The following is a 936897-nucleotide window of genomic DNA, read 5'->3' on the forward strand; positions in this document are numbered from 1 at the left end:
CACCTGTTGAGCTGTGGAAGTCACCCAGCCTCAAACCACCACATTCCCGTGTCCTGCTGAAGGGAGTGATGGGGGCACCGTGGCCTCTGCTCACCCCGCAGGCACCTCTGTGCCCCTCTGAGTGGCAGCAGAGGCTGTCCCAGCCGCCCTCCCCTTGTGGGGAGCACTCGAGGTACCAAGCCAGGGCTGGAGGGGACAGAGAGGACCCCGGGACCCTCGCTGTGATCCTCCCCATCAAACCACACCGTGCCTGACCTCGGGGCACGCGGAGGATGCCGGGGTGACGGCGTCCTCCCTGTGGCCACCTCTCCCGGGGCCTCCCCGGCAGCGGGGCCGCTTGCAGCCGCTCAGCACCCCGCGGGTGCGGCCCCGGGGAAGGCAGGTGTCCGGCACAGCGACCTTCTCGCCGCCGCATCCAGGAAGGAAGCAGTTTAGGAAGCCGGGGGCTGAGGCCGTGACCGCCTCCAACACCTGCCGGGGCCCGGAGGGAGGATGTGACCCCTGCCGTGGCCCCAGCCGTGCTGGGGAGCTTCCAGGGCCGTGGGACGAGTCAGGGATGGTTTCGTCACTCGGGGGAGCTGGGGGGGCTGCTTCCAAGTGGGTGACAGGTCTGACGGACACCAGGGGTGGCCTCCTGCCAGCACCGGCGGGACACTGCGGAGGCGACTGCCTCCCGGGAGCACGGCTACAAGTTACGGAGCCCCAGTTGGAGCGGGGAGCGACTGGAGCTGCTCAGACCCCTCTTCTCCACGCTCCTTTTCCAGACCCTGACAGAGCAGAGCCACCGCTGCCACCCCCGCACGTGGCATGGACCTGAGCCGGGGAGCAGGGCACGCGGGGACAGCCACGTTAGCAGGAGCAGACGCTTGGTTCTGGTAGCAGATGTCCCCAAAGGAATCACGTCGCCACCAGGACAGGGACAGCGCAGCCGGCCTGTCTGCGTCACAGCTCTGCTGCTCCCCACGTGCTTGGTGGCGAGCTCCGTGCTCCAGGGCAGAGACAGAGCCAGGGCCCCCGGGTTTATGGGGTGTCAGCCACAAAGGGGGCACCCCCCAGGACGGGACAGAGGGCAGGCTGTGCACAGCCACCCCGGTACAGGACCGGGGGCACCGTGGGCACCACAAGGGGTCCCCTGGACACCCCGCTGTGCCATGCCCACCCCCAGCATCGCACCCAGGGCCAGCTCCCAGCTGAGCTGGGACACGAGGGGACACAAGGACCAGCCCAGCAGTGTGCAGGGAAGGTGGGAAGGGACGGGGCACCCTGCCTGGGGCACCTTTGGCTGTCACCAAGCCCCACAGGCACGGCCAGGGGTCCCGGGGCATGACGTGCCACCCATGGGGAGGCTGTCCAAGCAGGCAGCCCCCTTACCTCAGCCTGCTGCCCTGCGAAGCAGAGTCCCATTCCCCAACCCCACCCCTGCCAATTCCCCACCCCAGGGCCACCCCTGTGCCCCCAAACCTCAGGAGCAGTCCCAGGCCACAGCAGCGGGGCAGCGAGACCCCCACACCCCATGCTCAGTCCTCTTAGGGCAGGAACGGTGCCTCTGGACCCTCTGCCACCCCGCTAGCAGCACCGGGGACAGCTTGGCCACCACCCCCCGGGCCAGCACATTCCCCGGCAGGTGCTGCCACGGGAGGGATGCGGGAGCTGTCATCCTGCGAGGGATAATCCGGCGAGACGAGGCCAGGCCAGGCCAGGCAGCCTCGTCTCGTCTCAGCTCACACGCTCCTCCAGCCCTTCCAGACAGGGTCTGGGCAGCGGGGAAGCCGTCAACGCCGCTTTGGGATCGGGGAGCAAGGAAGGAGCCCAGGCCAAAACCCCAGGGGCTCCCTGGGGCCGGCGTGCAGCCACGGCGTGGCCGCTGGCCCTGCTCCAGCCAGGGAGAGTTATATAAGCCCGGGGAGGCTGCGAGGAGCTGCCCGGGCAGATGACACGGCCGGCAGCATCCCGGGGCGCACAGCCCGGCCGGACGCCTCCGGCCACCGCTGTGGGCAGGGCCCGGGGGGCCAGCGAGCCATGAGGGCTGGCCCCGGGGGGCTCGGCCGGGCTGGGCTGTGCCCCCACCGCCAGCTCCGGCCAGGGGAGCACGTGTGAAGCGAGGCCGAGCAGAGGCGGCCCTGGGATTTTGGCACGTTCGCCAGGAGCACTCGAGAGCCCCACGATGGACGTGGAGGGCCCTGGGCGGTGACGCAGGGACTCGCACGGGCTCGGCTCGGCTCGGCTCGGCTCGCCAGCCGGCCCCCATGTCCCCGGGGCCTGCGACGGCCCCGGCGGAGGGAGGCAGGGAGGCGGCGGAGGTAAGGAGACCGCCGGAGGGTGGCCGAGCCCGGGGTGGCCTCGGGGGCGCAGGGGCGGGCGGGGAGGCAGGGCGGGGAGCCCGGACTCCTCCTCCGGAGAGGCGCACGGGTGGCCCGAGGGGGGCTCGGGTGCGTGGGGACGGGCCCCGCTGCGCCCACGCCGAGCCGCGGGGGCCCCCACGGGGCCGCAGGGGGGGCTCCCCCCGACGCCACGCGTGAGGGTGCTCCGTGGGGCCGTGTCCCCCACCCCAAACCCTCCCTCGCCCTCCAGGGGATCCGTCCCGTTCGGGAAGGGCTGAGCGTGGCCCCGCACGGGGGGGCCCCGTGTCCGTCCTGCCTGTGCTGCGACCGCGCTGTCGGGGCAGCGAGCCGCCCGGGGAGCCGAGCCGCGGGGCGTCCGTCCGTCGGTCCGTCCGGGAGGGCTGTCCGGCGGCTGTCCGGCCGCCCGGTGCCGGTGGAGGTCCCGGTGCCGCTGCGGGTCCCGGTGCCGGCGGGGTCCCGGGGCCGGCGCCCTCCTGCTCCCGGGGCGGTGCCGGCTGCGGGGCGGGCCGGGGGGTCCCGGTGGCGCTCGGGGCGCGGTGCCGGTGCCGGTGCCCGCCCCGCCGGTCAGGTGACGGCGGCTGGAATTTGACACCGGCGGCGGCGGCGGGAGCGGGATGGAGCCGCCGCTGCCCCGCACTGCGCGCCCGCCCGCCGGCACCGGCACCGGCACCGCACCCCGGGGCGCACCGGGACCCGCACCACCGACCCCCGAGGCGCAGCGGGAGCGGCACCGGGAGCAGCACCGGCGGCGGTACCGGGAGCGGCAGCGGCGGCGGCGGGAGCCGGTACCGGTGCCGGCGGGGCAGCGCCGGCCCCCGCCCGCGCCCCGCCCCGGCGCGGCGGCGGGGGGCGGCGGGGAGCGGAGGCGATGCGGGGCGGCGGCGGCCCGGGGGATGCTCCCCGCCGCGGGCACGGTGAGTGCGGGCCGGGGCGGCGGGCGGCGGCAGCGGCCGTCCCAGCCCGCCGGCAGCCTACGGGGAACCGGGGCCGGGGGTAGGGGGGGAGAAATAAGGGGGGTCCGCTCCGCCGCCCGCCCCGCCGGCAAAAGCCGCGGGGCGGCGAGGGGGGCCCGGACCACCCCCGCCACCCCGGGCAGGTCCCGGCCCGGCGGCTCCCGGGGCTGCCCGAGCCCGGCCCCGCGGTGGGAAGCGCTCGGGAGCCGCGGCGGGGAACGGGGCTGCCCCCGCTCGGGCCGGGGAGAGGCGGGGACCCCGCGGGGGTGCCCGGGGGCACGGGGCCGGGCTCGCCCGCCCCTTCTCGGGCTCACCCCTTCAGGCACGTCGGGGGAGTCCCTGTCCCGGCTGCCCGGGGCCGGCCGGTGAGCGGGGCAGGCAGCTCCCTCCGGGAAGGGCCGCCTCTGGGGAGAGCCCCGGGACCGGGGCGCGGGGACCGGAGCTGCCCCCGGTGCCCCCGGGAGGCCGCGGCTGCTTCCACGCGGCGGCAGCTCCTCGTTCGTGGGCCCCACGTGTCCGGTACTGGCCTCCCCCGGCCCTGTGGGGCAGGTGGCAGCCCCGTGTCACCCACGGGCTTCCTTGGCGACCCCCTCGCAAGTCCTCCAGCGCGGTGGGACGCCGGCCCCGCGCCGGTTCCCGGTGCCCGCAGGTGCCCGGGGAGGTCTCCGGGCTTCGCTCCACGCCGCCAGCGAGGCCCGGCCTTATCCCCGGCCCCAAAGCGGCCCCCCCGGGATGCTGGGACCCTCGTCCTGGGGCTGGGGCTCCGCAGCGGCCGCCGCGCAGTGTCTGTAGGCTGCGCACCGGGGCCGTCCCCGCACCGTCCCCCCGTGCCCCGGGACGCGCCCCAGGGGCACGGCGCTGCTCAGCCCCGGGGGAGACGCGTGGGTTGTGGGGGGGCTGACCCGAGCGAGGGCAGCTCCTCGCGTGGACCGGCCCGATCCCGACCTGGGAAGAGCTCCGGAGCCTGGTAGTGGCCGGCTGGGGCTCTCCCAGCCGGGACAGGAGCAGATCCCACCCGGACCCCCTCCAGGAGCCGGGGCTGCGGCTCTGGCATCCCCGCGGGGCGCTCGGGAGCGGGCCCGGCTGTTCCTCGTTCCCCCAGCCCACGGGGGTGCGCGGCCAGCGCGGGGCCGTGCCGCCGGGGGGAGGCTCCCTTCTCCCTCCCGCTTCTCTCGGCGGATCCCGGGGCCGTGCTGCCGCCGGCTGGGCGAAGCCCGCAGTGCAGCTCGGCCCCGCCGCCCGTTCACCGGCTCCCGGGGCAGCTGCGCACCGCTGGGGCCGGGGCCGCAGCGCCCGGTGCCCCGCCGCCGCCCGACGGGGCGGGCAGGGCGGCCTCGCCGCTGATGCCCCCGCCGGGACGGGGCTGGAGGAGCGGCAGCCCCGCAGCGTGGGCCCCCGGCCGCTGTGTCACCGCCTGGCCGCTGGCCCGCAGCCGGCGAGGGCCCCCGTCCCGTCCCGCTGTGCTGCTGGGGCCGGGGGGCCGCGGCGGGGCAGTGGGAGCGGGGCCGGGGGGCCCGGCTCCTGCTGGAGGGGGCCACGGGACCCTCGCCGGGCCCCTCCGGGGGTGCCGGCCTGGGAAAACGGTGACCTGGCGGCAGCGGCTGGCGCGGGGCCACGGGCTGCCACGGGAGCCATGCGCTGCGTGGGCCGTGCTTGGCCAAGCTGCGGCGGCTGGCGGGGCTGGGGGGCCTGGTGCCAGCCCTGCCTGCCGTGGGGATGCATCCTGCCCGGCACACGGCGTGCAGAGGGGGTTTGTGCGCCTGGTGGTGCCTGTCACAGCCCCTTGGTGTGGCACGGCTGGGTGCCACCCACGCAAGGTGGCGGTGGATGCAGCAAGCGGGGCTTGGGGCCTGGGGAGCATCCCCTGAGATGATGCTGGGGGTGTGCGGGGACTGGTTTTGGCTCCCCATGCCAGCAGTGCCCCGCTGCTTCCCCTCACTTTTTGGCCAGCAGCGTTCTCCTCAGCATATCCCAGCTTTGCTCCATGGCAGGAGCACCTGGGATTTGCTGGGGTAAAGCCATGGAGGGGACAGGGGGAACCCCCCCGCTGTGGGATGCCACTGAGCTCGAAGGTGACAGTCACATCCTGAGCAATGGGGATGCAGCAGCAGGCCAAGAGCTGGGAGCCACCTCTGGGGAATCCAGGCTTCCCCACTCCATGCTTGGGGCATTGAGGAGCGGGGGCTTCCCCGCACCCCACACATGTGTGGGTGCAAACTGGAGCTGTCCCTGCACCTCCCAGGGGCCCACAGCACGAATTCCCCTGTGCGGCGGGGACACTGAGCACTGAGCGGTGGCCTTGGGGTGAATGGCTTTGGAGAGCCCAGCGTGGTGTGCTGCTGTGTCCCCATGGGACCTGCCTGTCCCACCCCTCGCGGCCCCATTTGCCTGTCCACGGGCTGCCCAGGGGCCGCACGCCCCAGCTCCCAGCGCTGCACAGGCAGCGTGCCGGGGAGCCAGCACGGGGCCGGGGGGTGGCCGCACCGGGGGACCCTGCGCTAATGGATTTGGAGTTTCCAAGGTCAGGCTCCCACCGCGAGCAAGAAAAACATTCCCAGGGAAGGGCCATGGGAAAGGGCCCCCCCCGTGGCGCTCCCAGTCCCAGCAGCTGCCTTACGGCACAGCCTGGCATCCCGCGCCACTCGCGCGAGGAGGCGGCTGCGTCCCCCCAAGGAGAGGTGCTGGGCAAAGTCCCTTCTGCCAACATCTCCGGGGAGGGAGACGTGGGGTGTGTGGGGGCCTGGCTGTGCAGGGAGGGGATGGGAGGCATTGTGGGGTGCTGGGGGTGAGGACGGCATGTTTGGCAGGGGAGAGGTGTGCCAGCTCCCAGCCGGTTTGATGGCCTCTCCTGTTTGCCACTGGTGTCTGGGTGGGCAGGGCCGGGTGCTGCCAGCACCAGCTGCGGGTGCCCACCCTGTGTGTGCACGGGCACTGACCCACACCCCTGTGCTTGCAGCCAGCATGGAGCAGCGAGCGGGGCCACCAGAGCCAAGACCTGCAGGACCCAGCACGCATCCGCAGCCCAAGGTGAGCCCAGGCCTGGCCACCCATGATGGCCAGGACCCCCAGTTCCTATCCCCATCCCCACCCCTGAGCCCGGTGCTCACCCCGCTGTGCCGTGCTGTGTTGCAGGAGGGGACGCTGTGGGGTGTCCTCGCCATCCTCTCGCTGCTGGCCGGGCTGGCCACGGGCACGCTGCGAACCCCGCACTGCAACGAGACGCTGGATGCGGCCCCCACGCCGCGGGACGTGGCCACCGCCAGCCCCAGCGCGGAGGACGGCGTGGAGATGCCGCTCGCCTGGAGCCAGCTGCACGGTGCGTGTTGGGGCAGGGGGACACCCCGGGGCTGGGGGGACGCTGTCACATGTGGGATGCACAGCCCGGGCACGGTGGCCCCAAGCAAGGGGGAGGCGGCTGGGTGCTGCAGTGGGTGTCAGGTGGGTCACCGCAGGGGACAGTGCGCTTGGTGGTCCTGGGAGGACAAGGATGACGGTGCCATCTCGCTTGCCCGCAGGAGACAACGTGACGACGGGGGCCCTGGGTGCAACGGAGCTGGCGGAGGACCTGCTGCTGCGCGCTGAGCGCTCGCCGCCGGGCACCAGCAAAGCCAAGGGCACCAGCAAAGGGATGAGGAAACACTCGCGGGGGGCCCGCGGGCGCAACTGCCACATCCGCAACCTGATGGTGAAGGTGCGCGACCTGGGCCTGGGCTTCAACTCGGACGAGATCGTGCTCTTCAAGTACTGCAGCGGCTCCTGCCACCGGGCGCGCAGCAACTACGACCTGACGCTGGGCAGCCTCCTGCGGCAGCAGCTCATCGTCCCGGGCCCGCAGGAGCGCATCCTCAGCCACCCCTGCTGCCGGCCCACCCGCTACGAGGCCGTGTCCTTCATGGACGTGCAGAACACGTGGCAGACGGTGGAGAAGCTCTCGGCGGCCGAGTGCAGCTGCATCGGCTGAGGGGGGGCTGCCGGCTCAGCCCCGGCTCGACGCACGCTGGCAGCCCCCAGCACGTGGCGCTGGCACTCGGAGGAACCAGGAGGGGCCGGTGCCCCCGGTTTTACGTGGCCACGAGGGACCGAGGCAAGCTGGAGTCGTGACAGAGGGGGTCGGCAGCAGAGCCCCCGCCCGCTCAGTGCCAAGCAGCCGGTGCCACCGGCTCCGTGGGGTCCTGCCCGGGTGCGCCCCTACCTGGCTCGGCCCTGGGAGAGGAGCCGCAGGGGAACGGAGCGTCCCCACCACCCCGTGCCCTGCCTGGACTGGTGCTCCCACACCCCTGCCAAGCATCGCCTGGGATTTGGAGGGGGTCAGGAAGGGGCACCCCGGGACTGGGGGTGGCCGGAGCCACCCTGTGGGGAGGGGGTGTCCCCAGGGGCAGGGGTGCAGCGGGGCCAAGCCGCACCGGCATGGGGCAGTGCCCGGTGCTCCGCAGGGCACGGGCACCCCCGGGACCCCTGCCCGGCTCCGAGAGGGGGCTGCAGGGTCCCTCCCCGCGGTGCTGCGGCACTAAACTATTTATTACTCTAAATTATTTATTTATTGTTCTCGAGCGGCAGCTCCTATTTATGACTTTGGGCCCGCGGGGGCCGGGTGTAATTTAACCCCAGCGCTGATGTGAAGCCCTGGGGCTGCGGCCAGCAGCGCCCCGTCCCCATCCTCGGGCTCCTCGTGCCCCCAACCCCCTTTTTTTTTTTTTGTTTTTGGTCTTTTTTTTTTTTTTTGGTTGTTTTTCTATTATTTGTAAGATTCGAGGATAAACTCTATTTTTGTACAGCCGCCTTTTCCCGTAGCAATAAAGCGATGGGCCGCGCGTCCGACCCCGCTGCCGGGTGCTGGCTTTTGGAGACGGGGAGGGGGCTCCGGGTGCATGGAGAGGGCGGGGGGGGGACCTCGCTCCGAGGGCCGGGGCGGGGCGCGGGGCCGGGACTACGGCTCCCGGCGGTCGGTGCGGCCGAGCCCGGCCCCCGGTCCGCCCGGTGGGGGCGGTGCGAGCCGAGCCGAGCCGTGCGGAGCCGAGCGGGGCGGGAGGGAGGCGGAGGCGGGTCCCGGCGCCGTCCTGCGCCCGCCGCCGCCGCCGCCGCCGCCCAGCGCCGCCGCAGCCATGGAGCGGAGGGCGGAGGCGCCGCCGCAGGGCCTCGACTTCACCGTGGAGAACGTGGAGAAGGTGAGCGGGGCTCGGCACGGCTCGGGGTGGCACGGCACGGCTCGGCACGGCCCGTTCCGGTGCTGCGCGGAGCGGGGTTTCGGTGCCCGGCACAGCTCGGCTTGGCACGGCTTGGCACGGCTCTGCGCGGTGCCCTCCGTGCCCAGCGGAGCCGCTCCGTGCGCCGGGGAGAAGCCGGCGGGGGGAGGAGGATGATGAGGCAGAAATGGGAGCGGGAGGAAGGGGGCGCGCAGCCCGCGGGGCGCGGGGGGCGAGCGGCGCCGCACCGGCAGCGTCCCCAGCAGGCGGGGAGGGCCCTGCTCGGGAGAGCTTCCTCGCCCCGCAGCGCCTTCCTCACCCCCAGCGTCTTCCTCACCCCCCCCGGGCCTTGTTTCAGCCCTCAGTGCCTTCCTCACCCCGTGCCCATCGCCCCCCGATGCTCCCCCGGGGTCCCCAAGAGGGCTGCGGAGCGAGGGGGCAGCCTCTGGGATGCTGAGGATTGGGGTGCTGGGGAGAACTGGGGTCTGGTGGTGGCATGCTGCTGGGGATGGGTTCCTGCTAGCCTCCAAAGAACCCAAAATCCATCGTGGAGAAGGACCCGAAATCCATCGTGGAGACCGAGCGGGGTACCCGAGGGGCAAACGCTTCCCCTGGGTGATGGTGGAGGTGCTGGGGCAGGTGAGGGGCGAGCAGCGAGGGAGCGCAGCCTCCTGCAGCCGCCCGTCTCATCAAGCATCCGACACCTCGATCCGCAGCCGGGTCCCCAGACAGCCAGCGGGAATCCCAGCGCCCTCGTTTTTCCTGGATAAGAATAGCCCCAGCTGCCTGCCAAAGCGGTGCCCACGGGCGTGCTGGTGGGCGCATCGCCGGCGTCCTGCACCCCTGCCTGGCCTGGGGAGGTGTCAGAGCACGAGCCCCAGGTCTACGGCCAGGCACTGGTTCCTTTGTGGCCACAGGTGACACAGCCCGCTGGTGACACCAGGATGGAGCATGGCCCTGAGGATTACCCCACGTCTGCAAAAATGCTCCATTAACGCTACCTTCCACAGCTTAACCCTCATACAGTCAGGGCCACTGGATAATTTTCCCTTGATTTCCCTCTCCGGCAGGCACAAACCACCTCTTTGTCTGCACCAGCCACGAAGCTGGCTCGGGGAGGGTGGGCAGTGCCCGGGGGGCAGCCTGGCGCGGGCAGCGCAGAAGCGTGGCGCTCCCTCCCCGCGCTGCGCTGCATTCGGTCTCCCGATGCCGGGGAGGAGGCAGATCTGCCCTCTAGGATGCTTCGGCTCCCATCCCCCTGCCCGCCCGAGCTCTCGCAGTCGCAGGCTTTGCCATCGTTGGTTGACGTCCCCAGGAGATGCAGCTGCAGGCCGCGGGGGGGGCAGCGCGGGCTGGGGACAGGGAGGGAGAAACGTGGGGTGGGACCAGAAGGAGCCCAGAGGCTGAGCATCTCGGCCCCCCTCCTCCCCGTGTTGCCTTTCAGAGGGGGGTGGCGGGGTGTTTCTGACACAAATCCCGCAGAATTCGGCTCTGGCTGGGGGCTGGGCAGGTGGGAGGGCGGTGGGCAGAGCCGCCTTGTCAGAGTTGGTACTGACAAATAAATGATGTTCCGCCGGCCTGGGCTTTTCTGCCTGTCAGGTTTTGTGCACGGCTCTATTAATAACGTTGAAGGCTGATTAAAGCCAGGGTTTGGCTCCGCGCTGAGTCAGTCGGTGCGAGCGCTGGGGCTGGAGGCAGGAGGAGGGCCGGTTAGCGCTTAGGGCAGGGGGTCAGGGCATCTCCGGGTCCCCACGGTGGAAGCCGTCCTGTGGCCATCATACCCAGTCTCTGGCCAGGCAGTGCCCGTCCGATGGTTTTAGAGGCCAGGCAGTGCCCATCACGCTCTCCTGATGGTTTTGGAGTAGACAATTCCTATTTTTGGAAGGCCTGTCCATACCCCCTTGTTATTTTTTATGCAGATATTGGTGTTTTTTGCCGTGTTTTCCTCCCGGAGCTCCCCCTCGACATGGAGGAGCAAGGCTGTGCGGCAGCGGAGCCGTTCTGCTCCGGTTGCTGTGTCAGGGCGCGCAGGGCTCTGGCCCGCGGCCGCTTCTTGTTTGCTGCCAAGCCTGACCTAGATGCTGCTCTGGCTTAAGCACAAGGAGAGCAGGCTGCGGCCGTGCTGCGCCGACCCGCTGGGCACCCGGGGGCTCCGGGCTGGCACCGCTTCCACATGCACCTGCCGCTGAGCTGGAGGGGCCTGAGACAAGGCGAGGCTGAGAGATCCAAGGGCTTTGGGCTTCAAGGGTGGTTTGCCTCCCCAGGCCTAAACGGTGCAATCTGGCTCTTGAACTGTGTGTGCTTTTCGGTGCCCAGGGCTGTCTCGGACTTGGCTGACAGCCTGGTGATGGGTCACAATACCATGGGGAGGGGAAACTCCTGCTGCGGCCCCAGCTCTGCTCCGTTCAGGATGGGTTGCAAAGGCTCCGTCTCTGCTGTCTCTATCTGTCCCACAGGAGCAGGGTGAGGCTGTGTTGAAGGACTTGTGCCTTGTGGTTTGGTCTGCCTTGGGTCAACATTGGTAGCACCTTCCACTGCAGTGTGGTGGTAGAGGCAGGAGGAGGTAGAAGAGGCCCTCCTCACCCACTTTCAGTGCAGCTGAATTTGCTGTAGCAGAATCCCCCTTTTTGAAATAAGAGGCAACCCAGGGCCTTTCTGGGGGAATTTCCCAATTGCAAGCTCCAAGCTCTCCTTTTTTTTTTTCTTTAAGCCTTCCAGGTTTTTCCTCCTTTGGCCTACCTCTCATCCTCTGGGGTGCCGCTAATACCCACTGACATCTTCTCCCTAGCACATTAGCAGCGTGGCATCTCTGAGCCTTCCAGATTGCTGTGCATCTCTCTGGAGGCGCCTGATGAATGCATGGCATCTCCAGCAGGACAAGGAGGTGGCGTGTGGGGAGCTGGTGTCCAAGTCAGTGGTGGCTGTGGGGTGGCTTTGGGGGCTGCTCGTGGGAGATGCTGAAGCTGGGTGAGGTGACCTCTGCCAGGGCTGCCTTCAGCCCAGGAGAAGGGGGAAGAGAAACCCAAGTGCACCTGGTTTCTTTGGAAAAATGTTGTTGACTGTGTTGTGATACATGATAACAACAATTATGGACCGTTTGGGGTGAGGGAATGGTGCTCCCTGTCCGCTGTACTGCTAGCAGCAGCTTGCCCGGCTGTTCCTCAGGAGCAGCCTGTCTATGCCTGATGGAGCATCAGTGCCTGTGATGGTGAGTTAGGGACCTTGGGGGGGGATGTTCTTGCAAAATCGAAGGAAGCTAGGAGTCATCTCGTTTGCCATGTAAGCAGAACCACCCTTGGCTGAGCACCTAGCTCCTTCCCGTGTCATGACGGCGGTCAGGTGGGAGGCCGGCACGTTGCTGTGGCTGCCAGGCCTCCGCTGTGCTCTGTAACACCATCATGACAGCCCCTGGTCAGCAGTGAGCTCTTGTGCAGGGGGAATCGGTGGGACAGGAGCCTGGGGGCCTCAGAATGATTCTGAGGTGAGAAGAAGGAGTGAGACGTGGTGGGCAGGGGTGCTCCTGTCCTGGGCTCCGCGCTCCCAGCTCTCCTCTCAAGTCCTGCTCACCCATCACTTGTGCAGTGGGCCCAGGGGGGTGGCAGGTGCCCTGGGGTCCTTTCCAAGCCTGGAGCACGCCTGTCCCTTGCAGCCTGCCTGTGCCAGGGACCACGCTGTCCTCTGAGAGGATTTATCCACAGCCGAGCTGCTCGGGGGCTGCAGCATCGTCCCCACAGCCAGCAGGCCGCGTGGGCAGGCTGGGGGTGAGGAGCGGACGAAGCAGCGGCGCATTTATTCAGAGAGGGAAGCGTACATGGCTTTATGTCACCTTCCTCATCCTCCGTGCATCGGCAGGAGGCTGCTTTCTGCCCGGCTCCCCTGCCATTTCGGAGGGAGGCTGGCAGGCGTGCGGGGGGGGAGGCGGGATGACGTTCCCTGCGCTCGGCAGAGGCCGGGTAATGGCTGTGCCGCTGCAGGCCCGGAGCGCTGGCGCGGCGAGCGTGCGCTCAGCTGGAAGGGAGGGCGAGAGGCTGCAGCAGGAGGCTGGAGGCCGTCCCGGAGGAGACGTGTCGCTGCTGCCCTCGGCCCGGGGTGCCAGGCACGGAGCAGAACCGGAGTGTGTTTGCACAGGCTGGTTTCCCTGCCCGGGTACCTTTGTCGGCTGCAGAGCTGCCCCTGGAGACGTGTGTCCCTGCTGGGAAGCAGCAGGCAGCTTGTTCGGTGCGTGAGGCTCCTGTCACCCCTCAAACGGAGCTGGCAGTGCCACACTGCTAGGCACCAGCCCCTGGGAAGCTGACAGGCCCCGTGTTCATCAGGCACCCTGCAGTCAGGGGGACAAATTGCCGCGGCTGTGCTCTGCGGGAGCTGCAGGGATGAGGGCTGCAGAGGTGCTGAGCTGAGAGCAGCTGCTGCAGCTCCTTCTCCCTGCTGGAGCCACACTGTGAGCTGATATCCACGATCCCCGGGCTGCTCCCCCTCCTGCCTTCCAGAGGGAACAGAGCGGGAGCTCTGACCTTGTGGTCAAGCTTCTTCTGGAGCTCGAGTGGCTGACACCACCCTGGTAGCTGAAGCCCAAAGGCTCTGACCACAGCTTTTTAGAGCAGGGAAGGCCTATAATAACAAGCTTGAATTATTTTCAGCCATGCAGAGATGATGTTGGAGAAAGCTCGTTCCCTGGCCAAAGGGCATAGCTGACAGCCCGGCTGTTTACCAGGTCTCATGTTACAGGTCTAATTGCAGAGGAGGCAGGTCTGGTGTCAGCCACGCTTTTAAATCAGAATGCACAAAGCCTTCCTATTAGATGTCGCTGCCCAATTTCATGCCTTCTGCTTCTCCCTCCTGGCACTGGTGAGTTCCCCTCATCATCTCCAGCACTTCCTTCTGGGCCTGAGAGCGCTGGCTGGCACGGCGATGTCTGGAGTGAAAGTCAAGCAGCAGCTGGTGCCAAAACCTGCCTGCAGAATGAAGACTCTGCCTTTTCTTGCTAGGGATGAGTGCGCTGTACGTTCAGGTACCCTCCTGCAGAGCACGCTGCCTTGCAGCCTCGTGTCCTGCACTCCTGGCAAAGGATGGTAGGTGGCTTGTGTAAGTGGTAGGCAAGGGAGACAACCCAGCATTCTCCTTAGGGTTTCATCTGCTGCTTTGTGACGAACTGGGATGGTCAGCACTGACAGCCATCCTTGAAGGTCCCCCAGGAGCTTTCTTGTGTTGTGCAGAGCACTACAATGGGTACAGGTGGGGCATCGCTAGCTGGTGTCCAGCTGTGCTCAGGCCTGTCCCCAGCAGGATGCTCAGGGACAAGAAGAGGAAGTGAGAAAGCCAGCAGGGATGTTTTTCCAGAATATTGCCCCCCAGCAGCTTGCAGCATGACTTCTAGGTGCATAGACCTTGTCACCTCACCACTCACCCTCCCAGGTCACTGTGGAGGTGCTGAGCAGCTCCAGTGCTCGTCCCTGGGGCCTCCGCTGGAGATGTCCCCGAGCTCCTGCAGGTTGCACCTCCTTACACAGGGTCTCTCTGAACCTCAGGCGAGTTTTGTTTTGCTAAGAACACAGGAAGCAAGCTCTGACGAGAGCAAACAAGATGAAGACAGTAAGAGGAGGAGATGGTTGAGAGCCCCAGCCCTGCTGCAGGATGACTCAGTCTGCAGCAGGAGAGCAGGACGCTGGCTTACGTGCAGGTGAGGGCCAGGTTCCCAGCCCCGAGAGTAGCTCAGAGCAGCACGTCCACATCTCCTGCTCAGTAACGAGGTAAATTATGTCTCTGATGGGGCGGGTAGTGCCTCTGCCCCAACAACTGAGTGCTGCTTCAGGCAAGAGTCCAAAATAACTGAGAGCAGAGGAAGGTTTCAGATGTCTGTTGGTAACTCATGTGTTCATCTTGGCCACTTCTCTCTCAGGACAGATTTTTCCCTCCCCATGGTTAACCTTTTTGTGTCGGGGTGCATCTTTCAGTGGCACAGAGCTTGCTCCTCTGCAGTCCGTCGGCTTACTGTGTCTCCTGCCATGTATTTCATAACCTCCTCATTTCTCATAAAGAGGTTATCCTCATTTCTCCCTGCATCTAAGTCTTTAAGAAAGAGACATTTCACCTTCCCTTTAATGTTCCTGCCATTTTGTTGTGCTCTTTGCTCTTGTGCTGGGAATCAGCCCAAGGTACGAGCGCTTGCTTAGGAAGCATGTTCTTGTGCCCTAGGCTGCCAGTCTTGCGTGCTTAAAAATAGGGCTTAAATCCCCTCCTGGGTACAAGAACCATACAAGAATTTCAGGGAGCTTTCAAGGGGAGGAGGAGGAGGAGGATATTTGAGACCCAGAGCCAGGATGGGGCCACAAAAAGTCCTCTGCACCTGCTGGAACCATCCTCCAGCTTGATAGCAGGGCACAGCAGGTATGTGGTAGCCTCATGAATGCCATCACCACTCCTTGCTCCTGGGACACACAGTCAGTGGTCTGAAATAAGTCGTGCTGTGCAAGGCTGAAGAGCTCGCTGCTGGAAGATGGAGTATGGTTTTTTCCCATCTCATGCACTGGGGCATCACCAGCTGTGACCCCGCGGTGGCTCTGCCTGACCCTTGTAGGCTTGTCCCTTCAGTCCCAGGGGCTGTGCTGTGCTGGTGCTGGCAGGCAGAGACTTTTCTTCCTGGTTTTTGCAGCCCTGTGTAGAGGAATGCATTTCTGCCACAAGCCACGTGCTATGCCTGTGCCCCTTTGTGCCCACCTCGCCCACTCTATTAACATTAAGCTTAAGCACTGTAGGATGTTCCTCTGCAAATAAAGCCCCGCAGCCGGTGTAGGGCCTTGCATGCTGATCCGTGAGCTCTGCAAAGCAGTAACTAGATCTCTCGCAGCCTGCGGGAGCAGGTAAGTGATGTTCTCCTCTTCTGGAAGGGGAAACTGAGCGAGCAGCCCGACTGTCCCGGGAGGCGGCGGTGGGGGCAGAGTTCGAGGCCAGCTCCACGGCTCAGCTGTGGCTGGGCAGGCTTGGGAGCACTTCAAAGGGACTCACTCGGTGCAGAGATTAAGGGCTTAGCGACTGTGGTTTTCCAGAGCTGCCTAAAACCTGACAGACGGAAACATCTGCAGTGGCACTAACGTGCTGGCGGCGGCAGGGAGGACCCGCCTTGCTGCAGGCGAGGCCGTGCCACCAAGCCTGGTGCAGGCGCCCCTGTGGCAGCCGCCGACAGGTCTGGTCTGGGCGAAGGAGAGGACGGGAGGTGACTCAGGAAGAGAAATTTCCAGAGTGGAAAGGAGGGGAGGACAGGTTTGTGGGGCCCTCTGCTGCTGCCAGGTCTCTCGCCTCAGCGGGAGCCTGGTGAGGGAGCACCAGGACTTGTGGTGGTGCCTGGGCTTGTGCCCAGGGACAGGATGGGGCCACGTTCAGCAGTCCTGAGGCATTTCTCTGTCTCTTCCAGGCTCTCCACCAGCTGTACTACGACCCCAACATCGAGAACAAGAACCTGGCTCAGAAATGGCTGATGCAGGCTCAGGTGTCCCCGCAGGCGTGGCACTTCAGCTGGCTGCTCCTCAACATGGACAAGGTGCCCGAGATCCAGTACTTCGGCGCCAGCGCCCTCCACATCAAAATCTCCCGCTACTGGAACGACATCCCGGCCGACCAGTACGAGAGCCTCAAGTCTCAGCTCTTCACCCAGATCACCCGCTTCGCCGGCGGCTCCAAGATCGTGCTCACCAGGCTGTGCGTGGCGCTGGCCTCGCTGGCGCTCAGCATGATGCCGGAGGCCTGGCCCTGCGCCGTGGCGGACATGGTGCGCATGTTTCAGGCCGAGGACTCCAACGTGGACGGCCGGGCGCGCTGCCTGGCGCTGCTGGAGCTGCTGACGGTGCTGCCCGAGGAGTTCCAGACCAGCCGCCTGCCCCAGTACCGCAAGGGCCAGGTGCGCAGCGTCCTGGCGCAGGAGTGCGGCTCCGTCTTCCCCTTGTTGGAGCAGCTGCTGCAGCAGCAGGACTCCCCGGGCTTCATCAAGCAGAAGGTGTTGAAGTGTTTCTCCAGCTGGGTGCAGCTGGAGATCCCCCTGATGGACTGCGAGAACCTGATCCAAGCAGCCTTCACCTCCCTGCAGGACCCGGAGCTCTTCGACACGGCGGTGGAGGCGGTTGTCAACGCCATTTCCCAGCCAGATGCCCAGAGGTAAGGGCAGCCTCTCCTGTGCTCTGCAGGCTGCTGCTCCCGGGCATCTTCAGGGGAACGGGGTGGGCAGGAGAAACCTCAGGCTTTTTTCTAGCTCCTGTTTGGCCTGGAGATGGTGGCGGCAGGGTCTGGAAGTGGGAGAGAAGATGCAAGCAGCTGGGTTCTGGCCTCACCTGGTTGGTGCTGGAAGGCTTTGCACCGCAGTTTGTGTTGTGTATGTTGCCTCTCCTGCCCACCCTGCTAGAGGGCTTTCCCAGCGTGTGGGCTGGGCTGGCATGGAGGTGCTGTTCGCTGTCTGCCTGCTGCACCCTGGGGACCAGGACGTGGAAATTGAGCCCTGCTGTTGGTGCTCCTGCACTGTGCTGGCCCCTGCTTCTGTTCCCTGCCTTTTGGCCTCCTCCTTGTGCTGGGTGCCACGTTTGAGCAGCAGCACTCAGGACACCCAGGACACATCGCAGCAGTGAGGATGCAGCCACAGCCCCTTTCATCCTCCTCCTCTCTTTCCCCTGGCTCCTCATGCCAAACCCTGCAGCCTGACCGGGGAGCATGCCCAGGATCTGGCCAGAGATGTTCCTCTGCCTTCTGCTTCAGGTCCGGCCAAGGAGTGTATTTGATACAGAGATAATAAACCCAGACCTGGCTGCCTCCTCCATCCTGACTCCAGCAGCGTGGCCCAGCAGAGGATTCATCCTTTGTTTGTGGCTGTGGCTGCCCGGAGCCGGGAGCCAAGGCTGGGGAAGGTCCCGCAGGGCTGCGCCGCGGGGCTCCAAGCTCCTTGTCTTGGCAGCGTCGTCTGAGCTGCTGTCAGCTCCTGGGACCGATGCCTGCAGAAGGGAAAGTGCATCTCCTCTGGATCCCTGGGCCACATCTCCTGGCTGCTTAGCAACCTCTGCATCCCCGCCAGGAGGAGGGTTTAGCTGAAGCTGGGCTGAGCCGTGCAGCACGCAGGCTCCGACCCTCTGCGGCGGTGCTGCTGCTGTGCTGTCAGCACCGGTCCCTGGGTCCCTGCCTCAGCTGCCGACAGCCCCGGGGCTGCCCTCTGCAACGGCAGAGGTGCTGTGGCTGCAGACCACGAGTTCTTGGGCCGGCACAGCCACCTTGTAGCAGGATTAGTGCAGGAAATGGGGTGTTGGAGAGGGTGACTTGCAGGTCTCGAATTTCTGACATTTTGCCTTCCTCCCTTCCCTTTCCCTCGACACTCACAAGTCCTTCAGATGTGATTCCATCTGTGTGCAGGAGCCTGGCCCTGCAGTGCTCTTCCCCAGTCGCTTGAGCTTTCTGGGGGGCCTGCAAAGCACGTTGTGGTGAGAAGAGCGAGGAGATCACAGGGGTTTGCTCTCTGCTCCTGTGCAGGGACCGCACTGCAGCTCCCGCATCACCGGGTCCCACTGCTCTGGATGCTTCCTCGCAGCCTCTCCCCATCCTCCTCCCAGCGCTGTCACCCGTGGCCGAGCTCCCCCCTCTCTGTACGCCTCCCGGAGCGCGGGGACAGCGGGGCCATTGTCACCGAGCTGCCCTGCCAGGCGGCGTGTGTCGCAGCCGGCCGCGGCGGGGGCACCAGCTGCTGGTGGGGGCTGGCTGCAGCGGGGTTTTGCTCCACACTGAGGGCCTGGAAGTCTTCTCAAGCGGGAGCCACTGCTGCTGTGACACTCCACAGAGGGGGCAGGGACCCTCTGTTTCTCCTAGCCATGTCCCCCCCAGCCTTCCCAGTGCCAGCAGGTCCCGCCCTCTGCCTTTGTTGCTCAGCCACAGCAGATCCAGCTCCTCCTGAAGCCCCCCGGGAGGCTCCCGACCTTTCTCTGTGTTTTCTTGCCTGTCTCGGAGGTTCCTGCTGCTTTTCAGCTGCTCTCTTCCTCCCTGGTCTTCACCAGGGCCTGCCCGCGTGCTCCCTGCTGCCTGCGGCATCCCTCTGCAGAGCAGCCCGAGCTGTGCAGAGCATCTCTCTGTGCTGGGGCTTGCCCCTGGGCTCCCCTGATGTGCTCCAATTCCCATAGCTGCTTCCTCCTCGCCTCCTCCCAGCTGGCCTCATTGAAATTCCTGCAGAGGGGATCCTGCAGGGATATTTTTAATGTCAGGAAAAGGCTTGGTGGTGAGCTGCATAAAAATACTCAATGGGAGGACCGTCCCTTTTTATTGCCTGGTGGGATCAGGGCAGGAGGGATGCTCCTGTAGGCACGATGCCTGCCCATGCTGTGGTGGCCATGACACTGGCTGCTGTACCCGTGGGTAAGTCAGTCCCTTGTGCTGGTGGCTTGTCTGCCTGTTTTCCCTTGCAAAAGGAGAGCACGGTTTGCTTTCCTGCTTCTGGGTGCTGTTCCAAGGCTGGACGCTGCTCTTTTTGGGGATGCACCATGAGCTGGCAGCTGCGGCGCCTCGCCACAGCCTCGCTGTCGGGAGCAGCCTGAGTCACAGAAGGGCAGGCACCAAGATTTTGTTGCATCTGTTTGGCAGAGGAGGCTTGGGCTGGATTTTCTGTCTCGTTTGAAGATTATCCCCTGGCTAAGCAGGTCAAAGAGCCGGGCTGCATGTGCCGGAGCGGAGCTGCGTGCTCCTCCGTTGGGCAGCGGTGTTGGAGAGCAGGGAGGGGGCTGTAGGGGGGGGTTTGTGGTGGGCACCAGGCACTGAGGAGCCTCTGAAGGAAGCAGGGTGCTGCTTGGCACCTGGTGCTCAACCTCTGAAGAGGAATTTTGCTAGAAGAGTTTTCCAAGAGCTTCGTTAGAAGCAGGTTTTTAATAGGTTGGGGTTTGTTGTTGGGTTTTTTGTTATTTTTGTTAGGATGTGGTGCAGGTTTTGGATCAGAAAGGATCAAAGATTGTCCCATGTGAGCTGCCTGTCTCTGGTCTCAGGGGTTGTCCTCCAGACCGTGCTGTGGTCTCCCTTTGCTAAGAGCACGGGGGGTTGTGGGGTGAGCAGGAGGTGCTGGTCCTGTGGGGGGAGCTGTGGGTGCTGGAGTTCACTGGGGTTTGAGAAACAACCCTACCCCTGGAAGGAAAATGTGTTCAGCTGCTGAATAGACAGCAAATCTCTGTCAGGAGAGCTACCACAAGTGGCTGGAGGGAAATACCGAAGGAGATGCCACCACCTGCATCTCCTGCTGGTCCACGCCTTGGCGGGGCTGCCACCAGCCTGCCTTTCTCCCCGTGCCCGTGGCCGATGGCTCCGTAGCCACTAACGAGCGGGCAGAGCAGGGCCAGCGGGGCAGTGTGCTGCAGCTGGGGGACGTGTGGCTCTCTGCCCCTTCCCCAGGGGAGAGCTGGCACGGGGAGCACCTCCTGCTCCCCACAGCCCCGGCCCCTGCGCGGCAGGGCAGGCGGGGAGGCTGCGGAGGAGCTGCGGCTGCCGATAACACGCCTGGCTGGGCAGGTAAGTGACAGGCGGCTGCTGAGCCTCCAGCACAGCCTCTCTCCAGGGGCCCAGGGCTGCGTTTCACCTTCCCTGCCTCCTTGCTCGTTGCCTTGGTTACAATCACTTACCGGCGAGGGGAGGCTGATGTGTGTGTGGTGTGTGTGCGAGGCTGATGAGGCTGACGGGGAGGAGGAGGGAGCGCAGGGGAGCTCTGCGGGGCTGCAGCCAGCCCCGGGGGCTGTGGGGACAGGAGATGGGGCTCCTCGAGATGGTGTCCTCGTGGTTGTGCAACAGGAGGGGCCCCTGCTGGCATGGGGCAGGTTCCCACTGACAGCGCTGGCTGTAAGCACAGGGGCGATGGACCCAAAGGGCTGCCCTGGGAGCTGGCTGTGGCAGTGACAAAGTGCTGCTGGTGCCAGGCAGGTCGGGGTGGTCGCAGGCAGAGGTATTCCTCTGGCGTGATGGAGGATTTGCACGGGGCTAACAATGACAGGAGCTGGTCCAGCCCCTCGCTTTGCTTGCAGAGGCTCCACTGCAGGAGATTCAGCACATCTTCCATTTAGCCTTCTCACAGCCTTGCCTCTGGCTGGAAGGAGAGGTCGTGGAGCAATAAAGGCTGGTGGAAGCATCCTGCTCCACAGCACTGCTTTTTGGCAGGGAAAGCTGGGTGGGAGCCGTGGGAAGTGGTAGGGCTCTGCGGGAAGCCCGTGCTGGTGCAGACAGTGCCCGGTGCTGACCCCGGCTGTGCCTGCAGGTACGTGAACACCCTCCTGAAGCTCATCCCCCCGGTGCTGGGGCTGCAGGAGCAGCTGCGCCAGGCAGTGCAGAGCGGGGACATGGAGACGTCGCATGGGATCTGCCGCATCGCCGTGGCCCTGGGGGAGAACCACTCGCGGTGAGTGCTGTCACCTCGCTGCGGGCCTCACCTCCGAGCAGCCAGACCCGCGGCGCTGGTGCCAGCCTGACCATGGCGTGCTCTGCTCCCCAGGGCCCTGCTGGACCAGGTGGAGCACTGGCAGAGCTTCCTGGCCCTGGTCAACATGATCATGTTCTGCACGGGCATCCCCGGGCACTATCCTGTCAACGAAACCACCAGTTCCTTGACGCTCACCTTCTGGTACACGCTGCAGGTCAGTGGCTGTCGTGGGGCAGGCAGCCTGGGGCTCCCGTGCTCACAGCAGGGCCTGAGACCATGATGGCACTGGGTAGGGGCAAGCTTTTGTATTAAAATGTCCCTTTTTGAGGAGAAGCTTGTGGCAGCATTCAGTTTCTGGGCAAAATGAGGCAATAAGGCCACACTGGATGCCTCGGTGGCCCAGTGGGTCTTATGTAAATGTGCAGGTTGGAGCAGGAGGAAGCTCAAAAAGCCTTGGGGCTCAATTTTTCCACCCCCAGTGTCCCTTGGAAAGTCTGAGCCAGCTTGAAGTGCCTTGTTAACATAATTAAAATGTCAGGCTGATTTTTTTCCCACCAGCAAACCCAACAGTTTAGCTCCTTGCTGTGCACAGAGGAGCACACACAGTGTCTCACCGCACACCAGGCCCTGACACGGGGCTCATGGTTGGGGTCCCTTGGGGGAAGGCAAGAGCTGGAGGCTGTGGGCTGCTGCCCATCGTGTGGGCTCGGAGCCCTGTGTGTTTTTAGACCCCAGACCACGGCTGTTCTCTCCACACCTCCCACCTGCAGAAGGGCTGGGCATGGGGCAGACCCTCTATGAGCTGGAAAGGCGTCTCCACACCGAGCCAGCCCTGCGGGATGCACCTCGGCCCCATCCAGCATGCAGACTGGCTCCGTCTTCTTTCCGTGCCACTCCTAACTTCTCCCCCTCCTGCCACCAGGACGACATCCTCTCCTTTGAGCCCGACAAGCAGGCGGTGTACCAGCAGGTCTACAGGCCCGTCTACTTCCAGCTGGTGGACGTGCTGCTGCACAAAGCCCAGTTCCCCTCCGACGAGGAGTACGGCTTCTGGTCTTCGGATGAGAAGGAGCAGTTTCGGATATACAGGTGTGGCTGCAGCCGAGGTCTTTCTTTGCCTGGGGAGCAGAAGCTAGGCACAGATGTGGCTTTGGGTGCGAATGGGACCTGTTGGGTAGGCAGGAGAGGATGCTGGCAGCATCCTGCCTCTCAGAGCTGTGGGGAGACCCGAGGAAGGACACAGAGGAGATTCCTTTTGCCAAGAGCTGTTCTGGCTGGGGTGGTGGCTTGGAGACAAGCTGGTGTTTGGACCAGCTTGGACACTTGTGGTGGCGTGGTTGTCACCCTGCCAGGGAGCAGGAGGGGAAGCAGCACGTCTGTGCGGTGCTCTGCAGGGGATGGGGCAGCATTTGGAGACCCCTTTGTGTCTCTGCAGGGTGGACATCTCCGACACGCTGATGTACGTGTACGAGATGCTGGGTGCTGAGCTCCTGAGCAGCCTCTATGACAAACTGGGTCGTCTCCTGACCAACACAGAGCAGCCGTCCACGTGGCAGGTGAGCAAGGGGAGCTGGGCACTGGGCTGTGGGGTGCCAGCCCCATGGGGGAGCACCAGAGGGGGCTGTTCGTGCCGTGGGAGAGCAAAGGGGTGTGATGGATGCAAAGAACGTGATCACCCTGACATGTGGGCTCTCAGAGATCTGTTGGAATAACTTTCCTCCCGCCTCTCTGTCCTTAGCACTGACCAGAGTCCAGCTGGGGTTGGACCTTGGTCCTTTGTGGTTCTGTCTTGTCCCAGCGCTGTGCTGCTGTGGCACAGCACAAACACTGGAGGCCTTCCCTCTCCTTTCTGCATCGCCACCCTGCTGAGTGCCCTTGGCTGACTTTGTGGGGTGAAGCTCTGCGAGGCTTGGGGGACCCAGGTTTGACCCAGCAGAGCGCTGCAGGCAGAGCAGCGGGGCGATGCAGAGCCCGGAGCAGTGTGAGTGCAGGGGAAGCACAGGGTCCTCTGCCCTGCAGCTAGTTGGCATCTATCTGCTCGTCTTTTGGATAGACCTGTGCGGTGTCAAGAGTTGGACTTGATGATCCTTAAGGGTCCCTTCCAACTCAGGATATTCTATGATTCTATGATCTCAGCATCCCCGCTGGGCAGCCATCACTATCAGATTCTGGTCACTAAAATGCTGCCTTGTAATCCCCTGGGGCCATCTTGGGTGAACAAATCCTGCCCCCTCAAGCCTGGTGTGCCTGGGGACTGTGACTGTGCAGCTGTCCCCCTTTACCAGCATCCATGACCTCTGCTGCTGGGTCTGAGTGATTGTTGGGGCAGGGGCTGGGGGTGGCAGTGGGCACGTGGCTCTGACTGTCCCCTCTCCCTTGCCTGCAGCACACAGAGGCCTTACTGTACGGGTTCCAGTCCATCGCCGAGACCATTGACGTGAATTACTCCGATGTGGTGCCAGGGCTGATTGGCCTCATCCCCCGGATCAGCATCAGCAACGTGCAGCTGGCTGACACGGTCATGTTCACGATCGGTGAGGCCCTTGGCTGGGGTGGGAGACCCACCTGAGTCACTGTGAGCAGCTCCTGCCTCCCCTGTGCCCACCCAGAGCTGCCCTTGGGGCTTTGAGCCATTTGTGGGCTCTCCTCTGCCTGCCATCGTCCTGCTGCTGCCACCTGCTTCTGAGTTAGCCCAGGCTCTCCTTGGCCACAGAGCCATCCTTCCTGGGGATGCTGGATAATAACAGTGGGAGGCAAAGCTGAGCAGCTCAGGGTGTAGGGACCGAGGGTCTGGCTGTCGTGGCGTGGTCTGACCCTGTCTGTGTGCGCAGGAGCCCTCTCCGAGTGGCTGGCCGACCACCCCGTCATGATTAACAACGTGCTGCCGCTGGTGCTGCAGGCCTTGGGCAACCCGGAGCTCTCCATCTCCAGCGTCTCCACCCTGAAGAAGATCTGCCGGGAGTGCAAGTACGACCTGCCGCCCTACGCTGCCAACATCGTGGCTGTGTCACAGGTGAGAGCTGGGTGCGGAGCAACAAGGCTGGGGTGTGCAGAGGATGTGAAGCAGCAGCTCAGGGCGGCTTGCTTCCTCTGGGGCAGTTGTCCTACTGCTCCCAGGGCAGTAACAACCCAGTGTCCTCTTGTACCTGCAGAAACAGCAGGCAGTGGCATCTCGGCCTTCCCATCAGGGGCTTGCTGAGGTTGCACGCGGACATCCCTCCTTTTTTCCCTCAGGATAACTCAATTTGTTGTTGCTTGTCTTAACTCTCTGCTTCAGTCATGCCCCCTGGAAGCAGGAGGCTTTCTGCAGCACTCACTCTCTTCTCTCTCTCTCCCGTTCTGTTTTGTAGGAGGTGTTGATGAAGCAGATTCACAAGGTAAGAGGCACTTGCTCACACCTCTGGCTGTTCTGCTCGCCCCCATGCCCCTAAGTTGTGCTCACCGTGAGCACGAGGGTTCCCACTATGGGTTAGGCTGTCCTGGGGGAGAGCTCAGTACTGCAGCAGCTTGGTGTGGCTAGGAATATCTGACATCTGCCACACTCTGCATGGCTAATCCTAGGGCTCCCGCTGCAGCAGGGGCTGTTCTGGGGGGTATTTCTTCAAAGAGAGGGAAGCTCCCAGGGAGATGTAACTCTAGCAGTTCCCAGCAAGGATGTGGGGACACCTCAATGCAGCTGCAGGCACGTTTTGGGGAGGAAAAGGAAGAGAGAGAAAGCATGGGAAAAGAGCCCAAGCTGCCCCTGCAAACAGGAGGGGGGAATCTTGACCCCACAGGGGCTGGGACAGCTCTGTGCAAAGAGCCAAGTGCCAAGGCAGGGTGGGTGGTGCAGGCAGGGACACCTCGGGGCAGCGCCTGTGGCTGGCAGTGACCCGCCTGCTTGTGTCTCCTCTCCGACCCAGACAAGCCAGTGCATGTGGCTGATGCAGGCTCTCGGCTTCCTGCTGTCTGCGCTGCAGGTGGAGGAGATCCTGAAGAACCTGCACTCCCTCATCACCCCCTACATCCAGCAGCTGGAAAAGCTGGCTGACGAAACGGTGAGTGCCTTCGTGCTGCTGCCTCCCTCCGGAGGGGTTTCTCCTGCCGGCTGTGTCCCAGGGTGGTGTGTTGAAGCAGCTCTCCTGAACATTATGAGTTGTCTTTCCCCTCACCCCACGGCAGGCAGAGCAGAGATGAGCACAGACCCACCAGCCAGCTGGGTTGTAGGCTTTTTACCCTTTGCAGCTACTCGTCATTAGGAGCAGAGCTCCTTGGCTCTTGTGAGCTGTGTGTTGTCTGGATCAGCATCTGCTACCCCAGGGTGGAGCCCACGCTTCGGTCGTGTGTCATCCTCCCTCATGTGATGTTCCACACGCCGCCCTGGTGGGAGCTGTCTCAGTTTGCTCTGGGTTGGAGCAAGCCACGGTGCTCTTGTGCATCCTCCAGGATTCCTCTACAATAAGGGTGGGTGGAAGGCCTCGTGGCTCAGCCAACAGATAGAGAGGGAAGACAGTGTGAGGAACCCCTCTCTGGCACTTCACCTCTCCAGTCCCAGCTCTTCTGCATCCCAGAGGCCTCACCAGGACTGAGCAGTGCAGCCTGGGTCACGCTCTACCTTTATTTTTCCCTGGCAGCCTAACCCCTCCAATAAGCTGGCCATCATCCACATCCTGGGGCTGCTCTCCAACCTCTTCACCACCCTAGACATCAGCCACCACGATGACGACCACGAAAGCAATGAAGTCAAGAAGCTGCCAGTGCAGCAAGGACCCAACCCAGTGAGTACAGCGGCAGCTCGATGCTGGTGGCCACAGCCTGGCCAAGCACCCCGTTAGACGTGGCTGGAGCAAGAAGGAGAGACTGTGAGGGGAGTGGGTGGAGGATGCAGTGTGTGCCATGAAGGTGGGAGATGGTGTGCTCCGGCTAAAGCAGTTCCTTCGGCTCTTTCAACCTCTCTGCAGTGGGCAGAGGTTGATCTCAGGATCCCTCCTGGCTGTCTGGAGGACAGTCCCAGTGCTACCTGCCAGCCACAAGCTGTGCCAGGCTGCTTCAGCACGGAAGAAAGCCCAGCTGCAGGGAGGGGACAAGGCAGGGGGTGCCTGAAGGGTTGAATCCAGGCCATGCTTAGCACCAAACCTCCTGTCTGCAGTGCTTTGGGGCTAATTCTCTTCATCCTTCTCCTTCCTTGCAGGTGGTAGTTGTTCTGCAGCAAGTCTTCCAGCTCATACAGAAGGTCCTCAGCAAGTGGCTGAACGATGCCCAGGTGGTGGAGGTAACCAGGAGCCTTGTGTTAGTGCCTGCTGCTTTGCTTCTGTCCTTGCTGGGCTGCACAGGGGACAGCAACGGATGGATGTTGGGTGATGCTGCCAACCTGTTGTGGGCAATTGCATCCCCTTGTAACAGGGGTGTCTTTCTGGGTTGCCCAGCACTGCTGCAACCACCAGCATCTGGCCATTCTTGTCCATTGTTTGCCCCAGTCAGCTCTGCTCCTTTCATTACAGGAGCTGTGCCATCAGCAGGGAGATGAGAGCTGGGGCTACCAAATGCTTGTGTCCCCTAAGGGGAGAGCTCTGCTCTGTCCTAGACCCGTGTCACCTCTGTTTCCTGGTGTCTGGGAAGAGCAGTGAAGCATCCCAGCAACCTGCTTGATCAGGGTCCCTGCTTGATCAGGGGCGTTGGACCAGATGACCTCCAGAGGTCCCTTCCAATCTCAACCCTTCCACGATCCTGTGCTGCAGAGCTCTCCCACCACCGCTGCTCACATTGTCTCTCTCTCTCTCCCCCCACAGTCTGTCTGTGCCATCTTTGAGAAGTCGGTGAAGACCCTCCTGGATGACTTTGCCCCCATGGTGCCCCAGCTGTGCGAGATGCTGGGGCAGATGTACAGCACCATCCCCCAGGCCTCTGCCATCGACCTGACACGGCAGGTAGGGACCCGCGTGGGCACGGCTGGGGCTGCCGCTCCTGGGGAGGCTGGGAGGGTGCAGGACAGCTTCAGTCCTTCTCCGTTGTCTCTTGCAGCTGGTTCACATCTTTGCTCACGAGCCTGCCCACTTCCCTCCCATCAAGGCCCTCTTCTTGCTCGTCACCTCCGTCACGCTGACCCTCTTCCAGCAAGGTATGTGCGATGAGCTCCTCGTCGTGCTGGGGCTGTTGTCAGGCTGTTGCATGCATGGAGTCTGGAGGCGTCTTTCCAGGAATGGCTGTTTTCACTCCTAGCTAAGCTAACGGGGCCATCTCTGTGTCTCGGATTCATCCCAACCCCTGGACGGTGGGTACCTTCCCTGCGGGACAGCAGAAGCAGGGAACCCCAGCGCAGGGCTCGGAGCTCAGGTGGCGGCCCCGCTCCCGTGTCAGGGCTGGGCACCTCGTGCCAGGCTAGAGCAGGAGCCCCAGGCCCGCTTGGCTGCATATTCACCAGGAGATCCTGGGGTTTGCCTGCAGGCCAGTGGCGTTTGTGGTGGCTGGGAGCCAAGCCCTTGCAGAAGCAGGAAGATGTGTGTGAACACCTGTGAAAGCACCTTTCCAGTCCCTGCTGTGTCCAGCATCCTCGCTTAGGGCAGGGCCCCGTGTTTGGCTTGCTGCCTGCATTACCTCCTCGCTACAAAAGGCAGACGGGGTTAGGACAGGCCCCTGCACACCACAGCTCCCCTCAGCCTCGTGGTGACTTGCCCCACGACAAGGACAAGCGTCCCTTGGAGCCGCTGGCCCAGGTCCTTCAACAACCCAGTTCTTCCATGTCAGAGGGTTACGTGATGCCTTCCCCAGCCCGAGGCTCAGAGCTAGAGAGGTGGGGGATGCGGGGAGCCCGTGCTTCCTCGGGACACCACGGTCCGAGCACGTCCTGCTGTGCTCCGGTGTCACTTGGGTCGGTGACGAGCGAGCTGGGCTCACCCAGAGGTCAGGTCCCCGCTTCCACCTGTGGCTCGTGGGTGTGCGTGCACTCGGGTCCTCCTGCTCGGAGCCAGGCAGGCACGTCGGCACGAGGAGAGGGAGGGGAGGGCAGCAGGGGGCAGAGCCCACGTGTGCCAGCGCTCGGAGCAAGCCTCGCTCCAGCAAGCAGCCACCCAGCTCGCTGCGTGCCCAGGGCTGCGCTCCCACCCCGGGGTCCTCTCCGGGCAGCAGGAGAGGGGGGGGACGTGCGACCCTGCGGGGGCCGAGACGTGTCCGTGCAGGGAAGCAGATGGCAAGGTAGGGTGAGTGGTGCTGGCACGGACACCTCTGGGCACCGGCTGGTCTCTCTGGGGGGCACTGGACTCAGGGACTTTTGGGGAGCATCTGGGAACGGGGCGGGAGGGCGACTGTGCCAGGGGCTCCCGAGCAGCTGATGCTGGTGACGAGCATGTGCACGCCTGAGCCCGGCTGGGCCTGCGGAGCGTTTGCTGAGGTGTTGTCGTTCACTTGCAGTTATCTTCCAGGACCAAACGGTGCTCTGAAGACACCCGCTCAGCCCCCACAATGCAAAAGCTCTAATTCTCCTTGTGGAGATGGTGCCCAGCTAGCCCCTGCTCCTCCTCCTCTCCCTCCCCAAGGACACGAAGATCTCCTCCTTGGCTCTGCAGCACCCAGGCGCTAGCTAGAGACCTTGGGGCTTCAGACCCTTCCCTTTGCAGTTTCTTTCTGTTCTTGGGTTCTCCAAGTTTCATGATTTTTTGTATGTTTTGTTTCTTTAACTTGCTTCAAGCTGCTCATGTTGCCCATCCCCTTCCCCACACACCCCTCCTCCCTTACACTCCTGTTTTCACTTGTAAATTCTTTCTGTATCACATAACTATATGATGTTGAGTTGCTGTTTGTATGATTTTTCTCTTAAGTTACATCTTTATTATATTTTAGGGCCCAGGGATCATCCTGATATTGTTGATTCATTTATGCAACTCCTGGCACAGGTGTGTTTTAGTTTCTTATTCATTCACTTTCTGTTCTCTCTCTTTCTCTTTTTAATTCAATTTAAACCTATTTTTAGCTTTCTGTTGACAACGTTTTTTTCCTTTTAGTTGAATATCGAGTTTCTCCATCTGTTTCCGTGGAAGTTGAAAACAAAACATTCTCCTTTAGTTCTGGGTTCGCACCATCCCCAGGGCAGCCCCAAGCTGCCACCCCCTCGCCTGGCCTTGGGGGCACAGCTCCGGGGGCTTTGGGCTGCTGCCACAGCCATGCTCCGGCGACAGAAAATTAGAGCATTAAGGGGTTGTGGTCCTCCTCATCTGCCTGCCCCGTGATGGGTCCTGCAGAGCCGGGACAGGCAGAGCTGGCCGTGGTGGCAGGCAGCCTTGCCTAAGCCTGGCGCTGGGCTGCGTGGCCACCAGCTCCGAACCATCTCGCCTGCTGGGGCGAGCAACCTGCTTGTGGTGGTACCAGGACCCCGGGTGCCACCGGGCTCTCTGCCTGGCCAGTTTGCCACGCTGCACTGCCACTGAGCCCCGGCAGCGTTTGGGGACACTGGCTGGGAGGTGGCGGCTGCAGCTCCCGTGGCACTGGCTCGATGGCACGCGGCTGGGGTTGTGTCGGGAGGAGCCGCCTGCCTGTCCCCCTTGGAACAAGGGTGACAGCAAGAGTCTGCCATCAGAGTGTCCATGGGCTTGTGTGCATGCAGCTCTGTGCTGGGGCTCTTCGTGGTGCCACCGGGCGGTGTGATGTCCTGCTTGCTTGGCCAGGGACTTCTGTCACTGCTGGCAGCGGGTAGGCAGGGCCCGCGCTGTGCTGTGTGTGTATATACAGCAGCCCGGTGTGCTCCACAGCCTGCCGTGGCTGCAGGGGGAGAAGCCCTGATGTCCTGGGTGCAAGGAAATGGCTGGGGGTGGCAGGGAGTCGATCTGCTGGTGCCTCCCTGGGTGTCTGCTTTTGGGCACTGTGCCGGGTCCGGCTTGTCCTGAGCGTTCAGCTGTTGGGCAGCCCCCTCTGACGGCTGCTCGGCCCATCTGCAGGTCTTGTGGGATGGAGCTGGCATGGAGCAGGTGAGGAAGCTGCTTGTCACCCCCCTGGCTACATCCGTGTGTTGTGCTTTGAAGTCCAGGTCCTGCTGAGACGAGTCCCATCTTACAAACCACACGACAGCACTTTCTTCCCCACTCTGCCTGTTGAGAGATGTGAAATAATTGAGGTTTCTGGAAAGCGTTTGCAGGTGGTGGTGCCAATCTCAAAAGTTATGATCTCTAACAAGGTTTTCACACGAGATTTGAGGATGGAGATTTGAGATTTAAGTGGGATGTGAGGTTCACAAAGGTGTCCTTCCCTGCTGTGCAGACAGGCGAGACCTCAGCTAGAGCACTGCAGCTGAAGCGGGGCATGGTGTTTCTGTAGATACAGACCACAGAGCTCAGGGAAAGCCATCCAGCGAGATCATCACCTCGTAAACGTGAGGAGAGCCTGAGGAGTTGAATGAGTCTTGAGGCGTGTAAAAGGTAATGCCAAAGATGTAGGTAATTTTTATTCACTTGGAATGGAAGTGATGGGAGGAAATCATGGAAAAGGAGTCAGGCTAGGCAGTAAGAGACGTTTCTGACAGCATGGGGAAGCACTGAAAGGTCACTTGGGGAGGTGCTGTCACTTGAAGTAATTCTCAGCAAGCCTTTTGCTCCTGCAGGGTGGCCCTGCCATGGGGGGAAGGCACTAGGCAGCCCTGAGAGACTCTCCCGAGGCTGTTTGCTGTTTCTTTGGGAAGTACTGAGTTCCTCTCTAGCTTGGGGTCCTCCTCGATGCCTGGAGGTGATTAACATTGTGCTACCAGCCAGCCATCTCTGACAGCCACCTGACCCCGTATTTCCTTGGGCTTTTTATGCCAGCAACCCCACGGAGCCCGGAGGGCCCCATCCCCTTCCTCTGTGCTCACATGTGGGATTGTTTCAAGGTTTCCTCCTCTCCCAGGGCTGACCGTCTGGCAGGGTGCTGTGAAACTCGTCAGGAAAGGGCCCTGCATCCCTCCTGGCTCAGGACTTCAGGCACTGCCTGCCAGCAGAGGTGTGTCCAGCCTCGCCAGCACGGCCTGTCCTCCTCCAGAGGAGCACGCTCTGCTTTCATAGAGCTCTTTCTGGAGCCTGTCCTCCCTAGCTCTTAAATTATGCCATGTTTGTGCTTTTCCTGTGGGTTTACAACATGGATACTGGAGCTCCAGCCAGTTCCTTCCTTCTCACCAGCCTCGTGAAGAGAGGTGACAGGCCCGGCTTGCTCCTGCCTCCTGGTACCTGCACTCAGCCCTCGGTCACAAGCGTTGAGGGAGCTGTCTCTGAGTCACACAGGATTTCGGCTGGCTTTGAGGCTGCCCAGTTCGTGCAGCTGATGGCTCTGCCAGCATGTTAATGCTCAGCCCTCACGTGATGATGGCTCGCCGATCACAAGACCATGCTGGCTTCAAACAAATGTCTTATTAATGCTGTTGTTGCAAATCAAAGCTAAATACGAATTAATCGGTGTGCTGTAAGCCTGCACTGAGCAGTGCTGGCACCTCCTGCAGGTAGATCTGCCCCAGCCTCGGGTGGCACTGACCAGGCCAGGTGCTGGAGGAGGTGAGGAGGGTCTGGTCCTGTGTTTGGAGCCCTTGCCTGCTCTCTGGCCAGCAGGTACCACTCACATGTGTGCTCCTGGGTGCACCGTGGTTGTTCTGAGTCAGGATTTAGGGGAGCACAGACCCCAGCCTGAGCTCTGTTCGTGCAGTTTCCAACCCAAGATGTCTCATGCTGGTTTCTGCAGTTTCTGCATCCAGCAGGAGCTGCTGGCTGAGGGCCATGCCCCAGGCCATGGGGCCAGCACTCCAGTTTGCCTCCCCAATGAGCCTTCCACCACTTCCACCCAGCCTTGTGGACTTCTCCACACCAGCATGGACCTCCAGAGCACCCTGTCTACATCCCCAGGGGCAGACTGTGCACGTGGGCCTTGATGGGCAGAAGATTTGGGACCTTCTGTGCCAAAGAGCCACCACCACTGTCCTCTTCTTCCTCCCTTCTTGAGCTGGGACAGACTGCATGGTTGTCACCTCCGGCAGTGCCGAGGCTGGGTGACAGTGTGAGCTATGCCCCTCTGGAGGGGAGCACAGCCCTTCCCTAGGGGCAGCAGAGCCCTCGAGCTCTCCACCACACCTGCAGCCCTGCAGTGGGCACGGGCAGGGGCTCGCTGCTGCGCCGCCCCTGCTGTCCCTTGGCTGCTGGAGAAATGGGGTTGGTTTGGTGGCCTCACATCCCCTCCGTGCCTGCCGGCCTCAGAAGAGCCGGGTGTAGAAGATCCTGCTCTGAAGACCTGCCCGGAGGGTGTCCCAGCTGCCCCAGAGGAGAGCCCCCTGGCCTTTCTCTGCCAGCCTACAGGACAGCACTTGGGAGAGCCAGCGCCTGCTGCAGCAGAGGATGGGGAGCACTGCCAGGTGGAACCTGAGGAGCTGAGCACATCCCAGAACACGGGAGCAGAGCAGCTCTGGCAGGAGACACGAAGACAGACAGACAGACAGGCGAGGAGAGGCCCCAGGGCTGGAGCAGGGCTCCCTGGTGCTGGGAAGAAGCAGCCGGACCCACCTGGTGCAGCTCCCTAACAGAGCAGGGCCCCACGGCCCCATCTCACAGGGGTAAAAAGCTTCTCTGCACGTCAGATGTGTGTACGTGTGCCTGGATTGGGCTTGCACGCTGCTCTGCGCTGGTGGAGGAAGGAGCCCTCCCGAAATCGCAGCGTGCTTTCACCCGTGGCACTGGCTGAGCGAGAAGTGGGCGCTGCAGGGGGCCTGCAGGAGAGCCCGGGTGCCTCTGCCTCCCGCAGGCTGGTTTGGCTGGGGGGAGCTTCGTGCAGGTAGGTGGCTTTCGTAACCTGATTTTGTGACCTGAGCGTCTTGGGAGACTTGTGCCAGCTGGAGGGGTTTGCGGGGCAGAGGAACCAACGGCTGAGCGGTGTCCCCAGGGCCAGGTGCCCTTGGCAGGGTGCAGCTGGGGGGAGCAGGGGGGATCCAGGACCAGAATGACAATGTGCCTTGCATGAGTGTGTCCAGGACGGGGCTGAGCAGACCGCGGCGGCTGCAGTGAGTGGATATTTCCGAACCATGGCCCATCTGCTGGCTGTCCTTGCTGTGAGCGTGTCAGGAGGCAGGAGCACAGCCTGTATATACACACACACACAGGCATAACGCAGCCACGGCTCGTACCTAGCAGAGAAGCAGGTCTCTGGCAGTGCCACCTCTGCCAGGAGCAGCAGTGCCAAATCCGTGTCCTCTTGCAGCGTGATACAAAGCGTCAGGAAGGAGATGGGGTAACCCCGAAACCTGCCAGGCTCCCTGCTCTCCAGCACGTTCCCTGCACTGGGCTGACGGCCGGGGGCTTTCCCTGGAAGGGAAGCAAGAAGGAGAGGGAGGGAAATCAGTTCTGCTCCAGGTGGGGACGGTGGCTGCGGGCAGTCCCTGCTGTCACCCCAGGGAGCGGGCTCAGGGCAGCACGCAGCTCAGCCCAGCGTGGAGAGGAGCCAGGCTCCTGCCGTGGTGTCCTGCTCTCAGATCTCCGGGGACAGGCTGTGGCTGCTGTCCCCAAGGTCGTGGTGACAGCGGGACAGGGTGCGTGGCTGCTGTCCCCAGTGCCAGCCCACAGCAGTGGGCATGGTGTTGGGGGGGCACAGACGTGGCCGCCTTGTGTAGCAGGGCAGAAACCCTCCTGTGGAGCAGCAAGTGGGGGGCGAAACGTTTCTGTCCTGTGACTGCCAGCACAGGGGGGACAAAGCCACAGCAGTGGCCCCATCGTGCCATGGCTCAGGGTGTCCCCAGCGGTGGTGGAGCAGTAAACTGAGCCCCACAGTGGCTGGTGGGGTCACTGAGCGGCAGAGTAAAACCACAGCTTTTTTGATCTCGTACTGGCTGCCAGGAATTGCCAAGTGATTTTGGCATCTTGTCACCTCCTCTGCCTTGCAGCCGGAGCAGAGCGAGGTGTTGGTTCAAGCTGGGGGCAACCAAAACACGGGTCACTGCACGGACCGGTGGCTGTGACCCCAGAAACACCAGCATCTTCAGGAGGAGAGGACTGAGCCAGAGGTATCCTCTGCTGGGCCTGGCGTGGCTGCCAGCGTCCAGGAGTGCTGCCTCTGGGACAGGAATCCTGTCCTCTGTGTCTGGAGCATTTGTGCGTACACCACCTTGGCATCTATCCTCAGGTCTTGGGGTCAGAGCTCCCCGGGTGTTGCGAACGGCCTGGCTGTTTGGTTGATGCTTTTTTGGGGGGAAAAGCGATGGTTTCCTTCTGTACTGTGTGAATCTGCTGTTTGCTGTCTGTGCCCAGGTAAGTGTGCGTCCAGGCAGAGGCTGCCTGGGGCGCCGGCTTCCTAGGAGTCTTCCTGGCTGCCTCTGCAGGGTTGTGTTTATTCGGCCTGTCTGTGTGCCTTGCAGGCTCTGAAGAGGAAGCCAGACCTCTTCCTGTGCAGCAACCTGGACGTCAAGGCGGTGTTTCAGTGTGGTGAGTACCATGGGCAGGGGCACCGGCTTTGTGCACGCAGGCAGGGACCTGCTGCCAGCCCTCTGCTGGGAGCCCGGGCTGCTCCTGCAGCTCTGGGAGCAAAGCAGCCAGGGGCTGGTGCTGCTGCTGGTTTGGGATGGTGCCGGAAGGTTCTGGCCGCTCACCTCAGCGATTTCCACCTGCAGGTGTCCTTTCCCTCAAGTTCCCTGAGGCCCCGACGGTGAAAGCATCCTGTGGCTTCTTTGTGAGTATCGTGGCTTCCTCAGCTGCATCCCTAGAGCCCCGAGGGGCTGTGCTGCAGCCTGCCGGGAGGGCAGGAGTGGAGCTACGGGACGGGCAGGGGAGCTCACGGTGCTGAGCCTTGGTGCTGAGCGGGCCGGCCGCTGTGTTGCAGACAGAGCTGCTGCCCCGCTGCGGAGAGATCGCCCCGGTGGGACAGGTGGTGCACGAGAACGGCAAAGTGCTGCTGCAGGCAGTGCTGGAGGTGAGTGGCACGTGTGTGAGGGGACAGGCGGGGTGGCAGCGGGGCTGGGAGAGGCAGCGTGGCTCTCTGTCTGTCTGCTCCATCACAGGGCGTCGGCGGCCAGGCCTCCCGCAGCCTCATGGATCACTTTGCAGAAATCCTCTTTGCCTTGAACAAGCACTGCTTCAGCTACCTGAGCATCTGGATCAAGGAGGCCATGCAGCAGGACGGCTTCCCCTCGGCCCGCGTCAGCCCCGAGCAGAAGGAGACCTTCAGCCAGCAGATCCTCAGGTTTGTGCGCTCCCCGCTGCCGTGGCAATCGCAGCGCCGCCTGTCCCTGCTGCCCGCCTCACCTCTGTCCCTCCCTCTGTGTTAGCAGAGAGCGTGTGAACAAGCGGCGAGTGAAGGAGATGGTGAAGGAGTTCACCCTGCTGTGCCGAGGGCTGCACGGCACGGAGTACACCGCAGACTACTGAGCGCACGCCCGGGACCGCGGACAATTTAACCCAGACCAGCTCTGCCCCGCCAGGAAGCCCCCGTCCTCCCCGCCCTGCTGCAGTACGGCTCGTAGAATAACCCTCCACCTAGAATTAACCCACTCGGGACGCTCCTCAGCTAGACTTGGTGGCCGCATCTCGGTGTCAGCATCTTTTCTTCCCCCAGCATGCTCCCCCCTTGCAGGGGACGGGAGTGCCGGCTGCAGGAGGCGGGAGGGGGGCCAGGGCAGGACCCCCCCGGCACGGGCTGCCCACCCTGCCCCAGCACGGCCCCGCGCAGGGGGGGCTGCCCCTGTGCCCGCGGCAGGGACTGGCTGTGCAGGGGGGCTGCCCCCTGCTCGTTTGTACGCGTGTGGTTGGGAGGGGGGAGGCCCTGCACCTAATTATATTAAGGATATTTCTACGTCCCGGCTGTCGTCACTGCAGTGCTCGCACCGGGCCTGTTTCCCCCTGGGGGAAAGCCCAGCCTGAGGGATCGGGGTTGGGGTGCCTGTGATCTGTGTGTCTGCTCCAGGGCCCCCTGTGTGTACTCTTCAGCCCGCGTTTGATCCTAGAAGACAATTTACTTCACGCACAACTCCTTTTCAGTTGAGCTTTAGTTAACAGCAGGAACCCGCACAAGCCCAAAGTCCTGGCTCTGTCAGCTCCCATAAAGCTGTGATCTTCCCTTGTAGGGCCACAGTTTCCCTGGACCAGGCACTTCAGGGAGCCCTGGGTGGCCAGGGTCAGGCCAAGGGCCTTGTCCTGGCCCTGCTGCTGCCCCAGCCCAGGGGTGCTGTGGGCACTGAGCAGCACCCACACACCGTGCGCCCTACCTGGGGCCGGCTCTGGCCCCTTGTGAGCCCCTCCCAGGTCTAACACCCGCTGAGAGGTGATGTCCAGTGCTGCTCCTGGCTGGGTGCTGCTGCCCCATCAGGACTGCTCGCGGCCCTCCTCCTCGTAGGCAATGGCAATCCCTCGCCGGCCCTGCACGGCCTTGGAGACAGGCGTCTTCCCCAGCTGCTGCTCCAGCCCCCGCCAGCTGCGGGACTCCAGGAAGGAGGCTGGGAGGGGAGAGAAAAGGGGGAGCTGTTACCGGGGAGCAGGGAGGAGGCACTGCCCGACGCTAGGGCTCAGCCCCACTGTGAGACCAAATCACGAACCAGCAGGGCTGATTTCTGCGAGGGCCCGAGTCTGGTCCCTGCAGGCCAGGGAGGTGCTGGGGGGCAGCTGGGTGGCTGGGGGGTCGCCGAGGTGGGCGGCACGCATCTCCCCTGTGATCAGCGAGACGTCGGGCACAGCTTCTGCTTCAGGCACGGCTGGGGGCAGCTCAACATAAGCGCAGGCACCTGATGGGAAACAGCAACGTTAGCCCCGTGGTGGTGTCTTTCCACCCTCCCCGCTGAGCACAGAGGCAAGGGCAGCCTCCATGCAGGGCGTGACGCTCCCCAGCAGGGTGCTCGTGGCTGATTTTCAGCTATCACCTGGCAGCAGGTCTCGGAAGTCAGTGAGGTAGTTCCCCGTCCACTCCCGGGCCGGGTTGCAGGCGAGTTCCAGCTCATAGGGGGTGACTACGGGCCGGTAGAAGTCGCTGGAGTCCAGCAAGGAGTTCTGAGCGCAGGCCACCAGGACGAAGATGTCCACCTCGGGGAAGTTGGCCAGCTTGGCAGGGTTGGGCTTCCCCACGGCCAGCGTGTAGCTGCGCTTGCCAGCCCGGCGCAGAAGCTGGCGGAGGTGCTGCAGCACCTCCAGGTAGCCCGCCACGCCGAGGGTGCCCACCAGGATGCCCACCACGCGGGCGTCCCGCGCCCGTTCCACCAGGTAGAGGCGCCGCATCAGGGCCCGGTTGACGTTGAGGGTCTCCCGGCGGCCCTGGCCGGTGGCGGGGTCGAAGGAGCTGAAGGGGCAGCGGTTCCAGGTCAGCATGAAGTTGGTGAGGGCCAGGCCCTCGGCTCCCACATAGAACATGGCCCAGTCCTGCAGCCCTCCCCCTGCCTCCACGCGGAACCGGCGGCCGAGCTGCCGCACCTCCCCGGGCAGCGCGGGGCCGGGGGGCTCCCCACACACCAGCTGGGAGAAGACGACGTTGGGGTACTCGGGGCACAGCTGCTGCTCCAGCTCACCTGAAATGAGAATGAAATAGGGGTGCAGAGCAAAAATCAGGGCTCTGCCTGGTGCTCTGCGCCCAGCAGCTCTGCAGAGCCCAGAGCACTGCCAGCGTTTCCACTCACCCATGGCGTAGGCATAGACCACGTCGCTCAGCACCACCACGCGGCTCTGCCGCTCGGGGTAGAGCTCCCGGAAGACCTCCGTGCAACGCCCGACATCCAGGGGCTGCTGCCCGAAGATGTGCAGCACCGGGAGCTTTCTGCAGGGGCTGAGGCAGGCAGGGCCATAGTGCAGCACCGCCTCGGCACCCACGTGCTCCGCGGCCACTTCATCCACACAGCAGCTGTGGGGAGAGCCAGAATTAACAGACTGGGGGGGGGCTCCCAGCATTATTGGGGGAGGACACCCAGCATTATCAGCCTATGGGGGTACACCCAGCATTACTGGGGGGAGAACCAGCATTATCAGCCTGGGGAGGGGACACCCAGCATTATTGGGGGGAGAACCAGCATTATCAACCCGGGGAGGGGACACCCAGCATTATCAGCCTGGGGGGGCCCAGCACCTACCGTGAGGCACACAGGCCGTGTGTCCCAGCCCTCCTGTTGTTACCCCTGCCCTCCCAAGCCCCCACCCCTCCCAGGCAGGCCACGAGCAGCCCCACAGCCCCGTGGGCGCCCCGTGGAGGCGGGCAGGACCCCCCACCCCCCCCATTAACCCCCCACCCCAGCCCCACACCCACCTGCCGTACGTGGTGTCCCCCAGCACGGACACCTCGGCCCCGCTCTCGGCCTCCAGCCGGGCCGCCACCGCCACCGAGTCCTGCAGCAGCTGGTCGGGGAACTGCAGGGCCACCTGAGGGGACGGGGAGGCCGTGAGGCACCGGGGAGCGGCCACAGACCCCCCGTAACCCCCCGGGGACCCCCTCCCGGACCTTCCTGAAGCCGCCCCCTCGCACGAAGGCCGCCGCCCGGCCCGTCTCGTAGCAGCCGTCGATGTCCCCCCGCGGGGCCGGGGCCGGGCCTAGCGCCCTGCGCAGCGCGGCCTGCCCGTCGGGGCTGAAGGCCGTCGCCATGGCAACCGGGGGGTGCCGCACGCGGGACCCCCGCCTCTGAGCCCGCTTCCAGGGCGGGGCCAATAGGAGCCCGTCCCCGGGAGGCAGCCAGCCAATGGGGCGGAGCGCTCGCCGCGGGGCATTCTGGTCTTTGTAGTTCTCGCGGGGGGGAGCTGCCTGGCGGCGCAGCCAATAGGTGTTAAGGGACGGAGGAGGAGGAGGAGGGGGGGGTCACGTGCCTTCCGGCGGGGCGCGAGCAGCGTCACGTGACCCCGCCGGTGCCGCTCGGTGCCGCCGCCGCCGCCATGACGGGGCTCGCGCTGCTCTACTCGGGGCTCGGCCTCGCCTTCTGGGCAACCCTGCTCGGCGTCGGTCAGCACCGGGGGGGGGCTGGGGGGGGGGACACGGGGGGCTCCGGGCACGGAGGGGGCTCTGGGGGGGGTCTGGGGGGGCTCTGAGGGGGGCCCGGGGCCGTGAGGGGGCCGTGAGGGGGGTCTGGGGAGCTCCGGGCCGTGAGGGAGACCTGGGGTGGGGTGGGGGGAGCATGAGAGGGCCCTGAGGGGTCCTGGGGGGTCCCGGGGCTGTAGGGGGGATGGGAACGGGGCTGTGAGGGGGCTGCCGGTGAGGTGAGAGCAGGGTGGTGGGGAGCTGGCTCCCAGCTCAGCCTGAGGGGACACGGGGTGAGAGACTGCCCCATCCCGGTGTCCCCCAGCTCTCAAAATCACACAGGGGTTATTAGCCAGAGATCCCACAAAAAGGATCTTTCATGTCTTTTGCCCCTTTTCCCTTGTGCCATGATCCTGAGGCTGTGCCTGCTGCTGGGGAGACAGAAGGTGCCCCCCGCAGCTGCCCCGAGCTGGATGCAGCTCCTCTGTGCCACCCCTCAGGGCAGGAGGCGGCTGGGGCTGGCTGGGCTCTGTTCCTTGCTTCTCCAGCAGCGAACCCACAACACAAACCGGTGCCAGCCTGGCGGGCCCGGCCCTGGCAGTGCTGAGGCTGTCAGCCCTGAAGGTTGCAGGCGTGCGGGAGGGGTGCGGCCTCGCTCCGTGGCTGCAGCGCTGTTCCTCATTTCTGTGTGGGCTCCTGGGGGCCCCTCTTGTTCCTCAGAGGGGAGCAGTGACCAGTGTTACTGCTTCCCGAAGTTACTGCTTCCCGTTTTGGGGTGGTGGCGGCACTCGTGTGTCCTCCTGGTGCCTTTTAACCCTCTATCTGGCATGGCACAGGCAGCGTGACACTGCCTGCCTTTATCTCTTCAGCAGAGCCAGGTCATGGGCTCTTTTCTAGCTGCGAGTCATGTACAGAGCAAATCTCCTGGTCTGCAGCTGTGTTCCCATTCACTGCTCGTGGGCTCAGAGCATGGCGAGGTTTGGGTGCAGACACCTCGGGGCTGCGGGGTTCCCTGCCACAGTTCAGCACGGGAGATGGGCTTGTGTTAGAGCCCGTGCCTTGATATCTGCTGCCTGCGTTGGAGTGCAAATCTCTGGAAATGGTTAGTCTTGGAGGAAGCTCTGAGCTCAGCAGATGCGTCTCCAACATCTCCAGCCTTGGAAAAACGAGGGCAGGGGGTCAACTGCAGCTGCTGGCACTTATGGGCTCCTCGGGAGTGGAACGGACCTGGCTGGCTGGTGACAGAGCAGCATGTGATGATGGGTCAGGGCACAGCCTCATTCCTCATCCCTGCTGTGAGACAGAGAGGAGCTCACTGCCCGGCGCTGGGGCTCTCCAGCTGGGCTGAGCCGTGGGGGATGCAGATGGAGAAGGTGCTGGGGTGTGGGGCTGCTCTGGGGGGGCACCTTGCCCCTCGGCACCACGCACCCGGTCCTGCCAGAAACCCTCCTGCGTGCCGTGCTCCTCGCCTCTGCCTGGCAGCGTGGCTGGTGCCTGTCTGAAGGTTTTCCTGTCGCTCTTGCATTCCAGGGATCTGCTACACAATATTTGACCTGGGCTTCCGCTTCGATGTGGCCTGGTGAGTTCCCCGAAAATCCTGGCATCCCCCTGCCGGGCTGCGTGCTGAACTGCCCAGTGCCTGTTGTGGGGCCGTGCCTGTGTGCCAATTTGGGGTGTTCCTTCCCGCCCAGGTTCCTGACGGAGACCTCTCCCTACATGTGGTCCAACCTGGGCATCGGCCTGGCCATCTCCCTGTCCGTGGTGGGCGCTGCCTGGTGAGTGGGGCCGGCTCTGCAGCATCTCCTGCTGTCCCATCCGGGTAGCTGCGCGTACGCTGCGGGGTCCTGCAGCAGGGCAGGGGAAGCACAGCGTGTGTGCAAAGCCATGGGGCTGAGTGTCTGGGCAGACTACCTTGCAGGCTGCAAGGGTGTGCAGAGGCAGGGACGCCCCGTGATCTCTGGGGGCAATGCTGTGGTTGTCCTTGTGCCCCAGCTGTTGTGCTGGTGCACCTGGCAGTGCTCAGGAGCACCGGGGCCCTGGGGCTGAGCCCGCAGCGTCCCCCAGCTGCGTGCCCCATTCTTTGCTCAGCTGGAAGCTCACGGTTTTCCTCCTGAGCCCTTCCGCGAGTGCCAGGCCCCCCTCCAACCACCCTTGTCTGCCACAGGGGGATTTACATCACAGGCTCCAGCATCATCGGTGGCGGAGTCAAAGCCCCTCGGATCAAAACCAAGAACCTGGTCAGGTAAGCGTGGATCCGGGGTTAGTGCCTCACCTGGGCAGGGCAGTCCCAGCACCCCACATCTCACTGGGTGCTGCTGGCAGGCCCTTCCTTGCTGAGCTGCTGCTGCTGTTTGCTTTCAAAACAAAGAGCCCTAAAGGAGGCAGAGTACCGCTTCGGAGGAGGGTCACAAGTGGTGTGATATCACGCACTGAATGAGCCCAGTGTGTTCAAAACAAACACCCACGGCTCACGCATCCTGCCCAGGCCTTGCACCGCCCTTCCCAGAAGGGGCTGGCAGAGGGGAGGGCTCCCAAAATCTGCTTCCCACGGGGCTCTCGCAGGTTTCTGGGGTGGCACAGCACAACCAGCACCCAGCCTCAGTGCTTAGCAGCTCTCCTTTATAGGGGAGGTGGTCAGGGCTGCCCTTCCGCCCCTGGCAGCAGTGGGGCAGGCTCCGAGAGGGCTGTGGAGGGGTCTGGCTGGGCGTGAAGTGAAATGTGCTGCTTGGGGTGGGGGTTCAGAGCCTGGGACGCTGTGGTCAGACTTTGCCTTTCTCCCCCAGCATCATTTTCTGCGAGGCCGTGGCCATCTACGGGATTATCATGGCAATCGTCATCAGTAACATGGCCGAGGTATGGGAGGGCTTGGGCTGGCCCCAGGGTTATGGGGGGGACGGGCAGCTGGGTGTGGGTCTGTGATGGGGTCTTGGGGTGCTGCCATGGCCCTGGGAGCCCCTGGGCTGGCGGTTTGTGGGGTGGTCGCTGTTCAGACTGAAGGGTGGGACGGGGCAGCACGCAGGTAACCCAGGCCCTGTCCTTCCTCTCAGCCTTTCTCTGCGGTCACCCCAGAGACGATTGGAGCCAGGAACTACCATGCAGGTAAGGACTGCTCGGCCCCTGCTGATGCTGCTGTGAGCTTTGCCTCCCTCTCAGCACAGCCTCCTGCTGCTCCCTCTGCCCTCGCTGTGGGACTGCAGGGCCCAGCTCACCTTCTCCATGACCTTCAGGCCAACAGGCTGCATCCAAACCGAGCCTGTCAGCCCTGTGCGAACGATGTCAGGGTTCTTCCTGCTGCCCTGGACAGCTGGCATGTCCGTTCTGCCCCAAAGTGGCTGCTTGGTTACCTTCTCTAGCCACTTCTCAGCTTTGGTTCTCCCTCTGTCTGTGGCCAGAGCTGCTGCTGCTTCTGCATGCCCCGGCTGCAGGAGGAAGGGAGTTATCCCCTGCTCTTGCAGTGTCCGTCTCTCACAGGTTTCTCCATGTTCGGGGCTGGCCTGACCGTGGGGTTGTCCAATCTCTTCTGCGGAGTGTGCGTGGGCATCGTGGGCAGCGGGGCTGCCCTGGCTGATGCCCAGAATGCCAGCCTCTTTGTCAAGATCCTGATCGTGGAGATCTTTGGCAGTGCCATAGGGCTGTTCGGGGTCATCGTTGCTATCCTGCAGGTACCTGCCTCCTGGGGCCTTGGGGCTTACGTGAGCACAAGGTGCTTGTCACCCTGGGTGACAAACAAACACCTGGGCTCCAGCACAGCCCTCTGCACTGTGAAGCTGAAGCTGCTCGAGAAGTTTGGGGTGACGGCTGTCCCCACGGGGTGCTGTGCCTCTGGGTGGCAGTGAAACTCTTCAGATGGCCCGAAGAGCAACTGTCACCAAGGGTGTCACCTTGGGTGCACCCTGTGTGATGCTCATGGCTTAGTGGTGGGGCCAGTTAGTTGCCTGCAGCCTCGGGGCGGTCCTGGGGTGGTTGGGTGGGATTAGGGTGCTAGGTTGGGGTTTGTAGGGCACGGTCTAACATCTCTCCTTTCTTTCCAGACTTCTAAAGTAAAAATGGGCAACTGAGTCCTGTCCCACCCAGCCTGTTCCAGCCCGCCCCAAGAGGTGCTGTATATACTTATTTAATGTTTCTATCCTTGATTGGGGCGGGAGCTGCCCCGCAGCAGGAGCAGGAGCCTGGCTGTGGAGCCCCATCCCGCCGACCGGCCCCTCGGAAGAAACAAATCTCTGTGTGAATTCTGCCCCGGCGGCCTGGCCCCGCGGGGCCGTGCTGCTGCCTGTCCCCGGTGTGCGTAGAATCGATCACCAGTGCAATTCTGTGTCCGTGAAATAAATATGGTTCTCGTTCAAGGACGCGGCTCCTCCTGTGCTTTGTGCCTGCCTGGGGAGGCTCACGGGGAGCCGAGCCCGTGCTCCGAGGCTCCCTGCTGCGTGTGCTGCTGGCAAAGTCCCTGCTCTGCTCCAGGAGCCCGGCAGCACCACCCCGCACGGGGAAAAGGCCACCTGTCCCCACGTTCACCATGCTGCCTCCCTTGCTGGGCTGTGGGAACACATTGCTCTGCCGTGCTGCGAGTAGGAGGCTGCTGGAGCAGGCAGCTCTGTGCTGGCTCTGCCAGGCTTCTGCCAGTGCTGCCCCGTGCTGGAGGCACAGGCACCAGCTGGGCCGGGCCTTTCGGCTCCCATCCAGGTAGTTCAGCACGGAAAGGGAGCATAACGCTGCTGCCTGCAGTGTCCTTACCCCCACCGTGCAGCTGAGGGGCACCAGAAGGGCAGAGGAACAAAGCTTTTGCCACCTCAAGGCCACCTTGCAGCCTGTTGCCTTGTGCTTGCTGCGTGCTGGGGCTCTCCACCCTGCTCCTGCCCCACAGGGCTCGGTCCCAGGGGGCCTGGTGGAGGTCCCGGGGTGGGGGCGCACTGTGCTGGCTCTGCTCCCCTCTCCCTGGATGTGGTGTGGGGAAGCCGGCTGTGGACAGCTGGGCCTGCAGCTCTTGCGCTGCCTGGGGGAAGGGAAGAACCAGGTCTTCCTGCTTCTGCTCTGCGGAGCCGCTGCTTCTGCAGTCTGCTGCATCCGGCACGAGGGCCTCGTCCCGCTGCACCGTGAGCACACCTGTGTAGGGGCAGCATCTCCCCCAGCACTCAGCACTGCTCTGCGGGAGTGAAAATGTACTCGGGGAGCTGCCCGTCTCTCCTCACCTGGGTACAACAGGCTGGGGCAGGGCTGCTGGAGCTGGGAAGCATTCCTACCTGCTGCTTTTTTTGCCCTTGGAGTAGGGCAGCTGCCTCTGCGCAGCCTCCCTGAGGTCTGCTGCTGTCCTGGCTCTGCTCCACGCTGTCCGGTGTGCTCTGGGACCTTGGGCTCACCTGGGCTCTCCGTGCTGTGGGCAGATGGTGGGACTGGTCCTGCTGTGGCCGGCTCTGCAATCTGTCCTGGTCGCTGTAATCCTCTCCAGCCTGTTTATGCTGCGCTATGGAGGGGTGGCCCTGGGGCTGAGCTACCCCATGGACCAGTAAGACTGTTGGGGTGAACCCAGCTGAGCCCTGCACCCCCTGTGCCCCGCTCCAAACACCACAGCAGCTCGCCCTAGGGCTGGTTGTGCTGTGGGGCTGCCCTGTGCTCGTGTGGGGCAGGGTGCAGCCGGAGGGAGCCAGCAGGAGGTGCGAAGCGAGAGGCTCTTACTGCACGCTCACCCTGCTCCCACCGGCCCTGGTGGTCACCCTGTGGGGCTGGGGGCTGCGCATCAAGCCCATGGGCCCTGGCAGAGCTGCCTCCAGGAAGGTGCTGGGGGAAAGCAGCCTGTGCTGGCCTCAGAGGAGCTGTTCTGGGAGTCGATCGCCTTCCTTGTTGAAGAATCATCCGCTTGGGCTTTAGCGATGGGCCTTGCCCTGGTTTGGCTTCTCTTGCTAGGAATCCACCAGCTGTGGGAAGCCTCCCGCTGCAGGATGCTTTCCTGCTGTCCCAATCACACCCGTGTGCACCATGGCTGTGACGGGGCTGTGCTGCAGGCTCCCCAAACCTTTATTAGGGGTCCCTTTGGGGTTGGGGCATCTCGTGGCCCCCTCCTGCAGCCGGCGGGGCGAGGCGAGCACACCCTGCGGTGCGCTGCCCCAGGTACGGTGTCACACTTTGTGTGCTGAACTCCTGCTGCTTGGGGTGGAGAAAAAGCCCCAAAAGGGCCCCCGACCCCTTGCACCTTAACTGGGTGGGGAAATATTTCAAGGGGAAAACACCCCATGCTGTGCAACCAGGCCGGGAGCTGGAGCCAGCAGCAGCACGGCTGGATGGGGGTGGGCGCACGGGGCAGCAGCAGGGCCGTGAGGTGCCCCTTAGGGGTGCGGAGCGCAGGACCCCCCACGGGGCGCCCCCAGCCCCGTTCCCCGGTGGAGGCCCGGCCCCGGCGGGGCGGAGCGGGGCGGCCCCTGTTGGTGCGGCGGCGGCGGGCGGAGCCGGGTGCGGGCGCGGCCCGTGGCCCTGCGGCTCTCGGCGGAGCGGCTCCGGCGGCCGGCGGGGCTCCCCCGACCCCCCCCCGACCCCCTCGGCCCCCCGACCCCCCGACCCCAGCCCCGGCGATGGGCGCCCGCGGGCCGGCGGCCGGGGCAGGCGGCGGAGGAGGAGGAAGAGGAGGAGGAGGCGGCGGGGGCCGCTGACCGCGCCGGGCCGCCGGGGCTGGAGCTGGAGCCGGAGCTGGAGCTGGAGAGAGGCCCCGGGCCCGGCCGCCGTGGGTGGGTGAGCGAGCGGCGGGGCCTGGCCGGGGAGGGGAGGGGAGGGGGCGGCGGAGCCGGGCTCCGGGAGGGTCCCGGGGGGGCCCCCGGAGCCGCGCTGGGGCCGGGGGGGGGCGCACGGGGGGGCGCGCACCAGGCCCGGGCGCCCCGCGGGGGTGGGCGCAGCGGGGCCGTGAGCTCTGCCCGGCCCCCAAAGCCGCCCCCGAGCCCCTCCAGGAGGATTTGGGGTGCGGAGGGCTTGGGGCCGGCTGCACCGGGGGTTCTGGGGGGTTTGGGGTTGGGGGGGCGCAGCGGGATCGCCCTCTGGGCTGTCCCCGTGGATAGGGGTGGGTGGCAGCAGGGACATCGGGTCCTGCTTTGCCTCCATCCCCTGCAGGGTGTCCCTTGGGGGCTGGGAGGAGAGGACAGAGCCCCCCGTGCCCCCCTGTGCACCCCCATGGATCAGGCACAGCCGGCCCCATGGCTGCGGGGTGACAGCGGGGTGGGTGCTCGAGGGGAGGCGTGAGGGCAGGGCGCTCGGCCTCGCGCCACGGCGGGGTCACATCGCCCGTAACAGCCCCAACGGGCCTCCCTGACAGGGACCCGCTTCTGTTTCGAGTCCGCTTTGTGCCCTCGGCCTCCCCAGCTCCCCGTGGCAGCGGTTTAACGGCGGGCTCCGCTTTTGTCCACGCCAGCCTCCAGCCCGCGCGGCGTGGGGAGCGTCGCGCTGCCCGCTGGAGGAGAGGCCTGGTGCCGAAAACCTGCCCTTCATCCTCCCCGGCGCTGCCTCTTCCTCCCCATCTGCCTGTCGAGATGCTGCTCCATGTGCTGCCTCCATAGACCAGCCTCCCGCAGGGGCTGTGCCTCGGGGAGCTTTCCAGCAAGCAGCCCGCCCCCGGGGCTGGGGAGCGGGTTTGGGAGACGCCGCCACGCTCTCAGCCCCCCTCACGCCCTGAGCACGGAGGGCAGCTTCCTAGCAAGCATCCAGCTGTAAGGTCGGGGTCCTGGCACATCTCACAGCGGGGACAACTTCGCACCTCGGCCCTGCTCCTCCTGCCCACCCCGTGTCCCCTGCCGCTCCCCGCGAGGCCCCGCAGCCAGCCGGGGCTGGCAGCTGCTGCAGGGCTGGCCCTGAGGCCCCGGGCCGGGTGCCAGCACCCTCGGGTCCTAACTGCGCTCCTGCTGGGGGGCCCTGCTGCAGCTCCCCGCCTGCTGTGGCCCTCCCGGGGTCCCTGTGGTGGCCTGGGGTCCCCAGGGCTTTGCTACCCGCTCCGCGTGCCCCCGTCCTAGCAGCTTGCTGGGAGCTGGGGGGCTCGGAGGGGTTGCGGCGTCCCCCTCCGAGGCGTGCCACGGGGCTGGAAGGGGCAGGAGGGTTTGGGGCTCGGCCAGGGAGCTCTGGTGCCTCTCCCGGCCACCTTCCCAGCAAAGCCCTGGCCTGGCTCCAGGTGTCATGTGTGAGATAAGGGCGCCCTGGCAGCTCCCGTGGGCACGGTGTCCTGGGGGGCCCCGGCAGCAGGAGCAGAGGGGAGAGGAGCCACGCTGCTGTGAGTTGGACTCCCCCGGAGGCAGCAGGAACCCCTCGGGGCTGCCTGCCCGGGACGTGCTCCCTCCTGGCTCGGTGTCTGCCTGCAGCTGCTGGCTCATCTCAGCACCCTGACAGCACGGCGCTTGCTGCCGGCCCTATTTCGGAACCGGTGCTGGGCCAGTTGGGGATGGGGAGCAGGGGAATGCGGTGCCTCGGGCAGGAGTGGCTGCTGGGGGCACCCGCAGTGCTTTGGGACACTAAAAACTGACTGCATTTTGGCGTGTGACCTTCTGCAGGGTCCCTGCCTTGGTGGGGCTCTTGGCAGCTCCTTTTGGGGTATCCCCATCATCTGTTGGGGGGCTGGGAGTGGGTCTGGGAATGGGGCAGGGGAGCTGCTGCCAGGGGACACCTCCCTGTGCTCTGCTGTCCCGGTGGGAACGTGCTGGGTGCTGTGGGTACGGGAAGGTGAGGAGGGACAGCACGGAGAGGGGACACGAGGTGGGAGCAGCCAAGGGCACGGGGTGTCCCATTTGGCCAGAGGATGGAGCTGGGGTCTGTTCCTGCTCTGCTGGGTGGCGCTGACCCCGCTGCCCTCCAGACTTGTGCTTGTCCCTAGTCCCTCTCGTGCGTTCGAGGCTGTGCCTTCAGGGCAGGGGCTCCAAGTCCCTGTTGGGCACCGGGGCTGGGTTTGGGTGGTGCTGGCAGAGAGGGGCTGTTCCCGACCCCATCCTGAGCACGGGGTGTCTCGGCAGGATCGGGACCGTGGCTGGAGCCGCCCCCCTGCCCCGCTGAGCGCACATGTCCGCCTGCCCGTGCCCGGAAGATGACCAGGCTGCTCTTGGGGGTGACCCTGGAAAGGATTTGCAAGGCCGTGCTGCTGCTCTGCCTGCTCCACTTTGTCATCATCATGATCCTCTACTTCGACGTCTACGCGCAGCACCTGGACTTCTTCAGCCGCTTCAACGCCAGGAACGCCTCGCGCGCGCACCCCTTCTCCAACTCCTCCCGGCCCAACAGCACCGCCCCCAGCTACGGGCCGGCCGGCGCTGAGCCCCCGTCGCCCAGCGCCAAGCCCAGCACCAACCGCTCCGTCACCGAGAAGCCCTTGCAGCCCTGCCAGGAGACGCCCCCCGGCTTAGGTGAGGTGTGCGGGGCCAGAGCGGGGCAGCCGGGTGCTGGCGGGGGGGTGTCCCCATCCCTGGGCGCTCCGCGTGGCTTCCCGGTGGTCCCAGGCTGGGGAAACCCAAGTTTGGTAGCGGGCAGCTGGTCCCTGCTGGTGTGGGGAGAGGTTTTGGGAGTCCCTTGTCCTCGGCAGTGCCGCTCCCCCTTGTGGGTCCCCCTCGCTGTTTGCTCCGAGCAGCGGGGTGACCGTGACCTGTCCTGTGTCCCGTGCTGTGCCACTGCCATCGCCCTGCCCTCGTGCAGTCGGACGCCTGCTCATCGAGTTCAGCTCCCCCATGAGCATGGAGCGGGTGCAGCGGGAGAACCCCGACGTGCGCCAGGGGGGCAAGTACACCCCCCCGGACTGCTTGCCCCGGCAGAAGGTGGCCATCCTCATCCCCTTCCGGCACCGCGAGCACCACCTCAAGTACTGGCTGCACTACCTGCACCCCATCCTGCGCCGGCAGAAGGTGGCCTACGGCATCTACATCATCAACCAGGTCTGTAGGGTGGGGCGAGGCGGGCGGCGGGGCCGCGGCGGGCGCGCGGGCGTCGCTGAGCTCTGTGGCCACGCGCCCTGCTCCGCAGTACGGCGAGGACACCTTCAACCGGGCCAAGCTGCTCAACGTGGGCTTCCTGGAGGCGCTCAAGGACGACGAGGAGTACGACTGCTTCATCTTCAGCGACGTGGACCTCATCCCCATGGATGACCGCAACCTGTACCGCTGCTACGAGCAGCCGCGGCACTTTGCCGTCGGCATGGACAAGTTTGGGTTCAGGTGGGTGCCTGCGGGGCTGCGGTGTTTTGGGGGCGGGGGCTGGGGGGCTTTGGGATGAAGCCGGGGCTGCCCGTGTGGTTATTGCCTGGGGCAGGCATGGGGGCAGTGGCTCAAACTGGACATGGGATGGCAGAGGGTGCAGAGCCCTGCATGAGAGGGTGGCACTGGGAGGGCTGGTGCTTGTCCCTGCTTCTGGGGGACCCTGTGGGGCTGGCCCTGTTCCCTGATCTCTTTACTCTCACCCTGCAGGCTGCCCTACGCTGGCTACTTCGGTGGTGTCTCTGGGCTGAGCAAATCCCAGTTCCTGAAGATCAATGGCTTTCCCAACGAGTACTGGGGCTGGGGAGGGGAGGACGACGACATCTTTAACCGGTAGGTGCCAACCCCTCACCCAGCCTCAGCTCACGACTTAGTGGTGTGTGCTGGGACATACATGACGTGCAAGAAGGGTCCCTGCCACGCCACAGGGAGGAGTTTAATTACCCTCCAGGCTGGCAGGGCTGCGAGTTGTCACGCTGGTGCCACAGCTCGGACTGTTGGACAGCCCTTGGGGGTCATCCTACGTAGCGCGGGGGGGCCCAACCTCCTCCTCCTCCCGCTCTTTGTGGGCAGCGAGCTGCAGTTCCAAGCCAGCTGAGACATGTGAGCGGGGAAGCCCGCCTGCGGGCTCTGTTCCAGGCTGGGATCAGGACGCAAAACTTGGAAGTGGCTCTGCAGAGGCAGCCCAGCACCACAGCGGGCACTTCTGCCGGCAGCCGGCAGGCCGCAGCAGATCCGCGTGCAGGAGCGCGGCTCCCCGCGCGCACCCTCTGTTGGGCGCAGGAGCTGGAGAGCTCCAGCGTGGCTTCAGCACATCCCACGGCGCTGCCTGGCCGTGCTGGAAGTGGAGCAGCGTGTGGAGATGGTGCACAGCAGCCTCTGAGCTGGAAACCCCTCGCAGGTGCTGTGCGCACGGGCAGCGGGCACAGTTCCCTTCCGAAAGTAACCGGCCCAGACATTGGTCCCAGGGGAGATGAGGTGCAGCGTGCTGAGCTCTTGGGGAGATTTAGGCAGCCCTAAAAATGTGCAGGGGGCCCTCAGGGGGCCGTGCCACCGCTCAGCTGCCCTAGCTGCTGGATTTCAGCTTGCTGGCTCATCAGGCCCGAGCGCAGTTGTGTTGCTGGGAGGAGGGGAGGCTTCTCTCCGTGAGCTGGGATCTCTCCAGCTTTCCTGCTCCCACTTGGCCTCTCAACTTTAAATGAACTATTCTAGGAGAAGAAAATCTCTCCCCACCTGCTGGCTGCGCAGACAGAAAAAGCAATTGAGGCCAGAGTCATGCTGCATGAAGGGAAGGGCAGGGCCACCGGCATCTGGAGAATGTAAACAGCAGTGGCTTTGGAGCCGTGGGGGAATAGCAGTGTTTGCTCAACCCGGCTGAGCACAGCGAGTGCCTGCAGCGCTGGGGGTCACCTGGAGCTGGCGGTGCTTGCTCTGGGCATGCCCTGCTGTGGAGCAAACAGCATCCTTGGTTGTGGGCGCTGTTCCCAGCTGTGGCCTGGCTCTGCTCCCCTCTGGCTGGCGGGGAGCAGGCTTAGCGCAGCCTTGTTTCTTGCTTAGCTAGGGACGGGGTTATTTTTGGTGAGGGCTGGCCCCGGGGATCTCTGGCCTGGGAGGATGTCCTGCCCTGGGGTCCGGGCGTGCGCTGATCCCCTTCTGCTGCTGTCCCTCAGGATCTCCCTGAACGGCATGAAGGTGTCGAGGCCCGACATCCGCATCGGGAGGTACCGCATGATCAAGCACGAACGCGACAAACACAACGAGCCCAACCCGCAGAGGTGAGCTGTGAGCAGGGGGCTGTGGCTCTCACCTCGCCCTGCCCACCCCGCCGAGGTCCTGCTGCGGGCTCACCGGCATCGCCACCCCCTACAGCAGGCGGTTCCCCTTTTTCCCCAGCCTCATCCCGCTCCTGTCCCCTCCAGGTTCACCAAGATCCAGAACACCAAGATGACCATGAAGCGGGACGGGATCAGCTCGCTGCAGTACCGCCTGGTGGAGGTGTCGCGCGCCCCCATGTACACCAACATCACGGTGGAGATCGGCCGGCCGCCCCCACGCCTGGCCCGGGGCTAGCGCTTGCCCAGCAGGCAGAGCTGTGTGGGGCCGGTGCTCGCACCCTTGGGTGGCCGGCGGCTCCGCGCCGGGGCTGGCTGGACGCTGTGGATGTTGCCCCAGCCCCAGGGCGAGGACCGGAGGGGGATGTTTTCTGCCTACTCTGCTGCCTTTCGGAGACGGCTGTGCCCCAGCCCCACCCGTTGGTCCTGAGAATTCCTGCAACCTTTTGTCCCCCCCGTCCCCACCAGTGTGTTTCCAAGCCCCCTGCCCCATACTCGGTGTGTTGGCTGAAGCGCCCGCCTGCCCCGCGCGCAGCTCCCGGCACAGAAGGAGGGGACGGCCCCGTGCCCACGCCAGCTCCTGCCTGCACCCCAGGAAGGGAGGAGATGAGCCCCCCGGGGCAGCCCAGCGCCCAGTCCCCACCGGTGCTGCGAGAAGCGGGGTGCAGGCTTCCCCCTTCACCAGCGCCGGAGCTGCCCCGGCTGGAGGGGGGAGCAGCCCCGGCCCCCCCAGCGGGCAGGACGGGGGCACCGGTGCGCAGCTCGGCGCGCAGACCTGGCTCGCTGTCTTCCTCCGCTTCAGTCTGGTGCTCAGAGCCGGCTCTCAGCTCTGCCAAACAGCCACCTCTGGTTATGATCAGAAGCCCCTCGCCGTGCCTCAGTTGTCCCTGGGGCTGGTGGCCGTGTCCCCTGCCCTGTCCCTGAAGGCAGATGCTGTGCGCCTCCCCGTTAAGCCCTGCCTGCTCTGGGGGACGGGTTGACACGAAGCCCCACGGCCCCTCTTGGCCCCATGGCTCCCTCCATCCGTTTGTAGGTGACGGGGACTGGCTCTGCCCTTGCTGCTCTCCAGCTTTACCCCCTCCAGCCCCGGGGCAGGGAGGAGAGGACGGGGCCGTGTGGGGCAGGTGCCCTGTCCCTCCCCACGTCCTTGCGTGGGGCTGGGGGCACTGCCACCTCCCCGCAGCCGGCCGGGCGCAGCGGGGCAGCGGGGGCACCGGTGACTTTTGTACATTTGAATGTCTGACCCTTTTTTTGAGCGTACGTTGAATGCAGCATTCGGTCGTAGAGACCTGGGTTTTTGTATTTAATAAAAGTTTCAAAAGTTCGCAGGGTTCCTGGGGAGGGAGGGGGCAGTTGAAGGCACCCCTGGAGCTGCTGCAGCCAGTAGGGTTGGGGCACAATTTGGGGCCAATGGGGCTGAATGTGGGGTGGAGGGACCCAACTTGTAGGGTAAGGACAGTGTGAGGGTATCTGGGGACAGCACAAGCCCTGGCACAATATTACCCTGGGGACACAGTAGCGCTCCTTACCCTGGAGCTGAAGCCAGGGGTTGTCCTGGGCCCCTCCAGCCTTACCTTGCAGGCCTCCCCTGTGCCTCAGCAGCCCCTTGGTGGCTGCAGGGGGGCTCCACGTGCTGTCCCTGCTGTCCCTCGTTGTGACAGAGCCCTATGGAGGGTGCAGGTCCTCGTGCAAAGGGATTGACCAAGCAGCCACACTGCCCCTCACGATAAAGCCACCATGTCGTCCCCCTGCGCTCCCCACCCTGGGAGCTGCCCCCTCCTCAGCCAGCCCTGGGCCAGTGCAGGCAGCTCCTGCCCTACAAAGGGCCCAGCACAAGGGTGAGGAGCACCCCCAGGGCCCATCCTGGCTGCTCAGAGCCAGTGCTGGGCATCCACGGGGGAAAGGATGCACCCCGGGGGGAAACTGTCCCTTAATGTCCCCCCTCCCCAGCTCCCACAAAAAAAGGGCACAGCGGGACACGGGCTCAGGAATATAAATCTCATTAAAATCTAGGATACTTTAGAAGTCTACACCGGGAGAGACACTGGCACAGGCAGCGCTGCCCAGGGACGCGCGCGTTATTGCTAACAATTAGAGGTGAACAGTAGCGGCGTGACACATGGGGCAGGGCACGGGCACCATGCGGGAAACTGCGCCTCTCCGCCGCGTCGCACGGGGGGCTCGGGATGGGGCCAGGGGAGCTGGAACGTCCTTGCCGGGGCTCAGCACCCTGCTGCCCCTCAGCCTGTCCCCGCCGCGCCGCCCCGCGTCCCTGCGCGAGCCTCGGGGCTCCGGCACAGGGAGCGCGGTGCTGGCTGGCAGGGGAGCCTCGGGGTGGGAAGGGTCCCGTCCTCCCCACCCCAAAACCGAGAGCTACGGCCCCTCGGCTGTAGCTGGAAGACAGATTGAAAACCGCCCGGCCTTGCCAGTGCATCCTGCTCCACTAATACTGCTTGGGGACAAAACGTACCCAGATGGCTCGGAGCGAGCGGGCTGCCTCCGCCCTCCCATCTCCTCCGGTACCTCTTGCTAGCAGCAGCTGGGGGCCAGTCCTTCCTGCTCCCCCTTAGCACCATGGAAGGTTCCCCCCCTGCCCGTGCCAGGCCGTCGGGGACACCAGGCGCCCGTGCCACCACCCAGGTGGCCCCCCCAAGGTGCGGGGACGCTGCACGTAGCGGGGCTGTGGGTACGAGTGCACGCACAGCGCGCCCGTGGGTACCGAGCGTGTGTGCCCGCGTGCGTGGGGGTGCGTGCGCCCAGGTGCACGCGTGCCTAAGTGCTTGTGCTTGTGCCTTGTGCTGGCGCGGGCAGCGCCCTCGCCCCGTTGCCCACCCCGTGCCCCAGGTGCTGTCTCTGCACGTGGCCACCCAACCGAGGCCGGGGGCTCCCTGCAGCGTCACCTCTTGCCACCACGGCCCCGTGGGACCGAGCCCGGGAGGGTTGTGCCGTGTCCCGGGGCGGGCAGCACCCCAAAAAGTGCCCCGGTGCCCTCTCCATCCGCGCGGCCTGAGGGTGCCAGTCCCCACGGGGCAGGTCCCCTGCAAAGTGCCTCTGGCTCCTGGCCCTCCCGGGGCTGTGCCCCCCCCTCCTCTCGTGTCCCAGCGTCGCGCACGGAAGGTTACCGTAAACTTGAGGGTTAACAAACGCCACGGGGGGGGACGGGGTTAACCGGAGAGGAGGTCGGGGGTCTCGGGGACGGGCGCTGAGAGCCCCCCGCCGTCCGGTGCGGCCCGGAGCCAGGCTCCGCCAGCGGAAGGTGCGAAAGTGTCACCGCGCGGGAGGGGTTAGAGGGGGTGCGGGGACGGCAGGGGGGTCACAGTCTGGAGTCCTGGCTGTGGGCCAAGCCGTTGCTGCCCTGCACGGGGGACGCGGCCGCGGCCTCGCTCTGCGCCTTCTCCGGGTGCAGGGGCTGCACCTCCAGGTGGGACTCGGTGGAGGGGCTGAACGCCGGGGCGTAGCGCCCGCTGCGGTGCTCTGGCAGCGCCGGGCCCCAGTCCTTGCTCGCCTTGGTAGCGTTTTTCAAGCGCTAGAGAGAGGGAGATGGTAGGGGACAGGGTCAGCTCCCGCCCTCACACCCTGCCCCGGCCACCCCACCACGCCAGGACGCCCCGTGGCTGCTGCCTGCAGGTGTCTCCGACCGCCCCGGGGTAGGGGACAGCCTCGTGGCAACCCCCAGCGGGGACGTGGGGGCTGTCCCCGACCACCCACCTCCAGCAGCGTGTCCCCCTCGGAGCGGCACACTTTGTAGATGGCGTAGATGGGGATGCAGATGACGGAGGAGAGCGCCATGAGGAAACCGATGCTGATGGCCCAGGTGGGGTAGACGTAGTCGTTGTAGGAGATGGGCCGGTACTGGATCACTGTGAAGACCAGGATGAACTGGGGAGGGACAGGCAGGATCAGCCGGCGGGGAGCAGCCACCCTGCTCTGTCCCCTGCCCACAGCTGCCCCCACCGCCCCCGGCCCCGTGCCCCCTGCCCGCGATGCTCACAAAGATGATGGCGGGCGAGATGAAGCGCCAGCAGATCTGGAAGAAGAACGGGGGCGGGAAGCCCAGCATCATCTCAATGTCCTTGAAGTAGTTGCGGTGCCCTGTGGGGACAGGTGGCTGTCAGCCCCAGCAGGACCCCAAGCCCCTGTAGTGGGACCTTTGAGCCCCTTGGTCGTTGGCCAACGACCTTGCCAGCCTCCGGCAGCCAGCCACCAACTGGCCACGAGTCCCCAAGCCCCCACCCCACCGCGGGGGCACCTACCGTAGATGTACATGATGGCGACGCACATGATGCAGGAGATGATGACCAGGGAGAAGCTGGCGGCGTAGTTGTCCATCAGCAGGAGCCAGTAGATGCCCGCCTGCGAGAGGGACCCTTGTTGACAGTGGCAATGACAGTGGCACAGGTCCCCCCACCCCCATCAGCACCCTGGGGTGCCCCACCTGGGTGGTGAGCGGGATGCCCAGCAGGAAGCCTGCCACGGCCACCCCCAGCGTCACGAAGGTCTTCCTGCGGATGATCCACTCGTTGCCCACCTCGTCCACGATGGCCGTGACCAGCGTCTCCAGCAGGCAGAACTGCACGTGGGGTGGAAGGGGCAGCATATCAACCTCAACCCCATTGTGTCACCCCCCTGTCCTCACCCCACCGTGCCCTACCTGCGTGCCCAGCCCCAGGAGGATGAGCATGAAGAAGAAGAGGATGGACCAGAGTGGGGAGATGGGCAGCAGGGTGAGGGCCTCCGGGTAGGCGACGAAGGCCAGGCCGGGGCCGTGGTCGGCCACCTTGGAGATATCCACGCCCAGGTGGTTGGCCATGAAGCCCAGGATGGAGAAGATGACGAAGCCGGCGTAGACGCTGGTGGCGCAGTTGGTGATGCTGATGATGATGCTGTCCCTGCGGGGAGAGGCGGGTCAGGGCCGGCGGCGGGGCCGGGGGGCGGCGTGGGGGCACGGGCGGGCACTCACCGGTAGCAGTTGTTGTGGAACTTGTTGTAGGAGGCCATGGTGATGAGGCCACCCCAGGCACAGCCCAGCGAGTAGAAGATCTGCGAGGCGGCATCACCCCACACCTGCACCACGGACGGGGTCAGCGCCATGTGCCGTGTCCCCCTTGATCCCCCCCGTCCCCCCGTTGTCCCCGCTCACCTTGGCGTCCAGGATCTTGTCCCACTGGGGCGTCAGGTAGTACATGATGCCGGTGAGGGCCCCCTCCAGCGTGATGCCGCGCACGAAGAGGATGGTGAGCACCACGTAGGGGAAGGTGGCCGTGAAGTACACCACCTGCGGGGAGGGGGCGCGGTGGGCGGGGACACGGGGTGAGGGGGCGGGGCTATCGGGGCGAGGGGCGGGGCTACAGCCAGGGGGAGGCATGGCCATGGCCATGTGGGAGGGGCATCACCGATAGGGGAGGGGCTATGTCTAAAGGGGGCGTGGTTATAGGCAGGAGGGGCGTGGCTATACACAGAAGGGGTATGGCAGATATACAACGGGCGTGGCCACATAGAAGGGGGCGTGGCCACACAGAAATGGGGCGTGGCCACCCAAAAGGGGGCGTGTCCTGGAGCCGGGGCACGCGGGTACCTTCCCCGAGGACTTGACGCCCTTGATGAGGCAGAGGAAGACGACGACCCAGGAGACGCCGAGGCAGCCCAGCAGGGGCAGGCGCACCTCGCCCAGGTTCCCGATGTCATCCGAGAGGTTCAGCACGTACCTCCTGCATCAGGGGGACAGCAAACATCAGCGGGGCCCCGCCACCGCCGCCCCCCATACCTCCCAGTCCCCTCCCCAGTACCTCCAGTACTCCTTGCTGGGGCTGGTGCGCTTCTGGGTGGCGTTGAGGAGGTGGGTGAGGTTGACGGCGGCGTGGCTGGAGAGGTTCCCGTCCAGCACCCCCACGCAGTCAGGCGTGTTCCAGGCGTTGCTGCAGTACGTCCAGGGCAGCACGCGCGTCATGGACACAAAGAAGTAGTAGAAGGCAATACAGATCACCACGTTGTAGTAGATCCCGATGTACGTGGACACCACCATCATCCCGTAGCCCACGCCTGGGAACAGCACCGGGGAGGGGTGAGCGGCGCGGCACGGGCAGTGTGGGGCTCGCGGCTCGGGGGCGGGCGGCACCGGGGCGAGGAGCATGCAGGGCTCAGCCCCCTGCCGGGCACGGGGAACTCCTTAGGGCACAGGGGGTGCGTGGCTGGCAGGACTGCGGGTGAGCCCTTGGGGTCTGCAAGCCTGGAGGACCACAGGGCTGGGGGCTCTCCTTGCATGGCCATGGGGACTTTGGAGCTGCAAGCACCTGGTGACACAGGGCACCCAAGGACAGGGAAATACACCTAGGATGAACGCACCATGGTGGCCTGAATAACCTCTGTGGGGGACACATGTGGCAGTGCAGGGATGCGTGTGTAATGCAAGCACTGGATGCCGGGGCTGGAGTGTACGTCGTGCTGCAGGAGGGGACCGTGCAGGGCACGTGTGGGGTGTGCGGGGATGTGTGCGGTGTGAGCAGTGTGTGCGTGCACAGGCAGTGCGTGTGCAAGGCATGCAGGGCTGTGCAAGCAGCACATGCCTGTGCAGGGCTGCACAACGTGCCGGAGGCGTGTGCAAGGGACACACCGGGAGCGTGGGTGTGCGCCCCGTGCCGCTGTGGGGACGGGCAGCCCCTTACCTTTGAACATGGGGCTGACCCTCCAGACGCCAAGGCAGCCCTGGCTGGCGAACTGCCCGAAGGAGAGCTCCATGAAGAAGAGGGGGATGCCGCAGAACACCAGCATGATGAAGTAGGGGAACATGAAGGCACCTGGCGGGCAGGAACCACAGGGTGTGAGCGGGCAGCAGCCCCACACACGGCCGTGCCCCCCGGCACAGCTCAGGAGCAGGGCGCACGCCCCCATCCCCACCCCGGGCCCCCCTCGCCCCCATCCCAATGACACCCACCTCCCCCATTGCGGTAGCAGAGGTACGGGAAGCGCCAGACGTTGCCCAGCCCCACGGCGTAGCCCACGCTGGTCAGCACGAACTCGATCTGGTTGCCCCAGTTGCCGCGCTTGACGCTCTTGTCCTGCTTGCCCCGCTCCCCGGGCACGGCGCCGTTCTGCGGAGAGATGCGTTGGGGTGCCTCAGCCGGGGGGGACACCCCCGCCGGGCCCATCGGAGGGGTGACAGCCACCGAGAGGGGCCAGGAGGTCCCCTGCATCCTTGCCCCATCCCTCCCCAGGCTGGGCCGCCCCGTGCCAACACCCCCCCCCCACCGTGCACGCGCAGTGCCAAGGAGAGGGGAGGATGCGCTGGCAGCCCCCCCGCCCCACGCCGGCCCCGATGAATAGCTCTCCCCGGAGCCCGGCTGCAGAGAAGGAAGAGCCTGCAAGTCATACAAAGCAGGCTCGGGCGCCCGAGCACAAAGGGGCCTCTGTTCCTTCTCCCCCACCCCTTGCGCCCAGCAAAAAGGGGCCCCGCTGGGTGGCCACTGCCCGCAGCTGGGGGGGAACCGCCGGACCCCTGGCCCCACAGGCTGTGGGTGCCCTGGGATGGGGAGTGGGGTGCAGTGATGGGGTCAAGCTGGGGTCCCCCAACCCCAAGAAAGGTGTCCTGCGGTGGCAGGGGTGCTGACCCTTCCCGCGCAGGTGGGACCCCCCCGGGGGACAGCCCCGGTGCCCATCAGCCCTGAACACGGGGAGGGGTGGGGGCAAGAATGGGCGCTTTGTGCAGGCCGCGGCACAATGCGCGCTCACACCGGGGATGACAACAAAGGGGACGGGTGCCCGTCACCCCCGGCGGAGATGGCACCCGCCACCCCGCGGCCCTGTCCCAGCGTGGCCCCGAGCTCACGCCGAGCTCCCCGAGACGCTGCCCAGCTCCGGGCCGGGGGTTGGTGATATTTTTTGGGGAGCTGCTGGCATTGCCCGCGCCCCCCGCGCCGGGCCAGGACGGGGAGCCGTCGCTGCGGATCTGCTGACGCCGGCGGGGCGCGGGCAGCAGGCGCGGTGCACCAAACCGTGTCATTCGATTAGGGCCGGCGCAGCCGGGACGTGATGCCCGGCGACTCCGGCACCGCGCTGCCAAACAAAGCCATCTGCTGCGGAGCGGGGCCCGCACGCGCCGGGGGCGGCGAGGGGGGCGGCGGGGGCAGCGGGATGCACAGCAGGGGGCTTGGGGAGGATTTGGAGTGGGCTATAGGGGTTGTAAGGGCAATAGGTGGCAATACGCTGGCCATACTCAGCTGGGGTACTGGGGTGCCCGTGTCAGGCCCCACAGGAAAACGGTGTGTGGAAAACGCGCCCACAGCATCCCGACTCTCCCAGCACCCATGGGTGCTCCTGCCCAGCCCCCAGGACCCCAAGACCACCCCTAATCCACCTCGCATGTCCCCACATCCCCCGCAGGCACAAGGTGGGGGATCCTGGTCTGCCCCAGGGCACAGCCTCTGCTTGTGGGGTCCTGCGTGGGGTGGGGTGGAGGGGTCCCCAGGGCGTGGGGGTGATGCTGGCGATGTCCCCACATTGGGGTGCGCTCATGTGGGATGATCCCATTGGGAAGCCCCTGATAAAGCTTGGGCATTATATGAGATGCTTGCACTGATGAGGCTCCCGCTCAGCACGGCTGGCAGGTGGGGGAACACTGCTCCAGCCTCCCCGAGATGTTTTTTTTGGGGGCACCGCATGACCCCAACACAGCCTGAAGCCCCAAGAGCCCAGAGGGGACCCCAACCCTGTCCCGAAGCCGGGGGCCACCCTGCTCCCTCTGCTCGGGTGACCCCAGAGGCATCACGGCCCACTCGCTGCCTCCACGGGGCACCCCAATTTTGAGGCACCTGGCAGAAGTGCACCAAGAGAGCGCCAGCCCTCTGCCATCCCACGCTGCAGCACAGGGCTAAGGCACGCTTGTCCCCAATAAGGGGACAGCCACATGTGTGCCCAAGCACGCACACGTGCGCACACGCTTGCATGCTCACCCATCAGCCCGCTACAATCCCCCCCCCCCCAATCCGGGAAGGTCGCCCCGTCCTTTCCACTCATTAACCACCCAGCTGCATGGCAAAAAAAAAAAAAGGGGGGGGGGACCCAAGGGCCTGCGAGACGAGCCCCTCACCCCGCTTCGTGTTGTGGGGCCAGGATTTAACACAGGGGCAGCACCCTGCTCCAATTCCCCTAAATTTTCCACGCACAGGTGCACACATAGCGGGGAGGAAGGGTGCCCCGTGCGCCCCAAACGTCCCCTTTGGGGACGTTTGGGGCGCACGGGGCACCCTTCCTCACCGGGACCCTACCAGACAGCCAAAGCATCCCCGGGTCCCGCAGCGCAGGCACCATCCATCACGGCGCCTGGCACCGGAGCCTTTCTCATGCTAAGCAGCGCTGCCTCGCACAATGGCAGCTTGGCCGGGGTGCCCGGATGCCCCCCACTTCCCCAAGGGACCGTCCCCTCCCCCTGATTTATGCCTGGGAAGCTGATGGCTGCGGGGGGGGGGGGGACACTTCCCCGTGGGGTGAGTGGAGGCAGAAGCACCTGGGGACCCCCAGTGTGTCTCCAGAGTGGATCCCCCCCTTCTTAAATTGCCCCCCTGGGGATATTCCAGCCCCGCAGAGGCACCCTATGGGACATCAGCCTTATCCATTTTGTGGGGGGGCCCCGTTCTTGTTTACTCCCCCAAAAAATAGATGCCACGGCAGGGTGACAGTCACCCCGGTGAGCTGCGGCACCGCGCACCCCCCTGGCCATCAGTAGGTCTTGGAGTGAACAGCCCCAAAACACAGCCCCTTGCTCGAGCAAACCCTTCCTGCTCCCAATGCAGCTGGGGTCCCGGGGGGGCTGGAGGTAGAGGCGGGCAGAGGGGGCCACATTTGGGTACCTCCAGAGCCACCCTCCTCCCCTGCAGCACCCCACGTCCCTGCTGGATAGGGGGGGCTCAGGGGGCCCTACAGAGCCGTGGCCGTGCTCCAGCCCCCCAGAGCTGGCACAGAGCACCCTGGAGAGCCCCAGCGGCAGGGGACAGCGCTGGCACGGCCACCGCCACCCCGTCCCCGTGCCGCAGCCGCCCGGACCCTGCTCTCAGCACCCCACTGACCTGCTGGCGGGGCCGGGGGGGGCCCGGCTGCCCGTGGCTGCACCCCGGGGGGCCAGGCTGGCCGGCTCCGTGCGTCCCCGGCTTCATTGGCACCGCTGGGTCCCGCGCGGTGGCAGCTGCCCGCCCGCCTCCCCCCGCCCGCTGCCTGCAGGGCTTGGCACCGCGCCCCACTCGCCTCCCGGCCCGGCCCCTTCGCCCCACAGCCAGCAAGGTGTGTGTGTGTGTGTGTGTGTGTGTGTGTGTGTGTGTCCCCTCCCAGCAGGGACAGGAGACGGGGGCTGCGCGGTGCTGAGCCCTGGCACAGCTCACATCCCACTTAATGAGGCCTCATTAGCGGGGTCCAGCTGTTTGCAGCCCCGCACGCTCCGGCGGGCAGCGCTGCCCTCCCTGCGGGGCTCATCCTGCCCCCGCAGCCCCTGGCTCCTTCCCACACCGCAGCCTGGCAGAGGGCAGCGTCCCCTCGCTGTTCCCCATGTGCTGTCCCATTCCCATGCCCCCCGCCCCACACACATCTTCCTGCCCCACTCCCATCGCCGTGACGCTGCCCAGCCTCGCACATCCGACCCCGACCTAGGTTTGGGCACTGCTGGGACCTGGCACGGCCCGATATGGGGACGGGGGCGCTGGGACGAGCCTGCCCGGTGGCACATCCCCAGCCTGGTCCCATGCCACCTCTCCCTGACGTCAGCCGAGCCGCTGGGCATCACAGGGATCCACGGCAGCCACCACAAGGTCACAGCCCCGCGGGGGGACCATCTGCCTGGCAGGAGGGCCGCGCTGCCAGCCCCCCACCGCCCCGACACCCCCAGCCTCGCCGCTCTCACCCCTATCCCCCTGCCCAACGCGGGCTGGGACCCCCGGTAGGGTGCCGCGTCCCGTGGGAGGGCAGAGGCAGGGAGCCCCCCAGCAAGGCTCGGGGTGCCCCAGCTGCTCCCAGCCCCGCGCCCCGGCTGGGGAGCGCGGCCAAAGCGCCAGCCAGGCGTGATGGAGCACCGAGGGCGGGGGGACGGGCCGGCGCTTTCGGGAGACCATCTGGGGTCCGGGCAGCGGCGCTGCGGGCGCACACGTGTGCCGTTCACATGTGCGGGGCGGGCGCTCGGCTTCCCACACCGGCACCCAGCGCTCGTCCCCATCCCTGTCCTCTCCTGAGCCGGCCGCCCGGGATGCTCCCAGGGCGCGGGGAGCAGCACCCAGCTGTGCCCCCCTGGGACACGCAGCCTCCCCCTCATGCCAGCCCCAGTGGCAGGGACAGGGGTATGGAGCCAAGCCCTCCAGCCCTGTTCCACGTGCAGCCCTGCGCCCCGACACCCTACAAGGTGCCCACATGCATCCCTCAACGGCCTGGCTCGCTGCACCGCCTTGCTTGGGCCACCAACACGCCACCACCAGATGTCCTTCCCCAGGCACAGGGCCCTGAGCTCTCCCAGCTCCCCAGTCCCTGCGTGCTCTGGCTCTGGGAGCATCATTCCTGCCCCTGCAGCCCCCATCACCCCGTCCCCAAGCAGGGCTGCAGGGTGCCCAGGGCAGGGACACCGCCTGGGGACCTACCAGGTGCCACCAGCCCCTAGCTGGGCGCTTCCCGCCGGGGCTGCCTCTCTCCGGCCCCATTCTCACGGCGCGGGCACGATTCTCCTGGAGCGCTCAGGCAGAAAAATCCCCCGCCGGCCCCCCCAGCACTGCCCCTTGTTATTCCGGGAAGGGCTCCCGCAGCCAAGAGCCGCTTCCGCAGCTCCTGCTCGCGCTGCTGGCCCCCCTGCCCGGGGCCGGCGGCACCGCGCTGCTGGGGGTGTCTGGGACAGGGCAGGGCCCCCCCCAAGCTTTGTAATCCCTGCGAGCACGGTGCCAGCGGTGCCCGCCCGGGCTGGGACAGGCGATGGCAGGAGCCCACCTGAGCCATGCGCCCCCCCGGCCGAGCGCTGCCCGGCTGTGCCAGCAAAGCAAGGCTGGGAGTCAGGAGCCGCTGGCACGGCTGGAGCCCAAACAAAGCCCGCTGCCGGGGACAAAACAAAATGTCCTGAAAGGACAGGGAGGGAGAGGCTGTCGGATCCCCCTGCTCGGCCACACAGGGACTGAACCAGCCCCTGGAGCTCCCCAGCATCCCAGCGCCTGCTGCGCACCCGCTGCCACGGCCTCTGCTGGGTTTGGGAGGGGAAGGGGCACCGAGCCCCCCCCTCCTGCCTGCGGTTTGGAGCCAGCAGGCACAGAATTACACGGGCATCCACACGCATGGCATTCCTGTCGCACCAGCAGGGTGCAGACCCCAGCCCGCAGGCGGGGAAATCGAGGCACAGCCACACACCACAGCCAGGGGATGGAGAGCCTCAGCCGTCACCCCTGTCCTCCCCAAAATGGGCACCCTGAGCCCCGCCACCAACCCCCCCCGGGCACAGGGACTGTGCCACGGGACCTCGGTCGGGCTTGGGAACTGCACCTGCTGGCAGGGATTAGAGGGCAGGGCAGGGGCCACGCTTTGCCAGGCTGTTTGCGCGGCGCTGGAGGCAGGCCAAGGAGATTAGCTGCCTTCCCCAATGACCCAGAAAGCTAAGCAGCCAAGGTCCTGTCCCGCGACACCTCGTCCCAGGGCACTTGCAGCTGGCCCGGCGCAGGGATGCTCCTGTGAGGGATGCTGCCGTGCTCCCTGCCAGCTCCCAGCACCGCCGTGCCCTGCGCCCACCCTGCTCAGGGTGCCCCTCACCCTACAAACGGGGAGCAGAGGGCTGTGGGACGGAGTTACCGGCGCACCGGGTGCCAGACCCCCGTGGTTTCCCTTCCTCCCCAGCTCCCCATGTGCCGTGGGCTGGGCAGGGCCTTCGGAGAGGCGAGTTAAAGATTGACCAGGAGCAGGTGGGCGCTGGGTGCCTGGCTCCCCGCTGTCGGTGCTGCGGCCACGGCAAGGACACGGCAGCAGCGTGGAGGCGCGGGGCTCGTGGCAAGCATGACGCACACGCAGGGGCACCGGCACAGCACGCACGGGGATGGCAGAGCTCCAGCCGAGCCTGGCAACGTCCCCAGCACCTCACCGAGCCCAACCGTGGGGAAATTTGCCTTCCCACCCCTGCCACGGGCAGGAGGGGAGCCCGGTGCCGCCGCGGGCACCGCCGGCAGGGCCATGCTGGGCCAGGCAGCGAGGGAGCCGTGCACACATGTGCTGGGAGCACCCGCTGGAGCACACCGCTCCCCTGGCTCCCGGCTTCCCAGGGAAGTGCTGGCTCCAGGCCCTCTGGCTGGAGCGTGCAGCTATTTCGGGAAGCCCCCTGGGAAGGGGAGGGGGGCGAGCATGTCAGCCCCGGAGCTCAGTTCCCACCTATAGGGGAAAAGGCAGAAGCCCAGCCCAGCCTGCGCTCACCTGCGGGACACGGGCGGCTGCTCGGGGCAGCAGGGCTCCGGGTTCCCAAATCCCTCATCTGCGAGGGTACAGCAGTGACCAGCACGGGGTCAGTGCAGCCCTCCCAGGAGGACACCGCACACGCCTGTGCCAGGGGGTGAGGGCAGCACACCCCACAACACAGCGCTGGTGGGGATGTGGGGTCGGTGCCTGCCTCTGCCTCCATCCCGTTACTCCTGCTGTCAGGGAGAGCTGGCAGGGGTGGATGCAGAGGGTGACAGCCCCGTCCCCTGCCCCTGCAGGAGCTTGTACCCGGCACAGAGGGGTGCCTGTGCCCAGTAAAGGTGGAGGAGCTGCGCGGCTTTCCCGCCTTCCCCTGGAGAGCTGGGGCGGGCGATAAAGCAGGCAGCGTGCCTGAGCGGGGCGATAGCATCTGCAGGCGGTGAGACACCACACCCGGAGCCTCGCAGGCAGCGGGCTGGGAGCGAGAAACCACTGGCGGCTCCATCAAGGGGCCCCCCAGGCGCCGTGCTGGGGGCACAACCCTGGCAGGGCATCCCGGTGGCCATCTGGAGCCCCTTAGGAGCCCCGGCATCTCACTCCCTCGCCCTGCATCGGGTGCTCCGGGTCCACCGCAGGGTTTCCCCCAGGTCAGCCCGCTCCCTGCGCCCCAGCACTCACCAGCAGCCCCTCGCTGCACTTATCGGCCATCCCTGGAGGCTGGAGCACGTTCCCGGCTGCCCGCCGTGGGGTTCCTGGCTCTCCGTCGCGCTGGCTGCGGCACCGGCACCCGCACGCTTCAATCCACGGGCAGAGCGAGCTGGGCAGAGAAACCAAGAGGGACGTGACTGGTGGGGTGGGCACGTCCCCGCCCCAGGCCTCCCCCTCCATCCGGGCAGCAGGGGGACGTGCCAGGCGGGTGGCTGCCCCGTACCTGGCCGCAGGGTGGGTGGGAACGGGGCCGGGGGTCCCCCTGAGGGTCTCCTCCTCGCTCCCACCCCCTCAGCATCTCCGAAGCCCCGGCACGGCCACGATCGGTGGCTCCCAGGTGTTTCCCAAGAAGCAGTTAAAGATTTACCCGCTGCGGACAGGCGACCTTGCGGGCAGCTGGCTCCCAGCCGCCCGGCGGGTGGGCGTCGGGGGGCCCCATGCGTCCCCCAGCCAGAGCTGGAGCCGAAGTGGCCACGGCGGGCGGCAGCGCCGGGACTGGGCGCAGCGCGGGGCCAGCTCAGGGCTCAGCTGCCACGGAGGACACAGATGGGAACCGATTGCCTTCTGCCCCGGTGCATCGCGTGCACGTGCAGCGCAGGGGGGGCGAGCCAGCGGGCTCTGCCACGGCCAGGTGCTGCTGCATCAGGCACGGGAGGGGGGTGCGGCCCCCCCTGACCATTGCTCCTGCCCCATCCTGGGGCTGCTGGGGCCAGGGGGGCGCCTGGGCTTGACCTTCCTCCCTGCCGGGAGGGATGGGGGCTGTTGCAAAACAGCGGGGCGCGGGGCTGTGCAAGCAGCGGTGTTTGCAGATCCCACACCAGCTCCTGGCGCCCTTGCTGGCCAGGAAAGGACCCCTGCCCCCAGCCAAGGGTCCCCGACGGAGGCCCAGCGCCCCGGGCTGCCGTGGGTCTGGAGCAATCAGCAGAGGGGCACGAGGCCCCGAACGCATCGGGAGGGAGCATGGGTGGTGGAGATAAAGGGCAGGAGGCCGGGGGATGTGGGCAAGCCCCCAGCCCTGGCTGCAGCCCCCCGGCACAGGCAGGCTGCTGCCCGCAGATACCGCGTCCCACTGCCAAGCCCCTCCCTGGGAGCGGCTGCATTTCCAGGGGGGGACGAGGTGTCGTCACCACACAGGGAGGGAGGACAACAAGCCCCGGGAACCTGTCAGAGGGGGCAGGCGTGGGGCCAGCGGCCAGACCTCTTCCCCGCCGCACACCTATTGCCAACAAGCCGAACGCCGCCCTCCCCACGGCCCTGAATTTGGCCTGGGAACTCATCACCTGCCCGTCCTGGGAGGGGAAAGCGCCCACGGGAGGGCCTGCCGCACACCCAGGGCTCTGCCAGGCAGCGATAAGGCCACGCGTGTGCATGGCAGCTGCTGGCTGAGGCTCCCTGCCCAGCACAAAGGCGAGCACCACGGGCCCAGGAGGGATGCAGGGCTCCAGGGATGCCCAAATCCGCAGCATCCCCCGGGGCAGCCGGGCACAGGCTCTGTGGGATGCCCTTCCTGGTGTCACAGCGTGCCGGGACCGCTCGGAGCACCCCGTCCCTGACAGGTGACGGGTGGCACCGCCGCCGTGCCACACCTCGGCACGGCACGGCACGGCACGGCACGGCACGGCAGCGCCCAGGAGGAGGAGGCAGCGGGTGCCTTCCCGCAGGATGTGGCACCGGGGGGTGCCCGGCACGGCCGATGCCACCTGCGGAGCCATTTCCTCCGCCAGCATCCCCGCGGGCACAGCGGGGGGGGCGCAGGGAGCCGAGCCCGGCTTCGCCCCCTCCATCCCCGCGATGCGCCCGGTGCGGCACGGCGGCGGGGGGGGCCCGGGTTACATCAGCCGCCACGTGGTGGCTGCTCCGCCGCCCCGCCCCAGCACATGCCCGTGGAAAATTACCGCCGGCCCCCCCTCTACAGCACCGGGCCGGGCCTCCCCGGGCCCCACCGCCCCCGGCCCCGCCGCCGGGCACGGCACCGGGCGGCCCCGCTCGGCCCCCGCGCCCGGAGCGCAACAGATGCGGGAGCGCCGCGCATCCCGGCCCCGCCGCCAGCGCCACCCCGCCGCGTCCCCCCCCCCCCGCTGTCCCCTTCCCGGTGCCCCCTCCCCGGTGCCGGGCCGAGCCGGGCAGCCGGTGGAGGTGCTCGCCCTTACCGTGCCCATGCCGCCGCCCCCCGGCCCCTCCCGCGGCTCCCAGCGGGTCCCCGGTGGCTCCGCGCCCCCCGGGCCGCCGGCGGTACCGGTGAGCGCCGGGCCCGGTGCCGTGCCGCCGCTGCCGGTGCTGCCGAGTTAAATGAAAGTTTGGAGGTCGGTGGGGGCTGGCACCGCCTCTCGCCCCCGCCGCGCTCCGCCTCCCGAGCTCCCCAGCGCCCCGCTCCGGTACCGGCACCGGGGGCGGCGGAGTACCCGAGGCACCCCCGTCCCCGCAGTACGCACAGCGGGAGGGCACGCCGGGCACGCGGGGGAGCTTGCACACGCGTGCACACGCGTGCACATGCATCCACACGCATGCACATGCGTGCACACGGATGTACAGGCGTCTACATGCAACCCACACGCATCCACATACAGCCCACACACATCCACATGCAGCCACACACATCCACGGGTATGCACATGCAGCCACACACCTCCACATGCGTACACACGCATGCACACACACCCACATGCATGCACACACACCCACACGCATGCACACACATGCACCCCCATGCACATGCATGCCCGTGGGCACCCACGCCCTGTGCAGGCTCACGCAGGCCCTGGGCACGCGTGGGCACGTGTGGGCTGTGCGGTCACAGCCAGCCTCACGCAGGGCACACACAGGGATTTGCACACGCATGGGGAGTGCCACACACAGCGCACGCACAGCTCACGTGCCGCCAGGGCACAGCACCACGAGGGGATGGCCGCAGGATCCGGCCAGGATGTGTGCAATGAGTGTGACCGTGGTGCAGGCGTGTGTGTGTGCACATATGTGTGGCTGCTGCATGTGTGCTCATGCACATGTGTGCTGCAGCATGTGACGGTGTATGCACACGTGTGTGCACATCTGCACATGTCTATTTACACGTGTGTGTTCCCATGTGCACACGTCAGCGCCATGTCCGTGCCCCAGCCACACGTGTGCTCCCACGCACGTATGCAACCCCCCGAGCCCACACGTATGAGCACACATGTACGGGCACGCGTGTGCAGAGGCACGTGAGCGCGCACCCATGCCCACAGACCAACCTCTGCCCGTGGGTCCTGCGCCCGTGTGCGTGTGTGCACATGCGTGAGCAGCCAGCGCTCGCCCCCGCAGCCCCGCCAGATGTTTCCAGTAAGGCATGACGGGTGCGCCTGGGGCCGCCCCTCGCCTGGCCCCTTGCCGAGGCCCCCCCTTCCCTCCTCTCCCTGCCGGGCTCCCTGCGTGCCGGGACGGGTGCCTGCACCCCCAGCACCCTGCCCTGCTGCCTGCATCAGGCCCATTTCGCCGGGCCCCAAGGCAACCACAGGGAGCGTGCTTCCCCCTTCACCCCAAAACCGTCTCCCCGAGCACACCGACGTGTGCCCAGCACCCCGTGTGTCTGTCCCCACCCCAGGCTCTGTGCCGACCCGCTCTGTCCCCATGGGTCACATCCTGCTGGAGGAAATCCTCTGCATGGGATGGCGGTGGGGGGGAGCAGCGATGGGGTGGGAGTCTCGGGGCGTGTGGTGGCTACCTCAGGCCCATGTTGGGCTACGAGGATGGGGAGCTGGTGGCAGCACCATCACTTTGTCACTGCTTTTGTTTTGCAAGCGCAGCGGAGGCAGAGCCACGACACCCCTAGCAGGAAGGGGAAGGTGGCAGCGAAACCCGCGGGTGCTCAGGTCCTCCCACACTCCTGCGGCGCCTGCTGATGTTTGCTCTGCCCCAGAGCCCGGGGAGCCCGCTAGCACCTCGCTCCCGGCCCTGCAGGGCTTCACGCCCTGCCCTGCAGCCCAAATCCAGCATCCCACATCTGGCAGCCCACATCCCCAACGCAGCAAACTCCTGCAGCCCGCGCCCCTGCCGCAGGGTCTGGCAGCGGGCGGGGAGCTGCCTGCCGTGGAGCTGCAGACCTGCCGCAGGGCTGGATTCCCAGGGATGAAGCTCATGCTTTCAAACCCCAGCACGGCTTTGTGCAGGCAGGGCTGGCTCCAGAGCTCCTGCAGCCAGCCTCTGAATCCTTGCACAGACCAAAGGCAAGGATGGGGTTTGGGGCACGCCAGGCGGGGTGGGCTGTGCGAGCCCCATGGGGATCGGGGGTCTCTGTGCTCCAACCCACAGGGCTCCTCGGGGTCTCGGTCCATTTCTGAGCACCTCCTCTGTGCTCTCTTGGACATTTTGACCTCTACAAAGATGACGAGGGGCCCTGCAGCCCTCAGCCAGGGGCAGTCCCTGGAGTGCAAGGCTGCGGTGCCAGAGGGATGTGGGATGTGTGTGAGCACCAGGCTGTTCCCATGCCCCCTTCACCCATCTCTCTGCACCTGGAAGAAATCACCCCCCAATTCCTCCCTCCCTGGGGGCACCCATCTCTCTCCCACCTTGCCATCCATCCTCTGAGCTGGCTGGCATCACAGCATCCCCAAAGTGCAGTGGGATGGTGAGGGTGACACCACAAACCCCCTCTTTGGTGCCATTCAGATCTGTGGGGCTGGCAGTGACCCACCGTGGGCAGCCCGTGGGATCCCTGCAGCGGGCTCCTGTCCTGTCCTGTCCTGCCCTGTCCTGTCCTGCCCTGTCCTGTCCTCTCCTCCCCTCCCCTCTCTTCTCTTTTCTTCTCCTCGCCCATCTCCATGGGTGCTGTTTCCTGGGAAACTGCGGGCAAACGCGGGCAGGGAGCCAGAGGGGTGAAGGGTGGGGAGGAAATGCCAGCTCCCAGCACCTGAGGCAGGGATGGGATGGCCCAAACAGCAGCGAGAGCTGGAGGTTTCCACAGCACCGTGGCAATCCCCCAGTGCTCGGAGCTGGGGACCAGCAGGGACTGGGGGACCACACTCTCATCCCGGTCCCCCAGCTCCCTGCTGGATCCAGGAGGGGGACTGGGCTGGCAGGGGATGCGTTATCAGGAAGGACCCTGCCAGAGGGGCAGGGGAAGCTCGAGGGAAGACCCTCCACCTCGCGCCTTGCCCTTTCTGCTGGCTCATCTTTTGTTTTTGTTTTTGTTTTTCTTTTTCTTTTTGTTTTTCTTTTTGTTTTTGTTTTCTCCCTTGTGCTCTCCCCATCCTGCGCAGCATGTGGGGAAGAGGAACTGGCCCATGACGGCACGGCATCTGCCCCACGGCTCCGGCGATGGTATCAGAGCTGATGGAAAGCACCCAGAATTGTTCCTGGTCTGCCAACAGCCTGAAGCCACCTGGTGGGAACGCTCACGGCGAGGACCTGGCGTGTTGGCAGCACCGTGGGGACAGTGCCACCCTCCTGCTGTGGCGCTCCCTCACACCCAGCCCCGTGTCCCCACTGTGCCGAGAGCTGCCCCGTGCCCAGCTCCAGGCTCAGCTCCCCCAGCCCTTCCCCAGGCTTTGCCAGCAACTCACCCCCTCAGGCTGCAGGATTTGGCCAACTTCTGAGGTCTGGAGGAGCGCCAGGGCAGGCGAGTGCTGCCGGGGCTGGGAGGAGCGCAGCGGGCACCGCTGCTCCCGGCTGCGGGGAGCCGACGTCGCCAGCGACTCAGCCACAGCTCCCGGGGACTTTCCACTCAGCTACCTGCTGCTGACCTGGAAAAATACCCTTGGTGGAGCGCCCAGCCCGGCCCTGCAGGCAGGGAGATGGGTGGGAAAATCCCCACGGCATCCTTGGGCTGGTGGCTGCGAGGGAAGGCGCCGTCCCCCTGTGCTGCCCCACGCTGCCCTCCCCGCCGGCCGCCTTGGCAGCACGCAGCGCCCGGCTTGTGTTTCACACCGCGGACACGTGCACCCAGCAGGGACAGCCCCGGGCACACACACGGGCTGCATTGCTGGGAGCTAATGCTTTGGCTGCAGGTCCCCAGGCTGTTGTTCCTCCTCGTGCTCTGCTCGCACCCGGCTGGGAGGAACAGAGCCGCTCGGATGGGCTGAGCATTGCCACATCGCCTGGAGATGTTTGCTGGGCGCAGGGCGCAGCAGGGTGCTGGGGACCCCATGGGAAGCGTGTGCCTCCCCTAACGCTACCCAGGGCAGCACCCGGGTCCCTGCTGCAGCCCGGGCTCTGTGCTGCAGCGAGCACGACAGCTGGGGCGCCTGGGGCTGCCCAAAATAGCTGTCCCCACTCCCCCCCTCTGCCTGGCCGCAGGCAGCTCTCCCATGATAGCGTCCTGCGACCCAGAGCAGCTGGAGGCAGCTGCCACCCTGCTGCAGCGCTCAGCCCTCTGCCCGTGGGCTGCTGGCTGTGGGGCACCCCGGGCTGGGATCAGCACCACCCCCAGGACTGTGTCCCCTTGTGCCCCCAGATGGGGAGAGCTGTCCCTGTCCCCATCCTCACCGTGCCACCAGCCAGCAGCACACGGGGACCATGCTCACGCCTCTCTGCCACCTCCCCTTGTCCAGCCTGGCAAAGGGGCAGCTTTTCTTGGGGTCTGTGCACCCTGTGCAGGTCCCTGGGGACAGTCCCCAGCCCCATCTCCTCTGCACCTCGAGGCAGCGAGGAGGAACGCGGTGCTGCCCACCCTGCTGGTGCCGCGTGCTCCATCCTGCCCTGCGTGACACAGGGCTTTCGGTTCCCCATGGGGCACGCACACAGGGCAAACAGCCACACAGCCCCTCCGCCACATCACGCCTCTGAGCCCTGCTGAAATTCCCTGCGGGGAATTCGGCTGAGTGTGCCCTGGGCTGGAGCGTGGCACCGGGCAGTGACAGCAGCCCTTGGTGGCTCTAACAGACTGCTCCAGCAAGGGTGCTGGTGTGATGCTGGCCACGACACCCTCCTGTGCTGTGCAGCCGGAGAGCTGTGCAACAGTTGGCCCTGTGCAAGCTCAGCCCCGTGCTGTGGTTTTCCCTTGGCCGTGGGACAAGCCCTGGTGTCTGCGGGGAGCTCCCACTTGGTGCCCGCCCCATACAGATCTGTGCCTCTGTCCCAAAGCAGCTCTCACGTGAGCCTCCTGTCCCTTTAGCAGTAGAAATAATGAACTGGCTTTTATTTTTATTTTATTTTATTTTATTTTACTTCTAAGAAGCTGTTGTAACGGATCAGATGACCAAGCCGGGCTAACCCTCCCCACCGCCAGGCTTTGCTCGGTGTGCTGAGGTCTGCCCAGTGCCGTGCGCCTTGGGCTTCCCAAGGGGGGCACACGGCGGGGCCAGGGGAGCTGGGCAGGAGGATGCTGGGCTGGGTGCCCTGCTGGCCCCAGGGTGCCGGGAGGCTGCGAAGGAGCCGGGCTCCCTCTGCGGACAGTTACTGCTCACTGCACCCTCCGCCAGAGCTGCTGGGGGGGCCGGAGCTGCCCGGCTCCTTCCCGGTCCCCTGCGCCCTCGCTGCGTCTGGGGGGTTTGGCACAGCGGTGTGCAGGGTTTAGTCTCCAGATCCCAACCACCAGCTGTGCTTCCAGGGCTTTTTTTTGGGAGGGATCCGGCTCTTGCTGCTGCCACTGCTGGGGCCAAGTTGTCTCCTCCTGGGGTGCCCCATGAGGCAGCATGGTGCTGTGCGTGGCTCAGCTGGGTGCTGGTGGTGTCCCCCCAGGGGCTGGGCACTGCTCATCCCAGCATGACCCATATCCCTGGGGAGAGCTGGCTTTTTTTCTCCCTCCAGCGCCAGTCACAGCAGATAAAATCCAAATATCCCTGCCCGCATGCAAATGATCTCTGGGGCACCTCTGCATTGTGCCCAGGGACAGGCATCCTCTGGGACACGGCCAGGCTGTGCTGCACACAGCTCCCAGTCCCCAGGACACGCACCCAGTCCTGACCTGCTGGTCGGCCTCACAGCTCCGCATGTGACTTGGCAGCAGTAAGGAAGCAGGGGACAGAGGGGACAGTGGGGCTGGAAGGGGTGGCCCAGGCCATGGGAGCACCCAGGTGCATGGGGTGGGGTCCCGGAGTGAAAGCATCAGTTAGGAGGTTTTGGGTTGGGAGGCAGGGATTTTAGGGCCAGCAGCAGGTGGAAGGCTTGGTGGCAGGGTGGGATGAGGGGCAGGATCTTTATGGGAGGACGTGGGGGTGCCTCAGATGTCAGGGGCTGCTGAGTGTCACATCTGTCCTGGAGAAACAGGGACAGGTGGGATGGGCTCCGGTTAACCCAGACTGAAAGGATGGGGATCCCAAAGCCCGCTGCCTTTGCCTCGTGGGAACCAGACCTCGCCTGTCCAAACCTTCTGGGTCCCTTGGGGGACCAGAAAGCCGCTCGCTAAGCCCAGCAGGGGGCTGTCCCCGCGGGGCCACCTCCAGCCAGCCAGGGGCGCACCCAGCGCCGCGTCCAGCAGAGGGAGGCAGACACCGGGCGGGACGGCAGCGGGGCGGGGATGCTCCGGCACGGCTCGGCACGGCAAGGCACGGCAAGGCACGGCAAGGCACGGCAAGGCACGGCAAGGCACGGCAAGGCACGGCACGGCCTCGCCCCACGCTGCATCGCCCCAGGACGAGCAGCTGGAGGGGGGCGCAAAGCTTGGCCATGGGTGGGTTGGGGTCAGTGGAGACGCAGCCCTGCAGTCCCCTGTCCCAGCCCTGGTGGCACCAGTGTCCCCGCTGCCCCAGGGAGCTCTGTCCCGCTGTGTGCTGGCCTCATCCTGCCCTCCCCGAGTGCCACCATCCCGCTGAGCCTCGCACCCCGCTGTGCGCAGCGGTCCCGGTGAGCGCCCTGTGCCCATGGAGACGCGCGGGAGCCCCGGCCACCAGCTCTGGATGGTGCTGGGTGTGTCCCCTGCTAAATTTAAAGGACTTTGCGGTATAAATATCCCTGTCTGTAAATAAACACAGAGGCTAGATGTTTATCAGGGTCTTCCTGGCGGCCTTGCTCCAGCGTGCTGGGCACCCCATGCCGTCACTGCCGTCCTCCCTGGGCTGTCCCCTCCGCTGGCAGCATGGCCACGTCCTGCAGGGCCTGATGGGGACATGGAACAAGGTCCTGCCCCATACCATGGCCCTGCCCCACACCACAGCCCTGCCCTGATCCCACTGGGCTCTCAAGGGGACGACCACGAGCTGTTGACTCTGGTGATGGGGAGCGGGGAGGTGTGCTACTTGCCCAGGTTTCCCTGGGGACAGGGGCACGTGGGGCTGGCACCCTGGCACCTGCTGTGGCTGCTCTGGGGCAGAGCCCAGCCCCAAGGACCCCATGGCATTGCCACCCTTGGGGATTTGTGCCACCACCCTGGGGACCCGAAGGCACCGCTGGCCCAGCAGTGGGGCTGCCCCCTGGGGACAGTGGGGTCAATGTGGGGCAGGGCCAAAATGCGGGGCAGGGCCAGGACCACAATAGGGGGAGGAGCCAAAGCACAATGTGGGGTGGAACCTGCGCCCCTGGGGTGGAGCCAGGGCCACATGAACAGGAGGTGAGAACCAGCCCGGTGCTGCAGGAGGATGCGCAGCCTCGAGGCAGCCCACGGCAGGTAACGGGGCCAGCAGCAGCTCCGTGCCCCCACCCCACTCCCCTGCTGTGCTGTGCTGCCCATGCCCTGCACATTTTGGGGTCTCCCGTTGCTCAGTTCCCAGCCTGGCGCCTCTCCAACCCTCGTGCCACACGCGGAGCCCCCACATCCTTCTGCGAGAGCCCGCAGCTCCTGTCTGAGCCCGTGAGCCCGGGCAGAGCTGCGGGGGATGCTCTGATGGGGATGCCTCCAGCAGCACCCCGCCGTGCCGTGCCGCGGGGGGGCAGGCAGCAGGTCGGCCGCACCTTGCAGAGGTGTGAAGGAAAACCTCCGGCACGTCAGCACCTGGTAAAAGGTCACCAGAATTTGCCTAGAGCCGGTCCCCAACGCCGGCAAGTCGTTCCTGGCTGGCTCGGTGCTGTCCTCCTCGCCATCTGCAGCCCGGGGTTAATGAGTAGCTGCAGGGTACACAACTGGAGGGTCATTAAACAGCAGTTGAACAAGACGGGGCTGCCAGCAGCACTCGAACAAAGGGGGCTGATTCACTGTTTGCCCTGCAACAATATTTACCGTGGACGGGAGTGAGGGAATGTTTGTGCGGGGCAGGACGGCAGGGTGACATGGGGACCGGCAGGAGCGGATGGCCGCGATGGGGACAGGACCACGGGCAGTGTCCTGGCCCCGTTGGCCCCACAGACCCCATCGGTTCCCCAGGCGGAGAATGGGGGGACAGGGATGGGGGGACCTGGATGAGGTGGAGGCCACTGCTTGCAGCTGGGTGAGCAGCGTGGGGGGCATCCAGCCCCCGTGTCCCCGTGCCCCGTGCCGCTGTGTCAGGGGCTGCTGCAGGATGGAGCCTGCTGCCCTGGCGCCTGTCCTGTGCTGGGCACTGGGCTCCTGCGGGAACACGGTGTCCCACGGTGGGACCTGGTGGCTGGATGGCTTGGGACAGTGCTGGGGACATCCCCGCTGGTGGGGCTGAGCCCAGGCATCCCCTTAGCACAGCACCATGGGGGGGTGGGAACGGCGTGGAGCTGAGCTCAGCCCTTTGGCTCCCGCTGGTAGCCCCCGGCGAGCTCATCCACCTGCCTCTGTTGGGGGCAGGAGCCCAGGGGATAAGTGCCTGTCATTACCCGTGCCCAGAGCCGCCCCCTGCCCTAATTGCACGGCCCCGCTCATTCAGCCCCCATAAAGGGGAACAGCGGGGGATCCGATTAGAGCGAGCACAGCTCACCGGGGTGAGGACCCCGGGGGGGTAACGTGGGGGGCAGCAGGGACAAAAGGGGGGACTCCAGGGGCAACGTGGGCTTGTTGGGACCCTTGTGCCACGCTCTGGGACCGGGTGATGCAGGGAGCAGAGCCATGGGGGTGAGGGATGTCCCTGGGCAGAGGCTGCTGGTTTGGGATCCATCCCATCCTGGCTCCCCCAAGGCACATGGGCTCAGCATCAGCCCCAAAATCTTGGTTCCTATGGGGGGTGCATCCTCACCCCCTTGGTACCAGCAAGGAGGGGGTGCTGGGCAGGCTGGGGGAGCCCGGGCAGGGAAGGGTTACGGCTGCAGGGGGATGCAGTTCCCAGGGCCTTCCCAGCAGGAGCCAGGGGCTCATTAACCCCATGGCACAGAGGGGATGGGAGGGGTGTCATTAGGGCCGGACAGCCCCGCTCACCTGGGTGCAGCCTCCAGGCACGGAGGGGCTCTATCCCTCCCGGCCAGGATCCCTCCTCAAGGACCCCCTGGGGCAGCGGTGGCCAGGAGGAGGGCAGGGAGGCAAAACCTGGGAGGGGACGTCCCCAGGGCAGCTGGCCTGGCTGCCGGGGACACTGCGAAGGGTCCGGCATCGCCGTGCTCAGCCAGCCTCCTGCTCTCCGCACAGGATGCTCTGAGCCCACACGGGCTGGGCAGGGCTGCTGGCTTGGTGCCTGCGGCTTCTGCTGGCCTTCACCCAGCAGGTTTCTTCCGCCGCGTGCTCTGCCTCGGTTTCCCCACCTGGAGGAGGAGCAGCGGGCGAGTGGGGCGTGAGCTGTCCCGCTGCCGGGGCAGGAGTGGTGGCATGGCCTGAGCTGCCCCGGGCACACACAGGGACAGGGCTCAGCACTGCAAACAGGCTCCTGTGCAGCACCTGTGCTCGAAAACACAGCCCCTGTGTGATGCTGAGGGTCAGGGACAGGCTTATCCATGAGCGCACGAATTTGGCCAAAAGCCCAGCATCCCCACGAGGCCGAGCATCCTTTTGCAGCCTGCCTCACCCTCAGCCATCCCAGCCCAACTCCCAGCCCCGGGCAGCCCCTGCCCACCCGCTGGGCTCCGCTCCCAGCCTCCAGCAGCGGGCGATGCCCATCCCAGAGCAGCACCGATGCTGCTGGCACGTCCTCCAGCTGCGGCGCTGAGCAAACGGCGCCCGTGCTGCCCGCCCGGGCCTGACTCGCCGAGCCAGTCTGGCTGCCCCAACCACCCCACGGAGCAGCAGCGGGTTTCTCCCCACACCTCCTGGCCCTGCCGTGACTCAGAGCTTGCCCGGGGCCCGCGCTCGCAGCCCCATTTCACCGCTGCCTGCCCCAGCATCCCCCCAGCCGTGGCACCGTGCCGTGCCGGGGGGCGCAGCCCGGGTACCGGGGCGAGATGCTGGAGATGGGGCATGGGGTTGGGGAGCGGGGCAGGGGCCGAGGTGATGCATCACCCCAACACGGTGCTCCAGGAACTTGCCCATCCGGATGGGGAAGAGGCAGGTGCCAAGCAGCCATCCGGGAAATCGCAGCAAGACCCAACACGACTGGCCTGACAGGCTGGGAAACAGCCGGAAAAAAAAGGCAACCCGGCCCCTGTGTCACGGCTTGGGGCCACCGCTGCTGGGAGAGGCACCAGGAACGACTCGGGGCTGCACCCAAGCCACCTGCTCGCACGAGAGCCCGCCAGCTGCTGCGGGGTGCTGAGCTGGTGGCACCCCACTGCCGCACACGCCGTGCCGTGACACTTGTCCCTGTGCGCACCCGGTGCGGGTGGGCATGCTCAGGCAGCATGGGCACCTCGCACTGTGTGCACCCCCCGTGGTCCTTCCAAGTGCACTCCTGCACGCCCCACACGCGTGCACAGGAGGCTGGGAGCACCCCCAGCTCCCTGTGACCCCCAGCAGGCGCCAACTGCCCCCTCTGTCTGCGCCCCCTCTTTGGGGCCACGCACGGTCAGGGCCGCTTTTGCCAACACCCAGTGCCGGGGGGGCTGAGGCTCCTGGCGTGCCCGGTGGGGATGTGGGGCAGCGCAGGTGGCCCCGAGCAGGGGCCGGGCGGGCTCCCAGCAGGGTGAGGTTGCTGGCAGCACTGCTGCGCTCTTCGAAAGAGTCGGGCGCTGGGAGCCAAGGCAGGAAGCGGCAGGAGGTGAGCGAGGCTGCACGCAGCGCCGGTGGCGGAGGATGCAAACCCCATCCCCAGGCTGCTCGGGGCCAAATGAGCTCCCTGCCGGGTCTTGGGTGCTCGGTGTGGCTGTGCCGGGGGTGCTCACTGCATGGCTGCGGGCCCAGCTCTGCCCCACGGGGCAGCAGGAATTCCACCCCAACCCCAAATTTCCCCGGCACTGGGGGATGCCACCCTGCACGGAGCCACGCGGGGCCTCTGGCACGGCCCGGGCTGGGGTGAAGGCTTTGGCAGGGGACGTCCCGGTGACTCAGGAGCGGGAAGAATGTGGAAAATGCAGCCGGGCTGCCGGGGCCACGTGAGCGGCGGGCAGGGCCAGGCCTGCCAGTGCCGTGCGGCTCCAGCGCCGCGTGCGCCCGGCCGCGCAGCGACGCTCGGCGGGGCAGCGAGTGTGCCCTGCTGACGAGGCACCACAAGGCCCTAATTAAGTGCGTGGGTCGCCGGGACGGGTTGAGCTCGCCCTCCTCCGCAGCGTTGAGCAAGCGAGTGGCAGAAGGGCTGCCCGCATGGTTTGGCTCTTGGGGACCAGGGGGGCCGCAGGTTCTGCCCCTGGGTGCGCGTGGGGTGCTGGTGGCAGCTCCATCGGGGGACCCCTGGGGTGAATCAAAGCCTCTTTTTAGAGGGGAGACCCCCAACTCTACGATGTGCCAAAGTACCCCAGAGCTCTGCATGTCCCCACCAGCCTCAGCCATCCCCGTGTGCCTTTACTCCCTCGTGCTGCTGGAGGAAGCTGCCCAGGGACCACCCAACCCCAAGGTGTTGGGCTTCCCTGCTTCCCTGCTTCCAGCTGCCCCAGGACGGGCACAGGATGGCCCAGCTATTTTCTGGGAGGACCTGAAGCACCGACATCCACAGGCAATGTTGCCTTCAGCTAGGGATGGAGAAGCCCCCCAGGAGCAGCTCCCCTCTCCTCGTGCAGTGAGCGCACCTGGGCAGATCTCACGAGTCCCTCTGGGCAGGGTCCGCACGCACCCTGGAGGGAACAGCTGAGGGATTTAATGCTTCGTGGAGAGCAAAAGGCTGCAGAGAGGTGGGTCCCAGCCTGCGTCTTTCCTGGAGTGTCCCAGGAGCGTGGGGCAGGACCTGGGGAGGCTGCAGAGGCGGTAGCAGGGCAGCTGCAATCCAATTATCCACGGCGTTCAGTCACCGGGGCAAAGCCAGGCTGCTGAAAGCCAGCAACAGGGTGACCAGCAGAGGCCAGATCCAGGCTGCGAAACAGAAAGGGGTCTGTTGGCATCCTCTGTTCCCCATGGGGGCTCGGATGGGGTGGTGTGGGGGAAGTAATCACACGATGCTTGCCTGTTCGCCCCCGTCCTACCAAGAGGGGACTCGGAGAGGTGAAAAATGGGGGGACAGAGGGGTTTGGGCCATGGGGAACCCCCCAGCTGGCAGCAGGGAGCTGCAGAGCACCCGCAGTGCCGTGGTGCTGGGGCAGCACCCACAGGCAGGGCCGGCTAGCGGCAGAGCCCCCGCTCACCTTCTGGTTCAGACGCCTGCAAACGGGGGTGAGGACTGCGAGGCGAAACCACGGCAGGGGAGCAGGCACCCCGCACCCTGCACGCCCCGAGCAGTGAAAGCCGGGAGTGCAGGAAGCTGCGGGGTCAGAGTGAGTCAGGTGCGAGTCACCGAGACCAGAGGCGAGGTGCCGGGATAAGGAGGGCGCTGACTCAGAGTTTCCCCATCTCCCATGGGGGGGACACCGGGGGCCGCCGGGACCCCCCTGCACCTGCAGCCAGCACGGGCAGGAGGCAGCACAGGCACCCCAAAGCCTCAGGGACCCAGGAGCTTGGGATTGCCAAATGGGATCTGCGTCCCATAGCCCCCACCCAGGGCTGCATCGTGTGTGGGGGGACCAAGGGGCACCCCAGCATCCAGCCTGGGAAGCTGGGCTGCGAGCCCAAGCCTTCCTGGAGAGCCCGGGCAGAGTCTGTTTGAATTAAACAGGGAGAGAGATTTCCCCCTTATTAGCGGGCTATTAATCACTTTTTTTTTTTTTTTCTCTCTTTTTTTTTTTTTTTTTTTCTCTCTTTTTTTTTTTTTTTTTTTAATTGAGCTGTTGCACAACAGGTTGAGTAACAGCCTAATAACAGGCTGTAAATCTCAGTTTGCTCTCCGGGAGATTACAGATGTTAATGGCAGATAATGACCCGCAGCTCACGAGTGGCTCCGCTCAGCCCTCCCCCTTTGATCCCTCTGTTCTGCCCCTCGCTGTACCCAGCCCCGGGAGGGAACGGGGCTGCAGGGAACCCCCCCCCCAAAATGTAATCCCTGCCAGCCCCAAGCCTGCTGCTGGGGGAGTCCCCTGCTCGCTGCTCCATTCATTGTATTTGCTTTTAGGATTTCTGCAGCCACCCTGTGGGGTTTGCAGCCCCGCATCTCCCTGCCCAAGTTTACCAAGGTGTCCCCTCCCTGGATGAGGGATTCCCTGGAAATGCCCCCAACGTGGGAGCCCCCCCAGAGCAAACATTCACACCGCTCCATCGCAGGCTGGGGAGGAGCATCCTTGTGATGGGACCAAGGGAGCACTCCTTTAAGGACACGTCCCATCACCGTGCCTGGCACCACAAACGGGGCTGGCCACCTGGGTGCATCCCCATGGGATTTCCCCCCCCAGCTACGTACACCTGCTGCCCACATCCCTCCTGCAGGATGCACGCAGCCCCAGGAGCCACGAGGAGGATGGGGAGACCTTCAGGAGGGCTTTAGGGGTGAAGAGGGGCATTTTCTCTTGCCCCCTATCCGAGGCACCACCAAGCCATGGGCACAGCCTCTCCTGCAGGGCACGGGGTTCCCCCATCCCTAGGTCCCCCAGCTGACCCCATCACCCACCCCATGGCCATGGAGGGGACGTGGGGGCTGTCAGGAGCTGGGATTGGGGTGCGGGAGGAGCTGCCCAGCGGGCAGGGCTGGTGATGGCCGTGAGTCACAGGCAGCTTTCCCTGCCAGGGTGGGACCGTCCTGGCCACCCAGCACCCCGCTGTGCCTGCTGTTCACATGGGGCAGCACCCAGCAGCCACAAAACACTGACCCTAAAGGCTCTTTCCCCAGTTTATGGGGTCTCCTGGCTGTGGCAAGAGCCCGGATCCCTCTCCAGGAGGCCAGATGAGGCAGCACGGGGCACTCGGTTTCCCCCACCCTGCTCCCCGCAGGAGGCTGGGGGGCGCTGGGTCCCTCAGGGCGCTCCGGCAGCGCCGTGCATTCCCACAGGCTGTGTACACACCGGTGCCATATGACAACAGGCACGCAGAGGGATGGATGGGGACGGGGAGGAGCTGTGTTTGCCGGGAGAGGCGACTGCCGGCCGGGCGCCGCGGGCCAGCGCCCTGGATGGCGCCGAGACAGCGCAGCCAGCACCCCTGTGCCACCCATAGGTGCCCTGGTGGGACACCCAGCTGTCCCTACAGCCCAGCTGGGACACGGCTACAGGTGGGCACTGGGAGAGATGAACCAGAAAGCCAAAAAGGTGGAGGCTGGTTTCCATCCAAACCCTATGGCAAGGGTTATATGGTGACCCAACGAGGGTCTAGGGTCTGTAGGGCCACCAGCCCGCGGTGTGAGGGCACCCAGCCCTGATGTGGACGTGGCTCAGCTCCGTCCTGCTCACAGGTGTGGTGTGATGTGAACTCGGGCCATGGGGCAGTGTCCTTCCTCTCCCTGCTCAGTGCTCAGAGAGGCCCTGGGGGTGCGCAGAGAGGATGAGCAAGGAGGAACGCACTTTCCCCAGAGGAGGAGATGCCGGCTGGTCCCCGAGCATGCCTTGGGGATGCAGCAGCCACAGCCTGGCCACCCTGGCATGCCGGCCATCCCGTCCAGCCCAGCCCAGCACCCCGTTAGGTGGCTCTCCCTGCCGGTACGTGGCACTGGGGCACCAGTCCTTTCCCTAGGGACACCCCGCGCAGGGCTGAGCACGGTGCCACTCCCCGGCACGGGGAATGTGGGCCAGCGCTGCCCAGGCCGGTTCTATTTTCGGATGCAGCTATTAACCCCGCACGTTAATCACAGGTGCTCCATCCCCGCAGCGACCCCACAGGCTGTGGGCACCTATAGGGCGAGGACCCCTCGGCCCCAAGATGCCCGGGACGCGGGTGATGGATGGAGAGGGGAGCACCCCCAGGAGCTGCCAGCCCCTGGATGCCACCTCCACCTGGGCGCTGATGAAAGGTGGCCGAGGGGACGTTTGGGGCCGGGAGGCTGCTATAAGGGAGCCCAGGACCTTTGATGTGCACAGCCCCCCCCCCGGCCCCGCTGATTGCGTTAGCGGGTTTAGTGCCCGCTGCTCCCCTGAGCAGGCTGCCGGGCCGGGCTATCAGGCGCAGACGAGCTGCTAAAGGGCCCGGCTCCCATTTTAGATGCAAATGACCCTGCAATTGTGGACTGCGAGGGAGGAGAATCCCCAAATCACCCTCGGTGGAAGCAGACCTGGCCGCAGACAAAAAGGTTCCCAGGCCGCTTGAGCGGCCCCTTAATCTGCCCATTGATGCCTCAAGTGCAGGGCATCAGCAGCCTCGGCATTCCCGCAAACGAGCCCATTTTTTGGAAAGCCCCATTCCCGGAGGCGCCTCCCGCCGCCCCCCCCGGCCGCATGTCCCCCTGCCTGACACTAATGGCCCCGGGGCAGGCGGCTTTGAAGTGCATCAGATTGGGCTAACGGGGAGGTGCCGCCGCTCAAGCTGCTCCCGGAGGGGTTTGGGGAGGCAAAAACCCCACCGAAGGCTGAGTGGGGCACGGATGGAGCCCCCCAAGTCCCGGTGTGCCCCAAATCCCCATGCCTGCCCGGCCCTCTTTTGGCAAACTGGAGCGGATTCAGCGTGCCAAACCCCAATTTGAGTCACTGGACTCAGCTGGGAGTCACGAGCTCACTCAGGCAATGAGGTTTTAGGGCCACCCGCCCAGGGATTGTCCCCCAGACCCCCTGCACCCCACAGTGTGTAGGGAAGGCAGGAGGGAGGCAGGAGCCCCCAGTGCCCCGCACGGTCACTCACGGTCACGGCCACTTTCCAAAACAAGGAGGCACACGGGCAGGTGCACGGGGCACGGTGTCCGTCCTGGCAAAACCACCTTGTTGTGCTTTGATGTCGGTGGAAAATTCCCTGTTTGGCTGGAAATCTGGGGGGGACGAGGAACCCAACGCCAGTTACGCTCGGCGAGGAACTAAACGTGTGTTTGGCTGGAAAGAATTTTCCTCTCCCGACTGGGGAGGTGACATCCGAACCTTATTTTCCTTTCCACGCCGGGACACGTGCCAGCGGCACCGAGCGGTCCCCAGGGCCCGGAGGAGCCACGGGATGGGGCGGCTGCTCCAAGCCCCTCGCCACCGGTGGCCCCAGCCTGTAGCAGGGAAAATGGAAGCAACTGGAGGCGGTGTCAGGGCTTGGGGCTGTTTGCCTGTAGCCCGAACACGTGCCGAGAGCAGGCCTGGAGCCGGCTCAGCTGTGGGTTTTAAAACAGCACCTCGTCTGCCAAGGACCCTCCTCTCCTCCTCCTCCGGCACGGGCTGGGTGGATCCTGGCCCTGCCATGCACCTTGTGCTGCTGGCGAGGCGCTGCCTACCTGTCCGGCTCAGCTCCAGCACCCGGCGCTGTGGGGCTGGGAGGCAGGGAGGGGTGTGCTACCCGCACCCGCTGCACGCCTGGCCGCGGGGACAAGGAGCCCGCGGCCACCCCTGGGTGCCATCCGGCCAGGGGACACCGCTCCCCGGGAAGCTGCTTCCTCCTGGCATCTCCTGGCATTGTCCCCAGCTGGAGGGGTCCCAGGAACCCTTGTCCCCAGCGTGGTGGTCTCCAATTTGGGACCACGTTGGAGAGATGTTTTCGGTTCCCCCCTGTGCCTGCTTCCTGCAGGGCACGAGCTGAGGGCAGGAGCGAGTGGGTGTAGCTGCGCCAGGGCCACACACGGAGCGAGGAGCAGAGCCGGGTGTGCGGGCTGGGGGTGGGAAGGCTCCTGCTTCCCCCGATCCCCCGCCACGGGGACTGCCCTGCTCCCACACGGCTTGTGGCCAAAACCCTCACAGCTGGTGCAGAGCCTGAGGACAGCACCCGGTGCCCACCAGGGCTGGGATGTCAGCGGGAGGCTGCACAGAGACCCCTTTTCTCCATCCCTCTCCTGCCCAGACTCGTCCCTGTCTGTTCTTGGACCCGGAGCACCAGAGGTCCCCTCCGTCCCCAGTGCGCACCAGCACCAGCGGTGCGAGCAGGGTAGGTCAGGCAGCCGGTTCTCCTCGGGTGACTCATTCTGCCAAGCAAGGCATTCACCATATTTCAGGGCTTTTGGTTTGTATGAGAAAAAAGCCAGGGTGCACGAAAGTTTCTTTGTGAGCTGGTCTGCAGGCACTGGAGGGGATCCCCTGCTTGCTCACGCTCTATTTTGGCACGTAAAAAAAAAAAAGAAAGAAAGCTGAGAGAAAAATATTTTTAATTAAAAAAAATATATATATGTTTGTATGGTGGAAAACAGGCAATTAAACAAAATATTTTGTCATGGTTTAAAGACAAAAAACTGAAGACCCCCCTGGTCCATCCCACCCACCCCTGGCTGCCCGCAGCGAGCTGGCAGTGCCTGGGCCCTGCAGGAGGCAGCTCCCCCCGCTTCGCCTCCTCCTTCGCCCCCAGTGCCTTCGGCCAGGCGTTGGGGATGGGGACGGGGGACACATGGGGCCACCGTGCCCACGTGCCGCTGGCCCCATGGGGCCGTGCCCGCCCCAGCACCGCTGCCTGGCCCGTCCTGGCTCTGGCCGTGGCTCCGGCGTGGTTTTGCTGCTGCGTTTGCTCACAGGGTTATCTGCTCCGGAGCTCGTGTTGGTTTTGGCATGCAGCGCCGGGACCACACCTACTATTTAAATACCACAGCCAAGGGCTCTGAGGGAGGAAAAAAAAAAAAAAAAGAAAGAAAACGACTATGAAATATTTGTTGCGGTTTGGAGATACATACACGCACACACAACACAAACACAGCAGCCCGGCACCAGATCGCTGGCAGCCGAGGAAGGAAGACTTGGGCTATGATTGTCTTCAAAACCACCCTGGCGGCAGAGTTTGCTGAAGGGAAACCCTTTGGGCCAAAATTAGCCCCTGCCACATGCCAAGCCAGAGCCTGCTCTCACCCGGGCTGGGGAAGCCGGGGCCAGGGAGCTGCGCCAGCCCTTCCCGGGTGGCTGCCGGGGGCCGGGGAGCGGGTGGATGGAAATCCCCGTGGAGGCAGCCCTCCTGGGGACAGGGGAGGGGTCCCTCCACCGTGCCTTGGAAGAGCAGGTCCTGTCCTGGATGTGCCCATGGGGGAGGCTGTGTCACCTCCAGCATGTTCCTGCTGGGGGATGGGGATGGCTTGGGGCTGGTGGGGACAAAACGGGCACTGAGCGGCCCAGGGAGGGCTGGCAATGCAGAGGATGGGTGCCCCATGGGATCGGGTGGGGAGGGGACAGAAACCAGCCTGGCTTTGGGACTGGGGACCCCAAGGGCACCTGGGACAAGGCTGGGTGGTCCTGGCAATGTGGTGGTGGATGGGATGAGGTGCTGCTTACAGCTCGCCCCTGCTCGGCTCACCCTGTGTGGCTGTGCCGCTGCGGGCAGCCGGGCCGGCCGGAGCAGGTGGATTACCGCCACCTTCCTTTCCCTGGGCTCCTTCCCGGAGAAGTTTTCCTGATGATCTCACTGGATGCACATTTCTAAATTGTTTGCTAGATTGTTTCATCATCGGAGGTCAATTAAAGAGAAGGCGAGTTCCTGTCGCTCCGCTCCTAACCCCTTCGCTGCCAGAGCCCCAGAACAAAAGGAGGAATTGGGCTTGGGCTCGGGCAGCTTGTATTCCCATTCGATTGCTTCCAGTGAGAGCAGGTCAATTTTGGAGCCAGCCTTCCCAGGGGACCAGCTCGCCGGCGCAGCAGCGTGAGCGAAAAAAAAAATAAATAAAAAAATCCACCCTTTTGTCACTGCAAACCTATTTACTAACAGGGAGGCTGGGTAATTAAACACCACTTCCCGAAGCACAGCCACACAGCTTTACGAGCAGCGCTGGCCGAGGATGCGCTTTCGCTCCTTTGTCCCCCGGGGCTGTCCTGTCCCCGTGTCCGTGTATCCGTGTGTCTGTCCCTGGTCCCTGATGCTCCCCCGTGTCTGGCGGCGGTGCCGGTGACTCCGGGCGGTGCCCGTTCGCTCAGCCCCGTGCCACACCTCCCGTCGGAAAGTTATTGCCGTGCCGCCGCCGCGGAGCCCCGCGTGGCGCAGCCACACCTGCGCTGTGCCGGGGTGGCGCTGGGCTGGGGAACGCCGTGTCCCCACACCGGGCAGGAGGGGCGAGCACCGGGATCCTCTCCTGCACTTTCCCTGGCTTGGCGTGTGCATGGGAAAGGGAGGTTAGAAGGAAAGCACGGGGTAGTTGGAGGCTGAATCCCTTACAGCATCGCCGGGGATGAGGGATGGAGGCTGGGCAGAATAGAGTGGCTGAGATTGGGTTATTCAAAAATGTGAAATTATTTGGAAATGGTCTGAAATTGCTCATACGTGATGTGTAGCTATCAGAGCCCAGCCTGAGAGGTCACAGCACGCAACCCCTGAGCCACGCGGCCGTGCCCTTCCCACAACCAGCAATGCCCGTGGCAAAACTCCCAGCACAACCTGCTGGCACTGCGTGCTGGGGCTTCTTCTTGGAGATTAAAACAGAGAAGTCGGGGAAAAATATCCTCCCTTCCTCCCGGCCTTCCCTGTTTATCACCAAGAAGCAGAAAACGGCAATCCCCCCTTTTCCCCCAGGCACTGCTGGGGTGCCACAGCTCCTCTTTGCCACTCTTTTTGATGGCAGCCCCAAGGAATGGCTCCTTGTGGCGGTGCTGGGAGGCAGGATGTGGCCCTGTGAGCACCCCAGCTCACACGTGAGGATGTCACTGGGAGGTGTGAGGATGTCACTGCGAGGGCTGGCTGGATGTCTCGAGCTTGTCCTGTCGACATCGTGGTGCCTCGTGGCTCGGGACATCTCCCGGCACCCTCCAGGTGTGACGTCCCCTCCGAGCACCCAGCGGCCAGGGGAAGACCCCGTCCATCGCTGGCCCCCGTGGCTCCACGCGGGGCCTGGTGCTCTCAGCTTTCCTGTACCAGTGAAAGTTAAGCCGTGGAGGAAAAACGTTGCTGTATGTTATAGAGGAAGAGAGGTAAAAAGGGCAGGAAATTTGCACCATGTCCATTTCCCCTTGGCCCTGGGCCGCTGCTCATTCCGGATTTGGGATTTGCGTAGGCAGAGTTAAAAATAACAGGGGTATATAAAGAAAGGCTCACAAGGCTGTGCTGGCCCCATAACAGCCAGCCCAGCAGCCCCAGCCGCCAGGGCACGGCCAGGGCTCGGGCCGGGAGCGGGCGGAGATCAAAGCGGGATGCGGGATGCGGGATGCGGGATGCGGGGTGTGGGATGCGGGGTTTGGGATGTGATCTGTGGTTCAGTGGGGCAGGAGCGTGTGCTGAGAGCAGTGGGCACCCAGCTCTGGCAGCTGCAGGACCTGGCGATCTGTAGGGCTGGTGGCTCTGCCCCCATACCTGCCGGGTCACCCCTGGGGTGCGCTGGCACTCGGGGAGCACCCAAGGGAGATGGGGACGTGAGTGCTCCTGCGGACAGACATCTCCCCCGAGCCCTGTCCCCCCACAACATCAGCTTTGTGGTGACACTGGGAGGGACCTGAACCAGCTGCCCCAGCCGGGGGGGCACAGAGGGGGGGCCCGCAGTGGTGCTGAGGCACTGACACCCCCCAGACCCCCAGTCCTGGTCGTGTGCCCCGGTGCTCCCCGGGCCGGGGCAGGCAGGGCGGACACGGCAGCTCGCTGGGCCGGTGCAAACGAATCTGCCCTCTGTGCCCTGATAACATTGTGTTTGTTGTGGAGCGGGAAGAGCCTGCCAGCGCACGATAAGAGCAGATGACTTTATTCTGGACCTGCTCCGGATTGAATTATGCTTTAATTTCATTTTCGGTTCCTCTTTTCTTTCCAGGAGGGGAAGGGGGCTTGGGGGAGATGGGGGGCAGGTCTGGGGGCTCCCGGACCCTTCCCCAGGCAGCCCAGCCCCAGGCAGGGGGGAGGACAGGCAGCAACACCCAGCCAGGTCCGCGTTGTGCTCTCAGGAAGCCTCCACATGTCCCACCAGCCCGGGGTGCTCCGCTGCGTGCGTCCCCACGGCACCTCCCCACGGGACCCCTCCTGTGCCCTGGGGGCTCCGGGTTTGCCTCCCACCGAGACAGAAGCTCCCTGGGCTGTGACGCTGGGGCCGGTGCTATAGGGGCTCCGGGGTTCCCCATAGGAGAGGGGGCACTTTGGATGCCCCAAATGTCCCTGGGTTTGCCCCAGCCCCCAGCCCCAGCTGGCGGGCACTAGGGGGGACGCAGTGCCGCTGTCATCCAGCACCGGGTGTTTTCTCTGGTAGGGGACTCCCCTGCGTCTCCCGAGGTCTCTCACGGCAATCTGGGCACCGATGCCATCTCTGGCAGTGCCACCAGCCCCCTGTGCCCGCCAGCACCCCCCCGCTGCCATCCATCCCGCTGGGACTTGCCAGGAGCAGGGATAACCCTTAACCCTTTCTTCCTGGGCCATCGCCTCGGCGCGCAGCCCTCCCCACCCGCTGTTTGCTCTCCCGCTGAGCTGCTGTTTGATCTTGTCTGATGCCATCTACTTTTACAGCCTGCTGCAGCGGCGCGAGAGATAATTCGCGTTTCCTAAACGGGCTTCTGTCAACAGCGGGCTGCGCGCACGCCGTCTGCCTCCGGCCGAGCCCGTTCGCCTCCGACCAGCCCCAGCAGAGGCTCCCGGCACACAAAGCCCTCCCGTGCCCTTGTCCTTGCTCCCCGTGCCGTCAGTCCCCGTGGTGTTGGTTTTTGGGCATGCTGCTGCTCCCCTCCATGCTGTCCCTCCTGCCAGAGCATAAGCACCGAGGGTTTCCTGGGGAATACCTCACATTTGGAAGAAATATTGGCTGTAAAAATGAGCCCGACCTGCTGGCGACACCTCTCTCAAAATACGCCAGCGCTGCACGGATGCAGCCAGCAAAACTGCCTGGAAAGGGGGAAAACCAAGTGGACCTGGTGCCCGTCTGCTCTCACTTATCTGTAAAAGTCTGGGGCAGGAACTGCCTCGCTATTAATTATTATTTGGGCAAGAAACAAATAATGGGATTAGCTGGCAACTTAAATAAGCTGCTCTGGGGGCCAGGCTAGCAGGGATTTCAGGTGATGCCCACACACTTCTTGGCTTCCCCAGTTCAGAGGCAGCTTTTTCGGAGGAAGAGCTGCGCAGCCCGTGCGTTTCGACCCGCTGGGTGGCATTGCCAAACCTGCTGCCTCGCCAGGCTGAGCCCCAGCGCGTGCTCTGGAAATGAGGGCAGGGATTCTTGGTAAAAGGGGGAAGATTTAAATCGTTGTTGTTCCACTGGATTACTGAAATAATTTATTGCAACGCTCCACCCTTATAATTAAAGCGCGGTGATGAAAGCAACTGGTAGGGTGGCTTTGGATCCAGCAGCAGAGCGTGTGTGTGTGTGTGTGTGCGCGCCTCACCTTCGGTGTTTATATTTGTTTTTTTTTAAATCGACTCCTCGCTTCTGAATAGCGAAGGGCAGCAGCCTGAGTTCTTAGAAAGGTATCTGGGGATGGAAAGCCCCAGAAAGCAGGGAGACGGGCTCAGGGAGATAAGGGCTATTGCTTCTGGACAAACGCAACAGTAACCGGGCCATTCCTGGTACTGCCTGGAGGGAGGCCAAGCGGAGGAGGTCTCCCAGTGGGACCGGGACGGCACAGAGCCCCCCGAGGAGGCTGCCTGGTGCCCGGTTTCCCCGTGCTGTGTGTCCGTGTGCCCGCTCGATGTCAGGGAGGGGGGACCCCCTGCTCCCTGAGCAGCCCCCGCTGTGGGAAGCTCTCAGGTGGACAGCACCGTGCGGGGGCTCCATGGGGTGGGCAGGGTGGCACCGCAGCCCCCTGCCCTCCGTGGCAGGGCACAGGGGGCTCGGCTGTGCTGCGGGTCCCTAGGCAAGGCAGGCAAACGTCCCGTGGGGGCTGCGGGGCGAGATGAAGCGAGGCAGGCAGGGTGCCAGCCCCCCGCTGGTTATCTCTGCTCGCACACGCACCCTGCGCGCGGCCAGATGGGAGCTGCTGCGCTCTGGGCTGCTGATTGCCCCGCCGACGGCACCGGCACGGGGGGACACGGCCTCACCGACGCCGTTACACGAAGCGGGCGGCACGGGGGGCACAGCACCCCGCAGCGCTGCCTCCCACCCCAGCGCCGGCACCCATCGTGGTGGCTCCTTTGCTTGGTGTTTTTTGGCACAACCACTGTGCCCAGCTCGCCGGCCCGGGCACCCGCTCGTGTCCACGCACAGCAGCTTGGAACAGCCCCAGGGGTGTGGGTACCTCCTGTGGGGCAGGGACACCCCAGCCTTTGCGCTCCCTGCTCACCCCATGGGCAGCACATGGAGAGCCCCCAGGGACCCAAACCAGCACCCTGCTGGCCCGCACTGTCCTGGGACCCCCACCCCGGGACCCCCCTGTTCCCACAGCGGGGCAGAGACCCCCCCACCTCGCCGTGCTCTCCGGGCACCGGCAACCGGGCAGGGATCGGGGCATGGATAGGGACCGGGACTGGGGACACGGGCACGGATAGGGACCGGGTCTGGGACCCCCTACCCGGTCCCGTCGGGGCACCCCCACGGGGAGGCGTGGCTAAACATGAGGGGGGCGTGCCCACAGCCCTGCCCAAGCCAATGGGGAGGCCAGGCGGTGAATATCAATGCGCGGCGGGCCAATGGGGGCGCAGCCATGCTGTTAACAGCTTAGGGGCGCGGGGCGGCGCAGAGCAGCGCTGCCGCCGCCGCGGGGAGCGGAGCCGGGCCCCGCGCACCGCGCTGCCCCCAGCCCGCTCCGGCCCCCTCCCGGTGCCCGGTCCCGGCCCGCCATGGCGGCGGCCGTGGACGAGAGCGCCCTGCCCTCCATCTCCACCTTCGCCAACCTGCTGCCGCTGGAGGAGCGCCCGGCCGATATGCTCCACGTAAGCACCGGGGAAAGGGGCGGGGGGTGGGTGGGGGGCACCGGGTGGGTGGGGGGCACCGGGCTCGGTGCTCAGCCCCACCGCCGAGCCCCCTTCCAGCCGTCGGAGGGCGCCCCGGGGGTGGCGGTGCCGCCCCGTCGGAGGGGTTTGGGGTCCCGGTGCACCGGGCAGGGGGGGGCTGCAGCCGGCCCTGACGCCCCTCTCCCCGCAGAGGATGCTGCAGCAGGACGGCCCCGCCGCCGTGAAGCGGGAGGAGGACGACTTGGGGAAGTTCGTGGATTTGGATTTCATCCTGGCGCACACCAGCAGCGGCGGGCAGGGACCGCCCGGCCCCAACTACCCCCTGCCCGAGACCCCGGAGAGCTGCGGCACCACGTACGATAGCGACGGCTCCTACCCGACTCCGGGCAAGTTCCCGGCTCCTTACCCCGAGGGCCAGGGCCACAGCTACGTGGCCGAGCTGCTCACCCCGGACCTGCCCGGCCACTGCGACCTGCAGCGGAGGGAGTACACGGAGCTGCGGGTGCCCGGCGGCCCCCACCACCATCACCACCACCACCACCCGCCCCTCCACCCGGCCCTGAGCCGCCCGCTGCCCCTGGACCCCTCGCAGCCCTTCGGACCCCGCATCAAGAAGGAGCAGCCCGAGGAGCGAGCCTGCATGCTGGGGATGCCCGGTGGCGACTACCTGGGGCCGGGCGGCGGCGAGCACAAGCCCCCCCGCATGGCGCCGGGCCCGGTGCCGGGGCCACCGCTGCCTTACCCGGGCTTCGCCCACGGCCGTCTGGCTCCCCCCGAGGAGCCTCTGCCCGGCACCGACCCCCACCTCCTGGCCGACCTGCCGCCCCACTACGCCGTGGCCCCGCACCGCTACGCGCCCCACTTCGCCCCCCAGCCGCCGCCGCAGTTTCATGGACACTTCAGTGTTTTCAGGGAGCCCCTCAAGGGGCCGGGGCCGGGCCCGGGGGGGCTGCCGGGGTTGCTGGTCACACCGCCCAACTCTCCGGTGCTGGAGTATTTCCCAGCCGGGGCCCCCCCCGAGGACTGCAAGCCCAAGCGCGGCCGCCGCTCCTGGGCGCGCAAGCGGACGGCGACCCACAACTGTGAATACCCGGGCTGCGGCAAGACCTACACCAAGAGCTCCCACCTCAAGGCGCACATGCGGACACACACGGGTAAGGAAAGCCCCGAGGGGGCGGCAGGGGTCGGGGCGGGCTCGGGATGCGCGTGGAGAGGGGCCGGGGGACCGCGGTGCGGGGCGGGCGCAGCCCCGGAGCAGTGCGGTGGGAGCGGGGTTGGAGGCACCGGGGACGCCCGCGGGGTCCCTGCTGTAGGGGAGCTCCGAGGGGGCGTCCTGCTGTCGGTTTGGGTGTGTTTGAGGGAGCCCCCAGCCCAGTGAGGTGTTTGTGGGGTCCCAGCGGTGGGGCCGGGCTGTGGTGGGCAGTGAAGATCAGGGAGACCCCGCAGCCTGCACTGGGGGCAGGGGTGCTCAGGACCCCGTGTTGGGGCAGGGCAGGAGTGCACAGGGATCAGGGCACGCAGTGAGATGTCCCCCGGGGTATAGGGTTCCCTGAACGACCGCATGGCCAAGCCCCGCAGCTGGGCTGAGGACGAACGGGGAGGGGGCCCCAGGGTGGGCTGGGGGTACTGGTGCGGCCCCCCAGCGGAGCTGGGCTGCGGTACACGGTGAGGATCCGCAGCAGGGACAGGCAGGGGAGCAGCCACAGCTTGAAGCCGGGCAGAGACACATGGAGAGGGGGTGCGCAGGGCCCCATGGTGGCACGGGGGCACGCAGGGTAGCAGTGGGGAAAGCGACAAGATGGGGGACAAAAGGGGGTCAGGTGAAAATGGGAGTCAGGGGAAGGTGCGTGGCATAGGAGTGGTGGGCAGGGATCCCCTCAAAAAGCAGGGGAGGGCAGGGGGACACGGGTGAAGGCCTGTGGAGGGTCGGGACCCCTCCTCCATGTGCCCGCTGACCCCCCTCTCTCCCCCGCAGGCGAGAAGCCCTACCACTGCACCTGGGAAGGCTGTGGCTGGAAGTTCGCCCGCTCCGACGAGCTGACCCGCCACTACCGCAAGCACACGGGGCACCGGCCCTTCCAGTGCCACCTCTGCGAGCGGGCTTTCTCCCGCTCCGACCACCTCGCCCTCCACATGAAGCGGCACATGTGAGCCGTGCTCGGCCTCCCCCCTGCCCCAGGAGCAGCTCCTCACGGTGTAAATAGCGTTGGGCCGGTGCTGGGGAGCAGCCCAGCCCCTCTCCGCTTGTAGCTGATAACTCCTCTTCTCCTCCTGCCCCCGCTGTTGGAGCTGGGCTCGGCTGCGTGCTGGGGAAGGAAGGGCTGCTTTTTGGGGTGGAGGTGTGGGGAGCAGGGCTGCGGGGAGCGTCTCCTGCCCGGGAGCCACTGGAAGGTCTGGTGCAGCAGGGGTCTGTCCCCAGAGCTCCTAGCTTGTATTTGGCAACAGCTTTAAAAATTAAAAAACAAAAAAATCCTCCCTGATCCTGGCACCGGGGACTGTGGTGGCTGACAGTGGCCGAGCTCCTGCTGGGGACCTGTGTCCCGTGGCTCTGCTCTGCTTGGTTGTGGCCTTCAGAACAAACCTCCTGGCCCCAAAGCCCCGAGAGGATAAGGTGAGGGTGGGATCTGATCATGGCTCATGGGTGGAAAGGTTTGCAGGGGTCGGCAGCACGGTGTCACCTTGCACAGGGAGAGAGGGATGCTCCCGATGCCAGCTTGGGACCCTGCTGGGTGGTCCCGTCCCGGCTGATCCCACAGTTCTGTGCCTGGGAGCCCAAAGTGGCTCTCATCTCATGGTCTGCTTTAATTTGTTTTGTTCTTCCCCTCAGGATGACACCAGGTACTGCTGCAGCTGCCTTCCCCATGCTGCTTTTTTTTAAACTTAGTGTGTAAAGGACAGTGAGTCCAGCTATGAATGCCCAGGTCTCTGCTATACTTGAAACTTTCTTAGAGGGAAAAAAGAGAAAACTCAAAAGAAAATGAGTCTTTTTATGTGCAGCTTCTGCAAAGCGAGTTGTAAATTAAACAAAGCAGTAATATATAATGTTTCTGTTTTTTAATATATTTTTTTTCTTCCGGCTGGGAACACAGGAGAGTCTCGGCTTTGGGAAGTGCACTGTTCCCGTCTGTGTATATTGTTAATTAACATTTCTCTGCTTGGGCACGTTAGGTCTCTCGCACTCCGAAATGTTACTTTTCTTTATATGCAAACTGTTGAAATATTGTGATCTGCTGTATAATAAATAAACAAGATGTAAACTTGAAAGAGCCAGGAGAGTTTACTTTAAAGCTTTCTTCTAAGAGGAGTGGGTGAGGCTGGGCTCGCTTGTCAGTAAATATTTACATCGATGTTCATTTCTGCTTAAGTTAGCTGCGGAGGATCGATGGGGGAACGCCCAAGCCTCGGCATCCGAGCGGCATCTCCTGTGCAACAGCTCTTGAGTCACCCCACTTCCCCGTGCCTCAGTTTCCCTAATCTGCAGATGGGGCAATTGCGGCACAGGGATGGCGTGACCGGTCCTGCGGTGAGTCACTGCCGAGGGGAATGGCAGCCGAAACCTTACGGCAGCCTCACCGGCTCCGGCACCTTCCCTCTGTGCTCTGTCCCGCTGTCCCCAGCAGCAGGAGCCGTGTGGCACCGGCCGTGCTGTCCCCAGCAGAAGGTGGGTGCTGGCCACCCGGCCCCGTGCGCTGTCCCTGCTGTCCCCCCCTTGGTGCTCAGGTGCTGAGGCTTCCCGGCGCTAATGGGGGTGACTCAGCAGCAGCGTGCTGGCAGGTCCCGAGCTCAGCGAGCAGGTCTGGCTCCATCCCGGCCTCCCTCCCTCCCACGGCTGATTACCCGTGATGCACGCAGCCCTCCGAAGGCCGGGGCTTGCCCGGACCTGATGCCGTGTTGGGAGCGCACGCTGCGGGCTGCGCGGTGCCCTGGCCCCCAGCATCACCCTGCCCGGGGTGGTGGCATCCTCCTGGGGCTCCTGGAAATTGGTTGGGGCTGGGCTGTGGTCCTGGAATAGGGCTGGGCTCATCCCGCTCCTTCCCCGTTTCCCGCTGGCGGCTGCGGTGAGCTGGGCTGGAGGAAAGCGGAGAATGGCAGAGCGGGGAGCGGCTCTCCTGGGGTCTGCCCCGGGCTGGTGGGGTGCCACCAGGAGGGTGGCAGCCAGTTTTTAGGGCTTTGCATCTTGCCCGCAGGCATGGGACCACGGGGCTCCATATGCAGGTGTCACCAATCCACTTGTCCTTTCTGCAGCCGCCTCCACCCTCGGCTTGCCCCAGTTTCTGAGGGGTGTGCGCGTGGACGTGACTGTGCCGGGACACCGGGGACACACCATGGGGCACTGGGCACATCTTGCTGCTGGGACCCCTGTGCCCAAGGGCAAGGGCCTGACACCAGCGGGACACCCGGAGCAAAGTGCCAGGGCTGCTGCCTCTTCCCCAGAGACTTGTTTGAAATGTCACATGGAGGGAGAGGGAAAGGTGTGGGCTGTTTGAATTAGCGATGAGTCAGGCTGGCAAAGCCAGATGGGGAGAGAGTGCGTGCCTGCGTGTTTGTGTGCATATAAGTAATCTCTGGCTTTGTGTTTTTATTATGATTATTATTTTTATTTCCAGGGGAACGATGAATTTCTCCAACCATCCTGTCCCACTGGAAAGGCTGGCTCTGCTGTCCTGTCCTCCCCGAGCATCCTGGGAGCCGGAGTGACAGTCCGCGGCTGTTTTGAGGCTGGGCTGTGAGATCAGAGCACAAACCAGTTCTTCCTCGCCTTTCATCATCGCTGCACTGGGGCGGGAGCGGGGCCTGGCTCCGTGCTCACTGCTGCTGCCTCGCACGGGGCCGAGAATGGGGCTGGGGGTGCTGGGGCTCCCGTGCCGTGGGTGAGCTCCTACGGGCACCGGTATGGCCGGGAGCCTCACCGGGGCGAGGAGTGGCCGCAGTGGAAACGGCAATTACACCTAATTTGTTGTTAATAAAAAACACCCTCTCCCAATTGCCTGGCCAAGATGCACTGACCGTTGGAGAAGGGAGTCCGGTCCTTTCCCTGGCAATACCTGCCCTGCAAAGTGATGAGGGCAGCAAGAAAACAGCCTCGGGAGCGCTGAGAAACGCTTTTTTTGGCAGGCGGGTGCTGGGGAAGGCAGGGTTGGGGCACGATTCTTGCCAGGTGAGCTGGAGAGCGCTTTGCCCTGGCCTGGCAGGGGCACGTGGGTCCCAAAACACTCCGGTAAAGCAGGTGGGAGCCTGCTTTGCAGGAGACGTGGCACCAACACTGCATCCTGCTGCCCCAGGATGGTCCTGAGAGGGGCAGGGTGCTGGGGTGAAGGTGGCTGGCAGGGCAACACCACAGTGCCCATGCTGGGCCATTATACCCCCCCAACATCCAGCCTGGGCTCCCTTTCTCCCAAACCTGGGCTCAGGCTGGCCGAGGCCCCCAGGACTGTGGTAGAAGGCAAAACTGAGGTCCCTGACCCTCCTGCCCCAACCTTATGGCCCAGCCAAGCTGGGGCAGCCCAGCGGGGAAGGAAGCAGTGAGACATGGAGCAACAGGGCCCAGCACAAGGCTGAGTCACGGCCACAGCGTGGCCAGCTCCGTGCAGTCACCTGCTGGCAGGATTGGGCCCCAGGGAGGGTCATGGCTGTAGGGGGGAGCTCCTTCATCAGGAGAAGGGGTCACGGGTCTGGGGAGATGGGACAGGGATGCTGCATGTGGGATGGGGCCCAGGTGCTTCAGGATCAGGGGGGATGCTGTGGGCAGCGAGGTGATGCAGACCCATGGTGGTTTTACTCTTATTTCACCTCCTGGGAATGGAGCAAAGGAAAGACACTCCCGGGGCTGGCGTCCCGTCCCCACCATGGGGGAAAATCCAGCAGCCAGCCCCCGCATCCCCGCTGCCGGGCCGTGGGGTGGGCCAGGCGCCGCGATAGCGGGGCCGTGGCTGTCACCGCACCCTTAGGAAACATTTGGCTTCAGGCACCTGAATCCACGGGGAAGCGATAACTCCCCAGTTCGCTCGCCCTGCCTGGACCCACACCTGGTGCTATCGTGCCTTAGTCACACACCGAGAGTTTTTCCACTGCTGGGCCCCAGATAACCTCCTCCGCTGGCCGCAGTGTTTGCACTTGTCCTCCTCCGCTGGTGCCAGCCTGGGGGACACGCACACCTCGAGCTGCAGTGTGCAGACACGCACACCTCTGGCCTGGGGCCACCGCGGCCGTGCCCCGAGCCAGGCATGGGCAGAGCATCCTGCACCAGGACCAGGTGCCTGAGGGTGACCGAGCTCTCCAGCTGTGCCCCTTTGCTCGGTGAAGGCTGTGAAAGCTCCTGGATGCAGCGATTGCTGCCCAGAAACCACATCTCCGGGTTCCTGTGAAAGCTGTGCTAATTGCCTGGCAGCTGATCAGGTCAGCAGAAGCTCCGTCCTGATGAGTTTCACTTGCAGGTCCCTACAGCTCCTGGTGGGACACAGCCCCGCGGTGACACCCACGCACGTGGAGGTGAGATCTGTCCTCCACGGCTGTGCTTTGTGAGGTTAAGATGGTTCTGCCACAGAGAGAAGAGCTCAAAATGTGCTGCTGGCAGTTTATTGAGGGGAGTGAGCAGACTGCAGCACCCCGCGGCAGGGTAGGGCTGAGAGTGCTGGGGATCCAGCAGAGAAAGGCAAGGCTGGAAGCTGGGCTTGAGTAGTTCAGGCATAAAAGCAGGGGTTAAAATTAAAACTCAAGGACAGGAATGGCCATCTGTCTCTGGATTTTATATGAGAATTGGCTGTGTTTTTTAGAAGTGCTGCTGAATAGCTTCGTGAATAAACTGTGAATGACCTGCAAGCGAGGGGCTAAGAGAGATGCTCCTCCTCTGATGGTGAGGAGCTCTTCAAGGTGAGGAGCTCCCTGAGGCAACTGCCAAGCTCTGCAGGGAGAGCAGGGGTGAGATGGGGCCGGCAGCCTTCCTCTGAACACAGTGCTGGAGTCTTGTCTCCCTCTGCAGACCCACCTTGGGGAAGAGGGGACACCACCTCTGGGCCAGACTCATTAACAGAGAAAGGAACGATTAAAAAAGGACCAGGAAATGAAGTGGAAAGTTGTATGACATCCCAGGCCAAACCCAGCATGCCACATCTGGGCAGTGCACGTGGGACTGGTCCCGGCGAGCAGGAGCATCGCGGCACGGCTGGAGGAAAGAGGCACCTCGGGCAGGTTGTTATGGTGGAGATCCCAAAAAGGCTGACGAGTGGCACCCTGTTACACGGGACTGCTGACAGCCTGCAGCCAGAGGCAGCCTCTGGCTCGGGAGGTTCCTAAACCACAGGCTGCTGGAGCCGCGAGCAGCCACACACGCTGGCACGGGCAGGACTTGGATGGACACAGCAGAGCTGAGAGCAAACGGGCCAGGCGGGAGCAGCCTTGGGACCGGCTCTGTCCTTGCCAGGCTGCTGTGGGAAGAAGGGCCGAGGTGCTGAAAGCCACCCTCATTAGGGGTGGCAGCAGGGCGGGGAGGGATAAATGAGTCCTGGGGACAACAGGCAGTGCTCCAGAGGTGCTGAGAGCTCCTGGTGGGGTGCACTGATGTGGTCCCAGTGGATGGTGCTGGCTGGGTGCTGGTGCAGAGCTGAGATGGCAGTCTCCGTGGGGAGGGACTGCCAGCAGGATTGGGATGGTGGATGGCGCTGGGAAGCTGTGTTCTAGAACCCCTGCAGCACAGCAGGCTTCAGCTCGTCCTGCTGAAACCTTGTGCTTGGGACAAATTACCACTGGGCAGCCTTGCTCCTGCCTCAGTGCAGAGAGAAGGAGACTTGTGGAGATCCCTCACAGCCCCGTACTGCTGCTTCCTCCTCTCCTCCCACTCCCCCCTTTTCCTTCTGCGTGGAAGAGGAAGCAAGGCAGCCCCGTTATTAAAACTTTCACTTCTGCCCGCAGACTCAGGTACGAGCTGCTGCTCCGCAGCTCTGCGGGACGGTTCCTTGCCAAGGGTGACGGCGAGGAACGCGTGCTCCGTCAGGCGACGCCAGGAGCTGCGGCCCCAGCGTGCGATGTGGGGCAGCGCCCGCCTGGCTCCCAGCCACCTGGCACGGCCACCAGGTCTCTGTTGGGTGTGACGGCCACGCTCAAACACCGGGGACAGGACCAGGGGATGGAAACGCTCCTTGGGAGCCCCGTGGAGCCCTGAGCAGCCCCGGGACACCATGGAGAGCGGGAGGGCTGAGTGCTTGGTGGGACATGGTGGGACATGGTGGGACATGGGTGGGCTGCCCTCTGCCATCGCTGGGGGCCTGCCCCAGCCCTGCTCCGTGGTCCCTGAGCCCAGCCAGGCCCCATGGTGCTGCCAGGCAGCAGTGCCCTGCCTTTGGGCACCGCCACCCCGAGGTTTTTGGGGTGTCCTGGAGGAAGGAGCCCGGTGCGGGTGCAGCCTGGACATGGCTGTGCTGCCACCTCCTGGCGCAGCACCGAGCCGGCCGGCAGCGTGCTGCCCACCCCGAGCCGGGAATGAAGGATGAGGGCTCCGGGGGGCTCCGGGCACGGCTTTGGGGCCGCAGCACGGGGGGCTCAGCACCACCTCCCCGGGGCCGGCTGCGAGCCGCCGGGAGCGGGATTCGAACCCGCGACCTTCCGCACTCCCCCCCACCCCCCCCCTTCTATTAACCCAGTGGGTGCGCCCCTAAAATCCTTCCGGGCTCTTCCGGGCGCCTCTCGGCGGGACCGGAAGCGGCGGTGCCCGGAGCGCCGTGAGGGACGCACCGTGCCGCTGGCCGCCCAGCCGGCGCGGGTGAGAGCGGCGCCGGGAGCGGGCCCGGGGCGGCCTGCGGGGGCCTGCGGGCACCGGGGGCGGCGGGAGGGGCTCTGCGGCACCCCCGGGCCTCCCCCTGAGCGGCTGGGGTCGCGGTGTGCCGGCATCCCGGGGCTGGCTGGGTCCCGGGACCCAGTATTGGGCCTGGGGGGGGGGGGAGGCGGCCGGTGGGGGGGGGCAGGAGGAGGCCTAAGAGGGGGCCCGGGGTGGGGGGCGTGTGTATGTACGTGTATATACATAACTATGTGTATATAGGTGCATTATACGTGTATATATATGTATATATGTGTATGCAGGTGTGTGCACACGTGTACCTCCATGTGTATGTGTGTATGTGTGTCTCTGGGGGTGTGCACGCGCCCAGCTGTGTGTGTATCTATGGGTTTATCTATGGGTTTTATGGTGCCAGCCCACACCCAGGGTGTCCCCGCTAACCCCGGCTCCTCGGTTTTCCCCCCCCAGAGCTGGACAGGACGGCGGTGGTCGAGGCGAGCGGGCAGCCGGCGCGATGGCGACGGGCGCGGACGTGCGGGACATCCTGGAGCTGGGGGGAGTGGAGTCGGAGAACACGGGCACCATCAACAAGAAGGACATCATCAACTCAGATAAGGTAAAACGCGGTGCTCCAACAGCTGTGGCTCCTCTGCTAGGTGGTGGCTGGTCTTGCTTGTGGTGGGTGCTTGAAGAAAGGTGGAAAAAAGCACGTTCTGTCATAGTCTGTTTATTTTCACGCTCTCTAGGCATACCCAGAAATGCCTGTAGGGTCCCGCTTCTGTGCTCCCAGTGTTCTTAGGATAGGGGTGTTTAGGATATTTAAGCTGTAGCTGTACAAATGGTGCTCTTGTGAGCTGTGCCTGGCCCCAGAATGTTTTCTGCTGTCTCTAAAATTCCTGTCTTTTGGGGTAAGTAGGAAGTGTGTTTACTATCTAGCCCCCAAGCATATGTAAATAATAAAAAGCAGACCTTTTAGAAGGGCAGAACATTGTCTGATATGGTTAAGTGGTAAATGTCCTATAACGAAGTGCTTAGACCTTGCGTGGGCAAGCTGTTTGGGCACTGGGAAAGCTGTTGCCTATAGGAACGTGGGCAAGTTGGTAAACTGGAAGTTTGCTTAAGGAAGGATGCAGTCACATGCTGCATTATCTGTGGTAATACGCTACGGGATGTTGTTGCCTTCTGTGTTGAGAAGGCAAGGTCTTAGCTGTTCCATGCTTTGCAACACGCTGGGAATGCCAGTTCATAGCTGATTATGAGGCCTGGAGGTGTTTGGAAATGAGGTGGGGGAGATGAAGTCGCCAGGTCTCTGGTACAGAGATGGTCTCATCTGAAGTAAAGCCTGTGCGTTGGTTTTAAAAACAAAACCATGCCCTCATCACCCAAAGTGCTGCTCGACTGTCCTTCCTTGCTTCCACTGAGGTGTTTGTTTCTGAAAAGAAGCATAATGGTTTCACGGCTGCCTGGCTGGGAATAGAGTACGCAGTATATAATTGGTTTAGTGGAAAACTGATGAGTTTCAGTAATTGAAAGGTTGAAGTGTTAAAGTTGCCAGGTATCAGCTGTTTTGATGTCTAGTGAGCCACTCTCTGGCAGGATTCAGCCTGCGATGTGGTGCCACTGAGCGTTCAGAGTTGTGAGTTCTTTGATTTAGATGTGCTTGTCTGTTAGCTGGCAGGGAGCTGAAGGAGTGCTGGTGGATGTCTGTGTCTTTTGAAGAGAGAACCAGATGGGTTTCTTCTCAGATTTGCCTGGCTAATGGTAAAAGAGAGGAAGGGGAGGTGCAGCGAGATGTTTCAGGAGTGTTGCAAGAGGCTGCATGCAGCTGTGAGCGAAACATTTGGAATTTCTACAAAGTACAGAAGCTAAATCACACCAAAGGCATAAATACCCCGTTATCAGATGGAGAGGTAAATGTTGCTAGTAACAGTGCAGCATTTGCTCAGGAAATAGTTCTGTTCTCAATTAGAAAAGGACCAGATTGATGCCTTTAAATCACGGGAGAATGATGAAGTGCTTTCCAGTCCATTAGTGACTGAGAATGTTTTAAAAAAAATTACTAGGCATAAAAACGTTGAAATCAGCAGGATCAGGTAATTTGTTCTCAACTCCTAAAAGAGCTGGCTGAGCTGATCTCTGGCCTGCTGACATTAACTTTTAATAAATCTGGGAACTTTGGGGGAATTCCAGAAGCTGGCATTCAAACAGGGCATGTGGTGACCCACGGGTAACTGCCTTGGTTGGCCTTACATTGCTCCTGGGCAAAGTGATTGACAAGCTGGGAGAAAGGTATTTGATTAGGAGTGAAAAGGTGCTAATGTAATGGATGTCTGCAGTGAAGTTTTATGGGAAATACTTGTAGTACAGGCTGTTAGATTTTTTTCTTTAATAGGGATTTTGAATTTGCTTGGTGAAGGATTTAATATAATTTATGTTACGGTGCTAGTTTTTACTGTTGCAAAATACTCTGATTTCAAAGTCGTTAGTGATATGGTAAACAAGTACATTAAAAAGGAGTCACATGGTAAGGGTAAGGAGTTAGAAAGATGGTACAATTAGACCAAATGCTCTGCATTACTCAGTAAACCCAGCCCACTCAAAGTGTACCTTGATAATGCAGCTCCTAATGTGTCCACTGGAATCCAAAGCTGATTACGTATTTACATGTGGTATGAGGAGGAAAGTGGCTTAGAAACCATCAACTCTGATGAAGTTTTAAGGGCAAGATTGAGTTGTCTACCCCGAATTCTCAGTGTGAAAATGGTATGTCAAAAACCATCTTTGCTGTGTAAATGTGACGCTTGAGGCAGGAATGAGGGGTGACTTCTGTAGGTGATTCTGGTAGTTCTGTCATGGGGCTGCTCTATGAGCTTGATCTGTTGCTGCAGAGCAAGGTGACAGAAACTAAAAGAGAGTAGGAAGACGTTTCTTAATATCTTTAAACGTTTGAGAAGTCACTTAATTAAATTGTTTAATATTTTCATACAGAGACAGTACTTGCCTAGTGCAGAAAGTCTTAGGGTACCAGCCCCTGAAAACTGCAGCCAGCTTTCAACTTGCAACTGAAGTGCATATTTTCTACAACATAGGTGTCCGAGTAGTGGTGAATGCTATCGCTGAAAGCAGGCGTGCTTTGTCTGCTGATGTCTTCCACCAGGAACAGGCACTCTCCTGGAGACACTCAAGGTGTCTGAAAACAGATAGAAGTGAAAACCGGAACAGGGCACCAGACTGTGTGGTTTTGTGTGTTCCCTCGGGGATTGCCATGTCTGAAACTAAAATTCAAATCTTCTGTTTCAGAAAAAATCCAAGAAATCTTCAGAGACGTTGACGTTTAAGAGGCCAGAAGGAATGCACCGAGAAGTTTACGCACTCCTCTACTCTGACAAAAAGTAAGAAAGTGAGAGCTTGTGCTCATCTGTGCAGGTTGGGGGGTAGCCTGGGCTTTTGGTGGCAGGGCAGCATCCACTTGAAATTATGGACAGTCTTGGTTCCAGATTCATTGCCCTTTGTTCTTGGCCCGCTTGTGTTTCTCTCTTAGACTTTGATGTCCAGTGCCTTTCCTCTCTCCTCTGAATTTGAGGAATTTACTTTGTGTATGAGATGAATCGGGTACGGGCACAATAGGCTAGTGCAGACGAGGTAGTGTTGTTATCCTTCTCTATCTAATCCTATTTTTTGGGGGGACTGGGTATAGCACCTGATTATTTTTTTTTTCTCATCAGAGATTCTGCTGCAGCCTGTATTTGGCTTGCTATGAATTCTGCTCTTGCCCCAGAGGACTCTTGCATGGCTTTCCTCGTGATTCTGTTCATCCATGCCGTGTGTTCTGTCCTCCGATGCATGTGACTTCAAATTTATGCAGTGAAAATTATTTCTCTGCCAGTATCTAACAGTCTGCTCATCCTTTCTACCTTAGTGGCTTTGGGCTGTGCTTTAGGTTATATCAGAGGTGATCTAGAGTTGGCTTAGAGGAGTTTGGAGGTAGGTGTTCTTATGCGACCCAGGACTGAAGCATCTTGGAGGAGCTGAGCATATTAGCATTGCAGTCTGGGAAGTGCAAAACCTGGCAGAAAGCTCAGGTTTTCCCACCCTAGACGTTTTGGTGGCAAATCCCACTCCAGAGTGGGAGTCTGAACTCTCTCTGGGTTTGCCCTGGGCTGCTTCCTGCTTCTCTTCAGCCAGTGCTTGTTTCCACCACAGGGATGCGCCTCCGCTGCTGCCAAGCGACACAACTCAGGGTTATCGAACTGTCAAAGCAAAACTGGGGTCCAAGAAAGTCCGGCCTTGGAAGTGGATGCCCTTCACCAACCCGGCGAGAAAAGATGGGGCGATGTTCTACCACTGGAGGAGAGCAGCGGAGGAGGGGAAGGACTACCCGTTTGCCAGGTTCAATAAAGTAAGTGGGAGCACTTCCAAACAGCAGCCTATAAACAGCAGCAGGGAGCTCTCCTTTGTCAGCCTCTTGAATGCCCAGACGGGAAGTTGGTTCTTTTAACGTGTGAAGGCTGAATTCGGTTTGGTAACTGCGTTTTAAATAGCAGTGTGGCCTACAGCTGTGCGACCTCAGACTCTGGAGCCTCCAAATCCTTCAAGCTAAGCGGGCTCAGCGTGTGGTCAGAGCTTGCCAGAGTACCTCTGTGTCTCGGGTGCAGTAACTGATACGGCGAGGAGGCACTGTACCATTTAATTAACTTCTTAACCAACGTCCTCTCCCTGATTACAGGCTCTGGGTAGTAAAAGATATTCTATTCTGAGCGAGACATTGAAGTCAGAAGTCTTGTTATCTTGCCCAGGATGAAAAAATTCACTTGTAGCTTGTTGGCCAAAAAGCTGGTTTGCAGCTTCTTGGCCAAATTCCAGCACAGATACTGAATTACACTGCGTTCCTCTGAAATTGCTCCTGTGGTATCGGCGTGGTGCAGTCCCCTGTTCCTTGCATCTTATGTTAAATTAGCGCAATGTGTTGTTATAATCTCCTGCTGTCTTTTGTCCCAGATGTATCTGCTTTGAGTGGTTAGTGCTTTTGTGTGTATGCACAAAGGAAGCTACATCAAGATTTGTATTTCAAAGTCAGGACCTCAGAAATTAGGAAGGGACAGAGTTAGGGTGCCTCCATAACATAATTTAACCCTCTTCGTGATGCAAACCTGAAGAGGAAAAGGGGGAAAAAAAAAAAAAGCATGTGATCACATGATTCCACAAAAGCTCTGCTTGTGTATAACTGTATACAACATTTCAAGTTTGCAACCCACAGAGCGTCAGCACTAACAAAGCCCGGCTTCCTGCGGAGTTAAGTGCTTGGTTGACCTTGTATGTTAGAAGGCTCCAGCTCTGACTGATGCTTTCTCTTTTGTTGGGACGTTGGTAAGAGCCTCCTGTGGTATCTGTTCTCTGATGTCTAGGGTGGAAGTCTGAAACAGGACTCGCTTAGTCAAGGCACCTACCTAGCTGTCTGTGTGAGACTTTAGGAGTGTAATTGTCTCCAGGACTCTGCCTCTGTAACAGTTTTTGGCTGAGTTCAGCCAAGTTTATCAGAGGGGGCCATGCGTGGTGTTGAATTACATGATTCTTGTTTCCTTAACTTTATCACATACGGTGAACTTACAGGCAGAGAAGTCTTCAGCAAGGCTGCAGCCTTTAGATTAGTGCTGCAGCGTGCTGCCAGCTGCACAGGCACCATTATATAACATTAGCAGCAAGTTGTTACCCTTGCTGTGGATCTGTGGTTGAGAAGGTAGAAGGCACTTGTGGAGTTTTGCAGATATTTGCTGTGTCAGGGGAATTTTATTTTCTTTTCCAGGCTCTTCTGCTGGTTCCTTCATGCATATTTGATACCTCTGCCTGTGTCACTCGCTCCCCTTGATACGAGCTCATTTTCCTGTATAGTCACAGAGTTGTTCTGTGTGACTGTGTAGTCTTATTGGTCACTCAAGCTCTTTAACTTGGCTCCTGCAGCACTGCTCAGTTGCTTTGCCTTTTCTCTGTGCCCCCCATCTCCCACCCAGAATCCCTCCTATCTGTTGTGAAATAAGAGCGCAAAAGCAGCCTCACTGGTGTTGGAGCACAGGCTTGTCTCAGCCAACTTTCTCTTCTTGAGTACTGTTGGTAAAGGCTTAGAGAAAGAATATGAGAATACAGCAGAGGAGCGTTTCTTGCTAGCTTCTGGTGGCGTTTAACTTGGGGCTTTCTGAACTTGGAATCTGTGTTTAATAATAGGTGCGTTCAGGGCAGCAATCTGCTGTGTGAATATTCTATGGCAACGAGTTCTGCAGGTTAATTTTGTGTGGTGTGAAAAGGTGCTTTCACTTTGTTTTAAACTGCTACCTAGGTGTTTCATTTCGTGCCTGTGAGCTCTTGTGTTACAAGATGTAGTAAATTGTCCTTGCTATGTGCTGGGCTCCCCGTACTGCGACACGCATCTGCCCTTTGTTGTTCTCAATTATCCTTTCTGTAGAAATGGCAGGACTATGAGTGCATACTTCAGTTCTAGAAGCACGGCGGGTTTGTGCTTTGGCTATGTTTCTCTTTTTCTAATCATTTTTACCGTTCAGTTTGTCTTTTCACCACTGCTTAGCATTGTGCTGGTGTTTTCACAGAGCTGTCTCATGGCTCCACGATCTTTCCTGAGCAGTTTCAGCTAATTTAAAGCCCATCATTGTGTGAGTTTACAGTGTGAAATGTAGGTCTGAGAGGGGTTTTCTGCACCATTGAATCTTCGTCTCGGCTCTTTCAGGCCCTGCACCATCCTGTCCCTTTCATAAAGCGATCAAGTTCTATTTGTCAAGCGGTTGGATTTTTCTTGCCCCCGTGCTTCCTTGGGAAGCTGTTTGTTCCAGACCCTCTTTGCTCCATTTCTCGCTTCCAGGTTAAATTTTCCATGCTAAATTGGCATTTTTTTTACAAGCCAATTTCTTTGTCTGTATTTCAGCTCTTCTTTTCTTCCCATGGGTATTCTCTTAATTCCACCCAGTGTACTTGAAGCTTGCAGTCAGATCCCCTTTCAGGCTTCCTTTGCTAGGTTCCTTTCTCTTCCAATCTGCCGAGGGAGGGCACGTTCCCCACCCCATTACTCATCCTCGGTGCTCGTCTCTGTACTTGTTCCTATTTCAGTTCATCTTCCCTGAGCATGGGTCAGCAGAGTTCGAGTTGGTATTCCAGACGAGGTCTTGGTGTGCAGCTGACACCCTGCCAGCTTCTGCTGGAAATCCTTCCTGGGAAGAGGGGGGTCATACTTGCATTTTCATGGCTGCGTTGCATTTGAACTGCGAGCTGTCTCGTGGTTGGCTCAGGCTTTGTGTCTTACAAGTGCTCACCTTCTCACAGGAGACTTGTTCCCAGTTGCATGGCCACAAGGTGCTAAAACCTTAAGTGACTTGGACGAGCAACCAAGTAACTCCTAGAAGTTGCAGCTTTGAAGGGTACTGCACTGTGTGAACTGTCTGTGGCTGGGGAAGTGTTTGGGGAACTGCTTTTTGCTCATCTCATTCCCTTCTATAACCAGGCAACCGCCATCCTCCTTTCCATCCACTGCAGAGGGCTGTGCTGGCTCTTGTCATTTATGTATGCTTCTCTAGAAAATATGTTTATCTTGAAGTACCCAGGGCATCCTTACAGTGTCTGATAGGATGGCTCTTCTCCTGGTGGAAGCGGTACTTGAAGGCTGAGGTACAGCTTGTCTCCAAGGGCTGTTCTTCACCTTTATGCTTCTGTGTGAAGCATAAAGATGGGAGAATGGGCCTAACGATGCTGTTTGGGATTCACAAGGATGAGATTTCTGGTGTAGGACTCAGGAGGGCACAGAAGTGTTGAAGAGTGCGTGCTGCTTGTGTGCACACAGTTTTTTCTTGTGGAGGCAGGACCTGGTCAGGCAGACCAAGGTTCTGCTGCGGGAGTGGTGGGAGGGGTAAGGGAGAAAAGCACAGGCTTGTTTGAGCTGCTGCTTCACCGTGTGCTAGGGCTCACAGTAAGCTCTTGTATTGTTTCTTTAGTACTCATGTGTCACTGGTGTGCTTTTCAGAGCCTTTGTAGGCTGGAGGATGTGGTGTGGGTTTGGCACCTGGGATGGACAGTTTGTAGCTCTGCTGGGGAAAGGGTGGATGAGGAAGGGAAGGGCAAAGATTTTGCTGAGTTTACAGGCCTGGGTTGTACAGCACCCAGCCTTTCAATCTTCATGCTTGGTGTGGACAGTGCTGCAGAAGCAGTAGGTTGTGTATCAAAGCAGGGGGTATGCTAAAGGCTAGGAACCACCACTTCTTGTTTGTCCCATTCCTCTCGAGCAGTGAACGTGTCCCAGCCCAGGCAGAGTGGGCTGTCAGAGCGGTTGATGTCAAGGTCTTGGTGCTGCTGTACGGGAAGAATGGAGGGAAGCTGGCCCAGCCTTGGTTTCACTGTCACATTAGCCTGATAGTTGTGAAACCTGTTGTCAGGATGTGGGCTGGTGACTGCCTGTGTCTGCCACCTGAAATAGGTTTCAGCTTACCAGGCGGTAGTTCCTGAATGTCGTGTTTGTAGAGATCCCATATTGTTCCTTATCAATTCCTCTGCCTGTTCTGTTACCCTTCCTATCAGGGTCCTGGCAGTGCCTGCCTGATACTTCTCCCTTTCCTGTCAGTGTGCAGCTCTTGCTCTTGGCTGCAGGCTTTTGGCCCCTACCAGCTGGCCACGAGGCAGTGCTGTAATGAGCTGCCACGTTTCTCTCTTCCCTGCTTAGACGGTGCAGGTTCCCGTCTACTCGGAGCAGGAGTACCAGATGTATCTCCACGACGATGCATGGACCAAAGCCGAGACAGACCACCTCTTCGACCTGGCTCGGCGTTTCGACCTGCGCTTCGTGGTGATTCATGACCGCTATGATCACCAGCAGTTCAAGGTGAGTCCCAGGGGCCAAGGTGCTGCTAGCAACCTGCTGTTACGGCACGTGCGGGGCTTGCTGCACTGCAGAGAGCAAATTACCCTTTATATCAACTTAATTAGGGGAAAATAATGAATTATTGGCAGCAAGGAATATTGAATTTCCAGCACAGGGCATTGCTGCTTGTTTTGTTTGTAATTAAATCCACTGTGACTTGTGCTCATTCCCTGTTGCATTTTATTAGAAAGTTAGCTTTGTCCCTGCCAGGAGAACACTCGTTATTCCCTGAAGATGAGGCAGATGGGGAGTTTGTTTAACTGATTAAATAAGGGTCCTGTGTCCCAGTCCTGGCCCTGGCAGAAAGATCTTCTCCTGGTCCCCGGGGGACTGGGATTTTTCTCTTATACTATTCCTGACTTGTGATCTGACCAGCTGCAGGCTTCTGCTATTTCTCTGAAGTAGGGATCATTAGTAGGCTGAAGATGCAGCCCTAGTGTTGTGATCCCAAATCTCCTGTTTCCCTGCCTCTTGGAGACACAGGGGAATGATATGGTTCCCATGGAACAGCTCCAAAAGCTGGAAGCTCAGGTGAAGAGCATGTAGCAAAATGGAACAACAAGAGTCCGCCCAGCTGGCCAGTCCAAACACCTTCAGTGCTTGCAGTGAGGGAACACAGCTCAGGCTCTGTGTAACGAGGGGTAATGAATGGTTGCAGCTGATACCTTCTTGGTTATGGCTTAAATAGCCATTGTCTGTAGCAGCTCGGAGGAGGCCTCTGGTGTGCTTTTCAGAGTTTCTTGGCCACAGATTTCCTTCTCTTGAGGCAATTACTCTTCTTACATCCTTTTATCTGGAGCAGTTCACTTCTGTAGTCTCCCTAACCCTCAGCTGTAATGTTGGACCCTCTGGTGGGAGTTTTTAAAGCAGTGGCTTTGAACTCCTGGCAGTTAATATGCATGGTTCAGAGGAACTCCCCCTTCCCTCTGGCTCCACAGGCTCTGACAAGGCTCCTTGCTGATCCACCACGTAGGTGTTGTTTCTTACATCCAACCTGACATCCTTCATCCACTGGGTCCTTAGCTGGATCCTGTACAAGGTTTTGCTTGGTTCTTTCATAATGTTGTCCTCTTGTGACGTCTTCCACAGAAACGGTCAGTGGAGGACCTGAAGGAGCGCTATTACCATATCTGTGCCAAGCTGGCTAACATCCGCGCAGCTCCGGGCACAGACCTGAAAATCCCGGTCTTCGATGCTGGCCATGAGAGGAGGAGGAAGGAACAACTGGAAAGGCTGTACAACAGGACACCAGAACAGGTATCTGGGGGAAGAGAGCACCACTGCCACACAAGAACTATGCCAGCCTTGAGTCAGTAGATGGGTGACGTAGGTGGGAAAGAGAAAGGTGATGCTGTTTTCTTGTCCAGTCTAAGTTCTGCTTAGAGATTAAGGAGCTGTGTGTTCCTCAGAGTTTGGGAGGGAGAATTATTTTCTGTCATTCATTCACTCTAATGACAAGTTCACATGTGTAATGACTACTGGTCTTTCTCACCTTTATTGGCGTGCTGATACTAGATATAACGACATGTTATGTCTGGGGCGGAGAGCCAGCTTTTCATAGCACTGCATTTGCAACTACACCATAAATGAGTTTTTTTTTTTTTTTTTCTCTCTCTCTATGCTCAGTCTCCTTGTCTGAAGGTGGGATTAATCAGTCATGGTTGCTGCTAAAGGGTGGACCATGGATGTTGCTGTACCTGCTAGTTTGTAGACTGACACTGCCATGGATGCAGGGCGAGGCTGTGGAGCATAATGTGCTCTGCAATTCACATTGTCTTCAGGACATTAGGCAGGGGAGTTTAAAGGCATTTCCAGGCTGGTCCAGAGCAGAGCTGTTATCAGTAGATGGCCCCCTTGCATTGCTAGGCCTCCTTTGCTGCTCTCATTGCCTTTCTGTGCTCTGTCTGCAGGTGGCAGAAGAAGAATACCTCATTCAGGAGCTCCGCAAAATTGAAACCAGGAAGAAAGAGAGAGAGAAGAGAACACAAGATCTGCAAAAACTCATCACAGCTGCTGACACCACCACTGAACAGAGACGTGCCGAACGCAAGGCTCCCAAGAAGAAGCTTCCACAGAAGAAGGAGACAGAGAAGCCTGTAAACATTTTTCTTTTTTTCTCCCCATTTTGTGCTCTGTCTGGGTGGCATGTGCTTGCTTCAGCAATTATAGCAGGATCAGGCTTCCAGCTTTTTAGGGGAGAGTGGCTGGTGGATGCCTTCTGGCAGATCTGTTTTTGGATGATTTTTTGGAAGGCAGAATGGTCTGTCCAGCCATTGTCAAAGAACTCTGATGCGCTCTCTGTCTCCCTCCCACTTGAAAAGTGCCAGTTTAAGTCACGTTTTCCTTTCCCTACCTGAGAAATGGGATGAAATGGTGTCAGACAGCCATTTCATGCCTCATGGCAGAGAGAAACATCTGTCTCTGCTTCTCCAAAGGGTATTTTGGTACTGCCGTGCAGGGTTGTCACACAGACCTGTTGTCTGTCACCTGCTTCCTTTTCTTGGTCTGTGTTTCTCCTCCCTTCCCTATTCCTGGGTCTCAGGAGCATCTCCCCAAGCTCAGTATGTGTACCTCAGCTGTGAACAGAGCAACCCTGTTAGGTTACTGTGTCCAGTTCTGGGCTCCCCAGTACAAGGGAGAGACATGAACGTACTGGAAAGCATCCAGTGGAGGGCCAACAAGATGACCAAGGGACGGGAGCACCTGTCCTATGAGGGGAGGCTGAAAGAGTTGGGACTGCTCAGCTTGGAGAACTAAACTCAGCACCTTTGGTAGAAAGGAGCTGTTGCAGCATGTCAGATATTTCCAGCTAGTCCCTAGAAATTCCTGTCCATCCACACTGTCAGCAGAAAGCACTTGTCATCTTCCTCCAAAAGGGTCTGTGCAGAGAAGGGAGAAAATTAGTGAATACTGGACAGTTACTGCCAAACTAAGCGTGCCTAATAGCCACCGCTTCCTTAAAGCTCCCCCCTCACCTCCGCCTTACCCCAGCCCACATTATGAATACAGTGGCACTGGGGACATTGCACATGGAATTTCTGTGAGGGCTGATCAATTAAAGCTCACCCGTTGCTGGCTTATTTCCCTCTGAATAAAGGAGCTTTTCATTGGTGGTAATAGGGGGGGAAAAAAAGGTGGTGATAGAGAATGGAACTGGGAGGATGCTGAGGATGCCAAGGTGAGGGAGGCTAGCCCGAAATACTGCCTGTGGGGCTGGTGCCTGTCTGTAGGCTTGCACTGGATAGGCACGCCAGGGTGGGCAGAGAAGCAGTTTCTGTTGTTGCACTAGCATCATTTCAACCATGACAGAGTCCATTAGGAGTCAATTACCAACCATAGCCGGGAAATGTTAAGAAAAAAATTGCATTTTAACTAAGAATTTGAATCGGGAGCTGCATCAGCATCATTTCAACAAAGGAAAATCATTTACCAAAGAGTCAATTGAGGTTGAAGCGTTTACAGCATGTACAGGCACGCAAGGCAAAAGAACCCATTTAATTGCTTCTATGCTGAGTGCAGTCAGAGTTGTCTCAGCTAAGCCAGCCATCCTGATTTACCCTCACTGCTTCTGTCAGGGTGTTCAGCAACAGGCTGGGGGAGCAGAGTTCAGGGCATCTGAAAGCCAACCTTCATCCCCAGGAAGCAGGCAGGATTGGTTTTGGATTGCAGCCCTCTCCCTCTATTATATTATTTTATATCCTCTATACAGGGAGAGAGGCTGCTACCTCCAAAGCTGAAAGAGAACCCTTAAGATTTCATGAGCCCTGTTGGTAGTTAAGAGATTTACTTTTCCCACCGTGGGCATGCTTAGAAAACTCTTCCTGGTACCTCTGTTGACTGGGCTGACCACAGATTATAATTTTTTTTATGCCCAGCTGTGCACAGAGGTTTCTCAGCTTGTTTCACAGAGGATTTACAATTGGAAGCCCAGATTTAGAGAATTCGAGCTGTTTCAGTCAATGAAATGGGCATAAGGTAAGGATGGCACTGTGCGAATATGCGGATGTTAGTGCCACCATTTAGGGTTAGGATTTATGCTTGTTGGATGGGTGCAAGGCTTTGTGCAGAGCAGTGTATTTAAAACAAACCAGCAAAGTGCTTAAGCTTTCTGAAGATATCTATAATTGGAGTACTTTTCTCAGTGAGTTTGCTTGGGATTTTCCTCTTTCCTCAGCTCTGACATGTGGCCACGGCAGGTGGTTCTCTGTCATAGGAAACAGTGTTTCCCCTTCAGATAGCGTCTCTATCAAGTCTTGTGTTTTTTGTTTCCTCCATCAACACATCCTGTTTCGATCTCTTTCAGGCCGTTCCTGAGACTGCTGGCATCAAGTTTCCTGACTTCAAATCTGCAGGTGTCACGCTGCGAAGCCAGAGGGTAGGCTGTTGTTCTGGTCCCCTGGGACCTCTGTTAATATCTTTCAGTCTGCCTGTTCTCCTTTTATAGCTAAAGAAAGTCAAGATCTTGCCTCTAAAATAAGAAAGGAATTCTGTAAATGTGGAGACTCAGAAACATGGAATGCGGGCTCTGTGAAAGCCAGCACATCGCCTTGCAGAGGCACCTGAGCTTGTTGTGTTTGTTGCTGGTGTGCCCGCTCTGCTGTTAGGCACACGTGACAGACCCAAACGGAGCTGTCTGCTCCAAGCACAGCTTGCAGCCAAACGTAAAAGGGCTTGTAGAGCACACGCGTTAATAGATGAGAAGGCGAATTTAAGAACTACATGTTCAGGTTGTGACTTGAAAAAGGGAGAGATGTAAACGCATCTGACTTTTAGTCTTTTTATTACCATTGTTTAGCTTTGGAAAATATTTGTGGGAAAAGCCCCTTTGTTCATCCTGTCATACAGATATCCGTGAGAGCAGAACTTGCTGTTCTATCTGCAAGACTTGAGGTCTGTATCTTAGCGACAGCTTTTGGGATACAGAGTCAGTTAAACCTGCCTGCGTGGCTGCATGTTTTTAGAGGGGTTTTAACAGTAAAATCTTGTTTGCGTAGTACAAATGTTTTTTTTTTTTTTTTCCTAGTAAAAAAATAATAATCCTTAGTTACATTATTGCAGCAAAGGTGGAGAAGTAAGTTCCGTGCCCTCACTTCTTCGATTGCTTTTAAAGAACATTTTATGGGATGTTGTTTTGATGTCAGAACAGTTTTAGATCTTGCTGGGGATGCCCTGGGGCTGTTCATAAAAACGTGTTGGGGATCATGCTGCTTTGACTTGCAGGTGCACATGCGTGTTAGAGGTGGTTTGCACCTGCAAAGCCACTGCTGCGGGACCTCTTCAGTATGGAAGTGCCACCACCTGCAGGTTATCTGTGTAAGCAAGGGGCTACAGCCTTGAGAAACTGGAGAGACAAAAAAAAAAAAAAAAAAAAGCAAGTGATGGGCAAGACTGCAGTGCCTGTGTTGAGATTTATGGAGATGTGGCAGATGTGTTCTCCGGCACTAAGATAAATAGAGTAATTTATGGAGATTGATTTGGATTTTGAAAACTAATAACTGATGGTTGATTTTTCCTTTTTTTTTTTTTTTTTTTCTCCTGCAAAAGAAGCTGAGCAATAACCTGTCAGTGGTGGAACCATATGGCCAAGTCAGCAGCCTTTTTGTGTGCTGAACAGGCCAATTCAAATCCCAGCCTTTGCAAAAATGGGTGCTGCATGCTTCTCCCTGTTCTCTGTAATAGTTACAAAATGCAGCGATATGCTGAGGCATGGCAGTCTGATTCAGCAACATTCAGTCTGCAGTATCCAAGCTCCTGGGATGATCTAGGGCAGCTTCCTGAGCTCTGCTTGAAAATTTCAAGCAGGTAAATCCTGCTGTTAGAAATACCAGTGGTTTGCAAATTTAAAAAGACTGCAAATCACTGATCTAGGTGAAAAAAACAATACTTCCATGCTTGGAAATGGGAGTCCTGCCTCCCGCCCAGCCAAATGAATTCGTTTGTGGTCATTAGTCAATCACGTGGGTTGCTTATTCAATTCTTCTCCTTTTTTTTAAAAATGGGAGCTAATAGATTTGTTTGCTTCACATATGGGCGATGGGGAGAATTAATTACATGAGGTCAGGACAGGCCTTTTGAACTGGAGAGAGATGCTGAAGTGCTAAGTGGTATAAAGTGGAGTTGACTATCCGTGCTAATATGAATATTTTACTTGTGGGTTTTCTGTGACAAACCCTCTACACAACAGTGATATTGCAGTGATAAGAGTGGAAGCTGGCTAGGACTAGGTGAGGAAATGGGGTGCTGTGCTGGAAACCTGTGCTCTGGCAGCATTCAGCATGAGATATTTTGCCCTGAACACATTGGAAAATGATTTCTAAAGGCTTGCGATATCCTGCAGTAAGTTCTTTTGCCTGAGGACCTGAAGGGTTCCTCACCAAAAGGCTTCTATTGTCCTCTTTTATTTTGTACTTTGCTACCGTGCTTTACGCCTTCACAGTTAGGTGAAGTTGGATTTTGCACTGAGATCAGGGACTCAACCTCTGTCAGGTGTGAAAAATGTATCACACCATCCCAAGGATAATAGCAATTGCTCTTTGATTAAAGAGATTCTTTTCTTTCCCAAGGATTTACAATTAGTCTGATAAGTTAAAATTAATATATAGAAATTAGTCTTTGAAGAAAAAGTTAGCAGTCTGTATTCTGCTAAATTTGTTCCCAGTAGCTTTTATGACAATAGCCCAGGCTTTTCAAATTCCCCCTGTTGTTAAAGCTTACAAAAATCTTATGCGCAGGCTGAATTTGAAGACTTTTATTTTTTCTAGGATTAATGGTCACTTACAGCCATTATTCTTCATAACTGAAAGTTTCTCCTTCAGCAGATGCTGAAGAGTAATCTCTTCTCCAGTGAGTTCGACAAGCTGCCTTCTATCACAATGGCTTCAGTCTCCTATTGTTCTCCATAGGGCTGTGGCCACAGGCAAAGAAGGCCACAGCCCCTGTGCCCTTGCTCTGCATGGGATTTCCCCTCTGCCTCCTGACAGCACAGATTGCAAGGCTCTCTAATGGCAGGAGGAAGCTGGGCATTATGAAAAGCTTCATCTTAATGCAAGTCAGTGCATTGCCTTGGTGCCACGGAGAACAGGAGGCAGCAGCAGATGTTTGGGAAGGGGGTAAGCTTTTCATGAGTTTCCTGAAAAGGAATTTTTACACCTTTGCCATTGCTGTTAGTAAAACTGTGTTATGAAAATAACACCAGGAATGTATTATTAATTCTAAATGCTGCTTCTAGAAAACTTCCTGTTATACCAGATCGGCTCAGCTGGGAGGGCAGAAAGCCAAAGAGCCAGAGGAAATGAGAGATGAGTAGGGAATGTGTAGAGGGAAAGGAGAGGAAGAGACTAAAGGGAAAGCAGGGAGCTACGAGAAAAGCTTTGCTGAAGGCCTGCCTAAGGGAAAGGAAAATGGGAGCTATTAATCTTGAATCTTTTCCAGGACTCAAACAAACCAACAGTAACCGCACATTTGTGATCTGGGCGATGCTGTGCTTCTGTAGGGCAGAGCTGAGTTTGTTTTGAACTCACCACAGTGTTTCTGTACCACGTCGTGTTCAGCTTTCAGTTTAACCTTTGACTGCATTGTGTTCAGAGCACTTAGCTTTCGCATACTTAACATCTCCTCAGAGTGTTTTACCTCGGGTTGCTCATTTTCTCTCACAGCTTTAGCTGTGAGGTTTAGGTTATAATTAGCTACTGTCATTGAATAACCACGTCAGGGTTTTTAAGAAGGAAGATGATGGATGGAAAAGGGTAGACGTTTCTCCTTATTCCTGCATGTTTGGGGTATTGGTCTGTGTCCTCGCCCTATTGTCACAGGTTTGGAAACTGAGCAGCTGGAAGAGAATTGATTGAGTGATGTCTCATCCAGTAACAAAACAAAACTTGAGGGTAAAAAGGCGTTTGTAGAGATCTCAGCCCACAGCAGGGACTGAGGGATGCTCCAGCTCAGTCATTCAGAGCTGGCCACCGTCTCTCAGAAAAGGCTTTCAGCCAGCAGCCTGACCCTTTCTGCTAACTAGCATCTTGTAGACAAATTGCCTGTTGAACCAATTAAAAAAAGTAGAGGAAGGAAAATTTCAAGTACAGCTTTAGTACCCATTGATTCAAATTTTCACACTCACCAGCTTTTAAATATTTATTAGCCAGCTGAGCATTTTTGTTTTTTAGCACTGATTAACGAATAATAATTTACTGTGGTAGTGGGGGGCAATGCATACGTGTGATTTCTTTTCCTCTTTTTTTTTTTTTCTCCTTTTCCCTTGGAGTATGAACTGAGTGCTTACTACGGCTCCAGGATGAATGATGCTTGAGGGGAAGATGGGGTTGTATGTGTGTTTATTCTCTGTATTTGATCTGACCCACAATTAAATGGCCAAGCACACTGCCTGTTTACTCTGCGTCGCAGGCTGTTGGCTCTGCTCCTTGCCTGTCATTAATGCAAACCCAGACCTCATCGGCTGCGAACATGTGAAACATCTGTCTGTCCTCCTGTGATCAATACCGTCCCTTCAGAGGCTTAGCTTTGGAAGCAGTTCCATAAAATATCAGTTATTTTTATTTGGATTTGATAAATTTAATTACTTGCAGCAATTAATAATGTATTTGTTTTGTATCGATTGCGGTCCAAGGCATCCTGGTAGGACAGTCTGATGGAGATCAGCATTCCCTTATTAGTTAGGAAAGTTTATGTTGCCAGATCCGACCTTCCCATGGATTAGTTAGCTGAAATGTGCTTGTTGCTTCTGCTAGCAGTTTTTCAAGAGTGGAGTTGTAAATTTTGCACTCTTTGCAAGAGTGGGAGAGAGTAATTTCCATGGGGAGCCTGACAGAGGCATGAGAGGAAGGTAGTGTCCTCATTTCTGTGAATAAAGTTATCAACAAATGATGCAAGCTGGATCAAATTAATGTTGAGGCATTGCCATCTCTATGTTGTATTGCATGCCCTTTAATTAGGGTTAAGTGAGTGCTGGTGCGTTTTCTAATTAAATGCATGTCTGTAAAGAGTGAAACGAGATGAAAATATCGGAGTATTTATAAAGAACAACAAAAGGATACAAAATCTTAAATGAAGTAGGGAAGGTGAATCCAGCACCCTTCCTTTGCTCTCGTTCTTAGCTGAGCTGCAGGGCAGTTAATGTTAAATTGCTGGAAGAAAAATTCATCTGTCACCTCTTTGGAAATCTGCTGTGGGAAAGCATCTGGACCAAAGCCTTAGTAGGCTCTCAGGTAAAAAGAACACACTCTGGATGCGGTAATGGGGTCTGCTAAAATAAATTATAGTTCTGGAAAGGACAGTCTTCTCAGGAGGTGGACAGGCTGTAGCTAACAAAGAAGAGGCGTGTTGCTTCTGTGTTGGATCATCAGCTACCAAACACTGGGCAGCACCAGGACTTGGGGACCTTTGTCTGCCAGTCCTGGATGGATTTGAAATGCCTTTATTTTGTCACCTTTGTGTGCACATAGTGACAGTCTGGGTGTCATTTGTCAGGCACCCTGATTGTATGTAACTCATGCGAAGCAACTTCTACATTTCTTTCTTCTTTCATTAGCTTAACCAGTATAATGATTGGAGCGTAATCAGTCACTGTGTTTTGTTTTTTTTTTTGTATTTGTGTGAGTGTAGTTTCAGTTAAATTATTTAAAGGAAAAGCATCATAAATTCAAGACTAAGTGCATGTTTTGCTAGTTTCTTGGGTGTGTGTCTGATGTGGGAGTTCTCACAATATCCTTGTGCTTTGTGAGGCTGTCATCACAGTGCCACCTCCTTTCTTAGGGCCCTCCCTGTAACCACAGCACACGTGTCTGTGCTTTTTATTTGGTTAGGGACCATGCAGCCATTCCTGGGAGTCACCTTTACAGGCTTCAACTTGATTTTACACCTGTACAGAGCGGCAGGGCAGGGTTACCTGGGAATCTGCAGGTCTGTAGTGTGGTACTGCTAATGTGCTTTTAATGTAAAACACCATCCAGTAAAAATGTCCTTTGCATTTCTTTCTTCTGCACCATGTATTTTACTGTTTTTTCCCTATGCAAACACTTCCTGTAGCCCTTTTATTTTCACCAGACTTGTACTGTATTTACTTAAGGCACAAGGCTTTTAAGGGGAAGGATCGCCATCTCCTAAATGACAGGCAGCCCTTTCACGGTGTGAGTTCTTTGTCTTCTCAGGTGCCTTGTTTCTTGTCACAACCTGGATGCCAAACTGGGAGAAAACTGACTCTGTTTCCAGGTTATTCATGTTGATTCCAAGTTATTCTCCTTGTAGAATCATAGAACGGTTTGAGTTGGAAGGGACTTTAAATCATTTTGTTCTGACCCACCTGCCATGGGCAGGCACGCCTTGCACTAGAGCAGCCGCTTGTGCTGGATCAGAGCGTCCTGGGGGGAAAGGGTAAGATGGTACAGAAACCTTGAAGACCTTTTTACCCGCATGGGTAAAAGCTCATCGTGTTGAGCCATTGATGCTTCAGGACCTTTGGCCCCTTCGGGAAGTCTCTCAGCTTTACCCCTGAGTCAGTGCTATAGATGCATAACGGTGCAATAATGTTTCTAGGATCAATGAGCTGATTCCTTGCCATGTGCCTGAGTGTTCTGTGCTTCTCTGGGACCTGTTGGCCTCCATCATCCTTGACAAAGCTATTACTAGGTATATTTCTCTAACAAGTAAAACTGGTTTAATTTACTAGGAGGATTCAGGTACAGAATTTATGTTTATGCACAATTGGTTTGGGAATTTGTGAGGTATGTCTTACTTCAGTCTAAAAAAAAACCACCCTGAAATAACCATTTACATAAGTTAATATAGACATGTTTTCTTCTTAAAAGGTTGGTTTATTTAGCATTAAGCCTCACTGATGGAGCAAGTCGATGGTCACGTGCCATCCCAAAGTGATCATTGTGCTTAATGTGTTACATAGCATAGTAGGGATGGCAGAGCAGTACGATTTTTTTTAATCCTAAATCTTAGTTTGGCAGATCAGCAGGCACTGACGTAAGGCATGGGGTCTATGGCTGTAAGCTTGGGCAGGGGGTAGCTTATATGCTCATTGAGGCAGGGAATACCTGTATAATTTCAAACTTTTCTTAGTTTTGCATATATCCGTTGCAATTACCCATCCACTTTTCATTGTAGGACTTTAGTTCTGAGCAGTTAAGCACTTCAAATTTCCAGAAATGTGCACATTCATACCTGAAATTGAATTTCTCTGTTGGTTTTTTTTTAAATTCTGGAGCTCTAAGGCGAGAATACTTAATATGGTTCTTCCCTGAGTCTTAAAACTGTGCAGAAGTGGAGAGGCTCTCTGCTCCTGCAGAGTAGAGCCATGCAGACGGGAAAAGGTTGACCTTCTTTCCCCATCTTCAGCCAGAAAATGCAAAAAGCATTATTCATCTGAAACTTCAGCGCTCCTTCTTCCTGGAAACCCACTAAGCAATTCAGTACTCTAAAGACATCCATGAAGAAAGTGCCTAATGAGAAAGTTTTCTTGAATTGCTGCTGAAATCCATGAAGAAGGTGGTTTTCAATGTCAGTGAGCTGTATTATAATGCTGAACAACGGTACTGGTGCATAAAACCACAGTTTATAGCTGTACAGACACAGGTCAGAAGTGTGGAGTTGTTAGGATTAACGGTTTTAGGACAGTCATATTGTTTAGGGGTGGGGAATGGTGAGTTTAAGGAAAAGACTGACTTGAAATTGAATTAAAATGGATTGAAGTGCAGCGTCAGGGAGCGTGCATATAAAATGTCTGAGTAACTGCTGATAAATCATTTTGGTGAGAGACCAAACAAAAAGTTTCGGCACCAAAGTGGGACTTTTTGGATGCTGTGAGCACCAAAAATGGAGCATTTACGAGGAAAGCAGTAAACTGAGAGCAGAACGTTTAAGATGACCACAGAGATGGAATCACGTGTGGGATCCAGCTGAATCTGTCCTTGTAGATCGTGCAAACCCGTCCCATTCCTAATGCAGATGCCCATGGCAATCTGTACCTGCCAGGTGGTGGTGCTGGCCAGGAGAGGAAGGCACACCAGGGCAGTGTGCTGCAAGCTCTGCTGTTGTGTAGGCTTCATTACTCTTCCAAAATATGCTCAAATACATTTATGACTACGCTTAGAAGTATTACCATAAATCATGAAAATTGAACGACAAACACAAACAAATGAAGCCAGTCTATTTGGGGAGGCTGTATCTTCAGTTATTTCTTACCATGTTTGTTCATCTAATGAATTTGGCCAATTAACAATTAATTTGCAGTAGGTCTCCCAGTCATTAGTGTGAATTAGCGAGGTTTTGTTGGCAGAACGTTAAGTAAAGGCGTAGAAAATCCTGCATCACTGAGAAGCTCGAGGGGACTCGGCCGTGAGAGCGTTCTGCAGAAATCTGGCCAACCCCAGGTCTGCCCAGCCCTGCGCTGAAGTGAGGTGGGTGCTGTGCTCATCTGTTCAAGCTGCACGACCCAAATTCCTGAGCAGTGCCCTCCTCCTTCAGGGGAGACTCTGCACAGGGGGGCTCTGACGCCGGGGCTCCGTGCTGTTGATTCACGCAATTTTCTGTAGCCCTTTATTTATTTTTCTCTTGATACACACAGTTCATGTGTTTAGTGCAGGTTGTTTATAGCCAGGACAAAAGATTGCAGTCCTTAAATCAAAAGCGACGTTGGTGTAATTATAAGCGCGGGCTGGTGGAGCAAACAGGGCTGTAGGGAGAGGCTGTCAGAGGAGAAGAGCATCCGAAATATAGTAACCTCAAAAATCCCAGCTAATCAGTTTTCTGACTAGAGCAATCCGTTTCCCGGGTATTATTATTACATGGGGACTTTAAAGATAATAAATAACAATAATAGTCCTGTGTAAGGAAGGAAAGAAAAGGGCAAATGCCATTCACCTCGGAAGCTGTGGTTGCTTGCTGGAGTTCTCCGAGGAACATCTTTTTCCTCAGCCCCTGCAGAGGGCTGGATCCGTGACAATGCCAAGATCATCCCAGGAGCTGTGGTGTGAGCAATGAGACTGCCCTGGGCGGTGTTTTCAGTAAGGCAGAGACGGGGCCTTCACAAACCACACGTCCAGGCTCACACATCCATAGCCAGAGAGCTGTTCTGTGCGCTGTGGTCCTCGAGGGCAGCTGAGGCATCGCTTCCAGCACGCTGCTGCATCTGTGGCCACCTGCTGCAAACACCAGCACAAAGAAGGGCTTGCCGAAGTCAGCCTGGGCCTGCCTGAGCCTCACGGGACACAAAGAGTTCTCCCCTGCAACACGGCAGCCCAGCTAACGGACCCTGGCTAACAGATTATCAGCAGCGTTTGAGTAATAGACTGCTCATTTAGTTTTAATACATTTTGCATAGAGAGCAATCAGCCTTCATCAGTCTTAGAGATGAATTGGCTTAGCCAGCTAAATTCTAAAGATATTAGTCTGACAGCAGCCACATAAATCATAACATTTTCTTAATGATGGTAAAATTAAAATATACTCTTGCTTTGAGAAACCAATGAAGCCTTCCTGTTGGCAGGCCGGATCCTCCTGCCTGAATTAAAAGGAAGCTTAATTGATGTGTTTTTAAACTAAACAAACAGCCCCGCTCCTCAGCATCCCCAGTGTTCCTTTCTTTGCAGTTAAATTACCTTGTCCTGCCTCTCCCTGCCCCATCCTCTGATCTGCAGGAGCGTGAGTAAAGACCTTGGCTCAGTGTTTGTTGACCAGGCTCCCATCAGACGTGAGCAGGACACACATGATGTTCCACCCGAAGGCTTTGCTGGAGCAGTCGTGTGTATTGCTAATAGTTCCTTGAGCTCGTGAGAGCCTCCTAGGGGAGCAGCTTGTGCTCTTCCTACAGCCAACAAACCCAGACCTCCTGTCTATCATCTCCAGCCCCAGTTCTCTGCGCTTCCTTTTTCCTCTCCATAAAGATTTGGTCTCTGAAGTATGAAATTCAGTGCTGTGCAGAAACCCCAACGCTGAGCCAGAGACCCTTGGGGTATAAAAATAGGACAGAGGTGGCCTCCAGTCTTTACTCTGGCGGCTGTTTGCACAGGGGTAGATTTTCTTCTTTCCCTAATGCTCCTTTTGCATCCCTTGGAGCAGGCATTTTTCTTTGAAATTCTCCCCTGGTGGTAGACCTTGTCCTTTGCTGGAGTCTATTGTGGTGATAATATCCAGCAAAAGGATGAGATGCTTTCTAGAGCAGACTGTGAAAGGCCTGTTCCCCGGGGTGCTGTGTAGCAGCTGTACTCTGGGTTTTTATCTGAAAAGATGGGATGGAGAAGGCAGGTTTTCCAGCCTTGCACTGGGTTGTGGAGCTGCGATGGGCCATATCCAGCTGTGGCAGGGTTAAGGTTGGTGTTCTCACCCCTTGGGTGTGCAGGTGCAGCATTCCTGCTGTCTGAGGAACTCAGAAGGTGCAGGTGGTGTCTGTTTTTATTTTAGGGCTTGCTCTGGGGCAGCACTGCAGGAAGGGTGTGTAATTTGGGAAACTGATACTGGGCTGTCTGTTTTGGGGAACTTTAACCAGTGGCTTACGGGATGTAAGGCGACCATCACATCCAGTTTGAAGGTGCTGTAAAGAGTGGCTCCTTCCTAGGCCCGTGATGCAGGCTCATGGTTGGCTTGGCAGATGCTGGGGCTACTGATCCATAAGCAGGGTGGCTGCGGGCAGCTTTCACCTCTTGGCTGCTGAAAGGGCAGCTGGAGGCTTTGTTAGGGTGGTGCTGCAGCTGTGGGGTCACCTTGCAGGGGCTGGATGCGGAGGGGCAGCCCGTGGAGGTGTTGCAGCGAGGTGTTGGAGGCTGCTGTGCTGTGACTCAGCTCTCCCCTGCTCTGCCTTTTAGTATCATCGAGGAAAGGATGTGCTTTTGTTCGTTCTCGGCTGTATCCGCGGGGCTCGGAGCCCTGTTCTCCCTGCCATATTGTGCCAGCTGTGTTCGTGCAGCTTGTAATCTATTAAATGCTTGGTCTGAGCAGCCAGCACTCCTGCCAGAGCCCAAATGAATGCAGAGGAAGGACCCTGCTAAGTGTATGCATTCTTCCTCTCCTGGCCAGCTCCGCTTGCCTTTCATAGCTCACATCTGATGCTTCCTCTCTCACCTAGCCCCTTAGCTCCGATGTAAATGTGTGTTCACACTTCCGCCAGTCAAGTAACTGTGCTCTCTCTGTCTCTCCCCTTTGTTATAAAGCCTGCTCTGTAAATGAATCCCACAGGTCTGGGGCTCAGCAGGTAAAAGGAGAAGTGAGTCTGTTAGCGCATGAGTCTAATCAGGCCGGCTAAAGCGAATAAAGTAGGGCAGCGTTGCACATTAGCCACTGTGTAAATGAGCCCTTTGATGGGCTGGGCACCGCGGGAGAGGTTTTGAAGCCAAGAAGAACTTTTGTTGTTAATTCAGTGACACATGGAAACTGTAAAACAGCGTGTCTTGCACACACACGAGAGAGAAAATAAAAGCCCTCGCGACCAGGCTTTTCAATACCTGCCCTCGGACCTAGTCTGAAAACTTTCAGCCCCTGTCTCCTTCTCTTACCACTTGATTTTCCTTTCTCTCCCTTTCTTTTTTTGTTCCCCCTGCACTATAAAAAGAAAAGCTCTCTTGCCTTTTGAACTAGACGGCTGTGAGTGAGGGCTATCTCTGAGCTGTGTGGCTCTGTTACCTTTGTGTTCCAGATGAAACTGCCAAGCTCGGTGGGACAGAAGAAGATTAAAGCCCTGGAGCAGATGCTGATGGAACTCGGAGTAGGTGAGTAAAGGGGGCACGCGAGAGAGAAAGAGACACACAGAGCTAGCCTTTGTTCTTGAGATGGGCTATTTTTTCCCCTAGTAATACAGCCAGTTTCTTGAATAACAGTATGTGAATGGTTTTTAAAATATTTTATGTGTTTAAAAAAAAAAAAAGAAAGAGAGAGGGTAAAAGCCAGAACAAGATGCACAGGGTTTTTTTCTTTCCTCCCAGTAGAAAAATGTTTTAAAAGACCCTTTGTTTCTCTCTTGTTTGGGCCTTTTTAACCATCAAGAGAGGCAGCACAGTATTAGGAAGGCAAATCTCAGCCTTGCCGGGAGAGGTACTTCTAAGTGTGTTAGTGACCATGGCACGCGCATTGTTCAGGGCTGCCCTGTCTTGCTTTCAAGCTTCGTTTCCTCTTAATTTACTGCTCACGGTGGCAAGTCCAAAATGCGTCTGGGACTGTTCATCCCCCCTTTATAGGCTGCATGCTGTGTGAAAATCTGGAGCACCTCTGCTGAAAGGCAAGTAAACACACATCCCTCACTCTTGAACTCTAGTGTCTTAGCAGCAGCAAGAAGGGTTTGCTTGCCACGTACAATACCCACTCGTAGTCAGAGGGGAAGCGGTGCAGCCCATGGTCAGCTGCTGCCCTCCATGCAGCAAGTGTGGTTCGCAGGTACTACAGGTCCCAGCATGCAGTGCCCCTTGATTAGACACCTGAGGTCCTTTTTCCCCTGCATTGTGTCTGCAGGAATTAAAAAAAAAAAAAAAAAAAAAAAAAGCCTTACGGTGATTTATAAGAGCTGACTGAACCCGCTCCCAGCCCTGACTTCTTTCTGTTAGCTCTTGTTAGTTTTTTGGGCCAACTGGTCTGTGGCTTGATACGTTGCCTCAGAGACTGTGTGCAGTTTCGAAAGCCTCCTGTAGCTGGTAAAAGCAGCTCAACCCGGGTGATTTCCCCTCTCTGCTTTAAAACTAAGGGAGTTACTGTCATTTTTTTTCCCGTTAAAAGCAGTCCGTAGCCCAGGGAAAAATAGGTAGATCTTTTGACTGACAATAAAGGAGAGAGAGATGGAAGGAGATTAATTGGAGTGTAAAAGTGTTTAGTGGAATGGCAGGATTGAAGCTGAAAGAGTGCCAGCTGAGCTTGCTAGGGAAGCCTTTGGAAGGATCTGAGTGCCTCTTAAAGCCCACTTCCCATGAGGGTGAGGAGGGGTTTCTGACTCCCCACTCCAGCTTTATAAAATGCACACATCTCAAGGGTTTCCTGGAGCTCCAGCCCTGTTGTGCCGCAGAGTGCAGAAAAACCACCTGGGCTTTGTGTGGGTGAACACATCGCTAGTGGTTTGGGGTCATGAGGCCAGGGCCCTGCTGCAGCAGGACACATACACAGAGCTTCATCCTTTTCCAGAACATGCAGCTCTTCCTGGCTGTGTGTGTGTGATTGCAGCAGAACACGAGGTGCAGGGTGGTCTGCCAGCCCCTGCCACCAGACGTTTGGGTGCCTCAGTCCTGCTCTGGAAGGAGCAGTGGTGAGAGAGCTCAGCCCATCTGCTCCTTGTTGGTGCGTGCACAGGGGACACCAGGAGCTCTTCTGTCTTCGGCAACAGTGTCTAAGGGCTTGCTCCCATTATATGAGCCCCTAGGGAGCAAGGTTCTGCCTTCTGGGCTGATCTGATCTCAGTCTTTCTTCACCCTTCGCTTGGTGAGTCCTGGACTTAGCAGGTTCACCCTTAGTCCTTGGCCAGAGCCAAAGGACAGCCTGGAAATTCCAGGTGTTCAGCTGTTCTGGATGCCAGTTGCTAAAGAACCCCATGATGGGAGTGAGGCTCCTGGCACATCTTTGTGGGAGTGAACTGGGCAGCCAGGACCTTTCTGGGGATCTTCTGACACGGGATTGCTGCTCTGGGTATTTAACAGGACTCCTTTTTCTCCCTAGATCTCAACCCGATGCCCACGGAGGAGATCGTGCAGATGTTCAACGAGCTGCGGAGTGACCTGGTGCTGCTGTACGAGCTGAAGCAAGCCTTTGCCAACTGTGAATACGAGCTGCAGATGTTACGGCACCGCTATGAGGCGCTGGCCAAAGCTGGCAGTATTGGCCCCCTCAGCGCCGAAGGTGCCCACCCAGATGGCCAGGCAGGGCTCGGCATGGAGGAGGGCAAGGGAGATGCCAAGGACCAGATCATTGATGTAGTAGGAGCACCACTGACCCCCAACTCGGTGAGGAGGAAGGTCGGGGGGGCAGAACAGGGAGCACTCAGGTCTCCGACGCAGATGCCCTGACGAGCGCTGGGGATGCTGCCCTGCTCTCCCTCCAGGCGTGCGCGTCCAAGGGAGCACAGCACGCCCGTTTCCCCAAGTCCCAGTGCTCTCTGGGCTCGTCTCCTGTGCTGGACAGTGTTCTTGGTGCTATAGGTGGGGTCAGCAGGTCTTTCTACATCCTGCATGCAGGCAGATGGCTTGATGCGGGTGCCACCGTGGACCAAAGCAGCGAGGCTTTGGGTGACGAGAGCTTGCACCGGGGCAGCCACAGTGAAGCCGGTACAGCTGCAGGCCTGAGGCATTTTCCTTCTAGACACAGCCCCATAAGGGCTGCTCAGCAGAGGGAAGCAAGTGGGAAAAGCAGCCTTGATATGATGAGCCATGACTTGCCCAAGTCCCTGGAGCTGAGGGGTAGCCCTACCTGGGGCAGGAGGCTGGGGAAGGAGAGAGGTATCTGAAGAGCAACGGGGTGTTTCTCTGCCCCACCTCCAGTGCCGAGGAAGGAAAGCCAGACCCAGGGGTTCTGGAAGCCACTGAAGCTTCAACCACGAGCCCTGCGCCAGTGTCCTGTGCATGCTGTAAATCCATCACCAGCTCTCTCCTCCCCACCTCCCCGAGGGTGGGCTGCCAGCCCCTCAGCACTGCCTCAGGGCCGAGGGTCCGCCTGGGGTCAGCCAAGGTTGCTTTCCCCTCCCTGTGGTCCCCTGGCACGGCTGAGCTGAACTGCCTGCTACAAGCTGCCCCTCCCCACGCAGTGGCATCCCCGACGCCTCAGCCAACCTGCCCCGGTAGCGTCACAGCCCTTTACTTTCTCAAATGTATGATGTATTATTGCAGGATACTGAGAACACCTTATCTGTCAACGGCAGAGGTGACACATTAATCTGGACTTGAGTAATGTCCTCTTCAATTGTCACAATATGGAGTCATAAGGAAGCGTTCTGCCGAGACAGGTTCATGTTTGCAAAGGAGTCTTCTGAATCTTTTTTTTTCCACTGCATTCCACCCGAAATCTCACCCCTCCGTGCGGTCCAGGGTATGTCCCGGTTTGGAAACCTCCTGGGCTGGTTCACAACTCGCCTCCTCTTCCCAAGGAGCAGGCTCAAGGGAAAGGGAGAGCGGTGGTGGTGGTGGCCGTGGCTGCAGGAGGAGGGAGCCCCCAGCGTGTTCCTGACCACGTCCCTCCTCAGCGCCACCTCCTGGAGCTGGAAACAAAGAGGTGGGCCCGGGCAGCGCAGAGGGGGTTAAACTGACCTGGTCTCTGACATATTTGAAAGAAATATAATCAAGTTAATTCACTGCAAGGCAAATTCAGTACCTAAAGGGCCTCCATGTTAAATACAGCACTGACCTTTACCGGCTGATTACACAAAGACGACACAATTAGATTAGTCCAAGACAAAAGGTCAAGCACATTCACACTGTGACCATTTTATGTTACCTTTTGAGGGGGGAAAAAATTACATCCCAGCTGGAGGGGTATCTTGGAGAGAAGGGGAACGGGGCTGCTGTGCCATGTTCTGCCTGGCTTGGGCATGCTTGGAGAGTTGGGCAGGGCCTAGCACAGCACTTGCCTTGTACCTTCCTGCAGCTCTGGGTGCTCAGGCAGCGTGAGGGACTGGCAGCTCGTGGCCCACAACCACCTTTTCCCAAGGATGGGCTGAGCTGCTTGGAGGCCGTGCACTGCTGGTGTTCCCTGCCCTGCCCCGGTGCCTCTCGCTGGGTGTCATGGTTAGAATCAGCACCTGGAAGGCCGGGGGTGGCTGGGGCAGTCCTGGTGGGGTGCATGGCAGTGCCCTCACCCTGTGGTGCTGTTGGGTGGGTGTGCTGGGGCACAGCCTGCCCGCTCAGCAGCGTGCCAGGCTGCTCTGCCTCCTGGAGCCCTTGCTGTGGGTGTTTTTGGGCTGCAGCCTGCCCTGCACCTCGCCAAGGCTGCTTCCGTGGCTTAGCCCAGCCACGCCAGCCTTGAACTTGGAGTTCAAGCCTGTGCTTTGCCCCTGAGCTGCCAGGGGACTCATTTAATCCCCCTGCTTCCAATTCCTCTGAGTTAGAGAATGAGGCCCTTTGTGCTGTGTATCGCTGCCCGTCCGTGGCACTCCACATGTTGGTTTGAGCACGGATTAGTTGAGCCTCCGAGCCAGCTGCTCCCCTGAAGCCAGATTTGTTTCCCTGGAGAGAGGTATCCTGCTCCAGATGTTGGGAGAGAGTGAGTGGCAAAGCCAGGAATGGGACTGAGCCCTGACTCCCGTGTTCTTCTCTGCAAGCCTGGATTCCTTTCCAGGATTCAGCATGCTGGGATGAACGCACGCAGCTAACAGCTGTGCCAACAGCTGCCTGTGCTCCCAGCATGGGGCTGTCCCCAGGGCTTCCTCCAGCTCAGCCCTTCCCCTGGGCACAGGCAGGAGCTGACATCCCCGGGGGTCCCCAGCAGCGCTGCCCCTCGGTGATGCCAGCCCCTGGGCCTTGCTGCCCCCCCTGGAAGCCCCTCCTGCGTGCGCTGCGCTCCGTGCAGCAGGGTGAGCACCGTGAGCCCGGGCAGGAGCGGTGCCTGCGAGCTGCAGCCGCTGTGGGCAGCAGAAAGCCCAGCACTGCGCTGCCCTCCTGCATCCCCTGCGTCCCTCCTCCTGGGGCTGCCATCCATCGTCTCCCAGGGGCTGCGGTGCCGTCGCTGACCATTAAAGCTGAGCTGGGATCCCCCCGGCGCCGTCTGCCGCTGACCCCGGTAGGGACCGTGCTCGGGGCCTTCGGGAGGTGAAAGGTGAGCCGAACTCGGAACAAATTAGTTCCAAGCAGAAGTTCAGCCAGTTACTCCAGATTGGATCCTTTGATTTCCGCAACTCAGACTCCACTCAGTGATCTGTAATGAGTGACTCTCAGAAATCCTCACATTGCAGCACTTTGTTCCTGAGCTCACAAGTCAGCCCATTAATGGGTAAAGGAAAAGACCTTGAGTCTAAGAAGTCTCGGGTTCAGAGTCAGAATTATTTGACTTTTAAGCTTCCTTTATCTGAACTCCTGCTGACTTCTTGTTTTCTGAGCCTGTTTGAAAGCTAGAAGTTACATTGTTAAGATCAAACATTCTCTCTTTCCAGATGGAGTTACAATATCTGTCTTTTATATATATATATATTTTAATATATATATATAGTGTATATATACCAGGGTGTATATATATTCCACGCTTTTTTTTTTTTTTTAATCGTTCTTTCCATTAAAAGAAACTAGACTTGTAGGCTCTTGTAAATTATAATGTAAAACATTTTTTTTAACCAGACAGTTCCCAATTTTGCCCAAGGCAACTGGAATAGCTACGCCACAGAAGGCAATAGGAAGGTGATTAATATGAATTTGTGACATATTTGAAAGATGGGTCTTTTGCCATATAAAGATTATCAAACACATGTGCTCTTCCCCATTAATTCCGCAGCCCTCCCAGGAAAGCCACAAAGCCCCGTTCCTTTGTTTCCAGGGTGGGTTTTTGTTTTTTTAAATGTACCTTTCGGTCCCCTTGATTACCACGTATTTGATTTTTATAGGGCATCTGTTCGCGCTGCTGCGTGGGTTCTCTGGCCCTTTTATTTCCCCGTTAATCGGATCCCGCGAAGGCAGCCGTGCCAGGCCCTCTGACGAAATCCGTCTGTGTGTTGTATTTAACTTGTAGCCGTGCAAATTCCATGCTCTGTTTGCCGTCTGCCGGGCGCGCAGCGGGGACCGGGGCCGCCTTCCCGCTGGGGTGGGCAGCAGGGCCTCCCACCACGCTGCGCCCAGCACACGGAGCAGTGCACGAGGGACCTGCAGGAGGGGTGGGCAGGCCGGGAGTGTTTTGGGGAGCCCTGCTGGAGATGGGGTTTGCTGGTGGGGCTGCAGGCACCGTGTCTGCACAGCCCTTCCTTCCCCACCACCTGCAGTGGTGAAGGGCAAAGGGGATCTGATCGCACGCCGCTGGGGCCCTGGTGCTGCGTGTGCCCTGCACAGGGTGCCCGGTGTGCCTGGAGCTGTGGGTGCTGACCCCACAGTGATGGAGGCAGCCGTGGCCGTGGTGTCTGTGCAGCGCCGGGCACAGACAGCACAGTGCAGGGGTATGCAAGGGTCGTGATCCTATGCAGTGTGAGTGGCCCCATCTTACCCCACATGTGTGCCCACATTCAGTCCTAAAAGTTACCTCATGAAAGGTGAGGCTCACCAGAGTCCTGCTCGGTCATGTTGGTGGAGAGGTGATTTTTTTTGAGAAGCTGTGGTTCTCCAGCTCCTGCTGTGCACCTGGGCAATTTTCACTGCAGCTCCTGGGCAGCAGGGTTGTTTCCAGGCTCTGCCCGTTCCTGCTCCAAGCAGCCCCGGCACAGCTGGACACAGTGTGAGCTGCTCTGCCCCTCTCCATAGGGCTTGTGGGGTGCAAGTGTGCTCCGTCAGGGCTGGGTTGCGGAGCTCAGCCCCGTTCTGGTCACACCCAGACCCCCACCCCAAAGATACTTGTCCCAAAGCCGTACCCATGCTGGGGAGGTGCCATCCCCTCCAAGGTGCCAGCCCAGCCCCTTGGCAGTGCCGGGTTAGCTCCGTCACACCGGGACTGGCTCTGCCTCCAGCCAGGTGGGTGGCAGCGTGGCTCAGAGCAGCTCGGGCACCGCTGGCCCTGCAGCCCAACACCCTGTGGCCAGATGTGGGACAGGCTCCAGAGTGGTCGTCAGCCCTGCCAGGCTGAGCAGAGCAGGAGGAGGTGATGAGGAACATCCTGGCTCCACCCCGGGCGGGTCGGGTTTTTGTTCTGTAGGGTCCTGGAGGGGCTGTGGCATCGCTGAGGGCAGTGATGGCAGCCTGGGTTCGTGCACTGCAGGCACTGTTGGCCCTGGTTGTGTGCCCGTGTCGTGCAGAGCTGGGCACCCACCCGGCCTGCCCACCCCCTCGTCCCCTCTGCGCTGCCTTTCAAGCGTAGCCGGCGATCGATCCGCCGTGACAACGTCCTCTGAGTCACATTCTCGCCTGCAGGAGTAAAGGGCAAAGGCCAAGTTCTTAGTTTTCATAGAAAACTAATTAGACGACTCCATCGAAAATAGGTCAATAAAGCTGATCGGGGGCTGCACGGAGGGAGCCATTAAAACCCCTGTGACCTTTGCTTGGAGCAAGGGGGCTGAGGCTGCCCCTGCTTTCCGGGAGCTGCCCGCTTCGTGCCAGCCCTGTGGCTGTGCCCCTGCTCCCTGCAGCACTGCGGTGCTGGGCAGGTCCTGGGGGTCCCTGCGCTGCTGGGTGCCTGCTCCCAGGTGCTGGACAGGGCCAGGAGCTGCCTGGCATCCTCCTGAACGTGGCTTCACCCTGCGCTGCGTGCCAGGCTGCAGGGCAGGGGGTGGTGACAGCCACCGGTGGGACTTGCTGTGGGCTCAAGGCTGTGCACACCCAGCCCGCTCTCCCTTTCACAGCCCAAAAGCTTGTGTTTGCACGTGGCACTTGGGGTGCACGGATGTGCTGGGGTGCTGCACCCCCCGGGAGGGCAGCCCCGCTCGCCAGGCACCGTGCTGCCGCGCACCCGCCCGGCTCAGCCCCCTCCGTCCCCGCACACACTCGCACATGCAGGGGCACAGCCCGGGCTCCTTTACCCCCAAACTTTATTCATGTGGCACATTTACAGCAAGGATTGGAATAACTAGACAATGAAAATGCTGGGTTTGCATTATCGGTTGGTTTAACTGGAACACCACACACCATGCAGTCATGTACCGCCAAGTTCAGTGCCTGTATTGCCCTTCTGGCTGCCGTCACCGGCTTCGCTCCAGGCCATGCACGCACGGGCCCGGGGCTGCAGCCTCCCTGCAGGTCAGCACCCGGACGAGGGCTCCATTCAGCAGGGCCCCGGGGCTGGGTGACACTGGGGGACGCGTGCCCTCAGCCTGCCCCACGGCTGCCCCCCGACCGCCCTGGCCGGCCGGGAGCCCACCCAGCCGGAGGGGATGTGCTCGGCAAGGCTCTCAGGCAACAAGCCAGCTGCTGCTGAGCATCCGCGGGGACCCGCGAGGGGCACGGCACGGCCCGCGGCGTGCGGGGACCGTGGGCACGCGGGGGCTGAGCCTCAGCTCGGGAACCGGGGGAGGCCGGAGGGGGGGGGTGGGAGGGGAGCGGGGTCGGGGACCCGGGCCGATTTGCAGCTCCCCTGCTCAGGTACCTGTGGGTCGGGGGGGGGGCCAGCGCGCGCTGGCACGTCCACCGCCGGCAATGGACGCGGTGCTGCGGCGCGCCTGGCCCCGGTGGGAGCTGGAATCGGTCGGCGGGGCTGGGGCAGGGCCGGGCATCCCACCCGTCCCCGCAAGAGGCACGAGCAGACGGGACGGGGACGGGATGGGACGCGATGGGACGCGATGGGACGGGGTGGGGGGAGCTCCGCGCGGGCGCTGTCACCTCCCTCCTGCCGCCCGCCCGCCCGCCCGCCCGCCGGGCCCCTGCCCCACTGAAGGGAGCCCTCCGGGGCCCCGCAGCCCGCGGTGGGGCTGCCGGGGGCTCTGCAGCGGAGAATACAGGCACTTCACCTTGAACATAAAGAGACGGATTGCGTTTGTCACATACAGGAGTCAGAGAGGGGTTAGTGTTGACTCAAAAAGAGGGGAAAAAGGCGCTCGGGGAAGAGGCCGGGGCTGGGTGGGGAGGGTCGGGGCCGTCTCGACACTGCTGAGCCTCTACGAGCGCAGCCCGGGCGCGGGCACGCGCCGGCGTCGCTGCAACAGCCGTCAAGGCCTGAAAACATAAAACCAGAGAAAAGAAAGAAGAGGGGAAGGCGGGGACGGCCCATGCCGGGGGGACGCTGTGGCTACGGGGCGGGAGAGGGAGGACGGGGAGGGACGTGGAGGGAGGGACGGAAATTGGGAGCCAAAGAAAAGAACAAACTACGAGTCTAAAATGTGGTGCAAGCGCCCTACGCGGCTGTCCGCTAGCATGGCATAATGTCCGGAGCAGCCCAGAGAGGGAGTCACATCAGGTCTACACAGATTTGCCTTCCCATATATACAACCTCTACTGGAGTAACAGCTGAATTGAGATTTGTGTCGGTTCCTCTGGCCTCGGTTGCCGTTTGAATGCTAGAGCCCGTCCTCCCCGCCTCGCCGGCGCCGGGCGCATGCAGCCCTGCCTGGCCTGCCCTGGGGATCAAAAGGGTTTGGAGGTCTGCTTGAAGATGAAGCCTCTATGGGCCAGTGTCTTCATGATGTTGGCGATGTTCTTACAGTCGTCTGCGGAGAGAGCACAGAGGCGCTGCGTTAGAACCGCGCTCCGGCCCCGGGCTGCCCTGGGGCACAGCCGGGACCTCGGTCAGCCCCGAGGCCAGGTGCCAGCCCCGTGTCCCCTCCAGCCCAGCCAAGGGGACAAATTGACCTTGACCCCCTACAGCCACTGCTCCTCAGGGCGTCCAGCCCCATGGGGGCACTGCCTCTGCCCCAGTGCTCCCCAGCAGCGTGGGGTGAGTGCAGGGCCCCCAGCTCCCCGTCACCACCTCTCGGTACGGCCCCGCTGCACGGGGACGGCCCCACGGCCAGGACTGGAGGCAGCACTGCCCAGGCCATGCCCTGCTGCCGTGTCCCTGTGTCCCCCAGCCCAGTGCTCGCTGTGGGGCGCTGCCACAGGGATGGATAGGAACAGCAGCGTTCCCACAGGCCGGATCCATGCTGGCCCCCCAGCTCTGGGCCAGCAGCCTCCTCCCTGCGAGCCCAGCACCAGCCACTCAGTTTATGGATGTCTGACACCGTGCCCACGGAGGAGCTGTCCCCGCAGCTCAGCCAGGGCTGGGGCTGCCTGGTGACACCGCAGCTGCCCTCCACCAGCCACGCACGTTCCCCTTCCCCTTGCTCTCCTTGGGCAGGGGCTGTTGGCACCCGGCTCTCCCTGCCGCAGCACCGAGGCACCGTGCTTTGGGGCCGGCCCTGTCCCAGCCAGGGCTGTCCCTCGGTGCCACCCCGTGCCCGCTGGCCCCAGGACGCCGTGCCACCAGGCTGCAGGGCCACAGACGGCCCCGGCGCTGGGGGACAGCCCACGGCACCGAGGTGGCCAGAGCGAGGGGCTGCGAGGCGGGGAGGGGGCAGGCGCTCCTGGCGTTATTTACCTGGGACTAAACGCAGGCACCGTTTGCTAAAATAGAAGCCGGGCTTAAATTGATTCCTGGTGTCTATATTTCATGTTGAAAATTGGCTTGTAAATCCATGTTTTGATCTATGAGGGCCGTCTCCTTAAGAAAAAGCAAGAGTAAATGTGTAATTTCTCCCTTGACAGCACACGGCACAGAGGCGATCCTTCTTCCCGCTCCCCTCCGTTTCGGGACAGCTCCACTCGTTCCGATTACCACTCTTTCTTCCTCGCCCCACGCCTTGATGTCTCCATTTCATTACCGCGCGCCCATTTATCAAGCTGTTACCGTAAGGGTGACTTTGCCCACTTGTGTGTGGCAGCGGGGCCCGGCTGACACGGGGAGAGGGCGCCCCGGGAGGGGGCGCAGCCCGGGCCCCCCTCTCGCCGCCGCCGCTGGATGGATGTTGTGGTGGAGGGAAGGCTGCATCATTACTGATGTGTAAATGATAAAGAAGCCTCCACATCCATCTCCCAACTGTAAATCCAGGGAGTGCTTTATAATCAAGCTACAGCGATAATAATGTGAAATTAGGTCTCTCTATCAACGGGAGGAGGCCTTTTAATCACGGCTTAAAGGGTGCAAACGCTGTTTATCATAATTGAACTGTATCCGGGCTAATTGTGGCCATATTTCACTGTCTAGGAGACAGCAGGCTGCCTGCTGACAGTGCCGCGTGCCGGATTGAGGGCCCTGCTCAGACGGGCAGCACTACCCCGCTGCTGGGTGCCCGTGGCAGGGCCGGTGCCACCGCGCTGCCCTGCCCGGCCCCAGCACCCGGCCGGGGGCAGATCCATGCCTGGGGGGGCACTGAAGGGGCCTGGCACACGAAGCGTGTCCCGACCAGCGCCAGCTCCCATCGCCACTTGTCCCTGTTCCTCATGGAGTTGGGGAGCTGCTCAGGGCACTACCGGGACCCCACAGTCCCAGGGCAAGGCTCGCTCTCGGCTCCCCCTCCACTGCACCCCCAGCTCCTGCCCACAGACCCCATCCCCTCCATCTCGCACCGCAGCTTCCCCGGGAGCTGGCTCCCCGCGGGACATCACGGCCGAGGAATTGTGGTGTCGCCCTCGCCACCCCAAACGCCGGCACGGCCCCCTGGCAGCGGGAGCGCCGAGCTCGTCGTAAGTCATTTAGTGAGACTCATTCCAAATCAGCGCTAAGGTAAACACGCTTATTATAATTATCCATGTAAAAAAAAATCAACAACAGCAGAACAACTTTCTAATATGCAATTACAGCCATCTATTGATTTTACAATGTAATCCGCTCCGATTGATTTAATAACACAATTATAGGCTGGCTCTCGGGATATTAGAGTGGGAGATTTTCATAAACTCCAAAGCAAAAAACTAAGCGGCTTTTAAAACAACACCGTCAGATGGCTGTTTGGGGAATTATTAGCAATATGAAATCCTCTAAATCTGGCCGTTGTTACCTTGTGAAAGGAATTTCTATTACAAAAATGGCAATTGACAACCTAAGAGGGCGCGAACGGGATTGCTTTTCTGCTCTTTCAGTGCTTAATCCATCGCAAAGGTGACCACGGGGCTGGGGGCCGAGGACGCCGGGCAGCCTGGTGCTTCCCAGGGGGACGCTGCCGCAGGGGGTCCCGCAGCCGCCGCGGCCCCCGCTGGCACCGCCAGCCCCGTGTCCCGCCAGGAGACCGCACTGGGGGTGCCACGGGCTGAGCCCCGACCTTCCCCACCCCAGCACAGCCGTGCTGCCCCGGCCCCGGGCACCTCGCAGGGCAGCGGGCTGCCCGCCCGTGTCCCCGTGCTGGCAGCAGGGTGACGGTGGCCCCGCGCCGCTGACACCGCGCTGCCGCGGCCGCGCGCCCCTGCTCTCCCTCGCGCTCGCTCCCTCAATGTATTCCCGACTTTATGGGCACATTTTTCTTGTCAAGCTGACAGGGTTGCTAAGTGGATTTCTCCCTGATATGCGGACGGATTATCACATTACTCCAATGTCCTACACAAACATATTACTTTATATTCAATAGCCCTAATGAATATAAACTGCTTTTTCTTTTTTGGGGTGGGGGGTAATCTATAGATTTTTAATGAGGGCACTATTAACTCCCTCCTCTTTAAAACAGACTTAGGTGCAGCCTCTGAGTAGAAAATCAATGGTGTTATTGTAGGAATATTGTATATTGATATTGTAATAATAAGATGCAATTGATTTAGGGGTGTTGCGCGGTGTGTATGAGAGGGGTCAGCGTGGGGTTACGCTGCCTTCTGCAAACGGAGCAGCGGCTCCGCGGTGCCTCCCTGCCCCTCACCGTGTCGTGTTGCTTCGGAGCATCACCTGTGTCCCGCACAGCTCCCTCCGTGCTCACGGGGTGGCTGGGGCCGAGCCTGCCCCAATGGCTCCTCGCCAGCTCCGTGCCCACGTCCCAGCCCGCTCCACGTCTTTGCCGAGCTCTGTGCCGCGGGGACAGGCAGGCAGAGCGAGCTCACGCCGGGGCCTTTTAATTAGGGCTGGAGTTTGGCAGCGTTCAGCACCGCTGCCTGTCCTTGTCCTTGTGCTGGCACAGCGACACCGCTCCTGCTGCGCTGCTCGGCAGGGCTGGAGGCAGCAGCCTGTGCCGCTTGCTGTGCCGGCACGGCACCTCCTGAGCAGCACTGCCATGAGCCCAGGAGGAGCTGGAAGATTTCGGCAGCAGGACATCATCCCGCAGCCCCACGGGCTGGCAGGATGTGGCCATGCCATGCAACGGGGCTGTGGGAAGGAGCGAGGCTCATGCTGCAGGTGCAGCGATGCCCCTGTGCCCTCCCCAGCCCCAGGCAGCAGGAGGGAAGGACGGGGCTCCCGCCTCTCCTGGCGTGGCCACCAGGCCACCCCGGGGACTGGCAGGGACAAGAGCCAAGCAGGAGGAGCAAGGAGCCAGCTTCTCCATCCCGGTGGGGCCCAGGGCCGCCCCGAGGGGCTGCGGGAGCAGAGAGCCCCCCCTGACCGCGCTCATTTGGAGCCAGCCCCGGCGCACCTGTGCTGCGGCTGGGAAGACGGATCGCCCCCCGGCCCGAGCAGAGCAGGTCCATATTTAAACTGTCCCCATGCTTTATGGGCTGTACGAGAACTGATGCTCAGGCGACCAGGGGCCATTTGTCAATGTTCTAATGGCAGATTACTGTTAATGAATAATATCACCGCTCCCTTCCTACGATGGCTCCCTGCCAGCGGAAGCGGGGACGCCCGGCCACAGCCTCCCTGCACCTCCCCTCCCCTCGCCACGGGGCCAGGCAGCAGCCTCGTGACCTGCAGGAGCCCTGCGGGCCCCACGCTGCTGCCGGTGTTCCCTGCAATCCCGAAGGGGAGCCATGGGATGTGTCGATGTGTCCCCACCGTGCCCTGAGCTGCGCTGCTCTCCCTGCGCGGGCACGTCCCAGGAGGGGACAGAGCCATCGGCTCTGGTGGCTGCTCGCCTCGTGTGCCGAAGCAGGGAGGGAGCAGTGCTCAGCCTCCACCCATCCCCACCACGGCATGACCCATCCAGTCTGTGTCTCGGCTCAAAAGCAGCCCCAGGAGAGTCCCACTGTGGGGGTGACGTTGAGAAACCAGAGGGGTTTTGGCCTTCCCGTGCTCCCACGGCACCCCCGGGGGACACCAATACTTGTCCCCACTCACGCTGTGGCAGGAAGCTGTGGCTGTGCACAGGCAATGGGATTTTCACCCAAAAGGGACCAGACACCCCCACGGCCACAGCAGCTTTGGGGACAAGAGGGCCACAGGTCCCCACCCCACCATCGGGGTGACCCCGGTGGTAAACGTCACAGCCCGGCTCTGGGGATCTGGTGCTGGGCAAGGGTGGGATGGGGCCGGGGACACCCGGCTGCAGCAGTGACAAGGACACGTCAGGGAGCCACGGGGAGCTCGGGGCCCGTCCTGAGGCTCCCAAATGAATGGGCTCATAACCCTGCGCGGTGCGGGGGGCTCTGCGCGCCCCGGACAGCCGGCAGGTACATTAGGTGGAGCTGACAGCGAGGCTGGGAATATTAAGAATAACTTACCTCATTATCTGCAATTACGTTACTGCCACACACCTCATTTCTTCACGAAGAAAAGAAAATTAGTTTTATATTGACTTCATCCCGGTGCCTCCCCTGACTGCCCCGCCGGAGAGCCGGCAAGCGCTCTGCGGCGGATCTGGAGCCCGGTTGTGCTCTCCTACTTGCTCTGTCCCCTACCTGTTGCTGCTCTTCCCAGCCCCTGCACACAGGGCTCAGGCTCCAAAGCTGCTGTGCTTGGGACCCCAAACCCCTGCCAGAGCCCCCCGGGACACCGAGGTGGCCCCGTGAGCGTCCCCGGGCAGACAAAGCGAGCGGCGCCGGTGCCCCGGCCGGGAGGGAAGGGGAGCAGCACGCTCAGCAGCACAGGGAAAAAGCCAATTTCATCTTTATTAGGAGGAGATTTCTCTTTTAGTAATAAGCACACTTCAAATAATTAGCGTGTTTTACGTAATAATGAAATTATGGAAATGCAGGCCACTTATTCAAACAAGTCACCATTACCATATTTTTAAATATTAGACTTAATTAGAGTTTATCACTTCAGAGAAGTACGAGGAGTGGAGATTTTTTTTCCTTCACAAAAAAAAAATCCTCATAAAGTGTTTATTAAGAGCGGGTAAGAAGGGGATAATGATCTGTTTGGAAATTAAGGCAATCAAACATTTAATGCTCTGCACTCCTGTAGGCAAAAGCATTCAAATGAGTCAATTATACATCCATTATCCAGGCACGATTAAACAAGGCAGGACGGGGAATCTGTCCTCCTCATCACGCCATTGTCGCCAGGACTTATGTCCACTGCCAGGCAGCTCAAAAAGCCCCGAATTGGGGCAGGGAGCGAGGGATGGGGCGAGGGAAGGGACCGGGAGGGAGGAGAGGAGGGAAGGAGCGGGCCGGGGGGAGCGCCCAGGGGCCGGGGGGAGCCGCGCGGTGGCGGGGCCGTGTCTGCGCCGCAGCCCGTCATAAATCAAAGTAATTAAGTTAACATGAAAATCAACTTCACCATCCCGTTAAATTACGGCATTTGCATATTCGGGCTCAAACGAAGGAGGCGGCGGGCGAGGGGGGAAGTGGGGGGCGGTCGGAGGAGGAAGACGGGGGTGGGGGGGTGGACGGCGCACCAAAAAGGGCCCCATTTATTACGGTGAATAACTAATTCCAGAATTTATAGCGCTGGATTTTCGTTCCCGTGCCATTTATATTACAGAAGGAAATTAAGGGGCGGGCAGGAGGCTGGCTGGACATCTTTCTGCGTTATTGCTTGTCTGCCATTTGCAAATCATTATTAATTGTGGCCTGTGTCGCTGGTGCAGCAGGGCAGGGTGCCTGGACAGCCGGAGCAGACACACATATCTCTTCATCAGGACCCCAGCCGCTAGCCCTGGAGAGCCAATTACCCCTCCCTGATTGGTATCAGATAAGGAGGGAATTTTTACAAATTAGGGAATAAATAGAATTTCCACACGTGGAGCAGGGAGGGCTTGAGAGGCAGTAATGAAAAACGATACATCACCATCAGCCAGACAACCCTATTCATACGCCGATGCATTACGCTCACTACTCATAATCCCGCCGAGTGACAGACAGCCCGACGGGGTGGCCACATCCAGCCCGAGCTGGGGACAGGGCCCTGGGCTCGTCCCCGGGCTCGGTGGCCGCGTTTCCAGCCCCGTGTCCCCCCCATGCCATCGCCATCCCCGCCGCAGGATGCGCTCTCGCCCGTCGCTGCTCCGCTGCCCACCCCGCAGCCGTGCCCCGGGGCCAGCAGCCCCAGGACAGCCCCAGCTGGATGTGTCCCAAACCCCATTCATACACTTTTGGGCCCCATATCACTCCCTGCAGCAGTGCTGGGCCCCATACAACCAAGCCCTGAGGAGGACCCCCTGGCACATCCATCACCCCGTGATGTGACCGAGCCCGGTGGCACAGGGACACGGCCCGGCTAGCGGGACCCTGGCACGTGGCTGGCCTCGGGAACAGCAAATCCTACAAGTGCAGGACCCTCACCAACGCTCAGGGCACCCGGCCTGCACCATGTTCCCATTGCCGGAGCCGAGCTGGTAATTAGCTCTCCCTTATGACAAGCACGTCACCAAACAAAATGCTCGGCAGGAGATCAATCTCGCCTGTAAGTCACGCAGCCTTTAATTTATTCAGCATACAATGTCGCTCCACCACTGGCTTCCTGTAATTTATACCGTACACTGTCGTGTATTATTTAACTCGTCCCAGTGTTTTACAGCTTGCCTCAAAGTCGCTCCACAGAAGAAAGTCACGGCTGGGGCACAAGAGGTGCAGCGAGGGTGAGGTGGGCTCCCGTGCTCCGGGGCTGGCTTGGGGACAAGGTGACAGTGAGCTCCCGAAGTTGGTGGCTCCAGAGCCGCTCGCTGGGGCTCTGCAGGTGGGATTGGGAACGGGGACAGGAGGTTGGTCCCGACAGGAGCCCAGTGAGCTGCGTCCTGGAGCATCCAGCCCCGCCAGTGTCAGAGCCAGAGGAAATCCAGGGGATTTTCTCCAGCGGTACCAAACCTGGGCAGGCAGCCCTGCCTCGGGGTGGGGTTTCATCCCCACAGACCCGTTCCCTGTGCACGCCCAGAGCAGGGCATGGGGATGGAGGTATAAGGATGGCTCTTCCTGCAGGACACAGGGGACAGCAGGACAGTCACATCCCAAAGCAGCCCGGGGCAGTAGTGGGATCCTTGCTGCTCCCACAGCTCACCTGGAGCTTCGGCCGCGCAGCCGAATGGGAGCAGTCGGTGATATAGAGCTGGATACTCTCCGCAGGGAAGGTTAAAACCTCTGTTCGGTGTAAAGTTGCCATACCCAAGCACTTATGATCGGGATATTTATGGCCAGTTTATTCCAGGCTGTTAGAGGCAGCAGCAGCTACCCGCAGATACAGCCAGCGGGGCTGCCCGGTGCCTTCTCTCCGTGCACCAAAGGTGAAACCCAGCTGGAGCCGGGTGCCCACGGAGCAAAACTCACCCCATGGGGGCTGGGTGCGTGCGTGCTCCCTGGGAGCTGCGGGGCCAGGGCTGGGAGATGCCCCCGATGTGTCCCTGCCCCTGGCTGCTGCTGTCCTTGTCACCCTACCTGTCCCACACCGCTGCCACCAGTCCCTCTCCGTGTCCGGCTGTCGGCACCCGGTGCCACCGCCGGGACTGGGGCCCTAATTAGGGAGAGATTTCAAGGGAGAAACGAGCGAGTTGATAAAGCCGAGCCTCTCCTGCCTGTGAGTGACACGAGATGTCAGAGAGAGGAAATAAAAGGCGAGGATGCAATTCCAGGGCTGCCGAGACTGTGTGGTGAGTCCTAATGGAAAGTTCTCCTGCGCTTTCAAGCTCGGTCAGATGGCCTAGTTATTGCTTGAAAAGGGCCCAGAATCAAACCCAGCGCCGCACTCGAAGCCTTCAAATAAAGCGAGCTGTGTTTCTGCAGGTCCGGCGAGGCAGAGGCATGCGATTACACAGAGAAGGGCAGGTCTCTTTATCTTGGAGGGAGACCTACCTATTTTTAAACATTAGCTCCAAATCACCAGCTCACCTCTTTGTCTCTCGCAAACCCTCTCTCGCCTTCTGGAGGAGAGATCAAACGCCGGCCCTGCTGCCATTGTTTCTCTCCCAGCGAGATGGATGCGGGACTGTAATCTTCCCACAAAGCCGCACGCTTCAAAGGCATCAAAAGTGCTTATTAAAAGTCCTAGGAAACTAATTTAATAACATCCCAAAGGGCTGGAAGAATCGGCAGCTCCAAACCCAGCCTGGCGAGGGAGAGGGGGCCCCGCCGGACACGGCTCTGGCTGCGGCCGCTGCGCCCGGGCCCCGCGCTACGGCGATGGGTGCGTGAGACCCGCGGGGATGGGACAGCTCGCGTGCCCTCCAGGGGCTGCCCCAAACCCATAGGGATGTGGCCCTGCTCCCCTGGGTGTCCCGCAGCCGGTCCCTGCTCCCCGCTGCTCCCCGCCGGCCGGGTGACACGCGGGACCCCGGGGCCACCATGCCCCGTGTGAGGCTCCCGCAGAAAGGGGCAGGGGATGGAAATTAACGCTCCAGCCTTCGTCTCCTCCTGCCCATTAGCGGGGCTGTTTTACTCCGGATCATTAAATATGTATATCTTATTACACGCCTTGTTACAGTATTGAGCTCTATTGACTGATAATAAATTCCAAGCATCATCCTGGTCATAAATTTATCTGGAGATGATGAAGACTCAATAATCTAGTCATGCAGATAATATGATAGGGCCTTAAAAAAGATCATTACATTATATGTCAAAATTAAAAGTGAAATACACTTTATTAACAGTGTTTCCACACTCGGGGCCATTACTTGTTATGTCCCCTCCTGCCCTCCCAGCCCCCCGTCCCCGCTGCCCCTCGGGAAGCTCTCGCTGGGGTGAGCCCAGAGCAGGGCCTGGGGCCGGCCGTGGCGCTGCCGGCACACGGGGACCTTGTGGCTCCCCAAAGGGACGCGGGGCACCTGCTCTGGGAATGGCCTTTGGGGATCTCCGAGCTCAACACAAGCTCCTGTGTTCGGTGCAACTTGGCCACGTGCACGCAGGCTCCAGACGTGGCAATCCTGGCTTCCTCCAGGGGGAAGAAGCAAGCCCCCCAGCCCCCAGCTGGGGTTACCCCTGTCCCCACGACGCCGTGCTCAGCCCCTGCTCCCGTCCCTCGGCTCACCACGAAGGTCACGGCCATTTAAACTCCTCTGATGAGGGCCGCTGGCTCGCGCCCCTCCTGCGCCGCGGGGCTGGCCTCCGCGCGCTGCAGCGCGGCGATCGATGGCACGCAGCAGGTCTGAAGTGGCTCCAAGGGCTGCGGCGCTGAGCCCGGCCCCCCGCCCGGCACCCCCGGCCCCCCCCAGGCTCCCTCTCCAGACAAACAAGGTGACGAGCGCCGGGGGCACGCGGATCGATGCCGCGACACAGATCAGCTGCCGGGAAAACCAATCGCGGATCAGATTGAAAGCGACTTCTCCGTGTATCTGCCCGGCTCTCGCTACAATAGATTGGCTGGAGAAATCCGATGGAGAGAGGAGACAAAGGGGGAGGAGATGGGGAGAGGAGGAAAGGGCTGATAATGCTCCCTGCCGCGGCCGCTCTAATCTGTGACAGCCCGAGGATTTGCTGAAAACCATTATCACATTTCTCTCCCTTCTCTTGTCCCTGATAAAGCCCCGGCTAATCTGTTTGTTGCAGGTATTGAACAAACGCGTTTAGCGAAACGAGGGGTGTGTGCGCGCCTCTCCGCGTGCCCAGCCGAGATTTGCCCTGTGTCCCTCCGGGAGGCGAGGGAGGGGAGCAGGCAGCGGGCTCCTGCCACGGGCAGAGGTGCTGTGCCCGGCCTGTTCTCAGCCTTTGGGCACCACGTTTCAGCATCGAGCCACGTTTTATCCCCGCGGTGTGGCCGGCATCAAAACGCCTGCGGCAAAGCCCCGGGATGCACGTCCCAGCCCGGGCAGCCTTGCGCCCCGCTGCGTGCCCATGGGGTCCCAGGGGACATGGGGCTGCCCTGGGCACCCCATCTCCTGCTGCCCGTCCCAGCACCGACCTCGCCCCCCTTCCCGCAGGATGCTGTCTCAGGGGAGCAGAGGTAATTCAGCCGCTGTGAAAACCCAGAGCCAGGGCTCCCGCAGCCGCCTGTTACAAACAGTCCTAGTGGAACATTAATTATAGTAATTTAGCCGTGGAACACTAACTGCAGCCAGTGCAATAGCATTCAGTACATTAGTGGCTATAACCCACTCCTTAAAAAAGACATTTGGCTCCTGACAGCTGATAAAATGAGTTGTGAAGCATAACCAAAGGGAAGGGGGGGGGGAAAAAAAGCGCGCTGGGAACAACCCGCGCGGCGCTGCGGCGGCAGGACGGGGACGGCACCCGTCGGGGCTGGGCTGCAGAGAGCTGGAGGTCTGGGCACCCTGCGAGAAAGAAGGACTTGCAGGGAGCGATGTGCCAGGGAGCTGGAGTGAGGCTGAGCCCTGCTGCTGGTGGTGCGGGGCTGCTGGGGGAGGAGGGCAGCACCCGTCACCCTTGGGACCCTTGGTTTGGTGCACCACGGGCCAGCGCAGCACCCCCATGGGTCTGGCGCTGCCTCCATCCCTGCTGTAGGGCTGCCTGGTGCTGGGATGTGCCCATTGGGGCAGCGCAGGATGGGGACGTGCCCGTTGGGGCAGCGCAGGATGGGGATGTGCCCGCGGGGCCGTGTGGGGCCGGCAGCCCACCCGTGCCACACGCAGGGCTCGGCACGGCGGGGCCGCGTCTCGGCGGAGTGTCACACAGAAGGACACTGCCTTCTATCTCTCAGCCGCCGCCCCGGGGCACAATCCACCTCCATTCAATCTTTACTCCACTACACATGTTTCCTTTCCAGCCTCGGATTATTTTTTATCATCAAATTACCGCGGCGATAAGATGGAGTAGATGTGATAGCGAGCAGAGCTCCCGACCTCCCCTCTTCCCCCCCCCGGCCCTGCTCGCCTCCCCCCCGTTCCCCCCCAGCCTCCTGGCTGCGCACAGGCAGGGGGTTATTCAAATGTCAGGGGGCTCGGAGACCCCCGGCGGGCGGATTTGTTGGCTGAGAACAAACCTCAGCCGACAGCGAGCGCCTGGGTGCGCGGCGGCTCCGCCGGGAAGCTTGCAGGGTGCCCCGCTGCTGCGCCACCACAGACCCGCACCCGGGGACCCCGCGCAGGTGACATTGGTGAGGTGGCAGGGGACACGGGGACACGGGCAGGGGGCCCTGGTGCAGAGGTGGCTGGGAAGAGTGTGGCTGTGCTGTTAGAGCCCGAGCAGCGCCGTGAGGCCCTGCCGAGCCGGCGTGATGGATCCTCCCCTGCTCCTTGTTTACTCCAGTCCTCAACAAATGAGTCCCTTCCCGGCCGGGGATAGCTCATCCGGAGGAATGCTCTTTCAGGCCTCTCCCTCTAATCCCTATTAATTTAAATAATGCTCGGCCACTCTTCTCAAACTATTTATTATTTATCAGGTTTGTTTATTTGTAGCTAACAGGTAGCGCTCAGCATGCGTCCCCGGTGCGGGGACAGGGGCCGTTCATCACGCCGGCTCCCCCGCCATCCACCATCCGTCAATTACTCCTGCTTCCTTTAATTAGTAATGAGGACTAATATCTCTGCCTGGGATGGTGGCTGGAGCGGAACTTCCCTCCGGTGCCATCGGAGCAGCACAGGGGAGGGAATGAAAAATAAATACCTGAGCCAGCGCTGCCGCTGCGGGAGGAGGGGGTGCCCGGCACGCAGGGGGCGAGCCCTGAATCCCCCTGGGGGGCTCGGTCCCTGGCAGCTCTGCAAGGTTCCCTGCTCAGCACAGGATCTGGAGTGGATACGAAGGTCCCAGCCCATGGGTTCCCCTTCCTGCAGGGCACGGCCAGCCCGGAGCACGGCGGATCCGTGGTGTCGGCGCGGGGAAGCCTGAATTAAACGCCCATTAGAGGCTCCAGCCTCGCCGCGCGGACCCGGGGAGCTCTGTATCAGAGCGTGCCAGCCAGGGCCGCCTAATAGCGAAGGCAGCGCATGATATAAATGGAGCCCCTTTGATTTATTGACTGGGAGAAGTTTTTACACGATAGCCCATTAAGACGGACGGCTCTGTTTACAGCCAGGCCATCTAGCTATAGGGACCCTGAACTGGCTGGTGTGTTTTGCTATTGCTCTTCAGGCAGACATCTCATTAAGGGGAACAGCATATGGAGCTCTCTGGATCTATACTTCACGAGTCCTGAGGGAGGCTTTTACCATTTTTAATAAGCGGGCAAGGTTAGCAAACCTGCGACGCGGTGACCTCCCCTCCCCGTGCCATGGATCTGGGAGAAACACCGAGAGCTGGGCTCACCGCCTGCGCTCGGGACTCCATCAATCACCTCCCCACCGCCCGCCGGGAAAACCAGGGGGCGTTTGGGCTCCCAAAATACAGCGGCAGAGGTAGCGGAGCCAGGCCCCGTGTGCCGTGCCCCATCCCACCCCGGCTGGAGGCGTCCTGGGCAGCGCGTGGGGGGCTTGGCTGGCAAAGGTGCTTTAAGGAGAGGGCTGCAGTGCAGGAAGGACCCCCCCAGCTGGCTGTTGAGGTGGGATTATTCCATATTCAGTAACACAGCGATTCGGGAGAATAAGTTATCACCAGCTCTCCTCCGAGCTGATAAAGCCCGTGGGAGAGCCGGCTCTGTGGGGGCTGCCAGGGCTGGGCCTGGGCACGTGGGGCGAGCTGCTGAGGGCAGTGGTGGCCACTGCTGTGGGGGCACATCCAGGGAGCTTTCTGAAGCCCAAAGGCTCGTGCAAGGTTTGGGTGCCCTGCTTGGGGCACCACTGACACACCCAGACACAGCAGCACGGACGGAGAGCCTCAAGGCAGTGGTACCGCATCCTCCCATGCAGAGCTCCCAGCATCTCCTCCTAGCCCTGAAATAACCTGACATAAATTCAGGAGCCTGAAAACGTGATTGCTTCCTTCAGAAAAATCTGCCTGGGTCTGGGAAGGGAAGAGGAAAGGGAGAGGAGGGCAAGCGGGCAGACACTGGCGCATTTGGGGCTCTTTCGAGCAATTCTCTCACAAACAGTCTGAGCATCTTTGAAATGAAATTTTGTAGGCGATTAGCTCACAATGTGAACTTAATTGCTTTTGGTATTTAAAAAACCCCATTAAATTAAATGGCTGAGATATTGAGGCTTAGGCAATGGCTGCTTCCCATGCACGGTAGCTACCAGCCTCATTACCGGGCCGCCAACCCCAGCGGCGCAAGGCGCAGACCCGTGCGACGTGACCGCTGCGGCTCCCCTGCTGCCTCCCAGCCCGCAGGAGCAGACCCAGCCCTGAGATCCACAGCCTGCCTATGCTGAAGACCCCAAAAAGTGAGCTGGCCCTCGCTAAAAAGGCACCACGCAGCCCTGATGAAGCCAGGAACACGATATAAACGGGATGTGTTCGGCAAGGCTCAGCTTTGCTCACCGCGGGAGGAGGCAGCCCCAGCTCGGAGAGCCACGGGTGCACAGCACTGAGCGGTACGGGGCCCAGCACCGGCTCGCTTGGGACTGGGTTTTCACAGGGACAGCCCCGATCTGTCGCCCAGCACCTCCTGCCTGCCGCACTGCACACAGGAGCTCCCCTCCAACACACACCTGGCCCCGGGAGCGCTGCCCCGCTCCGCATGTAGCGCCGTGACACCACGTTGCGGCACACAGCGGTGCCTTCACCTGACTTTACTTGTTTGTTTAAATTATTTACACTCCTCAGATGCAAGATTGCTCTCCAAAAGGAGCATCCTTTTGGCTGCTGCGGCTTTAAAATGACTTGCATCCATCACTCAATCGCTTTCAGGTCAAACACGCGCTCCTGACTTAATGACCACATTTCCGCAGCAACAAATCTGTCACCGCTGTTTGTTTAAAGCCAACAATCTGTGGGAGCACTGTGTGCAAGGATTGAATTAACTCGGCATCTGAACGACTGCGGCGCCGGATCAGTCAAATTGCACCTTGCCTCAGATCTTCCCGCAATGTTAATTAACGCTCCTCGGGCGCGGGGCACCTCGCCGCACCGCGGAGCTCCCCGCGGGCACACGAGCAGGGTCCTGGCCCCCCTAGCGTGGTGGGGAAGTGTTGGGGTGGCTCCCCCCTTGTTCTGACACGACCTGCCCTGCTGTGCCCAGAGCTCAGAGCTGACGGAGATGTTCCACCTTGGACGCTTGACTCCCGGTGATTTTTTTTTTTCCCCTGGAAATTCCAGCCCAAACTGTTAAGGCAACGCCATGAACAAGAACGAAAAATATGTTGCTATTTCCCTCAAATTTCAGCTACGTGTTGCTTGGAGGGTTTTTTTTTTTTGTGTGTGTGTGTTTGTGCCCAGCTGCTTTGGAACAAAGCCTTGAAACCTGTCGGAAGGGTGATTTTGGGGCCGGGGAGGCTTTGGGATGAATTTCCCACCGGAATCTCGCCAGCTCTGGGCAACACAGACCCAGCCTGCAGCCCCACGTGCGCTGCTGACACCCAGCCCCACGGCCCCAGCAGCTGCAGCCCTGCTGGCACCCGGTCCCAGCACCTGCACGGGGAGCAGGGACCCGGCCCTCGGGGCGCCCGATGACTTCCCCAGGAAGCTTGAGGGAGGAAAGCGCTGCATTGAAATGCTGCGGGGCTGAGAGCTGGAGTCGGGAGGCAGGAGAAGCTGGAGGAAACCGTGACAGGGAGATAGTGGGGCTGCTGGTGGAGCTGAGAGGGTACCGGAGGAATGGGGGAAGGGAGCAGGACATGGAAACGAGGACAAAGAGCTGGGACGCAGCTGGGGAGGGAGGCTGAGCCTGGAAAGAAGTGCAGAGAAGGAGGGAGCGGGGTTCCTCCAGCCCCAAAACGCCCCGCTCTGCTGCTGCCACCAGCTGCCCACGTGGCAGCAACATCCTCGCTGTGGTCCTGCATGTCCCTGGGCCAGCCGCAGCAATCACAGCCCCGCAGAGATGCGGGCTGAGGTGGGGGGTCCCAACCTGGGGAGCTGCAGCCCCCCCCCCAGCCTCACCCCAGCGCGCTGCAGTTAATTGGGGCACCGCTCTAATCTCTACCTGCCATTGATTTCAATTCAGCTCCAATTTTCTTCTTTGACCTTCTCTCCTCCAGACCCTGCTCGCAAACAGAGAACAAATCCTCAAACATCCCCTTCATTCTGCCCTGAAAAATTCCAGCCTGCCCCCCCGTCAGAGGCTGGGGGTGGCGGTGACCAAAGCCTGTTCGTGCACCCGCTCGTGCCCGGGGACGAAGGCGCCCTCCCCACGTGCACCCACCTTGGCCCTGGCACGGGGAGGGAAGCGGTGATGCTCTGACAGCACCCAAACCTCCCGCTCCTCTCCTTTCACATCAAGGTGCTGCCACGCAGGGCTGGAAACAGGTTGAGATGTTACCAACTCCCCACATTGCTTCCTGCTGGCCCCACGGTGACAACGGGGGTGGCAGCCTCAGCCCCAAAGGCAAGCCGAGGGAGATGAGCCAGGGGAAGATCTCTCCTTCCCTGTCCCCGGGGCCACAGCTGGGGACACCGGCAGCACCCAGCCCCCTGGTGCCCCTCTCTGTGCCGTGATCTGGAAGGGGAGCAGCCATTCGGAAGCGGTTAGGATCAGGCTGCGACGTGCTGGCACAAACAGGCTGCAAAAGCAAAGTGCCGGCGAGATGGCCCCCAGCCACAGGCAGCAGGCACCACGGGCAAGGGGGGGAGAGATGCTGGGGGGCACGGGATGGCCGAGGCACGATCCCTCAGTGCCCATCCCTTCCTGGCACCCCGAAAAGGGGGGATGAATGTCAGCCAAGGAGCTTTTCTCAAGAAAGCGTGGATGGCAGCATTTCAGCCCTCACGGGGCCCTTCTTTTCCTGGCAGCAATTCACTATGTAAAGAGGCTGGATATTTATAATTATGCTCAAAGTGGCCACTTTGAAAATCTATATGTCTCTAGGCTCCCTGTACATCATAATGTCAAGGCTGTGAATGGAGGCATCCATCAGAGGCCTCACATCACAGACCTCGGAGCTGTGATAAACACTCGGGAAATGCTCGCTGCAGCCCGGGTCCCGCTGCTGCCTGCTGGGGACCCAACGAGGGCTTTGTAGGGTGCCCCCATGGGGACTGCTCCAGCAGGGACCATGCTGGGTGCTCGTGAGTTGCTGGTGAGAGATGGGGATGGGATCCTGCGGCCACAGCCTGCCTTCCCTGCTGCCCCTCGCCTGGCCCTGGGAAAGGATTTGCTTAGGTGGGAGCCAGCATCTCATCCCCATGCCCCAGTGCTGGGGAGGGTGTGAGCTACGGGGGCAGGACGCCCCCCTCGAACAGCAGCTCTTCTCTTGGCCTTCAGATCCTCCCTCGGCCTCAGCAGCTCCCCGATCTCTTCCGCCTGACTGAGAAAAACCAGCCCAGCGCTGGAGAGGTGGGGCCGGGGCTGTTCGAGGCAGGGAAACCGAGGCAGGGAGCTGGGGGCTCTTCTCCAGGACAGCAAACAGCAGAGCCGACCCCAAAGGCGTGATCCAGCCCCCATCGAGGTACCTGGGCTCCCAGGCTGGGGACACAAAGGGCTGTTGGTGTCACCCCCCTGCGATGCCCGCGGGAGGACGGGCTCGCTGCTCCCTGCCGGCGGCACGGAGCGCAGACGCGCAGGCTTCCCTACCGCTGCGCCCGGGCTGTTCTTAAAAATTTATTACTCCGTTGCAACATGAAAAATAAGACAGAGAAGTAATCATTAGTATAACTATAACTCCCCGTGCAATAGTCCCACTTGTAAATTGAGATTTATGATTGCAGCTGCCGATATTTTAGAGGCCGGTGCAGGCGGCGGTGGCAGTAGAGCCCAGCTCCGCGCTGCCCCGCCGCAGTTACAGTTTATCACAATCTGCAGAGATTATTGCAATGAATAATACACAACAGGCTGGCAGTGAAGAACTATTCCCGATCAAACGCTTCTGTAAACAACTGAATAAATAATATTGCTCAGCCCCTCTTTAGAGGCCTCGGAGGCCCAGGGAAATCTCTCATTACTCAGCAGGAGAGGCGGCGGGGGGCTCGGAGGGGCCACAGGGGAGGGACACGGCGACTCTGGGCAGGCACTGGGCATCCCGGGACTGGCACTTTCAGCTCAGACAGCTCCCCGTGACATTTTGTGGCAGGAAGGGAGGCTGAGACACAGGAGACCTGCTCAGGGTCCAGCTGCTGCCTCAATATGCACTGCCAGGGACAGCCACCGTGCTCGGACAGACAGCTGCCAGCCCAGGGATTAAAAGCCGGGCAGGTATTGCTGTCCTTGCTTCTGCTTGGCAAGATGTTCGGCGGCTCCTGATGTACCTGGGAGCCTGCAGGTGAGATGGCAGCAGGTACAGTGCGGTTCCCAGACGGACGCAGGGCATTCGGTGCTGTAACGGGAGCGGGGCCGCCGTAAATGTCAGTAAGTAATGCAACACGATCGGGAGGGTGCCAGCGGCTGCCGAAAGGGCACTTCTTCCACAGCTTGAAAGGATAAAGTTCAGCTCTGCAACCTTGGGTTCCCCCAGCTGTGGAAAGCCCTGACTGTGCCCTGCTGGCACCACACGTGGCCGGGCACGCTGCCCCTGGGGTGCTGGGTCTGCAGAGCCCCCTGCCCAGAGGATGCGCGGGGCGCTCAGCCCCGTGCCCGCCGACCATCACGCAGAGATGCTCCATCTGCTACCCGGACCCCGTGGTGTTTGTGCTCAATATCCTCACCGTGGGGCTGAGGACAGCCCATGGCAGGACTGTCCCCACCCTGGGGACAGCTGATGGGTGCTGCTGGTCCCTGCCTGGCTGGGGAAGGACAGGGGAAGCAAAGCGGAGAAGTTTGCCTCGCCGCGCCGGCTGCTCTGCCCACGCCTGTGTGCGCGCAGGAATCGGCTCCAATTAATCCCCCCTCAGCTCGGCCCGCCCGCTTCATTACCTCCCCTTGATGAGAACCATCAGTGGGGCCTGTATGATTTTGCTAATTAGCCTCACTTCGTTTATCATTTCCATTTTCTCCCAGAGACGCTCGGCTTGCTGGGCGACAGCTTCATCTCCCGCTGAAACAATGCGGCCCCTTCTGTGCCCGTCTCACTTAGCGCTGTCACCGCAGCCATTATGAAATTGGGGTTTCATTTACACACTAATTAAACATTACAGCTTGTTCACAATTACAACACGGGGATGAGGAGGTAACTAATTACTTAAGAAATGAGCTAACATTTATCTCCGGTTCCTCCCCCCAGCCCGCCGCCCTCCTCTCCAATGGAGATTAGAAATTGTTGTTCGGCGGCAGCCCAGCCTCTGCGCCTGCCGTGTCCCCTTTGGGGCCGTACCCATTACCTGGCCTCGGGACAATCCATCAGCCCCGAAATGGAGCTGGAAGGATGGGGCTGGGGCAACGTGGATCCTGCTCCGGGCTGGAGAGGGAAGGAGCTGGGGCTGGGGCTGGAGGCTGGCTCGGCACGGCGCTGAGGACACCAGCACGCCCTCCACGCTCTCTCCGGTGATGGGCAACTCATCTCGAAAAGACATTTTCTTCAGGGAGGAATTAACATTTAAAAATGAGAGCCATTAGAGTAAATACAGAGGGCTGTCAGTCGGCTCAAGAGGCAACATGGAGCGTGGGCTCAGGACTCAGGCGTGAGCGGGGGCAGACAGCCCTTCCTTGGCTGCTCGGGGTCGGGTGGCTGGCACGGGCAGCTTGATACCTGTTTGGCCTTACCAGGCTGGGTGACCTCGTCTCTGCTGAGCAAGTGACAGCCTCCTGAACAGGGCTGCCCCGTGCTTGGAAGAAAGGGGAGAAGAAAAAGGAGGTGGTGACCTGCAAGCCAGGAAGCGGGATGGTGGCAGAGAGAGGCTGGGAGAGAGGCCAGGGACTGGCGGTCAGGGACACCAGGGGCCAGGGACACCACCCGTGCAGTGCCTGGATGCTTCTGCAGGCTCGGGGAAAAAGCTGTGCTGCTGCAGGTCTTTGGAAACACAAGAGACTCCCCCCCATAAACAGCCCGAAGCAGTGGAAATGCAGCAAAAAATACCTCGTTCAGCACCCGGCAATTAAGGTTCTTTTGCAACTCTTAACCTGTGATTTTGAGACAAAGAATTTGGCCTCGGCATAATTTGAACTGCTAATTGCTTTCCTGATCCTCAGTCAGGGAACTGAGCTGAAGTCTGGGCATGAAAAAAAATATATAAAAAATCACCTTCCCCGAGAGGGAGAACATTCAGAGCCGCTCTCCGGGGGGAAGGGGATGCTCTCTTCTTCTCTTGAAGCAGCTTAAAAAATAATGATCAGGAAACAGTTAAGCAAAAGGGGGGTGAGCTGGTAGTTAAAAAAAAAAAAAAGTCGCACCACTTTATAATAATAGTAACAACTCATTCCCATAGTTTTTATCCTTCCTGTCTTTAGCCCACAAAAAAAAAAAAAAAAAAAAAAAAAAAAAAGAAACCCTAAGCTAAACTACTGACACTGGCTGGGAGCTTAGAACTGCCGCATCAAACAGAGCCCTTGAATCTCCTGAACATAATTGTGCTGCCCTCTAACCTCAACCTTCAATCAGTGCAGTTTAACTATCTCATTTTAGCCTACAGGACACACCCCTCTGCTAACTAGCAGCCATATTCTTCTCATTAGGAGGCTGCTCTGTACAGGAGCATGGAGGCAAATCCGTTGTCTCGCTTTTTCTCTCCCTCTCTGCCTCTTTTCGGTTGTTATCCGTGTGCTTCTGCAGGGGAAGAACAGGAGCACAGGGCTGTGCGGGTGCCGGCGATGGCCCAGCGGCCAAACTCCGAGTCCCCTGGCTGTGAAAATAAAGCCAGATCTCTTCTCCTTGGGTGGAAATGCACAGCGGGCGAGAGGAGGGCCCCCGTGACCCTCTGGTGGCTCTTGGAGAGGAGTCCTGGGGTCCTGGTCCTGCTGGGGACAGGAGGTGGCTGATGGGGACGTGTGGGGCCAGCACCGTTCCTGGGCAGGCAAGGAGCACGGGGCAACGCGGAGCCAGACGGGGTTTGGGTGCTGCAGAGCTGTTCCCATCCAGCAGGAAGGCTCACCACGGGCTGCCACGTGCTCTCCATCGCCGGGGAGCTCTGCATCCAGTCTCTGGTCACGGTTTCCTTCAGGCTTGAAGGGCAGCTCGAAGCCAGGGGAATGCCATGGGACGCTGCCTGTGCCAGCAGCTGAGCCGGCTGCATCCCTGGGCCACCTCCTGGCCAAAAAGGGACGGGAACTCTCTCCTGTGGGGTCACACACGCCCCGCTACCTGCCAGGACGGGGCACGGGATGCGGTAGTTTCGGGCCGAAGTGCCCACCTGCTAGCCTCCAGAGGATTGAGTCCTTCTGGAGCCCTTTGCTGTGGGGTTTTGTTGTGTTAGCAGCCCGCAGCAGGGCGTTACGGTGCTTTTTGTGCCCACACAGAGGGGTAAAGCACAGCCCCGGACGGATCCGTGACGGCTCGGTGCCCGTCGTCCCCGCACAGCGGCACCCTCCCCGTGCGGGCCCTGTCCCCAGGCCCTCTGCTGTTATTAACACGCCGGCGATTAACACCCTCCAAGTTCGTTATCTTCAGCAGGCCGCTCGGGACGCGGGGCGGCGATCCTTAAACCAATTAACGCCATCCTCGGCTTCCAGGGGAGCAGGAAGGAGCCGGCCGCGCGGAGGGGACTGTCAGCGCCGCAGCGAGGAGCGAGTCACGGGTCAGAGCGCGGCAGCGCCGAGGTGCCCGTTAGCTCTTAACGAGGCACGGGGGCAGCTGCCGGAGCTGCCTTCTGTCAGAGCCCTCCTCTCCATCCTCCCCCGGCCCCAGGAAGGGGAGAGGAGAGGCAAGGAGCGCCCTGAGGGGCCGAGCACCGGCACGGCCCGTGGGGAGGGCAGCGGTGCCCGTGCTCCGGGGCCTGCCCTGCCTGTGGTACGTCTCCCGCCCTCGTGCCAAGCCCACGGGGAGCACAAAACCGAGTGCGAGGCTCAAATGAGAGCCACAGAGCATGGTGCCATCAGCCCCAAAGCCCACAGGAGCTGAGCCCCAAGCCCGCTGTGCCATCACCCCCTTGCTGGGCAGTGCCGGGCTTGGGGCTGCTGCCTGGCGCTGTGCGGGGTGCGGTGGCACCCCCCAAAAGCCCTGGATTTACCCCTCCATGGCAGACTGAGGTTTTACATCTAGGACTGAGCTTCCTCCTGGCCACCACGGCCCAGGACAGCCTCGGTGCCCAGCCTGAGACCCCCAGGACCCCCAGGCACCATCACCCCGCTGCGCCCGCCGAAGGCACCAAACTTTCCTCTCTTTCTTTCTTTCTTTGCTCCCTCTTTTTTTTTTTTTTTCCAGCAGAAGTTCTCTCTGAGCGAAGTCTTTCGGGGGAGGTGGAGAGAGAGTAGGAAGCCAAAGAGAATCATCTTGCTAGTCAAAGCCTTTAACAACTATTTTTAATATCAGGCAGAGGAACAGGATTTTGAAATGAAACAGCCGGTGCCTCTTTGATGGGCGAGCTACAGATCTTGAAACAAGGTCCATTCCCTCCTCCTTCACTAACTAACAGCCATATTTCTCTCATTAAAGACAATCTGGCCGTATTTTCAAACTTCTTAACAAGGCGATCACCGTAATTTGAGATTTCTATTATCCATGCTCCTATTACAGCAGTCTTTTAAGCAGCTGGCTTTTTTTTTTCTTGCTTTCTTTCCCCGACTTTGTCTCTCCCCTCAAACTGCCATCAGTGGTAATGACGTGCAGGAAACAAGAGCACCAAGAACCAGCTTTTTTTTTTTTTTTTCCTTTTTTTTTTTCCTTTTTCCTTTCTGGTACTAGCTTGTGCAGGGGTAGCGAGAAGGAATAAAATCAAAAGCCAGATGAAGTTTGGTTATCTCTTATCGCGAGTTTGGGTTTTAATCCGCCCAGGAGCGCAAACGAAGCCCCGGAGCCGCCGTATCTCCCCCGTCCATCGCAGAGCCCCCTCCCCAAAGCCCCCCAGCTCTGTCCCCTTCCCGGCCGCAGCCCCCTCCCTGCCCCATTAGTCCTTGGCCGGGCGCTGCCAGATGGATGCAATTTGCATAATATCACCGGCGGAGGCTGGCGGATCAGCCGGGGTCAGGCTCTGACATCTCCAGCACAGTCTATCTCCAAGTGCTAATTTGGACTGCATTGATCTCTCTTTCTGATTTCTTTGTCATTTACGTCTGCGACGGTTTGACAGGAGATACAGAGACAGACAAGGGGGGAAAAGGAGAGGAGGGGGGGGGGAGAAGGGGAGAGAAACAAAGATTGTAGTTACAGATGTCTTTAAGGGAAAAAACAGATTAATCCAAGGACTCCTCTGAGGGTCGCAGCTTTGAAACATCCTAATTATCCTATTCTTATGAATTCCTGTACAGACTCGGAGGGGGGTCTTGTCAGGGAACTCGGGGGAATGGAAACTTGTTAAATTGCGGCGGAGCCTCTCCGGCTGCCTGCTGCCCCTTCCCCTCCCGCACCTCGCAATGGCTTCTTGTTAGGGGCACCCCATGCCCACCTCCGACGCAGCTCTCCTTAGAGGCACATCTGCACAGCCTGGGGAAGGAGCCCAGCCCGGGGCAAGATGTTTGCAGACAGGAGGAGCCGGGGCACAAACCTGCTGGAGCCTCCTGACGCAGCCTCCAGCGTCCTGGCAAACCACAGCCGCCAGCTCCATGCTGTCTGGAGGGATTGGGGAGGCTGGAGAAGGGCTGAGGAGGATGATGAAGACCTGGAGAGCAGGGCTTGATGAGAAGGTGCCACCACGGAGGGGCAAGAGCTGCTGGCCTGTCCCCAGGGTGCAGGTGCGCAAGGGCAGCCTGGGGACACTCTCCAAAGACACCCTCCAAAGAGCCCTTCCACGGGAGCCCCACACAGAGAGGGGCTGGCAGTGTATGCTCTTAATTAAAACATTTATGTTCGTTAGGAGGAAGCTCTCCCCTCCCACAGGTAGGAGAAGACAAGCCACCATTTAGCTTCGTCTGGGACGCGTCACAGAGAGACACCACGGCACCAAAAGGATCCACGGGGAAATCAAAATGTCACTCGGTGTTTTACGCCGCTCCTTCCCATCGAAAAAGCTCTCTGCAAAGTTAATGATCTTCCCGGGCCTCCCACCTGTCACGTGTGTCTCTGTCTGAGGCCGCACCGTGGTGCATGGAAATGCTGCTTGTTCCAGGGGACGGGTCCGAGGCGGCGCACGGGGTTCTCTGTGCTGCAGGTCGGTTTGGGTCTGCAAGCTCCTGGGTTTGGGGCTGGCTGATTTGTACCACGGAGCAGCTATAAACGCACCCTCCATCAACGCCTTGCTCCCCGCACACCAACAAGGGCTTGGGGTGATACAGAAAATGTATCTGAGAGGTTTTCCATCTGCCACTGGGGAGAGGAGCCGGGCCAGAGGCCGTGCAGACCTGCTCTCCTCCCCAAGGGGGACAGTCCCCACCGCTGGTCGGATGTGTCTGGGGACAGCCAGAAGTGAGAGGGGACAGGAGCTGGGGGACAGCAGCAGCCCTGCCAGCCCAGACACGCCAGACATCCCTCTTCAGCCTGACACTGGCACTGCACACACCTGCTTCCAGCCTGAAGCTGGGGGCTTGTGCCTGCCTCTTGCAAATCCTGCACGAGCAGCAACCTCCGCTGCCTCTCCCTTGGTTGGGAGGAGCGCACGGCATCGCGTGGCATCGTGTGGCATGGCACGGCATCGCCGAGCCACACCAGGGCTTGTCCCAGGCAGCAGAAGCCCCGCAGCCCGTCCCAGCCCCGCCAGCACACCGGGGAGATGTGGGCCGGCTCCTGCAACCACCCCTGGCTCAGCGGGGCCGGGCGAGCGCGCGATCAACTTTCGGCTGGGTAGGACGGAGGGGTGAGTGCAGTCAACACAAACACTCAATCATCCTTCCTTTCTTTCTTCTGTGCCTCCTTTGTTAACTGCAGGAAACAGCTGAAAGACCTTGAGTTTCCCATTGTAGCGTGTATGGGAACAGAGCTGCAGTGATCAGAACATACCCCCCGCTGCTCCCAGGGAAAAAGGGAGAGCTGAATCTTTTCTAAAAAGGGTTTACGATTAGAAGAGTGTTCTGTCACTCTGGCGCGCAGTAATCCACTGCGCCACCAAGTCCCTTCAGAGAGATGTCGAAAACTTAAATGACTGAAAGCAAAAGAGCCCTGGCTCAGGTTCCCAGGCAGCCAGACATCCTAATTATCTTTAGATCCACTCCCACATGGAGGGGAGAGAGCACACAAGAGTAAAAAAAAAAAAAAAAAAAGGAAAAAAAAAAGAAATAGAAAGAAAAAGAAAAGGAAAAAAAAAAAAAGACTGTCACATTGCTTTTTTCTTTTTTTAAAAGCTTGTCTCTGCTCACTGCTTTTCCAGCTGTGACACCTCTCACGGCAGTTAATTAGAATCATGTCACCGCGTTAATGTGCTCTGACTGGACTCTGACAGACGCGCGTCCTCCAACCGGCCTCCCCGCTCCTCCTGCAGGATGTAGGGCCCGGCACTCGCAGCGGGACCCTGCCACCTGTGTGCCACCCCATTCCTGGTCCCGTGGTCCCACGGTGCAGCCGGCCGGGTCCTTTTGTCGGGTCCCATCCTGCCAGGACACTGAGCCTCGCCGCGGCACCCACGTCCGCTCCACCTGCTCGGGATCCGCCTGACCTTTAGCAGCGCTAATTCGGAGTGACACCACTCATTTGGTGACATTTCTGTTGCTTTTTACTTAAGTCTCTTTTAATTATTTAACTCGGGGTCTTTCCCCTTTTGTCTCGGGCTGCTTGGGAGCGGAAGCCCCAGGGTGTCCGGGGCAGTGGCCCCGAGGCAGGTCCCTGCTCCGGAGCGAGCCCTGTGCCCTCCAGCTCTTGGCACCATGGCACAAGGACGGTGCTGAGCACGTGGCACCGCTCCTGGTAAGAGCGTCACCTCCTCTGAGAGCCAGAAGTGGGCTCTGCATGCTCCATCCCCCATTGTGACAGAGGGGAGAGTCACAAAATGCTGCGCCCATCCCCTGGGTCCACCTGGCACAGAGGGTGGGTGGGCACGGGGGGCTCGCAGCACCCCCGCAGCAGGAGAGCCAGGAAGAGGGGGAAGGAAATCAAGCCAACAAGAGGAGGCTGAAAGAAAGCCGGCGAGCTCCGAGGACCTCTCAGGGCGAGGAGAAGTCTCGTGGGCCACCCTCCCGAGCCGGAGCTGAGAGCCAAAGGCCCCCATTAGGGGTGCCCGCCACCGCACTTAGCGCGCGCAGCCCCCGCGGGCGGGCAGGGCAGGGCAGCAGCACCCCGCAGGCGCCCGCCCGGCTCCCCGCGGCGCTGGCAGCCCACGGCAGTTAATTAGAATCGTGTCACTAAGTAAATGCGCTCTGACTGGACTCTGACAGCCGCTCACCTATGACACCGGGGGCCAGGAGACAATCCACATCAAACTAGCGCAGTGTGACCCTTTTAACACAAAGAGTAAACTCACTGCGCATCGAGTTGAAGCTCATTAAAACTGTCTACTCTGCGAGCATCCCATTAACCTCGCCGTTAAAAACACGCAATTCCTCTTCTTCTTTCCGAGGCCTAATTAATGCTCCGGATCAGGAACAATATCACACCCTAACCTTCCGAGATTTCCAATCAGGAAACGAAAAGAGAGAGACGGGGCCGGGAAGGCGCCGGGTGCTTGCTGGGTCTCTCACCGCAGGGGCCGCTGACCTGCCCAGGCAGGAGGCTTCTCCCTTCTCCCTCGGCCCCATGGCACAGGGAAGCGGTGAAGCCCCGTACCGAAGCTGTGAGCAGGACCAAGCTGGCACCATCCCGAGCCCGTGGGCTCCTCCTGGCCAGGACCCTCCTGCTGTGCCTGGCAGGACCGAGCCCCCTGGCCTGGGTATAATAAGGCTTGGATGTGTGCTCCTGGTCCGTCAGCAAGAGGCACAGCAGCCTGGGTGACCTTGTTCCTGAAGAAGTAAAAAGAAAAAAACCCAAACTTGACATTTAGAGCTAAATGGGAAATCCTAATAATCTGCACGTCGAAGTCTAAACTTTGAAGGATCAGTTAAATTTCATTAGATTCGAAAGAGACCAAGAGCAAGGGCTTTAGATGCTGCTCCAACCCACTGCAGGTGGAACTGGAGAGGAGAAATGAGGAACAAACTTTCCCAGCAGCGGCTTCTTCTGCAGATTTGGAAACTTCTCCCTTGTCTCGGTGTGTTTGCCCTGCAATAACTGGCTCGTTCGGAGCCAAGAAACAACAAAGGCCCGAACAAAACCAAGGTGTGCCTTTTATCTCTTCCACAATCAGAAAAACAAGCAAATGTAGGAGACGAGGAGACTAACTCTAAGCTCTTGAAGGGGTGGTTTCCAGAAGCACTTGTTCAACTCACAGCCACTGTTCTTACTTTTGTTTCACGCATCTGGAATCGTTAACAAAAAATATGAAATGCACTTTTCCTTCTAGGCTGAGCGTATGCAAGGGAAGCAGTATTTCACTAATAAACATCATTTAAACGACCTCACGGGTACTTGAGATACTTGGCATTCCAATTTCCATCCAAAAGCGCAACAAATCACATCATGAATAATAATTTAATCCCCACCTCTTGAATAACAAACAGTAACTCACTGTTTTTCTAATGCAACAATGATCTAAAAACCCGGACTAAAGGCACGTTATGTAACAGCACTGATCAAAATAAATGCAAATACGATATTTGATGTGTAAAAGGACAACGAGACTTAACACCTGGGCAATGGTAGGGAGAGCTGAATGTGGTTTGATAGGTGCTGGTCAGTAAAACTTGACCTTTCTGCAGGAAAACGGATTAAAAAAAAGTGCAAAACCAGAAGAAAATCAATTACCGAAAGCAGGTGCCCTGCTGGCTGATTTAAATCACAATTAAAAGCTGTGATTTCAATCATTCTGATTTGTATCAGTCCCTGCAACTCCACAGAGAGGCCCCGATGTGAGAACACGGCCGTGTCGGTGTCACCGCACGGACCCGGTGCCCTAACCCTCCCCTGTGCCTTGTCCTTCCCAAACCCTGCCACCCGAGCCCTGCTCAGCAGCTTGCTGTTGCACTCTCACAGCCTATTTCCCATGGGATGTGGCCCCAGATTTCAGCAGGGTACACCACGAGCCCTGCCCGCACACGGCAGCTGGGCAAGGTGAGGTTTCCCTACGGGATCTGGCAGGGCACGAAGCAGAGGAGAGGAAGCACAGAGTTAGGAGAGGTCCCAGAGGCTGCGAAGAGCCCAGGTTTGGAGCAGGTATCTGCAGAGCCAGTGAATCGGGGAGCGAGGTGAAAATAAAGCAATGCACAGCCCGTCAGGCGAGACCGCAAATTTACATCTTGCTTAGAACAAAAAAGTGGCCACCCACGGCAATTTTTCTACCGGATTTGAAAGGAAAAGCCCATGTTGCACATCCCTGAGTCGGGAAGTGATGTGGCCAGGAGGCCGGTGTCCCTATAAAACGCCAGGCACGGCAGGTCCCCAGCCACCAGCATCACCCCGGGCCCTGTCCCAGGAGGGATGCTGAGCTCAGCCTCTGCTAAAGCCACCAGGCACAGGAGGCCAGCGGCTGCTGCCTCCGCCACAGGCAGAAGATTGCAGACAGCTGGGGCAGAGCTGCAGACAGTCTGCCCGTGGCTCACCCCATAGCAGCCAGGAGAGCTCCCCCATAGAGGAAGCCTGGCAGAAACGAAGCAGCAAAACCTTCCTAAAGGGCTGGAGCGGGGAGGGACACGAGCAGCATCTTCTCAGCTCCATCAGGCAGCGACACCTGAGCAAGACCACGGCGCTGAGATAAACGCGGGCAGAACCGAACGGCGGACAGATGATACTCCAGAGCTGGGGACAGTTTGTCAGGGAAGGGGATGACAGCAACAGAGCGCTCTTGCCATAAATAAAACAAGGAAAGATGAGACACAACACAACCCTACATCCCCCAGAGGGACCTTAGGGAAGGTCCAAGCCCCGAAGCAGGACGGAGCACCCAGCTCCTGCAGTCCGGGCTCCCTCTCCGTCATCCCCCCCGACGTGGCACACAAACAAGGCAGATCTGCTCCCAGGCAAGGAAGCAAATTTTAATGCTACCTCCGTCAATAATGCAACCAGATCCATAGTTCAAAAGGAGCTTGCTAATTAAAAGCTGGTGAGCTTTAAATAATTCATCTCCGTAACTTGGATTGATTGGAGAGTTTAATGGTTGGAGTCTTGAAACAATATTAAACAGCCTCCTCGAGGCCCAGGTAGCAGGTGACTTTTCCAAGTAAATCTCACCTCCTTGCAAACTTTGACGCTCTGAAGTCAGAGCGGATGAAGGGCCGGGAGGCAGAGGGAACGGAGACATGAGAGGGGCGAGAGCGATGCCGCCCTCTGGGGTGCAGCCCAACGGAGCTGCTCTAGCCCCCCGTGCCCCGTGCACGGAGCTCCTGCTGGCCCTGCAGCCTGCTGCCTGCTACAGCCCCTGCTCCGAGGACCACAGCACCCAGAGGAGCTGGAGCACCAGCCCGTTGGGGACAGCCCCTGCCCAGCCCACACCTCCAGCACCCCTGGAGGAACCGAGAGCCACGATGTGCCCCCCATCCATCCCCTGATGGGTGTGGGTACAGCAGGGACACCGCGGGCACGTGCACACCAGTGTTCCCCCTGGCACATCTTCTTCCCTCCCAGCAGCTGAGACCCTTCGGCTGGCTCTCCCCACCCCTCCTGGAGCAGCTCTGGGAGCTGAGGTGCCCCCCGAGCCGCAGCTGCGGGGCCGGGCAGGGCGCAGGGCCCGGTCACTCACCTATCCCGCTGTGAGGCCTCCCTATGTGCTGTAGGTTCAGTCCTTTGTTCATGTCTAAGAGCCCGTTCTTTGGCCAGCTCCCCATGGCAAAGCTGTACGCCTGCAAGAGAGAAGCAGAGGGTCAGACGGCGGCACAGGGAGCACACAGGGACGTTTTGGGGAGCACCCCGCTGCCGGCAGCTGCCTGTGTTCAGCAGCTCCTGGGGCAGGAACGGGTCTGTGACCCCGATATTCAACACAGACCCATCCTGTGTAGGATCAGCAGCCCCCATGGTCACCTCCATCACGCTGGGGGCTTGTCCTGCCCGTCCCTGGGCTGCTCCACCGTCCTTCCACCCTCCCTGCTGCACCACGGGTGGGCTGCCCAGGGCTGAGCTCAGGACTCAGAGGCTTTTGGAAAGGGGTGGCCGAGCCCGGGCTGACCCAACCTGCAGCCCCCTTACCCCCCAGCCTCCCCTTTCCTTTCCATCCATCCTTGGGTCCCCCACACCGGGAAAAACCCCACCAGGCCCCCGTGCTGCTCACCCCAAGGCACAGAGACACAGCCTGGCTGGAGAGAGGGAGCCGGGAGCGCGGGCAGCACAACCCCAGCGGACAATGCAAACGGGGGAAGCAGCCAGGCCCCTGCACTGCCCCCACACCTGTAATTAGGGGCTGCCAGCCCAGTATCTTCTCCATTGTGAGGAATTAAGCTCATGGCCACATTGTGAGCCTTAAGAATGGCATGCGACCTGTGCCACCATGAGGGCCATTGTCCCCTGATGGGCTCAGGGTGACCCCGCAGCGGGCAGGGGCAGTGCCACCACCTCTGCAGGCTGAGCGTGCCCGGTGAGAGGCTCAGCAGCAGGAACAGGGCCAAGCAGGGCGAGCAGGAGCCCAATTTGGGGGGCTCGGCTGGAGAGGAGCTGCGTGGGACCCCCTGTGCACCCCAGGGACCCTCGCATGCAGCAGCGATGGGGGGGAAAAGGGGACAGGGGGCTGCCACCTGGGGCCGTGCCCTGCTACCTGCTGCTGTCCCCAGCGTGGGCACGGCCACCCCGCAGCCCCTGCTGCCTGCCCTCCCCCGGGAACCCCGACTCGGGGGTAGCGGGTTTAGTGCTGGCCCCCGTAAGTGCTCGCGCCGCCGTGCTCCGCCCGCCTTAGCAAAACAGAGGGCTCCACGGGTAATTAATAGACAGCATCGCTAATCCTGCGGGGAGATGATTAGCAATTAAAACTCCTAATTAAGTCTGTGCATAATTCACTGAAATTACACTGTGTGTACACAACGGGGAGGGTTCCCTCGCCTTCACCCAACGGGCTCTGATGTCTTCATCGCTGACGCTTCCCGTGGCTGGGATGCCGGGATGCTGAGCGGGGTGCTGGGGTGCTGGGGGGCCCCCACTTGCCGGGGGCTGGTGGCCTGGGTGCTGGCTGTGGCGGCTCTGCCTGTGGCTCCCTCTCCTGGGCTGCAGCAGGCGGATGCAGAGAGGCAGGCTCCCGGCTCGGAGAGCTCCCACCCCAACCAGGAGCGAGCCACGGAGCACAGAGGGAGGGTGGCAGTGTCCCAGCAGGGCCAGCAAGGGGCAAAGCCGCTCTAACACCCATCAGCCGAGCACCTCGGGCCATTTGCACCCTCTCCCCATGCCCCTGCCCAGTTTGGGCATGGGGAGAGGGTGAGAAGCAGCCCCCAGGCTGCTTAAAATCCCAATTCATTGCTGTGAACGGGGCTCCTGAGTACCGCAGCCCCCCCTGGCTGAGCACCAGCCCCTCTTTTGCACCGCATTTTGCTCGGCTACCCAAGGTCAGCGGGTACAGCCGCCGTACCTGAGCAAACTAGCTAAGCAGCCGGGCTGCAGGTTGGCCTGACCACTGAAGGTCAAGTGTGCACTTCTGCATATTCAAAGCCGTCTGCAGGATCGATCGGCTTTTAATTGTTTTTTCCCGGGCTTTGGGAGGGAAGTGCCAGGGGCATTGATCAGCCCCAGCCGAGGCCGCTCGCAGCCCCGTGTCCCTTCGGTGTGGGCAGGCGGCGACGCGGGCACGGAGGGGCTGGAAGGGAGCCGGGCCAGGGGTGGAGGCCGCCGAGCTCTGCCAGCGGTGGAATTGTATTCGAAAATAAAGTTTTTTAATTAAAATTGGCAATTCTGAGCTGCCTGCCGGCAGCAGCCACACAATCAAGAGCGAGGAGCTTTGCTGTTTAATATTTAAAGACGACGTTTAATCTTTAAACAGGAAAGTTCTGCTGCTGACTGTTAAAGACGCGGGGTCCCCAGCCCGACGCCGGCACCGCTGCAGCCCCAAAACTGAGCCCCTGAACTTACTCACGAGTCTACAAAATGCCAGGAAACCCTCTCGGCCGGGAAACCACCCTAATTTGTCCCTCCCTCTGGCTGCAGCCCAGTGCTGCAGGGACTGGGCTGCCCCCTTCGAGGTCAGGCACCGAAGTGACAGCAGGACCCCACGCATTTTATTTTCACCTACGTTTTTATTAAAAAAAAGACACAGGCATCTTTTTAAAAAGCCATCAGGAAATATTTTGGGTCAGAATCATCATTCAAAACCAAACTTAGCCACTCCGATCTGCTACGAAGCACCGACCTGGTGTTTGCAGGCTGATTTCTGAGCAGCTGTTACACAGTTATTTCCATGCGCACCAGCTCTCCGAAAGGTCTCCCTTTTTTCCTGATTTTGTTTGTAATTCCGTGAAGGCTCCATTTACCTCCCTGCCAACGCTCCTCCGAAGTCGGGTGATTATTAATTATATTTATTTACTTAAAGCATCCCCTAGGCACATGCGGCGGCTCGCAAACACCTCCCTGGCTCCCCAATGCAGGGATCTCAAACCCGAGGCAAGCAGATATCCCTGTGAGAAATGCGAGATTAGGAACGGGCTGTGTCTCCTCACGTGTGGGCAGCACGGCAGATAACCCACGCCCTGTTACAAGGGGAGGTAAGTCCTCAGGTAACCTGTACCTCGTCTCACCTGCGGGAAACCCAAGACGGGGGAACCGAAGCTGGGGGATCTGATTTGGGGCACAGCGCCCTGCGGCACGGAGATGCTGTGGGTCAGCGGGGCAGCAGAAATGCTCTGGGATGAAGCAGAAAGGGTCTGAGGGCACGCTGCTGGTGCACCGGGTCACCAAACCTCCCTGTGGCCACCATGTGCCTGCCTCAGTTTGTACAGATCCCCAAAAAAGAGCGCTGTGGCTCGTCCTGGAGGTCAAAGCCGGTCCTCCGAGCTGGGAGAGGTGCACGTGAGTGGGGTGGGCAGCACGACGGCACTGACTGCAGGGGAAGACCATGGGCAGGATTTGCCTAGTTCTCGTAAAAATGCAGCCCAGTTTGGCACCGGGTTCCCCTGCCTGCCTCTGCCAAAAGCTGAAGGCAAACCGGCCCCGGCCCCAGCACTGCTGGCAGCTCCAGCACGGCCGGGCTCCTTCTGCGGCGCAGCCTCGGAGAAGATGTTCCAGGGGGGTCAGAAAATTCCCAGAACTGGAACTTGTCAGGCTGATGTATTGATCTAAGTGGACTGAATAATGCTCCATCATTTATTTATGGGGAAGTGCCTGGCGCGCTTCACAAAAACCGGCGGTCGGCAGTCACATTAAGGCAAGATTTAACACCAGGAGAACGGGGCACCCGGGCGCAGGTCAGGACGCTCGGGGAGCCTCACAAACCCTTCCTGCGCTCACGGAGCTGCTGGGGCTCTGCTGCTGCACCCTGAGGCTCCCCCGGCCTCTCTGCAGCCCCAGCGAGTGTTTCACACGCTGATTGCAATTTTAATATTGCAATTTTAATATTAATATGCACACTTTCGGGCAGGGAGGAAGCGTTTCCTTTCGGGAAAATCCCCCCAGGAGCAAAGGTGCTCAGCGGTTTGTGTGGATGGGGATGAAGGAATAAAAGACACCGGCGGTGCTTTTGGCTGAAAGTTTCTGTCAAAGAAAGTGATGCCCGTGAAAAAACATGGGCTTGGAGAGCGAGCAAGCAGCGGTGAGATGTCCCCAGCTGCTCCTCCCTCGCTGGCTTGGGGAAGCAGGGGGGCAGGGGGTGCTCCCCAAGGACCCCTCCTGGCGCGGCAGCCTGCGGATTGCGGCTGACCCCCCTGACACCGGCGCAGTGGAGAAAATGACTTGGCGACAGCAAAAGTGGCGTCTTCCTCCCGGCCCCAAAACAAGCATTTCCCTCTCACTCACCTCAACGCGCGGTGTCAGGGCTTTGTGTCACTTTGGGTGTTGGGAAGGAAAAGGAGGGCGCGTCTACGGCTAAGCGGGCTTTTAGACAGAGCTTAAAGTGTTCTCGGAGCCCCCCAGCATCCTCAGCTTCGGGGGCTGGGGGTGTCTTTGAGGCAGGCCCCCAGGACAGCAGGTCCCTCGCCATCCCATTATTTAATTGCACGCAAGCTAAGGGAAGGAGGGGAACGGGGAATGTCTGCTGGGATTCCTCGCCACGCCAACTTCCCAGCACCACGGAGCAAAAGGGGCAAATTGCCACCACCTCGGGGCAGCATTTAAAGCGGGCAGGGAAGGAAGGAGCAGAGCAGAAAGCGGAGGTATGGAGGGTGAGGAACAAAACTCGTCCCCCGTGGGCTGGCTGCCCTCCTGGCTGCCAGGAGGCAGGAATTTCCCCCGCTCACACGAGCCCAGGTGAAGCTCGTCCCTTTTTAAGCAGTTTAGTCAGAAGCGCTGCCACATCCGCGGCTTTTCAAGTGTTTTTAAATCACTTACAAAAGCGGGATTAAACGATCAGGAATTCCATTTAATAGGACAAATAAAGAAATAACAATCTGCTCCATCGGCCCTGCGAGAGGCAGGTTTGATTTAAGGAAAAAAAAAAAAAAAAAAAAAGGGGAAAAAAAAGTATAAAAGAGGGAGAGAAAAAAAGGAAAGGGAGGTGGAAAAAAAGGATAATGTGTGTTTACTCAAGCAAAGAAAAAAATATTTAAGTGATGTAGGGGAGAAGATTGCGGTAACTAGTGAAGAATAACATCGTCTGCTTTGCTGTCAAATCACACAAGAATTTCAGTAATAGATTCTCATTCTGACACTCAATTCAATTCGAAGGTGATCCTGCTTTATCCCAACACATCAAATATTAAACACTCGTATTAGCCGGGGTGCCGTCGCCTTTCCCGGCTTAGAGGCGGCAGGAAGCTTTTCCCCCTGCCTTCTCCCCCCCGCCGTAATATTCTCAATGTTATCTAAACATGCCTTCATACACTGGGGTTCCTTATCAAGCCCATTCGGGGAGGGAGGGGGGGGGGTACTTAAAACGGTATTAGTTTGGGGGGCTTTTATTATTCTTATTTCCAAAGCTTTTCAATTTGGTGCGGAAACAGCTTAGAAAAAAAAAAAAAAAAAAAAAAAAAAAGGAGGAGGAGGAGGGAGGGGAGGCGGCGAGAGGGGGAGACGGAGCGCGGGAGCGAGGGAAAGTCGAAGAAAGGGAGAAGCAGCCGGCAGCTCTTGTTTGACTGATGCCTTTCAACAAGGGCAGTCTAGCTTGTCAAAGCCCGGGCTCGAGATGAATTGGCATATCTATTCAGCCTGCCTCTGGATGTCATGCAATACAGTTTCATATTCCCAGATAAGGCACGATAAGCAATTGCTGCCCTGACACCGGCTCCATCCATCCCTGCCTTTCTCTGCGCGCACCCGGCCGCCTCGCAGAGCTCCGCTGGCGTTCGTGCCGGCGCGGCGCCCAAAGGGGCCCCCGAAATGAGCAGGTAAAGCCCCCCAACAGCCCCCCAACAGCCCCCAGGAGGCCAGGCCAGGCTGAAGGGAGAGCTGCAGAGGATGCGCCCTACCTGTGTGCGCTCTCCCCTCGCTGGGCAGGCAGCCCCCGGCAGCACGCCGCTGGCTGTAGGGTCCCTGCGCAGCGCACGCGTGCCCTAAAACTCCCCAAACAAGCAGATAAAGGGAAACTGAGGCACAGGACGGTGCCTGGCCTTTCGGTGCACCCAGAGATACCCCAGAGCAGCCTGGCTGCCCACATCCCAGCCATAAAACACAAACACCCAGCCATAACCCCTCTCAGCCCCAATAGGGACCCTACGAGCAGCAGCAGCCCCATGGGCAGGGTGCCCGCGGCCCCACGGGATCAGCAGGAGCTGAGGTTTATGCAACGACGGCAGCGCCCGTGAGGCCGGAGTGTCAGAGTGCCAAGCAGTTTAGGCTTCCCGTTCCCGTGTGTTTGAACAAGACCAGCCTCTGCTCTGCTCCCAGGCTGTGGATTATCCCAGATAAAATGTTCTCGACCGCTGTGTGCTCTGCGGCTGGTGGCACGCTAGGTGAATGCCTCGGGGACCTGGGTCCGAGCCCTGGGTTTGGGCGCAAGGAAAACAAAGCCCCAGGGCTGCAGGGCTGGGAAATAGGGCCGGGTGGGCAGTGCTGGCATGGGAGAGGGGAGAAGCAGGGCACCCACAGGAGCAGCTCCAGCATCGGGCAGCAGGAGCGGGGGTCCAGCAGCTGAGCAGCACAACCCGGTGGGAACCAGGGGATGAGATTTACCGGGGGCGTTTTTCTGTGCCTCCCACGGTCCTCGCCCTGCCCTCGGGCTAGGGGCAGGCTGTTTAAGCAGGGCTCTGCCATCCCAGTGATTCTGGCTGAGAGCCGGGCTGGGTTATGCTGGTTTCTGGAAGCAGCTCCAAACACTGCTTCCAGCACGGAGATGCACAGGCAGCTCCCCGTTAGCACCTGGAGGGCACAGACCCAGCCGGGTGGCAGGCAGCAACCTCCTGCGCCTCCTTCACCCCTCCTGTCCTGGCTCACACCCTGCGGTGCCACCCCTGGCCCTGCGGGACCCCGCTGGCCGAGGAAGCCGGGGGTAACACGAAGACAAGCCCACGGACACGCTGCGTGGACGTCCACCCACTGCCACGTTCCCTGTCCAGGCAGCTGAGCGTGGGCCAGGCGAATGAATCCTCTGCGGCTGCTTCTGGGGAAAGTCAGGGCCAAGGAAAGGACGGTGCCGCCAGCAGTGCTGGGGAACAGGCAGAGGTTGGTGCTGCCTCAAAATCGGACCCAACGTCAGCCCCTGGAGACGTGGACATGGAGAAAAGCGTGACACCGCAGGCATCTCCCCGGCGTGGATTTAGCTGGAGCTTGCAGAGCACCGAAGAGCTGCCGTTTTGCTGCATTACACGAAGCCACAGCGTCCACTCATCTCCTCCTCCCCTTCCCGGGGCCACTCGGCTGTGCCCACACCCCCCCAGCCACGCACCCCACAACCCAACCCCGCACCTTTCCAAAGCAAAGCCGGTGCCTTTTTTTCAGTCACAACACCGCAGCCCTCCGGAAGGGGGTATTTCCCCCCCTCCACTTCTATTTTTACACACGCACACGCTCGCCTCTCCCTCGCTCGCTGTTTAATTTCCGTGTGAGAGGGAAGCAGGTGCCCGTGCTCCCGTGAGCTCTCCCTTCGCTAGTTTTTTTTCCCCTTCTTGGATCCTGCCCCATTAGTTTAGTGCCCAGCCATCTGCGACGTCTCCTGTAATGCTGTCCCCCTTGTGTACCAGGGAGCTTTTCCATTAGCGCCTTTAATATTCTGACACCTTAGCACAGGCTGCTATTACATTCAAACACTGATCGCCCTGTGAAATTACATCGCAGGGCTTGCTAAAATGGAATTGTGTATAATCAGGCTCCTCCATGCACTGTCAGTCCCATCACAAATACAACGTAAAGCAGGCTTATGGATGGGCTTAGCAGCTGCTACAAGTGTATTTTTTTTTAATAGATGAAGTATCCCTTATTTAAAGCATTTCCTTAAGAAAAAAAAAAACAACAGTGAAAGACAAATCAACAGCTGCCGCGCTGTGTTAACCATACCAGCGGTCTCTTAAAAACATGTTATTTACCAAGGTAGCTATCTGTTTATCTATAACTGTATCAAACAGAGAAGGAGGGTGAGATAAAGATAGTTAAACAGACAGCCGAGGAGATATCTGCCACTGGGAAATAATAGCTAAATAAAAAGTGCCATTATTTACTCCGCCGAGGGGAGGAGGGGGACCCGGCGCCCTCCTCCCGGCGCCGCGCAGCCGCTCGCGTGTGGCACGGGGCTGCTTTGGAGGCTCCAGTTTATAGGGGCGGCCACACCGCGGCCCCAAACACGCCCCTCAACATCCCCGTAATCATATCAGAGAAATCTGGGGAAAAAAATCTCAGGATCCTGGTGCTGCATCTCTCCGGTGAGGCTGCAGACGTGGGGGAGGCGAGAGAGGGCATGGACGCACGGTGCTGTGCTGGAGGCTTGCTCAGCAGGGCAGCCTTGCACCTGTGCATAGGATGAACGTGGCTTGAATTAAGGCAAAATCAGCTAAATGCTGCCACAAATCCATCAGCCCGACCCTCCAAGGCTGTGGATCTCCCTCTGCCATGCAAAAGGGCCTGGGTGCATTCTGCAGGTGAGGCTGGTCCCACACAAGGGACCAGCTCCCCAGCCTTTTTTCCATTCCAGCTGAGGGTTATGACAGAGGTATTTCGGGTGGATGCAGGAATGATGTGTCAGAGAAACGAGCTCTCGAGCTCCCTGGCTCCAGAGTTGAAAATGCTGCCCCTTACCATGCCCTAAAGGTTATTCTGTCTGTCTGCTGGGAAATGCGGCGGTACGCTGCCTGCAGGGAGATTTCCTGAGGCGCCGTGACCCTTCTGCTATCTCCTCCGAGGAGCCTCGGCAGCGGCGATGAGATTGCAGCTCATTTCCACACACCTTGAAAGAGCCCGTCTGGATCAAACACGCCGGGAGCAGGGGGAGCACGGCGCTGCGACTCGTCCTCGCCGCCTAGCAGAGAGCCTGCTCCGGCTGAGACAGGCTGGGAAACAGCCCGACCCCAACACCAGGGCCCTCACGCTCCCCTTCACCCTAAACCCCGACGGAAAAGCCAAAATATTGTATCGTTTCCCTGCGTGGGATCGGTTCTGCTTGGGAAGCACCAAGTAAAAGCCAGCGGCAGAAAGGCTGCCCTCTGCAAAGGAGCAATCTGTTGTGTGCGAGCACCGACACGACATTTTGACTCCGGTTTTTGCAGTGCAAAACAAAGCCATTTGTCCAGGGCAGGCACACACACACATCTCGGCGCACGGAGCTCTGGACGTGTTCAGAGGGGACACGTCTGGTGATGCCCAACATCCCCAAAATGGGGTCGGTGGGGCTGTGGAGGGCACAGACCCATGGAGAAGGAGCCAGGAGAAAAGCCGAGGGGAGGTGCAGGATGACTGCACCTTCATTGCCATCGCAGGGGCAAGACGAGGCAATGCACCCCTGTTAGTTGTGCCTGGTATTTTCAAGGGCAGGTGCCTGCATGCTGTCAGGAGGGCTGCTGGGCAACCAGCAGGTTTATGTCAGTGTTACAACCTGTTCTTGCAACCCAGGTCCTGATGGATGGGAAAGAAATAAGCGAGTGCTCCTGTAGGATCCCCCTCACCGCATTTTCTGTTCGCCCCTTACCGCACAGCTCCGTGCGCTCACATCCGACAGCTCCTGCACTCACAGCCACCAGCCCTTCCTGGGATGGAGCCACGACCTTCCCCAAAACCCACAGTGCTGGGACAGCCCAGAGGGGCATGGAAACGTGCGCCCTGCAGCCTCCCACCTCCTCCCCCCAGCCCGCAGACTGGCAGGAGCAGAAAACAAGCTTTCACGTTTGGCACAGCACCAGCCCCCGACTGCTCCTGCTCCGCAAGAAGTGCATGGAAGCGAGTTTCTCAGCCCGCCCATAAGATGCGAAGCCGCTCAGAGGAGACGGAGCTGGAAAAGCAGGAGAATACAATGCACAAGGCATCGGGGGAAAAGATCAATAAAGATTACGAGGGCAGCGGCCGCGTCCCTTGCCCACGCCGGAGGGCCCCATGGTGGCAGGGAGGGAACACCAAGGCGAGGTAACGAGGTGCCGGCGCCCGGGGACGATACCTGTCTCATCAAAGGCAGAGTTTACACTGGATCATCTCGGCAGCAGCTCTTCCTCGGGACTGTTGACTCAGGTCGGGGTTAAGGCCGAGGAGGTGAAAGCAGAGGCGCCGCCAAGAGCCCTGCTGGATGCAGACGGCAGGCAGGCAGCGCGCCTTGGGCAGCAGGAGCAGGGCACAAAATCGAGGCTCCCCGATTTCGATAGAAGAGCAAACAAATGGGGGCAATGCAGGGTTTGGGGAGTAGAAGAATTGATTTGGAGAAAGGTTGGGAAAGCAGAGAATGAAAGGGCCCAAGAGCAGGACGTGGCGGGGCCCGCAGAACGGAGGTGTGAGGGGATGAACTGGGAGGAGTCGGGGGCACCAGCACTGCGTTATGGTGCGGGTCACGGAGGAGACCGTGACACTACCGACAGATAATTCAGGACTTTGGGTCCCCCAGGCCTCAGCTGACACCTCCCCGGGGAGCACAGAGCAGCCACCTCCATCCTGCACCAGCCGGGGCCACCTCACCAAGCGTCCCCATCCCGTGCAGCTGCCGAAGCTCCGGCTGCAGCTGGAGGGGCACGGGGATGCAGAGGCAATGTGGGGACAGGGCACAGATGGGTCCCCCAGCCCCACGGAGTGCCAGAGAGCCAGCCGAGTGCTCCTGCCCTCCCCGCAGCACCCCAGAGAGCCGGCAAACGAGCTCCCAGCCGGCCCGCTGCCTGTAATCGGAGTCAGTCGGCCTGTGTGTTACGCTTGAGTTGATGGCTGGTGTTAAATTCAATGCCTTGAGTATCGATTTCCTCGCACATCCAGGACTTTGTTAAAGGGTTAGCCGTGAACCGAGATCAAAGGGAGGTTAACTCGTTTCTCCTAAGTGGGAAAGCAGACCTCCAGCAAAACCAGGCTCCGGGTCCCCTCCGCAGAGGATGCTCTCTGCATGTTGTTAGCTACCCCGGCTGTCTCGAAAGCCAGATAAAGCCACAAAGCTGCCTCAAAGCGGGGAGATAAAATGATCCTGACAACTTCCCACGGACCCCAAAGCCATTACGAGCGCACACCAGGGGCTGGCAGCACGGGGCCAGCACAGGACCCGTCCTCTCTCCATGGGGTCCCCTCGCTCAACCCAGGAGGGGAGGGTGAGCCACGTCACCGCCACCGCACCCCAAGCAAGGGGATTGAGAGGGGGGGACCCCCATCAAGAAGCCCTGGGGCTGTCCCACAGCTTGGGTCATGCCACACAAGGTGACGAGGACACCTCCCCTGGAGCTGACACTGCCATAGGCACCACCTCAACCTCTGGGGCTCTCTCTCTTCCTCCGTTTCACCTCGCTCCTTTCCTTCCCTGCCCGACATGAAGTGATTTTGGCACTGACGGCACCCCCCTCAGCAGGTTCTGCCAAGGCAGTAAGAGCTAAGCGCACGAACAGCAGGACACTTGGCTTTACCTTCTGCATTTTTAAGGGACGGAGGCAGGGAAAGAGGCAGGGGAGGCAATCAGGAATGGTTATCACTAGTATTAATGAACGCCCGGAGGCGCCGGGGAAGAAGCATCCATTTCAGACGCACATCTGTCAGCACTCAGAGGTAACGCTGCTGAAGTAGCAAGGAACTCAGGAGCCTGCACTGCGCCGTCCTGGGAGGCTTCGGCACCCACGTAGGTGATTTCTGACAACAGCCCCCTTGTCCCCCAAGCCATCAGGGCACCAACCCCATTTCTCAACCCCTCTCCTCCTCCCCAGGAGCTGTTTGCAGCCCAGCCCAGCCTTCCAGCAGCCCCGTTCAGGGGTTTTCACAGCACCAAATCTTCCGCTCCGTGGTGGCTCCATGACCTGTCCCCACCTCCCCAAGGAGCCACCTGCAGACAACGCAGCACATTCTGCCACCCAAAATTACACCCAAACCCCAAACCAGCAGTGCTGCAGCACCTGTAGGGCCCAGAAACCCATCACAGCCCATCTTGGTGGCCAAACCCCATGTGCAAAGAGGGATCTCCACGTGTGATGCACAGGCACTCCCCCACCCCAAGCTCCTGCCACCCAGCAGCTGATTTGTCTTGAAGTGAGAGGTTTACGCCAAAGTGCTCGGGGAATATCAGTGCCCGGCATACCAAGCGCTGAAGATTTCACTTAAACTCTCAGCATCTGTGTATCTCAACTAAATTAAGCTATTTGCTATAAAAGAGCACAATGACAGTAATGGAATAATAACAGCATTAATAAAACACAACAATCCTCGAATGAGAAGCGGACGCATCAGCTAGCTGCAACCAAGAGAGGAAGGCTATTTTAAAATCACACACAAAAACCATCTGGGGGTGGAGAAAACCAACAAAAGCTCCGAAACTCAGAGGTCAGACTGAAATGATGTTTTTAACCTCGAAAGAAAGATGCCAGGCAGAGCGCTCCCACACCGGCTGGAAATGAATTTCCGCAGCCCCCAGCACGACGAGGGCTTAAAATGGGAAGGCTGAAAATTTCCAGGGGGGCTCCACGAAACGGGGGTGGGAGCAGGCTCGACAGGGAGGAAACAGAATCAAAAGGCTGTCGAGGAAGGGCTGCCTGATAGAGAAACGCCCCCCTGAAGGATCAGCAAGGTGTGTAACCCGCTCCTGGGACTGACCCCAGGGAGCTGAGCCAGCGCCGGGGGCCAGATGCTGGGACATCGTTATGTGGACATCCAGATGTCCGGGGCTCACCACGCTGCCATTTCCCTCTTGGTTGGAAACCTCGCCTTCAGTTCAGCCACACATTCTTCCTCCTTGCTTCGTTTTGGGTGAGGTTGAGGTTAAACCTTCAGTCTCGTGCTGACCTGCGCCCTGTTTTTGCAGGGGAGCTGCAGCAGGAGCGGGGCTGGGGGTGCACAAGTCCTAACTGCAGCTCTCTGGGAGGCCACTTCCCCTCGCCAGACCCCTTGGCAGGAGGAGACCTTAGCACTAAGTGGTGATCAGAGCAATTAATGCACACGGAGCCTGCCCAAGGTCTCCCATCCCACCCAGAGGGAACACCCCACCCTGACTGGCCTTGATGGGCGAGCATCATTTCCCTGGAAGGGACGGAGGGGAGGGGATGAAAAGAAAGGACACCTCTGTGCTCACCACTGTTCAGTGTTCAACACTGGCAGCTGAGCGACCCAAGGCTCCAAAACAGCCAGAATTAGGCAGAAAGCAGAGAGCAGCACCCGGGGCACCATCTTCAGGTCTACCTGCCTTTTAAAGGGGAGCGATGTGGGGCTGGCAGGTCGCTTGGCAAGCAGTCCGAATGCCCAGGCTCACGTGCAGCCTTCCGGGCACAGGACCCTAACACCAGCCCTCCTTCTTGAACCCAAAGCAGAGGGTTTCAACTTGGCTGACCCACCGGCCAGCACTCCTGACGTGACCCTTTCCAAATTCCTACAGAGAAAAAGCCAAAGCAGCAGCTGCCCCAGACTCGAGCAGGCTGCAAGTTTCTTTGTTTTCATTACAATTTTCTCTGCTTTTTTTTTTTTTTTTTTTTTTAGCCATTTCTGCTCTGCCCCCCGGAGGTGCTCCTGTGATTGAATGAAACACGACCCCAGGCTCCAATAAGTGTATTTCAATTACATCTGTCACCATGTAACAATGTAATGATATATCATGTGATATTAAATCCATGGTAATCATATCAGCGATTTTTTTAATAGTGCACTAATCACATTATTACATCTCAATAATTAACAACAGAAGGCCTAAAAACCTGGATACAAAGAGGAAAAGCTCAACGGGTCTTCAGCTCTTGCCCGGGAGAGGCCCAGAGCGGAGCAGGATGGTGCAGGAGGTGCTGCCAGAGCACAGCGTGGCGAGGGGCAAATCTCTGTGCAAGGGCGCAGGAGTTTTGCACCAGCAGCACTGTGCAGTGCAGCCAAGAGTAGGCTCCCCCCAAGCCTCAGACTAAAGGAGAAGCAGGTATTTTGGAGCCAGAAACAGGCACTTTGCACGTCCCACCTCGCCTGGCAGTGCTCTCTTCTGTCCTGTTGCTCCTGCTCCTGCACCTTTCCTCCAGCAAACCAGCCCCTCTGGTCCAGAAGGTGTCCTGCAAAGCGTGCCCACCTGCAGCTCTCAGCGGTCACCTCCGAGGCTGTACAAAAGCACTACAGAACGAAAGAAGCATTTTCCAGGCACCCTGAAAACGAGACACCGCTCCTCCCAACCCGTCCTCCCCAGGCTGCAGGAAGAACGATGCTTCTCCTCTCCCCTTGCACCTGGAAACCAAGCTCACCGAGCGCCCCTACCTCGTGGGGAGGCTGCGAGGCTGATTTCTGCAGCAAAACCCGTCTCAGCTTGGAGCTGAAAAATGGTGAGGATGCCTCGGAGGGACAGGGATCCTCTGGGATCACTCACCGAGGTGCAGCACGCAGCCTTGTGCCAGCAGCTCGCTCCCCGCAGCCACTGCAGCCTGCCCCAGTTAAATCGAGGCTTGCAGGGGTCTGGAAAGCAAAATGCAACGTGCCTGAGTCCTCGCCCCTCTCCCTCCGCACGGTGAGGATGAGGAACAGGGCAGGTGGCAGGGAGCTGCCCCCAGGCAGAGTGCTTGGGCGTGGGGATCCTGTGGTGTCCGTCCCCAGCCGTGCTGGAGTTTCCCTCCAGGTGCAGCCCGGTCAATCTGGCAGTTTCCACATCACAGGCTGATCTGAAGAGAGCCTCATTACCTTGCCTTCAAGTTCCAGCCAAGCACTTAGCTCTTAAAGACGGGATTTAAGAAATATTTGACTGATCATTTCTCTCCTCATTTAGTTTGGCTGCTCTGAACCAATTCAACCTGTGAAGTTGAAATAGTGGGAACGGGAGGCAATGGGAGTGCGGGCAGCCACACCACCTCCCCGCTCCCCCTCCGGCTCTTCCCAAAGGGCCGGATCCTTCCCAAAGGGCTGCCACGAGCGCCCACAGGGCATCTCCCAGCCCCGAAGGGCAGCCAGCTCTTCCTTCCCACCGCAGGACAGGCATTTGGGAGCATCATTTGCTCTCTGTGTGGCATCCACACAAGCTTCTGCTGTGCTGGAAGCACAGTGCAGCATCCCCCAGCTACGAACAAGGGATGGAGACAGGGATGAGCCAGCCAGGATTAACAGCACCAACATCTCCACCAGACCCAGTATGGGATGTCCCCGTGTCCTCTTCCTTGCACACCTTTCTCCTGTCGAGTGATCCTGCCGAGGGCAGGCAGGACAGACGGATGGCTGGCTGGCCGAGGCAGCGCAGTTGGACTTTCTCTCCTTCCCCCCCTCCCTTCTTTCCTTCCTTCCTTTTTTTTTTTTTTAATTTTGTCTCGGGAGCCACGATCCTTTAAAGATGTGCACGTCTCATTAGCTCTACCTTGACAATCATTACCGTTCCCGCAAATGCAGGAGGAGAGCTCAGCCCGAGCGTGGGGGAGTCCATTACCTCCTAGTTAAAGGGACACCGACAACTCCGGGCTGCCCGCGGTCCCACTCCGCCTTCCAAGCAGGCTCTCCCCGGCACGCCGCTGCTCCCCGTCCTGCACTAATCCCCTGCTTAACCTGGGTGAGAAACAAATCTGGTGGGGATGCGTGGTCCTGCAGCCACTGCCCCAAAAGGGTCCCATGGCAGGGCACGGTCCCTGTGCCTGGTGGCACAGCTGCAGCGGGGACAGCAGGAGGGTGGCGAGCTGTGTGGCCACGAACCAGCTGCTGGGGCCAGCTCTGCCTGCCCGTTCTGCTTTGCTCCCCACGGAGCTCGGACCTGGTTTATGTCGTGCAAGCACAGCACCCCTCATTTAGGAGCTTTCAGGGCAAAGCGCCCCATGCAACTTTCAATCCACTACCCCCTGGCCTCCTTCCAGCCCTTCTGGGGCTGCCTTTCAAGCCCGGTACAACCTCAGGAGGCAAATGCAGCCCGGAGCAGCCTTCCAGAGAGGATCCTGCTCCTCTGCGGCCGGCAGGACGGGAGCATCTCCCTGCTGCTCTCCGCAGAGCCGCGGCAGGAGGCACCACCACAGGGCTGCGCTTCCCAGCCGCGCTGCCAGGAAGGCTCCCACCTCCACACGAGGCTGTCCAAGGAGTTGACAGGCCTCCGTTGGAAAAAGATGTTGAAAGAAATGATCTCTTTAAGTGCAATGGGAGATATTTGTCTCTGATTTACCCTTGGCTTTTTGCTCTGGTTCAGGTAGGAGCGGTGTGGGATGGCTGGCAGATCTGAGAGCATGGCACGCCCCAGCGGGCAAAGCGAGCAGTGCGGAGGAAGGCGCGAGTCAGTTTGGAGTGCTCCCCATTTATCAAACTCACGCAGCCCGCCAGCAGAGCGAGTCTTTCTATCATTACAGCTCTCAAAATCCGATTCATACCACTAATCCTGCCTTCATTCTCCCAGATTAATAACATCTCTTTCAACCTTCACAGTGTGATAAATAGACAAAGAGAGAACAAAAGGAGAAACAGAAGTGAGAGAAAGAGCCAGAGCAACTCCACATAATAAAGAGAACCAAGAAAGGGGAAAGAAAAAAAAAAAAAAGGGAAAAGAAAAGGGAAAGAAAGAAGCCGGCACACTTGACTCTGCCATTTACTTGAGCAGATTCTCACCAAGAGCTCCCTGCGATCTTGAAAGAATGTAAAACATTGCTCAGAGGAAAGGCTCGTTAGCCACTCCGACCAGCCCGGCTTTGCTGGAAATCTTTTCACTCGCAGCCTCGGCTCAGGCCAGCACTGCCTTTGGTGCTTCCTTGTCCTGCCCCTTCCCAGGAGCAGAGGCAAAGCCCCCAGCCCGTGCCCGTGGCTTCTCGGAGGGGACAGAGGGGGCACGGCCGGCGTTGCCCCAGGGGTGCCCCAGCAGCACCGTGAGTCCAAGGCACCCCGACACCTCCTGCAGGCGAGCGGTGCCCCCTCCCCGCAGCCTTCCTCCGGTCGGCTCTCCCACTTTGCCACGCTCTGTGCCACTGCTGGCTTATTTTACTAATTAAATGTTTATCGGCACACCCTCCCCACATCGCTCCCAGGCCTGCCCAATTTTCTTTCCGCCGGGTGCCTTCCCTCGGCTCGCTCTTTCCGTAGGATGCGCACCTGCGAAGCGTCCCCTGCACACCTCCGCTCCCCCCGCCAGCACAATCCCCCCGGAGCCCACGGGCAGCAAGGACGCTGCTCTCATGGCTCTGCATCCACAGCCCCCGTGCAGAGGCTGGGCTGTGTTTCTTTTTTTTTTTTTTTTTCCCTTTTTTTCCCCCTCTTTTCTTTTAAACTGTTCCATATTACTCCAGGCTTTGAAGTACAGAGAAAGGCAACACTCAGTGTGCCTTTTTTTTTCAAGCCACCTTTATCAGAGCAAATCTTTTCCTTCTCCGCTGTGTTGCTGGAGATAGATATCAAGCAGAAAGAAAGTCTCCTCTTCTAACAATGGATTTCCCTTCCCTTCTGAACTTCAAATAGAAAACTCTTATCTACAGCCACAGTTGACCAGAAGAAGAAAAGAAAAGAAAACAGACATATGAACTGAACCCGGGCTCTCTTTCTATTTACTCAAAAAGGCTGTGCTGGGTTCTTCACAGGGAGATGCTCTCCCCGTGTTTATAGCACACATATTTACTCTCTTCACTCGCTACCCCACCGCCACGGCCGTGCACCCTCTTCTCCCCCAGGACGACTCCCCGGTGCTCCACGCACCCTCCAAAATCTGGTCTTTGCTCAGGCACCGGGCACAACAAAGCCTGCACCTGAAGCTGGGGGCTGCAGGAGCTCTTCCAGCTCGGCTAAGGGTAACGGCAGCGCTGCCCCTGGCCCTATAAAGCATCGCTTCCACCTAGCGAGAGCTCCCTACGATGGCAGGACGGATTGCAGGTCCGGCCTCGCTGGCTCTTGGTGCACAGGACAGCAGCCTGAGCCCAGCCACGTTCACGCCTGGCACCAACCAGCTCCTCTGAACGTTTCCTGAGGTCTCCAAAAAGGGCAGCAGCTTGATCCACCTCAAGTCTGGGTCTCTCTTCAGAGCAGCCCAGGCCAGCAGCCTCTCCTCCAGGTCCCCCGCAGATTTTTCCATCATTCCCTTAAGGTTAAGGTGGCGAAGCACCGCCGAAGCGCTTTATAATTCCTGCTCCTCTCCTCCCTCCTCGACAGCTCCCGGGAGAGGCGTGATGATGGACGGTGCCGTAAGTGACTGTTCCCAATCGAGGGAATGTGAGCAATGACAGCTGACGGCATTCCTGGAACGTGGGGGTGCCGCCAGCCACCGTGCCTGGCCGCAAGGGAGAGGAGCTGGGACGGGGAGGCTGGGCTAGGGGTGAGGAGCCCCAAGAGGCTGTCCCCAAACCGGCTGCAAATAATTCGTCCCATCAGTTTGTGAACTGAGCAGGAGCCAAGGAGAGGTGGGCAGCGTGCATCTCGTGGAGAAAATCCTCCTGAGCTGCGCACAGCACCAGGGCTGGACACCACCCTGCTGCTGGCTAGTGTCAGTCGGGACCCTTGTGCACCTGGTCCTTGGGCAGTGGGGTCTTGCCTGGTCCCTCAAGGTCTGGGAAGACTTTTGTCACCCCTTCCTCCCCCAAACCAGCACAGACTGCCATGAAATGGGAGCACGAAGTCAGTCAGCTGGAGCTGGCTTTGCACCGGCAGCACGCGGGCGGGTGTACGGGGACACAGAGGGATGCCACCGCGCAAGCCCATCGCTGCGTTCCTCTTCCACAGCCTCTAAATTAGCAGGCAAATTTAACATGCAGAGAAGCGACCGATTAATAACCCAGCATTGACTTAAGAAGACCTTGAATAATACATAGTGCTTGTACACGGAAGGGGAAAAAGTCAAGTCCTTCTGCTTGTCAAGTGTATCCGCCTCCCGAGCGCCGACACTCCACGAGAAAACCTCTCCGCAAGGCAGCCACGGCTTCAAGCAGCTCTTCAGCAGTGCCTTTTGCAAAGATTAATGGTAAAACTTCGTGCCAAGGGAGGCTGGCAGCTGGACAGTTCCAAGCATGGTGTTGTTTTAAATGCAATTAGCGCTGCTCGTTAATGAGTCCCTAAAGCTGCCAAGGAGAAGAGGCTGAGCCCTTGCGGCCCACAGCGAGGTGCCGCGTTCAGGCAGATGACCACGTTGGCCACGCTGATGGGTGAGAGGAAAGGTCTTACCACGAGGCAACCAACCCCTTCTCCACCCTGCAGTCCTCCCAGCAGCTCGGTCAAGGAGAAATCAGCCCCGAGCAGACCAAAGACTGAGAGAAGCTCAGCTGCAGGCGCTGGGCTCCATGGCACACCGACAGCAGAAGCTAGGAGCAGCCCATTCCCTTCCCCAGCCTGATTTCGGCCTCTATTGTTTGGTGCTGGTTTCGGTGCCAGCATCCCTGAGCGGGGCTCTCTGCTAAAGAAAGATGGCTGGAGAAAAAAAGTGTCCCCTTTTGGGAATAGTCCCAAAAAGAGCGAGAGGAAAGCCGGCGTTTGCCTGGACAACAGCCACCATTTATGTGCGGGGGCTACACACACAATGCCCATTGTGAGAGAAGGGGGGGCTGTGTAAGATCAGTGGAATCGCGTGGATCAAAAATGCCTTCATTTTGGAGCCAGGGCGAAGAGCTCTGAATAGCATCAAGGGCATGGGCTGCCACCACTGATCTGACTCCGGTGGCTGGGTCCCCTTTTGGTGCCGCCAGCCCACAAGGATTCAGTTCAGCCATGTGTTTGAAGAGCTTCAGCACCTCGTGGCTGAGGACCGAAGGCCCATTGCTACCTGTGGTGTGTCAGATACGAGGTTGGAAGGCATTTGAAGAAGCAGCCACCCCGTGTAAAACACAAGGGAGATGCGGGAAGGAAACACGATTTGTCTTTTGGAGATGCAAATGAGTGCCAGCCAGAAGCAGAGCTCCAAACGCACACTTTGAGCAGTGAAAAGTGCTTCTGCAAAGGGGACTGAGAGAAATAACGTGATAAACAGGCTCCGAGTTTGATTTCCAGAGTAATAAGCGCAGAAACTGAGCCCAAAGAAGAAGATCCGTATTAGCAAGCAAATCCAATCATTCAAATACTAACGAAGGGACACCCAGACGGGTGCAGAGCTATTTCCGGAGCGAAGTTTGTCTCCCCAGCCCTTTCACCCCCTGCAGTGGCTCAGTGGAAGAATACTTAAGAAGTTGCAACTTTGGTTATAATGTGCAAAAAGCCCCTGAAATGCGACATCATTTACTCTTCTGTGCTATTGCTCAGCAGAGCTAATAAATCTTGCATGAGCAGAGCTGATTCTAATTTTCTAATATGAAAAGGCATTTGGATAGAGAGAGAGGGGGAGATAAAAGTGATTGAATCTCCAATAGCCCGGCGTCGGTGACAGGAAACATCCTGACGCGGACCCCAAGGAAGAATGGCTCCCCCTCCTCCCCGCCCCACATCCCATTCTCCCTGCTTGCTGCTCGCCGTGCCTCCGTCTCCCCTATCGACGGGCCGCGGCTTTCACCGCGGCGAAACAAGTTATCATTTCTGCCTTCTGATCAATCTGAATTTTCAGGACGATTACCCCCTTAAGCAGCGATCGCTCGCCGCAGCCCCGAGGGTCCCCGGCGGAGGCCGCGCTGCTTCCCCTGCCACCACCACCTCCAAGGGTGCGGGGCTGGGAAGGCCACCTGGAGGAAAAAATCAGTGGGGGAGGATTCAAAAAGGGGCCTTGTGCTTGGTAGCCGTGGCCCAGCTCAGCCAGAGGGAGCAGGGACCTGCTGGAGGTGGCACCAAAATGTGAAGGGATCCAGCAGCACCAAGGGATCTGCCACCCCACAACGCCACCTAAGAGCCATCCGCTCCCAGAACGGAGCTAATCAAGCCCGTTTCCAATTAGAGACTGAAACGATTAGAAGGAGGAGAGGCAGGTTCTAGCAACCCCTAATGGTGTGGGGTTTAGATTTTGGGGACTTATGCATTTTCCTATCAGGAAATATTTAGCATCACCCCGGCACTGATGCAAAGCAAGCCCCTCTCCCCAGGGAGGAGTAACTGCTGCTGGCTCTCCGAGGACGTGGCTCCCCTGAGGCCCCTCTGACCACCACGGAAACGTGGCCCCAGGTAGTTAGAAGCCCTGAGGACAGAGGTTTGGCTGGCAGAGGAGGCTCAGCACCTCTGCTCTTGCAGGAGCACCGCTAGGTTGTCCTCAAGGTCATGGTGCACGCGCAGCCCCTCAGGGCAAGGAGCACACGGCTCCCACCTGCACATCTCTCCCTTCTCTATCTTACAGGCTTCCCCAGGGCACAGGAATCCTAAAAACATGGCTCTGGCCATATTACAGCTCGGCCATATCCTCACACCCCTTTCCTTGGGGCGTCCAGGCACCGTTGGCTCTTCCTGACCAGCAGCTGCAGGCGGAGGCTGCGCCCCGGCTCGGCACCTCCGCGCCAGCAGCAGGGAGCTTCGGGAGAGCAAAACCCCTGCTGTGGAGCAGCTGAGGCCCCACAAGGCAGGCAGTAGGGTGGCAGCGGGGTGTTTTCACCATCCTGACTGGCAGCGAGAAGCAGGGGCAGTGCCAGGTGAGGCTGGTGGGCTGGCTGCCCCCGCAGGCTGCTGGCTGGGGGAGCTCTGCGAGCGGCACGGTGTTGCAGCGGCTATTTTACGTGGAGAACTGCCGATCAAAGCTATCCCCACTGTGTACTCCAGAGCAATAAAAATAAAATAAAATAAAAAAAAAACCCACAGGAAGAATTCTTTAGGCGGGTAATGGGCATTTTATTCCTTTTTATGACACTAAACATAGGCAGCTGGCATAATTACACCACAATAAAGGCATAATGTGCACCTAGCAGAACAAACTCATACTTTTGATAATTAGGCAGAGCAAACACAGTCTGGGATTCAATCAAACAGCTTCACCGTCTCCTGGATCTGTCGGAGCCCCCATGCCCGTGGCGTGGTGGCTCTGTGCTGGACTTTGGAGGGTCCCATGGGGAAGGCTGAGCGAGCAGAGCATTACCCGAGAGCTCTCCTGCATGGCAGTGATGGACACGGAGCTCCACTGCTTGCAGCAGAGGCGCAGGGTGGGTGCACGCAGCCCCTGGGAGGCAGCTGGAGATGGTGTGGGGCAGAGCACCCCAGCAGGACACCAGTCACCTTCCTGGTTGGCACTGGGGATGGATCCAGGACTGCTCACCTTCAGGCCAGCCTCCTACAAACCCCGGCAGCAGGCAGCAAGCGAGCTCCTCCGGCAGCTGCAGGCATCCACGTGGGACAGCTCCTCCCCGAGCGAGGAGCCCAGCCAAGGCGGAGATCCTAAATGATCTCTAAAATATTAATAGCATCAATCAGAGCCAGGCTGACAGAGGTTACAGCGCCGGGAAGGCAGAGAGAGCAGCCTTTCCTCAAGTTGGCACAAATCCACACGCTAAATATCCAGAGTTTGTTTAAAAAAAATAAAATGGATGTCCCGTGCCTGCTCCTTCCAACGTCACGTGAAGTCTTCCAACGGCCCAGAGGGAGCCTCAGCCTGGCCGCAGGTCCTCTGCACGTCACCAGAAGACACCACTACCTCCTGATGGGGCCCCACCTCCTCCTTTGGGGAAAAACGGGCTTCAATCTCCCACCTCTCAGTGTGAAGGAGAAAAATTCTTGCCGTGACGCTCCTTCAGGACATTATAGTTTGTTTTGCAGCACTGAAGGTGTAGCGTGGAGACACAGACCTCCTGTTTTGCAGCGTGCATCGCCGTACTGCTGGGCTCCAGGGGGTGCAGGATGTGCTGCAGCCTGCTGGCAGGTCCCAAGCAGGGAGAGACCCCCACGGCTGCTGCAGCAAGCAGCCCCAAGCACCCGGTATGGGCTGGGATGAATGGGGGAGAGCAGGGCAAGGAGAAAACGGCAGAAGGTTGCAGCAGGCAGAGCCCACGTGGAAACATCTTCAGAAAGGCGCCAGCTGCCCGGACACGGGATGTGGTGTGCTCCAAGCTGTACTGAGTCTTGGGCCAAATCAGCCCTGAGGCACTGAGATTTCATCTCTGCTCTCCACCAAAACCCCCTGGGGATGCTGTGGGATGGCTCCTGGCGATGCTCACACTTCGGGGTGATCAGAGCTTCCCTCCCCAGCAGGCCACAGAATAGGAGAAGGGGTTTATGCCTAGCTGGGGGCCACAGATCAGGCTGTGTCCTCACCAAAAGCAGGTCATACCTACAGCCTTGCCCATCAAGCCCCCGCGACAGATCCAATCCACGGGCTGCCCGAAAGAGCTCGAGCAAGGAAACCTGCAAGCAGCAGGGTGAAAGCCAGGCTGCAGCCAGAAGTGCTGTGCCAGCATGGGGGAAGGGAGGCGGGAGATTCTTAATCCCAACTGTGAAAGCAACTTGCTTAGTAGCCTTGGGACTCCGAGAGATTTAATTAATTAATTTAATGAGTGTGAAGCACTGTACGTTATTAATATACGAATTCCACTACTCCCATCTCCCAGTTCAGCATCTCTCGCTGCTTTGCATCAAGCCCACAGGGTGCAAATCCCAGCTGGGGCACGGCTCCGTGCTAATGGGGCCCAGGCTGCGTACCCACACTTCTCTGTCCCTTTCAGCAGAACAGGGCATCACGCTCAGCACAGGGCCCCAGGAATACCTACACGCTATTTCTACTTGCCTGCAAGCCCTTGGCATTCGCCAGCACTTCCATGCCAAGCAGCAGAGGGAGGAGGGCGCAGGAGCAGGTTGGTGCTGCCTCTCCCTGCTCCCATGTTAAGGAATCCTGTTTGGATCAAGCAAGGACAGCTGGATGGGATGAGGCAAGGCAGGCTCCACCAGGCTCTGGCCAGCAAGGAGAAGGGGAAACACACCTCCCTGGAAGACTAACACACGCCAGGAGCTACCAAAGGCATGCCAGCCCAAGGGAAAAGCATCCTGTGCAGCAGAGAGCGTGTGCAGCACCTGGAATGCAGCACCTGTTGCAGGATTATTGTAAAACATGCCCTGCCTGTAATCCCTCCTCCTCCTGCCTTGCTCCAGCACTGACTGTGCCAGGCTGGGGTTCACGCTGCCTCCTGCAACACCAGGGCACGCAGAAGGCTCCAGTGTCTCCACCTGACCCCAGAACCCACGCACAGCCGATGGTTTAACCTCCACAGCAGCGCACACGGAGCCAGATGGGAAGCAGGCGGCTGCTGGGTGCGGCAGGCAGATGTTCAGAGCCCGGCAGTACGGCACGCAGCAGGACGAGCGGCACGCCGGGGCTCGGCAGCTGCCTCTCCCTCTCCGCCTTTCGCCCGCAGGCTGCCACCGACCTGCCTCCAGCTGCCTGCACGGGGGTGCTTGGGGCAAACCAGCCAGCAAACCGCTGCTTACAGTACCACCTAGCAGATAAAACTCTAGCCCTGGTTAAAAAAAAAAAAACAAACAACAAAACAACAAATAAACACAAAATCAACAAATTCTGCTTTAGTTTTGTGCAGTACCTGCAGGCTGATGGAGGCCAAGCAATGTAATCGTTTCAGTTCCTCCTGAATCATCGGTTTCCTGCCTTATCTGAGAGCTCTCTGTATCAGGGGAGGAGAGGAGGCCATAGCCAGCACCCAACAGCCATCCCTGCCCTGAATTCCTTGGGTGAGACCCCTCCAAGGGCCAGCGATGAGGCAGGGCAGTCCCAAGGCGAGCAGACAGCCTGTGTCCAAGTGCCAGGGAGCAGGAAGGGACAAGCCATCACCCACACCGCCTGCCTGCCTCAAGGCAGGACCAGCTCCACCCAAAGCAGCCCCATCAGATACTGGAAAGGCTATTTTTCCACTCCAGAAGCAGCCCTGGAAATCTTTAACATAGATTTGAAGACAGAGGCCAAACCATGCTGGGACATCCACGACTTCTCCTCCGAGGACCGAAAGCTGTGCCCACTGTGCACTGCAGCAAGAGACCCGCCGCACAAATCCCCACCTCCAGTCTAAAGGCTGGAACTAGGCTCCAAGAAATTGCCTGGGAAAAAAGTGAGCTATATCATAGCTTTAATACCAAGGGGGAGTTTTAATATCATAGGAGAATCCCTAATGGTGAGACACTGCGAAATGAACGCAAACTAAACCATATGCAGGTATGGGAAGGAAGGGTGGAAGGAAGGATGGTCCAGGAAGAGCTTCCCATTAACAGGGCTGAAATGCTGAAACGTCCCCTTGGCGCTGGAGCAGCTCTGAATGGCCTCCACACAACAGGACCCTGCCTGAGGTTGTCTTTAGGCACCCAGGGGTCTAAAAGGCAGCACGTGCCCAGCTCACAGCCCTCTGCTAGGCAGGAGTTTGGCAGCGAGAAGGGCGCTCTTTCATACAGTTGCAGATTTTCTGGCCAAAAGGAATTATTAAACTAATCCTCTATTTTGCAAGCCAGGAAACTTAGCTCCTTTCTGGGGAGCCAAGCCCAAGAAACGGCATTAACCCTCCTGGGATCACTGCTTGCCCGTCCACTCCCTGAGAAGTTCATGCAGACACATGCTCCACCGAAAATTGCTGCTGTGCTTTTAGGATGCAAAAGGTAAAAAGAAACTAAATACAAACGAAAAAAAGGGAAAGCCAAAGCCATTCTGATTTAGTCGAAGATGAACATTGCTCTTTCCTGCCCTCCTGGGACGGGCGCGCACGTTGCCGTGCGAGTCATCCAAAACCAGTGAAGCCTCCAGGCTGCATCCCGAGCCTGTCTGAACTGCAGCAAGCCCAGCTCCTGAGACCGCGAGGAAAGGCAATGAAATGCGAGGCTGGGATCATTACTTTGAGCCTATAAGCTCGTGCCACTGAGCCAAAGCCTGTTATACTGCCATGGGTCCGTGCCACCCCAGCGGCAGAGATCATTCTCCATCTCCACTCGCCCAGCCCCAGCCTCCCGGGACGGCTGCCCGTGACTGCTCCACAAAGCCCTGGGAAGAGCCAGAGGGTTACGGGCACAGGGCTGAGCTGCTGCAACAGCCCCCTGCTCACCACGACCCGCAGCTGCCAGCACAAGGCATCACTCGCAGAGGAGCACAGAGCAAAAACCCCGAATCTCCTTCCCTGGGGCGGACAGCCTGGCGGAGGAGACTCTCCCCCCTTCCCAGCACAGCCCCCAGCATTTCGGTTTCCTTAGGAGAGGGGTTTTCCTGTGCACCCCTCGCTGCACAACAAAGGGAGGAGATGTCCTCCTGCAGCGGGACAAAGGGCTGCTCCTTGCAGGCCTCTCCTGGGTGCCCTTTCCCTCTCCTCGCTCCCTCCTCGGCTCCCTCCCTGTGATTTAAGAGTTCCTCTCCTGGCCCTGACAGTAAGGTATTTCTGTCCCACAGATTATAACTCACTCTGGGCTATTATTCAACTCCCAAGCCCTGGCCCTGCTGCATTTAGTCCAAACATAATATCCTTCATGCATATATTATCTGTCTCCCTATTATCTGGAATCATTTCGGAATTAAATTTCAGTCCTGCAATATTGGCTTGAAGAGCGGCTCGCTTTATGGGCTAGTCAAAGGTTAGAATACCAATCAAAATAACACTGCCGATGCAGAGAGACATTTTAATATTCCAAAACCCGGTAATTGTAAAAGGACATAATATTTTTTCCCTGATTACCCCAAAGGCAACACATGTTAACAAGGCGAGGGAGAGAGTGAAAGAAATTTCAGAGTTCAGACAGCCGCACGACGGATTTAAAGGAGAAGCCGCGTGCGGCGCCCGCGCACCAGTCCCGGGAGCAGGAGGCTCCCTGCCCGCCCCGTGCCTCTGCCGCCCTCCTGGGACCCGTGCCCTCCGCCCCGAGCCCCCTGTGCAGCCCCAAGGCATTTAGGGCACCCTCACAGGGCACAGGAGGGAGACAGAGAGAGTTACACACAGACAGACACAGCCCAGGCTCAGCACGGAGGAGAAACCGCCCGGCCTGACCTTCTGCTCGGGCACCGAGGCTGCCCCACATTCATTTCTGGCTGAAGCAGAGCTGAGGTTTTTAGGGAAAACCTTCCCCCCTGAGTGTGAGAACCCACCACAGTCCTCGGTGAGTTGTTCCAATGGTTAATTACCCTCCCTTTAAATACCCACACCTGAATTACCTAGCTTTGGCTTCCAGGCACTGGAACTGCTGCTGCTTTACCCTGCTGGACGAAAGGAGCCTCTCAGCACCTTATGACTCCCTGTTTAATGCTCGCGAGCTACAGCCAAGTAGCTACACCCTTCCGCCCAGTACCCTACACAGCTCCCAGGGTATTTAAAGCACGGCAAGTGTCCTCGTGGGTCGTGCAGTTGTCATCAAGCCTTCACGTTTCCAGGATCCTTACCCGTGCCGAGATGACGGAGAGGGACCCAGGGCTCCCCCTGTGTCAGAGCTGTCCCAGACACGATGATCCAGCCCCTCTGCTCCTCCTCACCACGCCTCGCTCATAAATCCAACAGCACCAGCCTCCTGGATGCAGTATCCGAGTATCCACACGCTTTATCAAAAATGATTTTTTATGTTTTCTTTCAGGGCATTGATAAAAGCGCAAAATCCACGAGGTCTGAGCAATAGCTCCCTGTGGGACCCCACCAGGAAGACATGCACTCCATGATGATTACCCATGTACAATTAAATGCTGGGAGCTGTCAGTTTGCTCCTTCTTAATCAATGTAATGTGTGCCATGTTGATTTTGTATCACTCTTGTTTCTTAATCAAAATGTCATAAGGTACCAAGTCAAATGCCTTCCAGAAGTATATTACATTGACATGGTTACCTTTATCAACCAAACATGTAGCCTCATAAAAAATATCAAGTTAGTTTGAAAAAGATCTAGTTTCCATAAATCCACATTGATTGGCATTATATTACCCTCTTTTCATTCTTTATTAATCAACTATGATATCTGGCTTTTCATTACTTTGCCCAGAATTAATGTCAAGCTGATAGGGCTATAATTACTTCATCGGTCATCCCATTTGCCCTTCGAAATTACTGGTACAACATTAGCTTTCTTCGAGTCCTCTAGAACTTCCCCCATGTTCTAAGACTTATTAAAAGCCACCCGAACAGCCAACAGCTTCTCAGCCAGCGCTTTTTAAACTCTTGTCAACCAGCTACACACAACGCCAACCTCAAGCTACCACTTCACTTCTATCACAAAACTGCACCGTAAGAGCATCCTGCTCAGCGACACGGCATCCTCTGCCTTTCCATAAATACAAAGTATAATTAAAAATGGTAATTTTGCTGTTATAGGCAGTTCTTCCATTTCCTTCCAGCTAAGAACCAATGCCACTGCACACTTTTCTATTCTGATTTCCATGGAGAAGACACCCGTACTCCCTTTAACACCGGAGTCACGTTTTGGCTTCTGTTCCTTTGCCCAGCCTCTATCACTCCTGCCTTCTGAGGGACTGACTGACCACCGCCAGGGATGAGGAGCCCAAAAGAGCACTGCTGCCACGAAGGAAGGGTCTTGGAGCGCTCAGCCATGCAGCAAACCAGCACGGTGCTGAGTACCAGGTGCCTGATCCAACCGAGGACATAAGCAGCTCTTCGCAGACAAGTGACACCTGCTCACGTGTTGGATGTTTCAGCCGTGAAGCACTCTTCCTAAGGAATCCTCCTCTGTCATTTCAGACCTTATTGGGCATTTTGCACTCCCTATAGCCAGTAGCTCAATACACAGGCAGTTGATGGCCATCGCACTAAGTCCTCAAGAGGTTAAACTTAGGAAAGCAGCTTTCAGGCACATGGGCCAAAAACGCAAACCATTTCTCAACAGCATCCATTTCAATGATCTTTGCGCAAAGCACCCGAGACACTTTAGCACCAAGTGCCTGCGAAGTCCTCCTCCCATCCCAAAGGCACAAGGAATTGTTCGTTCAGCGGAGAGACAACAAGCTGTTAGCAAACCCTTGTTTGTTCAGGATGCGTTTATTTTGAGTTGCCAAATATTAACGAAAACATTCTGTTACCTGCTTCCTCTGCTGGATCTCACACAGCAGGGAGGTGACCTTAAAACATTTGTGCCCGTGTATTAACAGGTGGCTTCTGAGCACCTACGGATCAGCAGAAGCTGGGCCAGGAAAGGGCCAGCTCCACACACAGCCACATGCTCCCCACGGCTCCGTCAGCTCTGCCTCATGGTGTCCAGAGGAGGAACGGTTCCCAGTCCTGCAACAGAGCCACTTGCAAACGGCCCTGAGGACACAGGGCATGGCACTGCCCATGTGTGAACTGAGCTGAATCGTCACCTTCCTCAGAGCAAACCAAACTGCCTCGAGGGCAAAGCATTCAGACTGCCAGGGGAACGCAGGCAGGGCTATCTTGGATGTCAGGAGGACGTCTGCTTGGGCTGGTTCTCTGTCCTTCCTAAAGCAACCACTATCATGTGCCTACAGGCGAGCTGCCCTCTGTGAACAGGAAGAAAAGGTGGCCAAACACAGCCAGGATGGCTGTCCTGAGGAACGTGCAGCTCTGTGATGCTATGGAGATGGCCTTTTTTCTTTTACATAAATACCACTTGAGAAACAAGAAATAAAACAAAGCCCTAGTGGTTACATGAAATACTGCTCCGTTAGCCTGTAACTGAATAACGTCCAGAGAAGACACAGATCAGGATACCAAACCCAGCGTTAAAAATAGCTTCCACAGCCCAATTCTGGAGCCACAGAAGCAGCAAGTGGCTTGGTGCCAGCTCTGCAACACTTGGGCTGAGCTGGAAAAGAGACTGCTAAGCGAGAACATGGCAGAGGTCTCGAGTCAGGAATAACACGAGAGAAGAACTGGCAACGCTTCTTTGCTCTTCCACAGAAGGCAAGACTGAGGCCCAAGAAAAGGTTTAAAAGAAACAAAAGGACATGCATCTTCCCACAACATAGGAATAAACAGTATAATTAATGCATAATTAAACAGCCAAACTCCTTGCTGTGGGATGCTGGAGAAAACTGAAAGTGTCAGCAGATTCAGGAAGAGAAACGTACAGCAGGCAGACACCCGAAGGGCAGTGGGTGGCGGGCAGAGCGCTCCGGGGAGAGCCGCCAGAAGAGGATTGCAGGGAAGGAGAGAGAGCTGACCTGCCCCACGCTCTCCTTGGTGCACCCCGACAGCACCAGCTGCTGCCCTCTGGCAGAGGAGCTGGGCTGCACAGCCCTCGGGTCCGCCTGTTTTGACACCTTCCTCCTCCTCCCCATGTTTTTCTTGCGCTCCTGAAAGAGCAAAGGCAGCAGGAACGTGAGCTGATCCTTGTGCTGGAGTCAGCATTAATGAGTTTATCCACACTACCTGATGGTGCTCACGGGGCAGCCACCCTCTTCAGGTCAATCCTCCTGCTCTATTTCAGCCCCGAGCAGCCGGCCGTGCAGCTCAGTCCTGTAGCACAGCCCTAACCCAGGGCTTTACGGGGCAGGGACACGAGGGAACGTGGCCAGCAGGGTAGTGACTCTCCGCCGGGCTGGTCTGGGGGCTATCTGAAATGTTGTGGCATTCAGAGGCAGCCTCCTGTGCCTCCCGCCGCGCTTGGCTGGTCGAAGGGAAGAACATGATCAACTCTCTGCCCCGAGTCAGCTCTACCCTGACAGCTCAGCACAGATACGCGATCGCTCAGTGACATTACAAATGTCAGCAAACACCGATCAGGCTTGACGGAAGGGATGTGCTAGCAGGCCGGGGGGGCGCAGGGCAAGGTAAAACTTCAGCAAACTCGGTCAAGTGCATGAGCAGCTCTTCTCCTTTCGTGTTCCACGGGAGGCTTTCGCACAGCTCCAGGACACTGAGGCCAACCAGGACAGCAGTCGGGGGTGCTGCTCCCCACCGCCTGCATGCAGAGGTCAACCCAAACCTGGTGCAAGTGTGGTGGCCAGCAGGGCCCTGTTCCTGTCTTCACCTTGCCAGAATTTATCTTGGACAGAATTATTTATTTGAGGCGAATCTTGGGAACTCTGCAGGAGGACCCAAGACACAGGGCGCTTGCCTGAACTGCTCCTGCAGCACAGAAGTGACAACTGCTCGCCAGCACAGACCCACAGGACAGAGAACAGGATGCAGGTGGGGCAGTGCTGCAGGAAGCTGCGCTCAGTCACACACGCCATTCACACTCAGATGAGCTCTTTTCTCGACATCGGAAGGATCCAGGTCTCCGCATTACCCATGACCTAGAAATTAGCAGTTTCGCGCCACCCCCAACATCTTCACTTCGTGGATCAGGTCGGAGGCAGGCTCAACCTAGGAGGTGTTTCTAAGTCAGGAACTTGCCAGAGGGAGGGGAAAAGGGGATGCCTGAGCTAGGAATAGAAGAGCAGGGGGGGCAGTCACCCGTCTGTCCTTATTTGTCTCATGCTGGGAGCTCAGTCAAAAGAAACTGAGGCCCCACAGCGTCCTGACGCTTGGACAGAATTATTTATTTGGGCTGGGAATCCTCCCCTGTAAAAACACACAGGCAGTTTCCCCACACACCCACATACAGCAGGGCAGCGGTAGCATAGGAAGATCCTCACCCCAGGCTAAGAGCAAGCACCAGGGGAGGCAGCACTCAGCCCCAGGACAGGAGAGGTCCCAGCTCTCCTGCTCCAGCTGGGGCACTTCCCAGAGGGGCTCGGGGACCCTGGAACCACCCTGTGTGCAACAGGGCATCAGGTATGAAAGAGCCAGAAAAAAAATGAAGATTTTTAAGGGATTAGATGGGTTGGAGAGAGATGAACATACCTCGAGCGACGGGCAAGAACCCTAAGTCATTCCTCCAGAGGCCCAGAGGAGGAGCACAGCTGGACCAACCTACTTCTGAGCAAACATCAGGGGACGCGGGGATGTTTTTTTTATTATTATTATTATTCTGAAGCCATCAACCTGCTGGTTACAGAGCCGCTATCCATTCACCGCAAGTTTAGTGAACTTCAAATGGCGATCATTAATGGTCACTGAACTGCACAATGCCCCAACGTGCTTTCAGATTTCATTTACCAAGGACCAGCAATCAGCCAAAAGATTTGCTCTGACAGCAGGGAAATACAAGACCCCTTGACAAGTTCAGCTGGGAATGTGCTGCCAGCATCCCTTGTTAAGTTCATGTTCTACCCTATTTGACGGAACAGATCATGCAAATTGTCCTTCTGCGGCCGCTCAGCCTGTCACTCACGCTTCCATTTAAAACAATAAATAAAGAAAAGAACAAAAGAAAAGCCCCTAAGTACAACAAGCTGTTTACAAGCAAATTCCACTTACTAAGACCCCTTATTATCAGGAAAAGGCACCAAAACCCAAATAAAACCTGAAATGGGATGGGGGAAGGGAATCTTACTCATTGCAAGGTTTAACCAGAAGGACCACCCCAGTTACTCGTGTTAGACCTACCCCAGCCTCCCCTCGCCCTGCCAGTGCTCGGTATCACACTATTTTATCTTCCTTCCACTCCAATTTGCTGCTCGTGGCACCGTTTTGTCTTTCCATGAGGATGGAGCAGCTGTGCCAGGAGACCCCATGGATGCGTGGCGGGCTGCTCCTCGGCCAGCTGGAGAAGGTGTGGAGCAGCAGAAGATGGCCCACAGCAAAGTACCCGGCATTTGGTTTTGCAAAATGCTCACAAGGTCTCTTAGGTGGACGTGCTGCTGGGACAGCTCCCCGCTCCCAAAGCACAAAGGGAAATGGAGATTTTTGGCCCGGAGTATTTACACGTTTATCAACCAGGATTTGATCTGATGGTTCCTCGTAGCCTTACGCATCAAACCGAAACAGAGTGAGCAGCACTGGGACCGACAAAACCTCTGCTGAAGAGGCACCTTGCGGCGTCCCACTATTACACGGAGACACCACAATGGGATTCTCCCCAGCTGCAGAGCACATCCCATCAAGTACAGTAAGACTCTATTAGAGGGGATACAATGGGAGCCAGAGGACTCGCTCAGCCCAGCCTCTGAGAAAATAACTCATTTCAATGCAAAACAGCAGTAGTTATTAGACACCTCCTTAAAGAGGAAAGGAGAAGGAGAAAGGGAAGGCGAAGGGAGGGAGAAAGGGACCATGGCAGCTCGCACAAAAGTACCTTTTTCAGATTAATCCACTGTTTGAAGTAATCAGCAACCGGCAGCCCTAAGTACTGGCATTGTCCTGGTAACCTGTAAGAGAGAAGAGAGAGTAGGTTTGATTCAATTACTGTCCTGACAACACAAACTCTGTTTTATTAAGCGCATTTCGCTCCGAGATGGAAGAGCCCCTCAAGTCTGCTCTAACATGCTGCACATCAGAAGGACGGTAGCTCTTGGCAAAAAAAAAAAAAAAGAATCTCATGGGAGCACGACTTGGCTGAAGCCTGACACACAGCCAGCCACGTCCAGGCTGCCGACACCTCTCGGGCTCAGCATTTTGAAGGAGGGCTGCGTGCGGCTCTCCTCCCAGCAGCTAAAACACAAACACAACTGGAGCACTTGGGCTGGCCTTAACCAAGGGAACTCATCGCAAATCCCTGCAAAACCAGGCTGAAAACCAGCAGAAATGACAGAAAATGTGATGGAGAAATTCACCTGTCATGCCCCGGTGCTTTTTTACATGGCCCTTATGGTTAAAAGGCTGAGTGAGTGACCCCAAAACCTGCCCTGGGGAGGCAGTAGGGCTGCCCGAAGGGACAACGGGAGCCAGGGCTTTGGCAAGCAGCTTGTCCCACCCGGCACCAGCTAGGAACTGCCCCTCTCCACCGGCACACGGGGAAGGCTGAGCCGCAAAGCCCCACGACTCCAGCCGAGATGAGTTATGGGAGGCTTCCCCGGCCGCTTTGATCCGATCAGGAGTAATTGATGGATCTTGTTCATTCACGTACTGCCGAGCACGCCTGGGGCACCGGTCACAGGATCCTTAACTGAAGCAAAGGAACATCCCAAATAAATATGTCAACTAAATAAATGACTAAATTAGACCCGTTTGTGCATGTTAAAAGCCACAACCCCAGAAATCGGCTTTTGCAAACAGAGGGGGTGGGGAAGTCTTACAACTTCCTTGGCCATGTGGGGACTGTAGGGGGAGGCTGTAGGGAAGGAGGGAAGAGCGGCAAGTGCCAGCATCTGCTGCTTGAACATCCCAGCACGGACATTGTCTAGGGCAAAGAATTCTCTCTCTCTGCACAGGGCAAAGCCTGGATACTCCAGGCTTCAGCTTCTAGGCTGAAATTCAGGAATGAGCTCTGCTCAGATGAAAGCACAAGCTGGGTACACACCACCTTGACCCCAAACAATCACTGAGAGCTCAGCCCAGCCCCAAACCCTCTGAGCACCTCTTCAGACCTACAGCACTGCACTGGTAAGGAGAGGAGGGAGGGCTGCGCTTGTGGATAATGTCAGTGGTACTGGAGGAGCAGTTTGGTCTGGGTTGCCTCCACTTAGATGGGAAGAAAAGGCTGGAAGCTGGCAAACATACCCAGGGGAACCTCCCAGGAATACGTGGCCATATATTCCCGTGGCCGTAACACACCAGCTTTGCAAGCCCTGCTTTGACTACAGAATAGATTGTGTGTGCCCAACCCAAATGCCTGGTCCTGTAGAGATGCAGAGGGCATCATTTAGGAGCAGTAATTTATGTCACACAAGCACATTTGAATAAGGAAGTCCAGAGGAATCTATGAAAGCAGGAGCCTGTCACAGGAATGAGCCTGCAAGCAGCAGGACGGAGGCGATTTGCAGGGTAAGCAATGTGACCTGACAGCACGCTCTCATCTCCGGGCACGGCTCATCTGATGCTAGCACCATCGCTCTGAAATCAACCACCTGGAGTCACTCCTCGCAATTGCACAGCCGTCACATAACAAGCAGCCCGGCCCATGCATTTTACAGCCTTTACGCACACGTCCATGACATCCCCGAGTGGAACAGACCCCGCCGAGCCCAACCAGCATCCTAAGAAAGCTGCTTTCTATAGGGTTTTGGTTTTGATTTCCAAATCAAAACACTAAGAAGGAAAGGAACCACGGGTTCATACAGGCAGCTGATCAGCTCAACCTCTTTGACTGCTCGCATTTAGCTAGAAGGATCGTGCCAGCAGCTAGCACGAGCTGTATTACCAAAAGCTAGGTTTCTCCTCCCAGCCCAAGAGATTTTCATTAATACAGCTCTCAGCCCTGCTCCGCTCAGAGGAATAATTATTGTCTTGCCCAACATTTGGATGGGGCCCAGGATGAGCGAGTACATCGAACATCGCTGCTGTTAGCCACAGGACTTGACAGCTACCCGCCCAGCGCAATGAATGACATCTGAAGGGTTTCCTTCCCCGGGGGACCAAAAGGCCCACGGAGCTGGACAGCCTGGTCCTTCCTCCACCCTGAGACTGATGGCAGTCCGCCCTGGGCGCTGGACAGTGGGTCTTTAATTGGAGAAAATAAATGTCCCAAATAAATATGTCAACTAAATAAATGACCCCTTTTTGCAAACAAGGAACAACCCCAGAAACTGCCTACGGAGCTGCGTGACCTAAGGACGTTCCCCATCCCCCCCTCCGTGCCTCTGCTCCCCTCATTTCACACCAGCACCAGAGAGACCTCACGAAGTTTTCAAAGCACTGCGAGCTCCACACTCGTGCTGAAAGCTGGGCAGGCTGGCAGCAGCATGGATCAAAGCCTCCGTCTGCCTCCTGAGCTGAAAGATGCAGGTCTGGTGGCTCCAGGCCAGCAGGGATATGGCCATCAAGTGGCTTGTCCACAGCAAAGGGTCATCCTGGTGCATCCTGGTCAGTCTGGGTACACAGTGCTCCCAGCAGAGGACCGGGGAGCTGGGGGCTCTCCCTGCACAGAAAGCAGGGCCCCAAAAGATCACCCCTGCAGGGTCTCTTCCCTTCCTGTCATCTGCAGCGGTCCCACGCTCCCCAGCATCTTCTCCAGGTTGGAGTGAACAGGGCACACCTGTGGCTCTCCTGGGGAATGAAACTGCCTGTAAGGAAGTGCATCTATTTATTAGGATCTATTTATTAAGACTGCTGTTGACTTGGGCAGCTCATTTGGCAGACAAGCTTCCCACTACAGCAAAACTCAACCTCCATCACTGGGAGAGCTGCGTTTGAGCAAAGAGCTCAGGATACAGAATCACAGAGTCATCTAGGCTAGAAAAGGCCTCCAAGATCACCAAGAGCAACCCACCAAGCCCCATCACAAAACCACGGCCCTTAGCACCACATCCACGTGTCTCTGAGATACCCCCAGGGATGGGGACTTCCCTGGGCAGCAGAGGAGAAGCACCCCATTTCCCTTCATCAGCATCCGTGATGCCTCCAGCTTCTGAATGAAGCCTTGTTCCCCCCTAAACATTGAAGTTCTCGCTCCCTGGGAAGGAAGCTGCCTCTCCAAACCTTCCCATCAGCCAAACACCGTACTTCGGGTACGGCTGGACTTGAGGATCCTTGCGGGTCCCTTCCAGCTCGGGATATTCTGATTTTATGACTGCAAGTGATAAAGAGAAACCTGAAAAAGAAAAACCTGAAAATGACTGAGGGCTTTTCCACCCCGGGCTCTATTTTCCACCCAGCCCTGCTCCTCCGTCCCCATGCTGCAGGGTAAATGGGGCCTGGAGATGCAAAGGGGAGGGGAGGCGAGGTCAGACGGCTGCATCCCTCCTGCTTTAGCTGGCTCTCTGCGAGGCGGCGAGATGCGCGCGGCTCGGCGGTGATAAACGGCCTTGCTTTAGTTATCACTTTCCTTAAGTTAAGGAGAGCAGCCCAGTGATGGATGGGCTGGAATTCGGTTATCGGGGAAGGCTGTCAGCCAGAGGTGCCTATCTCCACACACATTTAGCAGGGCATCATTATGCGATGGCATGGAGTTAAAATATGACCAAGGGTATTGAGAGAAAGAAAGAATGGGATTAAAAAAAAAAAAAAAAAGGCAAATTGAGCAACAAAAAGGAGTGTGAGGCAAGAACGTTATCGTACTAGTGACACCTTTTATCTCGGTCTGGTTAGCTAGAGCAGGGCACAAATTGGTCCTTCCTCCACTATTGTATCCTCTTGTACAAACAGAGGCAGATAAAATGTGTCACCAGCGCGATAGCATATCAATTTAACCCTAATTATCTGGGGGGTCAAACCAAGAAATAGGGGTTTCTCATTTCAACAGGTCCCTCCGCCTCTGCTCGGAGCCACCACATTAATATGGAAGGGGGAGGGCCAGCCGTAATTGATTTCCGTCACTCAGGTGGTCCTGGCGTATAAAAAATTAATGCTCGCTTCTCCCACCTCATCAGAGCTGGTTAACGTCCATCTGCTTCTGGGTTCAGGATGTCAGGAGACAAAGAAATTGGGCCACTTTCTACACACTGGGTGTATTGATATTGAGCCAGTTAAAAGCACAAGTCCCTCTTTGGGAAAGATAAAGGGACATTAAATCTTGATATTTATAGACCTGGTCGCAGCCTTCAAAAATAAAATATGAATCCACGCCCCGGAGACCTTGAGTCGTAAGAGATGTTAAGAGATGCAGAACATTTTAATTGTGTCCTGGCCAACCCTGCTGCACCGGGCTGCAAAGGAGAGGGCAGGGACACTCCTGCCCTGGGAATCCTCCACTGCAGGAGGGCTGCAAAGCCCGAACGGAGCTGCGTGGAGGCAGCAGCACAGAACAGCAACAAGGTGGTACTGAAGAGAGGAAAGCTGCCAAGACACCTTGCCCTGGCTCCACAATTCAGAGAGAGGATGGTCAAGGCATGAAGGGACATGGACCTGGTGCAGAGGTGCTGCTCTCCTTTGGCACAGGCTGGGATCTCTGCCTTGGAGGGGGTCTGAAAAGCCCCGGGTTTGCACAGAAGCCTTGAGACAGGTCCCTTCTCCTTCCCTCCTGCCTCTCTGTGCTTCCCTTCCACCCTCAGCTCTCTCAGCCACCCCCAAACTTGTCACAGCGCAGCAAGCCTACGAGCCGCACATCAGCTTTAAATATCAGCCTGCGTGAAGCAGGGACATGAGAGCAGGGAAGTGGGAACAGACAGAGCGAGCCTCCATCGCCTGTCAGGGAACACTAATGAATTTCAACTCCAGCAGCCATTGCCTCAGATGGGCTGGCGAGAGGAGGAGATGGAGGGAGAGCGAGGAGCCTTTGCAGGAGCAGCCTGCCTTGTTTCAAAGCCCCCTCTGTTAATAAATGTCACTGCCGAGCTGCTGCACAGCCCCTGCGCTGGCATGGGGTGGGTCGGGGGGAGACAGGCAGCTGACAGCGTGAGGGGTACCGGGGCAGTGCAGCCTTTTCTCCTGCTTCATCCCCAGGAAGGAGCCAGGAAAAGGAAGCAGAGAGGATATCGCTGCTGCATGCCATGGCCCAGCACCCAGATGGCACAGCGCCGCCGTGGGGAACCAGTAACAACCAGTAACAACCCCCAGAGAAGTGAGGACTGTGAGCCCAGCACCGCCCGGTCCCATCACTGGGATGGAGGCTCCCTGGGGACGGGCAGAGGGACGTGGAGCCATCCGGGCACCCTGCTCTGCGCACAGAGAGCTGCCCTCTGCCAACACAACCGTGCTCCCGAGGCTGTGTGGGGAGAAGCACCCGGCACGGGGCAGCACGCGGCAACCGCAGCGCTGCACAACATGAAGGTCAAGGCGAGCCTGCTCTACAAATGTCAACCTGTCAGCTGCGGATATTAATGAGGGCTGACCAGCAGCTAAAATGCATCCATGCTCCATTAGTAATAAGAGAGGCACGATGCAGGAGAAGAGCACGCGCCGAGGCACCGGTGGCTCTGCAGGGCCCGGGGAGGTGTGGTGATGCACGAGATGAGCGGGGCCGCTCCAGCTGCCCAGGCAGTTGCCACACAACCCACTTCACTGGAGTGTGTTGTTATCTCCTTCCATCAATCTTTAATTGGATTAGGGTAATGAGGCCAAAAAACCCCAGCTAAGCAGCGAGGCTAATACCTGGCACTCACAGACCTTCCTTTTTTTTTTCCTGTGATGCCCGTTGTGGCCAGCACTGCTTTATGGCTGTACCAGGCGTATTTCTGCCCAGGAAGCTTAGAAGGCATGCTGCAAGTCAGAAATGCCAGGACACCCACCTCCCTGCAGATCCACCCACGTGCTACAGCCACATCCCTCCTCCCTAAAGTTTTAGTTAGAAATTTGGGGGGGAATCCCAACCCCCAGGTTTTCCACGCTTGTGAACAGCAGAGTCTGGTACCCCAGGATGCAGCCGGAGCACTGCAATACGCTGGGAAAATAATCCTGCCACAAAAAGTACACGGGGCAAGTGGCTCATTGGCACTCGGTCCTGCAAAGCACCGCGTGCCTTCCACTGCCATCAACCTTAATGAAACATGAAGGCATTTAGCACCGTGTGAGATCTGGCCCTTTTATGGGTATCTGTCTGTGCATCAGCCAGGTGCTGGCAGAGATGCTATCTCAACATTAAAAGCGAGGCTGTAACACAGCAGGTATTCAGCTTCCAACAGAAAATGTTCATCAACAATTGCACACACATGATGCTACAATAAATCTGTGTGCTACCGCTTAACAGGTTCTCTTAAAATGATTCATAGCTCTATTTACTGGGCCTGATTCTGCTATTATGCATGCGGTAGTAAATCTGGAGTAACTCTACCTGCTGTTAGCAAGTAGCCAGCGAGAGCAAGATCGGGATTGAGCCGTTCCAGTTTTAAACAAGCACCTAATTACCATGCAGCAAACCAGGGCTTGCCGGCTCCTCGGTTCAGCTGAGGTTAGGAGTGCAGCAGGCAGGAGCTCTGTACTCCTCCAGATCAGCAAAGGAGCGCTCAGGGGTAGAGCTAATGCTCTTGCAAGCCCTTCCAGACAGGGAGGAGGACTGGGAGGACTTGCCTTTGACAGCATGAGTGCACCAAGTTGCTCCCAAGGAAAGAGAAGCTGGAAAGTCTCCAAGGCTGAGGTCACCCCCTCAGCCCTGGGAATGTGACACTACCAAAAAAAAACAAACTTAAAAATGGATTTCTACACAGAAGCTTGCTGTGACAGTTCAGCTGCTTACTAAATATAACATCACAGAGCATCTTATTAATAGCAGTGCACAGTGTTAGCAGTCTGTGTGCACCTACGGTGTGGGCATGTTCTCGATGGAAGTCACCAGCGTGACCGGGAGCTGCAGCTGGTGGATTTCCAGTCGAGCATCAGGAAAAGCTCTTCACCGTGCAGGAAACAAAGCACCAGGACAGAGAGCCGGGGAATCTCCTCCCCTGGAGATGTTCAGACTCACCTGGAGAAGACCCTGAACAAGCTGCTCCAGGTTGAAATTAGCCCTGCTTTGAGCAGGGGGTGGAAGAGAGATCTCTATGGAAATTGTTCTGTGATTCATGCTGCAGCGGAGCCTAATTACAAAGGCAGAGCGTGTCCTTCCTCTGGCTATACGGCCCCTTATGAAGTCTTTCATACAGACCCTCATCCAGTAACCGCCTGGTCCTCTGCACACGAGCAGTTTTAAGAGGTGGCGTTCAGACTCCTGCCTCAGAATCCTCTGATTACCTCCTGAGTGCAACTGATGCCCCCACAGCACATCGTGTCTGCGCCCCCTCAAAGCCAAAACCCGCACAGGAATTACACTAAAATGAAACACCCTTCTCCTCCCACTGGGGAAGCGTTATTCCTCCGCAGGAAACTGGATCATTTCGAGACCTAGAGCAAGGTGGTGCTCGCAGCCTGACGTGGCCTGCCCCGGTTCCTCAGACTCGCTGTGCGACGTGCAGGAGGAAACCTCGCCTCTCCCCCGCCTCGCCTGTCCTGCCCAGTTAGCTCCCACACCCTTCAGGAGCAGGGCTTCTCTGCTATGAGTCATAAACTGCTTAGTGCCTAATGGTAAAGCCTATAGACGCTTAACATAATGCAATCATGTCACTTAAAGGCCATTAGTCTCCAGCCTAAGCAGCATTTTTCCAGTCACAAAGGAGACCCGCGCGCTTTGGAAGGCAGGGGAAGGACGTGGGCGGCCGCGCGGGTCACTGGGCTCGCAGCGATGCGAAGCCCCAAGCAGGATGGAGCCCAGCAGAACGGCACGGGGAAGGTTGTGGCAGCTCTAGTGACCAGACGGCTTCATTGTGGGGGCTTTCTTGTGCCGCTGCATACAGCTGAAATCAGCAGAAAGCCCTTCTTGCTAGAAGGAAAACCTCTCCAGCACCAGACGTGGATGTACTGCTTGTAAAGGGGGCACGAGTCCCTCACCCCACAAAGAGACTGGGGCCTTTGGCATTGCATCTCCTCCCTCCCCACCAACTAAAGCAGATCATTTATCTACAAGGAACTACACCATTCTGCTTTGCAAGGCTGTATGGCCAGGGACACCCCCCTCCAGCACTGTCCCTGCCCTCCTTTGCCACCCCACCACCCAGTCCCCTCTCCCAAACAGCTCCTGGGATCGCCTCCTGCTCCTCTGCCCACTAAGGGGAAGAGAAACCCGGTGGGATAACAGCTCCCCGGGCTCTCAGCACAGCCTGCGGGCCTGTTCCTCAGGGTGCTGAGCTCCTCAGGGCGCTGAGCACAGCTTTCTGTGCTGCTACTGATCCGCCCTGCGCGAGGGGAACCAAGTTCAGCCTCCCCTTGCTCCCCCGCTCCAAGCCCGAGCTGCCATTAGTATTTGCTTCGGCGCAGAGAAGGAGCGGCGAATCCTCCAGAGCAAAGGACAAGTGCAGCAATTAGGATGCAGGGGCTGCGGGAGCTGTTTAACAGCCCGACCCGCAGGTCAGTGCCGCCGACTCCCAGCCCCTGCATAAATATTGTATGAGGAGGGGAGAGGGGCTGCTCCGAGCCACCCTCAGCGCCAGCCCTCCCCCCTCCGTCGCCACGCCGCAGCTCGCTAGATGCGCCGGCACCATTATTTACAGATGTGACAGTCGGGGAAAATCACTCCCAGTAACTAGGGGAATGGCAAGGGGGCTGCTCGGCAGAGCAGGAGTCCACGGGGCCGGAGACCGTGCCCACCTCCTGCTCCCCACTGTAGGGACTCTGAACAGGACCATGAAATGCCACCAGAGCAGGGAGCAGGGGCTGCAAGCAGCCTTTGCAGAGGTTGAGCAGGGGGCTGATTGCCAGCGCTGCTGAAGGACACTCCAGCCAGCTTTATGGTTCCCTATCAGCATCGCTCCTACAGCCTCCCTTTGGAGGGAGCTTCCCAGCAACATGAAAGGCTTTAGGGCAACAGCCCCAGCAGCCTCCCTCTCCTGGAGCAGATGCAGAAGGGACTGCAGCAACCTTCCTTTTAACACATCCGATTTCAGCCTCCTCGCTCCCCTCTGGAAGCAGAGGTTTTGCCAGATGATCACACTACCATTCAGATCTCCACCAGCACAGCCCTGCTGCCAGCCACCCCTCTACACTGGATGCCAAAGCCACAGCAGGCAACGTGGTTTAGACGTGGCCCCCACCTGAGCAGCTCCTCTGCTGTACGCTCAGCTTGCTCTTGTCCTCTCCTTCCTCTGCCCACTCTTGCTGCACACTCGCTGTGCTGCTCTGCACAAAGGCAAGCCTAGGTTCAGAATCGCTGAGGCTGGGGGCTGCCAGGGACAAGCAGCAGCGTCCCCACACATCCCGAGGGCACGCAGCTCACCAGCAGTCCTGCCCAGGGCTGCGAGATGGGGAACGCAGCTTGGACACGCTGCTGTCCCCGACACCCCTCCAGAAATGCCTCCGCTGCTTTGCGGCTGGCTGCTGAATCCCAGGCAGGCAGAAGCCCGGCCTTGCCATTCTCAGCTTTCCTCAGCTCCCTGTGCAATTAATGGGCTTAATTATTGATGGCAAAGGCAGGGATGGGAGGAAAGAAAGAAAAAGCCAACGAGAAGGGAATGATGTGGGGGTGGCAGGCGCCAAAGGTCTCCGAAGAGCTTCCCTCAGCCTAGAGCAGAGAAAGAGCCCCTAGCCGCTCCGCAGCTCCCACGGCCCTGCTCTAATGCTCCCTGACATGCCTCTGAAGACAGCGAGCTGTTTGCAGTCACCACCGTGATTTGTTAGTAATTATTTTCACGGTGTCACATTGCTGTCACTCTCTTAACAAAGAGACAGGCAGCCCGAGGCTGCCTGCGAGAAAGAACCAGCAGAGAAAAGGAAGTGTCAGGCACCCAGGGATCCTCTTTGCTTCCCGGGTTTCACAACCAGAGTCCTTAGCAGCTTCTGAAGGAACTTCTGAGGAGAAGTGGCAAGTCAGAATCATCTCCCATCCTCGTCACAGCAAGAGGAGTTAATTACTTAGCCCCCTCTTAATTTCATCTTACCTGGATAACCCGTGCAAGACCCAGGTGCTCAGAGCCCCTTAAGCCACCAATTTGCTTCAGGTCTGCAGCAACCACAAAAACTTTGGCAATCGGTGACTTTTAGCATTCTCCTTGCAAGCTCCAATTTCTTTTCATGTGGCCTTGCCATCAGACTGCGCTTCCGAGGCCCAGCAATCCTGATGGCCAAATCCCGCCTCTGCCCATCACCCCTGCACACGTTAACCCCTGCACACCAGCCCCATCCATTCCATCACGCTGCTGGGCTCCACGGGGCAGCAACGTTTCACTTGGCATTTTGCAACGCCAGGCATCTCGGCAGCTTCCTCCCACCTGAAACACACAGCCTCATGGCTTGCCACCTCTGGTTTCTTACAGACCTCCCCCTTGCAACTCCCAGCAACCATGGAGCTGGCTTGGGCCCCCAAGGAATGGGAGCTATTTTGGCACCTGATGTGTCACACAACGTAAGGACAGAGAGATGAAAGGCTGAGACACTTGGCCAGCCAGCCCTTAGAGCACCCCTGATCTGTGTGCAGAAAGCAAGCGGGCTTCCTCCGGAGCAATTCCAAGTTTGACTTGCAGCAGACGAGCGCTCTTCCCCTGCCTGCTTACTGACAATGCACAAGGGTCATTCCCCGCAGCCACGGGGAGACTGGGGTTTTAATTCACCCTCTGAGCACAGGGAGTTTGGAAATCTGAAGCCTCACCACCTAAGCAAAACCCTCCCGCAATTACCTGCATGGAAGAGCACCGACTCAGAGGGCAGCTCCTTTTCAGGGGTCCTTTTAATAACCCAGAAACAGCACATGCATGCTGTGAAGAATTAGGATCGCCACTGGGAAGCTAAATGGTCCATAAAACGTAACGGCTCTCTGGCACAGGGAGCACAGCGAGCTGGAGGAGAGGTCTCGGCAGCTTCCCATTGCCTGGTCTGCAGGGGACATGCAGGACCCCACACGGGGACAGTGTTGAACCCAGGAGGATGCTGGCACTGAGAGCAACCCAACACCCAGAGGGGAAAGGGAAGCAAGGATGAGCAAGGGGCACCTATGGAGAGAAGACCAAGGACGTCCTGGGATGTAGGTGCTGGGCAGATGGGAGGAGAAAAGCCCTGCTCAAAGAAAAGCAAAGCTGGTGGGACCCAGTTAGGACAAAGTCCTAGGCTGCAAGAGCTTCCTGCACGTGGCCCCGCTGGCACAGCGCACTGCATCCTCCTTCTTCTTCCCACCACCTCCTCCATCCTGCTCTGCTGCGTGTACCACCTCCACCTGCCTTGCTCCAACGCCTGGTCCAGAGCAACCTCTGGCCAAACACAGAAAAGGCGACTGCAGCGTGGGACAGACTTAGCCCAAAAGGTTATGTCTGCAGCTCGGGTGTCCTGCACGCACCCCGACATCCACTCCTTGGGAGTCAGTGGCCGGACAACGCGCGGGAGAATACGCTGGAGGGAAAATACCAGGGCTGACCTCAAGATGGCCCAGTAGGTCTTTGCCAGCCAGGAGCTTCAGGAGGAGAGGGACCGAACCCATCCAGGAAAATGGCTCCCACCAGGACACAAACACGCAAACAAACAAAATGCTTTCCATAAACCCACTGAATTACACAAAGCTTGACTAGAAGACGCAGCTCCCAGGCTGGCAGTGCTTTCAAGCAGAGCCCTCTACCCAGAGCAGCCCCAAGAGTGCTGCTCCCAGCTCAGGCTCTGGGCAGGCAGCGCTGGTGCCAAGCCACGACCACTCTGCCTCCGCTTGGAAGTCAGAAGAGCTGAGATCCAAAGTGGGAGAGCTGATGTTAGCCCCAGCATGGGACACTACAGCTGTCCAGAACTAGGAGAATTAAGCTTTTTGAGTAATAAAGAAGAGTTGTGCTTTATGAAGCTACTCCTCTTGCCACAGACAAGAAAACCCAGATGACAGAGTCTTCCAGTGGTTTATCCTCTACTGCCCTACAGTCAGCCAGCTTTTCACCTCCCCAGGCCACAGGTAACCACAACGCTGATTGCTATTAGAGGCCTCTCCTACAAGCACAGAGGGCCAGGGGTGTGCTTTTTACCAAACGCCCATTATAAATCCACTGGTTTTGGAGCCATTTTGACTGAATTCATTATGACACTGGACCCAGAATTCACCTGAGATCCTGCTGCAGAGGGTTTATTCTTCCTTACAGTATAGGCAGACAATGCTGGGACAGATGGCTTTGCATTCATCAGTGCAATTGTCCAAATATAGCCTGAGTTACTTTGCCCAGGAATGGAAACATTCACCTCCTGCATTCATTACCCCACCTCGATGGCTCGTTGCTGGAAACGGAGCATTTCATGCAATGCCCATCTCATTTCCCCTACTCTAAAAATTTATTCCACGTTTCTCCACCACCCTTCACCCTTGTTTCCAACTCCTTTGCTCCTAATTCCCAAGCAGCAGAATCCAAGCTCCTCAGAGCACGTCAGGCATCATGGCCCAATAGATCTGTGCCAACCACAGCCCTGACGGTGACAAACATCTTTGCTGTGATGCCCCAGCCAAGAAGCAGACCCGAAGGTGACAGTCACTTGCACGATGATCCCCGTGCAAAGATTTCACGTCCAAAGCTTAATGCAAAGGCACCCGCAGAGCCACACGTTGCGGAAGGGCTCGTGCAACCAGCACGTTTCAGACAAAGCCAGGAATGGAAGGCAGCTGGGGACCCACTGCAGGAGGACAAGGAAAATAAGCGTGCTGTACTCATTTTAAGTAGGTGTTGCACACTCTTCTTTTTGAGGGGGGGAGACCTTAAAAATAAAACATTTATTTTGCATTACTGATATCATTTCCTTTCAAAACAAAAAGCCGGCCTGCGGGGTCACAGAAGTGAATGGGGTCAGTGCTACTCCCTGTAAGTGCTAGAGAAGAGCATGCTCGTAAGGCTGCCTTGCTTAGCTCCAGCAATGCACTTTAGGATGTAATTACATGAACAACTCCATCAGCAAAGCTGACTCAAAAGGTTCCTGACCCTGGATATTCAGTCCCATCCCTGCGCCGTAGTTCACCACCCTCTTCTTGAGCCAACGTAACCATGTGAAAGGGTACACCACGGGCTCGCTCAGCAAAATGATCCCCACTAAAAGCGATGACAAAAATAAGCTAACCCAAAGATTTTGGGTTGGAAAGGAATTCTTTTCCTATTTTTAAATCAGATTACTGTGTTATATCTCTGTTACCAGCTCCTCCCTGTTACTCTCGAAGCCACGTCCTGCCCTGCTGCCACCCGACCAGCCCACCCTAAGGCTTCTCCTGCCTGTCCCCACAGCTCCCCGGGCAGCTCCGCTCCCTCGCTGCAGGCTGCCTGCATTTCCCTCCCAGGAAACGACTGCTGATGCCCTCCTGGCCCTGAGATAAAGAACAGCACGCAGGAGGGACACCGACACCATCAATCCTTCCCTCGTGACCTAAGGCCGATTCCAACCCGATCCTCCAGGACAGAAGACCAGAAGCAGCAACCCGCTGACACTCAGCAGCCTGGGGAGGCAGGTGTCCTCCAGCTGGCAAAACTTGTGCAGGAAAATCCAGACAGAGAGATAAAATTAAGCAGTGGTATAATTCATTGCCCAGAATTTACTAATATGCAACCTAGGAAGAGCACCAAGGGCCATAAACATTTCAAGGCACTTCGCAGTGTTTTATCACTGTATTAGAGTACTTGCCTTTTAACATTTATTTAAGAAAATAAACTTCTGCGCAGTAGTTTCCTGGGAAGAAATAAATTAGCATGTTCTGACCAGCCACAGCACAAGCACCTTCGTGTTGGAGGTACGCAGAGCAAAGCCTACGCACATTTTTACCCATCTGATGCATGTGCAGAATGATCCGAACATGGAAGGGGAAGGATGAACTTGATGCTAAGGTGTCGGTCTGAGATTCAGACGTGGCTCAGCTCCTCTCTCTGCCTCTGCCTGCGTGACCACAGGCCCCTCACTTAACCTCGCAGCGTCTCAGCTCTGTGGCTACGAACACGCAGCAAAACCGCTCCCCTCGGCTGCCCGGATTAATTCCCATTGTGCTTAAAAAGCAGGCAAAATGGTTCCACGCACAGAGGGAGGCAATTTGACATTTCCGAAGAGATAAAACCACACTAAAGAGCTTACAATGCAAGGGCTCAACCCCGGCAGACTCCGAGTACCCTCTCTATCCACTAAACCCATCTCCTGCAGTCAGCAGCACGTTACCCTCGCCACCCAATGGCACATCAACGCGATTTGCTTAATCACCGGTGGCACTTGTGTCCTGGGTGCAGGATGAGGTCCCAGCAGCCGAGCAGACTACGTCGGGGCTGAATCCGGCCCTGGAGCTTTTCAACTTGGAGGAGAACTTGCAACAGGCTGAAGGAATCCTCCCGCTGGGCCTGAGGACCGTGTGCTAACGAGGCTGTATCCCCACTCATATTTTAGCTTGGCAGGTCTGGTGCTCCTTTCATCTTTTGCTTCAGGTAGCTCTCTTTAATTAATAACATTTCTGTGCCGGCGCAGGGAACTTTCCACCCAGAATGAATGGCCCTCTCTCATTAGAACCACGACTGTCATGATGTATTCAGGAGCAGGAGCGTGATTCATTCCCCTGTCTGGGAACGCGGGGTGCTGCTGGGGGGTGGCGGGGAGAAGAGTCTCTGTAATGAGTGACGGAGGTTTGCTGAAGTTGATGTGCGACTCTGGCGGCTTGAACTGCCTTGTCAGGACAAGCCTTCAGAAAGGTGATGTTCCTACTCAAGAGGTTTTCCTCATTAAAGAAATTGCATCTTAACAAGAGGGAAGAAGGGGAGGGGCGGCAGGAGAGCTGCTGTCTCCCCGACTCCAGCCTGGTTCATGCGAAGCCGGAGCTGAAAGCTGGCTGATGGGAGCGCAGCCGGCAGAGATCAGCACTCCTTTTCTGAGCCCTCGTGCAGCAGCCAAATCCCCCACCAGTGATTTTCTCTCTTGCATTGCACCAGACCCATGAAGAAGTCACTGGTGGCAGGGCCGACGACCTCAACTCATGCCTCCATGAGCCCTTCCCAGGTGCTTGTGTCCCCTTCCCTGCACCCAGCTCTGTGTGCTCCCTGCTGCCAGAGGGAACCCAGGCAGACACAGCTCTGTGATCTTCCACAAAAGCTCCAATGTTCAACAAAAATCAAGTCTGCAGCCACAGTGCCATGATCCCTGAGGATCCTTGAGCCAAGCAAAGGCTTCACAGGTCCTTTAGCAGCTGAGTGTCCATCCTGAACGCTGCAGACCCAGACACTGCTAGAGACCATCAGCAGAGAGCAGTACCTTGACAGTCACTGTTTCTCTTGTGCTTTTCTTTGAACTAAAAGTGCTACGCACGTTGCAGTGGGGTTATGTCCTCACTTCCAGCACTGACAGGCTGGAAGGTTCCTCCTGTGTTCCAGCCCATACTCCCCATCCAGCTTGCTCACCCCGCTGTGCTTCCCAGTGCCCTGGCACCTGCTGGTAACACCCACAGTAGACAGACCTGTCCAAAAACCACCGTTTCCAGCTCCTGAAGAGCACATGCAGACTGAAGCCAACCTGCCCAGGTCTCTGCTGGAGAAGCCAGGAACAAGGCTGCACGGTTTGCCACCAGCAGCCAAGCTGAAGACAATGAAGAACAGGAGCTACAAACCACAGGAGCCTCTGGTAAGAGGAGCACAGGTTGCTTCGCGGACAGCTACGCAAGCAGCTGTCACTGCGAAGGGAAGGAAGCTGAGAAAAAGAGCAGAGTCAGGAACAGACCTGCCCCAAATCACCGCTCCCCAGGCCAGGAAGCACTGCAGCAACACACAGACCTTTGTAGGCAGCAGTTCTTCAGCACGGGGCAGCATCGTGCTGTGGAGGAAGCACCAGTGCCATGACTTCAGCCTCGGAGTGCTGAGGACAGCACATGGACCCTGAAACCTCACACGAGGGGCAGATGGATTGCATTGCAGTGTCCCACTCCCCAGAACACTGTGGGCAAGCACACAGAGCAGATGCCAGAGGTGTATCTTCACCCCAGAGCAATGGCCTTACCATTCTGGGTGCATTTCACCTCGTTTTCCAGAATTCTTCTGGAACCCAGAGGGGTTTTTATTGTGCAACACTTCCAAGGACACACTTGGGCAGGCAGCATCGCCTCCCCGCTCGCTGCCCCAGCGCCTTCAGTGCCAAGCGTGTGGTCTCCATGCAGCAGAAGAAGGCACCAGCCACAAGTCTTTTAGGGAAGTCCAGGGTAATTCCCTGGAATACTTCCTAGATGTTCCACCTCTCTGCGGATGTATCTATCTCCCTGTCTGAGCAGCCTCGTTTCAGCTCCGTGCCTTCCCTCTTTCAAAAGAGATGCTCAGTTCTGCTTTGCTAAACCCTATTTGGCAATGTGTCTAAACACACGCAAACTTAATTAGTTCAGGAGGGAGACTCGGCATTTGTGGTGACGGATAAAAGTAATGGGAAATGAGACAAGTCAGAGCTGGCAGGGAGTCCTCACTCAAGCCTCGTTCGCTGGCACGGCGCTAATCAGATGTGACGCTACACGCTGCTGCACCCAATCGGCGGCGGAGCGGCGCGATGAGCTCCTCTCCGAGCGGCTGCAGCCAGGCTCCCTGCATCCGTCTGGTTGGAAACATGAAATTTATTTTCTGCTCTGCCCTGGAGACGCTTCCGGATTGAATCCTGGAGTTAATGGTTTAAAAAAAATTTTTTAAAAGGAAGAGGGAGAAACGAACCGCTCACTGCAGCCTCGTGGCCAGGAGTGGAGTCTTCTTTTCCAGCTGACTAGTGAGGCACAATCCATGCGAGAGACCACTGAAAATGGTGAATCAAGTATCTTGGGCCCAGATCTGCGTGTCCTGCTGGGCCAGCTCACCCCACAACCTCTACAGCTCACCAGAAAGAGGACCCAGCTTCACTTCTGTTTTCCCTACTACACAGCTCTGAAGCAGAAAAAAAAAAGAAGGTTGCCCATCCCATGCAGACACTGAGTTAGGACGTCATTACCTGGGAACCTCGTTATCCCACTGTGAAAGGGATGGAAAGATGGGCTTTGAGCAGATGCAAATTACAACCCTGTTCCTCACAACCCTCACTGAAAGCAGTAATTTGGACTCTCAGAACAGCGATACAACAGTAAAGAGCTGAGAAAAGAGAACAGGTGAGAAACAGAAGTGTAGCACATCCTTGCAGCTGTTTTTGTGTTGGTCTCTAACAAGAGTTAGAGTACAATATACAAAGAAAAATATGTATTAATTCAAAGCAGAGACAAAGGAATTGGCAATATAACTCAGACACAGGTTCTGGTCATGGCCTCAGCAGAGACCCAGTAAATTCTGACTCAAAAGAGCATGGCAAATTTCTCATCTCCACTAGCGCTTGTGCTGCTGCTCCCATCCTTGTATCTCATGTCTCACTAATCACACCAAGAAGAAGTAAGGAGCTGCCACTCTACAAAGACCACTCTGCAGGGAGAAAACCAGTGCTGATTGCTCCCAGGCTGTGTGCAGTTTATTTAGGCTTCCAAGCTGGGGAAACCAATGTCACAGGGAACACCAAGTAACACTACTAACGAGTTGTGGATGTCAGCTTAGCATTGTACGTGTCAAGTCCATGCTTTACCAGGGTGATAACAACAGGGGTCTTTACCCGGCACGGTGAGGAAATGAAAAGCTGAAGCGAGATTATAGCAGTCCAGGTGAATTCAGCACAGTATGACACTGATCTGCAAATATCTTACAGATTAGATTAATTTAATTCTTAAACACAATTCCACTTTATTTTTAATCCCATTTTCAGGATGCTGGTCTAGCTGTTTTGGTAATTAAACATGCGCATTCACCAAGACTTGTAGATCCCAGTCCCCACCTGGTACTCTCTCGATCCCAGTCACCCAGCTGATGGACATGACCTTAACGACAAGAACACCAATGAAGCGTGCCAGGCTTGGCTCAGGCTCTTTCCAAAGGCTACTCTGATTCACATCCAGTTAACGTGCCAAGATGACAGAGAGAAGGCCTTGCATGTCAAAGTCAGGTAAGGGCCACTGCTTGATTTGGGCGTACAGTAATGGTGTTCATTCATGCGCTCAGATACCCATCCCTTTGGAAAATACATTGGATAAAACCAGAAAACATTACAAAGCCCCGGTTTAAACCTTTCTTGGGGTTATGAAAGGATTCATTTGCTAGAGGGATTATCCTAGGCAGTGATCTGGCACTATGCCTAGCACCTACCTGTCTTCTTAAACAACCCTCCACTCCCAATTATGCACGGCAAACAACGATTTCCCTGAAAAACAAAGACTAGGGACAGTCGGAGGCTTGCAAGAACAAAGACATCCACACTACAGGCAAGCATGGAGCAGGAAAGCCCAGAAAAATCTCCCTCCCCTTCCATACTCACATCACTTTCAAATCCCAGTCTCCACAGGTCACAAAAATCGACTTGACGCTGGGATCTAAGAGGCCTTCCTTCGCCATCCACTCGTCAACCCTCTGAAAGGAAGGCAAGAAAAGGGGATGAGTTTTGCAGAGACAGGCCGAGCCACAACAGTTAAACTCAGATAAGCTGCTTGCAATCAAGAGAGAAGAAAATTGTGATCTTATCCACCCCTCTCCCTCTCTCTCTCTCCTCTCTTTGCTTGCCATCTGAACAACAGCACGTTTGGACCTTTGAAGATTTCTGATAGGAGACATCAGGCAACCAGAGCGGAGATGATCTTATCAGACATCGCAGCCGCGCTGCTCGCAGAGGGATGGGAGTTGTGCAGCGTTACCGGGATGATACAGCCCTGCTGTTACTTGCCATACCTCTGCTTCAGCTCTCCCTGGACCAAATGGGCTTGTGCTAAGTAGAACCTGTGTCCTCTCCAGCCAAGAGGAGCACACTCATTTCTTGAAGCTCTCCAGCGTGGCCTGGGGGAGGGAAGCCAAAGCAAGAGGCTCCACCGTGGCTCTCCAAGCATCAGGCTGGGAACTGAGAGGAATCAGGCAGCAAAACAGAATTGAGAGATTCTGACTACCTGCTTTGATAGCCACTGGAAGCAGGTGACAGGCTGCAACTCTGCAGCCTCGCCAGCAGCATTTCCAGTGCTTCAGCAGGAGAAATCTCTCCTCTTCCCATCACTCGACACCTTCAGCTCCTGAACAAACAAGCACGCCCCAGAAACTGTCTGACCCAGATCAGATTTTAACCTAGAAATGTGCAGCTGTGCTAACACCTTCTCGGTCCAAATAAATCCACAGAGGTGTTTCCACGCTCTGTGAAACTCCTGTGGGATCGGAGGGGGCCATTTCCTGCCATACCCCAGTGGCGGTGTGCATTCAGCCATCCAGGCAAAGGTGTGTCCTCCTGGGGCAGGTAACAGGCACGGCCACGGGTGCTTAGGGCCCCGTGCCGCTGTCACAGGCTCTCTGCAGGGCAGGAAGGGCTGCCCCAAAAGTAGAGCCCAGCCTGCTGCCCCCAAGCCCTGTGCCTCCCTCCAGCCGCCGGGATCTCGTGGCCAGGCTCCTGCTGCGACCTTCCTGAAGTCCCTGATGTGAGCGCCCGCGAAGCGCCGTCTCCATGGAGGATTTTCAAGCCTTTGATTTGATTTCCGCACATAAGCAATTGTCGCAATTATTCTGATTAGGAACAATTAGGTAACACAGCAGTGGAAATCCTGACAGAGACAATGCATCGAACGGCAACCTGCAGCCCAAGCGGGCTCTGCTTGAGGAGGTTTCCTTCCCTATCTGACTACCAACAAAAGCTATTGATGGAGAAATACTCCCAAGCTAATTAAGCCCTAAATGCTGTAGGAATTCAGCATTAAGCAGATGGCATTATTAGGGCTCTATCTGCATTCGCACATCCTCCAGATTAGATTTCAGAGGCATTTTCCTTCTATACCACGTGTATTATCGAGCGTTTAAACAGGTAGAAAAAATTAATTTAATAAAGTGCTGAGGGAGGGAAAGAAAAAAAGAAGGCAGAGCTCCCAGAGCAGTGATCTCGAGCAGCGTCGTGGTGCTTTAAAACTGGCTCAAGAGAGAATCGCCTCTTCTCCTATCTACTGGCAGGAGTTTGGATATCTTGTCAGTACCCTTGACATGAACAGCTGGAGATGACAGATCAATGGTTCAATACTCTCAGCAGCGTGTCACTGACGTGACAGCAAATGTTATTCTAATGAAGCTGTAATCATAGTCAAATTACGCGGTTCGATTCTCAGCAAGGGGAGGGTGCAGGGAGCGAGCTGAAGGGAGGACGACAGGAGCAGAGGTCAGAGGTGAGGAAATAAAGGTTACTCTGCTTACCTCAAGCACTTGCTGGAGGCTGGGCTGCCCATCCACCATGCCTTGAATAATCCCAGTCAGCTGAAACGAGAGACAAACAGAGAGCAGGCGTCACAGCGGCACTCAAAAGATCATTAGAAAGGGCTCCTCTCCTGTCCATCTCCCTGCGACCAAACCACGCTCCCCTGACCCCAGTGGGCACATTGCTGAGGGGCCAGCGCAGCAGAGCCACGGGCAAGGGCAGAGCTCCATCCCAAAAGCAGGACACAGGGGGGCTTCTGCCCGCACCACAAAGCGGTGAAATCCCACAAGGCAGGGCACGATGGAGCCGTGGTGCGGCTGCACACACCGACACGATGCCCCAAATGCTGCCCCCTTCCAGATCTCCAGTTCTGAAGTTGTCCCGAATTACCCAAGCAGGGCAGCTACTGGGGGCTCTGGGCATGCCCCTGCTACCAGCGAGACACCAAAATTGTGGTGTCAGACAAATGGCACAGGCCACTGCTGGTAAGGCAGAACCACAGCGGCTCCATCCATCCTCCCCTGTGCTGGGCAGCAAAAATCACAGCTGGACAGCCTGGCTGCCCGAAGGTAGGGCACACGCACAAAAAGATGCGGTCTCACGGGCCTTTGCCTGCATTGCCCAGGCTTGCTCGAGGCACACAGAAAACAGATAATTTTTCTGTCTGCCTTCCAAGTGACAAAACTGTCTTTTCCCATATTGAATATCGGAGGTCAGTAGCTTGCCATCAATGCACCCAAGTAATTAAAAAAATCATTATCAAACCGAGCGCACGCCACGGGATTTCGCTTCATCTGGCGCCTTCCTCAAGCTACCCACACCTCGCACGTTTTCATAACGTGGAGCTCAGCCGCAGCCCGGCCGCACACCCTGCGACCTGCACGTGGTGCCACAGCATCCGCCCGAGAGCATCCTCCGGGCACTTTCCCTGCAGGGCAGAGCTCACCGATGTGCACACCACAAACCCTGCCCCAAACTGTAGGGCTAAGCTTCATGAAAAGCACAGCAGCCGAAAGCAGCTCAGCTGCTTCCACCTCTCTGTTTCGCTGGCGCCTCGGCTTACAGCACTGAACTCGGAAGGAAGGAGAAAAAAAAAAGAAAAAAAAAAAAAGAAGAGATTAAACTCCAATTAAACTGTAATTACATTTAATGAATACCAAATACCTGACTCACTGAATAAACTGTAAGTGGAAAGATTATTTTCTCATCGTGACTTCCATGGAATGGTAATATATACCTTTTAGGGAAAGGATTTTAATTTTAAGGATGTAGAGTTCCTCTAGGTGGGTTTCTCAAGTTCATCAAGCCATTATGAGGTGGAATTTTAAGGAAGTGGAGAGACACACACACTCTCATATTCCAGAAACTGTTTTTATATTAATCTGTATTTTAATTGGGTAACAGCTGCTGCCTACAGACTTCCTGTATTCTAGGAGGCAAATAGATTTAGGAGATTAATGCGTGGCTCTTGCGAGCATTTTTCAAAGCTCCCTGGCTTGTTTCTTCCTCCCCTCGCTGTCCTCCTCTCCAGGTATTTGCCTGGCAGATGTGGGCAGCTCACCTCCCCACAAGGGGCTGCCTCTGGCTCTCAGGGCAGCTCAGACCAAACCCCTGGGAGCAGATGACAGGCGAGCATCTGGGGAGATGTCCGGCACCTCCTGCACCAACGTTAGTGGCTTCTGCTGCTCCTGCTACCTTCAGGACCGCATCGCTCAGCACCACAGCTCCGGTACAAACCGGTGCCCAAAAGGGACCAGATTTCTCCCCTCTCACACTTTCTGATCCTTTCTGCTCTCAGCTGTGTAAGTCACCTCTAACACCCACCCCAGTGCCTTGGGTTGCTGCGGTGCTGTTTGCTCGCGCAGTTTTGATAAAATATAAAAACATAAAATGGCACAATTGTAAAGTTTCACTGGCGATCCCAAGAAGCACATGGTGCTTGGGAACATAAACAAGCCATAAGGCATTTATCCTGCTGTACTTTTATTGTCTGTTCCTTCAGCAAAAAATCAATGAAAATTTATCATAAAAAGAGAGCAAAGTACCATGAAAAAGCCCGTACCAGCACCCTGTGTGTGGAAGGAACCTCTCACTTTAGCTCCTGGCATGAGCTTTTTGGGCATTGGACAAACCACCTGCATCTTCCCAAAGGGTGCGAGGAGCTTTTTGTACTTAGCAGCAGCTTCCGACCACCTGCGACTGCTTTCCACTGTCTCTGCCGAAACATTTGGCACCCCTCTAACTGTAACCAAGCCTTAGGACTCATGTTTTAAAGTCAGGTGAGGAGAGAAGGGACCAGACCCACAGAACGATCCAGCACGGAAGGTGTGCTCTTAGCCACCGGTGTGGGAGGTCAGAGGGACCTCCTGCAGCTCGGGTACAGCACAGACACACCGAAACCTAACCCAAGAGATGCCCCCAAGGGTGATCATGAGCTCTCCACCTCGCAGACACCCTTCCCATGCGGTGCTGTCTTCGAGAAGTGGAAGGTGAGAAAGGCTCCAGGCTGGAGGAGGAACATCAAGTGACCCCAGTAATCCTTCCACCCCAAACAGCCCGACTGCTTCCTGCCAAAGCGAGGAGCAGAGAGGGGAAAGCAGCAGCACAGCAGCCAGGCTCTCGTGCAATGTCAACACCGCTGCTTTGCTGCAGAGTTTATCTGGGAAACCATTGTATTTCTACTCCAAGACAGTTTGCTGATTACCTAAGCACTTGTCTCTGGTGTACAATCTGATAATCAGGCCCGGTCTTTCTTTGTAGACAAAGAGGCCAATAAATCTCACCCTTTGTAAGTAGAGGTGCACAGACAAAGCCCTTTACTGGCATTTAGCAAAATAGGTATTTTTCAGGAAACAGAAAGCAGCTGAAAGCTGAAGGCAAGTGCTGGAGGCGGGCAGGCAGTGGCTGCTGGGGAGCTGGATGTAGGGCAGAGCCAGCAGTGTTGGGGCGCTGCCTGGCCACACCACAGCACCCCTGGGTCCCCCCAGCACTACAGCCTCTGCAAAAAGCAGCTGCAAGTGACGGAGGGATAAAGAAACAGCAGGAGGAAGGATGCAGCTGAAACGGTATGTCAGTGTGAGTTCATTAGTGAGATGACTTCTCTGGAAATCAGATGTACAAAACTTACATTTGGGGCCTTTCTCTAGAAGGTAACATTGCTCCTGGCAGAGATCAGGTGCAACTGGGAGATTTAGCACAGCACACATTGTGCAAGCGTGTAGCCAGCGAGTCTCATGCGGGTAGGGCCAGCCCAAGTAGTTGTCCAGCCTTCCAGTACTATGCTTGCAAAAATGTCTCCGTTATAGCTATAAATGAGTGAGAACGGAGGGCTTTCGGAAAGCCCCTCTCCTGAGAGTAATGTTTTCTGGGCTTACTCTTTTTTTTTCTTTTCCTTTTAGTTTAAATAAAATACCTTTGGCTGGGTTTTAGTTACAGGAGAAGGAAAAAAAAGAGAAGTGTGTGTGTATATAAATATAGGTTTTATTTTCTTATTTATTTTTACAATGTGCAGATACAGAAGGGGCTAGCTGGTCCTGGAAGATGTTTCACTTAACACACAGGAGCCATTTTTCATCCAACTCGTACGTGGAGGACAAGCATGTCAAAGGCCAAAACCTGCAGCTGCGGAGGCTGCAGCAAACACACCGTGGTGTCAAGGAGCCTGGATGAGACCAGGCCTGAACAAAAGACTCGGATGCCCTGATCCCACAGTCAGTGCTTTAGTTACGGAGCTGGCCAACATCCGAACAGTGCGGTAACAGGAAAAAAAAACAAAGCAAACAGGACTTATAAACTCTGTGCTGATGGCTGCAGCAGGGGGGGAGTGCTCACTTGCAGAAACAGTTAACTTTGTGTTGAATGAAATAAATAAATAAAAATAAATCAAGCCCCTTTCCTTTGAACCATCAGGGCTCACATTTACCCAGTTCCTCGCATGCTGCCTTCATCCTCTCATCCCTGTCTCGGGAAAGGTGGCTGCAGCTCCAGAGCAGCTGTCCTTGGCAATGAGGAACCAAGGAACAAGATGCCACTTCTCCAGCAAGTGCTTCAGGTACCCCACAAGCACGTCATCAGTCTTAAAAATCCTGATGTTGGTTATCTTACCACTCTGAGGGGCTCATCAAACCACACTGGAGAGTCACAGCTCCGAACCACGGAGCAACACGACGTGTCCTCCCCCTGAGCCACGCTCTCTTTTTTAACCCTCCCCACCAACGAGCACGTGGCACAATCACAGAGCTCACAGAGAGGCTGCAGCATTCTGCACGTCAGCTAACACCCAGCAGTGCTTTCATTTTGTGGTCACCCAGCAATATCTTCGTTAGTTGTGAATAGAACTGATCTTAGCTAGCAGATCATAACCAGGAACACTGATTATGAACCCAAACGGAGGCCTTTGCATTCTATGACAATGACAAAATGATCCCCGTGTCCTTAACGTGAGGCTGGCATGCCACCCTGCCTTGCAGCTGCACTGTGAAGAGGCAGCCCCGACCCCGGTGCAATGGAAACCTGCTCCCCAGGGAGACTCTCGGAGCACCAGGGAACCTTTGCACTTTACCTCTGTGCAGAAGGGCGTAAGCTGGGGATGCACCACAGGCTGAACATACATGTGAAAGGTGGATTCGATCTCCATCGTCCTGCCATTCAGCTTCAGGATTGGGAATTCGATGATCTCCTGCATAGGACACAAAGGAAAGCAGCTGTTCACTTAAACCAAACAAAAAAGGAAGCAGGATACGATCCAGCTTCTGTCTGTCCAGCAAGGACATCCCAGGGGCTGCCTGACGCCCAGTGCCACCCTCTCCATCCACCTCACGCTGCTTTTGGATGCCACCAGGAGCTCTTTCACACTTGCAGGCTCCTGCACGAAGCAGCTCCTTCCCTGGAGAGGCTGAAAACAGAGGCACACAGAGCATGGCCACAGAGGGAGGAGAACTGGGAGCCCCCCCAAACCACCCCTCTGCAATATAGCACAGCAGCGAGCCCTGCTTCATTCTCCTCTTTGTAGCCGATTTATGCTGATAGGGAAATAAAAACGTTCTTCATCAGAAGAATGTTCGGTTATTTGAATAATCAGCAATCAAAAATTTACACGGACCTGTTAATAAAAAGTTTAAACAAATTCGGTTACGATGGATTTCACAATTATTAAAAAATACGCGTGGAATTAAAAAAGCCGACCGCTGAATAAAAGCGATAAAATCCTTTGTGCTCGCGCCCCTCCTTCCCCGCTCCCTCTCCTCCTTCCAGTTTAATGTAAGAGGAGAAGTGACAATTTGTTTGGTGTCTTTAAAGAATAATTTGTCTATGTTATTTAATAGAGATGCATGGCACCAAGGTTCTGGAGTGCAAATGAGCCCGCTGAGTGATATCCATGCAACAAGCCTCTCAAATCACTTCTGGAGAGAAACGGGGAGAGGGAGAGAGAATAAAAAAAAATATTGCTTTTTAATATTCAAAAACAGTTTGCAAAATTTAATCAAAGCAGAGCAAAAGCTAACATTTTTACCACTTTGACATTTTTATTAGCGCTTTCATAAATTTTTAAAACATGAATGGAATTAGTTTAACAACAAAAAAAACTGCCTGAAAACATCTGGAAGAGACAAATAAGAAATAAAAAAAAGGACAAAAAAAAAACCCTAACTCCTGCGAGTAAAATTAGCATGTAGAAAAGGCAGTCGCTGCAGAGGAGCTGACACAGTTTTTGCACCCTGGCTGCGACCCCCGTGACCCGCAGGCGGAAATTATCGTGAGGTCACGTATGGGAGCTGCTGACATCACCTCCCCAGCAGGCAGGGGGACGGCGAGAGGATGGGTGGGGAGATGGAAATAACAAATAATTCAAATAGCCGGGGGAAACACCCTGCAGCCCTGCTGGGGACAGCCCATGGGTGCATGTACCTGGCCCTGACCACGGTGTGATGCAAGGGGCACGTGCTTACTGTGATGGGAAGCTGGAAAAGTAAAGGAAATAAATGTTAGTAAGTGTCCAGGTGGAGACACCGAGAAGTCAAATGGTTTCCCCAGGGCCAGCTATGCTGCACGCAGTGCTCATGTACACCAAGAGAAGAGGTTTGGGAGCATCCTTCCCCACTGACAGCCACCAGGAACAACCATGTTTCCCGCTGCTGGGAAGGGGCAGGGAGGAGGATGCAGAGGCAAAATGCCTGCACATGGCCTGGGTGGCTTGTGGTGCAGCCCAAGTCCCCAGCTTTGGCCACGCAGCATCTCCCGTGCAAACAGGAGAGCCTGACTCTGAACAAGGACACAGCTGCACGGGGCGCTCCCTGCAAAACAACCATCACGGATGGACACTGATCAAAGAAAACATCTGTTCAGAAAGCAAATGGACTGTGAAGTTCAGATCCAGTGACAGGACGGTGTAACAGAGCCAGCTTTAACCCAGCACAGCACCACCATGCCACCAAATAGCGCACCCAGTCCCAAAAGGGGCTGGGGAAGCTGCCCTGGAGGTCTGCACAGGGTGAATACCACACCAGGTGAGCCCACGGCGGGGCGAGGAGAGGGCTCAGCCCCCCGAGAAGGGCAGGCGCAGGCTGCATTTCCCAGCAGGGCTGCGTTGCAATGCAGAGCTCGGTCCCACGGGACCAGCGATGTCCTCAGGGGCCATCAAGCGGCTGGATGCGAAGCCGGGCTGAAAGACGGCCCCGCCGCTATCCCAGGCACAAAAGCATCGCCTGCCTCCGAGAACCACAGGCAAAAAAAAAAAAAAAAGCACTTCCAGGAGGGTCAGATTAAAACAGACGGAGGAAATAAAAGAAATAAAAAGCTCTACTTAAAAAAAACGTGGAAAATTTAACAATATCCAGCGTTACGGCAGGGCTGGGGGGAGCGTGCAGCCAGGCAGCTGGGGTGGGACCCACGGAGCAATTCGAAGGGCTCAGGAGAAGGAGCGGCAGCTCTTTTGGGCTTATTTGGTCAGTTTTTTTTTAAGCGAGCGGTAAAGGAGCTTTCCCAAAAGGCTGTTTATCTGCACGCTTCCTCTGGCGGAGATTTTTCCAGTCTCTGGCAATGTTTGCTCCACTGGTATCTAAGGCAACAGATACCAGCCCCATGAAATCAGCCCCACTCCTCACTAACGACGTTAGCCAGTCCTGCAATGAAATTTAACCTGTGACACTGCTGTACTTTTCATTTAAACTTTCATTTGGAGAGAAGCAGTGTTTGGAGACCCTGCAGTTTGTCCTGCTAATAAAGACAAGTGTTGGGACCTTTAAAGGTGCCATTCATCTTTTGCCTTTATTAAATTCAATTTTCTTAAGCCCATGATACATCATGAAATTAAGAGTTGACATTCCTGCAGAAACAAAAATATCTATCAAACATAAACAGAAAGGGGGAAAAAAAAGAGCCCTCTATTACCATGAATTTATGGCTCAAAGTTGATCTGTTTCCACTTTTTTTTTTTTATTTTAACAAGCATATGGTTTGTTTTAGATATCCGAAATGTTATTACGGATCTAGAATTTCATTAGTAATTATTACGAAATGGTGAGCACTCAGACACACACGCACACCCCCAACAGCCCGCCTCTCCGACAGGCAGCCGGGCGCTCGCTCACGTTTCACGACAGCCCCTGGCGAGCTTAAAATACTCAGCTCCCTCCACCACGGGCTTTCTTTGCTTTCCTCCAGGTGGGGAAAGGTAGAGGAGAGCGGGGGAATTAACAGCAGCTCGCTGTCGTCTCCTTTCTTCCAGCAGCCTGATGGTTCTTACATGCTGCCCGGAGATCTCCACGCGCTCCCAGGCGCTGCGACGTCGCCTGCTGCCAGCAGCACTGGGGGCTTTGAGGTCTTGCCCCCCTGCAGCTGCTCCTGGCAGCACAGCCAGAAGTTCGGGACGTGCTCCAACGATGCTGCGGAGGTCCAGAGCCTGCAAAGAGCCACGAGCTCCCAGAAGAACAAATGCCCCCGCTCGAGTTTTGTAAGCGCCGCAATTAGGTGCTTTATTTACCGCTGCAAAGCGACTTGAAAGGAAATCCAGGAGTCAAAGCAGCAGCAATAAATAAGCGGCTTTTTATTTTTTCCCTTCCCTCGCCCGGGAAAAGTTGAGGGTGTTTTGTGTTGAGACATTCTGCGCGCGGCTCCCAATTACAGGCATTTGCATTTATATTGTTGGAGCACAGCGCTCCTAAAATCAATATTAACACGCTTAGAGGAAGAGGCAGCGGCACCCTGCCCTCCCCTGCGCTGCTCCCCCAAACCCCTGAACAATAGGAACCCGCAGAGCCCTGGGCTTATCCAGATCCATTACGGGGCCACTCTCCGTACAACCACCTTGCCTGCATGATTTCAGGGCATTTCGCACAAGTCCACGTGTCACCTTGCCCAGATTTTTTTGCCTTTCTTGTTTCTTTAAAATATTTTCCCAAAAAGAGGTACCTGATGCAAGCCCTCTGTGCAACCTGGCTGTCCCACGGCGGGCAGGCTGCAGGGCGCTGCACAACGGCTACAGATTTCCCCTTAAAAAGCATTTGAAAAATTCCTAAGGGTGTGTGAAATCACGCCTATAAAGGCAGCTTTTCCCTGCACGACCATCCTAAACGCAGCTCCCCTCCCTGCAACACCCGAGCGGGGATGCAAGAAGTCAGCTGCCTTGGTTTTCCTGATAATAACAGCGATGACCAAGCAGACAACCACTCGTACTAAACGCTCTCCTGTACCAGCACAGACCTCTGGTTCAGAAGGGCAAGCAGCTGAAACTGCACTAATGTCCACAGCGCAATCTTTTTGCTCATCAGTTTGGGTCCGGGAGCACTGGCATTACGAGGCTAAAGGAATACGATGCCCTGCAGGACTTCCCGGCCCTCAAAACCTTTCAGTCCAGAAGCCGGCGTGAGAAGAGGACAGGGCACACTTCGGGAGACTGATTTATATATTTGAGGAAGGCCGTGTGGCCTACTCAGTTCAAAAACTACCAGGGAATAATTTATCCCTTACTCCCACCCCCATTTGAAGAAGTTTAATAAACACGAGAATAAAAGATGCCCATAAAAATCAGAGCTGACTGTTCAAAACGCAATAAAAACAAGCAGATGCCTTTGAGAGAAAGGGATATTTTTTTTTTCCTGATAGGGAAAAGCATAAAACTTCCTACCCAAAGACTGCTTTACATCTTCAAAAAAGGTAAGGGGGGGAGAGGCAGGGGAGTCTGACGGAGGGGACAGGCTCAGCACCAGCTCGTTTTGTTCAGTTTGTGTTTTTTTTGTCCCGTCTTTCAAGAAAAAAAGTCATTTTATGCACAAGGAGCTTATTTCTTAAACAAACACTCGTGTTTTTGATTTACACCACGGGCTGCTCCTAAATAATTTATGGCGGGTTAAATTTATTGCACAGCCCTGGCCGGCTGCAAATTCGAATTGCCAAATAATTAGATTTTAGGGCAATGCTTATAAATTATCCGCCGATTTGTCCGGACTTGTTTGTCAGTTGCTTTGTGCTTCGGGTCATCTTTGGCATTTCGCTGTTTGTGTTTTAATTGCTGATTTACACTTTGACAGATGAGAGTTGATGCCTCCAAGATCCGGGAGGGGACGGGGGGGGGTGGTGGTGAAGAGCAGGAAGAATCTGAGCTTTTAAAGGCTTGTGATTCTCCTTTTTTTTTCCAAGGCAATTAAAATGGAAAAGGGACACAGTAAGGACAGCCTAGCCTAACAGGTCTGCCTCCCCTGCTTCCATTCAGAGCCTTAATTATTATTTTAACTAAAGCTGCTTCCAAGTGAGCAGCCTCGCACCGGCCCTCAGGGGCAGGAGCCAGGATGACCTCAGAGGTCTTTTCCCCGGTTCTAAATTTTTATTAAACTAACCCAAACTGGGACCACGAAGGCAACACCTCTGTGACGAGGGGCAGCAGGACTCCCGAATCAGGGCTGTCCCTTCCCAAAGGCTGCCTACCTGCACGCAGAGGAGCCTCACGATGCTTCTGTCCACGGGAAGTCACTCTGTGTGCTGATTAACACCGGTAAAAGGTCTTTGGGGAAGCAGCTGCCCCCCAAATTGCTTTTTCCCATCGCTACCTATTTAAAGTACCCATTTGCGCATACCCAACAATTTAATACGTTCAAACCATTGCCATATCTTGGAAAAGCACGGCAGGAAACGTGCACCAAAATCTGAACAGGAGGGGACAGGCAGGAAAATGAAAAGATCATGAAACAACGAGGAAAAGATGACACGAAGACAGCAACTGCTCCTTGATCGCTGAGTACCCAAGGGCTTTTCCTTCCCCCCTGCTCTTAGCTTAACCTCACCTTCTATCCCCAACGTTCAGGGGCTGAAACCTAATGCCAAAATCTGGATTTCCTTAGTTTTGAGCCGTCCTTGGGGTTCTGCACTGACATCAAACCTGGCTCATGGTTTCAGGTGCTTCCTTACAACCATGAGGGTGAGGGACCATTCTTCTTTCTTTAATAGGAGCTGAAACTCCCATCTAATCACATGCCCCCGGGAGCTGGAGCTTTAAGAGAGCCGTCTAGTCCATGCACCTGCCCGAAGGCATCACCACCTGCCCCTAAATCATTTCCGACTTTGTCTAGGCTGTTTTTACAGACTCCAATAAGAGAGACTCACGCTCCCCAGGCGCTCTGTCCTAGTGTTTCATTAGTCTTATCATTGGAAAGTTTTTCCTAATGCCTCATCTGAATTTCCCTCGCTGTTGTTTAAATTCATGACTGCTCTTCCTATCCACAGCAGACGCAGGCCGGAGCATTTCTCTTTCAGATCCTCTTGAAATGGTCTTAAAAATTTTTTTTGAGGTATGGAGTCCTAAGTGAACCCCTTCTCCAGCTCAGATCCCTCCTTGAAGGGCACGAACAGGAGCATCCACATCTTGCACATGACATTTTCCCCCTGAACTTCTCACTGTGAACATGAGGACTTCTTTCTGCCATTTGTACCTGATGTTTAAAGAGCAGGCTCACAACCTTTGTCCTTCCACCCCAAACAAAACCTTTGGTAGGCATCTGCTCGCAACCTGGATCCTGCCTCTCACCATCAGAGTCATCTTATTCCCCAAAAAAGCACAAAGCTGTTTTGACCTTCCCAGCAGCACGCAGCCATCAAGAATAAAGGAGAACCTCCCTCCTCGTTCCACACCTGGGATGAGAAATGTACACACCAACATTTCAACTCACCTCCTCAAGCGCTACAGGCACGTATTTAACCACCCAGAAAATCTCCACTGACGCAGACAACGATGTAAACCCAACGTTTTTAAGGGAGACTTCACACTCGAACCAGGTTAAAAGCAGCACACGCAAATTTTCAGATATTACCTACTACAAGACACCTACACTATAGCCTTAAGTCCACTCCCTTGAACCACAAGCAGCTGGCCTGTGCAGTCCCCACTGCAGAATCATCAAATCACTTCCAGATCCAACCTCTTCACCTGCTATTGAGCAGCACGAACGATCGATGTTCCCAGCAGCGCTAAAACATCTGGACCGGGCAGAAAGGGCATGTTAGTGCATGTAAATGAACAGCCAAGGGTTTTACAAACATCACAGCTAACCGCTGGTGACAGCACGTTCCTGCCTGGCACTGAGAGCTAAAGGACACGGCCAAGAGCTATGCTGCCAGCCAGCAAGTGCCCAGACTGAGAGACAACGCAAGGAGGGAACAAAGGGGAAGAAAGTGTGAGGCCTGGGCACATCCTGTGTCCTGCTCACCAAAAGGAGCTGAGCTGCACCTTCTCTTTGTGGGGAAGGCTTTGTTGTAATCTACGAGAAGACCAGCTGAATGCACTTCGGAATAGACAGCCTGAGAAGTGGCCTCCAGAGAGGTGATGTGCAAGGGAGGAAGAAGCCGTGGCACCGTTCCTTACCTTCAGAAAGGCACACGTCACCCTCAGCTGCTTCACGGCGAGGCGAAGCAACCTTTAACCACAGCACAGCCGACTGCTGGTTCAGGAATGCGCACAGATCTTTTCTTTTCAGGGTGACTGAAGCTCAACTACTTGTCTGCTGCAACAACAAGCCCGCCTAACTCTGCAACTCGTCACCTGAACGACGTGCAATGTTTGCACAGCTAAGGATACAGCGCTCAAACGGCGCAGGTGGGGAGCTGCCCGCTGCCACGCACGGCTGCTGGGGGGCTCGGCAGGCTGCGAGGGCAACGTGACTGATGGCTGAAGGCAGTCGTCTCATCGGCCTGTCAAGGGCAGCCCAACGCCGGGCAGGTTGGGTCAGGTTAGGGCTGCGGCAATTGGCCCCTCAAGCAGCTGGTATTTTAGGTTTGTTGATATACTAACACCGGGTTTGTGTCTGTAGGTAAGAGATTGCTTTGTATTTTGGCATGTCAGGTGTCTTGCCCGGTGGTCTCGTGGCTGCGCTCTCCAGGTTTGGGTTCGGTGGCTGTTCAGGTTACCGAGCTCGTCAGGTTTGAAATAAACACAGCTAATTCCACTGCCTGGAGCCACAGCCCGTCCCGTCAGCTCCACGTGGGGCACGGCGAGGTTGGCCCCACTCACTGCAAGAGCGAGGGAGGTCTGCAAGGCAAAGCCACTGCTCCAGAGAAGGCGGCTTTCGTGGGCTGCACCGCAGCTGGTGCCACCGACATCGCAGCACCAATTCTGAAACGCTGGCTGCTCCCTCCCAGCCCCACATCTTCCAAAATAAAGACATTATTCTCAACAGCGGTCAAGCTATTTCACAACAGTCCAGTGGAATTGCAATGAAGTGCATGACATACGGAAAACACAATAAAAAAGAACTGCATTTCTTTAATTTCAGACGCCCCTCATAGTACATTAGATTACCAATATTTACTTGCTCTCGGAAGAATTTGTAACAGCTCAGATGAACCAGCTCCAAGGCCTCAAAAAGTTTTTTTTCCCCAAACAATTGTTCCAAAAATTAATGTGAACAGAAAAGCCATCTAAAATAGCTTTTATATGAACTATTTCCTGACACTTTAAGAACTTAAAGCATTACAACATAAGAAGAATGGCGTAACCGCAGCCATGTAGCTTCATTAAACACAGGGTATAAAGTAAGCCCTAATTGGCAAAGAGATGATAAATACGTATTTTTTACTTACTTTTAGTAAGAAAAAAAAAGGAAAAGGCTTTAAGCGACTGTGTTACATGCATCTTTAATGACATTCCTCTAGAAACAACACTGTAAGAAGCTGAATTGAGAGCTATGTATTTAGAACTACACCCAAGCCTAAGCTGCATGAAGACAGGTAATTGCAGATTAATATTCCACTGTAATACTTACACACAAGAGTGCTGAGTTAAAGTTGCCATGGGAAACAAGCCTGAATTTCTTCACTTTCCAGCAATTCATGATCAGCCTTAATAAAGGTTTTGGCAGGTGATTTCTAATGCACTGAGCTGAACAGCTACACAAAACCCGTGCTGGCAGAGAGCTGCTACGCAGGGATATGTGGATAGGACACGTAGATTGGCACATATCCCTTGTCTGCTCCTGGATGGGACAGTGACGATCTGCTACCTCGTGAGCCACCTCCTCTATTCCCTCTCAGGACCTCAGCTAGGATTGCCCCAGCAGCTTTCATGGAGCACTGCCTGAAGAGCACGCAGAAGACACCTCGCAGCCTGCCGGTCCCTCCTGTAGCCTCCTCCCACGTTTGTAATTGCAGGGACAGAGCCCTCCTAGATGTCCAACTTGCTACCAACTTGCCCACCCCTACCACTTCCCCTGAGCACGGAGCTCAGCACACGTGTTGCTAAGCCCTAAAGGTGGTAGAAATCAACATCCATTCACATCACAAGCTCAGTCTGCAAATCACAGCAGCTCAGGGGCAGAGAGGCATCGTGCAGTTGTCCCTACCACGGGACCAACACCACAGGTAGAGGAGTATGGAGATGGAGAAGCAGCGATCGCTGTGGCCACTCCAGCTGTACCTGCCTGAGACTGAGAGCCAGGACAGGGAAAATGCATTTAATGCTCACTTACACCAGCTCTCGAGGAAACGCAGCCTGAAACCAATTTAAACTTGTCTTCATTTGCACTTAGTGTTACCTTAAGGAAAGGCTGGCTCTCATTTGTTAATGGGATTTTGCCAATCAGGAAAATGTACCATGACCATACAGGTTTATCTGCACTATTACTATTCCACTTCAAATTATTATTACCCTTAAATCATTACTGTTATATTTAAAAATAAATCAGTAATTGAACATATGCTTATTTGCAGTCTCAATGTTTACAGTTCCATGTTGAAGTGTTGAGTAATGTTCTGTATTTGTTCAATTACAAAGTATGTCCAGCTTCATGTGACAGAAGCAATTAAGACGCACATAGTAACAGTCAAAATGCACGTTAAACAAACTTGAAACAAGTAGGACACACTGAACAAAACGATCAAAAGAATTTCATATTTAAAACACGCTGCTTAAGAGAGCAAGGAAGGTATCACCTGTAATTAATCTCTCTGCCTCTGGTGACAGCCTCCTTTAGCAATGAGAAGACCTGAACATTTCAAACCTTCCTTTCACAGAGAGTGGAAGAGGCAGCTTTCTAATTCCCAACTGATTATCAAATTTGAGCGAACCCAAGACACTGAAGTCAAGTACCTGAAAAATTGACACAAGAAACCGGTAACTTCATCGCTACCAAAAGCTCAGCGAGCAATCCTAGGTCCAGCTCCTGGATTCTGCCAGCCCAGGGGTCTGATGCTCTTTTACACATCCATCCAGCAGGTGTACAAGCCTGAGCAGCATTTGTTTTTCATGGAAGTGCTTTTAATGGATTACACTAGAGACTGACACCCTACGTAGAGACAATTTCATACTCAGCTTTGAACAGCTCTGATTTCTCTCATCAGACTTCTTTACGTTTAAGAAAATCATTGCTTTTTGCCCACTCTGCTGAAGTTGAAGGTGAGATGCACATGATTACACCAAGTGGGGCACTGCCCCTCGCTGCAATAATAAAGCAGGGATGCAGGCAGCTGCAGATCTGAGCTCCTGAACAGCCACTGAAAGCACCGGCCACCATAAACACGGTGTACACAAGGACGAAGGGACAGAAGAACAATTCCCACCTATTAATGCATCTTCTCCTGTGCATCTGAACCACCACATGTACCACCCTCTACATGCTGACAGAGCACAAAAGAGGCAGGCACTTGCAAACTCTCAGCAGCCAGCAAAGGGAAAAGAGCAAGCGACGAGCTAGAGCTGACAACTGAAGCACGCTACCACTGCCGTGGCCCCAGGACCACCGACCTGCACGATGCGATGGCTCCTGCCTGACCCCACCAGGCTTTGGATCAAATTCCAAACACACAGGCAAGCTTTAAAGAGATGCGCGGGGGCAGCCATAGCCATCCCTTCCTGCCAATCCCCTACTGACCTTTGGCTGGTTAAAGCACTCCGTGTCACAGACCGTGCCTCCAGTCTTCAGGTTTTCCCACCTACACGTTTGGGGCAGTGCCCTTAAACCCTCCGCTTCCTTTTGTGCCTGGGACGTCCCATCGCTCCTAAATACACCCACAAAACCTGCACGCCAGGCTGCCTCTTGGTGCGTTTAAACGCGTGCTTTGATTTGGGGGCATATCTCTGGCAAGCTGGGAGGAATCGGGGAGGTGACAGCAACCCGCGAGGACGCAGGGTGGCTGGAGCACACTCCTGGTGCTACTGCTCCTCTGTGGACGTAGGGCAGGGACCAGGACGGAGCAGAAATGGTAATGCAAAGGGCAGCTGCCATACAGCACTCTAGGGCCACAACACAGATGGCTTCCTGGGGGAATGCTGCTGTCCTTGACCCTCCCTGATCCCCATTATGGAGGCCGTGCCGTGAGACCTTAGAGGGGACAGCACAGCATGAAAGGGGATGGAAAGGCAGGAGTCTTTGGGGCTCCCCAAAGAGCCTTTCCATGAAGGACTTCCCCAGGGACAATGTCAGTGAGGCTGCTGGAGAGCACAAGGAAACACTGCGGGAGGGGGAGCAGATGTGGCAGGCACACACCTTGGTGTAAATAAAAAGACAGCTCCTTCTGCTGAGAAGCCGGAACATTTTGAAGAGCAGTTAGTGAGAAATGTGAAGTGCACTGCACAGTGGCAAGTGCACTCTGCCAGACTTCGAGGCCGAGATGGCTAAATTTACAGCTATGACTACCCACCGAAAGTAACTTGGATCACGGCTCAGCTCTGTGTGCAGCCTCCTCATCACATTCCAGCGCATTCGAATTTCATTGCATCACCTACTAGGCTTCCATTCTGCAAGCAACGTAACAAAGGCAGAAAAAGAACTGGGACCGCAGTTAAAACCAGCACCTGACCACGTCTGGCTCCCAGGTCTGTCCTCAGACCACAGCTACAAAACCTGCCTGGCACTGCTCCACTGAAAGATCCCGCTAGGAAGACCTTGCACGAACCATTCCTGAACATCCACAGCAGTTTGCTCCCCACGACACAAAACCTCAACAGCAAACAGAGCTAAAGCCACGCTGGTCAGCAGACAGGGAAGGTGTAGGTAGGGGCACAAGCTGACAAATCCCTTTTCTGTAAAGTTGCCTGATTGCAGCAGGCAACTTCAGCCTTTTCAGAAAGCGGTACTGATTTCCATGCAGCAGGAGCCGTCCCCTTATTTGCCAAACTCATTTGTTTGCGAGGACGTGAGGGACTGACAGGCCTCACACCACACGAGATACGACACGGACGCTGCACACAGCAGACGGGAAAAACCACCAGCAATGAACATCTCCACCTTAAAGGTGCAACAAAATATATAGCAGAACTGCGTTGGCCCAGGCCATTACTTTCCCCGGCAAGGACTTGGGGACAAAGCTCCTTAAAACAGTAGTAATCATATTCCACTCATGCTCCTTTTTACTGCCAGCTGTAAACCAGCTCCCCATGCATCATGGTTTTGCATCAAAATGCGTGCAGACCAAGCCCATATCCAAAGGGACAAGGGAGAGCCGATTTACAGCTTTGACAGGGCTGTGCACCCGAGGCTGAGCGGGCAGGAAATATCCTGACATCGCACTCGGAGAGCGCTTAAAGCTGCTGCCAGAGCTGGACGAGCAGCCACAACAGCCTCCCACAAAGACCCAGCAAAAGGGCAGCAAATTTGCGGTCCTTTTTTCAGGCACCACTGGAGACCGGTGGCACCGCTGGGGAAGAGAGGAGACAGGTTTGATCCCAGCCTGCAGCACGCCTCTGACAGGAGCCCGAAGGAAACCACAGCCACACTGGGAAATGAACACACTGCACTGAACCATCTCAGTAATGAGATACCCCGTTGATTACTGTCCAGCCCTCAGTACAGTTGAAGCAAAGCAAAGAGAATTTATTCTCAGAGCCAACGCGCCAGCAATAGCAGCAAGAGGCCAGTTGCTCAATGCACAGGAGGGCGTGAAGTCCAAGCTCCATTTCGAGACTCGGAAATTCTGCCGGTTTGTCACTAACCCAATATTATACTTTGTCTTCTTAGCATGTTTTTCCAATCGAAATGGAAACCCTAGCCCCATCCTGCTGACAACTGAGAATATATTTACTACGTTGCTCTGCACTATTACGGGAGGACTGCCTGCAGAAAACCATCTGAGCCTCAGGTGGATCTCTGCACGTCTCAGGAGGTAAAGCACTGAAAAATCGCCCCGAAGCTGACCAGTTCATATCTCATTACACTCCAGAGTTAACAACCACACAAAATAACTTCAGTAACAGCCTTTTTCCTTGCAGAATCAAGCAGGGTTGTCGGGAGTACTCTACCAATGCAGGTTCCCAGCCTGCAATTTTTAAACCCTCTCCACTTCAGGCAGCTGACAGGCATGCATGGCTTTAAGTAGCATTTCTGATATTGTATTGTCGCTTCCCTGATGGAAATCATGCTCCTCCTGTTTGTTCCTCACAGTGCTCCTGACAGAGCGGGTGATGGCTAGGAGCTTTGGAGGACCAATGACAGGAAGAAGGTGGCAGAAACCAAGGGAAATGAGCAAGCGAGCACCGTGTCTTTGCCTTCCCTCTCTCACAAAGGGCAGCAGCAACTCACGAGGGGAAAATTAACAGGCTCAGCTATTTACCTGAGGATGAATCTGTGGTTTGTCACACGTGGCCTCAAAATCCAGCACTAAGAAGTAGTGATATCTCTGTGGAGGGAAGGACGACATTGCTGCCATGGAAGCTCCGAAGCCGTGGGACGCCAGTTTCCTGCTTACGATGGAGCCGTACCCTTTGAGAACACCAGGCGGGCGGAGGGAGCACACAGCTTGTCTTGTCCTTGGAAGTAAGTTTTGGGGAAACTTTGCTGCTCCAGTATGGAGGAGTGCTATCATTGAACATCCAGAGGCATCTGAAACTGAAGAGAGACTCGTGTTACTTAGGCACATCTCATCTCTGCCAGCATTGCTCCACCGCACTTCTCCGTTGGGGGTTTTCTCCGTGCTTCCCGGTGGAGCTTCCAGCACTGCAACCTGGAATAACAGCAACCTGCCCTCAGCACCACACCTGCCATCTGGACTGAGCTCACGGCATCCAGAATCACAGGTAACTGGAAATTAACCTCTGCAAACAGCTCTAAATGAAAAGCCATGAGACACGTGACACAGATTACACCTCCCCGTTGGACCTTATCCTCGCAGAACACAACACAAACCACGACGCGTGAAACGTCTGACCTAAACCTACCGAAATTTCAGAGCCCTTTCATCTGTTCATACACAACACAACTTCTGATACACGGCAGGAGTTCAACACCAACACTACCACCCATCGGAACAGCCTGGCCCTGAAAACGCCTGTCAGGCACACCACAACCTCCCCATTGCACCACAAACACACACATCTGGGGGCCAGAGGAGCCCTCCCTGGGGAAGTTCTCACTTGCCCCAAGTACCAGGTTTCCCTGCGATGCGATTCCAGTGCTGCACTGGATTTCTCACTTCAGGGATTTCTCTGAGGAAGATCCTGGTACAACAAACTCAAGCTGTCCTTCCAGCTAAACACAAGCCAGGCTTTATAGGTTATGATCTTCCTCCCCCCTCCCCAGAAATACCTCGCGTAGCCATCCCCTTCTCATGCTTGTATTGAGTAAGGGGTATTTAATAAATTGCCCCACCCACAAGAGACTGTCTGGATTTCCCCCCTACCCTTTTTCTTTTCAAATGTTGCAGGAAAAACCTGCTCCCAGGTTTGCATTTATGGAGATGAGAGCAAGCCCTGCTCGTGGAGCTGGCACTCAGCAGTGGCAAAACAGGGGAATTTAGGCAACCCCATCCTCCCAAGCAAGGATACAGCAGGGCGTAATTCCCCACAGACATCACATGCGAGGCTGGGGACAACGGGCATGGCCCGGGCACAGCCCCATCGCTGCCCAAGCCCAGCCACGCGTGCGCTTGCTTCTCCTCCCTGAAATGGGAGAGAGGAAGCAGAGGACTCGCAGCCCGCGCCCAAAGTCGCTATTTGCACAGAAGACAGCATTTGCTCTTCCCCATCCGTTAGTCCGTCAGGTAAATAAGGCACGTGCCAAAACACACACTTAATGAGGTAAATAACACGCCTCCAACAGCGGCTAAATCTGTATTTACCTGCGAGCCCGGCGAAACTCGGAAGGCCCAGATTAGGAGCTAATTGCGGCTGAGCAGGCTGCGTGCTCTGAGCAAACACACCATGTGCACCCTGCCCTTCGGAGGGCGGCGGGGCAAGGAGCACCTGGGCACTGCATGGCTGGAAACAAGAGGAGCTGGGGGGGGGTTCAGGTGGAGCCACTGCCCACGGTGTGAACATGGCTGCACCTCGTGGCCCTCCTGTTGGGGGGGAGCCCTTGCTGTACCGACACAGCGTGCCTGGTACCTGGAAAACTGCTGACACAAGTCACAAAACCACAATAACCAGAGCCACGCTGCAAGCACAACACCGCTTTTATCCTGAAGGGGCTCAGCTCTGCCTACTGCTTCTCCATCTACGGCTTTCCCTGTCATTAACAAACGCGTTACCACCCGACAGAAGTTACATTCGCTTCTAACCTGCCCCAAAAAAGAGGTATTTGAGGTGTCCGTGCTTACAGTCTTTAACTTTACAGTTGGTGAGTCTGGGCTCACCAACGTGGCGTGCACCCAGTGCCATCAGGCATCCCATCGTCAACGTGGGGAGCAGAGGGAGCCATGCCCTGAACAAAGGTGTGCCAGTGGGGGATTTTCTGCAATTCCCCTCTGCAGGCTGCGTACAGAGAGGAGCAGCCCCCCTGCAAGCCCCGCACTGCAAGCCAAATGAAGTTTTAACTGCGTGTTTACCCAGCCACTGCTCCAGGTGCCCTGGGAAGACCTTACATCATCTGCTCCAGCAGGGTCAGAGTGCCTCGGAGCACAAGATAGCTGGTGAGCAAACACACTTTATTAGAAGTCACGGAAAGCATTTATAACTGCTATGACAATGCAAGGCACTAGTAATTATCCTCCACTTTTTTTTTCCAAAGGAACAACAATGCAGGCAGCATGGCTTCAAAAATCAGAAGCCCTGCTCCATCCTGACAAACCCACATGTTGCACGAGCCCACTGCCACACCTAAGTGAGAAAACACACTGCCTATGCACACAGGGTCAGATCATAACCTCAGATAGTGCAAACTGCCACATCTGGCTTCCAACCCGCCTAGGTTAATATTTCATATCACAGAGCTCCAATTCCTCACAGATATATGTAACGGGACCATGCGCAGAGGCTGGACTTGAGGAATTATTTTGACAGACTCTACACAGACCTAGGAAAACGTGACAGCATTTTACACCTGCAACACCCAGGAACAGGGAAACAGCCACGTGGGCTGGGTTGCAGCTGGAAGATCAAGTCGGCACTAGGTGCTGTGTAAGTGCACCACACATGACATCACCAGCTATCATCAGCAACTGGCTCTTCAAATTAAAAAATATAAATAAGTGGCTGTGTCAAAGTCAGCAGGGCACTGCAAGGGCTCAACCTGCAGGGCAGCCCCAAAGCCAGGGCACAAATCCATCAACAGCAAGACTCATCAGCCTATGATCTTGAGCTCAACGGGCTCTTCGCACTTAACATAAATACTTATTTTTACAACCACACCTATTTAAAGTCACCTGACAGTGAAAGGTGGCATAACTTTAACTGCTTGCCTTTAACCCAAAAATATTCCTTCACCACTTGGTTTGATACTCTGATGCAGGAGAGAAGACAAATGTTTCTTGGGTTGCCCCTCCAACCTTAAAGGATTTCTTTTATGAGAGCCTCCATTTACATGCTAAATTACTTTATGTTATGGTAAAATGGCCTTACCACAGTATTTCTATAAAAAAAAAAAAAGAAAAACAACCTAAATAACAATGCAAACTAAAATTAAAAAAAAAAAAAAAGCAAGAAATAAAAAAAAATAAAAGCAAGCAAGCTTTGGGAGTAGCACAGCTCAGTTTATTCCCTAAGCAAAGCCTGAGCAGAGGCAACTACAACTCCTGGTCTCTGGCAGACAGCTAAACTCAAGGCTAGAGCAACCAAAAACAATCCAAAATGTAAATCAAGTTTGTCTCATTTTATTGAGTTTGATTCATAAATATAGAGGATAAAAAGAGAGGGCAATAAAGATGCATTTTGTGGAATAAAATTGCATACATTCAGCAACTCCTGGAACAGGGTATGGCCAAAAGAAGGCAGGACTTCCAATTTGGGAGCTGTTCAAATGCGTACTCAGGAGGTCAAATGTGAGCCCATATTTCAGTTGTGTGTAGATATAACTGAAGAACAATAGAGAGATCTTAGTTTTTTTTTAAACCAACATTAACCTAAAACAAAATATTTCATGACAGAGACTACAGTCCAAGAGATGACAGCACCTGGCTAGCCTGGGAGACGGGAAACAAGAGACTTAAGGACAAACCCAGCTGATCCGAACTGGCACTCTCCAAACTTACAAAAAATACTACATAAAGTAAACCAAACAGAACACAAAGCTTTGATAACTGCTTTAATGATGTGACAGGATTTTAGACAGGTAAATTTGCTTCTTGAAGTTGTTAACTGCACCGCATCACCTCCTGAGCGTTAATCCAGAACACCCCCATGACAGCACTCCGCTTCTGGCTGGGTTTGGCTGCGGCACTGCTACACAACCAAGACCAAATTTTGGGAGATTTGTACAGTAACCTCCCCTGAGCACTGCCACGGGATGCCTACGTGTTGTCCCCTCATTCCTCATCACAGATACACCTCAGCCTCAATCATTCGGTTCTTACAGCGCTCCAGAATCGCTCACAGCTTCTTCCCACTACAGAAGAAGAGGCCCCTGCTCGCAGGAACTTACAGGCTGAAGTTAGACCCAGTGCAGTACGGGAGGGTAACAGCAGAGAAAGGGGTTCCAGGGGCAACTTTTTTTTTTTTTTTTTTTTTAAAAAAAAGCAAGAAAAAAAAAACAAAAAAAAAAAACAAGCAAGCTTTGGGAGTAGCACGGCTCAGTTCCTTCCCTGAGCAAAGCCTGAGCAGAGGCAACTACAACTCCTGGTCTCTGGCAGACAGCTAAACTCAAGGCTAGAGCAACCAAAACCAATCCAAAATGTACATCAGGTTTGTCTCATTTTATTGAGTTTGATTCATAAATATAGAGGATAAAAAGAGAGGGGGCATGACGGGAGAGATGAGTGAACGCGGGAAGGGCTGGCTACAGGACGCAGGGCACTGCTGGGTTCAGTTCTCACCCGTTCCTCGAGCTCATCCTTCCCGCTGCGTTCCTCGGCTGCTATCTCAGAGGCACGGGCTCTGTCCCAGCACCAGCATCTCCTCCATTGTGACGCCACAGACGCGAAGGCTTGTGAGATCACAATGAGCGAGGCGGTTTTTGGGGCTACCGCTCCCTACGAGGCTGGGAAACAAACACAGCTCAGTTGACGTGCCGCACAGCGCCGCCCGCGCCCACCACCCAGGAGCACTCCCAAAGACGAGCCGAGCAATTCTGCTCCCGTTTTATTAGGCCACCTCCGCGAGGCAACCCACTTTCGGCACCTCCTTGGCTGGTCTCTTAAGAGAGGCTTCGCTGGGTATTTTTAAACCTCCTCCACGAGGAAGCGCGGATCAGCACACGGACCTAAGCTGAAGTTGGAAGAAGCTCCACGCAGCAAAGGACTGGTCACTTAGAGAAGAGGCAGGAGGGAAACGACAAAAAGTAAAACAAAGAAGTAGGAGGAGGTGTATACAACAACAGGTCGGAAAGCTGCAGGGGAAGAGCAGGTTGAGTACTGCAGCAAAGTTACTGGGTCCAGACAGGAACCCTCTGGTCCAGTCTCCCACCTCTGTATGGGAGCCATACAAAAGGCCCTGGGATGAAGCTACACAAAATGGGTTAACCACCCCAAGAGCTCTCAAGGGCCAGGAGCAGGCAGGCCCATCCTTCCCTCTCGGCCTGATTCTCCTGCCAGTTATCTCACACCCAGTCCTGCGCTTGTCAGGCCTTGCCATGAGCCAATTCAACCACAGGAACCCATACAAGGGCTAACGCAGCCAGAGTAAAACACCATTGAAGCAAGATAGTTTCCTATCTTGATAGTTCCCAGAGAAGGTACCCTGGCTCTAGCAGCACAAACACATGAAAACTGAAGTCAGCAAGCCCATCGGGCCATCTTGCCTGAACCTTGTGTAATGCTGGCCGTAAAGTTTCCACTTCATCACTCCTGAATCAAGCCCAAAGGCTCACACACCTTTCAGAAAAGTTTCTGGCCTCGAGCTGCAGCACCAAACACGGGGGCTCCCAACTACCTGCAGCCCGCTCGTTCCAGTGGTCAACCACTTCACTGTCAAAAAATAACACAGTTTTAATTCAAACCTCCCCAGCCCTGGTCTTTGGAAAGAGCTCTGAAATGTATGGCACCGCGATGCTCTCAACCCGCAGAGCTCCCTGCTCCAAAAGTAAGAGATCTGTAGCTACCACGCTTCCAGGCAGGGCAAGCTACTGCTGCACATGGGCCTACTTCTGTGAAAGGAGAAACACCAGCCAGCCTCTCGTTTAATGGGATGCAGCACGCACAACCACTTGGTTTTCATACACGAGGGCCACAGTTGCTCTGAGCACTCACACAGCTGCACACCTTCGTTATCTCAAACTTGAAGGTTAATGCCTAAGAGTGCCAAATGAATCTTAGTATACTTCTCGCATTTGATCTTCACATATGAAAACTGGAAATGTTTAAAAAAAAAAAAGTTTGTACTCTGCCAAAGGTCTGTCCTGCTGGACAGGGAAATACACACTGCAAGCAGGGCAGCAGCTGCAACAGGGCACGGGTTCCACACAACCCACTCTCAGCAACCCTGAGAAACCATCACAGATGTTACCTCTAATATCCAACCAGTCAAGGAAAAAAAGTAAACTTCAACAAGTACAACTGATATTATGAAAAAAAAGTTGGTTAGGAGTGAGGTATCACCTGTCCAACCGATCTGGAGGGAACACAACCGCTCAGCTGGCACCTGCCCAACACAGGTGACCGCTCCCAGGGGGGAGAAAAGTTGCCACGTGGTAGCTGGCAGCAACAGCTACCGCTGCTGCTCCAGCACACGCTGTGAGCAACAGGTTGTCCTCTTCCTTGTGAGAGAGGCACAGCCACTTTACAGCCTCCCGTGTTCTCCTGGGGAGACGACACCACCAGCCAGCCGCACCCCTGCACATCGCCAGCCCTGCGCCCCACAGCCCTGCTGCCCTGTACCCAGAGGTGGCTGCTGGGCCCACACAGGAGCAGAACCACGTGTAAAAACGTCACATACTTAAGCCTCTTCCAGAGCTTTATTTCCAAAATTAAAAGGAGGGAAATAATAATAGTAAAAAAAAAAAACAAAAAAAAACAAATTGAAATACCTCCCAGCTGCAAAGCAGAACCTTAAGGTCACATCAAACCATTTCAGTGTACACTCAATCCAAGAGTTTCTTTATTTAGCACCAAGCACATTAGCGTGTTTGCTTTTTAATGCTTTAACGGGTTCCTTCTTCTTCTGGGTTTTGGTAACACTCAAATCTGTCTGGCAATAACACTTTTTTTTTTTTTTTTTAAGAAACAAAACTACGCCATTCACGTAAAGCCACCCAAAGTTTGATAGAAACAAGAACTGTAAGAGGGACACTCTTTGAAACGAGACAAGCGTTTAGTCCACGCAATAAATTAACATCAAAGTTCAGCTGCAAAGACCAAAATTCAGTACTTGAAAGGGAACAAAAATATCAAAAATATCTGAAATCCAACTTCCCAAGCCCACACACTGAAGAGTAACCAACTGGACCTCTAGCACGTTATTTATTTTAAGAACAATTAATTCTTGGAATAAAAAACTCATTCACCAACTTTACCACAAAGCGAAGAGATCCACAACTGAATGCCAAAATTAATCCCAGCTACCTTTAGAAAAACAAAGCCTCCAACAACTCTCCGTTAACACCTGATGGGACGAGCCTCACGGAGCTGCACCTGCTCAGAGCCCCGCACACCTCACCCTTCCCGAGGCTTGGTGCAAGCTTCAACCGAATGGAAAACTCCCCGGTCCCTTCCACTGAAAGGGCATTATGAGCTCCGAGCAAGCAGCAGCCAGCCAGCCACCCACCCACCGCCAGAACCCAGAGCTCAGCGAGGAGGAGGATGAAGCAGAGAGGAGGCACACCAAGAGTTCGGCTCACAACGAGCACACAAACCCACCGGACACAGACTTTAAGAGACAGAGCGCCAGGGGCGAGCGCCAACACCCCCCCCACACACACATCCCAGCCGAGAAAAAATAAAAATAAAAAGGGGGGAAAATAACAAGAAGGGGGGGGGGGGAAGGCCCCCAACCTCCTCCTCCCCCACACCCCCAGGGGCCCTCCCCGGCGCTGCCACCCCCCTCCCTCCCTCCCCTCCCTCCCCTCCCGTTACCGGGGTGCAGCCCCCGCCCCCCCCCGGTACCGGGTCCCCCCCAGCCCCCAGCCCCTCTCCCCGTGGGCCCAGCCCCGCTGCGGCCCGTGCGGCCCCGCGCAGCCCCGAGCCGCGGCCGGGCCCCGAGCGGCCCAGGCCCCGCCACGCCCCCCCCGCGGCCTCCCCCCCCCCGGCAAGGCCTCACCGGGCCCCGGGGCCTCGCCCCCCCCCCCCCCTCCTCCCCAACCGCCCCGCTCCGGGCCTCCCCCTTCCCCGGGCCGGCCCCACGCCTCCTCCCGGCCCCCCCCGGCCCGGCCTCGCCGCCTCCCGAGGCCCGGCGGCGCCGCTCCCCCCCCGCCGGTTCCCCGGGGCCCCCCCCGGGCCGCGGCCGCTCCGCACCACGAGTCCCCGGCACCGCCGCTCACCTCCGCGCACTCTGACCTCTGACCCCGCTCTGAGCGGCAGCGCCGCCAGCCAATCGCAGCGCCTCCTGCCGCCGCCGGGGGCGGGGCTTCCTCGCCGCGGTTGGCCTCCCGGCGTAAGCGCCCGGCCGGAAGCGACGCGCGGGGCATGCTGGGGGTTGTAGTTCTGAGGGTGAGGGGGGGGGCCGCGCCTCCGTGGTGCTGTGCCCGCCTCTTGGTGGCCCCCGGGGCAGGGCCTCATGGCCCTGGGGCGAGGCTGTGTGGGGTCAGGAGCCCCTCTGCCCCACTGGTGTCCCCAAGTGTCCCCCTCATCACTACTGATGTCCTCCTGTCACCCTCGGCCACCCCTCGTGTCCCCAAGCACCACACTCCATGTCCCCAAGCACCACATCCACGTCCCCCACAGCGCCCACCCCTCCATCTCCCCACACATCTCCCCATCTTGTCTCCACAACCCACCCGCTGTGTCCCACAGCCCATACCGTCACGTCCCCCAATGCCACGTCCCATGCGCCTTGAGGCCAGCCCTCCATGTGCCACACAGAGCCTGCAAAATAAATACCAAATGCTATGAAGATGTCCACATCAGTCACTGGCTTCCAGGCTCCTCTGCATTCGTGCAGCTCTCTGATCCTAAAACCTGTGTCTGGACCTTGCCCTAACTTTGCTGGACATCCCTAAGCTAGCATCGCCTCCCCATTCCACAGATGGCACCTTCAGCTAGGATACATGCAGCTTACCTGCAAAGATGCCTGTCTATAACCCCTGAACAACACAGCTGTTATGCCAACCATACCTTGAGAATGCCATTGCTTGCATTTTGCCTTCTTTCTCGCTCCCCTCGTTGATTCACACCTCTGCACCTAAGGCATTTCAAGCAAGCAGCTCCTCTGCACTGTCCCTGATGCTCCTCGCACGTGTGAAGAGTAAACTCCGAGTCACTGACTCGTGGCAAATAGGACTGCAAGGGATCTTAGAGGTCAACTCATCCATCCTCCGTCCGCAGACAGCAGCAGCCCTACCTCTCTGTCATCTTGCTGCCCCCTTTCAAATCATCCCTGAAGCCTTCCTCTGGCTCTGTGCCTAAAAATATTTGACAAAGGTAAGCGCCGGGGTGCAGAGAGCACTGGCTGCCACTCTGTGAAGTGCAGTCTGCTAGCACAATCCTGGCTGCCTGGCCATATCTGCCTGCTGCCCATCTTACATCAGCTTGCTGGCTCTTCAGGCTGAATTCATCCTTTTTGCTCTGTTTGTATGCAGCCTTGAACTTTGGAGGCCTGAATCATGAAAGTAGCATGTCAGAACTGTAATATACCAACTGCAAGCCATTTAATAATAGAAAGAGTTCCTTTAAGTCCTCTTAGATTTGGCATCTCTCAGCCTCCCACCCACACAAGCAAGTTTTACTTCTAAGCTCAGCCGTACTGATGTGATTTGTCAAGCCTTTGGTGACTGATGTATGGCTTGCCAAGGAGCACGGGAGAGTGAATATAGGGCTTTTCCGGCGTGGCGTTCCGTGAGCAATCTGTAAGTGCCCTCTGCCAGCCCCTCCTCATCAGGGATAGCAGAGACGTGCTGGAAATGACACAGCAGCCCCAAAGCTTAAAATTTAGGACTCGCAGCCTGCCTGTGAGTGTTTCTAGTAGGATGAGAGAGGAAGCCTTTTCACTGCTGACCTCTGGATGTAGCAGTAAAAAATAATCTTTTTCTCCGTCTAGACAAACAATCAATGGCTCAAAGATGCGTGCATGTCTCTTTTTCATCAGCCAAGCCTGGTGCTGTTTCCCAGGCTTGTAGGCACCGCAGCAAGCAGGAGATTTCCTCCTGACCCTTTTTTGTGGCAGGGAACTCCTTTCCCAAGCTGAGCATATGCAATAATGCAATAATGGAGGGCCATATCCTGGCCCATGCTAGCCTCAGTGTCCCCTATGAGGTCTATGAGGTCTATATGAGTTTTCTTCCAAAGGCTGTGGGACAGCAATACAATTACTGTCAGCAAATGTACTACCAAAGAGATACTTTTTCTTTTTTTCTTTTTTTCTTTTTTTTCTTTTTTTCTTTTTTTCTTTTTTTCTTTTTTTCTTTTTTCTTTTTTCTTTTTTCTTTTTTCTTTTTTCTTTTTTTCTTTTTTTTCTTTTTTTCTTTTTGTTCTTTTGTTCTTTTTTTCTTTTTTTCTTTTTTCTTTGTAACAGAGCTCTCAGATGCTGGAGAAGGATCCTCAACCAGCTAGAGGAGAACCACATCTTATAAATATCACCACTGTTTCTACAGTGTTAGTATCTAAGGCTGTCTTATGTGAGTGTACATGCCTCAAAAGAACGCTGTGGGCCACTGAAAATGTCACCTCAGATTAATCCAGCTCACTCCAGGGTTCTGGAGAATGAAAGAAGGTGATCAATAGATATCCTGTGGCTGGCCCAACGCCGGCCCTCCCAGCTGATATGCATGGCTTCTGCAGCACGTTCACTGGGAACTGCTCCCCTCCCCAAGTGACACCATCTGTGGCAGAGCTATGAAATGCGGAGGTGAACAACTGCTATGGGGCCCTGGGCCAGCAGTACAGAGAAACTGGGATGTGCAGATGGGGAAATATGGGCAAAAGGGCTGACAGTTGCTGATCAGGGTTACCTTATTTAGTTTGTGTGGCATGACCATGCCAATCCCATGGCCGCACAGCCTCAGGACCAACAAAACAAGCCCTCTGTCAGCCCAAGAGCAAGCAAGAGTGTTTCAGCAGCAGGCCTGGTGTCTTAATTGCTTGTCCTACTTTAGAGACCTGGGGATGGCTATAAGCAGTGCAGAGGAAAGACTGTCCAGACTGGAGCGGTGTTGGGGCTGTCCTGATTAAATCTTCAAACATCATCTGGAAAGGTCAGCCTGAAGCTTCCAGCAGTGCCCCCCTCTCACAGCTGGATCTCTGGTGCTGCCACCAGCAGACACAGCAGCCTGGACCACAGCTATAACTTTAATTTGTTTTAAAAAACTCATAGTTCCTTAACACAGCATCGCTTCACTCTGCACAAATGTGCGTCCACCTTGGGGCTGATGGATGGGCAGGGCTTTAAGGGGAGGCAGCAAAGTGGTGGGGCAGGGCAAGGCAGGAAAACAAATAAATCCCACTGACTGCACATCGCAGCTCTAGGGAATTCTTGTGTTAATGAAGAGCTGAGCACACCTTAGCCCAAGATGGGAATCACGCCATAGTTCAGCACAAACAAGGAGGGAGGCTGTCACTGACTGCCTCCCCAGCCCTGCCCACAGTGCCTTCTGGCTGAGGAGTTATGGAGCACAGAGCCTTTTAACGCAGCGGGATTTTACAAGATTATGGCACAAAAAGCATCACCTCATTTTAAAGGCAACTCCTTTAGTTCTGTTCAGCTGCTTATGCTGAATGCAACTTTTAAATGTCTTATAATACACATGACAAGTAGTCTTGTATCACTGTTTTCTACTTAACAAGTTAATAATGTGCCAACTCAAATCCTTCAGTTACTAACGCCACCGGTGGGACTCATTAAGCAACGTGAACACATATTTAAGGGAATACTAATATTCACAATGTACATTTTTATATTCATGTTGTCATTCTTGAAACCACAGCTCAGTTCATGTGTTCTGCTGAAACATTTGTTTGCAGAGGATTTCTCTCTCCTCTTTTCTCCAAACACATACACTATCACTGGGGTATCATTCTCATGAATGATATTAATGACAGCTTGTCATCATGGAAAGCTATTCCTAGCTGTCAATTAAAGGGTGTTTTGAAAGGAAGCAGCTCGTTCAGCCCCGTGGGAGCAAGTGTGTCTCATTGTTTGACAGTGACCCCCTGATGGATTTGGGAGCGGCAGCAACAGCAGCTTGGTGGGGCCAAGAGGTTCGCAGATGCAGCACTCGGCTCGTGGGTGATAAAGACCGGAGATTTTAAAGGTGCTGAGGTCCTTAATCTAGGAAAGGCAAAAGGGGATTTCAGATCATAAAAGGACTCCACATGTAAGAGTGTCAGCCAGCCAAGGAGTCCCAGGGATACTGAGCACACTGCTCCATCACATAATATAATTTCCCATTCAGCATCCTAGTCAATTTATCAACCTCCATCTTCAAATATGTTCTTTTACTTGTCCATGCTAACCCGTCTGGAAGGCTCCTTCAGGTCTTCTCTGCCTGACAGATGGGAAACTTCCTCTAATTCCCAGATAACATGTATTCACAGCTAGTTTACACTCAATTGCTCTGGCAGGATGGTCCTTGGCTTTAACTTGTTTTTGTTTTTAACTCCCCTGGTGTATTTCTAGGCAGCTCTCAGATTCCAGTCATCTTTGTCATCTTTGTTTTGCTGGGCTAACAAAACCCCGTTATTCTCTCCTTGCCACTTTGGCTTTCCGTGTCCCACACCACCTTAGCAGACCTCCTCTGCACCTGCTCCAGTTTCAATTAAATTTTCTTGAGCACGAGTGCCCAGACTGGTATGTGGTATTCCCGAGCCAGGCTCCAAGGCCTCGCACCATATTTGTCACTTGACCCTATAAATATCACTCATACAAACAAGCTTGATTTCTATATTTCCCCCCTCAACAGGGTGGTCCACTCTCAGGGCTTTCTTGTTCCTTTTATTTTCCTAAGCACTCCTTGCACAGTAATAAAAATGTACAGACTCAGTGGGGATCTGTTTTAACTTCAAATGTGCTGATTCAGTTCAAAAACCATTAATTCAGCCGGAATCAGGGCCATGGGGTGGAAATCCTTTTCCAGTTAAAACAGAGGTGAGAGGGACAGCCTGTGGCAAGCTAGGAAATAAAGCGTGTTAGAAAAACATAGCAGGACATCAGAAAGTGGTGACTGGACTGTGCTAGAAGAGCTGCAGGGCATCCCAGACATCTCAAACCACCACTGGACACCTCTGCAGAAGATCTGCTGTAGACAAGGCCTGCTTTTCTCCAGCCCACGCTATGCTGGGTTGGATGAGGTGACCACAGAGGTCCCTGCCAGTCAACCTGACAGTCCCTGACAGTCAACCTCAGTCAACCTCACGTTGACTGAGCAGTCAAGGCGCTGCACAAAACTGCCCGGACAAGCTGACAACTCCAAAACATCCCCTATTATTCACAAGCACGAGAGGATGCAATGAAATATGAAGGAACATGGAGTTGTGCAGTCTGTGATCTTTGTGGATTACAAGGGTTAGAGGGCAGTGAGATGACACAAGCCACACGCTTTGCTTCCCCAGCTGTAGCCTGGTGCACATTGCCCCCACGTGCGGTGAAGTCATGGCGTGGAGCCATCGTGCTGGCACGAGGTGTTACAGAGGTGCTGATGAAGCGTGCGAAGGTGGGCTGCAGGTGGCTCAGGGCCGAGGCCATGGCGTATGGCCCTGAGGTGATCACCACAGGTACACGGCACATGGCGCTGGGCCTGAAACCACCGGCGTGTGCCAGGTGCCGGCCCCAACGCTCAGCGTAAAATGGCCGCGCTGCAGAGCGCCGCCACAGGGCCTCTGAGCAAGGGAAGCCACGGCTCTGCATCAGGAGAAGTTTCCTCGGGCTGTGGTGCATTACGTTGTGGGATCGCCTCCCAGGAGGAGCAGTGGGCACCATAAAACATCCCCTCAGTGCCAGCCCCATTGAGGGAGCCGCGCTGAATGATCTAACATGCCGCTTCCAACCACGCTCCTAAAAAATCAGACCCAAGAAGTACAAAGAGAGAAGGACAAGCAGTGATGTCAATTTACTAAAGAAATAAAACCTTTTTACATCATTACTGTGTACCATAAAAACCTTGCGCTCACGCTGTATACTTAATCTTGATATTCCAATGCCATCCACAAAAAAATTCAGGCTTAACCCTCACAGTTTATATTGTCACCATAAATGCTGGTAAAAAAATATTGTACAGTTGGGTGCAGTTTATTCTTTATATTTTAATGGCTATAGCAAAACTCCATTGCTAACTAGTAAAAAAAATTAAAAAAATAAAAAGTTGAATGTGTTTTACAGCTATGTCGTCATGGGAAAGCTGTATTTCAAAGTGAGGGCATCTACAGCCATGAAATGGGACATTTTTAAACATTTTAAACATTTTTAATGGGACATTAAAAAAAATAAAAAACACTTCACCAAAATCTCTTTGCCAGTATTTTAGCTAATAGGGTTGCAGTGTATGAAGGAAGGGGGCTGACGCCTGCACAGGCCACCCAATACTGAGCCGCTGCTCGAGTGTCTTGAACTCTAAGTGCAAATGGAAAAAACATCTAAAATTAAGCGTTTCTCCTGGAGGAACAAATTGCTGATAAAGCAAATCTTCCCATAGGACAAGCACACCTGCTGGAAGGTAGAGAGACATTTTTATGTGTAGGATTTTAACTTGAGATAAAATACTTTTCACGGGCCGTCATATGGAAGACAGCTGGCCAAAAATAATAATAAAGGAATTCCTGTCCCTTGGGAAATTCTGCGGTTTCAAAAATTATGATTTTTGACCTGAGCTGGGACAAAAAGGTTAGATCTCAGATTTTTCTCATTTAATGACATATGCCAAATTAAAATAGTATATTTCTTTTCACTTTACCACTCCAACGTTTCTTTTCTTTTATTATTACATAACTCTGGAAGTCCCAACCATCCATTACACCACACCGTAACGTTTCATTATACTCCACATTACAGTGGCAGGCAGAATCTCCACCCTTTTTAAGACCCTTGTGAAAATGGCTAAGTTTCTTCACGAAAGTGGACATCGGGAGCAAGGAGGTTCCCTGCCCTGCTCCCCCGGCATGGCACAAAGAAATCTGTGTTGCATGGCTGTCACCAGGCGCTGCTGGCAGGAGAAGGGCTGGCACTGGCACATTGTCACTGGCACTTGCTGTGAGCAGGGAAGCGAAACTCTGCAAAGAAAGAAATATTGGACCAAAAGAGTGCCTGGCTCTCCCTTGGCTCTGGAGAGCTCATGTTTTTGGCCAAGCACTTGGACCAAAAGGGGTATAAATATGTAACAAAGAGGTGAAACAATGCTGTCAGAAGGAGATGAGAAAAAAAAACAAAACCAAAAACAAACACGTGAGCATTTGGGATAATTTCTCAATAACTCTTGGATAATATTGACTCATCCCAGGAAATGCTTCCAGATACTCCAATCAACATTTTCAAGTAGAAAACTGGTCTGCCAGAAATAAATAAATAAATAAGTAAATAAATAAATTAAGAATTAACCTGCTCTACCACGTTCATTATTTGTTTGGACTCAGGCATGGTGTTCAGTGCTATGCAAAACCTCCTGACTCTAAACATCCTCCAAACAGCCCTATAGAAATTAAATAATTACCCAGCTAACCCTTGCTGCTGCTGTTCCAGCTGTGCCAGATCTGAGGTTATTTCCTAAATTCCTGGCCAAGCCTGAGGTGTCCCCCCTCTCTCCTGTCACCCTCACCTCCAAAGCACGGCTGAATTCAGCAAGAGGCGGGTATGCACAGGGCTTGCTCTCACATGCCTTGCTCTCACACACCTTCTGTCCACACTGCTTTGATTTCCCCATCGCCTCCCCTCTGTTTATTCTATTTTCTGCCTCTTTGTCTTTCCTCTCCAGCGTTTGGCGTCCCTCTTTCCTTTTCCAGCCTCTCTCTTCCTCTCCTCGTTTCCCCACACTCGCTCCGTCCTTCCTTGCTTTCTTCTTTCCTTCCTTCCCGGCCCGGGCGCTGGGGTTTCTATTCTCTCCTCTCTCCTCCCTCTCTTCCTCTGCTGTCACCGGAGGCTCCTGCTCTGCCGGGGTAGGAAGGACGATGTGCACAGAGGTGGGAACACACAGAGAGGCTCTGAGAACAGCTGGGACCACCGACACTCATCACACATGTGGCCTGTGTTGGAGGTGAGGGCAAGCTCCTCACAGCCAAAGAGGCCGGTGTATAACGTGCTACCTCATCTCCAGCGCTACCGACTTCAGTCTATTTAATTTTCCCTTTGATTTTAATATAGATTTATTGAAAACAACAGTTATCAAAACAAACTGCACTGGCAAATTGGTGTTCGTCTGTAGCTGTACAAGCACCTATAAAGCTGCCAGCGTATGAAATAAATGGTGCTATATGGGAGGTCAGTTATTGCAATAGAAGTTCCCCAAGGATTTGCACTGGGCAGTTTAATATTTTTCTTACTACCCTCTTTTCTTTTCTACTATTTATGCCACTCTGTTTAAATTTAAAACACACAGCCATCTGCCAAGACAAGCCTCTCTGATAGAATCATCTCTGGTAAACGTTTTCATGAGCAGTCTCCCCTCCACGTGCTGGCAAACGCTGATGTGTCCTGTTCAAAGGCAGGCAAATGGGGACAGGGAAGCCAAGTTTTCTTTCCAAAATGCTTCACCACCTAGGCAAGCTCTTTTTATTCTTTGCTTTTGAAAGGACTTGTCCTTACCACATGCTCCTTGGAAAAAGAAAAGAAAACAAACAAACAAAAAAAACAAACAAACACAGCAACAACAACCAAAAAAAAAAAAAAAAAAAAACACAAAAAACACAACACTGGTTAAAACCCTGCTTCTTGCCATGTTATTTAACCCCCATTCAAGTTCTGCAGCAGTATTGCGCCTTAGGCAAATTGTACCTGCCTATCCATGGGCTCCTCCCCACACACTTCTAAAAAAAATCAAATCCAATCATAGTCTAAACTCCTTCATCAAGAGAGATAAAAGGGTTTCTGTACCGCTCTCCACATCAGGAGCACACAAATCAAATAACATAACTGTCAAATGAGGAGACGAGGTGTTTAAATGCCTATAGAAATAAGAACTCTAATTACAGAAACATCTATAATGTAACTAATATTATTTACATTAGAGCGATGCTAATCCAGACGAGGGTTAATGTCCCTGCTCCTAAAACATTACAGTTTAAATAGACGAGAGGCAGTGAGAGGGTGGAGGGAAACATCAGTATGCTTGTTCCTGCTTAAAGACGAGGGATGGAGGCAAACTCCTTGCTGGAGAAGATGACAGTATGAGTATAAACCAAAAAGGGCAATAAAAATGTGAATTTAGATGTAGCCAGAGAGAGCAATGACTTGCTCAGTCTCACACAAGCTGCCTGGCGTGGTGGTGGACAGTGAATGGAAGCCATGGGTGTCCTATATGAGTCTCATACTTACAAAAACATTACTCTGAGGTGGGCAGTGCTTGGATCTCACTGAATCAACATGGGCAGTCTTAAATCGTGCTCTGCAAGCAGCCAGCTTGCCAGAAACGAGCTCCTCCTGCCACTTCTTAAAGCCAGGCTGGCAGGTTTTCTGGACCTTTGGCTCCACATGAGATACACCAGCCATCATGCGGGGGCTCCAGGGAGCACGGCATCTTGCTTTGGTTGGCTGGGCCAAGCTGATGGAGAGCAAGCAAAGCCCTCTGTCTTCTGAACTTCACTGCTCAGTCCAGGCAATATGCAGACAGCCTTGGGAGCGACTCACTCTCAGAAGCTCACAGGCACCTTGGAAGCTGTAGGATTCAAAGGTGAGAAGTCAGGGGTCTGCATCTCCCACAGTGGCAAGCTCTGCTACAGAGCAATTAGCCATTGGAATAATTTAACCCAGGGCAATGTGAATTTAACTCAAGAACGGCAGTTTTGGACCATGTTCTATCGCTCAATCTTTGCTAAGTGTTTTGTTCAGCTCTGTGCTTTGCTGCACAGCACATGCAGCCCATGCTCACATTTTGGGCTTGAAGTCTGCTCCCTGGAGGACCTCACCCAGCTTCCTGGGCCAAAACCCCCTCCACCTTCTGAGTCTGTACAAATCTGGCTGAAAACATCAAAGCAAGTACTTTGTCCTTTATCCACTGTGGTCTCCAGCACTGACAGCTCTTTCCCAGCATCGCAGAGCACTGAGGAGAGGGCACCTTCCCCTCCTCCTCTGTCCTGCCCTTTCCACTCCCTTCTTGCTCACCCCTTGCAGCCACCAGTCCTTTACAGACCACTTGATGTTCTTCCCCTCTGACCAAGCTACCCCAGTACAACCTGGGGTTGGACATGCCCTGTTTAGACCATTTTCTATCCGATGTGAATTGCTGAAGTAGAGGCAGAAAAAGCAAGCATCAACTTCTATAGCTAAAGCTACTGAAATGTGTAATGTGGCTCTGATATCTTTTTAGGGGACATTGGGCATTCTCAGCCCCTTCAGAAACTTGCTGTAATGAAAACCAATCCCATGCACCTAAAATGAGATGAAAATCTCTTGTATTTGGAGGCAAAGCATCCACACAATTTGGCGCTGGACCCAGCAGATTTTCCAGGTCTCTGGTAACAGTTCAGCACAAAAGGGAAAGCCGGCAGACAAGAAGCAGAGCATTAACAAGTCTGAATGACACGTGCAGCCAGATTGTCTGCTTCGCTGACAATTGATGCCATCCCCATTACCGGGAAAATATTGTAAGCATGCTTCCATAGCTCTCTGCAGCTTATTACTACAGATAGCCAGTGTTTCTTGTCATGGCTTCTGGCTTTTGTGAGCTGGTAGAAAATGGCTTGCTGTTCCCATGCCTGAATTTACTGGTGGAGAAAGCTGATGCACAGCCAGCGCGTGCCTCGCCAAGCATCCTTTGTGCTTTTGGATGCTGCAAAGTAGCGACTGTGTTATAAATACCATTCAGACAGTTCAGCTACCTCAGATCTACACTCTGGCACTGCTAAAAAGACAGTCCTCGCTGGAGAAGCTCACTGTTACATCTCACTGCTGAGGATGAAGTGCATGACGAGGGAAGGGAGTCCCAAGATCTGAATTTGCACGAGGAGGGTGCCAGGAGCTCTGCAGTCACTCCTCTAAGTGGACCCACGGGGCAGCCCAAAGCAGAGGTCGCTAAGCCAATTTATTCTCTCCATCTCAGCAGTGTTGAATGAACAGCAAGTGGTTTGGGGGGCAAGGCAAGAGGGCAGCAACCCACGGCAGAGGGAAGGTAGAAATGAGCACCCCACGGTCCCTGTGGGGCAGGAAGAGGAGGGCTGAAGGACTGGGTCCAGGGTGATGCTCTCAGGTAAGGCTCTGCTGTGAAAATGGTTGAGAAGCAGAGTGCTGGAGCACTCCCCTCCTTTTTGTTAACATTTCCTCTTCCTCCAGCTTTCTGTTTCTTTTTTTCTTTCAGTCCTGAAGCTGCTCCTAAGGAAACGACCAGTTTGCCTCCCCTGGCAGCAGGGATATGACACAGGCATGTGGCTGCACACCTTCACATCCCTCTTACATCCTCCACCTGCAGTCAGAAGTGCCCTGTAAGGAAAGCAGCTGCGGTGGGTGGGCAGAGCAGGGATTGGGGAGAGGAAGGAACAAGCAGAATCGGAGGCGAAGGGAGGGCATCGCTGTGAATCACAGCAATTTCCTCTGATCCTGTTTTATCATTGGGGGTGGGAATGTAAAAGATGCAGAACCTGTGTGAACAAGGTCAAATTAAATCACATTTCCAGGCTGGGGAAATTACTTTTGCCTGCAGCAAGAGAGGTGCACAGCACCAATGAAGGAGGGGAGGCTCATGCCACCAGGCATGCTGCATCCAGCTAATGCGAGACAGGGGGAATTTATAATTAGCCCGCTGAAATATATCCCTGTAGGATCTCAGGGGAGGGGGTGGTCACACCAACTGAATGAGTAAGAGAAAGACCAACTGGGATCTGATTTCAAGCCTGCTCCTTATGGAAGACAGCTCATCCTTGTCTCAATGGACATGTATTTCTGTCTCATGGGATGACACTACCGGTGGTGTCAGCTACCCACACACTCTGAGGACTTAAGAGAGAATCGGGATGTCTCCAGGGCAATTCTAACCTGACTCAGCTTCAAGAACATCAATGGGAGGACTCAGATGCTACTGAAGCTCAAGATTTCCTACAACAGTGTCCAAATTTTCAGGTTTATTTAACATCTTTTGATCAAACCCTGCGTTTCTCCGTGGCACAGCCTTAGGGGAGGGAGAACAATGCTGTGCACATGTGGCTCAGTGGACTGATGGAAGAACGGGTGGAAAACCAGCATAAGAATTGTTGAAAATTGGGACATCAGCCTTAGCAAACCCACTGTCTCAGCTAACAAAGGAAAGGGAGTGAGATAAAGTGTGTGGGTGATGGTTCTCAAGTCTGGGATGCCTAATTTGGGCTGAGGTGGTTGAATTTTCATATCATGAGTCCCCCTCACTCTCTCCAGTTTTGACTTAGAGTTGGAGGCAGCACAGGAGTTTGGAGGTGGAGCAGACCTAGGGCTCACCCGCCTGATGGTGGCACCACCACAAGGCACAGAGGCAGTGCAAGAAACCTTGCAAGGCAAAACTGCACTGACAGGGTAAGATATTTTGTGAATCATATTGTGAATTCCAGTAAACTCGGTGCCCTCCTGATCCCCTGGGGGGTTGAGGTCCACAGGAACGCTGCAGGTGTGGTGAGTGCCCAACAAGGGCTGTGAGATGTGGGGTGCTGGGACTGGATGATGGGACATGGGGCACTGGAGCTGGATGACAGCAAAAAGCTGGCTAAAGATTCAGCTGGGCCAAGATAAAGAAATTGTGAGTGTATCAGTTCCTGAGCAGGCTTGTGTCTGACAGAAAGCTAGCTTGTTGCACGTATTTGCCTGCTTTAAATAATTTACTGCTAGAGTAATGTGAGCTGGATTAAAGGACAAGAGAGGGGCAAGAAAAGGGGATTGGAAACGCAGGTGAGAAGTGACTCGTGAAAAAGACTGGCAGAAAGAAGACATGCATTTCTTGGAGGAGACGGGTAATTTCCCAGGAGGAAAACAGTGAGAACCAGGCACTGAGACCTGGAGATCAGCAGCAGGAGCCTACCTTGGGTAGGAAAGCAAAAATTGCCTGATTTTGTTGGAAGAGAATGTGGCACTGGCCTCTGCAGCCGGGTCTGGGAAGCGAGGCAGAGCTGGAGCTCTGCACATCACCCCTCGGAGGGAAGGAGGGTCCGAAGGAGCAGAGGGGCTCAGCACCTCCCTTCTGTGGGTGCTTCAGAGCCATGAACTCATTAGCACCCCTGGGTAAGGCACATTTTCCTCTGAGAACAGCCAGTTTCTATTGCTACACATGTGCAGGGCTCTCGGAGCAGCTCTGGATCGGCTTCTCAGGTGGTGTGTTCTTGGGCAAGAGCAACTTGTCTTTCTTTCTACTGTACAGCACCATTTCAGCTCGTGTATCTGTAGCAGATATTAATAACAATCATGCTGCACTTGGCTGCTGCAAACTCTGACTGATGAGCACAGCCTTAACTCACACAAGTTTCCCATTGATTTTATCTCATGTTAGGCTCTAACTAATCACATGAGAGAGCTGCCTTAAAAGCTCCCTAGATCTGTCCTGCTCTGGTTTGGTCACCAGGCTAGGAGGGAAGGTGGGGGTCATCTCCAGCTCCCTGCTGAACGGAGGAGCCCCACGTCTCAGGAAGGCTCAGCCCCATGTTCCCCCCCTGCCCCACGCTGCACAGCCTGTTTGGGTCCCCAGAACAAGCCTGATGTTGCCCTTGATGTGCACTCACAACAAGCACAAACAAACACCTGGGAGCAAAGCGTTGCTCTGCCTGCACACTTCCTTGGAAGTGGTCAAAGCAGGAGCCATGCTCTGAGCTGTTCTGGACGTGGCTCCAGTTTCCTGCAGCTCCCGAGGCACAGTTCAATGGCTTTGGCTTAGTTTTACTTGATCCCATTAATGACAAAGATGACAAACACATATGCTTTGCCTTTATAGCTATTTCACGCTTTGACATGATCCCGGGCAACTTACCTATGCTGTCAGCGTGATGGATGGTGCACAGAAGGGGGCTTGGACAGGTGTAGCTCCTGTCAGAGGAAAATATTTTTCCACACCATTAGCCTGTGGAACTCATAGCAACAGGATATTGCTCAGATAGGGATTCAGAAAAGCCATGAAAAAGGAGTGGATGCTCATACAGAAAACAAGTGTCCAGTGCTGTGACAGCAACCAGCAGAAATAACCCATAGGGAAGGGCATTGCATGCCACACGGTACAAATCACACAGCCTCAGCTGCTGGGGTTTTAGGGAGAACTTCCCTAATCAAAATTAAGTGTCCCAGAAGTGTCTCATGTAGGGCTCTGTACGTCTTCTCCCAAGCAGCTGGGTCTGACCTGAGCTTTGGAAATTATAATAATTTTGGTGGGTCACTTGTGGACAGCGATGTAGGTGGTGGTCAGATGTCTGCCATCCAGTCTGCAAGGTCTTCTTTGAACAAGGAGTTTTCCAAGGGGAAGGTACAGCAGAGAGCACCACGGGGCAATGGTTTATCATGGACACACAGCTCTCATTCACAAAATCCTGGCCGGGGTCTCCCCTCCTGCTGTAGAGCTTTAGTGACAAGCAGGATTTAAAACAGAAGTGGCATCCCAGGAGGGCCTCCTGTGTTACCCAGCAGACTTTGTAAGAGGTCTAGGTGGTGATGCTGATGATGAGCAAGGGACCTGCTTCTCTGTCAGCCACAGAAAATTTTCTTAGACTGAAAGAGGTTTTCTCACTACTAGTCCTGTGGGTCAACCAGTCATATAAAGGGCTGTTTGCTTGTACTGGGAGGAATGGTGATGGGGAGCATGCCAGCTCTACGTATCACACTGCAGGATTTCAGCCCAGGTTCATGATCTGCGAGAGAGATGGGACCAGGGGAGCAGCTGCAAGGGGAACAAGGGGATCCCACAGCAGCCCTGCGGGGCCTCAGGGCGATCCTTACACCAGTCACAGGAGCTGCTCAGATCCGAATGATGCTCCCAGACCCAGAGGTCCATCTTCACCTTGACATCCTTGCTAGGAGGACCAGAGCGAGCTGTGCCTCGCTGCAGAGCCTTCAAGCTCCTGTCCCACCATTCACAGCCACAAACCTATCGATGCTCGGATGGAACAAGAGGGCAAAGCCACCTGGACGTGAGCAGCTGCCACCGCTGGCATCCCGTGCCCCCATCTCCTCCCGGGAGGGGACGAGTGGCCAGGTCCCACGGTGAGGGCAGGGCCGGTGGCACGCTGCTGAGACAGGCTGGCTGTAGCCAGCAGAGGGCATGGAGATTACACAGGCAGCCGGGCGTCACTGCAAGCCATGGGTGCGTTGAAGCATGACCGCGATAAAACAGTTCATTTCGATTAATTAATTCATTTTCCCCTTTCCCTTCCTCTGCCCATACTTCAGGTGAAAGGATGCAAGGGAGAGCCTGGCTCTGGCTCAATGGCAGTGCCAGGGACTTCAGGACACGGTCACAGAGCTGCCAAATTCCAGCACTTTCTCCCCATGTCACCTTCTGTAGGACCCAGGACTTTACAGCAGGCAATTGCCAGCAGATGCACCGCATCACCGCGGGACCCCGCTGCGCTGCCAGTACATGGGTGATGCAGCCTTGCCCCAGGCTTTCCATGGTTGCTGCTAGAATCTGTCGTATTCATCTGTGTGATTTTATAAAATAGCAGCTGGAGAACGTAATGACAAACGAGGCATCTTGCTTTACAGTTTGTACACTGGTGTTGTACGAATGCGGCAGGCTTACAGTCAGAAGCAGCGTTCTGGGTGTAATTTGCACATACACTTGACTTTCTGTATTATAGGTAATCCTATTGAAATCTGCATGCATAAAGTTAAGTGCATCTAATCAACTCTGCAGGTTCAGGTTTGTACGTATTAATTTCGTTTCGACTCCAGCATTCAGAGCAGCATTTGCAGCGAGCAGTCACAGCACTGCGACGGTCCGGAACAGCCTCAGATTTTGTTTTTGCATTGAGGGCAAACAAACATGAGATCGAGGTGTCCCCTATTGCTCTTAGAGATGAACAATACACACAAAGTTAAATCAGATGCTCAAAGTTATTCTAGGGTCCAAACTATCAGCACAGAATATATTTCAGTGGAAATTTTTCCTATGGGCCTCTGCGCATATCGCAGCTCCATGCTGGCGCGTGAGTCCATGTTTATGGATCCATTTGCAGGATCAAGCCCTCATTAGCAATACAGATTAATGGTAATTACAAATATAAATAACTTGAGTGTATCTTCTCATTTTTCTCTGAAGACATTTCTCAGGGAAGCTAGCTAAATGCCAGACTTATTCCTTAAATCCAAAGTGTATTAAGTTCCTGTGTAACAGTGCAGTAACATAAAGTTAAATAAAGCTGCATTATTTTTTTTTCAGGCCTCCGAACATGCGGCTTGGTTCTCAGCTAGCGTAAATTGGACACCAGCTCTGGATTCAAATCCTTTTTTCCATACTAAGGAACTGAAAAAGTGAAAAATAAAATAAAATTGCTTTTTGGCTAAGAACAAAAGTAAGCTAAAATCTGAGGGATCGTTTTTCACAGTGTTGTAAGTACTGAAAATACAGCCTTATAATAAAAGCACTTTCTTAACCAGAATTCTGTAATTGCTACTGTGAAGTTGGGCTGCAAATGTTCACAAACTGAACGTTTTCCCCAGGACCTGAGGAGATAGGGGCTGCTTTTAATGTGTTTCCCTGACACGTGTCAAAACACTGATGTTATTTAAAATGTGGCTTATCCGGACCAACCTATGGAACATTTACCTAAATCCTCTGCTGTTTGGCCCTGCCGGTGTGCAGCACATTGCAGGATGAGTGCCTTGGCAGTGTGTGCAGTGCCCATCAGCACAACTGGTTGTGTCTGGGCACGGCTGTGCCACAGCCCAGGTGGCAGCTACGTCTCCAAAGCCGAGCCAGAAAGGCCCAAACCAATGAATCACAACTTCTGTATATGAAGTAGCTTTGGCTTGAGCAACCAGGCTGTAAGCAGGGGAAACTGGAAGATGTCAGCAGTGAGTGGAATCTGTGCACAGAGAAGTTTACTCACAATTTGGCTGAACTTCAGAGCAGGGAAAGGAGCTATGATGGGCACATTTAAAACGGGCATGAAGCTCCTTCACTCGGGTGCTTTCCTGAGTTGGGGAGCTTGAAAAGCCACATTTATTTTGAAATTTAAATGTGAGAAGAAACAAAACTTATGTATTTATTTATTTATTGCTACATTTACTACCATTCCCAAAGACTTTATCATTCTGGAGGCGTGCAAGCAGCCTGACTGCATCAGACCTGCCCCTGAAGTGCCGTAGGAAGGATGGATCAGGGTCAGCCCATTGGAGGAGCAGCCCCCTGTGGCTGCACCAGGTCCCAGGCTAAGGCCTGGGGCTGCAGTTCTGACTGTGCCTGTGGACACCTTTGAACGGGTGGAGCATTCACGCTCCAGCAGAGTTTTGGGCAAAAACAACCTCTATACTTCAGTGATGAGTCACTGCTCACACCGAAGCCGTGGGATGACATCAGCACACAAACCTTCTCTTGCACACGCACACACACAGGACAGCCCAAGAGGTTGATGGTGTTGGTGGAGAGGACTTTTTTTTCAGTGTGTGTAGTGTCATGTTTTGAAAATGCTGGTGCAGAGTTAAGTAAGAGTCCAAAGTGCTCACCATATTCTGTTTTTTTTAAGAACAACCTGAAATTATTGAGCAGCTGAAGAAAAAGCCAAACCAGTTCCCTCCTGGGTGGGATAAATGAATCTCTTGGACCAGCCCTTGCTTTTCATGAGGAACAATAAGGCAGGTCTTCCATCTGATCCCCCAGCTGAAGCTCTCTCTTCCATCCCATCCAGTGGGCAGCTTTGGCTCTGGACAGCACCGGGGCTGGCCGAGGTGGAGCGTGTGTGCAGGAGGGCTCGTGCAGAGCTGCGACGTGCATCCAGGATGCATTAAAACAGCGATGTGTGTGCTGAGCATGTGGGCTGCAACAGGGAAAACACCACCAGTGTCAAGTCCCTTGTTTGTTGTCTGGCTCTGCTGGGGATATCCAAGGCGAATTTGGGGATGGCATTACATCTGCCCGTCCCTGGGCACCCCTGGGTGCCAGGACGAGTATGGAGAGGCTGTGTGCCTGCCAGCACCCTGGGGGGCCATCTGTGTCACCTGCCCCAGGGCTGGAGGGTTCTGGGGTGCCCCGTGGGGTGAACGCTCCAGTTTGGGAAGGAAAAATACAGCGGGTGCCAGCACCTAGCAGCGGGTGGGCAAGGGTGGCATGGAAGGGCTGGGCGGTCCACGGCACCCCGGGAAAGCAGCAGCCCCCCCTTTGGCTCCCCATTTGGGCAACTTGGGGGGCTGCGGCCGGGCTGCGGGTGGGCTCCCAGTGCTGGACTGCATTTCCCAGACTGCCCGAGCGCCCTAATGTATGCAGTGCCGAGCCGGGCTCCGTGTGCGAGAGTGTGTGTGTGTGTGTGTGTGTGTGTGCGCGCGTGTGTGTGTGTGTGCGCGCGTGTGTGTGCGCGGGTGTGCGCGCGTGTGTGCGCAGCCGGGAGCCCCTGCGAGAGTGGAGGGCTCATTCACTGATGAGAGCCGGCACCGAGAGGCAGCACCGCTCCTTCCCTCGCACCCCCGGCGCCTCTCGCCCTGCTACATGCGAGCCGCGGGGCGCAGCGGGGCCAGCACGCCCGGGACCCCCCCGCTCCGCGCCCGCCTCCAGCTCCGCGCAGCGCCCGCCGCCAGCCGCACCGTGAGTACCGGGCTCCCCCCCCGCTCCCTCCCCACAGCCACGCGCAAACTTTGCGGGGCAACTTTCCCCCCCACCGCACACCCCCTTCCCCTCCCAGCCGCCGGCCCCCCCCCAACCTTCGCCCTTTTTCCCCTTTTTTTTCCCCCTCCCTGGTCGCGGAGGAGCGGGCGGCTCGGCTGCAAGGAGCCGCGCTGGCCGCGGGGAGGGCCGGCTGGGTGGGGATCGGCATGGTAATGCCGAGGGGAAAGGCAGATAAAAGGGGGCCCCCCCCGCACCCTCGGCGAGCCCCGAGCTGCCCGGATCCCCCCCCCTTTCCCGGTGCTTTCCGGGGGGACCGGGAGCCAGCAGGGGGATCAGGTGCCGGGGACGCCGCCGAAGCCCGGCTGGGGACGGCGCACGGCAAGGAGAGGGGGGGGGGACCCGGCACGGAGCCCTCGCTCCGAAATATTTGCATTTTGAACTCTTTTTTTTTTTTTTTTTTTTTTTTTTTCGGAGGGGCAGCCGGGGGAGTTGTTTCCTCGCTTCCCTTCGCTGAGCCCGGGATCTCGCTCGCTCCGCGGTTGCTCTGGGCAGCAACGATTTCATTTCCCAGCGGCTGCAAAACAAAAACTTTTTCAAAGGAAATAAGCAGATCGGCTGCCCGTGCCACGCACAGACCCACCGGGGGCTTTTCCTTTCTTTCTTTCCCTCCCTCTCCTTCTTTTTGAAAAGAAAAAAAAAAAAAAACAAAAAAAACAAACACACGCTAACCTTTTTATATTTTACGCTTAAAAAAAAAAAAAAAAAAAAAAAAAAAAAGTATTTGCAAACCCGCCAGGCTCTCCGTGCGCTCAAAACCCCCGGAGCAGCCGGGAAATTTATTGACTCCGGAGCTTTCATTTTTGCAACGCTGCGGCGCCCGTGTGAACTTTAGTTCGAAGCCGTCCCCAAAATGCGCCCGAAGACCGAATCCGATTTTCGCCCGCACTTCGCAGGCGGCCTCTGAGCCTTAATTTCGGCCGGGGCTGAAGTTGGCAGCGCATCCTCGGCTCTTCCATCCATTCATTCATCCATCCATCCCTTGCCCCCCGGCCGCCCGCAGGTAGGAACCCCCCGCGGGGCTCCCCCCACGCGTGGTTTTTTCTTTTTTTTTTTTCTTTTTTTTTTTTTTTCCCCCTGCTCCCCTTACCGCAGAGCTGGCGGCGGAATTCAACGAAAGGAGCAAAAGTCGCTCCCAGGCGGGGGTCGCGGAGCTCGGGGGCGAAGGAAATTCCGCGGGGTTTCGCTTAGGTCCTTTAGGAAACTTTGCGGCTCATCCAGCGGCTCGAGAAATCGCGGGGGTTTGTCTTTCTTTTAACCAACATCCCCGGCTCTAGCCCAGGGAAGTCTGTAAATAGGGTGGAAGCACGGGAAAAAAAAAAAAAAATAAAAAAAAAATAAATTCTTCACCTTCAGATCTGAATACATAAAAACCATCTGGTTGACCACAATGAAATCATTAGGAACTGTCTACTCAAAGAGTTGTGCTCAATGCTTATCCTTCCACACAGGAAACGTGGACGGTAAGTGATTGTTGCAATAAATTCAAACGACTCCGGGCATCTTCGCGTTTGATGAGCTTTGCGACCCGCTGGGTGAGGAGGAAAAAAAAAAAAAAAGGAAAAGGGGAGAAAAAAGGGCACCCGGGGGCTGCTCCAAGCGAGCCGTGCCGTGCCGAGCCGTGCCACCAAACACCTGTTTAATTTACCGGCGGGGACGAGCGGAGCCGCGGGGCTTTAGCGGGGCGTCGGGAGGCTGCAACGTGGGCTTGGCCCCTTGGCTTTTTTCCTTTTTTTTTTTTTTTTTTTTTTTTTTTCCATTCGCTTTTCTCCAGCACCCCTCGGAGGGGGGATCGGAGGTGCCGGTGCCGGTGTCCGAGCGCGGTTTTCGGTCGGGTTTCGCCGCGCCGGGTGCGGGACGGGGGGGGCGAGGCGGCGGGCACGGCCGTAGGTAGGTGCCTTTTTTTTGTCCCCCCCCGCCTTTTTTTTTTTTTTTTTAATTTTCTTTTGCAAAACCCCAGGCGCTTCCTCCCTGCAGCCCGCCGCGGGGCATCCCCCTCACCCCCCGGGGGCTTTTTTTTTTTTTTTTTTTTTTTTTTTTCTTTTTTTCCCTTTTTCCTTTCTTTCGTTTTTCCTTTTTTCTTTTTTTTTTTTTTTCTTTCTTTTTTTTTTTTTTTTAGAAGTTTGCAGCAAAACAAAACCCGCGGCCAGCACCGGCCGGGGGGCAGGGGCCGGGCCGCGGTGCCCACCGGAGCCGGGACCGGGACCGGGACCGGGACCCAGGGTGCCCGCCCCGGCCGCCGGCTCCCCCGCTCCCCGTTCTCCTTTTTTTCGTCTTTTCCCCCTAAACCGGTTTTCACCGCAGCTGCCCGTGTGCGCGGCTGCAGTTGGCATATTTCACGCGTTGGAAAAAATTAACTGTTTTTCCTTTGTATCTTAATCCAGTGATGAGAGCTCTCCTTTGTTGGCTTTCGAGCTTGCATTTGTTTTATTTATTATAAGGAAATCCAGTTTGGTTCAAATATATAATCCATTTGAGCACTTAAATCCCCAAACAGCTGGCATTATTTTGTTTTATAATCTTTGGCTTTTCTACGCAGAGCATATTTCTAAATTCCTACTTGACATTTATGGGGAAAAAACTTTTTAATGTAAATGGATATTGTGATTTTTTTCTGGGTCTTTCCTAATTTACATGCATCATCAATTTTCCTGGGTTTCCTTTTGTTTTAACCTTTTTTATTTTTTTCACCATAGGTTGTTAACTAATTTTTTTTTTTCCCTAAGAAAACTTTGTTTCTGGAGGTAGAAAAATGTTAATTTGCCCCATTATTTTAATCTCTGGCATTTGGAAATGGTTGAGAGACCACAAAAATGCAACCTGTTGTAGAAACCAGAGTGGTGTGCTTTATTTATTTTAATCGATAGCAGAGAAGTGATTTAGCAATAGGAACTCCGAGTAACGTTTTAGTAAAAGATTTGCAGATCCGGTGGCTGTGTACGCGGCGTGCATGTGCTTGCATATGTGTGTGTTTCTCCGCAGGCTGATTAGCAAGTGGGTTTTGTGCTCCCAACCAGGGCTCACTCCTGTTTTCCTCACTCGCTGGGTGTGTGTGATGCCTGCTAAATCCGCCTCTGTCATGGTTTCTCCTACTTTTATCAGACTTTCCTCTGAACTAATTCAGAGCAGCGTTACAATCTTCATGCACAGAGGAACTAAAACTGAGCCAGAGATAACTGATTACAACTTGTTCTTGGTGAGAGATTTTTTTTTTTTTATGGTTCAGAGCTAAGGCTGTTGATTCGATTTGTCTTGGTTGTGGCACGTTCAGCCTTGTTATTAGCAACATACACATTTACACAGGTAATTTGTCTACACCTTAAACAGGGTAGCTTTAGAAACCATTAACTATGAAGATAGGTAGCATTAAAAATAATAATTAAAAAAAAAAAAAGAGTATGTTTTCAGTCTGTGCGTCTAACCTTGAGACTTGGTGGACAGTTTATGTAGCTTCATAGATTGATCTTCACCCCCCCTCCCTCTGCTCCTTGTTTAGTTAATTCAACAAAGACTTTTTGCAATCTGTTTGGAGTTTGTCTGATGCCGTGGAAAAGTAGCTGCTGATTTATTTGGTTGCTTTTCGATTTCTGTCTCTAGCCCGTCTTTTCTCCTCCTTTCAGCGGGGATGTCAGCTGTTATTACTTCCTATTGATCCCTTTGCAAAGTGAGAAGTGAACTAAAATTAATGTCAATTCCACTGCTCGGATCAATAGCTGGAGTTATTTTAATCTGGATTTGCGCGAGGTGCTAAATTAAAAAAAATCAGCATAGAGGCAGAAAAGTAGCAGTTACTTACTTCGCCTGTGCCCGCTGCCTTCCCATCACCCAAATGTTCTGTCCAGCTGATTATCCTGCAATCCATATTTTTTTAATTAAGAAGGTCAGTTAGTTTTCTTATTTGGGGTTCTGTATTTAAACCTATGACATTTTGACATTGGGAGTGTATTAACGACAGATTTTCATAATGACTGGTCCGCCGCAGCCTAATCTGTACATGTTGCTGGGGGGGGGGAGGTGCTGAGCGGGAAGGAGAGCAAGAGAGAACGAAAAAGGAAGTGGGAGTTGAAAAAAAATGAAATTTGGCTGGGTGAGATATTATAATGTGTTGATTTATTCCCTGTGTAATGAAGTTTGCAAACGAATAAACGGCCGTAGTGATTCACAGTATCCTACAGGAGTGTCAAGTGTTGCGGCCAGATTACTAATTTCTGAAATACATTCAACGTAATGGGGTGACAGCACAAGTAAAAATAGAAAAGGAGGCAGAGGTGGCTGCTTTTTTTTTTTTTTTTTTTTTTTTTTTTCCTGGAAATCCATATTTTTTGTGATTGCTCGGTTTCACTTCCACGTTAATGATTGTTTATTTCTGAGAGCGGTGGTTTGTTTGAAAGCATGCCTTTAAATATAGGATTATGTGCACGCATATATATATTTCCATGGTTGCGTAAGCCCCCAACAATGCCAAATTTGCCAGGGGATGCAGTTCCCTGGCCACCAGTTTCTGAGCAGCCTTGCATAAAGCAGCAGAGCTGGCGCACCAGGACTGCAGCACTAAGCAGGATGCCCTTGGCATCGGCCACAATCCCTCTCCCCCATGCTCAAGAATTGGACAGGAAAGTTATTTAAAATTTGGAAGAGAGCAGATCCGTTAACGTGAGATACTTCATCTGGTAATTTAGCAACGCTGTCTGTAAGGAGGGGTGCCAAATGAGGAAGCAGAGAGATGATGCCCACTCATCTTCGCAATTAATAACAGTCGCTGGAGTGCCTGGGTACAGGATGGGGGAGAGGAAATGTTATCACTGCACTGCATTAAAGCCACCGGCTGGATTTCATACACTTTGTTAACCTAGGCTCCCTCATTCATGGAGTACAAAAGGCACTCCATTAGGGAGACACTCTTTCAGTAAGTTTTATTTGAGATGTTTGACCCTCTGGATTTAAGAGGCACAATTTGTAACAGCTTTTTATTATTATATGATTTTTCTGGCCCTTTGAGCTCCAGCGGCTAGTATATTGTTTCAAAGTTATAGTCCTTGTATTTTAAGCTGGGCTGTGGGGCCTGAATGGCAGGCAGCGGAAACTTGAAAGAAAAGACACTAGATTGATTGGGGGAGAAAATAACAAAGCAAAAAGCCCAAGCCAACTCGGAGAGATGCAGAAAGGAGCGGCTTTTCCTCCTTTTGCTCTGGGAGGGGGTGGTGGCTGGCTGGTGGGCTGTAGCCAGCCTAGGAGGCTCAGCAAGATGCAAGTCAGAAATTTTGTTAACATTTTCCTCTAAATGTTAATGGCACATCCAGGGCAGTTTACAAATCTACTTAAGAGTGAGTGCATTAGGAACTAAAATTACTGATCCATTCTCTCTTGTCCCCGACCCGAAAGGCAGACGTTTGCAGAGATCAGATGGCAGAAGCACCCATTATGATTTTAAATATTGTCAGAGACGCCAGGCATTTTATTGGTGAAGTCTCTTCTCCTTTTGCTAAAAGGGAGAGTGCGTGCGTGTGTGTTTGTGATGATGTATGGCACACACGCATCCACACAGCCCCGTTCGTACATCCCCGCGGTCTATGGGATTGTGGCAAGTGCTGTGGGTGCCAGCATTACCCACAGATGTATACCGTGAGAGGGAGAGGAAATACACGGCTGCGATGCGTGTCTTAGGCATCGTGTGCAGTATGACACATCTGGTGGCTTTTTTTGGTAACTGTACAATAGGTATTTTTGTGCTGGTTGCACACACGCACAAGCAAATTAGGGTTGTGTATGTGTGGGCAATAAGCTGATTGCAATTACATTTACATGCCTCTTTTGCCACTATCAAATTCCAATTTCAGTTTGGAGCTACTATCTTAATTTTAGACCGAACCTTGTTTAGTAGGGGGTTATTAAATCCGAGTGTTCCTCTCTTTGGTTTGCCTTTCATCCGTCTGCACTGGATGACAGCCTTTAACCTGGAGGGCCAGAGCTGATCCCACCAGTGTGTGAAGTTGTCTATTGATTTTCTTGAATGAGAAGAGCAGCGCATCTCTGGCCGCTTGGTTGTAACACAAGTGGCCACCCTGCTGCCGGAGCTTCCCAGGGAGACGAGTGCAGAAGCCTAACCAGTCTTTTTTTTTTTTTCTTTTCTTTTCTCTTTCTTTGCAGCGTTCGGAGGGTGATGATGCTCCACTAGGTTTCCCTGCTCCAGCCCCGGGCCTCGCTTTGCTTTCCTTCCAGGGAAGACTGTTCCGCCTGCGATCCTGCTGAGGAAAGAGACTCCGATGGACTTACACCGGGCAGCGTTCAAGATGGAGAACTCACCCTACCTCCCCAACCCGCTGGCCTCCCCGGCGCTGATGGTGCTCGCCTCCACCGCCGAAGCCAGCCGTGACGCTTCCATTCCGTGCCAGCAGCCGAGGCCTTTTGGGGTCCCCGTGTCAGCAGACAAGGACGTGCACATTCCCTTTACCAACGGCTCCTACACGTTTGCCTCCATGTACCACCGGCAAGGCGGGGTGCCGGGAGCGTTCGCGAACCGTGACTTTCCCCCGTCCTTGCTTCACCTCCACCCCCAGTTCGCGCCCCCCAACCTGGACTGCACCCCGATCAGCATGCTGAACCACAGCGGGGTCGGGGCCTTCCGCCCCTTCGCGTCTACCGAGGACCGGGAGAGCTACCAGTCGGCCTTCACGCCGGCCAAGCGCCTCAAGAACTGCCACGACACCGACTCGCCCCACCTGCGCTTCTCAGACGCTGACGGCAAGGAGTACGAGTTTGGCACCCAGCTCCCCTCCAGCTCCCCCGGCTCGCTCAAGGTCGATGACACGGGGAAGAAGATCTTTGCGGTTTCTGGCCTCATTTCTGACCGGGAGACCTCATCCAGTCCCGAGGACCGAAGTGACAGATGTAAGTACCTCCGTTGACTTGTTGGTTTTCCTCTAGTCGTGCCTCGTTGAGATGCTCGACAGGTGGCTGTCCTGCAGTGCTGCGGACAGCAGAGGAAAGGCAGCCTTTCCTCCCTGCCGGGCTAAACCACGCAGTGTTGCCTCGTGTCTTATAAATGGACAACGACAGGTCTTAAGGGGAGGTGCTCTGGAAGGGAACTTGTCTTCCAGCATGCAGCTGGGGACAAGGTTGACCTGACTTTACGTGCAGACAGATGGCTGTGTCCCAGTGCAGGGATACAGATGCTGTACGTGCATGTGTGTGAGCAGGGGGCCAGCTGGAGCAGGTAGCCACAGACATTCCCAGAGCTTGTAGCAAGTGTGTACACCCCGCTTCTTCAGGTATCTTATCCTGACCTTGTCTTCACACCCACCTTTCTTGTAGCAAATGGATTTGTGCCTTGGGCTCAGACGCTGGTTAACTCGAGAATATTTTTGGCCACCGAGCACCCTCTGCAAGACACAAACCCCAACCTGCTCCTATGGTTCAGCGAGCGGTTTCCCAAAATATGCCATGTGCTTTCCCTGCCTGCTTCCCCCCTTTGGAGGCTGCTGAAAGGCGAGGCATCCTTTCACGGGCAGGTGGCTGGGCTGAGGCAAAGCAGCCCACACGTCCATGGCTGTTGCTCCCCACTCCCCTGTCACCTTTCCCTGATGGTGTGGCAGCACAGAGGGGCACTGTCCTCCCTGATGGCTTCCAGGGGTGCTGAACAGGGTGCTGACCCCTCCGGGGGCTGCTCGGAGGGAAGTGGAGTGTCATACCCCAAAGAGAAATGCCAAGTTACGCTCAGTTTGCCTCTAAACCCATACATGAGCAAGGGGTTTGCTTTTAACGTAGGCTCCTTTGTTCTGTTGAATTTTCTTCCTAGAAAACAATTCTGTTATTGCCGTCGTTATTATTATTACTATATATATTTTTTTTGCGATGAAAATCCACTGCGCCGCTTCTTCCTCTCCCTTCCCGACGTGATTTTTCCTCTCCCGTTTATGATGCCGAGGAGAGTAATAGAGACATTGTGGCTCTCTCTCCCCTGTCGGCGCTGCTTCCTCAGGCTGTCTCCTTGAATTAGGCGCTGTGCTAACTTACCGGCGCTAAAAGGCATCTGCCTAAACCCAGCGTACCTTTTCAATAAAAGTCATCATAAAATCAACCTGCCTTGTAAATCCATCGCTCTTTGGTTTTGAAATATGCTGCGAGTGTGTCTTTTATGTCAGCGTCTGCGAGGGTAGGGCGATTCCCACTCAAGGCAGAAGCTGTGTGCTCCTTGCACCACAGACGTGATCTCTTCCTTCTCCCCCTGCTCCCAATCCACCCCTGGCCGTGGCACTTTGTGTGCCACAAGCTCCTTGCATGGCTCAGCACCTCCCGGCCATCCTCGTGGGGCTGTGGGGCCGCAGCCGTAGGTGGGAGCGCATGTGGACGGGTGCATCTGCGTAACCGCTAGAATAATTATTTTGCTGGGGGGAGGCGAGTGAGGTTTCAAGGCTTGGGGACATTTTTCTTCTGTGCCCTTTCCCTTTCCCATACCACCTGGCTGTGGGAAGGGAGCTTGCTCAAAAAATACTCCGGGAGATCGCGGTGGAGGAGCGGGTCTGCTTGCTAAATGAATTTCGAGCGCATCAGCTGCCGTGTATCTTGCTGGCCACCCCCTGTCAGACACCCCGTTTGGAGAAGTAAATCTGTTAAACGAATTAGGCGGCACGGCGCGCAGCTGCGGACCAAGGTGCCGTGTCCTTGCCAGCACCGAGCACGGTGCCGCGTCACCGGGGCTGGGCACAAGCACCCGGCACCGCGCTGCCGCAGGGGCTCGCCGGGAGGGGAGGAGGAACAACGACAACTTCACCCAGCTTCGACAACTCGCCCAGAGGTGGAAGGTGGTTCGGGCTGCTTTTCCTTCCCCGTATCACCACTTTTCTTTAAGACGCTCGGCTGCACGGTGGAGCAGAGCACAGGCGACGTCCCTGATGTTTTACTGACATTAAAATTCTTGCGTAACTACCGGGACAGTTTACACTAAACATGTCTGTTGGCTCTGTATCATATTCCCATCATATATAGATGCTGCACCATGGAAACTTAGCTCCATTAGCACCGTGGGTTTATCTGGCGTGTGCATACGCGCGGATGGGAGTGTTTGCCGGAGGCCGAGCGAGTGAGCAGCTGGGCTTTTTAGTGGATCCTAATGATCTTTTATGCTCACCATTAGAAAAGAAAAACTTCCGCAAAGAGGAATTCAAGAGGCTGCGCTTTGCAGATCTAATTGCGATCCCATTTTATATTGACACTTACATACACATTTTTGGAGTTTCTGTACAAATGAGTGCTTCGGGGGGTTCTTGTTTCTGGGTTTTGGCTCCTGAGAAGTTTTGGGCATTCCGGGTGTGCCTGTTTGATATGTCAAGGCTGCGTGCTTTTGCTCCTGATGGAGAAGCTGCTGCAGGTAGGTGACTGTAGCTTTGAGGCAAAACGCTTCCACAAGAGCTGGCAAAAATCGAGACATTTTCTTCAATCAGCAACACCTTCATGTGTCTAAGGGGTGCTCTCCAGATGTGCAGAGCCCAGCCGTTTAGTTGTCTTTTTCAGATTCCTGAAAGGGTTTGTGTTATGTGGAAGGTGAAGCACAGTAATTGCACTGCAGAGTCTTCTGTGCTACTGCATGAGAACCCTTTTTGATTAGCTCATTAAAATGTTTGTTTTACCCCATAACTTAAAGGGTGATTTTCTGATTTTTTTTTTTTTTAAAGGAATTTATTGCACTGTTTTAATATTCCTGAAAAATAACTTCACACTCGAGGTACTTTGCAACACAATGAGAACCCAGGCAGGCATTTTCATCCTGGGCAGTGTTTGGAAGTTACACTGGGCATCAAGGGAGCGAAGTCTCATCCTGTCTTCACCAACATAGAAAATTTGCTAAATTCAGTAACATTTTTTAGGATTTGTGCTGGTGTAACCATGATTATCACCTGGCCCTGTGAGATCTGTTTGTATGGAGGCAATAGCTTGGTCTTTGGATGAATGGAGATCAGAGGCAGGGGGCTGCTCCCCAGGGGTGCTGGACCTGTGCTGGGGTCTGTGCCACCTCTTGCAAAACGGGATGGCTGCTGTGAGTGCCTCATGTCAAATCAGGCTGAAATTGATGTTCTTGGACACGGTGTCCCTTGTTTCAAAGCACAGGCACCGAGGACGTCCGGGGTGATGTTGTGACCAGGGAGTGTGTACGGCAGTGCAGCCTTTCCAGGGAGGGCAGACGTAAGGCGTGCTGGATGGGGCCCTTCGGCGGGGCCTTGCTGAGAAACATAATGCCATTTGTTGGAGGTTGGGGGCTTCTTGTAAAGCGTGTGTTAAAGACACTGGGCGATGTGTTTTATGGGTTTCCTTTAATAAGCATACAATAGTTGAGATTCCTAGAAGGAGTGGAAATAAATGGCGTGTTCCTTTCTGCAAAAGAGATCTATAGCCCCATTTTAAAATCTGAAAAAAAAAAAAAAAAAAAAAAAAAAAAAAAAGGCCCTTGTTTTTATTCTTTGCTTCCAATAAAATTTATCCCAGTGGCCTTCTGTACCCAGTCACCACGGCGTCACTTCCCCACAGAGTGACGGGCAGAAGTCCATCCCAGGACCAGGATCTCTGGGCAAAGAGCCGGACCTCATCCCAACCAATATCTCAGCCACATCTCTGAGGCTTTCTTGCTGGTTCCACAGGAGATGGCTTCCCCTTGCAGTCTTCTCCTCACATCATGTGTTGTCTGTGACTTGCTGTGGAGCTCGGCCTGCTGTGCCAAGGACCTGCCACCTCTTTGTCCTTGCTCAGCTTCCAGCTTCTTGTCACAGCCCGGCTCCTGCAGCCTCGGTTTCCCTGCTGGTGCTGGTGGCTCTCACCCTTCTCCTGGCCTGTTGGTGGGCACACCGTGGTCCTCACTGTGTTCTTGGGACTGCTGTGTGTGGGGTTATTAACATTGCTTTTACTATTTCTTTTTGATAATAATATTTATCCGTGGTTCTTTGCACATGGTCACTTTGTCCTGTAGCCAGTTGCTCCCCTGCAAGTGAAGCTGTGCGCTGTATCAGTTTGCTCCTTGTTCCAGTTTGGGGTTTCAAAGCCCATCTGCAGCATGGAGGTAGCTCAGCTTTGGAAACAACTGTTTTGTTATTGATCAAGCACTGCAAAAATGTAAATTGTGCTTCAGGCGGTGGACACCAGGGCTGTGATGACCACAGCTTGAATTCCCAAAATCCACAACACTGCGGGCATCAGACCTGGGCTATCTGGGCACAGCCCCCTGCCGCGCACACACACACACACACACAGACACGCACCCCGTGTAGAGCTGCCACCCTTCCTGAAGCACTTCACCACGTCCGAGGCAGGTAAAATTTGGGGTCTAACGCGGAGCGACGCTTTGCTGCTAATAATAATCGGCCGCAACCACGGGAAATTGCAAGCTTAAAATTGCTTACGAAATAATGAAATAAATCAAGTGGAACATTTGCTTTCCGCCTTTCCGCCTTGGGTGGAGGTGCAGCAGTGGGTGCTCAGGAGGGGTGGGCAGGCAGAGGGATGGGATGGGATGAAGGTCCCCATTGCATGGTCCCCATCTCACGGCTGGCACTGTCCTTGTGGAGCCTGGATGGAGCTCAGAGCCCGTCCATCCCTTCTTTTTTTCTGCTTCTCTGGCAGCAGCCTTCATGTTCCCCCTGCAAACTGTTGCCCAGACTCCTTTCCAGGCTGCTTGCCTTAATTGTCTTATTGGGATAAAGAAATGTTTGAACAGTAAAAGTGGGGACGGGCTGGGTGGGAGCAGCCCCTGCCGGCTGCGGGGCCATCTGGCATGGCTCGCCTCTGCCCATCTCCAGTTTATATTTCTCTCTCTGCTCTGTGGGGCTCTCCGGCACACTCGGAATACCTAATGACCACGGGGGGACACACCACTGCCTGGCCGTGCCCTCCCACCAGTGTGGGTGGCTGTGCTGCTGCTGCCCCCCTCCCTGCCTGCACCCGGCTCTCGGCAGAGGGATGGAGAATTGTTTTGGGGAAGGGCTCGATCTGTTTTCCCCTCCAAAATGTGTCCCCACGCAGCCACCGCCACCTGGCTGTCTTTCCTGTTGGCTTGGTGATGCCAGTGGCTCCTGGGGCCATTCCTGTTAATGTAGTCTGCAACTCTGGAGCAAAAGGGCTGAGCAAAACGTCAATGTCCTATTCATCCACCTCCTCCTGCACAGGTGGGCACACGTGCAGGAAATACGTGACGTCCCTCTTCTGCTCCGTGTGTCTGACCACTCACAGGAGAGCACTTGCAGGGCAAACCCCGCATCTCACCCGGTTAATTCAACCACCTGTCCATCCCACCAAAAGCACAGCCCCAAACCACCAGCCCAACCCTGCTTCTCCAGAAGGATTTCATCACATCAAGCCTCCAGCCCCATTGATCAGGCCCAGCTGCTGCCACCAAGTCCCAGCGGAATAGTGGGGGTGGGCTTTGTGCTGGGCTGGGACCCCAAATCCGCAGCGGGGCAGTCTGGGGGGCACGGCTGCCCCTCTGCAGCGTGGGGCTGGCACGAGCTGCCCCATAGCTTTTGACAGAAGGCGCTGTGCAAGGGCAAAGTATTAGTATTATTAATATAGTACAGTCAGTAGAATATTATGAACTATTATAAATCATTACCACTAAACTACAGTTATTAAAGGAAATGACCAAAGTGCACTTTGAGAGCCAGGATCTCCGACAGTTAAAACATGGTTTTATTATTTCACTTGCTAACTTGCAAAATTCGAGAGTTAGCGACAGTTTCCTGGTTGATCTGCGAGGGCTGCAGTTTGGGAGAGGCGAGGAGGAGTGGGCATGCCTTGCAGGGAGGAGGGAGACAGAAAGCACCGATCCCTTCGTGATTTCTTTTCTCCTTCTGTAATAATCTGAAAGTCTCGAAGGAAAGGGACATTCCCAGGCGTGCAGGTGCCCTGGGCCCAGCCCTGCTCCGTGGGGCTGAAGCAGTTGGAGCCAACGTGGTTGTAGAGTTTCCAGAATTCCCCCCTGGAAAATCCAGGCGTGAGGGCTTCTGTGAATTGTTGGCGGTTGTTATTTGTTTGATACCGTTTAGACAAGTCCCATTAAATGCTAGCAGCAGATTCATTTTCCCCTCTTTGTTTGCCTTCCAAGGAGCAGAAAACAGACGTAATTATATTTTACGTGAGACTCTAAGATTTCCTCTCATCTCTTCCTCTGCTTAATATCTGCAGCCATAAAATAAATTCCATTTGTGCATACATGGTGTTAGACTGAGGTAAATAACTGTCATCTGAAATCTGTCTAACCTTAATCTGCATCAGGAGCACTATAGAGAACCGTACCCATTTGTATAATATTAGGCTTTATTTTTATTATGGATTTCTGATGCAAATTCATAGCGGGGGCAAAGTTGTTTTCTGCTAATGCTGTGTTCCAAGGAAAGCAGCCACTGCCAGCGAATTGTGACAATTTCCACCCGGCGGCTCATGTCAATGGTGGCCCTGGATCGTGTCTGTTTGCTTGATAGCCTACGGATTTTCCGCCCCTGTCCTTCAGGAGAGAATAGCAAATCTGGGGACTTCTGAGGATGTTTTTTTGGCTATGCAAAGCAATTGGAATTCCTTGGGAGCGATGAATTTCTAACTGGGAAATTGTCTTCTGTAATGTGGTATCGAATTCCTGAGCAGCGTCCTTTGCAGCAGGGCACGTCTGTTTGCACCCTGCGTGTCCAACCCCCGTGCACGCCTCTCTCCCCTTTATGCACCCTCTCTGTTTGCCTGTTTTGCTCTGCTGGCCTGCGTGATTGCTGTGTTTGCAATCACCGGCACGCATGCAGACTTGCAGGTTGTAGGCATTCTGGGCAAATTCCCTGCCCTGAATTCAGTTTTCTTTCCGTCTTCACGCTGAAGCGATTTCCCACTGCCTTTAGGATATTTTTTTGGCTGAACCTTGCAGAATGCTAGCCAGGACTGGGTGCGTGTCTCCTGGTGCATGGTGGCTGATGTGGCCTTGCTCACTTTTTCTGCTGGGAGTCAAGAACCACCATAGGTAATCCAGCCTTATTTTTCCCACCAATTTGGCACAGGATTACACACAAGAAGCATCTCTGGGACTCATCCCCGGAGTCACCGAGAGCTCTGCCTGAACACGGGCTGTGGGGTTTGGTGCTATCTGTGTCTGTCATCTTGTTCTTTGTCTTTTATTTTGAAAACATTGATGGTGGCTGTGATAAGCCAGGTGCCCCTTAGCCATCAGCATTACTTTCTCCTTCAACTGCTTGCTGGCATCTTGAATTACAGAAGTCCCTGGCACAGCAGAAGAGGGGAGAAAGAAAATCTGGGAAAAGAAAGATTTATTGTCTTAAATGCTGATAAGGTGGGGAAGGAGTCCTGGTGACAGTGCAAATGTTCCTTGAGCTCAGGTCCGGGACACTTCCATGGTGCTTTTCCTCACATTGTCTCTAATCAGAGTTGTTTTGAAACCATCCTTGTTTGGTAGCAGATGAGAGCTGCTTTCTCATCACCGTTTCAGGGCAAGACCGTGTTTTGTACTTTTTCTCGTCAGTACCGGGCTCCCGGCACACGGCTGCTCTGCAGAGGGAAAAGGAAGGCGCTGCGTGTCTCTGGATACCCGTAAGAGGAAGAGCTGGAAGCCGTGTCCTTGTTTTCCTGCAGTAGCACGGATTCTTGGTAACTGGCTCTAGACAGAGTAACAAAGTCCAGGTTTTAATTTGGAAAGACACAAGGGCTTTTAGGCATTGGCTTTGTTCTGGTACAGTCCTGCAGACCCGCCTCTGCTCTGTGAAAGTGTGATACTGCTGCATGGAGCGGGGGCCAGGTGCTGGGACGCGTCCCTCTGCTGATGCTGTGCCCCCCAAAAGTGTTGGGGGACAGTCAGCAGTGAGCTGGGGGATGAAGGCTGCATGTGCCAGCCTCACCAGAGTGCACTGGGGTTTGTGGGCAGAGCAAAAAGTGCAGCTCAGGGGACTGCCCTAATGGGCCCGTGTCTTTCTGTCGGGATTTTCAGTACAAATCACCTTGTTTCTAATGAAGTTATTTTAAATTAAAAACGTCTCAACCTTTTCATCTGATTCTAGTGTTGTTTCCCTTTATGAACCGACTTGCAAAGCCATTTAGTATGTGCAACTGTCTGTCCTGTAGCATCCCTCACTATAAGGGGGCATAGGATAGCAATCCTTCATCATAGAGAGCCTGTGCTGACAGCTGCGCTGGCATGCGAGCAGGCTCGGTACCAGATCACAGCTCAGCCTTCTCCTCCAGCCTTGTTTCCAACAGCAGAATTGTTATAGAGAGGTTTTCCCTCCCGAGCACTTCTCTTCTCCCTCCCCAGTTTGACCCCTGGGGCACTGGAATGGGACCGGGGTGGAGGAGGCTGAGCATCGGGGCCAGCATTTTTTGGGGACGGCTGCGTGGAGGGAGCCTGGAGATTAAGTGTGGGGGGAGGCAGGGAGTCTGTAGACCAGAAGTCAAACGTCAGCAAGCTCTGCAGAGATCTTTGAGGGAGTGTGAAGCAGAAAGGGGCTACAAGTTATTTCTGTCCCAATTTGGCCAATGTTTTGCGCCCAGGACTGAAATAAGTGTGATACTATTTGGATCAGGACGGGGATATATTGGAAAAACTCAGCAGTGAAAGTCTGCAGATCTCCGTCTCCATTAGCCAGAAGTAATGTTCCCACCATCTCATTATTTTCCCTCTTAAAATGAAAACAACGCGTTGACTGTGGAAACAGAGGGAGATCCTGTTAGGGGAAGGCAGAGCCGGGGAGAGAGAACTTGAACTGGTCTCACTTGAATGTGTCTCAGATGTTGCTGCCGTCTGGGGAAGCTGTGCATGGATCAGGCCCCGGGTTTGCAGCACATTTCAAGGAAGAAGGGGCCTTCAGCTGGGGAAATGCTTCCCCTCGGGTTGTCTCTTTGGGAACACTGCGAGGATCCAAGCCTCCTGAGTCCACACGCCCACCCCCTGTGAGCAGGGTGCCCTGGGGGGTTATGGTGTCAATGAAACCCAGGCGGGACCCTGCTGTCCTGGACGTTGCCTGTTGTGTCTGGGCTGTTAGCTGCACCTGGGCAAAGAGGCAGAGGAAATCCCGGTGTGGTGTGATGGGTTTTGCAGAAAGGGCCCCGAGAGGAGAGGCAGTTCGACACCGCTCGCTGATGGCCCCTCCGCTGTGTACTCAGGTGGCTCGCTGGCGTCCAGGTGACCCCAGACCCACGCTAAGGAGATGTGCTGCCAGTTCTTCAGACGCCGGGTATTTCACTTTTGCTGCACGTTTCCAGCTTGACCAACATTGGGATAGCAGAGGTGGAGGGCACATCGGTCGGCACAAAGCAGCGCGCCCGCTCCTCCCAGCCCGCAGAGCAGGAAGAGGGAAGGGCTGCCTGGGCAAAGCCCCGAGCGCAGCTCGTGTTGTGCTGTGGGCTCTGTTGACCTTGGACAAGCAGAGCCCTTTCTCGGGGCACATCTCTAAAGCAGGGCTTACACCGTTCCCGCAGCACAGCTGAGGGCATTGGATCCACGTCTCCAAGGGGCTCAGGACCTGGGCGGCAGCAGGAGCCCTGGTACCCGCAGCGCAGTGACATGGCTGGCTGGAGGGGCTGGGGGAGGGCTGGGGGCCTGCTTAATAAACAGTAGCATCGTCATTGATTCTGAAGAAACTGTCACCGGGTTTTATTTTTCAGTGGTGGAACTTGGATGAACTGCTGAAAACAGTGGCTAGGAACAGCAGAGAAAAAAGAAAAGGGGGAAAAAATTTGGAGTAAGGTAGATAAAAGTGAGAGATAAAAGAAATAATGCAGGGAAGGATGAGTAATCGACATTCTTGGAGTTGAAGCACAGGCTCTGGCTTCCTTCCTGAGCAGTAAAATAAAATTAAAAAAAAGTCTTTAGAACAACAAAACTCTGGACGCGCTGGTTTCCTTCCTGACAGGCCCAGCCTCGTGGTGTTTCGATGAGTCCTCATTGGCAACCAGGGCTGATCTAAAGGCCAAAGGCAGAAAGATTGGGGGGAAGGGAGGCGGATTTAACTCTTTGAGCTCTGCTGCAGAACCGGAGATCTCCTGCTTTGTGCGGGTGCCGGAGCACAAACAACATTCGATGTCGCCCCGGTGGCCGAGAGCCGGGCAGCACATCCACCCAGGTGCCCGGCTGCCATCGGAGCGAGTGTCCCTGTTAGGAAACAACAGCAGGCATTTTTAATCCCCGTGCAAGTGGATGAAATTCCTCGGACAGCCCGGAACAATAGCAGCGATGAGCACCGCAGGAGTGGGCTGGCAGCCCTGTCGGCAGCCCCGCCACCGCTCCGTTGCTGTCTCGGGGATGCTCCTTTCGCTCCCAGCATCCATAAAACATTATCCTAGGGTCTCTCCCCAGAACCCTGCCCAGACGGGAAGGTTGGGGTGCAGCAGAGCCCGTCGTGCCCCCCAGGGCTGTGGGTGCTGAGCGGCAGGGAGGATGTGTGCGCCAGGCAGGTCGGATGGCTCGGGCAGAGCTTGTTTTGCAGCTAACTCTCTGAGGCTCGCCGCTCTCCGCAGGGTTCCCCTCTCTGAAAGGTCGAAGCTACTTCTTAATTCTCAGCAGCTGACAAAATATTTATTTTCAGGTACTTAAAATATTATAATTTGAAGTGGAGTCCAGGGCCCTGGCTGGAGCTGAGCTTTTGTACTAACAGCTTCAGCGAAATGACTTTTTCCTCCTCCAACTTGCCAACAAATGCTTGGAAAATAATTGTGGGACAGTCATCCCTTTAGTGAGCAGATCAAGAAGACTTGAGACTTGCCAGAGACTTTCAAAGGACAGGCCAAAGGTTCAAGTTGTTGCCAGTTCTATTTGTCTTAGCCTTTATACTTAGTTTTGTGTCATTAATTTCATCAAACGCTTGTGGGTAAAAGGCGCCCAGCGGGCTGCTGCTTGTACTGAGTTCTTTGGGTGTGCTCGGACACCTCTCGGGAAAGAAGCCCACCTTTTTGTGTAGAGAGCGAGATTAAAAACACTGCAGCTGGAGAAGAAACAGCCTTACCCACCAGCACGCCTGCGATAACCCGAAATGGAGAAGGCCACCCTGGGGGAGCCGTAGCAGTGAGCTATTTATTTCCTTTCTGCAGCCCTTTCTAAGTGGGTTTTGCAGGGAGATGCGCATACGAATGGTGAGCGGTGCCTCTGTGCCTACAGGACCCATAGGGACCGACAGAAATAAGGTGCCTGGTGGGGTTGTGTCAAAGCCACTGAAAGGAGGGCTGAGCACGGAGTGGTGAACAGAGCATCTCTGCTAGCTGTTAGCAAGGAGGTGATCGGGCTGGAGCACCAGCGCTGCTGGCACTTCCCTGTCCTGGGGGCCATGAAGCAGAAAAAACAGGGAGAAAACAGCCTCGATTTCTCAGCACGATGCCGATGCCCTTTCCTCGAGCCGCAAACCTCCTTTCCTGGTGCTCCCATCGCTGCCTGCATCCTGACAGCTGCTTTCCTACCCTTTCTGCCCCAGTGCAGCCGGCCAAGCACGTTAATTTTTCAGCAGAAGTGTTGTAATAATTAGGCAGCTCGTCGGAGGGTTTAGCAGTACTTAACCAGATGTGAAAAGACTCGTCCCACGGTCCCCGCTCTCTCGCTGGGCTCCAGCCAGCTGCCTTTTCGCGCCTGCTCAGGTTGCCTCCAAGGGGCTGCAGGAGCTCTCCCGGCTGCCCTGGCTCCCCGCGCCCCCCTTCCTATGCTAAGCACTCGGTTGTAAAGGAGAAGGAGGGAGGGCGAAAACCCCGGTGCTGTTTGGGAGAAGAGCGGCAGAGAATTAAAAGCAGACACCTGCAGCGCTCGGGCTCGCCACCTCCACCATTAACTCTTCCCAGAGCAGCCTCCGGGCTGGTGGCCCCTCTGCGGGGCAGGATGCGGTGCTGGAGGGGGCAGCGGGGGCTCCTGGTGGCTCCTCTCCCTCTCCTCTGCCTCAGTTTCCCTCCCTGCAGGGTTGATGTTGGTGCCCCGTCTGCTGTGCTCTGTAGGCATCCATAGGCAGCGCTGCCCCTGCTAACACGGCTGTAAAAGGAGGGGTGCTGTGGTAAACCCTTTTGTCTGCCTCGTCCATATTAACCTGAAAGGCTGCTGGAAGCAGGATACTGGCCTGGATGGACCTTGGACTGAGTCATTCTGACAATTCTTATATTTCAATGGCAAAGTTTTATAAATACACACTTGCAGAGTATGTTATGCTTAAAAAAAAATCTATATACAAGGTATAGGTTTATGGTTACAGAGAGAAAAAACGTATTAAACCTGCAAGACCAAGGGAGCAGACGAGATATAAAAATGATACTGTATTATGCCAGATCTTATTGAAAATCCCAACGCATCTTTTTTTGTGTAAATGGTAAATTCTTTTCTATGTTCTGGGTTTGTTTCTTAATGTGCGTCACGTACCAGAATAGTAGCGTGGACACAGTTGCAAATATGGTATGTGTTTTATTGTGGGTATTATACTGCATAGCAAAGGGTGTTGAACATCGCAGTCAGTTATATTCAGCTGTAAATGGGAGCTACCCGCTGTTCTGTATACAGCGAGCTGCATATTTATTAGTAAATACCAGCCTAGGTAAAATAAAAATAAAACAGGAAGTTGTATTAAAGACTTCAATGTTTAAAACTAGTTTGCTCAAAGCTCCTGGGACACCACTGCAGGGAATGGTCCTGCATTTTTTGGCATTAAGTCTTTTCCATCTGATTTTTCTAGTTCTGCGAATTTAAAAGCCTCTGCTGAACCCCACCGTGCACCGGCGTGTGGAATAATTCATACGTGTTTCGGGTCGGGGTAAAGATCGGGGTTTTGGCTGGAGGAGCCGTGGGTGGACTCAGTCCCTGGTGTGGCTCTAGGGGCTGAACGTGCCTGAGCAGCTCTGCCGAAACGCTGAGGGCAGGTATGGGGGCACGAGCACACACACGGGTGTGCACATAGCAGGGTGTGCGCACGCACATGTGTGTGGCTGTGGGACAGAGGGGACATCGGTCCCCAGAGGCTGCTTGCTGCTGTAGATCCTCAGGAGGAATGAAATCATGCCACTTTGCTCTCGACAAATCGTGCGTTTGTTCCTCTGCACGGCATGGGCACCCAGGCTCCTTTGGAGACAGGCAGCGGGGCAGAATGAGGACTCCAAAAATGAGCAATGGCTTCTGAAATACCGGCGTGTTTAACCTAGAGGGAGCTCTCCTACATGCAGAATGCGACCGTTGGCACAGCAGCTCGAGCAGCTTTCATCCTGAGCATCTTCAGCAAACTCCTGCCACCCCTGTGCTCACCTGGCACCCGGGTGCCTCCTGGCCCTGTGCCGGCACACGATGTGATGGCAAGGGGCTGCCATGGGGCCAGGCCGGCTGCCTCGCTCGGTCTCCGGAGGTTGTTACTCATGGAAGTTGATGTAGATTTCTTCTGGAGATAAGGTTTCATCTATTTTTCCTGCTCCTGGTGACGCCGCAGCTCCGTGGGGATGCGTCAGGGCGGTCAGGGCGCCAGGCACCTGCTGCTGCTTTGCAGATGGGGATGAGTGAGGCGGGACAGTGGGCTCCGGCCAGCCCCGAGTGGGAAGGGAAGGGAAGGGCTCCTCCTTGGGAAACAGTCTTTGTTGGCTGCTGAGCGTGTTGTTAACAGGCGGATTTGCTAAGGAGAGATTTACGTGCTGGTCCTGGGCGGCTCACATGCTCCCTTGGGGTCACTCCTTTTAAATGGCTTCATATCCATTCATCCCTCTGGGGTAGCTGCGTGAATTCAAAGCCATGGTGTTTTGGGGTTGGCTGTGCTGGTATTTCATTTTCTGGAAGCTGGGTGATGCTGGAGGTGACAAGGACAGGTGATGTGAGGGTGATTCCCCAGTCCCAACCTCATGGAAGGCTCCTGTGGCCCTGCTCCCAGCTGGTGTAGGAGCACACAGCGAGGGATGGAGGAAAGCCCTGTAGACAGCCTGCCTGGGGACACTGTGACATGTCGGTGAGAGGCTGCAGGAGCTGGCAGGGAGTCTGCAGTCCGGGTGACACGGCAGCAGGGCAGGGCGATGGGGCTATCCATGGGCAGTCATAGCTCTGTATCCCCAGCCCACCCCCAGTTGCAACAGAGCAAAGGAGATACTCACTGGAGTAGCAGGGCAGGGGTCTTGGAGAGCTAATGGTGTCTGAGATATCGTTTAAAGGCACTGGATAAAAGGAGCACCAAGAAATTCTTTTTTTTGGCTCCAGAAAGCTCCTTTCTGGGGCTGGTTCATTCAAAGATGGTGGAGGAGACAAGAGAGGTGATGGGGTCCTTGTCTTCTTCACAACCCCGGTGGTCTGTGTCCCCATGGGGACACATGGACACACGGTGGCTGTGTCTGCCCCAGCAAGCGGCAGCCTCCCTGTGTTTTGCAGCGTGCTGGCCTGGATGGACAGAGAGTCCCCCAAAAAAAGCAGAAAGGGGAGGGCTGTCCAGCTGAAGCCTTCCTCCATGGGGCACTGCTGAAGCCCACCTGTGGGTCAGAGCAGCCTTTCCCAACCACAGACGAAGCCTCAGCTTGGACATTTTCAACATGGCTTGAACTGAAGCTGCTGTTGCCGCTGTTCTTGTCCTACCTCCACCACCTCTCCGTGCCTTTCCAAGCCGCTTGACACAGTGTCTGTCTGTCCGTCTTCATGTGGTGGCTTCTAAGAGGCTGGGCATGGAGGGGGCTTCTGTCTCTTTTGCAGCCCCTGCATTAGGTTTACTTTATTAAGGTGGATTTAGGCACACCAGCTGTAAACCCGGGCTGTGGGTGAGCCCTCTGCAGCCCCACTGTGCAGCCTTTGGGGTGCTTGGAAAAAGGGCTTGAAGAGAGGCAAGACTGGGAGGGACATCAAGGATGGATGGAGTAGGACAGGGCATGAGGGTGCTTTTCTTTGTGTAGGTCTTTTGAGTTTGGGGAAGGAAAGGGCGTGCATGAGGGTAGGAAGCTGAACAGGGAAGATAGTTGGAGAGAAGAGACAGAAATAAAGCACCTTCTTTATCTGGTTTTTAAAGAAAGGTTTCACACTAACTTTATGTGTTTCAGTTTGCAGTACGCTCTCTATTTTTCCATGGAGGGCAGGGAGAAGCAGAGACAGCGGAGGCAGGAGAAGTTGCTTACATTCAAGCCCCCAGTTTGGCTTGAAAAATGCCAGAGGAAATTAGCTGGGAACGGAAGAAGCACTTTCCCTGTGGACTTGTGCTTCTCCCTGTGTTGGATGGTGCCCGTTCCTTCCCCCTGCCTTGTGGCTTTGGTTTGCTCCCTAGGGCCTCACACCTGAGTCCCCAGCCCCAACTCTTTTCTGAGGCGGCATGGGGAGGTCCTGGGGAGCAGCTGATGGCAGATACCCTGCCTGGGCTTTTGGAGAGGCAGGGGGATGTGGGAGAGAGAGCAGGGAGAGGAGGCACACCCGCCTTTGGGGTTTCGGCACATTTCTCTGCATGTTAACAGCGCCCCAGCCCCACCCCAGCCCATTTCTTCCTTTGAGGCAGGAGGAAGCCGCACGGCTGAGTACAGCTCTCATGAAATTCAACTCTGCGAGGGCTTGTCCAAGTGTGGTTAGAGAAAACAACTCTAATGGTTAGCTGTAACGAAGTCTGTTAGCTGTGGGAAGCAGCGAGGCAGCTCCATGTGCTGCCTTCCAGGGCTGCTCCCCAAATGCCAGAGTGGCAGGGCAGTCCTTGCGGGTCCCGAGGTGGCAGACATTAAAATGTAAACTCTTGCAGTGAGGGGTGCACCCGAGATACTCAAATTGTGCCTTAAAAACTGGTGCTGGCCCCAGTTTGATACTAATTCCCAACAGGCTGCAAAGGAAGCATTCAGAGCCCTACAGGAAGGTTTTTTGCTGTGTGTCCCTGAATAAAGCCATAACCACGAGTGAGGAGGCAGGTAGGGGATGGTGAGAGTGTTCTGGTAGGAGCAGGCCAAAGCAGGATCACTTCTCCTACTGTGCCCTGTGTCAGCCTCTCTCGTGCTCTCACAAGGGCTTTACCCCATGGAAATTCCTCCTTTAAGAACAAACCCTTCTTCCCTAGGATACACCCAGGCAGGGTGTGCTCAGCACTGCCTCGGTGCTCTGGTTTGAGGAGACGGTTTTGTCCAAAGCCACCCCTCCACAGGAGCCTATAATTGGCAATTAAAGCATAAAAAATATTTCCAGCGAGTGAGTCCTAAATAAATGCTTGTCACTGCTGATCAGAGTTGGTTTATTTCCATGTGTGTTTTCCTTCCTTCTTTTTTTGTATAACTTACGGCCCTGTAAATGCTCAGCAGCTGTTAATATGATTCTGTCGATACGTTTACCATGGTGATTTGGCTATATTTGGCGAGCGTGTGAAGAAATCACTCACCGGTTAGAAGGAGGAAAGACAAGCTGTCGATACCAAGGGAGAAATGCTAATAACCCCGGTGACAAATCATTCCTGGGAATCTCGAAGGGTTAAAAAAAAACGCCGCCGAGCTTCCCAGGGAGAGGGGCCACGGCGAGTGAAGGTGACTCATCAGGAGCTGCAGACACCAGCTGTCATCTCCAGCTCCTCCTGCGCTTAATCACTTCACTTTTCTAAAGAAATATTTTGTTCTAATTCAAACAGACCCGGGCTTGTTTGTTTTTTATGAATTATTTACTGGTGAGGAGAACCTCTCGAGGTATCCATCTTCACTCGGAAATAAGTGGACTCTCCGAGCCTGCTGCAGCACCTTGAAGCACGCAGTCCCCTCCGCCACGAGCCTTTTTTTTTCCAGATACCCACTTAAATGCAGGATAAACCCCCAAAAGTCAGCTCTGGAGTTGGGTCCATGCTGGGGGGAGTGAGAACAGGCTTTGACCTCATAAAGCTGCTGGCACATGTGGGGCTGGGATACCCCAGGGGACACGTGCCTTGGGGGCGGAAGGGTCCCAAAGGACCTGCTTGGTGTGTCCTGTAGCAAGCACAGGCTCACGGTGCACAAAACAAGCGTCTGTAAGTGCCACCTTCCAGCCCTGGGTGATGTTCCTGCTGCTTGGTAAAGCCAGGACCAGATTCCTCCCAGCAGCTCCGGACTCCTGCTCCTCGCCCACGTACAGCTGCTCCAGCGGCAACGGGAGCTCGTGCGATATCTCGCAGTCCCCAAAGGTCTGATCTGGTGGCCATGGAAGTAAATAAATGGAAAAATTCACGCTGACTGGATTGGGCATCAGATTAGTCCCTAAATGTTAGTTGATCTGCTTTGGGGTTATGACAGACAAATATTGCCCCAAGGTTACTGCTACAGGAATAATCGATCTACCTGTCTTAGCCACGTCTCTGCTGCCTGTCATCGCTGCAATATCTAAGCCTGCGTTACCTCCCAGGAAGATTGTGCCTGACCAAATAAGTTGCCTTTTCTTTGTGTAGTCTGAGACCAGGCAATGCCATTTTCAGCATATTTAAGATCATTTCTGTTTAGCACTTATCTGCTCCACAGGATATTGCTACTTGACTGCAATGTCCTTATTACCTACTACTTACATTTCATTTATAATTTTTTTTTCTTTTTTTTTTTTTTTTTTTTTTTACTAAATAAATAACACGATCTGCAAATAAATGACTTGGTCCTCAAAACAATTTAGACAGACAAAGTGCTTCGAGTGTGATTTAGCTTGAGTGGTGTAAGTCGCACGCTTCTACAAGCTTCAAAATGACAGGAAAGATAATCCCATCAGGCAGTCTGTAAAACAGAACAAGCCTGGAGAGTGGTTTTCTTGTATACAATTACACTTAGAGACACAGAATTAGACAGAAGGGGATTCGGGAGCTGGAGAGGCTGAGAAAGGCAGCTGGTTGTGTCCTCGGCTCTGATTTTTTCACCGAGGCACCTTCCTGCAGGACAGCACGGCGCTGGTGGGGAAGGAGATGCTGCAGCCCTGCACAGGGGGTTGTCTCTGGCAAAAGGGCTTGGCTCAATTTTTGTTTGGGGAATGGGAATGTCCCCTGGAAAATAGGGTGCGTGAAACTGAGTCCTTATATTATATTTGCTTTTGTTTTTTTGCGCCTCATTCGTTCTCTCAGAAGATCCTTTCTAAGGGTCACTCCTGACACTCTGACACCCAGACCTCTTCCTCCTGCCTCCCTGCACCCACACCTCCCTCCCATCCATATTCTCCTCTGCTTCCCTGCCTGTGTACAGCTGAGAAGTCTGGGGCAAGAAGCTTGTCATGTTCACTCGTAATATTTGAATTGGCATAGCCGAGGAATTCCTTGAGATTTCTGTCTCTCACTGCCTACTCTGGGACCCTGTACTTCACAAAGCAGCTGCTGGCAGAAGGCACGAAATACAACTTAGGCTCACTTCTTGCCTTTATTCTTGTGCAAAAAGTTCCTGACTCAGTGTTGATTTTCTTGAGATGGTGTTTATTTAAATCAAGATAATAATCTTCCAAATATACCCTAAAATTATATAGCCATATAAATCCTGTCATAATATATTCAGTAAAACTGTCAGGTGATCATTCTTAATGTAAAATGAGACCTTTTCATTTCCATCCAGTCAGTTAGCACTAAATTAACTCCTTGGAACAGGCTCAGAGTCATTCATTTGAGTAAATACCCTGGTTATTTATTGAATATACAGAATTGTTGTCTGTCTCAGGGCTGGGAGATGGGACTCCTGTTCTTATCCCAGCACCAACACTGGTCGGTCAGATTCCCAGAGCCAATTGCTTAACTTTTATTTAGCGGAGCTACCAAAGGAATCTGCTGTAGGATTGCTGGACGCACCCAAAAAACCTTGTGTTTGTACCTCCAGTGGTGCCTGAGCCCTGGCATCCTGCCCGCGGCACGGCATCACCCAGCCTCGGGGAACACCTTCCTCCTCCTGGGCCTAAGGAAGGAGCCTTGCTTGGAGCCCTGCATTCAGCTTGCCAAACACAAATGCCAAATAAAAATAAATGAATCAATGAATCAAAATCCTGACTGTCCGGAACCGGGCTGCAAGGAGACACACTCACCCTGCTCTTCTGGGAGATCAAATTCACTACACAGATCAAAGACAGAAGAGGAAAAGCTCTTCACAAGTCAGGAAACAAAATCGCCTTGGCCTTCCTTTAAAGAAGGAAAGTTACTGGACCGCAGCCTGAAAGAACCAGAGCAGAAAGCATCAAAGGGGAGCTCTCGGTCGGACGTGGCTCTGCAAAAGGTGAGGTCTGCCAGGTACGAGGTGTCCAGCTTGAGCTGGAGAAAGCGCTCACAAACCATAGCTCCCAGACAGCATCCTGCCTACAGGAGCTCCATGTCCCCATCCCCTAGAAGAAATGAGATTAGAGTAAGGGAAAAAAATAATTAAAAGTCTCTAAAGGTTTATTCACAAATTCTTTGCAGTCCTGCAGAAAATGGAGGGTTTATACCTTTCTTATTTCTGTTGTGGTTGGGCACTGCAGGCTGAGTGGCAGAGAGTTGTGTTCCTCACAAGTGAGGCAGCAAGTTCAGAGCTCAAACCAAAGCCTCCCTGCTGGCGTTTGTTTCCTGACACAGGGGTAACTGAGAAGTGCACCAAACTGTCCAGGGACCAGGGAGAACTGGTAGGCTTCAGCAGTGAGTTAAGCAGAATTATTTCAGGAATGTGTTAAATTTTGCTGTTTCCACTTTGGGGCAGAAAGAAGCAGATAACCTCTTCTTCACCTTTCCATTTCTGCTTGGTTTCATGGTGCTCCAGGGATGGGGTTCCCACTGCTGTGCAGACACAAGATGTGGAGCACAGGGTCCTAGAAATACACTCCAGTGTCTGTGGGAACCCCATAGTAAGGTAACCTGTTGGGTGGGGAGATGCTTTAATAGACAAGAGACAGAGGGGATTAAAGTGGGGGATCAGCTGCCGGCAGTAAAAGTGGTGCCATGTGAATTTATCAGCACGTGGAAAAAGGGAGCAGCAACTGGAGGAAGGGAGAAAGCAGCTCCCTACCTAGAAGAAAAGGAAAGGTGCAAAGGGAAAGGATGTGAACAAACTGCACAGCATGGAGGCAGGGAGAAAGACCTTATATCTTTCAAGTCTGGGGGCTGCAGAAGTATGGTGACCCAGCCATCCCATGGGGTGACCTGCCCAGGACTCACAACACCAGGGCTGTGGTGTGTGCCCGAGGAGGACCACAAGATTGTAGGTACCCAGACCTCAGCAGGAAGGGCACCAGGGCTCAGCATGACAGAGCTGGAGCTGTTCATCTCTGTTTTTGCAGTCTGGTTGACCTGGGGCTATTTCGATGCCTAACTGGGATTTCTTGTAGTTTGTTTTATTTTAGTATGACATCGTTTAGTGTTTAAAGGTTACCTGGGTTAGAAATTTTACTGTTGTATTGATTGACTGGTCTTTTCTGTCTTGTTGCTGGAGATGAGAAGGAATTGAGAAAAATGCTCCTGATTCCCTCTCCAAACGAGAGAACTCTTCCCTACAGATGGCTGGGCAGCTCCTGCCAGCATTTTCTTCTCCTACCATCTTGCTATGTGCAAGCACACACGAAGGACATGGGCTTCTTTCATTGCTACATTATATGCTTGGAACTCACATTTGCATGATGTTTAATGTTTCTGCTGGTGCAACTTCTGCTTCTGGATATGGGCAGCATGATTTAAAACAAAACAAAATAAAACAAAACACCAATAACCAGAGCGATTCTTTGGAGCAAGGAGTTTGGGTGGGGAAAGCATGTTGGGGACCACAGGAGGATGCTCCCTGTGGTGCAGCCTGTGTGTAGCCTTGCAAGCACCACTCCTGCTCTTACTAAGAGCAGAGCTGGGAACACGTGTTGGCAGGCAGAACATGCACGTTCATCCCCTGAAAGGTGGTGTAACTTGGAGACTGCCACATGCTGAATCCACGAGAGCAGCGGTTGCAGATTTGGTCCTTTTCTACTCTTTGAACAAGTCACGGTCCCTCATTGACCTGGATACTTTCCACTAGCAGTGGACGTGTGTGATCCTCCCAGGGAGGATGCATTGACCCCACAAAGTGCAGCTGGGATGCTGCTGCCATATCCACCATCCCCTCCGCTGTGTTTATCGGTATCCGCATTGCTCCGTTAGCATTTTAGTGTTTCTGCAATCACGGTGATAAACAGCAGCCTGCAGGCACCTCTGTCCCTCTGCTGCACGGTGCCATTTAATTCCTGTGCTGCAGAGCATCTCCAGGTGGGAGCTGGGCTGAGCCCCTGCAGCACCCACGGGGCGAGGAGGCAGGTGGGCAGCAGGCACGAGGGCCTGCCCCTTGCCTTTCTCTCTTTCCCTTTCTCACAGCACTGGAAAGCACAAATTCTGCTGAGATTAAGTTATAATTTAAGGCAGTGAACATGTGCTCTGCTGGCGGCTATAAAGATTCAAATCATAAAGTTTTACAGTGGAACGGTTTCTGTAAAAGCATCGTTAGAAAGGGGGAATCGTGCCTTTAATTCTTACGACTTATGGGGCTGCCTGGTTTGTTTGGGTTTTAGTGGTGCTCGGAGTGACATGGGGTGGAGTCCCAACCCCACCTTGCCGTTTAGTCAGGCCTTCCTTCCTGGCTCTGCTGTAACATTCAAGTGCCTTGAGAAGACCTGGAGATGTTGCAGAGCTTTTGCTGTTTATGGGCGAGTTTAGGGACCCCTTGTGTGGAGTCAGCATAGCTCGTTGTAACATGATGTCCATGTTATCTCATCAGACTTGTATGGATCTCACCTCCCTAGGGTGCAGAATGCTGACCCTTTGGCTCTTTTGGGTAGTGGGGAGGAGGATGGCTCTGTGTGTGATGAGCAGTCATGGTGTGGGGACTGGGGAAATCTAGATACAAGTATCGTGAGCATGTCATAAATGTGATGCCAAACCTTCAGGCAGGGTTAGGGGCAAGTTGGTGAGCTCTGTCCTCCAAAGGATGGATTGATTACCTCCCTCCATCTTTCAGACCATGAAACCAAGCTACCCCCCAACACTTGCTAGTACCCAAAAGGAGACAGCACCACATGTTGCCGCAGGTTTCAGCGCCTTTGCTTGGGGAGTGGTTCGAGAGGAGACCCTTCAGCAGGAATGGGCTGCCAGGGCTGGGCTTCGGTCCCACGCAGCAACCAAAAATCTGCAGCCTCTGCATAAGAGGCGAATGAATTAAAACATAATATGAATAATACAGTCAATACAGCAGCCATGAGTTGTTTATTTTTACGTTAAATTCAATGTGTTTTTGTTGCCCTCATATTTTGAGTGATCAATAGCGCAAAGATTTTCATATTAACAGCACTCGGCTGCATTGTGGAGGTGGGGGAAGCGGGCGGTTTTGGCAGCTGGGCAGACTTGTAAGCTTTTTGTCATCTCTTTGGGACGTGTGACGAGCAGTCTGAGATTATGGCTGAGCATCGCAGGTATATGCATTTGGTGAAAGATCAGCAGTGAAATTGTTTCCAGTATTCCCAAGCCAGCTGTAATCTCCAGCCTTCTGAGTTAGCACCCCGCTGGGGCGAGGGGGCTGCAGCACACCTCTCCGTGCTGGTGTCCCACAGCGCTTCAGGAAGAGGAACATGCTGCTGCTGGGATGACTCTTGGTTCATCTTTCAGTTTTATTTATAAATTAAAGCACTTAAGGAACTTAGTGACAATGAAGACCTGTAGTGCAGATGGCCTGCATGTGATATTTCGGGCTCCGGCCCTCGATGCAGGGCTGGATGCTGCTGGGTTTTGCAGCTGCTGGGTTACTGTGGGTGAAACCAAGAGGGGAATTCAGCTCTGCTGTACGTGGGGTTGGAAACAGGGGGATGTTACAGCCCACAGCGGGGCTTTGTGTGATATTGGCAATGAGCTGGAGCAGGACATGGGGAAATAGGAACCTCCTGGCCTTCTCCTGCAGGACGGAGGGACAGATGGGTCGCTGGGGTCCTCTCCGTGCCCGGTGCATGGGGTGCAGGCACTTCACCTGCTGCACTGCACCGTGCCACTGACGTCCCAGCTGGCTGCCAACAGCACTTTTCAAGCTGCCTGTCCTGGGACCGGGCTTTATATGGCCAAATCTTGTCCCAGTGCCGAATCCTGCCCTCGCTGAGCCCACAGACCGGCAGGGTCAGTGGCAGTGACCCGGCGCTGTTGAACCCGTCCTCGTGCGCCTGGCCAGATCCGCAGGGCTCAGCAAGGGACAGCCCCGGCCCCGCTCACTCAGAGCAGTGGATCGATAGCAGAGGCGGGTGATAGATGAGGAGGGTTAGGGATGGATAATCTGCTGAATTTACATGACCCAGGGTGGTCCAGGGGAGGCTGGGAGACTTTCAATAGGAGACAGAAGTTGCCTTAGTTTCCAGCTGCTGACTGCATTTTAAAAACATTGCGGGGCCTGTTTGGGTGGGTGGAGGAAGCTGCCAATTGTGAGCAGAAATGAAAAGAGGCATGTTTGCTGCCGGCCACCACGGCCCATGCTCCCGACGGGGCTGGCTGGACGTAGCTCATGCTTCTGGGAGTGCAGGCAGGATGGGGAGGAAAGCCCTTGGGGTACCGCCGAAGAGCATCCTGTAGAGGTGTTGGCACACTCTGCTGGAAGCACAGGGTTTCAGGCCAAAAGCCTCCTGTTTCCATGGCTGTATTAGCAAGCACATTATAAAAATAAACACCAGCAGCAAGTAAAAAAGCAGAATCAAAAGGCTGCACTTTAAAATTTAAAACAAATAAATAAATAAGTTCAGCTTTCCAGCCCCCTTGATACTGGAGAGTGGAGTTTTAGGGCTTAATCCCATAAGATGCTGCTAAATGCCTTCTGCCAGGAGAAGAGAGCATATGCCAGCAGCCAGCTTTCTGGGAGCACACTTCCCCTGAATTGAGGCTGCCCTGTAACTGTTTACAGCAGTGTCTTCCCTTTGTCTTTCTTCGTTTGATCTTTCACTGAAGCATCTGGTCCGGCCTGTGCTGGAGACACCACACTGGGCTGGAAGGACTGCAGGTCAGTTCTGCTGCCCACCAGTGACAGCTCTGGTGCCCATAAACTGCAGCCTCCCTGCTAGCCGAAGCACACTGCTGATGGAGTTGCCCGCTTTGATTTGAGCCTTTTAGCTTTTTCTGTAATGCGTCCATGTCATTTGGTCTCGGATTCATTTTTTTTCGTAAAAGCAATGTTTACAAAACCTGAAAGGAAAAAAATAAACAAAGAGTAATTTGAAACAAATATCTTCCCAAAGCCTTTAAAAATCAACCTTTCTCTTCCCCTTTCATCCACTCATCTTGGAGTTGAGGCCTTGCAGTACTCAGCAGTCTCAAAGATAAGGCACTACAGAGTGGCTGGAGGCAGAAGCGAGGGCAGCAAAGCTGTTTTCCATATGCAGACTAAACGCCTGATAGGAGAAAGCAAAATAAATTTTCATGGTTCTTTCTGCTGCCACAATCGCACAAGTTTCCAGAAACAAATATAGAGAGATAATTTTTAAAAATATATGATTTTCATCAAAGTGTGTTTCTTTATTATTTTACTGAATTTGACCCTGATCCTACAGCCAGATCTATTTTGGCTGCAGCTGATTGAGGAAAATCTGGCTGCTTCTGACTCCAGGCAGCCTTTGCTATCTGCAGAGTCTCCTCTCAGTGTCTAGATGGAGAGCTGATGCCTTGGGGCAAAATGGTCGTCTCCTGCTTGAGGATGCCTGCCCGTGGGTAGAGCAGGCATTGCAGAGTGACCCAGAGCCAGAGCCCCTGTGTGGGTGGGCACGGGGCTGGCTTGGATGTAAAGGTGTGAATCAGTTTTGTTTGTGTTTGCTGACCTAATGGGAAGGGACCATTCGGCGGTGATGGCCACGAGGAGAATGTGCCCTCAGGAGCCCCTCTCCTGCTCCCACCAGAGGTGCCCAGCTCATCAGGGCGTCATATTTAAGCAGAGAAATGTTGGGAAGGCAAAACTTCCTGGTTTTCTGGGTAGTGGTGAAGACGAGATGCCCTCCTGCTCCCTGTGCATACAGCGTGCGTACACACTGGCATACCTGTGTACAGGCACAGCATGTGTGTCTCCCATAAAAACATCACCAGACACACGTCCGGACACACATGTGCCTCAACCAGGCCCTTTGTACATTTGTGTTTATCAAATGGGATTAATACAGGGCAAAGTTCCCTTTGCTTTCTACTTCCTGACATTTCAGGGAGAAAAATGTCCTGCTGTAGCCTCAGTAAAATAACTGAGCGAATAACTTAAAGGAAAAATAAAAAAATAATAATAATAATAAAAAAAAAAAAAACAAACCCACAGCCCAGTTTTGCTCCAGTTAAGGAATTAGCCTGGCTCGCCTTTGCAATAAAGCTCCTCTCCCTCGCTCGCTGTCAGTCCTGTGGCACCCTCCATGCTCTGCGTTTTAATTCTAGTCTCTAATCTCAGCCGCTCCTGTGATAAATTAATTGTAATGATAGAGGCCCCAGTTACGAGGTCTGCACCGTTTGCTTGTAATCTGAGCGACAGGTTTAGGGCCTGCTTTATTTAAGATGCGAGGGTAATTACATGGGAGTTAGCATATGCAGGCAGGGAGATATGATTCATTCTCCCAGCGACGGCCATGACACAGCTGTTTGTCGGATAAAATAGAGGAACCGTGTTGTTACAAAATGTTCCCCTTATTATACCTCATTAAAAACAAGGCTGCGATAAGTCAGACCTGGCAATGAATAAAATGTATTGCCCCCTGTAAAAGCTGATAGGGGAGAAAGAGGGTCTTCGAAGCAGCCTCGGGTCATTTATTTATTTTTTGTTCTCTTTCAGTCTCCCTTGTTCTTTCTTTCCCTCCGTAGTCCTGCCTTGCACAAGCTGCTGGAAAAAAAAATAAAAAAGGAATGTTTTCTCTTTCTTTCTTTCTTTCTCTCTTTTTTTTTTTTTCCTCTTCCTTTCTTTCTTTCTTTGAACCTGCCTGTGCCCTCCCCTTCTGGGAGCAATAGCAGATAAGGCAGAGTAGGGCCAACGGCAATTAGCAGAGGCTTTTGCACGGAACAAAAGGGGAGATTTGTTCCCACCGGCCCAACACGAGCTGTGCCTCTTCACCTTGCCCGAACGAATGCAACAGGCTGGGAGAGATCGCTCTGCATCGGGGCCTGCCAAGGCAGGTTGTTAAAAAAAATAAAAATCAAAAAAATTCAAAATAATACCAAACCATTCCCTGCAGGAGAGGAAAAAAAAAAATGTTTTTCTTTTCCTTTCCTTTTAAATCACCCCAGAAGAGCGAGGTGATTCTCTCCCTCTTTCCCTTTTTCATCCGCAGAGAAGCAGTGAAAGTTTAAACAATAAAAGCAAAAAAGTGGGGGAAAAGGCCAGGAGTGACTTCTGAGAGCCCCATCGTGGTGAGATGCATAGAAAAGGTCTCTCTGAGCTGGCATGCCGGAGCAGATGCATAAATCCGTCGCCTCTGAGAGTGCTTGGGCGCGGGAGTTCAAAGGCTGGCTTTCACTCTTTCACCAGGGTTTTTTTTTTCTCTGCGCACACTTTAAGCTGTCAGACTTTGTGGGCTGCAGGCATTCCTGCTTATTTATTTATTTATTATCCTGGTGCCCTAAGGATGCAGCCGTGACTTTCGTTTTATTATTTTATTTCATTTTTTTATTCCGACGGAGACGGAGGAGTTCTGAAGCTGCAGCAGCGACAGCTCCTGTGTGCTCTGCAGGGCTCTTGGTTGGGCGAAAGTCACCGACCAGCTCCAGCAAAAAGTGCACGCCGGCAGCTGTGGCCTTTTGGAGCTGTTTGTATGGGCTGCATTAAACCAAATGACGTGTGTCTTGTTTTTTTTTTTTTTTTTTTTTTCTGGCAATTTTTTTTTTTTGAACTCTGATCAATACGTTCAGCTGCCTCCTCTCAGACCATTTGCTTCTCTCTTGCGTATGTTGCTTTTTCTCTTCTCACAATGGCTGAGATGAATGAATAAGGCTGATTGATAGATTGGCTAGTTTATTTTTAACTTAAGCTATTAAAGGAGATTTATAAAAGCATCATATTTTCTCTCCGGATGGATATTTAACTTATAAACACTGCAACATTTGACTAACAAGATATTGAACTGTGTTCGATTTGAAAATTGTATCTTAGAAATAACTTTCTGAGGTACCAGGCAGTAAATTAGCTGCTGGTGCCCAGTGCAGAGAAGATCAGATCCTGGTGTATATCCTGGGTTCTCCTGGTGTATACCCTTTGCCTCTCATGGCTTTTCCATTTTTTTTCCATGTCCAGGGGAAGTTTATCATTGGAAAAGTGAGTGCTGGGTTAGGGGCAGGATCAGCTGGTGCCAGTGATGATAGGAGCAGTGGTGTTGTGGAGCTGCCTGCATTTCCTGCAGACACTGGAAGGCGACTGTTTTAGCAGTGGGGAAGTTGGTGCTGGGCACTTGCAAAGAGTTCATGTCCTCTTCGCATCGCCTGGCTGCATGGGCATTGGGTGTAAGGACAAGGATGCCTCAGGAGACAAAATGCCCCAGGATGTGCCCCCATGCAAAAGTCTATAGACTGGATCTGTGGCTGGCAATGGTGCTGCAAGTTTTGAGATGAAACCAGTGCATTTTGAAGGCCACAGGCAGAAGGCGAGTGCAGCATGGCAGCCCTTGGACAGCTTTTCCTGAATTTAAGTTAACCCAATTTTTAAATTAATTAAAATTAAATTAGCTAACGTTACTATTTTAACTGAAGTTGGGTTAACCACACTTTGCAGACCTGCTGACTTGTCTCCTCCCTTCCCCTTCCCACTTCTGTATCGATCCTCTGTGCCAGTTCTCCTTTCCCGAGTAGATCTTGTTTACGGAGATGTAATGAAGTGTCCTATTTCCAAATAAAATCCAAAACAAGCAGGAGTAATGGTTCGCAGACTCAACCACTCCCCCACGTAATTTACTAAAATTAAAACTTAATCAAGCCAGGTTCACTCAGAGGTTTTGCATAATTTAGTAGTCTGTCTTGGACAGCCGAGGCGCTGCACAGGCAGGCGGCTGACTCAGGAGCTGGCTCTGCAGGCAGAGCTATCACTCGGCACCACGAGCACCTATTGCTTTTCACTCAGGGGATCTCAGAGCTGCTTAAAGGAGTGAGCTGGAATCACTGCCTCCCTTTTTCCTGCTGGCGAGAAAAGCATCAGCTGCCCAGGCTGATGCTGTGAGTCGCAGAGGAGAACCTGGTGTCTGCACTGCCCCGTCCCTCATTATGCATCACATCAGCTGTTCCCAAGATTTTTAAAAGTGGATTATCACACCATAGAGGCATCTGGAGGAGGATATGTCTCTGCTGAGGGAAGCAACTTGCATTTTGCAGTCACATCTCCAGGGAACTTGCCACTTTGGAGCCCAGGAGCACTCAGTGTCACACAGGGACCACAGACTGGGGGTGTGTGGCCAGGTCGTGCTGGTGGCACCCACCCATATGACCTGGGCTCCTTTGCAGGAGGACACGGAGCAGGGAGGAGTGCTACCACCAAAGGTCTTGCAGCCTAGGATGGGAGGCTAGGTGCAGGGGCAGTGTTGAAGGGAAAGTGAAAAGGCTCGCTGTGTCCTGCTGGCCACATGGGGACTTCCCTGCTGGCACAGCTGACGAGGACTGCCCAGGTGGATGAGGCTCTGAAGCCCAAGAGGAGCATCGTTGCCTTTCTGAAGCCTTTGAGGGATGCTGCCATGGCGTAAAGGGATGGGTTGAGCTGGTGGGGTTGTCTTTCTACCCAACCATGCAGGAGCAGGGCTTGTACAGGGGACATCTGTCCCCTGCTAGGGGAACACCAAACAAGGGAGGTGTCTGGGGAGGGGGCACAGTGATCATTTAGCCAAAGAGCCCGAAGGGAGCTCACCTCCATGGGAGGACCCTGAAGGCATTCAAGGTCTCCATGCCAAACCATCAACACTCACAGGGCACCCAGGACCGTGCTGGAAGCCAGAGATATCATCTGGCATCGAGCTTAAGGATCACCCACAAGATGCCGGCTCCGAGACAGAGGGGCACAGCAACAAAAGCTGGGGGTGTAAAACCAAATCCCCCCCTGGCTCTCTCCCATCAAAATTCGGGAAGGGAGGGGTGCCCTCGGCCAGCCGAGAGAGGCAGGTGAGTAAATCACCAGCCCCAGCTCCATCGGCGGCGGGCCTTGCTTTGTGCGGCGCACAAAGGCCGGGAGTGTTTTATTTTTGGTGCGTGCGGGTGTGTTTTGGCGCGCGGGCCCCCCCGGCTGTGGGCGCAGGGCCCAGGGCCCCCGCGGGGCTGGTGCCCCTTGTCACAGCCCCCCGGCAGACAATGCTGGGGGTGGGCGGGGGGAGGCCTTTGTCTCCCTGTTTTATACACTCTCTTTTCAAGGTGGGGAGGAGGGAGAGGGGCTGAAAAGTTTTTGAATTTCAATCAGGTTGGGCTTTGAAAGCCTTTGGCTTTTGTTGCGGGGAGAGGAGGGGAGGTTTACATTTCAGCTGAGCCTGGTGGATGGGCGCTGGGGAGGGGGCGGTGGGGTGGCGGTGGTGTGTGTGGGGGGGGAGCAGTCGCTTTGGTGACATCAGTTTGGCTTTGGGGCTAGTCATCCAAAAAAAAGTGTCATCCCGGAGCTGGCAGGCGTCGCAGGGGGACGACGGGACGGTGCTGAGGCTGCTTTCCCAGTCTCTCCAAGAGGGGCACGTCCATCTGAAGTGCTGGGTGTGAAGCTGAATGGTGTCCCCGCGCAGCACCGGCCACCCCCCTGCCTGAGCCCCCCCTCGGTGGCAGCTTTGACTTGCGTAAGCTGGTGAAGAATGGACCCACCCATGCCTAGAAATCCGCCTCCTCCCTCCCTCCCTGCCCACCCCTTCTCCCCTTTTCTGAGCGGTGAAATGGAGCAGATCTCACAGGGAGCAGCTGCTCCTGCCCCGCTGGCTGCCTGCCCCGTGCTCTGCGGGGTGACCCGGGGTGCCCGGTGCCCCAAGAGGTGCAGAGCTGGGGTCTGGGCTTCCCGAGGTGGGAGCAGTTTTTGGAAAGGCTCGGTTGACACCCCTAGTTGGGTGACACGAGATCTCCAAGCCCATGGCCCCTTGATGGAGTGACTCCCCTGGGCACCCCATCACCCCCTTCCCAGCACAGAGAAGATGGGGTTACCCTCGTTGTGTGGTCTGGGTGAGAGGAGATGGATGCACTGCACCTTGTGGTCACCTCACCTTCATGTCACCTTCCTGCACATGGCAAAGCCCTGGTCTGCCCAGGACCTGTTCCAGCTCCCAGGGTCGCACCAGGTGGGGCAGACGGCCTCTGCTCTCTTCTCTGTGGCTGCCCATGACTCCCCCATTCAGCTGCCAAAGAGCTTATTCTCCTTTGTTTTGAGGAGGCTCGTTTAAGAAAAATGCAGCTCTGTGCTTCCAAGAGCAGATCTCAGCTCTCCCAACGCAGGCTGTTTGGGTGCACACCTCTATATTGAAAACCAAACACTGCCCTCTTCTTCCAGTTTCCACAGCTCTTACTGGGATGAACTTTCAGTTAACAATGTGGAAGAGCTCACAGAGAAGAGAAAGAAGATGGTTTCAGATTACTATTTTCCATATTTGAGACAAATCCTTAATTTTGGATCAGACATCTCAATTCTCAGGTCATATCAGGAGTGGGACATTCCTGGTCTAAAGAAAACAGAACTGGCATCCCTTGGGTTTTGATCAGAAATGTGTTACAGTTTGGAGGTGCACAGGCAGCCTGTGTGTGCTGCCAGACCTGCAAGCCCATGGCAGCAAATAAATTCTTCCCCTCATGGAGCTGCAGGAAGCAGCAGAGCAGTGGGATGAGAGGGTGTCAGGAGCAGGCTCACCTCTCCTCCTCCCAGCCCCGAGCCTTCCCCGCCAGCATTTGGAGGGCTCAGATCTCAGAAGGGAAGAAAAAAAATAACAAAGGTCAGAAATGTCTCCATGTGACCCCGTTTCATACATAGTGCCAGAATAGAGGACATCTCTTAGCTCTTGTAAATGGAGATGTCTGATATTCAAAAAATACAAAGATCCCATCTACTTTCCTCAAAAGTCAGAAGAACCACGACTTCAGTCCCGCCCCAGGACCTTTTCCCGAGCCTTATTTCTGTATAATTTGGGAGGAATTTCCACAACACAAAGAAGGGTTTGAAATGAATCGCATTTCATCCTGGTTTTTTCTTTTGAAGCTACTTGAGTCTATTCACAAATATGTGCAGCCGAACAAATCCCCAGGGGGCAGAGCCCAGGGGAGCTCACCAGCAGCCCCCCACAGCGGTGTGAGGGTGCAGGCAGTGTGAGGGGACTTGTCCATCTGTCCTTCCAGATTGCATTTGTACACTTCTAAGAACACTTCTGTCTCACCCCGGATCAGTCCTTGCCATGCAGTGATGTGCAGTATAAATCATATTTCTTAGAGTAGTTTTGCCATATGCCCTTGCTACCTAGTGCAGAGTTTTCTTGATCTGTAAAGCTACCAAAATTTGCATCAACTGTCTTCAGAGACTTAAAGTGGCTTCTTGGTGCTGCTGTGATGCTTGGTGCAGGACATGATTAAGTTTTTCCTGCTTCCCATCTCTGATGTAAGCCCAACACCTTCAGCTGGTGTCTGATCTGGAGGTGTCCGTGCTCACCGTGCCCATACTGAGCTGTAAGGGTAAGTTTTAGAAATCAGTCTGAAGAAGAAAGTGTTGGTGGACACCAAATCGTTAGTGGACAGGGAGGGCTCTCTGGAACTTCGCTGTAGCCCAGGGACGTGCCTGCAAAGAAAGCAGTCTTCTACCTCAGGCAGATGTATCCCTGACCATGAGCAACTTGGGAGTGATTTGGGGTTCTTGGGATGATCACAAAGTGCCCGGCTTTCCAGCCAGATATTGTCACTGCCTGCAGGACCACGAGGCGAGGAGCCCCACTTTGCACTGATCCAGGTAGGATCCGCGGCACTGGAGGTGCCTGCACCTTCCCTGGTGGCACAGGGTGGCACAGCCAGGGCGTGAGCCGGCATTGCTCAGAGAAGGGAGGTTGTCAGGATGGATGGGTTCAAAAGAGCAACAGGTTGCAGAGAAAGCAGCTAAACCTTGAAAACAAAGATGTTTGTGCATGGAAGCAGTCCTCGCACCTTTGGGGGCAGGTGTTGGCTCCTGCTAGGGCGGTGTGGGCGCAGTGGGGAGAGGTGGAGGTGGAGGAGAATGCGTTCCCTTTGTGCATTCACCTGAGCCATGGCTGGGAGAGCTCCTACCACCACCCGTATTTACGTTCCTCTTTGATTTTTATCTATTTATGTCTCAATTTAAGGGAGGAGGGAGGGGATGTCTCCTCATCACTTCTTCTGGTGGGGCCTTTTTGGTTCGGGGCTTGCCTGCGAGTCCCGTGCAACTCCGTGTTGCTTTTCTCTGCTTTGAAAAAAACCCCACGCCTAATTTTTTCCTTTCCAACTGATCCCGGGGCCTGAGGTACCACCCAAAAATAAAAACGCCTCCTCCCTTCCTCGGGTCCAGCAAAGTCCTTTTCCCCTGTCTCCTGCAGCGCAGGTTAAGCCAGTGCCAGCTCTGGTCCCGGGAGATTCCCCTGCAACCCCCTCTTGCCTCGCTCCGTCGCCGGCAGCTTTTTCATTATTTATTTAATGTCTTGTACCGTAAATAATGGTGACTTTATGGTTATTAGGAACGGGTTAAGGTACATGCGGGCAGCACCAGGCTGCCTTCAAAAGGAACAGGCCCGGCATAAAATGTTGCGATAATTGCTTTACTGCTGAGTGCTTGGTCTTTATTTTGTGTCCGATTTGTCTCTTAAGCCAGCGTAACATTCTCCCCGCTGCAGGAGAATGCAGAGAGCAAATTGAAGGTCTGAGCGTGAACAATGCAACATGGTGCACTGCTGGGTTTTTCTTTTCTCTCCTCTTTCTTCGTTCCTCTCTCGACCTCCCTCCCGTCATCCCTGCTCCCCTCCCCCTCCAGCCTCCTCTCCCTCCTGGCCTCTCCGGCTGCCCGGCCTCCCCGCACCCAGTTCGCCGCAGGTGAGATCGCGGGCAGCAAGGTGCCACATCCTCTGGGAAAGCAAAGAAAAAAATTATATATAACGTTGGAAGGCACCTTCTTACACGAAGCCAGGCGTGCCCTTCAGGCTCCAACCCCTGCACGTGTCCCAGCCCAAACTAATGACCTCCACTGGTGGTGCCCACGCGCACAGCAGCCAAGGATGCTCCTGGGTGCCAAGGGGGAGGCAGCAGGGAATAGGGCACAGAGGCAGGTGTGGTTTTAAACAAGGTGCTTGGGCTGGTGAGTGTTTGTGTCATCCCACCATATGTGTTAATTGCCTTGTCAGGAGTAATTAAATGTAGAGGTGTGATCCTGCTGAGGTGGAGGTTCCCCTTCCCTGGTGAGGTGTACTTTTGGCAGCGGGGCTGCACCCAGAGAGGAGGGGACACCCCGTGCCAGCCCGTGTGGCACTGCAGGTTGGTGCTGGGCTGCTCCTGCGTGCTCCTGGACCTCATTTCTCCAGCCTGTGAAAGGGCACCATGGTCCCCACCCGCCTGGTGCTACCAGTCTCCATCTAGCTATCCATGAAGACCTTTCCTGGAGGAGATCTGCTTGGAGTCTCCTGCCTGCCCTCTGTCCAGACGTTGCAGTTTCTCATCTGATGTTACGGGCATAGAGAAATCTCTGTGTATTGACACGGCCTCACGGGCTCCTCTGGGGGCCTCAGGTCTCCTTCCTGGTGGTACAACCCCCTCTGCTTGGGAAATCAGCAGTGTCCTGGCCATGGGGCATGTGCTGGCGTGGTGGGATGGGTGATGGGACCAGCCTGGTGCAGAGAGGGTGAACAGCCCCTTCCCTGCCCACTGCTGGTGCTTTGGGGGGTGAGGCAGCATTTGTTCAAAAGGAGAAAACAGAGCAATGGGGCTGATCGTAAAGGAGCCCACAGCCTCCTCCTGGGTGCCCAGCCAGCAGTCCTCAAAGATGCACAAAATCTCCTTTGTTTGAGCTCGGACCTTTCTGCTTTGGCTTTTCTACACCTTATCCACCTGGTAGATGGCAGTCAAAAATATCCCCCAGACACACGTCATCTTTGAAAAAGATTAGGTTTGAATTTTGGTCAGGAGTTGAGATTTGGCCATTATATCAAGTGCTGAGAAGTTGATACCTGCAAAACTTAAACTCTTTGCTTTGCTCCCTCTCCTCACCTTAGTTAGAGATACGATGCTTAGCAGGAATTAAAAATGAGACAGCTTTGCCTTCCCCAGGCCTCTGGAAAATAGCTTGATTAGTAGAACAAATTATTACACAAAAGCAGGTTGTTTTTTTTCTCTCTGCGAGGAGCAAGGAGTTATTTTAATCAGAAAGTGCTAATCATCAATTTGAGCTTAAGAATCAATGGGTTGTAGCCCTGGCAAAAAAGAAATCAATGCTGAAAATCTGACCCGTGGATGGGCTGGGTCCCCTTTCTCACACTCCCACCTGCCTCCTGCCCCCCGCCCTCCCCGCAGCGCGGCCGGGTAATTAATAAGGCATAAGGGGAAATACGAATGAAGCGGGCTGGGCGAGAGAAGGGCGAGCGGGAGGAAGGATTTGCTCCGTGTGTCTGAACAGCTTTAATTAGCTGTGTCTTAGTCTCTTTAGCTTGGTTGCTTGTTAGGGTAATCCAGTTAAAGAGGCTGCCTTTCATCTGGGCGCAGAGGACGGGCGAGCTGCTGAGCGCGGGGTGGTGCAGGCGGCCAGGAGCCGAGGCCACCCCAAACCCCAAATGCGATTGTTCCTACAGGCTGCCGCCTTTAGAAACAACTAAAACAACCCAACTCCAGCGCAGACCTCTCGCTAGCCGTGAAGTCAGCGGTAAAATGGCCAATGTGCTTCTCCGGGCTTAATGTGTCCTGTTTTCTGACCCCGAAACGTTTTCTTTATGAAAGGATCAAGTTGGGAGCATTGTCCCAGCGCCTTGAAAAGAGCTGCACAGAATGCTCTTTTGTGTTAAGTTGCCTTTTTTTTTTTTTTTTTTTTTTTTTGAGCCACTGCCTGCTGTGTTTTTTTTCCTCCCCCTCCCTTCTGCGTGCTGGGGGGAGAGGCTGGGACGGACAGTGATACAGACAGAGACTGTCTTGATGAACCATCTGTGCCACAGTGTAATCCAGTGGAGCTGAAAAATTAAACAGCATTTTCAATTAACTTTCTCGCTCTGGCTCTTTTTTTTTTTTTTTTTTCCTTCTTCTTCTTCTTCTTGGGTACAAGTTTTATTTTAACCCCTTGAAAGCCATTGGGGTGGGGAGGGCAGCGGACGAGGGGGCAGCCAGGGCAGGGCGCATGGAAAACCTCACACCTGGAATAAAAAGAGGGGTGTCTGTGAAACACTGGGACTGGCTGGGGACTGGGCAGAAAAGCGTGTAATTTTGGAGTGAAGGGGCCACAGGGGAACTTCTTCTTCCTCGGTTAAAAGAGTGTGTACTCCTTTAAAAAATGACAATGGCAGCTTTTGCTTACTCTTGTTGATATAACCTAGGATGTTTTCATTATCCTGTTTAAGTGGGGTTTTTCCCTCCCTTTGACTGTAGCCTCAGCGCTATCTTGTGGCAAGGAGTCCTGGGGTTAGCTCTGCACTGCCCATAATTATCACCTCTTGATCAGCTTTAAGTGTTTGTTTTTTTTTTTTTTTTTTCCATTCATCTTCATTTCTTCATTTCATTTCCTTCCTCCAAGTAGGGGTTGTTTTATTAAAACTACTGTTTTGCACATGTCCTTCATGCCCATTTTTACTTGTCCTCTACCAAAATGGGACGGTTTGGGAAGCAAGTCGTGCCGGGTGGTGGCGTGGGACCCCATGTCCCTGCTGCAGGGGACACGTGTGTCATTCCCCATCGGTGGTTAACCCAGACCCTAGAGGCCCATTTGCTCCCTCCAACACCCAATGCTTTGCATTGCTCAACCCGAGTCGTGCCTCGTGATGCCCCCAGCTTGTTCAGTTACCTCTGAACAATTTCTGTGGGGTTTCGGGGAGCAGCTCGCTGTCAGCCGTCTGTCCTGATTACAGCTGACCCCATATTTTGTGCTGCTAAGCTTTTTGGGGAAGAACACTGCCTTTTTCCCACTGATGGCTCCAGCTATTTTAGGCGCTCAGTACTTCACAAGGTGAACTTCATCGTTACTTGATTTTGAAGGGAAAATGAAGCACGAGGAAGAAAAAGGGACCTACCAAAGGTATCTCCAGGTGTCATAGCTGAGTCCACCGGCTGCCCCCTGTTTGCAGCGGAGCCAAGCTGCTGGTTTGTGGGAGGGGATCCAGCCTTTGGGGTCTCACATCCCCTCTTTTGGGTCTCCTCTGGGCCTGGCAGCCTCAGTTATGGGCCTGGGGTATCACTGCTCCAGCTCTTCTCTTGCTGGTGTCCCTGCAAAGCTCTGCCCTGCCTGCAGCGGGAGCAGGCTCAGGACCTGATGGCTGGGGATGAACAAGGGACAGAGCTGCCTGCAGCAGCATCCCTGTGCCCACCAGGGATGAATGCAACCCCCCTGGCCCCCAACCACCCCCTGGTCCCCTCTGGTGGGCAGGCAGCCCCCCAGTTACCAGGGGCTGCCTCTGGCACGGCTTGCGGGGTGGGGGGAAGGATGCTGGGCAAATTGCTTCGCCGCGCATCTCGGAGCAGCCCTTGATTCGATTTAAACAAAAACAAAAGGGGGCTTGGTGGAAAGCGGGGGGCGGTTGGCGGGCGCAGGCCCTCCTCTGTGCCCTGCACACACAGGCTCGCATAAGTGACAGCTCAGTGGGCTGCTGCTGGGGGCTTTCATTGCACTGGCCCAGCCTTTCGCTGGGGGAAGCCAAAGTGTCTGTCACTGCTCCCCCCCTCCCCGCCTTTTCTTTTGCTTCCCCCTTTTCTTTCTCTCCCTCTCTCTGCAGAGGAATGGGCGAGACCTTTGCATTCAAAGGGAGGATGGCTCTGTGAGGTCTCACCGAGGGTGGAAATCGCTTTAGCAGAGATGATGTTTCTTTGTTTAGGGGCAAATCGCGCCCCGCCGCTGCCACTGCGGAGCTGCCAGATGCTGTCAGCTGCAGGGGGTCCCCAGGGACGAGGAAGGGCTCGGGCCTGGGAGGGGAGCTGCTGGGTTAGCACTTTTAAATGGGACACAAAAGGGATGCAGGGGGGAGCAGAGGAAGGTTTGGGAGATTTGTAGCCGGTGCCTGGGGAACTGCGTGCGAGCAAGGGCCCAGAGAGGTGCAGTGGGGCGGAAGGGACGTGAGCTCCTTCCTCACATCTCCACGTTACTGCCCAGCGGGGCCTTGTCCTGGATGCTTCGGGCTGAGCTTCTGCTCTTACTTGATACCACATAAGATTCTCAGGCTGTTTCCACCTCTGGTCTTGACCAAAGTGGAGCCCTAGGACTGAATTAGCTGGCAGCAGGGGATGGTATTTCAGCGTCTCAGCATCATTCATTTTACCAGAGCTACTCCAAGCGTGTCCAGCTCTTACAGCAGGCTGGGGTAGACCCTTGGCTTTTACATGGGCCTCGCACAACATGTGAGAGGGTGGGATCATGGAAGAGCAGTGAATGGCGTCAGGGTAGATATAGGGTGCTGGGACATGTGGCGATGAGTGTGATGGGGCAGAGCCTCCCATTGCTCTCCCCAGCAGTGTGAGCACTGATTAAGCTGCAGGCAACAGCAGGCACTGCTCCCTGTGCCAGCATCCCATGGGGAAGCAGGTCTAGAGAGCACCAGTGGGGCTTGAGAGCATGCCTAGTGTCCCTCTTCTGATATCCAGGCGTGTGTCTTGGCCAGCTGAGGCCAACTGGGGCTGTGTTTGTGGTGATACATTCTCCTGAGCATCCAGGACGAGGGTTGGTTCCAGATCACAGCTCTTCCTCTGGCAAAAGAGCAGCCTCAGGACTCAGAGTGTGGTCTTCTCAGCCCTCCACAGCCACTCATCCTTTCCGGGCATGGTCCTGCACAGCAATCAGGTCCTCATGTGCCCAAGGTGCTTTCACATCACGCCCAGGCTCCCTTTGGGTGAAGAGGCTGGTCAGTATTTGGGATCAGAAGGAGCAGTTGCTTTAGCAGCAGGTCACTGTTATCCACACCAGAAGGAGCATGATGTGCAAGATGAATTTTGGGGGGTGTTCTACTCCCAGTGGTTTTTCTCCCTTTCTCTATTCCCAGTGGCAGAGTCAGGCTCATCACGGGTCTGCATGGGCAGAGGGCAAGGGGAGCAAATACCTGGCTGAGGGGTGAGGGGAACCACCCACTGGGGTAACCCACGGGGTCCTTCATGCCCCTCAGCTGTGCTGAACGCTTCCTCTCGGTCCCTTTGGCAACCTCAGAGTTAAAAACTTTACCAGTTTCTTTCTCTCTCTTTTTCCCTTCCTTCCTTTTCAGAGTTGACAGGGGCAAAATAAAGGCTTTATTTTTTTTAAACAATTTTGTTCCTTCTGGGAGTGATGGAGCGAGAGTGAGTGAAGATTATAGCTCTGTGTGCCGAAGACCTTCATAATGGGGGGAGAAGCAGTGACATAATGGGAACCTAATGGCAGTAATTGGCCCTGGTTTTGACAGGGCCTATATCACAGCTCAGGAAAAAAAGAGATGTTTAAAGTAAAAATTTACACAAAATTATACGGTTTGGGGGGTGAAAACGGCTGTTTGGTTTTTATCTCTCTTTTTTTTCCCATTCCTCCGGGGACGTTGCCTCGCGCTGTGTTTGTGTCTGTGTGTGTTTTCGTGTCCATCACTTAATCAAAGTCAGGCTGCGGGTCCCTGGACAAGAGCCCTCCGCGCGGCGCCCCGCTTTGCCGAGTGCTGGGTCAGGCGCTGCAAGCCGGGGCTGCCGGGGCCTCCTGCAGCAGAACTGGGATGGGGGCACCCAGGGAGAGCCCTCCCAGGCCCGGCTGTGCCATAGGAAAGCGAGAAGCTGATCAGCAGAGGGGCTACAGCTCTCCTTCCCTTGCTGGCCTGGATCTGTGCACGCTCAGGTCCTCCCCAATGTCCCCATCATCTCCCAGGTCTTTTCTCCAGCCTCCCTTGCACATTCCCTTGCTTGTATCGAGTCAGTCAGGTTGTTTTCCTATTTGTGCTAACAAATCCCATGTGCTGAAGGACAGCACCCTGCAGTATTTTAGCCAAAAACTGACCCCAGGCTTGGAGATGTGGCTGGCAGCAGAAGCTTGGAGCTGCTGCACCACGAGCACTTGTGTCTCTGTGCAGTTTTACATACACTGTGTGGGGTAGGGGTTCAAACCTGTACAAGACCCTGCACAAGCCCTCAAAAAGTGCATACAGATTGTGGTGTAAGCAGGCTGAGATTAGATTTCTTTTCATTTGGATCACAACGCTCTTTTAGAAGATATTTAGATGTTTCTAGAGTTGTAATTTTGTCTTAGAGCTGCTTGAGGCTGGATTTAGCACAAAGAGCTGCTCGAAGTGTTGAATTGGGATGTGTGCCCGTGTGCTGGTTTGTTGCTTAAATAGGTTCTGGTTATTCCTCTTTCTCCTGATGCTAGGACCTTTAAGTACATCCAGTAAATAAGCTCAAGGCTCCCCAGGCCCATCCCCCAGTAGAAGTGGAGCAATATTCTTCAAGGACTGACTCTGAGAAGGCAACTTGGATGCATGAGTGTACATTTGTCCCACAGGAGTGGCCAAAGGGGGCTTGCACAGACGCTGTGCCCCCATTCTGACCAGAACGAAACCAGTAGATTTGCAGCAGTACAGTCAGAAAGAGACAAGGAGCTTAGAGCAGGATCTCAGTGAAGACGCCCGAGGGCTGCTGTTACACCTCTGTGTTAAGGGATCAATAGTCATTTGGACCAGCAGAGAACTGACTAGTGTCAGAAGATGTCAGAAGTAGCTGGGTGGGGAGCTGTGCGCCACGAGCTGGGCAGGTGAGCAGGGCTTGGCAAGCCTGCAGGTCCCAGGTGCCTGCTCTGGTGTGATGTTTTAGGAATAAATAAGTGCATCTCCTCCAAGCTGCGAGCAGTTGCCTGTTCTTCAACACAAGCAGTCACAACACAGAAGCTGTGCCTTGCCCACGGAGCCCAAGCAGCTGTTTTCTGTTTCGATGCATCGCCTCCTGCAGAGGTCTGGTCTTCCCTTGGCCCCACATCTCCCTGGGGAGGAGGACGTGCTTACCTCCGGTTTGGAGCTGGAAACGCGATGCCCCAGCACCTGTGCTGGCTGCAGGAGGAGCTGCCAGCCTAAAGGCAGAGCCCTGCCACAACCCTCCCTGCACTTGCTGTGCGTTCCTGCGGGGTGCCTCTCTGCGCGCCCCTCTGGGGGCGTGCGGACGTGTGTGCTTGTGCACGTGCACCTGACTGACCTTAAACAAGTGTGCAAAACTCGTTTGCCTCCCCGGCTCAAAAGCAGCAGAGCCACTCAGGACCTTGGGGGCAGGGGGAAGGCAACATCTGTTCAAAAACCAAACAGTGCCTCCTGCTAAATGGCCTAGAAAGCTCCTGCGAGCGGGGTCCTGGGTGGAGACTCCAGCGCTGGGAATGTTTTGTCTGGAGGAGCTGGGATCGGAGGTGGGTGTCCGTGGGGGCTCCCACATCCTGAGAACGAGCCACATCTGGGGAAGTCGTTTGGCTGGTGCTGATGGCTCCCCGAGCGCTCTTGGCTTTAATGACTCGTGGTGCCGCAAGAAGTGGCCCTGTAATGGCCATTCCATGCCTGGCCACGGGGCGCGTGCGCTGCCCCCACACCCGTCTGTTTTTAACCCCCCCACCAGGGACCAGCACCTTCCTCTCCCCCACCGCCCCGGGCAGGGCCACCTGGAGCCCCCAGCGCCTTGGGGAAGGGCCTGGGGGATTTGCAGGTTGCAGCAAGGGGTGCTTCTGGTGGGCAGCCTGGCGCTTGTTCTGCTCCTGCTGCACCCATCGCCAGCACGGGGTCAGCGTGGGTTGTCCCTGCCTGAGGCGGGGTGGGGGGATTCGTAAATCAGACCCGCTGTGTGTAATGGCAGGGGGAAGGAGAGGGAAGGAGGGCACCCTGACCTCAGAGCAACAGTCCTGCCAGTTTCACTGCCGGAGCTGCATTTTCAGAGGATGTTTTTCAGCACGATGCTGTGCTGCATTGCCTGCAGGAGGGGTGGCTGAGCCCCAGCACACCAGCACTGGGCTTGCCTGCTGGGATTCACCTAGAACTGAACACCCCAAGCATGGTCCTGAGCTCGCAACCCTTTTGCCCATGTAACAGAGAGGCAGGGATAGCATTTGTCCTCCCTGTCCCCACCAGACCGCTGCAGGTCTCTGTTCAGAAAGCCCCCACGTTGGATCTTGCAGACATCAGGACCATCCTGGCAGTGCAGCACTGGCCTGGACCTGTCCCTTTGGCCGTTCCCAGCTCTGTTCAGAAAGGTGAATGGGTGGGAAATCTGCCCCTTGGACTCGTCCTGCAAACTAGCAATAAATTTAATCCAGCACCTCCCCTGTGATGGTGAGTGGAGCTCAGTACTCCAGCAAGAGTTCAGGTTCTCTGCAGTTGGTGTTCTGTCCCCTCCATTCCTGGCCCCACTCACTAACAGGCTTTGATTTAAATCCTGTCTGCTATGGCAAATCTAAGCCAAAACTTCCTTGACTGACCGCTGTCTCCTGCTGACTGGTGGTGCCCAGTAGCCGTGGTACTCACGTGGCTTTTTTACTGCCCAAGCACCATCATTAATCCTCCATGGGAGGGCTTTGGTGGGCCCCAACCCACTTTCTAGTGCCACAGAGTGGAGGGACTCTGCTCTCCCCCCTGTTTCAGCCTTGGCACGGAGGCTGAAGCCCCAGAGGAACCAAGGAGAGTGAAGCTGGCACCATGCAAGGTGTGCATCCTGCTGGTCCTGCTGCCTTGGAGACTGCTGCTGTCCCCACCAGGTTCATGGGACCGGTGGCGGGGTGTCCCTTATGGTCTCCCAACCCCAGAGAGCAGAGATTGTGGCAGCTGAGCACCCACAAGTCATGCCATGGGTGTGCACTGCATTCTCCAGGCACCATCTGCAAGGCAGAGGGATGGAGATGGGGTCAGGGCTCTGCTCCCTCGGTGCCTCCATGAACCTTCTCCTCGGTTGTGCTGATGTGAGGGTCAGCAGCAACCTGTCCCCACCCTTACCATGGTGAGAATGGCACGTAGGACGGTGGTCATCAGAGTACAGATGCATTTCTGGAGATCAAACCAACCCCTGTTGTCTATCCCTCTTCCTCTCCTCCCTCCCCAGTGAGGACCCCATCCCTTGGTGCCTTCTGGCGCTCCCAGCTTCCCCCCCAGCCCCCGGAGGAAGGCTGCACATCCCAGCAAACCCACCCCAGAGCCCATCTCCAAACCGTGAGGTTCCTGCTTGGGCTCTGGCATCCGGTGCCCGGCGCTGGCAGCAGGCTGTGCCGCTGGGGAGTGCCCCCCCGGCCGCCCCCGCCGCCCGCGCTCATAAAGCCGCAGGTGTGGGATGTTTGTTATTTAGTCTGCAGCCTGGTATGTGACAGCTTCTTTTCTACTCGGAGTGGTTTCAGATAATTAGTACATTACGATTCCCCCACCTTGAGTGGGGGAGAGGGGAGGGGGGCAGCCCACCCTCAGACTACTTGTAATTTCACATCCTGTGTTTTATGGACCCGAACTGTTCGGGGCGGGGAGCGGGATGGGGGGGGGATCAGAGAGCAAGCAGCGAGTCCTTCCCCCACCGTCACCATCCACCAAACCCCGGGGTTGTTAGGGTGGCCAAATGTTATTTTGCACTGTTGAGACCAACTTCATTCAGCGATGTTTGTTTTCTTTTTTTTTTTTTTTCCCTCTCTTTTTTTTTTTTTTCTTCCTTCTTTTAAGCCTCGGATGCCTTAAAAAGGGAAGAATGAAAAACAAGATGCTCTTTCTCCCAGCCTGTCCATACTCCCCTCTCTCCCTTTTTATTACACGCTTATCGCTTCTTTCCCTCCTGCTTTTGAAATTGATTTCCTTTCCTTTCTCCCCTATTCAGGGCCTAAACGCTGAATGTTCGATATTTCATTTGAGGCCGCTAATCGCATTACCACCCTTGACGTTTTACAGATATCATATTATGGGCGCAAATTTGGCAAATTATTAGCGTTGTAATGTATAGCTTGTCAAAGGTATTTAAGACACTAAGAGCCCTGGGCTTATCGGGGTTAGCAGAGAGCTCTCGTTGAGCTTTTGAAATGCAGAGAGCCGGTTATAAAACACACTGTGACTCTCTTTTCAGCTTGTAAAAAAAAAAAAAAAAGAGAGTGTGAGAGAGAGAGAAAGGAGGGGGAAAAATATCATCCGTCTATCAGGGGCTTCCAGGGCTGATAACAAGCAAAATTCTTCTCTGTGGGTTTCACTGGAAATGTGAGAAGCTTTTAAAACATTTCACAAGCTGTCTGGGAAAGAGGAAAAAATCTTTATTGAAAGGATGTAGCAATCTTTTTACCGAGGTCTATTTATCTCCTGGGAACAAGCTGTAAGTAGGAGTTCCCCTCCCGGTCACTGGAGGGGTTCGGGGAGGGATGCAGAGCGGGGTCCCCTGGTGCTGCCCCACTCCCTGCGGGGTTCCTGCTGGGACACTGGGGACAGCGGGGTCTGGAAGAGGGTCCCCGGACCCTTCTGCACTGGGATGCTCACTGCCACGTCCTGGTGCCCATCGGGGACATCAGCGGGCACCAGCTGGGGCGGAGAGGGGATGCTGATGGGACAGAGCAAGTGCTGGCATTCACATGGTGGCCTTCTCCCAACGGGAGCTGCTGCCTCTCCCATCAGTTTATTAAAAAGGTTTGAAGCCCCCTTCGTGCCCTGTGGGGGATCTGTGCCTTCCCTCCCTGCCGAGGTGGAGACGGGAGCGTGTGTGCGCTCTTCGCCCTCTCCTTTCAGCCCGGAGGAGGAGGAGGGGGCCCGGCAGCGCTGGGTCACATCTTGCTCCCAATATTGTGATGCTAACAAGCTGCGGGGTTCGTCGAGGCGAAGAGGGGCTCTGGCAGGCCCAGGGAGCGCTGGGGCTGGCGTGATTCACTCCCCGCTGGCAGCAGAATGGATATCATGGGCTTGTTACGGAGGGAGCCCACCGCCGAGAGCTGTCAGTCCTGCCTCCGCTTGACAAAAACAAGCCATAAATAAGCAAATGCTTCACAGCGAGGGGCTTGTGTGTGTGTGTGTGTGTGTGTGTGTGTGTGTGTGAAAGGGAGGGAGAATGGCTGCGTGTGAAATCCCCCGGTGGGGGCTGCGTTTGTAACCCCTGCTTGCAAGAGGGAAAAAGCGCCTGATTTATGCCACCGAGCCCCGGTGGAAGAGGACGTGTGCCTCCCCATCACCTCTGCTAAGTGTCAGGAGACACGGCCGGGTGTGTGCCAGACAGTGCACGCCTGGGCAGAGCTGTGCCAGCACCGGGCTGTGCAGGAGTGCTCCAGCCCTTTGTGCTGGCGAGGCTGCGGGAGAGGTTGCTGGGGGTCCTGCTGCAGGGGGGCTTCACTGGGAGGGCAGGGTGGGATGCTGAGGTTGGCAGGAGATTTAGAAGTGCCTGGTGCATACACTTCTGGGCCTGGCTGCAAGGCACGTGTGTGGGGAAGATGCAAAAGTGGCAGGTTGGAGAGGTGTCAGCGCTTTGCTGTGCATGCAGCATCTCGGAGCAGGGTGAAGTGCCCATCAGGTGGAGTGAGCTCCACCAGCACCTGCCAAGGCAGGAGGATGTGCAGCCCTCAGGGACAAGGAGCAGGAGTGCCCGGGGCAGGAAGGGTCTGTGGTCTTGTCACAGCTTTGCTGGGAGGGCGTCAATGGAGGACCCCAAGCCTGCGCTCCTGCACATGCCCTGGGGTGGCTGCGGCACAGATCTGGGGCAGAAATATCGGCCACAGCAATGCCTAGCTCTGAGAGGTGCTTGCAGGCTTCCACAGCAGTACTGGGGAAGAGGAGAGGCAGCAGGATTTGGGTAGGGCTCTGGGCTGGCTTTGGCTCCTCCAACAGATTTGCCTCATTGCAGGCAAATGTGCTGGGTGAGCCCTTTCCAAGTCAAACGGAGCTGCTCATCTACCTCACAGCACCGGCCATGGTCCTTCTGCCTTAGGCACTGCCCTGTCCTCGGTTGGCTTCTCTGGTTTGAATTCCTTCCTGCTGCTAGGTCTAGGGCTGTGGGAGATCCCTGGTGGCTCCTGGGACTCACTGGGAACTAATTATTCCTGCTTATCCAGATATTTAAGTGTAATCCATCTGCTGGTGAGCAAGAGCTGCCCCCAGGCATCGGCACAGCGAGGAAAGAGGGAGAAGGTGATGTTGGTGTGCAGGTGAAGATGAGGGTATCAGGCAGGGTTTGGGAAGGGGCTGGACTGTGGGTCCCACACAGCCCTTCTAACCCCCAATCCATCCACAGAGTTTTGGTAATGGGTGGCTCAGTTATACCACCCCTGAGGGAGCGAGGAAAGGTGTGTTCCCACCTGCTGCATGCTCACCACGTGCTTCCACAGGGACAGATCCTGCTAGGGAGGAAATATTTTAATACTGATGTTAATGTAGCTGTCCGGGAGGCATTGTGACACCTCATACATGTTCTTGGACAGGGCTATGTATGAGTCAGGCTAGACCACACCAGCACCACTGGTGGCACTGGTGGAGGCAAATCATCCAGTGGTCCCCGTGGTGCAGAAGCCCATGGGGAGGCTGGGACCACCGTGTCCTTTCCTCCCCATCCAACCCCAGGTGTTGAGAGCCATCAGGGGTCCAGTGCCCCAGGGAAAAGCGGAGCCCAGGCTGAGCAACGATGTCTCAGCATTGGTTTGGGAATCAGAACTGCTGCTACTCCAGATTTACTGCTGGGTTACTCCCAATTGTCCCTGCTCCGAGTGGCAGGAGGAGCTGGCTGCAGCTGCAGGGCTCTGGTCCCATTTCCCTGACGGGCAGAAGTTTGTTCGATTTGAGCGTGGAGCCCTGGGCTCCCCTTGCCTCCCAGCCTCCGAGGGATGCAGCATTCTCCCTCTCTCGTGCGAAATGGCGCATCGGTAAGTGCTACTTAAGAAAACACATGTTCTCCCCCTTGAAAGCAGCCCCCCCACTCCCCCCTCACACCAACACCTTTCTTTATTCGACCCAAACCTCACCAAGGGGAATTTGCAACAACTGCGGTGATAAATCCGCCCGCAGATAATTGGCAAGAAAACAACACTTGTGCAGTATATAACGTTTTATGGTTGTTTCATGTACTTTATTATAATACTAATGAGCAGTTATATATCAGGAGCTAACTGCACGCCGGATTAGCTTGTTAGCATGATATGAAATGGCAGAGCAAATAGTCCAGTCCCCCTCACCCGCGCGCCCTCCCCCTACCTCTCGTTCCCATTTGCACTGAGTAATTAGTATGCAAATTAGACCCCGGGACCACACAAGTTCTAGTATATTACAAGGGCTTTATTATGCTCTTGTGAGTAGATGATGGAAGCGGCCCATGACAGTGTTTATCTCACTACCTCTCTCTCTTTTTCTCTCTCGCACACATTGGCAGAGAGTAAACACACACTGAGCTGGGCCCTGTACCATTACGGCTCCCTGAAGATGCCACCAGCTTGCCTTTATCCCGATGACCGGAGTTAAGAGCCTCCTCTGGAAACACCATAACAATGATGTTAATAATAATAATAACCCCGATGATGATGCTGGAGCTAAGAGCAGCCTTGGCTCCAGCAGTCATGGTGATGATTGCAGGAGCAAGGAGAAGGATCAGAGCGAGACAGAGTGAGCTCTTCATCACCTGGGGCACGCTGCAGAGGAGTGGGGTTTGGCGTTGGTTTCCAGCCCTGTGGGGATATCCTGCTTTCCTCTAGCACAGGATGCGCTGTGCTCATTGCTCTCAGTGTGTGATGCTCATAGCGAAGGTTCATCAAAGTCTTTGGTGGATTCCAAGCTAATGAGAGAAGAGATCTCAGCTCAAGTTTGTTTCTGGGCTCTTTTCTTCTTCTCTGCTTTGTATAGCAGACTTTGTGTCCCCTTTTCTCTTCTTCCCATTATTTCTCACTGCACCTACCTCTGTCTTCCATGTATCTGATGGTGGACAGACCATCCTGGAGATAGGAGCCATCCATTTAAATACGGGTATAAAACACTGGCAGCATCCCCTGTCCATCCTGCCAGCATGCCTGGGACATGCCCCAAGCCTGAAGTCAGCCTCACAAGTCATAGTCCATTGGTGCTCTGCTGGGATGGGAGCAGGAGGCCATGGGGCCACAGCAGCAGAACTCACCTGCATGGGTGCTCAGCACCCTGATGAGCTGTAATGCCTGGTTGTCATGAGCAGGGCTGACACCAGCTTGTCCACCTGGGGGTGAACACATGCAGTCTTGTTCCCATCCCTGCCCCAGCTCTGAGATCCCCTGGCGCTGAGTTTGCTCCTTGGGTTGGAGCAGTGGGCACTGCACAGCCGGTCGGGGCAGAGGACTGGAAGGGATCTCGGTGAGATCCCACCTCCATGGGACACAGACAGCTCAGAGGCACGCTGAGCTCCTGCCTTCTGCCAGTCTTCCTTGGGGGGCTCACTGCCAGGGGTCTCCTTGGTTGGTTCCCATTCACACCTGGCTTTTTCTCACCCCAAGAGCCAAACGTCCTGGGTGCTGAGGGACAAAGGGGAAAGGGAAAACCAGAGGGAACTGGGGGAAAAAAACAAAAAAACAAACAAACACAGAAATGGGAAGGGCAAAGACAGGGGGTGCCTTTCCATTGCTCCGTGCTGAAGAACACAGTGCCAGAGCAGAGAGATCCCCAAATCCCAGAGCAAAAAAATTGGCTGCATTCGTCCTGAGCGTGAGCGCGCGGGGGGGAAGTCTGCCGAGGCGGCGGTTTTTGTAAAGCGCTGAAGTGCCCCACACATCACGCCCTGACAGGCCCTGATGTTAGCTCCCGGAATGGATCACAGGAGACTCATTAGAAAAAACAAATATTATCACACGCTGAAATGATTTATGGAGAAAAATGAAAAATTTTGTGTTGTTGCGTCCTCGCTCTCCCGCTCTCCTCTGCTTTCGCTCGGGGAAGTTATTTATGGCAGCGGGCCCTTAACAAGAGAAAGGCGAAGCGCCGAGCCGCTCGCTCCTGCAAACTGCCTGCATTTGATTTTTATTAGCGAGTTAAAACTTCCTTCTTTTCACCTCCCCCCTTCCCCTCGCTCTCCTTTATTATCCCGGACTAACTGAAATGCATTTTAATGCCTTCTACTTGTGCTTTTAATAGCGATCCCATCACCACCCCGGCAGCAAATAAAGTGACATTGACAGGGGGAGGAAGGCCTGACAGACAGCCCGGCAGACAGGAAGGAGTTACTGGAGTTACTGGCCGCGTGCGCTGCCGCCTGGTCTGCGCGGCGCCGCTGCCTTCCCAGGAACCAGAGAGGAGGTTCATTGTCCGAGGAGAGAAGGCAAAAGGAACCTGGGGCTCCCGTTTAGTCTCAGCAAGTGGGCACTGGGATGGACGGGGTCCCTACAGCCAGGAGAAGGGGTGCCCATGATCCCGTCAGCAGCTGGTGTTTGCTCAGGGTGCAAAGGGGGCTTCTGGGTGCACTGGGGGTGCTCATGGGACCCCACGTGCTTTATCAAGGTGACCTCTTCATATTCACCCAACAGGGACAGGGAGGTGTCCCCGATGCTGTTCTCGTGATCTCAAGGGTCTGTGCTGTCTCTTGGGGCTTTTGCCCAGACTTGGGGCTGGGGGACATCCCAGCCACATCCCCGTGCCACATCCCCTGCAAATCCTTGGGCTGGTGAGCACCCAGCACCTGGAGGCCCTGTCCTGGCCACGTATGGTGGCACAGAGCACATTTGTGGTGCCTACGTGAACATGACTTCCTTCCCTCCTCGCACCTTGGTTCCCCCACCTCGCAAGCAGGAGGAGATGCTGCCCTGCTGCTGGTGCTCCCCGAAATCCCCTGAGTCCTGGTGGTTTCGTGCCAGCCTGGAGGTTGGCGCCTGCCTGAGGGAGAGCCCAAGAAGATGCAGGGATAGAGCATGTCTAGGAGCCTTCTCCAGGCTTCTCAAGTATCTGTCCCACAGCAGGGTTTCTGTACCTTGGCCACACAGGACAGAGCACTACAGCTTCCCAAGGGGCCCCAAGCTCTGGGCTGCTTGAGCTGCCCACAGCCTGCCCCAGAGCAGAGCTGAGCTCTCACAAGGCTTGGATGGTGCAGAGCAACCTGCTCCGAACCCACCCTGCCGTTCTCCTCCTCTCCACCCAGGGCACAGCCACAGCCGGACCACTTCACCCTCCTCTGAAGCATTTATTCCTTGCCCCAACCCACCCCCAGCACTGCTGCAGAGAACAGGGTAACCCTGGGTGGGGAAAACCCCTCGAGCATCCCCTGTCTGGGTGTTGACCAGGCTTACCCAAGCCAGGAGGCACGACCCTCCTGCCTCTCCCGCAGCCTCCCCGTCCCCTTGCCCGCGTTGCTAAGTGTCCCCAGGGCTGCAGTGGCTATGCCCCCCCCGGAGGCTCTCTGGGTGGCTGGACGGCCCCATTCTTCCCCTGGCTGCTCCCCGACTAAGCGTCCCCAAAGCAGCGCAATAAGCTTTCCGGAGCGATGGTTATCGGCTGGCCTTTTCCTCCGCTTCCTCTTTGTGCACAGCCTTCCACGTGCGTCAAGCCCTGGGGACCCCCCAGCCCCGGCGTCCCTCGCCGGCTGCCTCCCCGGCGGGGCCCTTTTTCAATGGGGCCGGGAGCGAGGCACGGGTTAATGCCCGCTGACACCTGCAGCTCGGCTGGTGCTGCTGGCTGCAGGGGGAGCGCGGGGGGGAGAGGGGATCGTTGGTGGCTTTATTATGAAGAGCTCAGCAGGCCTGGGGCCTTCCATTGTCCAAGTGGCAAATAAATAAATAGAAGAAAGCAAGTCTTCCCTATGGCTCGGCAACGGGAGGTTAACAGCTGGACATGACATGACAAATTGGGCGTTTTTTTTCTCTCTCTTTTTTTTTTTTTTTTCTCTTCCGCGGGGGCCGATCCCAACAGCTCAGTGTGAGGGGGAGGGATGGGGATGGAGGATTGCAGGGACGAGGGTCCGCTCGCCTGGTGGAAGGGCTTTGTCCGGGGCTGGGTCCCCAGCCTGGGGGTCGGGAGGGGTCCATCCTTCGGGAAGAGCATCCCCAACGCACCTGATTCCCCACAGCCAGCCCCCGTCCCCCCGGCGCTGCTCGGCCGCCGCCGGCCCCGCTCCGAAATCAGGCAACGCGGTGCCTTTTAACGGCCAATAAAACCGGGAATTCTCCAGCAGGAAAAGCAGGGAAATTAATCAAATCGTGGATCTGCTGTGAATTACGCGCTCACCTCCCATCTGCCCGTTGTGCCGGCTCACCTTCCCCTCCCTGCCTGCAGCCCCTTCGGCTTGCGGCAGGAGGGAGCCTTTATGGCTACGCCTGGAGCCCTCGCCATTTGTCGTGGGCTTAATAGAAAATGTGTTAAACATACAGGAAATGGCCCAAATGTTACCAACGGGCCTAGCTCGCTTGATTTGTTTCTCCTTTTTGGGGGTGGCTGCTTTGGTTTCAGAATCAAGGGATGTGATGGCAGCTGCCTTGTCCCCGAGCTGGTGCTTCATGTGTTGAGAAGGGGCTCATGAACTCCCTGCCTCTGCTCAGACACTGCCCGTGGCTGAGCATGGTGCTGGATTTATCCGTGGATTTATCCACCTCCCTGGTGCCCCCCAGGAGCTGCCAGACCACCTCGCACCAGTCAGCGTGCCCAGAAGGGGCTGTGGCAGCACCCTGGAGGACCTCCTTGTGCAAGCACTGTGCAGCCCAGAGCTGCTCTGCAGCACTTTTGGGGAACCTCTGCAGTGCAGTGACATACAGAAGGCTTTGGGAAGGATTTTTTTGGCAGGATTTTTCTTGGTGTGGCTCAAGGACCTGATGTCACTGAGGCTCAGCTTGCGCTGAGCTCCCATCACCACATGGATGTGGCCATGGAGGAGCAGCTCGCTCTCTCCCATCCCATCTGACATGCTTGGGACCAAAGGGAGATCCTCTGGAGCTGCAGGCGTCTCCCAGTAGATGTACCCAGGCTGTTTTTTTTTCTGTATGGTGGACACTGGAGAGCCATCACCATGACTGTGGTGTGGAAAGGCCCAAGGAAGTTGGGACCATGGTGGGTGGTCAGGAGGGAGACTCTACAAACCCCATCAATCTCCTCCTCCGGCTCCCAACGCTTCTGCCTGCGAAGGGAAGGGGGAGGCAATAACCTGGCCGTCCGCTCCCCATTGGTGCCGTGGGAGGCAGGAGGGGGAGGAAGGGGGGGAAACGCCAGCCCCGATCCCTTGGCAACTGCGGGCTGGAATATTAACTGGAAGAATGCGCCCAAAGCCTCGGCCCCCAGGCCGGCCTGCTCCTGCGCGGCCTCCTGGGGGGCGCGGGGAGGGGGCAGCCTGTTTGCACAGCCCGAGTGTCAGCTAATTAATAGGAGTTTATAGGAACATTTCCAGGGCAGCTGGCTCAGGGGGGCTGGGGAAGTGCCCCACGTTTCCTGAATCCCCCGTGCTCTTCCCCATGGGCCAGGGGGCCAGGGGGTGCTTTGGGTTGCGCCGGTCACTGCCTGTGCTGACACCACACCAAGTGGTGCCCCTGTTCCCCCCTTTCAGGGACGTCTCCATCATGGGAAACTGCTTTTCCCAGGGCTTTGAAGGCCAGTTGGGTGGACTTGGTGACATGTGTCCTACACCCTGAGCGACCACGCTCAGCTGAGTTTCACATCCTGCTCTCCGTCCTTCAAGGTGTGGGTATGGACGAGTCCCTTCCAGCCCATGGTTACCTCAGATAACTGGGAAAATGCTTCCAGGGAACTGAACCCACTCCCAATGGGACGTCTACTGGATGGTCCCCTCCCCATATTCCTCGGGGCCAGCTGCCCTCCTGTGCATCACCCCAGCTGTGGCAGGAGGCATCCTCCAATGTGGGTGTGTAGGGGCCATCCTGGGACCACGAAGGGCTGCGTGGAGAAGGGGACCCCTGCTCCGAGCATCCCTGGACTCAGGGCCTACCTGGCTGTGATCTTTGAACAAACCAATAAATGAAGTGTAATAACCAGAGCGGTGATTGTTTTCCTCGCGGTAGCGGTGGAAATCTCTCCCCGGGGAGTGCAGAGCTGCCAGCCTCAGGTTTTAGATCACAATCCCACTAACCTTCCTGTCCCCTGGGCAATAGTTTACCGCTGCTGCCCTCAGAGCTAGGCACTATTTATTATATATACTGGCCTCCGTGTGTGGCGGTGTGTTCGTAAAGCCTGATTGAGCTGTAAGGAAAAGTGCACTCGAGGGGAAGGAGGAGACAAATGCCTGCTTTGGCCTGCCCTAAATACGGGCTGATAACCTTGGTGGGTGCTGCCGGAGGGTGCCAGGCAGTCATGCAGACGTGGTCCCAGCCACATAGGGCTGGTCGGTGATAGCTGCAGGGCCTGTGGTCCTCCTGCCCTCGTCACCAGCACGTGGAGATGCTGAGCCTGGAGCAGCGGCTGTCAGGTGCTCACAGAGCATCGTGGGCTTGTCAAAACGATGGAGCCTGAACCACAGCCATCACCTTCAGATGGTGGGTGGGTGGCCAGGTCACCGTGGGAAGGATGGTGCTCTGATCCTGCCAGCAGAGATGAGCAGGCACTCTTGTCCCGTGCTGTTCAGTCTTGATGAGGTTCCTATCATGATGCCTGCTCTGGGTGCCCAGCACAGACTGGCAGGCTGGCAGCGGGTGGCACAGTGGTGTGGCACAGACGTAGTTATCCTTCGTCAGGGTACAGGAGTGCTGTAAGATCTTTCATTTTCCAGGAATCTGCTCCCTCCCCCTGCTTTTTGCTTTCCTATATAATATTCCATGCTGTAGCCTATAAATGCTGCTCTGAGCCCACAGCCTGATTGAATTTGGAAGCCTTTGTTTACAGATGTCTGGCTGTACAGGGGTATTTATTGAATTTTCCATGAAATGTTGCTCCTCTAATGCTGTAAAGCACAAGCTGCCCACATCAGAGGAGCTGCGTGTTAACGGATCGGGTTACTCAGAGATGCACTGCTCGCCCCGCTTCCCCTGCCACGGGAGCAAGGTGGGTGCTGGAGCCCATGCAGGGGGACCCCTGTGGCCACCAAGGCTTTTTGGGGACCTCCAGCCCTTAAGAAGAGGAGGGCTGGCTGTCCTGCAGCCAGAGACCAGGACATATGCTTGGTCCTGCAGCAGAGCAACTCGGTGTGGATGATGGCAGCACCGGGTCTGCCGTTGGGGCTGGAGATGTGCCCGGCATTGGGCTGTTGTATTTGCTGCTGGACGGCTCAGAAGACAGCAGGCATATGTCCTCAGGAGTCTTTTGCGCCTTCCTTTGAGGCTCATGATGTTGGGGCACAGCCAGAACAGCGGATAATCTTGTAACGTGCCCTTTTGGTTGCTGCGTAACCAGGCTCCGCGTTGCCTCGCTCATCTGATCTATCCATCTGACCGACCGGGGCCCCACAAGCAGAAGACTGCCGCCAACAAAAGGATTTTTTATTTTTTTTTCCTGGGACACTTTGAAGGAGCCCCTCAGAGCATCCCCTGACCTCAGGGTGTCACGTTTAACCTCTGTCCTGGGAGGGAAGTGAGGGAGAGGCCGGTCTGCGGAGGACACGTCCGGGACCTGCCGCTCTTGCCGCGGTAGCTGCAGGAATGCGTCTTCCTTCCTCGTGGGGGAAGAGTACAAAACCATCTTGCAAGGCTCTGTGTCAGGAGCCCCAGGATCTCTGATGTAAAATAAATGATTCTCGGGAGAGAGCATGTGTTCACCATGTTAGAAAAACAAGCCCCCTGCAAACAGCACATACCAAACTCTGCCCGGAGGAAGGGACTTCAAGGGTGGACGGAGGGAGCAGTCCGAGCATCAGAGCCCAGCCTGCCCCCCTCTCCTGGTCCGGACCTGCACACCGGCCCGGGAAGGAGGCAGGAGGCTTGGGGGCTTGTTTTCCCAGATTCGATTGGTTTATTTATCCTTGGTCCAGGCTCCCATCTGGTCCGACTTCAAACAGGGGCTGCCGCAAAGTGTGGAAGCCACCAAGAGAGATTCTGCAAACAACGGTTGTGCAAAGTATATAAATATTTCGGGACATAAAAATGACTGTGTCTGAGGAGGGGTCGGTTTGGGCTGGGATGGAGGTTCCACGTCCTGCTTGAGATAAGTCCTGGAGAGCAGCTGGGGCGAGGAGAAAAACATGTTATCAGAAGTTTACGTGTGCACATGCAAGGGCAGAACAAAGCGTCGCTGCCACATGAAGCTGCAAGGTGAAAAGAGGGCAGTGGGAAAGTCTGTCTGTGCTGGCCTACACCCCCAGGATGCAGGGATTTTAACCGTGCCCTTTTCCCCCATACTGAGGCTCCCCCAAACTGCTGACAAGCTGGAGGGCAGGGGGAAGTTGGCCAGAAAGATTTCCCCAGGGTAGATCTCCTCCATTTGGGATAGAGACGCCCTAAAAAACCGCCCTGCAAGCGTGAAGCCCAGCCTCCAGCCGCCGCTCCCGGCAGCAGCCCTCAGTTAAACCTGATCCCTCGCTTTAAGGGCCTGCCTGGCACTTTGTGGAGACCCGTAAATAGCGATTTATAAACGATCTTCACGCCGATGCCCCTGCCGCTGCTCAGACATCAAAGTCTATAATTCACGCCCTCCCGCGTCCCGAGCCTCGCAAAACCAGCGCCTTTGATGTGTCCCCCCCCCCTCCGCTACCTGCGCGGGGGCAAGCCGGGCTGGGCTGCGGGCATCTGTGCGGCGAGGCGCCAGGCGTGCTCTGCGAGGCATTTTATAAGGTGTCTGCTGTCCTTCAGCCCCTTCCCCAGCCTGCTCTCCCCTTCGGCGGGACGGCTGCGGAACAATGGGGGCTGGCTGGGGGCAGCTCGCTGGGGGCAGCGTCCAGAAAAGCACCTGGCTTCTCCTTCCCCCCTCCTTCCTTTCCCCCAGCACCTGCAAATTAATGGAAACTTCGCCCTCCAGTCGCGCTGCCTGTGCTGTTTAACAAGGCTGAGGGCGAGGAGCCGGCCTCGCTTCTCACCGTGGAGCCGGCTCCCAGCCCGGCTGCTCCTAGGGTGCTGCTTGTTTGGTGCAAACCAGCCATGGGGAGCTTTGAGGTGGCATTAAGGGAAGTTTCCTGCCTCTCCAGGCATTTCCTTGGCCTCTCTCAACATCTTCCTCATGCGTTGTGCAGTCTGGCTCGGGAGCTGTCCCTGTTGTCCCTGTCTCACCTTTCTATCTGGCAGTGCACATGAGGGTGCAGGAGCCCCTCTGCAGTGCCGCAGTGCTCCCCGTGCTGCTCCAGCTCCCTCGTGTTTCCCTGACACCTTCTGAAGCCTCGAGCCAGGTGTCTCACCTGCCTTCTGTAACAAGGGCAGTTTTCTCTTCCTGCTACACATGGAATTGCAAAATAAAGGCTCCACACGGATCACCCTGAGGGCTGGGGGAGCTGCGCAGGGCGGGCGTCCTTGGGCACATCTCTCCAGCTTCACAAGCTCTTCCTCTTTCTCCTGCCTCTGTTTTTTAGCCCTCGTGGCTGTGGAGAGTGCTTTCAAGATGTGAAACCACTGCAGGATTGTTTGTCTGCATGCACAGGCTCTGGGGAAGGCACACACCACCGGTCACATCCCTCTAAAAAAAATAATTGTCAAGGGTGCATGATGGTGGTACCAAACACTGCGACAAGGCACAGTCTGCTCGCTGGGTTTGAAGGCTCCCACCTTCATCCCTTCCACTTCAGCCCCTTGTTCCCCCAACGGGGGCTGCAGGTCAGGCACCAGAGCTGGATATAGGTCGCATGTAAAGCACAAATTAAACTCTGTCCATAAGAAAAAACCTGCCTGGTGTGGTGTGAAATATTTTGTCGTACAAAGTTGACAGAGGCGTTTGAGGTGTTGGGAGGATTTCAATGCATTTTGCAGCTGGGATGGTTGTGGATATATTTTAATTTTTTTCTTAAGTGAATGTCTTGTAGAAGCGTGCCGAGAAAGTCTTGCTTGTGCTACAGGCTGGTGAAGAAGGGGCATGAATCATGTCACTTGGCTCTGTATTTAATCATATCAAACTGGTTTGGTTCTCCAACAAGTCAACATATATTATCTGTGTAAAAAAGGCATTTTACAGGGCTGAGAGTCTAAATATCATTTATAAATATTTAATTCTACAAGTGATCTTTGCAAAAGAAGGATAGCTCTTCATTATCATACCTGTGTCTATTGAAATATCACCATTATTTATCATCCACTGTTGGTGCAGCGTCCCGCCTGGGACTGGAGGAGTTATTTGGTACCAAAGGCCACCATGGGGCTGGTCCTGTCCCCCGTGAGACATGGTCCCAGCACAGCTGGCCCCTGGCCCCTCATGGCAGGAGATGCCTGGGGACGCTGTGCCTAAGCCTGGGGCAGTATCATGCCACCAGGCTCCTTCTCCTCCAGAGCCACCAGAGCCACCCAAATACTCTCTGTTGGAGGTTTTGTGGAGTGCTCATCACCGATCTTACTGTGAAGGTGCCCCATAACCCAGCTCCTCTTATAGCTGCTGAAGTGACCCACGAAAAGCAGTGGCTGCCTCCTGTCCCCATCCCCATCCCCGTGGCTTTCTGGCTGTTTAATCTCTCTGACATTCAGCCCAGCTTTGCCCTGCTCTGTTTTGACTCCTGACAAGCCTTTCAATTTGCTCTCCTCTCTGAAGAGCTGAGAAGCCATTGATAGCTCTCCCCCTGAATTATTGAATCTCAGCGTCGGGTTTCGGGCCCGGGGGAGCAGCCCCACACGCACGGGGCTCGGAGGCACGCCATCGATCAGCAGGGCTCAGCGTCAGCCTGCTGCTGGCACACGTCTGTCCCTGGGCCCCTGGGTCCCCAGGCTGCTCCCTGTGCAGTGGTGAGACCCATTGGGGTGGGATGCGTGAGTGCACCCTCCTAAGGAGAGGTACGGCATCCCCTGAGGGTGCTAGAGAGGGATACGTGTAGGGGAGCCACCTGCAGAGGTGGGCAGAGCTGAGAAGTCCTGATCAGGGCTGGGAGACACAGAATTGTGCCTTTGGGTTGGTGGAGACGTGCCAAGCACCGAGATCTGCTGGTGGAGCAGAGGCAGGACAAAGGGTTGCCCTGGAGAGAGAGCAGGAGCCTCTGCCTTTGGGGTTCTTGGAGAAATGAAACTTGTTCCCCTTGGAGAAGATGGTGACAGGGGGTGTCCCATTTAACCCCCCCGACTAGCTATCACTTTGCTCTTGTCACCATGGCACGGGCTGCTCACAGAAGATACCCATCTGTGCATCAAGTACCCTTGGTGTTTTCAGAGGTGATTGTGAATCCTTTTCCTGAATTCTTTTCAAAGACCACTGAAATGTGTGCGAACAGGATAGAGAAAACCAATCCCACTTTCCACCATGTTTTCAGGAGGAACATTTTACCTTCCTTCTTGTCACTGCCACCCCTACAGACGATGAGAGGCAGGAGGGAGCAGGTATCCCTCACACACCAGCCCCAGCCCAGGGCCCCAGGAGCATCCCCTGGCACTGCCGGGCAGCACTAATTACCCAGGAGAGGCCGGATGACTTCTCCATCCCTCCCTTTCCCACTTAGGGCACGCAGAGCCCCTCCGTGCCCCTTCCAGGATGCAGGGGCATGACAGGAGCTGGCCTGGGAGCCAGAGTGCAAATGCGTTTCAGAGCCGAGCCGGGGGGGAGAGGAAGGGCAAGTGCGGATTTTATTAAGCGATAACACATCTGCAAATGAGATTAGGGCAGATTTTCGGGGGCACCACGGCATTGATTGGCTGGGCAGCACTGGAGTGGCTGTGTGGGAGCACGGCGGAGCACGTGCAACCGGATCCCTTCCATTAGCCTGATCAATAGCCACCGCATGGCGGGGCGGGGGTGTTGGCAAAACTGCATAAATACTTATGGGAGTGCCAAGAAATCACATTACGGCCAGGGGATCTGAGCACAACACGGGTAACCCTTTCACCCCAGCACCCAGGGCACGGGGAGCATTAACCCTTTCGGGGCAGGCCGCTGACTGGGGCGCCGGGGTGGTGGTTGAGCCGTGTGTGGCTTGGCACGGCAGTGGGAACCACTTCCCCATGCCCGGCTTGCTGCAGGCCAGGTGTTTCTTCAGCTGCAGGGTCCCCACCACATGGCAGCATGATGTGTGCCTTGGGATGGGGATGTGGTCGGGCAGCAGGGGTGTGAGCAGTGCATGCACGGTGTCACCCCAGCAGTGTGGTGTTTGTGGCACGCCGTGCGGGTGGGCTGGTGTCAGACATCACACCCGGGTGATGCACGAGCAGAAAAAGCTGGCAGAGGGCTGGAAAAATGATGAACCAAGGCCAGTGTGCCGGCCAGGTGCTCCTCCATGACATCCCACTGGTAATTTGCTGTGCAACATCAGGGGACAGAGCTGTGGGACTCTCTTCTGCTTTTCCAGGATCTTGGGAGGGATGCATTCCAGTCCAAAAATACATGCATGGGGAAGAAAGATAGGGGAGGTCTCCAGGAGAGGAGGGAAGGGAAAATGCACCCCAGCAGTGGATGGCAATGGGGTGGCAGGGACAGATTTAGATTAGAGGTGAGGAAATTCTTCACTCAGCGGGTGGTGAGGCACTGAACAGGTTGCCCAGAGGTTGTGGGTGCCCCATCCTGGGCAGTGTTCAAGGCCAGGCTGGACGAGGCCCTGGGCAACCTGTGCATGGCAGGGGTTGGAACTGGATGGTCTTTGAGGTCCCTTCCACCCCAAACCATTCTGTGCTTCTATGACAGGACAGCATGAAGCAGAGCAGGCTGATGGCTGACCACAGTGTCCTCAGAGCACGTCTCCTCAGAGCACAGCTGGACCAAAAAATGCCATTTGAAGCCCATGTTCCCCACTGCAGTGGCACTCACCCATGGCATGGTCTGGGGACTGCGCGCCTCTCCCCGCCAAGCCCCTCTTATCATGTTTCCAGGCCCTCCCCCAGCCTTCTCAGTCCTGTTTTGACACTTCTAATTAGTGGATATTTAACACCTTGTTTTGCTTGGACCCAGCCTTTGGCCAGACAACACATCGATGGCCTCTGACTTCTCGCCTGACCCCGGCTAGCCTGGCAGCTCGGGGCTCCTGGTGCTGCTCCACGGGTGCCCTGCCACGCTCCCCCCGCCGCCCCTCGCCCACCCCAGTGGTCTGGGGTGCAGGCAGCATGGGCCAGGACACAGCATTTCCCTTGGTAAGCGCTTTCCTGGACATGATTTAGAGCGCCGAAGCCAGTAGAGGGGAAAAAAAAAAAACCTGTAATAAAGTCAGCACTCTGCTTATTAAGGGGAAAAGGCTGTGCTTTACTTATACTAACATTAATTAGAGAGATATATAGGGAGCAAAGAGGCCTCTAGGAGATTTATACAGAGGCCCTGAAGATGGATGTGAGGACTGACAGACAGACAGACAGCAGCTCCTGGAGTGCCAGGAGCCTGGGAAGCTCCTGGGGAGCCATGGGGGATCAGGGATGCTTCAGTGCAGCAAGGGTGAGGGCAAGAGGGGATCGACCTGCCAAAAACACCTGGGGTGGCGTAAAGCTGGAGGGAGGAGAGATGGAAGCTTTTCTTTTCACTACAGGACTTTTCTTCCCCTGTTCCCTTCTCACTGCACCAGTCGAATACTTTCCTACTGCTCCCAGCACCTGGCCAAGAGGAGAAATCACCCTCACTTCTCCACCACCCCAGAGCAGATCTTTTTGCTAGCAGCAGATCAGGGCTGGTCCCCCTGCTCGGTGCATCACACAGGGGTGTGGAGCAGTGCCTGCCCCGGTGGGACCTTGTGTGTCCCCCTGGCATGGCAGGAGAGGTGGTAACTTTCTGGGTCCTTCTGGGCCAGCCCTGGTGCCATCTGGGCCATCCTTTTCTCATTCTTCCTTCTGGTGTGTGTCTGGGCCTGTCACCCCAGGGCTGTCCTGCACTCGATGCTGGTGGCAGTCCCCTGCTCTGGAGAGCTGGCTGTCCCCTGAGATCTGGTTCTCAGCAGCTGTGCACGGGAGGAGCCTCCAGGCAGAGCCAGGCAGTGGGAGGTCAGCCGAGGTCTCGGATTCCCAGTGCACCACCACGAGCCCGTCCTGCTCCAGCCTTGTTACTGGGCTGTGGCTGCTGCGGACAGTCAGAAGCTGGGGGGATTTTAAGTGCTGCTCTTCCTGCAGACCCCTCCCCGTGTCCATGGGTTGTGTCCCTGCCACTTGTCACCTTGTCCCCCTGACACTTTCTGGTCTTGATTTCTTCATCCAGCCCAGGCAGAGCCCCCTCTGCTCTCCCTCCACCCCCAACCTGGGTTAAATACAGCAGCTGACTTTGGAGGTGATTAGTAATAAAATTTTAACAAGCATCCATATGAACGTCTTTCTGTCACTTTTACGAGGCCATTTACAGCGGGGAGATATAAGAGCACCTTAAATCTCCCCCGAAGAGGAAGGGTCACATCAGGGGGGCGGCAGGCAGAAAGTCCGGTGTGTCCCATGTCACCGGCCCACCGGTGCTGGAGGTGTCCCTGTCACCACGAAGGGACAGGTGGCTCCACTCGGTTTCTTTCCTGATGGAGTGGGGTTGCCCGACTGCTCCTGGGGTGGGAAAAGCAAGGAAGATGCTCAGGCTGCAGCATTGCTTAGACAAATAAACCCTGTTTGGAAACAGTGCTCGCTCGGACCAGTTCCCATTCACCTCTCAAACGGGCTCACTGCAAAATGGGGAGTGTTTGTTTCCTGTTGCTTTGCCAGAGCCTAAATTTTGCGCTTGGACCTACCCATACACTGAAGATTTTCTTTAAGAAAGACTCATGAAAGTCACACACCCTCCCTGTTTCTGGCACGCTTGGCTGCACACCACGGGCAGGGGCTGCTCCTGCTTGTGGGACACCCAGCAGGAGTGGGAGCAGGAGGGGTCCCAGGTCAGCAGTGAGCAGGAGCAGCCAGAGGGATGCTCCGAGGGGCTGAGACCATGTGGGATTGTGCTCAGTGATGCTTCACAGTGCCAAGAGCTGCCTTCTGCACCAGGCAGGACGTAGTGCAGATGGTGCCCAGCCAGAGGGGACAAGGGACTGAGTGAAGCCATGTCCCCAGGTCACCCGCTGTCTCGGTGGCAGTGCCCAGAATAGAGCCCCACTGTCCCCACAGCCCCCAAACCGCACTGCTCCACAACTGCTCTGCGACACCCCTTTCGTGTGGGCTCCCTGCTTCCTGTGCCGGGGGGGCAGGATCAAGCACAACCTCGCCAAATCTTTTAATACTAAGAAAAAAAAACCCGCGGCTTGAAGTCTGAGCCCTGAACGGAAGCTTAGGTTCGTTCCTTTTTCTAGTTTTAGTTCTTCAAAAGGAGGAAACACACCTTTGGATGGTGAAATCGGAAAATAAGGAAGCGAGATGAGTCTCCTCTGCGTGTAAAACCGAGTGCTCGGTTGTTGTGAGCAGTGCCTGAGTGCCCAGCCCACACCAAAGCACTGGGCAGCCCCTTCGCAGGCAGCACAAGCTCTGCAGGAGGAGCTGCTTTGACATACCCGACATGCATCACAGCCCTCGTGCGTTAGCTGGGTAAATGTGCGAGACTTGTTTCCCACCTTGATATGCGCTACCTGAGCACTGGCTGTGCAAAGAAAGTGCAAATGCGACCTGTGCAAAGGCAGGGGGGGAGATGCAGGGAGCTGACACTTTGTTTTAGGTCTAGAGCCAGAATTAAAATGCCTTCTTGCAAACTTTCTTCTTTCCGAGGAGGCGAGACAGAGCTGCCAGTGGGCAGAGCAGGCAGCGAGGTGGGCTCAAACATCTTGGGTAAAAATACGGAGTGTGGCCAACAATAAATTAAGAGGAAAAGAGCAGTATGGAGCCCAGGCTCCGGGCCATACTGGTATTTGGGTGTTTTTCTTCCCCATGTGCACCACCAGCTGCTGGGAGTGGCACAGCCCGGGTACCCCCGGGGTGGCCGGAGGGGACAGCGGCTGTGGGGGCAGCCCCGCTTCTGGGGTTCGAGCCTGCTCCGGCAGGAGGTCAAAAAGGCAAAGTTTCCTGGGAGGTGAATTATCAGAGGGAGCAATATTGGCAGGTCAAGCACATCGGTGCTGGGGTAATACAGTTAAGGTGCAGAGCCTTGGAGGGAGCCCGGCCGAGGAGTGCAGCATTAAAGCAATGAGCCCGGCTTAATCTGCCCCAAGTGAGGGCAGTGGGGTCTTTAATATTGTGTCAGGCTTGCAGGCCCGTGTTGGCGGGTTATTCTTCACGGCAGCTAATGCCACTGGGCTAACTGAATTAGCCCCTCCTTCCGCGGGGTGAGCGTGGGGTTGCCGGGAGGGCGATCGTGCCTCGCAGCTGCAGGGAGAGCGAGTGATGGCCTGGAAATTCAATCAGGTGAGGAGCTGCCGCCGTCCCCAAAGGACAGGGAGCTGCCGGATTGGGGACGAGAGCCCGGGACGGGGACGCCGGTGTCTGGCTCCACGCTGTCCCTGGGCAGGGAGTCCTCTGGGGGTCGGTGCCTGCTTGGGATGGGACCGAGCGCTGCTTGCGTCCCTCAGCTCACCATCCACCAGCCCTCCGTGAGCACCACCAGGCCTCCAGGCCTCGGTTTGGACACGTGTTTGGTCCCATCTTGCTCACCACGGGGAGCATCGGGTGTGCCCACGGGGTGCTGCGACCTGCAGGGTGTCTCCAGCTGAGCTGGGCAGCCCAGGTGCCAGCCTCCAGCACACCTGCAGCACCTTCAATTAGTCAGGTTGATCTGAAAGTTCATCAGTGAGGGCCGGGCAGGCCCGAGATACTCACAAGCAGGACTTCTGCCTGGCTTTGCTGTTGGGACGAGCTGCCAAAGGACATCCTCTTTGTGGATGCCCCATGGGACCACACAGCAATGGCTCAGCATCATTCCCAGCGGTCATTTTCTGTCTGTTACATTAAATAATAAGAATAATAATAATCAAAACTTTGCAAGCATGTGGTTGTTGTCCTCCAAACCTGCCATTGCTGTTTACCTCTCCCAGCCTCACCTTTTTTTTTTTTCCCCTTTACATCTAGTTGAAGGTATCCCGGTGAATAGTGCAGCACCCCGAGCAGGCACCTCTGTCCGTGCACTGTCTGCAGTGCCGGATCCAGAGCCCCTCACCTGGGCTTTGGGGCTGGGGACAGCCTGGACCCATGCAGGGGCACTTTGGCAGCTCCAAAGGCAGGATCCGTGCCACATCTGGGGGATGCTGCGGTGTTGGGGTGCTCGCTGCTCCCCCCGTGGGCACAGCCCCCTCCCACCAGCCCTGCCTCGAGCTGAAGCCACCGTCCCTTTGTCCCTGCAGGTCCCCTTTCCTTTCCAGGTGCCCCTTTGATCTTCAAACCTGCCCCAGCTCCCTCCGCCCCCTCCCTCGCATTGTTATAAATGGAGGCTTTGGCTGCCTTTAAATAGTCATATCTATCAGACAAGCTCATGTCAGCCATAAATCCTGCAGTAATGATGATTTTCTAAGTGGGTCGACCAGAGCTATTTCCGCTCCAGCCTCAAGTTACCGCACATGTCCCCCCCCCAGGGGCCGGCGGCTTCATTTGTTGTCCCCCTAATTGTCATTTCTCCTCTAACGTGCTCGGGCAGAAGCTGGAAGGCAAAGAGCTGGGGGTCCCCTCTGCCCCCACGTGTCCCTGCCTGGGAGGGGATTTGAAGGGGGGGTGGGACTGCAGGCAGGGGACTGGCAGCAGGAGCCCACCATATGGATGCCCTTACACCTCGTCCCACACCGCCCCCTCCCCAGCTGTGCCCGACGTGTGAAAGCTGTAATTGCAGGTAATCCCCCCGCGCCGCGCATGGTTTGAATTTGGCAAGAGCAGGAATGTGGAAGGGAGAAGGGGAAATAATGCTGACCAGGCGCTCTGCGGGGCCAACATCTGCACGAGCCATCAGTGCACATCTGGCCACAGCTGCCTGCACTTGGTAGCCCGGCCAGTCGCTGTGGTAGCCTTTGGGGTCTGCCTGCTGCCCCACGAAGGGCAAGGCACAGACACCCCGTAGGCTGACATTGCTGCTGATATTTTGTCAGTCGCGCAGACTTTCTGTGCCTTGTAACACAGAGAAGGGCTGCCAGGGTGCCCTTCACTGTCTCTTCTGCAGAGCAGAGCCCTGGCACGCTCCTCCAGGCTTCCTAGGGCTGGCACTGCTGTCAGCATCCCCCAGGGAGATGTCTCCAGGGAGGCGAGGCGAGGTGGCACCAGCAGTGCCAGAGGGGCTTTGTTGCCTCCAGGTACCACAGACTGGTCTGTTTGCACTGGATAGGGATGGAAAGCCTGGATGTCCTCTAGGTAAAAGTCCTGCTGGACATTCTCATCCTGACCCTTTAACTCCAAGATTTCTTTGGGAACATGTGTAGTCGAGGTGCAAATCCTTACTTCTGGTGAGCTCCGGCGTGCTGGGAGGGGATGCTTTAAGCAGCAGGCTCTGCTGTCACACCTCCTAACTGTGGCTGGTGCCTGCCTGGGGCTGACCCAGGAGCACGAGCACCCCCTGCCCAGTGGCTGACATCCCCTCCTGCCCTCCCAGCCCTGAGAAAAACAGCCTGAGCTTGCACAGCGAGACATCAGATGCAATCGCCTCCCAAGGCTTCAGCTAACCCCCCAGCTTTCCGAGGGCAGTGCAGGTGTCATAGGCATTGTCTCTTTGGAAATTAATTTTCCTGTCGATTTCCTTATTTCTCCTAATTGATGAGGGGCAAGTCTTAGGCGTGTTGCCAGCGGCACCAGCCACAGCCTCCCGTAGGCATCAGTGGAGCCAAAAGCGCGAGCGCTGAGGGCTGGGGAGTGTAATGAACTCTCAGAGGACTCGTTGCAGCTCAGCCCGTGCTCTAGATTAGCTGAGGAATCATCTGGCCCAGCTATTAACTGTCCCATTTAACATCATAAATTATTAACCTAATTTTGAGGAGGGTCGGTGACGGATCACGCTGATTTTGTCGGCCTCGCCACAGCCTCCCCGTGCGGGCAGAGCCTCCGGCAGCGCCTGGGAGCAATGCCTGCAGGAGGATGGAGATGGGGACAGCACATCCTTGCTGCTGGGAGGCTTCCAGCCCAGCAGAGGGGCCAGCAGAGGAACAGCCAGGGCAGGGCAGCACCTGGGGGGATGCTTGGGTGAGGTGAATATAAGAGAAGTCCCTTGGGGAGGAGTAAAGCAATCCCCTCCCTGGCTTTTGAGGAGCCGTGGCGATGCTGAGAAATGCATCCAGACCACTTTGTGCCCCATAACACGCTGCTCCAGGGCTGTGTCACGGGCACCTTGTCCTAGAGCTGTTCCCTGTCACCTCTGCCTGGCTGACCAGGTCGCCTGCCCCTAGAGGAGCTGGGTTAAGCATCTCTCAGGATGCTCTTTAGTCTGGACAGCAGAGGGTTGGGAGCATCTGCTTCTCTGCTTACCCTCACAGAGTAGATCTTGTTTTGAATGTGGCAGCACTTCCTGGGAGAAGTTAATAAAATAGGGGGAAAAGCAAATCCTTTGGTCTAAAAGTTTTATACCGTTCAGAGATTTTTTCAGCTAATGTGGAAATTTCAGTGGAAATTTTAGGGATATCATCTTTTCTTTCCTCTTCACCTTCACAAAGAGAGATGCACGCAGAGGGCAGGGGCTAGGAAACACCCTCCAACCAGCATTATTCCCTAACCGCGTGGAAAAATTTTGAAGTCGTTTGGCTTGTCAAAAACCATACAGCCCTCAAGGAGAGCAAGCTCTGAAAACCCTTGTAAAACGCCTCTTTCATTCTGGCATCACAGAAAGGACTTTTTGTTTCCCGGCGAGCAGCTGCGCGGCTCGGCGCTGCCTGTCCGCGCGTGTGTCCCAGCCACTAACCCAAAGTACCCGGAGCTCGTGCTGCCACTGCTGCCCCTCTCCTGCAAAACATGAGGTTGGAAGAGTCCAGCATGTGCAGACGCAGGGCTTCCACATGCCCCTGGCCTGCAGTGAACCCTTAGATATCAGCAGGATGGAGAAGACGCGAGGAAATCGCGGTGCGCACGCAGCGCAGCCCGGCACGGGGCTGGTGCCCAGCACACGGATATAAAATACAGCGCCCTGCCATAAAACATGCACTGCTAGTCTATATATTTTGCAATCCCTTTAAAGATTTTTTTTTTCTTTAAACCCCTCACCCCAGCTCCCTCCCCGCTCTCCCCCCAAAAAAATTATTATAAAGAATTATTGCCATTAGTACGTCTTTCCCAGTGAAAGGAGAAAATCGCCTCATTCATAATTTATACCCTCAATTACTATTAATAAAGAAATATTTCAGCAGAAAATCGCCTGGGAAAATTACACGTAACATTGCATTAACATTCTATTTGAACATTTTCATCACATTTGTTATAGAGTTAATAAGAGGGATATGCTCCCCTGACTTCTTCATGAAATTATGGGCTGCCTATGATAGTTTAATCTTTTAGACTTTATATAATATATTCACTTTACTAATTGAGCTATCCAAGGAGCAGTTAGGGATGTTCTTAAACGTGGAAGACAAAGTAATCAGGGCCGTGACTTCCTGACTAGCAGATCTTCTTCCGGAGATGAGGAGCCACACGTGTGAGGAGCACAGTGCTGTGTGTGTGCTGGGTGCTGCTCCACCAGCCCTTCCCGTCACGCCCTGCCTGCCATGGAAAGTGAGTGGGAGTGCAGGGTTTTGGTGATTTTCAGGCAGGAGAAGGATTCCCCGAAAGCTCCGTTTGTATTTCAGAGAGTGGGTCTGGTGGGTATGACCGAGATCTTCGCCCTGTAATAAGAAATGCCCAGTGTGGGGGGTTTCTCAGGAGCAGTGCTTCGTCTGGACAAGCCTTTAGGGTCAAATTCACTGCTGGGCCCAGTAGGGTACCCCATTTGACCAGTAGGGTACCCCATGGGGATTGCTCTTGCCCAGCGTGAGCTCATCCGTAGGTGAGCACCTGCAGTCACCCCCAAACTGTTCTTACGACTTCAGATCCTTGCAGACTGCTGGCAAATCCTGACGGCGAGCCAAAGGGTTAACAAAAAGCTTTCATGCCCTGGGATTCATTATCTGGAACTCATTAAACAGCAAATAAGAGCCCGGATGTTGCCAACTGAGCCCTGCTGAAGGCACCTCCTGGGGGTGAGGCAGCCTGGGATGGCAGGAGGACTCCTGCAGGAGACCAGAGACGGGACCCAAAGCTGTAGGTTGGTCTCCTCGGGGCTGAGCTCCATCTTCCCAACCCATGTGAGCCCATGGGGGGACGAGGACAAGTGTGTGACAGTCCAATCCCACTGTTCCCCATGCAGCAGAGCACCCCGTATGGGTGCAAAGGGACATGGGGCTCCACCGAGGTTTTAATAGTGGAGCCTGGTCCTCCTGGGGTGCTCAGCACCCTCCCTGCCGAGCCTACAACCAGCATTTTCCTGAGTGACACGAGCCTTGGCCACCACTGAGCCACGCTGGGCAAGCAGCAGCCCAGGGAGCCCACAACGGGCAGGGGGCCACGAGCTGCCCCCTCTGCCAGCACAGGGGGGGAAATTTCCAGGGCTGAAGGAGCAGAGACCAGGGAAGGTGAAGCCTGGGCTGTCAGCCCCGGGGAAGGGCAGGATGGGCCACGCTGCAAACAGGACGAGGCTTGTAAACAGGGCTCCAGCTGGGATAAATTTAGTCCGTTGGGGCTGCAGCTCCAGCGCGGCAGGACACAGTGTCAGGGCATTGTCGAAAGGAGAAGGGGGGAAAGAAGCTGAATAAACAAACACAGCTTGTCCTTTTTTTTTCTCTTTTTTTTTTTTTTTTTTTTTTTTTTTTTGTGTGTGTGTCCCAGCGTTGTTATTTCAGCCGGACAATTGCCCTGCAGATTGAGGGAACAGGCTGGAGTTCTCCCAGCCTGTTCCCTCATTTTTTATTTTATTTTTTTGCTTTGTGTTTCCCCGTGGGAATGTGTCATGGCATTGCTGTGCCCCGTACCTGTGTGCTCGGACAGCCTACAGACGCTGGTCCCAGGGTCACTGCTTCACAGCCCCACGGGGACCATGCAGCTTGGCTTTAGCAGTCATGTAAATTTTACTTTCTGTGCATACTCAGCCCAAGCTGCCACCCATGGGTGTCCAGGGGCATTTATATATGGGACAGAACAGCTCCGGAGGCGTCCTCCTCTGTGGAGGAGCTGAATGTCTCTGCAGGACTTGAGAAATGGGGATCAGGGCTCCCGAGCGTTTTCCCTAGTTCTGTCGTGGGTTTTGGACAGGCCTTATTTCCCTGACAAAATCACCCGTGATCCAAGGAGCAAAGGGCATGGAGTTCTCTGTCAGCGCTGCTCTGCCAGGACCGAAGTCTTCTCTAAAGGCCATGTTTAGAGGCAGCCCAATTTTCACATCTTAATTTTATTTTTCTCACATCTCTCCCTGACACACACATGCACGCACACACACACTCCTATTGGAAAAACGATTTTAATACCCATGGCACATTGTCCTGGTGTGATATAAAATCCAATGACATGTGGCATTTGGAAAAGGTCACTTCCCCCATCAGGATTCATTATCCTGCCTCAGCCCGGGAAGCCATGGGGTTGCCCCCGCCTCTGCGGACCCCTTGCCCCTCGCCGGCTGCGGTGGGCGAGCAGGACGAGGGGACGAGGCAGGGCAGCTGCAGAGTGAGGGCTCTGCTTGCTCGTGCTCATGTCCCTGCTTATGGGAAGGCTCAGGACGTGCAAACCAACTCCTCTGGTCAATTTTGGGTGCACAAGGCTCGGGCTGGCTGTCTGCTGCCTCCCCCTGCCCCGTCTCTGTTCCCGTTCGAGCAGGAGCCGGCTCTTGTGGTGCCCTCGCTCCGCACGGTTGCAGAAGGGAAACGTTCCCCTTCCCTGTTTCACTTGTTCAATTTTCAGCCGGGTGGGTTTGGGAAGTGCCCTTCTGGGTCGGTGTGCTCACCACCGGCTAGGCAGAACCGAGAAGAGAAAGCAGAGGAGACCAGGACAGCCCGGCTGCTTCCCCAGGACCCCCTTGGCCCAAGCACACCCACCTCCCCGCGCTGCTTCCAGCTCCCCACAGCCTGCAGGTGCCCGGTGGCACCTCCCAGAGAATTGTCCCATGGGGAGGGCAGGGGGACTGGCACTGAGGACTTCTCCCCTTTGCCACAAGCGACCTGGGGCCACCCTGTCTCCTCCAGGGGCCAGTTCCCCACCCGTGGCAGAGGGGAGGTGTGAGGGTGGGTGTGGGGAGAGCAGAGGCTGGGGCAGGGCAGGGGATGAGGGCAGCAGAAAGGTGGTTGTTTTTTTTTTTTCCCCATAAAGAGGAGGATTTGCATTATTTTTGCATCAGGGAGTGGGGTTTGATGCCTGCTGAAGATGACTTTTCTGAGTGCTGAGGGTGATGCGAGTGTAGCCCCTTCCACCGTATAAACACCAGTGAGTTATGGGTACCCCAGCCTCTAATTATGCAGTCAGCCCCAAATAGGCTGTGTCTAACGAGGCTGACAGACTAATATCTCAAGAGCCTTTAATGCGTTATCATCTCCTGCTGTATGACCTCATATTTATAACTGCTCTGGTGGGAGGTTGAGAAATGTCCTTCTCTTCCCCCAGCCCCCTCCCCAACTTCCCCCCCCCCCCCCAGCAGCAGCTCTTCAGCCTCATCTGTTAGGATCAGGAGGAGAGAGGCGACTTCTCTCCATCCATCACCAGCCGAGTTCGCGCTATTAGATGATTAAAGACATTTTTTATAATATTTGGAAGAGGCTCTGAAACGTCTCTCAAACAGAGTGATTTATGCCCGCTTAACCCTTGCCTGGCCGGGCCGGGGGCCGGGGGTGGCAGCAGCCCAAGCCGTTGGGCAGCCCGGTGACAAGGTGTGATTCATGAGCGCGCGGCACCTGCAGGAAGCTCCGGGCAGCTCCCAACGCAACGGGGACTTGGTGGTTTCTGAGGCTGCAACGGCTCGAGCAGGAGGAAACGGCGCCTGCCCCCTCCCCAGCGCTTACACAAGAGGCGCCGGGGGGGCCGTGCCCCACCACACGCATGTGGCACCTCCTGCTCACACCCAGGAGCAGGAATATCCCATCCCATCCCATCCCATCCCATCCCATCCCATCCCAACTCCATCCCAAACCATCCCATCCCCACTGACATGAGCCACTTGTGCTCCCACTCCACGTTTCCCTTTCCCTTTTCCCCATCCCTCCCCTGCCCTGTGCACGCCGTGCTCCCAGGTGCACGGTCTCACTCCCATAAAGAGCCACGGGCATCTAGATCCATCTTTAGGGCATCGCAGCCTTGCTCAGAGTCGCTCAGTAAGACTTGTGGGGATGATGGCCGTGCTCGTGTTAAAAACCTGCCGGAGGCCAAATCGCTGATGTTCTCCGTGGTTTGTCCCAGTGGGGAGTGGAGGCTTGCCCGCAGGTTGGGGAAGGAAGCCCGCCTCCTCTGCTCACAGACGTAATATTTCATAATCCCAATTTCTTGTCAATTGATTGCCAGATAGAAGCGACAACCAAAGAGGGCCCCAGGCGTCTGCAACTGCCACTCATCGTATGATTTTAACTCTCCCCCTCTGTAAGTTTGCATTCTTTTCTTCTTGTTGTTGTTGTGTCCTAAAGAAACATTTTCCCCCCCCTTCCCTCCCCAAAAAGACTCTGGGAATCCCGCTGCCCTCGTCAGTTCGGTGCTGAATGTCCGAATAGGCGAGGAGGGTTAATGCATGACGAATAGGTGTTTCATTAAAATGGTTCATCTGGCATTACAGAGTCCAAGAGATCAATAGATTTCTTATAATCACAGCCTAAAATCATCTTCAGCGCCACTGCTTGCGGGCGTCAGACCCTGGGCAGCATGTGTAGGGGACCTGGGCATCTCCTGCCACCCCCTTGTGCCCCCTGTGCCGTGCCCCCAGTGCTCCCACAGCCAGGGAACTGCGTGGCCCGGCCACCCCCCATCCCCAGCCCCTGTCCCAGGTGTGCAGATCCCCCCGGTGCCGATGGGCTGGCTGTCACACCCCCTAATTCCCCACGGGGTGCCACCTCCCGGCTCCCTCCTCCATCTGCCTGCCCTGAGCTGCTCCTGGCCAGCTCTGGAGACACCGTGACAAACCCCACAGCCACGGGACCCCAACCACCCACACTGACCCTGCAGCTCCTGCAGGGGACAAGAGGGTCCATATAAAATGAAGGCGAGCCCATCCCATCACTTTCCACGTCTCTTTCCTGCACTCACCCAGCTACACATGGCTTGAGCAACCTGGGGAGAAATCCCCATGCTCCTGTCTGCCCCACGGGTGGGTGCCCACTGCTCATCCCCTCCCACGTCCTCTCCATGGGGCTGGGAGGAGATTTTCCAGCCCCCCTGGGTCCAGCCCTCTCCTTCCCTGCCTCATTGCTTATTTTGGGGCCGTTATGTTAGACAGGGAGAATTTGTTTCTGTCCAGAGCCGATGCCCGGACAGTCTCACGCCTCAGGGGATTTATCATCCTGAGCTTTTGTTTGTGGGTCTCCGGGACCCTCTGCCCCACAGCCAGATGCTTCCCCGTCTCCTCCAGGGAGCCTGGAAGCCCTGACCCCACTCCTTCTGTGTGGCTGCCCAGGTGGATGCAGGATCCCCACACCCTCACACACCAGGCACGTTCATGCCCCACTCCACAGCCCCATGGCTGGGTGCCAAGGAGGGGTAAAAGCATCGGGTGGCAATTTGGGGGCTCAGGAAGCACCAGAATCTGCTCATGTTCGTGCTGCCATCCTGCACCACGTGGCAGCGGGGCGGTGGAGACGCCTGCACCCATGGGTGCGCTGCCCGTCTACGTGCATGGTCAGTGTGATCATATTGGGGTTGTGGAGAGGATTTGGGGTCCTTCAGGCTCAGGTTTACAGAGCTGTAGTGGGATTGCGTTTCCAAATCGCCACCACTGCTGTGTCAGATGGGGAGCAGCACGGACACCCCCTTTGCCACCAGCCCCTCTCTTGCTCTCCTCCTGCCCCAGGGACATCCTGGCCACCTGGGTGAGGTGACCAAGGGTTGCTCTGGATGCCAGCAGGGCCCGAAGAGAAGGAACGGGGTGCAGGGCCCCTCCACCAAGCACCACCCGTCCCTGCAGCCCAGTCCCCTCCCCGGCTGCCCGCATTCCTCCGCAGCGCCGGGGAGGGGGCCAACCTTTGGCACGTTTATTGACACTCCCTGAGTTCATACTGCGACTCTACAATCTTTCCCCGAGATTATTAAGAATTAATTGATCACTTTTATATTCCCCCCGATACTCAGTGCTGCTCCGCGACAGGCAGCGGGAGAAGGAAGGGAGACGGGAGGAGGGCGGGGTGTGTGTAAAAAACACACTGATAAATGTTAATTACTCTTTTACAGCCCTTGTCAAATTCCAAAGCAAGTCGTAAATTCATTAAACTCTAACGGATTAAGCACATGCAGCTTATTTAGTCGCCATAAACAAGATCATTTGGATGTTGATTTTCCCCTTTTTATTGCTCCAGCAGAAAAGGGGAAAAATCAGATCAGGGAAGCAGTTGGTGGTTACCAGGGCGTCAGAAAAGTTTGGATTTATTTTATATCTTGTTTTGGTGCTCCGTGGCAGCTCTCCGGAGCCCATCAGTCCCCTGGCAGGGAGCATGGGGCTGCCAGGAGCCGAGTCCTTGCCCCAGGTGGCTGAGCCTGAGCGGGCAAGCAGGGGAGGAGAGGGGCTGTGGGACGTGGCCACCATGGTGCTAAAAGGGTCTCAGGGCTGCCTCCTCAGTGCTGAGGCTCTTAAAGACCTGAGACAGATGGGATGCTTTTCCCATTTAGCATACCTGCTCACCGTGGGACACGTTTCTGTGCCCACTCTGGTGCTGTCCCCAGGGTGCTGAATGTGTCCCCAGCAGATCCTGGTGACGGAGGAGAGGAGCAGGGGAGGGATGCCGTGCTGCCACCAGCACCGAACGGGGAGGGACAAGGTGCCCGTGGCTGCTCTGAACACGGGGACGGGCCCCGGGGTCCGGGCCCTACATCGCTGCCGACCCGCGCGGCGTGCTCGCCATCCTGCACTTGCACGTGTTAATAATCCAGGCTGACCTCCTGAGCTGCACGAGCAGGGGAAGGAGAACGAGAGGAGGGTCACGGAGATTAATTAATACTCAGGGCTCTAATTATGAGTTTCTTCAACACCGGGCTTCTAATGAGGAACAGGCGCTGAGACAGCTCCGAGTCCCGCTGCCCCCCAGCTGGCCCTGCTGAGACGTCTCCTGCCTCCTGGCAGGGCCAGTTGTTTGGGGAGAGGGATGGGAGCCAGCCCCCGGCCCCCTGCATCCCCCCCACTGCTGCACAGAGAGCACTGGAGACCTCCCACCACCCCCAGCACACCGGGGGGACAGGGGCAGGAGGTGGCCATGGGGACCAGAGGACCTTGGTGGGAGCATCCCCTTGTCCCCATGGGGTGGAGGATACTTTCCAGGTGCCATGCTGGTGGCCAGCCCTGCTGATGCTGTGGGGTTGGCCGTGTCCCACTGAGCTGCTGGTGGCTGTGTGGCTTCTCCAGCACCCAGGAGCCTCTGGTGAGGCTGTGCTGATGGGAGCAGGCGGCAGCCGTGCGCTGCAGGCAGCAGAGGGAACTCTAAACACCTTGCCAGCACTCACTGCTTCACAGCTACTGGGAAAAAATTAGGGCTTTTGCTTCAGCACTTCTAAAAAAGATGTTCTGAGCAGTGGAGGGGTGACCTCCTTCCTCCAGCCCTGCCTGAGCCTGAAACCAGTAGATCCCAGAGGGTCTGTGCCATGAGGATGCACACCACCCTCTGTGCTTGCCCCCCGGGGGGCACAGGGGAGGAGAGGAGGGGTCTCAAACACCAGGGTGTCATCCTTCAGAGCCCCGCTCCTGGCCAACATCTCCCTCCTGCAGGCTCCAGCCCTTTCCTCGCGGTGGGTGCAAAGGGCACTGATAAGCACTGCAGAGCCAGCAGTGCCTGCAGGGTCGCCCCTGCACAGCCCGGGGCTCGGCTGCCATCACCCCACATGGGGACGTGCCCCGGGCTCTGCTCCCGAGGTCCCCCCATGGTGATGGGCACCGAGGGGGCGGCGAGGGGTTAACGGCAGGAGCGTGGCCCACACTAAGCAGTAGCTAACAGCCACCAGCTAATAACTTTATGGCTTCAAAGCAGAGCATTTATCATGCTGAAGTTTGTTTATGCACTAGTTATATGGCGCATTATACCAGATCTGTGTTTGGCTGATAAATTCCCGGTGACAAGCGAGGCTACCAATGGGGACTTGCTGAGTCCAAAAGACCAGTAGCTTTTTCCTGAACTCTGCTTTCTGAGATAAGCATGGTTTTTCCTTCTTTTACTTTGTAACTAGGTAAAAAAAAAAAAAAAGGCAACCAGTAAAGTAAAGAGGGGGATTCCTGTCCCAGACAAGTTGCCCAACACCATGGTCCCCACTATGGAGCAGAGGAGGAGGAGGAGGGAGGCTGCCTGGGGAGGACCTGCCCGGAGGCTGTGTGGCAGCACCTCCGTGATGGCAAGTGATGCACATGGGCCCGCACCAGGAGATCTGTGCATGTGCAGAGCAGGCACTGATAAGCCCTTATGGGATCTGGGAAGTTCCCACGACCAGCAAAGCTCGGTTCCTGCTGCCTGCAGGGAGTGTATTTCGGGGGTGGAAGGATTAGAGGGCAGCGTGGCGACCTTCTAGTCCTGCCTAAAGTTTCTGAAATGATATATGATCATAGTATTTGTCATTATCTCTCACTGTTTTTATTGTACTTGTCATTATTTTGAGGTTGCGTGAGCGTGCAATTTGTTGCTGAGCACAGCACAGCTGCTGCGCTCACCTGTACCCCCTCACTGCTGGGCTAAATCGCTTTAATCCTGCTAATAATAATGACCTTCACATTTCTGACTAGCTCTATCACTGGAGCCAAACCCACTTTGCAAACATTAACGAGCTCGGCCTCCCGACTCCGTGCAAACAGGATGGGTCAGGATTAGCTCTGCTGCTGCGGCAGTGGGGAAACTGAGGCAGAAAGCAAGGAGCGGGCTGGTCCGAGCCGACCCCAAGCGGCTGCACGCGGAGCCTCTCAACCCTGTGCCCTTTGCTTTAAGACACACGGCCGTGCACCTCTCTGCATGCAAGCGTGCCCCCATGAACATGCTTGTTACGTGTGCTCCCCGGGGAGGGCATCTCGGCATGTTTATCCGTGCGTGTTTGGCCGTGCATAAACAGCTTCTTAAGTGCAATGTGTGCATAGGTACAAAATGTGTGTCTCCACCTCTGCCTGCTGCGTTAGCATCCCTCGGGGCCGCCCACCTGCACGGCCATCCCTATCATAGGGTGTCCCTGGTGGGGCCGGGTACCTGTGGCATCCCCGGCCCCGTACCTGTGCCCGTCCCGGGTCTGCATCCGTGCCTGCGCGTACCGGCCCCTGCAGGCTGTAAATACTGCCAGTGTGTCGGGGAGGTTGAGCGGTTTATGGCTCAAGGTCAGGCCCATGAATCATAAAAAGGTGTCGGAAGGAGCATTAACTCCTAGCCTTCGCTCGGTCGCTGTGTGGTTTCAGGCGGGGCCCCGGAGGCAGTGATTAAAGGGTGCACCTTCCCCTTTCAGTTTTACGGTAAAAGGAAAGCAGTAAATTAGAAGCCCGCGGGCTGGGGCAGGCCGAGTCCCGCCAGCACAGTGCCTACACAAGGACCGACCACAAACCCAGCACCGCTCCCAGGGCAGGATCCGGCCCCTCCGTGTCCCGGAGCCGTTTGTCACCGCTGGGCCTCGGGTGGCCGCTGGCACGGGGTGGCCACGGGTGCTCAGCCCCGCAGAGAGGCAGCGTCCCCTTGCTCTGCACTTTTCTTTATGACTCCAGCTATCGTTAACTCGAGTAATAAAATTTTTTGAATCCAAATAGATATAATTAACATTTAATGCCCCTGTTTTCTTGAGAATTGTCAGGACTATTAAAAGCTGCGCGTTGACTGAGGGGGGGAGGCAGATGTTTCTGCTGCCGAGGTGGAAGTGGGGGACAAAGCTCCCTGTGCCAGGTCTGCAGTGCTGGGGGGCAGCAGGGGAGACATCCAGCCCCGTGAGGAGCAGGGGATGAAGGCTGTCCCCAAATCCCACTCTTTCCTATCGCTCAGCTCTGGCAGCAAGCCTGGTGACACCCAGCCGTGCGCATGGCCAGGGGTGAGCCACCAGCATCACCAGTGCCCACCTGCCCCCAGAAGCAGCAGAAAGGGCTGCGGGGAAGGCGGTGAGGTCCCTTGGGTGCCCCGCAGCACCTGCCAGCCTGGCAGCACCCCAGCCCTGCCCGCTGCCTGCGGGGCAGGCTGCCACCGCCTGCCTGCTGCCGGTAATAGCAGGGGCCTCGGGGCAAGCCGGCAGAGCACATCTGGCCGGGGATGCTGCAGGGACCCTGCTCGCCCCGGGCAGCTGGGAGCACGGCTCTGCTGCTGGGGAGATGGAGGTGGCTGGAGGAAAAGCCCGGTGTCCTGAGGCTGGGGCAAAGCAGAGCCTTGCATGGCTCTGAGGAGGGAAGGAGGGAGCCCAGCAAGTTGCCAGGAGGGAAAGTGCTGCTCCTCGCCCTAAAAAAAATGTGCTTTATCCCCCCCCCACTGAGGAATGGCATCGCGGAGGCCTGGAATTGACGGGGCTGCCAGAGCTGATGGATGGCGCGACAGGGAGAGCAAAGCGGGTCAGCAGAGCAGAAACCAGCGCAGACAAAGAGACAACGTCCCCGCTCACAAACGCAGGCGGTGACACCCTGTGCCGGGGCTGGGCCCCGAACAGCCCCGTCTCTGTTGTGCTGCAGTGCTGGCACAGCTGGGGTACCTGGGGTGCCACCCGGCGACGCGGGGCTCACCCCAACAAGAGCGCCCTTTCTTCGTCCCCGCACAGGCTCCGATTGTTCGGGTGTTTCCCCTGCCACCACCCCGTGGGGCTGCTCTTCCCAGAGGCTGTGCCGGGAGGATTTTCAGCAGAGATGCTGGGGCTTCACTGGTTTTGAGAAAGGGACCAGGTTTCCTGAAGCAGCTCCAGATCAGGACACCTCTTGGCAGTGCTGCTGTGTGAGCCTAGAGCCTTCCCGTGCCTCAGTTTCCCCACCTGAGGTCCTGCTCTTCACATGCACTGGTGCATTCATCCAGAGTGGATGTGCCCAGTGCACAGGGCAGTCCTGGTGCAGGCAGACTTCTTTGCTGGGCACACAGCACCCTGCTGGCCATCCTGGAGCAAAGAGGGAAGCTGAAAGGTGGAAGTCTGGGCTGGTGGGCGTTTTTGGAGGCCAGCTCCAGGGACCTGGTCATGTATAGGGGCCAACAATGGGAGGAACTGAGTTTTTGCACATCATGGAGGTGGTGGCTGCAAGGGGAGCTCGAGAGACTGGGCATCTCTGTTAGCTCCAGCCCTAACCTCAGTGAAACTTGTGGGCAGTTTCTGTACCTCTCCAGTTTTTTGTGCCTCTCCAGCCCCAGATGGATCTGAACCTCCTGCCCTTAGCTTGGCTCTCAAGCAGCTGCCGAGCGTGCCCGCAGCCACGAGGAGGAGGAGGAGAGCGGGAAAGGGGCTCAGCTTCAAATCGATGTCAAGCACTGTGATAAGAATCTCTTATCGCCGTTGTCATTGTAATGGCTGGGACTGAAATGTGGGCTGAGCGAGGCCGGATCTCGGCACAGCCAGGCGTAGGGAGGAAGAGACAGGGGCGCAGCAGGGAGGCAGTGGTGGCTCTGTGGTGGGGTTCCAGCTCTTCCAGCACCCCCTTGTTCTCTCCAGTGATGACCAGAACCAGCTCCCCTGTCCCTTCCCAGCTCTGGGTGCTGTGTGCGGTGTTACAGCAGGCAGCAGCAGCCCCCAGTGCCCTCAGCTGCAACGCCATCCCTCAGAGCCGTGCTCGGCGTCTAACCCCTCACACTCGTCCCCTATGTTTTATTAACAACTGTTGATTGGGATCCCAAGGTCATCTGGCCGTGCAGAGCCACAGATAAAATCTAACACTGCTGCAATCCCCTGCATCTCCAGACCCACCAATCTCCCCACCTAGCTGCAATCTCTCTTCCACGGAGCTTCCTTCCAGCCGACAAGCCCCAGGAGGTTAAACCCGGTCCTGCAGCAAGGCCACTGCTCTGTCCTCCCGTGACACCCCCAGGGGCACTGCTGGGAGATGCGACATCTCCCTGCCTGCTCCCCAGGGGCTCTCCCCCTTCGCTGCCCTGTGTGGGGAGGGTGCTGCCCCTCACCCCCAGTCCTGCTGCCAACATGGGGATAAAATCAGCAGTGGGGACTCGCACAGCTTCATCCAGCCCTGCTCTTGTTCTGCTGGAGAGGGCGGCTCTGAATGTATGGACTGCTTTTTCCAGCCCTTCTGGATGCAGGTCTCATGGATGCTCCCAGCTTGGTGTCGAGGAGCAGGCGGCTGGGGTGCCGCTCCGGAGAGGTGCCTGGGGGCTTGCCCAGTTAATTCCAGGAGGAGCAGCGTGTCAGGTCGAGTGAAATTGGCCCGCCGCAGGATTTATTAACGTTTCCTTCCTTCTGCCTTCTGCTAGGTGCTGTGCTAAGATCCCACACCGTGCAGTCATCTCGCTAAAGCCGAGGGGGGCTTAGTGCTTAAATGGTTTTCTCGCCGCTGTGGAGTTTAGTGCTTGTCAACAAGCCTGAGACCTGGCTGAAGTGCCTTGACAAGCAGGGCAGGGGGGGTGGAAGAAGCAGGTATCGGTGCTGGGGGAGCAGGGAGCACACAGACTGGGTGTCCAGACTGCCCCATGTACATGGGGTTGTCACGTACCCAGCTCTGTGCATCCCCTCCAGCAAGGAGACAAATTCGGCTGCCCCCTGCTCCAAGGAGAGGTGCATCTGGCCCAGCTCTGCATGAGTTTAAACCTCTCGGAAACATCTTCATTAAACACCACTAATGTGAAAAAGCAGAGCTTGCCCATATATTTTTAGCCCTTGCTTTTTAGGCTCTACCAGGAATAGATCTGTGCATGCGAACTCATTTTGTGCTCGGCATTAATCTGCCTGCCTCAGCTGCCTGTGCTCCTGGGGCGAGCCCGAAGCGGGGCCGAGCGCCGTTGCAGTAACAAGCTGGCTCTGCAGATGGGGATAGCAGAGCTCGGAAACCAAACCCAGCTCCAGATGCCACTTGGAAAGGTGGCCCTGCCTGGGGAGGCCAGGAGGGGACCCTCGCCTCCCCCTGCGCCCCAGCCTGCCCTGCCCCAGGAGTGCTGCAGGAGCAGCAGCCTTGGGTGCCCCATTTGCTGCTGCTCGTGGGTCGCCCGAGTCAAGCGTTTGAGCAGGATTCGGAGGAGGGCTGGGTGGTTTTATGGGCAGTAATTGCATTTACAGCCCTGCTGGCTGAGGCACTGATCGAGCAGTGAGCCCACTCCCTGCTGAAAGCTGGGTTGCAGCACCGTCCCGAGGGCAGCCCCATCCTTTGAAGCATCCTTGGCTGGCCACTACCCCATGAACTCACGGGTTGGTGAGGTCCTCAGCTGGTGTAAGCTGGCATTTCTGCATGGATTAAGCCTTTCGCTTCATGGGAAGTGCCAGAGATTTTGTTTCTTTGCCCCGCTCCTTGGCTTTGCCCTGCCACCCGCGGTAGCTGCAGGCAGCCCACGGCACACCCCACATTGTTTCCCCATCACCTGCCGCAGGCCCCGCATGTTTCCATTTAGTCGACATGGTGGAAAGCTGTAAAACATATGTCTGCTTCCCGAGGAGAGAGGAAAAATGACTTCAACAGCTTGGTCCAGTTAACAGCTTGGGCTCTCGACTGCACTGCTGGCTTGGCAGGGACTCTGTCCAGCTCTGCATTAGCCGGACCAAGGCGCGTGTCCAGAGAGAGGGAAGGGTGCTTGGGGGAAGGATGTTTTTGGGAAGGGTGTCCCCAGCAGCACTGGGGCTGGGCTGTCCCCAAAGAGCGGGCAGCAGCAGCACTTTCCACCCCACCCGCCACGGGCTCCTCCCAGCACAGCTCCCCATCCATCCCATACATTTACCTAACGCTAATGAGACGTATTGATTGGAATGATGGGATTTGTAAAGGTCGCGGGGTTAAAGTACATAAAACCAGCCTTTCTGGAGCTGCAATATCAGGGCCGATGGGTCTGGTGGGAGAGATTAAAGGCCTCGTGCTGCAAGAATGGAGAGAGCTGACAGCAATTACATTTCAGATGTGTGCATAGTTATAACCCCCCCCCAACACCCACAAGACAGGCTGCCATGTCCCCACCATCACAGAGCGGGTCTCCAGCCTGAGCAGATCGGGGAATGAAAAGGGAAAGGGAAAAGGAAAGGAGAGACTGGTGGTCCCGTTGGAGAGATGGTGCTCAGCCCTGTCCCTGTGGCCAGGCTCATGCCCCTCTTTTCAGATTCTTTTCAGCATCTCTGCACTAAAACCACATCGATGGCATGAAACTTCGAAAGCGCTGCAGCCCCTTTTGTGAGAGCAGGACTCCCACTGCTGGTAACGAGCTGGCAGGTCATTAGAGCCGCGCTGTCCCCCGGGAAGGACCCTCCATTTGCAGCACTGCCTGCCCAAGGGTTGCTCCAGACCCCAGAACCCAAACACCGTGGGTGAATGGGGATTTGTCCCAGGACGTGGTTAACAGGTCTCTCTACAGGAGGAACAGATCCAGACGTGACTTTCCCCAGAGGTTTTTCTCAGCCGTGGCCAGGGATGCTCAGTGCTCAGCCCTAGGTTTTCTCCCACTGAAGATGTCTCTCCTGGAGCTGCAAGACCAGCTCTGGTGGAACCACCTCACCCTGTCCTTGCTGGACACGGTCTGTCTGGTTCTGGGTGCAAACCAAAGAAAGCCCACGCACAGCCACAACACCTGGAGGTGACCTGCTTTAAGCACTGGGGGCTCCCTTGCTGGCTGCGGGTTTCTGAGGGTGCAGGGCGATAAATATCTGCCCCTCGTTCCCTGGCTCTGCAGAGGGAGGGATGGGTGAGATAAGGGCTAGGCTGAGGAAGGTGTTGTCCTAAGGGAGGCTCTGTCACAGCACAGGGACACAGCTGAATTAGCCCCACAACCAAACTCACTTCAGGCAGGAGCTTTCCAGCCCCTGCTCATCTCAGCTTAACCTTGCCCACTGCCCCTTCCCCTCTCATGGCAGGATTAACACCGCAGGTGCCTGGGACTCAGGAAGCCTGCATCACACTAAGCCCACGACACCAGCATGGGCTGTGCTTTCCCCAGGGCTCAGTCCTGGGATGAAATGCAGGAAAAAAAAGGATCCATCTGCCATGCAGGGCAAGAAGCATGTTGCTCACCTGCAACTGTAGCTGTCAAGGGCTTAGCCTGTGGCATGAAGCACCAGCAGCCCAACCAGCCCCAGCAGAGCAGTTGTGCTTGGGTTTTTTCCCCTTCTGCACATGCTGGAGCCCTAAATCCTACCCCTGAGTGCTGCTGAAGGGGCTGGGCTGGGTGGTAGCAGTGGGAACACCCCCCAGCACCTCACAGCCCAGGCACCTGCCCATCTCCCTCTGCCTTTATTTATCCCTCCCACGCGCTCTCCTTCCCTCTCTCCGATGGTAATGAGTGGTTTGCACTGGGAACTAAATGAAGTTGATTGCCCACTGGTGTCTGCCATTAGTGGTAATTAGTTAAAACATCAGAGTATAAACAGTAAATTGGCTCTAATAATTAATACTAGCACTCAAGCATATGAGAGACACAGAGACTGGGAGAGAAGCAGCGGCAAGCTTGTAAAATCAGCTGGGGCTGTTTTAATTAAAAAAGAAGGAATGTAAGTAACACGGTATTGGAAAAAGGACAAAAGCCATCAGGATCTTGCTTGTTAGGAGCGTGGTCCTGTCTCCCCTGGAACAGTGTTTGCCTCCAGCCTGGGCTCTCCGGCACCCGCGGCGCGGAGGCTGCGGCATCCCCGAGGAGCTGCTAGAGTGATGGTTTTCCTCCAGATCTGACCTCTGCTTTCCTTTGGGAAGAAGGGAGGCAGCAAGGGGCTGCCGGGGTGGGCGGCTCCTGCAGGGGAAGGTTGGGTTTTCTCCTAGAATAATAATTTTTTCTCGCAGGTTTTGCCAACTTGCCCTGAGCGCGTCTGCCCTTCTTCCAGCTGGTGGCGGGGAGGAGGGGAACCCAGTCCTGGGAGAAAACCCTCTGTCCCCTGAGTGCCTGAAACCCTTCATCTTTTTTAAAAAAGAATAATAATATTAATAAAACGCAGCTTGCAGCAGGAACCCCGCCAGCGCCGGGGCTGGTGCTGAGCCTCAGGGCGGCGGCAGGGAGCAGGATCGCGGGGCAGGGCGTTTGGGGAGGAGGGGAGGCTGCATGCATATTGCTATTAATCATCCCCGCGTGCGTTAACCATGCTAATGTCCTAAGTGACAATAGCCCATCTCGGCTCTTGATTTAGGGTCTGTGAACGGAAGCTGGGCTCCTGGGAGTAAATGCGTGAATCCTCCACTGATACTAAACCTTCTAATAAATCTAACGCACACCAAAAAGCCTTGGGCACTAAATCCCAGAATCCGGTAATTGAAACCCTTACGGCTCTCAGAAAAAAAAAAAAAAAAAAAAAAAAAAAAGGAAAAAAAAAAGGTAACCGGTGAGTGGAAGCGAGCATGTGTTTTTACAGAATATCCACCCTATCTGCACCTGATTATCTCTAGTGGAGACAAAGGAAAGCCAGTGCCTCCTCGTGAAGTGCTTCGTTCCACGGGCTTGAAATAATCCCTGGGGAAACAGCAGCCTCAGTGCTTGGGGTGCTCGGGCCCTGGCCACATCCCATTGCTGCCAAATGCCACCAAATGGGGTCTCTGTCTCCTGGAGGGGGGCATTTGTAGGAATAAGTACGTTTGGGTTGGGGCTGTGAAGAATTTGGTGTCGTTCCCACAGCCTGCATGTTTCTAGTAGCCAGTGCTGAGGCTGTTTATGGGTTTGTTTGCTTCAGAAAGGATTACGATGGTGTTTTCTTCTGCTTTTAATCTCTGTTACAGACTGTTCTGTAATGCCTTGGCAGGGGACTTAATAAATATAGTCATTGGGTAATGGACGGTGATGATACAGGCAGGCTCGGGGGAGGTTGCAGAGGGGGTTGCTGGGGGGCACCTGTCTGATTTTTGGGGCAGGGGGACCGTGTCTGCCCTGGGATCACCCCCACGCAGGGGCTGCCCAGACCTCTCCCAACTGAGCATCCTTCATCACCGGGACTGCCCTGTGCCCAGGGGGCCTGGGACATCCTGCCCATGCTCTCAGAAATCAGAGAGAATTGGGTTTTTATTCCTCCTCTCCCAACCTTTCCTGGTACCTCTGTCTGGATGATTAGCACAGATCTTCGCCATCTCCTTTGCCATCAGGTCACTCTCCCAGTCCTCGGGAGCCCCGCTGCTGCACACTACACACCACAAAGTCATCACAGCTTTTTTTTTGGGTGGCCCCGTGCCCTGCAGGTGATGGACACCAAGCAGTCACCTGCCTGCCACATCTCCCAGTCCGGGATGGGGACAACCACAGGGACCGCGGGATTCCCAGCGCCTCCCCGGCCCCCCCAAACCTGGAGGGAGCCCGAGCACCCTCGTTTCTCAGGTCACCGCTTGGCTAATGGTCTATTAATTTGTTCAATTGTCCCCTGTGAGGCAAACTCAATTTCTGCCCGAGATTCCTCCCTGCCTGTCAACGCGGTGATGGATAGGACGAGCGGCTGTCACCGCCGGCCCCAGCGCCCGCTCGGCTCGCCGGGCTCCGCGCCTGCACCTCCGCCTGCCTCGCGCCCAAGGATCTGTCCCCAGCAATGAAAAATGACAGAAATATTTAAGGACAAATAAGGTTTACAAACCCAATTTAAAATTATTACGGGAGGCCCTGGCTGCAGATGGGCACAAGCTGATTCGCGGCGGCAATCAAATCGAATTTCCTTATCGTTGTATTATTTTAGGGCGTTATCTGGCCCCATAATGCAGTTATAAATTCAATTTCATCTGCAAGCGTTCATTGTTTACTGTCGCCTGTTTGCCGGGGAAAATGTAAACACTTCGCGGCCCTTGGCTGCAAAATTAATTTCTGGCTGAAAACAGGAAAGGGGAGAAAAAGTGGAAGGTGTGAAGGGAAAAAAAAAAAAAAAAAAAAAAAAAAGAGAGAGAGAGAAAACAGAGCCCGCTGTGGGATGGACAGACGGACAGACAGACGGACAGACAGACGGACAGACAGACGTCCCTGCCCGCTGCTCTCCCTGCAAAAGGAGGAAAAATACGCAGTGACCTGCTGGGGCTGCCAAGGGAAAGTTGAAGGTCTCCCATTAATTCCAGACTAAAAATGACAAATTCATCTTCTACGACAATTAAATGAAGTCAGTAATTGATGCTAATTGATCTTCAGCCGAGACGGCTCTTACTGCTTCGCCGGGCTCTCCCCGGCGCTCCAGCACCTTCCCTGTGTCCTCTCCTCCCCGTGGGTGCTGTCCCCTGTCCCTGCCACCCATGGCCACGGTCCCTCCATGGGGATGTCCCCAACTCCCTGGTGGCCGTTCCCCACCCCGCACGTCCCTCTCTGCCCCTCGCTTTGGGGGCTTTGCCTTTCTCTTTTTCTTTTTGAAGGCAGGTACCAGGCCTGGCTGCGTTAGCGACAAAGGATTTATAGCCTACAGCTGTGTAGGTTTCCACTTAATTTTTATAAGCCCAGCATAAGAGCCAGCGGGGGGTAAAGCACACTTGGATTTTCTCTACTTAAAATATTACAATGTTAGCACTTTTGCTTGAGCCCTGAAAAGGGGGCGGTGGGGGGGCTGGATGCATGCGTGTGTTTGGGTTTTTTGGTGTTTTTTTCTTTTTTCTTTTTTTTTTTTTTTTTTTTTTTATGAGAGCCCTTTAATCTCAAGCCAATATGTCAAAATCAAATTAAGCCTTGGAAGGGGAACGGGCTCAGCGTGCCAAGCTCGCTCGCTCAGTTGTAATGTACAATTGTTTCTGGGAGCTGTTATTAAAGCGCCGGGGCTGCTGCCCATTAAGGGACTGCAACATCACGTCCTCCAGCCACGAGGGGAGCAGGGGACAGACCCACTGCATCCCCTGCGCCACGGCACGGGGACAGTGGCACCAGCCCTGGCCTGGGTGGGCTTCATTACAAGCAAAAACAGCAACGACAGCAGTGTGGGCATCCCCAATTTTCTCTGCAGCCTGTGTTTGATGATCTGTAGGCTCATGGCGAGCTGGCTGGGACAAGAGGGGACCTTGTGCCTCGTCCCCACGGTGGTTTTGCTCCGGACACGGGTGGGTGGGAGCAGGGGGAGCCGGTGTGCGGTAGCTGCTGGGAAGCAATGGCACGGTTAGATCTGTTCTGCGGTCTTTATGGGTCCCACTAAATCCTGTGTAATGTACTGTAAATAAAGTTTATAGCTGGAATCGGTGTTTTACAGGGGCAAAGCAAAGTCCAGCTGCAGAGCTACAAACAAACGTGCTGCATGCGGGGGGGAGGCGGCCATGGTGCCCCCAGCTGAGCCCCCTGTTCCTGGGGCAGGTTTCGCTGGGTGCTGGTAGCAGCATGGCTCCGGCCTCCATCCTTCCCTTGCACCAATGCCTCTGGACACTCTTCTCACTGCAAATGGCTCCCAGCATCTCCTCCCCATCAGCCATTTAGACCGAAGTCATTTGCAAAGTGAAAATAAAAGGGTTTCTGCAAGCCCTGGGGGGGGGTCAGTGGTGAGGGGACGGGTAGGTGTTGCACACAGGGAAACTGAGGCAAGGAGCCTTGCTCCAGGGTCATGTATCAGCGCTCTGGCAGAGCCAGAAGTAAGCCCTGTATCTCCCTCCTCGCATCTCTGGCAGGGACCTGACCCTGGGCACGGGGCTGGGAAGCTCAGGGGTGTCGGGGGCACCCAAAACACCACCCTCACCTCCTTCCCCACGGCTCTGCAGGGCTGTGCCCGCCCATGCTCTGGGCTGCTCGGCGATTCCCAGACATGCTGCGCTTGCTGTTTTCCGGGAACCAAGAGGCCTGAGCAGAGATAAATAAGTGATACAGACATCAGCGCACTAAACACACATGACGCGCTCCCTCCGGCTCCCCCCGCACCCACATAGTTCTATTAATCCTGACAAATTATGACGTACAGACGTGTAATGCAAACTGATTCATCATACATTCAAATCTGCTGTGCGGGAGCAGCGGGAGGGCAGAGGCAGACAAGTGTATTACACGGATAATGTATTTGACGTATTAATAAAACCAGCCGCATTGCTCAATCTGGGGAGAGGGGGGGGATGCCGATACATCATGACAGATCGCATATTGATGGAATCCAGATGTTGGGAATCATAGTCTTGGGGCCTTTCTTGTATTGACTAAAGGTAAAAAATGCAGGCTGTCAGCACATTAAATCTCCACTCCGCTCACCGGGGCTGGGGCAGCGGTTATTTATTTCTGGAGCACGGGGAAGCTGCTGCCCACGTCCCCCGTCCTGCCAGCCCAGGCACCCAGCACGCTGCATGCAGGAGGGGACAAAGAGCCCTTCCATGACCAGCCTGAGCACATCATCAGCTTGAAATCCTCGCATCAACCCTTCTGCTGACAGCCCAGCCGTCCCCATCCAGCCCCTGGCACTGCTTTTTGGCCAGTGCTTGCACGACACAGACCCAAAGGTGCGGTTTGGAAGCGGCCCCCCGGTGTTGCTGCTGCTGCTTCCCATGGTTTGCGCCTTCAGCACAGCTCTGTCTCCCTTTTTATGCTCACTCCGAGCCAATTGTGAGCAGTCTGAGTGAGTGCTGCAGGGGAACGGGAGCGTTAAACATGTGCTTTTCTGTAAGGGTGCATCCCCCTGCTATCTGTAGTGTTTTCAGGGAATGGTATCCTGTTACTCTTGTTTTCACAGGTAAAGGTCATTGCGCCAGTAGTAACTTCAACTTTTATTTTACCTGACAGAGGCCTTTTAAAATGAAATCATCTTGTTTCGGGTCTGTTTGGGCTGGATAATTTTTAAGGGCATTCTTGAAGCCCGTTTGCCTCTGGTGTGTGCGTGACGCAGTGCTGGGTACGCAGTAACCGACGGTGCATAGAGCAGCAGGGCACCTCTATGAGCCACCTTGCGTGGTGCTCCTCTGGCTCAGCAGCATCTCTCTGCAGTGTGTCCAGCCCAGTTTTCGACTTGCAGCAGGTAGCGAGGGATGTCTGACCCCAAGGGAGAGCTTAAATGATCACTGGAATTCAGACCACGGGGGTTCCTGCGCATAGGATCCCATACAACTATTTGCGTGGCATTTTCCCCCTGTCAAAATGGATCAAAAAGCAGGAAACAAGGAACGGAGGGAAATACAGAGCAGATGTTGATGTGCTGGTGTTTGCCTGAGGGCTGCCTGCTGGTTACAAGGGTGAGCAGGATGTGGCAGCCCCACGAGCTGATGCCTTTGGGGTGCCCAGTGGTGTCGCCATGCCCTACACCAGCACTGTATGGCCACACCATGCAGACATTTCAGCAGCTCTGTGCTTTTAGCACTCCTTTAACCTCCAGGAGCCTCAGCTGCCTTGAATGTGCAATGGAGACCACGAACAGCTGAGGCAAGAGGGCAGTTTTGCTCAGGTACAGGCTTGGTCTTTCCCCTGGCTCATTCTGCCACAGGACATTTGGGGACTGGACCAGTCAAAGGGCGTGAGCCCCGGGAAGGAGCAAGGTCATTTTTCAGCGTGGAGAAACGCAGCTTGGAGGAAATATAAATTGCACCGAGTGAGCAGGACTTGAAAGCAGGGAGGGCTCCTCAGATGGGGAGCTGGGGGAAGATGATGGAGGGAACGTAAGAATGACAAAGCATGTCGTTCCAGTGGAGTGCAAGACGATTTGCTTTAGCTCATTAAATACTGCAATAAAATATTAATAGTTATTGTCCCTCTATTTTTTGTAATTATCCTTGCAAAGAAGGATCTGCTGCAAGTCACTAATGTATTCCCAGCAGCGGGTTGCTTTTTAATACGGCGGTGGCAGTCAGGGGTGAGGAGGGGGGTTGGAATGAAAGCGTTTATGTGTGGCCAGAAAATAGTTGTATGATCAGGGTCATTAAGGAGCCGGTGCTGTCTGCAGGGGGAAGGTGACATGAGGAGGGGCAGAGGAGGCTGCGGGAGAGGACGAGGGTGTGGGGACACCATCAGCCTCGCCAAGAGGGGTCTCAGGGATACAGCCTCAGGGTTGCACTGGATCCGGCACCTTGTCCCAAGGGAAGCTAGGGGCAGTAACAACCTCTCCCCACCTTGCTGCTCCTCCTCCCAGCACACTCCTTCTCGTGCACAGTCGTGGCAGGCTGTCCTGGTGATCTGCCCCTCTGTTCAGGCGAGGTGCCACCGAGGTCTGCGGTGCCACCTGCCTCGTTGAGATGCTCCTGCATCCTCTGCCAGAGGGACGGGCTCTGGCCCTGCTCAGGTCCCATCAGCTGGCCCTCGGAAGTGAAACGGTGCTGACAGGTATCTAAGCGAGGCAGAATTAAGGGAAATGATAATAAATGTAGATGGTCAGGCAGGGGAATGAAATGATCCATCTTTTGCATGTTAGTCAAGAGGTGCTCGCAGCCCTCCCCCCCCGCCCCGCTCCTATTCAATCAGGTCCTGTCAGACCTCCAGCAGGCTGGCATTTTTGTGAAGAATCTCTCGGCTAAAAATTGTTGTCATTCCTATTTCCTTGTTATCAGTCGGCGGCACCTCGGCGGAGCCCGGAGATTAACGCGGAATCGCCGGGCGAGCATCCATTCCCGAGGAGCCCTATCCATTACGGCGAGCTCGGCGGGTCCCTCCCGCCTCACCTCCCACATTCATCATCTTTAACGCTGACAGCCCGGCGCAGGCCTTTCAAATTTATCTCGCCGCGTCCCGGGCAGGCTCTATCCGTCAAACTGCGCGAGAGGGAGCGAGCGGAGCGCGGTCTCCTCTCCCCGGTTTGTCGGGGAGGGAGAGGGGGGGAACCAACCTGCCCGTGTGAGGGACTCGGTAAAAGATTGGTCCGAGATACACAATTAATCATGGCTCGCATCAATTTGCTTGATTTACTCCCCAGAGGGAGAAGGGGCGTAAACACGGCGTGTGCAGAGGCAGTGTGGAAACATAATGTGTCTGTCTATAGGAAAAACATTAACACATCATCCCCGTTGTGGGTGATTGATGGGGGAATGGGAGAGGGACAGCCCGGAGCTGGCAGGGTGACAGAGAGCCAGGAGCTCGCCAGAGACACAGACCCGGTGGGGATGAACCGCAGGGGGCCCTGCCCGGGGCCGTGAGCCCCTGGTGGGCCGGGGCGGCAGCAGCCCGGCTGGGCAGCCCCCAGCTCACCCAGATCCCCCAGGAGGAGAAGGGGGACCCTCTGCAGTGCTGGGGGTGCACCTCTGGGTCGGGATGGGCCACACATCCCATCCCGAGAGTGATGCAGAATGCGGAGCAAGACTGCTTTTGCTCATCCAAACCTTCAAGGCTCACTTTGCGTTCACCACGATGTCCTGAACGGGCGGCAGCACAGCTCGCTCGGCTCCCCAGCATTCCTGCTTCCCAAAAATTCTTCCTGCTCCTCTGATAGCAATGCTGAGGTGCGTTTCAGGGTGAGACCTGGCTGTGGGTAGTGCACTTGCGATGCCCTTTGGTAGCCATCAAGGCAGGTGCTGCCATAGCCATGAAAGCTGCAGTAACGCTGGGCCACGAGCACCGGGCTGCACCTTCCCCTGGCGGCTCCGGCGAAGAGAAGAGGCTGACTTTTATGGAGAAAGTTACTGCTGTATTTACAATCCAAACATCCTCGTAAGCAGCCGCAGGGTGGAGAAGGAAATGCGGAGAGAGTGTGGGATGATTTAACGTGTCCTTCTCTCATGACTTGCAGCTCAGGAGCCTCCTCCCTCCCTCCCTCCTTCCCTCCCCTGCGCACACTCAGCCGGGCTCCTCGCCCTGCTGCAGCAGCATCCCACATCACACCCCATGGACACAGGGAGTGGGCGGGGGGACTTAACCCAGGTCAAAATGAGGGAGCAGGACCCTGGAGACCAACGTCCCAGCCCTGTGTCTTCCTCAGTAAAGTCTTTGTTGAAATAAATGATGCCCAGGATGGGTGTGAGCTGCATTACGTGGAAGGTGAGGAGCACCCAAAGAGGCTGCCCATCGGCTGTCCCCATGAGCTGGTACTGGGGCTCAAGCCTGCTCTGCCCCTTTTTGCCATCTTTCTGTCTTGCTATCTACCAGTGCAGCAGTTCAGGCTATTCATATTTCTGATTCATAGAGTAAAATTTATGTTTATCCATGGAGCAAAATATTTGGGAAGAAAAAAGAAATGATAAAGTGAATGCATGCAAGGAGCCCCAAGATAGGGGAATGGGGAGTCTCTTCAGAGACTGGCAGTGTCACCACCAGCATTTCTCCTTGTCCAGCAAGCTCAAGGTGGTTCCTTTGGAGATTCTCATGGCTCTAACAAGTCAGGATCCATCCCCAGGGAGCAAGGGAGCAGCTGCTGCCACCAGGAGCCCTCCCCGGCACACGCTGCTCCCCACCATGGGGGCACCCAGGGCTTGGGGTTCCTGCTGCTGACAAGCACTGGGCTCATTGCATTTATCCATTTTATTTCATTTTGTTCTCCCCTGAATGAGCTGCGTCTGAGGAAGTTTTTTTGTTTCGTCTTATCTTGTGGAAATTACCCATAATTTTGTAGTGGCTGTTTAATATATATATATGTATGTATATGCTGGGTTTTACAGCCCATTTTTATCACCTTTTTATTATCTCGGGTCAAAAGCTTTACTGGGTTGCATTCAGGGAATTATGCAAACTAAGAGAAAATACCATAGCAAAACTATAGATTTTCTCATTAAACTCTGCTTGGACATGTAGTTATTGTAGTAAAACTCTAGTAACTATTACAGGCCCTAATATAAAATTATAGTTTGACACCTCGGCGTGATTGGCCTTGCACTGCGGTTAAATTAACCCCTTCCACCCCACTCCTGCTTAGGCTAGAGGCTTTTGCTGGAAGTGGCAAGCTGGGCAGAGCGCAGCTGCCCTTGGGTTTAGGCACAGGGAGGGAAAATAGGGTGCCAAGCTAGAAGCAGTTCATCTGACTGCTGTGACACAGCACATCACAGCCCCAGGAGATTTTGTTCCCCACCCTATGAAATTCATGGGGTTTTCTTCCCCATAGCTCCCTCCAGCTCTGCAAGCATTGAGGGGCACAGCGAATTTCAAGCAGGGTCCTCCAGCTCCGGGTGGACAAAGCCAAGCGAGGAAGCAGGAGTTTGCTGGAGGGGGTCTTAGCGCCCAATCGAGCAGCCTCCCTGCTTCGTCCATAAATTGCTCAGCTCCCACAGACTGTGTAATTCTCCCAGTCCTGCTTCGTGAACAGTGGATTTAAGGAGCGGTAAGCATATTCAGCGACTTAATTATCTCAGACCAGATTTTATTCTCAATTACACTCAAGTAAATCTTCAGCGATTCCATTCAAGTGGATGGCGTTAGCCCACCCTTGTAAAAAATAAAGCCAGGTAAAATATCACCCATGCGTACCAGCAGATCTCCACGCCTCTGCTGTTCGTGCTGCAGCGATGGTTGGAGATTTCTGGGGCTTTCTGGCACTGCGTGGGGACGGGGAGCTTTTCCTCCCAGTGCTCGATGAACATCGCAAAGCCCTGTTGGTAATAACCTGGGGTAGCGTGACACTTCAGCAACTTCATTCGAGGGAAACACTTAATCATATTTATTATGTAAACACAGCTTGCCATGCCCCCATTAAATTATTAATAGTGCCATTAACATATTTACATATAAATCTTATAGCAATTGATGGAAATGGCTTCAAGAACCTTGCGGTAGCTCCCTTTTTATAATGGATTCTCTCTCGCAAATACCCATTTATTAAAGAGACAAAATATTAATTTTTTGTTAAATGTTCATGTCAAAAATGTCACCTTTTCAGTTTTGCAAATTGCCATTTATGCAAAACCTACTGACTTTGTGTTTTCCCATCTTAAAGAATGGCCTGTTTAAACATATCGCTTCGGCAGGAGCAATTAAGGAGAACCAGAGTACGGGTATTTCAGTGATCTGGGTTGGTTTTTGCATTTTCATTAGCAATCAGGTTGATGAGCTGGGAGTCTTGTTGTGTCATTTCGCCCAGGGAGGTGTCCTACAGTGGATCCCATCCTGCTGCCTGAGGGCTAATGCTGATCAAAACATGTACCATTTTTCTGTATTTGTAGGTTTTTTTGCTCTCACAGGGGGAGGAGGAGAAGGCAAAAGGGATGAGGTCTGCACACAGTGTTTGGAGATGTTGGGGACCAAGGGACAGCAACCCCCCTCCTTTTTCTGTATTTCCTATGAGAGGGGATGAGGTCTCCCTTCAAAAACAGAGTGGGACACTCAGGGAAATCGGCAGCATCGTGGGGGCATGGGAGCAAGAGAAGAAAGAGGGCAGGAAACAAGAAGGATTTACAAGAGGAGGCACATGGCAGGAAGGAGAAATGGAGGTTCTGCTTCTCATTCTTCTGCAAATTCTGTGTGTTTCCCAACCAGCCCAGCCCACACTACCCCTCGATGAGGCCGTATACTATAATTCCTTAATACCTTCCAGGTAGCAGTATCCCAGGGTGGTTCGTTCTCAGGACTGCCAATTTTCACAAGTTTATCACAAGGCTCTCAGGGTTTTTTCTCCTAAAGTTTCAGCCCCTGCAGTCAAGTGGTGATATAAGAATCTCGGTTTTCATTTAAATAAATAGAAACGGCACGCTTCGAGCTCAAATGTGTGCTGCGAGCCCTTAAAGTGCAGAAACCAGAAGGCAGCTGTGATGATGGCAAAGTTGGGGAGCCAAAGGATAATTTAGGTTGAAAGGGACCTCGGGAGGTCGCTTTGCACTTACATCCGATGCGTCTCATGCTTAAATGGCAGTTTTCATTAGGATTTTTAGTAATAAAAATAATAAAACATAGCTCAGAGCTACGTAGCCAGCTCAGAGCCAGTAGCCTGGGAGGATGAAAACCAGTTTGAGGGGGAGGTTGGGATAACTGCCTGTACTGGGACCCGCCTGGCACCAGCACGTGGCTCCCAGCCCATCCCCATGCCATGTGCCTGTCTTCCATCCCAAATACGGGGCTGAATATCCCGGAGAAGTGCTTAAAAATTATCCCTTCTTGTGGTGAGACTGAAGCCACTGAAAGAAGGAGGAGGCACAAAATGGGATTCTTTTTCCTTCGTCAATTAAACGAACGTCCCCCTAGCCCATCACACCCAGCCCTCATGTGTGCTGTTACAATTGTCTCTAAAAACCCCGTCTGATTTTTCAAGCAATTTCTCATGAAACAGGCACTTTCAGAAAAATCATAAGAAAGCAATCGTTTCAAATTGGTCATTTGGGACTCAAATTACTAATCTAATACATTTTTTATTGAGGGTTCCTGAAAGGTTCCATAAAACACAGTCGGTGAAGCTGCCCAAACTTGCCAGCCTAAGAGTTTGACAAATCGAACCCAACAATCTCCTTTGCAGCTCAGGTTTAGGGCCCACGAAGCCGCCACCGAAATAGCAGCGTTTATATTTCTACATCAATAGTGCCTATCTGGTCGGATTTTTAAATTCCCTTGGGCGGTGTATTTTTTTTTATTTATTTATTTGCTCGTGCTGGGTTTTTATTTGGGTAGGATGGGAGAGGGTGGTAAGGAGGAGCCCATTGAGCTTGAGGTCTGAAGGGAGAAGGCAGCCAGAAGAGGGGACAGCCAAGGGATTATTGTATTCTTTTGAGAAACGAGGGCTCAAAGCATGGGGAAAGGAGTGAGATCAAACAGGAGGTTCTGGCAGAGTTGGGCTGTAAGATGCCCCGTGTCCCCATCTCATGCCATAGCCACAAACCTTTCCTTGCAGTTATTTTTTGGGAAATAGGGACAGAGCTGCCCAGGGAGCGGGCAGTGGCCATTCCTGTTTACGAAGCGCATTGGTCTCTAATCAAATGCATATTAATTATTATTTTGGCAGATGCTGAGGCCGGCTGAGTGCCGCCTTGAGGTAGGACCAAAAAAGCCAACGCCTTTCCAGTCATGTTTAATAAAATACAGAATAAAGCCTGTGGGTTGACAGCCAGCTCCTTCCTGAGCCCGGGGAGGGAACAGGGAGGCAGCACCAAGAAGGGAAAATCCAAACGCCAGCTCAGCGTGCCAGGAGCCCGACCAAAATTGCTTTTTCCCTTCAACGTCTGCTGGCAGCTTTTCTCCTGCGAGCCGTGCCTGCGGGGAGCAAGGCAGAAATGTGGTTTGGGGCTGGGTTTTCCAGCAGTGCCTGGCTGCCCCATGCCCCCTGGCCGCCCCCAGCCCCTGTCCCATGGCTGCGTGCTTTGCTCGCTTTTATTTGTTTTCTGTCCTTTTCCAGAGCCACGAACAGACAGGAGTTTATTTTTCTGCACCTTTATAAAACACCCACTTATTAAAATTAGCAAGCGATGGGATGTTTAAGAGTACAAAAACAATGTGTTTCAAAGAAAACTTCCAAGCCAGACTCAAAGCAGGTTCAAAGGGAGGGTTTGCAAGCCAAGGGAAAGGAAGGTGGGGCGGGAGGTGCCCTGTAATCCTGGCCAGCATCCCCTGCCCGTGCAGCCAGGCTGGGCACGATGAGGTTGGCTCATCCCCATGGTCCCCAGCTCCAGCACCCGCTGCCCAGCCCTGGGCCATCCCTTATGACCCCACCGAGCTCTGCCAAATCCACGCTGCCCCTTCTCCTTCCCGTGGGCTGCTTTGAACCCCCTCCAGCCGCTCGGGTGAGCGCGCAGGCTGTTGTCTTTGCTTTCATGCTTCGCCCCGATTCTCCCCCTCCGGGGCCGCTCCCTCCCTTTCTGTGTGCCGTGGCCGCCTGCCACCTCGCAGCCCCCCAGGACAGCGTCTGGCGAACTGTTTGTGTTAGCCGGGGGGGTGTGAGCCCCGCCGGCAGCGTGGGGCCGTGACGGCACGTCTCCCGGCCGAGCGCTCGGCGGGCTTGGATGCCAAGAGGCGCGGCGGAGCCAAGCGCTGAGCTGGCTCTCACGCCGGCCAACTCCGTGGAGCCGCTTCGGATTCACACCCGTGGAAAGGAAGGAGGGGAACCCAGACCGAGGCCTTGGTGCCATCATAAACATCCACTGCCAGGTGCTTAATGGGGTCGGGGATGGGGTGGAGGAGAGTGGGGGGTGCTTGGGGTTGAGGAAGGCACCCAGGTGAAAGGGGACAGGTACAGTGACATCGTGAGAGGCAGCAGCAGAGGACTAGTGCAGGTTCCCCATGCTCATCCACACCCCTCGGCACAGCAAGGGGACATTATCCCTTATGCTGTAGCCAAGACACCCAGAGGCACAGGGACGAGGTTGTTCCCATCCCCAGGAGCTGCCCCTGAGCACAGAAAGTGCCAGATCCTGGCAGCAACAGAACAGGAGTCAGGATGTGTCCCTGCCTTGTGCTGAGCATCGCTCTCCGGGGAGGGCAGGCTCTCAGGGTAGATTTCACCTTGTGCAGAGGGGTCAGCGAAAGACTCGCGCGCCACTTAAATCCCACTTAAGCACTCTGCACCGGGGTGAAATTAACTCCCTCCGCAGAATGAGCCATCAAGAAAAACTGATCTGAAACCCACGCCTGGGCCACAGCCGAGCCACGCTTCTATTAGCAACTAAAAAAATATTTCCCGTCCTTAGAGTTAAATGAGCCAATAGTTCAATCATGGAGCGAAAAGCAGCAATAGAGACGGGGATGCTGAGTGCCTCAGGTATTGGCAATCTATGCGAGGAATCACAATAAGCAGGGCTTGCCTGTTTTCCCTGTGTTTAGCAGCAGCGTTATTCAACAACCTATTTGCAAATGCCATCTTCCAAAGTCCTTCTTCCCCCTCGTTAAAGTTGCAGCGATAATAGGGCGATTACAGTGCAATAAGCTAAGCGCAATCCATTAGTGGCATCATGGCTGTTTTTAGATCTTAAAAAAAAAAAAAAAAAAAAAAAAAGGCTGTTTAAGTTTTCTTATTATGCACATTAAAGGCAGGCAGTTCAGTCTGATCAAAGCCAACACCACCCCTGCGCTCCCCCCCGCCTCCCGTCCCTGCATCTTGTCCCCCTCTATTCATTAGTGGTCACAGCTGTGCAGGCGGCCAATTACTTGGGAATAATAAGTACATTTTGCAGTAAATTAAATATTAATTAGTCCTTGGCAGGTTGTTTTTTTTTTTTTCTTTTCCCCCTTATTTCCCTCCCTCCACATGAAAACAGCGGGAGGGATGTGACACTGTCATTGCCTGCGTTGGCATGTAGCTGGAGAAGACCCCCAGGGGGATGATCCCTTGATCCCACGGCCAGGGGCTGTGGGGACAGAGTGACCTGGTGTGGCTGTGCCAATTTCTGTGGACAACAGGCCACCCTGAAAGAGGACAGCCCTGGGGACAGCAGAATGAGCCCTGTGGATGGGGCTCTATGGTCAGCTGGAGCTCACAGCAGGTCCCAGGAGAGCACACACCAGTCTCTGCTGGCCACTTCAGTCCCTATCACCAGGGTTGTGCTCACCTACATAGGGGGAGGCTGCTCCCTGTCACCAGAAAGGAGCCTGGCATCAAGGAAATGGGGTCCCAGCATCGCACCCACCCTTCCTCCCTGCCACCAAAGTCAGCATGAGCACAGACAGCTCTCTGTGCTGCTGTCTGCTCTTGCTAAGCCTTCACCAGAAGTTTGGGGAGCAGGAGTGAGCTACATTAGTGAGGCCGAATAGTCTGTGCCTGTCAGCAGATCCCAAGGTAAAAAGCTCCACTTGTCCAGCTCTTGGATTTACACTTTACTAACAGCTCTGCGGGCTGCCTTGTGATGCACCGCGCACCAATTCTCCCCTCAGTGTTCTTGAGTGCAATTAAGCACTTTTTTTTTTAAATGTAGTTTGACAATATGCAGGTTAGGTTTGTATTTTATTTACAGCTTTTACTTGGGGACCAATAAAACCACAGCTGGCTAATGTGAGATCTAAAACTTGCATCTCACTCTTTGCCTTGGATATCTTTTATATGGTAAACTATTTATTTGTGTTTCATCTTGTACAAACTCCTCTTTCCATGCTGAGAAGCCGAGAGCTCCAGGGGCTCTTTGAAGACTATTTGCTATAGGATAGCAACTGGAATTCTCTTTAAACATACGCGCTGGCTTTGTCCTACAACTGGCCTCTCGGTGTCAACATGCAGTTTTGTGCGCGTTTCCTGAGCAAAGCTAACATTTGCACGCTCCCCTGGCAATTGCACTCACAGATCCCTCTTGTTCAAGCATATCCCATCATTTATTCCTGCAAGCAAGCGTGAGCAGCAGTCGTTCCACGTGCCAAATTAGAGGCAGCATCAAAGCCTCTTTTAAAAGGAGGGTTTCATCCGGAGCTGGGGGTTGTGGAGAAGTGTGCTCAGGTATGGGGAGCGCACGGCATGGCAGGTCAAAACCATCCACATCTGAATTGCAAGTACATGGCCAACCCATCTCTGTGCCCTCGGGTTCTTAAAAAGCGACAAACTCTTCCTGGAAAGGGTTATTCACCAGCAGGACGAGACGAACACATGTAAAACCCCAGCGCATTGCAATGTCGTGCCATCAGAAGCCCCCACCCATGAGCATCCCCCGGCCGCCGACCCCGGCGTGCCAGCAGAGCGGGTGTGAAGGGTGAGGTGGCATCAGGCTGGCAAGATAAATCACGCTGAAGCGCCAAATAGCTGCCTTACACGCTTTCACAACCCGAGGGTCGCGCTCTTGCCATAAAAAGGAAGATGAGCCCCGGCGAGATGGGAGCGATGTTCCCAAGGATGCCTCTGGGAGGGAAAGATCAAGAACCGCTGCTCGTAATGGCCTCGGCTGCTGAAACAGTCAAAGTAATGACGGGGTGGGGAGGATGCTGGAGGGGCTGGATGGGAGCCATGTGATGGGTGCTGGTGTGTGGCACCCCGACCTGCCGCTCCCCTCGGAGCCAGGACATCTGGCTCTCTTTTAAATCCCAGCGGTGATTTCTTTCATCTGCTGGAAATGGCCGGGACAAGCTCTAGGAGGAGAGAGGAGGGAAAATATTTTCTTTCTCTCTGGAGTTATTTTTCTGCTCTCTCTGTTTTCCATTTGGCCCTTCCCTGGCTGCCTCGTGGCTCTCTCAATTCGCCAAGCTCTTCCTCAAGGTGAAACGAAGGCTCCGGGCGGCGGAGCTGGCGGGGAGGGGGTGGGGGTCAGGGGGGGCTAAGCTGGGAGGGGGCAGCGCAACAAGGCGGCCTGATCTAGTGATTAAACAAAGGGATTCAGCCAACATGTGTAAAATTAAGTGATCAAGAGTTGATTACAGAGTGCATTGATTGTGTACTGATGGATTAAACAGAGTCGTGCTCGGGATGCGATTTTCCGAGCTGGGCACGGAGAGTGCAGGCAATTGACGTGTTGGCCAGAAGGACCCGCTTCTCCCAAGCCCTGGCTTTTATACATTCTCCGGATAAATCTGCAGAGAGGCCCGTGGAATTATAATCGATTATCCATTTCTCAAAGTCACTTAAGGGCCCTGAGCTACAAGCTAAAGTGCCGGTGCTGCGAAGAGGCATTGGGTATGCGCCGGCATGTGCAGGTGCTGGCGCGAGGGGAAAATGTGGCAATGACCCTGCGTGCTGCAAGCTGATGAATCTATTTTCTTGTAGGAAATAGTTTTGACAGTTCAATATCTGTGTTTTCGATATGTGCCCCACACACCCCCGAGGGAGGAGAGGAGCTGGAAGCTGGGGGGAGGGAGCGGGTGGGAGGCAGGGAAAGGCTCTGCCCCATCGGCCCTTCAGTTTGCGGGTGCAGTTCGGTGTAACCCCAACAGAATGGGTTGTCCCCACATCAAGGGCATGGGAACTGCTCCACCGGGGATAGGGAGGAGCAGGAGGATGCAGGAGTGCTCTGCACAGGGTGCGTGGGGCCTGCGGGTACCCAGAGGAGCCCCTCCAGTGCTTCCCAGCCCCGGTGCAGGGCTGCTGCTGCCCCTCACCTCTGCACCCTGGTTTGGGGTACATAGGAAGCAATCGGGGCATGGAGCAGGCCCTGTATAGTGCCTGGGGCAGCAGACCACAGCTCTTCTGTGGGCTCCCAGCCAGACAGCGAGATGTTCCTGCGAAACTCCCACCTTCTCCAGTTCCCACTGTCGTCACTTTTTGGCAGCCAGCAGAAGGTGCTTTGCTGCAGGTCTTTCCATCCCAGGAACTGACGCAGAGCGCCGATTATCGAGGCACGCTTTGGCGATGCAGCTGAGCATCTCCTCCTCCCCATCCTGTCCCACCGGGCCAGCAGCTACCCCAGCTCAGTGGGCTGGGACAAAAAGCGCCCCTTGTACCAGCAAACGGGTTCAGAGGCCAGGTGGATGTCACCAGGCTGCCACTCCTGGACGCGCAGCCCCAAAGCTCCTCATTCTGCAAGCACTTGGACCCTTCTGAAGCGGCCCCAGCCCTCCTCTTCCTCTCACCCTCCCAGGACCCTGTCACCGTCTCCCTTCCCGGCCCGCGCTCCTCTCATCGAGGATTCATTGTCTTGTCAGCCTCTAGTTAGCCAGCATGCGTGCGAATCATAAATTACCCCGCCCGGGCCTCTGCTATGCTTCAGCACAGACAAAAAAATTGCACTCCATCACCGTGTCTCCCGGCTTTTAGTGGTATTGATCAATGCTGCTCCCTTCCCGCCCCCCCCCGCTTTTCATTTTAACCGAGCCGGTTAAGTGCAGTATCTTATTTTGTGCTGGGACAAATGAAAAGAATATTAGCAAGGGCTGAAATATATCTCTTTTTTATCTCTCTGCTACTTTTTTATTGAATCTTTCTGAGTAGGTGGCTTTCCGCAGGATGACAGCCTCATGACAGGCTCCTCATTAGAGCTGAGACAGTAATTGTGATGCATTTCCCTGCGCGGCCTTTTCACTTCCCCCCCCCCCTCCTTCCTTTCCTCCTCTCTCCTTTTCCCCTGATTTGTAAAGTGATTGGATGTACAGACTCACTCAGTTTCTTAAATTATTGCCCAGCTCAATCCATCTTCCTCCATCCTGCGGTGGGCAGCCGCGATCTCCGCGGACAGAGAGCCCGGCCGGGGAGGTGGCTCTGGGAGGGGACCCTGGGGTCCTGGGCTTTGGGAGGGTTCCCAGCAACCCATCAGAAATGTGGTGCCAGAACGGGACGGGACCGTGCCTGCCTTCCAAGGAGTGTCCCCGGCAGTGTCCCCCAGGGCCCCAGGGGGACACACGGAGCTGGTCCCCAGGGGCCACCTTGCACAACTTCACGCCCAGAGAGGCAGATGGTAGAGCAACTCTTTTCTTTGGAAGGAAGTCAAGATTTTAGCATTTGCTGCCTTGGATCCCACTGTAGATGTTTTTTTAGCCTCGGGAGAAGCAGGTGTATTTGCTAAGCTGCTTGGCAGCCCAGCAGCTTGCCGGAGATCGGGCTCCTTGAGGGGACGCAGGGGCTGAGTTTGGCTCTTTGCTGTGTCCCACTTTGCTCAGAGGGTCACAGAGGTCCCTCTGTCCGTCTGTCCTCCCCGATCACAGCTGTACAAACCCCTGCCCCTTACTTGGATTCAAGGCAGGGGTGGCCCCATTCCACGTGCTGGCCTGGGCACTGTCAAACAAACACCCGTCCAGCTTCTGCTGGTGGCATGGAGAGGTGACTCCTCCAAAGCTTTAGCTTGCAAAAAAGGCCTCTCTTCAGGACCCCTGCTCCCTTCCTGCATCCACAGCCCTCCAAAATACACCTGCTCTGGAGAACTGCAGCTCTGCTCAGTGAAAGGTGACTCCATAGCGATCCCTTTTTTGCCCCAACCGTAGCCAGCAGGACCCCAGGAGGCACCCAGCAGGCAGGATGCGTCCCCATGAGCACACCATTAAACCACCCTGCGTGGCGGGGAGATGGGACAGCGATGAGCAACGCTACCACGCTCTCTCCCCATAACACCAAGTAGTTTTTGTCCCTCAAGGAGACTCTGCTGCTGCGGGGACAGGTGCCCTGTGCTGCCCAGAGCCACCACCACCTTCATCACCCGTTGTCATCCTCCCCTGGCCGTGGAAGCCCCTTCCCCAGCACTCACTGTCGGGGCTGCGCAGCGCCAGCCTCCTGGGATGCTGCGCGGGCTCGCGGGGAGAGGAGCGAGCGCCTGGCTATTTCCAAGCTAATATGGGGCTTTCTTTGAATTATTGTTTTTTGAGCTGGAAGGAAAGGAAGCTTGTCACACGAGATATCTGCTATCAGTACACAAATAACAGCAGGCCCATCACCGAATGGAAAATAATCGCCGCAGAAGCCGAGCCGAGGGGGAGCCAGGAGGGATTATTACAGGCGCTGGCAGCGGCGCTGCTGTCAAGGAGCCGGTGTCAGCACTTCCATTACCACCCACCTGGCTCCGGCACGGCCCCAGGAGCGGCGCGCGGGGCCCCGGCACGGGGTCATTGCTATTCAGGAGGGTTTCAGATCAACCGGCTGTGATGGGTGTTAAATGATGGAGTGTTTAAGAGGGAGAGAGAGAAAATGGGAGGATGAAATGGAGGGAGGCGTCTCGGAGAAGGGGGGGTTTCTGGACTCAGACAAGTGGAAAACAGTTTGAGATGCTGGAAAATTAGGAGTTGGGAGAGCAGTGCTGGTCCTCCCGGGGGCAAGATGAAAAAAGGGAGAGTTTCTAATGGCCCTGAGGAAGAACAGTGTGGTGAGAAGATGCTCTGAGACCCGGGTGGGTGCCCTGGAGTCTGCCCAGTGAACGTCCTTTAGGAAAGATGAAGCAGATCCTCAGCAGGGAACACGTCCCCGTGAGCATTCCCCACACGTGCCACCCACGGTGGCACCCGGCGAGCCGTGCTGGCTGTGCTATAAGCCCTCAGCAGAGCTGAGCAACGAATTTAATTACAAACAATTTATTCCATTAACTTGGCAACTTGCTGGGCTCCTGGGCAGGGCGAGCCCTCATGCCTTGTAAACTTTGCTCACACAGAGTGACTTGGGAGCTTTAGTGCCATGTGGCGATGGAGGTCTGCGTACACCACATGCTGTTGGGGCCGTTGGTGGGCTGGGTCCCTTTTTTTCCACTTTAATTCTCCAAAATAGCTTTTCCAATCTTTGTTGTGGGCAGGTTCTGCGAGCAGGGCTTTGGGGTGGATCAGGCTGGCTCAGGACCCAGTGGCATTACCCTGGATTCGTGTCAGCATGGCTGAGGCTGGGATCTGTCCCTCCATCCCCAGCAGGATCGGGAGGGTTTGGGGTCATTCCCACCTGGGCTGGGATCTGCTTGCAGACGCCCTCTGACGGGGCCCGTGGACAAATTCCTCCGCGCAGGGGTGCGTCTGCGCATCGGGCGCTCGGCTGTCGGAGCAGGAAATATTCCGTTTCAACACTTGGAGTTCAACATTTCCGCGGAGCCCAGGAGCCCAGGCAAACAGCGGGAGCTCCACGGCTCTGCCTTTTCATCTCTCTGGCACCGGCGAGCAGGGGGTCGGCGGGGGGGAGCGCGGCAGAGCCGAGGAGGGTAAACACTGGAGCCGAGCGGCGGCGAGAGAGAGAGGGGCAAGGAAAACAAAAACACAGCTGCCAAAAAAACAAAAGGCTGAAAAGAGCCATTCAGGGTCTCCCAGGAGCTGGTTTGGCACAGGGCAGGACGGGGAGCACTTGCTGCTGGTGCAGGCATGGGGCCAGCCTGCTCGGGGATCTGGCCCCCGTGTTTCACCCTGGTCCAGCCACATGCAGCATGGGTGCTCCAGCTCCAGAGAGGAGATAAAAAATAAATACTGAAGATTTCCAAATGCTGGAGATTGCTGTGCTCACCCTCCCTGCCACCCAGCACCGCATGGCACAGAGCTGGGTGCCGTGGCACGCGGCAGCGTGGGCGAGCGTGGGGCCCTTGGGCATGCTGCAGATGCGGCCCTGCTGATTTGGGGAGACACACAGGGAGCCTGGCAGAGCTGGGGAGGCTGGCGTAGGTGTCCTGCTGGCACCAGGACCATCCCCTGCCCTCTGTCTGTCACTGTCACTTAGCCCAGCGCCTGCCAAAGCGCAGATGTCAGCCCCTTGGGCCAGGAGCAGGGGCTCCTCTGCCCCCTGCTTTCACCAGGGGCTTGGTGGCACGGTGTGGGCCCTGCTCTCCTGCCCCTCTTGAAGCCCTTGCTGTAGCCTGAGCCACAGCCCACCACGCTCTCTGGGGCCAGGGGACCTTGCCCTGATGTCACAGCACCTCCTGAGCAGATGCAGGGTGACGGCTGTGTCCTTCCCCAACACAGAGTCATGGCGATTATCCATCACCCCCTCAACAAACACCCCCCAACCCCCGGATCACCCTCCGTGAGTGTCCCCATCCCAGGCTGAGGGTGGCAGCCAGGGGCTGGCAGGTCCCACGGCAGTGGCCGAGGCAGGAGGGCGGAGGGCAGCCCGCTCCCCCGTCCATCTGCACGCCCCGCAGCGGGGATCCAGCAGGATTTCCCGTCCGCTCAAAGGCCGCCTGTTTATTTTGGGAAGGAGACTCAGACAGCTCCATTGTTTTGCTGCGAAGCTGGGGTTATAAATAGCAGGTGGTCGGGGACGCTCCTGGGCTATTTTGGGCCCCCGCTACACAAAAGTGGAAAGGCTCCAGCAGGAAGGTGGAATTGCTGAAATGCCGACCTTTCCCGCAAGGGTCAGCGGGAGCTGCTTCTTTGGGCTTGGTTTCTGGGTGTTATTAAAGATGAGGGCAGGAGCAGGAAAGAGAGGGGTGATCCCAGCCATGTGGCAGCACCCCTCGTACTCCCCTTTGCTGCGGCATGGGGGGACAAGGACCCGAGGGACGTGCCCAGGGCTCCTCAAGGAGCTGTTGGGAGCAACTCAAGTCCAGCTTGGGCTCTCCACTGGGTCTGCATGTGGGAGAGTTCCCAATGGATGGAGATGCAGGGGAAGCCCCATAGTGCTGCCCCGTGTCTCACTTTCCCTTCTCTTGTGTCAGGAGGCTGAAGAAGAGGGCAGGTGATGTCCTGGTGGCAGCCCCACTCCACCAGGCACGTATCATGTCCTGCTGGAAGGCAGTGATGGGCCAAGGTGACTCTGACTTCTTTCAGACCCTTCCTCTCATTAAATGCCTGCGCCAGGCACCTACACTGAGCAGCAGGGCCCCAGTAAAGCTGCCCGTGCCGATGCTTTATACTTGGAGAAGGTCTATTCCTTTAACGGGGATGCATTTAACTGGGCTCTGCCATCGTTAGGAGCCATAAAATGGCACCTTTTGGCTTCCGATTGGAAGGCCACGCCGCACGTCGCCCCCTCGTATCCAGCACTGCCTGCTTTATTGTGCATTACTGCCTCTCGCTCGGGTTTAACCAATTTGATCCATGTCTAATACATAAATAAATAATCCAGCAGGAGGGTTGGCGTTGGATGACAACAGGCGGCTATAAAGCATGTTCCTCCCCAACGCAGCCAGCTGAGCCGGGCTCCGCACGCCCTCTCATGAGCAGAGCTGCTAATACAGCTGGGAGAGAGGGGCCCGGGCACCCCCTGGGCTTTTCCCTTTTATTGAAACTTCACTGTTTGCTTTAGAGTTTTATTTTAGGTTAAATAGGCACTGTATATTCCTTACAGAGGGGGCAATAAAGTTTCCGAGCTGGAGGAAATTGGCTTCGGAGCGGGGAAAGCTGGCAGGGCTGGGGATGTGGAGGGGTGGCGTTTGGGGACAAGGAGGGGATCAGCAGCACCCACATCCAGGGGCAAACGGCTCTGCCCTTTGGGGTCCTGACCACCTGGCTCCAGGCGCACCGAGGAACATTAAGTTGGTTCTTCTTAATTTGCTGTTTAGTTAATAGGAACGGAGAGAAACACTGTGACATCCATCTCTGAGCCGTGTTGTCTGCTCTGGAAATGGGGAAAACTGGGGTTATGGAGGGGCACCCCAGAAATGGGGCTCTTTCCCCCCACTCTGTATCATTGGGATGCTCTTGTGCCTGTGTGCAGGACAGGGCCAGTCCCTGTCACTAGGAATGTGAGAAAGGAGGAGAAATGGGGATATACTAGAAAAAAACTTGCTGGTTTCTAGACTCCACCAGACTCCCTCTGTGCCTGCTGCTCAGGAGCAGGGGTGATGAGAAAATCTGTCCTAAAGCTGCTGTACCCAAACCAAACTGCTGGGGGACGGGGCTCAGAGCAGGGTGCAGGTGATGCTGCTTTCGGCCACCTCCCCAGGACTGAGGCTGCACAGGAGCTAAAGCTTTCCCCCCTCTTCTCCTTCCCTGCAGGCAAAAAGAAAGCAACGTTGTTTGACAGCCAGGCTCCCATCTGCCCCATCTGCCAGGTCCTCCTTCGCCCTGGGGAACTGCAGGAGCACATGGAGCAGGAGCTGGAGAAGCTGACCCAGCTGAACATCAGGTAAGCAGCCACCCACGGCACCTCCAGCCTGGGGTGCCAGAGGAAATGTAGGTACGGCCACGAGCAGAGCTTTGCAAGAGTCCTGGTACCCTCAGCCTGGTCCCATCCTGGCCACATGGAATGCTGCCATGGCCAGGACATGTCCTATGATGGAGCAGGACTGCAGCATGCATGCACGCTGCCCCTCAGCTGCCTTCAGCTCCTGCCGCTTTCCCCAGCACAGCAAAATCCTCTTTTTTTAAAAAAATAAAATAATAATAATTGCATTTTAACTGCTAGCAGTTATTTAGGAAATGGCTGCAGCCAAGGGTTGGCAGATCCCTGCCCCTGCCTTAATAAAACTCAGCAGCCTTGGAAAAGAGCGTGTTTATTTCAATTATTAATGAATTCCCCGGTCATTAAAAGGTGAGGAAAGGAATCAAACGGAGGGCTAGAAGCTGAGTTACATCACCAGGTGGTAGGAGGGGAGGGAGAGCACCTGCACCAGCGTGTGCATGTGTGCCATGGCAAGGGGCTCCACGCGGCTGCGGTGAGCGCAGAGGTAGCCGGATCCATCCCTGCCCCAGCTTGGCTGGGATCTTCTTTGCCACCGAGCAATAAACGTTACAGAGGGAAGGGAAAAGAGGGGGAGAACCAGAGAGGTCCCCAGGTGGGCTGGGAGTTGTTAGAGGGAGCACCCGCACAGCGTCGGGCCGGATCCTGCGCTCCCCGGCGGTGCGCAGGGAAGGAGGGCGCAGGGAAGAGCCAGCCCATTTATCCCCCCCGCCACCCGCTCCCCTCGCCAGCGTAATTTATGGCGTAATTTGGGCTGCATCCAACTTAATAAAGGGCCACTGCAAATTAGTGAACAGGTTTAAATGAACAGAAGCAATTAGCGCTCCGAGGAGCCCATCAAAGAAGTTGGGCCAATATCAGAGCGAAACTGAAACCGCGAGCCAGGCGCGGAGGACGGCTGGCGCGAGGCGGTGATGGGAAGGTGGCGTTTAATGGGAAAGGAAAGGAAACTCTAAATCATAAAGCGTGACAAGGGCCATTGTGGGCCAGCTGACAAATGAAAAAGAATGGCATTATTCCTTTAAATAACAGCAGCAGTTAGAGAGGAGACAGCTCTCCCCGGCTTGCCCTCGCTTCCCTCGCCCGCTCTGCTCGGCCACGCAGGCGGCGAAGAAGAAGCAGAGGTCTTGATTAATTATTAAATAACGACTCCCTCCGCTCCGTGATAGATAACGCTCAATCTAGGCTGCGGGTTGGGGTGAAGCAGGCTGAGCTGCAGGCAGCGGCCGTGCACAGTGCCGGTGTGCCCGCTGCAGAGGGCAGGATAGGGGCTCCGTCCCTCGGGTGGCCCCTTCTCCCATTCCCCCACCCTCCTTGCCCACAGGAGCCGGGAGCGAGAACACATCAACAAGAGGAGAGAGAAACTAATAATGATCTCAAATAACCCAATAAACATAAAAATAAAATGTAGGCCTATAAACATGACGGGCACCGGCAGCCCTGGCCGCTCCCTGCCAACGCCGACTCGTTACCGAAATGGCTGAGCAGCTGTTCCTGATCAGCCTGATGGGGAGAAGTGAACCGGGGGGCTGCTTTCCAAGGGCCTCTTTTTTTCTTTTTTCTTTTTTCTTTTTTCTTTTTTCTTTTTTCTTTTTTTTTTTTTTTCTTAATTTAAAGAGGATGTAGCCAATCATGGCTTGCACTGTTAAGTTTTAATAAACCTTAATGATTTGCAACAAAATCATAAATTTCCAGCACGGGGGGTTAGGAAGGCAGATCCCCTCCTGCCTGCTGAGCCGGCAGCACCGGGGATGCTGCAGGGAGGCAGCACGTTGGTAGCAGCCCCAAATTCCCCTGAGACAGCACAACCCACGAGGCTGCCCTGGGGCCCGATGGAGAGGGGAGAGGCTGGCAGTGAAGCCATTTGTGGGGCTGCCCTGTGCTGTTGCCTTCAACAGGGTTTTTTGGGCATCACCGGCGCAGAGCTCAGCAGCACGCGGTGGAGGCAGTGGAAGGGAAGGAGGAAAAGGGATTCCTCCAGGCTACCTCAGGAGCTGGGACAGGAGGGAGCTGGAAGAGCCACCCAAATGCTGCTGCCCACCCAGCCAACATGCCCCTTGCTCAGCTCTGGGGCCGGGTTTGCTGTCCCCAATGGACAGGGACAGCCCTTCCCCACGGGCAGCACCAGCACGGTGGGCACCACCCGGCTGAGCCCCGCACGCAGCTCCGCACGGCGAGGCCAGGCTCTCTGAATGCAAATTTCATTTCTGAGCCACTGGCGCTGTTTCAAGAGCCGGCAGCCTCCGAGCCCTTCTCGGTGTTACATATGTAACAGCCTCATTGAACTTGACATGTCAAATTCAGGCCATTTGTGCAAAATCTCCCTTTAATAATACCGTTTCATTTCGCTCAAATGAGACTTGAATGCATGTAAAATGGAAAAGGATATTTAAGCGCTAACATTAGGCAGATGTCTTGCCAGAGGCCGATTGAATATATGAGATTTTGAAGTGCTTAACACGTTTTCGGTGCTCCCTCTTAGAATATGTCACCTGGCTTTCTTTTTTCTCTCCCTCCTTTCTTCCCCCCCCCCCCCCACCTCTTTAAGCGAAGGGTATAAATTGAAAGAAAACAAAACTACAAACCTCGCTTTTATGGGGTTTAACTCTTGCAAGGCAGGACTGGTGGTGTTCCTCCTCCGAAGAGGAATTACCTCCCAGCTCACCTTGGCGGAGCACGAGCACGGCAGCAGGAAGGATGCTCTGCATGAAGCCTACCTGAGCACGACACGTGCGTCTCCTCGATTCACATTCACCTGCTTTACACCTTGTTCGAGCTGGCACGAGCAGCACCCATGGGTGTTCCTGCAGGCAGGTACACGCGTGCCTGCACATACAGGTGTACTTCTGCCTGTGCTCCTGCAGGTTGATACGAGCAGAGCTGGTGAGGCACAGAGGGCACGTTCAGCAGTGCTTTTCTCTGATGGCACTGCTGATATCGCTGCCCTCCGGCACCTCTGCCACCTCAATGCTCGGTGTCTGCTCCAGCTCAAGTGTCACAGAGTGACTGTTCCTCAGAATTAGGGTCAGGACAGTTTTGTTCTTGTTTATAACAGCTGGGTCCTGCACCGCACACAGCTCCTGTGGATGGGGATGCTTAAACCTTACCCATTGCTCCCTGGGAAGAGACTGAATAGGGACATGGGAGAGGCAGGGTGGAGAAAAACCCTTAGGAAGTCACATTACCAATATTACATTTGCTGAGTCAAGCACTTGAAGGTTGGGAAACATCCCTTTGGATGCACTGGTTTTTAATAACATGATGCTCTGTTCTTGAAAATGCAGTGCTCTTCTTAAAGATATATTTGGCAGAGGTGTTTTATTTCCCTGCGTGACACCTAGCAGATCCCTCCCTGTGTGACCAGCAGCAAAGTTGTGCTTCAGAGCTGGGATCTCCACTCCCCAAAGAATCATTTTTATCATTACAGCCGGGGAATGGCCCAGAGGGGGGAGCGGGGACAGACCACAGCAGCTCTGTTCCCACTTTTGGGACTGACGGATGGTGTGAGCTCAGGCATGGCAGCTCAGGAGAGAGTTAGTCTGACTCCTGGAGTCAGCTTTGATCCGTGTGAGAGGGGAAGAGCCAAACACAGGGCTGAGGCAGCTCCAGCTCCTACAGCACCTCCCACTGCATCTCTGCCAAGGCTTAAATCTCGCTTCAGCATCGCTCTGAAGCTTTCTCTCCCTCATTTGCACATCAGCTCTTTTCCTCTTGCCCTTTTTACCCCTCTGTCCCCTGGCAGCCCAGCTGGAAGCACGACGTGCAGCCTCAGAGCCTGGCACTGCACCGAGCTGAGTGGCTCTCCTGGGGGTTAGAGGCAGCTCCAGGCATGGGGGGTAACAAATAACAGGGATGCTGGCAATATAGAAGGAAAAAGTGAAGGCTACAGGACCTTGAGAGATGGCCTGGTCACTCCACCTCCACCCAGGTGATGGTGACTGTCCTTGAAAGGTGTCTCCAGGTGTGTGGAGAGGCATCCTGGATTTCATATCCTCTCATGGTTTGCTTTCTCAGTGTTTGGTGGCCTTTTGGGTTAAAGTCATGCTAATGTCTTAAAGTCATAATTTTAGTCTTAATGTCTTGAAGTCATGCTAAAGTCAGCTAACCACCCAGAGCCCTTGGGCTGATGGACAAGGTGAGGGCACACCAGCTCCATGGTCCCTGTGTGCCCACGTGCTGTGGGCTTTCAGAGTTACTCCTGGCAGGGCACAGCAGGTAGGACCCCCAGCAAGTTATTAAACCTGGATCTGCCCCTTCTCCTGCTTGGGAAACCTGGTGTTTAAATACAGCTGCTCCTCAAAGTGCCCGGGGTGAGGGGCTGCTTCATCCCTGGGGGTTGTGCCGAGCCCTGAGCCTCCCCAAAGATCCCTTGGAGAAGCCCTTCCCCGAGTGGGAGCGGGCTGAGCAGGGAGGGAGAGCGGCCAGGCTGCCAGGCCCAGCAGGATAAATAGAGAGCGTAAAACCCAAATTAGCTCTGTTGTCATGTGTCACAGCGGGGTCATGGCTCTCACCTCAGGGCTCCTCGATTTATGCCTGGGGACTTTAACCTGACAGCCAGGTACTTCCCAGGCTTCTCGTGCAGCGAGCATTGCAGGTCCCCCAGCCTCTGGGCGAGGGAGGTTGGAGGCATTTGGGGATGAGAGGGGCTTTTGGTCCAGAGCCCTACTAAAACACATGCTGCTTCCCTCCCTTAAATATGCACCAGCCACCTGGGAGCACCCAGAGAGGGCGAGGAGCCCAGACCAACACGAGATGGCAGCCAGGGAAAGCAGGCGTTGACCCTACTCAACATCTCCCTCCCACTCCTCGACTTCTGTCACTCTTCTTGCTTTTCCCCTCTTCTTTCTTTCCACCTCCTTCTTCTCCTTTCCTCCCCTGCTCCCCCTCTCCGTCCCCCTCCCTCCCTCCCCACCCCCCGGTATCAAGGCGACATCTCCAAGCCAAGTACTTTTAATTTCGCCCGTGGCCCTTGCTGACACGGTGGATATGCACAGCAAGTTAAATTCCCGCCTGATCAATAAAGCAGAAGCAGTGTGTCCGACTGGTCGATATTTTTTTATCTGTCTTCAGCCCAGTCCTGCTGATGACAGCCCCCTGCGCTTCAGCAAAGGCACTCAAGGGCATCGGGCTTTGGCAACACAGCTCTTTTTTTTTTTTATTTAAATTAAAAAAAAAAAAAAACAGATGCCTACAAAAAAAAAAAAGTTCACGGAGTTTGGCCTTTGCTTAATAACGTTTTATGATTTATCTTAATTTTTAATTGAAAAAAATTTGCGAATTAATTGATTTCTGGGACTTGCCAATTAACATTGTAATTGGGTGCATGATAAATTTCGAGGGAGCATCATTTTTCTCCCTCTCCCCCTTGTCACCGAGAAGGGGAAGCGCGAGGGCAGCCGCTTCCCACCCGTGCACCCCCCTCTTCCTCGCGAGGTGCCGCTGCCCTCCTCCCCCCGTGCTCCTGTATCTTAAAAGAAGGAACAAGAAAGCTAATAAAGTCGTGTTATTAGAGTCTCACCAGAGGTGACCCCTCGAGGCATAAATCCACGCTTGGAGATGGTGGGGACAGGTGCTATTAAGTGCCTGACCGTACTTTGTGCGGTGACGGGACTGGGTGCCTCCAGGCTTGGCCCTGCAGCCGTCATCCCCCAGCAAAACCCATGCTGCTGGGACAGGGACGGTGCTGGGGAGCTGCTGTTTCCCCCTGTGATGGAGCAGGGAAGGTTTTTGCATCCTGCCCTGCCCCGCAGAGCTGCTCAGCATCTGGGAGGCTGGATTCAGGATGTGTGGGAAGGGGCAGCGTGGCTCCTACCAGATTTAAATTAACACCAGAGAAACCCACCCGGCAGTGTCAGCATTCGTAGGACATTTGGGTAGGGCACAGGGCCACCTGCAGTGCTGCCACCACCCACCCCACGTGCTGGTGTCACCCGACAAACGCCCTGAGCACCACATAAAGCCCGTGACCTTGGATGGGATTTCACTGTGCCACCCCAAAGCTGTCCCGTCTGTCCCCACTGCACCCAGGTGTGTGTATGGGGTGAAGGATTCCTGCCCAGACCAGAGTCCCCATCTTCTCCCCACCATCTGGGACACCAGGAAGGCTCGGAGGAGCCCAGGTCCACACCTGCTGGTGTCACTGGTGGGGAACCATGGGGGAAAGGAGGAAAATTTATGAGGAGAGGAGTCTGTTTATTATCTAGCCAATGTGGTGCTGCTGATACCGTGGATTTATCCTCTTTCATCCCCCTCTGATTTGTGTCCCTGCCCCTCGCAGTGGCAGATTAATTGCAGACAGAAAGGGCAGAGCGCACCCTGCGGCCCCCCCGTGCGCACAGAGCACAGCCCCGACCCTACATCCCGCTGCAGCCCCTACGGGATGCTGAGCAGCCCCACGACCTGGGGCTGAGGGCATTTCCCATCCATTTGTAGGGCAGGTAAGAAAACTTAGGTACATCTTCACTCAACAGCACCCTAAGGTGCTAGAAGTGCTCCTGGCAGCGCCTGCAGACTGGCAGCGCCCAAAGCCGATGCCCTAACCCCATGGCACAGGTCCACGGGGAAAAGGAGGCAGGCAGGAGGGTGCAGAGGTGCATGGGGGGCCAGCACTGGATGGGTACACACAGAGAGCAGGGGTGAGAAATAAATCCTTGGTCGGTTATTTTCCCTTGAGCGACGCATGCCTCTTCTGCGGAGCCTGCTCTGAACCGCCACGTGAGCTGGGAATAATTAAACACTCATTACAGCCGCGGTAGCAAAGAGCCCCCCGGATCAATCTCAAGCATGACCTTTCCCTCCGACTTCCCTCTTGATTTCTCCAGCCACCTCCTTTTCAAAGAGTGACACATTTTTTCCATCCCACCCTCGCCCCACGCACCCACACCGCCTTTTCGCCACCCAGACCCCGCAGAAACCTGTCGCCCACCCTGAGCAGGGGCACAGGGCACCCTGAAAACGATGGGAGAAAAGCTCAGCAGAGAAAAAAGGAGCCGTGAGCATGAAGGGGACAGGGCATGCAGGGGCCTGGGGTCCCTCGCTCGGGGTGCTTGGTGGTCCTGCTGCATTTCTGCTGCTCTGGGCTGGGCACAGCTGCCTGCGTGCTGGGCACTGGGAGCCTGCAAATATTGACTGGGAGAGCACTTGGGGAGCACAGATGGGACCAGGGGTGCTGCTGGGCCCCACTCCAGGATCTTTGGTGATTTTTACCATCACTCAGCCCTTTTCGCCATCGGATGCAGGGGGTGTTTAAATCAGTGCTTGGAGCAGGTTAAAAATCCCGACGTGCCTCCCCTGCCAGCACGGATCACGTCCAGCTGCTCCGGGGAGCTGTCACCCGCGGCTGGGTGAGGATTTGGCCTTGTGTAGTTAAAAAAAAAAATAATCAAACCCTCATTTCCTTATTTAGGCTTCAAGTGACACTTCCACTTATTTAAACTGGCGTCCACAAAAATCCAATTCCCTCTCTGCCCGGCTGCTGCTTATTCCCTGCCGGCGTTCGCTCCGTGCGGCTCCGCTGCGGCTGCTCCGTCCCGAGGCTGGGCTCCCGAGCCGCTAAAAATAAATTGTGTCCACCGGATTGTTTTTAAAGAAATAAATCAGCAGCTTTCTGGCCACGGCATGCAGAAAGCTGCTGGCTTTGTGGGATGCTGGGCAGGAGCTGGGCGTGCTCTGGCTGGTGCCGTCACATCCCGGGGGCTGATGAGGTTGTTCTGCAGGGCTGGAAAATAGCAGCAGCAGCGTGGCAATGCAGCAGCACTAAGGGCTGAGCACAAACACATGTTAACTGCCCAGGCTCGAGGAATTTGTTCTCGTGCTGGTGTTATTAATTACATGGGGAGGTGCTGAGCGCAGCCCGTCCCTGAAGGATGCTCCTCCTAACCCTGAATGGGGGCTCTGTGGGATTAAATCCCACTTGACCATGCCTGGGGAGCTCAGGTGGCTGTGTGGAGCCTCCAGGCTTCTTCTGGCGCTGACACTGTAATTTTAGGCAAGTGCTGCCACTGCTCTGTGCCCAGGTGTCCCCTTGGAGCACCCTCAGTCTCCTTTTGTTGCTACAACATCCCCAGCTTGCAAGAGCTTCAAGAAAAAGGACAAGCACTGCTCTGCTCGTGATAAAGCACAACTGGATGATCTAACCTCCAGCTCACGCCCTGGGCTCTCAGGATGGGAAGCAGCAGCTTCCATCCATGGGGATGGGAAGGGCACCACTCCCTGCATGTGACTCTTTTTTTTCCCTAGCAAGCACACCCCAAAAGGCAGGAGCCATAAAAAATAAATAAATCTGGAGCCCTCCAGCGAGGGGGCCCATTGGGTGCCACTCCAGGCCAGCAGCACCGGGGCAGGGACCTCGTGTTGTCCCCAGCAGTGGCACCAAACATCCACATGTGCAGGGATGCCGCAGCCCCCGTGGTTCCCATCTGGAAACTCAAAGCCTTCGGGGGACAGAGCGAGGCTGCCCAAGCTTCTGGGTCTCTCCAGGACCTTTCCTTTCTTATGTGGTAGTTTGGGGGGGATTGCCTAAAAGGCGAAGAAGTTGTTTTGCTGTATTGAACTAGATAAACAATTCCCCAAATAGATTAAAACTAACTGTAACTTATAAAAGCGGGTAGTAATTATATTTTATTAGCTAGCAAAACACCATTTTTTTATTTCGTAGGATAATTCTGTGTAAATCACCTTAATTAGAAGTGTCAGACGAGCCTGTGAATATCGTACTTAGTAACTAATTTCCTATGTACAGGTTATAATTTAAAACACATGGATCACTCTCCGAGTGGAAATATGCTAGCCATGAAATAATGTGGGGAGTGTTGGGGTTATTACTATGTAAATGTGTAATCATTTCAGACCACTGCAGCCTGGCTGGGTGATTAAAGAGAATCCCAAGGTCTCCAAAGATTGTGCTCTCTGCAAGGGCCTTGAGCAAAAAACTTTAAAAGGCACCGAAAAGTGTTTGAACTTTAAAGGTCTTTATTTCCCTTTTACCATTTTTAATTTGTCGATGGTGTTTATGGACAGGAAGGCTTCTCTTTGCTGACGGCCCCTCCGTTCCCAGCCCCTTCCCGGCATCCTTAGGAAGCAGGGAGGGTGGCGTGGGTAGCACGGGGTCATTTAATGGGATGGAGGAGAGCAGCCAGGCAGAGCCAGGGCTATTTCAGGGGCAGTCGGGATGGGATGTGTTGGAGGAAGGCTCAGGAACCTCAAAGAGAGGGATCTGGGCAATAACCTGCTCTGACCACCCTTACATCACAGGGGCTTGGGGCCGGAGCTTGTGCCCATCCCGGGAAATAAATAAAAATGAACAACTGCTGTAGAACAGGGCTGAACTACAAGGGAGTAGCTGACAGCGATCCTCCAAATGGAGAACAATATAAACTCTTCCAAGTTATTTAAATCAAGCCCTTCCCTCTTGGTCCCGGTGGTAACCTTTCAGAGGAACTCTCATCCTGGGAACTCCAGTTTCCTGGTGCTACAGCCATTTCTGGGAGGAATTAATGAGATTCTTCCTCTTGCCCTCTAAAAGGAATAATTTTAAACACCCTGAACAAGAAAAGGGAGGAAATGAGTTGTTTTTTTTTAACCCAATGTTTGGATTATAAAAGAAAAAAAGCGTTGTTTCACACTTTGGGCAATTCAGAACGTCAAGGTATTGAGGGAGGTGCTCAAATCCCCAGCTGCTCGTGGCAGGGAGCCAGGTGGGAGGTGGTGGCAGGGCTGGGGGACCAGGGAGGTGGCAGAGCAGTGGGATGGGGCGCGGTGACATCCTGCACCCCCACCAGCATCCAGCAGCGCATCCCTCGCTCTGTGGGCTGCAGCCAGTGAAGATGTTGGCTGTGATGTCCCCAAAATGCTCTGCACGTGTCCGCATCGAGCAGCACACCCTGGGAACACCTGGGAACACCGTCTGTTTGCTGCAGATTCATGTTAAAGCGCCTCGTTGACCTCGAGGGCAGGAGCAGTGCTCCGGCATTTGGGGTGACCCAGCGGTGACAGATAAGCATGAGCATCCCCCCGTTTTGGGGCAAGGGCAAGGATGGTGGCACTGGGGAAGGAGGGAGCCATAGCCCCGGGAGAAAACACCTTCCTCCATCCCTTCTCATTTCATAACACCCAGCCATCTGCCAAATCAAGGCAGATTAAAGCCAGCCAAATTCAATTTCTCCCCGCTGCCACTGCAGCTCGGCATCTGGGGCTAAAGTGTCCCCGACAAAGCGAACATGACAGGCACATTGCTTTTTTGTCACATCTAGTACCATGTTGATCTTCTAAAAGTCTCATAAAAATTTATTGATGTCTCCCATATTGCTGTGATTGAGAAGAAAGGAGCGTGTGTGTGCGGCGTGCGCGCGCGCGGGGCGGGGGGGGGCGCGTGTGTGTATTAATGCTCCTGAAGTAGATCTGATTTGATATGTCTTGTTCTATTGTCAGCATCTGTTTAGCGAGGCTTTTTAATACTTTCTGGCTGCCGATCACTCATCCTTAGCCTGGGATGCGGGCTTGCATACAAATTTTGTTATTAAACACAATTCCATCCTCTCCCCCCCCCTCCAGCCCCCGCAGCCCCCCCGCCACCCACCCATCCATCACCTCCCCGGGGCTATGGGCAGCCAGCCGCCCCGCCAGCCCGCGCCTGCGAGCTCCGGCACTGGGGCTGGCAGCATATTTCAAGAGCCTTTTTGCCTGCTGCAGGTGCTTTGCATTGACAAATCGAATCACGGGGAAATAATTTATTTCCTAATGCTGTTTGCAGCATGTTAGCAGGAGAATTTACATGAGAGAGATTACTTTAATAACCAAAAAATTACAGTGCAGGCCTCCCCGCCATGTCGGCTTTGATACGTAATTGTTTCAAGTTTAACCTGTCTGGAGGGGGGAAGGTGTTATTAAATCTATAGCATCTCCCGCTGGTGAGGGCAGGCAAGGAGGAGCACCGTGACGGGGACCTCCTTCACTGCTAAACAGGGAGCAAGCTGAATTAACAAATCACTCCAGCCTCCGGCAGCGGCTGGAGCAGCGGGGATCTTCTTTCCCTTGCTCTTTACACTGATTTAATCTCCCTCTGTTTCCCTTCCTCCTGTTTTATCACGCCTGACCCCATGCTGGGCTCACCACCCCACATTCCTCTTGCTGTGGGTTTCTTCCCGTTGCCCCCACAGGCTCGCTCCCTGCTTTTCCCCAGGGTGGGAGAGGAGCTGTGCAAATCCCGGGGACAGGGATGGATCCTGCATCATGCCAGCAACAGCACCTGGGTTTGGGTGGCTCCATTCTTGGACTCTGTTCCTTGGAGCATTTTTTCCTGCAGGCTGGGCTGGCACTGCCCTCCGTTCTGTGCCCTCCTCAGCCAGGATAAGGAGTCCCCCGTTGCTCCAGGGATGGGGAGCTCTGTGCTCTGCTGTTTGAGCTCCCCACACTGCCCATCACAGAGGTTTCGTGGCTCTGACCCCCTTCTCTTCTCTCTTGGCAGTAAGAACTCCATCCTGAAGGATGCCATGGCAGCGGGCACCCCCAAGGTAAGTGAGCACAGCTCGGCACGCTTTACCCCAGAGGAATGCTCCCTACTCCCCATCGCCTTCCCAGCCCAATCCCTGCCCCGCCACTCACTGTTCCCAAGGGAAGTGACTGTCCTGGGCTGTCCCCAGCAGTGCCATGCTCTGGGGCCAGGCCAGCAAAGGGGATGTTGTCCCCATACCCCCACTGTGCTGGAGCGGCCAGGTCCCCGTGTAGCTCGGGGACAGTGAAGCTGAAGGACCCAGCGGGCTCCAAGACTCCAGATTGTGTCTAATGACAGCTAATGAGAGCTGATCACACGCACACTGAGCTCAGGCTGTGAAATCATGCACGGAAGCTGCGGAGCCAGAGCCATATGCCAGTTCTGGAAGAGGGGAATGAGGCTGCCTCGGGGGGACCAAAGCACACCTGAGGAGGAGCCCAAATCACTGAAAAAACCCTCCTCAGCTGGATCCCCATCCCCTCAGTACCCACCTCCCATCCCCTTGGCTCAGAAAGTCCTGAAAAAAATGCACCAAGCACCGCAGCATCACTGCAAAGGGCATCATTCACTAATTAGCTGCCCTTAATATGACGTTGCCATGGGAAGGACCAGAGCTTGGGCAGGCACATGGGTGGCCAGGAGCATGGCTGGGCACTCGTAGTCCCCTTGCACAGCCACCAAAAACCATGCTGTTTGGCCCAGGCTCTGTTTTGTTTGTGGTGCCAGCAGCCTGGGGAGGGCACATGCACCCTGACACAGCCACCCAGGGAGCTTTAGTGCTGGGAACTTCAGCTTTTGATCACTTTTTTTTTTTTTTTTTTTTTTTTTTTTCTGGATATTTTGGGTAATATTTTGAACCACTTGGAATGCAACATCAGAACCAGGGGTAGAAATTGCAGCTCCAGGCTTTCCCCATGAGGGCCGGTGCCTCGGCAAGCACATAAACACCCTGCCTGCCCCCCCGGGCCAGCAGGCGGAGATAGCTCCCAGGTAAACCCGTCCATTTTCCAAACCTGTGAGGGAAAATAAAGACCCACAGGGCCTGTGGTTGCCTTCGGGTGTCCCAAAGGAGCTGGAAAGGGCACCTGCGAAATAACGCCTGAGAGGGAGAGGGACGGGTGGGAAGACGGATGAGCTGTTTGGAGGGACACGCAGCAAGTGACTGACAGACAGCAGATAAAGCACAAGGTCCATCTCTCGGCAGGGACGGGCTTTTGAAGTTTCCATTGACAAAGAATCCCATTTGCCTTGAGCAAGGGGATTAAACTGGGACTGGAGAGTCGTTCTATGTAAAGGAGATCAATCGTCCCCTGTCACCACATGGATCTTTTCCCTTTGCCCGTCACGTCTGGGCCTAAGAACATTAACTTCAAGAAGCCACGAGAGCAGGGAGGGAGAGGGTGAAATCAGGAAATCTTTCATTCCCTTCTCAGAGAGCTTGAAAGCCTCTCAGCCCAGGAGGATTCATTATTTCTAGGTGGCTTTTGCTGGGAGACAAGGCCTGTGTGGCACGGGCAGGCCGGGCGCTTCCCCGCCGGGTGGGCTTGGTATTAAAGCCCCCTTTGTAACCACACAGGGCTCAGGAGGAGGAGGTGGCAGCCAGGGCCGCTGCTTTCCTCTGTGCCCACTGAAATTCAGCAATGTTAAGATGTGAAGACCCTCTGGGAAAGTCCATTTCTTCCCCACATTTACCCCTGCGGATCCCTCTCCTGGCAGCAGGAGCCCAGGCGTAAGCGTGCTCCTCGCTCCCCGCTCTCCTGCCCCTCAAGAGCTGTCAGTCACCAGGCTGGGTCAATTTTCATGGCAATATGTCAAAGAAAATCCAATCACTCAACAGGGGATGCAATGAACGCAGGATTATTGTATCAGGTTCTTCTATTATCGGGGCTGACCGAGGCCGTGACGGCCAAGCGAGGCCTGTAAACTGGGGGCTGCGGCCATCGCATCTGCCCGGGTCTGGGCTCATTGGAGAGGCGAGGAGGGTGGCACGGAGGTGGTGCTCAGCACCACGGTGCTCAGCATCCTCGGGGCTTCCTTCTGGAGCTTCACGCCCATGGGAAGGGATGGAGGCTGTCCTTGCTCTTGCTGAACTTGACACGACGGCTCCACCGTGCCATTCTCCAGCGTGAGCTGGTCAATGATGGAAAATCCTTCATGCCATCCCGGGTCCCTGTGGGGAATTCTGACACCAGAGTCACTTGGGAGGGCACTTTCTGAAGACGTGTCCCAGCCAGCCATGCCCCAGACCTCCCTGAGCCCAGAGTATGTCCTCCTAGCTACCTAAGGGTGTTTTTTTCCACTGTCAGGCTGTGGAAGTGAAGCTCCCCAGTGCTCGCTGTGGGTTCGTCATTCCTCCTCCACTTCTCCTGCACATTCCCTTTCCCACCAATGGCCCAGCTGCCAGAAAATATTGGAGCAAGGGGCCAGGGCCAAGGCCCCTCCCTTACACCCAGCAGATGCCAGCGGTCGCTTTGCTGAGGTTTGCACCTTGGGTGCCCCCAGACCTCCACTGTGCCGCAGCACCACGATCCCCCACCCGCCCCGCGGTTTTACAGCCTCGCAGAGCAGTTTGAGAGAGAATTACAGCACCTAGAGGGAAATTTGACCACTAAAGCCCTCCAAGGAAAAAGAGCTTTGAAGCAAGCAAGATTTGGAGCCTGAAACCTTGATGGAATGGCTGTGCTAAGCCCTTGCCAGCCGCCTGGCTCAAGATGAAATTTCCAGCGCGATCATTCAACTTCTGCATATCATGTCTGGTGCTAGGAGCAGGGGCTGGTGGCAGGGCCCCAGGGCTTTGACTCCTTCTCTTGTGTCAGGGACTCACTGGGGGGGCTCGGGGATGTCACACTCCTCCCTCTAACTCTGATTTATGAGAAAAGATTAAAAAGCCAAATATGAACACTGGGGCAAGGCTACAGCCGAGCTGGGGACACAAGAACAGCCCACAGATATGCGAAGGAGGGGAAATTACTTCGGATGCGTGTCGGCTGCCAGCTCGGGCTGATGAATACCAGAGCCACTCCAACAAATATCTCCGCCAGATTTTATTCCATAAAGCAAATTACCCCGTGAACAAAGCCCCTCGCTCCCCTTGGGCCAAACAGCTGTGCCCTCCCCTTGGTCCGAGGGATGCTGCGTCCAGCAGGAGGAGCACACAGGGATGTGGTGAGGGGTTTCTGTCCACCAGGACAAGGGCTCCATCCCCTCCATCCTGATGCCTCCATGGTCAGATCGGCTGGAGGGGGCTCTCTTCTCCTCCATGCCTTGCCCCAGGGGGCTCAGAGCTCGACTGCAGTCCCAGGTGCAAGTGTAGCATGCACGGAAATAAATCAGCAGCCCACTGCTGACACCGTTATTTCTGCTCACTATTCACACCCTTCCTACGTTTAAGCTTTTCATCCCCGGCTCCATCCCACCTTTATATCTGCCAGCTAAAAGCCACTGGACAATTTTGCCTCTCGCTTTCCCAGGAGCAAATGCAGACCCTCCGAAAGCTTCTAGGAAAGTCAGCTCTAATAGTGGCATCTTTTTGTCAGGGATCCTCCAGCAGCAGCGTAACAAATGGCTAGCAGAGAGAAGGGGGAAAATCGCAGCCAGGCCTGGTATCACTCATTGCTTTCGGGTTACAGTTCCCAAGTGATAACAGCTATTAGCAACACTTTGACGGCTTCCCTACCGTGGAGGGGAGGGCAGGAGACAGAAAACATGTCAAGCCATCACCTCCATGTTAAGTGATAAGTACCTATTTAGGCGGCAGAGTTAAAGCTGAATGCATCAAGCAGGGAACACTTTGTGCCAAAAAAAAAAAAAAAAAAAAAGGAAAAAAAAGAAAAGGACCATATAGATATATAAAAAGCAGAGTTGGGATATTTGTTCTGCTGACAGCAGCTGTGATGGATCGTTTAAGAAAAATAGACTCCCTGTGTTTTTCCAGGGCTATCAGAAAGCTGGAGTCCAGCACTTTAACACTCTCAAATGACCGGCCTTGAGAGGAAGCAGGATGTCAGCAGTGCCAATGCTGCCCCAGCGAGCTGCTGGGTTTGGGGCTGGTGGTTTCCATCCATCCCTCGCTCCAGCAGCTGTATCCAGAAACATGTCCCCTCCTCGTGCAGCTCCAACCCCACGCTGCACGGGGAGCGATGGAGGTAACGCTGTGCACGTCTGGCTCATGCCAAACCTGCCGAGCACCCAAACGGGGAGGATGGAAATGCCGAGCGGGGCCGTGGCTGCCCAGCACGGCAGGAGGGGCAGGAGGAAGGAGCGAGCACACGGCTCGGACAAGATTGATGGCCTCGTTGCCATTAAGAAAAAAATTAGCCGGTGGCGGCTATCATATTAAAGGGTGAAGAAGCCGTGAATTATTTTCTTAAAGATCTTATCACTTACAATGATAATTTTACCTTCCAAAAGGCCACTTTTAATGAGGCAAGCCAGGCAAAAAGTCATGATTTAATGCCAGATTTTTTTTTCCAAACACATTTTACTGCTTTTTTGTCCATGTTTAAAAAGCGCCGGTGACCTTTTTTTATTTAGTTTGCCCCAGGTGTAATGCTCAGGCTGATCCTCTCAGGGTTTATAACCTCCGCGGAGAGTGCCTTTACCCAATGGAGAGATGATTTAAAGGGGAGGGAGAAATATGAGGCTGCACGGTGGCTCACACGAGTGTATTTGACACTGGGAGCTGTGGTTTGCCAGGGGAGGGGACACCAGGGAGAGGAGGATGCTCTCACCCCGGTAGCTCAAACGCTTCCCAAACAGGTAGCCAAGGCAGTGAGCGTGGCACAGATTTCTGCATGCCATGCCTCACTTTTGAGGTGGAAAGACAGGATTTGGGTCTGCCCAGCAGCTTAGGGGTACATGAGGGCTGGGAGGGCAGGTGCAACGCTGCCCTTTTCCCCTGCAGCCATCTTCCCAGATGCTGGCGATGAGATGGAGCACCTAGCCTCTGGGAAACAGCCCCAATATGACGATTTGGGGAAAAAGAGGCCAAAATCAGGAAGGCGGACAGCCTGGCCCGATGCAGTAATGGAAGTCACCCTGCTCTCCAGCACCTTTCCCAATCCCTCAGCCCCTGAGCCTGCTTCCCCACGTGCCCCGTGGCCATCCCACCAGCACGGGCTGCAAGGCAAAGTGTGCCACATCTCAGGAAAATGAGAAAAACAAATGAAGTCGAGTTTCCTAACAGCAGAGGGGAAGTGTGACTTGGCATCTCTAACGCCGTGCTCAACATGCCGGCAAGGTATTTAAAATTGAAGTGCTTGCACACAATTTAAAAATAGACAGTTTATTAATCTAAACTGCAAGTGTATGTAGAAGAGGCCTCGAGATTGACATCTTTGGGATTAGTTTAGCCCTGCGTTTTTCCAGAGGTCATCGCCATGGTGCTCAGGAGGTTTGTGGAATAAATGGGGCCGGCGTTCTTCCCGGGACCACACGCTAAAAACTAATACATAACGTTTAATTTACTGTCTCCATAGCTAGCCCAACCATTTTTCACATAATAATATTGGATTAGAGCTACCAGAGGCTGAGGGGGGAGCTGGAGGCGGGGAGGGTTTGTCTGTCTGTCGAAGGGGAATAGGGAGATGGGTATTTTTTCCCCTTTTCTAGAATACATTGGAAAACGGAACGCATTTAACCCTCCCAGCTCCAGAGCACTCCGCTTATTAGGGGAGAAGGGGCATTAACACTGCTGCCATCAGGATGTTGTTCCGAGTCCCACTTGAAGGCTTTGAGTCCCTCCAATTTATGGGATATGTGCAGTCTTCCTTCAAAAATGATCTTCGTTCTCCTCTTAGAAAATAAAACCCCTAAATTATAGCAGGAGCTGGGGTCTGCATTCTGCAGAAGTTCTCCTGGTAGCTCCTCACAGCTGATTAGCTGATAACTGAGCACCCCAGCGGGGCAATTCCCCCGTGACCCCTCTCACCCAGCACCCCAAATCCTGCTCCCTGCCTGCACCCCTCGCCGCTTTGCTTCCCTTGCCAGGCAGGCTGTCGGAGCCCGGGGATCACATCCTGCTGACTGAACGGATTTGTATGCTGAGTCATTCTTCCCCTTGCTTGTATCTTTCCAAAAAATGCACATTTTTTCACGTTTCATTTCAGCCCAGAGGCAAATGTTTCTGGAATGCTTGCCTTTCTCCAAGGTATTATGCTTTTTAATAATGTTGTCACCACACTTGACCTGTCCAATTCAGATGATATCTACACTTCCCTTTGCAAACATACACATCTCCGAGCAGTCATTTATTGTTGGATCTTGCCAGCTGATTCTCGGAAACAAACATCTGGAGAGCTGTGCTTACAGTGTATATTTTTTACAACGCAGCGTGCCATATTTAACCTAGTTTAGCTAATTTATATTTTAAATTAGAATTTTAAATTGGATTTCCCCTTCAAATTCTTCTAATAATAAACTTCGCTTACAACTCAGCGTACATTTTTTTAAATGCTGTCAAACTCCTGCAGGAATTTTCCCGCTCAGGTTCATTGCCTGTAGAATTTAGACTTACCCACTATTGACTTGAAGTTTATCAGCGATTTCTTAGGTCTCAAACACCACTGATCTTTTTAACCTTCTAAAAGGCCCTTTTTTTCTGCGCCGCTTATTAAAATAAATAGCATCATTACAGAATGAAGAGGTGGTTGTGCTGCTGAGAGCTTTAGCGTGGTGTACAAGGCTAGGGAGAGATGTAGTGGAACTTGCAGTGGTGGATGAGCGTGCGCTGGCGTTGCTCCGTGCCAGCACACCCCCGCGTCGCTGTATGGTTTTTGTAGATTTCTGGGGGGTTTTATTCCTCAGGGGACTCTCCTGGACCCCCTATGGCATCTGCAGGGCAGTGTGTGTCTGTGCAGTGCTGTACAACCAGAGATAAATTAACGGGCACCTGGGAAGCCTCGTGTGCAAGATGCTCGCCCAGCACAGGAGGGGCACACGCAGAGCAGCGTTTGCTGCCGTGGCTGTTTCATTGCCTCCCCCAGCCCATGAGTGCTGGGCAGCCTTTACGGCCCAGGGATGCGTGCTCATGCTTCCCTGTAAATAGTTCATCCGTCAGATGGGGTAGGGGAGGGCTGATAGGAGAGAAAGCAAATTTAAGATGGTTCTCACCAGCTGAATCACTTTAAATCGCACGTCCCTTGGGCTCTGGGCTGGTGTCTGCTTCTAAAACTGGCAGCGCGTGCTGAAAGCAGCATCAGCCTGACCTCCCTTCCCAAGCCAGCAAACCTGATGGCCTCTGCCCGGCATGGATTGCGGGGTGTCCCTGCTGCCCCTCCTCGCACATCGCTTTGAGCAGATGTGTTTGCACTGGGCTGGAGCAGGCAGCAGCCCCTGCAGCCCATCCCGTCACAGGGCAGGTGATCAAATCCCTTCAAGGTGAAGTGTGAAGCCACTTCACACCCCCACATTGCAGCAGTCTGTCCCCACGCCAGGTGGACGTGTTCCCCGCACCTTGAGGGCAGCTTAGCACGGGGCAGAGAGCCCGGCCATGCTCACAGCATGAATTTCTCCTTTCTCTCGCAGTCAATTTTGTTGTCGGCCTCAATCAAGCGGGAAGGAGACTCCCCGACAGCATCGCCCCACTCCTCGGATGACATCCATCACTCGGACAGATACCAGGTAAGCAGGCAGACACCAGCGCTGCTCTCGCCATAGCCGGGGAGCCAGCTCGCTCCAGCACCCGCAGCTCTCCAGGAGCTCCCCAGCTCTGTACCAGTGCCCACCGGCCTGCAGACTGGGGACACAATCACTTTGTCCTCACATGGCCACAAAGGCAGATTTTTGCCTGCAGGGTCCTCCCAGCTCTGGCTTTGAAGCACAGCTGTGCAGAACTGCTTGAAATCGTTGTAAAGGTTTCTGTTGCATTATATTCATCACCCTTGCCGTTGCTATGGCTGTGTTTGTCATTACTTACCCCATGCCACCGTGAAACTTCCAGAGAAGTGATTTTATTATTTTTTTTTGTCTAAGAGTGAATGATGTCAGCCTGCAGCAGGCCAAAATTCTCCGTTTGGCTGGTGTGCCGCTGCCCAGCAAACCGACTCGTGACTCCCACCCAAATTTTGGACCATCCACAACCATGCCAGCGTGTTTTGTAACCCTGCTCTGCCCAGAGAAGTAGCGGGTCTTGACTCGTTGCGACACACTGAGTAAACGTTCAGGGAGATGGAACAGCAAAGGATGAGGAAGGCAGCAGCCAGAGTACAGCTCTGCTTGTAGGAAGTCTGTGTTTTGGGGGCAGGCTAGCAACCTGGACTCCAGTTCGAGACAGCTCCGAACAGTTTGGCTGCAAGCCTGTGCTCAGCCACTGGCTTCAAAACTCCGAAAGGCAGCTGTTAAAATAGCTGTAGCCTTTAGCACAGACCCAAGCATTCCTCTGCCTGCCATGAGGACAGGCTGGGTGGGCCATAGCTGTACCAGCCTGGCATAAAACCATGACCCTACAGGCATCCCTATATCCCTATATCCTCTCCTATATCCATGGCCCTATGTCCTTGGCAGTGACACCCTGTGCCCAATGTCAGGGGATCCTATATAGGCCACTTCACATGTGCCAGGTCTGCATTTGGAGCTGCAGGAGAGGCTGATGGCCACCATTTGGGGTCTAGCCCAGCAGCCCCAACTAACGCACCCGTTCCTGGAGATAGGCCCTATTAGTAGCAGAAAACTGCCTTTGTTGCCCATTATCCTGCCCTCTGCCCTATTATTAGTGATATTATCAAACAAGGGCCAAGTCCTCTGGGTTTTGCTACATATTCCAACGTAGCTGTGGGTTCTAATTTGGTGTCACATCACGGTTGCTTTGCCCTTGTATGAATGATGAGACCTGGTGCAAAGTAAGAGAAGCAAAACCCACAGAAGATGCAGAAACGCCTCGTTCAGGTAATTCATCTCTCTTTCCCGCCTACTTAATAAGTAGGCTAATAAATAAATTATGCTCCTTCCAAGAGGGTGTGGAAAAGACTTTTGCAATGGCCCCCTTTGTTCGAGAACACCCCTCCCTTCCCGTTCCTCCAGATTTCAGTCTCGGTGAAATTGGCGGTCCCTTGCAGTCCTCTGTTCCTATAAATTTTTATTATGTCATACTTGAGGACAAATATTCTCAGCAGAAGCCCCCTCTCTGTGCTGAGCCTAGCTGGTCTCTAATGTGTTTTAAGTTTGTGAGTGTCTTTTATGGAGGGTTGCAGCCCTTAATGCAAATGCGTAATGGGAGCTGTAAGCCCGCACTGCAGGGAGAAAAGACCTCTGGGGCCTGATTTTCATTTACGCTTACGCTGGCTGCTTTATGCCGCTCTGGCAGCGTAAAGGGACCTCGGAGTGGGTGCCAGGGTTGTGTAAAGCCTCTGCGTATCCTTAATAAAGCCACACCATCCATGAGGATTCAGTCTTCCTGGCTTACTGAGTGAAATGCTCAGGAACCAGAGCTGAAGGCTCTCGGTGACTTTAAAGGCTGCGAAATTTAGCTTTCCATATGCAGCGGTGTGCTGGGACTATGCCTGTCCCTTGTGCTTTGTGTGATCTAATGGCAAATATGCACTGTATTAGTAACACGCTAGGGTGGGAGTTATTGGCGTACAGCTTTTCAGAACTCCTGTGACTCGTTTTCCTTAGTCCTCCTGCTTATTTACCATGGGGATATTTAGGGAAGAAAGAGATTTGTGAAAGGGAGTGCTGCAGGAACACCGGCTTGCACAGTGCTCGGGCTGTCCGCATTGCTTAATTAATTAATCAACTAATTAATTAAATTAATTAACTAATTAATTGAAACCAGCGACGAGCAGCGTGAGGGGATGCTGCCGGGGGGCACAGGGCCGGTCATGGCGGCAGGGAAGGCCCCGGCCTGGCTGAGGCACCCCGAGGCCCTGGGGCTGCCTGGCCCTGAGGGAGAAGGCGCAGGGCAGCAGCTGATTGGCCGGCACCACTGGGTTCCAGTCGATCCCAAGGCCCTGATTGGCTGCCGCCGTCGGGCCTGAAGCGCTCCCTCTTCCTATTGGCCAAAGCGCAAGGCCTGCAGCCTCTCCTAGTCCTCCATTGGCTGCGTGGCCCTGCAGGCCGATTACCCCCGCCCTCTGATTGGCCAATCCCTCCCGCCGCAGGGCGCTGATTGGCCGGGGGGGTGCGAGGAGGGGCTTTGACGGGAGGGGGGGGGCCGTGCTGCCGCCTGCCGGTTGCCATGGGAACTCCCTCCTCCGCCGCCTGACCTTTCACCCCCCCCAGCTCGGCGGCGGGTCACATGACCGGGGCCAACATGGCGGCGGCCGCCGGGGGCTGAGCGGCGGCTCCTGCCGGGCCGGGCCGGGCCGCGCCGCATCCGCCCGCATCCCGGGCCGCGGGGGGGGGGCCGCCGCTCCTCCGCCTCGCCGCCAGCCCGCGGCTATGCAGAGCGGCACCAGGGGGCCCGGCGCAGGCGGCCGGGAAGAGGTGGGGGCGTGTGGGAGGCGGGGGAAGGCCCCGGGGGGGGTTTGGAGGGGGTTGGGGGGGGCGTTGTGGGGGGGGGGGCGGCCGGGCCTGGGCCTCGTTGACTGAGGGGGGGGTGCTGATGGTTCTCCGCTCTTGTGTCCCCTCTGCAGACCTTCCTGCGGGTGCGAGCCAACCGGCAGACGCGGCTGAACGGTGAGTGCGGCGCCACGGCTCTCCTCCAGCCCCGCCGGGCCCCAAAATCCCCCCCCCGAGGGGTCCGGATCCCCCCCCCCCCCCCAACATCCCGGCCTGGCCGCCTCCGCTGTGGCAGCCCCCGGGCTGGGATCGCTGCACGCCGGGCCCCCGACACGAGCCGAGCCGTGCACAGGGCCTGGGCCCACTGCTGTGAGGCCCCGCGGCCGCTGCTGGGTTTTCGCGGCTCGCCCGGCCGCACCGAGGTCTCGCAGTGAACTTTTAAAGCAGCGGTCGCCCAGTCTCTGAGCGGGCTTGCGTCTGACGTCACGGTTGTTGTGATTTTTTTTTTTTTTTCCTTTCAGACCCGCAGATGCTGGCGCGTTGCTTTTAATCCCGTGTTTCTGGGTGTTGATAACAACAAGAGGGCAAATGCGCTTAGTGAGAAGTCCTTTAGTGTTCAAAAACTAAACCAGAGCTCGTTTTCTTTCAGAGAGATCCATCCCTATCTTTTCTTTACTTAAGTTTCAACTTCTTCAGCTCTTTCCCCAAACTTCAGAGAAGTTAGATCTTAACCACTTAAATAATACCAATATTCTGCCATCTGATCTTATAGATGACCTTATAGCTGGTCTAATAGGTACCACTTGGCTTAGTTGCTCAAGCCACCAGGCTTGCCAATTTTGAGCTTCCTGCTGTGATAGTTTGGGACAAACGGGTGACGTGATGATGCTGGTTAGTTAGGAAAAGGTAAAGATATCTTTGCAAAACAGCAAAAAGCTTTAGATGGTGCTGATGCTAAAATAGCGTGCTTAAAGTTGAAGTGCTACGCTTGGTATAATCTTAAATGGAAGTTTTATGAAGTTACTGACCCAATGTCTTCACAAGGAGTGCATACCTGAGTTCAGAGATGGCTCCGAGACTCTGAAATACCCACCCCAAGGGCCAGAACCTGTGAACTCTTGAAGGTCTGTCGAGTCCTACATCAAAGAGATGAGTTACCGTGCATCAATTTGGGGTAATTGTTGGCATGTGCACGCTACTAGATGAGCGCAGTGAGCTGCCAGCGTTTGCAGGCAGTCCCCTTTCCTGACACAGGCTTCAGATGAGTGCGATGCACTCGGGGGTTACCCTGCAGTGACTTGTTTTGTGTGACAAAGGTCTCTGGAGTCAGTGATGTCAAACTGTTTCTTTATCGTTTTGGATAGTTCAGTCTAAGCTCACACCTTCCGCCTTTTTTCAGGCCAGTAATTTTAAATAATAAAAAAAGTCAGAGCCAGGCTGCAGAGGTACTTGGCATTGTGGAGTCCTTCAGGATGAATGAAAGCTCTTGATGACAGCGTGCTCTGCTGAACTGGCGCAGCAGTGCTTTCTGCTTTTGACTTCAGCCTGACAAGGCTGCAGCGCTGTCAGTGTGGGCTACAATCAAGGAACACCTCTTGGGCCCTGTTTTGGGATGTTTTGGTCAACCTGGGCTTGTCAACTAACGGGAGCCTCAAGTTTGCTCAGCATTTGCATTGCTTTTGCTGAACCCTTTACTCTTTGTATATGCATTGTGGGGTACAGTGAGCAGAACTAGCAGACGTGTTCCAGGTGAGGGCATTTGGTTAATTTGTTTAATCCACTTTGAATTGTGATGTTTCCTGGCTGTTCTGCTCTACACCCTAACAGTACCAGGTCCAGAAGTTAGGAAGCTGAATGCAGAACTACTAGCTGAAATGCTTTGGATCACAAAGAAAGTCAAGCCGGATCAAAATTGGTTCCTCCTGACCTTAGCTTTTCATGATTCTTGGTTATTATTCACAGAACGTCCCCGTAGTGATGCCTGATTCACTCCTATGCTGTCAGATTTGTGTCCAGCCGGGTGGTCGGATAGGTGTGCAGCTCCTTTCAGTGCTTGTGACCACCAGACTCTGCCTGCTTTCTTCTTTCCTCCTCACCAGTTGTTTGCTCTAAAATAACTCGTGGTATCCATAAGCTTTGCCACGTTATTGTTAAACAGTTACTTAAGCACTGTTGCTCCAGATGGAGAACGCTTGAGCGCTGTGGGGAAAAAAAAATGCTTATTTGTCTGTATCTTGTGTTTTAATGAGCATCTAATCAATCACACAATTTTTTAGCTTGCTCTGTGAGATTGGTTTCCTTATCCCTGTCAGTTTACATTGTCAGAAATTTTGTAGGACTTGTCCAAAGGCATCTGGCTCTTTGTTGAATGTTCTTATTGACACACTGAAGAAACTTAGCATATAGAAAACTCTGTCAATGAAGAATGTACCATTTTGTTTGCTTCTGTTACATTCCAAAGGTATTTTTCAGTATCGATGCTACCAGTTTGTTTTGGTATCTGTGAAGTTTCTTACCAGCTGAGCTCCAATATCACTTTGGGAAACTCCTGTAGAAGGAGGCCCGTGGCGTTCGCTCTTCTCCCACGTTGTCCTTGACTCAAATCTCAGCTGCCCTGGCTTTTTGTGCCTGAGTCCCGTCAGATCTCCTGGATTTGTTTCATCCCGTTGTGGTTGCTTCAGGCAGAACAACAAGAGCTAAGAGAAGGTAGAGAGAGGGGCATCTTCTGGGAGCTGCTGTTGGCCTGGCTGCCAGGTGATTAGGTCCTGATAGTTACGTGGTTTATGGGCACCTGGCAGTTCAGAATTTTAATTCTGGAAGTCAAGCTTTTAACTTAAATTGAGCTGTAAGTAAGGTGAACGCATTTGCAAGCCTTGAAGCAGCAGATTAATGTTCTGTCTTCCAGGCTCTTGACGGAGTGTTGGTATCTGAAGCTCCCCGTCAGGCTCAGTGAGCTAATCCAGCACCTTTCACCTGTGCTAAACTCACTTTGCAGAGGTTGTGTCCTCGTGAACCCAGGAGTATGAGATGCTGATTCCCTACAAACCCGTGTGGGGAAGAAGGCATTTCTTTCATTTGCCTTGTTTCCAGTGTCACCCAAGTCAGAACTTTTTAGCCACCCTGCAAATTGATGCTTACGGAATTTAACCTGCTTAGGTGCTCGTTCAGAATCAGAAGCACAAAGTTACACGGGTCTATCGGGACGTGGATTCTGCAGGTCTGTGCCGCCCTCAGAGAATAGTGTCAGATTGCTGAAATCATCTGCGTGGAAGTTTGGCCGTGCAAATGTGAAAGCCCCATTGAGACCCTTCTGTGAATTTGGCCCTTAATGTTCTCTCTCAGGCAGATGAGCAGCAAATTACACACAAGGTCTGAAACAGATTTATTCTTGACCATCTGTTTTCCTGCTCTAGCATGTTCTTGAGGTGGCTTTTTGTACTCCACCGTTGCTGCCTTTGTTCCTCTGATCAGAATCTCTTCGATAGGCTGCTCAGCCCCAGAAGCTTTTTGTCCTAAGTCCAACAAAGCGTAAGTTCTTGCAGTAGATTTGTAGAGAGGAGGTGCTGGGATATCTTCGAATGAAACTCCTTTGGCAGCTGCCTGGGAAACCGGTTCCAGGACCAGTGGTGCCCCTGATGGAATGCTGAGGGGATTGGAGTTGGACTCAAACCAGCACCAGCACATCGTGGGCTTCTGCAGCTGGCGATGGGTGGGGGAGGGATAAAGCTAGATGGTTTTCACCGGAAAGGAGACAAAAATGTTTCCATTTAATTTGATTGGCCTGCCATTGCAGGAGCTGCTAATGATGTCTGCATGGGGCTCGGGGGACCACTCAACCTGGTGGAAGGAATCATGAGAGGTATTGCTAGTAACTTAATCATCCCCTTCGATGCTGCAGGAGAGCTTTGTGTAGTGTCCACTGCTGGATGCTCTGTAAGAGCACTCCTGAGGGAATTAGGCTGCCCTGTGCTGAAGGTGAGTTTTTGTTTACAGGGGAGGTGGCAGTGAATACTGAAACCCATTAGGTTTTTTCCCAGGACACTTTTCTGGGCACTGGTAGGGCTCAAAGAGGCTGTGTCCTGCTCCTTGCTGGTGTTATCAGCAGAGTGATGCTACAAGGGGATGTGAGAGGACAAAGTGCTCGAGGCTTTAGTGCAACCTCAGGGAGAACACACCCAGCAAGAGCACTGCGTAAAGGATGTCTGTGAGGAGGGGACCTTCAAGGTGCTAGAAGCCCTCAGATGGCCTAATAATAATTATTAATGTTAATAAAAATTAGTGAACTCCTCACCTCCTGCAAGAAGGCTGCAATAATAACTACAGAGTCTTTGTTCAGGTGGAGATAAGAAGGGGTCAGCCCCTTGCAAAGCCCTTTTTCCCTGAGCTCAGTCCTTTGCAGCCAGTCCTCTGCTGGCTGTGTTTTTATCTCCCTGAATTACAAGAGGGAATGGCTTTTTTTTTCTTTCCTTTCCCTCTCCCAAGCTCCCACGACAGGAGCGTGGGGGAGAGGGATTAGTGAGCTAATTAGAAATGATTGCATCTATCAACACTAATTAACAATCCTGTGGTCTCACTCCCGTGTTCTTTTGAGCTGTTCCCCGTCGGGACAGCGCCACAATCACCCCGTGCCTTTGGGGCTGCTCTGTCCCTGCTGCGCTGATTGGAAGTGATAGCCGGGCATGGAGAGCGCTGCTCGGGACGGCCTTCGCTTCCTTTCCTTTCCTGCTGTCACCAGGGGCACCCCGAGCCTCCACGGGATGAAAATGGCAGGGGGATTCGCTTTCAACACCTCTTCTGTCCAGTGGCTTTCTCACTCGTGGCACTGGAGCTGGAAGGGCTGCAAGAAGCTAAAGGAGCCGAGAGGAGCTGTCTGCTGGGTCTGGCACGGAGCTGAAAGAGCTCGGTTCTGTTCCCAGCACTTGGGCAAAGCAGGTGCTTGTTGTGGCAAAAGGACCCCAGGAATTTATCAGCGCAAGACCTAAAACATGACGCTTTCCTTTTGTTACTGTGGGAGCACATGGGTTGGAGGAGTCTGGCAGTAAAAAATCCAAAATACTGATACACTCGTCAGACAGACTGGCTGACCTGGATTCATTGGCCACAGAGACTCCTACCCAAATATTTTCCCTGCTTCTTCCCTCCATGTTTAAAACCAGGACGAGGTGAGGGAAAGAAGTCTGTGACCAGGAGCGAGAAGGCTTTGTTTCCATCTTCGTGCGTTTTTCTCTGGTCAGATAGGTGTTTACTGGGGTATGGTCGAGTCAGATTCCAGCCTCCTCTCCTGTTTTGTGCTGGCTCTGCAGAGCTAATGAGGCAAGGAAGGAGCATCTGAAACTTGTGTGGAAGAGCCGAGCAGGAGGCTGCAGGTAGTCACTAAACCAGAACTCCAGAAGTCTCTCATGCACTGAAGTACAAAGCAGACAGAGCTTGGATTAACTGAGGCTGCTGCTGGTAACAGGGCTGCGTGACCTTGGCGGAGGAAGAGGAGGAGGGAAGGCTTTGGGGGCTTCAGGAAGGGAAAATAGAGAAGCTGAGGGGGTCGTTGTTTTATTTAAAAGTGGAACGTAATTTATCTGGGCACACTGAAATCAGAAATAACACTTTTTAATTAATGTTTGCTTCTGTTTTGACTGGAAGCCGAGCAGTTTACCTTCTGGAGTAAAGGTTGGCAATATGAGGAAAATAACTGGCTTAAGCAGATGGAATAGGAGGGAAACTAGCAGAAACATCCTTCTAGGAGTACTGAACTACCTGAGGTGTGAGGAGAGGCAGGTGGGTGTCTGCCTAGCGCGAGAGAGGAATGTGGAACTGCAGCAAACAAAATCAGACAATTGCTGAAAGCCGTGTGCATTGACTCAAGAGGGTCGCTCAGAAACACTCCTGGTGTAGTCTTAAGCTGTCTCTTACTGTAGGAATGTTACACTTGCAGAGTCATTTTCATGAAACCAGGAACACAGGTTTGTTGTGGAGGGGGTTTTCTTGCAAATCTGCTCTCTTTTGGTGCAGAAAATTATTGTCCAGGGAAGAATTTGCTGCTGTGTTAATCCTAGAGCATCATGGAGTGTATGGGATGGTGAATACTCCTAATTCTGGGTTGTGGGGAAGCATGTCCTAACCCAGAGAGTCCCACGTGCAGGGAAGCCAACAGGAAAGCCTTGAAAGAAGCCTTTCAGGTCTGTGGTGGTGCGCTCAGCTAAATCGTGACAAATCACTCGGTGATGTGAATGCACTAAACTGACATTTTAGAAAACAATTGACAGAAACTTTCCCCGTACCCTGGTAGGGTCCTGGCGTTCCAGCACCTTTCTCCTCGCTGGCTGCAGGGAGCTGTTGATCTTCCAGTCTGCAGGCACAAAGGCCCAGAGCGCGCCGCGGCGCTCGCCACGTCAGGAATGATTTCTGGCTAACGCAGCTCTTTGGTGGTGTCATCTCTCATTATCACTTGGGCTTTCCTTGGGCTTTTCCTTGTCTCTCATTCAGAATTTTGACCTTCCTTATTAATTAAACAGGAACTTTCCTGCAGCCAGTGATTGAGTTATTCAGTAATACCTGCCTAAAGCCATCATCATAAGGGACAGAAGTTCTTTTTAATGCAAATGATTTGGTTCCAGATGTTTTGATCACATTAAACGATGGCTCAAATTAACCAGAGATTGGATTAAGCAACAGGCTACCTTGGCTGCTTTTTCTAATCATCGTGATTCCCAACGTGTTTGTTTCCCAGCACGTGCCCTCAGGAAGGCAGCATAGCCCCAGTTCCTCTGCACATGAAAATAGGGAAATAATAGAGACAGAAGCTATCCAGGATAGGTGCTGCATTTGTACCAGCAAGGATCTTCCCATAAATGTTACCTGCTGCTAAGGTGCTCCTCTGACTTGTTAGTGACTGTCTGGGAAGGAACTATTCAGGGTTTGCAGGTCCTGAAAGTGGTCATAACTTGACTTGTCCAAGGCTTATGGAGCACTGCACCAGCTCTCTGTGGTCTGAGCTAGTTTCTGTGTAGGGAGTGGGTGAGTCTCCCACTTAGAGACATCATCCAGAAGAGGGTTCAGTGGCTTGATTTGAAAATCTCACCGAGATTTGAAAACAATTTGGGCTTCCAAGAGAAAGTATGTGAATAACTTACATAGGGTTGTGCAGTAGGTATTTGCTCTCCTGGCTCTTCAGCTGTGAGCAGCTGCCTTTCTGAAATCAGGTTATGCTGAGCCCCAGGTTGCAGGTTTCACGTGGAAAGCACTAAATACAATTCTCCATGCTGTTTAGGGGGTCAGAAAAAGGAGTTGTGATGGGGTTTTCTGGTGTGAAACCTTGCCATTTCTGCCCAAGGCTTGTTCTTTGGAGCTGAGCACCCAGGGAAAAGTGGAACTGCAAACTTGACATGTCTTCCTCTTTTGTTTTCTTTCCTTGGTTTCTCCATGCAGCTCGGATTGGAAAAATGAAACGGAGGAAGCAAGACGAAGGGCAGGTATGTCCCCTCTGCAGCCGACCTCTGTCAGGATCCGAGGAGGAGATGAGTAGGCATGTGGAACAATGCCTTGCAAAGGTAGAGGCGCAGCAGGATCGCCAGCTGCCATTCCCTTCTCCCTACTCCCAGCTTTGTCTGCAACTGACCTAATGTGGGGCAAAAACTAACATTGCTGAGCTCGCAGGCAACGCTAACTATGTCTCCCTGAGATCTGTAGTCACTTGCCTTTGTCTTGGAAGATGGATTCTTCTGGATTTTCTCTTGTGTCGCATTAGTGACTTTTTTATTTCATGCACCCTTTCACCGTTATTGAAGTTGAAGTTGTAGACTGTAAAGGCAGAGCTATTGAAGTTTATGAAGCCTTTTGTAGGACTTTATGCTTCCCGTGGAGCACAGCAAGAGGAGTTCTTTTTGATCTCTGCCTTTGACAACATTAGAATTATTTTTTGTTGGCTTCTTTTGTAAGACTGGCACCTGTAAATGTTGCATGACCACCTTACTGTAGGAAGTGCGTTTGAGCAGAACCATTCTCTTGCTGTTCTTCCCAAAGACGGGAATAACGAGGAACAAGCCCTAGGGGAAAGAGAGTTGCCACAGGGCTTTTCATGCTTGTTTTGCAGAAAAGCCCACAGCAGAAAACAAATTCCTTCTTGTTGCATCAAGGGGTGCATGATGTAAGGAGGGGTGCCTTTTGATCAGCACACCCAAATAACGTGCTCTGGGAGAAAATTCCGTGCTAGTTCCTGTAGCTTGGGAGCTTCTCCGTGCTGGGGATCAAAGGAATCTGTTGCTTCTATGGTAGAGAGGGAAATCGTGCATGCAAAGTAAGGGAACGCATGTGAAATGCACGTGTGTCATTGTAGGAATCAGAGCTTAAATTTCTGTGCGCAAAAATGATGACCCCTTGCCACTTCTGATCTTAAGGTCATCGCGTTTGTCTAGTGCTGATTTACTTCTAGGTGCCTGGGGATGGGGGAGGGAAGCAGATGCTGCCCTGGGAACAGTCCGGCTTTCCTTCTCCATCCCACCCTGAGCTGTTAGCCTCAATGAGCTATTTCGTGCATCTCAACGCTCTGCCCCTGCTTTACCCCGTGCAGAGAGAAGGTTCCTGCATGACTGAGGATGACTCTGTGGACATCGAGAACGAGAACGGCAACCGCTTCGAAGAGTACGAATGGTGTGGGCAGAAGAGGATACGGGCTACCACTCTCCTGGAGGGAGGATTTCGAGGTGCGCCAATGTGTTGGGGTCACTCGTGAATCATTCTGCTGTTGAAGTTGATTGTTGCTTGTCTTTGGAAGGAGGGACCTGGAAATCTCTTTCACCAAGGGTGGGACCTAAGCCCTTTGCAAGCAAGTAAAGCAGTTCCAGCTTTCTGCCCCTCTGGAATTGCAAGAGTCAAAATTTCTGCAAGGCTTGAACAAAAGCATGGCATTATTTCGTGCTCGAGAAATGTGGCTAAAGAGGGAATGAGTAGGAATGGGCAGAATGGGGAGATCATTTGGGGAAAATAGCTTCTTATGTGTTACACATAGTAAGATATACGTGGAAATATGTGAAGAGAGGGAAATAGAAATGAAATTGTAAAAATTCCCAGCCTGGAGTGACGAAAGCTGGTGTATCAGCCTCTGGTGATGTATTGAAGGTGACAGCTAAGTCGCTTTAGCACCTGCATAAAATATTAAAGGCCCGGTTGTGCATTTATCACTCCATCCCTTTTAAGGTTGATAAATGAGAATCCAGGAACCTGCTCTGCACCTCCAGCGCTGCAAGCCCTTAGGGCTCCCAGACAAACACATTTTATTTTTCCTTCTTCTTCTGCTCCTTCCCCAGTGACGGGGAAATCAGTTACTGAGGAGAGAGTGAGTTATGGCAAAATTTGACCTCCCGTGAGCTTTATTGGTGAATGTAATTTTAGCTGGAAACCTGGCCCCTTTCTTACACTCAGCCCTTTGGCCTCGAAGAGGAGGATTTACTAAACTGTTCTTTGGCACGAACCTCTGGCACTAAGGGGAGCCTCTCGCAAGCAATCCACGTAGTGCATGCCTAATGAGGGGAGGAAAGCTGGCTCCCTCCGTTCAATAAAGAGGATGGGATGTGATCTCTTCCTATATCAGCTTGGATTTTAATTTAAAGTATCTCCAGGGGAAAGGCTACTAAGTAAGGGACTTGAACTTAAAAGCCAGTCATGTGCTCAGTGGCAACCTGGCACTCCTGCTCTGCTCTTACCTTCCTCTGAAATTAAATTGTAGCAGAGCAGATGATCAGGAGCACAGAGGTGAAGGAACAACTTCTTCAGGTTTTAACGGCTACCCAGCAAAGCTCACGTTGTTTACTTCCCATGTCTGTGGCCTTCATTTTTGTAACTTTTTTTTTTCCCCCAATGTGGAGAGCTGAGTGTGTGTGTGTGATTCGAGGTAGGGTTCTGATGAGACCTTGCAGGGCCTTAGGCTTTTCTTTAGTACAGTTATTACAATCAGTAGCAGGGAAGCGTGGGATGCCTCTGTCACTGTCACTACTAGTCCTGATGAGAAACGCTACTCAGTTCATTTCTGCAGTTTTCTCCTTCACCCTCACCAAACAACTGAGTTTTTGAGAACAGTCTTCCAGTTCCTTTGGTCCTGACATTGTGGTTTCTTCACCTGGCTAATATTCCCAGGCTGTATAAATGCAGAGTACTTACTCCTTGGTACTTCTTCCTTATTTTAACTGGAACTCTTAGAAGTGCTATCTGTCATTATATAAACTATTATTATGGTATAACCCAGGATTATACCCCTTCACTTCTTGGTGCAGGATGCTCCTCCCTAATCAGGGAACTTTTTGCCACTGACTTTCTACCACATGTTTTGAGATGACCATATAGTATCTGCAGGGTACCTGCCTGCCCTGCACAAGAAGTTTCCATAAAAATTTGGGATGCAAAGCTGGAATGATCTCACTTGTTAGACAATTGTACTTCTTTTTAAGCAAGTTAAACTCTTTCATGCTCCTGTTAGTGGTTCTCATGTTTTCTCTGGCTGCTGGCATTGAGGTCTTCATCAGTCAGGCCTGCTTTGTGCGCTCTCGAGTAAACTTAAGGTGACTGTCTCTTTCCATTCTCTGCCAGTGCCGGTTCTTCCCTTGGTTTAGGGACAGAATCCCTAATGTTCAACCCTGAAGCACAGCATGACGTTTTAGAGATGCCCTCCAATGCTTAAACCTGCTTTGTCTGGAGTTGGCAAGGCCCTCGTTAACCCTCCTCACCCGAGGCTCTGTGTTTGGCTCCGTTCCCTTTGCTGAGAAGTAGCAGCGATGTGGAAATCAAAGGCCTTTCACAACGCCAGACAGCCTTTGCCAGGCTTCACGGATGTCACCAACGTCTAAAGAGTTGACGTGGGGAAATACATAAAACCAGAGGGGAGAAGAGATGGCCGTGTGTCTCATCAATTTCAGTTTTAATGGTGTGTTGCTGTGAGGAGATGTCACAGCCGGGCGGTGGGGGGAGCAGGTCGCTGCAGCCATCTCAGTCATCTCAGAGCACTGGGCAGCCTCACAAAACTGGCTCAAACTTAGCACCTGGCTTCTGTTTTTTATCGTTTTTTGGTTAATGGACAAAGCTTGTCGCTCTTGAGATGAAAAAACTTGGTTAATTTTATGAAAGATCCCCTCAGGTTCTCAGGTGAGAGGAGGTTGGGGGATCTCGGGGTTTTCATTTTGAAAACAGAAGTCAGGGAAACAAACAGCCCTGCTCAGGTTATCTGTAAGACGATCTAATGCTTGAGAGCAATCACAGTCTGAGGGGCTCGCCTGTGTGGTTCTTAGGATGAAGGTTTCTTGCTCCCAAAGCTGTTGCAGGGAAGACTTGCTCCTCTCTGCTAAGGGCTGTCTTAGGAGGTGGAAATTCTTTGTCTTCTGCACTGGTGTTGCAGCTACAAATCCACAATGGGCTCTCATGCAGCAGAGCCAAATGTGCTTACCCCAAATTGCAAGAATGTGGAATGTAAATGAAGGTTGTTGTCAATTATATAGGGTTTGGAACCACTTTGTTTCAGCAGAGGCCCTCTTTAAGGTAGGAATTTGTATCTGGAGAAGTTTCTTCTGTTTGGGATGGGTGCAGAAGGCTACCAGCATGAAATGCTGCTGTTCTAATCAGGCTCTTGCTTGGAAGCAAAAAGCTATACAGAAGTATTAATAAAATCTATTCCTATCTCAGAACTGTTACAAGACCAAAATGTCTTTTGAAATACCTGAACACTTGGTAGCCATCTGTCCCCATGTCTCAGGATCATCCCTCTCCGATGGGCTTTGTTGCAGGAGATTATTTCATGCAATCTTTGTCTAATGAGTTTCTCTGTTTAGGAAGCCAACGAGGCTTCACAAGTGAAAGCATCAAGTGGCTCCCTCTCTGTTGTTTTTTTATTTTTTTACCACTCAACGTATTTGTAGCAGCTCCTCTGTTCCTCTCCAGAATGGATGCACGTTACCCTCAGTGTTTACACTGTAAGGTTATCCCTTTAAAGAATTCCTGAGGGAAGTTCAAAAGGTTTTTTTTCTTTTTCTTTGAAAGATTCAGTGTCTCTTTTTGTGTGTATGTCTCTTACTTGAAAGAAGGAAAAGGGAGGGGGGGAGCAGGGAAAAAAAAAGTGCTTTATCTGAAAAGAATCGCATCAGCTTCGTGCTGATAGAAGCCGCTGTCATCTCTTAAACGGCTTAGCACAGTCAAAAGGCAAGAGGACTTAAAACAGTGTCTTACACAGGGATCGATGGGTGGAACACACAACTCCTAACTGCAAAAAAAAAAAAAAAAAAAAGTGCAGGGGGGAGAGATAACGGTAATGATTGCATTGAGGGAAGCTTGAGGGTGGCTTGTTCTTTGTAAGGCGGCTTCAAAGGTGTCTGGAGCAGAGCCTGAGCAAACTGTCCTGTGAAGTCGCTGCCTCTGTAGGGCTGCGGGAGGAGGGAGGGGGCCGCTGCACCCTTCTGTTCCTTAGCAGATGGGACAAAGTGGATTAGTAAATGCCAGGGTAGCAGCTCCCTTCTGCCACCCGCGCGTTCGAGGAGGGGTTTTTGGCACTCAATCTCTCTCTCTCTCTCTCACCCTCCCTGCGAAGGGGGTTTGCCCAGGAGAGGGGCAGGAGGCGAGCTGCGGCCGGGGCTGTCGGCAGGGGACGGGATGTCAGTTTATCGATCGCACCTCAGTCAGGAGAGCTGCAGGCGCAGCGCTCTGAGCACGAGCGGCAGCGTGCTTAATGTGATTGAAAGGCAGTTAAAATGGCGGTGACCTTTTCAGGGGGAATTAGATTGCCTGCCAAGAGTGGTTAGAGGGAGTGATAACGCCAGCTTGAGGAAGCTGTCCAGTCTGCTTCAAAGGGAGGGAGACAGAGACAGGGAAAGCAAACTAGCAGCAAGTACCATTTAAAGCACGAGCCACGCGGTCTGATAGAACAGAGATTGCTGTCCTCTTTAGATATGAAAAGATTGAAGAATTGTAGCTAAGTTCTCCCCGTCCGTGCTGTCCTCCTCTTCTCCCTTCCGTCTCCCCCGCTGCAAAGCCTTCCTCTGGGCACAGCACCAGAGTCATCACCATTGCTCTCCTGGGCTTCTCTACTTCAGCGGATCAATTGCCTTGAAAATAAGACAGAAGAGGGAAAGACTTTGAAAGCGTTAAAATGGTAAGCAGGGCATTTTCAGGGAAGGATGCTTTCTAAGAAAGATCAACACGATGACAAGGATCCAACTGATGGATTGCAAATACTGCGAAAGAAGAAATGGGGATTACTTGACTCAAGTTTCTCTTTATTTCTCCGTTCTGCCCTCCTCCCAAGATAGCAAAGGGCTTGTTATCCGTTCATTAATGTCTTTAACTGGTGCTGCTCTTTTCTCTTGCTAACGTATGCAAAGAGAGACTCGGTAAAGCCCTATAAGCTGTAACAAACTACAGTTATCCCAGGGTGCCCATTTGCATTGGATCTCATGTCATGTGCAATTAGGGCAGCTGCGTGGAAAGTGGGACTGTATTAAAATGTCTGAAAGTTTACAGCAGATGGCTGTAGTCCCACAGTCAGCTTTACCTCTGCAGAATCAAGATGTGTGTCAGTTTGAGCAGCAAGAGTTACAGCCTAGCCTTCTTCCTCCGTAGGCTACTTGTCCAGGAAAGAGCTCTATGGCAATAGCTATGCTCTCCTCCAATTTATTCTCCTTCTAAATACCTGTAACATTAGAAGGCGTGAGTATTATCGTAAGCGTGAGGTCCTGTCTTCAGGATCTAAGTAGATGCATTTCATTTCCTCTGCCCCAGCAGCAGGTGTTTGTGAACGCGAGTTTGCTTGTGTCTGATAGCTGCCTGGGCAGAAAGCTCCAAATAGAGGCACAGCTGAGTTTTCCCTCTTCCCAGTGCAGTGTAATGAACGTGAAAATCTTGGAACAAACCTCTACAAACTGTACGTATGTGGGGAAACTGAAGCATGAGGAAGCAAGCTATGCTTCTCTAATGTTATGAAGGTAGTGGCGAAGCTTGCAACAGAGCTTGTAACAGCCAGAACCCCACCTAGTAGTCAGCTGTGCTCTCTTTTTCAGGTGAAATACAGTGGGGCATGCAGGAAAGCTTCTGTAGATGGGGGGATTTTGCATGTTTCAATGTGAGCAGCTTCATACTGCATTTAGGGTCATACCAATAAGAGGGTATAAACTGATCTTCTCAAATCCAGCAAATGAATTTGATCTGAGAAGTAAGAATGTGGCTTCTCCTAAGAGACCACATGGGAAATAGAATATGTCGCTGGCATATTTAGGTCGTTTTTAGAAGAATGATCAAGTAACCAGAATCATCTTCCCCATTTCTGTGGAGATGAGTCAGAATTCATTCATTTCACCCTGGCAGGCTAAAGCAGACTTCAACTTGGATGCAAGAGGAGTCTGTGGTAAGAGCACAGGAAGTCTTTGCCATAATGAAATTCTTAATCTTCCTCCCACTTAGCAAGAGCTCAGTTCATTGCCTTTCTCTGTCACACTTCCAGCATCAGCTTTCATCATGGCTCATTCCGTAAGGTGAATGCAATTCTGCAGCTACACCTCTGAACATCCTTCCCAGCACCTCATTGTTCACATTTTTGCTTTCCCGTGTTTGGTTTGTTACCTTCTGCTGGTCACTTCTACCTGTTGTAAGCTTCAAAGTGCATGAGATGTATGAATTCAGTGTTTTTCAAGTGATTATTTTATGCCTTAACCCCTCTTTAGGGGGCTGCTCAGTCCCAGAACACTTGTATGCCTTACCTCAGCCCTTGTGTAAAATGGTGGTAATCCTGGTAATCCCTCCGTCGCTGAAGGACAGTACCTTGTACTTGTCTGATGGAGTAGCCCAAGCATTTCTTAACGTGTGCACCTCTCTCCGTTGAGAGGAAGTACTTGTCTGTAAGGTAATGCTTGAGCTAAAAATGCTACAGATCTATTTACACAGTGAATATACATATAGATGAGAATCAAATGGGCTCTACCTGGCTTCCTCCACAGTTTGTGTTGATGTATAGAACTTGAGGGATTATGTAGCTAATAAATGTCTCTTGGGTACTGTACTGTACGTTAATATCAGAAGCTGACTGTAGAGAGTAGCACTAAAAGATGAGAATAATCCATGTTTAAAAAAATAATACCAGAATTCCTACCTCACATCGTGAGCCACCAAGTAAGTGATGCTCAGTGTCTTGTGTGTTTAAAGTTCACATGATGCTTCAAGCAACTGTGTTTTCATTATTGTGGAACATGATGTAATCACCGGGACTCAGCAAAGTAAAAATCACTTTAAAAAAAAAAAAAAAAATACTTTATAGGCAGTAACAGTCATGATTGCTGATATTACATTTTCATTAACTTTAATACATGCAAAAATCTAAGAACCTAATTTTTGTGCTCAAACTGCCAGAACGCGTTAGCTGAAAGGGGCACGATGAGCTAAATCTTGCTGTTTGATTTACGTAACACCGACAGTCATTCTCACCAGAAAGAGTTTCTGAGGGAGGAAGGGGAATTCTCTCCATTTGACAGCATTATGTATAATACCTGGGGGAGGAAAAGGGATGTCTGTCACCCAGCAACAGAGGAAGAAGAAAAAAAATTAAAAAGAAAACAGCAAATACTGCTGTAAAACCATGAAAATTGGCAGGGGGAGTAAGGGAGCAGGTAGAGCACCTGAAACTACTCAATTTTTTGAAATTGACTGGATTTCAAGTTGACAGCATCCCTTTAAACTTCAATTTTCCTAGATCTCAGACATGTAGTAGAAGATCTTCCAGTCCCATCTGCTGTTCTTGCTTAGCTGCTCTCTCCAATCCATTTTTCTAGTGGCCTGTCTGCTTTAGTTTTGAGGGTCCGAGGCTTGAAGACAGTCATTTGATAATTTTTATTTTTTTCCCAAGCGCCTGCAGTTTTGCTCGCACCGCAGCCTACTTCTGGGAGCCTCGGGTCAAACTTCAGCCGTGAGCACCGAACGCGTGATTGACGTGATTTTAATAGCATTTTAGAATACAGTTGTTAAGTCATGGGCAGTGAGATTTTTCTAAAGGAAAAGGGAGCACGGGTCTCAATGGCTTTAAACAGCTCCTGTCTCCGCATGTCGTCTCTTACACTCGGCGGTGAAATGCATTATCGAGTAGTGCCCGGAAAGTGGCTAACTGCGTTTGACACACGCCAACTCCCTGCCTCCACACTGGATAATTGCATTGTCAACTGTTCAGCAAAGTGGCAGGTGACACTGCAGCCGGATTGATTGTCCTAGCATGGAGGCTCCGAAGACTGTCAGCTACCCAATCGATAGAGTTTACACAAGACACCGTGACTGCATCTGTAACTAATTTCAGTTTGAAACTCGCAGGATGCGGCGGTCCCTGTTTCCTGGCCGGTTGTTCTTGGTTGCTCGCATCCTCTCCCTGCCCTGGAAAGTTGCTTTCCCGCTGCAAGCACGGCTTTATTTCTTGTTTTGGGGCTGGAAGTGAAGAAATCAATGGCGTGTTTTGTGGTTTCAGAGTTGAGGGCATTGCAGCACATGGCTAACTAGCAGCTCCAGTTTTCCAATCAATAGGCTGATCAATTGATTAAATTAACACTGATTTTTCTTTCTTCTTTCCAGCTTAGAAAAGAATTAGTTTGGGAGAAGAGCATCTGGGCTTGGCCTGTGAAATTTAGGCCTTTTTTCCTGTCTTTCCCCTACGAACACAATCTCTGTGCTCATCATTATTTAAAGCAAAGCACACCGAGGCCCGCCGCTGGCAGCGGCCCACCGTAAGCCAGGGTGTTGCTTTCAGCTGTTCGCCAGCCTCACTGCTTCATGCTTGGCTGCTTTAGAAAAGTCATCCTCCAAGCTCTGCCGTGCTGCTTTATTATTGGCAAAGTTGCGACATTCCTGTGATCCCTGTCAGTGGTGCTTATTGATCCGGCGATGTGAATCTGCTTAGCGATTCAAGATTACTTTAATTCTCCCTCTTCCTTTTTTGTTTGTTTCCACCCTCTCCCCAGGGGAACAAAAGCTTTCAGATCCACCTTTCTCTGGCTGTGGAAAACCAGCCGTAGCCACGAGGACTGTGGCTGTTGCTGCTGCTTTTGTGCTGCTTCAGCTCCAGGTTTTTGAAGAGCAGCCTTTGAGATCGAGGCGAGGCTGTTCTCACCTTAAAGCATCGTGCTGGCACGGAGCTCTGGGAGGCAGCTCCGTGTGAGTTGCCGTGCCAGATCAGCCCTTTGGTCCAAGTGCATCTTCCCCGTCTGTAGCCCTGATGGGTACAGGGAGGTATAAAAGAAAACTGCTGCTGGGCAGCTCTTTGGTGCTGTGCAGGGTGGAGAAGTCTCTTCCCCGAGCCTTGCAGCAGCTGGCTCTTGTCCGTGTGGCAGAACTTGCCTGCCCTTTGTTCAGCACGCTGCTGCAAAATGATGTTAATGGTCATAAAATTATACGGCCCTTTCTTTAAAGGCAGCTGTTCCTCTGATCTGTTAGCAGGGACTGCTGTAAGCGTCCAAGATGCTGCTGAGCAGTCAGCTCCGTGGGAGCTGACAGACGGCCTCAGATGGATGCATCTGCTGTTTCAGGGGTGCGCTGGGATGCTGCAGGCGGTGTCAGTTTCCCAGGTAAATCATAGTTTCCCTCAAAATGGATCTGGCTCCAGAGAAATGAAACCCTTGTCCCGCAAGCAGCTTTTCATGGCTTCTGAATGTCATTTTTCCTGCAGCCGGCTGTGAAAGTTGCTGGAAGAAGAATTCTATCCCTGTTTGTGTTAGAAAAGATGGGGGAACAATTTGACTGCCCAGAAATATGGCTGGGGAAGTGTTATGAATCTGGAGGGCTGCTGTTCAGGTTGGCCTCATTCTCTGCCTTGCTCTTGCTTTCAAGAACCCCTAATGGCTGTTTCTTTCTTCCCAAATGCCTTTTAAAATAAAACAGCATCCGTGCCATCTTGTCCTCTTAGTACTAGTTTGGGATACTTCAGCAGCTGATGAAATAAACCCAGTTTAGAGCCATTCTTGGGAAGTGTGTGTGAGGCCTGGCCGTGTGTCTGCATAAACTACTTTTATTGCCCTCATTGTTTTTGCTCTGCAAGAAGCCAGCAAGTGACATTTCGTTAAGAAAATAGAGTGAACGTGCTGGAAAGGGAGGTTGTGCAGAAGGGGGTTACTGCAAGGAGTGTAATTAGCAAAGGCTACAGTTCTGGAGATTTATAGGAGGCTTTTTCTCTTCTTTCCTCAACATGTGCAAATTACCTGTGAGCAGAATGAATGTCTCTTCCCAGCCAATACAGGCCCCAGTAGAGCTGCATGCCGAGATGGATTTGGATTTAGACCCACTTACAGAATTTGTTCTAGAAATCCGGAATTTTGTATATTCCCAATACAAATTCGAACCTTTTCTTCCTGGGAGCCAAACAGGAGAAACACTATTCAGATGAGCTTGGTCCCCTGCACGAGCAGCATCTAGTAGCTGCTGTCATAGCAGTGGTGCAATTAATACTGCTACTAACACTTCCGTTTTGTTCCTTGGTCTTGTTTGGAGTGAGGGTTTTGGGACCAGCTGCTCTCCTCATGTTTAATTGACTTATCTGCCCAGGTAGGAGTTAAGGAGCAGCGATGGGGCGCAGTAGGTCTGTGCTTTCCCAGCTGCACTGATGAAATCTGGCTGAGGGTTTGGCTCTGGCTGTGTTACCTTGCTGCTCCTGAGACTGCTGCTCACCGTGTGAGCTCGTGTCTGCGCGAGAGCCAGCAGTGCTGCCAACACCTGAAGCAGCATATGTTGTCACTTGGGCCATCTGCTGCCGAGCCTGATGGAGAAAAGGAGGGACTTCAATGCGAGGCCCTCTCCTCTGTTCTGTTCTGCGGATCTGCTTATATATCATGTTAATGACTCTCGATCTTAGCTCGAGCTGCCATTCACTGAGGATGTGTTGAGACGACCTGTCAGCTGGGGGATTGCACAAAGGAGGCGAGATTTGAGAAGCAGTGCAGAGGTCAGCGAGGATGCTTATGCATAGGGGACAGCTTAGGGGAAAGCAAAGTGCTCTGAAAACTTAACGCAAAGGGGAAGAAAAGGATTGCAGGTGAGATTTATCTGCAGCCATTATTAATCTGTGCATGGAAGGAAGTGGGAAGCGTTTCTCTGTCTCCTTCAAGCTCAGCTGACTCCTGTAGCCTGTGGGTGTCTGCAGCCTGGTGGTGGTGAAGAGGGGATTTTTTTCTGTTTCTCAGAGCTCAGCCTCTGTATTTGAGAAACCCTGGTGCTTGTGTAGAGCACCTAAAATTTTCAGAAACTGACTTGAGTCAGAGCTCAGGCAGACTGCTCCGAGGCCAGCCCAAGCAAAGCTGTGTACACAGTGCTGCAGGGTGGCGGGCGCTGTAGGTAAGTGATCTTGATAGGTACATTCTGATTGATGGGGGAGTTTGTCTCCCAAACTGTCACAGGGTTTATAGAGGTGCCACTCAATACCAGTGCTGGAATTGCTTGTCAGAGCACCTGGCTGCAAGAGCAATGGGGATTGGAGACAGAGCTGTAACTTTGTTTTTTCTCTGCTTAATGGCCCCAGCGTCTGACCTGCCTGCTCACTCCTGTTTGTCTGGACCTTAAGGAGGCAGCAGGGATTAAGACTGTCAGAGAATTGTGCTGCTTTCGCATCGGGAGGCTAATTGCATCGGGGCTGGCAGCGTATGACAAGCGGTTGCCTCCTACCAAACGCACAGCAAGGAAGAAAAAAAAAAAAAAGCTCTTTCAACAAGGAAATGAAAGATATGGGAAAAATATTTGCATTTTTTTGTTCTAATCTGAAAGTAGTATTTTCAAATTCACGTGTGGAATTGTGTTCTTTAGGCCTTAGGTGAGTCTCTGTGTAAGACTTGCAGCTGCTTCTATGAATAACAGCCTCAGGATCGCATCTCCCGTGAATTCCTAGGTCAAGCTTACAACTTAACATTCAGTTGTCAGATTTCACTTTATTAACACGTCGGGATAAAGTTCTAGTCCTGAGCATTGACCTCTGGATAGAGGCATTGGTTTTAGAGGTCTGCTCTAGGCAGCACTGCAGAAGGCGGTGAATTACTGCGTGTCCTTCAGAGGCCGAGCCCTGCCGAGGAGCCCAGAGCACGCTGCTGAATTGCAAATCACCCGGGTGTGGTGGTAGAGGGTCTTCTGGAAGCTCCTATTCTCCTCTGGTGGGTCTGAAATAAGGCCGTCACGAAGGCTGTTTAATTCTTTGACACTTCCTATGCTCTATTTCGCATTTTCCTCACTCCTGGATGGTGCCGTAGAGCTGCCGGCGTGAGCTGAAGTTCTGAGCCCTCCTTACACTTGAGCTGAGTTAGTGAGAAGCAGGTGTGATCCTATCAGGCCTTCCTTGCATTTAGTGGCCCTCTTAATCCATTTATAACAGCACTTGTCCAGAAATCTGGTTTGAATGAGCCTGAGATGAATGAATAATGTCAAGCAGTTCAGACGTCAAATATTTGAACAGCTGCGTGGGTGTTTTCACTGGCTTTGTGCATGGAAGCAACCCCAGGAAGTCAGACAAGGAGGGTCAGGTTGAAACTGTGGCACCAAACCCCTGCCCCTTGGAACTGGCCTCAAAATCCATCCCTGCTTCAGGTGATGGTGCAAGAACAACCAGCCTGCCACCAGCCCTCATACAGGTGATGCTGGACCGAGCTTGGCATCCTCTTCTTCCATGTTCCCTTGCATGCAGTGGCAGTACTGGGACTTAGAGACCTTTAATTCACATTGGAATCATATTTGGTGAATATTTTTTCCTTTTTTTAAAGCAGCCTCTAAAGTCCTAAAACCAACAGCACAGCTTATGTTCAAAGTCTCTAGGTACACAGAGGTTACTTTGTTTAGCACACAGTTTCTGAATCAGTTTTCTATCATCTTGCAATAAATCACACTTGGGGTCGTGTTCAAAAAAAAAAAAAAGTCCATATTTGATATAAAGATAAGTGTTGGATCACCTTATTGTGACTTCCTTAGGCCCTGGCCTAGGAGTGCCTGTTTGGTCAGAGAAGAATTTGCCCTTTTCCTGCAGCTCATCTTAACCTACGAACTTCTCTGTTATGCCCTCCTCTCTGCAGGAAGCACTGTATCGGATCAGCCCCGTGTGTACCTGTCATCGCAGCGTGTCCTGCCCAAACCCTTCCCCTGTGCTGGGGAGGAGGGATGCACCCTGCTGGGAATGCAGTCATTTCTGTTTCAGAGCTAGATTCAGCAAAAGCTCTGTGGAGTATCACCGTTACAGACCCATAAGGGATTTTCTTAAGTACAAAGGTTTTGAGAGCAAGGACAGTGGGATTCTGAAGGCAAGGTGCCGGAATATTTGTAAATTGTGTCTCAGTAAGCAGCTCGTCTTTCCTTAAGCTCTGACCATAAACCACTAGTTGGCTTGGGTCACTTGGGAACGAAATTGATGGAAAGATGCCTGATTTCTGAGTGCTTGGCGTTCTTGCAGGGAGATGCAGGCAGGTAGCAGTCCCATTTACATTCAGCCTTTTGGACCCCCTTCCTCCCAGCGGGCTCCAAGTGTTCATTGTCTGGCTAACATTCAGATCACCTCTGGGACCGGCCAAGTCACAGCTCCAGCTTTGCATGATTTGTGTTTCCCACAGCTACAAAAGAAAAATGAAGACCCGTGTGTCCAAAGTTTATGGCCTTTGAGAAGTGATGGGCTAAAGTAATGCCAGGTGCAGGGGATGGTGTTACAGCAGGTTAAATGCCAGGCCTGTAAATTACCACCCCGGCGCCCCCTGCGACTTCTCGGGCAGCTTTGAAAGACTATCCAGCTTCTTTGACAGGTCTCTCTTAGTACTCTAAATCTTCTCCCAAGCGTTGTGATGAACTGAAGGCTTCGAGATTTACTGGATGAGCCATCGCAGCAGGAGAAGGCAGCTCGTGACATATGTTGGCCGGCCGTGTGCAGCCAGCGGGCTCGCGAGGGCTCTGATGGGAGAAGGCTGCCCCACTGCTGGCCTGTGAGCACAGCTCCTCTGCTGCCTGACGCAGAGGCTGGATGCTGCATTGTCGATGCTGGTTGTGTTACCTCTGCTGAAAAGTAAAGGCTGGCAATTACTTGGAAGGAAAAGGTGGTTTATGCTTCTAGGAAAGGTTAGTCTTAAAATCGTTGTCATGCCGTGGTTATCACTCGTTAAGGACCTTCTTTATATTCAGGGAAGAGAAATATCAAATCCATATAAACAAATTTTATTGGGCGCTTAATGAATCAGTGAGAGCATCCCTTCCTAGAGAGCGCCAGTAAAGAGCTCTGTCTGCGTGGTGTCCTTGGAAATCAGACCTTCGCCTTGCCGTGCTCTCTGCACAGATGCAGACTGTTAGAAATACAGCTTGGTTTTCTGGGCTGGGAAAGTGTGAGTCTGCTGCTGACAGTGTGAGGTTGTGTAAGCATGCTGGTGGGAGCCCAGTGGGGTGAACAAGCTCAGCCATCGCTCCTAAGGTCTGGGAACATCCTATTTCTTCAGCTGTGCACCTTGTATTCATTGTTCTGTGTTAACAGGAGTCTGTCTTCTGCACTTAGAACCAGGTTTGCAGTACATAAACCTACCGAAGCTAGGGCTACCTCTGCCTTTCTCATTGAGTGTTTGCAGTAGGATGTGCTCCCTGTTCTAGCCACAGATTTAGGTCACCAACTGTCTGGATGTCCCAAGTCCTTCACGCTCCAGTAGGTGCCCTCTGTCTGTCCAGGTCTGCTGTCCAGAGAGCAGGATATGAAACGAAGGAGTATACCAGAGGCAGCCAGAGTGAGCAAGTTTTTGTCTACATAGCTAATGTCCCTAAACAGAATTAAATTGCAAATGAGGACCTTGTACCACCCTCAGATTCAGGACACTTTTGCTTAATTTTCAGTCTTACAGGAGAAAGCAAGTCCAATGTTAAATCACATAAAGAGCAAGTATATGTGTTTCCCTCCAATTACTATATATTGGGAAGTAAATACAAAGTGAAGGTTCATCTCTGTAGGTGCTTGCACTCTGATTCAGTTAAAGGAAATCTGATTACAGTTGGTAATAACACAGCAAACAATATGTGTGAGAACCAAAATAAGTGTATATATTGTTAGAAAGTGGCACATATTGCACATTTCTGTCTTGGGTGGAACTGTTTGCTCTTGCTTACTGCTGGAGTTGTGACTGGACTCGTACCTGATCCGCCCTTGTTAGAAGTGCAGGACTCCTGTTGACTTGCACTGGAATTTGTTCACAAGAAGTGTTTGTAAGGGGCTGGTAATGATTGTGCAGCCTGATCTTAAAAACAGGTTTGCTTTTTTTAAAACATTTTCAATAGCTAAAAAAAAAAAGTCTGAGGTTTTTTAATGGTATTTCTGATCATACCTTAGCTTCTGCCTGCCCTCTGCATCTGAAGGAAGGACTAATTCAGAACATCCTTGTGGCCTTCTTTTACATACTAGTAGTGTAGCTTTTGTGTTAACCACTTCTGTGAAAAATCAGCCTTTTTTTGCTTCTATTCTTTTTCTGTCTTTGAGTGAAAAGACTTACAGTGCCTTCAACTTACAGGTAACTTGCATGGACAACAAAGGGTTACAAATCTTTCATTTTCATTGTTGAGGGGCATTTTAGAGCATAAAATATAGGAAATTAGCATATCTGTGTTTTCTGTGCAGTCTTCAGAAAATAGTCCTTGTGCGGACTTTGGAGATGGTGCTTTTTGTGAGCGTGTTCAAAGTAAAGGGTGGCCTGCAGGCTGGTGCTGTCCTCAGGAGAGCCCCTTCACTTGTCTCCAGTTCAAATACTCACCCACATATTCTTTTTTTTTTTTTTTTTTCCAGGTTCTGGGTTTATCATGTGCAGTGGCAAGGAGAATCCAGACAGCGACGCTGACCTGGACGTGGATGGGGACGACACACTTGAATACGGGAAACCACAGTATCGTTTTTTGAAAGGCTCTTACTGAGAGGGAACCTAGAGGTGCACCTTCAGCTAGCTCTCATACGGTGCTGCTCTGAGTAGTGTTGGACAATGTGTCCAGCTGTACTGGAAATGGCACCACCTTCCCCAGTTACCATGTTATTTGAACTAATGGGGATTCCCAGTTGCTCCCTTTGAGAGCTTTCTGTTGAAGCAGCACAAATTCAGACCCAGTTGGTGAAGTCTGTATGAGACTTTGCAGGAGATCAAAATTACTTTTTCCTCTGATATCTGTTTCATACGCAATACTCATTACCAATCTCTTGTCTCCATCCAAACTTCTTCCATATAGATAGCTTTTCTTGCTCTGTGGGTAGGAATTTAGTTTATTTTCCAAGCCACCCACTTGATTTCAGGGGCTTTGTGCAGTAAATATTTCAAGCATTATTCACCTGCCACTGTAACTGAGAGACTGAGTTTTTATTCCTTTCATTAGACACTTCATGTGCAGAACTGGCATTAAGGGCAGTTTTCTGGAACTTCTCCGTCTAGGAGCTAGACTCTTCAGACACAGCTTCATGAATTCTGCCCTACAGCAGCTGTGTAGCCATCAAGGAGGAATTCCTGCAAGGATATTAGGCAGACATTGACTTAGCTGTGATGAGAGGGAATGTGTAGCTGTGAAATCAGATTGTGTTGAAATCTCTACCAGCCTTTAACACTGAAGCCCGAAGCCTTATCCAGTAGAAAATGTCTGCACCCCTAACAGAAATAATGGAGTTGTGTAAATTACACTTGCAGAGCTTGAGGAATTGTTTTTTTCTTCTAAGAGGCTGCAGCATCATGTTATTGTCTAAGGACTTGTCTGTATCTTTTCACCTAAAACATTGTCCAGAATCTAAAAGCGAGCCCCTCCGTGGATGCCAGCACCTCTTCTTGTTACATATTTGTTTCCAGTTGCTATGAATCTGTTCTGTGTCCTAACCACTTTAGAAGCCCTTCCACTGTCTGCAGCAAGCCTGTGTGTTCCTTAACCACTTGTGCTCAGGTACACAGAGGCAGACGTTATCCCTTGCACTGGGGAAGAGCCAGGTGAAGCCAAAGAGAGGGAGGCGCTGCGAGGTGCTGTTTTAAAGTAAGTGCTGTGCCTTTCTAATTCACTTTCATTACATTTGGGGAATCTTAATTAGCAGAAGGGATCCATTCACTTGAATGCAAAGGTCATAATGAGGGAGGCTTGCAAAGAAGCAAGTGTAATGGGTGGGTCTCCATCTCTACCCACGCAGCCTCATAAAGCCTACCTGCACACCCTCCCTCACCCTAGCCACTGCACCACCCAGCCACTGCTGTCATTTCCATGCGAAGTGCTGGACAGAAGATAAATTCTGCTTATGGGGAAGCTGCTGTACCGGGCTTTGTGCATCATCATGCTTCACGATGAAAAGTATCCATTCAGTAGTAGTAGTAGTGTAATGTGATGCCACGTGAATAAGATCTGAATCTTGTTCAGTGCTACAGGAGTCTGGCACCTAGGGTGTGATTTCATTGCATCACGTTGGTGTTGCAAAGGTACACAAACTAATCCTGCATGCAGGTCTGGACAGGGTGTGTGCTCTGGCCACTAATGTTTGTGGAGAATGTAGGCAGACAGCATTCAGTGCACTTGGGGAAGCATTTCAGGCAAATAAAATGAGTCTTAACAGGGAGCTAGGATTGCTTTCTAAGCCCTCTGCCCTGCATAAAACAGGGCTTAAATTACCCCTCTATCTCTTTCACCAAGTGATCCTATGAGGTCAAGGTTGAAGTGATTGATAGAGCAGTGAAATGAAGTTTTCTTACTGCTTAGCCTGTCACAAACACTAGTTCAAAATTAGGTTCCACTCCATAGAAATGTGTATTTGCCACTCTGGATCCAAACCATTGATCCATTCGATACTTTGCCAACAGTGTTAGTCCATAGGCAGTGCCTCAAAAATGCTAAAGCTCCTTCAAGTTAAGAAAAGGGGTATTGTAGCAGGAGGGTATCTGCTGTAGACACCTAATGCTTAGAGAGACAACCGAAGACATGAAGCCAGGAGACCTAGTTCCTTTGTGTGATTGGACCTAAGACTTTTTTGCTGTTTGCACAAAGTGCTTGAACATCTTCTGGACTTGTGATGTTGCTTGTAAAAGTGCATTGAAATTCTGGCAACTTTCTGTAGAAATGCAGTAGGTTAGCTGATGTCCTGAAGCATGAGCCTAGGTTACGTTTTGATTGCAACTGTCACAGCTCATAGAGCTGAAATGTCATACGGCCACAAGTAGGCAGGCTGCTGGGAAGGTTCCTTTCCGTTACTGCTTGCAAGTGAGTGCACAAGGTTAGGAGTGGTCTGCACTTCAATACTGGTGTTCTTCAAATGGGAAAATGGAAAAGATGGGACCTATGGTGGCATACAGTTACTCCTAAAGCAAGAAGCTGTTGGAAAGTGGAGGATTTCTGTTTGCCAGTAAGGTTTTCATCTTTGAAGTTGTGTATTCAGGAATGATCCTTAGGTCATAGGTGTTATTTGAATCCTAGGCCTTCAGTCAGCATCACACCCCCCGTGTGATTCAGCAGAGGCCCCAGCTAGAAGAAGAGCAGGACTAGCACACAAACACCTCCTGCAGCAGGCCAACTGCTCACGTTTGATGCCTAGACTGATGATTGGAAGTACTGGGAGAGATGTGTGTGGATTGGGGATGGAAGGCTGGCTTTTCCCAAGCAGCAAAATCTTCGTATTTAACCTTTAGCATTCTGCCTTTTTCTCTTTTAGTGGTGGCACACCCAGTACTCGAATAACACCGGAGTTTTCTAAATGGGCCAGCGATGGTGAGTGTTAAATATGTACATTATTCTATATGCTACAGGAGGGCAGACATTCCATATCTTCTGGTGGTCAGTAATTAGGTAAATTACAGTTACAAATGCTCTTGTGCAGTACCAGCAGATACATATTCACTTACTGTCACACTATCTTTCTTGTAAATTTATAGCACAGCTAACTGTAGTCAGTGGATGGATCTGGGGAAGATCCCAAAAATGCAATTGTAAGCGGTACGGTGATAGAGATAGGGGTTGGATTGACTTGCTTGTCACTAAAAGACAAACTACTGTATCACAGAGGGAGCCATCAGAGCTTGACTATGTAATGTTGTTCAGCTGCTGGGCGTTTAAGCTATGTAGGCACCTGTTAATTTTTTTTTTCCAGTTGCTTTATCATCTTCCTTTCTTTAAAAGGGGATGCTAGAGGTTCTGGGATTTATCCTACCTCTTGACCTGTAATAGAGACTCCAAAGCAAACAAGTAAATGTGAAATTTGTAATTCATGTTATTTGTAATTCAAATTATTTGAAAGCTTGTAGAATTAATTGGGAGGTGGGGGTTAAACCCATTCAACTGTTGCTTTGTTTTTATTTAATGCCAGTAGCACTGGAAATGTAAACAGCAACCCAGTGGAAATATGAGAATAATAAAACCTGGCGCTTTCCAGCTGTAGATGCCAAATCCATTTCCAGAGCTGGGCAGTGCTGTTCTAGCTCCCTTAGGAAGGGAACTGAAGCTCAGCGACCTGAAGAGACTTGTCCCAATGATTCTGTTCCCTGTTCTGTTACTGTAATGCTTTGGGCATTTGATTCCCAGCCTTTAAAGTATCTACAAGACGTAACTGACTGCCAGTGGAAGGGAGGGGGGATAGAACCAGTTTTGCCAAGGGCATGATGATTAAATGAGGAGCATAGGATATCTATTGCAGGCATTTCCTTCTGTGGGGTAGGCAATCACATCTATTTTCTGTGATGTAGGAGCACTTGCTTGTAGGTGTGTTCAGCTTCAGTAACTCCAGCGACAGCAGCGATGAGGAAGCAGCCCTCATGGCGCTCGCTATGAGCTCTCTTTCCTTCATACCTTTTACATGAGGCAATGGTGCTGAACCTACAGCCCAGAGGCTGGCCCCAGGACTTCTCATCTGGCTCATTTCTGACTGTTATCTTTGCTGAAGGCTCACATCCCCTCCAGTGTTGGGAGGAGCCATGGGACTGCTGGTAAAGAATAGAGCTATGAGCAGACTGTTCTGTCGTACTAGTTACCTGGCATATATATTTTTCTCTGTCTGTGTCTAAAAGGTCTTGGAAAAAGGGAGAAGCTGAGAGCAGGGTCTGGGCTGGATAAATTTGCCCCATACCCACCTTTCTGGAAGAACACTTTGGCGTGGCAGCTGCATCAAACCTTTCTGATTTAAATCCTGGCTTATGAAGCTGATGCATCTGCAGGGGTCAGTCAGTATGAAGTGAAGAGAGGTTGGGTGTTGTATCTTCAGCCCCAAATCTTAGAATTATGCTGTCCAGATAGGGGGCCTGCCTGCCAGACAGGGGCAGGTGGTATTGGTCTCCTCTCTTTCCAAAAAGTGACATGAAACTGACTCAGTGGGGTCCTCTGCTTCTGAAACTGTAACTCTCTCAGACTGTTTCATCTCGGTGATCAAATGTTCTGTTACTAATTCATCTGTTTTTCCCCCAACAGAAATGCCCTCAACGAGTAATGGTGAAAGCAGTAAACAGGAGACCATGCAGAAGACCTGTAAGAACAGTGACATTGAAAAGTGAGTGTCAAGTTGGATAGCTTTCATTTTTTCTTGGTTTAAGAACCATAGGGTGCCATCTGTCATTCCCAGAAGCAGTGCTAGCCTGAGGGCAGGCATATTTGAAGCTTTTATCAGTGAGGGGAAGTTTTGCTCTAACATGAAGCCTGGTCTCTGAGCTGTTGTTGTCCTGGCTTATCATTGCTATGTTCACACAGGGCCAGTGGGGAATTTTCCCACAGATATCTGCATGGGCAGGTACCCAGTGACCAGGGATTAAGAGCAGCTTTGAAATGGCTTCTCCACTGTAAGCTTACAATCTGTGTAAATAGATATACCCATGCTTCCCACCATATGTTAGGTGTGGTGGGTTTTCATATGTTGTATGGTGCCTAACAGTGCAGATTAGAGCTGAGACTTTGGACAGGGGGTAAAGATTCAAACCTAGTTTAACCTGACAAAAGCAATTAGCTTGTCAAGCTGTACTTTGATTTTTCGATTCTTCCTGCAAGGTTTCTGCTATCAATGTATCCATGGAATCCTGCTCTTGCTTTTGCTGGAGAACTGACTGTATCATTTACCACAGTTTTTGTGAGGAGTCCTTCACATTGTCTCTATTCTGTCTTTTCCATGGTACTTGCTTGTTCCACCCTCCATCTCTCCAGCAAAGGGGATCCCAGCAGTCCCATAACTTGGCAGGAGCTTCGCTGAGAGAATTTCTTTTCCCTTAAGATGCAGATTGCATCTCTCTATGACTGCTCATGAAAATATGTCTCAGTTCCTGAGTTTGTTCTACCTGCAAACCTTCCAGCTGAATTACAAGTTTTGAGTCTCAGTGTTTGAATGTTTGATAAAGCAGGTGCTCCTCTTCTCCTTTCCTTTCTCTGCTAGCTGGATATCCTGCAGCCTAGCCTGGGATAGAAAAAATTGTTTTATCTGCACTGTGTACTTGAGTAACAACCTCTCTCCTCAGCCTCCTTCTACAGGCTGCTTGACAGACTTCCTACTCTGGCAGCTTTTGACAATCCAAGCACAAAACTACAAGCTCTTCACTGTTGTCATGGACTGTGTTAACTAGGGGATTTTTTGAGTCAATAGTGCCCAAAATAAAATGTTGCCCCACGATCATTTACATTTTGTGGGGTGAGGTACACTGATAATTTGGGACGGGGAAAAATCTCATAGTGAAATTAAGCTGAGTTTACAGAAGGTTATTTTGCTAATGTAATTTGTTCTTTTCCTGTCACTGGTCCTGATGCAAGACATTGTGCCCCTTGTAGGTTGCAGGGTATCGGACAGTTCAGGCAGCCTGGCAAAGTGTTTGTTCACAGTCAGGGGTTAACTGAGGAGACTCCCTGCTGCAGAGGAAACTGCTTTGTGGTCTCGGCACTTTGCTTTTACAAGACGTTTTATTGGCATGTCCCAAACACGGGCTGTCTGCCGTTTGATACTTCTCAGTGAGCAGACTTTGGCTGCGGACTACGGAGCTGGAGAGCACAAAGGTCGGTGCAGAAGCAGCTTTGTCCTTAAAGCGAGCCAGCTGCTGCATGTGTCCTGGTGGCAGGGTCTTGAGGATACATGCATCCCTTCTGCCCTGATCTGTCAGCTTTTGTCTCAGCCACTGCTCGGCTTCCCTTTGGGCCTCCTGCCTGTCAGACCAGCGGCCCTCACCCTCCCAGATCCACTCCTATTGAAAATCTTTAAACTGCAGGAGCTGAAAGGATTTGACATTTTCCAGAACACTTGAGCTCAAGTGATAAAATTGACATAGCTTTAATAATCTGATCAAAGAGGCTTTAGCTAGCACCTTTTGAAGGATCCCAGAGTCCTTTCCAAACAACGCTCTTGCCAACTCTGCTGTGAAGTGGAGGAGTGTGTGTGTGCTTGCACGTGTGCACGCACATGTGTATGTGCATGCACCTTATCCCACAATAACCTTGGCCTGCTGAAGCTTCAGTGCCGCAAAAGGTGCGAAAGGTCAGCAAAACCCAATAGAAATGACAGGAAGAGCCTTAGTGTCTTGCTGAGTCTTCCCGATAATGCTGATTTTTAAAGTAGCAGGGAGAGCTTTTTGTTTTAAGGCCCTTTATTTCACCGAGATTCAGAAAGCAAGATGGTGTTTCAGGTGGAGAATTCCTAACTGCTATTTTTTTTTCCTTCTTCCCTTTGAGATTCGTGTGTGATAAATAGTTTCTGTCCTGCCATTTAAGGAGTCTGAATGCTCTGTGTGCTTGTCGGTGTAGAGGGGTTCTGTTAAATTAATTGATAACAGGGATCAGAGCTAGAAGCCTACAGAAAAGGAGGGGGAAGGGTTTCATACTGTCTTGCTGTTTCCCACTCTACTGCTGAGCCATGATATATGGCGACCCAGCCCAACAGGCTAAATTGATTCATCTCTAGTTCCTGTTTCTTAATCTGGAGCTAAATTGGTTTCATTTTTCTTGTTTTGGGTGGCGCTTGCAGGAAGTTTTTGGCAGCTTCACTTTACACCATTGTTTGTAACTTTAATTTTTTGCTTTTAAATCTCAACGTTATTGATTGGCGTGTTAAGCCCTGCGTAGCAGCTGATTAGCATTTTTGAAAATGTTCAGAAGCACGTGGTTTGCCAGCGGGGTCAGCCGTGCTCCCCCTTCAGAGCAGTGCCTAATAGATTTAGCAGGGGTCTGTGTAGTGATCCTTACCTCGTAAGAATGCTTTTCCTTCCCCTTTCCCTCTTCCAAAAATAAGCCTAGGTGAGGAGAATGCTATGTTTGTGTTTTGTTCGGCTTTAATTCATTAGTACTGTACAGCAAACCATCCTCCCTATGGCATGCTGCTGAAATTCTTTGCAAGTTACTTCAATCTAAACCCTGGTTTTCTTAGAAGTGTCTGGCCTGCCAAATGACCAGATGGGGCTCGGCTCCCCCTGCCCTGGTGGGTCTTTAGCTCAGGAAGGTTTCTTGCCATTGACCTCAGCTGTGTTAGGTTTGAACTTTGGGTGGCAACCACAGGTAAGGAGAGGCCTGGTGCTGGGCCCAGCTCTCCTCAGCTAATCTTGCACATCCATGGCGATGTCGGGTGTGTGGGCACCACAGGGTGCTGAAGGCTGCTAGGGAGAGACAGGTCGTGTGTGGTGGGGTGGCCCTCAGCAGATGGCCAGAGCTCAGCTGCTGAAAACTTCCTCATCTCAACGTGAGATGCAGCTTTGCTCGGCGAGAGTGGCCTGCCCCTAATTGCCCAGATTCCATGCCCCAACTCCTCCACGAACACTGTGCCCAGCTGAAGGCCGGCTGCACACTCAGGGCCACCAGAGTGCCGTCCCCACACAAGTCTTCCTCCCTCCTCCCTCCGAGGTGCTGCCCGCAGGGGCGCCGGCGCCATTTTGAAGCTGAGGTTCCCCGGGGTTAAAAGCCAGCATCTTAATTCAGAGTGCCAATGTTCAATTTTGCTTTCTGCCACCAGACTAGATTGCAGGCCAGCGAAAGAGTCTGGGTTAGTGGCCCACTGGGTCACCTCCCATTTGTTTTCCTCAATTTTGTGTTGTCATAAATTCATTCCAGCCCGTTGTGGTTGATCAGTTTATCTCCGCCGGGGCAGGGAGCGCTGCGAGCATGATATATGACACAGAGCATTGTAGCCAGCCTCTCCATGAATCACTCCAGCTGTTTGGTGTCAGCCCCAAAGCAAACAGGGCCCGGCCGCTGAGCGTTGACTACGATGAGCTCAGTATGGGAAGAGACATGACGTATGAATGTTTATTTAATAATTCTCTAATATTTCCAGTGAAGTGTGGCTGTGCCTTCTGAGGGGGGGGGGAGTTAGCGGGAGGGGAGGAGGTTGAAGAGGGAAACTCTAATCTGTTGGGGTGGGTCATAAATCAGGCAGACAACATCATTAATCAGGGATGGGACAGAACTGGAAGGAGGTGGGACTGGAGCTGCCATCCTCGGTGGGAAAGGGGCTGCACTCTTTATTTTATTTTATTTTTTTCTGTAAAACAAATCTTGTTTCTGATTCCGCTTGGCCCCAGCAGCACTGCCCGCATAATAGCAAACCCGGACGCACGGCTGTTTAAGTGAGTACGCTACCTCTGCCATAAAGCTCGCGATGCAAGCCTGCCAAGCATTAAATCCCTTTATAATTATCTTCTTTATATAACACTTCATGCTCATCATGCTTCATTGGATGAGATGCTTGTTGGGTTAAAAAGAGGGTCTGGGAGACAAAAAGCAATTGTGTGTGTTCTATTTTTCTCATCTTCTCTCCCCCCACCCTCCCTCCCACACCTCTTTCCAAAGCAGCTATTTGGAAAGCGTTGGCTCCGGAGGAGAGCTGGTGAGGGATCATGTGAGGAAGCATCACTTAAAATTAGTTCAGGGTGGATTCCTTGTGCAAAGAGTGAAACGTGTGAGAGGAGTAGGTGAGGTTTGGGTCTCAGGGTCTCTGCTCCTGGGGAGATGGGTTGAGACTGGAGCCTCTGCTCCAGCGTGAAGCCAGAGGATTAGCTCAGGCCTCAAAGGGAAGGAGCCATGCTTAAGCCACTATGTCACGGGGAAACAGAAGCCGTTGTGCATTCACACCAGAGGATAAGCATTCCCAGCCCTTCGCTGTAATGTCACACCATTAATAGGCTTTGGCGGTAGACAAGAAAATCGTAGAGCAAGGATAAAATTTTAAAATTACTTGGAGTCATTAAATGACCTAGCCCTTTGTGCTCCAAGGGCGAACATGATGCTGCTGGTGAGGATCTGCAGCTGGAGGGTCTGCTCTGAGACCAGCCTGTGCAAACCTGAGACAAGGTCCAGGAAGCTGAACTGAAGCGTGGGGTTGTTGAAGCCAGGTCGAGGAGGCACGGCTGGGCTGTGGGTGCTGCTTGTGTCTCAGGGCTCGTGTCCAGATTTACTGTGTATTTTGTAGGTTTAAGTTCTTCCTTTCACTAATTCAGTAGAATGTAATACGTACTGGTGGTCACAGTTGGAAGAGCGTGTGGGCAGATGTTGAGGTTTTTTTACGAAGTGAGACATTCACATTACATCATCCTCCAGGTTGGGTGTTCAGGCTCTGGCGGTAGAGAGCTGGGCTGGGTTTCTTGATTCTGCTCCCTCTTTTAACTGTTCCATAGAAACTGGGTATGCCAGTGATGGCCTCAAACCTTATTCCCACTGTGCCAACTGAAATTCTGTCACAGCTCGCCACAGGCTAGTGGTTAACAAAGCCCAGCAAGGCAGGCTAATGGTAAGAGCTGAGACCTGGGGTGAAGATGGCATCTCTGTTCAGCACAGCTGTGTCCAGAGTTTTTGGTCTAATTCTCATGCCTTGGTGGAGTTCTTTATAGACATGTATTTGACAACTTTCTGTAGTTTGCCTGTAATGTTTCAGAGCTGAAGTGTCTGCTAACCCAGGGTGGCTGCCGGCAGTGGTGGCAGTAGCATCCCTGTCCTGCAACAAGTTCAAACCCAGGAAGGAATTTTCTTCCGATCTTGGAGGCATGGTTTAGGCATCTTGCCCTTCGTGTCTCTTTGCCCTCCCCTGCTCTTCTTTTTTTTGCCTTTTTTTTTTTGCCTTTTTTTCTTAGTTTCAGAAATGCTGTTAACTTTAATTTGTGGAGTTGCTTCCTGGGAGTGAAAAATCGATGGGGGGCTATCGCAGTGTGAAATTCGACTGTCACTATTGAGCTATAGAGTTAGCAAGATGTCTCGGAAGGTAAAAAATAAATCGTGGCCCAGCAAGTGCTCAGCTGTGCTATTTCAAAGGGGATATGAGGCTGATGGTCCGTTAGAGGGTACTTCAGTTAGATGGATGATGATTCCCTGTGAAATATTGGAGTTATTCCATAGGTAAGAGAAACTTTAGCTTATAAAACACAAAGCAGCTGCCTTCTAACAGATGAATTCTGCCCTTAGATGTGTGAGCAGCTTGTCAGAGAGAGGACTTGTCCCTAAAATTAGCCTGTCGTGTTTAACAATGTCTCTGATGGAGCATTTTGGATCCCACTGTGTTCCTTCTGAAAATATTTTGAGGATGTGACTGTTTATTCACATCCCTTACCTACGCTGTAAGAATTAACAGGCAGGGATGGATTATTTTTTTTAATTTTTTTTTTTTAGGAAATATTTGTATGGTGCCCAGAGGCTCTCAAGAGAAAAGTAACAATTATTTTTAATGTCGGCTGTGTTCCCTGTTTGGATGGGAATGTTCCTTTGAAAAGCAGAAAGGGGGTCATCTTGTGCCCCTTCCAGTGCCAGTTTGCTGTTGCTCCTGTGCATCTGTTGGAGGGCAGCCCTGGCCGTGCAGGCTGTCTGCGTACTGGCATTAATAGGGCTGCTGCTTTCTTTGGCACTTGCTGGCTATTATCACAGAACTCAGTAAGTGTTTGTGCTGTGCCAGCTGCTGTGTGACAACAGGGCGTTGGATTACAGCTCTCAGTAGTTTATGCATTTCTTAGATTATAGTTGGTAAATATAAATATGAAAGAGTGAAAAAAATGAGTTTGTGTTACTTCTCAGCTAAACCATGTCTGGGACAACTGTAGAGCGTGTAATTTTCTCTTACGCTCATATGCACAGTTGTGATACAACTGAGGGGAGCTTACTGTTGTAGGAAGGAGTCTTAAGCTGTATTCCGCTTGGTGGAGATTTCCCAAAGAATGTAATGACAGCAGAATTCATTATGCTTTCATATCTCCTCTGCCTCTGTAACACAACCCAACAGTCTCACTCCCCACAGTGTAATACCAAGTGATGTAATTAACGTTGTTTGATAACCTTGTTGATTTTTGCCCTCGCTTCACTGTCAGTGCTCGTCTTTACTCACTCCCCACCACCGTGGCCAGTTCATCCTATTTATCCAGTCACTTCTCCTCCTTTCTTCCTTGTTTTGGACGGTTTCTATCCCCCCAAAGCTGCTGTTTCCCACTCGGTTGCATAAGCGTTCCAGCCCTTCCCTTGGATGGCCAGCTCATGACCTGTCCTTCCTCTCCATTGCTTGTTTCCTTTTCCAGCTATGGGACCACAGTTGGTTATGTGATACTAAAGTGCATTGGCCTCTTTTAATGGCCTCATGTTTCTTTTTGAAGGCACGATTACCTTAAATGATGCTAATTCTGAGCCTTTCTTTCCCCGTGAAAGGAAACAGCCGCGGTGTAAAAGTTCTAGGCCGGGCAGCACAAGTTGTAGGAAGTTGTCTGGAGGATGTGTTATCGCGCTGCCCTTGTGCACCTCCAATCAGTGCTCATGAATGGAGCTTCTGGAAAGCAGATCACCTCGACGGTAAAGCCCTTAAAAGGCTGCAGAGGAATCCAAGTGCTGCTGTAGTAGCAGAGATATTTCCTGTTTATTTCGGCCGTTTGGAGGCAGGCCATGGGAGTAGAAAGCATTTCATTGTGCACAGGGGCTGGCCGCAAGACTCTGCCACATGTCCAATTTCTGAAGACTTTTTCAGTTAGGAATCTGCTATTCCTCTTTCACCTCAGGGATATTTTGTAAATTTAATGCCCTGTTTGTCCAGCCAAAGCTACCGATGATCCCAGACTACCTCCAGGCCGCAGGGAGATGTTGGGCTGCCACAGATGTAAGTCTTCCAGGAGAGAAACAGTCTTGCCTGGCTCTACAAGGAGCTTGGTCACAATCCAAACTTGTTTGCTTGTGGATCAAGACAAGTCTTGGTAGGCTGGAACCTCCAACCCATGTGTTTCACTGGGGAGAGGGGCTGCATTTTTTTTTAATCTCCATTGCCAGAAAAATGGCCCTGATTTATGTTCAGAAAGGATCTCTGGAGGTGCATCGTGCTTTCTGTTTGGAGTACACCTGGGATCACCAGGTTGAGGGTTGTATTTGGAAGGTGAATGGACACGTTAATGCATTAGATATGCATTTATTTATATTTAGGCATTCTGTTTTGAGGATTATTTTCTAATTCAGCCAGCGCTGCCTCAATAAAGCCTTGCTGCAGCAAAATACACTTTGGTAGCCTGGCTTTTTCCTTTATCGCCAGTAAAGCAATGGGATTGCATTTATTTCCTCTTTGGAACAGGGGACATGGTCTCTAAATCGAAATCAGAATGACCCATGCATTCTTTCTCCCAGCTTTCATGTCGAACCATAATTGCTCAAATGGCACAGTTAAAATTTTGGCGCGAGCTCAGACTTTCACTAGCCGTCTTTTTAAATCAGTCCCAGTGGCCAGCAGATACTGTGTAGCCCTACAAATGCATCTAAACATGCTGACTCCGAGGCTCCTTCCATTCTGAATGATCAGCGGTGCCATCTGTCTCTGTTTTGATTGGGGCTGGGCACATGTGTCCCAGCGAAATGTGGGCCAAAAAAAAGAGAGAGAGAGAAAGAGCCAGTGCCTGAATTTACTTCCTGCTCCTGTAAAGACATTGTTGGGCTCTGTGTTGTAGAGGCGGAGGAGAGATGAAAGCATAATGAATTCTTCTGTCATTAAATTCTTTGGGGAATCTTTACCCAAGTCCCAGCTAAATGCGGCTTAAAACGCCTCCTTGCAGCGGTAAGCTCCCCTCAGTGGTATTGCGACGGTGCATGCAAGTGTAAGAGAAATAATTCTTCTGTGGGGAAGAAAAAAAAAAAAAGACAACAGTTTTGGTTTGCATCGAGATGAAATTAGTCAGAAGCAAACTCTGGATTTGGCAAGCAGATGATGGTATTAACAAGTTGTGCAAGCAAGTATAAAATAGAGGCGCTCATGACGGAGGGAGCCGCGGCGGCTGTGTGTGTGTGTGCCCTTGCATGCACCCCGCTCCAAATGCACAACTTAGAACACGGAAATTAGAATGGGGAACATTGCATTATTCATAACTTGGCAACCAGAAGCCAGGGCACTTTGCCAAAATAAACTATTCTCTATAATTACAGGTGAAGCAACATTCTTTAATATCTTACAATACAAAAACATACATTAATCAAGGAAAGAGGGCTTTTTTTTTCCTAGAGGACAATAAATTAGCATCCTTGCCAATTTCCTCAATACATGTGACAATGTTTTACAGGATTATAAGTCAGCCTTTTTAAAGGAGGTTAGTCTAAAAACAAATAAACCCAATAAATGAGATTTTTAGCTAAATAAAGGGGAAGCCAGCTCCTAAAGTGTTGATGGCTTGCCAGATGATTTGCTTTTAGTGCTGGCATCCTCATAGACGGAGGGTCTAAACTTCAGTTGGTGTGATTTGACCTGGCTCTACTGATTACAGCTTTGCTGGGCAGTTTTCTGCTGCTAGGGATGCGGCCCCTTCTGCTGTAGCCAGCTCATCTAGCGAAATAAAATCGCGGCACATCGTGCCAGTGCTGTAGGCTGCACCTTCTGGGGCAGTTAGCACTCAGTCTGCCACCAGCGACTGACGCTCGGGTTCTTTCAGACTTACAATACTTAAAATTTCTGGGCTGTGTCTGTTTCCCTTAAAAGCCACCTGTGACTTTCTGTTAAAATGGATTCTTTCACCAGGTTGAAAACAACAAATGTTCTTCTCCCTGCAGACTTAGGGCTCCTTGCAGGTGGTGTTTGATACGCAGGTAACGAGGAAGTTTTGTTGAAGATTACGTATGGCGAGGTGGTGCCAAGACAGCACCATCATGCTCTGCCGACCCTCAGTGTTAAATGACTCGGCGCCCTTGTCACCAGCATCACAGCAGCTCTGCCCACCGTGTTGCAGTCTGATGAAACCTGGTCACTGGGCGGAAAAGGTTGCTCTCACTCAAATATATTGAAGAATTGTTGCAGTGAAGTGGTTGCACAGTGATGTTGGGGTCTCTTTTGGATCATTTTTATCAGGTCTTAAAGGTGAGTGCCCCCCGAGGCAAGCTGTGCACAGTAAGCTTCCTCTTCTGCAGTGCAGCCGTGGTTATGGTAATTGTCATCCGTGGCTGTGGCTGGATGTGGCCAGGAGCAATTTCTTTGCTCCTGGAATCTTCCTTCAGCTCGACTCTGCCTTCAGAGCATCGACCAGCCTGTTTCTAATATTTATGATATGTAAGCTGCTGGTGACCTGACCTCTGCCCCCGGTGCGGGGAAATGGCAGGTGTGTTCTGCTGGGATCAGGTCCTCCACCTTGCACAAGGGGAGATAAAGTCTTTGTTTAAAAATAAAGATGTCACGCTCGGATTTGTCGGGGGACTGTACGTTCTTCCTTCTGCCACTCTGTGTTTACAGGCTTATGAAAACAAAAATAAATGCATGAGGAGAAGAAGGTCAGAATATCAAGTGTCAAAAGTAGCCCATGAAATTTTATTAGTGGTGCGTTTAATCAGTGCTAAGCATTTTTTACAAGGTACATACAAACAGTGGAATTGTAAAAATTTATGGAATGCTGTGTACAGTGTGGCCGTTTATGAAGAAAGGAAAATTTATATCCAGTAGAAATAAACCAAAGGGGAATGTTTTACGGAGACTCGTCAACAGCAGGGTACGTCAAGTGGGATCTGGGTAAGGGGAGGATAGGGTATTCACAGGGGCATACTGATCTTTGGGGTGGTTTTCTACCTCTTCAGCAGTTGTTTGCATCTTTCTGTGGCTCTCACATAGGATGCTGGATGCAGTGATGTGTTACTTTTTTTTCCTGTGTGATGGAAAGGAAACAGAAGTGAGCAGCTGCTGCCGGTGTCTGGTACGGAGCTCTTGCTCGTGGGCTCATTCCGGTGCAGCAGCTTCTTGAGCAGCACTTAATATCCAACTGGGAAGGGTTAACTGAAGCCAATCACTTTGACATCAGCATCTTTTTGTTTCCTTTTTGGTCCGGTATTTTGTTGATGATAAAGCACAGACTTAGTCAATTGAGAGATTCCAGAGCTGCAGAATCAGAGATAATTTAATTAACGGAATTGCTTGTGATTGCCCACTGGGACAGCGGGTAGGAATTGCTCGATTTAATTTGGAGAAACAAAGATCACATGCATGCTAATGTTTGACAAATAACCAGTGTTTGGGTTAAAGTTTTTTGCAAAGAGGAGGCAACCACTTCCCATGGGAGATTTCCCGGGACGTGATCACTGAGTAATGGCTCAAACCTACAGCTAGGTCCTTGTTCTCTCAGATGGTATTTTTCTGCCTTTCTTCTGGCCCCTTACACGAACAAAGCAAGGATGTGCTCAAAGGAGGAAAGTTTGTTCTTATTTTTGGTGCTGACAGGAGGGGAAAAAATGCTATGAACAGTAGAAAAACGTATTGGGCACACAAACTGGAAACTATCGAGTGCTTTCTTCCCAGTCCCATAGACTTGCTCCCTGGTGCCCAGCATCCACAACCATGACTGCCGAGTTGCTGAAGAGTTAAACACAAAGTCCAGAGAGAGCTGCAGGACCCAGCTTCTTCTGCAAGGAGCCCTTCCTTCAGGTTTTTGCTCATGTGCGAGGAGGTATCGGCGAGGCTGCTCACACCTGTGTGGCCGGAGAAGCAGCAGCCCGGGGCTGGAGGCAGAGCTCTTTGCAGCGGTTGTGCTCAGCAGGTCTCTCCCAAGGCTGACAAATGACGTTATCCAAACACGTCAAATCAGAGCAGCGAGGCGCAAAATTGCTAAACTAGTCCTGCATCTAGCACGAGGTCAAGGCAAAGCAGGGAGCAGGGCTGTGGAGCCGAATTCCTCCTACGTCTTAATCCCCTCTGCCTTCCTTGGCAGGGTGACTTGTGCTTGGCTTTCTGACCCTTGCTCCACCCTGGCCTTACTCACCCCGTAAAAATACCCCACAGGCTGCTCCCCGCTGCCTCCTGGAGAGCTCAAATAAGGTGTGCACGCAAGAGGGAAGCCTGAGGGAGTTCCCAAGATTGCTGCTGCAGGAAGAGTCGCTCCTGAGCGATACTTATCTTTAGGATACAAGCAGCAGGTTGACGGTAAAATGTCACTAAAGGGAATGGCATGTGTCCCAAGTGTGCTGGCCACCACGGGAGCCAGACACATGGGAAGTGACTCTCGTCTTTATTCCATCCCTGGAGGTAGTTCCAGTTTCCTTTATTTACTAATGTTCTCCCTATTTCCCTTGACCTCATTTCCTCCGGCTTTTCGGAAGCAACCATGCAATTATCGCTCACTTTGGGTTGACCCTTGGCCCCCGTGTCCCTGCTCGCTGCTGCTCCGGGAGGCTTTCCTGAAAGCTCAAGTGCAAAATGCTCGCTGGTGGCCAAAAACCTCTCTTGTTGAGATAGAAGCTGGCTCTCGAGCACCACGCCGTGCATCAGGGTTTGTCCTGAGAGCACGCTTGGCACGGAGAACATGGGGTTTAAAGACGGTCACAGCTGAGCTTTGATCAGCTCCGGGAGATACTGCTGTGGCTAATGTTCCCTCTCTTACCAATGCACCCCAGTCTTGTTAATAAATGTATATTTAACAATGTCTGGAGCGTATGAAGTGATAATAACTAAATCAATACCTCCCACATTGATTGTCCAGGATCCCTACAGCGTGACGCACGCAGCGGTGCGGTAATTTTCCAGCTAACTAGCACCCTGATCTACAGCCCTCCTATTGATTGGCCATTGTATCAGGCAGCCTCTGAGCGTTATTGCTTATCCCTCTATTCAGCCTCCTTTTCTGATTCATTCGTTTATTACTGGACAGGTGCGATTATCTCAGAGGCTTTCCGAAATTGGCTGATGGGGGTCAGCCATTTAGGCTTCCATAAACAAGCCATTTTGTATCTCCTCTAGCTGGTGCAGTGGCAAATTTTTCCTTTTCAGGCTTTGACTGTTCCTGGGCTAGGACGGGGGATGAATTGGCCTTTGCCTGAATCTGCTCAAGCAACCCTTCAAAGGAGGAAGCATCCTTCCACAGACAGTAATGGGAGAATTTATTAGGGGTTGAGGTTCCCGCTTGCCACCTGCTTCAGGCAAGAGCCGCACTCGCTGCCTTTAAAGTTTGGGTACCCTCATGCATGCAGAAAGGAGAAATAGATTCCAGAAAGTCAAATTCAACGGCAGCCTTCATCCAGCATCAGCTTGTTGACAGGCCAGACTGGAAGGGAAATGATTTTCTCATCCCGCAATAATCTTCAAGCTATAAATAAATAATTCTGTTTCTCCCTCAGACAAAACTAACAGCTTTCTGCACTTTCTTTGAAAATACTGACAACTCTCCCTGGAGGGTCAGAACCCAAACTGGGATCTGATGATAATTTATACCAACAAGTAGGAGCAAGTGGATGTTTCACAGCAGGGAGCTCTGTTTCCTACAGAAGCTCTTTTGTTTTGCTCCAAGGAGTATTTATTGATACCAAGATTTGAGTGCAGCGTCCCTGTGCCCACCCACGAGGCTATCATGGGACCTGTATTTCTTGGCCTTTTTTTTTTGCCGTTTTAAATTTTTTACTATTTCCTAGTAACTCATTTGCAAGGAATCTCCATCTGATTAAGGTCTCTGCTCTGAATTCCCAGTTAGCTCGTGCAGCGTGTGATCTGCACAAAGGTAGGAGTGAAGCTGGAGGAGCTTTACGGCGCTGCTACTTAACCACAGGCACCCCTGCAACTCCACTTTCTTCTCAAGTGTCATAATTAGAACAACCATTCAAGATCTTTTTGACTAGCTCCATTCCCAGTGTGGTACGTGGCCGCTTGCTTTACTCACAAGACCAGGAATTTGGTCTGTTCAGGCTGTGTGGGAGACACCCCAGGTCCCTCCCTGAGTGCTGGGGACAAGCGACTTACCGAACAAAGGAGCGGGTGAGTGCATGCAGTGCGAGTGCTGAGGTTGCAGCTCGCTTCATTGTTTGTAATAATTCCCCTAAAGCCAGGTTTAGTTACCTATTGATGAATTATCCTCTAAAAAGGTGCAACAGATGGGTGCTACTGGGGTTTATGTTGTGATTGACGCAATTTCTGGTGGCGAGGTATTCTTCAGGTTCTTCCAGTGTCAGCTTGGACTGGCCTGAAATTCACTTACGTAAATGCAAATTGCTGTTTTCTTTTGTGTTTTTGTTTTTCCACTAGGGTGACAGCCTTAATGTCAATGCAATGCTCTTAAAACCTTTCCTGGGGAATGCTTCAGGGCCCGTCCCTGTATCTGCACTGTGTAGGAATCAGATTTTGCAGCATGCTGGAGTGACACATCCTTGTCCCTAACGTTCCCCGCATCTCATTTGCTAAGCGCTCCTGTCTGCCCTTGCTTTTAGGTTGGCAACTCGCTTTTTTTCACCAGCCTTGCAGAACCATGAAAATACACTTGCCTGCCCTCAGCACGGTGCCTCTATGACAAAAGAGATAATGCTGCCCATCAAAACTGACCCTAGAAAATGGGAAAGCAGAGGTTGTAAAGCTGCGTTTATAGCTGCCTGTTGGTACAGCGTCTTTTGCTTTTGGCTTCTCCTTCTTTTCAGTATTAGAAACCAATGAGCTAGGAGGTTGTTTGATGCGAAAGCACTGTGTTGATCCTCTGTAATGAGCTGATTTTGTGTTTCTCAAGGTTGATGGTCAGCAGAGGCATCTGTTCTCTAAGGGGAAGAGCAGCTCCTATTGCCCACACAGAATTAGCTCACCAGCTTGGGGCAGCACACGAAGCCTTGTCCAAAGCATTTGGCCCCAAAGAATCTCTTACAGGAGACAGGAAAGGAGGCAGAAAATAAAAATAAACAAACAAACCAAAAAATCCATTATTTAAGTGTCCGCGTCCTGCAGAAACTTGCTTTCTGTGATGTTGGCAGCCCCAGCCCCGTTGTGTTCTGTCGTGACGTGTTTGCAGCTGTATAGTAGCAAACCTCAAAGAATTCACACTGGGCTTTTCAGCAGCTCGTTTTCAATGCGAGTTTAAATGTTGCAATCTCCTGTGCAATACCCGCTGTGAGATCCTTTTTCCCCAAACTCTCAGCAATCTCGTGTGTGCAGTGATGCTCACGCTCCATCATCTTTTGCAGAATTACAGAAGACTCCGCAGTGACAACATTCGAAGCGTTAAAGGCTCGTGTCCGTGAGTTAGAAAGGCAGCTCTCCCGTGGGGACCGCTATAAATGTCTCATTTGCATGGTGAGTAGCACTCCAGTTGTGGTAATGAATCAGAAATGTTTTGGTATCTCTGCTGAGGAGGAGAAAGCTTTTTCCTTTTTCTTTTTTTTGGGGGGTGGGAGAACTCACCTTCTTCCCTATACACCAAGAACAGTCTCTCTTTCCTTTTGAATATAGGTGCCAGGTATTAGCAATTGCCATTTCCATATGTATTAGATGGCTCTTCAGTTTTGTAGCCATCCATCTGTATCAGAGGCCACAAAAACCTCAACCTAGTAAGACTTTCAAGCTAACTCTAGCAAACTCCCAGATATTGGTGTTCTCTTCCTGCACGTTCAAATTTGTATGCATAAAGGAGTAGAATCCATATGAAGCCCACTGTATGATTTGAGACCAGGAACGTTGCCTGTGTATTTAAAAGTTGTCCGTGTCCTGCTTGCTCTGTGGTGAATCTGTGGCCTCCCTAAAGAAAGGCAGCAGCTCCCTCTGATGGTCTGAGCGTGCAAAGCTTTGCATCTCCTGCTAGATTTTTATTCTGCTGAGAGCAGGAGAAAATTCTGCTTGGCAGAGGGCTCCCTCTGCAACTTCAGCTTGATGCATGGGGCTGTCTCTCCCACTCACGACTTGTAGGCATGGGGATAGCAGTTCCCATATCTCATCCCATGGAAGGCACAACAGTTTGCTGCTCATTTCCAGAGGTTTAGTAGCAATCATGGAAAACACTTGAGAGTGCGTGTCTGCTGAAATAACATCAGCCTTCTTGGGATATAGTTAAGCTGTTGCTGCAGAGTAGGGAGTTGTGATAAGGGTTAATCTTACCCTGTCGCTGTTTGTTGTTTTTTTTTTAATATGATCTGGTGACCTTTCTGATGGGAATAATGGCAGGTGGCCACAACAACTTCAGATGCTCTTGTGATAACTGTGCTGAGCCAGGTCACCACTTGAGTGGATTATGGGCTTCCGACAGGAGTTCTTGGAAGCTGGTAAAATGGACTGCAGGAGACTTCTGCGTCTGCTACACAAACATTGCTGTCTCTGCTCTGTTCTTACGTGCAAAGTCAGCAGAAGTTCGTTAATGCAAGACCCTCTTAATTCTGCTTTGTTTTTCTTTTGTCTCACACCTCATGGTAGGCCAAGATAAGATGTATGCTCTCTTGTTATGCTGTTAAGTTGCCTGTAGTCTGATGGCATACCCACAAAGGAGGGTGTTGTGGTGGGGTTGGGAACAAAGAATCAGTAGATTCCTGCTTTGGAAGTAACCTGTTTGCTTCTTTTCCTTCAGGACTCTTACACAATGCCCCTGACTTCCATTCAGTGCTGGCATGTGCACTGTGAAGAATGCTGGCTGCGGACTCTGGTGAGGCTCTTGGCTACTTTCTAATTGACTTATACACTTCTCCCTCTCTTCTGGGATACTTTATTTTAAATCACCATGGGGAAAGATGCCTTTTGCTTTATTCTAAACAATTTGAGTGCTGTGCATGCAAACTTCCCGGTCTTTGCCACTTAACACCCCATCCCAGCTTTGACTTCAGTGAGTTTAGTTTGAGTCAGCCTTACCAAAGTACAGTCCTGCTCATTGCTTGCTCCTCTGCTGCTGTGGGGAGGTGTAAGAGCTCTGTGCTGGGTACAACCTTGCCTTACAGTAAGGCCCTGTGAGGCATCCATGCAGAGGTAAGGCTGTGGGACCAGAGGCCAAATTCACAGAGATTTCATGGCATGGATGGCTTCTGGGAAGCCTAATACTCACCTGAAGCAAAGGGGATCATCTTCAGGAAACACAGCACAGACAGGAGCTTTTACAAATACAAATCTGTGTTTCTCAGGTTATTTGAAACAGCACTGTGCAGTTTCCAAGCATATCCCATACTGTTTGGAAGATTGGGGATTACCTTGAATGCTGAATAGGTGACCCAATGCAGTAGTAATTTATATATGTGCTGAAGGACATCAGGTTGAAATTTAAGGTGTTATTAAATAAAGTGTTTTCCTTTCCTTTGTTAAAACCATGGGCTTTATAATCAGCCTTTCATTTCCCTTGCGCAGCTGATTTTCAGGCTCTCGTTTCACTCAGGTTGGGGAGTGGAAAACAGTCAGTGGTGCTTTCCAGTTCTCTTGTTAGCAAGATGATACAGTGTTGGGTTGCAAAAAATGTAAGGGAATGCCACTCCTAAAAACTGTTCCTGTAAGGCATTACAAAATCTGCTTTATGGAACACGTTGTGTGCTTGGAATTACGATTAAGCCGATCATGCTCCTTTAAATCCTGCCTATTAAAAGTCTTGTCCAAGAAAAGTTACCAGGATGGTGAAGTGCCTGTGGGCTTGAGTACTAATAGCAACTCAATAACTTGGCCATCCCTTGGGCTGTATTTTATAGGTCTTCAGCTACACCCCATCACTCCTTAGATTATACAAGCCTTTGTAAACATTTTAGCAGCATGTTATAAAAGACACATATGTGGCTACGTAGCTGTGAGGTGTTTGGGTGAATGTGTGCTCTGCCACCTTTGCTAAGTGACGAGTAATCTTGTTCTTCTGCGGTGCTACAAGCAGAGGACAAAACAATAATTTCTTTTTCGTTTTCTTTTTTTTTTTTTTCTAAAGCCTTTGCTGTCTCTTCTTCCCAGCAGCCTTAAGTGATGTTTTAAATCTGTCACAACAATTTCCAATTGTTCTTAGGCTCAGCAGCAACTTAGTTCAACTTCAGCCAGGCCCCTTTGTTCCGTGTAGGGTGGTCACCGCTGCCAGTAAGAACTGGAAAACCTCGCTCCAGGTGCTGAGAGGTTGGCATTTACCCTTGCAAAGGGGAGCGACCTCCCCTCTAGGTACCTGTGAAAGGTGGGGGGATTGAGCTGGCTCCCTGCTACCCACACAGGGCTCTTCTGCCGACCACTCGGGCGGGATGGGAGCAGTCCAGCACAGCGTCGTATTAGGACTTGGCACTTGCATAGGGGAAGCAATTAATAAGTGGCTACTCATGTGTTCCCCAGTCCTAGCCTCTCCCTGCAGCCCCCAATTTATTAAACCAGGCCTTTTCACAAGGCGTGCTTGCACTCTTTTTCCCGTCTCAAAAAAAAAAAAAAAAAAAAATCTCCCAGCCTGGGTTCGCATGTTTCTAATGTAACCATTAAAATGTAGCCCGAAGACAGCAATAAAAACCCTGGAACGCCTTGGTGCTTTTGTGTCTTGATCAAAGTCAATGTGTGTAATCTCGTTAAGACTGCCCTCCTTCCCCCCTCCTTTTTTATGAATTTAATGGCATACAGCAGCTGGGCTCGGTGTTTAATGCTCACCAACCTGCATTGTTCTAATTAAGGTATCTCCTTTTATTTCGGGCACAAAAGAGACTCTTGTTTTTTTTTAACAAGCGAGGAGCTGTGGGATAGTGTGTGTAATAATCGCTGCCGTTACCTTTCCCTGGGTATAAAGCTGGCTCCCCGGCGGGGGCAGGAGGGGGGATCGGAGGGAGCCTGCGCGTGCAGCACACATTGCGAGGCTTGGCTGGGGGGAGAGGGGCAGCGTTTTTCTTCTGCTGTGCAATAAACAATTTGTTGGAGTTAATAGGACTGGGGGCGGGCGGGCGGTGGCGGGCTTCCGGCCGCTTTTGAACATTCTGGAGACCTGCCATCCCCACTGCTGCAACGTCCCGGTCCTCCCGTGAGCCTGTTTTATACACGCAGCCCAGATCTGATACGGAATTAGGGAAGGAGTGTGGTTGGGGGGGAGAGGAGGAGAGCTGCACTGAGCATCTTGGGGCTGGAGGCTCACAGCGCCTTGTAACAGGGTGTTGGAGATGGGCTGGAATTCGATGCTCACGTCTGTCTGCAGAGCAGGGGAGGTAAAATGGGTTTTAAAAGGTTTAGGGTTTAAGTATTTCCTAGGATATAATACTGCAGTGATCTGAGTATCTCTGTCACCCTCTGACTTCCGTGGTGTCTCAGGGCACTGATGAGGATTAGATCTTTCAAGTGGCTTTCTGAAAACAATTTTTGGACTTCTGGCTCTTGGCATCCAGTCCCAGATTAGTCCTGCTCTGTTGCTCAGGGAGAGGAGGAGACGCTTTTAACCGCTGACTCTACCGATAGCTGCTGGGCTCCCTACCTTCCTACCTTAGGTACCGTTACAGCACTCCCCCTCTCTCTCCTATTGCTCCGCTGGATTAACGTGGAGAAAAGGCTGGGGTCAGGGCACAGCTCAGGCCTGCACAGCAGAAAGGGCCCTGGAGATGGTTTAGGAGAACAGATCGTGGTGCTGGTTGGGTCAGCCAGCAGTGCTAATAGCTGAGTGCAGACAGCCCTCGTCAGGGTGGCCTCAGAGAAAGGGAGGAAACATCTCTTCATCCAGCATCAGGACACGACAAATTAAGGGGTTTTCTCCTTCCACTTGCTCCATGAGCAGAACCAGTGTGCCTGAGGGCTGTGGGCCAGGGCACACACAGGCTTAGGGTGTGCCACGTGCGCTGAGCAGCTCACCAGGCTGAACCAGGACACAAAGCTTGAGCAACTGCTACAATCCCTTTTGGGAACCCCCAAAAACATGCAAGTTTTTCAAAAGCAGGATAGGAAATGGTGTGGCAGGAGGGAGGGCTCGTTTCCCTGAGGTGGGTGCCTGTTCTCAGCTGGCTGTTGGACTGCTTCCAGGTGTGTGGGATGAACCCCCCTCTGGGAGAGGTTTGTCTGCCCCTTCTCTATCCTTTCCCATTAAGCGAGAGGGACCCTACAGCTATCCGTGGGTGAGATTCCTATTTTCCTGCTCTCGGGAAAAACGTTCTGACAGCAAAGATTGGCAGCCTGCTGCGGTGCTTTTCTGGGGAGGGTTGGAGCCGCCGTCCTTGGAGGTTTGGGAGAACAGGTTTGATGCACGTCTGTCAAAAGTAATTCACGTTGAGGTGATCTTGCCAGGGGAACGGGTTGGTGAGGCTTGAAGCCCCTCTGAGCTGTGATTCTGTGACCTCCCAAACCCCGGCATCTTCCCTTATGGAGTAAATGGAATTAAAGTGAAGTCAGACTGCTGTTTGTCAGTGGTTGGAGCTGTTGTTAGTGGGTGCAGGCATTCAGGGGCAGGTTTATTTGAGCAGGGGTTTGCTGATTTCCCCTCTTGCCCGTGCAGCCAGGTCCAGCACTTCCTCTGTGCGTGTGCTGCCCCCAGGCTTGTACTTGCCTGTCTCGGGCTTATTTGAAAATGACAACTGCAAGAGCAGGACAAAATCCCTTTTAAAAAGCCTTCATCATGGAACGTGCTTCCAGGGGATCCATCAATAGACACGTATCCTCCGCAGCTGACACATTTATACCTGTGGCAGATCACACGGCTAGTTTTTTAGCCTTTTAGCTTTTTCGAGGCTCTAACACCGTGCGTCCCATGCGGGCTGCGGTATTTTCGTAAGAAACGATGCAGACAGAGAGCAATCCTTCTAGGTAGGTGATTCCTCAGCACTTCCAGCAACGTGGGGACTTCCTGAGTCAGCACTCACGGAGGGGAGAAGGGCCTTGACTGAGAGCTGGATCCTGGAGTTCAGCTCCTCTCCTGGCAGAAGCTGGCCCCTCCTGTCATCTCCCTGCCTTGGTTCTCCTCCCCACAGAACAGCTCTGAGCCAGGCTCGGTGGTGGCACCGCGTAGGCGAAGTTGCTCTGTGTGCGTGCTTCTTTCTTCTCTGTGCCTGGTAGCACGTTCTGCTGGGAAATTGCCCATTTTTAGGCCCACAGGACAGCGGGAAGTGCCTAAGCCCTTCCTTTTGAGTCTTGTTGCTTTAGCCAATTTATAGCAGACGTCACGCAAGTTTTTTTGTGTTTTTTTTTTTTTTTAAGAGGCAACTTTTAAGACAAAATACTCCCAATCCTTCCTGGCACCATGCGAGCCCTAATGACTTCTCAACATCTCAGCTCTCGTTAATGTATTTTTCAAACCACTACCCCAAGTGATTAGCCTGTATTGTGGATCAATCACTTGCCAAATTTTAATTAAGAAAGGAGGAGAAAAAATAAACTCCAGCCTGGTTCCAGCCCCTTTGCCTTGCTTTGTAACAGCCCCGGAGCAAACTTCTTGCAGCAGAGTTTTATAAACCCCTCAAAACTGGGGTTTATAATGGAAAAGCTGAGGTGGCCTTTACTCTAGCACACGCAGCTATAACACATCAAGGCTTTTCCATGAAGCGATGATGAAAGGAGCAGAAGGACCTGGAAAAAAAAAAAAAAAAGAAAGAAAGAAAAGAAAGAAAGAAATGGCCGACAGGTGGGACTTATTATTGCACAGCATTTTTATTTCAAGGGAAAAGTTTAGTAACCCCAGCTGGCAGGTGAGCAGTGGGGGAGCAAATGCTTTTTCATTGTGCCTGTGCCAGCATGTGTGTATGTACAAGCTTACGTGCCTTTCTGCAAGGGAGAGGAGCTTAAATGCTGGTGCCAATAAATGTTGTACACCTCCACTGAAAGTCAGATGTAAGGAGCAGGGTTCTAAGCAATTTCAACCTGAAAAGGAAAAATCAGGACTTAGCTCTGAATTTAACACACACGCTGATGTGTGCAGAGGATGACAGTTCCATTTTAAAAAATAAAAAAAAATTTAAAAAAAAAAGGAAAAGGTTTCCCCCCGGGGTCCGAAGTCATTATTTTTGCTTGAACTATTTAATACCAAGCGTAAGTACCAGGGAGACCTGGGGACCTGGGCCTCGTTGTGCCGCACGCAGCCAGCCCGCTGCTCCCTCCGAGGTCCCCGGGCTTCAGAGCTCGAGATGAGCCCTCCCCGTGTGCAGGGGGAACACCACCCGCTGTGGTCCTACACGGCTGTGGTCGAGTCAAGTAGTTTTTAGAGGAATTACTGCAGTGGGTCGGGCTGCCTGTGGTTGGGTCCTGCCTTCTGGCGTGGCTGAGATCCTGGGGGCTGGCGGGGTGAATCCACCCGTCTTCCCTTTCCCCAGGGTGTGAAGGAATCGTGTATCTGATCCTGCTTTGCTAATGAAGACTGAGACCTGGGCAGGGTGGCTTACCAGGGAATCTGTCCTTAATTTTCTGATGTTGGGCTGCTTCGCCTGTGCCAGGGAGGTTACCCCAGGCAGAAGGACCACAGGTCAGCCTGCAGCTCTTCCAGCCCACCTCCAGATCCCAGAATGGGGTGCAAGATGCAAGGCAGGGAGACGACAGCACCTGAGGTTTGCTTTTAGCCAAAATGAATGTCAGGGGGCTCAGTGCTCCTCCCCACCCACCTACAGCCAAACATCCCCAGGAATGTTTGATTCGGCTGCTCTGGGGGAGCTTTTTGGTGCTACCAGGCTGCAGAGCAAACCTGACTGGCACCTCTTTGGAGCTGCATCGCCCTGAATTACTCGCACCTGTGTAAATTGTCCCCACCTGGGCCTCTTTCCTCTGCATTCCCCTTAGTCCATGGAGCTTTGGGGGGAAAAAGCCGATGTCCTCACTGTGCAGCCGTTGTCACAGAGCCGAGGGGACCCTTTCTGGAGGATCCTTTTTGTAAGCAACAGCAACAGCTCTTCGGGTCGGGCTGTCCCCAGGCTGCGGGTTGTGGTCATACCCTACTGCAAACCCCAAGGAGGTTGATCTGGCAGGGGCTGTGCTCAGCCCCGAGCAGCACGAGGCCGTGCTGGGGCTGCGGTGGGTGCTGGAAGCCAGGGCATCCCCATCTCCTGCGCTGCTGGTGCTGCAGGTGGGAGGCTGCCTCGCGGCACAGACGTCTTTCTGTCATTTTTCCCCTCACCCGCCTGCCACGGCTGCCAATCTAACGGTGACCAGCTTCGGCTGACCCCGGTCCTGAGGCTTGTTACCACCCTCTTGCTGTCAGGCTGGGTGACAGATGGCACATCCACCGCTGGTTTACTCCGTGTAGTGCTCGTGGCAGCCTCCCATCACCACAGAGTTTGCCGCTTCCAGTTCACCTGGGCAGAACAGACTCGGTTTTCCTTCACGCCAGCATCCAAGGGGCTTTCTCAGGATGGCAGAGGCGCTCCCTGAGATGAGCAATGCGACCTCACCGGGACTGCTTCCATCTCCTGAACGCCGTGCTGGGGGTGGCCCTGCTCTCACCAGCATCCCAGGCCGAGGGTAGGGTGCTTTGTGTTGTCCCCCGCTGCCTATCTGCTCTCACTCTGTCTCGTCTGCTGGTTGCAGGGTGCCAAGAAGCTCTGTCCCCAGTGCAACACCATCACGTCTCCTGGAGACCTTCGGCGCATCTACTTATGAAGGACCCAGCGGGAGGGCGGGACCCAGCTACTCGGCTCAGCTCATCACACCAAGGGGGAGAAGAACGACGGCAACAACAACAACAAAAAAAAGACGTTTTAAAAATTAACGAAACGAAACAAAAAAAAAAAAAAACAGAGACTCCAGACATGGACTTGAGGACACAGGAGCAGCGGGGAGCCTCGGCTCCCAGGTCCCGCGTGTGGAGGTCTCCTTCAGCATCTGCAGCGGGCGAAACCAAACCCTTTGTTGTGAAGCCCCCTTTTTTAAACCAGTATTCCCCACCCACCCGTTCCCTGGAGCTGGCTTTGCATCGCGGATGGCTCGTGAGCCCTCCTTTGGACTGTGTTGTGACCACTCTGACCCCAGGAGGCTGGGGAAGGGACCCTTGACAGAAAGATGTTAAATAACCTGTAACTTGTGTTCTTTGTTCAGTTTTTGGTTGTTTTTTTGTTTGTTTTTTTTTTTTCATTTGTTTTGGTTTGGTTTTTGGTTTGGTTCTGTTCTGTTTTGTTTTTTCTTTTTGTGGTGTTCTAGTGATAAAAAAAAAAAAAAGGTTTAAAGAAAAAACCACACCCAGGCAGAAATGAAGCACATGTAATATAGATTATATATGTTTACAATGTTGTGTATAAATGGGATAGACTCAAACATTACATACTAATAAGTTTCCCTTTCTTTTTTTTGGGTTGTATTTTTTTTAAAGAAGAAAAAAAAAATGAGCAGAGAACATTAAACCCATATTTTTCTTGGTTCAGCAAAGTTTTGGCATTAAAGTCATTAGTTTAAAAAAAGTATATATATACATATATATAATATAAATGGTTTAATGTTCTGTGGTGTATATTTCCTCATTCAGATATGAAGTTAACAGCTTTTAGTAATGGCTGTAGCATTGCCCATAACTTACAGAACTTATGGGGAGTAGAGGAGGTGGATTTTTGTCATTAGTTGTAGCTAATGGGGCTATTTATAATAGAATCATTATCCCCGGAACGACACGGCTTTTAACTCCTTGCCGGGGGCCAGGGCAGGCCGGGGGGCTGCGGCTCGGCCCCCTTCACCCTCCCCAGGCGGGGAAGGGGCGAGCAGAGCGGGGCAGCCTGGCGGGACGCTGCCCACCCTCCTGGCCATGAATCCCTGCCCGAGGCTCCGGTTTAACCCCCTTTCTCTCCTCCAGGGCCAGCGGCTCAGCTTTGCTTTGCTTTCCTCCCCTCCGGCCGAGGACTCCGCTCGCTGCGGGTGCCACGAGGCAGGACCGCGGGCACGCTGCCACGGGGCTCCCCGTGAGTCTGCCTCCTGCAGAAGAGCAGAGAGGGTTTGGGGCTGGGGCACAGAGCCCGGCCAGCCCCGGCTCCTCGCCCCCACAGGCACCCCAAGGCTCGCCCACGGAGCGAGAGGACGGTGGCAAGCAGAGATGCTGCCGGAGCTTCCCCGCAGCCCCGGCTTCTTCCACGTGGTCACGCTTGTCCCCATCACCCACATCCTCAGCCTTAACCAAAGCTGCCATCTGGCCTCTTCTGTTGTTTATTTTTGGTTTTCAGGACCCAAGAAACAGATGCCAAGCCGCTTCCCAAGGCGAACGCGTGCCCGCAGCGCGGAGTGCTCCCAGCGCAGCCCTGCCCCAGCTCACTGCGGGGTCCTTGGGGCTCCCTGAAACAGGAGGACGGGGAGCTGGGGACGTTCATCTCCCCCTGATCCCGCAGGGTGACCCCACAACATGAGGCAGAGCAAGGGGCATTTCAAGGCACCGCTGGATGCCGGGGGCTGGAGGATGGAGAGGGCTTGGCTGGGGCACAGCACGAAGGTGCCACCGCCACTCCATGCCATCAGCTTGATGCTTTTTTTATAGAGCAGCCGTTTCCCTCAGTGTCTCCTCAGTGACCCCGGGTGGATCCCACTGCATCCCCCCAAACCCAAACCAACCGAAGGAGCTGTATTTTAGAAACATCTTGGCAAAAAAACGCTTCCCAACTCAGCTTCCCGGGGCTCAGCCATGTGGCAGCTGCTGGGGGGCCCTTGGGGGACCGGGGGAAGCTGAGCCGTGGTGGGGGGACCCCTGCCCTCCCCAGGGTGCTGAGGGCTCGGAAGGGGCTGTGGTGCAGGGCTGATATTGCCAGTGAGCCCCCAGGGCCAGGAAGAAAGTGGAGAAAAACGGTGCGGGAACAAATTTGGGGTGGCCTGAAGGGCTGGGGAGGGAGAGGGCAGGGCCCCCACCTGGCCCTGCTTTGGAGGCAGGGTTTCTGGTGGATGTCGTGGACCAGCCGCGTGCTCTGTGTACCTGTGTGTAAAACCATGTGTAACTAGTCATTGTTTCTTTGTTTTGGTTCTTTTTTTTTTTTTTTCTTTTTTTCTTTTTTTTTTAATTCTTGTTTTGTTTTTTTTATTGTAAAGCCATCCCCTGTTTTCAAGGGGGGGCCTGAGGGGGGGGGAAGGATTGGGGGGGAGACGTCTCGTTTTGTATCAGGCACCCGCCGCTTCCCCTCTTCTGTAACGAGTTTAAACCATTTAAAAAAAAGAAAAGAAAAAAAAAAAAAAAGAAAAAAAAAAAGAAGATTGGAGTTACCTATCTTTGCCCAAAGAATCCCAGTTGCACAAAGCGCTATTCCGGTGTGTCGATGATTGTGTGTCGGTGTATATTATACAAAGAGGTACTTGTCACTCCCGTTTGTAAACTACATTTGACATTAATTAAACAAGTATAAATCTTCTCGGGTGCGCCCGCCGTGCTCTCGTGTCTTTCCCTTCGCAGGCAAGTGGGACTGGAGAACCCCGGGAGGTGCTGGTGACAGCTCTGCACCCCAAAGGCGTGCCCGGACCCTTTTTGGGGTGCAGGACCCAAGGGATGGACGCAGGGGGATACCAGGGTGACCCAACCCCAAACCCTTTTGGGACCCAACATTCCCCCATGGTGCCCACCATGGCCGGGCCCCCAGCTTGTCCCCCACCCCGGACCGGGGGTGCAGGGCGAAGGGCACGGCCCTTGGGGTCCCCAATAACGGAGGCTGGGCAGCTGTGCATTATTTGGCCGGGGGAATTTGGGACATGCTGGAGGCGCCCAGCCCCAACAGATCTATACGTCCTGCATTAGGGACCAGCGGCGCCGTGTAGGGTTACCCTGACAGCAGGGAGAGCGGGTAATGGGGGGGGGGGAGGTCGCCCCCAACCCTCATTGCGGGGCTGGCGCCGATGCTTTCGGTGTACAAACGGGTCAGAGGGGGGCTTCCAACCCCCAACCCATGGTTTATTCCCCTGGGACAGGGTGCTGAGCAGAGGAGGGGGGTTACAGCGGGGGTCCCCAGGCTGACAGCCCCCACTCCCCATCTGCCTGGGCAGCGGGGGGGGGTTTGGCCCCTCTCCACACCCAAAAGAGGCTTTGAGGGCAGGGTGAGGGGCAGGAACCCCCCCCATACCCACCTCGCCCCCTCCCCAGCAGGCTGCTAATATTTTATTTAAAATATCTTTAGGAAGCGGAGGGCCGTGATGTATCGGGTGTATTGAGAAAATGCTAATGTGTAATAGCGTGTGTCAGGGGCCTCGTTCATCACCCCGCGCCGCCTTCTGGGGGATCCATATCTAATTAACAGTAATGAATGAGGGAGCCCACCTAATGACAGCCCGCCAGTTTGTTATGGAAATGAGGCAATCCCATTAGGCAAAACACTTAATTAAACAAACTGCTCCGAGTGGCGGCCGGGGCAGGGCTGGCCCAGGCCCTTTGGGGGGCCTTGGTGCCTGCCCCCACCCTGCAACATGGGGCTGGGGCTCGGCAGGAGCCAGGAGGGACCCCGGGCACCCCCATCGCAGTGAGGGGCTGCGACCAGGCCTGGGGGGGGCTTCACAGCTCCCCGTGTCCTCCCTGGGGCTGGGGGCACCGTCACGGCTCCCCCCACATCGATGGGTGCAGAGGCAGCGGGGGCCGAGCAGAGATTTCCGATCAAAGCTGTGTACTTGGCTCCTGCTCTATCGACACCGAAGCGAGCAGGGCTCAAGGTTAATTCCTTATCAATACCCTATTGTCAGCTCATCCATCACCCGGGGAGGGCAGGGGCTGCCCGAGCCCCGGTGGGTCTGGGGAGGGTGACCAAAGGGAGCTGTGTGCGTCACCCCCCCACCCCATGCCTGGATGCGGAAAGGAGGGGAAGGGGGCCCCAAGTTCATGGGAAGGGGATGGAGAACACAGGGGGGGCAGTGCCACCATCGCCGGGTCACAGCCACAGCCCCCCCTGCACCGCGTTGTTCCTAACTGCTGAATTTTGCCCTTGCTGGTTTCCCTTTCCCAGCCTGGGATTCGTGTCAGGAGATGCTCTCAGGCAGGCGGGATGTGCTGGGCTGAGTCACGCCACTGCTGTCCCAGCTTATTTTAATCCCCTCAGGGCATAAAACTTCCCCCTGTGGTTCCCCACACCCTCCTTTCTGTGCATCCTGCTCAATTCCAGCTCCCACCAGCATTTGTGCTTCCCCAGGGGGAGCTTAGGGCAGAGCCTCAGCACCCCCAGACCTCAGCGAGCTTTTTCCCTTCTCCTCCTGACAGCTCCCAGAAAAAGCAGCCGAAGTCCCCCTACTCGGAGGACTGAGGGGAGCTGCTGCCACCTGCTGGGGCTCCCCCAGCCACCAAAGCAGGTTTTTCCTCGAAATAAACCACATTTCTGGAACATCTCCGCTCAGCACCCACAGCAATAAACATGAGCAGCAGATTCCCAGCCCAGCACCACTGCGTTAATTCAGAGGTGTCTATTATGAAGTGTTTAACTGTTCCATAAATACCAGACTCACAGAAAGCAGTGTGAGGGCAACCACTAGTTAAACAGCCTTTCCCACCTCTGCCCCCTACAATCTCTCAGTCCCCCAAACAGGCTGGATGCTCGGAAGGAAGATAAAGCAGAGATCAGCTCTCCAGGAAGGCAGGAGCACAGATCACAGCTCAGCACAGACAGCACAAACCACTTTAATGATGGGCTTTCTGGGATAAGGGACCACAGCTGAATTTTACAGGTCCAAACCCCAGAAACTATTTTTTTTCTCCCCAAGAGAAAGAGCACACTGGAGGCTCCTACCACAAAGTAGCCCCAAGCAGCAAGGATCCTGTGCTTGCAGCCAGTTTTCACTTCAAAAAGTGAAGACTTGCCAGGCTATCAGATCCTTCTCGGTTAATTCTCACACGTCCTGTACACCCCAGACCTCACCTAACACGGGGTTACTCTGAATACGCACAGCCACACTGGCCTGCTAAAAACAGTTGTTCCAGCCACTGACCACAGCTCACCCTGTGTAATTTCCACGTGTCATGGTTCTGGTTCCAAACTTCCAAACGATCCTGGTGCTTCTCCAGAGCTCTCTCCCTGCCTGTGTTTCAATTAAGAACAGTGAGTGCTTGCTAATTGTCAGGTGACGGCACCCAAAGGTGGGTGAGTCAGGCACAGCAGGCGCAGCAGCCCACAGGCAGTGAATGTCTTCTGTAGAAATCCTCTGTAGAATCCTTTTTTCCACATTCCTGCCTCACAAGGGCAGACCCTTGTTCAAACAGGCCATACCAGAGCCCTCCAGGGCCTGCCCTGCCGATTTCTGACTAAGGATTTAAAGCTGGTTAATCCTGTCCACCACATCTGTAATTAGCTTGCAGTGCTGTGGCATGAGGTAAACATGTTATTAGCAGGATATTCTCTGCCTTTATCCCCTCTTCTCCCCCAAATGAGCAACAAAACTCAAGCATGGCTGAAGTGCAGCGCAGCGAGCTGCCTTTTCGCTAGGTGGAGGGAATTCATTTCTTGTATTACCAGTACACGCTGCAGGGACAGCAAAGACTGATCATCCGGAGAGAATGTTATGGGGGAAAACATTGAATTTCATGGTCATTTGTGGGTTAGCTGGATGGAAGTGATTTAAGAAACACGCAGTATAAATCACAGCTCCAAAAGACACTTTCATTTTTCTCTGCAGTTCCACCTTTCCATTTCTGAGGTCTTCTGGGTTACAGCTGTGCCAGTTTCCCGGCATTTCTAGATGCACAATCCTGGCTGCTCAAAGAAACGCAGTAATAGATGAGCACTAATCCAAGAAAACAAAGATTACCTGGGAGAACACACAACAGACAAGAAAGAGGAGAAACAAGACAACACGTATCCAAAAAAAAGGCTAACAGAGTTTTTGGTTGAAGAACACAAAAGTTATCACAAACATTTGAGCTCCACCCCGGGGCCAGGGAATCAGAGCTCTGGCTGCCCTCTCAGCCCTTTAACAGAACCAAGCAGTGCTGAGAGAAGAGGGAAACCTTGCAGCTGCAAGATAAAAGAAATAGCAGAGAGGGAAACCACAGAGACATTGAAGAGCTGTATTGCTGTATCAGTACAAGGCAACAGAACGTGTACATTGGACACCTGGAACAAGGACACATGGAAAGCAGGGAACACCACGAGACAGGAAGAAACAACACTCCTCGTGAAATTCTGGTCAGTGACACCTCAACTACCACACCATGCTAGAATTTCACTTTCAGTTCTTTAAATTACTCCAAATCAACTTTTTGCCGTGAGGTGGCTGGCTCAAAGACAGACTGGAGGCTTTCAGCTTTGCAGCAGAAGCCAAAAAAAAAAAAAAAAAAAAAGTGCCTAAGAAATCTCTACACTTTCCTCCCCTCAAAGACATAAAGGGAGAGGGGGTGGCATTTCCCGTGTAATTTGAGGTCATCACGCTAACGAGGTGAGCCCCTGACACAGTCAGAGAGGAAAGTCACGCAGAGGTTGCTGTAGTAGGTGGGATATGACCGCATGTGGCTGACGTGAGCCGAATCTGAGAAGTCCACGGCTCTCACGGGGACGCCGAGCCGCTGCCGGGCGTCTGCCATGTGCTTCACCTCGCGGGCGCTGATGACGGCGTCCGCCTGGGAGTAGAGGTACAGCTCGGGCCACCGCGAGGGCGCCTTCAGCAGGGCGTCGTAATGGCTCTCGTGGATGAAGCGGGTGAGGGGGTACAGCAGGATCCGCAGCACGACGACCGTGGTAGCAAAAGCGAAGATGAGGAAGTACCTGAGCAGCACGTTCGTGGATACCAGGACAGCCGCCAAGGCGCGAAGGCTTCCTCTCAAGTTTCTTCTGCCGGGGGCGCTGTCAAAAATGGTGCCCAGGACTTTGAGGTGCTGAAAGGGCCGCTGAGTGTGCAGCGCCTCGAGGATGTAGCGGTACAGCATGACGCCGCCGTTGCTGAAGACGTGGAACAGCACCGGCCTGTGGTCGATGCTGTGGGCAAAGAGCAGCTCCAGGAGCCTCCTGGCCGGGGTCCGGAGGGATCGGATGCCAAAGCTCTCGGAGAAGAACACCGTCCTCCACGGAGCCGTGTAGCGGATGACGGTGCACCCCTAGGCAGAACAAAAAGAGACCACCCAACACGTTTGGGCTGGGCTGTAAATTACAGAGTAGGCAAGCAGCAGTAGAGCAAAACATGAACATTTGAGGTAGATTTCCAACAGAAACCACAGGGCCAGGAGAAACTCGTCAGTGTTATTCACAAATCACCAGTATGAAAGGAGCTGGGCCCTGATAATCCTTGTGGGTCCCTTCCAACTCGGGATATTCTATGAATAGGATTCCATAAATCATAACAGTACAAAGACTAATGAAAAGGCTTCTGCAACAGCAGCAGGCCTGGGTTTGATGACGTTCCAGATCCTTGCAAATCCTGTGCTAACTGGTACAGCCCCTGGGGGTGACCACCCACACTTAGCATCAGTCCTCACCCAGGAAGAGAAAACAGGCCCTCTCCCCGACTCACAAGCCTCGCAGCATCAATCATTTTGGCAAGAACAGCCTGCTCTGATACACATCTAGTTCATGACACCAAAACGAACATAAGAAGGAAGTGGAACTTCTCCCTTTTCTTAGGTAGCACTCATTTGCAGCCGTCTTTTAAGACTCCACCGTGATCAACACTGAGATGATTTTCACAAGCCTTTCTGAAACTCCCTAGCTGTGCAACTGAGAAGCGTTGCTTCAAAGGAGACTCAGATCTGCTGAGCAGTCTGCCTTTACAGTTCAGACCTTACATTTTGGTGTAGATCAGGAAACAGAATCTCAGAGGAGTTCCTATATGGAGCAGGTGGAATTGCACTGATAAATGCTTTGGATCTTCCCTGTCACCTAAACACATTGACACTACACTCTGACAAACACGAGGTAAAAGCACGAAGACAGCCCTTCCTCCCAGAGCTCCCCGGGCAGCAAACTAAGCAGAAGAGAGGCTATCGAGTCCTTTAATCAAAGTTCTCTACACTGTCTTTCCGTGGTTGCAGCCACTTCCTCACTAGGGAGCTAAGAGAAGCTCTTCTGCCCTTTCCCACTACCAACACCTTTCTGATAGAGAAGTACTTCCACAGCAGCTGGCACGCTGCCACGTAACGCGCTCCTCACCTGATCGGCAGCATGTTTTACTTACAGTAATTGCTTAACAATTAATTTTTTGCTAGAACAAGCCAATTCATGACTCTTATGCTGGATTACACATTAACAATACGCTTGTTAATGTATAAACTTCGCCATCTATAGCTGAAACAGATGTAGATAAATACAAGATTTCTGTATGCTGACAGACAAAAAAAGTCTAGTGTTTTACTGGGCCCCAATACCACAAGCTGGGGTCACCCAGGTAAAATACAGCATTAGTGAGGAGGAGCCCATAACTTAGGGAACTGCCATGTGGACAGACCTCTATAGTTCAAAAACAAGGAGCCACCAGTGGGCAGGTATTTCTATCACAGGGCACCTGTTTCACAGATGGGATATAACAAATTGGAGCTGTGACATTTTTATGGATTAATTTTACAGAAGGGAAGAGCTGGCGGGATGACAGATGCTGATATGCTGTCACTCCTCAGCCTGGCTTTGCTGAGCCTGTGCTGTGCCCTGTCAGCTGCCAGTAAAGGTGTTTTTCCCCTAAAACAGCTAATGCAGTTCACATCCTTCACAAATAATCTCCCAGCTTTAACACCCTATTTCAAGGCCGGCCCAGTGGTTTGCAGAACAGCAGAAAGCCTCTCCCAGAAGTGTTTTTATGTTGTGTGCACAAAGGTGACACCAGCAGCTACCAGATAACACCCCCTCGGCTCCTGGACGCTGGGAGCTCTCAGTGACACCCAGAACCCACCCGCAGCTCCCAGCGACCCCAGACAGGGCCGTTCAGAGCCGTTTCACCACGGGAACACGAAGCAGGGATTCTCCCGGGATGCGAGCAGAGACGAGGAGGAGAGCCGCTCACCCTCTGGCTGTAGATCGCGCTGTACTTGGCCAGGTACCTGTCCTGGCAGCCCGCCCAGCCCAGCAGGATCACCACGGGCTGGCAGCCGGGCTCCGCGGCGCTCCCTGGAACACAGAACGGCACCGTCAGCTCCCCCCGCTCACCGCACGGCCCCCACAGGCCCCCATAGGCCTGCACAGGCCCCCATAGGCCCGCACAGGCCCCCCACAGGCCCCGTAGGCCCCTCACAGCCCCCCACAGGCCCCTCACCCCCTGAGGCTCCCCCCTGCCCTTGGGGTCCCCCCCTCCATGCCCAGCACCCCCAGACCCCGCTCCTCTTCCCCTCCCATCCCTCCCGGTGCCCACCGCAGGCCTCCCCCGCCGCCAGCTCCACCACGGCCGCCTCCAGCCCGCGCGCCCCCATGGCCGCCGCCGCCTCCTCCTCCTCCTCCTCCTCCTCCTCCTCCTCCTCCTCCCTCCCTCCGCTTCCGCTCTCCCCACCGGAAGCCCCGCCCTCCCCGCGCCTCCCGTAGCCAATAGGAAGGGAGAGCGGCCGCCCCAGCCTCGTTCTCCCTCCCTCCGCCCCGCCTCCCGTTTCCTTAGCGACGCGGCCTTAGCAACCGCCGGCGGCCGGGCGCCCCGCCCACCGGGAGGGAAAGCGGGCCGCCCATTGGGCCGAGGGGAGAGGGAGGCGGCTCGCGATTGGCTGTGGGGAGGTGTCCATCATCCTGAGGGGAAGGGGGCGCCCCCTCAGGGTCGGGGGCGGTGGGGCCGGGGGCGGAGGTGGTCGGAGGGGGCCCGGCGGGGTCTGAGGGGACGGGGAGGGACGGGAGGGGGCGCAGGGGGTGAGGGAGGGGCCCGGGGTGAGCGTTTGGGGCTGGGGGGGCGGAGGGGGAGGGGTTTGGGGGGGAGGGGGAAGGGCAGGGTGAGGGGCGAGGGGCTGAGGCCTAGGGGGTGAGGCCTAGGGGGTGGGTGAGGGGTGGGTGAGGGGCTGGGGGGGGTGGACACGGCTGTCAGAGGGGGTTGGGGGGGGTGGCGGGCACTGGGGGGCACTGGGGAGAGTGGAGGGGCCGTGGGGAGGGGCAGGGTGCCCGGGTGAGGGGAGGACCCTCCAGGGCAGCAGGCTTCGGGTTTTGCCCAGGGCCTGTGGGGCCTGGCGGTGCGGGATCCAAAGGTAGCTCCACATCACCCGGCCTGCCCGCGGGTCCAAGGCTGCGCCTCACGCCTGGCAGCGCCAGCCTGCCTTTGGGTCTGGTTTAGCAGTAGGTGGCATGCAAACAAGCGCCGAGCTGCCCCGCCGCCCCTAAAATCGCTCGTGTTTTTCTTGGCAGGAGAAAGGAACTGCCCTGACCCCAGCCCTGGTGTGATTGTTAGGTCCAGTGGGCTGGGGAGGCAGCCCAGCGCCGGTGAGGGCAGAGTTTGGAGCTAGTAAAGAGGAGTTATGTGTCGTTTTTAGCGCTAACAAACGACTCAGGCAAGTCATTTAACTGCCCTGTATGTATCTGTGTGTTCCCATATGTAAAGTGGCAGTAATAAAAATACTCGGGTACGTTTTCAGGATGCTTTGCAATGTCAGCTTAAAGAGCACTATGTCAGCAGATGCTGTCGTTATAGCAGCCAGGGACTGATACCACCGTATCCTCAGAAGTCTCGTGATCATTTTTTCAAGCTCATTTTTCTTCGCCGTTGATTCATGGGCAAGCTCTTTGTATCAATAAAATCCTCATGTCTTAAAGCTGGTGCTGGTTTTTCTGAACAGTGGAAGCTACTGTAGCTTTAAAATAAAAATAGGGCAGCATTACACCACCAGCATCTCAAACATAAATATGGAAACATTAATTTAGAATCAATTTTAGGATGTTTCAGACTGTAAAGTTCTTTTAACAAGATCTCTGTTGAGGACAGAGGAGCACTTTATGGGACTGTAAATTTCATGCAAACAGTCTCAGTGAAATACAGATTCCCCCTACATACTAGCTGTTCTCTCAATATCAATCATACGCCTTTGCAAGTAATGTTTCACAAATATTCTGTAAATCACGGGAAAATGCTCGCAATAATGTGAAATATGACTTTCACTTGACTGTTTCACCAGAGGCCCCTAACAGGCCATTCTCCTGTCAGCACTAACATTTGTTATGGCTAATAACACTTTCAATCACAACTATTTTGGGAAAATGGATTTATTTTAAACCTGCTTCCCCGCAAAGGAGATCCTGAAAACGCCCTGCCAAGGACACAGGCTCCTTTCAGAGCACAGACCGTTAATTCCCAAATGAAATTTCATCTCATCTTAAGTCTCAATCCTTGTGTCTTGGCCAACTTTTTGAAGTCTTTGTTTGTTTGTTTTCCGTCACTGAGATACTTTTCACCTCTTGGTCATTGTTTTCAGCAGGGTTCAGATAATAGCAATAGAAAATTATTTTGAGCATACGTCCTGGGGATATTTTGGAGCTTTTTTGGTACTTCGCTCCAAATTCTTGAGGAACAGGCTTAAGAACTTTGCAGATAGCTAATTGTTAATCTTGGTGACTTGGATTATATTGAAAGAAACTTCTTATTCTGAAACCTGGGAATTTTCTGTCATTTTAACTTTTTGGCAGATAAACCATACTTTAAATAAAACCTGAAATGGTGCTTTTCTTAGGTAGCACATACACGTCAGCGGAATTCTTGACTACACGCATGAAGGGAGGGTTTAGTCCTCTGGTGTTTCATCCCTCTACAAAGTGCACGTTGCCGTTTGTCAGGGTGGAATAGGGGGAGATCCTACTGAGGTAAAAGCGTGGCAAAGTAATTTGGTAAAATACAGGTTGCTTTGTGGGATTGAAGGAAGTGCAGACAAGGGATGTTTGTGGAGCTTTGTCTTCTTGCCTATAGTTCTTATTGTTTCAATCCTTAGATTTTTTAATGGTGGACCACTGAAAACTCAGAATGTGCACATAGAAATTAGAAAAGGGAAAAAAAAATAGCAATTTTTCCACCATGCCAAAGGGTCCCAAGCCATTTTGCCACTGCCCAGGCCAAACCTCCTCCTGGAATGGATGTGGGCCCAGCCCCAGTGACTCGCTGCACCCTGTGGGTGAGAGCAGGCTGCACCGCTGCACGCTAACAGGCATTTACAGCCCCCTTGACCCTGTCACTCCCCATAAATCCATACCTATTTGTGCTCTCATTTCACTCTATTTACTCTCTGGTAGGTCAGATATGAGATGCAGTGTTCATATCATGAACCTAGCAAGAAACCAAAGTGGGGGGAATGAGTAACATCAAAATGACTTTATTAACACAGCGGAGAAGAGAGTTCCTGTGGTGAAGCCAGCTGCCCTTGGAAAATAATCTCAAGTCTATTGCGGATTCTCTGTGCAGCTTCAGGCTTACCAGAAACTCTCCTGTTAGCTCAGTTTTGCTATCTATGAAACGAGTGTAAAGGAAAAAGATGTAATAAATGGCTAGTAAGTGCTTTTATATTAATATTTAATTTGTCAGAAAACATTTTAAATGTGATTCTGGTGGTAATTCCTCAATACAGACTTTTTCTGTCTTTACGGCCTTTTTTTACCTTCTCACTTTTCTCTAGGCAGAAGAGATCATGGCTTCTGTCAAAGAGCAGGAGGCCATCAGGAAGCTCATGGTTTTCCTGCAAGAATGGGACAGTGGTCACAAAGTTGCTCGAAGCCGCGTCCTGGACAGCTTCATCAAAAGCAATAACGGCAAGACAGAACCAGAGCTGGAGCTGGAGTTCTCCCAGGGAGCCAGCTTGTTTCTGGCTCGCCTGACAGCGTGGCTCAGGATGACGTATCTGTTTCCTTGGAAAGCTGAGGGTGGCGCGTGGTAGTGGGCTGGAGAGGAAGGGGATGTTCTCTAACAAAAAAATGTTCAAAGAATAAGTAGAGAGATCCATATCCAGCTGCAGGGGAAAAAAAATAGCTATCTGAAGATGGAACTGAGGGAAAAGTCATGTAGTTTGACTCTCAGGAACCTAGAATTAGTGGTTTTTCTCCTGTTGGGGTGAGCGTGCTGCCTCTGCACACCTTTGAGAGGAAGCTCCACGCTCTCTAACAGAGAGGGTACCCAGGTTCAGAGCTCCACATTGCCAGAGTTGCCGGGGGCACCAGGATGGTCTGTCATTCCCTCCTTAGCCTTATCGAACAGCTACATGCACAGCACGTGCCTTGACAAGCTGCTCAAGTCTATTGGCATCTTCTTATCTGCTGCAGGCGGGTGAGTAGAGAACGTAGCTGCATGAGAGGTGCACATGAGGGTGGCAGGGTTCAGGAGAGAAAGAAAATAACAGGTCCTGGGCAGGCTTTTGGAAGGGCTGTTTAAGCATTTCATGCAGGGCAGGCCCCAGCAAGGGCTGTGGCTTACTGTAAGTTGGATTTTCAGATGTCCCCAAAACCCAATCCACTGCTTGCCCATCACCAGAGCCACAGGGTCACTGGCATGGTGTGGGAGGAATGTGTTGGGAGCACAAGTGCAGCAATGGGGCTTTCTGTGCCTGCCGTTCAGTGTCTGAAATGAGCACAAGGGAAAAACAGGAGCTGGTGACCTGCTGCAGACCGTGCTGCTGGTGGGCATCTGCTGCAGCCGTCCCAGCTCAGCCCCAGGCACCTCGTGTTGGGTGTCTGGGCACCAGGGCCCTGCTACAGCGAGGCAGGAGGTGACAGATCCCAGGAGCACAGAGTGCTCGGTCGGGAAGATGGGCTGCAGGGCTGGTGACATTTTGGGCTTTGTTCCCCCATCCCTGCAGGCGCAGATACCTTATTGAATTTCTGGAGATCGGAGGTGTCATGACTCTCCTGGAAATACTAGGGCTGAACCACCTGAAAGAAGAGGACAAAAGGGAGTCTGTCAAGCTGCTCCAGCTCATCGCAAACGCTGGCAGGAAGTATAAGGAGCTCATTTGTGAGAGCTACGGTAGGCGGTGTGTCCATCTGCGCTTTTTCCTAATTCAGCCGAGGATGTTCTCCGTGACCTCTGGCCCCCAGGGCTGCTCGCAGCGCTACGCCCCTCCTTCCCCTCCACCTGCCGATGGCAGATTGCCGCGGCGTTCATCTTGCTGGAGGGAGTTCAGAGTCCTGGCTATTGTGGAGTGGTTGCATTTCATCCCCTCTCTGGTTTTAATGAGCTCGCTTTCTTTACAGTGATTTCTTCTGATGTGATATTGCTGTCCTGCTGGTTGCAACTGCTACAGTGAAACTCACAAAACAGTTTCTATTCTTACCTGCAGCGTCTGCCCACCTCTAGAGGTGGGAGGGTTTCTTGCTTTTGAAAGAACCTTAACAATATTTTTTTCCTATTATTTTTTTTTTCTCCTGGACATCAGAAGCGAAATGCCATTCATTGCTCTGTAGTTCAGATTATGCCTCAGGTTGTCAGTGACTGTGGGGTGATACCTGCTGCCACAGCTTCCTCCCAGAGAAATGAAGCTGCAGGAGCAGCAGGAGGATCCTTAACAGCACTGTTGGCATCTCAGTGCCAGGTTTGCTCCTTGTGTAAATGCCTGCAGAAGGGCTTTGGCCCTCTACTCCAGCTGACAGCCTGGCTGTCTCTTTTTCCAGCTGGTGTCATGGCTCTTGATAAGAACAAAGAACTTTTTTCCTGGCTTCTGTTCCTCAAGCCGCACTTTGAGTGGGACATGATGCTGTGCTTTTGGGGGGTGTGAGCAAAACCGCCAAGAAGTGTGACCTGCAGACTCACCCAGACATAATTTGCCCTCTCTTTCTCCACACAGGGGTGCAATGCCTCGCCGAGTTGTTGGCCACCTCCACCTCAGCAGAGGCTCAAGAGGACGCACAGGTTCTGCTGGACACCCTGGGCCGCGGCAACCCCAAATACCAGCACCAAGTCTACAAAGGCCTCATCGCGGTGCTGCCCTGCGCCTCCCCCCAAGCCCAGCAGCTGGCTCTGCAGACCCTGGGGGCGATGCAGGTGGGTGGCAGGGCTCAACGGGCAGCATCACCTTTCCTTGGGGCTCCCCCGGGGCTCCCCCTGCCTCAGCCCATTTCCCCACGGGATCAGGGGGCAGCAGGGAGCCACCCCGGTGCCCTCAGGGCGCCAGCTGCCCCCTCACCCTGCCCCTGTCCCCACAGGAGCTGGTGGGAGAGGCGCCCCCCGCGCTGCTGGAGCCCCTGCTGGCACTGCTGGGCTCGGCGCACCTGGAGGTGCAGCACGAAGGTAGGACCCGGCCGGGGTGGGGCTCAGCGGGGCCGTTTCCCGCGCGCGCGCCTCATTAGCATGCGCCTCATTTGCATACCCGTGGTGCGCCGCGCGGCACCGCGCGCTCCCGCCCGCTCCGGTCTCCGCCGCTGCTGCCTCGGGCCGGGAACGGGGCCGGGAGCGGGGCCGTGGGGTGGGGAGGGGATGGGGGGAGCGGGGCCGGGGCTGACCGGAGTTTGGAGGGAGCGGCGCCGTGAGCTCGGGGGCGGCGGGCGGCGCTGGGGTCGGGCCGGGTGGGGAAGGGTGTTATACTCTGGTTTCTCTTCAGATCGTATAAATCTTTCGCCTTTTACTAAAGATTTCCGTGGAGAGGAACAAGCACGAGTGTCGTGGAATTTTTTGAGGCTCTGCTTCGGCAGAGCTACCCATACCTGGTTAAAAATAGAACGATTTTAGGCTCTGTAGGTACTTAGTACCGGCTTTTTAAGCAGTTTCTTAGCTTAGTGTTGGCCGGTGCAGATCCAAACTGTTCCTGCGGGTTCTGTTGCTGGTTATCTGCAGTCAGAGGCCGCCCCCCAGCTTCCTTTCAGGCGGTTGCAGAGAGCACTGAGGTCTCCCTGAGGCCCCCCCTGGGGATCACCACCGGTCACCAGTCACCAGCCGGTTCCACTCCATTTGCCATCACTCTCCGGGCCCGGCCGCCCCGCCAGTTAACCCAGCCCAGCTGTACCTGCCCAGGCCACGCACTGCCAGCTGCTCCAGGAGCATTCTATGGCAGATGGTGCCACAGGCCTTGCTGGAGGCTCGGCAGCCCACCTCAGCAGCCGTTCCCCCGTCCCCCAAGCGGGTCACCCAGTCACAAGGAGATGAGGCAGGTCAGGCAGGACGTGCCTTTCATGAACCCATGCTGGCTGGGCCTGATCCCACACACACTTGGTCCCACACACACTGCATGATTGCACTGATTGCAGTACAGATGAGCTGTCCCAGCCCCTCTCCTGGCAGCGAGGTCAGGCTGGCAGCCCTGCAGCCCCCAGGCCCTCCAAAGGACCCTTGTTACGGGATGGGCACCACACCGGCTGATGAGACACAGGGGAGGCACGGGGAGCCTCGGCCTTCCCTTACCCCTAGCAGTCGCGTGCCCCCTGCGGCCAGCAAAGGCGGAACGGGCTCGAGAGGCGCGGGGTGTTTGGGGGAGCTGCCCCGGCTCAGTCACCGGCAGAGGGGGTGGGTCGCGCTGGGGGCACCTCCGCGCCATGCGGCCCCAGGCCCCGCCCCCAGCCCTTCGGCCCCGCCCCTCAGCCCCTGCTCATTTGCATACCCGGCGCGCACCGCGGTACCGTGGCGCTTCCCGGCTCGGTTCCAGCGGCGCTCCCGGCACCGTGCCGAGCCCGAGGGCTGCGGGGGGACGGGGCAGGGGGAGCAGGGAGCGGGGCCGGGGCTGGTCGGAGCTCTGCGGGGGTCAGTCACCGTGAGCTAGGGGGCGGCGGGCGGCGCTGGGCCTGGGCCGGGTGGGGGAGGGCGTTATACTCTGGTTTCTCTTCAGATCGTATAAATCTTTCGCCTTTTACTAAAGATTTCCGTGGAGAGGAACAAGCACGAGTGTCGTGGAATTTTTTGAGGCTCTGCTTCGGCAGAGCTACCCATGCTTGGTCAAAAATAGAGCTCAGGTGTTCGCTTGCATCTTTGGCACGCACCCGGGGCTTGACTGATGTGCGCTGCTTTCCCCGCAGCCCTGCAGCTGCTGCCGGCCCTGCTGCCCCTCCGTGTCCGCCCGGCCCTGCTGGCGGCGCTGGTGGCCGCGCTGACGCCTCCCGGGCACCCAGCGCTCGCCTCCCGCAGCGAGAGCACCGCAGGTAACAGTGCCCCCGGCTGGGGCTGCCCGCACCTGCAGAGATCTGCTGAGGGTGGCAGCTCCGGCCTGGCCCCCAGCGGGCTGCAGCGGGCTCTGCGGGTGTGCCCTACACAGCCACAGGCCTTCCCTGAGGAGAAATCCTCTTTTTCGTGTTACCCCGTCCCCTCCCTTCTCACACCTCAGGACTGTTCCCAAGCAGCCTTCTCACTTGGTTCATTTTCCTCCTGCAGACCCAAACGCGCTGTGCCCGAGGGAGCCGATGCTGGCATACATTCAGCAGGCAGCTGCTGCAAAAGCAATTGGGTAAGAGACTTTGCAGCAAACCCCACAGGAGCATGAAAAAGACTTTAGGGAAGCATCTTCCTTTGAATAGGAATGGACTGGGACACGTTCCTCCAGGGAGCATTCCCCTCTGGCACTGCTCTCTGGCTGGACACCCCAGCTCTGCCAAGCCCTGTTCTAGGCTGTTTGGAGATGAGTGTGTTCAGGGCAGAGCCGCTGCCTGAAGGTAGCAGTGCTCAGACCCTCCCTGCTACTGACACTGGACTGGGTTTTATTTTTTATTTTTTTATAGGGAGATGTGGAGTCCTTTCAGCTCTGGCCCTGTCTGCTGTCACAATGTCCCCTTTATGGCTGGGCCTGGATGCAATGTGTGTGTGTCCTTCCACAGCACAGGGCTGAGGGGTGCTGTATTGCTCAAGACCACCATATTCTCCACATAGCTGTGAGCCACGAGTAATTAAATGTTATTTAACATCAGCTGCCCAGTGGAAGAATCTAGTGCTTATGAGTGACTGCAGAATCCTTAAATTCAGCCATTTGTGCTAAAGTTTGTGCATTCACTGTGAATTTCTTGCGGTGTCCACAAGATAGTGCTATAAGAACACTTTTTCTGCAAAAGTAGATGACGGGGGAAAAAAAGGTTTTCCTGCATAGGCAGGTGAACTTAGTGGGTACAGAGACACACTGGAGCATCTTCCGGGGTCATGCTCACAGAAGCAATAACATTGGTGGTATTTCTGCTTTGAGTCCTGGGTTCTTTATGGTCATGCAGGAAACGTTCTAGAATTTAATACACACTAGGAAGCTCCTGACAATAATTAAACAGCTGGTTTGTAGCAAGAATATGTTAAATGATTGACAATCTATGTAGAGCCAACTGTTTATTTTTATTTTGCTTGTTTGTTTTCCTGTCTTCTGCCCATCATTGCCTCTAGGGCAGGGTAGAAACAGGAACATGTCAGTTTTCCATTGGGGTCACACCAGGTCTGCACCAAGAGGGCCAGACCCAATTTGTTGTGTGCCCCTTCCCCTGTACAGGGTAGGGGCTGACGGCCTGTCTTATTGCAGCATATTAGCCAAGGAGTCAATAGAAGTGGCTGAAGAGCTGATCCAGCTGAACGTGGTGCATGGCCTGATGGTCGCTGTGGGGAACATGGAACATATGCCCAGCCAGAGACACGGCAGCATCTCCCTGAAGGTGAGCGTGATGGTGTGTAGTGGAGGCCAGTGTAACACCAAGTCTCTCCCCTGACCACTTGAACAGAAAGGCTCCCTGCATCGTGGGCTTTCTTTTTTTTTCTGAGTACAGCAGACACAGTCTTATTCACAAAGGCAGGAGTGGCACTTCCTTCAGGCAGTAGCAGTGCTTCCTGTCCCATATGCCAACCACCAAAAAGAGGGTGCTGAGAAGCCAGCATTGGCCCTCACACCTCTGTTCTAAGCAGCAGCTTGCCCTGAGTAGCAAGCACAGAGCTCACAGGCTAAACAAGGCAGTTTGCTTAGAGCTAGACACTAGCACAGAAGTATAAGCAGGATATTTTGTCCTGTTGGTGCTGCATAAAGAGCCACCTCAGCACAACCCTGCCTACATAACAGTCACAGGTGATGGCTGGGAAGAAGAAGGAGCATGCTGCCAGTAGACAGCAAGGGGCTAAATGAGGGACAACTGAGAATCAGGCTACTCAGGATGAAAAGGGGGTTACAAACCACCTAAGTTCATGAAGTGCTGCTAAAGGAGGTGGCTCAGGGAATAACTGTCACGTAACATAGTGATCTAGAGCTGCATCATACATGTACCAACTCTAACTCTGTTCTGTTGCAGTACTTTGTCCATACATTTCCCTTTGCGGAGGAGCACATGAAGAAGGCAGTAGGGGACACACTTTTCCAGCTCTTTATGGTAAGCATGCCTTTCTTACAGGTTTCAATGGCCCTTAGAGCTCAGTCTGTTTTCCATGGGTGTAGAGACTGGACTTTTTTAAAAGAATCCAGTCTTCAATAATATTTCAGAAAAGCCTACCCTTTGGAAAGTGTTTACCTTCAGGCTGTGTTCAGGAAGATAATTGCTCTGACTCCTTGCTCTCTCAGACTTGTAACAGTGGGAATTTGGTGTCAGAATGAGGCATGAGGTGACTTGAGCTCCTCCCAACCAGGTCACTCCTGAGTTCGGCTCCTGGGGTGCAGTACATAGCACTTGGGCTCTGCCTGCATCATACTACAAGTCATCATAACACTATCATGACCTCTTCCAGGACAGTCCTGAGACCTGGTACACAAAAATGGATCGAGCCCAGGCTGAAGAACTGGCCTCCAGTATACTGGACATCCCCAAAGACATGGGAAGGAAGCAGTCCACAGAAGGTATGTACAAGGCTGGGGGCACAGTCACTTCTCCAGCAACACCCCCCCCTTACACTAACATCTATCACAGATTACTCACATTGTTGGAAAGCTGCTGAACATGTTATTTTATGTGGCATGTTAACTATTTCCCACATGGAAGATACATGTGAAGTAAAAGCCTGGGGCTACCTTTGAAGCCTAACTGAACTCCATAGGTACAGAGGAGGCACAGGGCCCTTCCCATTTTCCTGCTACCAAAAGGGCAGAGCCACACACTACAACCTGTTGGGCTTTGCTAAGTACAGGAGACTGGTTTAGAGGCTCCCCCCCCCCCGCCACACTAGGCAAGATCTACCCAGCAGGATCTCTATTAAGAAATAACATTTATTTTAAATGATTTTTATGCAAACATTACAAGAGTAAAGACTTTAAAAAGAAGGCTGATTTCTTGGAGGAAGCTTTCTCCACAACACCAACAAGTCTTTAGGAACAATTAGACTTTAGCAAAAAATCAGTAAGAAATATTTTATAAGATAGAAGTTAATTAAATACAGGAACATTTATTTATCAAGTTTCTTAAAATACTGATTTTTTACAATCACATAGTCGGTTTTCTTCCTAGAAGAGACTTGTAAAAGTTTCAAACACATCTGGACCAAAAGTTATATGTACACCAGAAAGTTATACATTTATCTAGTTCTATCAGAGGAGACCATTGTCACTAACAAAGGACCAGATGTCAGACATATCTAACACACTCTCAGGCCCCCCTCCCCAAGCCTTGCAGGCACGGTTTCTAGCAGGGTCTCTGCAGAGTCCCCTGATACCAGGCCATGAAGAGAGGCTGCCACATTCACTGCCCTCAGGCACACCAGACCTGCAGACACCCTACTGCATTTGAAATAGGAGTTACTCAAACCACTGACAAACATGCAAGACATACGGAAGACTGCTTGTGAACCAGGTTTTGCTGTATTTACTGAGGCCTCTGCTTGTTCATCTGCTTGCTGGCTTGCTCCTCCAGCTGCATGGCGACCACCAGGGCATCCAATGTTTCTGTAATGGAAGACAGCATTAGCAGGGGGACTGACCTGAGGGCTGAATTCTCCAGCCCAGCTGTTCTTTTCAGCTCAGCTGCTGCCATCTGCAAGGGCTACAGAGGCAAGTGCACTGTGCAAAAACAGCTCAGCCAACATCAGATCCCCAGCATCACATCCTGCTGGATCTCACAAAGCTTGTCAGCTGATAGATATTGGATAGATATTAAGGCCCAATATCCGTCAAAACAAAAGTGGAAATAGTAGACATACCCCTGCAAATGCCTATGGTATTGGCATCTATTTCTCAGGTGCCTGTTTTTTGGGCAAGGCAAGAGATAAGCTATGTCTGTTTTATTCATTGGTTACATCAACTCTTCTTAGTGGGTATAGCATTATTCTCAAGAGAGGGCAGTTTTATAGGGCATTGAAAAAGTGGAAGATATTTTCAAAGTAAGTTTTGGCTAGTACAGACAATAGGACATTTCAGGTCTGATGCTGTGATCTCCTAGCAAAGTGCTCAGAACTATCAGCAGTGCAGAAGGACTGAGTGCTCAACACCACCACCACTCCCAGATAAGCAAGCTGATGTTATTTCAGATCTTCAAGAGAAAAAAAAAAGATTAGTGACAGTGCCTACTCAAGAGTTTCTGAATAGCACTATCTCAAGAAGCACTAACATACCTCTGACACTAAGGAAATTTCTTGAGCTCTCCTCTACGAAGTACTTTGCTCTGCTCACAAAGGTCTCAAGATCATAGTCTGGTTGCTCTGTGATTCCCAAGAGGTAGTCAAGTTCAGTCGTCATTTTCTGTATTTACAAGAAAGACCATGAAGAGAAATCAGAGAAGTCAGCTTTCTGAAAATTCAATGAGTTGCTTTGAATATGGCACACCAGAGCAGAGCTGAGCTTTGACAGCCCAGTATCGGTTGGTGCAAGCAGAGCTTGCTAGCTGGAGGGGAGGGGGACTGGCTGGCCACAAGCACTGGAATTCCACAGTTAAACCAGTTGAGCAGGAAACCAGAGGGAAAAGCTGGCACTGAGGAAAAGGTAACATCACTGACAGCATCTTTCATTACAGCCCACAGCCTGCCCAGTAGCACTAGGCGCAGACAAGGCAAGTTCTTGTCAACATAGAGAAGGCAGCTTAGGCTGGGCTTGCCTCTTCCACCTACCTGTCTCAGTTCTCTAAGCTGTTCTATAACCTTCTCCTCCCGTTCACCAATCTGAGTGATAGCCTCACGGAAATGGAACATGTGGGGAGACATATCTTCCTCCTCATCCTTGGAGAGCTGCAAGAAACAGCTCAAGTAAGAACAGCAGGTTGTTTTCAACAACTTCAAGCTTCGAGATTTGTTCAGCCCACTGCCCACACGTACATTGTGTTGAAGAGCTGAGCTTTCTCCACTGATCTCTGTTTCCTCGTCCTCAATCTCCATGTGATTCTGTGTTTCACCACCTCCATTATGAGGGCTGAGCTCTTTCACTCTGCAACAAGATTTACCACTCAGTCTTTCAGCAATTTCAGAGCTACAGCATCACAAAACAGCTACTGCAATCCGTTTGTGCTCAGCACTGACTTAATTGGTTAAAAAAAATCCACATTACCACACCTGGAGCAAGCTTTCATGGACAAACTCCAGAGGGCTGTGGGAAGCAAAGCCAAGAGATGTGTCTTTACGTCCAGCCTAGCCACATCAATTTAGGACTTCTCCACAAGAGAAGCATTCCAAGTACACGATACTAATTGCCAGCAAAGCCTTTCACACATACACAGGCTATCTTCCACATGTCGGCTTGGTTTGTTGTGACCAATTATGAGGACTTTGTATGGAAAGAAAAGGAATAAGGCTGATCCCCACCCCTCCCATAGAGACCCTCCATGCCAGAATAGGCCTATAAGGATAAAAATCATATCTGAGGACACAGAGCTAGAGGTAGAGGTCAGGCATCAGCTAGGTACTTTTTCTAGTTACTAATGTCAGCTTCATATTTCCAGTTCCAGCTTACACACCCCCTTTATAGCTTGAATTTGCCTTGTGCACTAACTAAGAATCCAGTGCGTACAACTGAAGACTAGCATCTTACTGAAGCACACCATAAGTCAGATGTTGCATTTTGTCGTGTACTTTCAGGTGATTAGGAATGACTGTCCACCAGAAAAAGAACTTCAATCCAGAACAAAATCTGGAAACCTGTCAAGATCCCTAGTGCTCCTGAATGCTTGTGGCTTGAATTAGCAGACACCTTTCAGAGGCTGGAAAGGAAAGAACCAAGCAGCCTTTTGCAAACCAAACAATGGAAAGCTACCAAATCTGAAGTGTGGAAGTGTCATCTTGTTAACGTACGACAGAAGTCATAGGCTCTGCAGCCACAGCACACAGATCCACACAACACAGCATCAGCAACAAAAAATTCAAGCACCACTGACCCTGGTGAAAAAGGGAAAAGCTTAGCTGTTTCCTTAGCTGTTGAGCTTAGACTTAATACAGGCTGCTCTCCCTGTAGCTGTAGAGTCTGTCTGTCCTTTTTTGCTTGTCACCCACCAGAGAGGTGTAAGGGCACATAAAGGCTCTCTGCTCTGCACAGCAGTTCCAGGTTTCAGCAAGACCCCCTTGTGAATCTTAAGTCTCAGTGCTTATAAATCTGTTGTGCACTGCAGGTACCCAAAGCCCAACCACGGAGCATTCAAAATCCACGTTCACACCATTTGCTGCAAGGCACATGAGTTCTCCAGATTCTTTAGATTTCACCCAAAATCTCCTTAGTGTCATACCCTATTAGTTTCTATTAAAATCTATCAAACACACCTACTGTCCTTCTGCATCATGTGTAGGGTCATGTCAGGGAAACATTCTTAGCACACACATAGGGGACCCTGCATAGAATACTGCAAGAAGCAAAATCATGGAGGTAACCATTCAGGATGTGCTGCTAACAGGGTAAACTCCCTACAAAAAACAAGGTGGTCTGAAGTCTTACATAAAACACTCCTCTGAGTAAAAGAGAGTTATGGTTTTATACAACCTCTATTATCCCCCCCATGATAGTTTCTGAAGACAGCTTTAAGATTATTCATTCCCAGCAAATGTAACCTCCAAATTGTCATCACAGGTAATGACACCAAGAGAACTTTTGATCAGTGTGAAATCAGCCAAAACACATTCCACAACAAGAGTAGAATCCCCAGGCCAGGAAGGCCATTACCTGTCAGCGTATCTCAGTGTGTTTAAGGTGTACTCGCATGAACTCATGCCTGGAGAAATCATTGCTATCTGCAAACAGAACAGAAAGCCACAGTGAGTCCCACGTCTCAGAGCTCACCAGTTGTTGGTCTCAGTTGCTGTGGGTGAAAAACTGCAAGATTTTTTTTGCAGAGAACTGAAGCTTTGTGACTTCCAACTCCCCTCCCCTTAGAAAGGGAGCATGCAGCTATCTGGACACACTGCAGAGATCACAAGCAGTGAGTGGGTTCAGCTGTGCCACGCACATACTCACCATACAGGTTCTTGAGTTAGTTCCTATGAAGGAGTCTCTCAGCACCTGGGTCAGCTTGCTTTCCCGGAAGGGGGTATGAGATTTGTTCTGGCCTAGAGCTCGGATACATTCCTAAGAAAAGACAAATCATGAATGCAGTCGCTGCATCTCTTCTCAAACAGCTCTGCAAGCTACAGCCACCAACTGCTAGTAAACCCAACAGGCTGGACAATGGTCATCTCCATTGCTCTGTATGTGCTTCATAGCCTTTTAAATAGACTCAACATACTTGACTGTCAAAAAGATACGTGGTATATCCACCATACATTCAATAAAAACTTGAACGAAGCTTGAAATGGGTGTCTGACAAAACTACACTGCCTTCCTGGAAACATTATAAATGGAAGTATACACATGTTCATGGTTATTAAAATACAAAGCTGGGGTTCCTTTAGCTGTTCTTTTCCCTTGCACTAGAAAGAAACAGCAGATAACCCCAGAGGAAAACAGAATCCATGCGCTGAATAGTACCATTTGCTCCTTGAGTTGTAGCTCACCTTCAAAGCTAGCAGGCTTTTATTGATTTCTGCCCCTTCCATTCGTGTCTGCCTGTCAGCACTAGATGTGTCCGCACCCCTCTCATTTCCTGCCAGATCCACCAAGGAAAATTTGCCAAGCATCTTCCCTCTTCGGCGCAGTATGATTTGGAAGCAGGCATGTGACCGTGAAGAGCTAGCATTTGCAAAAGTTTGTCCCGATGTCCTACAACAAAGAAGCAAACCAGTGTTAGAACTGTGTCACAGAAGACTCTGAGGTCCCGACAGCACTAGACCTGCAGCCAGTTCGGTTGTTTAACCCACATATTAATACCTCAAGATTGCATGAAAAAGAATCACTTCTCATATCAAGCTGCCTGGCTCAACTTAACCAGCCTGCACTAGAATATTTTTCTGACTGCTAATACCTTGTATACATTTGAAGCTAGAAGAAATACCTTGAGCACAGCATCTTCCTGCCACAGAGCAGACCACATGTCATTCTCCTAATGCTATCACACGGTAAGCTCCACCAAGCTTCCCCCACTAAACAGCATTAGCTGTGCTAGCACATTACAGGCATGGTAAATCTCTTTCCCCAGCCAAGCTGGCTTGCTGGTTAACCTCTGCACCTGCTCTGTCACTGCAAGAGATTGGAGTCTGATGTACCATAAACCTCACTGTGACCTTCATCATCATTTATACCCTGCAAGGGCTGGCAGGTTTGCTGTCCCACCTACATCCCTGCTCCTAGGGGAAAATATAAGGAGGATGTCCTTAAAAATTGCTGGGGGAGGCAGGAGTCTGAAATGTTAGTTCTTGGCTGAAATGTCATTCTGCTGTGCATGCTTCTTTAGCTAAATGAGCTTTCAGGATGCACGTGCAACGTAATACTGCAGCCAAGGAGTTCTCATTTGCCAAGTAATATTTCCCTAACAGCTGCACCTTATTAGATAGGTAAGACTTGCCGATACAGAATTCAGCCCCGATTAAAGACAAGCCAGTACAACAGCAGAGATACCCCAACTGCAGCTGGCCTGCCAAGATGAGCAGCCAAGCCTACAGCTGTCCCTCAGCACCTTCTCTCAGGGACTCTTTAAAGATCCCCAAATGACATGAAGCATTTTTGTTGTTACAGGAACAACTCATCTGGCCTGCAGTTAAGACCAAGTATTTTTGCAGCTATAGCTTGATGCCATCTGGTCTTCCTCGATCTTACAAGCCCACAGGGAACTACATATGTTCCTGTAAACTACTTCTAGGAAATAGGCATTGGCACCAGGCAGCCATCTCAGCTGAGCTGTTTCTCTCTTCAGAAGAGATGTGAGGACATGTGGCCAACTATGCAAGGAAGGCTAAACCCATCCCTGCCAGTCCTTTATTCTGTAACCCTCTTGTTTTCACACAGAGGTGTGGATCAGTGCCTGTCTGTTAGTGGATACAGCAGCCTCCTCTTTGAAATCTCCAAGCCCTGGGCTACAGTCACATTTTTTTGCAGATACAGAGGTACAACAGGACATGGACTTTTCTTATTGTTTTAAGGCATCAAACCTGCATGCACTGCCCATCTCAATCATTCTAATGACATCTTCAGCACAGCTGACTTGTCTCTCTTGAAGGCCAACCACCTGGACCTGCTGCTTGCCATCCTCCAGGACTCGAAGCTTTGCCTTCTTATTCAAGAGATCAAACACCTATATTCAGGCAACAAAACCAAGACAAGTCTGAATAACTCTCCTTGAGAAAGAGATTTGAGACTATAAAGACAGCACAGAGTAAGTAGAGAACTATGTAGGAACAGCACATTTAACGTAGTCTTCCAATTCAATTCCAAACATGCCAAGAAGAGTAGAGTACATAGAACTATTGAAACTATAAAGTTTCATTCCTCTGTTTTATCAAATATGCAGTCACAGAAGTCATGCTAGGATTTATTTATTTTTTTAATATAAAAAGTCTTACCTTTCCATTGTATATTTCAAAGAAAGTCACATAGACTTCCAGGTCCTGACTTCTGTACCTGGGCTGGTTTAGAAGAAGGAAGACATCTTGTGCTAGTGAGGAAAGACAGGAGTTTACTTAGCTACATTAAAACATACCCTAGCTGCTACTTGAATTGCTTTTGAATATTGCTTAGCCATAATGTAGTGCTCCTGGCAGCTGAATGATGGCTATCCCAAGAAAATGCTTGGTTTCTACTGTTAATATTACTTGCAGACAGCAATGCTAACTGATCCAGTAAGATCAGTAAAAGCAAATACTGTCCCCCTTGCTGGTCTGGGAGAAAATTATGATCTGCTATTGCTTTGGACAAGTTTGCAAGAGTCAAGCATTTGTTTGAAGCTCTTCCTGTGGAGAATCTAGAAGACACCTCTCTGAGCATCAGCATTGCTGCTGGAGACAATTTAGCAGATTAGTTGGGCCTTTGTTTGAATCGAGTTCAGTCTCTCACAAACAGACTTCACACTTTGATCTGAAAAGCAGACTTTCCTTCAGAGACAGTCATAATTGATTCAGGGACTAGCAAAGAGTTGCTTGTTTCAACTGCTTTGCTACACAGATAGTTTCACAAAATGCTCTTCTGTAGGGAAAGTACAAGAGATCAGGGTTCATGGTGCTTTCTAGGGATTGTATCGAGGGGTTTACAAGATAGTCTCAGAAACAGGTGCTTTATGTGTGCTTTTTTTTTTTTTTTAACACACCTAGTGCTTAAATGAAAAAAATCAGATTTGTATGCTTTCTGTATAAAAAGCTTTATATCAGAAATGGATAGTGTTCTGTTGCATTCAAGTCAGGCTATTTCCAAGCACCATCCTTAGGCTGATACAAAAGCAAAGCAGAACTAATCAAAATTAGATGTTTCAGCCCAGCAAGTGTCGAACTAGAAGATACGTCACCTATCTCAAAAGCAAATCTTTTCTGACAAGTGATAAAAAGCAGGTGGATCTAGAAAACTAGATGTTGGATGGAAAATACAGTTTGTGAAACGGAAAAACTAATCCCACCTCCTGCAACAAACACCGCCACTTACTAATGAAAACTTATGTATCTTTTCCCAGAAAAAAAAAGTATCCATACAAAAACAAGCCTTATCTATTTAAGGAAAGCATGCACTAATTTAATTTTCATATCTAAAGAATCAACTTACATGCAAAAGCATATATGCCCTTCGAGGCATTCTGTGCTCTCCCCGAAAAGTCTCCACCCATAGTCTGTGAAGAGAAAAGGCCATCAAAAGTGAGATATGGCACAAGAGCCAGTCAGGCTACCTGATTATAGTACTGAGAACATACTTGGAAGTTATCATGTATATGATAACTGATGTCAGTGAGGTGATTGCAGCAGTACAATTAAAGTCGGTTTTCTACTTCCCTATCAGTTCAGAGAAGAGATTTGGACTATGCAAAGTGTCAGCTAAACGCCTGTAAGGCTCTGCAGTGCTAACTACTTCACAGGAATTCGGTGCAGTTATTCCTCCTAGGGGAAATGCAAGTGCAACTGGATAGCCTCTGGCCAGAGCAGAGACTCATTTGTTTGGAAATAAGTTTAGTACCATTTTCACCATGACTTGCAAAAACTCATGTGTGATATCAAAATGAATCAACCCTGTGCACCAAGCTTCTTCCTTTACCTTCTTTGACGGGTACCTTTAATCCTCACAGAATTTTTACTTGGTCCTATCTCAGTGAATCATTTAAAACACATCTCAATCCCATAATATATTCTCAATCTACTAGAGTTTAATATGCAACATTCCAGTCTCAAGGTGCAGCTATTGTCCTTGCACTACTTATGTGCCCTAGGATCAGGAAGGGGAAGTAATTAAGAAATGGAAGTAATTAGGAAATTTGAATGCCTTACAGTTGAATGATGCTCAGATGAGCAGGTTTGTGCGTGCATTTTAATGCGATGAAGACAGCCATATCCAAATCTCTACAGTGCTTCCTTTTGGGTTAATGGAGGAGATAAATAGTTGACTAAGTAATAGTGATAGGAGAACCTAGCCTAAAAACTTTGCCTCTAACACTTGAATGACAGCACCTGTCTTTATCATTGAAGCTGGTTAGCTAGCAAAGTCCAGTCCACATCACCTTGGTCTGACCTAAAGGCTTACTTGCAGAGCAAGAAGACCATGGATTTGGCTCCACTATCATAGTGTAAAGGCAGAGAATTTCCATTTTCCTTCCCTTTAGTTTATAGAAGAGGAAAAAGACAACCCAGTTGCTGAAAATTCTGAGGCAGAATACACAATTGCCAGTTCTCTTGAAACTGCAGGTGGTGGGCTGGAAGGAGTGGTTAGAAAGTGAACACAGTAATTTCCACCACTTCACAATACCAGATCATTTAAGCATTCATGTGCAACAAATAAGCAGCATTTTCTTACATAACCACTAAGGTCTTTGGAATGTCTCCAAACTCAAAATACAATACAGACAATAGCCTTTGTCTCAGATGTAGGCTAATAGCCCTAATTTGCAAAGTTGGGGCAGCAACAGCAGTTCAAGGCAAGGAATAGCTATGGCTCTGTCACTAATACGTCAGGATATCATCCTTGGGTCTTTAAAAAAGAACTATGGGATAAATTTAGCATGACTTTACTCACAACTTCAGAGGAAAGCCACTAATACTTCTAACTACAGAAATACAGAAAAAGAGGATTAACAACTGAAACTGTTATCTTTTTAAGAAAATAAAGCAAGATTTGAGCTCCTTTTACAATCCTGCAACATCAAGGAACTTCAACATTATCTAAAGCTAGAAGATTGGATACTTTGGAGAAAAACTTACATGTGTCTTGCCACTGCCTGTCTGGCCATATGCGAAACATGTCGCTCTTCCACCCTCAAAGATGGTCTGTACAAGAGGCCTAGCAGTGAACCTGGATATTCAGAAGGTAAAAAACAGTTAAGGCAAGCAGTTCACATCCTGCTCTATTAATTTTCCTACAGAAGCTATTTTATTTTTTTTTGCAAGGCCACGCCAAAACTAAACTTTTCAGTCTTTTGGATTCCTCCAAAAATAATTTTCATATTTATTGCAGGCAGCAGTTTCTTTAAACTAGGCTGTCATCTAGCCATAGCTCTGTGCTATCTTGAAAGTCATTCCAGCAAGAGGAAAGCATTACCTGTACACCATTTCATTAGAAGCCAGTTCATCAAATGAGAAGTCAAATCTGAATGCTTGGGTTTCAAGGTATTTTGTTAGATCCACTTTCTGCTTTGGCTCATGGACCAGCAGGACACATTTGCTTGGAACAGTAATCACATCACATTCCTTCTTCAGAATTTCTGTTGGTGGAAGAGACCCTCATATTTAACATGAATAATCAATGTCAAACTGCTCCAAAGTCAGATCTGCTTTGTCAGAACACTCACCTTGTTTATTTAGAGGGCGCTTCCTGACACAGACACAAATCCTGTGTTCTTCTATCTAAAAGAAAGTTAAGAAAACAAATAATAATTACTTCCTAATTACACCTACTGAGTGTCACTGAGAAAGGTTCCATGCTCCCTCACATTGACTTTTCAAAACACTGAGTTTCCTCTGGTACTGGTCAGGAGGAGACCCACTCACGGAGGAGTGTAAGTCATAAAGTCCATTGAATGCACAAGCAACACTATGAACAATTTACTCCTGGGTAGCATTCTCAACGTATTGCACAGAAATGCTCCTATGCTAAAAACAGTGTCCCAAATATTCTTTTTTTTTTAGGATCAATAACATGTTCAGTTCTTGGCCAGCTGTCCAGCACAATCTGTGACATTACTATTGCAACTAGAGTCAAATCCAGGTAAATTATCATTTTAATTTACCTCTAGAGGGTTTTTTGACCTGAAGTTCTTCACTGATGCAGTAAGTTTAGCTATTTGTGCAGCACAGCTGCACATCAGTTGGGTTTGAAAAGTGCCCGTTCCATTGGATGAAGCAGGAGGTAGGAGATGACAAGCTCAGCCCTGTCATGCAGGGACCTCTACACAAGCAGCTGGTTCTCAGCTCTGTCAGATGCAAGTACACAAACTACCTCGTGTTCTATGCTAGCCAGCACCTACTCATGCTTGAACTTAAATGCTGTCATTTTTTCCACTGACTATAGCAAGGCTTTTGCTAGACAAAGACTACTTGTTCTCAGGAATTAACCAATGCCACCTCCGTAACTGCTGAGGTGAACCTGCTTTTTGTAGTTTGACCTCTACTTTTGCTCTTTCACTTTTTGACCTACTCTAAAATTACTCAATATACAACTTAGATATCTAACACATAGGGCAACTAGTCTGGTTTAACTTACTTATACCTATACCTACAAACCAAACTGCTATGTAATAGGCTCTGCCCTTTACAAGCTCTGAGAACTACTAATGTTACACACAAAGCATTGCATGATCATTTTCAAAGTGTAAACTCTTCACTAGTGCCATACACAAAGCAATGCGAGGCAGCTTAGCCCTAAATAGGAGAGGTAAGTGACCTTGCATTTACCACTGGGCGCCCTCAGGATCACAATATGCTCAGAGGATTTCCCAAGAGCTGTGATGCACTGATTTGCTCATCTGCTAAAACCATCAGTACAAAATAAAGAAGTCGAAGTGTCTGTGTGCTGCACTCTGCAGCCTCAGTATTTACGTACTGGGTCAGTTATAGATAGTGGCTGGCAGTCTAAAGTTGCTCTGAATTCCTTGATCATCCGTGCAAACTCTGAGTTTGGACAACTGCTGTCAAATTCCTGCATAAGAAAACAGACATGAAGGTAATTAACCTGTAGCAGAAAAAAAGCCCCAGAGAACACCAAACACAACCAAGAGTTAGAGAAGTATTCACTTGAAGACCACAAGATTCAGAACATTCTGAAACTAGAATCAATCCATCTTTTGGCACAAATTGAAGAACAAAGAACAAGGTCTGTCCAAAATACATTTTGGTTTTAACTACCAGGTTGCATTACCTTATAGAATTTTCTCTTATTGGCATAGAGTACTCTACCTGTGCACGTTTTGTCCTGATTTCACTGATTTGAGCTCTCTTTTCTTCTCTCTTGTTTTTCATTTTCTCCATCTCTTTCACAATGTTAGATCTTCTCCGAACTAGATAAAATGAAAACACTTCCTTGGATTAAGTTTTCACCTTGTTTTAAGCATGATGTTTTACAAAAATGTCAAGGTTACTGACAGACTAGCCTAAGTTGTATAGGAAATAGTCATCTTCAGAAGAATGGTCGTTGATTTTTCAGGGCTTCTTTCCCAAAGCTGATCTACCTACCAGAAGCTGGTTAGCATGTCACACCATCACTCTAAGGGCAGCATTTCTGAGGAGACAACCACTATAACAGAATGATATATTTATAATAAAAATACTTAGGCAGCAGAACTGAGTTTCTTAAGCCACCCTTTCAAAGCATTCGTCTAGGACTACACAAAGCAGCAGTCGCAGTGATGCACTTCTGACTGGTGAGCCAGTTCTTACCCACTGCTGCCAGGTACCTGGGCTCACTGGAGGGTTCATTCTAGCAGAAAGCAGATGATCCTCTGAATTTCCGTTTGTCAGTGTGGGTTCTGGAGCATAGCTCAGCCTGCTAGTCTTGGTACGGCCACCTGCGGAAAGAAGCCACACCAAAGACAATAACTGGAACCCAAAGATCAAGAACATTTCGTAATTTGCAAATCCTCACAGACCACAGCTATTCCTCAACTCCAATTCCGGATCAGGAAGGAGAACTTGCTAAAATATATGTGCGAATTTTTTAAATTCTTCACTGATCACAAACTTTATTCAAAGCTACAAATCGATGCCACACCAACCAGGCAAGAAGTTAATATCAAACCTCTTATTTGAATGCCTTTGCAAAACTTAATACGCAAGGAATGCCCACAGCTATTCATGGGGTAGGTCTGGTAAAGATAAATAACTACAGATTCATTATTCAGGCAGGCTAAAGTCCTTACTTTACTCAACTGGTATAGGTAGAACTACAACCAGTGTAGCTGGAGCCTGTTGTCAGCACTATTAAGGCACTTGGCTTCCCACTCTAGCCCTGTAAATGCCACTTTATGCTGGTATGCAGATACCACATGCACCACAAGCACAGCTGCAGCTCTCGTTAATAAAGTACACCATCCTTCAACAACATAGTTTTCAGAGTCCTTTGAGAACCCCTTCAGGCAGAAGCCCTGGATGTTTACATTGTGGCCGAACTCCCCCTCTCTCATTTAATATATGAAGGGGTAGGGGTTGCTCCTCCCCCTAGATTTGCAGTTTACCTAATTAAATACATACAAAGCATGTTGCTTCTTATTAAGAATTCTCTGGGCTCTTTTTCCACTCACCAGGAACTGACAAATTGTTTCTTGTTTGTGTAGAAGTGGAGGGATCCACCATCTCATTTTCCTGGAGGCTGCACTGAGGTTCCGTGATGACAGACATCCTGGAGCGGCCACGCATAGCTTTGGAAAAACGAATTCAAGTTCAGCATCATGCAGACACTCCGACATTTGTAAGTAATCACTTACTCCAAGAAGTGCAGGTTGTACTTAAAAGAACCATTTTCAGACCTCTGGTGCATTACCAAAGCCTAGGATAAAGCACTACTGGAAAGGTAGGTGGGTGAGAAGTGACCACTACAGAAAAGCACACAGTTCATTCCAGATTTGCAGTTTCAATGAATTTCTTTCCAGATACCACTAAGGATTCACTAATATGGCAGTTCTGGAACCTTGATACCTAGGAAGGAGGCAGTTACAACTCAGGGGACTGAGAAATCCTCTGAAGTTTCACACTCACAGGGCTACGAATTAATTGTGATGGTGACAGTATGAAAAGCAAGGCTAATTTTGCTATACAGACTACAGAGTGGGTTATCTAGGGAAGCTCTAAGGAAAAGTCAGGATAAAAAAAATTTCTTTCGCCTTCCACATCCAAAGGGAAAACTGGTCATGAGCCGGATCATGCCCACCATTACAACATCCAAACACAGATGGTGTGTGTAGCAGAGCGGCAGTTTGATGACACTAAATTCAGCTACAAGACAGACTATCTATAGCAAACCTTCAAAAAGGGCCTTTCTGTAGGCAGTCTCCATTGCCTCATACCTAGTTACAGTTCTTTCACTGAGACAAATCACTCACCCAGGAAGCTTAACAGGTGACAGGAACATACACCTCAACAGATTTGTAAAGAAAGCAAATCTGATACGAAAAGATAGAAGTGTGGTATGAAAGCTAGAGCTACTCTCACCTCCACCTCCAGCAATCACAAGAATTTATCCAGAATTAATCACTCTGATTTGAAAGGAAATCAGGTTTGTTTCACATCAAGGGTGAATTTCAATTCTGGATCAAATTCCTTACAACTGCGCCCACAAAATTCAGTGCTCATGTGTTAACTTTTTACCTGGATTCTTCTGCTCAGGTGCAGAGACTTTAGGTGCCATTGTCGCAACTTTAGGAACAAAAAGAATCCATTTCATTATACACAGACATGGTATTTCATTCCTTTTGCCACACATGCCCAGACACCTGATCTCATCATAAACTCAACAGCACTTTCTGCAAACAATAGTGGTCCTAGACAAGAATATTAGCTGCAGGATTTGCTGCATCTAAATGGGTTTGATTCAGATTGTTCTTGTGCACAAGAATATACAAAAACCTCTAAAGCTCTTACTGCTTCAGAGAACTTAGTATCTGTTTCTGAATTCATTCTGAAAGCACTGCTTTTGCTTTTTTTACTTCCCTGAGAGATGGAGACAGACACCTCCTGATCTTCTTTAATTTGCTTTGCCTAAGAACTGAAACCTGAAGCCAACATTACCTTTTTGATTGGTGCAGCACAGAGTTTGCTACAGGACACGCATAGCCCGTGAGTGTCAAGGACTAACTGCAATAATAGGTATTATCTGATGAATACTGAAGTCACTGCTTCCCTCTTGTACTGTGAGCAAGTCTTCAGGGACAAGACTCTGCTAGTAGCAAAGGCAACAGGCATGTCAGATTTGCCATTAGACTCCGTACTTAAGGGAAGCAGCAGCCTCTGCGAGGACATTTCTCCATCAGCCACTGACTGGATTAAAACACCTTTATTCTTCCATCTGGCTATCCAGCTCCATTAATCAGGTCTGTCTAGAGACAATCAGCACTTTACCACATCATTTTTCTTGCTGATTCACAAAATCTGTGGAGAGTTCTCTGCATTTGAAGATGATCAGAAAAACTTTTGACACATTAAGCTTCTCAGACTGTTCCTGCCTCTCAGATACAAGGGGATTTGTACTGTTGTCTTTTGATTCCAGTTTCCCTGTCTTGCATCACGTACAACAAAAAAGGCCAGAAAAATGCAGCCATTCACAGCTCACGTAAAAGGGCAGCTATGTACATTAAGAGTTAATAAATCTGCAACCCTTTGACCTCAGCATCACTCAAGTACATTACAAATAGACCTTTAATGCTGTCAACTCAAAAACAAGAGTCAACTAAAGAGATAAAGTAAGAAAATATGGGAGTTTCCCAATTCCCAGCACCTCAAAAAAAACCAATTCCTTAGCAATCCCACACTTCCACACCTGTCTCCTCTTCTGGCTGTGCTCAAAACACTGTACTGACACTAAGTCACTGAGCTGTGGCACACCAGCTAGCATTTTGGCTGCCTAGTCTGAAATGTCTCCAGGAATAAAGCTCAAGTTATTGTCTAGAGGGACTATTTGAAGAGGAGACATCCATTTGACACTATTTCTTCCTTGCCCTTTCCATTCTCATTTTGACACCTTTTTGTCTTAATAACTGTCACTTACCTTTTGTTTTTTTGTGGCATTTGCAAAATCCCATACAAAACTTTAAACCTCACTGCAGCAGGAACTTCCTAGTGACATTTAAAGCAGCGTCAAGGAATAACTACAGCAATACTGAAGAAAAGGGCAACGTGTCAACAAACCTGAGCTCACAGGAACAGGAGGGCAATTTGCTGGCAGAAGTTCTGCACTCAGGAGTCCAAAGTGTTGATATGAAGGGGTATGCTCTTACTAGCATTGCCTGAGCAAGCAGCGTTATGAGGCACTAAACTGGAATAATATGGCTACAATGGAGGATCAGCACTGTTTTGAAGAGGAAAAGAAATATTTTCTCACCTTCCCGCGGAGCAGGAATTTTTGACAGGGTTGTTCTACGCTTCTGTTTCTGGAAAACAATGAGTGCCGTTAGTCATCACAGTAAGCCATGAATACCTAGCACAGCACTACACAAAACAACATTAATACAACAAGAATTTCTGACCAAAGCCTAACGGTGAGACAGAACGCAAAGCATGAGGTCTCTGACTTGTAAGGCTGCCAGTATCGTTTATAAACAGATCTGGTCTAAAGCATGCTGCTGCTGACATGTTAGCACCTTCGGAGAGACTAAAATGCTTACCTGTACAGTCACATTCTCTTGCAAAGGAAGGTTCTCTTTCACATCTGCAGCACGTAGTTCCTCTGTTAACTCAGGATTTATTGTTATCACATCATCAATATCAATCTGCAAGAGCAAAGGTAAAATATTGCTGCTACCACCTACAGCATTTTTTTACATGTTGCTTTTCAGTACAGGCAAACAAACCTGACTGACTGCCTGCCAAATGTTAAGTTAAAGAAGCCTTCTAGCTTCAAGGTGCTATGCAATAGTTCATACTCCATTTGAAGAGTCTCATAACGTGCAAGTTATGCCATTTACCCTCATCTGCCAAACACCACGCAGCTCTGCAGGTGCCATAGAACACGTCTGAGGAGATAGGCAAAGCACATTTGGCATCAACTGCTTTAATCTCTTACAGCTAATCTTAGTAAATCTCCGTGACTTCTGTGCTAGGAGAGCATTAAGAGTTTACTGCGTGACTGCGCTTACTGAAATAAACTTCAGAGAGCTACTTAGACCTCGGGAAACAAGGGATTCAGCATCTAATCCAAAAGTCAGTTCACCTGCATTTTCTCTGGCAACTGCAAGTGATTTTACCTAGGACCAGCTGCCACCTCCTGCCTGACCTTCCAGTGAAGTCATAATCCTGCCTCCGCAGCATTCCGCAGCGCCCAGACGCAGGGCAGCGACCATGGGGCAGGCAGCCAAGGGCAGGCACGAGCACAAAAGGCACCGCCTCGCTCGTTTCAGTTTTTCCAAACCTAACCCTGCAGAAGAGCTTGAAAGCACGTGGACACAAAAATAACTCCGGTGCCACAGCAGCTTGCACTAGAACTCACCTAGCGTCAAAGCAGTAATACAAGCACCACTTGAGGAAGCTATCCAGCTCTCAGTTAAATCTTAATTTACTTTGATAAAATAAGGGTCCATATAAAAAGAGCAAAAACACTTGTGTGATCCCATGGAGATACCACATTCTAACATAGGAGAAAAAAAACTTCAAAATTTGATTTATATAAAATCTGTATGCATCTAATCAGATAAACTAATTCCCTCAGAAGCAAGTGTATGTGGATGGTATGATACACACTAGCAGCACGTAAGAAATGCTGCTTTTTGAACAGCCTCTTCAGAGGCCCTGCAGTACCTAAGTTCCCAGAGAAACTGCCAAGAACAGCGTGTTTGCTCATTCACCAAAGGAGAATTTAAGTGCCAGGCTTTCAGCTACAACCTCAATCCCCCCAGGGAAACACGGCGGTTCCACCAGCAGGGCCCCACGGCCTTTTCTCTACAGTAACTGGGACATTTCAGACTGGCACTGGCCAAGAGTGATTCAAATCCAGCAGCGCCGTTGTCACTTGGACTCTAGCCCAAAACCGTGGTTTGCTCCCTGTCTGTTCTGAGACATTTCTCTGTGCAAGGTTCTCGTTGCAGAGAAAGAAAACTCAGTAGCTCTAAGGAAGAGATAACGTTCCCTGAAAAGTAAAGTGCAGAGGAATCAGAGAGCAGGGCACTAAAAACACAGCTGGAGGCCTCTCAGCACGCTGTGCCCCAGAGAAAGGGGGATGAAGCTGCGTCACAGTTCAGACTTTGAGGGCTGTATCCTGGGTGTTACAAATCCCTCTGGGTCCACCAGGGCTGGCGTTATAACACCAGGCTGTAAGCAATACACCTGAAAGCATCAAACAGCGCTGCATTTATTGCACAGCTACAAAGTCCTAAGGAAAGCTGGAAAGGCATTGCCAGAGGCACCAAAAACCAGCAGATAACAGCAGAGCTGGGGCTGTGGGAGCACAGGAAGCCACCCAGCAGGGGCACAGACGCACACACTGCATCCTACCTGGTGGCTGTAGGGCCAGGAGCCCTCTTGGCACCACTCAGGTGTGGTCACAACCCCCCCACGCCTTACCTGGGGACGTTTATTTACAGATAACCCCTGCGATCAGCACAGCGGGGTTATCTGCGCCAGCCTGGACGAAGCATTGATCCACCTGAGGGCAGACCCAGCACGGCAGGAGCCGGCTGAGGCACAGACGGGACCGTTTTTGATTTTTTTTGAGGAAAAACCCCACACAGCCTCACCTCCTTGCCCTTGACGGCGCCGCCCTCGGACCACTCCACGGCCACCAGGGACCTCTCCGCGTTCACCGTCCGCACCGTCGCCTTGTGGATCAGGCCTGCAAGGCAGCTCCGTGAGCCGGGGACCCCCGGGGACCCCCCCAACCCGTTCCCGGTGCCCCCCACGCCCCGCCGAGCCCCCTCGCACCGTTGCTGCGCTGGATGTTGAGGACGCGGCCGGGGCAGACGCGCTGGTACAGCCGGGGGTCCATGGCGGCGGCGGGGGCAGCGCCAGGCTGGGCCCGCCCAACCGACAACGATTTAAACGCCGCGCGCCCGGCGTGCCGCGGGGCCTCCCGGGAGGCGGAGTGCCGCGGGACTACAACTCCCGGCGTGCTCCGCGCGCGGCGGGGGCGGGGCAGGGCATGATGGGAGGTGTAGTTCGGTGGGGGCATGGAGGCGCTGTGCGCATGCGCGGTGAGGCCGCTAGGGCGCTGAGGCAAGAGCTGAGATAGCGTGAGGGAGAGCGGGACGCTTAAAGGGTAGTGGAAAGAAGTAAGAGAAGATTGGGCTTAAAAAGCGGGTTTTTGTTCTATTTTTGACCAAGTATGGGTAGCTCTGCCGAAGCAGAGCCTCAAAAAATTCCACGACACTCGTGCTTGTTCCTCTCCACGGAAATCTTTAGTAAAAGGCGAAAGATTTATACGATCTGAAGAGAAACCAGAGTATAACGCCCTTCCCCACCCCGCCCGGCCCCAACGCCGCCCGCCGCCCCCCAGCTCACGGCGCCCCTGCTCTGCCCCGCCTCCCCCCGGCCCTGCTCCCCCCCACCTCCTTCCCGCCCGTCAGCCCCGGTCCCGGCCCCAAGCGGCCCCGGGGAGCGGCGGAAACGGCACCGGAGCGGGAGGGGGCGGGCGGCGCCGCGCGGTGCAACATGGGCATGCAAATGAGCAGGGGCTGGGGGCGGGGCCTGCAGTGCTGGGTACCGGCCGTGCCTGTGCTGGGGGCTGGGGCAGGGGCTGGGAGTAGAGGGCCCCTGATTTTTGTTTTTACTGATTTCGCACTGCTCGTCCTGTTTTCCTTATCCATCCGCCCTATTTCGGACAGCGGGACCTCCCCCTTACCTGCTTAACATACTCCCCACTGCCATGCTGTACAGTGAATTTTGAACATGCAAGGTTACAGAAACTTCCCACTGCAAAACCACCCTCTATTGCAAAAACATGTTGTTTCTCATGGAGGTGTCCATCTGTTGTAGGGCAGGACGGCCCCGGGAGGGAAGTGTTGGATGGCGAGGATGTCGTGCAGAGGGACCTGGGCAGGGTGGGCCAATGGGACTGGGCTTGACAAGGCTCAGCACTGGGTGCTGCGCCTGGGGGCAACAACACCATGCAGCGATACGGGCTTGGGGCAGGGTAATTAAATCACAGAATCACAGAATTTCTAGGTTGGAAGAGACCTCAAGATCATCGAGTCCAACCTCTACCTAACGCTAGCAGTCCCCACTAAACCATATCCCTAAGCTCTACATCTAAACGTCTTTTGAAGACTTCCAGGGATGGTGACTCCACCACTTCCCTGGGCAGCCTGTTCCAGTGCCTCACAACCCTTTCAGTGAAGAAGTTCTTCCTAACATCTAACCTAAAACTCCCCTGGCTCAACTTAAGCCCATTCCCCCTCGTCCTGTCACCAGGCACGTGGGAGAACAGGCCAACCCCCACCTCGCTACAGCCTCCCTTGAGGTACCCATAGAGAGCGATAAGGTCGCCCCTGAGCCTCCTCTTCTCCAGGCTGAACAAGCCCAGCTCCCTCAGCCGCTCCTCGTAGGACTTGTTCTCCAGGCCCCTCACCAGCTTTGTCACCCTTCTCTGAACCCGCTCAAGCATCTCCATGTCCTTCTTGTAGCGAGGGACCCAAAACTGAACACAGTACTCGAGGTGCGGCCTCACCAGAGCCAAGTACAGGGGGACAATCACCTCGCTAGCCCTGCTGGTCACACTGATTCTTATGCAATCCAGGATGCTGTTGGCCTTCTTGGCCACCTGAGCACACTGCTGGCTCATATCCAGCTGACATAAAGAAATACACCTAAAGACACTGAGTAAAACACACTCACTCACTTCGCTCTATTTTTGACCAGGTATGGGTAGCTCTGCCGAAGCAGAGCCTCAAAAAATTCCACGACACTCGTACTTGTTCCTCTCCACGGAAATCTTTAGTAAAAGGCGAAAGATTTATACGATCTGAAGAGAAACCAGAGTATAACGCTCCCTTCCACCCGGCCCAACCCCATCACCGCTCTCCTCTCTCGAGCTCACGGCGACTCCGGTCTCTCTCATTCCCTCCCCAATTCCGCTCTCCCCATCTTTTCTCCATCTTATATCCCCACTCTCGGCCCAAACAACCCCAAAAATCGTCGAAAACCGGACGGAATCCCGCAAAACCGTGCGGCGCCGCGCGGTGCACCACGGGTATGCAAATCACCCCCCTGCCCTCTTCCATCCCAGCCGCCTCGTCGCCTAGCAACGCTGCCCGGCCGCGGCGCGATGACGTCACCTCCTCTCGCGAGAGCTCGCCGCGCCAAACCGTCCCGTGAGCCTCTGCGCCGCCTCTTTGCGCCGGGGCCGCACCATGGGTGAGTGGCGCCGCCGCCGGGCCCGGCCGCCATCCGCCGCCATCCGCCCGCCGCGCTGCCGCCGCCCGCCGCCATCCGTGCCGGGGGACAGCCGGGGGTGCCGCCGAGCCCCGCTGACCGCCATCGGGGGCGGCCGCGGCGGCGCCGAGGGGATGGCGGGGGGAGGAGGGGAGGGAGGCCGGGCCCAACATGGCGGTGGGGAGGGGGGGGGGGGTGGCTGGTGGAGGGGGCCCTGTGGGTGAGGGGGTGGTGGGGAAGGGGCGGTAACCGGCAGGCAGCGACTTTTGGGGGTCAGTTGGGGAAAAGGGTGTTGAGTGGGGGTGAACTCCGTAGGGTCCGTCAGTCAGGTGGGGTGGGGATCGCTTCCCAGGGAGAGCCTGCAAGATCTTAGCATGAGGTACGTGTCACGGGGGGCTTAGCAGCGTGAGGTGGGCCCTGCCCACGGGGTCCTGCAAATTAATTCACGAGGTTGCTTCCCGCAGAGGGCTGGGGTGGTCCCTGCAGTGCTGCTGGGGGTAGGGAGGATTCTGCAGATGTGCTGGGGGAGAACGTGTCGAGGTGGCTCTGAGTTTCAATGATGAAGCATCTCTAACTGCTGCATAAGGCTGAGTGCTCTGTGCGGATACCAACCTTGGAGAGCTGAGGACTCAGACCCTCGCCCAGCCATGGCTGGGTGGAATCCGTGCCATCTTCTGACCGTGCTGCTCTCCATTCAGGTATCTCCCGGGACAACTGGCATAAGCGTCGCAAGACTGGGGGCAAGAGGAAGCCCTACCACAAGAAGAGGAAGTATGAATTGGGACGGCCTCCGGCCAACACTAAGGTGGGTGATTTGGGGAGGATAGGCAGTTATTTTTATTAATTTTGTTTGATGATCGTGTACTCTTAGAGGCTTAAAAATATATTGTTCTTTGTGAGTGATTAAATATAAGTCACTACTTCTATGAAAGATGGCATTTTTCTTTATGCTTGTGGGAAGCAGTGATAGGTTTTTGCAGTAAGAGGCAATTGGAGTGATGAAATTCTCACCTTAGGTGGATGCAGCAGACCGTTTTGGTTGCTTCCTGTATCTGCCGATGCTGGGGTTTGTCATAGTTACACTGACCACATTGCCTTTGGTTCGGAGTTTGGCTGGGCTCCTGTGTGCGTGCCGTGCAGCGCGCCAGCACCACCCTCACTGGGGTTTGTTTCTGATGTAGATCGGTCCGCGCCGAATTCACACAGTGAGGGTTCGTGGTGGCAACAAGAAATACCGTGCCCTTCGCCTGGACGTCGGCAACTTCTCCTGGGGATCCGAATGTAAGTACACTGTAACCCTGGTGTGTTCAAAAAACCTTCCACACGTGTTGATCTCCGGTACAGCTACAGAGTAGAGGGGTGATGCGTGGCTTTCTAGGCTGATTTTGGGCACTCTGAACTTGGCAGAAGTGGATCTGAGGCTGCCTGCGTGGTGATGATAACTTTGACCTTATGTGGCCTTGGGAGACTTAAACATCTGCTGGGTCCACGGTGATTGGAGTGTCATAGTTACACTGAGTGACACGCTCGTGCTGCCTGCCTGCTGGGCTTTGGGGGTTACAGAGGGGCGAAAATGCAAAATATCTGCAGGTTCAGTCTTCACAAATGCAGCTTGTGTGCTGCCCAGTTTATTGATGAACATCTGCTAAAAGGTAGTCCTGTGCAAGACAGAAGGCTGAGGATTCTGACAAAGAGCAGTCCCTGGCAATGTTACATGAGCACGTGCTTTTTAATTCCTCCTGCTTTGCTAAGCAAAAGCAGGCAGTGCAGAAATGAGAGAGCAGCCTGCAGTAATTCCACTGAACGAGGTGGGTTTTGTTCTAGGAATTACAAATCAAAAACCACTCAGCTCAAGCTCAGGCCCCATCACTGTTACCCTGTAAGCTTGCAGTAAGGGTTTCAGCGAGCAGTGTGGCACAAGGCAGAAGACCCGTGCTTTCTTCTCACTCACTGATCATCCCAGCTGGAAGAGAGCTGTCAGTTGTAGGCAATAACAGAAAAGTGAAGGGACTGAGCACACGTTGCAGAACAAGCATGAGGTACACAAGTAAAGGGAATAAAACCCCTCCTGTACCTGGCCTTTGTGTGCAGTGAGGGCTCTGTCTGCAGGGTTGGCAGCTGCTAAACGCTCAAATCTGGTAGCTGATACCAAATGCTTCAGGCGGGCCACGAAGGGCGAAAGCATCAGTGTCCTCTCTGTTTGCTCATCGCCCCTCATCCTATGGAAATGGTTTCTGCTAAGTGTTGCAGAGCAATCCTGTTCAAGGAGGCTTACTCAATAATTCTAGGAGCTATGTTCAGCATCGAGCCCTCTGTACGGTGTTAGTTGGCATCTGCTGAGGTATCCTCAGGCCCAGGAATGTGGTTTTCTGCATTATTCAGTCGTCTTAGGGATGAGTTTCAGCGAGGCCGCAGTTTTTCATCTAGGTTGACTCTTTCCCCAGGTACAGGCTTCTGTCCTGGCAGCAGAAAGTTGGACTGCTGAGAGCTAGCTGCATCGTGCAGTTAAATTTAAGTCAGTGCCGGGGAAGCTGGAGGACTGATCGGGTGACGAGTGAGGTGATTTTAGGGTATGTGTGGGATGCTGCCGACTGCGTTCTCAGTTGTCTGATCCCCGGGGCTTTGAGTTCATTCTCTTCTTTTTGAAAGGCTGCACCCGCAAGACCAGGATCATCGATGTTGTCTACAACGCTTCCAACAACGAGCTGGTGCGGACGAAGACCCTGGTGAAGAACTGCATCGTTCTCGTCGACAGCACCCCGTACCGGCAGTGGTATGAAGCCCACTACGCCTTGCCCCTCGGACGCAAGAAGGGTGCCAAGCTGGTATGTGGGGGGCTGCTTGCAAGAGGGGAGGCTGCCCTGCGGGAGGAGTCTGGCTCTGTTTGGGAGCACGGGGTTGTCTCTGAGGCATTGCACAAGGGCCTGCCCGTGGCTGCCTTCTAATGATGATATTTCTGTCCAGTTCTGCTGCTGAAGGAAGGGCGATGACACTTTGTGATGCTGAGGGAGGCTTTGCAGGCAGGCCCTGGTGCTGGGACAGCGCTGTCCCCTGATTAGAAGCTCGTGGATTGATGACTAAACTTTGCTTAAAGCATCTTCATCCAGACTCGCCGCCTCTAATTTTAAGATCCAAACCCCAGATTAAGCTATTTAAACACCTGTGTGCAGCGTTCAGCTTGGGGTTGTCTCCTTGCCTTACAAAATTAAGCACTCGTGAGCAGATCACCGTCAAGTTCAGAAGCGTGGGGAGAGCTCCTAACCTGTTTGCCAGGACTTGTGCCACACCCAAGTGCTCTCCTGTCTGGAGAAGAAACAAGTACTCAATTTTTTTTGGAGGAGGGGCAATTCATTAGGGAAAGCTTTGCAGCTGCTGCTGTCTAGAGCACATTCCCTGAGGGCGCCGTGCTGCGTTGTCACGGGTGACTGCAGTCAGCAGTGCTGGGTTGGTTGGCCTCAGAAGTGACAAGCAGCACCCGGTTCTGTTAGGCGGAGGCGTTTGTAGCTCTGGAAGATGTGAGCTGGGAAGCACAACGCAGCACTGGGTTTTCTTTGATGCTACTGGGGCCTGCTCTTGCGGGAGGTGGCTGTGTGTTTAACCTTTCCCTCGCTTAATGCTACCTTTGCCTACCGTCTGGTTTCAGACTCCTGAAGAGGAGGAAATCCTGAACAAGAAGCGCTCAAAGAAGATCCAGAAGAAATACGACGAGCGAAAGAAGAATGCCAAGATAGCGAGTATCCTGGAGGAGCAGTTCCAGCAGGGAAAGCTGCTCGGTGAGTCCCTGGGGCCGTGGTGTGGGTGGGTGTAAGGGAGTCGGGGTGTGAGCAGGTTCCAGAGCAGGTATCTTAATTCTTGGGACCATTTCCCTGCAAGCTGTGATAAAGCAAACTGCGAGGGGAAAGCAGCGGGGCTGTTTCCCCGTTCTATTTGCAGGGGTGCCTTCTGGGTGTAGGGTAACTCCTATTTTACCTTCGCTGGGGATAGCCCGGGCCTGGCAGGAGCAGGAGATCTGTTTCTGAGGCTTGAGTTGCTTCATGTCCCAGCTAGCGATGAGACTGGTGAATGAGCAGAGTCCTGCGGGTGTGCTGTGTGTCAGAGAAAGCCCAGCCGTGCACACGGTATTGCCAGTTGTGCTGTGAGCAGCTGAGTGTTCTGAAGTCTTCTGGTGATGAGACCTTTGTCCAGTTCTGCTACTGAATTTGAGCGATGACAGTTTGGAGATCTGAAGAGGACTTCATTGTGGGCGCAGCCCAGCAGAGCGGGGTGGAGGGCAAGGTCTCCTGGGGAGGAACTCGGGCCAGCACAGACACTGGTGTCTGCTACGGAGCCTTGCTCCTTCGTGCTCCAGCAGAGACTGCAGGCAGTGCTCCTTCCACGTGCACGTACCGGGGTAACAAATTACTTAATGTAACCGAGTGACTTCTCCTTGCAGCTTGCATTGCCTCCAGACCCGGACAGTGTGGCCGAGCTGATGGCTACGTGTTGGAAGGCAAGGAGTTAGAGTTCTACTTGAGGAAGATCAAGGCCAGAAAAGGCAAATGAAAACAAACTGTTCAGCTGACAGAACCAATAAAACAACATCTACCAAAACGAGTGGGTGGCGTGCTTATTTGTGCCTGCAGGGGAGAGGGGGCTTGTGTAGCACCCCCAAAATGGGAAAGCAAGAAGGAGCTGCTGGAACCCACTGGGTGGAATCCACTTTTGTGCCTTTGGGCTGACGGAGCTCCCTGCCTTGTCCCAGAGCTGCTGGCTGTGGCTGTGGCTGCACTGCAAAGTGACCGGCTGGCCTCCCCCTGGCCTCCCTGGTCTCATCCCAGTGCAAGAGAAACCCCTTCTAGCAGAAGGGCCGGGCTCTCCCCGTGGCCTGCCCCTTTCGAAGGCTGGGAACAAGTCCCAGCTTCCTGCCCTGCTACTCATGGGACTGCAAAACGTGGTGAACAAAAAGAGCCTCTCAGATGTTTTGGAGCACTTGATGATGACTAATTAAAATTAAATCAACGTAGCATCTAGTTCCTGAGTGCTCTGTGCTCTAAAGGCTGGTCTTGGAGTGGGGGCCACCCCAATGCTCGCCCACCCGGTGCCCGGTGTACGCCCCTTGTACCCAACCTCGTTTTTGGCCCTGGTGGCAGCGCTGCCTGCAGGGTGCAACCAGGCACTCCTGGAGTCTCGAGGTGGGACCTGGCGGGGCGTGACGTTAGCACCAGCGTGTTCCTCTCCATGGTGATCCCGGGTAAACTTTCCCTGCTTTCTAGCAACGCCTGTTTCCAGAGAGGCAGGGCGGGCGCGATAAAGGGTGTTGGGGAGGGATGTGTCACGGCTGCTTCCTCCAGGCTTGTTTCTCCTCTGCTTGCCCTCTGCGGAGAGCAAACAGGATTCAGGGTGTTCCTGGGGGACTTTGTACGGAGGGAGAAACACAAATCTGCCACGCTGGGGTAAGGGCAGGGGCTGTAAAGCCCTGACGAGCAGGATTGTGCCCAATTCATCAACGCATGGCGCTTATAAATTGCGCTGGTGTCATTGCTTCGAAACCACGGCAGCCAAGGGCAACAGCCCGTGGGAACGGAGCTGGCGCTGTCACCCTGCCGGAGGTGTGACATGGGAACGGGACGGGGTGGCAGCTGGCCAGGGGCGTGTGTGCCCTTCTGCTTAGCAGCAGCTGGCTCTGCCGCCTGGTCTAACACCCCGCGACTCCAAGAAAGAGCAAGCCTGAAAGCTGGAGCTGGCAGCAGCTTTATTGATACTGCGGGGACATCAGCACCATGCTGGATGCTGTTGTCCTGTCCCTTGCTGGGTGTCTGGGCTGTCCCTGTCCCCTCTTGGTTCCTGGTAGCAGGGAGGGAGCGTGGCCGTGCCAGTCAGTGGCATCACCACACACACGAGCTGAATCCTGCAGTTTTGGGGCTAACAGCTGGCTTTGAATGCTGCCTGCCCAACCCCAAAACCACTGGGATCTCCCCACCAACCGGGCGTGGGGCTGGGTGGAAAAAAAACATGCAGGGGGCACAAGGGGGTGTCTGGGGACAGGGTTGGGGGTGCCGTCGGGGCACCCTCAGGGCTCCCAGCCCCCCGGCCGCTCAGCCCCGACGCTCTCGCTGGATGGAGCCTTCACCAGGACCATCGGTGGCTCCTTCCTCCGAATTTTGGAGGCCTTTGGCGACCAGGGTCCCCCCAGGGGGCCACCCGGCGTGGGGGGCCCGCTGCCCCGGCTCTCCTCATCCTCCGTCTCCTCCTCCTCGATGCGATCCACAGCCTCGGGGTCCTCGGGGTGCGGGGAGGGGAAGGCTCTCCGCAGGTGGGGGGTGGCTCGGCCGCCCCGGCCGAAATTTTTGATGCTGATGGCGGGGGAGGCGGCGGCGAGGAAGCGGCCGAGCAGGGGCGTCTGCATGCGCGGCATGCTCGGCGAGGCCTCCACCAGCTGGCTCTGCTCCGCGTCCTCGCACATGCTGGGGGAGCACAGCGGGGCGATGGGGACAGCCACACGTCCCCAAGGCCCCCCTGATGGCTTGGGGGCACCCAGGGTGCGCAGTGCGGGCAGAGACCCCCCCAAATCTCCAGCTGGGGGCTCCCGGCCGCGCCGTGCACTCACCGCATGTCGAAGGTGGAGCCCAGGAAGGAGGGCTTCAGGGTCTCGGCGGCGGTGGCCATGGTGTAGGGGGGCTGAGCCGTGGACTCGTTCCAGTACTTGTCCTTGGTGGCTGGCGGAAGGTTCTGGTACATGTCATCCACCGAGAGCAGGGACACCTGGGGACGGGGGTGAGGACCCGGTGTCTGCAGGTCCTGCTGCCAGAACCAGCCTTAAAGGGGTTGGAAGGAGCCAGGGAGGCTCCGGGCTCATATCCTGGCTGCATTTGGGGTTTTCCTCATTTAAATGCTTTCCTGGTGGTGGGAACGAGCAGCGGTGCCAGGCTGCTGAGTGTCCCTGGGGGGATGCTGACCCTGCCGGGGGGAGCAGCCACACGGGTGGGCAGGGGTGGAGGGATGGGGTGCGCCTAGATGGGAATCTGCTTTGGACAAAGGGCAGGAGCAGGGCTGGGAGGGGACAGTCCCCATGGCCACGTTGCGGGGACGTCCCGATGCCCACCCAACGCACGAGCAGCTGGGGGCAGCCCCCACCTGCAGGTTCCTGTCGATCAGCTTGTTGGTCTCGAAGTCGTCGTCGTCCTCCCCAAAGGGGTTAATGATCTGCTCGGCAACCTGCGGAGGGAGGGGACAGGTGGCACGGGGTCGGGGACAGGGACACCTTCATGGGACACCTTCATGGGACACCTTCATGGGACACCCACGGGGCACCCGAATTGGGCAGTGCCCTGCAGCGAGCAGCCTCCATCTGCTCGGTGGCCACCGTGACACGTCCCCAAGTGCCACCAGCCGCGACGTGTCCGGTGCCGTGCCAGGGACCGGGGACCCCCGGGCACCCCCCCGGCCGTGCCTCACCTTCAGCCAGCCGGCGTAGAAGAAGAACTGCAGCAGGGTGGGGAGGGGCACGAACATGTCCAGATCCCCCTCCTGCCCCGGCTCCAGCGGCTCCAGGAACTGCCGCCCGATGAGGCAGAAGGCGAAGAAGGAGTACACGGCGATGGTGACCACCTGCGGGGACAGCGGTGGCAGCGAGGGGGGACGTGAGGCTGATAGAGCTCTGGCTGCTCAATGATGCTCTCGGGTGCTCCAGCCTAAATCCCAAAGCCCCCCTGGAGGGGCGATCCCCCCTGTGCCACGCTCCCCATCCACCCTGAGCTCCTGCGCCGGTGGCACCGGGTGCAGGGCGGGCATAAAGCTCTTTTTCGGGGGGTCGGGTCACCCACCTGCGTGTACACCAGCGGGATGCTGATCCAGTCGTAGTGGAACAGCATGCTGCACTTGGCCCGGTAGGCGTTCAGCTCCTGGCAGGGAGGACAAGGACAGGTTTTTCCCCGGGTGTCGTCCCCCCCCCGCCGCGGTGCCGTGCCCCCCGCGCTCCCGGCACCACTCACGTCCATCAGCAGGCGCAGGGCCACGTCGTCGCGGATGCGGCCGTCCCGCCGGGCCTGCGCCGCCAGGTTGGTGAACCACACGCAGGGCACCCAGTACTTGTTGAAGTCCGAGTGCAGGCTCTCGAACTTCTTGCGCTCGTCCTGCGTCATGAAGCCTGCGGCGGGGCGGGGGGCGAGCGGCAGGGGCTCAGCGCCGCGGACCCCCGGTGATGGGAAAGGGAGGTTTTGGGGACCCTCCCCAGGAGGAACGTGGGGTTTTGCAGGGTTTGGGGGGGCAGAAGGGTCATGGGTTTCTTTAGGGACACATGCAATGTCCCTGCAAGGTAATAAGCCCTCCACATCGGGGCTGGATGACACATATAGGTCCAGGATGCTTGTGAGGGGACCCAGGGGCTGCCCCACTGCCACCCCTTAGCCCACCCCGGGGTGACGGGGACACCGCCGAGCTTCCCGGCTCTCTCGCCCCATATTTCAAGCCGTGTCCCCCCCCCAGGGTTTGCCCCCCTCACCCGCTTCCACCACGTGGTCCATGGTGGGGAAGCGCTTGAGCACCCTGGTGCTGACGGAGCGCAGGATGAGGACGGCCGAGAGGTTGGCGTAGCGGATCAGGGTGCGCCGCAGGATCCGACCCCGCTCGTCCTTGCCGTGGACGTTGCTGGAGATGACGCACATCAGCTGGTCGGGGAGGGGGATGCTGGTGTACTGCGCCCACCACCGGTTCACGATCAGGGTGACGTAAAAACCTGTGTGGAGGTGGCACAGGGGGCTCTGAGCGGGGATGAGCCCTCACCAGGGGGACCTGATGGCTTCCCAGGGGGACAGGTTGGGGGTAAAGAGCACGTTGTCCTTCCCCCTGGACTGCTGTCCGCAGGGATGGAGGTGGGGACATCCCCAGTCCTGGAAGAGGGCCAGGGAGCTGTGCTTGGTGGTTTTGGGAGCTGAGTGCCACCCAGCCCCAGGCAATGGGGCAGTTTGGGCACGGGGGCAGGATGGGGCATCCCCGAGCTGTGAGGGAGCAGGAGAGGGACCCGTACCTAGGACGAAGGAGATGGGGATGAGGTCCGTGGAGCGGTTGCAGTACTGAGCCACTTTGGTGTAGAGACGCTTCTGCTCCTCGGTCAGCAGCCGCCTGCAGCGGGCACGCAGCGGGGTCAGGGGCGAGCAGCGGGGCTGGGGAGCTGCCTCAGACCCCCCCCCCAAAAAAAAAAGCCATTCCCCGGGTCCCCTTCTCCTTGTGGGGTCCCAGCCGCTCCCCCACTCACCGGTAGACGACGCTGAGCAGCGCGTACAGCACCACGAAGACGACGAACTCCTTGTACAGCAGCTTGTAGATGCTGCCCTTCCAGCGGAACAGCAGCTTGGAGAAGCCCCCGAAACGGGAGTCGGCGACTTTGAGCGTGTAGGAGACGGTCATCGTGGCACGGATGACAATCTCACTGCCGGGGGAGCAGCGGGGTACAGGCTGCCGGCCGGGATGTGTCCTCGGTGTCACGCCAGGCACCAGTGCCCATGGGCTGGCTCGCCCCACGCCCTCCCCACGCTGCTCTGCACGTCCCTATCAGCACCTGGTGCCTTCGCCCCTAAATACCCCGGTGTGAACCCATCGGCCGAGCCCTCCAGGTGATGGATTGGAGCTGTCACGGGCGGGGAAGAGGGAGTTGCGGGTCGGTCACACCTCCCTGCCACAGGAGATTTCAGTGGGAGCTGCTGGCTCAGCCCTGGGGATGCACAGGAGCCAGCGGGGTGGTTTGGGCCGTTCCCCCTTGCAGGCTGAATTTAGGCTCCATGAGGAGGAGGGGAAAGGATGGAGGATGTCACCCCTCCTGGCAGCCCTGGGAACGTGACTGTGGGGTGAGCTGGCTGTGGGGGGCTGTGGAGTGTTTCTGGGGTGCCCATGAGCGCCCCTCACTCCCAGCGGGACACGAACCAGTGGGAAACATCCCCGAGGAGCAGTGGGACATGCAGCAAACCCATCCTGTCCTCGTCCCCAGCCCGTGCTGGTGCTCGTGCCCCCCAGCCCAAGCTAGGAATGAGCCAGACCAGGGGCTGTGGCTCCATCGCCCCGCGGGCTGCGAGGCTGCGCCGGGCAGGAAACGCCGCTTCCTTTGCCGGCCATAGCGCCGCGTCCCGCCCTGCCCGGCTCCCTTCCTGCCGGGCACGGGGCCCAGCACGGCCTGCCACGGCTCCGACCCATGGAGCTGGGGGCTCCCAGCCTGGGAAATGCCCTCGGTGCATCCCCCGATGCCCCCGCTCCGTGTCCTGCTGGGGAACGCGGTGTGGGTATGGGGCACCTGGCTCCCTGCAGGTACCCGTGGGTGGATGCGACCCACGGGGCTGTGCAGGGAGATAATTTACAGCACCCCCAGCCCGTCCTGCCCCGGCTGGTGAGCATGGTGCCCATGGCAGGCTGGCAGCTTCCTTCTCCAGGCTGTAAATCTGTAAATCACGGGCTGCAGCTCGCTCAGCCCCGAGGGCCGGCACCCACCGCAGCAGAGACGGGGCGCAGCCACGGTGCCAGGAGTAAAATGATTTATTTATTTCGCAGCAGGAGCTGGCTCCGGCAGGGCTGGGCAGCACATCGGGGAGGGAAGGCTGCAAGGGGCACCCCCCTGCTCCGGCGGCACCCTATGGACACCCCGCAAACAAAAGCCTTTTGCTGAGCGGGGCGCGGCACAAGCAGGGCTGTCCGTGCCCAGTCCTTGCACACGCGTGTGCACAAGCACTCGTGCAAACAGCAGACGTGCAAAGATCCTAGCAATCCCACTCAGGACCCCACACACAGACCACGTTTCTCATCCCCAGACCCCGATGTCTGCGGGTTGGGGGCAGCGGGTCCGTGCCCGGTGCCAGCGGGCTGCAGAGGGGACAGAGCCCTGGTCAGCAGCCCTGGCACGCACACTGTTGTCACCTGGCCCTAAAAATCAAACGGGGCAGCCCCCACCTCCTCTCCACGTCCTTCCTGTGCCCCAAAAAACCTCGTGCAGAGAGCCCCCCCATGCCCAGAGCCGCTTGCAGCCCTGCCCAGCCGCAGCACGTGGCAAGCGAAGGGCGCACATGGGATTGCAGGGGAAAGGGGGGGAATTTTGGGGTGCAGCTTCACAACCACACACTGCAAGCCACGGCAGGATGGCTCGTGGCCTCTCCCAGCCACAGCCACCTCCCGTTGCCCCCTGAGTCCCGCATCCCACCCCCCTTTCAGTGCAGGTCGATGTTCTCGTACTCCAGGTTGTCCGAGTCCTCCAGCTCGATGCCGGGCACCAGGTTGTAGTAGTTGGTCGCCTGGTTCATGTAGATCTTCTCCCGGTCGGCCGAGTCCTTCAGGACGTCGCTCACACTCACCGTGTCCCCCTCGGCCCCGCTGCCCCCCAGTTCCTCCCCCCCAGCTCCCGGGGCTCCCCGCTGGGTGCCCGGCCCCGCGCCCCGCTGCGCCTCGTGGGGCGGCACCTGGGATCCCACCCGGATCTCCACCTCCTCGTACAGGTCCCTGCTGCTCTCCAGAGGGTCCTGGGAGGGCTGGGGCAGCGCCGCCCCCCCCAGCAGCACCTTCTTCTCCTTCTCGGAGGGGGCAGCGGGCAGCTCGTAGGGGATGTAGCGGTGGGATTCGGGGGGCACCGGCGCGCTGCCCCTCTCCGCGGTGGCGGCGACGGGGGGGCGTCTGCCCCCAAAGCTGTAGTTGGTTTTCCTCTTCCTCCTGCAGAAGCAGCAGGCGATGCTGGCGAGGAGGAGGAGGGGGGGCAGGCAGATGAAGAGGGCGGTGAGGCCGTGCGAGCGGCACAGCTCGTCCCGGGGGATGCTGAGGAGCTCGGCGCCGCGGTGCCGCTGCGGCGTGTGGCAGGTGAGCTCGGTGGCCAGGCCGGGCCGGCCCTGCAGGGCGCTGAGCAGGGCGCAGCTGCAGTCCCAGCTGTTGTTGGACACCTGCAGCTGCCGCAGGGACGGCTGCAGGAGGCTGCTGGGGAGGAAGGTCAGGGCGTTGTAGCCCAGGTAGACCTCCTGCACCCGCCTGGAGGCTTTCAGGAAGGACTGGGGAAGCTCCCGGAGCCGGTTCCAGTCCAGGTAGAGGATCCTCAAGTTGGGGGCGTCTTCCAAAAAGCCCCCCGGGAGGGTTTCCAGCTGGTTGTGGCTCAAGTGCAAGACCTCCAGGGTGATGGGGACGCCCTGCGCGTTGCGGATGGCCGCGATGCCGCAGCGCGAGAGGTCGAGCTCCCGCAGCCCCCGCACCCCCAGCAGAGCCCCCCAGTCCAGCAGGGAGACGTTGGAGCTGCTGAAGTTGAGGCAGCAGCTCTCGGTGAGGGGGGCAGCCAAAAAAGCCTCGAAGTCCAGGGGCTGGCTGCAGTTGCAGCTCTCCGGTGCCGCGTCCCGGGCGAGGCTGGCGGCGAGCAGGAGGCACAGGGACAGGGACAGGGGCAGCAGCGCCGTGCCTGCGGGACAGCCGAAGGGATGAGCACCCCGCTGCGGGTCCCGACACCCAGACCCCACAGCCGGGGGGCTTCTCCCCCCACCCCATCCCCAACAACGCCCCCGCTCCCTCCCTTCGCCCCGCACCCTGGAGATGCCACCCACGGGGCCGTCCCGCTGCTCCCCAAGGGTTTCGCCCGTGTCCCCCCCGTTTTTTTTCCTCGTGTCCCCCCCGTCCCATCCCCGTCCCCCCGCCGCTCACCTGCCGCCGCCCGCCCCATGCTCCCCGGGGCCGCTCCGCGCTCCCCCCGCCGCCGCCGCCGCCGCCCGGCTCCGCCTCGCTGCCGGGGGGGCCCCGCCGGAACCCGGCCGCCCCGGGGCCCGCCTCGCCCCGCACCTCCGGCCCCCGCCCCCAGCTCGGCCCCCCCCTTGCCCCGACCCCTCTCCGGGCTCCCCCCCGCCCCGCTGTGCCCCCAAAAAGTAGGGCACCCCACTGCCCCCAACCCCAGGCACCCCTCCCTCACCATCCCCTCTCCATCCCCCAAAGCCCAGAGCCCCCTGCAACCCCCCCAGGTCCCCCTTTAACCCCCTCAAGCCCCCCCACAAGCCTCCAGCTCCTCGCCCCCCGACCCAAAATCATGGCAGAGGGGCCGGGCTGGGGTCTGCCCCATTCCCCACTCTCCTAGGGGGAGAGGTCCCAGCCCCCTGCTCCCCACCTGGGGGGGCGATGTGCCCCCCAGCCCCGTTGGGGCGAGGATGTGGGGTGGTTATGGTGGCAGGATGGGGACCAAAAGGGCCACAACGGGGCAGCTGCCCTCTGCAGCGCTATGGGGCCCCTTCTGACTTCCTTCCACCCCACACCCGGCTGGGAAGGAGGATGTGGGGTCGGGCTCAGCACCACAACCTGCAGGGGAAGCAGCACTGGAGAGGGGAGCTGCGTTTCCACACCCCAAAAGCATGGGCATGGGCTCACGGCAGTGTGCACCCTGCCCCGAGGAGCCGGGTAAACTGAGGCACGGGGCTGGGGAGCAGCGGCTTGGCCATGGGCAATGCTCAGCGCGGTGACCACAGCGGGGTTGGGATCCGCTGGCTGCTCTCCTGCCCAGCCCAGGCTGCCTCCCACACCCCCAAACCCAAGTGCTGCCTTAACCCGAGGGGATCGGGATCCTTTTATCTCTCCCTCCAGGCGGCTCTGCCTGGATTTGCAGCTTCCCCTCAGCGCTTCCCCAGCCGGTGCTGCCGCTTCCTCCCCCGGATCCGTCGCCCTCCCCTCCTCATCATCACCTTTTGCAGGGTGAGAGTGCTGAGCGAGGGGGAAAACCCCACTCCTGATGGGTTCAGGGCTGTCACCTCCTCCTGGGCAGCTCTCCCATCCCAGGGCCCTTTCTGTGCTCTTCCTGTGCCCTTTCTGTGCTCCTGCTGCCACCGAGCAGCACCAGGGGGGTCACGGGGGGATCAGGCTGGGTCTGGGTTTCATGTAGGACGCAGGTCCCACAGCCTCTCTGGGCTCCTGCGGTGTTTCACCACGCTCGAGGGGAAAAAAAACATTTCCTAACATCTAGGTGGAATTTTCCTCGATGCAACTTGCAGCGGGCGCCTGTCCTCGTTCCGCTGGGCACCTCCCCAAAGAGGTGGCTCCGTTCTCCTTGCAGCTCCTTCTCCTTGCTGCTCCCTTCTCCGTGCAGCTCCAGCCCGCTAGGCGCGGGCAGCAGTGGGATCGCCCCAGAGCCTCCCCTTCTGCAGGCTCGGCATGCTGCTGACATTAAACCGCGCTCTCCTCCTCCCCTCCCGAGCTCGCTGCGTGGGCAAACTCCTTTCTGCGATGCTCTGATGCTCTCCTGCATCACGGCAGGGCTGAGCAGCAGGTGGGGGGAGCTGCTCCTGGGCCCCATCCCTCTGGGTGAGGTGCCCCAGCCCTGGAGGGGGGGACGTGGGCACCCACCAGAGCCCAACCCGAGCCAGGAGAGCAGCAGAGCTGCTGGCTCCCGGCAGGAGGCCCCAGGATGAGCCCCCGCAGGTTGTCCCGCTGCCCCCAGCACCTCCCTGGGGCCTCCCTGCACCCTTGGGTGCCTCCACCCCCGCGCTGCCTCCAGCAGCTGACTCAGCTCTGCCCGGGGAGCCCTGCGCCGGGGCCTCCGTCGGAAAGGCAGAGGTGCACCGTGACGCCACCCCTGCCCAGGGGAGCCCTGGGGCCCCGGTGGAAACCGGGGCAGCTTTCCCCGAAGGGGGAACCCGGGCGTGCTGCCGGGCAGAGGGTTTGCACACACTTCCTCCGCTGAAGGTTGAAAGCCAAGAGGAAAGTAAACAGAGCCGGATCCTTTCATCTCTCCCTCCGGGCAGGTCTGTTCAGTTCCCATCCCGGGGGATGTGCTGCGAAATGTGGGGCCGGTCGGCCAGGGGTGCTCATGCAAAACCCTCGGGGTGTTCAGGAGCACATCAGGCATCGGTGAGCAGAGCCCCGAGCTTGCCCTGGGGGAGCAGAGGGGAAATTGGCACAGAGCGAGGGACTTGCACACGGTCCTGCTATCCTGAAGGGCACCAGGATCTGCTTTCGGGGGGCTTTTGCAACGCTGCTGATCCCGGAGAGCAGGGTGCCGTGGTTTTCTGGCCCGTCCTGCTGGCCTACATCCATCCATGGCCTATTTTGGGTGACACTGAGACGTTTCTCCCCCACGGCCATTAGAGAGCAGCACCGCGGTGGCACAGCACCCTACAGACACCGCTGTACCCTGCGGACACCCCTGCACATTGGGGCCAGCACGGCCCGACCCAGCAAAGCGTGGCACAAGGGCAGGGACCCAGGGGACAGCGTGGCCGGGCAGCCCACCTGCATCTCCTGTCACCCCCCATGTCCCCAGCGCCCCACCTGGGGTGGGCTGGGACCCCACTGGGGGCTTTGTGGGGGCTCCTGGCTGCCTCCAGGGCGGGTGCATGGGGGACAGGGTCTGCAGCATACGGGTGGGCTTCAAAATCCCCCCTGGATGTGCATGGAGGGGGGGGTCTGCGGGTCTTGGGAGAGACAGAAGGGACTTGAGGAGGGGTCTCTGCGTGCCCCTGGGGGTCTCTGAGCGTCTGGGGGGGGGATCCCTATGCTTGGGGGGGGGGTTGTGCCTAGAGGGGAGCCTGTGCATGGGGGTCTCAGTGCCTGGGGGGGGCCATATATGTGGTGGGTGTGCATTTACCGCCCCCCCGCGTAGGGGCAGGGCTGTCTCCTTCCCCCAAACCACTGCAGAGAGGTGGCAGCGGCCGGCTGCCCTCACACGGCCCCCTTTTACCCCCTTTTACCCCCTTTTACCCCCCTCCCATCCCCACCCCCTTTATCCGCGCTTCTGCCCCTTTAAGAGCGCGGCGGGGCCGCCCGGCGAGGGGGCGTGGCCCCGCGGGTGACGTCACCGCGCCCATTGATAAAACCGGCGGGATCCCCGGCGCGCCAGCGCCAAGCGTGGGGGGCGGCGGCGGGGCCACGTGCGCGGGGCCGCCGGTGGCGGAGGAGCCGCGGCAGCAGCACCGGGAACCGGGATCGGACCGGGAACGGGGACAGGAACCGGGACAGCCGCCATGGCCATGGAGCACGCCGGCCTTTTTCCCCCGTTCCCCGCCGCCACCGCCGCCTGCCTGCCCGCCCAGCCCGCGCCCTCCCCGCCGCCACCGCCGCCCAACCGGGCAGCCGAGAGCAGCCGGCTCATCACCGACCCGCTCTCCGGTCGCTCCTACTGCAAGGGCCGCCTGCTCGGGAAGGTACCGGGGGATAACGGGGGGGTGGCAGCGGGGTGAACGGGGAGCGCCCTGCTTCTGTGGGGTGAGGGGGGAGCTGGGAGGGGGCTGGGGGCCTTGCTGCTGGCTCCCCCCCCGTCCCTCCGTGCCTCCTCCTCGGGGCCGGGAGCCGTGAATCAGCCGGGCTGGCTCCCGGCCCCGCCGCCTTATCGGAGGCGCGATCGGTTTCGGGGCGCCCCGCGGGGTGTGCGTGGGCCGGAGGCTGCCCCGGTTCCCAGGGGTGCCGGCCCGGCCGCTGGGGCTGCGGCACACGCAACTTTTCCTCCCGCTGCGAGCGCTGTGTAGGAGGAGGCTGCTTGTTCCCAGCCCGGCCCGGGCGGGCTCGGCAGCTGAGTGTGCAGATTGGAGGCTGACATCACGGCAGGAAAAACCTGTCTCCATCCAGCGCTGCCTTTCGGTGGTGGCCTCCGGTCCCCCCTGCTTTGCGCAGGGCTTTCCGGGCGAGCTGGCATCTGGAAAGCTGCCAGAGGAGTCCGGTAGTGGTGGGAGGGAAAAACGCCCGGGAGGCTTTATGAGAACAGGGTGAAGAAAATCCCGGCTTGAGAGCATCGTGGTTCAGATCTCAGTGGGCGACGCAGCAGCCGGCAGCGTGTGACGCTCCCTGGGCTGCGCAGCGAGGAGCTGGCAGGGGCGGAGAGCTGCCTGTCAGCCTCCCCAACCACCTCTTCTCCCCCTCGCAGGGCGGCTTCGCACGATGCTACGAGATGACGGACCTCTCCAGCAACAAAACCTACGCCGTGAAGGTCATTCCTCACAGCCGGGTGGCTAAACCCCACCAGCGGGAGAAGGTAGGTGCTTGGGGAGTCGGGGGGGTGCTGGGGTTCCAGCAGGCACCTTGTGCTCACCCGTGGCCTCGGCGTCCTTTCAGATCACCAACGAGATCGAGCTGCACCGCGACTTGCACCACAAGCACATCGTCAAGTTCTCCCACCACTTTGAGGACGCGGAGAGCATCTACATCTTCCTGGAGCACTGCAGCAGGAAGGTGAGGGCTCCATGTCCCCGAGCGGAGCAGTGGACGCTTTGTTTGAGGTGCTGGTTTTGCACAGCACTGGGGACACCGTGGGTTTCAAGTCCTCTATAAAAAGCCTGCCCGTGCTGGCAGCCCGTAGCCCCCGTTGCCACCACCAAAAGCCCAGTGGTTCCTTGGTTGTGCCGAGCAGGGAGCCTGCTGAGCTTCCAGCCACGGCAGGCCAATTGTTTGTGCAACTCCTGGAAGAACGGGCTCTGACCCTGCCTGCCCCTTGCCTAGTCAGCAGGGCTGCCTGCCCTCCCTGCCCGCCGTCACCGAGCTGCCTTCTCTCCCTCTGCAGTCACTGGCCCACATCTGGAAGGCCCGCCATACCCTGCTGGAGCCTGAAGTGCGCTATTACCTCAAACAAATCATCTCCGGCTTGAAATACCTTCACCTCAAGGGCATCCTGCACCGGGACCTCAAGCTGGGTGAGTGTCACGTTTGGGGACGGAGCCACGCGGGGAGCGGCGAGCCGAAGGGACGGGCGGTGACGTGTCACCATCGTCTTGCAGGCAACTTCTTCATCAACGAAAACATGGAGCTGAAAGTGGGGGACTTCGGTCTAGCTGCTTGCCAGGACGCCTCTGAGCAGAAGAAAAAGTGAGTCTGAGCTTCCCCTTCTCTTCTCATAGCAACTCCTGCCCCAGCTGCAGGCGAGGAGAGGGGGCTGGGGGCTTTGTGGCTCCCCCAGGAGCGTGCCCGCAGCCCTCGGGGAGAACAATGCGCTCGCTATGGCTATTGTGCCCGGCCGGGTGCGCAGGCTGGGACACAAAGGCTCCGTTCCCGGCTGTGTCTAGGACGAGCTCTTCCCGACGGCTCGCCACGAGCAGCTGCTGCTGCCCCCCAGGAGTTGGGGGGGGGCTCCTTGTGGATGGAGGGAGCCTGTGGGGCTCAAATTAGGGGAGGGGAATCAGCTGCAGGGTGAATTATGGGCGGGGAGAGGTGGGGGATGCAAAGCAGGCTCTGAGCTGGCCATCTGCCCCGCAGGACGATTTGTGGGACCCCCAACTACCTGGCCCCCGAAGTGCTGCTGCGGCAGGGCCACGGCCCGGAGTCAGACGTGTGGTCGCTGGGCTGTGTCATGTAAGTGCACGGGGTGGGGTGGGGGCTGTGGGGAGCCCCGTGGGGGAGTCCTGTTGTGCTTTGTGTCCCTGGTATGCTGAAGGGTAGGGGAAGAGGGGCTGTGAGTGGATGAATCCTGCTCAGAGGTGCCCCCGGGCACCCCAGGGTGCTGCGAGCAGCAGGCCCTGGTGTCACACCGAGCTCTGCTTCAAAGCTCAGCCACCCCACCAGCGAGATAAACAATGGAAAATATCAGTGGCTGGCGGCTTGTTTGCACGGGGAGCGATCGCTGCGCCGCCTCGGTGACTCGAGCCCTTGCCGGTCGCTGCCGCAAGCTTCCTGCTGTGGTTTTCTGCTGTGGGGCAGGGCCGTGGGGCAGGGCCGTGGGGCCGCTGCCTCCTGCCAGCCCCGTCCCGGTCCCCGGGGCTCTTTGCCTGCTGCTGTCGGCAGTCGCGAGGAGGAAGCGTGGCCGGATGTGTGCGCAGCCTGGCGGGCTGGAAGCGGTGCTCCCGGCCAGGTGTGGCCGGCCCAACGCCACCAGCTTCCTCGCTCCAAGTGCTGCTGAGTCACAGACCCGGCGGGGATGTGACCGTGGCACGTGCCTCGCCTCCCAGGTACACCCTGCTGTGTGGGAACCCTCCCTTCGAGACCTCGGACCTCAAGGAGACCTACAGGTGCATCAAGCAGGTGGAGTACACCCTGCCCGCCTTCCTCTCCCTGCCTGCCAAGCACCTCATCGCCGGCATCCTCAGGCGCAACCCCCAGGACCGCCTCACGCTCGAGGAGATCTTGGACCATGAGTTCTTCAAGGTGAGCGGGCTGGAGTCCTGCCTTCACCCTCAGCAGGGTGGGATGAGGCTTTTGGGGTCACGCAGGGTGCTGTCCTTGCCTGTGGAGGGACCGAGGGATCTGGTGTGCTCCCTGCTGCCCTGACCCCACAGCAGGGGCTGCTTCCCGTGCCGCTGATCCCCAAATACCCAAATGCCAGGCCCGGAGCCAAGGGCTGACGGAAATGCAAGCTGGCTGTCAGGAGGGCTGCGAGTGACTGCGGTCAGCCCGGGGCAGCTCTGCGTGAAGCACGTGGGCGGTGGAAACCAAACCTCTGCCTTCACCCCTGCACAGGGCTACACGCCGGAGAAGCTCCCTCCCAGCAGCTGCGTGATGGCTCCGGAGCTCAGCCCCCCCAACCCAGCAAAAAGTCTCTTTGCTAAAGTCACCAAGACGCTCTTCGGGAAGAAGAAACCCAAGGGTGAGTCCACGTGCTTGCACGGGAACCTCCCGGTGATCCTTTCTCTGGGGAGAAGTGGGTTCTGCAGAGCACTGCTGGGGGGTCCCCTGCTTTTGGGGACAGCGCTCGCTGCCTTGTCCCTGCCCTTCCGCTGCTGGTGGCAGGCATGGGCGTGCGCCTGGGGAGCGGATGCTGCCCCGTAACCCATGGGGACAGTTCCTCCTGGAAACCCTCTGCTGCTGCCTGAGAACTGGGAAGTGAAAGCGGGAGGCAGCCGCTTGCCACCCTGAGCTGAGCCTGCTGGGGGGGGGGGTGGCCCCCGTGTCCCTGTCCCCTGTGCTCACGGCTCGCTGCCTCCCCAGCCAAAAAGGGTCCTTCGGAGGACAAGGACGACATCTCCAAGCTGGTCACCGGGCTGATGAAGACCTCGATCTGCCGGCAGATAAGCTACAAGACGGTGGAAGGGAACGAGGTGAGAGCAGCCCCGAGTCCGTGCGCACCCCTCCTGGGGACAGCACGCGGGACGGTGCTGACATCGTGTCCCCCCCCAGGCCACCCCCGGGTCCTGCCGTAGCACCGGCTCCAGCCCCGTGGAGACGCTGGTGGAGGAGACCTCTCACAAATCCGTGTCCCCGTCCATCCGGGGGACGATGGCCAGCAGCTGTGAAGGTGAGCAACGCCTGCCCTGGCCACCCCACCTGCCCCGAGCTTCCTGCCCTGCCCCGGCTGATAGCGGGGCCGGCTGACTCAGGGCCTGTCATCTTCCCTCCGCAGCCTTTGAAGACTGCATCACCGCCTCTGCCATCATCGAGTCGGCTGTCCGGCTCCTGCGGACCTGCCTCTCCTGCATGCCCCCAGGTAAACCAGCCGGGAGAGGGCGTAGAGGCACGGGTGCCGCTTTGGGAACCCCAAATGGAACCCCAAATACCGCCTGACCCCGCAGCGGGGAGCAGAGCGGGGGGTGCCTGCTCTGCTCACCCCTTTCCCTTCCCCACCAGCGAACAGAAACCCGGCTTCCCTGGCCCGGCACGAGCAGTTTGTCTGGGTGAGCAAGTGGGTGGACTACTCCAACAAGTACGGCTTTGGCTACCAGCTCTCCAACCGCAGCATCGGGGTGCTCTTCAACAACGGCACGCACATGGCGCTCTCCCCCAACCACAAGTGAGCGCCGGGGAAGGGGCTGCAGTCCTTGGGGTGGGAAAAGGGGCGAGGGGAGGCCGTGCAGGGGGTGGCTAACACTGTGCCCCCCCGCCAGGACGGTGCATTACAACCAGACCAACAGCAAGCACTTCGCCTTCCCCGTGTCCGCTGTCCCCGAGCAGCTGCAGGGGCAGATGAGCGTGCTGCGCTACTTCGCGTCCTACATGGAGCAGCACCTGATGAAGGTAGGTGCTGGGACAACATTTGGGCTGTGGTTTGGCCGTGTCACCTGGGTGGCACTCCCTGGTCGCAGGCTGTGGCTGGGTGGAGCCCCTGGGGCTGTGTCCTGCTGGCAGGGCAATACCCACGGGTATGGGACCGGGGGCTTACGCGGTCCTTTCTCCCCAAGGGAGGTGACTTGCCGAGCATAGATGACCTTGGGCAGCCAGCCCTGCTCCTCCTGCAGTGGGTGAAGACGGACCAGGCCTTGTTGATGCTCTTCAGCAGTGGCACCCTGCAGGTATGTGTGGGGTGCTGTGGGGGTGCCACTTTGGGGAAGCCACCATGGGACTCGTGGCCCGGGTTAGTCCTTGCCCGCCACGACCCAAATGCAAAGGCCAGCTGTGGGTGCAGGGAGCTGCTCTGGTGCCCCAGCTGCTGGTGGCAGGCACCTCGGATCGGTGCGTTCCTGCCGTGGGGCTGTTCCCAGGCAGGTTGGGGAGGAGGAACGGGTTGAGGCAGGAAGCCTGGCTCCATCCCCGCTGCTGCTGCGCTGCGGGAGGCCAAGCCAAGCCCCACCTGTCTCCTAGGTGAACTTCTACAATGACCACACCAAGGTGATCATCAGCAAGCCTGACCACTCCTGCCTTGTCACCTACATCAACCGGGAGCGCAACTCCTACACCTACAAGCTGGGCAGCATCCAGGAGCTGGGCTGCTCGCCGGAGCTCCAGCAGCGCCTCCGATACATCCTCAAGCTCCTCCAGGAGCGGGCCGATGCCTAGCGCGGTGCTTTGGAGAGACCCTCTCTGGACGTAGAGGTCTCCTCCTGCCTTCCCGTGGGACGGGGGGCGCGTTGTGGTGCTCAGCTGGACTCCGGACCTCAGCGGCCACCCGCTGAACACACGTGGCTGTGATCACGGCAGCAGGTCTGCACACCCGTGCTGCTCCCTGGCTGTGGGCAATCGCTGCCTTTTCCCCCCTCTGCATGGCCGTGAGCTCAAGGCTTGGTGCTGTGGGGTGGAGAAGACCCCCCCCCAGGGGACGGACAGGGGTGTGGGGCGCTGTGTGGGGTGGCTTGTGCCTCTCCATGTCTGCTACACTAAGGGGGGGCTGAGCTGGACCCCAGCTGCTCCCGAATTGGGACTTGTCTGGTACAACTTGAGGTTTGGTAGAGGGCAGGGGAAAGGGATCCGTGGGCTTTTGCCTGGAAAAGCCCCTGTGTGGCTGTGACCTAGGGCAGGTTTCTTGTTTCGCGGCAGTCTCTGCCAGGTTGGGACTATTTATGCATCTTATTTATATGGAATTATTTATTTTCTCTCGGTCTGTCCATGTGCAGCTCCCCTGTCCCTGACTTACCTCAATAAAACTTTATTTGTGTAAGGGCAAGCTGTCTCTGCTGTGTTTGGAGCTGGGGCTGGGGTCACAAAGTGGGGCAGGGCAATCCCCATCTTCATCCCTGCTCTGGGGCTGCTCCTGGTGATGTTTGGGGTCAGGAGTTAAAGAGAGGAGGCTGGTGGGGGACCTGAGTGCCTTATGCAGACCCTAAGACCCTGAGGACCAGATCCAGGATGGGTTTACCTTCTGTGCCCCTGGGGCTGGCAGGAGGAGCAGGATTTGCATCCTGTTGATAGCTGCAGAGCCCTGGATCTGCCTCAGCCTCTCCTCTCTTGTACCAACCCCATCCCCTGCTGTCAGCACCAGCTGCTCCAGGGCTTGTGCTGGGGGAATTGGGGGCTGTGGCTCCTGCCCCAGGGACAGGGCTGTGGGGTGCCCTGCACTGCCTGGTGTCACGGGATGTGAGCTGGGCACGGAGCCAGCCACGAGGAGGGACTTAATGGGCTTCATCCTGCTCTGCAGGCTCGCTTGGAACAAGATCCCTCACCTCCTGCCCTGCCTGGGAGCAGCCTGGGCTGTGGGAAAGGGGCTGGACTGCTCCGTGTCCTCCAGGGTATGGCCCTCGACTGCTGCCTGCTCCTGGCCTTGGGGGAAATGCAGCTTTTTGGGTTGGATTTCCTGCAGCTTGGGACTTCTTGCAAGCCACTAAAGTATGTGCATCAACCAGGGGCACCGTTGGCCATCCCCTTGGCTCCCCACGTGCACCACAGCTCATCCACCCAGGGCTGGTGCAAATCCTTTTATTTCCACCTGCTCTCCCCCTGCCAGACTGTCTGAAGGGAGGCAGCCCCTACTCAAAATAGACCCCGTGCACTGTGGCCACAGCAAAGAGGGAAGCATTGGAGAAGGTGGCCGAGGCGAAGCTGTCACTTTGGGGGTCCCAGAGCGCCCGGCTGGCCACCAGCAGGCTCTGCTGGCCGTGCTGGCCCAGCAGCACGTGGCACACCAGTTTGTAGCGGGGCGGCACCACCTCCTTCACCCGGCCCCGCAGCAGCTCGGCCAGGCTGTGCACCAGCGGGGCGCCGCCCTGGGGGCTGTAGGACGTGCCCCCCAGGGCCCCCGCCAGGACCCTCTCCAGCACCCGCTGCACCCGCCCCGCGTTGAACCCACAGCCTTCGTCTGGCCCCATCCTGTAGGTGTTTTCCAGGCGGATTTCAGGGATGGGCTGGAAAAGGGGGAGCCCCGAGAAGCTCACGCGGCTGTGGAGCATCCAGGGGCCGATGGAGGGGCGCTTGCCCCCCGGGGCTGCCCCCAGCGAGCTGCGGCGGCTGGCCAGGGGTGCTGGGAGGGTGCTGAGGACGGAGCTGCGGCGGGACAGCAGCTGTGGTGCTCTGCCCTCCTCCGTGCTCCGTGCTGGGGCTGTGGGATTGGAGCCTCGGCGGGCGGTCCGGGGCTGAGGGGCTTCGGTGCCATCCACGGCCATCACCTGGGTGGACGGGGCCAGCTCTGGGGCTGGCTGCTCGGCCATATGGGCAGGCTGGAGGGGAGAGGTGGCTCTGAGCACTGCTGTGGGACCCCAATCCAGCTGGGGCTGACCCGTTGCACCTACACACGTGCCATATCCCTGCACCCCATCCCACCCGTGCCCCCAGCCCCGCTCCCTGCGTGACCCAGCTCCAGCCACCGTGCCCGTGGCTGCCCAGCACCGACCTCTTCCCCTCGGTCCCCTGGGTCCAAGCTCGGGGAGCTCCTGGAGCGTGAAGTGTTGCTACGTGACACTGCACCTCCCCATCCACGGCTGCGTAACTCCTTGCTTCCCGGTCCCTGCACAGCCCCGTTGTCCTCTTTTGCCCCCAGTTCCCTGAGAGCCGTGCCAGCTGCAGCCTGGGCCGCAGCCAGCTTGGGGACAGCAGCTCTGGGCATGTCCTCTATGTCCTCAGCATCTCCTGGCAGCCCCAAAAACGCTTTGTGGGTGTCAAAAGTGAAGGAAAAGCTTGCACCCCCCCAAAAAAAAAAAAAAAATCACATCCTTTGGGTACCTATCCCCCTGCGATGCCTTTCCCTATGGGATGGTGAGCACCCACAGAGCACAGCCTGGTGCTGGGGAGCTGAGCCCCACAATGTGCCAGGGGTCCCTGCTGCTGTGATGCCCCAAATCGGGGCAGGTCTGGCCAGGACCCCCGCTCTGAGAGGGGTTTTCTCCCCGCTGCCGGAGCCCAGCCCAGCTGGTACATCCCGGCCGCCCCATCAATGCGCCTTTGTCTGGCCGTGCTGCGATCTATTTGGGGAAAGCGGGGCCGGCCTTTGTGTTCCTATCTGCCGCCGAGGTATTTATAGCCTGCTGCCGGCTCGCGCTGCCAAGCACGCTGGCAGCTGGACCCCGCTCCCTTGGGTGCTGGCGAGGAAAGCTGGGCCCCTCCGGGGGCACCCCACCGCGTCCCTCACCCCCGGGACTTAGCAGGAAGGGGAATGAGCACCCCCCTCACGTCACTTCTGGGTTTGGGCAAGGCAGGGAGTGCTTTCACCCCGCTGCTATCCTAAAACCCAAAGGACGCAGGGCTGAGGGTGGGCTCCCCCTCTCACCACCCCATTTTCCCCCTTTGCTCATCCCGTGTCCCCCCTAAACCACGTTCCCTCCTGCCAGCTTTCCCTGGCGATGGGCCGTGCTGTGGCGGCCTCCTCCCCGTGCCGGCCAGCCTCCCTCCGTCCCTCCGTCCCTCCCTCCTTCCCTCCTTCCCTCCCTCGCCGCCTTCCTCCTCCGCCTGCCCCCATGGCCCGCTCCTGCTCGGCGCGGCTGCAGGGCGAGGCGGCCGCCTTCACCGCCGCCCTCCGCACCCTGGTCAACAACCCCCAGTTCAGGTGAGGGGCCGCCGCCTCCCCACACCCTCCCTGCCCGCCAGGCCGAGCTCCTCGTGGCCCTCAGCCCCTCTCTTTGGGCTCCAGGGGCCTAAATCTGCGATCTGGCAGCCCTTCTCCCACATCCTTTGCCCTGCGAGCTCCATCCCACAGCCCACAATGTGCACCCCGCAGCCTCCATCCTGCCCCCTGCGCCTCATGTTCCGCACCCCGCATCCTACAGCCTTCAGCCTCAACCTCATTCCCCTTTTCTTGCCCCACTGACCACGGCCACGGAGCCATTTATTCAGTTATTTATGTATAACTTTGCTGTTAACATTGCAGAGATCCCTGCTTTCACCCCACACACCCTTCTGGTCCCCACAAGCGCTGGGCCGTGCCTTAGTGCACCCCTCCTAAATCATCACCCCGCTGCGATGGGGGCTCCTGCTCATCACCCTCTCCCTTTCCCAGAACAAAGGGGCTGTGATGGGGCTGGGGGGGCCACCCTGTGCCCTGTCCCAGCCCCTGGGGGTCCCACTTTGGTCCCCTCTCCTCGGCAGCGACGTGACCTTCGTGGTGGGCCGGGAGCAGCAGCGGGTGTTCGCGCACCGCTGCGTGCTGGCGTGCCGCTGCCAGGCTTTTCGGGGGATGCTGGGGGGCTGTGGCGAGGACCCCCCCGGCAGCATCCCCCCCCAAGGCCCCTTCATCCTGGGCAACGTGCAGCCTGACGTCTTCCTGGCCGTCATCGAGTTCCTCTACACCAACAGCGTCAGCCTCAACAGCCACATCGTGAGTGGGGAAGGGGGCGGAAGAATTTGGGGTGGGTTGATTTTTTTTTTTGGGGTGGTGCTGCATGGAGAAAGGGACAGGGTTTGGGCTCGATGGGCCTCGTGGGTGCCTTCCAGCTCGGGATTTTCTGTTTCTGTAGGCTCTGGAGGTGCTGACCTCATCGGTGGAGTACGGCCTGCAGGACCTGTGCAAGGTATGGCCCTGCTGCACCCGGGGTGGCATGTCCCCCCCGTGCCCCTATGCTGGGGGGCACCCGAGGATGACCCTAAGGATGACCCAAGGTGGCCCTGAGGATGGCACCACCCATGTGCACAGGCTCAGCCCTGTTCCCTGACCCCAGAGGTGTCCCTAGGGGAACTGGTCCCCACCGGGTTCAGCAGCAGCCCCTATGGGGGTTCAGGTGGGAGCCCCCCACCCCCGGAGCTGGGGAATCCCTGCGGCATGTCCCCTGCACAAAGGGCAGCAGGAAAGCCCCAACGCCATCCCCCACGGTGCCTCCGGCCATGTCAGGAGGCTGCTGTCGGGAAATCCCCAATCTGGGGAGCAGGGAGCGAAAGGGAGAGGTGGGAACACACCACCAGGACGGACAGACAGACGGACAGACAGACAGGGAGTGGGCCAGGGTGAGGAAGAGGAGGGAGCTGAAACGTCCCCGTGGGGACACGTCACCAGACCCATTCCCCAGTTACGGCCGGGCGCGTGGTGTGACCCAGCACTTCCCCTCCCTCCACACCGCACCGTGCCACGAACCGAGCTGCCCCGTGTCCCTTGGGGGGAGCTGTAATGACTTGGGGGGGGGTCAAGTGACCAAGTGGCAGCCGGGGAAGCCCGTGGTTCTGTCCCCAGCTGCAGGGTGACTTCATCTCCCTGTCCCCGCCGGTGACTCAGGGCCCTTCTGCTCCAGCTGGCGGCTCCTCCCCGCACATCACGTCATTTCGGGTTTCCCAGGGACCCTGACCCTGGCTCAGCCCCCGCGTTCCTCCCCCCAAACACCACGGCTCAGGTCCCCTTTGTGTGGGAGGCAGCTGGGGTGGGCAGCGGGGAGCCCGTCAGGCTGCGTCCCACCTGCTTTTGGGGCTGCAGCCCATTTTTTTGTCCTCTCCGAGCAGGCGCGGGCAGAGCTGGGGTCACCCGGCAGCTGCTGCTGTCACCAGGGCTGTGACCATGGCTAAGTGACCTGCCCCGGGCTGTGAGCTTGGTGGCGTTTGGTCACCCCAGGCTCGCTCCCCAGCTGAATCACTGCCTGCACGCCGTGCTGCAAGCCCTCATCCCCCAGCCCAGCCCTGCCTTACAAAACGCTGCAGGGCTGGAGGCACCTCCGCCCCATATCCCTTGTCCCATGTCCCTTTGTTCCTTTGTCCCGTGTCCTGGGGGCTCAGGGGGTGCTGAGCATCACGGAGGGGGGTGCTGGGTCCCCGCTGCGCCCTCCCAGCCTCTCCTTTCTGCTTCCAGCTCTGCGTGGAGTTCATCAAGGACACGCTGAGCGTGGAGCAGGTCTGCGAGGCGCTGCAGGTGAGCAGTCCAGGGCACCTGGTGTAGGGGAAAGGACGGTGCCTGGGTCCCTCACCTGGGCAACAGGGCATATTTGGGGGCGGGGGGGGGACACCAGTCTGGGGAAAACCCAGTGACAGCTTCCCAAGCAGCGTCACGGAGGGTAAAAATAACCTTGTCTATTTTGGGGCATGAGCTGGCCTGGCCCCTCTGCCCTTTGCTGCGTGCTGGGGCTGGGTTTCCCTCCCCTGCCAGCCCAGCAGCCCTCCTGTCCCCTGGGGATGTCCCTTTGGGGCTGCAAGGGCCACCAAGGCCATCAGAGCAAGGCAGGGCATTGTCCCCAGGACATCATCCCCAACACAGGGCCAGCCAGAGCTCCCCAGTGCAGGGATATTGCCACCGTTTGTGTGAAACTGGGAGGCACTGGGATTTTGGAAATCCGCAAGGTTTTCGGGGCCAGTTCCCAAAACCCTGCTGAGATATGGAGAAATGCTCCCAGGACCGGCCCCACGCTCGTGATCCTGCAGATCCCTGCCACCTCCCGAGGCCCGAAGCGATGCCCCTGGGGCGAGACGCTGGCCCTGGCGTGCAGAAGCTCTCGGCGCACGTGGTACCTGACCACTGTGGCGTAAACAGAGCTAAAACGGGCTCGGAGGAAACAAACAGAAAACCCCAAAACCCCAGAACAAAACAAACCTGAAGAAAACAACACGCTCTGCCCACCCCCAGCTTGCGTCAGCGCTGGTCCCAACTGCAGCAGCGGGGCTGGCGATGCTGCACAGCACCCCAAATACCCCACACACGTGGGCAGACACCACGGGGGGGGGACAAGGATGTGTCCTGGTGCCCCGAGAAGGGCACAGCAACGGGCAGAGCCAGCCCAGGGACGAGCATTGTTCCTGGACGAGGAGACAAGCACCCCAAATTCCTGTTGCAGTGGGGAATAGAGATATAGGGCAGGCTGGGGGGGTGGCACCAGGGTGTTGATGCACTCTGGGGGGGCTCTGTGCCAACCCTGTGCCCCAGTCGGGAAAGCTGGGGCCAGGCAGCCCCATATCCACATCCCCACGTGGTGGCACCCATGCATGGGGTTGCTTCCCTTACCTGTGTGCCTGAGAACGCCTCAGGGCTGGTGGCATACGAGGACTCTCTGTAGGGTGTTTTTTTTTGGGGGGGGGGTGTCTCCTTCCTGCCCTGGGCCCCCTTGCAGGTGCCCGTGTTGTCCCACAGGCTGCGGTGACCTACGGGCAGGCGGACCTCCAGCAGCACTGCCTGGCCTTCATCGAGAGCTGCACCGCGGTACAGCCATGGGGGGACCCGAAATGGGGGCACCGCAGGGCATGGGGAGCAAACGGGGACACGGCACGGGGGAACAGGGCCGTGAGGATGGGGCGGCTGGGGGAAAAAAGCGACCAAATGGTGTTTGGGGAGGGGATGCTGAGAGACGAGTAGGGGATGGTGGAAAGGATTGGGGTGCTGGGGTGCGGGATGGTGTGAAGGAGGGGGACGGGGTGGGTGCTGGTGCCAGAACGATCCTGGTGCTGGTGCCAGAAGTGATCTTGCAGGCGGTGGTGAGGACGCGGGGCTTCCACGAGCTGTCTGACACGGTGCTGGCGCGGGTGCTGCGCAGCGACCGGCTGGCCGTGGACGAGCTGGACCTGGTGCAAGCCGTGCGGGAGTGGGCGCACGTCAGCTCGGTGAGTGCAGCACAGCGGGGCCGAGGGGGTTCCCAAAACACCCCCCCGGTGCCTGATGCATTGCTGGCTGTCCTACAGGCCGTCCTGGGGCGCCCGGTGCCCGAGGTGGCCGCCCTGCCCGTGCGGGAGCTGCGCCTGCCCCTGCTGGCACCCAGCGAGCTGGCGACGCTGGAGAGCCACAACCAGCGGGACCTGCTCATCCCGGTGAGCTGCTTGGATTTTGGGGGGCTGGATTTGGGATTGGGGGCAAAGTTGGGGCCACGCTCATGTCCCCACCCCAGGTGGAGAGCATCGCAGCAGCCTGGAGGTCCCACGCGTTGCGGCGTGGCAGCGGGGTGCCCCCCCAGCTCTGCCGGCCCCGGCGCGGCACGCGGCCCCGCGACCACCACCGGCACCTGGACCCGCACGCCAAGTAGGGGCTGTGCCCCCCCCAGCCCCACCGGGGGGCTCAGGGAGAGGCTGTGCCCCCCCAGCTGGGTGCTCTGCGATGGGGCAGGCTGTGGGGTGTGGGGCTGGGCGTCAATAAAGTGCTTTTTTCCCCACTTCACAGCTTTGGGATCGGGGCGGATATAGGGTCACCCCAAGGTGGGGGCCGTGGTGCAGCTTCAAAAAGCAATGTGGGCTCTGTGGGGCTGAAGCTGGGTTACGGGGTGGGTGTACGGATGCTGGAGCACCCACACAGGGTGTGTGGTGACCCCAGGGGCTGCAGGGTGACCCTTTATAATCCCAGCCACCCTGGCAGGTCCCATCCTTCCCGGGGCCGTGCTGCCCTCCCCCGGCAGTGGGGCTGCGCTGCAGCAGCAGGCGAGCAATGGCACCAGGACCAAACCCCCCTTGTGGTGTTCAGGATGCCAGGAATCCCCTGGGCTGCAAAATTCCCCCCCCCTAATGCTGTTGCACCCCCCACCCCTTTGCCCAAGCAGCTGTGTCTACCCCAATCCCCCCCCCAGGAGAGAGGGTCAGACCCGGCGGGTAATTTATATATAATATATATATTTACTCTTTAAAAATAAACCTTCAGTTCCCCACTACCGCCTGTACAAACTACAAAAATAAACCTTTGCTCTCTTTGATATAAATAACTTAGATGGCATTGGGGGGGGGGGGGGGATAAAGGGAATGGGGAGGGGGCTGGGCTGCCCGCCGTGCCCACGCCTGGCACGGGGACGGGGACCCCGGGGCCACCCCAGCTCAGCGGCAGTGTCCGGGGGGGGCCAGGGCGGTGGGCACGGTGAACACCGCTGGAGTTAAAGTGCTGGGTGACGGCGCGGACGGTGCCCGGGATGGGGACAAGGACGGGATTTTTTTTTTTTGGGGGGGTTGGCAGGAAGGGGTGGCCCCGTTTTGCATGGGAACGGGGCGAGGAATTAGGTTTCCCAGCTGGATGTGCCCGGTGGCAGTGTGGGTGCCCTTTGAGGGGGCAGAGCACGTGGGACCATGGCCGTGGGACATCCCGGGGGCTTGGCACAGCAAGGACCCCCCCCCCCAAAAAAAAAACCAACCCTGCCTGTGCGGTGGCAGCAACAGCCCCCCCGGCACATCCCCTGTCTCCATCCCTCCCGTGCTCAACAGTGGGGAAACTGAGGCACGGAGGGGGCGACGTGGCCGCTCAGCACCCTGCAGAGAGGAGGGGGGGGCACGACCCAGGTCTGCGCCCTTTGCCCCGGGGGGGGGACAGCCCTGCACTGGCAAAGGGTCTGCCCCCTCCGGGCAGCCAGGCGAGGCCGTCGGCTGAGAAATAAATCTTTTAAAATAAGCTTAAAAATATATATCTCTCTATAGATAAGTTTCCCTTTGCAATAAATAAAGGTGGGGGGGGTGCCCACCCTGGGCTCTGGGGCTGCCCCCCCCCTTATCGGGGCAGGGCACCCTGGCTGGGGGTCCCAGGAGGTGAGGGGGGGGCAGGCAGTGACCCCCACATAGGGGAGGGTGGCAGGGCAGAGGGCTGGGCGCCGAGCCCGCCGTGCCAGCAGCTCCAGAAACAGAGGGGGGGGTTAGTGCTTCCATTTCTGGGGGGGGGCACAGGGTGACCCCAAGCCCTGGAGGTGTGTTGGGGGGGGACACGCAGCGCTGTCGGCGCAGCCCCCGGGCAGGGGGACGGGTGGCAGGGCACGGCCTGCACACAGCTTGCATAGAAATGCCAGCCTGCCCTGCCAAGCCCATTTTCGGGGTGGGGGGAGCCGCGGGGGGAGGGGGCCGGTCCTCCTCGGCCGAGACCGGGGCATCGCCGCTGGGGCGATTAGCAGCACGACGCGGGCGACCCCGCTCTGCACCCTCTGTGCCCCTCCGGGCGCCGGGAGACGCCAGCAGCCCACGAGCCGGTGCCATCCACGGGACCGGTGACCTGCGGAGAGACAGCGGGGGCTCGGTTAGGTCCCCAAAAAAACACCCTGTGCCCCACCCTACCCATTCAGGGTCCCCATTCGGTCCCCAGTTCAGGGGACAGAGGGGACAGGGGTGTCCCCAGCTCACCTAGCGCCGGGTGCCCGCCCCGTGGCCTCCCAGGCTCTGCATCTCGAAGGCTTCGGGCACGGCGCTGGGCACGCCGGGCTCCTCCAGGCTGTCCACCTCCGTGCCAAAAACCGGGTAGGAGCCGGGCAGCGTGGGGTGCAGGGCCACTGTCACCGAGGCGGTGGCCGTGACGGTGGTGTAGCTGCCGGCGGGGCCCTGCAGGTGGGTGCTGTAGGAGGGCAGGGTGGCCCGCGGGGCCGGCCGGGTGTTGGGTGCGCAGGGCTGGCCCGGCCGTGGGGGTGCCGTAGGGCGCGGGTAGTCTCTGGGTGGCGCGGGGCACGGCTCCCCGAAAGGCAGAGGGGGTGCGGGTTGGGGTGGCTCCTTCTTCCCCTGGAGCTCCGGGCTGTCCTTATAGGGCTTCAGCACCTGGGGAGGAGAGAAGCAGGGTGTGTAGGGGGGCTGAGCATCCCCAGAGACCCCCCCAGCACCACCCTGCCACCCCACACAGTGTCCTCGTTCCCCCCTCCAAGCAGCTGCCAGCCCCCTGCTGGATTCACTCACGGTGATGCGGGGGAAGCTGGGGTCCTTGCCGGCCTCCAGCAGGATGTGTGCCGGGGCGGGGGGCACGATGAAGGGTCCCCGGGGGCTGCCCGGCCCCAGGCCGTCCCCGTAGCCCTCCGTGTCCGAGGTGTCGGTGAAGGCAGCGGGCCAGGCTGGGGCACGGCGGATGTACAGCCCCCCGGGGCCGAGGCACGGGGACACCGGCTCCGGAGGGGGCAGGCGGGGGCCGTTATCCAGGGGGGATGCCTGGGGGGAGAGGGGACGGTCAGAGGGGACACGCAAGCGTGGGGTGATGGAAGGATGGGGTAAGGGGTTTGTGGGGTGAAGCAGGCACGGGGAGATGGGATGAAACTGGGATAGGGGGCAAATGGGGATGGGGTAATTGGGTATGGGGCAAAGAAGAGGGGGGGCAAAGCACGGGTGATGGTAAAGAGTGAGGGATGGGGACAAGGGGTGTGTGGGGTGGATTTAGGACTGGGCAAGGTGGAGGGTGAAGGTAAGGGGTGAGGCAATAAGGGGAAGAGAAAAGATGGGGGTCTCCTACCTCGGGGGGTGGCCCGATGACGGAGAGCAGGACGGGCAGCAGCACCAGCCCGTTGAGCAGCCCCAGCAGCGTCAGGATGGTGAGCACCGCAAAGAAGTACCTGGGGGGGTGGGCAGGGGGCTGAGCGAGCAGCACCCCAACCCCAAAACACTGCACACCCCAAAACACTGCACACCCCAACCCCGTGTTCCCCGTTCCCTCTGGGACCCCCACGTCCCACATGTCCTCCCCACCTGCCCCATGTGCCCACCACCACCAGCTGGAGGGGGGAGGCTGCCACGCTCCCCAGCCCCCATCGCCACAGCTTTTTGGGGGGGCAGCAAGCGGCCGTCCCCGCACCCAACGGGGCACCTGGAGCTCACCTCATGATGAAATCAAACTCAGAGCCGGCCAACATGAGGACGCCCAGGAGGGTGGAGACGGCGCCGTCCATCACGGGGGCGAAGGTGTGCTCCAGCGCCGCGGCCGAGCGCACGTTCCTGCTCCCCGCCGCCGTCAGGAAGCCCTGCAGAGGGTGGGAGGGGGTCACGGGGGGGGCTCGTCCCCATGTGCTTATGGGGCAAGGGGGGGACAGAAAGCCTTGGGGTGGGAATTGGGGCGCCCCGTAAGCAGGCTGGGGTCTGCTGCCACTCACCAAGGCCACGTGGACGGTGAACTCCACGCCGATGCCCACCGAGGCGATGAGGATGACCACGGGGATGGCGCTCAGCTTGATGCCCATCAGCCCCATGATGCCAAACAGCTCCACTGCCATCATGGCCAGGATGGAGACCTGGAGGGACAGCGGGGTCAGTGGGGGGTGGCTCTGACCTGTGCGTGGCGTGCCCGACCCTACAGCCTCTATATAGGGCGTCCTCACCTGGGGGTTTCTCTCTGTCTTATCTACTGGGGGAAGCCCTCACCCTCGAGTGCAGTGCTGTCCCCAAACCCCCGCTCCACCCACCCGCTGTCCCCGATTCCTCCTGAGGGGCGTCCCCCACCCCACCCCGGCACCACCTCGGCGCGGCGGGGCGCACACTCACGATGATGCCGGCCGTCCAGGGGTTGAGCAGCAGCAGGGCGCAGACGAGGAAGGTGCAGGCCAGCAGGATGCTGATGGCCAGCAGGAACCAGTGGCGCAGGCCGATGTACTGCTCCCAGAAGAGGAAGGGGTAGCCGCTGGGGTAGCTCAGCACCCCGTGGCGCTGGGCGGCCTCCCGGCAGATGGCCCGCACGCTCTCGATCGCCTCCACGAAATCGGCCGTGCGACGCAGCCCGCTCAGGTAGAAGGGGAACTGGGCGAACTCCAGGGGCTGGGCTGCTGGGACTGGGGAGGGAGGAGAGCACGGGGTGGGCACGGGCAGCACGGCAGCCCCGAGAGGCCCACCCCAGCCTGGGTGCAGCCAGGATGCGTGCCTGGGCACCATGGGGTTGGGGAGCCCTTGAGGAGGAGCGGGAGATGCTCAGGGTGTACGGGGTGAGCGGGGAGCAAAAGGGGATGTGTCCCTATCAGGGGATGCTCGTGGGATGAGTGGAGGAGCAGGGAAAGTGCCCCATGTTTCTCGTGGGGCAGGAAAGGTGCAGGGATTGGGCTCTTCTGCTTGGGGAGGATTCTGGGGGCCGCAGGGATGCCGCCGGGCGCTCACTCACTTCGCAGGTTCTCGCCCGTGGTGTCGTACTTGTCATGGATCCACTCGGGGGGCGGCGGGTAGAAGTTGGCCTGCGAGGCAGCGAAGCCCAGGGGGTCGTTGCTGGCCCACACCGTCAGGCAGATGTAGAAGGTGTCCGGGGGGATGATGCCGTTTTCGTCCACCAGCCGCCGCGTGGTCAGCTACAGGGGGGAGAGCAGGACAGGCCGTGAGCAGGGCACCGGGCACAGGACATGGCACAGCCCCGTGGCTCCGTCCCCAGCCCTGTGGCTCCGTCCCCAGCCCCGTGGCCACCCACCTGGTTGAAGTTGAAGGGCTCCTTCTTGTTGCCCGTCTGGATGAGGAGCTTGTACGCCAGCGCCCCGTCCTCGGAGCCGTTGCGGTAGCTGTCGTGGGTGATGCGCCCGGCTTGCCAGTCCCTGTCAAAGGTGGCCTGGAGCCCTGGGGACACAGCGTGGGGTGTGAGCATCCCTCGGGGCATCCCTGGCATTGCTGGGCACCTGGGGGCTCCCAGAGGATGCCGGGCACCCGGGAAGGCGCGCAGGCCGGGGAGGGGGTCTTTGGGCAGGGGAGGGCATGGGGAGGAGGGCAAGGGATGCCCCTCACCTCGCAGCCAGTCCTGGAAGTAGTGGAGCCACATCTTGGGCAGGTCGTGGTTGCCCTCGCGCACCACGTACTTGACGGTGCTGAAGGCCTGGTGCAGGCTGAGCAGGGCGGCCTGGGCGCCCGGGTAGTGGAAGCCGCCCTTGGTGACGATGAACATGTTGTAGAAGGAGAAGTACTTGAACTGCGCCGAGATGAAGGCGTGCGCCTTGGTGTCCCGCGGCACGATGTCCGTCAGGTAGAGCCCATCGTGCACCATGGTGGTGCCGTAGAGGCTCAGCCCCAGCAGCGCCAGGAAGAGCACCACCACCACCGCCTGCGGGGACAGCGGGGTCAAACCAACGTCCCCCCACCACCCGTGTCCCCATCCCGGGGTGGCCGTCCCCTCCCCGCCTCACCTTGGTCTGGGTGCGCAGCAGGAGCGGGGCGTACTTCTCGCGGGCGAAGTCGGAGAGGCTCCAGCGGCAGAAGGGCAGGGGCACGCACTCGCGCCCGCCCTTGGCCTCGTCCAGCTGGGCCAGGAGGTCCCGCGTGGAGCTGGAGGGGGTGAAGACCTGCGAGCCCAGCGGGTCGGCGGGCGGCAGGAGCACGGCGGGCGAGGTGCACACCTGGGAGGTGGGCGGCAGGACGGTGACGATGTGGTGGCCCGAGGGGTCGCACTGGGTGAAGGCCTGCACGGTGGTGGTGATCTGGGTGCTGGTGGCCACGCCGGGGTGCCCGTAGGGGGACGGGTGGGAGGCGTGGTTGTCGTTGGCATCCGCGAACTCCTGGGGTTGGATCTGGATGACCCGTGAGGAGCAAGGGCTGCGGGGAAGAGAGAAGGGGACGGTGATGGCAGGGCTGGCCATGTAATCACGGTGGGGAGGACACGAGGCCAGCCCCATCCTCTGTGGTGCCAGCAGAGGTGGTACCTGTAGAAGCAGCAGAGGATGTCGAGCCGGCGCTTCTCCCGCCGGTGCAGGTCCATGCTCAGGATGGCGGGGAAGATGAACAGCACCATGGCGAAGTTGAACACCACGACCACCGCCGCCTGCGGGCAGAGGGGACACGTCAGAGCCGGGCCCTTCCCACCCCACAGACGGGGTCACTGCTCCCCCCAGGTGGGCGCCGGGGCCGTACCTGGATGGAGAAGGCGCGCAGGGCGGGGATGGGCACCAGGGCTGCCATGAAGAAGGCGATCATGTTGCTGACGGAGGTGAGAGCCACGCTGGTCCCCGTGCGCCTCAGGCACTCGCCCGTCCGCTCCTGCGGGGCACAGAGGGACATGGTGACGAGGGAGCGCGGGGAGCAGCCGGGGAGCCCCAGGGAGCAGGGCTTGGTGCTCACCTTGAAGGGGACGTGCTGGCTGGTCTCGGTGAAGGCGTGAGCCAGGAGGAACATGTCGTCCACGCCGATGCCGAGGGCCAGGAAGGGCAGGACCTGCCGGAGAGCAGTGTCAGCAAGGGGACGTTGTTGGCACGGGGACGTGGCCACCACCTGGGAGGAGGGGACCCAGGGCTCTTCCCCCAGCACCTACCTGCGTGGTGGCCGCGTTGAAGGAGATGCCGAGCAGCGAGCAAAGCCCCAAGCCAGAGGCCACGGAGAGGGCCACCAGCAGGACCCCAGCCAGGCCCACGGCGCCCTGGGACTTGGAGCAGTCCCACCGCAGCATGGTGACGCAGGCGTAGGCCAGCTGGAGGAGCACAGCGGGTTAGCAGGGACAGAGAGGGGAAGGAGGGACAGGGCTGGCAGGGGATGGAGAGAGAGGGACGTACGCACCATGAGGAGGTAACCCCCGGCCACCCGGATGGCGCTGACGTCGGAGAAGGACTTCATGATGTCGTTGAGGGTGGTGGTGGAGAAAGCATGGACACTCTGCGTGGCGTTGGGCGGGATGGAGTCCTGCGCCAGCTGCAGGGCATGCCCCCCGTTAGACAAGACCCACGTTCCCCCACAAGAGGGCCCAGGGGCTGAGCATCGCCTCCAAGGGTGCTGGGGACCCGCAGGACCATGACAGCACGGTGCCAGGACCCATGGCCACGTGAATCCCGGGCAGAGGGGGAAATGCTGTGCCACACAGGGGTTGGGGGCTGTGCCCAGTACCCACCTCCACAAATTTCCTCTGCCAGGCCTCCAGGATGGCACCCGCCTTCTCCTCGCTCCAGCTGATGTCGTGGATCTCGTAGTCGTCCTTGAAGTGCTCGAACAGCTGCCGGGGGCTCATGAGGAGGAACATGGTCTGCAGGGCCTCGGCGCTGGGGGACACGCACATACACATCCCGCTGGGACCAGCTGCAGCACCCCCAGCCCCACAGGAACACCTGGACCCTGTCCCCTTTGTCCCCAGCCTTGCTCCAAAGCACTGTCCCCCTCACCAGACGCGCTCCCAGACAACCCCTCTTATACTGGGTGCCCTTGGGTGCTGGATGAGGCCACCGTGCCCCAAACCATCCCATGGGCACCATGGCAAGGACCCCGCACCGTGCCCAGGGACCCGCGTGCCGTGAGAGCTCATACCTCAGCAGCTTGCCCTGGGAGTCTTTGGTTGTGCCACCTAAGATCAGCTCCTCCTGCCAGCGCATGAATTTCCTGGAGAAGCCGTGGCAGCCCCCCGAGAGCTCTGCAGGGATGTCAGGGCTCTGCCAGCAGAGGGGAGGTGGCATCAGAGGTGTGGGACAGGCAGGAGAGCAGCGAGCCCCCTGTCCCCACGGGACGTCACCTACCTGCTGGCTCTGCTTGTTGGGGGCGCTGGGGGGGCACTGGGGGTCCCGGGGGTCCAGGCAGGGCCGCTCCATGTAAGCCTGCCCCACCTCTGCCTTGTCCAGCAGCTCCTTGAAGCCTTCCAAGGACGTGAACTGCCCCAGCTCCTCCATCAGCTGCAGAGGGTCCAGGTTGCTCCACTGGATGTCGGGGCGGCCCCTGCGGAGAGAGCAGCACGGGGGATGCTGAAACCCCCACCCCGAGACCCCAGCCCACACGTGGAGCGGGGCTGGCACCCCAAAATCCCTGCGGGGCGCCCCAAAGGCAGAGGGAAAGGATGTCAGGAGGCCTGCCCGCGGCGGCCCCGCGCCCCAGCGCAGCGGGCCGTGCCCCGAGTCAAGTAGCGTGCCTGATCCTGTTAGGCTGGGACAAAGGGGGGCAGCCGGCCCCGCGCGCCCCGCTCCCTGCGAGCAGTCAGGGCGATTACTGCCCGCGGGCTAACGTCTTGATAGCGGGGAGGGGATGCTGCAGCCCGGCTGGCCCTAAAGCTGCTGGCTTTGGGGCTTTGCTGAGCGGGGCAGGATGGAGAGCAAGGCTGTGCCGGGTGCTTGGGTACCCACAAAAAGGGTTTTTTTTTCCAGATGCTCTGCTCCAGACCCGCTCTGTCCCAGCTCCAGTGGCCACGCTGCCCAGGGCCGGCTCCCTGCCTCACCCCGCTTCTCTCTGAGACAGAAAGGCCGCCAAAAAAAAAAAAAAAAAAAGCCAACAAACCCAGCCCAGCGCTGCGAAGAGGGGAGGAAAAAGCCCCAAGCAAGTGTGGGCTCTGGGGAGAAATGCAGCCTAATAATTCATGAAGGCTGGCTGGGCCGGAGCCGGGCGCTCGAGATTCCCACATACCAACCCGAGCTGCTGCCGCTTCCAAAGAGAGCCCCTTTTATCTGCTTTCGCTTGCTTCACTGAGCCAGGGCAAATCCTTTTGTCTTTCCATAGATTGCCGCTCTTTGTTCTCCCAGCTCCCGCCCCGCTCACCCCTCGGAGCCTTAAAAAGGGGGAAGAGTCCCCGGGGCTGCCCGGCCGGGTACCGCTGCGGGGAGAGGTGGCTCCTGCCCCTCCGAGGTGCCACCCTACAGCCGGGCACCCGAGCATGGGGACGTGCTGCAGACCCCAATGGATGAAGCCAGCATCGCCCCACCCGCTCCTGGTGCGCTTCGCTCCCTGCTCTGGCCAGGCTGGGGTGGAGATGCAGGGTCTGGGGGGGTGAGGGGACAGCCGGTGTCCCCCCCCCCCAAGCGCTGGCTGGGCACGCTGAGGCCCCTTTCCCCTCCTCCCGTCCCGCAGCAGGCTGAATAAGGCCACTATTTCATCTGTTTGGCAACGGGCAGCTTTCAGAGCAGCATTAGCATGAGAAAGCGCGGGGCTGCGTTTGCTGACAATGCACAAGTCTGCCCGGGCTCTCCCGGACAAACACGCCTGTAAACAGAAGGAATGCAGCCCCCCCTGGGCCCCCCCACCCTCCTGGGCTTGGAGGGGGGGACCTGAGCACAGAGGGAGCAGCCCCAGGCACCTGTGTGTGGTGCCCGCACCTCTCCGTCCCCGCATCCCCATCCCCGGTGGGGTGGCAGCGCCTGCTGCGGGGACGCACCGAGGTCTGTCCCCGGTGTCACAGCCCCGTGGTGTCCCCCCCAGGCCCCCCGCACACTCACGGGAGGTAGGCTGAGCCTCCCTGCAGCTTGGCCCCTTCCCAGAAGCAGTCCAGCGGCGTCAGGATCACACAGGGGAACAGCTTCTCAATCATCTGCGGGAGGGAGAGAGGCGTCAGGGGTCAGCGGGGACGCCTCGTGCCCCCCGCTACCTCCCCAAATCCGTGTGGAGATGGAGGTTTGGGGGCTGTTTGCAGCATCTTGGAGCTGGAAACCCCCTGTGGCCCGGTTCTCGGGGGGGTTTTACCCCACCGATGAGCCGCGGGGTGCCCGGTGCCACGCGCGGCCAGGACTCACCCTCTCGATCATGCCGTTCTCGATGATGGGGACGCCCGACTTGTAGCAGATCTTGTTCAAATCCCATGATCTGCAAAGGCAGGGGGAGGCCGTGAGGACAGGCTCCAGCCCACGGGAGGCCGAGGGGGCACGGCAAGGTTGTAGGGGGGGGGGACACGGGGGCACGGCAGGGGGGTCCCCATCCCTGTCCGGAGCCGGACTCACTTTCCGTACAGCGAGACTTGCACTTTGCTGGCAGCCAGGGCCGCCTCGAGGTGGAGCTGCAGGGCCTCCTGCGTCAGGATGTTCTCCCCTTCCCGCTTCGGGGTCTGGATCAGCATCTGGGACGTGTAGACGGACTCCTCGCCCAGCTTCTCCTTCGTGTAGCGGAGCTCCTGGCTGACGCGGCTGCCCGCTGCGGGGGGAAGCAGGGGCGCCCCGTCAGCACCGAGGCCACCCCAAAGCCCTGTCCCCACCCCAAACCTTGCCCATAAGGGATGCCCGGGGAAGCGAGCTGGCCCCGCAGCGTTAATTAGGAGGTGCCACCAAAATCCAGGGGGCTTCTCGCCATGGGAGTCCCCAACGTCTCCATCCTCCGTGCGCCTGCACCCCAGGGACCCCAGGGCTGGTGGCCTCGGGGGCCTGCACCCAGCACCCATGTGGACGCTTCCAGCTGGGTTGGCTTTGCTCTCCCTAAAAACCCCCACACTGCTGGAGAGGCGGACACCACGCATCCATCCCATCCACTCTAGGTGCCCCAAAACCACCAGTCTCTGCAGGGGTAGGGCTGCTCTGGGAGCACCTGGGGACAGAAAGGCGCTGGGGGGGCTCCCCAGCCCTTCAGCACATCCAGCAAGCGGGACCCCAGCACCCCAGGACCCCCAGCACCCACCAGGGCCCTGCAAGCAGTGGGGCCGACGTTCCCCCAGAAGGCACTGACTTCATTTGCAGTCACACACGTTTATTTACAGCACCACCAGCACCCGGCCGCCCTGCTCCCAGCACCCTCCATCAGGGGGAGGACTCCGGATGAAGCCCCCACCCCGCTGCCACCCACGGAGGACACCCCACGTGCCCCCGGGCACATCCCGGGGTGGCTCCGCTCGCAGGGGGGGCCGGATCCTGCCCAGCACCGGGGCAGGATTCGTCCTCGCCGGGACGCTCCCTCGGCAAGAGGCCGGGGCCCCGGAGGGCCTGGCCCCCCGCCAGCACCGAGGAGGCCAGAGCAAGACCGCAAATAAGCAGCAGAATCTTCCCTTTTAATGACTTATTATATGGGTTGGTGGTTTCTTTTTTTTTTTTTTTATATTATTATTATTATTTATTTTTGATTTTTTTTCTTCTTCTTCTTTTTTTTTTTTTTTAATATATTTTCCTTGCTTTTTGGGCGGCGGGGTGGGGTAGGGGGGGTGGGGGGACGCCTTTATTGTTCCTGGCTGGGCTGGGGAGCAGCTGGTGTCCATCAGATGCCAGTTGCGATGGAGGTCGTGCCAGGGCTGGGGAGTAAGGCGGGGGGGGGGGACACACGGACACAGCCTTTGTGTGCGTGTGACAGAGGGGACGGCGGCGCCTGGGGGGCTGGGGACAGGAGGAGGGTGGGTGCCGGGGGGGGACAGTCCCCTTCCTTTTCCCTTCCCTTCCCAGCAGGCTGGGAGGTCGGGCGGGAGGTGCACCGAGCTGCTCTGATCTCGGCCGTGCCACCCACGCCGAACCCGCATGGATGGGTGGGGGGGCTTGGGGCTAAGGGAGAGGAGGGGAGGGGGGGGGGAACCTGGCCCCATGGCCGCATCCTGGGGGCCGCATCCTGCTGCGCCCCGCGGGCAGCGCCGCACATCTGCGACCCCCCCATCCAAGTAAAAAAAAATAAAAAAAAATTAAGAAAGAGAGAGAGAGAGAAAATAAAAAGCCGTCCCTTGTAATTAGTGTTAATTTGGAACAGGGCACTGCGAGCCGTCAGCAAGCTTCAAAGGCAGTGAGGAAGCCTCAAATTCCAACACCCTAATTAACCAAAGAGCAACATGAAAAGACAAGGCAGCGCGCGCGGGGCTGCCAAGGACACTTCAAACGGGCGCGCGCCCGCCGGACGGCACGGCCGGGCCCGGGGCTGGGAAAGGGGCGAGACGCCCCACGCGGCACGGAGAGGGCCTGTGCGGCCCCCCCCTGCATCAGGGGGGCTTGGGGAGGGGGCCGGGGAGCGCCCCGATAGCGACAATGAGCACGTTAATGAGGGACTGTATGCAAATTGCAAAATAAAAAATTAAAAACCAAAAAAAATGTCCAATTAACAAAGGGAGCCCTCGGGTTTTTCATGCAAAGGGCGCTCTGGTTCCAATCAGAGGCCCGGTGCTGCTTGTTCACAGCACCCCCTGCACCCATGGGGGGGCCATGAGCCCCCCCACTTCCCAAAGCGATGTTGCCCAGCCTCCCACGAGCATCCCCATGGGGTGGAGGTGCAGGGTGCCACGTAGCTCGCCCCGGGGGGTGATGGAGGTTGGCTGCACCCCAAAAACCCCCAGGGTGTGTGTGGGGGACACCCACGGTGCCCAAGCTGGTGCCAGGAAGGGGACGGGGTCCTGGCAGCATGGGAGGCCTTGGGCACAGCGTCCTCCCACTGTGTGGGAGCCCACCCCGTAATTGGGAGCCCACCCCATAATTACGGCGTCCGCTGCAAAATTACAGAGTGGGGCAGGAGCCTCCCTGCCCCCTGCCCGGCCACCCTGCCTGTGCTGCCTGCCCCCACAGCACCTTCCTCCAGCCCCCCACTTTTTGGGGACAGGGTGCTCAGCCCCACTACAAGCACCCCAGGCACACAGCATGGAGGGTTTGGGGTCAGAGGGCCCTAGCTCACGGCCTGGTGTGAGCACCGGGCCTGGCACGTCAGTGTGGGGACAGTGGGATGGGGCAAGCTGCCCACCCCACAGCGAGCTGTCCCCACTGGGTACAGCCAAAAGGGATGGAGGCAAGGAAGATGGGCCATGGAAAGGCTCAGAAAGCAGGGAGATGTCCCGCTGGGAGGGCCACTGTGTCCCCCAGGGGCGGGTGGAGGCTCGGTCACAGCAGTGCCACCACGCTGGGGATGGGCCCTGGGCACTGCCAGCTGCTGTCACCGCTCTGGAGAGCCGGGACCGAGCATGCCCTGTGCTCGGCCTCCAAAAGAAGTCAGGCCCTGCCCGGTGTAACGGGTGGTGGGACACAGCAAGCAGCGGGGACAGCCCCAAATGGGGCCTAGTCCTGCTCCTGTCACCATCCCAGTGCTGCCGCCCCAGCAAAGGGGGAGGAGAGGGTCCCATGGGGGCAAGATCCGGGATGCCAGCCTTCAAAAGCCCACGGATGGTGGGAGAGGCCACACCGAGCCCCTCCTGAAAGTGACACCCCTATAGGGACACCCCCCGACCCCCCCAGCACCCATGTGGCCACCTGGCCACAACAAGGGGCACCCACAGGTGCTGACACCAGAGCACAAAGCACAGCCAAAACTCCTCACCCACAGGGATCCACACACCCCCAACACAATTAAACCCCCATGGGGACACCCACCGGGGCCAGCACCACCCCACAGCCCCAGCACCACCCCACAGCCCGGGGTGGGGGTCCTGAGGCACTGCGGGGGGGGACACGGACGCCCCGCCACCGGCTGCTTCCCCGTGCCGACCGGCGTGCAAGCCGGAGGCCACCTTCAAAGTGTTGTGGGGCGGATTAGCTGGATTAGGGAGCCTGTGAAAGGACCCATGCTGCTCCGGAGGAAGTCTCGCCGAGGGCATGCTGAAAGAGCCATTTTTACCTGTCCCGGCCTCCCGAAAAGCCCCGCGGCCCCGTCCTGTCAAAACACGGCCGTGCACCGCACCGGGGCCGTCCCCGTCCCCATGGGGTGGCAGTGGGGTGTCCCTGGGCATGGGGACCAAGGGGGGCTAATGGCTCCGCTCCCAGCCCCACAAAAGCTCTCCCGACACTTCCCTAAATAAATATGGCAAAAAAAGGGTTCTGCCTTCAAAAAGCCAGCAGAGTGGGGACCAAATAATAATAATAAATAAATAAACGGCCCATTTGGGGCCAGCTCCCCATCCGCCGGCCCTGGCCAGCCTTTGTTTATGGCCGGACCTAAATTAATGTCTTTATTACCCCAAATCCCTGCGTGGCCGTTCCCAGCGAGGCTGAGGGGGGGGGTGAGGAGCCGGCAGCGGCGCGGCCGGGACCGAGGGGACAGCGCGACCCCCGAAAAAGGGGGAGAGGGGATTCAGTTGGGAACCATTCACCGCTAAGACTCCTGTCAGCATTGACATAAATTTCCACTGGTGTTGGCATTTAGGCATTTGCCATTTCCATATGTATAGGGCTGCCTGTACTAATTATGCTAATCACCCCCTCTGTTGGCTGCTGTGAAAAATGGCCACATTAGGCACTCCACTGCTTGCTAATGTCACTTAATGTGTGGTTGAAACATACATTCATCCCGCTCTGAATGGTGAAATTTTTCCACATTGCTGGCTTCATTCAGGCAAGAAATGAATTTTTTGAACTCAGACCACTTTTCCAGGCCCGAGGGAGAGGCAGATAATAAAACCCTCTTCTCAGTCCCTCGCGCTGCCCCCTCCCAGCCGCCCAACAACACTTAAAACGCAGGGAGAGCCCCCTCCCTAAAGCCGGGGATATGTCTAAGTTTAAAGGGAAGGAAAAGAAAAAAACAAAAAAACAACCCCCCCCCCCCCAAAAAAAAAGCTTCCTAGGAAAAACAAAAATGTATAAGTTGAAAAGCGAAGCAAAATGGATACGCGCAGATAAGCCACAGCCATCTGAAAAGAGTCTCCCAGACTTTTTTGGTTAATTAGCAAAATTTTCCAGCCCGAAAAGCTGACCGAGCTGTCAAGGAAGGGAAAAAGCAAGAGATTTCTCGGTGGCCTCCCAAAGATAAATAAGCGGAGGCAGCCCCCGCCTGCGCCCCGTCTTCGGGCAAGTCCCCGGAACGGTGCTTGTGGGGCCGGCGGGGCTGCGGGAGGGGGGCTTCAGAGCAAGTGTCAGAGCCCAGCAAGCCAACAAAACCCACTTTTATGTTTTTAGGATAATGGGGTGCAGGCACCCCGGCACCCCACAGCAGCAGCACAGCACTGCCCCTTGCTGCCCTGAGCCCCAAGTCCCAAGGATGCCCCCAGGCCGTGCCCAAGCCCACAACCAGGAGGGGCCGCAGGATCCCAAAGCCAGGCCAGGAGGGGCCCTGTGGCAGCACCGGGGACCCCTTCCCAACCCTGTGGGGTGACACCAGTGCCACCACACGCACGGAGGAGCAGGGGGACCCTGTCCCCACAGCACACCGCCTGGGGGACAGAGCAGGGACGTGGCAGCCGGGGCGCGGGGCCGAGCCACCCTGCAGCCCCCCACGCAGCCAGCTCCTGCCCCACGCCGCCGTCTCGCCCCTCCAAACCCACCCGCTGCCGGCGGCCAGACCACCCACCTCTCCGTGTGCCCACCCAGAAAGGGCCGGGGCACCCCCTCCCCGCACAGCTGCTGCCCCACACGCATCCCCCCCCTTTCCTCCGGGGGTCCCACGCGTGGTGGGGAGCAGCGTGGGAAGGGGGGACACGGGGACAGCCTCCCCCAGGGCAGAAACGGGGTGGGGAGGGTGCTTAATCCCACCCTCAGCTCTTGCTGGGGGATTTCTGCAGCGAGAGGGGCACCGGGGAGCAGAGAGGGAGGGAGCCAGCCCCCTCCATGCATCCTATCTCCCGTCAGCCCCCACTATGGGGACACCCCCAGGGCTGCACCCCGGCTGTGCGCAGGGTGCCAGGAGTGGGTGTGCGGGGGGGACACCCCGTGCCAAACCCCGTGGCAGAGGTCAGGGAAGGATAAAAGCCAGCAGGGAGAAATCTCAGCTTCATGCCCCAAGCTGGGAACGGGGAGGAAAACCCCCTCGCCCCCACGCCGTGCGCCCATCTCCATCCCTCACCCCCACGCCCCGGCACATTCGGGGTACCCCTGACCCCTCCGGGAGAGGGACGGGGGCTTCTCCGGGGGGATTCGGCAGCTCTTTGAGAGCGCCGGGGCTGCGCGGGGTGCTCGGCTGTTCCGGTTAGGAATTAACCCGGCCTTCCTTTGAACCAGCCCTCGGCGCTATAAATCAGGCAGGGCCATTCACCACCCAGGGCTCTGCCTCCCCGGAGCTCGCCGCCCCGGCCCCTTGGCCCTACAAACGCCCTGGGAGAGCCGGGAACAGCTGCCAGGTGTCTCGAGGTAACTCAACACTCGCCGCGAGCCGGGGGTTTCAAAGCCTGCGAGTGGCTAATTGCTTCGGAGGAGCCTAATTGAACATTTCCACAGTCGGGTCCAATTTATGGGGTGACACTGCCTCCCTCCCATCTCCCAGGCAGGGCCATGGGGCAGGCGGTGACCCCAGGGCATCGCCAGCACCCCCCAGCCAGACCCCATCCATCCCACGGGGGCTGGGTAGGCTCACAGGGCTGGGGACCCTACCCTGGAGCCAGGAACAGGGGACCCCACAATTTCCCTCATTGGCCACAGTTGAGAAATGCCCCTATGGGGTGGAGTGGGGGCTGCCCATCCTCTTCCCCCAGGTGGGGAGAGCAACACCGTGCCCCTACCACCAGGCTCCCGTGGCCTCTGCTCTGCCCATGGAGGGGCCAGCCCAAAACGGGGTCGATCCCTCTCCTGTGTGAGGTGGTTTGGGATGGAGCATCACCGAGCTGCACCCCGCAGCCTGTCCATAAACAGGTGAGCAGGGAGGGACCAGAGGCTTCCCGCGAGCCTCCGCCACCCCACTGCCTGCGAGCAGGGGCATGGGATGGGACCGGGACTGCCTGCCCCTTCAGCACCGCCTCGGGGCCGGGAGGGACCACGTTCCTACAAACATCTCCCCACCCGGACAGGGCAGGAGCCTTGGGGGGCTCCCAAGGCTTTGGGGACACCCAGGTTTTGCCAACCCTGAGCTGCCTCCACCCGGCACCGGCCTCACACGCACCAACAACCCCGCTGCACACCCAGGGATGGGATGAAGGGGTGGCCGAGAAAATCCACAGGATTTTCACATCCTAAAAGGCTCAGGATCCAAACACCCGGCCCGGGAAACCGTCCTGCTGCCCCCCATAACGCCCACCCCACACCAGCGGGATGGGGAACGGGGCTCAGGGAGGGCTGGGGACAGCCGAGGACAGCGGGGATGCTTTGATCTCGCCGGAGCATGCAGAGGGAGGCCGGGAAGAGGCGAGCACCCGCGGGATGGGTCCGGGGCAGGGAGGCAGCCCCAGGGTTGACACGCGAAGCTGAGGGAGAGCAGCAGCACGTCTGTCCTTCCGTCCGTCCGTCCACGCCTCGAAACCACCCCGGCGGCTCCATCCCGAGCCAGCACCACCCCGCAGAGCACCACCAGCACCCCCCTGCTCAGCAGCGTTTGAGCACGGGGGGAAAAATCCCGCTGAAAACACCGGGAGGATGCCCTGGCCGGGAGCCCCCTCGCTGTCCCTACACCAGCAGGGTGGCACAGCGGGGTGCATGTGCCAGCAAGGACAACTTTGGGGACACCTCCAGCTGCCCCACACGCAGCCTTGTCCCCTTCCACATCCCCCTCTCCACCCCAACACGCCACGAGCCCTGCTCCCTCCGCAGCAGGCGCAGCCACCTCCCCGGCTCCGGTTGCAGACGCACCAAACGCTCACCCCAAAAAAGCGCAGTAAAACCCCACAGAGCCCAAGCCACAACCCAGACCGAGAAAACCACTTTAGGATCACGTCCCCAGCTCCAGCAGCCCCCACCCGGACCGGGAGGCACCGCCGGGCTCCTCTGCTACGTGGTGCAGGGGAACGGGGCGATGGGAACGGGAACGGGGCCAAGCACCCCACGGGAGTGGGGAGCAGGTGGGGGGGCCGCAGGGTGCGAGCAGCGAGGGGCCCTTTTTTTTTTTAAAAAAATATATATATTTATATATTTAAAAAAAAAAAAAAAAAAGGGGGTGGGAGAGCAAAGTTGCTTCTATTGTTGAACCAAATCCAAGAGTAGCTGAGGACCACACAGGGAGCGGGGCGTGGGGGAGGAGGCAGCGCTCCCGCACAAAGATGGCTGACACCCCTCGGCTCAGCAACATCTGCCCCGGCACGGCACCCGGCACGGCACCCGGCACCCTGCACGGCACCCGGCACCCATGGGGCACCCCCGGGCCACCCGCCGGGCACCCCCGGGCCACCCACCCCGGCCGGTGGGCGAGCGGCCGGGCAGGGTGCCGGAGGGAACAGGGGGGGGCGAGAAAAATCCGTGCTCGCGCTTATTAATAACAAAGGGCCGGGTTTTAGCCAGGGTTTCCCCTCGGAAATGGGGATTTGCTCCCGGCCTGACCCTAACCCCGCTCCCCGCTCCCCTCCTGGATGCGCTCCGGGAGCCGCGGTCGGGATCGGCCCCGGGGGATGCTCCCGGGCGGGCAGCGGGCGCAGTGCCGGGAGAAGGGGATGTGTGGATGGGGATAAGGGGGGGGGAAAAACACGCGTGGGGGGCCCCGCGTGGGCAGCCCCGGTGCGCACAGCACCGCCGGTGGCACCCCATGTGCGGGGACCCCACGGGGCAGCCGGGGAGCATCACCCCGCGGGTGTCCCGCGTGGCCGTGGGGACAAAACCGGGGGGATTGGGGACAGCAGGAGCCACGGGGACGGTGCCGGGGCCGTTCCCACGGGGGGGGGTCACGCTTACCTTCCACCCAGAGGTGCTCGATGTCGGTCTCGACGGAGGCCACCCGCAGCCCTACAGCCAGCGCCCCGAAGAGCAGCAGCCCCACGAAGAGCACCTTCCCGCAGTGCCGCTGGATCCGGCAGCCCAGGGCGAAGAGCAGCGCCTGCAAGCGGGCCCGCAGCCACAGCGGGGCCCTCCGGCCACCCACCCTGCCCTGCGGAGGGGAGCGGGGGGGGGGGGACCGTGAGGATTTGGGGAGGGGGCCGAGGAGGGCTCAGCATCCCCAGCCCACGCACACTGAGGGGGAAGGGGGGGGTTGGAGGGCAGGGGGTGCAGAGCCCTGCAGTGGAGGGCTGGGGTGAGGATGCTCGGCGAGGGTAATCCCCCCACCCCCCCCACAAAGGGGAAAAATAATGGGAAAATTGAAAAATTGTGGCGTGGTCGGAAACGATTTGGGATTATTAAGATGTAAAAATTATAAAAATATCAAGAATTACGAAAAATACGGGGATGATAGGAAATGTAAAGAGCTATCAAAAGATATAAAAAACAAAAGTAAGAATTATAAGAATATAAAGGGTTATAAAAATATAAAGAGTTATAAAAATATAAAAAATACGAAAGCATAAAGGGTGATAAAAAACACGCAGAATTATAAAATTATAAAGAATTAGCGAAATTATACAAAAATATAAAAAAAAATATTTAAAAATTACACGAAACCTGCACAATGCTTTCAGATGCCTTAAAACGCTTCGGAACAGCTCAAAACGCTTTAAAATGGTTTCAGGCGGTGGGGATGCTGTCGGCGCGGCTGGGTGCCGCTGGGGCAGGGGGGCAGCTCCGTGCCTTACCTCGGGGGCCGGCTTGCGGCGGGCGGCTCGCAGCGGTGCTGGCGGTGGCGGTGCCGGTGTCGGTGCCGGTGCGGGGGGCTGCGTCGGCATGGCGGGGGGCTCGCGGCCGGGCGGGGGGCGACCCCCGGCGCCTTAAGTGGGGCCGAGCGCGGCCCCCATGGAGCTCGGCGGCGGCGCTGGCGGGGCCGGGGCGCGGGGCTCTGCGCCGCCCGCCGCCCGCCGCGCCTCTAAAGGGGGAGGCGGGGGCGGGGGGCGCCGGGGCCGCGCCGCCGCCGCCGCTCCCATTGGCCGCCGCCGCCGCGGCAGCGCCCAGCGCCCCGCTGCCAGGCAACGCTGCGCCCGCCGCCGCCGGCCACACACGGCGGGGCCCCCCCCGCGCACACACGCACACACACACACACATATACACACATATACACGGCCCTGCCCCCCCCCCCACACACACATACACACACATACACACGGCCCGGGGGGGGGGTGGAGCATCCCTGCCCTTCTTTTTTGTTGGTTTGTATTTTTTGTGGTTTTTTTTTTTTTTTTTTTTTTGGGGGGGGGGGTGCATCCCTTTTTTCTTTTTTTTTTTTCTTTTTTTTTTTTTTTTCCCATTTTATTTTGGAAGGGGAGCAGCCCTGCCCTTCCTTTTTTAGCAGGGGGAGCAGCCCTGCCCCTTATTTTTTTGGGGGGAGCATCCCTGCCCTTTAATATTTTGGGGGGAGCAGCCCTGCCCTTTATTTTTTTGGGGGGGGAGCATCCCTTCCTTTAATTTTTTTGGGGGGGAGCATCCCTGCCCTTTAATTTTCAGAGGGGGAACATCCCTTTTTTTCTTTTTTTTAGAGGGGGAGCATCCCTTCCCCTTTTTACTTTGGAAGGGGAGCATCCCTGCCCTTTAATTTTTTTGGGGGGGGCATCCCTTTTTTATTTTTTTTTTAGAGGGGGAGCATCCCTTCCCTTCCCTTTTGGCAGGGGGAGCACCCCCTCCCTTTCGATTTTGCAGGGGGAGCACCCCTCCCCTCCCCTTCTTTTTTTGGGGGGGTGGGAGCATCCCTTTTTTAATTTTTTTTGGAGGGGGAGCACCCCTTCCCCTTTATTTTCAGAGTGGGACCATCCCTTCCCTATTTCATTTTGGAGCACAGCATCCCTTCCCCATACATGCCCCCCACTCCAAGGGTGAGGACTTACCCCACAGGTCCCCCTCCCCAAATAATGGGCAGCCCCCAAATGCTACCCCAAATGTACCCCCCTCCATTTCTCCCTTCCCCCACCCCATATGGCCAACCATCTTCCCATAACCAGTCCCCATAACCAGGTGCCCCCCCACACCCCATACCCACCCACCATACCCACAGGGTGTCCCTCCTGAGGGCTGGGGGCCCCCTCTGCACCCCTCCCCACCCCCAAGAGGTGTGCATCCCCTCCTTCCACCCCACAAACTCCCCCAGGGGTTTGGGGGGGCCCACAGGGACCGGCCCCACTTTTTGGGGTGCCCACATCCCCTGCCACGAGCAGCCAAGCCGGGGGGACGCGGACACACGGGCACCCCACATCCAGAGGGCAGGGGGGCAAAGGGTAAACAGCAGCACTAATTTGTGGGGTAATTAGGATTTCGCCCCAGCTTTATGGGACCTCTCCTCATCCCACACCCTCCTCGGGTCTTTGCTGGGCAGACCCAGTGCTGCTCCCACCCATCACCCCCCAGCCCTCCTTGGGGTTGCTGGCAACCATCCCCTAAAATCCTGCCATCCCCTAAAATAGGGTGAAACCCCCCCAAAAAATAACCCGTGTTCCTCGGGCAGCCCCCGGCCGCAGCCCCACTGAGCTCCCCGGGCGGTGCGTGAAGGGTTTCTGCCCCATCCTGCGACAGGCCCGGAGCATCTGGCGTCACCCCAAATCCAGAAGGGAAGCGGCCATTCAGCACTTCTGGGGCCTGATTGCTGTTAGCAGCCCCGCCATAAACCTCGTCTGAAACAGCTCCTCCGGCCCCATGGCACCGCCGCGTCCCCCCGAGCTCCGCTCCCTGCCACCCTCCTGGTTGTATCTGGTGGCTTCCACCCGGGGCTCTGCAGGTTGTGAAATGGGGTGGAGGTGGTCGGGGAGCCTCGGGACGCCCCCCGAGCCCCCCGGGATGCTGTCCCAACCCCGTCCCGGCTCGCCCGTGCCAATGCCAACCTCCCCTGCCTGGCCCCCAGCCCCCGAGCATCACGGTGTGGGGCCGGTGTGGGCACCCCAAAAACGCCCCTGGGATTGGGGACGCCAACCCCAAGCACAAGGCCGCCAGCGGGATTGAAAACGCCCATGGGTGGGATGGCGCTGAGCCACGCCGAGCTCCGGGGCAGCCCCAGGGCTCCAGGTCCCCCTCGTGTCCCCCAGGGCCACCCTGGGAGGGGATTTGGGGCCGGGCACGGAGCCCCCGTGGGACAGCGGCCCCGGGGGAGCGGGAGGGCGCGTGGGGAAAGGCTGGCGCTTGGGGAGGCTTCGCCTGCCGCTCGGTGCTGACCGGCTGTTTTATATCAAGGCGGGAGGGGGGATTTGCTGTTCTAGATGGTATTTTAATGGGCAGCCAGGCAGCTGGAGCCTGGGAGAAGCCTGCTTTACATTGTTTGGGGTTGTAACAAATAAATTCAATTAAAGGCAAATGGCTCCGCGCAGCCCCCACCCTGCGCGGTGGCTCCGCGGCACCAGCGGCTGGGGGAGCCCCAACCCGGGGTGGGGGCCCAGGGCTTCGTCCCCCCGCCTTGGGGACACCCCCCAGGCCTGCCCCAAGGAGATGTGGGGATGCGTCGGGAGCTTTTTGGGGTGCAGGGATGGGATTGGGGGCACCACGCCACCCAGCCAGCACCCAGAGAGGAGGAAACGGGTTGGGGACCCCACGCGGCCCCCATATTGCGCATCCCACCCCATCACGCGGACGGGACGGGAAAAGCCCCGAGGACACCCCGGGGATGGGCAGCCCTGGCTCAACAACGGGGCCCTGGGGGAAACGGAGGTCGGGCAGGGGCAGGGGCGCGGAGCCGGGGCTTTGCACGGCCGTGCAGCTGGGGGAAAAGCCGAAGGGGACTCAGCGGGGCCGTGCCAGAGCCTCGGCACGCTGTAAACAGCCGCGGCAGCAGCAGCAGCAGCAAGTCCTCTGCCGGGAGCCAGCGCCGGGCGTTTGTTAGTTGGAAACCAGATGGTGCTCGGAGAACCGCCGGCACAGCACGCCTGGCCGCCGGCCCCAGCCGGGAGCAGGGTCCCGGGGGCCCCGGGGCTTTGCTGCCCTCGGGTAGGGTGGCCGGGGGGTGGAGGAGGTGTTGGGGAGCCCCTGGATTGCTCCACGTGGCACCCGGTGCCGTGATGGGGTGTCCCCAAGGGATGGTGTGTCCCAAAAGGGTGCCGTGTTCCCAAAGGGATGTCGTGTTCCCAAAGGGATGCTATGTCCCAAAAGGATCCCATATTCCCAAAGGGTTGCCATGTCCCCAAGGGATGCCATGTGTCCCAAAGAGATGCCATGTTCCCAAGGGATGCCATGGCCCCAAGGGATGCCATGTCCCAAAAGGGGATGCAGAAGGAACAGTGGGGTTAGAGGTGGGGCACTCATAGCCCCTAAACCCCCGGGCACCTCTGTGTGCCATGCCATGCCTCGGTTTCCCCCAGGCAGCATTGGTGGGGGACCCCAGGGCAAAGAGGAGGGGGACAGAGGTGGGTCCTCAAGTCAGAGGCCCCCAGGTCCCCACAAACAGGGCTGTGGTGTCAGTGGGGAGGGGATGGAGCCCCATCCTCGAGGGAAAGCCCCGGGGTGGGAGCGAGGGGGTCCCAGCCACATGCCACGGCACAGGGTGACGGGGACAGGGCCAGCGCAGCCAGCGGGACCCAAGCTTTTCCCAAATCCCCGCTGTCCCAGGGGCAGGTGCACCTCACCCCAAGGTTTTGGGGGAGCACAGCAAGTGGGCAGGCGGCCCTGGCCGGGGAGGGGACAGGCCGGGGGACACACGGCATCCCTGGCACCCCCGGGGGGGTCCCGCGGTGTTTACAGAGCTTAACCCCCCCCGGAGCCCCGCGAGGCCACGGCGCACAATAGCGTGTGGACGTGGTGACACCGGCCGTCCCCACACCACCTTGGAAGACAGAGGGCCCTGCCACCCACCGCCAGCACCGGGATTAATTATGATAATGTAGTTCTTTCCCCCTTTGTCACCCTAATGAATGGGCCCCTTTAGGATTTTAAGGCCTTTGTTTGGTGCCTCTTTACTGCGGTATTGTAGGATGGGGACTAGCAGGTGGCAGGTCCCCAAACAGCCCCTTTTGTCTCCTTTGGGGGCTGTTTTGTGCTGGGGTTGGGGAGGGGGTGCGAGGATGCGGGCTGGGAAAGGATGGGGGGGGGGGCTGCAAGGGGGCTCCCGGCCGGGGCCGCAGCGCTCGCCCCATCGGGTCCCCGCGCCCCAACGCCTGCGCCCGTCCCCGCGCGGCGGGCAGATGCCGGGAGCCACCGCCTGAGCGCCGGCCTTGATCTTTTACTGCCTGGGCAAATCAATTACCCGGCAGAAAAGTCCCTAAATCCCACCATAAAACCCGTTTAGCAGCCGACGTGGCGCGGCGGCCGCTGGTAGCGCTGCCTGGGCCCTGGGCAAGCCTCGAGCCCCGCTGCCGGCACCAAGTCCCCATCTCATCGCCGCGGGGAGGGCAACTGGGGGAGGCTGGGGGCTACTGGGGGTGACTGGGAGCTGCTGGGAGCCACTGGGAGAGGCTGGGGGTGGCTGAGGGTTGCTGGAGAGGATTGGGCATGAAGCGCAGCTCCTGCATGCTCCTGGGCCATTAAAGGGGGGCTCCCAGGGGGTCCCAGGACCCCCAGGACACCCTCCCCTCTCCACCGGCCCTCCGTCACCCCCGGGGTGCAGGCAGGAATGTTCCAGTGCCAGCGGTGGCACCAGGGACCTGGGGAGGGCACAGAGGGACAGGGAGAGGGGACAGGGACGGACATGGAGGCGCCTGGAGGGTGAGGGGCCGTGCACCCTACAGCCACGTCGGGGTGAGGACACGGCTGTGCCTGCTCAGCCCCAGGGGAGCGAGCCCAAAGCCCCTGCATGCCCCGGGGGGGGGGGATTTTGGGGCCCTGCTGCTTTCCATGCAGCCACACAGGAGCATCCCTAATGCCACAGGGACACCAGGGTGGGGACCAAGAGGTGACATGGCCCCGATCACAGGCTGGGCTGGGAAATGCCTCCAGGAGCACTACAGACACAGGGCACCTCTGCCTGGGGACACCACCAGGTGCCAGGCACCATGGATCCTCGTGCCCCGTGGCACCTCCTCCCCATGGCACAGGGGACCCCGGCTGTCCCCGTGTCCCCACGCAGGGGGCAGAGGGATGCTGTGGAGGGGGGGGGACACAGATCCTGGCCGGGCACCGCCGGGGGCTGCGAACCGGTGAGCAGCGGGGTGGTAAAACGGTGACAAGTAATTGGTGTCCCGGCCGGTCCTTTCATGCCGACGCCGTTTTATGGGTGAGGAAATTGCTTGTGAGTCAGGAACACAGGAGACAAATTTAGGAAGTGCTCTCTGAATGTGCCGGGGTCAGGCGCCGAGGCCGAGCGCTTGAAACCTGGGTGGCCTCGGCGCTCGCCCCGCGCTCCCCCCCCAACCCCCCCGGGCTCCTCGGCATGGGAACGCAGACCTTTTATCTTATCACTGCTCTTCCGCCCGCCCCGGCCTCCCCCCGGCCCCCTCCCGGCACAGCCGCTCGCGCCGCAGACACAATGCGAGCCCTGCGCCCTCCGGCAGCGCCTCGACCCACCCCTGTGCCAGCCCCGGGCGTCGCGGGGTCCCCAGCATCCACCCCAATGAGCCGCAGTGGGGCAGGGGATGTGGGGATCCCCCTTGGGGACCTGCCTGGGGCAAGTGGGGGTGCACGGCTCCGGCCCCGTGGAGGTGGTGATGGGGAAAATCTGGTGGAAAGCGCTGGGATGTGGGCGCACCGTGGATGAGCCTGTCCTAACGCAGCCCAGGCAGGAGCCATTTGGCCCCAAACCCCACCAGCAAAGGCAGCGGGGTTGGGGCGAGCAGACCCCGGCCTTCCCCGCATCCCCTGCACGCCGGGGAACAGGTTCTCCCTTTTTGTTTGTTTGCTGTGGTTTTAATTGGGAGGAAAGGCCGCGGCCCCATTAAAGCGCGTCCGAAAGCAGCTGACGGCTACCTTGAGAGCGCAGCCCCCTTCCCCGGCCACCTCCGAACGCACCGAACCAGGCGGGTTGGATGTATTTTTCTTGATCGCTGGCCAAGCGCTCTCTCCTGCAAAGCAGCATGTTTCTCATTTTCTGTAGGTTTAACTCCAAATTAATTTGTAAGTGATCTCGGTTTCTTGTTCCCCGAAAGATACCTAATAGCGCGGGGGAGTTCCTGCCAACCGAAACGTCGCAGCAGGGGCGAAGGGAAAAAAAAGCAGGAAAAAGAAACCCAGGAACTGTGACCCCTGGTGGGTATTTAACAAGGTGTCAGCTCCAGGCATTTTCGGAGCCCTCTAAGTGGATGTGACACCGGCCCCGCGCCCCGAGCTGGGGCACAGGAGGGTCGGGCGGCGGGGATGCGCCCACGGCCACCAGGTCTCGTCCTGCCCCAGCTGGAAAGGGGCCGGGGACCCCCCGTGAGCGGTGCCAGCCGCCGGCTGTGGGGTCCCGCAGCGGCGGGGAGGACGGGGCAGGGGTCCCGGGGCCGTCCAGCCTGCCCGGCGCCCCCGCCGCATGGGAAGCGGGCACGGTTTAATAGGGCGGGCGGCCGCCCGGCTGCTGGCAGGAGGACACAAGAGCTTTTGTCTCCGCTCCCGGCACCGGCTGGGGCTGGCAGGGCCCGGGGAGGTTCAGCCACCGAGAGCCGAGCTCGCCACCGGGGCGAGCGGCCAAACCCACCCCGGTTTCTCGGGGTTTAGCGGGCACTCGGTGCATGTGAGGAAGCGCCCAGGTGGCTGGAGAGGCCGGGTAGGGGTTGGGGAACGGAGCAGTCCCTGTTCGGAGCCCCACGGCCCTGCCTCTGCCCCCTTTTTGCCAGCGGGGCCAGCAGCAGCAGCAGGAGAGACCCTGCCCTTCCCCAGCTTAGGCACCGGGGCAGCAGGGATGTGAAAGCAGCCGGGTTTCTGCTAGCTGAAAAAAAAATCAGCCACCACTTTTGGGTCCCTGCTCCTCTCGCTCCCCTTGTTCTGCCGTCCCCAGGTGATGGGGAGCTGTCCTGATTGTCCCCTCCAGGGACACGTCCCAAACTGCAGCTCGGCCCCTCGAAGCCCCCCGTGGCTCAGAGGCCGCGGTGAGCAAAGGCAGCCGGCTGCCTTCCTGCAGGCCCCGGCACCGAAGGGCCGCAGCGGGGAGGAGATGCTGCTCTTGCTCAATTACCCCGCGAGGGCCCAGGCCCTGGCTCCGTCCCACCGCCACCAGCAGCGGCTGCGTGACACAGCCGGGCAGTGTCACCGCGCTGGGGACATCCCGGGGGCAGCACAGCCTGGATGGATTCAGCTCCCCGGGTCCCCCCCTGGCCACCCCCGATAAACCATTTGGGGAGACCCTGGCGTGAAAACAAGGCACGAGGGAGGAACTGCCGGGGTTTTTGCAAGGCGTGTGGCCACGTTTCACCAGCTGGCCACCCCAAAAGTGCCCTTCCCCGTGCAGCAGCACCGCTGTCCCCTCCGTCCCCTCCGTCCCCTTGGTGCCCGAGGTCTCCGCACCCTGGCCCTGTGCAGGTGCCACCACCGGCCCCACAGGGACCACGGCGCTTGCCTCGGTTCCTGCCCCCGGCCCCCCGGGTCCCGCCGCAGGGTGAAACTCCCCGAGGAAAGGCCGGAGGAAGATAGGAAAAACAATCACAAGAATTTGTTTCATGCTGCCTGGATCCCTCCCCGCACGCAGCAGTGTTTTTGGACGGCCAATTTATAATCAGCAGTGTGGAATGTTGTAAATTAAATATTTTTAAACAACTTTGCTCTCTCTCTGGTTAAACATTTCAGAGATCGCTCTTTCTTGTCTGTCTCTTGCTGGGTGGTCCCTCCATTCGCCCGTACATCTTCCTCAAACACAATTAACCATTTAGATGGTGCACAAAGGAATAGCTTATGCATACAACACCAGTCGCTCGCTGCTCCGGCGGTGGGGGAGGGAGGCAAATAAGAAGGCAGCTTCTTTTATTTTCCACTAAAAACAAAAACAAGAAAATCCCTTTTTCCTCCCCAAACTATCCCATTTTCCTTGAATTGTAAAGGCGCCGATCCAAGCTCATCAGCTGTCTCGGTGCTCGGTCCAACAACCCCCTTGCTTTCCACCCCCCCCCCCCCCCACACAACTCCCCTGAAATTCAACATTAGCATTTTAAAAGCCTTAAACATACAAGTTTATTTAGACTCGAGCTCTCCCATACCCTCGCTTTCCCTATTTATATACAGGCGCATTTTAACGTATATAAAATGTCTGTCCATAGGGCCCGGGAGGAAGTTCTCGTCTGCCGGCCCCGTCTGGGCGGCACGGCCGCGTCTGTGGACCTTGGCTCCCGGGGGACGGAGTGAAAATGGACGGGACCCAGCGAGCCTTGGCCACGGCACGGCTCCTGGGGTGTTTGGTGTGGGCTGGAGCCTCGGGGAACTTCCACACCCCTGAATTAACCCCCTGAGAATGGCCCCGCTCAGCTCCCAGGGGGTTTCGCCCTCGGTTGAGGGGCCAGCAGAGCCCCGGGCGTTGTGCTCGGAGGGCTGGGGCAGGGCACGGCAGTGCCAAGCAGCCTGCAATGCCACCAGAGCTGCCTCTGGTCGCCCACTGTGATCTTCAGCCCTTTAAAACAAGTGGCTGGAGGGCACTGGAGTGATCGCAGGGGATGGGACAGCGCTGGTGGCCTCTGCGGTGTCCCAGGAGCTGCGGTACCCGGCAGCAGGTCACCAAACCCCGCTGAGAGGGAGCAAAAGCCCTGCACAGCCAGGCCAGTGGGGAGGAGGGGATGAAACCCTCAGCCATGACAGCCGGGGACAGAAACCTCCCCGCACAGAGGACAGGCAGGGACCGGAGCCAGCCGCCAGCCCTCACTGCAGGTGTGGGCCAGCTCTGAGGCCGCAAGGCTCCTCCCGAAAATCCTGATGTTTGCAGGACCTGCAGGATTTTATACAGAAATTTGCGGCCTCCCGGGATGAGAAGGTCCCACCGGGAAAATCGGAGGGGTGGTGATGTACCCCAGCCGTCCATCTGCCAGGGAGCTTTCAGGACAGCACCTGAAAAGCTCCATCTTTTAGGGTGCAGGAGCTGCAGCGTTCTCCTGGTGGGGTTTGGCAGAGCAGCGGGGTGAGGAGATGAAGGATCCTCCAGGCTGGTGGGCAGCGAGCAAAGCCAGAGCTTCAGGAAGGCCTGCGTGACTTAGGACCCACGTCACGTCCTCAGCTACCCGGGAACAGACAGGGATTTCCGAGATCACCCCAAATCCCCGTGGGTTTGTAGGGCTTCCTGGCCCATCCCCTGCTCACCTGAGGATGGCAGCGGCCCGGAGCCCAGCTGAGGTGAGGAAGGGTTAACCCAGTGCCCGCCTTGGGATTCCTGAAGGCCCTATTATCCCGAATTATTTTTCATAATTACTGCCACACACGTAGACTACATCAAGAGTGAATCTTCACTTTGATAATTTGTGCTGTGAAATCTCACTTTGGGATCTACTTTTATCTCACACCAAACACCTGCAGGTCGTAAAAGGCAAAAAGGAAAAGAAAACGCCTCAAATCCCGGCCAGGTTTTCAAGTGTCAGGGAACACTAAATTAATGCTAAATTCTAACCGACAGAGAGAAGAGCCCCCCCCCCGCCCTCCTCTTAAATGAGCTGAACAAAAGGAGCAAGGCGAGACGTTAACTCATAATTAAGGCACAAGGAGGTAAAGCTGTAGCTGTTATGGGATGCCGACTTCCCAGAAGTTAGGATGGGTCTTGAAAAAGAAAAAGGGTTGTGTGTAAGCAAAAGGATCAGGAGTCAAAGCATCCGTGTGCTGCTCTTGCTGGCTTGGCCACCAAATGAAATGCTGAGCGAGGTGGCCGAGCTGCACTCTGCTCTGTCCCTGCACAGCCGAGATGGATGCTGTGCTCCCTTCCCTCGCAGAGACACAACAACTCTCTCTTCATGAACCTTTGTAAGGCCTCCACGATCCTTGGATGAAAAAGGGTTTGTAGCTGAGGAACATGTTTGCACACATATGCGAGGTAAAACCTTTAGCACAAAGCCTGAGCTGAACTGCACGGTTCTTTTTTTTTTTTTTTTTCCTGCAGCTTGTAAAAGGCCTCGAAGCCAGCAGCTCATCCCCAGCCACGCTTTCCATTCCAATCTGGTCCTTTAAAGTAGGGCTTTTTGTTTATGAAACGCCGGGAACGTCTGGATTATAATCTCTCTTCTGTCAAATTAGCTAGGAAACTGTAATTTTCCTCAGGGGACAGCGGTGCCCACGAAGCACACGTTTTAAATTTATCACTGCAGTTAATGAAATCTCATTCCAGCCAGTGGCTGTAAGCACCTCTGGATGTCAAGCTGCCAGCCTCAGATAAATGTCCCGTTGAATCCTACCAGGTTCCAATAAACAGCTTTTAGGTAGGAACTCGTGTCCAATTCCTAAACGTTAAAGAACAGCTTGTGTTTCAATCCCATCCAGGTGCTTTACAATCCTGGCACAACCCCTGACCACAGGGCTGTGCGTTTCGCATTAGTGCTCTCGACTCATCTCACATACCCCTGGCCATCCCCAGATCATCCAGACGTGGGAACACACCTCCTGGGGTCCAAAAACCACCAGGATAACACAGATGGCACCCACTGCTCCTGCCCTGCTCCCTGTTCTTCCATCCCTCCGGCCCCCTCGCAATGCTTTTGGGCAGGATTTCCAGCTCAGCCCCGGAGGAAACGAGTGCCAAACTCCTCAGCTACATCACCGACGGGGCTTAAACATCTCTGAGCTTTGGGCCGTGAGAGAGGAGGAGGAGGAGGAGGCATCCCCAGCAGCTCCTGCGTGGCACAGGGGACAGTGTGGGGCCGTGGGGACTCGGTGTGGGCACGGGCTGTGTGGTCCCCGCTCGCCCTTCTGCAGGGAAAGTACAGGGCGTCCGCGGGGCCCGAGCGGACCCGGCACAAACCCGCGTGCATCTCAATGAGGGGGGAGGGCCGGGCGCACACACGGCTCTGTAAATACTTCTTTATTAAGACATAAATACAAAGCCCAACGGGGAAGGAGCAGCGACGGGGCGAGCCGTGCCAGCAGGGATCCGTACGGATGATCTTACGACGCTGAACATCTGGTTCTGCTGCTCGCTTCCATAAAAATCATCTTTAAAACCTACTTGGGTTATATCTCCATCAGCTGCTCGGTGCCCACAATGACTTCATTAACATGTTTGGCTGAAAAGAGAGAGGGAGGAAAAGAAGAGGAATTGAGTTTTAGAGCAGCGCTTCAGACTCCGCATTTTTCAAATCTGCATCTTTAAAACAAATGAGAAAAGCAGATTCTAGGGAACTCGAACACAGATTTGCTGCCCTTTTTTGGTCTCCAGCGTCTCGCAGACACGATCCCACACACATGGCAGAAGCCTAAACAACTGACTAAACATCAGGAGGTTTCTCTGATGAGACTTTCCGCGTGTGTGTGTCACCACCAAGCAGCAGAGGCCCGACAGAAGTCCCAGCTGCCGCTGACAGGTGTACCTCCAGGTCCAAGCAAAGAGCCATCACCATCCAGCACGGAGACCTGACACAGAATTAAAACCCAGCAATCCTCCCTGGCCCTAAAGAGTGCGGTGTGCCCCCAAATTGCCCCCGGGGCTGGAAGGAGAGGGGCTGCTCAGCATCAGAGGGGCCACCACCGGGACGGGACAAAACCCTCTCTCAGCAATCCCAACGTAAATTTTATTTTAACTTGATTTCTCCCTCTTGGGTTCAAAAAATCCAGACGGACCCTCTCCCTGAGTGCTGAGATGAAGCAAGGTCTCCGAGCGCCGCTGTCACCTCAGGCTCCCACGGGGCACATTTGGTGGCGGGGCAGCTTGGACAAGGTCACTCCTGCCTGTTCCCAGGAGCTCGGCACAGGCTCGGAGGACACATTAACGTGCCAGTCCCTGCCCCAGCGCTGTTAATGCCCTGTACTGAAAGAGCCTCCCGTTTAAAATGCAAAAGCAGCTTGTCAGGGAAGGACTGCGAATAAGGGATCTCAAGCCAAAATAATAAAAACACAAAACTCAAAGCCCAGTGCTTAAAAAACCAAGTATGTGGCCTCAGCGCCTGACACAATGCCTGTGTGCTCCAAGTGGGTGTCCTCGGGGCACCGCCCCTGAGGGGGGAATCCAAATCGCTCTGGGTTGGCCACCGATTCAGGAGGAGTTCAGGTGGTTTGAACCGTGCCCCGAGGCTCTCTTCACACCCTCTCTCCCCTTTCTCCCCAGGAATAACAACAGGCTCGCATATCCGGGGTGCCTGGCATAACCCACCAGGCGTGCGAGGCGCTCGAAGGAGGCTGTGCTGTCTCCAGCACCCTCCACGGCAGCGGGGGGGAGGCAGCCAAGGGTGATGGAAAGAAGTGGTTGTGTTTTATTTACCCACCTAAAACTCCTCCCCTCGGGGGAGCAGATTTTGCAAGACGGCTGCAAAACAACAGCCATGCTACCCTCGGCTACATAAAGAAATTCCTGGCAATCCCCGAAGTGGCCGAGCCAACGCGAGGCTTCTCTTGGTTTTAAGGCATTACCTTTGCACCACGCAAACCATCACGCCAGAAGAGGTCTGATTAAACACTGCTCTGTCAGCTTCAAGGTGCATTTGGACTGTGGCAAGGTAATTTCCTGCTCCAGCCCTGGCCCCACAACCATGCAGATCCTCCTCAGCCTGGAGGATGGAGCAGGGCAAGCTGTGTCACCGCCTTTCAGAGACCCTTCGTGGAGGCAGAAAGTAAGAACGAGGAGCTGCTCCTCACTGCCAGCATCAGGTGGAGTAATTTATTCCCTGCTCAGGGTATTTAGTGACAACTGACAGCCCCGCAGCCTCAAGTAAACGTCTCGGAGCTCGAGGCTGGAGCTTGGAGCCTGATCTCCAGCCCTTGGAGCAGGACGAGCAGAGGTGGATGCAGCGCGCAGGGGAACGAGGGACTGAGTGTGCGTGTGCCAGGTGCAAGCGTGATGTAGGTAGCACCACACAGCATCTCCAGCACAGCCCTGCCAATAGCCCCAAGTCCAGCCTTCAGCTCCTCTCTCCTCCCGTCCTGGACCTCACACAGCTTTGCCAAGGTACCTCCAATCCAACCTGCAGCGCTTCTTGCCGTAACATTCCTCACCCCCAACAACTTTCCCAATATATCTCAAACAGGCCCTGTAGCAACTCCTGTGACTCCATTCCTGAACCTCCTCCAAGCAGACTACCTATCGTGTTGATTTCTGTGATGTGAATAAGACTCTGGCCAGCATCCAGCGGGAGTAATTACGTTATGCCTCCGCAGATGAAACATGCCTTCATCTGGGCCTGTGAAGCGCCGTGTCGATTCACGGTTCTATATATAGGTGATCTGTAGCAATACCTTTTAATAAGGAGCTCCTCGCTTCGTGTCAGACAGCATCCTGCACCGTGCTGCGTGCGGGGCTGGGCCGGGCCCCGTCACATTCTTTGTTGCAGAGCGGGTTCGAACTATTTGTATTTTGCACTGACACGCTCGCAGCCTCCTTCCGATATCTCGTGTTTTCCATCTGATTAGCTAAAAATGCTTTTCAAGAGCGGGTGAGTAAGAGCATTCCCGTGTTCCAGGCGGGGAAACTGAGGCAGCAAGGAGCTTCGAGAGTTTACGCAGCCTGCCAAAGCCCCAGGGGAAAGCAGAGCCTGCGCTCCCTGATCTCCCATCCCATCCCATCCCATCCCATCCCATCCCATCCCATCCCATCCCATCCCATCCATCCTGCCTTGATCCCCGCCGCCAGCACACCCAGCACGCCCGGCGTGTCGCTGCTGCCTGGCAGAACGAAATCCCCAAACTCCCTTCTCCTCGTACGGGCCGCAAGGAAACGCATGAATGTGCCTGCCTCGAATCCACAAGAAAGGTGTTTTTTTTTTTTTAAGCGATAAAGGGAATGGTTTTGCTAGAAACAAAGCCTGATTCCGCAGCCCAGGGGGATGCGATGGGGAGATAGGGATTCACCCCGCTTCCCTCTTCCCTTCCCGGAGCCCTCCTCGCGGAGGGAAGGGAGTTCAGACTCCGCCGGGTGTGCCAAAGGGAGCCGGGCTGCGGGGAGCGTTTCATTATCAGCCGTGGCTGCCAGTTGCCGGTGGCTCTGGCTGGTAGCAGCAAGCTCAGTTCATGCAGAAACTCTGCCTGAAACTCCGGGGGGAGGAGGGAGAAGTACCTCACATGCTTCGCCGTTCAGCTCCCTTCTCCTTCCCCAGCTCCCCATTAGGGATTTCTTACCAGGCTGCCTTTTATCTGACACTGGCAGGGTTACAGATGCATTCAGCCCGCAGAGAAAGAAGAGGGATTAGAGAAAGGACTTTGAGAAAGCCTCCGAGTTGGACCCTGCAACCTTAAATCATGTTCAACGAGATCTTCTCAGATTGGGAGCATCTGGCGCTAAGCGAATCCAGAGCTGATCAACACATCCAGCCTCCTGATTAGCACTTTGATTCAACTTGCTGACGCAGCCCGGCCCGAAGTCAGCCCGGGTGCTTGAACCGAGCGGCCGCCGAGCTTTTCCTGAGCGTAAATCAAAAAGCTGTCAGGCGTTGTGTGCGCGTCCCTGCTCGGGAGGACGTGTGTTTACACATACCGGCCGCGAGCCCCTTCGGAGCCGTCCGCAGGGCCGCGGGGAGAGCCGGGGAGCAGCGGCAGAGCCCTCGGCGCTCTCGGCTAAACCCAAATTGCAAGGCAAATAAACAGCGGGGCGGAAATGACTGCAGAGCCCAGCGCAAACCCTAGCACCGGGCCTGGGGGCCGCGGGCCCTCCCCAGCCCGGCTGGCAGGTTCCTGCCAGGCCGCTCGCAGCGAGGGGATGCCGGAGCATTCCTTGAAAAGCCCCGTGAAAGCATCTCCTTGTTGTTTGCTCAATTAGCCCCAGACAGATCGCTGCTGCTGCTGCTGGTGGCAACGCCGGGTTGTAAAGGAGGAGGGGAAGGAGGGGAAAGGGAGGGAAAAAAAAAAAAAAAAAAGGAAAAAAAAAAAAAAAAAAAAGGTTAGGGCCTAGGCCCAGGACCACCACGAAGTTCCAGCCCTCAGGGGCTCCAGAAAACGTTCAGTTTACTCACTCAATTACATACACTGTTTTATAAACCCTTTAAAATAAAATAGAAAACAGTCCCTGGCACAGAATTACTGCTCTATTATACAGCAGTGATGAAAGCCACTGCTGTGTATTTGCTCTCTTTAAAGCAAGAGATAGTTTAACTTAAAAAACGAGGTGGGGGGGGGGTTGGGGGGGGCGGGGTGGCTGCACAAACGCATGCACGAAAACACGCCGTGGGTGGCTCCTACCACACTCACCCAGGACAGAAAGGATCAGAGAAGTGGGAGAGAAGAGCAACTTGTCTCTGCAGTGATGCTTGGCCCGGGAAAAGCGGCCAGGTTGCGGGGGGAGAGGAACTGGAGGGGCTTCAGGGGATGGGAAGCAGCTGAAGCTCGGCTCTGGGAGGCTGGAGGGTGTTTTAAATTACACGTAGAGATAAAGAAGGGAAGCAGGTGATGGGGGCCGAGCTGTTGGTGTTTAGGGAGCACTGGGGCTTTCCAGTCAAGGCCTGCTCTCTCCCCAGCCACGCTGAACTTAGGGGATCGCCAGAGATTGGGGTGCCGAAAGGCCAGGGGTGTCTCAGAGCCCTCCCGGGGGCCAGCAGATGGACAGGGGGGAAGGAAGGAATGGGAAAGAAATTACTCCTTCAGTGGAGAAGTGATTGCTCAGGGAGTTAGGAGAAACATTAAACATTAGTCAAGGGAAAACGAGGTGAAGAGCTAGGGATGTGCACAGCAGCAAGTTCCTTGGGGGACAGGGAGACAGCATCCTAATACTGTGGCAGAGTCCCAGCAGCCCTTTAAGAAGAGGCCTGGGTTATAGTGATGGACGTGATCCCTGGGGATCTCAGAAATGTCAATCTGACAGACTCCATCCACACTTCCCCCCAGGACGGCAGTAATTTCATATCTGCCTGGAGACTGCTGCCCGCTGTGCAGGACACAAGTCGAGGTCCCCTTCCTTTCTCGGGCACCCATTGGGGTGCTCTTCCTGGCTCTTTCATGTGGCCGAGCTCTAGCAGAGCACAAGCGGTTATTTTCTCTGCGTGGAGCATGTACAAATATTTCCACAAGGTTACGAACTGCTGCCTTCTGGGGAGGCCTCGCAGCGTGTGCGAGTGTGGCAGTTCCTTTAACCCGCTGGCTCGGGAAGCCTCAACCTCCCCGGCCGAGGGGAGGACGAAGCGCCGCTGGATGGATGTTCCAGGGAAGTTTCCTGCCACCGCTAAGGCCAGAACTCATAAACCATTTTTATACAGCTTGGAAAGGAGGCTCGAAATGTGTCGCTGATGCAAAAGACTCCTTCAGGGAACTACCTGCCAGCTGATATCTCTGTCAGGGACGTTCAGCAGTTAAAGTGCTTTAGGGAATGAGTCACACGGACCTCCTGGTTTCCCTACGGATTTACACCATTCCTCCTTTCCAGCTCGTCTTGCACCCCAGTGCACGATACACGTGTGCACTGTTTAGTCTGCGTCTGTTCTTCGCAAGCTTTCGTAACTCCCATCCGCACCGCAGCATGCGTTCTGCTCCCGACCTTGTGTCGTGTTAAGGGTTTTCAGTTCCCCAAGACTTCACCAGGAGGTACTCAGCATCCTGCAATAGCGGATCCTGCTCGTTCAGGTCCTGCCTGAATGCAGCAAGAGCATCAGAAAGCCCTTTGCTTCCTCCCTGGCCCTGTCCTGCTCAGTCTCAGCTGGGCTGAGGCATCCCCGCAAGCAGCCGCCCATTCATGTGTAGAGGCTTCGTAAGCCGTACCTGCCTTCCGAGGATGACATTAGAGAAAAATGTGCTCTTTGGCCCTCATTAAAATGAAACAATCTCACTCTGTTTCATTGAGAAGTCCTAGGGCTCCAAGCTTGGAACGGGATTTGGAAAATGATCGGAAACGGGAGCCAGTCCTTACTGGATATGTGCCTTTTTCTGTTCTTGTGAGAAACCACACGCTTTTGGCTACGTGATAAGCCTCTGGAAAAAATCTCCATTTGCACATGTTCTCAGGAGGGCAGCTAAAAGCTCCAGAGAGTTTGCACCAAGTGCCTGTGGAAGTGCAGGCAAGAGACAGGGCTTCCCCCGCTCGTGGCCCTGCTCCCTGGACCAGCGCAGTGCTCAGCACCGAACCGCTTCCCTCTGGTACCCAGAGGGATCCTGCATGGGCATGAGAGAGGTCGAAAAAGGATGCAGGCAGACTGCAAGCAGTCAGGGGGCGAGTGCCAGGTGGGAAATGGAGCATGGGACTGCTAGGGAAGGGAACTGGGAATGGCATCCACGGTCAGACCAGAGGAGGAGGCAGGTGGGTGTCCGGGTATAACAAAGTGAAAGACGAGAATAAAAATCTCTGTGGGATTAAGGCTAGAGGGAAAAAAACAAAGAGAAGACTGGGAATGGGATGAGAGTAGTGCTCAGACAAAGCCCTAGCAGGGAGCTGTGGCACAGGAGTCAGGATCGGATAGGAAAGAGGTGATGTAGTCCAAGGGCTGACGCTGGGGGCAGGAGCAGTAAAGCCTGCAGTAACTACAGCCTTCTCCCCCCAGCATCAGGAGTGAATCTCAGGGCTGTCGACACCCCCTGGGCATTTGTGAAACCTCCTGGCAAAGTTCCTCTTGCCCTGCTCCGGACCCAGCTCAGGATGACCCACTACTGTCAGTTCCCATCAGCTGGAGCAGCTGAAGCTGTATAATGGAGTTCAAGTTCCTGGCGCTGCTAACGATCCATGCAAGGGCCAACATGATCCCATATAACATTTTTTTTTTTTCTTTTCAGTGGATTGAACCCTCCCTCCAAACATTTACAAAGCAAACATTAAGGCTAAAATATCCAGTCTGCAGCAGTTAGGGAACGCCACACGTAACGTGCAACGTTAGCACTAAGTTGGGCAGTCAGAACGAACAGGCACACGATCAGCATCTCCCCGCCTCTCAGGTCTCTGCAAAATAGGAGGAAAACGCAACCACACTCATGCTGAGGAGATGAAAATGAGGTTGTTAACAGCTGCGAAGCACTAAGATGACAAATGTTGCAGAAAGGCCACAGAAAGGATCTTATTTCTTGCATAGTGTACAGTAATTAAGGTTTCAGACTCACACTGAAAAAAGACAGGAAAATGAAAAATATGGAACAACCCCACGCTCAGCATGCACTCAGCAGTACGTTCTGCGTGCTGTCTGTGTCAGGGCACCACAGAAAATAAAAATATATGGTTGCATTAAAAATGTATAGCAACAGGCACAGCGAAGCCTTAGCCTACATCCCGGTCACGGAGGTAATGCTCCTCCTAAGTATGTACCAGGATGCCAAGCTAAGATTACATCAGCAGCCCGAATCCTGGTGATTTTTCCTTCTCTGAAAATACACTTTGTGGCAACAACACTGCTGTAATGCCCTTTTTGGGTGTGTAATGACTCAAGCTGTCCCCAGATGACACTGGCTCCTTAATATCCAATGCACATAAAATATCCCAGCCCCACGGACAACAGAGATGACGGTGAGGGATGAGGCGGGGAGCTCTGCGTCGGTTTTGCTGGTTACATCCTATGTGTGTGTCTTTACCATCTCTGTTCTCCGTGTGCCTTTGAAGAAAGGTTAGGCCAATTTATTGGGTACGCCTCTTCCTGACTAACCTATACCAGATGTACAACATGCTCCCTGCTGGATCTGCCCTAATGACTCCTTTGGGAATTGTACTCCCTGACTCTGGGGCTCGTCTGACTCCTCGGCTGGCCCATCACCAGCACTCCCTCTCCCTAGCCCTTTCCAACGAGGGCATGCTGCTTTTGAGCTCCTCTTTAAAAACAGCTTCATCAGGAAGGCTGGAGCATAATCGTAATAACTGTCTCAGAGGCAGTGATTGAATGCTTTGTGCAATTAAGCTCTTTCAGAACTGCTGCCTGTCATTTCCTATCCCTTTAATAATTACCTCCTTATTCCTAGGTACCAACATGTTTTTCTAACTGTTACCTGGGTGAAGGAGCTTTCACAAAGCCTGTCTGTTAATTCTCCGCTAGCAAATTTCTTAAATTGAAGTATCAAAGAGGAAGTAAAGTGGATGCTTCCTTCGCATGGCAATAAAAGCAGTAGGAAGAGAATAGCATGACTCTCGGGAGGCACCGGTTGCAAACACAGAAATTTTATAAAACTCCCTAACACGATTTTAGCAGAGGCACTTAAAAAGTACCGTGTCTGGCCAATGCTGTGACGGGGCCTGAAGTCACTGCTGACAGCTACCTGGCCCCTCTCTGTCTCTAACTTTCTTTTTGGTTTGAAACAAGCTGCATCTGATCTACCCCAAAAACCAGGGCTGGAGCGCTCCTTCTATTTAGGTGTCCAGAGCTTTGCCAAGCCCGTTATTGAGTGATGAGGTCTCCCACCAGGTCCCCAGGGAGATTATCCCACAGCCGACCAGACCACATCGTTAGGAACATGTTCCAGATATCCAACCTAAATTGTGCTTAATTCAATCCCATTACTCCCAGCTGCACCATTTGGACCACCCTAAACATGCCCCTGCCTCTTCCGCAGAAGGAAAAGGATGAGAGCTGGTTTGAGTTACGTTTGCCTACCATTTGTGGTAGCTGTTCTTCTGCCATCCTCCTTCCGTGGAACTGGAGTTTCGCTTTCTGAAAGGAGGTCAGTGGCTCAAAGAGCTCTTGTACCCTGACCAGGGCTCACTGGGAGCAAACAGCCGCTCCTGCGGCAAACTCAGCTCCGGGCTGTGCAGGATGGTGCGGGGAGCTCTGTACCTTTGATAAATCCTGGCCGATGCTCTGGAATAAGGAACTGCATTTTTTTTTTCCTTCTTTAATGTTTCTGGGAAGGTGTGTGCAGCTTTGCTGAGGTGGTTTCTAGCGTGTAACTCCCAGACTGGGGTCAACAGCCAGCTGCTACCGCTTACGTCTGCCGAGGTGCGATCAGCTCGCAACAAAAGGTGGCTGCGACCCAAGAGAAGTAGTTTTTTTGTAACCTGGCTGTGAAGGCTAGAGCTTGAAGAAGGAAAAGTTACCAAACAGAACAACACAGCCAAAGTCTTGATGAAAGGGGGAATATGGAAACAGACTTCCAGGGCCACACCAAAAGCTTGGCACGAGATACGGGAAGTCTTGGGCAGGGGAAAGGAAGTCATGGCATGCTTTCACAGCAAAAAAGAGGGCCCAGTTTACTGCGGGACCAGGCAAGGTCAGAAGAGACATGCTGGGCTGGAAAAACTCCACAGTTCAGGAAATAAGTCATGAACTTCACAGACAAATCCCAGACCACCGAGGAGAACCTGACCCCCAGCCCAAAGAAATTCCAGACCGGTTAGGAAACTGAGGCAGGGAAACGAACTGAGGCTGCATTATTTTTTCTTGCTCAGCATAGTGGTGTATTCATAATCCACCCCAACGTCTCTGCTAACGTCAATCAGACGCTCCTGGACAGTTTAACTGGAGGGGCCACAGACTCACTGAGGAGTGGATTTAAGCTTTGGAGAGGTGAGCACGTGGCCCTACAAGAAAAGGCAAATGAACCACAGCTTCCAGCACCGTTCTTCTCCCTCCTAAGATGTTGACAGACCCTGGGAACTGTTCAGACGAGGATGATCAAGAAAGGGTGATTTCCATACCAAGATCAACCAGACCAGGGTCTGCACCCTGGAAGAAACTACCAAAATAGACGTGAGTGAGGCCAAAGTGTGATGCTTCTGTCTAAAATGATCTACTAAAGAAATTGAGCACAGTCTTACTTCCTGAGATATTCGCTAAATCTGCACCCTGTTTCCTCATAGTTCAAACTGGAGGGTTACAACCAAGCGTGACCTGATCCAGCTCTCCTGTTGGCTCATGCTCAGGGGAAGGCACAGATGGAGCACCACGAATAGTGCAAATCTTCAGGGGTAGGCGGGCAACGAACCCACAAAACCCACTGATTCAGAGCGATGTGCTGGGCAAAGATATGGGCAGGCAGAGATCGTGGTACATAGGGACCAAGACCACAGAGCAAAGCACACTTGCTGGGTATTTCCTACAGTATGTGACCCAATTCCAGGATCACAGCTTTGTTTCTGTGGGTCTCTTTTACTTCTAGTTTCAAATTAAAGGACAAATTTCCATATGGACAGCTGACAATAGGTTATGGCATACGACATTAAGAGCAAACCCTGCTCCGTGTGAGGACACTTACAATTGGGAAACCACCCATATACTATAAAGACAAAGCAAGCAAACAAACCCTGATCTGACTGAACAGCTTCACATGGAGCCTGCAAAGGAACTCACTTTTGTCCTCAGTCCACACCCTAGAGCAGGGATCTGCCAAACCCCAACCATAAATATTCATTAAAAAGCCCTCTGCTTGGGATGCAGTCACTGAGACAGCCATTTCCTGCCCATTATCTCTTCGGGCAGGAAATCAACAGTTCCACTCAGGCGGTTACCAAGCCCTCACCACTCACAGCTTGATTGGACGGCCTAAGTTTGCCCAAAATTAGGGCCACATAGTTGTAACCTCTCTGAAACCCCAAAATAACATTTCATTTCACTAAGGCAGAGCTGAGCGCAGCCGCCCTTGTTTTTAGTACTGAGCAGAGCAGCTCCCAGTGTGCTGCTGCACCTTGAGCTGCTGCTTGGAGCAGGGTGAATGGGAGCACGCTGACAGCCAGCCCGGGTTGCCAGCACAAAGAGAAGGGTGTCTTTCTGATCAATAATTCGACTGCGCCACCCCTTTCACTCACACAGAGGATTAGTCAAAATAACAGCTCCTTCTGCTGAGGACAACTTCGAGATGATCTAATTGTGGTCTCTGGGAAAAGACTGCCTCAGCACCCAATCTTGTTCTTCATAATAACAACAAAGTTCTCCTGCCAACTCCTGAGGAGCAAGTCCCTGAACTGTTCTTGTGCCAAGAAACTGTACTTTCCATGAAAAAACAATATTATAGGACAGCACTCTGTAGAGCTGCCACTGTTCGCTGGCACTTTATGAAGAAACAGGAAGAAAATCTGGATGAGGAAATTCTAAAAAGTAATTATAAATGTACTGTAAATACAGCTCGTCTACTTACCTTTGGTTTCCAGTCTCTGATCGCTTCCAATTAAACAGTCTTTGATGTCTGCACCCTTCTCTATCACGGCATTATGACAAATAACACTGCCCTGAAGACAGCACCTATAATGCAAGCACAAGGTAAAGCAAGAATATGGTTAAAAATGACAGGTACAAAACAAAGGAATCCAACAGAACATCTAAAAAGCCTATGACACAATTCTGTAAGTAGGTTCAGTTATGCTCTTTTCTCAAAAACTCCACTACTCTTATCCTGATCCTCACACCTGGCTGCCAGAGCAGGTTTGCAAAAAAAGGGTTTCCAGCTTTACCTCCTGTTAGAACAGTTTTCCTGTATGTTTCCTTAGCAGAGGAAGTCCTGCCAGAGGATTTCACAGGCAGGACACTGGCCTGGGAACTGGGACGTGGATCTCATACTTTCCACGGACAGTATGAGTGACTGCACAGGTCACTTTTCTCTCAGTTCCCCAGTTAAAAAGAGGAGAAGCAGCCCAGTCCTTCCCTGTGAATTCTGCTGAGAAGTTTCATACGTTCCAAATTGCCAGGCACTAAGAAGGGATGGTCAGAAAGGGCAGAAGATCAATACCTTAACTGGATGGCTTTATTCATTTCACGTTCAAGCAAGCAAACACAATTACTCAGCAGTACCAAACCCATGAGACCCACACTGCAGCTCTGGAACTGCTCTGCCAATTGACACCAAAGTCTGAAATTTACATAGGCTGGAGCTTTAGCTAAAGTAACCTTCTTCCAAAATGTTTTTGAATTGGTGGTAACCAGCTTTCAAATCTGCTGATCTGATCATCTCGTTAGGAAAGAAGTTCAGAGTTCAAGTGTTAGCTCCATAACTCCTCTACTGAGATGCTGAGTGAGTTACTACACGTTGGTCTGTGCCTGCAGATGATTTGTTTCCTCATTTTTACATGTGCAGGGAAAGGTAGAAATCACTGGAGGACACACAGTGTGAAGGCATCCAGCTAAGAAACGCCTAAATACACCGAGTCTAACACGCATCCAAACCAGCTGCTTGGGAGGAAGGTGTAAGAGAAATACACAACACGCCGAGATGGAGGGAGTCTGTGCCCCCATGTTCATTCTGTGCTGAACCATGGTATTTTATCTAACATTTCCGTTAATGATAGTTAGAACTGTGGATATTCTCACCATCCTCATTGAAATAGCCGATCTCTTTCTGAAGTTTTTGGTTTCAGTGACGTTCTGCATGGTGGGTCCCACAGCTTAACCTCTCTGTGACACCCGCAGCCGTTCCCTGCCTCACCCCAGGTCTCCCCGCTGCTCACTGCACCAGTGAAACACCATCAGGCTGGCTCGGGAACAGAAGAGGCATCTCGGAGCTTGAACTAAGAGCACAGAAGGGTTTTGGTGCCAGGTCAAAGCCCTCAGCCTCCATTTTGCAATGAACGGAGAGCCAGCCAGCCAGCCATGGTCCTCAGGAGAGAAGGGAAGCTTCCATCCTCACTCCACTCTGCCAATCCTGAAATTAGTTCCTAGTATTTTCCTGCTTACACATCCCCCTTATCTAGTACGGAGAGCTTGCCATTAAACATCTAACAATCCTGTCGCTCATGTGAGCCAGAGCAGAAACCATCTGCCTCACAAACACGGCATTAATTCTGCAGGAGTAAAAGCAATAAAAACGGACCTCAGCCACGGTGGTTAGCAGTTACGACTCCCCTTGAGCAGACTGTCCCCTCTGAACAATCATTCTTTTAACTCGCTTCAAACTCCCCCTCCTCCGACCTACAAGGAGGCAACGCGAGCAATTATGCTACAAGCAACCAGCTCAGGTTGCCTTGGCAAGGTTTTTACTAACATGTTAATAAGATAAAAAGCGGCAAAGATACACAGCAGACCCCTGCCTGCCTTTGCTCTCACACTGTCATGAGCTGCTTCCTTCCCAATGGCCCCGGGTACCCGTGCAGGGGCTCAGGCCATCGTCTCGTGCAGCAGCATGTGCTGGGGGAACACGGCGCTGGAAATCGGGCTGGAAGATGAAATCGGTGGAGGGAGGGCTGCCCACCACCGCTGCCATCCCCAGCTGGCTTTCAAGACCAGCAAAGGGGATGGGAGGGACCGAAATTTGCCCACCGAAATGGCTCCCATCCAACAGGGTGCTCCCAAACACCTCCTCCTCCATCACTCTCCCCAGCGGCTTTGGTTCCCAGTATCTATCACTTCTCCCAGGCACAAGAAGAGCCGTGGGTAGGCTGAGACCCTCGCCCCCCGTGGCATCAGCAGAGGGGGGATCTGAGCTCCTGTTGTGGTCGGAGGGTGTCGGACGTGTGTTCAGAGCCTGCCTGGGGAGAGCGTTTCAACTGCTGGGCAATGAACAGCACCGTAAGCAAGAAAGTGCTGATGACATTAACATCAAAGATAAGGGGGGGGGTCCTGCCAAGCCCTTTGTTGGAAGGGCAGCCCAGGGAACCAGGGCGAGCACGTCTGTGCCAGGTGCTTGCAAACCTTCCCCAGTGCCAGGGGGAAACAAAACCAACCCCCCCCGCCACCCCGGGAGCTTCTCAAACCTCACCAACCCCACCGAGGGAAGGAGCTTTAAAACCGTGCTCAGCCCTAAGATTAGCCCAGTCACACAACCCAGCAGCGAATCCGGCTTTTATTGCTCAAGTGGAACAAAACTTCAGGAGATAAAAACACAATTTGTGGGTGTTCCCTTCACCCGCTGACAGATGTAACACAGCCATTTTGAAACCACTTGTAAATGCCTTTTTTTCTAAAAAGTATGCTCGAAAGCCTGCCAAGAGAAGTATTTTGTGTGTTTATTTAATTTTTACTATTTTTTTTTTTTTTTAAATTGAAGAGTGAGGAATAAACTTTTATTCTCTTACCGGGTAAATATCACATCTCGGGGCAACGTGCTGTATTCTCCTCGGATAAATAGCCACCGGCTTTCCTGCCCTGCTTAACAATTAGGTGCCATTAGTCCTCAAAGGTGCTCCGACAGCATTCGGCTTCATCGAAGCTGTTGTGTGTGTGTGCATATGCACATATTTGATGTAAAGCTTTATAATGCAAACCATATTTATTTTTTTTGCCCTTAAAATGTAGTATATTTTTAAACTTTTCAGCACTGTGAAAACGGATATCTCCTGACCTTAAAATCCAAAGAGCATGTTCAAACCCACAAGAGGAACTAATTTGGGGCATTTGATTTATGGCTGAAATTTCAATTTGAATTTGTTTTAAGTGCAATCACAAACTGCGAGTCTGGCAGCCGAGCGTTTTTGCGGAAAATAAATAAAAATATTCCGTGCGCGTCTGCGTTTGAGAGAGAGCATTTTTACAAGCCTGGTCCTGTAGTGGTAACAGATGGAGATGTCGGCGAGCTAAGGCATTAATTTCTTCCACAGGTACGATGTGCGAAGGAAAGCACGGGAGAGTGAGTGTGTGCACGGGTGCATGTGGGTACGCTACACGCCTCCATCTGAGACAGCGAGGCTGGCTCTGGCTTTTTTTTTTCCTCCTGAAAGTGAGAGAACAAGAGCAAAAGGAGTAGTGGCCAAGGAGGCATGGGGGGATTACAAGGATTTAGGTCTTTAAACTGCAGACCACCTAACAAGATCACTCTGAAATGCCACTAATTTCAGCTAAGGCCACAGACCTCCCTTCCTCTGCCCTCCCTCTCCCCCCCATTGTAAACAACTAATCCCAGCAGAAAACAACAGAGAGCAAAATGTACACACATTCTGCAACATTCCAGGTCCGGCTTTATCTTTTATTTATTTTTCCAAAAGGTCAGCGTATGTATGGAGGGAGGGTGGGGGGGGGGGGAGGGGAAGAAAGCCAAAAAAACCTCAAGTCCATCTCTTGTGTGGGCTCGAAGGAAGCCGGGAGAAAGCAAAGTCCAAGAGCACACAATATGGAGCTTTTATAGCGCGGCGATTCCTGGCCTCGGCTCGCTTTCCCCTCCCTCTATTTGTGGCAAAGCCACATAGCTTTAAACCAAAGGACAGGGTGGTCGATTACATCTGAAAGAAATGTAAAGAATTGAGAAAGAATTCCATCTCCTGTCGAAATTATAAATAAGGAAGTATTAGTCCCCGAGACAGGCTGATTTATGCAGCCCTGGAACTGCTGACTTTCAGCCCGAGTATCAGTCTATAAATCAAACCCTTAAATCAAGTGTGTCAATTGCTGCAGCGCTGAGACACTTCAGAACAGAAAGGCACCTACCACCGAAAGCAGGAAGCCTGCCAGGGGACCGAGGTGCTGTACCCTTCGTAATTTTCCAACGTGTAAATCTGAGATCAAACGTCCTTGGGGGGAATGGGAAATCCAAATACGCCGCGCTCAGCACACCGGGAGCTGGCTGCAGGAGTCCAAGACACAACCCCCTAATTACAGGCTACCCACTGATTATTTAGGACTCTGTGATTAAAGTGATGAACGCTCCTGGGAGAAAGGGGCTTAAGTAACCGAGGTCAAGACCTCAGCTGCAGCTCTCGCCCGCGTTGTGCAAGCTGAGGAAGGTATGAATGTCACAGGTTTGCCTTACAGCAAAGCTCCTGAAACGCCCGTGGAAGCTATCCAGGTCTGCCGGTTTAATCCAATTGTGCCAAAAAACCGACGCGACCTCCGTTGGGAAGCAAAGCAAATGAGGTGTCTAAAATGCAACGCTTCAAACTAGAGGCTCGAGCTGAAGAAAAGAGCTCGAAGCGTAACGCTTAGGACGGCCCGTGGGCAACGCGCCGCCGTGCCAAGAAGTCAGGGCTCTTGCTCCTCCGGATGAGCTAGGAAGCAGAGACTGATTCGGGAGTTAAAAGCCAAGGGTGACATGCCTCGGCAGCTACTTTGCTGACGGAGGGGTAACAGCTGTGGATTCCCCTGGGAGCAACATCCCATTCTGCCCTGACCAAGGAGATAACAGCCCCGGCACGCACCTTAACGGTGGGGAGAGGTGGCAAGGAGGCGGGCAGCGAGCTCTCAACCCCACCAGCAGCCCCTCAAGGAATCCCCCTTCAGCCTGTGTGTCACTGGCTGGGCCACGCAGTCACAGGGACAAAGCACAAAGACCATGGGAAGCAGGGAAGAGGCAAAAACACCATTAGGAAACTTGAGGACCCAAATGTTGTCTTCACCAACATTTAGTTTTGCACACTTAGGAGCCAACTCAGGGTACTGCGGATCTCACGTTATGCACTCAAGTAAATACCAAAGACTACAATAGATGCCAGCAGTACGTGCTATAATTTATAGATACATTTCAAAGAAAGCATTCTTAAGTGAATTTGGGCTTTGATCTCCTGTTTTTCCCCTTGGGGGTAACAAAAACATTCTACCAACCCCCTAAATTCTTAACCCGTCTCTGAGGGTGTTTTCACTAAGGAACTTGTTTTATGTCTCTTTTCTAGCCAAGCTCATCACTGTGGTATGGCTCCTTTACACTTCTTCCCCACACCCTAAACATTTTGCATTACATATTGCGTATACTTGCCAGCACTCGTATTTTCCAGTGAAAGTTCAACTGACCTTAAAGGGTTGCCTCAAACCTACCTTAACTTGTTTTATTAAGTGAAACTTCGGCTGCTGGGGGAGGTCGCCTGGAAGGTTGTGCCTCACCTCTGAAACTTCAGATAAATCCAGCTGATCTCGGAACAAACAAATTGGTGGCCTTTTATGTAGCTGAAAGCCCGGTTTTGCACACTTCAGCAAAAGCACACGCTGAAACCAGTTTCACACCAGGAAACCCTATGCGGGAAAACTGACCTCCCTCTGGATTCGCTCTTACAGAGTGGAAGGGCCACATCTTGCACGGCTTTACACACGCACAGCTGATGCCCAGGAGAAGCTATCTATGTCTATTTTAAGGTAACAGAGCAGAAAAGCTGTATCTTCACTCCCATCACAGAGTTTGCTTTGCTTGCTCCCCAGCTGGCCCAGTCAGACTGACAGGGATAACTGACACGTGTTTTCCCTGGGGTTTTCAAGAGCAGTTCGGGACCGAGCACTGTAGCCCTCCGTCGGACATTACTGGTTAAATCAACTTCCATATCGTACAGGCTAGGTTTACAAGTAAAAGAGGACTTGCTAAACGTTGCCCTTAAAAACAGACTGGCTTCCTGGAGCTACTCTGAACTTGTTCAACTCCACAGTCCCCTCAAGAACTCAGAGGAAAAAATCTGGCACTGGGAGAATTTCTTCCTTCTCCATACCCAGGCTGGGAAAATTTTCAACAGCACTGATGGCACTTACACAGAGATTCCCACCAAAACCCGCGAGCAATCAGACGCTTTGAAAACGCGCATACCCCTCTTCAATTAGAGCCATGTGGCTAGCAGGAGGCAGAAGCTTATTTATAGCTCTGAAGTCAGACATAACTCTGGCCACCTGAAGAAGAAGATCAGCAGAACGAGAGGAGCTGTTTTAAAATGCCACTTTTCAGAGCTGACCTGTGCTTTAAGTTCAACATTTGGCATACAAGATGTTTGTAAAACGGGGAAGAGCTCCCTGCGCTATCAGGGAAACATCTGTATCTGAGTTTAAAGAGCAGGTGATTTATTTGAGATAGATTGATGTACCAGGAAGCTAGCCAGAAGAAAATGTTTTTTGAGGAGCTGATAGTAATAATGGTTCAGAGATTCACAAGATAACAGGTACTATATGAGAAATATCCTAAATACAATACAACAGAATTCAATTGCTGTTGAAAGTAACTGAAAACTGGCCCTGCAAGGAGCTTACCTGCTTTCTGCTCGCTGCTTGCCTGGTTTGTCCTCTCTTCTTCAATTGACTTTCCTGAAAGCAAACTGTTGACCTTAGGTTGTCTCTATCCAGTATCTCATGAAGCACGTGCATTGAATTAAATAGGAGGATTAAAATTATGGTTCCTGACCAAAAGAGTTTACAATATAAAACCAAAAGGTGGGAGAGAAAGGACAGAACATAACTGCTACATAACCAAGAGAAATAAGAGCCCTTTTTATAGGCAAGGACCGTATGCAGCTTTATTTATATATTTGTACCTATCTACATCCATGATATATTTTATATTTATATATGCTTTATCCATATTTAAGCTGAGCATATGCTTTTTCTGAGTTAAGTACTCAGTTTTCATGTGCCTTCTGCAAAACCTATTCTAGCCTTATTCTTTCCAAGGTTAGCATAGTGCAGGGATGCAATTAGTATTGTGAGACCGAGCATCCAGAAGACAACAGCTGAGGATACAACAAGTTTGGGAATCCCTGCATAAGCACAACTTAATTCCCAGCTTTGCAAGCTATGGTGCTGGAAACGACTTCATCTCCTCACTCTTTCTCATGAGGGAACGCACTGTAAAATATATTTTACAATTTCAACAGAACGTTGCTTTGGCAATGGGATCATTCCTTTGTACTGCTATTATCCAACGGGAAAAAGACCACTTATGTGCTGAACCCCTATAAATGCTCGATTCCATCCTGGTTTTAATTACAACTTTCTTCAAACCGCTCGCTGCTTCTACATCAGGTGCTGATTTGGCACTATTGAGGAAACAACCAATAAACTTCACAATCAATCTGCAGTTAGTAGTCAATCCAGCTCAGCTTGCTTGTTGTTTTCTTCCTTTGTACATTTTCTCAAAGAAAAGTAGCAATAAATTGGAGCCATGTGGTACACGAGAGCAGCGGTTAACTAGTCGCACGTGGTCTCGCTCCAGTCCACTCACCGAGTAACGTTACGGCGTCTGCGCCTCCCACTTCAACACGAGTAGCCAGAGCCTGATGAACGCCATCCAACCCATAACTTACTGTCTTCGAGTGACTGAACGAGTTAGACGCCAGTTTCAGCCAGCATAACGTTAATTGGTGTCAGTCCTTCCTCCACAAATGTGGGTACTTGAGTCCTCCATGCACGTTTTTCATCCAGCCTATCCTTTCTGCCTAGATATCAGAGCTCCCAAAGGTTTACCCCATTTCCAGGCGAGACTCATCTAACTTTCCCCAACAGCAAATATTCACCCCACCCCCCAGCACTTTTCACAGCTCACCGTGTCACCTCCTTTGCCTGCCAAGCCCCCAGGCTGCCAGTGTTACAGCGGAGGCGAGCGGGCTGCAAGGAGAGCACCCCTACATCAAAGACCTGGGGCTGGAGGGGCCCTGCTGCACGGCACCACATCTAACCCACACAACAAACAAAAGGGTCAGCCCCAAATCCAACCCAGACTCGGGACATGCACAGCTACCGCGGGAGCATTCAGACGCACGGAGTTTTCGCGTGCCCTGTAATTTCAGCTCGATGAGTAAATTCTCTCCGGCCACGTAACTCAGTGCAGCCATTTGTCACCGAGCTCTGGGGAGCCGTGCAGAGGGAAACAAGAAGCCTTTCCCCGCTGCAGCCTGTCACCTGGGCAGTCAGCATCTCTCAGCACTTGTGCTGTTGTATAAATTACGTCCCTCCCAGCTTGGTCAAGGATGGCCATCATTCAGCACGTATGTAATCTTCGCTATTTTATTGTCTCATTGATGGAAGAATTAGCTCACAGCGGGAAACACATTAAGAAAGGACTAGCAATTATTTTGCCCGTGTTGCTAACTTCTTTAATCCCCAGTAATCTCTTCTAAGGGGGATTCATATCTACTCAAATCACTTCACAGGAGACATACATAGCTTAACAGAAGCCCCTACACGCCAGGGCTGGGAAAATCAAAACCCCTGCTACTGCTCCTGCAGAATATCAGACACTTCAGCCATCACTGGAGAAGGGATCGTAACTTGAAAACAGCACGCAAGGGTGAAATCAAATTTCTCGATCCATTCCATTTTGAAGGAACTGTTTCAAAGGGCATCATCTAGGTCATAACCTCTGTTTCTACAATAACAAGCCAACCACAGCTGAACAATAAGAACCTAGTTTTGTAGTAAACCTCTTGTGGTGTTCCCATCTGCCCAGAAAGAATCTATTTACCCATTCCAGAAGCTGGTATCAAATGCAGCAAATCTTTCTGGTCTGGAGACATAATTTGTGGGTCCCAAAGCTCCAGAAACTATGGCATGTCCAACAGCATCCTCAATTCACAACACTACAGAGAACCACTGTGAGATAAAAACATCGTCACGTATTCCTTTGTATTGATGCCATTAAGTGAAGCTGCTGAGCACTTTTCCATCTAAGATGTGGCAAAAAAACAAAGGTGAGATTCAACCCAGAGAAGCTCGAGGTGATGTAAGTGGTAAAAAATTATCAAGGCAGCGTCATGAATAATGACAGCTCTTGATAAATGAGCTCAGAACGGAATGCTGAGCAATTTTTGCACTTTGTTGTTCCCAGACTCCTGACTTTCACAAATTATTTACCTGATCTTTCTTTCTTCTCTGGGTTATCTAAACAGCTTTGTCTTTTCCATAATATCTGCCCTACGGCGGTCTTCTCAGCCTACTGCTTCAGGTTGGTATTCCTGCAATGAACAGAGCTGGGACTGGCCTTCAGTTATCGCTCACGTGTGACTAGGATACAACACAGTAGCCCATTAGTTTGCTGGAGCTGCTCATGCCAGCATTAGAACGTATATTTGTTAGATGATACAGCTTTATCCACTTCTCAGTGCAATTCCAGAAGTTTCTAATATGCAACGCATTAGATGGTGCTAAAGCTGGCTTACATCAGAACATTTGCTATGCAAAAAAGAAAAAAAAAAAAAGATCTGCTAAGGCACTTTATGAGCTCATTTGCTCATTTTGATTCATATCAGCCAACATATCCTGACTTTCCAACTAAAGTGGAAGACATTTTCTTAGTCGGTGGTTAGGTAAAGCCCGAGTTACTTAGAATTGCTTGGGAGAAGAGATGTTTGTAAAGCAAAGCTGTCCACTGTGGGCAGTTTAAAGCAAAACCACATATAATTTATCCAACTGTTGCAAATGGGTCCATCAACATGTTTCAGACTCATTAACGTTTTAACAAAAATCCATCAGATTAAATCAAATACATGAAAGAAGATCAAAATACACAGAAACTGTTTTCACTGAGTTACAAGCAAGACCTCTTTCAACAAAAGTTAGCAGCTAGGATAGTTCTGTATCTCACCACCTGTGTATGCATGACTTCATCCCTCTCTAATCTCAAAGATTACAATGATGCAATAAAAAATACTTTATCAGCGCTGTACCCGTGCAGATCTACGCAATATGAATTACAAGATGCTTTTAAATGAAGCTCCACAGTCTACGATCTTATTTCTGGCTGGAGATGAATGATTACAAATCTGACTCCAGTGTATCAGTGGAACTACTCAAAGGGAAAACTCCAGGGACTGCAAGATTTTTCATTCATTGGTGATGACATTGTTTTCACTTAGAGTGACCAGGGAATAAACTGTTTTCCAGAAATTTACTAAATTTGACCCAAAAAGTTAGCTTTAGTATCTTATCATATTTATAATGCCTGTGGAATTTTGTTGAATGCTTATGATAATGACTCTTGAGCTTGATTTGGGATTTAGAAAACAGTATTACTACGTAACAGTGAAGACAAACACAAGCTAATTTGGGACTCTTCATAAAAATACCACTATTTATACACTCAGCTGCCTCTGTGGTAGAGCTGCTCACCTCATATGCAGAACCATACTATTAGGACTGTGGCATCAATTCATTAATCAAAGTGACAGAGGGTCCCATGATCAAACGAGAGAGCTTCTGGTACTTCTTATGACAGCAGCACTTGTGATACAGCCATACTGGATCCATTTGCAATTGCACTGGAAACCAGCTATTTTCTATACTCAAAGGAATTCTGATTTATGATGTGCTTGAAATTACTGTGGATTTCTATTAAAGACAAACACTTGGCAGCAAGGTACCATACTTACCTGTAATTTAGTTATGTAACAGTAGTATCCTCCATAGACCCCACATCCTTTGGGTTTTTTGTTTTTCAGATATGCAGGTTCCAGAGCCAACTTGGCGTTTTTTAAGAGTTTGGCCTTTTTCCTGAGGCCCTAAGCAAACCTCAAGCCATGAAGGAGGAGGGAATTTATACAGGCCTGCACAGACTCAATCAGCAGTTTCCTTTCCGCTGACATCCACAGGAAGCCAGCTTGTATGGAAAGATGGGGGCATGCAGACATCAACAATTACATATATGCCACTTTTCCCACATTTAGAAATGAACGGTTCAAGGCTACCTATGTAATTAGTGTCTTTAATGCATAGGAAACCTCTACTGGCTGGCAGATTTTCTCTTTGAAAAACGTATTCATTCATTCTATTACTCAGCATACACAATAGTAAACTAAAGCTTGCAAGATGACAAAAAAGGGTCAAAGAAAACGTTAGGGAAAGTTGTAATATTCAAAGGTGATAACATCATTTCCAGTTGGTAAGCGTACCACTTTAAAATATATCTCCTGACCCAAATATTCTAGGTATACTCATAGACCCAGCTACTAAAATAAAGCTTGGAGAGATGGCACACAAATTTATAGAGTCATACATCCTCTTAACTTACTTCCACATTCTGAAGATGGTATGATCGCCTCTAAAAAGAGCAAACTATGTTTCAAGCCTGCAACACTCATTAAATCATTTCACTTATGCATTTTTAGCCTGTTTTCAGAGACATTTCTGACATGTGCCTTAGAAACATCTCCCCTGTGATCTACTGTTACTTACAGGACAAAAATTACAGACTCGGAATCTATCTAGAAAAGTGAACGGAAAATTTAGTGGCCTGAAGTACAAAGAGGTAACATACCCTTCCTCGATTGTAACAGAATTCATGATGATGCAGTTTGTTATCTTAACTTTGTCCTTTATGGTACACATGCTGCCAATGATGGAGTGTTTAATTGATGTCTTCTCCCCCACTTGCGTAGACGACCCAATGATGCTGTCTGATCCAACCTAGGGAGGAAAAAAATGGAAACTGGCAAAAGCACCAGTATGTGTTCTCCATACATGTGTTCCAACCAGCATGTCTCAAGCACTCATCCACAGAGCACACGCTGCTCTCGCCTCAGGGATTCTTGGCAGAGGAAAGACCAAAAATTTGGGGCCCATCCCGTAGATTGGACAGTCTTCCCAAGCTTTATTAGCTCAGTAAAATTCCATTTTAAAATTTATCAAATTAAATTAAAATTTACCAAACATGTTCAAAGACAGAAACTGAAAGGCAGGAACTCAAGAGAGAGCCTACAAGCAGGCACTGGGCTGTACCACTCACACTGCAGTTCTGTACATCAGAACTCATCCAACAGCGGACTGAATTTTAGGAAGCAGTTCTCGAAGCAAAGGGCATGCAGACTGTATTGAAAGAGCAGAGACGAACAAAGGGAACACTTACCATGCCTCTGTCAGTGATCTGTGCAGACCCGTGAACCAGTGGCTCTTCCAGACCCAGATTAAGCAATAGTTTGGGAACCTGAATAAAGAAAGCAGCACTGGAATTTAACACGACTAGGCTGTATCTGTATGGTACATAAACTGCTCAAAGATGGCTTTGGTTTCCATTGCACTTATGTCATAAACTTACTAACTTAAAGGAAAATGTAGGTTCCTGAATTTTAAATCTCCAACTGGATATGTGGGGTTTATTGTCCTCCCATTTGTAAAGGAGGCAGGTGTGTTTCCACTGCAATGTACTGCATGTCTCCCTTTAAACTCAGTTTGCCACCAGCAGCAAGCATGCTGCAGGTTCCAGCAGGACACAGCGGCATCCCATATACTACTTTACAGGTTTGCCCATCATCTGCCATTTTAAACGCACTTCAGAATGTTTTATCATTCGGTAATGCAGCAGAGAGATGCAAGTAGGATCAAATATAAAAGAAACTGGCTTAAAAAGATGACTGTGTTTAGCCCACTCAATAAGGCAGCATGCTGAGATGCAGGCAAAAAAAAAAAAAAGTATTTCAGATGTGTAAGAAGAAAGAAACTACAGTTGATCAAGTAGCTATTCCAGATGGCAGAAAGCTGCAGAAGAAAAGGCTCTTGACAGAGAGAAGACAGGTGTTTGATAAGCAGACAAAGTAGCAACGGTAATAGAGAGAGACACGGTCCATTAGGTAGCCAAGAACAAATCCATCGAGAGCAATTCTGAGCTGGCTCCCAAAAAGAAAGGGGAGCCAGTGCAGCAGGAGGATGGGATATCACGCTACCATTCCCCCTTTTCTAGGTGAAAGAGCAGCCTGAGGCACTCTGCTTCTCCTGGCGTCAGGCTGGGGCCAAGGTCACACACCACAGGAGAGGCGATGACAGCAGGGATGAGGATCCCAGGCGAGGCAGGAGCCTTGCAGACACGGTGCTGCACAGACACGGGGCTGCACAGAGCTGCTTGCAGCGGTGAGGCAATGTCAGATGCACCTTGGTGTGACAGAGGTGGCAGGCAAGGAAACACAGAAGGTGACAAACCGATGCGTGAGTGCAAAGAGGCCTGTGCCAAGGCAGACCACGTGCCTGAGTGAGAGGCAGGGCATGCTGTGGATGTGCAGAGCTCTGCTTGTGCTGCTTGGCCAGCTGACTGCCCATCGGGGAGGGCAGCTTGTGTCTCAGCACGGGGATGGTTTAACTGGGATTGCCCAAACGCAGAGGAAAGGCCACTCATTAAGCCTCTCTCTTCCCTACCTGGGCACCTATTTTGACAAAACTCTTCGGAAAGCTGTATCTTCCAGATCTCTCTTGCTGTTAAATTTGGCTGAGAGTCGGCAGCAATTTCCACACTTGTCAGGAAGGAGCTGCCATCCAGTGCGATACGGTAAAATGGCTTCCTTGGAAAGCTGGGGTAATGAGAGCTGATAGCTAGGGAGGGAACCTCAAGCAGATCCTACAGATCTGAAGGAGTTGGGATCAGATCAGAAAAAAATATCTCAAGATCTCAAATGAGATGATACTTGCAGGAAATTGTTCAGATATTCATAATATGACCAGCCCGTTTCCCTTCCAGCGTGCAAGGATGGGCAAATAGTGCTGTTTTTCATATGATAAGAATTTTCACAGTTGATACTTCATTCAGATGAATAAGATGAGCTCAGATGAGCTCACATCTCTGAGCTACCTCTTCAGGTTGCCTGCTGTCCCCAGTAGACATTTCTACACCTGTAACTCTTCACCTCTTGGAGATGTCTTCCTACTAGACTTACGTTTTCTCTGTGTTTTTTTTTTTTTTATTATTATTTTTTAAAAGCAACAAGGTAGGTTATATCCTTCAGTCCAAGCCGCAGGCATTACAGAAAACCACCAGCTTACCAAAACACCACAAGCTAGGCCAACCCAGCTGGATTACACACAGGCTTGGTGAAGGGACATTGTCCTCACCTGCCACAGGGCAGCCACGCCAGATAGCTCCAGGACACGCCAAGGCGTTACCTACAGCGTAGGCTGGAAGGATTCCTGCTGTCCAGTGCTGCTCTGTGGGAAGGGAAAGAAACAAGGAAAGGCTCCTGGCCTCCCTCAGTAGAAAGGTGGTGTGTTAAAATAAATAAAGGATTTTACCGGCCAGAGCAAAACCCTTATTAGAATCAGTCGGTGGTAGTGCAGCCTGAGGGGTGACCCAAGAAAGCTACCAGCTCAAGCATTTTACTCTGAAAAGGAAGGTTAGATAGGGGGCAGGAGTCAGAGGGAGTGCCTGGGTCAAGGGAAGGTTTAAGATGTGTTTGGATTTAATTCATCTTACAAAGAAACTATTTCCTGCTATTGAAGATAACTCCCTCCTGAACCCACCTGCCCACACACAGGCTGCAGGCATCCAGAAACCCAGCTGGAAGTGAAATGATGTGAGTAAAGTGTTTCCTCACCAGAAGGGCAATGGGTTAGGATGCCATTCCTTCCCACGGCTACTGGACTGGACTGCTACTGCTCTGCGAGTCTGTCCTCTAGGACAGCAAAATTATAGGTGCAGGCTTTGCTCGGAATCAGAATCTGGTCTGTGAAGACCACGAGCAAACAAGAAACCAGAAGTCTTCACGAGAGGCCAACAAAACAAGGAAAGAAAAAAAAAAAGGACGTAAAACTATATGTGTATCTTTTATCAGGATTAACGAGAAAAACAAAATACAGGGGCACCGAAGAACTCCTTTCTCACAACCCATCATTAAGCTCCGTTTTATGCTTTACCTCTGCATAGTTTCCTTGGAAATTTTACCATTCTGGAAAAGTTAAAAATTCAAAGAAAATCCTTTCTGACGTTGAAGGCCCCAGTGTGATTTCAAAACACTAATTCTATGTACCACCCAGGAGCAAACACATTTCCTGAACTGACCAAAATGTAGAATATTTAGGTTAAAAAAAAACAAAAAAAACAAAAAAAAACAAGCACCACCAAAACCCACATGGAGTCTGACTGGCTCAACTCAATAACTTTTTACTGAAGTGGCTGCTGCCAAATGTACACGCACACTTCCCCTAGCAAGCGGTATTCTCCCTTAACCCTTTGGGCACACTTGTTCCTGATGTTCCTGGGGAAATTTTTCCCTTTCTTACAGCAGTGCTGCCTCCCTCCTCACTTTCTCACATCCCTAGCTTTAAAACAAATAACTTCATTTCTGTGCTCCTCTGCAGGCACCGAAGAGAAAAAGCTCCAGTGTGTGAAATCACTCTGCCATGCTGCAATTCTAATTTGCATAAATTCATTCATTAATTTTAGTAAAAAGAAATCAACTCAGTCTGAGAGCAAAGGCAAGGAAATGACCACTTCCAGGACTCCCATTACAACATACTGCTCTCCCAGCCCTGCTTCCAGAAACCCTGAGTCCCTAAGAAACCTCAGAAACCCTGAGAATCCCCCTGTTGCACACCCTTACAATCTTGCAAAACTAGAGGAAATTGTCCACCCTCACAGCATTAAGTTCATCACTTGGAGAGTAAAGTGAGAACTTGTAAGTTGCATCAGCCAGTGTAGTTAAAAAAATAATTCATGTTAGGAGTAAAAGCTTTTAATCATCATCTCATTAGCTAGGATTTTTATAATCCTCCCCTACGACCTTTTATTTTATGAATTCTCAGTAGTGTGAAAGTAAACGAAAGCTGCAACAGATCAACACATCACCTCTGTATTTACCTGGAGTGCCAATGTACTGAAACCTGTTTAAAAAATAATTCTTTCATAATGGAAAGTATTAGGCGTTCTGAATGTATGGGTAGTTTTAAGACTTCCTGCAAAACATTAATAATCTTTGCCATTATCACTTAGATAAACATTTGCTAAGAGTCCAGTCAGAACTGATCTTGCCTTTAGGACATGGAGGACACTGACTGGATGATCTATTAAAGCTACTTCCAGCCTTATTTTCCACACTTCTTGACTCTCTTGTCACCGACAAATCCCAGAAAGAGTATCTGGGGTGGGGATTTTCTTGGCTAAATCAAGGCTACGGAGGAAATTAGTGACAGAACTGTTTCCTTGTCTCACGTCCCTATCCAGCAACCAGGAGGGTGATGTGCGCAGATAACGTGGCACTGGTTCAGTTCCCACACACTGCTCGGCTGTATCACAGGGAGACATTCTTGGAGACCAAAATATCCCTTAAACTGCTGTATTCCCAAGTGCCCATTCTTCATTTTTCTCACCTGTCGGTTAGCTTCAATATACAACCCCAGAGTATTCACTCGGAAGCACAGTCCCTCTTTCATTATATGGACGTAGCAGCGCACTTTTCCTTCGTGGAGCGTTTCGTTCATATCTCCTCTATGATCATTCCAACAAGAGTTATCTGGAGCAGGTTTCAGCAAGCTATTATCTTCCTTTATGAAACTATAAATGTCTGGAGAACACACACATGCATGAAGTTAGACAGGATTTAATGAAATGCTTTCTGAAGAGGAGTACTATTAAAATACTGTTGGTGAAGGGAAATCTTTGCCCCACATCATCTGAATGGCTAGATACTTAGCAATCATTAACAGATTTTATCACATCTAGTGAGTAAGTGCTTATTTTTATTCTGCAGGTGGGAATCAAGGGATCAAGACAAATGCAATGTTTTGCCCAAGGTCAGACAAGGAGACTGTGGAAATGCTAAAAATAAATTCCACCATCTGAGATCCTGTCCAGTTCCCAATGCAAGGTGGTTAAGGCTTTGTCTGTTGCCCTACACAATGGAATTGCCTCCTAAAATTACATTTTCAAAGGTGCATTTATCTATACTGGATTCTGGAAAAAAAGAGCACCTAGCTGATTTGTTCTTGATTTACACCAAAATAAACGAGGACAAAAACATTCGTAAAATGCATAATACTATTTAAAAGAGAAATTTACTAGAACCTTGTTATCAAAAAGTGAAAGAGAAAACAAAACAAAACAAAAAAAAACAAATATTTCAAGCTAATTCTGTTCTCTTTCCAACACTTCAGCTGCAGTATAAGGGATTTAAAACCTTCACTGAATTTCTGATAGTCATACTGACCTAGGGATGCTTGTTCCTTTTTCTTTTGGTCCTCTTCTTTGTTGTTGAGTCCCTTCTGCAATGATGTAGGAGAAGAGAACTGTTTCCTAACCAGATGTGGAATCAGTTCACTCCGGAGAGATGTGATTGACCTGGGGAAGGAGATGCACACCTGAAGTCCATGAACTTTAAAACTCACGTACCTTCATTTTTTTGCATAACATTAGCATTTTGCAGTTTTTCATGAGGACAAATCCAAATGCCAGATAGCCCAAGACATGTGGCACTAAGGCAATGTCCAGCAGTCATGTGCTTTCTTAATACATTAATTTATAAAGGAAGGTTCAAAACAGGGAAAAAGCTTCATCTTCAGAACCAGTTCCCCTATATCATAACAGAAATGCCTATAATTTAATAAAGCATCACCCTGCAATTCATGGTGGTGTGCAGATGGAATGCAGAACAGTGCCAACACCACAATGGCAACAACTGAAATCCATTTTACATGGCTTAAAAATGGCATCTGTTTACAGGAAAAGAGAGAATAAAGTGTGTATAGGGGAAACCCCAAAGAAGTTCCTTCTCTTTATGACAAAAGTATGGAAATGCTCAAGGATATCTGAAATATCTGATTCTTAAATGAAGATATTTCTAATATAGACATTAACGATGTCCTCCTGCACACGCGAACCATCAAGAGCACTTTAAAGTCTCAGCCCTTTAACCAACAGAAATCAGCAAGTTTAGGTCCCAAGAGTTTCATATTCTTTAGGCACACCGGTCCAAAATACATCAAATTCAATAGAAAAGCTTCCAAAGATTTCAGCATTTTCCCCATGTACAGATTTCAATTTTTGCTATATTAATTTTGACACCTCAACAGCAGGAGTCAGAGAAGTTGTGAGAGGTTTGTGATAAAGCAGGGACTTGAACCTAAGCCACCAATGCTTTAAACAATGACCACAATCACTGGATTATCTCCCCTCTTGCATCGATTTATACATTACAATGAATCAAGAAGAAACCTTCCCAATAGACAAATATCAGTGTAGAAAGTCTACTGTACAATGAGATTATAACCCCGTAACTTAATTTTGACTACTAGAAGGTAATTCTATTTTTCAATAAAGTATTTGGAAAAAAAAAACACCAACAAATGAATCATTGTTACAGTTGCAGAGCATGAGCTGCAGTCTTAAAAGAGCTTTATTGTTGTTGTTTCATTATTTTAACAATCTGCATTTAGTTACTGAATTGTGGATTATTGAAAGTAGCGCTTGGGAAAATCATGCGGAAAATAAACTGCAAGTTGGCACGTGTAGCAGGAAGTGCTAAACTTCAGAGGAAGGACTGGGAAAACTAAACACAGAGAGCTTGACTAAATGAACTCATCAGATGATAACTTGCAAAAGAAGGGGAGTTATTCAGAATGGAAAATAGCAAGGCTAGGAACAAATAATAGGTGAAATTAAAAGAGGAAAGTGCTGGAATGAGTTTGCTGAAAGTAATTTTAAGTTGGCAAACCCTCTAGCTAAGTGGGATCTTAAACAGCTCACGCTTTATCAAACACAGGTCACAACCCTTGCAGGTCCCTGTTCAGGTGAACACCACAGACAGAACTAAAGGCCTGAACAAACCTTCCTATCTCGGACTTTGACAGGAGGATTCAGATGTGATCACCAGTGCAGCCCTAAGAAGAAACATGGTGTTTTCCTTTTCCTCGACAAGCTTTTCCTCCAGTCCTTCACTGTAGGTCGTGCCACATCCTCAATCTGGCAGCGGGGTCATCTCGCCCATCCCACATCTGAAATTCTGCTTTTATTTCTTTAAAGAAAATGGAAAGCTCTGGTCTACAATCTCCGTTCTTTAAAATAACATCATAACCATCTTCAGATAGCTGTATTTCAGGAACTAACGAAGCAAACCACTTCACCCGTTGATCACAAACCCTCTCCGTGCTAACCGTCTGCAGGCGCGCCCTGCCACTGCCACCCCACGTGTGGCTGTGCAGATGGGCACTTTACTAGCCTAAAATGTTTGCCTGCAGCTGTGCCATTCAGCAATGATTTCCTGCTCGGGTTTTATACTCCATCCAAAACCGACAATCCTGTGTTTCCCTCAGAGGCTGGCCATGGCATTTATAAGATATATTACCTATAAAATAGCCAAGTATTTGGCAGCCTTAAATAGTCTGATGCAGAGGACAACACAACACGGTAGGAAATGAAAGCAGCGGAAAGGTGGAAAGACAAAATTTTTCCCGGTTTTCGCTGTTTTACTCTTTCTTGGCAAAGTTCCTGCAGTTTTCCTGCAATTCTCTGAAGTGTTAGCCACATTCCTTCGGCAAACGTGGAGAAAGTCTCTGGGTCATCTATAAGATGTGGCCCAGGAACACACCCTTCTTACTGGAAAAGGAAAAAGGGGAAAGTTTGCCTTTGCTTGCTGTTTAAGCAGAACTTATTTGTAACATTAAAGGAATTTTCCTTTGGAAAGAATTAAAACATTTGCAGCAAGGCTCACAGTGACAAAAATTGGGGAATTTTTTGTGACAGATCTTGCAAGCGTGGATATATGAAGTGATAGCGTGAGAATATTATCTGACTGTCAACAACTGGGGAAAGCAAACATCTGGCTGGGACTAGAAAAGGAACTCAAATCAAAGGAGGGATAGGAGTGAAGAACCTTCGTCAAAAGAAAAAAATCAGTTATCAAGAGTTTGGAAGTACCAACCAGCCTGTAACCCCAGTTCAGGAGAAAAACTGAATAGGTTTCTGGTCCAATGTGATAAAAATTCTTATAATAACATTCTGAACGACTCGTGTATATTAAGAATTAGAAAGTGTAAGATGCTAATTTTAAAGAAAGCTTTTTTTTTTTTTTTATTCTCTTCAAATTGTAAAACTTGGCAGCACCCTGGTTTCTAAGCATGTTATTTCCTCCAGCACCAAGGAGTAGGAATGAAACACCCGGTGAAATCAACGTAAAGAAAAATCTACTATATCCAGGGGAAAGAAAGTGGAGGGGTAGGTAGAAGGAGAGAAGGGCATAGAAAATTTTGGCAAAAACCCAGCAATAAGCCAAATTTGAGTAACCATGGTCTGACACCTCACAGGCTAATCCAGTCGGTAGAGACGATAAAAATGAACCTGCTTTTGAGAAGCATTTGCCAAAATAAACATGCTTTTGTAAATTCCAGCCAAAGTGACAAGCCTTTTTCGTGGTTTTTCATTCCCCAGAATTTTATTTTTGAAGTGATATCTGTCTGTTTTCACCTCAGCAGAAAGTAGCAGATTTTCAATTAAACTGACAAGTAGCAGGTTTTCAATTAACCCAAGATTGACAGTGCCAATAAACTGCTTCTTGTAAAGGAAGGGGTACCCTGGAGCACCTAACGTGGCTTCAGTCTCTAGAGAAAAACGAGAAATGGCAGCAGTTCTGGAATGTGTTGATTTTGATAACATTTCAAGCATATAAATGAATAAATATATCCGGGATGGAATCCTCTGTTCAGGCAGTAGGTCACAACAGAAGAGGAAATCAGCAAGTGTATCAAGAGACAGTGCGTACACAGGGGAAATGAAGGCAACGGGGCAGCTGAAATTCATGGTGTGTGTGCAAGAAACAGCTGGAAATTCAAGATGAGATTAAAACAACAACAAAAACCAACAACACAACAGCAAAGGAATTCCTGGGAAAAGTCATATGCTTAATGTTAGCTCAGAGGACACATCACTCCTCTACAGTCAGCTATCCTGCCCTGACCTGGTAATTCTTCTCAGACTTAGGCATTACAAATCTAGGATATTCAAGAATAAATTTATTTAAAACCTAAAATACTCAGATACAAGAATGGATACTTGGCCAAACAACTGTAACTTTACTGAATACTGTCACCATGGGAGAAAGAAGTACTACATGTATGCTTTTAGAATCCCTTTATCCCTGGTCCTGCTCATGGTGATGTCTTCCCACTATTCCTGGCATTTCTGTATGACAGAAAGGACAGAGTTAAAATTTTGACTTCCACCCAAACCTTAACTCGTTAAGGACAGTAGGTGAAAATATCCTGCATCTTAAAATTTCATATTTAAACATAGCTAAGCAGAAGTTAGAGCAGTCTGTGATATTGCAGAGGTAAGTCTCTTTGGATATTTAAAGTCTGTATCTCTTTATTATTATATTATATTATGGATCACAGAGGGCCAGCTCAAATACAGCTGTCTCTGGGATGAAGACAAGCTTATTGAAACTTTTGTGAGAAATGAAGAACAATGGAGCCAACTGAAATGCAAGACGGGTTTGGGAAAAACAACCCATCAACCAACCAAAGACAAAGATGACCAGCTAAACTTAAAAACAAATATATTTCACAATCTTTCAGTGGATTGTGATTTCTGCTCCTTAGATGTACATATGGCCGGAGGCTCTCTTTCAGACAACACAAAGAATAACGGTTCTGACCAATGCTGGTAAAGAAAAAAATCTCATTGAGTATTTTCCAGCAACAGAACAGCCTACCTAAGTCTAACTTTAAGTCATCTTGCAAACGGCTGGGTACTAGGAGGTGCTGCTTGGCAAGACCCGCTGCAGGATGGGAGCATCCCCAGCTTTTCTTTCCTGCAGCTATTCCTTACAAGCCTGAACAGGACTGTCAGTTCCATTTACCAGCTGTCATTCATTTTCATTTTCCATGTTTAATGTTAAACACCATAAAACAGTATTAATGAGTATTAGCATTTTAATATCCTTCCTTTTTTTATTAATCTGTGATGAAGCGTGAAATGTACCATTGCTGTCAGCACCCACCTGTGAAATCTGCTATTGCCCTCCCTGGACTGGTTACAGGGGGGTCTCACTTGCTATCATTATTAGCACAAGCAGCTATTTCTACAGGCACAGATAGCGTCTGCGATTCCTAAAGCAAGCAGATTAATTAGCCCTTTTCTTACCCAGTTTTGTCTTTTTTTTTTTTTTTTAATAGTCTAATGTTAGCTTTTGTATGACTCTGTGCATACAGTGGGTTGGGTTCTGATCTCTGCTCTGTGGCCTTGCACAGAGATTCTTCAGATCACATCAAAAGGAGAACATGAGGCTGTATTTCAGACTGGTGCTCATAATTAACGTTAGAAATGTATACATAAATACAACTAAACAAATCCTAAGGCACTTATAGTTTTGGCCAAAAGAAGTTGCGTGTTTGCTCAGAACAATAAAGATGTAAGAAACGGGGAGAGAGAAAGAAAAAAAAAAAAAAGGGTGTGTTGGAAGAAAGAGAAAAGTTAATTCTGAACCCTGTAGGTACATAGTTCATGGTTCTCATCGCTTAAAGGATAAAGCCAAATAACATTTAAAAATTCCATGTAAGCTGGGAGCTCTCTTGTTGAATCTCAACGTTATTTTCTCCTGATCCTTTGATGGAGATTAAAAATTTCCATGTGAATACAAAGAAAGAAACAACAGTTACTCGGAGATTTTTTCCCCAGCGTTTAATGCTCCAAACTAGAGCAGCCAGCCACCATTCCCATCTCCTCCCCCCTCCTTCAGGAAAAAAAAAAAAAAAAAAAAAAAAAAAAAAAAAAAAAAAGTCAACTCACTTTGAAGAAAAGACAAAACAGGGTCAGGGCAAGGGGGATTAGGGAAATGATATTTATATCATGGACCAAATTAAAATGTCAATGCGAGAGGCAGGCAAACAGCCCTTGCCACATATATACACCAGGCATGTTTCCTCAAGGAAACAGGAAAGAGATTTGAAAAGAGTTAATGCAGTCCCGAGTTAATACCACCTGCCTCAGACTCAACACCACTTAAAAGACAGTGTTTGGGTCCATTTCCCACAATGCGGTTTTAACAAGCACAATGGAAAAAGCAATTACGGGCCTTTTCCCCTTCTTCTCACTGATTCACTGCTAAAAATGCTGGAATTTCTGAGACATGCTAAGAATGCGGAGAAAGCAGGCAAGGACTTTGTACAAAAGGAAAAAATATCAAATGATAAATTTGGAGGGCGTTCCACAGCCCTGCAGAAGGCTAATCTGCCCCTCTATCTTTCAATAATATATATATATATATATATTTTTTTTTTTTTGGTGTATCCAAACCTAATTATAATAAAGGAAAACTCTACAGCAACCAGGCAAGCCCATAAACTACCAGGCAATCACTTGTGCCTAATGCAATAATCCCCAGCACCACTCATGGCATCAAACAGATGTTATTTCTTGCTACACCCTATTTGTCATGTTCTACTCTCAACAATTTTTACTACAAAAAGAGTAAGTTTCTCACACAGCCCCAATTTGATATTAATTAACATATTTATCAATGCCTTTCATTATTTTTGGAGCTAAAAGCCTACAGAGAACAGAAGGAAACTTTGAGAAACTTTCTGCTAAAAGGCAATTCCACATGACTGCATTTGTGCTTCATTTGTCTTTCCATACTATTTTCGACCCCAAACCTTCAAATCTGACAGCAGCCTTCTCCCACATCCATAATGGCTGGAGAAAGCACTTGAAAAGCCATCGCAGAGCAAGCCTGGATGACTGCACAGCTTTGCTTTGGAGGCTCAGGGTGATGAACGACTTCCTAAAATTGCAGGACCACCGTCAGCATCCTGCGCTCTGGTCGCTGGGGGCAAGCAGGAGGCAGCACACAAGTGACAGTCGCGGGCATCACAACGCAGAGAGGATCCAGATCAAAGAATGCAAGGGATGGTAGGGCTGCAAACCACATAAAAGCTGTTCTCGAGCTCTCCCAAGTCTGGATGCACTTGAAGGAGCAGGGATCTGCTCCCGCTTCTGCCAAGAAACCCTTTGGGAAACGAGGCAGCTTTCCCAAAAACTGACCGCAGCAATTAAAACTCCTTAGCTACACACTCAATGCCTTTGAAAGCGTGCGCGCAACTCAGCCCAGGTCATCCGAGCAACCTTAACTCTGCCCACTCACAAAGCAGCCTGGGACACCAGACTAATGCATCTTTTGCCTGGGAATGCCAGCAGGTTTAGACGTTTTTAGAGCTTCTCTCTGACCAAAATCTCGGAGGCCGTCGGAGGCCACCCAGGGTGTTTGGCAGGTCGTAGGAGCTGCTGAGGAATGGATCTCATTCATTCCCAGACAGCATCCCATTCTTCTAAAACAAGCGCACCTGCACCAAGTGCGTTTCCTTGCCAGAACTCATCTTCCCCCATTCTCTCCCACCTCCGCCTTTGCAACCATCTGTGTCTGAGTTACCAACTCTTTTCTAAATGCCTTTGAAATCAGGCTCCTTTTCTGAAAAGTGCATCAAACAGAGGCATTCTCATAAAATGCCTAAGCAAACACACGCATGCGATGCATTTGTCAGGTTGACACATATCCATAAAACTGTGTAAACTTTAGGTGTGGAAGTACATGTTTAGATAGACTTATGCACTTCAGAATTTGTCCATATAAAACACCTCAGTGTCAAAAAATATTGATATATCTGCAGCTTTATGTGGGTAAGTTCTTTCACCCTGCTCCACTGAGGCTGCACTACAGGCACTGAAGATTTGTGTCAATTTGCTCCACTCCATGCAAGCACTGCTCTTGCTTTTCTGCAACCAAATGGATGCGTTCCCAGTTGGTCTCAACAACACGCCCCAGTTTTCAGCAGCCTGGGAGATAACCTGGAAGCTCTGATGTTTAATTCTTCCAGTTCTGCTTTCACCTGTACCATTTCCATATCCTTCTCTCCAATAATCATTCTTACCTTAAATCTCATCCTAACTGTTGATCACTAGTGCTTGCTCCAGCCCTTGGGGAAGTCAACTCCCATGTTCTACTGTGATACAACTAACTTGTTTTTTTGTTTGTGTGTCAGTTGTCACTGTCCTTTCTTGAAGAACTCCAAGACGAAGCTTTTTGGCCAATGCATTCTATCTCCTCCTCTTTACTCACTGTTCTTTCAGGGTGGTATGCATCTGGAAAAGACTGGTGTAAAACGTTCCATGTCCTACATTTCATCTTTGATTTAGGGAAATATCACATCTTGTCTAAATCCAGGACTTTGACTTCTACAAAACTGGTAACTGAACTAGACAGCACCCAACATTTCTTATAGACTGGCCTGTAGCTCTTTAAAATGTTTTACTTTTTTGTTTTTTAATTATCATTTCTCTTTATTGTAATTCCCTGACTTACTCTATTCAGGCACGTGTGTCCGGGTAGTGCTTATTCTCCCTTCCATACGCAGGAAGGGAGTTTCCCACCATGACAATCCAATGCAATGATGAAGTCAGCAACAGCATTATGGGTATCTTTATCGCTTTTCACATTTCACTGGACTGGGCTAAGGCGTGATGAAATTTGGTTTTGAACTGACATCCAGAATACAATAACTATGAAAAGTAGAAGAGTAGGGAAATAATTACTATTTTATATAACAATTACTCTCTTTTCCAAAAGGTCATTCAACCCCTGAGTAAAAGGTGATGTTCTGTATTTCAGAAGGTGGTAGGGAAGAAAAGAGATTTAGAAACAAACCAGGGAGGAGAAGAACAGAAAACATTATCTTGAAAAATTCTTTAAAGCTGCAAAATCTTGGTGAGAAATTCAGGTCATATGAACAGAAATACAGGTGAATTGTGTCCTCCACCACAAGTGAAATAAGCCATGACAGCACAGGTAAGGACTGCATCCTCACAGGAAAATGTCTAGCAAGAGAAGATAATCCATTCACCCCAAGTATTATCCAACATGCAAGCAGTGCTGTGGGGAAGAGACAGTACTGCACTGAAGAAAGAATGCTTAAGATGATACTTTCCAAGTGGCAATGACTTAACAAAATTAAAAAAAAAAAAAAAAAGAGAGAGAGAGAAAAGCACACACAGATGGATAGACGAATTCTCATTCACCACTGGTTCAAAATCCCTGTCTCATATGAAGACAAACATCAGTTTGACTAAAGACTACCCAAGGAAACTGCAACTGCATGAAACAGTGGAAAAAAATAGTTAATTTTTAATGTTTATTATCAGATCAGAGCAAGCCCAGCTGAGGCCACCAAGAGGGCCAGGAGCACATGATGCACGAGGAGAAGCTGGGGGAGCGGGGTTTGCGCAGCCTGCAGAAGGGAAGGCTGCAGGGGGATCTGATTACAGTTTTCCACTACCAAAAGCGGAGCGATATAGAGGACAGCCAGACTTTTCTCAGACTTGCACAGTGAAAGGGCAAGAGGCAATGGACATAAGCTGCAACAAGGGAAATTCCAGTTGGGACATAAAGAAAACAACTTTCCAGTGAGTGGTACAGTCCTGGGACAAGGCCCAGTCTCCATCCTTTGAGATTTTCGAAACAACTGCAAAAAAAAAAAAAACCCTGAGCAACACATAAATTAGCTCTACTTTGAGCAGGAGGACAGTTTAGAGACTGCAAGAGGTCCCTCCCCAACCTAAATTTTTCTATAATATTTGCATTGCTGGTTGAAAAGCCTTTTTCACATCTTTTATATGTTCACTTTTCAGAGGAAACCCAAAGGGTCATTATCCAATTCTGCAAGTCATGGTTAGAGGACAAATTAACAACTTTTAACATTTACTTCACAGAATTTTGCACTAGGAGCTGCTTGCACTGACAGAATACCGTGCAAACTGTGACCAAGTATGCTTAAGCATCTCAGGCACATGAATAATAAAGCATACCATGGTCTCAAAGACAGATTTGCAGTTAGTCATGAAGATAATCAGCTCCAGTTCAGCACATCCAAAGATCTGTCTGCTCCCTGCTAGTGCACTAACAGGAAGAGTAATTATATTTATTACAGAAATGATTTGGAGAAGAATCATAATTTGTTTAAATCTAGTTGGGATCATTACGTTTTCTTCCCCTGAGGTTTCAGGAGAGAGCACAACTGGTATCATGGAAGGATGATAAAAGCAGCAATACTCCGGAGGAGGACAGCATCAACAAATTCAAGTCCTGGCATTTCTAGTAAGGAACAGAGAAAGCTCCAACAGCTGTATATGTTTGACAAGGAAAGGAAATGGGAAAGATAAATTGCTATTTCACATTCTAATAGATTAAATGCACTGAGGAGGAGCTTGGTGGTTTTTTTTTTTTTCCCCTTTTTTTTTTCCCCTCTCCCTTTCCTTGTTTGGAGAGCTACAATCTATTTGCCCTGTCTTCACACAGTATACTTCCTGTAGGAGCTATTTGTTTATCTACCCATTTTAATCACAAGGAAAGTATTCATTATAAAAATCTCTCTTTACAGCAGAGGAGAAACCTTCCAGCCACACGGCTGACACATGTTAACTCGCAGGTATTCACAGAGCAGGTTCTGTTTTAAGCCATCTTTCAGGCAGCCACACAAAGACCACCAAGCTGGGCGTTCAGCTCTGCCAGACCTCCCCCAGCCAGCAGCCTTTGCCAGGAAACACAGGTGACAGCCTGAATGATAAAAAGGCATTTAGAGGGGGAAAAAGAAAAAAAATGCACTGGTTTAGTCTGGGCAGCACCTTAATATAAACCTGCGGGGGCCTTTGTGTACAGCACAGCACGCAGCCGGCCAAGCAGGAGCTGCAGCACAAGTCACTCGCACCTCCAGTCTGCACAGACCCTCTGCCTGCCCCAGACTGCCCCGTCATTTATCGGGGAAAAGAAGGGTGGCTGCACTGCAGCTCTTCTCCCAGCCGCCGATTTCAGAAGACAGAGCACAGAGGCAGCAAACCTTCCTCTCCCCGGGCTGGCCCAGAGGAGGTTTTCTGGACAGGGTCGAGGGGAGCTGAGAAGCGAAGCTGCTCTGGGAGCGCAGCTGAAGCAGCTTGGAAAGGCAGAGCTCTATGACCTCACACGATTTGCTCTTATTTATTTCAGCAGTTCAGAAAAAGCAGTGTTTAACTTTGCAAACAAATCATACTGACTTTGGCTATGAAGTCTCCTGCAGCTTTGCTCAGTTCAGAGAAGAGTTTCTCTACACCAGCAAATGCTGGCAGGCAGCTCTGTGCTGGGAGAGCTGCAGAAGAGCCGCCCTGGTGCCTTACCTCCAGCTCTGCCTCCTCCGGCTGCACCCCCAGGGAAGGCTCCCCGGGGGGAAAAGTGGATTCCCAGGCGGCAGGTGAAGTGTTAGCATTCAGCACTCCCAGGACGAGGCACTGCAAATGCTTACTCAGGCCTTTCAAAGTGACCGCAGGGCTGCTGTTTGTCATTCTTGCCTTTCCAGCACCGCACATCATTCCTTCACCATTCCTTCTGGCCACAAAACAGAGCTGCCCAATTCCCAGGTGACCCAACACTGGAAACAGTGGCTTTTTCTACGCCCAGCAATTCAAAAGTACTCGATTCAGGACAAAATGGTGATTTGCAAAATACATTAATATATTACAGAATGCAATTTTTACTTTGCTCTTAGTATGGAGTGAAAGGAAAAAAGGGAAAGGACACCACAAAAGCATGTGAAGAGGTCTAATGTCTAAGAGAAAGATGTGTGCTAAAAATCCCCTATTTTTTAATATATACAACATATAGAGACTTTTGAAATGAAGTTCAAATGTCTCCTTAGTTTAGAAAATGCAGCTGCTACCCTTGTGCATAATGGAGCAGCCATAACATCTGAGCAAACACAAAATGGCATCTGCTTTTCGAAAAAAAATTGATAGTTTTCAGAGGTGGCACAACTGGGGTGCCTGTAGATAAATTGCCCAGCATTTCCTATTGTAAGTTTCTGTTTTCATCTGTTTATAAACTTTGCCAAAGTTTAACTGTTTTGGCTGAAATTACCCATGCCAGGTGTTTGCCTCAAGCTGATTTTTTTTGGATAGCTTCATCAAAAAAGAGTCTCAGTTATTTCCAAGAACAAAATTATGGAAAAATACTTTGTTTTGTCCATGTTAAAAATATTTCAACTGCTCTGCTGAAAAGCTCTCGCATTTTCATGCTTGCAATTTGGCACACAGTCATTTTTTTCGTCAGGGCGTTACATTTGTAAACATAAAAAGTGCCCATACTACATCAAGCTAAGTCTGAAAAACCACTGTTTGCACATGCTTGGAAAAGATCTGCTTTGCAGCTACATTTTTTTCAGTCATTCTACGCTGGGCATGCTCCATTCTCTCTCTCTTCCTGCAAGGTAATTGGGCTGCTTATGCTTTACTCCATGGAGTACCAGAGTACGCTCCAGGCCAAGGTTACAAAGGCTGAGCTGGATATTCTTTGAAGCTCAGAGCATCACATCTCGTTCTGCTGGCTGACCTAGCAGGTGATAAATCTGTGCTGATAACAGCTACTCCATTAGCACGAGTCACAGTAGCCTGACTGAATTTGAATGACACTCTTAGAATTAATATATATTCATACATACACACATACCATTCTACATGAACATCAGGTAACAGTTTGGGCACTCAAATTAAGAAAAGCCAGACCTAATTAAGGTTGTATAAGTAAAATAAGACCTTGTGCGTACACATTTTGACACAATCCTTCAAAAACACATTCACCTACTTTTCCTCTCTCGCCAGTCTCGATCTCTTCTTCGCCCGATGTAAAGATGGACTATACCCTGGGGATGAATCGAGGCTGTGTAATGAGGCAGAAGAATGACTGCCTCATTTGTTAGAACATGTGTGTTAAATACACAAGGCAGAGGGCTGCGAGAGGAGAACTGCTAATATTTAAGGTAAATGAATGATGCCAGAAGAATCTTTTTTTTTTTTTTTTTTTTTCCAACTCCCTTCTGTCAGAGGAAGTTTAGAGATGCTGCTGAATGCAGAACACAAATCTAATTTCTGCAGGTTGCCTCTGATTAAGTACTTTTCATTTGATCAGCACCAACTTGTGGCAACCATCACGATGGAAAAGATTCTTCCATCATTTTAAGAGCTGTGCATAATACTAAGGACTGAAAAACAGCATACTTAAGACAAAGATGCTTCGAATTTCAACCGTTTTGTGCCTTAGTTTCCTCCCCCTTTCAGAATGGAGACAGACCCCTACTTTGCTAATAGAGGTGCTTGAAAGATAGTTAACGATATGCATGCAGGGCATTCTAGTGTCAGTGAGGAGCATCAAGAATCTGAAAGGAAAGTATTTAGGCTGTCTTCAGAACTGGGTTTTAACAGTAAGCAGGTGGGTGGCCTTCATCTGAACTACAGAAATTACATACCATCTTAAACAGCATCTCCTTCACCGAGCATCAGGTGCCAAATGAAGCAATAGTGAGAGAGAAAAAGAACAGAGCCATGTAACTGGGGACTGTACCATAACACGTGGCACATAAAGAACCAAAAACTGCACAGGAAGCCTCAGCTGTGGCACTTCCTAACTGCCAGGTACTTAACTTTGTGAACTCGGCATTGAATAACAATGATTTGGGGAAGTAACTTAGTACGTATGACCGCATACTTCCTTGTTTTAAGCAGCATCAGTCTGGCTTGCTGATTTTCTGGTATTCCTCAATGAGAGGTGGAAGTGGCAGGCTTCACATATCTACAGGTTTCAGCTGTGAGCAGGATGAAATCCTGACACATCTAACAGATTTCAGCTGTACCTGCACAACCGACTGTTGGTGCAACATAATTCATGTAGATATGTATTATAAATGCATATTACATATATATTTTTCAACATATAGACAAAATATAAAAAGAGACACACACTTTCAATATTTAAATACTCAAAACAAGTTTGAATTTACCATGTTAAAATTTTGTGGGAGAAGGGGTTGCTTTATATTTACTCTTTCTTCCCCTCAAATCAGCTAACTTATTTCATGAGGTTAGAGCTTTAGAAAGAACCTGGAAAAAACAGAGCGCAGACAACAATACAATTTCCCTTTGATCACATCTCTTCTGCTAGCAGCTTTGCAGGAATTATTAGCAAGCAAACTGTGAGCATGTAGTAAAGAAATGTCTGCGCTGGGCTGGAAGCGCAGGCCCAGATCCTGCCCTCCGCTCCAGATGAAGTTCACAAGGAAAAAGGGAATAAGGACTCTCTTCTTCCATCTGCCCTGAATGCAGCAACAAGGCAGGATTCCAACCTAGCACTCAGGAGAGTGCCAAAAAGGGGACTGGCTACTGTGCTGGCTGCCACCCCAGGGCCCCAGGGGTGTGAGGCCCGCCAGCTGTGGGGTGGAGCCGTGCCCCCAGCCAGCTCCAGCCTCGGCTGCTGTCTAGCCTGCTGACTCGGCCCGCCTAATGATCTTCTGAAGAAAAGCAATATTGTGCAGTTCATCGTGCAGTGCAGGTGTTCACCTTCAACTATCGCTGCCCTGTGCTGGCAGCGCAGCTCCGGCAGCCAGCATGCGGCCAGCACTTGTCCGCCTTTCCGGCTCCACGCAGCACAGCACCTACGGCTGACTGAAAGCACCTCGGCGCTGCTTTATTCTGAAAAGGGAAACGTTTAGAAAGGAAAAATGACAAGTTTAGAAAGAAAAGCTGTTGCCTGAATACAGGGAAATCGGGGTTTTAACCACCCCCCCCCCCCCCAACACACACGGAGCTCTGTGTGAAGCTGGGCTACAATTTGGCGGACTCGGTACCACTGCCAAAGCAAAAACCTCAGTAAGGCTCACTGCAGGGATGCAGAGGGGAGCCTGGGGAAGAACCAAAGGTCCCTTCAGAGAAAAACCCCACGGACAGCTATAACCAGCAGAAAACTCAGCCCGAACAAGCTGCTGCTTGTTCACGCTGAGGCCCCAGCCCCTGCTTGGAAGGGATAAATGTGTTTGGTAGCAGGGAATGGCCCACCACCTCCTGAATCCAGCAGGTACCGTCAGTGCCAGGGATCCACGGGGACACAGGGATGAAGCTGCCTGTCCCAGAGCAGAGCTGGGACACCTCTGGCCTCCGGTGCACGCAGCTCAGCCTGGCTCTGCCCTGAGCTGCTGAAAAAGAGCCTCCAGATGCTCAGTCCTCCCTGGCGATGCAGGGGTACGGAGAGGAGGGAAGGAGGAACTCCCAGCTGTGGGGGAAGAATAAACTGCTTGGGGCAATAATTTCTGCTGCTGTTCCCCAAGAACTACGTGCGTTTGACTTGGGCAGACTCAGGACAGGACTGCCACACGTGTGAAGATTTCACTAAGACTCGCTGTTAAACTAGGGGCTGAGAGATAAACGGAGATGGGGGTTTTAACTGCCCAAATGCATTTTGTTCCTCCTAGGCAAGGAGAGAAAAAGCAGTTTCATCCCCTGAAAAATAATCTCCCCAGGTTTAAACAACGTTAGGGACGTGATATTTTCGATTTCTGTCAGTACATACATAGTTGAGGGGGTTCTCATAAACAGACCATTTCCTCTTCTATTCAAAGGCACCACAGATTTTTGCTTTTTAAAACTCAGGAAGCTGTTTGGTTTCCTATAGCGCAATAAAACTTCAGGCAGGAGAATCTACTATTCAGTCCTTTCTAAAAAGTTCATAAAAACACATTAAAGGACTATGAACTGAATATGCAACTACTAAACAGTATTTTGACCTCTTCTAATACCCCCCAAACTAGAAACTCAGCGTTGCCAAACAAAACCAGGTTATTCTCCAAGCAGTCACAACCAGAAGAGGAAACAAGTGCACAGAAAAAAAATGAGCAGTTTGTCCAGTACCAGAAAGCAAGGCAGTGGCCAAGCTATCATGACTCCATTTTGGAGCTGAATAATCAATTGAGCCTCTTTTCAGAGGTGGCGTGTAACAAAGTTGTCCCAAATCCATTCAATGCCAAGATTCATATACTTGGACAAAACAAAATTTCAGCCATTTCACATTTTTTTTTCCCTATTTTCATAGTAGTTGCTAGCGATTTCAGACTTCGCATACACATAATACAAGTATTAAGCTGATCAAAGTGGAGGAATCAATTTACTCTTACAGGTGCAGCTATATGCAAACTACATTCACCGTGGGAGAGCTTGTTGCCATTTTAACCACATCTCTGCAGCTAAACTGGGACTACACTGGGCTTTTATCCCACTAGGAGCAACAGATCCCACACACAGCTAGTTTTCATGCAATTCTTTGACCTGGAAGTAATCATAATTTTCCTCTGCAAAACGGTGAGCTATAGCCTGTTGTAGGGTCTGATGTTTTTATTGCTGGGCAACATCTTTTCTGCTCTTGTACATGTATGTCAAAATAAAATTTGGAAAAAAAAATATGTAAATGCTTCACTGAGCTATAGACAATAAAAAAAAAAGGTGTTCTGCCTGCCATCAAGCCCCGTGTTAAAATATTAACACAATGTAAATATTGTAATATTGAGGAAGTACACTGTGTCAGTACTTCCTGGCACCACACAAGAGCTTCACTGTTCACTTTAGTCCCTGCTGTTAGTTTTAAACACGCACAACTTAAACAAGGCATCTGAGCTTCTCCAGTCCTGGTGCAAAATTGCAGAGAGGCTAAGTCTTACCATAGGTTCTCTCTAGGCTAAAAAACAAGGTATTAAAAAGAATCCCTAAAGCCAAACAATCATGTGAATGTCAGGACTTTTGAGGCAAAAATATTCTACAGAGTCTTTCAAAAGCCCTGGCATACTGCTGCCAAACATGGGAAGATCTCAGGGTACGCACCATCCTCCCCTTCCTCAGAGAAGAAAAACAAGCTGCAAGTGCCCACCAGTGCCAGAAGCCTGAAAGCCCAAGTTATTCATCATGGCACAAGGCCCACTCTCCAAATTTGCCAGTGAAGCACATTACTAGCAAGCGACTCTCTCCCAGTTCAGGGAATAAGCAGCACATACTCTCTCCAAAGAGAATGAGGCAGTTAGGTAAGGCAAATGTGATCGGATCTCAGAAACACTGTCTAGCTGCTATGATCATGTATTTGTAATGGAAGCCTCATGCAAAATAAGCACAGGTTCATGAAAATAGCAAAGACAGAGAATGATTTCTGTAAAAAAGAAAAATCCTTGGTCAAACCTTCAAGGAGCCAGTGGACTTGTTCTAAGCACACTTGGGGGCAACTAGAGGAGTGCAGAGCAGAATTTCACTCTGCTGGCTTGGGTTAATACAAGGTAAAATCCTACCACTGACAAAAACAAAGATTTTACCAAGGCATAAAGCCTAGAAATCTGAAATGACCGCAGTTTATATTTAGAGGCCTCATTGTGTCATACACGGTGACAAGTCTGACAAAGACCGTCCTTGTCCCACAGACCTAATGATCTAAATTCAAAACAGAATGAGGTACCAAGGAAAAAAGAACTGAACGTGTGAAATGTTTAATATTCAAGAAATGTCTAACCCCAGCAAAACTAGATGGCTGGGATTTCCAGAAATGAACTCTACACGTATTATGACAAAACAGAGGCATAAACACTGTAGATCCTGTGGTAGCATGAAGCAAAGTGTCCAAAACGTCAGCAACTGTTTAAAATACAGGTAATAAAGGGCTCATTCCTGATTCAAAATACCTGTTGCTTCTGAAGCCTTCTCACCTTTCAGACATTCCCGTACACAAATAGGATCTAAAATGACTTGCACAATGCCCCCACGTGCCAGTCACAGCATCGGATAAGCTTTATTCTTATGCATGGCAAGAAATTGCCCTGGGGGTTAACACAGATTTTCCACTTAATTTTAACTCACTCACAGAGCCGTAGTCTGGAAGAGCTCCTTTAATCACGCATACAACTGCATCACCACGTTTCTATATGGTCAAGACTACCACAAATCCCCCTACTCACCCACCCACAATGTTTTCTCACATGTCAGTTTATCTGCTAAGAAAAGCACTACGAACATAACACTTACCCAACCCCTTTATCTTTCATCTTACTTAAAAGGGAGAAAAACTCTTGAGAACTCAGTGAGCATTCAATATATGTAACATACATGAGAGCACTGTAAAAATTCTAGGAACAAGACATCAATTCCAAAAGAGAACTACTTACTGTGAGGGGGGTTGTTCATTTGTTTGTTTTTTTAAAGATAAACAGTTGGGCTTTTTTTTTTTTTTTTTTTTTTTTGTCTATTTCATGAAATATTATAGCTAAGAACCTACTCCACTTCCATAAATGGATGTTTTTCTTACTCTCAGTGGGTGGTCTCAGAGTTTTGACAGAGGAACATCACAAGCTAAAAACATAGGATGCTACAGAGATAGCCCACCTGCAGTGGTGGTGGATGCGAAGGGGGAGAGAAAAGGTGATTCCAAAGGCCAAAACAGACTGTGGTGGGGGAAATCAGAGGTCAGAAATGTATTCACAGCCCTAACAATGGGGGAGCCCTGGTGAAATGAGCAGCCAAGAAGCACAGTTACATTGGGAAAACAAGAGATGCAGAAATGAGGCAAAACTTTTAGCTTTCACTTTTGCTGTTATTAGATTAAAAAGAATAACAGACATAACTCTTGGTATTGTTTTTATTGTAAAGTGTTTTTTTTTCTTTTTTTTTTTTTTAACTGGCTTCTTTTACATTTCTGTTGTACGTCAGCCAATTTAATGAAACAAATCTTCCTTTAAAAGCTCTGGTATGAGCCACATGTCAATGCCAACACCTGCTACTACCTCACGTTGTGCTTGGTTTCTTACCTGTTTTCTACGAGGAAGTCTACCACATATTTCTTCAGACAGTAGAGATGGGCATCCATCAGCCCTGTTCTGATGTGCATTCTAGGGTGCCTGGAAGACAAAAAAGGAAAATCATTTAGTTTTGCATGGCTATTTGCAAGAGTTTGACTTTGCAATCAAGTCAGTGGACTGTGAGAAGTTTGCAAAGGCAGATCTGCTCCTTTCCATCTTCTGCTGGATTGAGAGACAGGAGAAGAGACGGGAGAATTGTGCAGACTGCCATTACTGGACTGTGTCTATAAACTTACACCTGCTGGCCCTGGGCTGATTTGCTGCGAAAGAAAATACCTCCTCCAAGGAGTCATTACTCTTGCTACATCTTCTTATGTAAGTGGAAATTGCACATTACTGGGCAGGAAGCCAAAGTAATGGGCCCAGAGTGCTAAAAGTTACAGTGGGTAATGTCAGGGTACAATAATTCAAAGCTCCTGGCTAAGTGCCTGCCTTAATATGCAAGGCTGTGCATGTTCCGCTAGCAAACACAACACTACTGTATTTTTTCCAGCTCTTCCTGGAGGCAAATAGGAGCAGGAGATGGGGTCTGCTCGTCTTCCCTGTGCTACACATTACAAATGACTTCCACAGCTCAATTACAAAGTGTTTGCCTCTCCAGCCCAATAAGATGGAAAAGATCAGTAAAACTCCCTCTCATCGCTGGCCAAACAATGGCAAACAGGGAAGTCTTACCTTTCAGACCAGTGGCAGGTTAATATTTCAGTAACTTAGAAGTCTTTTAACAGCTTCACTATTTTAAGAACAAAGCCTTAAAGCAGAAAGACTCATCTATTACTCCTCTTTATGCATTTTCTGATCTTAGATAGTGGAACCCCTTCATGTAACCTGTCTCAAAGCAGCTAGATATTTTCTGCCAATATTACCTTCCTTTCCACACACCTGCAACTCCATTTAAGAGTGTTTTGGATGCCTGAACACTCTCTACTATTTCTCAGGACAGAGAAGCCACAACAATAATCAGCTTGTAGATTTTAAAAAAAAAAAAAAAAAGGACAAAACCCACCAACAGCCTAACTGCACTGGACTGCTTCCAAATATCCATAACTGGACTCTCAGTCCTGAGGCTAACGAACGCATCTTACTAGTGCCTTCCATCCAACCTTTGTTTTCTTATTCCAGGACACACTGAAGTCAGATGTTTGTGATCAGGATCAGTTATTACTTCGTTAGCTCAGTAGAGGGATCACTCACAACTTGGGCCAGTAGATATATATATATTTAGTAAACCAGTACTAACACACTCAATCCTTATTAACACCTAAGGTACCAGAAGTATCAGGTGTCCTAATAAGCCTTTTGTTTTTTTTTTTCTTTTTTCAGTGTAATGCTCTATTAATGCATTAAACTACTGAAGTATTTGAGTCTTAACATTTTATGAATGTAGATGGCATTTCTCAAGCGTGTCACTCAATTCAAGACAGGCGTATTAACGACTAGAAAGGCTTTCTCTAAGTCCCACTCGTAAAGAAAAGCTCCTATAAGAGTAGTATGGCACTTTGGAGTAAAGTATGTGATACTGAAGAATGATATACACACTTTCAGCAGATTACTTCATTAACAAAACATGAGCTCACCTAGCAATGCTCCAGTACTGATGTTATCAGTGGCCCAGATGTTCCTGTGGAAGTCAGCCCAAATAGCAATGTTCCTTATGCAAAAAGAATCCACTGACTTTAATGAGGTCTTGCATTTGGAAATTTGCAGACTCGCTACTGCTCTGCATCCTGATGATGATTTCCACATTTTGTGGATTTATGGGATGGAGAATTTTCATATCTTGTCTGAGAAAAAGTGCTCCCTTGTACTTATAAACCGAGTATGTTAATTTATTGAAATGAGGGAGAGACAAACGACAAGAAGTAAATCAGGGAAGAAAGCAGGTAAGATGAACAAACCAATAAAAGAAGGCAAGAAACAAACAAAAAAATAGAAATGATGCAATGCAGGAAGGAGGGAAAAGAGGAAAAAACAATTCTTAACTTGAAGATGACAAACAGGACACAGTTTCAGTGCCAGAATGCCACTTTTTTCTCTCCCTATTCAAGACCCCCCTTAAACACAAGGCAGGGGAAGGCTACAGGGGCTAGACATCAAGCAGAGGAGCGTAAAACAGCACCTCCTCAATAAATACTAGTGCTGCTGCCAGTGTCTGAGCAGCTTTCACACATCCAGTCTCCCCACCTGCAAACTGGAATAACACTATTTAGCTACACCGCAGGGTACCGAGGATTTGTGGGCTGAAGTTTGTATCTCCCTGCAAGCATTGTACTAAGTTTCACTGTAGCTAAGCAACTTTATAACAACGTTATATAAAATCTGTGTAAATGGACAGACAGTAGCACAGTGCTATCTTTGCTGCAGCTCCAACACACTCCCCCCCCCTCCAAAAAAAAAAACCCAAAACATAAAACAGCCAGACAAGATGTACCGAAACGCCACTCTGAGTTGGCTTTCAATGGAGAATATACTAACAATAATGGAACATCCTGCTGGACAAGAGGGAGGTCCCACAATGAAAATCCGCTGAAATACAGACCACCTAAGTGATTTGCAACAGAATAGTCCCATAGATTAATATTATAATCACAGCTTCAAAGGTCAAACAGGCAAGTTTAGGCACATGCATAAACAAAGCTGTGATTTCTGTAAACCAGACTCGAGGAGGGAACAGCCGCACTAAACCAGACTGATAAGCACACTCTATCTATAACAAGCCACTAAAGATGATGCTCATTTTCATTGACTAATGCTCAAACCAGTTTATCTCCAGGTAGGAGAACAGGAGCCAAATAAATAATCTAACAGATAACAGCAAAGCTCCATCACCATTTCAAATGAGCATCTGGTTACTAATATCGAAAGCCATACTCCCTGCTCATGCCTCTCATCTCCCACTCCATCAGCTAATCTTTACAGCGTATGAAAAACGAGCCGGTCGCAAGGAACAGCTGATACAGGGGGAACCGAACAACAAACACTGCGTGTGCTGCGAGCTGACGCACCTCGCCTTATCGGTCCGCAGGAGATAATGAAGAATGCTCTTAATTATACCATCAAAGCAAGGGAGAAGGTGCTAGGAGGGGCCGGCTGCAGATGGCTAAGTGTTAATGAACGCTGGGTTGGGTGGTTTATCAAAAGCAAGAGACTGGATACGTATCGGAGAGGGTCACCGTAGAGATGAAAGTTGCACCAGCCATTGTTGGAGCTCTTTAATGAGCGAGGAATGGCAAATGTGAGCCCTCGAAGAATCATACCAATTACTAAATGAACTTCAGTTCAATCTAGCAAATGTAATCAAGCACGAGTCATTAAAATACATGGTAAAACTCCCATTGGCGCTGCCACTATAGCGGCTATTATTGTCTGTACTCCCGTGCGAGGGAGGGGGCTGCTCCCAGTTGTAAGCTGTGTGTGTTATGTTAAGTGATGGCAGATTTTAGCCCTAATGATGAGGCACGGAGGGCTCCCTGGCAGAAAGTCGACAATGAGGAGGCTCAGCGAGATCTGTTGAGGAGTCAGGGAAAAGATCGGCAATTAAAAGAGCAATTTCAAAGAATGCAATTTAATGTGTAAAATTAGCTTTTATTAGCACTTAATTCCCCAAAATCCTGACTCGGGACGAGAGCGCATAAAGGTCTGCGAGAGTCCTTAAAAAGGTCCGCGCCCATAATTCCTCACACGCCATTGTGAAATAATAAGCAGTACTAACAGGATTGATGCATGCTTCCTACATGGCATCGCTTTGAAAGCCGAGCCCGAGCTTTTTTCTTCCTGATAACCTCTCTCAGGATTTCCTCCCTCAGGGAAATCAACCACCGATAGAGCAAACTTCCCTTGGTTAAAGGCAGAAAGACGGACAATTGTTTCAACTGTAAACTAATTAAGAGAGATTACCACCAAGAGCTGGAGGTTCAAACCGGCCCTGCACTCCCACTGACAGTGTGATAATGCCAGGCTGGGGTCAAAATCATAAATCTGAAGGGAGCACACACAATGCTTAAAGCCAAAAAGCCTCTCTACTAAGCATGGGATATTGCCACATTAACCTCACCACCTCACAAATAAACTAGCTGAGAAAGAGAAATCCCATGGCCTCCTTCCCTTTAACTCCATACAGCTGTTGATGGAAAATATGAAGGTCTTTAAATCTCAGGGACCTGGGGCTATCTGTACTGCAGCACTAATCTGAGCAACGATACAATAAAAAGCCAATCATGACTACTATTAACCTGCCTTCTGATCTGATGGGTGAATTATGTCCGCTGTGGGCTTACGGAGTACTAGTTCACCTTCCTGCCAGCCCACCTTCCCCAAAATACAAAAATTAGAAGTATGAACAATGGATTTCATAAATTTATTTCCTAATTAATTGCAAGTAGCTCACAAAGTCAGTGTAGTTGAAGTCTGTCCCCTTCTCCCTTACTCCTGCACGAAGGGTACCACCCTGGTCAAACGCACAGGGCTGACCCTTGCCTGGTGCTGCTCTCACGTTGATGTGAAGCCAGCGCACAGATCAACACCACGAGAAGTCTTACAGCAAAAGCTGCCAGGCCACCTTTCATGTCTCGAGCATTCCTGCTTCTAAAAGGAAAAAAAATAAAAAGCCCGAAATCGCATTGCTCATTTACGGGACAGCTCTTGGCTGTAAACTCCCTAATCATAAAAGGCCACTGTTACGTTGGCTCTTCGAAAATCCCAGACACCTTATGACCTTAATTTTACACACCGCTTTTGGCCGAAAAGCTCCCAAAGCACTTAGCAAAATGAATGTCCCCACTGTATCCCAGGCCCTCCTTTGCCCACCAGTGAAATGCTGCCACCTCTGGGCTGAACTGCAGCAGCTGTAGGCAGCGCACGGCTCAGCCTCGCCGGGGCCCTCCTGCAAAATTGGGCCCAGGCGCCCGCTCGCCAGGCTCCAAAGGAGGGGCGAGGGAGGTTTAATTAGATGCTGCTGCTCCTCGGGTGGAAAAACTGGTTCAGTTCGTGCTGGGAAGAATACCTCGGTGATGTAAGACAGCTGGCACGGCGAGGAAATGCCCTCCCCAAGCTGGATGTGAAGGTGGTATCGGGTCCTGCTGGCTGGCGGATGACACGTGCAGTGGGCCCCGGTGACCCTGACCTCCATCTCCCAGCTCTGAGTCACCCCAAGCTCTCACTTTCTCTTCCTTCGCTTTGTTAAAACCTTACTTACAAAACCACGAGGCTAAGACGCGCTCTGGTCCCCTGAGGACGTGGCACATTTGCAGCTCACCTCCCACATCAGCCACCCCATCGCCAGCCCCAGTACCTACCCAGGGAGCACAAGACTCCAGCAGCCTCTCAGTTGCTGTTTCTGGAGAGGCCCAGCATCGGGAATGGCAAGTAGTTTCAAAATCTAAATGTTTTATTGATCTAATGACCTAAGTTGCTCGAAAGCCTGCTGAATAATAAATATTTTTCATTTAAAACCTTCACCACGTGCCATTTTTCTTTGTTTTTTATATTATTAATATACCCAGGAGAGTATAATACAAATTATGAACCTACTTCTGACACAAAGATGTTGAAAAGTTTTTGGTAAAGGAACCTGCTTTCATCGAAAGCCAAAGATTAAATCATTTTCTCTTACACAGAGAGTATAGGTTAGCAGTCAGAGCTCAGGATTAATATTTGTTCAAGGTCAGGAGTGGTTTACAATAGGTCAGCGTGACCTGAAAAAGAAAGTTGTTGTCTTGGCACCAACGCCGTGATTTAACATTAATGCCTCTGACTTCTGCATTAAACAGCCAGGGTGCTGATGGCTACGTGACCAGCTCATCCCATAGACCCCTAGAAGAAGTTTTTCTTTGCTCTGCTTCGGCTTCCTCTTAGGAAAACAAGAGGAACAGCAATTTCTCACCCAGCCCAAGCCAGAGGAACGCTCCCTGGGTGCACGGCCACATCGCTGCATGCACGTGCATCCCCCCGGGAGCACGCCGACACAGCTGCCGGGGTCAGCACTTTCCCTAAACTTGGTTCCAGGGGGCTCCTCTGCCACACCGAGAGCTAACAGCTGGAAGATATAATACAACAGGGGCCGGGGCTCCCCACAGCCACCCTACCCCCTTCTCTTTCTCTGTCCTCCACGGAAAACCAGGGTTTGTGCACATCTTTTATACTAGATGCACGTCTGCTAGGGCACCCCAAGTGCTAAGCAGAAACTTGGAAAGCAAAAGAGAGACTGAAATGATAATAACGTAGAGAGTTTGGTATGAGCAGAAGAGAATACACTCTGAAGGAGGGCAGGGACTGCCAGAGAGACATTATTAATAGGTTTTACCCTTGAGCTCTGGCAGCTACTTGTTCTATACACAGAGGAAAAGGATTAATCAAGCCTCGCACGTAAAGGTTCTTTCTGTGGTGTGCCAAAATATTTAAAGCAGTATATACAAAGTGTAAGCCTTATTATTATGCACATTCAATGTAATCATCTTATGCTACAGTTAAGGCCGGGATGACAATGAAGTAGATTACCGTGCACTACAACCAATTCAATTCCAACACAACGGGACGTGGCTTAGTCACTTGGTTCAGATCTGGTATTTGAGCTTATTTTTCTTATGCCGGGCTAAACTGTGATTTAAGAGATTTAATCAAGCTTTGGGAAATGCTTTCTTTGCGAAAGGAAGAGAAAGAACTAAAAGTCTGCACCTGGCAACCCTAATGATTCCCAATTTTCAGCTCATTCTGCTTCCTGCTTAGTGGAAATTCACCTTAGCAAGTAATTGTTCGCTGAAATCACCAGGGCTGAAAGGATGACAACACGTAAGAGGAACAAGTTTTAAGCAAACAACTGAAGCTGGAGGCTTGTACAGAGGCTACCGAAGAACAGCAGCTCCTGCTGATCCCTCCTACGCCAGTTCCCAATGGGCTAAGCAGAAGACATATGATATATTTTCTTAAATCAAATAATTACAGTAAATGCATGGGAAACAGTGAAACCTAATACTGGGTCAAAGCTGTAGGTCACCAGCAATATATAGCTTAAACACAGGAAGGCTGCCACCATTTCTTTATGTCACTGCCCTAGACTCGAAGGCAAACAAACCCGTGCTCAGCACCGCAACCCGCGGATCGCAGCCTTGCTCACGGAGCCTCAGCACTTGGTGCCCCTCAGGTGAGGCGGATTTTACTCGTGGCTAGAATTTAAGAGGCAGGATCTGCAAAAATTTGTGGATTTGAGGTAATTACATATATTTGGAATAATAAAACAAGCAAATTCCCCCATCCCCTTCAAATTTCAAGTAAAATCAGAAGCAGAAAAAACAATGGAAAGAGGCTGTCCTGCATACCTCTGGATATCCCCTCATGAGAAGCCTCCCAGGTACCTTGTGAAACCCATCTACACCACTGGTTCCTTAAAATGAAAAATACCCTTTAGAAAAACTCTGTTACTGTGCATAGGCCATACTTTATCACTTCCTTTCCAGGATCTTCACTGGCAGGGGCTCCAATGGCAGAAGGTGCATGTCTGCGGGTCTTTCCTGAGAAGATACTTGCATTCAAAACAGCCACATTTCATGGATGTTTCATGGGATGGAGAACAACCCAACAAGAGTCAGGTGGCAAGTCAGGAGGGTGAGAAGGAAGAACAGCGGGAGAGAAGTGAGCAGTACCTGCTTTGTGCTGGACAAAGCAGTGCCTGGCTCCCTCCAGCACTTACCATCCAGAAGGGAAGAAGACATGAGCTTTGAATCCACAGAAGGGAAAAATTCAAGCGCTACAATTTAAATTACTGAAAACTACCGAAATCCAGCCTATATAGGAGGCCCTCTGCAGTAAATCTGGCAACGCTCATTTCTTTCATCTACAGCAAGTGAGTTATACTTAGCTCCTGCTCTTTGAGGGTCTGAAGTTTCCCTGGCTGGCGCTTTGACCTGGGCTTCCTTTTCATCTCCCCCTGCAACCTACTGCTGCTGCCTCACTTTTGCTTCGTGACAAGGTTTTGCAGCCATACCACACACATCTCAACTCCACCGAAATGTGAGCATTTTAGCATTTGATAGCACAGTAAGCATTTTCATACTGACAAGATCCCAATTAAAAATGTCATATAATTTATTAGTTAACTAAAATAGCTTCACCTCAGGCAGAAATTAAAGGATAATGAGCATGAAAGTTGGCTCTGATGCCACTGCAGAGGAAACCTGGCTGTGACAACCAGGACACGGGTTGTTCCACATACATCACAACACTGAATAGGTACATGTAAGAAAAACACATTTTAGGAAAAACTAGGCGAGGTGTCAGCAGTCAGACTTGATGAATCCTGCTTCCCTGAATTAAGGCAGAGGGGTTTCCTGACTTAGCTAAGCTCAAGTCATGACTCAGCCCACGTGTTCAGATGCATCCTCAGACACACGGCAGCCTGGAGGCAGGGCAACATCAACCTCGAGCCAGGAGCTTTCGGGACACAGAAAGCCATCAGGGCTCAGGATGACATCAGTATTAGAACACTGCCCAGTTCTGCACTGAAGAGATTCACCAAGCAACAGAAACACCACGCATGCAATACAGATACTTGCATACTTGTCCAGTTCAAAAGAAACCATATTTGTTAGCAGATATTTTGAAAGCATCAGATAAGACTGTCACTCAAATAAAGCCTTAAAATTAGAGAGTGCATCATTCTTGTTGCACGGTGACAAGAGAATTCAAAACCAAAGGAAAGTTGAAGTCAGGCTGAAGCCAATTGCAGACATCTCTTCATTTTTCAGACAAAAATAGCTCTGAGTAATTCTTTTAATAGGTAACTGGTGTTTTACAAAACACCATCAGAAATACCAGGGGATGATTAACATAAATATCAAGGGGGGGGGTGGAAGGACACAGGAACATTTGTTACCACAAGAAGAATTTAACATCCACCCAAAGTCCAAATTTGCATTTTTTTAAGCAAGTAATTACAGCAGTTACAACCACACTGCATTAGCTTCTGGTTAGACCAGATTACTCATGATTTCAAATTTCCAGATTTGTTAATAGCCATAGCAGGAGCTGCCGCATGACACTACTCCGAGCTGACACCTCAAATGCTTTCAGGATGACACTGAGCTTGGAGTACTACAGCTTGGAGCCCAGCTGGACATAAACATGCACTGCACTGAGGACAGAGTTGGATTTCCAACTTTTTTCCTCATCTTTCACCCGCTACTAGGACCTGGATAACAGCTTGAGGTTAAGTGAAAGGAATTTTGCTCCTTTTACGCAATGGTAACGTGACGATTAGAACACTGCAGTGGGCAAGAATAAATTCTGGCAAATTCAATGTAGTGAGATGATATTTTGAGGATAACTTCCTGCCTTGGATAATTATTGCTGAATTAAAAGCTTCATGCACTGTTCTGCACAGCTCAGCGTGTGCTACCTCAGTACAGTGGGTGGGAACTGCCTTTAATTATGAGACAGTCACTGCTCTTTTAAAACAAGTCTTGAAGGAAAAGCTGTCTTGACAGCTATTAAGACACTGCTCAGTGTATTTGCACAATTTAAATACTGATATTATATATATATATATATATATATTTTTTTTTTTTCAGCTGTAATTACAAAGTCCAGCTCTTTGCTAAAATTAGCAATCGTTTTATGGCTGTGATGCAGAGACATTGGCACGCCCTCTCGTCAGGAGACAGCTTGGCTTCAGTAATTAAGTAGGAGAAATATCATTAATCTAGACTTAAGTAGTCCCTAATGCAAAAAGCAGTAGCACAGAGCCATTTTCACCACGGATCACAAGCCAGGACTGAAAAAGCAAGAAGAGAAGACAGCAACTGAACTCTCTCCCAAGCGTGCCAGCTGTGGTAGTGACCTAAACCGCACAGACTAGAAGCAATAATCTGGCCACGGTGGGTAAGAGAGTTCAGATGCCTCCATAATTTGCTCGGTACAAAGACCAGAGTGGCAACAAATCCAACCCTTTTCCTTTACAAGGCTAAACCCATGGTAGGGCAATTGCCTCATCTTGAAACACTTAGCCTAACGAAAAGAAAAAGAAAATGTATGGTGGATGACCTGAAGATTATCATTTACAGTTTTATGGCAACCTCAAATACTATTAAAACAAAACAACTTCTATTCCCTTCTTGCTTGGAAGAGACTGGGACTATTCCATCTGTGGTTGTGGACTGCTTCAGCCTTATCCAACTGCATAAACGAAACTAGTGTCAAAATTAAGTTTTAAATGGCTTGAGGTTTATAGGAATTAAAGAAGGAAAAATTAAATTTGAAACTCTGCTTGTTTACTAGCACTAATTAAATATGCCAGATTTCTGGGCAAGCTTCCTAGCCTGTGGCTACTACGTTACTGGCTTGTAAAACAGTCAACAAGTACATGAGTACAAAGCACAAATACAATAACAGAGATTTCGTGTACAGTCCTGCCCTTAGTTTGTAAGGAAAAAATGTATTAGAAGCAAGCTTTGACTATAAAGACCTGTGCTGAGCCTCTAGACTGCATTAGCAATACGAAAAAAGGGCCAAGTCTACAAAGGTTGCTTTTGCAGAGAAAAGTATTAAAAAAAAAATCAGAAAGGTAAGAAGCAGTAAGCAGAACCAAAACGAAGAGGAAGCTTTAAAAGAGTAGTGTTACGCTTCCTTCTTCAAATCTGAACTTCTGGGCTCTGCTCTCAAAATACTTTGCTATTAGAAATAAAAGGGAGCTCTTGCACTTCAGCAGAAGTAGTGGGTCTGATCATTCGCACCCAGATCAACTCCTTGGAAATGGTAGGTTTTATGAGTATCTCAGAATTAATTAGAAAATAGATTGATATCAAAAAGCCAGAATTTCACATCTAATGCCAATGATGGTGATGATGATATCCATAATCGTAGGGTCCATTTGCATTCTAAACTCTTACAACAGGTATTATCTTTGCATTCCACATTTTAAAGGAACTAACACAATGAGTTCAGTCTACAAGGATGCTGCAAACCCACTAAAAAAGAACAAACTAAAATCAGCTTAAACACGGCCTCCAGAGACTGCTCAGGCATGCAGGTGGAATGCAAGAGAAGAAAATGAACTGGTACCTGCATCACCCACAGGTAGGGCAGGAGAAGGAGGGACAGGAAGATCCCATGGCCTACGTGCTGCTCTTTGTGCACCCTTCTTTCAGGAAAAGCTTCCAAGGTACTTTCACTGGCTGAAGCTGCAATTTCTACAGAAGCGGCAAACAACTTTTAATGAAGAAACACTGGAGAACAATGTGCTGCCTTAACAGCTTCGAAATGAACAGCCTTGCATGGTGACTCAAATTAATGTATGTTCCCACTGTACAGTAGTCTTGCTCAACTTTAAGGAAACCAGGAATTATGCTTCAATAAAAATTCAGCCACGCAAATATTCTGCTATAAAAACAGGCATAAACATATAACTCTCCAACTTCCAAAATCACGTACATGAGGCAGAGGAAAACGATATAAAAGTAACTAGGTTTTTGTTTATATCTCAGATTTACAAGAGCAATTCCAGAACCAAAATTCTTCCACAGAGGCATTGATTTAATTAGCCCGCATAGCACACTTTATTTGTATTTAGAACTCTGACGTACATTGATAAAAAAAATTAAAGAAATAAATATACAACGGATACACACAAAACCACTTGCTAAACTTTTTCTGTGCCCAGGTGCAGATAAGAACTTTCAAACACCCTCTCACGGGCTCTTCCTTACACGCAAATGATACTTCTTAGTGTATACAAGCTATGTATGCTTTCAATTAAAAATATGACTGGATCGATTGGATCATATAATCTTGCAAACCAGCCAAAAATCAAATACAAACTGAAGCCCTGAAGGAATTTCTGGAAGTACAAACCATACAGTACAGCAGTTCTATTTCTGGCGAGGAGAATCACCTCTCCTTTCAAAGTGCTGCTAGAAGCGATAGCAGTGCTTAAAAACCTGCTGTCATTCAGCAGTGAAATCACTACATTAATAAAAAACACTCCGAAAGCATACAAAATGTACTCTGGGGAAAATCTCAGCTTCGCAAGTCAGCACAAAATGGTCAAGTAACAGAAGAACACTTGCTCTTGTACTTTTTGGAACTCTTAACTTCAATTTTGAGTCTTTCTCAACTATCCAAGTGGCTGACAGAATCAGTTCCTCAGAGATGTGAATGCAGGATTCTCTTCAGGACAAACAGTGGCAGTGAAGGGGATGTTTTTGCTTAAGGTAACGTACCAGACTTCTAAAGAATGGGTTCTCCTCCACTTTTTTTCACTGTATTTTGTTCCATGTCAGCGCAAATTGTCTCTAGCACTCCTTCCTCCCATTGGATTTAAAAGCCAAAACATTCCAGAATTTGGGGAGTAAGTATCAACTGTAAGTGTAAACAAGAAAACATCTACTTTTGGAGACAATGCTGAAGTCAGTGGCTATATTAAATGAATGCTTTGGAGGCTCGATAATTTCTCTCCTCTCAATAACTTCATCTTATCCTCCATACCCGCACTGTACCTGGCCTGCAGCAAGCAGGGGTCAACTATTTTGACAAGTAAAGTTGCTCTTAGAAATCAGCTCAGCCTCTCCAAAGATACGGCCCCATATCTTGCACCTGCACGCACTGCAATTGTCCTCAAGTCCCCGACATGCACAGCACATGTTTACTTGTGGCCTCAAAGCACGAATGTGCAGAACGCCTTCCCATAATCCCCATTCACTGCAACTGTTTTTACCCTGAAGAGCTCTATTCAGATTTTACCTCTTCACCATCCAGTAACTTTGCAGGCAGTGCCCACAGACAAACACTCACTCACCAGCTACGTGTCAGCTTCCCTAGAAATCTGAGGAAACTGCAGTAGCCTAAGACTCTGGATACTGGCATTGAGACTTGGAGTAAATCTTACAGCCAGTTCTTGTCGCTGAAATAAGCACAATTTCATATCCTGGCATCAGGAGCTACCTACTGCCTTCAAGATGGTGAAACAATCTTCCATGACTTCAAAAATGAAAATGAAGAAACAGGTCAAGTGACAAAGCTGCTTTGCAGCAGGTTACTCACCTGTGCTTCAGCCCTGGTGTTTGGCGCTTCTGTTGTTCATCGTATTCTTGACTTACATGTTCATTAGAAACACAGAATTGTTTATGTTGGAAAAGACCTTCAAGATCAAAGTTCAACCATCACCCTGACCTGCCAAGTCCCACCACTAAAGCACGTCCCCCAGTACCACATCCATAGGCCTCTGAAATACCTCCAGGAATGGGACCTCCACCACGTCCCTGGGCAGCCCGTTCCAATGCTTCACCATCCCCTCCATGAAGAAATTCTTCCTAATATCCAATCTAAGCCCCTGGCACAAGTTGGGATTGTTTCCTCACATCCTAGATCTTCATTTATGCACACAATCTTTGAGGCATTTAGCAGAGCAGTATCACTGTTTATCACCACAATCCATGATTCAGAAAGTATTAACTCGTCATGCATAAAACCTTCATTAAAAAAGTAGGTAAGCAGGTCACACATGGATGTCCAAATCACCTGGAAAGACTTTTTTAAAGCAGATCGCCCATCGGAAATTGTTGGCATGCTTTAAAAACATTCAGAGGAAATGAAAGCAGTTAGTCTTTGGAGTGATAGCCTTCAACACAGAATTACTTTCCTACTGTAGGAAGCAAGCTATTTGATGAAATTTGATGAAATAAAAGATGAAATCGTTTGATATTTGCATTTCAGTGGAACTTGAAAGTGATGACCAAAGCTGCACATGAGGGTAACAAAATTGCAATTCTTATCTCAGAATAATCATCATCACATGGCCAAACTGCAAGCGGTCATCAGCAAAACGAATGCAAGGATTAAAAAGTATAAGCATCACCTTTTCTCCTCTATCCAGAGAGACATGGAGCTGAGCAAACCTACGCGCTACTATTGCTTTGGTTCCAAAGCTGGCTGGGAAAGTTCCCTGGCTGGCCCTGGCAGCGCTACAGCCGCGTGTTAGCTCAGGTGCACCACTCCGAGCTGTGCCAGACTCGAGCTGGTATTCATAAAACCAGAGCACGTGTACGCAAGGAACCAGCTATCTAAAAAGTCCATAGCGTACACTCAGGAGTAGCGGCTTGTTGATTTGAGACAAAACACATTTCATTTTTCACCATATGTCCAATGCTTTTCTATGAAAAACTGGAGAATGAGTACTATTGTACACAGTGATGCATTTCAATATTCCTGGGGTCTGACAGACGCAGCAATGTGAGTGGCTGGAACTGGAAAGCGAGGTATAAACATGACCCGTAGCTCATGCTGTATGTATGTTACATCAGCTGCTTCCTGCAGATTGTTTCAACAAGCACTGCTCTGATTCGAAATGCAGGAAAGACAGCAGCTAACACTCTGCACTCAGAGCAGCATTTCACATTTACAGTACTGACATAAACATTCATGAGTTATGCTCCTACGAGGCAGGAAAAGTAATACTGTGTTCATTTGGAAAAGCGAAGAAATTATGAGAGACAAACATTAAGGGGACTTCTCCAGGCCGTAAAGCCCTGTAGAGAAGTGAGATCTCTTTGTACATTATTTCCAAGGCATTCTCAATGCAAACAGCTAACAATTCACGTGTTAGTTTTTTATCTTTTCCATCACCAAATCACCTAAAGAACAAGAGTACTCTACTGCTGTGAACATAAAGGTTGATTATTTTCGTGGTTTTATATAACAAACATATATACTTTTTTAGACTTCAGCAAAAAATGCCGTAGTTTTTAAATTATTTTTTATTTTTCAGATTGCTTCCTTCACCTACCAATACAAACCAGAACACACACACAATCCTGCATTCTAGAGCTCCCCTATCATGGCACACATCTAAAACCAACAGATGAAGGAGGCATATTCCTCAAACCTTACACATATACTATTTTCCCAAACAGTAAGATACAGAAAAACATACCAGCAAGCATTAATTTGGCTCAGTGATCCATTCCCTCAATTACCAGAGGCTACCTTTAACTACACTGACTTAACAAAGGAATCTAAATTGTATAAATCAACGTCTCAATTAACATTTTGTTTAGGAAGAGTTACGGAAGAGAAGCAGAATGTAATCATTTGCTAGCACAGTGGCTCCGGAGGTCTGCGAGTGAGCACATGAAGAATGGAGTTGAATGTGGGAAGGGTCCATTATTCTTTCAATAGCGTCTGGTGCTGCAAAATGTGTGCGCGCATACTTTCCTACTTGAAAAGCTTAAGTCCTCAGTAGCTTCTTGCTCTGGGAAAATGGCAGGCACCCAAATGCTAACACAGGGATCTCAGAAAGGGATCTACCTGAAGAACAATATTTTTCGAGTGGCCTTAGAAGTGAAAAATAGCCACAGAGAGAAGGCTCATTCTCCAGGGATTTTATTCCTTCTGTCTGACTGCTGTTCATCAGGTGCCATTCCCTGCACACATCCCCAGAACATTCTAATGCAAGAATGGAGAGAGGGCCTCTCTGAAAATAATCACACTTGCTGAAAGACCTGCCCTGCATAAATATCTCTAACAACAGTACAAACAGAAATCAGCCTTCTTACCCGATACTTCAGCTGAAATTTATGGCACTGCTGGCCGTGATTCTGTTATTACTATTCTACCTGGCGAAGGCTCAAAGTCACAGAAGTGGGAATTTCAGAGGTATTTTCAGCAACGCTGAAGCTCATTTGGGAAAAAAAGAAACAACACACCTAGTTCTGTAACTGCTGTACCAATGCAGTAGTGAACAAAGCTATATATTACACATATATGCATACATGTGTGAAAACATGTACCATAGAGGTGGAACAGAGAGAAGTTTGGGACAAGCATGGCCTCTGAAATGATATTTAATGCTACAGCTTGGGAATAATAAAGCAAAGAAAAATCAAAGGGAATACTGAAAGACAGTCTCCTGAGCTCTTGCAAATATCACCAGCTGCTGGAGGATTTATATGCAGAAAAAATAGAAGTTCAGCTTTAACTTGAATTTCCCTTGCTTTCTTACTGGTTTGCTTCCAACCTTTGGAGTTTAATTAAAGTCCATCAGCCAAAATTTTTCTGTCTGAACGCCTTAAATTATTCCATTTTAAAATCTGTACCTTTTGACTGAGTCAGGTTTTTCCAAATCTTGAGCTTCCACTAATCTGAATTACGAATACTCCTCAGCACTGTCCGCTCCCTACCCCCAGTTTTTAATTTTTAAAGGTTAAAGGAATACAAAATTATCAACCAAAGCAATACCAGCAGCTATCGCTGGCCAATACAGAGGTATGCAGGTACATGCAAGTTATACTTGAAACGTGTAATTGTGCTAGGAATAGCGTTCTGCATTGACAGTTTGGATATCAAGGTCCAATGGGCATTTTCTCTTTATTCCTACCAGGGTACCGCACATTTGGTGACTGGGGAAGGAGAAAGTCTTATAAGAAATCTCTAAAGCAACTGGCTAAGTAGTTTTGCTGCTTGTAAAAGGAATCTCAATCTAATCTTCTTTAGCTGGAGAAATGGCGCAATAAATTTGTTGAAGAGAAAGGAAGGATTTAAAGCCAGAGAAAATTAGGATTTCTCAAAGCAGAACTGTAGAGGACATGGTGCCCTTAGGAATAGATCTCTGCTATTTACTCGATCTACTGGAAGAACTCCCGGGGAGTTTGTCTTAGCAAGAGAAAGGAAAGTTTGCTATGCTCTTCATTTCCTGTGTAATTCCAGAAACTGCCAGCACAATGCTGTTTGGGGAGAACCACACAACAGCTATTCAAGAGGGAATTCAGCATTGTATTCTGAATGAATGGAAACATTTTGAAAGATATATATTTGCTGTGAGTAAAGTCGAATGCGAACCCAATAAGGGATCCTGGGCACACATACCTTCAACCAGCTAGTTGTATGTTCTGACTCTTTCCATTATGACTTCAACACTATCCTTAGCAGTGCTAAACATTACAATAAATCATCCTGGTTAGAGTTCACAGTAGCCATGAGATAAGTGTAGCAGATCAGCATTAAGAAAAACTAGGCAACTACAGGTCAGTTGCTACTGAGTGTAGCTAATGTTCACGGAGAGACTATCACTTTTAGGTATCCACCGCTTTTAGGTATCCTTGCAAGTTAGCAGTTTGGGATCTCGACACCCATGATGAAGAAAACGCTCTTCAAAGTCCGGGTTTCTTAGCGTGAGCTAGATGAATAGTTCCTTACAAAATTCCCAAGGGTGTTTTGCCTCCAGAACACTGCAGAAAACTTCTGCTAAGCATGACAATTTAAGGGATTAAAACCCAAGAAAAGAGGACTGGAGAATGGTAGGCAAACCGCAAGAGTAAGCTTCGGTTGAGCTCAGGAATCAGGACCTCAGCCCCAAGCAGAATCAGACCTTTTTAACTGAAGAGGAACAGTCACATGCCTCATTTCACCCTTACTTTGCTTTAAACTAGGCTGTTTCCTCCCCCCTGTATTCCACATTGGCTGATAAATTCCCCAACGGCGGGTGTTAACTAACTCCGCATTCCAGTCTGCTCTGCGTCATGGAGTTCCACATCCCGCTGATGAGGAACACATGGCTGACATGTGGTAGGGGAGAGCCTGACAGCACTCACACAAGTAGGGATAACTCCTCTGACCTTTGGCTTTTTCCCTCTGTACCATCCCAAGCACACAATAAGGAGTCTGTGCCCCTCTGTTGCTTACCGGTCGTTCTGGGGGTGCTGGACACAAGGCGAACCCCTAAGATTTCAACAATACCTCTCCAAATACACCCGATGGCTGCAAACATATGTTGAGAGCAAAACACTGATTATTCTGTGCCTCTCCCCTAACCAGACCATTCAGAGAAACTTCCGTATCATACAGGTTACATCTAGATCAACATGGGTAAATATGGGATATAAACAACCAGTGATGCAGTTTCCTGCCTACTTTGTGAAATGAACTCAATGCATCGATAAAAATTGCACGGTGGCAGCTGTATTAAAATATTGAGACATCTTTTTAAAAAATGAACGGGTCATTTGACATCTTTTCAAGAGCCAGCCTTCTTTTAGACTAACATTGAGATTCAGCTTCAGTATTATCCAACCTGGTGACTCATTCAGAGCATTACGTTTACACACGTACTCTACAGCATCCAAACAACAGTCATCTCTTCCTGCTTTGAAACCTTCAAAAAGTAAAACCAAGTCATGGACTAAATGCCAATTTGAGACCGCAGCATCAGACAAGTGAGTAATGACGATCAATGTCAGTAAATGTGTGTTGCAATTAGAAACCAAATGCTGAGCCTCAAACTTTCTGCTTTTAGTCTTACGGTTACTGTAATGCTGGCAAGGATCTTGCAGTAAAATAAAATCAATTGTTAATAAATCTTTCTATAGCTAAATTTAATAGAAGTCCTTGCTAATATTTCCCGATTCCAAGATTCATGACCTCTTACCTGTATAAGCTGTCAAGACATGGCACGACCTCTCTTTTATAAACAGGACATGAACACGTTGTACATTCTTTCCAACCTCTCACTCAATCAATAAAATATTATGGCAGGAGCAAAACACAATAAAATCCAGTAGAAGCAACAGTATTACAATAAGTAATAGCAGCTCTTTAAAATATAACGTCCAATGTCTCGTGAACTGCTTTGATAGTGCATTCATGTTTGCTGTACAAGCACAACATATAAAAGCACCAAATTAATGTCTTCCTTATATTTGGCTAAATCTGTCTTCTAAACAATGAATAATTTAAAAATACTCCATCTCTGAAGTTGAAGGCTACACTCATCCCCAACATATTTACAGAAAAAGCAGAGCAAGGCTTAAATGCATAACAGAAATGCAAACTTTCTAAGAAAACGAATGCCTCTTAGGCTACAGCAGTTACTCCTAGGGAAATGAGAAACTTCTAAACAGGCAAGTAAGACCTCCAAAAGCATCTTATGAGCATCTATTCCCTACTCATGCCTCAAAAACTCATAGGCCAATATCTTTTCTGAAGCATTTAGCAAAATCCTCTTCCGTACAGAAATATGATTAAAGCTACACCTAGATTTTTAGAGTGTGGTTATAGTCTGAGAAGTTAGTGTATAAAAATCACACCCTCTTATTCAATAGACCTAGTTTCCCTGTTTTGATTCAGAGTCAGATCCGCTTGCTTTACTGGCTAAAATAACTTTTTACAACTTTTTAAATTCCTACTAGTACTGTGAAACTAATTCAGTTCTGGGAAGGCGAACCAGATTCTTCTCTGGCTTGTGCATCTGCAAGAGGATTATTACCTAAATCTACACATACAATTCCTGGTTTTGTGTTGGAGGAGCCAAAAATGAACCTGACTTATTTTCTGGATGTTAGTCAGAAAATTTTATTGTTATTTATGAAATGCGCAGATCTGAAATAACAGCAAGAAAAGATCTGGACCAGCAGCAAAACTATGAAGTTCTACACATCATTTTCAAAAAGCCATATTTCAGAGAAAAGAAACATCCAACATCTTCCCACAATATTCCTCAAAAAATCACTTGAATACAAAGAAAGCTTAGTAACAAAAGTTTGCTAATACTAAAACTATCATTATTCCCCACGTGGGAGCAACACAAAGCTAACATATGTATATTAATCCTGTAGACAGCTGAGCCCAAATAAAAGTTTTTGCTCCCTGGTCTGTCCCGAGCTGTTCCTCAGGGTTCCCCTACCGAGCGGGTTATCACATCCCTCCTTTCCGATGTGCCAGTGGTCTTGCTTGTGGAACCACTCACTAAAGCACAAGGAAAAACGAACCAAGTTATCAAAGTCTTGCAGTTTATCTATGAGAAGTAATCCAACTTATTTTGATACATGCAACTAATGAAGTACTCAGCCATACATCCAGCTGGGGGCAAGGTGGAGGGGGGTAACCCTAAAAGAGGGCATCTTGCCCATGATCTAGTTCAGGCTGCTTTACCCAGTGGAGCATCTGCCTGGATGTGTGTCGCTCTCATCCTTCATCATAGGAACTCTGTTTTAAAAGACAAAACAAACGAGCCACCACAGGAGTAGTGGAGTATTTCAGAGATGCCAATTTCCCAGGGAGAGCAGTGGCAAAGAACAGCAAAGCTAAGGAAGCTGCAGTGTTTATATACGATCCACTTATTTAAGACAAATTATCAGCAGAAAAAAAGGCAATATCCCAAGGCGATAGAAAGGAAATCAAGTGTATCAAAGCTATTTCTGAACTCCCATTACCTACCCACTTGGCAATGTGGACTTTGAAAATTACACTACACCAGTCATTTTTATTCTCATGATGCAAGGGGAAAGGGAAGAAAAGACTCCCCCGTCTTACCCTCTCTCCCCCTCTTTTTATTAAAATATCTTAAAAACAGATCTGCATTGTTTCTGCAAGGTTCCTAACATTAGTCCTGCATATATTTATAGATGAGGTATTCCTTTCTGTCTGAAGCACATGAGGTAATAAGTAGCTGGAATTGTCATGGTGATTTATTAACATATTCTCTGGGAGAAGCCCTGCACCTGCGTCTGTGCAGATGGAACACCCACGAAGGCTGAACTCACCCTTACACAGCCCACAATATCTTGAAAGGAAATGCTCCAAATTTAGACCTGCTCCAACAGGTGTCTTTTACTGTCTCACTTTGCATGACCATAAATATCTGAGGTGGAGCAAAAAGTTCCCCGTCCATTGTAATTGTGCTTTGAAAACAAATACCTTTGCCCCATCTCTCTCTGAAAACAAAAAAGGCAGCTATGGAATTCTCATCATTTCCTCACTCCTTCATGCTGCCAAGCCCTAAGTCAGAGAGATGTCACTGGCAAAACCAGGCTCCAGGGATGAGCACAGATTTATTTTTTTTCCTCTTCAAAGAGCCCTAAACTGGCTCTGAAACTTCCCCAAACTGTATTTCTTTCGTTCTAGTATCTCATCTTGCAGCTATTTGCCAGAGTGAATGACATGCACAGGCTGTTCATGGCTTTTTATAAGCTCTCATTACCCAAACAGGGAACCATTTCCTTGAAAAGCCTTTCCCCAGCAGCATTAGTCTCTCTAGGCCCTACCAATAAATTTGTTTCCCAGCCCATCCTGATGGGCACCAAAATATAGCCGAATGGATATATCCGATCCTGTTTTGCACTGGTTTACTCCAGGGAGCGTGCTACCTGTGTGACTTGTCATCAGCGTGATTAACAGCACAGAAAGGAAAAAAAAAAAAATAGCTTTTGAGAGATTTGCTCTGGTAATCAAAGAAGAAAAATCAAGACTCCTTGTTGTGGTGTATCAAGGAGAGGTATTTCTCAGAAACAATGCAGCTATCCACAACTCACAAAAACAAACAAACAAACAAATAAAAAACCAACAAAGCCACCCACAAACAAATCAAAGCAACAAGTCCTGAAAATAAATTTCAACCAAGCTGAGAAAAAGAGCTGCGTACACCATGAACGTAGAAATCCTATTAAAATGTTTCTTTCTGTAACACTTTTCATTATTACAAAAATACTTGAGTCAAGAGCAAACAAACATTTAATGCTCAATAGGTACTCAGGAGAATGTGTATTTTCCCCTGTCCCTCCCCGCCAGCTGCTCCTTTATGGCAGGAAAGCGAAGAGTGTGAAATCCAATGATAGGAAAAAGGCAAAGGTCAGGAAAAAGGTTTTTCTTCAAGGAGTTAAATTTGCATTCTACAGCTTTGTGTGTTTTGTCAACAGAACTTCCCTCCTGAGAGAAGGGGAAGCCAAAGGTTCTTTGAACCATTTCTATAGGGGATCTAGATTTTTACCAGTAACAAGATTCTTAGCTCTAGTGAAAAGCTCATCTTCCCTCTTCGCATTCTCTCCACCACTCCCTCCCTGTCCCCATTTCCACCCCCCTCCTTAAAAGCAGGAGGGGTTGGGGGAAAAAAAAGAAAATGAAAAAGATCTGAAAAGCAAACCAAGCACTGAAAGAGTTCTAGAGTTCATGTAACAAGACCACCATAACCCTTCAAAGGGCCCATTAAAAGCAAAACAAACAAAAGCAACACCCTCAAGATGTCTATTGTATTTTGCAGAGGAACAAATGAGTGTACTGGAAATTCTCCCATCTTGCCACAACGCCTGCTATTTCATTAAAACAAAGTCCAGAGATCAAGAAACAGCCAACATGGTAGCTGAAAGTCAGTCACTTCAAGTGATCCACGAAGAAAAACGAGATTGGGCTTGCTCCTTTTTTTCTCGCTTTACTATGATGTATAAAAAAAGACTTCAAAGATAGTTTTAGGCATTGCTTTTGTTTCTCACATGAGAAAGTCGGGGCTTGAGCAGGTCTAGACAACGCAGTGGTTAGAACTTCATCAGCTGCCAACACTTTGTCTTCCTAGAGCTCCCACAGTTGTTGCTACCCTGGAATTGCCTCATATGAAAATATTTGACAATTTCCATATAGTTTGTTTCTTCCCTCACAGCTTCTCCAAGATGGCAGCTGTAAAACAGCACGCACCAGCGTCCGCAGCAGGCAGCTTCGGAGAACAGCAACACCAGAGCCTCACCCAAGCAGATACTGGCCCAAATCCTCAGCCTGATACTTCAAACTGCCAGGCTGTTTGAGGTGTTATCCTTTGAATCTCAAAATAAAATCAGTCTTGGCTACTTGTATGCTCCACCTGAAAATGTTTCAAGTGTAGTCATACACTGTAAAATGTCTTTTTTTTTTTAAATAAATAAACTTACCAGATCTTCTCTCTTTCTGCTCCTAGACTGTCAGCTGTAGGCTTTACTTGGAAGGTAATTAACACTTTCTATTTACGTATGCACAGCTCTCAAAGCTAGGATAGACACACATAGATTTTGCCCCGTCTGTGTATTACCAACACTACATTTACCAGTTCCCAAACAGTTACATTCAGGAAGGTCTGCTGAAGACAATGTAACTGAACAGGTGTTCCTGAAGGCAAAGTTTGGCCCGGAGGATAAAGCCTGATTAATTTAGCTATAGGGTAACAGGAATGAGAAACCTCTGGTTAGATGAACCTGTAAAATCGGAGGTCAAATAAGCTCACATATGTTACAGCAATTTTGAAGTTGTTATATCGTAGCTCCCCGCTAGCGCAAGCCATAAAGACAAGCCCATCACTAACAGTAGATAAAATATTCCTCCTTAGCTCAAAATAGACATATTAGCCTTTGTTCGCTCAAAACCACAGAATGCAACCAGTGCTCTACTTCCCATATTATGCTGGTAAGTGCTGCATATGGACAGAACGCACGCCTGCAGCTCCGTCCGTGCCATAACCAAGTAAAAAAAAAAAGAAAAAAAGAAAGGAGAGACAGTGGCGACACCCTGGGACAGGCTCTTTCCATCACAGCAGTTAATATGGCTCGCTTTTGGCCACCATCATTTAGGGTAATCCTTCAACTTTGGCAGAGGACGAGTCATCTTTCCGCAGGCATACAGCACCTCCCTCGCATCTGGTAGCAGGATGTTCGAGGAAAGATTACAACTAGCAGAGGATTGTTAAAGCTCAGATATTTCATGTGGCCTACAGCAGAGGCATTTTCACAGAGGGATTATCTGGGAGCAGACCCCAGATGTCCTCATCCTTGACTTACAGGGTCCACATGGACGAATTTCCCAGCTCTCAGATGGCTGCCCCGCAGGTGTCTAACCTCACAGAGGTGACAGCCTGACTGTCAGCCTGGGACAGACTACAAAGGCTGCTCTCTGAAGGAGCCAGCAGAGCTTCCACAGAAGATGTCAGACAATACGCATCTTAGAAAACTGAAGCCACTTCACAGAAGAGCATACAGAACAACAAACCATCCTTCATTCTTCTACTAAAGCAGATGGATTATGCTGCATGGAAAGCTCAGCTATGTCTGGCATATTTAATATATTTATCCAAATCCTCAGTGCAATTTAACGGTGGATATAATAAAATTTTTCTAATTAACTTCTTTCGTCCAGGAAACAAAGCTAGGGTTTTGTGCCTTATATGCACAAAGAGTGTGTGAAATTCTAAGAGCTTTTCTCAGATACAGTATGACTGGAGTTTCATTCATGGACCTAGGTCTACCACTTCCGAATATCTGAATCTAAGTTGTATCTGAACTGTACTGACACTGGCTTCATTTCATGGAGAGTTACCTTTCCACCCATTCATTCTCTTTCCTGTCTTTAACCATCACTCCTACTCCACCATTATTCCCCCCCCATTCCAAGTGCAGTTTCTATTATTAAGCTTACTTCTGAAGGATGGATCTTTTAATGACAAGTTCTTCATCCAGGTCAGCTTCATTAGCCATGAAGAGCAATCTTTTTCCTGTATCATCCACTCCAATGAAGTCACGCTGCTCCACTGAAGTTAAAAATAAAAAAAATAAAATTATATAACCCTGTCTTAACGTATGCTGGGAAGACAAATGGGACCACCACCAAGCCCTGAAATATAAAATACTAGGTTTCACACTGACCCTGTAAATCAATGAATTTTCAATAAAGCTAAAAAAAATCCACAATATTTACTTATTTTTTTAAATACTTTTTTTACATAATATTTATGGACTGCTTTTCAGTCAGGGTAACTGATACACATGTATTTGAAACACTGTCCCTGCAGCTTTTTGCATCCTTTTTATGAAGGTGCCAACTACAGGTCCCAGCACGTAACACTCCATCGTGAGCCATGCTAAGAGTGCTTTCCTTCTCTCTCTCTCTCCCCCTCAACTGCAAGCAGAGAGCTCTCCAAAATCCAGCTGCTTCTTCCTCATCATAAATCACTCCACATTAGAATCAGGCGGTCTGGAGAGTTAAGAGAGTTAAGACATAACTACTTTGCAGCTGATCTCCCATTTCAGACAAATACAGAGAGCAATAGAAATATTAGATCACACACAAACATAAAGGTATAGATTCTGAGACTTCTGCCACTGATGCTTCTGGGTGGGTTAACTTCTTTCAAGTATCTGTTCATAAAACTGCCAAGCAAGTGAATACTTAACAGTCCCATATATTATTATGGCAACTCCCATCTGCTGCAATCAGTGACAGCACATCAACAGTGACTTTGGTCTACTGAAATATAAATCATTTATTTGTGAACAGGTTTTTACACCTTCTGAATACAGTGGTGGCAGCTGACTCGCACTTAGTATGTAACACAACTCCGGTGGCATCCATAAATGGCTTTTTACATGAACACAGGCTGTACAAGAATGCCATGCTACAGTTTTAACAAAAAAACACGAACTTTTCCTCCCACTAAATACTACTATTTTGGGCCAAATTTGCAGATTTAAATCTCCTAGATTCTAAGCCTTTAACCACATAGAAGTAACAGCACGTTCAACAAGTAGTTAATTCTTTAAGATCTTTTCACAGCCAAACTGCATTTTTAACCCCATTTTCCCCAGTTCAGCCCTGTACCTTATTTTCTTCATATTTATTCCTTCAGAGTTACCATAGTAATAGCCATTATCAAAATAAAGTCAAATCTACACAGCTGTTCAAAGCTCTCCTACTGGCAGCCTTTGATCCAAGTGATCAGGCAAACCCTCTTCTCAGAAATTAATCATACAGCAAAGAAATACAAAAATAGGCCTGGACATGTAAGGCTGACAAATCAAGTACCATCAGGATAAAGCTCACTTTGCTAGAGAGCACCAGTTGGTTTGGAGCAGATGCCAGATGAAGGGAAGTTTTCGCCTGCATTTCTACATAGGCAACTAGCAGCTTTACTTTCATAATTAAAAAAAAAAAAAAAAAAAAAAAGTTATGATTAAAATCAATGAATAAATTAAAATCAATGAATAAAATCAATTTCCTCTGTGAGGAAAGTATGAGAGAAGTGTTAAACCTGCAGTGATATTAACTAAAAAAATGGTTTAGCATATGAAAATAGAATATGGGATGCATTTTGCCTCCTCATAACAGATACATGTAAATAAGGACTTGACACAGCTATTGTAATTTATTAATTACCCCAGAAATTACATCCCATCAGTTCCGAGAGCTTTGATGACCTAAAGAAACCACATCGCAAGAGAATGGGAGTTGAGCAATTCAGTAGGGAAAAGAAATAATTTCCAGTCAGATTTTCTAAAATGCTCTTTAATCAAGCATAATTAATTGACACTTGGGAAAAAGACACCTTTGTTAAAGATTCAGTATCCCCACCCTCTCAATTAAGGGGAGAGAATTCACACGATGCAGCCTGCAAGACCACCAAGAGGTCTTCTGGCAAACACAGGGAATACCAGTGATGACATGCCTGCTGCTTTCAAGACAAGAAAAACAAGCAGAAGAGTCACCATCCCCATCTTTTCTGCTTTTCTTTATACACAGAAAGGTTCAGACAGACACTTTTTCACCCCAATCCCTTGCACATCACCTTTAAGCACATGGCTCCACTCTGGGTGCCTGAATTCCTGACACGCTTTCTTTATCTGGGTTAGTACCATTCACCAGCTCTCTACTCTATTTTTTTTTATTGCCATGCCTCTTCTTAATCAATTTGAAAAGCCAATGAGATGATTATCACCAACAGTTGATCCTCTAAGTACAGAAGCCAATGGACTTCACCCTGTAACTTGCAATTGAATTATGTCAAGCATTTCAGAGAATCATCAGTATGAATCAATGCTGATTAATACAGCAATTCATGCTAATTAAAAAACTGTTCCTTGTATCACAGTTCTTGAATGCTTAACGATATTCTAAAAGAAATGACTTTGCATCAGACACTATGAGCCATGGGAGGTAAGTCTTGCTGTTCCTTCTCAAAAATTAATGAATTTGTAAGAAAAGACAGACAATAAATAAAGCCCCAGATATATTTAGTGGCTTGTCAGGACTCGGGATCCATGTCCTAGTAATAATGCTTCCAACAGTACAGTGCAAGTGTGTACAGAGCCACGTACGTGCCATGAATTAGAGAAGGAGCCAACAGAGCCACCTACTACGAAAAGCTGCCTGACACACTCCTTGTTAACGTCTTGTCTTCAGTCGCTTGCAAGCTTTCTCAAATTTTAACTGGTAGAAAATTTCTAATGCTAGGTGCCTGCCTTAAGAGCAACACTGGGAAAACTTCAGAGAAAACAGCTCAGCTGCTTCTAAGGCTAAAGAAGAAAAAGTGGCTAGCCTGAGCTTAAACAGTTGGGTGGCCCCTCCCTTGAAAAGCTCTGGTGTTCCAGTTCTTTGGAGAAGAAACAAGGCATTCAGTAAGGGCTGCTGAGTTGTGTCTCAAGAGTGTACTTTTTACTATCTCACTCCACTATAAGTCTTTGAAAAACTGCAGCTTCACATAATTGTTCAAGACTTCTATTTTTGCTGCAAAACGTTTGGCAGGTTTTATTCTTAAGGAAAGGTTGTTTTGATGGCTCAGCTCCTAGAACTGATCAAATAGCAGGTGACATCTAAGGTCTTCTGTATCATCAAGAGGTACAAGCAAGACACACCAGCCATGATGTCCACAGCCATACTGTCACAACTGATCCCGGAAGAAGAGCTTGATCTGTTGTGGTTTGGCAACTTTTTAAAAAAAAATATTTAAAAGTATAAAAGTAAGAGCTCTCAACGGTGCATAACTCTCAAGAAAAGCATAAAATTGAGGACTCTACAAGTTGGGCTGGGAGGGGAGAAAGGAGTTCTGAAAACTGGTGGGAACAGGGTTCTTTCGCTGCTTGTGAAAGAACACTGGGCCACAGAGAAAGGTTTTGCTCACAAGCAAATTAAGAATGCATGCACAACCTGGTGTGTTTACACACTTGTTAAGTCTTCAAAGTCTTGTTTGTCCTCATGTACCTAATCGTCCCCACCACATGTGTTCAGAGCTTATGTTCTATGCTATGATGTTTAAACATAGATCCATCCATCTCTAACTTCTGAATGCTCATCTTCGTGGCTATAGTAACGCTCTTGAAAATGCTTTACATGTATGTGCCATTATCGCTTGGATTGCCTTTTCAAGAAGAGGGAGGTTTACAGCTGTACAAAAGTCTAAGTGCAAAATGCTTTTGGTTCTGTTATCCTTATTCTTTGCTCCAGAAAATCTTTGTCTAAGCAGCTTTCTTTTAAAAACACATTTCCTCCACTTTCAGACACACACGTAGTCCAACTGTTGGCTTGAGTTTCACTCCTCTCAAACAGTTTGAAGCTATGCTTTCTTATTCGTATTGCTGTAATGCCTCTGAGCTTTAATCAGAGACCAGGACCCACTAAGCTGGCAATAATCAAGCTTCAGCAATTTAACAGATACCATTAAAATAAAATGAGAGGCATGGTATGGGAGCAACTGCATGGCATTTAGTACTTAGCAAAGGAGTAAAATGGGGATAATAGCTCTGCCCTGCCTTACAGCAGTGTTGTGAGAATAGATGCATTAAAGATCACAAAGCACTAAGATATTATAGTAAGGAGGACAAGATAAGCATCTAACCAAATCCTTGAAATCAGTGGGAGTTTTGCCTACTGAAAGGCTTCTGGATGTGATCTCAGAAGGCTAATTCGGTACATAGCACAAGAGGGAAGAATTTCTAGAAGTATTTGTTATCCATCTAAATCAGGTCCGACAGCCAATTGTGAAATTCCCAGCTACAATCTGACTGATGCTGAGTGCCCTTGAAAAAAAACTGGCAGTTTTAATGTTCATATGTAACAAAAATTTAGGGATTGATCCAAAACTCACTGCAGTCACCTGGAGCTTTTCCCTTAACTCTTGTGAGCTTTGGATCGGAGCCTGCACGATTACACGAGTCTAATACTTAATTCTGAGCTGGAAAAAAGCAAGTCACACCCCCACCAGGGAATGTGAGGAAAAACAGAGCATCTGTACCTTTTTGTTTCTTTCACTTTCTGACTGATAATTATACATATATGATATATATATACATATATATATATATATATACACACACACACACATTTCACATGATGGTGGTTTCACTAATGTTTATAAATAAATAAATATTCCCATCTACATACCTGGCTTTTTTTTCCCTTTCTGTCCTGGTACCACTTCTGCAGGCTCATGAGTTTTCTTCATCAACATGGACAGAGTAGCATCGTGTGTCCGGAAGAGATCCACAACTTTATATAAATCGACATCTGTGATCAGATCGCAGCTCAATACTAGCACATCAGTCTGTCAAAGAAAAAAATAAACCCTTCAGAAATACAAATGACCACATACGGATTAACATTTGATGACTTAGCAATAAATATACCCATAACTTTTTTATTTTTTTAAAAAAACTTGCGGTCTGCCATACTCTGCCAGAAATAGTTACTGGCTTTTACCAGTTCACATTGCTCGAGTCCTGCTGTTACTGAATTAGTTATTTGATTAATGCTTATTTAGCTCTGGGTCATAAAGAATATGTGATCATCTAAATTGCCATCATCTGCTCCTAATGGAAGGAACTGGGACACAGAAGCCATGGCTTTCAAGACTGCCATGAAATTCTGCAGTATTTACGATAGCTACTTTCAGTTATATGATGAAGTAGAAAAGAAATCCTTCTGAAGAAGTCTTTTTAGCTGACTTAGCATCTGACTACAAATCACTGGAAAAGATATTTAAACTATGTTATTTTATCAGGGGAAAAAAATCAAAGAGTATCTAGGATGTGATTTACTCAGTAATTGCGCAACGATGGTGGGCTAAGTTTAGAAATACATTTCCTAAAACCAGCAATACCCCATATTAAAAAAAAAAAAAAAAAAAAAAGGAAGTTAGGTTCTATTTAATAACAGGCTTTTATTTAAATTTGATCTCACAGGATTCCAAAGTGCCTTACAAAGTAAATAAGGGAACTGCTGCACGTATCACAGAAATGTGGTCACATAGTGAGTGAGACACATCAGCTTCATTAACCACGCACACTTCCAATACAGTCTGGCTAAAAACGCTCACTTTGAAACAATTTTCTGCATTTCCTGTGGGTTGTAGAGTGTACTGCCAAGAATCTACTAGTTTGGTAATTAGCTTCATTTGAATTAATCCTAACATAATATCTCAGCTGTGTGGCCTACAAATAACTAGCAAGTTTCAGCTGTATTTTTGTTAATAATCAGCCTTCTAGATATGTCTCAAGAAGACTGTTTCTTTCTTGACATTGAACATTTCCACATCCTGTGCTACCATTTCCTATGGTAAACCTCCTTGCAAAGAGGAACATGGCTTCCTAGTTCTGTCTTTTTTTTTTTTTTTTTAAGACATTATTTAATAAGAAGGGCGTTAGAATAAGACTTGGTAGAATCTGAGTTGCTTTTCTCATGGAGGATCAAGAATTCTACTTTTACTTTGAAAGTGTCTTGGTTCAAAAAGCAATAGCTCAGCATTGACCTCTTATTACAAAAAAAGGTTCGCTTTACAGATTTTAATCAAATATCAGGAGATTCCACAATGCAGGTAAAAATAACCAAGGCCTGGTATTTACTGTATTTGTCAGGGTCAGCTACAAATGCTAGGCCCTTTCACGTGTTTACCAATAAGTCAGTGGAATTCACCATGTCACCAACTATTAGCACTGTTGACCTGGCACGCTGCACAAAAGGTCAAGCTCTTCAGTCCTCATCTGATTTCTCCCCACTTTACAGAGAAACACCTGGTTTATTTACTGGAGGGAACAACGTGCAGGTTAAGATATTTTACACGTCCAAAACCTACGTTGCATCTCCCCTTTTAACATATTTTCAGAGTGTGTATTTTATATTACGGTTTTGCCCAGGAGAAGTGCTTTAATTAACACTTCTCTAAACCAAACAACATGTGCACGTTGGGAAAAAAAACAACAAACCACTAACGCAAGCAGCCTCGCACTCTGGAACAGATCTGCACCGACATTCCAGCGTGTACAAAGAAAGGAAGAAAAAAATCAACTTGGTATGGAAGTAAGTCTTCCATTTCAAAACTGTACAGAGTGAAGAAATACATATTAAATACCCTGGAAAAGCCTGCAAATTCTTCAGGAATTCCATTTTTATACGAGCACCAATGAGTTAAAGTACTTGCAGAAAAAGCCAAGATGTATCCAGGACCCACATAAAGAGAGCTGTACTTTGCAAACCCAGTTTGTAGAAGGAATAGATCTCTGACTTGGCATCTAAATGCATTCACTCTAATGGTGAAAACAGCAACAACAACAAAAGAGACAGACACACCGATGGCCTTATCTTAAAGAGCTATTAGCTGGACTTGTAAAATAAACCTGGTAATTATTTCACGTGTTGCTAAATGCTTGAATCTGTCACTACAGCAAAATCCCAACCAGCCTTTCATAGCCGTGAACAGGCTCCTGGTTTTTTTCTCCTCGCTATAGGACAAGCTTTTTGCAAAAACTGAATGCAAGACCCCTGAGGAGCATACGGGAACAGAACCACCAAATGTCTGGTTGCCATCTGTTCTACCCATTTACTCTCCCAATATGTAAATAAACGTCAGTGAGCGCAGGGACCAGTGAAACACACAGTTGCTCTGTAAAGCCCACATTTCTGCCTCTCCTCCTGATGAGCAGAGCAGTGGCCTCAGAAGCACGCTGAGAATACACCATGAAAGGCTCTTTTGGGACTTGACAGCCTCCCCTTTGAAACACCACCACCCTCATAAATAAAGCCCTCACTGTCTAATGGATGCACTTTTTTTTCCAGTGTACAACTCCTGAACGAATAAACTAATGGCTGAATGAAAAAATAAACCATCCTAGAACCCACGCAGGAGTGTGTGTTTTTCTTTACTTTTTTAGGGTGGGTGTAGAAGAAAGAAAATAAATGGTAGGACTTGTGGGTTTTTTAAAGTATATACTTCTATACATACCATATAAATACAGGGCACCTTCCCAAGGAGCCACCGATACAAAGAGGTAGGCACTCACTGCGTGCACTCCTGTGCTAACAAGGGATATGTGAACATACTTGACTTCATGAATTATGCAAACACCTAAGTACACACACACACACGCACACCTCTTAATGAAATACATGTAACAATGATTACATCAACCCCAAACTATTATACAAACACACGATAAGAATCAACATGAAGTGATTAAAAAACCCAGCGAGTCCACACCCCGAGCAGAACCACTGCAAAGGAAGCAAAACGCACGCACACATCCTTACAAACAGCACGCTCAGCGCTCCTTCCAGCTGCGGGGAGGGCAAGGCGGGGGTCCTAAATCAAGGAGGACCATCTAACGGATAGGGCACGAAACAAATGCTTGAAATTTCTGTCATTTTCCAGCTCTGTTGAGGTCCGTGTGTGCTATTTTGTTTGCTGCTTCCATGGCAGAGAGGAGCCCTCGTCACAGAGCAGGGCTCTTCCGCAGTAGCTGCCATGCAGAGCACGTGGAAATACCAGGCAAGTGCAATAGGAGGGAACAGCAAGGAATCTGTGGGATGGGGAATGCAAGGAAACGCTGCAATACTGCTCAGGTCTAGGGAAAGCAGCTCCAGCACGCTGGCATCACGCTTTTTGTGGGCATTAGAACAGCCACAGGAAATAGGAGGAGAATGTGCCACTGTCCTGGGAAGTCACCCTGGCCTCAGTAGCCCCACTGAACCTCAGATTTGGGATTTACGCATTCAGTTTGGAATTCAGACTCAGCTTCTCATCGACGGAGAGAAAGGAGCTACTGCGGAGGTGAGTTCATCCCACCCACGCTGTGAGCTCTGCGGAGGCGTTTCACCGCCCCTGCTGACCGCCGTGGGAGCCCTGGGCTTCCAGCTGAGCCTCTGCTGAACACCCACTGCTCGGCCAAGTACGGAATCGCTCCAAGCTCCAGGTCTCAGCTCTGCCTCTCTGGGTAACAGCGCTGCACCGTCAGACACGTGCTCCAGAGCTGCGAGGTGAGATAACTTGCATGCTCAGCCTGGCTACATGCAACGCTAACAGAAAACATCAAGGGACTCGTATATAAAACAGAAAAGCTGCAGAGAGAAAGAACTCAAACCCAACATGTCAACAATTACGCTAAGCCCAGCACAATATGGAACATCTAAAAACAAAAACAAAACCAAAAAGCAGAATGTTTCAAGAGCTCAGTTCAAGACAGCCGATTTAAAAATAGAAAACATGTTTTCAATGGAACTAATTCATACCATAGATCAAAAGATGGAGGCAATTATATGGTATAATATACCAGCATAAATAAAAAGCCTTGGACTTTCTCACACCCTGCATACAAAGGCAACGCTAAAAACTCTTTTATATTCAGCAACGACTGCTAGATCCCTTCTGTTCAAACAGGAGATATCAAGGTTACCACAGATAGCTGGCAGCAAACGCTGACTTTTTAATGGTATTCACTATGCCTTTTCTGTCAAGTATAGACAAGGGCAGGACCTTGTAGCCTAAACTGCTGAGGGCCTCAAAAACTGCAGACTAGAAAAATGAGAAAACATGTGTTGCAAGGAAATCTCTAATTTGAACAAAATCAGCCTCAAGAGTTAGAGGAAAACAAATGTCAGATTGCATTATAAACAGAAGAGAGGCAACGTATCCACGAGCAGAACCAGCTTCTAACAGACCCCAAGACAGGCACAACATTGAGGTGAAATGCTCAGAGTTTCCAATGGCGCAGCATTACAGCTGAGGCTTTGACAGGAAAAGGAGAAAAATCAAGAGATCAGACAGACTTTGTCCCTCCGCTCAGCCGACGTTAACACATGCACAAACAGGGAACTTTGCATCACTTCCTGTGGCGCTCACCATACAACAAGGGGGAGAGGAACAAGTTATAATTACTGCTGGAATTAGGACTGAGAGTTTTAAACACAATAGCCTGGAACTTCACCCATATGTTGCATTAACAGCGGGGTTTGTGCGTAATACTTTTATTATTCTAAAGAGTGGAAAGGGGAAGAACAGTTTGGCTGTGGGCAAACATTCTGCCTGCTTGCTCGCATGCTCCAGGCCAAGCCAGAGGTACCTCCCAGCAATCGCATTACTCACCACTCTTCAGATCAGAAAAAACTTACATCCAAGCCTTTAGAGAACCCCTTTTTATCTCAGCTTCCATGAAGAGTCCTCCAATTTCCACACCTGTGACCTCTTTGAAGCTCTATGGCTGTTGATGTAACTGGAGCAGGGAACCTCTTTTTTTTGTTGTTGTTCTTTTTTTTTTGATGTCTGGAGGATCTTGTTAACCACCAACTCAGATGACCGCCTTTGGCTGGGAATTCCCACTCTGCTTTTGTAATGTCCTTGATAGCAAGATTCAGAAGAAAAGCATGATTTAGTGCTTTGTTAGCACACACGAAGCATTTACCTGCTGTGTGTTTACCCAGCAAGCTTGCTGTAGGCTAGCACCTTCATAACCCTAAGGATCTAGGGCAGGGGAAGCACAGTGTCCTTCAGTCTGAAACCCGGCAGCAAAAGAAGGAAGGACTTTTTTAATTATTTTTTTTAAAGAAAGTAGTAAAGTGGAAGAGACTTAAAACACACACACACCAAAAAAAAATCAAAACCAAAAAACAACACACAACATAAACCAACCAACCAAAAAACCAACAGATAAGTCTAATGCAGGAGCCAAGGGAGTCTCTTCTCATTTCTTGGATGGCCCCAAATTCATCAGGTGAGGATACCTAAAGGCAATGTGAATGCCTTCACACACACAACCTGTCAGCATCACTGTTTATCTTCCCAAGGAAAGCTGGAAGAAAGATGCCAGGAGCTGGGGAGGAGCCTTCACCCCAGTCCTATCACACGGCTCATCCAGCACGCTGTATCTGATGGGATCCTACAACAAAAACACCATTTTATGTTATCTCTCTATCTCAAGAGCTGCCATCCAAAATCAATATTTTTTTAATTTACATATATATAAGCTAGGAACAGGAAAGATATTCAAGCCCTGAAGGCATCCTGTCTCCTCCCAGGAGGAAGTCTCCTTACCTATTGCTGAAACTGACACGTGGGGTGGAAGAGGGTAATTTACAGTTATCAGCAACTAAAAGCACAAGTTAAGCTCATGAACTTGTGTTCATCTCTAATTAAGAAAGTTTTCAAAGCAGGGACACTTAGGGAACAGTAAACCTTCTGTTCTAGACACAAACTATGCAATCCATCTTCCCTTCTGGTTCCAACTGTTACAATTTTTTGCTACTCACACAGAACTCCCAAAATCATTTCTCCAGCTCCCACCTGCAACCACACCGTCCTTTCCACCAGTCGCCCTTTTTCTGTCACACAAAGCAGGGTTTGTTTACCTGCTTTTTAACAGCCTGCCTCTTTCACCCCTGTTCATTTACCAAATCTTCTGCCTTAGAACAATGGAGGGTGCCAGCTCTATCACCTACTTGTGTTTTCCAGGAGAGGTAGGTTTATGCTCTGCCAGGCTAACCTCTTACCCAAGACGTGTTCTGCATTCACCTGCAAGCTACCAGAGCATTTGGCATTAAGATCTCTTGTGAGAAGCCTCCTACTGCTACAGAAAATTGACAGCCGCCAGGCAATCAGTATGCTGGGACACCAGATTTCAGACACTGGCGCACAAACTCCTCTTTATAATCCCTCATTTGTCTGAAGCCAACCATCATCTCCTGTGTTTATGTCCAAATTCTAAGCATGCCACAGAAGAAACTGCTTTCTGCCACCAAAAGCAAGGCATCCAGAGTATGTGCTCTGCCACTCATGAGAACCATGTGTGCTAAAGCTCAGGGAGGCATCCCATAACTCAGGCCTTCCAGTTCATGAAGGGTGAGCCTGGCAAGCTGGATTCTCTCCTCAATATGCTGCACCAACAGATCCCTTCTTCACAGGCAGAACTTCCAAAACTGATGGTGTTCTCCTCGTCACTCCTGTTCCTGGAAGGAAGGTTTCCAGCACTACCCGGATGGCAGCACTGTCAGACCCGCTGCACGGCTGCTCTTGGACTCTGCCTCCCACGAACAGCAAGGAGAACGCCGCAGCCGGGCTCCAAGCTCCACAGCAGCGGCGCAGCAGGCTTGCTGCCAAAGCCCAGAGCTCAAGCCCAGGCTTAACACTTAATGCAAGCAGAGCCTTAGGCAGTCAGGTGCTGTAGTCATCCAAACAATAATAATAAAAAGTAGTCCTAATGGAGCTCAACTGGCTCAACTTATTGAGGAGAAAGACAGCCCTTGCCCACAGCCCGCAGTTAGCTAAGCAGCAGAAGATCCCGGCAGCACAACAAAAAGCAGGCACGACTGGTTTAAGGGCTCGAAAGCAGCGTCCAGCTTGGAACTAAAAGGCAAGGTGACAATAAATGCCATCTGGAATAAGTTACCAAGGAGTGTAACAGACTCTTCAGCAACAAGAAGGTGTGAATGAAGGCTTGCTATCTTTCAGAAACACACCAAGTCATCCATACGTTTTGGGGCTAACAGCCCTACTTATGGTGTGCAAAGTCCTTTATAGACTAGGGGATCAAAACAGATCCTTGCAGTCTCAAAACCAGATTACAAATGAAAACCAAGACACATACAGCACACGTCCTCAGGAATCATTCTGCCATCCCATGGCTAGTATCAGCATGAGCTTAAAAATGGTACATAACACTCTTTCCAAGGCCCAGCCAACTCAGTACACAACACTCAGCATCAAGTCTGCTCTACGAGAAAACCCAAATGCTAATCTGCTTTGCAAAAGACAGGCTCAGCAGAACCAGCCCCTTTGAAACCCAGCTCAGTGGCACTGTCACTCCTTCCAGCCTGCAAGGAGCTGAATGTCCACATGCAGTGAAACCTTTTTAGCTTTGTTGAAACGCTTTCTTTTTTTCCCACAAAAACTGGTCACAGAATGTTATGTAAAAATGCTATGCTTTGAATCCTAGATTTCTATATAACCTCCTATCCAGTACCATTTTCTCCTCTAGCACCTCTGCAATTATGGGTCTGCAGCACCTGGTGTGAGAAACACATTATGAAAACTTGAAAATCTCCACTTTTAGCATCCAGAATTTTAACCACCTTCCCAAAGGAGCTAACAGAAGTTCTATTACAGAAGAATGCCTAAACTTTCTTGAAGCAAGTCTGAATACATGATTGTTATTCCCTTTTCAGAAAGAAAAAAAAAAAAAAAGAAGAAGAAGAAAACCTACTTAACTTACATGGGTTTCCCAGTTAACATAACATGACAAAAATGCAGAATCAAGTTCTAGGCATCCTACAAGTCCACCGATCTTCACCATGGCTTTCAACAACATAAACAGTGCTGAGCATTTTTTTTTCTGCCAAAGCGACAGCCTCTGGGGAAGGAGGTACTGCTCCTGTTACCAAGATTACACTACTGTACCAGGCTGCAAAAACAGACACAGGAAAAAGCCCTCTGACTGTGACTCAATGGGTTGACATTTGGCATCTCTTCCCTCCCACACTTGCCAATAACTGGAACTACACACTTGGGTTAACACGTGAAATTGTGTTTGATCTAAACAATTCCATTTTTGTCTTCCCAGGGATGAATACTCACTAATGAATGTCACCTTCAACAGAGTAACTGTGACAGCTGTAGAGCCCACAGCTGCCACGAAAGGCTCCATGCTTTTATGAGGGAAGGGCTGGTTAAGATCCCAAACCTCTCCAAGATGATTCCACACAACTCGAAATCATCCAGGCTCAAAACAAAGGAAAAAGGCTGCAGACAATAAGGAAGGAATGACATTCCAGAGAAGTGTGTAAACGGTAAGTGAATGTCTCCTTGGAGGTATCACCCTACCTGAAGCTGGAGCTGCCTTCTCATGGGGATGGGCCAAGGAGAGTGGAAATAAGCCAAAAATTAATAAGAGCATCAGACCAGATGGTGACCTAACATTCAACACAAGACCAGCACTGAGGAACACCAACCAGAGCCCTACACATCTCACTCTCTCTTTGGAGTCCAAGGCAATGTCTTCATGCCCCCATCCAGGCACGGGGCACAGTTTGTGTCTTCAGGGCTCAGACTTGGAGGGGATTTGGCTTTTCCTCTGACAGCACCAAGGAAAGACAGCAGCTGAAGGATACAGACTCCCCACTGTATAATAACACGTTATTCTCTCTTTGGACATAAGATGCACAAATCCATTTCACAGGGACTCAGCATTTCTTTGATTATTCATCACAGAACAACTCCTGAAAACTATAAACCTGAGTATGACTTACCAATATAAAAGGCTTCCTATGCCTGACGAGTTGATAATGAAGAACCATTTGCCTTCATGTGTCCATCTCTAATGGGCACATGAAGACAAAGAAAAGCATTAAAAAGTGCACACTGGTGTTTCGCACTATGTATACTCTAGCTATAATTTTCCTTCAACACATAGCACATTGAATTATTTACACAAGACTGTATATACTTTAAATAGTGGAAAATGAAGGATGATTTACGAAAAAAAAAAAAGAACACTGACTTCTATTTACTGCCACAAAACGAGAACTAGCGGTAGCAGCTCATACAGAACAGGGAAAGATATTTAGCAGAATGCTTTTAAAGAAATTATTTCAGTTATACACACGTGCAAAGAGCTTACTGTGCCTGTAACTAAAACACACTGAGTTTGTGTGATTCATCAGAAACCACGTAGGGTCTAACTGAAGATGTACACTGCAATAAGGGAGAAATTCCGACAAACTTCCACAGGGAAACAGGAGGCATCGGTCGACAGAAGGAGCACAGGCCTAGAGGACAGGACACGCAGTGAGAGATGCAACAAATAAAACTGAGAGGCATCTCAGGCCTGTCAGCAGCTCTTCTTGCAAAACATCTAAGGTCTTCGCCTCTTTTCTTCTGCCTGCGTGTACAATGGCAGGCATCCTCCTTAGCTGACAATGCGCAGAACAGAAAACGCCCTAATAACCACTCTTGATGCTAACCTTCAGAGCTAATTGCCTCATTCAAACTTCTGGTGTTTTAACCCCAATCCATTGTAAACCCTGGCAGCAAAATAATTAATTTAATTAGCTACATACTTCTAAAGCTGAGTAACTTTAAAAAAAAAAAACACCCAAAAACCCAACAACTGTTGAACCCTTTAACTCTCATCCTGCCAGGAAAAATAAAGATCAGAGCAAAGGCCCGAACCCATTCATCAAGCACGCAGTCAGGCTGTGCTATATCATTCCCCCCAGCAACACTGCCAGCCTGAGCACCTGCCAGTATAGCTGTATTTTTTTTTCCCCCACTAAAACAATCAGCTGTGCTTTGGGAATGGGACTTGGGCGTGCAATCCATAATTAATTTTGCCTAGCACTTCAGTGGTGGTAGCTTTCAATCACGCTCAATGACTGAAAGAGAGGTAGAAATGGGAACAAGATGCCGCGTACCCAGCGAGCTGCCATCTGATTCAGCTGCTTTTCCCACCCAGCGCTAAGGCCATTGTGAAAGGGAGAATCAAAAAAGCATCAAGAGAGCAACTTTTATTTGTGTTTGAGACACTCAAGTAAACAGCATTTTCTGTCCAGCCTGCTGAAAAAAAATGATGAAATTCTTTTTACTATTTTGAAATAGATGAACAGAATAGTTAGTTAAGTCACGGGGAGAGAGATTAATTCCTTTTCTTTTCTTTTTTTTTTTAATTTCCACTGACAGTACAAAAAAATGCATAACTATATATTATGGGGACTGAGGTTTTTCTTTCCACGCTCACCAAACTCTGCTTGGCCGTACCAAAAGGATTCAGATTCCACCTTCCAGCCGTTACAGCGAGCTTACTTACATCATGTGTTTGGAAAGGAGATTTTTCAACAGAGGAAGTGAAGCGCTTAGCCATGCCGTCCAAGACTACACGGATCAGTGACCCTCAGCAGCATACAGACCACCACCGTGACATCACACTTTCCACAACATGGCTCCCAAAGATGCGCATACCAGGAGAATCTGGAGTTTCAGCCTTTGTTTATTTGTTCAAAGAAAGTTGGTTTTTCGTCTTCTTTTTGGTAGCTTTTTCGGGTTTGTTTTGCTTTGCTTTTTAAGAGCTGTATTACTTTCAAATCTTCCTTTTTGAAGCTGGGAAAACCAGGTGGACCACCTGAGATGAAACATTTCACATGCAAGCACTCACCAGCGACAGTAGCAGAAGCCACGCTGATTAGTTCCCAGCATATTAGTCAGGGCTTCCATTAACACAACTAAGGACTCATCAAGGAAGGAAAATGTGAACTTGTTCCATTGCTGCTACTCTGCTGGAACACCGCATTTTAATCATTGGCTGGAGCATAGCTGAGTGACAGGAGGGAGAAAAATGCTTAACAGAAGATGAAAATAATATAGACTCGCTGCAGACAAACGCTCGATCCAGGCACACCCAATCCACAGTTTGAAATATTCAGGATTTAACCAGGTTTCCCAACCTGAAGAGGCCCCAGGCTGAGCGGCGGCACCAGACAGCTGCTGCGTGGGTCTGGTAAAATTTGGCAGACCAGTAAAAAGGCCAAATATTAAAGAGGCCGAAATTTCAGAGGAACTGACCTGTGAACTACAGCAACAACCCACGCTTTTTTTTTTCTTTTTTGGTCAACAGTAACCTGCAAGCCACAGAAAGGTCTGCAGCAGTTTGAAGAATGTTCCAAGCAGAAGGTCACAGAAATACAGTTCTCAAAAAGGTTTTCTGAGTCAGAGTTTAGCCTCCTGCCATTCCAGGTATCACATTACTTAGTTTATTTAACAAAAAGAAAAAAAAGCTTCTCATTCCAGTATAAAAGCAGGGGGATTTTTTTGTCTTGATTACCCGCCCTGGCAGACTGTTCCATAATCCCATTCTGCTCTGATTGACGAAAACCTTCCCACAATGTTCAGCCTTCTCGCACAGCCATTTTAAACTCAATTATATTCCACTTTAAATACCTTATCTCCTTCTCTAGTTTGTTCCGTGTTTGATGCTTTTGAGTTCCACACTTCCACAGTATTCCAGGCAAAAATCTTCCCCACACCTTAAGCAATTAATTTCTCTTTGTTATCACAAAATACCTTACCTGATACATTCTATTCTTGCATTTACTCTTCCCTCCTCCACCACAGTGGCTGCTCACCATCATCTTATTTCAACTAGCTCATTCTGAGATGTCATGACTTATTTTTGGGCTCCTCGTTGAATTTCTCATTAGTAATCCCCAAAATCCTGAGTTGTGTGTCACCAACCAGAGTCTTGACACTATTAGTGTGCTGCAGGCCATGAGCCATGTATTTTTCATACTCATCCTGTGTATCATCCAAAGGGGGTCTACTGAACTGTGAGAGAAGCCTTTCATGGAGCCAAACAGATGGAGACTTAAAACTGGACTGAAGAATTCACAGAGCAATGTTCTAGAGAGAATGGTTCCACAAAAAAAAAAAAAAAAAGCCTTGACGGACACACCAGAAGCCCTTAACATTAGGACTTGGAAAAAAGAAGTGTGTTCACCAACACCAGCTACACAGGAGAAGCCTTCCTAAGAGAGCTAGGGGATTACGTCACATAAAATGTCAAGAGACATCAAAAGAAGTTAACTTTTTAGAAGGCAGCCTACTGCCCCCAATTACAAAAAAAATCACAACTGAAAGATGAGCTGCCTACAAAACAAAACTGCATCATCATCTACTGCGTGCAGCAGACAGCACTTGCATCTCTTCTCTTGGTAGAAAGCCTATCAGGTAACACCACTGAAACCATAAGGACTTTTACTAATTTCCCTGTTACTCAGATTGAACTCATCTGAATGCTCCAGCCAGCGTTGCCTACCAATGAAAATCATAAATGAGGACTGGAGATAGTTACTGAAGAGAAAGCAATTATACCTGATTAAAAAACACACACAAAACCCACGCTTCTTTACAGAGACATCCCCGCCCCCCCACCAGCACACTGCTCCTGGCAGTTAGCAAGACTTGGATGCTAAATAAAAACAAATAACAACAGGAAGATGGAAGTTATCAAATTACACCTTAGCACCTGCTCTGTCACACCTGTAACATCATTCTTAGTTTACAGCAGCGTGTTGACAAAAGAGTAAGAGAGGTGGAAAACCCTACTTCCTGAAGGAGGGAGGTTGATTTCCATTTCAGACAAAAATAGCTTCTTTTACACCTATGTTAACTCAAGTTTTGATGTCAAGCACTCACTAACAGGTCAAGAATATTCTTTAATGCAAATAACAGATTAAGACAAGGCTCCAACCAAAGCAGGAGACTACAACATTTGCCTTTCAGAGACAGAGGAAAGCACAGATTTGGAACCTAAGGGTACAATTGCTTTATTTGTTGCTTGTACAATCAATCTACCAGAGTTGCTTGGTTCAACGTAGCTCTCCATTACCCTCAAAATGATCAAATCAAGGGTGTTTTCCACTACTTAACACAGCTTTACAAAACCAGACGGGCACACAGCAGAAGACATCCATGGTATTGTCTCTTTCTGTGTCCTGTAAGCCTTGCTGGATTTGTCTCACTTCCATGTTGGGGGTGAGGCAATAACTCAGGGTACTGAATTTTTCACTATGTAAATGACCTCAGAATTACTCTGGTGTAACTGCATGTGTGAACAATCGAGAGAAAAATGGAAGTCAGAAGACATAGAAATCAATGTTCCTGTAGTGAAGTTCCTCAGCTACACAGGCTCATCTTCCAGAAGATGAGATCTCCCTAGGTACCACCCTTTTGCCGAGGCCCCACCTGGGACAGGAGAGCTCCCTTCACTGTTCCTGACCAGGGAAGGTCATCCATCTTTCATCCCAACCTGGAGGCATGGAAAGCTGGTTTGTTTCTCTGTTTAACCCGTTTAAGCTCTCCCATTGGCATAGATCATGAGGTGACAGAGACCTGTAAACACCCCTATGGTGGTAAAACTGCAGTTTCAACAAAAGCATTACTATAGTACCATCAACTGTCCGTCTCCAGATTGTGTACCACTATTTCCAACCCCGTATATAAACAAGAAAATAATTAAGCCTTTACTTTACAGTTTTACCATCATTTTCGTATTTCAAACGGCTACCCACTGTCAGTCCTGTAAAAGATTAGCAGTGAACTAGGAGCTTAAAGGGTAAAGGAAATGAAAGTGGCAGTGAAATCAAACGTATCAAAAAAAGAGAGGAAATTGAAACAGTAGCTCTGGAAGCTGCCAGCAGGTACAGTTACTGTAGCAGGATCCTGAAGCCAAGGGCATCATAAGGAAACACTTGGATTGTCAACAGAAAAAGCAATGAAAAGATATGAACATAAACTGTTGTCATATCCTTACATAAAAGGAAACACATTATATATACATGAGAAACTCTCCTCTGCACAGTTTCAATTTGTATTTAACCTCTTGTCCTGCTGGCCTCTGCAAGGTGGGGAAACTGAGCATGCAATATGCACACAGGAAAGAAAGATGGCCTTGCACACAAAGCCATGAGAGATTTGAGAAAGATGTCCAGCTTACAGCGCTGTTATGAATTTCTTTGCTTATCCTAGGTAAGTTATTTCATCTCTTTAATCCTCAGTTCTCAGTCCTAGAGTTGTGCAGACAAACTTATTAGTGGTGTTCATTATTCAGACACCAGAATTGAGTAATTCAAAATAACACCAACAAAAAAACACCACCACACAAGTCAGATAAAGAACTCCTGGTAAAGAACAGGCCAGTCTGACACCCAGGCCTAGTAACCCAACGAGCGGAACTTACTGAACCAGGTTCTCTGATGTTCATTACTTTTCCAAAAAAAAAAAGTGGCTTTAGGAATCAAGTTCAGCACATTATCTTTATTGTGGGAAGGATCCAAGAAAAAGGTACATTCAGAAATGTAATCAATATCAAACACCTAATGAAGCTGGTACCTCATCAATCCGGTGTAGGCTGAGACAGCCAAAGATAACAGGAAGAGTTCCAGTAGAGCAAAGAGCACACATCTACTGTATCAGCTCTGGAAGTTAAGATGTCCAAAAAAGCCTCTGTGTGTAGAGTGGGTGAACTGCAACCAAAAAACTTGATCAGGTTTCCTGTGCTCTTATGCAATTCCCGAGCAACAGGAAAGAGTGAGACTGCCGGAGTCAACTGCTTGTTACCACACACCAAGACGGTTTTACCTGCCCCCAAAAATGCCAGCACCAAAAAGGGATAAAACAAAGGAATCCACCTTCTTTCAGCCTGTACAGACTTCACACACGTGTGTTCTTATAGAGCTACTGAATGCAAGTCTGTAAATCTAATCTTGCCATCTTATCTTTACAGTATCAAACTTTATTAATGAAGGTGCAACACTGCAAAAAGATCTGCTACTGCAGGCCCAGCAAGCAGCAGTGCTACCACGGCAGAACTCAAAGGCCAGACAAGGCAGCAACTCATGAGATTTCAGCCTTCAGAGTGGTCCCACGTTTCTCCACGTTTCAGGATTTGCGATCAGCAGTTCTGCTAGCCTTACACACACTTCATACAGCGCATTTATAACCTTGGCATTATTCCATGTCGCTTGCACTGCACACTGGCGAGTTGTCCACGTTGTGCCGTGGTACCTCATTTTTATTGAGCATACTCGCTCTTCTGTCTGTGGGCAATTAACTCAATTTGTGACAAATAAAAGTTTCAGCAACCGGTTTAAAACTCCTCATCAGGCCTTTGGCATGGGCTGCAAAAGGCCTGCCAGCAAACTATGGCCACAAGCAGCAGTTGTTTTCACCGGGGAAACTCATTCTGCAGCTTTTCAGCTACTCGTGCTGCTTAGTTCTCTCACCTCTATCGCACAGGAGAGGGCATATCCTGTAAGAGGCATGCGAGTGGTATGCATTTACTTGAGAAATGACTCCAAAACACACAATGCAGCAATCTGTTCAAGAACTTAATATAGGCTAATTTCAAATAAGAGACTGCTATGTCCCTCTCTGGCCAGAGGAGCAAGGCATGGAATAAAAGAGGGAAGCAATTACTGCCACTCAGACACACACACAAGTTTACTGAAGAAAAGTTGTGTGGTTTTGAACGTTGCCTCATATCATCTTTAAGTCCTTTTCTGAGGGGAAATAAACAAAAAACCACAACACTGCCTCCTCTAAAGACACAGTCTATTTTCTTAACCCCACACACTTTGCTGTGGTCTTTCAGACCTCCCCTACGCAAAATAGCCTGGATTGCCATAAAAGCTGGACAACTAGACAGCTGGACTGATCACTCTGGACAGACAATAAAACTGTAAGGCCTGGGTCAAAATTTGCAGTACAGAGAGATTTCCTTACTGCATACACATTTAAAAAATACTAGCAAACATGTATTACAGAGGACAGTTTTGCACACAACAAAATATTCAGTTAATTTAGCTGTGATTTTGTTGATTTTGCTTTTTGCCTTTGTATCTTCTCTTTGCTCTCTGATTTATTCTAGCCTGTGCATTAATCCCTTGCCAAATCTTTCTCACTGTACCACCTGGACACCCACATTTGCCTGGAAATTTTCACCATGTCTTGATTGTCGTCTTTATCTTGGAAGTGCACAGCCTCTTAGACTGCAGTTTATTACCTTCAATAAGAGCCTGAAGACAAAAGACACCTCAGGACTTTAAATGGTCCATTGATGTTCTGTTGCAACCTTTATTTAAACAGCCAATTTGGCTAAGAAGGCCTAAACAGACAGGGAACAAATCAGAAAGATTAAGTATACGGCAACCACAAAAACAAAATTCCATCCTAGATCTTGGTAAGAGCTCCGAGAAGCATTTCTACCTTATACTGGAATGCTTTTGTTTGTCCAGCTAGAAACTAAAACTCAAGAAACTATTATTTTTATTAAAACAGCATCTGACTACAATAAGCAGCCCCTTATCATATCTGGGCACTGTTTATCTAAGAGCTTGTCATGGGACTAAGCCAGCAAAAGCAGAAAACTGATGCCTCATGGCAAGAAGCAAACCCAAGCTCACTCATCTATCAGTGTATTGCCTAAGACACGATGACAAAGAACATTTCTACAGAAATGCTTCCCCGAGCACCAACTGCACAACAGCTGTCACACATTATGATATTGTATGAACGCTGCCTGAACAAATACAGCCTTTTAATTTACCTTCCAGAAAGGTAACTCTGGCTAAAAAGCAGCTAGTGCCCAGCCTGGATTTGCTCCAGCCTTCCTAGCTGTCCTCTGTGGTCATTCCGAGTCCTTGCCTGAGCTCCCCCACAAGATGACCTATACAAAAGTCAGGTCTTCTGCAGAGCAGGAAATCCAGTTACCTGCAACAGTATTGCATGGTACAGCTCTTAAACTATTAAAGCACAATGAAAAAAAAGATTAAACAAATGTCTTCCAGTCAAGTGCAATAAAAGTCAATAATAATACCTTAATTTTCTGGTGAATATGCCTCAGTGAATCTGCCGTACCCATGTCTGCGTTGTCACTGATGCACACAAAGTCCAGCTTCATTTTTGTGTCCAAGTTTAACATTTTTTGGATTTCCTTCCTTGTAATCACAATGACCTCTAGGACAGAGGAAAGTGGGATGAAATCAAGCAAAAAACATATATGTTTATTACAACAATTGAATGTATCTGTATAACCCCCTGTGGGCAACACCACCAAGCACAGTATTATAGCACAACAGTTAAGCTATTGCCGAGCACCAGCTTGGCAGGGGAGTGGAGTTGTTTGTAAACAACAAACTCATTCTACCTACAAAAGAAAAAAAGGGAAAAGCTTATTTGAAGCACATCAATGGTGGCATGAAAGCATATTTTCCAAAATGAAGACAAAAATGAAGACTTCACCATTCCAAGATGAAGCACTTGCAGTTGGGACAAAAGGGAAGCAGCGAATCAGCCCGTGGAACACCGACTTATTCACATAAACAAGCAGGAAGAACCCAAACACCACACGATAATAAAAACTGTGATTCAGAGAGAATTGATGCCATCAGAGTATTAGCACAAAAGTGTCAGCTCGGTCGGAAGGCAGAAGCAAGAGAAAAGCAAAAAGGTGTCTGACAGCCTATAGCTGCATATCCAACCTTGCATGTCCAAATTTTTACGGGATGTAGAAGAGTTCTTAAGAATTTCTTAATGAAACAAAACGAAGGCACGGGTTTACATTTATTTTTCCCTTTGTTTAACACTGACTATGCGAGTGGCATGAATCAGCGAGATGAAAGAGAAACGTCTTACATCACTAACAAGCGACCTCAAACTACACATCCCTAAATGGTATGACATATGGGAAGGACAACGCATGTTAATCATGAGCTGATCCCGACAACTTCAAAGAGGAGAGCAGCAGCTAGAAAAAGAAGTCACTTTCTCAAGAGGGAGCACAGAAGAACAGCACAGTCACCCAGAAGAAACAGAAAAAGAAGCAGAAAGGCAAAGACAAATATAGGCATGAAAATCAGAGATGTAAATGGTACCAGGAAGTTTTATGAGTTATGGGGAATGCTTGGGGCATCACTGAAAAGCTAAACAGAAATTTAATGCCAGAGAATGCCAAAGAACCTCACCAAACATTTATCACTTGAGCCCTCTTGTGAAACAAGGCCCAGAAAACTGCTACCAGGCTGCCAGCTCCCCCTGCCCTGCTCTGTCTAAAGGCCAGCGCTCAGCTCCGTGCTGCAACAAGGACTAAACGCCTCAAGCAGAGCACGTAACCCTGAACTTCAGGCCAGACTGGAACAACAAACTGAGAGACATCCCAAGAGAGCCGACACGCTTCTCATGCCATTCTCATTAGCAATTCAGGGAAAGAAACAAGGGAGAGACTCCAGGTTAACTACGCTGAGAAAGACCCCAAACTTAAGCAGAGCACGTAGGTAAGAAAACCTTTGGTGAGGGGGGCAGCAGGAAGGCAGCACGCACAGATGTGGCGTAGAGTTAAAAGTAAAGGACGTAGTGTGGGTGAGGAGCAGTCAGCATCTGGTCTGGTGTGGAGAGGAGGCCTCCGTAAGGCAGCTGCCCTGACGAGCAGCGACAAGACAAGGTGTGACAAGGATGAGAGGCTGACAGCTGGCAGAGGTGGCTGCAGGACACCGAGCGGGTCCCCCCTTGCCCCTCCTCACCTTCGAAGCCGGCACGCTCCAGCAGGTTGAGCGGGTACCACAGCAGGGGCCGGTTGCCCACGGGCAGCAGCGGCTTGGGGATGCTGGCCGTCAGGTCCGTCATGCGGGAGCCGCCGCCCGCCGCCATCAGCACGGCCTGGAACTCCATCCTGCAACGGCACCCGCGGGGCGCGTCACGGCCGGCACGGGCCCAGCCGGGCCCAACCCGGCCCCCGGCCCCCCAGAACCCGCTGTGAGGCACCGGCAGCACCGGTGCGTTGCGTTAAGCCGCGTCACGTCACGTTAGGTTACCTTAAATCACGTTAAATTGCGTTAAATTGTGTTAAATTGTGTTAAATTTTGTTACCGGCCCGTTACCTGCGCGCCGCTCCCCGCCGGCTCCCAGCGCCTCCCTGACAGCACCGCAATGGCGGCGCCGGCGCGCAGCGCGCATGCGCGGGGGCTGCCGAGCGGCTCGAGGAGCGCCGAGAGCATCGATGCCTCCCTCCCACCGGCAGGGAGGAGAGAGGAGCGCCGAGTCATCGATCGGCTGGGGGGGGGGGGCGAGGGGACAGCGCCCCCTGGGGGGGGGCATGGGGGGGGGTAGAGGACATTGGGGGGTGCAGGGGGGTTATAGGGTGAGCTGCATAAAGGGGGGTTATGGGGTGCACTGTGGGGCAGCAGCTCGCAGGGTGCCTCGCAGGGGGGTATTTTATGGGGTGCGTTGTGTGGGGGCACATTGTGGGGTCATTTATGGGGGTATTTTATAGGGTGTCTTGTATGGGGGCACTTTTTGGGGTGCATCCCCCACCAGGCACGTCCCAGGAAGCTCAGCCCATCACTCAAGTGCTTTGAGACCACAGAAGGCACCAGACTCCTGGGATAAGGGGATGGGGGTGCAGGGCGGAGAGGGGGTGGCGCTGAGCACCCCACCCTCCCCATTGCCGTCCCATGTCCCGAGGAGAGGCAGGGCACGGCCTTCGGGATGGGGGCAGCAGGGCAGGGCGCACCCCTCTGACAAAGGACATGCAGCACAAGCACGTCCCCATCACTTCATGGCTGGAGGTGGCACTTGGTGGCCCCCAACCCCTGCACCTAAATCCAGGGAGGGGATGGGACACGCAGCCCCCCCCCCCACACTCCCGTACTCTCCACACCACAGCCACGAGCACAACCCCGTGTTTTTATTGCACAAAAAGTCCCCACTGCTCGGGGGAGCTGACGGCCAGCTCCAGGCCCGCGGGCTCGTCGGTGTCGGTGTCGATGGACATGCAGTTGTACACGGCGTAGCGCAGCAACGCCTCGCAGGCCTGGGCCCTGCAGGCGAGACACCAGGTTATAGGGTTACATCGGGGACAGGCACCAGACCCCCCCCAAACGTCCCCACAGAAGGCAGGACGAGCGTCCCAGTCCCCGGCTGCACTCACGAGGAGTAGTTGGGCAAGTACAAGGTGCAGGAGCACGTGGAGGCTTGGGGCATCATGTCCAGCTGCTCCGTTCTTGGAGGGAGAAAGGAGAAAAGGGTCAGGCCCTGCACTGCGGGGACACGGCCGGGCAGGACGCCGAGACTCACCCCGACCTGTCTGGGTAGACGAGGATCTGCACCGGGAGGCGGCTGCGGCCCGTCACGAACTTGAGGAAGCGGCTGAGGTCCTCTGGGGAAGGACAGGGGACAGGTTTGGGGTCACCCCCAGGTGAGATGCTGTGAGGGGAAGGGATATCCTGGCCTGGCGGTGAGGAGCGGGGAAAGCACGCGGTCGCTCACCGCTGGTGAAGTTGCTGAGCGCCTCCAAGAACGTCTGGATGCGGGGGTCGTCGGAGTTCATGTCCTCAAACGTGACTGCAGCAAGGAGCAAACGCCTCGTTAGGGGCTCCCAGCAAAGGAAATTCACGCGGGATGCCCTGTGCAAAGGGCGGCCGCTCGCCCCCGCTGCTCAGCACAGGACAGGATGCGTGCAGCCTCACGCCATCCCTGGCACTTACTGAACGCCTTCACGTCGTCCACTGTCAGCTCGGGGTTCCCACAAACCTTCCTCTCCAGCTGCTGCCAGGTGAGCAGGTCCAGCACAGCCTGAGGCACCACACGGAGCAGCCCAGCCCGCAGAGCTGCCACCTGAGGGACACCATGTCACCGTGCAGCCCCTGACCCACCATTACAGACCACACCAGCCACAGGACAGCCAGAGGGCCAGCCCAGGGTCTCCTTGCAGCCTCACGGGCTGGGGACACGGCGTTACCTGCTCCTTGCTCTCCTCCAGCCGAGCCCGCTGCACCAGGCGGATGAAGTCCTTGCGGTCCTCGTAGCGCACCACGGTGCTGCTGCCGTTGGGGATCAGCTCCACCACGCGCTGGTCGCTCCGCACCGTGGTGTAGGTCAGCTCTCTGCCAAACATGAAGTCGAAGGCCTCCCTGTCCACCCCCTCCAGCACTTCCAGCAGCTTCACCTGCCACCCAAAGGGACAACGCGGTCACGGCAGAGCCGGAGCAGCTGTGGGAGCGCACAGCATGGCCCCAGCAGCGCTCACCAGCTCTGCATCCACAGCAGCAAAGTCCTTGCTCCAGATGACCTCCTCCCCTGCCAGCTGCTTCCACACCAGGCCGGGCAGAGACAGGACCTGCAGAGGCAGAGGAGATGTGTCCTCCCCACAGCCCTCCCGCACCCACTGCTGGACGAGGACAGAGCCCTGACGTGGTGGCAGGGGGACTGGTGGCATGAGTTTGACCGTGCTCACCAGGATCTCCTTGCTCCTCAGGGCTGCTCCCATCAGCTGCCCGATCCACTCGTACTTGGCAAAGTCCTTGCAGGAGGGGTTGGGGACGTACATGTCCCTGGTGTCACTGCTGCTGTTACCCTGCAGGAAGGAGAAGGAGAAGCGAGGCGGCCGCTGGGACCGGCTCAGCCCAGCCTCTCCTGCCAGCCTCCCTTCTCCATCCTCCACAGCCTTTCCTGACCTACACAACCCCCCCGGGAGGTCTCCATCGCCTGGACCCAAGCACAGACCCCAGTCAATGGCCCTACAAGCGTTAAAACAGGACACCCCAAAATATTGCAGCCAAGGGATGAGCCCCCAGGCAGTACCGGTCTCTGTTATCCCCCCACACAGCCCTCTGCAGAAGGGGTCTCTCAGCCTGCAGGACCCCATCAATCCCAAATTCAATTGCACCAACCCCTGCCCAGAGCCCGCTGGGTATGGGGTGTCCCCGGGGTGCCAGACCTGGTTGGGTGTGCGCACGAAGAAGGGCAGGGGCACGGGGACATCACCCGAGCTGGGACACAGCTCCTCCGCGATGTCTGACAGGCTGTCCCGAAAACCACCACCTGCAAGGGGGGCAGAGGCTGCTTGGTGTGGGACAACAGGGCGGCAGGATCCCCCCACCCAATCCCAGGAGCAAGGGGGTGCAGGGACCCCCAAGCTGCCCTGGAGAGGGCCAGGAGAGCTCTCACCATTGTCGACGATGCCCTCCATGGTGAAGTCGCACTCCCACCACTGGATGTAGTTTCGGGGCCACCTGTGGGGAAGCAACAACCCCGTGGCAAAGCCCCTCTTGCAGCACTTGCACTCCCTTTCGGGGAGGTGACCCCCTGAAAGGCAAAGCTGAAAACCCACCTGTAGTCCAAGGGCTGCTTGATCTTCTCGGAGTGTGCCAGGCTTTCGTACACCTGCAGGAGAGCACCAGGAGGGAAGGGGACCGGGATGCAGCGAGGCCGAGCGGTGCCGACGTGGCAAACGCCCAGCCGGGTGCCACCATACCTGGGTGAAGACGGTGTTCTTGCCGCTGGGGTCCAGCTGCGGGCGGGCGCGGTGGTCGCGGGCCAGCTGCCGGTTGATGTAGAGCTTGGGCATGGAGGAAGGCGGGCTGCTCTCCGAGCTCTGCAGGCACTGCGTGATGAGGGCAGGGCCCTGCTTGGACAGCAGCAGGAACGGCTTCATGCTCTAGCAGGAGATGTGCAGTTAGAGGCCTGATCCTGCTCCGCGTGCCTTCTTTCTTCTCCCTCCCTCTCCCATTGGGGCAGGGGATGCTCAGCTCCTCCGTCCCCCGCACCACAGGGCTGTCCACCCCAGCTCCAGGGGGAACGCGGGGACAACGGGGACGTGCTGCAGCCCCCGGGCACCCAGCCCAGCCCGCAACAACCCGTCCCACCAGCAGCAGCCCAGAGGAGCCCAGCGAACGCTCACCCTGAGCACATTGAAGGTGCCGATGCTCTCCTCGGAGATGGGGATCAGGTACCACAGGACGCTGTCCAGGAGCTGGACGAACCTGGGGAGCGGTAGGAGCAGGGTGAGGATGCCACGGGGGGTTCCCCCTCCCAAACCAAAGCCTGGTGCTGGCACTGCGCCCCCCGGGCACTGACAGCAGCCGTGCTTAGACGGGGAGCCCCAATCTCCAGTTGATGCCACACATGGGAAAGGAGCTGGAGGACTTTAGGAGGGGTGTAACCCCTGCTGGAGGCCAGGGCACTGTCCTTCCCTGTCCCTGTCCCCGTGCTGTACCTCTGGATGAGCACGGCCCGCCGGTACAGCACGTCTGCGTCCATCCCCTCCAGGAGGGGGTAGCGCACCAGGCGCTCCGGCTGGAACATGTCCGCATTGAGGTTCAGCTCCCACTCCCAGAAGGACTTGATCTTAATCCCTCGCAGGCGGACGTCGCACCCTTGGTCTGCCAAGAAAGCACCGAGATGCTGCCGGTGTGGCTCGGCGAGGAGCCCCCAGCATCTGCAGCAGCCCAGCTGAGCTCCTTCCTCAGTTTCTCCTCTGACAGGCCCCCGAAAGCAGCCGGTGCAGCAGGAAAAGCTGGGGGGGCACCTGTAGGGGCTGCAGAATTAGGGTCAGGCGGGGCTGGCAGCCCCGATCCCACAGCACGGGCTCACCCCGGCACTCCAGGATGCGGATCTCCAGCACCGGCAGGTGGGTCTTCATGTCGCGGAGGATGCAGACGTCCTGGTAGCTGCTCCTGCAGGCAGCACAAGCAGGGGCTGTTGGCAGGGCCGTGGGGCACGGCACCAGCAAGAGCCAGGCTGGGTCCCTGCCCAGGACGTGCCCCCACCCGAGCGCAAAGCCCCCGCGCCTCACCGGGGCTGCGGCAGGAGGGAATCAAGCGAAGAAGAGCGGCCGCCCACAGCACAGAGACGTCCTGAAGGAGGTGGAAGCTGCGTCCAGAGAAGAGCCAGGAAAGAGCCCAGAGTCAGCGAGGACAAAGCGAGGCAGAAAGGTGAGATGGCTGCGAGCACATCGCCGCTCCCGGGGGTCCTGCGGGAGCCCCTGCAAGAAGCTGCCCCGGCACAAACGTTCAGGCAGAGCTGGCCACACCAACGAGAGCGCTCCTGCGCGAGGGCGGTGTGTTTTCAGGGAGGCAGAGATTTGGGGAGATGAGTGGTTTGGCACAGGATTCACTTGTGCTTCCAAAGCCTTTGCCAAGGTCCCCTCAAAGACCGATGGGCACGCAGGGAAACAACTGCGGCTGCACAGACACAGCGTGGAGACGTCTCCTGCCATCAGGAGAGGGACCTCGGTGGTCTCACAAGTTGTTCTTCAAAGACGATTCAGCCAAAAAAGGCAAGGTTTGGGGAAGGTGGAGGTAGATCTTTGTGCTTCTGCATAAACCCCCAGCACCCGGTGGTGGGTGCAGGCTGGCGGCCTCGAGAAGGGTGCTCCAGAGCCAGGAAGGGTGCAGGGAAGACGGAGTGGCGAGGCACTGCAGGACAGCTCAGCAGAGATGCTCAGAAAGAAGCCGGCGGTGGTGCCATGCCCCAGAAGTGAGGATGAGGAAGAGAAGGAGAGACCCCAAAGTCACCAGCCAGGAGGAAGCACGCCACAGGTTAGCTGCTGCAGCCCAGGCGAGGATCAGAAGCAGAGACGAAGGCGCTTGGCTGGCACACGGAGTTTGGCCCAAGCCTGACCCAGGCTGCTCCTCTCTCATTACTCACTCGTTAATTAAGACGGTTCTCAAGTGCTGCAGGCTGTTTGGTGTCCCACCATACACAGCCACCCTCCTGGGGATGTAGGAGTGGATCTGCGTGTTCAGTGTCAGCCACAGCTTCCTGGGGACGAGAAGAATAAAGGGCAGCGACGCCCTCCCCTCACCAGCTGCCTGGGCACGGCGATGCCCCTGAGATGTCCCAGGGCTGGGGACAGGGCTGTGTCCTCCCGGGGCTCGGACCTCGACCCAGAGCTCCAGACCACAGCTCAGGGAAAGCTGCATTTAAGAGGAAGACAGCGCTTTGCCCCACACAACCGCCACCAGGGAGGGGACGCCCCGCGGTCTCACTTGATGATGGCGCCTTTCTTCATGTTGAGCCGCACCCAGTGCTGCCCGACCGAGCCGTTGCTCTCCCAGAAGGTCTCTGCCTGGTTGTCTGTCAGGTAACAAGCTTTGTAGTCCTCCTGGAAAAGCGCAGTGAGCGGAGAGGGGAAGCTGAGCATCCTTGGGCATGCCATGGTCCCCCCAGGATGGATCTCCCGGTGCCAGGACTGGGCCAGCCCCACACTTTGCTAGGCTGTGGGTGGCTCCTGCTCAGAGCAAGCTGGACACAGACACTGTCCCCTTGAGGGCTGGTGGTACCCCAAAAACACAATGGGGTTTGCCTGCATAGATCTGACTCTTGAAGGCTTCGCTAAAGCAGCAAAGCCGACCCCTACCCCTGTCCCCTGTGGAGGTGACAGCCACCTCCACTGCCACCTGCAGCTACGGGGTGCCCGCGCACCTTGTGCCGCAGATTTGGGGGCAGGGAGGAGCTACGCACCGCCTGCGAGGAGACCTCCACGCTGTAGATGTGCTCCTTGATGCAGTCCCTGCCCTGCGGGCTCCTCTCACTGTGGTCGTACAGGAAGCGGCCCAGCTCCATGTCATGCTCGTAGCTCCAGGAGGGGGGCACTGACCTAAGGGGGGCTCCGTGTTAATGGGATGGGGGGACCCACCTGCACCCCAAACCCACCCATTTACCACGTGCAGCTGAGGGCAGCCCCAGCATCCTGCTGCCAGCACGTGAGATGGCCACTCGCAGGTTTTATCTCCACCACCACCAGGCATTTATGGCCACCCCAGCCCATTAGGAACGGTGCCACGCTCCGACAGTCCCCGGAGCAAAGGCCGTCTCTGCCTGAATGGCATCGAGAGGCGGCGATGCAGAAGGCACCAGGCTGCAGCCATCCTCCCCGCTGCTGGTGGATCACCCACCCCTCCGGGTGCTGTGGTACTGCTCCAGGAGATGTGCTCCTACCGAAATTTTCGCACCGCAGCCTCATCCTGCTCGATGGGTCTGGGCTTCTCGCCAAGCCGCATGGAGTACGTCAGGTCCACCACTTGTTCCCAGCTGGAGAGGTGTTGATGGAGGGGTGGCATGAAGGAAAGGAAGGGTCAGTGCTTGCTGTGCCCGAGGGACTCCTGCCTCAGCCTGGAGCCGAGGCAGCAGCAGCACCCTGGGGCTGCAGGAACAGCGTTGGGAGGGATGAAAGCATCTCAGGTGCAAGTCAAACACGAGCCTCTCATCACAGCAATGCATCCACAGCATCGCTCAGCCCAACCCCGGGTGCCTCAGAAACACCCTGGCATTATGTTTGTCCTCCATGAGCGTGGCCACAAGCACGCATAGTTGGCCTATGAGGTGGCAATGTCCCGCAGGCAAGTGGCCTGGGAGGCTAACGGGACGGCAGGGACGTGTCTGGAGGAGCTGTGCTGGACGTGCCCAAGGGGTTTGGGACAGTCGGGTTGCGCTTCGATGGGTACCTGGCTGCGGGTTTGTAATCCACGCCGAACGTCTGGTGCTGCCACTGGATCTTCTCGGCGGGCTCCACCGGCACCAACTTATCTCCTCCTTCCCCAAACCTCCGCGCCAGCAGCCAGCCCTCATCCAGCTCCTGGCTGCACCGGCACTCCTCCAGGTGCTCCTGCAAGCACACCTCCGCTCACCGGGGGCGCACGGAGCGCGCCCCTTCCCCAAACCAAAACCGGCGACCACCGTGAAGAGAACACCGCAGAGGGGACCCGCTGCGCTCCCCGTTACCTTGCTGAGCTTCACCCAGAGCCCGGCGCCGTTGCAGTACTCCTCGCCGGTGGCTCGGAGGCAGCCGCCCTTGCGCACCTCGATGGTGGCCCGCGCCGCCCGCTTGCCGCCCCGCGCCGGCCCCGGGCTGTCCCAGACGCTGAGCAGGCTGCGGGCGGCGGCGGCGGCGGTGGCGGCGGCGGGGTCCTTGCAGATCTTGTACTGCACCTCCCGGGGCACGTAGCACAGCGCGGCGGGCAGCGCCCGGGCGCGGCGGAAGCACTCGCTGCACTGCAGCAGGAACCGCAGCCGGCCCAGCACCTGGTGCGGAGCCTCCCCGCCCGCACGCATCGCGCTGCGCCCACCGGGATGCCCCCCGCGGTGCCGCTGCTGCCGCCGGTGCCGAGGAGCTCCCCCCCTTTCCACCCCCGTTCCCCGGTTCCCCTTCCCGGTGCCGCTTCCCCCGGCTCCGCCTCCGGCCGCGCCCGGCCCCGCGGGGCCGCCCCGGGGCTGCCGCCTCCGCCCTGGCTCCGCGCTCCGCTCCCGGAGGGTCCCCGGGGTCCTGTCCCCTTTCGGGTCCCCGCGAGCACACGGGGGTGGCTACGGCCAGGGAAAAGCAGGAGCTGGGGGCGTGCTGCTGCCCCGGGAGGCTCGCAGGGGATGGGGAGGCTCCGAGCACCCGGCACCCGCTGGGGATGGTGAGATGCCCCCTGCCCCGGAGCAGCTTTAAGCCAGGTGCCCACGGAGCACCTGGACAAGCAGCAGCACCCACGCAGCCCCTCGCAGTGGCAGTGCATCACACCTGTCACATAACGCGGTGAGAGCAACTCAGCTCCACCCCACGCTACCTGGCTTGCCCTGGGTTGGGCACAGAGATAGGCATTTCGGGAGCAGGAGCAGCAAAAAGGGAGGCTGGCACAGCTCAAAGGTCCCCACGCCTTCTCCTGTGCTTGCGAGCCCTGGCAGTGGGGCATAGTCCAGCTCCATCCCTGCCTGCGGAGGCACGGTGCAGCCCCAGGGGACAGCTGGCACCCAGGCACTGATACCAAACAGGAGCTTCCCTTAGGGCCAGGCTCTTTTCCCCCCAGGGCCAATTTCTGCTTCACTTCCAGCTGCCTCCGGTGACATCCGTCTCCAGCACCGCTTAACGTGGCCGAAACACGCAGAAGCCCCAGCCCCGGCAGACAAATTGTCAGGAACACCAGGAGTTAACAGTTAGTTCGCTTTATTTTAGAGCCTACGTGAGGTAGGGGCAGACAGATCCTGCCAAACTATTTATAACTTGTCATACTCCAGGGTATTAGTGGAATAACAAGAAGAGCTAGTCTACACGTGCGTATTCATCACCTGAAGCTAGTCTATGACAACAGCAAGCTGAAAGCAGGGGGGGGGAGAGAGAGAAAGAACTGTTACTCCGAGCTGCCACAGCACAAATCCTTCCCCAGCCCTTCCCTGCACACCCCTAAAACCAGCAGCCCTGGCACCAGCCGCTGTCACCTCTTCCCAGCTCTGCCTCACCCCGGCTCCGAGGCGTCAGCACCCTTCTCACGACAGCACTGGCTTGAAAATCCATCTCAACCTACTTGAAACTCGGCGACGGAGTGAGGACATGCAGCCTCTGGCTCCTGCTCCCAGCTCCCTGTGCTAGCCAGGAGGGCTCCCTCATCCTGGCCACACACAGCAGGAGTCCCTGGTGTCAAACACGGTAGCAGACAGCTATTACCCACAGCTTAAGAGATCAGAGAAGGAGGAGTGTAAGCCAGGACTGAAATAACACCTAATTTTGCCTCCTGACATTGGCCAGAAGAGGGCCAGGCTGACCTTTTCTGCAATTTGCTGGGCTGTCACAGCAGAAGTTTTTATTTGTGATTGGCTTTAAAACACCACCTACAAGGCTGGGGAGGACAGCCAGGTGAGTCACCAGCTCCCCGTTCCTTGCTAACCTTTGCACATCATGATCTATTTTTTTTTTTTTTGGAATCCTTACTCAGCAGCCATGTTTGTCCTCTGACCTCACTGCAGGGATCAGCTCTTCCTACAAGCGGAAGGGCTTTCACAGGTCTCTACAGCACAGAATAACAACATGGCAACAACTGCTGTTGTCATTCCCCAACACGTTGCCATAACACACAGCCTGTCCGTCCTCACAGATGATGTCAGCTCACCCTCTGCCTCTGGAGGAGGTGACCAGAGCTATTTTATCCATCTTCTCTGTGCTGCCCATCAACCACCTGTCTGTCTGTCCCCTGCCCTGCAGTAAAGCACCCGAGAGGAGCCCATTTGTCCTCCTACTTCTGTAGTTGGCTCAGTAAATGACTTGAGCTTCTGGTTAGAGTCAAATGAGCAAAGCTGGAGAAAGCAGGATCGATTCCAACCTGTTGGTGGCCAGAAAGGATGCCCACTTAAATCCCATCTTACCCCGCTGCTTTCTGGGCTCCCCAGCTTGATGCTGAAGATCCTTCAGTGGCACTCCTGACCCAAGGCCAAGCCAGCAGGTCAGAGCCCTTTCACCAGCTCACTCCCGACCTTTAAAAACAAACACCCTACAGCCACAAGAGCAGAGAGGTCTCACACCCAGGCCCTGCTCCCGTACGCACTGCTTGCTGAAATCAGCCCCAACGTCATGGGCTCAATTCTGAGATAAGCAGTATTTGCAGAAAACCTCCTCCAGCAGACTGGGCTTAACACCCACCATGTCATATGGAAGGCTCTGCTGCAGGAAATGGCTGCCAAAAAAAAAAAAACCCAAACAAACCCATAAACAACTTCCTTGCTCACTCCACTTCCTACTCCTTCCACTTACTGCAGTGCAGGAGACCTCAGCCTATGCCCTCTGCTGATCCTACGCTCCTTTCAGTACGGCCCCTCAACAGGACTGGGAATACGGCAGTTTCCAAGGAAAGCGGTGAAGGGAAGGACTTCATTTACAACTGGAAGCAAGTTCTGGATGACAGATGCCTTCAATAGAGCAAAGAAAGGCAGGAAGTGTTAAAACGAGATAAACCTTAATTCACAGCATGAGCCAGCGAAGCCAGAGACAGTGACTCAGTGGCTGCTACCAGCGATGGTCCAACAGACCACGTGGACTGGAGATGCAGCTGGGGTATAAAAGCAGACTGACACTGGGAGCTCACAGTGCCAGGCAGTGACTAATCCTGCTCAGGGCTGGAAAGTTCCAGAAACATTCCCGATAGTCTTGAAGCTGTAAAGCTTTCGTTGCCCACTCCTGGGTCACACACTGACCTGCTAGCACGTCAAGGAGCTCCAGCCTCTGATACCCACAGTCTCTCCTCTCCCCTGGGGCAAACCTTTCCCTGCCCACCTCCACCTCCCTCCCCGGGGCAGAGAGGAGCCCGCTGCTGCCTTGCCTGCCACTGCTCCTACCCTCGCTGTCTGGGCGGAGAGCTTGGCCCTGCCTGCACATCTCCATGAGAACCGTAACAGATTAATTGTAACACAGGCTTTTAGGGGAAAACCGCAGCTCAAAGAGCCCGGGAGAACAGCTGCTAGGCTACCAGCATGCCCTGGGCAGAATGCAGAACCAGAAGCTTACAGAGCAGGAGGGAGCAGATAGTTCCCACCTCCCGAAGGGCGAAGGGGAGCAGCTTCCCCAGCAGTTGCTGCTGTGCAAGGAACCACGGGTGGCCACAGGAACGGGGATTCTGTGGGATGTAACAGCACGGGAGTCCTTTCCCGACAGCACCCAGTATTGCTGTTAAGGTCTGTCGTGACACCTGGTGGTCAGAGGCACCCCTGCAGCACCTGTCACCAGCCTGCTCCATTTCTCCCTAAGCTTAGATGAATCATCACGTTTCCATGACCTCACACAAAGCAGGAACAAGGCAAAGGAATGTGGTCAGGACACTCAGACTAGGGCAGCGAGCTTCTCTGCGCACCCCCATGGTCTCAGCAGCAGCTCCCAGTTCTTTGTCCTGCACTGTAAGCTGCTGTGCAGATCAGGGCCCTACCCACTTCTCTTTGGAGCAGAGCACAGCCTGGAAAGAGTGAGAGTAAGTTATGAGGCTGCAACGGGGACGCCTGGAGAAGAAACTCATTGCAGAAGTCTACCAGACCTTTTTTGATGTGTGAGGGCTGGGAACGAGGTTTCATGACTACAGTCACACACTTATACTCCAAGCTAGCTCCCACCCTGCTGAAGTTCCAAACCTCCGTGTCCAAAGCAGTGCTGGTTCCCACTGCAGGGAGCCGGGCTTCACACCTACACGTTTATTATATACACATCCTGCGGGGACAAGGCAGCTCTTCCCACCGCATGGTTTTGTCGAGTGATTGTCCGTGCTTCTTGGTCAGGCTGCAACATCACTCTTCCCACGGACTCATATCCGTGTCAATGGCCACGCAGTTATAGGCCGCGTAGCGTAACTTCTCTTCGCACACCTTGGCTCTAGGGATGGTAGGAGGGGGAAAAAAAAAAAAAAAAGACAAGTAATTGCCACTGCTACATCTGCCAGCTGAGCTGAAACGTGGAGGCTATGCTTGAAGAGCTGCTCACAGATTAAATCACAGCAGCCACAAGGCACAGTTTGGGGAACATTCGTGTGGGAAAGCAACAGGAGCTCTGTAGGTCAGCATCAAGACTAAGAGCCCAGACAGAATATCCCAGAAGCAGGGAAGCAACAAAACTTACGTGGCATAGTTGGGCAAGAAGAGGGTACTGGAGCAGGTGGACGACTCTGGCAATGCATCTGTCGTTTCAGAGCTTAGGGAAGATGACAAATTGGTCAGAACCAACAAACCAACGAGGCAGGAAAAAGCAGACCACAGATCCCTTTGATCTGTTAGTCTTACAGTCTACAAAAAAAAAAAAAAAAAAAAAAAAAATACTTACCCTAGTTTGTCTGGATAGATGTAGATCCGTGCTGGAAGGCGGCTTCTGCCAGTGACAAATCTGAGGAAGCGGCTACGATCCTCTGTGAAGGGAGAGCAGAGACATCAGCAGGTTCCAGGGAGGTGTGAGATCAAGTACAGCCACTTCCAGGTATCCCCAGCGTTACTGAGCTGTTCCCTTGGCCCAACAGCTTGCTCTATTTGGTTCCCACCTGCTCCCCAGGCAGCAGTGAGGGTGGTTTCACTCTCCCTGTTCCCACCAGCATGCAGGGGTAGATGTGCAGGGGCAGAACAAGTCACTCACCATTGGTGAAGTTGTTGAGTGCTTCCCAGAAGTACTGAACACGGGTGTCCAGTGGCTCAAAGTCCTCAAACCGGGCTGGCAAAAAGGATACAGAAAAGGATTTTATTAGAGATTCCAGCTCCTTTTGGATAAATAAGAGCAGGGCCTCACTTGCTCAGCCACGGGTCCTCTACAAGCACAGGAAGAAACTCTGATGTACTTGTAGGGTCTGAGCACAAAGATCTAGGGTGTGAGGAACACACATACTCAGGCTTCCCCCACAAAACACATCCAGATCCATGTCTCAGCTCCACAGCAGCTCAGATACTGGCATCCCATAGATGTCCCACCTCTCCTCTGAAGCCCAGCATGGGGACTGGGGAATCCCTGCCCCTGTCAGCATCCAGCTAGGGGCAAAAAGTGGCCCACATTCTTACTGTAATAAAAGCTAATAGCTGCCTCCCACACCTCTCCCTGTCCCAGCATGAATAAAATGTTTTCAGGGAAAGAATTTTCAGCAGAGCCCTTCACTTACTGAGCTTCTTCAGGGCATCAACTGTGACTTCAGGGTCTCCACAGATTTTCTTTTCCAGCTCCTGCCAGGTGAGGAGGTCAAGAACAGCTTGGGGCACCACCTTCAGCAGCCCAGCCTGCATGGCCATGATCTGGAAAGGAGACGAGGCAGGTGAGCAGCTCGTCGTGCCTACTGTTCTGCCTCAGGGTTGAGCCCCGAGACCGCTGCACTGAAGCCACGTGACTGCTCAGCAAATGCTCCAAGGCACCTAGAAAGGGGAACAGGATCCCACGGAGATGCACTCCAGTTCAAGCAGGAAGCCTGAATCATAGCTGGGAATAAAATCCCACGTCTCTCACGCTGTCACAAGTCACCACGAAGGACTTCCTGCTATTACACTAATGAACACAGGGATATTAACTGCAATGCCTTCCATCAGAGACAGACTGGAAAGGATGTCTCTGGGAATCAATGGCAACTTAAGCTATGGGGCAGCGTTACCTGCTCCTTGCTCTCCTCCAGCCGAGCCTTCTGCACCAGGCGGATGAACTCCTTGCGGTCCTCGTAGCGCACCACGGTGCTGCTGCCGTTGGGGATCAGCTCCACCATGCGCTGGTCACTCAGCACCGTCGTGTAGGTCAGCTCATTCCCAAATTTGAACTCAAAGGTGTCTTTGTCCATCACTTCCATCACCTCCAGGAGCTTCACCTGCCCAGGTGAGTGCTTGTTAGAGAGATGTCCAGCGGGCAGGGGTGTGTCTGAGCCCCCATCTCCTCCCTTCCCAGACAAGGGCTGGAGTGACTGAGAGCAGCACAGCACGGGATATGCTGACCTGCAGCTGCACTGGCTGTTTAGCAGCCCCTGGGGCACTGCGTGCTGGAAGCAATAGTCAGCACAACTACATCTTTGTATTAGCTGAGGGATGTATGAAATGCTAATGGTGCTCTTTTTGCACGTTTTTTTTTTTTTTTTTTTTAAATACATCTTTGGAAGGGGCAAGTACAACATGGGGGCAGGGAAGCAAATCTGCCTTGCTGAGCATTACAAGGAATAGCACAGGCACAGCCCCCCAGCCCCTCTCACCAGCACAGAGTCGACAGCAGGGAAGTCTTTGCTCCAGCTGACCTCCTCCCCTGTTAATTGTTTCCATACAAAGCCAGGAAGAGCCAGGACCTGAAGGAGAACAATAATTTTGCTGAGTCTGTGAGAAAGGAGGTGTCCCCAGAGATGGAGATGGGGCTCAACCACAAAGGAGGTTCCTCACTCCCCCTGTCCTCATGCAGGGCTCATCAGGTACCTCGGCCTACTCAGAAGTTAGCAGAGACCAGACACCCTCTCCCAGGCTCCCAGCAGCATCCCCCAAACCTCATACTGTGAGCTCCCCTAATACTTCAGCCCCAAATCCTGATAAACACCTTTTTCCACAGTGTGTGGCAGGGCCTGCCTGTGCTCCCATTGAATAGGCTGCAGAAGACAATTAACAATCCCCTTTGTGGGGAACCTCCAAGCACAGACAGGATTGAAGACTTACCAGAAACTCCTTGCCCCTCAGAGCTGCTCCCATGATCTGCCCAATCCATTCATACTTCGGGAAGTCTTTACAGGAGGGGTTGGGGACATACATGTCCCTAGCTTCTCCAGTGCTGTTGCCCTGCAGGAGCAAGAGTCAAAACTCCGAGTCACAATCTCAGCCCAGCACGAAGCACCACAAAGGTTTTGTAGTGACCCTGGGGATTTCTCACAGTGGAAGAGGGCTAAACCCCTCCCAACATCCTCAGCAATATTCCTAGCGAGAGAAGCATCCAGGCACTGATCAACTTATCCTAAAACTAAACATCACAAAGCAACCTGTCCAGCCCTTCGGGGCTCACAATGAAAGGCTTTTGCCTAGCAAAGACAGGTGTATCCCAGGCACGTGAGGGGACAGGGCACAGCACTGCACTAGACACTGCCTCAAGCACCCCAACCCACAGCACCTGGTTGGACGTGCGCACGAAGAAGGGCAGGGGCACAGGGGTGTCTGCTGAGCTGGGGCACAGCTCCTCTGACATGTCCGCCAAGCTGTCCCGAAAACCGCCACCTGCAATCCCAAAAGAATGGCATTTTTAGTGATGGCAACTCCTCCTGTGCTGATTCCCAGATCTATGAAGCAAAGATGAGGAATTCTGGTTCAACCTGGCCCGCAGCTGAGCAGGAGGCTCCTGCCACAGCCTTGCAGCACCAGAGGAAATAAGACAATAAAATTAACATCCCTGGTCTGGCCTGAGAATGATAGCCAGTGTGTCTGGCTACTGACACTGGCACTGTCAAAGTTGCTGCTAACGACTAACAGAGGTCTGATACCTGTGCCAGCACAGCACTCCTTACCCAGCACATCACAGGGAACAGCAGGACAAGGTGGCCTGCCCGCCCTCTCTCCTCCAGCAGCAGTAATGCTGGAAGTTAAGGAGAATCCCCACAGCAACAGAGTCACCCCACCAACCCCCAGTGCTGCCCCAGAGGAGCCCCTTCCCCCCGCAGCCCCTACCTTGGTCAATGATGCCCTCTGCGATGAATTTGCACTCCCACCACTGGTCGTAACGCAGCGGCCACCTGTGGAGAACCAGGCACTGCCTGAGCTCAGCCCCTGGGTGCTCAGTGCACCCAGACCCAAGGAGAAGCTGGAGAGGCAGCAGGGACACCAGGAGTCTGTGGCAGACCTGCCCGGGCTTAACAGACAAAACCTCGATCTCCAGAGTCAGCTGCATCCTCAGCAGGGAGGAAACATCTTGGGGAACAGGCCCTGACCCCATGGCTGAGCTGGCTCCCGCCCTAGCAAACCCTCTCCAGAGCACAGGACACAAAGGTGCTTCCCAAACACCCCACTGTGACAGAGGACCCAGACGCTGCTCACCTGTAATCTAGAGGCTTTTCAAACTTGTCAGAGGGCTTCAGGCCTTCATATACCTGCAAGAGAGAAGATCGAGGCTGGTATCCCCTTTCCAGGAGAACCAGTGCCAAGTGAAGGCTGGAAATTGGAAGGAATCTGGTTTGTGTCAACACCCTAAATACTGACTGAAGCTGATCCCTAACTGGTATGGGAGCCCAACCACTGCTTGGAGCTTTCTAGTCTCAGAGGTACACCAAACACAAAGTCTAGTACAGAGCAAAGACTTCAGCTCACATATCCCAGATCCCCCCCAGAAGATATTGCTGGACCATCAGCAATACGTAACCGCAGAGTCTAGGAGCCACGTGAAGAAGCCTTGAAGTCACCAGGCTACTCCAGCTCCCAAGCTGCCCCCTCCACCCACCTCCATGTGGTTCATTTTGGTTTTAGGGTGCTCTGCTCTCCTCAGAGCAGCAGGGACTTCTCCAGGAGGGGCAGTACCTGGGTGAAGACAGCGTTCTTGCAGCTGGGGTCCAGGGCAGGGTTGTCTCGGTGCTCCATAGCCAGGCGTCGGTTAATGTAGAGGCGTGGCATGAAGTTGGGCTTGCTCGTCTCTGAATCCTTCAGACACTGGGTAATGAGAGCCGTGCGCCTCTTGGACAGCAACAGGAACTGCTTGATATGCTGCCAACAGGGAAGTTCAAAATGTCAGAGGTGCCCAGTGCCCAAAACATCACCTACTTCCTACTGAAGCCGCTGCGCTGCCAGGTCTTCTCCCTTCCCAGCAGCTCTGCCTTCCACACACAGCCATGTTCTCCTCGACAGCATTTGCTCCATCTGATCTACTGTCTCTGAAAGAATTTGCTTTCTGGCTTAATGGAGATACCAAGCTCAATCCTCTCTCCCATCAGCAGTCATCTGATACTCTCGCTCCAGCGCTGCTTGGACTCTCCCTCCCCAGAACATAAGTCTTACCATTCCTCCTATTTGTAATCAAACCAAGCTTTGCTAGACAAACAAGAATCCTCAAATGCTTTGGGCCTTAAGCTAAGCTGGCACAGGAACTGCAGTGCTCTCTAGCACTAGAGAGAGCTGTCTGGAAACGCACAGAATTGGCCTACCCTAGCACTGCCAGGCATATGCATTCTGGGAAAGGATGTGAGGAAAACAGACAACTGGAGGGACAAGCTGAGTCTTATGAGAAAGACACAAATCAAAGGCCAGAAAATAGTCACTGGTAAGAAGCCTTGCCATTTGGACACAGCCAGCTCAATACTGCTGGCAGCAAATGCAGTACAGAGTGTCCTGGGCTGCGATCTCAGAGGGGATGTGTGCCCAGCTCACACACCCGGTTCTGCTATGGTCTGGGTCCTTTTGTGGATGCAGTGCTCTCACCCCGGAGTCCTGTTTTCATTCTACTTGTTACTGCATAGCTACACGTTTCCACACCAGTGTTCTAGCAGGAAGCGAGTCTCTAAAACAATATCGCCTTTCAGAGCTTTAATGAATGGATCTCAGCCAGGTATTTCCCTCGAGCTGCTCTAAAGGCAACAAGGACTGACTGTCTCCCTTGCCGCAGCCCAAGTTCAATCACCCTGCCAGGCTGAGGCCCCGTAAGGCACAGAGGGAATCGCTCACCTTGAGTTTGCTGAACGTGCCAATAGTGTGATCCCAGGCTGGCACCAAGTGATGCAGGACGCTATCCAGGAGCTTGATGAACCTAAATCCCAAAGACAGAACTGCGACACCCTGGAGGGACAGGCATCTGCGTAAGCCTATTCCGGGCCAGGCACTCCAGGCACAAGCAGAAAAGCAGCAACAGATCCACACATAGCCCAGCTTGGCCTTTTAAATCACGGGGCCTTTGGCAACAAATTCCCACTCCCTCAGCACCGCAGGGACCGTGCACTTCTCACAAGGGACTCCGCATTCACCTGCTCCCTCTCCCTTTCCCCCCTCAGCAGGGATATGCTGCACCTGCAACATGCAAGACGCTGAATTTGAGCTGCAGGATTCCTCTTAAAACGCAGGGAAGATACCCCAGAAAACCCACTCTGTTCCCAGAAGCCTCTGCTATTTCCTCCAGGGTTCAGGATGCCTGTCTCAAGGGCAGACAGGCAACTTTACAGCTTCTAGCCCTACTTGGGCTAGAGAGGGCACCAATCCCTGCAGACAGCACCCCACAGTGTGCCCCCTCCGTGCAGTACCTCTGAATGAGCACAGCCCTCCGGTACAGCAGGTCAGGGTCCGTCCCCTCCAGGCGCGGGTAGCGCACTAAATTGGCCATCTGGAACATGTCGGCACTGAGCCCCAGGTCCCTCTGTCGGGAGGACTTGATTTTGATGCCCCGGAGGCGAACATCAATCCCATCATCTGCCAAAGGAAGACCACCAGATGATACGCGAAGCCCGTGAGAAAGCCCCCCAGCCGCAGCAAGCCCGTTGTGTGAGAGAGGAAAGCAAAAGCACCAGGAACATGACCATCTTCATCAGCTCTGGGGCTAAGCACCGAGAGCCTGAAATACCTTTGTTCAGAAATATTCTTTGCTTAGAAGAATAAAACCACCACCACAAGAATCAGAGGTAGGGAAAAACAGGCTGATAAACACACTGCTTATGCGTGCGGCCATAACACCCAGCCCTACCTCTGCACTCCACAATCCGGATCTCGATGACAGGCAGGTGCGTTGTCATGTCCTCAAGGACGCACACATCCCCAATGTAACTCCTGCAAGCACAGGACAGACGGGGGCTGCAGAGCTGTTCCCTTGTTCATCCTGCCAAAATCCGCTTGGCTGCTTGTACAGAAAGAGGGCTTGCATCCTTGAAATTGGAGGCTGAAGGAGAAACCCCAACCCAGTCACCTGGCTCCATCACTACCACAACATGGTCTACATGAACATCTGAACCTCCTGGTGCCCCAGGCCTAGGCAACGTGCTCCTGTCTGGTCCCACAAGACAGCACAGCTGCCTGAAATAACCCAGCAGCTATAGGGCTGCATTGGCACTTCTGTGCTAACCATCAAGGCCAGGCTTGCAGGAGCTGGGAACGGGGTTTCACAGTGCCTGCTGGACTGCAGAGATGCAGAATGCCTCCCCAAGGCCCTGGGCCTCTTAAGCAAGGCTGGTGCTAGCATGACTGCTTATGGCTTGGGTGCCCAGTGCCTCAGGCCCCTGGAAGGGCCACGCTACGTTCCCCACCTCCATCCACTCACTCATCAATGCCGACATCATTCAGTTTCTTCAGATTGTCCCCCTCACCCCCGTACACAGCGACCCGCTTGGGCATGAAGTTCTCATCCGTGGTGTCAACGGTCAGCAGGAGCTTCCTGCAAAAGGAAGCATGAAATGAGAAGACAGCTCTGCATCTCAACACCCACCACTGCTCCCCCCTCATGGCCTGGTCACGCTGGTACCACGCACAGCCTGGGACCCCGCGTACCGGTGACTGTGCTGGCTTAGTGCCTTTCAAGCCCAGAGCCAGAGCAGGGGACGAGGGGCAGGGAGAGCAGGGCAACCACCTAGGAAAGTGATGGACTCATGCACAGAGCAGGGGCTGCAGTGCCTGCCCCAGCCCTGAGCCAGTGGAGAGGAGAAATGCCTCACTTGACAATGGTGCCTTTCTTCATGTTGAGCCGCACCCAGTGCTGGCCCTGGGACCCGTCACTCTCCCAATACGTGTCGGCATGGCTGTCGGTCAAACACGACACATTGAAGTCTTCCTAGAAAAGGGCAGCGAACAGAAGGGAGGATCAGATAGGGGTAGAATTAACTTCCCCTGAGTGGCTACTTTCATCATGAATCCTAGAGCCAGAGGGCTCATTCCCATTTGCTGGGCTGTGGGCAGACACAAGCAGTACAGCACGGGAAGCTGGGGCTGACTCGCCAACGTGCTCTGGAATCACACGCAGAGTGCAGAGTATGAAACTCTCCCTAAAACCAGCTTAGCAGCTAGTATTAGCATTTGCTTCTGGGATCACAGCTTGTACAGTTCCTCCAGAGGCCGCATTACACAACACGCTGCGTGACACTCCCCTCTGGGACTACGCCGTCCCTCCCATGTCCTCAAACACAGACCAGACCAACTCGGAGCAGGGCAGAACACCCTGCACGCTCCCTACCCCCATGGCACAGCAGGGCTGATGCAGCCTTGCTCCTATACCCCTCACGCTACTCACCGTGTAGGATGAGACATCGATGCTGTCCACATACTGCTTGACGCTGCCCAAGTTCTCGTCCTCTTTCCCAATGTGATCATACAAGAAATGCACCAGGTCTTCATCGCACTCGTAAGTCCATGTCGGGGGCACAAACCTACCAGGGCAGAGGGGTCAGCAGTCTGGAGACACAGGGACAGCAAGGCTGCACTGCCTCCTGCCAGGTGAATAGGTCAGGGAACGCAGGTCCACGTCCTGCTTGCCACGGTCTCACCCTGCTTTCTGGCTCAGTAGTAGGAACTGTGCTGAGCCCTGCTCCCCTTTGCTTTGCCACTGCCTGTTTTCCCCCCACTCCCCAGCTGTCAAGGGCTGAGCAGCCAGGGACAGACAGTGGCTTGCACCCACCCACAGTGAAACAGCTCGTACCGAAGCCTCTCTACTGCAGCCTCATCCTGCTCCATGGGCTTGGGTTTCGCTCCCAGGCGCAGGGAGTATGTCAGATCCACCACTTGCTCCCATCTGAAAGGAGATGGAAAACGAGTGAGAGAATCCCAGGGGAAAGGAGCAGATGGTTGAGAAGTAGCTGGAAGGAGAAGACATGGATTTAAAGCCCCACCACACTCCTTCCTCCACCATATCAGGTCTCATCAGATGCCATTTCTGTTCAGAGCATCTTTCCTTCTTCCAGTCCACACCCAGCTGTGTGGGTAACAAGCATTCTGACCAAGCGAAATTGGGTAACTCCATATCTGGATTCCCTATTACCTCATTTTAATGCAAGAAGTGGCCAAGTGGGCTGGGGCTTTATAATCCAGAGCAGAAAGGGCTGAGGGACAATACAACAAGATCTCAAGCAGCAGGACATAGGTGGATGAAAACCTCACTGCTCTCTTCCATGCAAGGAAAAGGAGACATCAAATGAAGGCAGCAGGTTCAGATTATTAACAAGCTAAAGACACGAAAACACAGAGACCTAAGGTTTGACGCCTCTCCAGCTCCTCACTGTGGGCAGCAAAATTGTGATTTCTTTTCTAAGTCAGGGTCTGCAGGGGGATTTTGACATTTCCTGCATGCTGCACCCATCCAAGACGCCAGGAAAGCAAGATGCTGTATGTATGCCTCTGAAGCAGCCCGGGGAGCCATGTCAGTTATCGTGACATGCAGAGAAGAGAGGATGTGAGCCACAGCTCCGTACCTGATCACAGGTTTGTAATCAACCCCAAACAGCTGCTGCTGCCTCTGGATCCTCTCCGTGGACTCGACCGGGACCAGCCTGTCCCCTCCTTCTGCGTGCTTGCACACCAGGACCCAGCCTTCCTCCAGGTCACAGCCACTCTTGTACTCTTCCAGCTGCTCCTGCATGGAAAAAACATATATTGTGGGGATGTGCACCTAGGGCTCCACCACGGCAGAGGGGAAGACAGGCAATGCACACCAAGACACCGTGAACCCCAAGGGATGGGGAACGTGTTGGGGGTTATATACACTCCTGAGCCTGCCCTGCGCCGAAACACTGCCTGTGATGGGACGGGCAGGCTGGGGGGGGGACACACACAGAGGGGACCCGCTGCGCTCCCCGTTACCTTGCTGAGCTTCACCCAGAGCCCGGCGCCGTTGCAGTACTCCTCGCCGGTGGCTCGGAGGCAGCCGCCCTTGCGCACCTCGATGGTGGCCCGCGCCGCCCGCTTGCCGCCCCGCGCCGGCCCCGGGCTGTCCCAGACGCTGAGCAGGCTGCGGGCGGCGGCGGCGGCGGTGGCGGCGGCGGGGTCCTTGCAGATCTTGTACTGCACCTCCCGGGGCACGTAGCACAGCGCGGCGGGCAGCGCCCGGGCGCGGCGGAAGCACTCGCTGCACTGCAGCAGGAACCGCAGCCGGCCCAGCACCTGGTGCGGAGCCTCCCCGCCCGCACGCATCGCGCTGCGCCCACCGGAGAACCGGGAAGGGGACGGGGGGGGTGTCGGGGCTCGGGGCTCGAGGGTTTACGGCAAACCCCGCCCGCCGCCGGGGCAAGATGGCGGCGCCCGAGGGGGAGGACGGAAGCAAGATGGCGGCGCCCGTGCGGCGTACGGAGGGGCGGGGAGCGGGGCAAGATGGCGGCGTACGGATGGGGATAGGGTGGGGCAAGATGGCGGCGCTCGTGCCGGAGGGGAGGGGGTGGTGTTAAGATGGCGGCGGCCGTGAGGCGGGGCGGGGGTGGGACAGCGCCGAGCGGGGCGGGCCGGGAAGCGGCGCAGGATGGAGGGCGGCGAGAGGCTCGTGTGAGTAGTGGGGACCCGCGGGGCTGACCCTGCCACCGCGATGGGGCGCGGGAGGGGGTCGCCGGTGTGGCCCGGGGGTCTCTTGTGGGGGATACTGGTGCGAGCCCAGTGGGGAACTGGGGACACTGGTGTGTGGTGCTGGGATCCTGCACTGGGGTGGCACTGGGGTGGCGCTGGGGTGGCACTGGGGACACTGGGGTGGCACTGGGAACACTGTTAAGGTGTTGGGTAACCATGCGAATACTGGTGTGGCACTAGGGACACTGGTGTGGCACTGGGGTTACTGGTGTGGCACTGGGGACAGTGCTGTGGCACTGGGGTGATACGAACTTGGGGACACAGGTGTGGCACTGGGGACACTGCTGAGGTGTTGGTTGACCCTGGGGACAGTGCTGTGGCACTGGGGACAAATACTGTGGCACTAGGGGACATCAGTATGGCACTGGGGTGCTATGACCCTGGGGACACTGGTGTGGCACTGGTGTGGGAGGCTGATCCCGCCCTCGCATGGCTCACTGGGGACACTGGAGTGGCCCTGGATCCACATGGAGGTTCTGGGGATCCGTCCCTGTGGCCCCCACCCCTCAGAGCAGTGAGGTCCTGCGGGGTCCCCATCCCACCCCATGTGTGTGCACACCAGGCTGCAGCTCCGGAGCGGTGACACCACTGGAAGGGTACTGGGGATGTGGGGTGACCAGCTCTGTGGGCACCTGGAGCTCTGGGGACCCTGCCCCACACCACCATCCCCGTGCTGCACAGTGCTGATAGGGGCTGGGGACAGCTGGTGGCAGGGCTGCCTGTCCCCTGGGTCCTGCTGGTCCCAAATCTCCCCAGGCGGGAGCAACTGCTGCCCCTGATAACGTAATCTCACGGACCCGGGGCTGGGCATCGCCTGTCCCCAGGGAGGGCCCCGCTGTCCCCCTCAAAGAGGCCCTGGGAGGTGACAAGGAGGGAGCATTTGTCACCATGGACCCAGCTGGGTGCAAACCCCTACCCTGCGGTCACCGGCCGGGGAGCAGGGACGAGCCGCCAGCCCTGCACCTGCAGCCCTAGGGGCCTGGCGGGACACCCGGTCCCCGTTTTGGTGCTAACACCCCTCTGATTTTCCTCCTGCAGCCCCAAGGGCTTCCCCAAGCTGAAGAATGACACGTTCCTGCGTGCGGCGCGCGGCGAGGAGACGGAGCACACCCCGGTGTGGTGCATGCGGCAGGCAGGGCGCTACCTGCCCGGTGAGAGCCGGTGGCGGCGTGAGGGATGGGGGGCGGCGATGGCGGGGTACAGCGAGCACCTCGTCACAGCTGCAGGTTCCTTGCAGAGTTTCGGGAGACCCGAGCTGCACAGGATTTCTTTGCCACTTGCCGGAGCCCCAAGCTGTGCTGTGAGCTGACGCTACAGGTGAGCGTCCCCCGGGGAGGCTGTGTGTGTCCCCCATCCCCTCTGGAATGGGGATGGGGAGAAACCTTAGGTCGGGCCCTTACCTCCAGGTGGCCCCAGTAGGTTGTGCAGCCCAAATCTTAGCTCAGGAGTCCTTGGTTATCAGACAGGGACCCCACTGCCCTACGTGTGTGTCCCAGATCTTGTGCCAGCCCCTCACTCATGCTGCCTCTTCCCCTCTGCTGTCTGCAGCCCCTCAGACGATTCCCCCTGGATGCTGCTATCATTTTCTCTGACATCTTGGTGGTGCCCCAGGTGAGAGCCGTGGCTGGTGGCTGGGAACAGGGCTGGGTTTGGGACCGTTATTCCATTCTCCCCCATTCCCAGGCGCTGGGCATGGAGGTTGTCATGGTCCCTGGCAAAGGACCCACGTTCCCAGAGCCCCTGAAGGAGGTGGAGGACCTGCTCAAACTGCGGCAGAAGGTGGACGTGACCGCGGAGCTGGGTTACGTCTTCCAGGCCATCACGCTGACGCGGCACAGCCTGGAGGGCAAAGTGCCCCTCATTGGCTTCTCCGGGGCGCCTGTAAGTGAAAAGGCCCTGCAGGGTGGGGTTCCCTGCTCTTCCCTCTGGGGTGACTCTGCTCCTGGCACCCCCAGAGCTGCGGGGAGCCCTCCTACATGTGTAGGGGACATTAAATGCAGCGCTGCTGCTGCTGCTTAGGGGTCTATCTTCAGCACTGACCCCTTTACCAGCCCCTTGCACGTTTTCCATCTTAGTCACCTCCTCACTCCGCTCCTCTCCTTCCTGCAGTGGACGCTGATGTCCTACATGATTGAAGGGGGCGGCTCCACTACAATGTCCAAGGCCAAGAGCTGGCTCTACCGTCACCCCGAAGCCAGCCACCAACTGCTGCGGCTGCTGGCTGATGTTGTCACCGACTACCTGGTGGGGCAGGTGGCTGCTGGAGCGCAGGTACAGCCTGGGGCACAGGGACAGGTCCAGGCAGAGGGGCAGGGACTGTGGACAGGGAGCAGAGAGGGTTTGGGGACCAAGGCACTGCACGGTGCCCGCAGCTCTCCCAGCTCAATGTATTTGCCAGGCGCTCCAACTGTTCGAGTCGCACGCAGGGCACCTGGGCCCAGAGCAGTTCCAGGAGTTCGCCTTGCCGTACATCCGAGACATCGCCCGGGGGGTGAAGAGCAAGCTGAAAGCAGAGGCGCTGCCGCTGGTGCCCATGGTGAGTCACAACTGCCTGAGGTGTCCCTGGTGTGAGAGCACGGCCAGGGGAGGGAGAGGAACCAGCACAAAGGGCTGCACCCATCCCGTGACAACCCCCACAGCAGTCCCAGTGCAGGGACTCAGCTCTAGGAACCTGTCAGCCATATAGCAGTGCATCTGTCCCTGGCATCCTGCACTCCAGCTGTTGGGGGCTGACCCTTTTACTGCCATCTCCTTCCCCAGATCGTCTTTGCGAAGGACGCACACTACGCCCTGAGCGACCTGGCCCAAGCTGGCTACGAGGTGGTGGGTCTCGACTGGACCATCCGGCCCCAGGAAGCTCGGTAAGAGTCCAGCACAGCACCCGAGTGCCCACGCTGCACCCCAGGGTGGTTACCCTCACCACTTCGCCTGTCCTGGTGCCCTGCTGAATCCCAGGACTGGAAATTTCTGGTTCAGAGAAGCCAGAGGTGGGGATAGCCAGGACTTGGTACCACCTGGAGCTCACAGCAGCCAGGAGCTGCACTGAGGGGTCCTGCGTGCCCTGTGGTGGGGGCTGCAGGCCCTGTGTGCCCCCTGGTCGCTGCACCACACGTAGCAATTCACCTCCTTCCTTCTTACTGCAGTGCCCAGACAGGGAAAAACATCACCCTGCAAGGGAACCTGGACCCCTGCGCGCTGTACGCACCCAAGGTGAGCTGCAGGCCTCCAGCCTCAGTTTCCCCACTTGTGCCCCCATCTCACGTCCCAGGCTGGATGTGGGACTGACGGGGATGGGGTGCCCTGGGCTGACACGTGGTTTCCCACCGTGTCCGCAGGAGAAGATTGGGGAGCTGGTGAAGAAGATGCTGGAAGGTTTCGGGACCCAACGCTACATTGCCAACCTGGGCCACGGCCTTTACCCCGACATGAACCCCGAGCACGTGGGTGCCTTTGTGGAGGCCGTGCACGCTCATTCCCGCCACATCAACAAGCACAGCTGAGCCCCGGGGTTTTAGGGACAGGACTGCACTGCGGGCACAGCCACCCTGAGCACGGTGTTGTCACGGGGCTCGCTCCGGGCTGGGATGCAGCATTAAACCAGCACCTTTCCGTGGCAGCTGCGTGGCTCTGGCTGTGGGGACGGGGATCTCTGCAGGAGTACGGAGGGCACCTCCTGGCACTAAGGATGCGTTCAGGCCTGCCAGGGAAGGGGTCCCCGAGGCTGGCAGCATCACAGACGAGGAGCTTGGGGCTCACACATGCCACCACTGTCCCAAGCTCAGCTCTGCTCAGGTGAAAACGGGCAGCATGACGCTGATCCAGGGTGTCCCAGAGTGGGTGGGAGACCCAGCAGGAGTCACCTGGAGGGCAGCACCCTCCAGGCACCAGCACCACCAGCACGCTACTGCACTGACTGGGACAGCAGCAGACACAGCACAGCCCTAGAACAGCCACCACCCTCCTACAGCCTCTCTGGGACTGTCCCACTGACCCTTCATTCTGCCCAGACCCACGTTTCCCCATCTCGTCTGATCCCCAGGGGCCAATTCTGCCCCCGGGGGCTCAGCAAATCATGCAGAAAGCACCCCGGGGTGCTGGGGACACAGCACTGCGCCACCACCTCCCACACCGCAGCATGCTCAGTGCACTGCAGGGTGAAGCAAGGCCCAGCTGCCGCTTGCTCCAGCTGGTTCATTGCCTCACCGCTGCTCTGTGCCCCAAATTGGGGTGCAGGAGCCGGGTGCCACGGGGAGCTGAGATGCCTCATACCCCGGGGATGTGCCCTCCTTGCATTAACCAAACTGCCTGGAGCCCCTCCAGCTTCAGAAGAACAGAGCGGTTACACGCAGTAACGTTCATCCCTTTTATTATTAAACATCAGATGAAGAGGTCGCACACACACATACACGCACGCACACAAAAAAAAAAAAAAAAAAGGAAAAAAAGGAAAAAAGAGAAACAGACTGGTTGAAGAATGCTATTTCGGTGGCGACAGATACCGAGTACAATTGGTTTCCTGGCCGGAGCGCGGACAAAAGTCACTTTCCAAAAATCAAAGTCAAACCAGACAGCAGATAACTAGCCCACATTCTCTAACTACAAGTCACCGTCCAGACTGGCCCCGGCCCCCCCAGCCCTCCCGACCCGTCGGAAATAAATGAAGCAAAACCCAAGAGCCGCCGGCCAGGGGCCGAAGGCTCTGCTGCGGGCTTGGCGCAGCCGGGACGGGGCTGAGCATCCCCGCGGGGTGGGATGGCAGAGGGAATCCAGCCGCCCCTCGGCAGCGTGTGGCTGCCCCGTCCCCGCTCCCTCCCAGGAGAAAGGCACCCCTTGGCGCGCACGCACCCACGCACCTCGCACACTCACACGGGCGCCCGCGGGGAGAAGGCAAAAAACCGGGCGCCGTCCAAGGGGGCTCACGCCGCTCCTGCGCCGTCCTCTGCCCGCGTCCGTGTGCGTCCCAGAAAGCGCTGCCGAGTCCCTTCCTTCGCTGTCCTCAAGCGCTGGGCTGCTGCTCCTCCCTCCGTCCATCCGTCTTGTCCATCCGTCCATCCATCCGTCCCGGGGCTCCGAGTTGAGCAGACATTTGCCTCCCCCCGTACCCTTTTCCTCGCTGCCGACAATGCCGTGGAAACCTGAGAATGTTCGTGTGCCTCCTCCTCTTTTTGTCTGTGGTTGTGTTTGTTTTGTTTTTTTTTTTTGTCTTTAAATAATAGTTATAATAATAATAATAATAATAGCAATAATAAAAATAATCGCCCCAGCCCACGACAATTTCAAGTATCCCCCAAATAAAAGACAGAATTATAAATAATTATAACTTTACAATTTAATAATTGACACATATACTATAGTATTTACAGTATCATAAATGCTTTTTTTTTTTTTTGTGTTACTTTTAGTAAGCAATCCCTGAGAACAGTTACTTTAACTTGTTTTATTGAAGTATCTTCACAAATAGAGGAGTTTGCATGTCTCGGGCGGGCGGGAGAAGCGCTCTGCAAAGCCATCGCTTTTGGTGACGCATGAGGTTCTAGTGTTGCGGGTTTCTTTGCTTGCTCTTTTTCTTTTTTTTTTTTTTTTTTTTATTCCCCCAACAGAATTTTTAAAGATTTTTGCACTTTGCAACCTTCGGATCCCTCCAGCGACCACTTCCTTCAGGAAAGAGGTATTGGATTTCCAGGTGAGCTTTTGGTATTGGCAAGGGAGGGCAGGGGCTGAGCAAACCATCCTTTTTCCCGTGGTCGCCTTTTGGTTTGTGCCCAAGGAATCTGTGGATCCTCTCAGCGTGTGAAATGGTTAAATCCAGGAAAGAAAATAAAATTAAAAAAAAAGAAGAAGAAGAAGAAAGAAAATTAAAAAAAAAAAAGAATCAGAAGAACAGAACAGAGCAGCCTCTGCCGATGGGGGGAAGGTCTTCTCCGCTCTCCTTCCTTCTTCTCTCCCGAGTCCCCGTGCCACGGCCGGACCCTGCCGTGAGAGTGGCGGCAGCCGGGGCTCACCCAAACCGTTCCCGCACCAGCAGCATCAGTTTTTTCTTGCCTTTGTAGATTTGTTTGAGATTGTCAATGAACTGGGCGAACTGTATGTGCCCGTCCTGCGCCAGGAGGAAGGTCTCCCTGGCCTTGCTGAGGAACTCGATGAACTCCCCGTAGTGCCGCGGGCTGATGTGGGTGAGCCGGGAGTGGGTGGTGTTGATGTACGCGCTTATCGTGGCGTCCAGCAGCTGCCGCAGGGGGGCTTTGTCGGTGGACATCAGCTTCCCCGAGTTCCTGCGGCCGGGGATGCCGGCCAGGCCTGGGGCCGTCATGGTGCAGCGGCGGAGGATGTCCGACAGCACCGTGGCGCAGTGCACGCTCTTCACCACCAGCGGGATGATGGCCGCCAGCTCGTTTTTGCCCAGGGAGTGGCTCAAGGCGCAGGCCCAGAGCACGTCGTTGATGGCCGGGTGAGTGTCCTGGTTGTAGGCCAGGTTGAGATGCGTCATGGCCAGCGAGGCCAGCTTGAAGGCCCGCAGCGGGTAGCCCCGGTGCTCCATGTAGCGGGCGATGGTGAAGAGCTGGGTGTAGGTCATGCCGGTGGAGGCGGCGTCGATGACGATCTGGTAGGCGGTCTCGAAGGCGATGTGGTCCTTCTCGCAGAGGGTGAGGGCGGACAGGGCGCAGTTCTGCGGGTCCTTCATGGCGCACTGCAGGGCCAGGGTGCGGGCGCAGCTGGCCAGCTCCTCCCGCTGCGGGTAGTCCAGGCTGAGGCGCAGGATGGTGTTGTGGGACATCACCGTGGCCGCCACGATGCTGGTGGCTTCCGTGGGGGTGAACAGCGAGTACCAGCTCTGCAGGATGCTCACCAGGGCCCGCACCCCTGCAAGAGACGTGAAGGTCAGGGAAGAGCCGGGAGAGCTCGAAACCCAAGCCTAGGGTTTCGCTCTAGGCACTCACCCACTTCCGTCGCGCACGTCACCAGCCACCTCACCATCTCCCGCCGCCGCCAGTTGAGGGTGGACAGGGTCATGCGCATCACCTGCAAGGCAAATGTGGGGCAATCAGCTATTTTATGGGGCTCCACCGAGACCACCAACACCACAGTGCTCCCCAAATTCCCCACGCTCACTTATCAGCTCCCCGTGAAGTTCTCAGGGGCTGCCTCATCCAAAATCTCCTCTAAACCACTGCAGGGGCCTGGCGGGGCTGAGCTTACCCACTCCAGGCCACATGATGATGAATTTACCCCTTCCACGTGAGTCCTATGTGCCATGGGGGACCATCTACTTGGCAGAAGACCAGGGCCGGTCCCACCATTAGAGGGGCAGAATTGCCACCGCCATCCCCCGCGTTATCCCGTACCTGGAGCCCCAGCTCCAGCGCCACGTTGAGGAGTGTCGTGTCCGAGTTGCTGTCGGCTGGTGTGGCAATCTTGAACGCGTCCTGGGCCAGCTTGAAGATCAAGGAGGAGGAGTGGATGTTCTTCTGAATGGCCTCCAGCACCGTGCGCAGGCGCAGCATGTCCCCTGAGCGCAGGTAAAGGATGGTCAGGCAGCTGAGCCTCCCCCCACGCTTCCCCCAGCCCCATCTCCTGCCTGCACCGGGTGCTGAACCAGCCCCTTCAGCATGGCCAGCCCCTCTAGACGCGCACACGAAGGGATGCTGATCAGGCCCTGAGGTACAACAGCACATGGGGTGTCTTCCCCACCGCAATACTGCACTGCAAACCACCTTCCTGCTCCCTGGGCAGCCACACTCACTCACCCCCAAACCTGTCCCCATATCTCAGAGCCTTGCAGGGGACATCAGCACCTCCTACCAGCCCCTGTGGGACACAGGGTGGGGAGAGGGACCTTTGGTGTGGGCACAGAGCAGATGCTGCCACGTCACATCAGCCCCTCTGCCTTGCTCCAGGCTCATGTTTCTACTCCCATAGTCACCAGCTGAGCAGATGAGCCTCGAGCAAAGAAAATAATAAAAAAAAAAAAACGCACAGCAATGTGAAAACCCTGGAGCTGCACCTGGGCACACACAGACATCTCAGATGACTAATAGCTAAATATATCGCCTGCCACCCACAGCAGCCGCTTGCACCGCCACCAAAATCCAAACCTCCCTAAAACGGCTAGCGGGGGCGTGGGTGAGAAATGCTGCGAGGACACAGGATCGCATCGGGACATGCTGCAGCCGGGGAACACCCAGGGAAAGGCACGGGGGGAGCAGCAGATGCAATCCACCAGCCCTACAACCCCAGCATAAAACCCTCATCCTCACGAGGGGCTACAAAACTCAGCCACTTCCATCCAGGAAACAAATCTCCATCAGGTCCCCGCGAGGGGGGAGCATGGCAGCAGCAGCCCTGGACAAGCAGAGAGGTGGAGGAGGCTGCAGGGACAGCGAGGCTGGAGCTCTCTGATGGCACAGCCACCACCACCTTCCTGGCCAGGGGTTTGCTGCCCTGAAGTGGTGGGGTTGGCATCTGGACAAATGGAAGTTTGGTGAAAATCTTGTGCTTGCCTCATCACTGTGGGTCAGGGGATGCTCCCTGCTACAGGGCAGGCATGGTCCAGTGTCACCCAGGGGGTTGGGGTGACGTCCTGGGGTTCCCCGAGCTCTGGTCACTATCCCCAGAGGTATGCCCACACCTCCTGGGGGACCTCTTGTCCAGCTGAGGCTGAAGACGCCCCATGCTTGAGAGAAGGGAAACAGAAGCTCCCAATTTTCTCCAGGTAAATACTTTCAGTGCAGCTACATCTCATCACCCACATCCTAGAGGACCAAGCACCACAAGGACAGGGTTCCCATTTCTGGAGGGGCTGATGAGTGCTCCCCATCCCAGCTCTCCCAGGTCCCCTTCCCATCACTCCCACAACATCGCTCCCCGTTCCTTGAGCTCCCCAGCCCTTGGGATTCTCCGGCTCCCCTCGACCTCCCCCATCTCCCCCGTGTCCAGAGGCACAGCGTGGCCAGCACCAACCTTTGGCCGCCGTGAGCATGGTGGAGGCCAGCTCGCACTGCTGCGACTCCAGGTGCCCCAGGGTGAACCAGCGCGGGTACCTGCTGGGGACCACCGACACCAGGTGGTGCGGGTGGCTCACGTCGCCGGACGGTGCCGTGGTCTCCAGCACGGGCAACCTGAAGGGCAAACGGGAGGAGGCAACGTCAGAGCCGCCCTGGCTCCCGTCCCGCTCCCAAGGCGGCGGTGGGGCGAGGAGGGGGCTGCATCCAGGCGGCCGCCCCCCCACGCTGCCTTTGAAAGCCTCCTGCTGCTGTGCACGTGCGGGGGTTCGCGGGCTGTGTGCGCAGCACATGGGCACGGGGATCAATCTCTCAGCCCCACTTGAAAGGAAGGGAATGATCCGTGAAGTGATTTATAAACTTGTAAGGAAAAACACGAGCCTCGGGGAAAAATAAATAAATAAATAAATAAATAAAGAGAAAGCCCGCCCTCCTCTCCGCGCCTTTCATGTCAAAGTGCCCGGCAGAACTCCTGGCTTTATCATCTGGTTCTTCTTAAAATGCCCGGCTGTGATCAGAAGCAGCAGCACATTTCCCCAGGGCCTCTGCAGCGGGTTTTGGTTACCTGCCCGCGTGGTGATACTGCAAAACCTGAAACGCTCAGCAAACCCAGGGAAGGGGAGCAGGAGCCTCGCTTCACCCGCCATGGTGACAAAAATCACGTCAGCCCTTCCACACCTCCACTTCCTGACGTGAGTCAGTGCTGGTGTCGCTGACTCCATGCCCAGCCAGGGCTTGCAAGAAGGAAACTGTCCCCCTGGACACAGAGAGCGTCAGACTTCTCTGCTTTCCCTGCTCACAGGCTTGGGGCACCCCCGGGGAGAGGTCTGGCTGTCCTCCTGAGCAGCTCCTGCCAGGGATTTCAGAATTTTCCCTGGCACATCCTGGAGCAAATCATCCCCCTGTCTGTGCTGGAGCCTGCCAGCGGGTAACAGCCTTCCCTGAGGGCACGGAGGGCTGCAGGGTGCCTGGGGAGAAAGCTGCTACAAGGGGCTGGGCAACAGCAGTGCGAGGCTGGATGGTGACCCACAGACATCACCAGACCCACACAAATCCCTACAGCTAGGGCTTGAACACCAGGAATCACCCAAATAACAGGGGAACTGGGGGGGCAGGAACAGAACAAAACGTGCACCAACCTCATGGCCCGCAAAGCCAGCTTGTACGCCAGGTCCGCGTCGTGGGGCAGCAGGGCAGAGAACAGGTATTTGGCAAAGGTGTGCATGGGGACGCTCTCGCGGTGGATCACTTCTCCCAGGCCACTGAAGGGACCACCTAGGTGCAAGCAGAACCCATCAGCCATCGCTGTGGTATCTGTGGCTGGGGTTTGTGCCACCCCAAAGCTTTAGGCGTCTGCTCAACAGCTCCCTGGTGCATTAGTCGGGGCAAACGGCTGCTCAAACCTTTCTTAAAAAGCATTTCAATTACAGAATGCCTCAGAAACAGAGGTGATATGGTTCTCCATAAAGCCTTTATATGGTTCTCCATAAAGCCTTTGAGGCGGTTTCACCCTGGGGAGCTCAGCAAACCCTTGCTTTGCCTGATCAGGGCTCTGCGTTGGAGCAGCCAGCCTGCAGACTCAGCTCCACGCGCCAGGAAGAAGCCAGGAGCGGGTCAGAGAGGAATAAACCTTGGAAGGGGCGCCCTTGGGAGATGTCATCACATCTGAACCTGAGCCGTGCGCCAAGCCCCCACCTTCCAGCAGCAGGATGCACTGCTTCCGAAGGGTCTGCACCAGCACCGGGTCCAGCTCCAGGTCCTGCAGCCGGGCGATGATCTGCTCCTCGTTGCGGCACACCTTGTCCTGGGCGTAGAGGCCTTCGGGCATCACCCTCTGCTGGCCCATGCCCATCAGGGCCACCTCTAAGGCCAGGGACAGGTAGGACTCGCCGCTGTCCTGGCTGCCGGTTGCGACGGGCACATGTTGGTAGACTGGGGGTTTGGAGTCCCCGGTGTCTGGGAGAAGGGGGAGAGAAGCAGCAGGGTTAGGGGAGTCTCCCTAGGTGGGGGAACAGCAGCAGAGGGAACAACTCTCCAATTCAGAAGCGAGACCCAGTGCTTCCCTTTGGTAACCCAGGGATGATGGATAAAAGCTCCCTGTGGGAGATATGGGGCTTCACCCCTTTCTTGTTCTCAGGTAGGAGCCACAGGAGACCTGAGACACGTGCAACAGGACCACAGCTGCCACCAGAGCCTTCCCATGGGCTGGCACTCCCTGGCCTGGCTCTGTTTGCAGCTTTCCTGCTCTGCTGCAAACCCCAGGGCTGGAGACAGGGGAGGTTTGAAGCCCAGGAGTGCTGAGACTGGGCTTCAAACCACCCTGGGGCTGCCGCTTGGGCTTGGCTCAGCTGGAGTTGGCTGGCAGAGAGCAAGGGGAGCACCCGATACCTGAGATTTCAAGGCAATTTTCCTCTTCTAATCTACAAGCTTCGGTCAGGGTGAGAAAGAGGCAGCCGATGGGGTTCAGAGGGTGGCCGACCCAGCCCTCCAGGTTGGTGATGGTTGTTGCTCCTCGTTGCAGCAGCTCTGCAAAATAAGGAGGGGAAAAAAAAAAAAGTTAAGAGTGAGGAATTTAAAGATGAGTTCTGCACCCAGAGAGGACTCCAAGACCAGAGGCCTCTTCTTATCCCATGGGACACAGGGACCTCCAGGGAGCAGGGGCCGCGGGAAGTTTGCAAGAGCCACAAAGCTCAGAGCAGCCACCACACAGGCTGCCACAGACAACAGGGGGAGCAGGCACCCAACAAAAAGGTGTCCTTAAGGCTGCATGAGGTGCAGCAGCTCACCCTCAGCTCCAGGAGGACACAGGAGTGGCCACAAAGCCAGACCTGCAGCTTACAGAGTCATTTGGGATGAGTCTGTAATGGGAAGGCTCATTTGCCCTGGATGGGGCAGCAGCGCTCTGTGAGAAAGTCTCCTCCACCACTGGGACACCCCAACCAGACCCGGTGGGACCCTTCTCCAGCACCTCAGCTCCTTACCTTTCTTCTGATGCTTATATATTTCCAGCTGCCTCTGCTGCTGCAGTCGCAGGGTGTTGATGATGGCAACAGTCAGCCGGAGAGCTTCCCGGGGGTAGCCGTGGGAGCGCAGGGCGTCCACCCGAGCGCAGGCTGTCGGGACGTGCTCTGCAAGGCAAGGCCATACACATCGGGTGGCTGAGCACAGGCATTCGGGGGTGTTATTGAGGTGGGGAGAGAATCTGGCAGCAGCAGGCTTCAGGGCATCCTCTTCTCATCTTCCCCACTCCCCAGCTCAACGCCTGCTCGCTGCGTTGAAGTCCTGCCTTTCTCCTTGCTCCTGGCAGGGCTGCCCACGGGGAATGCTCACGGCACTGTCACCACGGCCAGCTGGCAGCAGCCATTTCAGTTCCTAAATCCTGACTTCCACCAACCTTACCTAGTGGAAGCGTTTCCAACACGCCACTGCTGCAGTATGACAGCTCCAAATACAACCCTGCCTCTCCTTTCTCCTAAAGCCTGCATGTTTTAGGGCGATTTCTTTCACTGCTGCTCACCCAAACGCTTCTTACCGTCTCCTGAAACAATTCTCTCAGCTCTCACTACACAGGAGACACATGGGAGGAGGCAGCGAGCACTCAGCTCTGCGCTGGGGGCACTGGCAGATTTTGGCTGACATTTGAACTGCCTCCTTGATGAGTGCATGGAGCGCTCTCTGCAGAGACCCTGTCTCTTCTGCAGCTCTCCTGCCTGGTGTTTTATTATTAGGAACAGTTGCATGAACCCCCCGCAAGACTCACAGTTGCTTAGAAATTCATCTGCTCCTGCTGCTCGCTGCTCACCTGAAATCACAAGCAACTGTGGAGAGGATTATGACTGAGTGAGAAATTAGCGGGAGCAGATGACATGCCATGCTGCATAACAAGCAGCGAAAATCCCATTTTCTTGCAAAATGTCCTACCAAGGGGGAAAAAAAAAAAAAAGGCAAACACAGAAGATCTGAAGTTTTAGCAGAGGGATCGTTCTATTCCTGGAAGAGATCAGAGAGCTCTGGAAACGCAGACAGCCACCTCCACAAATGGGGTTTCCATGTCCCAGAGGTCACCAGAAAGGAACAGGAGGAAGGTTTAAGAACAAACACGTCTACAAAAGAGCTTCTTGTTGCTCCCTCTATTCATTTGCTAAGTGGATGAAATATTCAGCTGCGAGCTGCTGCAAGCTGCTGACAAATCACGCTCCTCTCCCAGCACAGGGTCCCTGAAGGGGTGCCAAGAAAGCCAAAGCGCAAAACCCAAAATCAAGGCAACTGCACCAGAAAAACCAGGCACACAAACCAGCTTGGCCCTAGGGCTCACCAGAGCCCAGGCTGTACCCGGGGAAGGGGAGCTGTGGCCATCGTGACCCTGCTAGATTTACCGAGTCCCAGGAGGCACCAGCGCCACACCACCAGCTACAGCTGCTTGGGGAGAAGACCTGCTGCTGTGGAAAATCCTTCCCAGAGGAGAAATGCCCTCTCCTGCTTCATCTAAGACAGCACAGGTCAGGGTCTGACCGTCAGTATCTGTATATTCACCTCCCTTGCTGTGGGGATGAGGCAGCCACGCTCCCAGCAGCAGGGGGCTTGCTCGGTGCCAGCCTGACAAACCCATTTTGGGGTCAGTCTGAGCCACCAGGAACCCCCCAAGCCCTGTCTCACCCCATCTCCTCCTGAGACACGTGGCTGTTGAGGGTTTGCAGTTTAGGACGTGGAATTTTTTTCACGTTAGGATGTTGAAGCTTGAACAGATGCGTGGTAACAAAGCTTCTTTGATGCCTCAGGTGGGTCTCCATGAGCACCCTACCCACCCCGGCCAGCCGAGGGCTGCGGTTTTGGATGCTTACCGAGCCACAGGGGCTGCCCCTGGGAGTTGAAGAGGAGGCTCTCGCCCTCCCGCTGGTAGGACGGGGACACGTAGAAGTCGCTGCTAATGATGCGCTGCAGGTGGCTGTCCTGCCAGTGCAGGTCACAGCCCTCGATGGCCCGGGTGAACACGGTTCGGCGGGGCCTGGCCAGCGAGTCTGCGAAGAGAAAAAAAAAAAACATCAGCAGGAGGGCTGGGAAGAAGGGGGGCATCATTTTAAACCCCACTGCTTGGCTGCAGCAACTGCCTGTGCTCCTGCTCACAGCTGCTCTGCAACTGAAATGACATTTTCAAAGGTATTGAATGCTAGCGTGCAACCCAAAACAACACGGCTCGTTATGTATTAATGCATTAATGAGGCTCGTGGTGTATTAACAGCAGAAAAAAACAGAGCAGCCTGCTTGCTAGGCTTGTGCCCATCCGCGTGGTCCTTCTCCCTCCCTACACGGGGTGTTTGCCCACACAACAGGGCTGATGGTTTCAACAAATCCGACTGCTGCTTATTGCTCTGAGATGAATCTAGAACTGCCTGCTCTGGCTCATCCAGGCTGAAATTTCCAAGAGGCTTTTGTTTTGTGCAGACAGTGCTGCTGGGCAGCAGGTAACTGCTCGCCTCCCGTCTGGGACCTGCGGGGCGAGGAGGAGAATTTCAGCCCGGCCACAACAGGCAGGCAGCGTCGGGAGGAGGAGGAGGGCCGCCTGCAGCCCCCCTGCTATCGCCCCGGCCACGCTGGAAGCAGGAGGGCAAAAAGCAGGTTGCAAAACAGGGAGCCCCCAACACGGCGCAGCGCTGGTCCTGCGATCTGCAAACCGGCTGAGCTCAACGCCTTCGGGAGGGGAAAACAAAGGGCTGTGCTCAGGGCTGAGCCGCCAGGCTGGGTAAACACGCTCTGGAAACGATGGCAACAAGCAATTAGCCCGAGCGCTGCAGGCACCCCGAGGTGGCTAGAAATTAAACAGGTGTTCGTGCGTACGGAACCAAGCCCTCGCCCGCCGGCAGGTTTATTTCAACGGGAAGGATTTGGGGAGCCAGCCCTTATCCCTCACTAACAAAGGAGGCTGGCGAGGTGTTTGCATACCCACCACCAGCAGCCCTAGGACACCTCCGGGCTCTGCTTTCTGCCTGCTCGGGGTGCTCGGCGAGCTGCGATGCCCTCGGCACAGGCGGAGCGAGGCGCTTTGGGAGCAGCCCGCGTGTGTCTGACAGCGTGACCTGCCCCAAATACCGAGCGAGTCCCCGGCAGCGGGGCCGGGAGCACCAGGGAGTCCCGGCCACGAGGGACCTGGAGCGGGGCCAGGTGTAAACCAAGCTGCTCCCGACGGGCGATGTGCACGTGGGATGGGACGGGGTGGCGCAGCGAGCTGCTGGTGGCACCGGGGCAGTTGGCTCCACAGAATGCACCATGGGCCTGTTAGGGTGCAGCAGATGGAGGCACTGCAAGAGCAGTGGGTCTCAATCCATGGCTATCTCGGGAAAGTGCTTAAACGTGAAGTCTTTTGCAAAGCAAAAATTGCTTCGTCTTTTTTTTTCATTTTAGCACTAAAGAATAACCTCACAACTAAGCTGTGCTGGGTATGCTCTGCACTTGAATGGCATTTAACAGCCCTGGCTTGTTGCTTCTCCGCTGCAGTCTGCACCCAAGGCCTGCAGGTGAGACTCGGGAGCCAGGGAAGGGGCTCTGCTCCACCTCCAGCTCCCCACCTTCACATCTCAGGGCTTCAGGGCTCAGCTCCGCACCAATTCAGGCAGCATCAGTTTTCTACAAAACTTCTGCATGCCTGTTCATATAAGTCCAAATTTCCCCACGGTCAACTGGCTTAAAAGGGGCCTTTGGAAGTGATTTTGTGCTCAAAACACACATAACTTCACCGCAGCCGCAGCCCATAACCAAACATTTTCAGGCATCTAAAATCAGTGTCCATAAACAGAACCCTTTTGGTTTTCTCCATCTCCCAGAGACATCGCCTGTGGGATGAGAGCAGAAAAACATGGGAAACCAACTCACTGGGTGCTGACACCCTCACAGCCAGCAGCGCCGGGGGCCCCCTGTGTTTCCCCAAGCTCTGCATCAGAACGGGGGTCCCACCTGGCAGCCCTGGGGGCCCCCAAAGCTCCACGCTGCGCTTGGGGCTCGCTCTGCAGGGTTTGGTTTGAGGGGGATCTTTAAAAGTGCTCGGCACGGTGTGGCTCAGCTCCCCGCACAGCCCCGGGTAAGCTTCCCATTGACGTCAGCGGGAGCAGCTCGGAGCCAGGGCTCAGCGTCCGCTGCAGCCCCGTGCCAGGACCCAGCGAGGTGCTGATTTTCGTCTGCCTGACCGAGGTGCTGAGCACGAGCTGCCTTCCTTTCCCCCCGAACCAAAGAACGTGTCGTTTTTGGAAACACGCTTTTTTTTGGTGAATTTTCACAGCAGCCCGTGGCCACGGGCATGATTCCCTTTCCCCCAACCTTGACCTCACCTTGGTTGTGGCTGGAGCTCTGCGTGAGCGCGTTGGTGATGTTGGGAAGCTCGTTGCCGTAATTGCCATCTTCCAGGGGACACACGTCCATCTCGCCCCACTTCCGCAGCTGCCGGAGCCAGCAGGATTTCTCCTCCAGCTTGCAGTGGGGGTTCAGCACGACGCACACCCACAGCGCCCCTAAACAAAGCCGAGAGATAAAGGACGTGCCAAGCCGGACCCGTGCGGCAGAGCTCCCCGGCACCACCCGGCCTCTGCCTTTCCGCCGCCACGCTCGTCATGAAAGCCTGCAACATTTCCATCGGCGTCCGTAAACTCATTTCAGCATAATGCACAGACCCAGGAGGGGGATTTAGCCAGCTTTTAAATAAAAGTAAAACTCCTCTGTAATGAAGCTAAATTATAATCTCATGAGATGGGGGACAGTGGGGAGGAGGGAAGAAGAGACCGGCTGTATATGAATTTGTGAGTGCTTCTGTCTGCCAGGACAAATCTAGTGTTTGAACTACACATCAAAGCATGCTTAAAAACATCCTGGCAAGCTGCAGAGTCTGTATCTCTAAAGACTAACCTGATTTTGATCCTACCCACGTTCCCAGCGCTTTAAAGCCCGCTCAGAATGCTATTTCATCTGCCATTGTTCTTCAGGCCATTTGCATTCAACTATTTAAAAAGGAGATTTAGTGTATTTTCTTCCTTTCTTCTTTTTTTCCTCCTCTTCTTTTTTTTAAATCCCCAGTAGCCCCCAGACTGCAGCAGAGGAACCCGGAGCTCGGCTTGATGTCTCGCAGCGAGAGCCCTCCCAGGCGCACGCCCTGCGCATCCCGCAGGCAGGGGTGCCCCTCAGCTCCAGGACCACCGCGGCACCACTGAGCTCAGCCGTGACTCCCAGACGCTGCCCTGCCCTTCCCTCTCCTCAAAGCAGAGCTTTGGTGGTGTTTTGGGGGCGTGTTGGAAAATGAGCAGCATCTCGGAGGCCTCCTGCCAGCAGAGCCACAAGCTGGGATGCAGGGAAGGAGCTGGCAGCCGCTGAAGGCTGTACATTAAGCTGCACGTGGGGCCGAAGCGTTGGGGCTGAAGGGCAGCTGTTGGTTGTACATGGAAAAAAAAGACATTATCTTTTGGCTAACGCCAGCACCCTGGGCAGCAAGAGCAGGGAACACAACGAGAGGTGACAACAACTCCATCCCCTACCTCCCCATCACCCCCAGACCCCAAACACCCCCAAGCTCACGAACGAATTTCACCCCACAAAAATCTCCGCCGATTTTGGCTTTCACCTCCAACAGCGGAGAGCACAGCTCCGCCTGCCTCCCCCTGCCCGTGCCGCAGGGTGCAGCCTTAAATTGCCACCGGGGATTCCTCAGGCTCAGTTTTCAGCCCGGGGTGGCCACGGGCGCACGCGGCGGTGACGAGGCTCCGTGCCCCCGCTCCGCCGTGGCCAAGAACGTGATGAGCCCGCTGGATTGTTGGCTCCTGCAGCTCCACGAAGATGTGATCCCAGGGATCCTCATGACTTCGCGGGCTATTTTTGGGAAACCCTCAGAGGCGCCCTTTGACTGCCAAAATACCTTGCCCCTGGGTTCCCCTGTAGCAGGGAAGATGGGGTGGGGAGGTGAGGACAGGGAGGGGAGGGGGATTCGCGTCTGCCTAGATGTGAAGAGTTGTCTGGGGAAGGGAAAAGTTGGGTTTTCTGAGCCCTTTGGCCAAGTGACATCAGCTGACAACACGGCTGACTCCTGTCCCGAGCCGATATGCTGCGCTGGGTCAGACTTTGTGTCTGCTCACACGCTGCAGAAACCTTCATCTGAACTTTCCGACAGCAGAAGGTTAAGTGGGGAACAAAACGGCGGATCACGATTAAGCTAAGCCTCTGAACAAAAATGCTTTTTGATTACAGGGCCGGGTGGAGGAGGGGGGGGTCACAAGAGCCTTCCCACCCCGGCGTCCCCAGCTCCGGCCCCAGGGAGGGCAGGCACTCAGATCCTGCGCTGAAGTTTCCAAACCATCAAAGAAATTCTCCCGTTTCCCACAGGGTCGCTCCCCAGCTTAATCTGCTGAAATTCCCCACTGTAAACAAGTGGCCGAGATAAATAAACCCGTCTCCAGGCAGATTAAGGTCAGGCTGCACTTCAGCTGTTTTTTTTTTTTCGTCTATTTTTTGTAATTAGGTTTTAATCATAAGTACTAATGCGCCGGGGCAAATACTCCCACGCCACGCAGCTCCCTCCCCAGCAGGTCTTTCCCTTGGCTCCCCAGCAGACGGGGCAGTAGATGTTCAGTTGGCAGCAGACACACACATGCAAATGATGCCTTTTTTTTTTTTCTTTTTTTTTCTTTTTTTTTTTAACTCCAAAATCCTGCAAAATCCTTTACATTTTACCCAGTATAAATCCGCAATCTTCTTTAAGGCTGATCTTCTTCCAATCCCACGCAAGTCGGTGATGCAGTCTTTGTTAAAATCGACGATTAATTATTAAACGCTTGCCCAAAATAACGTCCGGGGCTGGCTACAGCAGCTGCCAGGGGGGCTCTTTCCCCTCCTGCCCCTCTCCATTTGGCAACGCTCAGCAGTGCTGGTGCAGGGCAGCTTTGGCACCCCCAAAACAGAGCTGCCCACTTCTCCCCAAGCGTGACGCCGGGCGAGCTGCTCCCTCTGACGTGTGCTGGCCAGCAGCACGTCTCACCTGCTGTCACAACAACCCTGCCTCATCATGGCCCTGATGTTCCCCGGCCACCGTGCCATCTGCTGATGGGGACGTGCTGTTGCTTCCTCCTGCTTTGCTGACCAAAAAAATGAAGTGCACCGACCCGGTCCTTGCAAGGTTAGGCCAGGACCCGAACCTGACCATTTACCCTTCGGGTGTGCTGGGAAGAGAGGGAGAGCTCTGGGCTTCGCTGTCTGGTTTGAAGGCAGACCAAATCATCCGTAGCTCTGGGCAAACTGCTGCTCTCCAGGCCTGCCTAGACACCCATCCAGCCACATTTCGCAGATGTGTTTGCTTTCTTCCATGTGGAAATTCTGGCGTGGTGGATTTGGCCACCTCTCCGGGATTCTTGCACATCCAACCCTTCCAAATCCTGGAAATATCTTTTTGGCAGGCGAGCAGGGATCGGCTCTGCAGAGCCCGCGTGCTTATTTCCATCCAGGGAACCGCAGGCAGGAGCGAGGCATCCCGTCCTGCCTGGCCGTGCTCACGGCTGCCCCTGGGTTTGTTTGGCACCTGGGCTGTGCTCCTGGATGAGTTCCTGCCATGCTGCCCTGAGACAGCTCCATGGGGGGCTTCTGCCCCCAGCCCACTGCACAGACAGACTGTGTCGAGGATGTTTTGCAAGCAGCCTGGCAACAGACTGCTGGTTATCGAGCATTTTGCAGACAAGACCACTTAGGGCAGTGTGATTTCGTGGAGGGGGTCCTCAAGGTGGTCAGAAACCAGCCATTCACTGCGCTGCCGCTCCAGATGCTGATGGCATGGGAATTAAATTGGGCAACTTCACAAATTCATGCCCCAAGACCTGCTCCAGTGGCTCGGACCACAGATCCTCCTACCTGGTATCCCGTCTCCCGTGGCAGGGACAGGCACTTAAGGGAAGCTGTAAGAGCAGGGCAAATGTGGAGAGATACTTCACCGGGAAAGCCGTCCACCCTCCCACAATCTGTGATTCAAGGACTTCTTGAAAGAGAAGTGGCACCTGTGCTCAGCAGCCCATTTCTCCTCCTCTTTCTAAGTGATTTTCATCCTCCTTCACGCTTTCAGCCTCAGAGGGTCCCATGGCAGGGAGTTCACAGTGCAGTTTGGTAGGAACACCTTTAGTTTGCCCTCTGCTCACCTCCTGGCAACTTCACGAGCCATTCCTGATTTTACAAGTGTATTACACCTTCCCCAAGCCTCTCCTCCACACCAAAGCCCGTGCAGCCACAGCTCTTCCCCATACAGACGGGGCTCCAGATTTTGGACCATCCAACCTCATCCTTCTTCTAGCTCTACAACGTCCCTTTGGTCCCAGGCCATGAGCCCCTGCCCTTCCACAGCACCTCTCCTGCTACCAGGCTGCAGAACAGCTCAGACTCATGGTGAAACCATGGCACAAGCCAAACTACTCACCCATGATCCCAGATGTCCAGGAGAGCCCAGGAGGGCTGGGTAAACACTACCACACAACCAGCCCCGCTGGGCTCACGTCATCTAAATGCTTTATTCTAATGATATTACGGTGTCAGCCAGCTGAGCTGGTGCCTAAGGTGCTTACCTAGAATTACCCAGAGTTGTATTTCTATTAAAGCCGGGCTCTGCAGTGCCCATCCTTCACCTCTCACCCTGGAAACCTGCACCAGCGCTGGCAGAAACTTGTTAGATGGGACAAGACTTATGCAGCTGCCTCTCTCCCTTGCGATTGTGGTTCCTGCAGGAATGGCACTTCTACATCTGGGTTAATCCAGCCCCCAGGATGGCCTCACCAAGGCTTTGGGGCAGCACACCAAACACAGACACTGGACAGACAGAAGCCTCATTCCCCCAAAATACAGTCCCCAAAAAAACTGAGCAGCAGGCAGACAGACCAGACAGAGGCCTCATCCCTTCCTCCCTCCGAGGCACAGCAGGGCACAGAGCAAACTTCTGGCACCAGTCAGAGTCTCTGCCCACAGGCTGGCTGAGGATGCAGGGTGAGCTCTGGTAGAGCCCCAAAAGCCCACGGGACGAGGTCTGATGTCCCAGCAGCCCAGGCCACCCCGCTGGTGCTCATGGTGACCCTTACCCAGCTCGTCCCAGAGCTGCCGGCACTTCTCCGTTATGCCCGTTCCCTGCTGCCTCCAGAGGGAGAGCCGAGGGTCGGCCATGAACTGCTCCGTGATCAGCGTCAGCATCCTGGCCCCGTTGGAGTCCCTCATGCGCAGCATCTCCCGGACCTGGGAAGGGCAGAGAGGAGGTTTTTGTGAGACAAACCGTGGTCCCCCAGATGTGTTTAAGACCTGGATGCCAATCGCTGTCTCCCTCCCAGTCTGGGTGTCCAGACTACACGTTACGATGCTGCGACCTGGCTGGTTTGAGTCCAGCTGAGCAAAGAGGACCAAGCAATAAGGAACCCGAAAACAAAGTCCTAATGCAAAGAAAGAGTAGAACCCATAGGCTGGTGCCACCTCTCCATGGTCTTGGTAGGGTCTGCAAGTGGCCAGGTTGGATTTCCTTCTGCAGAGCCAATGGGGAGATGGGGGAAAATCCCCAATTCACGCAGGATCCACTGCGTGGGAGGCAGGGACCTGCCTGGAGAGAGGTTGGGACAACCCAAAGCTGACCCAAAGCCTGGATTACAACCGCCAGCTCAGCGACCGGGCGAGAAGGCACCGGAGCAGAGATTCCCAGCTGTGACGGGCGCCGTGCCAGGGCGGGCAGCGAGCTGCCGGCTACGTGACACGTCGAGCGGAGCGCGGCGAAAAAGAGAGCAGCCAGCTCCTCCTCACCTTGGCAAACATGGAGTTGAGCTGCTTCCCCGAGCCGTAGTACCCTCCCTGAGATAGGAACAGCTTCACCTGCTCTCGGACCTGCTCTTCGTCCAGGTGCCAGCAGTTCTCGTCATCGATGCTGGCTCCAGCAGTGGGGTCAGGAGCACCTGGGGGACAAGGAGGGAGGAAAAAGAGACAACGGGGTTTGTAGCACCAGAGCCAGTTTGCAACAATCAAGATAAAATAAAAAACACAGCTATTTTATCCCTAAAAAAGAACTTTTCAGATTTCTCAGTGGGGGCTCTGCAGGAGCACTGTGGCTAGAAGATGCTCGGCTCAGCTTTAGCCATCCTCTCCCACCGTCTCCTTCCTGAGCGAGGAAGGGAGCCAGCGTGGGAAATGCAGAGGGCTGCACGGACAGCCAGGGGAAGCTGTAGCCGTATTTCCAATTAATTCTTAACGATGTCTTCCCCACTTGACTGGGCTCCGGCCAGGGAATGGACATCTCCTCTCCCACTGCTCCCTGCTCCCACGTGGGGTGCCAAGCACGCCCCAGCACTGACCAGGAACTGATTCATGGAAAGGCAGCTCCGGGCTGTCTGCTCAGCAAGGCGACTCTCTCTCCTTAGCTTATAAACAGAAGGACATCAACCCGAGGGCTTTTGCTCCTCCGGCAAAGGCTGAGGATGCCTCCTGACCTGATAAGATCCAGCTATTTGTATTTAACATCCTTTACAAAATTCCTTTAATTTCCGCTAATAATTGTTGCCCAGGAGCAAGCCCCGGGCACTGCCTGCACCGCGCTGACGGGAGAGGATGCTGCTGCTCCCTCTGCAAATAATTTATAGTTGACAGAACAACGTAATTAGGACAGGATCTCAAGCAGCAGAAAGGAGAACACAGCCCCTGGCTGAGTGCAGGGGCTCTCACCCACGGCCCCGTGTTGGGAGGAAGGCAACCAGCACCGCACGCGACCCAGTCGTGCTCCCTGTGCCATCACAAACCAGCACGCTGAGCACCGCTCACCCCGCCTGCAGCGTGTTTCAGTTTTCGGTGCCTCTTCCTTCCCTCCCCCAAGCCTGTCCTTATCTCCGCTCCCCCTCGCAGATAAAGAGCAGACAAGCCAGCGATTATCCCGTATCAGGAACCGATGACTAATCTGTCTGCCACGAGCGCTTATCCCGCACCCATCACCGAGGCTTCCCAGACGCTTGCACTCCTCACATCCCCCTCCGAGCACGCTGCCCTCTCCTCCCAGCTGCGGCTTTCCACATCAGCCAGGTCGCCTCTGTAGGATCATTTGGCTGCCTCTGTAGGGACCGGGAAGGCACGGATGCCTGGTGACCCATCCCAAAGCTCAGCCCATCCTCAGTCCCTCACCGAGGCCCCCGGGATGGCTCAAAGGAGAGGAAGAGGCGAGGTGCAGGAAGCGGCTGCGTTTTTGCGGGGTTCCCAGGGCTGCCCCAACACGGGCTGCTCGCACGTAAGCACCAGCAGGCAGCGGGGAAAGCGGCGTGCAGCTAAATAAAACCTCCTCCTCCCACACACCACACGGAGCACTTCTCACGTTTGGGCTCTGACCGCAGCCGAATTAGCGAGGCAGCGCCCGCCGCTCCAAACAAAACCCGCGTTGACTCCTACATTTATTTTGCTCTCGTATCACAGCTTCATACGGGGGGGCTGTAACAGCAGATTCCCACACACGCCACGCAGACGGGCGGCTAATGGGCTGCCCAATTACACCGGGGAGCTGGATAAACATTTAAGAGCAAACAAAGAGGATTTGCGCGGTGTTTAAATATTCATGGCAGGATTCGTCCACTTCCCATTGCCAACGCTCACGCCGTGGTGGCATCGCCAGTGGCATGCCGTGACGTAGCTGACGAGTGATTCCATGTCTCTGCTCCAAACTAGCAGGGAACGGCATGTAAAACAGCCCCAAGCCTGCGTAACACGTCTCTCATATAGCAGCATTCCTGATCCAAAGAGCCTGTTTCAGATGTGCTTGATCTTTGTCCTGCGGGATCCAGATTTAAGGAAACACCAGCATGCGTCTCGAGTGGAAAGAGTGTTTCACAAGCCCATTTACACTGGCTGTAGAAACAGAGATAAAAACACCATCAATCACTCCAGCGGGGACCCCTCCCTCACCGCGGGCTTGGTGCTTAACTATTTGGCACCCAGGAGAGACCTCGCCGGAGAGGATGTGAAGGCTGAGAAATAAGGAATGGGAAAAAAAAAATCCTGGGTGAGAAAACAGAACAAAGCCAGGCACAGAAAACCTAACAGCTCGCTCAGCCAGTAGCTGCTGAAGGTGAGGAGAAGCAAAGCCTCTCCTGGAGCAGAAAGCAGCAGGTTTGGGGGGCTGGGGAGGCACTGGGACCCTCGTGGCTCGCACCGAGGCACCGGAGCATCCCAGTACCCGCTGCAGGTCTGGAGGAGAAGAGCAAAACGTGCTGGTAAGTGGCCCTGGGCGAGCTCCTGAACCGCGGAACGGTTCACAAAGGCCATCTCATGACTGCACGCAGCGCTGCCAAAAGCCTCTGGGCTGCATCTCCAGCGGTTGGAAAGAAACCAGGAGTGAAGGAAGAGCCACCCAGATCGGAGAGGGAGCGGGGGCAGGATACGGACAAATAAACAAACAACAGAAAACCTCAAAGAGAAAATAACCACGCACCAGAAAGGAAATGAACTCTAGCAAGGGATAAAAATAGCGGCAACGCGAGGGAGTGAGGCACCAACCTCCGCCGAGCCTCCCAAGCCTCCCATCGCATTTTTAAGTGGAGGCAGATTGGAGGGAGCCTCTGGAGGCAGCCTGAAGAGTCAGAGACATCTGACAGCAATCGAGGGAGTGAAACCCTTCGGCTCCTGTGCGTGACCAAAGGAGCTGCTGGCAGCAGTCCCATGCCCACCACGGGCACCTCGAGAACCAGGGCGGGCTGTGGTGACGGGGACAAAGATGGCACGGCCACACGATGGCACGTGGACCCCCCTACCGGGATCAGGGCCACCCATTTCTGGGAAGCCCTTTGCCAGGCACCACTCTGGAGGGGATTCGGCAACCCCAGAGGCTCTGCAAGGCCTGGGGGAAGAGTCGCTTGGCAGAGCCCTTCTCTCGAGCACTCCGGTGGATCATTTTCCCTCGAATTTCTATCAGCTCAGCAACCAGGAAGACAAATCCTCTGGAGACCTGACCTTCTCCTCCTCCCCAGCAGGAAGGCAGAATTTCGAATGGATTTCCCAGTGCCTTATTCAGCCCTCCAGACACTGTTGTGGGATGACCTGGAAGTTAAAGACCACCCGAGGGCTCGTCAGGCACCAGCTGTGGCTCAGTGTGACGGGACGGGTGGGCAGGTATCTCCTACCCAGCCAGCGTGCTGGGTACAAGAAGCGAGGCTGGACAGCAGGTAAAGGACCCTGAGGGACCAGAGAGGTCAGCTGGCTGTTGGAGCTGACTCTCAGCAAGATTATCCTCGGAGGGAGCTGCCTCGCAGTGCAGAGGTTTTGTGGCTTTTCCCCCTTCTGGCTGGGAAGAGCACAAAAAGCCTTTATGGCTGGGACCGGCTGAGCACCACGGACACCCTGTCATCGGCCGGCATCTCCACGGGGCAGACAGACCGCCCTCACCACATCTCCTGAGGGCAGCAGCTCTCCCGGCCGTGCCCAAGCACAGCGAGGATGGTGTGAGCACTGAGACAGGAACAGCGGGGCTGGCAGAGCCCCCTCCTTGCGAGGGGGACAAGGTGGCCACCACCAGACGCTCCGCTGGACCCAAGCTGTCCAGCTGCAGGTCCTGGCTGTCCCCAGGCAGCAGCAAGTCACGTTGCCTGGCGTAACGACCACCTTCAGCTTCGCTCCGTGCCGGACAGTCAGGCTGAATGTTTCCACCAGCAGCAGGAACGCGCTCAGCGAGGGGAAACCGAAAGCCTCTGCGGTCTCCCCGTTCGAGCTGCCACTTCAGACGCCGAGCAGCGAGGAGCGAGACACACGAGACGCTGGCTACGAGCGCACTGCCCTTTGCAGCGATCTGCCGGAGCAGAAACGTGACCTACTTCAGCACACAGAGGTCAAGTGGGAAGCAGGCAGCCCGGCACACCTAGGCTCTCCGCGCTGATTGAGCCCTCAGAGAGCGAGCGAGTGCCTTGGCTGCGCTCCGAGGCCGCGGCGTTACTGGAGAGTTTGCATTTCCTTCTAGGAAGGCAGGCGGGGAGCGCAGCACGCGGCGCAGCCTCCTGCAAGGAGCAGAGAGGTCTGAAGCCCTAACGCGAGCCCTCCTGAGGACTGCCTGCAATCTCTGCTGTTCGGGCTCTGCAGAGGGGGGAAGAGCAGCCCTAATTTCCAAAGCAGACGTTCCCACTGCACAAGGGACATTCCCGGAGATGCTCCCAAGCTGCAGCACTGGCTCCTCCACCACCGACACAGAAGGAGCAGCCCTTTGGTGACCAGATTCCATGCTAACCTGAAGCTAAACAGACCTCTCCTTGGAAGAAATGAAAAAAATAAAATAAAAATTATAGTTTCTGGAGAGGCTGTTCTCGCTTCACGGTGTAATAACCTCTGTGTGCTGCCGGGCACACACTGGGTTACTGTTTGGGCTGCAGAGGCCAAGAAACACGCACGTAAGCACATGAAGTGCTATTTAAAGCTTACCTTAAAGGATTTAAAAACCCAGCATCGGGGACCCTCCATAAATGCCTGAACTGCAGCTGGGAAGAGCAAAGTGTGGGGGAAGTTTGGATCCCTGACAGCTGGAGCCCCAGCGGAGCTGCCGGATTGCTGTGACACCCAGAGCCCCGCAGCATCTTTTAGCTTCACATCATCTCAATGCCCATCTTCCACATCCTTCCCCGGGATGGGATCGGGCTATAGGTCTGCTCGCAGAGGAGCTCACTCGCTGCTGGGGCTGCCAGACGGGTGTCAGATGGGATGGGCAGCTCCTCCGGTGGGACAGGGCAACGTGCTCAAAACCTCACACTGGAGGGCACGAAGTTGCATGACTCTGAATGGGCAGCGAATTTTGGCTTTGTTTTTTAAAGCCACTTGTAAAAACAAGAGGCAGATACTGAACCGGAGCCAACAGCTGTATCTTTGTAAGAGTCTCAATCACCAAGCCTTTTGCTGACTCTAGAGCAATAAATACTCAGGGCCTTGAAAGCTTTTCTTCAGTCTGCTCAGGAGAACGCAGCCTCAAGGAACGGCACAAATGAGATCTTGCCCAATCTCTACTTCAGTGAATCAGTTCAGGTGGTGAGAGGACCTCGTCAGATTCTTGCTCTTCATTCCTTTCCAACACCCAAAAATGAGGAAATGCCCCCAAACCAGGAATTTCCGAGCACAACCACTCACACAGCAGATGTGGAAGAGACAAAAGCCTCTCCCAAGGTAGAAGCAAGAGGGAGGGGAGGGGAAAACATCTGAGATCAGAGCTGCCATCACCACTAGGATGGAGGTGGACCCCTGGCCCCGCTGCTACATGTGGATGCAACCAGTTCAGATCCTATTTTAGGCTGCATATGGGGCTTTTCATCTTCAGAGCAGCTAAGAGGCATGTGTTAATCCCCGCAACGCCCTTCCGTGGCAGATAAGTGTTTATTATCTCCGCTTTCCAGCTGCAGGGCCAGGCGTGGTGCGGAGCGGTTCGTTACCGGAGGCCCTGGGCAACCTCAGCTCCTGGGCAGGATGCAGCAGGAGCACCGAATGGTGCTGCAAAGGGAACTCCAGGGGCCTGACCACGTCCCGGTCAGCAGGGCTGGGACAGGCACCAACCCCCAGCTGGCGCCTTCTGGGGGAGGAAGTCAAAAGCATCTTCTAAACACAAAGCCCCATGACACATCCCCTCTGCCGCCTTTGTGGAGTAGGTCAGGACAGCAACGCTCATTTATTATGGGCAAATTAGCACCCACGGAGATTAAAGCTTTATCTCCTGCTGGCTCAGTCACATCTGACTTAGCACCATGCAGGGCTGGGCTGGCACCGCATCACTGCGGGCTAGAGGAGCCGCGTCCCCACTGCGCCTCCCGGTCCCCAGTGTCCCAGCATCGTGTCCCCAAAACAGCCCTCTGTGCTGGGGAGCAAACCGGCTTCCTTCCTCCATGCCTGGCTTTTCCATGCTCATCTCAGCTGTTCCTCATGTACCACTAGCCTGCCTGCTCTGTTCTTTCTTGCCTGTTGAAGTCGGTGTTTGATGGATAAACATACAAGGAAAAACAGAGGACAGAATGGGGGCACATGGCCAACACCCAAGTGGTACCAATATTGACACTGTGCAGCAATGAATATGGCAAAACCAAGGCCAGCACCATCCCTGTGAAACCCAGCCCCCCAAAAACTGGATTAGCACTGGGCCAGCAAGGTAGGAACAAGAAATTACCATGCACTTGGTTGATTTCCGAGTTGGAGGACAGAATCTCATCAGCCAGCTTCTGGGCAGTGGGCAACACCTCAGTGTGGTGTGCTGTGATCAAATACTGAACAAACTTCTGGAGCTGGTCCCTGTTCATCTGGAAAAGGGTCTCTGAAATGGGAAGACGGAGTTTGACCTGGTCCGGTTTGCGGATCCTGTACAGCGAAAGCGCCACAACATGGGCGCAGTAAAAAATGTCCTTGTTCCCACAGCCACACGTCACGGAGGTGATTTTGCAGCGGTCGAAGCTGATGGCCACCTTGTAGGTCATCTCTGGTTCTGTCGCGGTTGCTGGCTCGGTCACCGTCCCACTGAGGTGGAACCCTGGAGAGGAGAAAGGAGAAGAGGGAAAGATGACATCAGTTTTGTTCTCTCCACGACCACCCATGCAAGCTCTGGAAGGTGGACACGGCCAGCAAAGGCCACTGCTGCATCTCTGTTTTGAGTAGTGCATCACCCAAGGACAAAATCCCTGCACTGGGGAAGGGATTTTCTCAGTCTCCCTCCTTCCCAAGTACAGCCAACAAGTCGGTTCACCTTGAATTCGCTGACTTCAGCCCAAATAACCCAGACAGACACCCAAGAAGCAACACCCACTGCCAGAGGAGCACGTGCGTGTGCGCGCAATGGACTCGAGAGCCGCGCCGCACCATCCTGGCACCCATCCAGTGTCACCCAGAACCCAGCCCGCGAGCAAACGTGGCTCGGCACCAGCACGTGCGTGCAGCCAGCCTCTTCGGTGAGTTTATTTAACTGCCAAACCACAGGGGAAGAGCGAAGCCGCTCGGTTCTCATTTGTTTAAGAGTCTCTCAGCCTCTTTCCCTCCTGGGAGCAATCCTCATCCGCGCCTCCCTCTCGCTGAATTCGCACCATAACGCACGTGAGCAAGAGGCAGGGAAAGGCCAGGTTTTCTTCTCTTTGGTGAGGCAGACAACGTAAAATTGAACACCACGCAACTCCAGCTTCATTCCCTCAACCGGGCAGAGCGCTCCAGGGCACGACCACAGCTCTGAGCTCTTCTGCCCAAAGAAGAGAGAAGAGACTGGATGTGCACCAACCTCACGTTGGAACCACGGCTGGGAGAAGACGCTCCAGATGCTCCCAGGGAGCCCATCACACAAGCAAGCTACCAAGGAGGTCAAAGACCAGCACTTAGCACCCATCTGCCTCCTCCTCCCTTCTCCCTTTTCCTCAGAGGAGGACGAGGACAAGGAGGTCAATGAGGGTGCCCCTTTGGCACCCCCATGCTGAGCGCAGCGTGGTGCCTGTCCCTGCACGGCCCGGCCCTGCTCCCCGCAGAGGATGCTCACTTGCCTCCATGCCCCTGGACCCTCGTTAAGCCCAGGTTTGAATAGAGGGCTCTGCAGAGCCTGCCATCCCCCTGGAGAAGGCGGCAGACAGCTGAGAGGCCCACAATTAACGACAGACGAGGAGAGGGGGCGGGGGGGGAGATTAAAATACATTAACTGCATCAAACCCTTGTGTGTTTGCCAGCTCGCACAAAGGCTTTCCGAGACAAATTCTACCAGAGGTTTTTAATAAATGGCATCAAAACCAGCTATTCACTGCCAGTCTCTTTAAAGCCACGCCAAAAACCACATTCAAATCTGATTAAGTGTCAAGGAGGTCTGCTTTCACTTTAGCGCACGGGAGGGGGGGGGGAAGCAGACCTGCTCCTCAACCACCGACCAAAAACCCCCACGTCGCGTGGCCGCAGAGCGCCCAACACGGCGGTGCTTAACCTCGGGAGGGCAGGGACGGATGGAGGGACAGACAGACAGACAGACAGGGACGGACGGACAGCCCCGCACTGCCCTCTCGCTCGCGCAGCCGGCGGCAGTGGAAGCGCCACGGCGGAGGTGCAGCCCTCGGCAGCCACGCCGCGTAGATCTCGAGGATAAACCCCGAAGTGTTTATGTTTTACCACTTCTCTGGTCCGCGGCGCTTGGCAGGCTGCGCCGACTCCCTGCCAGCTTCTCCCGAGTTTACTTTCTGAGCAAGTTAAAAAGGATTGGAAATGACGTTCCTGAGCAATGATGTATGTACGTACGTGTACGGACACCCACGCGAGCATAATCACGTGTGGATGAAGCCCTTTAAAGACAAATTGCTGGCCATAAACACTGCCTTAAAGAATCACGCCGCCAGGATCGCAGGACAGACCCCACTTGAGGCCAGCCAGCGTAAGGCTGGAGGAACTCGGCTCGTTTCACCCAACAACCTGCTTCAGACAGGTGGCAGCCTGAAAACCTTTCAACCGTGGTCTGAATCTGGCTTTCCACAAGAGGAAATTTGCCCAAAAACATCAACTCATACTGCTCTGCAGCTCGGACACAGCCTTACCCAGCTGTGGAGGCATGGGATATCCCAAAAAATGAGCACCCCAAAAAAATGAGCTCCCCAACAACTGGTCCTCACCATTCGTAGCGTGGGTTTTCGCCTCGTCCAGGACTGCTCGGCGCGCCTGCAGCAGCCAAGTTTATCTGGCACCCGAGCCACGAGCCCGGGGTCAGTTTAGATTTCAGTTGTCGTGGCAGCAGGTCTATTTAAGATAAACTAGAAACTCTACACAAAACATTTATCAAAAGCTTAGTCAGAAATTAAACACGGTGAGGGGGGGGGGAGAGGGGAGCCCGCGGGAACAACAGCGTTATTTGGGAATATTTACATGAGCGCGAGGTCGGCTCGCAGCCGCCACGCTCAGCCCTGATCTCATCTCCATCGGCAGGAGGGGACTGCTCACCCCCGGACGGCTGGGGCAGGACCGTTCCTTTAAAGAAAAATAGCTTTTTTGGACTCCAAAATCCTTTCCTTCCCTTTCAGGGGGTTTAACGGTGTCACTATCCCAGAGGTGGTGGTTATAGGGTAGGGCTCAGGGTGGTTACTCCATCAGCCATCGAAGCACGCACTTGTGGTCCACACAAACCCAAACACCTCTCCCCGCATCCCCCCTGCACGTTTCCATTTAAGAAGTTCCTACAGCCGAGTGCTTATCTAGGACTTCATCTTCTGTTCCTAGCACGCATCCAGCATAAGCTAACTTGGCGTTTGATTTGCTGCCAGCAAAGTGACAGTGCCAGGGCTCGAATGCCGTGAAAAAAGAAATAATTAAGTATCATCTTTGTAACTACAGCCTCATTACACCGCATCTGAGCCCAGCTTTGTCCCAAGAAAAAAAAATTTGGACTCCTCCCTGCCCCAGAACAGCCTGCCCTACGTCCATCGCGGATGCCTCCCGGTGGATGCCCCTTTGAGCCAGGGTGCACGAGGAGCTGGGTGCTGATAGATCAGCACAAGCCCTGCTCTGAACACGGTCACACACGGTCACACACCGCACCACTCGCCCGTCTCCCTCCTAATTGCCCTTATCCATCAAACCCGGGCCGAACGCCGGAGCAGGGACCTTTTCCTGCCGCGGCAGATCTGCCCCCAGAGCCTCTGCTCTGGTGTTGCATTAGTGTTGCAGGATGTTGTGCCTCTGATTTAAATTAAAACAGGCCCTGGAGATGGCTGCTGGGAGCTTGCGAGCTCCACACCGGTGGCACTTCTAAACTCATTAGCTGGGCAGCATTTTCCCCTTCAGGGCTTATAAACCCCGCGGGCTGGGAGGAGCACGGATCCTCAAAACACCCCTGGGCTCCCAACCCCCTGTGGAGCACCAAGCCTTTAGCAGGAGCTCCAGCACAGGAGGCTCTGCTCTTAAGACAAGGCCTCAACAAAAGTATCTTGAACCAAGATGGAAAAATCTTTGATCTCTAAATCTACTCAAGCAAAAGGAGCTTTGCAAACTCTTCCAGCTCTACAAGAGCAGCCAGAGTCCTTCAGCTATTTGGAAGCCAGGTGTCCACGAGCCACCTGTCAGGAGACCACCAGACCTTCTGGCCCTCCTAGAGCAGTGATAATCCCCAAAAGTAGGATGGAGAAGATGGTTCTGGTTTCAGAGGGCAAGACCGCAGCAGCCAAAACCTCCTCCAAACACACCTGGGTCCTCCAGCAAAAGGCAGGGGTTGGCAAAGCCAGCACGCGAGCTGGTTGCACCAAAACACCCGAGGTTCAGCGACGGGCAGGCTGGAGTCACCGCCGTCACAGATCGACTGATTTTGCTCAGCCTTTCCAAAACAAAGTCATCTACGAGCCTAGTCACAGACCACGGGCGGAAACTGAAACCCCAGAAACAAGCAAAACCCTGGTGTGACCTGGGTTCCTGTAACCACGTCCTCTAGAGCACACCAGCACCCCGAGGAGGATGACGAGGAGCAGCTACAGCACCAGACGGGAACTCGAGAGCTCGGCTCTGCTCCCTCCCAGCAGTTGCTGCTCGCAGCCAGCCCCCAGATTTCACACCGCGGCTCCGGCAGAAGTCACAGTTGTCATTCGCAGAGTTGTGCCTCTTGGAAAAAACGAGCTCGTTCTTCCCAGGCACGGCACGTGCGCTGGCACGGTCCCGCCGGCGAGGCAGCCTTCACGTGAGAGCTGCCATCCCCGGGGTGGAACCCAGGACCAGCAGAAGCCAGAAACTACCTGAGCATCTCCATGGGCATCGCTGCACAAGAGAAGTGGGATCACAAATGTATGGATAATGCGGGGAGCGTTCCTTCATGCCACGGGGGCTCCTGCAGGCTTTTCTTGGTCTTGGAGGTCTTTGTAGACACCTTGGAGCAGGACAAGGAATGGCTCTGCCTACTGAAAAAGGCAACCACATCCAGTCCCCCGAGCAAGCTGGCTCCAGCCAGACACTTTGGGCTGCATTAGGATCAACAAGAGCAATGTGATCTCCCCTCCTCACCGCTCTCCTTGCCCAGGAACCCGCCTCTCCCCAGGCTGACCCACCTCAGCGCTGTGTTAGCAGCACGACAGGCTGCTGCTCTCTTCCAAACCTGCCCAGAAAGCCTTCACATAAAGGTAATAAATGCACACATCGTACAGCGTGGCCTGGATAGCATCAGCTGGGCTCACCCGAGCCCTGGTTTCATCCACCTCAATAAACCAGGAGGCTCCAAGCACCCTTCCCTGCCTTCCTCCTCTCTGCCCACAGGGGATGCCCAGCAGGGACAGCACTGGGAACAGGAGGACGATCAGCTCTGCACCACAGCTTCCCCACCAAGAACCTGCTGTTCTCCAGCCTGCGGGACTGCCAGACACAAAGAGCCCTGAAAAGAAAACAAATGGGAAAGGCTACACAGATATTTATGGGGCTTGGCAGATGCAGACAAGGTAAACCGGGATCTTCAACGCGAGTCATATACACTAGGTTACCATGACCCAAATATTTTTAAAATTTCCAAACCACAGCGGAAAGGTATTTTAAACTAAAGCGATTCCAAGCTCCTCGGTGATTAAACGGACTGCAGCTCCAGCTTGTAGTGGAAAAACCATTTGTTTTTCCACTGTGTGAAAGCCATAACTAGCAATGAATAATAATTGCTGCACCGAGTGTTATTTATAAGCCATTCTTGGTCACATTTCCGAGCCTTGAAACAGCAGCTTTCCAAATGTGAACTTAAAATCAGTCAATATTTGTAATGTAGACAACACCCATGGGAGGAAGGTGTCTGTGTGCTTACGCGGTAGGAAGCGGAGGTTAGTAAAATCTCCGAAAGCTTTCCAGCTAATAGATCAATTCCTCCAGCCGGCTGATCCCGACAATTGCTCAGTCTCTGACCTTGCAGTTGGAAAGGAGATGGGCTCATGAACTCATTTGCACATGACAATGCTCCGGCAAAGTGAATCATCTGCCTCTGATAGTAATGGAGAGTACTGCTCACTCCAGCCCTCCCAGGCTCCATTCAAACAGCGCAGGGCTGGCCTTTTGTGCTGTAAGTGCAAGAAAGACTCCGCTGAAGATGTGTGCAATTAAACCCACTTTTCTTGTTGCTCTTTTGATTCAGCAGAGCTCAATGAGAGGCACCCCAGGCAGGTGTTGTCACACACAGATAAAATGTGCCTTTTCAGAGCGCTGGCAGACAAAAAGAAAGAGGTAAAGGCTGAATCAATTGCAATTTCTCTCTTGCAAAAGAGGGAATCCATGCTTCAAGCGATTCAATGAGGAAAGGGCTCGTATGGATTTGCATGCCTCCCCCCCCCCACTCCGAAGCAATTTCTTCTTGTGACAAATGGATGCCACACGCAAAGGTGCTGCCATCCAGCCAGACCTCCGCGGGGCTGGCGGTGGGGGAACGGGGCAGAACATGGATTGGATGGGTCGGTGCCCTCCTCCCTGGCCCCACCACACCTTTCCTGGTCACCACCACCCAAGAAAAGCAACTCTGGCTTGGTGGAGCTAGCGAGGAGAATTAACAAAACCCTCCACAATTAACAAAAGCCCCCCAAGGAGCTCAGCAGAGCAGTAACAAAGGGATGTGGCCGAGATGGGACAGCGCGTCCATCGGGAGCAAACGGGAACCCACGGGCAGAGGATGTGCCGTGCCTCCCCGGGCACCCACAGACCTCGGACACCAGCAAAGGTTTACCAGAAATGTTTATGGCTGGGGAAGACGCGCAGGCTGCAGCTTTAAAGAGAGAAGATGCGAGCGCAGTTGTTTGTGTCGGAGGTAGCCGTAAGCTCCTCTGAGCAGCTGAGTAAGCTGGAGGGACGCTCTCTCTGCCATCTGCTCTGATCCCAGAACACCTCCTGCAAATGAAGAGTCAATCCGCTGGTTTCTATTCCTGTTAACCTCTAATCAGCCACAAGGACCGGCGCCTGCTCTGCTCTTTATCTGAGCCAGCTAATGCGTGAAGTGCACTGCGCTTCCCATCTGTTCCAGCATTAGTAGAGTTAAAGGACAATGCCGTTTCCCTGTCCCAAGCATTCACTTACACAGATGCCCTTGTATTAACTCAATTTCCCAGTGATTTCCATTATTACCCTGACGAGATTTCTGCTGTTTGTTTATCCAGAAGCCTGACACCGAGTTTTTTCTCCCCCCTGCTCAGCTCCGGGGGTGGTGTGACCAAGGCGGGTCCCCAGCAGCCTGGTCCTGCCCCGTGACACTCTGTCCCCAAAAATTCAAGACTGCTCTGGTTTTCTCTCTTGCCCCCGAGCGCTCTTTGTTGCCTATTCTAACCCCAAAACACCACTCCCAGCCCCAAAGCTGAGGACGCCCCTCCCTGCATCACCTTCCACATCCTTCCGCTGCCTACCAGCAAACGGGTTTTTAACCTACCCAGCCACACAACCCTCGCTCTGAAGGCGCATGGTTTGGGGGAAGAAGGAAAAAAAAAAAAAAAACCTCCCGTTTTATAGCTCTGACCGATTTCCTCTGCTGATTCGCAGCCCTGCAAGGCTGAGCGCTTGTGCTAGCAGCTCAGATCTAATGCAAACCGAGCCGAATGGCATTTGTGCAGCAGCATAAACAATAGAGAAGGCTTGAAGAGAGGAAGAGTTCACCACATCTTTGCTAACGCGCTCCGCCTGCCTAATAACTAGTGGCGAAACGCTGTCAAGTCTCCGCTCGCTGCTGTTACAGCGCATTTCGTGGCAAGCCTGAATAAAAAGAGCTTGCTTAAAACCAAGAGAAAATTAGAAAGATAAGCGTGCGCAAGAAATTGATGGGCAGAGCTGGTGATTGCAACATCCCTACATCAAGAGAGAAAGAAAACCACATCTCTGCAACGATCCCCCAAGTGTCCATCTTCCTGCGTTCACCAAGGGCTGCGTCTGAACGTGGAGCGGCGCGGTTCCTTGTCCCAGCCCAGATGCTTTCTCAAAGGAAAAAGGTTATTTTAAAGCATGAAAGGGAAGATCCATGGGGAGCAAATTCCTTTTTCCTGGAGTTTCCGGGCCCGAGCGTCCCATCAATCCAGGCTGCCACCTGGAGCCAGCCCGGCCCCGAGCTGTCACCACCCCGCATGCCTCAAGGAAACCCCAGCGAGATGCCAAAACTCGCACGCGAGGCTGGGCCCTCCAACTGGGCTCCAACTTCAGTGGAGCCACCCAGATTTCCACCAGCTGAGAAGCTGCCTCCTAGGACATAAAAGGGCTTTTAATGAGGAAATGCCTCTTATCCACCCATGGAAGTGTCGCCGCGATGGAATTGCTGATCTTCGCTGCAGCTGAAAGCGGAGCAGCGCTGTTGCTTCCGTGGCCTTTTTTATGTGGCGATTCCCACCACCCCTTACCCCCACAGAACAAAAATAATCCCCGCCACTTCAGCCAGGCGCCTGCCACGCCAGGACCCTTTTTGAAAAGGCTGCTGCTGTTTGCATTGATGCGCCCGCCCCGAGCAGCGGCTCCACTCCTTTGTTCTACCCTGCAAACCTGGGCTGGCAGGAATTTCCAATCCAGATCCAATTAGCGCAGCGCTTTCACTTTATTACATATATTATCCAACAACTGAATCCGAACCGGCTGCGCAGGGCGCCACGGTAGCAAGCCCAGCAGCTCGGGCGCAGTTTTGCTCGAGGTGCCCCAAAAGGCAGCCTGCTGCTGCTCGGGGAGGCTGAGCTGCAGGGGAAAAGCCTTGGGGTTGGCGACTCGGCCTGAATAAAAATTGAGTTACGTCTCCCTAATCCTGTTAAATCGGTCAGAGTCTCCTTGTACCCATTGTTCTGGCTCCTGGTTTAAGGACTCATCCCTGGGTACCCGCTGGTAGGGAATGAAGTTACTCCAGAGCCAGGGGCATCCTTTCTTCTCTCTCTATTTGCTCCCGTTGCTGACCTGCTTTTCCGAGAGGCAGCTGCCCTCCCACATCGGCAACTTCTCCAGGCTTTTTGCTCCCCTCAAGCCCATCCTTGCCTTGGGCTGGGCAGCAGCCTTGGCTTTTGCCTCCAACCAAAAGCAGCTCTGAGTCTGAGATAGGAGGGAGGAGGAGAAAGACAGGTCTGCCCAGCCCCACAGATGGCAATGTGCTAAGTGGAGACCCGTTAGCATTAAAACCCGCTCTCAAACAAGGTGATGCTCCTCTCGCTGCTGCCAACGCTCCAGGGCATGACAGCTGCCAGGGCTTGAAGGGGGGGGGAGCCAACTTGGCACCCGGTGCCACGCACAAGGCGCTGGAGACCACCAGCTCCCAGTGGTGGGACCTGCCAGACCCAGCGCCAACGTGATGCACGGATAAATCCCATTCCCTGCATATTTTGCAACTAAATCTTCCTCCAGAGCAGGCTGTGACCAAAACAAAACCCAAACTCAACTCACCAATATCAAAAAAAACAAAGCAAAACCAAGCCCGAGAGCCCTGTGACTTGCTTCGCTCGCACATTTTTGTTCCACAGGACCAGCAGCCAGGCTCACAGCCACCCCCCCGTGAAGCACCAGCATCAAACCAGGGCATCGCGGAGCAATGGAGGGAAATGGCACACAACCCTGATCCTCCCTGAGACACCAGACCTTAAAATAGCAGCTCTACAATTTCTAGGGAAGTTATTAGTTATAATTTTCCTGGCCCTCAGAAGCCTTCTGAGGGAATGAGGCAGCCTAGATTCAGTACAAAAGCCTGCTCCAAATTCTTCCCCCAAAAAAGATACTTTTTCCATTAAAAATAGCTCTTTAAAAAAAAAAAAAAAAAAAAAAAAAAAAAAAAAAAAAAGAGAGAAAAAGGATTATAAAGTCTGACTTTCTAAGTTATTGGCAATGTTGTTAAATGAACATTTTATTTATGAAGCATTTCAATAGCGTTTGGGTTAACGGCCTCGGTATCAATTTGCTGAAAAGGTCAATTAACTTCCTGCAGAAAACCTGGGTTTTAAGCAGAGAGGAGGGCCCTGTGCTGAAACTGCTCCCCCAGAGGGGAAAACTCTTTGCAACTTTACCCCTTCTCCATTCCTGCTCTCCACCACCCAGCCCAAAGCTGGGCATAGACCCAAGTGGGTGCACCCTGGTGGCTCTGTCCCCACTGCTCCTGCTCTTCCCCCATCACTTGTCCCTGCTGGAGGGGGACAAGGCTGCACAAACCTTTTGGGAAGGTGCCTGCCTTCTGGGCAACCAGACACACCACCCCCCTGGGAAGGAGTCATCCCGAGGGGGAAACTTTGTAGAAAATGAGAAATTTATGGACAACCACAGCAGGGGACAGAGGGAACAGAACCCACATCTGCATCTGCCGACCTTCTGCATCAGCTTCTGGAGGCAAACGAGGAAAAATTTCACCTTCTTTCCAGCACCAGGTCCTGCTCCTGGATGGAGCCACGCAGCCAAATTGGGTTTGGCTACCGTGCGCCCCCCACACGCCTGCGGCAGATAAGGGCACACTCTCCTGCCAAGTCTCACAGCCCCAATTCATTGAAAACCCAGCTCTTTCTTTTTTTGCTATTGAGTTTCTCTAAGGAGACCACAGCCAAACATCTTTACATTGTAGAAATATTATTATTCTTAAATGGCTTAGCTCACTTCAGTAGTTTCACCAAAAGTTAGTGGTTTCCATTTTTTTTTTTCCCTCCCTAAACCAATAAAGCTTACATTTTTGAGCCTATTAGGGCTGCTCCATATAGGGAAATTAACTAGTCATTGCAGAATAAATTATTCAGCAACCGCTGTTCCAGATCAGCTTCCTCCACAGACATTTCATTCCAGAATAATTTTGGAATACTTTGAAAGTGTATTAATTATTCCGTAAGGATAGGATTTGAATTCTGGCACCGGGAGTCATTCAAATAAGCGCTGCCTGATGGTACCCTGCAGTAGCCGTGCTGGTCACTACTCCCTTTATACCACAGCATAAAAATGATGAAGTTTTTCTAGCATCTTTCTCCTTAGCTGGTGCTGGGAGCTTCTCTGCTGCCTCTCCAGCAGGAAGATGGGTGCAACCCTGAACAGAGCAATCTCGGAAAAGGAGGTGGGAGGTGGTGGAAAGCATGGGAAGGTTCATGCTGAATTTCAACCTGCAGCAAAAACTGAGTTGAGGGAAAAGCACATGCTTTGGTTGGGGGTGGGGAAATGTTTTTTCAAGCTTTCTTTCAACCCATGAGCTACAAGGTGAGAGTAACAGTCTAGTGAAAAGGCTGCGGGACATTGCATCATGAGGTGAAGTATTCACCACGTGGTGCAGGGAAATGTAGGAAATGGCTTTTCTGCTTGGGATCTCTGCACAGAGCCCAGCTGGAAGGGCCGGCCCAGTGAGCTGCATGGGGACATCCAGCAGGAACGGCCTGTGGATAGGGAACATGCGACAAAATGGGTCCCTGTCCGCTGCTCTCCATAGGGCTCAACACATTTCTAAGGGCAACAGCAAAGTGTCCAGGTACTATTGCTCATGGGACTAGGTGAGCAGCTAATAGGGACAAGACCACTGCACACAAGGACGTGACACATTTCCAGTCACTACATCTCTCTGGTGAGCCCACGCAGCCGAGTCTGGGGTCGTGCCTGACGAGCAGTCGGATCCCATAATGCTGCACAACGAACACCCTCTGTCGAGCAGTCATCACGCTTTAAATGAAACAGCACTTTAAGAAAACAAACCCCTTTGATCGCATTGTTTTCGCATGACCCTTCTGGAAAGTCAGGAAGGCAGCGGGAGGGCTGCAGAGTTAAGGCTTCCCTGCAGTCACCCTCTTGAAAGGAAGGCGGTTGGGAGACAGATGCCTGCCAAAGATGCTCAGCTCCTCTACATCAGCAGTTTGCATGTCTTTAGGATGCACATCCCCTCCCCAAGCCCTCTCACGAGAAGCAGATTCCTGTGGGGTGATTTTAAGCCCCTCGACGCCACGCTTGCTCCTGGCGGATCCCCACAAACCACCCGTCCTGGTCTCCCATGTTGTCCCCAGCACCTCCCAGCCCCGTGCCAGGAGCCCTGCACTTTAGAGAGGAGCTCAAAATGGAAAAGCTTCCCCAAAGGACCCATGGCAAAGCATCAGCTTGCCTATTTTTCAGGTTCAGGATGCCTCCACGGCTCAGCAGCCTTCGGAAACCCGAACGGCCACAAAAAGTGATAACAAGAGAAACGTGAGCCATCGCCGCCTCGGGTTGGAAGCGGTTCACAGGCTGCCTCTCTACAACTCGTGGTTCTGATTAAAAACTTAACAGATTTTTTGCTGGAAAGACATTGTTATTCAATACACAGGCTAGACTGCAGGCTCCTTCGTTTGCTTTTGGTGCAGTGCAAACATCTAAAATGACACCGCATAATGACAAGATCTGTCATCGGGACGCCTGGTGCTACAATATAGAGAAAGGAGGCGCAGACGCATAACGAAGGAAAGATCCCTTTGCCCTCTCTGGAATTTGTCAAAATTAAAACAAAAGGAAACCTACGCTGCGCAGTTAGCACTAAATCCACGGAACCAAAGGGAAAATTGTGAAGCGAGACATTTCACGGTGGTTTTCTGCCCTGATGTGGCATGAAGTCCTTTTGGTGTTAGAGGCAGAGCCTCAGACTCCCCTAACCACAGATGTGTTTTAGTAATTAAGGCCCTTTCTGAAGGGAAGGGGGAAAGAAGAAAGGGGAAAGGAGCAGAAATCCTGCAGCACCCCAGCGTCGAAGTCCCCCAGCACTGAGCCCCTGCCCCAGCTCCCTTCGAGGGCCGCTCGGACCCGGCCCCCGCCGTGCACACCCCATGGTTATCAGTGGATTTATCTTGATTTGGAATTGGAAGCGACCAAAAGCAGTGAGCTCAGCATCACAGGACAGAAACGAAGTAAAAAGCAAAACCAGATGAGCGGCTCGGGAGCCCGGCTTCTCTCTTCCCTTTGAAAAGGGAAGGCGGTAATTTGAGACAGTGCCGTTTAGGGGAGTTTTGCCCACAATCTCCTCAAAGGGCTTTAGGAATTGTCCTGCTCAGCACTACAGGGTGCTCGCAGCTGGGGACACGGGGCTGGCAGGGACACCTCCCACCGAGCACCACAGGGAGGGAGGCACACGGGTGCTGAGCCTCAGGGAGAGGGCAAGGTGCTGGGGTTCGAGAACCACAACCGGGCACATTGGCGAGGTTTTTGGGTCCCTAAATCACTTTTCCAGGCCGAACACAGTGCCTGACTGCAAGCTCTCCACAGCCGTGACAGGAGGACATGGCGCTGGGAAAGCCACCACAGGCAGTGGGATCCCACCGGAGAGCAGATCCCTGTAGGCCGGGCCGGTCTCGGCCCGATGGCACTCGCCATTTTTGCTGCTGTTGCTTAGCGACGAGGCCAGCTCGCTGCACGGAGGCGCCAGGCGTGCTAAATGCCCTCGCACTTTTGTTTTCGCAGGCGAGGAGCAGGCAGGAGATAAAACAAAGAGGCCATTTTCTCCTCCGCGAGGTGCCATCTCGGCAGCTGCGGAAGGATGCGAGCACCCCTCAGGATGCCAGCCCCAGTGCGTGCCATGGAGTGACGACGACTGAAGGATTTGGGGTGAAAAAGGCCCAACGTGTGCTCCCCAACAGCCAGAAGCAATGAGGATGCTGCAGGCGAGCTGTGGCTCCAGGCCGCTGCAGTGAATGAATCCCTACCCTCCCCCTGGGCTAGCACAGCTCCAGCAGGCTCCTGAAGGAAGTCCTGGATGTGTTTCTGGCATAAAAAGAGGGCTGAGACATGCCAGCACCATTCATCTGATGATGATGCTCATCTGGAAGATGCTCAGCTGGGGTCACCTTGCTCAGGGAGGATGTGTCTATCCGGTCATGTCAGGTTTCAGACTTAGCACAAGCTAAAGGAGTGCAGCACCCAGCCAAGAGCCCAAAAGCCCTGAGCCACGCCAGCTAAATCCTTCCCCCATGCAAACAGCTGCGAGTGTCCTTGCTTGGAGACCTACTTGCAAGACTTCACACCGCATGCTTGTGCGCACAGGGAACTGTCACATTTTACCGGCTGACATCTACGCGCCTGCCTCAACGGCAAACGGTCCCTGCGACAAAGTCTCTGGAGCACACGGGGTTATTCGCCTCCTTTTGGATCTCAATGCAAGCAAAAGAAACCAGGGGCTGCAAGGATCAGTGCCTCCTCACCTGCTTTCATCCAGTTCTCAGGTGTCTCTCGAGTTCCCCCTGCACAGGGGAGGCCAGGACCAAGAGGACACATCTGCTCGCAGCCGCCCATCCTTGCTGAGCTGTTTGTTTCTCCCCACTTCCCTCGGGGCATTACACCCAGTATCAATAGCACAGAGCTGCTGCAAAACAGTGCAAAGCTTCAATCTGAGCAAAGCTTCAATCCCAGAGCATGCCCAAGACAACCGGCAGACGCCAAATTAAAACGATTCCAGCCCTCAGCAGCCTCTTTCTCTCTCTCTAAAGAGCAATTGCTATTATTAATTTGCTTCCTCCAGATAAACAAGAAATTTATTAAAATCTGAAATAGACTAGGAGCACATGGGGCAGCAGAGGGACAGGAGGTTGCCACTTGTCTTTAAAAAAATAAATACTTCTACGCTGGATTACACTTTCCACTTGCTGGCTCCCCAGGAGCCAATTTCCGCATCGTGCGTTTCCTCTGCAGGAGATGGAAACGTCACAAGCTCCAGAGGCAGCTCGAGGGCTCGTCCATCTTCGAGAGGAGGACGTTTCAAATTTGGGACCTAACAGGCGAAATGTATATAGAAATAGAAATTTAGTAATAAAAATTAAGTGCATCTCAGCGGTGAACACGTCACTGAACACATCTGAAAATGCAGTCCTACAGGCTGCTGTCACAGATCATGATCTTGACATCTTACAGAGGAGGTGTATTTTTTTGCTTAAATCAATTCAGTTCCTTGTTTCAGGAAGCCACTCCATTAAACCTAGAGACGAACTCATCATGGACAAAGAGACCCACACTTGTGGAGAGCTGAAAGCAGATCCTCTCACCCCATCCAGCCAACGAGGTGATCCTTGTAGCAGGTGGAACCACCCAACTGGTGGCATGAAACTTCAGCACAGCTTCCTACATCATCTGTGGTGAGGAGAGATGGTTTGAAGCAGGACGAGCAGTTCCCACCACACTCACAAGGTAGGTTTGCAAAGGATCTTACAGTCATGTAATAGCCGCTCCAGCAGCCTTGCTTTCATATATCCCCCGTGTTACTCCAACCGTAAAGAAAGGATTAAAAATGGATGCTGCTAGCACAATGCAAGTTATCAGTCTTATCAGTACGTCGAGCCAAAGCAGAAGCAAATTACACTCACCGTATACTCAGCATTTGTGCGGGTAGGAGTGTTTGGGAGATAAGAGAAGAAAACATGCAGCAGATAATCAGGACACCTAAAATACAAGCGGTGAGTTCACAGTCACGGCTACCTTTGGTCCTGGTGGTTTCCTATAGATCAACCTGCCTTTTAAATGAGTGACAGTACTGAGAAAACCTCTGGACAATCATAATCCTTCTACCCTGCAGAGACCTCAAGGATGCAATAAAGCCCTCATCCTCCTGCCTTCTCCTCAGTGGAGGTATGGGAACCCACTGCAGCATCCTCACCATTTCCAATCGCATCACGAGTAAGAAGTTCAACTTTGAAGGCTCTGGACCACCAAGAGATTTCACTGGATTTAGGCAATTGGTATGAAGCATGTTGGAGGTGACACCATGAATCTGAGTAAACTAAACTGAAAAGAAATTCAAGCCAAAAGCACTACGGGCTGCAAGCTTTACATGATCTTGAAGGCAGAGGCTGCTGAACCCATTACTTCCACTTCAGACATCAATTAAACTCACCTTTAAATTTTCAGCAGCCCGCATCTGTGCTGCCTGGCTATTGAAGCCAGCCAGTAACACTTCTGCACGTTCACTTCGTCTGGTGCCAACAGATCCATCTGCCTCAAATACAGGAGATCTCTTTTTAACACTCAAAAGCTAATGAAAAAAATCCCCTCTGGTGAAAGGACAACAGTGGATCAGAGAAGTTTTATTAGCCCTTAACCATGCAAAGTTGGAAGCTCGTCCCCTGTTTAATTCTAATACTCTGACTCTGTTAAACATTAACTGTATAAATAATCAAATACTTCACATGACAGAGCCATACTTCCAATCTGGGGCCAATAACCCAGAGGGTAATGAAGGGTGTAGTCTTCTGGGCTCAAGGATTTCCAGCGCTCTCCAAACACCAGAACAAAGGCTTTCCCTTCCCCCTCCATGGGCTTCAAAGCAAAAGCTTTGATTCACTCAGCGAGACCACATCAAGCCAGAGCACAGGCATGCGAACCTTATATATCTCATCGCACACCCCCTGCTCCAGAGACACATGTGAAACCACCAGCCATTGTGTGGTCTGAGCTCTGTCAAACCGCCCGGACCCCCTCCAAAGGAAAACCCTCCTCCCCATCCCTGTTTCCACATGGGATGCTCGGGGACAGAGCCTCCCGCTCACCCCGGCCACGTGGAGCGACCTCACCCAGCTTCCACCCACTGTGAGCATGGTCCTCGACACACAGTGCCACCAAGTCTCCACGACGAGCATTTTCCTGGTGAATGGTGCTTGGGTGAGAGGGGAACGCGGCTCTCCAAGCGCCTGCTGTCTCACATCCAGCTCGCAGGGGCTGGATGCTCCATGCCACCAAAGCCAGCTGCAGTTTCTATTGCTTTTAACAAGAATCATGGCTCTGAAATTAAGCTCTTGCCTTCCTTGGGCTTCAGTTTCCCCTGAGTACGAAGCTGGCATAACTCCCCTTCTAGGCTTCACATGGGTCTCTTCTTAAGAAGCAGGATGAAATCGGCGTGTTAGGAAATGACCAGTGCCTTTGCTAAACACTATGGAAATAAAGATCTACAGAGAAAAAAAGAGCCTATTTAATAGAAGTTAAAAATTAAAAGCTGCATTAAAAATATATCAATCTGATGCTGGCTGTCCCCTTCCTCCAAGGTCAAACAAACTGAGGCGATTTTTTGGAATATGTAATCATCTAATGTCCAGGACTTTGCTGGTTTAGATTGATGCGATCACTTTAATGCTGACTGAAAAGCTTAAAGTGATTTTTGACAATCAAAGTAGCAGGAGCCAAATGGAGAAACATTCGACCCATAGCTCTGCCTAAAACCGTGCTTTCAATACTTCTGAGCTGACTTTGGAAAATTAGTATTGGCTTTGCCAGAACCCAGGAGAGCAATTCTGCATTAATTATCACTCTCACGCTGCAGACAGACAGACAAAAAAGACAATCGCAAGGCTTGTTCAGAACAGGGGATCCAGCACCAGGGCTCAGCACAAACGTTTTCTCCTTCAAGTGTTATTCAACTGCACGGCTCCTGGAGAAAGCCCTGGGCTGTGCCTGCGCCGCCAGGTAAAGTGCAGACTCAGCACAGCCCGCACCACTTCTGTCCATGCTGATGAATTGAGCTTCAGCACGCAGCGTCTGAACCGTACAAAACACGACCTGAGGTCAAGTGTGGGATGCACGGCCCGGTCTCGTGCTACAGTGAACGTGAAACCCTTCTGGAAGTGGCACCAAGTCCTCTGGGATGCTTGCTGGAGCGCCTCTGCTCCTGCTGACAGCCTGTGCGGATGCACGTGCGAGTGGATTAGGTTGGGACTGGCTCATCACCTGAGCAGGATGCTCACACAAAGCCCCACACCTTCTAGGAAGTCACGGGACTCCTTCCATCAGCTGTGCTGGGAAGAAGAGGCCCATCCCCAGCACTGCAGATCCAGCTGCTGCTGTCGAGCCCGTCACACCGCCTGTATTCGGTTCATCAGAGCACAGCGGTGGAGTCTGGAGCTGTACCGTGCTGGCACAGGGGCCTGTTTCAGCTGCAAGCTTCCCTGCTTCCCCCAGCAGAACCCTGATTTATCTCCTCCTGCTTAATGGGAAGAACACAACGGGGATGTACAAGCACAGAGACGGGCTCTTGCTTTGTAGAGCATCAGCAGAGGGAAGGGGGAAACGTTTTCTCTGGCCAGCCCATCCCTTCCAGTTAGAGGACAAACAAAAGAAGCAAATTCACCCAAACTGCCTTGTCGCCAGGACCACAAAGCGTACCAAAGCAGAGCAGTCCTCCAGCTATTGCCTGTTGGATCACTCTCCTTCCCCATGGCAGAGGCGTGGAGAACCCAGGCGAGGCAGAGAGAAGACAAGCGTCCTTCCAAGGGGAACAGCTCCACGCCTCATGTGGCTGATGGAAAAACCCTGCCAGGAGTATTTCCAACGGCAAGAGCTCACAGCAAGGGCTCTGGGGAAGGATCCACATAGGGTTTTTCCTTGCACATATGTGGCTCGGACACGTACCATTGCTCACCTCTGGAGACACAGCGCTCGGATCACAGGCCAGGCGCAAAGAGCCCCAGAGCAGGGGCAAGCAGGCAGCACAACGCCGGGTCTGGCTGAGCTTTGAGCTGTGTTCAGGACACAGGGATGGGGTGGCTGCCTCCCGTGCCCTCATACAGCCACCCGGCACCTGAGGGGAAAGCCAGGAACTGCAGCAGGGGAAGGGCCGACACAAATCCAGGAGAGCCAAGGGCTCTTCACTAACCACACAGCCAAGGAACCACGTCCAGGGAGCTCCTTTTTGACTTGCGTTTCCTCGTGCTACAGAAAACTCAGAGCTGATTTTACTCCTGACTTGCAGATCCTGAGGAGGAGGGAAAGAAAAAGCCAGGCCATCTGCTCAGGTCCCTGCAGTGGAGGAGAGGGCTGCACACGGCGATCCCCTCGGCAAAGCCCTGGTGCAACACCGGGGGAGACTTTCAGGTTGACTTGGCTGTTTGATTTCCTTAATGCTGTTTTGGACCCAGATGTTTTATAACAAACGCCACCGAGTGCGTACATGCGAGGAAACTAACTCAGATTTGAATATCCCTCAGAGCACACTGCTCTTATTAAACACACTCTGCAGAGCTATTCCTCCATGCAGCATTAGACAGTACAAGACGTTCTGGTAGACTACAAAAATTGGCCCATAAAAAATAAACACTTCTGCCTCACTAAGGGCATCTGGAATTGACCCAGAGAGCTTGTCTATTTTCATTGGTAGCATTTTCTGCACAACAGAAGAAAGAATTCAGTTCTGGATTTAGAGCAAACGTTCCTCAAACGCTTACAAGGAATCCTTCCTGAAAACATCGGTGAGCACGCCAGCCACCCAGCTCCCCGGGGAGAACTGGGAGACCGCTGTGCGGTCCCATTTCGTGCAGGCTTTTACCCCACAAACCCTCCTTTCCCGCTGCCTCTCAGTAAATCACATCCTCGAGCAAATAGACTTGTCCCAAACACAGGGCCCACCCGCTTCCACTCCCACAAGCATCCAAACCCACCGTGGTGCGAACGTGGCAGGAGATGACAGCCAAAGGCAGCGCAGATGCAGCCTTCTATCGTCGTGCTCCTTTGATACGAAACCATGGCTCTGGAAGGAAAACCCATTAACGCCATTTAAACGTGATCCATTGCTACAGTTGCACAGCCTTCTGCTACAATAAATGTCAGCTAATCCTGTCTGCCCTGGCAGCTGAATGCAACAGCAGTGCAAATCCCAAAAGCAGTTTCCTACTTGATTTGTCTGGGGGCAAACGTGAGACCTCCCTTTGCCCACTGCAGTGACCGTGGTCGTTTCTGGACCTTTGGCACATCTGCTGCAGACAGACAGCTCATCCTGCTGTGCTACTGTCACAGGACATCAGCAAGACCATAAGCACGAGGCTTGGGAGAGCTCGCCTGACCCTTTTTGCTCTGCTGAAGGAGTGAACGAGGAGCCCCCGCATCCATCAGCGATCGGGTCCCAGCTGAGCAGACAGGAATAAACAGCTACGAGACAGCAGCGTCTTAAACAGCCTCTTGTCCGGAGACACGTCGCTGGTGACTGCTTTCTCAGGGCTCTTCAAATTCCTGCTTCAAGCCAGGCAGAGCGGAAACAGGAACCATGGGCTCCCCCATACCAGATCCTACCCAGGGACTGCTCTGCTGCCTGTCTGGCTCCTTCCTTCTCAACAAAACACTCCAAAAATGAAGAAAAACAAACTAACGTCATGACACTTTTCACAAGGCAGACTCCTGGCTCTCCAGCCAGGCCCAACTGCAGACGCTACAGAAGTATATTTATTTTAAAGTAACTATTTGAGCTGGAGTTTGAAAGCAGAACAATCCTTTTCCTAAGTGCTTGCGGTTGTTTTAAGAAACGATTTTAGCAACAGCTACATTTCGGGCCCTCTTTAGAGAAACCTGCTGATCTCGGACGCGTGGTGCCAGCATCTCTGCAGACCCACGCTGCAGTGACAGGAACAGCACCCAGCAAAGAGCCTTTTGCTACTCAAGTCGCCCACGGTTAGGAAACACCAGAGCAAGACAAACTGACCTGGTGCGCCGGTATTACACAACGCCATAGCGTGCCTTTCCCCTGCTCTGGAAGCTCTCTCCTCCTCTTCCTCTTCTGGTGGCTGTCCCAACCCCTTCCCATTTTCTGCCCTTGTCCAGGCCACCTCCAGTTTTGCCCGTGTTCCCTGCTAGCCCTGCTCCCAGACAGCACAGGAGCTGCCCTGGTGCTGCTGCTAGCCCCAGGCTAGCACGAGGGAGTTGCGGGCTGGGGATGGCCAGCGTCCAGTCCTGCCTCCCCGGGGAGCCGTGTGGGAAGGAGCCTTGTCCATTGTGAAGGCACTCTGGTAATTACCAGCTGCTGGAATCAAAACGAGTCTCTGCTGAGCGAATGCAAATTCCAACTCTTCATCGGTTTGGCCACATTTTCAGAGGGATGGCAAAGGCGTCTCACAAAACGGGCATCTCCTCCCCTTGCTCTCGCACTAAGCTTCGCAGCGAGCTCCAAGAAAAGCTCCTCAGACTTCTTCAGCAGGGCGAAACCAACATTTTTTCTCTGGGCTCGCTCCCCAAAATGGCAGGACCATTTTAGACTCATTTTTTTCCCCTCAAATAAAAACAGTTTGAGGCAGACATCCAGCATGGAAATTGAGAGCACGGATGGTTAAAACCCTGACAAAATTACAAGCAAAACTGAAAAGAGGGTCTTATCTTGAGAACTGCTGGGCAAATCTTAATAATAGATGGTGCCACCAACCCCGCCTCCAGTAATCTCATCCCCAGGCAAACTGCTTCCAGACACCCGCTCAGCAGCACGACAGCACCCATTTCAACTCGCTCCTCGCCCGTGCAGACGCTGAAATTGAAACAGACTGACAGCAGGATAATTTAGGGGAAAATTACATTTTCTATATAACTTTCGTACGTGGCTATATTTAGCAGATGGAGAAACAAAGTGTATGTATTCAGTAAATATATATTTCTATATCCATAAAATTATAAACACATATGTATGTACCGCAGAGATCTTAAGTCTATTTTAAGATGCTCTTCAGATGTGGACCATTAAAGCCTACAATATAGCTCCTTCACCATTTTATAATAAATATGGAAAACGAATAATCACTTCCCAACTCTTGTAGGTCACGAGAGACCTAGAGATGATCTCGTTCACTTCTGGTTGCCCCCCTTAGTGCCGTTTCATGGGGAAATTGGTTTCATATGTGGGCTGACTGCACCTCACAGCATCGTTTTGCCTGCAAACCTAATTTAGCGAGCTGCCGAAACACTGTAATGTAAGCAAGCATCAGTTCCAGACCTCCGAAATCCATAGGGTCAACACCAGCAATGAATTCCCCGCCTGACAGACTGCTAGCTTTGCAAGAAGAGCAGAACCAGCGTCCCTCCACCTCTGGCGTTCAGGAGGCATTAATCACACTTGCATCGTTCCAGCTATTGGAATTTCTGATCCGAGCTGATTAATTTCCTCCCTGTGCCCGTTTCAGCTGCTCACGAGGTCCGGGATGTGCCTCCAGGGAGGGATGCTGAGCTCCTTTTCCTGATCCCAGCATGGCCAAAGCCAGGAAACGCAACAACTTTCCCTACCTTGCTTCCTCAGACTTCCGTCCCTGGGGAGGGTGCGAGGTTTTAATCAGCACCTGGAACCGTATCTATCAGATATGCTAATGAGGTGCCTTACCTTAACAAACACCCTCAAGAGCAGACTCATCTATCTTAATTGGTAAACGCTTCATTAATAATGCAGCTGAGGAGTCTCAGAGCTAGAAATATAAATAGCAAGTTCTGATGCAAGGGCTTTTTTTGTTCTGTCAGGGCAGATTGGGAAGAAAGGTCTCCTCCGCGCAGCCCCAGCCCTGGCTGCGGACAGAGGAGCCCTTTGCAGGGTGCACAAAAAGCTCCTTTCTGTCTTCGCGGGGCCCGAGTTCAGACCATCCCTTCAGAAAGGCAGGCAGAAAGGCACGCTGGAAGGCGGTCCTGGGCTGGAAGGCACCAAGGAGCACGGGAATCCGTCAAGCAGCATCGCAGAGGTCAATGTGACAACGCTACCGAGACAGTGGCTTCCAGCCCGCTGATCGATTACAGGAAAAGCATTAAAACGCCTGCTCAGTTAAGTCACAAATTCCAGTCCTATGATTAACGCTGCTCTTAGCCAGGGAGCAAAGCAAAGGCTCAAACATCACAACCAGAAGGGACGGCTGAAGAAAAAGGTCTTGTGTGTCTGAGACCATATATCCTGCAGCACGATGACCTCGGGCCTACCACGCTAATCTCCAGCTTTCCATTTTAAGGGCCCTGCCAAAACAAGACAGGGGAGTCTCTGAAACCCAGCACTATTCATGAATTCCAGGGGTGTTGAAATAGTAGGCTTGGGTTCTCCTTTTTTTTCCTTGTTCTTATAAATTCATCCTGCAGACAAAAAGCCAGACAATTAGGGATTTTAAGCATTCTCAGTCCAGCTGGAGACTTGATCTTGCTGATCTATTCAAGTTTCTCACAGCGATGACCAGTATTTGTACACAAGACCATTTTTATCATTCTTTTTATAAGGCTCTGCTTATCAGTCCCTTCTGAAACCCAAACGGGTCAAACAAGGGGGTTAAACCTCAACACAGAAGAAGAAATTACCGGGGTTTCTGGAGTTTGGGTACAACAATTGTTGGTGAATCTCTTCATCCTGATGGCATTTGCAGTATTTAAATAAACAAAGTGCTAGATCAAATCCCAGATAAACAGCTTTTGGCAAAATAAATATATAAATAAATAAATAAATATTGCAAGCAAGGAGATTTCGGCCACTTTTCTTGGGGAAAAACTGCCAAACCAATTTTGTTCCAGATTCCACTATCATGTCCACATCTTAATTTTATCTAAGCAACCCTTCTCTGACCCCAACACTGACAACTCACAAGTCTCTTTCTCATTATTTATGGCATCTTTCTACAGCAACTGGCTCTTCCAGACAGTCAGAGGCTTCTTTCAGGGTTTTTAATGTGTTCCTAGTACCAGGCTTAGAAAACAAGGCTGCTGTACAAGTCCCGCTCCTACAAAACTTCAGTGTGACTTCAGGTCCTGTGCTTAAAAGTCATTTGGAAATTGCTCCTGGGCACATGTGAAAACTCCTGATCGGAGCAAAAACGCTGGCCAGAGATTATTGCCAAAGGACCAGGCGGAGTCATACCTGGAAACGTTTTTTTTTCCCTAAACCCTGTTCCAAATCCCACTTGGTGCTTGTGGGCTAACAGCAGCAATAAACACTTCACAAGGTGCTTGCCAAAGGTAAGCAACGTACTTTTCTGCACGCCTGAGGAAGGGCAGATGAAGAACACCTCCCAGGCCAGCAGCAGCAAGGCAGGGGCACACAACGCCAAGCCGAGGGCTCTGCGTGGACACGAGCTCCTCGTGCTCCTGCGTGAGCGCAGGCAGAGGGGCTCAGCGCTCCCCATCCCGCCTGGTGCCTCTGGCTGGAAGCTTCTCGTACGAGACAAATGCATCATTGTGCAGGAAGCCTTGCAGCGGGCCAGCCCGGCAGGACATCAAGGACATTGGAAACTGATTTCTCCGGCCAGCCTGAGCTCCCCAGACACTGCCTGTTCCCGCCTCCCACCCCACTGATTAATGGCTCTCTGTGACAGTGGTTAATAGGATCCTCTTTGAAATCCAAATAACTAGCATTAGTGACCTCAGAGCCCTGCCTGCTAGCTGGACGCACTGCCTGCTTTTAATTCTCTTTGTCTCCTGTAGCATCTTCCATACCAAAGCTTGCTTCCCCTGCTGCCTGCCCCTACCCATCCCCAAAAAGCCCCCGTATGGCAGCAGCACCCCAACCTAGCAGATCTCCCCTTCCCTCCACAGACCCCGCGTGGCAATGGACTTCCCCACACAATGCCCGAGCCAAGGAGTCACAGCAAAGCTCCCTGGCACAGGGAATTGCCACCGAGCCTGCCTCAGGGCTGATTCTCAGCAGCCAACAATTTAAAGCCAAAATTCACTGGGCTCCCTTGCTGCTACCACACCTAGCTCAGGAAAAGCCTGTCTGTAAGAGACTAACATTTAGGCAACTGGCTCTGACTACAGAAAATCTCCTTCTTCCCTTTCTTTTTTTTTTTTTTTTTTAATCCATAACCACCAGCTTTAAAGCTTTAAATCAATATCCCCTCTTGCGATCTGCATTCAGCGAGGAATTATTCACATTGAGAGCTTTAAAAATTAAGCTAAACCCTGCAGGGCCCAGGCCAAACTTAAGTCACAGCAAAGCTTTAAACACTGGATCAGGGACACAGCATGAGCCGTGTCCTGGTCTTAAATGCAAACTAAATGCAGAAAACAAAGCTGACATTGCTCTGTTAAAAGGAAAAGCCATAAACGGTCCATGCTGCGGCTTCTCCTGGGGACACAAGAGACACGGGCCATCCTTCTACCAAGAAAGGTCAGCCAATTCCAACCAAACTTCTCACAAAGGAAAGAAACTAATTGTCCCCGCAAGGGAAAGAGACTCACTGTCACCGTTTGAAGGAGAAAAACGGCATCTGATCCATCCACTGATTCAGAGAGGCAAATTCATGGTCAAAGCAGGGCAGCGCCGTGTGCTCTGTTTGTGGTGGCACCCACGTCCACAGGAACAGCAGGTCTTCAGCACCACTCCGCTGCTGATGCCCGCCACCAGCCTCAGCTGGCCCTGAGCTGGGCAGAACATGCCAGGCACTGAGCAGAGTCCTCAGCATCACTGGGAGGTGCTGGTTTGAAGGGACAATGTAAAAGGAAAAGGGGGAAAAGAAAAAACCCACAACGTAAACCAGCTCCTGTTTGTGCCTTTGAGGAACACCAAGGCAGGAAAGGATGGATAAGAAAGCAAGGGCTCATTGATAGGAGAAATTCCCATCTGGGGTGTAACCTGCTCAGTTAGTAGGGACAGACCTCCTGTTCCCCATCTCTGCTCCCACTGCAGGGCCGCAGGCTTGCAAGAACCCCACAAGGAGGCCTCAAACCTACCCCATCGTCCACCTGATGCTGTGACAGCTGCTCTACGGTAGCAAAGGCAGCGAGCTGGATATAAGCAGCCCAGGAAACAACAGCTGCATTTCCACCACCCCCATAGCGGTGTCTGAATGAATGCTGAAAGCTTTCCCCCTCCCCTGCTTGAGGGATGTTCATCTGGACTGCGCGGAGCACGTCCTCCATCCCGCGGCCACCAGCACAAGGTAAAGCTTGGCTGGGACTACAAGGGCGAAGGAGCTGGAACAAGGACCTCCTGTCCCCACATCCTCCCATTGTGCCCTGGCCTCCTGCAGGTACGAAGTGCACAGGGGGCCTCGAGGCTTGAAACCACCCCAGCACAGAGGTCATGCCCCGTGTTCAGCCCTACAAATGCCCACACGCAGCCACTTCCCTGGCTCTGCCACCGGGGTGAATGCCCAGGCCTTAATATTTGTAAAGTCCTTAGGAAATCCTTGGAGGGGAAGAACAGAGTATTATTATGAAATAATAGCTTTTTATTCTGCTCTGTCTGAAAGCAGCGGTTCTTTGTTCGGCCCTGCGCTGTCTAAGCCAAGGGTTAAAACTTAACTCGCTTGGATGTAAGAAGGCCATCCCCTGCAGCGGGGGAGAGGCAGACTTCTGAAGATCTGAAGAACAAGATGTCTTTCTAACCTGTTCGGACTCCAATAAGCAGCTTTAGCTCTAACAATAGGGGGCTGAAAACCCAAATGCCCCAAAGCCTGGAGGCAATCAGCACTGTTTAAGCATCCGCAACTGACATTTCTAACACCACCTGAAACGCGAATTTTCCTTTCTGTTTCAAAGCCTTATTTTCCAATCAGATTACGTGCAGGATAAATACCCTTATACGGTGACAGCAGGCACTGCACAAGAAAATTGGGGATAATGGTAAATGCAAAGATTTACAGATACTTATCTCAGCATCTGCAAGAAGTATTAGCTTTGAATGCGGTGTTCAAACACAACGTCAATCACCAGAACCCAGAGAAACTGCAAACTTGCTTAGTGGAACTCGGCCCTAAAATAAATAATTAAAAGAAATAACAGAATTAGGTCTTTAGAGACCATCTCTCGACTGGGAAGTAGCAGCTGCATGCACGAAATGCCAGGCTGGACCGGGCTGACAAAGCACAAGCACAGCTGAGCAACCAAGAGGAACGACCCCGGCGCACTGGGAGAGTGCGTGGTGGTCAGAGCTCTCATCAGGGACACGGGGCACCCAGCCGAGAGCTGCCAGGAGGGACCCTGCAAGCAACCACCATTTGCAGATGCTGACCTAGGATGAAAGGATGTGCAATCAGGTCTCTAGACCCTAACAAGTCACCTCTGGGAAGAATGCAACAGTCACCAGCTGAAAAATATCCTAGCATTATTAGGAAGATCAACGAAGAGGAGAGATGAGGATGCCTGTTGAACAGTCCAGATTTTCTTACCTCTCAGGGTCCAACATGCACTGGTATCTCTGAAGACGTGTCTGGACCTTCTTCAGCTGGCCAGGCATGCCATGAAAGGACAGCAAGCTCTTCAACCCACTGACCGTCAGCTCCTTCCCATGGACTTGCTTTCAGCATCAAACATCTTTCACACCCTTGGTGTCAGCCGGGCACGCAACTGATCCTCGAGATAAACAGCCTGACATCTAACAGCAAGACTCGGGCTATGGCCATAGATCACCAACAGAAAAAAGCAAAGCTGTGATTTGAAATCTTATCTGGTTGCTGCAGAAACGCAGCGGAGAAGGTCAACTTTCCATCATTCAGCAAAGAGACTCAGCGCCAGCATATAAAGAAACACTAAAAAATATCACTGTTGAGTTAAGACAACTTTGGGGTTTCTGCTTTGCAGCCAAATATCACTCAGCGGCCATTAAACAGATTTTTTAGCCATCAGTGGAACATTAGAAATTCCATGAATTTGAAGTTTATTATTTCCACGATACAGTTTATATTTTATTATTTTTTTTAGGATTTATACTCCTTGGCCTCACTATTTCATCTATAAATAAAACCATTTGCTAAGTTGGCTGATACACTGCAGCCCATGACTGGCACATTTATGCAAGTTGGCTGAAAAACAAGACGGTTCAAGGAATCGCCAGAAACACTAAATCCAGTTATTTCAAATCCATTTTGAAACATCTAATAAATCTGCAGGGATCACTTGATATACAGAACTGGCTAAACTCAAGTAGTCGTGCTTCTGCTCAGCATCTCTGACGTTTATGGAGTGGCTGATGTGCGTTTCACAGCTTTCAATCTCAAGTCCTTCACAGTCCATCACAAAAAAAAAAAAATCATGTCTCTGGATAGATTCTTGAAAGGAAGCTAAGAAAAGGAAATAGCAAAAGAGAGCCAGCCATGGCAAATGGTAAGGAGACTTACATCCCTGGCTTCCCATTTGGGTGGGATGCACCAGGCAGAAATGGGACAGGGTGTGCAGAGATCTTTGCACTCTGACAGGGCTCCAACGTGTCCTCTGGCACACCCCAACTCAGGCCTAAGTGCTGCTGTCTGCCAGTGACATGTCACCAAGCAGGATGCAGGAGGGCCAGCACAAAGCACAACCTGAAGCCTTTGAACCTTTGTCAAACCCCAGTAAAGCCAGTGCTCCACTTCTCTGATCCAACCATCTCCTGCTTCTTACTGACTGAACTCAGCAAGTGCTGCTTTATCTGCTCCCACATTAGGCATCCCAAGCAATGAGATATCCTGTGTACGCTCAGGGGACTGGTCTCTGCTCCCCCAGATCTCACTGAAGACACTTTTGTCGATAAAAGAAAACACAGCAGCTTCTTGAGAGAGCATAACCGCCCCTTCTGTCAGCTGTACACCTACAATGAATCTATTCCACAGACCCGAGTTGCCCCTGAGGATTGTTCACACTGTCTTTTGTACACTCAAAGCATGCTCTCATCACATGTTATGGCAGCAATGAGTGGGTGCTAGGAGGAGAAAAGCACCAAGTGGGCCAGAGTGCTGCAACTTTGCTTGAAATCAGTGTAAATGTGGGCTCATCACAAGCAAAAAGCAGATCTGGAAGCTGCTCTGGTCCACCAACAAGCTCCAGCTGGACAGCGAGCCTGCACACCTACCCTCTGTGTCTACGGGAGTTGGAGAGCTTTAAGCCTCATGAGGCTGGGCCAGCAGCTAATGCTGCCGTGGACTAAATTTGTGCAGCTTCTCAGGTAGATGGAAATGAAAATTCTGAAATCTGCCCAACTCTCAATGCTCCCCGGGTACTGTGAGGCAAATGATGAAAGATCTGATCACAGAAGGCAAAAATAAAGATATCCAACTTAATGTTTTTTATCATAGCGCTTGTAATCTGTGCCCTGGGAACTACTCGGCAACAGAAAGCAACTCTAGCCTCAGGATACATCAACAGATCTTACACCAGCACACGAGGGACTGACGGCAGCTTTACTTCTCCAGTAAGATGAGCAAGGCAATGGAAAAGGCACAGAAGTCATCTCACCAGAAAAGGGCTGTGTGTGAACCCCCAAGCTACTGATGCAGAGGCTGAATATGCAAAGGGAACCTTTGCATGATTACTTTCTGAACAAAACCACCTTGCAAAGCTGCTCAGACAGGTCATGATCAGTATTGCAAAAGCAACACAGGCCCTCCAGGAACAAAGCCGAGTTGTGTGGTGCCTTCAGCCACAGGAGAGCAACTTGAGCCCCGGGGAACCTGCAAAACTTTGAGCCTTGATTAGGCCAAGAGAGATGAGAGAGAATAAATCAGAGTACTAATGCAACAGTCACACCAGGGCTTTTACCCCTGCTCCAGGAGGCTGCGTGTCAAGGCAGGACTTGATTTTCTTACAGCCACCAGAGCTATCCCTAATTCTGAGGTTTGGTTTGGCGTGTCTGACCTCCAGACCAATAGTTTGGGTATGCTCCTCATAGCTACATGCTGGGGCTTTGGAGCAATAATAATCCTTTCAGGTAAGGTAAATCCAGCTCTCCCTCTGCATCTCCCAAACAGCACTAATAGATAGCTATCAGCAGCCTTATTTCATCCACAGAATCACCACCAAAAAGCACTGATTAACATGTAAAAGTTGGAATTTTTAATTGCTCCACACTAGCTGGTTAAAAGCTGATGAGCCCCCAACAGCACACTGCTATGTAATTCGCTTCCCGGCTGCCCCAAATTCTTAGAGGATAAAGCTGCAGACCAATGTGGCCACACAAAGCACCCAAGGCCTTGCAAGCCAACACTACAAATACCTCTTCTGCCTCTGCTCCTGCCGCTGGGAGCCAAAAAGCAATCATTTCCTGCTGCTCCCTGGTGCAATGGCTCAGAAATTGCTGAGTTCGACCTTACTTATCGCTGGATGTAGTGCAGTTCTGTTTTCTAATCCCCTACATCTGCATTTCGTACAGCCCTTTTCTGAGGCTCTTCAGATTTGCGTTACAGTTTATCACCCTGCTCAGGCAGGATGACGCATCTTCAAACTTTCCACTCAAAAGAAGCGCTGAGGGATGAAACCATTCAAAACCCAAGAAGCTGCCTCAGAAAACGGTCCCCACAGAATATGGACAGCAGGATTGTTTTAAAGTCATAAACTTGATGAGACAAGGGATTATCTGTGCTGCTGGAAAGACTCCTTAGTTTCTGGTATCATAACAAAATATTGAACCGTTTGAGAAATTTCCTTCATTTTCCTGAAAGCCATGAAGATGACGAACTAGTGCAAAGCTCTGAGAGGGAAAAAAAAACATTTCTGTTCTCCTACCCGGAGAGCAGAAAAAGGCCTTCCAGCACAGACCTAACAGACGGCCCCTTCTCCTCTACCCCAGCTCAGGAAGTCTCTGCCCATCTCCAACTCAGACAACCCTAGAGCAACATAGATCCTACAGGCCCAGCCTGAAGTTTCCTCACTGCCAGCAGTCAGAAAAAGTTTATCGTAGAGTCTAGAAGCTCAAATAGACTTCAGAAGTTTTAAAGTTTCTGGATCCAAATGAGAAGAAAAATAGTCCATCCTGGCAACTATTTTTGGTGCAAAAGCCCAAGAAGAGCCAGACTCTCTGGAAGCCAGTCAACACACATCCCACACAGAACAAGATCTAAGAGCAGAGATGATGCTGCCAGCTGGCTTCAGATGGGGTAGACCTTTATAACCTTCTCCCTCTTGCAAGGCCCTCAGCATCACACCCACCCATGGGTTCCTGCAGACCCCATCACACATGGGAGAGCATTTGCTTGGATTCACCAAGGCTTTGGGGTCTTCAGGGTCTGCCTGGCACACACACGCCAACCCAAACATCAAGGACAAAGGAAGCCTCGCCCTGTCTTTCCATCAGGCCGCCCTAACATGCCAACCCCTATTTTTGTGCCTCACCATTGCTTTTTTAGAGAACCTGACCACTTGAAACTTGGACTCCTCTGCCAAATCTCACTGAAATTTGACGTTGGCTTTAGAGCTACCGGGCAGGGAACCCTTCTTAAGGCCACCAGCCTGCAGCCCACTCATCCTCTTCGCCCCCCAGGCTGCCTCTGATCCAAACCAGCTCCCTGAGCACCACCCCTAGTGCCTCACAGTTCAATGGGGGGCTCTCCACAGGGGCTTGGGCTGCATTTCAAAGACAAAGCATTGCCAGAACAGGAAAACCTTGGATAAAAAAACAAAGGAGCAGCTCTACTGTCTCCATCAGGCCTGCAGGAAGCCGAGGACGCCTCCAAACACACAACTGACAGGGCCCCCCAGCAAGGGCGCTAAGCCGGGAACCACATGGCCTGACAACCCCAACGAGCGCACGCTGCCTCCCACATCAGAGAGGAGCCTCCCCCGAGCCTTGAAGGACTATTTGTACACGAGGCTGCATTGAATTAGGGCAGAGATACTGTCATGGCTCCCATTAGGCGTGTATACGTGGCCTCCCCTCATGGGCCTGCCCAGCCTGGATGTTAACACACCAGGCTGCTTCTAGTGCTGAAGGCCACTGCACTGTTGGGGCAGCACCTTCAATGGGAAGGTTTGGGCAGGATAGGCAGAAGAATAGAAAACAAAGTCTTATTTGGTCCAGCAACAGGCAGAGGGACCCAAGATGTTATCCTGGGTCCAACAACCAACCAGTGCTGGGAGCAGAACCCAACGCTTTGCTCTACCAGGGGCCAGTCTGGCACAGTCAATGCTACTGGGCCAAATCTCTGCCTCAGCCAGCATTTTCCATGAGCTCAACTAACCCAGGGGAGTATCTGTCAGCCTTTTGTGCTTGGTTTATCATCCAGAGAAGGCAGGACCCTCCACAGTGCAGGCACATGCTACAGTCACTCCAATTCCAGAAGGAAACTTCTGCCACTACATGTGCAACCACTTTTGTGCACTCTGCTCTAGTGATGTTCCCACATTCAAGAAAAAAAAAAAAAAAAAAAAAAAAAAAAAAAAAAAAAGCATTCCCTTTGATTAGATTAAGTTAGTCATTTTTACTCTAAGAGTCAAGCTAGACTCTGTGACTACCTTAGAAACTATAAAAGCTGGTTTCCTTGGATCTGAATTTGTCTTAAGATCTAAAGGAGGAAGAAAAAAAAAAAAGGAGGAACTCTAAGAAGAAAATGCCTTTTGTCCCCTCCTGGTGATTTCTTGCTGTCACCTGGGTTTGACATGCAGACACACAGCACTGCTAGCACCCATGCTAACAGAGAACCTGCTCGCACCAGTGGCAGAAAAACAACCAGGGCAGTCCCGGCCCCCCAGCCCATGCATCTCCTTCCCTGGGTGGTGCAGCACCACCATTTATTACAAATGGTGTCATCAGTGATAACCAAACATGACACCGAGTCACCCCGATTTCACGGGCAGCTCAGTAGCCCTGAAGAAGGGACAGTCATTCCACTGCCTGGGTGAAATACAATCAAATATTTAAATGAACGTTTCTCCTCCAGGTCAGCTTTGCCCTCCTCCTGCCGGCGGCTACCGAGTGGCAAAGCGATCTCCTCGCATTACCGTGACAACCCAAGGATGCGTTACAGCAGCAGCGAAGCTGCTGAATGGCGGAGTTTCGGTACTTGACACGCTACAATAGGATACGTTTGCCTTTTCTCAGAAATGAGAGGCCGACATTGTGAGGCATTTAAAGCCAGACATCCATGCGAGGCCATCACCACACACAGGCTCAAAAAGGCTTTGTCTACCCTTCTAAGAGAAATTTCATAATATGCGAGGGTGAGCAGTCAGCAAAAGACTTGGATCTCTCTACTTATAATCATCTACGGTTTCCTCACAACGGGCCTGAATACATCTTTGATTGGTTATGTACTAGAGGAACTGTCCCCAGCGTGGTGCCAGACATGTGCGGCGCAGGCCTGGGTTGGACTCTTGAGCAGGAAGAAGAACTCAATTCAGCAGCCAGGCTCAAAGAAAAATAATAATAATAATAATAATAACGTAAAAATGTGGCAATTATTTCATCCCAAATGGTTTCAAGCTATTACTGGTTCAATAAGGGCTTGCCTGGAAATTAAAGGCTAGAGCACTTGCAGTCTGTCCCCCCCCTCCTGCCCCGCAGCCCAGGCTACAAGCCAATTCCCAGGCTACAGCTCCTTCACCCACGAGGGCATTTCCAGCCCTTCTTCCCCACAACAGCCTCTGCTTCTCACCCCAAAGGGCAGCCTGTCCCTTGGGATGCGGTCGCCTTGAGCATCCCACATGAGAGCACGGCCATCCAGGCGGGCAGGACCCCAGCCCCTGGCCCCCCCGGGGGCACGGAGGGGAGGGGGCTCGGATCCAGCACTCATCCACCGCACAAGTGGCTTTCCTGTTGTTCTGCATGAACAAAAGATGAGCGGCACAGTGGGCCCCGAGAAGGGTGCCTTCCCTTTAATGAACGTGATTTCAATCCGAGTGAATATTCATAAAATTACCCCGGCTCTAATTTGTATAAAATGACAGCCTGCAAACCAGGGATGATTGAAGAGGACCAAAATCATTTTGTTTGATTACAATCTCCCCTCCCTCCTCCCCCCCACCTTCATTATCTTTTATGTCTATTTAAACTCTGGACACTGCATATTCATCTCAATCCTCCCTCCATCTCTCCTTCTGTTTGTGGGTTGCTGCTTTTTTCCCCCCCTCCCATCTCTCCTCTTTTCATTGTAATTTTCTTCTTGCTTCTGTTGTGCATTCAGGGATTTGAGGAGGTTTTCTGGGGGTGGGGGTGGACTTCATTTAAAAAAAAAAAAAAAAAGTGTGTTGTCTGGATAGAAAATTACATTTGCATGCTCGAGGGGCCTGAGGGCTTCTCTGTGGGCTTGGCAAAGATCCTACCTCGGAGGGGGGAGGGAGGTGGAAGATGCTGATTTGATTTCCTCCTCTTCCCACCCCTTCCCCCTTTCCTTTCCATATTATAAATGTCTGCCTGATTTTTCTTTTCTTTTTCTGCATGTGCAAACCACTTGAAGAACAATGGCACAGATTAGAGGCCTTCCTTAGGGCTGTTTATGAATGCAGTTGTGGAGTTCAGCAAAGCAGAAACATTACATACAGTAATTGGACATTTAATTACTAATGAAGCTAGCAACTGAGTATTTTTTTTTCCAAGGGTCTGAAGCAATGTGACAGACCCTCCAACTGCAGGTTTAATTATGGCTGGAGATGGGCTTAATACTCAATCTTACACTCTATTACCCTCTCGAAAGCCCTTCTGCCTTTTATTCATAATTTTTATGCCCCTGCTCCCTCCAAGGAGGGAAACATTGCAACGTTCAGGCCACTGGACAGAATAATGCTTCTGCTGCTTTTCTCAATTGCTGCAAAACCAAAGCTGCCCCAGCGGCCAGCCTTGGGCAGGCTTCCTACGGAGCCAGCTCTTCTAAGAGCACGGAGGGAAGGGACACGCTTTAGTAGCTCAGAAGAATCACAGTCAACCCCTCCTTGCAGGATTATTCCCAATTTTGGTCCTATGTAGTTTTTGATGTCTCAGACAGTACGTTTATATTCCTTCTTTTAACGTCAAATACTCTGACCATTGTCCTGTAACTTAAAGAGATCTAATTTCCTCTTAGTATTTAGCTTAGGTTTTCTTTTCCTTCTTCCACCCACCAAGGCACTGTCTTCTCCAAAACCCGAGGGACAACTGGAAATGAAGGCCTCTGTAGAGAATGTGGAGCAGGCTGCAGGCAGCATGAAAGCAAAGTTTTGTTCCCAGAAACTGAGCCCCCTGGTTTATAACCAGCCCACAGGTGCCTGGTTTCGGGAGGGAGAGATGAGCAGCTAATGGGTCTGGGGGAGAAAACCAAGCTAGGTCCATTTAGATACCTACAGTCCCAGTACTACCACTGGCAGCTCATCTAGAAGGATCCCAAAATGACAAACCAGCTGCACTGGACCCAACTCTTCCCCCTATCATGTCTTTAGCAGAGGCTTACAGCCCCTAGGAGGAAGCAGCGAGAGCTTCTCCCCCGGCTCCTGGCAAGAAGCAGCAGCTTCAGGACTTCCTGAGCTGAAAGTTGCATCTGGGCCATCTGGTTTAATACCACCATCTGACACTGAGATCAGGCTGGAACAGGGCTGATAAGCAAGTTTGGAGCTTTTTGATCTCATTCTGCCCCACTGACTTTCATTCATTGTTGCTCCCACTTCCTCCTTCAGGTGAGGGAAGTGCCAGGCAATCCCACCTCCTTGTGCAGAGTGCTAAGCTCCAGGGAGCAGAACCTCCAGCTTCTGCTGATCAGAAACCTTCTAATTGATTACAGATGAATGCCACGCAGCAAAATTGTTGGATTTTTAAGAGCACAGAGAGCACTTTTGTAAAATGTCATATGCATATCGGGATTTTTCTTTCCTGGTTTTAATGACAAAGTGCAAATTTGGGGAGAAACAGCGAGAGAAGGCAGCATAACAGATGTTAGAAGATGAAAAATGTTCTCAGAGAGTAAGTCATCCATTTCTTCCTCCAGATTTCCCACCATATTCCCCTGCCTCTGTAAAACTGTACACTCTCAAGGTTCACTCACGCTAATGCTCACTTGTGTTACAGAGCATACAAGCAATGCCTAGATGGACCCAGGCCAGTTTCAAGCAACCCATTCACTCAGCTGATGGTGGGATTCACCTCCGAATTGCTGAGTGTCTAAGCTGGTGGACAAGGCTCCCCTACCCTCAGCTGCAGGAAAATAACACAAACTACATACCCCAGAGGACTCGGTTAACATCGCCTGCAGGCAGCACCGCTTGCTCTCCAGTGACTAACAGAGATCTTCAGAGGACTACGCTGAAAAAAACACCTAACTTTTAGATGGCAGACAGCAGGCAAGAGGAATCCCTCTGAAAGAGCATTTGCTTGTGTAATAGATGCAATTTCCCCCTAGGATTTGCCTTCAAAATGTGGGATTCAGCCAGTAAGCATATCAAAAGTTCACTGGCACCAGTTAGAAGCCCTGCTGCTCTGCCTCCGCCTTGGATCCCAGACAATTCGCCCCTGGCTGTTTTCAGAAGCAGATACCACGCTCCTTGGACTAGGAACAAGAGCCTGCACTGAGCCCCTTTCTAAACTTTGCCCAGTTCCTCAGCTCTGATTAAATTCAGGACCATTTGGATGCCTGTACACAGCCCAGAAGGGCAGTGGGCCTGCCACCACCTGGCCTCTGTTCACCGAGGGAAAAGCTTTGGCAGCCCCCTAAATGCAGGGATCATAAAACCATTTGCAATTAGAGCAATTTGCCTGGCTTGCTGAGAGGGTGCACCCTCTGTCTCATAGCATCTGGGACTGAGGAATCAAGTTCCCCTCAGCTCTCTCAAACTTTCATTCCACGGGAGGCCCATTTCTTCTGCTGTCCTCATGCACGGAAGCAACCAAACAAGACCTATGTCTTGTTTGCTGCCCTTACCTCCTGCCAGCTACCTCACATTTCAAAGGGACGCCAAATTTCATCCAAGGCCAGCTCTGGGAGCACCTCAAGCACCAGCTCGCCAGCAGCTGGGCCTGTCCTTGGGGCGCCAACAATTGCCAGTTGAGTGCTACAGAAATGCTTGTGGCCAGACTCGTCTGCCTTTCTATGTGCCAAAAAACACAACCCATTGACTCATCCCGGCACTTCCACCTCCTCGGAAACCTCCTGGCACTGAGAACATCTTCTCATGGTCACCGAGACCCAAACCTCCCAATAACTATCACTGCCTTCGACCAGCACAGCCCCATGCAGTCCCCTCCATAAGAAATCATATTTTGCCCAAGTGCTTCGCAACTGCTGCTGTCCATCTGAGAGCCCTCAGATGGGGCCTGCTTTTGAGAAAAGGCTGCATGCCCCCCTGCTGAGGTCTGGGCCCCTTCAAGATGTCGCAAGTCAGACACTCAACATTAAATTGCCTTTGAAGACCAGAGAGCCCCTCACCATTCTCCTCCCATGTGTTTTATCTTCTGCACAAGTCAGCTGCTGAGTTTGCAGGAGAAAGATCAAATAACTACAAAAAGAAGTTTTAAGTTGCACACTCACTGCCATTAATCATATTTGCGACATCCTTCCTTGATGCCCTAAAAATGCTTATTTACAGACTGCGGCCAGCCTGCTGCCTACAAACAGTGCCCATCAGGGAAACTTTCTACATAAAGAACACGCCAACAGGTATGAGGAACTTGAAGCCACTTTGAGCCACATCAAACAGGACACATCTGCCTAATAGCTGTCTCTTTTTCAGCTGCCTCATGGTCCAAAGAATCCATCAACTTCCCAGACAATGCCACGTGCCTAGACGGGGATGCTCCAAACACTGTCCAGACCCCACCTGCAGATGAAGTGATGCTGGGCTGGCCAGCATGCATCAAAACCTGTTCAAACAAGAGCAGACATCAGAAAAGAGTCCTTAAGTGAACAAGCCTGCTGGCCAGCACAGCCCCACAGCTCATTGCACCTCATTACATCCAGAGGACAGAAGAAAAGCAGAGCTTGGAAACCCATGCCAAGGGGACCTGCTCTCCAGCAAACACACCATGGTGTTGCTCAACACGAGTGGGCTGGAGGCAGTGGGACCCTTCCTGTCCAGTCCTTGCAGACTGCCAGGTCTGCAGGCGGGACAGTTGTAAGCAACCCCAGGACCCTCAAAAGCCATCTCCTGAGGAGCATCATGGGCAGCACCCTGCACCAAACCGCCCTGATGACCTCTCCCCAGTAAGGCAGTGAGCTCTCCCTTCAAACCCCAGTTGGAGACATCTGCTGCTCGCCAAGAGCCGGCTGTCATGACGGAAGAGCCTGAAACTCCGAAGCTGGACTCTCTTTCAACATCTCTAACTTGCTACAGCTGCTCACTTGAACTGCTAAAAGCCAGCGTAAGCTGATTTGCAAGGAGCCTGTATATGTAAACTGCACCTTTTCTCCAACATAAATAGTACAATCCTGGTTTATAATTTCAGCAGCTTGATGTTTTTTTGGCCAAGAGCAAGTCAAAGGAACTGGAGATGGAAACAGCTTTAGAAAGCCTGGCCAGCCCCACAATACAATCTGAAAAGGTCCCAAAGGGGCGAGGCTCTCAGCTACATGACCACACAGCAAAACAAGTGCCCCTTCACTGCAGCTCCAACACACACAAAAAACACTTAAATGCCACAAATATCCTAAATCCAGTTCTCCTCCTGGTCAGACCAGGTCTTGAGGTCTGTATTTTTAAGATGAAACGTTCTCCTTCCTGTTTTAATACCTGGGGAAAACAAATAGCAGGTTAGTGTGGAGGGCCTACAACCTCTGCTGCCACCATCCTAGTCCCTCTTCATCTCCTGCCAACCCCAAGCAGCCAGGATGGCCTGGTCAGCGCTGGTGCTGGCCTCATCTGGATGAAGCTCAATGAGCTGCACACTCAAGCACAGATGTGATTTATGCAGAAAAAAACTGCATCTCCTGGAGGACACAGGCATCTGCACACACTACCAACAGTGAGGCTCTGCCATGCTGTATGTAAAGCAGCCTTCCAATCCACATACTCTGTGTGCCCTACTGAAGTGATGCTTTTCCTTTGTTCCCTGGTGCAGAAAGCATCCTTTGAGCTAGCTAGATTTCAAAGCTCTCCACTCCTCACTGCAGCCAGAGATAAATGCATTATGATGCAAGGAATTAATAACTTAAGACAACAATTCTGAATTTAATAGAAAATGTTCCTCCCACCTCTCGCTCTGAAGAGGAGGACGGCTGCTAAACCTGTGCAAAACTTGCATTAATTCACCAACTGTTTCCATGGCAGAAACTGGTGATGCAGTGAAGTCAGTGACTTCATTTCCTGAGGACATCAGATCTTGCTCCACATCAAAAGTATTTTTTTTTTGTTTATTTTACAGTCCACAAAGGGATGCTGAGTTTTAAGCTCCTGTGGCAATCTCTGGGAGGGCACGTACCTGATTGGGAATCAGAAAACCAGACCCTTTCTGGATCTGCAGCTTAGTCTTTCACCCCAGCATCAGAACCTAGTGTGATTTGCTGTGGGAGACCAAGACAGAAGTAGCTTGTCAGGAAAATCACCTCCTTGCTCCCCTCAATGCTCTTCAGAAAAAATATGATGCCCTTATCAGCTGCTTCCATAATGAAAGCAAGGAAATGCTAATGCAGCTCAGGGAGGAGATGGGCAGAAGTCTCCGAAGAGAAACCTGCCATACACACACAATGCCCATCAGCAAGAGGCAGAGAGATGACAGGCGTTAAACACAACCCAGAAATCCACAGCATTAATTCCAGGGCAAGCGGCGATGAGATGGAATAGCCATTTTACACACCTGAGCTATCTTCAGCAGCCTGCTGACACTCACTTCCCTCCTCTCCCAACCGTGCAATTTATTTTCATAGTTAATTACAAAGACAGACTGATACCGACCTGCAGAAATCAGGCAGCACCTTAGCTATTTTTGGAACAAAAAGCACAGAACAGAAAGCGATCTCCTTTGATGGGTACAGAAGATACCCAAAATAAATTTTCTTATATGCCTCTCCATAATTTCTTTCCCTTTTGTTTTCATTTAGCATCTTTGATCGTTTTAAAACAAGACCGACTCTCATGAATTCTCTCCTAATTAAACGTTCTAATTAAAATGCATCACACTCCATAAATTCACTCTGGTTTTGAAAGCTGACTTTTAATCTGGAGGGCAAATAAGTCCTATCTCAAAGTTGAAAGAAAAAAAAAATCCATCTAAGTCAACGATTAAAAAATAATAAGAATCTATCCCAAGACCTAGCGTGTAAATAGAAACATTCGGCTCCACTTACACTGCAAAGATGACACTGGAAGGCAACATCAGCTCTTCCCAAGTCTGTACATCATTGGCATAATTGTAGGGTCTATTCTAATACAAATATTTACTCCGATTTCTACTTATGTAAATGCCCAGAAGGCAAGGTGATGTTTCAGGACACTGGTTAAATTGATCGTAGTGATCCGATCTGCCCTGCCTAGCACTTCTCTAGTTCTGCAACGTAAATCCTCACACACACATAAAATTCAGTTACCTAGTTGAAGATCAAGCAGAGGGCACAAAATACTTCTTCAGTAAATCTGTAGTTTCACAAAATTCCACCTCAAGGTGAAAAGTACAAGCTCTGAAGGTCAGAAAGTCTGCCCAACACGAGCATGCCTGTCATCGGGATTGAACATCCCATCTCCTCCCCCAGCAGAGAAGAAAGGATGAGTTTAGCACTACTTCCCACACTAGTCGTTAACCAGGAAGCCTTACGCAATACATGGGTTTCTAGACAGATGCTAAGCATAAAACCTTCAAATTTAAGACCGATTTGTCCAGACGTATGAAACGCTTGGACTCGTACCACCTCCTTTCTGCAGGAGCAAAAGGCCTCCAAGGTATAAAAGTTACTTCAAGGCATTTCATTTGGGAGACGTTTCTTCTACTGCTGGTGCTATGAGGATGCTGCACTGTGCACCTTCTTGTGCTGCATGCTGCAGAGCCCCGCTGGCACAGCAATCTAGGTGTCCTACCCCAAAATAAGCTCCCGCGTGGTTTAAGTCGCATCAGGAGCGGTGGGGTGGCCTGAGACCAGCACCTCACCAGAAGGCATCTTAAGGTCACGTTCAGACAAGTGGAAGAAGAGCCTTTCCCTTGGTTACTCTGTGAAAACATTTCCCTCACTTGCCGTTAAGATATGTGCTTTCCTTTAGTTTCCTGGACAGAAAAGGGATTAAACAGGCCAGCTTCTGACTTGAGAGCAGACTTGTGCACGTTTGACGACATCCTGACGCGCGGAACGGCGTGGAGCCGTCAAGTGGGATTCTTCCCCGTTTGCCAGTAAACACCAACATATTCTGCAGGAAATTTAGCATCACACACACAGGAAAAGCCTCTCCCTCCGCAAGTGTTTCATTCCAGCATCTAAATTGGCTTGAGGACTTGTCCTCATGGGGACCAAGTCACTGGGAAAGAAGGCATTAGCTGAGCGTTACGACACACGATCTACATCTCTGCAGAACAGCGTGCTTTCTCATAGCCTGAAATAGCTCAGAAATTGATTTTGTATGGATGGGCTTTAGGAAAAAAAGATGATTTATCTGCGTCCAAGACTGGCACATTTCATCCCAAAAAAGTGTTTCTTTCCCCTCAGAACATTATGGTCACATAATCTAAACGTTACGAAGAGCACTGATTGTAAGGTAAGTAGTCAGTGGCAAACAAGCACTAGTAATTTCTGCTTCCTAATAAAAAAGCTGCTGTGAATTTTATACCAATTCAATGCTTCACTGCAGCTTCACTAGCAGATGAAAATGGGTTTTGAGGGGAAAAAGCCTTACTTTAATCACAGATCTTCAAGATGACAGCTACATTGCAAAAATGAAACACATTCACGAAGCCCCACAGGAAAGATCAATGGTTTTAGGTTTCAGGGAGATTAGACTTTATATTTTTTTAAGTTCTCCAATATGAATTTGGTTTAGACAAAGAAAAAAGTGGGGGGGAAGTGTAATCTATAACACTTGTTCTTTCTGAGTTTGAAAGTCATTTATTATTTTGGAGACACTTCTGCAGCACAATTCCCAAGCAACCAAGAATATGATTTTTACAGCAGAAGTAACCATTACAAGCAAAAAGCCAAGCTCCTGGCATCCCGATGAGAAATGGAACAACCTGGTATTGGCATGCTTGGAAACAAGGAGCTGATACCTCCCACTTCATCCCCACTACAGGCTTTGCGACCACCAAGAGGCCACTGCTAGCCCCAGCCTGACCCACTGAGGCTCTCTGTGATCCACCCCAGAGAGCTCAGCTCCCCACAACACGCAGCCCTTCATCCCTACTGGAGACCTGGGGAGGCAACGTGCCACTGACAGACCCCTTCCCCTAGTCATCGGGTGATATTGGGTGCAGAGTCCTGCTACAAGGACATTGAGGTTCCCCAGTAGCTCTGAGATCTTATATCCAGTAAGATAATAAGTACATCTTGTGTGCTTATCCATCTTGAAGAGAATGTAGTGGCCTAGAGAGCCACAATTCAGCTAAAGCACAACAATTTCAGACAAAAAGCCTTGCTTGCACTTCACATGTGCTGAATACCTTCGTCCTCTGTGCAACTTCTGGCTACACTGCCCACGTCCTTCCTATTCTGCAAATCCTAAAGGCAGTAAGCAACAAAACACAGACATTCCCTCTACTAACCAGCTTGAGCCAACACCATGGGAAGCTCAAGAGATGACAGCACAACCCCAACTCTTGCCTATTCACAGATCTCTATATGTTTTCTCAGTAGAAATGCAACCCCACACCAAGAACATCAGCTTCCTGACAATGGCAAGAGTTCTCTTAGCATGACTACTTTTGACAATGCTTTTGGGTAATCCTCTAATCATCTCTAGGCCCTCAGACCATAGCCAGAAACGCAGGAGAAGAGACACAAGGATATTGAAGGTAGAAAAGGAAGGAGGGGGGAGAAATATGAATTTGGAAGAAGACAAAATGTAACTACAAAAATGCACATGAAGAAGAAGAAAGCATACTAGTTCCCTGACACATGAACATCAGCAAAATGCATTTGGATTCCTCTGATACCTCCTGCCACTCAATGGCTGAGAGGCCAAGTAAAAGGTACAGCAGAAAGCTGATGTTGGAGGCATTTGCAACTTCTTGCCTTGTAACATTCCTGCTGGGTACAGGCTTTGTTTAAGTTAACGTGTCACAGCAGGGATGCACAATTATAGGCGAGATCTCAAAAATAGCAGGAGACTAATACTTCATTTAGCAATTGTATATGTTCTCTTTCTTTATCCAGTGGCACAGAACCTAATTCCACAGTGAAACCCATTAATTACGGATTGCAGGGAGTGGGCTGCCTCCTCATCCCATCTACTCACCGGATGGGGAAGAAAGCAGCTCGGACACAGACACAGAGGCAATGCTCCGTCTGTGCGAATAAATTAATCCCAACAGCACAAACATCCAAATGCCAGAGGGCAGAGTCCACCCCCACACACATACACACTCTTTGGTTGCTGCAATTAATAATACACATCTGAACTTCAAATGAGTATTAAATCAGAAAGGAGACTGGTTTCTACAGCACTCCAAGCCCTGATAACCCCCATTAATTTCAGCACAGCACCCTCCCAGAGCAGCAGGGGACAGAGCTCCACCATGCCCAGCAATTCATCCTTCACAGACAAACACTAAGGAAAGCAAGTGGCTGGGTTCTCCTGTTCCCTAAATCTCCTGATATGCCAGGCAAGCAGGGAAAGCATCAAAACAGATCCTCTTGCAACACGAGGTCATGACTTCAAGAGAGAGGCACAGCAGGGAACTCAAAGACTGATGCCAAAAGGCAGGGAGTCAGAAGGACAAACACTCATAGAGCATTCCCAAACAGATCGAGCTATTCAAAGACATACAGATGGAAAGAGAGAGAGAGAGAACCCTTAAGAAACACAATCCAGAAAAGCAGAGGACGCTTCTCTGCAGACTGAGTATTCCTCTCCCCTCCCCTTCCCGAGCTGTCCCAGGGAAGCAAGCTCCAGGTTACCTCCCTGAGCACAGGGAGGACCTCTCCTAGCAGACAAAATGGAGAAGAGCTTCTTTATTTCAGCTGCTGTGAAACGTCTGGACGCCAAAGCTGTTTGGAGAAAGGCGTCTCAGCTAGCTAGTCTGTTACTCAGTTAGCAAGGGTGAAACATCAGCTCTGCTTGGCCTTGTAATAGTTTGCTGCCCAGGCATCGTCTAATTGTCACTCCAGTTTACGAGCTGAAGATTTGTGTTAAGATAACAGCAGATGAATTTTTGGCAGCGAGTTCAGAGCAGGAGGAGGCCCAGACGTAAAAGAAAACCGATTCAAGTCACCGCCCCTGTCTGAAGTGCCCTCCTGCCCACTGGCAGCTGTGGGTCCAGAGCAATGGGACAGCGCAGCAAGGGCTGTTACAGGTCCAAACCCCAAAGATCAAAAGCCTGCCCACTTTGAAATAAATGCATTTGTTTAAAGTGCCAGACAGACCTCACACGCCAATCCCCTTCCAAAGGAATAAAAGCTACTTGAGCACATTGTTTGACTCACCCTGGGGCCAACACAACAGTGAATAGTGCCCTCTTCCTACAGGAAGGAGACTTCTTACCCGGGCTAGAAACATCCTTACCACACCCCAAGCCCCTGACTCCAGCTGCAGACTATAGGGAAAGATAACAAAATGGAGCTGCAGCAGGTCCCTCATGGTTTGTTCAGGTGGAGAAGGCCTTCCAGGACCAACCACCTTGAGCCACCTCAGCTGGGATTCATCTCACCCTACTTGGGCTCAAACAAGAAACAGCAGTGCCCTAGCTGCTCCCTGCCCTCCCTTTCCAGTCACAGCACCCCAATGTGCCCACCTCCTTCCTCAGCACAGGGAACCCAGACAGGGACAGGCCTCCACACCTGTGATCCACCATGGACACAATCATCCCCTTACACCCCCACCACCCATTCCCACCCCGCTGCCAAGCTTCCCCAGACCGGGACATTTTGGGGCTCCCCCACCTCATCACCACCCCACAGACCTGCAAAAGGGCACGGCTCGCCGCTCCTCACCCCACAAAAACACGTTGAGCTGTTGCACGGCGGGGTAAGGTTGCAACCGAGAGAAACTTCTGCTTCCACCACATTTGGAAACAGCAAATGCATCAGAGTTCAAATTTAGAAATCAAGCAAATCGGACTACTGCCTATGTTTTAGCTCAAATTAGAATATAAAAAAAAAAGTGACTGTACAGTGTCCTAGCACCCCCACTCCATCCCAAACTTAGCAGTCTTTATTTTTATTTTTTTTTCTACGCTACGAATTCCAAAGGCAGCTAATTAGCCAAGACTCAGCAAACTCAGGTTAAAAAAAGAAGCTGCCTCGGCTCCGTCAGGGAGGCAGATGGCAGCGGCGCGGTTGAGACGCGCGGCGGGCTGCATCAGCAGTTTCCCCAGCCCGTGGTGTCTGAGCGCGGGGGGACTGCAGATGGAGGCCGCGCGGCCGGCCGGCTGCCAGCGGGCCACCAACAGGTGACTCGTTGGCATGAAGAAGCCTTGCCCAGCTCGAGCCACGCGGCCCGGAGAGGCACCTGATCGGTTTATTAACTTACTGGGTGGTTTTGCACACCGTGGTCCTGGTCCCAAGTGGAGAAATAAATGTGTTGTGACCAGCCTCGGTGTTCCTCATGGTGTTCAGAGCTCCTTGCTTCTCCCACCTTCGGGATCCCTCAGGGGGATGCAGGGAAGAGACAGGGCTACTGCCACTGATGGGTGAGTGAACACATGTAACGGGAAAACCTACGCTAGATACGAAAAGCAGCAAGATGAGCGCTTAGGCAGCCCAGCTGACTCTTCAGAATAATCCCTTAGCCAGCAGGAACCCAGCCAGGTAGATACAATTTAATTAAAATGACGTCAGCTCGTTATGCAGGAGTCGGAGGTCCCTCTGGACACGGTGCCCAGTGGCTCAGATGTGAGCAGAGACTGGGAAAGGTCAAACTTGCTTGGACTCCATCCATACTCCTGCTTCTCTCTCCTCTTGGGTTTAAGCAGGTGTTCGCTTCAGACACTCTCACGTGTGCTCTTCCCAGTGCCCTGAGCTCCTGCTAACACCCCAAGCCATCGGGATACATAGGGGGCAGCACATCCTGTCCCTCTGGGTCCTGCCCCACTCCTGCAGGACCTCCTTGCACGTCGCAGCTGAGAAGGAAGAGCAAGGGCACAGCACCTACAGGGTACTGCACTGCTCTCTGCATGACCAGAATGTTTTACACACGCTGGGAATCACAGCAAAATGGAGATAAAAACCTTAAAAGCAGCTTCATGGCAGCCTTATTACTTCATGTTTGCAAGAACCAGAGAGTGTTCAAGGGTACCAAGTCCTAAGCCAGAAGAGGCAATACCTAAGACACAGCAAACCGCTCGCTCACAGGCATTTCTCGAAGGATGACATGGGTTGAGTCAAGAAAAGGCTTTCTCTGCAGTCTCTCGTACCTCATGACCTTCTCACTAGTTTCCCAGCCAGACAGGTGCAATAAAATGTTTCTAACCTGCAGGAATGTAAGTGCAGATGCCACGTGAAGCTGCTGGATGTATTCAGGAGTTCAGTGCTAGTGAAAAGGTGCAAAACACAGCAGCCTCAAAGATGCAGGACATAACACAACCCTCCAAAAAACACATCTCTGAGTGGGGGACAACTTCCAGCTGAGAGCAGGAGGGCACCTGTGCCCTCAGGTCCTGCCTTTGCACATGGGCAGGGTCTGGGATCCTCACCTGTGAGCTTCAATAAGGTCTAAAGGATAACACAGGACCGGCTGCCCTGTAATTAGTATTAAAGCCTCTTCAAAACATCCAGCCTGTGCTCAGGGACTGATCAATAGCAATCAATTCTTGCACATCAGCAGATTTTGCAAGTGCCTAGCACGCTCCTGAATGAGGCCATTAGCACCTACAATCTCAAACTAATAGCCTGTAATGATGGGATTTTACCTATGTTAATAGCAGGCTGGATGATAAACAGCAATTTCGTTATCAACGTTCATTGGGGTGAGCAGACCTTAATCCTGCTGTGGCAGAGATGACAAGGCAAAGACAATGCTGGCACATTGGGACGTGGGAGATTTAGAGAGATGGTGAAGGAGCAGGTACCTGAAAAACCCAAGTGAAAGAAATAAGAGGAGGCCAGGAAAGATTTATCATACAAAAGCCGTGACTCTAACATGGGCAGCCTGCTCTGCTTTGCCCAGAGGAGCATATGACACAAGAGGGCTATGCAAGCGAGGGAAGCACCTTCCCCAAATCCATCCATCACTGGCACCAGGCAGCACAACAGGTCCACTCCCAAGGCCAGGCACCCTGCAAGAGTTAAACTGATGCCGGATCCAGCTCCTGCCTCCCGGGCTTAATACGCCCAGAGCTGTAGCAAGGGTGTTAAACTCCTACACTTTCAGTTCAAAGGCAGCTTTGCAGAGCTGAGCAGTCTTAAAATGCACAGCTTTTCCGAAGCGTGACCTTTTCACAAGGTTTCCAATTCAGTCAAGATTTGTTTCCTCCCTCTTCAAGCACAGAACTAATGGTAGTCATGAAACACCTCCTCCACCAGCAGCATGCTGGCAGGCCAGGCTCCCCGCCAGGCTGGAAATGCCACGACCGGTTCCCTTTGGTGATCACAGTGGTGTTTCTGCAAAGGCTGGAGGGCAAACAAAGTCACCTTGCCACCATCAGACAACCAAAGCTGGGGCTGCTGGCCCAAGCCTCCCCACCCCTTGGCATGCCGCAGGACCAGCAGTGTCCCCATGCCACTCCACCACCCACAGCAGAGATGCCTGGTGCTTTCAGAAACCTGCTAAAATCCCTAATTGCCCTTCCCAGCAAAGCCCCTGCCTGGCTTAGTGGCCCTGGCAGTAGGTCAGGCTGATGGCTGTACTTGATTTTGAAGGTCTTTTCCAAAATAAACGATTCTATGACTCTAATGATTGGCTCTCTCCTGCTGATATAAGCCTGGGAGACCTTCCCAGCCCCTCTCAATGCTCGCATCTGCAGGTTTCATTGGCTGGCTTTCCTCCATCTTGCTCGCTCTCCAGAAGAAAGAGGAGGAAGAGGAACATTTTAAGGTATTGGCACCAATAAATCTTACAGCACACCCATGAGGAGACACCCTCCTGCCCCAGGGGAAGCAAAACCTTCTCTCACACCCTGCCCATCCCATCCTTTATCCTCCCCTGCTCACAGTGCCTGGAAATGCCCCTTGCCTGTAGGAATGGAAGGTCTCCAGGGCACAGACCCGTTGTCACACACCTGGAAGTGCCATCACATCCCACCTAGCTACACATGAAACACAAAACAACTTCACCACAGTCTTTCAGACAGCTCCCTTTCACGTTTCTTTTATTTCCTTGCGCACGAGCTCAAAGTCTCCTAGCTTTTTGCCCCTCTCCCCCCATACACTATAGGAATGGGGGCACACACTGCTGTGCCCCCAGAGCTGTGCCGTGGCTATGACAGAAGCAGGTGCCTGGTCCCAAGCTGCTCCCAGGGCTCCCAAATCATCACCACAACAGCAAACTGCATGAAGGGAGGGACACAGACCATAGAGGCACCCACGCAGTCCCTATAGCTCAGGGACTTACGTTAACCCAAAATACCCGGCATTAGCCACCTGAACAGGCAGGTCTCACGCTCGCTAGGGCAGCAGTCGAGTGCTGTAGGAACTGCTTTAAGATCCAGGACCTGAGTAAAAGCCCAGCACGATGACGCTGCTGAGACTCACCAGCACCGACGTGCCAGGTATTTCTGGGCTCGCTGACGGGACACACCACGGTTTCCAAATCCTACAAATTACCAAGGCACTGTCGTTGACACAGCCAATGTTTGCAAGGAGCACATCACTTTCATATTGGCGAGGCTTCTCCAAACACAGGGCACAACATCACACGGAGTTTAGAGCCTGGGTTGCAAACTTCCCAGAAAAACTCTGGGCCAAACGAGGGGGAACTCCAGCCTTACGTGCGGTTCCCAAACAGAGCGTCAGCCAACCTGCCTTCAGGCATTTTCTCTACCCATTGCGTATTTACTGCATGGGTTTGTTTGGATGTGTTCTGCTCACGACTTGCTCCTTGGAGCAACTCCAAATCTGCCTCCCTCTTAAGTTTTGCTACAATATAGTCAAACTGATTGCAAACATCAGAAGCTATGTTTGATTTCTTTATGCACACTAATTCTAGACTGGGTCACCAAAGTATTTTCATAGTTGTGTCAGCACTGTCTAGACAAACCATTAAAAACAGGATGCAACAATCATCTGAAATGCAACGTCAAGTTCATGCCCAGAGATATTCTCCACAGGGGAAAAAAGAAAAAGGCCAAATCCATCATTACACGGCCCATTCACGCTGTTTGGCCAGAGCTGGCTCGGCTGCCACTTTTTTGTTCAAGAGGACTTTACCGAAGCTCAGCAGAAAAACATATATTTAACTGCAATTTAAAAAAAAAAAAAAAAAAAAAAAAACATGCTGACATCAACAAGCCCAGAGAACATCAGGATCTTTTGAAGGGTTTGTCCAGAAGTCGTGAGCCTGCTCTCCATGCTGCCAGATATCCACACCTCGCTACCAGCACCAGACCTTCTACGGGAGAGCAAGCAACTGTGTCACATCACTATGCCCACTATGCCACGAGTCCCAGCTCCAGCTCCAGGCCTGGGCTGCCCCAGGCACTCTTCCTCATAGCCTCTGGTGGGCTCCCATCGCCGCCACCACCACAAAACCCAAAATCTGGGCACCCCCGGAGAGCTGCTTCCCAGCACCGTGCATCAGAAACGCAGCTTCTCGTTTCTCGCCACTTCTCGGCATGGAGCTCTTCCAAAACCCCGAGAGCACCAGCCGTAATCTTGGCAGAAAGGGACGCGCGTATAAAAATCAGCGCTCTGTCAAAACAGGGAAATAATGCGGGAGCTGATCTGTGCACATTAATCCGCTGCAGTCAATGAGGAGACAATTTCCCTGGAGAAAGTCATACATTAAAAGGAAAAAGAAAAAAAAAAAAAAAAGGAAGGAAAGGAAAGGAAAGGGGAAAAAAAAAGATTAATGTGACTTTGAAATATCACAAGCACCGTTTATCTTCCTCCTGCCACCACAGGTTTTTGTTCTTGTTGTGTGTGTTGTTGTTTTTTTTTAAATACAAAGAAAGCCTTAAAATTCACTGTGAACACAGCCCGTCTGCCTCAGATGTGCAAACATAGGTGCCTTACAGTAGGACAAAACTACAAATATAGTAGCGCTTGCTCTCTCAGTACCCACCCTTAACATTTTTAATTAATTTAATAAAAAAAACGTAATTGCTTTTCACTGGCACGGCCCTCTAATTAAACTCAGAGTCGATGTGTGTTCCTCGGAGCTCCTGGTAGCAATGTATTCACCCACAAAGTTCAGGCCTTGGCTCTTCTGTATCAGCATCGAAGCAGAACACTGCTCCCCCATATACATTTAGCGACCGACACAGAGCCCAGGCACTGACCAGGCATTCAAATATGCATTCCCTTTCTAGGGTAGGACTAGAAAAAAATGCCAGAAAAAAGGAAAAGGAAAAAAAAAAAAAACAGTTCAATGTATGTAACACAAAGAAGACATGCTTAAAACTGAGGTGAATTGCATGAACTCAGCCTTTGGCAATTCTGAAACAAATGAGCTCACCATACCATTTATATTCCCATTTTCGTTTTACACATATCCCATAGATCATAAATATACATTAATAACTGTAACACTCAAAGTTTACATTCAGCTGTAACATTTAGGATCAATACTCTTCAAATGACCTTTAATAGTAATGAGCTACCATAACACTGTCTTGAGGACATTAAATTTTTATTAGAAATACTTTATTACAAATGTTCAAACCCGTCTCCATGCACTTTCACACCCATACAAATACACTCCCACTATTCTAATTTTCCTTAACAAAATACAATATTCTTTCACAGTTTTTGAAAAAAAATGTATGCAGTATGGAGGTTTTAGATATTTCATATTTTCAGATATCGGTGCTTTGTTGTCTTTTATTTTTTTAAATCAAAACCCATGAACCAGGGGTTGAAAAAATCATCTGCTTTTCAACGTGATAAATAGGAATTGTTCCCACGTGGCTTGAACAGGATGGGACCAGGCTCCCGATCACCACAGGCCCTTAATATGGAGGGGCGGACGTGCTGGCACCCCGGGGATGTTGCAGTCAGCATCCTTTTAAGAACTTGCCTTCACTGAATACCGACACCAGGTTGTCACAAGGGCCCCACCCAAAGGCAGGTTGCACCCCGGTCTCCCAAACCCCTCATTTGGGGTCCCGTTGTGGCAGCCCCCAACCACAGCCCCCATTTCTCCATCAGCTGCCACAGCAGCTCATTAGGGCCCAGGTAGGAGAGGCACCGTCTCTGCGGGCTCGTCTAGGGCTGATCCGCAGCGGGCAATTCCCACTGCTTAATGACCTGAGACCATCCGAGTCGGCAGCAAATGGGAAAGGGAATCTTCTCATTTGTTACCCATCCCCACATCCTGATAAAAAGAATGATTACACTTTTAAGTTCGAACAATTCCCTGCAGTTGTAGCCATGTCATATCTAGATTGTCTAATTTACATGCATATTCATAATCCCTGTGTATTTAATTAAATTCTTCAATCCCTGGAGTGTCTTTCCTAAACAATAGTAATTTATCTTGCACAGATAAGGGTGCCCTCGATTTATTCCACTCTGTAGCTAACAGCATTTCCTTCTGATCAAGGGTAGGAAGCAAAACTCGAACAGAGGGAATCTTTAAATATATTTAAATTGCAAGATTAGCTTGCTTTTCTTTCTTTTTCTCTCACCCTAAGTTACCCTTTTAAATGATAAATACATTCTCCTGAGCTCCGAGGAAAACCTTTCACCCAATGTCCTGATAACAGCTGCATGCCCCAAACGCAAGAACGCATTTATCCAGCATGGTCCACAGGACATCCTCAGCACACACCTTTCACCGCAGGCTGCAAACTCATCCATCACAGCCCATAGCAAATGAATCCTACAGTAAAATGTCACAGGAGGAGCTCCAGGAGGACCAAGCCCTTCATCTTGCCAGCAACCATCCCAAGGCCCTATAATAGGGACACTGGCCCTTGTGGGGCTGTTACTTGACCGATGGCCTCGGTCATCGCAGAGACAGACAGAAGGCACCAAAGAGACGCCTCCTCCTCCAGAACATTAACCCCGTTCAAATATTAGCACGAGGAATTTAACTCTGACTGCAATTAGAAAAGCGTTAAAATATTTAGCAAAGTCAAACTGCTGAGAACATCACGATGAGGAAAGGAAAAGAAAAAAAAATCTGATGTTGCAACACTTTTTTTATTATTATTATTATTACACAGCTCTCCACCCCCTCGCCCAGAACAGCACTGATGCTGGGTGGAGGAGTACTGGTTTCCTCAAAAGCCCGAGGCCACCAAAGCCCCGCTCTGCTCCACCACCGCATTGCAGCCGTGGCCTAACAACTGCAGCCCTGCACAGCTGCTTCTGGCTGACTCAACGAGGAGCCACCATCCTTTAAATCGGGTTGCTTTCCCCCCCAGTGCGACAACCCTTTCCCAGAAGTAACGGGCAAGCCACGCTGTCCCAAAAAAGCTGGCCCACAGCGAGCGCCCCATCCGAAGGTGCTGTCCTCCACCGGTAACGCTGAGCCTGCCCACTGACACAGCCTGCAGCTGCCAAATCCTCTTCCCCAGGAATTCGTAGCTGGATTCAGACATTCCCAGCCTGTTACTTATTCTAATGCTTTCAGCCCTCTGGAGTACAGGGACATCCTGTCTTAAACCTGCCGAGGCTCATGCCAAGAGGACATCTGCTTGGAAGGCAGCCTCCGGCCAGGAGGGCTGCATTCTCGTCCCTGCAAGAGCCCAAACATGCCCTTGCACCCACAAAGCTCAGCCAGCTCTCAGCAGGGCCAGCAGCAAGGCAAGCCACCCAGGCAAACCACAGTTCCCGTTCCCACTTCAGAAGCCCTGCAGGGTTTTTAGACCTTGGAAACATTTCTTCCTACTCAGGGCATTTTTAGGTTAATGGTTCATCAAACCTCACAGTCCAGGAAGCCTCAGAGTGGCTGACCAGTGTGTGGGTGTGGGGACGGGTGGGGAGAAAAAAAAAAAAACAACCTCAGACATCGGCGCTTCCCACAGGACTTGAACCACAGGCTCCGTGCTAAGCCAGGAGCCACCAGAAACGAGCCAAAAACCAGGCAGACGGGCAGCGCCGAGAGGGAAAACCTCACTACTGCTTTGTGTCTCTTCCAGATACGGTGAGCACAGACAGCAAACGATCACTCAGCAAAAGCATCGGTCTCATTTTCAGGATGTTCTCCAAAAGGCAGCATTTCCATGCGAGAAGCAGCCATGCCTGCTAAGCCCTTCTGCAAATCCTCATGGGTTTGCTGCCAAGCTGGACCAGCAGCGATGGGAGAAGACAGTGATGCCTGCAGAGGGAACACTCGACATTTGACCTCTCCATTTGCCCAGGTCCTTCTTTCCTAAGCTTTATTTTAAAGTGCATTATTCAAGTGCAAAAGCATTGCTCGTTTCAGGAAAAGCCCTCCAAATCCAGCTCACTTTACTTGTAAATTATTCCCACTCCTTCCACGTCATCCCAGCAACAATGGTCAAGTGGTGACCAGAAACCAGCTTTCCATGTTTTTCCCATATAACAAGTAACTCCCAAACTGCAAAGCAAATTTCTGTTCCCAATACACCTCACCTGCATGGGAACAGCCTGGCCTTGCCGATCGCTCTAAAACAACAGAAAGCAAGGGCACGGGCTGCTGTTTGCCTTCCGTTTGCTGTGATGGTTTAGGAACCCACTGTCCTCATGCTGCAGAGGGCTTTGAGGTTTTTAACAGTGAAAAAAGCCTGAGAACAGTGCTCTGAAATTAGCAACCTCATAAACCAGCATCGGAATTTGCTCCTAGATCTCAAAACATCGGCTGCCAGCAAGGACACCTGAAGGGGGTTAGTTGAAGAACGTGACTTTTATCCAGCGGGACGGAGTCCATGCACACCAAATGAAACTCACAGGATAGGGAAGGCAATGCACATTTCCATGCCATCTAGTGGGTTCTGAAAAAGAGCCATGGGACTAAGCTACACTCCACACCATTTCAGAGGGCATAGCTTAAACAGCACGCCAAACCCCACTGCTTCTTCTTGGGCATCCTCACAAGCATCTGCTTCACACCTGTCATGGACAAGTAATATATTTTCCACAGTGGGGAGCAAACGAAGAGGAGCAGCACACCAGAAACCACCAAGCTCCCCATCACGTTTGGTCACACATCAGTCTGCTTTTCTCCATAACCTTCAAAAAAAAAATTGCTTTATGGTCCAGCATCATCACAAAGCCAAAGGGGCAGAAGAACACACTTTGCCATGCCACTCACCACCTTCCACAGCAGGTGTCCCCTTAAAAAAGGGGCTCTCCTTTGCCATCCTCCAGTCTTTAGGAGTTATCTCCCAACCCAACAGGTCGAGGGACACAGGAGAAGCCACCACGTGAGTGATGGCTGGGGACCATGCCATGAGCTGGAGACCTTTGAGTGCAGAGTTACAGGGAGGGGGCACAGCGCTGCACTGCAGCTTCAACCAAATCAGCTCCTCGCAATCAGCACTTGGCAACCCCACAGTGTCTTCAGACTACTAAAAGCATCAGCTAACGATGCCGGCTGACCTCAGACCCAGCCAACCTGCTGAGACCTCCTGAGAAACCATCTCTTTCGCTGTTCAAGTCTTCAGAGAACATAGCCTAACTCAGCAACTCCCCACCCGCCCCCCCAAAAAAAAAAATATATATATATATAATAGTATTTCAGAAGTAGAGTTTACAGCCTGATTTTTCAACTTTCAGGCCAGATGCCTCTTATTTTAGCAAGTATGTCAAATACAGCTAGTCCACAATTTATGGATCAAATAAGAAAAGCTTAAAGAGGAGAGACTCAAGAGGCAGAAGATACTTTTCAACAGGAAAAACGAAATGAAATATAAGATTTGCCTCAAAATGCAACAGACCCATGGGACAAATTAAAAAAGGAAACCATAAAATGCTCGCCCAACTCCTTTTTTAATTCTTACATCTGTTACTTTACTGTAAAGTTTTATCTACTGTGTATAATTAGATGTATGTGTGTATGTACATACAGATTTCTTTGAGATATGTGTACAGTTTTTAACCCCAAAGAAATTGTTAATGATGCTCACTGGAAAAAGGAAAAAAATAAAAGGAAAAAAAGAAAAAAGCTGTAATAAGAGCTACTGTGGAAGAAAGGAATAGCAATGACACACATGAAGGTCTGAGGGATGCTGCATTGCAAAGAGGCTTCAGCCTGTACTCTACAGAGCAGCATGAGGACGGCAGCAAGGAAACATCAGCTGATGGCTGCTCAGCTCCGGGAACATGATGAAGAGCTGAGATCTGGAAATGGGTTGCAAATCCCTGACACAGAGTAAATCCCCAGGAGCCAGGGGCAGCAGCGTATATGCTGTATCCCATCACCATGCCTGCTCTGCTGCCTGGCTCAGCCCCAACCTGGGCCACTCCGTACTCCTGGATGGCAAAAACTCTGCAGAGGGGTTGCTGGAGGCAACGTGGCCCTCTCCAGAGGGCTTGGGGACAGGCCTTCCTATGGGCCTTCCCATCCCAGCCTGACTCCTGCAAAACAGAAACCAGTCTGTTTTTGATTTGCTAGGAAAAGATGAAGGCCACTAGGGGTTTCTTGATCCATGAGAGGGTTATTTACCCAGGGATGGGAAACAAAACCAAAAGAAATAAGGCTGCTGATTCCAGGGCTAAAAATCTGGCAATGTAAATAGGTATCACTACAGGCCCCAAGGTCCTCCAAGAGCAGCCACCAAATGCCGTCAGATCTCCTGGTTAAGCCCTGGAAATGTGCACAAGGAGGGAAGGAAACTGCATCCACTTCCACGGGAAGGACCGGGCACCCCATGTTTTACTAGTGTACAGGAAAAGGCAACACAAGTACCCCCACATCACAACCGCTGGGGATCCATCGGGATCCACACAATGGGCCCTCCTGGGAGAGGCAGATCTGCCCCTGAAGCAGGAGGAAAACCAAGGCGCTAGGGCACACCAGGCATCCACCAGCCGAGCTGCAAGGATGAAGTATTCCTCTGGAAACAATCAGGCTCCCTAATAACAGGGCTGCAGCCTCCGTCTGAAAGGGAGGGAGGAGGAGCAGGCGGGGAGAGAGGGACTCGCTGGATATTTATCCCATCCTCATCTTTGTGTTATCAGTACCCCGGTATCAGCATTGTTCAAAATGGCTGCTTAGATGGTTGCCAGCAGCAACAACAGAATCGGTCCATCTGCTGGCATTCTCTCTAATCCATCTCAAACACTCTTCTTCTTTTTAAATGCACACAGGGAAAAGGAAAAAAAAAAAAGTCTGCCTTGTACAAAGAAACAGAATCCTCCTATAACAGAGCCTTTTAACTAGATTTTATGCCACCCCTGTTTCCAGGACACACAGACAAAAGTTAATTTTACGATAAAAGAACCAGTGTAAGGTGCTTTTTTGTTATGAGATCAGAAAGCAAATGGAATTTGAATTGTCTGCAGTGGCATGTATCTGACAAAGATTAATTTAAACAGATATTGTCTCTGAAACCAAAGTCCATTGAACGGCTTCACAGCCCATCAACCATGCGAAAGCAGCTCCTCCAGCAGCACTGCTGACTCCACCACTTTCTTTAAAAATGGCTTAACCTATTTCTTGTAAGATAAAAGGTCATATATAGTTCTATTTTACAAACCCATAATAGCCAAAGCCACACCAAGCAAGGACAATTGGAAGAAAATAATAAAGGGGGGGGATTTCCTCCCCCTTCGCAGACAGATGCTCGACACTCACTGTGTATTTCTCAAAGTGCGCTGGCAGCGTGCGGTCCCAGCGCCGCCGAAATATTTCAGCATCATTAGATTATAATAAAATCCCGTGGCCTTTGTAGGTCGCTGGTGGGGCCTGGAGGAGCCCAGGGCAGCTTCCTGCAAACAGCACAGGACGCTCCCTCCTAAGACATATAAAGCAATGCCATGCCGATCGAGACAGCTGCTCGAGCTTCAGTGGGACATACACACACACACACACACAAAGCTACAGATATCCAAATCCTGCCATTTCTTTCCTTTTATGTTCCCAGTTTATAAAGAGCACCACAGGGAAAACACTACCAGGGAGTTTCAGAGTATTTGATACAGCAACAGCCCAGCTTTGGGAAAAGAATGAAGGAAAAGCAAAATAAAAGATGACAGCCAGAAGTACTTTTAATATGGTTTCAGTATTTTCAAGAGAAAGCTTCTGTACAAAGAACAGCCAATGAAACATTACCAAAATAAACACAACTGTCTTTAAAAAAGAAGAGTTAAAAAATTATTTATCATCACAAAGAAAATCAAAAAAGATGAGAACCAGCAAGTGAAAGACAGAAAATACATTTGTTTTTCATTCTCCGGATACGCTCCTTTTAATTTGGCATCCAAAACCATTGTAATTCATTAATGCAAATTTTATTTATCTCAGGGATCCATTTGTTGCTCTGCCACTCCTCTGACAGGGCACTTGTCTTCATCAAGGGATCCAAGCAGCCAGGGCGCAGTGCATGTTGTCGCCTGCCATCGCTGCCCCAGAAGACACACAGCACTGGTGCCCCATAAAGGCTGTTACTGGTGTCCCCAGCAGTCACCCACACCCTGCACAAGGGTGGCCAGGGCTCCTGGAACAGAGGCAGTGTCCATCCTGCACTCACTGAGGTCCCTGAGGCAGGGGGACCCACATTCCCCTCCAGTGAGGCGATGCTGCCCATTTTTCCAGGCTCACCTTCCCCCAGGCTTCAAAAGCCAGGCCGACACACAACCAACCATATACACAACCTGCTGTTATCCCAGCAGGTCTGCCTCCTAAGCACATTTGTGGCTTTGTTTTGAATGATGTGGGGAAAGCCAGCGAAAATAAATTAAAAAAAAAATATGAGAAACGTAGAACACAACAAGTAAAAGCACAGGATTTTATTAATTTGTGCACTACTTTTAACTGCACTGTTTTACAAGGGCTAACCCCAATCCTGCACAAAATCCTAAGCCATAAGCTTGAGACAAAAAGCAAATGCTCTTAAAACGCAGCACCGGAAAATCCTTTTGGAGAGAAATGTGGTGGTGTCATGCACAGGTGAATCCTCAGCATTTAATAAAGCACAGACACAGCACCAACCAAATGGAATCTATTAATATTTAAACATCATGATTAAAAAAGAGTCTTTGAAAAATTGAATTTTTGCTCCTGGGACATTTCATTGTAAAAACATGAAGATGCTTTCCCCCTTTGCATCCCCAAGTGAAGCACTACAAGCTGTTCCTGCAGGATCTGCGCTTCTCTGCAAGACATTATCAGGCCCATTCGCAGCTCCTGCTGCAAAGGCAGAAGTCAGGAGTCACGCATTAACGTCCTTCATGCTTGTTAATGTAGTATTAGCAGCAAGTATTAATGTAGTCAAGGCTCAGTGTCTTCCAGTTTTTGTTTTCATTGGGAAACAGTCTGGTCTGTATGGATGCTGAGAAGTCACCTCCCTCCCCTCTTCTCACCCCTACAAGACCAGGGGTACGACAACCCCATTGGCATAACCTCTTCAGGAGAGCATCGAGGTGGGGGTAGGACACACCAGGAGTTTGTTTAACAGCCTCTCAACAGGCATCCCACACCTCCAGCTCTTCAGAGCTGGGTGAAGTGATGTCCTGGCTGGCCTCTTGCTGAACACCCCTGTGCTCGGCTGCCTTGTGGGAGGGCGAGTCAAGCAGAGAGGGGAAACGCTGCTGCTCCTCCCGAAATCCCGCCTCGGCATCTTTCCAACGTGAGCAATTCCAGCCTTGAGTACAGTGGGCAGGAGGGGAAAAAACGGTATCACAGCTAAACGCCAAGCTCTGCACGCCCTAAATGCAAACTCCCTGAAATTAAACACGTAAGCCCATGAATTAACTCTTCCACCCTAATGCTAACAGGATTCTTTTTAAGACATATTTCCAAAGAAAATTAAAAGCTGCCACACCACAAGAGACAATTCACAGCTGGATGTGACTTTGCAGTGATATCAGATGAGGGAAATGCTAGACGAGCTCGTTGAAGTTTTCCAAAAGTTCTATCTTAGGTTTGAGGGAATAACCATAAAGCATCCGACATCAAAGCAAGCATCAAATAACAGCGAAGCACATTCCCTCACACAAAGCTTCAGAAACAAAGCACGCAGGCACATGTGTTTCATGTTACTGCAATTTTAGCACAGTTAAATATTTCCTGAGAGATTCCTTCTATATGTGACCAAAATTAAAATCCACTGTAAACAACTGACATGCTGGAAGCAGAGAAGGCCAGTTCCTCACCTGGGGTAAGCATGCATTTCTAAGAGCATAGTAGGCAAGCTCCTGCTGCTGCCTGCTCAAGCCAGAAACCAGGACTTAAAACACGTTTCCTTTAAAAAAACTCTTCAAACCTATTTATTCTTAAAGCCAAAATTAAATGTTTCATTTCTCCTGTTTTCCTTTTTCCATGTTTTCCATAGCCCCTTTAAGCTAGCATCATTTTGCCTTGAGATAAAGATGAAAAAAAGAGTCCCTGCTTCAGAGGGTCCTATATTAAAAAAACAAACAAACAAACAAAAACCTCAAAAGTCAATAAATAAATCTGCTCAAGCAAACAAAAAATAACCCACACCCCAAGTTAAAATTCCAGCTGTCAAAGTTTTCCTAGCTCTCCCTGCATGGCCAGCAAGAACCTCTGGTGTTTTTCATCAGCTCTGATCCCAGTTTTGGTAACATAGTCCAGACCACACTCAAGAAATATCTCACCTATGAGGGAACAGCAATAAACATATCATAAGAATTAATGTCTAACAATCCTTTGTTTTAATTATCTATTTTAAGAAAAAATAATTAGAAATGGAAAGGGCATAATATATTTAAAGCGTTCATCATGATAGGACTAATGAACCTCTGCCAACCCCTTTTATGTGGTCTAGAGTATTTTAATATACATGGGAGGATAATCCACCTGTAAAAAACAATAAATTAAAAATTAATTAGCAAATTGGAGACACGCTGTATGACAGCTACCCCACCCAAGAACCGAGGGCACAGAGACAAACGGAGCTGTGACGTGGGACGTTGGGTTTCAGCAGGGAACCCAAGCCATGTTTCATGAAGCACGGCGTGCTTCCAAACCCACTCCTGCCAGATGCGATCTCACATGCAGACCCAGCTCTTTACATAAAACAAAAAGAGCCATAACCGGGCCTAGAGAGCCCCACAAAAGTGTTTTCCCCAAAATAAACAGCTCTATAAAAAGGGAAACCATCTACAGTTTTAAAAACAACTGTATGCAGGTTTAGCCTCAGCCCTCTAAGACATCACAGGTGAGGGAAACCAAACACTCGCCTTATTTTTGTTTGGGGGAAAAAAACTAAAAGTACTAAAAACATCATGATTGTTTTTACCTCCGAGGCTGCATTTCTGCAGGTATCTGTGCAAATGATGACTGATAGAAAAAAAAAAAGCGGGTAAAATAGCAAGCTCCCAAACCAGCGCTCCCCACGCTCCAGGCATCGCACCTCTCAGCACGCCCAGCAGGCTGCCGGAGCAGCACCCAGCAAGACAGGATTCAGGATTATTTGTGGGTTTGAAGACCAGTGTTTACAAAGGCAGTGCATTTTAAAGCCCTGCCTCATTGTTTTTCTAACAGCACATGTATATTCTGCTCCAGCTGGCACACCAGGGCACAAGGGCTCATCGGAGAGCTCCCACTCAGCGCAGATCAACACCAAACTCGATGCTTCTGCTGCAGGAACAAGTGTCCTTCCCGACAGTAATCATAAAAGCCATGAACAAGGAATACTCCCCCTAAAGCCCCCACAGACACTTGCCCACCCATACGCAGCCATGACAACTCAAGGGCACACTGCATTATACTATATTAGGAAGCGCAAGCTAGAAACGTGAATTTGTTATGCTGGATAACAGCCTGCTGTCAAAATCCACCAAGGGTCTTTTCTGTCTCCAAGAACCCAAGAGATAATGGTGTAAAACTTTTGTTCATAAATATTTATGCGAGGGAACTTGTTAAAAATTAACCGCCACCGTTAAAGGTTTTGTATCCTTTAGGATTCCCGGCATGCAGCGCAGTCGCATGCTTTATATTAAGCCTGGCATTTCTGCATTCCTTTCCTGCATGCTTTTGTCATTTGTCTAAAAATTAAAAGAGGAAAAAAAAAAAAAAACCCACACACCACACACACACAAAGACGGGATCTGTACACATAATAATAAAGCAGTTTTTAAGAAGACAAAGATGCCTGTGTTCAACATCCAAGATCTTTCTTTGAGAAAAAAAAATCAATTTAATGACTCCAGTGAGATCAGGGTTTAAGCCTCATTTAAGTTTTACTAAGCATGGAGGAATTATTGGTTGATAACTTGGCATACATGTTTTTCTCAGCTCTGTGAGCGGGGGAGCTGGGGGTGGACACAGGATCAGAGCCCTCACCCCGCCACCTCCGAGCCCAGGAAGGCCATTCCACTTGGATCTTACTTGAACATTTTTCAAAGAGACTTTCCAACCACAGAGCGAAGGAATTTCACATCCGCACAATCCTCATTTTTTCGCAGGTCTGAGTCAGAAACGCAACTGCGCAAACATCTGATCTTTATTAGCAGCACCTCTCGGCCGCGCCAGCCTCAGGTTGCGATGCTCACGACAGAGATCGTTTGAGGGGAACAGTAGTTTTGATTTAGCGCTGGTGAGCATCAAGTAAGCCAGGGGTTTTTTTTTGTTTTTTTTTTTTTTTTTCCAAGTCATAATGGTTCCCATATAAGCCGACAGCCGAGTTCCTATCTTAATTGCAAACACACGCACAGCCACAAAGTGTTTGTGTCTCCGGTGGCTGGAGCTCTTCCACCTCACCTTCCAGCAGCATCCTCGGGATGGATGTGGAAAGTTGGCAGAAGACCTTTGTGCTGCGCCCGAGGTAAACAGGCGGCCCTTCGGAGGGGTTTGCTTTATAAAAACCTCCCTCCGGCTCCACGCTGCAGGGGCTGTGATCAGCCCCCCGGGTTTGCCCACTCCGAAAGGAAACCGCACGTCCCCACGCGCATCGCCTGCCCGCTTCTGTCCCAAGACAAGCTGTGCTGCTGCTGACACCCCAAACCCACTGCTCGGAAGGAAACCCCATGGGCAAACGCCCCCCTGCGTCCCCTTGGTGCTGCAAGACCAGCAGCGATCACCTCCAGAACGCGCTGCTTCATCCCCAAGCCTGCGTCTCGGAGGACAATGGGTGCCAGCTCTCATTTCAGAGCTGGGTTCAGACGTGCCTGGGGATGCGAAACGCCAGGGCTGGGACCATCCCCGTCCTCCAGCTCTCCCAAAGGAGCACGGGGGGGGCACAGGGCGCTCCGAAATGGCGGTGTGAATGACGGATGCCAGCGCCGCCGCTTGGGGACGGGGCGGCCCCACATGTGTGTCCCCCCCCCCCCCAAACGCCTGACCCTGGTGCTCACCCACGTCACGCACACCATTAGCCCAGCGCCTCTCCCCAAAAAAACACCCCCCAAAAAAAGAAATAAGAAACCCCGCTGCAAAATAAATAAATAAATAAACCCTTTGTGCGAAACCAGCCCTGGTTTTAGGTGACCTCCATCACCCGCTCCCACGGCGGCTGCCTGTGTCAGTGACACTTTGGTCGGTGGTTTAATAAAACATCGCCCACCGTAAGCTATCCACCCCCCCCTTATAATTTGGAAGTTCCCGTGGAGCTACTTCTCTCCTAAAAAAAAATATATATATATATTCGTTTTTTCATATTTCAAGTATTTTAAGCAGAGTTGGAATAATTAATCGTCTTAACGCAGCCCTTAGAAAATATTAATTCACCCAAAAAAAGGGTATAATCATATCCTCAGAGAAAAACCTTTTGTGTTACATGAATCTTCTCTGCGTCTCCTCAGAGGTGGAAGGAAAATTCTTCTGCTGTTTTCTATTTTCATGTCTCAACTGGAAAATGTTTTGATAATGCTCTTTTCAATGCAAACTGTACCGAATGTGATTTTTTTCTTCTTCTTCTTCTTCTTCTTCTTTTAGCAGTTTTTTTTTTTTTTCCCCGAATGGAAGGAGGGCTCTTTAAATAAACACAGCCCAACTACCCGGCTCCCTCCAACAAAACCCACCCTCTCCTCACCCATTCACGCCATAGCCGGCGCAGGATGAATTTACATTCCACATTTGCAAAACAAATCCCAGCCTAATGTCATTTTAATGGGCGCACGGCTCTGCAATCACTCGCGGGGACAACCAGGAGCGGGATGCTTTATGCAAAACGCCCCGAGCCGCTGCCCTTCCGACGCATACACCCAGAAAGAGGGGTTCCCATGGGGCCGGGGACCGGGAGGACGGGGCCGGGGGGGGGCACCCCCGTTCCTCCTCCCTCCGGGAGGGCTCACAAAAGGCACGGCAGCGGCACACGGGCGTTATTCCCGCATCCCGCCCGCCCCAAATCAGCGCTCCGCCACTCCCCGCGGCGGGGCCAGCCCCGGGGCAGGCTCGGAAAGAAGAAGAAGAGGTGGGGGGGGGACACATACAAGCGACAGCGTTTTCCCCACAGCCCCCTCGGGGAAAGAGACCCCCGGGGACACCCCCGGCACAATGCGGTCCTGCCCCCGGGGATGCGCAGCGCCGGGAGGGGGCCGGCAGAGAACAAAACGCGGCAGACAAAAGGCTGAAGCTGATCGGGGGGGGGGGGGGGGGGGAGAAGAAGGACGGACGGACACCGGGGACCGGAGAGGGGGGGTAGGGGGGGGGCACTCACCGACTTGCAGCACGTTATCCACCGCGCCGGTCTCCAGCAGGCGGATGCCCCGGCGGAACGGCAGCCCCTCGCCGTGCGGGGCGCTGGGGGCGGCTGGGGGGGGCGCCGGGGGCCCGGTGGCTGGGCTCTCCTCGCCGGCCGTAACGCCGGCGGCGGGGGCGGCGGCGGCGGCGGGGCCCCCCCCCCCGGCGCTGGCAGCGCTGCCGGCGGCGGCGGCGGCGGCGGCGGCGGTGGCGGGGGGGGAGGCGGCGCTGCCGGCGGCGGCGGCGGCGGTGGCGGCGGCGGCGCGGCCGGGCTGGAAGCTGGAGTACATGCAGATCTGGCGCTCGCTGCGGGGGAAGCTCCAGTAGACGATGCGGCGCTGGACGGGCTCCGGGATGCGCTGGAAGCGGCCCTCCACCCGCTCGAAGGCCCAGCTCCCCGCCACCCTCTTGGCCGCCGCGTCCAGCAGCGACTCCGGTTGCAGCAGGCTGCCCGCCCCGCCGACTCCCCCCGACGGCCCCGAGCCTCCCGCAGCCGGCCCCGGGCCCGCTGCCCCCGCCGCAGCCCCCGCCGCAGCCGGGCAGCAGCCGGCCAGAGCCGCCGGGACCCCGCTGGCCCCCGCCGCCCCCGGCCCCGCTCCGGTCCCCGCAGCCCCCGGCCGGGGGTGAGCGGCCCCGGTGCCCCCCGCCGGGCACGCCCGGGAGCACAAACGCTTAGGGCCCGGGGCACCGGCGGGCAGAGGCGGCCGGAGCAGCTCCTCTCCCTCTCCTCCCTCCGCCATGGCTGCGACCGACTGAGCCGGGCGAGGGGAGGAGAGACGGGGAGGAGGCACCGGGGTGGGGGGGGGGGAGCACGGGGGACCGGGGGTGGAGACTGGAAGGGGTGGTCCCGCCGGCCCCGAGCCGCCCTCGGTCGGGGCGGGCCCTGCTGCAGACCCCCCTGCGGCCCCTGCCCTCCGTGGGGGTCGGGGGAGAGGGGTTGGAGCCCCCCCAAAGGGGGTGATGCTGCGGGAGGGTGGTGCGGTGCTCCTAAAGGTGCCCCGGGCGGCCGGGGGCTGCACAGCTCGGCCTCGGGTGCTGCCGTCCTACATCGGCCCCATAAAGCCAGCGAGGTGGCTGCAGAGCGTGGGGGCAGCACCCCCAGACCAGCACGGCACAGGGCCGGTGTGTGCTGCCCTTCCTTCCAGGGCTGGACGCTTTGATGCCTTGTACAGCGTGGATGCTAACCCAGGACTTCCCCCAAAAATACATCCCCCAGAAATACATCCACCAAAACTCCTTTGTCCCACCTATTCCTATTCCTATTCCTATTCCTATTCCTATTCCTATTCCTATTCCTATTCCTATTCCTATTCCTATTCATCTCCTATTCCTATTCCATCTCCTATTCCATCTCCTATTCCATCTCCTATTCCATCTCCTATTCCTATTCACTCTTACCGAAAGAGCAAGAGCACATTTCCTGGAATTATTCCTGGAATAACAGGGCGATGCAAGTGGGAAACACGAAATAATTCTGCACCTTCGCTATGCCACAAGACACCTCCGAGCCCAAGGTCTCCTTCGCAGGACTCGGAAGGAAGGGGTCAGGTCCCCGGCAGGTAATGGGAGCAGTAATGGTAATCGATAAAAGGCAGTAAGAGGTTTTCCTTGAAGGCTGAGGTGCTCCTTGCTGCCGTTCAAGATAAGCAGGGCTAACAGGCAGCCTCGTTTACCTTTTCCCCAGGAACCTGCCCCAAGGCAGAGCAAGCCCTCCTGGTGAGCCTGCCCAATGCTGGAATGCAGCCCCCGGCCTGCCCGGTCCTTACAGAGCTCAGCCCTCACTCACGTTGTCCCAGACGGTGCCAATCAAGAGGATTTTTGACTTCAGCCCGAGCATGGATGTTATTCATTCCCAATGAGCTGACTCCTCACTGCATACATGTATCATCCAGGCTCAAATCAAAGCGAGGGCAGGGCAGTGGCTGGCCAGTCAGTCTCTGGGGGGTTACCGTGTTATTCTGAAGATAAATCAGCCTATTTGTCCTTTCCCTCTTTGACCTAACGTTAGTTGCTCTCCCCACTCCTTCCCATCTCCCTATCCCTGTCATTACTGCCTCAAATGTCCAAGAGGGGATTTCTCCTGCCCTGGAGAACACGGACAGATGTCTTCTCATGGCTAAATGTCAGCCTCCTGCCCGGTCCCTGATGCTGCTCACAGGGCCTGAAACCAGCAACCTCAAGGATTCACCCCACACTTTCCTGAGCCCGGCCGTTTACTGAGCCTCTGCCAGCAGCAGCCCTGGTTTCCCTCACGGGTTTGAGGTTGTTTGGGAGGGGTGCCCCATGCCACAATGCACTGACTGCCTTCAGCTGCTCTGGGCTGGGCATTGGGGTCATTAACAGCACGCTGATTGCTCGTGCTGGCCCTATACAGAGCATTTTAGCTCGAGTCCCTGGCTAGAAATGTGTAGCCACAGGGTCTGGAGCCCTGCTGGATATCACAGGGATTTCTTTAGGTATCAGCTCAGTCCAGGTTAAGCTGCCGGCACTTCAGGGCAAGAAATCTGCCACAAAACGAATTTGAACCTCAACACAGCATCCTGCCGAGATGCCCATTGCTCCCTGCAGGCCTTTGACACCTCTGCCTGCTTTGTGGCAGGCAAGGACAAGCGCCAGGAGGTTCCACATCAGCACACGCACCCCCTGGGGTGGCTGCTCTCCTCCCTCCCCGCCACATCCCAACCTCACCGCCAGCCCAAACGCCGCCTCTCCCTGGGCGTTTTTCCCTCTGTGTGATGCTCCCGAGACTCTTTGACATTGCTTTGACTCTGAGCAGTTAACGTGGTGCCCTCGATAACGTGGATAACACCGGCTGAGCCTTGCAGAGATAAGAGCGGCACTTCGCAGGACCCGGCGAGCACCAGGCAAGTCCTCTGCCGACAGATGAAGATATGCAAGCGCAGCAGAAGCTTTATGGCCAATTAATGACTGGAAAGGAGCTAGATAGCAGAGTACATGCGGCTACCAAGCTCCAGCTCAGGCCACCCAGAGGATTTGCTGCTCCAAAGCAGCCAAGGCCGGGTTTATTGGCAGCCAAGCTCCATGCTGCAGCCTCCAGCACTCGCTGGAAGGGAGCAGCCTCTGCCCTTCCCGTGCCATGGTGTTTGGAGCAGAGGCAATGAGGGCAGTACGCTCAGGAGGAGGGGGATCTATTACCCCAGGTATTTACCCCTTCACATCCCTGCGGATCCGCTGCCCAGGGAGGGGCAGAGACCTTCGCTTCACAAAATAATTGGCCTTACAAGCGAGGGGAGCAATACCCTGGTGTGGCTGCCCATGGGGTTGAGCCCTATTTTTAGATTCTCCATTGCCTAGCAAGGTCTCCAATGAGGTATAAGCTGGAGCTGGAGCCTTTTTGCCATCAAACTGTTTGAATCCCCCGTGGCTTCTCCGCAGACTCATTAGCGCTGGGTTATTGCTATGCTCCTCTTTCAGCAGGGACTCTAATAAAGTTGGTTTTCACAACCCAGCCAGCTATTTTATGAAACTTTCTAGCACCGACAACCTCAGGGACCTCCTTCAGATGTGAGTGCAGTTGTCCCCGTAGTGGAAAGAGAAGTGCAAGGACTGAAAGTTCCCTCTCCTCTCCCCAGACAGATCAGATGCGGGATGGCTGCTCTCACACTCGTTTAGGCACAGAAATGTCTCTGCTCACCCAGGTGGCTCTGTTCCTGCAGACCTGGGCTCCCCCCATATCCCAGCAGGGAGCTCTGGCTCTTGGGGAGCTGTAGTTCCCTCTCCACGCCCCAACATTACACAGTTCCCATAAGATTAGCAAAGTGCTGAGCCTCTGCCTTACCATGGAGGATTCTGTACCTTTCCAACTAATGCATTTACTGCGTTGGCCAGCAATTAAGTGCGTGAGAGGCACTGGGCGAAGACCCTCTGCTTCCAGGGGAGATGCTCGCCTCCCGCAGCAGGTTCTAAAAGCACTGAGCGCTCCAGAAAGTTACTCAGCCCCACGCAGCCACTGGCCCCAACCCTGCCGAGCTCAGCACAAAGCAGCCCCAACACACTGACCCCCCTTCCATCACTGAAGTTCCCTCCCGTTAATTAGAAATGCAAAAATAACCAAGAAATTATCTGATGTCTACATGAGTATTAATAAATGAATGTGATGCAGCGATGCAGCAGGCAGGGGCCAGCACCCCATCCTGGTCACAGACATTTTTCCAGGGTCCCCCACCTCTCCCCATGCAGAAAGCTGGAGACGGTTTACACAAGAACCCATTTGCTTTGCTCCAGCCTTTTAACCTCTGCATTTTAATACACTTTGCAAATGGTAATTAAAATGCAGATAACTCTCTGGGTGGGCAGAGAAGGGAAAAATGGCACCAAGTGGCGGGGGGAGAGGCTTGGAGGCCTTTGGAGGGTGGAGAGAGGCTACGGGGGAAACAGCAGGTCTGCTGGATGCACCTTTGTCCAAAAGCCAGAGCAGTGCCTGCACATTTTGGGGTGACTCTGCTGTCCCTCTGCCAGCAGACAAGGGACAGGGCACGCTGAGCTACCAGGCTGTGAAACCCTAGCACTGGGCTCCATCCTGCTGGTAGTTCATGCCCAGCTAGGACCTGTGCCATGCTGCTAAGGGCAGACATAGGGAGTTGTATCTGACCCACCCTCAGCTCCATCTTAGTCCCCAGCACCACTGGCCATGCAGGGGACACGGGTCACCAGGGCTGGCTCCTTTTTGCGGCTGTTTCTCTGCTCTGTCCCAAATCCTTGGGCAACACCACAATGAGACAGGCCTGGACACACTCACCAGGGACGTCAGCAAGTTGCCCAAAGCCGGGGCAAGCTCCATCCCTCATTCCCCAGCTCCCAACCCACGGTGGAGGCATGCAGATGCCATCCCCACACAGCAGCAGCAGCCCCAGCCCATAGAGGCAAGCGGGGCCTGGCCAGGCTGGACTTTGGGGGTCAGAAACACGTCGGCCTGCATTTATTTTCCCTAACAACAGCGATCTCTCTGTGTATTTTCGCTCTGTTTTCCTAGGCTCAGCTGCCTCCTCAATGAAATGTTTCCAAAGCAGCCCGGCTCGGCGGCGCGCCAGCCCCGGCTGCCAGATGAATGGGCGGAGGAGGAGGGACCCATTCCTCTTCTTGACACGGCATCGCTGCACAAGAGGCCTCTGTTGACATTAGGACTGGCTGTTCCCCCCTTCTCCCGAGAGGATCTGCCCATCCCAGGCAGGAGCAGCACACAGGGCCGAAGCAGCGGCACCACGGACCAGCCCTCGATGACAAAGACGCACGGGGCAGCATCGGTGTCACCCTGGCTGTCCCCTCAAACACGCAGGACATCACCCAAGCTGCTGCCCTGTCCCCAGGCCGAAGTGTGTCAATAGTGAGAGCTCTGCTGCTGCCTGGGATGCTGGTGGTGGGGAGAGGGCTGTGCCTGCTCTCGTGGAAAAGAGGCCAGGCAGGCATCGATAAGATGAATTAGTTGTCTCAGCAGCACCAGCAAAATGAGCGAGAGGAGGGGAGCCCGTGAGGCCCGGCCTGCTTTGTTTCAATTACAGCAGCTGCCAGAAGAAAAAGATAACCTCGATATTGATGGCAGGAGCAGCAGACAGAGGTGCCCTTGTGGGCTGCGAGGAGCAGGTAGAAGAGGAAGGGGGAGGAGGAGGAGGAAGAAAGGAGGGGAAGACACAGAGCCAGGGAGCAAGGACCCCACAGACGGACTGATCCTGACCCACCTGCCCCCAGTGCACCTTCCATCCATCCCAGCCCTTGCTCCATGGAGCCATGTAAGCAGAAAAAACGTCCTTTGCTCCTCAGTCAGGGGTCTGGAGGGGAGATGGAGAGCTGGGGGGGGGCATTGGGCAGGGCTCCGTGGTTAATGCCCTGCCCTTGGGGTCTAAGCCCTGGGCTGCCACCCTGCTGAAGGGCAGAAGGGTTGGGGAGATGGGGCTCTCCTGTCTTCAGCCCCTTCACCTCCCCTGGTCAGCACAGGAGAACGCAAATCTCCACCAGCCGCTGCTTTATGGAGCCCAAAATTCCCACCCTGTGCTGGGAGAAAGCCCTGGGGCCACCCCAGCACTGTGCAAGACCCCCCCACACACCCTTTTGGGGCACCCCCACCCCCAGAGACCAGAGCGGACAGGGTTCGCTTCACAGAGGCTTTATTCCCAACCTGGCTGTCCCCATCCCCGCTTTCTCCCCCAGGACCCTCACCCCCATCCTCCCAGCGCTGTGTGCCCTGGCCGCAGCCCCTCGGTCTCTGAGAGGGGACAAGGCCACCATCTCGCGGCCACCCACCACCACTGCACATACCCGTGTGCAAGGCCTGGAGGGTCCCCAGGGTGCGACAGCGATGGGGGTACAAGGGTTGGGGCATGGGGAGCCCACCCAGCAGCGCCCAATCCTAGTGCCCCCAATCCTCTGGGCTCATCCCATCCCTCCACGGGCACCCATGGGTGCCGGGCCGGGCTGGCAGCACCCAGCTCTGGTCCCTCCAGCCCTGCCCTGCTGCTCCGTGCGGTGTCGGCCCGCGGTGACCGGGGACATCCCGGTTTGCACCACAGGCTTCATTGAGCACAGAGAGGCAGGCAGCAGAGGAAGGGTCAGAACTGAGTCCTGCAGCCAAAGCACAGCACCTTTGGGTGTCAGAGGGGGGATTTTCATCCCTGGGCACGGGGTGGAAGCGTGACCCACAGGGGGGATGCTGGAGGGGGCTCTCACACCAACGCTGCTGGTGACCGGCGGCCTGAAACGAGTCCTCGACACCTCTGGGAAGCGAGCTGGCATGCTGTGCACGCTACTGGGTTCTGCGAGGCTGCCCAGCCTGGCTTAGGGATCGCGTCCCTCCTGCTTCTGCCCGTTGGGATGGGGCTGGCTGTGGTCTCCATGGTGGTGGTGAGCGTGGGCAGCAGCCCTGTGGTCCCCGCTGGGCTCTGGGGCTCTCTCGTTGCTGCCCGCGTGGTGGTGAGGGTGGAGGGGCTTGTGCTGGTGGTGGATGGGGGCCTCTGACTCCTTCTCCTCCTGGTCAGGAAGCAGGCTCGGGGTTACAGGGACCTCCATGGTGCTGTTAGCCTGGGGAAAGTAAACACAAGGGCTGGTGTGCTATGGGAATGAGCACACAGCCCCACAGCGAGCCTGCAAGCACACCTGGGAGCGGGTGTGAAAGCAGAACAGCATCCACCATGCAGAAACAGGCATGGGATAGATCCTTGGCTCTCTAGCAAGGACCCAGGGCAAGCAGGAGAGGCTGGAGCCCAAGGGGAACAAACCTCTTTACACACATCCCTTGGTTCAAGCTGGCTGTGCTCAAGGGAGTTCCTGAGCCAGAAAAGAGGCTTTACTTTCAATGTTTCTGTGTGAATTTTTCCTCTAGGCAGGTACTGATCACCTGCTGAGCCCAAATCCATGTGCTTTGCTTCACTGCGAGCATGCCACCTCTGCATCCATTGCCTGCCCCTTTCTTTTTTTCAGGCCAATAGCCCGAGTTAGCTGTTCCAGGCCAGCTGCTGCAGACCACCACAACCCCATGAGCCCCCTCCTCCTGACGCAGTGCCCTTCTGCACCCCTCCAGCTTCCAGCCCCCTGCTCCCCACAGCAGCCCTTCTTCCCAGCTGGCGATGAAGCCCCACAGCACCATACCTCGTGGGTGCTGTTGGGGTAGAGGGAGCAGTTGCCACAGAAGTCCTTGCTGTGGGTGAAGCGGATGGCCGACTCGACGTAGGGGAAGTGCAGGAAGCTGTAGGGCAGCTGGATGTGGAAAGCCAGGCGGCCACAGCTGCGGGGCAGAGCAGGGGATGAGCTATGGGGGCTGCACGGGAGGGAGACCCAGGGACGGGCAGGGATGGTGACCCCAACCCTACAAGGGGCTCCTTCCCGCAGGGGAGCCCTCACCGGTCGTAGACGAGGAAGTCGTCCTTGTCCCCCCCCAGCAGCTGCCAGACGTCGGGCTCCTGCGGCTGCTGCTGGAAGACGGGGACGCCCGGGGGGGCCTGGCGCTGCAGCTCCCCGAACATGGCACGGGATAGCGGCGCCTGCTCGTTGACGATCATGTAGCGGACGTCGGCCATGCCCTGCCGCGACAGCCTCTGCTGCAGGCCCCCGAGGCTGCGGGGAAGGAGGAGCTGAGGGGAAGCCGCCACCACCGCCACCACCACCCGAAATGGCGGGGCTGGTGGGAGGGGGGGGGCAGCCCTCACCTGTGGGCCTGCCGCAGGCAGAAGTGTCAGCTGGCCTTGAGCAAAGCCACCACCGTCACCTGCCCCGCCGCCTCCGCCATGGGGCTGGAGCCGTTGATCTGCCATGCCGGGGCTTCCCGGCACAGCCGGCTGCCGTTGGTCGCCCCCTCGGAGGCCAAGGCCAGCCCCAGCCAGGAGGCCAGGGCCAGCACCAGCAGCCCCATGCCGGCGCCGGCGGGGAGCTGGGGGGGGACACAGGGTGTCAGTGCCCCCACGCCGGGGCTGTGCCTGCCCGTGGGGACTGCCCCGCTTCCCCCAGAGACCTCCTCTGCCTTGCTGACCCCAAAAGTCGAGCCCAGGGCTGGTTTGGGGAGCCAGGCAGCCCCCGCACCCCAGCCGCAGGGACAGGGGCGGTTTAACCTTCAGGCCACCTTGAAGGTTCTTGGCGCCCCAGCAAGGGCTGGGGGGGTTACACAGACCCTTTAACCCCCCTGCCCCCCAGTATCTGCCCTACTCTCCCTTCCTCCCGCAGCCCCCCAACCCTGTCCTCACCACGGTGTGCCCCATCCCACCATGGTCCCGCACGTCTTATGGGCAGGGGGAGGGCATGGGGCTGTGGGGACAACCCAGGGAAGGGGTGGGGGGGACATGGGATCCTGATGGGAGAGATGTCCCTAATCCCCAGCCCTCTCCCCCACCCAAGAACGAGCCCTCAATACCGCACTTGTCCTCGCTGCTGTCCTTTGGCCAGACCTCAGCTCCCAGCTCTCGGCAGTGCCCAGCTGGCCCCTGCCTCCCTTTTATCTCCTCACCACTCTCCCCGCCCAGGAGGGAGGAGAAGCGCCCGGCTGCAGCAGGGGGGATGCTCCCCGGCCCCCACCGCCCTCCTGGGGACAGCAACAAGGCCCCCTCTGTCCCCACCAGGCCCCGCTGCCGCAGCTGAGCCCCAGCCATGCCAGGGCAAAGCTGTGCCTGGTGCTCAGCTCACACAGCGGGTGCCGCAGCAAAAAGCCAGGCACATGGCCCCAAAACCACTGCCACGGGCTGGGTGGCACTGCCAAGGGCACCGCTCGCCCTGCTGGCACCACTGGGACCCCAAAAAGCTTGTCCTGAATCCTGGGGTGCCGGGGCTCCTCGCCTTGCTTTGGGGGCCACCCTGTTGTGCTATGGCCACTTTAGGGTCGCATATTGACCATCGAGCTGTGTAGGGCCACGAGGGTCCCCCCAAGTGCCAGCCCCAAGCACCACCTGCCTAGGGGTGCATGGAGCCGGAGCTTCCCCCCCCCTAAAAAAAACCCATACGGCAATCGCTCGCCGCCTCGGCCCCACACTGACATCTCCGCAAATATTTGAGCAGCTTTATCGTCCCGGGGGATCTGTACAAAAACACGATAAGCCGGGGAAGGGCAGCGGCCATAAACACAGCCGGGGACACGGCGACACGGGGAATGGGACGGGACGGGGCGGGGTGGGGGGGGGATCCAAAATGGGGGCACTGAGGAGGGTCGGGGCTGCCAGCAGCGACCTGATATCGAGGGATGGGGCAGGGCAGAGGGGCAGAAGAGTGGGGACAGCCCCCCCCGGGGCCGCCCCGTCCTTATGGGGGAGGAGGGCCCGGCTCCCCGCACCGCCCCGGGGCGGGCCCGGCCTCCAGCCCGGCGTCCCCTTCGCCCGGAGCCCGGTGAGCCGGCGGCGTGCGCGGGGACAGCCGGGGATGGCCCCTGGGGGGGGTTTGGGGGGTTTAGGGAGGTTATGTGGGGCTCAGCTCGGGGTTGGGGGCTCCCCGTGTCACCCCCAGTGGGGAAGCGGGGTGGGGGATCCCTGGGTAAAACCCTTCTATTTTTTTGGGGTGACACGTGGGTCTCCCCACCGCACCGCACCCGAGTTTTTTTTTTGGGGGGGGGCACAGTCCTGCTGCGTGCCGCTGTGGGGTCACATCTCTCGTCCCCTACCCCCCCCCAGTTTCACAGTGTGGGGGCAGGAGGCTGCTCTCCCCGTGCCTGCCACCCGCTGTGACTTTAGGGCAAGGTCACTGCCCCAGCCCCATCCCATGGCCCCCAGTCCACCCATTGCACTTCCCGCTGCGGGTACAGGATGCCCCCCCCAGACCCCATAACCTCCCTATGACACCCCTGAGGGGCACACAGCCACAGAGGGATGCACACAAGTGCACTTGGGCTCCGTGCACAGCAGGGGAATGGCTTCCCATGGCTGGTGAGCCCCCACTAACCCCTGCCATCCTCCCACAGTGTGCCCAGGCCATGGCGGCCTCACTGAGCCGCCCCTGCTTCATCTCCCTCCACGTGCCCTACAGACAGCGCTGGGCCCAGGACCTGGCCGCCTCCTTTCGCTTCCACCCCATGGCTGTGCGGGAGACGCCGCGGGTGAGGCAGCTGGCCCTGCGCCGGGGAGCCGCTGTCTTCCTCCTCAACCAGCGCCTGGCCCCATCCAGGGCCCCCTCCCCTGATTTCCTCTACGACGTGGACCCCCAGCCCGCTTTGGGGACAGCCTCCAATGTCTGCTTCGAGGTAGAGGACGTGCCGGGGCTCTGCGAGCGGCTGCGGGGCCGGGGGTGCTCCGTGCCCGTGCCCCCCACCGAAGTGAGCGACGAGGGCGGCTCCGTCACCTACGGGGTGGTGAGGTCCGTGGTGGGCAACATCAGCCATACCCTGCTGGACCGATCCCGCTACCGGGGACCCTTCCTGCCCGGCTTCCAGCCCGTGCAGGGAGCACCCCACGAGGCAGGCGACAGGGTGGAGATCACCAATTTCGACCACATCACCTACGTCTGCCCGCGGGGCAGAGCGCGGGCAGCTCTGGACTGGTACCAGCGCTGCTTCGGCTTCCAGCGCTTCCTGCTGAGCCCGCAGGAGAGGCTGGCCGAGGGCTACGTGCTGGGCGGGCAGGGGGTTGGCATGCTCCTGCTCGCCCTGCAGAGCGCCCAGGGCTCCTCGGGGCCCAGCTGCAAGCTCGTCCTCGCCGAGTCCCTCTCCAAGGACAGCCCCAACCAAGTCGACACCTTCCTCGCGCAGCACGGCGGGGCTGGGATCCAGCACGTCGGCCTCTGCACGCCGGATATTGTTTCCACCACCAGGGCGTTGCAGCAGGCTGGTGTGCGGTTCTTCATGCCCCCCACCACCTATTACAGCCAGCTGGGCAAGGAGGAGGAGATCCGAGGGGCTGGGCAAGACCCCGACATGCTGGCAGAGCTGGGCATCCTGCTGGACACCACGGTGCCTGGGGAGAACAAGGGGCCTTGCACTGATGGCACAGAGAGCCCTTCCCGGAATTACTTGATGCAGATCTTCACCCATCCCATCTTCTCCGAGGAAACCTTCTTCCTGGAGCTCATCGACCGGCGGGGAGCCCCTGGCTTCGGGGAGGGCAATATTCGGGCGCTGTGGAAAGCTGTGCAGGTCTATATGGACCAGCGGCAGTAGAGGCAGCCTTGCTGCAGCAGCTCCCCTTCTCTCCGACCCAGCCCTGGGGCAATACCCCGCTGTAGGGCTTCCAGCAGGCGCCTGGCAGAGCCCAGGATGGCAGGGACCAAGGGACGTCTCCAGCACAACCCCGAGCCAACACCAGCAGTGCAGCAGCAGGTTGCTCGGGGCCAGGTCCAGTGGGGCTCTAAGCACTCCCGGGATGGAAGTTTCCTCCCCCTCCTCGGGCTCCCACTGATTTATCAGCCTTACATTAATATTATTCTGCCTTAATTTCATGTGAATCTAACGAGACCTGTGCCTGCAGCACGGCCAAGAGCACTGCTGGCACAACAACCCCACGTGGGGGGATGAGGAGCGTGCTATGGACACTGCAGCTCACCACCAGGTACCAACCAGAGCATCGTCAGCCCCCAAATAGGGAAAGTGACTGCCTCTTTCTCACCTAAATTAAAGAGTTTTAAAGAGTTAACCTCAGAGATCATCATAACTTTTTCTTCTCCTATTTAAGATTTGCTGAGTGCCAGGTGAGGATGGAAGGGCCCTTCCCACTGCCCAAAGGAGTCTGTCCCCAGCCCTGTGGTCCCTCAGGATGAGGCCACCCGCCCCTCTAACACATCCCCCAGGCCCCATGGGGTGTCCTGCTGCAGGAGGGCTGACAGCTGCCCTTCCCGCAGAGGTGCTCTGGGTGCCTTACGTAGGAGCAGAGGGGTTGGGGGCACCCATGGGAAGGGGTGCAATAGCCAAGGCACCGCTCTCTCACAGCCCAGACACCACCAGTACAGACTTGGTGTAGCAGAGCCACGCTGCAGCAGAGGCAGAAAAATCACTTCAAAACTTAAAAACACCACCTTTGGAGATTTATTAGAAAGCCCATGGCTCAGATTCAGTAAAAACAAGCATCAAAAGGGCTAGGGGAGGCATGAGGGTACAGCAGCAGCCCCAGTCGCTGGCTGGTGGCCGAGTTGCAGACGTGTGCCAGGGCTCGCGGGCAGCCGGGGCCGCGTCCTTCCTGCTGCCCGGGGGGGCTTCAGCCGAGCAGGGAAGGCGAGCCCAGCCCCGGGTCACATCCAGCACCACGCTGGTCCCCCCGTGAAGGCCGGGTGACGTGCTGGTGGCCGTGGGGCTGGAAGGAAAAGCACAGGAGACCGCTACAGGGCCACGGCGGGACCCGCTGCCACCCTATACCCTGCATGAGACTCACCACAGTGTGGGTGCCCGGTGGTCCTGGCTATCGCAGAGGGCATCAGGGTGGGTTGGGAGCCCGGAGGAAGGCGCGGAGGGAGAGCTGTGTCCCGGGGCGGGTGCTGTCCCCTGCCCCTGGCTTCGCGCCCCGCTTCCGCTTGGAGCCCTGAGGGAGAGGGGCTGGGGCTGAGCCAAACCCCGAGGACCCCCAGGGGACCCCCAGGGACAAAGCCAGCCCGGCAAATCCCCCCCTGCCCACAGGACGGCTCCTGCACACCCACCTTGGCAGGGCCGCTCTCCTCCCCGCGCTGCCGCTCGCACACCTTCAACACCTGAAAGGAGCCCAGGAGAGCCCAGGGCTGATCAGCACCCAGGGCAACGAGCTGGGAAGTCCCCGCAGGGGGTAGGGAGTACCCCAGGACCCCAGGAGATGGAGGGGAGGGAAGTCCCAACTCTCCCCAAACACCTTCTTCATGGCCGTGGACACCGCCGAGGCACGGAACTCCTCCTCTGTGACCCAGCGGGACGGGGATGAGGCAAGGTCCAGGGTCACGTCCCCGTCCAGGGGCAGGGAGTACACCACATAGGTCTGGTGGATGTGAGAGAAGACGTGGACAACCTGCAAGGGGAGTGGGAGACACTGAAGCTGGCAGCCTGCAGGCAGCAGGGGATGCATCACTTGCCCCACAAACACACTGCCAGGGCCCTGAAGAGCCAGGCAGGGTGCGGGAGCGGTGCCAGCAGGGGACAGGATCCCCCCTCCCGTGCTGCATCCCCCATCGCTGAGCATGTGGGGCTTGTCCCACGCCCCACACTCACCTCCCCCATGAACCGCAAGCTCCCCGCTGCCACAGGCAGCCCCGTCCACGCCTGGAGGTGATCCCGCAGCACCTCCCGCTGCTGCTCCTGCTGCAGACCCGGAGCCAGTGGGACACTGGGGAACTCCCAGAGCCCGGCCAGGAGCCCTGGGGAGAGGGGACACGAGGGACATGAGCCAGCAGGAGGTGCACCCAGGGGTGCCGAGCCTCTCACAGCCCAAGAGGCTCCTTTCCCAGCCCCAGCACTCCCTGGCTGCTCTGCCCAGGTGCTTTTTTCCCCTCTCCCACCCGTTTGGGTACCCGAGCTGGGTCTCTGCACGATCAGGTACTCCAGGGCCCCGCGGCGGCCCCTGCGCTCCAGCACGCACGTGGCCGTTTGCTCCACCCGCGGCTGCTTCTTCGCTGCTTTGCGGGGGAAGTTGGTCACCCCCAGGCTGCTGTCCCACGGCTCGGCGGCTGGGGGGCACAAGGGACAGTCCCCAACAGCTGCAAGCACCAACACAAAGGTCACAGCAGGGCCCAAACTCGGTGCCACCACCGCCAGGATCGACCCCGGTGCTTACCGCAGTCCTCGACATCAGGCACCGGGGGGAGTTTTCCCAGTAACTTCTGAGAGGCCAAGGCCAGCTCCTTCTCCACCTGGAGAGGGGACAGGAGAGGGGACAGCTGGCAGCCCACAGCCCCCAGCAGGCTGGGAGGGGACGGTTTTTGGTGCCACACCTACCCTGAGCCTCGCTCGGCAGTGCTGCTTCACGGGGCACTCCCCGCACAGCGGCGCCTTGGGCGTGCACACGGTCGCCCCCAGCTCCATCAGGGCTTGGTTAAAATCCCCCGGGCGGCTCCTGTCCACCAAGGCATTGGCCATGGCCCTGCAAGAAACAGCAGTGAGGGGCAGGGAGCCCCCAAACAGCATGAATTGCAGCTCCTGCCCGCGAGGGGAGGATGCTCCCGGGCAGGCAGAGGCCACGCAGGTCCTTTCTCCTGAGCTTCCCAAGAGCTCCTGCACCCCTGGCCTCCCCCTGCTGCAGGCTCAGCTCCCAAAGGATCCTGCCCTCAGCCACCACGCAGCACAGCCACAAATCCCTCAGGGCTCCCCTACCAGAGGCGGTCGATGACAGGCGGGCTGCTGGGGTCAGCGCCGATGCAGCGCAGGCGGCAGAGGACACGGATCACGTTCCCATCCACGACACCCGTCGCCTGCAACCAGGAGCAGGGGTTACCACCTGCACCACAACGCCAGGAGAGCCGGGCACAAAGCTCAGGGAGCCCCCAGCTCGCCAGACCCAGCAGCAGGACCCAGCCAGGAGTGGGGCTGGGTGGCAGCGAGGGGAGACGTGTCCCTGCCGGCCACCGAGAGCTCTCACCTGCCCATAGGAGATGGAAGCGATGGCTCCTGCCGTGTATCGGCCCACTCCTGGCAGAAGTTTCTGCAGCTCCTCGGCTGTCCTGGGCATTTGGCCAGCCAGCTCGGACACCACCTGGGAGACAGAGCAGCCAGGGCAGCTGAGCTGGGTGTGTAGATGTGACCCACAAGAAGGGGTCCCAGCCACGTAGCCTTGTGCCAGCAGCTCGCAGCCCCAGCGAGGCAAGGCAGACGCGAGCCAGCACCCACCCAAACGCCCAACACCCCAGCACCTTCCTCGCTGCCTCCTGCAGACGCTTTCCTCGGGAGTAGTAGCCGAGTCCTGCCCACAGCTCGTTCACCTCCTGCCCCAAGAGACACAGAGCAGCGTCAGATCGGGCACGGAAAGAGCCACGAGGGCAGGGAGAGCACCCAGCCCCAGCGCTGCTCACCTCCAGCGACGCCTCTGCCAGCGCCTGCAGCGTCGGCCACTTCTGCAGAGCAGGGGGAAGGTGACAAGGGAGGGACGAGCACGGCCGTGCTCTGCCCCTGGGGGTCTGCCACAGGCAGAGGTCAGGGCCACCAAATCAGGGACCTGAGGGCACACCGTGAGGAGCACTCACCTGCATCCAGCGGTTGTAGTAGTCGATCACCGTAGCCACCTGCGTCTGCTGGAGCATGATCTCAGACACCCACACTGCCGGCAGCACGCAGGGATCAGAGCAGAGGTGCCAACACCACCCACACCCCTCACAGCACGGGCTGTGACCACCCCAGTACCGGTCACAAGCACCGCAGCAGCATCCAGCCCACCAGACCCCATCCCACCAGACCCCAGCCCCACACACAGTCCCACAGGAGCTCCCTCAGGCCCAAAGCTGCCTCTCAGACCCCCCAGAGCCACACAAGTGGGGCTCAGTGGCTCCTGCGGCCATGTCAGGGGCCCAAGCAGCTTGTTGTAAGGATGGGAGCTGAAGCCACAGATCCTCACAAGGCCATATTGTACGTCCAGGTCAGTAACAACACAGGGTGCAGCCCCTGCTCCTCACCTGCATAAGCCCGTCTGTTGACATCCGGCTCAGTCACAGCCTAAAAGGGGACAAGAATAGAGCATAAGAAATGGGGGCACAGCACCCCAGCACAGGGAGACCTGCATGTGGAATAAAATTGCTCATGGTGTGTTTTGAACACTATATAGGAGTATAAAAGATATTTCCTCAAGTGCCAACACGTTCTGACTTCAGCAACATCAGATTTAAACACCATAGGAGAGCCTTGCAGCACTACTCAGAGAGATGCTGCTGTAAAGCTGACGCCCACCCCCAGCACCCCGATGGCTGTCAAACCACCTTTTGCCAGGCCTAGCACTGAGCAGGTAAGAGCTGTAACAAAAGCGCTTGACAGGCTTAAAGCAACAGCAGAAAACCCTTTTGACAGCTGTAGGATACCAAAGACAGGATTAAAAAGTGTCCAGAAGACAACTGGATCAAGGGAGAAGCGCTCAGGCTCAGAGACTGAGATTTTCAGATCCACCCCACGTTACTGTTCACATTTAGGCACTCACCTACAGATGACCCATCACATAATTACCGGCACCACCTGGAGCACCATCCCATCCCCACCACCTCCTCCCATTTTCATGCAGCTGAGGGAAGCCTCGCCTCGACAAAACCACCGCAGCCAGCATCGCTCCCCCGGGGCAGAGGGACGGGCTCCCCGCCGCAGCAGCCCCGCTCGCCCTTACCAGCGCCCTCCAGGGCAGGTCCCTCTTGCTCTGGTCGTACCACGCCAGCAGCCTGCCCCGCAGCGCCTCCACCTCAGCGGGGTCCCCGAAGAGGTGCAGCGCGGCTGAGGGAGCGGGGCGCCCTGCAGGGAGAGCAGCACGGGGTCAGGGCACAAGGACAGAGCGGGGGCTGCGTGAGCGCCTACGGCACAGCACCGCCGGGGCCCCGGTGGGGACAGCGGCCACAAACCGGGCACAAACCGGGCTGCCCGCCCCCAGCCACCCCCGGCTCCCCGCAGCCTCCCCACCCTGCGGGCACCTCCGGGGGCCGCCGGGCCCTTGCTGCCCTTCCCGGCCCCGGGGGCCGCCCCCCTGCCCCGGCCGCCGCCCCTGCGGAGCCCCCGGGCGGCCGCGGCCCGCAGCGGGCCCATGGTGGGACCGGGGGGGGCCTCCACGTGCGTTTTTCCCGGGAAAACACCCCCCCAGCCCCGCCCCCGCGCGCGGACCAATCAGAGAGCCGCTTGCCCCGCCACAGCCAATCGCAGACGGGTGTGGGGGAGGGGTTTCGCGCCCTCCCGGATACAGGAGGCTCCCGGGAGGGGGCGTGGCCCCGTGGCGCGGCGGAGCCAATCAGCGCGGGGAGAGGGAGGGGCGGGGAGGTTATCCCCGCCCCTTCCCTCACGGGTCCTAGAGGCTGACGCACAAGGCCCCTCGGGGCTGTCCATGCTAAACGCCTGTTCGCACAAAAACGAAATTTAAGTCAAAATCCGGTTTGGGAAAGCGGAGAGAAAAAAAAAAGAAAGCGTTAGAAGGAAAAGAGGTATATAAAGGGCTGTCAGCACAGGGAGAGGCGAAGAGCGAGGCGAGCGGTGGGAGCAGGCAGCGCCGAGACAGCCCGCACGGGCCAGGCTCCGGAGCGGCCGTGATGGCGGCGGCCATGCTGGGGGCGGCCATGTCGCGGCGGGTGCCGGTGGTGGACGTGCAGAGCGGGAACCTGGCGGAGCTGTGGCCCGGGATGCTGCTGGCGCTGCGCTCCGCCGCCTTCATCGCCGTGGACACGGTGAGGGGGCACGGGGGGGAGGTGGGGGGGCTCCGGGGGGCGGCTGACGGCGGCTGACGGCTGTGCCCGTGCAGGAGCTGAGCGGCCTCGGGGCCAGGAAGGCGCTGCTGAGCCCGTGAGTGGGGAGGGGGCACCGGGGGGGGGGAAGGGGGCACCGGGGGGGGACCGGGAGGGCTCCGGGGGGGTCCTGGGGGGGTCACGAAGGGCTCCGGGGGGTATCGGGGGGGTCGGGGGGTACCGGGAGGCACCTGGAAGGCACCGGAGGGTCCCAGGGGGGTCCTGGGGGGGGTAACGAGGGGCTCTGGGGGGCTCCGGGGGGTACAGGGAGGGCTCGAGGGGGGTCCCGAGGGGGTAAGGGGGGCACCGGGAGGCACCGGAGGGGTCAGGGGGGGCTCTGGGGGGGTAACGAGGGGCTCCGGGGGGCACCGGAGGGGTAAAGGGGGTACTGGGGGGGTCAGGGGGGTACCGGGAGGGTAGCCGGGGGGTAAAGGGGGGGTCCTGGGGGGATAACGAGGGGCTCCGGAGGGCACTGGAAGGGTAAAGGGGGTACCGGGGGGGTAAGGGGGGTACCGGAGGGCACTGGGGACTCCCGGGGAGTCACTGGGAGCTCACTGGGAGGTCACTGGGAAGGTACCCGGGGACGCTGGGGTGTACCGGGGGTGGTCCCGGGCCCGGTGGTCTCCCCCCCGTTGGTGTTTTGGTGCCCGGTGTCCCGGTTTTACGGGCATGCTGCCCGCAGGTGCATCGAGGAGCGGTACCGAGCTGTGTGCAGCGCCGCGCGGACGCGCTCCGTGCTGTCCCTGGGCATCGCCTGCTTCAGGCAGCTCCCCGGCAAGGTAACGGGGCTGCCGCGGGGCCAGGGTGGGTGCTGGGGGCTACCAGGGCGAGCCCTGGGTGCGTGCGGGGCGCTGACCGCTGCGCTGTGCTCCCCTCTCCCTCAGCCCGAGCACACCTACCTGTGCCAGGTGTACAACCTGACGCTGCTCTGCACCGAGGAGTACGTGGTGGAGCCACAGTCGGTGCAGTTCCTGGTGCAGCACGGCTTCGACTTCAACAAGCAGTACTCGCAGGGCATCCCCTACCACAAGGGCAATGACAAGGTGAGGAAGCGCTGCTGGGCGCGTGCCCTCGCCCTCGTCCTTCCCTCGCCTTCATGCACCTCGGCGTGCCCTGCTCCAGGCTGCTGGGGAGGTTCTGGTTCCCCAGGAGCCTCCTTCCCATGCCTGTTACGTGAAGAAAGGCTCAAAAAAGGAACCTGAACGCAGCGTATCCTTCTTACCTCTCCTATTTTATATCCAATGTCACTCACAGCAGCTGCTCTTCCAATTATTTGGGCATTTCTTTTATCAGAGCAGGTCGTGGCTGTAAGCAGCGTAGTGCAACAACAGGCCCTGAGGATACCTGGCGTGGCATTAAGTCGCTGTGCTAAGGTTTACTGACTAATCCCTCCTCTTTCAGGGCAATGAGACCCAGAGCCAGAGCATTCGAACCTTTTTCCTGGAACTCATCCGAGCGAGAAAGCCTCTCGTTCTGCATAACGGGCTGATCGATCTGGTCTTCCTGTACCAGTGCTTCTACGCTCACCTCCCAGACAACCTCGGCACTTTCACCGCTGACCTCTCGGAAATGTTTCCAGCGGGAATATACGACACCAAATACGCTTCAGAGTTTGAGACCCGCTTTGTGGCATCCTACTTGGAGTATGCTTTCAAGAAGTGGTGAGCGGCACACCGGTATTTAAAGCTTTGGGGTGAAAGAGGGAATCAGTGCTTGGTTTATTTTTCCAGGCAAAGGATTTAGGTCTTTGTATTGTTGCAGTGACTGAAGAAAGGAGCTTTTCTGTGATTTTTTTTTTTTTTAGGATGCACCACATAAGGGTGCATCTGGTAATTCACTGTTTGGTGGGCAGCAGTGGAAAGAGGATTTCAGTCTTTTGCTGGCAGTAATTGTAACGACAATGACCTTATTTTTTTTTTTTTATTTAATTTTAATTGGACTGAAAACAAGTTGATTCACTGCGTGGCCCTGGTCCAGCAGCGCCACAGAGATGCCAGCAGGAACACAGGCAGAGCAGATTCCCTGTGAACTCAGCGAGGGAGCAGGGCTGTGCCTGCTGAGCCTGCTGTAACACAGGTTATTTAGTAAAGGGGGGTGCTCCCTATCTCCTGACGCTGGCTAGCTCCGCCACAACTCTTTTTTGTGAGATTCTCACTTGGAGCAGGTTCCTATTCCCATCACTTCCTTCCAAGCAAAGGTTTGCTCTTGTTCCAAGGCTCTTGTCTTGCTTCCTGCCCTCAGCTCTGAGGATATCTTCCAGGTGAACAAATTAGAAGCAGCAGTGTCTGTTCTGTTTGTCAGCCTGGGCCCTGGTTCTGCAGTCGCTGCACAATCTGAACAAGGCACTGGCGGTGGTACAGCCCCTTGAATCTGCTAAATTCACACCATGCAGAGCAGAAATGGTATCTTAGTGCCTGTTTTGTATTAGGAAATGCTGTTTTGACAGGTCTGAAAATGTTCGAGATGGTTCTTCTCAAACAAAAATACTTTTTTTTTTCCTGACAGGATGAAAACACTTTTAAAACAGGACTCTTAATGTTTTAACCTACAGATCTACTTACCTCCAAAGCTTTTGGGCGTTTTAGCCAGCTGTTGGGACAAAACGGTTGTTTTTTCATGAGATGGAAAGCATTTCTGGTGTCTGCATTGCCCAGGTTTGATGTGTCTGGGTGGTGGCTGCTAGATACACCACAACTCCTTGGGTATTTCCCTTTGTCCATTAACATCACCAGGACTAACACATCTTACTGCCCTGAATATTCAAAACCAAGATAGGCAGACCCTTCTCCCATAGCTTCACCAAGGACAGTGCTGTCCCTGCCTGTATTGAGGAATAAGGGGAAACAGCATTTAAATCAGCACAGAAGGGATTATTTATTGAAGTTCTGTTCCCTGGACTGACTTCCCTTGCAGCAGGCTGTCAAACAGGAGCTGGAGCTCAAGAGCAAGAAAGCAGAGGAGCTGAAAGTTGGTGCAGAGCAACGTGTTCGCACCAGCCCTGCTCTGGGGTGTCTTTGAGTTAACTGCGTGCTCTGGTGTGTTCCAGCAAGCGAGAGAACTGCAAGCTGAGGGACTCCGGCAGCCAGCACCTCACCATTGAGTTCTGCAACTACCCCGAGAACATGTCCCACTACATTGACTATCGCCACTGCTCTCTGGAAGAAGCAAGCAGCGTGGGAGGGGCAAATAACGTGCCTGTCTGCGAGAAATTTTCAGTAAGTAATGGGAATCCCTGCTTCCTACCTCGCTCTATGGAAAAAGACATGTGGCCAGAGCAGGAGGTGGTAGGAGGGCACCTGGGAGCTTCCACTTACTTGCTTCATGATAGAGGGAAGATTTTCAAGCTTTGCCTTTTTGGTTTCAAAGCCACACAACAGCATGCTCTGTTCTGAGGCAGTGAATTTCACAGGTTACATTAGTAGCCAAGATTCAAAGAGATAATACAGCCCTAAATAGAGGGATGGTGTGAGTTACAGTACCTGCTGCTGCCTTGGGAGGGCTGGGAGTTCTAAAGGAGTTTGTCAATTCCTTTCCTGTGCCGTGGGGCTGTAACTGGACACGGTGCTCCAGGCACAGCCTCATGAGCCCACGAGTAGAGTGGAAAATTACCTCTGCTCCGTGTTCTGGGGATAGGCTGCTGTAACCAGGCTGCCAGTGGCTACAGGCTTCTCTCTCCTTCTCCTTAGGCCTACGGCTGGTGTCCAAATGGGGTGAAGTGTCCCCAGTCCCATAACATCGACCTCATAATCGATGAGGATGACAAGCTTTTGGAGAAGCGGAAGAAACGCAAACACAAGTGGAAGCGGCGGAAGAACGCAGAAGAACCTGCAAAGGTGCTTGAACAGGAAAGCTCAGGGAAAGACATGGAGATAGCTCAGAACGGGGAGGAGGGACCGCCGCCAAAGCAGAGCTGCTATGAAGCTGCGGCAGAGGTGGAGGAGATGACACCCAACGATGATGACTGGCCACTGGAGGAGGAAAACCCCACTGCCGTGGCACCAGAGGCCAGCTCAGACACCAGCACACGTGCTAGATGGGAAGAAGATCTGGGGAGCGCTGGAGAACCTGCTGACATGAGCCCTTCTGCCAAGGGACACGCCTCTGACAGTGACCAAGTGGAGGGGAAGTCAGAGCTCCCTTCTGGAGCAGCCTCAGCCAGGCACCCAGACAGCCCCCAGACTGAAGCAGTGTGTGCTGCAGGAAAGCAAAAGGAAGCCCAGGAGCTCCCGTCGCAGGGGGGCATCCACCGAGCTGGTTTTGATGCCTTCATGACTGGTTACATCATGGCTTACGTCTGGATGCTCAAGAAGAGAAAAAGCACAGACGGTAGCACAGAGCCCTGGTGTCCGGACTGTCACAATAAACTGTACCTCAGCGGGAAATCAGTGCCACTTCAAATAGTGAAGAGCTCCTTTTCTAAGTCTTCCAAAGCTCACAGCCGGAAGATGAAGTTGGCCTGGGACAGCACATAGAGCTAGGGGACTCCTGGCTGAACTGGGCTTTTTTCCCCCCTCAGTTGTTAAAGTTCTTTATTCTTTCAAAAATTGACCAGAAAGGGAGCAAGTTTCTTATCTGTGGTTTTGTTTTGACTTCTTGACTAATTAAATTGCTCTCAGTTGGAGTTCTCCCTGGTGTTCCTCAGCAGCACAAGGGGTGATAAAGGCACAGGTAAGGTTGGAGGGAAGAGAGGTGCACTTCAGCTGCACCCAGGGCTGTAAGTGGCAGCAGTGATCCCCACTCAAAGTGGGTTTAAAAAAAAACAACAGGCTTAGGGTTGTCTTTCTGGAAAGACCCTCTGATAACTCCTTCAGCACGGGTTTCACTTGCAGAGGAAGGGCAATCCCTTGATAATGTAAGAGGAGACAGAGGCCAGAGAACATCCTCCCAGATCTTGCCTTTACCCTTAATATTTGCTGCCACTTAACCCAGTAGCTTAGAGGAAGACAAACCTTTTCAAAAGGACCACATGCTGAAGGTCAAAATCTACATTATAAAAAGCATGAAAAGGCCCAGTTGTCACATACAATTATTTTGATAGAAAGTGCTATTAATCAATGACTGGAGGAAGATGTGATGCTTCTGTTGCACACCAGAAGGAAGCAGGCTAGTTCTTCAGGCAAAGCACACATTTCCATGAATCTTTAGGGAGGTGTTACTTTTGATACTCATAATTATTCCCCGTCTTTCTAAGGAAGCTGAGAAGGAAAAAAGTGTTTTGGTTTTTGTTTGTTTAAAAGCCCAGAGAAGGGTTCCACCTAATACTTGTAATTTTAGTTGTGGTTACAACATAGATGAAACCTTTGCTTCTGCAGGAAAAAAGTAGAAAGTTGTGCTGGGCTAGGTGATTCTAAGCAACAGCAGGTCTTTTACACTTCTAAATAAGGGACTGAAAGCTCCTCTTAAACCCTGATGTGTTGCTTCCTGTGCTTACCGAAGCTAGGCTGTAGGGCTAGGACACTGCAGTCACCATGGCAAGCTCCCTGCAGGCTGAGTGCTATCAAAAGCATCTTGTAGGTCACAAGTTACTGCCTACTCTTCAGAGCACTATAAGGAAGAATAGAAAAAAGGCTTTGAGTCTCATGGGTTGAATAGTGTTAACACTTCAGGAAGATGCAGGAGGGAAATAACACAATAACGATGACAGTTCTCTTTGTTTATAACTCAGCACCACGTACTGATAACATCTCAAAACCACCATGAATATCATCTATAGCTAATGTAAGCATTTGAATCAACGTTTGTGTAACCTAGAATTGTCCTCTTAATCACAAGACTCCACCCTTGATTTTATTTTTATTTTGAAAGCAAGATGGGAAAGTTTACAAAACCTGACCAAGAAAAAATTATGAAAATATTTAACTGGATTCATCTTTGGTTACTTCTTATTGCAGTTCCAATAAAACATACACCATTTCTATAGTTCAAAAAAAAAAAAAAAGTCAGAAGGTCAATCAACATAAAAACAAGACGTGCTTTCTTCACATATTCATAAATATCCACAATATTAGAAAAGTTGTTTTGCAAAGATTTTTTTTTTTCTGGCAGTGTTAACTTACTATTATACACAAGCTACAAACTTCTTCCTAAGCCTTTAATTACAAGTTGAGCTATTTACAGTCTGCAAAATATTAAGACGTAAAACTCCTTCATAAATATGAAAATAGATCATCTTGCAAAGATCTTTATACTTAATCAAATATCTGGCTGCCCCTCCTCCCCAAAAAAAAAAGGTTATTTGTTTTGCATAGAAATGTAGTGACATGCAATATAAACAATAGCATTAAGTGCAAACAGGAATTATTCAAGTGTCTTTAGTCGTACTGGCAAAAAATACCAATGTTCTGTTACACAACACATTGATGCCTTTCCAGCAAGTAGAAGTCTACTAAAGCCCCTTGTCTGCACTGCTTCTGAGGGGCAGCAACTCACATGCATCCTCTTAGTTGCCTTTTAGCAACCTGCAACCACAACAAAAATAGCTTATAACAGACATGTAAATGAATTCAACATAGAAAGATTTAAAGTGAATTAAAAACATCTTTGATCTCTTCAGGGAACCTAGCAATGTGTAGAAAGTCTTTTAAAAGAGCAAGAATGGCTCCTGTAAGAAAGTCAAAAACCATGATAAAATCCAATCACGATAAAACTTTGTCACATCACTATAAAACAGGGAGTTTGCTGACCACACGTTGGTATTTACGTTCATCAGTAGCTGTCAGAAAATGGCCCCCAGTAGAAAAGCACCTTCAGATGGGCAGAAAACCTAGGAGTACTCGCTAGGTGCAACCTGGATTCAGCTTTGCACAACCAAAGGGATGAGACTTAGTGCCAACTGCATCCAGACCCTTGGAAATGCCATGTTTGAGCAGGCATTAAGCTGTTTTAAGACTGCCTTTTACTCCAGTGCCTCTTTTCCCATGCAGACCAAGAATGCAGGAAAGGCCTGAGCCTTTGGTATCCCTTGGTATTTCTTTCTGACATCTCCCCCTTGGTACAAACAGCTAGAAAAGGTGATGGATGTGCCCTGTGTCAGCTGGCTGCACTCAGAGTAGACACTTAGGGAAATAAAAATTTAGCCGTGTTGCTTTGTAAGAGATCCATTCAGGGCAGGGAAACGTTTTAAGAGATAGTGCTATAAGACACAGGTGAGGTCACTGTGACGGGTGTTTGAGAGGTACCCCAAGCCTGGCTGCACAGGCTTTGCAGTCTGTCAGAGGGTACCAGGCTTCCCAGCAGGGTGGCAGCTCTGAGGACCAGGGCAATGCAAGCCAGAGGCACGCACCTGCGCTCTGCTGAGGCTGCGGGACTGCTTCCTTGTAGGCTGGGGATCCAGAAGTAAACCATTCCTTATTATTGCTCGTTTGTCTGAAGTCATGCATCTACGTGCATCTTGTGACAACAGAAGCTGGTGCTGGTGGTTTCCCTCCTGAAAGATTAGTTGTGTAAAAGAAAAAGAGGAAGAAAAAAGCAGGCACAAGGCCGGCAGCCAGCCGTCAGTTGAGTTGTGCTGACCGGTTCCCTGTCCTCAAAGGAAATTACACGCACACAGTGCCAGCCCTTCAAGCTGCTCCGTGCTCTGCAGACAGGATACACAAGACAAGCTACTCTACAGATCAGCACCTTCTAGAGGCAGAGAGCTGTGAGCCACAAGAGGTGTTCTTGGTAAGGATGGGCATTTTTCAAACTGCTGACGACTGCCTAATGCAGCACAGACTGCTCAGTAACTAAAGGACACTTTCTCATTTAATTCCTTGCAGCCATTACAAGGGATAATTGCTGCTCAGGTTGAGACATTTCACAAGTTATAACTCACAGAATAGTTACCTATACCTCCAAAAAGCTCAGTATCTCAGCCAAGAAAGAGCTTAGGCTTTCTTCTTCATCCGTTCCTTGAGATTGGAAAAGAGTAGGAAAAGTCCATCAGGGAGTACCAGCTTACATTTTCCATCCTTACATGAGAGCAGGAAGTGTAACAGATTACTTGGATAGAACTCTGGACTTCCAACCCCTCAGAGCCTACTGTATCACCTGCTCAGTGAGCATGCAATGAAACCTCAGTTAGGAATGATAATGTAGGTTAAAAAAATAAATAACAAAAACCCCACATTGTTGTAGGCAATAATAGCAGAAGGGCAGGATGTGGAACACATCACCACAGAACAAGCTTTCCCATGCATCTCATCCCAGAGTGGGGATCTCTGATACTGGTTCCAGCAAGCAGCTTGGAAGCACGTGCTGCTAATGCTTTTACAGCTACCTGCTGGTGGATGGAAGGAAAAAAAAAGAAATAAAGTAGATAATCCTGTTTTGTGACAGGAGAAACTTATGAAGATAACAGATCCTTTCTATAGAAGAAAAGAAGTAATTGGGGACAAACTAATTTTCTTAAATTTGACAACTCAAAGCCCTTCTGTGAGTCTACCGTTTCTCCTCCAAAAGCACTCATGGCCACAACACTGCTGGCAGCTTCCCTTGAGCAGGGGATTCCTGTCCTTCATCACACAGTCTGCTTTTAATTAAGAACCTATAATTACTGTGCTGGCACTAATAAGATAGGATGTCCTACCAGAGAGGGAAGTGAACGTGTCCCTTCTACCTGGTGATGATGGTCAGCAGTTAATCTAGATGCTGTATTTAACTGTTCTGCCGCAAGAGATCACGCTCTCCATTCAGCTCTTCAAAGATAAAAAGCCCAGGAGCTCAGAACTGCTACTTTCACTGGCAGTTTCTCAAGAAGCCCAGAAATGACAGCACCTGGAAGGTGGCTCTCCTCTTGTGCCCTGGGCAAATCTTCCTCCACATCTGGGTCGAGACACACAAAGAGCTGTGCAAGAAAGCGGTGCTCAGTGTCCTGCTTCCCTGCACTAATGAATCATTAATAAATCCCAAGGGAAACGAGAAACACCAGGGAACAGGTTGTTCTTGTTAATTGGAAAGTACTTATCATGTGACTCAGCCTGCAGACTGCAACCAGCGTGAGGGCTTTTGTTTCTGAAAGAAGAGCTTGTTTAATGCTGCAGCACAGCTCTAAGAGATCCCTGTGCCCAGTTCCAGAACGGAGGCTCTGATTCGCGTGTACTGCTTGCAGAATGCTAATGCAAACCCTGCAGGAGTTTAGAGCAGCTGGTCAGTCAGAGGAAAAGGGAAAACCTACAGTTCGCTCTTTCTACCCCATGTGGAACTTAAGGCCTTGAAATGCTCCATGCTGGAATCCAGGTCGAACTCTTTACTTGGTGCCTGCTTCTCGCTACTACTGCTTGGAAGGGACTACGGGGCCCGCATGGACATTCTGGCTGGAGTAGTTCCCCCTCCTAAAGTAAATCAGGAAGGAAACATAGCTTGAAATAAAGTTAAAATAATCAGTCTCTCCAGATGCTGTCCGCAGCTGTTTGACAGCCCATTCTTACCATCTGCTGGGTCTCTTGAGTATGAAACCCAGCACCACAGAGAAACAGAGTTTAAGTGACTGGGAACAACTCAAGGACATGTTCAGTTTGAGCCCTCTCTTCATATGCCACAAGTTGACTGCGTGCTGCCACTTGCTGAGTTGTTGGAGGTCTGAGACAATGGGGCAGTGCTGTCCCCATCGTGCTCCCTGAAGGGCCGTGCCTCTCTCCTCGGCGCTGTGGAAGGACCAACACTGAACAGAGGCTTTGTAGACTCCAGCGGTGTATTTTTCAGTAGGTCATCTTCCACCTCCATCTCTTCAGAAGGGAGACAACCAGCAAACACCTGTGAGGAATGTCCCTCAGAGTTCACTGAATTCTCAGCTGGGAGCCTTTTGTAGGATAGTGGCTCAGGCTGGGCCAGCGCTAATGGTTGATTACATGCTGGATCTTCACATGTGTTCTCAACAGGGTAAAACCCATTTTCCTCCTGGGACACAGGCCCATCTGAACAGTCCATATCTTCCTCTTGTCCTGGTACAGGAAGAAATTCTGACCTGTGAGGCTTGGCTTGAAAGGGAGGAATCTCTGACACACCGTATTTACTGCTACTCAGGAGTTTTTGCCGAACCTCTGCACTTAGTTGGGTTGGGTCACACCTGCTGACGGTTGAGGACAGCCCACCAAACAGCCCATATTCTTTGTGTGGCAGTTCAGGGGAGACTGGAAGCGATCTGCATTTCCTGCCAGGAGGGAGGGAAAACTCCTGCCAGTCCGTGCTATATGCCTGCCGGAACTGGGACTGGCTGGCTTTCAGGCCACCTCCTGCCTCTGGAGAATGCAAGTCAAACACAAGAGAGATCACAGACTTGCTTGGCATGTCAAAGAATTTTATCTTTCCACCCTTGAGGTCCTCCCGTGCATTGAAGGGATTAACTTTCCGGCCTAAACCTTTGCTTGGTGTATAGTAGGGGTCCTGGACATTTATCTTCCTGGAAGGCTTGCGGGAGAAGATATCCGACTGGCTGCGTGATAACCAGATATTCCGACGTGGACGGGGTGACTTGGGTGGGATCTTATCGTCCAGGGAACTCAAACGTTTTACTCCTGGTCCTTTTTCGATTGACCCTGAGTGGAAGAATAGAAATACCTTTAGCTTAAAGGAGCTATATGGCCGCATGCCTGTTCCCTCACAGAGCCTTCTCAATAACTGTACAGGAGAAAGGTGTACTTCTGATGTTCCAAAGTATCTTCCACAGACACATTTGCTAGTTACTTAAAAGTTTTTACACATACACAACACCACTCTTCTCCCCAGTGTATCACTGGTTTCAGACTTGGAGATTTGGCAGCCCTGTCCACAGGACCTTTTAAATGCAAAGGCAGTCAATGCTACATTTAAAGTGTTCTCTCCTCTTCATTCATACCTCAAACTGATTAAAAGTCACCTTGAAGAACCAAGCAAACTCAAATTCAGTTAATGCCATCTTACTTGTCTAGACAGTGAAACTGGACTGCTTCTGTATTATGTTATAATCAAATTTGCCACCCACATTATGGGAGATGCTAATTTAACACAGTAACATTGTCTTCAGGAAAAAAGGGAAGGAAACTGTACAAAAATCTGAAAGGAACAAAGAAGTCCTTTCAGTCCTCTATGCAAACTTTGTTTTTTTAGGGCTCCTTCAAACCTCCTCACTGCCTGTACACTGACACAAGAGAAAGGACATAGAGTGGTCTTGGAGGAGAACAATTTGCACGTTTCTACACTTATCATCATGGTTTCCAGCAGAGATTGCCCAAGATCTGTTGATGATACTGACCATAAAAGAAAGCAAATACAAGACAGTCACCAAAGAAACTGTGACATTTTCACCCTGATAGGAAAAGTCTACGACCAAAATAAATGCCCTCCTGATACCAAGAGTTAAAATCATTCCAGCCTTGAGTCAGTAGATTATCCAGTACAGAAATTAGGGATACATGAGAATTTTATGAGTAGGAGTTAAAAAAAACTTTACATATGTATGTGTATGCATGCAAATAAGTACGCACACATACACAAAATCTAAAGGTTTATCACTACAACAGGATGGGAAACTTGCAGTTGTTTTGGAAAAGGCATTAACTTTTAGAGTGTTTGGGACATGCAGCTGTCACTGGCTCTCAAGGTGCCTCTGAAAAGCTGTGGTAGAGTAATAACAATTGAGTGGATGTAATAAAATGTTATTTCCTTTCGATTACCATTTCCAGAATGAGCACGTGGACTTCTGCTTTTTCCTTTAAATACTGCCACAGTTCAGTCTGTAGGTGCTCCACTGAGGAAAGACTACGCAAGTCAAAGAACCACACATAACACTTCTCCACAAAGATGCAAGTCTAAGCCATGCTCCAAAGGCATAATGCCAGGAAAACCAAAAAGAACATTTTGTTTTTTCACTCACACCTCTCAGGTGCTTTCCAGGTAGGGGAGAACTATCACATGTGCATGCTCCATGTGGTTTGAAAGAACTGATTTTAAAAAATATATAGTTTCATATATGCATCTATTGTCTGTGTAATATATTTGACTGTACTCTAAGTTTCCAACACCAGAAATCTACTACTAGAGAAGAAATCTCGGTCAGAACATGCCCCCACGAAGAAGTGATTGCAGTTTGCTCCTCACACCAGGGGGCACTAGACAGCTTTAGAAAAAGCCCTTCAAGGCCAGCATTCCCAATGCAGATCAGGGATTCATCTTTTCCCCAGTTCACAGTACTTCTAAGGTACTTTAGAATACAATGCATCTTCTCTGCTCTTCCTCCTGAGGGAATTTAAGTAGCTTCTAAGTGTTACACATAATACATACCAAAGAAATTATATACCAAGGAAATTATGTATATGCACTAAGAAGTAGCAGGGGCAAAGCAAAAGTTGATGAATTTTCATGTACTTTCAGCTACTTACATTCCCAAATGAACTCTAAATTTTACTTCAAGAGCTTGTGGGCACAACCTTTTGAGGCACTTTAAGGAAAAGCCGTTCTTTCCCAAATGACACTGCACAGTGCACCATTGTTCCAAAATCATTTTCAGGCTTTAGGCAAAATAATTCATGAACTATATATAATACCACATTTATCTGAAATCTCAGTAGTCAAAATACAGAACACTGTACTCTCTCGCTATTAGCCTGCAGCAAGTTTTGTGCAAATACAGACATTTACCTTTGGGTTTTCTTTCATTGTTGTCAAGATTCAAAAATTTTCTGTCTCTCTCACAGTCCTCATTTCTCAGCCGGTTCAAAGTCTCCTCCAGTGTTTTGACAATATCAGCAAATGAAGGACGTAACTTCGGATCCATCTGTGAACGCACAGAAATCAGATCGTTTCATGGGGGTTTGTCCATACTATTTAGTTTTGACAGACAGAAGGATAACTTGAAGGAACTGAAGAAATTCAAGATTGTTTTAAGAAGCATGTTACTATTGGAAAAAAATCTAAGTAAAGCAGGGGAAAAGTAGTGTTCTAGTTTACGTCTATTATACTTCTCATTTCATTTTCAAGTTGGAAAGATTCAATGATGGTGTATTTTATAAAGAAAAGGTAGCAAGATATTTGACTCAGGACCTTATTTGTTGTAAAACATTTTCCACAGTTCAAAGATTTCTTTCTGTACCCCAGTTATCAGCCAGAGATTATACAACAATGTAATTTCAAAGTCTGTGTGAAGCAATAAGAATTAAAACAGAGCAACTTGGTTATATTATTCTTTAAAAGTTTGTAATTCTTCCATCATTGCTTGGGGCTTTAATTAAAATCTACCGAATGGCATTGCTGATTTTAAAGTTTCAAATCTTCTATCTTTGCATCTGTTTATCAGCCTCACTACTCAGTGTACCGGTCTGTCTTGTGAGGAAGCAAGATTGACAAGTTACATGAGAAAAGTAATACAACAGAAAAGACTATTTTGGCCCAAGTAAAATATTCTTTCCTCCGCCTCAGCCATCAGTATGTATTTATCAGTACGCATTTATTTATTCTCCCTAATAGAAATGCATCCCTAAACAAAGCCAAACATGACAACTGTAATAGAGAGCAAGCAGCTTAAATTAAGTAGTAATTTAGATGGCATTTAATCATTCTGAACACTCACCCTGCATATACGTTACAGGTTTAACTACCATAGGTAGCACTGTCTAATTATGCAGTCAAAAGTTAACCTCATTACACTGTTAAAGAGATTCCGCTTGACCTGACTGTCTCCAGCTCCCTAAAGGCTTTTTCAGAGCAGACAAGCCCTGACAGGTATCACCACCAGTCCAAAGGAGACAGAGGTGCTTTGGAAAGAACAAACCCCACAGACCTCCCTGATGCTGTCCTGCAGGTCCTGAGATGGATCCTTCTGAAGAGAACTGGTACGATTGGCAATGCTAGAACACCTTCTAGCAACACAGGGTAAAGGGCTACCAATTCCTACATACAGTGATAAAAAAAAAATCACACCTGCTTTGAATTCAAGGACTGCAATTTCCTGGCATAGGAAAACATCTTTCTGCTTTCCCTATTTCACTGAAAGGGTAAGGCAGGGTAAAACACCAAAGCATATCCTCTGTACTCTGACAAAATCAATTTGAAAAAATGAGAGTGCTGTTGCATGCTGCAGGAAGTAAGAACAGGTCTCTGCCTATTTCAGCTTGTGCTAGGAAAGATCCAGGACAACAGCAGCAATGAAAAAGTGACTCAGAGCTACATTTGCGTCTTCCATCCTGATCACTCAGTTCCTGCTGAAGTGGAATAGAAGGTTCTTCCTCAAAGCTGCAGTTCCCCACTGCTTAGCTCATGCTCATAAGCCTTCTGCATGATCATACATGATTACATTTAGAAGCATTCATGCAAGAGGGCTTATAATTTGCTGGGGGAGCTGTAGGTTTCAGACTTCCTTACATGTACTCATTTTTAAAAACGCTTTGTAACAGCAAACTAAAGAATTTTTAATCCACTACTCATACACATCTGTTTTTACTCGTTTTCTTAGGCTGCCCTAAACACATTTCCTGGCCGTAGAAAACTCCAGGGCTTTGCATATTAGTTCAGCTAATCAGCTGAGCTATACAGTTCACAGTGATTGTCAAGCCATTAAATAATAAAAAGCTATATAAAAATTACCACTCAGATCACCTATTACGGGAGTATAGCATGCTTAGGGAGATATAAGGCAGCCTTATCTATTTGCTGCCTTTTCATTCCACTAGGCAAGCGGTAAGGGAATTGCAATATGCTCCGCAGTGGAATCAGCATACTAATGGCTTGATCACAAGACAGTCATTTCCAGTTCCAGTTCAGGGAACGGACGTTTATTATGCAGGAGACAGCATTTGATGATAATCAGTAGGAGAAAATCCTTTTTCTCTGAACATAAAAAAATCTTACATAAGAATATGAGACCAGTCACTTTCCCTTTGCTCATGAATACAGTTCTACTCTGAATTTGTGCTGAAAAATTGCTTTGAATCAAGCACCATGTGTTGGATGCTGTATGATTTCTGGGGACTACAGCTGAGAGCTGAGGTTTCCACAGTCAAACCCTACTTCCACCCAAACCCTATAGTGCTCACATAGTCAAAACACTTCAGAAACATGAGTCAAGCATACCACTGTCCTACTGAAGTAAACTCCACTGTACTAAGGTGAAATTAGAGGAGCAAAATAGCTCGTCCAGATTAAGTTCCACAAACGTGCCTAGCATTAAATTATGCCACCTTGTGTCAAGAGCAGAAGTCACCCCCTCACCCATATTTTCACCTGAATGCCATTCTCCCTTTGAGCATGTGCACTTGTACTAATACAGTGCAAAGAGAGCTTGGGGCAAAGACAACTCTTAAAAGAATGGAGAGATGAGACTGCTTCTTTCAGCAGCAGTGCTGACATGAAAACAAAGCCTGAAAATCAGTAACAGACAGGAATACAAAGCCTGTTCTGAGAGTTTTCTTACAAATGCTCAGTAGGACATGGTGCTTTTGCTAATTACAGCATGGCTTGGTTGTGGTGTCTTGAGCAGAGCTTTGTGCAATAAGCATTCTAGAAGGTGTCTCAGTTTCAGGTGAGCAGTGACATTCCTAGCTTCATCCGAGTTTCTGGAAGCTCAGGTTCCCTTACTTCAGATTAAGCAGTTTACCAAAAGAATTAGTAACCTCTATTATAAGATAATTCACAGAAGGGATCCACTTCCTTGAAATTTTCATGCTGATGAGCCATGAAGGTATCCAGCATTATCATCCTTTTACTCAAATAATAAGAAGAAATTTACTCAATACTGCACACTGCCTATGGCCTTACTGATATTAAGTCATCTGTGTTTTTGGGTTCAAGTTATATTTCTTTTTTGTTGTTTGGTTGTTTGGTTGTGTGTGTTGTTTTTTTTTGTTGTTGTTGTTTTTTAAATACAATCTTGGGATTTACAGGGTTATCCCTCTTTACAAAAGGCAGCATATATAAACTTGAGAGTAGTTTAGTGCCTGCTCTTTATTTGCCTGTCCCCATTTTGTCCCCTCTGTTTATGAGAACAACTCAGAATTCTTTCTTCACAGCTCAGTAGGTCTGTACACAATAACAGCTGGATTTTGTCAGCCCGAGGGCCAGCCAGTGTCAATAACATACAACTGGTTATGATCAGCCTGAGCAGCCTGCAAGAAGCTGTTCAGTGTGCCAGACCTGTTTGTTTGGCATGACAGAACACAGAACAACAAAAGCAGAAGTCAGACTCTTTTGCAAGGAGAAAGGAAGGGATACAAAAAAATGCAAGGGACTCTCTGGGGTCTCAGAACGTGCACTGCTTCGGTCTCTTCTGTACACACTTTAAGCTCTATCTTCAAAATCCAGAGGGATTTAACTCCAGTTTTGGCCTGTCCCCTTCAGGTAAGGTACTCACGTTACAGCAGTTGAAGGCCAGCTGGAGGAAGTCAGGGGGACAGTCTCCCACCATGTGCTGGAAGGCATCATAATCTAATCCAAAATTCTGTACAAACAAGAAAAACACCATAGAGAGCAGAGATGTAAGTGAGGTTTCCTACTGGCCTAAAATATGTTTTTAGAGGGTGTCCCTACATAGAATAACCATGAACTCCATCCCTGAGCAGCCACATAGAGTGGGTTTTGAGAAAACTTCATGCATGCTCCAAACTGCAGTGTTCCCATTGGGATTTATTTGATACAGGATACCTGTAAGAGAATGAGCTGACATCAAAGCCCATTCTTCTTCTTGGATTCAACTGCAATTCATTGCACTTGAAGTGTTGCCCATGTGGATCTGGAAGCAATATCCTACACTATCAAGTTTCACCACAGTGATTTTCATAGTGTAAATTAACAGCCTGCTGTAAAACCAGAGGCTTCACTATGATGAAAATTCACCAATTAAAGTAGTTAATTTTTCAGTACATGGTACTACTAGGCTGGTGTTACAAATTACCCAGTTCCTTAAATGCACTTCTATAAGGAGATCTTCTATAAGGAGATCTGAAGGAAAGAAAAACAAAAGGATCTCTTACATATTGTGGTTCAAGACAAGCATTTTCAGAACTGGAGGTGGAAAGGCAATTTGGAAGACCCCTATGGAGGGCCAAAAGCTGCCTTGCAGATGGGACGCAGCCAAAAGGCAAGTGAAGAAAGAAGTGGCATCTCCTCTGATTAGTCAATTTTAGCTCAGATTAACAATGCTTAGTACAGTGTATGTAAAAATAAGGGTGAGCTTATTTTAGCTCCTGCCCCTTTCACAAGGCAGGGCTACTTAGAGGATGCAGTAGGTCAGAAGTGCTCTGTTCTGAATCCAGCAAGAAATCTGTATGAGCTATCACACTACAAAAGGAAAGTCCTGCAACACCCTCAATGTTCTGAGGGTTAGGGACAGGTCTGGAGCTTCTGAAAGGACTCCTCCTGATGACTGCTGCTGCACAAAGTCTGTGTCAAAACATCTCTGAGGGACCTTCTTACAACAGCATAGAATACAAAGGCCTGTTACAGGCGCTTTTTAGCGTAAGAACTATTCATCCTATCTTTGGCAGCAGTGCCAGAAGACCTAAAGGCCAGCCATTATCATGGCATATTTACCACCTCCCACCAACACGATGAACGTAACCACTTACCTCTGTGCGAGGGAGATAGTCTGGATCTGCCTGTATTCTTGCTATAATCTCACACAGAATTATACCATAGGAGAACACATCCGCCTAGGAGGAAAAAATAAATAGCTACATGGATCAGCTATGAATACACTATTCTTATCTGCTACTGCGTTCCTCCTTACCCCAACTGGTTATCGAGAACAACTAAACCAACACCACAGCCTTACAACCGCGAAGCAATTGCACTATAACTAATATTTTCCATGTGAAGAAACATATGCTTATAGTAAAAACCCCGCTGCAGCGCAAATAGCAATGATGATTTTAAAACTCTTTCAAAAAAAAAAAAAAAGCTACTATTAAATCAGCAACATAAAAATCTTTCCTTGCATAAAGAATGGTAAAGTTGCATTTGATGACTTACAGATGGGAGTAATTAAAAACATAGCCAAAATATGACATGCCTATGTATCACTGTGGTTAGAAAGAGGGGTTTAGAATTCACATGCACACAGCTTATCCAGAATATTAATGCTGCTCTTCAGAGAAAATGTAAATTTTTTTCCCCTTTTTCTCACAGTTCAGCACCTCTGGAGAAAAGAATCTCCCAAAGCTTGAGATACCTACTAACATTGTATACCCGCCTCCTTTTCCACTGAAATTTCCATGCTGCTTAGTAATCACTTATCTGAGTATCCCTGGAGCTGCACAGTTCCTCAGATTTCCACCCACCTGAATTTACCAAGTAATAAAATGTGGGAAAGCATACAATAAAGGTCTACAGAACAGAAACTGGCATCCCTCAGCCTTCTGGTACAAGGCAGGCTTATATGCTACCTTTCACACTGCTAGAGACCTGCTTCCTCTTTAGTCTCCCATGCCCTAGGGTCAGTGAAGAACGTGGCACCATATCTGGGTACTTTATTATTAATTTAGGTCAACGGGAACTCTCAAAGCTTTGAAATAGTAATGACCACATTTATCACTGCGGTTGCTACTGCCTTCCTCTACGTTTCAAGTACCAACAATTAAACAGATATTGACTACTAGCTAAAAAAAGGTACAGGATGTGGGCTTTATCATGAAAAGTTACTCTTGCAGGGCTGAACTACACTGTGTTTTAGAGAACATCTTTGCACATGACAGAGAAAACCCTGTGTAAAGAACAACTTGATAGAAAAATACTATTTCTAGAGCCTAGTGTGATCTGATGCTCCACTAAAAGAAACATTTTCCAGTGCCACCAATAGAAAAAAAAAAGTAAGAAATACCTTTGGAGAACATTTTTTTTTATCCAGGCACATCACCTTTGAGTACTGTTGATTATTATCATTATTTTTAATTAAAGTAATTGTACAAATTTACAGACCTCTTTTTTTTTTTTTTTTTTTTTTTTTTTTTTTTTACCAAGAGGTCACTAACCCATTGTCAGGAAAGTAACCACCACCAAGTATCACCAGACATTTCTCGCAAGACCTGGTTAAATCAAGCTGTGTTAGGCAGACAAGTCATTATCACATTTCTGCACATGGGGTGTTTCAGAATGGAAACAGCCTAACAGTGAATTATGCTAAAGGTACTTCTATTTCTGCTTAAGAAACTATTCCATGAATTACAACTATTAGCTGTTCGACTCACACTCTCCCTCAGTCTGAATGACCTACCTAGTATAGGAATGTGACAAATGAAAAAATAACAATAATATTATGGAAATCTTAAGTCTTGTATACAGATACTGAAAAGAAACAAGTGACAACTAAAGTCTATTTACACGTACCAACCTTTTCATTGTAAGGTTCATCTCTGAGAACTTCTGGTGCCATCCAGAAGGGTGACCCCACCACTGGTAACTTTTCACTATGTGTAGACGTAGACATTGGAGGGTGAGCAGCAGGAGGAGAGAAAAGAATAATCATTAATGAATTAGTCTGATTCATACATTGCTATAAACTTCCTGTAACTGCAAGCATCTGTAGAAACTTCCACCGTAGGGAAGTCTATACAAGTGGGATACAAAATACACTGCATTTTACTCTAATTTCCTCCTGTAGTTACTGGAACATTCAATAGCAAGAGAAGAAGGTGAAAGAGAAAGCAGGCCTAGGTCAATTGCCCAACATATTGTATTTCCAGTACCTAAGTGCCCGAGCTTTCCCCAGCCCCCCAATTGTTTTATCTTCAGGTCACATATTTCAATAGTTTTGTTTTCCAAACTCTTGGCAGAGTGGATTCCTTCATCTATGTTTAAAAAGGCTTGTGGAGATCAGTTTCTGGCTAGATGTCAAATTCTCTATTCATTCAGCAGGACATGCAATTATCCCTACATGTATACCTATAGGCAGCTCCCAAAGTATTCAGTATAGCCTGCTCACATATTTTGTCAAATAAAAAAAGTCAAGATTAACCAAATACATCTTTTAGTAGGGAGAAGTTAAACGTACATAGAATAGAGCTGATTTTAGAATAGAGCTGATTTGACATCTCTGCAATGTTTCTAATATGGCTGAAGACTACGGTCTTAAAAAAGGCATCAAGTTTGTCCCCCAGCTGTCCTTGAAAGAACACCTACAAAGAAAAGGCCTCTGAAGGCCTCTAAAACCATGGGTTGCTAGCCAGAAAACTGGAAAAAATATAACTATATAACTGCATTTGAAAATGATGGTAAGGCTAGATCAGACTGAAAGTGTGGCTGCCGCAACACTTTCATTATCTTATTTATTTAGTATCAAGACATTTGATTTAACTATTACTATACTCGGTTTTCAAGACATCTTAAAATTGGGTATTAAAACCACACTGATGTCTTCCTGATTCTGACGGCTTCCTATTGATACAGTTGAAGCTTTCAGAAGAACCTTAAAAGGTAGAGATTCCACAGGAGCGTACAAGATACACATTGACTACGCTTATCAGCAGTTTGGAATTAAATGTTCACTTTGTTAAACTTTCAGATCAATATTTCACCAACATTAAAACAAGCCTTCAGACCTCCCAAGCTATAGGTTTAGGATACACGCAGTTTAAAAACAGTGCATAGCTGGGATCAACTTTTATTGTTTACTCTGCAGTCAGAAGAGCTGGAAGGCTTTTATTTATTTTACACTGAAGCACACACTGGAGAATATTTGACTGCACATTTAACAGTCAGAATACTCTGAAAGACAAGTCAATATACAGATGAGAGGACAATTAAATCCTTGTCCTTGACCTCCCTATCAGAGGGAGGACAAGAGGACTATTGCAAATCATGACAATAGCTTGTGACAGTCACCTCACCTGTGCACTCCTCAAATGAGTTAAGTTCATAGTTGCATCCCATGGAGAGGAAAATACTGAGCTACTGTTAAACAGTATTAATTTTTAATCTCTCTTCTTTATCAACCTGGATCCTAACTAACACAGTAGTTAAATAGAAAAATAATAGAATGCCACTGAATGTTGTTTAGAAAAATGGAAAGGAGCTAGAGTTGTTTGGGATCAGTAGACGACATTTATTATAAAGATCATCCCAAACCAGATTTTTTTTTTTTTTTTTTTAAACAACAAAACTCCCTAATACCTGCTTGGAAGATCTACTGAAAAACTTTACTCCCTGGAACAGTTTTTAAAAATAAACTAAACACCACTAAAACAGAATGGATGATAACTATAACACTGGTCATCCAGCCTGCAGTTCTAGATCAAGACCAATTATGCTTGTTGCAAGTTTTGTATCAGAATGCAGTAACGGGCCTGGGGACTCGGCTTAATAGAGCCTGTGACCTGCAAGCACATTGCAACTCTCCCTACATTTTGATTAGTTCACGTACCTGTGATCTGGAATTTTCTCTGCTAAACCGAAGTCTCCCACTATTGCTGAGTATCCGTTCTCATCGTGTTTTATTAAACAATTCTGAGGGGAAAACAAACAGATTGTTATTGTCTGTGCATGAAAACCATATACCATTTGTTTTATTTTAAATCTGGAACAAGATTACAAGATACTGTTTGGAAGACATTTGTCCATGAGAAGCTTTTCTCTGAAAGCAACGACCCTTCTCCTCCCCCCTCCCCCCTGCACAATCACATGTCTGTCAAACTTAAGATGCTGCAAACAGTCTTACACTTAGTTAATAATCCACTTAAAAACTTGCTGAGAAAGCAGGCGGTCATAGGCAGCACATACCCAGCTAGGTCCTAGCAAGAATTAAGATGATTTAATTCCCTTACTGTTCAAGTATGCAGTACGTGCTGTTTGCTATGACACCTTAAGTTTCCTTTCAGATCCTGAACCTGACCAGAATACAAGGTTATCAGAACAATGGTTGTGTATATTTGTGTATATTTTGCTATATTAGTTACTTAAAAGAAACTTTCTGCTTTACAACAGATTACCATCAGAAAATGCAAGATGTTGCAGAGTCACGCGTGCTTTTAAAGTCTCAAAATCAAATTCTTTATTCCACAGTACACCATAAACCTGATTTAAGAGAAAACGATAATAAGAAAAAGCTGTCAATCTTTTCCTTTCATATGCCCCCTCCAGTGTCAGGGGAGAGGGCAATTTAAGGACACACAAATAATTCTGGTCTGGCAGCCTCACATCACATGCAGGGTATTACCAATTTATATTTGTTGCTTTTATTTACAACTCCAACATATGATTTGACCATTCCAGTACCACATTTTTTCCCTTCTGAATGGATGAATTAAAAGCTGACTTCCTAAGTTTTTCTGTCCTATAAAAAGTGGGGCAAGACAGAATTCACTCCCTTACACATGCCCTACTCCACAGCCTTCTGCAGGCGGTACAATAGCAGCGACAGGCGGCAAAGCCACTGCTGACTCCTCCATGGTGGTACCCTGCATTAATTAGCTGAACAGCAGGAAACACTTTCTGCCTTTATTGTGCTTGGCTGTACAAAAGCCCCTCACTGACCCCAGAGTATTGGCATGTCTGTACAATGCAGCTACCAAGGAAAGCGAGTCCCTTGTCTAAAAGATCAAGTTCAGGTCACCGCTGTTGACAGATTCAGAGATGGCTGCGGTTCAGGCCACGCAGTGAGTTTTCCTCCTGCCAATTAAAAGGTTAAGGGAGACACACTTGCAATCACGTAAAGAAAAGGCATCCAAGCCTCCCGAGGTGCAAAGTTCTATTTGTTTAGCATGACTCAAGTGTAATAAGTGCAATTACTTTGGGGATTCATAAACGTGGACAAAGTTAAACCAACTGCGCTTGCCCAAAGAGCAGCAAAGCTTCTCAGTTATGGGCTTTGTTATCTCCTATCAAAGAGCACATTCATTCAGCTCGCCTCTGTTTAAACATTTGCTTGCTGTAAGTGGACTTAAAACTGAGAAGGATAAAACTTTTTTTTTTGTAAAAATCTTACTCAAATGATTCAGCCGTTGGGCATTTGGGTGCGTACCACAGAAACAAGTCTGTGAGGACAGCAGAGTTCTCATAGCGTACTGGAATGCTGACCCTGATATTTCAGTGCATAAACCAGTTTATTTTATGACATGGGTTGTTTAGCAATTAAAGATGATTCATAATTTGTCATTAAAAAAAAAAATGATTCAAAAGAAGTTTACTTTTAAAATCTAGCTTCCCATCTTGCATTAACTGTTTACATTTTGTTCATTTTGAGTAGCAAGAAGGCAGGAGTTCATTTCACCACCTGAGTGCTGTGTATTAGGGTTATTCCTCCAATAAGGCCTGTTTTGCAAAGATGTCAGAGAAATATTTTATTCAGACCAAGCACTATTTTCAATATAACCAAAAAGCTGTAGAAACAGTTCTGCTGAGCATGAGACTCATAATAACCTACAGGGCTGCTTTGATAACAGAGGAAGGCTTAAACACAACACAAACCTGACAGATGATTTTCCTTCTCAGCAGCACACAATCACATCCCATTTGACATCCACACATTACTGACTGAATACGAGCAATCCTATTCTCCCCCCCGAGCCTCAGGCAGCCCCAGCACTCAGGTACAGCACAGACCCATTACACAAGTAGATTATTCCTGGATAAAACATAAATTAAACCAATAGAGCAGGCAATCTAGCTGCCACGTAATGCTACCTGACAGCTCTGAGCTCCTTCCCAGATGAGCCAGGCTCCCCTTCAGCACAGACCTTTTGGGAAATCAAGCAGAACTGACATGGCCATCCCACCCCACCTGCACACTCCTTCCGCTCCAAAGGTTCTGCCAGCGAGGCCAGGACACCCCCCCAAGGCAACGGGGGAAAGCCCAGGGCTACATTTTATAAATGCTCATCAGTTGTTCTGCTATAGGAGGCTGCACTATGTTAAATGGTGTAAATACGGAAGCTGAACTATTCGCTTTCATTAGTGGAAGTCTGGCTTTTTTCTGCATATGAAAAGTACTGACTGTGAGTTGAATTCATTAGGGTATGTGCAGGAATGACTTTTTACCTACAATTAAATCAGCTGTGAGCAGGTGACATGCACCAGACAAAAAAATACCAGGATCACTTTAAGCACTCACTGTTGCAAAATTAAACCAATTTAATTCAACTGGTGCAAATTTTGATGTAGCTAAGTATCAATTTCTTGGAACCGAAATCAGTAGGACAGCCTTTGTGTAGATACTAGCATGATTAGATGTCACCTTTCAAGCCCATAGTGCTCATTCAGGAGAAAGTTTTGCAGGTGGCGATGCTTCACTGTGCTGAGAGTCTCCAAGTGCTCTAAGGAGGACTGCCAGCACCACCACGCTTCTCCACCAGCCTTCCCATCCTTGTAAAGCTGTCACCCAGCACTGCACCAAATTCATAACACGGACAGTTCAGTCACCAGATTTAGAATGCGATTCATGAAAGGGAGACGTACACAGCCTACAGCAGGTGGTAACTGGTAGTTATGTGCAGAGACATTTTTAAGCATTCACATTCTGCTACCAAGATAAATCAGGATCAAAAAAGGGACAGAGCTCCATTAGAGAGCGAAAGGTTGAAAATAACTTGAAAATTTAAGCTAGAGGTGATATTTTAGTAGGAAAAACACAGAGCATAATGCGTTGTTTCTGATGACAAATTTACACTTCCCAGTTTATACAAAAAAGAAAAAAAGTGCATCAATTCAGTAATTAGTTTAATTGCTGGAATTTGGCACAGAGACACGGGAGTTCAATTTCCTCTCTAGCATAAAGGACAGCTTCAAAATCTGCCAGTGAGACGAAACGTCAAGCAGCTTTACAACACGGGCTTTAAGAAAATTTGTCTGAATTACTAGTGCACTGTTTGTATAAGCTGCAAGGCAATAAAACACGAAGACCTTCTCAAGCTTTCTCCTTGGACCTCTACATAAAGAAGGATATTCTTTCCTTTGGCAGCTCAGACGGTCACAGAGGGCAGTATTTGACTTCAGCTGGGTTCTTGATGTTTTCTCCCCCCCAAAACGGGGACCCCATCGGTCCTTCCTGAGGCAGTCTCTTAATAAAAGCAGGGAGTTCTGTACACGAGGCCTGAAGAGTTAACGGAGCTGTTTATGCAGAGACAGATGTGAAAGCACATAAAGCCCCCTTTGTGTGTTACAGCAGCTTAACATCTGCTTTGCACAGCATAATCCTGCTAAGATGAATGCAATATTCTACTCTCCCTTTTACACAAACAAAACCGAAAATAGACTGAAAAGTTTCAGAGTTAAAAATAAGTTGCTTAGATGAAGAAACCTCATCGTTTTGTTTTATGACACACGAGCTGGACTCCTCAGAGATCTTACTGCACTCTACAAAGGAGACATACTCCTGATGTACTCCTGATGTGTCATTTGCAATCCTCTGATGACTGTTACTGAATTAAAATACTTAAATGCATCATCTGTGTTTAAAGAGCCATGTCTTAGCAGAAACACCACTGACAACTTAATGTGCAACAGGAAGTTTACTATACTGTACATGTTTTTATAACTAAAACCAGTAAGTTTAAGGGACAGGCTCCATTTTGGTCTCAAAGTACCACTAAAAGTTTAGTGTTAACATTAGAAATAAACTGTAACAGCTTTTTTTTTTTTTTAGTGCAAACCCTCCTGTGCTGTGCAAAATATCCAGGCGAGAGCTCAGGCTAGCACAAAGGGGACTTACAGAAGCAGCAGCAAGTAGAAGACTGGTCAGACAAAGGTTCTGTTCATTGCTTGGGGTTTGTTCTGTTTTGAACACTAAAACAGCACACAAGGTAGGGAGTGAGGGATGTCACTTCCAAGCCTGAAGGCAGTGAGTTTACCTTATATCATGTAGTCCACGGTGACTGCTTACATGTGTGATTCTATAACTGAGCCTACTCATCTCTCCGTGACAGAAGGGCAAGGCATTACACATTTACTGTGAAGTAAAAGCCTATGTTGGCAGGAATACACACACACACACACGTGTATATTGGCCTGGAGATCAGAATTCCTCCATAGATTTTATCATCAACAGAGCTTACTTAAAGCTGCTCACCACCTACTATTGATTGTAGGACCTCGCTTTCAATCACACCCAATTCTGGAAAACCAAAAGGCGCACACCTACCACCTGCAGGCTGGGAAGAGCCAATCCATCCACCCCGACCCCCTGACAGACCCAAGCTGGGCTGTTGCTGTCACTCAGGGCAGACCACGCTGATCAGCTACAGGAGCCCGTGCCCAGACCCCGAGGGCAGAGCTGCTCACAACCCCACAACACGGGTGAATGCCAGCTGCCCGGCCAGCCCTCTCCTCCAGCAGGCTCTCCCGCTGTGACAGCGGGGCAGCAGGAAGGGCACAAGTGTGGTGTCAGGCCTGACATCCCCTGGGGGCTGCCACATCGACCATACTGACCTACATCTGCTCCTCGTCACCGTTCTCTCCCTCTGGCTTTCTGCAGTAACAACATCGCTCTGCTACCATCCACGTGGTGCAATAAGGCAGGGAGAGATCATCCTGCCATATACTAATTGTCCAAAACAATTTTCAGTTCTAGATTGACGGAGGATGGTTCTTTTTCCTTCAAGCCTTTATGCATCCAGTACACGTACACATACATTGACACTCCTGCAGAGAAAGTCTCAGTTTATAGTTCAGTCAAGGCAGGGAAGTTTCTAGAAAAATACCTTCCTCTTCATCCCAGCCAACTCAGCATCTGTCCTGACTTTGTCTAAATCCTTGTCTTTACCCTCATGTGATTAATGAAGTCCTCACATCAATTCCTAAAGCTCACCAAAGAAGCACAGTACAGAACACTACTGAATCTACCCTTATCCAGTCCAGATCACAAGCTGTCCCCCAGGGACTGAGCCTCTCAAATCTTCCTTCACCTTGCTCAAACGTTGACTATTTACTGGTAAGAACGGAAGGCAACTCATCCCATCAGCAGTACAAACCTGGTCAAATACAAAATACATTTCCACTAGTAAAATTCACAAGTACCCTGGTGCTTAAAGTCTGGTGTTTCACCTACTTCACCTCCTAAGAAGAAAACAGGCAAGGGCGTACATCACTTCAATAAATAAAAAATAAAACTGAGGAACTGGAAGACATTACAGTACCACCAGCTACCCGGAATGCAGCTGGTGACAAACTTTTATCCACACACACACACACACACACACACAACCTTTAGTGCGAAGACCCACCCAAACACAGCATAACCACTTGTAAATTCTTGCTGCTGGTGGTGACAGTGTTAAATGGGGATTGTCTAATTTATTTATTTATTTTTAAAAATAACCCTTACTACTTTCTGTGGCCACTGATGTGCTTGCTGGTACACTGAAACCATGCACCCCCCCTGCATTTTCTAAACAATGGCTTACACCAATTTAGCAATAGATAACATTGAAGTGTTGTTAGGGCAGCTCCAGAGAACGATACGTAATCATGCAAAGCTCTGAATAAAGGCATTCACACTCAGGAAATGGATTTTCATAGGACTGGCCACCACAGCATGTGTTTATGGTAAATACTGCAGGCAATCTCCTTAGTTACTTTGGTTCTTCCCAGTAACTCTACTTCCCCACTCTTAAATGCGCTAAAATTCATCATAAACTGAAAAAAAAAGGGGGAACAGTAAGTTATCTTTTCAGTTATTTTTATGCACTTATCTGCACACTCCAAGGTGACCTAAATGGAGCTTTCTGAGCCTATCACAAACTGACATGCCTTCAAGTCTGGGCATTTGTCTTAAGTTTGACGCTCTTGAATTCAGCACCTTTCATTTGAAAAGCCATCCAAAGAAATATTTTATGACTTAAATACTTCTTTCACCTACCCATTGAATATTTTTTCCCTTGGCTAAACACATGTCCTTCATCTGTTTAACGATACATTGAGATAATTTCCCCCCAAAACAGTGGATGGAAGACTAGTAGTCGCTTGGATTTTCAAACACGCTGTACTGAGTTTTTATTTATAAAACAGTTTCTAATCTTAAAAAAAAAAAAAAATGGCTCCGCTTAGGTTAAGATAATGTTTATTCTGATTGCTTTTGGCTGAAGTGACATTAATAAAACCTTCCTAAGACAGTTTTGGGGTATTTTCATGTTACAAGTCCTGAGTAAGCTTAAATAGGGTCATTAGCAGACAGGACAGCAAAGCACTCATCACAGGCTGCAATGGATGGCAGGATCCAGTGTGAATACTGGGGCAATTTGTTCACAGAGCTCTATGAAACTAGAAGCAGTCAACACTTCTAGCTGAGTTTGAATTAGCTAGCTCCTTCAGCCCAGTAAATCCATACAAGCTGTCATCAAAGCAGTTTAGACCAATCTAAGTCCATTGAAAACTCTGCCACTGAAATGCCATTCGGGGGGGATAGTTAATAAATTCATCAATAGGTGACAGACAATGTCAGCAGTCATAACCAATACAGGTACCTTGCCTGTACACTGAAGCAATGGAGAAGTCTTAGTTTGTGATGCGAGCATGAAAACAAACAGGAGCAAAAAAGCTCAACAGATTACTAGGAACTCATTAAATATTTTTAAGATTAAACTTCAGAAAAATGAAAGCTTCATTTCAACATTAGTGTTTGAGCAACAAATCAGGGCAGTTTGAATTTTCATCACATGGAATTTAATTTGTATGATATAACGGAGTTACATTGCTGAATTAGGCTATTCAAGAACTGGAATTCCAAACCAGCCCACCAGAGATTCTAGTAGTTCTTTTTCAATTCTTTCCCTTCCCATACAAGATTCCTTCATTCCAGTCTCAGTATAGATTCCTTCTTTTCTAACCAACTTTTTCTCTTTTTCAATCCTTATAAGACCTCTGAAAAAAACTTAGGTAAATTGGTTTGGCCTTACTGAGCATAGAAATGGAAGAAATATAAAACAGTACTGTGAATTAGTAAAGAACAGCCACTCTTCCTGTTGAAGGAAGATTTGTGAAATGTGTTGGGGAAAAAAAAAAATAAATAAGATTTTAAAGTGCATCTCCTCAACTTGGGATCTTTGTATGATTGTCCTGTTTCAAATATTCAATTGTTATGCTAAATTATCCAGGGATTGTAATAGATTACTGAACCATAATTCAGAACAAAACACTCTGCAGCTGGTTTCTGAGAAATCCTAACCTGAACTCATTTAAGGAATGACCTTCCTTCAGGATAATTATTTCTTCAGTTCCCATACAAACTATCAGCATGTTTTGAGAAAGATTTTAAACCTATAAACTGTATTTGAATTTGTTTCTCACAGTGTCTTAGATCACACTTTATATAACAGTGCTTCTCTGCTGGAAGGAGAAGAAAGAACTAAACAATCAGTTATAGTACCTTCATTTAAAAGTTCCCTTCATTTTATAGACGGTACCTTGGATGTAAGGTCTCGATGAAAAATGCCTTTATAGTGAAGATAACTGATTCCCATAGCAATGTCATAAGCCAATTTCACCCTCACTGTCCAGGGCAAATGCTGGTTACTGTCTAATAGCTGCTCCAGGTTACCATAGTTGATGTACTGAAAAGACAAAACAACATTTGTAATTGATTAATTTCAGATATAATCAGGAATGTAAGATTCATCATTATACAAGCATCTTCAGCTCAACTATACATGTACACTAAAAACTTTTTATTTTCCCTTAAGGCTACGCAGGCAGGAAGTTTGCAGACCACGAGAGGCTGAAAACATCTCCCTTCCCCACCTCTACCAATACTTTCATGTTAAAGATGCATGCAACAGCTACCACTGCATCAACTAATAATACTTAAATGCTGGTATTGAAATAGACCCTTCAGAAACACATACAACATAATATCACCCTCTCATTTCAGTGTGAGGAACGTAAATGAAAAAAAGATGAAGAGCTGGCTCTCGGGCAGAACAAAACAAGGAGAGGGCTAAGTATCCAAATGTAGGTCGTGGAGCCTGATCGAGTTCCCAGATATCAATTCCCTAAACTGAAGCAGCACCAAAGAAAAACATCACAATATGTTACTGTAAAGTTAGGCTTTTTTATTGCTGTATCTACAAGCCCTAATCAGCAACCTGATTCCCACTACATTCAGTACTACATCAAATGGAAACCCTCAGGAGAAGGAACATGCACTAACTCTACGATAAATGCTGTAAGAGACTGTGAAACAAATCATCAGCCGAACAGTGCTAAGTAATGTAATCCTGGGTTAAGACACAGCAGCTCCACTGCTTCTCAAATAATCATTAAAGCAGCAGTGGACTTGTGCTTCATGTATAGATCCCTTATGCCACAATAACTTCTGTGCTGTGTCTGAGCAGCTTCTGGTTTCACTCCCTTGTTAGCCACAAAGCAGAGAGACTAGGTCAGGCCAGAAGGGAAAGCTGGCAGCAACGCAGTCAGTTCTCTCAAGAAAATCCAAGTGAAGCAGACAGGATAATTGCCTCCCAAGCCTGGTCCAAGCACAGAGCACTGAGGCTGGCTGCACCAGCTGCGCTCCTCTGTCACAGAGGGTTCTCCAACACTTCCTTACGAGGCTCTGCATATGCCACCATCATCTTGTTAAAGCTGAAACTGTAAATGCAGCCCGTTATTTCTGAAACTGTGAATTCAGCTGTATTTTGTTGGACTTCTTTGTGTCTCAGATGCAGAAGGCAAACAGGAACCACATTCCGTGCAGCCTGGATGTAGCTGAGCTCCCCACACTACTCTAGGCAGGAAAGGGCACACGGAGGCTCAGCCTCTGCTGGCGTGTGGGTCAAGACTCACCTCCCGCACTCCCCTCAGCTACACCCCACATCCCCTGGGAACCAGGCTCACCTGTGAGCTGCACGTCTCACTGGTAACCCAGGACACGACCTCTCTCGTCCTCCTCTCGCAGAAGCTCTGCCGAATCCTTTCCCAGCTCTCACTGGACAAGCTGGGAAGCACACGCTGAGCACGTGGGGGCAGGGGGCAAAAGGCATCCTCTCCCTCAGCATTTTTCTCCTCCTAGATAGGAACCTTTGCCCTGATCACAGTGCTGCGCGTCTACCTTTCGCCCTTGAGCAACCACCCAGGCAAAGGGCAAGTAGAAGACATACTTCCTCGTATTCAAATGTTCATCAGAGGCAGCTGACAGCTCCAGCCTGGGCCAGATTTTCGAGCAGATATCAACTACCTTCTTATATCAAAGGAGGCAATCTCATAAAGGGGCCTGGGTCTAGGAAACGCTTCAATATTTAGCAATTTCAGCTTCTTGCTACCACTTCAAGACCCTGTTTCCTATCTTTTGCATTAGACTAACAGCAGGAGAAAGGGTGCAGGAAAGCTCTTGAATTCTAGAGAACATGACCAATATTTTGAAATGTCCTGTCCTTAAATAGCATAAAAAAAAAAAAAAAGAAAAAAGTTATCAGAACTAATCTCTTTTGTGCTAAAGTAGAGATAATTGCTCAGAAATTTGTGCTCAGTGCATATCATTTTGCAAAAATAAAATGCCTTCTTGGTCCCTCTCTGCAATCAAAGCAAACAAGACTTCATACACTAACGATAACATCAAATGTTTGGCACAGCTTTACCCGGTTTGGGAGAGGGCATTGATTTCACGAATACACTGGAACCAAGAAATCCCAGGCCGGCTCAAGCCAGGGACCCAAAACAACCTGGCCCTCGTGCTGCGAGGTCGTGTGTCAGGAGAGCGGAGCAGATCTGGAACAGGCCACCCAGGGCTATGCAATCACCATCCGTGGAGATTTTCAAGATTCAACTAGACATAGCTGCAGCCAACCTGACCTGGGGCTGGAAATAATGCTGCTTTGAGCTTTTCCAACTTTGATCTTTCTCAGTGCTTTTACTTGAAGCCCTAAGGGAGCCAGATGACCTTACAGTACTCAAGAAAAAACATTGCTCAATATAAATTTTTAAAAATTTATTTTTATATCATAAAATGCTAGTACACTTAAGGAAAAGAATAGAGAATAAGAGATCTCTACATTAATTTCATATAAATCATTGACTTTCCTTTGAAGGGTGCAAATGGTACTTCTCAGGCAGTTATGCTCCAACCAAAACAATATTGACCAACTTGGAACAAAAGCCCTAAAAAACATCTCGCTCAGTAACCCCAGTTCTGAAGTGATGCTTCCTGACCACCTCAGACCATTTCACCTCTCTGGGCAGTAACAGGCCATACATTTAACACTGCCATACTCTAATTCATCCACGAGAGAATCCAAGGGTGAAGGGGATCACTGACCTGGCTTTTTGTTTTGGTTAGGGCTATGTAATACCACAACAAGTGCTCCAGAAGTGCTAATAAATAAAAGAAGCACCCCATAAGAGCATTGAAATACATACCGAGAAATGACAACGATAGCTACCTGCTATTTTGACTATTCTCATGCTCTCCTTTTCAATTAAGTAAGCTTCCTGATTCAATCCATTGCTCCCGTATTAGTTAAGTACATCTAATATCTATTCCCCCAGTACTTTTCCAGGCAAATTAGCTTGCAAGGTCATTCACCCGTCTTAACCACAAGGACTGCATTCTAGCACAGGCTGGGTAAAAACAACAGATACACAGGGGATGCAGATGCACAAGCTGCAGAAGTCAGCTCCAAACCCGATTCTAGCACAGACACAACCCGGCAGTTTCTGACAGGAGGCCCTCAGAGCTCATTTACTAGAGATGAGAGCTCCAGTTGGGGCTCTAATTTCTTCTACGATGCATAGCAGGCTAATCATCAAGCAAACAGCCAATCTACGATTTTCCTATAGGCAGCATGTAAGACTTGTTGATCTCAGATGGTAGCTGGCCAGCAGGTAACCTTTGCGTGCAGAGTCCTGAATTGTCCCTAAGGCAAGTGCCACCCAGAGGTCAGTGTGCCCCCAGTGTCACAGAAGTAACCCAATTCCTCCGATCATTCGGGCTGGTAATGCACACAGCCTGCCTGATGGCTGGTTTTATTCAGAGCCCTTCAACAATGCCTTTTCGGTGTAGACACAAAATTGCAAAGATTATTTTCTATTTGCCGGTGCAACTGAAAGAAAAATGCTTGTTCTCAATCTCTTAATAGCACAAACAGCTCTGTGTGGTAAGAATATCCTAAAGGATAGCAAGGGCACCTCTCCCTTAGAGAATACTGGATTCTGTTTTGTCCCTGAGACATTTCAGGGCTGGTACTTTCAGACAAAACCCAGTAAGGTTACAGCACACACACCATCTCACAGCATTGTTCTGCTACAACAACGGGCATTGCGTAAGCACACAAGCAATTGGAGGAGAGATCTGATCAGGCTACAAGAATGGAAGCAAAGGACGCTGCGTGTCATAGAGAGACCTCACAGCTAAATGGCACAGTGTTCAGAGCTTCTCAGACTCTGTATTATCAAGTTGCAGTGACACAGCCACCCATTATTCCCACTGCTAGCTTTTTGTCATGCAACAGGAGACCAACAGTCAGGTTATTTGGTTGCCAGAGTCTAAAAGTAACCACTCCAGGTTATTTTTGTATTTACAAGAGCTCTGCATAGCAGATTCAACTACAGTTTAAAAGACTGTGGCATTTTAGGTCACAAAAACACTCTGTCTTCAAGATTATCCGTGGTATGAGCTATGTGCTTTCGTTGCTAGAATGGAAGTTCAGCAAAGCTGCAAGTTACATCTCTCCCAAACCTTATGAGGAAAGAGGCCAGCAGCATCTCTGAAGGACAAGTTACCCAGATGCTCAGCCAAGCGTGGGTGCTCCCTAGATCAGACAGCTTTGTAGAGGCTTCAGGTATCATCACTTAATGCAGCAAAAGGCAAAAGCAGCGGTATAACCCTTTCTCACACAACTGTCATTGGAAACATTTTCACCTAGGGATAGGATAATAGGACTGCTTCCTTGCAAACACTTGCAGTCATGTTATCAGACTCAAGTGTGAGAAGGGGAATTAAATTCAAAATGTAATGGTACTTGCACATGGCATTACATGTTTAACTTCAAGAGATTAATACTGAACCTTCAGTTTTCAGCCTTCAAAATAAAGTCTTGAACACACTAATAGGACAACTAGAAGCTTGCAAAGACAAGACATCAGATCCACATGATTCCAGCAGTTGGAGCTCAAAACCAAAGACTCCAAACATCACCAAGTCTGAGGGGGAAGAAGGAAGTGAGCTGAAAAGAGTTTTCAACACTATTTTGAAAACTAATGCTGTTTTAGGTCTAGTGTCAGTCACCAGATACTGCACAGGAAAGCCAGAAAAAGTTGGCCTACTATTTACTCTGCTTTAAATGTCACTGCCTTCTGTTTAAAAAGCAACAAATAACCACAAGACACCCCTCTACGGTGGCCCAAATGTTGACAAAGGCAATGCAGTAAGTGGTTAAGAAAAGTAGGAGTGGAGAATACATTTAAGATGACAAACCAAACGAGGTTAAGCAAAGAATGAGTTCTGGGGAACTGAACACTGCAAGACAAATACTGAGACAGAGGACGAATATGGTGGAGAAGCTCAGTGAAGAAAGCAGGCAGAGAAACAGGAATAAAGAGAAACTAGAGCCGTGTGACACCTTCAACATGGAGGCGAGAGAAGGAGGGAGATGTCAGAGCAAAGGCCAGACTGCACAGTGACTGCAGAGAGTCTCCAAAGGGAGACCAGCAAGCGAAATAACAACAAGCAAATGTCCTTCTGCCCCAGATGCCATGATCAGCTACAGGGGGAGGCCTGGAAATTTCCTAATTTCCCCCCATCTGGTTTCATCAGCTTCAACTGTACGAAACTGGAACCAGAACAGTATCGGTATGTTCAGGACTACCGTATGAGATACAAGTTGGTACACTGAGACTGCTAACCAGATTAAATTTAATTGGTTTTGAAGTCTGTTCACACACCTCTGCTTAGGAAGCGGCCAGTTTAAAGGTCTACAAAACCACCTTGGCCAACCGCCTCTGAGCAGTAACCTTCCGTTTCCACTGAGCACCTATCACATTGATGGCACCTAACAAAATAAATGTTAAAGCAGAACAAGTTGGATGTTTAATTTGGGCTGTATTCTTGGACAGCAGGTGAATTGATATTGCCTGGGAAAATAACACCATGTGGACATGGTCAGAACATGCAGGTGAAGCGACCACATTGCAGAACAAAGCTCAAAACTTTTTAATGAGAGACCAGAAGGTCTCAAGTGGCTAGGCAGAACGGCCTGATTAAAATAAAAAATAAAAAAATAAAAAATAAAAAAAAAACAGTTCTTCTTCCAAAGGGCACTTTTCTTTCCCACTCCTCAGTTGCTGAAAACTGAAGGGAAAAAGAGTCTGTAGCCTAAAGTAAATCTCTCTTCTGCTTTCCAACCCATACATATTTTGACTAAAGAACTAAATTGCTTTTTCTTTGAAAGTGTTAACTGTTACAGCATAAAAATACGCTTGCTTTAAGAGGTGTCAGCTATTCTTCAGAGAGAGGGCAAGCTTCTTCATGCAGTTGCCACCACACGGTTACCACCAGAGCTCGGGCCCAGAAGCCACGAAGCGCAGCAGGCCTCACCCCACGTCCCGGGCTGTGTCAGGTGCTGCAGCGACGGATCCACTGTCGCCTCCTTCCGAAAAGGCTTGTACAGGCACAGCTCGTTTTATAGGGCAACCAAGAATTAACACGCACCACTCGGGAAGGAGCGTTCACAAAACCCATCTGTGGCATTCCGAACGTTTAAGGGCTGGCAGGAAAACAAACATGGCAAGCTCCATCCTCCTTTATTCTCTGCTCTGTCCAGCAGCTCTTATGGTCAGCAAGCACAATTTATCCCTTTCTGTCATTCCTTTCAATCAAAGTTGAACACTTGTTTGCTTGTCTGCTTCTAGAAACAGATTACTGTGAGACTTCAACTGCAGGCACATCGCAGCAAGGCACTACTCAACCCATACTAACAAAGTCAGGTTTATGGGCATTCGCTTACTCATACCCAGGTTTGAAGCACTTCAGGAACTAAATTTATTTTGTTGGAACCGGAAAACACTCCCACTATATCTATGCAAACCGACCTTGATAACCACTTTTTCCTGCAATTATATTAGTGGGAAAAACAGAAAGCAGAGAAGGCCTAACACAGAACGGCACATTTGTCAGCTGAAGTCACACCACTCGGATCCGAAGCACAGGCTGGTTTCAATGCAAATGACAATCTGTGATACGGCGAGCTAGCAACGGCATAAATTATCACACAGGCACAGAAGAGAAAGTACCTTGCTGCTGACACCGGCAAGAGAAACGACATCTCGACAGTAACACTTGTGTTCAAGAGCAGAAAGCTCGCCCCATATCAAACACACTATGCACTCGGTTCTGCCTGGAAACATGTTGTAGCCCTTGACAAGAAGCCTCTTACTTAAATAAGATTTTTCTCACCTTCCCCACAAAGATACGAGCAGCATCAGCCCATGGAATATATGCCTGCAAAATTCCAGATAAATAACCTGTTTGCTTTATGTAAGTCTGTAAAAATAGCTCCAAGGAGCTACTGACTCCAAGTTACTGTACACAACAACCCCTCAAGGTGCAAACTTTGTTTGAATTCTGCCCAAAAATACTGTTTTTGAGCTGTTTCAGAGTGCTTTTCCCAGCCTCAACGCTCCAGCTGTGCCACAATGAGCGCCCTCCAATGTCAACAGACACTTCATTGGGAATTACAAAATGCATCAGGATCCCCTATAAACAGTGCTGTGCAAAGGCAAACCTTAAAAACTCTCTCATACAACCCTATTTTGAATGGTCCCAATCACTGACAAGTGAAGTGCAATGAAGGAAGTGAAATTACAACACACTTGTTAATTCAAGAGTATGCTTCCTGGGGTCCAGGGTGAGAGAGGAAGGAAAGGAAGAGAAAGCACTAGAAACTGAACTTACTAAAAATATATACAAGGGAAAAAAATCCCAGGCAAAATGTTAAAGAGCCAGCATCACAATATTTAATTGAACTTCATGTCTTTATATGCACACGTAACAAGAAAATCTAGTCCTCAAGACAATATTCAGTTCTCCTCCCCCATAATAAGAGTGAGAATATGCAAGCTTTATGAATTAACCTAAACATACTTCCAAGATACCAGAAAGTAACAATACAGGAATGGCAGGAGTTGCAGTTAAAGAATGCTTTTTATTATTTATTTTTTTTTTGCTAGAGACAATGGTAAATGGACCAGTAGGTTTAAAATTCGTGTTAAAACAGCAATACAAAAAAAAAAACCACACAACACCCCCCACACTCAACTACAGGGAAGGGAAGAGAGAAAGGGAAAGAGACAATGCAGCTTGCTGTCTCCAATTTAATATTTATCTGCCTCTTATATTACTTTCTCCTATCCCTGAAACATTCTAAGAAGGAGGAAGAGGTTACCACCAGCAGGATATTTAGCAAGCCTTCCTCAGAACACAGAATATTTGGAGGCATCTATCTCAAAATAATAAATAAAAAAGGTTCATCATGCACTGTTACAGGCTCAGAAGTGACAAAACAAGTCAATCATCCTCCTGGGAGTGTAAAAAAAAAAAAAAAAAAACAACTTAAAGCCTGCGTTGCTGAAAGTGAGAGTTTAACCATGAGCTCTTAACCCCATACACAGGCATTTAAGAAAATGACTGGAATTCAAAAGCTTGCACGTTCGCAAGTTCTCACTGAAACAACCGGTTGCTCATCACTTCTGATCTAGCCACCTGCACGCATAAATACAGACTGGGTACCTAAAGTTAGATACATATTTTCAAAGTCTTGGTTTCTGTCTTTAAATGAGGATTTCTTTAGGGTTTCTGATTATAGTACTTGTACTTCTGAACTTCTGAGACCCACCCTTCTGTCCTTGGTTAGCCAGAACTGCAAAAAGGACTGGCATTCTCTGGAGAGCTGTCCCCAGGGTGCTTAGCTTACCTGGCCACCAGCAACCCAAGCAGGTTTTTCCTTTAACCCATCTGCCTGCAAGCACTTCGTGAGGCAGAGCTTGTAAGGCCAGCTTGTGTCCTCCAGAAGCCAATGTTTTTATCAGCTTTATTTTCTGCAGCCGAGATTTTTAGAATCAATTCCGTCCTTCTGTAAAGCAAGGACCCACTTGAACGTCTGCTACTTACTATTCTAATTCTGCATGTCTATATGGTAAGAAATGAATCCTTAAAAGATGCATCTTGGGGAACTGGTCTAACCACAGCTGCAGGAAAACACACAAATTAATTAACTAAAGCTTCCTCCAGCCAAAAATTAATGAACTAAATCTTCCTCCTGTTCTCAGGAGCAGTACTGCAACCAGGTACAGCTGCATTTAGCTTCCAGTCAAACTGCAGCTGCACCACAGCAGACTGCAGTCCATAGGACTATCTTGGGATAAGCAACCCAAAAATTAAGGTGAAAATCCTCTGTTGGTTAGTATTTTTCTGGAAACTCTAGGTCTTTGATCACTGAAAGCCAACCATCTTGTCTGGCTGCATTCATGAAAAAAGTAAATAGCTATTGGATGCAGGAAAAAAAAAAAAAAAAAAAAAAAGGAACACCACCAAACTTAAATAAAGTCCTTTACATGTATTTCAAGAACCTGACTTATGACATTTAAACACTCAAAATTGCCAAACTACAGATCAAACAGACGTAGCTGAAACTCCTGCGGAGGCCTGTTACAATTCTGCTGGAGAAAGAATGAAAGGGTCAGGCACACCACGCATGCCACAACATCAGGGTACACGAGTATGAAGTGGAGATGGAATTTAAGGCAGAACACTACATTTCCTGCCTCCTATCACTGAAAGCCAGGCCCCCTCGTGTGATTTTAAATGGACTTTATTGGTATGTGCAGAACATCAAGCTGTGTTTCGGACTGAACTCTTTTTTTCCTTCTAACTAATTCACAAAAATATTCGGTTCCCAAGGAAAATAATATAAACAAAGTAAAGAATATGTACTTTGTCTTCTGTGAAATAACTTTGCAGTCTCAGAGGTTTTTTTTGTGTTACAAAATAATTCATGGACTCAAAGTTAGTGCATAAGGTTTAAGCAGTGTGATATTTTCCAAATACCAGCACAACCCTCCCTTGTCTACAAACTTTAACATCTTACTTTGAGCAGTCTAGTAATTAATTTACTTATTTCATATACCACGTTCAGATTTAATTTTGCACCCACTGGCACATGCAGAGGAGCTGGGATTGCTTTTAACTTTTATCAGTAGAATTTTTTCTTCTTCTTTTTCATGCAACCTTTCCAAAAATATAGTTGAGGCAGACACCCGTCCCCCCCAACAGCATCGTTGGTCAATCTACCATCCTCCAGTTAATACTGCATAAGGTTACGGTTGCTTATACAGCTACCCGTACTTCTTGACGAGGATCAATGGCACAGGAATGGGTCTCTTCAATTCTGCAAGCTGGGAAGTGTCAGATACATTAAGCCTTTCACATGTGAATCTCTCAAGTTGAAGAGAGACACACTGTACTCCTCTTAACAGGATGAATCCATGGGAAAAAGGAGCCAGCTTTGAACATGAAACAATATGATGCCTTGCACAGCACAGGGAAAGTATGAGGTAGAGCTGGTCAACAAGCATCAATCCACATTGGCTGAATGCACTCTCGGCAACTTTTTATAAATTAAACTGAGAGCCTAAGTAAACTGTTACAGCAAAACTGAAACTGACAGTCTACATACATGTACCATGACGACTGAAAAACTAAGACCGAATATAGCTCATGTGTTGATAAGTGTTTTTAAAATTCTGTTGTGAGCAATCAAAAGAGATGAAGGGAGCTGCGCCTGCACTACAGTAAGTTTATAAAGAAACCTTCATCTGAAAAGGATTAAAGATATACTAGAAATTGTTTTGCAAGCTGTATAGGAACAAGCAAAAGCACAAGGTCTACACTGTCCTGAACAAAGTTATTGAAATAACAGATTTTATTTACATACATACAAGTACCTAACAGTCAGATTTAGATTTTTTTAATTTTTGGTCACAGTAACTTAAGGAAAAGTTAACAATGATACTTTGATAGAAGAAATCTGAAGCATATCCAAAGGCTTCGGACTTCAAAAATATAGGGTCTTTAAAGTTTCAAAAAGATATTGCTAGAGACTTGGTTTGCCATGCTATAAACATTCATCTCAGAACATAAACAGTAACTTCCTAACTTTTTGGCTCTAAGAGAGGTCCCCGTTACCTATGTCTGTTTCCTTTCAGCAAGGCAGCTGCTGAATGACAAAAGTGATGCCTTCAGTTCTTCCTAACTTATTACTGGTGTCCACACACAAAGAAGTAGGAAGCACAGTCAGTGGACCCATCTTTCTGTACACATTGTGTTTCTGGGGGCTTTTTTAACTGAGGAAGATTGAGCCCATATTCACAGGCCATACATACTGGTTATACAGGCCATAACCAGTATGCAGGCACATAGTAACAGAGATTTTGCAACTTTTAGGTTCACTTGAACTCTCTCCCCGAAGTGAAAAGTAAAATACTCCAGTTCTGTATTTTTAAAAATAGATGATAGTAAATGAACAAGACATTTCAAGGCACCTATGAGTTTGTAGCATTTTTTCTTCAGTGAGATAACGAGTGCTGTTTCTCAAGAACAGAAACCTAAAGCACCATGCAGACAGAACAGTCCTAACAGACGTTGTGTGATGCAGGCATTCTATTTCTGTGCTGGAAAAAAAAAAAAAAAAAAGTTGCAACAAAAAGGAATGATTTCTCACCTTATATATTACAGACTAGCCTTGTCTTCCTAACACTAGAGTTATTTCCTGATCTGCTTTAACCTCTGCTTGTGCTGCCATGACCCTTACTCTTCTCCTCAGGTTCTACAGTGAACTTCTCATAGAGTCCCCAGTCATTAGGGGAGAATACAACTACTTCTGTATCAGACAAGGTTACCATTACTTTTCTCTACAGGTCAAATCCCCGAGGCCCAGATGAATGGTTTTCTCTTGACCTCGAAGCTGGCATACACAAGGCCCGACTCTTAATGACTCCTGTAGGGGAAAAGCTAATGAACCCAAACAACTAAATTAACAGAGGAAATAACACAGATGTGTGCTGCCTGCACTTCAAGTCCTACACCAAAAGGAGCAAAAGAATCAAGCAAGTAATATCCAAAGGTTCTCTAGTTTTACAGCATGTAACCATTCCTGTCATTAGAGCATACCTTCCTGGAACTGAATACATTTAGTTCTGATACTAAATCCAGGAGGGGTATAAAGTAACCGTAGTTTAACAGAGGACCTGATGCCTCTGAAATTCTTTCTGTTAAGGCTAAGTTTACATGTCTGGTGCTTGGGTTTTATAAATGCAAAGGCCCAGATTGCCTCTGCACGTTGCATTTTTGAGCACTGGCCTCATTACAGCCCCACTGTAACAACTCATCTTCCCATTCATACAGGAAAGGCTGTAAAATGAAGCTGAAGCTACAATGAATGCTACAAAAAGAATCTGAACTAAGGACAAAAAGAAAAAGGCATGTAAGCAGAGATTTATTACAGTATTAATCCACAGGTCACGCTATTCATTGGTTGAGAGATCACAAGGATCAATTTAATCTGCAGAATTTCACACATACTTAGAGTTCTTACAAAGTTTAAACAACAGACCTTCTGCAGCATCCGAGACCTAGGAGACTTTTAATGCCAGCTGCTGGCTGCTGAACGTCAGCTGGAAGATACCCTTTGGCATCACAGCATGTTAATCCTTTTTACAGAAAAAGGAAATTTTGAAGTAAATCCCACCTTTATACACTACTCTGTATCAAGATTCATTCCTCCAAAAACAAAGGCTCTTAGAAGTAACAGGTATACTCTCAAAGCTCTCCAAGAGAAAGCCTCACGGTTGCTTACTTCATTCCTCCAGAAAGTCACCACAGTTGCCAGTTCCATGCAACCACGAAGTAACGTGACACAGTGCCTGAAACCTCCAATACACTCAAGATGTTTTATGTATGCACGAGACCAAACTAGACCAGAGCTAGAGATCAAATCCGGGGAGAGACACAGGACCAGAACATCTCTATAGCTTCCCCGCCCCCTGCTTTTCTTGTTCACCTTCTTGAGTTTTCTTTTTTCAATACTACCGTCAGAAGTAGCAGGTGCCTTGACATTAAGGAACATTTCAATAAGCATGGGTAGCTAATAAAAAACACAAGATATTAAGGAATACAAGGTGATCTGGAGCTTTTTATCAGTATGGATTGTCTGTGCAGTCTCTTCAGTGCTGAGACTGAGTACCACATATGAAGTAACAGAATTCTTCCATTATTTGCAAAGAACGCATGCCAGCAGCAGATTCCTCTCTCAAATAGTTTGGGCAGCTACTAAAAATAACTTTACAGACTACATGCAAAAATATATTTAGAGCTCTATTTACTCTGCCTTGCTGTATGATGTTATTATTGTTTTCCAACAGCATTAGGAGTATTTTATTTTATTTTATTTTTCTTATTGCCACCTTTAACACACCTTTCACCTTCTCTTCAGTTATCTCAAAGCCCGGGCTAACCAACTGATCACTGCAGCTATTCCCTTGTTTGAGGGACAACCACCAGAGCCTTCTTATCAATAATAAGAGCTGGAAAAGAGGCGATACCTAAACAGGCAGCAACTCCTGTGCAGTACAGAATATTTGCAGAATGACTGTTAAGAGGAAATAGAGCTCTGAAGACACCAAGTTCTCTTGGGTTGATGGGCTAGCCTACTGTGAACACCAAAACAGTTAAATATTTGTAGTGCTACAGGAGAAAAACTGAAGCTATCCAAATAATACAAGTCACACTCGTGTAATAACACCAGGGATTTAGCATGTGTTACAGGACGTGGTGTGAGGAGGAAGCAGGGAAGGAATGGTGTTCCTGGGCTTTTTAAAACTCTGAGTGTCCAGTTGCTATCTGGAAGGAGTTGTATGCCCATGATAGTTGCTGTAAAGGTTTAGAAGAGGAAACCTAAGTGATGTCTACCTGTTTTTTCCCATTCTAGGGCCAAGGGCTTTCCACAGAAAGGTGCCTAAGAACTGAGGGAGGAAAAAAGAGGAAAGGAATAGGGAGAAGCTTCAATAAAACCTCACTAATGATAGACTCTGCTTGTGAAAGCTGTATGCCAGAAGGACCTTTCCTCTTAAAGAATTTATCTTCCTCCCTTGTAGAAGGATAACAGCACAATTTTAACAATTCTAAGAATTTTAAGCTATTAATATCTTCCCAATCATCGCCAAAAGCCAAAAATACTACAAAGAGAAGGTCTCCAACAGCCTGAAACCACTCACTGCATTTACATTTTGCCTAAACTACTGCTATCAGGAGGAAAAGCAGGGAAGGAAAGTTTTCAGCTATCACAGAGGAACTTTTGAAAAAAATCTCTTCCAAAGCCACAGGCTTTCATTAATACGAGTTTCAGAGTGCAAAAGGACACCGTGCTAGGAAGAAAAAAGTGTTTTTCCAACTGCTACATAACAGCATTCTTGTCTCTAAACAATTAATTGTGGTTGATGGTAAAAACAGCAGTGCCAGATTCAATAAGCCATTACAGACATGTCAAAATCGTCCAATAGCAATTATCTTGCCCAAGATGAAAATTAACATGTCTGGAAGGATTTCCGTAGTAAATTTTTTTCCCAGGGTTTCCAACATGGCTATAAAAAATTAATTGAGCTGAAAACGTGCACTAGTTCAAAGAATTCCTTTGGATTCACTTTTTAAAAGGGCTGAAGCAGCAGTCAAGATATTTTTCTTACAGTGCTTTTTAGCACCCACATCTCCAGCATGCATCAGTGCAGGCATCACCACTCTGAGCACGCAGGAAGCATTTCAGGCTTCAGGGCACCTTCATGCATGTCTGCACTCAGCATCTGTGCGATGAGATGTGTGAAGCAGTTGATAAGGACTCACCAAACGTGGCTGCAGAAGCCACTGAAGGAGCTGGGTGCACAGAAAGATGCCACTGAAGGAGCTGGCCTTGCCCTTTATAGCTATTTCAGAGTTATCCAAATGCCACGTGTACAGCTTCTTAAAACCAAGGCTGCTCAAGTATAATCTTGGATCCATGAAACACCTAAAATCACACCAGGCACTTGGGGTGGGATCAGAAGGACTGACTGGGTAGTACACCAACAAGGAGAAAGACAAAGGCTGCCAGAGAGGCAAGCTGGGCAGACAGCACCTCCAGCTACTGGCTGAAAGAACATCGCCCAGCCCTCCACCGCTGAGCACGTGCTGCTATCGCACTGCCACAGCCCTGTCCTCAGCCTGAGAAAGCTCCAGTGCCTGTCAGATCTTGCCCAGGGCACGTAAAGCTATAACTTCAAATTGTGGCAGCAGAGAATCTGTACACTTTTTCTTTTTAAGCTATCAACCGATATGAATAATAGCCATAAAACTTCTGTAGCCACAATCAGCTATTGTTTGCAAAGCACTGCAATTGCAAGATAACCCAATCACCACGTAACTCTCCCTTCCTCATCTTTTTTTACACGCAGGTGTCAAGGCTTTCATTTCCTCCAAGAAGGAATTATCAAGCTGTACAACTCTTCCTGTACACACACATCCATCAAGTTATACCAAGATTTTAGCCTGACCTCTTGGCAATTCAGATAAATTTACTTAACAGAGTTCAATGAATAATTTAAGATTAGGAAAGAGTTATTGAGTGGCTAGATGCTAGACTGTATGCTACATTACTGCCTTCCATGTAATAGCATAGGCCTATACAGCATGTAAAACAAAGAAATCTGTGTGCACATTTCTTTGCCACTCCAGCAGTGGCTCATACCTGATCTCTGAAAGTTCAGCAGCATCTCACGCTAACTGACGCCAGAGCCTGTGCTTCTGTGCAAGTCTCCCAAGATCTGAGGATGCTGTGTGCCCGGAATGGAAGCTAATGGAGTTGCCAGATTAGGAAGGTGGTCAGAAAACAGAGAGGTTTGACAGAGAGACTGGAACTAGGCTGGAGATGTATGTGAGTACATGCATGCAGTAAGCACTGCAGATTCACATAGCTTCAGAACCAAACCACCTGCCACAGATTAGTTGAATACTAAGCAACACCCAGTCCCCAGTCTTATGCAAAGTGAGCACAGCAAATCCATGCCCACCAGCTCAAAGCTAGTGAGACAGCCTAACACTCAGCAACTCATCTGAGCTGTACACCTATTGAAGCCTCTACCTCACCTTCCTTAAAACATTTACGTGCAAGGAGAGAGGCCCATGCCAGCTTAAATCATTCTGTGACTCTGAGAATAGATATTAAACTACTTGAGAAAAATATGCCATAGTTTCTGGCCTGAGTAAAGCTTCAAAACAATACTGACTTTTCAAAACTGTTAGAATTGTAAATTTAAAACAAGGCCAAGGTTCTAGTGCAACCTATAAACAATTCCATTCTTTTAGTGAAAAAAATCAAAACAAAACAGACAGAAACTGCATCTTGAGTAATGGTTTTAAAACCAAAAGCCACTTAAGACAGAGGACAATTAAAACAATATAAAATGCTGGCAACAGGGAAAAAACCCAAAGCCTACATACCACTGACATCTTCCTCAAGCGAAAAACCTGCTTGGCATGCTCACTGTGTTTAGCTTTCCGTGTGTTTAAATACACAAGAGGAGAAATCAGTGACACTTCAGGCTGCCTTCCAATAGTGAAGTACTACATGCTACTAATGTATTCCTTTAATTGACTAAAATTCTTCGAGGCCCCTCTAACACCATTTATGACTGTTGCCCTGCCTTCTAGTAGTATGGGGATTGTTAAGCACAAGCCATCTAAATCCATTCACCAAGTATTTGCCACAAGAGTTCAATTTCTTATACCACTGAAACTTATGTACAAATAAACATGATTTCCCATCTCCCTCCCAGATATAAGCTCTAAGTGATGCTGTATCCCTTCTACTTAGAAATACCATCAACCACACTAGCAAAACACAACTTTTCTTACTAAGCACATTCCACGTCTACAAGTGGTAATTAAGCTCCTTTCAGGACAGGTCCAGCATAGGCTAGCAAGAGAAAGGATTCTCCTTGCAGTGACTCAGATGACTACTAAGGAACAGGCTGATGAATCAAGAGTTTCACCTCCAAAGAAGTGAAACCTTGGCAGAAGCTCTCCGAGTGCTAGTAGTGTCAGGCTACTATCAATTATGTTGAGCACTGGAAGCTAGGAGACCACCTTTTTGGACCACAAGCTGAGAAAATCCACAAAGACAGTGGGTAACTCGTTTATCCTCCTGGGCTATATTTGAACTGGTGACTCACCAAGCGTGTCTTACTTGTTATTCCTTCAGCTGGCCATTTCACCTCCTTCCTCTAACCTCCAGAAGTCATCAGCACACAATTATTACTCTCTACACACAAACACCAAGATGAAAAAGGCCTCTACAGTCAGCAGAAATGACTGATCTTACCACCTGGGACATACTCAGCTCTGGAGTTTTAAAAGCTCTGTAAAACCAAAGAACAACGATTGTATTGGACAAAACATGTGGATTCCCTACAACATGAAGTTACGATGGCCTTCAGTTGCAACTTTTCCTATAGAAAGCATTAAATGTCCACCTTGGTCCACACAAGCAAAGCAGTAATCACTACGTGTATTTTTATAACCTGCTCCTAAAGCCATTCTGTTTCTCAAAATTTTGCAGGGGCCTTCTTCAGCCTGAAACTTTTCCTCTTTGGTCTCAAAATAATGTTTCAGGAATCTCTTCTCTTATTCTGAATTATAACTATAAAAAAAAAGTTATATAACTATAAAAAGTTATTCTTTGAAGCCTTTCTTGGATTTGTTTGCTTGCCAAGAACTCAAAAATAGCTGAAGAAAGCAGGCAGCTACAAGATAGTTCTCCATGAGGAAGCATGTTGTGCTGAAGCTTCATTTTCTTGGTTTTCTGGGTGGGGAGGGATGTTTAAACGGCAAGTGACATGAAGAAAAAACAACACGCTGAAGAGGATCTGCAGATATTTAGTAAAAATGAAGCATTATAGAGCCCCACCTCTTCTAGGATATGTTATGGGACAGGAAAGACCTGAAATCTCCCTGTTTTAACTGATCAGAGGTCCACAAGAAATTAGCAATAATGTTAGCAAAACCTGCTTGCAGGACTCAATCAGCCACACAATGCCAAATCTTGAAGAATTTTTCTTTTCTGAGCACGGGGTAGGGAAGGGAAGAAAAGGAAAATAGGCGAGGGGTAGTTTATTTGGTATCAAAGGATTCCTCATATACACGCTGTACCTTAAAATCTCTGAGAGCGTCTTTACCTCGCTTACACTAGAAATGCAGCCACCAGTAGCTAGGACTATCATTGCTGAATTGTCACCACAGAGGTGAAGAAATTCACCGCCCACATATGCTCGCCTTTGCCTCAGAGTTGCACATGACAGCTGCAGGAAGCGAAGGCCACACAGTACCATCCTGATGACTCTTCCAATCCTACAGTAATTCTTTGGCAAGTGTACTGGGAACCCATTTTAATTGTTAATTAATAATATAGATGTTACCACAACGTTTAAGTAGAAGAAAGGGTCAAACTTTTATTGAGCAGCTCCTACAAAATAAGACTAAGTAATAAACATGAGATTTACAAAACATGAACGTCTCTTCAATCTCTACTCAAACTAAAACAGCAGAATACACTTTTTATGGATTTTGACACAAAAAAAGGTAAACACTATTCCTAGCAAGAAAACACTCCCTTCTGTTTTTTTTCCCAAGGGGGAGGATTTAAATGCACAATTGAGTGAAATTTGGTGGGAAGACTCACATGAACTGAAATCTCAGTTTCTCATTTGATAAATGGACCTTGGCAGGGTACATGGGCAATGGAATAGTTCCTCTGTATGGAACCCAGATTAAGCTCAGATGTTCATGTTATTGCCAATAAAAAGATGGCAAGGACTGAACGCATTAATATCACCCAGCTGAAACATCCCTGATTCACCTGTGAAATGCACATGCAAGCAGAGTATACATGAGAGTTAAATGCAAAGCAATGTCTCACACAAGTATTACTTAGGGGCGCCTCAGTGGTAAGCCACATCTCTTATTTAGAATAGTATCAGTGGAATTTTGTTCCCACTGATTTTTTTTTCGTTTTAATGAGAGCTTCTAATGATAAAAGACATTCCAGGGCTATAAGCAAAGTACAGTTCTGAGGCCTGATGCTGCAACCTTCCCACCACATAGCAAGCAGCACGTGATTAACTAACGAGTCCCTGTGAAGGACACAGACTCTAGGTGAAGAGCAGCTGCAGAATCTGGCCTGAGAACAGTTTCATATTGAGTATGTATATCATTAAATAGTCTTACCTCAGTAAGTGCATGCAGCTGTCCTTGATGCACACAGACACCCATAAACCTACAAGAAACAAGAAAAGAAAAGTGGTTTGGGCTTTTTTCCCCCCCTCTATTTTTATTTTGCTTTGTTTTTAAAAACGAAACTAAGAAAATAAAAAGTACTGGCTATGCCAAGAAAGAAGGGAAAAAAACAGCCTCTCAGACAATGCATACCTCAAGGGTGATTATTTAAAAGTCTCAGCACAAAACAAAATCATGTGCCTACACTACAATAAGCAGTTCCAAGAGAGCACAGAAGACAGCTCAAACAAGATGGGAAGTTAGTGATTTGACTATAAGCAAAGGACAGCATATAATGTTTTATGCAGAAAGGAAGAGCCTCAGAGAGCTCCCTGTTTTAAGGAAGCCAAGTTATCCAGTGTTGGTCTGCACAAACAGCAAATTACTTCCCTTTGCATTTTGCTGATTAAGCATAAAAATGTTCCTTTCTGTCCCATTCCTAACCACTCGAGAATATGAGAGCACGTGCGTGCAGCGTACTTTTATTCTCCATTCCTCCCACCCCCTTTTATTTTCAACACTTCCATGGAAGCAAGTTTCAATGATACCCTGTGTACACACTTACCACTACATTTCCTACACTGCACGAGGTTCAGACTCCTGCAGTTAACAATAATGACTGTCACCCTTGATTTTTCTGCACAGTGACAGAGAAATTGCCATATATTTAAACAGAGGAACAACTGCAAGCTCATTTCTTACTACCATACAAGCTGAACCTATAAGTGACAAAATGCAAATTAACAGTAAGCATCTCGCATGAGAAAGTTCAGCACAACCTAACCCGTGTGCACTTCAGAGCCCTCCTGCCACAGTTACGGTTTTGGTCATTTTTGGACTAACCAATTTTCAGTTTCACTATCTAGACTTTGGTCTCAACAAGGAGAAACACATCTGTTACTTCCACAATACTTAGAAATTTCCGCTTTACAAGCAAGGTGTAGAAATGCGTGATTTCGTTAAATATGACAGAGGAATTGTGTGGATTGAAGGAAAAGGTCCTTTTATATCCTCAAAACCTTGCGAATTTAAAACCAAAATGCTGCAAGACATGCAGTACTAGTTAAGCTAAGCTGCTTTTGGACAAATGAATGATCCTTACTGTTCTCTCATCTAACAGCTGACTAGTAAATTACAAGCAGCCAAAGAAATAATATAGATAAGGTTCTTTGGATAAGCTGAACTGTGGAAATCTGTTTTTATAACCAAAAAGAGAAGCAGGACTTGTACTTTGAAGTCTATTGCTTGCTTTCACCTCAAATAATATCTTCCCCAAATTAAATATGCAAATTTCTACTTGAAAGTGAAATTACAACTCCTGGTGCTTAATGAAGAGCAACAAGGCACAACAAAGTGTTGAGGGAAAGGGTGAGATGGGTTTAGATACACTATCTACACAAAACATTGCTGATCCTGAGTTTCATTTCATACAGTAACTGCACATGAACAATTTTGTAAACCTGTTTACAGATTAAGCTTCCTAAAACTAGGAAATCCAGGCCCCTCCAAAGCAAAAATCTGTTTCTACCTTCATGTATTCTGAGTCTTTTAAAGCATGGTGTTAACAGTTTATTCACAACCAAAAGCAGAAAAAAAAAGATACCAGTTCCACTATTAGACAAATTTCAAGTGTTTTCTCTTCTATGAAACATGTTAATGACAAAGGTTACTCCATCACTGCAATATTTTCATTCAACAATTAAGACAAAAATAATATTGTTTCCATCGGTATATCAACTCTTCCTAATTTAAAAGTAACATAATATAACTTTATAAAGGAATTCATTCTATTTGACCTAATTTATGAATTTAAATGCAATGAAAAACTTATCAAAAATTTGGTAAAATTAAATTTCTCATCTTTACCAGACAGGATAAATAATACTGTCATCAAAATCCTAGTAGAACTTTTTCTGATGACCTGTTTTGGTCAAAGGAAGCCTCAATGGAAACATATTCATTACCTTTGTGAACCTACACTTAAGGCAGAAAAGATACGTTGGCTCAAGTTACTCAGAGTTCACAAATACTTAAACATCTCGGTTTTCTACTGGGAAGCAGACACACGTTTCTGACTTTACATCAGATAGTAAAACAAAGCTCAATATCACGATTGCATGAAAAATGAAGGACAGATACATTCATAAAACCCACATCTTTAGAAGTTATTAGCCAGGAAAAGAGAAACCAGATACGCTGATAAAGACAGAATTAATGAGTTTACAGCAACATACTGAAACCATTAAAACACCGTGTCGAGAATCTCAGTTTTCCTACTCTGGGAAATAGATTGATAGAACAGACCTCTAGCGATCCAAATTCCTGGAAAACTTCTCCTTAACTGCTCTATCAAGCAATAATAAGCCTCCTGGTTAAGCTAAGTACTGCTACAAAATACTCTTGGAAAGCTTTTTCACTAAAAGGTAATATTCAAAGCAGCAGCTACCAGGAAATACAATTACCAAGTAAGGTTTAACATAAGATTCCCATTTCTGAGCTCGTCCCAGGTGAGATTCCAAGTTCTGCGGGTAGGAAGCTGACATGCTGGCCTGGTGCAGCTGAGATTATTCCTGTTGGCTAGACGCGCTGTCTCCAGAGCCAAGATGTGCTTGTAGGTGAACTTCAGCATGCTGTCTTGTCGGCCAAGGGTTACGCTTCCTATAAACATTTCTCGTTGGAAGCAGCCTCAATGAGCCAGCTCTCCGCAGAAGAGGAGATCATTTGCAGATATAAGGAAGCTTATTTTCAAGACAGAACATCTGGCCTTATCAGAGAAGCTGAATCACTTCCAAAGTCATAACTAGCAGTTGGAAAAGTTCCCCCAGAAGCTGCAAATGTATGAGGGATGCTATTCGAGTCCGCCCTAAGTACAGTGCAGAACATTTCCACCATGAAAAGCTTTCTAACAAGTGTCAGTGATGTTCCCATGCTGCAAAACTCTGCTTCTGAAAGCCAGGTTATGCCTCAATCTGCAGTACCTGTCCTCCTAGACAGCAGGAAGAAAATATTCTGGACTTCTTTTTTTAGTCTGTTAGGGCAGTTACCAAAGTGCTTCCAGCTCAGTCAGACTGCAAGGGAGAAAACTCTAGACAGATGAGGGACAAAAAAAACTCAGTAGCCTCAGTGTCCAACCTTTGCCTCCTTGGGAAATCAAATAAAACTAATATCCAGATTAAACAGCCGTTAAGGATATCTAGACATTGAACATGTGCTTTCCATTAAAAGAACTTCACTGAGCCATGTACCTGCTCTGTGGATAAACCTAGGTCAGCGACAGTCCGACATAATAAACTGATGCCCTCTGAAATCCACTGATGCTTAGGTGAAAGAATTCAGGGGGTTCAGGATAACATTAAAAGTAACAAACAAACCAGACACAATAATGCAAAAATCTCTCATACAAGCTCGGTATTATAAAAAGAAACGAGGTCAAGAGGCAGATGCTTACTTCACTACACTATTGATGAAGGAAGAGTAAGTAAGAATATAAAGTATGCATTAAAACCTTCCTTAATGTTTTATGCACCATTTTAGTCACCAAGTATATTTCAAGTTTTCTACACTTGAATTGTGATTTAAGACAGAGATAAGGCGTTCCATCTATTACACACAACACAGGCTCTCTTTTATTGTGTACAACATTTCTAAAATTCTCTTTTGTGATACCTGCATCACATAGAGAGAATAAAAATATTTTTTTCCTTTCTGTTACACTGCTGTTTGATACAAGACAAATGATGCTCGAAGACAAAAGCCATTCTTCTACCTGTTGGAACAAAGTTGATCACAATTTCACAAAAAGGAGGGTTTGATAAGGGAAAATTGCATCAGAAAAGGGTATTGTTTTCCCAGGAGACTAGATTTGTCTGAAAGTAGCTGACAGAAAATTCTCCTTGACACAAGTCTGCATAATATACACACTACCTTCTTATTTTGTTTTGTTTGCGTGCGTGCACAGAAAGTAGATTTAATCAATGAGTCAATCTGTCTGCACGCTCACTGCCAAACGCAGTGAGCAATATCTCCAAGTGCTCCCACGAGAGCACTTTAGCCATGAGCTAAGGCTTTCTGCATACAGACTGTTTTAAATGAAGTCCCTAAGGTACAGCTTAAATAAAGAAGCATTTTTTCACGAAAACAGTAGTGATATTAAAAACTGAAATTCTATCTCAAAATTGAAGATATGCTAATTTAAGAGACAGCACAGGGGACACAATCTGTGTTAGCACAGCACTTCGTTTCTGACAATGAGGAAAACACACCTGTAAGACATTATCAGAATGTAAAGGTATAGTACCAGAATGAAAAGGTATCAGGTCTCCTAGTCTGGAGCCTAGGAGACAAGGGCAGATTTCTGGAGTCCTTTCCAGCTCTTTCCTTCTTTTGATTTAGGTAAGAACTCATGACCACAGAGCAGCAGCAGCATTCAGAGAAGCAGCAATGTGCTGAAAAACATTTACAAACATACATCAGCCTTGGTAGTAGATCTAACTCAAGCCTGCACTCTAAGTGGGACACAAACGAATAAGGAAGTAAAGAAATGCTCCAAACCTCTGGTTCCCCTACCTCCAGCTATTACAGCTGTATCATGCATCAGCCACTCCATATTAACGTGGCTATAGTAAATATCACATGGTGCAAACCAGAACTCCAGCTCGCTCTTCCATTCCTGCTCTAACCATCTGTTTTGAGGTAAGATGTGATAAGCCAGGCTGCCAGAAAGCAGCACATCCCCACGCCGAGGGGAAGGAGAGGTGTTGAGCAGAGACAGAAAAGCTTTTTAGTCCTCCAGCTTGCATGCAGGAATGAGATGGAGAGAGGAGATGATGCAACATGGGGCTGGTGGTAGAAACAGTTCAGAGCACTCCATGAACACCACTAGTCTGCTTTTGCTCCATCCACTCCTAAAATGTCCTTAATTTGATCCCTGGGGGAAACGAAGAACAAGAAAAGCAGCTCTTTCTTACTTAGTTTCTGATCACCAAGACGATGACTGAATAAGAAATACAATACTACAGTTAACATCTACTCTGCCTCTGTAATCACATCTACTAATGGAAATAGGAAGCAATAGAGAGGGAGACCAGAAAACCTCCAAATCCCCTTACTTTTACCATTCATGCAGCTGCAAGAGCTTCTATTCCAAAACATCCTTAACAAAGAGGTTCCATTTTTGCCAAAATAAACCCTTTAGTGGAGGCTAGTTTCTGACTTTTTCTAATGTACTTTGCATCAAGATTTTTTTTTAACGGATCTACTTTATATATAATTATATATATTTGACCACAAGAGTCTTCGTGATGCTACCACAGGGATGATACACTTACAGGAACTTGGAAGTGAAAACTAAGCTCTTCACTGTCTTCTGATCAAGAAAGATCTACATGGCTGGCCAAATGCAGAATTTGAGCACAGAAACACTGAAATGAGAGTGGTGATACTTAGCCTTCCAGCTCTGTGCCAAGCAACACAAGTTATTTTTAAAGCTTAAATAACCAGACCAATATTTCATCAAGTATTAGAAGTGGAGGAACTGGAATACCTTGACACAGCTCTGCCTCCTAAAGAAGTACAGAAGTGTCTAGGTCACTAAGGTAAAGTCTCTGCAGTGCTCAGGAATGGAAGAAAGTCAGACTAATTCAGACACCAGACTGGTGCTTGTAGGCTGGGGGGGAAAAAAAACTCAAAAGACATCTGGAACCGTGAAAATGAGATGATATAGATAGCACAGAAGCAAAAGCAGTCTCAAATAATCAGCAGTATTAATTATTCACTTCAGTGCAATTAATGGCAAAAACACAAGAATCTTTGCAATAACAGCATGAAATTAATTGCAGGCACGTTGGAATGGATAGCTAGTAAAAGTTTGCAATGCATTCTGGAACACTGGCAAAGGGGATTTTTATTTTCTTTTTATTATACAATGGGTAATAATGATCCTTGGCTACCAAACACACTAGAACGAGGAATCTTTTCTCTATGCCATATCACTTAGCTCTTATAAAGCAGAGAAGAATTCGATGTCAAAGACAGATTAATTTACAGATTAAGGCACTAAACCATCAGGATGTTCAAAAACATAACCGCACCCAGTTTAAGGAAGATTTTGGTACACCAAAATAAACAAATCATTGCCAAAACTGACACTTACTTTCTAAAATATTAACTAACCGAACAACACACGTGTTGAAATAGGCTGAAAGCAGATTTTAGATACCATAAAGCCAGTATCTATCCCATTTCATAATCTGACAAGATGTTTAGTAGGAGAGCGTCTCACAGCCCTCTGGCCAGCTGGAGTTAACCACTGCTCAACGTGACCTAAACATTGCAGCCTAAGAATCCACTAGTGCCCTGACTGGCAAAGAGCAGTTCAGGACTGATGGAAAGTCACACGTTCACAGCATAAATTCACAGTAGATAGTTCTAGAGCTTACAGAAGATGAAGAAGCTCACAAGTATGTATTACATAAAATCAGAGATCACTCCCAATGCAAGTGGAGGAGATCCAGTGGAAAGTGGAAGTTATGCATTAGAACTTCTTGGAAGAAGATCATTCTCTTTAAAACTAATACAAGTCTATAATTTCTAAAAATCTAAAAATAAAGAAGCATGGTGTTACAGAACATTTTCCCAGTGACCTCTTAGCAGTACTTCACTGCTCTTACTTGATAACACCATGTTTTTAGCTTTCAGCACTATACTATGCAAGTAAATGATTATGAAACATTTCTAATGTGTTTTTGAAGTGGGAAATGGGTCCTAAGCTAATTTTTATGAAACTAGAAGAAGCTCCAGTAATTTACAGGTTTCTGAAACATACATACAGATGTGCACACACACACGCAGAGGTAGATAACATTTAGAAAGGGAGAAATCTTCTGTCAAATAACACGAAGGGACTGGAAATACTGCAGTGAGTGATTTTAAACCAAAAATTAAGTGAAACATACCTAAAACAGAAACACCAAGTTATGCAATAGAGGAAGAAACATAAGTTTTTACTGTACATTATTATTCAATAGAATAATAAAACTAAGTAGTCCTCATTTGCATTTCCTGTAGGAATATCCTTGCTGCCTGCAGCAAGCATACTTACATTAAAGACTTTTTTTTAATACTTGAGAACCAGCTCTCCTTGAAAAAGCCTTAGATGAAGCATTTCACAAAGCGAGTGCTATTTATGCTCCAAAACAGTTATGCCACGATAAGACATACCTTTCAACATATGACATTTATTTCTTATGCATTCACTCATAACTGCTTAGTTGAACACAGATAATCCTGTGTAATAGCTGGGAGATCAAATAGAATTCCTTTTCAGCTTTACCCATAAATTGATATATTAGTGGTCTTTCTTCCAGACCACCTGTGCAACACCACTGATTCCAAATTATTTATAGACTAAGGCCAGATGACATCAGTATATCATCAATATTATCTCTTAGACATAAGGCCTTTAAATTTCAACAATTACTCAGAACTGAGTACCATAACTCTTGTTCTCAGCAACACCTGTGTAATTCTGTTCAAGGGGGATAGGGCTAAATTCTGAGGGAAAAGGAGTGGTGGATAGATGTAAGAAAAGTAAAGATCCTGAAAACTAAAATTCCAGTTCTCACATCATTTAAAAAATAAATAGGAGAGCAAGGATAATTGCTGAGAACTTATCTCACTTTGTAGCAGAAAAAACAGATCAGACAAAAATCTCTGATTAGAGGCAAATTGCTACAACACTCAGATTGCTATACACTGGGACCAGTAAAATCAATACAGTTTTACTATGAGTAAAAGTTCTCTACCTTCTCAGGGTTTTTTCTGTTTGTTTTTAGAAAAAACAGAACAGACACCAATTAATGGAATACTCTTTAAAGATAATCCAAGTGCTTCTGGTTTGAATCCTCATAAATACTGAAGGAAACAAACAAGTTGTTACGCATCGGTTGATGAAGACTGAGCCAGGACTTCACGGATCAGATAAGCTAATTATAAAGATATTTTAGGAATCAGTACTATATCTGTACTATTTAATAGTCTTGTGAAAAAGAGGAAATTAAAGTTCACTGTGTCTCCAACAAAAGCTTTCAGAAAGCTGCACTGCCTGGACTATCATCGTAACCGCAAATCATGTGAATGGTGATAAACCTGCAATCATTTAAGTTCATGAAGAGAAGTCCATTTCGCTCTTCAGATCGTTGTACTGTTTCATCAGAATATAACGTGGAAACTTGTTTTTCTCTGAAATTACTTATCACTAGTAAACTCAAGATACCAAACTCATGTGAATTTTCTGTTTGCTCAAGTCTTTTCTTTCTCTCTTCTTCCCACTCCACTTCTCCCATTAGGACAGCAGCTGTTAGAAGCTGTTCCTAACACATTCATAGATACAGCTATACAAAAAAATGGAAATAGAAAAGCTCTGCTAGAGACAACCTATCTCCATACAATTCAGAAAAAGTAGTATACCTTAAGATGTTTGGATGTGAGAGTCTATTCATAAGTTGAACCTCTTTTAGCATGTTTGCTCTGTTGCTGTTCAGTGTGTTCATCTTCAAAGCCATGACCTGGTCTGAAGTTCTGTGTCTTACCTGCAAGATACAAGCAAAAAAATGGTAAGAATATGTCCTAGCAACATGAAATTGGACATCACCTGTACAAGGCTGCACCTCATCATCTTAGCACGAGTGAAGGAAGCCACTCGATTGCCCAGGGAAAGAAAGTTCCCTACTCCAAGTCCTATAAATCTCACCTCCTTCCCATCCATATCCTTCTTTTCCCATAGCAGTTACTGGCTCCATTGCTCACAGAACGTGGAGACCCTGCCTTATACAGCTGCTGGGATGATTTCAGAAGTAGTCAAGATTTACTTCTTGACTACGACCATGAGCCAGATTTTACACTCAGTGGAGAGAAGGCATTCACGCCAACCCGTACTGCAAAGCAGAGATGTTACTGGACATGGTATCACCTAGTCTAGGATGTTCAGTAGTGGCTGCACAGTGCCAGCATGAAAAAAGCTTTCTCTAGCAGCTGTGCAGAACCAGCACACCAGAGACAGCTTCCCCAGTCAGACATGCGTGAATCCAGCCACTTCTGACGTGCTACCCTCAAACCAGCCTATTTGCCACCAGCAAACAGGCAAACATTAAGTAGATGTGCTACTATTAGAAAGAACTTGTCACAATAGCATAAGGCAAACAGCAAAGGACTGCGCAAGCTGAAGAACAGCCCACAGGCTTTTTCTCCTGCTTCTCCCCTGCCCATGCACACAAGCTTCTCAGCTGGCTCACCCACAGCCACACAGTAATCCCAGGGTAATAAGGATCAGAGAGAGGAGGTGGAAAAGGATGTAGAAAGCAGCACCAAGAGCAGAAACCAGCAGCAAGTTCATGAGCATGGGACTTTTCCTTTCAGTGGCAATACCAGCTTTAAAAAAAAAAACTGGTTGAACTACAGCTTTAGTGTGTTATAACAAGATAATCCAGAATTCCTCTGTGCATAACCTGTCCTGCCTGTTTGGCATTCTTATTAGTTTTAAGCAGGATGATTGCATGTTAACTTGATGCGGTTTAGTGTTACTGGTCAGGTTTCTTGTGTCTATTGTGTGCTTTCATTAATTTTTAATTTTATGCAGCTTTTGCATACTGAGCCAATTTGAATGAACAAGCTGAGCCGGAGAGGTCAACTTCTTTATGCAGACATTTTTTAATACCTATTTTAGTTATACTTAGTTTTATTAGCTGTAATGCTTTGGCTGAGGAACAAAAATAGGAAAAAAAAGCTTGCACTCACTTAAGAAAGGAAGGTTTGTTCTATCAATGCAAACAGATCAGAATAAGGACAATTTAAAAGCCTTCAGTCTATACAGAACAGCTCTATCAGCTCAAGGAATACTGCCTCTGGGAGAAGGGTGAGGAATCTTTAGCGTTGTGCTAGAGCAATTTGGGTTTGCAGTGAACGGGAAAGAATTTGAAGGAGCTTAACTCCTATGGGCAGGGAGCTACTCGGAACAGGACTCCCTCAGAAGTCAGCTTTCCACTAACACTGAAGCTTCAGGGTCTGCCAAGAAAGAATGAATAGAGGTAGAAGGTGAGCAGAAACTTGGATGGAGTGTGGTCTTGAACAATATTTGCCTTCTCATTTACTCCACTAGCTACCTCTTAATTTCTTGCCCATTTCTATAATTCACTCCATTCCCTGCCAAAACATCAAGTCTTTTTGCCTCTGCTCTTCGGTAAAAGAAGAGCCTATCCTATAGTAGCACCTTCTTCCTTGTTCATTGCCTTTTCCTTGTTTTGGCCTCTTCTTGAGCTAGGGAAACCTCAGAAAAGAGGGTGGGTAAGTTTTTGGAGCACTGTCCTGCATGCTTCCTGGATTTTCAGGTCTGACAGGCAAGAGGAAGCGGTCAGCAATTGCTTCTCAAAGGACCGGCTGGCTGCAGCACTAACACCATGCCCAGAGAAAACTGAGCAGGTTTTGCAAAGGACGTTTTTCATTCTTCACGTCAGAAGGATATTCCTGAAGTCCTTTCAGTCTTGATAGACTGAACTGGGTTCTGTAGCAAGCTTTGGGGGCTTTTTTTTTTTTTTTTTTATTAAATCAATTTGACCATGCTTCAGAACAGCTCAGATTTCTAGCATCTGAGCATGTTAACAGATTTCTGAGAGGCACCCCACACTGTGCTGAAGGTGGGAGAACAGGGACTCGTCCTCTCACACCAGCTACCATTTGAGTTCGGAGGGAAAGGCAGACCTGACGGCAGAAAGGCTTCTTCTCAAGAGGTCAATACCCAAGACAGTGAATAAAAATCAGATGACAGCTTATACATCACGGAACACGCTATTAGTCACTTAGGATACACATGAGGATAATTGTGTTCTCTGCTCTGAAGGAGAGCTGGCAAACAGCATTTGCACAGCAAGAACGGACTGCCAAGAGGCACAGGCAGGTCCTACCTCGAAGGTCAAGCTCCAGATCATCTGAGCTGTCAGCTCTTCTTTACAGCAGCTGTCAGTTACACCACCCCATGCATCTACTTACCTGTCACTCATACTCTACACAAAATTGGGGTCTCCATCGGCATTCCTTGCCAAAACCCCAAACAGTCTTTAATCTTTTATCTCCCATCAGGCCTCTTTTGTGTACGTGAAAGCATGGAAATGGTGTTTCACCCACAAGACAGCTCCAGAAGGGAAACTCGTAAAGATCTTAGAAATGTTACCGATCACATTTAGTGTTTGTTTATAGGGCATTTTGCCTCAGTGCATGCCTGTACCCTCAACATAAGCAGGAAACCCTAGTGGTTTGCTGTAAAACTGTCAAAGCTGTTGACATTATTATTAATTAGAGTTCCTTGCATATGAGATCAAGTAACCTTTCGGTGATGTCTGGATGATCATGTCTATGCTTGGAAATATTCTAGCAATCCTACAGCTGCCTTCCCATGTTGCTCTGCACCCTCATCTGCCTTCAGCCTGCTTACCTACATGCCTCCATCTCAGAGGTCACAGTAACCAGATATTGCCTCCCTGTTTTATTGCTGTCAGGCAGTTAAAGTGTCCCTTTGCACTGATTCTCCGAGGATCAAAGTGTTTTGTAAGTACTTTGACCTGGCTATGGCTAGCTGCATGGCCTGCCTGGTCTCTGTGTCTTCAAACCACGTTCGAGTCCTGGACCTTCTTACCTTCCTCTGAAGAAATGAGGTAGGTAGAAGAACCTACTCTCCAGGTAGAGAAACAGGAACATACTTGAAAGAAATATCATCATAGTGATTGAGCAGGGCTCACATTCACAGTAATTACTCACTATGTAGACATTGTATCCAGTTCACATGGGGAATTATCCTGCAAAAGTTGGGATTTTTTAATTTTCTGCTTGCTACAAAGTTCTTTGTTATTAATAAACCCTAAATATTGTTTAAATAACTGTTTATTAGCTAATGGGTATACCAGAGCTTTCTGAAAATCCAAACGTTTATATTACTTCCACTCTTTGCCTGTACTGAAGGTTTTTTTTGACCTTTACTATTAACTGTACCCTTCCAGCTGTCCTTAGAATGAGTTTCTGAAGATCATTTCCCAATATTAATGTTATAAATCTGCCAATACAACTTCAAGGTTTGCCCTTAGTTTTCTACTGTATTTTCGTTATTTGTCAGCCAGGTAACATTGATTTGGAAGTACTTTATCATTGCTACCTTCCGAAATTGCCTTTAATCATTTTCCAGTTTTTCCTTACCCTCCTCTTCTCTGGTATCCAGCCTCACCGCTTAATTACATTTACAGATCTTTACTTACACAGCCCATTACCCAGAATCAGGTTGCTTCCCCCAATTTATCACCCACAACAATTTTTCAACATCCTGTTACGCATCTCAACCTTCACCAGGCTGTTTCATCTTCACCTTTCTGGTCATGCGTCCGAAGTACCACTTCACTAACCATTTTACTTCAGTAACCTTCTCCAGTCTACATGTATGACATTCCCCAAGCTTGCTTCCTGGCTGAGCTCGTTGTATTACCCACAAGAATCCTGCACACGTTCTTATTACATACACTGACTCACCATCCTTATATTCACCAATTCAAATGTTCCCTGCACACTCAGCCTTCACATTAATGATAGATGATAGCAGGTGGTGTAGACATAAAAAGTTATGTGAGTTGTTCTCTTTTCTCTGACAGTCTCTAAGTGTCTTCACCTGATTTGCCTTCATTTTCTCTTGCAGTGACAGGAGATGAAGGTATTACCTCAGTTAGCCTTTTAGGTCATTTGCACTACCTATGCTTGACTGTGATTGACCAAGTCCATGAAAAAGCTGGTGAGATTCAGGAGATGATAAAAAAATATTATTAAAAAGGGAACACATCAGAGGACATTATATGACAGGTAAGCAGTTCTGAAGCAGACCAGCATTTGGCCCTCATGCAAGACCTACCCCAGGGACAGCTGACTTCCTTGCTGTGACAGCAAAAGGAACCTTAAACAAGTTAGGGTCAGATGCATTTTATTGAAGACTCACGGCCAAGCCATCAAGTCACCACACTCATGGACATAGGTATATTCATGGACAAGGTATATTCATACCTTGGAGATGAATGCATTACAAAAATGCATAACTCTGATTGAGGAAAATTCCCTTTAATTGAGAAGATCAACCTGTACTTCAGGTCAGATCTCATTCATATCCTCATGTTAGCGATGTCAATATCATGTCAAGTCTCACATCAGTAGAAAAATCTGTAGTGACAAATAGGAGCTTAAAGAAATACATCAGTCTAGATAATATTAAGCTGCTGTGTTGATGCTAGGGACCAAGACTGGATTGTGGCTGTTTTCATAGTGGTATAGCATGTCACTACCCTAACTCCTTGTAGCAAGAGAGAAGCATGCCAAGTGTAACAAAGCCTTGCCAAACAAAACTAGTCAACATGTGTTACATGAGTTTAGCACAGGTTCAGAAGATAGAGAGGAACTACACAAAAAAGAAATCAATAGATTTTAAAAGCCTGACAGTAATTGGAACTGCATTCACTTTTAGTATGAGAAAAAAATGAGACAGACACAGAAAGTTGCACCTTTTACCAGTGCCTTTTAGTACAAAGGCTTGGAACTGGTCATTAAACAAAGATCCTGTAACTTCAGAAACTTCTAACATCACCAATACAGCAGAGTAACAAGATCAATTACTACAGAATATTCCACACCTGCAGCCAAATGAGTTCTCTATTTTTTTGCCAAACAAAAGTGAACTTATAATTAGTAAGTAGTACAGCTGTTACTTTATAAATCCATTTGTGTGAGCCAAAAAAAACTTCATTTTTCTTTTGTATTTTGTTTTACTTCATTGCCTGCTGTAATGTAGAACCAGGGCCCAAAATACAGCGCTCATTTATTTTAAACAAACGATTTGCTGATAGGAATCTGTCTGTATCTCTGCCACTAACTTGATCTCAAGCAAATCAAAGGCAAAAAAGAAACCACAGTCTTATTTTGAGAGAAAGCACAAATGAATCTGAGGCCTATTGTTCCACGGTTTGAGATCAGATGTAAACAGGCACAGCCAGGGTGGGGAAGCTGCCTGATTTTGTGGCCCGTTCAGCAGAATGTAACCATATAAAATTCCCTCAGCAATCCAGAACAAAGCTCATTCATGGACCTGCTGCTTAATTGCTGGGAAAAAGCAGAAGAGCCTTATTTTTTTTTAAGCTACACCACAACCTGACTACATAGCTCACGTATGTATTTCCAAACCAAGTATAAAGTCACAGTCAGAGAAGGAAATACTGAGTTAGAAGCACAGCTCTGGGAGCTCATTCTTCTTCATTTTTAATGTCAGCTACCTTGTCAGCTCACTGAATAACCCTGAGCATGCCACTTCAATTCCATGCGTACGTTCCCTCTTTAGCTCTTTAAGTCTATAATATGGAGGTGATAATGCTATTTCTGAGCCAGGGAAATCTGACATCTGCAAATGTCAAACATCCAAAGATAATACATAATGAGATACTGTATCTTTGTGTCCTTATTCTCCTATTTCCTTTTTTAATACTGATGATTAAATATTTCCTGTGTTACTATGGTTTTATCCTGTGCAAAATGTGACGATATTTGCATGATCTGCAGATGATTTTTAAGCAAGAACACTTCACGTTAAGTTCTTCTGGCATGTAACTGCACCTCCAGTCTTTTCTAATATATTAACAGTTTGGTACCAAGCATGCAATCCCCCACTGTATCAGGGATGTCATCATCACCATTCAAAGACATTTGTTGATTTTGTTTTAAAAATCTGCATGGGAACCTTGAGAGAAAGTTTTATTATGGTCAGAAATAGTTTCCTTACACTTCCCTCATAAATCTGTCAAATAAACGTTACTCATGCATGAGTAAGGAAGTCAGTCTCACATTTGTACAGAGCTGCTTGCATGCAGCTATTGCTGCTATAATCAGTCACAGCACTAGGACTTGAGCACAAAGAAGAGAGCATGGAGTATACAGCAGCTACATTTTGCTTTCTTGAGGATAGTTATGTTTTTATAAATTGCTACAACTCTGTGGACATAGCCAAAAAAATGAGAGCTCTTAGTAATTTCTTGTTACTTCAGCCTTCATGGAACTGCTTTTCTCGAGCATTAAGTTCTCTTACAAAAGGAAAAAAGGAGCTAATTAAATATTCCAGGCAATTTCTTAGGTGTCTCCTCATTGTCAGCAATGGCTAGGAATTACAAGAACTGGATTTGCAGGACTCAAATCAAGCCAGCTGACGTGACAGGTACTATGTTACCCATACTGTCAGCCATGGATCAGTTACCAAAACAGCATCTCCATTTTGATTACTCAAATAATGTCCCACAGCTCTGTCCTCTCCTCAAGCCCTGACCCCGTCCAGTGTGAGCAGCAAACAGAAGGCGCCCACGCCCCAGCCAGAAGCAGCTCACACACAGCACAGATGGATTGCCATCACACAGCCACATCCATCACTCCTGTGCAATAGATTACTCCACCCCACCACCCACCCAATGCCAGGAAAACAAGCACTCAGAGAGGTGTGTCACAGCAGTCGTAGGGGATGCAGCCCGTTCCCGAGGCTCAGCCATGTTACCGCTGGACACAGGCCAGCGCAGTTATTTGAAGAACAGTAAATCAGCACCTGTCCCCTGGTATCAGCAATGAATGAGCTTACACAAACGTGCATGTTTGCCAGCTGGCAAAACAGAAAATCCCAGAGCTGCCAACCCAGCACATCTCCATACAGAACAGAAAACTAAACAGACCATTTAACTGCGCTGGAGAAATTATTACGTTCTGCTATATTTTTCAAAGATTTTTTTTCTTCAATAGGGAAGTTGGCTGATCAAAGCAGGGAAGATGAAATGTAGTGTATGCAAACTCTTTTCCCCCACGTTTGTTAATTTGCTTCACTTGGTACAATTTTAGACCTTACTTGTAGCGATGCCAAGTAGGACTGCAGGAAGGAGCATTACAGAAATAATATTTTCAAAATTTTCCTAGAATTTTTCAACACTGCTACAAAAGGCAAGACTTACATTAGGTCTACTACCCCATGACACCTTTGAGGCTACTAAAATGTTATAAGGGGATTGTTACATATATATATATACACACACACACATATATTTAAGACTTCTGGCCATAAAATAGATAAATCAATCAATCAAAAGAAGATTTATGTCAGGTAAGTCAAACATGAACTGGCCCTCTGTTCTTAGCCTTTCAAAGCAATCTCAGTTCTGACAAACATGCATGAGTGCCCTGCAAGTGAGGCAGGAAAACCTAAAATGAATGATACACCTGAGCAGGGATGAAGCCTCATGAGTATTTTGGCCATTTTGTAACCCCTAGGGGATAATTATGCAGGTGAGGTTTTTAAGTGATACATCAGTGATCCATCAGAGTAAGGCCTATTTACTTCACCCTGCCGATGTGCTAAAACCATTGGCTAATTAAGTGAGAAGGACTGGGATGACAGCATCTTGGCACCTCAATAATCAAAAAATCACTAGCAAGAGGAAGGCAACTGTCTGCGTGGTTACCACACAAAACATCTTGGCAGTTGCTAAAAGGCTTCCCAAAGGCTGATACTTCACACAGCATGAGAGGAATAATCCTTCTCAGTATTTATGCCTCATCTCAGTTCCAGAATGAGGCTTCTTCCTACTCCTGACAAATATCAGAGTAGGAAGCGAATGATTAGAGGCACCCAGCTGATACAACTCAAGAGCTTGAGGTTTTAAGGCTACTCTAGCCATCTTGGTCAGTTCACGTTAATACAGTGACTGCATTCCCAAGCAAACAATTAGTGTTGTGTTTTAACACTATAGTTTCACATAAGAGTCCTTAAGCCCCATTTATCTTGCTTCTGTCAGCCTGAGAGTTACCTCCACTGGTCAAAAGAGGAAGATTTTTAGCTTAGAACTAAATTCTTTTGAAATAAGAAGCAAGACCACACAGCATGTGTGGACAAGATCTGCTGTTTTACTAAGAGGTATCACATCACCCAGGGAGGGAGGCAGCAGCCACAATATCTCTAACTCACTGTGACAGAATGAAGGAAGAAATTTAGAAGAGGAACACCACACCTGGGTGGGGTACCGCTCAAATGGATGTCACTTCTCAAAGCTTACAAGGTATACTCCTCATGCCTACAAACACAAGGATTAGATCTACTTGTTTCCCTACTTCCGTACTCATTTTCCAATCTACAAGGACTTCTGATGCTACATAGCACAGGCAGAACCAGAAAAATCTCATTTTGCCTGATGTAGCAACACCAATCTCAAGGAAGAAAAAAATATTAAAAAGACTTGTTTAGACCAGTAGATTCTGAATTTGTTGACCTTAGACTGTTGGTAGCTGTAAGCATCTCAACACTCGGCCAAGCTTAATCAAGAACATTCTTAAAAACCAGGATGGCTCCAAACATCACCAATGAAACTAGCAGGAGAGAGCAGACAATTTTGGTTAGGCAAGACTGTTCCCAAGCCACTTAATGTTTCAGAATAGGCCTAATTCTCATTACAGCTAATAGCCACTGGGCCTTGTTATGCCTTCTTCCTCAAACAAAGGGATAAGAAAAAGGCATTGTTTGAGAAATCTGTTTTCTCATTATAAGACTGTTTATGCACTGTAATGACATTTTTACACACTGACTAGGTTAAGCTTGAAATGATTCATTGAACCACTTTTCCAGTTATTAGATGCTGTTTATATTCTTTGTTTTTCCCTGATGTATTGACACCACGTTCCACAGTTCCCCAGCTTAAGAAAACTCAAATATTTGATTCTGAAGAAGTATTTACATACAACCAGGCAGTTTCCTACAAATATTTTATAGGGCAACTGAAATAAAATACTACTTAAGCCTATCAAATGGTCTCATAAACAGCAATAACACCGTGTGATCTCACCTCTAGTGTTTTATGCAGCTTTTGAAGAACACCTGCATTTGGCTCAGGGCCCCAAACATGCTGGTAATTCCAGAGGTAACCAATCCCTTCTTAGTATAAACCCTATACCGAATGTTCAAAACAGCACATTAGAAAATGAGAGAACTTTGAAACTGAAGGAGAAAGGACAAAGACAACACGTGAGATAGATTTGACGTATGTTGTGAAATTTCACATCATCAGCTGACTGCCATGCCAATGCTGCCCCTTCAGAGTATTTTTATCCTGAATACCAGAAATGCTTCCTTATGAATCAGTTTCAGAAAAAAAAAAAAAAAAAAGAAAGCCAACCCAGGCAACAAATTAACTGTGCAAGATACATATTCAAGCTTGCAGGGTTCCTACAGCCTATTAATCCAGAAAGATATTCTAACTTTTAAATTGACAGCACTATTATTTCATTCCTTAATACAAAGTGGCAATCATTTTAAGTGAAGCATGAAGAAAGCTCATACAGATGATAGAAAGCAAGTCTTAGAGACCCTTTTATATGAGGTTTAGTGTTGCTGGAGCCATAGCTCTGTTAACACAGTGCATATGCGAACTTTCATTACGTCTCTAGACTTGCAGTGCCATAATAAGTTTTCTTTTTGTCATCAGCAACATACTGGAGATAATTGCACTTAATTTCTCCTAGAAAATAATTTGTCTATTAGGCATAATTCCTCTCCACATATTTTGCTTATGTCAAGCTTGGCATTTATATTGCTATTTAGGCCTTCCTCCTATGCTGCACATCTTCCTGTTTTTCTTTGCATTATAGATTTGTGAAGTCAAAAGCACAGGGTTGGAAAAGACTTCATGCCATCTAGTTCTTCATCCCTCTATATCCCAGACCAAAACCAGCTTCATCTGTCACTCTTCATTCTTTAAAAGCTGACAGTAGAGACTACTGTAAAAGAAGATGCTAACTCACAGGCATCTGAAGAATTAATTTCATTGAAGTGAGAGGGGAATGGCTGCATCACAAGCCACAATGGACTGAAAAACCTCCAGAAGTAGATTAAGCTACTCCGGTTTCCCATGAAGACATGCACATAAACAACATCTCCTTCAACTGGTTGAGCTGGGAGAGCAGGAGTCCTTGGCAGAGGGATGGTAAAAATCTATAGAGGAAGTACAAAAAGCAGCTGGAAGACCTGTTTTCCATCATCTGTATGAGCTTTCTTCATACTTCTCTTACAACAGCTACCATAAAGAAAACCAGCAGACTTCCTGTCTCGCTCTACATAGGATAAAAAATTAAAGAAAAAGTATTCCGTACAGTTAAGTTCATGGAGATACTAATGCCAACTTGAAGAATGTGATTTTGGCTTAAAGTTTGGTAGCAAGGCCTCAAAGTCAAATTGTTCAAAAGTAAAAGCCAGAGTTGTACTAAGAGCCAAATTCAACCTTTCACTTGGTATTAACAAATAAACACTGGCAACACAGAAAGGGTTGTTTATGTTGAAAGTTCTGAAATAATAACCAAGAGGGTATGTTAGGACTGAAAAAAAAAATCTCTTGCTGGAATGCTCAGGACCTCCTTGATTTATGCTGACATTTAATCCCTTTCCCCTCTTCAAAGAATTCAGGGCTACCAAAAGGTGTTGGATTGACTGTCCCGAAGACCTGACATCCCTTTTACACAGCAAGCAGGTGCACACAGAGGCAGTAAGGAGCAGCTCATGCAGTCCTGGGAGCAAGCTGGGGCCTTGTCCTGCAGAAGGGGACACCCTCAAGCAATAGGAGAGAGCTCTGTACTAGTTATGAGCCCGGCAATAACACACAGCCTTGCATTTAGATGTAAAGCACACTGACAATTCATATATTGCACTGTCTGATAGTCTGTCAAAACCTGAGTTAATGAAGACTCCGGTTCTGGAGAGTGTTACCTGCAGACTGAGCCACTGGTTTCCAATCCTTTCTCCAACACATTTTGTCTGAGCATGGGCTGAAAGCCAACAGGCAGCACCTTTGTTATGAATTCAGCTTCTGTTGCCCCTTTTTTCTGCCCTTTCTTCACGTTTTTTTTTTAATAGTCATCCTCTCCTTTTAATCTAAATTGGTGTTCCCTTTTCTACAGACTCATTTATAAAACTGCTCAAATAGTACTCCCTTCCTCCTTCCACACATTCACAGACATTTTAGTCTTGGAAGAAGGCCTCTGTTGACATGATAAACCATTAAATGCCACAGGAAAACTGAACCCTCTGTCAGTAAGGAGTTGCTTTTAGAGCCAAGAAGCAAACAGACACGACCAGCTGTAAAAACAACTGAAACTGGGAAGTCCTAGCTATAAAAGGATAGATTAATAATAATAATATTAAATAATAACAAAAACACAGCCTGGCTACACCAAAGGAGGTTCCAGAATCCCCTATAATGGAAGTTTTAAGGACAGGCTGAAAATAACTGCCAAGAACAGAGCACATGCACTTGAGCATGGCTCAGCTAAGGAGACTACAGGAGTTCTAATAAACAGAGCTGGGAAGGGACGGTATTTTAAAGATTGGTGATCAGATTTATTAAAGCCATTGTATAAAATGACAAGTCTTACAATAGCTATACACATAAACACACAGACTTCTGCAAGACATCTGACTTTGCGCCGTAAGCTGCTGTAAGTAGGTTAAATATGAATGATAGCTCAAGCTACAGTTGTGCATGACAAAGCAGCGTGAAATGGGGAAGTTTCAACCGAGCTTCCAGAGGAACTGAGCTAGGCCTCGTGTTACTCAATGCTCCATGTTCACTTCCAGCTCACTGACGACAGCTACCACTCAGAGAAATTCAAATCCTTCTAGCATTGCCCTGCTCTCCTTATTTCACTAAGTAGGGAAGGCCACATCGTATCTCAGGCACATCTGAGCAAAAAGTAACACACCCCAATGAAAAGCTTCACTAGAATCAAAGACTGAAGGCTGTATCTACAGAGCAGGAGACCCACGTCCAGTGAGCAGCAACATGAAGATGTATGTAGGAGTCCCATAAAACAAAAACACAACACAAGTTTGTGTGTTATGATAACAAGTATTGAGTGTTGTAAGACTGTGGCAAAGCAAAAGGCTAGTTTGGACAAGTCATTGTTAAGAACAAAACTAGGACACTCAGTTTTATGCCCACTTTAAAAAGAAAAAGATATTGCAGAAGATGGTGGAAAAACTTAAACCTCTACTGCAAAAGCAAGGTTAATCTCAGGGCAGGAAAAAAAAAAAAAAAAAAACACAAATTTGGACCATGTTACACATCAAAAGGGTCAAAATATAACTTGATAATGCACATCATTTTTTACAGTGAGGAAGGTAGAGGTACTAAAGATTCCAGCCCCGCCAAGAAACACTAAGAATGACTGGGTAGACTAGCAGGCCAAAGAGACTTCACAACAGGGAAATTAAACACTAAGCACTGGCATCACTGATATTGCTTTTGCGGTCTTCAGCTCAGAATTGAAGAAAAACAAACAAACCCTGTATTGTATGTCACGCCAGTGTGCTTTAGCCAAAATACCAGTTACTGCTATAGTGTAATGACCTTTCATTATGTGGCAGTAAGTGTAGATCATCTAATATCCCTTCTAAGCCTTAACTGCTTGAGAAGTACATAATGCCTTCCTTCATTCTCAAACATCCCGTCTAACCATAAGACATAATGGGTAAAGTCTACCATGAAAATAGATATTCACAGATATAATAGATATTAAACAAAATAGACTTTTTTGGTCAAGCAGCCTGTAACCTTTGTCTCTCATAACCTCTGTTTCTGAAGTCCTACGAGTAAATCCATCATTCACCCCATTCTACAGTTCTTACTTTGCATTGTTTATTCTAGATAGCAAGTTCTGCCAAATTTAGGCCAAATTTAGGCCAAAGGCCAACAGAGGAAAGTGACTACTGCTCAACATCAAACATTTCTGCACTAGATTCTTCTTCAAGACCTGAAAATTATAGATGGAGCAATGTCAATCAAGAAAAATAGTAATCAAGTCACAAAGCACAAAAAGATACAGCTCTGAATCTCACTTTTGGGAAAGCCAGACAGCAGGATCTGGCAGATTTACCACAGTCAGATGATCCAGAGATCAAACCCACCAGCATGACCTTGTACCTTATAGACATAGCATCCAAAGTGGTACAAAACATGAATTGAACTGGGTAATGTCCATCAGAGGTAACAGAACTACCAGCTGAGTACATTACCATACTAGTTAGTATTTCATAAAAAAGAAATATATATGAGTGTTCTTCACAACCCTGAAGCACAAAAAGGAATTTAATCCTGCGGAGATTAGTAGGGGAAATTTGCTGCACAAGTGCAAAAACAGGAAAATTGTGTAGCCAGAAGTTCTGCAGAAAGGATTTCAAGTTATAGGGGAGCACAAAACCCATTGCTTGGTGCTTTCAGTAACAGCCTGGGAAGGCCACAGTATGTAAGCCAAAACAGGAGTGCTGATTTCCATCTCAAACATTTTTTGGAGGCACCCATGCTCATCTGCTTAATGTTTCAGCTCTAGAAGGTCATTAATTTTGCATTACGTCTCATACATTTTATATTCACATGCTTGCCTTTGCTCATCCACTATTAAACAACATTAACTTTTTTAAAAAGGTATTATGCACCTTTTCCACTGCTCACATGAACAACTTTCCCAGGCATATGCTTAAGACACAAATGATGCTGACGCAATCGCTTTGAATATTTCATAAGATCAGATTATTTTTTGTCTGACAATTAATTTCTAATTGTAGCTCTCTCAACTCCTACCAGGTTAAAAGCATGATTCGAGGTGGTCAAGACTGTGGCCTGGTTGACCTGAGTTCTGTCTTCAACATTACCCTCTGCTTATCCCAAGGATAATCTTTCTAAGGTTAAACTAGCTTCAGGTTTGTCAAAGCAAGTTCCCTGACAAAAACAGATCACTTTTCTCCCTGTTATATGCCACCTCCCTGGCTATTGGAGGGGGGAGCTTTGAACAGGCAAGCCCATCATTACGATAGCAATGAAGTAGCCCTGTACAACAGAACTAGAGTGACACAAAAAATATTTTGCTCCTATTTTTGGAATTATTTTCTGACAGTACTGCTAATTAGATGGCCAAGCATACTTAAAACAGAAGAACTATCCGCACTGAAATAATTTTAGTATCCAGGACTGCCCAGGAAAAACCATGCGTTCTTCCCTGAATGTCAGAAGACTTCACCATGCTTCTTCTAACAGTCAAAAAACTTCAAATTCTCCAGTGACCACACCTGTACAGCAACACGAACTTCCCAACACACAAACACAAGCAGCCTTGAACCTGTACAACTCTCTACTGGATCTATGATCCCTGTACAGGCAAAAAATAAACTGTCCTCTTTCAGCATTCAAAGTATCAAAAGTATTTCCAGTCTCCCTTAGAAGTTCAGCTACAGAATACAGAGCCAACAAGAACCCCTAAAGGAACTTGAATATTTATTACTGGCTTTGAAGCAGAAGATCTATGTGAATGGAGGATCAAGGATTTTAGTCCAACCGCTGTTCCAATACATGCAGTTAACATACATTATAAAATATCTCCTCATGCAGTATTTAGTTTCAGCACAATGTTCATCTCCCCCACAATTACTTATAGCTCCATCAGTCTTTACTAGTCTTCCCAGCTAAGAATTTAAAGATCTAGGATCACGGCTGGGAAATGAACATTTACACAAACAGCCTTTGCCTAGTTCAATTTAAAAGCAAACATCAATGTTCTGCACTTGCCATTGAAAACTACAACAGGAAACAGTCAGTTGGCTGACTCAAACTAGACTACTACTAGTGTTTGATAAAGCTCAGCTTTTCTAAAGTAATTTCTACAATATACAGCATTCAGGTGAATTTGAATTGCTACAATGACAGCAAACAAAAATCAAAAGGCCAGTATAATATTTCATGCTGAATAAACCACAAAGCTTAGTTTGTGTGAGTAAAGGTGCCCTAGAAATGCTATAAAAACATGCATAGGACATAAAACCATTAACATACACCCACCGATGCTATGATGTATTCATATTCCCAAATTAAGAGAAGGCAATTTCTATCCACTCTGAAAGATTATATTAAAAAAGGAGTCTCCGCAGAAAAGGATTGAAGGGAACAAATCACTGAAAACAATTGTCAGTTGTGTAGCAAAAGAAAAATCCCAAACCCTCAAAACAGTGCAAGTATTCTTCGTTAAATCACATGAGCAAACCTGATGCGTGATGCTCACAAAACAATAGACAAATACATAATTGAAAAAGCTCTGGTGACATTTTTTTCCCTGAGATACCTTTCACTAATTTAAAGGGAAAGCTTCATTGCTTCGTAAAGTTACTTATGCAGCAAGTTTGGAACTATCATGGATTCTTCTCAAGTTCAATCGCTTACCAGGGAGCCTGCAGATCAGCCTGAACTTTGACTGTGTCAAACCATGAGGCTTCCTTTCCTGGAAGCACATCAAGGTTCTTGCATGAAATCTGATCATCAGCACAGTCAGATTAGTGACAGAAGTGGTCAGGCTGATAAACTAGCAAAACAGAAACCTGCCTAAGTAAGTGTGGAACCACATCTAAGACAAGGTTGTAATGCATTCTCACCCGTTTGTGCCAAAAGTGAAGGGAGAACATTTTTTTGAAACTGATGTGAAAGAAAAAGCTTTATCACTCGTTGCTTCCCTGCAGGAGGTCTGTAGCTGTTTCTAGAAAAACAGACACCAGATACCCAGATTACCACCAGCTCTTAGAGTAATGCTGCTGATGGCTGACTTACCCCAGGAGATGCCTAGCTTAGTTCTGCTGCAAGCAGGAATGGCAGGGAAAAGCTTTTTAAAGGTTAGCTGACTTCTTTAGGCACTGGAAGGTAAATCAGGTATCAAGGATTTCTCTCACCCAACAGAAGTTCTCAAACAGACGTGTACCTCCATATGCCACTACCGAACTGAAACAAATGCTCTCTTAAAATAAGATGTTCTTAATAAATCAATAACTGTGTGATAGAAAGTTATATTTGCTTTTAACCATTTCCCCATCCACCCACTTTTGTTTCCTAATGATCAGTAATACTGTACCTTTCTGCTAGATATGTAAGCATCTTGCCTCAGGGCACTTTTCCATGATGTTCCTCACAGCAGAAAGTTGCTTATTTCACCCAGTAAATCTGTTCACACATGCAGCTGTTTGACTTCACTTTCTGAAGTCCCAACAAACAAAACTTTATTTCAAAACAAGAAAAGGGACTTCAGAAATAAAAACTTGTGTTAGGGGAAATTAAATTTCATATATCTAGCTAAAGCAAAAAAAAAAAAAAAATTACCTTCACACAAGGGGAGATATACATACAGAGATGGGAATGTATTTGAGCAATTAAAAAAGCAAAAATAATTTTCCTTTTCTAATTCACATATCTATTCACAGCAGTAAAGCTGGATGTTTCTTGACTTAAATTCTTAAAGAAAAAAATCACATGAAATATCATGGAATGGACACAATACACCGCGAGACATTTTCTGGCATTTCACTGAAATGGAAACAAGTTGGAGGGTGAGTTCATTTAAAACCAGGAACTAAGGCAAGGAAACAAGTTATTTTTGCAGTGCCTGAAAGCCTAGAAGTCAACTCAATATCCTACTCCTCTAGAATAGACCTTACCAGAACAGTCAAGACATAAGAAATGCTACTAGCACTGTAAAACGGGAACTGCCTGTACAGTGACACAAATTGCTTTTCCATGTCCTTAACCACTTTCCAGATACTGTAGCAGCAAGTCACTGACAATCTCTGATTTTCTTATTCACGTTATTTACTATGAAGCAATCTGATTATTTAAGTTAGAGGTATGGCATAACAAGAAGCAAAGGGAACAGAGCAGTAGCTGAATGTATTATAACTGCAGCGCAACAAATTTTGTTGTTTCAAACTCAGTAATTACGTGTAGATCTCCTAACACTGGCACATCCTGAGTTGTGAGTCAAAAAACTGGCAAAGGAATGAGAACAATCTCACAAACTTAATAATTGAGCTACATTAAAGACATCCAAACTTAAATAAGAGGGAACCAAATAACCACTGGGGTTTAATACACTACACAAACACAACAATATGTGGCAGGGACCAAAGATAAGCCAGTTATTTTCTAGCTCATATTATTTCTCGCAAATAGCTTCTGCAACTCCCCAAATAACTTACAAGTGATAAAAAAACAGCTGGAAGAGGGACAAAGGAAACAATTGAGTCCTGCAAGCTCTTCATCACTTAAGTAAAGCCAATACAAGAACAGCCAACTTCAGCGAAGAAGTACTTTTGTTAATGCTCTTATACTTCTCAGCACCAAACACAAAACAATCACCACGAGGGGAAGAACTAAACACGCACCTTGAACACCTCCGAGAAGAAACCAGAGCCGATTTTCTCACAGGTGAAGTCATCAAGACGGGTAAGTCTGGAAAAGGCACTTATCAGGGCTCTGTACGAAGAGGTCCAAACTCTTCCAATCTGGGATGCAGTCCCATCTCCTCCAGTGCCACCGTCAAAGTCCTCAGCGCGCTCCAAGCGTGGTGGAAATCCTGCTATTGAATTCCGCTTACTTCGGTCCATTTTGAAAACAGGCTTGTCTTCTGCTAAGGGAGGACTTCTCACATCTTAGGTACTTTGCTGGCTTCTCTACTCTTGTTGGAAGCTAAAACACAAGAAATTGAGATCGTCATTATTATAAAAATACCTAATCACGTTTGATAGGACTTCAACACAACTTAACCAGTGTAAGAGAATGAGAAAAGCAGAAGATATCCAAGTAGGTGTAAAAAACACATACACACACAACCATCCACAGAGCATCATTAAAAAAGATGGACAATCTAATGAACTCTTCCTTTAGAGTCCTGGAAATATCTATTCTTTGGCTATTAAGAAATAAGTTTGGAGCTCAAAACTTTAAATGATAACAAAGGGCTTTCACACACACACACTATTTAAGTTCTGGTTGCTAAAGCAAACAACTAAGCAGTAGGAAATCCACAAAATGCTACCTTCTATGCTACTTCGGTAGCAGTTGGTGACCAATCTAGTGCTATTGCAAGAAAACAGATCAACTTTCAGTTGACTTAAACAAAATTATTAGCTGTCAATAACAGTAGCTGGAGCACCAAAAGCTTTGTTGTTTTTGTTGTTGTTGTTGTTGTTGTTTTTTTAAAAACTTCCACCACCTACATGTATGAATGTTCCAAGACCAATTTCTTAACTAGTGAAAACACAAGTTTATACATGCTAAAGATCTAGTCCCCGAATTTGTGAAAACGATCAACAATCCTGCTACAAAAACAAAGGCTTCTTGTACAAAACTGCCAGAACAATTCTCTACGCACACAATTTTAAAGCTATATTAATTTCAGTTCAACTGAAAACACAGGAAATAAGATACATTTGCCAAGTACGAAGGGGGAAAAGAAAGAAAAAACAACACCGAGGGAATTTTTTTTCTCTGTGTAAGAGGATGATGAAGTAATCAGGATGACTCTGGAGCCCATCAAATCCAAGTTGGATTGGCAAACCTGACAGGTGGCCTACTTTTTTTTTTTCCCTTTAAACCTTAGAGTCAGGAGGTTATTCATCTTTTCCACACTTAACTGTTCATTTACAGCAACTCAGTGAAGCCCCTACAAAACCTGAACAAAGTGAGCACTCACAATGAGGGCATTTTTTTTTTTTTTTGAGGGTGAATGAAAAACTGGAAGGGGAAAGCAAACTTTTTTTTTTTTTAATGAAGTGGCAGACGAAATAATCACAAAGCAGGGAGCAGACAAGGCACTTATGCTTGTATGTACACAGATGTACAAAACCTGAACAATGCACTAAATTTGAAGAGCATCTCAAAAACAGAGGCGCACCAGCTGTCCTCTGAATACGCCGCAGGCCTGCTGTACACATCTTGCATGCAGCGTATCCTTCGGAGATGCTGTGCCAACCCGTCAGAAAGGCACACAGCCCTTCAGAATCAGCTCTGTTGAATTGCATGGAATTCATTTCCATGTTGTCCTCTCCGAGAAGAAACAAAAACTCTACCCCCGACCCCCTCTCCCAAGGTCTGTGGTGGTGTTAATTTCAAATATCTTAAAACTCACCTCTCCGAATGAGGGTCAGGATGGGGAGGATGTTATAAGACACCCTTACCAGGGCCTGTTTAAGAAAATTTAATCTCTCACATCCCACATTGCGGTATTCCTACAGAACTTTATGTGCAGACTCCCCCATGCGTGAGCTTCCTGCGCTTTTCAGATGCTAGCACTACATCATCTAATGTTATAGCGTGGCTGGCTGCCACAGAGAAGATCAGGATCCAATTTCTGACCTCATATTCCTGCCTCACGAGCCCTGAAGGTCTGGAAATGGTACAGGAGCACCACGGGAAGACAAAGCCCACTCTGTTTCCCCAGGGAGACAAAATAGCCCAGGGAAGCTCCTCAGCTGCAGAGAAGGTGCCCAGGATCTTCCAAGCGTGCTTAAATAATTCTTTTTGATCTGAGAGCAGCGACCTAACGTTTGGTTGCTTTTCAGGGAGATGAAGAAAGAACTATCTGTGGAAGGAGGAGCGGCAGGAAACAATGGTGTTAACAAGTCGTTTTCTGGAACAAGAGGCAAGCATGTTTGGAGACTGACCAAGAGGCCTGCTGGACTTGAAGAAGCAATGCTTCAGCACTTCGCAGAGCAGCACCCACCTGGACTAGGAGCTTTTTAAGGGAAGGAGCAAGCTTTTGCCCCAGCAGCGCCCAGTCTGACACTCAATGCCATGACTCCCATGAGGTGCACCCTGAAGTTTTTGCAGACACCCCCCCCAAACCTAGTGAAACAACCCACCTGCATTGCGGCCCAGCAAACAGATCAGAGCTACATCAAGATATATCCCAAAAAATGAGACACTAAGATTGCCATTTTCTAGCTACCTCTGTCTTAACCATCCAGATACCGTTAACAAAAGATCAGCTCCCCATATACCCTGCTTAATCTACAAAAAAAATAATAAAATAAAAATAAAACACACCACCCTCACACATACACATCCTTCTGATTGAAATCACATGGCGAACTCCGCAAAACTCCGTACAAATCTCACAATGAAAGAAGAGATTCAAAGCACTTCACACAACATAAATCCCCAAAGGGTTTGCCATCTGGATTCCCCAGTAACCCGTCCCTTCAATTTCTGCCTGCTAAAGCTTGCCTTCTTTCCAGACAGCCACACGAAATCCTCGGAAATTATTAGGGTAGAGCTCCGTTTGTCCAACTTTCTGCCCAGGATTGCAGACACAGAATTAGAGGAAAATTTCAAGTGGGCACACTTCCAAGCAGGCCTCCTGTCATTTTGGCCAATTACACTAATGATCACATTCTCAGTCAAATCAACCAAGGTTTAATTGACTGTCAAATCAGTCTGAGGTACTTTAATTTACTACCTTGTATGATTAATTAAAGTGCACCGAGCAGAATGCAAGACCGACCTGCTGCAGATCTAAAGGCTGTCGGGTTTGTTTGCTTGTTCCTTAATATCAAAGTTCAGCTCAAAGATTCTCAAGCTGTGCTCTAGGACCAGTTAAGAAAGACACCGAGCACTCTTAAAAACAGTTCCCAATAAATTTTCCAGCTTCCAGACCGCTTTTTTTTGACATCCTTACCACAACAAGAATGCACCCCGCTCTGCCAAGCCAAAATGTTTTAGAAACACATTTGTCAAAACACGTACCTGCCCCGCTCATCCGCTCGGCATATTGCTGAAAAGCACAAATTTAGGTTTCATGCTCTACCACATTTTAATTTCTCCGTCTAAAAACAAACCTTGAAGCAAGAAACAACCAAACCAAGTTAGGAGTACGTTAAGACCAGTTTCTCCACTGCACGAACGCATCGGGTTTTGAGTTGCGGAACAGACTATAAACACAAACACTACCAGCATTTATTTGGTTAATGAGGGGGTTGGCTTACAAAACCAATGTCTAAGCCTGAAAACACGTAAGGATGGAAACCCCACAACAGCACATCAAGTTGTATCCCACACACCAACGCAAAATGAACAAGTGAGATACATTAGCCAGTGCTTAGCATTTCATACTGTTCCTACACATAAAAACAGATCGAGCTTCTCAGCCTCAGCAGCATCCCTTTAATGCCCCAGGGTGCAAAACAAGATCCCTCCAAAGCCATTTCAACTCATTACCAACACTTTTTTCGTCCCCAGTATCTTCACAACACGTGCATGTTTGCACTTAAAAGTCAAAGTTTCCTAAAAGATGGCCCTACCAACAACAACAGCCATTTTTAGACACAGAGGACTGTCGCTAGGCATTCAGCCTGGAAAGCCATAAATCTGGTGGATGCATGTTATTAATTTGAAAAGGTTTTCTGAAGAGCAAGATGCCAAAGCTTTGACATAAGACATTTGCCAAGAGTTAACTGTTTAAACCCATAGTCTGATGGAGTTTAAAAGCCCAGCATTACAAAACCAGGGAGGAATTATGCTGGCAAGTGCCACTCAACAACAGAGCTGGGAGGCGAGGGGGGAGAATTCCCTCTAGGAACTTGCAAACTTCAGAAAAGCTTCAAAGGATTGTAAAGAACAAAATCTTCCAGACTGAATTGACTTTGAGGTCATTAGCCTGGAGGAGAGGGGAAAAAAAGGTGCAGGGGGGGGAGCAAAACATAAGAAATCAAGCTGCATTGGTAAAGAGAGCCAAGCTCTCCACAGTTTTGTTCCTAACTGCTGTCATTCGCTGTCCTAACAGAGGGACGGTGTTTGGTTTGTCCCTACCTTGGCTTCTTGTCTTTGGGAGAAAGGTAACTTCAAATATTTACAGAAGGGCTCGTGCTGCATTTGGCCCAGCTCATCCTGATGCCGAAATCTCTTCTGACTGCTGACTGGGGGAAGTCACAGCGTCCAGCCTTAAGTCTGAGTCACAACATGACACTTGAACGTGAAAACCCCATCGTTTTCTACTTTCATTTTGGTGATATTTTGCTTTAATCGCATCTCCCCTGCTGGGGATAGTTCCTAGCTCTGACCAGCCCCCCCGCAGCACGGCCAGGGCTGGCGCTCCTCAGAGGAGACCTGCCTTAGCCCAGGGACGGCGACACCAGCCCAGAAACTGGGAGCCTGCTAAGCTGCTCCACGGTTTTGTAACACAAACAAACCTTGCAAGAGGCTGAGCTGAAACAAACAGTTCATTTATTTTGTGACTGCAGCCAAGTTTGAAACCAGAAAGAGACGAGACGTTAACTTACTGCAAAGCCTGGGCTTCGAGACCAACACCGTAGGTTTAAAAATACTCGTATAAAGCACGGGCATAAAGCCTGGCACACACTGAGAAGGCAAATAATTGGAAAACACACAAACAACAAAAAACACTCAATCCTTATGCCCACAGTAAGGAATTGCCAACAGCTTCTCGGGTCCAAACACAAAACAAAAGTGAACCCGTACAGACGGGCCTCGCAAAAATCTGTTTGTCTCCTCGCCTGGCTGCAGTCACACCAACGCACGGGCAGCGTAGTCGCAGGGTCAAACCATCACACACAGCTGCTGCTTCAAACAGACCATCTTAATATATCCTCTTTGCCTAAGAAAACATGAAAATTGCAGGACATCCCGAAAGCAGTGGCTTTCCCTACGCTTCTACGGAGCTTAGCAAAGATGCCAAGATGCAGCAGGCTGACGTTTGCTGAGCTCCTGACCAGCATAAAATAAAAAGGCTTCGATTCCCTTTAACACCTCCGTAATCAAGGAGTCTCCCCAGCCGCCCCACCAGGTTTATAGCTGAGGGCCGAGAGCTGTCTGCAGGGGTTCTCAGGGCAGGCAGGAAGCAATGCTCCGCTGTTTCGGTGCGGCCAGTGAGAAAACCCATCAGGGCAAGACACCCAGTACCATGTCTACAGCAGGTACTGGCAGCACAAACACGACAGTAACAGGGTCCCTGATAATTCATTTACGACCTTTTAGACAACAGGACATCCCAAACCTGCTGCTGAGTTACTGGAGACACCAGAGTCTGGTGGTATTTACACATCAACCTGAAGCACCTCGGGTACCGAGGGGAAATCTATAACTCACGGTTGTGAGCCACAGACCCGGAGCGTATGAAGTCAGGCTTCAAAAGCAAAGTTATTTCAAGCAAATCCCCTGCTGGTTGCAAAAGCTGTTACAGCTCTCCAGTGCAAGCACGGGGACAACCACATAAAAAAGTGGCCTAGCCACTACCAGAAATGTGTTCAACTTAAGAAAAAGTGACAGGGCCATACGAAAAGAAGCTTACTAACTAAGTCAAAAAGAGGACTTGGCAGCAGACAACAGATGGAGCCACCAGGACACAGCAGCTGATTATCAGATGTACTTACTGACAAATACACAACATGAAATGAATACGCTAAGGAGCTAATAAGGAGGAAAATAACTTTAAAAAAAATACAAATGGTGATCATTTTTGATCTGGCCTAGAAGAGCACTTTTTTTGTGCCGGGCTGCAAGACGCAAAGCTTCTGATTTTATCCTCATAGCATGGTCATTGTGCAAACGCCTGGTTCTTAGCTACAGGAAAAAAGGAAACCTGTGATGCAAGGGAACCACAAGCTTCACTCTTTCCTGCAGTAGGCACAGAAGCAACATCCCCCTCCCTCAGCCCTGCGTTTCTTCCGTGCAGTTGCAAAGTCGCCTGCATAAAGAATCACGATGGCTGAAGCGCCGTCCTGCACAAGTCCAGGAGCGAGACTTTCACCGGCCTGTCAGAGCACGGCATGCACCAATAACTCCCAGATCTGGTGACTAAATTGCCACCCTGACGAGTAACCCACTGGGCACACCGGAGCTCCTCATAAAACACCTTATCGCAGGCTGTAAATTCCAGCGCCTGTGAACCCCCTGGAACCACGCACCCGGTGGTTTTGCAGCCCGCGAAGCCACCCCACGGCCCCGACCACCACCAGAAGCTGAGCTGGGAAGAAATTATTCCAGCTGGAGCGTGCAGGCTGCTCAAAAGCGAGCCTAAACACGACCCGTAAGGGCTTTTAGGAGGACATAAACCTAATAAAACCCCGCGGGGTGCTCTCCAAGGGGCTGCCAGCCCCCCAGGCACCCCCTGTCAGAGGGACACCCCCTGTCACAGGGACACCCCCTCCCCCTGGGGGCCCACCCGCCGCCCGCAGACCCCCGGGCAGCTCCCCCCGAGCCCTCAGCGTCCCCTCACGGCTCCTGACGCCCGGGGTCAGGCCTCCCCCCGCCCCCCGGCCGTTACCTGAGCAGCGGCGGCGGCGCCAGCGGGGCCTGCGGCCGGCGGGGGCTGTCATGGCGGCCTGCCCGGCTCCTCAGCGGCCCGCCGAGGGGAGGCGAGGGGGCCCCATGTGAGGAGCGAGCCCGGCTGCGGGGCGCGGGGGCCGCGGAGCGTCGCGGCTCCTCCCTCTGCGTCCGCCTCCGCCGCCGCCGCCACCGCCACTGAGCCGCCCCCGGAGGCGGGGCGGCACCCCGACACCCACCGCCCTCCCCTGTAGCCAATCGGAGCCCGGAGAGGGTTGATGGACGGCGGGGTGTGGCCAATGGAGGAGGGGAAGGCAGGCGCGGAGGGGTTCGCAGGTAATCCACGTGAGTGCTCTTTTCTAATTGGCTAAGGGGCGCTTGAGTGGCAGGTACCTCAACCAACGGGAGCAGGGACAACAACTCCCAGGACGATAGCAGGAGCCAGCGGCAGGAAAGAGAGAGGGGCGTTGCTAAGGGCGCTACGCTCTCATTGGCCAGCCCCTGTGGGCGGGTTATAAATAAGAGAGCTAGCCAGTAAGAGCGCGGCGCACGTTCTGACGGGCGGGCAGGAGAGCCAATCCCCGCGTGTTTATAGGGAGCGGTGGGCGTGAAGCTGTCAGCGGGCCCAGGTGCTCATGGAGGCCCCACGGCCTGGGCACGGCCCCCCCCCCCCCATTGCCCTAGCGCCTCACGGCCCCCTCCTGCCCCGGCCTTTAACCAAAACTGATGTTTTTTTTTGTTTGTTTGTTTGTTTTGTTTTGTTTTGTTTTGTTTGTTTGTTTGTTTGTTTTTGTTTTTTTTTCCCTTACCTCATTCTTGGCAATATCTGAGCTACTTTTACTGAAACTCAACAAATAAAAAATAAAGTAAATTAAAAAGTTCGTCTGTTGTAGAGTCTTGTATTCAAACAAAAAGAATCCCAAACAATTACAAGTGGAGGAGCTATAACCAAAAGGGTTCTCAGACAAGAACGCGCTGCTCACCCTTCCCATATTAAAAATAAGTTCTATTTTCCCCCTATCCATCATTAATTTTGCATCTAAACTTTTCAGCTTGATCCAAAACACACTTGGGGGACTTTGGTGTTGGAAACATCGGCACCGGCTCTAGAGATAACAGTGAACAGAGTCTTGCCCTTGCAGCTGGGATAAAATCCCGAACCTGCAATTTATTGACTGAATTCAGTCTTTGAATTTCACACAAGTTTACAGTAAGATGTTCTACATAAATTTAACTAAAAAAAAAAAAAAAAAAAAAAAAAAAAGTAATAAATTCTGTACAGGTAACAGATTAACAGTGGTTTGCGTGGAAAAAAAAGTAGCTTTTTTTTTTTAATTTATTTAATTTTCCTTCTGGATTTCCCATGCAGTGATTTTCCCACACTCACGAATGCTAAATAACAAGTATTTGCAAACATCTATTCTAATGGCAGCTTGAGCACAGGGTGCAGTGAAGCTTTTGTAATTAAGCCATTAAACAGTGATCAGCATACCCACCGTATTTTAATCTGTGACTGAACAGGTGGAACTACTCGGATCAGTCTGTATCTTCTGCTAGGACTTATTTTTTAGAGTTAAATTTCTGCACTTCACATGGTGCTGGGATTTGTCCAAGCGAGTTGAAAAGACTTTACAGGGCAAGCACTGAAACATCTCAGTCTCCGTGGCCATTCTCTAAATGACTGCAGGGATCCCTGCTGCTCTGTGCCCTGTTTAAGTGTCGGTGCCCTCCAGTTTCACCTCACTGTGCCCCTAGTCCCGGCTGCGTTGGAAGCTATTAGTCAGCTGCAAGATGACATCTGGTGGCAGGTTTTGATTACTTCTCCTTTTGGGATCTAATCCCAGAACTAAAGCAAATGAATTATCTTTCCCCAGTTCCCTGTCATAAATATCACCTTTTTTCTGCTTTCCAGGCAAGATATTAGTGGCTTCTGTTTTTGGTCTACAAATGTCTTATTGGTAATAACCAGGAATAAGCATTTATCCCATGGGCTGGTGCAAAGTAGCAGCATTAATATATGCCAGTGTGATTCAGTAAAGTTAAATCACAACTGGAAACACACAACACTGCATGAGATCCTGTGATTTATATCACAAACAATCCATGTTTTGAGAAGGCCTGGGAGATGGGATAGTCTTATGAACACTGCTACCACCTTATCTCAAAGGCAAGGCTTGTGTTTTGAAAGCACAAAAGAATGGGTTTTGCTGATGACCACACGTGCACGTACAGCAACCGCAGAAACTTTGTCTAAGGAAGTCCCCCGTCCTTCCTTGCAGCCGGCAGAAATACCCAACAAATCCATGGCCTCAATATCTGCAGAAGATGGGTGGCTTTTTTAGTCTCCTTCTGTTTCCTGGAGAGAGAAAAATGAACACCGTATTAAAAGACACTTCAAAGAGATATATCAAAGGAAAAGTCTTGCGGATGTCGCGGTGTACTTCGATCTAGTGATCTCCCTCTTGCATCGAAGGGTCTCGCAGCCTGGGAACAGGGCAGGGAGCTCAGCTCGGAGCAGGTATTCCTCCCTCCTCCCCCTGCCCTGGGCTGGCTGCCCCACGCAAAGATCAGCTACGCCAAAAAGCAGGTCTGTGGCTTGCGGTCTGCTCCACCGCTTTCTCGGTCTGACTCTCCCTCAGACAGATCACTTTGGCTTTATAAATACAACCGGTCTGGCAAAAGAACAGCCAAGGATTTTACTGCCACTCACAGGGTGGCAATAAAATCAGGCACCAGATGTGGATGAGATCACGGGAGGGGGAATTCCCTTCCACTGGGCTTTGGAAATGCCCCGGAGGCGGAGAAGTTTGGGAGGTTTCTCCTTCCCAAGGAGAAAGATGCTGCAATGAAGCCACACAAGTTTGCTTCCACGACAGCAGAGCAAGTGTTGTCCCCAGCAGGGAGGTTTTGTGGGGGCCAAAATTAAAAAGCGTTGAGCAAAGGGGGCTGCCTTTCTACCTTCCCAGGGGAACTAGGTAGTGGGTAACTTCACAGCACTGTGATGAGAGCAGGCATTTTAGTGACTTAACCCATGAAGTATTTTATGTGATGAAGCCCATCAAGCAAAAACATCCTCTTTAGACACCAGGATAAATCTGAAGTCATTTCATGGGAGCCAGGCAAGAGAGTCCCAGAGGGACTGCCTGGAATTTGCCCCTTGCCTAATGTCAACACTGTCCCTTTTCCTGCCCTGTGCTAGGCGGACATTTCATGGGATAGCTGCAAGTAAGGATCCCTGTAGGCTCACAGTCACAAGCCAAACCCCTGAGATTTCAAAAAGCATCCCAACAGGCTGCCCTGCAGGAGCATCCTCCCACCCCTGCCTGCCTTGCAGATGGCCTTTGCAGACCAAGGTGAGGGTCGTTCACGGATGAGAGAGCATTTCCCACTGCTCCGAGCAGGGCAGCATGCGGCAGGGAATGTGTTTGGACCATGTGCTCCTCACCATGTCCCAGCCACCCTCCCAGCTACAGGGAGGGCTCTGTGGGGCTGCTTGCACGCTGCGTCCTACACCAGGATTTAAATGTGTGGTAAAGAGTACAGTGATGCTGTCCCACCACCGATGAGGACAAGGCAACCAGCACATCCTCATGTACAAAGCCATGCTGCAGCATCCCCTGTCAGAGCATCCTCCACTCTCCTCTTCCACAAAGCTGGGCAAGCCAGCACTGGAGGCTGAGAACAGCATGAGGAACCAAAGAGAGCTCGTTTTGGGACAGATGGGTACTCCCGGCTAGGCAGCTGCCATGCTGTGACCGGTGCTGCAGCCTCGTCCTCCCAGCCTGCTCGTCGTGGCCATCTGCTGCCTTGGCTGGGGCTCAGGGCCCGTCACGCTGCCATGGTGCCATAGCAGGGCTCCAGCCAAGCTGCTGGTGGTGCTGAGGTTATGGAGTGGTGCCAAGCTGGATGGCTACAAGGATGTGCAAGCAATGGGGTGGTGGGACAGGGCTGACCCTGCGCCTGGGAGAGCCTTTGCTCTCCAATCTACTTTTTTTGTACCCACTTTGCTTTCCCCTTCTTCCTCCGCCAGGGTACGGAGCAGCGCAGAGCCCTCGGAGAGGAGCTGAGTCAGGACAGATGCGCAGGGGAAGGACGACAAACTCCCAGCCTTGAAGGCAGTTCACTGCCTGTGTCACTGCTATTAAAAATAGACGAATGGCAGCGCTCTGTGCAGCGGAGGAGTGGCAGAGGAGATGTACTCTCCTGGGCCGCCGAGCAAATGCTCCTTCTGTCTGCCTGCGAGTCACCCAGCAGCATCTTCTGCTCTGGCAAATCCTTTTATTTTTTTTTTCTTCTCTCTGACTCATGAGATTTAATTTTCTTTTGATAAAAAAATGGTTTTAATGTTTCAGGCTTGGAGACGGGGAGTGACTCACCTCGGCTTCTCTCTTCTGCACCAGGCAGTCAGCTCCCAGTGAGCTGAAACCCCTTCCCTTGAGGGTCATTTCCTTTTGGGAGCAGCTCCTCTCAGCCCCTCAGCATTTCTGGAGCAGGGAGCAGCTTTCTGGGGCTGCTGCTCTTGTCCCTCTACCCCAGCCCAACACCGATCATGCCCAACCATCCCAAAAAATCAGGTTTGCCAGGTGACACAGGGCAAGGCCAGTATAAGATATGCACCATTAGTGCCCCACAGAGACCCAGCACCAAGCTGGTGCCTCTCTCCTGGACCAGCATCCCCCCTCCTCCTCCCCGTGCCCTTTACTCCCACTATTTTGTACTCACTTATTTTCTGTAACCCTCTTCTTTTTACTAAATGAAGATAATCAGCGCTACCATCCCTGGCCTGCTCCCTGCCTTGGCCGCCAGCCAGAAGCGAAAGGACAGGAACTAAATAAAGCCTCTGCAAAGAGAGTGAGACAGGGTCAGAAATCAGCGCTGTGGGTTTTTAGCGTGAAACTTTCATTCAGGAATTATTCCAAGTCCTCGGCTCTCTTTGCTACTCAGACCTGGCTGCTCTGTGTGCTGATCAGGTTTGCAGGAGTGGTTTTGATCCTTGAGAACACCCCAGAGGACTCACCCTGAGCAAACCACAGCCCCTGCATGAGCCACGCGGGCACAGGGGCTGCCACCCACTGTCCGAGGGGAATATTTCTCTCTGTCCATGAGAAATCAGCAGTGCCCCAGCAGGACATTATGAAGTGCTCCCTCGTTTTGTTCCCCTCTCTGCGGTGGGGAAGGCATCACGCCGACACTGACACATTTCTGCTCCCAGCCGCCCCATCCCTGCTATGGGGAGCCCAAGGTGTCTCATTAATGCGTTAATCATAACCCTAATGAGGAGAGCCGAGATCAGCTAAAGTAATAGCATTGGCCTGCAGGGGGGCTCATCTGCACGGGTTTATCATGCTGCTCACCAACCCCTTTGGGGAACACCAGCCCAGCTCTCCTTGTCACCCAGCTGCTGAAAATCCCCTGTGCCACAGACACACGCTTAATTAAAGCGGAGGGACCCGTAACCTTGACGACTGAGAGCCGCTGTCTAGAAGCCAGCTGAGGCAGATATAGCTTCGGTGTCTCTGGAGAGAGAGCAGAGAAGTGACATGAGTCAGAAGCACGCGGGCGTTGGGCTGCATGGGTCACATCCAGCCCAGGTCCCCAGGGTGCGCACCATGAGGAGCGGAGGTGCCCCGGCCCCGCGCATGGGGCTGGGTGGTGCCAGGCAGCAGAAGGCTCCTACAACTGTCCAAAATGTTGTAAATGCCCTTCAAATAATTCCCCTGAAGGGCTGGGAAGTTTGTAAAGGCCTCGTTACTTCTGCCTTAATGGGATGCCAGAAGTCAGTGGCAGTAAGAGGTTAGAAACACATTTCCAAGAAGGGGGGGGAGATTTCATGGGGTTTTTGAAAGCGCCCATAGAAGACGACGATCAGCTCTGCTCCAGCACAGTCAGATCACCCCAGCAATCTTCTGCCTGCCCCAGAAACACGGGCAGAGCTACCTAGAAGCTGTGTTGGAGGAAGGTGAGTGCTGGAGGAACAAAACGACCCATTTCCACCTTGCACACTGTGCTGCTGGCACCGGTACCAGGGTGGAGGAAAGGACCCGGAGCCCCCCCTCTGCCAAAGTAGCCCAAGAAAGGTTCAGCAAGGGATGTACCATGGCCAAAAGGCACCTTCCCAAATCAGAGAAGCCCAAAACCTTCCTTACTAGTTTCTGTGAGCACTGACAGGCAGGATGGGAGGGCTTGAACCAGCTGGGCTGGAGAGGAAGCAGAGTGGCCAAGGGATTTGCAGGGGGATTTTTGGTCCTTCCAGAAAACAGCCCAGGCTGCAGGGCGCCTCCCCACAACCAGCTTCGTACTGGGGCTGCTTCTCCAGAAATGCCAACCAGATGAATGCCACCAGACTTTCTAAAAGGAAGGCAAAGGCTGACCCAGCTGCTGTCTGGGTTTGTGCTCAGGCTGGGATTTCCTTCACCCAGCAAATATCTGGGGAAAGGGCCTGGCCTTTGCAGTGCCCAGACCCCAAGAGGGGTGGGACAGGGCTGCGGGATGCCCTGAGGAACCACTCGTGGCACCCCCACTGCCACCCAGGGCAGCATCCAGGGGCACCTGGGGCACCCCGCTCCCAGCCCAGGGACCCCAAAGTGGCACAGGGCCCCCAGGGGGATGCTGCCCATACATCAGAAGCAGGGGTGCTGGGCTCAACCGGAGGTACCAGAGGGGATGTGGGACCAGAAGGGGGGATGCTGAGGAGGGACCGAACCGGGGACGGGTAGGGGAACACGGGACAGGGCAGGGGATGCCCGGGACGGGGACAACCGGGGATGCCAGGACCCAAACGGGGCCGGTCCGGGGGTGGGGTGGGTGTCAGCATCCCCCCTCCCCGCACAGCCACGACCGGGGCCGCCCCGCTTACCGGCCCGCCCCGCTCCCGCCCCGCTCCCGCCCCGGTGCCGCCGGCGGAGGCAGCGCGGCTCGGCCCAGCATGGAGGGGACGCGGGGCGCCCTGCTCCGCCTGGCCGCCTGCTGCCTGCTCTGCGCCCTGCCAGGTACCGGGGGCGGCCACCGGGCCGGGGGGGCACCGGGATGGGGGGAGAAATCAACGGGGAGGAGGAGGGGGGGGCCCGCCGGGCTCGCAGCACCGGGGGAGTTGGGGGGCGCCGTCGGGGTTGGGGGCTCCGCAGCTCGCAGCCGGGACCCCGCGAGGCGCGCCCCGAAATTTGGGCAAAGCCCGAGAGCTGCGGGGGGCGAGGAGGGGGTCCCCGGGGGTCGCCCCGAGGAGCCGAGCTCCGGTCCCCGGTCCGAGCCTCGGAGCTGGCACCGAGGGGACCGGGGACAAAGCGGGAGGGGAGGTGGCGGCGACCACCGGAGCCGCATGGGGGGAGCGCCGCCGGTAGCCCGAGGAGCCCCCCAGTAGCCCGAGCCCCCCCCGCGGTAGCCCCGTCCCCACGTGGGCTCGCAGCGTCGCGCTGGCGGCCACGCGGCGGGGCAGGGGCAGGGGCAGGGGCTGGAGCCGTCGCCATCCCCCTGGCCGTGGCAGTGACAAAGCGGGGGGGGGGGCTCGGCGAGCAAGCGTGGTCCTTCTGCTTGGCTGCTAAGAGAAAAGGAAAAAGAAAAAAGAAAAGGAAAAAGAAAAGAAAAGAAAAAAAAAAACTCGGCCAGACCCCGATCGGGTCACAGCGCGGCAAAGGGCAGCAGTTGGGGAGGAAGGGATGAGATTTTTTTGGGTGCTTTTTTGCCTCTAACAACGGCTGCTGGGAGCCCCCCGTGGGTGCCCGGCGCTGGGAGCTGCTGAGGTTTTTGAGCTCGGGCTGAGGTTTGGCGCCCCGGATGCGGTTTGTCTGGGTTTGAGGCTGAGCACGGTGAAGCGGTCCCGAAGCAGACCCCATTCTGCTGGGAAAGCCCTGGATAAAGCCACGCTGCCCGTATGAGGGTGGCTGTGCCCTTACGGGGTGTAGCAGTGCAGGAGCTCGGGGCTGCTGCTGCCTGCGCTGGCCCCATCGCGCACGCCGGGGTACCCCAGGGAGCTGCTTTCCTCTGCTGGCTCGTGGGAGCCCTCCCGCTGCAACGTCCAAGACTCAAAGTGCTGGGACGTGCCAGAATTAACATTGTGCTGGACTTTTCCTGGGTTGTTTCGTGCCTAACGTCCTAGTCCCAGTCCCAGAGTCCCTTTGTGGCCTCAGGAAATGGCACCTATGCGGCTGGCCTGGCCCTCGTCCTCGCAGCTTTTGGATCTGCCAGCTAGTCCCGGCCTCAGTGAGAGAGCAAATATTTTGTGAAATAGATGGCACGGAAGAGCTGCCACCAGTAACGAAAACCACATGGCAAGCTCAGTCCTGAACGAGACAGCAGAGAATCCCCACAGGACAGCGATGGTGGAAGGGGGGCACCCTGAGCTTGGCCCCAAAGCCAACAGCCACCCCACAAGCCTGCCCCAAACCAGGCACCCAGAAGGGTCCCTGCCCTGCTCCCGGTGCCGATCCTCTTTGCCCCCCCTCCGGCCGCGTTTGCCGTGGGGCCAGGCAGGGGCTGGTGCTGCTGTGTCCCCGTGCTCTGCCCACCCCAGCTCTCAATGCAGCCTTTCTTCGCTGCCTGCGGAAATCCACTTCCTCCAGCACCATTAGCCTTAAAAATAACCCCCCCGGCGTAGTTTTGGGCTGCCTCCCCTCTCCGTGCTGAGCTGCCTTGCAAGCAGAGGGGACACTTGTGGGTGCCTGGGGTTGTGCAGGCAGGCAACATGCCCCGCAGACGTGCCATGGGTGCCACTTACACACTCGCTCTCTTCTCCCTGTCCATCAGGACCCTGATGGCACGTGCTTGAAGCACTCGCCTCCTGCAGCTCCCTTGGCCCCATCCCTCCACGCCAAGAGGGGCTGGGAAGAGCCCAAGGATGGACACAGTCACTGCTGGGGTTTCTATGGGGCTGCCACGCTCTGTAGGGCAGCTCGTGTAAGGTCTGGAGGCCGAGCAGCCCTGCAGGCTCTCCCCCAGCTCATAGCACACTGTCTAGGCTCCCTGCTGACATGGGGCTGCTAGTAAGGCAACCGGCTAATTAATTTTCTCCTAATGACATGAGTGCTTCCTCCACTGCAGCTGTGGCTCCTGAAGTAATCAGGGCCGGGGCCGGCTGATGCCAGATCTCCCTGCTGTTGCTGTGTTTATTGGGGTCTGCAGCCCCAGACAAGGCCAGTCCTGGGCAAAGGCGTCTTTATCACAGCTCAGTCCTCGTCCTCGGGTACGGAGCAGCCGGTGTGGGAGCCTCCCGGGCACCTTCCTGCCCAGCAGGGCGCTTTGTAGCTGCATGCGGCCAGTGGAAAATAACCGGCTGAGGAGATGGTGGTGGCCAAGCAAAGCCACGACTTGCACCTCCCCGGCACAGGCTCCGGCACTGCTGCGTGCCCTGGGCATGTCTGTGCCGTGGGTTTTTTTTTTGGCTTTTCCTGGTATTGAAGAACTCGCGCTTGGCATTTTTGTTGCTCTTCCCAGGCCTGCTCATCCCTGCTCTCGCGGCTTTCCCATCCCTGCTGTGCCACCGTGGTCCGGTGTCCCCCATCCCAAATGCAGTGCCACCAAACAAGGCGGTAGCACCAGCAGGCTCTTGCCTCCCCTTTTTGCTCCCCAGGGGCTCACACCTCAGGCCCGGCATCTGCAGATGCCCTGGGGAAGCATCCTCCTGCCTGCCCGGGCAGGTCGGGCGCTGAGCTGTCCTTCCCCGGCGCCGCGCTCGCTCAGCACCCTGTATCTAATCTGCGCCCCGTCTCGTGCTCAGCTCGAGGCCTTCTGCCTATCGGGCTGGAAGGAGCTTCTCGGTCAGGAGACCTGGTTTCTATTCCTGTCCCTTACACCACAGCCCTCGTTTTGCAACGTGCCTGGCCTGGCCAGCTTCCAGAGCCGCGCCGGGCGCTCGGCACCTCTAGCTCGGCTCCCTCGCTTCTGCTGCCTGCCCAACAGGGCACGGCACGGCTCAGCTCACAGGGTGGTGTGAATTAACTTGTGCTGTGCAAGGGCACTTCTGTGGTCACCAAATGGGCTGCATGGACGGATCTGTCCCTGCGCCCCATGCCTGGCCTCCCTGCAGCACCCGGAGCCTGTTTGGCCCCTCTCTGCTGTGACACAGACGGGGACAGTCCCGGCATCAGCCCTGGTTGGGATCCTGCTGGAACCCACTGCAAATTCAGCCTGGTGGCATCCCACCTCCACCGAGGTCCTGTGAGGGATCAAAGTGGGACCAAGTGTACAAAGCAGCTGCCCTTTGCCCTGGGTCTGTGTCCGTGAGCCTCGAGTTGCCATGGGGAGGGTGTTTGCTCTGCAGCATCCCTGGGCGCATCCGGCACCCACCCCAAGGGCTCCCGCCACCTCTGCCACCCGGGTTCCTTAATTCGGGGCTCTGAGGTCAGGCTGGGCTGCTATCTGATCAGCACGCACCCTGGCTCTGCTTTTAAATGAAATTAAGAGCCTTGGGTTTAAATCCCACTTAGATGGCTTTACGTGCATTTATGCTTAAGCTCCTGCTCCTTGAAGAGGTTGTTTAATTACCGTTGGTTGGTAACCATAAAGATGTAATAACTGGCAACAAAAGATAATTTCTGCGCTTAATGGAGTACTTTGCTAAGCAAGAAGATATAATTGCTTAAATACATATAGGTTACAGCTTGGGCTGTTACTCTTTAAATGTTATCTTAATTTTGCATTTCACTATATCGTTTGTGACCTGAGCTGTTACGCTGAAGTGGAAACTGGATTCAGTTAGTGCACAAAAATAGCATTTTGGAAGGGTTTGGGTGCCTTCTCCATGAATCAGAGCAGTGGTTTGACAGTCATTCCGGAGGAAGCTGACTCCAGTGAGCGCCACCCGCAGACAGTGACAGCCTGCGTGGGGGGATCGATTCATCAGCACCGGGGAGCCCTGCTCCCATCGGCACTTTTAGGGAAATCCTGGGTGGATCCTTTCTTATTTTTGTGCTCAGCTTTTGTCTGGGTCTCCTCTGCCCTCTCAAGGCCCTGCAGCCAGCCTGCCCCTGGCTCCCTTACCCTGCGTGACTCCTACAGCTCACCCTAGGCTCTCTGTAAGAGGGATTTTAGAAACGGCAGTAAAGCCTGTGAATTGGAGCTGGATTTATGTTGACTCTCGGGGAGCTCAGGCTGCTGTTTCTGGCTGAGAGGAGGGTGCAGAAGACACCTCTGGGATTGGGACAAGTTCGTGGATGTGCTTATCCACAGGCTGGTCCAGCTGTGGTCCCTGCTCTGTCTCGCTGCCCTGCTTTATCCCGAGAAACAAATACAAGGTGGGGTGGCTGCCGTGGCAGAGGTGAGACCTGGCTGGATGGAGGAGACATCCCCACTCTGCGTGGCTGCCCTGAGAGCAGCAGTGCCCTGTCCTGGTTGTACAGGCTCGTACAAACCTTCCCCGGCCCCTCGCTTGGCCCCAGCCCCGAAGCTCGGGCAGGGAGTGCGAAGCAGGAACAGCCCCGTCTCCTGCAGAGCTGGCTTCCTTCACTCTGGCATATTTATACCACGTCTGCTGCAGAGCTGCTGGGAGCACGGCTGATGTGTGCGGGTCCCTCAGCGTTGTGGTGTGGCCCTGGAGAGGGGCTGGAGCCGCGGGCTGATGCTCGGAGCCCTCCCTTCCCTCGCAAAGCAGGGAGCGTTTCCCACCCCTCTCCAAGACACGGGGGCTTCTTGGCTGGCTGCAGCCCTCCTCCCTCAGGGCCTCTCTCTTCCTTCGCCCCTCTCGGTTCCCAGGCAGAGGTCACTGCAGTCAGCACTATCTGATGGGAGCTGCCGCTCCGTTTCCACCAGCCCTGCCCCGATGTGGTCTGAGACCGCCGGTTCTCACCAAACACACTGAGCCCGGTGGTGAGCACAGACCCGGGGGCAGGACAGCCAGAGGACAGCCAGCCAGCCCTGTGTTAGCAGGAACCGCAGCACAGCCGAAGCAAACCTCCCCGTGGTTCCCCATCAGGGAAACAGAGATGCTGTTATTATCGGAGCTCATGCAGCTGGCTGCTTCAGTCGCGGTGCGGCTGCTGGGGCTTCGTTGTGATCCCAGGGTGACTGCGCCTTCACCAGCTGTCTTGGTGTGCTGCAGCTGTGGTGCCTTGGAGGATCCCCGGGAGGGTGAAGTGTCTGCACTAACTCCTTCCCTTCCCATCTGAGAGGAGGGCCTGGTGCCCTCGTCCGCAGGACGATGCCGCAGGCAGTGCAGCCGCAGCCTCCCTGGCATCTGGTGCAGGAAGCAGAGCTCCTCCAGGAAGATGCCAGAGTAACGAGCTCTGACCTGCATCCCTGCAAGGAACTAATAAACATCTGAAATCATCATCACTTAGCGACTGGAGCAGCAGCCACGCTGCTGGAGCTGGGGATTTGCAGAATTAGAGGGCACCGAGGATCCAGAGCAGAGCAGGGGGAACGAAGCTGTGGCATCGAACCAACAGTGTCACAAATCTTAATGCAAAACCCTGGAGGGGTATCTTTATTTTAAAACAAAACTGAAGAAAAACTCACCGGTGCTTGTGCTCTTTAGCATCCACGTGCTGACAGGCACCAAATTGCAGGTAACTTCCCCTGGTGCTTGGCTTGGTGGCTTGTGCTGGCTTTGGCTGTGCCCTTACTCTTGGAAGCTGATAGGCAGTGACGGGATCTTTTGTCCATCTTTTGTCCGTCTGTCCCTGAGTGACCAGGATTTACTCCCTGTCTTTTGTCTGTTTGTCCATCTTATGGCTCTTGCCTTGTTCCTTATCTACTCACCATCATCTCCTAATGGCTTGAGTTTTTGTGTTAGCTTGGTTTAGGCTCTCCTTTTTTTTCAGGCTCTCCTTTGTTTCCTGAACTGGTGTGCTGACTTGTGCTGGGCCCGCTGACATGCTAATCCAGGTGCCATCAACTCCTGCGGTGCTCAAAGCCCCCCGAGGGCATCCCTGCTGTCCATTCCTGTTCCATACCTGCCAATTTTAACATTTCTACTGCAATTCTCTGCATAATGGGTTTTAAATGTTGTGGTGTCACAGCAGCAGCCTGTCTGGGTGTGCTGTAGCACAAATCTTCCTGAAATGGTCCTGCTGGATTCCTGTCAGATACAGGGCTGGAGCAGTGTGTGCTCCTGGGCACCGCTTCCCTGGCAGTCACAGGCACTGGGCAGTTCTGTGAGAAGGAGCCGTGTGGCTCCTCGTGGAGGAAAGAGTTTAGGGAAATATCCCTCCCACCAGCATTTCTTGTCGCAGACAGCAGGGAGCTGTGTTACAGCAGGACCAGGGTAGTGTTAGCAGGATGAGGGGAGCTGCTTGGCCCTCAAACCCTCCTACCCCGCAGCACCTCCCAGCAGGGATGCCAGCTCCTATACAGGGCCCAGACTCATCCTCCTTCCCCCTGCTTTTCCTTTCGGAGCCAGAAAAGCAGCACAGCCATTTCAGAGTCACTTGCTCTTGTGCAAGACAGCTCTCCCCAGACCTTTTCTCTGCGTGACCCCGATCGCAGCTCGCCCACCCCATGGGAGGCCGGCCGGGGCACAGGCCAGCAATTCAAAGCAGCACGTAGCCAGGCTCGCTGCTGGCCGGGCACCTGGCCACCGCCTTTCCTGTTTACCCCGCAGCAACAGCGCAGCTCTGTGTGCGCCTCGCCACGCGGGAGCAGGTAGCCGCGTGTTTACCGAGCATCTGCCTCTGCTGCAGGGGCCTTCAGCGCTGCCCAGCTGCTCTGGGATCTCGCCTAGTTGGCAGCTCACCGAATAAGCAGTGCTGGTTTTTGGGGCTGTAAAATTGTCACATGAAGAGCTGTGATCCCAGCTCTTCTCTTTCCGGGTGTTACTATATCCTATACCTTAGCTCCATTTCACAGAGCAGCTCGCTTTGTTGTGGACAGATCCAGGCGACACCAAAAGGAGCATCACTTACACCTTCGGCCCTTCACGTTGAAGTCACCCCAACTGGGGCTCCTCTCGAGAGCCTGTTCTCTCCGAATGTGCCGAGCGGGGCCGAGCTGCTCCTGCTTCCCCCGCGGGAGCCCTCATGGGACTGGGGCCCGGGCCGGGGAAGCGCAGCTCCGTCAGGCTGCTCCTCGGTTGTGAATTCTCCAGCTGGTTGGGGTACTGCGAGAGCCTCTCTCTCTCTCTCTCTCTCGAGATGCGTTGTGTCTTTTTTTAGGGCCTGTTAAGTGCCGTAGCTGGAGAGGAGCTCTGATAACTGTGCCCGTTCTGAAGAGCTTTTAAAAACTGCTGTGGTTTTCGCAAGGCCTTTGTGCCGGAGTGGGCTGCTTTGTCGGTGGGTGAACGTCTCTTGGTTACGGCATCTGCCTCAGATGCTTCTCTGCTATGGAGAGCATGGGCACGAAGATGGATTTCCTTCAGTACCTTTATGTTCTTCTGCAGTGGTTCATCATGCCTCAGTGGCTTAGGTAGAAACACGGGACAGAAATAGCAAAAATATTGGCCATGCGATGTTCCTAAGTGGTCTGGAAAGCCCATCCTGATGTGACTATATTCCTCTGTGTGTTTTTTTTTTTTCCTGTTTACACACCTCAAAAACCCTCACAGGGCCCATGTTTGTGAACAGCAGTGTCAGAGCCTTGTGGCTTCCCTCCTCCCGCGTGCTGTCACCCCGTCTGGCGGCTGGGGATCCAGCGGGGGATTCCTGCCTGCTGCAGGGGGAGGCTGAGCAGCTCCCCAGGCCTGTGACAGCAGAACACTGCCACGCTTTATGGTGACGATGCGTTCATAAATAGCTCATGAAGGCAGCTCCCAGAGCACACCACCAGCTGCTTTACAGCTCTGTAGTACCCTTTAGCTACGCATTTTACCCTTCCCTCCAACAGCAAACCCACAACACTACTCAGATGACGAGCAATATAAGCTTTACCCTCGCCAGACACAAACTTTATAAACAATTTTCTACAATTCCTCTAGCTAGGGGAGACAGAGGATCTACTTCTACATTTTCCCCATTTGTATTTTTTCTACACCACTTCTGACTCGTCTTTACTTTCTCAATCAAATCCTCTAAAAAGGTTCAAAAGGTGCTCTGGGGCAGAAGGGGTGGAGATGGTGACCCCACAGAGCAGGAACACAGAACGGAGAGGGAGGAGGGTACAGACAGGTTCCCTGGAGCAGGGAGGCCAAGAGGGCAGAGAGGCTCTTTGAACCCCTTCCCCAGGTACAAATCTGTGCTGGATTTGGAGTTAACAAGATGGAAAGATTCAGGCCCTGATGTTCCAGTCCGTTTCTTCCTTCAGTGTGGGATCTCTGTAAAACTTCTCAGCATTTCTTAACTCTCTTCCCTAGGAGAAGGAGAGAAGGCAACAGAGACCTCGGTGACAACACCTTTTCTTAGCACCACGCCAACCTCTCATCAGCTCAGGGAAACCTCTGACCTCAATCCAGACACTACTGCTGTTCCAGAGACAAGCTTGGGGATAAACGTGACTGCTGCAACGCTCAACGTCACGGGAGCCCACAGTGCAGAGGTGGAAGATGCCTCCACCTCTGCCACCACCGTGGCAGGCACTGAGGCAGAGAGACTGCAGCCTTCTGCTACTGCCAGCCCCACAGACATCCCGGTTACACAACGTGAGCACCACAATGTGAGCTCATCAGATAACAGCAGCACTGAAATCCCCTCCCCTGCCCCGACAGCCAGCAGCACTCTGGAAGAAAATCAGCCCGACCGTGAAGTGACGGAGCCTTTCAGCACAACCGAAGAAATGGATGATGCCAGCAGTGCGACCCCAACAACTCCTCTGAACAGCGTGCTCGGTGAGGTTTTGCCTTTCCTGGCTGTGCAGAAAGTCCTGCCCCAAGGGTGCACAAACCGGGAACTTAGGGTGCTGAACGTCCTTCTGCTTCTGTGAACTCTGGTGGGAACCGGAGAGGGGGGCAGAATTGGGAAGAGCCATTAGGCCTGTCCCGTTCAGTGGGACTGACCTGCAGAGGTGCTGTGAGTTCAGCATCCTCCTCGCAAACCCCATTACTTGTGGTATTAATTCTGTTGGCTGCTTGCTGATGAGGATGTTGATGGTGTGCAGGGAAGGCCTTTGTATACCTCATCCTGACCAATGCACTTCAGCAGTGCTCCTCAGCTGGGCTCTGAGGGGCTGGGATCCCATTCCCAGCCACTTTGGGATTGTCACCCCCCTGATGCATGGCACATTGACCATTGATTCGCGTGGTGTTTGTGCACAAGGGTATCCTTTACCCTGGCTGTGTCCCGGGGTCCTGCTGCTCTGTGACACAGCCTCAGGGGATGCTGCTGCCCAGTTGCTGGGCAGCCCCTTTGTGCTCCCCATAAGGAGGGAGGACAGACATTTCCCAGTTTCTTGCTCCAGGGTGATCTCCAGCTCTGTGCAGAGCTGTTTGAGGCTTCCCTGCTTGTCCTTTGTCCGCAGAGGACAGGACTAGCGGGGCCAGCTGAGGTTGGCTGACATTGCAGACTGGCAAATATGAGAACCAAGAGAACTTTCTAGCACTGTGCCCCACAGTGTGGCTCTGCTGTGTCTGCACTCTGTGTCTGCTTGTTTTCTGACGGGTTATCAGAAAGCTGCTTTTCCTGTAGTCCCCATCTGCCTTCTTCACAGCCTTGCTTCTATTTTGTCCAGTCCCACAGCATTTGCACTCAATCCTTTGAAATGACCATTTGTCCCTATTTTGTTTGTCCCTATTTTGCAGCAACCACCAACAGCTCTCAGCTGGGGCCTTCAGACAGACAGACCATGGGGCCCACAGAGGCAAGGTCTGAAACCAGGCCAGGAACAAGCCCTGTGGGTGCCACAGAGGTGAGCACCATGGAGCCCAGAACCTCCTTGGCTCCCATCTCCACCTTAGGGAGCACATCCTCTGCTGCTGCCTCCGGTACCATCACCACGAGACCCGCTGTGAGCAGCTCTGCCACCAGCACAGCCGCCAGCCCCACCAGCACATCTCCTCTGGAGCATCCGTTAGAGCCCATGCATGAGAAGGCTTCTGTGTTGGATGTTGGTGATGATGAAAACCCAGGTAAATGCTCTGCTTTTGTCCCTGCTCTCACAAAACATGGCAAAGGGTTGGGCGTACCTCAATTTTCCTCTCAGTCGCACCGAGAGAGGGCTTTGCTACTCCAGCCGGCGAAGGCTTTCCTGTGGCCTCATTCCCTTGGTGTCCTTGCAGAGCTACCGAGTTCTCCTTTGGCTGACACGACGAGGGCCGATCCCTTGGTGATCGCAGTCATCTCCGTCTTCATCGTCATGGTGGGCATCCTCGGCCTGGTGGGCTTCCTGCGGTACCGCCAGCACAACAGCCGCATGGAGTTCCGGCGCCTCCAGGACCTCCCCATGGTGAGTGGGCTGACACGGGCTGGCTTCATACCAGCTTTTGTCTTCTTTGCAGTTCCCCTTTTACGTTATTAGCAATGTTTTGGGGTGTTTGGGGGAAGGATGGATGCTGATCGCAACCCCTGCTCCCTCGTAGGTCCCTCTCCTTCCCAGCGGGGTTTGCTTTGAGGTGACAAGTCTCAAGGGTGACAGCTAAAGAAGCCGTCTGCCTTCCCCTCGCTCTGAAGGGGAACAGCAAGAGGTTAAATGGAGAGAGGAAGGGGAGCACCATGCAAACTGCCCCTCAAACACCTTCCTAGCCTCTTCTCCTGTATTCTGATATATTTGCCTTGTGACCGTGACAAAGCAGGCTCTGTGCTCTGTTCCAGGGGTGGGACAGGCTCACTGCTGCTGTCCTGCAGCTAGCAAGCAAGCTGATGCTGGCACAGCCTGAGTGGAGCTCTGCACAGCCAGGGTTTTCTACATCCTCCACCTGCACGCACCTCTTCTCTCCCAGAGCCTCATTAAAAGGGAAGAGGGACTGCCCAAAGATCCAGGACCTGCACAGGGACAATATTTGTGGTGTTGGCTGGGGCTCTGTGCCATCACGCAGGCTAAAACACGCTCTTCTCTGCTTCCAGGATGACATGATGGAGGACACTCCCCTCTCACTCTACAGCTACTAGGCACCCAGGCTGTCCTCCGCCTGGCAGGCTGAACTTCCCAGAGGAGAAGGCCTTGAGGACTTGGTCCCAGACAATCTGCTGACGAATGAGGGGGCTCTGACTTGCACACAAATGAAAGAATTTTGGTTTCTTGTTTTTTTGTTTTTGTTTTTTTCAGGCGGCTTTTGGTTTTAGATGTTTTAAATAGTTCGTTGTTGAAGTTTTTATGTCGGGAATCAGAGCCCAGGTCTGGCTTATTCCTCCAGGCTCTCCTCAAAAAGATGCCCCAAAGGGGTGCCTCCTCCTTTGCGTGGGGTGACCGATTAGCCACGACAACTCTGACCATCACATTCTGCGTGGAGTCCTTCTGTCCGTCTTCGCAGCTGCTGCTTTCAAAGGAGATGGACAAGTGATCCACGCAAAAGCTGTTACACTGATGGGGTCAGCAAAGTGCTAGCAAAGGAGACTGCTGTTTTCTGAGGGATCCAGGGATGAGAAGATCAGTTCTCCTAGGCTCCCTCTTGTTCTGTGTTTTTAAGTATTTTTTTTCCTTGCACTTTTTTTTGCTCCTGTTTCAGCTTTAGTCCCAGGCTTGACACTGCACATCCTGAAACACCTGCTGGGAGGGTGACAGACTGCTCTGCTTCCTTCTTACGTGCATACCTTTTCTCTTCAAGGGAAAACAGTCGTGTGGCCACTAGAGAAGCCCCCTCGCTATCCATGTTGCTTTAAAGTTGCTGGAAGGAAACAAGCATGATTTTAGCTCAACAGGGCTTGACAGAACTCAGTCTGTTGCCAACTAGACACACTTAATTTGGTCTCACCAAACTTAGGAAACTGGGTCTCCCATAATTGACACTTTCAGCATACGCATAAGCTCCTTGCTCAGGCTCCGTAAGTGCTTTAGTTCACTTTCCTGTCTGGATTGACACGTGCCTTTCCTCAGGTACCTGCCATTTTGCTGCTAGCATCTGGTTTCTGAAAATGGTTGTACAAATCTAGCTCTGCACTGTCCCTCCTCTGTCAGTGCAAGGCCAAAGCTCCTTTCTTTACCTTTTACTGTTGGTTTTTGAGCCAGTTAGTGTCTTGTCATGAGGACATACATATGCTGGATGTAGGTGCCTTCCTCCCCTTCCCTTTCTAGATGTTAGGCTGATTAGATTCTGCATTTTTGCCTCAAAATATCACTGCTGTAAACTGCGAGGTTTTTAAGGTCCTCCAAGGAAACCCAGGGACCAGAGCCTGTGAGGGCAAGTCAGGATCTTCAGATGCCCTCACTTCAAAAAGACCGGATAGTGCATGACACAGAAGTATTCAAGTAACTTGTACCTGCTCCTGTTGTTTAATTCATATTTGACTGCAGGTAAAGAGAAACACACGCCTTCTCTAGAGTGTTTGAGTTTTGATTAAGGCAGTTGTTCCCTTGGGATACAGCAAGGGCTGGAAGTTCTCCACCACATTGCTCTTAGAAGCCGCTGTCTCTCCTCTCCTTTCAGTAGCAACACGTGGACCCCGCAAGGGACAGATAGGCTCACAAACAGAAGTACCTATTTTTTCCCAGTTCTGTTATTGCTTTTCTTAGCAGGGAAGGAGGAATTTGCCCATCAGCAGGGCTCAAAGGTGGAGCAGAACTGGGCTGGGTCAAATAGACGAACTGGGTAACGCAGCAGTTCCTCCTTCCCGTGGTACTACTTCCGAAGTGGCTGACAAGTGGCTGCAGTGCAGTTCAGATTCAGCTGTTGGCTTTGGCCTTGCATCTGTTTATTGTAAGGATGCCCGGTACAATAGGGAAGAACGGGTTGGTTCTCTCCTGCTATTATTGCATGAAAACTAAAGGGTAATTGTCACAGCTCCAAAGCTTTTGTATTGAGCATTGTCTGCACAGAGCAATCTCCCTAGCTACAGACTTGTTTCCCCTGCCGGAGGGCAGGGTGCTACTGGTTTTTCGCACAAAGAGAGGCAAGTTAGTGGTGGAAAACAGAACTCCATCCTGGCTGGAACTGGCGCAGGCTGGCGTAGCTGGAAAGTGTCTCTGCACAAAACCAAAAGGGCAGGGGCTGGCTGTTCTGGTTTCCCACACCTTGCTGTCCAGGGGAAAGGGGTGAGGAAGAAAACTCGCCCAACACCAAAGTGCAACTTTCTTTGTAAAATATGTTTATAGTGGATTTTTTTTTTCTGCAATAAAGTTACAAATGCCAAAGGTGCCCATGGTTCTCATATTTTCATCTGGTCAAATTAGATGTAATCAGTTTTAGAGGGAGACACTAGGCCAAATAATCTAACATATGCACTTTCAGACTGTCCCTTGCCTCTGCTTGAAGCTACCCTTATTGTCATCTGTTGTCAACTGCAACCCCAAGCTCTATTTACAGAAATATTTTCAAAGCCAGTCTAATCCAAGCCTAAGTAGCATCATCTGTCATGCTTCTTTCTATAGTACAGAAATCAAAGCAAACTGAAATGAACATCTTATTTAGCTTCCTAGCAGTCGGAGCCCCTTGGAAACTCAGCCCCCCAGGGAGGCAAGGGCTCAGGATTGGCTTCAAAAGTCCTGATCTTGCTGCAGGATTGACAAGAGTCCCTCCCCAGCTAATAGTCTACTATAACTGTTAGAGTAATTGTGCAAAATCATCCAGCTTGTGCCACAGACTCTGCTACGGGAGCTTCTCCTGGAAGAGCAAAATATAGTATGTAAAAATACTTGGTCATTGGGCTTACGTGGTTTCTCAAAGAGTTCCCATAGCAAATCTAGAAAAGCAAAGCCCTGGAAGATCTAGAGGATGTGGAGAGACAACAAACACTTCTTAGGTCAGCAGAGTGCATGCTGAGTAATCTGAATAGGCTCGGGGCTGAACGCCCAAGCCTGCAGAGATTTCAGTACTGTCCCAACGATACAGCCCTACAGAACAGAAGTAAGTAACGGAACAAACATGCTACAACTAAACCAGTCTTTTCAAGTCTGAAGTCAGCATTATGCTTGTGGTTTATGCTGGAGTTTCCTCTGTTCTGCCTATCACTGATGTTGCTCGGAGCCAATTTCATTCTCAGAGCAAACTGGTGAGCTGCCCCGTTGGAGAGCTGGCGCAGAGCAGATCTGCGTTAGCTGGAGATGCAGCAGCAGGACAGGATTCTGCAGGCAGCCACCCTTGAGAGGAACAAAGCTCACTGCCTTTGCCCAGCCCAGTTTGACCTCCCAGTCAAGAGGTGCAGTCACTGAGGCAGCCAGATTTGCAGGTGGACCATGGGCCAGTTGTGTGGCCTCCAACTTCCCTATCCAGCAAAGCAGATTTTGTCAGAACCAGAAAACAACTTGCCAATTTCCACATGTTCCTTTGAACACAGCACTTGCTTTTGATCGTCTCTTGGTGCTTAGTTTCAATGCCTCCTAGGCTAAGGCACAATTGTAATTAATTAGTACAGGGACAAGAATCAATCAAATCACATTTGAAGCTAAATGGGAGGGAAAGAAACCCAGATAAAAGAAGGCAGAGTTTGAGACCCACCTGTTTTCTCTACCCTGCTCTCTTTCCCTCTCTAGGTTCATGTTTTGAAGGGAAGGGGATTTGAGCAGCTGTTTGAAGGGAAGCTGGGTTGAGCAGCTGAAGAGTGACAGTATCAGAGCTCCTGTGCCACAGGCTGGACTACCTGTGCCACACACCAGTTCTCTACCCACTCAGTTGTCCTCCTTTCTCCTAATTTAGTTTCGACAATGTGTATCTTCACCAAGTCACACTGCAAGTCTGTACACAAGGCTACAGTGTGCACAGAGGCAGAGAAACCTCTATGAGAAGCTCTGGAGTGGGCAAGGCAGCATGTGGAACTGGTAGGACCAATAACCCCATGAGGTTATTAGAAAATGCCTATTGCCATTTTCCAGATACCTAGGAAGGAAACAGGAGGCTGCATGTCTCCAAATTATGCATATTCAATTTCCTATGACTATATTAAATTCTGTAAAAATACAGATTTCTCAAGGGAGAAGAGGGAAAGTTTTTTCTTATTGTACCTCCTGAGCTTCTGCCAGGGATGCTCACGTCTAATTGCTACCTCGGCATTATTGCATAGCAGAAAGTGAGATAGGGATCTTCTCTCCAATCTTCCCTCCCATCGCCCACAAAGAAAAAAGAAGTCATGCATTTCCCAGCCATGGAAGAGCCAAATATGTGGTCCTACTGATACGTCGCCAAGTGATAGGCAAAGCTGGAGGACCATGACTGCTAACAAAAGTCTCTGTCAGTGTTAGGCCTCCAACACTGTTTGTGGTTTGTTTGTTTGTGTGCTTCATTCCCCAGAATTTTGAAAGATGATCAAGATTTTCAAAATTCTCCATCCAATCACGTTTGAATGAAGACACTTCTACATACCAGTGCTGTTTCCTCACAGATCTGAGGAAAATCAGCTCTTACGCTAAGCACAACTTCAGACCAGTCTCAGAAAGCAAAGCATTCATCTGCCCAGAAGAGGACTTTTCCATTTTGGCTGGGGATTGGTTGCAAACTAGATCCTGTGCCGATCAGATTCTGTAGCATCAATAGGCTTTTATAAGCAATCATTAACTATTATATGAAGGAAACAGAAAGAGGACACTAGACAGTGTCAAACTTGATAGATTTGTGCATTTTGAAGACAAAGGGATCAATGTACTTATCTGCAAGGCAGCCTGCACAGCCTTCTGTGTAGTTATTCCCACTTCCTGGCTAATAAACGCACTTGAAAGGCATCCTCGACGCAGGTCTGCTTCTCATGCACTAGCAGTTGAACAATGGTTAGCCTCAGTTCCTCTGTAATAATTTTCCTTTTGAAAGACCCATCAGCCAAATAACTCCCTGAACCACAAAACCAGCATGATCTTGATCAGACGGGCAGTGGTCACAGCTGCAAGAAAATACGCGTGTTTGTGTTCCTACTGTTCAGCTCCCGCTCTGTTTACAGGTAGACCCAATCCCCCACCCACAGTTCAAATAAAGCAAGAGCTAAGTGAGTTACCAGAGGTATCCTCCCAGCCATAAAACAGGTCTCCCTGTGATGAACTGCCCAGAATTAATACATCCCTGCAGCAGAAGCCTTTTGCTAACGCTCTTTGAACTATAATGGAACATCTGTTGACAATCTCCCGCAGGGGAACTTCTCCCCTCCCCTGTTTTAATCCTCTCTCCTTCAGAAGTACTTTTGCTCTGAAATTAGACACATCAGTTGCCACAGAACGGCTCTCGCAAGCATGAAAGTGTTTCCTTCACGCTGGTCTTTCCCCGGAGCTGCAAGGAGAGGGATGAGCAGCTAGGCCTCCTTGGTATTTTCTTCATAATCTCGCTGTTATATCCGAGTAACAGAAGCTCTCAATGCTAAATTATAGGTTCTGCTTGGCACAAGACAAGGCCCATGGTTTCTGGAGCATGCCTTCCAGCCAGACTGAGGGATTCATTTGATTCAGGCTGAGAAGGGTTTTGCTGGAGACCACTGCAAAATTAGCAGTTTTCCTTTCTGCTGACCCTGGCTATGCCATCTGATCGCCCAAAGGGATCAAGCCTGATCATTTCTTCCATTTCCTTACTGATGAGCTCGGGTGAAGGATAAGAGTTTTCACCTCCTTTTTTATTTAAAGGTCAGGGCTTTTAGGTGGAATTGTGCACAAGGTTATTTGTGGCTGGCTAGCAGAACCTTTTTTTTTTTTTTTTTTTTTCAAAAAGGGCTGAGAGAAGCACTGGGAAAACAGCTCCCTTTGTTTTGGAGTCTCACCTGGTGGCCCACACCGAGTGACAGAGAATTGTTCACTTGCATTCAAGCCATCCAAGCAGGCCTTCATGCCCTGACCATGATCTGCTAATGGCTGTTCACACATTCAGATCCGCTACAAGAGGCAGAGTCAAACTCTGCGAAGCAGCTGTTCCCTGAGGAGGGAAAACTAACTGATCTCAGATTAACCTTCAAAGCAAAAGCCACAGTTCATAGACTGAGATGAAGATCACAGGAGCAGCCTCTGCCTCTGTGTCCAGTCTCGGTCTGTGCTCAAGCCCCCACTCGATGACTACAGCTGCTGCTCTCAGACCAGCACCACCATTCTCTGCCTGCTCTTCAGAGCAGTCCTAACCAAGCTCTGCTGTGTCCCCTTTGCAGGATTCCTAAATCTGTGCCACATCCCCAGGTCCTTTGTATTGACTGAGAAGTACACATCAAAGCGAATGCCACAGATCTTCTGTCTCCGGCATTGTCCCATGTGCTAGAAGACAGCTTTCACCCTTAAATAGGCAGTTCTCTCCTCTCCCCATCCTCTAAGGCTTTTTGAAGTGCCATCCTTTCGTCTCTTCCCTTCTCATTCACGAGCCAGCAATAATAAATTAAATTATCTCAGAAGAAAATGTGGGAAAAAAATATTAAAACCATATTAAGAAATTTCACAAGGCCCTTATTTTTTTTTTCTCCCCACTATTGCAATTTCTTCACATAAAACAAACCCGGCAACCCCTCCTTTATGGTGTTCATGGAAGTTTCTGTTCAGAGAATAAGATTTCTGAGCCTGTTTTGAGACACAGAAGTGGAAGGAATTTGCCAGCACCTGTCAAGTCAGTTATTCCATATTGGGTCTTGTCAGACAGGGTAAATCTGGGTAAATCTAAGATCAGTCCATGTCTGTACTGTTCCTGCTATGCACAGTCTCCCTAAATGGCACAATCGGTGAATCCCATTTAAAAACGACCCAATCTAATCCAAAATTTGCAATATATTTTGGAAAAAAGCATTTGAAGGCATTAGTAGAGGCAGCACACAAAAATCTCTCAATTTGTTCTGGCTCAGCGAGTGGGAGGTCAGAAGACAGGATCATATATCCTACCCCATGAGAGGGGAGAGGGCTGAAGCAAAAGGCTGCAGCTGGGAATTCTCTGACCTTGGGGGAACCCCACACACACTGCAAACAGGCAGCACAGCATCTCTCCCTCTGCAAGCCAGCAGGCAGTGCAAAAGGAGATCGATGCGCCAGGAATCAGGCCCTCCAGCAGTGTGTCACCTGGGGTGAGAGACGAGAATACACAGAGCTGTGCTGTAAATGTGCAGGGTATAGGTCTAAGCTAAAGAACATGAACAGTTTAGGTAGAGTTAGGGAGACTAAGCAGGTCTGTGGACTGTTATCAAAATGTCTTTCTCTTCCTTGAGTTGCCTCCCTTAGGCCTGCCCCACATCTGCTAGTTTCCAGTTCTGATAAGTCCAAGAAACCAACCAAGCCCAGCTTAGGGAAGTCAATATTCTCCACATGCTTTGTTTGCTCCCTATAGTAAAGAGGGCATCTTTCAATTAACATTAAAGGTCATGCAGATTTAGTTCAGGCAGGCCGTTAGACAGGCACTGCTGAGGTCATTTGCTTTGGCATATTTCTGTTCTCTTTTCCAGCATCACTCTCCCCCAGCTCACAACACAGTGTGGAGATATCTTTACAATCTACAGCATCAGAACAAGGAATTGGCCTTCCTAGACTCCTTACCCCATATACCAGCCCTAAGAACAAATGACAGCCTGTGTCCAGCCTCTCCAGCATTGTGGACAGCAATTCATGTAAAATTCTAATACAAAAACATCCTCATTCCCCTCCTGCTGAAACAGAGACATACCAAAAAGCATCCTCACAAGCTATCCAAGTTCAAATTAAAATAGGTGCCCGTGTGTCAAGACAGCTCCTGGGTGTTCCTGCTGTCATATTGGTCAGGTTTCTGATGCTGCTATGATATAAATATTTACTGCTAAGGCTAAGTGACAGATAAGTAGGCTCTTGTTAAACGAAGGGTACTGCATTGGCTTTTGTTTGGCAAAGATCTATATAGGAGCCCATACCTGGCAGATGCCTCGGAATAAAATGTTAAAGAGAAGAACTTAACCCCTTAATGGGACACGAAGGCTCCTCAGGAGTTGTCCCAACAACAACCTGACATGTTCCAACGGCACCTACAAAGCAGTTAATTGTAGCAGGTTTGCTGGTAAAGTCTGAATCAGCAGGATTTGTGAATTGGGAGAACAGAATACAGGGCAGTTTAATATGCCTTACAGCCTCCATTCACAAGAATCTTAAGCATCTTACTAAAGTAGGGCATGAATTTTTTCTTTTAAAGGAACATTAGCCCTTTGTTCCCGATTTCCTTTAATGCTAAGTGTTAATGCAAACACAAGGGGTTTTTATATCCTAAAAGCAAGGCAGAAATCCAAAAGGATAAGGAGGCTGCGAGATGAGCCTTCTTGAAGTGAGCAGTTTTCACCTTCCTAATCTGGCTGGCTGCGTGTCAGCACCAAAACAAAGATGGAGCCACATTAAAAAGGGGTATCTTGGCTCTGTCAGGGGAAGTGATAAGTATCATAATTGGCCCTCACATGCAGCTTTACATTACCCTGACACCAGACAGGGGGGGAGGATGAAAGAACAGGCAGGCACACACACATTAGCTCTGTTGTTGGCATAGCAATAGTGCTCTCAGAGCAAAGTTTTAACTGCGGCCTAAGAGCTCCAAATCCTACTGCCTTCACACCTTTACATGCCTTTTACTCACCCCGAGCAGAAAAACTGGGCACAGCAAGTGTCTCTGATCAAATTATCAGTATGAACTCTGGCGTGGCCTGAGCAGTACACATAAATAGGTTCTGCAGGCTCTACCGTTTGCATTATTGTGGAAAACCTAGCTAGGCTCTTCACATCCTGAGGGCACAGGAACCAGCTACACTTCACTAATTACCTTCAGGCACTTTGGTCTCTGTGGTGCTAGAAGCTTTATGGGAGCTGACGCCTTTGAGATTGAACCCTGAGGTAGAAATCCTCACCCAGAGATGGAGAAAACCACTCTGCCTCTCTCAACAAGTTCCTGCTTCTCTCTAAAAGAAATGAAGCAACCAACAGGTTAGGTCAAAAGTTCAGGAGTGAAGTTGCCAAGCCTAAGCCTCCACCACCTTTTGTGGTACCTCTGACCTCATGGAAAACTGCTCTTTTCTTATTTAATATCATTTTATTTATTCTTTCAGGAATTCAAGCAGTGGCATAAGGTAGGCGGTCCTATGACACACAAACCTCGTTCAGGCACTGGATTTCATATGCCTTTGACACCCATGGCTCCAACCAACACTAAATGGTGCAGGATTAATCCATGAAGAAAGGCCAGCTCATTTCTGCTCAAAGCCACAGCCACAATGCCAAACCCTCCCAGTGCAGGGGTAGGTCTGTGTTGGAAAGGGACAACAGGACACCTGTCCTGACTGTGAGAAACACTCCGTAGCCAATAACTTAGGCTCAGGCGAGGATCTCAGTGAAGTAGTAATTTATTCGCGATTGCAATGGCGGGCGCCCCACAAGCAGGAGAGAGCGCATCTACTAGTTCCAAAACACAGTTTATATACCTTTTGATGGCAGGACCCTCCCCTGTTTCCCCACTGAGTGGGTAATCCAGATTCACAATCTATCTGATGCTTCACAAACAATGCATGGCCTTCAGTCGCCGGCCTGTTAAATTTCAAATTTCTTTTGACATTTTTACTGCTTGAAGTGGTAATGTTTCTTCACTTATCTGACTTGACTTGACACCGTGATTTTCACCTAATTGTCCTAAGGAGTCTGATTGTCTGCATTTTACAAGGTCGCCTGCTAAACTTTCTTATCACTGTAAGCATATCTCAGTACCACATTCCCTCCTTCTAAACAATGTAACTCTGCAAAAACAACATTTCTATTCCCACAATTCCCCCCTTTTCTTTTTTTTTTTTATAAACTGTTGATTTTTGCAGAAACTCTTTTTATTTTTATTTATTTATTTATTTTAAGTGTAATTTGGTAAATATCTTCCTCTTCACTTTCTTTGCTCTCCATTTCCTCTAATATCATTTTATCTGAGTAGGGTGGTGGATCTATGGTCATTTGTTTCAATAATGTGGTTTCAATTAACCGCTGGACAAGTCCCCTTACACAGGGGATAATGCAACAGCCAATAGCTGTCAAAACTCCTGCTACTATAATTGAGGATGTAAATATGGACGTTACCATCCCTTTCCATTTACCAAACCAAGATTTCAACCATCCTGTGATGGAAGTGTCTGCTCCCGAATTTTCTGCCAATTCATTGGCAAGGGTGGTAAGCCCTTGCAATGCTCTTGTTACTGTGCCATCCGGGGCAGTATTGTTACGGATAAAAGTACAACAGTTGCCCAGCATCACGCATACACCACCCTTCTCCACAAGCATCATATCTAATGCTATCCTGTTTTCCCAAGCCATTTTGCTGGTGACATCTAGTTGTTCAGCGATTCCTCTCATCGCATCCTTGGTATAATTGATGAATCTCTGCTGATTATAATAGAAATAATTAATCCAATCCACATTTTTATTGATTGTTACCCACCAGAACAGTAACTCAAACCCTGCAGCAATTTAATTTCTGGCTTTATATTCATCCCGAACTCCTCTAGGTACCCCAATAGAATCTATGTATACTCTATCATCAAATGATATTCCTAAGCCTCCTTTACTTCTTCTGGGTATTTGTGATGTTTCTCTTTCAAATGCCAGGGTGAAGGGTATAGCTGATTGAACAAGTGCACAAGTGCCTTCCCAATTAGATGGTAGGGTGGACCGTAAGATCTTCCCTCCACTGTACCACCAGAGATCTGCCCTGGGGATCTCTAGTCTTGAGCAGTTTCCCATCAAGTCCTTGGTAGCACAAGGCAAATTCTCCCAGATGCCAGGTAGCACTCACACCCTGCCGTGAGAGGCAAGCTGTATGGTTACCTATAGCTGTAGAGAATGCAGGGGGAACTGTGATATTGTTATCATGCAAGAAACAGCAAAGAGAGACTTACAGGCCTCATTTCCCCAGGCAGTCTTTTCTTGGTACAATGCAATCATACATTGCATCCCTTGGGAGTCTTTGGTCCACCCCCATGGGAAGGGCACTATCTGGGCAATCGGTCATCCCAAGGCACAAGCATAGCAGTAGCTACGGTTGAGACTCTGGACAGTATATTTGACCCATTCTATCCAGGCATTCACGTCCCCATACCCTGTTTGAATCTCAAATGTTTGAACTGCCACATTTCAGAGGGCCTCCTGTTTACTCTCCTGTTTTCTCCTTGAGTTTCTCCCTTTCTCTGATGGCAATAGAGGATTGTTTCCATACAGCTATTCTCAATCTGGCTGTTGTGTCTCTCCCAGTTATTTGTTCTTTCTGCTCAATTGTCATTGGGCATTTAAATCTCCACAAGCTAACACCTCACAAGCATCAAACGTGACGGCTTGTGGTACATAACCCTCTGTCACAGTCACCCATATTTTGATGGGGTATCCCATTTTTGCTATTATCTGGTCATGCCTTTTCCAAGTTACCAATTGACCAAGGCCTTCTCTGAGGCCTAGAATCACTAAAAACAAAATTAGTAATCAATTTTTCCCTGTCATTATTTTTAAACCTTAGGTTTCCAAATAATTATCGATACAAAAATAAGATGTACACTACTACTATAACAACCCCCCCCTTGGGAGCACTGCAGTTCGCTATAGGTCTGTCCTTTCTCTCAATCACAAGTCACAGTCGTTAGTTACCTGTGAAAATAAAAGGTTAGTTTACATTGTAAGCTCTTATCCTGCTCAGAGTCCACTACGAGATTTTTTCTCTTCAATTTCAACTTTCAACAAGTCTTTTGTAGGAACAGCTTCCCAGGTACTAGCGTCGACAGATGCCTTCACTCGAGTATAGTGAGTCCAACCTTTTTCCGCAGTTCTTACGGCTGTTTCAGTGGTCAGTAATTGTCCTTCCCATTCAGGCCGGAGTTGACTCTTTCCAGGTCCGAATCAGGACCCGGTTTCCTGGGTGATGGTGGTGAATGGGGAATTCCAAAGGTGGGGTTTGAGCCAACAACCCACAGGTCCTGAGAGATGACAAAGAAGAAGACAACCCCAGAATACAGTTCTTAAGGAAACTCTCTTATTTTGAATTGTGGTATCTCATCCCTTCTGCCCAGATAGGGCAATCTGAACAGCATCTCATATGGTGAAATTCCTATATCCTTTCTTGGTGCTGTTTAAACCTGTAGGAGTAAGCATTTTACCCAAGGAAATTGGGTTTCTAACACTAGTTTAGTTAATTGCTTCTTTAATGTCTGATTCATTCGCTCCACCTTCCCAGAAGAGGAGGGGTGCCAGGGGCTGTGAAAATCCCACTCAATCTCTAAGGCCTGCTTTAACCCTTTCAGTAAAGCTTACACCCATCTAGTCACGTGGTCAATTAGGACAAACAAGTAACTCAGTAAAGTTTACCTGTATACTTTGGAAAGGTCAAACCCCTGGCTCCCGTCCCCCTCTAAATGGGTTACAGAACACCTTTTTATTTACCTTTTGTCATATGGTACATCCTCTACATATGTGCTTCCCTAAAGTGTATATTCCTACACAGACATACTTTCTTAGCACAATATCACACATTGCTTGCACCTCCCAATGACTCTTTTGATGTAAAACAGTTAATATTTGCCTCATTATCACTTTATTCAGCATTTCTCTCCCATCAGGGAGTATCCGTTTTCCTTCAGACTTCATGGCTCCTGATTCCTTAAAAAAATCATTCTTTTAAAACTTTTTAGTTCTTTCTTAATTTTCAACAATTCCCTGAATCCTCTGTGGATTTATTCTTCATTTTCCCTCAGACATTAGATGCCTTAAATACCTGACTTCTCTTTCTCCATATTGTAACTTTTTTTTTTTTTTTTTTTTTTAATACTCTCAAGCCCTGCTTTCCCAGAAAGTTGAATAGCTTGTTTGTTAGTAGCTTTCTTCACAACTCTTTTCTCCTGTCCTGACAACAGAAAATGATCCACATATTTGTAACATTAATACCTCCTTGGGAGGTTGTAATTGCTCCAAAATCTTTTTTAAAACTTACTCATATAGATAGGTGGCCCTGTAAACCCCCCAAGGTAAAATTGTCCACCTATATTGTTGCTTCCGTCCCCATTTCAGGGTCTTTCCAGTTAGAGGTGAATATACGTTTGCTCTCAGGGCCTGAGAGCACTCCATTAATTACACTGTTATTCCAGTCTAATAATTTACTAGTTGAATGCCCAATTTAATCATCAAATCCCTTCCCAACAAGTTAGTCTCTGCCTTGGATACATACAATAATTGCCCAGTGATCATTTTATCCCCTAGTCTCAGCTTGGTATCCCCCCCAAAGTGGCACTGTTATCCCAGCCCCACTTTTTAGGGTTTCATTAGTTAATTTAATCCCTGATACTTTACAGGTCAGTAATGACCTAGCTGTTCCCCAGTGTATTGGGTTTGATGGCAAGGTTCGGGGGCTGTGAGTAGGGGGGTGGGAAACTGCAGTGGCAGCCCCCGTGAGAAAAAAAAAAAAACCGGAAGCCTCCCCGTGGCAGATAAGGGACAATTTCATCTGGCCTTAAGGGGCCCACTGCTGCCCAGAGCCAAGCCATGAGCAATACAGTCCGTGCCTCTGTGAGAGCACATCCACGAAAACAAACAAACAAACAAACAAACAAAAACCTGCTTCTCAACAGCAGTTGAGAGAGCGAGAAACCCCCCCGCAGACACCAAAGTCAGTGCAGAAGGAGGGGGAGGAGGCGCTCCAGGCGCTGGAGCCGAAACCCCCCTGCGGCCGCTGGAGAGGCCCCTGGTGGAGCAGGCTGTCCCCCCCTCCCCGATGCTTGGGAAACTGAACAAACACCACAGCAAATATGCAAATATACCAAAACTTCTAGACTGTTACTTAGATAACGCCTACATCACCTTTCCCTGCTCATCAATTTCAAACAGCTCTGTTAAATATTACATGCCACACCTTTAACACCTTCGGCAAGACTTTTAACACTTCCTTTATCTTCCTCCAGCCCGCACTTTTCTAATACCAGCACCAAAGGCTCAGTCAGAGTCCAACTTAATTCCATACCTTTTCCCTCCAAGATACTGAAACAACATATCAATATAGCATATTTCATCCCATTTTCCTTCTTTCCTCCTTCTTCCACTCCAGATATTCCTATTTGAAGTGGCCAGCCTGGCCACACTTAAAACATCTTATCAAAGCCTGTCTCTGCTAGGACTCGGGCCACAATACAGGCAGCCCTCTTTGCCTGCCATTCCTTCATCTCTCTTCCTCTCCTTTCCATCCTGGCCCTGACTCCCCCTGAAGATTTTCTTCATCTTTCTCCAACCCTCTGCCTCACTACCCGCTGCACTGTCAATACCATTAGTTTCGATCTCTTTTTTTTTTTTTTTTTTCCTTCTCATCTCCCCTCCAGACACACACCTCCAGGGCCTCCCACAGGAGGGTCCCCCAGTGACTGTTCACTACATTCCCCCACCTTCTGAAGCATTTTCTGCGTATTTTGCAAGACTTTAATCACACAATGAACTTTCAAGAGCCCTTGGGATACTGGGTCCTCAGGTCTCATCCCCAAGTACTTTCTCATTCTAACCCGAAGTCTGTCATATGATTTCTGTGTTGCACACTATTATTATTCCAGCCAGGATTGGCAAATGGGTATTTCTGCCCTGCCGGTATTACCCCTGGTCCTGGAGGATGAGCTCTTTCCCATTCTTGTATAGCAGCTCTCCTCCTGATCATTCACATTTCTTTCCCTGTAAACAACATACTTATAGACATAATTCCCTCCCCCAAGAGTATAAATCAGGTCGTAGGAACTGGTCTAATTGTTCAGCTAGGCTGTTGGGGTCCTTGAATAAAGACTTCCTCTCCTTCTTAAAAAGTCCTAACCTCTCTGCTGGTAAGGAGGAGGGGGTAGTTCACCTAAGAGGATACACAGTTAGTGTTAGTACTGTTAGTATCAGGGAAGGCAAAATTCTCAACATATCTTCTACCTTGTTCTAATTCTTGCCAGAGCCTAGAGTACAATCCTTCTTTAGGGACAGTGTTAATTACAGTCCCTGTCTCCCTTCCCGGAGTGACTGCTGCTGCCACCAGTTCAATATTAAGATTATAGGGAGCATAACTTGGCTCCTTCTCTGAAAAAGGAATCTTATTGTTTACACATAAATTTAAAGCCTGAATTTTCATCAGACCCGTATTTTGGCCAAAATACTGCTGTTTCCTTAATTGATTGTTTTGTCCAGACTGATACACAATGTTTAACTTTTTTTTTTTTTTTTTTTTAATTACTTTTCTTTTACAATCCCTCTAATTTTGGGATTATGTTTCCAATTTCTTATCATTTTTCAGGAAGAACTATTAGTAGGCACTCCCCCAGGGATATCTCCCTGTCCCCTGGAACTCATATTTTCCCATTTTTCCTAACCCTCGCCAGTATGTGCTACAGAAATTTCCCTTCTGCAGTGCACCACACACCAACGTACTGAAAAATGGGGGTGTACCGCCAAGCACTTCCCCGTGCCAGCGTTACCGCACACCTATGAGTTTACCAGATTCCCTGGAACTCGTACTTCCCATCTTTCCTAACCCTCGCCAGTATGTGCTACAGAAATTTCCCTTCTGCAGTGTACCACACACCAACGTACTGAAAGATGGGGGTGTACCGCCAAGCACTTCCCCGTGCCAGCGTTACCGCACACCTGAGTTTACCAGATTCCCTGGTGTACTTCCAAGCACTTCCCCGTGCAAGGATTACCGTACACCAGATTCCCCTGGTGTAGTGCCAGCACTTTCCCGTGCAAGGGCTTACCATACACCAGATCACCCGACCCCCAAGGCAATACTTAATATTTCTTACCTTGGTCTGTGCACAGAGTTACCGGATCGATTCTTAAAAACCCGGAGTGCCTACCTTCTTCCTTTCCCCACTACTTCACGGATCCTGCCTCTTTAACCAGTCTCGGGCCCTCTGTCAGCTTTCCGCAGAACCGCCACCGTCGATGCACAGGACCGCTGAAATCAGCGGGGCATGCCTTCCTGCTGCTGCGGCGGTGGGGCTCCCCAGTAGGTGACTGGCTCCCGGACGAGCCCCCAAATTGTGAGAAACACTCCGTAGCCAATAACTTAGGCTCAGGCGAGGATCTCAGTGAAGTAGTAATTTATTCGCGATTGCAATGGCGGGCGCCCCACAAGCAGGAGAGAGCGCATCTACTAGTTCCAAAACACAGTTTATATACCTTTTGATGGCAGGACCCTCCCCTGTTTCCCCACTGAGTGGGTAATCCAGATTCACAATCTATCTGATGCTTCACAAACAATGCATGGCCTTCAGTCGCCGGCCTGTTAAATTTCAAATTTCTTTTGACATTTTTACTGCTTGAAGTGGTAATGTTTCTTCACTTATCTGACTTGACTTGACACCGTGATTTTCACCTAATTGTCCTAAGGAGTCTGATTGTCTGCATTTTACAAGGTCGCCTGCTAAACTTTCTTATCACTGTAAGCATATCTCAGTACCACATTCCCTCCTTCTAAACAATGTAACTCTGCAAAAACAACATTTCTATTCCCACACTGACCATCAGATCTATAAACCAAGAGGAAGCTGGAATACCACATCCCAAAATGCCACTGACACAGCAACTATTCGTCACTCCAACAACCTCTGCCCTTCCGCACAGGCTCAGTGAGTGGTACCTCCTTCAAGAACAGGAGGATAGCACTAACAAGTCCTTAAGCTTAGCCTATTGGAACAACTATTGCTGGGGGTAGAGATGGTGAGAGAACATCTTTGACAGGATTTCTGCCAAATCCGTGCCACGCAGCAGCACATCTGCCTCCCCACCTAGCCCTGTCATCTCACTTGTGCCAGCGCAATTTTTTCCTGCAGCAACACTGTGAAACACACCACTTAAAATAATAATAATTTAAAAAAATAATAAATAAATAAAACCACAGTGATGCACTGGTTAGGCTCCCTGATCGGATTTACAGCACAACTTCAGTGGCAGAAGCTCACGAGGCAGTGCAGGAAAAAGCAGAGGAGTGGGCACATTGATGCTGATATTGACAGCAAAGCCCCATCATAGCCTGACAGTAGGCAGGAGTGTGACACCATCAGGGAAGGCCTTAGGCTTTTCTAGAGAGATACAGGGAATCAATATGTAATTATATAGAACTGCAGTGAAGTTCTGTTATTGGAAACATCTCACCAAGCTGACACAATACCCTTTATTGAAGAAAACCTAATAATAATAGAGCTGTGCTGACCTCCACGCTTGGCGTACTTCCCTACTAACAAAGACAGACATTAATATGCCTGTGGTCAAGAGTGAGAAAGATCAGAAGAGCAGACAAGGAATTAAGATACCCTTTAACTCAATTTCAGGCACGAAACTGCCCTGAGCCTTCAAACAATTAGTGTGACCGTCTGCCTTGTGTCCCTGCCTAATGCAGGGCAACGGTCCCTTAACCAGGTCAGAAAAGGCTTCAAGGGCTCTGGATGGGAAGCAGAAGGAAAATCCCTTATGTTATAGGCAATACAACGTTGGGGCTTGGTGATATTTATTTACTGTTTCGGAGAACACAGGGGATGAAAGATCCTTCTGTGTGCTGTGTGAGCAGTTCATGATGACAAAAAGTCGTGCTGTGGCCCATGTGGTGTCAGCACTAGCCTGAGGGAGATGAATGGGTGGCTGTGGTTTTCCTAATAAATAAATATATATATATACACACACATCTGTGCCCCGGACACCTCAAAAGGACATTGCTGCTTTCCCCCTGAGGCCTGATGCATGTTCTCTGGATGCTGTTTCACTGTTACACGGGGCTCTATGGGAAAGCAGAGGCTGGGGACAGCGACAGGAACCTCCAGCTAAACCTGTGAGAGTTAGGCCATCTGGCAGCTATCCCAGGGCAGCTGGGGTTGGACAGAGAAGGATACAGTGAGACAGAGCCAGAAAGTTCTAAGGATCCTCGGCAAGGAAGCTCCGACGTCTCTTCTCTCCAGGGAGCAGGGCAGAGCCAAGCTAGCAGGGCTTAGAGGCACGAACAAATCTAGTTCCCAGCAGCAGAGCATGGTGAGAAAGGAAAGTGAAGGGGGGCTGGAGAGCTGGGAAAAAGTTAGAGTGTAGGCAATTCATATGAGCACCTCTTCTGGCTGTCATTTCAGCAAAAAGTCAGATCCTGCCTAACAAGCAACCAGGAGAGCATCTGGAGTCACCCACTGCCCTGACAGAGGGTTTGGGAAGGAGGCAGCAACACTTGGGAGGATCAGGTGGCTCAGGGAAGCAGGGAGCTAACTCAGAGCCTGTCAGCTCGGTTCCAAGGACAGCCAGGAAGGGAACAGCAGGTACTCACTCACAACACCCACAGGGAATTAGCTGAAGGTGCTAACTCTCAGCACACAAATGCCTGTGTTGGTGACAGTCTGACATTTCACCCCCTTCACTAGCTGCCCCAGGACCAAACACATTGCCTGCACCTAGCCAGAGGTCCTCTCCAGGACAGGGCAGACACTTCATCCATCCCTGCTTCAAGCTTTGCCAGTTCAGGAAGACCTTCCCTCGCAAGGCTGACAAATCTACCACCTTCAGCATCAGCAAAAATAGTTCTGTGGAAATTAATTGTGCCCACAAGATAAACACTCTATCCAGGCAGGTACAAAGGACAGTATATGGAAAGACAGCGAACAAGAACAATATGATGAGAGCTCAGTCCCCTTCATCTCTCAGCTTGCCAGCGCAGGCCCTGTGAGAGCTAGCTGCTAGCTGTGAACAGCCAGCCAGTAGCACCCTCCTGTGACACACTCCTGCAGCTCCCGTTACTCTCCTTCAAACCCCAGAGCTCCACTTGCCCCTGCAGCAGTTTTCATGGCAAGCACAAATTTGCCACGTCAAAATCTGCCAAGCTTCTGCTGGGTGCTCCACGCTTCCATCCTGAGCTTTGCTACATGTAGAAAAGCAGTGTTCTGCCCATAGTGATCACTTTACAAAGAATTTAAGAGCATGCCTTCATCTGCCCTGGGAAAGCAAATTTCAAGCCCTGGCTGAGCAAGTATCCTCCTGCAGCAGGAGGTTTCCAGAACAGCAACCTGCTGCTTGGTGCAAAAGATACAGTCCAACTGTTGGCCCTACTCTCATTTCAACCCCTACCCCCAGCTGTCCTTTCCCTATTCTTCTCCCATCAAGTCTTTTCTGTTTCTTCCTTTTTCAAAGGTCATCCACTTCTGCAACAATACCTACTTCACTGTGGCTGCAGCAGGAACTGTTGTATCAGAGTACACACAAATGTTTATTTTTTCCCCAGTTATACATGTTCTGAAGGCACGCCTCTTTAACTGCCCTCCATCATTCAACAATGGAAAGGGAAGGCTTCTTCTTGCTGTTTCAGCATGCTTGTTAAGCAAGAAAGTTACCTGTAGAACACCTTGCACACTGGCTTTCTCAGTCACAGCCTGCTGCTAGTACTACAGCATTTAATAAAAATGCTTCTTCTTCTGCAGGCAGCAGCAGCGTTTTCAGCCTGGCTACTATTTACAGTAAATTCTCCATAGATAAGTTTCAATACTCAGTTCTTCTCCACAGATCCCACTTGCAAACTAGCTCATCCCAACAGTAGGTCTGCCACAGGCCATCAAACGGTCCAGTGCTACATTTTGGATGGAAGGCATGACTGTAAAGCAGCGTACTTTGTAGTATCAACTTGGACTTCTCTTCATTTTACCAGTTGTAGACATCTGGTTCAGTAGTTCTTCCTGTAGTTGATCTGTGCAGCAAAGCAACCTGACTTCAAGCAGACCAAGAAAAAGGCCAAGGCTATACTAAATTCTGTATTTGATTTTCTGTCTCTGTTGCCAGGCAAAACCTTGCGAAACCTTACAAAACTATATCCACCCACAGCTCTCCCAAGGCAAGGGATGGATTCAAGGGTGCAGGCAAGCTGCATTTTGTCCTCCCACAGCTCTCCCAGAGCACAGCAGGGAGTCACAAATCACCAGCCCTGTGTATCCTTCTCTACTTCTCCTCAAGGGCTGTCTGTTCACTGCCATTCTCTGGTTTCATTGTCAGGAACAGAGATTCTCAACTAAAACATTGCAGTGCTTCCTACTGAGGGCTGGTTCTGGTAGACCATTTGGGCAGTAAGAAGTTGTGAAACTCAGATTCAGATTTCAGACCACTACCAGGAGCAGAACACGGCAACACTCACTGACTTTAGGCTGCAGTTGCTCCAACTCTTTCTTCAAACAGTCATTATTTTGTAGCTTTTTGCTGCTTAAAGAAAGGGTGATAAGTTACAGGTTTTCTTTGAATACCTTCCCTGCACTAGCCCTGAATCTACAAAGCTCTTAGATCTGGGATGCAGATGAGATGAACAATCCCCACAGAGTTAGTGAAGCAATTGCTAGTTACAGCACTCACATTTCAACCCCTCTGTCCTCCTTGGCAAGGCCTCCACGCTACTGTGAGTGCCAATCACAGAATGTCCTCTGTAACAGCAAATGGGAAAGGCAGGAGGTGTTCAGGTCCCAACCTAGCCCTTCAAGTGCTGGGACACAAGGAATAGGAATAGGATCAAGGAACACCCAGTAAGATGGTTTCAAAGTTGTCCCCTGACAGGCAGAGCACAGCACTAACACATGAATTCTCCTCTGCCACCATGCTGCATGCTCTGCAGACTGCAGAAGCCCTGTCCTCCTGCTCCAACTGGGACAGACAATATATTTGGATAGAAAAGTAGGCAAGATGCACATTAAGAATTCAAATATCTGAATTAATATCTGCACCTACAAAGACAACTTGGCGAGTTGACTAAATATTGTGAGTTAAAAGGGCTTCAGCAAAGGACTTCATGTGAGGACACCCAACTCGAAACCAAGGTTGGTCATGGACCTCTGGAAAATCACTTTAATTTTGTTTTCCACTGTGCATTTCCTCTCCTGAGAAGCAGATGTACTTCTCAGAGTTTCAGATCACTGAAGAAAAGGCAAAAGGAGAAATCACAAATTCAAAAAGCCCTTTCTGCCTTGTATATTGCATTGCGCTCTGCGTTGCGCTCACTTGTTTAGCACAGAGATGGAACTGCATTGTGCCAGGCTATACTCTCAGGCTGCTGATTCTTCAGTGGGGTTTCTATTGGATCTATGTAAGAGGTTTACAGATTTTGTAGCATTCCATACTGCTTCAGTTGCAGTGCCTTTACCTTCACTACCTTCTAGCTTATTATCTAGCTGCTGGAAGTCCTACTCCTGCTCAGTCAATTCACAGACTGAATTGATGATCTGAGGGGAAAGGCAGGAACAGATTTTGTATGAGAATAACTTAGCCCAGGAAAGAACACAGTAAGCTGGTTCAACTTCAGAAGCTGGAAATACAGGAAGAATAGATAAAAAAAAATCTAAACACAGATGCGATCCTTCCGTCCTCCTCTTACAGAGGGCATGGATACAATAATAAACAGCTCTTGGGGTTCTAGAAGGTAAAGGGAACTCCAGAAGGAAGGAAATTTGTAAATCTGAAGCAGTTCTGTCCCAAAGAACTGGCAGGTCTGATGTCCTGACACTTCACAGAACTCAGGATTAACAGTGGGAAAAGGTTGCAGGAGAACTAACCATAAAGATTATGGCAAGCTGCTATAAAGGTTACAGTAAAAAGGTCCAAATCTGAGGCTTGGTCTCTGATGTGACAAACGTGCTGACAGGTTGTAGGGAGCTGCTGTGCTTTCAGACAGGGAAAGTTTAACGTGGAGGCTTTGTTATGTTTTAGTGAGCACCGTTCACACACACAGGGACGGGGCGCTTTCAAACAGCGCACGATGAAAAAGCAGCGCACAATGCAGCGTGTTATAGCACGGGTGGGCACACGGTGCGACTGTGAGGAAAACTACCTGTGCCCAGAGGCAATGCCGCACACCGCTTAAAAATGGCGGGGCCCCGCTGAGGCGGCAACCCCGCCGCCAGTAGGACACGGAGCCCCCGCCCCGCCCCGCGCGCGGAGCCCGCTGGGACATGGAGTCCGCTCCGGGTAACCCAGCGCGGCGGGGGATGGAGGCGCGCACTACAACTCCCATGGTGCTTTGAGAGGCGGGGCCGTCTCCTAGGAGACACGGCGCCGGGGGCTCCCCGGAGGGCGGCCAGAACTACCGTTCCCGTGATGCCCCGCGCGGCGGGCGGCATGGAGGGCCGCGTGGCGGAGCGGCTCCGCGGCGCGCTGGGCCCCTTCGGCTTCGAGGTGCACGCCTTCAAGGTCCTGACGTCACGCGGGGAGGAGGAGGGGGCGCCCGCCGTGACGTCATCGCCGGTGACGTCAGCGGGCGGCGGCTGGGCGACGGCAGGGGGCGCCGCCAGCCCGGGAGCCGGGAGGAGGAGGAGGAGGAGATGGGGGGGGGGAGGAAGGGCAGGGGGCTGGGGGCGCTGAGGGAAGGGCCCGGCTGGGTCAGGGGCTGCCCGCCCGTAGAGGGCCGGGGGTTAAATTATGGGATTTGTGGCCGCGGGGGGGCTGAAGTCCTGTCGGCAGGTTTAAAATTTAACCCGAAGGCGCAGCCGGCGCCGTGTCTGGGCGATAACCTCGGCCCCTCGTGTGCTCCGCGGCTGGGCTGCTCCTTCGTGAACACACACAAAGCCCTCTTCGCCTCTTAGAAATCCTTCGAGCCTCTCGCACCGTTATGAAACCAAACAGCGCTTTGTTTCCTCAGCCAGCTGAGCCGGCTGTAAAAGGTCGCTGCTCCTGCCTCATCCTACTCACCCGTGGTGGTTGGGTTTTCAGGGTGACAGGTCGTCACCCCTCTGTGTCACTCGGCCATACAAGGGGAAGATTGTGCTGTCAGCATTAATATAGCACGAGAGAGACCTTCAATGAAAAAAACGATAATCTATCTAGAATAAACACGACCTTCCCCTCCTCAGGGAAAGTCGTATTTACCACCTGAAATAATGGTATCTTCCGTGGTGCATTCGTTATCTGACACCAAGTAAAGGGGAGTGAGGCTCCGAGAGAAAGGAAATGTCCAAAACGTGGAGGAGAATTTAATACTGTTTTCCCAAAACATGGCCGCAGAATTACAGGCAGAACCCAGACCAAACAAAAGGCTGCAGCTGCCAGAGGGAAAGCTTACGGCACTGGGCCTTTCTAGATTTAATTTTCTTGCAGCTTGCCCTGGTGTACTGGCTGCTGTAAAACGGGAAATTAGCAAACCTTAGATTCACATCTCTGTAATTTCTTTAGCAGCTCAATTGAGCGTCTTAAACAAGAGCTACAAAACTGATTACACTTTGGGCTGACGTAAGAATGCAGCTTTATGGTAAACTGAGTTTACTCCTGCTTACGTATGTGTAAGTCTGGCTGCTGCTGTCACCTCTAAAGTGACTTTCACATTCATTTCAGTGATACCTAGAGGTGACCAGTACTTCGTGCCTCCAGGCTAAATACTAGAGTTACACCAGGCACCCTTCTGAGTGTTAGACTTGGTCCTTAGGGCATCCCAGGAGAGTGGGAGTTATAACCCACACAAAGACTGATGTTATTGTGCAATACATTAGTGGTGGAGCGCGAGGCTTTCAGTCATTACCTCCGCGTGTTCGGCAGTTGCTGGTCGTGTCCCTGTCCTCCCGGTCGTGTCCTCCTGCTGCCCTGGCTCAACTCCTCATTTCTGGACTGCATTATATCCTGCCCTGGAAACCAGCTTCAGAATGTGGCTATGTCACAATCCATGCGCTACAGCTGATGTTCTGAGGGATTGTAGCACTGCTAGGAGCTTCACGTCCTTCATTTTCACACAGAAATGTTTCCTGCTGAAGCAGTGTATCAAGCAACTTGTCATATGAGCACAGAAGTACCAGTTTCTTCCTGGCTGAGACAGAAAATTTAAACAAAAAATAAGAAATAAACTCACAAAACGATAGACTTTTTCCAACCAGTGAGAGGCATCACAAGAATCAACTGATCAGCAAAACCAGAAGGCACAAAGTAGCGCAGGGACAGATTAGAGGATCTTACAATGACTTTACTTTCAGTCAGTGAACTCCAGCGAATGGCTCTGCACCAGGAATGACTGAGGAGTGAATGCTCTCTTGTAAAAGAGCATGGAACTGATAGAGGGAAGATTTCAGAGCATGCCACTTTCAGCTTTATGCTGTGTCAGTGACAGCTGGATGCCCCTCCTGTGACACAGCTAGTTGTGCCTTGCACCACCTCACTCCAGTACACTGCTTTTACGCAGAGAAAGACTTCAGATGCCTCAGCTCTTGAGGTGATTATAACCTGTAGTCCGTGCTTTATTTCCTGCATGGTCTCCTGCAGTTAAAAGCCCTTTGAGGTCTTCTGAATATTTGTCTATTCATCGAGGTCTGCTTTTCTGGCATAAAGGCTCTGTGAGTTTTTTGTTACAGGCAGGGAGAGATGTGTGCAGGGTTTTAATTCATAATGAACCTCCTTCTACTGGCACAACAGGCACTTGCTGTGAAAGTGAGTCATGTTCAATCAGATTGCTGAGGTTTCAGGTGACAGCGGGGCTGTGACCTGACTAACTCCTACTAAGAAGCAATACAAGGAGTAGGAAACTTGTCTAGGGAAGGATCCAAGGGAGAAGCAGAGAAAACAACTGTTAAAGCTTATCTGAGCCCAAACATCTGATTTGCATTGGCACGGCTGGCTGCTGGTACTTCCCTCTATGAGCAGAGCTGGAAAAAGGACAGTCTTGAGGAGATCACTCTTATCTCTCACATCAAGTACACCTTTCAGAAACTCTAAATCCCAGTATGCAAAAGAACCTGGTTTGAATGGAAGGCACTTGGCAGGCTGCCTATCTGGGTTGCAAATGAAGGTGGCGACACTTCTTTCTAGCATTTTAAATTCCTGCATGCCCACTAGCAAAAGTCCCTGTTTTAATGGAGATTTGTTTTTCTTTGCCAAAGGTTGGATGGTACAATGCTGTTCTCCAGCCAGCCTTTCATCTCCCCTACCCAGATGACACACTGGCCTTCGTTGTCCTCAGCACACCTTCGATGTTTGACAAAGCCCTTAAACCTTTTGTGAAGAAAGAACGGTTAAAAATAATCCGGGATCCCGTGGATCAGTGTGTTTCTCATCATTTGTCAGGTGTGAAGGAGGTAAGAGCCCAAAATACTGACTCTTTCTACTACTGCAGCATATAACCAAACAGGCGGATTGAGCAGTAGAAAGCCTTCCAGGTCCCTGCACTTCCTCCTTAGAAGGATGAAGCATTATTCATATTCTGTCTCTGCCATTACGTGTTGCTATGTAGAGCGCTTTACAGTCACGGTTTGAAAATCCAAGGCCACCAGCACGCTGATAAGATTCCAGTAGCAGGATGTGGAAATTTACAGGTGTCTCACGGTGCCTGATTTGCTAGGATGTAGCATTTCTGTAGCAGCAAGTCTTTTCCCATGAGTTTGGGCTGATGTTTTTGTCTTTTCACAGAAATTCCCTGACCAGAAGGTGGATATCATCTTTGATTATGAGATCCTGCCGAGCCGAAAGCCCAAGTTCCTGGCACAAACAGCTGCCCACGTTGCTGGTGCTGCATATTACTACCAGAGAAAGGATGTGAAGCTTGATCCTTGGGGGAGAAAGGTGAGGCAAAATCACAATCTGTGAAGAAAAAAAAAAAACACACCAAATGGAATCACTGAATTGTACATTTTTTTACCCACTAGTTCTTCCTGCAGATAAAAAGAGGAAAATATCTTGATCTCTTTAGCCTTCTTAGGAGAATAAAGTTCAGTGTAAAAGACCTGTTGGTTGTACCATTATGAATAGAAAATATATACATATGTACTGTGGTTAATTTCTATTTTAGATTCAAAAAGAGACCTCTCTCCACATTACAGTATGGTGTGTGTGGGGGCACAGGAAAATGGGAATGCAGTGCCAAATGTTCAGGAAAGAGCTTTCCTTTCTTGCCTTTATACCACTCCAACAGGACACTGGGACTGTGAGAAATTGAATCAAAACTTGATGTTTGAACTCCAACCATTACTAGAGACCACGTGAAACATGCTAGGTCTTTCTTTTTTACTTCCAGAAGATCTATGGTGTGTGTATTCATCCCAAATACGGCGGTTGGTTTGCTATCCGAGGTCTCCTCCTGTTCCCAGATATTCAGGTCCCCTTCCTGCAACAGTCTGCCCCTGCGGACTGTGTGAGCACAGAGGAGAAGAGAACTGAATTGCTGGAGCAGTTCAATTTCCACTGGCAGGACGGCCGCTACAGGGACATAATTGAAGTGAAGGAAAGGTACTCGGAGGAGCAGAAGGCTTACTTTGCCACTCCCCCAGCAGAGAGATTCAGGCTGCTAGGGCTGACACGGCTCACAGAGTAAAACAGTTCCAGGAAGGGGCTGGGCACGAGCAGAGTGTAATCCCCAGCACCTGCTTTTCCGTGGTGCTGAGGAGGAAGGTGTGCTGATACAGAGTGCAAATTCAAGTATTGCAAACGGTGTCTCAGTCCAAACCTCAGCTTCTCAGAGTTTAGAGGGAGCACTGCATTGTAGCTCTGAAGGTCTTGAGGAAGGTGGAAACGGTCTGTTCCCTGCTGCTGAGTTGGTAGGTATTTTGGGGACTTTGGTTAAGATACCCACTAGTCGTTGGGCAAAGTTCAGAAACCCTGGCAGTTGGGAAACTCATGGTGCTCATTAGAAGAGTTTTTCTCAAGAATTTTCTTTCCTAATATTTTGGTTTTATTCTGTATAAGAGTGAAAAAGTTAATTTATTCATTGTGTTTTGAAATAATTTCTTTTGGTCTGAACTCAGTGCAGATATTTTAGATGTATCCAGGATTTTTTTACCCTGTCATAACTTTCCCTAGAGAATACATATTCAGTCCTCAGAAAAAAAAATCTACATTCCTTCACTTGTAATGAACCTGGCTTAATTTAGTTAAATTAGTTTAATTTTAATTTTTCTGAATTCCTTAACCTGGAAAGAAAATTCTCCAGAAATAGTTTCATTGAGTGGCATGGTCCTGTGCAGGAAGCAGAAGTGAGCAAACACAGCCAACAGCAGCCTCCTTTTTCACAGTAGTTATGAAAGGGAAAGGGACAGTGTAAAGGTCGTAGCTTGGGTCTGATACATTTCCTCTTCATTCAGGGTCAGCTTCTCAGAACAAGGTGGAGCCTTTAGGTCAATTTTGAAGCACTTACCATACAGCAGCCTACTAAAATCCTGGAAAAGATACTGAATAATGGCTATGAGTGCAATTTTTACTCACATTAAGATAACTAGCTGAAAAAGTCAGTTCTCATGACCTTTTCCTAAGGTAGATGAGTCTTGAATTTAACATATTTTCCAGTGCTATGCCAGCAACATCACAGTTTTAAAACTCTAGTTTCCTGTTGTAGTTTCTATATGAAGGAGATCATAAACTTGCACACATCTGAAAGCCGCTACACAAAGCATTGTTGCACTCAGAGACAAGCAGATAAAAAGGGGGGAAATATTAGTGACTTTCACATTTTGTACACATATATTGCTGGTTAATACGGCTTCAGAGGGAACCATCTTCTTCAGATGACTGTTCTCTTAAATTTGTTCACAGTAGCAGGGGAGTTTGGGAATTAACCTTTTAGGATGCACTTTGAGGCTCACACCTCATTAAAATAATACATTATAATAAATTAAAAGAATGTTTTATGGAAGTTCTGTTACTTGACTGTAGTGCAATGTTGCAAACTGCTAAGCACTTTTTTCCCTTTCCCTGATAATTATAGAGAACTACTCACTTTGCAGAACTGAGCCTTTCTGTGTTGTAGTTCTTCATCCCTTTTGGAGACCCAAACACTAAAGTTGCCCTACTAGTAAATTGCTGCTTGATAACAATATTCCAGAGTATATACTAAATCAGCAAAATCAAGATTCAGCATAATAAGTTTGCTTTTCTCTAAACAAAGTAGTGAGCATGTGATCACCAACTGTTCAGTGTATTTGCTGCTACAAAAATATGCTTGTTACTTCCCATGCTTTGTTCACCGCAACTGGCTAAGGCATGCAGCTGCCTTACTGTGTGATAGTGGTACTGTGATTTTTAAGTCAGCCAAAATAATTGTTTAAATTACTGTTTAAAATAATAAAATTGTTTAAATTCTGTTCATTATAGAATTACTTCTGGTTGAAGTGTTGATTAACCTTCCAGAACTTCAAAGAATCATTACAAAGTACTGATTCTCTTAGAATGATAAATACAAAATAGAATTGGATTTCTTCTTTTTACATGACGATTTAAAGTAAAATTGGTGGTTGATTTCTTACAAATATTCAATATTTTGTTTTAGTTCACACCTTAAACATTACCATAGTCATTTCATTACAATTTTTGTAATTTATTTCTCTTCATATGATATTTTGGTTAATAAAATGTACAATAAATTTGTAAGTAATCCTGAGAACTGAGTATTTTTATTTAAGCTAGGCAATGATTAACTTGTGGAGAGCGGATGTTAAAGTGAAAATTGATCACCATGTTTTTAACATACTGAAAGTATTGATCTACCTAGGACACACAAAAGCCAGCATCTGAAAACAAAAGAAAAACTTTGTGATCTTAGCAGAAGCTTGTAAACTATTAAGGCAGGATAAAGGATAAAGCGCCTGGGATACTGAAACATAAAACATACAATGTAGTAGGAACTAAGTCTAAAGATGTTTATCTTCAGTAGGTCATTTGAGCAAGATTATTTAACAACAAGCACATGACGAGGCACTTTGATTTTCTTCCTCTATTCTAGCAGTAACAAAAGTTCAAGGTGTCCAGCAATACATAACTCATGCTTCAGGGGTTTTCTCTCAGTAACTTCAAAGTAATACCTGCAATTACTGAAATTCTTATTTGTTAAACCACATGAACACTGACTCAGATAAAGGCAAATCTGTGTTCTTTGTGCTCCTAGCAGTACAGTTATGTCAGAGTTGGTATATATATAGCATACATGTATATACTTTCTTTTAGTCAGGTCACTAATCGCCACAGCTGCAGCTAGTAGTTTGCTTTCCTTACTGGTCTTTGTCTTATAAAAGTAGAGTTTGAGAACCTGTTTAACTTCTCATTTCTTGAGACAAGACCAGACATGCTCAGAATGGATCATTCTTGGATCCTGAGGCATCATGAAGACATCCTTATCTTAGGCAATTGCAAGTATCATAGAAGTAATTGCAAATCTTTGGGTAGATTAGTAGTTTGGCTACTATATTTTACATTTTATAGACATTTTCACTAAATCCTAGTTCTTAAACATTTATTATGTACTATTTTTTTCCTCAATATAACTGGTAGGGTGAGTATGCAAGAGTTGAGTAGTAAGGAAAATTAGAAACCATTTCAATATGAATTGCGTTTTAGCAAGACATTCCATATATTTCAAGCTCATAAAAGATTTTCTGGGGAAATAACAGTTCTGTGATGTTTTCATACCTCTAACACTTATCATTTAACCCTTCCTTCTGTGACACTTTCATTTTTACTTCTTAAAAAAGAACTGAGATTCATATTAAGATTAAAGATGGGACAGAAAATACTGATCAGGTGCAAAGTACTATCTAATCTGGTGACAAGCAACCATTATGATTATTGTTCAGAAAGGGAAAAACCCTTGAGGGCCTGTTTTTTTTTTTTTTTTCCTACCAGTTACACCAATTACTCATCTTTGATCTCACTGGTGCAAGAACACATGTGTTTGACTGGGGTATGAACTTCCTTATGTTGCTTTATTTTCTTCTGTGAACAGGATGGGTCTTCCTCTAAATTATGGAGACCATGGATGGTTTGCTGTTTTGCAGTGCTAGTGTGTCAGACAAAAATAGCCTGAAAAAATACACAAGTACCATTCACTGACATATCCACAATTACATTTCTCATTTTATTTATTTTGTGGATGCTCATAGATAATTCATTGAGCAAAATTTCATTTTTAATAACTGAAGGTATTTATTTTCCCAAAATACTTCCTAAAAAAATTCTAATTCTCTTTCAAAATTTCTTTAAGTCTCTAAAGCTTCTAGAAATCATGCACCTCTAAACTAAGTTACCCTGTGTTTTTTTCTCATGCAAAACAAAGCATCAGATGGGCAACTTCCTGTAGCTAAATTAAAACTGGAGTGGGAGTAGGATGTCTGGGTTGAAAAGTACCTCACACAACCTTAAATTCATGCTGAAATGTTAGTTTGCTTTTTTTCATGAAAAGTAATTTCTTTTAGAAAAAATAGTTTAAATTCTCATTGCATGTCATAACATTTTTTCCAGTATTGTTATGACTAGTCTGAATCATTCCCTGTTACTTTAAACTTTTTAACAAGCTCTTCTAAAAAAATCAAAAATTACTGGAATAAAAGTGAAATTCACCCTGTATTTGTGAAAAGTGAATTTGATTAAGTTTTCCCTTTAAATTACATTAATTTTTATTAATTGTAGATCAAAGACTTTTCTTTCTCCTGACAAAAGACGTAAATCTTATTTGTCAGTGCATATACTTCAAACATACGTTGCTATAGAATACAGAACATGATCCTAATGGAATATCAGTTTCAGAGGGCAGTACAGATGTATTATTAAAGAAAGACTTCGTATAGATACATGGTCAAGTGGTATCTTGCACAGAACCATTATGAACTCAATCACATGTCCCATGATATATTTAATGACTTAAGTTTCAGGTAAAAGAGCCAAGTTTCACATTGAAGTCCAAACCCATCACTAGGTGTGGTGAGAGGAGCTTACCACAGGCACTCCGCTTGTGAGGAAACAAAGCAAACAATTCACAGTGTGATGGCAACCTGCTTTCCTGCAGCCACCCGAGTGCACAGCACAGATCAGCTGTATGATTACAGAGACCTTCCACTTGCACAGACTTTGGCCTGTAAAGTGCTGATTCTACATAGACTATGAACGTATTTTTCAGTATTTATCAATACATTTATCTACAGACCCTGGTTGTTCGCATTATAAAACTGTGTTAGTTCATATTTTGATTGTATTAAAAGTGTTTTATACGTTTTTATTATGTTCTTCACTAGCACTTACCCATTAGTGTCTGTAATATCATACTCATATTTTGTGAGGTGTTTAAATTATGTCTATATTAGAGGAGAAGACACTGACTAGTGACCTGAAAGATAAACACAGACTTGACCACCAAAGCAAATTCAGTTCTAACTGTACTTTAAAGGGAAAAATCTGTGTTTTATCTTATAATATTAAAAGTAGAAGCTAATGTACTCATGATTAAAAAGAACAGGTATTTTTTTTTGATTTCCTAGCGCAGTGTTTATTAGGTGCTATTAATTTGGATCCAAAAAAGACCATGACAGCTTTAGCACAGTTTCTGAACTGATGTCTAAATGTACTGTATTCCTACTGGTACTGGTTAGATAGCGACAGTGAACTGCAGCCACTTCATTTTTCCCTTTGCAAAGAACCAAGAAAGTTTGTTTTAACTCCTCTGTAGCTTATCTGTCGATTGAGATACTTCAGGATATGTATTTATACAGACTGTGATATAATACTGAACATCAGACTTGCTGAACACCTTATAGAGAACATTTTTCTAACTACTACTATGATAAAACCCAAGTATTTTAACAGAATCTTTACAAAACCGTTGTTTTGGTGTATATTACTAAATGGTACAATCTTGGGGCTTTTGTAAACATAATTTTCTAACCAAAGTGCATCGTTTTGCAATACCAACAAGACATAACCTACTGGCTTTTATGTTCTTTGAACCATATTGATTTGCTGGAGAAGCTGATAAAAAAAATTCATCAAATGCCTGAAAAAATGCTGGAGCACTTGTTAAGAAAAAAGTACTTTTTAAATTTAGTAACTTTTAAAGAGCATTTTTCAAAAACAGTGTGAAACTCATTTTATAACCAGATACTAATTCTTTAGATAACAAAATATCTTTTCCTTATTATATACATCTGAAAATACTTAGTAATTTTGAAATAACATACACATTAAAACATACAAAACCTAGTAAAGGTTAGGTTCCGTATGCTGAATATAAAAAATATGCTCTATATATCTAATTTAAAAACATATAGAATTACATATACCAAAAAAATCCTTGTTGGTGCTCTTGCACAGATGTTATTCTTGTTGAAAAGTGGTGTACAGTTCAGCCCTCAAGAACAAGAACATAAATACATTAAAATACAGCTAACTTCATTATATTGTCAGTAGATGTCTGGCGGAAATTCCGAGCTACATCTGAAACAATACTGAGTTTGAGCACAGAAACAAACTTCGACTCTTCCTGATTTGGAGAAGTTCAGGTCTGACCACCATTTTATGTGGTGCACACTCAGAGACATTAAAATGTCAGTGTATTAAGTGCTCCCATGAACATGTCACATGGCCAAAGAATTAATAAATTTAATTGCATTAGTTCCCTCAGTTATGCATTTGGTGCAAATGTATAATAGCAGTAAATGTATAACACAAGTTCCTGCCCCACTGGTATTTTGTTTCTGGCTTTTTTGAGCTTCTGCTTGTCATCATTGTCTGGCGAGTCACTATGATGTTTAAATACACACTTTGTATTGTCTTAGTTTGCCAACTAAAGTGAATGGCAACAGACCAATTACAAATGAAATGTTTTTCTCTGTCACGGATTTAAAAATAATAGCTAATTAGGTAGCCACTGAGGTTAACTACTCACTTTTCAAAATAGGGAAATTAACACATGCAAATAACTACTCTGCTACTGGTACACCTGAAGATGGGAGGTATTTATAACTACACTTTAGTACAGTATCAGAGACCATTAAAAGCAGAAGCAAATATGTAACCACGTTAGCAGGGAGGGTAACCAGCACAGGTTAATAAAATCTTCCCGTCAGAACCCGAGTCTCCACATGACTGGAATTCAAAGCAATTCAAAGCAAGTTCCGTACCTAACGCAGCCCGTAACCACCAGAGGAGCGAGCTACGCAGATCGCAGGGGGGCATTTCACGGGATTTCCCCACACGACCTCCCGCGGAGGCGATCCCGATCCCGATCCCGCTCCCCTCCCCGCCTCACGACGCCCGGCCGCCGCCATGAGGCCCCGGGCGCCCGCCCTCAGAAAAGAGCGGGCGGCGCAGGAGCGGGGCCGCCGCCTGAGGGAGGAGGAGCGGCCGCAAGGAGCCGGCGGCTTCTGCCTGCCGAGGGCTCCCTCTGCCTCCACGGAGGGAGCACCGTGAGCAAAATTGCACCCAGCGAGTCTGTCCCCTTCACAATGCGATTTTAGCTTTCAAATGATACAGCAAATGGAGCCATGAAAGGCTCTTTGTGTCACGGTGAGGTGCAGAACGTAGTTATTAACACAAAGGCTCTTAGTCTGGGCATTTGTCACGCCCCCAGGACTTCATATAGCACTGGATTATGTAATGGCAAGCGTAGAAGCACTTAAATTGGAAAGACCTTCAAGATCATCAAGCCCAACCATCGACCTGACCTGCCGTGTGCCATCACTAGAGCATGGCTCCCAGTGCCACATCCACACATCTCTGAAATACCTCCAGGCATGGGGACTCCATACCACCCCAGTCAGCCCCTTCCAGCACTTGACCACAGGTCCAATTTCACTTCTGAGTAACAGCAGAAAACACTTTAGTCACAGCAGGAAGAGATGCACATTCCACTGGAGTAGACCACACAGAACTCCCAGGAACTGCTGTTATCATTTGTGACATTTCAAAGTGAATGTAGCAAGCTTCAACTAAAGTAAGTTTTACATTAGACTAGCCCTGACTTTCCTCCTTTTCATTTGCTAGGATAAGAAAGTTTGATACCAGATAGCTTCATGTTCAACCACATCACATTAGTATTTGTTCACTTATCTTGAATCCTATCAGTTATTTATGTGCAATTCCCATATAATCATGGGCTTATTTGCAAAGGTTTACTCAGTGCCTGGAAGCATCTTGACACTCCTGCTCATTATCCAACAACCCCAGGATGTTAACCTCATCTGTTATCTTCATGAGAAGAACATGGATTTTAATCACTAAGCAAAATGATTTTTAACTAAGCATCACTTCCACACATCCTCAGGAATAGATGTTAGAGTTAAGTAAGGCCAATAGATTAACTTTTTTTAAATATTTAGTGCAGTAAGCCTTCTGCAAGAATCCTGTTTCCCCCCACACACACACACTTCACAGGTTTACTACTCAAGCATGTGACATTCACTCTTGACTCATCTAAATAGCCCCAGGCCTCAACTTTGCTACTATTCACTTTAACAGGATAGAACCTGTTTACTGCTTCAGGAGTTAAAGGCAGGCTTTTAGGCATTTATACTTTAAAGTTTATGAACCTGTGAAGTTTAATTTAAAGCTCACAAAGCTCTAACATACTTCTACCACAGAGCCTTCCCCAAATCTGAAGGTCAGGACTTCATTACAAGGCACCTGTAACCATGAAGCTACACAGCTACAATGTAACTTAGGGCCATGGCCATATGTTTTGAGTTTCACAGTATGTACATAATCATTTATAGTACAAAGATGAAAGGCAAGGCTGAACAAGATCAGAGTACCATGGTTTATAGTGCCACCCTTTTGATCTTATCCATCAGCTCAAAGTCTTATCAACTGGCATCTTCTCAATCCTCCCAAGACTCCCACTCCATATAATGTGAGAGATTAGGGATTAATCTTATGTATCCAAGGAATTTTGCTTTCCAGAAAGCAAAGTCTTCTCTGGAGTTTTCAAACTGGATGTTAAGGTTCCTAGAAGGTTTGCATATGCAATCAGTTTTAACTAAAATAGATGCAGAAACAAGTTTATACTATGTATGAAAACACACCTAGCCTTCAGTCATGTTTGTGTTTTATGATCTGGACACTGCATTATTACTAAAGTTGCTGAAGTGTGATAGAATCCGATCTAGCCATGTTCCTCTACCTATATTCAAAGACTTCTTCTAATAAGAACTTCACTACTGTAACATGAGAACTGAAGTGTTAGTACCTCCACTCTAATGGAGTGGTAGAAGAACTTCAGGAATTGAGTTATCTACAGACAGCTCAATAAACCAAGCTTTTAACTAGCAATCTTTACTGCTATTTAAAAGTTGTGTTACTGAACCAGAGGACTACACCACAGCTCATGTTATTGTTCCCATCGTCCCCTCCACAGAGATCAACTCAGGTTTTACATTCCAGTGAATGAATCTGACTACTACTGACCAGCAAAATGGAAGTGCTCTTTCAGCTTTTTGACTACATAAGACCAATACACGGAGTGCTTTTTCCATAAGTTTAATAGTTACAAAAGAATACCACTGCTCTATACGCAACACATGGCTAACCACATACAATGCATTGTCACTAAAGTCAATAGGGCATGATGTACAGATATTGATCATTAGGGTTTTCTATGAAGGTACTATCAACAGGACAAACTTTCCTTCAAGTAAAAAAAGTTACTGTTTATACCTATAGCATGATCCCTTGACTCAAATGCAATGATTTAGTCAAAGTTCAGTAACTGATACTTGCTCTTTCTGTAAGGCATACTAGTTTCCACTCAGACTGAAAGTTTACTTCTGCTTGGAGAAATATTCTTTGCTTTTCTGAACATCAGGCTTGATTGTGTCACTGCCAGGCTTCCAGCCAGCTGGGCACACTGAAATGATAAGAACATGCAAGTCTTATTCTGCAGAAGTGGTTAGTGTTTCATACAAAGCATACTAACAACTCAAAACCTGTAACAATTTCGCAAGGTATATTAATCAGTTTCATCACATCAGTTATTTTTAATCCTTTTAATTTGCTTACTAGGTAGTTGCACCCAAGGAACCCAATGTCTGTCCATGCAACAGCAGGCCCTCTACACATGCACACCTTCCCATCTTTCATGGAAGCTTCACAGCAAGGGAGCACCAACACCAGCAGTCTGTCAGGAGGCATCTTCACAGCTACTACAATGTAGTTACTTCCCTGGAGCCAGCCAAGCTTACTTCTCCCCCATCTTAATCAATCCTACTCCCATCCTCCAGTTTAATGGAGGAAGGGGAAGAAGAGTTTAACTGCCTCTAATCCCACTTTGTGAGCATCAGGAGACTACCACAATGCAGAGGTAGCACACAGAGGTAGCACAGCCTCAAAACTGAGGTGACACTCAAGCAGCATTCTTTGGAGTCTTCCTTTTATACAGTTAAGGAAGGCTTGATGCTTGCTTAAAGCAAGCCTGGCAATTAAAGCTATGAATCTCAGCTTCTGAGTGTCATCATACACTTCTGGTCTAGCCTGGTTTAGATGAGACTGCAGTCCCAGTTCTGGAAGAAAAGCTTCTGTCAGCTTCTTACTACTCCAGAGGAGTAGCAACCTCCACCCTTCCCCTTCAACATTTGGCAAATACTCAATGGACCATGAACTGGAGTAGGATTATGCAGTGACAAATAGCTTTACAGAACCAGCTTCATTACAAGAGGCACAATCAATCACTTGCTGTGAACAGATCTATACATGTACTTGGTACCTTTCAGTAAACCTATTAAACCTGTTTAGTTAATACTGTTCTCTTGAGAGCTATTTAGAATTAGATACAAGAACCCTTACCTTCTCCATGCTTGTCTGTGAATTGGAAAGCCTGCACAAGCCTGAGGGTTTCATCAACACAACGGCCAACAGGAAGATCATTGATTGTTATCTGTCTCAAGATCCCCTTCTCATCGATTATGAACAGACCCCTACAAAGACAGACCTGGGGTTAAACAGGTTTTGAAAGATTTGTCTTCAGTGAGTTGCAAAACCAAGTTCAATATTTTATCACACCAATAAGTTGTGTAATGTAATATTTTCCTTTCCCCAAATGGAAAAACCTTGTGTATACTCAGTACTGACACATTAACAGTTGAAATCCTTACATTCTACAGTAGCTAGGAGACAGGTAACTTACTTTTCTGTATTTGTTTTGATTTAAACAAGACACTAGTGGAAAGACAAAATGGAAGAGAAACAAAGAAAAAGGGAACTAAAGAAGAGACATTGCTGTATTCAGAGAAAAATATATGCAGTTCTTAAAAATACAGCAGACTAACTGGCCACTGCTGACACCAAACTAAGAGTTAGCAGAAGTTCAGCTCCCTCAGCAGCTTTAACTGAACAGATGACTAAAAGATAAGGCTTGGTTTTTAATTCTACTGTACTTTAATCACCAATTACCTGTAATCACTTTCATGACGAGGTAGGACTTGCATTAGCCATGTTTATATAAGCTCACCTGCATGAGACTCCTGCATCATGCAGATATGTAACACTCCAAGTAGTACAGTTATCAAGGGAAAGCAGCAGGCCTTTATCTAGCTCACCAAAACCATAAGTCTAAACACTAAGGAGAACCAAGTAACATCTCCTCTTGTAGGAGCGTTTGATAGCTTAAAGCAGTTTACATCTGGAATAGCTAAGAACTTCAGTTTGTTTTAAGTGTTCAAGTACACACAAGTTCTGTGTTAATCTGTATTGCAACATACAACATTAACAAGTTCACCTTACTTCACATTACCTGTACGCAATACCTTCATCCTCTTTAAGCACTCCATAGTCTTTGGCAATGACACGTGTTGTGTCAGAAACCAATGGGATTTTCATAGATCCCAAACCACCTTGTTTCTTGGGAGTGTTGATCCTAGAAAGTAGGAAGTTGAAATATTAATAAAAAAGAGGACAGTTCAAAGCATAAAGTACAACAGAAGCTGATCTTAAGTGTAGTATTGCACTTAGTCTACCATGAAGCAACAAAGGAACTGACCAGTATTCTCCATTCTGTTCAGAAGTACTTGACACTACCTCTACTTCCTAAGTGCCTTTAGCTCTTCAGTAAATATAGTTTGAATACTCAGGATCCAGTTCCTGTGAGGCCAGGCAGAACATTCCATTTGGTTAAATTAAAAGGCTGATTCTTACCATGCAAGGTGACAGAAGTGAGAGTCAACAGAAGCTCCAATTATTTCACAGTTGATTTTCTTGAATTCATCAGCTCTGTCACTGTATGCAATAATTTCAGTTGGACAGACGAAAGTAAAGTCCAGAGGGTAGAAGAAGAACACAACATATTTTCCTAGAAAAGCAGTGTCACCAGTTAGAAGTCTTTTACCTTAGGTTTTATAGTGCTTGTAATATTCAGTATCAAACATTTAAGTATCAACAGAAGAGAATGTTTTGCTAGTACTCCAGAGAAAGGAACTTCACTAGTTAGAGGAAAGTTTACTTTCCATTGACAGAAAAAAAAAACTACAAGGGAAGATTTTGCTGTTCCATGTAGTACACTGGAGATGTTACATCAGTCTCAAACTGAGAGAACAAATAAGCCTGACCCCAGATTACACTTGAGAGGAATGTTAGGCTGATAACCAATAATTATCATAGCCAGAACATTCAGCCATACTGTCAACAGCTTCCCAAGCATACTCCAGCCATCAACTGACAAAAACATCTACTGCAGTCTACCATCAGGTTTTCACTATTACTTTGAAACCAAACCAAATTAGATGCCCTCTGACCCCCACATATGGCCATACTGCATTTATGTAGTTAGAGAGGCACATAAACTTACCTCTATAGTCAGAGAGTTTGATGTCTTTGAATTGCCCATCTGGCATCACAGCTGTGGCAGTGAAGTCAGGGGCTGGTTTTCCAATGAAAGCCTTTCCTGAAGACATCTTGATTTATGCTAGAAAAAAAATTAATAGTACAGCTTAGGTAACAATATGTTTGTACCCAAAACTATTTATCCAAAGAACCTCATCCATTTACACTGAGCATCAACAGGGACAGTTCCACCACTTTGTCTTGCAACACAAGGCTTAAGAATAAGATTAGTTTTAAGTTTGTTATCTGAGTAGTCAGGTATCCAAACCAAGCTACTAAGCCTAACACTTTGAGATCTACAGCTCATTAGTCTCCAAATTAAAGGTTATCATTGTCTTTGACTAGTAACAGCTTATTACAGAAAAGAGCTAGCCTTCTTGAGTTTTAGCAATAGTCAGTAAGTCTCCCAGTTCCACTAATTAGATGAGTTAGAGAATCTCTTCCTACCTGTTGATGAGGAGACCCTTGTTCAAGTTTACAAGGAAATTTAATACCTCAAACTTTCTCTTAGTTATTCAATCAGGGTTTTGTTCATCTCCAAGATAACAATGGATATGTTCTCTACATAATTACACTTTGGCCTTGCAAACAAAGCTGCATTGTCTTATTTGCAAACAGAAGACACATGGTATACTTGGGAACCACATTTTATGTTAGCAAGTAAAATCTCACCAAGTCTTAAACCAGTAAGGCCAGGTTGTTCCCCCTGAGTATTTCAGTCTACTGAAAAAGAGTAAGAGGGTACACAAGGACAAGACAGCTTAACTTCTGGCTGCCTGGCCTAACACCAAGTCATTTGCAACATGTCCTGCAGAGTATTTTTGCACTGTCTGGGAATGCAGAATTTGTGCATCACTTTTTGAATTCCAGTTACTTCCAGGGCATAATTTTTCAGATAGACAGCTTGTGAGCCTTGTTTCTTCAGCTCACTCTTTAGTGATCTCACTGAAGTCATTCTACATACTGTACAGCCACTAGCTGACTTGGAGATAAAAGCCTTTGCAAGGTTAGTATGAGTCTTGTATCACAAAAGAAAGGTAAGATTCAAAGATCTTTATAAATCCTTCCTGCAAGGCACAAAGTCCACTCCAGAACAGGTTGGAAGCCCTTCATTCTTGGCTCCTTCCCCCTTGCCACATACTTTCCGAAGAACTAGTCCAGTAGCCATAAGCAGCATTTACTTTTCAGTAAAGTTTAAACTTACCAGTTTAGAACCTTATAAGTTTTACATTTAAAGGCTCCTCTTACACACCCTGAGAACACAAACAGTAACCTGCAACCTCAGTTCAGTTTGCAGAGTGCCACCTTACTCAGTGTTTCTAACTGCCTCATGCCACAAGCAAGCTCCTCTTCATCCCCTTGGTGGGGGATGGGGACAAATCCAAGGGGTTTGTCTTCAAATGTGGCAGGCTAGGAGGTGACCTTATGAATGCCCAGCAGTTCTGGCCACCGTCATTCATAAAATTGTACTGAAACAGTCTAGTAGGATGACATTAATAAACCCACTGAACTCTATATGTAGCCACGAATACAGATGTAATCCTGGAACTGCAGTTCTGCAAGATGGGACAAGGGACAACCATTGCACAATATTTCTTTGAGATATTGCTAACTAATGAATTTTTTTCTTCCTGAAGAATACCTGTTTTATCTGGAGTGCACAACTCCATTACATTATTTTACATTACTCAAGCTCAAGGTCATCCTTTTACTCAGTAGGATGCCAATCCTGCTATATTTGTTCCACCAACAGGCCCTGGAGTGTATTACTGAGGACTCAGCGTCAAATAAACACTGTCAGGCTGCTCTTTGGCACTTCTCCTTTCTAAAGCAGGGGATTATTGCCCCCTTTTTAGGCAGCTCGAAGGCCTTTAACACCAGGCTAGGAGGCTCAGTCACACTGCACTGCAACCCGCCACCGCAGCGTGCATCCCCACCTCCTGCCTGGATTTCAGCCGCAGCGTTTCCTAACCCGCAGCAGCACAGACCACAGCAGCTCCTTTCCTTCGAGGAGAAAAAAGAGAGCAGGCACTGCAAATACAGGGCAGTTTAACGGGGTCAGGGCACCAACCAGGTGCTCACAGCCTCAATTACCTCTGAACTGCAATTACACCGAGCCAGGCCCGCGCTCCAGCTCGGAATCCATCCCTTGAGGACAGCGAGGCCGTTGCACAACGCCCCGGCCTTCCTCCCCGCTCCCCTCAGCGCTGCGGTCAAAGGCTCCGAGCTGCGGTCGGAGGCGAGCGACCCGCCGGGCCGCAACCGGCTGCCAGCACACCGCCCGGCGCCGGAGCGGCTCCGGAGTGACTCCGGAGCGGGGACGGGAGGCGGAGGCCGAGCCCAGCGCCAGGCGGTGTTAAAGGGGGGGGGGGGGGCGGCGGTCCTCAACATCCCTCTGTTAAAAGGGAGGATGAAAAAAGGGAAGAAAAGGGAGAGGGAAAAGAAAGGGAGAGGAAAAAAAAAAAAAAAAAGAAAAAGACGAAGAAAGAGACCCCACCTGCGCAGAGGGGAGAACAAAGCCAAATCAAACCAAAAAAAAAAAAAAAAAAAAAAAAACGGAAAAAATTAAAAAAAAAAAATATAACAAATCACGACCATCCCAAGCGCAGCCCCCCCCCAGCACTCACCCAAAAAAACCTCCTCAGCTCGACGAGACCCCGACCCCCTCAGGAAGCTGCGACTGCGGCAGCCCCCGCGGCCCCGCCGCTTTATAGCGGCCGCGATCTCGCGAGGAGACGGGCGAGGCCCTCCCGGCCTCCTTCCCGCCCTCCGCTCGGCCTCCCCTCACGGCCGCCGCCCGCCCCTCACGGGCTGCTGGGGCTGGGCGGGCGGCGTGCAAGGGCAGCATGACTCGGCACAACGCTGCCTGGATGGCCGGCCCCCCCCCCTCTGGGCTTGATAGGCTTATCTGAGCGGGGACACGGCCCCCGGCTGCTGAAAGGGGAAAAAAATATATATTTGTGAATAAATGGAGGTGGTTGGATAGCGTTCTGGGAGGTGCCGGGGAAATGTTCCATGTGGGGATATTCAGAAGGGGGTTCTGATGGCTCGCTGCATGAAGTGGCTTTTTAATACCTTAGTAGAAGCAAGATGTAATTGTTAGGAGACGTCAGAGAAGCAGAGGATGCACTGGGTGTTGAGGAAAAGTGAGATGTGGCTGGCATGCCATTCAGGTGAATGCAAGTTCGCCGTTGACTTCAATAAAATCAGACCTTTTCAACAAAGCAACATGCATTTCCAGTATTGTATAGGTGTGGGGTCAAATCTTTCATCTTCTCCCTCTATTATCAACCGCCTCCTCAACCTCGTTCTAGTTCTCAAGGCTTCCAGTGATACTTCCCTGTTAATGGCAAGACCGATCCAAGTCACACAAGTCAGGAAAAAAGCTGAAAACTCCATTAACTGTAACCTCGAAGCTTCGGGGTTAGGATGGAAACTCTTGGACGATGCTCTTAGTCATTTCAGGGAGTTCTGTGAAGCCTCTCTGAGGGACGTTTAGCCCAAGTGAATTCCCACACGCATCACGTTTGCATCCAAGAGAGCTGAAACAGTCCTCTTACTTTCTGATTGAGGACCAAAACCTGAGTGTACACATAAAAGTTTTATTAAATAATGAATGCTAAAGGCTATAAAGGGCCTGTCAATGACAAAACTGCTTGTTTTAGTCAAAAGTGATAAACTTGTTTACCACCTGATTCGTACTCCTTGTCTGTCTTCCATTTTTCAGTTGTGTTTCTTATACCGGTTAAAACTTGATTATAAATTGTAATGAGGAGAAAACCACAAAGGATTAGCAAACTTTAATTGTTTACAATCTACAACAATGTGCCGTGTTGCTGGGTGACTATACCTGTGTTGTGAATCACCCAAGAGATGACTGGTTTCAATACCAGATGAAGTTACTCCCTTAAATAATAAAAGCAACGTAACATTTATGTGTGTGTGCAGTAATAAATAAATAAAATCACCTTAATTCAAATAATACATCTACTGCTATTTCTGTTATTACAGCATGCTTAATCTTTTAAAGAAAGATGTTTGTTACTTTCTTAACATCAATGTTTTGAGGACAATTGGGGTCTATACATTTAGATGTGTATATACCTTGGTATCAATTCAGGCCATGTACCTGCAAACAGGTTAACCCCTGAAAGGTAAGGCTGTCCTAATTAATACCTCTACAAGAATGTAGTCTCCCTGCAACTCTAGCATATTAACCAGTGGACAACACAGTAATAACTTTCTCATGGTTTCAATGCTTGCTATGATCATTTCTCACACTTTGAGATGCATAACATACCCATTTTGCTTAGCTACTGCAATGCAGTTTGTTCCGGGTTTGTGCTTTTAGCATTGCATTTCCATTCATGTGTCCATGGCCTCATTATTTTTTGATTAGTTTCTGACCTAATCTTTCCAAAGATCAGTTTCTGGATGTTCTGGAGAGAGAAACTGTCAGGGCTGCTCCTTGTTCAGTGAGCAGATAGGTTTCTGTGACCTGTTTCGGTATTTATGTACATGATGCTATTTAGAAAAAAAGAAAAAAAGAAAAAAAAAAGTAGTTTTTCAAGAAAGAAAGGGCATGTCTACCCAAACAGGTGCTGGAAGGACACCTTGTTTCTCCATGCTCTGCTCTGGATTAGCCCTGATGTTGTGCTCTGCTAAAATAGCTGCTAGACAGGACCAGCCCGTACCTGATTAGCAGAGAGAGCATCAGGAGCCACTTTGCGCCCATCTAGCCAGCTATGGCCACAATAAGAAGTCTATGCATTAGCAAAGCAGAGATGGCTGGCCCTGCAGTGTTGGAGCACTGAAACTACCCAAAGATTTCCAAATCAATAACTGCAACAAATTTTACATTTATCTTTTTGATCACAGTATCTCCCAGACATCTTGGTCAGCAATTGGACCTTGTTGTGCCAAGAACTGTAAAAATAAAGGCATCGGTCCTATTTCAGGACACAACTACATCTGAGTTTCCATCTATTTTGTTGGGGCAGAATTTGAGTGTTCTTTCTTTTTTTTTTTTTTTTTTTATGTAAGTGTATCCAGGACTTCTGGAACAAGATGAATCTAGCCAGAACAGTAGTGGGAGCTGGGCTTGGGTGGTGGCTGCCCTGGGCATGCCCCCCAAGCAGATAAATGTTGGTTCTGCAGCAGAGAAAATCCCTGAATGCCCCCTAAAGCCAGCACATTAGGACATCATTGTGTATGTTCTGTAGAGCTGATCTCTGCACATGCAGAAAGCCAGCTGAATCCCGAACATACTGAACTTACTGTATACACACGTTGCCATCAGGGACATAGTAAAAGTAAAGTCCTGACCACGTGAGGACATTTCAATATAACATATGCAAAAAGACAACTCAAAAGTCAACAACTGAGGTGTTCCCAGGCCCTGGGGCATTTATGCACAAGCAGCTGGTGCACAGTAGTTTTAATGAAAACAATTACATATAATTTAAATATACAGGGCACATATTTAGTTTTCATTGCTTTGCTCAAGTGAAGACTGTGTTTCTAGGTCAAAATGTCCTGCATAACCTCTTCCTTCTTACACACCTTTTTATGAAGAAACTTCACTACTATATGCCTGGATAATCACTACTTTTTGATGACAAAACATTTCACTCTTCCTTACCTTTTCCCTTTCACTCGTCATTACATCATTGGAAGCTAAGGTTTAAGTTTTCATATGAGACATTAATATATAAATCAGGCATTTTCTATTTCATTAAGATTGCTGATTTCCAAAGGGATTTTTGACTGGCAAGGGCTCCAAAAAATAAATCAAACCCAGCAGTTTTTCCTTCTCCTTTATTCTTTCCTCTTTGCAATTTTGTATTTCCTGTCATTTTTATTGCCTTGTCTTTTCCGTGCACTCTCTTTCCACGTTCCTGCATTTTGTCAGAACAGGCTGCAGCACAGAAAAATCTGGTCATGTGAATGCCCAAGAGATTAATTAACCTTTGTGCCTGTAAACCTCCTGAGCAGCTGAAATTGGAACAGCAATGAAAGAGTCTGCGGCAGGATGATCTTTCTGGAAATATAAACAGGAGCCTCTTCAAAGCCTTGTCAGATATGTATTTTGCCTAATTGCTGACACAATTAAAAAAAATAACTGTATTTATATACTTTATAGTTTATAAATGGCAGAAATGTAGGCCTGGAGTTAAAGACAAAGCTGGCTATAGCTTTCTTTAGAAGTGTTTAAGATGAGATACGCAATCCCACCAGCCTTGAGTGTTTGTCTCAGTCACGGGCACAGTTCTGTTACTTCCAAAAGCAGTCCCTGGTTGGGTGCACCCAAGGTAATCCCTGTGCCACACTCACTGCTTTAATGGCACTTTTGATTTTATTGTGCAGCCTTAGTTTTTATTGTACAGCCAGTGAGGAGGTGCATTCCTGCGCACCTGCACCAGCGGAGACCCGGTCTCCTCAGGAGCCACCACCTCTCCACACACCTTTTGACACAAAAGCTAAGACTGGACAAGCCTAACTGCACTTCCCCTTGATTCCTGCTATTTAGGGCTGCGAATAAAGCAGAGAAAACGCCGTCTCCCTTCCCACAGGAGCGCAGCTTTCCACGGACAACCCCTGACACGAGCGCGGAAGCCCTGGCAGCCGTGAGGCGAGCCCGCCATTTCCTCGCCCGCCCGCCCGCCGCGCCGGCCCCCTCAGCGCTCGGCGGGGCCGTGAGGAGCGGCGCCGACTCCGAGCCCTTCTCGCAGGGCACCGGCCACGGCACGGAGCCACCGGAGCCCGCTGCCCGCCTCCGGAAGCGGAAACATCGAGGGACGGAGCCACCGTGGCGAGCAGTAGCGGTTGGAGGCGTGCGGTGAGTGCGGGGCTGCGGGCGGGAGCAGCAGCTGCCCCTGCCCCTGCCCCTGCCCCGGCTTCGATGTGCCCGCGCGCGTTAATTTAATGCGATTTTTAGGAGTGCACGGCTCGTTGCTGAGGGGTGAGGGTGGGCTGTGGCTTGGTGGGCAGGTGTGGTGTGTGTGGGTGCTTCTCTGAGCTCTCATGCATCCTCCCAGCGGGCTGCCAACGCTGCCTGTGCCACCCTGAGGTCTGCTCTTCCCTGGGAGCGTGGCGGTCGCAGGGTGCTTTGATGTTAACTTTTCTTCTTGCCCTTCCAAAAAGAGCCTTGCTGCTTTTTAATGAGCAAATTAACAGCTAGTGGGCACCACTTTTCTTACATCTTCCTCCTTAAGGGAAGAATCTGAGTGGAAAGTATTGCTGTGTTTTCTTCCAGTGTCCCTCATTCTCGTGTGTTTCCATTCCAGCAAAGTCTGTCGTTCTGCTCGCTGCGACGTTAATATACAACAGGATTGTACAAATTAAGGTACTTCTTACCAAACGCTAGTTATCAATTAAATGGCATGTACCTTGTCTTCTGGGCCGAAGTGTCGCGTTAAGGTTATTGTGTAACACGGCTGTGTGAAGCATGCGGCTGGCTGGTGGTGTAGGCCAAGGTGAATGAAAAAGCCCTCATTCTTTAGTTGCACCTTGTGATGTAAGAAGATACCTTTATTTAGGCGACTTAGTCCAGGTAAATTGCACCCACTTGCATGTAGCTGGCAAGAAAATTGCTGTGCAAACCTCAGAAGAGAGTGCTGTTGTCAGGACCATATTCTGGATCATATTCTGTCTTTCTTAGCACCCTACCCCAAAATGGATGTACGCCCACAGTTCAGTTCACTGAAGACTGCCTTCAGCACCAACGTGTGGACTTAGTGTATCTCAGTGCAAATCCAGAATGATTTATTTAACTGCTGTTTTGTACTGGGAGGTGCTGGACCATTGTAATCTCAGCAAGAAAGATGCTCAGAGTCTGTAGAACATCATCTTGAATGTTATTTATTACAGCTAGCCCTATAAAGAAAGAGAATAGTGTAGGTAATCACACATCTCTTCACATGCTGTGGACACTAACTTGTACAGCATCAAGCAGAGCTCTGTTGCACATGTGGTGTGCTGTGTAGACCCAGCCTGTTAGAAAGGGTTACTCCATTTTGGTCACTGGAGCTATTATTGGACTCTCTTACAGGAAAACAACTGTGTTCATCACTTCTGCTGCCAAACAGAGAGGATGCTCACATGAGAACTTCCTGCTCTTTTAGATAAAAGCAAGGACATGCAGGGGGCCTAATCACAGGTACCAAGTGGGAGCTGCCTGCACGCTCACTGCTCTAGTCAGTTAGTTGCGGAGCTTATCCTGCAGCCATGCAATGTGCACATCCCAGGCCTGAAGGCCAGGCAGTATGTGAAGTGCAGCACAGCACCAGCCTGGACTCACATTAACTGTTTTGGGGACCTCCGGCTCGTTGGTGCGTAATGGCCTGGCCAGGAGCACTCCAACTGCTGTGTTAACGTCTCTATGTAAAACAAGTGTGCTGTCTCGTGTAAATCTACAAAAATATGACGTGAGAAATTGAAAATCTTAAACTTTCTGTGTGAGCACATCCATCAGTAGGCACCTATTTATAGGAGGAAAATGATAACAATGTTGTGAAGAAAGTACAACTGTTCTGGGACAGTATGCTGCCTGCAGGCTCTACTTTGAAAATGTACATTCCTCCTACATATTCAGCCATTTAACCAACATTGCATGCTTCCACTCTTGTTCGTGTGTGTGTGCTTTTTTCTTTCTTTTTAAAAATAACTTATGAGTTTGAACATAGCTTGGAAAGTAACTTCCTCATCTTTTGCTGAAATCAGCTAGCTGGCTTTGGAGCTCATCCTGAACGTGGTTTGTTTTTAATAGTTTGACCAGGAAGATAGATTGTGAGGATGTTGGGACACACTGTAAAACTTTCCTTTATTTATTTATTTTTTCTGGCAAACCTTCCTTTGCTACTGTGAGCAGACTACTGTTTGCAGCAGCTGTAAAGCCAGTAACAGGTAACAGAAGATCCTGCTGGACCTTTGTTCAGTTGGATTTTGCATGGAAAACGCGTGTATATCATAGCATTAATTATAAGACAGGAGCCCAGGCTTAAAGTGATGGTTGCATAATAGTTCTTGCATTCTTCCTTTAGTAACAGAAGAATGCTGCTATTCTGTGAGTTTGTGCAAGATCAGGTGTATTACACCTTCTATGATAGCAATGTTAGTTATTATGTTGTCCGTACCTTTTTTTTTGCACTTTTTGCACACAGTTATTTATCGTACTGTATCAGAATGATTTAAAATATATATATATATTTAACGGTTTTATGTGATCTGTATTATGAGGTATATTTTATAGTGCCCACCTTTATAAGTTGTCCATTTTGTTCTTTCCTTTACCCCCCACTTACAGCAGTGTTGTTTTTTTTTTTTTAAAAAAAAAAAAAGGTGGTCTCATTGGGCAGCATTTGCCCTTTGATATATAGTAATGAATAAAGAAATATACTAGTTGCAAAGGAAGACAGAAAAGTCCTTAGTTTTCTTCACAGTGTCAGACTGAGTTAACCTCAATAATGACCTGTAGTTAAACTCTCAGTTTGTGAATATTGGAGTTCAAGGGTGACAAAACACATATCACACAGAGGTGGAACTGATCCTTCAGAGGTAAAGTTCTTTAGAGCATTATTTTCTGTCTTCTGTGTCTCTGGGCTGCCTTTATAAATGCCTTTGCTGTTTACTCCTAATCTAAAGTCTGCCTGTATCACATCTTCAAACCTCAATCTGCAGCAGCTGTTTTTGATGAAAATATGTTTATCCCCACCTGCAGCAGTAATTAGAGCATTGGTTCCTAAGCCAGCTAGTAGGAAGTTGGTAAAAGAGGAAGAGCTAACGCAGAAGTCCGAAGGACTTGCTTCTTTCCATTTCATCAATGCTTACAGCTGATCTGAAGGGGGTTAAAAAAAAAAAAAAAAAGTTTTCACCTGAGCTGCTGTATTAATTGTATGTTATTGGAGGCTGCTTCTTTTTGTATTTCTCAACTGTGCAAAATCTTAAACCTATGCATTGTGAAGGAGAAGAGAATAAGAAGGAAGAGGAAGAAAAAGAGCTCCTTTTTCTAGTATCTTCTGTAGCTGTAAAGCTATAAATCTGCTTCATACCACTAAAAGTTGCAAAGACCTTGCTTCAGCTTTATTCCAGCATAACAACAAAAGTATTGTCATTAACTTTATGGTATTATTTATCTATTTTTGCATTAAAAAGTTTGTTTTTCTTTTTTCTTTTTTTTCCCAATCTATGGAATTGTTGCAGAAACTCTGCTTTTTCTTTTTCAGGCAAAAATGTCTGCAGCATGTGACTTTCTTACACTCTGCACTGGGCAGAAGATGCCCCTCATAGGACTGGGAACCTGGAAAAGTGAACCTGGCCAGGTAAGTAAGGAGCAAGCTATCCTTCCATCTTCAGTGCTCTCACCTTGCATTTGCATTTTGTAAGCCTTTTCTGAAGATCCTTGATCTAAGACTTGGCTGGATCCACTTGCATGGATTTGGGCTTAGGTCCACAGAAGCGTGACTGAGGCTTAAGACAAAAGCAGCAGCAGCCGCAGATCACCTAGGGCTCATTAATCCAGGCCTCAGGCAATGGTGCTCTGGGAGAGGAATCCATAAAGACACCAATTAGTGAGGTGAAGAGCTCAGACAGTGAAAATGGTGTTACTATTTTGCACGTGACTTCCACTGGGTAATCCCCAGGCTGCCAGTCTGACCAGGCATCTTTCTGGTTTGAGTTGATGACTTGGCTGTAAGGATTATTTTGGGAGGCAAGAGCTCTAGTTGTAATAAGTCCCGTTCCTCTGGTTGGCCTGTGTTTAGCAGAGAAACTAAGAACTTGAGTTACCTTTCTTTTAGACTGAAATGCCTAATGTGTCATTGGAGATTCACTCTGATTCTAAATGTAATGCATTGGCAAATGCCAGACTAGGAAACAATTCTGCATTTTACTACAGACTGTGGGAATATTTGCATACTATGGACTGTGCCTCCTGTTGTGATACTTTCCACCTTGTCTATCTTTTCCTTTCCCTTTTGTTTAGTTAAAAGATAAATTCCCGAGGGCAGAGATTGCCTTTCACAGCAGGTATATGCATTGACCAGCAGGAGTGTCCTCTTTTTGGTGGAATTCTTAACTGGTGTTCTTGTTTTAATGCCTTTTGGACTTTGTGTACTGCTGCATGTCAGTAAGTGTATATCTTGCTGCTATTCTGGTGTTAGCTTCATGATAGTTATGTGAGTAAGTCAGATGAAATTGTGCTTGTGACTGAGAGGGGAGGTTTAAAAAAACCCTCTTAAGATGACCCTGTTCTTTCTTGTCAGATGGAAGAAAAGGTAGGAAATAAGCTATGCAAATAAAATGTATTCATTGTTATCTTCTTGTTAGGCTTCCTTGTTGTCAGGACAGTAGATGTGTTGGGAACAGAAGCTATACTAATGTGGGAAGCTAAGCTGGTATGAGAGCTCAGTCAACCTCGTAACTGAGGACAAGGGTGAATGTTTGGTTCTGTCAGTTGAAACATCATCTGCCTGCTGAATTAGTTTTATTAATATGCGGGAACATAACGCATGAATTTCTGCAGACCCAAGGCAGTTTAATGTACATTGTACTAAAATGCTTGAAACGAACAAACAAAATATCAATGCATTGTTTATTTTGTGCGCTAGCCGTCCTGAGGAAAGTGCAGTTTTGTAACCTGGAAACCTATTTCAGATAGATTTTGCCATTGTCAGTAGCACTTCCAGCAGATGAACCCAGCATGGATCTGTAACTTCAGGTCTAGGTGGGGTCCCACAGAAGTCAAGCTCGGCAGAACAATTACTTCCTTTAAAGACAATGTTCCTTGAGTGTTTTGAAGACCTGATCTTGAAAAACAGCCAGCTTTACAGAAATTGCTGCTATTCCTATGGAATAAATAAATTCCTATTTATCACTCTTCAAAATTGGTTGCATCTTTTGTATTTTTTAATGGAGATTTATCAGATTCAGAGGCATAGTAGCATTTTGGCAGAGCATCCAAGTAATTTACCCTTAAAAGGGCATAATGTTGTTCACGGAGAATAGCTGTAATTATGAATTAAAAGCCAGGGGCTAAAGACCTAGACAAGTGGAATAATAATTATTGAGCATGTAGCTGCTTCCCAAATACAGGCTATCTATCAAAAGCCCTTCCGTACAAGGGCTACATTAGAAGCAAGAGTAGAAGCAGATTACTTTTAAATAATTTCAGGTAAATGCTTTGCAAGTTGTAGTTATTGTAGTCAAGCTGTTCTTCAGTCTTGACCTTACTCTGAATAATTTCTTTATTATTGCCATTATTATTTCCGATCCTAAACAAGCCTCTGACTTGTAGCCAGATCTCAGCAGGCCAGTACAAAGGTGCCGTTGCAGCTGTAGTTTCGTGGGAGGTAAGGACAGAGGAAAAAAATACTGAATCCGAACCCACGTTAGAAGGTAATTTAGGATAACGTGATGTTTTCTGCCTTACATGATCAAATGCTAGAAGATAAATTCGGTTTGCATATTACCCTAGGAACATGATGGAGGGCTATTGAGTGGGAGTGAGTGCAGTACAGAAGCTCATGAGCTGGTAGCATGAATGGGTTCAAAGACAAAAGTCCATTCAGACAACAGCATCAAGAGTATCAGTAGCATGGGCTTTTAGTGCTGGAGCTGTGATCCTTTAATGCTTTGTTCTCTTCTCAAGTGCGTCATGCTTTCAAACTGGAGGACTGATCCCCTTCAGATGAAACATACAGGAAAGATGGAAAAGGAAATCTGTGCCTCAGAAAACCAATCGGACTGTGTGCCTTGTGTTAGGACTGCATAGGACTCCTATGGAGGAGACTAAGTCATGAAAACTTAGCCAGGATTCTCTGGATTGTCCAACAATGTGAACAAAAATTCACTATTACTGGCCTATATTATGGGAAGAGCTTGAATTAAATGTCTGAAGGATAGGAGGCAAGGCTTCTTGTTTTAGGAACATTAACTGCAAGTTACCGTTTATATGGTGGTCTGAGTTCCTTCCTCTACAGCAAACTATTTTAGTGCATTATATAGAAGCTGTGATACAGCAACGTGTGTTCTGGTCATACTGTATTTCCTGAGACTTCACCATAATGGAGAGTAAGGCTTCAGCTGCAGTTCTATCTGTTTTGGGGCAAACCATTTCAAAAAAAAAAAAAGCATGAACTGATGAGACAGCAGCAACAATGATGCAAGTTCTGGTAAAGATGACTTGTGGTGAAAGATGGAAGCATCTCCGTTAACCCAGCAGGCAGCTCAGCACCACACAGCTGTTTGCTCACTCACCCCACCCAGTGGGATGGGGGAGAAAATCAGGGAGGGAAAAAAAGGTAAAACTCCTAGGTTGAGATAAAGACATTATTTTCCCTTCATTTTGTTACCTGCTAAACTAGTAATAATGACTGTTTTGCGTGTGTATATATATATATACAATTACTCACCACCAGCTAACTGATGCCCAGCCAGTCCCTAAGCAGAAGTTGCCCCCATCCCCAGCCAACCCTTCCCATTTTCACTGTTCCTTATGACCCACACACACAGGGGACATCCCCCTGGCCAGCCTGGGCCAGCTGTCCCAGCTGTGTCCCCTCCCAGCTCCTTGGGCCCCCCCAGCCCCTCGCTGGCAGGGCGCTGTGAGAAGCTGGGAAGGCCTTGGCACTGTGCAAGCACTGCTCTGCAACGACTGAAACATCAGTCTGGTATCAGCATTATTTTTCTCCTAAATTCAAAACACAACAACACAGCATGTACCAGCCACTGTGAAGAAAATTAACTCTGTCCCAGCCAAAACCAGGAAGGGTGTGCTGATGACTAAATGTGTAAAAACCCTTTGAAAATGGTTTTTGAATTTCATGTTGATGAGGAATAGGATGTGGTATCATGGCCTCGCATCTTGGTTAGACTTCTAAAAAGGCTTTGCACATAAAGGTATCTAAGCATTGGGGTAGACTGCCTGTTATTTGTAGAAAAGATTTTTGACAAATGTGTGTGGGAGTGGTTTAGACTTAGTTGGTATTGCTATGGGACATGAGAATAGACTAAATAATTTCTGAAGATTCTTTCAGACCTACTTTCTTGAATTATATGATGCTAGGTTAATTATTTAAGTTGTCTGATTCAACTTGACCAATGGAAAATTAACTCAGTAATTGCTCCTTCCACAGCAGCATTGACAGGCCAAACTAAAGAATATATGGAAAATTTGAAGGATCCCTTGGCAGTTGTTACTATATAACACCAAATATTCCAAGGCATTAGAATCTCCAACAGCTTGTGTTGAGTCTTCCCTCCTCACCCCAGAAAATGCACGTACCTGTATGAACGTAATGTCAAAAATACAACTCTCATTTGAAGCAAAGTACCCTAACAGGCAGATGTAAATATAAAGAGTTTTTTTTTTTTTTTGCCTCCAAGAACTTCTTATTTCCACATTTTGCTCTTGGTTATTTGCATTTTGCATGGAACAGGGGTCTCCCAGATCAAATTGGAAGGTCTTAGGAGGCTGAGAGCAGTTTACACATTAAAAATTTTGCCTGATCAGTCCTGATTTTTCAGTACTAGAAATATATGTAAGCACCCTGCTAAACAAATACGGACTCTTATTTTATCACTTCGCAGAAATGTGTTTGGAGTGCCTTATCCCTATTTTTCTGCAAGTGGTGCTTACTTCCATTTTATGGCAATTTTTGTGCGTGTTTGGATTAGAAAAAACACCATAAAACTGATAGAGGAAATGGGAGATTAGGTCAGACAAACACCATGCTTGTTTTCCTTTCTTCTGCTGTGCTTTAAAAATAAAGGAGAACGTGCTTCTGCTCCTCAACTGCCACCTTTTTGGAGGGTGGATATTCAGCCTTAAAAACGTTTAATATGTCTCAAGTGATTCCAAACTCACTATGACCTTGACTTCATAGCGACCTTCTGAGGAATGTCTTTTGTCAAAGTGAAAGGAGGATTGTAAATACCATCCTGCTGTTGAAAGGAAGACCTTATTTCACTGTTGTAATAGAAGTGCTTTGTCATTCTGGCTAAGGGAAACTGGTCTGAGTTCCAGTTTTCCTTTCAAAATGCCAAAGAATGCAGTCAGAATATTCTGTGTCTGCTTTTGCTGTGGCTCTTGACAGGAAGAACAAATGAAATTCAGCAGCAGAAGAGACATCTCTTTCACTTTTGATTCCCTCTTTTTCTGTCGCATCTGAAAGCAAGACTGTGCATGTCTTTAATTGGTGTTAATCATTTTGTCAGCTTTCAAATTGAAAATGCTGGTACTTAAGTTGAAAGAAATCAATCACTCTCTGGCCTTTGTTGACATGTTTTTAATCTCTTAACAAGAGAGACATAATCCCCAAATAGATTAGGGCTTTATTGCATCAAACCTCAGACAAGGAGTAACTTAATCTCCCGAGGTCTCGTGAGACAAGTCAGTGAAGAGCAACATATAGAAATCACTGCACAGAGATGTGCTCTGACTGTAGCACTTAAGAGATGGACAGAGACTGTGCCCACTGACCACTGAAGGTTAAATGAAATGGATTTTACTTGATGCCCAACCACCTAATGGAAGGTGGTGATGCTGAAGTCTGGCAACTTCTTTGTTCTTAGAGTCAGTTACGCTAATCTTTATTCAAAAGCCACTTAAGAATTCTGGAAGAGACATTGTTCTGTGTTTCCCTCGTTGGTTTCTAGACTTGCCCCATGTCTAATGGCAGTATGTAGCTGTATGTGCTATGTGTCTGCTTCAGTAGAGTTTTCAAAATCAGAAACAGATGCAAAGTATAGTGCCTTGGTTCCCAGCCGTTCTGGCTTGTGTAACAGTATGGAGCGAGGGACGTTTGCTGTTGGTGGTGCCTCCTTTGTCAGAAATGTGGGAAGCAAAATGTGAATTTGTGAGCATCATCAGGAGATCCCCAGCAGGCTGTGGGTTAATAATCACCAGTGGAATGACTTTCTTGTCACTATACCGCTGCTGTTGTGCAATCAGGGAGAATGAGACGTGAGGGAAAAATGTGCCATAAAGTATCCTTATCATAAAAATGTAACATGAACAGTTGAACCAAACGTGAACTCTGGCAAGTATGGCATTAGAAACTTGGCTTTTGTTTTACTGGGGGAGAGATTGTGTCTTCCAGGCTTGGCTAACATTGATTGATTGGACAGTTCCATTAAATTTGTCTCCCTAAAGCATGATTTATTTCTTACAGCTCATCTTATATTTAAGAAAAGCACAGCAATTGTAGTTAAAAAGGAATTTCCATTCTGTGTAGTGAGTTCTTGCATATTTGGCCAGCGTGCAGGGTCTGTTTTCATGTTACCCTTGGAGTATCTGCTAGCACTTAGCTCTTTGCTCTTGAAGACCGTGCAACAAAGGACTGTTTTCTACTCTTCTTGGGTATCCTGACCTTATCTAAGTCTGTACTTCGGCAGTGTTCCTCATTAAGCACGCAGCAATTTTCTCAGTTGTCTCCACTGATTTCATTGTGTAATCTATTTCTGACTACAGGTGAAAGAAGCAGTGAAATATGCCCTAAGTGTGGGTTATCGCCACGTGGATTGTGCAGCAGCTTACAGCAACGAAGCTGAGATCGGTGAGGCTTTCCAGGAAAGTGTTGGACCCAACAAGGTAAAAACACAAGAACTGCCATGCGAACTGTATCTTGCAGCAGAATTTACAACTGTGACCTGAAAGTGGGCTGTAAATTAACATATGTGGTTTTTCCTTCTATCTATCCCAGCTGTTTGCTATTAATCAGGACCAGGCATGAAAGAGGGCTTTCTCTCCTCTGGAACCATCCTGACTGTCAGGAGGAGAAAAGATTGTCTGGAACACTTGTGTGGAAGCTACAGAAAATGCTTTTTTTTTTTTTTTTTTTTTTAATTCCTTCTTAAACATCCCCCCAGCCAATATCCCGCTTTGGATCTTCAAAAGTTAGAGGTTGCTAGAGTCGCTAGTTAAAATGGAAAATATATTCCATTCCATGATTTATATAAAAAAAGCTACTCTAGTTTGCGAGTCTAGAATGGTCTGCAGTGTTGGGTACCCACAACAAAATCAGCAACTGTATATTTTTTTCAGTGATAGATCAGATGTATGAGTGAGTGAATAAATGTATATTATTTTTTTAAACAGTGATTGAATTTGAAGGTTTGGTAACTGTGACTATAGCGTTTGCAAGGCCTTAATGTAACATAACAGACATTCCTGTGGATGACCTCAGGTGTAATCTTAAATTCATCCCCTTGTTCTTGTTGGCCCAAGGGGCCAGAAGAATTATGTGTATGGCCTCTGAGCCCCTGGAAAGAAAGATCACATGTTCCTGCTTTTCTGCTCTCCTCCCCTTTGCTGTAGGGTGATCTCTTTGTTATGTGATTAGCTCCAGAGAGGCTGTTTTCAGCTCGCCCCAGGGATTCTCTCACACTGCTTAGCTACTGGCAACTAATATGGGGAAGCATAGGACTATTTTTATTCAGCTTGTGTTGGCTAACTTAAAACAAGATTTTTTAGAACATTTTTCTCTTTGAACACAACAGCTAGTATGCAAAACACAAATAACTGAATGGCTGGAGAAATTAATCATTCCAGCTAATAGACTTGAGTGAAATTTGGTACTGCATAGTCAATGAGAACTGCCTTCTGATGCTGTTCTGTGCTTCAGCATGCCAAGTATGATCTCTTTCTGGGTCTTACCCTTCCAATACATGATGCTCAATTCTTAATGCATTCCTCCCAGAACTTAGATATTCAAGTGCAGAGGTTTGGTGAAGTTTCTTTGGCTTATTTTCCTGCATTCTTTCTATGAGAAACAGTCTTAGTTTATAACATGTGATGAGTGTAGTAAGTTAGCTGGTTGTACCTTGACAGAAATTGCAAAAGTAATAATTTATTTGTCCCTATTACACTTAGAAGTGGCTTTAATCCTGGCGTTAGAGTTTGGAAAAGTGGTGGGTTTTGGTTTTTGCTTATTATTTTTTTATTCCCCAAAGTTTCTAGGGACTTGCTAAGTTTTTGGTGTGCTTTAGGATGGGTCAATGCAAGTGTGTATTTCTCTTGCAGTTCTCCATCCAGCACATTTTTGGAAGGTTTAATTTGTAGGTTCCGTGTGTTAACTTTTTTTAAAAAAACTTGAGTTTTCCTTGTTCTAAAGCTAGATGGGGAATTGCAGCAGTTTTATTTCTGAGCTTGGTCCAGTAAATTGTGCTCTCCTTCCTTTCTTAAAGGTTGTTAAAAGGGAGGACCTGTTTGTAACATCAAAGCTCTGGAACACCAAGCACCACCCAGAAGATGTAGAGCCAGCACTAAGGAAAACACTTGGAGATTTGAAACTGGATTACTTGGACCTGTACCTCATGCACTGGCCTCATGCCTTTGAGTAAGTGCTATATGGAAAGGGCACAGAATGCAGAAACCCCCGTTTTACGTCAGTGGCTGGTTCTGTGTCCTGAGGAGCTTCTTTTTGAGCTGTGAATTTATTTCTGTGTAGACTGCCTGCAAGATATTTTTAAGGGTGATTTATAGCATAGTCCTACAGGCTATAGACACTTCTCTACTTGCAACCTGTACGTCCATTTGTATGTGGTGGATACATTCACAGACACAGATGTTCCCATTTAATTCTTTTTTGAATTGGCTCAGAATTTGTTTAGGTTCGTAGCAGATCTGGAAACAGTAGAGGAGACAATTTCTGGTACTATACAGAGATTATAAATAGAAAAGGGATAATTGCTGTTATTATTTAGAAGTCATGAGGCTGCAAAAATGGGTATGAAGTCTTAATTTAAAATCCTTACGTAGCTGCTGATTTTTTTAATAGTGAAAACAATTTGGTAATGAAATTAGGATCACTAAATGCATGACAATTTGGCATGGGTGCCAAAGTTAGGTAACTGAAAGTAGTCTGACTGGGAGAAAGTAAACAAGCTTTATTGAGTGAGTTTCTCTACTGAGGCTTGTCACCATATAGTAGCTGAAAACTTGTCTTGCTGTGAGGTAAAATCTTTGTCAAGTTCAATATGCATCAGAAGCTTAAATGTAGTTTAGTCTATTCACCTCAGCACTGGGAAAATGTGCTGTTATTCTTCATTCTGCCATAGAAGTACTTGGTAATCTTGGAGAAATCCTGTTGTTACTTTGTGCCTTGATAAGTTGTACTTATCTGTAAAATGAAAATCAAGTGCTTCATAAAAAAGATAACACTTTTCGCTAATAGTTGTAAGCTGCTGGAGTGGTCAAGTGTTGCATCGGTGTCTGTATGAAAAGGAAATGATGATGATCTCATGACACTTCAGTTGCAGTAATTCTAAGATTTGAGGAAATATGGGAAGAGAGAGTTCTCCAGTTAAATGCTAGATTTATTTATCCTATCTCCCTATCAGAGGCGGGGTTACATAGTTTATCGTAGCTGTGGAAGTTCTTTTTCCTGCTTAAGCAATCAGCAAAAAGAGGAGGAAAAAAAAATCTCCTGACCAGCTGTTTGCATGGACACTTCACTAAACAGGGGAAAACCCATCAGATTCAGAGGGGCTTCAGCCCATTCTACAAATGAGAACACTTTTTCCCTTCTAGTCATCTGAACTGAATTTTGCAAAGCATACGACACTGGTATGAAAGTCAGTCAAATTCTGTGTCCCTCAATGTAACAGAATGAGGAAGTGTTTTCAGCTAGGGCCAGTTTGGAGGAAGAACTTCTGTTAAAAATCCCCCCTGTTTTGAAATAGATTTGCTTTTCAGTTGGTTCAGGGTGGGGGGGAAACACAACATTTAAACATTGCTTTGATAATAACACGGAACACAAACAATGATGTATATTTAGTTATGATTAATATTATTTAAACTGCTCATTGTTGTGGAAAATGTTGACAAAACTGAAGTTACAATCTCCATGCTTTCTCACTGGAAACAGTTCACTCCTAGTGTTCTATCAGCTCTACTTTAACTGTTCTAGTGCCTGATTACCCACAGTGCCTGCAGTGTTTTGGGAAGCTAATCAGAAGAATGTTATTTAAATAGAAATTAAATTAGATTTCCAGATGAAAAGCACAGTGACCCTAAGTCTTGTATATTAAGCGAGGGATTAATTTTCTGCTCTTGACACATGAGGCTGCTTTTCAGAGTTGGGAGCTCACTCATAACATTTTTGAAGTTATTGATAGATCTAGGACCAAAAATGATGTGCACAAGAGCTATGTTCCCAGCTGCTGTTATCTTGCACAGCATTTACTGCTTAGTTAGAGCAATGTCAGCCAGTCTCAGAGATCTGGGTTAGCAATGTCCCACAGTGTTTATGAAGCAGCACTCTTCCGGTGAGATCGCTGGAACCCCTCCAAGCATGGACTGCTCAGAGACTGCTCGTAGCCCTTGGGTAGTGTGGTGGTGCTACCTGACATAACCAGGTTCTTCCTCTGTGTGGTTTTGGTTGGTTTCTTTTGTTTGTATTTTATTTTATTTTTAAATGGGTTGGTATGACTAACTGGAAACACACCCAACCTACAAGCAACATGTGCATGTTTAGAATTCTCTGAGAATCTCTGCTTGCACCCGGTGCTGACTCTGCTAGACAATTCAAAGAGTGGGAAAACCAGACTACTTTGAATGCAGTCCCTGCTAGATAGCTCTTAAACCAAGGTCCCATTGGTAAAGGCTCCAAACAGACCATCAGTCCTCCCTCAGAAACAAATTGAAAAACCAAAGCTGCCTTCTGAGTTGCTGTTCTCTAAATCAACTGTTTGCTAGGATCAAAGTGCTGTTGTTGTATATACAATGGGTGATCAGCTTTAGTTAGTTGCAGTAGGTAAGTAGCATGTTATAGGTAGGTATAGCCCTATAGGCAAGTAAGTTCCAGGCACTATTTAACAAGTTTACATAGGAAAGACTGTGTGTAAAATAATTTCTTGTAGGTTAAGTCTTCATAATAGCATTCAACAGGGAAATTTGCTCAGTTTGTTTTCTAGCTTACAAACTGTGCATAAGCTTTTAAGAATACTTCACTAAAATAGAACTACTGTAATAGAAATCAAGTGGCATATATACTTACTTTGCCTTTCTTTGATGCTGTAGACGAGGGGACAATCTCTTCCCAAAGAATCCTGATGGAACAATGCGGTATGATTACACCGATTACAAGGATACCTGGAAGGCTATGGAGAAGCTGGTGGAAAAAGGTCTTGCAAAAGCCATTGGGCTGTCAAACTTCAACAGTCGTCAGATTGATGATATATTAAGTGTGGCTACTGTCAAACCAGCTGTGCTCCAGGTAAGACAAATAAAGGAGAGGAGGAGGAATCCTCTTCCTGTTTGTCCATGGGAGTGAAGAATGTGCAAACCAATGCTACATGTTAAGCACAAGGAGTGCAGCTTCTGCTGTACAGAGAGAAGTATAGCCCCATCTATAGGAGTAGGTATACAGGATGTCTTCCCGGACAGATGAATTCAGTGGGGAATTCTATATCCATGTTTTGCAGCCCCTTACACCTAGTCAGTGCTTCTCTGTAAGAGTTTGTCTTCCCTGAGAAGAACAATTTAGTTTACAAGGAAAAAAAAGACATCAAGAGGGACTATCTTAAATCCTTCCTATAAAGAGCTTCCTTGCTTGTTGGATGATTTGTTGGACACATGGAGAAAATCCAACACTCTAAACTTAAGCAAACTGTTTTCCATAATTTTAGCCTACCAGCCAGTTTTTCATTCTCCTGGTAATACGCTATAGCTTCATACAGTTTTCCAAAAACTGGAATGACCTCTCTTGAAATGCTTGATTCTGCCTTTTTTATTATTATGCTTTTGACCTCCTGTTTGTTTAGAGTTTTGTGCTTGATAACTTTTTCTCCGGCCATTCATTGCGGGTCATTTTAACAGGTAGAATGCCATCCGTACCTAGCTCAGAATGAGCTGATAGCTCACTGCCAGAAAAAAGGACTGGTCGTTACTGCCTACAGTCCCCTGGGTTCTCCAGATCGCATGTGGAAACACCCAGATGAGCCTGTGCTTCTAGAGGAACCTGGGATCAAAAAACTGGCAGAAAAATACAGCAAGTCACCTGCCCAGATCATCCTCAGGTACAGAACAATTGAGGGAGGTGGCATTTGGGACCTGGCCTTAAATAAAACAAAACACTCAAGTTTGAAGGGATTTACTTGGGGCGTGTGTTTTTTTCCCCACATCAGTGGGGATTCTTGTGCTGCCAACACAGAAAATTTTTCTTTTCCCTTTCAACAGATGGCAAGTGCAGCGTAAAGTGGTTACCATTCCCAAGAGCGTCACTCCTGCTCGCATTCTGCAGAATGTCCAGGTAAGTTTAGATGGAGGACAGGAGTTGCAGCAATATCCTTTCACGTGAGCAATGTGCCATCCCACTACAACGATCTGAGGCGCTTGGTTCATGCTTGTTTGCCAATGTATGCATGCACACAGAAAGGAAAGAAAAGATTTTTTTGAAAACAAAAGAGTTCCTAGCAACTGTGTGCACATGCATGGACTTGGTAGCAAAAGGGAAAAAATGTCCTTTATAGGAGTTTAAGTGAAAAGGAGTTTAAATGAAAAATCTTTACTGAAATTTAATAGAAAATTTATTGAACAAGTGAGTCTTTTAATTATATTTAATGATTCTTATTTATGAATAACAGATTTAGGAAAGAATGATTGCTCTCCTGTTGTTTTGTCTTGTAAGTGAGGCCTGGTAACTATTTCTGCAGCAAACTGCCATCCTAATGATGCTGAAGGATTACTGTGATTTGCACCTGCCCTAAAGTAAAGGCAGTTATCCTCACAAATTATTTGAAAACTGACTTGAAATAATTTTGAGTCTCTGAATCACCTTTCAGACTTTTTTTTTCCCAAGCAGTATCAGTGAAGACTTAGAATTGGCAATTGTATGAACACCTCAGGCTTTAAGCCTTTGTGTCAGTGTTTCCTGTAAAATGGGTTTAATTGCAACTTCATATTTATAAACAGAAGACAAACTAATGCTGTTGCAAGTCAAGATTTTTACAGATGCCTAACTTCCATTGTTCAGAGTTGTATGGAAATCCCTGCTGAGGCTGGGACTTACCAAAATTGAAGATTACAAAGATTTTTAAAATACTGCAACTAACAATACGTTTATTTTTATTTGGGTTTTAACACTAGGATCTAGCAATTCTAATATGGCACACAGATTTTCTTGTTTTAAAAACATCTCTTGGAGATGTTTGACCTATAAAGGAAATAAAGCGAAGAGGCAGAATTCAACAGAATTAAATAATAAATAATAATTAAAAAAAAAAAACACAACTATGGTTATTAAACCAAGGCTCTTGCTTTTGTTCCTAGGTGTTTGATTTCAGCCTCGCAGAGGAGGAGATGAGCCACATTGGAAGCCTGAACAAAAACTGGCGTTACATTGTGCCAATGATTACGGTAAATTTCTCATATTTCTAATAGTTCTGATTGTGTGAATGTGACCACATCTTGGGGTTTCTGTGGTTTTCATTTTCTCTTGCTGTCCCTGTCAGAACTACTTATGAGTAAGAGAGCTACAACTTTTCAGGGTGTCTAAGCTGAAAGAATTTTTCAAAAGTTGGATACAGGTAGCTTTTTGAAATCTCTTTTCTTCTGTTGATTCTCATGGGTCCTCATTATGGACCTGCCCATGGGCCTTTAACCAGAGTCCCTCCCTGCGTCCAACCTCACCAAACTCCTGCTGATCTGTTCCTCTTGAGTACAAGCAGGCTAAGGTCTGTGCTATTTCTCTCCAGAAGTTCTCCTTATTCCACCTGTTCCCATCTGCTTTTTTACCATAAACCTCTAGGTTCACAGAAAACTCAAGGTGCTATTAGCTCTCTGCTTCTGTCAGAAGCCATGCGAGGGAATTTGCCCACTTCATTCCACCAGACACGCCCTTTCAGCATCTGTTGTAACAGTTTTCCTCCACTGTAAGGAGTTGAATTCAGGTTTTGTTATGTTTCTTTGCTAATTCCTTAGCTGCAGTATCTTATAGAATCATCAGTTTCCTCTGTCACGTGAACCCTTACCTTGTGTGCTATTAGATGCCAGTCTGTTTTCAGAGAAACTCATGCCTCAAAGGTTGTCATTTTAGGCTTTTTCTTTCATTTTATTAAAGAACCTAATCTTACTCCTTTCTCCTCATTTGAAGGAAAATAAAAAAGCCTTATTGTCTCCTATTGTTACAGTGTTTCTCATTTCTTAGATATCTATTTTCCTGCTTACGTCTGTACAACAGAGAGCTGTTGACATTCCCTGGTGGGTCACTTACCAAAATATTGTGACTGTACTAGAATGCATTTGAAGCGAATTGTCCCTTCTCTATCATACAGCATAGTGTGTGGTACAGGTCTCTGCAAATTTGGAATTTGCCTCTCCAGCAGCTTGCCTGTAAATTCTTCATTACCCAGTGCTACTGGTTAAGAATTCTTTGGAGAAAGCATTTCTGCAGGATTTGTTGTTGAGGTTTCTTGAGTACTTGAGAGCAGATCAGTGATCTAACAATTTGAAAAGAGGAATTGTGAGCCTGTGTGAACCATTGTTTTGTATCAAGGGGAGGTAGATACTTCTTACAGCCTTTTCTGTTTCCAGTGCTGGGTCTTGTGAAAGCTTCAAGGCCATGCTTTTAACTGTAGGGTTGCTTCAGTGTGTGCGTAAATATAACCCCTACATCCCTGCAATCAAAATTATCTCTTTGCTTATGCATCAGGAGTCTGTGCTTCAAACAGCCAGTTTGGCTGCTCTTGCATGTGAACGTGGTAGTGACAAGCACACCTGCTGCTGACTGTTTCAAGTGTTTTGCTACTTGTGCTGCAAACAAAGTTGTTTTGGTAGTGAAGCTGCAAAATACATTTAGAATGAAGCCAGGCTTGGGCTATCCAGGGATAATTCATGCACTTTTGATACCCAGGAGATGTGTTCTGATCAATGACTCACAAAGAAACGAAATAGAGTTCAAAGCACTAGCCTGTCCAACTAGAAAAAGGTGTGAATGTGATGCAGCTGGGCTTCAAAGATATTGCCATATTGTCAGATAACAAGGCAGGAAGAAGCAAGATGAGGAGAATTAAAACGCGACTGTAGCTGTAATATCTCTGCGGAACCTTTTGTCTCCTGCCCGTCCCTTCTGGGCTTATCAGAAAGAATTTTCATCATCTGTAAATTAAAATTCCTTTCATGCCTATCTCCTCTATGAATCTAATTTATAGTGTCTGGATTTCAAAGTGTGATGTGGCAGCACTCCTATCATAACCGACGAGACGGATTTTCCTTGCTTTACCTTGCTTGTATATAACCAGAAGGTCTTGACAGTTGTGCCACTCTTCTCCACGCTGTTATTTTGCTCAAAGTCCGAGGTGAAGCTATTGCATGTAGACGATTTAAGATGCTTTATATTTTTAACAGATCA

The 936897-nt window shown here is 52.2% G+C and overlaps 34 protein-coding genes across 66 annotated transcripts; 17 read left to right on the forward strand and 17 right to left on the reverse strand.

Annotated features, from left to right (window-relative positions):
- The first annotated feature begins 1956 nt into the window (after positions 1-1956).
- On the forward strand, positions 1957-7969 carry ARTN (artemin). 3 transcript variants are annotated; one of them, XM_082766464.1, is made up of 4 exons: positions 1957-2300; positions 6252-6322; positions 6428-6611; positions 6811-7969. In XM_082766464.1, exons 2-4 carry the CDS (start codon positions 6257-6259, stop codon positions 7254-7256), a joined length of 696 nt encoding a protein of 231 aa, XP_082622590.1. In that variant the 5' UTR covers positions 1957-2300; positions 6252-6256; the 3' UTR covers positions 7257-7969. The 3 variants fall into 3 exon arrangements, with proteins under 3 accessions (XP_082622590.1, XP_082622589.1, XP_082622588.1); XM_082766463.1 differs by lacking the exon at positions 1957-2300 and adding an exon at positions 3087-3256; XM_082766462.1 differs by lacking the exon at positions 1957-2300 and having other exon boundaries at positions 6086-6322.
- A 338-nt stretch (positions 7970-8307) lies between these two features.
- Positions 8308-35760, forward strand: IPO13 (importin 13). Of its 2 annotated transcripts, none has more exons than XM_082766339.1 (20): positions 8308-8460; positions 15887-16623; positions 20723-20863; positions 20957-21098; positions 21807-21973; positions 22320-22440; positions 23271-23418; positions 23716-23897; positions 24235-24261; positions 24787-24921; positions 25498-25641; positions 26055-26135; positions 26653-26790; positions 26885-26981; positions 28700-28752; positions 34206-34272; positions 34458-34516; positions 34667-34756; positions 34845-35026; positions 35112-35760. In XM_082766339.1, exons 1-20 carry the CDS (start codon positions 8398-8400, stop codon positions 35209-35211), a joined length of 2874 nt encoding a protein of 957 aa, XP_082622465.1. In that variant the 5' UTR covers positions 8308-8397; the 3' UTR covers positions 35212-35760. The 2 variants fall into 2 exon arrangements, with proteins under 2 accessions (XP_082622465.1, XP_082622466.1); XM_082766340.1 differs by having other exon boundaries at positions 35115-35759.
- Positions 35761-35816: 56 nt separating this feature from the next.
- On the reverse strand, positions 35817-38424 carry DPH2 (diphthamide biosynthesis 2). The gene is made up of 6 exons (XM_082766565.1): positions 38255-38424; positions 38063-38175; positions 37443-37663; positions 36696-37334; positions 36375-36560; positions 35817-36275 (listed from the first exon to the last, which is right to left on the reverse strand). Exons 1-6 carry the CDS (start codon positions 38393-38395, stop codon positions 36145-36147), a joined length of 1431 nt encoding a protein of 476 aa, XP_082622691.1. The 5' UTR covers positions 38396-38424; the 3' UTR covers positions 35817-36144.
- A 205-nt stretch (positions 38425-38629) lies between these two features.
- ATP6V0B (ATPase H+ transporting V0 subunit b) lies at positions 38630-43104 on the forward strand. The gene is made up of 8 exons (XM_082766683.1): positions 38630-38746; positions 40292-40340; positions 40453-40536; positions 40926-41003; positions 41545-41614; positions 41809-41860; positions 42233-42423; positions 42793-43104. Exons 1-8 carry the CDS (start codon positions 38680-38682, stop codon positions 42817-42819), a joined length of 618 nt encoding a protein of 205 aa, XP_082622809.1. The 5' UTR covers positions 38630-38679; the 3' UTR covers positions 42820-43104.
- A 2123-nt stretch (positions 43105-45227) lies between these two features.
- B4GALT2 (beta-1,4-galactosyltransferase 2) lies at positions 45228-52113 on the forward strand. Of its 2 annotated transcripts, none has more exons than XM_082765494.1 (7): positions 45228-45474; positions 47731-48117; positions 48404-48639; positions 48728-48918; positions 49168-49290; positions 50628-50732; positions 50877-52113. In XM_082765494.1, the coding sequence occupies exons 2-7, from the start codon at positions 47802-47804 to the stop codon at positions 51025-51027; spliced, it is 1122 nt and encodes a 373-aa protein (XP_082621620.1). In that variant the 5' UTR covers positions 45228-45474; positions 47731-47801; the 3' UTR covers positions 51028-52113. The 2 variants fall into 2 exon arrangements, with proteins under 2 accessions (XP_082621620.1, XP_082621619.1); XM_082765493.1 differs by having other exon boundaries at positions 45345-45478.
- A 644-nt stretch (positions 52114-52757) lies between these two features.
- On the reverse strand, positions 52758-70527 carry SLC6A9 (solute carrier family 6 member 9). Of its 2 annotated transcripts, none has more exons than XM_082766342.1 (14): positions 70421-70527; positions 64854-64992; positions 57721-57877; positions 57452-57583; positions 56576-56828; positions 56365-56497; positions 55930-56064; positions 55750-55853; positions 55441-55678; positions 55225-55359; positions 55043-55142; positions 54781-54881; positions 54498-54668; positions 52758-54315 (listed from the first exon to the last, which is right to left on the reverse strand). In XM_082766342.1, the coding sequence occupies exons 2-14, from the start codon at positions 64881-64883 to the stop codon at positions 54103-54105; spliced, it is 1902 nt and encodes a 633-aa protein (XP_082622468.1). In that variant the 5' UTR covers positions 64884-64992; positions 70421-70527; the 3' UTR covers positions 52758-54102. The 2 variants fall into 2 exon arrangements, with proteins under 2 accessions (XP_082622468.1, XP_082622467.1); XM_082766341.1 differs by lacking the exon at positions 70421-70527 and adding an exon at positions 67034-67168.
- Positions 70528-89883: 19356 nt separating this feature from the next.
- KLF17 (KLF transcription factor 17) lies at positions 89884-95767 on the forward strand. 6 transcript variants are annotated; one of them, XR_014318020.1, is made up of 6 exons: positions 89947-90792; positions 91004-91967; positions 92789-93424; positions 94179-94474; positions 95059-95285; positions 95421-95757. XR_014318020.1 is itself a non-coding variant. In XM_082765992.1 (3 exons), exons 1-3 carry the CDS (start codon positions 90700-90702, stop codon positions 95429-95431), a joined length of 1068 nt encoding a protein of 355 aa, XP_082622118.1. In that variant the 5' UTR covers positions 89884-90699; the 3' UTR covers positions 95432-95751. The 6 variants fall into 6 exon arrangements, 2 of the variants coding, with proteins under 2 accessions (XP_082622118.1, XP_082622117.1); XR_014318019.1 differs by having other exon boundaries at positions 94179-95285; positions 95421-95767; XR_014318021.1 differs by lacking the exon at positions 95059-95285 and having other exon boundaries at positions 95421-95754.
- Positions 95768-99513: 3746 nt separating this feature from the next.
- On the forward strand, positions 99514-129865 carry DMAP1 (DNA methyltransferase 1 associated protein 1). The gene is made up of 10 exons (XM_082766283.1): positions 99514-99568; positions 100052-100199; positions 102884-102975; positions 103787-103982; positions 108297-108455; positions 109584-109751; positions 110405-110590; positions 112798-112869; positions 124144-124216; positions 126141-129865. The coding sequence occupies exons 2-10, from the start codon at positions 100098-100100 to the stop codon at positions 126485-126487; spliced, it is 1395 nt and encodes a 464-aa protein (XP_082622409.1). The 5' UTR covers positions 99514-99568; positions 100052-100097; the 3' UTR covers positions 126488-129865.
- Positions 129866-132046: 2181 nt separating this feature from the next.
- On the reverse strand, positions 132047-242217 carry ERI3 (ERI1 exoribonuclease family member 3). 5 transcript variants are annotated; one of them, XM_082766347.1, is made up of 8 exons: positions 242198-242217; positions 233973-234247; positions 220507-220623; positions 215945-216004; positions 214050-214141; positions 195532-195604; positions 162803-162902; positions 132047-133674 (listed from the first exon to the last, which is right to left on the reverse strand). In XM_082766347.1, the coding sequence occupies exons 2-8, from the start codon at positions 234222-234224 to the stop codon at positions 133592-133594; spliced, it is 777 nt and encodes a 258-aa protein (XP_082622473.1). In that variant the 5' UTR covers positions 234225-234247; positions 242198-242217; the 3' UTR covers positions 132047-133591. The 5 variants fall into 5 exon arrangements, with proteins under 5 accessions (XP_082622473.1, XP_082622472.1, XP_082622471.1 ...); XM_082766346.1 differs by having other exon boundaries at positions 242172-242214; XM_082766345.1 differs by lacking the exon at positions 242198-242217 and adding an exon at positions 238602-238977.
- An 18253-nt stretch (positions 242218-260470) lies between these two features.
- RNF220 (ring finger protein 220) lies at positions 260471-448837 on the forward strand. 7 transcript variants are annotated; one of them, XM_082766509.1, is made up of 16 exons: positions 260471-260680; positions 266906-267646; positions 337859-337933; positions 372481-372610; positions 384129-384174; positions 391680-391775; positions 394727-394769; positions 402015-402136; positions 403156-403288; positions 418348-418444; positions 419475-419561; positions 421219-421274; positions 422964-423042; positions 437847-437955; positions 439217-439291; positions 446056-448837. In XM_082766509.1, the coding sequence occupies exons 2-16, from the start codon at positions 267022-267024 to the stop codon at positions 446125-446127; spliced, it is 1845 nt and encodes a 614-aa protein (XP_082622635.1). In that variant the 5' UTR covers positions 260471-260680; positions 266906-267021; the 3' UTR covers positions 446128-448837. The 7 variants fall into 7 exon arrangements, with proteins under 7 accessions (XP_082622635.1, XP_082622634.1, XP_082622637.1 ...); XM_082766508.1 differs by lacking the exon at positions 260471-260680 and adding an exon at positions 261266-261761; XM_082766511.1 differs by lacking the exon at positions 260471-260680 and adding an exon at positions 261931-262221 and having other exon boundaries at positions 402015-402058.
- A 2227-nt stretch (positions 448838-451064) lies between these two features.
- TMEM53 (transmembrane protein 53) lies at positions 451065-455780 on the reverse strand. Its single transcript, XM_082766542.1, has 3 exons — positions 455719-455780; positions 455374-455477; positions 451065-453481 (listed from the first exon to the last, which is right to left on the reverse strand). Exons 1-3 carry the CDS (start codon positions 455774-455776, stop codon positions 452819-452821), a joined length of 825 nt encoding a protein of 274 aa, XP_082622668.1. The 5' UTR covers positions 455777-455780; the 3' UTR covers positions 451065-452818.
- A 726-nt stretch (positions 455781-456506) lies between these two features.
- Positions 456507-484430, forward strand: ARMH1 (armadillo like helical domain containing 1). Of its 2 annotated transcripts, XR_014318023.1 has the most exons (13): positions 456507-456830; positions 458937-459150; positions 459508-459576; positions 460106-460272; positions 461090-461286; positions 461448-461532; positions 463248-463370; positions 463600-463672; positions 464720-464849; positions 465474-465551; positions 465904-466012; positions 479397-479530; positions 484350-484430. XR_014318023.1 is itself a non-coding variant. In XM_082765995.1 (12 exons), the coding sequence occupies exons 2-12, from the start codon at positions 458945-458947 to the stop codon at positions 469173-469175; spliced, it is 1245 nt and encodes a 414-aa protein (XP_082622121.1). In that variant the 5' UTR covers positions 456507-456830; positions 458937-458944; the 3' UTR covers positions 469176-470219. The 2 variants fall into 2 exon arrangements, 1 of the variants encoding a protein (XP_082622121.1); XM_082765995.1 differs by lacking the exons at positions 479397-479530; positions 484350-484430 and adding an exon at positions 469168-470219.
- On the reverse strand, positions 465757-484803 carry KIF2C (kinesin family member 2C). Of its 2 annotated transcripts, XM_082765994.1 has the most exons (22): positions 484687-484803; positions 484503-484597; positions 482439-482543; positions 482156-482204; positions 479364-479480; positions 478521-478631; positions 478024-478124; positions 477671-477766; positions 476421-476475; positions 476171-476333; positions 475834-475924; positions 474194-474257; positions 473008-473099; positions 472597-472739; positions 471067-471271; positions 470531-470641; positions 470240-470307; positions 468412-468520; positions 468208-468324; positions 467716-467842; positions 466938-467050; positions 465757-465917 (listed from the first exon to the last, which is right to left on the reverse strand). In XM_082765994.1, the coding sequence occupies exons 1-21, from the start codon at positions 484748-484750 to the stop codon at positions 466971-466973; spliced, it is 2163 nt and encodes a 720-aa protein (XP_082622120.1). In that variant the 5' UTR covers positions 484751-484803; the 3' UTR covers positions 465757-465917; positions 466938-466970. The 2 variants fall into 2 exon arrangements, with proteins under 2 accessions (XP_082622120.1, XP_082622119.1); XM_082765993.1 differs by lacking the exon at positions 465757-465917 and having other exon boundaries at positions 466458-467050.
- A 2269-nt stretch (positions 484804-487072) lies between these two features.
- RPS8 (ribosomal protein S8) lies at positions 487073-491721 on the forward strand. The gene is made up of 6 exons (XM_082765996.1): positions 487073-487113; positions 487830-487936; positions 488313-488412; positions 489781-489956; positions 490775-490904; positions 491564-491721. Exons 1-6 carry the CDS (start codon positions 487110-487112, stop codon positions 491671-491673), a joined length of 627 nt encoding a protein of 208 aa, XP_082622122.1. The 5' UTR covers positions 487073-487109; the 3' UTR covers positions 491674-491721.
- Positions 491722-493140: 1419 nt separating this feature from the next.
- Positions 493141-496515, reverse strand: BEST4 (bestrophin 4; the record flags this gene model as incomplete). Its single annotated transcript, XM_082765495.1, has 9 exons — positions 493141-493574; positions 493718-493872; positions 494245-494325; positions 494566-494718; positions 494934-495011; positions 495102-495256; positions 495611-495844; positions 496136-496230; positions 496364-496515. The coding sequence occupies 9 exons, from the start codon at positions 496513-496515 to the stop codon at positions 493181-493183; spliced, it is 1497 nt and encodes a 498-aa protein (XP_082621621.1). The 3' UTR covers positions 493141-493180.
- Positions 496516-497616: 1101 nt separating this feature from the next.
- Positions 497617-499815, reverse strand: LOC309880602 (uncharacterized protein). Its single transcript, XM_082765713.1, has 2 exons — positions 499759-499815; positions 497617-499519 (listed from the first exon to the last, which is right to left on the reverse strand). The coding sequence occupies exons 1-2, from the start codon at positions 499775-499777 to the stop codon at positions 498297-498299; spliced, it is 1242 nt and encodes a 413-aa protein (XP_082621839.1). The 5' UTR covers positions 499778-499815; the 3' UTR covers positions 497617-498296.
- A 3126-nt stretch (positions 499816-502941) lies between these two features.
- Positions 502942-509317, forward strand: PLK3 (polo like kinase 3). Its single transcript, XM_082765734.1, has 15 exons — positions 502942-503234; positions 503951-504058; positions 504139-504255; positions 504584-504713; positions 504798-504885; positions 505273-505368; positions 505962-506157; positions 506470-506596; positions 506938-507047; positions 507127-507244; positions 507350-507433; positions 507574-507736; positions 507831-507960; positions 508125-508235; positions 508525-509317. Exons 1-15 carry the CDS (start codon positions 503055-503057, stop codon positions 508717-508719), a joined length of 1953 nt encoding a protein of 650 aa, XP_082621860.1. The 5' UTR covers positions 502942-503054; the 3' UTR covers positions 508720-509317.
- Positions 509318-510122: 805 nt separating this feature from the next.
- Positions 510123-510800, reverse strand: DYNLT4 (dynein light chain Tctex-type 4; the record flags this gene model as incomplete). Its single annotated transcript, XM_082765778.1, has 1 exon — positions 510123-510800. The coding sequence occupies one exon, from the start codon at positions 510798-510800 to the stop codon at positions 510123-510125; it is 678 nt and encodes a 225-aa protein (XP_082621904.1).
- A 1242-nt stretch (positions 510801-512042) lies between these two features.
- BTBD19 (BTB domain containing 19) lies at positions 512043-516996 on the forward strand (the record flags this gene model as incomplete). Of its 2 annotated transcripts, XM_082765796.1 has the most annotated exons (8): positions 512043-512131; positions 512671-512899; positions 513039-513092; positions 514352-514411; positions 515621-515689; positions 515956-516087; positions 516166-516291; positions 516369-516996. In XM_082765796.1, 8 exons carry the CDS (start codon positions 512043-512045, stop codon positions 516501-516503), a joined length of 894 nt encoding a protein of 297 aa, XP_082621922.1. In that variant the 3' UTR covers positions 516504-516996. The 2 variants fall into 2 exon arrangements, with proteins under 2 accessions (XP_082621922.1, XP_082621923.1); XM_082765797.1 differs by lacking the exon at positions 515621-515689.
- Positions 516997-517121: 125 nt separating this feature from the next.
- PTCH2 (patched 2) lies at positions 517122-536207 on the reverse strand. Its single transcript, XM_082766029.1, has 24 exons — positions 536045-536207; positions 535212-535404; positions 526755-526944; positions 526551-526620; positions 526257-526348; positions 524577-524772; positions 524371-524492; positions 523961-524108; positions 523633-523764; positions 523391-523546; positions 523201-523293; positions 522994-523119; positions 522786-522904; positions 522273-522678; positions 521878-522190; positions 521570-521712; positions 521273-521453; positions 520666-520949; positions 520278-520415; positions 520006-520148; positions 519644-519743; positions 519100-519345; positions 518560-518964; positions 517122-518431 (listed from the first exon to the last, which is right to left on the reverse strand). The coding sequence occupies exons 1-23, from the start codon at positions 536132-536134 to the stop codon at positions 518560-518562; spliced, it is 4086 nt and encodes a 1361-aa protein (XP_082622155.1). The 5' UTR covers positions 536135-536207; the 3' UTR covers positions 517122-518431.
- A 10980-nt stretch (positions 536208-547187) lies between these two features.
- Positions 547188-642415, reverse strand: EIF2B3 (eukaryotic translation initiation factor 2B subunit gamma). The gene is made up of 12 exons (XM_082765997.1): positions 642359-642415; positions 642002-642150; positions 640300-640439; positions 623063-623222; positions 618329-618440; positions 594098-594187; positions 575641-575771; positions 574805-574998; positions 570585-570662; positions 569997-570145; positions 558285-558388; positions 547188-547402 (listed from the first exon to the last, which is right to left on the reverse strand). The coding sequence occupies exons 2-12, from the start codon at positions 642147-642149 to the stop codon at positions 547350-547352; spliced, it is 1359 nt and encodes a 452-aa protein (XP_082622123.1). The 5' UTR covers position 642150; positions 642359-642415; the 3' UTR covers positions 547188-547349.
- A 749-nt stretch (positions 642416-643164) lies between these two features.
- HECTD3 (HECT domain E3 ubiquitin protein ligase 3) lies at positions 643165-650341 on the reverse strand (the record flags this gene model as incomplete). Its single annotated transcript, XM_082765896.1, has 21 exons — positions 649983-650341; positions 649706-649866; positions 649200-649292; positions 648723-648858; positions 648248-648363; positions 647907-648020; positions 646851-646933; positions 646474-646639; positions 646159-646240; positions 645733-645915; positions 645589-645641; positions 645426-645490; positions 645196-645299; positions 644713-644832; positions 644506-644595; positions 644218-644424; positions 643964-644093; positions 643746-643820; positions 643554-643635; positions 643408-643479; positions 643165-643297 (listed from the first exon to the last, which is right to left on the reverse strand). The coding sequence occupies exons 1-21, from the start codon at positions 650310-650312 to the stop codon at positions 643165-643167; spliced, it is 2595 nt and encodes an 864-aa protein (XP_082622022.1). The 5' UTR covers positions 650313-650341.
- Positions 650342-651151: 810 nt separating this feature from the next.
- On the reverse strand, positions 651152-664663 carry LOC309880702 (E3 ubiquitin-protein ligase HECTD3-like). The gene is made up of 21 exons (XM_082765897.1): positions 664215-664663; positions 663827-663987; positions 663058-663150; positions 662653-662788; positions 662081-662196; positions 661690-661803; positions 661120-661202; positions 660683-660848; positions 660114-660195; positions 658977-659159; positions 658500-658552; positions 658134-658198; positions 657583-657686; positions 657138-657257; positions 656690-656779; positions 656108-656314; positions 655628-655757; positions 655114-655188; positions 654811-654892; positions 654610-654681; positions 651152-654366 (listed from the first exon to the last, which is right to left on the reverse strand). The coding sequence occupies exons 1-21, from the start codon at positions 664542-664544 to the stop codon at positions 654282-654284; spliced, it is 2547 nt and encodes an 848-aa protein (XP_082622023.1). The 5' UTR covers positions 664545-664663; the 3' UTR covers positions 651152-654281.
- A 58-nt stretch (positions 664664-664721) lies between these two features.
- UROD (uroporphyrinogen decarboxylase) lies at positions 664722-668583 on the forward strand (the record flags this gene model as incomplete). Its single annotated transcript, XM_082765898.1, is given in 12 exon segments — positions 664722-664736; positions 664738-664809; positions 664813-664889; positions 666006-666118; positions 666205-666284; positions 666516-666578; positions 666651-666848; positions 667077-667238; positions 667366-667503; positions 667728-667828; positions 668111-668177; positions 668303-668583. Coding segments are annotated over 12 exon segments (1251 nt in total). The 3' UTR covers positions 668468-668583.
- A 733-nt stretch (positions 668584-669316) lies between these two features.
- On the reverse strand, positions 669317-756795 carry ZSWIM5 (zinc finger SWIM-type containing 5; the record flags this gene model as incomplete). The annotated part of the gene is made up of 14 exons (XM_082765895.1): positions 669317-671828; positions 671906-671987; positions 672311-672474; positions 673926-674083; positions 675106-675241; positions 675662-675922; positions 676355-676492; positions 676948-677094; positions 678808-678984; positions 681286-681465; positions 686044-686194; positions 686747-686895; positions 693099-693455; positions 756033-756795. 14 exons carry the CDS (start codon positions 756793-756795, stop codon positions 670966-670968), a joined length of 3726 nt encoding a protein of 1241 aa, XP_082622021.1. The 3' UTR covers positions 669317-670965.
- Positions 756796-762166: 5371 nt separating this feature from the next.
- On the reverse strand, positions 762167-764970 carry LOC309881030 (selenoprotein Pb-like). Of its 2 annotated transcripts, none has more exons than XM_082766567.1 (5): positions 764915-764970; positions 764212-764432; positions 763907-764119; positions 763655-763790; positions 762167-763087 (listed from the first exon to the last, which is right to left on the reverse strand). In XM_082766567.1, the coding sequence occupies exons 2-5, from the start codon at positions 764412-764414 to the stop codon at positions 762845-762847; spliced, it is 795 nt and encodes a 264-aa protein (XP_082622693.1). In that variant the 5' UTR covers positions 764415-764432; positions 764915-764970; the 3' UTR covers positions 762167-762844. The 2 variants fall into 2 exon arrangements, with proteins under 2 accessions (XP_082622693.1, XP_082622692.1); XM_082766566.1 differs by having other exon boundaries at positions 764910-764947.
- Positions 764971-766446: 1476 nt separating this feature from the next.
- On the forward strand, positions 766447-768080 carry HPDL (4-hydroxyphenylpyruvate dioxygenase like). Its single transcript, XM_082766597.1, has one exon. It carries the CDS (start codon positions 766452-766454, stop codon positions 767628-767630), a length of 1179 nt encoding a protein of 392 aa, XP_082622723.1. The 5' UTR covers positions 766447-766451; the 3' UTR covers positions 767631-768080.
- Positions 768081-768475: 395 nt separating this feature from the next.
- MUTYH (mutY DNA glycosylase) lies at positions 768476-773152 on the reverse strand. Of its 2 annotated transcripts, XM_082766685.1 has the most exons (16): positions 773018-773152; positions 772720-772841; positions 772025-772064; positions 771599-771672; positions 771428-771469; positions 771269-771340; positions 770998-771111; positions 770733-770830; positions 770358-770502; positions 770197-770272; positions 769934-770119; positions 769635-769780; positions 769282-769434; positions 769097-769147; positions 768835-768981; positions 768476-768756 (listed from the first exon to the last, which is right to left on the reverse strand). In XM_082766685.1, exons 1-15 carry the CDS (start codon positions 773127-773129, stop codon positions 768877-768879), a joined length of 1536 nt encoding a protein of 511 aa, XP_082622811.1. In that variant the 5' UTR covers positions 773130-773152; the 3' UTR covers positions 768476-768756; positions 768835-768876. The 2 variants fall into 2 exon arrangements, with proteins under 2 accessions (XP_082622811.1, XP_082622810.1); XM_082766684.1 differs by having other exon boundaries at positions 768476-768981.
- A 481-nt stretch (positions 773153-773633) lies between these two features.
- TOE1 (target of EGR1, exonuclease) lies at positions 773634-779440 on the forward strand. The gene is made up of 7 exons (XM_082765684.1): positions 773634-773758; positions 773833-773873; positions 774498-774594; positions 774700-774858; positions 775217-775476; positions 776862-777030; positions 777502-779440. The coding sequence occupies exons 1-7, from the start codon at positions 773636-773638 to the stop codon at positions 778285-778287; spliced, it is 1635 nt and encodes a 544-aa protein (XP_082621810.1). The 5' UTR covers positions 773634-773635; the 3' UTR covers positions 778288-779440.
- Positions 779441-779591: 151 nt separating this feature from the next.
- Positions 779592-855410, reverse strand: TESK2 (testis associated actin remodelling kinase 2). Of its 2 annotated transcripts, XM_082765682.1 has the most exons (11): positions 855234-855410; positions 848338-848641; positions 830481-830602; positions 821967-822015; positions 803083-803229; positions 795114-795196; positions 793086-793161; positions 791326-791409; positions 790113-790199; positions 786410-786545; positions 779592-784329 (listed from the first exon to the last, which is right to left on the reverse strand). In XM_082765682.1, exons 2-11 carry the CDS (start codon positions 848557-848559, stop codon positions 783323-783325), a joined length of 2013 nt encoding a protein of 670 aa, XP_082621808.1. In that variant the 5' UTR covers positions 848560-848641; positions 855234-855410; the 3' UTR covers positions 779592-783322. The 2 variants fall into 2 exon arrangements, with proteins under 2 accessions (XP_082621808.1, XP_082621809.1); XM_082765683.1 differs by lacking the exon at positions 803083-803229.
- Positions 855411-862120: 6710 nt separating this feature from the next.
- LOC309881076 (uncharacterized protein) lies at positions 862121-875379 on the forward strand. The gene is made up of 5 exons (XM_082766661.1): positions 862121-862221; positions 870444-870914; positions 871824-872150; positions 872301-872467; positions 873085-875379. Exons 1-5 carry the CDS (start codon positions 862158-862160, stop codon positions 873127-873129), a joined length of 1074 nt encoding a protein of 357 aa, XP_082622787.1. The 5' UTR covers positions 862121-862157; the 3' UTR covers positions 873130-875379.
- A 19735-nt stretch (positions 875380-895114) lies between these two features.
- MMACHC (metabolism of cobalamin associated C) lies at positions 895115-902118 on the forward strand (the record flags this gene model as incomplete). 2 transcript variants are annotated; one of them, XM_082766662.1, is made up of 4 exons in its annotated part: positions 895115-895207; positions 897874-898068; positions 898400-898552; positions 899004-901695. In XM_082766662.1, the coding sequence occupies 4 exons, from the start codon at positions 895115-895117 to the stop codon at positions 899298-899300; spliced, it is 738 nt and encodes a 245-aa protein (XP_082622788.1). In that variant the 3' UTR covers positions 899301-901695. The 2 variants fall into 2 exon arrangements, with proteins under 2 accessions (XP_082622788.1, XP_082622789.1); XM_082766663.1 differs by having other exon boundaries at positions 895134-895207; positions 899007-902118.
- A 6081-nt stretch (positions 902119-908199) lies between these two features.
- On the reverse strand, positions 908200-914314 carry PRDX1 (peroxiredoxin 1). Of its 2 annotated transcripts, none has more exons than XM_082765920.1 (6): positions 914176-914314; positions 911514-911630; positions 910865-911018; positions 910464-910586; positions 909518-909648; positions 908200-908582 (listed from the first exon to the last, which is right to left on the reverse strand). In XM_082765920.1, exons 2-6 carry the CDS (start codon positions 911617-911619, stop codon positions 908497-908499), a joined length of 600 nt encoding a protein of 199 aa, XP_082622046.1. In that variant the 5' UTR covers positions 911620-911630; positions 914176-914314; the 3' UTR covers positions 908200-908496. The 2 variants fall into 2 exon arrangements, with proteins under 2 accessions (XP_082622046.1, XP_082622047.1); XM_082765921.1 differs by lacking the exon at positions 914176-914314 and adding an exon at positions 913643-913661.
- A 3709-nt stretch (positions 914315-918023) lies between these two features.
- AKR1A1 (aldo-keto reductase family 1 member A1) lies at positions 918024-934958 on the forward strand. 5 transcript variants are annotated; one of them, XM_082765800.1, is made up of 10 exons: positions 918024-918386; positions 918835-918893; positions 919599-919706; positions 921772-921867; positions 928017-928136; positions 929732-929883; positions 932568-932763; positions 933366-933565; positions 933726-933798; positions 934818-934958. In XM_082765800.1, exons 4-10 carry the CDS (start codon positions 921778-921780, stop codon positions 934923-934925), a joined length of 939 nt encoding a protein of 312 aa, XP_082621926.1. In that variant the 5' UTR covers positions 918024-918386; positions 918835-918893; positions 919599-919706; positions 921772-921777; the 3' UTR covers positions 934926-934958. The 5 variants fall into 5 exon arrangements, with proteins under 5 accessions (XP_082621926.1, XP_082621928.1, XP_082621925.1 ...); XM_082765799.1 differs by lacking the exon at positions 919599-919706 and having other exon boundaries at positions 918027-918386; positions 918804-918893; XM_082765798.1 differs by lacking the exon at positions 919599-919706 and having other exon boundaries at positions 918027-918386.
- The last annotated feature ends 1939 nt before the right edge of the window (positions 934959-936897 follow it).

This window comes from Aythya marila, assembly GCF_965140915.1.
Source record: "Aythya marila genome assembly, chromosome: 8".
Taxonomy (NCBI): domain Eukaryota; kingdom Metazoa; phylum Chordata; class Aves; order Anseriformes; family Anatidae; genus Aythya; species Aythya marila.

What these genes read in the sequence shown, in the direction of transcription:
- ARTN (XM_082766462.1), top strand. Translation starts at nt 6,092, where the DNA reads ATGTTTGGCAGGGGAGAGGTGTGCCAGCTCCCAGCCGGTTTGATGGCC. An exon ending in GCACGCATCCGCAGCCCAAG is followed by an intron (nt 6,323 to 6,427) that starts GTGAGCCCAGGC and finishes GCTGTGTTGCAG; the next exon opens with GAGGGGACGCTGTGGGGTGT. An exon ending in CGCCTGGAGCCAGCTGCACG is followed by an intron (nt 6,612 to 6,810) that starts GTGCGTGTTGGG and finishes GCTTGCCCGCAG; the next exon opens with GAGACAACGTGACGACGGGG.
- IPO13 (XM_082766339.1), top strand. Translation starts at nt 8,398, where the DNA reads ATGGAGCGGAGGGCGGAGGCGCCGCCGCAGGGCCTCGACTTCACCGTG. An exon ending in TCCCAGCCAGATGCCCAGAG is followed by an intron (nt 16,624 to 20,722) that starts GTAAGGGCAGCC and finishes CTGTGCCTGCAG; the next exon opens with GTACGTGAACACCCTCCTGA. An exon ending in TGCTGCAGGCAGTGCTGGAG is followed by an intron (nt 34,757 to 34,844) that starts GTGAGTGGCACG and finishes GCTCCATCACAG; the next exon opens with GGCGTCGGCGGCCAGGCCTC.
- DPH2 (XM_082766565.1), bottom strand. Translation starts at nt 38,395, where the DNA reads ATGGCGACGGCCTTCAGCCCCGACGGGCAGGCCGCGCTGCGCAGGGCG. An exon ending in GAGGGGGCGGCTTCAGGAAG is followed by an intron (nt 38,176 to 38,254) that starts GTCCGGGAGGGG and finishes CCGTCCCCTCAG; the next exon opens with GTGGCCCTGCAGTTCCCCGA. An exon ending in CGCAGAAATCAGCCCTGCTG is followed by an intron (nt 36,276 to 36,374) that starts GTTCGTGATTTG and finishes CTCCCCTCCCAG; the next exon opens with CCTCCTTCCTGGAGTCCCGC.
- ATP6V0B (XM_082766683.1), top strand. Translation starts at nt 38,680, where the DNA reads ATGACGGGGCTCGCGCTGCTCTACTCGGGGCTCGGCCTCGCCTTCTGG. An exon ending in TTCCGCTTCGATGTGGCCTG is followed by an intron (nt 40,341 to 40,452) that starts GTGAGTTCCCCG and finishes CTTCCCGCCCAG; the next exon opens with GTTCCTGACGGAGACCTCTC. An exon ending in TCATCGTTGCTATCCTGCAG is followed by an intron (nt 42,424 to 42,792) that starts GTACCTGCCTCC and finishes CTTTCTTTCCAG; the next exon opens with ACTTCTAAAGTAAAAATGGG.
- B4GALT2 (XM_082765494.1), top strand. Translation starts at nt 47,802, where the DNA reads ATGACCAGGCTGCTCTTGGGGGTGACCCTGGAAAGGATTTGCAAGGCC. An exon ending in GGAGACGCCCCCCGGCTTAG is followed by an intron (nt 48,118 to 48,403) that starts GTGAGGTGTGCG and finishes GCCCTCGTGCAG; the next exon opens with TCGGACGCCTGCTCATCGAG. An exon ending in GCATCTACATCATCAACCAG is followed by an intron (nt 48,640 to 48,727) that starts GTCTGTAGGGTG and finishes CCTGCTCCGCAG; the next exon opens with TACGGCGAGGACACCTTCAA.
- SLC6A9 (XM_082766342.1), bottom strand. Translation starts at nt 64,883, where the DNA reads ATGGCCGATAAGTGCAGCGAGGGGCTGCTG. An exon ending in CTGCTACCGCAATGGGGGAG is followed by an intron (nt 57,584 to 57,720) that starts GTGGGTGTCATT and finishes CCTGCCCGCCAG; the next exon opens with GTGCCTTCATGTTCCCCTAC. An exon ending in GCATCCCGCTCACCACCCAG is followed by an intron (nt 55,143 to 55,224) that starts GTGGGGCACCCC and finishes TCCCTCTCGCAG; the next exon opens with GCGGGCATCTACTGGCTCCT.
- KLF17 (XM_082765991.1), top strand. Translation starts at nt 90,700, where the DNA reads ATGGCGGCGGCCGTGGACGAGAGCGCCCTGCCCTCCATCTCCACCTTC. An exon ending in GCCCGGCCGATATGCTCCAC is followed by an intron (nt 90,793 to 91,003) that starts GTAAGCACCGGG and finishes CTCTCCCCGCAG; the next exon opens with AGGATGCTGCAGCAGGACGG. An exon ending in GCACATGCGGACACACACGG is followed by an intron (nt 91,968 to 92,788) that starts GTAAGGAAAGCC and finishes TCTCCCCCGCAG; the next exon opens with GCGAGAAGCCCTACCACTGC.
- DMAP1 (XM_082766283.1), top strand. Translation starts at nt 100,098, where the DNA reads ATGGCGACGGGCGCGGACGTGCGGGACATCCTGGAGCTGGGGGGAGTG. An exon ending in ATGATCACCAGCAGTTCAAG is followed by an intron (nt 108,456 to 109,583) that starts GTGAGTCCCAGG and finishes CGTCTTCCACAG; the next exon opens with AAACGGTCAGTGGAGGACCT. An exon ending in GCTGATGGAACTCGGAGTAG is followed by an intron (nt 124,217 to 126,140) that starts GTGAGTAAAGGG and finishes TTTTCTCCCTAG; the next exon opens with ATCTCAACCCGATGCCCACG.
- ERI3 (XM_082766343.1), bottom strand. Translation starts at nt 235,674, where the DNA reads ATGTTCACACCGTGGGCAGTGGCTCCACCTGAACCCCCCCCCAGCTCC. An exon ending in TTACGCCCTTCTGCACAGAG is followed by an intron (nt 216,005 to 220,506) that starts GTAAAGTGCAAA and finishes CTCTCGTTTCAG; the next exon opens with CTGACTGGGATTATTCAAGG. An exon ending in GCCTCCAGCAAGTGCTTGAG is followed by an intron (nt 214,142 to 215,944) that starts GTAAGCAGAGTA and finishes CCTTCCTTTCAG; the next exon opens with AGGGTTGACGAGTGGATGGC.
- RNF220 (XM_082766509.1), top strand. Translation starts at nt 267,022, where the DNA reads ATGGACTTACACCGGGCAGCGTTCAAGATGGAGAACTCACCCTACCTC. An exon ending in CGAGGACCGAAGTGACAGAT is followed by an intron (nt 267,647 to 337,858) that starts GTAAGTACCTCC and finishes ATTGATTGCCAG; the next exon opens with ATAGAAGCGACAACCAAAGA. An exon ending in ATAAATGTCTCATTTGCATG is followed by an intron (nt 437,956 to 439,216) that starts GTGAGTAGCACT and finishes CTTTTCCTTCAG; the next exon opens with GACTCTTACACAATGCCCCT.
- TMEM53 (XM_082766542.1), bottom strand. Translation starts at nt 455,776, where the DNA reads ATGGGGGCGCGCGGGCTGGAGGCGGCCGTGGTGGAGCTGGCGGCGGGG. An exon ending in GGCGGCGGGGGAGGCCTGCG is followed by an intron (nt 455,478 to 455,718) that starts GTGGGCACCGGG and finishes TCTGTGTTCCAG; the next exon opens with GGAGCGCCGCGGAGCCCGGC. An exon ending in GCGCGATCTACAGCCAGAGG is followed by an intron (nt 453,482 to 455,373) that starts GTGAGCGGCTCT and finishes TGTTCTGCCTAG; the next exon opens with GGGTGCACCGTCATCCGCTA.
- ARMH1 (XM_082765995.1), top strand. Translation starts at nt 458,945, where the DNA reads ATGGCTTCTGTCAAAGAGCAGGAGGCCATCAGGAAGCTCATGGTTTTC. An exon ending in CCGCAGCGAGAGCACCGCAG is followed by an intron (nt 463,371 to 463,599) that starts GTAACAGTGCCC and finishes TTCCTCCTGCAG; the next exon opens with ACCCAAACGCGCTGTGCCCG. An exon ending in ACGGCAGCATCTCCCTGAAG is followed by an intron (nt 464,850 to 465,473) that starts GTGAGCGTGATG and finishes GTTCTGTTGCAG; the next exon opens with TACTTTGTCCATACATTTCC.
- KIF2C (XM_082765994.1), bottom strand. Translation starts at nt 484,750, where the DNA reads ATGGACCCCCGGCTGTACCAGCGCGTCTGCCCCGGCCGCGTCCTCAAC. An exon ending in GAACCCTCCAGTGAGCCCAG is followed by an intron (nt 478,125 to 478,520) that starts GTACCTGGCAGC and finishes CATTTTATCTAG; the next exon opens with TTCGGAGAAGATCTAACATT. An exon ending in TTGAAATATACAATGGAAAG is followed by an intron (nt 472,740 to 473,007) that starts GTAAGACTTTTT and finishes GCCTGAATATAG; the next exon opens with GTGTTTGATCTCTTGAATAA.
- RPS8 (XM_082765996.1), top strand. An exon ending in GCAAGAAGGGTGCCAAGCTG is followed by an intron (nt 489,957 to 490,774) that starts GTATGTGGGGGG and finishes GTCTGGTTTCAG; the next exon opens with ACTCCTGAAGAGGAGGAAAT. An exon ending in CCAGCAGGGAAAGCTGCTCG is followed by an intron (nt 490,905 to 491,563) that starts GTGAGTCCCTGG and finishes TTCTCCTTGCAG; the next exon opens with CTTGCATTGCCTCCAGACCC.
- PLK3 (XM_082765734.1), top strand. Translation starts at nt 503,055, where the DNA reads ATGGCCATGGAGCACGCCGGCCTTTTTCCCCCGTTCCCCGCCGCCACC. An exon ending in AACCCCACCAGCGGGAGAAG is followed by an intron (nt 504,059 to 504,138) that starts GTAGGTGCTTGG and finishes GCGTCCTTTCAG; the next exon opens with ATCACCAACGAGATCGAGCT. An exon ending in TGGTCGCTGGGCTGTGTCAT is followed by an intron (nt 505,369 to 505,961) that starts GTAAGTGCACGG and finishes CTCGCCTCCCAG; the next exon opens with GTACACCCTGCTGTGTGGGA.
- PTCH2 (XM_082766029.1), bottom strand. Translation starts at nt 536,134, where the DNA reads ATGCCGACGCAGCCCCCCGCACCGGCACCGACACCGGCACCGCCACCG. An exon ending in CCAACAAGCAGAGCCAGCAG is followed by an intron (nt 524,493 to 524,576) that starts GTAGGTGACGTC and finishes CTCTGCTGGCAG; the next exon opens with AGCCCTGACATCCCTGCAGA. An exon ending in TGCGCGCCTTCTCCATCCAG is followed by an intron (nt 522,905 to 522,993) that starts GTACGGCCCCGG and finishes CTCTGCCCGCAG; the next exon opens with GCGGCGGTGGTCGTGGTGTT.
- EIF2B3 (XM_082765997.1), bottom strand. Translation starts at nt 642,149, where the DNA reads ATGGAGTTCCAGGCCGTGCTGATGGCGGCGGGCGGCGGCTCCCGCATG. An exon ending in GGAGCGTGCCGGCTTCGAAG is followed by an intron (nt 640,440 to 642,001) that starts GTGAGGAGGGGC and finishes CCTCTGTCCTAG; the next exon opens with AGGTCATTGTGATTACAAGG. An exon ending in AAAAGATCCATCCTTCAGAA is followed by an intron (nt 594,188 to 618,328) that starts GTAAGCTTAATA and finishes TTTGTCTTCCAG; the next exon opens with GCACCCTAGAATGCACATCA.
- LOC309880702 (XM_082765897.1), bottom strand. Translation starts at nt 664,544, where the DNA reads ATGCGTGCGGGCGGGGAGGCTCCGCACCAGGTGCTGGGCCGGCTGCGG. An exon ending in TGAGGGGCAAGGAGTTTCTG is followed by an intron (nt 656,780 to 657,137) that starts GTAAGTCTTCAA and finishes GTTCTCCTTCAG; the next exon opens with GTCCTGGCTCTTCCTGGCTT. An exon ending in CTGCTGTCGACTCTGTGCTG is followed by an intron (nt 656,315 to 656,689) that starts GTGAGAGGGGCT and finishes TCACCTGGGCAG; the next exon opens with GTGAAGCTCCTGGAGGTGAT.
- HPDL (XM_082766597.1), top strand. Translation starts at nt 766,452, where the DNA reads ATGGCGGCCTCACTGAGCCGCCCCTGCTTCATCTCCCTCCACGTGCCC.
- MUTYH (XM_082766685.1), bottom strand. Translation starts at nt 773,129, where the DNA reads ATGGGCCCGCTGCGGGCCGCGGCCGCCCGGGGGCTCCGCAGGGGCGGC. An exon ending in CAACAGACGGGCTTATGCAG is followed by an intron (nt 771,673 to 772,024) that starts GTGAGGAGCAGG and finishes TGCTGCCGGCAG; the next exon opens with TGTGGGTGTCTGAGATCATG. An exon ending in GCCTGATGTCGAGGACTGCG is followed by an intron (nt 770,120 to 770,196) that starts GTAAGCACCGGG and finishes TGGTGCTTGCAG; the next exon opens with CTGTTGGGGACTGTCCCTTG.
- TOE1 (XM_082765684.1), top strand. Translation starts at nt 773,636, where the DNA reads ATGCTGGGGGCGGCCATGTCGCGGCGGGTGCCGGTGGTGGACGTGCAG. An exon ending in CCTTCATCGCCGTGGACACG is followed by an intron (nt 773,759 to 773,832) that starts GTGAGGGGGCAC and finishes GTGCCCGTGCAG; the next exon opens with GAGCTGAGCGGCCTCGGGGC. An exon ending in ACCACAAGGGCAATGACAAG is followed by an intron (nt 774,859 to 775,216) that starts GTGAGGAAGCGC and finishes CTCCTCTTTCAG; the next exon opens with GGCAATGAGACCCAGAGCCA.
- TESK2 (XM_082765682.1), bottom strand. Translation starts at nt 848,559, where the DNA reads ATGGACCGAAGTAAGCGGAATTCAATAGCAGGATTTCCACCACGCTTG. An exon ending in AGCTGCATGCACTTACTGAG is followed by an intron (nt 803,230 to 821,966) that starts GTAAGACTATTT and finishes TTGTCTTTTCAG; the next exon opens with TACATCAACTATGGTAACCT. An exon ending in GAGAAAATTCCAGATCACAG is followed by an intron (nt 793,162 to 795,113) that starts GTACGTGAACTA and finishes GTCTACACATAG; the next exon opens with TGAAAAGTTACCAGTGGTGG.
- LOC309881076 (XM_082766661.1), top strand. Translation starts at nt 862,158, where the DNA reads ATGGAGGGGACGCGGGGCGCCCTGCTCCGCCTGGCCGCCTGCTGCCTG. An exon ending in TCCTCTGAACAGCGTGCTCG is followed by an intron (nt 870,915 to 871,823) that starts GTGAGGTTTTGC and finishes CCTATTTTGCAG; the next exon opens with CAACCACCAACAGCTCTCAG. An exon ending in GCCTCCAGGACCTCCCCATG is followed by an intron (nt 872,468 to 873,084) that starts GTGAGTGGGCTG and finishes CTCTGCTTCCAG; the next exon opens with GATGACATGATGGAGGACAC.
- PRDX1 (XM_082765920.1), bottom strand. Translation starts at nt 911,619, where the DNA reads ATGTCTTCAGGAAAGGCTTTCATTGGAAAACCAGCCCCTGACTTCACT. An exon ending in CAAACTCTCTGACTATAGAG is followed by an intron (nt 911,019 to 911,513) that starts GTAAGTTTATGT and finishes CTGCTTTTCTAG; the next exon opens with GAAAATATGTTGTGTTCTTC. An exon ending in CACTTCTGTCACCTTGCATG is followed by an intron (nt 910,587 to 910,864) that starts GTAAGAATCAGC and finishes CCTACTTTCTAG; the next exon opens with GATCAACACTCCCAAGAAAC.
- AKR1A1 (XM_082765800.1), top strand. Translation starts at nt 921,778, where the DNA reads ATGTCTGCAGCATGTGACTTTCTTACACTCTGCACTGGGCAGAAGATG. An exon ending in AAAGTGTTGGACCCAACAAG is followed by an intron (nt 928,137 to 929,731) that starts GTAAAAACACAA and finishes CCTTTCTTAAAG; the next exon opens with GTTGTTAAAAGGGAGGACCT. An exon ending in GCATTCTGCAGAATGTCCAG is followed by an intron (nt 933,799 to 934,817) that starts GTAAGTTTAGAT and finishes TTTTGTTCCTAG; the next exon opens with GTGTTTGATTTCAGCCTCGC.